Genomic DNA, 1,153,433 nt, shown 5'->3' on the forward strand with positions numbered 1-1,153,433 from the left:
GGAAGATGTAGTGTGTGTATAGGTATACGTGGTTTAGAAGAGCCCCATATAAACGAAGTTGCTCTTTTTTGTACTATTCTCAAAAAATAGGAAGGAATTGGAATAGGGAGGACTCTGAATAGATAAAGCAATTTGGGTAGAATAGTCATTTTGATTGCATTAATCTTCCCTATCCAGGATAAAGGAAGTTGCGACCATTGTTTTATTAGATTTGTGATCTGTCTTAATACAGGAGGATAATTGGTTGAGAATAAGTCAGAATGAGATGCTGTTAAATGAATTCCAAGATATGGGATTGATTTTTCTGCCCATGTGAATGGGAGTGCAGCCCTAGCCGGGATCAATTCCATGTTTGTGAGTGAAATATTAAGCACTAGGCATTTCTTAGGATTAATCATAAGGCCGGATAGGGCTGCAAATCCATCAAGAGCTGGTATTAAGTTAGGACCAGAGACCTGTGGTGATGATAGAAAAAGTAATATATCGTCTGCAAATATACATAATTTGTGTGTAATACCTCCTACTTCAATGCCAGTTATAGTTTGGTTTGTTCTGATGTATTGGGCCATGGGTTCGAGTATAAGGGCAAATAATAAGGGAGATAATGGGCAACCCTGTCGGGTACCTCTTTCGATATTAAAGGCTTTAGATTTGTATCCAGCATATTTTATATAGGCTTTGGGTTTATTATATAATGCTTTGATCCATGTTAAAAAGTGGGGTCCAAAACCCCATTTTCTCCAAGCGTCTTCCAGGACAGCCCATGAGACCTTGGGCTCCTCCTACCAGGACAGGAAACACGTCACCCCCACCAGATAAAAGGGCGGTCCTCCAGGCCCATGTCAGTTATTTGTGTTTCCTCCGGACAGGGGGTAACATGTTCATGGAACCTGCTCCCATAGGCCTTATAAGCAGGGGCTTTGTATGGCTTTTTTCTGGGGCATATCACTTACCTCTTCCTCTGCCAGAAGCAGCACACCGCTGGGGAGGTTGGCTGTGTTGCTGTTCTCTGTCCTCAGTGCCTGGAGAGGGCCAGGACCGGTGTGAGGTCGTGCCCCTAGCGCAGTGCATTGCACTCTAGCTCAGCTGAGCTTCGGTTGTCCTTCCCTGCCGACAGCCTGGCTGATCTGAGCAAGGAATGGAGGAAGCCGTAGCGTTCGAGGGGGCGGAGCTATTGCGCTCCAAGCTGGCCCACAGGAAGTGCCTGGAGAGGGTTACTTCCGGGGCATATGACATCATCATCGGGCGCCGGAGACGAGGTTCCAGTCTTCATAAACGGCGCGAACAGAGAACGCTGGCTGCTGGTGTTTCTTGGTGTTAAGCAGCCAGGCTGTGGATGACCAAGAGGGGCAGAATGGATCCTCCTGCAGTACCTGCACAGGCAGCGGATGCAGTTCCCAACACCAGCACCTCACAGGTAAGCCTGGGGTGTTCTGTCACCACCTTACTATCCCTGTGAGTGTTCCCTTCCCCTCCCCCCTCTGTAGTAGTGGGTGTAAGGGGACACATTTCCTCCCTCCTGCACGTGGTGTTACGGAGTGATTGTGTGGCTTTAATTACATTGTGGGTCATTTATTTTGTCTTGCAGACCAAGACTCAGGACAAGGCCCAAGTGCAGCCACTTAAAAGGAAATGTGCGGTTTGCGCAAACAAATTGAGCTCCTCATGGAGCAAAGCAGTTTGTCGCACCTGTATAGAAGGCCTAGTAAAGGATGACCCGGTTGCCTCATGCCAGAAGATGCTTACTTCTGTTAGGGATGAGCTTGCGTCCACCTTCAGTTCCTTTAGAACGCTTATTGACAAGCTCCAGACTCCAGCAGAGAGTCCGTCTTCACTGAAGGCGTCAGTAAGCACTCCGCAGCAGGCAGAGAGTGAAGACTCTGAGGCTGAGGTCAGATCTACCCGTTCTTCTCTGGAAGAATCAGGGTCAGATACAGAGCCCAAAGATAGAGAATCCACTCGAGGCTCAAGATTTAAGTTATCTGTTGAGGATGTAGATGACTTATTAAAGGCTATCTATACTACCCTTGAATTAAAAGAGGAAGAGGTTCAGTTATCCAAACATGATCTTATGTATAAGGGATTACATAAGAGAAAATCAAGAGTGTTTCCAGTTCATAGTTCTTTGGTTGATACTATTAAACTGGAATGGGATAATCCTGAGAGAAAACCATTCTTCTCTAGTAACCTAAAAAGGAGGTTTCCTTTTGATGAGGACACTGCGCAGCCATGGAATAAGAATCCCAAGCTAGACACACCTCTTTCAAAAGTTTCAAAAAACTTGGACCTGGCGTTTGATGATATGGGTACGCTTAAGGATCCGATGGACAAGAGGGGGGATATCCTTCTCCACAGAGCCTGGGACTCAGCAGTTGGAAACCTGAAACCAGCTTTGGCTTCCACTTGTGTGGCCAGAAATCTGGAGGTTTGGTTGACTCAGATTCAGTCACATCTGTCAGCAGGTACCTCCAGAGAGCAAATTTTAAAGTCTTTTCCCCTCCTATTTCAGGCAGTGGGTTTTTTGGCAGATTCTTCCGCTGAGCCGGTAAGAATGTCAGCCAGGACTTCGGCTCTAGTGAACTCGGCCAGGAGAAGCCTTTGGCTTAAGACCTGGTCAGGGGACTCGGCCTCCAAGTTGCGCCTTTGTGGCCTTCCTTTAACTGGCGATCATTTATTTGGCCCAGGTCTACAGGAGGCACTGGAACGCACGGCTGATAAGAAAAAGGCGTTTCCAGAGAGAAAGAGAGTTCAGACAGCCAGAAAATTTTTTCGTGGCCAAAACAGGCAACAGAGTCCTAGAGAAAAGGACAGCAGGCCGAAAAAGCATTGGACTGGGCACAAAGGCAGAGGCAAAGGGGGAGTGCTATTTAACCCTCCTCAACAGCCCGCCAAGCCGCAGTGACTTGTGTTCCCCGGTGGGAGGGAGATTGAGGGCCTTCATCCCACAGTGGGCAGCAGTCACTCTGAGCCCCTTCGTCCTGGACCTAGTGACCAACGGGTACAGGCTGGAGTTTGTTCACCAACCACCAGAACGTTTGTTGGTCACATTTCCTCCACAAGATCGGGAGAAAGCGAGGGCTCTGGGTCTCCAGATCGGAGACTTATTAGATCAAAAAGTCCTGATTCCTGTTCCTCGATCGGAGCGGGGCAAGGGATTCTATTCCCATGTATTTGTGGTCAGAAAGCCGGCAGGAAAGTTTCGACTTATCCTGAATCTCCGGACCTTAAACAAGTCCATCAGATACAAGCATTTCCGTATGGAGACGGTTTTTACAATCAAAAACCTACTATACTCAAACTGCTTTATGGCCACGTTGGACTTAAGGGATGCTTATCTTCACATCCCTATCCATCCAGCCTTCCAAAAGTTTTTGAGACTGGCAGTGAAGACGGGTATGGGGACCCGACATTTTCAATTTCAGGCCCTCCCCTTCGGTCTTTCCTCAGCCCCACGCATCTTTACGAAGGTGTTGGGGGAAGCGCTGGCTCCTCTAAGATTAAAGGCAATAACGGTTATCCCTTACTTAGACGACCTCCTGATAGTGGCAAAATCATACCAAAGGCTGTTGGAAGATCTCCAGGCTGTACAGGACTTCTTACAGTCCCTAGGCTGGCTAATAAACAAAGAAAAATCGTCCTTGATTCCGGCCCAGAAAGTAACTTATCTGGGTTACGATTTTTGCTCCGTGAACCAAAGAGTTTTTCTTCCTCAGGAGAAGATTACCAAAGTGTTCCAGACTATGTCAACATTGCAGACCAACCAGTCGGTCTCTCTGAGACAGGTGTCGAGGGCAGTGGGTCTTATGACCTCATGTTTTCCCGCAGTACCATGGGCGAGACTCCGTCAGCGTCCGTTACAAAGGTTTCTTTTAAGAAACTGGGACGGGGACGTAAGGTCCCTGGAGTCAAGGATCTGGCTTCCCAACAGGATAAAAAGAAGCTTGTGGTGGTGGAGAGCTGGTCAGCACCTAGCAGGAGGTCTCCCATGGTCCTTTCCCATTTCCCGAAGGATTACCACGGATGCGAGTTCCTGGGGATGGGGGGCCCACCTCAGCAATGCAGTAGCACAAGGAGAGTGGTCCGCAGAGGAGGCAAGGGCCTCATCCAATCAAAGAGAGCTGCTTGCAGTCCAGAGAGCCCTCCAGTCTTTTCAGATGGAGGTCAGGGGTCACAAACTCCAAATCCTGTCAGACAATATAGCGACAGTCGCGTATATCAACAAGCAGGGAGGCACGAGAAGCCGGAGGCTTCAGTCCATTGCCCAGGAGATCCTTTCATGGGCAGAGGGGAATCTAGCCTCCATTTCTGCTGTACACCTGAAGGGGAAAAACAATTGCCTGGCAGATTATCTCAGCCGTCACAGGATAGACCGAGACAACTGGTCCCTTCATCCCGAAGTCTTTGCAGACCTCACCAAGAGATGGGGTTATCCGGTAGCGGATTTGTTCGCAAACCGAAACAACCGCAAGACGGAGATATTCTTTTCCATGAACCCGGCAGACCAAGCCTTGGGGATCGATGCTCTGGCAAACCCGTGGCCTCCAGGCCTATGTTATGCCTTTCCGCCAATCAGGCTGATTCCAGTAGTCCTCCGGAAGTTTCGGCTGGAAGAGACAGATCTGATTCTAATTGCCCCGTTTTGGCCCAAGAGGCCATGGTTTTCCCTGCTACAGTCTCTGGTTTCAGAGCCTCCGTGGAGTCTTCCGAAAAGGGAAGACCTATTATTGCAGGGTCCAGTATCACACCCTCAGGTGGTTTCCTTAAACTTAACGGCCTGGTATCTGAAGAAAAGATACTGAGCGCCCAAGGGTTCTCTGACAAAGTAGTCAGGACTCTCGTGAATTGCAGGAAGCCAGTTACTAGAGCCATATATTCCAAAGTTTGGAAAAGGTTTAACTCATGGTTATCTGAAAATGATAGATTAGCTCATGATATTCCGTCTATTTTGGAATTTTTCCAAGAGGGTGTCGACAAAGGTCTTTCTGTTAGTACCTTAAAGGTACAGGCGGCAGCTATTAGTGTGTTCCTCCAGTTTTCTCTCCTGGAAAATCCCACTATAGCCAGATTTTTCAAATCTATCTCTAGGGCCAGACCAGTAGTGGTGAGAAGTTGTCCAACGTGGGATCTGTCCCTAGTACTTCAAACTCTGGTAGAATTTCCGTTTGAACCTCTGGAAAGTATGTCAGTTAAGTTACTTACATTAAAAACTGTGTTCCTTATAGCTGTTACCTCAGCTCGTAGGGTAAGTGAGTTGCAGGCCCTATCAGTTAGGGAGCCCTTCCTCACGATTTTTGAGGATCGAGTTGTGTTACGAACCGATCCAGGTTTTTTGCCCAAGGTGGCAAGTACATTCCACCGATCTCAGAACATTGTATTGCCAACCTTTTGTAGTTCGCCACAGGGCGGCTTAGAAAGAAAATTTAGTTTCCTAGATGTAAGAAGGATTCTCTTGGTCTATCTTGAGGTCACGAAGACCTTTAGGAAAACTGATGCCTTGTTTGTCCTCTTTTCTGGAGTTCACAAGGGGAATAGTGCATCTAAAGCCACATTGGCTAGATGGATAAAGCAAGCCATCTTGGAAGCTTACAAAATTAGGGAGGTCCCTACACCTTTTGTTACTGCGCACTCAACTAGAGCCTTGTCTACGTCTTGGGCTGAGAGGGCTGGTGCCTCACCGGAACAAACTTGCAGGGCTGCCACTTGGTCCAGTTACTCGACCTTCATTAAACATTATCGCCTGGATCTCCTATCAGCTCAGGAGCAGGCGTTTGGTCGTAAGCTCCTTCAGGCAGTTGTCCCTCCCTAGACTGGTAAGTTCTGGCTCATCGTCTCATGGGCTGTCCTGGAAGATGCTTGGAGAAAAGCTGAGTTAGACTTACCGGTAACTCCTTTTCTGAGAGTCTTCCAGGACAGCCGGATTCCCACCCGGTATTGTCTGTAGTTATGTGTATTATGCATATGTTTTGCAGGGTCCTACGGTTCTTGAGAATACTGACATGGGCCTGGAGGACCGCCCTTTTATCTGGTGGGGGTGACGTGTTTCCTGTCCTGGTAGGAGGAGCCCAAGGTCTCATGGGCTGTCCTGGAAGACTCTCAGAAAAGGAGTTACCGGTAAGTCTAACTCAGCTTTTTGTAATGAATATTGCATATATTGCCAGGATACTGTGTCAAATGCCCTCTTAATATCGAGAGATAGAAAACATAAAGGGATATTCCGTTTTTTAGCAATATGTGCCAATAACACTGCCCTGCGTATATTATCGCCTGCCTGTCTATTTGGCATGAAGCCTACTTGATCTCTATGTATTAATTTTCCTATAATGCTATTGAGGCGTTTTGCTATTATTTTTGCTAATAATTTAATATCGAGGTTTAACAGAGAGATAGGCCGATAATTCACACAGGAAGTATCATCAGAAAGGGGTTTTGGGATCATACAAACAATTGCCATTAGTGTTTCTTGCCGAAAAGAATGTCCATCTAGAAGTTTGTTAAAAGTTTCAGTGAGAATGGGAGAGAGTATTTCTGAGAATGTTTTATAGTATAAAGCCGAGTAGCCGTCTGGGCCTGGTCTTTTGTTAAGTTTTAGGTCTTTTATGGCGTTAGCAACTTCATCTATAGTTATAAGCTCATCCAAACTGCTTTTTTGATTCTGAGATAACTCAGGTAAGGTTATTTTTGAGAAGGATTCAGCCTCTGTAGGATTAAATTCATTGTTTGTCTTGTATAAAGTTGCGAGATGTGAGTGAAATTTATGGACTATTTTAACTGGATTACAAGTGTAAACATTTTTTGATAATTTCAAACGTATTGGTTTGAAAGATTTGTTAGTTGAATTTAATGCCCGAGCCAAATATGTACCTGGTTTGTTTGTATTCATGTAGAAATTGTGTTTGGAGCGTTTGAGGGATTTATCAATTGACTCAGTGAGAAATAGATCGTATTCCAATCTAGATTTTTCCAGATGAGATTTTGTACTCTGAGATGGATTATCTTGAAATGATATGTAGGCTGCATTAAAATTGAGTTCTAGTTTTTTTGCTAGATTTTTGCGTTCCCGTTTAAATAGTGCCATTTGTCTTTGTATTGTACCACGCAAAACAGGCTTATGAGCTTCCCACAGTGTTATTGGGGAGATGTCTGTTGTATTATTAATTGATATGTATTCCTTTAACCTCCCTGGCGGTATGATTATTTCAGATTTTAGGTGCTGAAAGCGGTACAATTATTTTGCACAGAAATTTGGCGTTTTATATTGTAGGCCTGTAATTCTTAGGAATAGTTCACTTAAATCTGTCCAAACGAGTCTAGTAGACATCCCGGGTATGATAAAGTTTGAAAAACGAAATAAAAAATTATAATATAATAAATAACTATAAATAATGAAAACACATAATAATATAATAATAATAAAAATTATATAATAATGTAATCAAATCAAAAACACTGAAATTTGCTCAGTTGCAGAATTTTAGCTTTTATTACTTTTAGTGTTTGATGACGGATCTCCCCACAAATCACTATCACTCAATTCTGCAAGTGATTATAATTTATTATCGCTTTTTTCTAGCTGGTCTAAAACCACTTTTGATGTAAAGAGACAGTTTTGGTTGCTATGGACAATCTCCAGTTTCCAGGCAGAAAGAACAGTTTTATATATATAAAACTGCATGCAGGACACTGGGCAGACCACTAGGGACAAAGGGGATGTGTAGTTATTTGAAACAGTACTGTAATCTGTAAGATTACAGTATGCTGTATCTATACTGTGTGTTTCACTTTTGAATTTACCGCCGAACTCCGTCCCAGTGCGTCGCAACGCTCGCAGGGAACGGAGCTCGGCACTGTGAATCGAGCGAGACACAGCGGCTCGCCGATCACAGCGGGGAGACATCGCAGGATCCAGGGGACAAGGTAAGTAAGCTCTTCCTGGATCCTGCAATGCAAGCCCGAGTCTGGCTCGGGGATACCGCTTTTGGTATGTAAAATCCACCCCGAGCCAGACTCGGGAATACCGCCAGGGGGGTTAAAGCTTGTTCAATGGCCATCTGATGTAGTGGGTGTTTGAGCATTATGTCCGGTAAGTACCACGTTGGGTCATGCGCTTTTGGTATGGCTGAGGCTATAGTAGTGTATACTGCATTATGGTCAGACCACGGAATCGGAATTATATCTGATGCAATAATTTCTGGTATCATTCCTATTGTTAGAAAAATATGATCTATTCTGGTGAAGGTTTGATGAGGGTGCGAGAAATAAGTGAATTTCTTTTTCATTGGGTTACTTTCTCTCCACGAATCTACCAGATTGTATTTGGAAAGAAGTTGAGAAAAAGGTAATCTAGAGGTTATTTTGGATGGTGTAAAAGGCGATTTATCTAGAAATGGGAGGAGGACCTGGTTCGAATCCCCACACATTATCACTGTTCCTATTTTGTGTGTATTAATCACTTGTAATATATGTGAGAGGAATGGTGTAGGTTGTTTGTTAGGAGCATAGTAGGAAATCACCATGATTGCTGTATCCATTATATAACCCATGAGTATCAGGTATCTACCTTCTGGGTCTTTAATTTCTGATGATAAGGTGAATGGTGTGGATCGGTGAAATGCAATTAGAGTTCCCCTTTGCTTGGTACAGGCAGAAGCCGTGTAAATTTGTTGATAAAAAGGAGAAATATATTTTGGAGTAGAATCTTTGGTGAAGTGTGTTTCTTGGAGGCATACTATGTGAGCATTCTTGTTATGGAAAGTACGGAAGGCTTTGGTCCTTTTTTGAGGGACATTTATTCCCTGAACATTCAGGGAAAATATATTCAGTGGTGCCATGGCAATAGATCAGATAGTTTTGACTTACTTTTTGTTATGCAGAGCTGACTGCGCAGATCAACCTGTGTGGACTGAAGAGATGAATAGATAGAAAAGAAACCAGTGAATTCTGGAGTAAAGAGTAAACAAAAAACATATGAGATTAGATGATACATTGTATAAATTATTTTTTGCAAGTAATCACAATTTACCCGTGAAAGAGAATAAATATCTGTCTCAGGGGAATAAGTGCCTTCGTCACACTCCCACATAATATGGTTGGGAGAATGAGGAGGGCTAATGGGGGTACACGGATCTTCCGCTTACACAGGAGAGAAGTGCTATGTCAAAAGACATCAAAATGATGTTTCATTAATTGGAGTGCAGAATATAGTTTTTGTTGAAATTATTTATTCCAGGGTTGTTGTATATGGTTAGTCTTGCCCTAGGCTAAATAATTCAGGTACTGTTAATAACTTTGGTATTGATGAAGATAGTTTGAATTATTTTGGGATTTTAACCCTTTTAGAGTAAACAATTACATATTTTATTCATATGTAACTGTTTAGATATGTTAACTCATAAAATTGAGGTTGTATTGCTTCAGATTAGAATAAACAAAAACATAATTCTAGGAACTAGTTAGGTAATAATATATTTGTTTTAAGAAAAGAAAGAAAAAGCTTCCATTACTTCTGGGTTATTGAACATATTTGTCCTAAAAAGTAATAAATCTATTGTTATTACTTGATAATATATAACTGAACAAGAATTTCCTTATTTCACTTATATATTCTAAGGCTATATGAATCAGAAGTAATAAGAAATATAACTGGAATGTAACATGATCCCACACAGTGTGTGACTATCAGAATGCAGTTACATTCAGTTATAAATATAGTTTTTTTATAGAGAACCATCTCTTAGTATAATAAATGAAGAGATATCAGGAATTAGGATGTCAGTCCATTGAATCTTCTTGGTCCATGGATGATGTGGCATAACGGCCTCTTTTGTGAGAATGATGATTCCCATTTTGTTCTGAAATTTTCTGGGTGCTGCCTGAAGGTGAAGATGATGCCATTCTTCTGCGTGTGGGAGTGTTGCTGCTTGTGGGTTCTGTCAGATTTAATTTTAAAAGGGTTTGTTGTAGTTCATCTGCTGATCTGCTTCTGTAAATTGTACTTTGGTAGTTAAATCTGACTGAAAAGGGGAAGCCCCATTGATACATAATGTTGTGGCGTTGCAGTTCCATTAGTTGGGGTTTCATGGATCGTCTTTTAGTAATAGTAAGTTGGGATAGGTCAGCAAAAATTTGATAATTGTGTCCTTGAAAATTAAGTTCCTTTTTTTCTCTTGCAGCAATTAGTATTTGTTCTTTCGTTCTGTAATAATGAAATTTTGTGATTATATCACGTGGGGGTCCATCTTTCTTTTTGGCTGTGAGGGCTCTGTGTACTCAGTCCAGTTCTAAACGTTCAATAGGGATATCTGGCTTTAGTTCTTGTAATAGAGCAGTAATAGTAGATTGCAGGTCTGTCACAGTTTCAGGTATTCCTCTTATGCGCAAGTTTGAACGTCTGGCTCTATTTTCGTAATCTTCGAGCTTAGTTTGAAGTATTAAATTCTCTTTTTTTAATTGTTCCAATTCTGTTATATTTTCTTGGGTTGTAATTTCAATTTCATCCATTTTTATTTCTAAGGCTGCGGTGCGGTTTCCCAGCTCTCTTATTTCTTTGGTTAGGCTTTTTGTTATTTGGTCTGAGGTTTGTTTTAAAGCCTTATGAAGCATCTTTTCAAATTGTAATAATATTACTGGGGATGCTGAGGAGTCTTGTGGAGAAGTTTGTGAGAGGATTTGTTCTGTATCTGACTCAAATGGAGAGTCTTGCTGTGACATTTTCTGTCTGTGAGAGCGCCCTGATGCTGTATCTTGTGAGGTGACTGGAGCTGCTTCAGCTGCAGTGAGTGCCTGTGAGCTCTTTGTGAGGTGATTTTTATTTCTGCCACGGTTTCCTCCCAGTACCATATTTCCTGCCCAAACTTTCACAGTTTGTTCCCTGGGGCAAAAAGGTTCAAATGGATACCTTTTGAGCCTGCAGGCTCCGCTTTGTCCTTCTCTTCTCTCCTCAGCGGTGTGGAGCTCGAACAATGCATGTCTGCTCCGCTAGGCTCCGCCTCCTGCCCCCTCACAGCTGTTTTCTATGGAATGACAGATAATAGAAAGGAATGCCCATAGAGTATAATGGGAAGCAAGATGTGACCTGGAGTCAGAACCATTGCTCATATCAGACCAATCTTTAGCAGACATACTTTCTATGTTCAGTGGTGATGTCCAAATTTGACATTAAGCGGGATTATTATTGTTTTCTATGGAATGACAAACATATGACAGAATGGAATGCCCATAGAGTATAATGGGAAGTAAAATATAAACTCATTTGCAGGTAAATCTGAGAGATTTAGCAATTTATCATTTACCACAGCTGTTCCTCAAGTAGAATAGCAGATTGTAAGATTGAGATTATTTGGGATTACAGCTGTTTTCTATGGAATGACAGATAAATAATAGAAAGGAATGCCCATAGAGTATAATGGGAAGCAAGATGTGATCTGGAGTCAGAACCATTGCTCATATCAGACCAATCTTTAGCAGACATACTCTCTATGTTCAGTGGTGATGTCCAAATTTCACATTAAATGGGAATATTATTGTTTTCTACGGAATGACAAACATATGACAGAATGGAATGCCCATAGAGTATAATGGGAAGCAAAATGTGACCTGGAGTCAGAACCATTGGTCATATCAGATCAATCTTTAGCAGACATACTCTCTATGTCCAGTGTTGATGTCCAAATTTGACATTAAGCGGGATTATTATTGTTTTCTATGGAATGACCAACATATGACAGAATGGAATGCCTATAGAGTATAATGGTAAGTAAAATCTAAACTCATTTGCAGGCAAATTTGAGAGACATAGCAATTTGTCCTTTCCCACAGCTGTTCCTCGGGTAGAGTAGCAGATTGTAAAATTGAGATTATTTGGGAATACAGCTGTTTTCTAAGGAATGACAGATAAATAATGGAAAGGAATGCACATAGAGCAGTGGTTCTCAACTCCTGTCCTCAGGGCCCACTAACAGGCCAGTTTTGCAGGATAACTGAAATACATCACAGGTGATATCATTTGCTGCTCAGTGATTGAAATATTCTAGTCTGCATCTCCCCAAGGTAATGTTTAAAATCTGGCCTGTTAGTGGGTCCTGGGTACAGGAGTTGAGAACCACTGCCATAGAGTATAATGGGAAGCAAGATGTGACCTGCAGTCAGAACCATTGGACATATCAGATCAATCTTTAGTAGACATACTCTTTATGTTTAGTGGTGATGTTCAAAATTGAGAAGAAGCGGGATTATTATTGTTTTCTATGGAATGACAAAGGTGAATGACAGAAGGGAATGCCCATAGAGTATAATGGGAAGAAAAATATAAACTTGTTTGCAGGCAAATCTGAGAGACATAGCAACTTCACCTTTCCCACAGGTGTTCCTCAAGTAGAGTAGCAGATTCTAAAATTGAGATTATTTGGGATTACAGTTGTTTTCTATGGAATGACAGATAAATGATAGAAAGGAATGGCCATAGACTATAATGGGAAGTAAGATGTGACCCGGAGTCACAACCATTCAACATATCAAATAAATCTTTAGCAGATATACTCTCCAAATTCAGTGGCAATATTTAACATCAAGACAAATTGGGTTATAATTGTTTTCTAAGGAATGAAAGAAGGAAATGCCCATAAAGTATAATATATATCAACTCTTTTGCAGGCAAACCTGAAAGATATAGCTATTTAAAAGGGACATATATTTCATCTGAGACAACAGCCTCATTTAAAGGCTTTGCCTTTATTTAAGGCAGTTTTTTTATACACGTGCTGCTTGATGAAGAACATGTTATGGTCGAAACTGTGCAGTCGCTGATCTCAGATTACCTGCAATGTATATGAATATTTCAATTAAAGAGAATATTGCAAAGATTGGGATTGCATCTTCAATTTTTTTGATGTGTGTTTTTTGCAAAATTGAGGAGGTCCCTATTGGATGCAATCTTAAAAGAAGTATTCTGGCTACACTGCATAAGTTTCACACCTTGATTTAACCCTTTAACAATCTCACTATTGCCAAATGATGGCTACAGCATGGCTCGACAACTCAGGGAGGGCCTACTATGATGTCATCCCAGAATCGCAGGCGCACACACAGGAGTATCCATGACCGGACCCGGCACATCACGGATCACGGCTGACAGCAGCCGTTTACCACGTGATTGCTCCAACAAGTGACAGAGCAATCACTTGTAAACAAACCGGCGTCATGTCCGGTTTCTCTCTCCCCTCTCTGTACCGAGCGGCACAGTGTGAACGGAGAGGGGAGAGATCGGGTGCAGCAGTGCTGTGGGCTGGATCTTTAGTTCCCACAGCGCTGCTCTGTGCCCATTACAGCATTCATCCACCCATCCATGCTCAGGCATCCCATCCACCCCTATCCATACTCAGCCATACCCAGCAATACCCAACCATACTCAGCCTTACTAAGCCATCCCATCCATACTCAGCCATACACAGCTTTAACCAGACATACCCATTCATGCCCAGTTATCCCATCCATGCTCAGGCATCCACATTCATGGCTCAACCATGCTCAGTCATCCCTATCCATGGCTCATCCATCCCCATTCATGCTCATCCATGCCACATCAGTTCTTATCCATGCCACTACAGTGCCTCCCAAAAGTGTAATAGGTAGTCAAATTAGATTTGAAATGTATGCCCCTAGAACACCTGACAGTGCTCCCTGCATGTTGGGCCTCTGTATGTGGCCAGGCTGTGGAAAAGTCTCCCACATGTGGTATCGCCATACTCAGGAGGAGTAGGAGAATCTTTTATTTTTGCTATGTACATGCTATGTGTTAGAAATATTGTATAAATGGACAACTTTGTTAAAAAAAAAAATTTTTAAATGCGTTTTCATGTTCTTTCCAAATTTTCAAAAAAAAATGACATGTTCAAAAGACTTTTTATGGCTCCTAGAACATACTTTGGGGTGTTTTCTTTCAAAATTGGGGTTATTTTTGGGGCATTTCCATTGTCCTGGTGCTCCAGGGCCTTTAAAAGTGCAAGAGGTAGTCAGGAAATTATGAGTAATTTATGCTCCTATAATGCCTAAAGGTGCTCCCTGCATGTTGGGCCTCTGTATGTGGTCACGCTGTGTAAAAGTCTCACACATGTGGTATCATCATACTCAGAAAGAGTAGCAGAATGTATTTTGGTGTGTGATTTGTGGTATGCATATGCTGTGTTTGATAAATAACCTGCTAATAATGTAATTTTGTGAAAAAAGAACTGAAAAAAAAAAAAACTTGATTTTACAAAGAATTTTGGGAAAAATTTACAACTTCTAAAAACTCACCATGCCTTTTACTACATATCTTGGACTGTCTATTTTCCAAAAATGGGCCATTTGGAGGGTATTGGTACTGTCTTGGCTTGTTAGGTTCTCAAGAAATGAGATAGGCCATCAGTACATTAGGTGTGATACATTTTTAGAGATTGGTACCATACTTTGTGTACTCAATAACTTTCACACAGACCTAATTAAATACACCAATTAGGTTTATTTTTACCAAAGATATGCAGCAGTATAAATTTGTGCCAAAATTTATGAAGAAAAATTGCTATCAAAATTTTATAACAGAAACAAAAAAAATACATTTTTTTTAATGACGTGGGGGGTCCCCCTAAATTCCATACCAGACCCTTATCCGAGCACGCAACCTGGCAGGCCACAGGAAAAGAGGGGGGGACGAGAGAACACCCCCCCTCCTGAACCGTACCAGGCCACATGCCCTCAACATTGGGAGGGTGCTTTGGGGTATGGAATTTAGGGGGACCCCCACGTCTTTTTTTTTTTTTAATTTTGGCCGGGGTTCCCCTTAATATCCATACCAGACCTGAAGGACCTGGTATGGAATTTAGGGGGACCCCCCACATCATTTTTTTTTTTTAATTTTGGTTCGGGGTTCCCCTGTGGGGAATTCCCATGCCATTTTTATCAATGAACTTCTATGTGTATTGTCGGACCGGCAATGCATTAATAGCCGCGAGTAGTTTTAAATGACTTTTTTTCCTTTGAAATGTCATTTTGCTGTCAGACTGTTCTACACACGGGAAACATGCGCCCCTTTACAGGCATACTATAGACACCCCCCAGGTACGAAATTTAAAGGGATATTACACTTTTATTGTTTCACTTTAAGCATTATTAAAATCACTGCTCCCGAAAAAACGGCCGTTTTTTAAAACTTTTTTTTTCATTGATCCATGTCCCCTGGGGCAGGACCCAGGTCCCCAAACACTTTTTATGACAATACCATGCATATAAGCCTTTAAAATTAGCACTTTTGATTTCTCCCATAGACTTTTAAAGGGTGTTCCGCGGCATTTGAATTTGCCGTGAACACCCCAAATTGTTCGCTGTTCGGCGAACTTGCGAACAGCCAATGTTCCAGGCGAACATGAGTTCGACTCAAACTCGAAGCTCATCCCTAATAGAGGAGTATGTCTGCTAAAGATTGATCTGATATGACCAATGGTTCTGACTCCAGGTCACATCTTGCTTCCCATTATACTCTATGGGCATTCCATTCTGTCATATGTTTGTCATTCCGTAGAAAACAGCTGTAGTCCCAAATAATCTCAATCTTATAATCTGCTACTCTACTTCAAGAACAGCTGTGGTAAAGGATAAATTGCTATGTCTCTCAGATTTGCCTGCAAATGAGTTTAGATTTTACTTCCCATTATACTCTATGGGCATTCCATTCTGTCATATATTGGTCATTCCATAGAAAACATTAATATTCCCACTTAATGTCAAATTTGAACATCATCACTGAACATAGAGAGTATGTCTGCTAAAGATTGGTGTAGTGGGTAGCACTCTCGCCTAGCAGTAAGAAGGGTTGATGGTTCGAATCCCAACCACGACACAACCTGCCTGGAGTTTGCATGTTCTCCCTGTGCCTGCGTGGGTTTCCTCCGGGTACTCCGGTTTCCTCCCACACTCCAAAGACATGCTGGTAGGTTCATTGGATTCTGTCTAAATTGTCCCTAGTATGTATGAATGTGAGTTAGGGACCTTAGATTGTAAGCTCCTTGAGGGTAGGGACTGATGTGAATGTACAATGTATATGTAAAGCGCTGCGTAAATTGATGGCGCTATATAAGTACCTGAAATAAATAAAAATAAATAAATAAATAAAGATTGATCTGATATGACCAATGGTTCTGACTCCAGGTCACATCTTGCTTCCCATTATACTCTATGGGCATTCCATTCTGTCATATGTTTGTCATTCCATAGAAAACAATAATAATCCCACTTAATGTGAAATTTGGACATCACCACTGAACATAGAGAGTATGTCTGCTAAAGATTAATCTGATATGACCAATGGTTCTGACTCCAGGTCACATCTTGCTTCCCATTGTTGCCTTATGAGTTTATATGAAATCTCCATTAATAACTGTAAAATATTGTAATAATGAATATATTTCATTTAGCTGGCATCTATGAAAGTCGGGCAAAAAGGGTTTCATTTAAGCTTTTGCTAAGAGCAGAGAATGTGGGCCAAGGCTTGTATATGCAAACAATGGAGAGCCAATTCCATTGTTCTACACCTACTCCTTTGAAAGGGTGCCATGCTGGGATATGCAATGGACCTAACTTCCTGGGGAAATGCAATTAACACACTTGGCCAGCATAGTTACAAGGATTTGCATGAAAGGGGGCCGACTTATGGAGTAAGCCCTCCAATCATGATCCAAGCTAGGCCAACCAATGAGACATCAGCTTGGTTTGATATACTCAGAGCCAAGGGGGAGGTATCGGTCTCTTTCTGATAGACCAGCAAGCTGAAAGGAACTTTTGTAAGGATGGGTAATTATGGGAAAGGAATGCCCTTTTACTTGTAACTAAATATGTGTGCAGATTACTGTATTGAGGAATATACCCTGTATTCCTTCATGGAAATACTTTATTTCAACCTAATATTTTCTTCCTTGGTGTAAGACGATAGATAGATGATTGTGTATTAGCTAGACTTTCAACTGCTTCCTAATAAATGTTATTATATTTTAAGCTTTCACTCTTGGTCGAAAAGAACTCTTATTAAACCCACATCATATCTATGAGATATGAAAAATCTTAAATATAGATTTTTCAGGGTAACACCATTATACTCTATGGGCATTCCATTCTGTCATATGTTTGTCATTCCGTAGAAAACAGCTGTAATCCCAAATAATCTCAATCATATAATCTGCTACTTTACTTGAAGAACAGCTGTGGTAAAGGATAAATTGCTATGTCTCTCAGATTTGCCTGCAAATGAGTTTAGATTTTACTTCCCGTTATACTCTATGGGCATTCCATTCTGTCATATGTTTGTCATTCCATAGAAAACAAAAATAATCCCGCTTAATGTGGAATTTGGACATCACCACTGAACATAGAGAGTATGTCTGCTAAAGATTGATCTGATATGACCAATGGTTCTGACTCCAGATCACATCTTGCTTCCCATTATAATCTATGGGCATTCCATTCTGTCATATGTTGGTCATTCCATAGAAAACATTAATATTCCCACTTAATGTCAAATTTGAACATCATTACTGAACATAGAGAGTATGTCTGCTAAAAATTGATCTGATATGACCAATGGTTCTGACTCCAGGTCACATCTTGCTTCCCATTATACTCTATGGGCATTCCATTCTGTCATAGGTTTGTCATTCCGTAGAAAACAGCTGTAATCCCAAATAATCTCAATCTTATAATCTGCTACTCTACTTGAAGAACAGCTGTGGTAAAGGATAAATTGCTATGTCTCTCAGATTTTCCTGCAAATTAGTTTAGATTTTACTTCCCATTATACTCTATGGGCATTCCCTTCTGTCATATGTTGGTCATTCCATAGAAAACATTAATATTCACACTTAATGTCAAATTTAAACATCTTCACTGAACATAGAGAGTATGTCTGCTAAAGATTTATCTGATATGAGCAATGGTTCTGACTCCAGGTCACATCTTGCTTCCCATTATACACTATGGGCATTCCATTCTGTCATATGTTTGTCATTCCATAGAAAACAATAATAATCCCGCTTCATCTCAATTTTGAACATCATCACTGAACATAGAGAGTATGTCTGCTAAAGATTGATATGATATGACCAATAGTTCTGACTCCAGGTCACATCTTGCTTCCCATTATACTCTATGGGCATTCCTTTCTATTATTTATCTGTCATTCCATAGAAAACAGCTGTAATCCCAAATAATCTCAATCTTACAATCTGCTATTCTACTTGAGGAACAGCTGCGAGAAAGGTGGAATTGCTATGTCTCTCAGATTTGCCTGCAAATGAGTTTAGATTTTTCCATTAAAGAGTTTTATTAGAAGATTAATGAAGCTTAACAAACAAAGCCATTTGTCAATAGAAATCTGTAATACATGGAGTTTAGATTTTACTTCCCATTATACTCTATGGACATTCCCTTCTGTCATTCACCTGTGTTATGCCATAAAAAACAACAATAATCCCACCTAATCTCAATATTAAACATGGCCACTGATGTTTAAAAGTAGGTTTTAAAAAAAAGACATTGATGATATGTCTAAAGAGTCTGTCAGAAATAGAATTTTTTTTCCATTATTCTCTATGGGCATTCCACTTTGTTCCATTACTCTCTATGGGCATTCCATCTTCCTGTTAAAGTCTATGGGCATTCCATTCTGTCATTCCTTTTAGTATGTCCCGCAAGTAGGGTTGCCACCTTTTTTCAAGACAAACCCAAACAGTTTAGTGGCACATGGCCATTTTTTTTGTAGTATACACATACCTCCCAACATTTTGGGATGGGAATGAGGGACACCTACTAACAAATGTATGTAGGCTTAGGACATGCCCCATGCCACACACCCTTAAAGGAGAATTAACCAAAAAAAGGTTAAATAAATCCAAAAGGGCTTTTTTTTACCACTACTATTCCTTTATATTGGCTTTTAAAATGTTCAAATGCAGCAATTTAGAAATTGGATGAAAGGTTTAGCACTGGGAAACACTTTTTGAAAGATAAAAAGTGCATAATATATACAACTATATAGATCAGACCAAAATGAGGGGTAAAGAGGGACAGAGGGACATTGCTCCAAATCAGGGACAGTCTCTCAAAATCAGGAACAGTCCCTCAAAATCAGGGACAGTTGGGAGCTATGGTATACAGTTACACTATAGGTCAGATTATAAAAGACACCTTTGTTCTTGCTGATATCATCACCCTGCCCGAGCAGCAGCAGATTTGGGTGTGCCTATCTTGGGTACTTGGGAAGCCATATCCTGATCTGAATAACGTGTCTGAAACCCATACACATGATTCAAAACCCGGACTGTCCGGGTGAATCCTGGACAGGTAGCAACCCTAGTCACAACACTGAGCACCACTTTTCAATGTTATTCTACTGTGCTCAGAAAAAGTACAGGCGCTTTTAGGGTGTGATTGCGTGTTTTAGCCCCAATAGACTAAAAGCGGAGTTCCATCCAAAAGTCAAAAGTGGAAGCTCCACTTATCTGCCCCCCCCCCCACCCTTCGGGGCCACATTTGGCACCTTTTGGGGAGGGGGGGGGGACAAGTATCTGTTTTTGACAGGTATCTGTTCCCACTTCCGGGAAGTCTGGCTGTGGCGAGGTCCAGTTGGGAACCGACTGTGAAGCTGTAAGGCTTCGCTGCTGGGTTCCCTTAAAGACAATGGCGGCGGCAGCACTTGAGAGCCGATGGAAACATCAGCTGAGGTGCCGACCTCGCTGGATTCCAGGACAGGTAAGTGTCCTAATATTAAAAGTCAGAAGCTACAGTATTTGTAGCTGCTGACTTCTAATTTTTTCATGGTGGGGGCTGGAGCTCCTCTTTAAAGTGGTTGTAAAGCCTAAATGTCAGCATCCCACCTCACCCCCCCCTTTACTTACCTGAGCCCTCATTCAACCTAGCACCATGCACGTCTGCAGCTCTTTCCCCTCACTTCCCAGTCTCGCTGGCTTTGCTGGGGCACCGGGAGCCATTGGCAAAGTCAGTGACGAGGGAGTAGGGGGCAGGGCCGAGTGTCGCTGTTTGTGTCAATTGATGCAGCAGAGGGGCTCAGGTGCGAGCATGCATAAGTACCCCCCATGGGAAGAGTCTTCCCACGGGGATGGAGGCGAGGAACCCGAAAAGAGGAGGCTCATGGCCATGGCCAAATTCTATTGCACAGAGCAGTTAAGTATAGACATGTTTGTTACGTAAAAAAAATTATAATTACTTTTACAATCACTTTAAGTAGGAGCACCAGAAAACACACACTCTGTGTGATTTTGTGTCTAACAACCGTCTTTTCTTTCTAGTAACTAGCTTTCCAAAAAAAATAAATAAATAAAACGATCAAGCCCGAAAAACTTACAAAAAAAAAAGCACCAAAATCACTTGCAAACACTCAAGTGTTTGACCATAAAATCATCTATATTTCGTATTCATTAAAATCATTTTAAAGGGTAAGTTCAGCGTTGCAGAAAAAAATAATACATGCATATATAGTTTTTTCTTCTGCAGTAGATCGTTGGTGCAATGTGGGCTCCTGCAGACATGTCCTCTGGCTTTCAGATGCCACACGCTTTTTGTTTGAAAGTTAAAAGTCATGCTAGAGAGAGCTCAATAGCGCCCTCGCAGCCCATTGAAACTACAAGTCCATCTTCCACATTGGCAGATGATGCTTGTAGTTTATTAATTCACAGGAGCCCCTCACAGCCGTGCTGTTTCTGCCAGAAAAGGAACCCCCCCGCTCGCTGTCACAGTGAGGGGGGGGGGGGTTGAGGAGGCAGCAGCTTAAACACGTTACATGTCCTGGAGGTGAACTAATTTTTTTTAACAAACATTTCATCCTGTTACATGTTTTGTATTTTTTCTTTTTGTTGCACCTTCCCAAAGGTAATACACTGAACATGTCTGGAGAACCCAGTGAAATTCTATACTAGACCCTTTGAGTCTTGTATGGATTTTTAACTGCTGTTTATATGCAATGGGCTTACAGAACAAGCGTCGATCTGGTAGAGCGTACTGGTACGTCCTTTCATATCTGTGCCTTGGCAGAATCCTGTGGATGCTGTGTTCACCACACAAAGCGAATCACCAGCCTGAGTACCGAGATGCAGTGCTTTACCCTGGTTCCATGTAATTGCTCTGACCAATCACAGCAATCGTATGCCTAGTAGTAAACAAGGCTGCCATTCATGCAGCCATTGAGAACTGCTGTGATCTCTGTAATTGGTCACAGTGATCACATGGTACAGGGCCAAGCACCACCTCCCTATACCATGTGATCAAAAGTAAAAAAGTCTCACACCTGGTATTGCCATGCTCAGAAAAAGTAGCGGAATGTGTTTTGGGGTGTAATTCTAAGTATTCATATGCTGTGTGTGAGAAATATCTTATTAAATTGACAACTTTGTGTAAAAGAAATATTTTTTTCTTTCTGCATCTTCCAAAAACTTGTGGCAAAAAATTAAGTCTTCAAAAGACTTGCCATGGTTCTTAAAAAAATACCTTGGGTTGTTTACTCTCTGAAATTTGGTCATTTTGTACGTGTTTCCACTGTCCTGGTGCTCTAGGGCCTCCAAAAATGTGATAGGCAGTCAGGAAATTTGATGCGTAATTTATCCCCCTAGAATGCCTGAAGGTGCTCCTTGGAATTTGGGCTTCTCTGTGGGCTTCTCTGTGTAGCTAAGCTGTGAAAAAGTTTTAAATGTGAGCAGCAGATTGTGTTTTGGGGTGTAATTCTAAGTATGGCTATGATGTGTGTTAGAAATATTTTAGTTATTGCCACCTTTGTGTTAAAAATCAATAAAATAAATAATAATAATATTTTTTTTCCTGAATTGTCCAAAAACCTTTGGCAAAAATGACACTCAAAAAACCTGCTATGCCTTTCAGAAAACAACTTGGGGTCATTTTGTATGTGTTTCTACTGTCCTGGTGCTCCAGGGCCTATAACAATGAGCCTCACCTCCAAAAAGATCTTTCTTGTACCTGGGGATAGAGGTGTCAGTTTGCAAACTAAAAGAAAAAATGCCATATCAGTTTGCAAGCACATTTGAATGGGCAAGAGTCACATTTGAATGCACAAGGTTTAAAGTGAACCTAGGTCCCCCTTTCCCAAGCAGCTTATGCTCTCCTTCTCTTTGCTATCCCACCACTCCATTCAGGACCGGTTCACACTGGTCCAACATGCGCTCCGACTTCGAGAGCACAAATCGCATGACATGTCAAAATCAGTGGTTCCCTATGAGAGCCGTTTTCACTGGCCTGACTTTGAAAATGCTTCCTGCACTACTTTGGTCCGAGTTGGGCACCACTTTAGCCCATTGATTTGAATGGAATTAGGGATCACCCTCTTAACTCATCTGACTTGTGGCATACGACTTGTGCTCTAAAGGATTTTAAGGGGGAGCCCCATGCCAAAATAAAAAAAAAAAAATGGTGTGGGGTCCCCACCCAGATCCATACCAGGCCAAGGGATCTTGAGGGGGAATCCCACGCCAAAAATTAAAGAAAAAAAAACAGCGTGCCCCCCCCTTTGTTCTGGTATGGATTCTGAGGCAAACAAAAATATTGTGGGGTCCCCCCCAAAAATCCCTGGGCGGTGGTTGGGGTCTGTGGGCAGGGGGCTTATTGGAATCTGGAAGTCTCCTTTAACCACTTCAATACCAGGCACTTACACCCCCTTCCTGCCCAAGCCAATTTTCAGCGCTGTCACTTTTTAAATGATAATTGCGTAGTCATGCTACACTGTACCCAAACTACATTTTTATCATTTTGTTCCCACAAATAGAGCTTTCTTTTGGTGGTACCGCTGTGTTTTTAATTTTTTGCTAAACGAATAAAAAAAAACTAAATTTTTGAAAAAAGAAGTTTCTTTGTTTCTGTTATAAAATTTTGTAAATAAGTAAGTTTCCGCCTTCCTGATGGGCACTGATAGGGCGGCACCGCTGAGGTGGCACCAATGACATGGCACTGATGAGGTGGCACCAATGGGCACTGATAGGCGGCACTGGTGGGTGACACTAATATGCAGCACTGATGGGCATTGATAGGCGGCACTGATGGGCACTCATAGGAGGCACTGATGGGTACTGAAAGGTGGCACTGATGGCTGGCACTGATAGACTGCACTGTTAGGCAGGGCATCCAAGGGGGGCTGCACTGATAAACAATCAGCACAGACCCCCCCTGTCAGGAGAGCAGCGGCTCTCCTCTACTCGTATCTGTCAGATGCGAGTGAGGAAAAGCCTTTCAACAGCTCTTCCTGTTTACATCATGATCAGCTGTGAGTGGACACGGCTGATCACGTGGTAAAGAGCCTCCGTTAGAGGACTGACACACAACGCACCACCAATTGCCGTGATGCGCGCCCCCACGGGCGTGCGGCGGCTGTTATCCTGCTGGACATCATATGACACCCAGTCAGGATAACTGAACCACCGCCTGGCCATCATTCTGCTATAGGCCTGGCGGGAAGTGGTTAACAAGGGGGCCCCCAGATCGCGCCCCCCCCCCCCCCCATGTGAATGAGTATTTGTACCCCTACCCATTTGCCAAAAAAAAAAGTGTAGTGTTACAACAAACAAGAGACAGTTTTCGAAAAGTCCTTTATAAAAAATGAAGACTGTCCCTAGTCGTAGCTCCTTGTCGTTTCCCTCCACTTCTCCCTCCGCCAATGAATTTTTACTTCTCTGACCCGGTCCTCCAACGCTGGCTGCTACTGTTGTGTCAGGTCCGTCCCTCAGAGACTCTGCCCCTCATGATGTCACACACAGAGAAGCCATCCTCTGTCAAGAGGGGCCGGGAGTCTCCAGGTGACATCCCCGGATGGCCACGCGCCATGGCTATATAAGAACTGGCAGACACCGTACCCAACAGCAGCGGGAGCCAGTGTTGGAGGATTCCGGATTCCGATAAGCCCCCTGCCTGCAGCGCCCCACAACCACCGCCTGGGGTTGTTGGGAAGAGGCCCTTGTCCCCATCAATATGGAGACAAGGTGCTTTGGGGTCGGCATGTGACCTGGTATGGTCCAGGAGGGGGGTGCTGCTCGCCCCCCCTATTCCTGACTTGCCGGGCTGCATGCTCGGATAAGGGTCTGGTATGGATTTTTTTGGGGGGGGGGGGGGGGCACGCCTTTTTTTCCCCTCAAAATCCATATCAGACCAAAGGGTCAGGTATGGTCCAGTGAGGGTACCATACACTTTTTTTTTTTTTTTTTTTTTTTTTTTAAATTTTGAAGTGGGGTTCCCCCCTTAAAATCCACACTAGACTCAAAGAGCCTAGTATGGATCTAGGAGGGGGGGCCCACGCCGTTTTTTTTTTTTTTTTAATTCTGGTATTGGGTTCCCCCTCAAGATCCATACCATACTCAAAGGGCCTGGTATGGTCGGATCAAAGTCAGATCCCGTTCATTGAAGGCGCATGGAAATCAGACATGAAGTCACAGGGCAAAATGGGATCAGAAGTCATATATTCAATGAGTTGTATCAACAATACAATTAATTGAATACAACAAAATGCTTTTATCAATGGAACTTCTTTAACAATGGCCTTAAAAGTGAATACAGGCATTAAATACACTCTGAGAAGGTAAAATGTGGACATGATGACTCATATTATACAGGTGCAATTAACAGGTTTGGTAAAGATGATAAAAAGTCCAAATAGCATTTATAAAAGTTTAAATAGTAACATAAGCATGCATCCCAAAATGCAAATTTACTATTTTTTACCTCTTATTTTCCTAAAATAACAAAATACACCAAAAATATATGGGGAAACAAAAAACATTTTTTGGAGTGCTAAATTTGTTTGTATCACATCATGCACAACCATGATTATTATTTTTTGAGGATTTTTTTTTTTTAAACAGGGAAAAAAATAATGGAATGTCCAAATGAATAAAAGAGAAAGTAGACAATTACTAGTAAATGGAGGGCACTAATTGCTGTGCACCCAAGTCCAAGTGCCATCATCTACAACAGACTCCTATTGTATGCAAAAACCTTACAATTTCAATATACTGTATGGAACCAAAACTTGAAAAGGCATATGTTTTTTCACGAGATTTTTTATTTTTTTGTAAATTCTTTTTATTAAAGGTTTTTTAACATAGAAAAAGACACATACAAACTTATAACATAATAAACATTCAGCACTACAATCCCCAACACCAGTGTACAATGCAGCTCCCATACCAAATAATAACAGACATCAGGAATCCTACCATATTAAAACTATAGTAAAGGGGAAAAGAAGGGAAGGTGGAGGACATATACAATGTACACTTGTTATATGCAATATAATATCCCCCTATAGCAGTAATAAAAGAGGTTATAGGTTCCCATCTAGATCTGCACGAGCCTCACTACCCGCCACATAGTTCATCTATTCACCAGGAGGCAATTTTTCACAAGATTTACCAGTAAATTTAAATCCATAATAGTAAGTACAAAGATTATTTTAATTGTTGATAAATATCAAAACAAAATATATATCCCAGAATCAGAAAGAATTATTTGATATATTAGATTTTGCAGTGGAGAAGCAGATTGGAGGAAACTGCTTCCATTTTAAAAGTACTGACCCCCACCCTCCCAACTTCTTATCCATTACCAAAAATTCATAAATCACTGTCGAGTCCCCATGGGAGACCAATTATATCTGAATGTGGGACCTTTATGGAGAGGATTTCTTTCTAAAGGAATATTTATGTGAGGGATACACCACATTTGTTGGAGATCTTGACAGACTTGAAAGTACTAGAGAACACAATTTTAATCTCCCTGGACATTGAGTCGCTTGTTATAAGTATCCCACATGGGCAGGAATTACAAGGTGTACAGACATTTTTGAATTAATGTGACCCCTCACTTGAATTTCTACTCACTTACAATGCCTTTCAGCAAGTATTACCAATTGATTGGCATTAAATCATCTCACAAATTCAGGCCACGCGAATTAATGATAAGGACAAGAAGAATTTAGATTGAATCATTAATCAACTTTACCAGATTTACACAGGTTATATAAAAGAAAGTCATGGGGGGGGGGGGGGCGCTTATAAGTGGGAATGCAAAGTTCATCTCAGACAATCAGAAAAAAGGAAGGAAATATTAACTGAAACAATGCTTGATGAGACAGAGTCAGATGGTTCTTCGTATACATCAAGTTCTTTACCTAAGAGGAGAATAGATGCTAAGAATTATAAGGAATTAAAAGATTTATTATTATCAAACTAGATCAAAAGTGGTATCACCCAAAAAAAAAAAAGTAAAAAAAAGCACTTCTTCACCAATAGGAAGCACAACAGATACTTACTTTTTGTTTGCTTCTCCTGCACTTAAAGAGGAACTGCAGTCTGCTCACATAATTTGTAATAAAAACATCTTTGCCATTCTGAAGCTTCCCTCCAACCACTTTGCATATTATTTTATAAACACTGATTCTGTACTTGCCAAATATGCTGCAGAAATCTCCCCCCACTAAGTCTGGCTGCATCCATTTTAACTGTGGGCAGCTGAAGCTGCTGCCTGTTCACTTCCTGGATTTACACAGACACACCTCCAGCTCTGCAGCTCTCATTGGTCCTCTTATTACTCACCCCCCTCCCTTCCTGGCAAAATCTCACAAGAGAGAGAGAGCTGTGCATGATATCATAAGCTTAGGCTAATGACCAGACAAGAAACAGGAAGTGGGCTGTATAAGGTATTTACTGGCAGAAAAAAAAATGTATTACTATCCAAAGTTAAAACAACAAGGGCAAAAGGGGCGTGACCTAGCGTGCAAGCCGGATGGACGTGTGAGCCCGGAGCTCCGGTGTAATAGGGACGACAGCGGCACAAAACGACCCATCCACAGGTAAAACCACCAGATCTGGCAGCGGGCGCTGCAAGGGGACATCGCGATTATGTGCAGGAAGTGGAGAGAGGAACGAAAACCGCAACGCCTGACGGACTTTTTTGCACCAAACGGCAGAACAGATGGGCAAAATGGCGCCGAGGCCTACTCATCTCTGGCGGCCTCATCACAGCTGCAAACTTCACAAAAAGGTAATCGCTCCCAAAATAAAGGATCCCCTGAGGATAAAATGTACTACCCATCTACCCCATCCTCCCGTAGCCCAACCAAAACAAAACCCAGGCTAGATGGGTCGATAGAGTCGATAGAACACAAAACCAACCAGTGTTAGACACAGTACTAAAAGATATGCTTCTCTCCCTAAGAAGTACACTGCAATTTGACATGGCTGTATACATGCACCGTGTGAACAGAGACATACAAGGTGTGGGAAACAGAGTAAATCACAGAAGAAAAGAAATTCTCCCCCGGGATGAAGGGGTTTTCTAGGCAACAGGTAATGTATAAGGGTGACACTCAATTAAAAGGAGTAATTTTTATTGAAATATACGACAGTAGAGTAAAAAACATGAGCTGTGGTACAGAAGAAATTGTAAAAGCGCATATAAAATTACACACAATTGTACAAATAATCAAGCGCTTGGATAGTGCTGACGCGTTTCGACCCCATCGAGTCTTCTTCAGAGGATATGTATGCGCTGTAGAAAAAGTTTACATGTATAAAAGTTGTGTCAATTGTATCAATCAATTGTATCAAAATTATGTACAATGGATATAAAGATGCAAAAAACTATTTAAGGCATAGTTACCAATTACGTGTGTATAGCCATTTCTCCTGAATCTGCCCCTTTCAATAGACCTCCACCAAACGCCCCCCGGCCCGAATCCCCCCCGGTCCACCAATACCCAAGGAAAAAGGCTGGGCACAGCTGCGCAACTTACGATGGACTACACTTGTGGAATGCCCCGTAGTTGGTAATGGGCGTGTGGGCTAACGGCACCCGCGACCTGGACATCAAACAATGACACTGATTAGTGCTTTTAAGGGAATATAATTATGATTTATTTCAAAATGTGTATGCTTGAATTAGTTAAATGATAATAATCATAATTTTTACCAAAATTATATTTATTTATCTAATTGTCACTGCAATTAAATTATATGTACTTGGATGTACTTGATAGTCAAGAAATAACAACATGTATCCAGGTATACCCAGGAGAAGAAAACAAAAATGGTGCAAGTGAGGAGAAAAAGAAAGAAAAGAAAAAGAAAGGATAGAAAGAGGATATTGAAGGGGAGAGAAACACATACAGACCTGTGGGGATGGTGGGAAGGAAAAGGGGGAATGGGGAAAAATAAAAATGTGTTAAATGGGGAAGAAATGGGGAAAGGAAAAGGGTGTGGGAAAAACGAAAAGGGGAAGGGGAAAATGGAAAGACAAAGAAAGGAAATATTAAAGAAAAAAAGGAAAAGAAGGAAAGAACAAGACATAACAAGAAACAAGAAAAAAGAATTATAAGTGCACAGTGAATGCTACTAAAGATAAAATATAAATAAGTGAACTCAAAACAGAACAAAGGAAGTGAAACAGTGAGCAAAATGGTGAATTGAGATCGACACAAATGAAAAGATGATAGGACATGATGTGGGAAAAAGTAAGGGATAAAATGGCCTTGTGATGGGTGACAATGAGAGAGAGTGAATTATATGATAAATGAGTGACAAAGAGATGACTGCAGTGTAGCGAAAACAAAAAAATGCCAAAGGTGAATAAAACCCAAGATTATTTATCTGGGAGATGCAGGGCGTGTGAGCAGCACACCAATAGGAAGAAAACGGTCCTCTGGGGTTGCATAGAGTGTATATATAGTGAGTTGAAAATTACCAAATCTAAAAATGAAATTAAAATGATTAAATATGTTGGTTATTATCAAATATAGAAGGAATGTAAGGAGTATGGAAAAATAATAATTAGGTTACCTATCACAGAGGTGCCCCTTTGTGGATGGACTTCCTGCTGGAGCAGTGGGGATCAAATGAGGGATCCCACAAGTAACTGCTCCCATTAAGTACCAAAGATTGGACACCCTTAATTGCTGAAAAGGGCCGCAGGTGCACGTCAGTCAACCCACCCTACTCACCCACACGGGGACGGTGCTGCCAGTGTCAGCACTCCGCGTGTAGTTCACCCGGCGTTCCGGAAGACAAAATGTCCTGGCGACGCCGTCATTTCCGCCGCAAATGCGTGGCGCCATGATGTCATGCGCACAACCATGCGTGCACGGATACGGCGCCCAAAAGGATCCAGGATGCCGCTGGCAGGGGGAGGTCACGTCCAGCCCTCTAGCAGACGCGAGAATAGGCGGAGAGCCCTATGCCTGTCTCCCCCTGACAGGAAGGAACGCACTGGCAGGCCAATTTTTCCAAAAGGAGGTGGCAGGCTGGGAATCCGAGTCAGGACCTAGATGGGGGAAAAAAACAAAAGCCACAAAACAGTAATAAATTGACAATTATAAGAAAATATACCTAAGATATAATGTGGGAACCTCAGTGTGCTTTGAAATACCACTTTCTCTCCGAAGACAGAAAATGTAAACATCTGTGGCAACCCACAGTCTATTTGTATAGAGTGGAAATTTCTTAGAGCTAAAAGCCATTTGGAATATATTCAAAGAGTCCATGGATTGTCTTCATCGTAATCTATACATCATCCAAGATGGAAGTATATAATTATTACATATCGTCAAGAATAGATACAATAGAGAAAATAAGATTTATCCAAAATAGAAACACATTTGTATACAGATACATGGAGGAGAGATATGAAACCAAAAACCAAAATAAAACAAAAAAAAAAATTAAATCTTTCTTTCCCCTTTTTGTATAATGATGTATAATTTTGACCAGAATAAAAACATATTTAGTGTCTTTTGCCTGAGGAGAAGCCTCGCAAAAAAGGAGCAAAGGAAATTGATTCATTAAGTCTGGGGGATGACGTGGCCTGTACCTGGAAGATCCACTTTTGCTCCTTCTGGAGAAGGACCTTATGCCAGTCACCTCCCCTGCCTGGTATCTGTGCTTTATTGAATACTGTAAAGGTTACATTAGACACCTTATAATTGTGTTCAAAAACGATGTGTCTCCCGATTGGGAGATATCTATTCCCAATTTCCATGCTGTACATGTGTTTAGATATTCGTCGCCAAAATTCTTGCTTTGTTTTTCCGATGTAGTAGGCGACACATTCGCACTCCATGAAATATACCACCCCACGGGTCTGGCAATTCGCAAAATGCGACGGCTTAAAGATTTCTCCATTGGGGAGACGAAATGTTTTGGCCTTCCTTATAAATGGGCAAAAAGTGCAATGACCACAAGGAAACTGTGGGTTGCCACAGATGTTTACATTTTCTGTCTTCGGAGAGAAAGTGGTATTTCAAAGCACACTGAGGTTCCCACATTATGTCTTAGGTATATTTTCTTATAATTGTCAATTTATTACTGTTTTGTGGCTTTCGTTTTTTTCCCCCCATCTAGGACCTGACCCGGACTCCCGGCCTGCCACCTCCTTTTGGAACAATTGGCCTGCCACTGCGTTCCTTCCTGGCAGGGGGAGACAGGCGTAGGGCCCTGCGCCTATTCTCTGGTTCGCTAGAGGGCTGGACCCTCTTGGCCGTGACCGCCCCCTGCCAGCGCGCATGACGTCACGGCGCCACACATTTGTGGCGGAAATGACGGCTTCGCCGGGACATTTTGTCTTCTGGAATGGCGGGTGAACTACACGCGTAGTGCTGACACTGGCAGCACCATCCCCGTGTGGGTGAGTAGGGTGGGGTGACTGACGTGCACCTGCGGCCCTTGTCAGCAATTAAGGGTGTCCAATCTTTGGTACTTAATAGGAGCAGTTCCTTTTGGGATCCCTCATTTGATCCCCACTGCTCCAGCAGGAAGTCCATCCACACAGGGGCACCTCTGTGGTAGGTAACCTTATTATTATTTTTCCATACTCCCTACATTCCTTCAATATTGGATAATAACCAACATATTTAATAATTTTAATTTCATTTTTAGATTTGGTAATTTTCCATTCACTATATATACACTCTATGCAACCCCAGAGAACTGTTTTTCTACTATTGGTGTGCTGCTCACACGCCCTGCATCTCCCAGATAAATAATCTTGGGTTTTATTCACCTTTGGCATTTTTTTGTTTTCTCTACACTGCAGTAATCTCTTTGTCACTCATTTATCATATCATTCACTCTCTCTCATTGTCACCTATCACAAGGCCATTTTATCTTTCATCTTTTCATTTGTGTCAGTCTCAATTCACCATTTTGCTCACTGTTTCACTTCCTTTGTTCTGTTTTGAGTTCACTTATTTATATTTAATCTTTAGTAGCGTTCACTGTGCACTTATGAATATATAAGAACCAGTGCGCAAAAACCCAATGTACACAGAGAGTTACCAAACTGACGGTAAAATACCAGATAGAGAGCTGCCAACATAGATAGGTAAACTCAATTCCCCAAGATAGATAATGGATAAAGATATGTGGCGCTACTCCATCAATCAGTGATAAATAAATAATCCAAAATCACAACTAGAATAAACTATGCTGTCGGATGAAGTACACACAATGGGCTCCACCTTGTATATAGTTATAGGCCTAGAGATGAATATCGCCGTACATAAGTAAATCAAAGAAAAAAATATATGCAATAAACACAATAAATGGTGAATACCAGTAATCAAAATGCTTAGAATCAAATGTGTGATTATAGTGCTCACATGAGTTGAATAAAAATAATAATATCAACCACCTCTCATCAGGTGGCAAAAATAAACCTGTGAATATAGTGAACTGGCTTCCCAGGCTGAAAAACACACTAGAACTCCATAAACAAACAGTGTCCAATGTATCGCAGGCACCAGCTGAAGATCAAATCATTTCTAGTACTGATGTCAAAAATACGTAAATCTTCAGCGTGAGCTAAAAAGTGGATGTATTAGACCAACATACAGTGCAAAGAGTCCCTACGGTCAACAAGAATTCCTATATGATCGACTATCTAAAAAATATTTTTCACAATAATGCAATCATATCATAATAATCTAGTGCATAATAAGTGATAAAAACTGTAATACAATAAATCATAATTATAAATATTATAAATAATTTAAATTGATGAAAAATCAAAATATGATAGGACAGATAATCCCACAAACGAGACACTGTCCCAAACAGTGACAATAGTGCAATTAGTCCATACAGAAAGTGCAGTAGTGATTGGTGACTTCCACACAAAACAGTCTTTGAATATGGTGCAATTTGTGCAGTGACTGGTGCTTTTCTTCTATGCACGTTCTAGTGCATCTCCCAATTGTTTCCCCTAGCCTCTCACCTCCAACAGCGGCCCCCAATGGGCCAAGTAAAGCGGGTAGATAATCTAGGAGAGGATGTGATTCCTTCAGTGTTTCTTTAGTGTCAGATGAGTCCGTCTCTCTGCAACTCCTCCCGCAGTTCCCAGCACTCCCAGCAATCCCAGCAGTTTGTTTAAAAACAAAGGAGAGGTCTCATGGTGCAGTATTAAATACACGTTTATTGAAAAACATAGCAACTTACATTTAAAATAGCAGCAATCAGTGGATGTCAAAAAGCTTCCGGGTTCGGCCGTCCCCGAGAAGCGTCGGCACCTGACTCCTCCTACCCTGACGCGTTGCGTCACACCACGTGACTTTATCAAAGGGATCACTTTGATAAAGTCACGTGGTGTGACGCAACGCGTCAGGGTAGGAGGAGTCAGGTGCCGACGCTTCTCGGGGACGGCCGAACCCGGAAGCTTTTTGACATCCACTGATTGCTGCTATTTTAAATGTAAGTTGCTATGTTTTTCAATAAACGTGTATTTAATACTGCACCATGAGACCTCTCCTTTGTTTTTAAACAAACTGCTGGGATTGCTGGGAGTGCTGGGAACTGCGGGAGGAGTTGCAGAGAGACGGACTCATCTGACACTAAAGAAACACTGAAGGAATCACATCCTCTCCTAGATTATCTACCCGCTTTACTTGGCCCATTGGGGGCCGCTGTTGGAGGTGAGAGGCTAGGGGAAACAATTGGGAGATGCACTAGAACGTGCATAGAAGAAAAGCACCAGTCACTGCACAAATTGCACCATATTCAAAGACTGTTTTGTGTGGAAGTCACCAATCACTACTGCACTTTCTGTATGGACTAATTGCACTATTGTCACTGTTTGGGACAGTGTCTCGTTTGTGGGATTATCTGTCCTATCATATTTTGATTTTTCATCAATTTAAATTATTTATAATATTTATAATTATGATTTATTGTATTACAGTTTTTATCACTTATTATGCACTAGATTATTATGATATGATTGCATTATTGTGAAAAATATTTTTTAGATAGTCGATCATATAGGAATTCTTGTTGACCGTAGGGACTCTTTGCACTGTATGTTGGTCTAATACATCCACTTTTTAGCTCACGCTGAAGATTTACGTATTTTTGACATCAGTACTAGAAATGATTTGATCTTCAGCTGGTGCCTGCGATACATTGGACACTGTTTGTTTATGGAGTTCTAGTGTGTTTTTCAGCCTGGGAAGCCAGTTCACTATATTCACAGGTTTATTTTTGCCACCTGATGAGAGGTGGTTGATATTATTATTTTTATTCAACTCATGTGAGCACTATAATCACACATTTGATTCTAAGCATTTTGATTACTGGTATTCACCATTTATTGTGTTTATTGCATATATTTTTTTCTTTGATTTACTTATGTACGGCGATATTCATCTCTAGGCCTATAACTATATACAAGGTGGAGCCCATTGTGTGTACTTCATCCGACAGCATAGTTTATTCTAGTTGTGATTTTGGATTATTTATTTATCACTGATTGATGGAGTAGCGCCACATATCTTTATCCACTGTGCACTTATAATTCTTTTTTCTTCAATTAAGAAAAATGTGAAAAAAGTGTATCGTCACACGGAGTGGTGCCGTGGATACACATAAGATAATACTGTGCCACGTCCTAGCAATTGCATATACCAAAAAAGAAGGAGAAGGGACTTTTGGACTTTTTAGGCACAACAAAATTGTAGATAAAAATTCTTATTTTATTAATATCGAAAGACACGTAACAAAAAAGACGAAAATATTATTAAAAACACAACATATGCCTACGTTTAGATAATTGCTATACAACACCATCTACAGTATATGCTTCAAATATGGATCAGTCCGAAGAGGTGGCTAGATAGCAATTCCATAATCAGTTCATATGTTGAAATTGTTCGATGCTCGACATGTTTCGCGTATGAACTACGCTTCCTCAAGAGCGATAACAATATATGTTGTAACTATCAAAGTATATAACATTACAGTTAATGGTTAGTATATACATACATATAAAGAACAGGCGTCTACAATGGCGCCACATATATTGTACAGAAAAAACAGTTGTGTGCTTGCTCAAACAGGGCGGCAGTGGGCGTCAGTACCCAAGCGGTGCTGGAGGACTGCTATGGGGGCGTGCACAACATAATTCTTTTTTCTTGTTTCTTGTTTATGTCTTGTTCTTTCCTTCTTTTCCTTTTTTCTTTAATAATTCTTTTCTTTGTCTTTCCATTTTCCCCTTCCTCTTTTCCCTTTTGTTTCTTTCCCACACCATTTTCCTTTCCCCATCTCTTCCCCATTTAACAAATTATTTTTTTTTTATTTTTTCCCATCCCCCCTTTTCCTTCCCACCCATCCCCACAGGTCTGTATGTGTTTCTCTCCCCTTCAATATCCTCTTTCTATCCTTTCTTTTTCCTTTTTCTTCTCACTTGTACCATTTTTGTTTTCTTCTCCTGGGTATACCTGGATACATGTTATTATTTCTTGACTATCAAGTACATCCAAGTACATATAATTTAATTGCTGTGACAATTAGATAAATAAATTTAATTTTGGTAAAAATAATGATTATCATCATTTAACTAATTCAAGCATACACATTTTGAATTAAATCATAATTATATTCCCTTAAAAGCACTAATCAGTGCCATTGCTTGATGTCCAGGTCGCGGGTGCCATTAGCCCACACGCCCCTTACCAACTACGGGGCATTCCACAAGTGTAGTCCATCGTAAGTTGCGCAGCTGTGCTCGGCCTTTTTCTTTGGGTATTGGTGGACTGGGGGGATTCGGGCCAGGGGGCGTTTGGTGGAGGTCTATTAAAGGTTTCAGATTCAGGAGAAATGGCTATACACACGTAATTGGTAACTATGCCTTAAATAGTTTTTTGCATCTTTATATCCATTGTACATAATTTTGATACAACTGATTGATACAATTGACACAACTTTTATACATGTAAACTTTTTCTACAGTGCATACATATCCTCTGAAGAAGACCCGATGGGGTCGAAACGCGTCAGTACTATCCAAGCGCTTGATTATTTGTACAATTGTTTTATATGCGCTTTTGCGATTTTACAATTCCTTCTGTACCACAGCGCATGTTTTTTACTCTGTCGTATATTTCAATAAAAATTACTCCTTTTAATTGAGTGTCACCCTTCTACATTACTTGCTGCCTAGAAAATCCCTTCATCCTGGGGGAGAATTTCCTTTCTTCTGTATTATTTGGGGTGTGCAGCTACTTCTTTTTCTCAGGTGTTTTCCTTTCTACAGAGTGAATCACACACTGGAGGAATACGCTTCCACCATTAATGACTTGGTTGATGCTCATGATGAAAAAGAGGCAGACAATGACTGCATTAATTTTTATTGTTACACTTTAAGCATTATTAAAATCACTGCTCCTGAAAAAAACTGCCGTTTTAAATTTTTTTTTCAATTGATACACGTGCCCTGGGTTAGGACCCCGGTCCACATACACTTTTTATGGCAAAGAACTTGCATATAAGCCTTCAGTGAGAACTTTGGATTTTGCAGGTTCGCGCCCCATTGACTTCCACTATTCCCGCATATGTGCTCTGACAAGCATGTTCGCCAGCAATAGCGCTGCTTTCCAATTGCATTAGTGCCCAGTTTCTGAGAGTTGAAGTCTTAATTGGACTTAATTGGGTGCTATTTTCCAGGACTGCAGGATCATTTATCTGCGCTATATTAATGACCTCCTGAGTAGGGATGAGCTTCGAGTTTGAGTCGAACCCATGTTCGACCCTTTGTCAAATTTCGAACGTTATGGGCCATTCGCGCCAAATTCGAGTGGCGCATCACAGCCCATAATTCACTGCGGCATCGCTGGCTGATGATTGACCCGCCTGCTTTGGCCAATCACAGCACCGTCTGTACAGAGAGCCGTAATTGGCCAAAGCCATGGTGGCTTTGGCCAATTATGGCTCAGGGGGTTTAGTACGTGCCCCACACTATATAAGGCCGCCTGCGTGGTGGCCTTGTGTATTGTGTTGCGGCGGTGGAGAGATAGACAGAGAGACAGTGTTATTTGATTTAGGTTAGATACAGTAGGTAGGCGAGTCAATTAGCTGCACTTACAGTGTAATATATATATATGCATGATAGATAGAGATATATCTCTATCTATCTATCTATCTATCTATCTATCTATCTATCTATATACATATATACACACACACACACACACACACACACACACACACACACACACACACACACACACATACATATATACATACAAACACACATACATATACAAACACACACACACACATATACATAGTGGGGACGGAAAGTAATCAGACCCCCTTAAATTTTTCACTCTTTGTTATATTGCAGCCATTTGCTAAAATCATTTAAGTTCATTTTTTTTTCCTCATTAATGTACACACAGCACCCCATATTGACAGAAAAACACAGGATTGTTGACATTTTTGCAGATTTATTAAAAAAGAAAAACTGAAATATCACATGGTCTATTCAGACCCTTTGCTGTGACACTCATATTTAACTCAGGTGCTATCCATTTCTTCTGATCATCCATGAGATGGTTCTACACCTTCATTTGAGTTCAGCTGTGTTTGATTATACTGATTGGACTTGATTAGGAAAGCCACACACCTGCCTATATAAGACCTTACAGCTCACAGTGCATGTCAGAGCAAATGAGAATCATGAGGTCATAGGAGCTCAGAGACAGAATTGTGGCAAGGCACAGATCTGGCCAAGGTTACAAAAAAAATTTCTGCTGCACTTAAGGTTCCTAAGAGCACAGTGGCCTCCATAATCCTTAAATGGAAGATGTTTGGGAGGACCAGAACCTTTCCTAGAGCTGGCCTTCCAGCCAACTTGAGCTATCGGGGGAGAAGAGCCTTGGTGAGAGAGGTAAAAAAGAACTCAAAGATCACTGTGGCTGAGCTCCAGAGATGCAGTTGGGAGATGGGAGAAAGTTGTAGAAAGTCAACCATCACTGCAGCCCTCCACCAGTCGGTGCTTTATGGCAGAGTGGCCCGACGGAAGCCTCTCCTCAGTGCAAGACACATGAAAGCCTGCATGGAGTTTGCTAAAAACACCTGAATGACTCCAAGATGGTGAGAAATAAGATTTTCTGGTTGAGACCAAGATAGAACTTTTTGGCCTTAATTCTAAGCGGTATGTGTGGAGAAAACCAGGCACTGCTCATCACCTGTCCAATACAGTCCCAACAGTGAAGTATGGTGGTGGCAGCATCATGCTGTGGGGGTGTTTTACAGCTGCAGGGACAGGACGACTGGTTGCAATCGAGGGAAAGATGAATGCGGCCAAGTACAGGGATATCCTGGACGCAAACCTTCTTCAGAGTGCTCAGGACCTCTGACTGGGCCGAAGGTTTACCTTCCAACAAGACAATGACCCTAAGCACACAGCTAAAATAACGAAGGAGTGGCTTCACAACAACTCTGTGTCTGTTCTTGAATGGCCCAGCCAGAGCCCTGACTTAAAGCCAAATAAGCATCTCTGGAGAGACCTAAAAATGGCTGTCCACCAACGTTTACCATCCAACCTGACAGAACTGGAGAGGATCTGCAAGGAGGAATGTCAGAGGACCCCCAAATCCAGGTGTGAAAAACTTAGGTATGGGGGGGGAGGTGCTGCGCTAACCAGAAGAAAGCTGTAAATCTCTGTCTGTGGTCAATTAATAAAATTACATAAAATCGCATAATAAATCGTATAAATCGCATAAATAAGTGTTGACACTAAAAACATTCAAGTCTTAATAATCGGCATCCTGTGTATGTGAAAAAAGTGCATAAAAAATCCTTTTCAGTTGGTATATACTAAATGACAAAAAAAGAAAAAAAAAAAAAAAAAAATCGCATGTAAAATCGCATAAATAACTGTTGACACTAAAAACATATAAATCTAGATAATCATGTGTAGGTACACAAAGGGACATAAACACTACTTCATGTGAATAATTCTAAATAAAAATACATAGAATAAATCAGAAATAACCATCAAAAACATATCCTTATAAATGGCGCAAAACGTACAAAGTGCCAGTGCTTAAAGGTGATCTAGATATCGCAAATAAAACACATCAATCCAACGCAATATGGATAATAAATAATATAAATAAATGTCCCAATAATAGTGATATAAAATATATTGTGCTGGCCTGCGAAACAAATGACCAATGACATGCCAGTAAGTGCAGCAAATTTAAAGTGCCAGTGTAAAAGTCATTGAAGGTGCAAAAGCAAGTTCTGGTGTATTCAACAAAACAACAGTGGGGTGTCTGGGATGCAATTCACTCAGTGTCCTCTTCGTGCAAAAAACACTAATGTAAGCAGTGGCCCCTTACCTAGCGGTGCTAGGTCAACCGCATGAATTGTAGCTAAAACGCCAGGTCCTGAGCCTCCATCGCGTCCCTATATCCACGCTTGCCGGTGTTGGGTTATCCTAATGGCAGCTGATTACAAGTGGCTATGGTCCTATCAGGGGTCCTGGACCAGCGCGGATCCTAGCTCAGCCTCCACATCTCAGGTATGTATGTACAGGAATATGCAGGACAAAGGTACTTGATAGTGAAGTATGTCTTAACCAGGTAATGCTTTATTAAAAATTTTTAAGTAGATGTACTCACATAAAAACAATGCAGAGCAAACCTCTCTCCTACGAGTAGTGAACTCGTTCTGTGTCTAGCAATGTGAAACAGCCTATTCCGTCCCGACGCGTGTCATCACTGATCACGTGACTTCTTCAGGGGATGAGCAAAATAGGCTTATTGTGGTCTTAAATAGTCTCTCCCATAGTGATTAATGGGCGGCCATTTTCTCGTAGCCACGCCGGCCATTACTGGGTCTCACATGGGCGCGGCCATTTTGTAGGTTAGAAACGACACATGGGTCTCACATGGGCGTGACCATTTTGTAGGTTAGAAATGACTACCTGATCTTAACAAAGCTAATAACTAGGTGTCTGATGGGCAAGGCCATTTTATAGGTTAGAGAAGACTTTATACTCATACCAAGGCAAATAGATACCGAATTGGCTGTATGTCTATGTAACGGTATATTGCGTTGCTCATATATATGGCTTAATGATATACAGAGGGGCTAATTGGCCAGAGACGGACGCATAGGTGGGCATATATTAAAAAAGAGAGAGATCCCGCTGTATTAGAAGCTAAAAAATGCCAAATGGTCGGAGGCTACCACTAAAAATGCATACATGGAAATTTTAATTCGTAAAATATATTGAAAGGTAATAAAAAGGCTAAAATTAAATTATTTAATAAAATATGATTAAAATATATGCGGGGTTAAGGTGCAAATAGCTGGAATATCCAGTAAAATTCAAATTAAAATAGCCACGGAGGGATGATGGAATGGGCTATTTCATATCATGTATACTCGTATAAATATCACATGGAATACCTACAATCTCAACTACAGTGCAATCATAAGGAAAGGGAGGGAAGGCAAACTGGGGGGGGGGGGAGAAGGTGGTGGGGGGAGAGGGGAAAGGGAGAGAGGGGACGGGGAAAAGGAGGGGGGAGACGTAAGGAGGTAAAGGAAGGAGGTGGGGGGGGCAAGGGGGGGGGGGTTGCGAATAAATCTATAATGATAAATTACAACATGTACTAATAATAACAATATCCAAGGGCATAAGAAGAGGGAGAGGGAGGGCCAAAACATATTCTTAAAATACTGGTGAGAGAAAAAAAAAGAGAGCTGGTAATGTACACTCCTATTAAAAATCGCTTAAAAAGCAGTTCAAATCAAATTCGATGTTCAAACCTCTGGGTGAAAAACTTGTTACATCTTTCCCAAAAAGACTCATGGCTGTATTAGATCAAAAGGGTGCTTCTACTAACTACTGAGCAAAGGGTCTGAATACTTAGGACCATGTGATATTTCAGTTTTTCTTTTTTAATAAATCTGCAAAAATGTCAACAATTCTGTGTTTTTCTGTCAATATGGGGTGCTGTGTGTGCATTAATGAGAAAAAAAATGAACTTAAATGATTTTAGCAAATGGCTGCAATATAACAAAGAGTGAAAAATTTAAGGGGGTCTGAATACTTTCCGTCCCCACTGTATATACACACTGTATTCAGTATAGCTAGATCCGTTCCTATTACTCTCTTCCTACTGACAGGCAGGCAGGCAGGCAGGCAGATGTTTTTACAGCTACCTGAAGAAAATAGCTGGTGTTCTTCTGATCCTATTAGTAACGCAGGCAGCTGCAGTTTTTACAGTTAGTGTACTGTGTCCTCTGCATAGTGTGCACCTAAAGCTACCTGAAGACAATTGCTGTTCTTCTGATCCTATTAGTACCACAGGCAGGCAGCTGCAATTATTTACAGTTAGTGTACTGTTCCCCCTGGAACAGTGTGCACCTAAAGCTACTTGAAGAAAATTGGTGGTGTTCTTCTGATCCTATTAGTACCACAGGCAGGCAGCTGCAGTATTTACCGTTAGTGTACTGTGTCCTCTGCACAGTGTGCACCTAAAGCTACCTGAAGACAATTGCTGTTCTGATCCTATTAATTTCACAGGCATGCAGCTGCAGTATTTACTGTTAGTGTACTGTGCGCTCTGCACAGTGTGCACCTAAAGCTGGTGTTCTCATACTAATAATACTACAGGCAGGCAGTTGATTCTGCTAGCTGCAGTATCAATATATATATATATATATACACATACATACATACATACATACATACATACATACATACACACACACACACACACACACACACACACACACACACACATCCCAGCTTTGTGCAGCTACATCTCACTGCAGGCCATTAGTATGTCTGGAAGGCCAACACGGAGAGGCAGACAGTCACAAGCCAATAAAAGAGGGCAAGCAGGCTCTGTGTCTAGAGGCAACAGTGCTGGTCGTGGAGACTGTGCATCCTCATCAGCACGTGACCGTGGGACACGCTTGTCCTTTTTTTTGGCAGCTGGCCATGTTGAGCCGCAACATGCGGAAGACTTGGTCGAGTGGATGACCAAGCCATCCTCATCCTCTCTCACCCAGGCTAAGGGTACTTTGTCTGACAAAGCTGCTGTCAGCGTGGCCTCTTCCCTCGGCTTAATGGCATCAGTCACTCCTTCTCTAGCCCCACGCTGTCCTCCTGAGGAGTCCCCCAAACTGTTTGACCACAGTGTTGGGTACATGCTCCAGGAGGATGCCCAACGATTTGAAGGCTCCGATGATGGTACCCAGCTAGAGGAAGGCAGTAACGTGAGCCCAGAAAGAGGGGATGCCCAAGAAGAAGGACAGCAATCTGGCAGTCATGTTCCCCCAGCTGCAGCATACTGCTAGCTTTGCTCCAGTGATGAGGAGGGAAGGGATGATGTGGTCGCTGACTCCACGTGGGTGCCTGATAGGAGAGGAGGAGGAGGAGGAGGCACATCTCCAACGAGGCAGGATGCCTTCCAGGGGCCAGCTTAAGGGCAGCACATCGACTGAATCACACTGCAGAGCTCCGCATGTGCAGGGTGCTGCTGTCTCTGCGCGTTATTCCAAAAGTTCTTTGGTGTGGGCCTTTTTTGAGACGAGTGCATCAGATCGAACCACTGGTATTTGCAACATATGTCTCAAGCGTATCTCGCGTGGCCAAAACATCACTCGCTTGGGCACCACATGCTTGACCAGACATATGTCGACCTGCCATGCAGTTCGTTGGCAAGCGTACCTAAAAGACCCACACCAAAGAACAAAGCGGACCTCTCCTTGCTCCTCATCAGCTAGGATCTCCAACCCCACTATACCTTCAGTCCTCTCTGAAACCTGCACTGAGAGGAATGAAGGTATAGAATTAGGTGTGTCACAGCCAAGTACTTGCGGGCAATCTGCTATCGGTACACCAACGTCAGACTGTACCAGGCAAAATTTCCCTGCCTCAGCTGCTGCACTGCCGAAAGAAGTTCGCTCCCAGCCATCCACATGCCCAGCGGTTGAATGCTAGCTTGGCTAAATTGCTAGCACTTCAACTGCTGCCTTTTCAGTTGGTAGACTCTGCCCCCTTCCGTGAGTTTGTGGAATGTGCGGTTCCTCAGTGGCAGGTTCCCAAACGCCACTTTTTCTCATGGAAGGCGATTCCAGATCTCTACCGGCATGTGGAAGGCAATGTCTTGGCCTCCCTGGACAGGGCGGTCAGCGGTAAGGTGCATATTACCGCTGACTCATGGTCCAGCAGACATGGGCAGGGACGTTGCCTATCTTTCACCGCGCACTGGGTGACTCTTCTGGCAGCTGGGAAGAATGCATGACAGGGTGCAGTAGTGTTGGAGGTTGTTCCGCCACCACGCCTCCAAAATTCTACTAGTGGTGATTCTGCCACACCTCTTTCCTCCACCCCTCCTCTTCTTCTTCCTCCATGGCCTCTTCCTGTGCTGATTTGTCCTTGGAACCAGCGGTGCTCCGTAGGCATTCAAGGGGCTTTGCAAGCACGCAGGAAAAAAGATGCCATGCAGTTCTTGAGCTGGTGTGCTTGGGGGACAGGAGCCACACGGGGGCAGAGATTCTGTCAGCTCTGCAGGGGCAGGTTCAGAGGTGATTGACACCACGCCAGCTTAAGCCAGGTATGGTGGTTTGCGACAATGGCACCAACCTCCTCTCCACACACTGACAGGGACAACTGACCCATGTGCCCTGTTTGGCTCACGTCCTTAACTTGGTGGGGCAGCGGTTCTTGGGCAGGTACCCGGGCTTACAGGATGTCCTGAGGCAGTCCAGGAAAGTCTGTGTGCATTTCTGCAGGTCATATAATGCCAGTGCTCGGCTGGCTGACCTCCAAAAGGAATTTAACCTGCCCAAGAACCGCCTAATCTGTGACATGCTCACCAGGTGGAACTCAACACTGGCCATGCTGCAGCAGCTGCACACGCAGCAAAGGGCCATCAATGAGTACCTATGCGACTATAGCACCAGGACAGGTTAGCTTGTTTTTTTTTCCCCACTCCAGTGGGCTATGATCAGGGATGCATGCACTGTCCTGTCACCATTTGAGGAGGCCACGAGGATGGTGAGCAGTGACAGTGCATGCATCAGTGACACTGTCCCTCTTGTCCACCTGTTGGAGCACACGCTGTGTGGAATAATAGACAGGGCACTTGAGGCAGAACAGAGGGAGGAAGAGGAGGATTTCCTTACCTCTCAAGTCCTCCTTTATCCAGACAGTGTTCCTGCGTGCCCGCCGATCACACAGGAAGAGGACGAGGAGGAGGAGGATTGTGTCAGCATGGAGGTGGAGCCGTGGCACTCAGCATCAGCAGCAGTCTTCAAGGGATCATTTACAATCCGAATAAACCCATGGACTTGTACATGGCTGGGAGGAGGTGGCTGCGGATCATGTCGTCCTTAGTGACCCAGAGGACTCTGGACCGAATGCCTCAGAAAACCTACGCTGCATGGCCTCCCTGATCCTGCAAAGCCTGCAGAAGGATGCTCGTATTCGTGGTATCAAGGGAAGGGATGATTACTGGCTGGCAACCCTCCTTGATCCACGTTACAAGGGTAAGGTTGCGGACCTTATCTTGCCGTCGCAGAGGGAGCAGAGGATGAAACATCTTCGGGAGGCCTTGCAGAAAGGTTTGTGCAACGCGTTTCCAGAGCCTGGGAGGTTACAATTTCCTGGTCCTCCAGGACAACATGTTGCTGCGGCTTCGGTCAGTCACAGAAAAAACAGTGGAGAAGGTGGCCGTCTGACCGATGCAGCCCCAAGGTCTGATCGGTTCCAGCAACCATCACCAGCCTCTGATTCACATGGTGCAGGATTACCTAGGGGCAAGATCAGACTTGGACACCTTTCCCACCGAAAATCCTCTGGGTTACTGGGTCTTGAGGATGGATCACTGGCCAGAGCTTGCACAGTATGCAGTTGAGCTACTGGCCTGTCCTGCATCCAGCGTTCTTTCATTCAGTGCTGCTGGAGGCTTTGTAACTGATCACAGGGTGCGCCTGTCCACCAAATCGGTCGATCAGCTGACCTTCATAAAAATTAATCAGTCTTGGATCGCCTGCTACCAAGTACCTGATGCTGATGTAACCGATTGATTTTTTTTTTAATGTGAGATCCCTTCAAGACTGCCTATGCTGATGCTGCGTGACTATCCTGTTATGCTGAGTCACAATCCTCTTCCTCCTCAATTTTCATGCCGATAGCTTGTAAGAACATTTTTGGTTCTGGGCACCACCAGTGGCCAAGGCCCAATTTTTCTGCCCCTGTTTAACAGGGGTGTGTAATTACAATTTTTGATGCAATGCTTTGCAGCAGGGCTCATTCCTGCGCTCCAACTATAGCATCTGTGAGGGGTTGCAGTGTTGTGGCACCAGTGCATAAGGCCCAATTTTTCTGCCCCTGTTCAACAGGGACATGTAATTACAATTCTTGATATATTATTTCACAGCAGGGCCCGTTCCAGCGCCCACCAAGAGTAACTGAGGACTGTAGTGATATAAGAATATGTGTGTGGATAGATAATTAATATTTAGGTATTATAATGATGATGATGTAAGTACTCTTCCGCAGCAACCCAATTCTTCCAGAAAGATGCACTTTATTGACTTCCAACACAGAACAAAGTCCAAAGTCCACAGATGACAAAAAAATCCGACAGAGTATATAATTCAAAGTCCCATGTTCTTAGGTCTGTGTGTTCACACACAGATCAGCCTAACTTAAAACCTACAGTCAAGCCTATACTTAAACTATAGACTGAATGCCGTATTATATTCACTAGACACTGAATGGCTGAGCAATTTGATTGGTCGTCTCAATTCAGGTCTTTTATATACTTTAGTCTTTCAGACAGACAACTCCCAGCCATGAACCGCTGCAGTCATAAACCACCCCAATTTGCACTCCCGCACATCAACATCAACAAGTCCCCTTAGATATATGTAATTAGATTAGATTAACAGATACCACCTGAACACCCTTTGAAATGTTCAAATAGACTTGCATAAAATTAACACATCAAAGGGTCTTCAGCTGTCCCCTTGCTATGTTAAAATTCAGTTAGACAAATCAACCATTGTCAATTGAATTCTGGCCTGATCAATATTGACTGTATGTGTACATACATATAATAATGTCCCACATAAATCGGTGAACATATTACAACATATACAACATATACCCCCACTTGGGTCGGTTCTAACTACTAGAACTGACCCATAAATCAAACAACAAAAAAATATCATTTTGATTTAAGGTACTGGATGCTTTACAATGGCTCATATAAAATATGAAGTTGAAACTGGTTACATCTCTCTTCGCCAGCCTCTAAAATATCCCCATGAAACAGTTATTAGATAATATAACTTTTAGACCATGACTAGAAAAGGATTTGGTAAACGTCAGTGGCCCATATAGCTGTTAGGCCTTATTATATCACATCAAGATCTTGAATATTGCACAAAGACGAGCTGATGTCACAGTCCATTCTTCGGTCTGACTTCATCACATCTCTCACCATCTCACTGAAAGTAAACTTGGTATGCTCTGTGAGCTCCAATCCACATAAGTCCAGGATTTTTTCATCTCCAGGCTCAAGCTTTCCATTTTTAAAGATGCTTTTACGCAAACACTCTACTTTCATCTTTATAGTAAGAAGAACTATCAATGTACCAGCACTCACTTTCAAGGTAGAAAAGGTTTGGATATGGCAGTAAAAACTGTGCTGCAAACTATTTCCTTGCACTTGACATTCATGAGTCCATCTTGCAAGCATTTTACAATTCACATCTGCTTCTTTCCATTTCCTATTTGAACAATGATGACCGGGTTGTGTACCTGTCAAGTACCAGAATTTGTTGATTGCCAGCCACAATGTTGCGTTGTGGCACCAGCACCACCACCACCAAAGGCCCAATTTTTCTACCACTGTTCAACAATGGCATGTAATTAAATTCTTGGTCTAATATTTCACAGCACGGCCCGTTCCTGCGCCCACCAAGAGTAACTGTGAGGGCTTAGAGTGTTGTGGCAACACCAACACCTAAGGCCCCAATTTCTGCAGAGTATATAGGGCAGGCCCCTACTTTCAAACATCCAACTTACAAACGACTCCTACTTGTAAACGGAAGGAGACAACAGGAAGTGAGATGAAATACTCTCCTGTAAGAGTTAATATGGGAAAAACGTGTCTCCTCTTCACTGATGCTTTATCACCAATCCTTGTTCCACTAAAAACTCCAAATTTTCAAAAAACATTTGTCATTGGGACAGAAAGTGAGGTGAAATCTTCTGAAGAGGTGCACAGACAGCAAAACAAATGTTACAGGGGTGATAACCCTTCCCTAGGTTTTCCAAAAAGCTTAAAAATAGATTTTTTGGCTGGAGCTACACTTTAAAAATGTACCAGTTCAAAATTACAAACAGATTCTACTTAACAACAAACCTACAATCCCTGTCTTTTTTTTCACCAATAGATTTTTATTGTTTTAAATCACATACAGATAAATACAATGTGCACATTGTACATGGTCATTTGAAATCGCATCTTAATAAAACAGAAATATATAAGTAGAATGTTTAACAGGAACATTTATAGCAAGATTCAAATCAGTAAATATAGGTTTGTATATTAATAGGGTTCGTTATTATTGTCCTCAGGAACCCCAAATGGGATCCGTTTTGCTACAATCCCTGTCTTGTTTGGGCCCCACGACTTTCCTTTTTAATTTTGGTGCGGAGTTTCCCTTAATATCCATACAAGACCCAAAGGGCCTGATAATGGACTGGGGGGGGGGGGTACCCATGGCGTTTGTCTCACTGATTTTCATTCACATGACATTACATTAAAGCCGCAAGCAGTTTTAAATGACTTTTATTCCTTTAAAAAATGTCATTTTGTGCAGGGACTGTTCTAAGGACGGGAAACACACGCCACTTTACAGGCATACTATAGACACCCCTAGGTACGATATTTAAATGAATATTTCACTTTTATTTTTTCACTGTAAGCATCATTAAAAACACTGCTCCCGAAAAAACGTCCGTTTTTAAAACTTTTTTTTGCATTGATACATGTCCCCTGGGGCAGGACCCGGGTCCCCAAACCCTTTTTAGGACAATAAAAATTAACACTTTTGATTTTGAACGTTCAAGTCCCATAGACTTTAATGGGGTTCTAAAGGTTGTGTAAACTTTCGGTTCGTTCGCAGGTTCTGGTGCAAACCGAACCAGGGGTGTTCAGCTCATCCCTACTCCTGAGTGTTGGTATGGATGAATGAAAAGATCTGGACAGCCGCACACCGGAATAAATTATGTTTGTCTTTTACTCATGAAACAATATCATGGGGTACATAGGGCATCACTGTGGGTGGTACAGAAACAGCAGCTGACGCGTTTCACACTTACATGAAGTGCTTACTCATAGCTGAGTGTTGCAGGACCATGGCTTGTAATTTTCCTGTCTTGTTTCGCTGGTGTAAGATCCTTGTATGCATCTTTTGTATTGGATATGGTACATAATGTTACTAGAGGTACAGCTGTGATATTGAAAGTCCTTTTTGTATGTGTAAGACACCTTTTAATTGATTGATTTGGGTGCAGTTTGCAGCATTTTTTGTTGCAAGCCTTGGTTCCTTTATTTGTGACTTCAAAAACAGAGTGAAGTTTCGTGCAAATTAGTTTATGTGTGAGGTTGGGTAGTTGGCTGAAAAGCAGCATGGGGGTTTTTGGAATAATTTCTTTAGAGTTTCATCCTCTCTTATTAAGGCTGCATTCACACCCGAGCGTTTTCAGCTCATAAAACGCCTTAAAAATGCCCAACAAGCAAAATCCCATTCATTTCAATGGCACCTGTTCACATCTAAGCGTTTTTTCACCTGAAGCAAAATGCCTGAAAAACGCCCTAAGCTCAAAAAAGAACACGAGCTTCTTTGGGGCAGATTGCAGGCGTTTTTCTAGCCTTTGACATTGGTGACCTGAACAAAATTGCAGCAAAAATGTGGCAAAATCGCGGTAAAATGCTGTCAAATCGCTGTGAAAATGCGCGACTTTAAAACGCTCAGGTGTGAATGCATCCTCAATGTCTTTCTTATCCCTTCTAGTGCTGGATGATATGTGGTTACTAAAAGTTACTTGTTTTTTTCGCTTTGTATAGGAAGAGATTCTCCTCTTCAGGTTTTCAGGGCCCTGTTTATGCTTGTATTGATGGATTTGCCCTTGTAACCCTTCTTATAGTATAAAAGGAGACTATTTATTTTTGTCTTCTGGGTGGTATTCAGTGTTAACTGATAACCTGGATGTGTATGATGGCCCCTTTGGTGGTCTGGGAGTGGAAGCTGGAACTATGGAGATGCATCTATTAGTGGGTTTCCTGTATATTGAGGTATAAAGCTTGTCATCCCTGATGGATACTGTGGTGTCTAGGAAACTGATATGTGCACTTGAATAGTCCATTTTTAGTTTGATTGATGGGTGAAATGAGTTGATCAATGAGTAAAATAGTTTTTAGATTTTCTTCACCTTCTGTGTATAATGGAAATATCAATTTACAGTAGTGATAGTATCTATATGGCTTTTGTTGTATGCAGTTAAAGAGTTTTTCCTCCAGGTCAGCCATAAAAAAGTTAGCATTTTGGGGTGCCATTTTACTCCTGATAGCAGTATTCATACACTGAAGATACTGTAAATGTCATTATCGAGATTGAAGTAGTTGTGTGTTAGAATGAATTCAATGAGCTGTGTAACATTCTCCACACTGTATTTGTGGTTTGGGGAGGATGATAAAAATCTGTGACTTGCAGTAATCTCATCCTTGTGAGAGATGTTACTCTACAAAGATTCCACATCCATGGTGACTAGAAGTGTGTTTGGTGGTATTTACTGTATAATGTTGATTTGGTTTGGAAAATCAGTTGAATCTTGCAGGAAACTGGGAATCAAATGCAAAAAAAATGCATCAAAGGATCACGCAGTGGCAAAACATGACAAAAATTACAAAAAGTAATTAATTCATACAGACACACCATAAGGAAACATAAGGAAGATGGTTTCTGCACTCCTGTAGGACATAATTTCTCACAACTAGACCACACTATGGAAGACATAAATGTTTTGGTTCCTAAAAGGGAACTACAAACTACTCAGGAAATTAAAACATTGAACTAAGATTGATAATTCTTTTTGACACGTAAGATAACAGGCTAAATATTTTCGAAATCACTATTCCACGGTTTCACAACTTCTCTCACCCCTTGCCTCTTCCCCCCTTCCATTCCATAACTGTCTCCCTGCTATATCTCACTAAATATCCAGGCTTAATTGCCATTGCATGTGGTTGTTTGTGTGTTTTTTTTTCTCTCAGAGATACTTACTAACATTTGACTAAAACTGTGTGTGTTAGTACTGCTTGGACCTTGAAGAAGGGGGTACACCCTGAAAGCTTGTACTGAAAGTGTGGATGTTAGGGCAAATAAACAAAGTACCTTTGATAGTATTCAATTATTTTGGCAACAGTACAAACTTTTGCGTCTTTACACCATTATTTGCTCATGAGTGGCCAAAGTGTCCTGGCAAAACTGCTTGGCACCATGGGAGGAATTGCATTAAGTGGTGATGCCTACGCCAAGTAAAGATGTGTGGGAAGCAGCTGTGGATGAATTTTGGGAAAAGACACAGTTTCCATAATGCATAAAAGCCCTCCATGGCAAACACGTTAGAGTGAAAATGCCTCCCTAGTCAGGATGTTTTCCATCATCCTCTTGGCATTGGCTGATGCAAACCTCCACTTCATATGTGTGGATGCATGCATTTTTTGAGAGGCTGCCATGGGACGTCACCTACATGACGAATTCCTTCAGATTCCCCCAAGCAGGCCTCTGCACAGTAGAGCCAAGTCTTCCAATGGTCATCATAAAGGATGATGCTTTTGGACTGGCTCAGAATCTAAAGCAGCCATAGAGTGGCTACAGTTTGAGCCACAAACTTAAGAGACAGGCACCTGTGAACCATCGCCACCAAATCCTACTCAATATGTCCAGTTTATTGACTTACATTGAACTGCATGGGTCATGACCATTCACAGTCAGTTTGCAAATTTCTTTGTTTCACCTGAGAGTGAAGTGTCCTGGCAGGATCAATATTTATAATTCCATTAAATTGTTTTTGCATTTTTTTTTCTTACTGTCCTCACAATAAAGAAAAAAGATATTTTTTCTTTGAATAAAATTATTTAAAGTTATCTTTTGTCATTTTGTTCTCTTGTATCTCTTAGCATATACAGTATCTCACAAAAGTGAGTACACCCCTCACATTTTTGTAAATATTTTATTATATCTTTTCATGTGACAACACTGCAGAAATTACACTTTGCTACAATGTAAAGAGTGTACATCTTGTATAACAGTGTAATTTTGCAGTCCCCTCAAAATAACTGAACACACAGCCATTAATGTCTAAAAACTGCTGGCAACAAAGTGAGTACACCCCTAAGTGAAAATGTCCAAATTGTGCTCAATTAATAATTTTCCCTCCCAAATATCACGTGACTTGTTTGTTTTAGAAGGTCTCAGGTTGGAATGGGGAGCAGGATTGTTAAATTTGGTGTTATCGATCTCACTCTTTCATACTGGTCACTGGAAATTCAACATGGCACCTCATTACAAAGAACTCTCTGATGATCTAAAAAAAAAAAAAAAAAAAAAAAGCATTGTTGCTCTACATAAAGATGGCCTAGGCTATAAGATTGCCAAGACCCTGAAACGGAGCTGCAGCATGGTGGCAAAGACCATACAGCGGTTTATCAGGGCAAGTTCGACTCAGAACAGGCCTCGCCATGATCAACCAAAGAAGTTGAATGCACATGCTCAGCATCAAATGCTGGAGGTTGTCTTTGGGAAATATAAGTAGGAGTGCTGCCAGCATTGCTGCAGAGGTTGAAGCGGTAGGGTGCCAGCCTGTCAGTGCTCAGACTATACGCCGCACACTGCATCAAATTGGCCTGCATGGCTGTCATCCCAGAAGGAAGCATCTTTTAAAGATGATGCACAAGAAAGCCTACAGTTTACTGAAGGCAAGCAGACTAAGAACATGGATTAATGGAACCATGTCCCGTGGTCTGATGAGACCAAGATAAACTTATTTGGTTCAGACAGTGTCAGGCATGTGTGGTGGCAACCAGGTCAGGAGTACAAAGACTAGTTTGTCTTACCTACAGTCAAGCATGGTGGTGGGAGTGTCATGGTCTGGGACTGCATGAGTGCTGCCAGCACTGGGGAGCTACAGTTCATAGAGGGAACCATGAATACTAACATGTACTGTGACATACGGAAGCTGAGCATGATCCCCTCCCTTCAGAGACTGGGCCGTAGGGCAGTATTCCAACATGATAACGACCCAAACACACCTCCAAGACGACCACTGCCTTGCTAAGGAAGCTGAGGGTAAAGGTGATGGACTGGCCAAGCATGTCTCCAGACCTAAACCCTATTGAGCATCTGTGGGGCATCCTCAAAAAGAAGGTGGAGGAGCAAGGTCTCTAACATCCCCAGCTCCGTGATGTCATCATAAAGGAGTGGAAGAGGACTCCAGTGGCAACCTGTGAAGCTCTGGAGAACTCCATGCCCAAGATGGTTAAAGCAGTGCTGGAAAAGAATGGTGGACACACAAAATATTGACACCTTGGGTCCAATTTGGACATTTTTACTTAGGGGTGTACTCACTTTTGTTGCCAGAGGTTTAGCCATTAATGGCTGTGTGTTGAGTTATTTTGAGAGGACAGCAATTTATTTTATCTTTTTTATCCAACAAAAAGTTTTTATTAGAAAAAATTGGTAAACAATCAGTAACAACATTACATTACAGAACAGTGCATTGCATCCACATCACACAATATACATTAATAATAAACGTCAGACATTTGCATTCAAACTTTTACATCAACCCCAACATACTGGTCTTTGAACAGCATTAATACCGAGTAATCTATCCGTGATCAGATCCACTGGGGCAAGCCTCGGAACATCCAACCACGGTGCTCATAGTCTCTCGTATTTAAGTGAACTTCCCCTATGTTGGTATATAAGCTTCTCCATACGCAATACCTCCCCTCTATCATGAATCCATTTCCTGGTCGTTGGGGGACTCTCTGATTTCCAATGAATCATAATTAATTTGAATTAGCAGTATCCACCACTCCGACCCAAGAAGTGTGAAGTTTGGGGCAACGCCATAAGATATGAATGAGGTCCCCATGATCACGTGTACAACGTCAACATAATGGAACAGAAAGCAGGACCAGGAACCAGAAGAGACGTCAGCCAATCAAGTCTTTCACAGGTACACAGGAGAGAGTCTCTGATATGTTGACCAGGTGAAGGCAGAGAGGACCTGGACTGAACAGCTTAAGTAGCCAGCAGGACTGACGAGCAGGATATCATCACCAGGTGAGTCACTGTGGAAAGACAATTAACCGACAGCTGAGCGGCCTGCTTTGAGAAGGAAGGGCTGAGTGCAGTCCTGACAGTAACCCCTCCTCAACAACCCCTCCCCCTCAGAGGACCACCAGGTTTGAGGGGAAAATGTCTATGGAAAGCATGGAGGAGGACAAGAGCATGTACGTCCAAGGATGAGACCCAAGAGCGTTCCTTCGGACCGTACCCTTTCTAATGAACCAGGTACTGTATGCGCCCATGAAACCTATGGAAATCAAAAATGGACTGTACTTCATACTCCTCATGGTTCTCAACCTGCACTGAGTGAGGACCTGGCACCGAGGTGGTGAAATGGTTGCAGACCAAAGGTTTTAATGAGTAGGTATGAAATACATTTGAGATACGCATATTCGAAGGAAGGTCCAAAGCATATGCCACAGGGTTAAACCTGTGAAGAATACGGAAAGGCCCAATAAACCGAGGTGCCAACTTCTGTGAAGGAACACAGTCAGAGGTTGCGAGATGACAGCCAGAACCTGTCCCCAACCTGGTAGGAAGGCGCAGGCAGGTGTCTGCGGTCAGCATGGAGTCTGTACCTATCATTGGCATGTTGCAAGGACTTGTACCCAAGTGGAATGAAGACCACAGAGATGCTCCCCTAATGCAGGAATGCTCTGAGGAGCAAATGAGTCGGGCAACATGGATGGTTGGAAACCATAGTTTGCCATAAACGGGGACAACTGGGAAGCAGAATTCAAGGCACTATTGTGAGAAAACTCTGGTAAGAGGTCTGACCAGTTGTTATGATGGTCAGAAATATAGCAACGTAGAAACTGCTTCAAGGGCTGGTCGGCTCGTTCTGTGGCCCCATTAGACTGTGGGTGATACGCAGAGGAGAAAGCAAGCTGAATTCCCAACTGCGCACAAAAGGCTCACTGGAATCGGGACACAAACTAACTACCCTTGTCCGAGATGATTACCTTGGGTAGCCCATGTAAGCAAAAGATCTCCCAAGCAAAAATGGAAGTCAGTTCCTTAGATGTGGGCAACTTCTTAAGAGGAATGCAATGAGACATTTTCGAGAACTGTGTCCCACCTCCTGGTTTTACTATCAGCTTTCAGAGCTTCCATTTACACACTGGAAGGGGGGGAGGGAAGAAAATAAAATACAAAAGGAATCCAAAAGACAAAACAATAACAATAAAAAAAGAAGAGGCCAGCCTTCTCCAACTTGCATCCTGGCATCTCCTGGAAGCAACAGACAGGACGGATAGGAGTAGTCTATAGAGGAAGGAACCTACTACAGATCACACTACAAACTACCTAAAGAAAGGAAGTATACCCCAGGCACCGGAACAAGTACGGTGGAGTGATTGCAGTGGCTGCAACTATAAAGCGTATTACCCCTACGGGGGTGAGTGGATCCGGTGAGTAGGGACCCTGGAGGCGGAGCAGAAAGTCACCAGAAGATTTTTTGAAAGCACCTAAGTCACCATTTGTGTGTTACTCATATTGAGTGAAGATTTATTTCCATTATACGGACTATTATTTTACACTCACTTATGAACACTTTTCATAATTGACCACGCCAGTGGAATCACGGTAGTGGAGTATGCTTGTTCAGTGATCACTTCGTTCACAGTAGTTAATTATGTTATGTATGTTTTTTATTTATTTTTGATGTTTTGATTGGTATATCACCACCAGGCACTTCCTATGTACCTGGGGCTTACTTGGTCACTATATTTACTTGTGTTGTGGTACTAGTCTGCACATAAATTATGGTATAGTTTACGGTTTAGTCACCATTTTTGAGGTTTGCAAGGTACACTTTTTAGGCACACCACTGACTGGCCACCTATACGCAATCTAGAGAGCGCCAATCACCTCTTTCCACTACAAATTCTTAAACTCTCTGGGTTACCATCCTTTCTGGTCATATCAGTCAGGGGTTTGACCAGGGACGAGAAGTTACGAAGAAACCTCCAATAATAATTGGCAAAGCCAAAAAAAGTTGCAGAGGACGTATACCCATGCGTCAAGGCCACTGTAGGACTGCATAAAGTTTCTCTGGGTCCATCGAAAAAACCAGCAGTGGAAATGACATAGACAGGAATTTAACCTGTTCACGATGGAACTTGCACTTCTCCAGTTTACAATAGAGATTGTTCTCTCTTAGTTTCTGAAGCACACGACAGTAATCTATGTGGTGGCTCTCTAGGGACTTGGAAAACATGAGGATATTATTGAGATAAACCACCACACATAGCTGCAACAAATCTCAGAGGACATCATTGATAAATTCCTGGAAAACTGCCGGGCGTTGCAAAGGCCAAATGACATTACAAGGTAGTCATAATGGCCTGTTCTGGTATTAAACACAGTTTTTCATTCATCGCCCTTCTTGATCTTCACGAGATTGTATGCCCCTCTCAAATCAAGCTTCGTGAAAACCGTTGCTCCCTTGATGCGGGAAAATAACTCTGTAACCAATGGAATTGGAGAAGCATTCTTGATCATAAAATGATTGAGACCCCTGTAATCAATACAAGGTCTCAGTTCACCACTCCTCTTCTTCACAAAGAAGAAACCAGCACCAGCAGGAGCTGAGGATTTGCGGATGACTTTTGAAGGACTTTCCCTTCTGAAAGTGCGTCTTACTGCAACATACTCCTCCATGGTCTTATCCTCCGAGAACGACAAAGGGTAAACCCTGGCCTGAGGGGGTATGGCACCAGGTTGAAGGTCAATTGCAATCATATGGCTGTTGTGGAGGCAAACTAATTGCTTGACCTTTGTCAAAGACATTGCAAAAAAAATTGCGGTACTCCCTCGACAGGGAGAAGAGTGAAGAGGTGCACAGGGCCTTAGCCACCTTCTGAAAACATGTCTTGCTGCATTGTGGCGACCAGGAAAGAACCTTAGCACAAAGCCAATCAAAAAAGAGGGGTTGTGCCTCTGTAACCAACGATAACCAATAACCACCGGAAACTTAGGTGAGGAAATGACTTGGAACTGGATTATTTCATGGTGAAGGTCATGAACAACGAAACAGTCTCAGGAGTCACATAGGCAGGCTGTAGAGGTCTCCCATCAAGAGCCTCAATGGCAAGGGGAGTAGCACAAAGCTGCAGTGGAATCGAGTGCTTAGATACAAAGGCAACATCAATGAAAGGCCTGCAGCCCCAGAGTCGATTAGAGCCTGTATCTCAATGAACGACTTAGACCAAGAAAGGATAACTGGGACCAGGGGCTTATCCTTCTAAACAACTCGGGACAAAACAAAGCCACCTAAGGTCTGTCGGCTACAGGACCTCGAGGTTCGGACGTTCCCAGGACGGGTAGGACAAGACTTCAAAAAGTGACTAGCCTGGCCACAATAAAGGCACAATCTCTCCCTTCTCCTAAAAGTTCTCCCATCCACAGAGAGACGTGTGAAGCCCCAGTGCACGGGTTCACCATCAATGACTGACTCGGTACCAGGAGGAAACGGAGGTGAGGGAGGCAAGGGTGGGACTGCAAGGCTTGGAGACAAATGTACAGGAGACTTCCGCAAGCGCTCCTTAAAAGAGAGTCTCTCTAAGTCTGGAGTCTATGAGGATGGCAAACGTGATCAACTTCTCCAGCTCAGTGGGTATATCTCGGGCTGCTATCTCATCTTTGATGGTATCCAAGAGACCATGAGAAAAAGCAGCCCCGAGAGCCTCATTGTTCCAAGCAACCTCTGTTGCCAGAATACGGAATTCAATGGCGTAATCTGCAACAGTTCTCGTACTCTGATGGACATGAGGCACTTGGCAGCAGAAGCGAAGAGTGTGGGAACGTCAAATACCCTTTTAAAGGAAGCCGCAAACACTGGGTAACTCAGGACAACGGGTTTTTATGTCTCCCATAGAGGGTTTGACCAGGCCAAGGCTCTCTCAGAAAGCAAAGATATCGCGAAACCTACTTTGCTTCTGTCCGTGGGAAATGCCTGGGGCAGCGTCTAAAAGTATATCTCGGAAAAAAAAAAGGAAGAGGAAACCAACCACTAAGGAAATCCTGACAGCTTTTACCACATCCCAATTGCGATTAGAAAAAAGGAAGGGGATGTCCCAAAGGGATGGTGTGGGTAAAAGGGTGGACAAGATTTTGGCCATAGAATCATAGAAGATGTATATAAAAATATTAATTTTATTGGATAAATATATACAAAATAGAATAGAATATACAATAAACATCTAAAATCATGAAATTGAAATACATGTACAATAGAAATCAGCAGCTAATTGGATGTTGAGAACACACAACATTACTAGACTGGAAGTCGAAAAAAAAAAAAAAATCACACTAGTTTAATAATAATAGTAAAAGGTAAACAGAGCAAACGTAGTCAAAACATTGCCAGGGTTCAGTAACCAATAGTCAGACAAGCCAGGACATCAGGGAGCCAGGGATCAGCGTACTTCAGGACAAGCCAGGAAATCAAGAAACCAGAGAATCAGCGTAGTGAAACAGCAATTAGGATCAGGAACCAGAAGGGACCTCAACCAAGCAAGTCTTTCACAGGTACACAGAAGAGAGTCTCTGATATGTTGACCAGGCAAAGGCAGAGAGGATCTGGACTGAACAGCTTAAGTAGCCAGCAGGACTGACGAGTAGGATATCATCACCAGGTGAGTCACTGTGGAAAGATTAGAGCTGGCAATTAACCGACAGCTGAGTGGCCTGCTCTGAGAAGGAAGGGCTGAGCTCATAACTCCATTCAGCCGAATTGCTAACACCTTTGCCAGTATCTTGATGTCGCTCTGCAGCAACAAAATAGGTCGGTAAGAACCCGGGTCTACAGGATCCTTTCCTGACTTGAGAAGCAAAATGATGTTTGCTTTTGACATGGAGGGTGGAAGAGCTCCACACTCCAGGGACTGATTGAAAACTTTTAGCAAACGTGGTAGCAAAACTCCAGAATATTGTTTATATATTTCTATGGGGATCCAATCCTCCCCCGGTGCCTTGCACTTAGGAAAGGACCCGACAGCCTCCTGAAGTTCCTCTATAGTAAGTGGGGCCTCTAACCCCTCCCGCTGACCCACCGTCAGTTCAGGGAAGGCTATATTGTGAAAGTAAAGGTCAAGGTCTTCCTGGCTGTAAGTAGTGCTGGGACAGTAAAGGGATTCGTAATAGCCAGCCAAAATCAATTCAGGGGAACTAAGTGACTTTATCGCACCTATGGCTGGGGATCTTGGTGTGAGTTGGCAATCCTTACCAACAGGCACCCTGCTTTCTCCCCCTCCTCAAAAAATGCCTGTCTTGAAAAGAATTTCTTCTTCTCTGCTGAGGAGGAGAGCAAATGCTCATAGGCAGATTGGGCAGCCTGTCACGCCTCCTTAGCAGAGTCAGAGGGATCAGTAATGTACTGTTGTTCCAATGCCTGAACCCGAGATTCCAGATTTAGAAAAACCTGTAAATTGTTTTACATTAGGGTTTCTGTGTCTCCAGATATCCACCCAGACCACCTCTTGCAACAACCTCGCCAAGGGAGTACCCCTGGAGAGGGCAGAGGGACTAGGGGCCGGATGTCTATCCAAAGCTGGATTTAGACAACAATTAAAGTTCCCAGGTACTAGCAACGGCACAGCTGGTCTACCATCCACATATGAGATTAGGAGCCGTAGCACTGCTGCTGTAAAGGGTGGAGGAATGTAAACACACGCCAATATACATGTCAAAGAACCAAGGCCACAGTGGATAAAAACAAAACGACCTTCTGGGTCAACTTTACTGTCCAATTCCTGGTAATCCAGGGCAATGTGAATCAACACACTGACCCCCCTGGAGTAAGAGGTATGTGTAGAGTGGTGTGCTTTCCCCACCCAGGAGTATCTTAACCACTTGCTTACTGGGCACTTAAACCCCCCTCCTGCCCATACCAATTTTCAGCTTTCAGCACTGACGCACTTTGAATGACAATTGCATGGTCATACAACCCTGTACCCAAATTAAATTTTTAGCATTTTTTTAACACAAATAGAGCTTTCTTTTGGTGGTATTTAATCACAGCTGGAATTTTTATTTTTGGTTAACCAAAAAAAAAAATGGAAAATTTTGAAAAAAAAAAAAAAAAAAATCATGTTTCATAGTTTGCCAGAGTCATAGGCTCTGCCTGATAATCCTTTTCCTCCCCATAGTTAACAGCTAAGATAGCCGCCTGTGCCTGCACACCAGAATCAGTTTGTACAGTGTTCATAGGGTGAGCTGTCTGTTCAGTCCCCAGCAGACCAGACAACTTCTGGGCATAATATAGCATGTCCCTGGGGATGTCCTTACCCTGGGTCTTTGGTGGCTTGTGCGATTTGGGTCCCAGGTCCTTCATCTTGTCAGTGCCACGAGGAGTCCCTTTCACAGTGAATGCGGTGGCGCCATCTTGGAATTCAGGACACTCAGCTTCAGTTTGTCCTCTATGGGTCATACCCCTAGTGCAGAGGGCTGGCGGAGGTTCCACAGTGATCACGGGATCGGTATCCAGCTGCATATAGCGGTAAAGAACTGGTACATGGGCTGGGGGAGGATCAATCACGGATCATCAGTTGGAGAGCTGTCCTCTGACATGCCCGGTCCTGGCCATGCCCCCCTGAGGGGACAGCAAATTTACACTGTTATACAAGCTGTACACTCACTACTTTACATTGTAGCAAAATGTAATTTCTTCAGTGTTGTCACATGAAAAGATATAATAAAATATTTACAAAAATGTGAGGGGTGTACTCACTTTTGTGAACTACTGTATATATAATTTTAAGTGTGCAGAAAAGTGCCCATTCTCCTTGTATGCATTCTGTGGGAAGTACAGCATACAGTCCGCTTTGGTGTCTGTGTTTACCACACACAGAGGAAAAACTGTGTGTATTTCTACTATTGGAGGCAAGTATACAGTCTGCTTTGGTGTCTGTATGCATTAAGCCCACAAAGAGGAAAATGGATCCCAATTTGTGCTGTGCAAATGACACATTTTAAAAAAACTTACACAACTTCATTAAATTGCTTTTTTCTTTTTAATTCTACTTAGCCACTTGCCCCAAATTATGTACCTGGTACATCATTTAACTTCAAGTGGTTGTACCGGGGTGATGCCTGAAGATGCCAATGGTTGGCTCTCTTGTAATAGCAATCGAAGTGGCTAAGGAGCCACTCGATTGCTATTACAAGCAGTGGGAGGAGATGTCGCCCCCCTCCCGCCACCCTCCACAACTCTCTATGGCTCTCCCTTCCTACCGGCTGGCCGGAGACCCATATGCCCTGTACACACGGTCGGATTTTCCGATGGACAATGTCCGATCGGAGCGTGTTGTCGGAAATTCCGACCGTGTGTGGGCTCCATCGGACATTTTCCATCGGATTTTCCGACACACAAAGTTGGAGTCAACTCCGACCGTGTGTGGCCTGTTCCAACGCACAAAGTGCCACGCATGCTCAGAAGAAATTCCGACACGGGACAGCTCGTTCTGGTAAACATAGCGTTCGCAATGGATACAGCACTTTCGTCACGCTGCAATGTTAAAAATGGTTTAATACAGCGCACTCTCTTCTTCTTTATAATGTGACAAGAATTAAGTAGTTTTGCTGCTCATATTCACACACACTTCTCACAAAGTTTTATTTGTGTTTTTTTTAGTGGGATTCCCTGAATATATTGTTAGTTGTCACATCGGACAGTTTTATATTTTTTTTATTTTTATTTTTTTGGATTTTCAGCCTTTTTTTTGTTTTAATGTTTGGATTTTTTCCAAGGCTGATCTTTGTTCAATGTTATTTTTATTTTTACTCCAGAATATTTTTGTCTGTGTTTTGTGTGTCAAGTTACTCCAACACCATTGATATCTTTTATTATTTAATCTCAAGGAGATTGTTTGTTGTTGGTGTCCCTTGTTCATTTCACATTGTATATTTGAAATGTACCTGAATCCTCACAAACCAACTGTCATTTTTGAAGTAAAACACATAGGAGAGTATAATTCAAAACAAAAATCCTTTATTAAGGGATCAGAACCAAACAAAGAGGAAGGCAACACTGGATCAACATGAGAAATTAGCGAAGCCTGGGACCCCCACGGCAGACATCAATTCTTCAACATCAAAATTGGTGGCCTGAGGAGTCCATATCTAAGGGAGGGCAGTCTGGTCCAGAAGTCCCAGAGATCCGGATAGCAGCAGATGACATCTGTGTCCCCAGGCTGTGGTACCACAAGAGGCTGCATCTTTTGGCCGACCAGACTGAACCCAGGGCAATCACTGTCTGGTCTTCCTTCCACGCTTCCTTCCGGGCTGTGGCTGTGCAGTTGGAGATGTGGCAGGAGGAGGAGTAGGACCTTGAGGAGGAGGAGGACTGGGGGGACCTGGAGGAGGACTGGGAGGACGAGGAGGACCATCCCAAAGATGTGTGTGAGGTGTAATTTGGCCCCTCATACCTTTCTCCAGAGCCTCCGATATGAGGGCCTCACACAAGACTTTTTGGCCCTCCTCCATCCTCTGCATTTTATAGGCTATGAAGGCAGCAATGTTCTCCTGCATGGTGTGGGGTGCTCCCAGGACCTCTGTAGCCCTCCAAAAGAATGCTATAGCAGCCTCCTCTAGGGTACTCCTCCTACTGCCACTTTCTGTTTTCAGGGAGGGTGGAGGGACCTTGATATCAGCCAGCCGGCTCAGCCCGGCCACCTCCTGGCTGAGACTTCCCTGTGTATGAAAAAGGGACATAGTTGTAATGTTTTGCATCATCAATCACAATCCTAAATTAGTACTCCCAACCAACATCTAGTTAACATCATTGATTGGACAAGCAGAAATATTTAAAAGGAATGCTATACCTGGCTCAATCTGGGCTCCTCCACATATCGCCTGGAAGGCCCAGGTTGGGCGTCAGAAGCCTCAGCCGGGGGGGAAGGAAGCGTGGAAGGAAGACTGGAGAGGGATGGCCTGGGTTCAGTCTGGCCTGCCAGAAAGTGCAGCCTGTCATAGTACAACATCCTGGGGACATAGATGTCATCTGCTTCTCCGGATCTCTGCGAATCCTGGACTTTCTTGCGCTCCCTCAGATATGTGCTCCTCAGGCCACCAATGAAAATCTTTAAATAAGTGATGTCTGCCGTGGGGATCACCTGCTTCACAATTTCACACAATTGCTCCAGTGCTGCCTTCCTCTTTGCTTGGTTCTTGAAATGGGGGTGGGTAATCTCCCACAGACAGGGCAGCTCACTTAGCATCTCTACGAATACTGACATGAAGTCATTGTCTTTCATTAAGATATCCATGTTCACTGCAAGACACAACACAAGACAAAGCCTAATGTCAGACAAAACTCTCCTAATCTTGTTACAATATAGGCCTCAATCTAGAAGCAGTATAGGCACAAGTTTGTCTCTTACCTTCGTTCTTACGATCGTCCAATGCTCCTTCCTCCGCTCACAGATCGTACGTAATACGCACGCGTGTTAAGCTTTATACACACTGCACATGCGTGTAACTCCGCCCACCCCTGACGTTCTTTCTAGTCTATTCCCCGCCCCTTTTCGTTTGGCGCAGTGGGTGAAGAGCATGATGGCGGATTTAGAGCAGGTGTGTGCCAATTATAGCAACGAGGAGGAGGAGGAGGAAAGCCCGGATCCAGGCACGTCCCGATCCAGAAGGAGACGTTTTAAGGCCACAAATATGTCATTTGGGGAGATGTTGGAGATGGTCGACATCATGAGGAAGTCCGACTATGACGGAAAATATGGGCCTTATGGATCATGGCGAAAGTGGTCAGGAGTCTTGAGAGGAATTTCGGGGTACGAAGATCGAAAGATCAGCTCAGGAAGCGGTGGTCGGACCTGAAGTTGAGAGAGCCAGAGCAGTACCGAAAGATCCGGAGAGTGCTGCAAAAAAGTAAGTAGTTGTGCTGTGTTCCTATTCTTTCTGTCTTTATTCCGTTCGTTCTGCTCCATATGCTTTTATTAATTGTAACGTTTAAAAGGGCAACCTTAATGTTCATGGGCCCATTATTCGTTCGTATCAAACATTTTTCTTTCGGCCTCTAGAACACCATTGTTTAGGCCATATGCATTTTCACACATTTTTTGGGGCCTACTTGGATGCCAAATATTTGTTTGTGTAGATGGGTTTGTTACTAGAATGAAATGCAAACTAGATTGTGTGTAAGGAGAGGACACTGAGCAGCTGTTTTCACATCTGGACACTGGAGCACTAGTGTGGGACCCCAGAACACCATTTTTATTAGGGGGGGCACACAGGTGCTCCAGTGTATACTATAGGGGGGGCTACATCTGTGAAGCTTGTACCAAACAGGTAAAGTATTGCAGCTTGACAAAGGGCAATAAAAAATATACATCTTGGAACTCGGCTAAAATAGACAATTGTACACCACTTCCAAGCAATGTTTACTATTTCTAGTTCTGCCATCAAATATCTGTGTGCTAATTCTACCATTTTTGTTTTACATAGGGAAGAAAAGACTTGGAGGACACCCCTCATCCCAGGAGAACACAGACCCCCCACCTCTGGAAGAAGGGGAAATACCGCAAACCCAAGAAGCTGAGCAGGAGGAAGAAGATGATGTGGTGGAGATTGGCACCATAACAGGTGAGTGTCTGCGACCACAGGCTCAGGTAAAAGAGATGGATGGTGGCAGATTTTTGAGACCTTTTTTTTTGTTCTTTATCTCTTTTTAGGTGATCGTGATGTGAGGGAGAGAGAACGTTTCACATCTGAAAGTGCCCAGATACTGATCGGGGAGATCATGGGGTGTAATCTCGAATTGCACAACATACAGCAACAAATCAGTGATGTTATTAAAAAAATATAATATCATTGATGTTTTGGGGCGAATTTAAACCCCACAAAATCACCTGTTTTCTTGTGGTCCAATCTTGCAAAAATTTTTTCAATGTTTAGAAAAGCCAAATTTGGAGGATGCACACAGTGTGCCAACATGTGCTATCTGCCATCACGGGAGATCAATGGACGCGTTTTGGGGGTGCAACCCCTTCCTCAATTATAAAGTCGCGTTGAGGAAGGGCTTGCTCCCCCAAAACACGTCCCTTGATCCCCCCTGATGGCAGATAGCACATGTTGACATTCGTAAATTGGTGTGCATCTTCCAAATTTGGCTTTTCCAGGGGTGATTTCCCCCCATCTGAACGCAATATCAAACCCAGTTCCTAAATACTGATGTCTGATATAGCCTTCAGGTTTTACCATATGTGAACTTTGTAAGTTCAAGTTTTTTGGCTTTCTTGTTGGTTTTACACAGGCCTGTTTTATCTGAAATGGATATTTCGAATTTTGATAATGCTACTGCAAAAATTGTTATACAACAAACATGTTGGTTTGTTTTAAAAACCTTTCGTAAATGCACATGTGATTGTGCAGGTATAAAAAAGTGGCTTACTCAAGAATGTGTGGATTATTGTGTCAACACTACAACACTTTTGGGGTGATGTAATTGCTGTTTTATGCAAAAATGGGGGTTATTTCCTAAGGGCAAATACACTTTGCACTACAAGTGCAGGTTCAGTGCAGTTGCAAGTGCACTTGTAGTGAAATGTGTTTTTGCATTTAGGAAGTACCAGCCAACACTGTTTTTTATAACGGTACCCAATCACGACATTTTCTGCACTCAACACATTTCTGTCAGGGTCAGCTAAAACAAACACAAGCAGTAAATGTCCACAAAGAATTTCTTTTGGTTGTTTTTTATTTGAAAAAGGTTTCACAGATTGTCTGGCATATTGATAGCCCCCCTACCCGCAAAGAACTCCAGGTAGCGTAACCGGACATCACGGGCACTCAGGGAGGGCAAGCCAGGACGGCCACTTTCAAGCACCGTCAGTGTTGATGGATTTGGGATTCCGGCCTCAGGCCCAACTGAGCCAGCATAGTTGGCTGAATGTTTTCTTAAAAAATTATGGAGAACACAGCAGGCAAGTATTATATGGTTCAGTTTATACTCCGCCATATGGATGGGTGTCAGAAATAATCGTAACCGGCTGGCCAGGATTCCAAATGTGTTCTCCACCACTCTTCAGGCTCTGGCCAGCCGGTAATTAAAAACCCTCTGTTCCGGGGTGAGGGTCCTCATCGGGAATGGCCGCATCAGGTGGTCCCCCAGCGCAAATGCTTCATCAGCAACGAACACAAATGGGAGACCTTCAACATTGTCCTCTGGAGGTGGCAAGTCCAAGCTGCCATTCTGGAGACGCCTGTAGAACTCCGTCTGGGTGATCACTCCACCATCGGACATCCGGCCATTCTTCCCCACGTCCACATACAAAAACTCGTAATTAGCCGACACCACCGCCAACATCACTATACTATTAAACCCCTTGTAATTATAATAGTACGACCCCGAGTTGGGTGGTGGGACGATGTGGACGTGTTTCCCATCAATTGCCCCTCCGCAGTTAGGAAAGTCCCACCGCTGGGCAAAGTGGGAGGCCACAGTCTGCCATTCCTGTGGCGTGGAAGGAAACTGTTGAGGAAAAAACAATAAACATTACTATTTTTTCACAGAAACATGGCAAGCAGATTAGACACAAACATTATGGGGCAACCTCCAGATAGCATTTATTAAGGGGAATTTAACAACAACAAAGTATAAGGTACACCTATCATATTCCCCCTCCCCCCCTCATGGGCCATTTCTAACATTATAGGGGGGGGGGGGACTCTTGGACAGGTAACCCTCTTCACTTCATTGAGAGATGAATGCCTAAATAATGGGTATTACTTGGAACAGACCCTCCTTAGTTACACTATTGGCAGACCACTGGACAGGTAAGAAGTGTCATAATACAAAGATATAAATACACACTGTACACATTTGAGCACATTTGAACATTCTGCTATTACCTATCAAGATAATAATAGGATACAAGAACTTTAAACAGTACCATTGGAAAGTATACAGGCAGGCCCTTGCACTACATGCTTTGGGGAATTCATCCATAAATCTGACCAGTAAAGAGGTGGATATAGTGTGTATGGGATTGGCAAAGTCAGCAGATAGATGATTGAGGATAGAGAATTGGGATCAGCTGACTTAGCAGTTGGGGGAGGGAGGGTTACAAAAAATTTGGGGACACCACAAAAAAAAGCCTCTGGCACTCTGCCTGAATTTAAATAAAAAATAACATTTCCAAACATTTTAGGGGGTGTTTGGGGTAAAGCACTACTATAGAGCTGATAAAATACATTGTTAAGTGACTACATGAGGTGAATATAGGGCAGGAGACACCATGCTGGAGAGGTTATTGAAGGGCAAATATGTATGAAGGACATAAAATAATAATTACATAAAAATCCAGCATGCATGAGGACAAAGGGGACATTCACAGCATATTACAATCATGGTAATTAGGGAATGAGGAAAGAAATACAATATATTATCAAACATTCAATACAATAAAATGGGATATAAAAGGATAAAAATCTTACCTTCATATATTCCTTCTGCAGGACCTGGATGATGGCAGAACAGGTCTCTGGGATAATGATCCCCAGAGCCTGGGGGGAGATGCCTGTCGAGAACTTGAGGTCCTGCAGGCTTCTCCCTGTGGCCAAATACCGCAAGGTAGCGACCAGCCTCTTCTCCGCAGTGATGGCTTGCCTCATGCAGGTATCCTGCCTGCGAATATAGGGGGTCAGCGAAGCCAACAAACGGTGAAACACGGGGTCCGTCATCCTGAGAAAGTTCCTGAAATCATCAGGATTATTCTCACGGATCAAAGGCATATGACAGAACTGGTCACGCTGAAGCAACCAATTCTTGGTCCATGAACTCCTCCCCACCCTGTTCATGGACTGGACTTGTGTCAAGGTCAGGACCCCAACACCAAGCCCCCGCACAGCACGAACTCTACGAGGAGTACGCATACGAAACATGGCTAGAAAACGGTCGGCTGCTCAGAACGAAGTAACAGAACGCACTGAAGAACAGCAAGGCCTGTGAAGAGCGACCTGAAAACCAGTAACGAACGAACAAGAATACAATGACTACTTAAAGTCACGCGGAACTTGCTTGCACGCACTGAAGAGCAGATACAAACCCACAAGCACAAACTGTACGGCAGAAAACGATCTGAAAGCCACGAGTCTGAAAAAGCGCGAATCGTCTCTCACCAAACTTTTACTAACACGAGATTAGCAAAAGGAGCCCAAAGGGTGCCGCGCTTGGTTCTGAACCGGCCTTTTCTAGTCTCGTCGTACGTGGTGTACGTGACCGCGTGGTTGTCGATCGGAAATTCCTACAACTTTGTGCAACCGTGTGTAGGCAAAACAAGTTTGAGCCAACATCCGTCGGAAAAAATCCTAGGATTTTGTTGTCGGAATGTCCGAACAAAGTCCGACCGTGTGTACGCCCTATTACAAAGCTGGAATCGGCTTTGATTGGGTCTCTGCTATGGTAACCCAGAAGCGATGACATGACATCACCTCTGGTTTACCTGGCTGTCATCGGCAGAAAAATTGAATGTAATCAAAAACGCTGATCTTGGCGATTTAAATGCTTTAAAGTGCAAAGGAGGGATTTTGGGTCTTATTGACCCCAGATCCCTTCATAAAAAGCGTACCTGTTACATCACTACTTCTGTCACAAGGATGCTTACATTCCTTGTGACAGCAATAAAAGTTATACAAAAAAAAATTAGAGCAACAGTGTAAAAAAAAAGTGCCCCTGTGCCCCCATGCTAGCGCGCAAAGGCGAATGCGCGCGTCGATCTCGCGCACAAACAGCGATCGCCCCATACATGCGAGGAATCGCCGCAAACATTAGATCATGGGTAGTAATTCTAGCACTAGACCTCCTCTGAGGATATAAAGTGGTAACCTGTAAAAGGTTTTTAAAGCGTCGCCTATGGATAGTAAAATTGATGTTGTTTGCACAGGTGTGCGCAATTTTAAAGCGTGACATGTTTGGTATCTATCATTATCTTTTATATTTTACAAAAAAAAAAAATTTGGGTTATGTATTGTGTTCTTTTGCATTAAAATTAAAAAAAAAAAAAAAAAGTGTATTTTTTCCCCAAAAATTGCATTTGAAAAACGGCTGCGCAAATACTGTGTGACATAAAAAATTGCAACAAAGGGCCATTTTATTCTCTAGGTTCGCTTCTAAAAAAGAATGTATAATGATTGGGGTACTAAGTAATTTTCTAGCAAAAAAAAAATAAATAAATAAATACTGTTTTTTTACTTGTAAACCACAAATATCAGAAAAAAGCTAGGTTCTTAAATTGTTACCAAAACCCAGGAGCCTGCATTCACTATATCTGATCTTCCACAGAACATGGAAATGCAATTATTTTAGTAAATATAAACTGCTAAATACCTTATCTCATCAGCAGTGCGAGCAGTCTTGTGACTTCTATCAGTGTCCAGCCAAGCACTGGTTAAAGCTTGTAGGAGGAGTTTTCTGACTGTCTTATGAGACTTCAAGACCCCTGACCGTCTGTCTGGAGAGTGCTGATTGGCCCTGTGCTGATCACATGCACTCTCCCAACAAAAACAAAAAAACACCTCTCTAGCAATACACACCAAACTGAGCATGTGCAGCCTGACTCCATAGACTGTCATCAGGAAATTATCAGGGGACAATGGAAGGAGGAGATCAGAGCAGCCAGGATCAAACAACCTTTGTACACAATGCGTAGGATTAACCCCAGAGGTTTTACAGTAAGTTTAGCAAGCATGCTTTACTGCATATACATTACAGACTGATTTTGCTGTTGTGGATTTAGTAACACTTTAAGTGGTTAAAAATTGGCATCTTTTAAAGGCAAATAAATCATACTAGCAGGGTGGACTGCTATGATTTTAGCCTTCAGATACTTGGCATAGTTTATTATTTTCATGATCAGGGGTCTCCAGTGCAATCGTTGGTGTCATTGTTCTCCCGGTGCCTCATTTTTGGTGTCAGTGAAAGGAATAGTGTCCCATCAGCTCAGAGAATCACCCAGTTTGTCTACCCAAGTTCTGGTCCTGAGTATGACAAATGTTACAATCCCTTTTTATAAAGTGAAAAACATTTACAACTCATCAGAGCTTTTTTCATAAATGGTTTTATACTGCATTTAAAAATATTCTGTATTATATGTGCCTCAACACACACTTGGGGTTTTTGTGCATTTCAACATAATTGCAATGGATTACACCATACATTAGACTGTAAAGTGTGTGTATATCTTAAAATAGCACACTTCATTAAAATAATTATATTACTTCAGGCAGTATAAAGGAGAATAACAGCATCCTATGACTTATGTTAAGATTAGCTGATAGTATTTTGTGAATAAGTGTGCAGCACAATCTACAAATCTACGCATCTAAATTAGTGGCTGCTATACATTGTATTGTAGGTGAATTATAGAGAGAGATGGAGAGAAAATTACACACACACACACACACACACACACACACACACACACACACACACACGGTATACAGACAGAATATTATGTGTCAGGGGGGGCTCTGTCACTAAGAATATAGGAAAATGTGACACAGATTTCGCAGTAATGCCCCGTACACACGGTCGGACTTTGTTCGGACATTCCGACAACAAAATCCTAGGATTTTTTCCGACGGATGTTGGCTCAAACTTGTTTTGCCTACACACGGTCGCAAAAAGTTGTCGGAATTTCCAATCGCCAAGAACGCGGTGACGTACACCGAGACTAGAAAAGGCCAGTTCAGAACCAAGCGCGGCACCCTCTGGGCTCCTTTTGCTAATCTCGTGTTAGTAAAAGTTTGGTGAGAGACGATTCGTGCTTTTTCAGACTCGTGGCTTTCAGATCGTTTTCTGCCGTTCAGTTTGTGCTTGTGGGTTTGTATCTGCTCTTCAGTGCGTGCATAAAGTTCCGCGTGACTTTAGGTAGTCATTGTATTCTTGTTCGTTCGTTACTGGTTTTCAGGTCGCTCTTCACAGGCCTTGCTGTTCTTCAGTGCGTTCTGTTACTTCGTTCTGAGCAGCCGACCGTTTTCTAGCCATGTTTCGTATGCGTACTCCTCGTACAGTTCGTGCTGTGTGGGGGCTTGGTGTTGGGGTCCTGACCTTGACACAAGTCCAGTCCATGAACAGGGTGGGGAGGAGTTCATGGACCAAGAATTGGTTGCTTCAGCGTGACCAGTTCTGTCATATGGCTTTGCTCTGCGATATCCGTGAGAATAATCCTGATGATTTCAGGAACTTTCTCAGGATGATGGACCCCGTGTTTCACAGTTTGTTGGCTTCGCTGACCCCCTATATCAGCAGGCAGGATACCTGCATGAGGCAAGACATCACTCCGGAGCAGAGGTTGGTCGCTACCTTGCGGTATTTGGCCACAGGGAGAAGCCTGCAGGACCTCAAGTTCTCGACAGGCATCTCCCCCCAGGCTCTTCTTTGTGGACATTTACTGCTTGTGTTTGTTTTAGCTGACCCTGACAGAAATGTGTGGAGTGCAGAAAATATCGTGATTGTGTAACCTTATACAAAGCACTGTTGGCTGTTATTTACTAAATGCAAAGACACTTTTCACTACAAGTGCACTTGCAACTGCACTGAAACTGCACTTGTAGTGCAAAGAGGATTTGCCCTTAGGAAATTACCCCCATTTTCTCATAAAACAACAATTACATCACCCCAAAAGTGTTGTAGTGTTGAGACAATAATCCACACATTCTTGATGAACAATCTTTTTAATACCTGCACAATCACATGTGCATTTACCAAAGGTTTTTCTGACAAACCAACATGTTTGTTGTATACCAATTTTTGTGGTGTCATTATCCAAAATCAAAATGTGCATTTTATAGAAAACAGGCCTGTGTAAAACCAACAAGAAAGACACAAATCTTGATCTTACAAAGTTCACATTTGGTAGAACTGGAAGGCAATATCAGACATGAGTATTTAGGAACTGTGTTTGATATTGCATTCAGATGGGGGGAAATCACCCCTGGAAAAGCCAAATTTGGAAGATGCACACAAATTTCACAATGTCAACATGTGCGACCTGCCATCACGGGGGATCAAGGGATGTGTTTTGGGGGAGAAAGCCCTTCCTCACCGCTACTTTATAATTGAGGAAGGGGTTGCACCCCCAAAACGCGTCCATTGATCTCCCGTGATGGCAGATAGCACATGTTGACACATTGTGTGCATCCTCCAAATTTGGCTTTGGGAAAAATCACAAAAACATTTCACACATTGTAGCAGACAAAAGAAGAAAGTGATTTGGAGGGGTTTTAAACTCGCCCCAAAACATCAATGATGTTTTTATATTTTGGAATAACATCATTGATGTTTTGCTTGATGTTTTCCAATTGTAAATTACACCCCATGATCTCCCCGATCACGATCTGGGCACTTTCTGATGTGAAAGGATCTTCATCCACAACCTCACGATCACCTAAAAAGAGAGGAAACCCAAAATAAATTAGGTCTAAAAAAAAATGCCGCCATCCATCTCTTATCTGAGCCTGTGGTCGCAGACACTCACCTGTTGTGGTGACTAGTTCCACCACGTCTTCTTCCTCCTGCTCATCTTGTGTTGGGTGGATTTCCCCTTCTTCCAGAGGGGGGGGCTCTGGTCTCCTCGGATGAGGGGTGTCCTCCGAGTCTTTTCTCCCCTATGTAAAACAAAAATGGTATAATTAGCACACAGATATTTGATGGCAGAACTAGAAATAGGAAACATTGCTTGGAAGTGGGGTATAATTGTCTATTTTAGCCGAGTTCCAAGATGTAGCTTTTTTAGTGTCCTTTGTCAACCTGCAATACTTTACCTGTTTGGTACAAGCTTCACAGATGTAGCCCCCCCCCCTATAGTATACACTGGAGCACCTGTGTGGCCCCCCTAATAAAAATGGTGTTCTTGTGTCCCACACTAGTGCTCCAGTGTCCAGATGTGAAAACAGCTGCTCAGTGTCCTCTCCTTACACACAATCTAGTTTGCATTTCATTCTAGTAACAAAGCCATCTACACAACCAAATTCTTTGAAGACAAGTATAGGGCCTCAAAATGGTGGCCAAATGCATATGGCCTAAACAATGGTATTTTTTAGTCCGAAATAAAAATGTGTGATCCGAACGAATAATGTGCCCATGAACATGAAAGTTGCCATTTTAAACTGTACAACAGTTCCTAAAAGCACATGGAGCAGCACGAATGTAATAAACACAAAAAGAATAGGAACACAGCACAACTACTTACTTTTTTGCAGCACTCTCTGGATCTTTCTGTACTGCTCATGTTCTCGTAATTTGAGGTCCGACCACCGCTTCCTGAGCTGGTCTCTCAATCGTCGTACCCTGAATTTCCGGTGCAGACTCCTGACCACTTTCGCCATGATCTTGGCCTTTCGGACATTGGGGTTGGGGTAAGGCCCATACTTTCCATCATAGTCAGCCTTCTTCAGGATGTCCACCATCTCCAACATCTCCCCAAAGGACATATTTGAGTCCTTTAATCTCCTTCTGGATTGGGACGTTTCAGGCTCCGGCCTTTCCTCCCCCTCCTCGTTGCTGTACTTAGCACGATCCTGCTGTCTATCCGCCATGTGCTCTTCCTCCACTGCGCCAAACGAAAAGGGGCGGGGAATAGAAAGAACGTCAGGGGCGGGCGGAGTTATACGCATGGGCAGTGTGTATAAATCGTAACGCGCGCGTCTTACGTAGATCTGTGAGCGGAGGAAGGAGCATCGGAGACGCCGATCGTGCTAACGAAGGTAGGATCTAAACTTGGGCCTATACTGCTTCGAAATGGAAGCCTATATTGTAACAAGATTAGGGGAGTTTGGCGTGACATTAGGGTTTGTCTTGTGTTGTGTCTTGCAGAGAAAATGGATGGGTTCAACGACCACAATTTCCTGCCCCTGTTTATTGACAAGTACAGGGAGCTGCCCTGTCTGTGGCAGGTGAGACACCCCCACTATAATCACAAACAGAAGAGGCAGGCAGCGCTGGAGAAACTGCTGGAGTTGGTGAAGCCGGTGGTCCCCACAGCAACCATCCCTTATTTAAAAGCTAAAATTGGTGGCCTGAGGAGCACATATCTTAGGGAGCGCAAGAAGGTCACAGATTCCCAGAGATCCGGAGCTGCAGCAGATGATGTTTATGTCCCCAGGCTGTGGTACTATGAGAGACTGCGATTTCTGTCAGACCACACTGAAGTCAGGGAATCCCTCTCTACTCTTCCTTCCACGCTTCCTTCCATCCCAGCTGAGGCTTCCGATGTCCAACCTGGGCCTTCCAGCCAGGAAGAAGTGGAGGAGCCCAGATGGAGTCAGGTATAGCATTCTTCTACAGATTTCTGGTCAATAAATAAATTATGTTTACTAGATGTTATTATTGATCATTAATTGCTGATTAAAAAAAGTGTTTTACATATCAATAGACAGTAGTGGGCACCCAAAATTGGGACAAGAATGCAAAATGCTGGGCTCAGAAGGATAGTCTGTTATATTTGTTAACATTGAATTTGCAGCAGTCAGGAGTTGAAAATTGTGTGTGATTGATGTAAAAAAAACTAAAACTATGTCCCTTTTTCATACACAGGAAGACCTCAGCCAGGAGGAGGTTGTGGAATGTGGCATTCAGGAGGAGGCGGGGATTATTAGTGTCAGCCAGGAGGAGGCGGGGATTAGTGGCAGCCAGGAGGAGGCGGGGCTAAGTGGCAGCCAAGAGAAGCCTGGGACAAGTCGCAGCCTGACTGAGTCTCAGGTTCCTCCCCTCCGCCTTCCATACAAAAAGGGCCAGGAAGGCCACTCCCAGTCCTGTGCAGGATTCAGCATACAGGCTGATCCAGAAGGCTTCGGCGTCCCTCAGAGCCTTCCCCAGTCCTGAAGAGGCCTTTGCCTGCATGGCTGCCACCAAATTGCTGGGCATGCAGGAGGGCCAACGCAAGATCTCTGAGGACCTGATTTATAAAGTCCTACGTAAGGGGGAGAGTGGGGAACTGACACACAAGACGGATGTCATTGAGATCGACGATCCTCCTCCTCCTCCTGCTGCCACAACTCCACCACCACAGCCAAAGCCTGTAAGGAAGCGTGGAAGGAAGACCAAAGAGTGATGACCCTGGGTTCAGTCTGGTCTGACAGAAGATGCAGTCTCTCGTATGACCACAGCCTGGGGACACAGATGTCATCTGCTGCTGTTCATGATCTCTGGGACTTCTGGACCAGACTGCCCTCCCTTAGATAAGGACTCCTCAGGCCACCAATTTTGCTTTTAAATAATTGATGTCTGCCCTGGGGGTCCAAGGCTTCACCCACTTCTGCAGTTTCTCCAGCGTTGCCTCCCTCTTTGTTTAGTTGTGACCCCTTAATAAAATTTTTTAGGTAAATTCTACTCTCCTGTGTGTGTTTTCATCCAAAAAGGACAGTTTGTTGGTGACGATTCAGGTACATTTCTAAAGTACAATGTTAAATTAACAAGGGACAACAACACCAAACAATCTCCTACAGATTAAATAGAACAACATATCAATGGTGTTGTGGGAACTTGTCACAAAAAACACACATTTTCGGGAGTACAAATCAAAATCACCAAAAAAAAAAAAATTAAAAAAGAGAAACACAAAAAAAGATTCTACATTAAAGTAAAAAAAAAAAAAAATTATGTTGTCAGATGTGAGAAATCAAAATATATTGAGGGAATCCCGATAAATAGTAACGAAAGAAGTTTATGAGAAGTGTGTGTGAATATGAGCATCAAAACTACTTAATTCTTGTCACATTATAAAGAAGAAGAGAGTGCGCTGTATTAAACCATTTTGAACATTGCAGACGTAAGTGCTGTATCCATTGCTGTATCCATTGCGAACGCTAAGTTTACCAGAACGAGCTGTCCTGTGTCGGAATTTCTTCTGAGCATGCGTGGCACTTTGTGCGTCGGAACAGGCCACACACGGTCGGAATTGACGCGATCGGATTTTGTTGTTGGAAAATTTTATCTCCTGCTCTCCAACTTTGTATGTTGGAAAATCCGATGGAAAATGTCCGATGGAGCCCACACACGGTCGGAATTTCCGACAACACGCTCCGATCGGACAATGTCCATCGGAAAATCCAACCGTGTGTACGGGGCATAAGGGTTAGTGCGAGGTGCAGAACTATCAATTCTGAGTGGAGAAAGCTGTGTTTTTGGCTTTCTCCAGATTCTATAGTTCTGGATCAGAACATTCAATCCTGTGTCTGCATACCCCCATCCTGGGATTTCAAGTAAATCCCAGTGTCCCACAAGTCCAGCACCAAGTTCCGGCACTGGACTCCACTAATCCCCCTGTCCGGTATGCACCATGCAGTAGCTGTCAGGCCCAGGAGCACAGTCGCCACCTTCCCCGCCCTCTCGCCTGCCCGCTCGCCCACCTGCTGTACATCCCATACGAGGAGAGAGGAGGAGGTAGGCTAGGTCAGCTCCACCTCCTCCCCATGCCACCCTGTGCTTCACAGGCACAACAGCATTGGCTGCATGCCAGGAGTTGTGTGGGTGGGAAATTTTGAAGCAGCCAGTGCACATGATGTCTGCCTAAGCCCATGGAGAGCAGCCAGCCTTCCTGTGAGTAAACTCTCCCCTTCTCTCTCTTCCTTCCATGTGCCATAGTGATGCTGCCTTCCATGTGCCACAGTGATCCTGCCTTCCATGTGCCACAGTGATCCTGCCTTCCATGTGCCACAGTGATCCTGCCTTCCATGTGCCACAGTGATCCTTTCCTCCCGCCTTCCATGTACCATAGTGATTCTTCCTGCCTTCCAAATGTCATAGTGATACTTCTTTTCTGCCTTTCATATGCCATAGTGATTCTTCCTTCCTGCCTTCCATGTGCCATTGTGATTCTTCCTTCCTGCCTTCCATGTGCATAGTGATCCTTCCTGCATTCCAGGTGTCATAGCAATCCCTCCTTCCTGTTTTCCATATGCCATAGTCAGGGCCGATCTTAGGGTCACAGATGCCTGAGTGCAGAAATATTTTTGGTGCCCCTACATGGGCGTGGTCACCTTACTAACCCCTCCCCCTTTACAATGGATTCTATGGCAACGACTCAAACACAGTGATGCTCCCCTAAGGCGTCTTCGTTACCCTGGGATCCTTCCACAATCTCTTAACAATAAACAAAATACAGGAAGAGAAGCAGAGTACTCTAATTGGACCTGGAGGGGGTCTCTCTAATGGACAGAGAGAGGGCCTCTGTTAGAGAGTCTGTTTAGAAAGAGACCTCAGTCATACTACAGGAGATGGTCAGAGACTGCAGACATGATACAGGAGATGGTCAGAGACTGCAGACATGATACAGGAGATGGTCAGAGACTGCAGACATGATACAGGAGATGGTCAGAGACTGCAGACATGATACAGGAGATGGTCAGAGACTGCAGACATGATACAGGAGATGGTCAGAGACTGCAGACATGATACAGGAGAAGGTCAGAGACTGCAGACATGATACAGGAGAAGGTCAGAGACTGCAGACATGATACAGGAGAAGGTCAGAGACTGCAGACATGATACAGGAGATGGTCAGAGACTGTAGACATGATACAGGAGATGGTCAGAGACTGTAGACATGATACAAGAGAAGGTCAGAGACTGTAGACATGATACAAAAGAAGGTCAGAGACTGCAGACATGATACAAGAGAAGGTCAGAGACTGCAGAAATGATAAAAGAGATCAATGCAGTCTCACCAAATGCAACCTTATCAGTGCCCACCAAATGCAGGCTACCAGTGCCCAACAATTGCTGCCTACCAGTGCCCACCAAATGCAACCTACCAGTGCTTACCAAATGCAACCTACCAGTGCTTACCAAATGCAACCTACCAGTGCCCATCAAATGCAGCTTATCAGTGCCCATCAAATGCAGCTTATCAGTGCCCATCAAATGCAGCTTATCAGTGCCCATCAAATGCAGCTTATCAGTGCCCATCAAATGCAGCTTATCAGTGCCCATCAAATGCAGCGTACCAGTGCCCATCAAATGCAGCGTACCAGTGCCCATCAAATGCAGCGTACCAGTGCCCACCATTTGAAGCCTACCAGTGCCCATCAAGTGCAGCGTACCAGTGCCCATCAAATGCAGCGTACCAGTGCCCACCATTTGAAGCCTATCAGTGCCCACCAATTGAAGCCTACCAGTGCCCACCAATTGAAGCCTACCAGTGCCCACCAATTGAAGCCTACCAGTGCCCACCAATTGAAGCCTACCAGTGCCCACCAAATGCAGCTTACCAGTGCCCACCAAATGCAGCTTACCAGTGCCCACTAAATGCAGCTTACCAGTGCCCACCAAATGCAGCCTTATTAGTGCCCAAATACAATATACCAGTGCCCATCAAATGCAGCCTACCAGTTCACACCAATTGCAGCCTACCAGTGCTCACCAATTGCAGCCTACCAGTGCTCACCAATTGCAGCCTACCAGTGCTCACCAATTGCAGCCTACCAGTGCTCACCAATTGCAGCCTACCAGTGCTCACCAATTGCAGCCTACCAGTGCTCACCAATTGCAGCCTACCAGTGCTCACCAATTGCAGCCTACCAGTGCCCACCAATTGCAGCCTACCAGTGCCCACCAATTGCAGCCTACCAGTGCCCACCAATTGCAGCCTACCAGTGCCCAATTGCATCTCATCAGTGCCAATCAAATGCAGCCTACCAGTGCCCACCCATTGCAGCCAACCGGTGCCCACCAAATGCCACCTACCAATATCCATCAACTGCAGCCTTATTAGTGCCCACCAAATGCAGCTTAACAGTGCCCACCAAATGCAACATACCAGTTCACACCAATTGCAACATACCAGTGCCCATCAAATGCAGTCTACCAGTGCCCACCAAATGCAGCTTATCAGTGCCCACCAAATGCAGCTTATCAGTGCCCACCAAATGCAGCCTTACCAGTGCACACCAATTGCAGCCTACCAGTGCACACCAATTGCAGCCTACCAGTGCACACCAATTGCAGCCTACCAGTGCCCATCAAATGCAGCTTATCAGTGCCCACCCAATGCAGCCTACCAGTGCCCACCAAATGCAGCCTACCAGTGCCCACCAAATGCAGCCTACCAGTGCCCACCAAATGCAGCCTACCAGTGCCCACCAAATACAGCCCTACCAGTGCCCACCAAATACAGCCTACCAGTGCCCACCAAATGCAGCCTACCAGTGCCCACCAAATGCAGCCTACCAGTGCCCACCAAATGCAGCCTACCAGTGCCCACCAAATGCAGCCTACCAGTGCCCACCAAATGCAGCCTACCAGTGCCCACCAAATGCAGCCTCATCAGTGCCCTTCAAATGCAGCCTCATCAGTGCCCTTCAAATGCAGCCTCATCAGTGCCCTTCAAATGCAGCCTCATCAGTGCCCTTCAAATGCAGCCTCATCAGTGCCCTTCAGAAGTAGAAGAACAACAATGGCGCCACTCTAAGTGCAGTATTAAAACAAATTTAATGAATCATAAAAACAGGTACTCACAAAAGTACAAGTATTCAGGCATATAAGTACTGGGCAGGAAATGTCAGGTGTCCCAGGGATATGATCCGATCACGTCCTCAGATGTTGTTCCGCTTGGAGACGGGCTGTGCTGCTGTGTGGGCGGCAGATCCGGCTGCTGGAACGCACTGTGTGTGACGTGTTGATCTGGGGGAACGAAGGCACTTCCGGGTCTAGGCAGGGGTGACGAATAGGCGACGCGTTTGCGGAGCTGCGCTCCTTCCTCAGGCCTAACGTGACCTGTGATTGGTCAAACATGTTATAGTCTAACATGGGCTGGGATTGGAGGAAAGATCTGTCAATCACTGTTAGGCATAGACTGTGTGCTGGACGCTGTGTGCTAATATGTCAGCGTCTAAAGCTATGTCGAATCTTTGTGCAAGACAGCGGCATGTGTTTGCAAAAGGAAGAAAGATAATGTTACTATTGAGATCATGTTGTCTATAAGAAAGCAAGGGGGGAGAAGAAAGAGGGTTTTTTATTAAACACAAAGAAAGAAAAAAGAAGAAAGAAAGATGGGCATATGTAGGTAAATAAATGTGTAGCTGGAGTTACTGCTATTAGATGAACTCCCTATTGTGACAATGTGGTAAAATAAGAATTATGCATACCTAGTGAAATGAGGAATGGGGAATTGAAAGAGCTCAATAGACTATCCCCATTCCTCATTTCACTAGGTATGCATAATTCTTATTTTACCACATTGTCACAATAGGGAGTTCATCTAATAGCAGTAACTCCAGCTACACATTTATTTACCTACATATGCCCATCTTTCTTTCTTCTTTTTTCTTTCTTTGTGTTTAATAAAAAACCCTCTTTCTTCTCCCCCCTTGCTTTCTTATAGACAACATGATCTCAATAGTAACATTATCTTTCTTCCTTTTGCAAACACATGCCGCTGTCTTGCACAAAGATTCGACATAGCTTTAGACGCTGACATATTAGCACACAGCGTCCAGCACACAGTCTATGCCTAACAGTGATTGACAGATCTTTCCTCCAATCCCAGCCCATGTTAGACTATAACATGTTTGACCAATCACAGGTCACGTTAGGCCTGAGGAAGGAGCGCAGCTCCGCAAACGCGTCGCCTATTCGTCACCCCTGCCTAGACCCGGAAGTGCCTTCGTTCCCCCAGATCAACACGTCACACACAGTGCGTTCCAGCAGCCGGATCTGCCGCCCACACAGCAGCACAGCCCGTCTCCAAGCGGAACAACATCTGAGGACGTGATCGGATCATACCCCTGGGACACCTGACATTTCCTGCCCAGTACTTATATGCCTGAATACTTGTACTTTTGTGAGTACCTGTTTTTATGATTCATTAAATTTGTTTTAATACTGCACTTAGAGTGGCGCCATTGTTGTTCTTCTACTTCTACAGTTCCCAGAGGATTGCTTCTTCTTTAACAACAGGGCCGCCTTCTACAATTGCTTTTATTGGACTTTAATTCAGTTTTTTATTGGACTGCAACAGCTTACAGTTGCTGATGTTTTAATCACCGTATAAATTTACCATTCTAGATTGTCATTTCATGTTATAAGTTATACAGCATCCAATCACCCCATCTACTGTTCATAAGTAGACCTACCACTGCTGTCTGACCATATTGAATTTAGCGCTCACATCCACATGTCTCATCAGTGTCCTTCAAATGCAGCCTCATCAGTGCCCTTCAAATGCAGCCTCATCAGCGCCCTTCAAATGCAGCCTCATCAGCGCCCTTCAAATGCAGCCTCATCAGCGCCCTTCAAAAGCAGGAGAAGAAGCCAGAGGAGGATGCGGGACAAGAAGCTGGAGAAAGAAGAAGAACATCGAAGAAAGAAGATGAAAGAAGACGCGGAAAGAAGAATTATTTAATAACGGACTTGTCAAAAACCGTCTCTTGTGTTTTTTAACCTTTTTGACACTTTTTGTGAAATGGTAGGGGTACATTTGTACCCCATTACCAATTCACACGGGGGGCTGGGATCAGGGGGTCCCCTTGTTAAAGGGGGCTTCCAGATTCCGATAAGCCCCCCGCCCACAGACCCCCACAACCAGTGGGCAAGGGTTGCGGGGATGAGGCCCTTCTCCCCATCAACATGGGGACAAGGTGCTTTGGGGGGGCTACCCCAAAGCACCCTCCCAATGTTGAGGGCGTGTGGCCTGGTATGGTTCAGGGAGGGCTCTCTCGCCCCCCTCTTTTCCTGCGGCCTGCTAGGTTGCGTCCTCGGAAAAGGGTCTGGTGTGGATTTTTGGGGGGACCCCACGCCATTTTTAAAAAAATTTTGGCGCGGGGTTCCCCTTAAAATCCATACCAGACCTGAAGGGTCTGGTATGGATTTTGAGGGGGACCCCCACGCCATTTTTTAAAAAAATTTTGACGCGGGGTTCCCCTTAATATCCATACCAGATCTGAAGGGCCTGGTATGGAATTTAGGGGGACCCCCACCCATTTTTTTTTTTAAATTTTGGTTCGGGGTTCCCCTGTGCGGAAATTCAATGCCGTTTTTATCAATGAACTTTTATGTGTATTATCGGACCGACAATTCATTATAGCCACGAGTAGTTTTAGATTACTTTTTTTCCCTTTAGAAATGACATTTTGCTGTCAGACTGTTCTAAATACGGGGAACATGCGCCCCTTTACAGGCATACTATAGACACCCCCCCGGGTGCAAAATTTAATATTACACTTTTATTGTTTCACTTTAAGCATTATTAAAATCACTGCTGCTGAAAAAACGGCTGTTTTTAAAACTTTTTTTGCACTGATACATGTCCCCTGGGGCAGGACCCAGGTCCCCAAACACTTTTTATGACAATAACTTGCATATTAACCCTTAAAATTAGCACTTTTGATTTCTCCCATAGACAATGCACTATAGCCGACACCACTATTACTTCATGATCCCCCCCTGTAGAAATGTCATTTTGCTCTTGGACTATTCTAAACACGGGAAAAAAGCACCACTTTACAGGCCTACTATAGACACCCCCCCCCCAGGTACGAAATTTAAAAGAATATTTCACTTTTATTGTTTCACTTTAAGCTTTATTAAAATCACTTCTCCCGAAAAACTGACGTTTTTAAAACTTTTTTTTGCACTGATACATGTCCCCTGGGGCAGGGCCCGAGTCCCCAAAACTTTTTATGACAATAACTTGCATATAAACCTTTAAAATGTGCACTTTTGATTATTCATGTTCATGTCCCTTAGACTTTAACGGTGTTCCCGTGTTCGAACAAATGTTTTGCCTGTTCGCATGTTCTGCATGCCAGCATCCAAGACACCAGTTGTAAAGGTTGGGGGATAATAGCTCCATGGGACCAAGTGCATAAACCGTTTAAACTTTAAACAAGAAGGCTTTTATTTGTAAGCAAATCAAAAATAAAGCTTCATGCAGCACACAGCACAAAAATATAAAACAAAGTCCGCTTATCTTTAGCATAAAATAAAACTAAAGAAAAGGCACATACAGTTTGTGGACAGGTCTTCACCCCAGAGTTTTAAGAGTCCTTGTTGAATCTTTAGCAGCTTCCAACAGATACACAGCTCATCAAGACAGGTGTAATCACCTACTCCTCCTCACCACCACCTCTAGCATTTCTTCCTGTCTTTTATGAGCTGTTTCCTGGAGGCCTTTAACCCCCTGTGTGCTGAATCCCTGTGGTCAGGGGTGGAGGCTCTTTCCCACCTGAATATCACTTCAGAGCCTCCCAAATTCCAGGTCCCAAATAACTCTCTATTAAGACAGACAGGACTGCGCGTCAGTCCTCTCCTGATTGACTCTACTCCCGGGAATTCCTTACCCATTCTGGGTGACCCCCTGAACTCTACCGCACTTCCCTTAAATGGACCATACCCCAAATATCGGTGCTATATAGCACCAATCCAGGACCCAACCTTGGTGTCCTGTACAATATATATATATAAATATATGCAGTGAGGATGGAAAGTATTCAGACCCCCTTACATTTTTCATTCTTTGTTATATTGTAGCCATTTGCTTAAAATCATTAACTTTTTTTTCCTCATTAATGTACAGACAGCACCCCATATTGACAGAAAAACACCGAATTGTTGACATTTTTGCAGATTTATTAAAATCGAAAAACTGAAATATCACATGGTCCTAAGTATTCAGACCCTTTGCTCAGTATTTAGCAGAAGCACCCTTTGATCTAATACAGCCATGAGTCTTTTTGGGAAAGATGCAACAAGTTTTTCACACCTGGATTTGGGGATCCTCTGCCATTCCTCCTTGCAGATCCTCTCCAGTTCTGTCAGGTTGGATGGTAAACGTTGGTGGACAGCCATTTTTAGGTCTCTCCAGAGATGCTCAATTGGGTTTAAGTCAGGGCTCTGGCTGGGCCATTCAAGAGCAGTCACGGAGTTGTTGTGAAGCCACTCCTTCGTTATTTTAGCTGGGTGCTTAGGGTCATTGTCTTGTCTGAGGTCCTGAGCAATCTGGAGAAGGTTTTCGTCCAGGATATCCCTGTACTTGGCCGCATTCATCTTTCCCTCGATTGCAACCAGTCGTCCTGTCCCTGCAGCTGAAAAACACCCCCACAGCATGATGCTGCCACCACCATGCTTCACTGTAGAGACTGTATTGGACAGGTGATGAGCAGTGCCTGGTTTTCTCCACACATACCGCTAATGCCCTGTACATGCGGTCGGACTTTCCGACAGAATATGTGCGATCGGAGCTTGTTGTCGGAAATTTTGACCGTGTGTGGGCTCCATCTGACTTTTTCCATCGTAATTTCCAACACACAAAGTTTGAGAGCAGGCTATAAAATTTTCCGACAACAAAATCTGTTCGCGTAAATTCCGACCGTGTGTGGACAATTCTGACGCACAAGGTGCCATGCATGCTCAGAATAAATTAAGAGACGAAAGCTATTGGCTACTGCCCCGTTTATAGTCCCGACGTATGTGTTTTACGTCACCGCGTTCAGAACGATTGGATTTTCCAACAACTTTGTGTGACCGTGTGTATACAAAACAAGTTTGAGCCAACATCCATCGGAAAAAATCCATGGATTTTTTTGTCGGAATGTCCGATCAATGTCAGATCGTGTGTACAGGGTATTAGAATTAAGGCCAAAAAGTTCTATCTTGGTCTCATCAGACCAGAGAATCTTATTTCTCACCATCTTGGAGTCCTTTAGGTGTTTTTTAGCAAACTCCATGTGGGCTTTCATGTGTCTTGCACTGACGAGAGGCTTCCGTCGGGCCACTCTGCCATAAAGCCCCGACTGGTGGAGGGCTGCAGTGATGGTTGACTTTCTTCAACTTTCTCCCATCTCCCGACTGCATCTCTGGAGCTCAGCCACAGTGATCTTTGAGTTCTTCTTTACCTCTCTCACCAAGGCTCTTCTCCCCCAATAGCTCAGTTTGGCCGGGCGGCCGGCTCTAGGAAGGGTTCTGGTCATCCCAAACGTCTTCCATTTAAGGATTATGGAGGCCACTGTGCTCTTAGGAACCTTAAGTGCAGCAGGTGTGTGGCTTTCCTAATCAAGTCCAATCAGCATAATCAAACACAGCTGGACTCAAATGAAGGTGTAGAACCATCTCAAGGATGATCAGAAGAAATGGACAGCACCTGAGTTAAATATATGAGTGTCACAGCAAAGGGTCTGAATACTTAGGACCATGTGATATTTCAGTTTTTCTTTTTTAATAAATCTGAAAAAATGTCAACAATTCTGTGCTTTTCTGTCAATATGGGGTGCTGTGTGTACATTAATGAGGAAAAAAAATGAACTTAAATGATTTTAGCAAATGGCTGCAATATAACAAAGAGTGAAAAATTTAAGGGGGTCTGAATACTTTCCGTCCCCACTGTATATATATATACTAGATTATATATATATATATATATATATATATATATATATATATATTAATATACCGCCTCAAGTGTATTATATACTGTACACCACTGAATGCAGAGTGTGTATATATATATATATATATATATATATATATATATACACACACACACAAGACTGTATATATATATATATATATATATATATATATGTATATATATATATCAAATACACTGCCTGCACTGACTGAATACACACTGAGCATATCTTCTACGCTAAATGCAGAGTATATATATATTATATTATATATATATTAGACTGACTGTATAGGAGCTGCTGATATTTGATTGGGCCTGTACTCTGCTATTCCACCCCCAATAATTTGGCTCAACCCACTTGACACAGCTGTGGAACAGTTTTGGTGTGAAGCTAAACAACAAAGGACAATCCCACAATGACAATATACCAATAATGTAACTTTACCATTACCTGGGTATCTGTTGTTCCACCTGCAGGAGAATGAACAACACTTCACACCAATTGTAATTAACCAAAATGTAATTTTACTGAGACTGGCATAAATAGTAGTTACAATAACTTCACTGTCACACAAACATAATATAACAATGCGATAAGTATTCACAAATTATTAATATGTAAAGATTTCTTGGATGACCCCTGCAGGCGTGTCTCCAAGTGGGACTAGTACTCGGGGTGACAATGCCTTAACACTGGGCACCTTCCCACTTCCAGCACGCTGTACTACACAGTATTGCAAGGTTATCAAACACAGCACAATACAATTACTCAAGGGCTCCCCCTGAGGTATGATGCAGTCCTTTGTTACTGTAACTGAACACAAGGCCTTTCAGTGAGAGATGTAGTCTCTTGTCTTCTGTCTTCTGCTAGCTATTATACTGCAGTGTTTGTAATCCAAGGGTTTAACAAGCAAAGAAGTAACATAAACTGATGATTGAAAATTGTTCTTGTTGTGTAACGCACTTATAACTGCCTCTGGTATAGTTATCTCTGAACTGTGCAGTGTCAGTTCTCAAGGAAGTATAGGCTTGAGGCCTGCTTAAACTCAATTTGCATGAGACCTCCCTGTGGGACTGCAGGTCCCAGCAACTCTGTGGAATGAGTCTAATTGTGTAAAGTGCGTTAAAGAACTTTTTGGGCGACCACCCTCTCACCACACCAGGTCTGGAAAGTTGGAAACCTCCGCTCTGGTTGTCTCAGTCCTGCTTCGGCCATGCCGTCACACTGCTCCGCTTCGCAAGATGACCGGGACCCTCAAATGGTTCCGTCAGGTGTCTCTGGATCCTTCCCGATCCAGTCCCACTGCTTCTACAGCACATTGGGGTAAGGCAGAGCCAGTGGTTGCTCCTCTCCGCACAATGCAGGCCGCGCTCTCTGGAGCACCTCCTCACAGATCCTTGCAGGCAGGCCACGCATCCAGAAGAGAAAGAAAATGGCAGCGCCGGGCCTTTTATATCCTACCCAGCATGCAGTTCAGTCACTCAATGTTCATGGGTAGGTGAGTGAGCATTGTGGATAGGTGAGTCCTTATTAGTAAAACAATGAAGTCACTTCCTGTTAGACTTTGTGAATTCTCTTATGTAAAAATAACAAAGTCACCAAAAGTATATATCTTCTGGCCACTAGAGGGAGCCAAATACCAATTTTATAGCATTGTCCATTATATAACATTACATGGCAAAAATGCCAGCGCTACATGTATATATATCAAATACACTGCCACTATCTAAATAACCTGCCTGCCTAATCTAGCTCAAGCTATCTCTCCATCCACGCCAACAACACTACAAGCGGCCGCACTATATAAGGCATCTAAGCAGCCTTATATAGTGTGGGGCGTGGTCCCCCTGAGCACCCTGCCTTTGGCCAATTATGGCTCTCGCGCAGAGCGCGCTGTGATTGGCCAAAGCATGCAGGTCACACCGCAATCTCGCAGTGCATTATAGGGCATTCCACGATGCTTGAATTTCCCAAGAACGCCCTATAATATTTGCTGCTCGGCGAACGGGCAAACACTCGATGTTCGAGTCCAACTTACGTTAGACTTGAACATCGAGCTCACCCCTAAAATTGGTATTATATAGAGCAAGCTGGAGTCAAAGCCAGTGAAGAAGCAACTCAGGATAATGAAAAGATGAGTCATTAGAAGTCCAAGGTCACAAATAGGGATGAGGTTCAAGTTTTCTGCTACTATGGGTTTGAACCAAATCCTGCATGATTGCAATTTGTGGACCCAGCAAAATAATGTGCATATTCGCCATAGTAACCATTTTGCACTGCCTGGCCATTGATCTTGGGTGAGCTGACTTTTAAGGGCTTATAAGAGGGCTTTTGGATAAGCCAGCCTCCTCGCTATAAAATGTTTAGTTCCCAGCTACTATAATGACAATGTAGTTTAGCTGAAATGGGCTAAGCACAGGTATTGCTAATGATAAAGTGCATAGGGAGAAATTATTGTAGGACTGGTGGGCACTGGCAGATCTCTTAAAGTAGACGTAAACCCTTACTAACTGTAGGTAGCCAAATGCTGTGTATCTTGGAAAATTTAGGAATGGAAAGAAGGAAGTTTTTTTTTTTTTTTTTTTTTTTACCCTTTTTCATTCATTTCCACTTTGATTTAATTTTGTCCTGCAGCATCTTTACAGCCTGTCCACATGCACAACAGTGATAACAGACTGCGTGTGTTTTTTTCATAGGGCATTTTTCCTAATTGTTTGTTGTTTTTTTTTAAAGTAGACCTTCCATGAAAATATGCCCTATGAAAAAAACACACTCAGCATTGGAAGCTGGGGCCAAGAAAAAAAAAATATATTTTTAGCAAAGCTTTATTTTTTAATTACCTTTGCAGGTGATTTGATTTGGGGGGCTTTCAATAGAGCAGACCTTCGCTAAAAAATATATATTTTTCTTGGCCCCAGCTTCCAATGCTTCAGGGAAGTGGATGACATCATCATGCCTTACTGCTACTGGATTAGTTTCAAATCAGATGAGAATACAATGGGATGGAGTGTCTTCTTCTGAGATTTTGAGCACCCAGCTATCCCAGGAGACAGTGGGGAGGAACTGATTTCTTCTTTTAGTTAGCAACAGCTCCATTTTTAAATGGTGGTTTGACTTTGGGGGATGCAGAGCTTTCAACAGAGTGGACCTTCAATTTTCATGAGAGGTACACTTTAAATTGTAGCAACAGTGTAATTTACATGGACAATGTACTTCAGCACATAAGCTTATAGTTACTATTTGGAAAACATGTGACAGAGTAATCTACAGGCAGGGAGGCAGGGGCAGAGCATTGTCTACCCATAACAAGGTTCTTTATATTAGTGTCACCTGCTCTTATTTTCATGATAGCTAACAATTAAAATAAATATAAGCTTTCCAAGTGATATTATCATGTTAAAGCTAGGGGTTGAGTTTACATGTACTTTAAAAAACTATACTTAGATTCTTTGAATTGCAGTGCTGTGTTACATATTCTTATGTGCCAGCCCTGCATAGATCCATACACTCAGAAAACCTTTTAACCCCTTCCCGACCAGCCGCCGCAGTTATACTGCAGCAGGTTCGCTCCCCTGCACGAGCCGTTGTAGCTCTTTAAGATGCTTTATTAAGTGCGCACATGAGCAGCATGTCCCCGGAGCCGATGCGTGTGCCCGGTGGGCTCGATGACCACTGGGCACTCGCGATCGCTCATGACAGAGCGAGAACCAGGATCTGCGTGTGTAAACACACAAATCCCGGTTCTCTCAGGGGAGAGGAGACAGACTGTGTGCTCCTACTAAGTAGGGACACCGATCGGTCTCCTCCCTTAGTCAGTCCCATCCCCCCACAGTTAGAACACAGATAGGGAACACAGTTAACCCCTTGATTGCCCCTAGTGTTAACCCCTTCCCTGCCAATGACATTTATACATTAATCAGTGGCTATTTTTAGCTCTGATCGCTGTATAAATGTCACCGGTCCCAAAAAAGTGTCAAAAGTGTCCGACCTGTCCGCCGCAATGTCGCAGTCATGATAAAAATCGCTGATCACTGCCATTACTAGTAAAAATATATAAATAATAAAAATGCCATAAATTTATCCCCTATTTTGTAGACTCTATAACTTTTGCGCAAACCAATCAATATACGCTTATTGTGATTTTTTTTTACCAAAAAAATGTAGAAGAATAAATATTGGCCTAAACTGATGAAGACTTTTTTTTTTAATATTTGGTATATCTATTGTACCAAAAAGTACAAAATATTGTGTTTTTTTTTCAAAATTGTCTCTCTTTTTTTTGTTCATACTGCAAAAAATAAAAATCGCAGCAGTGATCAAATATCACCAAAAGAAAGCTCTATTTGTGGGGAAAAAAGGACAACAATTTTGTTTGGGTACAACATCGCGCAACTGTCAGTTAAAGCGACGCAGCGCCGTATCGCAAAAAATGGCCTGGTCAGGAAGGGGGCAAATCCTTCCGGGAATGAAGTGGTTAAGGATCATTATCTGTCCTCAACAACTCACTGACAGCTAACTCATCAATTGTAAATACTTAATCTACTTTTTTTCTATTAATTGGGGTCTTTTCTCTCTTTGGTTTTTCATAATATAACTTTTACTTTGAGGTGATTAAAGTGCATCAGGAAGTTGGTGCTGTTAGGCTGCCTCTTTTTTGCAGCATCTCACTGCATCTTTTAAAAAAAGGCTACTGTATCCCCATACAGTATATAAATAAAAAGTGTTTGGTCTTTAGGTTTATAGGTGATTCTAAAGGTGGAAGGTTTTTACCTTAATGCATTCTATGCATTAAAGTAAAAAAACCTTCTGCGTGCAACTCTCCCCCAGCCCCCCCCCCCATACTTATTTGAGATTAATCTCAAACCAGCACTGTACCTGAGAGCTGCACTCTTTAGGCTCTCTAACTCCTCATTGGAGATCGAGGCAGCAGTAGGAGTCATTGGCTTCTGCTGCTTGTAATCACAGCCAGTGAAGAGAGCATGGGGGGTGGGGCTGAGCAGAAGTGGACAATCAATGGACACACAGAGCTTGACTCGGAAGCAAGCCTGCATGAGAGCCCCCATAGCAAGCCACTTTCTATGGGGGCACTCAGAGTGGGGGGAGGAGCCAGGATTTCTTACCCAAGGACCCCAGAAGAGGAGGATCAGGGCTGCTTGGTGCAAAACCATTGCACAGTGCAGGTAAGCATGACATGTTTATAATTTTGCTTTTTTTTTAACTTCCTTTAATTACTTTAATTAAATGTGAATAAAATACATGTAATACTTTTATCAGTAATATTTGCTGAGTGTTTTTGGTAATCCTTTGTGCTCTAGGTCTGATTCATTTTAATTAAAGTCAGCTGTTCATTCACAAATCCCCTTTGACACATTTTTTTGAAGCTTCTTGGTGGTGCCTTGTTTCTTTTGTCCCTGTGGACAAAAGAAATTAACCATGAAATTACAGCACACATAAAGTATACACAGGGTACAGAATAGCCGATCTGAAGATAAAGGGCCTCTAACCCAAAACCTCCCAGGGCGCAAGGCTCCTAACAGAGGCAAGGTGTGCCATGGTCTACCTAGGTCGAAGCCAGGTGGGCCTTACTCCTTAGGGACCAGCTGAAGCTGGTCGACCAAGTGATTGGTGATTGGCTTTCCCAAAGCCAGATCCCTCTGGATGGGGAAAGACAAAAGACCTGAAGGCCACAGAGCCTCCCCTGACATCAGAACAGGCCCTCCGATGACCTGCACCCTCTATCTCTGTGCAAAAACACAAATAAAAACATACGTGCAGTGCTGGTGCCTGTGAATAAATAGTGACAAATAAACATAAAAAGTGCCTTTCAGCCAGTATAAAAATTGCCCTGACTAACCAAAAGGCCACATTTAAAGGCGTAGTGCAAGAAAAGCATAGGTGACGTGTCCTTGTGCTAGTGAAATACCAATGCTGTAGTGCAACCTAAAAGTGTTTTTCAGCACCCTTGGAACGCCACCCCCAAGGGGCACATCATTGGGAGCTCCTTGCACTTCCCACCCTAGGCCAGACAAATGCAGCCCCATTCAAATCAGGAATGCATTAAAACTTAGGGAGAGCCAGGGCCGATCCTAGGGTCACAGGCGCCTGGGTGCAGAAATATTTCTGGCGCCCCCACATGGGCATGGTCATTTTAGTCACTCCTCCCCTTTACAAATATTTCTATGGCAACGACTCAACCACAGAGATGCTCCACCACGAAGTCTTCATTACCCTGGGATCCTTACAGGTACAATAAACAAAATACAGGAAGAGAAGCAAGAGTACTTTATTGGGACCTGGAGTGGGGCCTCTCTGATGGAGACAGAGAGCGCTTCTCTTAGAGAGTCTGTTAGAAAGAGCCCCCAGAAATACTACAGACATGATACAGGAGATGGTCAGAGACTGCAGACGTAGTACAGGAGATGGTCAGAGACTGCAGACATAGTACAGGAGATGGTCAGAGACTGCAGACATAGTACAGGAGTTGGTCATAGACTGCAGACATAGTACAGGAGATGGTCAGAGACTGTAGACATAGTACAGGAGATGGTCAGAGACTGCAGACATAGTACAGGAGATGGTCAGAGACTGCAGACATGATAAAGGAGATGGTCAGAGAATGCAGACATGGTAAAGGAGATGGTCAGAGACTGCAGACATAGTACAGGAGATGGTCAGAGACTGCAGACATACTACAGGAGATGGTCAGAGACTGCAGACATACTACAGGAGATGGTCAGAGACTGCAGACATACTACAGGAGATGGTAAGAGACTGCAGACATAGTACAGGAGATGGCCAGAGACTGTAGAGATGGTACAGGAGATGGTCAGAGACTGCAGAATTAGTACAGGAGATGGTCAGAGACTGCAGACATAGTACAGGAGATGGTCAGAGACTGCAGACATAGTACAGGAGATGGTCAGAGACTGCAGACATGGTACAGGACATGGTTGGAGACTGCAGACATAGTACAGGAGATGGTCAGAGACTGCAGACACGGTACAGGAGATGGTCAGAGACTGCAGACATGGTACAGGAGATGGCCAGAGACTACCGACATGGTACAGGAGATGGGCAGAGACTGCAGACATAGTACAGGAGATGGTCATAGACTGCAGACATAGTACAGGAGATGGTCAGAGACTGCAGACATAGTACAGGAGATGGTCAGAGACTGCAGACATAGTACAGGAGATGGTCAGAGACTGCAGACATAGTACAGGAGAGGGTCAGAGACCACAGACATAGTACAGGAGACGGTCAGAGACTGCAGACATAGTACAGGAGATGGTCAGAGACTGCAGATATTATATAGGAGACGGTTAGAGACTGCAGACATGGTACAGGAGATGGTCAGAGACCAAAGACATAGTACAGGAGATGGTCAGAGACCAAAGACATAGTACAGGAGATGGTCTGAGACTGCAGACATGATACAGGAGATGGTCCGAGACTGCAGACATAGTACAGGAGATGGTCATAGACTGCAGACATAGTACAGGAGAGGGTCAGAGACCGCAGACATAGTACAGGAGATGGTCAGAGACTGCAGACATGATATAGGAGATGGTCAGATACTGCAGACATAGTATAGGAGATGGTCAGAGACTGCAGATATGATATAGGAGATGGTTAGAGACTGCAGACATAGTACAGGTGATGGTCAGAGACCGCAAACATAGTACAGGAGATGGTCAGAGACTGCAGACATAGTACAGGAGATGGTCAGAGACTGCAGAAATAGTACAGGAGATGGTCAGAGACTGCAGACATGGTACAGGAGATGGTCAGAGACTACCGACATGGTACAGGAGATGGGCAGAGATTGCAGACATAGTACAGGAGATGGTCAGAGACTGCAGACATAGTACAGGAGATGGTCAGAGACTGCAGACATAGTACAGGAGATGGTCAGAGACTGCAGACATAGTACAGGAGAGGGTCAGAGACTGCAGACATAGTACAGGAGACGGTCAGAGACTGCAGACATTGTACAGGAGATGGTCAGAGACTGCAGGCATTATATAGGAGATGGTTAGAGACTGCAGACATGGTACAGGAGATGGTCAGAGACCAAAGACATAGTACAGGAGATGGTCAGAGACCAAAGACATAGTACAGGAGATGGTTCGAGACTGCAGACATGATACAGGAGATGGTCCGAGACTGCAGACATAGTACAGGAGATGGTCATAGACTGCAGACATAGTACAGGAGATGGTCAGGGACTGCAGACATGATATAGGAGATGGTCAGAGACTGCAGACATAGTATAGGAGATGGTCTGAGACTGCAGATATGATATAGGAGATGGTTAGAGACTGCAGACATAGTACAGGAGATGTTCAGAGACTACAGACATAGTACAGGAGATGGTCAGAGACTGCAGACATAGTACAGGAGATGGTCAGAGACTGCAGACATGATATAGGAGACGGTTAGAGACTGCAGACATGGTACAGGAGATGGTCAGAGACTGCAGACATAGTACAGGAGAGGGTCCGAGACCAAAGACATAGTACAGGAGATGGTCCGAGACCAAAGACATAGTACAGGAGATGGTCATAGACTGCAGACATAGTACAGGAGAGGGTCAGAGACTGCAGACATTGTAAAGGAGATGGTCAGAGACTGCAGGCATGGTACAGGAGCTGGTCATAGACTACAGACATAGTACAGGAGATGGTCAGAGACTGCAGACATAGTACAGGAGATGGTCAGAGACTGCAGACATAGTACAGGAGATGGTCAGAGATTGCAGACATGGTACAGGAGATGGTCAGAGACTACAGACATGATATAGGAGACATTAGAGACTGCAGTCATAGTACAGGAGATGGTCAGAGACTGCAGACATAGTACAGGAGATGGTCAGTGACTGCAGACATAGTACAGGAGATGGTCAGAGACCGCAGACATAGTACAGGAGATGGTCAGAGACTGCAGACATAGTATAGGAAATGGTCTGAGACTGCAGACATGATACAGGAGATGGTCTGAGACTGCAGAAATAATACAAGAGATGGTCAGAGACTGCAGACATAATACAGGTGATGGTCAGAGACTGCACATATAGTACAGGAGACGATCAGCGACTGCAGATATAGTACAGGAGACGGTCTGAGACTGCAGACATGATACAGGAGAGGGTCAGAGACCACAGACATAGTACAGGAGATGGTCAGAGACTGCAGACATAATACAAGAGATGGTTAGAGACTGCAGACATACTACAGGAGATGGTCTGAGACTGCAGACATAGTACAGGAGAGGGTCAGAGACCGCAGACATAGTACAGGAGATTGTCAGAGACTGCAGACATACTACAGGAGATGGTCTGAGACTGCAGACATAGTACAGGAGATGGTCAGAGACTGCAGACATAGTACAGGAGATGGTCTGAGACTGCAGACATAGTACAGGAGATGGTCAGAGACTGCAGACATAGTACAGGAGAGGGTCAGAGACTGCAGACATAGTACAGGAGATGGTCAGAGACTGCAGACATAGTATAGGAGATGGTCTGAGACTGCAGACATAGCACAGGAGATGGTCAGAGACTGCAGACTAAGGATGAGCTCCAGCGTATTCACAAGCTGCACGTGCAGTGCCCGTCAGGAAGTCGGCAATGCGCTGCGCTAATCGCAGGCAGTGAGACATTTCCCGATCTCTGCAGCCGCATATTGGGAAATGTCTCACTGCTTGTGATTAGCGCTGTGCAGTGCCAACTTCCTGGTGGGTTCTGCACGTGCAGCTTGCGAACACGCCGGAGCTCATCCTTACTGCAGACATAGTACAGGAGATGGTCCTTTAGACCCCTTTCACACTGGAGGCGTTTTTCAGGCACTTTAGTTTTAAAAATAGCACCTGGAAAAAGCCTTACCTGCAATCCCAGTGTGAGAGCCCGAATGCTTTCACACTGGAGCAGAGCACTGGCACGACGTCCAAAAAATTCCTGCAAGTAGCTTCTTTGAGGTGCTTTAGGAGCGGTGTATACACCGCTCCTAAAGCGCCCTTGCCCATTGAAATCAATGGGCAGTGCCTGCAAAGCGCCTCCGCAGTTGCGCCTTTGAACCCTTTAGTGGGGGTTAAATGTACCTCTAAAGCGACGGTAAAGTGCCACTAAAAGTAGCGGCGCATTACCGCCAACGCCCCCGCACTGTCAATGTGAAAGGGCTCTTAGTACATCTCATTATACATCACATCTTTAGATGGACTACTGAGGTACAGGAAGGGACAGGGCCTGTGTATCCTATGTAATCTATCATGCCATAAAACATCTCCTAGCAGGGACAGCCCAGAGCACATATAAAGGTGTGCTGGGGATACCATCCACAGCACACAGCATACTGAACACTGACTCACCTCAGTTCTCTCTCCTTGCAGCCCAAGATAGAGATGAGAGGGGGAGGCATTCCAACTGGAGTTGGTAGAGACAGTGCGGGGTCCCAGTGTGAGGAATTCATTCCTGTATATCAGCAGCCACTGACTAGAACACTCGTGTCAGGAAGAGGAGCGCCCCTCCCCCCAGCACTGCCAGACTGGAGGGGCTGCCCTACGCTCCCACTGGTGTTCTGAACGGACACTCACAAGGAGAGAAGGAGGGAGGGGAGAACTCTGGCACTTCGGCGCCCCCACCTCTGCAGGCACCTGGGTGCAAAGCACCCTGCGCACCCCGGGTAGGATCAGCCCTGGGGAGAGCCCTGCCATCAACCAGGGACAAGCCTGTGGGACTCCAGATGCAACCTGGGAAGAAAAGGGCCCTCACACAGTTCCCACAGTGCAGTGGTCTTGGGACACTCTGTTCTTTCTCCTAAAGACTGATAAGAACAGGTACTACACTTGACCTTAGCCTAAAGGCCAAGAAGCAATTCAGTCACAAATCCCCTTGCTGCACTGAAGGCCCTGTCACATACCTGGTCAGTGAGCCTGATGTGTAGAGGAAGGCCTCTCGTACAGCTCCGGCTTTGGGGCCACAGGTAGTGAGACCGCAGCCACAGGAGCATGGCAATGTATGAGTGCCTGTAATCAGTCCAGTAGTCTGTGTGGCAGCAGTGAGCAGGTGGATGTGGCAGCAAAGCAGGCTGGTAGTAGATGAGCTGGCATGGGGCTTGGCTAGTGGCACACTATGGTAGGCAGCTGGAAGCAGGAACCAGATGAGAGCTTGCTGGACTGAGAGCTGTACCAGGCTGGATGAGCAAGTGGGGGAAGACGGGGGAAGACAAGCTGGGTCGGTAATCATCAGACAGATCAGACATAGACAGCAGACAGCAGGATGGTCGGGTCACAAGCCATGTCAGCAATAAGAGATCTATCAAGCAGAGACAGGAGGCAAAGCAGAATCCAAAGACAATCCGAGGTTGGGGCAGGCAGCAGACAAACTCAGTTGAGAAGTATGTCAGATCAGGATCAGAGGTCAACACAGGACTCCCGAGCACACACAGAAGCTGCAGACCAAACAGCAATGGGTCAGAAGCCTCTTAAAATAGCCCACTTGACGTCAGCAGTAGTGATAGGTGCATGCATTGATGCGTGAGTGTGCATGCACACATGCACTTGCGTGCTCCCAAATCTACGACTATGCACATCTGCCCAGTCAGTTGGTGTTCTGCGCATGCACAGTGAAAGTCTGTACTACGAACATGCCTTCCCTAACAGGTCCTCTCTGATTTGACACATGCAGCAGTGGTGACTAGTACCTGAAGTATAAATTGGGTCACCTCCAGCCAGCGGTACATCCTTGACAACCAGTAGTTCATGAATTTGTTCACTTACAGCTACAGCCTTGCCATCCCTACCCATGTTGGTTAGATGTGGAATTGGGTGGCCTTATGATCAAAATATAACAATAGGGTGAAAAAAATGTAAAACAAATTTTAAAAAGTTAGTCTGTAAATAAAAAAATGTGATGGCAGGTAGGGAAATGCAGATGTGGGACAAACCCATACCATGAACTAGAGAAAGAGGGCTTATTTTGCCAGCTGGTATGGAAGCAGTTGAAGTGTCAAGTATGCATACAGACATTGGATGTGTCAGGGATTTAAGGAATTTTTTCTTCTGCTCCAGCACAAACCTGACATGGAAAGGTTGTCACTGGAGACAATGTGGTGGGTGTCAGTGAGTGCTGTTTTGAGTTTAAAGGCTTTTGGGTAGGGTGGGAAAGCTATGACTATAACATTGTATGCTTAATTTTTACTGCTGCTGCCTAACCTTTCCCTCTTTTCCCCAGAAAATGACTTACAGGAAAAGGATAATGAAGACCAAACCCTCACCAAATTTTTCAGCCCCACAAATTATAATTGGCTCCCGCTTACCAGCTTCCGTTATTTTTAGCAAGTTTGCTATGCTATCCCTGTTCATGTTTTCTTGACCAGGGTAGGGACCACTTTATAAGGAGGAAATAAAATAATACAAATTTTATTAAAAAAAACATTTGTAATTTACTTTAAAGAAAAATGAAAAAATGTGAGTAGATATAATAATGTGAGACTGCCCAGGCCATGAACTGGAGAAAGAAGGCTGTTTTCAGCAGTTCTACACCATGCACGATTCAGTAGGGCAATTATACTCTCCACATATTATCACAGTTCCTTGGAGCCTCTCCTCATGCCATAAGCCCATTGGAGGAGCCTGTGAAGAGTAAGAAATGAAAATAATTCCCAGCCACTTCACTACCTCCTGCACAATGAGTCACCAGCCTTGTAAAAAAAAAAAAACAACTCCTCAGAACTTCTCTTCTAGCTGTTATCACATTGGAGGAGGAAGAGGTGAAGGAGGAAGGGGAGGGGAAGGTGAAGGAGGAGGAGAGGGACAGAAAGGTAGGGATGAGTTTCGTGTTGGAATCAAACGCATGTTCGACTCGAACATTGCCTGTTCGGTCGTTCGCCAAATTCCGAACGATATGGGCCATTCGCGCCAAATTCGAGTGGCGTGTCACGACCCATAATTCACTGCGGCATCGCAGTGCATTGCTGGCTGATGATTAGTCAAGCATGCACTAAGACCCGCATGCTTGGTCAATCACAGTGCCCTCTGTACAGAGAGCCATAATTGGCCAAAGCCAGGGTGGCTTTGGCCAATTATGGCTCAGGGGGTTTAGTACACGCCCCACACTATATAAGGCCACCTGCATGGCGGCCCTGTGTAGTGTGTTCCGGCGTTGAGAGAGAGAGATAGTTAGACAGAGAGACAGTGTCATTTGATTTAAGTTAGATAGAGTAGGCAGGTGAGTCAGTTAGCTGCACTTACAATTTATTGTGTATATATATACATCCTAGGTGTTGTGTATATATATATATATATATATATATATATATATATATATATATATATATATATATATATACACACTGTATTCAGTTTAGCTAGATCCATTCCTGTTATTCTCTTCCTACTACTGACAGGCAGGCAGGTGTTTTTACAGTAATTACAGCTGCCTGAAGAAAATTGCTGGTGTTCTTCTGATCCTATTAGTCCTATTAGCTACAGTATTTACAGTTAGTGTAGTGCGTCCTCTGCACATTGTGCACCTAAAGCTACCTGAGGAAAATTGGTGTTCTTCTGATCCTATTAGTACCGTACCGCAGGCAGCTGCAGTATTTACAAGTTAGTGTAGTGGGTCCTCTGCACAGTGTGCACCTAAAGCTACCTGAAGAAAATTAGTGGTGTTCTTCTGAACCTATTAGTACAGTACCACAGGCAGCTGTAGTATTTACAAGTTAGTGTAGTGCATCCTCTGCACAGTGTGCACCTAAAGCTACCTGAAGAAAATTAGTGGTGTTCTTCTGATCCTATTAGTACAGTGCCAAAGGCAGCTGCAGTATTTACAAGTAAGTTTAGTGCATCCTCTGCACAGTGTGCCCCTAAAGCTACCTAAAAAAAAATTAGTGGTGTTCTTCTGATCCTATTAGTACAGTACCGCAGGCAGCAGCAGTATTTACAAGTTAGTGTAGTGTGTCCTCTGCAGAGTGTGCACCTAAAGCCACCTGAAGAAAATGAGTGATGTTCTTCAGGTCCTATTAGTACAGTACCACAGGCAGCTGTAATATTTACATATTTACAAGTTAGTGTAGTGCATCCTCTGCACAGTGTGCACCTAAAGCTACCTAAGGAAAATTAGTGGTGTTCTTCTGATCCTATTAATACCACAGGCAGGCAGCTACAGTATTTACAGTTAGTGTACCGTGTCCTCTGCACAGTGTGCACCTAAAGCTACCTGAAGAAAATTAATGGTGTTCTTCTGATCCTATTAATACCACAGGCAGGCAGCTACAGTATTTAAAGTTAGTGTAGTGCGTCCTCTGCACAGTGTGCACCTAAAGCTACCCGGAGACAATTGCTGTTGTTCTGCTCCTATTAATACCACAGGCAGGCAGCTACAGTATTTAGAGTTAGTGTACTGTGTCCTCTGCACAGTGTGCACCTAAAGCTACCTGAATGAAATTGGTGGTGTTCTTCTGATCCTATATTATTACCACAGGCAGGCAACTACAGTATTTACAGTTAGTGTACTGTGTCCTCTGCACAGTGTGCACCTAAAGCTACCTGAAGAAAATTGGTGGTGTTCTTCTGATCCTTTATTAATACCACAGGCAGGCAGCTACAGTATTTACAGTTAGTGTACTGTGTCCTCTTCACAGTGTTCACCTAAAGCTACCTGAATGAAATTGGTGATGTTCCTTTGATCCTATATTAATACCACAGGCAGGCAGCTACAGTATTTACAGTTAGTGTACTGTGTCCTCTGCACAGTGTGCACCTAAAGCTACCTGAAGAAAATTAGTGGTGTTCTTCAGATCCTATTAGTACAGTACCACAGCAGCTGTAGTATTTACATATTTACAAGTTAGTGTAGTGCATCCTCTGCACAGTGTGCACCTAAAGCTACCTAAGGAAAATTTGTGGTGTTTTTCTGATCCTATTAATACCACAGGCAGGCAGCTACAGTATTTACAGTTAGTGTACTGTGTCCTCTGCACAGTGTGCACCTAAAGCTACCTGAAGAAAATTAGTGGTGTTCTTCTGATCCTATTAATACCACATTCAGGCAGCTACAGTATTTACAGTTAGTGTAGTGCGTCCTCTGCACAGTGTGCACCTAAAGCTACCTGGAGACAATTGCTGTTGTTCTGCTCCTATTAATACCACAGGCAGGCAGCTACAGTATTTAGAGTTAGTGTACTGTGTCCTCTGCACAGTGTGCACCTAAAGCTACCTGAATGAAATTGGTGGTGTTCTTCTGCTCCTATTAATACCACAGGCAGGCAGCTACAGTATTTAGAGTTAGTGTACTGTGTCCTCTGCACAGTGTGCACCTAAAGCTACCTGAAGAAAATTGGTGGTGTTCTTCTGATCCTTTATTAATACCACAGGCAGGCAGCTATGGTATTTACAGTTAGTGTACTGTGCCCTCTGCACGGTGTGCACCTAAAGCTACCTGAATGAAATTGGTGCTGTTCCTTTGATCCTATATTAATACCACAGGCAGGCAGCTACAGTATTTACAGTTAGTGTACTGTGTCCTCTGCACAGTGTGCACCTAAAGCTACCTGAATAAAATTGGTGGTGTTCTTCTGATCCTATATTAATACCACAGGCAGGCAGCTACAGTATTTACAGTTAGTGTAGTGCGTCCTCTGCACAGTGTGCACCTAAAGCTACCTGGAGACAATTGCTGTTGTTCTGCTCCTATTAATACCACAGGCAGGCAGCTACAGTATTTAGAGTTAGTGTACTGTGTCCTCTGCACAGTGTGCACCTAAAGCTACCTGAATGAAATTGGTGGTGTTCTTCTGATCCTATATTAATACCACAGGCAGCTACAGTATTTACAGTTAGTGTACTGTGTCCTCTGCACAGTGTGCACCTAAAGCTACCTGAAGAAAATTAGTGGTGTTCTTCTGATCCTATTAATACCACATTCAGGCAGCTACAGTATTTACAGTTAGTGTAGTGCGTCCTCTGCACAATGTGCACCTAAAGCTACCTGGAGACAATTGCTGTTGTTCTGCTCCTATTAATACCACAGGCAGGCAGCTACAGTATTTAGAGTTAGTGTACTGTGTCCTCTGCACAGTGTGCACCTAAAGCTACCTGAATGAAATTGGTGGTGTTCTTCTGCTCCTATTAATACCACAGGCAGGCAGCTACAGTATTTAGAGTTAGTGTACTGTGTCCTCTGCACAGTGTGCACCTAAAGCTACCTGAAGAAAATTGGTGGTGTTCTTCTGATCCTTTATTAATACCACAGGCAGGCAGCTATGGTATTTACAGTTAGTGTACTGTGCCCTCTGCACGGTGTGCACCTAAAGCTACCTGAATGAAATTGGTGCTGTTCCTTTGATCCTATATTAATACCACAGGCAGGCAGCTACAGTATTTACAGTTAGTGTACTGTGTCCTCTGCACAGTGTGCACCTAAAGCTACCTGAATAAAATTGGTGGTGTTCTTCTGATCCTATATTAATACCACAGGCAGGCAGCTACAGTATTTACAGTTAGTGTACTGTGTCCTCTGCACAGTGTGCACCTAAAGCTACCTGAAGACAATTAGTGGTGTTCTTCTGATCCTATATTAATACCACAGGCAGGCAGCTACAGTATTTACAGTTAGTGTACTGCGTCCACTGCACAGTGTGCACCTAAAGCTGCCTGAAGAAAATTGATGTTGTTCTGCTCCTATTAATACCACAGGCAGGCAGCTACAGTATTTACAGTTAGTGTACTGTGTCCTCTGCACAGTGTGCACCTAAAGCTACCTGAATAAAATTGGTGGTGTTCTTCTGATCCTATTAATACCACAGGCAGGCAGCTACAGTATTTAGAGTTAGTGTACTGTGTCCTCTGCACAGTGTGCACCTAAAGCTACCTGTAGAAAATTGGTGGTGTTCTTCTGATCCTTTATTAATACCACAGGCAGGCAGCTATGGTATTTACAGTTAGTGTACTGTGCCCTCTGCACGGTGTGCACCTAAAGCTACCTGAATGAAATTGGTGCTGTTCCTTTGATCCTATATTAATACTACAGGCAGGCAGCTACAGTATTTACAGTTAGTGTACTGTGTCCTCTGCACAGTGTGCACCTAAAGCTACCTGAATAAAATTGGTGGTGTTCTTCTGATCCTATATTAATACCACAGGCAGGCAGCTACAGTATTTACAGTTAGTGTAGTGCGTCCTCTGCACAGTGTGCACCTAAAGCTACCTGGAGACAATTGCTGTTGTTCTGCTCCTATTAATACCACAGGCAGGCAGCTACAGTATTTAGAGTTAGTGTACTGTGTCCTCTGCACAGTGTGCACCTAAAGCTACCTGAATGAAATTGGTGGTGTTCTTCTGATCCTATATTAATACCACAGGCAGGCAGCTACAGTATTTACAGTTAGTGTACTGTGTCCTCTGCACAGTGTGCACCTAAAGCTACCTGAAGAAAATTAGTGGTGTTCTTCTGATCCTATTAATACCACATTCAGGCAGCTACAGTATTTACAGTTAGTGTAGTGCGTCCTCTGCACAGTGTGCACCTAAAGCTACCTGGAGACAATTGCTGTTGTTCTGCTCCTATTAATACCACAGGCAGGCAGCTACAGTATTTAGAGTTAGTGTACTGTGTCCTCTGCACAGTGTGCACCTAAAGCTACCTGAATGAAATTGGTGGTGTTCTTCTGCTCCTATTAATACCACAGGCAGGCAGCTACAGTATTTAGAGTTAGTGTACTGTGTCCTCTGCACAGTGTGCACCTAAAGCTACCTGAAGAAAATTGGTGGTGTTCTTCTGATCCTTTATTAATACCACAGGCAGGCAGCTATGGTATTTACAGTTAGTGTACTGTGCCCTCTGCACGGTGTGCACCTAAAGCTACCTGAATGAAATTGGTGCTGTTCCTTTGATCCTATATTAATACCACAGGCAGGCAGCTACAGTATTTACAGTTAGTGTACTGTGTCCTCTGCACAGTGTGCACCTAAAGCTACCTGAATAAAATTGGTGGTGTTCTTCTGATCCTATATTAATACCACAGACAGGCAGCTACAGTATTTACAGTTAGTGTACTGTGTCCTCTGCACAGTGTGCACCTAAAGCTACCTGGAGACAATTGCTGTTGTTCTGCTCCTATTAATACCACAGGCAGGCAGCTACAGTATTTAGAGTTAGTGTACTGTGTCCTCTGCACAGTGTGCACCTAAAGCTACCTGAATGAAATTGGTGGTGTTCTTCTGATCCTATATTAATACCACAGGCAGGCAGCTACAGTATTTACAGTTAGTGTACTGTGTCCTCTGCACAGTGTGCACCTAAAGCTACCTGAAGAAAATTAGTGGTGTTCTTCTGATCCTATTAATACCACATTCAGGCAGCTACAGTATTTACAGTTAGTGTAGTGCGTCCTCTGCACAGTGTGCACCTAAAGCTACCTGGAGACAATTGCTGTTGTTCTGCTCCTATTAATACCACAGGCAGGCAGCTACAGTATTTAGAGTTAGTGTACTGTGTCCTCTGCACAGTTTGCACCTAAAGCTACCTGAATGAAATTGGTGGTGTTCTTCTGCTCCTATTAATACCACAGGCAGGCAGCTACAGTATTTAGAGTTGGTGTACTGTGTCCTCTGCACAGTGTGCACCTAAAGCTACCTGAAGAAAATTGGTGGTGTTCTTCTGATCCTTTATTAATACCACAGGCAGGCAGCTATGGTATTTACAGTTAGTGTACTGTGCCCTCTGCACGGTGTGCACCTAAAGCTACCTGAATGAAATTGGTGCTGTTCCTTTGATCCTATATTAATACCACAGGCAGGCAGCTACAGTATTTACAGTTAGTGTACTGTGTCCTCTGCACAGTGTGCACCTAAAGCTACCTGAATAAAATTGGTGGTGTTCTTCTGATCCTATATTAATACCACAGGCAGGCAGCTACAGTATTTACAGTTAGTGTACTGTGTCCTCTGCACAGTGTGCACCTAAAGCTACCTGAAGACAATTAGTGGTGTTCTTCTGATCCTATATTAATACCACAGGCAGGCAGCTACAGTATTTACAGTTAGTGTACTGCGTCCACTGCACAGTGTGCACCTAAAGCTGCCTGAAGAAAATTGATGTTGTTCTGCTCCTATTAATACCACAGGCAGGCAGCTACAGTATTTACAGTTAGTGTACTGTGTCCTCTGCACAGTGTGCACCTAAAGCTACCTGAATAAAATTGGTGGTGTTCTTCTGATCCTATTAATACCACAGGCAGGCAGCTACAGTATTTAGAGTTAGTGTACTGTGTCCTCTGCACAGTGTGCACCTAAAGCTACCTGAATAAAATTGGTGGTGTTCTTCTGATCCTATATTAATACCACAGGCAGGCAGCTACAGTATTTACAGTTAGTGTAGTGCGTCCTCTGCACAGTGTGCACCTAAAGCTACCTGGAGACAATTGCTGTTGTTCTGCTCCTATTAATACCACAGGCAGGCAGCTACAGTATTTAGAGTTAGTGTACTGTGTCCTCTGCACAGTGTGCACCTAAAGCTACCTGAATGAAATTGGTGGTGTTCTTCTGATCCTATATTAATACCACAGGCAGGCAGCTACAGTATTTACAGTTAGTGTACTGTGTCCTCTGCACAGTGTGCACCTAAAGCTACCTGAAGAAAATTAGTGGTGTTCTTCTGATCCTATTAATACCACATTCAGGCAGCTACAGTATTTACAGTTAGTGTAGTGCGTCCTCTGCACAGTGTGCACCTAAAGCTACCTGGAGACAATTGCTGTTGTTCTGCTCCTATTAATACCACAGGCAGGCAGCTACAGTATTTAGAGTTAGTGTACTGTGTCCTCTGCACAGTGTGCACCTAAAGCTACCTGAATGAAATTGGTGGTGTTCTTCTGCTCCTATTAATACCACAGGCAGGCAGCTACAGTATTTAGAGTTAGTGTACTGTGTCCTCTGCACAGTGTGCACCTAAAGCTACCTGAAGAAAATTGGTGGTGTTCTTCTGATCCTTTATTAATACCACAGGCAGGCAGCTATGGTATTTACAGTTAGTGTACTGTGCCCTCTGCACGGTGTGCACCTAAAGCTACCTGAATGAAATTGGTGCTGTTCCTTTGATCCTATATTAATACCACAGGCAGGCAGCTACAGTATTTACAGTTAGTGTACTGTGTCCTCTGCACAGTGTGCACCTAAAGCTACCTGAATAAAATTGGTGGTGTTCTTCTGATCCTATATTAATACCACAGGCAGGCAGCTACAGTATTTACAGTTAGTGTACTGTGTCCTCTGCACAGTGTGCACCTAAAGCTACCTGAAGAAAATTGATGTTGTTCTGCTCCTATTAATACCACAGGCAGGCAGCTACAGTATTTACAGTTAGTGTACTGTGTCCTCTGCACAGTGTGCACCTAAAGCTACCTGAATAAAATTGGTGGTGTTCTTCTGCTCCTATTAATACCACAGGCAGGCAGTTACAGTATTTACAGTTAGTGTACTGTGTCCTCTGCACAGTGTGCACCTAAAGTTACCTGAAGACAATTGCTGGTGTTCTCATACTAATAATACTACAGGCAGGCAGTTGATTCTGCTAGCTGCAGTATCAGTATATATATACATCCCAGCTTTGTGCAGCTACATCTCACTGCAGGCCATTAGTATGTCTGGAAGGCCAACAAGGAGAGGCAGACAGTCACAAGCCAATAAAAGAGGGCAAGCAGACTCTGTGTCTAGAGGCAACAGTGCTAGTTGTGTAGACGGTGCATCCTCATCAGCACGTGGCTGTGGGACACACTTGTCCTCTTTTTTGGCAGCTGGCTGTGTTGAGCCGCAACATGCGGAAGACTTGGTAGAGTGGATGACCAAGCCGTCCTCATCCTCCTCATCCTCTCTCACCCAGGCTCAGAGTACTTTGTCTGGCAAAGCAGTTGCCAAGGCTGCCTCTTCCCTCGGCTCAATGGCATCAGTCACTCTATCCCTAGCCCCACCATGTCCTCTTGAGGAGTCCCCGAACTGTTTGACCACAGTGTTGGGTACATGCTCCAGGAGGATGCCCAGTGTTTTGAAGGCTCCAATGATGGTACCCAACTAGAGGAAGGCAGTAACATGAGCCCAGAAACGAGGGAGTGCCCAAGAAGGAAAGCAATCTGGCAGTCATGTTCCCCCAGCTGCAGCATACTGCCAGCTTTGCTCCAGTGATGAAGAGGGAGGGGATGATGAGGTCACTGACTCCACGTGGGTGCCTAATAGGAGAGAGGAGGAGGAGGCACATCACCAATGAGGCAGGATGCCCTCCAGGGGCCAGCTTAAGGGCAGCACACCAACTGCATAACCCCGCAGAGCTCCGCATGTGCAGGGCGCTGCTGTCTCTGCGCATTATTCCAAAAGTTCTTTGGTGTGGGCCTTTTTTGAGATGAGTGCATCAGATCCCACCGCTGCTATTTGCAACATATGTCTCAAGCATATCTCTCGTGGCCAAAACATCTCCCGCTTGGGCACCACATGCTTGACCAGACATATGTTTACCTGCCATGCAGTTCGTTGGCAGGCATACCTAAAAGACCCATACCAAAGAACAAAGAAGACCTCTCCTTGCTCCTCATTAGCTGGGATCTCCAACCCCACTATACCTTTAGTTCTCTCTGAGACCTGCACTGAGAGGAATGAAGGTGTAGAATTAGGTGTGTCACAGCCAAGTACATGGGGGCAATCTGCTATCAGTACACCAATGTCAGATTGTACCAGGCAAATTTCCCTGCCCCAGCTGCTGCACCGCCGAAAGAAGTTCGCTCCCAGCCATCCACATGCCCAGCGGTTGAATGCTAGCTTGGCTAAATTGTTAGCACTTCAACTGCTGCCTTTTCAGTTGGTAGACTCTGCCCCCTTCCGTGAGTTTGTGGAATGTGCGGTTCCTCAGTGGCAGGTTCCCAAACGCCACTTTTTCTCATGGAAGGCGATTCCGTCTCTCTACCAGCATGTGGAAGGCAATGTCTTGGCCTCGCTGGACAGGGTGGGCAGCGGTAAGGTGCATAGTACCGCTGACTCATGGTCCAGCAGGCATGGACAGGGATGTTACCTATCTTTCACCGCGCACTGGGTGACTCTTCTGGCAGCTGGGAATGATACAGGACAGGGTGCAGTAGTGTTGGAAGTTGTTCTGCCACCACGCCTCCAAAATACTACTAGTGGCGATTCTGCCACACCTCTCTCCTCCACCCCCTCCTCTTCTTCTTCCTCCATGGCCTCTTCCTGTTCTGATTTGACTTCAGAACCAGCGGTGCTCCGTAGGCGTTCAAGGAGCTACACAAGCATGCAGGCCAAAAGATGCCATGCGGTGCTTGAGCTGGTGTGCTTGGGGGACAGGAGCCACATTGGGGCAGAGGTTCTGTCAGCTCTGCAGGGGCAGGTTCAGAGGTGGTTGACACCACACCAGCTTAAGGCAGGTATGGTGGTTTGCGACAATGGCACCAACCTCCTCTCTGCCCTCCGACAGGGACGACTGACCTATGTGCCCTGTTTGGCTCACATCCTTAACTTGGTGGTGCAGCGGTTCTTGGGCAGGTACCTGGGCTTACAGGATGTCCTGAGGCAGGCCAGGAAAGCCTGTGTGCATTTCCGCAGGTCATATAATGCCAGTGCTTGGCTGGCTGACCTCCAAAAGGAATTTAACCTGCCCAAGAACCGCCTAATCTGTGATATGCCCACCAGGTGGAACTCAACGTTGGCCATGCTGCAGTGGCTGCACACGCAGCAGAGGGCAATCAATGAGTACCTGTGCAACTATGGCACCAGGACATGGTCAGGGGAGCTTGTTTTTTTTCCCCACGCCAGTGGGCCATGATCAGGGATGCATGCACTGTCCTGTCACCATTTGAGGAGGCCACGAGGATGGTGAGCAGTGACAGTGCATGGATCAGTGACACTGTCCCCCATGTCCACCTGTTGGAGCACACGCTGCGTGGAATAATGGACAGGGCACTTGAGGCAGAACAGAGGCAGTAAGAGGAGGACTTACTTAGCTCTCAAGGCCCCCTTTATCCAGACAGTGTTCCTGCGTGCCCGCCGATCACACAAGAAGAGGACGAGGAGGAGGAAGAGGACGATTGTGTCAGCATGGAGGTAGAGCCTGGCACTCAGCATCAGCAGCAGTCTTTAAGGGATCATTTACAGTCCCAAGAAACCCATGGACTTGTGCGTGGCTGGGAGGAGGTGGCTGCGGATCATGTCATCCTTAGTGACCCAGAGGACTCCGGACCGAATGCCTCAGCAAACCTACGCTGCATGGGTAAGGTTGCGGACGGATGCAGAGGATGAAAAATCTTTGGGAGGCCTTGCAGAAAGGTCTGTGCAACGCGTTCCCAGAGACTGGGCGGTTACAAACTCCTGTTCCTGGACAACGTGTTGCTGAGGCTTCGGTCAGTCAAAGAAGGAGCGGTGGAGAAGGTGACCGTCTGACCGATGCATTCAGACAATTTTTTAGTCCACAGCCCCAAGGTATGATCGGTTCCAGCAACCATCGCCAGCGTCTGTTTTACATGGTGCAGGAATACCTAGGGGCAAGATCTGACTTGGACACTTTTCCCACCGAACATTACTAGGTCTTGAGGATGGATCACTGGCCAGAGCTTGCACAGTATGCAATTGAGCTACTGGCCTGTCCTGCATCCAGCGTTCTGTGCTGCTGGAGGTTTTGTAACCAATCACAGGGTGCGCCTGTCCACCGACTCGGTCGATCGACTGACCTTCATAAAAATGAATCAGTCTTGGATCACCACCAGCTACCAAGCACCTGATGCTGATGTAACCGAATAATTTTTTTTGAAATGTCAGATCCCTTCAGGACTGCCTATGCTGAGTGACTATCCTGTTATGCTGAGTGACTATCCTCGTCCTCCTCAATGATCATGCTGATAGCTTGTAAGAATATTTTTGATTCTGGGCGCCGCCACCAGTGGCTAAGGCCCCATTTTTCAGCCCCTGTTTAACAGGGGCGTGTAATTACAATTTTTGATGAAATATTTTGCAAGGAGGGTTCGTTGCTGCACTCAATTAGAGTATTTGTGAGGGGTTGCAGTGTTGTAGCACCAGCACCAGTGCCTAAGGCCCAATTTTTCAGACCCTGTTTAACAGGGGCGTGTAATTACAACTTTTGATGCGATATTTTGCAGGAGGGCTCATTCCTGCGCTCCAACTAGAGTATCTGTGAGGGGTTGCATTGTTGTGGCACCAGTGCCTAAGGCCCAATTTTTCTGCCCCTGTTCAACAGGGACATGTAATTACAATTCTTGATCTAATATTTCACAGCAGGGCCCGTTTCTGCGCACACCAAGAGTAACTGTGAGGACTTACAGTGTTGTGGCACCAGCACCACCACCACCAAAGGCCCAATTTTTCTGACCCTGTTCAACAGGGGCATGTAATTACAATTCTTGATCTAACATTTCACAGCAGAGACCGTTCCTGCGCCCACCAAGAGTAACTGTGAGGGCTTACAGTGTTGTGGCAACACCAACACCTAAGGCCCCAATTTCTGCAGAGTATATAGGGCAGGCCCCTACTGTCAAACATCCAACTTACAAACAACTCCTACTTGCAAACGGAAGGAGACAACAGGAAGTGAGATGAAATCTACCCCTAGGAAGGGAAATTCTCTCCTGTAAGAGTTAATATGGGAAAAACGTGTCTCCTTTCCACTGATGCTTTATCACCAATCCTTGTTTCACTAAAAACCCCAAATTGTCAAAAAACATTTGTCATTGGGACAGAAAGTGAGGTAAAATCTTCTGAAGAGGTGCACTTCCCTATGTTTTCCAAAAAGCTTTAAGATAGATTTTTTGGCTGGAGCTACACTTTAAAAATGTACCAGTTCAAAATTACAAACAGATTCTACTTAACAACAAACCTACAGTTCCTGTCTTGTTTGCACTGCCTGTATACTGTTGTTCAGAGGGCCTGGGGCCCCATGCCTTTCCTTTTTTTTTAATTTGGGTGCGGGGTTCCCCTTAATATCCATACAAGACCCAAAGAGCCTGGTAATGGACTGGGGGGGGGGAGGGGTTACCCATGGCATTTGTCTCACTGATTTTCATCCATATTACCGGGAACGGACATTACATTAAAGCCGTAAGCAGTTTTAAATGACTTTTATTACTTTAAAAATGTCATTTTGTGCAGGGACCGTTCTAAGCACAGGAAACACGCGCCATTTTACAGGCATACTATAGACACCCCCCCCCCCCCAGGTACGATATTTAAAGGAATTTTCACTTTTTTTTCACTTTAAGCATCATTAAAATCACTGCTCCTGAAAAAACTGACGTTTTTAAAACTTTTTTTTGCATTGATACATGTCCCCTGGGGCAGGACCCAGGTCCCCAAACCCTTTTTAGGATAATACCATGCAAATTAGCCTTTAAAATTAGCACTTTTGATTTCAACCGTTCGAGTCCTATAGACGTCAATGGGATTCTAACGTTCGTGCGAATTTTCGGTTCGTTCGCAGGTTCTGGTGCGAACCGAACCGGGGGGTGTTCCGGCTCATCCCTACAGGAAGGTGAAAGGGGAAGGGCAGGAGGAGAGGGAGAAGGAGGAAGAGGTCCCATTAGCAAGACTCTCCACCAACTACCTTCATGTGGCATCACCTTTACCTCTCCTTTTTGGCTTGCCTTGCTTTTTATTTTTTTGGATGACTGTTAATTGGGGAAGGGTTGGCAGCCTATGGCGATAGGATTCTATGTTTAATTTTTGCTGATACCTACCCTTACACCTGGCTGTAGATTTTCTCCCTTTCATTTGCTGCTTCCCACCCTTCCTCCTGCATTGCGGAAGGGGTAAAGATTTTCTCCCTGCAGCTATGCCGCCAGTGCTCTTACTGTATTGGAAGACAGAGGCAAAAATACTGGCTGGTGAGGAGAAAGATTATGCTGGCAAAGCAGGGCAGTTTCAGAGGTGCCTGGTCTCTGCTGTGTGCAGCCCAGCCACTGCAGCAATACCAAAAATATCACAAAATTGCAGAAAAGAATCAGCCATGCTGGGGCAATCCAGACAGAAGAAGGGTTGCAGTGCAAAGAACTTGGACAAAGTGGGGCTCAGCCTGCTTGACTTGGGCATGCTTAGAGTGTATCTTTTTTTTGCAGCTACAAATGGCAACTGATGCCATCTGCCATTTGGAGCTGCAGTGTGCAGCCACTAACAATATTTGTGACTGTTGTCTCTGAAATTATACATTATAATTTCTGTTTCAAGATTAAACCTGTCTCGTTTCTGTCTCTTAAATTGCAGCCTAACCAAGCTGCTTAAATGCTGTGCAGCCACTAAACAATATTGGTGGCAATCGTCTTTCAAATAATACACTAATTTCTATTGCTAGGTAAAGTCTGCCTTGTCTCTTTGGAATATATAAAATCTCTTGAGCTAGTCTGGTATGGAACTGCTGCAACTCAAATCTTGGAAGGAATAAAGTAATAGAAATGGTTAATGGTGCGCTGTTCCTTTAAATGGTGAACTGATGTGATGATGAACAAAATAAAATGAATAAACAAATTTCCTACCTAAGTGTTCAAACTAAGAGTGCATGTGTGTGTGAACAATTATGATGACAACTTAGTGATACAAATAACAAATATTCATAACAAGTGTATTATTCAAAATGTCAATGTGCAAAAAATATTGCACAAAATTCCAATGTGTGAAAAAAATTGAGTTAAATTGAAAAAGTTCAAGTCCCTCCAGACACTTAAGGAAAGATGTGACAAGTAGAAATAATATTCAACTCTGTGGCTACCAGTGTTCAAGAAAAACTGCAAAATGTTCCATCCACAAGAAAACAGAGTGACCTCTTACCAGATCTGATGGATCCCTATTGCAGAGATCAAGGAAACTTGCGCCGGAATGATCTCAGGTGTGGAGATTTCAAACAGCATGTCTTGATACACTTGCAGGGATAAGCTCCATGTGTTCAAAGGTCATATATAAAAAGGGGAGAAGCCTCATAGTGTAAATCAACCAATTTTATTTTTAAAAATAGATGAACTTACATAGAGGTTAAAAAATTCCAACATGAATGATGTTTCTAGTGGCGGTGTCCATCTGCCAACTAGATCAAATAGCGTTGCAAGTACTCTCCAAACTGACGCGTTTCCACACAACTGTTGTCTACTGGGAAATGGAGAATTTTAAGCAAAATTTGCCAAATTTTACACAAATCTCTAGTCTAAAGCAAAGGTTTAGAAATAGGAGCATGGTCTTAGTAAAAAAAATATGCAGCAACATGCATTTATTATTGATATTTGTTTTAAAATATGAGACATAGAACTATTCTTGATGTAGGCATATCTTTCCAATTTACACATTAAATAAATCAACAGAACACACAACATTATTAACAAATCACATTTTATTTAAAGTAAAAAATAAACCTTTCTTGCCTAGAATAATTTTAAAAAAATGTTGTTACTGAAGGCTTTTGTATCGCAGGGTCTGTGAAAGCCAGGAAAACAATAGCAGCCTTGTATACTGTATGTAAAGATTTATACAGATGAGATAGAATATCGGTGTCATATACCAGAACTGTGTGGACTGCAACAGAGTGAACCAGACATAAATAGGTGAAAGTAAGTTTATTAAGGTAAATGCATATACATGTGAACACACCACCAATACAGAGTGAACAAATCAAACAACCAAACAGTGATAATACACAACCAGCATATATATAGCAAAAGGGAGTACCAGAATCGTAGCCAAGCCAGGCCAGGGTCATAAACAGGAGATCAGTAGCTGGGAAGGGAAACAAACAGGACAAGAGAGGATGGATGGATCACAGGAGGGACGGGTCAGGTACAAGGCTCGGGGTCCAGGGTTCAGGTAACAGACAGGAAACAGGATCAACAGGTTCCAGGAATCAGACTTCAGGTTCAGGAATCAGGATCAGAGTAACAGGATGCAGGCTGCAGGTCAGGGCTCAAGGACAATACCAGGGCAAGATGAGTGTGCACTTGCCGGGTATTTATACTGCAGCTGCTAATTAAGGTCAGGTGACACCTGTCTGCAGAGGGGAGTACCTGCTCCATACTGCCAGGATTCCTCCGCTGGTGGACGCCAGTACTGCGGCCCAAAGGTGACAGAATACCAGCAGGAAAAAGCTCTTCTGACAGCTCCAAACTGCCAGGAGACACCTGCTGCTGGACCTCAGTACTGCATGCCAAATGATTGATATTACCAGCGGAGGAGACCTTTCCTGACAATTGGGCTTTTAACTATAGTGCTTTATGGCTCAGGATCCATGACAGCTCTTCATTATTTACTATACAAACATATGCTCCAGACAATATAACTAACATGTGAACTTCTTCTAGTTAACACTATGATCCTTTCTTTGGTGAAAAAGGGAAAGTAAATAGCAAGTTGAGACAGAAACTCCAAAAGGCCCAATGGCACCTACTACTAATGCTATGTCTGCTCTTCCACTGCTTTGTACATTTCTGTAGCTAAGAATCTATAATTGCACATGAACATATGTGCTAAATGATCCAGTCTTGCTATTTATTAAATGACTATTTTGTGAGAATTCTACAGTACAACAGTTATTTGGTTTGCAAGCGATACACAGGATTAGACACACTGTACCACTGAACAGCAATTTGTTTGATGTGTTTAATGTTAACTAGACTTGTCCTCAACACTGATTTATTGGCAACTGCAAAAATCAATCCATCAACCTTACTGCAAAGTAAACAAGAAAATGTACAATATTTTCCTTGTGTGTTTCCATGGGGATCTCTCTGCATTACAGCAGTCTGTTCTCTTCAAATGTTATAAACTCCTTTGGAGACCTTTTGCACTTTCTCCAAATGTTGATAACCCATTTGAGGTACTGGAGGCTTAATATTTTACACCCCTTTTACTGTTAAAAACATTTTGTTTTCTGTTTTCAAAGGTCTGATTTGTATTATTTTAAATATTTGGTTTATTTATTAAATGTAAGCAATGAGAAATCTGATGTCAAAACACAATCACCATTTAAATTTATGTGGACAGAGAAGATTTTGAAGATTATTGTGTAGAAATGTTCATTCCTGATAACAGCTATGCCACATGCCAAAGAGGTAATGTAATTGGCTGGGGGATTAGAGAATAAAACTGCTCTAATGCACCAGCCAATTATGTTACCTCTTTTCTTCTTGAACTTAAACTGTTACCCCTCTGAGCTGAGCAACACAGGCAGTTTTTAATCCCTGAGACTTTAAAAACCAGATAAACTACAGGAACCAGAGATGATTCACATATCAATATAATGACCACATAAATAATCTCTTTTTCCATAGAAGCAATTAATTCCAGTTTCTGGTGCACAGCTTTGGCATTATGCTGTTGATGTCAAATTCTGTAGATCAGTCTTGAGGGAGATGAGCACCTTCATGTAGTTCAAAGAGAACAAGATTAGAAGGAATTTGCACACTAAAATATTTGAATTATGTAGGTTGCCATTTGAAAGCAAATGGGGCTCATTTGGTTAGCAAAAAAAGAAAGACAGTATAAACCGTAACTTTGAGGGGTAAAGAATTCACTGACTCACCTGTAGGGTGTGGTTGTGCCTCAGATACTTTAGGCAAAAAGAAAAGAAGACATTGATAAGAACACACTATCAAAAAGGTAGGCACTAGTAACCAAGCAGTTTAATTCAGTTATTTTAATAGAAAAAGTATAAATTGTAGATTCAATATATTGTTACCTTCAAACTTTGAAAACAAAAACATTTAATAAAAAGACAATCCAGATTGTTACCCCACGTGCTGGAAATTTACTAATATAATCTAAAAAAGATATTTTTTCTTGAATATAAAGATATATATAAAAGAATGTCCCAGGCTAATGATGGTGATTTAATCAAACTCCGATAAATCCACTGGAACTAACTATGGGAAGTGAATTATTGACAGACTCCAAGAGTGACTTCAGGTATAACAACGGTGAATAAAAATTCTATCTAGGAACCAGGGTTCTAATTGAGATAATGTGCCGTTTATAAGTGAATGGCAATAACTCTCCGTTCACAAGAAGAGTATATTCATAGGCAGATATTATGTCTGTAAATAATCACAGTGTTGTTAACAAATGCTCTAGTAGAGCTGCAATTAATGGTTATTTAAACAAACAAGTCCATAGTAATCCGATGTGTTTAATTATAAGCGTGGACAACACAGGGTGTTTTTGGAAAACCTTAAATTTGATTGTGTGAGTGTAATGGGGAAATGATAGATCTTTGGCTTTGTAAAAATTCTTCCACAGAAAGTTCCCTACACTCAATCAGACAACCAATTTCCTTATGCAAAAAATTTTGTTAGTCTCCAAGGTGTCCATATTCAGGCTACTTTAGCAGCGGTCTTCATGTTATACTTAGCAAGCAATGACAGCAGATGTAAATAGAAGTTCAGTGTTTATAAAAGAATTTACAAGTGGCTTTCTGCTGGATAGATACTCACTGTTCAACTTCTCCTTAGTTGCTTTAGCTTGTCCAGATGGCTGATATTTATTTCAGCTAGTTGAATTCTGGAATGTCGATCAGTCAAGAAAAGTATTCACTGATGTTTATGCTGCAAGTAGCACTATTAGCATGGGTTTCTTTTTCAGATGCTGATTTTTTTCTTTAAGCCAGAAGGAGAGCCGGCTGGCTATTATCGAGATCCAACTGGCTATGAATCAGCTTAGTTGCACATGGGTTTCAAGTCTGGATTGAATGACGTGATGACGTCACTTTATTGACGCGTTTCGTCCACCAATCAGTGGACTTCTTCTGAATAGGGAGGGATTATGCAGATAATCCTTTTATATCTTTCAGGTACGAATTTGATTAACTCCCATTTGTGTTAATTGTCATCATGTTTTTTCAATTAAACAAGACTAAGACTAATAGTCAAGGGTTTCAACTTGGCTGTGATAGCGATGTATATATAGTGCCCACTTGTGGTTAATCTACATATTTCAGTATACACTGAAATTTCTTACTATTCAGCAGTGGAATTTATAATAATATTCTCTTTAGAGATAGAAAAAAAGGGGGGGGAAGAGGTGGAGGGGGAAGGGGAAGGGGAGAAAATTTAGGTCATACATAGGTTGATACTTAAAAAAATTAAATTATTTATATTTTGATTTTTTATTTTTATTTTTGATAAAAAAGACTCAAGGAGGTATGTGTGTATTATTTTCAGCCCCTAACCTGTCCACCTTTAGGAGATTCCTGAAAACTCACTTATTTAGGGTAGCCTATCCCACATCCACCTAACAACCCCATCAAATCATTCCCTGCATCTATTACCTTTTGTACCACCACCCCCTCCCTTTAGAATGTAAGCTCTATGAGCAGGGCCCTCCTGTCCCTTCTGTATTGTACTGTAATTGTGCTGTCCCCCCTCTACATTGTAAAGCGCAGCGTAAACTGTTGGTGCTATATAAATCGTTAATAATAATAATAATAATAATAACTTAATTAGAGGATTCAATCATTGAGAAATATTTTCAATTACATTCAATGTTCAAGCCTTTTGGTGTTAAACAATTTAATTTGTATATCTAGTATTTTTCTTTACGTAACAGTATTTTATCAAAAGCTCCCCGTCTAGGGAGTAGATTTAGTACGAAGATTCCTTTCACTTTTAGTCCATCTGTTTTTCATGCATGATAGTCTTTAACTGCTTGCCGACTGCCGCACACAGATGTACGTCGGCAGAGTGGCACAGGCAGGCAAATAAGCATACCTGTACATCCCTTTACATTTGCCGCCTATCGGGCACGCACCCACCGCACGCTGCGGGAGCGTGCCTGTGGGTCCCGGGAACTCGATGTTAGCCGGCGGCCGGCGATTGCGGTGTGGAGAGGCAGAACAGGGAGATGCCTATGTAAACAAGGCATTTCCCTGTTTTGCCTTGTAACATGACAGGGATCCACTGCTCCCTGTCATCGGGAGCAGTGATCGCTGTCATGTCAATGGTAGCCCATCCCTCTACAGTTATAATACCTCCCTAGGACACACTTAACCCCTTGATTGCCCCCCTAGTGTTTAACCCCTTCCCTGCCAGTGTCATTTACACAGTAATCAGGGCACTTTTATAGCACTGATCACTATATAAATGACAATGGTCCCAAATTAGTGTCAAAAGTGTCCAATGTGTCCGCCATAATGTCGCAGTCATGATAAAAATTGCAGATTACTGCCATTACTAATAAAAAAAATAATAATAAAAATGTATCCCCTATTTTGTAGACGCTATAACTTTTGCGCAAACCAATCAATATACGCTTATTGCAATTTTTTTTACCAAAAATATGTAAAGGAATACATATCGGCTTAAACTGAGAAAGAAATTCGTTTTTTTATATATTTTTTGGGGATATTAATTATAGCAAAAAGTAAAAAATATTGCTTTTTTTAAAAATTGTCGCTATTTTTTTGTTTATAGCGCAAAAAATTAAAAAACTGCAGAGGTGATCAAATACCACCAAAAGAAAGCTCTATTTGTGGGAAAAAAAGACGTAAATTTTGTTTGGGTACAACGTCGCACAACCGTGCAATTGTCAGCTAAATCGACGCAGTGCCGAATCGCAAAAAATGCTCTGGTCAGGAAGGGGGTAAATCCATCCGGGGCTGAAGTGGTTAAAGTGTTGTGCCAGTGGGTTCTCTTTTTCTTTCTCTTTGTCTCTGGTGTTCTTATTTGGGGGTCTTTTTATGTTCCTCAGGTGTTCACCAATACGTATTCTCAGTTTTGTTTTCCCTATGTAAACTTTTTTACAAGGGCATTCTATCATGTAGATCAACTTGCTTGTAGAGCAGGTAATAAATCTCTTGATTTTAAAAGTTTTTGTTTATCTGCATCGGTGAACACCTGTGTCCTATCCAGGGGCGGACTGACAACTCATGGGGCCCCCCCCGGCCAATAGGAGAAGATTATGGGTCCCCCAGGCTATAGGAGATTATGGGGCCCCCAGGCAATAGATTATGGGGCCACACAGTATACACACACACACTGTATACACACACACAGAATACACATACACACACTGAAAGGGTACTGGAGAGGTGGGGCAGCTATAATCTTGGGATTTTTTAAAAAACACAGATTTTTACATACTGTCCCTGGTTTTATTGAGGCTGGCAACCCTGATGGGGTCCCTTAGTGGCAGTGCCCGATAGTCTGAATGGTCAGTCCGCCCCTGGTCCTATCAACAAAAGGGCAAATTTGGCAATGGCCACATAAGTACATGCCAGTCATTTTAGGCATGTCAGTGAGCCAATTAGTCGAACTTTCTCTTTTGTATTCTGAGTGGACCAGAATGTCATTTAAACTGGGTGCTCTACCTGCTACCATTAGAGGTCTAGGTCCCACTATCTATGGAATGGAAGGCTTAGCAGTATATTATCCCATTGTTTCCCGAATTTCGTTATAAATCTGGTATTGGTAGGGGTTTCTTCTCCTTTATTTTTGTACCTGGATTTTGTGTGCCCCAACAAAGTTTCTCTATCAGAGAAAGTGCTCTTTTTTTAGCTCTTTGTAGTACTTTATGAGAATATCCTCTTTCTCTAAAGCGTTTATACATTTGTGTAGCTTCCTTCTGAAATTAGTCAATGTCGGTACAGTTTCTTCTAATTCAAAGAAACTGACCTATTGGGATACCGTTTTTTAGGGGGTCAGGTGGTGACTCTTTGCATGGAACAGCGTATTCGCTGCTGTTTCCTTCCTAAATGTTCGTGTGACAAGATGATTTCCTTCAATCACAACATTTTTTTTTTTTTTTTAATTTCTTTTTATTGAGTTTTTTCAATAGAGTGGTGTACAACTGGGTGCGTCAACGTGACACCCTCCCAGTGAAACTTGGCCTCGCAGGGCCTAACATGTCTAAATCCTAACAGGTACAGTCTAAGCCTACCCCGAACCCCTTCCACTCCCACCCCCCCATACCCCTCCCACAAACTTGTCACAGCTCAAGGATATCAATTAGCTAGATACATGCTTAGTCTTATGCTTCACACATACACCTTTGTGGTGTCACAGTATCTTCCACCTTTCAATTTATTTCCTAAAATTGCAACCATTTATTCCCTCATGCAAGTATGACATAATGCGTCTTTAGATCTTTCTGATTAGAGTTTTACTCCTCACTTGCGTATAACCCGTGGAATAAGTCTCTTTATCCCACCGTATTGCTAGATTCCCACCATACCTTCCATATTTTATCGAACTTTTTCTCACAACCCCTCGCTCTATATGTTGACTTGTAAAATGGTAGCATACTATTGACTATTTGTTTCCAAAACCTACCCTCTGGAGCATTCTTATTCTTCCATTTGAGTAGGATCGCATTTTTCCCATAAAATAAGAGAATGGTAATTAGCGTTCTCAGGGCCCTGGTTGGAACCAGGTCCTCTACCAGCCCCAACAAGCAAACCTTAATTGTCACTGGAATGGTTACTGATACCAGGTCTGAAATGCATTGTGTGACTTCCTTCCAATATGCTTGAATGAGTGGACATGACCAAAATATGTGTTCCGCATTTGCTGGAGAGAAAGAACATCTCCAGCACTTTGCTGTGTCTCCTCCATACATTTTTGCAAGCCTGGCCGGGGTGTAATAGCTTCTATGTAAAAACTTAAATTGTATCAGTCTATCTCTTGCTGAAACTAAGTAGTTAAAAGGTTGCGTCCATAAGTCATCCCAGTCTTCACCCTGTAGTTCCGGAACCTCCGCCTCCCAATTAGCTCTGCATTTAAGAACTGCCTTAGGAGTAATTTTGAAAAATTCTTTATATGTTAGTGAGAGAATTTTTGTTAATTCCTCCGCTGAGAGCAGAGATTCAAGAGCTGAAGGCAGGGACTCCACTCTCAGCTCCTTGAATTGTGTTTGGAATGCGTGTCTGATTTGGAGGAACCGGAAGAGGTAAGAATTCGGCAGGTCGTGTTTTGTCTTAAGTTGTGAAAATGTCAGAAGTTCGCTGAATGATGTGATGTCCTTGAGTGTTTTGATACCTTTTACTGCCCATATCATTGGGTCTGGCAGACTGTAAAATTGTGGTAGTAGAGGATTCATCCATAATGGTGAGGACGGGGAGATACCTATATAACTAGGAGATGCTAATTTTACCGCCAGTCCCCAAGCTCTAATTGTAGCTATCATTGTCTCTGTAAGTGGTAGGTCAGTTTTTGTGCCCCTAAATAAGGCCAGCCGTAGGCTTTCATATGACCCAAGGTGAGCCGCCTCTAAAACCGTAGCCGCATCCCCATCATCTGACAGTAGCCATCTGCGGGCAAACACCATTTGTCCTGCCAGATAGTACTTATGCCAGTCTGGCAATGCTAATCCTCCTTGTGCACTTGGCTCCTGAAGAACCTTGAGACCCACCCGGGGGAGCTTAGGTGTCCACAGAAATGAGACTATCAGACTATCTATACGTTTGAAGTAAGCCTTTGATATCCAAACCGGGGCATGTCTGAGAAAATACAGGATTACCGGTAAAATTTTCATTTTTATAAGGCATATTCTGCCTATTAACGAAAGGGGTAATTTAGCCCAGGCCTGAAATTTTTGCTTTATTAGGGTCAGCAGTGGGAGCAAATTTAAATTGAAGTAATCCTGTACTTTCGCTGTGATTTTTACCCCGAGATATTTGAGTGTATTTACCCATTGCAGTTGGAGATTGGGGTCCGCCTCGTCTTTAGCTTTAACGTCTATAGGCAATATGGACGACTTACTCCAGTTTACCTTAAGCCCTGAAAAAAGGGCGAATTTATTTAAAATTTCTAACACCGCTTTTAAGGAATTGACAGGGTCATTCAGAAACAAAAGCATGTTGTCAGCGTATAAGGCCAACGTTTCGTGAATTGTTCCCACTTTAACCTCCTCCACACCACTCGAGGATCTCAGGGCAATGGCCACAGATTCCATTACCAGTGCATGACACCGCCTTACGCACGTTTCGTTATCAAACATCTTCTGAGGCAGTGCCATGTGCCATGAGTGGTTCTACCCACATATTGGAGGTGGCAGGGGCATTCGATCACGCAGGTGACATGTGTACTGTGACAAATAATTAGATCTTTTATCTGGTACTCCTTATGGTCAGTCTTGGATTTGAATGTTTCCCTTTTCCTTGGCTGTTTTTTACTAGCTCTGCAGGGTAAGTATCTTTGGGGGAGTAGTCATACTTAATAAGAAAGACTACAAAGAGGAGATGGAGAATCTATTGAAGGTGGAAAATACGTACAAGATGTTCAGAGGTGACCCTAAGAATAAATATGAAAAGAAATTGAAGCTCTTTGTGAATAAAGGGAAGGAATTGGGTATTCTGAATGACAGAGAAGCTGAGTATCTGGTATCCAACTCCACGAAGACCCCGGTGATCTATTATACACCTAAGATCCACAAAAGGCTGACAAAACCCCCTGGGAGACCCATTATCAGTGGAATTAATTCAGTCTTCTCGAGGTTAGGAGAATACTTGGATAAATATCTCAAACCGCTGGTAAAAAAGGGGAAATCATATCTACAGGATTGCTCACAACTCATACAAGAACTTAAAAACATTGAAGGAATGCAAAGCTATCTATTAGCCACAATTGATGTGAATTCATTGTATACGAGTATAATACAACAAGATGGTTTGAAGGGAGTTGAAAAAGCACTACACGAAAACTGGAATGAAACAACAACAGATTGGGTATATTCTGGAGGGCTTGTGACTGGCCATGGAGTGTAATTATTTTTGGTACAATAAAAATTACTACGTACAAACTAAGGGGGTTGCTATGGGGGCACGCTATGCACCGAGCGTAGCTAACCTCTTCATGGACATGTGGGAAAAAGAAGAATACGTGTATAATAGGCTGATACCCAAGATAAAACTGTACCGAAGATATATAGACGATCTGATCATAATATGGGATGGCAATGCTGAATCCTTTAAAGATTTCCTCAATAATTTGAATATGAACAGATATGGTATTTCGTTTACAGGTAAATGGAATTATCAAAAGATAGATTATCTGGATTTAGAGATCTTTAAAGAAGGTGATCATGTATGGACTAGAACGTTCTTCAAAGCAACAGACCATAACGGATAACGGAAAGGAAATATCCCTAAGGGCCAATTACTGCAATTGCGTAGAAATTGCAATTCATTGGAAGATTTTGAAGTACAATCTAATATCCTGATGAAACGATTTAAGGAGAAGGGTTATCTACAGGAGAATCTAGATAAAGTGATGCTAGAGATAATAAAGATGGACAGAGATAGCCTTTTCCATAAAAAAACAAGAAATAAGGGGAACCATAATGATTTGGCCTTCATTACAGGGCTTAATAATCAATATAAATCCTTTTAAAAAATTATGAATAAATATTGGCCTATCCTGAAGGAGGATCAGGTTCTGTCTAAAATCCTGCCTTCCAAACCAAAATTCATATACAGGAGAGCACCTACCCTTCGAAACTATCTTGTCCACAACGTGATTGATCCCCCCAAACTGGTAAAAATCTTCCCAGAAATGAGAGGGTTTTATAACTGCCAAAGATGCTTACCCTGCAGAGCTAGTAAAAAACAGCCAAGGAAAAGGGAAACATTCAAATTCAAGACTGACCATAAAGAGTACCAGATAAAAGATCTAATTACTTGTCACAGTACTCATGTCACCTACGTGATCGAATGCCCCTGCCACCTCCAATATATGGGTAGAACCACTCATCCCTTATACATTCGAATAAGAGAGCATATTAATAATATCCAAAAAGGATTCCCTAAGCACAATCTTTTCCGGCACTTTGATGAGGTGCATCATAGGGATCCATCAGGCTTCATATTCTATGGGATTGACACAGTTAAAGACCATTGGAGAGGTGGAAATAAAACAACTTTAATCTCACAAAGCGAAATGAGTTGGATCTATCGATTGGGTTCTCTTGCCCCTAGGGGCTTGAACCTGGACATGATCTGAATTGCTTCCTAGCTAACCCTTGAATGGTGCCTGTAGTTGGGGGGCCACTTATGGGTGCTGTTTACTTATCTATTATTGCTGGCACCATGCACTTAAATGTACGTTTCCTCACTAGTGAGTAACATGCATGGACTCTTTGTAACAGTTGTTACACTAAGTAGGTCAGGTTTAACTATTGCCGCTATAGGGTGGGGATGGGGCTGCTAGTGATGGATACAGATTTCGGGGTTGTTATTAAATTAACTTTTTTTTATAATTCACTGATGTACTAGGTGTTCCTATGAGCTTTCCATCACAATGTAGGGTTTAGTTTTTTATGAATATTTGTGTTATATCTCTTAATGGAGTACTGATGATTTTACTGTGTAATATCAGGTTTGTACCTCTACCTGATTATTCTTATGGCCGTTACTATTATTTACCACTAGGGGGAGTATGCACACAGAGGAATGCTGTTTATCAATATTACCCCGCTTAGGGACTGCTATATTTATACTCATTTTCATCAGTTTCCTTGTATTCAGATATATATACACTACTTCTATATGAATGTATATATTTGTACTGTTTCCTTATTAATAGCAGTGTAGGGTAAGTTTATACATGGGGTCAATATGACACTAATTAAGCCCCCCCCTTTTTTATATATATATATTTTATATATATATATTTTTTAAATATATTTTTTTATATATATTTTTATATATTTTTATTTTCACATATTTTTTGCTAGTATATGTTATATATATATTTATAAGGGGTGAGTCCTGCACGGATGCTGGCTTATGAGTTTTTCACTGGCATGTAGGGTGTAATTTATTATTAATATTCTGTGTTATATCTCTGAATTTAGCATTGACGATTTTACTGGGTAATATCAGGTTTGTACCTCTACCTGATTATGCTAGTGGCCGTTACTACTATTTACCACTAGGGGGAGTATGTATACAGAGGTATGCTGCGTATCAATACTACCCTGCTTTGAGACTGCTACTAGTATAATTATACACATTTACCCACGCTGTCATCGGTATTTCAGATATATATACACCACTTCTGATGCTAATGGACTTATCTGTACTGTTTCTTCTTATATGGGTTAGCGGTGGTGCAGGGTAATTTTATCTATGGGGTCAATATGTAAATTAAAAGCCCCCCTTTTTATATTTCTATTCCACATTCTTTGTACTACATGTGTTCATCATTAACATAGATCATTCTATTATACTTTCATAAGGGGTGGGTACTGCACAGCCACTGGCCTATATAAAGACGCTAGATCAGTAACATGGCACTGCCTTAGAAGATGTTTGATAACGAAACGTGCATAAGGCTGAGTCATGCACTGACGTCATTTGCGGGTGTGATAGCGGTCAGTGAGCTTGTGGAACGCAGCTGGAGCGCATGCTGCAAGTGAGACACACCACAGGTCTGAAGCTGTCATTCCTCCTGTAGTTGTAGAACTTTGTGAGGAGTTTACATAGTATGAAACATTGGTTTTTATTATTATTATTTTTATTTTTTTTTACTTTTTTGTCTTCTTTTTTTACTGTTTTAACTTTGGAAAAAAAACATTTCCTTATTTAAATACTACACTATGGGAGCCCATATCTCATTTCTTGCATGAAAACCTTACCTATATTGGATATTGGAGAAAACATTAGGAGAGGAGTACAGCTGGTTGATTTGGGCTTGAAGAAGGATCCTTTGCACACACAATTCGATCCAGCTGCAGGATATCCTTGGAAGGTCTATAGGGGCTGGCTACCGGTTGGTAAATTTGGAGCCTGGCGCATCAAGCCTATATGCTATGCGAGATACCCCTGTAGGGGTTACTGGAGCTGCTGAGTGGGGACCCAAGAGGGGGAGCACTTAAAAGTCACCTGGTTTTTGTTCCTGTGCATCGTCACCAAGCACTTAACTATCACATAAGACTTTGGTTGGATTGATTTTTTTATGTATTTTTTGGACTTGGCGCGTTCATTTTTTGGGGTTGAGTCATAACATTTCAACTATTTTTTAATATTTTATATTTGTCCTAAACTTTTGGGACTATTTAATATTTTTATCTGATTTTTAGTTGATTTTTATTTATTTATTTTCATATACCTGTATTTTTGTTATTGTAGTGTAGCACTAACTCACTGTGGAGCTGCTGGTTTAAGCGGGTCTGTTACCTTCACTTTGCTTCCCTCTGTTTCACCGGCACCGGGTCTAGGGGTTCCGACGAGTTTACTGCTGGACAACACACGCACCAACACTGGAGTACGTTTTCAATGCTTATTTGAACAGTCAAACTTTAGGAAGTAGCAAGAAAAAGACAGAAAAGGAAACTCTCAGAAGAAACTCAAATATCTTCTTGCAAAATCTTAGCGACAAATGTCCCGGTAGAATTCAGATAATTATGTGGAATGCGTTCCCCTCATGGGACGCACTCTTTGCTCGTCTGGATAGGCCTCTCTCACAGTCTAGCAGCCAGTACGCAGCACGAATCTAAAATTTCTGCTACAGACTTATTTGGGGGGTAAATCTGCACGATCCTCTGCCACAGTATGTATCAGATCTTCTGCAGTGAACAGTCAGTCACAGTGCCTGAACCTTTAAGCCGAACCGGCGACACTATGCTGTATAATTACTTCTTTTGGATACGTCCTCCAGCCGAGTCACCAGGCCCCTCTATAGACCAGCTTGCTGCGTGATCTCTCCAAGACGGGTCCACCCCTGGGATCTCCTCGGCTGTCCAGCTTCGTCACACAGGACCGACAGCTCAGGACCATTCCTCGGCCGCAGTGGTAGGCCCCAGACAAGCCTCTGGACCCACCCCTGCGCCATAGCATTGTGGGCCTCCCGATCGGAGGACCACGAGGTAGCTCCTTAACCGGTTCCCGACCAGCGCACGCCGATGTACGTCGGCAGAATGGCACAGCTGGGCAAATGGGCGTACCTGTACGTCCATTTGAATTCCCCGCCGTGCCATTGCGTGCGCGCCGGCCAGGAGCCCTGTGAGTCGGGTCGCTGGTCCCGCGGACTCGATCGCCGCGAGGATACCCGCGATCGCCTCACGGAGAGGACGAACAGGGAGATGCCGTTGTAAACAGCATTTCCCCGTTCTGCCTAATGACAAGTGTCACTCGATCTCTGCTCCCTGTCATTGGAGCAGAGAACAGTGACATCACACACAGAGCCCATCCCCCTACAGTTAGTAATCACTCCCCTAGGACATACTTAACCCCTCCCTGCCCCCTAGTGGTTAACCCCTTCACTGCCAGTGTCATTTACACAGTAATCAGTGCATTTTTAATTGCACTGATCGCTGTATAAATGACAATGGTCCCAAAAATGTGTCAAAAATGTCCGACATGTCCGCCATAACGTCGCAGTCACAATAAAAATCGCTGATTGCCGCCATTACTAATAAAAAAAAAATATTAATAAAAATGCCATAAAACTATCCCCTATTTAGTAAACGCTATAACGTTTGCGCAAACCAATCAATAAACGCTTATTGCGATTTTTTTTAACCAAAAATATGTAGAAGAATACGATCGGCCTAAACTGAGGAAAAAAAATGTTTTTTATATATTTTTGGGGGATATTTATTATAGCGAAATGTAAAAAATAATGTGTTTTTTTCAAAATTGTCGGTCTTATTTTGTTTATAGCGCAAAAAATAAAAATCGCAGAGGCAATCAAATACCACCAAAAGAAAGCTCTATTTGTGGGAAAAAAAGGACGTCAATTTTGTTTGGGAGCCACGTCGCACGACCGCGCAATTGTCAGTTAAAGTGACTCAGTGCCGAATCGCAAAAAACGCTCTGGTCAGGAAGGGGGTAAAATCTTCCGGGGCTGAAGCGGTTAATGCATACCTGTCAGCCAGGAGGGCCAGCAGGTGGCTGCAAAACGACCTTAGAACATGGCGTCTGTCCCATAAATACCCTCGCCCAGAATGCAACTCGGAGGACCACCTCCACCGAGCTTGCCTCCGTGACAGAGGAGCACCCATACACTTCGACACGTTGCCCTTCCAACACTGACTAATGGTAACAGCGACACCCACCAGTCAGCACGGAAGCACACACAACGTCAGCCAAGCTGGAACAGAGGCGAACTTTTAACTTTCCTAACACACAATTTACTAAATGTACCTAATCTGCAGTAGATTGTAAATATACCAGCGCTACATACTCCCCCCACTACAATAGACGTTGTCCCCAACGTCTGTCCTAAACGCAGTAACAGTAACTCTCAAGCCTGAGAGTAGCATTTGAGTTTCTCATAACTTTAGATAGGCAAAGAGAGAGAAAAAAGGACAGTTTAAAGACATTATGAGACTTATATCTATAAAGCATTATGTTCACAGCCGCGAACAAAACCACAATATAACATTTTTTCTTTTACAACCTCACTAACTAACTAGCTGAAAAGCCTCCCAGCTATACATATGATCCGATGATCCCTGGAAAAGAAACATATTTAAACACACATATATACACACTATGTAACACCAGGTGCAAAGCCTCATTTAAAAGTGAGACTCTCTTCCTATGATTTGTATTAGAAAGAATATATACTTTTGGAGTCCATCCCTGCATAAGAACTTTTCTTATAAAGAAATCCGGCTAGCAAACAGAAGTCCTTGGATTTAAATACAGAACAGGATCTGTAGGTCTTGACCACGCAGATCTCTTTGCCCTGTCGCTATCTAACTAGCTAACTTCAAAGTAATAGTGTCCACAATTACCAGTAAAACCGAGGATCTGGTAGAGCCACATATTTTCCTTCTTTATCTACAGTGGTAATAAAGTATACAGCATTGTCCTTTCCCGGTCTGCAGATTACCACTTTATCAGCATAGATATGCCGACCATAGTTCCAATGAACAAAGCATCCGTTAAAACGTTCATCCATCCGGACAGAACATCCAGTCTTTCTAAAGGGCTTAGGCACAGACAAGTAGTCCCAAATAGCTTCATTGTACCAAAGTTCCCGATTACCTTCAATCTCCCGCATGACATCCTGGGGCACATAGGGGAATTCTAATCCATACTCTGCGGCCACACGCTTGTTTAACATCCTTTGCAAGCGAGCAAGTTTTGGCAAAGATCTGTCTTTTCCCATACCAGGCGGTACACAGGAGTCTAATGACTTTTTCACCATAGACCCAGCCAGTGTCTGTAGCGAATCAATAACTTTTGACAAAGTCCCAGCAACAGCACTATGCGTCTCCACACAGGGCGACGTCTTCCCAGAACTCATGGCAGTCCATTCAGGAAGAGTCATTGTGGAGGCAACATCCTCGCCTTGTGACCACAATAGCTCTTGCGACATGGTTTCAAACAAGTCATCATCCCCGGAAAGATCCGACATGGATTCTATTTTCGAGTCTCTCAATTCTTCTGCTGGCAAATACTTATTTACAGTCCCCAAAAATGGCTTACCCGTTCCAGACGTAGACTCTGGTAGCTCCGGCTCAGGTAACCTCTGGGGTAGGCCTCGACCACGGCCGCGAGAAGCCTTCACATAGCCCACCTTCTTCTGAGTAGGCACCACAGGAACAGGTGTAGTGGACTCAGGAATCAAAGTAATGTCTCCTGATGAGACGGCAGCAGCAGTGTCTCTTTCTGAAACATTGTCAGCAGCAACAGGCGAAGTGGCGGCCTGTCGCTCTCTCTCTGTAGCGATAGCAGCTTCCACTGTAGCGATACCTGTCACCCGATCCATCCGGTAGGCACGGGGTGGCATAGTAGGTGGCTCCACTACAAACAAGTACTCTCCACATTGCGGACATTGGCCGAATGGACGAAGATGCACGGCCAATCCTCCACATCGATGGCAGGTCATGCACAGTCCCTCAACATCTCCCGAGGTATATAGGACAAACTTCCCCTGCGGTTTCATTCGAACTCCAGTATCCATGAGCAGAGTTCCAGATTGCACAGTATTCATCACGGTGCTTGCAGGGAACACTCTGGGTCCCACAACCGATTGCAATGCCGGAAAAAACATGGCCACACTCTGATCTTTTCAGCATGATTACGAGGCTTCTCTTCTCCTCTGGCGCCAAGCACATTACACGCGTCCCAGGCGATAGCAAGTAGGGTAACTCCTCCCACTTGTTCTTTCAGTCACGTAGCTCCCGGGCCTCTTTTGGCGCCCAGCGTCTACGCACCCAAAGTCCTATAGTTTAACCTTTCCTCTTCCTGAAAAGATTTTTTTTTTCCAAAGTCCAGCTCTCTCTGTAAACTCCCGGTAAAACACTCCACTGGGTTGCAATAATTGTCGGTCAACAAATCCCGGACGAGCCCCCACATGTAGCACTAACTCACTGTGGAGCTGCTGGTTTAAGCGGGTCTGTTACCTTCACTTTGCTTCCCTCACCACCACCGGGTCTAGGGGTTCCGTTGAGTTTACTGCTGGACGACACACGCACCAACACTGGAGTACGTTTTCAATGCTTTATTGAACAGTCAAACTTTAGGAAGTAGCAGGAAAGAGATGGAAAGGAAACTCTCAGGAGAAACTCAAATATCTTCTTGCAAAATCTTAGCGACAAATGTCCTGGTAGAATTCAGATAATTATGTGGAATGCGTTCCCCTCATGGGACACACTCTTTGCTCCTCTGGATAGGCCTCTCTCACCGGTCTAGCAGCCAGTACACAGCACAAATCTAAAGTCTCTGCCACAGACTTATTTGGGGGGGTAAATCTACATGATCCTCTGACACAGGATGTATCAGATCTTCTGCAGTGAACAGTCAGTCACAGTGCCTGAACCTTTAAGCCGAACCGGTGACACTATGCTGTATAATTACTTCTTTTGGATACGTCCTCCAGCCGAGTCACCAGGCCCCTCTATAGACCAGCATGCTGCATGATCTCTCCAAGACGGGTCCTCCCCTGGGATCTCCTTGGCTGTCCAGCTTTGTCACACAGGACCGACAGCTCAGGACCATTCCTCGGCCGCGGTGGTAGGCCCCAGACAAGCCTCTGGACCCACCCCTGCGCCGTAGCATCGTGGGCCTCCCGATCGGAGGACCACGAGGTAGCTCCTTAACGCATACCTGTCAGCCAGGAGGGCCAGCAGGTGGCTGCAAAACGACCTTAAAACATGGCGTCTGTCCCATAAATACCCTTGCCCAGAATGCAACTCGGAGGACCACCTCCACCGAGCTTGCCTCCGAGACAGAGGAACATCCATACACATTTTGACACGTTGCCCTTCCAACACTGACTAATGGTAACAGCGACACCCACCGGTCAGCACGGAAGCACACACAACGTCAGCCAAGCTGGAACAGAGACGAACTTTTAACTTTCCTAACACATAATTTACTAAATTTACCTAATCTGTGGTAGATTGTAAATCTACCAGCGCTACAGTAGTATCACGTTTTTTGTATCACTTCTAAACATTTATTTATATTTAGTTTTTTTGGCAACCTAGTGAGGTTTGCAACATTAGCACATGGACATTGGTAATTTATTAGGAATACACTATTGGTATATGCACATACAATAGTCACTATAGAAGCACATAGCACCTAACAAGTAAACAGGGTCTGTAGCCTTTCATTATATAGGTAGCGCAATTTACCCTCATACTTGCACTATTATCACTCTAGTTCCTTATTGGGGACCTAGCAGGGTAGGCTGCACACCTAATTTCCCCTTTGGCCTAAGCGCAGATATATTATTTTATTTAACAGTGCCCACAATTGCCACCAATCTGTGCCCACAAGTGTCAGCAATCAGTGCCCACAAGTGCCAGCAATCAGTGGCCATTAATGATGCCAGTCAGTGCTGGCTATCAGTGCTGCCCATCAATGCTGCCCATCAATGCTCATCACTGCTGACCATCAGTGACACCTATCAGTGCTGCTTATCCATTCCGCCTACCGGTGCCCACCAGTGCTGACTATCTGTGCCCACCAGTGCCACCTATCTGTGCTCACCAGTGCCACCTATCTGTGCCCAGTGCCCACCAGTGGGACCCATCAGTGCCACCTATCAGTGATTATCAGTGCCACATATCAGTACCACCTATCAGCACCCATAAGTGCGGCATATTCATGCCTCCTCATCAGTGCCACCTAATTATTGCCCATAAGTGCCATCTTATCAGTACCCATAAGTGCCACCTCATCAGTGCCCATCAGTGCCACCTCATCAGTGCCCATCAGTGCAGCCTATCAGTGCCCATCAGTGAAGGAGAAAAATTACTTATTTACAAAACTGACAGAAACTAATGCCGCGTACACACGAGCGGACTTTATGGCAGACTTTGCCCGGCAGACGGGATTTCGTCGGACAATTCGATCGTGTGTGGGCTCCAACGTACTTTGTTTTCTCAAAAGTTGGAGGGACTTAGATTTGAAAGATGTTTTAAATCTATCCGTCAAACTCGAGTCTGGTTGAAAAGTCCACTCGTCTGTATGCTAGTTTGACGGACAAAAAGCCACGCTAGGGCAGCTATTGGCTACTGGCTATGAACTTCCTTGTTTTAGTCCGGTCGTACGTCATCACGTACAAATTCGATGGACTTTGGTGGATTGTGTGTAGGCAAGTCTGTTCATTCGGAAAGTCCGTCATAAAGTCGGCCGAAAAGTCTGCCGGACAAAGTCTGCCGTAAAGTCCGCTCGTGTGTACACGGCATAAGAAAAACTTTTTTTTTCAACATGTTTGGTCTTTTTTTTTTAGGAAAAAAAAAAAAACCCAGGAGTGATTAAATACCACCAAAAGAAAGCTCTATTTGTGTGAAGAAAATGATAACAATTCCACATGTTTACAGTGTAGCATGACCGTGCAATTGTCATTCAAAGTGTGACAGCACTGAAAGCTGAAAAACGGCCTGGGCAAGAAGGGGGTGTAAGTGCCCTGTATTGAGGTGGTTAATCAATGAATTTCTAATGCTCATCAGGCTACACTGCACCCATGCACAAGTCTAAAATTCCACTCAGTTAACTTCTTGATTCGTACAGTCCACAGTCCCAAGATTCAGGAATCTCATGGGCTTTATGGATGGACAAGAGTCTTTTCTCACATAATTAGGTTCTGTGTGAGAACTACAGAAGGTGGTGCCTAAAAACATAAAGCACATGGCCTGAATTTCTATAGGCTCTGACTGCTGAGACATTCACAAAAATCAGCATAATAGTAACTAGATGTGCTAACGTGTTAGTGGCATTCTGAAACAGTATGTGGATGTTTCCTTTGTAATATGTTAGGACACATATCGGTGAGGAGGGATACGATGGATGGACCATATGGCATTTAGAATAAGCAGATCTGTCTGTATCCACATCAGCACCTGACTGGTCTTTGGCAAAGATCCATTAATAAAACTAAAGAGCTCCAATCTTAGTTGTATTTTTGCATATTTTTCTTAATGCCTTTACAGTTTTTACCTAAACAGTCAATCTTTAGGTTATAGAATAAAGACTGTAATTATAAGTTTGCTTCTCTGGTGCACATCACATTTCCTCTTGGGTCTTTCCATGCCAGATAATATTTTTATGCTTGAAGGGCAGGCAGTAAAATTTGCTTTTGGAATAGAATCAATTAACAACAGAAGAGACCCATTGAAATATCCCATGTTAGTTGTGAGCATAATTTCTAAGCAAATCCCCTATTCTGGGAACGGTACCAAATCACAGATGCCAACTTTATAGCCTCAAAAAGAAATATACTATAAGATTGTTATGGCTTCATATTTTAGATAAACATTGCATAAACTTTCTGTGGCACAGTTTAGCTTTCTCATTTACCTGCCTATTACTTGAACAACACAGTAAATGATTTATATTTCCTACTGCTGCTGAGGTCCTATATGCTTAGGTAATAATGTAAAGGTCAATACTGTATGTAGAGCCACCAATCAGCTGTAAGAGTTCATTGTTTTTTTTTCTATTTTCATAAATTGAGGACATTGGATATCTGATTGCTGTGAACCTTATCACAGTTTTTTAAAATTACCATAGAAGTGTCTAGATTTTTTTTATATTCTTTCAATTCAGCTGTCTGTCACATTATAAAAGACTATTACAAAATATGAACAGGTTCATTTCAGTCCAACATAAAACATTGTTCCATTGCTGCAAAGGGCAGACCCTACATATGTTTCACTTAGTAAAACTCACTAGTAAATTAAATATAAGATGCTGTGGTTTAAAATAAATGATTAACTATTATGAGTAGTATCTCTAATCTTTCTTGAAGCCAATTCAAATATATGCAGTTTACTTATCTCTAGCCATTGCTTAGAGTGGAGATAATACATTTTTTAACAAGTGTCTATGACCAGTTTAATTAGGTAGATCTGGGTTGATAAGAAAATACATATCAGCTATTAGCAGTACCCACAGTTTGATGCAGTCTGAGAACTTTGAATTTCTCTGGACTGGTATGCTTGGTGGAGCAATAACAAGACAAACTTATCATTGGTATTCGTTTCTTGATTATTCTGACCTTGTTCATACTTTCAAGATCCTAGTAATATCTGGCATTTTCATAGGAATCAATAAAAAGAAGGTGATGGAAATAAATAATTCCAAGAAATTTTTCACAGTATAAAATAAAATACTAAAGCACCTGGTCCCTGAAAGCTACTAACATTTTTTAATTAAACTTCTAAGAAAAAAATCCTTCTACCAGGAATGTGGGGAGAGAAAACAAAAAATAGGACAGCAAAGGGCTCAGTATTGTTAAACAAACAAAAAAGCAAAAATTTTCTTTTAGTTTTGGCTAGAGAGAGATTTTAGTGCCTGTCAGTTTTTATTACTGTCTGTGCCCCCATTAGAGAGATTCACTCTCGCTATTTGTCCTATATACCATTAACATTGAAAGTAAGACTACTTTCACACTGAGGGGTTTTACAGGCGCTAAAGGACTAAAAATAGTGCCTGTAAAGGGCCTGAAAAATGCCTCCCCTACAGCCCCAGTGTGAAAGCCCGAGTGCTTTCACACTGGAGCAGTGCTCTTGCAGGACAACAGAAAAAGTCCTGCAAGTAGCATCTTTCGAGTGGTGCGGGAGCAGTGTATACACTGCTCCTCCACTGCCCCTGCCATTGAAATTAATGGCCACTGCTGCCGAAGTGCTTGCAAAGCGGTTTGGCAGAGTGTCAGGGCTGGGCTCAGCCCTTCCTTCTCTGAGCTGGCAACTCAGCTGTCGGCTAATTGCCAGCTCCCATCTCTCTCCACAGTTACCCAGCTGTTGTTGATCCTGCTCATCAGTCTTGCCTACTTAAGCCGTCCAGTCCAGAGGAGCTCTGCCTTCGCCTTGGTCACATCACAAGAAACTATCTCCTGCGTTCCTGTTTAAAGACTGGTTTTGCTGACATCCCTTCAGGCTACAGATCCTGCTTGCTGTTCCACTACTTTGAACCCTGACTCCTGGCTTGGCTGACGATCTATTCCGGTTACTGAACTTTGGCTATGTTTTAACTATGTTTGTTCTTTTTACTTTTATTATTAAACAAGTGTGGTTTAACTGTACTTCTGTTGCCTTTGTATCGAAGCACTCAATTCTGCTGCAGCTGCGTGACACTCCACTTGCCATTGAGGCTCTTGACAGGAGACCCCTACAGCCTGCCCATGTGACTTATGAGACTGTTCCATTATCCATGGCCGTAGGGGCTCTTAACCATGAGATAATCCAATTCCAAGTTATTTCCTCACCTAAGTTTCTGCTGGTTATTGGTTATCCTTGGTTACAGAGGCACAACCCCTCTTTTGATTGGCTCCGTGCTGAGGTTCTCTCCTGGTCACCACAATGCAGTGAGACATGGTTCCAGAAGGTAGCCAAGGTCCTGTGCACCTCTTCACTCTCCTCCCTGCCAAAGAAGTACCGCGATTTTAGCAATGTCTTTGACAAAGGTTAAGCCGGCAGTTTGCCTCCACACCAGCCGTATGATTGAGCAATTGACCTTTAACCTGGCGCCATACCCCCTTGTGGCTGGGTTTATCAATTGTCGGTCTTGGAGGATAAGGGCATGGAGGAGTATGTTTCAGACGCACTTTCTCAAGGTCTCATCTGCAAATCCTCGTCTCCTGCTGGTGCTGGTTTCTTCTTTGTGAAGAAAAAGAGCGGTGAACTGAGACCTTGTATTGATTAGCAACCGTTTTCACGAAGCTTGATTTAAGAGGAGCATATAATCTTGTGAGGATTAAGGAGGGCGATGAGTGGAAAACTGCGTTTAATACCAGAACAGGCCATTATGAGTACCTCGTAATGCCTTTTGGCCTTACGTTTTCCAGGAATTTATTAACGATGTCCTCTCAGATTCATTGCAGTTATGTGTAGTGGTTTATCTCGGTGATATCCTCATATTTTCCAACTCCCTTGAGAGCCACCACACAGATGTCTGTCGTGTGATTCAGAAACTAAGAGAGAACAATCTCTATTGTAAACTGGAGAAGTGCGAGTTCCATCGTGAACAGGTTAAATTCCTGGGCTTTTCCACTGCTGGTTTTTTGATGGACCCAGAGAAACTTTCGGCAGTGCTACAGTGGCCCTGACCTGTGGGTTTGCATCCTCTGCAGCGTTTCCTGGGCTTTACCAACTATTATCGGAAGTTTATTCGTAACTTCTTGTCTCTGGTCAAGCCCCTGTCTGATATGACCAGAAAGGACGGTAACCCACAGAGTTGGTCTCCAGAGTCCATTAAGGCCTTTGAGAGTCTCAAGGCTGCCTTTGTTTCTGCTCCTGTGTTGGCACATCCTGATCCTACGTTACCTTTTATCCTTGAGGTTGATGTTTCTGAGATTGGTGTTGGCGCCCTTCTGTCTCAACGTCCTACCTCTGAGAGCGCTATGCATCCTTGTGGCTACTTTTCCAAGAAATTGTCACCTGCGGAGTGTAATTATGAGATTGACAGAGAGCTGTTGGCGATCATATTAGCCCTGAAAGAATGGAGACATCTCCTCGAAGGTACCACTGTGCTGGTTCTCATTCTTACTGACCATAAGAATCTCACATTCTTGTCTGAGGCTAAACGTCTCTCTCTCAGAAGGGCACGATGGGCTTTTTTCTTGTCAAGTTTCAATTACATTGTCTCCTTCTTACCTGGTACTAAGAATGTAAGGGCTGATGCCATGTCATGACAATTTTCCTCCACTTCCAAGTTGGAGTTGGTTCTGGTTACTGTGATTCCTCCTGATCGTATTCTGGCTACAGTTTGTACTAGTCTCACTTCTCCTTTGGGTGACAAAATTCTTGCTGCTCAGGTCCTTGCTCCTCCAGAGACACCTTGTGATCCCTGCTTTGTCCCAGAGAGTCTCCATACTGCCATGCTCCAGACTTACCAGCTGGCCACCCTGGGAAGAATCAACTCTTTTGGGCCATTTCCCAACAATTCTGGTGGCCTAGTCTACGTGCTGATGTAACTGCCTTCGTAGCTGCCTGTTCCATGTGTGCTCAGAGTAAGACTCCACCACACCTTCCAGTGGGCCTCCTACAACCCATACCCAATGGAGAGAGGCCCTGGATCCACCCATCTATGGATTTCATTGTGGAGTTACCCAAATCTCAAGGCAACACTGTTATCCTTTTGGTGGTTGACTGGTTCTCAAAGATGTGTCATTGCATTCCACTTAAGAAGTTGCCTACTTCTAAGGAACTGGCTTCCATTTTTGCTCGGGAGATCTTTCACTTACATGGGCTATCCAAGGTGATTGTCTCGGACAGGGGTAGTCAGTTTGTGTCCCAGTTCTGGCGAGCCTTTTGTGCACAGTTGGGAATTTAGCTCGCTTTCTCCTCGGATCACCAGCAGTCTAATGGGACCTCAGAACTAGCCAATTAGTCCTTGGAGAAATTCCTACATTGCTATTTTTCTGACCATCATAACAACTGGTCAGACCTATTACGGTGGGCAGAGTTTGCTCACAACAGTTCCTTGAATTCTGCTTCCGGATTGCCCCCATTTATGGCGGATTACGGTCTCCAACCTTCCATGTTGCCTGACTCATTTGTTCCGCAGAGTATTCCTACGTTAGAGGGGCATCTCCGTGATCTTCGTTCCACATGGGCACAAGTCCAGGAGGCTTTGCGTCATGCTAATGATATGTACAGACTCCATGCTGACCGCAGACGCCTGCCTGCGCCTTACTACCAGGTTGGGGACAGGGTCTGGCTGTCATCTCGCAACCTCTGACTTCGTGTTCCCTCACTGAAGTACGCACCTCGGTTTATTGGGCCTTTCCGTATTCTTCGCAGGATTAACCCAGTGGCTTATGCATTAGACTTTCCTTCTAATATGAGTTGTATATTTGTTGTATATTCGTTGTATATTTCGAATGTATTTCATGTCTCCTTATTAAAACCTTTGGTCTGCAACCGCTTTACCACCTCTGTGCCATGTCCTCACCCTGCACAGGTTGAGAACATTGAGGAGTATGAAGTACAGTCCATTGTTGACTCCCATAGATTCCGTGGGTGCATGCAGTACCTGGTGCATTGCAAAGGGTACGGTCCGGATGAACGCTCTTGGGTCTCATCCTCGTACATACATGCCCCTGTCCTCCTCCGTGATTTCCATAGACATTTTCCCCTCAAGCCTGGTGGTCCTCCAAGGGGGAGGGGTAGTTGAGGGGGTACTGTTAGGGCTAGGCTCAGCCCTTCCTTCTATGAGCTGGCTAATTGCCAGCTCCCATCTCTCTCCACAGTTACCCAGCCGTTGTTTATCCTGCTCGTCAGTCCTGCCTACTTAAGCCGTCCAGTCCAGAGGAGCTCTGCCTTCACCTTGGACACATCACCAGAAACTCTCCTGCGTTCCTGTTCAAAGACTGGTTTTGCTGACATCCCTTCAGGCTATAGATCCTGATTGCTGTTCCATTACTTTAATCCCTGATTCCTAGCTTGGCTGACGATCCGTTCTGGTTACTGAACTTTGGCTATGTTTTGACTACGTTTGTTCTTTTTACTTTTATGATTAAACAAGTGTGATTTAACTGTACTTCTGTCTCGGTCTGATGTCATGGCTTCTGACACAGCTGCGCTTTGCGGGCGCTATTAACCATTCATTTGCTGCTATTACATCGGTAAAACGCCGCTAAAATTAGTGGCACTTTACTGCTAACGCCCCCCTGCCCCAGTGTGGAAGTAACCTAAAAGAAAATCCCACATTTTGGGTTGTCCCCAAAAAAGTAATAGAAGGGAAATCTACCAATGAGACACAAATGGCAAAAATATGAAAATCTGACAGGGATTATAACCCTCCCTTACTCTATCCAAAATTTTAAGAAAAAGTTTTGCCTATAGTTCTACTTTAAGTTGGCTCCAAGACAGCTCAACACTTAAAACAAAACAAAACAAAAAAAACAAGCCCATGTATTACAATTTCTTTTAAAGTCTTAAAACACATGTGTAGTATGTTTGTTCATATATGCTTTCTTTTTTGGAGGTAAAAATGAAATATTGCATATTTATATTTTGGGGTTGATCTACTAAAAGTGGAGAGTGCAAAATCTGGTGCAGCGGTGCATGGTAGCCAATCAGCTTCTATCTTCAGCTTGCTCAATTAAACTTTGGCAAAAAAACATGGAAGCTGATTGGTATCTATGCAGAGCTGCACCAGATTTTTTATTCTCCAGTTTTAGTAAATCAACCCCTTTGTATTCTCTGTAAGCCAGCAAGTTGATATGTACTTGGCTTTTTACAGAGATCAATAGCTCAATCTAAAATTTGCACACAAGATTAAATGGCACAAAACAGTGACTCTTCCCCATTATTACTGGATACAACTATCAAAAAATGTCAACAAGAGACTGCACTTCTTACAGGTGATAGCTACTGCGCTGTTCTATCTTTAGACAACGTATAGTGCTCTGGTAATCCTTTGTCATGCATTATTTGCAAATATTTCTTATACCTTACATAAAACATTTACAGTTTTCCTTCACTGTAAAAAACCGAGGCAACTATTTGCATCAGCTTTTTAAGCATTGTCAGCTAAACTTATTTTTGTCTGACTAATTAGACTTTTCATGTTCGTTTGTTGTTTTAAGTAAAGCCAACTCAATTCTTTTCAGTTTATAGACCATAGTGTTTTAAGTTAGGAATATATACCTTTACTTGTCTGGAACTATAGTTTTAAGTAAAGCCAATATTTCTAGTTTATAGACCATAGGTTTAAGTAAAGCCAACTCAATTTTTACAGTTTATAGAAAAGTTTTAGTTAGGAACACATATATTAACTTATTTATTTCAAGTACTTGTCAATTTACAGAGCGCTTTACATTGTACATTCACATCAGTCCCTACCCTCAAGGAGCTTTCAATCTAAGATCCTTAACTTACATTCATACACATACTAGGGCCAATTTACACAGGAGCCGATTACCCTACCAGCATGTCTTTGGAGTGTAGGAGGAAACCTATGCAGGTACAGGGTAGAACATGCAAACTGCAGGCAGGTATTGTTGTGGTCAGAATTCGAACCAGCGACCATTTTGCTGCTAGGCGAAAGTGCTAACCACTACACCACTGTGCTGCCCTATTGCTTATTAACTTCGTTTTAAGTGATATTAACTTGTAACCTACCCAATTTTTTAAAGTTGGTAAAACTTATTCTCCAAATGTTTTTGATATATATTTGAAGGTTTTTATATAAAAAATAATACAATAATATGTTTTTTAAAAAAATTAAATAGTCTCATGAAACAGGCTTTCAAAACAAATTAACAGTTATTATTTATAAAGTGTTACAAATGTACTATTATTAAAGCAGCATCAAATGTAAATGTAAACATTTAAAAAACATTTAAAAAAAAAAAAGCCTCTTTCTCAGCTAACAAATACAACTGAAACATACACATGTATTTACAGTATATCTATAAAGAACATAGAATACAGAATGTATTAACTTTTTTTAAAGCCTTTTATGAAAGTCATTTCCACTTCAGCCCCCTTAATGACCAGGCCATTTTTTGCAATGCAGCACTGCGTCGCTTCAACTGACAATTGCGCAGTCGTGCGACGCTGTACACAAACAAAATGAATGTCCTTTTTTCCCACAAATAGAGCTTTCTTTTGGTGGTATTTGATCACTTCTGCGGTTTTTATTGTTTGTGCTATAAACAAAGAAAGACCGACAGTTTTGAAAAAAAAAATTTTTTTTACTTTCTGCTATAATACATATCCAACAATATATATATAAAAAAAGTATTCATCAGTTTAGGCCGATATTCTTCTACATATTTTTGGTAAACAAAATGGCAATAGGCGTATATTAATTGGTTTGCGCAAAAGTTATCACGTCTACAAGCTATGGGATAGATTTAGGGACTTCTGTTTATTGTTTTTCCTGGTAATGACGGCAATCTGTGATTTTTAGTGGGACTGCGACATTGCCGCGGACAAATCTGATCCCAAATGACACTTTTTGGGGGCCAGTGAAATTATTACAGTGATCAGTGCTATAAAATTGCACTGATCAATGTATAAATTACACTGGGAGAGAAGGGGTTAACACTAGGGGGTGATAAAGGGGTTAAGTGTGCTCCCTGGGTGTGTTCTAAATGTAGGGGGATGGGCTACCAGGGACATGACTGAGATAACTGTTCCTGATCACTGGGAACAGAAGATCTATGTCATTTCATCTGGCAGAACAGGGAATCGCCTTGTTTACATAGGCAGTTCCCTGTTCTGCCTCTGTACATTGCGATCGTGCGTCACCGGCGGACATCGAGTCCCCTGGACCCACGGGCACGATCCCGCCGCACATGATGGGCGTGTGCCTGCTATGTCCTATACAAAGACCGGCGTACACCTACGAGAGCTGACCTGCCGTGGTATAATGATGGTGACTGGTCGGCAAGCCGTTAAAGTGTGAACTTTTGATTCCCCACATCTAGCTCTAAAAAGATCTTCTGAAAAACGCGTCCTATAATCATTCTTTCTGATACAAAATGAGAAAGCTATATGAAAAAAATAGACTATACCAATATGCTTGTTTTTCCTTCCAATGCAGCATAAATATGGTATATTTGTTTTTGAAATGTAATAATGTTGTGCAAAGTGGGCAGGGCTTTAGGTTACATAATCTAACTGTGAATGTCCAATATCTCAAAAACCGAACAAACAGAAAAGGTTGTTTTTGTGGTACAAATCAGCACAAACAAATTGCATAATTGTTTTTTAAATTTAATAACATGTGTTGCAAAGTGGGAGAGATTTCATTAACTATAATGCGCAATATCTCTGAAACCAAACCAGCACATACATTTGTTTTTACAGATGCAGTGCAAACAAATTCTATCTTTGTTTTTAAATTTTAATAACATTGGATGCAAAGTGGGTTGGGCTTGATGTTAATTAATCTGAATTTGAATTCCAATATCTCAAAAACCGATCTGCTGAAACATTCATTTTTGCTGTCCCTCACCTTGCATCTTGGTTGCGTTCTGCCGCATGCAGTAAGCGCAAACTTAGTATATGTAACTCAATTAGAATATGGAAATGCACATACCTTAAGAGCCCTTTCACACTGGGGCGGTTTGCAGGCGCTATTGAGCTAATAATAGCGCCTGCAAACCGTCCCGAAAGTGCCGCTACTTTCATTCCAGTGTGAAAGCCCCGAGGGCTTTCACACTGGAGCGATGCGCTGGCAGGACGGTAAAAAAAGTCCTGCCAGCAGCATCTTCGGAGCGGTGAAGGAGCGGTGTGTATACCGCTCCTTTACCACTCCTGCCCATTGAAATCAATGGGACGGTGCGGCTACACTGCCGGCAAAGCGCCTCTGCAGAGGCGCTTTGCGGTGGTATTTAACCCTTTCTCGGCCGCTAGCGGGGGGTAAAACTGCCCCGCTAGCGGCCGCATACCGACGGTAAAAGGCCGCTAATAATAGCGGCGTTTTACCGCCGCCGACGCCCCCGCCCCAGTGTGAAAGGGCTCTAAATGTTTTGTCTAGATTACTCAATAATATACATTTTTTTTTGTAAATGTAAAAGGTGTGTTTAAAGAACTAATGAAAATGAAGTACGGTTCCCAAACGAAATTTGTGTCTTTTTTTTCCCCACAAATTGAGCTTTCTTTTGGTGTTATTTGATCACCTCTGCATTTTTTATTTTTTGCGGATAGCGGCAATCGCAACCACCGGCCCCTCACCATGCAGCACTCTCTGGCAGCTCTTAAAGAAAACCCCTATGGGGTTTCACGCAGCGGTTCCGTTGTGCCGCAGTATATGTATGCGAGACGGTTAAAATATCATAGTAAATTAATTAATTAATACTTATTTTTATGATGAAAATTATAAAAATTTTATGTTAAAATTATAAGCCAACAGAATCATTTTTATCAGTGCAGTAGAAAATAACACATATTTGCATCTAGTATTAGCATTAGTATCATATTGTCATCTTAGCACATTGTCTCTGATCTAGCCTATATTTTTCTCATTTCCCTTTCTATTCCCCCTCCCCTGTATTATTTCTGAGAAAAGAAAATTCCGAAGGGGACCAAAAAACAAAACTAAAACAAAGTAAAACAAAAATAAATATTTAGTTAATTGATAAAAAATAGAAAAAGGCAAAGAAAAAAAAAGTACCTTGGAGAGACCCATGTGTCCAGGTTAGCAGGATCATGTTCAATGCTGTGTTGCTGGCCTCATAATCTCCTTATATTTAGATGTGAGTTAAAACCGAGTCCATCTTATGAGATCTTTCTCCTTGACTCCTTAAAGCCATTGTCAGATATTCCATTTTCATTAGTTCATTGAGGGCAAATTCACACAGGAAAGGACAGGTGCCAGAGTGCTTTACCTCTCTGGCAACTGTCTGTTCCCACCTGTGGTAGGGGGCAGTATGGTGTGGGATTCAGTGCATCACATACAGCTCCTATTTTTTTGTTTAGTTTTTTGTTTTTGTACAAACTTTTTTTTTTTTAACATAAAGTTTATTAAATTTTAACAAACATAATATAAATCAATTGTAGTAGATTAAGACAGATGTTATACAATAATCTAGTGTACAGTATCAAGTCAAATGAGTATAATGACAGTGATATACATTAGGGTTCTGACCATTGAGTGTATTTAAACATGAGATGAAACACGAGGAAACCAAGGGAAAATCCATGGGGGGGATGGTCTGGGCCCACAGAACCGTTCTTCTTGATGAACAGACCTGGCGTAGATAAGTGATCAGGGGGCGGGTCAGAGGTAGACATAAAGGATTGAAGGGGTAGGTATATGAGGAGGCTGTCCAGTTTCTATTCAAGGGTCAGGTGTCCAGCTTTCACCCAGTCTACCCAGATTTTATCAAATGTCTTTGGGCAATTCCTTCCTAAATATGTTAATTTGTAGAGAGGTAGTGCTGCATTAATAAGGGAAAGCCAAAGTTGTTTAGTGGGTGGTTGAGCCTGGTTCCAGTGGAGAAGGATCGCCTTCCTAGCGTATAATGCTGTGTAAAAGACAAATAGTTTTTTTCCTCTGGGGGACTTCAAGGAAGTCACAGATGCCCAGAAGTAGGGGAATAGGACTATTCAGGACATTCAGCTGTCCTATGGAGTTAATATCATTCAGAACCCCCTTCCAGAAATTCCCTATCCTTGGACAGGCCCAAACTATATGGAAGAAGTCTGCGTTATCCGAGCCAAACTTGGGACACACTGCTGATCTGCACCGGGGAATAGCAGGCGTGGTGTAAAAATTTCAGTTGGGTAAATCTGTCCCTTGACGAGATGGTCAAAGTTAGGTACTGCTGTATCCCCTCCTCCCAATTGTCATCAGCCAATTCAGGGATGTCACGTTGCCAACAGGAGAACAATTGGGAAACCCTAGACGTGTCCGACAGAGCAAGCATATTATAAATAGTCGAGAGCGTTTTACTGCGTTCAGGGGACCGGAGCTCCATTTCCAAGTCAAACATCTGTAGGGTCACCGAGTTGGGGAATTGGGAGCGGAAAGCATGCCTTACTTGGAGGTATCTAAAGAACATTTGGTTTGGGAGGCCCTTGATATTTTTCAGCGTGTCAAATGGTGTCAGCTATCCCTGAGACACTATGTCCCCTAAGGTTATGATCCAGTGTCTAGCCCACACAACTGGGTCTGGGATAGAGTGAAAATGTGGTAGTTTCAGGTTGTCCCAAAGTGGTGTTTCAGGAGACCATGTATTGATTTTCCCAAATTTCCGACTGACAGTATCCCAAACTTTAAGGATTGTCTTTGGATTAGATCGGGGACCGCTATGTGTATGAGGTTTCTCAATTCTGAGTATGAACCTAACGGCGTGGCCTCCACCTTTTATGCCGGGTTAGCAGGCTCCTCCACCAACCACCACTTAAGTGTCACCAGGACCGCAGCCCAATAGTATTTTAGAAAACATGGGAGTGCCAAACCTCCTAGTGTGACTGGTAATTGCAGAGTTGTTTGCGCTATCCTAGGAACCTTCCCATTCCAAATAAAAGAGATGATGATACTATCTAGTTTATTAAAAAAGGAAATGGGTATGAGGGCAGGAGTCTGTCTAAAGAGATAATTGAGTCTAGGCAGGATTGATTCACTCGTCCTACTGGAGTGAGGGGGAGAGACCTCCATGTTGTGCACCGGTGGATTACCTGAGAGACCACCGGGGTCAGATTGAGGGCAATAAACTGGCTGAGGTCCTTATGTATCTCCACTCCCAAGTATCTGAACTGGGACACCCATTTGAGCTGCGTATCTGAATGTATAGGAGCAGTTCCAGAGTGGAGCGGAAACAAGACAGATTTCCCCCAGTTTATGCATATACCAGAGTATCGCCCACATCTATCTATAACTCCAAGAGCCTGTTGTAGGGAGTTTCCTTCATCTCTGAGTTACAGTAAGGCGTCGTCTGCGTATAGTGACACTTTCTCTTGAAGGGGACCTATGTCTATAGCTTGTATCTGAGGGGTAGATCTGATAAGGATAGCCATGGGTTCTATTGCAAGCACAAATAGCCCTGGTGACAGAGGGCAGCCCTGTCTCATTCCCCTTCTGAGGGGGAAAGGTGGGGAGAGAACAGTTCCAGTACGCACCCTGGCTGTCGGAGATCTGTACACAGCTTAAACCCAGGAGATGAAGACGGGACCAAAACCAAATCTGTGGAGGACCTCCCATAGATCGTTCCATTCCACTGAATCGAAAACTTTTTCTGCATCCAGGGATGCCACTCAACGTCTTCAACCCCTAAGGTCAAAACCGCATACAGTCTCCGAAGATTGATGTCTGTGCCCTTACCCGGCAAGAATCCCGATTGATCTTCATTGATTAAAGAGAGTATAACTTCATTAAGGCACCTTGCGAGAATTTTAGTCAATATTTTGGCATCCGAATTGAGGAGGGAAATAGGCCTATAAGACGAACATAATTGGGGGTCCTTTCCAGGCTTAGGTATCACTACGATTATGGCTTGTGCCATGGATGAGGGGAGGGTGCCCTCCTTTAGTGTCTTTGTGAACATATTATGTAATGTAGGTGCCACATCCTCCATGTATTGCTTATAAAACTCAGACGGAAACCCATCTGTGCCTGGAATTTTACCTGGTTGTAGGGAGCCTAGTGCTTGCTGTACCTCCTCTAGCATGATTGGGCTATCTAGTGATTCCCTTGCAGCCGGGGTAAGAGTTGGGAACACCACCTCATCAAGGAACCTAGACAGCTCTTCACCAGAGTATCCTACTTTGGAGGAATATAGTGTGGAGTAGAAGTCCGCAAAGCATCTGTTAATGTCTGTAGGGTCTGTCACTATTGTTCCATCTACTGCCTTAATTCTAGCTATAGTGGAGGTCGGGGACTGTTCTTTGGAAATCCAAGCCAGTAGCCTACCAGTCTTTTCCCCTTGTTCAAATATCTTTGTGTTTGGACTAGTTGCCGTTTATGTACCTTGGCTACTCTCAGGAGTATAACCTCTCTATAGGCTGCTTTCATGTCCTGGCCCGTGAGAGGGTTAGCCGTGAGGGCATAACGAGTTTCAAGGGACTGGGCCCTGGCCTCAGCCTCCTCCAATGTAATCTGATCATTTTTACATTCCCTAGCTATAGAGGAGAGATAACACCCTCTAATAAAGGCCTTAAAGGCATCCCAATCATATCCCGGCGAGGTGGTACCAGCATTTGTCGACCAGTATTGTCTAATCATTGCAGCAATTTCAAACCCTATAGTGGGGTTAGTTATCCAATATCTGGAGAGGCGCCAGATTCTGTCAGTAGGGGGTGTCGTTGTTTGTATATCACAGAGCAATGGTGAATGATCGGATATACCCCTGGGAAGGACCCTGATTTCCCTTATTTTAGGCAGCATGCTGACGCTGGCATAGAGGAGATCAATGCAAGACAATGTGTTGTGGGAAAGGGAGTGGCAGGTGTAGGAGCGTTCTGTGGGGTATTTCCATCTCCACACATCTTCCAAGCCAAACAGTCCCGTCCATCTACAAAGAGCCGAGTCCGTAGCAGGGTCTGGGGTGAGTCTGTCTAGGGAGGGGTTCGGAGCAATATTAAAGTCCCCTGCTATGAGGACATTATCTGTAGGGTATTGGGCCAGGAGGGGGATGATATCATGGAGGTCAGCTGAGAGATCAGCTGGAGGTGGCAAGTATATGCCCACCACCACCATTTCAACCGTTTCAATACATGCATGAATCAGGACGTACCTTCCCCCAGGGTCCAACTTAACATCTAGTAGCTCAAAATTAAGGAACTTGTGTATCAAGATACTGATTCCACGGGAATATCCCGAGTGGGTAGCATGGAAATGACGCCCTACCCAGGGACGTCTAAGACTTAAGATTTTACTTCCCACTAGATGAGTCTCCTGTAGGATACATATATGAGGGTTGAATTTTTTAAGGAATTCAAATACTAGGGAAGCAGATAATGTAAAGTCAGCTGGACCCTAAGAGAGCGGCACAGTCACTGGTGTACTATTAGTATAGGCCCGCCACTCACAGAAGCGGTGTAACAGCAGGGCCTCAAGCAACATCACTTGCAGTGTACATTCACTATCATTCATCTATCTGATATAAAATAGGTTAACCCAAAAACAAAAAACAAAACAAAATATGAACATCCATCCCATCCCTCCCCACACCCTGCTAAACATTGCAGTGGGTGTCTAAGTACCCAAACCAAACCAAACAAGAAGTAACCTAGATAGGAAAGTCTCCTATAGGGGCAGTGCGTTACAGATAGCACACCAGGGACACAATTCCTACCAAGGAGCAGGAGGCTCCGCATATCGCATTTTCTGGAGGCATCACATAAGTAGGGATTACAACTTAAGTAGACTAACACCACATATTGAGCAGTAATTCTCTCTTAGTTTTCTACTAAGGGCTCCAACTTGGTTGCATTATCTTTTAGGGCAACCGATGTGGATATCGGGGTGACTTCTCATTAACATAAAACGGTATAACCATTAACCTCTGGCATAACCATGGACAATCAGACCTGCGGGGACCCCCTCCCCCCAACCCCATCCAACTGGCGCCAACCAGGCAGGCAGGTAGGCCTAGGTCCAGGAGCAGTCCAGGAGGGGGCCACCAGGAGAGCCCCACTCAGGCCCCACCATATAGGCCCGGCACCTCTGACCCACCATCACCCCCTAGGCAATCCATCCGGGCAGTTAATAGTGTCCGCATGCCAGCCACAGGTAGTATTCAGGGCCATCCAATAGTCTTATACTTTGTGGACCGGAGCAGTCCTGTGAATGATATCTGAAAGGCACCCAGGTCACAGCGTCAGTCAGACGGCAGCTCCAACCAGCAGCGTGCATGGGGGGAGCTAAGGTCAATAGTTCCTGCCAGGTGCCCGTAAAGGTGCCAGGTTCACCGAGGCGGGATCAAACATGGAGTGAGGACCATTAAACCATAAGGAAAAACATGGGGGGGCCTCAGGTCTCCTAATCAGGGAAGGTGTAGAGGTTGAAAGTGAGAGAGAAGCAGTACCGACCTAAGGCTTCCATGTTAACAGTCCCAGGGAAGAGATTCGATCCAGCAGGATGCCTCTTCCGGGGATGTAAAGAACTTAGTAGCCTCACCATACACTATCCACAAATGAGCTTGAAAGATCATATTATTTAATATTATTTGTTATTATTTATATTATTTGAGACCTTTGTTAAGGCTGGGCTTTAACCTGGTCAAAAGCACGCCGGAGCCACTGTGTTTCCACTGAGTAGTCCGGGAACAGCATGATTTTAGCATTCTCATGGCGTAACTCTCCCATCTTCCTCGCCTCCCTCAGGATAAGATCCCGGTCCCAAAAGTTTAGTAGTCGGAAGATGAAGGTTCACGGCAGTGCTCCTGGTGAGCCTCTGACCGACGGTATCCTGTGCGCTTGTTCGACTGCGAAGTATGGGGAGAAGGCAGCTTGTGGCAGGAGCTTGCGCAGCAGTTGTTCGGTATAGGCCGATGGATCCCGGCCCTCAACCCCCTCCGGGAATCCAACCAGGCAAAGATTGCTTCTCCGATTCCTGTTTTCCTGGTCCTCCGCGCGGGATTCCATTGCCTTCATCTTAACTTGCAGGGTGTGGATGGAATCGCCATGTGCACAGATCACATTTTCCGTGTCTCCTACCCTCCACTCTGCCTCAGAGAGTCTATCACGGTACTTATCCATGTCACATCTGATCAGACCCATCTCCATCTCATTTGTTCTATCTTTGCCATTAGTGTAGTCTGGCATCCCGTGATGGCTTGCATGAGGGCATTAAATTGTTTGCTCCCCATAGGAGATGGCTCCAACTGTTCAGTTTGGGACGCCATATTGGAGAGGTATGACTCACGTGGGCCCCGGGGAGACAGTGGGGTTTTCTGAGCCAATTGCCACCTTCATTGTGAACCTGAGCTTTCATACCATTCAGTGGTATACGGCTCCACTGCAGTGAGTTAGCGGTAGTGTTGATACTTAACAGCCGGATAATTAGGCCATCCAAGTGCAGAGCTCCAGTCACACACGTCCGCTTAGGTTGCCATCTTGACCACGCCCTGTACAAACTTTATTTAACGTTTACAAAAGTACACTTTTTTCAAGTGGCTGTACAGCAGCGTGATGCACTGCTCCACAGTGTCATGCGATTCTGTACAGTGTGCTGCGATAAAATGCAGCATGTCTACATTTTATTGCAGCACGCTGCAGTGCAGCTCTGTATTGCCTTGCATTGTGTATGGGACACACAGTGAATTCACCCTCACTGTTGTCAGTCACTGCCCTACTATAGGAAGAGACAAATCCATCCATATTATAGAAATGCACTACCTCACTACATCTATCAAATTATTAACTAATAAGAGTTGATATCTTCTCTTGGATGAAGAGCTAAGATGCAAGAGGCAAGTTGCTAGATTTTCTACTAGATAGACCAGTGAGATCGTAAATCAGTTTTGTGGAATTCATTGAAACTATCTGCTACTGTATGTCATCTGAGTTTGTGTGTTTAGAGCCTTGTGCTAGAGCAGTGACGATTTGTGGTATGAACATCCTGGCCATGGTATTGCTAATGGATCTAACTAATAATCTACCTGATGTATTGCCAGACTCATAGAACCAGCATTGGAAGGGCATAATTTTAACTTTTACCTTGTCTAAGGGCATTGTGTTAACCTGGTCTTAAAGTAGGTGGATCTCAACTGCCTTTGCAATGATTGTTTGTGTGTGCATTCCAAAGAATGTACTTGAGTAACTAATTAAATGATAAGTTCACCTTTCATAACATGTTATATGTTCCACCCATATTCAGGCTGTACAGTGCCTTGCAAAGTATTCACCCCCCCCCCCTTAGCTTTTTATTACATTACAGCCTTTAGTTCAATGTTTTTTTTTTTAATCTGAATTATATGTGATGGATCAGAACACAATAATCTAAGTTCGTGAAGTAAAATTAGAAAAATATATACATAAAGCTATTTTTCAGAAATAAAAAACTGATAATTGGCATGTGCGTATGTATTCACCCCCTTTGTTATGAAGCCCATAAAAAGCTCTGGTGCAACCAATTACCTGCAGAAGTCACATATTTAGTGAAATGATGTCCACCTGTGTGTAATCTAAGTGTCACATGATCTGTCATTACATATACACACCTTTTTGAAAGGCCCCAACACCTAAGCAAGAGGCACCACTAACCAAACACTGCCATGAAGACCACGGAACTCTCCAAATAAGTAAGGGACAATTTTGTTGAGAAGTACAAGTTAGGGGTAGGTTATAAAAAAATATCCAAATCTTTGATGACACCTAGGAGCCCCATCAAATCTATCATAACCAAATGGAAAGAACATGGCACAACAGCAAACCTGCCAAGAGATGGCTGCACACCAAAACTCATGGACAGGGCAAGGAGGGCATTAATTAGAGAGGCAGCACAGAGACCTAAGGTAACCCTGGAGAAGCTGCAGAGTTCCACAGCAGAGACTGGCATATCTGTACATAGGACGACAATAAGCCGTACGCTCCATAGAGCTAGGGCTTTATGGCAGAGTGGCCAGAAGAAAGCCATTACTTTCAGCAAAAAAACAAAATGGCACATTTTGAGTTTTCCAAAAGGCATGTGGGAGACTCCCAAAATGTATGGAGGAAGGTGCTTTGGTGTGATGAGACTAAAATTGAACTTTTTGGCCATCAAAGAAAATGCTATGTCTGGCGCAAACCCAAAACATCACATCACCCAAAAAACACCATCCCTACAATGAAACATGGTGGTGGCAGCATCATGCTGTTAGGATGTTTTTCAGCAGTCTGGACTGGGAAACTGGTCAGAGTTGAGGGAAAGATGGATGGTGCTAAATACAGGGATATTCTTGAGCAAAACCTGTACCACTCTGTGTGTGATTTGAGGCTAGGATGGAGGTTCACCTTCCAGCAGGACAGTGACCCCTAACACACTGCTAAAGCAACACTTGAGTGGTTTAAGGGGAAACATGTAAATGTGTTGGAATGGTCTAGTCAAAGCCCAGACCTCAATCCAATAGAAAATCTGTGGTCAGACTTAAAGATTGCTGTTCACAATTGCAAACCATCCAACTTGAAGGAGCTGGAGCAGTTTTGCAAGGAGGAATGGGCAAAAATCCCAATGGTAAGAAGTGACAAGCTCATAGAGACTTATCCAAAGCGACTTGGAGCTGTGATAGCCGCAAAAGGTGGCTCTACAAAGTATTGACTTTAGGGGGGTGAATAGTTATGTACATTGACTTTTTCTGTTATTTTGTCCTATTTGTTGTTTGCTTCACAATAAAAAAAATCTTCAAAGTTGTGGGCATGTTCTGTAAATTAAATAATGCAAATCCACAAGCAATCCATGTTAATTCCAGGTTATAAGGCAACAAAACACCAAGGGTGGTGAATACTTTTGCAAGGCACTTAACATGTAGCATGGTATGAATGCAGTGGCACTCACGCTTCAACTCCCCCCCCCCACAGATGTCAGGCTGTGACAGCAGACCGGGAATTTTCTTCCCGTGTCTGCGGCCCCAATTCAAAAAAGAGGCTGCCATACGGGGCTCTGCCAACCTGGCCATGTCACTCATTCACAGTCCTCTGTGAATGGAAATTACAAGGTCGGGCATCCTTGGAGGCCGTCTGCTTGTAATTTTTTAATCAACTACCACGGTGTTGTGAGCACTGTTGTAGTTCATTGAGTCTTCCTGTCAGAATCTATCGGCTTCCTCGTATGAGGTACGAGCAAGCTGATATACTGACAGATCCGCAGGAGACCTGCATGGCATCAGTGATCTGCTGATTACTGAAGCAATGCATTATGGGCTCCCAAAACAAAAAATAATAATAAACACAGTTGGCTAGGGGATGTAGGAACAGGGGGTTATTGCGGTGCTTGGGTCAGAAATGCAAAGAAGGAAAAGAAAGGTTTAAAATAGCAAAATAGCAAACTTTATTAATTGGTAACAATACAAACATGCGATAAACATTCAGATTGTTTACACTTAAAATCAACTTATATATTGCGTGCGACCCAGAGGTATAATCAAGTAGGCTGGATGGAAATGGCCATCGAAATGTGGGCTCGATTTCCTACATGTTTCGCCAAGACATTGGCTTCCTCAGGGAACAAGAGCTCAAATTGGGTATATAAAAGTCTGTATATAGGAATACAGAAAACAATATGTAAACAGAAATATTTAACAGTACAACGTATAATGTGCAACTAAGTAATGAATTATTGTAGCTGGACTATCATGCAAGGAGGTGGCCACCAGGATTCCGGCAGCGCAAACGTACCTGAAAAACCGACACCCGGGGGGGGGGGCATGAAAAGTGTCACCACAGGGGGGAAGGGGCAAACCACGCCGTATATTGTGCCTGCAGGGGGCACGCAGTAAACCTGGCAAAGGAATGTATTGCAAAGAGGTGAGTAGATGTTAAATATCACTTGGACATTACGTTTAGAGGAATACTCAAGATGATGCGTTTATACATCAATTGCAGAAAGCAGACAAGATATATTTTAAAAAAAAAAAAGGAAAAAAGACTCACACTATTGATTAAAAACGGTAGATTGCAGAGGGCAGGAAGTGCCTGTAAATGAATACCCACACACAGCAAGACCGTTAACAAGGTTGACAATCGATTGGTAGGTAACCTGTGTGGAGAGATACGTTTAAAGGTGGGCCAAACGGTCATCATAGAGATGAAAAGAAGAAATGGCACTGAGGATAAACTTACTTAATGGAGTACACTACAGCGCAGATGGCTAGTTGGGATGTTTACAAAATCAAATACTTAAAGCAGAGTCTTTTTGAAAAAGCAATAAATGCACTGTGTCCTGCAGAGGAATAAACAAAAAAGGACTGTAATAGAAAGGCAAAGACTTAATAAGACTGGTTGAAGAGCCAGAAAATGATTTACCTGATGAGACATATAGTTAGAAATGTAGCTCATAGAAGGTCAATGGTGAGAGTTGCCAAAGACAGATGGATGATGTCTCCCAGATAGTCACTCCTAAAGGGAATGATTGAGGGCTTCAGTAAAAGATAAACTCGAAGAAATAGTCTTAGTGCTGTGGGAATACCAATTTACCTGGTTGCTGTGTGTGGGGGTATACACAGGCACGTCCCTCGTCCAGCATGTGGACTGAGGGACTAGCCGGTTACTAAAATACCCCCCACACCTGATCAAATGATGATCAGGTGTGCGGACGCTCAATGAAGAGCGTCCGCGCGTGCGCAGACCGCGGTGCCTCGGAACTCCAAGTTCCGGCATGCGCCGCGCGCGCATGCTCAGACCCGACGGTCCGCCCATGGGAAAATGGGAGGATGGAACGCCCAGGACTGGGAGGTACCAAGGCGTCGTCACCACCCATCAGCCGGTGGAATAGGGGGGGCGCAAGAGTGTGAGCAACGCGCGGACCCCCGGGGCAGATAAAAATGATCTGCCCCTGGCGTCCGTACAGGCACGAACAGCGTTGGGAAAACACCTCCCGAGAGGGGGGCACAACTGCGCCCACCCGCAAGGATACCGAGTGGCCAGGGTATCGAAGCGATCTGGAAATGGAGCCCACCTCAGTGCAGGATGAAGTGTGGGCAGAGACACAGGATAGGGGGACTGACCCCCATTCATTCGCCCAACAGTCCACAAGGGTCTAAGGGGACAGCGGGCATATACACCTGCGCGTCGGCCCACAATGTCCAGCCACAAAGTATATACCAATCATAGAGAACCACAGGGGCCTAGTAACACAGAAAGAACCCATAATAAAAACTGTGTAGCGATAACTGAAAAAGGTATAATGAAACATGAATGAGAAGGATAAATTAAGTTAATACATGTATCATAAACTTTCACATCAATGAAAAATAATAATTAACACAGATCCAAAAAGCAAATCAAAAAATATATTTGAGTCAGATATATAGAAAAATACAATTTGACCAAAGCATATACCATAGATATTTATACTGTGAAGGTGCCCTGAGAGGCCTGTGCAGAGGGAACCACAAACGTAGCCATGGCAGAGAGATGGAGAGCAGGGAAGGCGGAGAGGGAAATGGGGGAAGCGGAGACATATGCATGGAAAGTGAGAAAAGGGAAATAGGCAGGATGGGACAGGGAAGGGGAAAGGGGGGAAAAAAAAAAAAAAAAGAGAAGGGGAAGCAAGATAGAGGACTAAACACAGCGTAAACTGAAAATTGAACAATGAAGATAGGTGTAGGCAGCAAGTGAGCGAATGCAACTAGACGAGACAAAAGTTTAAAGAAAAGGTTTAAAACTTATCTGTTCATTAAGTCCGGGAAAGTTAGTAGCATTTAATGTATGTATCCATTTTGTTTCAAGCTGTAACAGTCTGTTGTCTATGCTACCGCCTCTGACATGTGCAGGAACATGTTCAAGTGCGGAAAACAGAATGACATAGGGATCAAAATTGTGCTGAGCAGCAATGTGTCGGTTGATGGCAGTAGTGGTGGTGTTTTTATATAGTGGTTTAATATGGTCTCGGATACGAGTCTGGAAAGGGCTCTTAGTTTTGCCAACGTAGTACGATCCACATTGGCATTGGGCTAAATAAACGACTCCTGTGGTGGCACAGGTGACCCGATGTCTAATGGTATGAGTGTTACCACCAGGCAGGATCACAACTTTGGAGTTGCTAACAAAGGCACATATGTCACATTTGCCACATTGGTATGTACCTGTGGCAATGGGCAAGTGTGAAGTATCAGTTACGTGATGGCTTTTGATAAGTCGATCACGAAGAGAAGGGGAGCGACGATATGTGATATCCGGGTGTGTTTTTACATATTTGGCAATGGTGGGATCTGATGTTAATAAGGGCCAGAATTGGTTAAGAATCTGTTTAATTTGGGTATGCTGGTTTGAATATTGAGTGATCAGTCGTATTGGTTGTCTGGTGTCTAGTGGTTTCACAGAAAAGATAAGGTCCTTTCTATTTAGTTTTTTTGCCTTATTGAAGGCTTTTTTCAAGAGGGAGTGGCTGTAGCCTCTATCTAGGAGTCTGTTGTAGAGTTCATGTGCAGCCTGGAGGAAGTCCTCCTCACGGGTGCAGTTCCTTTTTAGCCTAAGGTATTGGCTAAACGGGATGCTTCTAAGGAGAGGTTCAGGATGGGCACTGTGGGCATGCAGTATCGTATTGCCCGAAGAGGGCTTACGATACAGAACAGTGAAGATTTGACCATTGGGGTGCAGACCTATCTGGAGGTCCAAGAAATGGATCTGCGTCTGGCTGCACTCCATGGTAAATTTAAGGTTGAACGTATTTTGTGTGAGGTGCTGAACGAACAGGACAAGTTCGTCTTTGGTTCCAGACCAAAATAACAGTATATCGTCTATATACCTGTACCAGGATATGACCTTGGACAGGTAAGGATTGGGGTGAACCGGATCAAATAGTTCCCTTTTCCACCCCCCCAGGTACAGGTTGGCATAGGCAGGGGCACACTTGGTCCCCATAGCCACACCCTGTACCTAGAAGTAGTGGGAGGAACCGAACATGAAGTAGTTTCGTGTAAGTATAAACCTCAATAGTTCTAAGATGAAATCCCTGTATGCGTCATATTTGGGGCCTCTTTCTCGAATTAATTTTTCAATCACCGAAATGCCTCTTTTGTGAGGGATAATGTTGTAAAGACTTTCCACGTCTAGGGCTACCAACCATGTGTTTTGTGGTAGAAATTGGCCATCAAGTATCCGGAGGAGGTGGATAGTGTCTTTTATATATGAGGGCAAGGCAACTACGTGGGGTGCCAGATATTTATCGACCAATGTACTGGCAGATTCAGTGAGACACTGTCGTCCAGACACGATTGGGCGGCCCGGAGGGTGATCGAGAGATTTATGAAGTTTAGGGAGGGAGTAAAAGGTGGGGGTTATGGGTTCTTTAACACTAAGGAACTTCCATGTGTTGGAATCAATAGTGCCCTTTTGGTGAGCTCCGAATATCAACTGATGGTATTCGGATATATAATGGTCGATAAGTGATTTGGAGATTGGTCTATACCAATCACGGTTGTTGAGGATGTTGAGGCACATTTGTTCGTAAAAGGGCACATCCATCACCACCACATTGCCACCCTTATCGGCTGGCTTGATGATCAGTTTTGGATGGTTTTGGAGGGATTTGATAGCTTTGGTAAGGGCCGGAGTGAGATTAGAGTAAGAAGAGGAGGTGGGATTGAGCCCTTCAATGGTGGTGGTGACCTGTTGTACGAAGGCCCAAATATTGGGGTTCGTAGATAGGTTCGGAAAATTGGTAGATTTGGGTTTAAAGGAGGTGGGAGGGGGGAAGGAGACACCAAGGGCAGCGACCCCGGAATCAAGGGGTCCAGGAAATCGTCGCCGTCAGTGTCGCCCTCCTCCCAGAGTGACATAAGCTCCTATTTCCCTTTTCTCACTTTCCATGCATATGTCTCCGCTTCCCCCATTTCCCTCTCCGCCTTCCCTGCTCTCCATCTCTCTGCCATGGCTACGTTTGTGGTTCCCTCTGCACAGGCCTCTCAGGGCACCTTAAAAGTATAAATATCTATGGTATATGCTTTGGTCAAATTGTATTTTTCTATATATCTGACTCAAATATATTTTTTGATTTGCTTTTTGGATCTGTGTTAATTATTATTTTTCATTGATGTGAAAGTTTATGATACATGTATTAACTTAATTTATCCTTCTCATTCATGTTTCGTTATACCTTTTTCAGTTATCGCTACACAGTTTTTATTATAGGTTCTTTCTGTGTTACTAGGCCCCTGTGGTTCTCTATGATTGGTATATACTTTGTGGCTGGGCATTGTGGGCCGACGCGCAGGTGTATATGCCCGCTGTCCCCTTAGACCCTTGTGGACTGTTGGGCGAATGAATGGGGGTCAGTCCCCCTATCCTGTGTCTCTGCCCACACTTCATCCTGCACTGAGGTGGGCTCCATTTCCAGATCGCTTCGATACCCTGGCCACTCGGTATCCTTGCGGGTGGGCGCAGTTGTGCCCCCCTCTCGGGAGGTGTTTTCCCAACGCTGTTCGTGCCTGTACGGACGCCAGGGGCAGATCATTTTTATCTGCCCCGGGGGTCCGCGCGTTGCTCACACTCTTGCGCCCCCCCTATTCCACCGGCTGATGGGTGGTGACGACGCCTTGGTACCTCCCAACCCTGGGCGTTCCATCCTCCCATTTTCCCATGGGCGATCCGTCGGGTCTGAGCATGCGCGCGCGGCGCATGCCGGAACTTGGAGTTCCGAGGCACCGCGGTCTGCGCACGCGCGGACGCCCTTCGTTGAGCGTCCGCACACCTGATCATCATTTGATCAGGTGTGGGGGGTATTTTAGTAACCGGCTAGTCCCTCAGTCCACATGCTGGACGAGGGACGTGCCTGTGTATACCCCCACACACAGCAACCAGGTAAATTGGTATTCCCACAGCACTAAGACTATTTCTTCGAGTTTATCTTTTACTGAAGCCCTCAATCATTCCCTTTAGGAGTGACTATCTGGGAGACATCATCCATCTGTCTTTGGCAACTCTCATCATTGACCTTCTATGAGCTACATTTCTAACTATATGTCTCATCAGGTAAATCATTTTCTGGCTCTTCAACCAGTCTTATTAAGTCTTTGCCTTTCTATTACAGTCCTTTTTTGTTTATTCCTCTGCAGGACACAGTGCATTTATTGCTTTTTCAAAAAGACTCTGCTTTAAGTATTTGATTTTGTAAACATCCCAACTAGCCATCTGCGCTGTAGTGTACTCCATTAAGTAAGTTTATCCTCAGTGCCATTTCTTCTTTCCATCTCTATGATGACCGTTTGGCCCACCTTTAAACGTATCTCTCCACACAGGTTACCTACCAATCGATTGTCAACCTTGTTAACGGCCTTGCTGTGTGTGGGTATTCAATAGTGTGAGTCTTTTTTCCTTTTTTTAAAAAAAAAATTTTCTTGTCTGCTTTCTGCAATTGATGTATAAACGCATCATCTTGAGTATTCCTCTAAACGTAATGTCCAAGTGATATTTAACATCTACTCACCTTTTTGCAATACATTCCTTTGCCAGGTTTACTGCATGCCCCCTGCAGGCACAATATATGGCGTGGTTTGCCCCTTCCCCCCTGTGGTGACACTTTTCGTGCCCCCCCCGGGTGTCGGTTTTTCAGGTACGTTTGCGCTGCCGGAATCCTGGTGGCCACCTCCTTGCATGATAGTCCAGCTACAATAATTCATTACTTAGTTGCACATTATACGTTGTACTGTTAAATATTTCTGTTTACATATTGTTTTCTGTATTCCTATATACAGACTTTTATATACCCAATTTGAGCTCTTGTTCCCTGAGGAAGCCAATGTCTTGGCGAAACATGTAGGAAATCGAGCCCACATTTCGATGGCCATTTCCATCCGGCCTACTTGATTATACCTCTGGGTCGCACGCAATATATAAGTTGATTTTAAGTGTAAACAATCTGAATGTTTATCGCATGTTTGTATTGTTACCAATTAATAAAGTTTGCTATTTTGCTATTTTAAACCTTTCTTTTCCTTCTTTGCATTTCTGACCCAAGCACCGCAATAATCCCCTGTTCCTACATCCCCTAGCCAACTTATAACCTGTTTGGGATGAGGTGCTGTATCTAAATGTACCCTCTAGCCACAACCATATTTTTCCAATAATAAATGCACTTTTTTTAAATGCCAAAATTAGAAAGCTTATCTAGCCTCTCTCTCTTGTGTCTAGTCCCCATATTTATAAGTGCATCTCTAATAACACACTAGTGAGCTTCCCAGATGCACATAGGCGGAACCTCAGCAGTTGAGCTAATAGAAAAAAAAGTCCATTCTGCTTGTTTCTTTTCTAGAACAGATTGAAAAAGAACATCACTGTAATGTAAATGTGTCTTCTATAACATCTTCTGACTCCTACTTTATTGATTATTTGGGCAAAATACAAAAAGGTAAGTCCACATTAAGCTCAACCCCCTCCACATTTGACAAAACAATATATATAATATATTCAGGAAGCTCGTTGACTTTTGGCCAATACCAACACTTAACCACTTCAGCCCCAGAAGGATTTAACCCCTTCCTGACCAGGCCATTTTTTGTGATATGCCACTGCGTCGCTTTAACTGACAATTGCGCGGTCGTGCACCGTTGTACCCAAACAAAATTAATGTCCTTTTTCCCCACAAATAAAGCTTTCTTTTAGTGGTATTTGATCATCTCTGCGGTTATTTTTTTTGCGCTATAAACAAAAAAAGAGTGACAATTTTGAAAAAAACACAATATTTTGTACTTTTTGCTATAATAAATATTGAAAAATTAAAAAAAAACTAATTTCTTCATCAATTTAGGCTGATATGTATTCTTCTACATATTTTTGGTAAAAAATCACAATAAGCATATAATGATTGGTTTGCGTAAAAGTTATAGCGTCTACAAAATAGAGGATAGATTTATGGCATTTTTATTATTTTTTTTTTACTATTAATGGCAGTGATCAGCGATTTTTATTGTGACTGCACCATTGCGGTGGATAGATTGGACACTTTTGACACTTTTTTGGGACCAGTGATATTTATACAGCGATCAGAGCTAAAAATAACCCCTGATTACTGTATAAATGTCATTGGCAGGGAAGGGGTTAACAATAGGGGGCGATCAAGGGCTTAACTGTGTTCTCTAGGTGTGTTCTAACTGTGGGGGGATGGGACTGACTAGGGGAGGGGACCGAGCGGTGTCCCTGCTTAGTAGGAGCACACATCTGTCTCCTCTCCCCTGAGAGAACCAGGATTTGTGTGTTTACACACACAGATCCCGTTTCTTGCTCTGTCAGGAGCAATCGCGGGTGCCCGGAGGTCATCACGCCTGCTGGGCACACGCATCGGCTCCGGAGACACACTGCAGGCGTGCAAAAGTGTCTTAAAGATCTGACGTAGAGCTACGATGGCTCGCGCAGGGGAGCCAACCTGCCGCAGTATAACTGTGGCAGCTGGTCAGAAAGGGGTTAAACTCCCATCTGATCCTCTTCTGAAATACTTATTGGATTCTAAAGCTTTGGTTGATGAAGCATGGAGGGTAGGAGTGCTGAGTTCACAAGAAAGACGGTTTTTGCTTCAACCCGTTTGCAGCACCCCTTATTTTTACCATCTTCCCAAATTTCACAAAGCTTTGACCAACCCTGCAGGAATACCAATAATAGCTAGTACGAATAGCTTTACTAGTGGATTGTCGGTCTGCATTGACTTCTTTTTACAATCTAAGGTTTGCCAGGTTCCTTCGTTGCATCATTGTATATATCAATACCCCATGAGGTAAGTCTAACAGCTGTGCAATACTTTCTCATCAAGCATGGTGATATAAATTCCAAACAATCAGAGTTTTTGCTCGATATTATTGAATTTTGTTAAACACATAATTACTTTACCTTCCTGTATACATTTTGTTTACAGCTCAAAGGTACAGCTATGGGGGCAACGCCAACCTCACTATGGGCTACTGGGAGGAGGGGCACATCTGAACCAACAATCCCTTTGCCAAACACATTGTCTTTTATGGCAGGTACATTGACGATGTCCTGCTCATTTGGAGCAGTGGCCCTGATGTGTTTTCTTCCTTTGTGGCCCATTATAATGCCAACATGTTGGGCCTATCCTTTACACATGTGTTGGACCCACAGGAGTTAGCCTTTTTGAACTTTCACGATCAACAGGTCATCCTTACCAGAAACCATACCAAACCCACAAGTGGGAATTCCTAACTCGACTTTGACAGCTGTCATAATTCAATATGGAAGAAGAACATCCTGAAAGGTTAAGAAGAAATTGTTCCAAAGTGGAAGACTATACTGCACAGGGAAATTTGATGATGAGGAAATGTGAATAAAAAGTTTTCCCTGCAGTTAGTCCAAGAAGCCTTTATCTCCCAGATGGGCTTGTCCAAAAAACCAAAGACAGATAGCAACAGGCAGGAAAAGAATACTGTCAGATTTGTGTCCACGTATAATAATAAGCATAGATCCATTTCCAACATCATTTGTAAACACTACAAAAGCCTATTACTTGACCAGCTCCCACATTGCCTTCGATTCCACAAGTTACTGTCAGAAAGGCCCGCACAATAAAAAATATTTTAGCCTTAAGCAAACTGCACACCCTTAATAAGAAACCTCTGTTTGATATAAGATCTTATTTCAACCACAGGATAGGCATCTTCCAATGCCACAAGAGAGGATGCCTCACCTGTCAATTTATAACGCATGTCTCCTCCAATATTACGACCAACAAGGGTAACAATTTTCAGATTCAACAATTCATTACCTGTTCAACTGATTTTGTTGTTTATGTTCTACGTTGTCCATGTAATCTTTTATTTGTGGGACGCACTATACGCACATTGAGAACAAGAGTTGATGAACATGATAGGTTCATTAAAAAAGTATGTGGCCAGCATGGCGTCCCACGTCATTTTCTGCAGAGATATAACAGAGACACAAATGCCTTGTGGTATTTGCTATTGAGGCCATTCCCAGAGGCATGTTCACTGATAATGAGAGATTTTCCCTCCTTTGCAGGGGGGAAACTTTTTGGATTATATGATGGGTTCTTTATCGCCACAGGGCCTCAACGAAGAGCTTGATATAAACACTATCATTTTAAAATTGTTGCTCTTTTTTTGTTTATAGCGCAAGAAATAAAAAATGCAGAGGTGATCAAATACCACCAAAAGAAAGTTCTATTTGTGGGGAAAAAAAGGACATCAATTTTGTTTGGACACAACATCGCACAACCGTGCAATTGTCAGTTAAAGCGACGCCGTGCTGTATCACAAAAAAATGGCCTGGTCGGGAAGGGAGCAAATCCTTCCATGGCTGAAGTGGTTAAATAGTGCTTGTTGATGTCCTCACTGTGACTTTGACAAAGCACACGCGTGCGAAGCATGTAAGTCACGGCAACAGCATAGCTTGCGTTCCACAAGCTGACCACAGACCTCCCTTTCTCTGTCTCTGGCGCAGCACTGACGTCACTCCAGGCACATTGGTTGCTCTTGGCTCTGCTTGGCTCCTTCAGTTTCCCTTAGTTGTGGCGTCATTACTGAGTGGTCTGACCAGCTGAGCCCAGTGTTTTGGCCACATCCAAGCAACCTTACACCTTACCAGTCTGGATATACACAGCCCTCTCTCCTCCCGTTCGTAACAGCTTCATCCATCTTGGAACCGGCTATATCACCATCTCCTACAGTCTCTGGGCTCCTTGAGACCATTTTTTCATCCTCTTCAACATAGGCATTGGTGCCCCCCACGTGACACCAGCGAGCCCTCCGGATGTCTGTAAACCCCTCTTCCCCATCCAAGGTCATCTGTGGTAACGTTGAATAACTTCTATCTGTTCGTTACATCCTTGTTTTTACACCTGTTTTCAAGCTGTATTTTAGACTTTTATTTTTAGACTTTGTATCAGCTCACTATATCTATGATGGAATAAACATTGCTAGATCATCATTCCATGGTTACAAGTGCCTGTTTTTATGACTACCACACTATGGATCTTACTCATAGAGCACTGCTTATAGTTCTTTTTGTTTGCTCCACATTATTCTAGTGTTGTGTCGGCTGCACTGAGTTTGATCATTATCAACCACGGATTGTTTACTTTACAATTACATCCAATCTTATATGACAGTCCCTTGTAGTGCTTCAGGATACTTTATGTTTCTCTACATTTTTAGTGCTATTTGGTTTTCCATGGGAGACAGAAATGAGGGCACGCCTCCAACAATATTAAAAACAAAAATATATTTATTTATTTTAATCAAGAACTCCTGTCAGCTTAATATTGCTGTTTATGTCCCTGTTGCAAATTTTCCATCACTTCCTGTTATTTTATATATTTTTTGACTGGATATACACTTTAGGCTGGGTTCACACCATAGACGAATGCGGCTCGCAGCAGGGGTCCGGTGTGTCCCTGTTCTCCGTTTTAAGGGACAAATGAGGGCCACATTTTTGCCTGAATTTAGCCATGAAACAGAGCCAAAGATGCACAGCGTTCTTGTGCAAGCCGCTTGGCAGCCGCTATGGAGGTATGTAGACTGGCTCCATAGAGAGCCAGTCACAATCTCCTGTCTTGAGAATTGGATGCGGGGACACCCACATCCAATTCGCATAGATGTAAACCCAGCCTTAAAGTGGAACTTCTGCTAAAACAAAATAGGTGAACAGGCATGCACATTTAATTGAAAAAATTCAGTACTGCCAAAGCTGACTGCATTCCTAAGCATTTGTGGGAATGATGTCACCCGCGCCCAACCAACAAAAGTGGCTGGTGATCAAGACCCAGAAGCCAGCCGACCAAAGATGTCTGTGGCTGGCAGTACCTCCAGGATGCAGCATTGCTGGATCCAAGGTGAGTATAGTTCTGCTTTATTAACCACTTTAAGACAGGGCCTCTTTTTTAGATGTGGTGTTTAGAAGTTAAAAACTTTTTTTTTGCTAGAAAATTACTTAGAACCCCCAAACATTATACATTTTTTTTCTAACACCTTAGAGAATAAAATGGCGTTCATTGCAATACTTTCTGTCACACCGTATTTGCGCAGTGGTCTTACAAGTGCACGTTTTAAAAAAAAATACACTTTTTTTAATTAAAAAATAAGACAACAGTAAAGTTAGCCCAATGTTTGTATATTGTGAAAGATAATGTTACGCTGAGTAAATTGATACCCAACATGTTACGCTTCAAAATTGCGCCCGCTCATGGAATGGCGAAAAACTTTTACCCTTATCTCCAAAGGCGACATTTATAAAATTCTACCGGTTGCATGTTTTGTGTTACAGAGGAGGTCTAGGGCTAGAATTATTGCTCTCGCTCTACCATTTGCAGCGATATCTCACGTGTGTGGTTTGAACACTGTTTTCATATGCGGGCACTACTCACGTATGCATTCACTTCTGCACGCGAGCTCGGCGGGACGGGACGCGTTTAAAAAATTTTTTCTTATTTATTTTACCTTTTGTTTTTTATTTTTACACTGTTTTTAAAAAAATGTGTCACTTTTATTCCTATTACGAGAAATGTAAACATCCCTTGTAATAGAAAAAAAGCATGACAGGATCTCTTAAATATGAGATCTGGGGTCAAAAAGACCCCAGATCTCATATTTACACTAAAATGCAATAAAAAAAATGTGTCATTTAAAAAAATTAAAAAAAATAAAATGGCCCTTTAAAAGCTATGGGCAGAAGTGACGTTTTGACGTCACTTCCACCCTGCAGTGTCATTAAGATGGGTGGGTGGACTTGATCACCTCCGCCACTGCCGACAGCTCCGGTAAGCAGCGGAGGGCACCGGATCCCGGCGGGAGGGGGGTACCTCTCCCGCCACTGATAAAAGTGATCTTGCGGTGAATCCGCCGCAGAGACCACTTTTATCTTGTAGCGCGGACCGCCGGCCAAACACAGGGATGCCGGGGTCATGGCTTATGGTTATGCCTAGCTGCTGCCATAACAACAATATCCTGCTCAAAAATAGGGATGTACATCAGCGTGCGGTGGTCCGGAAGTGGTTAAAATATATATATATATAAACAATTATTAGCTTGTTAGAAGAAAAATGAAAAAGCAGCCTTTTCTGCAATATTCACCTTCAATCCAAACTCTGTCAACTGTAGTACTTTTTTTACCAACAGCTGTCATCCATCATCCAAGTTGAATAATGTCAGGCTTCCATACACCCCCCCCCCCCAGCCTATGACTGGGCAGTGAATGAAAAGCAACACAGTTATGGGTCTGTCACTAAGTCATTCTATTTTTCTTACTATCAGCTTTGTTAGCACATGTACTGATTGCCTCTTTGTTCTACTTCTCTCAATCCCCACACTGCATTTTTATTGGTGTATTATTTATTAGTGTATCTCAAAAGAAAGTGAGGGGAAATCCCTCCAGAAGAAGGGGTAAGGGTAAATCTTCCATTGGTGACCAATTCTGGGGACTGTCTAAGAGGTGGATTTCCTTCATATTGGGAGATTTTCACTAACCTACTCTTGTGAAGGGAAATTTTACCAATGATGCTCAGACAGCAAAAAAAAATAAACCAGTTCTTCAATTCTCTAACCAAATTTTAAAAACACACAATTTGGCTATACATACATTTTAATAAATACAGGGTTTCATTCATCTGTGCTTTGTATTTGCCCAGAAATCAGAATTAAGTGTCCTATGGTAAAAGTAGCAAGATTGAAATGTTGTTTTCTTTTTGGGCAGTTGGTAGGATTGACTACCCTACATGCTATATAAAAAAACGAAACCAAAATCAGTGGGGTTGATTTACAGTGGGGTTGATTTAAAGGCGAATAGACTTTTCACTTTGCAAGGGAAGTTTTGTTTTGTCCATGAATATAGTGAAAATCAATTTTCCAAAGAATACCTAATCGCATGCAAGGAACAGTAAAAAACAATATATTTGATTTCACATGATTGCACATTGGAAGTCAGCAGAACATCACCTCATTTGCTAAGCTTAAGGCCCCTTTCACACATGCGGACAGTATGTCCGTATTTCATCCATCCGTTTTCGGATGAAATACGGACATACATGCTTCCCTATGGGATAGCGGGTGTCAGCGGATGTACATCCGCTAACACCCAAAGTTGTCCGGCTCCGCTCTCGTCCGATTCTGCGGACGGAAGAAAATCCTATTTTTCTATCCGTCTGCAGAGCGGATCGGAGGAACACGGACAGACGGTCTGTGTTCCTCCGATCCCCCATAGGGGAGAGCGGAGATCTGACAGGGCGGTCCCTGCATAGTGTGCGGGTCCCGCCCTGTCATCTGCCTGCTCAGCTGGGGAAAGCGGAGCGATCCCCGCTGAGCAGCGGATAAACACGGGGCGGATCAACACGGATCCGTCCCGTGTGAAAGGGGCCTAAGGAATATTCCCTAGAAAAGTGAACAACCTATTTGCCTTTAGTAAATCAACCCCAAGTATGCAGCTTCGCTGCAAATCATATTACTATATCTAAACCGGTTAAAAATAGACACACAAAATCATCAGCTGCATTATCATGTGGCAGGTAAGTTTTTCAAGCTCACACCACTTAAACACAAGTAGACTAGAGCAGTGTTTCTCAGCCTTTTTTCAGTCAAGGTGACCTTTAAGTTTTACAGTGCAGCAAAATCCACACATAGGGGTCACCCAAAGTTAGAGGTGATTTATTCTTCCAAAGCAACCTTTGCACAATGGTACTGACTAGTATTCCACTGTTTCTCTCCTTTCTCAGTTTCTCCCCCTCACACAGCTAATGTTGTCCTAGTTTTGGCAGAGAGGGGCAGGATAGGGACAAACAAAGATGCTGTGCAGGCACCTAATGTTCTCTTTATCAATTGACACTGGCAGCTGGAATGTTGTAAAGTTGCATGATGAAAGCTTGTGCCTAAAAGGCAAGCTTGATCCACTCACTGACTTGTATACAATTTTGGAGCAATTTTTTTAGGCATATTGCCAAGGCACCCCTGAAGAAACCTGATGCCTGGGCACCTTGGTTGAAAAAGGCTGGATTATAGAGCACAGAAACCATTGACAGTTTTAGCTTCATAGATAGGGCACTATGAGCTCACCACTGTTTCAAAACAACTGTTAAATCTTTGGGACTTCCTCTGTAGTGGATTCTCACCTAAAGGGTATATTTTAAAGCATAATATTTTAATTTTCAAAATAAGTATTGTAGAAAAATATACATATAAAAAAAATCCTTACTGCACGCAAATGCTACAAATGGGCAGTACTATACTGCATGCCTTATGTCAAATAAAACTGAATAGTCAATGTTCGTGTGCACAGTTACACATTGCTGTGCACGTAACACTGGAATCTGAGCAAAACTTTGCTGTTGTGGTGAAATGGTATTGAAGGAAGAGGGCACTAGAGTACAGACAAAAATGCTATATCCGCATCCTATTGTGTCAGTGCAGTAGCTTGTAATAAGAGAGGAAAGATTTGATCAAGGCAAGAAGAATTCTGTCTCCCTCTCTCATCCAGGTACGTCTTAACTTTGATTCGTTAAGTTAATACTGTAACCAGATTTCTGTAGATATTCTGTGCATTCAGGATTGACTATAGATCCATTGCAAGTTTAGATTACTTACATTAGTATGACAGGTTTATTATTTGTTTTAGAACACACGTGTATAGTCTAGAAATGGGAGTGCAATCCCTGTTGAGGATTGATATGATTTGTCACCACTGAGTAGGAGATCTAGTTTAAGCCAATGTCCTGTGTGGAGTGGGCAAGCACTTGCGCCCACAGCAGCAGAAGGAACTGGCGGTTGGAATTGCTTTATGTGTGGGTAGCTAAATCTGTGTGGGTGATTGGTGGCTGTGGGAGAGTCTTATAGTCAGATGGAGATAAGGAAGCAAGAGCTGTGTATATCAGACGGGAGGGGACCGATGTCCTCCTGTACTGGCCAGGTATGTTGTAACTAAGCAGAATGAGGGCAGAGTGAGAGGGATAGGAGCGCTGTCCTTGGTGATGAAAGCATCGGGGCTCCCGGTAGGAGCATTGTCTATGGTGCTAAAACCAAGGGGGTACATGGCATCAGCTCTGTCCAGGGTGCTGAAATCAGCGGGGATCCTGGTATAAGCGCTGTCTATGGTGCTGAAGCCAGCGGGGATCCTGGTATAAGCGCTGTCTATGGTGCTAAAACTAGCGGGGATCCTGGTATAAGCGCTGTCTATGGTGCTAAAATTAGCGGGGATCCTGGTATAAGCGCTGTCTATGGTGCTGAAACCAGCGGGGATCCTGGTATAAGCGCTGTCTATGGTGCTGAAACCAGCGGGGATCCTGGTATAAGCGCTGTCTATGGTGCTAAAACTAGCGGGGATCCTGGTATAAGCGCTGTCTATGGTGCTGAAACCAGCGGGGATCCTGGTATAAGCGCTGTCTATGGTGCTAAAACTAGCGGGGATCCTGGTATAAGCGCTGTCTATGGTGGGGATCCTGGTATAAGCGCTGTCCATGGTACTGAAATCAGCGGAGTCACAGCATCGGCGCTATCTTTGGCTGCTAAAAATCAGCGCTATCTTTAGTGTTGAAATCAATGGGGCTCATAGCTCCAGCACTGTCTATGGTGCTATAACCAGCAGGACGCCTGCTATAAGCACTGTCTAAGGTCAATGTCTATTGAACACCCTATTCTTTTTTTGTTTCACTTCATTTCATTTGCAACTACCTAATGCTTACAACTTTTCCTTAAGTGCTTTGGTTGCTTTAGTAACCATTATTGTCATTTCGTTAAATCTTTTCCTGATGAAAACCGTGCATGACCTAGCAGTAAGCGGCATCAGCACGTACTGCACAGCCCCATCTGCAGTAACAATCACATTTTCTTTTCTGAACTAGTTTGATAGCTCTGCTTATGGCACAATCAATATATGGCATAGGGCTTTTAAAAAAGATTGTTAAGTCCATGAAAGTTTCTTTCTGTGGCAGTAGCTTGTAAATTCAGAAGCCGTTGTGCATGTACTAGGTCTGACCTTGCCAAAAGGACACGATAAACAAGTTGCATTTTTTAACATAAATTGGAAAGTGTTGAGGCAAGGCTATTTTCTACCCTGTCCTCCCCCTAGAGCAGAGACGTGACAACCTCTTCTGATGGAAACTGAAGTTGACATGCAACAAGATGTTGTTTTCCCATCGACCAAGCCATGTGCAGTGGATTCCTTACACAGCACAACTATGGTTAAACGTGTAGCTTGTAGCCACTATATTGACACTATCATTTCAGACTGACTAGAACATAAGTACTAACCACCTAACCTTCCTTATTCACAGGACACCTTCATCCATGGAAATGTGCCTTGCAGTAAGATCGATCTGCTGAACGTAAGGTTAGAGGGGCGGAACCTGGAGACTCTGCACTGAGGGATATTATCGGGAGGACTCGCATTTTCCAAGCCACACATTTTCCTTTTACTGGATCTGCATGGCGCCCTTTTGTAAATTGTTGGATTTTTTGCCGGGTCTGATATTGATAGCAGTGTTGGATGTGTTCTGCAGAAGAGGGCCAATTTTGATTGCTGCTACTTCCCCGCGATCAGTAGCTCGGATGGATGGAGACATCATCATAGGAGCTTTATTCTCCGTTCACCACCAGCCGAAAGCAGAAAGGGTGCCGGAGAGAAAGTGTGGGGAGATCAGGGAGCAGTATGGCATCCAGAGGGTAGAAGCTATGTTTTACACCTTGGATCGAATCAACACGAACCAGACCTTGCTACCGAACATTACCTTGGGGACAGAAATACGAGATTCCTGCTGGCATTCCTCTGTTGCCCTGGAGCAGAGTATTGAATTCATACGGGATTCTCTCATCTCAATGAGAGATGACAAAGATGGCATCAGTAAGTGTTTAGATGCCACTCCGACTCCTCAGGGCAGATTAAAGAAGCCCATCGCAGGTGTTATTGGCCCAGGATCTAGTTCAGTGGCTATCCAAGTTCAAAACCTTCTTCAACTTTTTGATATTCCACAGATTGCTTATTCTGCAACGAGTATTGACCTCAGCGATAAAACGCTGTACAAATATTTCCTGAGAGTCGTTCCTTCTGACATCCTACAAGCTAGGGCCATGCTAGACATTGTAAAAAAGTATAACTGGACTTACGTGTCTGCTGTCCACACTGAAGGTAAGACTGAACCTAAGTTGTTCAAAACTCTTACTTTTGATATGAGACATTGTATCATTTATTTATTTTTTTGTAGAAAAAAAAAACTGCAAACAGGGGTAATTAAATGTCAATTATTATACATACCATTAAAATAATTGATTTTGTTGCAACCTGTACCAATCAGCTGTAGATCATTAAAAGGACATCTCTAGCTGTTACCCACTCAGTCAGAAGTTTATGCCTTTGAAACAAGCTAAATTGTTAAAGGAGCTGACCACAGAGTTGGCCTCAGATACTGACCAGAGGGGAACATTGCAACTGACTTTAATGAGTGGACATTGAAGTAATATTATGAATTGTCATATGTAAGATATATGCAGAATGTATGTGTGGACTGTATTCATTTTGGTTAGGCATTGCAGCCTAATGCCCAGTGCCCACCCATGACACAACTCTACATGACCCACAGCTGATTGCTGGATTATAATATATGACGCATCTTTGCAATATGGCATCACATATGTAAAGCTAGAGATGGGTGAATTGATCCGGACAGATCAAGGTTCAGCCTGGATCATGCATGTATTTGTGATTTAGAGAGAAGGGGTACATTTAAATTGTAATCTCCACTCACAGATTACAATTTGGACTGGGACATAAATGGTTTCAGCTTATATGCTTGATACCGGATTGATTTTTTTCCAAGTTTACTCATGTCAAGTGTATCTATAGTCTAACTTTATACTATTAGTGTATAGATAATGTTACTATGAATAATTATTCTTTGCGTAGTTTTATTAGATATTACCTACTGCTTCCCATAGTTGGTATTGTGACTGTAAATTAAATTGTCTTGAATAATAACCAAAATGTTACGTAGTACATTACCTGACATTTTTTTTTATCCTAAATCAGATATACAATCCTGCATTTAATTAATATCTTTTTCATATTAAACCAGAAGACTTCTTTATATGATTCACATAATCTGTGCTAGTAAAGTTAGGAACTGCCTCCAGTCATCCTCCAAGTAGAGTGCTTAGTAAACATGTCAGTCTAGACAGCTTCAAAGTGTATGTATTATACAAATATAAGAATAAGCAGCAGCATTACAAAACACATATAATGGTAACTTTTATTCTAGTTTGTAATAAATGACCATTACATTTGTACATTACAATGTATGTGTGCTTGTTTTTTTATTTGAGTTTTTAAATGTTAAGAGACATGAAGTTTCATAAAATTCAGATTTGTACATGTATGTGTAGCTGACTGTTTTTTTTAAAATGTCATCTTGAAATGTAAGCATTGTGGGAAATGCTGCATACATTTTACAAACGTAAGAACATTTCCTCCTTAGTGTTGGTATGACAGATGTAAACATATAGTACTGGTGTTTGTGATGTTGCATGTACAATTGAAGTGCTAATCAACCCAATACAAAAAAAAAAATATGCTGCTTACTTTTTCTTAGATGTGGTGACTGCATTCATTTTTTAGGCTTTATTTCTTTTATTTTTATCTGATAATCCAGCTAGAATGTCTGTTATTTTTCAACTTCCTTACAGACCAATTTGTCCAGCAAACATGGCAGTTAGAGTGTTGGGAGAATAATAGCAGCCACCTTTTATTCATGTAAACCACCATCCCAAGAGAAAAAAAAACATTTGCTGTAACTGCCTAAAATGTGTCAGAGGTTGTTCAGCTTTAATTTGTTAGTCAACTCCATGTAACTCTTCTAGTGCATCTAAGACTGCCCTTTTTGTCAGGTTGAAAATGCTCAAATTCAAAGTTGTCTGTATTGCTCCTCCATCCAGAGTGGAGATACCCTAAATGGGAAGTTTCTTATTGGCCAGAACACCAGGTGCAAATAAGTGAAAAAGTAAAAAAAAAAGAAGAAAATGAATGAAGCCATCACATTTAAAGTGGAGTTCCACCCAAAAATGGAACTTTCACTTTTCAGAATTCTCCACCCCTGCTGACATCGTGGGCACCCTGGACCGGTAAGTGTCCATATTTTAAAAGTCAGCAGCTGCAGTATTTGTAGCTGCTGACTTTTTTTTTTAAAAATCAGCGGAACTCCGCTTTAAGGATTTGTAAGCTGCATCATATAACATTTTTGGTTTTATGGCAGCTTTAACTGCTTGCTGCCCGCCCACCATCAAATGATGGTGGAGCGGTGCGGCTCTCGTTCTGGGATGCCGTCATATGACGGCGTCCCAGAACAGCCGCTCCCGCATGCCCGTGGGGGCGCACAGCGTGCGATAGCGGGGCGCCATGTTGCTAGTACATGGCGCGACCCTGATTCCTGTAAAGAGCTGTGTCTGCAGCTCTTTAACCATGTGATCAGCTGTGTCCAATCACAGCCGGTCACATGTAAACAAGGAAGTACTGGTAATCGGCTCTCCTCGCCTCACACTGACAGGGTGTGAGGAGAGGAGAGCCGATCAGTGGCATCTCCCCACAGGGAGATATGTAGAAATGTAATCAGGGCACTGATCATCAGTGCCCTGATTACAATAAAGAAAAAAGTGTCACCACTGCCCACAAGTGCCACTAATCAGTGTCCATTATTGATGCCAGTCAGTGCTGACAATCAGTGCCACCTATCAGTGCTGCCCATCAGTGCCCATCACTGCTGTCAATCAATGCCTATCAGTGTCGCCCATCAGTCCCACCCATCAATGCCCATCAGTACTGCCTATCTGTGCCGCCTATCAGTGCCCACCAGTGTCACCTATCAGTGCCCGCCAGTGCCACCTATTAGTGACCACCAGTGCCAGCTAACAGTGCCCATCAGTGCCGCCTATTAGTGCTCATCAGTGCCACATATCAGTGCCACCTATCAGTGCCCATAAGTGCGGCATATTAGTGCCTTCTCATCAGTGCCACCTAATAAGTGTCCGTAAGTGCCACCTCATCAATGCCCACCAGTTCAGCCTATCAGTGCCCACCAGTGCCGCCTCATCAGCGCACATCAGTGAAGGTGAAAAATTACTTAGTTACAAAATTTACTGACAGAAAAAAGTAAAAAACATTTTTTTTTCCAAATTTTTGGTATTTTTATTTTGTAAAAAATAAAAAACCCATCAGTGATTAAATAACACCAAAAGAAAGATCTATTTGTGTGAATAAAATGATAAAAAAGGAAGGAAGGGAGTGTAAGTGCCTGGTAGGCAAGTGGTTAAGGATCCTTTTATAAATGTTTTCACACAAGGTTCACACACATTTTACCAAGGATTTACATACATTTCCAATAAAATTCAATTTGAAAAATGCATGAATCTTGGGTGAAATGTGTGTGAATCTTAGGTGAAAACATTTAGAAACAGACCCCATAATGTATATCCACGTCTATGTTAGCATACCGTGGGCAATGGTAAAAAAAAAAAAAAAAAAACTCCTTTATTTGTTTATTTGCTGCCCAATGCTCTTTTGGAGACATTTCTCTTCACTTCCAGTTCCAGAGACAAAACAGGAAGTGAGAGGAAATTTCTTTAAAGTGATGGGAAATCCCCTCTCAGGCAGCTGACATCAGAACAGGTTTTCCCCATATATCACATTGCAGAAGGGACATGCAATGTCTCTCCTGCAATAAGATACACCACCAGCCAGTCTCTGTGTGCCGGGGTGACTGACTCCAGTGCAAGTGCAGGCAAGATGTCATCCCACGCTGGCCAATGAAGATGGCAGAAGACCGGATCACAACAGAAGATACCGACGCCGGTGAGGGACAGGACCATTAAAGGGAAGGGAAGTTTAGTTCTACTTTAATTGGTATGGAAAGTTGGGCTGTAAAGCACAACAACTAAGGCTTTAACTTCCTCATTAGGGATGTTGGGGATTCAAGTGCAAGGTGACAGCACAGAGTCACTAGGAGTTGGATGTTGTACAGAACTCTAGATTTAAAGTGATAATCTACACATGCTCAGTTTGGTGTCTATTGCTAGAGAGTTTTTTTTTCTTGGGAGAGTGCATGTGATCAGCACAGGGCCAATCAGCACTGTCCAGACAGAGGGTCAGGGGTCCTGTATCTTGATAGAACAGCCAGTGCAGTATGAAAACACCTTCTACAAGCTTTAACCTGGCATTGATAGAAGTCACAAGATTGCTATATACTGCTGATGAGAAAAGGTATTTAGCCATTAATATTTACTACAACTGTTGCATTTCCATGTTCTGTGTACTGTGGGAGACCAGATATATAGTGAATGCAGGGTCCTGGGTTTAGTAACACTTTAACCGCTTCAGCCCCAGAAGATTTTTACCCCCTTCCTGACCAGAGCACTTTTTGCAATTCGGCACTGCGTCGCTTTAACTGACAATTGCGCAGCGTGCGAAGTTGCACCCAAACAAAATTGATGTCCTTTTTTTCCCACAAATAGAGCTTTCTTTTGGTGGTATTTAATCGCCTCTGCGGTTTTTATTTTTTGCACTATAAACAAAAAAAGCAACAATTTTGAAAAAAAGCAATATTTTTTACTTTTTGCTATAATAAATATCCCCCAAAAATATATAAAGAACATGTTTTTCCCTCAGTTTAGGCCGATATGTATTTTTCTACATATTTTTGGTAAAAAAAAATCACAATAAGCATATATTGATTGGTTTGCGCAAAAGTTATAGCATCTAAAAAATAGGGGATAGATTTATGGCTTTTTTATTATTATTATTTTTTTTTTTTACCAGTAATGGTGGCGATCTGAGATTTTTATCGAGACTGCGACATTATGGTGGACACGTCGGACAATTTTGTCACATTTTTGGGACCACTGGCATTTTTACAGCGATCAATGCTATAAAATTGCATTGATTACTGTAAAAATGTTGCTGGCAGTGAAGGGGTTAACCAGTAGGGGGCAGTGAAGGGGTTAAGTGTGTCCTAGTGTGTGTTCTAACTGAAGGGAGGATGGGACTGTGCAGGGGAGATGACAGATTGCTGTTTATACTCTGTATAAACAGACGATCTGTCTGTTCTTCCCTCAGAGAACCGGAAACTGTGTGTTTACACACACAGATCCCGGTTCTCCGTGTGCCCTGAGCAATCGCGACCACTGGGCACCTGCATGGGAGAGCAGGGGGTGTGCCCCCTAGTGGCCGTCTATGTTACCGATGTAACATGACGGCGATTCACGCAGCCGAGCCATATTGCCGCACTTCAACTGCGGCGGCTCGTCGGCAATCGGTTAATACACTAACAAACATGGAAGAGCAAGCATATCATATCAGTAATTTAAAGCAAACCCTGCAGCTCTCAGTGGTTCTTCCTGATGACTTCCACACCACTACTGTCTCCTGCAGTGAAGTGGAGATCCGCAGGAGTAACCTGTGACAGGAACCCAGGAGGAGACTGTCACTTCTGAGTATGTTGGTTTACCAGTAGACTTTGGAGGACCATTTCTCAGCAACACTCAGCTGCACTGGCAGTTGGAAAGGTAAGTATTCTGTTTTTATCCTACTGGTATGTGCTTGTTTGAGACATGTTATTTATGTGACAGTGTCACTTTAAAGATGAACACTGAGAAAGGGGGGTTTATTTACTAAAGGCAAAAAAGGTTCACTTGACAATTTTCACTGTGTAAGGGATTTTTCCCTTAGTGAATGAGGTGCAAGCACATGATTTGGGTATTCTCTGCAAAGTCAAAACTCACTTTGGAAAGTAACCAGGCTTTACTCCTTTAGTTAATCAACCCCAGTAAATCACGATATGGCCTTACTAAATGTTTAGAAAGCAAAAAATTGTTCATTTATGTTTAATTCAATTACATGTTACAGAAGGAAAATACATTATGATGAACTAGGTATGCCAAATATATCAGAACACTTATCACAGTTATTAAATTAGACATTTTTTGAGATGTTATATGATTTGATTACTGAATGAATAAAACATATTTGGGTCACTCATAAGTGTGAAGAAGATATTAAGGTACTGCTTTATTTATTTTTTCTTGTATCTAGCTGTCATAGTTAATTTTCCATGTTGTATTGCATCTTAAATGTAAAGATCACTATATGTGACAAGACATGGATTTTATTTTAGTTTTCCAAAGCTAGGACACATACAATTTTACCACAGAATGTTTTCCTGCCTCTTCTTTATGTACATAGTTTTAAGTAAACCAGAGAATCATATTAATTTTACATATTGTAAGTTCAGTTTTATAATATACACTGGCATGTATAAATAAAAGATACAACTACTGTAAATCAACAATTGCATATAGATAAATAAAAGGTTAATTATGTGAATGGTAAATGAGCTACATGTCACAACTACTTTTAAAGGTCTCACCACTTTCCTGTAAGTCACGACATGTTACAAGTACATATAAGATTAGAGGTTAGGTAACTAAAAGAGTGCCAGTTGAAAGTATAAAGGATCCTATGTGGTTAAAGAATTATTGTCCCTAGAAAACCTGTAATGTGATAAATATGAAGTCTGCCATTGCTTACCTTCTTCTGAAAACGTTATTTGCCTGGTTGTCTCTAGTTGCTTTTTGTTTCACTTACTGGAAACAAAAATATAGACTAGGAAAGTCAGAGTGAGGTCAGATTTTATCATCTGCATACTCGTTTGAAGTATATAATTTAGGTAATACTAAAACAACTGGATTAGCATGACAGCAGAACTAATATTTCAGATATAAAAAGGCAATGACTGTCTCAATACTTAGTACAGGTTCTTTTTAAAATGCAATAATTTGTTTAAATCATTCAATTTAATCACCTAATACTTGTAACTGCTTTATTTGCAATGGATGCCCAGCTGCCATACATATCCAATATCTGGCATCCCAAATTATGTGTTTGTGCTCACTGCTTCTACTATATTCTGATGACTGACAGCAGAGATTACATGTGCACAGACCAGAAAAGTTCTTCCCTCTGTTCAGGATTATGTTAAAAAAACACTTAGCTGTGGCAAGTGCGAGTCAAAGTGTGGCCACAAACAATGGCAGAATTTCCAAATTATATACTGTACGTGCAACCAAAAGCATTGCTAGGATTTTGAAAGAGCTAAGATTCTTTGGTTGGGTGGATATAAACAGATGTGTGTTCTTTTACATCTGCCCACATCAAAGCTTGTTTTAGGTATGCAAAAGCAGACAGAAAAGGTTTACACCTTTTTCCATTTTTACGGACTGGAACAGGACGGATACAATGAACATCGCCCACAATCCTGCACCAATAAATATTGCATTGATCTGTTTTTCCTCCATCACAAGGTGGAGGAAAAATTGAAACTGACTTGCTTGTCACAAAAGTGACATCCATTCCATTCTGATCTGAGCAAGAAAACTTATTCCAGTCATGTGAAAAGCAAATTCCTGTTTATTTATTTAATTTGCACATGATTAGACATTTTATTGAAATTTATTATGTGAACATTCTCAACTTATTAGGTGAACAACTCAACACTGCACACACATCACAGTCCTTGAACCCAAATATGCATTAATTACTGATGCACAAACACATTGAGTCAAAGGGTCATTTTAAAAAAAATGTAACTCTTCCATCACCCTTCCATAATTTTCTGCATTAAGAACATACATAGAGGTTTAGCACTTTGTCTGAACTTACTTTAAAGAAAAACTAAAATTACAAAGTTATAGTTGACTTAGCAACCAGCTGCTGCTGAGATAATACACATTTTGGTCAGTGCAGTGGGTCAGTGTAATGTGCAGAACAGCCTACAGCTGACCAGTCAGGCCTATATAATATACAGCACAACTTTCCAAAATGTGTAAAAAATATGCCTGACCCCTTGTGCTACTATGCGCAACAAACAAAAAATGAATAAAACATGGGTTGAGGTCTGCCGCTGTATAACTATATGTGTTCCCACATATTTCAAACTGTGAATGTGAAAAAAGTGTGATATAGCACTACCCCTATGCTAAGTAATACATTAAAAAATCATACCATACACAGTGTGTTCAAAACAATAAAAGTAAACAGTCACCCAAAAGCAAGTATCTACTTTCCCTCAGCGCTCATGAAACTGTTAAACTAAAAAGGTCACAGACCCTTTGGCTACTGCTATTAAATACATCAGATAGTAATAAGCCTATAAGCAATAAGCAATAATACCCTAAGGATAATATAAACATTAGCAGCAGAAAAACTATTTTTCTGCATTATTGTTTCAGTGCAAAGTGTCCAATAATAAAAAGATTTTTGTTCCAAACAATGATTGAAAAAACAGCCAGTAATAGAAAAAAAAAATACTGTCTGTTTTTTTCAATCATTGTCTGAAACAAAAAACCTTTTTATTATTGGACACTTTGCACTGAAACAAATAGTTTGGCGCTACTAATGTTTACTTCCTGTATGTGCGCAATGATGTCACTAGGCCCTGCCTTGACGCGTTTCATCACTCGTCACGTGACTTCCGGAAGGAGTAGCCTTACTCCTTGAGGAAGTCATGTGGTGAGTGATGAAATGGGCACATACAGGAAGTCTGCCTCAGATGCCTAGTGACATCATCATGCACATACAGGAAGTCTAAGCCCTGGCTGTACATATCAGAGGTTTATGCAAGTGATTTTTAAAGGGGCTGCACACCCCTAATGTGCCAAGTTCATTGCATAGGTGCACTAGAGGAAGTGCACTGAGAAATGTGAGTTTTTACTTTTTAATTTTTATTAAAGTGTGGTTTAATGAGATTCAGCACTATGTAAGCCTTTTTCTATGATTTTCTATGCACATTACCCTATGGAGCATCATAAGCTGGAATTAATGTAATGCCGCGTACACACGAGCGGACTTTCTATCCTACTTGGTCCGGCACACTTTCCGACGGACTTTGTCCGCCAGGTGCGCCGGACTTTAAAACGGACGGACTTGCCCACACACGCCGGGACTTTCCGGTGGGCTAAGTCCGCCCGTCTTTCCGACGGACTTTCGCCGGAGTTCCGGCGGACTTTCAGAATGAACGGACTTGCCCACACACGGACAAGTCCGTTCATTTTGAACGTGACTCAGGTGCGACGGGACTAGAAAAGGATGTCAATCTTGCCGCTTTTATCGGCGAGATTGACACCTTACTAGCCCCGTCGCGGGGCATACCAGGCCCTTAGGTCTGGTATGGATTATAAAGGGGAACCCCGCTACGCCGAAAAAACGGCGTGGGGTCCCCCTAAAATCCATACCAGACCCCGATCCGAGCACGCAGCCTGGCCGGTCAGGAAAGGGGGTGGGGACGAGCGAGCGCCCCCCCCTCCTGAACCGTACCAGGCCGCATGCCCTGTAGTGTAAGTAATAAAACACACTACACAGGTTTTTAAAATATTTTATTAAACAGCTCCGGGGGGGGGATCTTCCTCCGGCTTCGGGGGTCTTCTTCCGGCTTCGGGGGTCCCTCCGCTTCATCTTCTCCCGGCGTCCGGTTGGTTCTTCTCCGCTCTCCGGCCTCTTCTCCCGGTGTCGCAGGTCTTCGGCCGGCCCCTCCGCTGTCTTCATGTAGCTCTATTGCGAGCGGAGGTCCGGACTTCTGGGCTTCTTGGCTTCTTGGCTTCTCTTCTCTTCTCTTCTCTTCTCCCAGATGTTGACACGACGCTCTCTCCGGCTGGACTGGTCTCTGAGGGCTGCGTTGTGACTTATATAGGCGGAGACCCCGCCCCCATATGATGTCACAGTCCCTGGGCATGCTGGGACTGTGACGTTTTAGGGGGCGTGGTCGACCATGTACCCCATACTCATTTACATAGGGTGGGGGGCCGGGATCTGGGGGCCCCCTTATTAAAGGGGGCTCCCAGATTCCGATAAGCCCCCGCCCGCAGACCCCGACAACCAACGGCCAGGGTTGTCGGGAAGAGGCCCTTGTCCTCATCAACATGGGGACAAGGTGCTTTGGGGGGGGGGGCGCAGGGCGCCCCCCTCCCCCAAAGCACCCACCCCCCATGTTGAGGGCATGCGGCCTGGTACGGTTCAGGAGGGGGGGGGCGCTCGCTCGTCCCCACCCCCTTTCCTGACCGGCCAGGCTGCGTGCTCGGATCGGGGTCTGGTATGGATTTTAGGGGGACCCCACGCCGTTTTTTCGGCGTAGCGGGGTTCCCCTTTATAATCCATACCAGACCTAAGGGCCTGGTATGCCCCGCGACGGGGCCGCAATAGGAAGATTTGTTTTTCCTATTGCAGCGAGCGCGAGATGCAATACCATCCCCTCGTGTCGTATTTGGTCTGTCGGACCAGCCTACACACGAGCGGGCTTTCCGTCGGACCAGCACACACACGAGCGGACTTTCCGCCCGAAACTGAGTCCGACGGAAAGATTTGAAACTTTCTTCAAATCTAGGTCCGACGGGCTTTTGGGAAGAAGTCCGCCGGAAAAGTCCGCCGCCGCCCACACACGGGCGGATTGTCCGGCACACTCTGGTCCGCCGGACCAAGTATGCCGGAAAGTCCGACCGTGTGTACGCGGCATAACAGTTAATTTTAATTTTCTTGTAACGGCATGGAATTTCACTACTGAGTAGTGTGTTTATGACTATATGGTAACTTTATTTTGGGCCTTTGTAGTTTATGCATTTTGTTCACAATCTATATCTATATCCAACTACAGATTATTGTTTATTTTTTATTAACATTCATTTGCACTAACACACTGGGGGTTATTTACTAAACGAAAATCCACTTTGCACTGAAAGTGCACTTGGAAGTAAAGTCGCTGTAGATCAGAGGGGGGCATGCAAGCTAAATAAAAAAACAGCATTTTAGCTTGCACATGATTGGATGATAAAATCAGCAGAGCTTCCAGTCATTTCAGATCTACCCCTTAGATTTAGAGCGACTGCACTTCCAAGTGCACTTTCAGTTCACTTTCAAGTGCACTTGCAGTGCAAAGTGGATTTGCCCTTAGTAAATAACCCCCACTGTGTATGTTATGATTTTTTAATTTGTTTATTACATAGTATAGGGGTAGTGCTATATCACACTTTTTACACATTCACAGTTTTCCAAAATATAGCACTGAGTATCATGTCTGGCATATGGGCTTTGCAAAGGAGGGGGGGGTGCAGGGCTACTGCATCTATAACACAATAGAAAACCCAAATTTGCTGCACTGGGATCATATACATGACAATAATATCAATGGTTAATATATTATAATATATTTCTAACAATCTTTTCCAAAGATCTATAATCTCGATCAAATTCTGTCAGGAACGCCATATTATTCCTATTCAGATTAGATTTTTTTGGTTTATAAATTAACATATCCTGTCGATTCATATTTAATACATGTGTTTGAACAGGCACTAATGTAGTGTCCCAATAGCCCTTTCTTTAAACCTATTGATCAGCAATTCAGACTGTTCTACATAATCCTCTATTTTGGCACAATTACAACGAATGCGCATTAATTGTGCTTTTGGAATTGCTCCCAAACACTTAGGGTGGTGGCAACTAGCCGTAGGGATATAACCGTTCCTGTCGGTCCTTTGAAAAATATTTTTGTAATAATATACCCATCTGCCTTAGTTAATACCAGGTCTAAAAAACTGATATGATATAAATTACAAGAGCCAGTGAATTTCTGCCCAAATTGGTTGATATTAATTTTTGTGAGGAAATCTAACAGTTTCTCCATATTGCCATTCCATAAAAATGTCATCAATGTATCGTCTATACAGAATGACTTCCGGGATAGGTTCTTTGTAGATAACCTGTTCCTCCCAATGACTGAGAAGAAGGTTAGCAACACTGGGGGCATATTTGGCCCCCATGGCTACACCTTTAATCCGTTTATAATAGGAACCTTCATTCCAAAAATAATTATTGGTCATGGCCAGATCAAGTAAGGACATGATAAAGTTTTTTTCTGTTCAGTCTTAAGATAAGTATAGGCATCTAAGGCTAAACCAGTAGTAGAAATGACATCCAAATGGCCAAGGCTTGTATACAGAGACTCCACATCTATGATGACAAGAACAGCGTCATCCATGATGGTAGTCTCTTGTAATATATTAATGAGGTGCTTACTGTCCCTAAGGTAAGATGTACTCGCTTGGACTAGCAGCTGTAGAAAGAAGTCTATATACTCTCCTACTCTGGAGAAGATAGAATCAATGCCACTAAGTATAGGTCTACCAGGTGGGCATAGGCTATCTTTATGAATTTTAGATAGTTGTGTTAGATATTTTGTTTCTTTCTTAGTTACAATACCCTTTTGTTGGGCTTTTTTGATAAGTTTCACTAGTTGGGTTTTAATTAGGTGAACAGGATTCCCGTTGAGTTTTGTTATAACTATCCTTATCTCCTACTAGCCGAGCTCTTTGGCATAATGTTTTTTATTCAGCACCACAATCCCACCCCCCTTGTCAGCCATGCAAATGACTATATTTTTCTTTTTTTTGAGAGCCTCCAATCCTTTTTGTAGGTTCCCCCTGTTCTTCCTTGTTTTCGTTTTTATTAGTCTAATATCCTGTTCCACCATTACCTTAAATACCTCCAAAAACTGATTGGAGGATTTCTTGGGGTTAAAAGTAGAAGAATTCTTTAATCCCCTGTCCTGGTATTCATCGGTTTCCCTAGCCAAGGTGTCAGTGTCGCAACCTGCATAAGGCCTGGTTCACACCTATGCAGGTTGCAGTTTGCATATTTGCATATTGCAGGTGCATTTTGCATTTTTCAATACATGCTTTTCATCCATTGAAGTCTATGGAACCAAAAACCAGAAAAAAGTCCCTGGCCCTTTCCTTAAAATGCACAGATGTGAATTACATCCATAGGAAACCATGTTAAATGGACTGTAGTGTGTTTCTGCAAAACTGAAAATGTGCTAAAAAATGCATAGGCCTAAAAACTGTTAGCTGGAGTTTGGCTTCAATTTGTTTGGTGTATCTCTAGTACAGCTAACATTCTCCTTTTCCGAGACTGATAATGCTGCTGTCAAAAAGGTGTCTTTGTTGCTCCTTCATTCAGAGTGTAGGCACACTAATACAGGAGAAAACAGAGGGAAAAAAACCTAAAAAAGAAAACTAATGCAGCCACCACATCTAATGAGTGGTAAGCTGTAATATATTACATTTTTGATTTTGGGTTTAATACCACTTTAATGCAAGGTAATTCTGTTCATATTTTCATAGGTCTAGCTCACTGGGAAAGTTCTATATTGCTGTTTAACCCTTTTTCTTGTGGAAATAAAAATATAGCACCATTGCATCCAGGCCAACCACCTATTTTTTTCACTTCTAATCCTTCCAGAATAGCAATTAAACATATATAGTGTGCATGTGTGTGGGTAATACATTAAAGTGGTGTTCCGGCTGAAATTATACTTTTTAAATAAAAATACCCCTGTAATACACAAGCTTAATGTATTCTAGTAAAGTTAGTCTGTAAACTAAGGTCTGTTTTGTTAGTTTATAGCAGTAGTTTGTTATTTTATAAACTTACAGCAGGCCGTGGCCATCTTAAGTGTGGGCATCTGAAGCCAGACTGTATTTCTTCCTGGATCTCATCCTTGCAGATTTCGCACATGCTCAGTGCAGCACAAGCAGTGTAATAGGTTTCAGGTCAGGTTTCCATAGCAACGGCAGTTTCAGAGGAAGTTGCCGCCCCACATGCTCAGTGCAGCACAAGCAGTGTAATAGGTTTCAGGTCAGGTTTCCATAGCAACAGCAGTTTCAGAGGAAGTTGCCACCCCTTCCCAGAAGGCATTGCAAATAGGAAATGATGCGATGGGCCGCGGCCAGGGAGGAGGAAGTGAAAAATGAATACAGCAGATATACAGTAGGTGCTGAGAAAAAAAAAAAAAAATATCCAATTTGTTTACAGTGCACAGTTTAGTGAGGGATGCTGAAGAGTTGTAAAAGTGGGTGGAACTCCACTTTAACATACTGACTTTTTCAGTTAGGGAACCCTACTCAACCCAGCGGATCTCATATGCATTTATGAACCTTTTAAATTGCACAAAAAGTGGTATCTTAGGATATTGTATTTAAAGTGGAGATTCACCCAAATGGGAAGCTCTGCTTATTCGCACCATCCCCCCCTCAACTGCCACATTTTCACTTTTTTGGGGGGTGTATACCTGGTTTTGACAGGTACCCACTCTTACTTCTGGGTAAGATCGCCACGGCAATCTCTGAGTATTTCTGGCCCCTCCCCTTTCCCCCGTTGCTTTGTGGGACACACACACGTCCCAGAAGATGGTGGGACCATTCAGAAGGCGCAGCACATCTCATGCATGCGCAGTGGGAAACTGGCTGTGAAGCCTGTGAAGCCTGAAGGCTTTACTGCCAGTTTCCCTTAGTAAAGAGGCCGGTGCCTGCACCCAAAACCTATTGATGAATCAGCTTAGGGTGCCGACAACACTGGATCCCTGAACAGGTAAGTGGCCTTTATATTAAAAGCAGCTACAGTATTGCTGACTCTTAATTGTTTTTTTTTGCCCAGACTGGAGCTTCTTCTTTAAAGTACAGCAAGTCTGCAAAATCTTTAACAATAGTGTTTGTTTTTATTTGAAAGCTTTAGACCCATTTGTTAGACCTTTAGAGGTAACCTCCTACTCTTATGTTCTAGTTCAAATAATGACAGATTGATCATTGTGAAATTATCAGTTGCTTCCTTTATATCAGGTATTGATCTTGTTTTGCTGTGTTTGCTGATTCTCTATTTTCTCTCCTGCTTTTGTACGTGCAATCATATTGAGGTTTTCCCCTATATTAGTGTACTATATGCTTTTATCCTTTCTAACTGTGCTTGAGGTATACTGTTATCAGTACCTTAATTGTGTGTGTGAATTCTGTGGGTTGTTGTTGAGGAGTAGTATAATTTCTTATTCTGTAAACTAGCATTATATTGTGAGTTCTTGTGAGATTTCCTAGAGTATTCAGTTAAATGTTTAATTTTTTTTTCACAGCCTAGCCACATAGAGAGGCCCAACATTCGGGGAGCACCATCAGGTGTTCTAGGAGCATAAATGACACATCTAACTTGTTGACTACCTATTACATTTTTGAAGGCCCTGGAGCACCAGGACAATGGAAACGCCCACAAAGTGACCCCATTTTGGAAAGCTAACATCCCAACGTATACTCTATGAGGCATAATGAGTCTTTTGAACTGTTCATTTTTTTCCAGAAGTTTTTGGAAAATGCGCGAAAAAAATGAAACCACATTTTTTTTACGCAAAGTTGTCCATTTATAAGATATTTCCAACACATAGCAAGTACATAGCAAAAATGACACCCCAAAATGCATTCTGCTACTCCTCCTGAGTATGGCGATACCACATGTGTGAGACTTTTACACAGCCTGGCCACATACAGAGGCCCAAAATTGAAATAGCACATTCAGGCATTCTAGGTGCCTAAATTACACATCTCATTTCTCAACTAGGGATGGGCTGTCTGTTTGGGTTGAACATGAGTTCGACTTGAACATTGGCTGTTCGGCGAATAGAGAACAATTTGGGGTGTTCGCGGCAAATTCAAAAGCGGAACACCCTTTAAAAGTCTATGGGAGAAATCAAAAGTGCTAATTTTAAAGGTTGATATGCAAGTTATTGTCATAAAAAGTGTTTGGGGACCCGGGTCCTGCCCCAGGTGACATGTATCAATGCAAAAAAAAAGTTTTAAAAACAGCTTTTTTTGGGGAGCAGTGATTTTAATAATGCTTATAGTGAAACAATAAAAGTGAAATATTCCTTTAAATTTCATACCTGGGGATGTCTATAGTATGCCTGTAAAGTGGCGCTTGTTTCCCGTGTTTACAACAGTCCGAGAGCAAAATGGCATTTCTAAAGGAAAAGAAAGTCATTTAAAAGTACTAGTGGTAGCGCCGGCAGATATAATGAATTGTTGGGTCTCTGCAATACTCATAAAAGTCATTGAAAATACGGCCTGGGATTCCCTCACAGTGCATTACCAGGCCCTTTGGGTCTGGTATGAATATTAAGGGGAACCCTAAACCAAAATGAAAAAAAAAATGCGTGGGGGTCCCCCCCAAATTCCATACCAGGCCCTCCAGGTCTGGTATGGATATTAAGGAGAACCTTGCGCCAATATTTTTTTTTAAAATGGCATGGGGGTCCCCTCAAAATCCATACCAGACCATTATGATGGGGACAAGGGCCTCATCCCCACAACCCTTGCCCGGTGGTTGTGGGGGTATGCAGGTGGGGGCTTATTGGAATCTGGAGGCCCCCTTTAACAAGGGGACCCCAGCCCCTCCCGTGTGAAATGGTAATGGCTACCATTTCACAAAAAAAGTGTCAAAAATGTTACCTGCCAGGATAAAGGTCTGGTATGGATTCTTAGGGGGACCCCCACGCCATTTTTTTTTCATTTTGGCGCGGGGTTCCCCTTAAAATCCATACCAGACCTGAAGGGCCTGGAATGGATTTTGAGGGGGACCCCCACGCCATTTTTAAAAAATTTTTGGCGCTGGGTCCCCCTTAATACCCATACCAGACCTGAAGGGCCTGGTATGCAATTTGGGGGGACCCCCACGCATTTTTTAAAAAATTTTGATTTAGGGTTCCCCTTAATATTCATACCATACCCAAAGGGCCTGGTAATGCACTGGGGGGGGAACTCCAGGCCGTTTTTTTCAATGACTTTTATGAGTATTGCAGAGACCGGACAATTTATTATAACTGCCAGCACTACTGCTAGTACTTTTAAATGACTTTTTTTCCTTTAGAAATGTCATTTTGCTCTCAGACTGTTGTAAACACAGGAAACATGCGCCACTTTACAGGCATACTATAGACACCCCCCAGGTACGAATTTAAAGGAATATTTCACTTTTATTGTTTCACTTTAAGCATTATTAAAATCACTGCTCCCGAAAGAATGGCCGTTTTTAAAACTTTTTATTGCATTGATACATGTCCCCTGGGGCAGGACCCAGGTCCCCAAACACTTTTTATGACAATAACTTGCATATTAACCCTTAAAATTAGCACTTTTGATTTTTCACGTTCGGCCCATCCCTATTCTCAACCACCTATTACACTTTTGAAGGCCATGGAGCACCACAAAATGACCCCATTTTGGAAAGCTAACACCCCAACATATAATCTATGAGGCATAATGAGTCTTTTGAACGGTTCATATTTTTCCAGAGGTTTTTGGAAAATGTGGAAAACAAATTAAGAGGCATTTTTTTACACAAAGTTGTCCATTTATAAGATATTTCCAACACAAAGCATGTACATAGCAAAATTTACACCCCAGATACATTCTGCTACTCCTCCTGACTATAGCAATACTACATGTGTGAGACTTTTACACAGCCTGGCCACATACAAGGAACACCGTCAGGTGTTCTAGGGACACATAGCATGCACATACCAAGAATTACACCCCAAAATACATTCTGCTGAGCAAAGGGTAAACAAAAGATTACCTGTGGTTTTAGGATCACAGTTGTCCACAAGAGGATAGCACTGGTCCAGGCAGCAGGCAGGGACTTGGTAAGCAAAAGTGAACACAATTGTTTAGGCAACAGGCAGGAATACTTTCCATAGTCAGTACAGGCAGCAGGCAGGGATACTGTCCATATACAGTCCAGGGTCAGTGCAGGCAGAGATTGTCAGCAGTGCCAAAATATTGGGAATATGTGAGACCCCTGTGTTATGAATCCCACTAGTCCAGTGGCAGGGTACAAGATCAGTCCAAGAGGCAGGCAAAAAGCATGGTCAAACAGTCCAGGGTCAGTTCCAGATCAGGCAGAGGTATGTACAGAATCGGTAGGCAGAAGCGTGGTCGAAATAACCAGCTAGGGTCAGTTCAAGATCAGGCAGAGGTATGAACAGAATCGGTAGGCAGAAGTGTGGTCAAATAACAAGCCAGGGTCAGTTACAGAGTAAGTAGAGGCATAAGGGTGTGAAGGTAAATGGCGGGAAGTGAGGGTTATGTTTACCATACTTCGCTAATAATTTAGTGAAGTATGGTAACGGCAGAAACAGTCAACTATACAGAGGCCCGGTTGGGAAGGACATTGGGGACAATAACAAGTTGTGTCTTTTTTAACTCCTCCTCTGGTGCACACCCGGCATTTTTCCTGATGTTTTTGGCCTGTTCGTCTGGGAGGGATCTTATCGGAAATGTGGCGATCGGAGAGTCTGGTAATCACATTGGATCGAATGTTTTCTGGTGGGCCACTTGGGAATACAAGGGCAGTGGTGATTTCCTCCTGGTAGCCAAGGAAGGATTTGGGGTTTTCAGTGGATTTGTAATTGATAACGTAGCTGTTGTATATGGCCAAATTAAACAAATAAATTTAAACTTTTTTATACCACTGGTATGTTCGTCTTGTGGCAAGGTAGGGTTCTAGCATTTGGTCGTTGAAGTGGACACCCCCCATGAACATATTGTATTCGTGGATACATGTTGGTTTTTGGATTGGGCCATTCCTCCTGGTGATCTCAACTACTGTATTGTTGTGGATAGAAGAAAGCATGTAGACATCCCTTCTGTCCCTCCACTTCACAGCAAGAATTTCCTCATTCCGTAAACTTGCCGTCTCCCCTCTTCTTAGCTTTTTGCTGAGGAGGCTTTGAGGAAAGCCCTTCCAGTTCGTCCTTACGGTGCCACATGCTGGAGTGTTCTTTCTGTGAAGGTTGCGGAACAGGGCTAAACTAGTATAAAAGTTGTCCACGTACATATGGTAGCCTTTCTCCAGGAGTGGGGTTATGAGTTCCCAAACGACTTTCCCGCTTAATCCGATGAAGACTGGGCAATTAGGGGAATGTAGCTGGGTGTCCTTCCCTTTGTATACCATGAAGGCATATGTATACCCTGTAGCTCGGTCGCACAATGTATAAAGCTTCACCCCATAGCGGGCCCTTTTGGTGGGAATAAATTGTTTTATGCCCAGCCTGCCAGAAAATTTGGGACTCATCCACGCATATGTGTTGGTCTGGGGTAAACAACTGGGGGAAGATTTCAAAAAAATAATTTAGTAGTTGCCAAATTTTATAAAGCTTGTCAAAATTTGGGTCATTTCGGGAAGGGCACTGGGTATTGTCATTGTAGTGTAGGAATCTCATAATCATGAGATATCTGGTTCTGGGCACTACTGAGGAAAAGATGGGCATGTGGTAGATGGGGAGGGTTGACCAATATGAACATAATACATTTTTTTTGGTTAGTCCCATACAGAATGTGAGGCCCAAAAAAATGTTAAACGCCTCCACTGTTAGGACTCTCCACTCGGATGGGCATAATAGGACGTTGGGTTACATGCTATGAATTGTTCTGCATACAGGTTGCATTGGGCCACAATTGATGCTAGCATGTTCTCAGTAACAATTAAATGGAAAAAATCAATCGGAGAAAAATTTTTCTGTGTCCACCTGGACTCCTGGCTGGGCAGTGAAAGGGGGAATGATAGCTTCTGCTGAATTAGGAGGAAGCCACAAGGGGTTCTGAAGGGTATAGGGAAGGCTGGCACTGGACCTAATCCTTTGGGACTGAGGTGACACCCCACTGGTACGTGGCCTTTGCTGAGGTACTGCGGTGCTGGTGGATGGCACTGCGGCGCTGGTGGATGGTCATGCAGTGCTGGTGGATGGCACTGCCTCCTCACCAGAATGCCTTTGTCTGGTGGGCGGACTCTCATCCTCCTCTGAGGCTTTCAGTGTTCCACTGCTTAGGACAGGCTCGTAGTGCACATCAGACTCAGAATCTGAATATGAGGAGGAATCCAAAGCGGAGAGCTCCCCATTACTCTCATCGGCTGCAAGAATATTGTATGCCTCCTCAGCTGAAAATAATCTTTTAGACATTCTTGGTGGTGACAAATGGCACTGATATGTGGCACTGATGACACGTGACACTGATGTGGCACTGGTGACAGATGGCACTGATGTGGCACTGATGTGGCAGGTGACACTGACAGGTGACACTGATGACAGGTGGCACTGATAACAGATGGCACTGACGACAGCTAGCACTGACAGATGGCACTGATACATGGCACTGATGACACATGACACTGGCAGATGGCACTGGTGACAGATGGCACTGATACGTGGCATTGATGACACGTGACACTGGCAGATGGCACTGATAAGTGGCACTGATGACACGTGGCACTGATGTGGCACTGATAACACATGGCACTGATGTGGCACTGATGAAACGTGGCACTGATGTGGCAGGGGACACTGACAGGTGGCACTGATGTGGCAGGTGACACTGACAGGTGGCACTGATGACAGATGGCACTGACGACAGATGGCACTGATAGATGACACTGATGACAGATGGCACTGTGACACTAACTGTGATGAGCACTGTTGCACCAATGGCACTGATGTGGCACTGTATGGGCACTATTTGGGCTCTGATTTGTGTGTTTTCACTGTAATTGATGTTCACAAGATGGTTGGCACTCACAGATCTGCAGCACAGAAGCTCTCCCTCCTCACACGTGGTCTCTGTGTGAGGAGTGAGACCCGGCAATGAGAGATGATCTCATATGTTTACATTTGAGATCATCTCTCATTGGACACTCTGATCAAGTGCTAAATGGCAGCTGTGATTGGCCATTTAGCACGATCTGTGATTGGCTGTGTCCCTTGGACACAGCCAAGGGACACAGCCAACACAAAATTTCCCCAATGCGCACCTGCGGCAGCGTGCAGAGAAGAAGTAAACGGGAGGACGTCCAGGGACACCCTCCTGGCAATTGAGCACTGTGCTGTAGCCATCTTTTGGCTATAGCGCGGGTGCGAACTAGTTAAATTCTCAATTAAACCATTTAACATACTGTATATTGTCTAATTATTATATTCATAAATCACAATATCTTTGTATGTTCTCAAATGGACACAAAGTTCTCGTATTTCTATCTCAATGTTTTGTCAGTATTCGCTTAACAAAATCATCATATTCTTTTCCTCTTTCTTTTGAAGTCCACAGACACAATTTTGATGAAAGAAAAAAATCTGAATTCAAAGATATTGTGTCCTGTAGTCAGGGAGCTAGAGTAGTTATAGACTACTTTATTACCATGTTCAGGCATCCATAATACATATGCAGGCTTTTGGGTATAGCATAACAGGAGCAGTATCTAAAATAAAAAAACATTTTTATACATGGAACAACTGTAAATAGTGACATTTAGAGGCCAAAGATATGAACACCACATATTCTTATAGAACAAAAGGGACTGTTTTTTTCAAGATTAAAAAATACAGACAACAACAATGTAAATAATTATATATCTCAAAACAGTGCCATGCATTTTAATTACATTACAAACTCATTGGCCCATGCACAAAACCTTTTTATTTTTTGAATATGTCTATAGAGTTCGGGTTCCTGCTCTCCAGTTTGATCCTTATCAGTTGGAAGAAGAAAATACTCTTTGTCAAATGAAACTTTGAAAAGTCCGCTTAACTGGTGCGGACAGAAAGGAGTTGATGTACAAAAACTGGAGAGTCCAAAATGTGGTGCAGCTCTGCATAGAAACCAATTAGCTTCTAGGTTTTTTATTGTCAAAACTTAATTGAACAAGCTGAAGTTAGAAGCTGATTCGCTATGATGCACAGCTGCACCACATTTTGCACTCTCCAGTTTTAGTAAATCAACCCAAAATTGTACTTCTTTTGCACCATGTTCTTGACCAGTATGTTTGATTTTTAACAGTCACTGGACTGGACAGTGGATTTTGTGGAAGTTGTATGTCTGAAACAGGTAGTTGAGTGTGCATTTGTCAGCCATGTAGTAGTTCAGCTAGTGATGCTTGTGTAATTGCATGTCTAGTCACTCTGTAGACATGTAAGAACTTTACAAGGTTTCTCTGTAAGATTGGCAGTCTTATGCCGTGTACACACGGTGGGACTTTTTAGCAACAAAAGTCCGATGGCCTGTCCGACAGACTTTCGACTGACTTTTGGCGGACTTCTGACGGACTTTCTAACAAACGGACTTGCCTACAAATGATCACACAAAAGTCAGACGGATTCGTACGTGATGACATACACCTGACTAAAATAAAGAAGTTCATAGCCAGTAGCCAGTAGCTGCCCTAGCGTCGGTTTTTGTCAGTCGGACTAGCATACAGACGAGCATATTTCTGGGTCCGGTGGAGTTACGAGATAAAGATTTGAAGCATGCTCCAAATCTAAAGTCCATCAGATTTGCGACTGAAAAAGTCCACTGAAGGTCCGGTGAAGCCCACACACAATCAGATTTTCCGCCGGATTTGGTCCGTCGGCGTCCGTCGGACCAGTCCGGTCGAAAAATCCAACCGTGTGTACACTGCATTAGCTTCTTTAAGACTTCAGTTGAATCTCTCAATTTCTCCATTACTTGAGGGTAATAAATCGAGGATTTGCTACCCACAATATGTCTACCTTTCAGGAAGGATTTAAACCCAGATTTAAAAAAAATGTTGTCCATTATCAGACATTTTTTTTTTGGGTTACCTATCTTGCTAGAAATTGTGGAGATAAATGTAATTACACCAGCAGATTTTATATTTAATATAGGTGTCTATGTGAAAGGACCTACATACAATAACAATAGCACGTTAGGAAATGTGGAGTGTGAATGACAGTCGATTTGTCCTGACTCTGATAAGTAACATTAAATTGAAAGGAAGCTAGTAGTTGAGCATCCATATCTGGCCACCCATAGAGTTCACCTAGTCTTTGCTTTGTTCTTACAGTTGATTGGTGACACTCACATGCAGATTGTATAAGGCACTCCCTCAAGGTCTCTGATACAAGTTAACAATGAGATCAATGGATAATATTAACATTAATTAGGGACAGTTTATGTTTAATTTTGTATTAAGGTTGTAGAAAAGGGCTGAATTTATTTTCTGATTTTGACCATTTGTGTTGAGCATGCAAGACAAGCTTGTTCTAGTAATTTCTTAACTTCTGGGGGAATAGCTTTACTTACAAAGAAGGGTAAGCTTCTAAATTTCGGACACACATTATTTGCACAGCCAGGTGAGATGTACCTGACTGGTAAAACTTTTCAACACTGGTACAGTAGGGGCAATGGGAGCTATTGTGATAAATGCATCTCCCGATTACGGATGCAGCAAAAAGACCCTTGTCCAGTATAGCAGTGCCTTTTTTACAATGTAGAATTCAGCTTGCGCAATAGTTGATTGCACTTTTACAGTCACAGTTTACAGTTAAAGTATACAGAAGTACTGGTGTATATTCACATGCAGCCAATCATGTCTATGGGGCAGCTGTACACTGTATGGCCCCAGGGGGCTGTGTGCAAGATCCCTTACAGTGCAAGTCTGAAATTCTGAAACTGAAGCACGTTATTTATCTTCACTTTTAAGATGGTAACCTCCGGAGCAGTAACTTCACAAATCTGTCTAGCTGTACAGCAGATTTTTTTTCAGTTTCCCGTTTTCTTACATTTATGACACTGTGCATATTTTGCAGATGTACAGAACAGTTTGCAATGTGCTGTGTTGAAAAACACTGTAAGTTGTACTAGTTCTGCGAATGTGCAGCTCTGCATTGCAATTTAGATTAATCTATTCAATGTCAAACGTTTCCACTCCAGGTGAGAACAGGCTCCACACTCCACAATCACATCTCAGATGCTGGCTCAACTCATCTCCAGTGAAGCAAACAATTGTACCAGCAACAGGAATGCCACACACCAAGATGCAAAATAATATTCTTCCTTTATTAAAATAGCCAACAGGAACATGTTCTATTCTTATTGTGCTTCTCAGTATGCAACATTAGTATTGCATTACTGTTGCTGGTACAACAGTACCTTTTTATTGGACCTGAATATGTGCCTTATAAGAGGCAGATTGACAGCCTTTATGGTTCTTGGAGCCCCCCGATTGAGGGTTTTTGACTCAGCCACAACACTTGCACATTGGCTTAAAATTCGAAAAGCTTTTGCAAGATAAATCATGTTCCAAGAGTAAATTACCCTATCTAGTAGTAGTCCTTCTGATTAGCACCAAGTATGTAAAAGTGAAACATGTAAATGCTCTACAGACTTAACATGGTATGGGAGAAAAGGGGCAGAGCTTTAGGTATAGGATAGACATCCTCATCACCAATATTGTACTCTGTAGTCTAGGAGGCAGAACAGTTATAGTGCTTTATTAACCTCCCTGGCGGTATGATTATTTCAGATTTTAGGTGCTGAAAGCGGTACCATTATTTTTGCATGGAAATGTGGCGTTTTATATTGTAGGCCTGTAATTCTTAGGAATAACTCACTGAAATCTGTCCAAACAAGAGTCTAGTAGACATCCTGGGTATGATAAAGTTTGAAACACAAAATCATAAATTATAATATAATAAATAACTATAAATAATAACAAATAATAATATAATAGTAATAATACTTTTTATTCAATAAATTTTAGTAAATAATATAAATCAAAAACACTGACATTTTTTTTGTCCAAACAAGAGTGCAATATTAGTAGTCATATTGCTTTTAGTAAACGTCTCGGGTATGGTAAATTTTAAAACAGGGTACAGCGCAAAGTCCGACGTCACAGTCAGGACAGTAGAACCGGGTTTCTTTTCTGGCTTTCCTTCCTGTGTCGTCACGTTTAGAGCAGCAAACCACACACATCCTTGTGGGTGCTGCCTTCTTTTCTGTTGGTGGAATGTGGTCCACAAAGTGTCGACCTGTCAGACGTTCCGGGTTCACAACGCCAGCAGCACGACGTCCAGATCGATTTACAGTGGTCGGTGTTTGGTGCTTCAGAAATATGAGTTCTGCAACTTTCCAAACGAAGTCTGCATGAATCACAGGCCTGTCACTCTTTTTTTTTAGAAGAATGAAAGCGTTCCACAGGCACTGTTCAAGAAGATGCCTGAAGATTTTTTTATAATATTTTTTTTGTTGCTTTCTCATAGCAGGGTAAAAAGTCATGGCCTGGTCAGCTCTGTCAACACCTCCCATTGTGTTGTTGTAGTCCATTACGACTTGAGGTTTCATAACATCTTTTCCAACTTTTGTACGTACCATGACAGTAGAGGTGTTGTGAATGGTACTCATTAGGCACACATCTTTTTTATCTCGCCATCTTAGTGCCATCATTTTGCCTTTTTGCCAGGCAACTATTTCTCCTGCAGTGAGCTTTTTTTTGGCAAAGGTTGGCGGCATGTCACGCCGGTTAGCTCTAACAGTCCCGTAAGCATCTGTCTTGTGTTGTATAAGGAACTCATAGAGTTCTGGAGAAGTATAAAAATTATCTGTGGTTACACAGTACCCCTGATTCAACAATGGCTCAATCAAAGTGAGAACAGAAGCGGTTGCCATTCCATATTGACTGAATCTGTCGTTGAATTTCGTCCCTTTCCCGGTGTAAAGGACCGAATTCCATATATAACCAGTGCTGGCTTCACAGAGCATAAATGATTTTATGCCGAATCGCGCTCTCTTAGACGCGATGTACTGTATCCAGCTAAGTCTTCCTTTGTAGGCCATAAGACTTTCGTCGATACTGACGTCTCTGTCTGGTATATAGGTCTGCTGGAAATTTTTCTGAATAATTTGATATAAGTCCCAAATTTTTTTCAGTTTTGGAGCTGGATGAGAAGTCTCATCAAATTCGTCATTGTTTTGAAAATGCAGATATTTCATTATGAGTGAAAATTTGTATTCCGACATTATGGTGCCAAAAAAAGGAGTGGCTAATATTTTGTTGGTTGTCCAGTACCACTTTTGCAGGGGTTTGCCCACCACTCCCTGGAGAATAATTAGGCCCAGAAACTTCCAGATGTCCTCCTTGGTCACTGGTTCCCATTTTCTGCTCCTTGAAAACCTCTGCGGTATAGCAGCTTGTTGTTCCTGGTACCGATTGGTCTCTGTAACAATTATTTCTATGACCTCATCAGTCAAAAAGAGTTGGAGGTATCCCAAGGGGCTGTCATCTTCAACCTCCACTTTTATACCAGGCGCTCCGGTAAACGGGAATCTTGGGGGCGCTGCGTGCTCTGTACCGCAATCAATCGAGCACCAAGTCCGCACATCGCTGGGCAAAGTCGCAGGATCATCGCTGAAATCGCTTTCCGTGCCTGATGACGAACTTCCCCATGATTCGCTATCACTCACATCTGCAAGCGATTCTGTCTCGCTGTCGCTGTTTTCCAGCAGGTCATATGTCGCTTTTGATGTTGAAGCGCGCTTTTTGGATGCCATGGTCGCTTTGCAGTTTCCAGACACAAAGTACAGTAAAACTGCAGGCAGGGGCACTGGACAAAGCACTGGGGGGCAATCTGAGGTCAATTTTTTAATATTTATTATATTTTGTAATGTAATCCAATAGGATTACAATGTGTCAGTGTGTTTGTGCTTTATACATTTTGAATTTGCCGCCGGTTCCACCCCCTGCGTCGCTACGCTCGCAGGGAACGGAAGCCAGGGCACACAGTGGATCGGGCGGAAGATCCGGCCGCCGAACACAGCGGGAGAACATCGCGGGATCCCGGAGACAAGGTGAGTCGCGTCTTCCAGGATCCAGCGATGCGATCCCGAGTCTGGCTCGGGGTTACCGCTTTTGGTACTAAAATCTCACCCCGAGCCAGACTCGGGAATACCGCCAGGGGGGTTAACACATTTATGCATCCACAATACACATTCGGACTTATGAGTATATTATAATAGGAATAGGAAAATAACCTGACTTATCACAGTATATAAAGTACTATATATGTAACAAATGCAAATTAAAGCATTTACAGGTCAGAATGAACACCACAGTAGCACCTGCGAGCAAATATCTGTTTGCATATATTTCCACTGAATGATTTTTTTCCATCATAGCCTTGATTTAGATTAATTACATTTCTGCATTTTACCAAATATGCTTAGTATCCCCTATCCTCTAATCTCTTATTATTGTCCGTGCTCTGTTGCTGTTGAATTTGTATATACATGTAATGTTTAAAGAAGTGCTTTAAAAGTGAGTGAATAGCTTGAAAAAGGTCTCTTAATATCTTTTTGATGTAAAAAAGTCATTGTGCCATGTTCTTAAATTTGGACATGTTTTGGTAACTGTTTTAATATATAGCCTAATGTCCTGGATGAGATGAATAAGGGTTTACCCACTATAATAGTTTTGTATGGTATTGAATACATCCAAAATTTTATGGCAATTTATGTTAAAGCAGAGTTCCACCCAAAAATGGAACTTCATAATCCAGGTATTTGCTCCCACTTCCAAGCATAGATCGCCGCAGGCTCCGCAGCGATCTATGCCCTGTCCGGCCCCTCCTCTGTCCCCTCGCTGTCTTCTGGGAGACACACAGGTCCCAGAAGACAGCAGGGACCAGTGAGGACACGCAGCGCGACTCGCATCTGCAGTAACGAACCAGGCTGTGAAGCCGCAAAGCTTCACTTCCTGATCCCCTTACCGAAGATGGTGGCGCCTCCACCCGAGAGCCGAGGGACAGATCGGCTTCAGGGGAGGACATCGCGGGCGCCCTGGACAGGTGAGTGTCCATACTGCAGCTGCAGTATTTGTAGCGGCTGACTTTTATAAAAAAAAAAAAAAATTGGCGGAACTCCGCTTTAATATCCTCACAGTGGCACCTGCTTTAAGATTTAGAATCATAAAATGTACACCTTGTGAAGATATGGGTTATGCACATAATGAGGTTGATATACTAAAGGAGTGTAGACTATTTTCTTAGCAAAGGGCATGTTACCTCAACGTAGCGAAAAAGATGCAACTCTGTTCACTTTAATCATTTAATCATGTGCAAGAAAAATATTATTTAAACTTCCTCTGCACACGATTGGGTATTTATTGTGAACACAGCTTTACTAAGCCAAACAAACATTCATGTGTTAATTATTATCTGAACATTGGGTAGTTCAACCCCATTGTCTTTCTTAGAAATATTAAAATCCATACTGCCACTCCCACCCCACACCCACTGAAGTGCACAATTTTACATTCCTTAAGAAAAAATTTAGAACAGTCTTTGATTATTCATGTGGCATCCTAGGTTTTTCTCCTTACCTGTGGTGGTGGTTGTGGGTAATCCTCAATAATGCAGAGGACAGTGCCATGCAGGTGGACACTTTTCTCAGCATCATGATCCTATGGTCCCACAGTGGCTTCATGATATGCCCCCAGGGAGAGCAGTGGCTTGGACCAATGGAGGATATAGAATGCAGCACTGGAACACAGAGAGGACAAATACTGCTTTGTAATACATTTTTAAAATGCTGAGAGGGAAGGGATTTAAAAAAAAAAATTTAGTGGACTTGGGATTTAAACTGATAGAGCAGTCAGCAAAAGATAATACAACTTTCTACCAGCATCCTGCTAAATATGCCAATATTAAACATTTAAGGATCCATTGATATCATGTCTGTGTGTGCCTTTCAATTATTCTGAAATCCAATAAAGCAGAGTGCAAGCTCTTTTGATCATTGTTGATGCAGGCTGTACATCACTAAGCACAGCTTGAATCTTTGTTCTCTGCTTGAAACTTAATTATATGTTGACAGTCTTGTCTGGAATCATATGAAACAGAGATGCAGATGTTCACTTTCTCAGCATGCTTGCTTGATATCCTGTGAAATAGGAAGCTGCATTATATTTATTGTCATCAGATTGTTGCTAAAACTTTCCTCAACTGTATTTTGTTAACCTCAGCAAGAATCATAATCAAGAACAAACTGAACTGGTTTGATTATTATGCATTTGTAAAAACCTGTTGTTATTCTGCCAGTATAATATATATATACAGTTGTGCTCATAAGTTTATATACCCTGGCAGAATTTATGATTTTTCAGAGAATATGAATGATAACACAAAAACATTTATTTCACTCATGGTTAGTGTTTGGCTGAAGCCATTTATTTTTAATCAACTTATTTACTCTTTTTAAGTCATAATGGCAACAGAAACTACTGAAATGACCCTGATCAAAAGTTTATATACCCTGGTGATTTTGGCCTGATAACATGCACACAAGTTGACACAAAGGGGTTTGAATGGCTATTAAAGGTAACCATCCTCACCTGTGATCTGTTTGCTTGTAATTAGTGTGTGTGTATAAAAGGTCAGTGAATTTCTGGACTTCTGACAGACCCTTGCATCTTTCATCCAGTGCTGCACTGACATTTCTGGATTCTGAGTCATGGGGAAAGCAAAAGATTTGTCAAAGAATCTGCGGGAAAAGGTAGTTGAACTGTATTAAACAGGAAAGGGATATAAAAAGATATGCAAGGAATTGAGAATGCCAATCAGCAGTGTTCAAGCTCTAATCAAGAAATGGAAAATGAGGGGTTCTGTTGAAACCAAACCACAGTCAGGTAGACCAACTAAAATTTCAGACACAGCTGGCAGGAAAATTGTTCAAGATGCAAAGAAAAACCCACAAATAACTTCATTTGAAATACAGGACTCTCTGAAAACATGTGGGGTGGGTTTCAAAATGCACAATAAGGAGGCACTTGAAGAAAGATGGGCTACATAGTCGAGTCTCCAGAATAAAGCCATTACTATGCAAATGCCATAAAGTATCCCGCTTACAATACGCCAAACAGCACAGAGACAAGCCTCAAACCTTCTGGCACAAAGTCATTTGGAGTAAAGAGACCAAAATTTAGCTTTTTGCTACAACCATAAATGCTACAATGAAAGGTACACCATTCCTACTGTGAAACACGGAGGTGGATCGCTGATGTTTTGGGGATGTGTGAGCTACAAAGGCACCGGAAATTTGGTCAAGATTGTTAGCAAGATGAATGCAGTATGTTATCAAAAAATACTGAAGGAACATTTGCATTCATCAGCCAGAAAGCTGCGGATGGGACGTACTTGGACATTCCAATATGACCATAATCCTAAACACAAAGCCAAGTCGACCTGTCATTGGCTGCAGCAGAATAAAGTGAAGGTTCTGGAGTGGCCATCTCAGTCTCCTGACCTTAATATCATTGAACCACTCTCGGGAGATCTCAAACGTGCAGTTCATGCAAGACAGCCCAAGATTTTACAGGAACTAGAGGCTTTTCGCCAAGAGGAATGGGCAGCTTTACTATCTGAGAAGATAAAGAGCCTCATCCACAAATACCACAAAAAGACTTCAAGCTGTCATTGATGTTAAAGGGGGCAATACACGGTATTAAGAAGTGGGGTATGTAAACCTTTACTCAGGGTCATTTGGGTTGTTTCTGTTAACATTATGATTTAAAAAGAGTAAACACAGTTGATTAATAATAAATGGCTTCAGTCAAACACTAACCACGAGTGAAAGAACAGTTTTTGTGTTATCATTCATATTCTCTGAAAACTTGCCAAGAACTCATAAATTCTGCCAGGGTATGTAAACTTATGAGCACAACTATATATATATATATATATTATGTAAAATGACAGACAGCTTCTAGGTCTATCACTATGGACACAGGTACTTGCCATCTGACTAGAAGGCCACAGGTGCTTTATTGATGGTTGTGTCTCCGGGTGTAAAAGGCTGCTGAACAAAGGGAGTCCACATGAAAAACTGGAGTCACCTTACTGCTGCTATGCCACTGGAGCCAACATACTGCTGTCCTTTATATTGGATTTTTTTTGTTACATTTGATGTACTCTGGAAGGTTTAGAAGAGTATAGGGATGGGCCAAACACCTCCCGGTTTGGTTTGCACCAGAACATGTGAACAGGCAAAAAATTTGTGCAAACACTGTTAAAGTCTATGGGACACAAATGTAAAAAATCAAAAGAGTTAATTTTAAAGGCTTATATGCAAGTTATTGCCATAAAAAGTGTATGGGGACCTGGGTACTGCCCCAGGGGACATGCATCAATGCAAAGAAAAGTTTTTAAAACAGCCGTTTTTTTAGGAGCAGTGATTTTAATAATGCTTAAAGTGAAACAATAAAAATGAAATATTCCTTTAAATATCGTGCCTGGGGGGTCCCTTTAGTCTGTCTGTAAAGTGGTGCATCTGTCTCATGTGTTTTATAGTCCCGCAGCAGAAAGACATTTCTAAATGAAAAATCAAAATTGCTTGCGGCTGTAATGTATTGCCAGGTCCCAGCAATATAGATAAAAATCTATGAAAAAATCAGCGTGGGTTCCCCCCAGTCCATACCAGGCCCTTCGGATCTGGTATGGATTTTAAGGGGAACTCCATACCAAAATTAAAATAAAAAAATGGCTTGGAGTCACCCCCAAAATCCATACCAGATCCTTATCCAAGCAAGCAGCTTGCAGGCCAAGAAAGGGGGAGATGAGCGAGCGCCCCCCCCCTCCTGAACCATACCAAGCCGCTTGCCTTCAACATGGGGAGGGTGCCTGGGGTCCCCCAAACCACCTTGTCTCCATGTTGATGGAGACAAGTGCCTCACCCCCACAACCCTTACCTTAGGTTGTGGGGGTCTGTGGGCAGGGTGCTTATAAGAATCTGAAAGCCCCATTTAACAAGGGGGCCCCCAGATCATGCCCCCCTATGTAAATAGGCAGGGGTAAAAAAGTAGGGGTTAAAAGTAAAAACCACAAAAGAGTTTTTTGACAATTCCTTTTTAAAAAAAAAAAAAACGTGTCCCACGATGTCCATCCATCGTCAATCTTGCCGCCCAATGGACCACAAAAATAGAGAAAAAAAAGAAAATATTCCGCCTCCATGTAAGGCCTCCCGGCGACTGCTGTCTTTTGGCTGTGACAGCTGTTATATAGGCAAGGGTGGGGCCACTTTGACACTTTTTTTTGGTGAATAGGTAGGGGTACAATGTACCCCATACCCATTCACATAGTGGGTTGGTATGGATCATGGGGGGACTTCACGCCGTTTTGGCGTGGAGTTCACTTTAAAATCCATACTAGACCCAAAGGGCCTGGTATGGACTGGGGGGAACCCATGTCGTTTATTTCTTAATTCTGTCATAGGGTTCTCCTTAACCACTTCAATACCTGAGTCAACTTAATTGGGATCATTGGCAGCATGGCCTTGTATATAATACACATAAATTATTCTGTCTGACGATTTTTACACTGATCTGATAGACTTTTATAATAGTTTATCCAAAGCTTAATGCAAACATTTTGTTTTAGTTACCCCCATAACCCGTTTGTGTGAAAAAACAGAATGCATTAAACTCTGCAAAAGTAATATTTAAAAACCAAGCTCTATTGGAAAAAGAACAAGAGACATATACAGTATCTCACAAAAGTGAGTACACCCTTCACATTTTTGTAAATATTTTATTATATCTTTTCATGTGATAACACTGAAGAAATTACACTTTGCTACAATGTAAAGTAATGAGTGTACAGCTTGTATAACAGTGTAAATTTTCTGTCCCATCAAAATAACTCACAAACAGCCTTTTATTTCTAAACTGCTGGCAACAAAAGTGAGTATACCCCTAAGCGAAAATGTACAAATTGGGCCCAGTTAGCCATTCTCCCTCCTGTGTGTAATGTGACTCGTTAGTGTTACAATGTTTCAGGTGTGAATGGGGAGCAGGTTTGGTACATTTTGTGTTATCGCTGTCACTCTCTCATACTGGTCACTGGAAGTTCAACATGGCACCTCATGGCTAATAACTCTCTAAGGATCTGAAAAAAATAATTGTTGCTTTACATAAAGATGGCCTAGGCTATAAGAAGATTGCCAAGACCCTGAAACTGAGCTGCAGCATGGTGGCCAAGACTATACAGCGGTTTAACAGGACAGGTTCCATTCAGAACAGGCCTCGCCATGGTCGGCCAAATAAGTTGAGTGCACGTGTTCAGCGTCATATCCAGAGGTTGTCTTTGCGAAATAGATGTATGAGTGCTGCCAGCATTTCTGCAGAGGTTGAAGGGGTGGAGGGTCAGCCTGTCAGTGCTCAGACCATACGCCTCACAGTGCATCAAATTGGTCTGCATGGATGTCGTCCCAGAAGGAAGCCTCTTCTAAAGATGATGCACAAGAAAGCCCACAAACAGTTTGCTGAAGACAGGCAGACTAAGGACATGGATTACTGGAACCAAGTCATGTGGTCAGATGAGACCAAGATAAACTTATTTGGTTCTGATGGTCTTAAGCATGTGTGGCGGCAAGCAGGTGAGGAGTACAAAGACAAGTGTGTCCTGCCTACAGTCAAGCATGGTGGTGGGAGTGTCATGGTCTGGGCCTGCATGAGTGCTGCCAGCAGTGGGGAGCTACAGTTCATTGAGGGAACCATGAATGCCAACATGTACTGTGACATACTGAAGCAGAGCATGATCCCCTCCCTTCGGAGACTGGGCTGCAGGGCAGTATTTCAACATGATTACGACCCCAAACAAATCTCCAAGATAACCACTGCCTTGCTAAAGAAGCTGAGGGTAAAGGTGATAGACTGGCCAAGCATGTCTCCAGACCTAAACCCTATTGAGCATCTGTGGGGCATCCTCAAACGGAAGGTGGAGGAACGCAAGGTCTCCCCCCCAAAAAGAAATACAGTTATATTTTCACTTAAAATACTCTAAAATTATTATTAGCAGACACAAACATAAAATAACAAACACATTCTGCTAACTCTAAAACATAAAACTATATTGAGCTAATAAATAAAGCTCTGTGTGTGAATAAGGTTTTGGGGTTCATTCACATGGGTGCTGTGACCTGTACAGTGTGAATCAGTGTTTCTTTTTAATGTGGCTGGAGATTGGAGATATATATATAGGCAGGCTAAAATACGCTATGGGGATGCAGTGGCTCTACGAAAACATTTGGGGCCACTCAGCGACAACTGTACATCTGTCAAATTAGAACCTGCGACTGTGTGTTATTTTGTACATTTTTTTTCACAATGTTGTTGGGGAGAGGGGGGCTTTGCTGAAATATCAGTTGTCTAAATAATAGACCCGTGATGTCTCACTTTTGAGACAGAAGAAGGGACTGAGAACATAGATTCCTCCCTCCCTTAATCTGCAGCCTCAGCAGCTGCAATGGATGGTGAATACATGGAAAGCACTCCTGCTCATTCACAAGCTGAAGTATAGTAAACACAATTTACTATGTTTCACTTATGAAATAAAGCAGTAAGTGATCGGTACCGATTGCTCATTGTGTTCATTCACAAAAGGTAGGGGCCAGTGAACATGAAATATTTACCAGTCCCTTCCCCTGCTCTTCATCCTGAAAAGATCCCCCACCATGTGTGCCCACAGCAACCGTCAAAGCAGGAGAGGTGGAAATCCAGCAGTGCTGTGGGGACGGGGTGGTCACACAGGGGGGCCTGGGCAGCAGGGGGAAGAGGATGGTTCACAGGAAAGGTGATAAATGAGGTGGGAGGTCAATTACAGCATGCCATCCCCTGTGTGTCTCTCCTTGCAACAGCTGAGGGAGAGGAGGAGAAGCTGGATTTCAGCTGTTGCAAGGACACACCCCCCCCCCCCCGCCTCACTGATCATCCCCTCTCCTGCCCTGATCTGATTCCCCTGCTGCCCAGGCCGACCCTGCTGGCCCAGTACAGGAGGACCGGTGATATCCCCTTACCGGCGGCCCTAGCTACCTTAGCAATATTTCTCTATTTTTTTGCTGACTGCACAATTTCACTAGGTGCTTTAGGGACACCAGTATTTCCCACCAGCTGCAGAGATAGTGGTAGCTCAGTCCCAGGGATGAGTTCCCTTTTGAACTACAAATCCACCTACTCTCCAATCTTAATAACAAAATAACTTTACATTGCAATCACCACCCCCGGCTTCATATACATACTGTATTTGTGTCTGTCATCTGCAACCCTGTACCCCAGAATTACATTTATATAGCTTATGCAAAGTTACATTTATACATAACATATGTATACATATATGTATACATATGAACGGATGAAGAAAAGTCTATATGGCTTTGGAACATTTTGGGAATATTTTAGTATGTTTTATTATGTGTAACAAAAGGATGTTTTTTTTGTTTTTTTTTGTTTTTTAAATCTGGTTGATGATGAATATATAAAAGAGCATTAAAGTAGTTGTAAACTCTGAACCAAAAAAAATAATGATCTGTTCCCCTTTAGTCATCTAATAATGATGTACACACATATGTATACACTGACGTATGTGTGTACGTCAGCAGAGAAATGCATAAACACTGACCTTGTGTCCACGCAGTGCTGATTGGCGATGTGCCAATCCAAAAAAAAAAGAAATAATATGACATCCAACTAAACAATGACCACCAAATATATGTTTTTAATCATCCCACACATATACTTGTGCAATACAAATTTTATTATTCTTGTATAAAATGTTGTGGGCGGAGTTAAACCTCATTAATAAGTAGTTTCACTTTCTTCACATTGGCATCTGTAAAGTAGCTCTGGAGAGGGGAGCAGCTTTACGCAGTCTACGGAACAAGGAAGAGCAAAATACAGGCTGTGCTCTTAAACAGCGTGTCTGTACACAGAGAGCAGCATGACGAAAGATGTAAACTGACCACACTGTCATGATTGGCAACCATGATTGCTGTGGTCAGTTTACTCACAGGCACAGGCAAGATCAACCAGGTATTACAGAATACGGAAAGCAGTAAATAATATTACTATACTACAATGACATTGTATTACTTTAAAGAGACAGTAACACCATATTTTTCAGGTTTATATGCTTTAACCATAATTTTATTCACTAGTAATCAAAATAATATTCACATCCAAACGTTTTTGTATTATTAAAAATGGTTTATCCTATTTTGCCTGAAGCTTGAAATTTTGTGGGAAAAAACATAAAGGAACTGATAACCAGCAAGCTGACACAGCTGCTGTCACATCTGCAGCTGTTTGGACATACTAATGTCCCTAAAGCACCTGGGGAAACTGTGCGGATGGCAAAAAAAAAAATAGAGCTCATATGCGGGAGCTTGGGAAAAAAATCTTTATTTACTAAGCAAGCAAACCATTTTTATTTTAGTTTCTTCCAACTCATTTTGTTGTAACTTCTTCTTCTACCTATAATATCTAGAACAAAACTGTTGCATTGGGTATACTTTTAATGGAGTGGGATCTTATTATAAATATCATTATAACCTACAGTATATGCAATTTAAATTTAATACTGTATATATTATTTTACTTTTTTCTTCGATAAACTGGACATATGTTCTGGAAATTTTATAGATGGACATATCGACTATATTGATTAGTGTAAATAATGATATTTGAAGCGCTTCACAATGTGCAAAAAATGACTATATATGAATAAAAATAAATAAATAAATATAAATACTCAAATAAATCCAGCGGTGAGTAAAATTTCCTAAAAAATCCAGCAATCAAAATAGTGTAAAATTATAAAAAATTATTAAAAAATTAGTGCCACCAAATGTGTAAAAAAATCCACATAAAAAATCAGCATAAAGATAAATATATAGGGATGTATTCAGAAGGATCAATTATACAAGTGTAGAATCCGATTGGTATAAAGCTTTGATCCGGTCCCACTAGCAAAGCTGTTTAAAAACACTTGCTTAATTAAGGTGCTCATTGACATTTATAGTAACAATGTTTCTTTTGCTTCTGTTCACAACCAATGTGAGAATCATAAACAGATCTCATTTAACAGGCAGATAAGAGAAAAAAACAATCATTGTGCAATAGTTAGGATACCAAGGTACACAGGCAAACTTCAATCCACTCACGTGTGCCTTATAATGATAAGGCATATGCAGGTTTTGCTATAGCAGTCAGCCGCCTTAGACAGGAGCAGATTCACTGCAGTACACTGTGTGATACTGCTGATCTGCACAGAGCGTCCTTGGCTCCTCCCACGCGTTGCATCACAGTCACGTGACTTTTTCACGTGATCCTTGAAAAAGTCACGTGACTGTGATGCAACGCGTGGGAGGAGCCAAGGACGCTCTGTGCAGATCAGCAGTATCACACAGTGTACTGCAGTGAATCTGCTCCTGTCTAAGGTGGCTGACTGCTATAGCAAAACCTGCATATGCCTTATCATTATAAGGCACACGTGAGTGGATTGAAGTTTGCCTGTTTACCTTGGTATCCTAACTATTGCACAATGATTGGTTTTTTCTCTTATCTGCCTGTTAAATGAGATCTGTTTATGATTCTCACATTGGTTGTGAACAGAAGCAAAAGAAACATTGTTACTATAAATGTCAATGAGCACCTTAATTAAGCAAGTGTTTTTAAACAGCTTTGCTAGTGGGACCGGATCAAAGCTTTATACCAATCGGATTCTACACTTGTATAATTGATCCTTCTGAATTCATCCCTATATATTTATCTTTATGTTGATTTTTTATGTGGATTTTTTTACACATTTGGTGGCACTAATTTTTTAATAATTTTTTATAATTTTACACTATTTTGATTGCTGGATTTTTTACAAAATTTTACTCACCGCTGGATTTATTTGAGTATTTATATTTATTTATTTATTTATTTATTTTTATTCATATATATTCATTTTTTGCACATTGTGAAGCGCTTCAAATATCATTATTTATTCTTTTTAAGTGACTCTGAAAACACTCTCTTTTGATAGCAGCCTCACTTGGTTTTATGTGTAATTATCAGCTATTTAGCATCACAGCGCTTTGTGTTTTATATATTCTATATTGAGTAGTGATTCCAAATTCCAAGTACTGTACTGCATGCAGTGTGCAATACATAGGCAAAGCATAGAAAATAGAATACAGTTATATACAGAATTTACCATTTCTTTCACAATCTCTGGTGGACACAGCGGGTGACAGATCATGCCAGAGCGCAGCCTGATATATGAAGTCCTTATCTGACGTCCTCCCAGCATAACAGGGCTCCCGTCTGGCCGTCATTTTACAATAGGCTGGGCAGGAAGGGGTTAAAGAGCAATGTCAGGTAACAAGTAACATAATTATTAAACTGCTATCCTGGAAATACTATCACAAGCTAAAATGAGAGAGGCCAGTGAATATTTTATTTAATTTGATAGATGTAGTGTTGCTGCTACAGTGCTCCTGATTAGGCTTCTTACAGGGCTGGTGCAAGGATTTTTGACACCCCAGGCGAAACCTCATTTTGCCGCCCCCCTGGCTCCGCCCCTGAATCCACCACCTTTGCCCGAGCATCATTGTGACAGAAGCCAGCGCTAGCATGCGGCTGCAGTAGAGAGCACTGATCACTGAGGCGCGCAGGCGATGTTTGCTTCCGTTCCATCAGGACATGTCCTCCAGTGCTGCGCCTCTATAATGACACTACAGAGCGGCTGATTGAGTAACATGCAGCAGAGGCATTCCCTATGTCCCCCTAGATATGCACGCTTTATCGTAGCAGCGCCCACTAGAGGTTATAACATTTATTACAGAGGTATTTATAATACAGCACCGAAAACTTACATAGCACGGAACGGAGAATAGGGAAACCAGCAGCAGTGCACCCTAGGCGGCCGCCTAGTTTGTCTAGTGGTAGCACTGGCCCCGGCTACTTATACCAGTTTTATTCTGTGTAACCACCTAGAGTACCCTGAGCAATATAGATTCTGCCTGTGCTGATCAGAGGCATCCATGATTTTGGAATCCAGGACATTAGAATGGGCATCCATACTCTCCAGGTAAAATTTGAAATAAAAGTGGTATTAAACCCAAAACCAAAAATGTAACCTACTGTATTGCAGCTTACCAATCCATAGATGTGGTGGTGGTATTGTATTTCATTTTTAGCCTGTTTTCCTTCTGTTCTCAACTGCTGATCTGGACAGTAACACAATTCCAGCATTACATTGCCCTCACTCTGGATGAATGAGCATATGGGGCACATTTGGACAGCAGAATTGTCAGTCTGGGGGAGGGAGGGTTGTGATAGTGTATTTAAATCTGCTAGTAAATCTAACAAATTGAAGCCAAACTCTTGCTAATGCTTTATAAAAAGTTACAGCAACAGTTTTTTTTCCTTTTGGAATAAGGGTTTTTACATAAATAAAATCTGATCATTGTAAGTATTTCTGTCAGTGGTCTCACTGTCACACAAATAAACCCTGATGCAAAAAACAATGCCAGTTGTAAAGTATTTCTCACAGCTATTAATTAAATTCAGAGCTTACGTGGAAGTTTAAGTGTAATTGGTGATGCAAGAACCAAGATAAGAAATTATACAGCCTAAGCTTGAAGACTTATGCCCCGTACACACGGTCGGATTTTCCGATGGAAAATGTGTGATAGGACCTTGTTGTCAGAAATTCCGACCCTGTGTAGGCTCCATCACACATTTTCCATCGGATTTTCCGACACACAAAGTTTGAGAGTAGGCTATAAAATTTTTTGACAACAAAATCCGTTGTCGGAAATTCCGATCGTGTGTACACAAATCCGACGCACAAAGTGCCACGCATGCTCAGAATAAATAAAGAGATGAAAGCTATTGGCCACTGCCCCATTTATAGTCCCGATGTACGTGTTTTACGTCACCGCGTTTAGAACGATCGGATTTTCCGACAACTTGTGACCGTGTGTATGCAAGGCAAGTTTGAGCCAGCATCCGTTGGAAAAAATCCTAGGATTTTGTTGTCGGAATGTCCGAACAAAGTCCGACCGTGTGTACGGGGCATTATTCTCACCGTCTGTGTCATGCTTTCTGGAATGTGGAAGCAGGGGATTATGCAAAACTCAGATTAAGGTACATTGAGTGAATCTTCTGATTTAGGCTAACTTCACACTAGCATTAAAAGCAGGCGTTTGAGAAGCATTAAAAATACCCCTCAAATGTTTAGGCAAATGATACAATGGACAGCACACAGTGCTGTTCACATTATCAAAACATGAAGTGTTAGTGTCGCAAAATTAAAGCCTCATGTCGAGTCAGGAGGTGTTTGAAGGCTTTCAACACCTCCCATTCATGTCTATGGTAATGCTTACAAATGCTCTGGCAGGCAGTTGTGGTGCGGTAAGATTTTTTTATTTTCTGTAATGGAATAGGCGTTTGTGGAGCGGTTTTAATACGCCTTAACACTCATCAAACACTTCAAACTTGCCCATAGGGCATTTGGGAAGTATTTTTACCTCCTCATTAACCCTTGTAAAACACGAGTCTAACACCCATATTAACGCTATAGGAGTGTTTGTTAAGTGTTAGAAATGTAGTCAAGTGAGTAAGTGAACAAGCCCTTAAGCACTAACCTGGAATTGCTCTTTAAATGACCAAGCAATTGGTCAATTGATAGGTAATAGAAAAATGTATTAAAAATCTATGTTTTGATATTCTTTGTTTAAGAAAAGCAGTGTGCTTGCTGAGTTTCCAAATTTTATATATTCTTTTGGTGTGCTGAATTTCATGTTCTTGAAATTCTGTTTTTCTCACTATACATACTTCAAACATCTGCTAAGCCACTTTAGAGGTATCACGTTCTCTTACAATTATGACTTTTATGTGAAGTTCTGTGAGATCTAAATCAAAGTCTAGGCAATGTATGCCTTGCTGAAAATAACAATATGAAGCTGTTATCTATCCTTCATGCATCAATATGAATTGAAAAAAATATTCATACTTTTTTCTTTGTAGGTTTTATTTTAGTAACCTAATTCTAGTTACTAGAAAATTTGGATATCAAACAAATGCATTCTGATACTATGCAACTTTTGCTGTGTCTAAGGCGGATCACTTGTTCCTTTTGTGAATATTTTAAAAATTATATTTAAAATATATTTTTGAACAAAACATAAATGGAAAATGAAGCGAGGATGATATCCCTATGGCAATACATTAGCAATAGACAGTAGTTTTTTTTTTTTGTTTTTTTTGTTTTTTTTTTTCCAAAAGATTTTATTGAATCTAAGGAAACATTACAGAAATACAGATACATCAATGGTAGGTAAGTATAATACAATTACAAGAGTATATAACCAGGACTTAATGAATAAACCAACAGCAAACTATTAATCTAATCCAAGACTAGTTTAACACTGATGATGACATAGCGTAAAAGAGTTGTGTGTAGGGAATATTAATCTGATATTTGTGCTGGGAGGAGGGGAATTATGTTTTACAGCTTAGGAGCTTGTAGCGGGAGGAGTGTTAACAATGTTGACTTTACTTCCTGTGATATCAAATTGGTGGTGATTGCCTATCAGTTTTGATATAGGTTAGTTTAGGGAGTTAAATTCTCTTGTGTATTTGTTGGTTCATATGTACATGTGTGTGTCCAGCACACTCTGTACGTTTAGCCTGGTCTATGGGTTAGTTGAGAGGGGGGGTGAGATAGGGTAACGGGAGGTGAGAAGGTATAGGGTTCGTATTATTGCCAGAAGTCACTGGAGGAGTGTTTTGGTTTTTATTTGTAACTGTTAATTCTTATTTATGTGTATGTAATTTTATAGGGAGAGCCAAGTGAGTTCCCTCATGTGAGGATTAGGCGTATCATAAACGTCTTCAGTACTTTGGCCGGTTTGAGCGTGGAAAATTGTTTTTGGTATAGATTTATGGCTTAGTGTCCCTCGTATGTAAAGGGTCAGATGTTTAAGCATGCATCTTTTGCAGGTATTCTGTAGTTGATTTAAAGTAGGTCCAGCAGGCCCAGAGCGTAGTGAACTTATGTGGTAGGTTTCGGGATATTGCAATAAGTTCTTCCATTTCTGCGATTTTATTTATTCTTATAAACCGGTCTGATATGGAGGGTATTTTAGGAGTGCCCCATAGCGGTGGTATGCACATTTTTGCTGTGTTTACTAGCATCATAGCTAATGATCTAAAATATGGTATATCATCTGGTTGCTGAAGGTGTAGAAGGAACTGTGCAGGTGAGTAGTCTAGCTTATATGTAGTAAATTTTTCAATTAGTTTGTGGACTTGATTCCAAAAAACCTGGATTCAAGGGCAAGTCCACCAAATGCGTAGGAGGTCACCTAATTCATTCTGACATCTCCAGCACTTATTTGATTGGGATATATCGATCCTGTGTAAGATAGAAGGGGTATGATACCAACGTGAGATTACTTTGTAATTTGCCTCTTGGGTAGAGACATTTATAGAGCCTTTATGTGCATTTCGGTATATTGTGTCCCAAGAACTACTTGAAATTTCTATATTTAGATCCTTGTTCCAGGCTTTGCAGGCTGTTCCCTCATCCGTCTGGGTATTGTTCCAGAACATATGTATCAGGGGGATGGTATGGCGTTGTGGTGTGTCGCTAAGGCATAGTCTTTCAAATTCAGTAAGGGTTTTGGACAAGTCCGTCTTACTTTTTATACTGTCTACAAAATGCATGAGTTGCCAGTAGTTTAGTATGCTTAGTTTGTGCGTGGTCCAGGTCGTATCTATTTGTTCTCGAGTTAGTAATTTGCCTTCATGTATGACGTGATATACATACATAAGCCTATGTCTGGTTGTATGTGGGATAGTGGATGACGTTCCATCCCAGGGGCAAATTGTGGATTGAACAAGATTGACGTGAGGGGGCCTGAAGTTTTGGTAAGCTTGAATATGCGGTTGGACTGCGCAAAGCATTCCAACGTGGGGCCTATCGTTGGGTGATTCATAATGGTTTTTGGTAGAAGGTTGCGTTTGGTCCAGGGGGTCCCGGTAATGGGATGAGGGGAGAAAGAGTTTTCTAATGCCATCCAGTCTTTTGTCTTTTGATGTGTGTGCCAGTCGACAATCCGCTGTATGTGACATGTCCAATAGTAGTGTTGTATGTCAGGTAGGCCTATTCCCCCTTTGGCTTTGGGTTTTATTAGTTGGCTGTATCTAATTCTGGGGTGTTGTTTGTTCCAAATGAAATTTCTATTAATTTTGGAGATCGATCGCAGGAAAGTGTTAGGAAGTTTGATGGGGATCGTTTGAAGAAGGTAAAGTACGCATGGCAAAATATTCATCTTGATTATGGCCTTCTTCCGAACCAAGAAAAATGCGATTTATTCCATTTTTTTAGGTCATATGTGATGGTTTTGAGCAGAGGAAGGTAATTTTTAAGAAAGAGATCTGGTAGGTTTGCAGGAAGTTGAATTCCCAAGTATGTCAGTGCCTCTGATTTCCAGATGAATGGAAAGCTTTGCTTGCATTGTGACAGCTGTTGTTTTGTAATGCCGCGTACACACGAGCGGACTTTACGGCAGACTTGGTACGGCGGACTTTTCGACTGACTTTCCGAATGAACGGACTTGCCTACACACTATCATCCAAAGTCCGACGGATTCGTACGTGATGACGTACGACTGGACTAAAACAAGGAAGTTCATAGCCAGTAGCCAATAGCTGCCCTAGCGTCGTTTTTTGTCCGTCGGACTAGCATACAGACGAGCGGACTTTTCGACCGGACTCGAGTCCGTCGGAAAGATTTGAAACATGTTTCATTTCTAGGTCCGTCGAACTTTTGGGAAAAAAGTCCGCTGGAGCCCACACACGATCGAATTGTCCGACGGACTCCGGTCCACCGTATCAAGTCTGCCATAAAGTCCGCTCCTGTGTACGCAGCATTAGGGTTATGTTGAGAGCGTGTGATTTCGAAAAGTTTATTTTGAAGTGGGCTAAGTATTGGAATCATTTGAAGTCTTTAAGGAGGTTAGGGATAGTTACAAGGGGCTTGGATAGAAATAGGAGAACATCATCCGCAAACGCAGCTAACTTGTAATTTTTCTCCGCTATAGTAAGCCCATGGATGTCTGAGTTATCCCGTAGTCTACGTAGGAAGGGCTCGAGTGTGAGAACAAACAGGATGGGGGAAAGAGGGCAACCCTGACATGTGCCATTTTTGAATTGGAAGGCCCTTGACAAGAGTCCATTTACTCAGACTTTCGCTCTTGGATTCGAGTATAAGGATGTTATGAAGTTTACCAAGCGTTCACCAAAGCCGAGATTCCGTAGTACCGCTATGAGGTAGTCCCAGACTAGCCTGTCAAAGGCCTTCTCAGCGTCTAACGATAGGAAGAAGCCAGGGACTTTAGTGGTGGATGTTTATGGCTTTAAGGGTGTTGTCCCTGGCCTCCCTTCCTGGAATAAACCCCACCTGGTCTATCGATATGAGATTTGGGATTAGAGGAAGTTTGCGATTGGCTATGATTTTTCCAAAAATTTTTAGGTCGGAGTTTAGTAGGGAGATAGGTCGGTAGTTTGAGGCTAATTCGCTGTCTTTGCCAGGTTTGGGAATTACACATATGTGCTTCGAACAGGGTGTTGGAAGTTGTACTGGGTTGGGATAGTAGGTTAAAGGCTCTTAAGAAGGGGGCCGTTAATAAATTTGAGAAAGTTTTATAATACGTCATACAAAACCCATCTGGGCCAGGACTTCTACCTGGTTTCATTTGTTTTATAGCTGAGAGGAATTCTTCTCCTGTTATGGGACCATCTATTAATTTTGCTTGCTCTGGGGAAATAGGACTAGGGCTATTTTGTGTGAGGAATTCTGTGATGATATCTTCGCGTGACCTATTGTCCGAGTGTGGTTTTTGTTCAGGTGGAAGGTTATATAACTCTGAATAGTATTGGGCAAAGTGGTTTGTGATGTCGTCGCTTTTGGATAATGTTGTGGTAGGGGAGGATCTGATTTTGTGTATTGTGATGTTTGCTTTTTTGGCTTGCGGGGCTCTGGCTAGAAGGTTTCCATTTTTATTACTGTGCTCATAAAGGAGTTTTTGGGACAGGATAAAGTTTTTCCTGGTCTTTTTCCCTAGTTCTTCTTTGAGGTGATTTCGTGCTTGTTCCAGTTCCTGTAGGGTGGAACGGGCCTTAGTTAGGTTGTGTGTCTGTTCCAATTTCTGTATTTTGTTTAGTAAGGCGTTAGTTGCTTCCTGTTGGAAATGTTTATGCATGGCTGCAAGTTTGATTAGTGCTCCCCTGACCATGCACTTGTGGGCTTCCCATTGGGTCATGTGGGACGTGTCGGGAGTGTCGTTTAATACAAAGAAGTCTTTGACGGTTGCCATAATGTCGGCCATATACGAAGGGTTTGTGAGTAGTGATGCGTCTAATCTCCAGATGTTGGTGCATTGTGTTTGTTCCAGAAATGTTAAAGTTGCTGTGATGGGGTTATGATCGGATAAAAACGTAGGTTCGATGGATGCTTCTGACAAGAGTGGCAGATCTTTTTGTGTGACAAACAGATAGTCTATTCTGGAGTGACTATCATGAGGTCTGGAGTAGAAAGTAAAGTCTCTGTCACTAGGATGTAGGGTATGCCAGGAGTCGTGTAGGAGTAAGTCCTGTAGTTGGGCTTTAATTTGTTTAAGAGCTTTGAATGTAAGGGAGGATGTTCCAGAGGACGTATCTTCGAGTGGATTCAGAGCGACGTTAAAGTCTCCTCCGAGTAAGAGGATGCCTGACTGGAAAGAGGTTAGGGCCAGTGCTATCTCGCGGAAAAAGCTCACTTGACTCGAGTTAGGACTATATATATATTAGCTATCGTGATGGGTCTATTCCATATTGTGCCTTTGATAAATGCATATCGGCCGGAACCATCTATTTGTGAGTCGGTCACTACTAAAGGTAAATGTTTGGATATTAAGATTGATACTAAATTTCGTTTTAGCTGACGGATTGGTAGCGTGAAAGGTGTTTGGAAAATTTTTGTTTGAAAGTCTAGGTATTTAGTCAGTTCTGAAGTGTGTTTCCTGGAGTAGGACTATATCAGCTTTGATTTTTCTCATATATAGTAGGAGTTGTGCTCTTTTTTCAGGGACATTAAGCCCTTTCACGTTTAGGGAGACTATTTTGAGTTTATTTTTCATGAGGGGTTGGTTTGTAATGGGCATTACTGTGTTCGTTGTGTGCCACTGTTTATGAGTTATAAGCGGTGTATAATTTGTCTCTTCTGACTGATAATGAGGTTGGAAGGAGTGGAGAAGGGGGGGGAGGGGGTAGATCAGGGGGATGCAGGGGGTTTTGCTATTTTGCTAAAAGGAAGATACTTATGTGTGGATAGGTGGGGGTTGTTACGACAGCAGGGATAGACCCGCTAACTTGCCTAATTTAGGTAGTTGTGTGTCGGAAAAGGTCAGCACAGGTCTGGGAACTGTGCTGTTGCAGGGTATGGTAGGACTGGTGAGGATAGTTTTAGCGAATATACGATAGGTGTGGGTACTGTACCTCGTGACTACTCGTACAGTCATCATGCTAGATAGGATATGTGCAGGAGAGTAACAAATGATATAGAGATGGCACCTTCAGGGGTGTTTAGTTGCCGAAACTGCATCAGAATAATTTGAGTACTTTTTGTGTGCCTGTGGCTTTGTTAGTTGTTACTAAAGTAATCGGCTGTATGTAGGTCTGAGGTAGGATATGTGTGCCCATGGGTTATACTATTAGAAAGAAGTAATGCAGGGGGGTTTACATGAATATGTGTTTAGAATTCAATTAGTATTGATAATAAGTCTAGGAAAGTGCTCAGATTAGTTGGATTTATAAACAATTGTAAAACAAACAGAAAACTATTGTTCAATCTTGGTTAACACTTAACAACTTGGTAAAGGGGAACATCAATATGACAGGTATATCCTATCCCCTTCATTTTAAGCATAAAGGGTATGATTTCTTAACATGCATAGAAGCTACTTAAAGATATATGAACCATGTGAAAAATCACATGGGGGTCGGAGGTTTTGCCGTATAATTTGTTGAGGGGGATAGGATATTTGTCATGTGACACGGTAAGATAAACACGATAAGAAACAGAATCTATATATATATGTATATATAGATTTATGGCATTTATACTCAGGTTGATCGGGCTTATCTGTCAGAGCGCAATGCCTTTTACCCTTTATATTGATTCCCCTTTGTGAGACTAGTGTGTTTGAACTTTGTTAGAGGATGTCCATGATGGAGGAAGGGTTATAGCTCCGGTTGAAGACCCTCGTATACATAAATGGTGTTTTTGGAATTCCATCTTCTATGACAGAACCTGGGAATCTGACCAATGTCCACGTTGATGCGTTTCCGTTTATACATTAGGCATTAGAGCTGTTCGCGTTTGTATACTGTAGTGCATGCCCCTAATGGGGGCATGGTGGTGTGAGACAAAGTTTTAGACCAATGAACTAAACATTTAAACAGTCATTCAACATTGCGAGTATTGTAGATATTGTGCTGCTTTGGTGGTTTGAACCGAACATATACACTTATGATATTAATTATCCTGTGCTTAAGCATAAACCTTGCTTTTTGAATAAGAAAAGAGATACATCCTGTCCCCCTATAACATGAACTTTGGAGGTATCGTGTTAATACATATTTTAGTGATGTTGAAGAGAATCTGGGCTATGTATCTCAATACATAGGGGGGAGAACAATAGATTTGAAAACTGGCAGGAGGACAGGATGTATATGCTGTATGTCTAGATACAGGAGTATATCTCATTACATTGTCTCTGCGAGTTTTATGTAATAATGTTGCCTGAATTGGTTTGTTCATCTCTGACCAATGCTGAGTGACTTGTTTTCGCATCTTGTGGTGCTGTTTGAGTGTGTCAGAGCATGTGGGTTTTCTGCATCTGTGTGGTGGTTAACCTATAAAAAGTCATGGCAATTGTAGAGAGGAAATATGGGTTCTGCCTATATGGTTGTGGGCAGGATGTCTATAGAGGTCCCATATTCTCGAGACAAAGCATATATTTGTTATCCATTTGCAAGGGTGTTTGAACGTACCTCTTTTACGGAAGTCACAAGACTTTTTTCAGGTTGTGTCTAAAACAACATGAGTCAGTTTGACATTGGTTGAGTCAAGAATATATTATATTCATTCAAGTATATTGTGTCTATATACAGCTCTGAGGGGTAAGGAAGACATCGATAGGTCAGAATGACATGTTTAGTCTTTTCTTGCCGTTCTGTGGGCCGGTGAAGCTGGAACACTGCCTTCTCTTGGGGAGCGGCGGTTGGCTGGTGGAGGCGAGACACGGGTGGAAAGTCAACGTCTTCTGGTCGTGGACGGGTTTTCCCGATGGTGGACCTCCATCGGTTCCTCGTGCTGTGGAGTGGCGATTCGCGGTTCTCTATGCCAGTCCGGAATTGCGATTGGTGGAATGCCCAGAGTTTTGCAGAATAGAATTGCTTCCTCTGGGTTTTGTAAGAGAGAGATCCTTCCTCCAGAGCCAGCTTGTAGGCAGAAAGGAAATTTCCACCTATATGGGATATTCCTATCCCTCAGGGTGTCTAGTAATGGGCGTAAAGCTCTGCGTTTGTGCAGAGTGATTTGAGACAAGTCATGATACAGTTTAATTTCTGTACCTCGGAATAGAATGTGATTCCTGAGTCTAGCTTGTCTCATGATTTCTTCTTTTAACCTGAAGTTTATGATACAGCCTATGACGTCTCTTGGGGGGTCTGTATCTCTGCCCCTGGGACTAAGTGCACGGTGGAGACGTTCCATATCCACGGGTGTTTCGGGTGGGCGTCCTAGGAGGTCATTAAAAACGTTTGTCACTGCTTGAAGAAGGTGATCTGGTTCAATCTATTCCGGGAGTCCTCTAATTCTAATGTTATGACGGCGACCCCTGTTATCTAAATCTTCTACGTGCCTCTGTAGGTCCTGTAACTGTATGACATGTGTACTCAAAGAACGTTGTGCTGCATTAATGGCAATCTCATGGCGGTCAGTGATGTCTTCTACTTCCTCCAGGCGACCTGCCACAGCTTGCATATCTAATCTGAATTCTGATATAGCTGCAGACAGAGTGTTCTTAATGTCTGCAGCTACTATTCTGAGGTCCTCTAGGCTGAGGCTGCTCACGGCTGGGGGATGTGATTCTCTGGTATGTGTTCCCGGCCGCCTCGTGGGGCTGTAGCTTACCTCCCTGGAGGCCTGTGATGGCGGGGCCGACTCTCGCGCTCTGGATCTGAATATCTCTGGAATATTGCCGGATAGCTGCGTGTCTTGATCCCGTGGCGATCGGGAGCGGGTGGCCGACGGATCCCTGTCAGTTTTGCCCATGGTATTGCAGGGTGTTCTCCTTCTTTGCTTAAAAGATGACCGAGGAGTAGTGGAGTGTAAGAATTAAGCAGCCATCTTCAGCCACGTCCAGTCCACGCCTCCAGACAGTAGGTTTAAACAATGAAGGGTACAAAGCCAGTTTACCAGAGCCTCAGATAAGGAGGTACTACTGGTCCTCCTGTAGGGGGCCTGGGCACACAGGGGGCCCCGGTCAGAAGGGTTATTGGTGTGGCAAGGCACTTACAGAACAATGCCCTGTGTCTATGATTATGTCTCTTTCTCCCTCCAGCAGCTGAAAAGCGGTTTCCCTGCCTCTCATCGACTTTCAGCTGCTGCAAAAAGAGACACAGGACATTGTTCTGTAATTGCCCTGCCACACCAATCCCCCTCCCTGACATCTGGTTGCCCCTGTGGGTGTGCCCCTTTGATTCCCCCCGCTGTGTTTTTGAAAAAGAAAAAAGCTGCACTGGCAGCTGCCGAGTACCATGTTGGCCTCTGTAAGGAGAACAAGTGGAGGGCCTGAGAGGGGTTATGGAAATTGCAGCACTGATGGTGAAAGAAGTGAATACAGAGTGTTGGGCATAGCAGGGAATGCTATGGATAGAAAGTGTCTCTGTAAGGGCCTCTCAGCCGTCTTTACCAGTGTTCCCTCACTACTCATTTCCCTTTCACAGCCAGCCACAAGACTCATACCTTTGCACAGGGGCTGTAACTTCAGAGGTCAGTGAGAATGTATTTGAAAGTTTATTTACAGCTTGTTAAGAATATGGAATTAGTTTACATTTTTACAGTGGGGACGGAAAGTATTAAGAACCCCTTAAATTTTCACTCTTTGTTATATTGCAGCCATTTCCTAAAATCATTTAAGTTCATTTGTTTTCCTCATTAATGTACACACAACACCCCATATTGACAGAAAAACACAGAATTGTTGACATTTTTGCAGATTTATTAAAAAAGAAAAATTGAAATATCACATGGTCCTAAGTATTCAGACCCTTTGCTCGGTATTTAGTAGAAACACCCTTTTGATCTAATACAGCCATGAGTCTTTTTGGGAAAGATGCAACAAGTTTTTCACACCTGGATTTGGGGATCCTCTGCCATTCCTCCTTGCAGATCCACTCCAGTTCTGTCAGGTTGGATGGTAAACATTGGTGGACAGCCATTTTTAGGTCTCTCCAGAGATGCTCAAATGGGTTTAAGTCAGGGCTCTGGCTGGGCCATTCAATAACAGTCATGGAGTTGTTGTGAAACCACTCCTTCGTTATTTTAGCTGTGTGCTTAGGGTCATTGTCTTGTTGGAAGGTAAACCTTCCCTGCACTTGGCCGCATTCATCTTTCTCTTGATTGCAACCAGGTGCCCTGTCCCTGCAGCTGAAAAACACCCCCACAGCATGATGCTGCCCTCACCATGCTTCGCTGTTGGGACTGTATTGGACAGGTGATGAGCAGTGACTGGTTTTCTCCACACATACCACTTAGAATTAAGGCCAAAAAGTTCTATCTTGGTGTCATCAGACCAGAGAATCTTATTTCTCACCATCTTGGACTCCTTCGGGTGTTTTTTAGAAAACTCCATGAGGGCTTTCTTGTGTCTTGCACTGAGGAGAGGCTTCCGTCAGGCCACTCTGCCATAAAGCCCGGACTGGGTGGAGGGCTGCAGTGATGGTTGACTTTCTACAACTTTCTCCCATCTCCGGACTGCATCTCTGGAGCTCAGCCACAGTGATCTTTGGGTTCTTCTTTCTTCTTCTTCTCTCATCAAGGCTCTTCTCCCCCGATAGCTCAGTTTGGCGGATGGCCAGCTCTAGGAAGGGTTCTGGTCGTCCCAAACAACTTCCATTTAAGGATCATGGAGGCCACTGTGCTCTTAGGAACCTCAAGTGCAGCAGACATTTTCTTGTAACCTTGGCCAGATCTGTGCCTTTCCACAATTCTGTCTCTGAGCTCTTCAGGCAGTTCCTTTGACCTCATGATTCTCATTTGCTCTGACATGCACTGTGAGCTGTAAGGTCTTATATAGACAGGTCTGTGGCTTTCCTAATCAAGTCCAATCAGTATAATCAAACACAGCTGGACTCAAATGAAGGTGTAGAACCATCTCAAGGATTATCAGAAGAAATGGACAGCACCTGAGTTAAATATATGAGTGTCACAGAAAAGGGTCTGAATACTTAGGACCATGTGATATTTCAGTTTTTCTTTTTTAATAAATCTGCAAAAATGTCAACAATTCTGTGTTTTTCAATATGAGGTGCTGTGTGTACATTTATGAGGAAAAAAAATGAACTTAAATGATTTTAGCAAATGGCTGCAATATAACAAAGAGTGAAAAAATTAAGGGGGTCTGAATACTTTCCGTCCCCTACTGTAGATTAATATGGTAGACCCTGTCTGATGCTTTGAAAAGTGTCAGCAAAAAAAAAAAAAAAAAAAAATCTTCAAACTCAATATATCTCACAAAAGTGAGTACACCCATCACACTTTGTAAATATTTTATTATACCTTTTCATGTGACAACACTGAAGAAATTACACTTTGCTACAATGTAAAGTAGTGAGTGTACAGTTTATATAACAGTGCAAATTTGCTGTCCCCTTAAAATAACTCAACACACATCCATTAATGTCTAAACTGCTGGCAACAAAAGTGAGTACACCCCTAAGTGAAAATGTCCAAATTAGGCCCAATCAGCCATTTTCCCTCCCCGGTGTCATGTGACTCGTTAGTGTTACAAGGTCTCAGGTGTGAATGGGGAGGAGGTTTGTTAAATTTGGTGTTATCGCTGCTACTCTCTCATACTGGTCACTGGAAGTTCAACATAGCACCTCATGGCAAATAACTCTCTGAGGATCTGAAAAAAAGAATTGTTGCTCTATATAAATATGGCCTAGGCTATACAAAGATTGCCAAGACCCTGAAACTGAGCTGCAGCACTGTGGCCAAGGCCATACAACGGTTTAACAGGACAGGTTCCACTCAGAACAGGCCTCGCCATGGTCAGCCAAGAAGTTGAGTGCACATACTCAGCGTCATATGCAGAGATTGTCTTTGGGAAATATACGCATGAGTGCTGCCAGCATTGCTGCAGAGATTGAAGGGGTGGGGGGGGTCAGCCTCTCAGTGCTCAGACCATATGCCGCACACTGCATAAAATTGGTCTGCATGGCTGTCTTCCCAGAAGGAAGCCTCTTCTAAAGATGATGCACAAGAAAGCCTGCAAACAGTTTGCTGAAGACAAGCAGACGAAGGACATGGATTACTGGAATCATGTCCTGTGGTCTGATGAGACCAAGATAAGCATATTTGGTTCAGATGGTGTCAATCGTGTGTGGCGGCAACCAGGTGGGGCGTACAAAGACAAGGGTGTCTTGCCTACAGCCAAGCATGGTGGTGGGAGTGTCATGGTCTGGGCCTGCATGAGTGCTGCCGGCAGTGGGGAGCTACAGTTCATTGAGGGAACCATGAATGCCAACATGTACTGTGATATACTGAAGCAGATGATCCCCTTCCTTTAGAGACTGGGCCGCAGGGCAGTATTACAACATGATAACGATCCCAAACACACCTCCAAGATGACCACTACCTTGCTAAAAAAGCTAAGGGTAAAGGTAATGAACTGGCTAAGCATGTCTTCAGACCTAAACCCTATTGAGCATCTGTGGGGCATCCTCAAACAGAAGGTGGAGGAGCGCAAGGTCTCTAACATCCACCAGCTTTGTGATATCATCATGGAGGAGTGGAAGAGGACTCCAGTGGCAACCTGTGAAGCTCTTTTGACCTCCATGCCCAAGAGGTATAAGGCAGTGCTGGAAAATAATGGTGGCCACACAAAATATTGATACTTTGGGCCCAATTTGGACATTTTCACTTAGGGTGTACTCACTTTTGTTGCCAGTGGTTTAGACATAATTGGCTGTGTGTTGAGTTATTTTGAGGGGACAGAAAATTTACACTGTTATGCAAGCTGTACCCTCAATACTTTACATTGTAGCAAAGTGTAATTTCTTCAGTGTTGTCGCATGAAAAGATATAATAAAATATTTTAGAAAACGTGAGGGGTGTACTCACTTTTGTGAGATACTGTATATGTAAAGTACATCATTCTTAGTTTTGTGTTTGGAGAAAGTTAGCAAAAAAATTAAAACAAAACATGGGTGATATTTGTCACCTAGTTAAAATAACAAAGTAATTATTCCTTTTTTTTTCATTGTGTCTTAATACAAATTGTGCATGTGAGCCTTAATTTATTAGAAGAATGGAAACCAAAAATACTTACAGAATACCAGATGTATGCAGACAATCGACCTACTTGAATGCTGCCAAAAGTGAGAGAAAAGTTCTGACACTAGATAAACTGAGGATGCCAGTGATATGCACGCCTCCTTGCTACTAGTCAGTGGGGTTGCCCATGACAATGATAAACAAAAAAAAAATTGATTAGGAAGCAAAGAAAAGACCACATGTACTTTCTTGCATTATACTGTATTGTACTGTAGTAGTGCAGCAGGATGTCTTGCTGTGATTAGCTGTGATTAAGTATGATCCTTTGTTTGTGTAATTGTTTGTAATCTGATGGCTAACTTGTTTCTGTATAGCCTGCTCCCTGATTAATTGCATATGCACTTGATAAAATACAGTATATGTCCAGCCAATAATTCTATTTTAAGTTTTGGATAGAGCGAGGAAAGGTTAGAATTCCTGTTGAGTTTTTGCAGCCAGCGAGGCTCTATTAGAGAGATTTTCCCTTTCTGTGCAAGTTAAAATGGTTTCACCAAGGCTCTGTTATCTGTCTTGAAACCTTCCCGGATATATGACTTGTGTTTGTGATACTTTTCTATTTTTTGTATGAAAATTTTTAATAAACATATTTTTAAAAAAAATGGTTTCACCAGACAGGAAGGAAAGAAAAATTTGCAACAAGGAAGCAAATAACAATGAAACATGACTGAGGGTTCCAGGCTTCTCCTAATATACTAACTTATTTCTGCCTGTGTTCCTGTTGGAGATTTACCTTTTCTTCCTGTCTCTTGAAGCTAGAAAAAAATTTAATAGAAATTCACCCAGTGCAGGTGCTTGTATATTTGTTCTGTGTGAAAGGGGCAAAAAAGAATGTTATTGGGCTGTTTTCTGTGCTGGTAGAATGTTGTTTTTAGATTATTTAAAATGTAAGAACTGAATTTGGCCACTGGATGGTGCTAAGTGTCATAGGAATTTCCGTAGCACCATCTGGTGGCCAATTGTATTTCTGTAGGTGTGCTACTTAACTTTATCAATTTACAGGAATGGGGCTCACTGGCTGAAGTCTGCATTTCTAAAATATAGAGTCCCAGTTTTTAGAACTCCTGTGGAACTGTAGGAGAGGACTTAAAAAAATACTTTTTTTTCTAAATCTTTGTAAAAATAAGGTCAATATTAAAAATATACAGAACAAATATAATAGTTATTATAAAAACAAATATACATCTACCTTGTACATAAAATGTATTATAAAGTGCTAATAATCCAAATCCTTTGAATCCAGTCACATGTAATTTACTTTTAAAAAGTGATAGTGCAACTATTAAAATCATGAAATGTCCTTCTGCAAACACTCCAGTCTTTTTCATTGAAGAATTAGGTACATATTCAAAAATGACACTGTGGAGGTTACTTACTAAAGGAAAATCCACTTTGCACTGAAAGTGCACTTGGAAGTAAAGCTGCTGTAGATCCGAGGGGGAAATGCAAGGAAAATAAAAAACAGCATTTTAGCTTGCACATGATTGGATGATAAAATCAGCAGAGCTTCCACTCATTTCAGATCTACCCCTTAGATTTAGAGGGACTGCACTTCCAAGTGCATTTTTAGTGCACTTTCAATGCAAAGTGCATTTGCCTTTCGTAAATAACCCCCTGTGTGCATCCTCCAGACTCCCTCTATGAGTATATTACCATCATCTACCTTTGGGGGATAAATACCTAAAAAAAAATTGACCTTTACCATTTTCATTGTTCCGATATCCACCAATAACCTATTGGTTGGGCTTACAGTCAAGCGCGGTCTTCTACCCACACCAAAATCGTGCCGACTATTAAGCACTTGCCATTGTGAGCATTATAATGAAGAATCTCTCTGAGGCTGTGTATTGTAGTGTATGGTGTGCAGGCTGCTACACTAGCAGCACAACTTATATGTACAGCAGGGTCTAGAGGGGTGGCCAGGATATTTGCAATGTATTCACTTATTTTTTTTTTTGTCTTCTCTCTGGTACAATATTTTTATTGAAATATGAAAAAGGGAAAACCAGATAACAAATTCCCATGCAGGGGAAATGGACATAAATCATAAGAAAAAGGTTCATATAAATGTACATAATAAAACATATATTATGAGGGCGTTGATTATCAACTGACATCGACCTGCCAGCCAGAGCCGGGGGTCAGTGTGCTATGCCCGACCTTTGAGACCCAGGGGCTAAGGCAGACAAGGGGGAGTGGAACGGGGAAGAGGAAGACAGAACAAACACGAGAGAAAAAAAAAAAACATACACAACAGCGGGGGGGGGGGGGAAGAAGGGTGGTAAGTGTAGAACAGAGCGACGGGTGAAGGGCCCAGAGACAGAGAGGAAGTGGGAGAGAGAAAAGGGGGTCCCCCAGGCTGGAGACGAGATAAAAAAATGGAGGGGACACTAGGGAGAAGAAAAGAAAATTGCTGCTCACCCCTTAAAAACTGGAACAGAAAAAGGAAGGTTTCCCCACATTGGGGTTTTTTGGCAGCACAATAACAGATATAGACACAGTTATATCAAAAAAGTATAACAATTTTATTGGATAATACTAGACCATCAAAGTTAAAAACTGTGAGCTTCAGTGGGAATTATTTAAAAGAATAAGCTGAACATACATAAGCAGACATTCGTTCATAATCATAATTTAAATCATGAACATTAAACCTGACGCGTTTCAACCCCTACAATTGGGGTCTTCTTCAGAGGATCAGTCTGCTGGGGAGAACACGAAAATAGAGTTGATATACATATACATGTTCCATTCGTATGAGTATAGTATAAACTACATTAGCTACGCAATACTTTAATACGGTATAGTTACCAAATATAGGTATGTTCAACAGAAAACACAGATTCCCACATGAAGATCCCTTTAAAAGATAAGTTGCTCTATCCTCTTCTCCAGTGGGGGGCTCCAACCTCCTCTGTCGCCGCCACAGCCCAGACCAGGATAGTGAGACGCAACGTGGCTTACGAGAGGTCACACTTTTAAGCACCGCCCGTCAAAACGGACGACCGGCCGGAAAGCACCAAATCACCTGTGATAAAGGTTTGCAGGGAATAATAAATAAAGGCCCATATAGGAATAGTCAAGTTTGATCTGAGGGCTAAAAAAGCCACTACAGCATCAAGGGCATTATAAAATATGGTATATGTGGCCCAAAACCAAGAAAGGTTCTGAACCATAAACATCTGGTGTATGTTCGAAAAGAAAGGAAGAGAACATGCACAGAGCAAAACTGCAGAGAGATTGAGAAGTATTGAGACTGTGCTGGAGAAGAAGTGGTAATGACGGAGTGAGAGAGGGTGAGAAAGAAAGTGAAGGGGTGAAAAGAGTCATACACCAGATGTTTATGGTTCAGAACCTTTCTTGGTTTTGGGCCACATATACCATATTTTATAATGCCCTTGATGCTGTAGTGGCTTTTTTAGCCCTCAGATCAAACTTGACTATTCCTATATGGGCCTTTATTTATTATTCCCTGCAAACCTTTATCACAGGTGATTTGGTGCTTTCCAGCCGGTCGTCTGTTTTGACGGGCGGTGCTTAAAAGTGTGACCTCTCGTAAGCCACGTTGCGTCTCACTATCCTGGTCTGGGCTGTGGCAGCGACAGAGGAGGTTGGAGCCCCCCACTGGAGAAGAGGATAGAGCAACTTATCTTTTAAAGGGATCTTCATGTGGGAATCTGTGTTTTCTGTTGAACATACCTATATTTGGTAACTATACCGTATTAAAGTATTGCGTAGCTAATGTAGTTTATACTATACTCATACGAATGGAACATGTATATGTATATCAACTCTATTTTCGTGTTCTCCCCAGCAGACTGATCCTCTGAAGAAGACCCCAATTGTAGGGGTTGAAACGCGTCAGGTTTAATGTTCATGATTTAAATTATGATTATGAACGAATGTCTGCTTATGTATGTTCAGCTTATTCTTTTAAATAATTCCCACTGAAGCTCACAGTTTTTAACTTTGATGGTCTAGTATTATCCAATAAAATTGTTATACTTTTTTGATATAACTGTGTCTATATCTGTTATTGTGCTGCCAAAAAACCCCAATGTGGGGAAACCTTCCTTTTTCGGAGACGAGATAAAATTCAAAATACAGTCCTAGACTAGTCGGATTTAGATTAGGGAGTGCGTAGGACCACCACGGGGCCCACACCTTAAGAAATTTTGCACGGGAGTCATGGAGGACGCTGTACATTTTTTCATGGATCATAAGGGTCGTCAAGGTATTCTTTACCTCTGCAAATGAGATAGAAGGTTTTTTCCAAGCCCTCACTATTTTTCGCTTGGCAGCGATGAATAAGTATGTAGCTAGTTTCTGCTGGTGAGAGAAGAGGCCCTGGAGTGGGCAATGGAGTAATGCAAATTTGGGGTCTTTGTGGAAGGGGACATGAAATAGGGAGGAAAATAGGCCAAAGACACTTGACCAGAATGCTACAAGACGGGGGCAAGACCACCATGTGTGCAGTTCATCACCTCGTTGACCACAACCCCAAAAGCATCTGTCATTGCATGATGGGTTTGACTTGGCGATACGGGCTGGGACCCAGTACCAGCGCAGGAGGACCTTATAGGCCGCCTCCGACGTGGCAGTGTTAATGGAGCATTTTGCTATTCTGGACCAGGCTTTACTCCAGTCTGCTAGATCTATGGGGGACAGGTCACTTTCCCATTTTAGCACATAGGAAAGGGTAGTGGAAGTGCTGCCGGCAGTTAGTAAGGAGTAGATCATAGAAATGGTGCAATGGACAATGCTGGCTGGAGTGCTCAAAGGCGGTCATTTGATATGGAAAGGAGCCAAGACGCCGGAGGGAAGTTATCCAGTGTCGCAGCTGGATGTAACGGAAGAGTTCGGCAGGCAGAGCTTCATGGGTCTCTTGAAATGAGGACCATGTGGGGAAGGCGTGGGTATGAAGAAAGTGACGGACCAGGGAGAACCCATGGGCAGGCCACCATGAAAAAAATGTGGGGTTGTTCCAGGCCAGGTGGGAACATAGGGTTATTCAAGAGGGGAAGCAGCGGCAGGAATGGGGACATAAGCTTGCCTGAGTATCGTATTGAGTCCCATAATTTCAGACTGTGTGTCATGAGGGGGCTGGCAGAAGGCAGTCGCATTTTAGGGGGTAGCCACAATAAGGCCGAGACAGGGACTGGCACGCAATTAGGTACCTCCAGAAGGACCCATAGGGGGATATCAGAAGTTGCATGGAGCATGGAGAGTTGGGAAATTTGGGCTGCCTGGTAATACTTTGCAACGTCCTGAACGCCCAGCCTGCCCCGTAACCTATGAGCATAGAGAGTAGAACGCCTGGGGAGTTTATGTGCCCAGATAAAGGCGAGAAGTCTGTTTTGAAGTAGCCGCAGATAGAAGGCAGGGACCCGGACAGGAAGGGTTCAAAAAAAGTAAAGAATCTTTGGGAGAATGGTCATCTTGACTGCATGGATACGGCCGATCCAGGATAGAGTGGGGAATCGCCAAGACGCCATGAGAGCCGTGATTGTGTGCAAGAGTAGGTAGTAGTTGGCGGAGAAAAGGGAAGCGTAAGAGGGGGTCAACTTGACGCCCAAGTAGTCCAGTGAGGAGCTTGCCCAACGGTAGGGGAAGGAAGATTGGAGATGTAAGGCTAGGGGACCTGGGAGAGTAACGTTCAGGGCAGTAGTTTTGTGTGGGTTGATATGGAGGCCTGAGAGTTGAGTTGAAAAGCGGGTTAGAAGGGCCTGAAGATTTGGTAGGGTGACGATAGGGTTGGTGAGGGTCAGGAGGGCATGCGAACATGTTCAATTTATAGCTGTCACCTGCGTAAGGGATGCCTGTGATGTTAGGGTCTGCCTCAAGGGCAATAGCTAGCGGTTCGAGGGCAAGAACAAAAAGGACCGGGGATAGAGGGCATCCTTGCCTCATTCCCCTAGAGGTAGGAAAGGAGGGCGAGAGGCAACCAGAATAACGGACTGAGGCAGAGGGGGTTGAGTATAGGGCCGTCAACCATGACAGAATCGAGTCTCCAAAACCCCAGCCTTGTAGCACGTAATGTAGATAGTCCCACGAGAGGGTATCGAAGGCTTTATATATCTCAAGCGAAAGGAGAAAGCCGGAGATTTTGCATTGCTGCAGTAAGGTGATCAAGTGGACAACTTTCCGGACATTGTCCCCCGCCTGACGACCAGGTACGAAGCCAACCTGGTCTCTATGAACCAAGGAACGCAGGTATTTGTTAATGCGAAAGCACAGGATTTTCCCTAAAAGTTTCACATCTTCATTTAATAGGGAAATTGGGCGAAACGCCTGGGGTTCATAAGCCTCCTCAGTGGTCTTAGGAATCATGGAGATGTGAGCTCGTAATGAGTCTGGAGAGGGCAGAGCACCTTGTTTCATGCAATTAGGGAGCAAGAGGGGAGAAAACTTGTGGTAGTATATTCCGGTGAAGCCATCTGGGCCCAGAGCCTTCGAAACACGAATGCCCTTAATGGCCTGAGCCACCACCAATTCAGTAATGTCAGCATTAAGAGTCGCACAGGCTGCTGAGGAGAGAGGTGGAAGATGAAGGTCGCGGAAGAAATTGCCCGCAAGATAAAGAGGGAAGGGGGAAGGTTTGCTATAAAGTGAGGCTAGGAAGTCTGCCAGGTCCGCAGTGACTTTGGATCCGAGGTGAGGTCTCCGCTGACAAAGCGAAGGTGGATAGGTTTATGGGTACGAGATGTGGCATTGAGTTTCTTAGCCAGCATTGCACCCGGTTTATTTGCGCAGGAATAAAATTTATGCTTTGTCCACCGTAGGGCCCTCTTGGCTCGGTCGGAGGCCAGCAAGTCTAATTCGGCTGCAAATGTGTCCCTGGCTTTCTTGTTCGCTAGCGAGGGATGTGATTTCCACTCTGCATCAGCGTAGGCCAGAAGATCTGTAAGTTCTTGGGTCCGCTTTTCCCTATGACATTTTCGGGAGGATGCTAATTGTATACAGTGGCCTCTCATGGTAGCCTTATGGGCCTCCCAGAGAGAGATGGGTGAAGACATGGAGCCTACATTTTCCTTAAAGAAAGTTTGGAGTCGTGTATGAATCTCAAGGAGGGGGTCTTGTGATGTAAGGAGTGAGTCATTTAATCGCCACTGAAAGGTAGGGCGCGTCAGACCTTAGAGGGTGAGCAGAAAAACGATAGGACCGTCGTGATCTGACCACGCGGAAGAAGGGATCGTAATCTTATGGATATTGGAGATAAAGCGTAAAGGAATGAAGACGTGGTCGATCCTACAAAAGCTATCGTGCGGGCTGGAGTAGTAGGTGAAGTCGCGATCGCGGGGATGGAGCTCCCGCCAGGCATCTACCAAGCTGTGGGATTGCACAAGGGATCTCATCTGTTCCTCCACAACCAGGTCGTGGGAGGTTGGGGATCCAGATGAGTATTTCCTGTCCACTGAGGAGTCCAGAGCTACGTTTGTGTCATCCATCAGGATAAGGGTCCTGGAGCTATGTTGGGATACGACTTTGAGAAGGTGGGAGAAGAACTTATGTTGGAAGCGGTTGGGGGCATAGTACCCAACCAGGGTTACATTCTAGCCATTTAACGTGCCCTGGAGTAGTAGGTATCTACCGGTTGGGTCTGCTATTTCTTTGGAGCATGAGAATAGGAGATTGCGTCTAAAGGCGATTAGAACCCCCCTCTGCTTCTCGGGGGCGGAAGCCAGATAAAAAGCAGGGAAGTGAGAGGAAACAAATTTCGGGGCAGAAGAGGAGGAAAACCTGATCTCTTGCAAGCATACTACGTCAACGCAGCTAGATTTTAGGTGATGAAACACCTTGGACCGTTTTACTGGTGAATTAAAACCATGGATATTATGGGAATAAAACTTCAACGGAGATTGGGTCATAGCGAGGAGATGATGGTTACCTCATGTGATGGTGTCCAGGAGCTGCAGCTAAGTGCAGTAGGGGTCCCCGGGCCAACGACTTTTGTGGATTTCCAGCCTGAGGGAAGAAGAAAAGAGAAAGACAGAGAAAGGTGCAAAAAAAGAGACAAAAGGCAGGATGGGGGAAGGACAAAAAAACCACAAAAACAAAAATACAAAAACAGTGCAAACGTGCTAAGTACGCCACGCTAAGCGTGGACCACATCTTCGGGAAGACGTGTAAGGCGGGGGGGCTCGACCGCCAGACACATGGCCATTCTAGGTCTTGATAGCTCAAACTTCAGCAAGAAGAGGGGGGGTTCCGGGAGGGGGGGGGGATCACTGACTGAGTCAGCCAAGTGAAAAGGAGAGGGAGGAAAAAAAAAATCTAAAGAATAAGGGGGGGCCCAAATTAAAGGGGTGAGGCAAGTTTACAGGTGTTAATAGCCAACCTGAGGATGAATTACAGCGAGAGATTGTCGTTTGAACTTTAAACACAGAATTGTTTTATAACAATAAGAATAAACAACCCCTGAACAAATACTACAAATACTGCAGCTGCTGACTTTTAATACATAGCCACTTACCTGTCCCAGGGTCCAGCGATGTCGGCAGGCGACGCCGAGAACCCGCTCGGTTCTCGGCAGCTACCGCCGCCATCCTAGGTGAGGGAATCAGGAAGTGAAGCGTTGCGGCTTCACTTCCCGGTTCCCTACTGCGCATGCGCAAGTCGTGCTGCGCATCGTAACTGGTCCCCGCTATCTCCTGGGAGCTGTGTGTTTCCCAGGAGACAGCGTGGAGGGACAGGAAGAGGCATAGACTCCCATGGGAGTCTATGCCGGAAGTGGGTGCAAATACCTGTCTTAGACAGGTATCTGCACCCCCCTCCCCCCTGAAAGGTGCCAAATGTGACACCGGAGGGGGGGAGGGTTCCGAAAAGCGGAAGTTCCATTTTTTGTGTGGAACTCCGCTTTAATAATTAGGGATGGGCTGTCTGTTCGAGTCGAACATGAGTTCCACTCGAACATTGGCTGTTCGTCCATTCGCTGAATAGCGAACCATTTGGGGTGTTTGCGGCAAATTTGAAAGCCGCGGTACACCCTTTAAAAGTCTATGGGAGAAATAAAAAGTGCTAATTTTAAAGGCTTATATGCAAGTTATTGTCATAAAAAGTGTTTGGGGACCTGGGTCCTGCCCCAGGGGACATGTATCAATACAAAAAAAGTTTTAAAAACTGCTGTTTTTTCGGGAGCAGTGATTTTAATAATGCTTAAAGTGAAACAATAAAAGTGAAATATTACTTTAAATTTCGTACCTGGGGGTTGTCTATAGTATGCCTGTAAAGTAGCTCATGTTTCCCGTGTTTATAACAGTCCGAGAGCAAAATGACATTTCTAAAGGAAAAAAAGTCATTTAAAAGTGCTAGCGCTAGTGCCGGCTATTAATGAATTGTCGGTCCCGACAATACACATAAAAGTCATTGAAAGTCATTGAAAAATTAAAAAAATGCGTGGGGGTCCCCCAAAATTCCATTACCAGGCCCTTCAGGTCTGGTATGGATATTAAGGGGAACTCCGTGCCAAAATAAAAAAAATGACATGGGGTTCCCCAAAAAATCCACACCAGACCCTTATCCGAGCACGCAACCTGGCAGGCCGCAGGAAAAGAGGGCGGCCGCGAGAGCGCCCCCCCTCCTGAACTGTACCAGGCCACATGCCCTCAACATTGGGAGGGTGCTTTGGGGTAGCCCCCCAAAGCACCTTGTCCCCATGTTGATGGGGAGAAGGGCCTCATCCCCACAACCCTTGCCCAGTGGTTGTGGGGGTCTGCGGGCGGGGGGCTTATCGGAATCTGGAAGCCCCCCCTTAACAAAGGGGACTCCCAGATCCCGGCCCCCCCTGCGTGAAATGGTAATAGGGTACATTGTACTCCTGCCATTTCACCCAAAAAAGTGACAAAAAAGGTAAAAAAAACACACACACAGCTTGGCACAAGTCCTTTAATAAAAAAAAAAATCCGGAATCTGGAAGCACTCCTTAACAAAGGGGACTCCCAGATCCTGCCCCCCGTGTGAAATGGTAATGGGGTACATTGTACTCCTACCATTTCACTCAAAAAAGTGACAAAAAGGTAAAAAAAACACACACACAGTTTGGCACAAGTCCTTTAATAAAAAAAAATCCCAGCGATGTAATCCTTCAACGATCCATGAACGATACAGCCTCCTCCATAGGAGGCGCCCGGCAGGATGACGTGTGACTCGGATGACAGTTTTAAATAACCGAGGGCGGGGCCACCCATGATGTGGATGGGTGACCCCGCCCCCCTCTGATGCAAGGGGAAATTCCGGGGTTACCCAGTGACATGCACGGGTGACCCCACCCCCTCTGACGCATTATGAGAAACCCTCGTTGCGTCAGAGGGGGCGGGGTCACCCGTACATGTCACTGGGTAACCCTGGCATTTTCCCTTGTGTCAGAGGGGGCGAGGTCACCCGTACATGTCACTGGGTAACCCCGGCATTTCCCCTTGCGCCAGAGGGGGACAGAGTCCCCCGTACATGTCACTGGGTAACCCCGGCATTTCCCCTTGCGTCAGAGGGGGCGGGGTCACCCATCCATATAACGGGTGGCCCCGCCCTCGGTTATTTAAGAACTGTCATCCGACTCACGCGTCCTATGGAGGAGGCTGTATCGTTCGTGGATCGTTGAAGGATTACATCGCTAGAATTTTTTTTTATTAAAGGACTTGTGCCAAACCTTGTGTGTGGTTTTTTTACCTTTTTGTCATTTTTTTGGGTGAAATGGTAGGAGTACAATGTACCCCATTACCATTTCACACAGGGGGGCGGGACCCATCCCTATTAATAATCACATAAAAGAGGTTATGCAGTCCACATCAACCTTATGGATATATGGATTATATTCATTAAAAAGGAGAAAAAAATCAATAAACTATAATAGCATATAAAGTCCAGTTAAACACTGTATACATCCAATGCCATAGCAGCGCTTAAATCAGTCCGTCAGACTAAGACCCACATTTATATGATTAACCATTTCCTGCCTGGCCTATAGCAGATTGACCGCTGGGCGGTGGTTCTGTTAACCTGACTGGGTGTCATATGACGTCCAGCAGGATAACATGCCGGTGCGCAGCATGGCGATCGGCTGTGTGTCAGTCTGGCACACTGCATCTCTGATTGTGGTATGAAGCCTCTGACAGAGGCTTCTTACCATGTGATCAGCTGTGACCAATCACAGCTGATCACAGCGTGAACCAGGAAGTGCCGGTAAGCGGCTTTCCTCAGTTTGCGCTGACAAGGAGAGACGATCAGCGGCTCTCCCTGTCAGAGAGGGGGTTTGTACTGATAATCAGCACATTGATCAGCCTAGCCCCCATTGGATGTGCCCATCAGCTGTCAATCAGTGCCCATCAGCTGCCAGTCAGTGCCCCATCAGGAACGCTGGTCAGTGCCCATAAAAGTGCCAATCAGTGCCCACCACAGTGCCAATGTGCCCACCACAGTGCCAATCAGTGCCCACATCAGTCCTCGGTACCTCATCATAAGTGCTGCCCATCAGTGCCATCCATTAGTGTCCATCAGTGCCACCTGTCAGTGCCAATCAGTGTTGCCAATCAGTGCTGCCTATCAGTGCCCATCAGTCCTGCCAGTCAGTGCTGCCTGTCAGTGCCCATCATTGCCACCTATCAGTGCCATCAGTGCCACCTATTAATGCCTATCAATTCTTCATATCAGTGCCTCCTCATCAGTGCCCATCAGTGCCACCTCATCAGTGCCCATTAGTGACGCCTCATCAGTGCCCGCCACTGAAGGAGAAAACTAAGTTTTATGACAGAAACAAAGAAAAACATTTTGAGCAGATTGGACAAGAAAAGTTGACATCAGAGGCTGCATTGCTTAGCCATAAGTTGCGTATGTGCATAGGATTTTTGCAGTGAAATGCTTTGAGCAAGCAATCCATTTTTATAGTTTTGATTTCACTTTCCTGTTACAGCAGTAGAGTGTTGAAATGTCACTGTCCTGTCCAGTAGGTACCTAAGTTGGACTTATGGCTCTCAGGAATTAGCTCTCAATAACATAACTGATCTGACACCTCTCCTCCCCTTCTCTGTAATGCAAGTCTGTGTGAGGACATATGAGATAAGTGATGTGGCACATATGACTGGAGTGGGAGGGCAGGAAGCATCATTATCACTGAGGAAAAGATATTTAAGGCATTTCCAAGCAAATATGACTCACAAATCATAACATGAGGATGGTACAAGACTTATAGAGATAAAATGGTGCAAGACTTCAATTCCAATATTGAAGTAGGATTACTGTTGGATTTTACAGCTATGCTGAGGCTTTAAGGACATATTTTCCTTCACTTCCTGTCTTGTTGACAATGTTTTACCAGGCAGGAGGTAAGGGAAACTCTCCAACTGTAACACTGACAAAATGAAAAATGTGTTTCTTTATTAGAGTAGGAGAAGGGTAAAATCCATCCTTTGTATTTTTTCTGTGTCCCTGTTGTAGATTTTCCCTCACTTTATGAAACCATCATCAGTATGACAGGAACAGTAAAAAAAAAAACCCTCAATGAGTTAACATCTTTGCCAACTTTATCCAAATCGATAAAAAATGTTTTTGGCTCCACATACACTTCAATACAGCTTTGCCTCATTTTGCTTTTACAGGGTCACCGAGTTTATTGAAAATACAAGATTTTATTTTGATACCAGGAATGCAGTAATGAAGCAAAATGATATGGTAGCAATCAATGCATACTTAAAGTGGTATTAAACCCAAAAGCAAACATTTTATTATATTGCAGCTTACCAATTCTTAGACGTGATGGCTGCATTAGTTTTCTTTTTTAGGCTTTCTTTATTAGCTTTTATTTATCTATTTAAAAACCTTTATTCCAAAAGGAAAAAACTGTTGCTGTAACTGCTTGTGTGGCTGCAGTATGAGCTAGAGTTTGACTTCAATTTGTTAGTGTATCCATGTTGAGGGCATGTGGCCTGGTACGGTTCAGGAGGGGGGCACTCTTTGCCCCCCTTTTCCTGCAGCCTGCCAGATTGCGTGCTCAGATAAAGGTCTGTCTGGTATGGATTTTGGGGGGAACCCCACACCATTTTTTTTTAATTTTGGCACAGGGTTCCTCTTAAAATCCATACCAGACCTAAAGGGCCTGGTATGGATTCCAGGGGGACCCCCACACCGTTTCTTTTTTAATTTTGGCACAGGGTTTCCCTTAATATCCATACCATACCCCAAGGGCTTGGTAATGGACTGGGGTGGGGAACTCACACCGTTTTTTTCAATGATTCTTATGTATATTGCCGGGATTCGGCAATACATTACAGCCGTGAGCAGTTTTAAATGACATTTTCTTCTTTAGAAATGTAATTTTGCTGCTCTCATTCATTACACTATTTACGGCCACTATGTAAGCAGCCTTACATAGTGTGGGGCATGGACTTAGCCCCCTGAGCCATGATTGGCCAAAGGCACCTTGCCTTTGGCCAATCATGGCTCTCACAGCAGAGCGTGCTGTGATTGGCCAAAGCATGCAGGTCAGGTGCATGTTGTGGCCAATCAGCAGCCGTCAATGCACTACGATCTCACAGTGCATTAACGATCTCGCATTATGGGGCGTTCCACGGGCGCTCAAATTTCCCGAAAACGTTCTAAATTCAGCGAATGGGCAAACTTACGTTCGTCTCGAACATCGGGCTCATCCCTAATTACTGCCATTAAATTATAGCTTCTATAGCTGCTTAAATTCCCCTATATATACAGTATCTCACAAAAGTGAGTAAACCCTTTAAATTTTTGTCAATATTTTATTATATATTTTTATGTGACAACACTGAAGAGATTCCACTTTGCTACAATGTAAAATAGAGATTGTACAGCTTGTATAACAGTGTAAATTTGCTGTCTCCTAAAAATAACTCAACACACAGCCATTAATGTCTAAACTGCTGGCAACAAAAGTGAGTACACCTCTAAGTGAAAATGTCCAAATTGGGCCCAAAGTGTCAATATTTTGTGTGGCCACCATTATTTTCCAGCACTGCCTTAACCCTCTTGGGCATGGAGTTCACCAGAGCTTCACAGGTTGCCACTGGAGTCCTCTTCCACTCCTTCATGATGACATCACGGAGCTGGTGGATGTTAGAGACCTTGCGCTCCTCCAGTTTCTGTTTGAGGATGTTCCGCAAATGCTCAATAGGGTTTAGTTCTCTAGACATGCTTGACCAGTCCATCACCTTTACCCTCAGCTTCTTTAGCAAGACAGTGGTCATCTTGGAGGTTTGTTTGAGGTCATTATGATGAATATGGCCCAGTCTTTGAAGGGAGGTGATCATGCTCTGCTTCAGTATGTCACAGTACATGTTTGGCATTTATGGGCCCCCCAATGAACTGTAGCTCCCCAGTTCCGGCAGCACTCATGCAGCCCCAGACCACCATGCTTGACTGTAGGCACCCAGACACTCCCACCACCATGCTTGACTGTAGGCAAGACACACTTGTCTTTGTACTCTTCAGCTGGTTGCTGCCACACACGCTTGACACCATCTGAACCAAATAAGTTTATCTTGGTCTCATCAGACCATAGGACACAGTTCCAGTAATCCATGTCCTTAGTCTGCTTGTCTTCCGCAAACTGCGAGCTTTCTTGTGCATCATCTTTAGAGGAGGCTTCCTTCTAGGATGACAGCCATGCAGACCAATTTGATGCAGTATGCGGCGCATGGTCTGAGCAGTGACAGACTGACCCCCCACCCCTTCAACCTCTGCAGCAATTCAGGCAGCACTCATGCATCTATTTCCCAAACACAACCTCTGAATATGATGCTGAGCACGTGCACTCAACCTCTTTGGTCAACCATGGTGAAGCCTGTTCTGAGTGGAACCTGTCCTGGAAACTGCTGTATGGTCTTGGCCACCATGCTGCAGCTCAGTTTCAGGGTCTTGGCAATCTTATTATAGCCTAGGCCATCTTTATGTAGAGCAACAATAATTTTTTTCAGATCCTCAGGGAGTTCTTTGCCATGAGGTGCCATGTTGAACTTCCAGTGACCAATATAAAAGACTAAGGGAGATAACACCAAATTTAACACACCTGCTTCCCATTAACATCTGAGACCTTGTAACACTAATGAGTCACATGACACCAGGGAGGGAAAATGGCTAATTGAGCCCAATTTGGACATTTTCACTTAGGGGTGTAGTCACTTTTGTTGCCAGTGGTTTAGACATTAATGGCTGTGTGTTGAGTTATTTTGAGGGGTCAGCAAATTTACACTGTTATACAAGCTGTATCCTCACTACTTTACATTGTAGCAAAGTGTCATTTCTTCAGTGTTGTCACATGAAAAGATATAAACAAATATTTACAAAAATGTGAGGGGTGTATTCACTTTTGTGAGATACTGTATATATATACCATAGTTTGTAGACACTATCACGTTTGCACAAAGCAATTGATATTGAGTTTTTTTTTTTTTTTTTTTTTTTTTTACCAAAGACATAGAATACATTTTGTCTCAAATTTATGAAGAAATTAGATGTTTTCAATTTTTTTTTTATTGGATTCTGTGTTCTATGTTCTTTAACAGAATATAGAAAATATCGATTTTGTTTTAAAAATTATTATTTTTTTTTAATTCCAAAAAATAACAAACCTAGTAGTAATCAAATACCACAAAAAGAAAGCTCTATTTGTGTGAAAAAAGTATAAAAAATTAATTTGCGTACGTTGTTGCATGACCATACAATTACCAGTTAAAGTAGGGCAGTGCTAAATAGCAAAAAATGCTTTGGTCATGAAGGGGGTAAAATCTTTCAGAGATCAAGTTAAATACTTTATGAGGCAGGATATGAAAGCATTTTGTTATTTTGTCACCAGTGTAAATTAGATTCATTTTGCCAATAGCAGCAAAGACATTTTTACAATATGTAAAATGTATTTTTAGTTATTAGTGGTATCCTAGATTGCTGGTCTAATGTCTTTGTTATGATCGTCAGGTGATGAGAATATGTTTGATGACCACAAACCCAATAAATTAGTTTACATAACCTTTAAATCTGTTGCCACAAGTAATAGTGATCAGCAGCTGAGATTGTTTTCAATTTTTTTTTCAGATTGCAGTAGACTTGGTGGTATCTTATATTACAATTCTGACTCTTTGCGCTCCAGAATTTTTGTTTTTTTCATTTTCATTTATATATTTTGAACTTCTATAAACTTTCTTATGGTTGTTATATGCCATGTTATCCACTAGATGGAGAAATAATAATGTCATGCCAGCAACAGGGATAACTGTCTGTAGATGTTTTGGTTATGTCTCAGGTGTTTTTTTACTGTTGTATCACTGATGACACTGAACAGTATAATGAATGCAAAGAAACAGTACCACATTTTTAAAGGAATATTGCTAATCAAAGGAAAAGGCCTCCCTGTGCACACATCTTATGTCTTTTGAACTATAAATGTATGGCTTTGTTACAGAATATTTGGATTAAAGAAATGATTTAGCTTCTATATGTTCTTAAAAATAAATACCTTTTCATCTCATAGATTTTGAGAGGCTGAGCTAAAAATGAAAGGGAAGATACAGTATGTATATGTAATTCCAAGGCCAAAATGTGTATTGCAATTAAATGTTAGTAAAAAATATTAACAAGTAGGGACTAGCTCTTTCATGGGTTCACAGTGAAACCAACCTATTCACAGTCCAATGACATGGCGAAAGAATACAGCTATTCGCAGACATAGCAAACAGCTACCAATATTACACTCTGTAGCCACTCATCTCACATGGCTTAGCAAGGCCAGTAATAGGGATGTTGTTATGTGCCAGCCCCCACTATAAAAAGGCAGAATTTCCAGTATAAATGTGGTTAGTTTGTTGGGAAAACATAAGGAGTACTGTTGAAGAAGTAGTTTAGATGAAGATGAATTAGTTTAGGGGTTGTAGGTACTGGTCTCTTAAAGTCGATGTAAACCTTTCCTGAATGTCCTTTAGACAGCAAAATGTTGTGCAACATGCGGAATTTAGGGGTGGTGAGGGGGACAGAAGAATTTTTATATCTTAGGGGTGTTTAGCTAGCTGCAATTTATATTTTTAAAAGTCTGTCCCTGAGTCTTCATACACTTTGCTGATAACTGCTTGCATGTGAGTTTTCACAGAGCATATGTCCAAATTGTTGCTAGCTACATTTGTTAAAGGGTCTTTTTGTAAAATAGTGTAATACTTCTCGACAATGTGCTTTAGCACAGACTCCAATTTTTTTCTTTGTGGCAGAGTGATCTGCAGGCAGGATATTATTGGAGACAGGGGCAAAGCATTGTCACCCCATAACACAAAGTGACCAAACAAGGATTTTTTCATTACTGTTAATAGCTTATAAAGCGTGTATGAGATTTTAGTGGTTTGGTTTCTACTCATCTACTCTAATGCCCCGTACACTCGGTCGGACTTTCCGACGGAAAATGTGCGATCGGATCGCGTTGTCGGAAATTCCGACCGTGTGTGGGCTCCATCGGACATTTTCCATCGGATTTTCCGACACACAAAGTTTGAGAGCAGGCTATAAAATTTTCCGGACACAAGGAGATGAAAAGTTGCGCTGCCAGCCTAAAGTGGGCTTGAGGTAAGTAATCACACCCCCTCTAATACAGTGATAAAATCCTAAACCACAGTATTTAAAAGTGATATAGAATGTGTAAACAGAACATACAATCAAAGTGCTGCAAACAACTTATAAAGTCAGCAATGATGACCACACAAAAAAGCATCAATTGCTAGTGCGATACACGTGTGAATGAACAGGTATTATTAAATAGATTCTAGCAAAACATCAATAAGAGTGATATATAAATTACTAAAAAGACTCCTAATAACACCCTGTGAAAGGTGAATAAGTCCGGTATCGTAATACCTGAAACAAAAAACCCTTCCAAAATAAAATAAAATGAATAAGTATTGGAAAGTGTTTAAAAAAAAAAAAAAAATTTATAAAAAAATATGAAACAGCAAAACAAGTCCACATAAATGTGAAATGATGAAGAAAACAATTTTAGATGATGAAGAAAAAAGTTCCAAAAGTGCAAGTGTCTTCAATCTACAAATGCTGTTGCACCGTGTACACCACACCTCAGTGACGTGATTCCACTCCCTTGTGAATTGCAAAAGCTGATAAGGCCTCACACTCTCGTGCTTAGCCGGCAAAACACCTCAACCCACTATCATGGGGGTTAACATGCGACCACCGGTATCCACTGCTGAATGCACCGAACACTTTCCTTGAGATAGTGACTCCACATATAGAGGAAAAAAATGCTCCAAATGGCGTGATATCGTTTTAAAACATTTAATTCAAACTAAAATCCACACATATGCACTCACATGGTAAATAAAATCAACTAGGCACTTCACAGCAAATAGAACTGTATCACAGCAAAGCACAGCAAAACATGCAGTAACACTGGCACAGGATGGCCACAGCGGACCCAGGGAGTGTGGATGCCGGCGATCGTCTGGGTTGCTTTGCTGTTTCATATTTTTTTATATATGATTTTTTTTTTTTTTTAAACACTTTCCAATACTTATTCATTTTATTTTATTTTGGAAGGGTTTTGTGTTTCTGGTATTACAATACCGGACTTATTCACCTTTCACGGGGTGTTATTAGGAGTCTTTTTAGTAATTTATATATCACTCTTATTGATGTTTTGCTAGAATTTATTTAATATTACCAGTTCATTCACATGTGTATCGCACTAGCAATTGATGCTTTTTTGTGTGGTCATCATTACTGACTTTATAAGTTGTTTGCAGCACTTTGATTGTATGTTCTGTTTACACATTCTATATCACTTTTAAATACTGTGGTTTAGGATTTTATCACTGTATTAGAGGGGGTGTGATTACTTACCTCAAGCCCACTTTAGGGGGGCAGCGCCACTTTTCATCTCCTTGTGTCCTGACCTTAGGGGTGATTCAGATTTTCCATATATAATTTTTAAAGTGGCAGCTTGCATTAGGGAACTATTTATCACACAGAGTGCAGTGGTAGTAGGACGAGATTTGGCGGCTCTTTTTCTTGTTCACTCACAGTTTTATAAAATTTTCTGACAACAATATCCGATCGCGTCAATTCCGACCGTGCGTGGACAATTCCGACGCATAAAGTGCCACGCATGTTCAGAAGAAATTCTGAGACGGAACAGCTCGGTCTGGTAAAATTAGTGTTCGGAGTGGATAGAGCACTTTCGTCAGGCTGCAATGTTTAAAATAGTTTAATACAGCGTACTCTCTTCTTCTTTATAATGCTAGAAGAATGAAGTAGTTTTGCTGCTCATATTCACACAGACTTCTCACAAACTTCTTTCTTTATTATTTATCGTGATTCCCTCAATATATTTTGATTTGTCACATATGACAAAAAATATATATATTATTATTTTTTTGCGTTGTCTTTTTTTCAAGGCTGATTTTTTTTTTTTTATTTTTTTTTTTACTCCAGAATATTTTTGGGTGTGTTTTGTGTGTCAAGTTACCACAACACCATTATTATCTTGTATTATTGAATCTCAAGGAGATGGCTTGGTGTTGGTGTCTCTTGTTAATTTCACATTGTATTTTTGAAATGTACCTGCCTCCTCACGAACAAACTGTCCTTTTTGAAGGAAAACACACATAGTCGAGTATAATTGAAACAAAAATTCCTTTATTAAGAGCTCAGAACCAAACAAAGAGGGAGAGACAGCAGAAATTGGTGAAGCCTTTGGCCCCCAGGGCACACATCAATTATTTTACAACAAAATTGATGGCCTGAGGAGTCCATATGTAAGGGAGTGCAGTCTGGTCCAGAAGTCCAAGAGATCCTGAACAGCAGCAGATGACATGTATGTTCCCAGGCTGTGGTCGTACAAGAGGCTGCATATTTTGCCAGACAAGACTGAACCCAGGTAATCACTCTCTGGTCTTCCTTCCACGCTTCCTTCCACGCTGTGGCTCTGGTAGTGGAGTTGTGGCAGGAGGAGGAGGAGGATGGTCCAACTCACTCAGGTGGGTTTTGTGTGTGATTTCGCCCCTCACCCCCTTAGTTAAGACTTTATAAAGAAGGACCTCACACAGGAGGCGTTGGCCCTCCTGCATGCCCTGCAGTTTGGTGGCAGCCATGCAGGCCAAGGCCTCTTCAGTTGTGGGGGTGGCTCTGAGGGACGCAGAAGCCTCCTGAATGAGCCTGAGCGCTGAATCCTGCACGTGATTCCCCTTCCTGGGTCTTTTGTTTGGAAGGCGGAGGGGAGGAACCTGCGATTCGGTCAGGCTCCTACTGGGCCCGGCCTTCTCCTGGCTGCCACTTAGCCCCGCCTCCTCCTGGCTGCCACTTACCCCCGCCTCCTCCTGTGTGCCACATTCCACAGCCTTCTCCTGTGTGGCACATTCCACAGCCTCCTCCTCCTGGCTGAGGTCTTCCTGTGTATGAAAAAGGGACATAGTTTTAGTTTCTTCTTCATCAATCACACACAATTTTCATCTCATGATTGTTGCCAATTGAATGTTATCAAATATAACAGACTATCATTCTGAGCCCAGCATTTTTTATTCTTGTCCCAATTATTTTGGCCCACTACTGTCTATTGATATGTAAAACACTTTATAAAATCAGCAATTAGTGATCAATAATAACATCTAGTAAACATCATTTATTGCTTGCCCAGAAATCTGTAGAAGAATGCTATACCTGGCTCCAGCTGGGCTCCTCCACTTCTTCCTGGCTGGAAGTTCCAGGTTGGACATCGGAAGCCTCAGCTGGGGTGGAAGATAGGGTGGAAGGAAGAGTGGAAGGAAGAGTGGAGTGGGATTCCCTGACTCCAGTCTGGTCTGACAGAAATCACAGTCTCCCATAGTACCACAGCCTGGGACATAAACGTCAACTGCTGCAGCTCTGGATCTCTGGGAATCCGTGACCGTCTTGCGCTCCCTAAGATAAGTGCTCCTCACTCCACCAATTTTGGCTTTTAAAAAGGGGATGGTTGCTGTGGGGACCACCGGCTTCACCAACTCCAGCAGTTTCTCCAGCACTGCCTGCCTCTTTTGTTTATGATTATAATGAGGATGTTTCACCTGCCACAGACAGGGCAGCTCCCTGTACTTGTCTATGAACAGGGGGAGGAAGTTGTGGTCATTGAAGCCTTCCATTTTATCTGCAAGACACAACACAAGACAAACCTTAATGTCAGGCTAAAGTCTCCTAATCTTGTCCCAATATATGCCTTAATCTATAAGCAGTATAGGCCCAATTTTAAATCTTACCTTCATTATCATGATCGGCGCCTCTGATACTCCTTCCTCCGCTCACAGATCGTACGTAAGATGCACGCGTGTTACGCTTTATATACACTGCGCATGTGTGAAACTCCGCCCGCCCCTGACGTTCTTTCTAGTCTATTCCCCGCCCCTTCTCGTTCGTCGAAGTGGGGAAGAGCACATGGCGGAGACACAGCAGGTGTCAGATAATTACACCAACGAGGAGGAGGAAAGCCCAGAGCCTGAAACGCCTGGATCCAGAAAGAGACGATTTAAGGCGTCAAATATGTCCTTTGGGGAGATGTTGGAGATGGTGGACATCCTGAAGAAGGCCGACTATGACAGGAAGTATGGACCTTACCCCAACCCCAATGTCAGAAAGGCCAAGACCATGCACCGGAATTTCAAGGTACGACGATCCAAGGATCAGCTCAGGAAGCGGTGGTCGGACCTGAAATTAAGGGAGCACGAGCAGTACAGAAGGATCAGGAGAGTGCTGCAAAAAAGTAAGTAGTTGTCCTGTCTTCTTATTCTTTCTTTTTATTTCGTTCGTGCTGCTCCATGTGCTTTTCTTTACTGTTGTACAGTTGAAAATGGCAACTTTCATGTTCATGGGCACATTGTTCGTTCATATGAAACATTGTTCGTTCGGCCTAGAAAACACCATTGTTTTGGCCATATGCATTTGAATACATTTTTTCGGCCCTACTTCTATTCAAATAATTTTGTTGTCTAGGTGGGTTTGTAAGTAGAATGTAGAACTAACACGAGATTAGCAAAAGGAGCCCAAAGGGTGCCGTGCTTGGTCCAGAACTGCCCTTTTCTAGTCTCGTCGTATGTGGTGTACATCACCGCGTTCTTGGTGATCGGAAATTCCGACAACTTTGTGCGACCGTGTGTATGCAAGACAAGTTTGAGCCAACATCCGTCTGAAAAAATCCTAGGATTTTGTTGTTGGAATGACCGATCAATGTCCGTTCGTGTGTACAGGGCATAACAAACCATGCCTGAGTTTTAATTGCCGTACATTTTCTTATGAGCCCTGCCTGTAAACCCAAAAATAATTTTAAGGGCCAACATCTGTCTGCAACAACTGATCTAACTGTCAGCACCTAAAGTACTTCATTTCTACAAAATGGGGTATTTTTCCTTAATTCTTTTTTTTACATTATACCTTTATGCTGGGGTGATTATAGCACATCAGGCAATTGTTGCTGACAATCCATTGAAGTGTTTCTTTTTATGGTTTGAAAAAAAGATAATTGCAAGAACAGTGTGCACCTCAACCACATCACATTACATCATTTGCATGCAATGTACCACTTATCCCATAGATAAAATAAAAATTAAGAACACGCTGGTTAGTCCTAGTACCTCTGATTAAAATTGTCCAGCTGCTTTTTTTAAAACTGAAAATGAGCAGTAAATATGACTTAACAGAACCAGATGGAAATCTGTAATGGCAAGTAACCAGCCAAATTATTAGGCAAGGAGTGAACAGTACCTTAGAATATGCTAAATAAATGCAGAGCAGAATTACCTTTGCATACAAGATAAAAGAACCATAAGTTATGCATATAGTACATAAAGTATGCAGCAATGTACAACAAATACTGAACTGTTACAAATCAGAAGCCACTAGTAGAAATGTACAAACAGCATAACCCTACAGTACAGTCCTTGTGAAACAGATTACAGAGAAGGATCACAAAGTCAATAAACCAAGCTGTAAAGTACAAATGACTGCTTGTGTTTCATTTGGGACAACATCTCTCCCACAGTGAGGTGGGTTGTATGTTGTAGTCTAGGTGGGTGGCTAAAGGGATTCCCATATCTGCTCCACAGGGAAGTGACAGGAAGAGTCTTCACTCTGGATACACAAGCAACTGTCTGTAGGTGCAGGACCACCCCACTGACAACTCTGCACTCTGGAGGCAGTTAGCAGGGTGCTGTGGAGTGTCTGGGACTTGACAGGAAGCTACATGTTCTTGTGCTTCAACCTAGCAGCCTGAATGTGGGAAATAATGATGAAGAATCCAACACCTGGTGACAGTACATTTGCCCAGTTACCCCTTCCAGATCAGCAATGGTCTGTCTGAGTGCCAAATGGTGGAAATCAACACATTTTTATATGCCCTAGTAGGGGCCAGAACTCCAGGGGATGAATGAAAGCCAGAGGATTCTGGAGTGCAGGGGATTGTTAAGAGTGGAGCTGAGGGGACCTGCTTCTGAGCGAGGTGGGTAAAGAGACATCCCACTGCATACTATAACTATTTATAAATTGTTCACAAAAGAGTAAATTATTCAGTAGCTGCCCAAGCATTCAGATACAATATGCTGCAAAACAGATAAAATATATTTTGTTTCCTTTTCCACAAAAAAAGGGTAATTCTGCCATAAGCATTGGACTGTTTAAGCAAAGCTTATTCATTCCCATCAAGTTCTACATCTTTGTCTGGTGAGGGAGTAATGTCTGCTTTGGCAATCATAAATATTTATCAGCTTTCGGCTGCTTGCCCTTCATGGGATCACTACAAGAAAGTAATATGAGTAGATGACCCTTTGATTTTGTATCTTTGGTTAAAGCCTTGCCATCCCCATAGCTCCCAACTGTCCCTGATTTTGAGGGACTGTCCCTGATTTAGAGCAATGTCACTCTGTCCCTCATTCTTCCTCATTTGTCCCTCATTTTGGTCTGATTTATATAGTTGTATCTAAAATGCACTTGTTATCTTTCAAAAAGTGTTTCCCAGTGCTAAACCTTTCATCCAATTTCTAAATTGCTGCATTTGAACATTTTAAAAGCCAATATATAGGAATAGTAGTGGTAAAAAAAAGCCTTTGTGGATTTAATTAACCTTTTTTTTGGTTAATTCTCCTTTAAGGGAGTGTGGCAGTGGTTGTGTCCTCTGCTTACATATGTTTGTTAGTAGGTGTCCCTCATTCCCATCTCAAAATGTTGGGAGGTATGAATCCCTGCCAACCTTGTTTTCTTGACCAGGGCAGGGGCAAATAAAAATGTTAATCTATAAAAAATGTTAAAAGAAAAACATTATGTGGTAGGGGGGGAAATGGATGAATTTGGACTAGCCTTTAAATCTCAGCACTATCAAAGTTCAGGTTTCTGCACTTTTTGTCACTTTTTAAAAGACCGCTGGCCTCTTACGCCTTGATTAGAACCTGATTTGACACATATTAGTAGCGATGCAGAGGGGATACTCTTGGTTCTACTAGCATGTGGTCTCTCCTTCCTTGCTACAGCCTGCTTTGTTCCAGAACTTGGAGGCATAGGGATCACTGGAGCTCACAGGAACTCACCTGCTGTATTAGGATTTCAGACTGAACTTTGGCTATTCAGACGAATAGCTTAACTTCTGTCTATTTGGCCCTGTGTAAAGAATCAGCATTTCTACCATTTCTACTGTATACATAACAGTTTCTTCCTACTGTCACTGGTTCCTAAGGAAGCCACTGGTGCTTACACCTGCCCATCCCTATAATCTATATGTGTCATTACATTCCTGTGCATACTACACAAAATTGCTATATTAAACAGCAGCTTTGTGAACGTTGCATCTGTTATTGATACAGACTGGCAGGTACCTGCAGAGAATAACTTAGGTATCCAGTTCTTTTACTATTGGAAGATTTTTGGATGACATCTATATGATTTATGATACAGATGCTAATGTTTGTGAGAACCAACCATCACACAAAAATTAAGCTACATTTTTCTTTGTCTGGCAGGCAAAAGCTGATATCTTTATACAAGTTTGGAGCCTGCATAGATCCTTGTGTGGAAAAGAACAGTTTTACATAAATTACTGATCTGATAAGGATACATTTTTGCAGGTACCAGCACAGTGCCTCTGCCGTATCAATACAAGGTCTTGATTGCAGTTTTTCATTGTGTATTGCTATGACTACCATGGAGATATATTTTTGTCACAGTGAGAAGGTTGTCTTTCTAATGAAGCTGTTCATTATAACTTCTTGGTCTTTTGAGGACCAAACAACAAACTCGGGAAACTTGTTGGCACAGTGAGAATGTTGTTTTTCTATTAAAGCCATTGATTAAAACTTTGTGGTCTTTTGATACAAGTCTCTAATGCCCTGTACACACGGGCGGACTTTTCTGCAACAAAGGTCTTTTCGACGGACTTTCAATGGACTTTTGATGGACTTCCAATGGACTTTCGAATGACTTGCCTACACACGATCACACCAAAGTCCGACGGATTCGTACGTGATGACTGTTTTGCTTGCTTCTATCTAGCAAGGTTCCTCTGTGGTATAAGCAAGGAAGCTGTGATTTCTGCAGTGTGTAAATGTGCTTTTACTATATAAAGATGCTGTACATACAAAACTATTACAATATTAGGAATACAATACAAGACTGACAGATATCTATAACAAGCAAAATGCCTAGTAACTGAACAGCCTATGGGCTATATCAGTACAAATACACTTAAAGGTTACTTATCTTCTGTTACTGTATGTTCGTGATCTCCATTGGCAACTATTCTTCTGGAAATCAGGCACTGTTCTTCTATCATGGGTGGCTTCTGATGTTACAGCATGATGGTGTGTGTGTGTGTGCCTGTCTCTACTCACCCCTTTTATGTGTCAGGCTGTTTACCACAGTTACCAAACAACAGAAAACATACCTGTGTACTGTAGCTGTAGAAACAATGTACTGTTGAAAACTGTCAATTGAATACAAAAATGGTATCTATGTACCATTGTCTACTCAAACCAAGACCGTAATTTAACAGTCATTCTTTCAGTTTGAGAGCTGAAAGAATCTGAAAGTAATGTCTTACTTGTTTACTGTAGCTATAGAGACAATAGCCTGTTAATTGAACTGTCAATTGAATACAACAATGATATCTACCCCCATTGTATAAAGCAGCATTTGTTTGAGAAATCTACTCAAGCCAAAAAAACTGACAGTAATCTGACCAACTCACTATTGTAATATTGTCCCATGTATCTTATGTCTGATTAGTATAAAAAAATTATATTTTTAACAAACGCAATACAATGATGTACGACCGGACTAAAATAAGGAAGTTGATAGCCAGTAGCCAATAGCTGCCCTAGCGTCAGTTTTGGTCCGTCGGACTAGCATACAGACGAGTGGATCTTTTGACCGGACTCGAGTCCGTCGGACAAATTTGAAACATGTTCCAAATCTAAAGTCCGTCAGATTTTCACACGAAAAAGTCTGCTGCAGGTCCGATGGAGCCCACACACATTTGGATTGTCCACTGGATTCGGTCCGTCGGACCAGTCCGGGCGACAAGTTCGCTCGTGTGTACGCGGCATTACACTTTTGAGCCAAGAGGAACCCAAGTTCCACTTAGAGTAATTTTCAATCATAATATATGCTGCTGAGGACTTTTTTAGATCCATTTACAAGGTATGAATGCATGTTTTTGATTATGCATAGAAATGTTTTGCATGCTGAAACTTTGAGGAATGGGGAGGGGCATTTATTTTCTGGTTTTTAATGGTGTTCTGTTTTGTACTGATTGCACTATTGATATATGGAGAAACACATGCTCTATATTTTGGTTTGTAGAATTTAATAAAATCTGTATTTTTCTATAATACTTTGTTTGTGCTATAGACTGAACCTCTTAAGACCCGGTACTCCCTATACATTGTATTAGTAGGTGTGATATTTCACTTTCCCAACTACCTGGCAAACCAGTCTTCTGAGTGAACTGATAATGGTGATCCTATAACAGTTTACTATCTCATCCAAGAGCAGACAGCATTTACCTTACTGGTCTTGTTGACTAAATTCCATCTATGAAGTGGTCCAAAATATGATCATGTACATATTATTTATGATATAGTGCACACCCTTAGGTGTGCAGCTTCATCATAATTTTGAGAATTTTATAAAACCCAGTCCTCTGGCTAGTGAGAATTGGGAGACTTGGATTTTTCCAGAGCAAAGGTGGACAGTCTGATACAGGGTCAAAAGTGCACCCAGGCTAATCTACTTATCTCTACTTGCAGAACCATAAATAAACTATAAATGTTAGAATGAATGGCTGGAATATTTTTTTATAAAAGAATACAGTATTAACAGGGAATGTCTATTGTGTAAATCATATAGTATCTTATTTTTTTTTTTTTTTTTTTGTTTAATAAGTTTTTATTAAAGAAAATATATCATGTATACAATTATAACACAAATCTTCCATTATTTTAACAGCATAGGTTATAGTACTCGTAGAATCCACTAATTAGTTAGTTTTATCAGGTGCGTCCAGGAAGTTACATTGAGTCAGCTAAACAGCTGATTTGGATAAAGAAGTGTGAGCTAGGTGAGCACTATACATTAAATGGAATTTAAATAGAAAATATTGCTTTAGTTTAACATAAGTATACATCGAGACAGGATAGTGGTAGAGAAGGAGAGAATAGAAAAGAAAGAGTTGAAGGTGGGAAGGGGAGACGGTAGGAAGTTGCTGGCATACTAGACCATGTATTGAGCAGAGGGGAAGATTATCATGAATGGGTGTTTAATGGCTATGCTAGAGTGTTAGGGTTGAGGGGTTAGAGCAGGAGGTTTGTATATGTGGCAGTAGTCTGAAATTTTTTCCAGGATTCCCAGGTTAAAGAATGTTTCTGGGAGGTCCCTCTAATATTGTGGGTGATACTCTCCATAAGGTATACATTGTCAATCATTTGTAGCCAGGCCTTCATAGAGGGAGTAATTGGTTGGCCCCACAATGTGGGGATTAAGGCTTTGGCAGTGTTTAGTAGGTGAGGAATGATTGAGTGTTTGTACGCCTTTATGGGGGTTTTTGTGACATGAAAAAGAATAGCCCATGGATCATTTGGTATTTGAACATCAGCTATCTGAACAATCAGGCTGCGAATATTCTCCGTAGGCAAGTAAAGCCGCAAAATTGCTGGGCATTCCTATGTACCCATTATGTAGATGGCAGGAGGTAATAATTGATAAAGTCCATCAAAAGTCTATGTGGGGAAAGAAAGGGGACTGAATAAAACGTTCAAACAAATATTTCGAAGTCCACACTAATGGCTGCCTTCCTGGAAGAGCTGAACCCAAGCCCCAATAATCTGCAAAAGAACACAAGGAGAGGAGGCGCCTCTAAGTGCAGTATTAAAACCAATTTTAATAAAAACTCTGTGCAAAACACTCACATTTTGTAGATTAACATTAAGCATGTAATGTAACTGGAAGTCCAGTTAGCGCCAGTTAGTGACAGACCTGACGGACTCTTCTCCTCCTGGACTTCCAGTTACATTACATGCTTAATGTTAATCTACAAAATGTGAGTGTTTTGCACAGAGTTTTTATTAAAATTGGTTTTAATACTGCACTTAGAGGCGCCTCCTCTCCTTGTGTTCTTTTGCGAATATTCTCCCAATACGGTTTAATCAATGGGCAGAACCACCATATGTGTGCGTGAGTAGCTTTGTTCCCACAGTTCCTCCAGCACAATGGGGAACTGGCGGGGAACATTTGGTGTAGGCGAACTGGGGTGTAATGCCACCTAGTGAGCAGTTTATAGTTGACCTCTGTCATTCTTGAGGCTATGGACGAGGTGTGAGCAAGTTGGAGGATCCTATCTTTTTGGTTGTCAGTCAGGGAGAGACCAAGGTCAATTTCCCATTTAGTCAGGTAGGAAGGGGGGTCAGGGTTTTGAAGTGTAATAAGAGTTTTATAGAATATAGAGATGCTATGTAAAGGGGGGTCTTTTGGAAAGAATATTACTTCTATATCGTTTAAATCGCTGATGCCCCTAAGTGGAGTAGAAAGGGAGCTTAAGAAGTGTTGTAATTGGTGGTATCTCCATTTATCTAGGAACGTGGCAGGTTTAGGGGTGAGGATTGAAGATAAGGGTTTGAGTGTATTGCCATTTAGAACGTGATGCAATAGGAGGGGTTCCTCTGACCTCCATGATTTAAAACCTGGATCCAAAAGGCCTGGTAGAAAGTATGTGTGATTGAGAAGAGGTAGCAAAGGGGAGTCATAATTCCAGGAATGTTTTTTGTGTAGTGCGTCCCATATATCCAAAGAGGAAATGGTAAGGGCCGAGGTGGTGTGGGCGAGGTTCCTGTGGGAGCGGGGTATCCAGGGAGCCATTGAAAGGTCCACTCCACTTAGGTGATATTCGATTTGTACCCATAGCTTCCTGCCAAGGGCATATTTCCATTCAGCTAGTCTGGCCAATACAGTTGCTTGGAAATAGGCTTTAAAATTAGGAAGTGCCAGACCACCTGAGCATTTGGAGCGGGACAATAACTCCCTGGATATTCTAGGGTGTCTATCCTTCCAGATAAAGCGGGAGACCAGGGACTGTAAAATAGTAAAAAAAAAACACCGGGACACCTAGTGGTAGCATTTGAAAAAGGAAAAGGATGCGTGGTAGTATGTTCATTTTAATTATATTAACCTTCCCTAACCAAGTATGTGACAGGTTAGACCATTTTCGTAGGTCGGTTCTGATTTTATTTAGCATGGGGATGTAATTATATCGGAAAATGGATTGAAGATTAGAGGTGAGATAAATACCTAGGTATTTCAAACAGTTTGATTCCCATCGAAAAGGAAAAAGGGGTTTGAGGAAGAAAGTCTCGGCCTTGGGGATGTTAATGTTTAAAATTTCGGATTTAGATAAATTTATTTTGAAGTTAGAAATTGATTGAAACGTGGAGAATGCAGACATCAGATTCGGAATCGAGATCCGAGGTTGTTGGATAAAAAATAGTACATCGTCTGCATATGCCGCGTATTTATGGGATCTGTTGCCTATTTGTATGCCTTTGATGTTAGTATTGTTCCTAATTGTGGCGAGAAAAGGTTCTAGAGTGATAGCAAATAGAAGAGGGGAGAGGGGACAGCCCTGCCTGGTTCCGTTAGGTAGGACAAAGGGGTCGCTCAACGTTCCGTTAATCCTGACTTGAGCCGAAGGGTTAGCATAAAGGGAAGAAATACGGTGAAACATTTTAGGACCCACACCCAAATGGCGTAAGGTCAGCTTAAGGTACTCCCAGTCCACCCTATCGAAAGCTTTTTCTGCATCAGTGGAGAGGAGTAGGGTGGGCTGGGAGCACCGCCGAACATATTGAATCAGAGAAATTGCACAAAGGGAATTATCTTTTGCTTCTCTAGCGGGTATAAAACCTGATTGATCCACCGAAATCCAATTTGGTATAAGGGGAAGTAAGCGGTTTGCCATAACTTTGGCAAATAATTTAATGTCAACGTTTATTAACGATATAGGTCTAAAACTATTACAGAGTGTAGGGTCCTTGTCTGGTTTAGGGATGACTGTGATATGAGTTAAAAGTGATTCTGGGCGTAAACCTGAAGAGTGGGAGATTGAGTTTGCATATTCAGAGAGTCGAGGGAGCAGGATGTCACTAAATGTTTTATAATATAAAATCGTGAGTCCGTCAGGTCCAGGGGCTTTACCAGAGGGGGAGGACTTCAATGCTGTCTGGAATTCCTCGACTGAAAAGTCTTCTTCTAATTCTTTAAGGACAGATATGGGCAATTTGGGAAGATTTGCCTCTCTCAAGTAGGATAGCATACGGTTTCGTCTCTCCTTACAAGGGAGAGAGGATAAGTCATTTTTGACATTATATAGGTCCGCGTAGTAGTCTCTAAATGCTTTAGCAATATCTGGGGTTGCATGGGCCAATGTACCTGACGGAAGCTTAATCTTGGGGATAAATGATTGCGACTGTTTAGTCTTTAGTGATCTAGCCAGCAATCTACTTGGTTTGTTCCCCCATTCGTAAAATTTTTGCGACAGACGCTGGAATCTTCTCTTGGTGTCTAGATTAAGGAGGGACTTCAATTCCTCACGTTTAAGTGTGAGGGATTTAAGGTGTTCATTATGTAAAGAAAGTTTATGTTGCTTGTCTAGAGCCTCTATCTGTTGTAGAACCTGGTTAATTTGTTGACCATGCTCTCTTTTTATCCGTGCACCAAGCTCAATGAGCTGACCTTTAATGGTAGCCTTATGAGCTTCCCAAACGACCGAGGGGGAGGTGTCAGAGGATTTGTTTTCCCTAAAATATTGCGATAAGTGGGAGGCCAGCATAGAGACCTCTGCTTCATTAGTGAGAAGGGAATCGTTAAGCCTCCAGTTGGTGGTACGTCGGGGTAGGGAGGGCATGGTCAATGTCATCGACACAGGTGCATGATCTGAAATTGATGTGAGACCAATGTGGGCAGAGTGTAAAAAGGGGAGATGGAAATGGTCTAAGAATATATTGTCTATTCTAGAGTATGATTGGTGTGTTGAGGAGTAGTGTGAGAAATCCTTCTCCTTAGGATGAAGAAGGCACCAAACATCCATCAATTGATGATCAAGAAGCCGTTTTTTCACAAATTTCAGTCTTTTGAAAGAGATATTAGAACGGCTTTGTGATGTATCAATAATGGGGTCTAACGGCATGTTTAAATCCCCCGCTAGAATAGTAAGTCCTGTGGCAAAGTGTGACAATTTAGTCAGTATTTGGGAAAGGAAGGCAGGTTGGTTATGGTTCGGGCAATAGATATTTGCAAGCGTGCATTGGACATTTCCAATGAATCCCTTGAGAAAAAGGAAGCGACCGTAGTCATCCGCAAGCATGTCAGATAGCCTGAAAGACAAACCACTGCAGAAACCAATAGCTACACCTTTGGACTTATTGGTGTCTGATAGGCTATAGTACCACTGCGGAAAGTTAGGTGAGGTAAGTTTAACAGGTGTTGTGTGGGTTAAGTGCATTTCTTGAAGAAAGGCAATGGAACATGTAGCTTGTTTAAGTTCACGATATAATTGATGTCGTTTAGCAGCGACATTAAGACCCCTAACATTGTAGGATACAATCTTTACCTTAGCCATTTAAAAAGAGAATGAATATTTTCAGTTTGTCTTGCCAAGCATACCAGCAGAGAGGGGGAAGAGGGGGGGGGGGAGAAGAAAGAGAGGAATAGTAGGAAAGAAAGAGATGAGAGGAAGATGGAGAAGATAAACATATACAATAATTATACATGTAAGTCAAAGAACTTGTGGGAAATGAAAAAATATCACGCAGAAAACTGCAGTGGTCCCATTGGGGAGAGAGAGAGCGAAAGGCCATCCCAATCCTTAAACAAGGATTAGATAGGATATCTTCGGGGCCATTCACGCTCGCCATCCCCAGGAGGAGGTGGGGGGTGGTGTTACGCTATGGGGGGGAAGGTGGCGAGGGGAGTGCGCCCCGACAGCACACGGCCTGTAGAAGAAAAACATATTAACAACCTGCCATTAACAAGAGAACAATGAATTCCAGTCGGAAATATGAAAACCCATGTAAGTGGAACCAGGATCAATAAAAACAATAAGCAACCTACAAGGAATCGCAAATGTAGACCAATTGGAAACATGCAACAATCAACATAATAATAAAGAAAAACAAATATTGGTCAGCTTACCGATGAGTCCGCCCCGGCTCCGCATACACAAGTACAGAAAAGAGTAAAGAAAAATTCTATATGCACATGTAAACCCAGCGGCCGGGTCCGGACTCAGCCGAAAGAGCCTTTTTGTAAGAAAAAAATGATTTACATTATTAACAATAATATGGGTGAAAAAATAAATGTTTTAGCCTTGTGTTTGTGCAGAGCCTGGGAGAGAAGCGCGACTCCTCTTTGAGGGGGTCTTTTTCCAGACAGAGTCCATGGGACATGAAAATTTTGGAATCGAATCCTGCCAGCCTGGAAGTTCCATGGGTGAGAGATGTAGGTCCTGCAAAAAAGTTGGAAGTTCCTCAGGAAATCTCAATGTATGGGAACGACCATTTTTTGTAGCAATCAGGCAGGCAGGAAAACCCCATCTGTATGTAATCCCGTCAGATCGTAAGTTATCCAGTAGCGGTTTTAATGCTCTGCGGCGGTCCAGAGTATCTTTAGAAAGATCTGGATAGATGCTGATGGTGGCACTGTCAAAGTCAATGTTAGGTAAGCCTCGCATCTTTATCATAATGGCATTTTTATCTTCAAAATAATGTAGGCGGCAGATGACATCTCTGGGCTGATCCGAGTTAGCGTTACGGGGTCGTAAGGCCCGATGCACACGGTCGAAGCGTAATGGTGCAGTGACAGGGTTACCCAGGATGGTATTAAAAATGCCTCTTATAGAAGGTTCAAGATCAGTATCCCTAGTGGCAACCCTCTAACTCGGATATTGTTTCTGCGGTTACGATTTTCGAGGTCTTCGAGCTTATATAAGGATGTATGGTGAGCAAAAGCCAGCTGGGTAACAGTGTCCTGCAGTTCTTTAATGGCTAGTGCCTGTGTGTCCTGTCGCTGCTCCGTTTCCTCCACCCTGACCAGGAGATGTGACATATCAGATCGAACAGCAGTTATTTCTTTTTTGATGGATTTCTCCAAACTGTGAAACATACCTGCAAGTTCTTTTTTGAGGCCGCTCATAAGTGCTGACATTTCAGAGCCTACGGGGGATCCGGGATCATCCATAAGATCCGAGCAGCAGGAAGAAGCTGGAGAGCTCTCCCTCACAGAGGCAGCGTGGGATGATGGAGAGGCGCTTATTCTCGAGGCCCTGTCTTGGTCACTGCGTGCGTTGGCTAGGTATTGCTGAATAGAACCTGTGGAGACTGGAATAGAGAGTGATCTCTTGCTTGAACGTTTAACAGGAGCAGAGCGGAGCTTAGGTGTTTTGGCGGGCATAATTGGAGCTATATGGCCGATAGCTGCAAGGGGCACCCCCCCTCACATCTGAGCAGTGTCACATATTCATCAAAATGTTGTCAGCACCTGGAGGGGTTCCCATTTAGGTGGAACACAGGTAACAGAAAGTGTACTCCAGTGGCAGCAGAAGAGCAAGTAAAATTATTAAAATTATTGTAATTAAGCAAAAATAGAGGCTGTGAAGGTAATGCATCAGATGAGAGAGGAACTTGCTGAAAAGTGAGTGCTGTAGAAAAGTTTCAATGAGAAAGGTAGTGGAGAAAAATAGTTATGGGAGTACTTGGAGCACCAAGATGGCCGCCGACCTCCAGGAATAGGCCGAAGCCGCGGACTTTCCTAGTGATTATATCCGGTCGGGCGAGCGCTTTTTTCAGTGCGAGATGTAGGCTCAGAGCGGATCGTGGGTGGGGAGGGGGAGCTGTTACTCACTGTGTCCCAGGGGTCAGGCAGGGCAGATCCATCCCAGGCCGGTGTACAGCTCTTTAGATGGTGTAGGTCAGAGGCTCCAGGTATATAGCAGGCCTCGGGGTAGCGCCAGGCCGCAGTGCAGCGGAGCGGAGGAATCGGGCTCACAGGCAGACCTCGGGTGTCCCCCCTCGCCGTTCCCCCGACAGGTTGACAGCCACTTGCCGAGGATGAGCGTCCGCTCGGCTCCCGGCTCACTGGGGCGGCAGGCTAGAGGCTCCGATCGGGCCGTAGGCCCCAAGATGGCGGCGGGAGTCTCTGCCAGGAGCAATCTATAGGCCCGGGGTATTAAAAATAGCAAGAGCCACAAAAATAACACTCCGGGTGTTAAGCAGGGTGGTTCCAGGGGCTGATATATTACAAAGCAGGCTCTCAGGAGAGAATTAGAGCTTGGATGGCAGCGGATTCTCTGTAGCTTGGAAGAGCTCAGCCAAAACACGTCCTCCACCTTGCTCATCCAGACACGCCCCCATATAGTATCTTATTTAGCGGAACAAATAAACTTTGATATGACTTCCTATCATGGTGAAATATATTCAATTTCTGCAGAAAAGGGGATTTGTATATACTTTTGGAGAAAAAGTAAAAATTTATATTTAAGAAACAGTCTTTAGAATAGCATAAAAAGAGTGATAACACTGGAAACTCAGTATGAATGAGGTATGTTGTCCCAGATAATATAGCATTGTTAAACAGTGTTACATAATTGCCACCACATCCCCAATTAACTGTAGACAAGCTCTGAATACACTGAAGAATTAATACCTGGGACTTTAAGGTGGGTAATCTTTCAAAGAAATAGACGACTAGGCATACATATGTTAAAATATTTTTCTTTATTCACATTTATCCCTTGGGCCCGAAGCCCAGGTTATTTAAAAAGAGAAAGATGTCTGAAAAGCCTAATTAAACCATCAAAATTTATATGGGCATGGTGACAAAACCTAGCCACATATGTCAACATTAGAACATAACCCCGGTATACCCTATCACAGCCATATAAACCCAACCCAGCCAGGAAATGATAGAGAGTCAATGTCCCCTATTTCTGTAGCTTGGTAGATGTTGAAGATTATCCAAGAACAACTGCCGTACATGTGTAAAAAATCTCAATGTGTTTCTTCTTCAGGGAGGAGATAAGGGGCTGTCTTCTATAACATAAATGTAAAGAACATAGTGAGAAGTGAGATGACATACATTAATCAGCCAGGACAAATATGCAGACTCCATGTGTACATGCATGGAACACAGAGCAATCACACCCGACCAAAAGAAATAATAAGGCTAAAGAAAATCACTTCCCTAAAGATATCCCTCTTGTATTGCATTGTATTGTATTGCATTGTATTGTCACTGTATTGTCTCCCTTTATATTGTAAACTGCTGTGCAAACCGTTGGCGCTATATAAATCGTGTATAATAATAATAATAATGGATAGGTTTTAATATTTCCAACCCAGTACTGTCCTCAACCCTGTGGTCTTGTCCTTCTCAATTTAATATCCCACACATGGGCCTGTAATACATAAACAGCCCACTACCATAAAGATGGACACACTCCCCCAATAATCTAAAAATGAAAAAAGAAGCCCAATACAAGTATAACATAAGAGAGCTTTAGGAGGGGGGCATTAAAAGAAATCAAATTGATAAAATTGTCTTTATGTGGCTGACATGAAGTATATATGTATGGGGGTCATGGTAGGAGAAAACTTTTGTATCTCAGAAAGGATCCCAAAGGGTCAACACAGATATGTAAAGTTTTCCAAGCGGTAAATGCTGGCTCCCTGTTAAGCCTGGTTTTATATTGACAGCCAGTGTAACAATTCCCTTACCCTGGGCATTTCCCTCTAGGGGAAACCAAAAATTTTAATGGCATGGGCATGCGTGGCACTAGCAGCAAGGATAGTGCTGCTCATGCCCACATGCTGACATCTAGCTACGACATCCAAAATGGCTGCAACAGAGTCTGCACTGTGGCAGCCCATTCACATACTCAGTGTGGTGGGACCCACAGCCCCCCCCCCCAGACACTACCTAGCCACAGTGCCCATGAAGCTGAGATGCAAATATCCCCAAGCCCAGGAACACTACACTGGCCAGTAAAGAGCCCACACAGGGACTGCAGATGCAGGATTAGGCAGGGAGAGGGCACACTCCAGGTCCCACTGAGGTCACTGCTCCAAAAGAAAAAAAGGGGGCAGCAGAGACCCAACATGTCTTAGTCAGTACCTGTAATGTAGCAACTTTTTTTAATAAAAGTGCACAATATAGCGGTGCTACAATTTAGGAAATCTTGAATTACACAAGAAAATGAGCAATGTAGATTGTTTTATTTATTTGCATGAGTATACAAAACACCATCAACTCATTTTGTAACACTGGAGTGGCCACTTCATCAGGAATAGCGTACAAGTAACTGATCATAATACTTTATCGTTAGGTAATCAAAATGTTGACACATATACAATATGTTTCCCTTTTATATATTCAGCATTACATATTAAACTCTCTCTTGTGATTGGCAATCCTTTTTATACCCCAATATTAAATTGTTGTAGGAAAACGATGAATCACCGACTCATTCTGTTTTGTGTGTAAATCTCAGGTGGAGCTATTTAGCTCTGTAAATAGTATTTTTTTCAGCAGTACAACGAAAAACTAAATAACCTAGTTAAACTTGCTGGAAATTAAATTACAAAGCATTCAAATTAAAAATGACATAAAGTTGTGCTCAAAAGTTTGCATACCCTGGCAGAAATCATACAATTTTGGCATTGATATTGAAAATATGACTGATAATGCCAAAAAAGTATTTTACTTAAGGATAGTGATCATATGAAATAATTTATTATCACATAGTTGTTTGGCTCCTTTTTTTTTTCTTTATAATTGTATGTTTATTGAAGTTTTCAACAAAACAAGAAAATAGCAAACACATTACAGAGAAATATCACTGTTATCTTATATTGAGAGGAAAAAGCATCTCTTAGTGAACAACGTCATAGTCAGAAAAAGAAAAGAAAGAAAAAAGAAACAATGGAAGGGAGAGTACACATGGATCCTGTCACAGCAATAATATATAATAATAGTGGATATAAAAACAATAATATTCAGGCTAATCATTTGAACATGAAAGAGCTAATTGTCTCGGGAACACCTGACAGCAGTTTAGGATAGTGATTCAGGATTGAAGAGGAGTTATCCCAAGCATCCCATATCTTTGAGAATTGAGGCAGAGAATCATGTATTACCGCTGTCATATGTTCCATTCTACGTATCTGTGCTATAGCCAAGATAAATTGGGCTTGTGTAGGAGTGTTGGGAGATAGCCAGTGAATAGGTATTACTCTCTTGGTGGCTAAGAGAACATATGACAGCAGTTTATTGGCATTTTTAGGTATTCCAGGGACTGGAAGGCCTAGTAAGTAATGAACCGGGTCTTTTGGAAGGTCTATCTCTAACACAGATTGAAACACTGATTGGACCGAGGACCAGAATGGCAAGATTAACGGCATTCCCAAAAAATATGGTAGTGTGTTCCCAACATCTCCAGCATGTCTGGGATATAGAAGGGTCATATTTATGGATAACCTCCGGGGTCCTATACCAGAACATAAGGACTTTGTAAGCTGTCTCTCTCTGCTCCATGCATCTGGAAACTTTAGTTATAGAAGTCCAGATCTTCTGCCATTGAGGGAGGGATATAGGGGTAGGAAGTAACTTGGCCCATTTTCGCATGTAAACATGAGAGTCCAATGTAAGTGTTTTGGAATCATGGAGGATCTTATATATACAGGAAATTATACCAGGTTGGTGTGGACCTTGGGCACATAAAGCTTCAAAAGCATTGGGTTTTTCTAAGGTCAAGGCAGGCGATATAGAATGGAAGTAATGATTAAATTGAAGATAAGAGAAAAAGACCTTTTTGGGTATATCAAATTTGGTCTGGAGATCTTTAAAAGAAAGTAATTTGCGAGTTACAGGATGTACTAGGTGACGGAGCTGAAAAATGCCTGCTTGTGACCATGGATACATATTATTATAGGAAAGACTATCCGGAATATCCGGGTTGAAAGTAATATTCAAGAGAGGTGGGCATGGAGAAGAGAGAGAGAACCCCTTGTTACATTTTTTCCAGATGGAGAGAGTAAACAACATTGGTCCTAAGCAAATATGTCTGAGCTGAGATAAAGAAGTAGTTAAGTCAGCCCATAGCATTAATCAAGGATGTACAGGGCTAGTAACACTCAGTTCCAACTTCCGACCATCTGCTTGTTGCAAAGCGCGATGACCAAGAGATGATCGCTGTGAGATGGGTAGCATAATAGTATTTACTAATATCGGGTGCTCCCAATCCCCCCTGAGAACGAGGAGCAAATACCACTGTGCCAGCAATCCTATGTGCTTTATTACCCCAAATAAATTTAATGAATATTTTGAAGTTGTAACATGGGGAGTGCAATTGGCAATGTTTCAAAAAGATACAAGAACTTCGGGAGTATAGCCATCTTGAGGACATTTATCCTACCCAGAAGAGACAGAAGACATTCCGTCCATTTACGGAGTAAGCCATGTGTTTCCGAAATTAAAGAGGGGAAGTTAACTTGATATAGATTGGAATAAGATGCTGTCAGGTGTATACCTAAATATTTAAGGGAAGTAGAGCACCAATGTTAAGGGAAGTTATTTTGTAACGTGTTAAGAAGTGTAGGGGGAATATGTATAGGAAGAGCTTCCGTCTTGGCCTTATTAACTTTATAACCAGAAAGTTTACTGAATGTATCTAATAAAGCATGGAGGTTGGGAAGAGAAATATGCGGTTTCGTTAAAGTAAGCAAGATATCGTCTGCGAAAAGGGACAGTTTGTACTCTCTCTGTTGCAGATAGACCCCGCTTATATCTGGATGTATTCGAATGGCTTCAGCTAGGGGTTCAAGGCATAATATGAACAATAAGGGGGATAGGGTGCATCCTTGTCTAGTGCCATTACTATGTGAAAAGGATGGGGAAATAAAAGACGCTGAACTTGGGATGTGGGCTGAGAATATAAGGTCAGAAGAGCTGATATAAAGGAGTACGTGAACCCAAAGTGCTTAAGTATGGCAAACATATATGGCCAGCCGAGCCTATCAAATGCTTTCTGAGCATCTAAGCTCAAGATAAGAGCAGAGCGGGAAGTTTTGTCAAGTAAATCTATCAGATCAATGGTGTGTCTAGTGTTGTCGCCTGCATGTCTGCCTGTGACAAAGCCTACCTGATCATTATGGATAAGGCTAGGTATTATAGGAGAATACCTATTAGCTAAGATTTTTGTGAAAATTTTATAATCCGAATTAAGTAAGGCTATGAGCCTGTAGTTATCTGGTAGCGATGGGGGTTTGCCAGGTTTCGGGAGGACTGTAATATGGGCATGTAAAAATTAAGAATGGGGGATATCGCCTTTTTGCAGAGAAGCAAAAAGATCTATTAAATATGGGCTTAGTATTGGGAGAAAGGTTTTGTAATAGATATAGGGTAAGCCATCTGGTCCTGGGGATTTATGCAGCTCCTTGACAACTGCAGCTAGTTCTTCTGGTGTTATAGCAGCGTTAAGGGTAGCTACTTGAGATAATGACAATTTGGGCAATTTCAAAGGGTTACAGAAGAAGTTAAATTCCTCTTGGGAGAATAGGTGTTTGGAGTCTGTGTTTAGGCAATTATATAGCTTATCGTAAAATTTCCCAAAGACTTTAGACATTGTTTGAGGACAGTGGGTTGGGGTTCCATCAGCTTGGATAAGAAATTCGGGATAAGAGTGAAACGGACGCGGTTTAAGCTTATTCACTAGCATCCTATGAGGTTTGTTAGCGAATTTGTAGAATTTCTGTTTAGCCCAAAGTAAGGATTTGAAGCATTTATTCATTTCAATAGATTTTAACTGTTCGCGTAAAGAGGTGACTGTGTGCAGACGTGCCACCGTGGGAGAAGCAAGAAGCAAACCTTCTGCTTTTCGTAGCGGGGAGAGAATATCTCTGAGCAGCAGAATCCTTCTTTAAGTGAGAGCCCGCTGAGATACACAGGCCTCTAAAGTATGCTTTATGGACCTCCCATAAGGTAGACACGTCTGCCACAGTTGTCATTTAGTTGGAAAAATTCAGTTAAATTCTGGGATAATTGAGTTTCAATGATAGGGTTTCGAAGGAGAGAGTCATTAAGTCTCCAATGGCAGGTTCTAGGTGTAGATGAGGAGAGTGTGAGATCAAGCTGGACAGAAGCATGATCTGACCAAGTTATAGGGTTTAATTCTGAGGCTACAGAGGATTCCGTAAAGGGGCCGTGACAAATAAATAATCCATCTTATGTGGCGGGGAAAAAAAAGGAAAATTGTTTGTGTGTGGGATGTTTGATTCTCCAAATAATTGGGAACATAAACATTGATCAAGGTGAAAGCGTGTGAGAGATAATCGCAGTCCAGGAAAACATACCCGCCCTGAGGGTCCATAACTGAGGACTTAACTCTTAAAGGGCAAGATTTTCTAATCAATACGGCAACCCCTGCTTTGCCAGAGGGGTCAGACGCTATAAATGAAATGTTTTATAAAGGAAAATGTTTTGCAGTGAATTTAAAGGATCCCCCTGAGCAGAAATGTGTCTGCTGGACTAAGATCATGTCCACATTTGAAGATTTGAACTCCTTTAAGGCTAACCAGCGTTTATGAACAGAGTTCAAACCTTTCACATTATAGGTAAGGACTCGTAAAGCCATCAATGTGAAGCAGGGTTAAGCTATGGTGACCATAAAAGAAAAGTATCATCCACCATAACATAGACATACAAAATGAGCAAAAAAGTCCATGGTGTATCTTATGTAGGTAAGACATGGAATAGAACTTAACAGTAGTGAGGATTGACAATGGTAAAAGATGTAAGTAGAACAAGTAAAAGGTGAAAAATAGGTAAAAAAAGACCTAAAAAAAAATAAAAATTGAAGTATAGCTTGGGGGGGGGGGGGGTAAAAAACGCCCAGGAGTCCACAGCCGTGGCCGTGGATCAAAAGGAGGCACACAAGGAGCTCCAACTTCTCTGGAGTGATCCCCACCGTCTGCTGACATAATATGAAAAACTCGGTAGAAAAATTGCACTATAGTTCACAGAAAAGGCCTTCCATGTACATGGGTATAAACTCCCCAAAGTAGGGGAAACTCAGTAAGGTAAGGGCCGAAGCCAAATTGAACAAACTACAGAAAGGAATCTTTCAAGGTGGGAGTCTAGAGAAAGGGTGGCGCTGGGGTGTAGAGTAGGTTTTCTGTGATTTTTGGCGAGCAGGGGTCCAAATCCAGCCTGGGATGGATGCGGGCTTAGGTGTTGTCGGGAGTGGTATGTGGTCTTCATCTGGCAGCGGTGGAAGACCAAGATTGCGTATGAATGCCTCACTCTCCTGAAGATCCCTCATGGAATATTGGATACCATCCTTCAAGGCAGACAGGTGGAAGGCCAATCGCCATCGGTATGTAAGATGATGGTTTTGCAAGTGCATGGTCACTGGACGAAGGCTGCAACGTTTAGCAAGGGTTATAGGAAACAAGTCGCTAAAAATTTGTATTTTAGCCCCTTTAAATTCCAGCCTAGTTCTATTGCGGGTGGCCACGGTCAAAGCTTCCTTGCTATCATAATAATGAAAGCGTACTATAATGTCCCTGGGATTTGCTCCTGCTGGGGGTTTAGGTGCCAGTGACCTATGTGCTCTATCTAGTCTCCAGTCAATGTCCGGTATTAGAGGAGCCAAGGTGTTAAAGAAGTTTAATAGACATGGTCGGATCTCTCCGTCTCCTATGGCTTCAGGGACACCTCTAATACGCAAATTTTGGCGGCGTTCCCTATTCTCCAAGTCCTCTTGTTGGGACTGGAGCTGGGAAATTGATTGTTTTAAACCAGCATTGTCTTCTTCCAAGACATGTATGTACTGTGTCAAGTCATCGAATTTAGTTTCTAGAACATCAGTGCGCTCACCAATATGAGCAATCTCCCCCCTCAGTTCATGCGCTAGCTTCCCCATCTCCCTGGAGACATTACTGATCAAATCCTGTAAAAGGGCTTGTAGCTTGTTGTCCAGTATGTCTACTGTAACTGGCATTTCTGTGGATGGGGTGGGTATTAAGGTCTGAGGAGTGTCCCTTACCTCACCACGGGTGTCTGCGAGTGCTGACGCGGGCATAGTCTGAGCTGGAGATTCAGGCCTACTCAGGTAACGATCCAGTGTTTGTGAAGGCCGCAGCTCCAGTGTGTGAGATTGAGCAGATTGCTTTGGCCCGTATTTCACCATGGGATGCAGGGATCAGGGCGTAAGGATTACATAACCTCTGTCTCCATGTGTCCCCTGCAATAGCAACCGCGCCATAAAGATCTGGGGGGGGGAATCCGTGGAGGCTCGCAAATGATGTAGCTTTAAGCAGCCCAACAAGAGGGACCCAATAGTAGATAAGTAGTTTAAGGAGCTTTGGAATTCTTGAGATGTGTAGTTCAGGCCAGGGGAAGAGATGTAGAGGCTGCAATCATAACCCACAAGCTGGGGCCAGGGGCAGGTCAGAGATCAGTTTATGCTAGTAGTTTAATAGGTAGTTAACAGTCTGATCTTCTTATTGTGATGTGTGCAGGGGGAGCAAGGCGACCTGAATACTGGGAACAGAGGCCGACCAGGAATCTGGGTGTCTGAGCTGTCTGTGCAGGTTCAGGGCTTGCTTCAGGGCCCAGTTCTAGCAAGGGTGGAGGTACAAGAAAAGCAGCACAGTATCCCCAAAGCACACAGTACCTGAATGTGGAGGATGCACCTTATATAGTAGGCCGCAAGATGGCGGAGTGCTGTGGGTGCAAGGTAATCTCCTTATATTGATCTCCTGGTGCTTTCTCGAGAGTTTGTACAGTCCAGCTACCCCCCTTTGACCTCCGCTGTGGATATAGATGAATTAGATGTCCTTCCCACCAGTCGTGGTACTTGAGCCCGGGGATGCTGGAGGCCACACAGGCCGCAAGATGGCAGTGGGCTGCGGGTGTTCGGAGCTCGCCGCCGCGAGCCCTCCGGCGGTCCTTCGGGTCTCCACACAGCTCAGCCTCCTCCCGGGGACGATCCCCACAGATGTGGATGGGTCAGCCTTTCTCCACTCTGCCGATCGTGGCACTCGAGCCTGGGGACGGAGGAGATCTCTCAGGCCGCAAGATGGTAGCAGGTCTCTGTCATGTGGAGCCCCCGCAGCCTAACAGAAGCTCAAACGGCCGCTCGAGCTCCACAATTTCCCCAAGAACTGGTGCAGGGAATGTCCAGTGGCTGCTGGGGAAGGTTAGGAGGCATTCCCAGTTGGTTATTGAGCAAGATGGCAAAGGATTATAGAAGGGTCGGCGGAGCTCTTCAGCCACACGTCTTTTCCCCTCAACGTCCGGACACGCCCCCGCTGTTTGGCTCCTTAAATGCATTAAATGCAACAGAACTACCAGAATTGTTTGGGATACAAAGAAAACCCACAGGTATCATTAGAAGAAATAGAGGGTGCTCTGGAAAAGGATGGTGTGGTTGTTTTAAGAAGCACAATTCGTCAATACTTGAACAAAAATTAGCTTCATGGTTGAGTTGCCAGAAAGAAGCCTTTACTGCACCAATGCCACAAAAAAGCCTGGTTACAATATGCCCAACAACACCTAGACACACCTCACAGATTTTGACACGGTGTAATCTGGAGTGACTATAATCTGATGTAACTGTAAGCGCTGTGTTTGGAGAGGGGTCAACAAGGCCTATAGCGACAAGAATACCATTCCCACTGTGAAGCATGGTGGTGGCTCACTGATGTTTTGGGGGTGTGTGAGCTCTAAAGGCATGGGGAATCTTGTGAAAATTTATGGAAAGATTAATGCAGAATGTTATCAGAAAATACTGGCAGACAATGTTACATAGTACATTATAAGATTAAACAAATCAGCGCCACAAGTAAAAAAAAATTTGTGATGTTTAAATAAGATAACCTAATAATAAACGTGCACAGCTGCTAAACATTCCAAGTGGTACACCACACTAATTTCAAAATGGATAGTAAATAAATAAATGTAGCGCTATGTGTAAAATTATAAATATAAAGTGCAAATCTCTAAAATAAATAAATCCTACATATAAATGAATAGTCCATAAAATGAAAAAATTAAGAAATAAAATATGAAAAACTCTTCTTGTGATCAGTGTATACACACAATTCCACCACAGTGATTGTTCGTCCTCAAAAGGAGTGCACACCACCACCAGTAAAAATGCGTGCTCACCTCCCAGATGAGTCAAAACTCATATGCGGATCTTCCAACAAGCTCTTTGCTCTCACTTCCTCTTCCCAATCAGTGGTGGGTAATACAGATGGCTCTTTTCTTAATGGTAACTCAGCTCATTAATATCCAAAGAAGCGGATCATCTCCCAGATTGGCTCAAGATTCCATGAGTTCAGGACATGTAAATAATAAGTATAGAGACCATAGTGTTCTCCATATACAAATTTATTCAAAGCCCCCAAACAGACAAGTTGCACTTACAAGATAAAAACTTTTAAAATCACATAAAAACCTCCAGAGTAGCACCACCGTGTCCACATACACAGTGCCTGACTGGACGTGACTATCAGCTCCTCCCTTCTAGACGCGTAACGGCCAATCACAGGCCTTCCTCAGTAGGTGGGTGGGCTGATCCCTCTAAGCAAATTTGTAGTGTATTGTTGCTATAGCAACCCTCCAGGCGTCGCCACAGCTCAGTCTGCGGTGCAGAAAGAACCTCCCTCTGCCTGTGTCTCCAGGACACACAAATACCAAGACCAGGAAGTGTGTCCCTCTCACTGCTAAATTGCAGTAAGATCTAAACCTTTCTAAGCATCCGCAGACCTACATGACAAAACACCTACCTATACTAACAATCTAAAATTACATAATTATGTTTAAAAATACCATATTTATTATAAACCAACAAAATTATATACATGTTACAGGACTAAATTGATTTAAAATTACTACTCAAAATTTAAATATAAACAGCGTACTTCATATGTCTATGTATATATAGGGTCACCACTCCCATAACAAACACATAGACACATGTAAATTAAAAATATACATACACATATACATACATACATACATACATATACACACACATATATATATATACACACATACACATGCACACATATACGCAAATATATATAAAAATATTTTAAAAATCTATATCCTATATAAAAAAACAAAAGGACAAAAACTAAGCTAATTTGTAGTGTATTGTTGCTATAGCAACCATCCGGGCATCGCCACAGCTCAGTCTGCAGTGCAGAAAGAACCTCCCTCTGCCTGTGTCTCCAGGACATACAAATACCAAGACCAGGAAGTGTGTCCCTCTCACTGCTAACTTGCAGTAAGATAAAAAAAAAAAAAAAACTCCTATATTTCCTACAAAGTTATGTACATGTCATAAAGGGTTACCTAAAATCACCCATTATAGATGAAACAGTTCAGATCGAAATCAATATTGAGCCCCCTGGGCGTTAAAACCTGGGTCTCATATATCCACACTGATTCACGTTGGCTTAATTGTCTTATGAAATTACCCCCCATCCAGTGATGTTTTACCTTTTCTATGGCCCAAAACTTTAACTGACTGGGATTTCTATCATGGACTTCCTTAAAATGTTTAGAGACACAATATTCTTTTTTTCCTTTTTTGATCGTGTTGATGTGCTCTTGCACCCTAACCAGCAGAGGTCTAGATGTTTGACCTACATACTGGAGTTTGCATGAACACTCCAACATATATACAACCCCTTCAGAAGAACAAGTGATTAAATCTTTTATCTTGTGTACTTTACCAGTGACCGTGGCCACAAATTCACATTTCTTTTTTGGATTACTTCCTTTAGTTGTTCTGCAGGCCAAACACTTCCCACAGGCATAAAAGCCAGTGAGGAAGGGAGTTAAGGTCCCTACAGTATTATTATGTTTGTTGGGGGGGGGTCTAAGGCTCCTGGGGCTAAAATATCTCTTAAGTTGGGTGCTTTTTTGTATACAAATGAGGGGTGCTCAGGCAGAACACCACCCAATAATTTATCTCGTAATAATACACTCCAGTGTCTCCTAATAATATTCTCAATTTTATTCTTTTGAATATTATAACTCAGCACAATCCTGTATTCATCTCCCTCCTTCTTAGGTACCTTTTCTTTAGTAATTAGTAACTCATTTCTGTCCATATTTCTCACCTCTTCTAGTTGTCTTTTCACTAATTCACTATCATAACCTTTTTGTAAAAATTTCTCCTCAAAAATAGCAGCTTGTTCCTCAAAATCCTCCACCTTGGAGCAATTCCTTTTGAGTCTAACAAACTGACCCCCTGGGTATATTCAACAACCAGGGTCGATGATGACAACTATCAATAGCTATATAGCCATTTCTCTCCGTGGGCTTACTATAATTTTTTTGTGAAGATCTTCCCCTCTTGTACGTATATTTCCACATCTAGGAATACCATTCTGTTTCTATCATAGTTCCAAGTTAATTTGATATTCTTCTCATTTAGGTTCAATCTATCCATGAAGGAGTGGAGACTAGACTCATCTCCTCTCCAAATCAAGAACAGGTCATCTATAAATCTACTGTATAGTAACCTATCAGTTCTTCTGGTTTATCTTCAAAAACTGCTTTTGACTCCCAGTGTGCTAAAAACAAGTTAGCCACACTTGGGGCAAAACGAGCGCCCATGGCTATACCGGTCTTCTGTAAATAATAATCTCCATCATACCAGAAGTAGTTATGTAAAAGTCCAAATTCTAAACACTGCAGAAGGTATTTACGCTGCTTAATTTCTAAAGAGGAGTTATTTAGCGCCCATTTTACCGCTTTCTTTGCATCTTTATGTTTAATCATAGTGTATAGGGAACTTACGTCCGCTGTAACTAAGAAAAAAGGAGAATTATCAATAATAATAGTACTTACATTTTGTAATAGGTGCTTCCTGTCCTTTAAATAAGCAGGTGTAGAAGTTACTAGGGGTTGTAAAAAGAAATCCAGGTACTGACCTAATCTAGAGGTTAAAGAATCAACCCCATTTACTATAGGTCTTTCTGGAGGTCTCAAACTGTTCTTATGTATTTTCGGGAGAAAATATATGATGGGGGTACCACATGAGGATGGATATAAATATTCAGCCTCTTTTTTACATAAAATATTTTTGTTCAATCCTTTAGTTACTAACATGGACAACTTGTCTCTATATTGTTTTACTGGATTAGACAACAGTAATTCGTACGTATCTGTGTCACCCAATAATCTTTCCATTTCTTCCTTATAAAATGTACAAGACATTACAACCCCCCCCCCCCCCCCCCTTTATCCGCTGGTCTGATCACCACCTCTTTCTTTTTTTCTAAAGTGCGGATCCCTTGTTTAATATGTTCTGGATCTGACCCTTTTCGGATTTTTAATTGTTCGAGATCATTTATTACCAGATTCTTGAAAACTTGAAAAAACATAGTACATAGTTACATAGTAGGCGAGGTTGTAAAAAGACACAAGTCCATCAAGTCCAACCTATGTGTGTGATTTTATGTCAGTATTATATTGTATATCCCTGTATGTTGTGGTCGTTCAGGTGTCTATCTAATAGTTTTTTTATTATTATCCATGCTCCCTGCTGAAACGACTGCTGTAGAAGAGAATTCACATCCTAACTGCTCTTACAGTAAAGAACCCTCTACGCAGTTTAAGGTTAAACCTCTTTTCTCCTAATTTTAGTGAATGACCACATGTTTTATTAAATTCCCTTTCACGGAAAAGATTTATCCCTATTGTGGGGTCTCCAGTACGGTATTTGTACATTGAAATTATATCCCCTCTTAAGTGTCTCCTCTCCAGAGAGAACAAGTACAGTGCTGGCAATCTTTCCTCATAACTAAGGTCCTCCAGTCCTTTTATTAGTTTTGTTGCCCTTCTCTGGACTCTCTCCATTTCCAGCACATCCTTCCTGAGGACTGGTGCCTAGAACTGGACAGCATACTCCAGGTGCGGCCGGACCAGAGTCTTGTAGAGTGGGAGAATTATTGTTTTATCTCTGGAGTTAATCCCCTCTTTAATGCATGCCAATATTCTGTTTGCTTTGCTTTGCTTGCAGCAGCTTGGCATTGCATGCCATTGCTGTGCCTGTCATCTACTAGGACCCCTCCTTTTCCATCCTAGATTCCCCCAGAGGTTCTCCCCCTAGTGAGTAGATTGCATTCATATTTTTGCCACCCAAATGCATTATTTTACATTTTTCTACATTAAACCTCATTTGCCATGTAGTTGCCCACCCCATTCATTTGTTCAGATCTTCTTGCAAGGTTTCCACCCCCTGCTGAGAAGTTATTGCCCTGCTTAACTTAGTGTCATCTGCAAATACAGAGATTGAGCTGTTTACCCCATCTTCTAGGTCGTTCAAATAGGATTAGTCCAAGGACAGAGCCCTGGGGGACCCCACTTTCCACCCCGGACCATTCCGAGTTCTTCCCATTTATCACTACCCTCTGAACTCGCCCCTGTAGCTAGTTTTCCTTGTCAAAAGAAGTTTATTGAGTATACAATGTTATAAAGATACATAAAGTAAGTTTACAAGGATCTATAAAGTAAGCTCATTGTTTTACAGTAGGGTTTATATAGGTAAATATCATGAAATTTCAAATATTAAACATTGGGTTCACGTAAACCTAAATTAAATATATATTTCATTTCCTTAGTTACTTTTGTAGGTATTTAAATGATTTATACCTACTATACATATTGTTTACAAGTAGAGTGTATATAGGTCAAATAAATTCTGATAATGAGCTTTAATCGTAAGGTGGAGAAAAGGAAAGAGAAAGAAGAAAAAGGGTTGAAAGGTAGAGGTATGGTCCACAAGGTTGTCCCACTCGTCAGTTTATTATTCTTTTTAGTTCTCTTTGAAGCCTTAGAATGGGTGTCTCTGTAAGTCATTTAATCTGTTACCATGGCAACAGGACAGAGTCATTGAAGTTTGACAGGAACTGTTGTTTTATCCAAGGATGCCAAAGTTTTTCAAATTTTGGAATTTGATTTTGATCGATGGCTACCATCTTAGCATGGGACATTGTATTATTCATTCTGTGAATTGTTTCTGCTAGTACCAATGTAGGAGATTTCCATGCCTTGGCCACTGTTTGTTTTGCAGCCGTTATTAGTTGGATCATAAGTTTGAATTGAGGGAGTGTTAACCATTCCGGTTTTAGATTAAGTAAAGTTAAATATGGATCTGGTTGTATTATTTTTTTAAATATTTTAGATGCAATCACGAAGACTTCCTTCCAGAAGGTTTGGATTACTGGGCACGTCCACCATATGTGTAAAAATGTGCCTATTTCTGGGCATCCTCGAAAACAAAGAGCTGAGGTATTAGGTGAATATTTTGCCACTCTAGCGGGTACAAGGTACCAGCGAGTTAGGACTTTATAATTTGTCTCCAGTGCTAAGATGTTGGGTGAAGATGACTTAGATGTGAGCCATATGTTAGACCAGTCCGTGTCTTCTAAAGTTCGTCCCAGGTCCTCCTCCCACCTCTGAACGTAAGAGGGTCTATTAAGATTTGCTACTCCATATAATTGATTATAAAGTGATGAAATTGTACCTTTAGCAAATGGATCTTTTGTACAAATTGATTCAAAAATGGATAATTGGGATAATGGTGTATCCCCCTTTAGGAATGGTGTATAGAAATTTTTGATTTGGAGATATCTAAATATCTCAGAGTTTGGTAGATCATATTTTTCTCTAAGCGATGGGAATGAAAGGAATGATTTAGATGCTATGAAGTCATTTAGTGTCTGAATGCCTGATGTTGTCCAAGCTTTAAAAGAATTTGGGTAGATCCATGCCGAATAAAAGGCCGGATTTCTGATAAAAGAAAGGAGAGGATTGTGTGGAGATTGTAACTGATATTTGGTTTTTAGTTTATCCCAGAGAGATAAGAAGTGTTTAGTTATGGGATTATGAATTTTAAAGCGGTCTTTAGGATCAAGCCATAATAAATTTGATATTAATAGAGGGTCATTTTCTGAAGCCTCTATAAATACCCATAATGGGATTTCCTGTTTTGCGTGGTATTTGGACAGACTGGCTAAATGTGCTGCTCTGTAGTAGTTAGTAAAATTAGGGTATCCCAGGCCTCCTTTATTTTTGGGAAGATGTAGTGTGTGTATAGGTATACGTGGTTTAGAAGAGCCCCATATAAACGAAGTTGCTCTTTTTTGTACTATTCTCAAAAAATAGGAAGGAATTGGAATAGGGAGGACTCTGAATAGATAAAGCAATTTGGGTAGAATAGTAATTTTGATTGCATTAATCTTCCCTATCCAGGATAAAGGAAGTTGCGACCATTGTTTTATTAGATTTGTGATCTGTCTTAATACAGGAGGATAATTGGTTGAGAATAAGTCAGAATGAGATGCTGTTAAATGAATTCCAAGATATGGGATTGATTTTTCTGCCCATGTGAATGGGAGTGCAGCCCTAGCCGGGATCAATTCCATGTTTGTGAGTGAAATATTAAGCACTAGGCATTTCTTAGGATTAATCATAAGGCCGGATAGGGCTGCAAATCCATCAAGAGCTGGTATTAAGTTAGGACCAGAGACCTGTGGTGATGATAGAAAAAGTAATATATCGTCTGCAAATATACATAATTTGTGTGTAATACCTCCTACTTCAATGCCAGTTATAGTTTGGTTTGTTCTGATGTATTGGGCCATGGGTTCGAGTATAAGGGCAAATAATAAGGGAGATAATGGGCAACCCTGTCGGGTACCTCTTTCGATATTAAAGGCTTCAGATTTGTATCCAGCATATTTTATATAGGCTTTGGGTTTATTATATAATGCTTTGATCCATGTTAAAAAGTGAGGTCCAAAACCCCATTTTTGTAATGAATATTGCATATATTGCCAGGATACTGTGTCAAATGCCCTCTTAATATCGAGAGATAGAAAACATAAAGGGATTTTCCGTTTTTTAGCAATATGTGCCAATAACACTGCCCTGCGTATATTATCGCCTGCCTGTCTATTTGGCATGAAGCCTACTTGATCTCTATGTATTAATTTTCCTATAATGCTATTGAGGCGTTTTGCTATTATTTTTGCTAATAAATTAATATCGAGGTTTAACAGAGAGATAGGCCGATAATTCACACAGGAAGTATCATCAGAAAGGGGTTTTGGGATCATACAAACAATTGCCATTAGTGTTTCTTGCCGAAAAGAATGTCCATCTAGAAGTTTGTTAAAAGTTTCAGTGAGAATGGGAGAGAGTATTTCTGAGAATGTTTTATAGTATAAAGCCGAGTAGCCGTCTGGGCCTGGTCTTTTGTTAAGTTTTAGGTCTTTTATGGTGTTAGCAACTTCGTCTATAGTTATAGGCTCATCCAAACTGGTTTTTTGATTCTGAGATAACTCAGGTAAGGTTATTTTTGAGAAGAAGGATTCAGCCTCTGTAGGATTAAATTCATTGTTTGTCTTGTATAAAGTTGCGAGATGTGAGTGAAATTTATGGACTATTTTAACTGGATTACAAGTGTAAACATTTTTTGATAATTTCAAACGTATTGGTTTGAAAGATTTGTTAGTTGAATTTAATGCCCGAGCCAAATATGTACCTGGTTTGTTTGTATTCATGTAGAAATTGTGTTTGGAGCGTTTGAGGGATTTATCAACTGACTCAGTGAGAAATAGATCGTATTCCAATCTAGATTTTTCCAGATGAGATTTTGTACTCTGAGATGGATTATCTTGAAATGATATGTAGGCTGCATTAAAATTGAGTTCTAGTTTTTTTGCTAGATTTTTGCGTTCCCGTTTAAATAGTGCCATTTGTCTTTGTATTGTACCACGCAAGACAGGCTTATGAGCTTCCCACAGTGTTATTGGGGAGATGTCTGTTGTATTATTAATTGATATGTATTCCTTTAAAGCTTGTTCAATGGCCATCTGATGTAGTGGGTGTTTAAGCATTATGTCCGGTAAGTACCACGTTGGGTCATGCGCTTTTGGTATGGCTGAGGCTATAGTAGTGTATACTACATTATGGTCAGACCACGGAATCGGAATTATATCTGATGCAATAATTTCTGGTATCATTCCTATTGTTAGAAAAATATGATCTATTCTGGTGAAGGTTTGATGAGGGTGCGAGAAATAAGTGAATTTCTTTTTCATTGGGTTACTTTCTCTCCACGAATCTACCAGATTGTATTTGGAAAGAAGTTGAGAAAAAGGTAATCTAGAGGTTATTTTGGATGGTGTAAAAGGTGATTTATCTAGAAATGGGAGGAGGACCTGGTTCGAATCCCCACACATTATCACTGTTCCTATTTTGTGTGTATTAATCACTTGTAATATATGTGAGAGGAATGGTGTAGGTTGTTTGTTAGGAGCGTAGTAGGAAATCACTGTGATTGCTGTATCCATTATATAACCCATGAGTATCAGGTATCTACCTTCTGGGTCTTTAATTTCTGATGATAAGGTGAATGGTGTGGATCGGTGAAATGCAATTAGAGTTCCCCTTTGCTTGGTACAGGCAGAAGCTGTGTAAATTTGTTGATAAAAAGGAGAAATATATTTTGGAGTAGAATCTTTGGTGAAGTGTGTTTCTTGGAGGCATACTATGTGAGCCTTCTTGTTATGGAAAGTACGGAAGGCTTTGGTCCTCTTTTGAGGGACATTTATTCCCTGAACATTCAGGGAAAGTATATTCAGTGGTGCCATGGCAATAGATCAAATAGTTTTGACTTACTTTTTGTTATGCAGAGCTGACTGCGCAGATCAACCTGTGTGGACTGAAGAGATGAATAGATAGAAAAGAAACCAGTGAATTCTGGAGTAAAGAGTAAACAAAAAACATATGAGATTAGATGATACATTGTATAAATTATTTTTTGCAAGTAATCACAATTTACCCGTGAAAGAGAATAAATATCTCTCTCAGGGGAATAAGTGCCTTCGTCACACTCCCACATAATATGGTTGGGAGAATGAGGAGGGCTAATGGGGGTACACGGATCTTCCGCTTACAGGAGAGAAGTGCTATGTCAAAAGACATCAAAATGATGTTTCATTAATTGGAGTGCAGAATATAGTTTTTGTTGAAATTATTTATTCCAGGGTTGTTGTATATGGTTAGTCTTGCCCTAGGCTAAATAATTCAGGTACTTTTAATAACTTTGGTATTGATGAAGATAGTTTGAATTATTTTGGGATTTTAACCCTTTTAGAGTAAACAATTACATATTTTATTCATATGTAACTGTTTAGATATGTTAACTCATAAAATTGAGGTTGTATTGCTTCAGATTAGAATAAACAAAAACATAATTCTAGGAACTAGTTAGGTAATAATATATTTGTTTTAAGAAAAGAAAGAAAAAGCTTCCATTACTTCTGGGTTATTGAACATATTTGTCCTAAAAAGTAATAAATCTATTGTTATTACCTGATAATATATAACTGAACAAGAATTTCCTTATTTCACTTATATATTCTAATGCTATATGAATCAGAAGTAATAAGAAATATAACTGGAATGTAACATGATCCCACACAGTGTGTGACTATCAGAATGCAGTTACATTCAGTTACAAATATAGTTTTTTTATAGAGAACCATCTCTTAGTATAATAAATGAAGAGATATCAGGAATTAGGATGTCAGTCCATTGAATCTTCTTGGTCCATGGATGATGTGGCATAACGGCCTCTTTTGTGAGAATGATGATTCCCATTTTGTTCTGAAATTTTCTGGGTGCTGCCTGAAGGTGAAGATGATGCCATTCTTCTGCGTGTGGGAGTGTTGCTGCTTGTGGGTTCTGTCAGATTTAATTTTAAAAGGGTTTGTTGTAGTTCATCTGCTGATCTGCTTCTGTAAATTGTACCTTGGTAGTTAAATCTGACTGAAAAGGGGAAGCCCCATTGATACATAATGTTGTGGCGTTGCAGTTCCATTAGTTGGGGTTTCATGGATCGTCTTTTAGTAATAGTAAGTTGGGATAGGTCAGCAAAAATTTGATAATTGTGTCCTTGAAAATTAAGTTCCTTTTTTTCTCTTGCAGCAATTAGTATTTGTTCTTTCGTTCTGTAATAATGAAATTTTGTGATTATATCACGTGGGGGTCCATCTTTCTTTTTGGCTGTGAGGGCTCTGTGTACTCTGTCCAGTTCTAAACGTTCAATAGGGATATCTGGCTTTAGTTCTTGTAATAGAGCAGTAATAGTAGATTGCAGGTCTGTCACAGTTTCAGGTATTCCTCTTATGCGCAAGTTTGAACGTCTGGCTCTATTTTCGTAATCTTCAAGCTTAGTTTGAAGTATTAAATTCTCTTCTTTTAATTGTTCCAATTCTGTTATATTTTCTTGGGTTGTAATTTCAATTTCATCCATTTTTATTTCTAAGGCTGCGGTGCGGTTTCCCAGGTCTCTTATTTCTTTGGTTAGGCTTTTTGTTATTTGGTCTGAGGTTTGTTTTAAAGCCTTATGAAGCATCTTTTCAAATTGTAATAATATTACTGGGGATGCTGAGGAGTCTTGTGGAGAAGTTTGTGAGAGGATTTGTTCTGTATCTGACTCAAATGGAGAGTCTTGCTGTGACATTTTCTGTCTGTGAGAGCGCCCTGATGCTGTATCTTGTGAGGTGACTGGAGCTGCTTCAGCTGCAGTGAGTGCCTGTGAGCTCTTTGTGAGGTGATTTTTATTTCTGCCACGGTTTCCTCCCAGTACCATATTTCCTGCCCAAACTTTCACAGTTTGTTCCCTGGGGCAAAAAGGTTCAAATGGATACCTTTTGAGCCTGCAGGCTCCGCTTTGTCCTTCTCTTCTCTCCTCAGCGGTGTGGAGCTCTAACAATGCATGTCTGCTCCGCTAGGCTCCGCCTCCTGCCCCTGTAGCTAGTTTTCAATCCGTGTACTCACCCTATGGTCCATTCCAATGGACCTTACTTTGTACAGTAAACATTTATGGGATCTGTATCAAATGCTTTTGCAAAATCCAGATATACTACATCTACGGCCCTTCCTTTATCTAGATGGCTGCTCACCTGCTCATAGAAGATTGGTTTGGCAAGAACGATTCTTCAGGAATCCATACTGATTACTGCTAATGACACTGTTATCATTACTAAAATCTTGTATATAGTCCCTTTTCATCCCCTCCAAGAGCTTGCATACAATTGATGTTAGGCTAACTGGTCTGTAGTTCCCAGGGATGTATCTTGGCCCTTTTTTACTGAAGCCCCCCGATTTCCTTGTGAAGACTGAGAAGAAGAATAAATTCAATACCTTTGCCATCTCTCCATCCTTAGTAACCAGATTCCGTTCATCATTCTTTATGGGACCAATATGACCTGACCTACCTTTCTTACTATTTACGTACTTAAAATTTTATTTCTTGGGATTTTTTATACTCTCCTCCGCTATGTCCTTTTCGTGTTCAATCTTAGCTGTGCTGATTGCACACTTACATTTCTTGTTGCATTCTTTGTAAAGTTGGAATACTGATGATGATCCCTCAGCCTTGTATTTTTTGAAGGCCTTCTCCTTTGCTTTTGTAAGCATTTTTACATTGGAGTTAAGCCACCCAGGACTTTTATTAGCTCTTTTAAATGTATTTCCCATAGGGATGCACTGGCTAATGCCCTTATTTAATATTCTCTTAAAGCATTCCCACTTTTCCTCCGTGTTCTTTGTTCCTAAGAGTTTATCCCAATTATTATCTTCTAGCAAGGATCATAGTTTAGGGAATTTTAGAGACCAGGGTGTTTTTATTCCTCTTATGTTACCCATTTGTGTGATTTATACTAAAACAAATTGACCTGTGATCGCTGTTTCCTTAATTGTCCCGTATTTCCACATCCGTGATCAGGTCTGTATTGTTGGTAATCAGTAGGTCTAGTAATGCTTTGTTTCTAGTTGGTGCATTTACCATCTGACCCATGAAATTGTCCTGCAAGACATTTAGGAACTGGTGAGCCTTAGATGAATGCGTGGTTCCTTCCACCCAGTCTATGTCTGGATAATGAAATTCCCCCATTATAATGACACTTGCCATTCTTCTTGCTAATCCAAATTGTAATAAGAGGTCCGCCTCCTCCCTCTGGTTAGGGGGCCTATAGCATACTCCCAGTATTACTTTCCCCTTAGTTTCCTCCCTTTGTAGCTCTACCCATAAAGATTCCACCTTCTCCCTTGCTCCCTTAGGGATGTCATCTCTCACATTCACTAGTACATCATTTTTGATATACAGGCATACTCCTCCCCCTTTTTTACCCTCTCTATCCCTGTAATGTAGGTCAATACCCTTGAATGGTTGCCAGCCAATTATGAGAGCTGTCAAACCAAGTCTCTGTAATTCCTACAAAATCAAAATCCTCCTCGTACAACAGTAGCTCTAGTTAACCCATCTTGTCCACCAGACTCCTGTCATTGGTGAACATGGCACGCAGTTTAGACCGTTTACATTCCATCTCCTTATTGGGTGCTCTGGGGTTGCAAATAGGACTTGTTACTATACTTACCTCAGGTTTAGGTGCTTTAGTCAACCTACCACTAATGCCCCAATGCTACCCTCTGGAATATGTTCCGTGCTGGCCGTCTCTACCTCTGGACCCTCCCCCCGTTGCCTAGTTTAAAAGCCCCTCTAACTTTTTGGCCATCTTCACTCCCAGCTGATCTGCACCTTCCCCATTTAGGTTCAGTCTGTCCCTTCTATAGCGCTGGTAACCGACTGAGAAGTTGCCCCAGTTCCCCATTAATCCAAACCCCTTCTTTCTACACCAGCTCCTAAGCCACTTGTTTACTTCCCTAATCTTCCTCTGTCTTTCTGGGGTGAAAAGAAAATTAATAATACATTTCATACCACGCTCAAATGTATAAATAATATTAAAAATAAATGCAAATGAATGTAAAAAAGGTGTAGTCAAATAATGTTCAAATGTGAATATAAATTTTTAATAAAGTCCAAAAACAGCCACCATCGACGATTCTTCAATTAAGTGCACAGTGATGAATAAATTCAGTGACAGGAATGGAAAGTGCCATCTTCCACCAGTTTAGGCAAACATCCTACTCACCAGATTCATCAGACACCCATGACCGTTGTCAGATAAGGAGAAAGATGTATCGAGATGTATCCATCCATTTAGACATCTCTCACCAGCGAAGTAAAGATGTAACCACCGATACAGACACCTCTCATCAGCGATGTAACCAGACAGGGTTTATAAGTAAAAGAGAAAAGAAGAACTCATAGTGTAACTTGTAGCCATTTATTTAAAAAAAATGAGTTCCAGTAAAAAAAGCATGTAAAATGGATCCAGTACACCATGCTGCGTTCCACCTGTGCTCTAGCACAATGGCGGAAGTGACATATCACGTATAGCGTAACCCAATGCATTTCATCAGCACATCTGCCGTCATCACATAAATAATTCACAAACCCTAAAGTTCCTTTTGTGCTCCCTGTATATTACCAGTGCCTCTATGCTCAGTTGTAAGTATTCTGCTAATATGTTTGAGATTGCTTCATGTGGTTAAACCTTCATATTTTCTGTAATTCCATAGAGTGCCTGGCAGAGAACACGAAGGCCAATCCGATTGCATGCAGATTAGTGTCAGCATTTGTGTACTGTGTTCATCTGTTTACTGTGGATGGAATGGGGATCTTTGAGGCTTTCTTAATATCTTGCCATCATGCCAGTCACTTTATAAAGATGCGTGACAGATGGCAATAACTAGCACATACCTCAGCCTCTTGTCCTTGTACCCTTTGTACCCTGATCTTTTGATATTGTTATTTATATTATATCCTTTAGTCCTGACTATAGTAAACAAAATATATACCAAACCACTATATACAGTTCTTCCTTTAAATGCACATTTCAACTATTCCAGTTTGTGTTTGATAGTCTAAGTACATGCTCTGTTATTGTTTTAAAAATCTAATGAAGGACATTTTGTTCTGTGCTTTATTTTTTTTTTTAATTCTTTATTAAAGTTTTTTTAAAAAAAGAAAACAACATTTTTACACCAAATAACAATACAGACATTACCTCCAGGACCCCACATCCCCCACCAGTACTCCCCCATCCTAGAAATGTGCAGTATAGATGGTATGAAGGCTACTTCATACTTTATAGGTGTTTCCTGGCTAGGGGGGGCAACCCAAGGAGGGGCCTGACTAATGTTTTAATTATAACCCAAATCCTGTTCCATTCACTTCACCGTCACAGCACCATCCATTCCTCACAATCACACATCTTACATCCTCTCACGGACTAATTTCTTTTGGGTCATGGGCCATCGATTGCATGTTTACTATGCTGATAAAATTTATAAGTAAAATCCTTTTGCATCCCACCAGGGTTTCCAGATCGAGTCATATTTCTTTATTGCTCCTTGCTTTATATATACCGATTTCTCCTTGAGAATTACCCTGTTCATACAATTTAGCCAATCCCCACAGGACGGTGGTGACACCAACTGCCTCCTCCGGGCAATCAGAATCCTGGCTTGAAATAGACATCTCAAAACTGCCAGCTGAGTATTTCCTGGGTATCCAACTCCCTCCAGTAAACCCAGTAAGCAGTGTTTTGCCTCCAACTCGGTGAAGGTTCCAAACATCCGATCTATGATTCCTGTCACCTCCGTCCAGTAACGGAACAACTTCGGGCATCTCCAAAACATGTGGAGTACATCCGCCTCTAACTCCCTGCACCTAGGACATCTTGAATCTGGCCGACGGCCGAACTGGCAACGTTTTTGAGGGGTATAATAGGTTCTATATAACGAAAAGAAATGTGACAACCTCTGGGAGGGGGCCAGCGAGACCAAAGGGGCCAGTTCCAAAATTCTGTTCCACTGGGATTCAGAGATATCTCCCACATCTTTTTCCCATTTTCTACTGTACAAAGAGGGTTCCATCCCTCCCATTCTCTCCTTGTTGATATATGGATACATTTTTGACATGAACCCTTTCCCTGACTCTACAGTAATTAATTTTTGAAGAACTGGGATCATGTTCCATTCTGGGGGGCACCCTCTGAACTGTTCGGCCAGTGCATGCCTGACCTGTAAATATCTGAAAAAAGCATTATTCGATAGGTCGTATTGGTCTCTCAGATCCTGGAAGGATTTTAAAGTGCCATCTGAATAAAGCTGGGTAATGTATTTTATACCACGTCTCTCCCATTCCTTTACTACCCCCATCTTTTGTAGCTCTCCCAGTTTGCTGTACTCCCAAAGGGGGGTGTACACAGTGAGGTCTCTATATTTCAAAATTGTTTTCACGGTATCCCATACTCTCATCACTAGATTCAGAGTAGGGAAGCCTGAGGTGAATGATCCTGCCTCCAAAGCTGCAACTATTGAGTTGTGTGGGGTATTTCGTAGGAGCAACATTCTGCGTGCTTCTTGGCCTACTAGATTGCACCCTGCTATATGCTGGAGTTGAGACGCCAAGAAATAGCTGAAGGGATGCGGAAGTGCTACTCCTCCTTTTGATTTCTGGAGCTGCAGGGTAGTTAGGCTTATTCTTGCTGGGCCACCCTTGCAAATCAGATCTCTGAACAAAATATCTATCTTTTGGAACCACTTCTTGTGAAGCCAAATTGGGGAGTTATGCAGTACCTATAGGAGCTGTGGCATCCAAACCATTTTGATTAGATTACAGCGACCTGCCACAGATAGTTGCAGGCGTTTCCACACTTTTATTTTGCCCCTAAATTAGGTCAATAGTGGGTCAAGGTTGTGTGAGGTATAAAGTTGAGGATCTCTTGTAATATTTATACCCAGATATTTAAATTTATTGACCACTTGGATCTGGGCCACCTCCCCCGGAAGGGGACCTTCCAAGGGATCTATGGGTAGCAAGCTATATTTTGCCCAGTTTATCTTTAACCCAGAAATTTGACCAAATCTGTTAATAATATTCATAGCTTGCTTAGGGGAATCCTGCATGTCTCCGAGAAATAACAAAAGGTCATCTGCATATAGTGCAAGCTTTGTTTGTGTTTGATAGTCTAAGTGCATGCTCTGTTATTGTTTTAAAAATCTAATGAAGGGCATTTTGTTCTGTGCTTTTTTTTTAACAATAGTTAATAAAGAAAAAAATGCCAAGCCACTGTATATTCTGTTTAATTGCACATACCCACTATTCTAATTTGTGTTTAAGAGTTGTGTCTATTGTAATAAAGCTTCATATCTCATGGAGAAAATGGTTTTGTTCTGTGTTACCAGGACCAGTTTCAAAGCTTCAAATAATAGTAGTAATGAGTCCCCAGTGTGCAATTCATCCAATGTTTTTTTAAAGGCTGAATGCTGAACACATTATTTGTTATCAAGTAGGTCACTAGGGGGGGCAGAATGTACATTTAGCAAAAGATTAAAAGTTACATCAAAATTAACTTTTAGGCGTATATAAAAATAGAAAATACAAACGCACAGATTAATTTTAAAAGGAAACCTAGGTAAAATCTTTCCTTTGCCCAAATGGTCATCTCCTGCAAAGAAAATATTTACCTTTTCAGGGGGTGCTAAAGTTTCTAGTTACTTTTTTAAGTCTCCCAGGCTTGGATAAAATATCTGCTTTGATGTCCCAGGTTTAGTAAAATTATGAAAAATGCAGTAGGCAGAATGAAAACACCTATCAATCCCACCCCCTTCATTAGAAGAATGACACTACAGTTTAAACAGAGACAAAGCCAAAATAGTGGTAAGGGCATCTTGTCACCAGAGTCCCCTGGAGATGTAAGAATATAGTAGGCAATTGAGCCCACTAAATGCCACCAATATCTAAATGCCAGTTGAAACCCTACTCTTTCTGTATAACCACCATCCCATTTGCCTCTTAACCTGGATTCTCTCAAAAGATAGGTTTTAGATAGATAGATAGATAGATAGATAGATAGATAGATAGATAGATAGATAGATAGATAGATAGATAGATTGGTTTGCTTGTCCTTCAGTCTCCAGACTTTTTGTATACTATTGTATAATTATAGACTATTGATAGAAAAATGCTTTCAACACATTAACCTACATTGATACGGTTGTTTACATTAAAGCCTAACTACAGGTAGTGAATAAAATAAATAAAAGTGCCCCCCTTTCTGTATTGGCTGTAATTATATTTGACTGTAATATATTGGTAATATCTTAATCCAAGGTCTGGCAGTCTTGCTTCCCGTACATCAGCTCTGATTGTTACTAATTCCTTATAGCCTTATTCTTGCTGGCAAGGCCAGATTAAGAGCATCATGGGCCTGGTGCTGAGGATTTTGGTGGGCCTTTTTTAGGAATAAATAAAAAGAAAACACAAAATTTTTTTGTTTAAATAAATTATTAAAACAAATTAAATTAAATAGAGATGGGGTAAGGGCGGGTGAGAGAGATGGGGGGTGAGAGAGAAGAGGGTAAAAAGATGGGGGTGAGAGAGGGTGCCTCTGGGTAGCTTAAAGAGGAAGTAAACCCTTGATCAAAATGTTTTCTTCTCCCTCCCCTGCAAAGTAAAGACATAATGTGCTAGTATGCATCGCTTACTAGCACATTATGTGACACATACCTGCAAACAAAGTCCGCGCAGTCCCTGCTGCAGGCCGCATTCATCTTCACTCCTCTTCCTTCCGAGGCTGCGGACTCTGGCTCTGTGACTGGCCGGAGCTGTGTTATGTCACTCTGGCCAGATGATAGACATCATCTGGGGTCCCAGATGATGATGATGATGTCTATGTAGACGAAACACATCAGGACGGGCTCCACTGCCGCCATACACATTTCCAAAAGCGCTGTTTATTCTTCTAAAATGTGATTTTTTAAATTTCATAAAATTTTATATCTTTTATATGGAATTACGCTATGTGGCCCTTTTTGTTCTCCTCTCTTTAACTATATACATGAACATATGGGAGAACTTATCCATTTCCCTTTACGAAAATACCTTCCATGGAGACTACTACCCTAAGGACTGCTTGAGGACTTGCTTTATTCGTCAAAGGTCTCCAGATCTGATGTTTCCAACTTTGGCGTTTGCCAACACAAGCTTGTTTGACATGTCTGCATTTTTACACAACAAACCACAATTCATGCATGGTGTGAACAGAGCACATACAGAGGAACTGTTTTCTCTCTGTACTTATGGTGAGTCTGTATCCTTCTTCCTAAAGGTAAAAAAAATACCGGTATGTACAAAGCTTGCTAGTATAGTAAGGGAGGAATGCATTTAAAATTTGCTGGAAGATGTTAAGATGTCATGATTTTTTTCTTATATCTTTACTATGGTGATCATTCGTTCTTGCTGCTGTCACCTTTTCAGCTAGGAGATGTTTGCACAAAACACATCATTTACTTTGAGGTGTGGGAAAGTAACAACAATCAGCATTTGTGGCTTACCATCATGTACTGTTGAATACTCTTAGAACCAAATAATCTGTTGATTGCATGAGAAGTAGAGTGGACACTGCACCCTCTCCCATCACTCGCTGGCCATTTTCCCTCACATGCACTGCCGAGATACAGGCAGCAAAGCTAGTGTGATTCACTGATTCAACCCTTGGCCAATCAGAGTGTGTGGATCCTTCGTACAGCTCCAATAGCCCCTATGTTAATCCGGCCCTGCTTGACGGTCTTTGACCAGTCTTGTCATCGCCCCTCACAGCTACCTCATCACATACAATGCAGGACCAGTGGCCATGTCCTATCTTGATGACATGCCACCAGTCTTGCATTCTATGTGAGTGCGTGTCCACATTCAAGTGCTGCAGAGTGGAGAAAGGGATCACTGGCTGTCCATTCCAATGTATATCCGTGAAGTTTTGGATTTCAAAAGAACACATTTTGCTCAAATCGATGAATTTCTAAAAAATGAATTAAAAGGTTCGAGTAAAATGACAGGAGTCGGAAATCAGTGTCACAGTTAAAGTCTACTATCCTGATTGTAACAAGATTATATTTCAGGCAAATTAGTAAAAGTAAATGAAAGGAAAAAAAATACATATATGCATATATGAGAATGAAGGAAACTGAAAGCATAGCTGATAGAGAAGTGTATAAAAATAAACAAAAGGAGGAAAAAAAGACATAGTCAGTGTTCTTTTGCTTTTAAAGGTAAATGAGAGGTCTGGGGTCCTTTTGACCCCAGATCTCTCAATAAAGAGGACCTGTCATGCTTATTTATACTACAAGGGATGTTTACATGCCATATAATAAAAATAAAAGTGATAAAAATAAATAATAAAAGGGACAGTGTAAAAATAAAAAATAAAATCAAAAAATATATAATTTAAAGTGCCCCATCCCTCTGTGCTCGGGCACAGAAGCGAACTCATATGTAAGTCGCGCCTACATATGTAAACGGTGTTCAAACCACACATGTGTGGTATCACCATGATCGTTCGAGCAATAGAAATACTTTTAGTACTAGACCTCCTCTGTAACTCTAAACAGGTAACCTGTAAAAATGTTTAAAGCATAGCCTATGGAGATTTTTAAGTATTGTAGTTAGTCGCCATTCCACAAGCGTGCACAATTTTAGAGCATGACATGTTAGGTATAGATTTACTCAATGTAATATCATCTTTCAAGTTATACAAAAAAATTGGGGTAACTATTGTGTTTTTTTTTATTATTAATTAAAGTGTATTTTCTTGAAAAAAATGGGTTTGAAAGAACACTGCACAGAGTATGACATAAAATATTGCAACAGTTGCCATTTTATACTCTAGGTCATATATATATATATATATATATATATATATATATATATATATATATATATACATACATACATATACACACACAGTGGATATAAAAGTCTACACACCCCTGTTAAAACGTCAGGTTTCTGTGATGTAAAAAAAATTGAGTCAAAGATAAATAATTTCAAAACTTTTTCCACCTCTAATGTGACCTATAAACTGAAGAACAAACTGAAATATTTTAGGTGGAGGGAAGTCAAAATAAAAAACTAAAATAATATGGTTGCCTAAGTGCACACCCTTAAACTAATAATTTGTTGAAGCACCTTTTGATTTTATTACAACACTCAGTCTTTTTGGGTATGAGTCTATCAGCATGGCACATCTTGACTTGGCAATATTTGACAACTCTTCTTTGCAAAAACACTCAAAATCTGTCAGAGGGCATCTCCTGTGCACAGCCCTCTTCAGATTACCACACAGATATTCAATCAGATTCAAGTCTGGGCTCTGGCTGGGCCATTCCAAAACTTTACTCTTCTTCTGGTGAAGCCATTACTTTGTTGATTTGGATGTATGCTTTGGGGCATTGTCATGCTGAAAGATGAAGTTCCTTTTCATGTTCAGCTTTCTAGCAGAATCCTGAAGGTTTTGTGCCAATATTGACTGGTGTTTGGAACTGTTTATAATTCCCTTTACCTTGACTAAGGCCCCTGTTCTAGCTGAAGAAAAACAACCCCAAAGCATGATGCTGCCGCCACCATGCTTCACAGTGGGTATGGTGTTTATTTGGTGATGTGCAATGTTGTGCCAAACATATCTTTTGGAATTATGGCCAAAAAAGTTCAGCCTTCATTTCATCGGACCATAACACATTTTCCCACATGCTTTTGGGGGACTTAAAATGTGTTTTTGCAAGATTAATCCGGGCTTGGATGTTTTTCTTGGTAAAGAAAAATCTTCTTGCCACTCTACCCCATAGCGCAGACATATGAAGAATACAAGAGATTGTTGTCACATGTACCACACAGCCAGTACTTGCCAGATATTCCTGTAGCTCCTTTAATGTTGCTGAAGGCCTCTTGACAGCCTTCCTGACCAGTTTTCTTCTTGTCTTTTCATCAATTTTGGAAGGACGTCCACTTCTTGGTAATGTCACCGTTGTGCCATATTTTCCCCACTTGATGATGGCTGTCTTCACTGTGTTCCATGGTATAGCTAATGCCTTGGAAATTCTTTTGTACCCTTCTCCTGACGGATACCTTTTAACAATGAGATCCCTCTGACACTTTGGAAGCTCTCTACGGACCATGGTTTTTGGTGTAGGATGCAACTAAGAAAATGTCAGGAAAGATCTACTAGAACAGCTGAACTTTATTTGGGGTTAATAAGAGGCATTTTAAATGACTGCAGGTGTGTACTGACTCCTATTTAACATGAGTTTGAATGTGATTGCTTAATTCTGAACACAGCTACATCCCCAGTTATAAGAGGGTGTGCACACTTATGCAACCACATTATTTTATTTTTTAATTTTTACTTCCCTTCCCTAAAAGATTTCAGTTTGCTTTTCAATTGGGTTGTACAGTTTAAAGGTCACATTAACCACTTCAGCCCCAGAAGATTTGGCTGCTGAATGACCGGGCCATTTTTTGCGATTCGGCACTGCGTCACTTTAACAGACATTTGTGCGGTCGCGAGATGCTGCAGCCAAACAAAATTGATGTCCTTTTTTTCCCACAAATAGAGCTTTCTTTTGGTGGTATTTGATCACCTCTGCGGTTTTTATTTTTTGCGCTATAAACAAAAAAAAATGACAATTTTGAAAAAAAAACCACAATATTTTGTACTTTTTGCTATAATAAATATCCCCATTTTTCTTTAAAAAAAGCAAATTTTTTCTTAGTTTAGGCCGATATGTATTTTCCTACATATTTTTTTTTTTTTTTTTAATTGCAATAAGCGTATATTGATTGGTTTATGCAAAAGTTATAGCATCTACAAAATAGGGGTAGATTTATAGCATTTTTATTATTATTTTTTTTTTTTTACTAGTAATGGCGGCGATCTGCGATTTTTATGGTGACTGTGACATTATGGCGGACACATCAGACAATTTTGACACATTTTTGGGACCATCAGCATTTATACAGCTATCAGTGCTATAAAAATGCATTGATTACTGTAAAAATGTCACTGGCAGTGAAGGGGTTAACACTAGGGGGTGATCAAGGGGTTAACTGTATTCCCTGGCAGGTGATTCTAACTGAAGGGGGAGGGGACTGACTAGAGGAAGTGTGGTTCCTAGCTAATAGGAACACATGATCTGTCACTCCTCTCAGAACAGAACACAGATTTGTGTGTTTACTCACACACTTCCGTTCTCTGTCCCTAGTGCTCACGATTGCTCGTGGCCGGCGGTCATAGCGACCATCGGCCATGAGCATCGGCACCCCCACAGTGCACGCGCCTGCTATCCCGATCCCACGAGCAGACATATAGCTACGACGGTTCGCGGGATCGTGCCGACCTGCCGCAGTAAAATGACATCGGCTGGTCGGCAAGCGGTTAAAGGTGGAAAAAGTTCTGAAATGATTTATCTTTGTCTCATTTTTTTTACATCACAGAAACCTGACATTTTAACAGAGGTGTGATATATATACATATACATATATATAAAATGTTTGGTGGTTCTAATTAATTTTCTAGCAGAAAATACTAATTTAAACTTGTAACTAAAAAGTTCCAGAAAAGGCCTGGTCAGCAAGTTGTTCAAGCTAGGACTTAAGCTTTAAGTGGTTTAGTGGATATGCAGTTGGCTAAAGGAGAGAAACCAGAGTGTGGTTGTAAATGGAGTTCATTCGGGACAGAGACAGGTACTAGTGGTGTTATGTAGCGGTGTAAAGTGATTGATGGCATATTTACCATAAAATTTAAATTTTAAGTACCGTAGTTTGTCACCATTCCACAAGCGTGCACAATTTTAAAGCATGACATGTTAGGTATCTATTTACTTGGTGTAACATCATCTTTCACATTATACAAAAAATTGGGCTAACTTTCCTGTTTATTTATTTTCTTAATTCATTGAAGTGTATCTTTTGAAAGACCGCACGAATGCACAAATACAGTGTGCCATAAAAAAAACAATGGCCGCCATTTTATTCTCTAGGGTCTCTCTCTCTCTCTCTCTCCCTCTCTCTCTCTCTCTCCCTCTCTCTCTCTCTCTCTCTCTCTCTTTATATATATATATATACTGATTTTACTTTGTAAACAACAAATGTCAGAAATAGGCTTGGTCTTAAAGTGATTAACCAAGGCTTGGAATAAGGGAGTTCTACTTTTACAAGAATTTTAGGGATTTCTTTTTAACTTGAGCTACACATGTCACAAGATCTGGAGATTATTTTATCCTTTGGTTTTTAAGGAAGCAACATTTTCTATACATCTATACATCCTATAATCAATTTAACCTGCCATGGTTTGGGACAAGTTTATTTTAACGCAGAATATATTGGAAAATAAATTGGAAACATTTTCAGGTTGCAGTTTACGCAAATGTTTTGGACATATTTTTTTTTTAACTAGAACAAATGGAAATCTGCATGAAGTGAATAAATCCTAATTAACATTTTACCTGCTCAGCCATATGTCAGCTGTGATTCCTAAGGGTGATGTTGAATAAACAGAGCTGGCAGAGGCGGGTTAAATTCTGGTACCTCATTTTCTTTTTTCAATTTAATGCACATTTAGGACATAATATCTATGTGGATGGATGAATGTAAAAACATATGGCAGAATTCCCCTACGGAAGTGAGAAATAAACTGTGCTATACTAAATATAGTCTATTCTGATGTACAAATCATGGCAATGTAATAAAAAGATTTGCGCTTAGATAGTAGAAAGGATAATAATAATAATAATAGTCATCATCATAGCAATAAAAACAATAATAACAACCATTAAGAAAAAACTTGGATTCCTTGATTACAAAGCTGAGTTACACATTTATGCCCTGTACACACAATAGGATTTTCCGATGGAAAATGTGTGATAGGACCTTGTTGTCGGAAATTCCGACCGTATGTAGACTCCATCACACATTTTCCATAGGAATTTCCGACACACAAAGTTTGAGAGCAGGCTATAAAATTTTCCGACAACAAAACTCGTTGCACCCATTTTTCAATCCTCCCAAACACACTATCTTCTCTGGAAGCTGCTACAGCCATGATCTTGGTGTAATTTTTTTTTTTTGGAGCTGGTGATCGGCTTTACCGTAAAAGTGATCCAATTCACAGTATAGCTTCCCATTCAATTTTGCAGGGCTCAGAAGGGTCCTTCCTGACACCACCCATTGCCTGGAACCGCTGCAAGTTGCCGGGTCAGCAGTGCACAGAGGAGAAGGAGAAACACTGTTTCTCTCCTTCCTCTGTGACAAATGAAGCAGGAAGTGGGGAGGATTTTGTCACTTACAGTTTTGGTGTGTGTTTACCTGGCTAGTAAAGCCATGGAGACAACCAATCAAACCATTCAGCTACCTTGGAGGGCAGATGAGGGATCAGGGTTTTAACAGACTCAAGATCTTTCATCCCTTGTAACGGCAATAAAGTTAAAAAATGTTTGTCATTTGTAATATGTTTTACGTGTTTATACCAACATTACTTTGTAATATGTCCTCATGTTCATCTAATAAAAACTTTGTGAAACAAAAAAAAAAAAAATGTTAAAGCACCCCTCATCGCCCTGTGCTCACACAAATGCAAGCTTGCGCGTAGGTCCGGCGCACATATGTAAACTTTGATTGCACCACACATGTGAGGTATCTCTGTGAATGTTGATGTGAGAGCAAGAATTCTAGTGCCAAGCCTAATGTGAAACTCTAAACTGGTAACCTGAAAAGGCTTTTAAAGTGTCACCTATGGACAATTTTAGGTACTGTAGTTTGTTGCCATTTCCCAGGTGTGTACAATTTTAGGCTGAATTCACATCTATGCATTTTTAGTGCTTTTTGCATTTTGCATATTTGCACTACAGAATTCCATAGGAAACCATGTTAAATGGACTGTAGTGCAAATCTGCAAAATGCAAAAAGCACAAATAATGCATATGTGTGAATCCAGCCTTAACCCTACGTTCACACCTGTGCATTTTTAGTGCGTTTTTCAGTTTGCAGAAATGCACTACAGTCCATTTAACATAGTTTCCTATGGTACTAGTTCACATCTATGCGTTGTGTGGCCAATGCCTTTTTGGAAAGGGTTGGGGACTAGATTTCAATGGAGCTGCACCAGAAATGCAAGTGGTGCGTTAGTGATGTGATTTTTGATGTGTTTTGCATTTTGCGGTTCTTTTTTTACCACTGTATATAGCTGGTTGCTAAGCAGGCAGCTGCGCATCCTTAGCAACTGATGAGTTATGAGCTGTTAGTGGGGTTCCAGCTGAAAGCTGAATTGAAAAAAAAAATTACATTTGCCAGCAAAAGAATCTGCAAGGAGAAGGAAGAAGACGACACTGAAAGATGATAGTTCGGGGAGAGAACGGCGGGGGAAAAAAGGGGAGGGGCACCGGGAGAGACTACACCGGGAGAGATGACATTGGGAGAGACGACATCGGGAGATGACACCGGGAGAGACGACAACGGGAGAGATGGCGGCTCAGAGCTATTTTACTAATAAAGGAATTGTCAAAAACTGGCTCTTATTTTTTAAACTTTTCACTGCTTTTTTGGTGAATGGGTAGGGGTACGATGTACCCGATACTCATTCACATAGGGTGGGGGGCCAGGATCTGGGGGTCCCTCTGTTAAAAGGGGGCTTCCGGATTCCGATAAGCCCCCTGCCCCCAGACCATGACAACCACCGGGCAAGGGTTGTTGGGAAGAGGCCGAGCCACCTTGCCCCAAAGCACCTTTCCCCCCCCCATGTTGAGGACATGCGGCCTGGCATGGTTCAGGAGGGGGTCTGGTATGGATTTTGGGAGTGACCCTTCCGAATCCATACTAGACCCGGAGGGCCTGGTATGGACCTGGGGGGGGGACCCTACGCCTTTTTTTAGTGAATTTTTTTGCTGGCAAATTTTTTTTTGACATTCAGCTTTCAGCGGGGAACCCACTCCATTATCACCTATCATTCACAGCTGTGTTAGTTCACTATTTGTGAGCCATTGATCTTACTTGGAACACAGCCAGGCTCAATTTAAACTACAAATAATCAACCCAATGCCAAATGTGTCTCCATATATTACTTTGGGAGCAAATCCCATTGTTGTCACTTTGCAATGGATTACATAATCACATTTTCCATTTAAAATCAATAAAATTCCATTCGCATAGCTCAAATAAGGAATCAATATAGACTCATTAGAACAGATATGTTATGGAATCCTCCAATTAATAAAAATTAAATAAAATTTCAAATAAAAATTATTGGTAGCACACTCCCAAAATAAAAGTGACAAAATATTGAATAAATAAATAAACAGTTGCGCTAATAGTTGCAATCTATATTTGAAATAAAAAATATATAAACAGTGCCATCAACATTATTTAATTTCTTCCTCAAAGTGTACAGTGAGCTAATTAATCCACTAGTGTAAAATCTAAGCAAGAAAAACATAAATTTCAGTGACGCATTCCTTAAACCTCTATTTCAACTTGTGATTTTATCTATGTAGTTTTGGATCAAAGTCAAATATATCTTCTGTGCAAAATGATACTATGGTAATCTTCTTTTAATCTTCTTATTCATAAAATAAAACTTGCTCCCCAATGTTCCCCCCTCAGGTTTTGTGCTCACCTCAATTGATGTGACCTCACAACTAACTTTGGTCAGAAAAAGCATTTTAGTCTCCCAGGACTAATGAGATGTCTTTTTCTCCTTCCAGTTTGTCTGTGTGTGTCTCCAAATGTCAGTGATTAACCGGTGCATGCAAAAGATACGAGGCTCCACATAGTGCTTAATCAGTTTAAACCGTTGAACTTTGTTAAAATAAATATATTGCACTCACATACATAAAGTGCTCCAGTGCACCAACTATGTACAGCATTATCTAAATCCACAATGTTACAACAGCTCCGTGCTTTGCTAATGGGTATCTCAGCATCTTGTTGCAACATATGCCCCTCCCCTACACATTACATCACAGGATCACATGACTTCCTCAGGGATATTCCATGGAACAAGACGCTGAGACTTCCTCAGGGATTCCCCCTGAGAAAGTCACGTGATCATGTGACATAATGCGTAAGGGAAGGACATATGTTGGAACAAGACACTGAGATACCCATTAACAAAACTTTGTTTTATTTTATTTTATGAATGAAAAGATCCAAAGAAGATTACCATAGTATCATTTTGCACAGAAGATATATTGGACTTTGATCCAAAAGTACATAGATAAAATCACACATTGAAATAGAGGTTTAAGGAATGTGTTATTGAAATTTATGTTTTTCATGTTTTGATTTTTCACAAGTAAAACAAAGAACGTGCACTCAGAATCAGTGTAAAAAAGAGGAAACTCGTATTAAAGCAATCCCAATAATTCAAAGAAATAAATGTGCAAGACGGATCATGATGAAGCGATCCAAATCAATACAATTAAAGTAAGATACTTAAATCAAACATGGATCGAAGTGCTGTCAATGGGTGATATATAGTGAAATGTGTACTGGTGTGCTTAAAAACCATATATCAATGCACTAATTAAAACTTCCCGCACTGAATAAGTAGTTAAATAAACCAGTCCTTAAGAATATAAAAAAAGCTTCTCAGCCGTAAAAGGAAAGAGGTAGTCCATAGAATGGATAACGGAAGGAAAAGTTCCATATGTAAATAGTCACTTCATGAAAGCAGAGGAAGACATCCACAATCCATCAGTTCAAAAGCCACACAGATAAATGGAGAAGGGGGGAGTGTGTAGACAAAAACTCTCACAGAATCCAACAATATTAGAAGATGGACCCTTACCCTCAATGTTGGACCTCCCTTCTGGCGAGGTCTTACGTGCAGGCAGACTTAGCCCTCTGCGGGGACTGTAGGTAGATGGTATCCGAATCCGCTGGTATACCGTGCGTCTCCGACCTGGCGTGAACCAACTCGTCCACCTGAAGAGGGGTGATAAGCCCACTTAACCCAGAGGGAGGTGGGTAAAAAAATAGAAAAGGGGCTCCGATGGTGTAGTATGTATTAAAATTTATTGTTGCTAAAAACAACAGAGCCACAAAAAGTATACTCCGTAAAAAACAATTAAAACAAATCAAAAATAGCCGGCATAGAAAATTAGCAGACACCCGTGCAGGTCATGGGGCGGACTGAGTGATGGCTTACGATGCGTATGCGTTTCACAAGTGGATTAATTAGTTCACTGCACACATTAAGGAAGAAATAAAATAATGTTGATGGCACTGTTTATATGTTTTTGATTTTGAATATGGATTGCAACAATTAGTGCAACTGTTTATTTATTTAACACTTTGTCACATTTATATTGGGAGCGTGCTACCAGTTGCTGGCTGAGATTTTTGATTATTCCAACAAACACTAGTTGCTCGCAAAACTTTTTGATTATCATATTGTGTATGTATGCACTAAAATACATTTAAGTGTATCTTTTCCTGAAAAAATGTGTTTTAAAAATGGTTTATGAAAGCAGACATCCTGTAGAATAAAATGTAGGTAATCTAAATTTTGTATGTTACACAATGTTTGTGCATTGGTTTATCAAGCATACATTTCTGTAAAAAGATATTAGAAGTACTAAAGTTAATTTTAGGGCACACAAATATATATATATATATATATATATATAATATACATTTTTGATGATACAGTATCTCACAAAAGTGAGTATACCCCTCACATTTTTGTAAATATTTTATTATATATTTTCATGTGACAACACTGAAGAAATGACACTTTGCTACAATGTAAATTATCGAGTGTACAGCTTGTATAACAGTGTAATTTTGCTGCCCCTTTAAAATAACTCAACACACAGCCATTAATGTCTAAACCACTGGCAACAAAAGTGAGTACACCCTAAGTGAAAATGTCGAAATTGGGCCCAAAGTGTCAATATTTTGTATGGCCACCATTATTTTCCAGCACTGCCTTAACCCTCTTGGGCATGGAGTTCACCAGAGCTTCATAGGCTGCCACTGGAGTCCTCTTCCACTCCTCCATGGCGACATCACGGAGCTGTTGGATGTTAGAGACCTTGCGCTCCTCCACCTTATCATGTTGGAATACTGCCCTGTGGCCCAGTCTCCGAAGAAAGGGGATCAAGCTCTGCTTCGGTATGTTACAGTACATGTTGTCATTCAGGGTTCCCTCAATGAACTGTAGCTCCCCAGTGCCAGCAGCACTCATGCAGCCCCAAACCATGACACTCCCACCACCATGCTTGACTGTAGGCCAGACACACTTGTCTTTGTACTCCTCACTTGGTTGCCGCCACACACGCTTGACACCATCTGAAACAAATAAGTTTATCTTGGTCTCATCAGATCACAGGACATGGTTCCAGTAATCCATGTCCTTAGTCTGCTTGTCTTCAGCAAATGTTTTGCAGGCTTTCTTGTGCATCATCTTTAAAAGGGGCTTCCTTCTGGGACGACAGCCATGCAGATCAATTTGATGCAGTGTGCAGCGTATGGTCTGAGCACTGACAGGCTGACCCAATGCTGGCAGCACTCATTCATCTATTTCCCAAAGGCAACTTCTGGATATGATGCTGAGCACGTGCACTCAACTTTGGTTGAGGCCTGTTCTGAGTGGAACCTGTCCTGTTAAATCACTGTATGGTCTTGGCCATTGTGCTGCAGCTCAGTTTCAGGGTCTTGGCAATCTTCTTATAGCCTAGGCCATCTTTATGTAGAGCAACATTTTTTTTCAGATCCTCAGAGAGTTCTTTGTCATGTTGAACTTCCATTGACCAGTATGAGAGCGTGACAGTGATATCACCAATTTGAACACACCTGTAACATTCACACCTTGTAACACTAATGAGTCACAATACACCGGGGAGGGAAAATGGCTAATTGGGCCCAATTTGGACATTTTCACTTAGGGGTGTACTCACTTTTGTTGCCAGTGGTTTAGACATTAATAGATGTGTGTTGAGTTATTTTGAGGGGACAGAAAATTTACACTGTTATACAAGCTGTTATACTCACTACTTTACATTGTAGCAAAGTGCAATTTCTTCAGTGTTGTCACATGAAAAGATATGAAGGGAATTTATCAAAACTGGAGCAGCCATAATCTGGAGCAGCTGTGCATGACAACCGATCAGCTTCTATTTTCATTTTCAAATCAGAACAAGATGAAGATAGAAGCTGATTGGTTGCTATGCACTACTGCTCCAGATTCTGTCTGCTCCAGTTTTAATAAATTCTCCACACTTTTGCATTTCTGTGACTGCATGTAAACATAAAATACTTTTTTGACCAATGAGCAGTGAGCACTAGTATGAACATCTGATTTTCCCTGCCTTCTGTGAGCTTTCCGAGACTACTTCAAATCTGTTGCAACACAAAATGAACAACTTTTATGGGAACCCTGGTTTTTATAGGAAGGGGGCTGACACATTGGAAAACCCATATGACTGGCCCTTCAAGCAACCTGACCAGAGTTCAGAGGCCAGAAAGTACATAATTAGTAACAGTTGCTGTGGCAGCAAATGATCGCAATCGTTTGCCATTTTCTCAAACTGAGAACAGCTACAGTTAGGGTCAAACTTGTGTTCAACCCTGAACCCTAAACTCATCCATAACTAGTTTTAATAGAGAGTTATTGTCCAGAACCACCAAAACCAAGATATTACTGAACACGTGCTTAATTTTCTTTTTTATAGCCATCCAATCCATAAAACAGGATGGACAGTGGACTTTCAGTTGAAGGAAACCTATGGCTGAACACTGTCATTTTGACCTCTCCTTTTGAAAATACTAGTTGCTGAGCTGGCATTCTCAACCAGTCACTTCAGTACCTTCTGGGCTCCTAATCTGGAACCAGCTTGCAGACCAGGAATCGACTTTCAAGTCAGTGACTCAAAAAATAAAAAAGCCAGACAACCGAACAACTTGTATTTTCAGAGGGAGACTAGATATGGAAGTGTTCTTTCTTTCTTTCTTTCTTTCTTTCTTTCTTTCTTTCTTTCTTTCTTTCTTTCTTTCTTTCTTTCTTTCTTTCTTTCTTTCTTTCTTTCTTTCTTTCTTTCTTTCTTTCTTTCTTTCTTTCTTTCGTTCTCTTTCAGATATTGATTACCAAGTTTTGAGGTTTTCTTTGTGGTGACTAACAGTGACACAGACTGACATGAATGCTTGAAGTGCTGCGATTAGAGTGAAAAACTTTATTAGGGACAGCATGATCTATACTGTGACCCCGGTTGCTGACAGGTACTGCTGCTCTTCTTCAATTCCCATAGCTTACATTTCCCATTGAAACAAGGCATATTCCCCTATTTTGTGTAGGTGCAAACGTTCCACACTGTGGAACGTTATCGCAAAAGTTACAGCTCCAAAAACAAAGAGAAGAGGTGTGTGGAAGATAAAAATGCATTTATTTTGTGCCAGTGGAACATAAGTTATTTAGTGTTAGAATAGTAAGTGAGAAACCGATGGGTGGGAGGGATAACTGTGGTTTTCAGCTCCACTGCCACAACATGGAATCTTGAGCTGTTTTTTTTTTCTTTTTTTTTTTTTTCAACTCAGTTAAAACTATTACTGTTTAGCTGCACAGAAATGTTGCTTATTTATAAATTCAAGAGCACATTTTTTTAAAGAAATGTTCACACTTAGTTTTACTCTAATTTGTTCTTATATGGTATTTTATTTGCAAATTAGGTTTTCAGGTTCGTTATTATATTGTTTTCTGTTTGTTCTGGCTTTACAAATTTAAACTTATATAACATTGTTTTGTGGTGTTGAAAATAAACACTATACAAATGACTGAATATACAGTTAAAATAAGCAAATATTAACAGTAAAGTCAAGAGGAGACAAATGTTAAAAAGCCATAGTGCCCATATTTTAGGCTAATAGGCAAGGGGTGGATTGTCCAAGGGAACATGTTCCAAAAAAAAAAATGCTTAAAGGGCAACATTAAAAATGCAAGATTATTTTTAGATAACATACCTGAGGGATGCCTTTTACCTGCCTGTGAAATGGCACATCTATATGATGTATACAACCTACTACAGCAAAACTGACATTTACAAATAGAAAATGCTGTTTAAATCCTTTCATGCTAACTGTACACATATATGCGGCCTTTTGGAAGTCAATTTTTGTACAGGGGGCTGTATATGTGCCAACTTGCACAGAGACTGGGCTTTTACCGAGTACCTAGGGTCCCTCTTATTAGTTATTGCAGTGACCACTCACTGTTTAACCTTCTCCTGTGTTGTTTACTCCTCTTGAATAGAGAAAAAGATACATTGCAGCTAGAGGAAAACAAATAATAAAAAAGAAAGATAAAATAGGTAGATTAGGGTTTGATCCAAGTTAAGGTCAAGGTTAGGGTTAAAGGTCATGGTCAGAATCAAAGGTAAAGCTCAGTGTATTTTAGTCATGTTTAATACTTCCCACCCTGTAAAATGACATCCGAGCAAGAGCTCTTCCATTCTGGGTGGACGTAATATAACATAACTCCCAGGATTGCACCTCTTATGCACCCCATGAGCCACACTACAGCGCTTTCTGTCACCCACTGGATGACAGATCAGTGTACCGGGCCGCTGCCGGTACCATGTGATCGATGTGATAATGGCTTCCATTAATAGCCATTCATTGTGAACTATTGTGTTGATCTCTTTTTTCTTTTTCTTTTTTTTTTTTTTACATACTGTCACTAGTCAGTGTCCCTGATCACCACCACACCAGTTATATGATGATGCTTTACTGCACTATATCAGGCCAAAATCACCAGGGTATGTAAACTTTTGATCAGGGTCATTTGGGTAGTTTCTGTTGTGGTTATGATTTAAAAAGAGTAAACACAGTTGATTGATAATAAATGGCTTCAGCCAAACACTAACCATGAGTGAAAGAAAAGTTTGAAACTATGATATATATATATATATATATATATATATATATATATATATATATATATATATATATATATATATATATACACCATAGTTTATGAACTCTATAGCTTTCCTACAGTCTAAATATTATACACTAATTTGGGTTATTTTCACCAAAGAAATGTAGCAGTATACATTTTGACCTAAATTTATGAAGAAAGATTATTTATTTGCAAAATGATATAACAGAAACAAAGAAAACCCCTTTTTTAACTGCTTGCCGACCAGCCGCAGTTGTTATACAGTGGCAGGCTGGCTCTCCTGCGTGAATCACTGTAGCTGTACGGTAGCTCGCGCAGGCGCAGTTGTGGGCGGGAACAATTGGGAACAGTGATCTCTGTCATGTGCCTGGCAGCTCATCCCCTCTACAGTTAGAAAACACCCAGGGAACACAGTTAACCTCTTAATCTCCCCTAGTGTTAACCCTTTCCCTGCCAGTGTAATTTTTACATTGATCAGTGCATTTTTATAGCACTGATCAATGTAATAATGTCACTGGTCCCCAAAAAGTGTCATTTGGGGTCAGATTTGTCTGCTAAAATGTCTCAATCCCGCAAAAAATTGCATATCACCGCCATTACTAGCAAAAACAATAAAAAAAAATAAAATTCCCTAAGTCTATCCCATAGTTTGTAGATGCGATAACTTTTGCGCAAACCAATCAATATACACCTATTGGAATCTTTTTTACCAAAAATATGTAGAAGAATATATATCGGTCTAAACTGATGAATACATTTGTTTTTTTTATATATATTTTTTGTATATGTATTATAGCAAAAAGTAAAAAAAAAATTGTTATTTGTTTGTTTATAGCGCAAAAATTTAAAACCGAAGAGGTGATCAAATACCACCAAAAGAAAGCTCTATTTGTGGGAAAAAAAGGACTACAATTTTGTTTGGGTACAACGTTGAATGACTGTGCAATTATCAGTTAAATCGACGCAGTGCCGTATCGCAAAAAATGGCCTGGTCATTAAGGGGCAAATCCTTCTGGGGCTGAAATTGTTAATAGCTGTTGGTCTTTTTTCATTTATTTAGCAAAAGATAAATACCCCAGTGGTGATTAAATACCACCAAGAGAAAGCTCATTCAAAGTATGACAGTGCTCAAAGCTGAAAATGCCCGGTATTAAAGTAGCTAAAAAAGGATTTTTAAAATTAGTATCAGTGTCAACTACTATCGATTTCAATGTGTTTCAAGTTGGATAAAAAAAAATCAAAATGTGCTCCATTGTTCTGGGTCCTACAGTTGCAAACAATAAATAAAATACACATACAGTGGCTTGAAAAAGTATTCATACCCCTTGAAATTTTCCACATTTTGTCATGTTACAACCAAAAACGTAAATGTATTTTATTGGGATTTTATGTGATAGACCAACACAAAGTGGCACATAATTGTAAAGTGGAAGGCAAATGATAAATGTTTTCATTTTTTTTTTCTTATAAATAAATGTGTGAAAAGTGTGTCATGCATTTGTATTCAGCCCCCTCCCCGAGTCAATATTTTGTAGAACCACCTTTCGCTGCAATTACAGCTGCAAGTCTTTTTGGGATGTATCTACCAGCTTTGCACATTTAGAGAGTGACATTTTTGCCCATTCTTCTTTGCAAAATGGCTCAAGCTCTGTCAGATTGGATAGAGAGGGTCTGTGAACATCAATTTTCAAGTCTTGCCACAGATTGTCAATTGGATTTAGGTCTCGACTTTGACTGGGCCATTCTAACACATGAAATAATAAAAATAAGTGCAGCGCTAGAAATATCAAATATGCAATATGTTGACATATAAATGTGAAGCAAACACACATTCAAGTGCTTCACATTTATATGTCAACATATTGCATATTTGATATTTCTAGCGCTGCACTTATTTTTATTATTTCTTACTGGACTTGGTTTGTTTGTGTGCTAGCTGCTTTCAGTTTATATATTTTTTTGGTTTAGTGCAGCATTTTCACTTTTGTTTTACACATGAATATACTTTGATCTAAACCATTCTATTGTAGCTCTGGCTGTATGTTTAGGGTCGTTGTCCTGCTGGAAGGTGAACCTCCACCCCAGTCTCAAGTCTTTTGCAGACTCCAACAGGTTTTCTTTTAAGATTACAAGGTCCTAAAAAATGACTGCGACACCCGATAAACTATATTAGCTGCTGACACTGCAATTAGACAAATTGTGTAAGAGAATGTGGGATAAGGTGCAGCGCTGAGTGATTGCGCAAATATGCAAACAATACAATGACTATACAGTGTTATATTAAGAGCCAGTGTTTGGCACCTGTAAACATAATAGTGAAAAACACATAATGTCCATCAAACTGAAATGAAGAAAAATGTGAAAGGATCCAAACACGTGTGAATGAACTTGGAGTGAGATAGTTCATATAAGGTGAAAAATAAATGTTCAGCCTTTGAGGGAAAATCATTCATATAGATAGGTAATAACTCCTCTGGAAACACAGCCAAGACAGAGTCACCATCCGATGTGTGACCACCACCAACAAAGGTATTAGAGTACTCTTACCAACACAGGTGCCAAACACTGTCTCTTAATATAACATTGTATTGTCATTTATTGTTTGCATATTTGCACATTTGCACAATCACTCAGCGCTGCACTTTATCCCACTTTCTTCTAAGATTGCCCTGTATTTGGCTCCATCCACCTTCCCATCAACTCTGACCAGCTTCCCTGTCCCTGCAGAAGAAAAGCATCCCCACAACATGATACTGCCACAACCACGTTTCACGTTGGGGATGGTGTGTTCAGGTTGATGTGCAGTGTTAGTTTTCTGCCAGACATAGCATTTAGCTTTTAGGCCAAACAGTTCAATTTTGGTCTCATCTCACCAGAGCACCTTCTTCCACATGTTTGGTGTGTCCCTCACATGGCTTCTCGCAAACTGTAAACGGGACTTATGGCTTTCTTTCAACAATGGCTTTCTTCTTGCCACTCTTCCACAAAGGTCAGATTTGTAGAGTGCACAACTAATAGTTGTCCTGTGTACAGATTCTCCCACCTGAACTGTGGATCTCTTTTTTTTTGTAATCTCACCCTGCTTTAAACTTCTCCACAACTTTATCCCTGACCTGTCTGGTGTGTTCTTTGGCCTTCATGATGCTGTTTGTTCACTAAGGTTCTCTAACAAACCTCTGAGGGCTTCACAGAACAGCTGTATTTATACTGAGACTTATACTATCTACTAATTAGGTGACTTCTGAAGGCAATTGGTTCTACTAGATTTTAGTTAGGGGTATCAGAGTAAAGGGGGCTGAATGCAAATGCACGCCCTACTTTTCAGATATTTATGTGTAAAAATTTTGGAAAACAATTTATCATTTTCCTTCCACTTTGCAATTATATGCCCCTTTGTGTTGGCCTATCATATATAATCCCAATTAAATCACAGTAAAGATTTTGGTTGTAACATCACAAAATGTGGAAAATTTCAAGGGGTATGAATACTTTTTCAAGACACTGTAAGTGGTATTGCTGTGATCGTTAGGAGCAGGAGAATTTATTTTGGGTTGTTTTTTGGCAGTAGGTTAAGGCAATAGTAAGAAATATACAGCTACATTTTAAAAAGTGATTTGTTTTTACTATTTTGTTCCAGTTTTCCTTTTAAAATATAAAAAAATAAGAGATATCTATTACCATTTACCACCAAATGAAGGCCCACCTGGATATACCAATTTTACTAACACATGTCAAAGTTGCAAAAGTGTGTTCAGGCGTTAGGATTTGTTTTACCCTTCATCGTGAAGGGGTTAAATTGTGAATAATGACAGCTTCTGGCGCTTTTTTATTTATTTTTTTAAAAAGCACTTGTCAAAAAAGTGCTTCTGTATTTACTGTACCATTTCATTTTTTTATTTTTTTTTTGTGAATAAGAAGAGGTACCCAACCACTTCAAGACCGCAATATGTATATTTGTTTAATTTATTTATTACAGGGACTTACAGTGCACTTGGAAAGTATTCACAGCTCTTCACTTTTTCCACATTTTGTTATGTTACAGCCTTATTCCAAAATGGATTCAATTCACTATTTTCCTCAAAATCATACAAACAATACCCCATAATGACAACGTGAAAGAAGTTTGTTTGAAATCTTTACAAATGTATTAAATATAAAAAACGAAAAAAATCACATGTACATAAGTATTCACAGCCTTTTCCATGACACTCAAAATTGAGCTCAAAGTGCATCCTGTTTTCACTAATCATCCTTGAGATGTTTCTACAACTTGATTGGAGTGCACCTGTGGTAAATTCAGTTGATTGGACATGATTTGGAAAGGCACACACATGTCCATATAAGGTCCTACAGTTATCAGTGCATGCCAGAGCACAAACCAAGCCATGAAGTCCAAGGACTTGTCTGTAGACCTCTCATACAGGATTGTATCGAGGCACAGATCTGGAGAAGGATACAGAAAAATGTCTGCAGCAAGTCCTATAAATGACAGCAAGGCAATTGTTCCTCTATTCCAGGAACTAAGGGAATGGTCAAATCCTCCAATGAGAGTGGATCCAGTTCATCTATTAATTCTTCAGTTTATTTTTCTTCACAGAACCGCGCTAGAAATAGACAAAAGCAAACAAAACGTTTGCTCTCAGGCGATGACTCACTCACACAGAAAAAATGTATGACAGACTCCACTTCTACTCTTACCCCTGTGAGGGTCTTATGGTAACTATGGGAAAACAAATGCAAGTAGTGATATTTCTATTCAGCCATCTGGGCATACTGGTGAAGGTCTTACTAGTTCTCAACGCATGGGTGTACACTCCACACACGGTACCACTTGTCCCATCTTTGTCACCAGAGGAGGTTCCCGAAAATACAGTTTCTTATTCTGGATAGGGTTCACCCAAGTCCAAGGGTGATGGAGACTGCAAGAAGCTCCTGCTACAGTGTGAACCATGTTGGATTGTGGAGCCCCCTGGACTCAATGAACAGATGAGCTTTGGACCCTTCCTTGAGGCCGTGTTTTGCCTCAGGAGGCTGCTAAAAAGAATAACTCTTGATCTTTGACCTCTCCCCAGCTCCTAGTTTACTTATGTAACTTATGTATTATTGTAAATGCTGATGGATCATTTTTATGTTTTATGCTATCTGGATGTTTTTTCATATAATCCTGTTTAATGTACATTCTCGTTTTTTGACGATGCTGTTCAAAAACAATTCAAGTGTATTTATGTACATTTTCTTGTTTTTTTTGTTCTTTCCCCCGAATGGGAGACCGCCTTGTGGTCAGCTGCATTGGCCCTCCATGAGACGTTACCATCCATATATGGATCCCCCCTTGATCCTGCCCGGCGCATGGGGGGCCTCCCGCTTCTGCAGGCAGCCTTATTGCGGCCCAGGGAAGCCAGGTTGGAGTTAGTACTGAGGGAGGGGAATTTGTCAGATTTATTTTTAAATTTCACTGTATGTGGTTGGGGTTCTTCTTTAGTAGTGACATGTTCCTATAGCAATTCTTCCAGGTCTATGATGTCAATAAGATCAGACGGATCTTGTTCCTCCAGTAATGATAACAGATCATCTAGATCTTCATCAGACTGTGTATCTGTTGCAGTTTCTTTCACTACATTTTTGGACTATAGATTTTTGAACAGGAGTTTCCTAGCGAATAAATTGAGGTCTTTAATCACCTTTAAAGGTATCAAAATTAGAGTCTGGAAATAAGCTTAATCCTTTTAATAATAAGGCCTCTTCTTCAGTGGAAAGTGTGTAGTCAGACAGTTTTATAATGTTCATAGGGTCAGTGTTTTGACGTAATTTGTGTCAGAAGGTTGTGGAGTTATGTATCTTGTGTCCTTTCGGGCCCTAGTGGTAAAAACCGTCACCATTGGTAGAGACAGGACTTTTGGAAAAAGTCATGTGACTGGTGACGCAACGCGTCAAGAGGAGGAGCCTGTGACGCTCTCAGCAGTGTGTACACTGGAGGTGAATGAGGAGGTTTCAGCTCGGAGCTGAATGTAGCTGACCATTTATTCTTATGCGATCTATATAAATGGGGATAAGTGAGTGAGATTACTCTTACTTTATTTCAATCACTTGAGTTTAACCCCTTCCAATGGTTTTGTTTCCCAATTTTGTTTTCTATACCGTGGATGGCCGTTGAAAGCTGAGAATCACTAGTTAGTACAGGCAGATGAACGGCACTATTGAACTTGTTAATTCATCCAAGCTTGCTTCACAAGGTTCCGGTATTTTAACAAGAGGATCTTTTCCTGTTTCCTAATTAGTGGAATAATTCACTTGTATTAACATTATTTATGCATTATATATCATCTGCTTGTTTTACTAGGCTCTAGTTTTATATTAAGAGGATCCCTGCCCGTTTCATAATAGTGGACTGTTTCATATTTTATTAATATCTATTCACTATTTATGCACAGAAGGTGTGTTTATTTATGCACCATATATATTCACTTGTATTTAATTTTGCAATATATCATATGCCACTTGTGGATTTTAGCACCTAGTCTGATATTAATTGGTTAATATTTGCGCAATTATTTATTTTTACCGAATAGAAATATCACCACATGCATTCGTTTTCCCATAGTTATTATAAGACCCTGAGGAGGGAAAAATAGAAGAAGAAGTGAAGTCCATCATATGTTTTTTCTGTGTGATAGAGTCATCGCAAGAGAGCAAACGTTTCTTTTGCTTTTGTCTATTTCTAGTGTGGTTCTGTGAAGAAAAATAAATTGAAGAATTACTAGATTAATTGGATCCTCTCTCATTGGGAGGATTTGACCATTCCCTTGGTTCCTGGATTAGAGGATTGATTGCCTTGCTGCCATTTATAGGCCTTAGCCTCCTGGAAGGCAGTCTTGTCTCCAGAATTTTTTCTCATTTGTTCCCAGAATGTCATGTGTAACTTGGTCTAAATGACTTTTTTTTTTAGTTTCAATAGTTTTTTATTGAGGTTTATCCAAAAAAAAGAACAACGGGCATTGACTGTCATACATTATGATATGTTGACAAGACTCATCTAAGGTATACATATGTCAGGGTAGAAAAATCAAGCTATGATGAGCAGTAAACAGTGGAGTAACTACTATGATCCGACGATAAATATGGTAATGGGCATGGTCTTCACACCTGGACACCCCTTTGGGGACAAACTGTTTCCTGGTTGAGACAATACCATCATCTGTAGTACTCCTTTAACTAGAAGAAAAAGCATATAAGGTTAGCAAGTAGGTATCGAGAAAATGAAGGAATGTTTAAAATAGTGTGGGTACAGAGGGTATTCTAGGGAGGGACAGGGGGAGGGAAGGGGGAGTAGAGAGAGGGGGGAAGCATAAGGAAAACACAATAGTACTAAAGGGCGTACCCCAGCAATGCGGTTTGGGGAACATTTACCTGAATGGCTGTATTCATTCCAGGGAGGGAGTTATAAGTGGTATGTTCCCGAGAGTGGGACCTTAGTTATATCATGTTGTGGAGATGTGGTTTAATGATAACTATCAGCTCTGGGGTCCAGGAGCCAGTTGTGCCATTTCAAATGTGTTTTTGGCAAAGAGATATTCCATGCCTAGGTGTTCATTAAGGATGCCAATGACTATGTATAGGGTAGGTGGGTTGTTTCCATAGTTGAGCAATGGAAAGTCAGGCAGCTATCAATATGTGCGTAATTATGGGTTAACATTTTGAGGGCCAATTTGAAAGGCCTAGTCCAAAGAGAGCAATTTGCGGAGAAAGCAAAGTAGATATATTGGAAACATCTTGTATAAGGGTGGAAATGCTCCTTCAGAATGAGACCATGGAGGGCATTTCCACCAGATGTGAAACAGGTGGCCATCCATAGAACAGTTCCTCCAACATTTACGGGATTGAGTTGGAAAAATGCAACCTAGTTTTACAGGAGTTTAGTACCAAGAGTAAAGAATTTTCATTTGTGTTTCCCAGTGGGAGATTTCTTGGAGAACATTAATGAAGTACGAATCACTTGATGCCAGAGGAGATGGGGGATCTTCATTTGTAGGGTGTTTTCCCATTGAGCCATAGCTGGGGATTTCTTGTCTTGTTGGGGCTGCTGGAGTAAGCCGTAGATATGGGATATTCAGTGGATTTTGCTGGAGGTTAGATTGAAGAAGGATAGTATATTTTTAGTTATAGTATTGGAGGTGATCAGTACATTTGAGAGGATGTGGTGAATTCTTAGATAAATGAAAATGTCATTTTTAGGGATGCCATAACAGTCTGAGAGTTGTTGAAAAGAGTGAAGCTGATGCTGGTCATATAGGTCACTCAGTTTTTGGAGCCTGGCTGATAGCCAATGTTGTAAAGGAAGGTCTGGAGATAAGAGCTTCAATGCGTGGAGTGGGAGTTGGGTCAATGCCTGAGTGTGGAGTCCTGATGAAGTTTGATGTGTAGCTTTTCATGTTTATATTGTTGCATTGACAGTAGGGAGAAAGGAGTGAGGAGGGTGGTATCCCAACCAGGTAGCTACTAGAGTTGAGGAGGAGTGTTGCGTGAGAGCAGAAGCTTGAATTTGGATCCAGGATGGTGTGGAAGCTGAGGACCACAATATTTTTGTTTGGTCTAGGATTGTTGCTATATAGTACCATTTGAGATTAGGGACTTTAAGTCCAGCATATGCTCTTGGGATGCTGAGTAAAGAGGATTTGATATGAGGTTTGCGTGCTGCCCATATGAATTGATTGAGGACACGTTGTAGTTTAGAAAGATCGGACTGCAGAATAGGCAGAGGAAGAGTCCTGAAGAGATACAATATATGTGGCAGGAGAAACATTTTGGCTAAGGTTATCCGCCCTGCCCAGGAGGACTTAATTGTAAGGAGCATCTTAGATACATCTTGGAGTTTATGACACAGTGAGGTGAAATTGGAGCGAAACAGCATAGCAGATGGAGAGGTTAGGTGGATGCCTAAGTATGTCATCAACGAGTTGGGAGCCCAGGAAAAGGGGGATCTTTCAGTGATAGTGGTTTTAAGATGTGGAGGGAGGGAGATGCCCAACACAGAGGTTTTAGAGTGATTCAGTTTGTAACTAGATAAATGTCCAAATTGCTCTAGGAGGTCACAAAGTGGAGGAAGGGATTGTAAGGGGTCTGTGAGCCATATGATTATGTCAACAGTGTATAAGCCAATTTTGTGGGATTCTTGGCCAACTTTCAGTCCTGCAATGAGGGGATGTGATCATATAGCTTGGGCCAGGGGTTTAATTACAAGTGCAAAAATAGGGGTGATAGGGAGCATCCCTGACGAGTCCCATTAGTTATAGGAAAGGGAATAGATAATAAACCAGATGTTGATACTCTCACACTGGGGGTGGAGTATAGACCTAAGATAGCGCAAAGAAAAGGGCCGTTGATACCAAATTTCTGAAGTACAGATTTCAAATATCACCAGAGAACTCTGTCAAACGCCTTCTCTGCATCCAAGGAGATCAACTGAGAAGGCGTCTGGTGGTGCTCTGCCCAGTGAATTAGTGAACCAGCGTGTCCCATCAGAGGTTTGTCTATGAGGTATGAAGCCTACTTGATCAGGGTGGATGAGCGTGGGCATAAAAGCAGCTAAGTGGGTGGCTAGTAGTTTGGCGTAGAGTTTGAGATCAGTATTTAAGAGCGAGCTAGGACGATAGCTGGCAGGGTTTGCCTGATTAGTGGATGGTAGTTATGACCACTTTGAGAGATTCTGAGGGAATATGACCGGTTGATAGAAATGTATTAAAGGTATTACAGAAATGAGGTATAATTTGGTCTATATATGTTTTGTAATATTAGTTAATGAAGCCGTCTGGACCTGGTGCATTGTGAGTGGGAGACTTTTAATGGCTGCGATGATCTCGTGGTGTGTGAATGGGCGAGAGAGGGAATGTAATTGTGCAGGAGTGATAGAGGGAAGCTGGAGTGAGGACAAGAAATGTATTTGCTGATGAGTAGGTTGGGGTTCAGAGGGGGAGAGTTTTAAGTTATAAAGTTCGGAGTAAAAGGAACTGAAGCAATCAGCAATGTACTTTGCATTCCTTTATTTGTGGCCCTGATTGTCTATGAGAAAAGGAATTTTGGCTTGGGCAGCTCTATGTTTATATTGTTGGGCTAAGAACTTACCCACCTTATTCCCCTGGGAATACCAAGTAAGGCAGTGGCGTCTGAGGTAGAAGTCATGGCCTCTTTGTAGATAGGAGCAAAGGTCATACCTTAGATTATGTAGTTCTACAATGCTATTTTGGGATGGGTTTTGTTTGTTAAGGATTTCAAGTGCTTTAATGTGCTCAAGGAAGGTGTCAATGGTAAGGGTTCTTTTTTTCTTTTCCTGGGCTCCCAGCTTTAGGAATACTTCTTGCATGGCGGACTTATGTGCATTCCAAAGAGTTGTTGACTTGGAGACAGAGCCTATGTTAGAGGTAAAAAAGGCTTCTATTCCTGATCGTACCCATTTCAGACTCTCCAAGGGGCTGAGATGTGAGGTATTTAATCGCAACATAGTATGTCGGGGAGCGGTATTCGGGGCAATGGGAGTGATAGAGACTGGTGCGTGATCGGACCATGTAATGATCCCAATTGTGGATGCCTTGATTTTTTGCAGGAGAACCTTGGAGGTCAGGAACAGATCTATCCTAGAGTAGTATTTTTGAGTATGTGATTAGAAGGAATAGTCTCTCTTGGTGCCGTGGATACATCTCCAGGGATCATATAGGTCTTCTAGCGAAATCAGGGATGAGAGGGCTGTGTTTTTTTGCGTTTAGAGCTTGAAGAATTAATTTGAGGGTCTATGACCTCATTGAAGTCACCACAGATTATAATTTGGTCTTTGGGGTAATGCTGTATTTTCCTTAATATGGACTTGTAAAAAAAGTGTCTGATGAGTACTGGGGGCATATAGGTTAACAATTACGAGGGGGTGATTGTTGAACGAGGCTGATAATATCAGGTATCTGCCAGATGGGTCTTGCTCAGTATAGGAGATAAAGAAGGATACGGAGGAGTTGTTGAGGCCTTTGGTGTTTAAAGAGACGATTTTGAGGGACATATCGGGTTAGGTGCGTAGGTAATAATATGGCACTGAGAGGAGAAGTCCCTCAACTTGGTTGCTAGGAAATGGGGGGGGGGGGGGGGGGACAGAGAAGAAGAGAATGGAGAAACAAGGGTGCTAAAATAATACCACGAGTTACAATAATAAGCAGAACTGGTTAGAGATCTCTGGATCAAAGAGGTCTCCACACAAACGTAGAAGAACAATGGAAAGTAAAATATTTTTAAATCAAGAAATAACCGAGGTGTAGCTAATGTGATAGAGAGTTGGAAGGTAACAATATGGAACAAAAAGGTATGCTTGGCACACAACAACACTGGAGCGTTGAGGGAGGATCATCAGTGCCTCCGCTCCTCCACTGATATCATTAGGTGCAAGGGTCATAGCCAGCCTGAAGTAGATGTTTTCTCCAAGAGGGTAAATAGGCGGCAGGGCACGTTATAGTCACGAGGGAGCTTGTGGTTCCTTTGAGTAGGAGATTTTGGAAGAAGATTTCAGATTCAGTGTTGGTGGGGACATATGTGAGATGATACCCCAGTTTTGTAGCTGCTTTATTCCATCTTTGGGGGTCAGTATGGGGACCAGTTGGTTATGGTGTGTTACCAGCAGCTTGGTGGGTTAGCCCCATCTGTAGGTAATTTTATTCTCAGTGAGGAGTAAGGTGACAGGTGTGAAAGCTTTACGTGCCTGTGAGGTGGCAGCTGAGATATCGTTGAATAACAATATTTTGGCAAGAGGTTCTGGGAGAGAGTGTAAAAATCTCGCTGCTCGCATTATATTTTCCTTGGTTTGGAAAAAATGGACACGTGCTAGGATATCTCGGGGTAGAGAGGCAGGCAGATGTTGCGGTTTGTGGATCCTGTGTGCACAGTTGATAAGCATGTTGTTAGTAGATAATGATGGATAATGAGGGGGGAGGGATTCTGGGACCCCTCTAACTTTTATGTTGTTCCACCGAGAGCGGTCCTCTAAATCTGCAATTTTTAGGTGGAGCATGTGTATAGTGGCTGCCTGGTCGTCTTGCGCATCCACTATGGTGTTATGTGCTTTATTGACATCACAGAGGTATTGTTCGATCTGGTTGGTGCGTTCCTCGAAACATGTGATTTTATCATATATGTTATTAATAGAGGCTCTCAGATCACGTTGCAGCTCAGTCTGCAGTGAGAGGAGCATTGCTAAGAGAGTGCTCTGATGCTGGGTTTTCAGTGGTGGGGTAAGCAGCTAAAGTCAGTGTAGGTGAAGAGTCTGTTGTGGGACTACAGGTCCCAGCTGCATAGAGCTTTTTAACGGAAGGTTGCTTAGTTAGAGATAGCTCTGGGGATTCAGCCATTCTCTTACCTTTCTCTCCTAGGGAGGGGGCTGGCTCACTGAGGAGATCTGCTGGTTCCTCCATTTCAATGGAGAGAGATTCGGCTGCTGTGGCCGCTCCGAGTCCCCTCTGTGTCGGACGGTGCCATCTTTATTTAAATGCTGTGCTGGCAGCATGTAAAAATTGAGCCGGAGCGATCTCTTAGCCTGTGATCTTTTGTGGGATATAGCCTAGTGAGTGCCCTGGTTGTTTCCCTCCGGTCTGATGGGAGGGAGACAGCGCTGAACGGGCTGTGGAAGCTGTATTGCGGAGTGGAGGAGCGGACCTCAGGAGTTAAGCGGCCATTTTCTTCTGCGGCCAGACCACGCCTCCCCAGTCTAAATTACTTTTAACTTTGTCTTCATGCTCTTTGAAAACAGGGAGACTTTTGAATGGTTGTAAATTGTTAAAAATGAAAGCAATGTCTTTGTCTAACGCCAATGTGCGTGTGTTATATTCCTCAATGAGGAGTTTCATCATCATTTTTGTGCACATTTGCAGATTGTTCTCCCATTTCTTTTTAAAGTCATTATTGACATTCTGGATTAGGGGAAATATTTGAATACGTAATCCATATGGATAAATGTCTTCTCTGATATATTATTCAAAACTGTCGATGTGCCAAAAAAATGCTGCTTTTTTCTCAACCAGCCTCCTTAGTTGGAAAAACAAGGAGGACAGTCCAGATTGTACTGCTTCGCCCTTCCCATGATTTTTGGAGTAGCCTGCCATAAGAGTCTCCCATTCTTTTCCCTGGAACAGAGAAACCCGGCCAATACTGCCGATGCTAAAACTTCAATATTATATTTCAAATAAAACAGAGATAATCAGTTAACAACGAACATCAAAAATTTCAATATTAGACAATTATATAGCATTTGATAACTGGCGATGCCAGAGTCAAAAAATGCTTACGAAAAAATGGATTGCTGGGTGGTCAAAGGGGGGATTTGTAGGTATTTGCTACCCTATTTACGTTGAGGAAATGAGTGATCACCCATGCAAGCCATGTGGTGTTGCCAACATCCCTGGTATAGATAAGAAATGAAAAGTATCCCCCTGTACTAATGGGACTTTAAAGGCAAACAATAAAACACAAAATTATAAAAATAACAAATTTTATCGTACAAAAACAGATAAAAACATCACCAATGAGGAATAAAGAACACACACACACACACACACACACACACACACACACATATATATATATATATATATATATATATATATATATATATATATATATATGACTGTGGTTTCCGTGCAGTGGTCCTAGGGACCCAATGCTTTTCGTGACAGACTGCGCCCCTTCATATTGTGATCCTTATGCACTGTTACATAAGGATCACAATATTTTAAAAGAGAACAGCATATTGGTCATGGCATGTGGCAAGGAAATTGCAAAACATTTAACCGTTTATAATAGAATGAGAGCAGCAGGTACAATTGGAGTTACATACCAGAGAAGACAGTCAGCAAGAGATTCTGATGTGTGGCCAGCAACAGCAGCCACGCAGTGAGAGGACACCCTGTGCCCCAGATGGGACAAATACAGGGTGAATAGTGGGCCCCCACTGTTCCACACACATGTCCCTAAATGGCAACCATGGACAGAGATGTGCTGATGGTAGCACCCAGATAAGTTGTAATTGTAGATGGGGTATAATAACAACCCCCCAGTGCAACAAGGGACACTTGTGTGGAACAGTGGGGGCCCACTATTCACCCTGTATTTGTCCTGTCCGGGGCACAGGGTGTCCTCTCACTGCGCAGCTGCTGTTGCTGGCCACATGGCAGAATCTCTTGCTGACTGTCTTCTCTGGTATGTAACTCCCATTGTACCTGCTGCTCTCATTCTATTATAAACGGTTAAATGTCAATGCTGTTCTCTTTTCGAATATTGTGATCCTAATGTAACAGTGGCCCTGATGAATGGACGCAGTCTGTCCCGAAACACGGAATTGTCACATATATATATATATATATATATATATATATATATATATATATATATATATATGTGTTCTTTATTCCTCATTGGTGATGTTACACACTGTTTTTATCTGTTTTATCTGTTTTTGTACAATAAAATTAGTTATTTTTATAATTTTGTGTTCAATTTTGTGTTTGCCTTTAAAGTCCCATTAGTACCGGGGGTACTTTTTGCTTCTGATGAAACAAGACTCTTTGGCATGAATGGCAAATGTCATGTCTGGAGGAAACCAGGCACCGCTCACTGCCTGGCCAACATCCCTACAGTGAAGCATGGTGGTGGCAGCTGTGGGAATGTTTTTCAGTGGCAGGAATTGCAAGACTAGTCAGGACCGAGGGAAAGATGAATGCAGCAATGTACAGAGACATCTTTGATGAAAACCTCCTCCAGAGCGCTCTGCACCTCAGACTGGGGCGAGATTCATCTTCCAACAGGACAACGATAACAAAGGAGTGGTTACAGGACAACTCTGTGAATGTCTTTGAGTTGCCCAGCGAGAGCCCAGATTTGAACCCGATTGAACATCTTTGGAGAGATCTGAAAATGGCTGTGCACGGAAACGCCACATCCAACCTGATGGAGCTTGAAAGGTCTTGCAAAGAAGACTAGGAGAAACTGCCCAAAAATAAATGAGCCAAGCTTGTAGCATCATACTCAAAGACTTTGGGCTGTAATTGGTGCCAAAGGTGCTTCAACAAAATTTTGAGAAAAGGCTGTGAAAACTTATGTACATGGGATCTTTTCATTTTTTATTTTTAATAAATTTGCAAAGATTTCAAACAAACTTCTTTCAGGTTGTCATTATGGGGTATTGATTGCAGAATTTTGAGGAAAATAATTAATTTAATCCATTTTAGATTTAGGCTGTAACATAAATGTGGAAAAAGTGAAGCTCTGTGAATATGTGGAAAAAGTGAAGCTCTGTGAATATTTTGCAGATGCACTGTATATAGCGCTGTCAATTTACGCAGCACTTTACATATACAGTATATTGTACATTCACATCAGTCCCTGCCATCAAGGAGCTTATAATCTGAGGTCCCTAACTCACATTCTTACATACAGTACACATACTAGGGCCAATTTAGACAGGAGCCAATTAACTCATCAGCATGTCGCCGTAGTGCGGGAGGAAACCCAGACAAAAAATTGGGTTATATATTGTGGGGTTTTTTTGCATTAAAATTCATGAAAGTGTATTTTTTCCTCAAAAATTGTGCTTGAAAAACCTCTGCGCAAATACTATGTGAGATAAAAAATTGTAACGATCACCATTTTATTCTCTGGGATCTCTGCTAAATATATATATATATATATATATATATATATATATATATATATATATATATATATATATATATATATATGATAATGTTTGAGGGTTCTAATAATTTTTGATCAAAAAATACAGTTTTTTCTTGTTAACAAAAAGTGTCAGAAAAGGCCTGGTCTTTAAGTAGTTATCATTAATAAGGGTGTTTTTCTTGTGGGGTACATATTACAATCTATTGCCAGACTTGAAGGGTCTGGTATAAATTTTGGGGGCCTAATGCCATATTTTTAAACCATTCCAGCCCGTTATCTTACATTCACTTGTCAGCTGGGAATCTCTGGCTGACAGCTGAATCTGTCTAGTTGGGGAATTAACTAGTTGGTAGAACATCGACAAAAGCCCGCTCCCTAATAACCAGGAGCCCTGAGCGGGAAGCTGTCAGATTTAGCAGTGGTAGTAATACTGTGTATGCCAAAGGCTTGACACAGCTACACGCCCAATTATTTCACCCATTTGCCAAACCTCTGAACAAGCCACATTTGGTCCAGACTAGGATTTGGACCGAACCTGGCACTCATGCCTACCTTTTAGTTTTATTTTGAATGTATTGTAATCCTGGTCCCCTTGCCAGACAGCACAGTCAAGTCTATGACCTCACTTTTCTTCAAATATTTAATACAGTTGTAGACACAGCAGCGGCTCTTTCAGGGTGCTTTGCAGAAGCTATTTTTAATTATGTGTTACTTTTTTTCATCAAACAACTTTTTTAAAATATAAATGTATTTATATAAGTATAATACAAATACATGTGGTGCAATGGTGCAAGACAAATGTATTATCAAGTACTAACATGAATATGATTAATTTAAAAGTAATTATGTTGTAACCAATTAAACTTCCAGCAGCAAATTCTTAGCAAACACTCAAAGGGTAATGGATGACAATTTTGGTATAGATAAACTTGCTGAAACATGTTCTCTTACAATGGTGGCATTTAATATAGTTCTAGTTAAAGAAGTTTGTTCCTATCCCAACTTTTTCTACTGCTTTTTTGGAAACAAAAAGAAGTTAAGCAATATTTTCATAGAAATGAATTCCTTTCTCTGAAGCATCAGCTGCTGTCTACATATGTCATTCTCTCAAGGGCAATGGAAACAGTTCTCTTGCATACAGAACACATTTGTTAATCACTTGCTGACTGCCTACCACAGATTTACTGTGGCAGGTCGGCTCTATTGTGTGAAATGGCGTACCTGTACGTTATTTTGTGCAATAGACACTGGGGGCAGCCGCTGGGGGCGGCCGCCAGAGGCACTCGCATGCGCCGATTGGACAGAGGGGGAGCCAATAAGCGGGTCCTAAACCCTATCGAGCATCTGTGGGGCATCCTTAAATGGAAGGTGGTGTTGCAGGTCTCTAACATCCACCAGCTCCATCATATTGTCATGGAGAAGTGGAAGAGGACTCCAGTGGCAACCTGTGAAGCTCTGGTGAACTCCATGCCCAAGAGGGTTAAGGCAGTTTGGGCCCAATGTGGACATTTATACTTAGGGGTGTACTCACTTTTGTTGCCAGCGGTTTAGACATTAATGGCTGTGTGTTGGGTTATTTTGGGACAACACATTTACACTGTTATACAAGCTGTACACTCACTACTTTACATTGTAGCAAAGTGTAATTTCTTTATTGTTGTCACATGAAAAGATATAATAAAATATTTACAAAAATGTGAGGGGTGTACTCACTTTTGTGAGATACTGTATATGACAAAACTTTGAATAGGTATTTTATTATATTTTTAACATTTTACACTACTGTTTTAGCACTCCATATTACCTACAGGGCACTTTCACCCCCTCCTGCCCAAGGCATTTTTCAGCTTTCAGCACTGTTGCACTTTGAATGACAATTGCACGATCATGCTACACTGTAACCATGTGAACTTTTTATCATTTTCTTCACACAAATAGAGCTTTCTATTGGTGGTATTTAATTACTGTTGAGATTTTTATTTTTTACAAAAAAAAATCTTGAATTTTTTTTTTTTTAAAGTTTTTTCTTAGTTTCTGTCAGTACATTTTGGAAATAAATATTTTTTCTCCTTCACTGATGTGCGCTAATGAGGCAGCACTGATGGGCACTGATAGGCTGCACTGATTTGGTGGCACTTATGGGCAAAGATTAGGTGGCACTGATGAGGAGGCACTAATATTTGGCACTTATGGGCACTGATGGGTGGTACTGGTGGGCACTGATAAGTGGCACTGACGGGCACTGATAACTGGCACTGGTGGGCACTGATAGGCAACAAGGATAGGCAGCACTGATGGGCACTGATGGGTGGCACTAATGGGCACTGATGGGCATTGATGGATGGCACTGATGGGCTTTACTGATGGGCATTGATGGGCTTTACTGATGGGCATTGATGGGAAGCACTGATAGGTGGCACTGATGGGACCTGAGAGCCAGTACTGACTGGCATGACTAATGGGCACTGATTGTTGGCACTGGTGGGCACTGATTGCTGGCACTGATGGGCACTGATTGCTGGCACTTCTGGTGCTCTAATGTAATTGGGGCACTGATCATTAGTGCCCTGATTACATCTCTTACTGTCCCTGCGAGGAGATGCTGCTAATTGGCTCTCCTCGCCACACACTCTGTCAGCGTGTTCCTTGTTTACATGTGACCGGCTGTGATTGGACACAGCCGATCACATGATTAAAGAGCCGATTTAGCGGCTCTATACAGAGATCAGAGTTGCAGCATGTCTGAACAACAGGCGCGACCGCGATCACCATGCTGCACGCCCCCCACAGGCGCACAGGATCGGCCCTGCGGGTGCGCCGTCATATGACGTCCACCCAGAATGAGAGCCGCACCACCCCTCCATCATTTGACGGTGGGCGGGTGGCAAGTGGTTAATATAGGAAGTTATAAAAGGCTTGCCAGATGGATGGCATACGTGAACCCATAGTTTGACTGATCGCAAATATAGACTTACACTTAGTGTGGGGAACTCTGGGAATGCGCCTACCCGTAATTCCCTGGTTACAAGGCCAAAGGATAACTAAAACTAGTTCACTAGCTTTCTTTATCTGCATTGCATTCTGCTATTCCAACGATGTACTATTTGTATCTCTGCATGATTTTGTTGGAAAAAAAAAATTAGAAACAACAGTTCACAAGAAAAGGGTTGGCAACCTAATTACACCGAATCCCCAATTAGGAGCAGGCAAATGTATAATTCCCCCCCCCCATTGGTCAAAACCTTACTCCATGCAATCAGCATTAGGCTCGTTGCTTTAGGAGAGGTATAACAGGCATCCCTTGACTACATATTCTCTGCCCCCTTGCTATAGGGATACAAACCTACAGGTATGATTCTAAACACAAAAAAGTCCTATGGAGAACTCCCCAACAGATTGTACAAATTACACTCTGCAGGTCGTCAGATTCACTGGGTACGCATTTGCCATATTTATAATGTGCTGATAAAGGTTTTATAGGTATACCAGCACACACACACATATTGGCCATCACTGTAAAAGCAATAGGATTCTAATTGGAATTTAAGCAGAGCACCTTTCTACAGTTCAGCAACCCACTCATTTCTAATGCATAGGCTGGCATAAAGTGGCCCTATTAACTGAATCAGTTCTGTAAGTACTATAAAACTTTGAATTTCTACTCAGTCATAATTATAATTCTTTCAAACTGTAATGAATATTTTCAGCATGCACTTTCTCTCTTATCTTGACACTTTTCTGTGCTGTTGAGACTATTAGCTCTTTCTACCTACATTCTCTAGTCCTTGCAGTGACATACACAGAGGGTGAGATAAATCACACTCTTTTCCCAAGCTTTCTCTTTCTCGAGGGACAAAATCCAGAGACCTAGTAGTCAGGTGGATTGCCAGATCTGCTTTTGTCCTCAGTGTGAGGGTGATATAGAAGATAACTGAATATTACAGAGTAAAGTATACAGACCAGCTGCAGTTTAGGTGTTCTAAATATAAACCTGTAGGAACAACAAAAAAAAACCATGTTGCATAGTGCAAGATGTCAAACTATTTTTACAGCTTAGAAGGCAAAAGGTAACATGTACCTGGATGCTAATGACAATACAGAAATTTTCTATATTTTATATTTTTTATAAATGGCACCCAAAATGTTGACTGGGGTAATATAAAGATAATCCATAACATTATCATATAAACATTATAACTCCAGTGCAATACTTTGCCTTTAAGGGTCAATTTATCATATACAGTAGATATGATTATCAGCTTCATCTAGTGGCCATTATGCAGTTTTTCCTGACTGTAGTATTTTTAGGAAAATACCATATTATTGCCACTAGATTGCCACATATTATTCACATTAAAGGGATTATTAGCAATAGCTAGGTGTTCACAGACCCGTTTTTATAAATAGACCCCTTTAGTGTTTTACTTGCCATTACAATGTGCCACAATAGCTCCACAAAACACCCAAACTTCCACGTATGGAACAAATGAGAAAGCATCCTTCTTTATCCTATAGAGCAGTGAATAGTGCTTTATAAGTAATTCCTAATGTCGTGTACACACGGGCGGACTTTTCGGCATCAAAGGTCCGACGGTCTTTCCGACGGACTTTTGACGGATTTCCAACGGACTTTCAAACGGACTTGGCTACACACGATCACACCAAAGTCTGACGGATTCGTACGTGATGACGTACAACTGGACTAAAATAAGGAAGTTGATAGCCAGTAGCCAATAGCTGCCCTATCGTCAGTTTTCGTCCGTCGGACTAACATACAGACGAGCGGATTTCTTGATAGGAACTGGGTCCGGCAGAGTTCTGGCGGAAAGATTTGAAACATGTTCCAAATCTAAAGTCTGTCCAGTTTTCAACCGAAAAAGTCTGCTGCAGGTCCGATGAAGCCCACACACGGTCGGATTGTCTGACGGATTTGTTCCGTCTGACAGGTTTGGTCGAAAAGTCTGGTCATGTGTACACGGCATAAGCCATAACATTGTCACCTTAGGGGGGTTGGTGGACAGGAATTTCAAAGATATGCTGCTGCGGCAGCAGTGTCTGCTATGCATTTGCTAGATTATTTTGCATCATATTATAATGTGACAGGTGTACTTTACTTATTACTCATGTACAGTAAAGTGTAGAAGAGCCTAATGTCTTAGCATTATTAGTTTGGTCTAGCCAGTCTATCCTTCAAGGCTTCCATAAGTGTTGTTAGCATTATACACTATGTCTAAATCCCTGAGAAAATCCATCTCACTTTAGAGTCAGATACTTTAGCTTCTTATTTATAGATGTCCCTGATATTTTTCTTGTTTGCAGTGCAAGTGTATCTTGGGACAAGCTTTTAAATAAATGTTATTTTTAAATATATAAAGAAAGGAAACAACATGTCTCCCATGGAGGACACTGTGCTAATATTGATTTGTAAAAAGCTGTGACAGCTTTGACAGAGTCAATAAACAAGTGCCGCGTGCATTGTACAGCTGGCTTTACATGTTCGAAGGTCTTTTTAACTGTTTTAGAAAAGCATTGATAATGTGCAGCATTTTGAAAAATCTTCTCTTTATATGTGTATCTTGCACAAGAACTTACATCACGTAGTAAACATTACTAAACTGCACTGCACTGTGTGGCAATAAGCCTAAATCTTTAAATTTTGTATTAGTTATGTATCAGCAAGCTAGCAGGGTTGCAACCCCCGCCCCCCATCTTATTTTACTGCAAAACATGAAAAACATTGTGAACAAGTGCCTTTTTTTACTGACAACATCATAGTTAATTTATATGTGACAGTTAAAGTAGCAACAACATTTAGACTGCATTCCTGTATAGATGTAAACTCAGTGGATAAGTCTACTCTTCATACAGTGCCTTTGCAAAAGTATTCACTTCCCTTGGCCTTTTACCTATTTTGTTACATTACACCCTTTAATTCAATGTTTTTTTTAATCTGAATTATACAGTGGGGATGGAAAGTATTCGGACCCCCTTAAATTTTTCACTCTTTGTTATATTGCAGCCATTTGCTAAAATCATTTAAGTTCATTTTTTTCCTCATTAATGTACACACAGCACCCCATATTGACAGAAAAACACAGAATTGTTGACATTTTTGCAGATTTATTAAAAAAGAAAAACTGAAATATCACAAGGTGGTTAGAGATGATAAATTTAAACGGTCCTTTTTCACATCCTTTTCTTCTCAATACAAGGAGGTGAAAAGGATCATTAGCAAACACTGGAAAGTTCTTCAAAGTGACAGGATTTAGGGACCCTCTCTCCCAGAGAAAGCGGGGGTCATCTTTAGGGGAGCACGTTCCATACAGAGTGACATTGCCCCCAATATTAATGATCCCCCTGAAAGGATGTCCTTTTTCCCTGAATGTAAAGGCTACTTTCCTTGCAGAAAGTGCAACGTTTGTTTACACAACGTTTTGGGTAGAAGGAAAACTGACACCTTTCAGTCCACAGTAAACTCACATACGTATTCTATGAAGCACTTTACCACTTGCACGACTAGATTCTTAGACTATCTCATCACATGCCCCTGCAAGCAACAATATGTAGGACGGACCATTAGAAACTTTTCCATCAGGGTTAATGAACATCTGGCCAAAATCAAAAAAGGATGTCCCAAACATACTGTGTCCCGTCACTACCTGGAACATCATGCTAAAGATCCCACTGGCACTTAATTCCAAATTATAGATCGTTTTGTCCCTCATTGGAGAGGTGACTCAGGCCTACGGGGGGTGTCTTGACTCGAGACATTCTGGATCTATGAACTTAAATGTTATGCGCCTTTTGGCATGAATGTGGAGTGGGATCTTAATTGCTTCATCAATCAGGCTTAAGTTGATTAATTATTTTTCTTCATTACCATACTCACTCCAGCGTTAGTTTAGTTCTATTCAATTCGCTTTATTCATTCATTTTTGATTTATTGAGTTTCCTCTAATATACACTATCTCTTTACGGTATAATCCTTTATACTGTGAGGTATACACTATTCCTTCGGTATAATCCCTCATATGGAAGTATCCAAATATATTTAGGATCATTTAGGATTTTTTATTAGTTTAATTTTCTTTTTCATTTATTATTTATTTATATCCTTGACTTCCTCTGTTGATGAGTGTATGAATACACTCCCCGTTCTGAGAATTGATATGAATACGACTCTTTATGGAATATTGTTGTGTCTTGCTATAATGATTTCTGTTTTCTTTTCTCTTACCCGGAAGTCAAGCAATTCACATGAAGTTGTCACCATGTACTTTTGTTTAGGTGCACGGCGGTCACAGGACATGTCATGTGACCATTCACATTGAAGAACCATGGTCCTATGATTGGACATCCACCTCTGTCAATGACATGTGACCATTTGATACAACATAATTTCTTTCTGGTCTAAGGACGCTGGCCTATGGTAGGGGAGTCCGAAGCGTCACATGACCTTGGCACCGGGTCTCGCCGTTCTATTGGCAGGCAGGTACAAGGAAGTGACGCTCGTCCCTACACTGTCCAGCTGCCATCAGATTTGCGTTGCGCGGCCCGATTGTTCCGGACATGCGCATGTATTACGTATGACGCGGGCTTCGTGTATCCTCTCACCAGGCAATGCGTCCTTGACGACCGTGTTTTGATTGGCCTATTCTTGTTACATGGTGGCAATCCATGTAGAGGCTTGGAGAGCATCTTTACACGCCCAGCCTCCATCTATAACCACAATACTCAATTATGTTATTTTTTAACTGATCAGTTAATAACTATTGAATGTCATTATAGTATCATGTAGGCTAATGCTTAATGCCCTTGGAGCCATTAATTAGCTCTGTTCACAGAATAGGTAATTTGGCTTTCTATCCAACTCCGCCCCTTTGTAGGACGGATTATTGGCATACTAGTTTATTTATACAATGGCAATGTGAGGGGATACAGTTTTGCCCCAGTTGAAGACCTCCTAGTGTTGAAACGCGTTGGTCCAGCATTCCTTGTACCCCACATTGCCTGTGTTTTTAATCTTATTTTAACCATTTTTGTGATCACTACATTGTATTTTATTTGATAATCGAACTTTATCAATTAAACCGTTTGGTTTGACCTGCACCATTGGAGTCCTCCTCCCCCTTTTTTCTTTATGTTTGACCTTTGGATACCACGTTGGAATATCTGGGGAGACAATCGCCTGGCTGTTGATCACCTGCTGAACCCATAGACCAAGAGCAGTGGTATCGTATCGGATTCGCCAGACCTCCCTACCTGAACATCCTTTGATCCATATTGGATCCCAAGCCTATATGACCCCTCTGTCGTATGACATTTAGGATCCACCGCAGTCGGTAAGAGTATTCATTTACTTCTGAAGTATCACTGAAATTGACTACAGACAAGCACTTTATTCAACTGAAGACACCTCCATAGGAAGAATTTTACCTATTTACATTCCTGTAGAATTTACCTATTTACATTCCTGTGGACTTTATATCACTTACATTCACTGTGTTGCACACAGCCCTATCTATTTATTGTGGTTTCACTATAATCACTTTTTTTATTTATTACATCTTTGTTACACTTTATTTTATAGTATAGAACTGGTTGCAATTTGAGGGAAAGATGAATGCGGCCAAGTACAGGGATATCCTGGATGAAAACCTTCTCCAGAGTGCTCAGGACCTCAGACTGGGCCAAAGGTTTACCTTCCAACAAGACAATGACCCTATGCACACAGCTAAAATAATGAAGGAGTGGCTTCACAACAACTCTGTGACTGTTCTTGAATGGCCCAGCCAGAGCCCTGGCTTAAACCCAATTGAGCATCTCTGGAGAGACCTAAAAATGGCTGTCCACCAACGTTTACCATCCAACCTGACAGAACTGGAGAGGATTTGCAAGGAGGAATGGCAGAGGATCCCCAAATCCAGGTGTGAAAAACTTGTAGCATCTTTCCCAAAAAGACTCATGGCTGTATTAGATCAAAAGGGTGCTTCTACTAAATACTGAGCAAAGGGTCTGAATACTTAGGACCACGTGATATTTCAGTTTTTCTTTTTTAATAAATCTGCAAAAAATGTCAACAATTCTGTGTTTTTCTGTCAATATGGGGTGCTGTGTGTACATTAATGAGGAAAAAAATTAACTTAAATGATTTTAGCAAATGGCTGCAATATAACAAAGAGTGAAAAATTTAAGGGGGTCCGAATACTTTCCATCCCCACTGTATGTGATGGTTTAGAACACAATAGTCTATGTTGGTGAAGTAAAATTTGAAAAATATATATATATAAAATTATTTTTCAGAAATAAAAAAATGATAATTTGCATGTGCGTATGTATTCACCACCTTTGTTATGAAGCCCATAAAAAGCTCTGGTGCAACCAATTACCTTCAGAAGTCACATAATTAGTGAAATGATGTCCACCTGTGTGCAATCTAAGTGTCATATGATCTGTCATTACATATACACACCTTTTTGAAAGGCCCCAGAGGCTGCAACACCTAAGCAAGAGGCATCACTAACCAAACACTGCCATGAAGACCAAGGAACTCTCCAAACAAGTAAGGGACAATGTTGTTGAGAAGTACAAGTCAGGGTTAGGTTATATAAAAATATCCAAATCCTTGATGATCTCTAGGAGCGCCATCAAATCTATCATATGGAATGAACATGGCACAACAGCAAATGCTTTATCAACAACAGCAAATGGAATGAACATGGCACAACAGCAAACCTGCCAAGAGACGGCCGCACACCAAAACTCATGGACTGGGAAAGTAGGGCATTAATCAGAGAGGCAGCACAGAGACCTAAGGTAACCCTGGAGAAGCTGCAGAGTTCCACAGCAGAGACTGGAATATCTGTACATAGGACGACAATAAGCTGTATGCTCCACAGTGTTGGCCTTTATGGCAGAGTGGCCAGAAGAAAGCCATTACTTTCAGCAAAAAAAAATGGCACATTTTGAGTTTGCAAAAAGGCATGTGGGAGACTCCCAAAATGTATGGAGGAAGGTGCTCTGGTCTGATGAGACTAAAATGAAACTTTTTGGCCCTCAAAGAAAACGCTATGTCTGGTGCAAACCCAACAAATCACATAACCCAAAGAACACCATCCCCACAGTGAAACATGGTGGTGGCAGCATCATGCCGTGGGGATGTTTTTCAGCAGTCGGGGCTGGAAAACTGGTCAGAGTTGAGGGAAAGATGGATGGTGCTAAATACAGGGATATGCTTGAGCACAACCTGTACCACTCTGTGTGTGATTTAAGGCTAGGACGGAGGTCAGCAGGACAATGACCCCAAACACACTGTTTTGCAAGGAGGAATGGACAAAAATGGGTAAGATTTGGCAAGCCCATAGAGACCTATCCACAGCGACTTGGAGCTGTGATAGCCGCAAAAGGTGGTTCTACAAAGTATTCACTTTAGGGGGGTGAATAGTTATGCACATTGACATTTTCTGTTATTTTGTCCTATTTGTTTGCTTCACAATAAAAAAAAAAAAATCTTCAAAGTTGTAGGAATGTTCTGTAAATTAAATGATGCAAATCCTCAAACAATCCATGTTAATTCCAGGCTGTGAGGCAACAAAACACGAAAAATGCCAAGGGGGTAAATACTTTTACTGTATATACTGCTCACGTATGCCACAGTCCTGGTACCCACCAAATACTCCCTAATTATTTTTCCACATGTGACAGGTTTACAGACACACATAAGCATCAGAACAAAGGATCATTTTTAAAAGGAATTTTTCTTCTAATACATATGCTTCTCTATACACAGAATATAGAGAGCCATTTTGACCATTTTGTGTGAGAAGAACTTCATTAAAACCTACATAGCAACCAGCAACTTATTAGACAACAGCTTGGTCAGAATGTACAACACAGCATACAACAGTCCAGTAGTCAGGAGTGTGTAACCATGTCCCTTAGGTTAAGGTGACAAGATTTTCCAAATGAAAAAAGGGCCCAAAAAACATCCCTGGGAATTACAGACCAGTTAGCCTAACATCAATAGTATGTAAACTCTTGAAGGGGATGATAAGGGACTATATACAAGATTTTAGTAATAAGAATGATATCATTAGCAGTAATCAGCATGGATTCATGAAGAATCGTTCTTGCCAAACCAATCTATTAACCTTCTATGAGGAGGTGAGTTGCCATCTAGATAAAGGAAGGCCCGTAGACGTGGTGTATCTGGATTTTGCAAAAGCATTTGACACAGTTCCCCATAAACGTTTACTGTACAAAATAAGGTGCGTTGGCATGGACCATAGGGTGAGTACATGGATTGAAAACTGGCTACAAGGGCGTGTTCAGAGGGTGCTGATAAATGGGGAGTACTCAGAATGGTCAGGGGTGGGTAGTGGGGTCCCCCAGGGTTCTGTGCTGGGACCAATCCTATTTAATTTGTTCATAAACGACCTGGAGGATGGGATAAACAGTTCCATCTCTGTATTTGCAGACGATACTAAGCTAAGCAGGGCAATAACTTCTCCGCAGGATGTGGAAATCTTGCAAAAAGACCTGAACAAATTAATGGGGTGGGCGACTACATGGCAAATGAGGTTCAATGTAGAAAAATGTAAAATAATGCATTTGGGTGGCAAAAATATGAATGCAATCTATACACTGGGGGGAGAACCTCTGGGGGAATCTAGGATGGAAAAGGACTTGGGGGTCCTAGTGGATGATAGGCTCAGCAATGGCATGCAATGCCAAGCTGCTGCTAATAAAGCAAACAGAATATTGGCATGCATTAAAAGGGGGATCAACTGCAGAGATAAAACGATAATTCTCCAGCTCTACAAGACTCTGGTCTGGCCGCACCTGGAGTATGCTGTCCAGTTCTGGGCACCAGTCCTCAGGAGGGACGTACTGGAAATGGAGCGAGTACAAAGAAGGGCAACAAAGCTAATAAAGGGTCTGGAGGATCTTAGTTATGAGGAAAGGTTGCGAGCACTGAACTTATTCTCTCTGGAGAAGAGACGCTTGAGAGGGGATATGATTTCAATTTACAAATACTGTACTGGTGACCCCACAATAGGAATAAAACTTTTTCGCAGAAGAGAGTTTAATAAGACTCGTGGCCACTCATTACAATTAGAAGAAAAGAGGTTTAACCTTAAACTACGTAGAGGGTTCTTTACTGTAAGAGCGGCAAGGATGTGGAATTCCCTTCCACAGGCGGTGGTCTCAGCGGGGAGCATTGATAGCTTCAAGAAACTATTAGATAATCACCTGAATGACCGCAATATACAGGGATATGTAATGTAATACTGACACATAATCACACACATAGGTTGGACTTGATGGACTTGTGTCTTTTTTCAACCTCACCTACTATGTAACTATCTATGTATATCGGGGAATACCCAATAAGCCATGCCCCATTTTTGACCACACCCACTAAATCTAACTCATATTTTTTAAGTGTCCTCAAACTATTGGTAACATACTTGTCAAAGAAGAGGCAAAAGAAAGAATGCCCACTGTAGGCATGCGCGCCCCCACGCCGGCTCCCACTGTGATTGTACACAACGGGAGCCTGTCAGCAAGTCCCAGCCAATGATTCACAGCTGGGACATACTGATCTGCTGTGTACATTCACAGCCCAGAGCTCTGTGTTGACATTCATCTCTGTGTTTATCTCCAGTGCAAAGCAGGGATGAGAAACTTAGAGATTAGTTAGTCAAAATAGCACACATTGTTATAGTTAACTTCTTGCTCGCCCTAGATGTTAACCCCTTCCCAGCCGGTGTCATTAGTACAGTGACAGTGTATAGTATTATCACTGTTCACTGTATTAATGTCACTGGTGATGTTAGTAGCAGTTAGTCAGTTCCCTCCAGCATCAGTTAATGTCAGATTGTTCACCAAATTATTACAGTCCCATTATAAGTCATTGATCGCTGCCATTAGCAGTATTAAAGAAAAAAAATAATAGTTCCAGTATATATACCATAGTTTGTAGCTGCTATAACTTTCACGCAAACCAATCAATATACACTTATTGAGAATTTTTTTTATCAAAAAAATGTAGCAGAAAACATTTTGGCCAAAATTGTTTGAAGAAATTAGATTTTTAAAATGTTTTTTTTATTGGATAGATTTTATAGTAGAAATAAAAAAATAGTTTGTTTTTTTTTTCCAAAATGCTCTGTCTTTTTTCGTTTATATCACAAGAAAATAAAAGCCCAGTGGTTATCAAATACCACCAAAAGAAATCTCTATTTGTGTGAAAATAATATAAATGTTATTTGCTCTGGTCATAAGGGTGCAAAATCTTTTAGAGCTGAAGTCGTTATTATACCAATCTCCAGCTCTTCGCAAACAAACTGCCTCCTGCTACAGCCAAATATTTAAAATTTTAACTCATCAGTCCAGAGCACTTGTTGCTGCCAATTTTCTGCACTCCAGTACCTATGTTTTTGTGCATAGTTGAGTGGCTAAGCCTTGTTTCCAAGTCAGAGGTATTGCTTTTTGGCTACCCACTTATAGTTTCATAGTTGGTAAGGTTAAATAAAGACACTAGTCCTCTTCTGGCCAGACTTCTCCGGACAGTAGGTGGATGTACCTGGGTCCCACTGGTTTCCGCCAGTTCTGTGCTGATGGCACTGCTGAACATCTTGCAATGTCAAAGAGAAGTAAGCACGATGTGTCTTTCATCTGCAGCATATGTTCCATATGCCAACCACTGTGTCTACATTTCTTCTTTGTGCTTCTTCTAAAGAGCTTAAACAGCACATCTTTGCCTGGTAGAGACCTTGCTGATGCAGTATAACTACCTTGTGTCTTGTTGCTGTGCCCAGTCTTGCCATGGTGTAAGACCTGTGACATTAAACTGTCTTATACATCCTCACCTTAGAAGCAGAGTTTGGCTGTTCCTCACTCAGTTTTAAGCCTCCTACACAGCTGTTTCTGCTTCAGTTAATGACTGTGTTTCAACCTACCTATAAAATTGATAATCATTAGCACCTGACTGGTATAATTGGTTAATCATACACCTTACTCTAATCCTACAAAATCCCCGACTTTGTGCAAGTGTACAAGCGTAAGAATTGAGGCTGGTTTGAAGCCAAAGGGTAGTCACACCAAATATTGATTTGATTTCGATTTTTCTTCCATTTGCTCACTTTGCATTTTGTAAAATAATAACAATAAACAATTAAAATATATATTTTTAAAAGCATTCTTACTTTACAGCATTTTTTCACACCTGCCCTAAAAATTTTGCACAGTACTACATTTGGATGTTTCTATTGCTATTTGTAGTTGTTAATACTGAAACTCTTGGTGTAGATGGTTAAAAAAAAAAACACAATGAAGAGGCAGCAGCAGTTTTAAAAATATAATACATCACTATAAATACAAAATTAACATGTATTCATAGTATGTTGATTAATTCTTAAAGTGGTTGTAAACCCTACTATAGAACTACTATAGAACTTTTCTACATTCAAAGCATACTGTAATAACTTACATATAGCTTGGTTTTATTTTCCCCACAGCTGCACCGTTGCTGAGAAATCGACCTCTGTCCCCTGCAGTGACCTCTTTTGCGCATGCGCCGATTCATGGCACACTTGGAGGCTATCGAGCCCTTCACAAATGTGCCGTGCCGCCATCATCAGCACTTGGCGGCAACAATTTTAATCCAGCGAGAGCTCCGGCACTTGCGGGCTGTGTAAACATTGGGTCTATGGCCAGCAAAATAGGAAGACCCGCACATGCGCGGGATTACGCCAGGAAGGGCGGAAATATACTCCGCTCTGGAACAGGATTCCAGGAGTTGAAATGGCGCAGCCTGCTGCCAGAAGATCGATATAGAAAGTAAGGAAAATTTATATAAAAACAAACATTAATAGAAGAATTGTCATGGCAGTGTACTTTTTAATATTTGAAAGTATTGATTCAAAGATAAATTTGGATTTTGTGGGCTGGGTTTACTTCCTCTTTAAAGCTAAACTCTGAACACCAAACTCTCTTTTCAATATATTCCTCAATAGCCACAGAGGAAAAAAAAATATTTTGTCACTTTCACATCAAATGCCTTTGCAAACACAGGTATTACCTTTAAAAAGTTGTGGTAATATCATCACAGTGCTGCACATGCACAGAGATCAGGGCAGGACCCAGCAGATACTCACACTACAAAGTGCCTGCAGAAAACACAGCGGAGTGGATACAAGATGCGTCACCTTACACAAGCAGAGAATGTAGCAGTTAATGGTATTGCTTGCAGTAAGCTCCTGCGCAGAGAAAATGTTTCACACTGGATTATTACAAAGATCAGGAAGAAATACACAAAGCACACTGAGATTTAAGCAAAAATGCACGACTCTCTAGACAATATTTGCCTTTTTGGAGTTCGACTTTAAGTGTTCAAAGTGTAACTGAAGGCAAAAATATGTTTTTAGCTTTGGGTAAAGTGTCTGTCTGCAACCCCATTAGGGAGATCCACCCTCTTTATCTGTCCTGGTTATTTCTTTTACTGAAAGTGAGAGAAAATCCCAAAGTATGACTTGTAACCAGAATAGGAATAGAGAGGAAATCTTATAATGGGGACATTAGTTCTGGTGACACTGGTTACAGGGATTTCCCTCACTTTGGTTGGATTTCTTCTTACTCCTTGATGAGGCTATTGGCCAGGAAGTAATAGAATATCTCCCCAATGGGACAAAGATGGGAAGAAATAAACTAACAGAGGTTATACCCCCCCCCTTTACTCTAGACAAAATGAAAAATAAAAATTTGGTTTAGTTCTAGCTTAACTAGTTTAGCTCTTTGTAGGTACATAGTACTACATAGCTGCCAACCACTTTCATAGTGCCGTATGGAGGGCAGCTATCACAATTTTTTTAAACTTTTAATACTTTACCCTGCCCAACAGACTACCCACCTGGGAAAAGATGTGTGCTAATAAACCTAAAGACTCATATCTTCTTTGAAAATTATATTGACACTTTTCATTGTTATATACACCAGAAGAACTGCCTTTCTGGAAAAATTGGAGCAAGAGGTTTCAGTTAGAAACAAGTTAAAAATGTTTTATCCTAACCCATTCTACATCTATAAGTACGAAAATGCAAGAACTACATTACAAATTCATTTCTAGATGGTACAGAACAGTCAAATTAGCATGTACGATACAGGGACCTTCTTCTTCAACTTGCTGGACAGGTAGCACCCAACTGGGAACACTTATGCATTTTTGGTGGTATTGCCTCAAAATGTAAAAATACTGGGATGATATTTTAACTGGGATAAATAGATTGTCACCCTTCCCAGTTAGTAAAGATCCCCTTCAAATATTATTTCACAACACAGTGATCTCAGTTAAAAGGTATAAGAACTGTGTCTTACCCTTTCTTTTAGAAGCAGCTAAAAGTCTCATACCCAGTTATACATTAATTTAGGGCACAATTTGTAAAAAGAGAGCATTTTATAGATTATTAATCCTTCTATGTTCTCTTATTGGATGCAGACAACAATAAAAACCTGACAGACATTCTTGCCCTTCACTATTGTAGCCAAAACTAAAGAAAAAATGATTTGGCTAACGATACACTGATACACTTTAAGCTACTGGAAGTTTTATATATTTTTTAATTTCCTTTTACACTTCCTTGCCAGAACTTGGACTGTTTGTACCAGCAAAAGCAAATATACCCTACTAGGATGCATTATTTCTTAGTATTTGGCTCCTTTTGCAATATTACAAAATACACATAGAAAATCAATAAATATTATGTTCTGAACTTACCCACTCCAGGATGCTGGAGGCTTCTATTTAGGCTTTTCTGTCCTGTCATGTCTATCTTCAGAAAATATTTTACTGTTTTCTCTTGCTGTGACCCCCAGACCTCCAGGGGCCTTTTCCTCCAGGCTTTTCAACCATAAGACAGATGTAGGTCTGTGGGAAGAAAAACAATGCTTTTAGTTATCCAAATACAAGAAAACAACGAAACCTAGAAAATGTATAAAAACTGTGTTCTGACTACAGGATCATGCTTTATATGATGCCAGCGAACCAATCAGATTGCATTGATCACAATGTGCCCACCCCTCCTCCTCAGGCTGTCAATGCAAACTGTCAAGGGAACAGGCAGCCAATGCCTCCACTGTGTTTTGGAATTTGGGCAGAAAGTGGTTATAAGTAGATTAAGTGGCAACACAAAACAAGGCTGATTATGGAGATGATGTTGTAAAGCAGGGGACACGCTGCTCAGTCCAAAGACTGAGGGACAATTAGTCAGCCCACATTTGGTTGCGGGTCACTCAGTGGGTGTCAATAATCAGTCCCATTGTTGGTGTTAATGGGTGTAAAAATCCTGTTGTTAACACAAATTGGTGTAGAAATAAACCCTGTCAATGTGCAAAGAATAAACCTCATCCTTAATTTCAGTTGACATAAAATCAAACCCCGTTAGTGGGAATAAAGGGTAACCCCGTCACTGGTGTCAGTGGACATAAACATTAACCACTTCATTGGTGTAAGTGGGAGCAAAAGCCCATTGTTGGTGTCAGTGGGAAAAAAAATAAAGCTCTGTCATTGGTGTCAGCAGGCATAAAAATAAACCTTTTTTTTAATGTCAATGGACCTAAAAATAAACCTCACCATTTGTTTTAGTGGGCATAAAAAAACCCATGTCTTTGTTATCAGTGGATACAAAATTGCACCCCACCATTGGATGCCTCAGTGGTGAAAGTGGGTGCAAAGTTATAAAATGGGGATGAATTTGGGGATGCTGTACAGGCGGGACACTGCTGATTCCAGGGAAGCGAAGATATCTGGTCAGCCTACCTTAGATTGCTGGCCAGTGGGTGCAAAAATTAATCTTGTTGTTGGCGACAGTGGGTGTTAAAATAAACCCTGTTGTTAGCATAAGTGGGTTTAAAAGTCAACTCCCTTTTTGGTGCAAATGGGAGCACCATTGATGGTGTCAATGGGTGTAACAATAAAACCTGGTATTAAGATAAGTAGATGTGAAAATTAAACCTTTCCGTATTAGAGGGTATAAAAATAAACCCTATCAGCGGCCAAAAAATATACCTCATCACCAGTTTTTAGTTGGCATAAATGAGATAAAGTTTCACTTTGCAAAAGGCTACTCAATCGCATGTGAGGAAAAAACAAAAAACAGTGTTTTTGCGTGCATTTTATTAGATGATAGAAATCAGCAGATTCCTCTAATTTACTAATCTCTGGAGTAACTGCACTTGCAGAGTGCAGCTGCATTTGCAAAGTACCCAGTCTATTTGCTTTTAGTAAATCTACCCCATTGTCGACAGGCATAAATATAAACCTTGTCATTGATATTAGTGGGCATAAAATTAAACCATGTCATTTGTGTCAGCTAGCATTAAAAAAACATGTCATTGGTGTCAGCGGAGACAAAAGTACACCCCACCATTGGCCGTATTGATGAGAGCAACAATAAAGCCCTGTTGTTTGTATGTTAGTGGACACAAAGGTAAACTCTGGCATTGGTGTTTCGTGGCACCGCTGGCACTTTCTACTAATAAAGCTTGTTCCTGTCTTAGATATTTAGAGATGTGAGCAAGAAGAGCAAGAAGGGTGTTTTTTCAAATAATTGATAAAAATATGGAATAACACTGACTATGCAAACTGCTTTAGTATAGATTTGCAATATCATAAGCACAGAACAGCAGAACTTACTCCAACTTCTTGGTTGCAGGTAGCTCACTTTTTACTAGTTTGCAGGCCAGTGGATGTGGTGAAATTTAACTTTGCAAAGAATATCCAATCACATGCAAGGTAACTAAAAAACAACAGTTTTACTTGCACATTATTGGATGGTGAAAGTCAACAGAGCGTCACCTCATTCACTAAGCTCTGGGGAAAATTCCTTTGCAAAGTGAACAGTATATTTGCCTTTAGTAAATTAATTCTATAGTCTCAGGCAGAAAAAAAGGCTTGTCAATTATGTAAGTTGACAACTGGTTCTAAAATAAGAACTGTCCTTGTTCGGGGTTACTTTAATTAATACATGTATGCGGCATAAAGCACAAAGGATATATGACGAGGGACAAGAGAAAATTTAACCTGGGTAACAATAGTCAACAACCATTGATCTAGAAGTTGTTCTTGAAGGTGCCTTAAAATCATTGAGTTGCTTGTTGAATACTTTCAAACTACATTGTGTATAGGGATGAGCTTCGAGTTCGAGTCGAACTCATCTTCAACTTGAACATCGACTGATCGCAAGTTCGCCGAACAGCGAACAATTTGGGGTGTTCGCGGCAAATTCGAATGCCGCGGAACACCCTTTAAAAGTCTATGAGAGAAATCAAAAGTGCTCATTTTAAAGGCTTATATTCATGGTATTGTCATAAAAAGTGTTTGGGGACCTGGGTCCTGCCCCAGGGAACATGGATCAATGCAAAAAAAAGTTTTAAAAAACGGCCATTTTTTCGGGAGCAGTGATTTTAATAATGCTTAAAGTGAAACAATAAAAGTGTAATATCCCTTTAAATTTCGTACCTGGGGGGTGTCTATAGTATGCCTGTAAAAGGGCGCATGTTTCCCGTGTTTAGAACAGTCTGACAGCAAAATGACATTTCAAAGGAAAAAAAGTCATTTAAAACTACTCGCGGCTATAATGAATTGCTGGTCCGACAATACACATAAAAGTTCACTGATAAAAACGGCATGGGAATTCCCCACAGGGGAACCCCGAACCAAAATAAAAAAAAAAAAAAATGACGTGGGGGTCCCCCTAAATTCCATACCAGGCCCTTCAGGTCTGGTCTGGTATGGATATTAAGGGGAACCCTCGCCAAAATTAAAAAAAACAAAAAAAAAAGCGTGGGGTTCCCCTCAAAATCTATACCAGACCCTTCAGGTCTGGTATGGATTTTAAGGGGAACCCCGCACCAAAATTTAAAAGAAAAACGGTGTGGGGTCCCCCCCAAAAATCCACACCAGACCCTTATCTGAGCACGCAACCTGGCAGGCCACAGGAAAAGGGGGGGACGAGAGCGCCCCCCCTCCTAAACCGTACCAGGCCACATGCCCTCAACATTGGGAGGGTGCTTTGGGGTAGCCCCCCAAAACACCTTGTCCCCATGTTGATGAGGACAAGGGCCTCATCCCCACAACCCTGGCAGGTGGTTGTGGGGGTCTGCGGGCGGGGAGCTTATCGGAATCTGGAAGCCCCCTTTAACAAGGGGACCCCCAGATCCCGGCCCTCCCCCCTGTGTGAAATGGTAAGGGGTACCCCTACCATTTCACAAAAAAACTGTCAAAAATGTTAAAAATGACAAGAGACAGTTTTTGGCAATTCCTTTATTTAAATGCTTCTTCTTTCTTCTTTCTTCTATCGTCTATCTTCCTTTGGTTTCTTCCTCCATCTTCTTCTTCTGGTTCTTCTGGTTCTTCCTCATGGTGACTTGATGCCACAGGGAAGTCCCGTCAAGTCACCGTGCGTCAGAGGGGGGCGGGGTCACTGGGTGGCCCCGCCCCGTTATTTAAGAACCGTCAGAAGAGGAGAAGCGTCACACAGCGGGAGCCTCCCTCCATGCCATCATGGATGAGGAGCGGCCCGAAAAGAAGATGAAGAGAAGAAGATGAAGAGAAGAAGATGAAGAGAAAAGCGGGAGCCTCCCTCCATGCCATCATGGATGCGGAGCGGCCCGAGGAGAAGAAGGGAAGAAGACGCAGACGCCACGGAGGAAGATGCTGGACTAGAACAGCAGAGGAAGAACCAGAAGAACCAGAAGAAGAAGATGGAGGAAGAAACCGAAGGAAGATAGAAGATAGAAGAAACCATTTAAATAAAGGAATTGTCAAAAACTGTCTCTTGTCATTTTTAACATTTTTGACAGTTTTTTTAGTGAAATGGTAGGCCCTTACCATTTCACACAGGGGGGGGGGCCGGGATCTGGGGGTCCCCTTGTTAAATGGGGTTTCCAGATTCCGGTAAGCCCCCCGCCCTCAGACCCCCACAACCACCGGCCAGGGTTGTGGGGATGAGGCCCTTGTCCTCATCAACATGGGGACGAGGTGTTTTGGGGGGCTACCCCAAAGCACCCTCCCAATGTTGAGGGCATGTGGCCTGGTACGGTTCAGGAGGGGGGGCGCACTCTCGTCCCCCCCTCTTTTCCTGCAGCCTGCCAGGTTGCGTGCTCGGATAAGGGTCTGGTATGGATTTTTAGGGGGACCCCACGCAGTTTTTTTGTCTAATTTTGCCACGGGATTCCCCTTAAAATCCATACCAGACCTAAAGGGTCTGGTATAGATTTTGAGGGGGACCCCACGCCATTTTTTTTTTAAATTTTGGCCGGGGTTCCCCTTAATATCCATACCAGACCTGAAGGGCCTGGTATGGAATTTAGGGGGAACCCCCACGTCATTTTTTTTTTAAAATTTTGGTTCGGGGTTCCCCTGTGGGGAATTCTCATGCCGTTTTTATCAATGAACTTCTATGTGTATTGTCGGACCGGCAATGCATTAATAGCCGCGAGTAGTTTTAAATGACTTTTTTTCCTTTGAAATGTAATTTTGCTGTCAGACTGTTCTAAACACGGGAAACATGCACCCCTTTACAGGCATACTATAGACACCCCCCAGGTACGAAATTTGAAGGGATATTACACTTTTATTGTTTCACTTTAAGCATTATTAAAATCACTGCTCCCGAAAAAACGGCCGTTTTTAAAACTTTTTTTGCATTGATCCATGTCCCCTGGGGCAGGATCCAGGTCCCCAAACACTTTTTATGACAATAGCTTGCATATAAGCCTTTAAAATTAGCACTTTTGATTATTCATGTTCGTGTCCCATAGACTTTAACGTTGTTCGCGTGTTCAAACAAATTTTTTGCCTGTTCGCATGTTCTGGTGCGAACCGAACAGGGGGGTGTTCAGCTCATCCCTAATTATGTATACTGTATTGCTAGGGTTTCCTACAAACTCCAAGCACTGCCACTTTATTCCATTACTTTCCCCCTTAGAACTAGGTTTGTTGGATAGTGACATAGGGGGAGATAAAGTTTCATCAACTATATCTAGTCCTTAAACTAGATGACTTGCTGCTGATTATCATTCTGCTTGTGCAGGCATCTGACCCAAGCAAGCATGCATCCATTAAAGTGGTATTAAAACCAAAAGAAAACATGTATCATATTGCAGTTTGCCAAATCTTAGATGTGATGGCTGGAAACATTTTTAAATTAAACTTTTAATGGCTGCACTAATCTTCTTATTTAGGCTTTCTTTATTCTATTTTCATCTGGTGATCCAGCCAGTCTGTTGTTTTTCAAAAGAACAAGCTCTCCTGCAAAATCTATTAGTTACAGAGATGAGACAATTTATTTAACACTAGCAGAAGAGCTTACAATTATTTTTATTTGTGTAAAACCTTTTTTCCAAAAGAAAAAAAAAAGAGTTTGCTGCAACTGCTTATAAAGTGTGAGCTGGTGTTTGCTTTCAATATGTTGGTGTATTTAAATTTGCTGGTACATCTAATACTCCCGTCCCGTCAGACTGACAATGCTGTTGTCCAAAGTGTACCCTTTGTACCCTTTGGACAGAGTGGGGGTATTCTAATACAGGAGGTATGTTTTTGGCCAGATCACCAGGTGAAAACAGAGGGGTAAAAGCCTAAGAAAGGTAAATTGATGCAGTCACAACATCTCATTATTGGTAAGCTGCAAAATAATACCCTTTTTGGTTTTGGGTTTAATCCTACTTTAACCACTTGTGAACCTCCTACCGTACATATACTGTGGCAGTGCGGCCACTCTGTGCCAGTACGTGATCTGACACATCTGGGTCTGGGGCCGCCGGCAACCCGCTCCCGCTGTGATCACACACAGCAGGAGCCCAGCGGCGGGTACCACAAACTCGATGTCTGCTGGCACCTGATGATTGTACAGTACACAGGCAGATTGGCGATCTGCCTTTGTAAACAAGGAAGATCACTGTTCTGTTAGTAGGGAAGGCATTGATCCTGTGCTCCTTCAAAGCATGGATCAATGCCTTCCCTAACTAAAAGCACCTCCCCCACAGTGCTCAAGCACTGGCTAGGAACACATTTAACCCTTTGATTGCCACTGTGTTAACCCCTTCCCAGTCAGTGTCATTAGTACAGTGACAGTGCATATTTTTTAGCACTGATCACTGTGTTAGTGTCATTGGTCCCCAAAAAGTGTCAATAGTGTCAATTGGTGTCTAATTTGTTCGCCGCAATATTGCAGTCCTGCTATAAGTCGCTGATCACCGCCATTACTAATAAAACATAAAAAATAAACAAATGAAAATATCCCATAGTTTATAGATGCTGTAACTTTTGCGCAAACCAATCAATATACGCTTATTGGGATTTTTTTAATCAAAAATATGTAGCAGAATACATATTGGTCGAAAATGATGAAGACATTCGATTTTAAAAAAAATTTTATTGGGTGTGTTTTATAGTAGAAAATAAAAAAATATTGTTTTATTTTTCAAAATTGTCGATCTTTTGTTGTTTATAGCACAAAAAATAAAAACCGCAGAGGTGATCGAATACCACCAAAAGAAAGCTCTAATTGTGTGAAAAAAAGATTAGGCTGTAGGTTTTCATTTTGAAGAAGATCATCAAAGATTATCAAATGCTAGAAACTCAGTCTTCCATGAGAAATATCATCTGGCAGAACAGAGGTTAAGCTCAAAAGTCATCTAAAAAGGTGATGTGAAGGAGGTTTAGCATACCTCAAACAGAGCAGTTTGGCATTTGAAACGTTCCCTCCCACTCATATCCTATGTGAGCACAAATTATCAGCTAATGCATTTCATAAGCAATGCTTTCCAGCTAACTTTCTTTCTGTTTTCTTCAAAACATCAACTGCTCTCTACAGAGAAATATCTATAAAAGGGAGGAATAAAATCACCATACATTTTTCATTTTAAAGTGAATGTAAACCCACATTTATTTTTTAAAATAGAAAACATGTCACACTTACCTGGCTTTGCACATAGCAGCCCCGATCCGTCTCCTATTTGGTTCCCCACCAAAGTTACAGTGTGTGCCAGGCATATGGACTCCAAGGGGATAGGGCCCACTGTGCTGTCACGGCACTGCACAGCATGATGGGGATTAAATAACTGAGCAGCAGCTGCACCTGCCACTTAGCTAAAAGAAGATCCATTATGTCAGTCACTGTTTATGCAGCCTTTAGCAGGGCCGCTGTTAGAAATCATGGAGTCCAGTACAGCCTACTTGACAGGGGTCTCCCGACCCTCCCGCCCGCCTAGGAAAAAAATGCAGCTTTGTCTTTCTTTGGCTACTGATGACGTAGAAGAGAAGATGGTGGCACAAAACCTGACATGTGGCAGTGGATTAGCCAGTCAGAATAACGCTAGAATTGCTGGCCATGTATGTTAATTGTGGTTAAGACAACAAAGCATGAGGGGGTTATAAAAAACACATAATTTTAAGGAACATACACACTTTAATGAATATTAGCGCACACAATCACAATATAATACCCAATTTTTTGTAAAATATAAAAGATGAGGCTGTGTCGAGTAAATAGATTCTATAGATTTAAAACTGTGCATGTCTGTGAATCAGAATCAGAATACTTTTTTTATCCCAAAAGGAAATTATTGTGACACAGCCACACTCAACACAGACAACACAAGATCACAACAATGAACAGAACAAGACAAGCAATTAGCACCCATAGAACAAATTAAAAACAGAACTCTAATAAATCATCCATACAATTAAAATATAACATAAAATAAATTACAGATTAAAAAATAACAAAAAACATGAAACTACTAAAATGCTAATAATACGCCACTTTCTCTAGCATTACCACAAATAATAATTAAAGTAATTGTAAAGGTAAACTTAAAAAAATAAATAAAAATAACAAACATGTCTATACCTACCTGCTTTGTGCAATGAAATTACACAGAGCAGCCATGAACCTCCTCTTTTCGGGTCCCCCTGCCAGCACTCCTGGCCCCTCTCTTCTGTCCATTGCCCCCATGGGAAGCGGCTTCCTGTGGGCCACTAGTGCGTGCTCATGCCCAAGCCCCACTGCTGCGTCCATTGACACAGACAGTGGAACTAGGCCCCACCCCACCCCCCGCGTCCTCATCACTGGCTTTGATTGACAGCACTGGGAGCCAATGGCCAATGGGAGAGAAGAGCTGCAGATGTGCACGGTGCTGGATCAAATGAGGTCTCAGGTAAGTGAAAGGAGGGGTGAGGGGGGATGCTGACAGCTAAACATTTTTTACCTTAATGCGAGGAGTGCATTAAGATAAAACATGTTTAGGCTTTACAACTTGCATAGAATGCATTAAGATAAAAAACCTTCTGCTTTTACAACCACTTTAATTGTGGGATCTGACACAAAAAATGACTGCTTTTTAAATTTTTTTTATGTTCAACTTTATTGCCATCACAGGGGATGAATAACATCCTATGTGATAGCATGAGCAATGACAGGTCCTCTTGAGCCCCTGTTCACACCAAATCTGACTTTGAAATCACACATCACACAAGCCGCATGTCCATGCTATATCAGGTGTGATTTGACTGACATCTGTGTGTCTTCATGCACCGAGGTCTATGCAAGTCGCACCTGAAATCGCCAAAAATAGTGTATGAATTTCCTTTTCAAATTGGTGCAGCGTCACACCGATTTCAACAGTTCCATTGCCAACAATAGGGTGCTACATGTCATGCGATTTGTACCTGTCAAAATGCATGATAAGTCACACCAGTGTGAGGGGGGGCTTATAGAGAGATCAGGAGTCTATTAGAAACTTTATCCCTCCTCAGCCCTCCAAGACAGTTGATCAAACACCAGGTAAACACAGGACTGGAAGTGATGTAATCCTCATAACTTCTGATTTCATTTGTCACAGAGGGGAAAGAGAAATTAATGTTCCTCCTCCTGTGATTGCTGCCAACCCGACCACTTACAGCAGTCCCAGGGTTCCTGATTAAATGGGAGCGCTCTGGAAAACAGCAGTGGGCTGTGGCTGAGCAGGGGACCTGATGAAGTCACGTGACCATGACGACACGAGTAGGGATACAGAGGCACCGGAAGTGACGCTGGTGAGCTCGGCAATGGTGGTTTTTAAACCGAATGTTACTTTGTAATGTGAGTACTTTGAATTGGTTGTTCTATTTAATAAATCAAGCTGTGTATGACATACTACACTATTCTGGAATCCCCTTCTACTTCCCTATGTCATGTTACATACACTTTCACTGCGGAGTTACAAGTGAAATCGTGGAAGTTGATAGCAGTATTTCATCATAAAGGAGCAGACTTCCATCTTCATATTGAAAGCACATATGTAGAGGAGCACGGGTACCATCAGGATATATAGAGGAACTACCTGCGATTATTACATGCATGCTGTTACCTTACAGCCGTAAGGTAAGAGGCCATCCATTTTAATCCATTTTCATAGTGTACCGCACAGAAGAGGCCATAATTTTTGGGCCACCACCCCGCACCACAAATTTTAATTGGATGCACATGCATAGAACTGTGTTGTAGAGGGTGTTACCAGCAAAGAATGCACATACTGCACTTCACCTTCTCCTTTTTGCACAGAAGAAAGACAGTCACTTTATTTTTGCATATTGCACTTTTTCATTTATCACTCTTCAGAGGACTATTTATTGCTGTGCGGAGGATATTTTAATTTTATTTATTGATTATCATATCAAGTTTTTTATGTGATATGCATAGTACACTTCGATATATTTGCTCATTTGCACGTCATTGTTCTTTGTTTATGTAGTTTTACTAGGTGTTTCTACTACATATGCTCTTTAGTTTATTAGCATACTAGTCAACATTACTTAACAGTGCAGCACTATTTTTTGTTTTTGATTTAGATGCACGGGGCTACTATTAGGAATGAATGGCAGCTCTGCGTATCTCTACAGAGCAGTGTGTTTTATCATCATTATCACAATGATAATCACACAGTACAGGTGCTGTGGCTTAAAGTACCTGTAATGTGTGATTATCATGATAATGATGATGATCAGTCACATTAAGCTGCAGTATACTTCATCATGGGCAGCAACCAGGGCATGGCATTGGGGCAAGGCACATACACTTCATTGTGTATCTCTCTTACTGTATGTACCTTTTTGAGGATTTGACAGGATCTGCAGACTTGATGGATGGATGATCCCCTGCTCCGGTGTATTTGTGTTCACCCCACTGACTTACAGCTACCACCTTCCCACCTGCACTAATTCCCTCTCACTTATTTGCTGAAGGAGGAATGCAGTGAAGAATCAGCTGTGAGTGATATCACTCCGCAAGCAGGTATTATGAGCCAGGCTTGGAAGTTAACATTGCAAATGCGGCACAGCAGCATGTATTTATTTATTTTTTTTCCCAAAATTTTATTGAAAGGGTTGTAACATACATAGAATATATATCATATGTATAACAATTATAGAACAAAGAGCATAAGATAATTGTTGTATAATATGAGAGGTCATGGAACAAATCATATAGTTGCAGTTTAACAAAATATGGAGATTCGTTCTTTTTGATAGTAAAGTAGGAAAAACAATACTAGATGATAAGGGATTCACGTTTTATATATTTTATAAAATTCTATCACATGTCCGCGTACCAGAGAGAGTATTAGTATCGGTACTGAAGTGTAATCTTGGGATTGGGAGAATGGATTATTGTGAAGGGCTATGAAGGTGATGATATGGGTGGACAAGAAAGAAGGGAAGAAAAGGAGAAGGAAGGGATACCTGCACCCTCTCTCTCCCCGCACTTGAGGCAGCATAAGAGGTAATGTTGCATTATATATTTCTACTTTGAGCTTTGTTCCCATATAGGGCTACGGAAAACATACCTTAAAGCGGAACTTCAGTCATTTGTTCATCTTTCCATCTATTAAATCTTCTGCCCTTGTTGTTTTAACTTTGGATAGTAAAACTTTTTTTCTGGCTGTAAATACTCCCTTTTTCTTGTCTGGTAAAAAGCCTAGGCTTATGACATCATGCACAGCTCTCTCTCACACTTGTGAGAGTTTGCCAGGATGGGGGGGGGGGGGGGAGTCATAAGAGGGCCAATGAGAGCTGCAGAGCTGGAGGTGTGCCTCTGTGTGTCTGTGTAAATCCAGGAAGTGAACAAGCAGCAGCTTCAGCTGTCCACAGTTAAAATGGATGCAGTCAGACTCAGCAGAGGGAGATTTCTGCAGCATATTTGGCCAGTACAGAATCACAGTATATATAAAATAATATGCAAAGTGGTTGGAGGGAAGCTTCAGAATGGCAAAGTTGTTTTTATTACAAATTATGTGAGCAGACGGCAGTTCCTCTTTAAAGAGTGTCTATATTAGACTAATGGGTGAACGCTTTGTGTGTGTATATAGGATTCATCCATTCAGCGCGTATTAATCTGCCTGCACGCCTATTTAAAAAACAAAAGTCCCTTTATGCTTTATGCTGGTCCTGGGCCCCTCTGAATGAACTAATGAGGCCAAATATGAATCATTCAGATCACCTGGGAGCCACTGGAAAACAGTTGAACTAGCCTAACGCTGCTTGCATACATTATGAAACCTACAGCTGACAGCTGGCCGGGCTCTGAGGAAGAGGCAAGCCTCAAAACATGTCAGCCTATTGTGCTGCTGGATGTTCTGTTCTGTGATGTGGATGTTTCATCATGGATTTGAGCTGATATCTTTTATGGAAAACTGTTATACAAGCATTTGTTTGTGAGTATAATACGTAACTATTTTTTACTTAATAAAGACTTACATTGAGGATAATGCATTAGGCCTGTGTGCCCTTTGTTTTATTTTATGATTTCAGTGTATTCAGACTTCCCCAGTCTTTGAATGGCAGCATGGCGTGACATGTCTGGATAAGCCAGGAAAATACTCTAAAACTGCATCTGGGCACACTTCTAAATGCAGGAGATTGTGTGTTTTGATCTTTGAAGGCTGGCCGGGCCCCCCTGTTGAAGTTAAGGAGCCTGGGCCCCCTACAGGAGGCCCAGTGGTACCCCAATATCAACGGCCTAGGCTGGGCCCTCCTGTTAAAGTTAAGGGGCCTGGGCCCCCTACAGGAGGCCCGGTGGTACCCCCTTATCAGCGGCCCTGGCCATTAGACTTGCCCTCTGAAGGGGTTGGGTGCTGGCATAACACTGAGCATGCACAAAAGAGGTAGTCTAATCAGAAAGATTAGTGACTGTTTTGACTAATGTTTCTTGTAATGCTGGTTGCCTGGGCTGCCTACTTGTGCACCCACCACCTGGCCTGAAAAAGAGCAAGGTGAGCACTGACTGAGGTTATGCCAGCCATAGATTCAAACCATCTATAGGCAGGCTGATGTCGAATTTTTCGTGAGATTATTATCAGCGAATATAGTCGCTAGCAATAATCAGTGTGTTCTCCCAGCAGGGACAATGAAGATATTTGCCAGCACACCATGGAACAACATAGATAGCGTCCAAATGTGTAATTTATTGCATGATTACAACACAAGGAGAGTGCAATGTTTTGGAGTCACGCAGGACCCCTTCGTCAGGCATGTGATAAATGTGGGGTAACAGTGGAAAGTATTTAAAAAACCATCAACCAATCAGAAAAAAAAGAGAAAAAGAAAAAAACCAAAGCTCCTCCCACCCCCAGACTGGTGTGACGTCACAAATCCTGCCAAAACACTTCAAATGTTTAAAATACATGAGCAGGAATCACAAAAAAACACATAACAAAAGGAAGGTTTAGAAAAGGATATCCTAAAAATGTCATTATGGTACCTTTATAACTGTTGTGGTGTGGGTCCCCAATCATTGTGGGAACAAACCAGCTGTCAGGGAACATCAGGATGCAGCGCACGATCCTGAAATGGATCGGTGCCAGTGCAGGGATCAGAGGCTGTGGGGCAGATCGCAGCAGTGATCATAAGCCGTGCTTGCATCATGCAGTGGCGGTAACCAGGGCAACCGGAGGGCACCAAGTATGCACAGATCCAAGGTACAGCTATGGGGAGCTCAGTGGTCCCATCTTTTGCCAATCTCTTTGTAGGCCTACTTGAGGAACGTTACATTACCTGTGCCTTCACCAATCATATAAAATGTTGGTTTAGGTATATCGATGACATTTTTCTTATCTGGACCGACAAGGACGCTCATTTCTTTGACTTTGTTGACTTTTTGAATAGCATCTTTACAGGGGTCGTGTTCACACCTGAAATTTCACCATGTAATATCTCATTCTTGGAAGTAATGATCACTAACTCTCAAGGCTCTCTGGTTACATCCCTCTTTACAAAACCCACTGACAGAAACACACTTCTGCTCTATCAAAGCGCACATCCCAAACATCTTTTAAATAGTCTGCCGATATCTCAATTCACGAGAGTGTCACGGATCTGTTCTGACGAATATGACAAACTAAAGCAGCTAAACAAGATGTATGACAAGTTTCTGGAAAGGGGGTGTCTCCATTTTCTCATTTTCCTTCCCCTTCTCAACACCCCCCCCCTTGTCACAACCCTTTCCCCCCCTTCCCCCTTATTCTTTTTAATACCTCTATGTTTTTGTTTATTTCTATATCTATTTGATTTGTATCTCTATTTTTATATATTTTTCATTTCTACTTTTATTTTTATCTATATATTTTTTTCTATTTTTATTTTATTATTTCTTTATTTCTCTATTTCTTATTTTCTCTTTATTGGTATTATTACTAATTATAATTTCCCCACTATTTCTTTATCATTTTTGTCTGTTATTCTTGCTTTGTTTTTCATGGCTCTATGGTCCTATTTCTTTCTCCTTTCCCCTCTTACTCGCACTCTCTCCCCTCTATCTCGCTTTCACTTCTTGGTTTCCTAGTGTGCAGCTGCTTGCTTCTATTACATTCACATTTCCCACTTCACCTCTCTTACCCACTTCCCTTGATTTGACATATCCTGGCTCAGGGGCGGGGTCCGCCGATGTCACTCGTTTCCATCACATCGGCGGCCCCAGCACAGCAGCATCCCTCGTTGCTCAGCTACCACTGGCACAATGCACGGTCGGTGGTGGCTGTTGTAAGCCCAGCACCCTCATACGCTGGCTATACTACGGCACTTCAGCTTCTCTGGTTGCCCTGGTTACCGCCGCTGCATGACGCAAGCGTGGCTTACGAGCACTGCTGTGATCTGCCCCTAAGCCTCCGATCCCTGCACTGGCGCCGATCCATTGCAGGATCGTGCGCTGCATCCTGATGTTCCCTGACAGCTGGTTTGTCCCCACAATGATTGGTTTGTCCCCACAATGACCCACACCACAACACTGTTATAAAGGTACCATTATGACATTTTTAGGATGTCCTTTTCTAAACCTTCCTTTTGTTATGCGTTTTTTTTTTTATTTCTGCTCATGTATTTTAAACATTTGAAGTGTTTTGGCAGGATTTGTGACGTCACACCAGTCTGGGGGTGGGAGGAGCATTGTTTTTTTTTTTTTTTTCTTTTTCTCTTTTTTTCTGATTGGTTGATGTTTTTTTTAAATACTTTCCACTGTTACCCCACATTAATCACAAGCCTGACGAAGGGGTTCTGCGTGACTCCGAAACATTGCACTCTCCTTGTGTTGTGATCATGCAATAAATTACACATTTGGACACTATCTATGTCATTCCATGGTGTGTTGGCAAATATCTTCTTTGTGACTTGAACCAGTATACAGCTGGTTGTTGCTGCAGCACCCATACTCGAGAGCTCATTCAGGAATGTGTGCAATGGGAATATGAAGTAGTACTCCCAGCAGGGACAGCTCCCCGCACTCCCCACTCTCCCCCGCCGGAGAACAGAGAACAATATAGCTCCACTGGAGGGATTCCCCCATCAACACTGACTGATGTTGATGGGGGAATCAAGTGATTTTTTTTTCCTGCAACCACGGTTAGCTTAACTAGAGAAAGCGCATGTTTCTTCCACAGCTATTTCAAACTATTTGATTTTGTTTATATCTGGAAATCTTGGAAGAAGGTTCCTCTGCCTGTAAACAGTTGTCTTACTATGTTAAACACATGAAATATGTAATTATGTCATTAAGGTTTATTTAAGCAGTGCAAAGTACATGTCTTCTCCTCAGCTAGTATTTAAAATTCAGAATTGCAAAAAAATCATGTGGCCAGTATAGTAATATGTGTAGCTCAGCCAAGCACAGATAAGTCAGTACAATAGAATATGTATGACATGCTCTGTTCACTGGATGTGCATAAAACTTGCACATAACTTGATTGCCTATACACACCAAACTCACAATGGAGTTTTGGGTAATTACTGTATCTAGGGATTCAGAAATGCTTCTCATTTTTAGTGTATATAGCCCTTAATAAAGTCAATGTTTGCAATTATTGCCCTGCTATGGGTAACTGTATCTCATGTACCCCTTGACATTTATTTCTGTTAAGATCTACGTATGTACTAATTAATTAGAAACAATCATTGCATAGGTGTGCTGGAAGAGGGTGACAGGAGATACAGTGGTGAGCATTGTTGGAAGAGGGTGGCAGTGGGTGAAGAGGTGAGTAGTGTTGAAAGTGGGTGGTGGGGGATGCAGGAGGGAGTGTTAGAAGAGGGTGGTGGGAGATACAAAGATGTGCAGTGTTGGAAGAGGGCAGGGCTGGACTGGGACAAAAATTTGGCCCTGGACTTCCTCATGACCGGCCCACTTTAATTTTGAGTGTCCCCAACAGCGCCCCCCTTACATCAGAGTGCCCCCAACAGCACCCCCCTTACATCAGAGTGTCCACAACAGCGCCCCCCTTACATCAGAGTGTCCCAAACAGCACCCCCTTACATCAGAGTGTCCCCAACATTGCCCCCCTTACATCAGAGTGTCCCCAACAGCATCCCCCTTACAACATAGTGTCCCCAACAGAATTCCCCTTACCTCAGAGAGTCCCAGTCAGCAGCTCCCTTCACAGAGAGTGCCCACCAGCACCCCACTTCACATCAGAGTCCCCACCAGCAGCTCCCTTCACATCAGTGTGTCCCCATCAGAAGCCCTTCACATCAGAGTCCCCACCAGCAGCCCTTTACATCCGAGTCCCCATCAGAGAGTCCCCACCAGCAGCCCACTTCACATCGGAGTCCTCATCAGAGAGTCCCCACCAGCAGCTCCCTTCACATCAGTGTGTCCCCATCAGAAGCCCTTCATATCAGAGAGCCCCCACCAGCAGCCCACTTCACATCAGTGTGTCCTCCCTCTCCTGCCCCTCCCACATGTACTCACAGTTTTGAAGGCAGCTTCTCGTTCCTCTCTCCAGTCATGTGATAACAAGTGATAGGGGGAGAGAGGTAGGAAAGTCTACCGTTGGTCTATCTCCCCTTGCAGGCTGGAGGGAGCAGAAAGCCTAATGCTCTCTCCAGCATATGACGGAAGCTGCTCCTCCTGACAGGAGTGAAATTGCGATCACTCACTGTCAGAGAGGAGCAGCTCCAGGACAGCACCTGACTGGCCCACTGAGCCATCGGCCCACCGGGAATCTCCCGGTAGTCCCAATGGCCAGTACATGCCTGGAAGAGGGTGGCAAGGCATACAGAGATGAGCATGTTAGAAGAGGGTGTCAGGGGATGCAGAGGTGAGCAATGTTGGAAAGGGGTGGAGGGTGATGCAGAAGTGAACAGTGTTGGTAGAAAGTGGTGGGGAATTCCTAGGTAAGCAGTTCTGGAAGAGGGTGGCAGGGGATGCAGACATGAGCAGTGCTGGAAAAGGGAGGCAGTGAATGCAGAGGAGAGCAGTGTTGGAAGTAATTGTGGATTTGCAAAGATTAGCAGGGTTGGAAGAGATCTGCACCACCTCATTTTGTATTCAGCACTGTAGTTTCTCTCTTCTTCACTGCTTCATTCTATGTACTGTGGTGTACATTCCCTATTCCACACTGCCTCATTCTATACTATCTAAGTCATTACAGATGCTAAACACACCTCTTTAAGCCCCACCCAGCATCCAGTGCAGTCAGGCCCGGATTTACTCCCTTTGCCGCCCCAAGGCCGGGTCCTTCAATGCCGCCCCACCCCTAGGAGAACACTGAAAATAACTGGCTTTAATTGTACAGACTAAAAATACTCTGTAATGCAGAAAATGCCTTTTAAAGATTATAACAGTAAGAAACTCCCTACAATTTTTTAATTCTACCTTTTCGTTTGGCAATCTCATCAATAATATCTTCGTAGGACAAAGTATTTAAAAGTTCAGGCTCAATGGCAAGTAAAGCTAAACTGTTCAGTCTTTCTTGACCCAAAGATGATCGTAAATAGTTCTTTATGCAAATACATTTCATTCATTTTTATGCACCACAGCTCAGTTGCAGTGCATAGAAACAGTATGCATTTTGTACCACACTGCTCAGCACACATAGAAAACAATTGTTTTATATTGCCCTTGCAGAGACCTGTGTTTTGCTAGTGCAGAAATCACAGTCCCCCTTTTACATCAGTGTCTTCAGTCCCCCCCTTCACATCACATCACAGACCCCCTTTTTACATCAGTGTCCTCAGTCCCCCCTTTACATCACATACCCCCCTACAGTATGTGTAGCTGCTGACTTTGAATTTTTTAAGGGGCAGGCGCAACTCTGCTTTAAGTTTGTCTGTCTCTGGGTTTAACAATATCCTCAAATGTTCTGAAAGGTGTGCTCAACTTAGGTGTAGAAATTCACTTCGTACTCCACTTTAGGGACTGGCATTGAGGAGGTTAAAACAAGCAGGGAGGAAATGTGTCATCAACTCCTCTCTGCCTGTCGACTGCCCCTGAAAAGTGATCTGAGCATTGATCACTTTTCAGTGGAGTGGCAATGCCTGCTGTAAGTGAGTACAATCCTGTGGGCTCACACTGGTGTGCTGAGGTTTGGCTGCAGTGCTGGAGTACTGGTGGTTTTCCTTAGATTCAGTCCCATAGACTTCTTTTAGGTTGTGCATTTTGCTGTGTTTTCTGAAAATGCACCAAAGATGTAGCACTTTTTGTGCACTTTCAAAAAATGTGTCTAAAACATGCAACCTAATATAAGTCCATGGGGTAGCATGCAGGAAGACTGTGAATACACCAACACTGCAGCCAAACCAGTGTGAGCCCACTACATAGCACATAGGACTAGGTACTGTACAGGCTGCTTTAAGAAAACTTTAGTTGCAGAAGAACGAGGGGGAGGGGGGAGAGAGAGCAGGAAGGGTGAGAAGAAGGAGGGGGGAGAGGCTGGTCTCAGCTCGCTTACTTGGATATCCCAGAAGGTTCAGTCATAGGCTTCATTTTTAGGATGTGGCTGTCGACTGCTCTGTTTTACCTTTCCCGCCCACATATCCTCTTCCCAGTTGCAGCACACAGGCTGCCCGGAGTGTGGGCGGGCACAGGGCGAGAAAGGCAGGAGGAGGCATTCGTGTGGAGGAGGGGGGAGGGGCTGTACTGGCTGGGCTCTGTATGGAACGCCGACTGTGAGCCCTATGATAGGTGCAGCCAACATCCATCGGCTGTCACAAAACACTTTGCCGACTCGCAGCATAGGATCCAGCTATGCCTGCCACTCAAGCAGTAGTACTCTGCCAGCTCCCAAAGTTCTGAGCCAGAAGCACAGTGGCCTTTGTGCAGGACATCGGAGCGGCCCGGGGGGAAATTGCCACTCTGTCCCCCAGCCCAGCCCGCCCTGCCACCCCTGCACCACTGCCACCCCGAGGCCTGACCTCAGTGGCCTTTTGGGAAATCCGGCCCTGAGTGCAGTGCAAACCTTGATGAAGCTATGTGAGATACGCCCATTGGCGAAAAGTGTTGACATTACAACACTGGCGATGTCATGTGTGGCTATGTACACCCATGGGTAACCAATATGCCAGCTTTGGGAGCAGTGATGCCATATAGGAGAGGAGTGACATATACCACTCTTATCAGGGAACAACTCTATCCATTTTCATGACCAGGATACACTTCCATCAATGTGTCTGGAGCACGGAAGGATCATGGCCATTTCACTTTCCCAAATTACCTGCATACAGCAAGATATGAACTGATGGGGGGCATGGCGGTATCCAGCAGATGGGTATGATATCCCACACTCCGTGGACACGACACTGATGTTACACAAAGTGATTCATGTCTTCTATAGATGGATGGGAATCTCATGTGAGCAAGCAGCCTAATCGCTGCAGCAGTTTTTGACATACTTCTGCTGACATCGCACTATTTCTGATGAGTGAATCAGCTCTTTTGTAACACTTGCAAAGATTGCCCACCCATACTTACTTGCATCACATCAATTGAGTGGGGAAGTGGATCTGGTAAACTGACATACAGGTCACTACAGATATCAGATCCATCTATGAGTCTGCATCCTTGTTAATTATTGACTGATTTATTTTGATTGTGGTCAGTAGTAACATCAAAGAGCGTCATTTAGTTCACGTATCCATATGATGGCAACCTCGCTACATTGACACTTTTGTGTTTAGTGGTGTCTCCTTATACACCTTTTTTCATTCCTCCCCCAGTCACGTTTTTTAATGAATCCTGCAACATTGTAACCCTACTACTGCAGTTGTCGGCAAAGGTGCATATCTCCTCACGAGGAGTTTCATAACAGGTGGTTATCAGATTAGTGGGATTTCTCACAATCTGATCACTTCACCTATCAGAGGCCACAGGGGATGTCTGTTCTTTTAACGGGGAAGATAACGTTGTCTTGGGTTCTGTTGGGTGCATATTAGAAACTTTACACAATTTGTATGGCCTCTATTTTTTTAAATATAGTATAATTTTTACTATATTTGGCATACCGCATTAGTTCCATATAGGTAACCACTTTCCAGTGTGTCGTCTTTGTTCACACATCTACCCTTTTGTATGCAATGTAAACCTTGCCCACTTTTTGTGTTTTTCTTTAGGGAGGGGCACAACTTATGATCTTGCACACAGGCCCACTGCATTCAAAAAACACCTTTGGGCTCAACAATTTTTGTAACACCTTAAAGCAGAAATAAATTTCACTACGTGTGGGAGCCATCACCTCAAAGTGGTTCTAAAGGTAGAAGTTTTTTTTTTCACCTTAATGTCTTCTCTGCATGAAGGTAAAAAAAAAAACATTCTGTGTACAGCCCAGCCACCCATCCCCCCAGCCCATACATACCTGAGCCCAATCTCAATCCAGCGCTGTGCATGGGAGCGGCGTCTCTCTCTGATCCCTCTCTCCTCACTGGACAGAGAGGCAGCAGTAGGAGCCATTGTTAATCACAGCAAGTGAGGAGAGAGTGGGGTGAGAGACTGAGCCACGTTCTGTGTGTCAGTGGACACACAGAGTACAACTCAGGGGTGAGTCTGCACAAGTGCCCCCATAGCAAGCCGCTTGCTATGGGGGCACTCGGCAAAGGGGAGGAACCAGGAGTGGAGGAGAGGAGAATCGGAGCTGCTCTTTGCAAAACCATCAACACTTCACTTTCATTGAGAAAATGCAAAGTGTTCCCTAAATGGTGCCCATGCAGAACAAGTGACCTCCTGTGGTAACGAAGCAAAAGAGCAGAAGTCCCACATTGTGTGATAGTTTATAAATCCCACTTAAAGGAAAGTCCTAAGACCATTTAACATACTGTTTACTGTTGTTCAGAAAGGCAAATAGTGAGACTTACAGTCTTAAATAGGACAGAATCCCAAATTTTATGAAAGATTCAATGCAAAGATCACTGGCATCCCCGCTGCATAGTGCTAATTTTGCTTGCTTGAAACTCCAAGTCTAACCATTAGTAAAGAATAGTCAAAACTTAGACTTAGCTAGTCAGATTAACTAGCAAACATTTCAACCTCGCAAAGTGTTTTCTGAGAACGATTACCTCAAGCTAAGCCAGCATGTACCCACGCAGCTAAATGCACATAAGGAGACAGTTGGCTGTATACAAGACTGTTGTTCATGCTACATATGTTTGTCATATTACCGGGTAGAAATTCTAAGGGTTGGAGACTTCCTTCTGGGAATTTCTGTGTCATTCCCTTGAATGCTGCAGTGTTGCTTTAATTTTGCTATATACAGTATTTTGTATATTTTATTAATTTCTATCACTGCTGTTAGAGGTATGGTATTTCTAATCTGTGCATATACAAGAATTGCAATGTCTTCAGGAAATTTCTATACATTCCTTCCAATTTGGTTCTCAGAATAAAGGCAAAATACAGTACAAACCCAAGTGTGTCTTCAGACCTTCTACGAAGCTCAGATAAATCTATTAGGCTTCCAAAAAAGAAGCACATCTGTAAATCAAAACTGGGCATTTAATGGCTGTTTTTTTTGAGGTTGTTCATTTTGCAGAATACTCAAAAGATACTCTCAAAAACCACGGTACTGCATATGAATAATATCAGAGAAAAAAATTAAATTGGCTTGAGGGCAGTAAACAAACAGTTCAGTCCTGGAGACTAAGGCCAAATTCACACATGCAAATGGGACAACAATGTTTACATGCAAGAACCCCAACAGGGGTTCCTGGCAATTAAAACGTACAAAACTTTATAAATGACAGAATAAAAAAACCTCAATTGGATTAAAATACAATAATACTTTTATTCAACTGAGTCTTTTTTACTCTGTCATTAACGTTTTGGACATTTTATTAAGCTTATTCTGCAAAGGTGTGATTATTACCTGCTTTTCCTCTTTTTCTGCTTGTTCTTCACAGCTGATATCCCATTTTTTATTTCATTGTTTTGGTATATACACCCACATTCCTATTGAGGGTTAGACAGAGAGCAGTATCAAAATTAAAACACCCCACACCCTTGTGATTGCTGCATAGTGATTACATTTGAGTGGCTGCAATTAGCTGAGGGACCCGGCAGCCTCTCATTGCAAAGGGAAATCAACCAAGTAGACAAGTTATTGCTGGAAAAAAATATAAAACATATTAAAAAATATATTTTAAGCAACAGACAGCATGGATTCAGGAAAGACAGAAGTTGTCAAACAAACTTAATTTCTTTTTATGAGGAGGTAAGTAAAACCTTGGACAGAGGGGTGGCTGTGGACGTGGTATACTTAGAATTTGCAAAAGTGTTTGACACAGTTCCCCACACATGATTCATGTGTAAGGTAAAGTCTACAGGCTTGGGAAGATCAATTTGTAAATGGATAGAAAACTGTCTAAAAGACAGGATTCAGAGAGTAGTGGTTAATGACTCTTATGCCGCGTGCACATGAGCGAAATGTCCGACAGAAAAAGTCAGACGGAAGCTTTTCATCATATATTCCGATCGTGTGTATGCCTCATCGGACTTGTTTTTTAGAAAATTCTGACAGACCTAGAAATAGAACATGCTCTAAATATTTCCGACGGAACCAATTCCTATTGGGAAAACCACTCGTCTGTATGCTGTTCCGACAGACCAAAAACGACGTATGCTCTGAAGCAAGTACAGACGGAAGCTATTGGCTACTGGCTATTGAACTTCCTTTTTCTAGTCCCGTCGTACGTCACCGCGTTCTTGACGGTCGGACTTTGGTCGGACTTTGGTTTGATTATATTATCTTTTTAAATGATATAGGGTCTGGGATTAAAAGTACCATTTCTGTCTTTGCAGATGACACTAAGCTATGCAGTGGAATAACGTCCTTACAGGATGTCTCCAATTTACAAGCCAACCTTAATGCATTGTCTAATTGGGCAACTAAGTGGCAAATGAGGTTTAATATTGATAAATGTAAAGTTATGCATTTGGGGGCTAAGAATATACATTCATCATACATACTAGGGGGAGTACAATTGGGAGAATCAATGGTGGAGAAGGATCTGGGGGTTGTGGTAGATCTTAAGCTCAATAATAGCATGCAATGCCAAGCTGCAGTTTCCAAAGCGAGCAAAGTCCTTTCTTGTATTAAGAGAGGTATGGACCCCAGAGAGAGATATATCATTTTGCCCCTGTACATATCATTACTAAGACCACATCTGGAATATGCAGTTCAGTCTTGGGCACCAGTTCTCAAAAAGGATATCGGGGAACTGGAGAAAGTGCAGAGAAGGGCAACCAAACTAATAAGAGGCATGGAGGAGCTCAGCCATTAGGAAATATTAAAGGAACTGACTCTATTCCCTCTTGAGAAGAGGAGATTAAGGGGGATATGATCAACATGTATAAATACATAAGTGGTCCATATAGTGAACTTGGTGTTGAGTTATTCACTTTAAGGTCATCACAGAGAACAAGGGGGCATTCTTTACGTCTAGAGGAAAAAAGATTTCATCTCCAAATACAGAAAGGTTTCTTCACAGTAAGAACTGTGAAAATGTGGAATAGACTCCCTCCAGAGGTGGTTCTGGCAAGCTCAGTAGATTGCTTTAACCACTTCTGCCCCTGCAGGTTTTACCCCCCTTCCCAACCAGAGAACTTTTTACAATTTGGCACTGCGCTGATTTAACTGGTAATTGAGCGGTCAAGCAAAGCTGTACCGAAACAAAATTTGTGTCCTTTTTTTCGCACAAATAGACCTTTCTTTCGGTGGTATGTGATCACCTCTGTGATTTTTATTTTTCGCGATATAAATGAAAAAAATTATATTTTCTACTTTTTGTTATGAAAAAAATACAATAAACTCAATTTTAGTCATACATTTAGGCTAAAATGCATTCAGCCATGTCTCAGGTAAAAAAAAATCAATAAGCGTATAATTATTGGTTTGCACAAAAGTTATAGCGTCTACAAACTAGGGTACATTTTCTGGAATTTACGCAGATTTTAGTTTATGACTGCCTATCTCATTTCTTGAGGTGCTATAATGGCAGGGCAGTACAACACCCCCCCCCCCCCCCCCAAACTACCCCATTTTGGAAAGTAGAGTCCCCAAGGAATTTGCTGAGAGACATCTTCAGCACATTGAATATTTTATTTTTTTGTCATATGTGAATGAAAAATGACATTAAAAAATTTACAAAAAGTTGTCACTGAAATGCTCACACATGTGATATATATGAAATTACACCCCAAAATACATACCACATGTGTGGGACTTTTTGTCAGTTTTGCTGATTTCTATCAGCAAAAAGGCTTAGGGTGTCTACTTTCCAAAATGAGGTCATTTGGGAGGGGGGGGGGGGTTATGCCACAAATCACCCACTCTTCTAACCATTTGAAGACAAAGCCCTTTCTGACACTTTTTGTTTACAAGAAAAAATATTTTTTTTGCTAGAAAATTACTTTGAACCCCCAAACATTATATATATTTTTAAAGCAAAGGCCCTACAGATTAAAATGGTGGGTGTTACAATTTTTTTTTACACAGCATTTGCGCAGTGATTTTTCAAACGCAATTTTTTTGGAAAAAAAACACTTTTTTGAATTTGAATGCACTATAACACACTATATTGCCCAAATGTTTGGTAAAATATAAAAGATGATCTTATGCCGAGTACATAGGTCTCAAACAAGACATGTTTTAAAATTGCACACAATCGTGCAGCGGCGACAAACTACATACATTTTTAAAAGCCTTTACAGGTTACCACTTTAGATTTACAGAGGTGGCCTACTGCTAGAATTACTGACCTTGATCTGACGTTCATGGTGATACCTCACTTGCATGGTGCAATTGCTGTTTACATATGACATAAGACCGAAGGTTGCGTTCGCCTTTGAGTGCGAGCACAGGGGACAGGGGTGATTTTATTTGTAGTAATTTATTTTGATTTTTTAATTTTTTTTACACTGTTCCTTTCATTTATTTTGATTTTTTTGACATTTTTATTGTTATCACACGGAATGCACATATACCCTATGATAGCAAGAGGTAGTGACAGGTATTCTTTTTTGAAAAAATGGGGTCTATTACAGTGGTCATCAACCCTGTCCTCAGGGCCCACTAACAGGCCAGGTTTTATGTATTACCTTGGGGAGATGCAGACTAGAATACTGCAATCACTGAGCAGAAAATTATATCACCTGTGATGTATTTCAGTTATCTTGCAAACCTGGCCTGTTAGTAGGCCCTGAGGACAGGATTGATGACCACTGGTCTATTAGACTCTAGATCTCTCATCTGCCCTCAAAGCATCTGACCATACCAAGATCGGTGTGATAAGATTTCCCAATTTCCCAATGCCGCTGTTTATATCCAGTGAACCTGAAGTCAAGAAATGCTTGTAGCTTCCAGTTTCTTTGGCCATAGAGATGATTAGAGCCATTCTAGTCTTCTATCAGCTCTATGGTCAGCTGGCAGAACCACCAGCTGCATTCTTGGGGTTCCCTGGTGGGACAGATGAGCCCAAGAAAACCATCGAAGACGGCGGGGGGGAACATTCCCTCCCACTGCTTGTAAAAGCAGTCTAGCGTCTAATTAGCCATTAGGATTGCTTTTACATGAAAGCCGACTGCCTACTGAAAAGAACAATACCAAGATGATACCTAAACCTGCATAATTCTGGTATAACCACTCATAGCTACTCAATACCAGTATATCGCTGGTCCTTGTTGGGCATATATTGTAATGTTCTTTTTTTCATGCAGCCTGTGGGCTGAACAAAAAAAAGAGATTGATCGGTGGGTATGCTCACCAATAGAATACCACCCTGCATCCACCCACTTCTAATGATGGGCATACATGCCCATTTTTTTTTTTAACTGTGGTGGTGAAATCACCTCCTACAGTGCTGGAGTCGCGCATTTACATATTGTGAGAGCAAACGCTGTTGCTGTCAAGATAAATAAACCAGTGCTGCAGCTGAATGGTGTACCTGAAAATAAAATAATGGTTAACAATAAAACACAGTAAACAGTAAAGTATAAAATAATTACATACCTGAAAAGCAAACATGATGAAACATAGCAACAATAAAAAGTTGCAGTTAAGCTTAAAATACAGTAAAAAAGAGAAGAACAATAGAGGGAGAATAGAGAGAGAAGAACAATAAAACAACTATTTTTGGCTTTTTTATTTTATATTTTTTTGTATTTTTTTAACTTTTTTTAATACCTTTTTTTGAAAACTGTAATGCCCCGTACACACGGTCGGATTTTCCGACGGAAAATGTGTGATAGGACCTTCTTGTCGGAAATTCCGATCGTGTGTAGGCTCCATCACACATTTTCCATCGGATTTTCCGACACACAAAGTTTGAGAGCAGGATATAAAATTTTCCGACAACAAAATCCGTTGTCGGAAATTCCGATCGTGTGTACACAAATCCAACGGACAAAGTGCCACGCATGCTCAGAATAAATAAAGAGATGAAAGCTATTGGCCACTGCCCCGTTTATAGTCCCGACGTACGTGTTTTACGTCACCGCGTTTAGAACGATCGGATTTTCCGACAACTTTGTGTGACCGTGTGTATGCAAGACAAGTTTGAGCCTACATCCGTCGGAAAAAATCCTAGGATTTTGTTGTCGGAATGTCTGAACAAAGTCCGACTGTGTGTACGGGGCATAACTGTAACGGTTCCAGGTTCGGGTCTCTCAAAATATGATGGCATCTTTGGAGACCCCGTGAAAGTGTACCCTAGACTGTGCCATGCTGTACCCTATGCTAATACTCCACTAGTGTGTGGTAGCGTTCGAGACATTCACTGATGCAAAGACCAGGTTGGTCAGGGCAGGAGGGACATTAATAGCGGGTGTCACGCCTATATCCGCGCTTGCTACAGACACAACATTTCTTTGGGGTGATCGTTGGGTAGGGGTACCAGGGAGGACATACGAAAAATGCCTCTCATGCAGCCGTCTCACTGCATTTGTATTGGGAAGTTGGGCCATAGCACTGTCTGGGAACAGAAGGGGTGTTATGATCTCTTCCTGGAATTTAAGGAAGGATCCAGTTCGTCCTGATGCTTTGTATAGAACATAAGCATTCAGCAGAGCCAATTGGAATAAGTATACAGACACTTTTTTGTACCAGTGTCTGGCCTTAGGGGCAATTAAGTATGGCGCCATCAACTGGTCGTTGAGGTCCGCCCCTCCCATATTAAGATTTTCGTGGACAAAGAGGGGTTTCTCCACAACACCAGTCACTGTTGGAATTTGGACTGTCGTATCTGCGTGAAGGGAGGACAGAACGAAAACATTCCGATTATCCCTCCACTTCACTGCGAGCAAATTATTACACTTCAAGCAGGCTCTCTCCCCCAGTCTAAGGGGACGCTACAAGCTTCTGGGGTAAGCCCCAGCGACTAGATCACACGGTGCCACATGCGCCCATTCCATGATCAAACAAATGACTAAAAAATGGCACGCTCGTGTAATGATTGTCCACATACAAGTGGTACCCCTTTCCGAATAAGGGTGACACCAAGTCCCAAACAATCTTGCCAGTGCTCCCTATGTAGTCTGGGCAGTTCTCGGGCTGCACGTGACTATCTTTTCCCTCATAAACCATACAACTATATGTATAGCCTTTTGCCCTGTCACAGAGCTTATACATCTTGACACCATATCTGGCACGCTTGCTGGGAAGATACTGTTTAAAAGACAAGCGGCCAAAAAATGTAATCAGGAACTCATCAATGCAGACAACTTGATCGGGAGTAAACAAGGCTGCAAACTGTTGGTTGAAGTGGTTTACGAGGGGCTGAATTTTGTGGAGCAGATCGTATTCAGAGTCACCCCAAGGACGACAACATTCATTGTCATTAAATGCATGAACCGCAAGATCTGCTCGTATCTAGCCCTGGTCATGGATGCAGAGAACACAGGAATATGGTGAATTAGGTCAGTGGACCAATTTGACCGCAACTCACTTTTTTTAGTTATGCCCATGAGGAGAGATAGGCATAGGAAGGTCTTAAATTCGGAAACCATAATTGGTTTTCAATCTCTGGCAAGGGTCAACTGGGGATTAGCAGTGATGAACTGACCAGCATAAAAATTGCTTTGGTCCACAATAGATCTATGGAGATCTTCCATGAAAAACAGCGAATAAAAATCAAGTGCCGTAAAATCAACTGTTTCCACCTGAATTCTGGTTTGGCCTGTGAATGGGGGAAGTACGGGTGCTGCAGAAGTGGTGGGCTCCCAATTAGGATTGGCAAATGCAGCAGGAAAGGCACTATAGGCTTGATGGGCCTGTGTTTGTCTTCTTGGTGGCTGCGGGACACTACTTGTGCTAGCCACTGCACCAGCTTGAACTGCACTTATGGGACTCATCACATCACCATGTGATACTGCAGTGCTGGATGTAGGCCGCTGGTGCTTGCCAGTTCACCAGAAGGATGAGCGGCACTAGTACTGGCTCTCTTCTCCATACGAGAGCCCTGTGGTTCTTGTACCTCAACAACAGAACAAGATCGGGGTAAGGTACGCCTGACCTTAGCAGGGACCACTACTCCATCGTCAGAGCTATCTGTCAGGGTGCCACTGCTGTCTACCGGTTCGTATTCTGAGCCTGAATCTGACAGATGGTTGACTTTCTATTCACTCTCATCTGTCATGCTCAGAAACGTGTAGGCCTCTTCACTAGTGTACCTTCGATTGGACATTGTGGCCTCTAAATTTACAGGTACAACTAGTGCGACTCACAGGGAAAAAGAGCAACTGGTTGTCAGTGACTGCTTCAATCGCTACCAAAAAAACTGTTAACGTTTGCAGGGATCAGGCCTGACTCTGCGAATGCTGCAGTTATGTGTGTTGTGTTTTGTAAGTGACAATGATCGATTATTACTGCACTTGGGTGGGCTGGGCTGGCCTGGGCTGAAGGGCTAAACGCAGGTGCTAGCAGGTATCTAGGCTGATCCCGCTATCACCGTGTCTTTGGGAACCCTAAACTACTGGGGATGCTAGTATAGGTCTGATCAGATCAAATTTATTGATCCGTTCAGACACTATACTACTAAGCGAGGTGTATGGTGTGTGCGTGGGTGTTAATGATATTGGCACTAATCTGACGCTGCCTGGGGCTGACGTTGAACCTAACTGATGCTAAAACCTTATGTCATCCGCCGGGTGATCGGGGGGTTAAACCTTTATTAGGTTATATACGACAGCTGCCCTGACGCTATAAAAAAATAACTAACTAACCAGCGTCACTAATACAGTGATCACTGGTGAAAGGTTTAATTGGGGGCAATCAAGCAGTTAAACCTTTTGTTAGTACCTTAGACCTACCTGGGCCTACTACTAACTGCCCTAACTTCCCTAACGCTGATTAGTGACACCAATGCAAGTGATCAGTGAAAAATCTCAAACTGAAATTGGTGACACAGTGACAGGGAGTGAAGGGGTTAATTGGGGGTGATCGGGGGGTGAAATGTGTGCCTACATGTACTGTGTCAGTGTAGTGTTGGTGCAACTCACGTTTGGATGTCCCTTCTCCTCTCTCTGAAACCGAAAAGGATTCCAGGAGGGGAGGTGACATCACTTCCTCTGCCTGTGTTAACATTACACAGGCAGAGGAGGCATTTCATTGGTCAGAACCGATCAGCAGGTCCAGACCAGAAATCATTGACCTAGACCTGAAGACTGATTCTGGTTCTGCAACTAATCTGATCGGCGGGGGCGTGCGCACGTGCCACCTGCCTACGGGTGCGAGTGACGTACGGGTACGTGGTTTTGCGCACCTGTGCCATTCTGCTGACGTATATTGGCGTGAGCTGGTCGGGAACCGGTTAAAAAAGGCCTGGATTCTTTCCTAAATGTACATAATATAACTGGGTATTAACATTTAAAGGTAAAGTTGATCTAGGGAAAATCTGATTTCCTTTCAGGGGATCGGGAAGGATTTTTTTCCCCCACTGTAGCAAATTGGAGCATGCTTTGCTGGGGTTTTTCACCTTCCTCTGGATCAACTGTGGGTGAAGGATTGTGTATATGGGATTGTATTTTTTTTTTTTGGTTGAACTAGATGGACTTGTGTCTTTTTTCAACCTGACTAACTATGTAACTATGTAAGTAGAAGTAATGTCAAAACTAAGAGTTGAAGAACAAGATTCTAGAGAAAATTAAATGAACAAACGTTCCAATCAATATTTTTAAAGAAACTTTGCCATAGGGAGAAAACTGCTGCAGTATTAACAGTAGACACTTAGTGGTACCTGTTCATGCCTGTAGCAACATACAAACCTTGCTATTACAGTTGAATGCTCTAACACTTGCAGGTAGTTTCAGATAGGAATGAGATTTGGTATCAGGTCAGATGTGTGTTTGAGGTGAACAAAATCCATTTGTAGTTTGCGGTTCTAGCAATGTGTCAATTTGCCCACCTCTATTTAATTAATAATTCATTGCACGGGCTTTTGAAATTTGACCAAGTTAGACTGACCAAAAACTGGGTCCTTGTTGTATGCCAGCCCCCTTAATCTAAAGGGGAGCACAGAGCAGCAATAGTGTCACTGTACTGGAAGCTTTTGGAGAAAAGCAATAAAAAAAGCAGTCAACCTGCGTAGGGAGAATTGTAGGACTTTCTATAATACTATACTTTAATTCTAAATGTTACTTATTTGGGCAATCAAGTGATTTGCTTCCTCCTTTTTTTTCTAGTTATTGGTGCTTTTTTAGTATTATTTTTTTTTTCTTGCTCGAGAGTTTCATTTAAAAAAAAAAAAGGCTTTTGTTTAAGGATGGGTTGCCATTCAGCTTTCCTTTAAAAAAGTGGACTTTCCTATTTGGGGTATTATTTGGCTGGCTTATTGGCCAATGGCTGTATTATGTGCAGTCTCTTCACTCTAGTATTTAAACCCTTTTCCTCAAATCCTCAAAGTACAAGTACTGTCATGTAACAAACCCCCCCCCCCCACACACACACACACACACACACACACACACACACACACTGGCCATTCCTGGCTCCTGAATTTAATGCAAGGTATAAAAACAGCATCTCTAGCAGCTGCTGCTACAGATAAAAAGAAAGGCTGTCTGGCTGCGGAGGTTCTCCACTTGGTGGAAACTGAAAGGATCAATGTCTCTGCTGATGTGTGTATTCTTTAGTTCTCAGTCCCAGGTTTTAACTAGAGTTGTTCTTTAATACCACTGTAAATGCATTTGGTTGCACCACAGACGTTTGTGTATTTTACATATGTATCACCCTCTACCTGAAGGTAGGTGCTAGAATGTTTTTTTCTTTAGCTCAGGGCCCAAGTCTGGAAGACGGGTTGGAGCTGATGTTTGAGTGGTGGGCAGCTCATGTGAGGAGCTCTGAACAATTACCCTTTGGTATTGGCAGGGGGCAGGCCTCCCATATAAGCTGAGGTCACATGCTGCCAGGTGCCAGGGAGGAGTTCTAGAGAGCAGGAACAGACAGAATGGAATATTGAGTGGCTGTTCCGGGTGTCCCCATGCGGAGATGCGCCGAAAGCGGTGGATGGATGGAGGAACCGCTAGGAGGGAGTCCTAGATAAAGATCTTCATCTCCAAGAAGTATCAAGCTGCTGTGACTGGGGAACACAGGACTTGCATGCTGGAGAAGATCAAAATGGAGGAAGTCACAGTCAACGGAGGAGAGTAAATCAGCGTTCTGTGACCGGGGACACAGAACTATTATCCTCTTAAAGAAAGGTCAGTGCAGAATGCTGTGGCCGGGGAACGCAGCATTAATAGTCATGGACTGGCTGAAAGCAGTAGTCCGCCCATTGTCATTGTCAGGCCGTCGTGTGGAGATACCGAGTTATCTCTGGCCTGGTAAGTACAATGGTAATACCTTCCAAAAGACTATGTGGCTGTCTGATTCTCTGGTCCATCGGGGAGAGGCTGTGTAAGCTTCTGGCTCTTTGATTCGAATGGACAATACCATTAAGGTCTGCAAGGAGGAATTATTGTGTGATTCTTTCTTGTGATTCTTTCTTGTCCCAATGGAAGTGAAGAAGTAGAATGTCAATGGTTTTGCAGTAAAGGATTTGTACAAGGGAAGAAGAAGCAACAGTCTCCAGAAAAGTTATGCAAAAAAAGGAAACTGGGGTGCAAGGAATGTATCAAGTTTTTGCAAGGCCAAGGCCACTGAATAACTTTTGATAATGTGCTAAATGCTATGGGCATCTCATGTCATCCTTTCCCCAATCCAAGTTGTATCCAATAAACGTAACAAAACTGTGCAAATGACTGTCCATTGTCTTCACTGATAGATGGGGGTCTGGCAGCAGGGTGATTGGCGGATTGCTAAGTAACCAAGTGGTGAACATACCGCTACACATAGTTAGCAAAACTACGTGAATTTATTTACCTTAAAAGTGTGATATGTGTTGACTATAGACTAAGAAGATGACAGGTTGACCTATTATGAAATGCATGCAATACACTGGTCAGCTACCTATAACATATGGTTATCAGAAAAAAGAACTGTGTATTACCTGAAATAGTCTCTCCTAGCATAATTAAAGCACAAGATCCCGCCAATGCTTTCTGGATGAGCAATTTAGATATTTTCTCCTGAGTGACTTATTGAAGGTGTTTACAGTCTGAAAACCCAAAGAATTGTCTTTTCTATTTGTATTATGAATGGGTAACAAAAAAAACAATGAACTCATTACCCTTGATGGCTTGTTTAAGAAAAATAAAATGTATACAGAAACCCACGCAATGGCCATAAACAGGAGATAGCTTGTTAAAATTCACACATAACGCAAGGGCATTCATCAATATGTAGAAAGGGTTCTGCCTTTAGCACACTCAGTAATATTTAAAGGCAATACCAGTCTTTTCAATAAATTCCATAAGTTGTGAAATGCAGTTTTATAACTTCTTTATATTAAATAAGAACCACATCTATTGACTGGTAAACTGCAATATATTCAGTTTTTGTTCTTGGGTTTAGGTACACGTTAATTAATTGTTTAAATGTATTATCTAAGTAAATACTATAGATTATAACTTAGGTAAGCAAATACATTCTTTATATAATTTTACTGTCAGTGCTTGTCCACAAGAACTGCATAAAGTTTTGGCCTGGCTTGCACCATAGTCACAGAACATTACAATTACTTTACATGAATATGCATTACAGCAGCAAAGTTGATTATTAAATCATTGTTATTTTGTACTTTCAAATGTTGTTATTTTGTACTTTGTCATTCCTGAATAATATCTCTAAATTCTTGTACAAAGAGTTTTATTGAAGATATATATCAACAGAATAGTACCAAACAGTGATGGATACATCTAGAGTTAACAGGTATAAAACTGCCAGTATCCGGCAAGTAGAACTGACATTCAAGGCTTAAAGCCTGGTCTCAGGCAGCTCAAGGCCGGGGCCTGGCGACATGCTAAGGAGAGTCTTCATCTCGTGTTTACTAGCCTAGCGGTAAACTGCAAACACAGAATTTTATGTTTGCAAACACTCTTGAACATTTAAAGTATGTCTAGCGAGATGTTATGGTAATACGCATTAATGCATTAATAATGAAAAAAGAAAAAAAACAGAAAAAATATCAGATTAAATTGATTAACCTCAAAAAAGATAACATATCATTGTATGGAGTAACTCTTTACCCTTTCTTTTTTCTTTCCTTTCATTACCGTAAATATCCAGTCTCTGTAGACTTAAGCCCAAGGGCCTGAATAAGAAGAAGGAGAGAGGAATTGAGAGTGGGGGTAGAGGGGGGTGAGAGAAGAAGAGAAAAAAAAAAGGGGGGGGAGGACCCTAGGGTGGGGGGGACGGAGGCTCATTATAGGGAAAGAAGCGTTAGGTCAAATCTCGAAGGACGATTATGGGTCACCCAGGGTTGCCATAACCTGAGGAATTTATCGTCCAATAATATGGCCGTAAGCTTCTCGTTTACCATGATATCATTCAGACAGTTTTTAACTGCCTCAAAACTGAGGTTCGGGGTTTTCCAGGCCCTTGCTATGGTCAATTTAGTTGCGGTAAAAATATGTGCTGATAATTGGCGTTCAGGACGAAGAAGTTCTGCAATCGGTTTCCATAAAAGGGCTTCAAAAGGGTCCCGTTTTATAGTGGTGTTAAAAAGATTGCATAGTAGTGCGTATACCCTGACCCATAATCTGCAAACCCTGGGACAAGTCCACCAGATATGTGCCATCGTGCCCTCCTGTGAGCACCCGCGAAAATAGAGGGGGGAATAAGATGGGATGAAGCTTGCTAATCTAGCCGGGGTATAGTACCATCTATAGAAGACTTTGTAAGCGTTCTCCAAAAAGAGAACATTCTTAGAGCATTTGGATAGCATAATAGTCATACCTTGCCAATCTTCCGGGTCTAATTGTTTTCCAAGTTCGGCCTCCCATTGAAGATGATAGGATCTCAATGGTGGTGTCTTGGAATTAATTATAGCACTATATATGAGGGAAATCAGACCCGAGGATTGGGGGCGAGATCTACAAAGGCTTTCAAATGGGGTCATAGTAAAAGGAGCCGAATGGGATTTTGTAAGCTGTTGGAGAAAATGCCTAATTTGCAGGTAACTGTAATGTTCCTTAAGGGGGATATCGTGTGAGGAACGTAAAGCCGCAAAAGGGATGATCTTGGTTGGGGTGAACAGCGAATGGACATCTGTGAAGCCGTTATCAGACCACCATTTAAACTGCAATGGATTATCACAACCTGGTTGAAATAAAGGGCAGTGGAGGAGACGAAGTAATGGGAGATGAGGAGAAATTAGGCCCGCTGAGTACTTAAAGGGGTTGTAAAGGTAAAAATTTTTTCACCTTAATGCATTCTATGCATTAAGGTGAAAAAACTTCTGACAGAACCGCCGCCCCCAGGCCCCCCGTTTTACTTACCTGACGCCTCGAAAGTCAGCTTCGCGTTCCCGACATCTGTTCCTCCGCTCACCCTGGCCGCTGATTGGCTGCAGTGGATGGATTGAAAGCAGCGCAGCCATTGGCTCGCGCTGCTGTCAATCACATCCGATGACGCGACGCGCCGGGGGGCGGGGCCGAGTGATACAGCGAGCGGCTATAGCCGCCGGCTGTATCACGGGAGCGCGCCCGCAAGCACTCACCACCGTGCGAGGGAGCTCGCATTAAGGTGGTGAATGCTTGCGGGGAGGAGCTGAAACAGCCGCCGAGGGACCCCAGAAGACGAGGTTCGGGGCCACTCTGTGCAGAACGAGCTGCACAGTGAAGGTAAGTATAACATGTTTGTTATTTTAAAAAAAAAAAAAAAACACCTTTACAACCGCTTTAACCGCATCCCACAGTTTAAGGGAGTGAGTCAGACAGGGACCTATGGTAGCGGGGCGATGTGCTTTAGGAAGCCAAGGAAGAGAAGCTAGAGGTGTTGGGTGTGCGTCGACTAAATCCATGGTGGCCCACAGTGGCATTTGTTGTTTCTCATGAACGTGAGATATTGGGGTGATACCCGCAGCCGTATAATATGCTTGCAGATTAGGAACTGATAGGCCACCATTGATTCTGTGCGCGTAAAGTACCTGTCTCTTGATCCTGGGTTTCTTGGGGCTCCATATAAACTGCATAATTTTACGTTGATGTATTCGAATGATATGAGGGGGCACATGGACTGGTAGAACTCTAAAATAATAGAGCAGTTTAGGGAGGTACGTCATGCGTACTGTCGATATTCTGCCGAACCAAGAAATCGGGAGTGTGGACCAAGAGGCAAGCATACCCTCCAGCTTTCGGAAAAGCGGAGGAAAATTGGCTTGGTATAATCCCGAGTACCTCGGAGTAAGTTTAATACCCAAATAGGGTAGTGAGGTTAACCACTGGAATGAGAATGCCGATTGTAGGGATTCTAGTTCCAGGGCCCGGAGGTTGATAGACATCACTTTAGATTTTGCTGGGTTAACTGAAAGGCCTGAGAATGAGGCGAAGGAGTCTAAGAGAGAGAATAAATTGGGGAGGGAGATTCTAGGTTTAGTAATGGTTAATAAAATGTCATCCGCAAACAGTGACAATTTGTGCGTAGTGCCTGCTACTTCTACTCCTGATATATCTGGGTGAGAGCGTATGGCCTCTGCCAGGGGTTCAAGAGCTAGTATAAATAAAAGTGGGGAGAGCGGGCATCCCTGACGTGTTCCCCTCTTAATAGGGAAAGTGGGCAATTCATATCCATAGTAACGCACTTTAGCCTGCGGGGAGTGATATATGGCTGAGATCCAACTCAAAAAGGAGGTGCTGAAACCGTATCTCTAAATTCTATTGCACGCCAAAGAACATACCTTTGTCCTAGGTATTTAGCCTAAAAAGGCTTAATTTATAGTTTTTTTAGGCTTTAGGTGAAGTGTGCCATACAATATTACTATATTCTGAACAAGCAATATCTTTTAAAACACTTTAAAGGAAGTCTTTATTTACCTTTGTAGCTATAGGCATTACAGAGACATTTATCTTTAAAATGGTTGTAAACCTTTACATACACCTACTGAAATGACTAGCCTCAGGTGATACACAGAGATGAAACAAATCCTCCTGCAAATAATTGTACCTGTTATCTACAGTCTTCTCTTCTCCACAGCCTCCCAAAGCACACATTTTCACTGCATTCCTGTGCTTCAGAAGGCAGGGATCTGGCATCACATACTGGACAGCATACACCAGGAAGCCTAGTGTAATCTGAAAACTGAGTGGAAGGAATGTACACACACACCCCCTCTACACACTCTCATAGGAAAACATGGACAGCTGAGGCTGCCAATCACCTTTTATGTGCTGGGGAGGGTGGTGGGGCCATATCCCTAGATCAGTGGTTCTCAACCTAGGGGTCGAGACCCCCTCGGGAGTCAAATGATGATTTGCCAGGGGTCACGAATCCTGGGCTGTTCCTGAAGCCCGCACCGCTCTCGCAGCCTTTTCGCGGCCGCCCAACTGGGCTGTTCCTGGAGCCCGTGGTTGCCCACTCAGCCTCTTCTCAGCCGCCCATTCAGTTCACAGCATGGCTGGGGGGCAGAGACTAGAGGTCAGTTGATTGGTGAGGAATGTGAAGTGGGAGAGGCTGGAGGAGACCCTATCCCCTGATTTAGGCATAGGTGTCACTGCTGTGAGACACCACAGAGCTGGAGACACAGTGAGTAACACTACCTGTAATTAGAGTTGCCATTAAAAGTCCCCACTAAAGTTCTTAGATTAGCAGATGACCTTGATCAAGAGTACCCAAGTTGGCTAAACAAAACTCCCCCCAGCACTGCCACTCATCCCATTCCCCCCACCAAGGAGTAAAAATAGAGAATACGTGGAAGGGAGAGGAAAAGAGGAGGAGGAACAAAGAAAAAGGGAGAGAAAAAATAATAGAAAGAACAAGAAAGATGGTTAGAGAGAGGGATGGGGAAAAAAAACAAGAAATAAGGATAGAGAGAGATAAAACAGAAAGAAAGGAGAACAAAGAGAATGGTACATCCTAAAATGTACCATAAGGGGTTTTAATACTGTAAGAGTGGAAGGGACTTAGGGAGCGCTAAATGTCCGTGGGCTAGGGGCGCAAATGTCTTGTCTTGCCTTGGTGCTGACAACCCACGCTATGAAAATAATCTTACTGTTAAGGGTCCCCACAACTTGGGAAATTTTATCAAGGGGTCACGGTACTAGAAGGGTTGAGAACCACTGCCCTAGATTGTCTGGTGGCGACATAACCTGTTAGAAGTGACTGAAGTGACTCATTGCAGATAACAGAGGAAGAAGACGGGTGAGAGAAATGGCACTGGGATTTGGATTAAAGCAAGTACTTTGTTCATTTTTCATTTCAGAGGTTTACAACCACTTTAAAGTTCGCAACAGGAGAACTAAAAGCATAAAGTTCACAATAGAGGCACTAAAAGCATAAATATATATTATTTCTTTCAATACATTTATTTCCAAGGTTTTTCAATGAACAGGTCATATTAAAGGCAGTAGAAAAAATACGATTTTGTACAGATTTAGCTATAGAACAAACTATTACAGGATGGGGAGAGGCCAACAGTTCTGTCTGAATCTAAGCTCCAACCAAACTTTGTTTGGGCGTTCAGATTAATGCCCACATTTTTGCCTGTTCACCCCACTGCTCAGTGGGAGCTTAACATTTTATATAGGAGTGCTGCTTCAAATGGTTGCTAAAGAGGTGGGCCTAGAAATCGCTGATATCACCGATACTATTGACTTACATGCATGGGAACCCCCAACATTTAAACAAAGGGGTGGGATAGAGATGAAATGACTGCCCGATTTTGGCCACAGAATGTTTTGAGATGACTGGTATTGACTTTAATTATTAAGGAGAATTATGAAGTCAGAATTATATTACTTAATGCCTTTGGGTTAGGTATGAATTTTAGCATGTGGTCCCCTGTTTATGGACAGTGCGCTGATTTCTGTAAACATTTGAATTTTTTTTTGGAAAGAGCCCTCTATGGTAATAATGTCACCACTATCCCTGCTCCTTCCATTATATAGTTGATGACAGCTCAGCGAGCTTTCAGTAGGCGAGAAATAGCATTGGGATCAGTTGTGTTTGCTGGGTACGTTGGGTTTTTCCTTTCGGTGAGTCAGCGGGCATTGTGATTGACAATGAATTTAAAAATGAGAAAATTTTGGGGGATTTTTTAATAAAGGACTTGTTAAACATTTGGGTGTCTTTATTTCAGGTTTTTGTTTTGTTTTTGTGAATGATTAGGGGTACTTTATACTCCTTACTCATTCACATGGAAAGGGTGGTATCTGGGGGCTCTCTTATTTTTGAAGGTGACATTATTTCTAGGTGACACCTATTTTTGTCAATGAGTAAGCATATAATGCACCCCTTACTCATTCAAATAGGGAGGGTGGTATCTGGGACCATACATGCTCAGGTTAAGGATCTGGTATAGATGTCCTGGGGGAACTCATGCTTTTTTTTTGTTTTGAATGGGGTAAAATCTATACTAGACTCAAAGGGTCTAGTATGCATGGGGGGGGGGGGGGGTTCTTGTCATTCTTGCCATAGGATAACATCTACAAAAGAAAAAAAATTGTAAGAATCAAGTTGCTGACAAATTACATTTAATTGCCCGTTTCCTTAAAAGAAAAAAAAAAGGAACACAGACCACTCAAAAGGCCACAAAATACAGAACAGGCCCTTGTGGGTCTGTACATTGTACAGAAACACTGTGTACAACAAGGTATGGCAAGTCAGTAAGGGAAAATGATCTGCTTCAGGGAGACCTCAGAAAAATACTGTTCAATAGCCCTTTGCCCTCTACCTGCCTTTTTGGCAGTCCAGTTACTCTTTAACATTTTACTTCTAATCAGTGGTGTCACTAGGGGGGCCCGAAGAGGCCCCGACCCCCCCTAACATTATAGAGTGCCCCCCATGTGCCCCCCAATGTTTTAGCTTATATAATGGCCGGCGCCAAGGGCCGCTCGCTTACAATTTTTTTTTCTCGAGTGGACTCACTCCGACCGAGTCACTCGTCTGTCTTGGAGGAAGTCTGGGCTAACTGATGTCAGTGACATGACGGCCGCTGCCACTGCTTCTGGGAGTTGTAGTCTGCGGCTGTGCACTCAAGCTGCCTGCTCCCCATGGGTGGAGTGAGTCTGGAGAGCAGTGCAGCAAGCCTAAGTAGAGGAAAGCAAACTTGTACTACAACTCCCGGTCAGATCTTTCTTAGGCTGCAGGGCTGGCCTGGGCGTGCTGCTGGCTGCAGTCAGTGCATGAAATAGAAGTTGACCCCAGGACAGGAGCATCGCCATCACCCACCCCCCAGGACTGGAGGAGGCCATGCAACTTGCAAGGAGGAGGACCTGTCCTGCTGAGCTGGCAGCTGCCATTGGCTCGTCGCTGAGGTGAGAGACCCTCACACCCCCAGCTGACCTGCACATGATCATCCCATCTACCTCCCCCCTGCTGGGAGCTGCCCAAGTGCCCATGACCTGTGAATGCTGCTGGAAGCTGGCCACAGACCTGTGGGTCCTGCTGGGAAGTGAACTGTGGTGGGTCCTGCTGGCCACTGGCCATGGCCTATAAGCCAACAGGACCCATAGGCCATGACCAGCTCTCAGCAGGACCCACGGGTCAGTGGCCAGCAGAACCCACAGGTCCACAGCCAACTCCCAGCAGGACCCACAGGTCCGCAGCCAGCTCCCAGCAGGACCCACAGGTCCGCAGCCAGCTCCCAGCAGAACCCATAGATCGGCAGCCAGCTCCCAGCAGAACCCACAGGTCCGCAGCCAACTCCCAGCAGAACCCATGGGTCTGCAGTCAGCTCCCAGCAGAACCCATAGGTCCACAGCCAACTCCCAGCAGAACCTACAGGTCTGCAGCCAACTTCCAGCAGGACCCACAGGCTGTAGGTCCTGCTGAGAACTGGCGGCTGACCTGTTGTTCCTGCTGGTGGCTGACCCATGGGTCCTGCTGGCTGCTGAACTGTAGGTCCTGCTGGGATCTGACCATGACCTGTGGGGCCTGCTGGCCACTAGCCTAGGGTGACCAGAAGTCCCCAGTTTCCAGGGACAGTCCCTGGACTGAGGATGCTGTCACCGGATCGAGTCTGTCCTCGCAAGCTGGGGCAGAGGGGGGCCCAAGGGCCGACCCTACCATGAGTTCCACCGGGCCCATTGGGCTGCCTCAGAGGGGAAGGGGGGGGCTAGCACTGCCTGATTACACAGAGCAGGGATCTACCACCTACTTGGCGGTTTCTGTCATACAAAGTCGTGCCTCCTGGATGGGATCCTATAATAGACTGCATACTGGTGATGTCTATCTTTGGATCCGATCCAGGAGGTGGGACTTCGTATGACAGTGGCCTCGCTGGGTAAGCGGGAGATCTCCACTGTGTAATCCGGTGGCTCTCCTCTCTCCAATCACCATGCACTAAACAGGCTGCATAGATAGGCACTGATCAGGCTGCATTGATCTACACTGGTGAAGCTGCATTGATGGGCACTGATTGGGCTGCATTGATCTACACTGGTGAAGCTGCATTGATCTACACTGGTGATGCTGCATTGATGGGCACTGATGAGGCTGACCTGATGGGCACTGGTGAGGCGGCACTGATGGGCACTGGTGAGGGTGCACAGATGGGCACTGGTGAGGCTGAGCTGATGGCCACTAGTGAGGCTGCATTGATGACCTCTAGAGGGCATTCTATTCTTGTAATAAATATATATATTTATAAAATTGTGTTTTATGGTTGCCCCCCCTTTTTTTTCTCCCTGTCCCCCCATGTGCCCCCCCAAATATGAAAGCTGGAGACGCCACTGCTTCTAACATATTAAAATTGACAACCACGTAAAAGCCTTGCCCTGTGTATGTTATTCAAAGTTGTTCTCACCAAACAATAGTTTTTGGATGCGCCTCATGCACGCCACAATGTTGTGTAAATTTGTGTTGCGTTAAAACGTATTCTGAATGCATGTAAACACAATGCAATACAACTGAGTAAAAATATAGAAATAAATTGTTGTTGGTATTTTTTCCTTTGCAGGGTCCTGTAACTTAACAATGGATGGCATGAAAATGCATGCAAGTGCACATAAAAAAGGCAACATAAGGCAATGCAATGCAAATGAATTTTCAATACTTTGCATTTTTATGTGTAGCATGGTGCGAAAGAACTCTAAAGCTGGACATAGATAGGTAGAATTGCAAACCAAAATTCTCGGTGGAAAAAAGGTTCTAAGAAGGCTTGTTCATTTTTCTAATCACTATGCCCTGTACACACGGTCGGACATTGATCGGACATTCCGACAACAAAATCCATAGATTTTTTCCAACGGATGTTGGCTCAAACTTGTTTTGCATACACAAAGTTGTCGGAATTTCCGAATGCCAAGAACACGGTCACGTACACCACGTACGACGAGACTTGAAAAGGGAAGTTTAGTACCAAGCGCGGCACCCTTTGGGCTCCTTTTGCTAATCTCGTGTTAGTAAAAGTTTGGTGAGAGACGATTCGCGCTTTTTCAGACTCGTGGTTTTCAGTTAGTTTTTCTGGTGTTCAGTTTGTGCTTGTGGGTTTGTATCTGTTCTTCAGTGCGTGCAGCGAGTTACCATTTACTTGTCATTGTGTTCTTGTTACTGATTTTCAGGTCGCTCTTCACAGGCCTTGCTGTTCTTCAGTGCGTTCTGTTACTTTGTTCTGAGCAGCCGACCATTTTCTAGCCATGTTATGTGTACGTACTCATCGCAGAGTTCATGCTGTGTGGGGGCTTGGTGTTGGGGTTCTTACTTTGACACAAGCCCAGCTCATGAACAGGGCGAGGAGGAGTTCATGGACCAAGAATTGGTTGCTCCAGCGTGACCAGTTCTGTCACATGCCTTTGCTCCGTGAGATCTGTGAGAATAATCCTGACAATTTCAGGAACTTTCTCCAGATGATGGACCCCGTATTTCACCGTTTGTTGGCTTTGCTGACCCCTTATATTAGCAGGCAGGATACCTGCATGAGGCAAGCCATCACTCCGGAACAAAGGCTAGTCGCCACCCTGCGGTACTTGACGACAGGGAGAACCCTGCAGGACCTTAAGTTCTCGACAGGCATCTCCCCCCCAGGCTCTGTCGATTATTATCCCGGAGACCTGTTCTGCCATCATCCAGGTCCTGCAGAAGGAGTATATTAAGGTAGTATTTGTATCCTTTAACGTCACATTTTATTGTATAGAATGTTTGCTAATGTAATGTATTTCTTTCCTCATTCCCTAATTACCATGATTGTAATATGCTGTGAAGGTCCCCTTTGTCCTCATGCATGCTGGACTTTTATGTATTTTTTTTTGTCCTTCATACATATTTGCCTTCACTTACCTCCCCAGCATGCTCTCCTGGCCCTATATTCACCTTGTGTGATCACTTAACAATGTATTTTTCAGCTCCATAGTAATGCTTTACCCTAAATACCCCCTAAAATGTGTAAAATTGTGATTTGTGCTTTAAATTCAGGCAGCGTGCCAGAGGCTTTTTTTTGGGGTCCCAAAATCATTTGGAACCCTCCCTCCCCCCAACTGCTAAGCTAATATCAATCCTCTATCTGCTGACTTTGCAAAACCCATACACACTATACCCACCTCTTTTGTGGTCACATTTATGGATGAATTCCCCAAAGCATGTAGTGCAAGGGCCTGCCTGAATACTTTCAAATGGTAATGTTCAAAGTTTTTGTATACTATTATTACCTTGATAGGTAATAGTAGAATGTAAAAATGTGCTAAAATGTGTACAGTGTGTATATATATCTTTGTATTATGACACTTCTTACCTGTCCAGTGGGCTGCCAATAGTGTAAGTAAGGAGGGACTGGCCAAAGTAACAAACATTATTTATGCATTCATCTCTCAATGAAGTGGAGAGGGTTACCTGTCCAAAACATCTCCCCCCCATAAAATTTCTAAAATGGCCCATGAGAGGGGGGGGGGTCTGATAGGTGGACCTTATACCTTTGTCTTAAAATACTCCCTAAAATAAATATTATACTGAGGTTGGCCAAGAATGTTTGTGTCTGATCTGCTTTCCATGTTTATGTGCTAAATGATTAATTATTTATTCTTGTTTGACTCCACAGTTTCCTTCCAACCCACAGGAATGGCAGACTGTGGCATCCCACTTTGCCCAGCGGTGGGACTTTCCTAATTGTGGAGGGGCAATTGATGGAAAACACGTCCACATCGTCCCACCACCCAAATCGGGGTCATACTATTACAACTACAAGTGGTTCAATAGTATTGTGATGTTGGCGGTGGTGTCTGCTACTTACGAGTTCCTGTATGTGGACGTGGGGAAGAATGGCCGGATGTCAGATGGTGGAGTCATCGCTCACACAGAGTTCTACAGGCGTCTCCAGAATGGCAGCTTGGACTTGCCACCTTCAGAAGACAAATGCGGAAGGACTCCCATTCGTCTTTGTTGCAGATGAAGCGTTTGCGCTGGGGGACCATCTTATTCGGCCTTTTCACTATGAGGACCCTCACCCTGGACCAGAGGGTTTTTAATTACTGGCTGGCCAGAGCCAGAAGAGTGGTGGAATCATGGCCAGCCGGTTCTGCCTATTTCTTACACCGATACACATGGCAGAGTATAAACTCAATCACATCATCCTGGCTTGCTGTGTTCTCCACAACTTTTAAGGAGAAATTCTGTGAACTATGCTGGCTCAGTTGGGCCTGAAGCTAGAATTATTAATCTCTATGAACCAGACGACGGCGCTTGAAGCTGGCTGTCCTGGCTTGCCCCCCCAGAGTGCCCGCGAGGTCCGTATAAGATACATGGAATACTTTGCGGGTAGGGGGGGCCATCAATATGCCAGACAATGTCTGAGACATTTTTTAAATAAAAAAATATTTTAAACTGAACAAATATTTGGTTTGATTTACTGCTTGGCTTTCTTTTAGCTGACCCTGACTGAAATTTTGGGAGTCCTGAAAATGGCGTGATTGTGTAAAATTAAAAAGCACTGTTGGGTGTTATTTACTAAAGGAAAATACACTTTGCACTACAAGTGCACTTGAGACTGCACTGAAACTGCACTTGTAGTGCAAAGTGGATTTGCCTTTAGTAAATAACACCCATTGTCACTGAAAACATCAATTTTACAACACAAAAATGCTTTTGAGCATTGAAAGAAGAAGCCACACATTGTTTATTCTCAATCTTTTTAATCAAAGCACAATCACATGTGCATTTATAAAAGGTTTTTAAAACAAACCAACATGTTTGTTGTATAACATTTTTTTAGGTGACATTAAAAGTAGAAATGTCCTTTTAAGGTAAAACAGGCATGTTTAAAACCAACATGAAATACACAAATCTGGAACTTACAAAGTTCAACTTTTGTAGAACTTGAAGGCAATATCAGATATGAGTATTTATAAACTGTCAAAAACAAAGGAATTGGGGAAAGTGGGACTTTAAATGAAGCACTTGGTAGCACATATATAGTTGAGCTGAACAAGGGAACTTTATTTTGTGTACATTGTTGGTATTAAAGTCCCGTAGGGATGGAAATACGTGACCTCACCAGGTCATGGCTTCCCCAAAGTCCCTAGAACTCTTCTTCTCCCCACTTTTTTTGCATAACAGAACCAGGGATGGAAGCACTCGGTTACGCCCTATGATTTTACTCTCATTACCCTTATTGCATCTATTGACCTGATGTGGAGCCTCCCCTGTTTAATCAATTATCTCACAATGTTCATCTACCAATGTTTTGCTTTCATCTTATTATTTGAGTTAACATCTGATTACGTCCCCGGAGTGCAGGGTTGCCGAGCTGTGGCAGGGTTGCCATGGCATCGGGTTTTTCCTGACCCGGGGGCTGTGACGCGCACTACAGGCCTCCGCCCATCCCTGCCTCCTATGACGCCTGGGAGTGCGGTGGCACCTTACTGCGTGTCGACATCACGCTTCCCACGCCGCATGTGCGGTGCTCCCTGCGCCGTCACGTGGGCACGCTTGGGCTTTCCACACTTGTTAACAGCGGAGGAGATTGGTCTGCCGGTGAGTCGGAGAACACTTCTGATTGTCGGCGCCCCTCCCCAGCAACGTGCAACATGACGTGATGGGGGTGGGCGGCCCTCTGGTGGTGCTTATAGGGGCGTCCTTCCGGGCGGTCCCGGCACACGAGGCTCTCCTTACACTTCACTCCACACACAGGACTCTCTCTCTTGCTTTGGTTCCTTGTCCATACAGGTTCCTATTCACCTTCCACTTCTCACTTTCCTCATCTCTGCACTGGTTTCCTGTATTGTTTTCACCTTGGTTGGTGGTCACTTTCTCTGGCATCCTTTGGGCTGCCAGTACTACACCTTGATTTACAGCTTTCTTTGCACGCCCCCCTTTTTTCCCTTCCATCACCTGTTAACCTCTCAGTCCATGTCCACCTCACTATCCCTCACCTTTCTCTCCGTATATTTCCCCTTAGAGATGCCTTGGGGTCCTGTGCCCACCCTGATTGCTGCCTGCTTGGTTGCCCCCGCTGGGCTGTCCACCACAGCCCCCGGTAGGGAATGCCGCCTGTTGTTCTTGGTGCCCTGTCATTGTACCGGTAACCGATGTACCTAAATTAGTAGGTACGCACTTCGATGGTGATTGGGGCCCTACCCCACCCCATCATTACTGACGGATTATTTTCCTTATCTTTCCCACTATAGATCATCACACGCATGCTCCTGACGAATGGCGAATTAGCCACAAAACGCGTAGAGCTAAAAGATGCGTTGTTTTTAATCAATTGCATCCAGATCCTAAACTTTTTATGTAAATTGTACCTCTACAGGCTAAAGTGAGGACTCAGGTCCTGCAGGCATTACCTTGTAACTATATTCATATCCAACCCCATTCAGGTTGAACTCTGGGAATTTTGGTATGGTTTTATTCATGGTTTTGTATCATCATATGTACCATTTTATTCCTATCTTGTCTGAACTTGTACCAATGATCGCATTTGAGACATGTGTATTGCTAGTTTATGGTTAACTATATGTACCCCAATGCCTACCCATTTCTTTGATATTAACATTATATGTATGGTTAACAACAATGTACACAAAATAAAGTTCCCTTGTTCAGCTCAACTATCTATGTGCTACCAAGTGCTTCATTTAAAGTCCCACTTTCCCCAATTCCTTTGTTTTTGACATGTCAGGGATGGAAATATATGACCTTACCAGGTCATGATTTCAATTAAAGTCCCGTAGGGATGGAAATACGTGACCTCACCAGGTCGTGGCTTCCCCAAAGTCCCTAGAACTCTTCTTCTCCCCGCTTTTTTCGACAAGCTCCGATCGCACATTTTCCATCGGAAAATCCGACCGTGTGTACAGGGCACTAGTGTGTCAAATCGACCTTTGATTTCCACCACAGTGATGAGAAAATTTGAAGGAGCAGGGTGGAAAATTTCTCTCGAATGTACACATTCCGTATACTCCATTCATTGCAAAAGCAAATGTTAAAAACAAAAAAAAAACTTTCAAACAACAAATTAATGTTCTGAGAATTTTCATATAAATTTTCCTGAGACTTTTCCTAAGAATTTTCTTTGAAATTCTATCCATCTATGGCCAGCTTTAAGCATAGGGGTTTACATAAGATTTAAATAAATATACTACAGGAAAATTAATACATTCGAACATTAAAGAGTGATTTACTGGGTTGTTATTAAGTTGTTTTGCAAGGTGAGATCTTAAAATATTTTACCATGTGATTTATCAAATATATCCTATCTGCTATGGGTGACAAGGTGAATGGGGTGTTTTTGAGAGATGGGATTTTGAATATCCAGTAGCTCAATTAAAGCTACAATGATTAGGCCAGTAAGTAAAGTCAACAGAAATTACAATAAGGTGCCATTTGTATGTGGCTAATGTGGTCTTGGAGAAAACAATACAAAACAGACAGCAAATAAAAAACTGAATAAACAATGAAGGTTAAAAGAAAAACATGTTGGTCTCTTGTAAGAAAAAATAAACAATTTGCTTTGTGTTCCAATTTTTTGCAATGGCAAATGTTCTAAAGTTTACTGACTTCTATACTTGGCAGGAACAATGCTTACTGACAAGCTCAAAATGTAATGTCTTTTAAAAAAGGTTACTCTTTCTGACTGTTTGTACTGCAGGCCAAGATGTATCTGAACAGATGCCTGTAAAGCAGTTTTATTACAGTCAGCTGCTTGCCAAATTTCCACAGGTTGACTTTAACACGTCTTTGGAAAATTACATCTAGTAATAATTCATAACTGTTGAACACATTACTATACCAACAAAAAATATTTATCCCAAAAAGCAGATGGTATTATATACCACATAATAATGTATGTTTTATAAATTGGTGTAAGTCATATATAGGCAGAAGCCAAATGTACCTGGGTTCGGTTTGAGGTGTGTTTGATGAACTTTACTGAAATTTGGGCTCCTAAGCTAAACACCATTAAAGTCCAATGAATGTTAAAAACATTAATGGACATTTTCTAATCTAGGCTAATAGGCAAGAGCTTGTCATTCACATGGCATGATGTCTGGGCACTGCTTTGGGGAACATGCGCCAAAGAAAAAAAAAAAGACATTAAAATAAAAATTCAGTTTGGTGGGGAGCAGAGCTTTTAATAATGCATTAAGTGAAATATTAAAATTCCAAAATAATATGTCTGTAGGACGCCATTAACCCTCCTGTGAAGTGATGCTTCTGTATGATGTATACAAGCTACTACAGCAAAAGTGACATTGACAAAAAAAGAAATGCAGATACAATTGCCTGTAAATGACAGCTTTAGACTCTTAATTCTGTTTGTACACAAAGCAACTGGGGATTCTCTTCATCTGTACGAGACCCTTATCCCAAATGAGGGTCTGATATAGATGTTAATAGGGGACCCACACAGAAAAAAAAAATGAAAAAAAATAGGGTGTGATTTTCCCTAAAATTACCTACCAGACTCTTGTTATTGATGAGGGCCTGGTATGGATGTCATGGGAACCTCATACAAAAAATAGGAAAAATACATACCAGACCCTTACCTGAGTATGCAGCCTGGCAGACCAGGAAAGGGGAAGGATGATTGTGCTTCCACCCTCCTGAACCATACCAGATCACATGCCCTCAACATGGGGGATACCTTTCTAGGGGAGAGCCCCTTGAAGAAAGTATGTTGCCCTGTGTTGATTTTGAGAAGGGTGTTAGGTACCTGGTAGTTGAGCCCGACTGGTAGGAAAAGACCCCTATTACAACGCTGGTTCAGGAGCCACTGGAGTGGGAACAGCGGTCTCGTGAGCACAGTGGGTAGGAGTGCCTGGTGAAGGTTTTGCAGAGGCCGGCACGGAAGCTGAGTAGAGATCCTTCAGGGATGGCTGAGCTGTAGATGCTGGCAGGCAGAAGAGGATCAGCAGACTGACAGGTAGGAGGTACTGAAGCAGCAACACCTGGAGCTGGATGAGAAGGCCGGAATGCAGCAATACAATACAATACAAGGCACAGGCAAAAGGCAGAGTCAGACAGTCCGGATTGGCAGGAGATCAGGCAGATGATGCAAATGGATAATCACAGAGTAGTCAGGCAAGCAGGAGTTCGGCAACAGGTCACAAGAAGATAGCAGAGTCGGGCAGGCCGGGTCAGATTGGAGATAGCAGAAAAGTCAGACGTAGCCGGGTCGATAACAGTAATAACAATCAGCAGGCAGATACAGGAACACAGGTACAGAGCTGCAGACGAACAGCACCACATGAGTGCAGCTGTCACACTTTTAAAGGCACCTTGGCGCCAAACAGCGCTAACGCACATGGGCGCGTGCACGCCGCGCACGCACGGGAGTGCGCCGGTGCACACCAGTGGGAGAATTCTGCTGTGTAACTCTGGACAGACCCCGCATGTGCATGCACGCACGCATATTCCCCTGAAAGGCACTGGCACGTCACTGACAAAGGGTCTGTTACATCCATCTTCAATTATGTCACCCAGTGATGAGAGCCTCATCAATCACTATGAACATCAACCAGTGACTCGCCGAAAGGAAAAACCCGTCAACCAACACGTCCAATCCCATTTTTACATTAGCCATGTATAACAGCTCTAGTCCCCAACGCTAAATGTAAACAAAGGAGTAGGGAGTGCCTGGTGATTTAATTGACCAAATATGGCCATGGATGTATTCAGTCAATCTCATTGCCCAAATATGGCCATCTTGCTATATTTGGGCAATGATGTAATCCACTATCACTGACCCTCTGATTATATGGCTAGGAATTCCTGGCTGGCAAAGTAATGGGGATGGGTGACGTCAATGGTTGCTAAGGCGGGTGCAAAGATCTGCTGCTTCCTTAACAACTATTGACAGCAGAAGAAGGAAGGTAGAAAAACTGCAACCATCTTTTTTTATTGTAAAAGATAATTTGAGATTTTGTATAAATTAGTTGGTTTACTAATTTACTGGAAATTTCCTTCTTTCTTATTTAGAATCATTATTTTTTAAACTTTTTTTTTATTGGTATACATTTAAATAACTGTCCGCATTCTCAGTATTTTAGAGGAACTGTATTGGGGAAAATAAACTAATGAAAAATCTTGAAAAGAGTAATCATTTAATTTGCGTACTTTTTTATATTTCTGAACATGAACACAAAGGCCTTTAATATCTCAAACAAATTACACAATTCAGCAAACTATGAGATGATGATTTATACTGTGCAAACTCTTGGCACTAAATAAATCCAAATCATGCATAAATACATTCTAGTAAATACATTTAGCTTGAATTCTAGATGTGTAGTGGGTCTTCTATTGTATATAGTGGGTCTTGTATTGAACACTAAAATTTTATGTGATTAAAATTCTGTAGTTCTGCATGGATGGATACATGCAGGGGTTCTGCAAAATAGGGCCAACAGAGTTTCAAATCTAGACACATCACTGGATAAGTTAATATACTGACAATCAGCAAATTATTTGGCTTTTTATTTTATGTTCCTGAACCTGAAGATTTGGGTTCTGATGAATACTCATTTCAAATAGGGCCATTGTCATTCCAAGTGGTCCACCTGCAACTGTAAGTGGATGATAGCAGGCATCTCTGTCTTGTTTCTCTCAGTTTATGTACAGGCTGGCGTTTCAAGATTGGTACTGCAAGGATTGCTTTTGACAATGACTATACTATTAGGAAATCACTTGGAGAAGGTCAATGTATTTTATTTTTGGAACGAAGTGAGCATGTAATTCTAAATCATATATTCACATTATTCCTCCCTATAGTGGTTAGTGGAGCTTTTGATTTGTTTGCTTTGTGTATTGCATTTAGTATTTATTCTAATTTTAGTATATAGCTTGCTTTGATCCGGCAACTCTGTAGTCCATATATCAATTTTAATAATTGGTTACAAAATGTGACAAGCAAAACAGCTGACACATTTCGGCAACAGCCTTAGTCGTGGCATGTTAAACTATATTAGAACCTCACCTAGTGGCTCTAAAAAAAGAGGTCAAAATAGTTTTTAAAAGTGTTTATTTTTGCTTTTTAATGTTAATACAAACTATCAGGTTGAAAAGTGAAGGACAAAACATAGAACAAAACTCAGGTAGCATGCACATTTGCAATTTTCCCTTGCCCCTCACTATACAGCAGGGGCAGGCAACCCCGGGCACGGTTGCCGCAAGCAGCACATAAAGCCTCTTTTGCTGGTACTCGACTCCCCTCCCATCAGCAGAGCAGCGCAGGGAAATGTCAGTGAGAAACGAATGCATTCCAATTTCAGAATTCCCCACGCCGCACCTGCACTGAGGGGGGGGGGGCCCACACATTGTAAAAGATGGGAAACATTGACAGAAGAGCAGGGGGTACAGCGGTGGGGCAGATGTGAAAGGAGGTACATCAGTGGAACATATGAGCAGGGGGTTACAGTGGTTGGGCAGAAGAACAGGGGGAATAGAGGTGGGACAGATGTACAGGAGGTACAGTGGTGGGGTAGATGAGAAAGGGGGTTACAGTGGTGGGGCAAATGAGCAGATAAGTTCAGTGTTAGTGCAGATGAGAAGATGGTTCAACAGTGAGACAGAAGAGCATGGGGGGTACGGCGGTGGAGCAGATGAGAAAGGGGTTACATTGGTGGGGCAGATGAGCAGGGTGTTACAGTGGTGGCACATAAGAGCAGGGTGGTACATTGGTGGGGCAGATGTACAGGGGGTTACAGTGGTGGGACAGATGAGCAGGGGGGTACAGTGGTGGGGCAGATGTGCAGGGTAGTACAGTGGTGGGGCAGATGTGCAGGGTAGTACAGTGGTGGGGCAGATGTGCAGGGGGTTACAGTTGTGGGGCAGATGTGCAGGGGTTTACAGTGGTGGGGCAGATGTGCAGGGGGGTATAGTGGTGGGACAGATGAGCAGGGGGGTACAGATTTTCAGGGGGACCGTTATCTGAGGTGTGGAGCTGCAGGAATTGGGGCTGATCTGAAGTGTGGAGTTGCAGGAATTGGGGCTGATCTGAAGTGTGGAGCTGCAGGAATTGGGGCTGATCTGTGGCGTGAGAGTGCAGGATGTTAATTTCTCACTACTACTCAAGAGGTTTAAAGCATTTACTTTATAAAAAATCCTTTTCGTGACTGATAAAATTGGCACGCTCAATTTCTTTGAATTTCTTTGAAAACATTTTTCGGCCCACTGTGCTCAAAAGGTTGCCTATCCCTGCTATACAGTGTTATGAGTAAAAAAAAATTGCAGAACAGAGTAATGCAGTACAGTAAAATCTTGGATTGAGAGTGATTTGGTCTAAGAGTGCTTTGCAAGACAAGCACATTTTTTAAAAATGAATTTTGACTTGATAAACGAGCGATGTCTTGATATACAAGTAGTGTCACATTGCAACTGAGTATACAAGAGAGGCGCCTCTAAGTGTAGCAGTGTGGTTACATTTAATGAAGGTACAACATTTAGCAATTCACATGGTTGATGATTAAAACAGGCACATCTAAATATACAGGCATTTGGGGTAAAACTATCCACATAGACCATCCTCCGCACCGCCATCGATGTCATCCCTTCCATGCTTCACTCCATGAGTGCTTCAAGCCTCACTTTTAAATCGCTCTACTGCCGGGTAGTCTTCCCAGTCATGATTGCAGATTGACAGTGGTGAGAGCTGGCGGTGTGGAGGACGGTCTATGTGGACAGCTTTACCCTGGATGCCTGCATATTTAGATGTGCCTCTTTTAATCATCAACCATGTGAGTTGCTAAATGTTGTGCCTTCATTAAATTTAACCAAACTGCTACACTTAGAGTCACCTCGCTTCTCTTTTATACTCTGTAGCTCCTGCTGGGTTTTGCTTCTAATTCCCTTGTGGAGGCTTCCATTTGTGGATGGACATTTTATGGTTATACAACCTATTACATTGCTATAATCTTTTATATGGACTATAAACTGAAGGACTTATGAATAAATGGTTGTGGAATGAATATATATACAATATGTTAGACAGTTTCTAGAGACAGTCGAACACATCCACATACCTATTAAACATAGAAAAGATTAGAGAGAACACACCACTCCCTCATAAGGTGGTGGGATTTTTGAGGATGTATTTGAAACTGTCACCAAGGTAAGCACAACAACAAAGTGGTTTACCACTGAATAGCACTTTGTTGTTGTACCTCAGTGACAGTTTCAAACACATCCTCAAAAATCCCACCACCTTATGAGGGAGTGGTGTGCTCTCTCCAATTTTTTCTATGGTTGTGGAATGAATCATCTAAGTTTCCATTATTTCTTATGGGGAAATTCACTTTGATATACGAGTGCTTTGGATTACAAGCATGTTTCTGGTACAAATTATGCTAGCAATCCAAGGTTTTATTGTATTACATTTAGAGTTCAGCAGATGTGAATGGTTAAGCTCTTGGTATATTTTGCACACTCTTGTGTCAAAGATAAGCTTATCTTTTGGCAGGGCTTTATCAACCAGATTGGTAAACATCCCGTTGGTGGGAGGATGCATATTTTTCCAATAAAAACCTTTGTACCTTTGTCCAGTAGTCTTGTATAAATGGACATGAACAGAACATGTGGAATAAATCAGTCATGTCATTTTTACAGCATGGACAGCATGGACATTGTGCTTGGTCTTAGAGTTCCAAACCTCTGAGTTTGGAAGGGATGTATTGAAGATGTGTATTAGTTTGGATTGAACGAATTTATTTGTGATACTGTGTCATCAGTAAGCCAGGTTTGAGTTATCTCGCCCTAGCTGTCATCCTCCAGGGTTGGTATATGCAAAGATAGTTTTGCTTGTGAGGTGGAGAAGGGCTGCTAATCAGATTTGCAGTAGAGAGAAAATGTCGGTGATCACTTTGTGGTTGAGAGAAGGTTTTCTAGGGGGATTGTCACATTTACCCCTAACACAGGTGGTCAGACACTATAGCTGCCTTCTGTGTTCTTCACCTATATCAGTCCCCTTTCCCATAAGGCAAGCAGGCCTACCAGTACTCGTTTTCCCCCAGGACTTATACACAATGCTATAGCGCCTGGCCATCATGCCGGGGCAGGCAGGAACTGAGCAAAGCAAACAGGTACTTGCGGTTGGCATACAGGCAAAGTGGCTAAATGACAGTCAAGGTACAAAGCAGGCAGAGTTCAGAGAATAGTTGATATCCATTCCAAGGTCATCAGTGAGGCAATCTAAACAGCAGAGCAGGACAGACAGACAGAGAGCTTGGAGCAAGTATTACACACACCATCACAAGCATGAGACTACAGGCTTGGCTGGCATAAATTAGATTTGGTCTCCACCCAGAGACTGACCACATCAATTACCTTGCAGGTGGACAGAGAGAATTTATTACAACCAAAACCAGGATGTTGGAATGAGACCAGCAGCTGTGAAGGATCAGGAGGGCTACACACTCCTGACAAGGATGGATTGAAGTGGTGAAGAGCCAAACTGTGCCCTTAGAGTATGGTGTAACAGTAGATGTTTGAAAAACATATTGTTGGAGACACCATGGTTATCTCTCAGCATTCAGTAAAATATTCAGAAAAAGATTTGAGAGATACTTCACAGCCTTTTTGGCCAACAGACAATGTAATCATGATTACAAAGTTCCCTCGGGTTAGGATTAATTCTGAGAGGGTGGTGTGCAGAGGGCCCATGGTGTCCACAATTTAGCTTTTTTGGACATGTGCCAGGCCAAAATAGAGGTATCAATGGGAAAAATTCTGCACAAAGAAATAGTGGTTAGTCTACAGATCTGTTTCTGTAGCTGTTCAAGTGAGCCTATGAGGTGGCTTCCGTGGTCATAGGTGGCATTGTCAGCAGCGGTAGTTAGTCATTCCTGAATGTAAACAAGGTGGGAAACAAAAATGTAGTGGTAAAAATTGCGGGTAAGCCTCCTAAAACACCTAAGGGTACAGTGAAGGACCCCCCTCGGGACATGCTGTGCTATACTACAAAACTGAACGGCGCCACGGAACAGGGAGGGGGAGGACATGCTAGCTACCCTGGCCATTTTTCACTCACAGCCAGAGGATGCATGGTCTGCACAAGGCCCCTCGCAGGACACTAATCAGCCATCCCCAGACACAGAGGGGGAGGAGGAGGGGAATAAGGGAGAGAAACCCACCCTGGCTGCTATACTGAAAACAGTGCATAGATGCACAGCGTCTGTACACACCCTCCAGGAGCACTTTGGGGGCCTTAAAGAGGAGCTGGGCTTCATTAAACATGACCTGCAGAAAACCAGAGAACGCACTACGGCTGCTGAGGGCCGCATCAGCGATCTCGAGGATAAGCTAACCCCACTCCTTAGAGACACGTAAATTACAGCCAGGATTGCCAGGACGAACGAACTTAAGTCAAAAGACATTGAAAATCGTTTGCGCAGGAACAACATACGCATTGTGGGGCTCCCAGAAAAGACAGAGGGCAGGGACCCCACAGAATTTGTGGAGAGATGGCTCCTGGAGATCTTTGGCAAGGAGGTGTTTACCCCACTATACTGGGTCGAACGGGCACACAGAGTCCCATCCAGACCCCTTCTACCAGGGCACCCACCCCGCACTCTACTGGCCTGGCTACTCTATTACAAGAAGTACAAAAACGCAGAGCCAGATTTACAGATATAAAGAAAAGACTCTACGGGCCACCTACGCCATGCTGTTCCCTGCAAAGTTGCGGATCTCTGCAGGGGGACAGTCACACTTTTTTGAGTCAGCTGAAGACGCTTCCTCCTGGTTAGATACCAACGAACATGTATTTCGCCAGGCCGGGAGGGGGGCTGCGGAGGGAGACTGACACCCTATTTCACCAGATCAAAGTTTGTAACATGTCAACCTGTTTGGCTGGGAAGCCACAACCTTTACCTATGTCATTAGCGATGAGAGAAAGTGAGACTTCTAAGTACCATTTGGAGACTTAATACAAATTGTTTCCCACCAATTCGGCCCCCGCTGGACGAGTGGATTGTCAGTTGGATAGGTTAGACTGACCATATGTTTTCCCCTGGCTACAACCCCGCCATACTGCCTGTGAACCTCAGGAATGTGAATTGGCAGGCTTGGCCCCAGGTAGGGGCCTCAGCAGGCCCAGGGTTCCCTTGGCGTTCTGTTTAACTTTTTTCTTTTTTACTGTTTTAACCAGCAACTGTCGTGGAACCGACACTACGGGTGAGGACATGACCTCATGGAGGACTCTGTTATGGGTGGGTCCACTTGATCAGACATGGCACCATGACTCAGGCATGCCCCTCTCTTTTGACCGGCAAGGTCTGGAAAGAAATGATTGTACACTGCCCTGGGCACCTATGTCTCTAGAACTGCCTTGTCACATTTCATATACCTTTATGCTGACAAATGAGTGTGTTACCGATACTCTCTTAGAACGTTAGAGGTCTACATAGCCCCCTAAAGCACACTATGGTATCCACCATTCTCAAAAAACACTCCCCTGCCATATATGCCTTACAGGAGACACATCTGGTACCAGACTCTCTACCTTGTGTGAACTACTGATGGGTGGCATGGGCCTACCACTCTACTTGCACCTCATACTCCAGGGGTGTGAGTGTCCTGGTACACTGCATGGTTGATTTCCAACTAATAAATAAGTTAATAGATGTTGAAGGCAGATATGTGATATTGCTGTGCAGGATTTATCAGTTGAAATGCATAATCACTGCTGTTTATGTGCCACCACCTTTCAGTTTAGAACTGCTAAGCATATTGTTGACATACCAGCTGGGCAGTCCTGGTGCTCCTTTTATTGTATTGGGTGATTTGAATTGCTATATGGACCCAGCTTTGGACAAACATCCGCCCCCAGTGAATGGCTGCAAAATGGCTCGAACGACACTGCGGTAATTCACGGAGGAGGTTGGATGGATTGATCCATAGCGGGACCGCAACCCATAGCAAAAACAATTCTCTTGTTTTTCTAAAGCACACCTCTCCCTGTCTAGGATCGACCTCTGCCTATGCACCCCTCGGACGGCACCCCTCCTGCAGGACATTCAATATCTGGTGAGGGGCGTGTCGGACCACTCGCCCTTGGTGGTATCTGTATTGGCCAAACCGGCCACGGATCTGCCCAGAGCTCCGTGGAAACTGAATGCATTTTGGCTCAATCTGTTCCCTGCCCCAGAATGGATATCCGAGGAGATCTCTGAATTCTGGACGCGACATGCGGAACACCCTGATCTCAACTCAACGTGGGATACATTTAAAGCATTCTTAAGAGTCCTACTCGTCAATGAGGTAAATGGGGTGAAATCAAAAACAAGTGCCCAACAGGGGGTGCCCGGCTGGTCAGTCGTTTAGAAGTGGAGTTTGTAGCAGATCCGTCAAATGTAGCAAGGGAGCCCTGGCTAGCCGCCCAGGAAGCAGTGGATAGAATCACTGGATCTGTGGCAGACTGGAAAAGGTTTTTCAATAGGCTAGCATTCTATAAGGAGGGGGAACAGACGGGAAGACTACTGGCAAAGATAGCAAGGGCCTCAAAGACCTCCCCATCTATTGGTGCATTACACCAAGGAGGAGGAAGACTGGTAAACACCCCTGATCTTATAATGCGGACGCTGGTGGTGTTTTACTTGGATCTGTATAAGTCTCAAGTGGATCACACACCGGCTGATCTGCATGAATATTTGCATGAATATTTGCAAGGAATAGAGCTACCCAGTTTAACGGACACACAGAAATCACTGCTAGATGCCCCTATCAAGATTGAGGAACTACAGGAGGCGCTTAGCCTTTTCCCCAACTTTAAGGCCCCAGGGGACGATTCTGGCCAAGGTCCTTGCAATACGGCTTAATGGAGTTATCTCCAGCATCATCCACTCGGACCAGTCGGGTTTTATGCCCCAAAAGTCCACTGCTATTAACCTTTGTAGACTTTTCCTAAACCTACGGATTAGATCAGACAATGAGGGTGACAGGGTACTGCTGTCGCTGGATGCACATAAAGCATTTGATAGCATAGAGTGACAGTACCTTTGGGCGGTCATGGGCAGGTTTGGCTTTGGCAAAGGATTCCTTTCCTGGGTCCAGTTGATCTACTGTTCACCACAAGCAGTGATACAGGAGGCGGGACATGTCTCCTTACCATTTCAACTACATAGAGGTACTGGGCAGGGATGCCCATTATCCCCCTCTCCTATTTGCCATCGCCATTGAGCTCATGGCGGCCCAAATTAGGGCCAACCAGCGAATCAGGAGCTTCCAATACAAAGAAATCCATGAGAAACTCATGCTATATGCAGACGATACCATGCTGTTTCTTGGGGACACAAATGAATCGCTTGGGGTACTCGGGGCTTGTGATAAACTGGTCCAAGTCTTCTCTCATGAGGCTGGACACAAGTCCGGACAGCGAGACGCAAACGGTCCGGGGGGTGCCAGTTACACCCAGCCTTAAATATCTGGGTGTGCAGGTCGCTCCTGAACCCAGGGATTTTGTTTCACTGAACTTGTCCCCTCTCATGAATAGGATTCGAGCCAAAATCTGGTCCCGCCTTAAAATGTCCCTGGTAGGGCAGGTAAACCTTATTAAGATGGTGTTTATGCCACAGCTTTTATATATGCTCCACAATACCCCTATGGGGATCCCCCTTAAGGTGTTTCGTATAATCAACTCTATCTTCAGGGCTTTTATCTGGCTTAACAAACCCCCACAAATTAAACTTGAACAACTACAGAAGTCCAAGGAGAGGGGAGGCCTTGCGCTCCCTAACCCTTGGATTTACTACTTGGAAGGCGACTGACCCTCCTGCGTTGAAGGAATGGTTGGCACAGATGGGGACACACTCCGGCTGGAGAAATACATATATCAACATAGGGGACGCCCAAATAAATTTGATAAACTATGGTCGCCCTGGCTAGACACCACTGGCATTTTGCCTATTGACCTAGTGATGGACAGGCTGTTGACATAATTTGTTCAGGTAACTTAGAGGTGTAGGCAGGAATTAGAAGGAGTGCTGAGCTACTCTTTGTGGAGGAGACAGACCTCATGAGTGGTGATAAGGCAAGGAGACTCTTGGGGTTAACGGTAAATTGTATCCTATCCTAATGAATACTGAGTGATGTGTGCATGGATTGTACTATTGAACCATATATGCCTGGATTCCATGATGATTGGTGATATATTTCTGTAATGACTGTAGGGATCGTTGCTGGTTTTTCTATGTAAACTGTACGGTTTTTCTTTGTTTTGTTCCAATAAAAACTTTATTTGAGAAAAAAAATGTTTTGGACATATTTAAAGCAGGGGCTTGCTTGTTTTATTTATGCTGAGTTCTAAAAAAAGCAGAAATAGCATTTGTGCTTGGAATGTCCTTATATTTTTAATACTATGCCTTGGGCAAGGATTTCCGATCTGGAGGGTTTAGAATCATTTTATCTTCGTTACGGCTAAATGTAATGCTTGATTCATAGGGTCATTCCAAAACAAGCTCACAGCTATGAAGGCTAATGTCACATAATCAGAAAATAAAAGAATTTTAAAGTTAAACACACACACGCACATATTTTGTAAGAGGGACATGCTGAACTAGTAACAGCATCAGTAACCCAATCACAAGACAGGGACACCTGGGGACAGTCTAGCAGGTTTTCCTGCATTTTATTTCAGCAAGGCAGCAAACACAGTTTTCAGTGCAAGATTGCTTTGTAGAGTAAAACCAAAGCACAAAACAAAAAGGTGCCTCATCTGTATACATGTGCAAATATCTCAAGAACAAGAAGTCCAGACTTTAAACAATAATAAAAAAAAAAATTTCTCGTTCTGAAAATTTGCATAAAATAAAAAAAAATGGTAGTGTGCAAATTGTTACTGAAAAAGCTTCCATTTACATAATACTCCATATGCCACCGCATCACTGTTTTAATATACCAACAAAATACATTTAACATACATCCTTACTCTATGGTGCAATGAATACCATATTATGAGGCAGAGTAAACAGTTGAATGAAAGTAACTCTCAATGCATTACTCAGACAGCTAGGTCCGCTTCATAGGGAGAACATGAAGGCATATCAAATTAGATTTTCCTGATCATAGTAATTAGACTAGCTAAAAAGACTCTCTCAAGCAAGCACAGGGGCAGCTAAGGGCAAGACTGACAACCAAACTTCCAAGGCAGTGCCAGAATTACATTGAATAATATATTATCATCTTCACATCAGTCATGATGGAGCTCTACACTCCTGTGCATAACACAAGTAAATTATTTTTATTTATTTTATTTATTTATTTTTTTGCACAGGGTTTGGGGTAAAACAAGAATTGGAAGAAAAAGAAAAGAAATTAGGAAAAAAAAAGGAGTTGGAGGGATGTGGCAGTAAGGGAGATGAGTTGAGCTAGAGAAGGACAGGGAGGAACCAGAAAATTAGATGAGAGGGCAAAGAGGTGGATATGGTGGAATGAAGACAAATAAATTAAGAAGAAGTAAATTGTTTATTCACTTTAGCTATGTAGCTCATTAGATAAATAGATGCAACTATCTGAAGAACTATATTGACCAAAAAGCAAGTTATACAACAGCCAGTAATAGTATGAGCAAAAATATTACCAGGACAATGTCCACCAAACGGCTGTGTGTGGGATCTGTTGGTTCACTCCTCCCTTCCTCTGCTATCGTTACCATTTAGACTGTGAGGCCTTTTGGTGGACATTACATTACATATTATTATGGCAGTCTTACTGCTGCCAGCGCTCCCATCTTCACTCTGTCTTCTTCTGGGTTCATGCTCCCTTGCTGTTTGAATAGCCAGCCTGAGCTGATGTCACTCCCGTGCATGCACACAGGAGTCATCATCACAGCACAGCACTTGGTGTGCCCTAAATGCAGAGCATCACTGCGCATGTGCAGTGACATCATCAGTTATAGTCGATGTGAATATCTCCTAAACGGCGAACATTTAGGAGGTGTTCACTGTACATACAGGTAGGGCTTACTATAAGCTTACCTGTAGGTACAAATTGTAAAAAAGAATTTATGCCTCCCCTCAAACAGCCTATGACTAGACAGTAAATATGAATGCAGCACACTAAAGAACATATCTCTTTGTCATTCTGTGCTCTTCTGTTATCGGCATGCTCTTTTACTTCTCTTCCCTCTCTGTCTGATCAGTGCTGTACTTGTTCCAAGAAAAAGTCTGGTACTTACACTACTTGCCTCTTGTATAAATTATGTCTAATAATACTGTATATCAAATGATACAGCACATTCTTTTATATTTACCCAGAGTTCATAATTAAACTGCAAAACATTACAATGAACATTTTGGTGTAACTGCAACAATACTAAAATAAGGTATGTGCTTTTTTTAAGGAAACTATGGAGAAAGTGGAATGGAAGCCTTTAGGGAACTAGCCGCGCAAGAAGGCCTGTGCATAGCGCATCACGATAAAATCTATAGCAATGCTGGTGAGAAAAGCTTTGATCGGTTGCTTAGTAAACTTCGGGAAAGACTACCAAAAGCAAGAGTGGTGGTTTGTTTTTGCGAGGGAATGACAGTAAGAGGGCTGCTGATGGCTATGAAACGTAAAGCTGTACTTGGTGAATTTCTGCTTATTGGAAGGTAAGATTTTTATTCTTTAAGCTTTATGTGCATATAGTTCTGTAAAATGTTTTCCTTCATTAAAAGCTAATTACTCTGTATTAGGGATGGGCGAACGGTTCTGCCCGAGCATAAGTTCAGGCTGAACTTTGGTTGTTTGGATGTTCTGCAGAACACCGAACAATATGCGGTGTTCGGGGCAAATTCCAAAGCTGCCGGAACACCGTTAAAGTCTATAGGACATTAACATGAAAAATCAAGTGTTCATTTTAAAGGCTTATTTGCACGGTATTGTCATAAAAAGTGTTTGGGGACCCGGGTCCTGCCCCAGGGGACATGTATCAATGCAAAAAAAAGTTTTAAAAACTTCAGTTTTTTTGGGAGCAGTGATTGTAACCTCCCTGGCGGTATGATTATGTCAGATATTTGCGTCTCAAAGCGGTACAGTTATTTTGCATAGAAATTTGGTGTATTATATTTTAGGCCTGTAATTCTTAGCAATAACACACTTAAATCTGTCCAAACAAGAGTCTAGTAGATATCCCGGGTATGATACAGTTTGAAACACAAAATCATAAATTATAATATAATAAATAAAAATTAATAATTATAAAAAAGAATAATATAATAATAAAATTAATTTCCCCACGATTCACTATTGCTCAATTCTGCAAGTGTTCTAATTTACTATTGCTGTTTTCTAGCTGGTCTTAAACCACTTTTGACGTAAAGGGACACTTTTTGGTTGCCATGGACAATCTCAAGTTTCCAGGCAGAAAGAACAGTATATAGAATATAAAAGTGCATGCAGGGCACTGGACAAAGCACTAGGGACAAAAGGGACATGAAATAATTTTATACGGTAATGTAATCTGTAAGATTACACTGTACTGTATGTATTATGATTTTTAAATTTTTTTAATTTGCCACCGGGCTTCGCCCCGTGCGTCGTGACACTCGCAGGGAACGTAGCCATCACACAGAGGACAAAGCCCACGGACACAGTGGGGGGATCCTGGGGACAAGGTTAGTATACCGTACCAGGATCCTGCGATGCAATCCCGAGTGTGGCTCGGGGGTTACCGCTAATGGTACTGAAATTTAACCCCGAACCACACTACCATTTCACACAGGAGGGGAGGCCAGGATCTGGGGGTCCCCTTGTTAAAGGGGGCTTCCAGATTCCGATAAGCCCCCACCCACAACCACCGGGCAAGGGTTGTGGGGATGAGGCCCTTGTCCCCATCAACATGGGGACAAGGTGCTTTGGGGGCTACTCCAAAACACCCTCCCCATGTTGAGGGCATGTGGCCTGGTATGGTTCAGGAGGGGGGGCGCTCTCTCTTCCGCCCTCTTTTCCTGAAGCCTGCCAGGTTGCGTGCTCGAATAAGGGTCTGGTATGGATTTTTGGGGGGACCCCCACGCCATTTTTTTTTAACATTTTGGCACGGGGTTCCCCTTAAAATCCATACCAGATCTGAAGGGTCTGGTATGGATTTTGAGGGGGACCCCACACCATTTTTTTTTTAATTTTGGTGCGGGGTTCCCCTTAATATCCATACCAGACCTGAAGGGCCTGGCATGGAATTTGGGGGGACCCCCATGCAATTTTTTTTTAAATTTTGGTTCAGGTTTCCCCTTAATATTCATACCGGACCCAAAGGGCCTGGTAATGGACTGGGGGGATCCCATGCCATTTTTTAAAATGACTTCTTTTATCTGTATTGCCGGGACCGACAATTCATTATAGCCGCAAATAGTTTTAAATGACTTTTTTTTCTTTAGAAATGTCATTTTGTGCAGGGACTGTTCTAATCATGGGAAAAATGCGCCACTTTACAGGCATACTATAGACACCCCCCAGGTATTACAGGAATATTTCACTTTTATTGTTTCACTATAAGCATTATTAAAATCACTGCTCCCGAAAAAACGGACGTTTTTAAAACTGTTTTTGCATTGATACATGTCCCCTGGGGCAGGAATCGGGTCCCCAAACACTTTTTATGACAATAACTTGCATATAAGCCTTTAAAATGAGCACTTTTGATTATTCATGTTCGTGTCCCATAGACTTTAACGGTGTTCGTGTGTTCTGCCGCATTTTTTGCCTGTTCGGTAAGTTCTGGTGCGAACCGAACCGGGGGGTGTTCGGCCCATCCCTACTCTGTATTACTTCTTGGCATGAAAATGTTGCCATGTAAGATAACTGTGCATAGGACATTAATATTGACATGTACACATATTTATGAGACTAGAAGAATGTGTCTATTTTAAAGTATAATATACTTAAAGCAACTTTGTCACTAAAAAAATATTATAACAATACTTACTATTCCCACAATAGGTAACTCCGATACTTATACTCTTGTATAGACAGTAGCATTTTCTGAGCATAATGGATGCCTGCATCTCCCTGCTGCACTTTGTGATTCCACCCACCAGCTGCCACCTCAGAGCTTCATGGACACAGTTACACTATATAGCACCCAATAGGTGGAACCACAGATGCACCCGAAAATTTTGGATGCTGATGTTTCTATCACTGCCTGTTACTCTTTAAGGGAGCAAATATTGGAGTCACTGGTGGTGGGTTATTTTCATTGTTCACTACTTTGCCAGAAATTATTTGAGAACTCCCTATTTCTGTTAAAACTGTTGGTCTGATTTTCAAATGATAGTCTTTTCTACAGAGTCCAGTTTTTCACAATTGTCCTACAAAGATCTTTTCTAGATTCAATTTCCATCTGTCCTTCCTGATGCCTCCCAGCATAGCCCTCTCATAGCTCTAGCTTTAACACTTTTCTTCTCATTGACACTGCTTAGCTTATAGTGCTCTGGCTGAAGGATAGAGAAAAGTCATGAAACTAGGATGTCCTAAGCTAGACAATGTAGGTCAGTCTCACAGTGAGATTTAGGCCAACTGTGTCTAGATGTACTTGCTGCTCTCAAAATAGACAGTTAAAAAAAATGCACACTAAACTGTTTCACAACTGCAGCTAAAGAAGAATTTTAGCCATGTATATATTATACATAGTTATATTGGTCCAGCTTGGACTGATGTAGCTATGCATATGCCATACTGGACGATCCCCTTGAAAGCTGGAAATTACTGAAGTAGACACCGCTAGTCCAGTGATCTCTATTTGCTTCCAGGTCCTGTCCTGAGCAGCTGCTCTGCTGCATTCTGAACACAGAAGGTTGGCTGCTCAGCACCAGCATCATGCATAGGTGGTTATTTACAAAAGGCAAATCCACTTTGCGCTACAAGCGCATTTGCGAGTGTAGTCGCTGTAGATAAGAGGGGGACATGCAAGGAAAATTTAAAAAAACAGCATTTTAGCCTGCACATGATTGGTTGATAAAATCAGCAGAGCTTCCCCTCATTTTAGATCTTCCCTTTAGATCTACAGCAACAGCACTTCCAAGTGCACTTTCAAGTGCACTTGCAGTGCCGAGTGGATTTGCCTTTAGTAAATCAATTCCATAGAGTGCTTTGCATTTTCTGAATGAATGCAAAGTGTTTTCTAATTGGTGGAGAGGCAGTGTGGTGTTGTCACACTTTCCACCTCATCCAATTAGAGATGGTTTTGCATTCATTAAACAATGCAACAAATTCTCTGAATGGAGAAATGTGACAAGCGGTCAACCCCCTGTGTTGAAAATGCAGCAGCGCAGCTGCTTGGGGCAGGATCAGAAGCAAGCGGAGATCACTGTAGTAGTGGTGTATGCTTCAATGATTTCCAACTTCCAGGGGCATGGAGCAGATAAAGTATATGCATAATTACATTGGTCCAAGCTGAACCAATGTAACTATGTATAAAGCCTCGTACACACGATCAGATTTTCGGACGAATGTTCTCCTGTTTTTTGTTGCATGCTAGTCTCATGTCAAAAGTGAAGAGGTCACTCACCATATGAAAAACGGCAGATCATTTGTCGAACGTAATTTTACCTCCAATTTTCGTATCGTGTGTATGGGCCTTAAGATGTTCACACTTAGAATTTATCCCTAAAGTTATTCATCCTCTTTAAAATGGATGCCCTAACAAAGTATGTATATTTGGCACTCATAGCAGGCTCCATTCATGAAGTGGTATCTACCACTTTAAAAAATGCGGTGAAATACCGCATAACCTTTTTTTTAAAAAAAATTTGGGCATTCACTAAAAAAAAATTCTAAAATACTGTATGCGGTATTTTCCTGAAATATGCAGTATATATATCTCATGAAACCATGTGGTATTTTAACTCATGTGATATCCAGTGGGATGGATAGAGTGGAGAAGAATTAGAACACCTCTTAAGTTAAACCTTGGAAATATGTCAGCTTATACAACCAATGGCAAAAAGTATGGAATCACCACTCTTGGAAAATGTTCATTCAATTGTTTAATTGTGTAGAAAAATAAATAATCACAGACATGCCTCAAAACTATTTTCATTTAACATTCCAACCTTCTGGCTTTAAGAAACACTTAAAAAAAGAAAAAAAAGAAAGAAAACTGTAATCAATTGCAACTGTTTTTGCAGATCAAGCAGAGGAAAAAAATATGGAATCACTCAAATCTGAAGAAAATATTATGGAATCACTACGTACTTTGCAATTCTAAAACAAACATCTGCATTACATTACATCCTGAAAAATGATGTCATCATCAACTAACGTCCTTTCAATTGATGGAATAAGAAAAGTGTCCAAAATCTCAATATAAACTTGTGCATTTATTGAAGATTTAATGACCGTCATCTCCCCCGTACCTTTACCTGACATGCAACCCCATATCATCAATGATTGTGGAAATTTGTATGTTTTCTTCAGGCAGTCGTCTTCATACATTTCATTGGAACGGCACCAAACAAAAATTCCAGCATTATCACCCTGCCCAATGCAGATTTGTAATTCATCCCTGAATATCACTTTCATCCGGTCATCCACAGTCCATGATTGCTTTTCCTCTGCTTGATCTGCAAAAACAGTTGCAATTGACTAGAGTTTTCTCTCTTTTTTTCTTTTTTTAATTGTTTCTTAAAGCCAGAAGGTTGGAATGTTAAATGAAAATAGTTTTGAGGCATCTCTGTGATTATTTCTTTTTCTACACAATTAAACAATTGAATGAACATTTTCCAAGAGCGGTGATTCCATACTTTTTGCCAGGGGTTGTAAATCAGTGCAGTCCCTGCATCATATGTACTAATACAAGAGAAAAAAAGGTGACTAGAATACCAGTCAAAGGGAAGCTGCTTTCACAGGACACACATGGCATCAAAAACAATTTAGTGATTTTAAGTAAATACAACATATCTTTATAAATGTCAAATATTGAATGAAAATAGTATCAAAAATCACACACATATAAATACCCTTCTTCCACCAATAAAAAATACAATATTTTCTTTTTTATTGGTGGAAGAAGGGTATTTATATATCTGTGTGGTTTTAGATACTATTTTCTTTCAGTATTTGACATTTATAAAGATATTTTGTATTTACTTCAGCCCCGAAAGATTTTACCCCCTTCCTGACCAGAGCACTTTATGCGATTCGGCACTACGCCATTTTAACTGACAATTGCACGGTCGTGCGATGTTGCACCCAAACAAAATTGATGTCCTTTTTTTCCCACAAATAGAGCTTTCTTTTAGTGGTATTTGATCACCTTTGCGGTTTTTATTTTTTGCGCTATAAACACATAAAGGGCGACAATTTTTTAAAAAACACAATATTTTTTACTTTTTGCTATATTATAAACCCCCAAAAATATATAAAAAAAACAATTTTTTTCCTCAGTTTAGGCCGATATGTATTCTTCTACATATTTTTGGTAGAAAAAAATCTCAATAAGTGTATATTGATTGGTTTGCGCAAAAGTTATAGCGTCTACAAAATAGGGGATAGTTTTATGGCATTTTTATTATTAATTTTTTTTTTTACTAGTAATGGAAGCGATCTGCGATTTTTATCGGGATTGCGACATTATGGTGGACATGTTGGACAATTTTGACACATTTTTGGGACCATTGGCATTTTTACAGCGATCAGTGCTATAAAAATGCATTGATGACTGTAAAAATGTTACTAGCAGTGAAGGGGTTAACCACTAGGGGGGGATCAAGGAGTTAATGTGTTCCCTATTGTGTGTTCTAACTGAAGGGGGGAGTGGACTGTGTAGGGGAGAGGACAGATCGCTGTTCATACTCTGTATGAACAGACGATCTGTCTGTTCTCCCCTCAGAGAACCAGAAACTGTGTGTTTACATACACATGTGCCCTGAGCGATCACGGGAGCCGGGCGGTGATCGCAAGCGCTGGGCACGCGCAACGGCTCAGTGGGAGGGGGGCTAGTGGCCAAATCTGGAAGCGACGTAACATGACGGTGATTCGCGCAGCCGAGCCATGTTGCCGCAGTACAACTGCGGCGGCTGTTCGGCAATCGGTTAAAGTATAACTAAAGAAAAAACTTTTTGGATAAGGTTGAGATAACTAACTTGGATAGGGTAGAAAGGTATTAGAATACCTATTAGGATTTGACTGCTGTCTGTGCTGATTCACCTCTATTTATCCTGTTTACAATTATCATTGAAAGTGAAATTAAAAGAAAATCCCAAATTTTGGGTTGCCCCAAGAAAAGTAAAAGAGCGACATTTTCCAATGGGGACACTACTTCTGGGACCTGGGGGACTCCAAGGGATTCCCTTCATTTGCAGGTATTTCCTCTCACTTCCTGTTTTTGGCAATGGGACAGGAAGTGAAGGTAAATCTCCCCAATGGGACATAGAAGGCAAAAAAAAAAAAAAAAGGTTGCAACTCTACATTATAAACATGTGAAAAAACTTTCCGGGCTATCCCTTTGTATAAACCACCTATTACTCAACTCTGTATACTATAGTAAGCAGCTGGCACCATTATGCATCCAACCACCTGTACAAATTGCAATAAATACAGTATCTCACAAAAGTGAGTACACCCCTCACATTTTTGTAAATATTTTATTATATCTTTTCATGTGACAACACTGAAGAAATGATACTTTGCTAAAAGTAGTGAGTGTACAGCTTGTATAAGAGTGTAAATTATCTGTCCCGAAAGCCTTTAATGTCTAAACCGCTGGCAACAAAAGTGAGTACACCCCTAAGTGAAAATGTCAAAATTGGGCGTAAAGTGCCATTATTTTGTGTGGCCACCATTATTTTCCAGCACTGCCTTAACCCTCTTGGATATGGAGTTCACCAGAGCTTCACATGTTGCCACTGGAGTCCTCCACCACTCCCCCATGACAACATGATGGAGCTGGTGGATGTTAGAGACCTTGTGCTCCTCCACCTTCCATTTGAGGATGCCCCACAGATGCTCAATACTGTAGGTTTTAGGTCTGGAGACATACTTGGCCAGTCCATCACCTTTACACTCAGCTTCTTTAGCAAGTCAGTGGTCGTCTTGGAGGTGTGTTTGGGGTCTTTATCATGTTAGAATACTGCCCTGCATCCCAGTCTCCAAAAGGAGGGGATCATGCTCAGCTTCGGTATGTCAAAGTACATGTTGGCATTCATGGTTCCCTCAATGAACTGTAGTTCCACAGTGCTGGTAGCACTCATACAGCCCCAGACCATGACACTCCCACCACCATACTTGACTGTAGGCAAGGCACACTTGTCTTTGTACTCCTCAACTGGTTGCTGCCACACACGCTTGACACCATCTGAACCAGATAAGTTTATCTTGGTCTCATCAAACCACAGGACATGGTTCCAGTAATCCATGTCCTTAGTCTGCTTGTCAGCAAACTGTTTGCAGGCTTTCTTGTGCATCATCTTTAGAAGAGGCTTCTTAGAAGATCCCTTCTGGGATGAAAGCCATGCAGGCAACTTGATGCAGTGTGCAGCTTATGGTCTGAGCACTGACAGACTGACCCCCCCACCCCTTCAACCTCTGCTACAATGTCGGCAGCACTTATACTTCTATTTTCCAAAGACAACCTCTCGATATGACCCTGAGCAAGTGCACTCAACTTCTTTGGTCGACCATGGTGAGGCCTGTTCTGAGTGGAACCGGTCCTCTTAAACTGCTGTATGGTCTTGGCCACCGTGCTGCAGCTCAGTTTCAGAGTCTTGGAAATCTTCTTTTAGCCTAGGCCATCTTTATGTAAAGCAACAATTCTTTTTTTCAGATCCACAGAGAGTTCTTTGCCATGAGGTGCCATGTTGAACTTCCAGTGAGCAGTATGAGAGAGTGAGAGTGATAACACCAAATTTAACATACCTGCTTCCCATTCATACCCAAAACTTTGTAACACTAACAAGTCACATGACACCGGGGAGGGAAAATGGCTAATTGGGCCCAATTTGGACATTTTCACTTAGGGGTGTAATCAGTTTTGTTGCCAGCGGAGTTATTTTGAGGGGACAGCAAATTGACACTGTTATACAAGCTGTACACTCGCTACTTTACATTGTAGCAAAGTGTCATTTTTTCAGTGTGGTCACATGAAAAGATAGAATAAAATATTTCCAAAATGTGAGGGCTGTACTCACTTTTGTGAGATACTGTATATATAGTCACAAAAAAAGTGCAGCGCTCTCATTCAATATAGTGCATTCAAATTATAGTGCATAAATAAATATCTCAAAAGTGTAAAAATCATCTATATATGTAATACATTTACGTGAGTTCATCTTTTCTTTTAAATATATAGACATGTGCAATCCGTTTCATAATGAATTGAAATTCGACCAAATTTTGCATCTTGCATCCGAATGTCCGAATAAAAGGATAACGAATTTCAACTAATACGAAAGAAATTATAGCGGATATAATGAATTAATTCAACATGATTTGGTAATTCGTTAAAGATCTAATGAAACAAAAGGTCAACTCAAAGTAAATCTTACAGTCCAATCAGCTGATTAATTTTGTGCTGGAGGTTGGATTATTGGCAAAGTGCTAAGAACTGCTAAGAAAGTTCCTAAGAACTGAGTGAGAAGGGTGTTGCATTGTATTTGAGCAGAGGAGAAGAGATATTGTCATTGTGTGTGTTAATAGATTCAATAAACAAACGACTTTCCAAACTACGAATCATTATTACGAATCAATATACATACATAAATATCGAATTTCAACTAATATGAAAGAAATTATAGCGGATATAACAAATGAATTCGACATGATTCGAGAATCAGTATAACGAATATCGACACTCTACAGAAATAACAAATTATCCCAAAACACATTAACGTAACATAACGAATATAATAGAACGAAATTATGTATTTTACGAATGACCACGAACCGAAACTAAATGAAATTTTCCGTTGTGCACAAGTCTAATGCCCCGTGCACAGGGTCGGATTTTCAGAAGGAAAATGTGCGATCGGAGCGTGTTGTCGGAAATTCCGACCATGCGTGGGCTCCATCGGACTTTTTCCATCGGATTTTCCGACAAAGTTTGAGAGCAGGCTATAAAATTTTCCGACAACAAAATCCGTTGTCGGAATTTCCGATCGCGTGTACACAAATCCGACGCACAAAGTGCCACGCATGCTCAGAATAAATAAAGAGATGAAAGTTATTGGCTACTGCCCCGTTTATAGTCCCAACGTATGTGTTTTACGTCACCGCGTTCAGAACGATTGGATTTTCCGACAACTTTGTGTGACCGTGTGTATGCAAGACAAGTTTGAGCCAACATCCGTCGGAAAAAATCCTAGGATTTTGTTGTCGGAATGTCCGATCAATGTCCGACCGTGTGTACGGGGCATAATATGTACAGTCATTAAATAAATGATTCAATGTCCGTGAAAAAAAGGTTGCAGTCCCATACACCAAAAGCTCTTCAGTAATTGCCTCTGATCACCACAGTGCCCTTTACCCCACCTATGGGTGTCTTCTCTCCTGCTTGAACAGACCTCACTAATTAAAGGAGGTCTATATGCGCTTTGCAGTGTTATAAGTGACACCGCTCCCACTGGCTGTACACTCCAAATCCATAACTCTCAGCAGCTCTCAGCATAGTGTCAATCATATAGGAGACAAGGGGAAAGAACCATAGTGCGAATCCCTAATAAAATATAAATAAAAAATAAAAAGTATTTATTTCCCTATAAAAATCCATTTCGGAAGTAAAAAAATGGGCATTTCACAATACAATCCTCAGCATACACAGCTCCACCTTGTCCCAGCGTGATTACGTTGCTGCCCCATCATGTGTAGCGCCCAATGGTTTTTTTTTCAAGGTTCAGTAGCCTGAGTAGAGCTATGTATGCTGAGGATTGTATTGTAAAATGCCTGTTTTTTTACTGATGGGCACTGATAGGTAGCACTGATGGGCACTGTTTGGCACTGATGGGGCTGCACTGATGATCAGTGCCCTGATTATAAGTGTAATCAATGTGCTGACAGGCTTGCCAGTGAATGGCAATCCTTTCCTCCCACAGACACAGCATGTCAGAAAAGGACTGCCAATAACCAGCAAGTCTGTTTACATGTGATCAGCTGTGATTGGACACAGCTGATCATATAGCAAAGGGCCGTTGTGATTGGCCCTTTACCGTGGTCTGTACAGCTGTCCTTTTTAAGGGACACAGCAGTCACAGAGTGCGCCTGATGCGTGTCCCAGGAGGCAGGGTTCATGAAGCATATCCATGGATGCTCTCCCTGAACTGGACAACTGCGCTGTAGCCATCTTTTGACTATAGCGTCAAAAGATGGCCGAATATAGTGGGGCGCTCTTCACATATCCCTCTGGGGGCTGACAAAGACCCCCATCAGCCTCCTGCTTAAATAGGGGTCCTGGAAATTTCCAGAATGTTCTGGGGGGGTCAAGTGACCTTAAATTACGTATTCTAGAGGACCCCCTGAGAACTTTCCAGAACATTCTCTATCAGCTGACCTTTTTTTTAGTTATCCCATGCCCCCCCACCCATTAGAATTAATAAATGGTCTGCTTGAAATGCCTACAGCCACCATACCATGAGGAAAAAGGGGGTGCGTTAAAACATGCTATCCCCCTTTCCTCACATTCTTTTGCCTCCGCTGTGTGAGAAACCTAGCTGGGAAGCCTCACTTTCGTCATTCCCTGCGTGTACTTCTAGTAATACAGAGTCATGTCAGAGCTTACTGAGTTTCAAAGAGGGCAAATTGTTGGTGCCTGCTTAGCTTGTGCCTCTGCGACTGAAGTTGCCAATTTGTTTGCAGTGTCATGACATGCCATATCAAAAGGTTTGACGGCATATACAGTTTCCGGGAAAACGTTGTCTGATAAGCATAAGCGTGGTCAACATGGTCAGCTGACCGAAAAAGAAAAAAGGACATTGCAAGGGTTTATGACATGGAATAAGAAATCAACTGCTGCAAAATTTACTGCAGAGCTAAATTTCAGTCTTCCAAAGCTCGTGTCCACAAAAACTGTGCGAAGGGAACTTCATAACCAAAACATTCACAGGTGAGTTGCAATTGTCAAACCACTAGTTAATAATGCTCAGAAGAGGAGAGAGTGGTGCAACACCCATACATCATGGACTATCGATCAATGGAAGACTGTAATATTGTAATATGAATCAAGCTTCACACTGTTCCCAACCACCGGACGTGTTTACGCGTGGCCAACACCATCCCAAGTTTACGACCAGGATTGTCTTGTGCAACCAGCATGGTGGCGCAATCATGGTTCGGGTAGCCATATCTTGGTATTCTTCAGGCCCCATCATTACCTTGAAAGGTAGAGTCACTGCCAGCAACTATTTACAAATTTTGGCCGACCATGTGCGCCCCGTTGTGCAAACATTGTTTCCTGAAGACAGTGCCACTTACCAAGACAATAATGCTCCAATTCACACAGCTGGTGTTGTCAAATCATGGTTTTATGAGCATGTAGATGAAGTATTGCACCTTCCCTGGGTGCCGCAGTCGCCAGACCTCAATATCATAGATCCATTATGATCAATTTTGGAGAACAAGATCTGGGCTAATTTTCCACCTCCAGCATCTCTGCAAGAACTGGAATACTTTTTGCCTGAAGAGTGGTATCAGATTCAATTATCCACCATCCAAGTCTTATATTTGTCAATTCCCAGGAGAATTCAGGTCATCTTGAGTCATGGATACCAAAGTCCAACACCATATTACGTAGCAATGTCATTCTTTTACGTGATGTTTTCATATTTTTGTCCAACCACTGTAGAACTATGGGCAATATTTTCTTTTTAATTTTGGTTAGAGTAAGTTATTTTTTTGCCATTTGTGTTCCTTTGGGGAGATTTACCTTCAATTCCTGTTCCATAACCAAAACAGGAAGTGAGAGAAAATCCCTACAAATTAAAGGAATCCATTGGTGCACCCCAGTTCACCAGAACTAGTGTCTAGATTGGAAGATTCCCCCTCTATTACTTTTCTGGGGACAACCCAAAATATGGGATTTAATTTTACTTTTACTTTCAATGATAATGGTAAACAGGACAAATAGACAGAGTGAACCTCCCTAATGGGGGTACAGACAACAATGAAAACCTGACAGGTGTTCTAATCCACCCCCACTCTATCCAAAACTTAAACAAGTTTTACTTTTAGTTATACTTTAAGTAAATAAACCCCAATGATTTCCATATGTCCATACTTAGGTTTCTGTTGAGAGAACGTACCCAAAAAAGGCAGGGACTACTCAAAGTTGGCTATTATATTTTTACATTCTTTAAATACTGCATGCATGGATCACTACTTAATTACCACCTGCATTTAATTATTTATTTTCTTCTGCAAATTGACTTTAACCCCTTTTAATGCTGTATTTACCGAGTGTAGTGAATTGACAAGTTCAGAATCGCATGTGATATTTAGGGAAAATGTGTCTGGACACCTAAATATCGCATGCGATCTGCTTTAGTGAATGGAGCCCACTGTTTTATGTTAAGACTCTTTCATCAAATTTTGGTGTTCCTTTCTGTATTTCTGTGATTTGAGCTATTACTGGGTACCCACAGCTTTGCTGTCCTGCAGCCACCTTCTCAGAGCTATTGGACTTGTTTGAAGTTCCTTCATCTGACTACACATTCACGTCTGAAAGTTCCTACCACCTATTGGTGTATTATGTTTTACAGTTTTGGCTGTCATCAGCCTACCAAATATTTATCTCTTTTTAGTATATACCTTGGAGACTCTCAAAAAACATAACTGCATATTTTTCACCACGTTAGCAACTTGAGGTCCAGTTTTAATTTTTCACACTTGTCAAAATCTGCATTTTTGGTAGAAAAATACTAAGAACCCCAAAACAAAGATACATAGTAGGTGAGGTTGAAAAAAGATACAAGTTCATCAAGTCCAACCTATGTGTGCGATTATATGTCAGTATTACATTGTATATCCCTGTATGTTGTGGTCATTCAGGTGCTTATCTAATAGTTTTTTGAAACTATCGCTGCTCGCTGCTGATACCTCCACCTGTGGAAGGGAATTCCACATCCTTGCCGCTCTTACAGTAAAGAACCCTCTACGTAGTTTAAGGTTAAACCTATTTTCTTCTAATTTTAATGAGTGGCCACATGTCCTGTTAAACTCCCTTCTGCAAAAAAGTTTTATCCCTATTGTGGGGTCACCAATACGGTATTTGTAAATTGAAATCATATCCAAGCATGCTAAAAAGGGCCAGCACAGAGGTGGGTGGAGACAAAAAAGTGCAGGCACTAGAAAAGAGTAGATGGATGACAGTCAGAAAGGGTAGAGGGGGAAGTGCCAGGGAGGCCAATCCAGGGCTGGAGCATCCCAATAAGTACGCTCCATTGAGTGACATTGGTGAAACCAGTCAGGGACCAGCACTGCTGGAGTTGAGGGACTCCCCTAGCTGCCAGGGGAAGAACTCCTCTCAAGCGTCTCCTCTCCAGAGAGAAAAAGTTCAGCGCTTGCAACCTTTCCTCATAACTAACATCCTCCAGACCCTTTATTAGCTTTGTTTCCCTTCTTTGTACTCTCTCCATTTCCAGTACATCCTTCCTGATGACTGGTGCCCAGAACTGGACAGCATACTCTAGGTGCGGCCAGAGTAGAGTCTTGTAGAGCGGGAGAATTATCGTTTTATCTATGGAGTTGATCCCCTTTTTAATGCATGCCAATATTCTGTTTGCTTTGTTAGCAGCAGCTTGGCTTTGCATGCCATTGCTGAGCCCATCATCTACTAGGATCCCCAGGTCCTTTTCCATCCTAGTTTCCCGCAGAGGTTCTGCCCCCGTGTATAGATTTAATTCATATTTTTGCCACCCAAATGCATTATTTTACATTTTTCTACATTAAACCTCATTTGCCATGTAGTTGCCCTCCCCATTAATTTGTTCAGATCTTTTTGCAAGGTTTCCACATCCTGCGGAGAAGTTATTGCCCTGCTTAGTTTAGTATTGTCTGCAAAACTCCCTATTTATGACCACCCTCTGAGCTTGTCCTTGTGGCCAGTTTTCAATCCATGTACTTACCCTATGGTCCATGCCAACCGACCTTATTTTGTACAGTAAATGTTTATGGGGAACTGTGTCAAACGCTTTTGCAAAATCCAGATACACCATTTTTATAAGCCTTCCTTTATCTAGATGGCAACTCACCTCCTCCTAGAAGGTTAATAGATTGGTTTGGCAAGAAAAATTCTTCATGAGTCCATGCTGATTGCTACTAATGATACCGTTCTCATTACTAGAATCATGTATATAGTCCCTTATCATCCCCTCCAAGAGTTTGCATACTATTGATGTTAGGTTAACTTGTCTGTAATTTCCAGGGATGTATTTTGGGCCCTTTTTAAATATTGGTGCTACATTGGCTTTTCTCCAATCAGCTGGTACCATTCCAGTCAGTAGACTGTCAGCAAAAATTAGGAACAATGGTCTGGCAATTACTTGACTGAGTTCCCTAAGTACCCTTGGGTGCAAGACATCTGGTCCCGGTAATTTATTATTGTTAAGTTTCCCAAGTCTAATTTTAATTCTGTCCTCTGTTAACCATGGAGGTGCTTGAGGATAAACACTGCAGTTTTGGTTACTGAAGCCCCCTGATTCCCTTGTGAAGACTGAGGAGAAGAATAAATTCAATACCTTCGCCATCTCCCCATCCTTTGTAACCAGATAACCTCCCTCATTCTTTATTTGATTACATACTTAAAGAATTTCTTGGGAATTTTTTTGCTTTCCTCCGCTATGTGTCATTCGTGTTCTATCTTAGCCACCCTAATTGCACCCCTACATTTCTTGTTGCATTATATATAAAGTCTGAATGCTGATGATGATCCCTCAACCTTGTATTTTTTGAAGGCCTTCTCCTTTGCTTTTATATGCATTTTTACATTGTAGTTAAGCCATCCAGGACTTTTGTTCGCTCTTTTAAATGTATTACCCAATGGGATGCATTGGCTAATGCCCTTATTTAATATGCTCTTAAAGCAAACCCATCTCTCCTCCGTGTTCTTTGCTACTAAGATTTTATCCCAGTTAATGCCTTCTAGCATGGTTCGTAGTTTAGGGAAGTTGTCTCTTTTGAAATTCCGTGTCTTTGTATTCCCCTTATTTGTGTGATTTATACTGAAGCCAATTGACCTGTGATCACTGTTTCCTAAATTGCCCTCTAGTTCCACATGTGTGATAAGGTCTGTATTGTTGGTAATCAGTAGATCCAGTAATGTTTTATTTCTAGTTGGTGCGTCTACCATCTGAACCATGAAATTGTCCTGCAGGACATTTAGGAACTGGCGAGCCTTAGATGAATGCGTGGTTCCCTCCACCCAGTCTGGATAATTAAAATCCCCCATTATGATAACACTTCCCATCCTTGCTGCTAATGTAAATTGTGATAGGAGATCCATCTCCCCCCTCCTCCCTCAGATTAGGGGGCCTATAGCATACTCCTAGTATTATTTTCCCCTTAGCTTCATCCCTTTGGAGCTCTTCTCATAAGGATTCCACCTGATCCCTAGCTCCCTTAGTGATGTCACCTCTCACATTCACTTGTACATTATTCTTGATATATAGGCATACCCCATCTCCTTTTTTACCCTCTCTATCCCTGCGATAAAGGGTATACCCTTGAATGGTTGCCAGCCAATCATGAGAGCTGTTGAACAAGGTCTCTGAAATTCCCACAAAATCCAAATTCTCCTCATAAAACAGTATCTCTAGTTCACCCATCTTGTCCACCAGGCTTCTGGCATTGGTGAACATGTCACGTAGTTTAGACCGGTCGCATACTATCCTCTTATTGGGTGTTCCGAGATTACAACTAGGACTTGTTACTATACTTACCTTGGGTTTTTGTGCTTTAGTCAACCTACCACTAATGCCCCCAATACTACCCTCTGGAATATGTTCCACGCTGACTATCTCTACCTCTGAGCCCTCCCCCCCATTGCCTAGTTTAAAAACCCCTCTAAAATTTTGGCCATCTTTACTCCCAGCTGATCTGCATCCTCCTCATGTAGGTGCAGTCCCTTCTATAGTACTAGTGATCAACTGAGAAGTCGGCCCAGTCCTCCAGGAACCCAAACCCCTCCTTACTACACCAGCTTCTCAGTCACTTGTTTACTTCCCTAATCTCCCTCTGCCTTTCTGGTGTGGCTCAATGTACCGGTAGTATTTAGCTCCCAAGTCCCTAAAATCGTTCTTCAGGACACTCCATCTGCCTCTGACTTTGTCATTGGTGCCAATGTGCACCATGACAGCCGAGTCTTCCCCAGCCCCTCCCAGTAATCTGTCTACCAGATGCATGATGTGCTGAACCCCAGCCCCCGGTAGACAACATACAGTTCAGGTCTTTGTCAAAGATTGCCCTCTCTGTCCTTCTAAGAACTGAATCCCCTACCACCAGAATCTGTCTTTCCTTTCCCTTCGCTTCCCCCCACTCTCACTGGAGGAGTTCTTCCCCTGGCAGCTAGGGGAGTCCCTCAACTCCAGCAGTGCTGGTCCCTGACTGGTTTCACCAATGTCACTCAATGGAGCGTACTTATTGGGATGCTCCAGCCCTGGATTGGCCTCCCTGGCACTTCCCCCTCTACCCTTTCTGACTGTCATCCATCTACTCTTTTCTAGTGCCTGCACTTTTTTGTCTCCACCCACCTCTGTGCTGGCCCTTTTTGGCACCTGCCAGGTACATTCCCGACTCTCCTTTAGTATGGAGGGTCTTCTCAGTGCTGACAGTTGCTTCCCCAGATTCAGAACCTGGGCTTCCAGTGAAACAATGTGCTTACATTTTGCACAGCAGTATTCGCCATCGTTAGGATCATCAAGGATAGCATACATGTCACAAGATGTACACAGAGTCGCATCTCCACATCAGACAGGCATCGTACCTACTAATTTAATGAGGATTGGGGATTATACCCTGTCCAAATTACCTAACAACTAGCTTCCTAACACTAATACTCAACAAGATAATACACAGGTACTCAACAAGACAATACATAGGTACTTGGAGACCAATGTGTACTCACAGACCAACGTATACTCGCAGACCACGTGCACACACAATACACAAGTATACACAATACACAAGTACTAACGATCCACACACACAACTCAGACAACACTCAGGTACTCACATGTTCTAAAAGCAGAGGTCCTATATAATATAATGGTGGCAGTTGAAGTTAATAATTCATTTGGGAAAAAATACATTAAAATAAATTTGGATGCACAAAGACACAATATAAAATATAAAAGATGGACTTGTGTCAAATAAATAGATTCCAAACATGTCAAACCTCAAAACTGCATGTGCCCTTAAAATGGCAAAAATATTTGAAACCAAAAATTGTCAATAGTGGTGCTGTAAAAGTCTTTACCGGCTATCAATTTAGAGGTAATTATAATAATTATAATAATATGTATGGGCTAATTATACCCCTAGATTTATTGATCTCACTCTGATATTTGTGGCGATGCCTCATACATGTGGAACAATTGTTGTTTACATACACATGCATGCCTTATGCTTGTGTTTGCAATTTGTGTGTTCGTGGGGTGACATATAAGAATTCATGTTTTTACACTTTTTAAAGGATTATTTATTGTATAATAATTAAATTTGTTCTCTTAACTTAATTGCAATCACAAGGGGGCTAGCATATGTTAACATTGGGGGCATTAGACTCTCAATGTCTCCCCTGTCCACCACCAAAGCTAATAAAGCACAGTAGCTGGGGAATGAATAGTAGCTGGGGAATGAATGAACTTGATTTACTAAAGGCAAATAGACTGCACTTTGCAAAGTGCAAGTTGTGCTCTGCAAGTGCAGTTGCTCCAGAGCTTAGTAAATGAGGTAAAGCTTTACTTTGCAAAGAATACCCAATCACATGCAAGGAAAATCTAAACAAAAAAAGCATTTTTTGCTTGCAAATAATTGAATGATGGAAGTCAACAGAGCTTCTGCTCATTTACTAAGCTCTGGAGCAATTGCACTTGCAAAGTGCACAGTCTAATTGCCTTTAGTAAATCAACCTCATAGGTGGCAAAGTTCTTGTCACCTCTGGGTTTGTTCATCACAGAGGAGATTGGGGATCGGATGTTGTTCAATCACCTCCCACTAGGAATCTGAAATAAGCTACCTTAGTCCCAGGATCCCCGTAGGAATAGGGGAGCCAGAGAACCATCACAGACAGCATTAGGGGGACAGATTTGGGGGGGGGGCACCCCATTCTCAGTACCAGAAAACTGATCACTGTAAAACTGATTTACTAAATAACTGATTGCTAGCTGTGAAAAAAGGCACCAAGCGTGAAATTGTTTTAATCACATGAAGTCCAGGCCATTTATAAAAGGCGTTATGGATGTCAAGTGGTTAATAAAATACATTTTTAGAGCATGCCTCCCTTTTAAAACCTTTTGGCCCTAAATGAGTAGCATTTAATTTATAACTGCCACTCAATTTTTGATGACCTTTGAAGGTCTCCATTCTATTTGAAATTCAAAGCAGTAAATCTATCGAAATTACGTTAATTTCATTCTTGCATTTAATATCCTGTAAAAAGCTAACCAAATTGCTTTTACCAGCTGCAGAAAAAGTTATTTTTGTCTGAAAATTACTATACGTTTGGATGATTAGACCTTTTTTACAATTGGTTACATTGCTTATCTGTGATATTAGTGGCTGATTAATCAATTTTATGCAGAATGTTAAACAGTCCCAATGGTAGCTGGTAACTGAATAGTAATGGTTTAAAAGCATAAAATATGAATATGATTAGGGATCATTGTACATTTATTTTTCATGAGCTGTTATTTTTCCTGTGCTGCGTTTGGGTGACTACATGTAATATAAATTGTAATTACATATACCATCAGTGATTTTAACAGAGAATAGGAATAACAGTCTGTGTAAATTTATTAGCCATCAAAAACAGAACATGATAATGCAACAAGTAAATATTTATCTTATATGAAGAACAATACAAGAGGACAACATACAATATGAATCTACCAACATTTTGTGTTTTATATTTAGACATGTGCAATTCGTTTCATTCCGAATTTGTTTTTTAACGGATTTCGACAAATTCGTTAATTCAGAAATATCCGAATTAACAAAAGCACGTTTAACGAATGTTTCCGAATATTCGTAAATTCGAATATGCAAAAATTTGTAAATTCGTACATTTGTAAATTCGTACATTCGTAAATTAGTAAATTTGTAAATTCAGTAATTTGTAAATTCGAAAATTCGGAAATCTGAAATAATAATTAACTAATAATAACTTAACTATTACTAACTATTAAATTATAGGTATTGTAATTTCCTTTCAAATTTGGCTGTTAGTGAACGTAACAAATACAAATTTATCCGAAATAACGAATGCCGTATCCAAGCGAATGTAACGTAATAAATTAATAATAATAAATAACAATAATAATAAAAACTTTTTATTATTATTATTTATTATTAATTTGTTCAGTTCCATTTGTTTAGATGTGGCATTCATTATTTCGGATAATTCGTAACTTCGGATAAATTTGTATTTGTTGCGTTCACTAACAGCCAAATTTGAAAGGAAATTACAATACCTATAATTTAATAGTTAGTTACTATTTCAGATTTTCTAATTTTCGGGTTTTCGGATTTTCGAATTTCGAATTTTTTCAAATTTACGAATTTTCTAATTTATGAATGTGCGAACGTACGAATTTACTAACTGCGATCATAACAAATGACCCGAAAAACGAAAAAACAAACAAACAAATGAAACAAAAATGAACACATTTTTTGGCAGTGCACATGTCTAATTTTTATATACATACAATATATATATATATATATATATATATATATATATATATATATATATATATATATATATATATATATATATTGCAGACTAAATAAGGCTATTTCAGAACCTTTATATCACTTTAATTTGATGATTTGATGCAAGCCTTACAATAAACCTTTCATGACAGTCTTGTCAGGTAGCAGATAGTGTTCATATGGCTGGCTCATGGCGGTCACATGGCCTGCTCATCACAATCACATGACTGGCTTCTGGTAGACACATAGCTGCCAGCTTGATATGGCTGGCAGATTGCAGTCACATGGCTAACTAATGGCAGTCACATGATTGGATTATGACAAACTTATGGCTGGCTTACAGCAGTCACATAACTGTTATTTGGATTCACATGGCTGGCTTGTGGCGCTCACATGATTGGATGATGACAGTCACATGATTGGCGCACGACAGTCACATGGCTAGCTCATGGCAGTTAAATGATTGACTAATGTCAATCATGTGACTGGTTCATGGCACTAATGGTTCTAGCTCATGACAATCACCAGGGCCACTGATAAGGCAATGCAGCCATCCCTCTTGTCCCGGGCCCTAGCCAAATCAGTTCAAAAGGAGGCCCAGGCACCTGCAGGAGAGGAGAGCCTGCTGTACTGCTTTGTGACTCCTGTGGAACCCCCTGCAGTGCTGCCAGATTTCTCCCTGCGGCTACTCTGCAGGGGATCAATTCTACATACTTGCCTACAGTTCCCTCATTTAGCAAGCTGTCCCATGCCAGCTTTGTTCTTGGGCTGCGTCCCAATTTTGGAGCAGCAGGGACAGCTGCCGAGTCTCTCTCTGCCTTTGCCATAAAATCTTTACACTGCCAGGTCCTGAAACCCTTCCCCTGTGATCAGCACTGTTATCTCTTGCAAGGAATCAAGGAGGAAAGAAGTTCTCTACCTGCTCCACCTCCTCCCTGTGCTCTGTGTTCACCATAACCTGCAGTGGCTGCAGGGCCTGAATGGAGTAGTGCTTCTGCTGGAAGGGGGTGAGTGGGGGATGAAGCTGCAGAAAGTTCAGGATTCAGAGAGTGGGCGAATGTGCCAGGAGCCACCCTAGAACTGCAGGAAGACACTACCTGCCACTGCCTCTAGGCCAGTGAATACACCTCTCCCTCCAGCTAATAGACAACTCTGCACCAGCCATTTCTATATGCCACCCCTGAGGCCCCATTTACACTTAGCATAGCGGGAATACATGTTCCTGCCCGCATTTTTTTTTTTTTTTTTAGCCTTTTTTATTTACAGTGAATGTGATTTGACAAACGCACCATAGAAGCTCTAGAACATTTTCAGACATGCAGCTTTGCAAGTTTGCCACATGACAAAACGCAAGTTTCAAAACTTTTTTTGGGTTGCTATTAACATTTACTGGAACCACAAGTGCTATGCGAGTTTGCAGTGCATTTCAAAAATGCATGCAAAGCGTGCATTTCCTGTGCACTTTATCACATGTTCAGGAAATGCAGAGTGTGAATGTGATCTGAGGACTCTTTCACATGGGCAGCTGAGCCATGGATTTATCATTATCCCTGGCTGTGCACCCAAAACTTAACAATACAGTCGGACAGGTTTGTATACATGCTGTGGCTGCAATATTTTACTACACAGCTGCAACATTTTTAATGCAGGCTTCAGAGTTTGACAGGCAGCACCACCTTTCAAACTCCCTGTTGAGTTCAATGGGGCCGCTCTGCAACTGCAAGCCAAACACTTGGCTCATAGTCTCGCAATGTAAAATTACAATTCAGCATTTTTAAAAAGTATAACAAAAGGTGTCAGGGGGTGGCGGTAGAAAGGATATAATTTCTGCCATGGCTTCAAAACAGCATTTTCACCATGCATTTATAGTGCTTTTTGCAGATTTGCACTACAGTACATTTAACATGGTTTCCTATGTAACACGTTCTGTAGTGCAAATCTGCAAAATGCAAAAAGCACTAAAAATGCATAGGTGTGAACCAGACCTTAAGGGAATAGTGAAGTAGAAGAATAGATAACACTTGAACTGAACAATTTATTAAGGTAATTCATCTCTGGCGAACTTGTCTTTTGAGCTTGAATGTGAGGCACAGTATGGTTTGAAGTGTTTTTCTTCCACAAAGGTGAAATATATTAAGCAGATCATTGAAATGTAAGAGTGTTTTGTGTTGAAATAGTTATTTTCCAAGAGCAATACATAGGAGTCCCAAAGTACTTTCATTTGTGGTTGGAAGAGATTTCAGTGAAGATAGATTGGAGAACTCAAGATTATACATAAGCCGCTTACACACGATCGGATTTTCCAACGGGAATTGTGTGATGACAGGTTGTTGGCGGAAAATCGGACCACTTGTATGCGCCATCGGACAATTGTTGTCGGATTTTCCGCGGACAAATGTTGGATGGCAGGCTTATAAATTTTCCATGGACAAATGTCTGTTGTCGGATTTTCTGGAGCGTGTGTACACAAGTCCGTTGGACACAAGTCCAAAGTACAAACACGCATGATCAGAAGCAAGGATGATCTGGAAGCTGTCGGTCTTGTGAACTAGCGTTCGTAATGGAGAATTAACATTCGTGACGTGGCAAATTATGAAATGTCGAAATGCAGCGCACATTCTCTTTTTCTTTAATGGGAGAATAATGAAGTTGCTTTGCTGGTGATACTGTTGGAACTTTTTCAAACGAATTTTCAAAGGCTTTTTTTTTCTAGTGATATCAAGAATAATATCATTATGCTTGTTATGTTTTATTTTTTTTGGTGCATGTTACCACAACACCATTATCCCATAGTTTTTAAGATCAAAGAGACAACTATGTTGGTGCCCCTTGTTAATTTTACATTGTATTTTTTAAAATGTAACTGCCTACTCCCAAACTGTCATTTGAAGTAAAACACATAGCAAGTATTATTCTCCACAATTTTTTTATTGTACATTAAAAAAAAGAAAACAAATAAAATTAGACATGCTTTCTGCCAATAGAACTTTAGCCAAAAGGTGCATTCTATGCATTCTATGCATCCAAAAATATAGAAAATATACCAAATCAAATCATTATTCAACCAAAAAACAAATTAAAAGCCTCATGCATGTGTCCTGCTTCTTAATATAGGGGTTCAACAATGCCAAGAGTTGGTGAAAGCAGGGGGTCCGTCATCCGGAGAGAATTCCGAAAAACATCTGGATTATTCTCCTGGAGCTCCCGCAGCAAAGTCATAAGACATAATTGGTCACGATTAATAACGCAACTAATTTTTGGTCCAAGACATCCTCCTCCTCCTGTTCCTGGACTTGGCTTGGGTCAAAGCAATAACTCCAAGGCCAATAATAAATAACACGTTATCTCCTCCGATTCCGCAACATGGCTGGTTGACGAACGCCCGTGCAGAAACTAAATGAAACTAAATGAAACTAAATGAAAAGTGTGAACTGAAAAGCGCAACCTGAAAAGCGCAAACTGAAAAGCACGAACTTAAAAGAGCAAATCAACACTCACCAAACTTCTAGTAACACAAAATTAGCAGAAGGAGCCCAAAGGGGGGCACTAAAGAGCTGAAAAACCACGTAGTATGTCACTACGTTCGTGTTTGTTGGCCGACAATTCCTTGCCATTTGTATGCAAGACAAGTTCCTGCCCAACGCCCTTCGGACAAAATTCTGAGGTTTTGTCTGCGATCCGATCGTGTGTATGAGGCTTTACTGTAGTTATTTATTGAATTTATTTCATATGGTTATGATTCTAAGGCTAAGAAAACTTTATTTTGTTGCATGTTATATTTTGTGAATTAAATTGAACGATTAGTAAGTGTGCTTGTTAAGTTGTATGCTTCAAATGGAATTTTAAAGTATAGGATGGCTGCAGCTGTTTCACTTTCTATTAAGCTCTCATTATACCCATGCCTCAACAGTCACATAAGACCAGGCCTTTCTGGAACTTTTTGTTTACAAGTTTAAAGTAGTATTTTTTGCTAGAAAATTACTTAGAACCCCCAAACATTATATATATATTTTAGGTCACAGCGCATTTGTGCAGCGGTCTTTCAAACACAATTTTTTTTGATAAAAATACACTTTTTTAAATAAAATAAAACACAAAACAGTAAAGTTAGCACAATTTTTTTGTATAATGTGAAAGATGATGTTACGCCAAGTAAATAGATACCTAACATGGCATGCTTTAAAACTGTGCACGCTCATGGAATGGCAACAAACTACGATATCTAAAATTCTCCATAGGCGATGCCTTAAAAAATTTTACAGGTTACCTGTTTAGAGTTAGAGTGGAGGTCTAGTGCTAGAATTATTGCTCTTACTCTACAGATCATGGTGAAACCTCATATGTGCGGCGCAAACACCGTTTACATATACAGGCATGACTTGCATATGCGTTCGCTTCTGCATGCGAGCACGGAGGGACTACTTTTTTCTTATTTATTTTACTTTTTAGTTTTAATTTTTACACTGTCCATTTATTTTTATTTTTTATCACTTTTATTCCTATTACAATGTAAACATTTCTGTACAATTCAATGCAATATGGCAATCTGGAGGCCTTCTTTAAGCAGTTGGTGTACAGAACTTCCCCAGAAATTTAACTTCCTGCTTGAGTGATTGGCTCACTGATTTTCCCAGAAGTTTGCACTAAGATACAAGTCAGATTTTTAGTCACCCCCTGCAACAAAAATGTAATTTTACTCCCAAAGGGTTAATTACTTATGAAGGGATGCAACGTTCCTCATTAGAGCACTGCACTTGGATTAGCTGAATAAGAATGAAAAAGTCACTTCCTTTCAGATTCACTTTGCATGCGACAGCTTTTTCGTTAAGGCAGAAACAGGTAGGAATCTGCAACAAACTTTTTTAAAACCCCTGCAATGTACTTTAATCACCCAGAGGGGATTATGTTTTTCTCAATGTAGCGCTACCCCCTAGAGAGCCACTGGATTTTGGGTCCCCCCTATTCCTTCACAGCCAGGCAACATACATTTTCCAACTATTATTCAGACACAAAGAATCAGTCAATAGCAAAAAGAAGAAAAAACAACTCCTGCGCACAAGTGGATCACCATACGGATAGTACAACAACACAGGCCTTGCTGCCCTCAAGGACGGGGAATCCTAGTAAACAACGAGAGAAAAGGGAAAAAGGGGTGCACCAGCCTTGTGCATTACCTTTTAAAAATATTTATTGAATAAAATGGTAAAAAAGAAACAACTCACAAGCAATTGTAGAGGAAGGCACAATGTGAAAGTGCACCTACAAACAGCATGCAACCTAGGATGAGCAATACCTTCCAAGGGTCGTGGAGGAACGCACAAGCATCACTACCAGCTGACGCATTTCAAAGGGGACTGCTAAGCTCTGATGAAGAAGGGATGTCCCCTTTGAAACGCGTCAGCTGATAGTGATGCTTGTGCCCAGGGAGACGTAATGGCATAGACAACAGGCAGATACAGAAACAAACATTATTTTACACTGTAATTTTCTCACTTTCAGAGAAGGGAGAAATGTCCAAAAGGCGAAACTTTTAATTAGTCAGCACTGTCATATTGTTCCAAAGAGTATGTGTTCCCTTTTAGGAGGATCGCACAGAAAATGCAGTGTGTGGATAGTTTGTTGGTAATTATGTACAGCAGGGTTTCGTGGGGTAAGTACAATGAGAGAGATCTGATGGTTCACTGGGGGTGACTGTGAGCCTCCAAGTGTTCAGCATATAGTGGGTGGGAGCAAGAGGGGCTGTGACGTGGATCACACTCAACTGCCATTTTTCTAGTCAGCCTCTGGTCCCTGATCAGGACAATATACATGTACAGAGCCAGGAGGAAAACACTGTCAGCACTCCCCCAACAGGAAAATCTCTGGATAAGCTACGGCCACCTGGCATTCAGCATCAATTCTTAACTGTGATTAACATTGTCAACAATCAGAAAAGATCAAAAGGGCACCAAATGAACAATCAAATGAAATGTGAACCAAAATATTTGAGTGAATGAATGAATAAATAAATAATCACATAAATAAATAAATTAAAACATTCAATATATGATCAAATGCATGCAATTAAAGTGTGCACAATAATCAAAATTGCGAACAATAAAAATGTGTGATAAATTATCATAAATTAAAGTATATAATTTCTGTGTTTGATCACTCCAAAATTAATTAATTCTCCAACATCGTGATCCTGAAATTAAAAGTGCTCCAATGCTTCAAACTAACAGTGCTCCACCCGAAGTGAGATATGAATTGTGCTCACCAGTAGGGATGAGCTGTGAGTTCGAGTCAAACTCATGTTCGACTCGAACATTGGCTGTTCGCAAGTTCGCTGAACAGCGAACAATTTGGGGTGTTCGCGGCAAATACGAATGCCGCGGAACACCCTTTAAAAGTCTATGGGAGAAATCAAAAGTGCTAATTTTAAAGGCTTATATGCAAGTTATTGTCATAAAAAGTGTTTGGGGACCTGGGTCCTGCCCCAGGGGACATGGATCAATGCAAAAAAAAGTTTTAAAAAAGGCCGTTTTTTCAGGAGCAGTGATTTTAATAATGCTTAAAGTCAAACAATAAAAGTGTAATATCCCTTTAAATTTCGTAGCTGGGGGGTGTCTATAGTATGCCTGTAAAGGGGCGCATGTTTCCTGTGTTTAGAACAGTCTGACAGCAAAATGACATTTTGAAGGAAAAAAGCCATTTAAAACTACTCGCGGCTATTGCATTGCCGGTCCGACAATACACATAGAAGTTCATTGATAAAAACGGCATGGGAATTCCCCACAGGGGAACCCCGAACCAAAATTTAAAAAAAAAATGACGTGGGGGTCCCCCTAAATTCCATACCAGGCCCTTCAGGTCTGGTATGGATATTAAGGGGAACCCCTGCCAAAATTTAAAAAAAAAAATGATGTGGGGGCCCCCCTAAATTCCATACCAGGCCCTTCAGGTCTGGTATGGATATTAAGGGGAACCCCTGCCAAAATAATAAAAAAAAAATGACGCGGGGTCCCCCCAAAAATCCATACCAGACCCTTATCCGAGCACGCAACCTGGCAGGCCGCAGGAAAAGAGGGGGGACGAGAGAGCGCCCCCCCTCCTGAACCGTACCAGGCCACATGCCCTCAACATTGGGAGGGTGCTTTGGGGTAGCCCCCCAAAACACCTTGTCCCCATGTTGATGAGGACAAGGGCCTCATCCCCACAACCCTGGCCGGTGGTTGTGGGGTCTGTGGGTGGGGGGGCTTATCGGAATCTGGAAGCTCGCTTTAACAAGGGGACCCCAGAACTTTTTTCCTGTTCGCATGTTCTGGTGCAAACCAAACAGGGGGGTGTTCGGCTCATCCCTACTCACCAGATATATCCGGCCAGCAAGTGACCATCAAGCATGAGTAATAGAAATTCCTCTTTAATCAATTCATAGGTTAATCCACCATCCACCTCTTCTCCTCATATGATATATGGACGAATACTAATGTGTTGAATTTTCATTTTACACAATCGGTTTCACCCCCCCAGTGAACCGTCAGATTTCTCTCACTATACTTACCCTGCGAAACCCTGCTGTACATGCATGTACAAACAAACTATCCACACACTCACTTTCTGTGCGATCCTCCTACAAGGGAACACATACTCTTTGGAACAATATGACAGCGCTGACTATTTAAAAGTTTCGCCTTTTGGACATTGGACATAGTGTGTATGTACTAGCCAGAAACTAGACTAACAACACTAAGGTTTCCTGTTGTCTCATTGCAACCTGACCTCCAACATTGACCAATGCTGCATGATAAGCAAATTTGAGGGGTGGATATTAGATATCTATTTGAGAGCAGGCATACATATCTGTACAGCCATATCCAGGGTAACAAACTGAGATTTCATGCTATTTTGTCCGAAGGTGTGTGCCTGGATTTTGTCTTGCATACAAACGACAAGGAATTGTTGGCCAACAAACACGAACGTACTGACATACTACGTGGTTTTTCAGCTCTTTAGCGCCACCCTTTGGGCTCCTTCTGCTAATTTCATGTGTGTAGAAGTTTGGCAAGTGTTTTCATTTTGCGCTTTTCATTTCTCGCTTTTCATTTCCGCTTTTCAGTTTGCGCTTTTCATTTCACACTTTTCAGTTCATTTCTGAATGGCCGTTCGTCAACCAGATATGTTGCGGAATCGGTGGAGATAATGTGTTATTTACTATTGGCCTTGGAGTTATTGCTTTGACTCAAGTCCAGTCCAGGAACAGGAGGAGGATTTCTTGGCCCAAAAATTGGTTGCTTTATTAATCGTGACCAATTATGTCATATGCCATTGCTGCGGGAACTCCAGGAGAATAATCCGGATGTTTTCAGAATTATATCTGGATGACGGACCCCTGCTTTCACCAACTCTTGGCATTGTTGACCCCCTATATTAAGAAGCAGGACACATGCATAAGGCATTTAATTTATTTTTTGGTTGCATAATGATTTGATTTGGTATATTTTCTATATTTTTGGATGCATATAATGCACTTTTTGGTTAATTTATATTGGCAGATAGCATGTCTAATTTTATTCATTTTCTTTTTTTTAATGCACAATAAAAAAAAATTGTGGAGAATAATATGTAGCTATGTGTTTTACTTCAAATGACAGTTTGGGAATAGGCAGTTACATGTAAGAAAAATACAATGTAAAATTGACAAGGGATAATGGTGTTGTGGTAACCTGCCCAAAAAAAAAAAAAAAAAAAAAAAAAAAGCATAATAATATTATTCTTGATATCGCTAGAAAAAAAAGCCTTTGAAAATTTGTTTGCAAAAACTCCATCGGTATCACCAGCAAAGAAGCTTCATTATTATCCCATTAAATAAGAAGAGAATGTGTGCTGCATTTCGAGATTTCATAATTTGCTACGTCACGAATGTTAATCCTCCATTACGATTGCTAGTTTGCAAGACCGACAGCTTCTGGCTCGTCCTTGCTTCCGAGCATGCGTGTTTGTACTTTGGACTTTTGTCCGACTGACTTGTGTACACACGCTCGGAAAATCCGACAACAGACATTTGTCCACGGAAAACTTTAAAACCTGCCATCCAACATTTGTCTGCAGAAAATCCGACAACAATCGTCCGATAGAGCGTACAAACAGTCAGATTTTCCACCAACAGCCTGTCATCACACATTTCCCGTCAGAAAATCCGATCGTGTGTACGAGGCTTAAGACTGTCTCAGGATTCTGCTACCTGCCACTGTCTACTGCTAAACCAGTTTTGGGACTACAGGTCACCCTCTTTGTATCAGTCACTAAGTCCTGGTGACATCTGGCCTGGAATTGTGTTCTAAGACCTAGCTTGGGGCAACCAAGTACCTGTGGGTCTACTTGCCTTAGGGGAACAGTGGCTGCTATAGGCAGAAAAAACACCAGCCAGCTATAGTTTCTGACCTAGGCATTTGGTTGTGTGTTACAGTCAGCTGCTCAGCTAGTGGAGATCACTGTCATAGTGGTGCCTACTACAGTGTTTTACAACCTCCACAGGAATCCCACAGGTATGGCACATACATACCGTACTCTACATTGACCCAGACTGCAACAAGGTAACTATGTAAAAATTGCCATACCTAAACTTCAGCTTTATCGCAACAACAGAAAATCATGTTTTTTAAATTAACCTTTGTAGAATTCACAAGTCATTACCAGCGCCACACCACTGTTCAGCCTGATTCCACTCACCTATGATAGTCCTGGAATCCTCTTGACTTTGTAATACAAGGAAAATGTGCAATACACAATTCCATTGCAGCAAATTAAGTATTTAGTATAAATAAGCTTCTAGTGCATTAAATTTAGTAAAACCATAAAATATTTAAAACATATCAAATCTTACTAGCAATGCAAACATGAGAATGCTGACATGTTTCATCATTCAGACTTTATCAGAGGATCAACTGGTGTCGGAATCATTTTTTTAAAACCACAATCCATTAATGTTCCTTTAAGTAATTTCTATTCTGTGCTCCATTTAATTCAAGTCTTAAATTGCTATTCTCCTGCAAGTCATTATTACATAAAATGTTTCAAACTGGGAAATAGAGGAAGAAACTATTTTTTTTACGTAAACCAATGGTCATTTAGAGCATCTCTATCATGAGTTACAGTTCATACCGTAGAGACCTCTAGTATGTAGAGCATTAGGAGGTTGAAGCTCATGCTTTATCCTTCTTTGAGTCTTGAAGTAACAATAGCCTTACAGGTCTCCACTTGGTTAAACGTTAATGAAAAAGATAAACTGTGATAATTATATATTTTAGGTAAATCACATTAAAAAAAGGAACTTCAAGCATGTATGATGTATTTGAAACACACTATGCTGTTTAAAACAATAAAAACATATATTTATGTATTATGTGACCTTCTTAATGGATGAAGAAGATTCAAATGTTAATCATATTTCTAGAATTGAAGCCAGTGCAACACATGTTTAGCTTACAGTTATTTGAGAGTCGCCCAAGCATATAACTTACACAGATCCAATTAGTCTAAACCTTCTGCTACAATAACTTAATTTTTGCAGGATCCTTTCTTTCTATAATGTTTTGTCATTTGTGACATTGTGACTTTACTAGTTATATCATTTTACAACAGTGTATATTTTAGACGTATTTTGACAAATCTTGATCAAAGTAAAATGCCTTTTTTTCATCTAATGTTATTTTTATATAGAATTGACACAGCATCAATAAAATTGATGGTGACCTTTTAAAGATGTCTACAGCAAATTTTCACAAAATGCTTTTGATCTTCCATATAGTAACATAAGGAATAGTTATGCCTCCGAACCAGTGTTGAACTGGGGCTCCCGAAGTCCACAGGAGGAAGAGTAAGGGTCTACCTGCAAGTAGTGTATACGGCTTGTCACGGTGTGAACTACATGTGGCCTACTTTGGTAGAAAACATAGGAAAATATTTTAGAGGAATATGTTTTTAATCACAAAGATATTCATTTAGTTTTCAGTAGCAGGATAGACAGTCCTATCTGAAACATACTGGTACTATTTGCCGATAGACACTACTCACATGTTACAAAGGCTGTTTTGTAAACAGTCTAAGCCACACTAATTTAGACAAATTTTCATAAATAAACACCCTATTTCAAAAGAGCAGTTTTAAAGCTCAAAAGCACATAAAACTGTAACTACACATAGCTAGCTACTGTATATAAAGCCATAACAAAAAAACAGTACTATATCATGTCAAGATATATACAGTGGGGACGGAAAGTATTCAGACCCCCTTACATTTTTCACTCTTTGTTATATTGCAGCCATTTGCTAAAATCATTCAAGTTCATTTTTTTCCTCATTAATGTACACACAGCACCCCATATTGACAGAAGAACACAGAAGTTTTGACATTTTTGCAGATTTATTAAAAAAGAAAAACTGAAATATCACATGGTCCTAAGTATTCAGACCCTTTGCTGTGACACTCATATATTTAACTCAGGTTCTGTCTATTTCTTCTGATCATCCTTGAGATGGTTCTACACCTTCATTTGAGTCCAGCTGTGTTTGATTATACTGATTGGACTTGATTAGGAAAGCCACACACCTGTCTATAGAAGACCTTACAGCTCACAGTGCCTGTCAGAGCAAATGAGAATCATGAGGTCAAAGGAACTGCCTGAAGAGCTCAGAGACAGAATTGTGGCAAGGCACAGATCTGGCCAAGGTTACTAAAAAATTTTTGCTGCACTTAAGGTTCCTAAGAGCACAGTGGCCTCCATAATGCTTAAATGGAAGCTGTTTGGGACGACCAGAACCCTTCCTAGAGCTGGCCATCCGGCCAAACTGAGCTATCGGGGGAGAAGAGCCTTGGTGAGAGAGGTAAAGAAGAACCCAAAGATCACTGTGGTTGAGCTCCAGAGATGCAGTCGGGAGATGGGAGAAAGTTGTAGAAAGTCAACCATCACTGCAGCCCTCCACCAGTCAGGGCTTTATGGCAGAGAGGCCCAACGGAAGCCTCTCCTCAGTGCAAGACACATGAAAGTCCGCATGGAGTTTGCTAAAAAAAAACACCTGAAGGACTCCAAGATGGTGAGAAATAAGATTCTTTGGTCTGAGACCAAGATAGAACATTTTGGCCTTAATTCTAAGAGGTATGTGTGGAGAAAACCAGGTACTGCTCATCACCTGTCCAATACAGTCCCAACAGTGAAGCATGGTGGTGGCAGCATCATGCTGTGAGGGTGTTTTTCAGCTGCAGGGACAGGACGACTGGTTGCAATCGAGGGAAAGATGAATGCAGCCAAGTACAGGGATATCCTGGACGAAACCCTTCTCCAAAGTGCTCAGGACCTCAGACTGGGCCGAAGGTTTACCTTCCAACAAGACAATGACCCTAAGCACACAGCTAAAATAACAAAGGAGTGGCTTCACAACAACTCAGTGACTTTTCTTAAATGGCCCAGCCAGAACCTTGACTTAAACCCAATTGAGCATCTCTGGAGAGACCTAAAAATGGCTGTCCACCAACGTTTACCATCCAACCTGACAGAACTGCAGAGGATCTGCAAGGAGGAATGGCAGAGGATCCCCGAATCCAGGTGTGAAAAACTTGTTGCATCTTTCCCAAAAAGACTCATGGCTGTATTAGATCAAAAGGGTGCTTCTACTAAATACTGAGCAAAGGGTCTGAATACTTAGGACCATGTGATATTTCAGTTTTTCTTTTTTTTTAAATCTGCAAAAATGTCAACAATTCTGTGTTTTTCTGTCAATATGGGGTGCTGTGTGTACATTAATGAGAAAAAAAAATGAACTTAAATGATTTTAGCAAATGGCTGCAATATAACAAAGAGTGAAAAATTTAAGGGGGTCTGAATACTTTCTGTCCCCGCTGTATTTAGTAAAATCACTTAGATGTCCCAATCTATTAGTTATGCCTCCGAACCAGTGTATAACTGGGGCTCCCGAAGTCCACAGAAGGAAGAGTAAGGGTCTACCTGCACGTAGTGTATACGGCTTGTCACGGTGTGAACTACATGTGGCCTACTAGGCTTACTGTGTAACACCATATGTTAGCAGTTGGTAGAAAATGTAGGAACATATTTTAGAGGAATATGTTTTTAATCACAAAGGTAATCATTTAGTTTTCAGTAGCAGGATAGACAGCCCTACCTGAAATATACTGGTACTATTTGCCGATAGACACTACTCACATATTACAAAGGCTGTTTTGTAAACAGTCTAAGCCATACTAATTTAGCCAAATTTTCATAAACACCCTATTCCAAAAGAGCAGTTTGAAAGCTCAAAAGCACATAAAACTGTAACTACACATAGATAGCTATATAAAGCCGAAACAAAAAAACAGTACTAGATCACATCAAGATATATATTTAGTAAAATCACTTAGATGTCCCAGTCTATCACTTACTGGTATTACTGAAACCCTTTTTCAGTTGTCAGTTACTGAACTTAATGGTGGTATTGATATTTTGTTCTTTTTGGCATGAAAATTTCCACACTTAGTGAAACTACAAGACATGACATGCTGGGGCTTGTATTTCCTCAGCAACTGATGGGGAGGTGGTGAGGAGGAGGGTTGGGAAAGTGATGCTTTAGCCAAGTCCCTATTTATTCATCATGCTCAGTTAAAGTCGCAGGTCCATATAACTGCATTTCCCACAACTCCCTGGGTTTCTGAACCTGCCCAGAGAAAGACAATTTCCTTAGCTTCCTCCCTCAGCAGCTCAGAGAGACCTTCACTGTCAGGACTGTCTTGAAGGCAGTCAGGCAGAAGCCTAAAAGTTTGAAGCTTTTCCAGAAGACCCAGCTACTGTTGGGAGCCAGATAAGGGCATGTGGCTGTTTGTGTTTTGAATTTTTTTGAGTAGTTCTCAGCTCTCTGTTGTTCCAGGATGTTATAGAGATTATGCTATGCAATTGCGTTACTCTGATTAAGCCAAAGATACATTGTTATGAAGAGTCCATGTTTTTGCAGCTTTCATAATCTGTTTTGTATTATTTTACAGTGTATGCATGCTCTTTGTCATTCTGAACCTGTTTTGCATTATTGCTTCTAACTTTGCACTGGTTTAGTAAACTGCAGTTACAATTACTCTCTGTCTGATCATCGGTCAATTACCATTTCTGTTAAAATACTACTTCCCAAACTTAAAAGCAGTATACAGAGGGACTTATACTGACACACCAATACCTTACAGGGCATTGCTAATAAATACAAGGTTTGGAACTTACAAACACTATAGTGACAGTTGGTGATTTCACTACTGTGCTGCTCATTATTATTCTGCGTGAGTGGAAAATGTACCTGAGGATCTTAATGATACATTTTCTAGGAAACTATGGGATATAATAATGACCCACAAGGTTTTATCAAAGTCTGTAGTTAATGCTGATTTTTGCTGTGTGATTTTGTCATTAGGGTCTTCATTTTGAAGGGATCTAAACTATCTAATGAGTGTTTCCACTACTTCAATCATATTGGAGGAAACTGCGCTATACGTTTTTTGTGAGTTCCCATTCATACAGAATGCCTAAAAAATTGACAGCATATTTCTTACCATTTAGCTGTTTCTCAGGAGAAGGTGTCATGGCTGGCTGCAAGGATTTTTGAACAATGTTAGAATGAGTCTGTCCTAAGTCTTTCCTCATTAACATACAATACAAAAAGCCTGGCTCTTAAGCCATTAATGTTAGGACAGAGAGCGTTCAAACCGAGTTATAATTGGTGATGAAGATCTGCCTGTACAGACGGGGTTATTTATAAAAAAAATAGCTGCCCAACACCCTCATAAACAAATTGAACTAGTAAGCATTTACAGTGCTGGAAGTTACATAATAAAGCTTCTAAAAAGGTAAGTTTCATTGTTTTTACATTTTTGTTAAGTTACTCAATATGAATAGGGACATGTAACCAATATAAAGCAAGTGTTGTCCCAATTTGACTGCAAAACTGGAAATACACCTTAAACCCCTTTTATTTAGTGATCCCCAGGCTATTTCACTCTGTCTGGGATATGCATGTTAATCTAGTTATATACTTAACAATTTTGTAAAATTAACCAAATACTAATCTAGGGCAATAAAATTGTAAATGCCTTGACCATTAAGCAGGCTCTACATCCTAGGCTCCAATGGGTGGGGGAGGGGTTACCTATTGAAGATTGGCAGCTTCTTCCGACATCACATATCCCAGCGCCCACTGTCACTGAACTGTGCATGGTGGGACATGTCTGCAGAGATCTGATCCCAGAAGTACGCCCCAAAGTACAGGCATGTACAGCATCCTATCTCTCCCAAACAGAAGGTGGGGCTGGTCCATAGTAGTACAGGCATACACAACATTCTATAGTTAATATTATTTAATGCTTTTCAAGAACTTAAAAAAACTGCAGTTTTTTTTCAAAGTGCATAGTTGGGGATAAAGGACCATAGATTCACATACACTTTAAAGTAGATGCAAACCCTGACGGTGTCCGTCTCTCCGTCACAGAAGGCCTCACACCTTCTCCTTCTACATAGAGCATATTACACTCCTAGAAGACTGTACAGGTTTGGGAGTAGGCCAGACGACAGATGCCCCAGGTGTTATAGGTCAGGAGATCTCATACACATGGTTTGGAGATGTCCAAAATTGGTAAGATATTGGTCGGAAGTGGTCGGGACAATAAACCGTAGATTCAAGGTAAACTTGGAATTAGACGCTAAGGTGTGTGTGTTGGGGTTGGTGGGAGCTAACATGGGTAATACCAGCACAACCACTGCCATAGTAAGATGTCTTTACCAAGCGAGAAAGTTGCTAGCACAATCTTGGCTCTCAACAAACCCTCCAACTATAGGGGAATGGCTTAAAACAATGGACTCCTTGATCTGGACAGAAAGGACAGTATACACTAAAAAAGGGAAATACAGTAAATTTCTTGGCATATGGAAGCTCTGGCTCCAGGAGCTGAACATCCGACATCTATTCTGAACCAATTATCCTTGGACCCCCCACGAGTGTGGGGGCGAAAAATGGCACAAACCAGACAAACCTGGGTGCAGGAACAGGCTCCACCGGGGCTTAGACAGTTGTAGCATGCCGTGAGTCCTAGTGTCAATGAATTTAACTTTTGCGCTGTTTACAAGGGAAGGGAGGGGGGTGGCAAGGTGGGCAGTAGATAAAGGGTGGGTGGGAAGAATAGGGAGGGAAAGGAAAAAAGGGGGAAAAATAACACATTGTAAGTTGTTACTATTTACATATTTATTAACGTTTGTAATTACCACAGCGCACAGCAGAAATGCGAGGTATTTAGCTCTACTTTCACCCCCGTAATACGTTTTATTGTCTTTGCTAATTGCACTTTAAATATAATGTGCCACGAAAAGTATGTAACTTTTTATATTGTTATCAATAAAAAGATTTAAGAAAAAAAAAAAGAAAAAAAAAAAAAAAAAAAGTAGATGCAAACCCTGAAAGGCATTATGCTTAGTTTTCTAAAGCACTGTGTGCCATAACAAAACTGCCATTTAAAAAATTGATATACTTTTTAAACCTTTTTATAAACTTTCGTGCTTCTCAGTGCTGCTGAAAATCTCCTGTAGGATCTTTGCAGATCTTTTTTTCTACAGGTGTTCACTCCAGTGATGGCTATATGGCAGCTCTCAGAGTGGGTTTCCTAATGGTGACATTGGTAAACCATGCCTGCATAATTTTTTTAGTGGGTCAGTCACAAGTTATTCCCATGCAAGATACTTCTGTCTTAACTGATAGCATGAAATTTGCCAAATCAGAGCACAGGTAATGAGGATTTGAAACATTTTGAATCTGACAGTTGTTAGATGATCAGGCTAGAAATAAGAAAGGCGCTATTTCATTAAGGGATTACATCTGCATCACTATGTAAGCAGAAGTCTGGACATTACTTGAGAGAGCACGGTACTTCTGGCCATGTTCCTCGGGTTCATCGCAGTACTCCTTCACACAGCATACTCATTTTTTTAATAAATAAATCTTACCATTCATATGTTTTTGAGGAGAAGGCCTAATGACCATCTGCAATCATTTCTAAACATTGTCAGAGTCAATCTTTCCTAGTAGCTAATGCCTAGTACACACTACAAATTTTATTTCATTCAACCCAGCAGGCTGAATGAAAAAAAAACTGTCACCTATGGTTGGAGCCGCTGTACTAACCATCAAAACTTAGTACAGAAATCTCTTCTGCTGAGCTGTTGTGTTCTGACAGATGGAAGCCCTCCCCGCCACATTTTTTTAGTTATGTCAAGTCAATGAGAACATGTAACAAATATGAAGTAGGTGTTATGCCAATTTGGCTGCAAGAGTGGGAATACACTTTAAAACGTATGTAAACCCAAAGTGGTTTTCAGTATGCTTTGCATCTTGCCTTACTGTATATAATTTTCTTAGGAAAAGCATTTTTTTGTGAGCCTACTGAAAATGCCTTACCTGGAGATCCTGCAAGTCACAGCACTTCCTGTTGGAGACTGATGACACTAAGCCTTTGCCTCCCAATTGTGTCAACAAGTGTTGTCAGCCTGCCATGTGAGCACCTTTAACTAGTCATGGTCTGTTTATTAGGTCCATCTGGCAACCCAAAGGCCAACTGAAGTAGTTTACATAGTAGGCTAACAACGATGCTAGTATTTGCAAGGCAGTGTCTTAGCTTTGTGAGCCCACAACAGGAAGTGCTGTTGCTGGTAGGATCTCCAGGTAAGAAACTTTGCAACAGATTCAGAACAAAACAGTTTGCTTCTGAAAACTGTATATAGCAAACCAGCAAGCCATAGTGCCTAATATAGGTAGAATAGGATTTTTTTCTGTACTTGCAGAAAATGTACTTGGCCTAAAAAAAAAAAAACGAAAAAACAAACAAAAAAAAAACATCCACCATATCTAAGGACTAGAAAACTGCAATACATATACCAATGTTCAGGTTTAGATATAATTTAATATTTTTCTGTTAATAATACAGTTTTTCTTACTCATAGACAGAAAAAAATATAAAGTACAGACATTCTAATAAGAATAACACATCTTATTAATTTTGCATATGATCATCATTAATATAGATATGATCATCATTACCCTATAAATGGAAAATGCAAATGCTGTATATTATTATATAGTATTGCTTTATTATTAAGATTATTTTTCATTTTTATTTTTTGCTCTTTCTAAAACCATTGTTCTTACATTGATGTGCAGAGGTTGTAGCGGCAACACGCAGAGCTGTATCCTTGATGTTTCCCAGAAATCCCTTGGCTTCCTTTGAGTACATTTGGCTCTTGTTTATAACAAATGGCAAAGGCAATCTGTAATGAGATATCTTTTAGCATGGCAATGTTAGCTTCTTAACCAACATTCTGTTTTAGAATCTGAAGTCAAAATATGTGTAATGTTAGCACATGGAACTTCAGCTTTTTTTCATTTTCTTATGGATATTATGAATGTTTTTTGTTCAGATCATGTGTGTCCACTAACCAGAAATATGCACTCTGTAAAGAAGAACTCTCAATAGTAACATTTTGGAGTTGAAATACTAAAACCAGAGAGTGCACAATCTGATGCAGCTCTGCACATAAACCAATCAGCTTCTAGGTTTTTTTTTGTCAGAGCTAAATTGAACAAGCTGAACATAGAAGCTGATTGGCTACCATGCATAGTTGCATCAGATTTTGCACTCCCCAGTTTTAGTAAATCAACCCCTGTCTGTTCCTTCTGTTCCCACTTTGTCACATTTTGATGGTTCTGTGGATGCTGAGTTAGCATGGTTGACAGCACCCCCTCACCTCAGCACTGTTTGGCCATGCTGCTCAGAAGTAACTGGATATGAGCGCCATCATTTACCACAGCAGGGGAAGTGGAGTGTGTCAGCATGAGGCACATGTGTATGTTTTTTTTTACTTGACAGTTCTTGCACTGGTTTCCTCCCAGCAGAAACAGCACACATCCAGCCCCACTTACAATGGCCTCTTACATTGCTCTCCTGCCCACTACAGTGTACCTGTATATGTATGTGTGTGTGCACTGCAATATGCTGAATAAAATATTTTATTGTATACACATTTGGTTGTGCTTCAGGGAGACTTTGAACATGAAGAAGGGTGGGAATGCCCAACATTTTCTTCTTGAAGTATGTTCCTTTGTACCCTAATGTAAGGGAAACTTTGTTATTTAGTACCTTGGATTGCACCCAGGGGCAATTGACTAAAGCCTAATATACACTGTATATATATTGGGGGGTTGTTAGCTCCGTGAGTTCTGTACTCCAGAAGTTCTGTTTAAGGGCTTGCTGACCCACTTTTATTAAAGAGAATGAAAAAAGTTCACATAGAAATTAGTTGCCCAAGCAGGGATTTTCATCATTACTGTTAATCACTCTTGCCACCTGAAAGGAAATAGTAGGTATTCTGGATGACCACCCTTCTTATAGGTACACCAACAGGGCCCTCAGATATCTGGAGACACCATGAAACAAGAAGCAGGTTGTGCATTCTTAAAATGTCTGCCTTTATTATATGTGTTACAGCTTATATATGGTTCAACATACCAATACAAAGAGGGGAGAGCGGAGTGGTTAGTAAATGATGTATTGGTATAAAATATATGGTTATACAAGTCAATGACCCTTTAAGATACATTATCATGAGTTAACATGGGTCAACAGGCCATCTGGTTATGCGTCATAAGTCATGCATCCTGTCCTATGTCCTACAGAACAGAGAATGACAAACCAACCCACAATGATATATATAGAGTACAGTGCTTGTGCAAGCATCTTTCTAAGCATTCTTTTATAGTTGGAGATTTAAGCTATCTTGTATACTAAAATGGCAGAACATATCAAAGCACATCAGTCACAATGGTTTTGGCATATTACTACACTACCCAGCTGCTTCAAGCCTCAAGCCCAAGCCTTGGGTCTGTTCCCCTACACCAATGCACACAGTTTAAATCAAGCTCTTCAGTGAAAACCGTTTCTTTAGGCTCTTCAATGTACACAACTCTTTTGGCCTTAATTCAGAGGCTGTTGTTTGTATCCTAAAGACAATCTTCTTTCCCAAACTCAATGCACACCGCTATCAGCACACAGCGATACTGGCTCACACCTGTCTTCTAAAGGGGAATCCCTCCTGTCTCCTGGACTGACACTTCCTGTCTCTTGGGTGGAGCAACAAACTATTCTCAGATCCTAGATTATAAGGGCTGTGAACATCTGCCCACACACTCTGCAGGTCTCTAGCAAGTCCTTGACACTAATTTGAGACTTTTTCCCACCCGAAGCACTTTGAAGTCTCCGAGCCTATTATGTTTCCTTAGCCGACCACTGCATCTACGGTCCTCAGCATTTCCCAACCAATGGTGTCCTCAATGCTAAGAAATACAGGCAGATACTTATCCATCATATCGGACCATCAGGGAGATGTGTGATTGGCACCAAATGTATTCTGTAGTAGGACAACAATGCCAAATATACAGCTAATGTCATTAAGAACTATCTTCAGTGTAAAGAAGGACAAAGAGTCCTGGAGGTGATGGTTTGGCTCAACATCATCAGGCAAAGGGTGGTCAGACCAAATATTGTTTTGATTTAGATTTCTATTCTGTTTATTTACTTTCTATTTTGTAATTTGATAAAAATAAAATAAAAACACTTCTATTTCTGAAAGCATTTCTAAAAGCAAGAGAGAGAGAGATAAATCACATGCAAATAGTAAAGCTCAGCAAGAGGAAACTCCATCAGAGACAGTGATGCTATGTTTTATAAACCAGTGGTTTCATTTTAGTTTTAATTATTTCAATAGTAAAGAGCAAAACAAAAATTCTTATTAATTAACTGCCTCTCCCTTTAGGCATGCCCAACATTTTGAATGCAGAGGATTGCCTACATTTATTGTCTGCTATGGCAGTAGGGGACTAAGAATGAGATACCTTGGTGCACTAAGGATGTGGTGATTTGGTGTTCAAAACTTTATTGCAAAAGTATGAGGTAATGTGCTGCAAACAAAGGGCAGCTCTGCCTGTGTCAAGTTCACGTTAGAAAAAATCTGCTGGGAAATTAAATCAACATGTGCCTCCCCTTAAAAAAAATGTATACCTCTCCTCAAAAACAAACCATAAAATCCAATCCTATATTGTATGGGGTTCTTTTAATTTTTGTAGATAAACATGAAATAAAGAAAAAAAAACCTATAAAATAAAAAAATAAATAGACTGCAATAAGGAGACAAATAGGGGTAAGCTCAGCAGTTTAAGAGCAGCCGAAGTTGTTATGGTGCTTAGACAAGAGGTCAAGTCCCCGATAGCCTTTTATGATATGGAAACTATAAAGAAAAAGAATGATCCTCTCTTGACTGACCAAAAACTCCTCCCTAGAACTCAATATAGACACTTACATAAAATAATTACAAAAGGTCCTACGTGTATACATCTTAACCACTTGCTTACTGGGCACTTAAACCCCCCTCCTGCCCAGACCAATTTTTAGCTTTCAGCGCTGTCACATTTTGAATGACAATTGTGCAGTCATGCTACACTGTATGCAAATGAAATTTATATCATTTTTTTCACACAAATGGAGCTTTCTTTTGGTGGTATTTAATCACTACTTGGGTTTTTATTTTTTGCTAAACAAAGAAAAAAGACAGAAATTTTTGAAAAAAAAACATGTTTCATAGTTTGTTATAAAATTTTGCAAATGGGTAATTTTTCTCCTTCATTGATATTCGCTGATGAGGCTGCACTGATGGGCACTGATGGGCAACACTGATAGGCACAGATAAGGTGACACTGATTGGCTCTGATAAGACGGCACTGATGGGTCCTGATGGGTGGCACTGATGTCACTGATGGGCGGCACTGATGGGCATTGATGGGCACTGGTAGGTGGCACTGATGGGCACTGGTAGGTGGTATTGATAGGCATCACTGGTGATGAAGCACTGATTGGGGACATTTATAGGTGGCACTGATAGATGACACTGTGGGCACTGATAGGTAGCGCTGGTGGGCACTGGTAGGTGGCACAGAAGCCTCTGCAGAGGCTCTCCAGAACAGGACTGATGTTCCTCTCACAGCAGCCAGTGATCTGATTTTTTTTTCTCCTCACACTACCAGCGCGAGGAGAAAAAATAGCTGATTACCTGCTCTATTTACATCACATGATCAGCTGTTATTGGCTGACAGCTGATCACGTGGTAAAGGGTCGGGATCGATCCCTTACTCCGATCTGTTATCAGCCGAGTCTCATAGACTCGCTGATCACAGAGCGTGCTGCACGCTCCCTGAAGGGGGCACGCAGGCTGCTCGAGCATGGGAGGACATGTATGGATGCTCTCCCAGCAAATTAGGTCCGAGCTTTAGCAGTCTTTCGGCTATAGCGCGGGCAGGGGGTGGTTAATATAGAGATAGGAAGGGAAGCCTCATCTTTCAGAGATACATTTACAAGGTTAATATGGCTATCTTTAGGAGTTAAACAAATGGATTCTTTAAGGTTACAACCAATGCCAGATGTAGCACAATTCAATATAAGATCTTTAGATTAGTTGCAATCAATGTCAAAAGTGCATTCCACTAACACATTTCGGGAACTGTAATTTATCATCCATATAAGTAATGTCTCTGATCATTCTTTTGCTTTTACAATAATAAAAAAAACAATTAATACAATAAACAATAATACAAATAACCATAAAATTAGGTGTGTCAGATACCGTACAAAAGTAGAGAGTGATAGGTGGCCATCCCCAAGAGTAAGCTATGGTGGGCTGAGTGAAACGCATTGGGGGCGTGGTCTGGTGGGGGTCCAGGCTGAGACTGCCATTCACTATAACACATCAGGTTCTGACTTGATGTGCATCTCCCAGGACACGTATCACTCTACCATTGTCTGGAATATAAACAAGCTCCCTTCCCGGCCAGCACTCACAGCGGTGTGCACAAGATTTAATTTCCATGCAGCCTGAGCGGCTTACACACATATCTTGGTTCATACTCTACAAAAGTACTATTTAATGTGGGAAGTTGAATGACTTCATCGCTTCAAAAAACATGAAAATTATCAATTGAATTCTTGTTCCCAGTCACATTTACATCCAAATGATCGCAAAGGCCTTCTTCCTTTTTGCAATTCTTTTTGCTTCCTTAAAAAACTCTACAATTCAGTTTGAAGGAGAAATAAGTAATACTTTTGATGCATCAGATTAAATTACTGTGTGATGTAAACTAGTTGCTATCCAAAATATTTTCTATTCCACTATAATTAGATTAGTATAATATAACCCTTGTACACTATCCTTAACACCAAATAATTAGAAGTATTATAAGTAAACCATTTATCCATAAATAAATAAAACTTCATTTCAAATTGTTCTATTTCCATACTTATATATTCTGTCTTTAACCAAAAAGCAACTTTGTTTCCGATTTTATGTTTTCCCAATGATTTTTGTAATTAAGTACAACAGTGGCTCTGTAAGGGTAAATTAGGTCAGGCAATTTTCTTTCATAGAAACCTGTATGTTTTTACTATAAAATCTTCTCTCTAAACATTTTCACACCTCCCTCTACAGAAGTGTACATTAATAAATTATTATGCATTATCATTATGCTCACATATCTATTTTTCTTGAAAGAAAATAAACCTAATCTTTGAAATGTACTCTTTTGTATATTTCATTCTGTAACATTCCATCCATCCATATATCCATCCAGGGCTGCTATTAGAAATCAGCCTTCCTGAAAGGGCTCCCCCAACCTGGAAAAAATATCAAATTATATTTTTGCTAAAAATACACTAAAATCATTATTAGTGGACACAAACACAACAACATTCCTACTAAATCTAAAAGACACCACCATAGGTTTATCAACAATTTTTTTCACACGTCTTGCCTTTAAGGGAGAAAAAAAATAGAATAAAGCATACAAAACTTCTACATAAGCCATTTTGTACTATAACCATTTGTTCACCCGATCATTTTCACAGACACTAGAATGGACAATCCCCCACTGCCATATATCCTGTGCTCCACTATCCCATCTGCAAGCGCAGGACCAGCATGGCAGTTGTCACTGGGTGGGGAGGAGGGATCTCAGTGAACATCTATTCCTTGATTCTTCCTCCAGGGTGTGAACCAGGAAATTACATTTATAATGTCAACTCCTGGTTCAGAACTGTCATTCCCCGACAGTGCTACCAGAGTAAGCAGCTAAGGGAGCGTGATCTGTGTTCAATTAGCTACAGTGGAGTATAGGAGAGACACATGTTACATAGCACCATACATGCTGGAGTGAAAGCAATAATTTTAGGACCACATGTAATTTCTTGTAGCCATCCTGGTGGTATGATTATGTCAGATTTTCGAATCTCAAAGCGGTACATTGTTTTCCATAGAAATTTGGCGTTTTATATTGTAGGTGTGTAATTCTTAGTAATACACTTAAATCTGTCCAAACAAGAGTCTAGTAGACATCCCAGGTATGATAAAGTTTGAAACACGAAATCATACATTATATTATAATAAATAACTATAAATAATTATAAAAAATAATAGTATAATAATAATAAAAGGATTCACTATCTCTCAATTCTGCAAGTATTCTAATTTACTATCACTGTTTTCTAGCTGGTCTAAAACAACTTTTGACGTAAAGGAGCGCTTTTTGGTTGCCATGGACAATCTCAAGTTTCCAGGCAGAAAGAACGGTATATAGAATATAAAACTGCAGGTAGGGGACTGGACAAAGCACTAGGGACAAAAGGGATGTGAAATGATTTGATACAGTAATGTAATCTGTAAGATGTAAGATCAAGTGTACTGTATGTGTTATGTTTTGTGTACTTTTTGAATTTGCTGCCAGGTTCCGGCCCCCACGCCGCAACGCTCACAGGGAATGGAGCCCGACACACACAGCATAATTAGGGGGAGGACACAGCCCACAGACACAGCAGGGGGACATCGCAGGATCCTGGTGACATGGTAAGTAACCTAGACCAGGATTCTGCCATGCAATTCCGAGTGTGGCTCAGTGATACTGCAAATGGTACTGAAATTTAACCCCAAGCCACACTCGGGAATACCACCAGGAAGGTTAAATAAAAACAATTTGGGTACTGAAGTTTGTTGCTATTTCATGGGCATGTGCACAATTGAAGGCTTGACTTCTTGGGTGTGTACTTACTCAGACAGCCTCATCTTTTATATTAAAAAAAAACTTGAATAATATATTGTCTTTATGTGCACTGAAGCTAAAGTCTTTTCAGAAAGTATGTATTTTATAAAATATTGAGCTAACATCATTTGACATACAAAATTGCAACCACCACCATTTTATTGTTTGGGGTTCCTGTTTTCAGAAAATATATAATGTTTAGGTACTTGACTAATGTTTAAGCCTAAAATGTGCATTTTAACATGTCTGCAAAAAAAAGAAAAAAAGTGCAAAGGCATCTCTGACAGCGTAAGAGTTAATGTTAAAAACTATAACTAAATAAAAACTACCTATAGATCTGTCAACATAATGTAACCGAAGTGTACTCCCTTTGCGATGCATAATATTTATAAGTGTAAGGAAAAGTGTATGGGCGCTTATACTTCCAATTAGACTAATTAAATAGCAAAAATACAAAGAAACTTTATTAATATATCAATAAAAATTGATTGTTTTTTGGGCTTAAGTTCATGGTTAAAACTATGTTTGCAGAAAAAAAAAAATGTATACAAAAAGGGAAATCAAATTCCCTTAGAGTATTGAGAAACACTTGAAGATAGATCATACATTCATCTTGAACATGTATGAAGATGTGTTAAATGTTTAGGTATATTAATGTAGGCCTTTGGGAGTTCTTGTATTTATCCTAAAAATCCAAAAGGCTTCCCTTTTACAGAGAAGGGAAAAGCGGTCTCCACTACGGATTGGACAATTGACTTTTTCAATTATGTGGACTTTAAGGGTCTGTGTGTTCCGTTGATGGAATAGGTTGAAAAGTTTTGCTAAGTTTGTATTTTTGTTGGTTCTGATGTCTGAAAAGTGGTCTGTAATTCTGTTACTGAGGCATCTGGTCGTTCTGCCTATGTATTAAATGTTGCATACAGTGCAAGTAATGGTGTAGATTATGTATTTAGTGTGAAAATTAGCTAATTGTTTAATGGTTAATGAGAAGCCATTGGAGAATGAGGTTATGGTATGGGGATCACTTAGAACAGGGGTCTCAAACTGGCAGCCTTCCAGCTGTTGCAAAACTACAAGTCCCATCATGCCTCTGCCTGTGGGAGTCATGCTTGTAACTGTCAGCCTTGCAATGTCTCATGGGACTTGTAGTTTTCCAACAGCTGGAGGTCCACCAGTTTTAGACCCCTGACCTAGAAGGTTGCAGGTGCAACACCTAGTGACACTACATCTAAACAATCCAGTGGTATTCAGCGAAGTGTGAGTGGTTATATTGGAGGTGTACATGCTAGGGAAGATCATGTTGCCTATAGTTCGTGCTTTTCTTGCAACATAATTGATCCCACCTCTTAGAATGGTTTTATAACTGTCATCACTTTGTAAGATATAGAGAGATGTCTTGTGATAATATTTTTTATTTCTGGAAATTGTGAACTGTAGTTAATTGAAAACACTGGGCCTTCCTGCCCAGGCCAATTTTCAGCTTTCAGTGCTGTCACTATCTGAATGATAATTACTCAGTCATGCAACACTATACCCATATGACATTTTTATCATTTGTTTCACTCCTATAGAGCTTTCCTTTGGTGGTATTTAATCACCACTGGGTTTCTAATTTTTTGCGCTACAAATGAAAAAAGGCAGCACATTTTGAAAAAAAATGCATTTTTCTTAGTTTCTGTTATAAAATGATGCAAATAGATAATTTTTCTCTATAAATTTTGACCAAAATGTATATTGCTACATTACTTTGGTAAAAATAACTCACATCAGTGTATATTATTTGGTCTGTGTGAAAGTTATAGAGTCTACAAACTATGGTGCCAATCATTGAAAATTGATCACACCTGATGTACTGATGATCCCATTTCTTAAAGGCAATTTCTACTCCTTAAGGTGATTGCAAACGATAACAACCTATTCAGCTTAAAATATAAATAAATGAAATATAAATGAATGGCAAAACATTTTTGTATAAATATAAAATAAATATTATAAATATGTTTTCCCTTTTTTATAAGTAATCACATTCCTTCTGTTCTCAACTGCATAAGAGATGGGGGGAGGAGACGCAGCAGTACACTGAGTTTCCCAGTGAATGGCTATATGGGGGGTGTCAGGACAAGTCTGATCATTGGAGGAGTGCATACTGAGTTCCCAGAACATCTAGAGTACTAACCACATTGTTCTCTCCTGCTTAGTGTGGTCAGTTTTTAATAGGAAAGCAAGGGGACTAGAAGGATCACCAGGGATTTTAAATAAAGGAAGCAATACAAAGAGAAAAAGATACTTTCTCATACAAGTACATGGTACAGAAGGCACATATAAGGAAAATGGAGTATTGGGGTAACAAATGCTGTAAGTAAGGTAGAAATAGCAAAGTCAAAAAGGAGATAACCTCCATGCAGGGAGGGCATGTAGAGAGTACATTATCAGGATAAACAATTACTCTGTGTTATTACAGTACCAGTAATAAAAAGAACATTACCCATTCTATAAATCAAAGAGAAGCATAATCATTGTACTCAAATAATTGTAGGAGACCTTGGGGATAAGGTGTAGAGAAGAAAACAAAACCCCAGCCAGGGGCTCAGAATAGAGGTAGAGAGCACAAGAATGAAAGAAGGGAATAAAAGAAGTAGGAAATCTCAGTGGCCGAAAGTACTACGGTGACTATCAAGGGATATGCCATCAAGATATCAAGGTCCAAAAGATATAAATCAAAATTAGATGGGATGGTTGCCAGAGATGGTTGCCAGATTTTAGTGTACATTTGGATCCTATCTTGTAGAGTTGCCTCAATCTTTGCATGTATTATTGCCTGGGTAACCCTATGTTTAGTCACAAGGAGGCATAGAATAGGCATTTTCTATGCTCTGGTCAATTGTCTGCTTTGAGGACAGGGTGATTTGGGGCGGGGGGGGCCTTGTGGCATGCAACCCTCTCATGTTGAGGGCATGTGGCCTACTATGGTCTGGGAGGGGGTGGGGGCGCTCGCTCGTCCCCCCCTATCCTGACCTGCCAGGCTGCGCACTCAGATATGGGTCTGGTATGAATTGTGGGGGGGGCCCACTCCATTTTTTTGGCGTTGGGGGTTCCCCTTAAAATCCATACCAGACAGACGGGTCTAGTATCGTCCGGGGGAACCCCATGCCAATTTATTTTCATTTGGCTTGGGTTCACCTTCAACACCCTTAGCACACAAGTCGCACCGCAAGTCGGATCATTATGATCCGACTTCTGGTGTGATTTCTATTCAAATCAATGGACTCCCATAGGGAACCATTGATTTTGAATAGAGGCAGTGAAACACAGCTAAACGCGCATTGACGCCAATGCAAAACGCTGATAAAATCGCATTTTTAAAGCAGCGTTTCCTGCCTGCAATCTGACTTACAGAACGATTGTTTTGAGCGTCCTGTGTGCATGGAGCCTTATAATCAATAGAGACCCCCTTTTTGAAATGTGTGCCAAAGGTGTCACCTTATCATGTTCAGTCACAATACATCCACTGAACAAAGTAATATACTGTATTTTTCCTACTTTAGCCTTCAAGTCTTTCTTCGAAATGTAACTGTAATACTGTCCATGCAGTAACACTTACAGTATTGAACATAGTATGTTTGTAAACACATAAAGATAAACATAAATACATATTTACAGGGGATATTTAGGCAAAATGGGTCCGGACACCTAAATATCGCATGCAAGTTCCTTTTGTGAACGGCGGCCTTAATGTCTTACGTGGAGCATTCTCCAATGCACTCCCAACAACTTTTTCACAGAAAAAGGTGTAAAATCTTATTCAAATGGTATTAACAATCTAAAAGGTGTACTTTAGTATCTAAGCTTGGACATGTCCTTGGTCATTTCCACAAAGACACGGATGAAGTTGTTTTTTCTCCCACATACACTTGAATGTACAATGGTTGGCAGGGGGTCAACATTAGCGAGAAATACTGAGTGTATAAGAGCTTTCTTTTATCACCAGATACTATGGGGTTGATTTACTAAAACTGGACAGTCCAAAATCTGGTGCAGCTCTGCATAGAAAATCAGCTTCCAGGTTTTTTTTTTTGTCAAAGTTCAATTGAACAAGCTGAAGTTAGAAGCTGATTGGCTACCATGCACATCTGCACCAGATTTTCAACCTCCATAACACTCCAGAATTTCACTTTAGGCTACATGTTTCAAATTATATTTGAATCTAAATCTAGAAAACCAGGTCCTGATCTTTTCTATACAGTCTATCTATAAAGGAAGTAAGGAGAGTTGTCCTTGAAAACTGAATCCCTTTTCTATTAACTCTTTGGTTAGCTTACTTTAACGACTTCAGTACAGGGCACTTTCCCTCCTTCCTGCCCAGAACCCAGAACAATTTTCAGCTTTCAGCACTGTCACACTTTACATGACTATTGTGATACCATCCAAAACTGTACCCAAACTAGATTTTTATCATTATCTTCCCACAAATAGAGCTTTCTTTTGGTGGTATTTGATCACCTCTGGGTTTTTTATTTTGTGCTAAACAAACCAAAAAAGTTTTTCTTTGTTTCTGTTATAAAATTTTGTTTTCTCCTTCACTGATGGGCACTGATGAGGCTGCACTGACAGGCACTGATGAGGTGGCACTGATAAGGTGGCACTGATGAGCACTGATGAGGAAGCACTAATATGTAGAATTGATGGGCACTGATAGGCGGCAATGATATGCAGCACTGATGGGCACTGATAGGTGGTACTGATGGGCACTAATAGGCGGCACTGGGCACTGATGGGCGGCACTGATAGGTAGCACTGATGGGCACTGATGGGTGGCACTGATAGACACTAATAGATGGCACTGATGGGCACTAATAGATGGCACTGATAGGCAACACTGATGAGGAGGTACTGACAGTCATTACTGATGGGCATTGATTGGCATCTGTGAAGGGCACTGACAGGCGTTACTGATGGTCACTGATTGGCACTTTGGTGGGCACTGACTGCCATTTTGATGGGCACTGACTGGCATCTGATGGGCACCAATTGACAGCTGGGGTGGGCACCAGTGATGGGGGCTGCGCTGATAATCAATGCACTGATTATCTGCGCACACCCCCCTCTGACAGAAGAGCCGGTCATCACCCTGTCAGCATGAACCAAGGAAAGCCGATTATCGGCACTTCCTGGTTACCGCTGTGATCAGCTGTGATTGGTCACAGCTGATCATGTGGTAAAGAGCCTATGTCACAGGCTCTTTACCACAATCAGAGATGCAGTGTGTCGGAGTGACACACCGCACCCCCAATCTCTGCTCTGCGTGTCCCTGTGGCATGCAGAAGTGGCTCATCCTGCTGGACGTCATATGACACCCAGTCAGGATAACGGAGCCACATTGCAATCCACAATGGGGCAGGCGGGAACTGATTAATAAAGTATTGCTTTGGGTGATAATGTATGTTGTTGCTAAAATTGAGGCAATTTATCACTTTTGATATATAGGAGGTGAGTTACTAAAGGCATAGACTATGCACTTTGCAAATGCAGTTGCACTCATTTTGTCCAGAATATAGGGAATGTGGTAAAGCTCTGCTGGCTTCCATCATCCAATCATGTGCAAGCAAAATGCGTATTTTTTTTTTTAATTTTCCTTGCACTTGTTTGGGTATTCTTAAGTTTTATTGCATTTACTAAGCTCTGGAGAAAATGAGTGCAACTGTACTTGGAAAGTGCTCAGTCTATTTGCCTTTAGTAAATCAACCCCATAATATAGTGTTTATTTTTTATAAATGAATTTGTTGGGGGTACTTGAGGACTGAGGTTGAGAACCACTGGTATAAAGGAGGCTTTTGGGAAAAAACATCCCCTTGATGCAAAGAAACCTTGTAAATTTCTTTTTTTTTTTAAAAATTGGGAATTTATTTTTTTTTAAACAAGTTTTGTTCTCTCAAACTGTAAATTGAGAAAATAATATCTCTTTCATCTCAACAGAGATGCTCTATTTTAAAAAATGGAATAATAAAAATAGCAAGACCAATATTACCATTTACTTATTTTAATGGATTGTTTAAAGATTATAACACTTTCATATTTTAATATAGTGAATGTTTCAGAAAATAGAAATAATTTTAACTTTAATCTAGTGAAATAGCTAAGGGATTACATGACATCTGGGCTAGAACTTGATACAAATACAAAACAAATCCCCAGACCTTATCCAATTTGCAATTAGCACAAAGAAGAAGCCATATTAAAACAATTATTATGAATTCAAATTTCTATTGTTACAGTTTTCTTTTTTCTTTAATACTGGAAATAATTAAAACTAATTTTCATTTCCATCTGTAATATTTCACATATTGCAATTTATCAAAAAATTATCAAAATGTTTTTGTATCCTAAATTACTCATAACATGTGAATGAAAATGACAAGAGATTTATCATTAACAATATTCAATAGTATCAAATAAAAAATCCACCAGGATCACTCTTGTTCTGGGCCCCTGTGAACTAATATTTTAGATGTACTGGGCTACTTAAAAAATAAATTGACATTATTATGAAACCTGGGTCGGATTTCTGTAAGTGTCCAGTGGAATAAAAATAAGAAACCGATTACCTCTAGTCAAACAACTGCTTTCTTAATTCTTTAGGGCTGGGCTGCTAACACTTACATATGTGCGTTATCATAAAACTGTCTGCGTTACTGTGCTGAGGTCCAAGCTTAACTTAAAGTGATACTAAAATCTTATATTTTTAAGTTAAAAATATCAAACATGTCATACTTACCTGCCTTTTGCAGTGGATTTGCACAGAGCAGCCTGGATCCTCCTCTTTTTGGGCACCCGAGCCAAGTCATAGCTCCATGTGTCCATTCAGACACAGAGCTAGGGCCTGGCCCCAAACCCTTTCCCTCCTCATTGGCTTATTGACTTTGATTGACAGCAGCGGGAGCCAATGGTGCCACACTGCTTTCTCAGCCAATGAGGAGAGGAGATACGGGAAGCCAAGACACTTCTACAACATTGCTGGATAGAGATCGGACTCAGGTAAGTATTGGGGGGGCTGAGAGGGGCTGCTCCACACAGAAGGCTTTTTATCTTAATGCATAGAATGCATTAAAATAAAAAACCTTCTGTCTTTACAATCACTTTAAACATATACTCTCATTCTTCAGCTGTAAAACTTAAAAAAAAAATCATAATTATCTGGACACTCACTTTTTAATATTCTGGAGAATTTTTCATTCATCAATTACCACATTTACATATTATTTGTAAGGTTAGGTGTGGTATAGTATGTTTACCTCCTCGTTGGGTGCCAAGCAAGGGTCGCCTACGCTGGGGTGGGTTCTTCTGGGCTATGTTAGGCACTTGTGCAATTAGAAGGGACACGCAGAGCCCTTGTCCTCTCCACCTGTCCAGTGTATTTTCGCTACCTCTCTCCCAGTAATGATCTGGGGTCTTGTCGTGGACCTCCAAGACGAGACTTCATGCATGCACTACACTTAACTCTTCTTCTTCCGTACCTGTGTGCAGGATGTGGGCCCTGGTGGTGCAGATCTGGTCCCATTGCTATGGGCCACAGATTGCTGCTGAAGGAGTGCTGACAACATCTCTATTGCTGCAAGAGGATATCTCACCTGCCACATGTACATGCTTACGACAGACTGCTAGAGAGAACTTCTTTACCCTTGGAAACCACTGTATCTTCACACTGTATGAACTCTTGTACCATTATCTTCATACGCCAATATGTTTAGTGACCCAAGCTGTACAGTAGACTATATGTGCCAGCTACTTGCATTACACCTCCTGAGTAACTTCAGACCAGGCAAATGCAAAGTTTCAAATGCTATACTTGAATAAATTAACATGATGACAGATACAGACAACAGTCCAAAATAAAGTGCAGTAAATTCCCTAACATTCCTAATCACTAGCTCAGGTTTGTGGCTGCCCAAGCATACCTGCATAAGAAAGAGTTCATATCTGGTTGAGTCTATTGATAGTATCTTCAAGAAGGACTGCCGGTCCCAGCAATCCCCCTTGGCAGTGGGAATTCTGACCACGGCATGTCACTGGAAATACAGACTCCGGCAACAACAGGCAAAGGTCCAATCAGAACAAACGGGGCAGGACTGAACCAACAGAACAGCAACAAGAACCCCCAGTGTCCGGGCCTCTATTTCTGGCTTCCACCTCTGAATTAATTGCTCCACTGGAGCATGCTAGCATTTTTCCTGTACTTTCTTCTTTAAGAAGTTTTTAGCATCTGTGAGTTCAGGTCAACGCACTAGGCTTGTTATGCAACCCCATTTCTGGTAATTGGTCAAGATGTCAGTCAGCTACTTCATAGCCTTTTTGTTGTGTGCAGGGCCACCATCGGGAGGGGACAGATAGCCCATACACTTGTAGGGGGCCCAGGCATCCAGGGGCCCAGCCCCTTGCAGGGCTGGGAGAGAGCAGGGGTGGGTGCAGGGACACTCTGTGGCTGCACTAGATTTCTATATGCGTGTGAGTTGACAGCTCCTGCTGCCCTGTGTCATTGAGCTAACATCAGGCTCTTTGCTGCCACCTCTGGCTACTTTCTGCATCTGCACTCCTCTTGTGTGCTGCCTGTACTGTATTGAGGACTGCACTTGTCTCTCTGTGTCTCAGCGATATGTAGATACAAGAGTTGAGACTAGGAAGACCACCTTACAAGTAAGGGCAGTTGTACAAGTGAAGGGGGTGTACATGTGTGTACATGTGTGTGCATGTGTATGTGTGTGTACATGTGTGTGTACGTATGTGTGTGTGTCTGTGTGTGTGTGTGCATGTCATATATTCACGTGTGAGGGGGGACTGAGTGCATACAGGTGTGGGGGGGCTGAGGGCATACAGGTGTGAGGGGGGCTGAGTGTGTACAGGTATGAAGGGGGCTGAGTGCATACAGGTGTTGGGGGCTGAGTGTGTACAAGTGGGATGAGGGGCTAAGTGCATACAGGTATGAGGGGGGCTAAGTGTGTACAGATATAAGGGGGGCTGAGAACATACGGTATGAATGGGCTGAGTGCGTACAGGTGTGAAAGGGGTTTAGTGTCTACAGGTGTTAGGAAGGGCTGAGTGCGTACAGGTGTGAGGGGGGCTGAGTGCATACAGGTGTTGGGGGGCTAAGTGTGTACAAGTGGGACGAGGGGCTAAGTGCATACAGGTATGAGGTGGGCTGAGTGTGTACAGATATAGGGGGGCTGAGTGCGTACAGGTATGAAGGGGGCTGAGTGCATACAGGTGAGAGGAGGGACTGAGTGCGTACAGGTGTGAGGAGGGGCTGAGTACGTAAAGGTGTGAGGAGGGGCTGAGTGCGTACAAGTGTGAGGATAGGCTGAGTACATACAGGTGTGAGGAGGGGCTGAGTGCATACAGGTATGAGAGGGGCTGAGGGCTTACAGGCTGAGTGCGTACAGGTGTGAAGAGGGACTGAGTGTGTACAGATATCAGGGGGGCTGAGTGCGTACAAGTATGAGGGGGGCTGAGTGCGTACAAGTGTGAGGAGAGTCTGAGTGTGTACAGGTGTGAGGAGTGGCTGAATGCATACAGCTGCTGGATTGGGTCGTCTCTTTACTGAGTATATTTATTTTTTTGTTTTAGAGGGGTTTTTTGTTTTCTTAGATCTGCTAGGGACGATAGATTGGGAGGGGTCATTGAAAAGTTAGTGCACTTAGTGTAGGGTTCTGCTTAAAAGAGTCTACCTTGTTGTGGTAGCAGGCTTCATATTTTTTGGCCAACATTTAATTCCTTATCGTTAAATCTTGAAAGCACTGATGACTTGGGATACACTTTTCATTTTCATATACTAAGTTGTAAGAGTGTTCAAATAAAACTGAAGGACTTGGTGGTACGGCCAGTGGGCGGATTTGGTGGGACGGCCAGTGGTGGGCCCTGGAGAATGTTGGTGGTCAGGCCTGGTGGAGCCCAGGCCTAAAGCTGTGTAAGGGGCACCAACATTTCTGATGGCTGCCCTGGTTGTGTGGAAGCTATACAGACAAAGACTAATCCTCCCATGACTGAACATCAACATAAAATGGTTACAAAGGTTCTACACATACACAGATCTATATAGAAATAAGGAGAGAGGCCAAAGACTATCAGCTGTCAATATCTATTCCGCATACACTGACTAAAAGCTGCTGAGAACACTGCCTTTTATAGTGAGGGGGGCTGGTCCTTCTAAACCAACTGACCACAGTTCAAAGGCCAGGAAATGCATTATTGGCAGTTGGCATCCAGGAACTGTAAATAAGCCGGGTTTGCGTTGAACCCATGCTCGACCTATTTATTTTGCGAAGTAGAAAAATCAGCAATTGAGGAGGCAATATGGACTTTCATGGTACAGTATAGACTTACACAAGGGAATTACAAAAAATATAAATTTGTTATACAAAACATAATTTTTTTTTTAAATATGAGCAGGTATACAGTATATAAAAGATGCTATTCAAATGAGGCACCCAATTCTCTGACACAATCTGGAAAAAGGAAGATTAAAGGAATTCCGCAATATATTTACGGAAATAATTCTCCATTTGCAAACTCTACATGTTTCGTGGTGACCCGCTTCCTCAGGAGTATACTTGTCAGAGAATATTGAATCTAAAAGAAAAACATATGAAATAAGCCAACATATAAACATCAAAATGAGATAACAGAGATAAAACAAATCACCAAAAAATTACTAACATCGTGGTAAAACGTCATAGATCTATGGCCTAGATACACATAGAAACCATGCTATGTCCCCCTAGAGAACCCTGTGGTATAAATACAGTCAAGAAGAAATGCTGTTATAGGAACAAAAACTCACCAAAAAGGCCAGCATCAGAATCATTTGGCGTCACAAGGCTTGTGAAGGCAATCTCCCGGGTGAGTGCGGGAACCAGGTAAAATGTAAATGTATAAAACACTGTTTCGAAAAAGAAAAACAAAAAGGGGAAAATTGTACATGTATAAACCACTTCCCAAAATTGGGTACCTCTAGAGCGGTAATGAGGTATCATCTCAACCACCCACATCATGATAATCAATAGCGGATCATTTCCATATAAATAGAATAGGGTAAGAGAAGCAGAAGATAAAAAGAGTAAGAGAAAAGGATGTATACACACCTATAACATCTTTATAGGAATATGTAGCAAGGCGAGGAGCATGGATCATCCAGGAGGGCACTGTAATCCAAAGTAGATGGCTGTTGCATAAGATCAACACAGATTTTCTATACGGGGTAAAAGACACACATCCGAGAACAAGAATGAGGGAAGATGGAATTGTTACAGCACAAGTGCTATATATCAAGTACATTAGAGCCACCCAATGCATGACCACAAAGATACTCACCCAGTCAAGGATATGTGCATAGATGGAATCAGTATTTTGTATTTAAGGTCACAGATAAAGTATCCCAAAACCACTGGCTCCAGCACGAAAACCCAGCAATTAGTAGCTACAGATGTGGTAACCATCAAGCAATATCTCCAAACCAGAACATGTCCAACAAGATGACCTAAGATAGGCAAGTATATAAATAACCATCAAACACAAAAGCAAATAGCTGCATAGGGACATTGAACCAAGAGCTGAAATAAAGGAAAATACTGACCAATCAGACCACTCCACCGGACGTCTCCACCGCCATGCACCCTGCCACAAAGCAGGCTTAGGGAGACCAGCTTCTATTAAGTACACCCAAGCACACCTGATTCCTATCCAGATGCGATACCAGCAGAGCGCCAGGGTGCCGCCAGATAACGTCACCGAACAAGATCCCAGACCGCGCATGTGCGAGCGGCGCATGTGCAGTACTGCAAAACGGCACCTTAGTAGAAAAAAGACAAAAAAGAAACGTCCGTCCATCCTAAAACGAAATTGCATCCAAGGGCGCCATCTGGTGGAAAACCCAAGGATGTCAATAGGATGAGAGATCACACACTCACCCAGGAAAGATTGAACACCCAGCACAAAGGCAGCGACAGACGGGGCATAATGCTCCTATTCTAAATGGCCACACCAACCACTGAGGAAAACCAAAAAAGGACATATCATACTTCTGCATATTAAATTAGAATTAAATCAGCAAATTTGTGTGTAATTAAATGTAGTTCAATCACAGAGTGCCAAAATAAATTGGCTTTAATGCCTAAATTCCTTGAATTGCATTCCAGATAAGGACACGGGAACACCGGATCAATAGGAAAATAGAGTCTTAAGGAAACAATAATCCCTCGCTTCATCAGAATAATGGTGAAGGAATTATACATGAATTGGATCGCATCAGATCACAAATAGAAAATGACAGCAAAACCCTGCTAAGGAAAGCTTTTAACAAAGCTAGGGCAAGATCCATATCTGAACTTTTGTTTAAGAGTGCTCCTAAAACCAAGATGAATACAGTTAAGTTCACCACTCGTTTTTTCTGCCCATGAACAATCTTTACGCTCATCCATCTCCAACCACTGGCATTTATTTGCTGAAGATTACACTTTATCTAAAAATGTACGTTCTACTCCTGAGCTAGTGTTCAGGCAGGCAGTCTCGCTGCGAGACACTCTTACTACTAGTCATTATCAAATTAAATTTGATAATGATTGATCCTATTGATCCGGTGTTCCCGTGTCCTTATCTGGACAATGCAATTCAAGGAATTTAGGCATTAAAACCAATTTATTTTAAACAGTAGTATGATATGTCCTTTTTTGGCTTTCCTCAGTGGTTGGTGTGGCCATTTAGAATAGGAGCATTATGCTCCCACTGTCAGTGCCTTTGTCCTGGGTGTTCAATCTTTCCTGGGCGAGTATGTGATCTCCCATCCTATTGACATCCTTGGGTTGTCCACCAGATGGCGCCTTTGGATTACATTTTCGTCTACTAAGGTGCCATTTTGCGGTACTGGGCATGCGCCGCTCGCGCATATGCGGTCCGGGATCGTGTTTGGTGACGTTATCCGGCAGCGCCTTGGTGCTCTGCTGGTATCGTCCTCTGGATAGGAATCAGGTGTGCTTGGGTGTACTTAATGGGAGCTGGTCTCCCTACGCCTGCTTTGTGGTAGGGTGCATGGCGGTGGAGACGTCCGGTGGAGTGGTCTGATTGGTCAGTATTTGCCTTTATTTCAGCTTTTGGTTCAATGTCCCTATGCAGCTATTTGCTTTTGTGTTTGATGGTTATTTATATACTTGCATTGTTGGTCATGTTTTGGTTTGGAGATGTTGCTTGATGGTTACCACGTCTGTATCTACTGATTGCTGGGTTTTCCTGCTGGAGCCAGTGGTTTTGGGTTACTTTATCTGTGACCTTTAATACAAAATATGGATTCCATCTATGCACATATTCTTGACTGGGTGAGTATCTTTGTGATCATGCATTGGGTGGCTCTAGTGCATTTGATACATAGCACTTGTGCTGTAATTGATTCCATCTTCCCTCATTCTTGTTCTCTGGTGTGTGTCTTTTACCCCATATAGAACATCTATGTTGATCTTATGCAACAACCATCTACTTTGGATTACAGTGCCCTCCTGGATGATCCATGTTCCCTGCCTTGCTACATATTCCTATAAAGATGTTATAGGTGTGTATACATCCTTTTCTCTTACTCTTTTTGTCTTCTCCTTCTCTTACCCTATTCTATATATATGGAAATGATCCGCTATTGATTATCATGATGTGGGTGGTTGAGACGATATCTCATCACCGCTCTAGAGGTATCCAATTTTGGGAAGTGGTTTATACATGTACTATTTCCCCCCCTTTTTTTTTCTTTCAAAATAGTGTTTTAAACATTTACATTTTACTTGGTTCCCACACTTGCCCGGGAGATTGCCTTCACAGGCTTTGTGACACCAAATAATTCTGGTGCTGGCATTTTTGGTAAGTTTTTGTTCCTATAACAGCATTTCTTCTTGGCCGTATTTATACCATGGGGTTCTCTAGGGGGACATAGCATGATTTCTATGTGTACTCAGGCCATAGATATATGACGTTTCACCATGATGTTAGTCATTTTTTGGTGATTTGTTTTATCTCTGTTATCTCATTTTGATGTTTATATGTTAGCTTATTTCATATGTTTTTCTTTTAGATTTAATATTCTCTGACAAGTATACTCCTGAGGAAGCGAGTCACCACAAAACATGTAGAGTTTGAAACTGGAGAATTATTCTGTAAATATATTGTGGAATTCATTCGATCTTCCTTTTCCAGATTGCGTCAAAGAATTGGGTGCCTCATTTGAGTAGCATCCTTTGAATACTGCTCATGTTTTTTAAAAACTATGTTTTGTATAATTTATATTTTTGTAATTCCCTTGTGTACGTCTATACTGTACCATGAAAGTCCATATTAACTCCGCAATTGCTGATTTTTCTATTCAATGTTAGGACGAAGGTACTTCATCTATTTTTCTATCAAGTAGCATTTCACATATTTTGCTAAGTAAGCAACTTAAACTTCTTCAGTAAATCAACCGTATTGTGACACATAGGATGTTATAATAACAACTCAATGTGATCATAGAACTTTTGTGTCTCTTGACACATTGGGGTTGATTTACTAAAGGCTAACACGCTGCTTAGTCCAAGGGAAATTTCCTTTAGCTTAGTGAATGTTGTGTAAATTCACCTCGCAAAGAATATCCAATCATGTGAAAGGAATATAAAAAACAGTATATTTGCTTGCACGTGATTGCATGACAGAAGTTATCAGAGCTTCACCTCATTCACTAAACTATGGGAAACTCCCTTGCAAAGTTAACAGCCTATTTGCCTTTAGTAAATCAATCCAACTGTGACACACAGGACAGACATGATGATAATATGGCACAGTTTTGAGATCATGTATCTGGGATGTTTTAAAAGAGTTTTTGTCTATTTATGCCATGGCTGATATAATAATATGAAAGTGACACTGACATGGCTTCATTGCTGGTATGTTGCATTTATTTTATGGTCATGAAAGTTTTGTTTGTGTTGCTTTGTGATTTATTTTTCAGTAACGTGTTTTGTCAGATATGTGATGCTTAGAGTCACTTGCTACAACATGAAGTCTTTGTCCTTTTATTTCTCCCGTTACTGACTGCATTCCAAGTGGAATTGCCTACAGTTGCTGAAAGACTTCAAATACAAATAAGTTAGGCTTTGCACACAACATGCTTCCTTTTTTTTTCTTAGCAGTATGGGGAAAGACAAATGAGAGTACACAACAAAAACACCTGAAACTCTAAAAACAGGCACGATTTGTTATTGTCTTTGTACGTTTATTGCAAAATAAATACATTTCTTGTATTTTACTGCTTTATATAGCACTGAGGCTTTTTATTTATCTATTTATTTTTTTGCAATACTTTACACAGAATATTAAACCATTCATGTCATTGCTTGCCTCCAAAGAAGCTTATGGTCTAATGTACCTACCTCAGCAGGCTTGGGTGTGGTACAATCCAAACATAGTGAAAAGGTCATTAAGAAGACATACAAATGCAATAGTGTTTTCAATTTAGAATAGAATAATACAAGAAATAAGGGATTGCAGGAAGAGTGAGGAGGCCTAACCCTTTTCCAATGGCTAAATATGTGCTTTCATTTTTGCCCCTGCTGGAAAGATTTTCCATGACATTTTGTCCTGACCGAAAGCAAGAGAAAATCTCACTGTGGATACAAATGGCAATAAAGGCTTACAGAGGCTGGAGTACAACTTTAAATATTTTAGATCTTTTCACTGTAGTAGAATGTTTGAACTAATCATCTCAGTTTTACAATCCTAAATGCATCAGTCCGATTCCTGCATAATGGATATCCAAAAATGAATCAGCAAATCAAGCCAGACCCACCATTTTTTTTACATTTTTCCTTAAAAATAAATACTATATTGACATTTGATATTCCCATAGCAAGTTAGCCATGAGCATGTAGGCTGTATGCCATGCTGATACCAGTTCATACATGGAAAGGCTGGCTGGCCATACACTGATTGAAATTTGACAAGTTTAAGAGACAGTTGAAACATTGTACCAGAGATATTTACAATGCCTCATATCAATCAGTGCAATAATCAACCAGTTATATTGCAGGTATTGTTCCCTGCACCAGATTGATGGCTAAAGCATTCAAACCAATGGAAGTTTCTGTGTGTACTACCTTGTCCTGAGATTGTGCCTTGACCCTGTAGGGACAGCATGGATTAGTTCCTCAAAGAGCAACGAGTACTCCTCTAGCCCCCAGAAGACTGGGGTTCCATGGGCCTGGTGTCCAAACTTTGGCAGCAGCCTGTAGGCAAAGACCCTTTCAGAAGTTTGCTCAGGATATTTGTTAAAATCTGGTCTAACCCACATGCAGAGCTAACTTTTGTAGTACCCCTGACTGCAAATGAAAAACAGTATTAATGCAGGCCTGAGGGAACACAATCATACTTGTGCAGGCACCAAGGATTCACAAAGATCTAGTTTACAGACTCATCTGCAATTAGACACCGTGTAAAAACTAGGGACTAATTTCCTTCATAACTGACTGGGAAAGAGAAGCACAAATGTCGGGGACAGCCAGCACAAAGTGTTAGCTGCCTTTTAATAAAATAGGTGAATAAGAGGGGTGATGTCCCTTACATGCACATGTAAAGTGACAAATTCATACATCATAAGGGACAAATGTTTAAATGTGCAAGAGCCAGAGCTAAACTCAATTTTGAGGTCTGAAGGTCTACCTCCTCCTCTTAATCCAGAATTTATCTGAGTGTCTTTGGGAAAGATTTTTCCCCTGTTAGAGCAAGATTGACCATGCTTTATGAGGATTAAATAGAAATTTGGGGTTCTGGGGACAGGGCCGGATTTCAGACAAGGCCACCGAGGCCAGGCCTCGGGGCGGCAGTAGAGCAGGGGCGGCGCCAAAGCCGCCCCCCCGCCGCATGAAACCCCCCCCGATCTGTCCCCACGAGTCCCAGCTCCCACGGCTGCCTCCCTGCACAAATAAAGCCCCCGGCGCGGCGGCGCGGCGGCCTGTAGATAAGATACATCATACATGGATGCACTGCTAGTAAACATAGGGGCGGACTTGGCCAAGGGGAGGGAGCAAATGACGCCCCCATTAATTGCCGGCGCCGTGACTGGCCAGTGACTGAGGCGGAGGCGGAGCCTAATACTCCGCCTACCCTCCTGTGTATGTCATTACAGTGACTAAGGCGGAGGCGGAGCCTAATGCTCCGCCTACCCTCCTCTGCGTGACTGACACATCCCTATGTCTTCTTGTCCCATGGTCTTCTTGTCCCGGGGGGCGGGGTCTCGGGGTCTCTCTCTGTCACTCACAGGAGGAAACAAAAGAGGAGGATGATGGGATTGGAACCCCCGCAAGTGGTGGCCAGGACAGCAGGTAAGTTGAATTTATTTTTGTAAGTGGCAGTGCTCACTGCTCATCTTAGATTGAATGCAAATTTTCTGAGCATATTGCAATAAAGTGATCCATGCATGCTCAAATCCATTAAACTGTCCACATTCAGTGAAAGTTCATGTACTGCAAACTTTGCAGTACATGAACTTTCACTGAATGTGGGCTGTTTAATAAGTTTGCATAGGTTCCAGCATGCATGGAGCACTTTGCAGTACATGATTTTTTACTGAATGTGGTGGACTGTCTGTCTAATAAGTTTGCATAGATTCCTGTAGAGTCCCATAGATTCATGATAGGCGGCATTGGTAGGCTGCAATGATAGGCGGCACTGATGGGCACTGGTAGGCTGCACTGGTGAGCACTGATAGGCGGCACTGGTGAGCTGCACTGATGGGCACTGGTAGGCTGCACTAATGAGCACTGATATGCGGCACTGATAGGCGACACTGGTATTCTGCACTGATGGGCACTGGTAGGCTGCACTGATGGGCACTGGTAGGCTGCACTGATAGGCGGCACTGATGGGCACTAATAGGCGGCACTGGTAGGCTGCACTGATGAGCACTGATAGGTGGCACTGGTAGGCTGCACTGATGGGCACTGGTAGGCTGCACTGATAGGCTGAACTAATGAGCACTGATAGGTGGCACTGATGGGCACTAATAGGCAGCACTGGTAGGCTGCACTGATGAGCACTGATAGGCGGCACTGATGGGCACTGATAGGCGGCACTGATAGGCGGCACTGATGAGCACTGGTAGGCGGCACTGATGGGCTGCACTAATGAGCACTGATAGGCGACACTGGTAGGCTGCACTAATGGGCACTGGTAAGCTGCACTGATAGGCTGCACTAATGAGCACTGATAGGCGGCACTGGTAGGCTGCACTGATGAGCACTGATAGGCGGCACTGGTAGGCTGCACTGATAGGCGGCACTGATGGGTACTGGTAGGCTGCACTGGTGAGCACTGATAGGCGGCACTGGTGAGCTGCACTGATGGGCACTGGTAGGCTGCACTGATGGGCACTGGTAGGCTGCACTAATGAGCACTGATACGCGGCACTGATAGGCGACACTGGTATTCTGCACTGATGGGCACTGGTATTCTGCACTGATGGGCACTGGTAGGCTGCACTGATGGGCACTGGTAGGCTGCACTGATAGGCGGCACTGGTAGGCTGCACTGATGGGCACTGGTAGGCTGCACTGATAGGCTGAACTAATGAGCACTGATAGGCGGCACTGATGGGCACTAATAGGTGGCACTGGTAGGCAGCACTGATAGGCGGCACTGATGGGCACTGATAGGTGGCACTGATAGGCGGCACTGATGAGCACTGGTAGGCGGCACTGATGGGCTGCACTAATGAGCACTGATAGGCGACACTGGTAGGCTGCACTGATGGGCACTGGTAAGCTGCACTGATAGGCTGAACTAATGAGCACTGATAGGCGGCACTGGTAGGCTGCACTGATAGGCTGAACTAATGAGCACTGATAGGCGGCACTGATGGGCACTGATAGGCTGCACTGATGGGCACTGATAGGCTGAACTGATTAGTACTGATATGCTCTATGTTGATATTGTTAAAGTTGTTGTTGATATTTATTTTTGGAACTTAATTCTGCATAAAACATTTAATAGTGTAATTTCATGAGATATGTTTAGGTGTGAGGTGTGTTTAAGGGAGGGGCGGGGCAGGGCAGGGTTTGGGTGGGCCAAGTGGTGGTGAGTAACTCTTAGCCTCGGTTCACACCAGAGGCGACACGACTGCCTGGGCGACTTGCAAAACGACTTCTGTATAGAAGTCTATGCAAGTCACCCCAAGTCACCCCCAAAGTTGTACAGGAACCTTTTTCTAAGTCGGAGCGACTTGCGTTGCTCCCCTTAGAACGGTTCCATAGCACAGAACGGGAGGCGACTTGTCAGGCGACCTAGGTCGCCTGACAAGTCGTCCTAGTGTGAACCGAGCCTTAAGGCCTGGCTAGTGGCTCAGGACTTTTAGCCCTGCATTGTACATTCACATCAGACCCTGTCCTCAAAGAGCTTACAATCTAAAGTCCCTAACTGACATTCATACATACACATGGTAGGGGCAACAACCTGGAATCTAGTAGGTTAGTGAAAGCATCTTCATTTTCCTGTGAAGTTATACTGTATACTGCTGATTACCTGTCACTTTTACACACACAGCCATATATGTATGAGTGTACAATGGATAGTCTCTGATCATCTCCTGTAATGTGTCTGCAGTCTCTGACAATCTCCTGTACCATGTCCCCAGTCTCTGACCATCTCCTGTACCATGTCCCCAGTCTCTGACCATCTCCTGTACCATGTCCCCAGTCTCTGACCATCTCTTGTACCATGTCCCCAGTCTCTGACCATCTCCTGTACCATGTCCCCAGTCTCTGACCATCTCTTGTACCATGTCCCCAGTCTCTGACCATCTCCTGTACCATGTCCCCAGTCTCTGACCATCTCCTGTACCATGTCCCCAGTCTCTGACCATCTCCTGTACCATGTCCCCAGTCTCTGACCATCTCCTGTACCATGTCCCCAGTCTCTGACCATCTCCTTTACCATGTCCCCAGTCTCTGACCATCTCTTGTACCTTGTCCCCAGTCTCTGACCATCTCCTGTACCATGTCCCCAGTCTCTGGCCATCTCCTGTACCATGTCCCCAGTCTCTGGCCATCTCTTGTACCATGTCCCCAGTCTCTGACCATCTCCTGTACCATGTCTCCAGTCTCTGACCATCTCCTGTGCCATGTCTCCAGTCTCTGACCATCTCCTGTGTAAAAATATTTTTTAAAAACAGTCACTTTCGGTATTGGTGCTGTTTCGGTATCGGTTTCGGTTTTCGGCATCTTGTATTTTTCATTTTCGGTATCGGTTTCGGCACCAAAAAACCCATTTGGTGCATCCCTAGTTTTTTCACCTTAATGCATTAGATGCATCAAGGTGAAAAAAAAAGCCAAACTGTATTGATCACATGTCCCTTCACTGGCCAAGGATCTGCCCCTTTTGTATATTGTATGTTAGAAACTTAGAGGCTGTTATTTAAATAGTGAGAACATTTTTAAATGCCACAGTAAGAGAAAGATTAGGTGTCATTAACAAAAGACTATTTTCTTGATTTAGAAAAAACTCTAATATGTCAGAGAAAAGACAAAAATTGAGTGGTCATGGCTACCGCCAAAATGCAAAGGAGAAAGCTGAACGTATAAAAGAAGAGCTCAAGCACATGCCAAAAATACAAAGTTTTTTCTCTAACAGAGGCACTGCTGGAGGTTCTGTACCTGTGGAGACTGAACAGGTGGCAGAAGGGCAGCAGTACATAGAAGACAATACCACTGAGCCTATTGCAACTTCTGAAATAATTTATTCTAATGAAGAAGCCAATATTGATTTGGTATTTTCTTCTGATCCTATGGATTGGGATAGGAATAGTGAAAAGCTAAAGGACTATTTAGCTATAAATGGCATAACTCAAAATAAAAATGCTGACTTTTCCTTATCGGCTCGCAAATATTCTGATCGGACCCGGTCATTCTCCAATTTCTTGTTTAAACGCAAACTGCAGAATGGAGAACTGTATGAGAGAACCTGGCTGGTATACTCTGAGAAAGCAAAAGCTGTTTTTTGTGCCCCTTGTCATCTTTTTGGTAGTTCATCTGCTAAATGTCAGCTGGCTCAAGAAGGATTTAGTGATTGGAAGAATGCTTCTGTTCGCCTAAGAGAACACGAAGACTCTGAGCAACATAAAACATGTTTTATGAAATTAAAAAACAGGAACGCTGCATGTGGCAAAATGGATAACATGCTAATTTTGCAACAAAACAAAGAAAGAGAGTACTGGAGAAATGTCCTCAGGCGTGTTGTTGCAGTTGTGAAGGCTTTATCTTCTCGTGGATTGGCATTTAGAGGCACAGATGAAAGTTTTGGCTCTCATACAAATGGTAACTATCTAATGTTACTTGAACTCATTGCTGAGTTTGATCCCTTCATGAACGAGCACATTAAGCGCTATGGCAATGCTGGCTCTGGCACAGCATCCTACCTATCCAAAACTGTTTGCTATGAGTTCATTGAAATATTGGCAGTCAGACTGTTGGATGCAATAATTGTCGAGGTGAAGGATGCTAAATATTACTCGATAAGCGTGGATTCAACCCCAGATGTTTCTCACGTGGATCAGCTAGCCTTCATTATACGATATGTGAATGACGAGGGTGTGCCAGTGGAACGATTTATAAAGTTCATACCACATATTGGCCACAAAGCTCAAAGTTTATTTAAAGCTGTAAGTGATACACTAGAATTTCACCAACTTGACCTTCAGAATTGTAGAGGTCAGTCATACGATAATGCTAGCAATATGGCTGGCCCATATTCTGGACTTCAGGCTCGTTTTAAAGAAGTAAATCCACTAGCTACATATATACCATGCTCTGCACATTCCCTGAACCTTTTAGGAACATGTGCTGCAGAAAGCTGCGTAGAAGCAGTATCATTCTTTGGAGCCATCCAACAGCTGTATAATTTTTTTTCTGGCTCTACCAGTAGGTGGGAAGTCTTAACTTCTCATTTAAATGCCAAGTCCACAGTTAAAAATCTGTCTGTCACAAGATGGTCAGCACGCAGTGATGCATGTCATACTCTGAGGAAATCGTGGACAGAAATTATTGAAGCCCTGGAAGCAATAGAGGATGATGACTCTCAAAGGCCAGTGACAAGAAGTGAGGCTGCAGCACTTCTAAGAAGTCTGAATTGTCTGGAGACCGCCTTCATGACAGTATTTTGGAACAGCATTTTGGAACCTTTTAATGCAACAAACAAACGATTGCAGAGTGCAGATATAGACATTTCATCAGTTGTGAAGCTCTATGGGGCACTTCTCCACCTCATGCAAAGCTATAGAAATGAGTTTGAAAGGTTTGAATCAGAAGCCAAAGAACTCTCTGGCCTTGACCATTTCAAAACCGCCTGCGCTAGAGCTAGAAAAAAAAAATTTCCATTTGATGTAAGTCAAGAAGGACACGTACAGTTAAATGCTACAGACCATTTCAGGGTAAACACGTTCTATGCAATTCTTGACAAATTAAACAGTGAGCTGCAAAGAAGATCTGAGGCTTATGAACAAGTCTACAACAAGTTTCATTTTCTTGAAAAGCTTACTACACTAGCAACCAGTGATATACAATCTCAGTCTTCCAACCTGTGTAACAGCTATCCTGATGATTTGGAAACGTCACTTCCTGATGAATGTCTGCACCTTTGTTCTTACTTGAAAAATATTGATAAAGGTGAAGCTTCAATTTCAGAGCTCTACAAAACATTCAAAGCAGAAAAATTGCAGGTTATTTACCCTAACATCGATATAGCAATGCGTATTTATCTTTGCACTCTGGTTACTAACTGTTCAGCAGAACGATCTTTTTCATGTCTGAAACGAGTAAAGAACTATTTAAGATCATCTTTGGGTCAAGAAAGACTGAACAATTTAGCTTTACTTGCCATTGAGTCAGAACTTTTAAATACTTTGTCCTACGAAGATATCATTGATGAGTTTGCCAAAAGAAAAGTTAGAGCTAAAAAATTGTAAAATTGTAGGGAGTTTCTTACTGCTGTAATCTTTAATTAAAAGCCAGTTATTTTCAGTGTTCTCGTGTGTGGAGATATGTTTTTAATTGATCTATTGTAGCAGTCATCGATAGAGGACGAGAATGGTGTGTGTGTGTGGGGGGGGGCGGCATTGAAGGACCCGGCCTTGGGGCGGCAAAGGGAGTAAATCCGGGCCTGTCTGGGGATGAAAGTACTTTTGAAATGAAAGGGGATGAAAGTACTTTTTTTTTGGACAAGTATAGCTCTTAAAGTGATCCCAAAGTCTTGCTTTTTTAAAAAAAAAAATACCAAAATGTTATACTTACCTGCTTTGTGCAGTGGTTTTGCATAGAGCAGCCCAGATCCTCCTCTTCTGGGGTCCCTCGCCAGTGCTCCTGGCCCTCCCTCTTGCCGAATGCCCCCACAGCAAGCAGCTTGCTGTTGGGGCACTCGAGCTGAGCCGCTGCTCTATGTGTCCATTCAGACACCGAGCTGTGGCTTGGCCCTGCCCCCTCTCTCTCCTCATTGGCTCACTGACTTTGATTGACAGCAGCAGGAGCCAATGGCACCCGCTGTGTGTTTCAGCAAATTAGAAGAGAGAGTCCCGGACAGCCAAATCTTGTGTGCAACATCGCTGGATCGAGATGGGGCTCAGGTAAGTATTAGGGGGGCTGAGGGGGGCTGCTGCGCACAGAAATTTTTTTATCTTAATGCATGCATTAAGATAAAAAAACCTTCTGCCTTTAGAACTACTTTAACCTGAAAAGTGAATTAAACTATTAAATGATTAATTAACCCAACAACAAACGAAATGTAACTAATATGTGAGCATGAAAAAATGCAACTTGAGGCAGGGTTCACATATGTGCGGGCGCGGTTTCGTGCCTGGGGTCCAGTACGTTTCATTTCACTGGTTCAGGTGCGATTCAGGTCTGAATTTTTGCCTGATTTTGCACATGAACTGGACCCGAAAATGCACAGGATCCTTTTGCAAATGCCCCGGACCTGTGTGTGTGAACACTCCATTGAGAGCCAGTCACACTCGCTTGTCATGCGAATTGGATGCGGTGAAAACTGCATCCAATTTGCACATACTGTATGCAAACCCAACCTAATTCAAATGAGTAATGAAGAAAGAAAAACCAGGATATGAGTAGGGTCCTGTGCATTAATATATAACAGTTACTACTACTTTTGTCACCTCTGTTGTGGAACCACAATAGCATTGCAAATGTTACAAAAAAATGCTATTGTGAGAAAAAGATTTATGACCTACGTCACTTTCCCCAATTTTTTTTTTAGTTTTGATAGCATAGGGAACGGTTAAGACACTTGTCATGATTTTTTGTTTTATCTTTTTGTCTGTGTCTTACCACATAAATCTGCCTTCATTCACTGGAATAGATGCCTTCTGTCCCAGTGACAACTCTCAAATTTTGGGTTTTCCATTTCTTTTCCATCTGTACTGGAGACAATGGTCACCAGGTATCAGTGGTGAGGGTTAATCACCCCAGTAGGAACATAGATAACAATAAAAATCTAGGCATGCAAGGAGAAAAGCACCAAAACAGAACCTATAAAGTCCCAAAAATTTGATTCAGAATGTTGTATCATCAAAAGCTTACACGATTCTGGTGTTCAAGTGGTCCACCTTTATCAGGACTTGGTACTGTTGAATGCAGGATGTACTGGAGAAATAAAAAAGAAGGTCAATAATGGAAACGCCTATATTACTTTTAGACTTAACTTTAAAGTGGCTTTGTCATTAAAACAATGACTGACTTCCACGTTGCAGCCTCCTGCAAAGTCTTCAACATTTGATGCTTCCAGGGGTTCCATTGTGAGCTTTAGTTTAGTGGCCCCCCATCACTGCCGAGCTCTGTAGTGACTTAGGGGTCAGAGGAAGGAACCACAGTGAGTATTGAAGGACATAGAAATTTGACACTCCTGGAAGTGTTGAATGTTGAAGACATTGGCAGAGGTTGTAGCACTTGAAACCAGAGCAGTTCAAGATTGCCACTCGCTCGATAGGTAATTATTAATAGTTTACTATCGAGAGTTTTATATAGATTTTTCATGAAAGGGTTATATAATATACTTAAATAATATTCAGTTACTGTAAATATGAAGAAAGTTGTTGAGCTTTAACTACTTCAGCCCCGGAGGATTTGGCTGCTCAATGACCAGAGCACTTTTTACAATTTGGCACTCAGCTGATTTAACTGGTAATTGCGCGGTCATGCAATGCTGTACCCAAACGAAATTTGCGTCCTTTTTTTCCCACAAAAAGAGCTTTCTTTTGATGGTATTTGATTGCCTCTGCCATTTTTATTTTTTGCAATATTTTCTACTTTTTGTTATAAAAAAAATTGAATAAACTCAATTTTAGTCATACATTTAGGCCAAAATGTATTCAGCCACATGTCTATGGTAAAAAAAATTGTCAATAAGCATATATTTATTGGTTTGCGCAAAAGTTATAGCATCTACAAACTAGGGTACATTTTCTGGAATTCACGCAGCTTTTAGTTTGACTACCTATCTCATTTCTTGAGGTGCTAAAATGGCAGGGCAGTACAACCTCCCCCCCAAATGACCCCATTTTGGAAAGTAGACACCCCAAGGAAATTGCTGAGAGGCATGTTGAGCCCATTGAATATTTTATTTTTTTGTCACAAGTGCTTGAAAAATGACAAAAAAGGAGGGGCAGGAGGCGGAGCCTAGCAGAGCAGACATGCATTGTTAGAGCTCCACACCACTGAGGAGAGAAGAGAAGGACAAAGCGGAGCCTGCAGGCTAAAAAGGTATCCATTTGAACCTTTTTGCCCCAGGGAACAAACTGTGAAAGTTTGGGCAGGAAATATGGTACTGGGAAGAAACCGTGGCAGAAATAAAAATCACCTCACAAAGAGCTCACAGGCACTCACTGCAGCTGAAGCAGCTCCAGTCACCTCACAAGATACAGCATCAGGGCGCTCTCACAGACAAAAAATGTCACAGCAAGACTCTCCATTTGAGTCAGATACAGAGCAAATCCTCTCACAAACTTCTCCACAAGCCTCCTCAGTATCCCCAGTAATATTATTACAATTTGAAAAGATGCTTCATAAGGCTTTAAAACAAACCTCAGACCAAATAACAAAAAGCCTGACCAAAGAAATAAGAGAGCTGGGAAACCGCACCGCAGCCTTAGAAATAAAAATGGATGAAATTGAAATTACAACCCAAGAAAATATAACAGAATTGGAACAATTAAAAAAAGAGAATTTAATACTTCAAACTAAGCTCGAAGATTATGAAAATAGAGCCAGACGTTCAAACTTGCGCATAAGGGGAATACCTGAAACTGTGACAGACCTGCAATCTACTATTACTGCTCTATTACAAGAACTAAAGCCAGATATCCCTATTGAACGTTTAGAACTGGACAGAGTACACAGAGCCCTCACAGCCAAAAAGAAAGATGGACCCCCACGTGATATAATCACAAAATTTCATTATTACAGAACGAAAGAACAAATACTAATTGCTGCAAGAGAAAAAAAGGAACTTAATTTTCAAGGACACAATTATCAAATTTTTGCTGACCTATCCCAACTTACTATTACTAAAAGACGATCCATGAAACCCCAACTAATGGAACTGCAACGCCACAACATTATGTATCAATGGGGCTTCCCCTTTTCAGTCAGATTTAACTACCAAGGTACAATTTACAGAAGCAGATCAGCAGATGAACTACAACAAACCCTTTTAAAATTAAATCTGACAGAACCCACAAGCAGCAACACTCCCACACGCAGAAGAATTGCATCATCTTCACCTTCAGGCAGCACCCAGAAAATTTCAGAACAAAATGGGAATCATCATTCTCACAAAAGAGGCCGTTATGCCACATCATCCATGGACCAAGAAGATTCAATGGACTGACATCCTAATTCCTGATATCTCTTCATTTATTATACTAAGAGATGGTTCTCTATAAAAAACCTGTATTTATAACTGAATGTAACTGCATTCTGATAGTCACACACTGTGTGGGATCATGTTACATTCCAGTTATATTTCTTATTACTTCTGATTCATATAGCCTTAGAATATATAAGTGAAATAAGGAAATTCTTGTTCAGTTATATATTATCAGGTAATAACAATAGATTTATTACTTTTTAGGACAAATATGTTCAATAATCCAGAAGTAATGGAAGCTTTTTCTTTCTTTTCTTAAAACAAATATATTATTACCTAACTAGTTCCTAGAATTATGTTTTTGTTTGTTCTAATCTGAAGCAATACAACCTCAATTTTATGAGTTAACATATCTAAACAGTTACATATGAATAAAATATGTAATTGTTTACTCTAAGAGGGTTAAAATCCCAAAATAATTCAAACTATCTTCATCAATACCAAAGTTATTAACAGTACCTTTCTAACTGAATTATTTAGCCTAGGGCAAGACTAACCATATACAACCACCCTGGAATAAATAATTTCAACAAAAACTATATTCTGCACTCCAATTAATGAAACATCATTTTGATGTCTTTTGACATAGCACTTCTCTCCTGTAAGCGGAAGATCCGTGTACCCCCATTAGCCCTCCTCATTCTCCCAACCATATTATGTGGGAGTGTGACGAAGGCACTTATTCCCCTGAGAGAGATATTTATTCTCTTTCACGGGTAAATTGTGATTACTTGCAAAAAATAATTTATACAATGTATCATCTAATCTCATATGTTTTTTGTTTACTCTTTACTCCAGAATTCACTGGTTTCTTTTCTATCTATTCATCTCTTCAGTCCACACAGGTTGATCTGCGCAGTCAGCTCTGCATAACAAAAAGTAAGTCAAAACTATTTGATCTATTGCCATGGCACCACTGAATATACTTTCCCTGAATGTTCAGGGAATAAATGTCCCTCAAAAAAGGACCAAAGCCTTCCGTACTTTCCATAACAAGAAGGCTCACATAGTATGCCTCCAAGAAACACACTTCACCAAAGATTCTACTCCAAAATATATTTCTCCTTTTTATCAACAAATTTACACGGCTTCTGCCTGTACCAAGCAAAGGGGAACTCTAATTGCATTTCACCGATCCACACCATTCACCTTATCATCAGAAATTAAAGACCCAGAAGGTAGATACCTGATACTCATGGGTTATATAATGGATACAGCAATCACGGTGATTTCCTACTACGCTCCTAACAAACAACCTACACCATTCCTCTCACATATATTACAAGTGATTAATACACACAAAATAGGAACAGTGATAATGTGTGGGGATTCGAACCAGGTCCTCCTCCCATTTCTAGATAAATCACCTTTTACACCATCCAAAATAACCTCTAGATTACCTTTTTCTCAACTTCTTTCCAAATACAATCTGGTAGATTCATGGAGAGAAAGTAACCCAATGAAAAAGAAATTCACTTATTTCTCGCACCCTCATCAAACCTTCACCAGAATAGATCATATTTTTCTAACAATAGGAATGATACCAGAAATTATTGCATCAGATATAATTCCGATTCCGTGGTCTGACCATAATGCAGTATACACTACTATAGCCTCAGCCATACCAAAAGCGCATGACCCAACGTGGTACTTACCGGACATAATGCTCAAACACCCACTACATCAGATGGCCATTGAACAAGCTTTAAAGGAATACATATCAACTAATAACACAACAGACATCTCCCCAATAACACTGTGGGAAGCTCATAAGCCTGTCTTGCGTGGTACAATACAACGACAAATGGCACTATTTAAACGGGAACGCAAAAATCTAGCAAAAAAACTAGAACTCAATTTTAATGCAGCCTACATATCATTTCAAGATAATCCATCTCAGAGTACAAAATCTCATCTGGAAAAATCTAGATTGGAATACGATCTATTTCTCACTGAGTCAGTTGATAAATCCCTCAAACGCTCCAAACACAATTTCTACATGAATACAAACAAACCAGGTACATATTTGGCTCGGGCATTAAATTCAACTAACAAATCTTTCAAACCAATACGTTTGAAATTATCAAAAAATGTTTACACTTGTAATCCAGTTAAAATAGTCCATAAATTTCACTCACATCTCGCAACTTTATACAAGACAAACAATGAATTTAATCCTACAGAAGCTGAATCCTTCTTCTCAAAAATAACCTTACCTGAGTTATCTCAGAATCAAAAAAGCAGTTTGGATGAGCCTATAACTATAGATGAAGTTGCTAACGCCATAAAAGACCTAAAACTTAACAAAAGACCAGGCCCAGACGGCTACTCGGCTTTATACTATAAAACATTCTCAGAAATACTCTCTCCCATTCTCACTGAAACTTTTAACAAACTTCTAGATGGACATTCTTTTCGGCAAGAAACACTAATGGCAATTGTTTGTATGATCCCAAAACCCCTTTCTGATGATACTTCCTGTGTGAATTATCGGCCTATCTCTCTGTTAAACCTCGATATTAAATTATTAGCAAAAATAATAGCAAAACGCCTCAATAGCATTATAGGAAAATTAATACATAGAGATCAAGTAGGCTTCATGCCAAATAGACAGGCAGGCGATAATATACGCAGGGCAGTGTTATTGGCACATATTGCTAAAAAACGGAAAATCCCTTTATGTTTTCTATCTCTCGATATTAAGAGGGCATTTGACACAGTATCCTGGCAATATATGCAATATTCATTACAAAAATGGGGTTTTGGACCCCACTTTTTAACATGGATCAAAGCATTATATAATAAACCCAAAGCCTATATAAAATATGCTGGATACAAATCTGAAGCCTTTAATATCGAAAGAGGTACCCGACAGGGTTGCCCATTATCTCCCTTATTATTTGCCCTTATACTCGAACCCATGGCCCAATACATCAGAACAAACCAAACTATAACTGGCATTGAAGTAGGAGGTATTACACACAAATTATGTATATTTGCAGACGATATATTACTTTTTCTATCATCACCACAGGTCTCTGGTCCTAACTTAATACCAGCTCTTGATGGATTTGCAGCCCTATCCGGCCTTATGATTAATCCTAAGAAATGCCTAGTGCTTAATATTTCACTCACAAACATGGAATTGATCCCGGCTAGGGCTGCACTCCCATTCACATGGGCAGAAAAATCAATCCCATATCTTGGAATTCATTTAACAGCATCTCATTCTGACTTATTCTCAACCAATTATCCTCCTGTATTAAGACAGATCACAAATCTAATAAAACAATGGTCGCAACTTCCTTTATCCTGGATAGGGAAGATTAATGCAATCAAAATGACTATTCTACCCAAATTGCTTTATCTATTCAGAGTCCTCCCTATTCCAATTCCTTCCTATTTTTTGAGAATAGTACAAAAAAGAGCAACTTCGTTTATATGGGGCTCTTCTAAACCACGTATACCTATACACACACTACATCTTCCCAAAAATAAAGGAGGCCTGGGATACCCTAATTTTACTAACTACTACAGAGCAGCACATTTGGCCAGTCTGTCCAAATACCATGCAAAACAGGAAATCCCATTATGGGTATTTATAGAGGCTTCAGAAAATGACCCTCTATTAATATCAAATTTATTATGGCTTGATCCTAAAGACCGCTTTAAAATTCATAATCCCATAACTAAACACTTCTTATCTCTCTGGGATAAACTAAAAACCAAATATCAGTTACAATCTCCACACAATCCTCTCCTTTCTTTTATCAGAAATCCGGCCTTTTATCCGGCATGGATCTACCCAAATTCTTTTAAAGCTTGGACAACATCAGGCATTCAGACACTAAATGACTTCATAGCATCTAAATCATTCCTTTCATTCCCATCGCTTAGAGAAAAATATGATCTACCAAACTCTGAGATATTTAGATATCTCCAAATCAAAAATTTCTATACACCATTCCTAAAGGGGGATACACCATTATCCCAATTATCCATTTTTGAATCAATCTGTACAAAAGATCCATTTGCTAAAGGTACAATTTCATCACTTTATAATCAATTATATGGAGTAGCAAATCTTAATAGACCCTCTTACGTTCAGAGGTGGGAGGAGGACCTGGGACGAACTTTAGAAGACACGGACTGGTCTAATATATGGCTCACATCTAAGTCATCTTCACCCAACATCTTAGCACTGGAGACAAATTATAAAGTCCTAACTCGCTGGTACCTTGTACCCGCTAGAGTGGCAAAATATTCACCTAATACCTCAACTCTTTGTTTTCGAGGATGCCCAGAAATAGGCACATATTTACACATATGGTGGACGTGCCCAGTAATCCAAACCTTCTGGAAGGAAGTCTTCGTGATTGCATCTAAAATATTTAAAAAAATAATACAACCAGATCCATATTTAACTTTACTTAATCTAAAACCGGAATGGTTAACACTCTCTCAATTCAAACTTATGATCCAACTAATAACGGCTGCAAAACAAACAGTGGCCAAGGCATGGAAATCTCCTACATTGGTACTAGCAGAAACAATTCACAGAATGAATAATACAATGTCCCATGCTAAGATGGTAGCCATCGATCAAAATCAAATTCCAAAATTTGAAAAACTTTGGCATCCTTGGATAAAACAACAGTTCCTGTCAAATTTCAATGACTCTGTCCTGTTGCCATGGTAACAGATTAAATGACTTACAGAGACACCCATTCTAAGGCTTCAAAGAGAACTAAAAAGAATAATAAACTGACGAGCGGGACAACCTTGTGGACCATACCTCTACCTTTCAACCCTTTTTCTTCTTTCTCTTTCCTCTTCTCCACCTTACGATTAAAGCTCATTATCAGAATTTATTTGACCTATATACACTCTACTTGTTAACAATATGTATAGTAGGTATAAATCTTTTAAATACCTACAAAAGTAACTAAGGAAATGATATATATCTTTAATTTAGGTTTACGTGAACCCAATGTTTAATATTTGAAATTTCATGATATTTACCTATATAAACCCTACTGTAAAACAATGAGCTTACTTTATAGATCCTTGTAAACTTACTTTATGTATCTTTATGTATCTTTATAACATTGTATACTCAATAAACTTCTTTTGACAAGGAAAAATGACAAAAAAAAAAATTACACAAAGTTGTCACTAAATGATATATTGCTCACACATGCCATGGTTATATGTGAAATTACACCCATAATACATTCTGCTGCCTCTTCTGAGTACGGAGATACCACATGTGAGACTTTTTGGGAGCCTAGCCGTGTACAGGACCCCGAAAACCAATCACCACCCTCAGGCTTTCAAAGAGCGTAAAATGGTGATTTCAGTTCCTCGCTACCTATCACAGTTTCGGAGGCCATGAAATGACAAGATAGCACAACCCCCCCCCCCCCCAAATGACCCCATTTTGGAAAGTAGATATCCCAAGCTATTTGCTGATAGGCATGTTGAGTCCATGGAATGTTTTATATTTTGCCACAAGTTTCGTGAAAATTATAATTTCATTTGGGGTCATTTGGGGGGGGGAGTTTGAACTGTCCTGGCATTTTATGCACAACATTTAGAAGCTTATGTCACACATCACCCACTCTTTTAACCACTTGAAGACAAAGCCTTTCTGACACTTTTTGTTTACATGAAAAAAATTTTTTTTTTTTGCAAAAAAATTACTTTGAACCTTCAAACATTATATATTTTTTAAAGAAAAGGCCCTACAGTTTAAAATAGTGGGTGTTGCAATTTTTTTTTCACACAGTATTTGCGCAGCAATTTTTCAAACACAATTTTTTTGGAAAAAATGCACTTTTTTTACTTTTAATGTTTAACTAAAACACACTATATTGCCTTTGATGAAATAAAAAAGATAATCTTATGCCGAGTACATGGATACCAAACACAAAATGCTTTAAAATTGCACGCAAACATGCAGCGGCGACAAACTACATACATTTTTAAAAGCCTTTAAAAGCCTTTACAGTTACAATTTTAGATTTACAGAGGAAGACTCCTGCTAAAATTACTGCCCTTGATCTGACATTTGCGGTTATACCTCACATGCATGGTGCAATTGCTGTTTTCATATGACACCAGACCGACGCTTGCGTTCGCCTTTGCACGTGAGCACGGGGGGGACAGGGGTGCTTTTTTTTTTAATTTATTTTGCTTTTTTAATATATTTTATAGCTGTTCCTTTCATTTTTTTAATCATTTTTATTGTTTATTATTGTACTGTAAATATCCCCTATGACAGCAATAAGTAGTGACAGGGACTCTTTTTTGAAAAAATTGGGGTATATTAGACCCTAGATCTCTCCTCTGCCCTCAAAGCATCTGACCACACCAAGATCGGGGTGATAAAATGCTTTGCCAATTTCCCAATGGTGCTGTTTATATCCGGCGAAACCTAAGTCATGAAATGCTCTTAGCTTCCGTTTTTTTAGGCCATAGAGATGATTGGAGCCATTCTGGTCTCTGATCGTCTCTATGTTCAGCTAGCGGAACCACCGGCTGCATTCTCAGGTTCCCTGTTGGGAGAGGAGAGCCTGAGAAAACCATGGAAGACAGTGGGAGGGGGGCACGTTCCCTCCCATGGCTTATAAAAGCAGTCTAGGGCTAATAAGCCACTAGGATTGTTTTTACATGAAAGCCAACCGCTGGCTGAAAAGAATGATACCAAGATGATACCTAAACCTGCAGGCATCATTCTGGTATAACCACTCAAAGTCCAGCAACATACCAGTGCGTTGCTGGTCCTTGTTTGTTGGGCATACATTATAATGTTCGTTTTTTCATGCAGCCTGTGGGCGAAAAAAAGAGATTGATCGTGGGTTTGCCCACCATTAGAATACCGCCCTTCATCCACCCACTTCTAATGATGGGCATACATGCACCATTTTTTTTTAACTGTGGTGGTGAAATCACCTCCGACAGCGCTGGAGTCACGGCTTTATATATTGTGGGAGCAAACGCTGTTGCTGTCAAGATAAATAAACCCGTGCTGCAGCTGAATGGCGTACCTGCTAAGCAAATGATGTTTAACAATAAAACAAACATTACAGTATAACATACCATACCTACAAAGCAAATACAATAAAACATAGTAAAAATAAAACTGAGAGAGAACGATAGATATAGAACAATAGTGAGCGAACAGTAGAGCGGACAGTAGAGGGCAAACATGAGAGAGAGAATAATAGAGAGAGAGAGAAGAAAAATACAACCACAACTATTTTTGTCTTTTTTGTCTTTTATTTTTTTTGTGTGTGGTTTTTTTTAACGTTTTTCACTTTTATAAAAACTGTAAAAGAAATTGTAAACTGAGACCCCGAGACCCTGTGTACGTGTGCCTAGGACTGTGTGGTGCTGTACCCTACACTAATACTCAACTAGTGTGTGGTAGCGTTTGAAACAGTCACCAATGCGAAGACCAGGTTGGTCAGGTCAGGAGGGACAATAATAGCGGGTGTCACGCCTATATCCGCGCTTTCTACAGACATAACATCTTCTTTGGCGGTTTCTTTGGGTAGGGGTACCAGAGAGGACATGCGGAAAATGCCTCTCATGCAGCCGGCTTACTGCATTTGCGTTGGGAAGTTGGGCCAAAGCACCATCTGGAAACAGAAGGGCTCTGATGATCTCTTCCTGGAATTTAAGGAAGGAAGCGTCCTGAAGCTTTGTATAGCACAAAAAAATTCAGCAAAGCCAATTGAAATAAATAAACTGACACTTTTTTGTACCAGCATCTGGCCTTACGGGCAATTAGGTACGGCGCCAACAACTGGTCGTTAAGGTCCACCCCTCCCATATTAAGGTTGTATTCGTGGACACAGAGGGGTTTTTCTACAACACCAGTCGCCACAGAAATTTGGACCGTCGTGTCTGCGTGAAGGGAGGACAGAATGAAAACATTCTTATTATCCCTCCACTTCACAGCAAGCAAATTATTACATCTCAAGCAGGCTCTCTCCCCCAGCCTAAGACGGGAATCTACAAGCCGCTGGGGAAATCCCCGGTGATTAGATCGCACGGTGCCATATGCGCCAATATGATGATCAAACAAGGGACTAAAATGTGGCACGCTTGTGTAATAATTGTCCACATACAAGTGGTACCCCTTTCTGAATAAGGATGACACCAAGTCCCACACAATCTTACCAGCGCTCCCCATGTAGTCTGGGCAGTTCTCTGGCTCTACGTAGCTATCTCTTCTCTCTGTAGCATGGAGGATTGTTCAGCTCAGTGGTAGATGCGTTTTCATGTAGTGAGTCCACATCAGACAGGCGTTTATAGTTAAGGGCCCTGGTAGCCCACATTTATTAAATGATAAAAGCGAAACAAAAGTTCACTCAGGAATCCCACGCAGGGGTTTAAACATCATTCAGACACAATTGAAAATACAAGCCCACCTGGCTACTCTTCAATAGCACTGCTGCTACAGGTACTGGTCCCTCAAACCATCAGCTCTTCCAGCAATCAAACAACAATGAACTTCTGCTCTACCGAGCCTTACTGTTTCCGTAGACTAACCAGTCCTTGGTCTTGTAGTAAGCGTTCCTACAAACGCAAATCCTTTATATCCAACATCAGGGATGAGCAGCCATGCTCCTAGATGTCTCCTCACATGGAGACACACTCTCTATCTCTGAGAGCTAGGGCCAGCTGCCTTAATCAAGACCTGAAAAAAAAAAAACTTAAACTGCGGTCCACGGGTATAAGGTAAACAACTATCCTTCTTTACCCTGAAGTCTTTGCTGGAATTATCTTAGATTGCAAATCTAAGAATCCGTGGAGGAACATATATCCCCATCAATCACTTTTCCTGTAAATTTTAACCTGTTTCACAGGCACCCCACTACATATCCCCCCCCTCTGCTTAAACTCGCGGGGTTGAGCAACTTGGGCAAACAGACTGTAAACTCTTGTATTTTCCTCCTTATTTTGGGCCATCCATTTGGGAGGGCATGGTGTGCCAGGAGGCCAAACTGTCGCCCCAACCGACAATATTTTAAACTTTCAAGAGCCGCTTTGATGTCTAGACATTCCCTTTCTACAATGGTGCATCTTTTTTCAACAGGAGTCAATTTTCTGTTAAAGAATGCTATGGGGTGTTCCTCCCCAATCACCACGTGGAACACCACTGCACCTAATCCCACTTCTGAAGCATCCATCTGCTCTACAAATTCCTGGGTGATTAAGACTGGGCTATTACACAGGGCTGTCTTTAGGTTCTGGAAAGCTTTCTCAGCTTCTGGGGATCAAGTTACCCCTGAGGACTTTCCCCCCTTGGTAAGATCTGTAAGGGGAGAAACACCTGCACCCACCATAGCAGTTGGGACACCTCTGATCTGGCCATCAGCCACGTAGGCCCAGTCCTTTTTCCGGGTGTGCTTCCAGGTACGTTCCACCTTGGATCTTAACCGTGTCCTATAATTCCTTATACTATGCCTTGCCTTTCTCATCTTGGGGTCCCTAGGCTTACTCTCTTTTCTTGGGGGAACTCTACCTTCCCTAATCCTACCTTTCCACTTACGGAAGTCAGTTTTACATTTCACCATAGGTCTTTCAGGTTCATGAACCTTTCTCTGGTTACCCTCGGCAACCACATCACTTTTCACAGCACCAATCATTAGCAGATCATACATTTCAATGTCACCCTTTCCAAAATAATCAGTGCAATCTATCCCAATGCTTATTAGAACCAGACCTGAGGAGGGACCACACACAGGTGAGTGACTATATCCCACAGGACCATAGCATAGATACACCTCACCTGTTGTCCAACACTCCATGGGTACTTGTTCTAAGAACTTACACTGATCCAGGTATAAACCACTTCTTTCTGGTGTACACATTACATTGTTGCAGCAACCAACATTAGCACTTTCACTCACAGTGTCTGGGTACTTTACGTTGTACCTCTTTCCGAGTGATGGAAAGCATCTCTGCTAGTGCTGCGTCTATTCTGGGCCCTTCTTTCTCCTGAGGTTTAGCGGGTGAGACAGTATCCACGCCCTCTACTGACTTCTGCTCAGCCGCACCTCGGACGACACCAGCAGAGATGTTTCTAGTCACTACACCAGCCAGAGAGACTTTTGATGTCTCCAACAGTTCTCCTGAGTGCCTTCCATACCACTCAGTAACTGAGAGCACCCTCTCCGAGAACCTCAAGACTATTTGCCACACTGTTAATAAGCATTGGTCCCACCAATACCATTCTTAATCAAGGCTTCGCAGCACGGCCTGTACCACCTGGCTCCACCCATTGGTACTCCACAGCACCACCTGGTCCAACTGCGGTGGAGACACCCAAGTGTACAGCAAGTGCATTTTTACGAAGTCTAGCATTTCCAGTAAGGTTTTCGTAATTTCTAAACATCCCATATCTAAATACCAGACTTTTCTGGGGACTTTTCCCCAGTCCAAGACATGGAGGGGCTCATCTACTGCAGGTTGAAAGGGTGAGACATTTGAAGCGACCTCCACCTCCTTGGAGGTACCCTTCATCACAGCCTGTTGCTCCCCTGGAGCGCTGTCAGACACATATCTCACACTTATCCCTTCTGCACCAGTGTCAGTGAGCCGCTACAGGTTATTACAAGTCACACTATCACTTTGACACTCAACATTATTTAGCTGCGGGGCTGTGGACAACTCATCTGTGATGCCAGTGCCTGAACTGTTTCTTCAGACTGGAGGGCACCAACCTTTGCAGGGACCAAGGCGCCCTCAACCACCGGCCGCTCTGCGATCCCCCTGTCTGGCACAGCGGTTGTGTTCACACCCTTGTTACTTAAGCTAGCCTTACCCAGCATGGCTAGCAATTGTTTGGCCCAGCTGTCCCAGTCCATTGTGGTTCCCTCATGGGCGTTCCACAGCGTTGCATCACCTGCGGTAGAAGGCCGCACATGAACCTGGCATTCATTAGCCACAACTTCATTAGCCACCAACAAATGGCATTCATTAGTAACAAATCATTAGCTGCTCCATAGCTGACCTGGGAAACTCTCAGCTTCATCACTGTGGGCTTCTTGGAAATTTCCCTGCAGCACCTATCACCAGGGAACATGGCACAAGGACAGTTTTGGTCACCCCTAGTTTAACTTCTCCAGCACTCTGCTGTATTAGATGTCTCCTCACATGGAGACTAAGGATGAGCTGCGGCGTGTTTGCACACTCCACGTGCAGAGCCCGCCAGGAAGTCAGCACGGCGCTGCGCTAATCACAGGCAGTGAGAAATTTTCCCGATGTGCAGCTGCATAGATCGGGAAATGTCTCACTGCCTGTGATTAGTGCAGTGCCTTGTAGACATCCTGGCGGGCTCTGCACGTGGTGTGTGCGAACATGCCAGAGCTCATCCTTAATGGAGACACACTCTCTCTCTTTGAGAGCTAGGACCAGCTGCCTTAATCAAGACCTGAAAAGAAAACCTTAAACTGCGGTCCACGGACTTGGAAGTCTGTCCCACCCAGATCTCTATCAGACTCCCAATAAAACCAGCACCTGAATAGACTTTACCAATACAGGGTAAAGAACTATCGTTCTTTACCCTGAAGTCTTTGCTGGAATTATCTTAGATTGCAAATCTAAGAATCCGTGGAGGAACATATATCCCCAAAAATCACTTTTCCTGTAAATGTTAACCTGTTTCACAGGCATCCCACTACACCTCGTAAACCATAACATGATATGTATAGCCTGTGGCCCTGTCACAGAGCTTATACATCTTGACCCCGTATCTGGCACGCTTGCTGGGAAGATACTGTTTGAATGACAAGCGGCCAGAAAACTTAATCAGGGACTCATCAACGCAGACAACTTGATGTGGAGTAAACAAGGCTGCAAAACGTTGGTTGAAGTGGTTTACGAGGGGCCAAAATTTGTAGAGCCGATCAAATTCAGGGTCACCCCAAGGACGACATCCATTATCATTGAAATGCATGAACCGCAAGATCTGCTCGTATCGTGTGCTGGTCATGGAGGCAAAGAACACGGGCATATGGTGAATTGGGTCAGTGGACCAATATGACCGCAACTCACACTTTTTGGTTATGCCCATGAGGGGGGATAGGAAGGTCTTAAATTCAGAAACCATAATTGGTTTCCATTCTCTGGCAAGGGTCAGCTGGGGATTAGCGGCAATGAATTGACCAGAATATAAATTGCTTTGGTCCACAATAAATCTATAGAGCTCTTTGGTGAAAAACAGCGAATAAAACTCAAGTGACATAAAATCAACTGCTTCCACCTGAATTCCGGGTCGGCCAGTGAATGGGGGAAGTACGGGGGCTGCAGAAGTGGTGGGTTCCCCATTAGGATTGGCGAATGCAGCAGTAAGGGCACTATGGGCTCGACGGGCCTGTCTCTGTCTTCTTCTTGGTGGCAGCGGGACACTACTTGTGCTTGAACTGCACTTATGGGACTCGCTATGTCACCAAGTGTTACTGCAGTGCTGGATGTACGACCAGGATGTACTAGGCCACTGGTGCTTGCCAGTTCACCAGAAGGATGAGCGGCGCTAGTACTGGCTCTCTGCTCCATACGAGGGACCTGCGGTTATTGCACCTCAACGACAGCAGAAGAACGGGGTCTGTCTACAGGTTCGTATTCCGAGCCTGAATCTGACAGATGAGTGACTTCCTCTTCACTATCTGTCATGCTCAGAAACGTATAGGCCTCTTCACTACTGTACCTTCGATTTGACATTTTGGTCTCTAAATTTACTGGTACAGTAATGAGACTCACAAGAAAAAAAGCACCTGACTGTCAGCAACTAATTCAAACGCTACCAAAAAAATTGTTAGCGTTCGCAGGGATCAGGCCTGACTCTGCGAATGCTGCAGTTATGTGTTTAGTGTTTTGTAAGTGACAGTGATCGATTGATACTGCACTTGGGTGGGCTGGGCTGGTCGGAGGGGCTAAACGTGGGTGCTAGCAGGTATCTGGGCTGATCCTGCTAACACTGTGTTTTTGGGAACCCTAAACTGCTGGGGACGCTAATATACCGTATTTATCGGCGTATAACACGCACCGGCGTATAACACGCACCCCAATTTAAGAGGGAATTTTAAGGAAAAAAAAACTTTTAGGAGGGAAGTTGAAGGGAAAAAAACTTACATTTAAATGCCCATCATTGCAGCCTTCTCAGTGCAGCCTTGCCCCAGTGCAGCCTTGTCAGTGCAGCCATGTCAGTGCAGCCTTGTCAGTGCAGCCTTCTCCAGTGCAGCCTTCCCCAGTGCAGCCTTCCCCAGTGCAGCCTTCCCCAGTGCAGCCTTGTCAGTGCAGCCTTCCCCAGTGGAGCCTTGTCAGTGCAGCCTTCCCCAGTGCAGCCTTGCCCCAGTGCAGCCTTCGATCCTCTATCCCTGCCAACCTGGGCTTCAAAATCGCCGACCGCGATTTGAAAATGGCGCCGCCAGCGCCGAAATACACAGAGCCGGTCCTCAGCTCTTCCCGATGGCTCTCGTTCACTTTCGGCTCCACTCGTAGTCCCGAGCGGAGCTATCCGAACCTAGCCGAGTAGGGTGACAGCTCGGGATCGCAGGGGATCGGCGTATAACACACACCTGCGATTTTCCCCTGATTTTAAGGGGAAAAAAGTACATGTTATACGCCAATAAATACGGTAGTTCTGATCAGATCAGATATCGATCCGTTCAGACACTATGCGTGCGTGGGTGTTAGCGCTACTGGCACTAATCTGACACTGCCTGGGGTGACCCAGACCCTATCTGACTCTAAAACCTAACTTTGATCACCCGCCGGGTGATCAGGGTGTTATACCTTTATTGGGGGGTTCCTAGACCTATCTGGGCCATAGACTAATTACCCTAACGCTGCTTTTTGTCACTAATGACACCAGTACAGCGATAAAAAAAAATCTGAATGCTGTACTGGGTGACACAGTGACCGGTGGTGAAGGGGTTAACTAGGGGGGTGATCGGAGGGTGATCAGGGGGTGAATTGTGTGCCTTTGTGACCTGGTGTCAGTGTAGTGTTGGTGCAACTCACTTTTAGATGTTATCTCTCCTCGGTCTGGAACGGAAAAGACCGGCACGAGGAGAGATGACATCACTTTCCCTGTCAGTGTTTACAGTTACACAACAGGGGAAGGATCTCATTTGCCAGGACCGATCACCAGGTCCAGGCTAGATTTCATTGGCCTGGGTCTGAAGATTGATCGGTTCTGGATCAAATTTGATCATCACGGTCGCCGAGGGGCTGCACGCCCGACGTAGTATGACGACGATTCGCCTGCCCGTGTCATTCTGCCGCAGTACAACTGTGGCGGCTGGTCGGGAACAGGTTAATCAGCATAAGTAGACAATACTTTGGCTTTTAATACATAGTAAAAAAAAATTCTTTCGTTTACCAATATACAATCTGTCAAAAGCACATGTGATGTCTTTTTATCTTTGCCCTGCTCATTATCATGATAATTGTTTATGTATAAATAGTATAGTACAGGGCTCAAAATATGAAGTCCTGAGCTACTAGCCAGGCCTCAAGGGTTACTCACCACCAGTTGCCCCACCCAACCCCTACCCTGCCCCGCCCCTAATTTCACCCCTAAACACACCCTCATAAATTATTTCATGAAATTACACTTAAATGTTTTATGTAGAATTAAGTTATAAAAATAAATATTAATAACAACTTTAGCACAGCCTCACCTGTGCTCATCAATGTAGCCTCACCTGTGCCCACCATTGCAGCCTCACCTGTGCCCACCATTGCAGCTTCATCTGTGCACATCAGTGCAGCCTCACTGTGCCCACCATTGCAACCTCACTGTGCCCACCATTGCAGCCACACTGTGCCCACCATTGCATCCACACTGTGCCCATTATTGCGGCCACACTGTGCCTACCGTTGCAGCCACACTGTTCCCACCGTTGCGGCCACACTGTGCCCACCGTTGCAGCCACACTGTGCCCACCATTGCAGCCTCACTGTGCCCATTATAGCCACACTGTGCCCACTGCTCACTATTGCAATCACACTGTGCCCACCATTGCAGCCTCACCTGGGCAGAGGAAGAGAGAGGGTGACCAGATTTTGACTTGAGGAACAGGAGAGCCACGGGATCACAGAGCGTGGATAGCACACTGTTACAGTTTACATTAGAATTGCCCCCGCTCTGCTCACCGTCACACACAGCCTACCTCCTCCAGACCCGGAGCCTGTGATAGACAGAACGCATTCCAGCACTGGACCTGCGTTCTGTCTATCACAGGCGCAGGTCTGGAGGAGGCTGGGCTGTGTGTGACCACAAGCAGAGCAGAAGCAATTGTGATATAAGCTGAAACCACGTGCTATCCATGCTCTGGGATCCCGCAGCTCTCCTCTTCTTCTAAGCTCTCTTCCCCCAGGCCGATCGCTGGGAGAACGGCTCCGATCAACCCCCCGCCGGCGGTGCTTGCCTCCCAGCTCCCTGGTAGCCCAGCTCCTCGCCAGCCCTCATTTTCCACTCACAAAATGTGAGTAGGCGAGGGGAAAATTTGAGGGCTGTTATAGTAACTTGGTTTTACTGATTAAAATCTATATTAGTGAAGCAAATCGATTAGTAATAAAAAACACTTTCCAGATTTGAAAAATTAAATAAAATAATGATATCTTAATGTGAATGGTGTACAAAACTCTATTCTCTGTATTAAAATGTATATTGTAATATGTGAGCTAAGCAGAGAAAAACTATGATCTAGTTAGTATTAAGTGAAGTAAAAATGTGAAATGAACAGTAAATTGAAAGGGTATCAAAGTAAAATACAGAGAAAGGCACAGATCTGTCCCCACGCATCAACACATGAAGATTTTGTGTAAGGTGGATACAGTGATCTCATCAGTCGATAATTGCATGCAGTCACATTGAAGGTGGTATCAAACTTAAGCTGAAAGCTCATCTCCTACTTCATGGTTGTGCTAATTTATTAGGTGATTAAGTATCTCTTTGCAATCAGCAGATATAATGGAAACATGTGGAATCCAATTAAAATGTCTCTGCAAAAAAAACATCTTAGTCTGATTTCTTAAAATCTCTTGTGTTTGCTAACTATAATTAGCTTTGCTCCACTATTTTCTGACCAGGTGTATTATTTAAAGGGAAAATTGTCAATTTATGACAGCAGGTAAAATATATATCCCTTTACTATGGTACCCTTTCCAATTGTATACTGAATACATTATTATATATATATATATATATATATATATATATCTATATATATATATATATAGATATATATATATATATATATATATATATACACATACACACAGTGGGGACGAAAAGTATTCAGACCCGCTTACATTTTTCACTCTTTGTTATATTGCAGCTATTTGCTAAAATCATTTAAGTTCTTTTTTTCCTCATTAAATGTACACGCAGCACCCCATATTGACAGAAAAACACAGAATTGTTAACATTTTTGCAGATTTATTAAAAAAGAAAAACTGAAATATCACATGGTCCTAAGTATTCAGACCCTTTGCTGTGACACTCATATATTTAACTCAGGTATTTTCCATTTCGTCTGATCATCCCTGAGATGATTCTACACCTTCATTTGAGTCCAGCTGTGTTTGGTTATACTGATTGGACTTGTTTAGAAAAACCACACACCTGTCTATATAAGACCTTACAGCTCACAGTGCATGTCAGAGCAAATGAGAATCATGAGGTCAAAGGAACTGCCTGAAGAGCTCAGAGACAGAACTGTGGCAAGGCACAGATCTGGCCAAGGTTTACACAAAAATTTCTGCTGCACTTAAGGTTCCTAAGAGCACAGTTGGTCTCCATAATCCATAAATGGAAGACGTTTGGGACGACCAGAACCCTTCCTAGAGCTGGCCATCCAGCCAAACTGAACTATCGGGGGAGAAGAGCCTTGGTGAGAGAGGTAAAGAAGAACCCAAAGATCACTGTGGCTGAGCTCCAGAGATGCAGTCGGGGGATTGAGGGAAAGTTGTAGAAAGTCAACCATCACTGCAGCCCTCCACCAGTCGGGGCTTTATGGCAGAGTGGCCCAACGGAAGCATCTCCTCAGTGCAAGACACATGAAAGCCCGCATGGAGTTTGCTAAAAAACACCTGAAGGACTCCAAGATGGTGAGAAATAAGATTCTCTGGTCTGATGAGACCAAGATAGAACTTTTTGGCCTTAATTCTAAGCAGTAAGTGTGGAGAAAACCAGGCACTGCTCATCACCTGTCTAATACAGTCTCAACAGTGAAGCATGGTGGTGGCAGCATCATGCTGTGGGGATGTTTTTCAGCTGCAGGGACAGGACGACTGGTTGCAATCGAGGGAAAGATGAATGCGGCCAAGTACAGGGATATCCTGGATGAAAACCTTCTCCAGAGTGCTCAGGACCTCAGACTGGGTCGAAAGTTTACCTTCCAACAAGACACTGACCCTAAGCACACAGCTAAAATACCGAGGGAGTGGCTTCACAACAACTCTGTGACTGTTCTTGAATGGCCCAGCCAGAGCCCTGACTTAAACCCAAATGAGCATCTCTGGAGATGTGATCGGCGGTGACCCCGCTCCCCCTTATGATGTCATGGCCCGTGGCATGATGAGTGGTGATGTCATAAGGGGCGGAGTCACCAGGTGACATCAGCCGGTGACCACGCCCCATGCCTATATAAGTCGTTGCGCGACGTGCACACAGCATTACAGTGGGAGAGAGCGTTGTGTTAACATCGAAAGAAGACTGGAGGGAAGAAGATGATGGAGAAGACCGGGCCACCGCTAGCAAAAGAGCAGGCAAAAGAGCAGAAGATAGCGGAGGAGCCCGGCAGAAGATACCGGAGAGCGGGAGAAGAACCGGAGAGCACAAAGAAGAGGCCAGAGAGCGTGGAGAAGAAGGAAGAGACCCCCGAAGTTGGAAGAAGACCCCCGGAGCTGCCTAATAAATTACTTTAAAAACCTGTCTAGTGTGTTTTTTTATTGAGATTTTTTTCCTAGGTGAATGGGTAGGAGTACAATGTATACTCACATAGGGTGGGGGCCGGGATCTGGGGGACCCCTTATTAAAGGGGGCTCCCAGTTTCCGATAAGCCCCCCACCCGCAGACCCCGACAACCAATGGCCAGGGTTGTTGGGAAGAGGCCCTTGTCCTCATCAACATGGGGACAAGGTGCTTTGGGGTGGGGGGGGCCGCAGGGTGCCCCCCTGCCCCAAAGCACCCACCCCCCCATGTTGAGGGCATTCGGCCTGCTACGGTTCAGGAAGGGGGGGTGCTCGCTCGTCCCCACCCCTTTTCCTGAACGGCCGGGGTGCGTGCTTGCATAAGGGTCTGGTATGGATTTTGGGGGGACCCCATGCCATTTTTTGCGGCGTAGGGGGGGTTCCCCTTAAAATCCATATCAGACCTAAGTGCCTGGTATGCTCTTGGAGGGGGGACCCATGCCGGTTTTTTATTTAAAATTTGGCGTGGAGTTCCCCCTCAAGATTCATACCAAACACAGTGCCTGGTATTGGCAGGGATCCAAGTCGGATCCCTGTTCATTGAAAGTCGGACATATGTCGGCTCCAAGTCGCAGGGCAAACTCGGATCCAAAGTAGGACGGCTGTTGTGTCGCACCAGTGTGAACCTGGCCTTATGCCATAAAATGTCCATGTGGATTATTATATATTGGAGAAGCAACCCAAAAGGTTAAAGCTCATATAGCCAGACATAAATATTAAATTAGAGATAAATTCATACAGTTACCACTAGCTAGACACTTTATAGAGAAGGGGCATGCAGTTTCCCAGTTAAAATTTATGGTGCTGGAAGGTATTAATAAAAACAGAAGAGGAGGTGATAGTGAACTAGTTTTAAGAAAACGTGAGGCTCATTGGATACATTTTCTTAATACTATTACTCCAAAAGGTTTAAATACAGATTTGGATCTTTATCTATGTGTATGATTTATAATACATTATCTATAAAAGTATTTTAGGGTATCCTTCTGAATTTTTGGATTAAGATGCTTTTTACATATGTATATATATTTTTCTACAGAATGACAATGTGATGTTTCCTGAGTGAATAGATGAGTCTTTACATGGTTAACCATTTGTATATCAGTGGTGTGAAATGATTAATGAACAAAGGAATATAATTGTACTAATGAGCAATTAACCATAGATTGATTCCATATGTGATTTTTTTTGGAAAAAATGTTAAATTGCAATGTCTCTGATCAAAATGTTAGATGTGTTCTGATCTGAAGAAGGGCATGAGCATGTGAGCCTGAAACGTTAAAGTGGTGTTCCGGCCGAAATGATACTTTTTAAATAAAAATACCCCTATAATACACAAGCTTAATGTATTCTAGTAAAGTTAGTCTGTAAACTAAGATCTGTTTTGTTAGTTTATAGCAGTTGTTTGTTATTTTATAAACTTACAGCAGGCCGTGGCCATCTTAAGTGTGGGCATCTGAAGCCAGACTGTATTTCTTCCTGGATCTCATCTTTGCAGATCTCGCACATGCTCAGTGCAGCACAAGCAGTGTAATAGGTTTCAGGTCAGGTTTCCATAGCAACGGACCTGCAGCCTGCATCCTGATTACCTGATTCCTGAAACCTAATTCCTAGAACCTGTGGATCCTGTTCCCCATCTGTTACCTGAACCCTGGACCCTGAGCCTTGTATCTTACCCGTCCCTCCTGTGATCCACCCATCCTCTCTTTGTCCTGTTTGTTTTCCTTCCCCAGCTGCTGACCTCCTGTTGGCGACCCTGAGCTCTGTTTACGATCTCGGTATTTCCCTTACTTGTATATACTTGTTCTGTTATTACTATTATTTGTGGGGTTCTGTTTTGTATTGGTTGTGGTGCACTGAGTGATATTGGAGGTGGTTGTGTTATATTATATATATATATATATATATATATATATATATATATATATATATATATATATATATATATATATATATATATATATATATATTATATTGTGTTATATAGCCTATCTGACCCCCACCTAACAACTGTACATTTATCTTCTCAATCAGCACATCACCCACAGTTATTACCTCTTGTATCTCTTGCCCTTCCCTCTTAGATTGTAAGCTCTAAGGAGCAGGGCCCTCTGATTTCTACTGTATTAAAGTGTATTGTATTTGTACTGTCTACCCTCAAGTTGTAAAGCGCTACATAAACTGTTGGCGTTATATGAATCCTGTATAATAATAATATTTATCCATTTATCTTTAATAAATCATTTATATTTTCACTTATACACGTCTGGGTTTCCTCTGTTGCAGTCCACACAGTTCTGGTCTTATCTGGTACATGATACAATCACAGGAACAATCTCAGGATCAGAGGTGTCCCTGAGTCTAACTCTGACCTTATCCCTGCCATGCACAAATTATTCCAGTCTCTACTACCAGACTATGATATTGAATCCTTTACTTGTGAACGTATACACCGGGCACTTCGCCCAAAGCCCCCCCTGATAAACCCAGAGACATTGTTCTCTGCCTAAAAGACTTCCTTATAAAAGAGGAGATCCTCAGGGCTGCCCTCAACTTCCATACTATTACCCTGGATGGCACCCCTGTACAAATCTTTCCAGACATCTCTCCAGCAACCCTGGATAGGCGTCACAAAATGAAGGAAGTTACCACAGTGCTAGCTAAGGCACGCATTCGTTACAGATGGGGCTTAAACTCTCAGTCCCCCAGAATGGTACAACTTACACAGCAACTACATTTTGGAAGGACAAGAAATTTTAGTTAAACTGGGACTTATGGAGGCAGAAGCCATTCCTTGTCCACCTTCCACACCTAGGCCAACACCTATCTGGCGCACGCCTTCCCCATAAAGTAATAGAAGACGCTTCAGACATGACATTGGCCAAAACTTCAATTGAATCTCATCTTGCTGAGTATTGTCGTCATCATCACGGATCCTACTCCATTTGCTCACAATATCACTGTTAGCCATTCCCTGGCATTTCCTGATGTCAGCACTCCACCTAATGGCGGTTTTTGGAAGTTCCTCTATACAGCATACCTTAGACGGCGAACTATCTCTCAATTCCTTGTGCAGTAAACATCTGGAATACCCACATGATAGGATCCCTCCACCCCAGATGACATCTAGATTTTACCTATATACCACCTAAAATCTGATGGGCAACATACCAACCGTCTTTTTTTTGGGTTGGTTAAACTCTCTACTACCAACGCGTAAGGTGGTTACTCCAGGACTTCCTCCACTCTGTCTAAGACACTCTCCTAAGGACCCCAGGTATGGAGACAACCTGCATTAATTTTCTTTTTGTCTCCAACAATTTTCCTTTTGTTTTTCTTTTTTTGACATGCACATGTAATGCATTATTTTCAAACTTAGTAGGCTAGTTCGGTGGACGTCAATGCTATGCCACCCCACTCTACTCATATCTTGACTTCTACTGGTTATCTGGATATGACTCCTGGAGTTAGGGGCACTTTTGCCTTATGTATCTAATTTCTCTGTTTCAGGTTTTTGCTATTCGCAACCTGACCCGACACTGGCCCAGCTCAAAATCGTTAAGCTGGCTTTCTTTTTTTGTGTTATTGTGGTTATACATTTTCAGATTATGTTTGTTTTTTTAGTTATCAAAGCATCACAGCATAAATTGCAATGGTCGTATTACTGCATATTCTATCCCCTGATTGGTGTTGCCCTTGTGTTGGAGAATTCTGGCGGTGCACTGACGTTACCACTATACCCCTCAGGTGGGCTTAACTGGTTTACATTACATAAATGGTGATAACGTGTATTACACATAATGTGCAGGGCTTTAATTCTCCACACAAGCAGAAAAAAGCCTTTACAAGCTAAAAAAAAAAATGGGAGCCCAAATGATATTAATACAGGAGACTCATTTTGTCTCTAACAATCATCCTACCTTCTTTCATAGAGCATATAAGCAAGCCTTTTATACTCTGTACCAATCAAAATGCAGAGGGGTAGCAATATTGTTACATATTCCCCCAGAAGTGAAACAGGTCTATAAAGACCCGGATAGCAGATTCCTTATGATTAAAGGGTTAATTGCTGGACAGGAACTTACGATTGCAAATGTGTATTCCCCCAATGTTGCACAGGCCTCCTTTTTTGCCACCTTCTTTAAAATCCTTGAATGATACTCTTCAACGCATATCTTTGTAAGAGGAGATTTTAACCTTGTGGCCCAACCCCAGATAGACAGAAGCACTGCTTCCCGTCTCACTGCAGCTTTCCCCAGATCAATGTCCAAAACACTACAGTCTTTCCAATTATCTGATGCATGGCGATCACATAATATAGGTGCAAAAGACTTCACCTTTTATTCTCACCCTCCGTAATTCTTTTGCCAGGTTAGATTACATCTTTTGCACCCCTATTATTCTGGCCAACTCCACAAACTCTGTTATCCATCTCTGCCCATGGTCTGACCAGAACATGGTTACCCTATCTACCTCTTTAATCGGCTTGTCATACACCCCCTATACTTGGCGTTTAAACGATTCTCTGCTTACAGACTATTACATACCAAGAAATCTTTACTACTATCCAAGAATACGTCACCTTAAATGCCACAGCAGACATATCCCCTAGTACTCTGTCGCCCATAAGGCAGTTCTGAGGGGCTGTCTCATTAGTATAGCCTCAAGGAAAAACAAAGAACGCTGGCAACAAATGTATGCGTTAACCACTGAATTAGACAACCTACACAAAGTACAAATAGGGAACCCGACAATGTCCAACGAACGAATGGTAGCTCAGAAGAGGTGAGTGTTAGATACCCTGTTATCAGCCAAAACTGAAAAGTCCATCCGATGGTCCAAAGCCAAATTTCTCCTACATAGCAATGCAGCATCCTCCATGTTCGCCCGTAAACAAAATCAGACCTTGCACCCCCCTCTATACAAACTCCGCAATTCTTCAGGTAATATGGTTTCACATCTTAAAGAGGTCCGAAATATTTTTGAAAGCTTCTACTCCAAACTACTTACCCACCCGCCTCCCTTCCCTTCCCAATCTTCTCATGACTGGTTAACCTCCCTTCCAATACCCTTCTGATCAACCCCACAAATTGAATTCCTCAACGCTCCCTTTAAAGAGGAAGAACTGCTTGGTGTAATCAAATCCCTAAAACACTCGGTAACTTCAGGCCCAGATGGGTTTACTGCTAGTTACTACAAACACTACCTCCATCTTAATTCCACGCTTAACCACGATGTTCACTAAAATTCTTAAAGGAGACCATTTCCCTAGTGAAATGACCCTGGCCAACATGTCCCTACTCCCCAAACCTCTTAAGGACCACTCGCTCCCACAAAACTACAGACCGATATCAGTCATTAACAATGATCTTAAAATCTTTAGTGGAGCGCTGGCTGATGATTCATGATTCAGGATTTATTCCAAATAGACTTATCACAGACAATATCCGTTTGACACTGAATGTTCTCCAAGACGCTAATCTACACTTAAAAACAAGTCCTTCTATTGAGCCTGGACATCAACAAGGCTTTTGATAGCGTACTCTGGCCTTACTTATCCCCAGTAATACAACGTAAGGGCTTCAAAGACGAATTTCTAATGGGTGTACAAGCCCTGTACCACCACCCCAAAACAAGAATTAAATTGCTGGGATGCCACTCTGGGTTTTTCACACTGGGCAGAGGTGGTCGACAGGGATGACCCATCACCTTTATTATTCGCCCTAGACCTGGAACCCCTAGCAACTGCTATTAAACAACACCCCGACATATCCGGATACCCGATTACATCCTCCCACTTTAAACTCTGCATGTATACGAATGATGTTATGCTCTTTTTGACCCAGCCCCAAATCTCCCTACCCAATTTATTCACCATATTATCTAAATTTGCCTCTATCTCCGGACTTACAGTAAATGTAACAAAATCTACTGAGCTCCCCATTAATTTACCTTCTGCTTAGTGTGAGACACTCTGGGGATCCTTCCCATTCCAATGGTCAACCAACAAAATTCCCAATATTGGCATCTACATCACACCACAATGGTCTTCAATCTTTGCTAAATTAAATTAATTCCCTTAATTAAACAGCAACAAAGCAGATGGCAAGATGGCCCATTTTACATAAGATTTTAGCTGTCATTTAAAAAAATACATGTAATATCTAGAATTCAGCTGGTACCTTTCATGTATATTTAAACTGCCCTATTTTAGGGGACGAGGTTTCATCTTGTTCTTTCCATCATTACATGGTAATGCCTCCATTGTTGTTATCAGAAAGGTAGCAGCCCTAGACCCCAACGGAATCTATCACTTACCACCTACAATTGTGGTACAACCCATTGGAAGCAATTCCCTATACATCTACCACACAATAACTTGGAAGCCTTGAGAGGCACCAGCCTCACTCATTACATGGTGAGTCCCTGATCCAGGACAAGCAAGTACTTGTTGTTTTAGGTTGAATTTGTTTGTTTTTTTTTTACCTTTATTTTCAACTGGTAATCTTGCAAATAACACACTTTCTGTCTCTGGGTGGCTACACTTACTCATAACACTGTATCTATGGAAGCAACCATGTTTGTTACCCAGGCTTCCGTTCTCCATTATGTGAGAGTTTGGGAGGATTAGTAGTTTACAAAAAAAAGATAAGATTGTTTTTCAGCTCACTGGGAGTGACAAGGCCACTGCATTTCTAACAAGATCCAAAGATGTTTTCAGTACTTGCTAAAAATATTCTTAGCCTGCAAAAATATAACTAATGCAACCACTACATCTAACAACTGGTAAGCTGCTATATTACATTTTTGTTCTTGGGTTTAGATATCCTATATTATATGTCATAATTTTTCTTTATACTTTTTAAAATGTTAATATTATTGAATTCTCTTGGATTCTGAGTGCTATGACAGGTTACAATATGATGTTCCCGTTTCTTTACATTACAAAGTTGTGTATGGTCTGAATTCACAGCAAATGTATGTTACTTTTTGTTTGAAACTTTCAGTCAATTTAACAATGTATTTTTCTTAAAAAAACATCTTAGAACTTGAAGAAATGTATATTTAATTTGGTTGAATGATGGGGGAACTCTTACTGCCACATTTGATATTCCCAGGAGAACATAGGACAGAATATTGGTTGTCAAGCATTAAAATACAGACCTCCTGCTATAGAAAACATTTCAAGCTTTTAAAGAATTGATGGATGTATTCTAAAACCCAAAAGAGGGCTTCATTCTGTATTTGGTTATGTTGTCAGTTGAAAGGCTAATTGATTGAGATGAAGAAACATTTCTTGAAAGTCAATGCTGACAGACTGCTGTAAAATACTTCATATAAAATCAAAGGAATGGACATTATTTTTTAGTTAGTCTTTTATTAAGAAATACATAAAAGTAATGATCATTTTTAGGCACTGATCTATTTAGCATTGAGCACAGATTTCAGAAAGATTAGATTTGTATACACTATATTACATTATGGGGTTGTTTCATTAAAACTAGAAAAACAGAGAAGAGAATAAAACTGGAGCCAGGTACAACCAAACTGAATTCTGGTTAGGGTAAAAATTAGTTGCTTCCCTTATTTAGGCCCATATTTTATATATTATTCTATTCACAATAGAAAACATCAATTGTTTGGCGACTTAATATCTATCTATCTATCTATCTATCTATCTATCTATCTATCTATCTATCTATCTATCTATCTATCTATCTATCTATCTATCTATCTATCTATCTATCTATCTATTTATCTATCTATCTATATATAGATATATATATATATATATATGTATCTATATATAGATATATATATATATAGATCTATATAGATCTATCTATATATAGATCTATCTATATATAGATAGATCTATATATAGATAGATCTATATATATAGATCTATATATATATTGCGGCAGGGCAGCTCTATTGTGCAAAACAGCGTACCTGTACGTGCAAAACAGCGTACCTGTACGTTGTTTCATGCAATAGATAGTGGGGGCGCGTGCAACCGCTGCATGGAGGAGGAGCCGATGCGCATGTCCAGCGGACCCGATGTCTGTCGGCCACCTGCGACCGCTTCACAGAGAAGCAGAATGGGGATCTGCCTATGTAAACATCGCAGATCCCTGTTTTTGGAAGGGGAGAACATGGAGATAATCTGTTCTTAGTAATCAGGAACAGTGATCTCTGTGTTATTCCTGTCAGTACTTCCCCCACACAGTTAGAAACACACTGAGGGAACACATTTAACCCTTTGATTGCCCCTGATGTTAACCCATTTCCTGCCAGTGTCATTTATACAGTTATCAGTGCATTTTGTTTAGCACTGATCACTGTATTGGTGTCACTGGTCCCCAAAAAGTGTCACTTAGGGTCCGATTTGTCCACCGCAATGTTGCAGTCCCGCTAAAAATCAGTGATCGCCACCATCACCAGTAAAAACAATAAAAAAAATTAAACGTCCATAAATCTATCCCGTAGTTTGTAGACGCTATAATTTTTGCACAAACCAATCAATATACACGTATTGGGATTGCTTTTACAAAAAATATGTAGCAGAATACATATCGGTCTAAATTGATGAAGAAATTTGTTTTTTTACATTTTTTTGGGATATGTATTATAGCAGTTAAAAAAAAAAAAAAAAAAGTCAGTATTCTTTTGTTCATAGCGCAAAAAATTAAAACCGCAGAGGTAAATAACACCAAAAGAAAGCTCTATTTGTGGGAAAAAAGGAAATCAATTTTATTTGGGTACAGTGTCGCACGCCTGTGCAATTGTTAGTTAAAGAAACGCAGGGCCATATCACAAAAAATGGCCTGGTGATTAAGGGGGTAAACCCTTCAGTGGTTAAACTGAGTAAATGTACCATTTTAAGAAAAAAATTAAGGAAGCAACACATCTCTAAAAAGTTGGGACATGTTTATAATAGTGTAGCATCCCCTCTTCTTTTAGCAACACTCTGTAAACCGCCTGGGAACTGAGGAGATCAGTTGCTAGAGTTTTGGGAAAGGTATGTTGTCCCATTGTACTGTAACTGCTTAACAGTACTAGGTCTTCTTTGTCCTATTTTTTGTTTCAAAATGTGCCAAATATTTACCAATGGTGGAAGGTCTGGAGTGCAAGCAGGCCAGTTAAGCACCAGGACCCTTCTACTAAGAGGCTATGCTGTTGTCATAAATGCAGTATGTGGTTCAGCATTGTCCTGTTGAAATATGCAAGGCATTCACTAAAAATATGTCATCTGGATTGGAGCTTATGCTGTTCTAAAAGCTGGATTTATCTTTCAGCATTGATGGTGCCTTTCCAGATGTGCAAGCTGCCCATTACATATGCGCTAATGCATCCTCATACCATCAGAGATGCAGATTTTTGAACTGAGCACTGATAACATGCCAGAAGGTCCCTCTCCTCTTTAGTGCAGAGGATGGATGGCTACCAAAATATAATGTCAAATTTTGATTTGTTTGACCACTTTGCAACACACCATTTTAAATGAGCTTTGGCCCAGAGAAGGTACTGGAGTTTTACCTTGCATATTTGTATGGCAAGGTGAACTGTATTATTTTTGGAAGTATTCCTGAGACCATGTAGGGATGTCAATCACAGAATCCTGCCTGTTTTTAATGCAGTGCTGTCTGAGGGTCTGAAGAGCAGAGGTATCCAACATTGCATTTCGGCCTTGTCCCTTACGCACAGAAATTTCTCCAGATTCTTGGAATCTTCTGATAATATTATGTACTATAGATGATGGTATTTAAAGTATTTGCAATTTTACGTCAAGGAACATTATTCTGAAATTGTTCAACAATTTGTAGACACAGCTTTTCACGGATTGGTGAACCTCTGCCCATCTTTATTCCTGAGACACACTCAGACTCTCTAAGATGCCCTTTTTATACCAAATCATGTTACTGACCTGTTACCAAATTACCCAACTAGTTGCAAAATGTTTTTCCAGCTCTTCCTGTTAGTACCACTTACTTTGCCAGCTTAACATTTGGAATTGGGATTGTGTATATTTATCTGTGTGTGTGTATGTAATGTGTGTATATATATATATATATAGAAAAGAGATAATAAATCATTTTAAATGTTAACACAGAAAATGTACCATTTTAAGAAAAAAATAAGGTGATTTTGAAATTGATAGCGAGACACATCTCAAAAAGTTTGGACAGGGCAACAAAAAGCTGGCAAAGTAAGTGGAACTTACAAGGAAGAGCTGGAAAAACATTTTGGAACTAGTTAGGTAAATTGGTAACAGTTCAGTAACATGATTTGGTATAAAAAGGGCATCTTAGAGAGTCAGTGTGTCTCAGGAATAAAGATGGGCAGAGGTTCACCAATCCGTGAAAAGCTGCGTCTACAAATTGTTGAACAATTTACTTAGGACTATATGATATTTCAGTTTTTCTTTTTTAATAAATCTGCAAAAATGTCAACAATTCTGTGTTTTCTGTCAATATGGGGTGCTGTGTGTACATAAATGAGGAAAAAAAAATGAACTTAAATGATTTTAGCAAATGGCTGCAATATAAGAAAAAGTATATATATATATATATATATATATATATATATATATTGTAACACTGGGGTGTTTAGCTCAGTGGTAAATGCGTTTTGAGGTTTGAGGGCGTGGCAGCCCATTTTTATTAAAAAATAAAATAAAATAAAGAAATAAAATAAAACACAAAATAAATGTTTATACACAGGATTTCCCACACAGGGGTTTTTCTCCAGTAAATTCACACAACCGAAAATGCCAAGCCTCCTGGCTCCTAGCTTACTTTGTCTTGCAGTTCTCTGCTGAACTGGCCTACTCCTGGCCTCAACAGGATTCTCCAGCCCCCTGGCTCTGCTCACTGTCCCCCAGACTTCAGGATTTATTTCAGCCCCCTTGGACTTGCTAGTCGCCTCGGCTGTCCCAGCCTCCCAGACCCTCCTCTGGTCTCCCAGGCCTTTGTAGCCATCCCAACCTTCCCAGTCCTTCAGACACAAAGTTCCCCCTCACCAGGGATGTAGTCTCACACAGGCCAGACAGTTTTCCTGACAGGGGTCTGTCTTTCAACAGCAGCAAGCTGCTCACATACCACCTTCCACCTCCTCCTGCTCTCACCAGTCCATCATTATATGGGCTGTGTGCACCTGGGTACACACCCTGCTGGCTGTCCACAAGACCCAGACACAGGGTTGGAGATCCCGTCCCACCCAAGACTCTTAGGGAACTCCAAACTAAAGAGCCCCATCCGGTGATAGCAAAATTTGGAGAAAACTGCCAGAGCAGTTTTCTCCTCTCAAAATCTACACTCTGTAGCTCTGCAGTTAGCAGACATGCAAACTCTGTGTCCACTTGTAATCTATTTCCATAGGGACAGAGCTTCTCTCTGTCACTATATACTGTGTATATATATATATATATATATATATATATATATATATATATATACACACAGCAATTCCTCGGTTCACAAACACTTCTGTTCATGAACAACTCGGTTCGCGAACAGAAGAGTTCACAAAAAATTAGCTTCAGTGTACAAACTCTGCTTTGGTTTATGAACAGGAGCTGCGGCCATCTTCCCTGCTCTGACATGTGGTCGCAACTTCCTGTAGGTGAGATCTCGGTCACAGAGAGACACAGAAAGTGTACTGTGAAAACACTTATGCCCTGTACACACGATCGGACATTGATCGGACATTCCGACAACAAAATCCATGGATTTTTTCTGACGGATGTTGGCTCAAAGTTGTCTTGCATACACACGGTCGCACAAAGTTGTCAGAAAATCCGATCATTCTGAACACGGTGACGTAAAACACGTACGTCGGGACTATAAACGGGGCAGTAGCCAATAACTTTCCTCTCTTAATTTATTCTGAGCATGCGTGGCACTTTGTGCGTCGGAATTGTCCACAGACGGTTGGAATTTACGGGAACGGATTTTGTTGTCGGAAAATTTCATAGCCTGCTCTCAAACTTTGTGTGTCGGAAATTCTGATGGAAAAAGTCCAATGGAGCCAACACACGGTCGGAATTTCCGACAATAAGCTCCGATCGCACATATTCCATCGGAAAGTCTGACCGTGTGTACAGGGCGTTACAGTGTTGAGAATCTTTTATACTGTAAAGTACTGCATTGTACATCCCTGTGCACACTTGCTATAAAGTTTTTTGTGTGTTTTTTATCACATACTATACTGTACTGTACCAGACATCCAGTATGACTCCAAAGAGAATTCAGAGCAAGCATGTAAGAAGAAAGTGCGGAGCAGTAATGAAAGTGACAAAACTCTTCTGAGCAAGCATGGTAGTAAGAAGAAAGTGCGGAGTAGTAATGAAGGTGACAAGAATGTGCTGTGCGGTAATGAAGTTGACAAGAAAGTGCAGAGTGGTAATGAAGGTGACAAGCAACCTCAGAGCAAGCATGGTGTTAAGAGGAAAGTGCAGAGCAGTAATGAAGGTGACAAGAAAGTGCAGAGCGGTAATGAAGGTGAAAAGTGAGTGCAGAGCAGTAATGCAGATGACAAGAATGTGCAGAGCGGAAATGCAGGTGACAAGAATGAGCAGAGCGGTAATCCAGGTGACAAGAATGTGCAGACCAAGCATGGTGCTAAAAAGAAAGTACGGAGCGGTAATGAAGATGACAAGACTGTTCAAACCAGGAATTGTAAGAATTAGCTTGTGAAGAAAATAACCATTGAGCTGAAGAAGGAAATTGTAGAAATGTATGACCGTGGTATTCGTGTGACTGATCTGGCCTCGGAGTACAAGATAGCAAAGTCGACAATCTCGACTATTTTCAAGAAGAAAGCTGCCATCAAAGGAGCTGATGTGGCAAAAGGAGTAACGATGTTAACCAAACAGAGGACGCAAGTGATGGAAGAGGTGGAAAAACTTTTGTTAGTGTGGTTGAATGAGAAATAGCTGGCAGGTGATAGCATTAGTGAAGCTATGATCTGTGAAAAGCCAAGAAATTGCACACTGATTTACTGCAAAAACAACCCTCTACAAGTGCAGCAAGTGAAGAACTTAAAGCTAGTAGAGGGTGGTTTGAAAAATTCCGCAAGAGAAGTGGCATCCACAGTGTGACAAGACCTGGTGAGGCTTCCAGTTCTGACAAGGCCGGTGCAGAAGCCTACAAGAAAGAATTTCAGATTAAAAAGGTCTCTTCTGGAAAAAGATGCCGAACAGAACCTATATCGCGCAGGAGGAAAAGGCACTGCAGGGGCACAAGCCCATGAAGGATAGATTGACCCTTTTTCTGTGTGCGAACGCAAGCGCCGATCTGAAGATTAAGCCGCTACTGGTGTACCATTCCTAGACTCCTCATACATTCAGGGAACAGAATGTGCACAAGGCCAGACTGCCTGTCAGGTGGCGGGCCAATGCGTAAGCTTGGGTCACAAGGCAATTGTTCATGGAATGGCTGCACAAGGTGTGTGCACCCACCATAAAAAAATATCTTTCTGACAACCAATTGCCTGAAAGGTGCCTTCTTCTGATGGCCTTGGTGGATGATATGGACGCTGAGTATGACTTCATAAAGGTCAAGTTCCTCCAACACAACACCTCTTCTGCAGCCCATGGACTGGTGATGTGCAACTTCAAGAAGCTGTACATAAAGGTGCTCTTCACTAGGTGTTTTAATGTCACTAAAGAGACGTCCTTGAGTCTGAAAGAATTCTGGAAGAAACATTTCAATGTTCTCCACTGCATTAACCTCATTGACAAAGCCTGGGAATATGTCACTCACCGAACCTTAAACTCAGCCTGGTGGAAACTGTGGCCAGAATGTGTCACTGGATGTTACTTTGAATGGTCTGATGCAGATGTAGTGGAGGAGATTGTGTCCATGGGCAACAGTCCATGGACTTCAATGGTGCAGACATAGAGGTGCTTGTTGAGGAACATAAGGAGGAGCTGACCACGCAAGAACGTTCTGAACTCCACAGTTAGCAGCAGAAGGCGCTTATTGAGGAGCATTCCACTGAGGAAGAGGAAGACAGGGAGGAGGTTAGCAGTTATGTCATAAAATCCATTATTATAAAATGGAATGAGTGCCATGATTTTTGTAAGAAGTACCACCCCAACATAACTGTAATGAACAGAGTGTTAAATCTGATGAACGATAACTTGGTCTCTCATTTCCAGAAGGTTATGAAGCACAGGATAAGAAAAGTGACATTGGACAGATTTTTCACCAAAACTGAGCCTGTGGCTAAGAGACAAAGAAGAGAGGAAACCCCTGAAGGAGATCTCCCCAATGTCCTTATGGAGGGGGACTTTCCCTCTGAACAATAAGCACCTCCCACCCGCCTTCCTCAACGCCAGAAGTCGTCTCAAGCAAGGTTAGTGTGCTATCTCTCTCTTAATACTGTACTGTACTTTGTTTCATATTTTTGTAGTTCAAAAACAAAAAAAGTTCAGAATGGATTAACCTGATTTACATTGAACCCTATGGGAAAATTTGCCTCGGTTTGCGACCAATTCAGTTCACGACCAGAGTCATTTCATGAATTAAGTTCGTGAACCGAGGTATCACTGTATATGTCACGAAGAGCTGCCGTACATAAATAAACTTCATTTCTGTTCTGATTACAAGAGGTGAGATAAAGAAAGGACGAAAGGCTAACCTATGTTTGGGGAGAGTGCCACATCCAGTAACCAAGACCAAAGTGGACTTTAAAGGCATTCAATTGGTGTTGTGTAATAGAAGTATATAGCAAAGTATGCGTAAATGTATAAAATTTACATAAATTTTATTTATAGAAATACATTAAAAACATTTGTAACGAGACATTGATTAATCTATACAGTACATATAGAACGCCATAAAAAAGTATATAACGAGACCTCCTCACACACAACGCGTTTCAGTAAGTATATATAATCCTTCTTCAGGGGTGTAGAGAATTAGGAGGGCTTCATCGAAGTTGAAATTAAAGATATACAATCAATTAGATGAGCCTAAGACATATAGGATCATAGAGAATTGTAAATTTAAAACAATGATATTATGGCACTTACATACGTTTGATTGATAGAATGGTTTAACAATGTTTTGTTGATTCACATAAAAGCTTGCAATTAGAGTAGCACCAAATAATTAGGGTGGTGGGATGGCTGTCTTGGAATAGACAATGGAGCATCAGAGTGGTATCTGCAAAAAGGGGGATGAATTTGTATCCTTAGGAAAGGGGGGAGGTCCCTCCTGCACTCTGCAGCAGCGGTACGGCACAAGGAATATACTGAGGCAAAAAGGGAATCCCTGGGGGTGAAAAGAAAGTGAACAAAATGTAAGGATTTTAATAAAAAATAATTGATGTGTAATAGAGGAATAAGAATGAGTTAGATTATAGAAAGACAGATGGGGAGGGTATATTTATCTATACGTATAGGTATGTATAGATGTCCATTAGTTATATACATGTTCTGATAGTAGTATTAGAAATGGAAATGAGATTTATAGAATAAGCTTAAAGCTAATTAGAGAGTGTACTCAGATGTACAAATATTTACATATAGGGACTATGAAATAGTCTCAATATTCTTAGGTAATGGAATGTTGTATTCATATAGATAACATAAATGGTAAGATAAAGTAGATAACTAAATGGACAAAAGAAATATTGCATTTTGTAGCAAGTGGGAATTTAAATCTACATGTATAGAGGAATAAACGAGGAAGTAGGAAAGTATATGGGTATATAAGGGGATAAATAAATACATAAAGGCATATATTCCAAGTATAGCTCTAATTTTTTGTCAGTAAGACTTGATGAAACATTGCTTAGTCTCCTTATGAGCCAATGCTCAATATAGACGTCAGCAGTGAGTAAATGAACAAACAGTACCTTTGTTGAAGCAGAGTAGGGACAGACCATCCACACGACCCCAATCCAGAAAAATGATGCCTGGTTTGGGAGTGGTGTGGTCAAGATATTTAGAGGGTGATTAATGGGTAATTGATCCCAGTCAGCTGGCGCGCGAGGTGCGCACAGCTGATGACCAGTATCTCTTCCAGGGAAACCTACAAAGCTGCCCCCTGGGCTGGGTGTGCGCGGCGCGGCCCCCACCGTGTACGTGCGAGCACCAGCACGTCGGAGCGGCGTCGCGCACACCCAGTCCGCCGACATGGAATGCCAGCTCGGGGGACTGCGCATGTCCGCCAGAGTCGTACGATGGAGGCTGTGGGCGGTGACGTAAAACGTCCATAAGCCTCCAATGACGCCGCCCAGAAGGAAAAACTGGGCAGCTTTCCGCGCCGGGCAATTCCTTCGGTCAACCGCAGCCAGAGGAGGGCTGAGGGAGGAGAAGGGGAGAAGACATGTCAGCTTTGCAAGGATAATATGAAGAAATAAAGCATTAAATAATTAGTAATCCAGATTGTATGTATACAAAAAAAAGGGGGGGGGGGTAAAAAAAAGGGCATTATCTGATGCAATGAAAAATATATACAGAACAGTCAAACTTCATTAGATAGCAGTAATGGACAAAGAGAAGGATGGAAATGGGGGAGGAAAGGGGAGGGAACAAGTAGTAAAATTGAAATATAATTAGGCATATGAAAATGGACTAGATCTAATTGCATGCCCTGTACAGCAGAGTAAATACACGATATCGATCCAGACATATAAATATTGCTTGCAAAATATAAATGGGCTAGAGAAAAAGGAAATGCATATTTATTCTATCAAAAAATTGTATGGTGTAACAATGCTGGCAATATGATACACCATACAATAATATCGTAAACAAATCGTAAAATATCGTAAACAATACCAGTATTGCATTATTAATAGTGCTTAACAACAAATCAAGGGAAGAAATTCTAGAGTAGTAATTAAATAAATTTGTTACCTGGGAGTACGCAGATGGAGCTCTTTACTCAAAGAGGGGTTAAATTAGTAGGGAGAAGATAAATGGTGATAAAAGGTAAAAAAAAAAGAAATTAACATGGGAGAAAACCAAGAAGTTGGTAAAGTAGTTTACCTTTCCATAACCCCCAGATGAAAATCCTTCAAGATATGGTTTGAAGGATATAGCTTCATTTAGGCCCGGGGCAGGGTAGCTTTTAGTAAGTAGATCCATCTTACTTCCGTTTGTAGGTGGATCTTATTCCAGTCCTCCCCCCTTGGATTAGGATGTATTCTGTCAAGGATCAAAAATTTGACCCTTTGGGAAAATTCCGCCATGTACAATGGACACATGGCGTCCAAGGGGGAGGCTAAATTAGTAGGGAGAAGATAAATGGTGATAAAAGGAAAAAAAAAAAAGAAATGAACATGGGAGAAAACCAAGAAGTTGGTAAAGTAGTTTACCTTTCCATACCCCCAGATGAAAATCCTTCAAGATATGGTTTGAAGGATATAGCTTCATTTAGGCCCGGGGCAGGGTAGCTTTTAGTAAGTAGATCCATCTTACTTCCATTTGTAGGAGGATGTTATTCCAGTCCCCCCCCCCCTTGGATTAGGATGTATTCTGTCAAGGACCGAAGGAATTGCCCGGCACGGAAAGCCGCCCAGTTTTTCCTTCTGGGCGGCGTCATTGGAGGCTTATGGACGTTTTACATCACTGCCCACAGCCTCCATCTTACAACTCTGGTGGACATGAGCAGTCCGCCGAGCCGGCATTCCATGTCGGTGGACTGGGTGTGTGTGACGCCGCTCCGACGTGCTGGCGCTCGCGCGTACAAGGTGGGGGCCGCGCTGTGCACACCCAGCCCAGGGGGCAGCTTCATAGGTTTCCCTGGAAGCAATACTGGTCATCAGCTGTGCGCACCTCGCACAGATCAATTACCCATTAATCACCCTCTAAATATCCTGACCACACCACTCCCAAAACAGGCATCATTTTTCTGGATTTGGGTCGTGTGGATGGTCTGTCCCTACTCTGCTTCAACAAAGGTACTGTTTGTTCATTTACTCACTGCTGACGTCTATATTGAGCATTGGCTCATAAGGAGACTAAGCAATGTTTTATCAAGTCTTACTGACAACAAAATAGAGCTATACTTGGAATATATGCCTTTATGTATTTATTTATCCCCTTATATACCCATATACTTTCCTACTTCCTCGTTTATTCCTCTATACATGTAGATTTAAATTCCCACTTGCTACAAAATGCAATATTTCATTTTTTGTCCATTTAGTTATCTACTTTATCTTACCATTTATGTTATCTATATGAATACAACATTCCATTACCTAAGAATATTGAGACTATTTCATAGTCCCTATATGTAAATATTTGTGCATCTGGGTACCCTCTCTAATTAGCCTTAAGCTTATTCCATAAATCTAATGGACATCTATACATACCTATACGTATAGATAAATATACCCTCCCCATCTGTCTTTCTATAATCGAAATCATTCCTATTCCTCTGTTACACATCAATTATTTTTTATTAAAATCCTTACATTTAGTTCACTTTCTTTTTACCCCCAGGGATTCCTTTTTTGCCTCAGTATATTCCTTGGGCCGTACCGCTGCTGTGGAGTGCAGGAGGGACCTCCCCCCTTTCCTAAGGATACAAATTCATCCCCCTTTTTGCAGATACCACTCTGATGCTCCATTGTCTATCCCAAGACAGCCATCCCACCACCCTAATTATTTGGTGCTACTCTAATTGCAAGCTTTTATGTGAATCAATGAAACATTGTTAAATCATTCTATCAATCAAATGTATGTAAGTGCCACAATATCAATGTTTTAAATTTACAATTCTCTATGATCCTATATGTCTTAGGCTCGTCTAATTGATTGTATATCTTTAATTTCATCTTAGATGAAGCCCTTCTAATTCTCTACACCCCTGAAGAAGGATTATATATACTTACTGAAACGCGTTGGGTGTGAGGAGGTCTCATTATATACTTTTTTATGGCGTTCTATATGTACTGTATAGATTAATCAATGTCTCATTACAAATGTTTTTAATGTATTTCTATAAATAAAATGTATGTAATTTTATACATTTCCGCATACTTTGCTATATACTTCTATTACACAACACCAATTGAATGCCTTTAAAGTCCACTTAGGGGAATTTTCTGTACTTTGGTCTTGATTACAAGAGGTGGGGTCCTTCATCAGGTTATTTGCCTCTAGAGAGCATCCATAGGTATGGTATAGGCAGGACAGCCATCAGAAATTTTTGGGCCCCTTACACAGCTTTAGGCCTGCCCCCCTGAGCCTGACCACCAACATTCCCAGGGCTTGCCCAAGGGCCATCCTACCAAATCTGCTCCACACACAGGCCCCCCCACCTGTACACACTCAGCCCCCCTCAATCTTGTATATATGTCAGCTACCCCACACACCTGTATATATGCCTTCCCCCCCACACACCTGTATATATGTCAGCCCCCCGCACAACTGTTCATATGTCAGCCCCCCCCACACACACCTCTATATATGTCAGCCCCCCTCACACATGTATATATGTCAGCCCCCCTCCACACACCTGTATATATGTCAGCCCCCCCACACACCTGTATATATGCTACCCCCTCACACACACACCTGTATATATGTTAGCCCCCCTCAAACCTGTATATATGACAGCCCCCCTCACACCTGTATATATGTCAGTCCCCCCACACACCTGTATATATGTCAGCCCCCCTAACACCTGTATATATGTCAGCCCCCCTAACACCTGTATATATGTCAGCCCCCCTCACACCTGTATATATGTCTGTCCCCCTCACACCTATATATATGTCAGTCCCCCCACAAATACCTCTATATATGTCAGCCCCCTTCACCCCTGTATATATGTCAGCCCTCCACACCTGTATAAATACCAGCCCCCCACACACACACACACACACACACCTGTATACAGTGACGGCTGGTGCTCCAAATTTTTGAGGGGAGTGCAAATAAACTGAAAAATTCAGAAAAAAACATAAATTGCAGCCTCACTGTGCCCTTCAATTGCAGCCACTGTACCATCAAACGCAGCCACTGTGCCAATCAATTGCAGCCACAGTGCCATCAAAAGCAGCCACTGTGCCCCAACGCAGCCACTGTACCCCATTAAACGCAGCCACTGTGCCCCATCAAACGCAGCCACTGTGCCCCATCAAACGCAGCCACTGTGCCCCATCAAATGCAGCCACTGTTCCCCATCAAACGCAGCCACTGTTCCCCATCAAACGCAGCCACTGTGCCCCATCAAATGCAGCCACTGTGCCCCATTAAACGCAGCCACTGTGCCCCATCAAATGCAGCCACTGTTCCCCATCAAACGCAGCCACTGTGCCCCATCAAACGCAGCCACTGTGCCCATCAAACGCAGCCACTGTGCCCTCATACGCAGCCACTGTGCCCATCAAATGCAGCCACTGTGCCCATCAAATACTGCCACTGTGCCCATCAAATACCGCCACTGTGCCCATCAAATGCAGCCACTGTGCCCATCAAAAGCCGCCACTGTGTGTGCCCATTTAAAAGTTAACACTGTGTCCCCGCCCGCTCACTGTCTGCCCGGCACTTACCCTATCTCGGTGGGGCAGCGGGTGATGGTGGCGAGCTCTGTCTTCCATGCACCTCCTCTCCTCCTCCTGATAGGCGTCCAATCACAGCACCTGTTGTTTTAGCCAATCGGGTGACGGATAACACACCCACGCTTCCTGATTGGCAGAGAGGTGGTTCAGTTTTAGAACAGCAAATATTCATTCGCTGTTCTAACACACCTGGGTAAACTGCGAGCGCAATACTCTGCGCTAGCATTTCACCTTTTTTGAAGCCTATTAGAGCCTATGGCTCTAATCAGGTGCTTCAAAAATACACCCCCGCCACTGTAAATCAGTTGCCCAGCGTCCGAAAAGGGGCCGGCACCTGAATAGGGGTTGTCTATAGCGGCCATGGATAGATTCATGCAATGCAATGCATGAATCTATCCATGATACATAGAGATGGATGGCTGAAGAGAGGGGGCCGCGCCCGTGTGGCCACAAACAGCCCCCCTCCCTTTCAATCACAGCCCCTACTTGTAAAGAATTTCTTCCTACCTGGTCCCAGCTCATTTTCACAAAGCTGACATGTTGCTCACACAGAAAAGCCCAGTACACGAGGAGTGCACATGCACATAGTAGCCAGAGGTGGCAGTAAAGAGCTCAATGTCTGAGCTCAATGCCACAGAGAGCACACGCTGTGAGATCGTTTCTGTAATGCACAGCATGGCTCCCCTTCACCTGTCCTCCCTTCTTCTGGCCTGGGCGGTAGAGTTGCCACCTCATCCCTTTAAACCCGAACACATATTGATTACACAGGTTCTGTGGCTGATTAAGGTGGTAATTAAACTCACTTGGTGCCTTATGTGCAATAAAATAAGCCTCAGAACATGTGTAATTCATATGTGTTCGGGTTTAAAGGGATGAGGTGGCAACCCTACTGGGCGGGCCCTTTGGGCCCAGGGCCCCTTACAGTTGTAACCGCTGTACCCCCCTGATGGTGGCTCTGGGTATAGGTATAGTTACATTGATCCACCCTGTTCCAAAGTAACTATGTAAAAATAGCCATACCTGGAATTCCTCTTTAATCCATTTGTGTACCTCCAATTCTCAACCAATGCGTTCATTCTTTTTGCATGTATGAAAACATATAAACTCCTCCAGATAAATGTACAAGCAAAAAACTCCTTAGAAAAGAATCACCTTTTATAAAGATCTTTATACGGAAGGTCCTATAGTGCTTGATTATTAGGGATGAGCCGAACATCCCCCGGTTCGATTCGCACCAGAACCTGCGAACGGACCGAAAATTTGCACGAACGTTAGAACCCCATTGAAGTCTATGGGACTCGAACGTTCGAAATCAAAAGTGTTCATTTTAAAGGCTAATTTGCATGGTATTGTCCTAAAAAGGGTTTGGGGACCGGGTCCTGCCCCAGGGGACATGTATCAATGCAAAAAAAACTTTTAAAAAGGGCCGTTTTTTCGGGAGCAGTGATTTTAATGATGCTTAAAGTTAAAAAAAAAAGTGAAATATTCCTTTAAATATTGTACCTGGGGGGTGTCTATAGTATACCTGTAAAGTGGCGCGTGTTTCCCGTGCTTACAACAGTCCCTGCACAAAATGTCATTTTTAAAGGAAAAAAAGTCATTTAAAACTGCTTGAGGCTTTAATGTAATGTCGGGTCCTGGCAATATGGATGAAAATCAGTGAGACAAACAGCATGGGTACCCCCCAGTCTATTACCAGGCCCTTTGGGTCTTGTATGGATACTAAGGGGAACCCCACACCTAAATTAAAAAAAGGAAAGACATTGGGCCACCAGGCCCTATATACCCTGAACAGCAGTATACAGGTGGTGCAAACAAGACAGGGACTGTAGGTTTGTTGTTAAGTAGAAACTGTTTGTAATTTTGAACTGGTACATTTTTAAACGTGTTTAGCTCCAGCCAAAAAATCTATTTTAAGCTTTTTGGAAAACATAGGGAAGGGTTATCACCCCTGTGACATTTGTTTTGCTGTCTGTGCTCCTCTTCAGAAGATTTCACCAAATTTTTTGTCCCAATGACAAATGTTTTTTGAAAATTTGGGTTTTTTTGTGAAACAAAGATTGGTGAAAAAGCATCAGTGGAAAGGAGAAACGTTTTTCCCATATTAACTCTTACAGGAGAGAATTTCCCTTCCTAGGGGTAGATTTCATCTCACTTCCTGTTGTCTCCTTCCGTTTGCAAGTAGGAGTCGTTTGTAAGTTGGATGTTTGAAAGTAGGGGCCTGCCCTATATACTCAGCAGAAATTTGGGCCTTAGGTGTTGTTGTGGCCACAACACTGTAAGCCCTCACAGGGCCCTGCTGTGAAATATTAGATCAAGATTTGTAATTACATGCCCCTGCTGAACAGGGGCAGAAAAATTGGGCCTTTGGTGGTGGTGGTGGTGCTGGTGCCACAACACTGTAAGTCCTCACTCGCTCTTGGTGAGCGCAGATACAGGCCCTGCTGTGAAATATTAGATCAAGAATTGTAATTACATGCCCCTGTTGAACAGGGGCTGAAAAATTGGGCCTTAGGCACTGGTGCTGGTGCCACAACACTGCAACCCCTCCCAGATACTCTAGTTGAAACGCAGAAACGAGCCCTGCTGCAAAGTATTGCATCAAAAATTGTAATTACACTTCCCTGTTAAACAGGGGCTGATAAATTGGGCCTTAGGCACTGGTGCTGGTGCCACAACACTGCAACCCCTCACAGATACTCTAGTTGGAATGCAGAAACGAGCCCTGCTGCAAAGTATTGCATCAAAAATTGTAATTACACGCCCCTGTTAAACAGGGGCTGAAAAATTGGGCCTTAGGCACTGGTGGTGGTGCCCAGAACCAAAAATGTTCTTACAAGCTATCAGCGTGATCATTGAGGAGGAAGAGGATAATTACTCAGGATAGTCACTCAGCATCAGCATAGGCAGTCTTTGAAGGGATCTGAAATTTAAAAAAAAATTATTCAGTTACATCAGCATCAGGTGCTTGGTAGCTGGTGGTGATCCAAGACTGATTCATATTTATGAAGGTCAGTCGATCGACCGAGTCGGTGGACAGACGCACCCTGTGATCAGTTACAAAGCCTCCAGCAGCACTGAATGTGCGTTCCGAAAGAACGCTGGATGCAGGACAGGCCAGTAGCTCAATTGCATACTGCGCAAGCTCTGGCCAGTGATCCATCCTCAAGACCCAGTAACCCAGAGGATTTTCGGTGGGAAAGGTGTCCAAGTCAGATCTTGCCCCTAGATATTCCTGCACCATGTAAAACAGACGCTGGCGATGGTTGCTGGAACCGATCATACCTTGGGGCTGCGAACCAAAAAATTGTCTGAACGCATCGGTCAGACGGCCACCTTCTCCACCACTCCTTCTTTGACTGACCGAAGCCATCAGCATTGTCCATGTAACCCCCCAGTCTCTGGGAACGCGTTGCACAGACCTTTCTGCAAGGCCTCCCAAAGATGTTTCATTCTCTGCTCCCTCTGCAATGGCAAGATAAGGTCTGCAACCTTACCCTTGTAACGTGGATCAAGGAGGGTTGTCAGCCAGTATTGGTCCTTCACCTTGATACCACGAATACGAGGATCCTTACGCAGGCTTTGCAGGATCAAGGAGGCCATGCAGCGTAGGTTTGCTAAGGCATTCGGTCCAGAGTCCTCTGGGTCACTAAGGACGACATGGTCCGCAGCCACCTCCTCCCAGCCACGTACAAGTCCATGTGTTTCTTGGGACTGATCCCTTAAAGACTGCTGCTGATGCTGCGTGCCAGGCTCCACCTCCATACTGACACAATCCTCCTCCTCGTCATCGTCCTCTTCCTGTGTGATCGGTGGGCACGCAGGAACACTGTCTGGATAAAGGGGGCCTTGAGAGCTAAGGAAGTCCTCCTCTTCCTGCCTCTGTTCTGCCTCAAGTGCCCTGTCCATTATTCCACGCAGCGTGTGCTCCAACAGGTGGACAAGGGGCCTCCTCAAATGGTGACAGGACAGTGCATGCATCCCTGATCATGGCCCACTGGCGTGGGAAAAAAAAACAACCTCCCCTGACCCTGTCCTGGTGCCATAGTCGCACAGGTACTCATTGATGGCCCTCTGCTGCATGTGCAGCCGCTGCAGCATGGCCAACGTTGAGTTCCCTGGTGGGCATGTCACAGATTAGGCGGTTCTTGGGCAGGTTAAACTCCTTTTGGAGGTCTGCCAGCCGAGCACTGGCATTATATGACCGGCGGAAATGCACACAGACTTTCCTGGCCTGCCTCAGGATATCCTGTAAGCCCGGGTACCTGCCCAAGAACCGCTGAACCACAAAGTTAAGGACGTGAGCCAAACAGGGCACATGGGTCATTTGTCCCTGTCGGAGGGCAGAGAGGAGGTTGGTGCCATTGTCGCAAACCACCATTCCTGCCTTAAGTTGGCGTGGCGTCAACCACCTCTGAACCTGCCCCTGCAGAGCTGACAGAACCTCTGCCCCAGTGTGGCTCCTGTCCCCCCAAGCACACCAGCTCAAGCACTGCATGGCATCTTTTGGCCTGCATACTTGCGTAGCCCCTTGAACATCTACGGAGCACCGCTGGTTCCGAGGACAAAGCACAGGAAGAGGCCATGGAGGAAGAAGAAGAGGAGGGGGTGGAGGAGAGAGGTGTGTCACAATCATTAGTAGTGGCATTTTGGAGGCGTGGTGGCGGAACAACCTCCAACACTACTGCACCTTGTACTGCATCCTTTCCAGCTGCCAGCAGAGTCACCCAATGCGCAGTGAAACTTAGGTAACGTCCCTGTCCATGCCTGCTGGACCATGAATCAGCGGCAATATGCACCTTACCGCTGACTGCCCTGTCCAACGAGGCCAAGACATTGCCTTCCACATGCCGGTAGAGAGCCGGAATTGCCTTCCATGAGAAAAAGTGGCGTTTGGGTACCTGCCACTGAGGAACCGCACATTCCACAAACTCACGGAAGGGGACAGAGTCTACCAACTGAAAAGGCAGCAGTTGAAGTGCTAGCAATTTAGCCAAGCTAGCATTCAACCGCTGGGCATGTGGATGGCTGGGAGCAAACTTCTTTCGGCGGTGCAGCAGCTGGGGCAGGGAAATTTGCCTGGTACAATCTGACGTCGGTGTACCGAAAGCAGATTGCCCACAAGTACTTGGCTGTGACACACCTAATTCTACACCTTCATTCCTCTCAGTGCAGGTCTCAGAGAGGACTGAAGGTGATGAGGATGATGAGGAGCAAGGAGAGGTCCTCTTTGTTCTTTGGTGTGGGTCTTTTAAATATGCCTCGCTTGCCAACGAACTGCATGGCAGGTCAACATATGTCTGGTCAAGCATGTGGTGCCCAAGCGGGAGATGTTTTGGCCACGCGAGATACGCTTGAGACATATGTTGCAAATAGCAGCGGTGCAATCTGATGCACTCGTCTCAAAAAAGCCCACACCAAATAACTTTTTGAATAATGCTCAGAGACTGCAGCGCCCTGCACATGCGGAGCTTTGGGGTGTGATGCAGTCAGTGTGCTGCCCTTAGGCTGGCCCCTGGAGGGCATCCTGCCTCGTTGGTGATGTGCCGCCTCCTCCTCCTCCTCCTCCTCTCTCCTATCAGGCACCCACATTAAGTCAGTGACCTCATCATCCCCTCCCTCCTCATCACTGGAGCAAACCTGGCAGTATGCTGCATCAGGGGGGGGATGACTGTCAGATTGCTGTCCTTCTTGGGCACCCCCTCTGTCCGTGCTCACATTACTGCCTTCATCTAGCTCAGTATCATCATCAGAGCCTTCCAAACGCTGGGCATCCTCCTGGAGCATGTACCCAACACTGTGGTCAAACAGTTCGAGGGACTCCTCAGGAGAACATGGTGGGGCTAGGGAAGGAGTCACTGATGACATTGAGCCAAGGGAAGAGGCCGCTGCTTTGCCAGACAAAGTACCCTGAGCATGGGTGAGAGGGGATGAGGAGGATGAGGATGGCTTGGTCATCCACTCGACCAAGTCTTCCGCATGTTGCGGCTCAACGCGGCCAGCTGCCGAAAAAAAGGCTAAGCGTGTCCCACGGCCACGTGCTGAAGAGGATGCACCGTCTCCACGACCAGTGCCTCTAGACACAGAGCCTGCTTGCCCTCTTTTATTGGCTTGTGACTGTCTGCCTCTCCTTGTTGGCCTTCCAGACATACTAATGGCCTGTAGCTGCACTAAGCTGGGATATATATATATATATATATATATATATATATATATATATATATATACTGATACAGGAGGAGCACTACACTAACTTGTAGCTTTAGCTGAACACTGTGCAGAGGTCTCACTACACTAACTTGTAGTTTTAGCTGAACACTGTGAGCAGGACGCATTACACTAACTTGTAGCTTTAGCTGAACACTGTGCAGAGGTCGCACTACACTAACTTGTAGTTTTAGCTGAACACTGTGCAGAGGTCTCATTACACTAACTTGTAGTTTTAGCTGAACACTGTGAGCAGGACGCACTACACTAACTTGTAGCTTTAGCTGAACACTGTGCAGAGGTCGCACTACACTAACTTGTAGTTTTAGCTGAACACTGTGAGCAGGACGCACTACACTAACTTGTAGCTTTAGCTGAACACTGTGCAGAGGTCTCACTACACTAACTTGTAGTTTTAGCTGAACACTGTGAGCAGGACGCACTACACTAACTTGTAGCTTTAGCTGAACACTGTGCAGAGGTCGCACTACACTAACTTGTAGTTTTAGCTGAACACTGTGAGCAGGACGCACTACACTAACTTGTAGCTTTAGCTGAACACTGTGCAGAGGTCTCACTACACTAACTTGTAGTTTTAGCTGAACACTGTGAGCAGGACGCACTACACTAACTTGTAGCTTTAGCTGAACACTGTGCAGAGGTCTCACTACACTAACTTGTAGTTTTAGCTGAACACTGTGAGGAGGATGCACTAACTTAACTTGTAGCTTTCGCTGAACACTGTGCAGAGGTCACACTAAACTAACTTATAGCTTTAGCTGAACACTGTGAGGAGGACACACTACACTAACTTGTAGCTTTAGCTGAACACTGTGCAGAGGTTGCACTACACTAACTTGTAGTTTTAGCTGAACACTGTGAGCAGGAGGCACTACACTAACTTGTAGCTTTAGCTGAACACTGTGCAGAGGTCTCACTACACTAACTTGTAGCTTTAGCTGAACACTGTGCAGAGGTCTCACTACACTAACTTGTAGCTTTAGCTGAACACTGTGCAGAGGTCTCACTACACTAACTTATAGCTTTAGCTGAACACTGTGCAGAGGTTTCACTACACTAACTTGTAGCTTTAGCTGAACACTGTGCAGAGGTCACACTACACTAACTTGTAGTTTTAGCTGAACACTGTGAGGAGGACGCACTACACTAACTTGTAGCTTTAGCTGAACACTGTGCAGAGGTCTCACTACACTAACTATTAGCTTTAGCTGAACACTGTGCAGAGGTCTCACTACACTAACTTGTAGTTTTAGCTGAACACTGTGAGCAGAACGCACTACACTAACTTGTAGCTTTAGCTGAACACTGTGCAGAGGTCTCACTACACTAACTTGTAGTTTTAGCTGAACACTGTGAGCAGGACGCACTACACTAACTTGTAGCTTTAGCTGAACACTGTGCAGAGGTTGCACTACACTAACTTGTAGTTTTAGCTGAACACTGTGAGGAGGACGCACTACCCTAACTTGTAGCTGTCGCTGAACACTGTGCAGAGGTCTCACTACACTAACTTGTAGTTTTAGCTGAACACTGTGAGCAGGATGCACTACACTAACTTGTAGCTTTAGCTGAACACTGTGCAGAGGTCTCACTACACTAACTTGTAGTTTTAGCTGAACACTGTGAGCAGGACGCACTACACTAACTTGTAGCTTTAGCTGAACACTGTGCAGAGGTCGCACTACATTAACTTGTAGTTTTAGCTGAACACTGTGAGCAGGACGCACTACACTAACTTGTAGCTTTAGCTGAACACTGTGCAGAGGTCTCACTACACTAACTTGTAGTTTTAGCTGAACACTGTGAGCAGGACGCACTACACTAACTTGTAGCTTTAGCTGAACACTGTGCAGAGGTCGCACTACACTAACTTGTAGTTTTAGCTGAACACTGTGAGCAGGACGCACTACACTAACTTGTAGCTTTAGCTGAACACTGTGCAGAGGTCTCACTACACTAACTTGTAGTTTTAGCTGAACACTGTGAGCAGGACGCACTACACTAACTTGTAGCTTTAGCTGAACACTGTGCAGAGGTCTCACTACACTAACTTGTAGTTTTAGCTGAACACTGTGAGGAGGATGCACTACACTAACTTGTAGCTTTCGCTGAACACTGTGCAGAGGTCACACTAAACTAATTTGTAGTTTTAGCTGAACACTGTGAGCAGGACGCACTACACTAACTTGTAGCTTTAGTTGAACACTGTGCAGAGGTCTCACTACACTAACTTGTAGTTTTAGCTGAACACTGTGAGCAGGACGCACTACACTAACTTGTAGCTTTCGCTGAACACTGTGCAGAGGTCACACTAAACTAACTTATAGCTTTAGCTGAACACTGTGAGGAGGACGCACTACACTAACTTGTAGCTTTAGCTGAACACTGTGCAGAGGTTGCACTACACTAACTTGTAGTTTTAGCTGAACACTGTGAGCAGGACGCACTACACTAACTTCTAGCTTTAGCTGAACACTGTGCAGAGGTCTCACTACACTAACTTGTAGTTTTAGCTGAACACTGTGAGCAGGATGCACTACACTAACTTGTAGCTTTAGCTGAACACTGTGCAGAGGTCTCACTACACTAACTTGTAGCTTTAGCTGAACACTGTGCAGAGGTCTCACTACACTAACTTGTAGCTTTAGCTGAACACTGTGCAGAGGTCTCACTACACTAACTTATAGCTTTAGCTGAAAACTGTGCAGAGGTTTCACTACACTAACTTGTAGCTTTAGGTGAACACTGTGCAGAGGTCACACTACACTAACTTGTAGTTTTAGCTGAACACTGTGAGGAGGACGCACTACACTAACTTGTAGCTTTAGCTGAACACTGTGCAGAGGTCTCACTACACTAACTAGTAGCTTTAGCTGAACACTGTGCAGAGGTCTCACTACACTAACTTGTAGTTTTAGCTGAACATTGTGAGCAGAATGCACTACACTAACTTGTAGCTTTAGCTGAACACTGTGCAGAGGTCTCACTACACTAACTTGTAGTTTTAGCTGAACACTGTGAGCAGGACGCACTACACTAACTTGTAGCTTTAGCTGAACACTGTGCAGAGGTTGCACTACACTAACTTGTAGTTTTAGCTGAACACTGTGAGGAGGACGCACTACCCTAACTTGTAGCTTTCGCTGAACACTGTGCAGAGGTCTCACTACACTAACTTGTAGTTTTAGCTGAACACTGTGAGCAGGACGCACTACACTAACTTGTAGCTTTAGCTGAACACTGTGCAGAGGTCTCACTACACTAACTTGTAGTTTTAGCTGAACACTGTGAGCAGGACGCACTACACTAACTTGTAGCTTTAGCTGAACACTGTGCAGAGGTCGCACTACACTAACTTGTAGTTTTAGCTGAACACTGTGAGCAGGACGCACTACACTAACTTGTAGCTTTAGCTGAACACTGTGCAGAGGTCTCACTACACTAACTTGTAGTTTTAGCTGAACACTGTGAGCAGGACGCACTACACTAACTTGTGGCTTTAGCTGAACACTGTGCAGAGGTCGCACTACACTAACTTGTAGTTTTAGCTGAACACTGTGAGCAGGACGCACTACACTAACTTGTAGCTTTAGCTGAACACTGTGCAGAGGTCTCACTACACTAACTTGTAGTTTTAGCTGAACACTGTGAGCAGGACGCACTACACTAACTTGTAGCTTTAGCTGAACACTGTGCAGAGGTCTCACTACACTAACTTGTAGTTTTAGCTGAACACTGTGAGGAGGACGCACTACACTAACTTGTAGCTTTCGCTGAACACTGTGCAGAGGTCGCACTACACTAACTTGTAGTTTTAGCTGAACACTGTGCAGAGGTCTCATTACACTAACTTGTAGCTTTAGCTGAACACTGTGCAGAGGTCGCACTACACTAACTTGTAGTTTTAGCTGAACACTGTGAGCAGGACGCACTACACTAACTTGTAGCTTTAGCTGAACACTGTGCAGAGGTCTTACTACACTAACTTGTAGTTTTAGCTGAACACTGTGAGCAGGACGCACTACACTAACTTGTGGCTTTAGCTGAACACTGTGCAGAGGTCGCACTACACTAACTTGTAGTTTTAGCTGAACACTGTGAGCAGGACGCACTACACTAACTTGTAGCTTTAGCTGAACACTGTGCAGAGGTCTCACTACACTAACTTGTAGTTTTAGCTGAACACTGTGAGCAGGACGCACTACACTAACTTGTAGCTTTAGCTGAACACTGTGCAGAGGTCTCACTACACTAACTTGTAGTTTTAGCTGAACACTGTGAGGAGGACGCACTACACTAACTTGTAGCTTTCGCTGAACACTGTGCAGAGGTCACACTAAACTAACTTATAGCTTTAGCTGAACACTGTGAGGAGGACGCACTACACTAACTTGTAGCTTTAGCTGAACACTGTGCAGAGGTTGCACTACACTAACTTGTAGTTTTAGCTGAACACTGTGAGCAGGACGCACTACACTAACTTGTAGCTTTAGCTGAACACTGTGCAGAGGTCTCACTACACTAACTTGTAGCTTTAGCTGAACACTGTGCAGAGGTCACACTACACTAACTTATAGTTTTATCTGAACACTGTGAGCAGGATGCACTACACTAACTTGTAGCTTTAGCTGAACACTGTGCAGAGGTCTCACTACACTAACTTGTAGTTTTAGCTGAACACTGTGAGGAGGACGCACTACACTAACTTGTAGCTTTCGCTGAACACTGTGCAGAGGTCACACTAAACTAACTTATAGCTTTAGCTGAACACTGTGAGGAGGACGCACTACACTAACTTGTAGCTTTAGCTGAACACTGTGCAGAGGTTGCACTACACTAACTTGTAGTTTTAGCTGAACACTGTGAGCAGGACGCACTACACTAACTTGTAGCTTTAGCTGAACACTGTGCAGAGGTCTCACTACACTAACTTGTAGCTTTAGCTGAACACTGTGCAGAGTTCACACTACACTAACTTATAGTTTTAGCTGAACACTGTGAGCAGGACGCACTACACTAACTTGTAGCTTTAGCTGAACACTGTGCAGAGGTCTCACTACACTAACTTGTAGTTTTAGCTGAACACTGTGAGCAGGACGCACTACACTAACTTGTAGGTTTAGCTGAACACTGTGCAGAGGTCTCACTACACTAACTTGTAGTTTTAGCTGAACACTGTGAGGAGGACGCACTACACTAACCTGTAGCTTTCGCTGAACACTGTGCAGAGGTCACACTAAACTAACTTATAGCTTTAGCTGAACACTGTGAGGAGGACGCACTACACTAACTTGTAGCTTTAGCTGAACACTGTGCAGAGGTCTCACTACACTAACTTGTAGTTTTAGCCAAACACTGTGAGGAGGACGCACTACACTAACTTGTAGTTTTAGCTGAACACTGTGAGGAGGACACACTACCCTAACTTGTAGCTTTAGCTGAACACTGTGCAGAGGTCACACTAAACTAACTTGTAGCTTTAGCTGATCACTGTGAGGAGGACGCACTACCCTAACTTGTAGCTTTAGCTGAACACTGTGCACTACACTAACTTGTAGTTTTAGCTGAACACTGTGCAGAGATCACACTAAACTAACTTGTAGTTTTAGCTGAACACTGTGAGGAGGATGCGCTACACTAACTTGTAGCTTTAGCTGAACACTGTGCAGAGGTTGCACTACACTAACTTGTAGTTTTAGCTGAACACTGTGAGGAGGACGCACTACCCTAACTTGTAGCTTTCGCTGAACACTGTGCAGAGGTCACACTAAACTAACTTGTAGCTTTAGCTGCAGGACGCACTACACTAACTGTAAATAGTCTAGCTGCCTGACTGTGGTACTAATAGGATCAAAAGAATGCCAGCAATTTTCTTCAGGTAGCTGTAAATACTGTAACAAGACAAGCCTGCCTGTCAGTAGGAAGATAACAGGAACTGATCTAGCTAAACTGAAACTGAAACTGAAACTGAAACTGAACTGAACTGTATATATATATATATATATATATATATATATATATATATATATGCAACACCTGGGATGCATATATATATATACACAATACACTATAAGTGCAGCTAACTCATTGACTATCCTGCCTAATCTAGCTAACTCAAATGAAATGACACCGTCTCTCTCTCTCTATCTAAGCACGCTGGAACACACTACACAGGGCCGCCGTGCAGCCGGCCTTATATAGTGTGGGGCGTGTTCTAAACCCCCTGAGCCATAATTGGCCAAAGCCACCCTGGCTTTATCCAATTACAGCTCTCTCTACTGACAGCGCTGTGATTGGCCAAGCATGCGGGTCATAGTGCATGCTTGGCCAATCATCAGCCAGCAATGCACTGCGATGCCGCAGTGAATTATGGGCCGTGACGCGCCACACGAATTTGGCGCGAACGGCCTATAACTTTCGCAATTTGGCGAATGATCGAACAGCCGATGTTCGAGTCGAACATGGGTTCGAGACGAACGCAAAGCTCATCCCTATTGTTTATATATGAACTGTGTTGTAATGTTCTCTCCTTCACTCACTCCCTCTCATTACCATGCTGAATAAAGCTGACCATACATGGGTCAAAATTTGGCTGGTTCAGCAGGGACCAGCTGAATTTTGATCCCTGTATGGGCATAGAGGTTGTTCAGAAGTCGATCTACTTATCAACTTTTGTACAACCACCCTGTTTGATTTTTGCTGCTTGATCATCAGTACATTTTTGACAGCGGGGTAGTCTCCCTGCATCAGATTACAGTAGCTCAGTGGAAAGATTCCCCAGGCACCACAAATGTGTGGATGGGTGAATCAGGTCAGTTTTTTTAATTCAACCCACTGGTTGAACGAAAAAACAGACTAAATTTCAACCAAATAGCTGCAAAAATTATACCAAGGGGGTTGTTTTCAATGTGTGTTGTATAGTTTCCACCTTTAGACTCATTTAATCACAACTGGACTCTAATACTCTTTATCCACTTGACCTATGGAAGGTTTTACCCCCTTCATGACCAGAGCATGTTTTACTATTGAGCACTATGCTACTTTAACTGGCAATTACTTGGTTGGTAACACTGTATCCAAATGAAATTTACATTTTTTTTGACACAAATAGCGCTTTCTTTTGATGCCATTTAATCACCACTGGGTTTTTTATTTTTTGCTATAAATACAGACAATTTTGAAAAAAAAAAAGTCTTTCTTTTTCTTCTATGATATATATATATTTGAAAATTGATCAATCCTGATGTACTGAGGGTCTATCTCATTTCTTGAGGCCCTAAAATGCCAGGACAGTACAAATACCCCCCAAATGATCCTTTTTTGGAAAATAGTCCAAGGTGTTTAGTATAAGGCATGGCGAGTATTTTGAAGTTGAAATTTTTTTTGTGTCCCTTTTTTTTTTAAAACAAAGAAATTAAACACAACTGTATTCACATTTGTTTACATACTGTCACCAGAGCAGTACAGTGTCATGATATGACTGGTATGGCAGTGATCAGGGATACTGACTGGTGAAAGTAATTTTTATTACATTTTTTAAACTTTTTTTGCATTTTGAATTTTTTTTTCCTTTTTTAGTATTTTTCTTTTTTAGATACTGTCATCAGAGTAGTTCAGTGTCACCGTAATGACACTGTACCACTCTAGGGGGGAAATCTGGGATTTTTTTTTTTTACACTGTTATTGCTTATATGAGTGATGATCACTGTTATAAGAAATAGATTTAACTGTCATGAATTGTTTGTATTCATGACAACTTGCTTACTATTGTGATACTGTGATTGGCTACAGCTATAGGGTGCCAGGGGATAGCTGTTGGCCAATCGCAGCATAACAATAGTAAGCAGTTTTGCTTACATGTAATTATGTGATCACTATGATTTGGTTGTAGAAATCAAATGATACCCTGAGCGCTCACAGCGGCCAGGTACTGAGCACCATGATCCACTGTGTCATGATCAGGGGTCATGCTCAAAGACCAGTTGCTATAGCAGTAGCAGAACTACCACCAACCAACAGAATAGGTACACATGCAGTCACCCTGGTGAATGACGCGGGGTCATCTGAGATGAGTCTAAGTACTAACCTGTGTTCCCCAGAGCTCCTGATGGTGGAGATGGATTTTGCTGTGTGTTAGTATCAGGTTGTGGTCTTCAGGAATGCCCCACCAGGAAGTGAGCAGGCTGGGGTCTAGAAGCCAATAAGCAGGTAGGGATCAAACAGGGAGTTGTGGGAAAATGAGTTAAGTGGACTTGCATCTGCACCTGAGGCTGGTGAGTAAATGGGCACTCCACTACAATACTACTGTTCACCACAAAAAAAAGCTTTCCATCTTTTTTTGTCATTGAGGATTTTTAGGTATGGTTTCCATAGTGATCTGATTATTTTCTGTATTTTGTCAGCGAGGAAGTCAATGAGAACACTGTAACCTTGACAAACAATTCATTTTTTGGGAGAGGATCATTTTATCTGAAAGGATAGCAGTTATGAAATCACTGGCAAAAATAGTTTTTATTTGATAATGCACTATCCATTCAGTCAGAAAATGCTGTCCTGTATTTTTTATTTATTGGCATGAAGAGGTCTTGTGTGATCTAAGTCTAGGGTCAAATACCCAGAGTTTTATATTAATTAGAAATGTTCTCATGCTCTGAGATGTGAGAATATTCTCCTAAACAACTAATTTGACAGGATCACAGCACTCCCTGTTGACTTCAACACTGAGATAATGCAGAGTAGATAGGCTCATTGGTGTATTTGTCCCGCTGTTTCTTTCAATTTAAAACAAAACAAAAAAAATACTTTTTATCATAGAGGAAAAGACAAGGTGATTACTAATTAAAGGACAAAAATCTGCCATGAAACGTTTTCTAAAGATATCAGTCCTAGTGCTGCATCTGAAAAACAGCACATTAGTTTATGAAACAAATGTGAATTTCACTGTAAGCACGCCTGCCCCCCCCCCCCCCCCCCCAAGATTTTCAAGAGCTGATCCTGCAACCTCCTGAATGTTTGCCTGTGGGTCAGGGGATGTCCATTGTAGAGCAACTGTCACTAGATGGGCAAGGTGTTTTTGAGCATATTTACCCATCACTATGGGCCAAGTTAATGCCTACTACACACAATGAGAAAAATGGATGAAAAACACTACTTTGGAAGCTCTTGTACAATAATCTGATCGTTGGTACACAGCTTTTGAGAGCCGATCATGACAATTCATGCAAAATTACCCAAAGGGACAAACACGAAAACTTTTCTCATACGATACCAGGACGTACGATTTTCGTGTAATCAGTATAGTATTGATCCGAAAAAAATCAGAAGATCAGACCACGCATGCTCAGAAATGAAAGACTACTATTGTATTACAATACAACACATTACATCACTTACAAAGTTTTATTCTGTCATACAAGAATTTTTGTAACTTTAGTAACCTATTGGTTTTCTATATAAGGCTAGCATGCAAAAAAACCCCAGAAGATCATACGTCCGATATTGGTGTGTACAAGGCTTAAGGTTAAGGTTCACTTGCCCACCCTCCCAGTAGCATGTTGTCACTTTACCCAGCTCCCACACTGCCACATTTGATTGCTGGAAGTAAAATAAAATCCCTGCCACTTCCTTGTGTGGGTAAGCCTGTGACTTACTCCCCCCATACAATATTATGGTGCTGATGCCTTGTGATTGACCCAGGGCTGTCATTTGGAGCTGGGGAGGGAATCCTAAGCCCTATATGAATCCTAAGCTCTGTGTAAGCTTCACAAGTCAGTTCCAGCAGATAAACAGAGTGGTGGGGGAGAAAGGAAATGGATAGTATTGGCTGCTAGGGAGAGGTACAGTGCCTTGCAAAAGTATTCACCCCCCTTGGCTTTTTACCTATATTGTTACATTACAGCCTTTAGTTCAATGTTTTTTAAACTGAATTATATGTGATGGATCAGAACACAATAGTCTAACTTGGTGAAGTAAAATTAGAAAAATATATACATAAAACAATTTTTCAGAAATTAAAAACCACCCCAGACCCCTTGTTTTGATTGGTCATGGGGTCTAAATGAAACCCTTATGTCAGATCCACTATGTCATCAGGCAATTTTGGTAGCGATTACATGAGCACGATGAGACCTCATTACCAATACAATGGGAAGCCCTGAAAGCAATGTTAAGAGGAGTGTTTATTCAACATGGAGCCCGCCTAAAGAAAGAAAGATCAGCGACTATGCAGGATGTTTTGTCAAGACTTCGGGCTTTGGAGATTTCACATAAAAGGTCTCTAACCCTGGAGCTATTGGCTGATATATCCTTGGTACGGTCATCTTTACTACAGTCTCTAGAGGTGTCCCACAATAAAAGTCAACATTGATATGCCCTAAGAAAATACCGATATGGAGATAAGTCTGGGAGACCACTTGCAAGTCATTGCATCCTTGCTCTTCAGCGACTTATATACCTAGTATTGCGTTACCGTCTGGGGAAATTACTTCAGAACCACGCTCCATTCAAAAGGCATTCGATGACTATTTTACAGCTCTGTACAACCTTAGCCCCACCTTATCTTCTGACTTAGATTCTAGTAGCCGTCGTATACATGAATATGTGTATAAAACTGCTATCCAAAAATTAGATGAAGAGAGTGGGAATTCTTTGGATTCTCCTTTTCTACTAGCGGAATTATTGGAGGTAATTACTAATACACCATCGGGTAAAAGCCCGGGTCCCGATGGTTTTACATCGAAATTTTATAAGATCTACAAGGATTCTATTATGTTCTAGTTATCATCCTATATCTCTAATTGGGGTAGATATTAAGATCTATGCTAAAATGATTGCCTTACGTCTTCAATCCCATATTCCAAATCTGATACATACAGATCAAATGGGGTTTGTACAGGGGAGTGATAATACACTTAAATCCCTTTTACTCATCGACCATACTCAGTCAGCAAAAATACCAGCTTGCCTTCTCTCTGTAGATGCGGAGAAGGCATTTGATTGTGTTGGGGGGCCGTTTTTGGAACAAATTTTGATTCAAATAGGACTTGGACCAATCCTGCTAAGGAAAATTATGGCACTGTATACTAAGCCAAGAGCAAGAATACGGATTAATTAATCCTTATCTTCTAGTTTTCCTATCCAAAATGGTATGCGTCAGGGATGCCCGCTATCTCCCCTCTTGTTCGTCCTAGTAATGGAACATCTGGTAACTGCTCTTAGACAAAATTCTTGTATTACAGGCATACCGCTAGACGGGTAGGAGGTGAAGTTGGCAATATTTGCTGACGATTTGTTACTCTACGTCACTAACCCACATGTCTCCATGCCATCTATCTTGTACGAATTTCAGCGTTTTGGAGCCCTGAGTAATTTTAAAGTAAATTAATCAAAATCTGAAATTCTTAATGTATCTTTGTCACCACATCAAGTTCAGGCTCTTGGAAATAACTTCTCATTTAAGATCTGTACTTCGACACTTAAGTATTTGGGTATAAAAGTTCCACAAGATCTTAATAGGCTATATATAGAAAATCATTACCCTCTTATGCACCGTACAATGCAAGATCTTAAAAAGTACCATCGAGCCCAGTACTCATGGTTTGGGAGGATTAACATTTTGAAAATGGATATAGTACCGCGTTTCCTCTATCTTTTCCAAACCATACCTATAGTGGTCCCCCGTTCTTTCTTTGTTACTCTACAATCTGCTTTTACAAGGTTTATTTGGGTTTCCAATAGACCTAGACTGCAAAGGAGAATTTTAACTCTGCCTAAAGCTAAGGGGGTGTAGGGGTATGGTAGGGGCATGGTAATTATTACCATGCTGCAGTGGTGTTAACTAGATTGGTAAATTGGTTCCATCATTCCCAGCTCAAAGAATGGGTACATGTAGAACAGTCAATTGCCCCTTTTGATCTTCAGGCACTTCCCTGGGTAGATATCTCTGTCCCCGGGCCAGTCTCGTCTTTGTCTTTTCTTACAGCACACCTATTGCGTATTTGGGATAAATTACAAACTCAACTAGGACTTTCCCCTAAAGTGGGATTAATGACGCCCTTGTTTGGAAATCCAGGGTTCCCTCCGGCAGTGGCTCAGAGACATTTTTTGGTATGGAGCAAGGAGTCAAATCGTCGAATATCTCAAACCCTTTGTCAGGGAGATCTTCCATTGTTATCAAATTTAATACCTATACAGCAACAATCAATTAAACACTGGCTGGAATATCAGCAACTATCGTCTTTTCTTTCCTCCTTTCCCTTCAGGGATATATTTAATAGAGAGCCAGATACCTTTGAATCCATTTTATTACAAGAAAATGCACCAGAACACATTTTGTCTGCAGTGTATAGGGTTCTTATTCTAATGCCCCGTACACACGGTCGGACATTGATCGGACATTCCCACTACAAAATCCCAGGATTTTTTCCGACGGATGTTGGCTCAAACTTGTTTTGCGTACACACGGTCGCACAAAGTTGTCGGAATTTCCGATCGCCAAGAACGCGGTGACATAAACCACGTACGACGAGACTAGAAAAGGCCAGTTCAGAACCAAGCGCGGCACCCTTTGGGCTCCTTTTGCTAATCTTGTGTTAGTAAAAGTTTGGTGAGAGACGATTCGCGCTTTTTCAGACTCGTGGTTTTCAGATCATTTTCTGCTGTTCAGTTTGTGCTTGTGGGTTTGTATCTGCTCTTCAGTGCGTGCAAGCAAGCTACGCGTGACTTGTCATTGTGTTCTTTTTCATTCGTTACTGTTTTTCTGGTCGCTCTTCACAGGCCTTGCTGTTCTTCAGTGCGTTCTGTCACTTCGTTCTGAGCAGCCGACCGTTTTCTAGCCATGTTGCGTATACATACTCCTCGTAGAGTTTGTGCTGTGCGGGGGCTTGGTGTTGGGGTCCTAACCCTGACACAAGTCCAGTGCATGAACAGGGTGGGGAGGAGTTCATAGACCAAGAATTGGTTGCTTCAGCGTGACCAGTTCTGTCATATGCCTTTGCTCCGTGAGATCCGTGAGAACAATCCTGATGATTTCAGGAACTTTCTCCGGATGACGGACCCCGTATTTCACCGTCTGTTGGCTTTGCTGGCCCCCTATATTAGCAGGCAGGATACCTGCATGAGGCAAGCCATCACTCTGGAGCAGAGGCTCATCGCTACCCTGCGGTACTTGGCGACGGGGAGAAGTCTGCAGGACTTGAAGTTCTCGACAGGCATCTCCCCCCAGGCTCTGGGTATCATTATCGTTCTGCCATCATTCAGGTCCTGCAGAAGGAGTATATTAAGGTAAGATTTTTATCCTTTAATATCACATTTTATTGTATTTAATGCTTGCTAATATATTGTATTTCTTTCCTCATTCCCTAATTACCATGATTGTAATATGCTATTAATGTCCCCTTTGTCCTCATGCATGCTGGATTTTTATGTAATTATTATTTTGCTCCTTCATACATGTTTGCCTTCGCTTACCTCCCCAGCATGGTCTCCTGGCCCTATATCCACCTCATGTAGTCACTTAACAATGTATTTTGTCAGCTCCATAGTAGTGCTTTACCCCAAACACTCCCTAAAATGTTTTAAAATGTGATTGGTGCTTTAAATTCAGGCAGAGTGCCAGAGGCTTTTTTTGGGGGGTCCCCAAATAATTTTTAACCCTCCCTCCCCCCAACTGCTAAGTCAGCTGATAACAATTCTGTCTATCCTCAATCATCTATCTGCTGACTTTGCCAAACCCATACACACTATACCCACCTCTTTGTTGGTCAGATTTATGGATGAATTCCCCAAAGCATTTAATGCAAGCACCTGCCAGTATACTTTCAAATGGTACTGTTTAAAGTTTTTGTATCCTATTATTATCTTGATAGGTAATAGCAGAATGTCCAAATGTGCTCAAATGTGTACAGTGTGTATTTATATCTTTGTATTATGACACTTCTTACCTGTCCAGTGGGCTGCCACTAGTGTAACTAAGGAGGGGCTGTTCAAAGTAATACCCATTATTTAGGCATTCATCTCCCAATGAAGTGGAGAGTGTTAACTGTCCAAGAATCCCCCGCCCTATAATGTTAGAAATGGCCCATGAGAGGGGGTGGGGGAGGGGGAATCTGATAGGTGTACCTTATACTTTGATGTTTAACAATTCCCATTAATAAATGTTATCTTGATGTTGGCCAAGAATGTTTGTGTCTAATCTGCTTTCCATGTTTTAATGTGCAAAAAGACAAATTTTTTTGTTTCCTCCACAGTTTCCTTCCACGCCACAGGAATGGCAGACTGTGGCCTCCCACTTTGCCCAGCGGTGGGACTTTCCTAACTGCGGAGGGGCAATTGATGGGAAACACGTCCACAACGTCCCACCACCCAACTCGGGGTCATACTATTATAATTATAAAGGGTTCAATAGTATTGTGATGTTGGCAGTGGTGTCAGCTAATTATGAGTTCCTGTATGTGGACGTGGGGAAGAATGGCGGGATGTCCGATGGTGGAGTCATCGCCCAGACAGAGTTTTACAGGCATCTCCAGAATGGCAGCTTGGACTTGCCACCTCCAGAAGACAATGTGGAAGGACTCCCATTCGTCTTCGTTGCGGATGAAGCCTTTGCGCTGGGGGACCACCTTATGTGGCCATTCCCAATGAGGACCCTCACCCCAGACCAGAGAGTTTTTAATTACCGGCTGGCCAGAGCCAGAAGAGTGGTGGAGAACACATTTGGAATCATGGCCAGCCGGTTCCGCCTATTTCTTACACCCATCCATATGGCGGAGTATAAACTGAATCATATAATCCTGGCGTGCTGTGTTCTACACAACTTTTTACGGCAACATTCTGCCAACTGTGCTGGCTCAGTTGGGCCTGAGGCCGGAATTATAAATGAAACAACCCTGACGGTGCTTGAAAGTGGCAGTCCTGGCTTGCCCTCCCTGAGTGCCCGTGATGTCCGGCTAAGATACCTTGAGTTCTTTGCGGGTAGGGGGGCCATCAATATGCCAGACAATTTGTGAAACCTTGATCAAATAAAAAAAAATTAAGCAAATCTTTGGTGACATTTACTGCTTGTGTTTGTTTTAGCTGACCCTGACCGAAATGTGGTGAGTCCTGAAAATGGTGTAATTGAGTAACCTTACAAAGCACTGTTGGGTGTTATTTACTCAAGGCAAAGACACTTTGCACTACAAGTGCACTTGAAAATGCACTGAAACTGCACTTGTAGTGCAAAGTGGATTTGCCCTTAGGAAATAACACCCATTGTCACAGAAAGCAGCAATTACATCACCACAAAAGTGTTGTAGCGTTGAAACAATAATCCACACATTCTTGATTAACAATCTTTTTAATACCTGCACAATCACATGTGCATTTAGAAAAGTTTTTTAAAACAAACCAACATGTTTGTTGTATAACAATTTTTGGGGTGGCATTATCAAAAATAGAAATGTCCATTTAAGATAAAACAGGCATGTTTCAAAACAACAAGAAAGACACAAATCTTGAACTTACAAAGTTCACATTAGGTAGAACTTGAAGGCAATATCAGACATGAGTATTTAGGAACTGTGTTTGATATTGCGTTCAGATGGGGTGAAATCACCCCAGGAAAAGCCAAATTTTGAAGATGCACACTAATTTACGAATGTCAACATGTGCTAGCTGCCATCACGGGGGATCAAGGGACGTGTTTTGGGGGAGCAACCCCTTCCTCTCAGCTACTTTATTATTGAGGAAGGGGTTGCACCCCCAAAACGCGTCCATTGATCTCCCGTGATGGCAGATAGCACATATTGACACACTGTGTGCATCCTCAAAATTTGGCTTTTCTCAAAATTGCTAAAACATTTTTAACATTGTAGCACACAAAAAACAAAGGGTATTGGAGGGATTTTAAACTCTCCCCAAAACATCAATGATGTTATTATTTTTTTGAATAACATCATTGATGTTTTTCTTGAGGTTTTCCAATGCTAAATTACACCCCATGATCTCCCCGATCAGGATCTGTGCACTTTCCGAGGTGAAATGCCCTGGATCCACAACATCACGATCACCTAAAGAGATAGAAACCAAAAAAAAACATGTATTATAAATATGCCGGCATCCATCTCTTACCTGAGCCTGTGGTCGCAGACACTCACCTGTTGTGGTGACTAGTTCCACCACGTCTTCCTCCTCCTGCTCTTCTTGTTTTGGGGGTATTTCCCCTTCTTCCCGAGGTGGGGGGTCTCTGGTCTCCTCGGATGAGGGGTGTCCTCCGAGTCTTTTCTCCCCTATGTGAAAAAAAAAAGGTATACTTAGCACACAGATATTTGATGGCAGAACTATAAATATGAAACATTGCTTGGAAGTGGGGTACAATTGTCTGTTTTGCCAGAGTTCCAAGATGTAGAATTTTGAGTGTCCTTTGTCAAGCTTCAATACTTTACGTGTTTGATACAAGCTTCACAGATGGAGACACCCCTATAGTATACACTGGAGCACCTGTGTGGGCCCCCTAATAAAAAGGGTGTTCTTGTGTCCCACACTAGTGCTCCAGTGTCCAGATGTGTAAACAGCTGCTGAGTGTCCTCTCCTTACACAGAATCTAGTTTGCATTTCATTCTAGTAACAAACCCATCTACACAAATAAATCATACAAGTAGGCCCTAAAAAATGTGGGCAAAAGCATATGGCCAAAACAATGGTGTTTTATAGGCCGAAAGAAAAATGTTTGATACGAACGAATAATGTACCCTTGAACATGAAAGTTGCCATTTTAAACTGTACAACACTTAAGAAAAGCACATGGAGCAGCATGAACGTAATAAAGACAAAAAGAATAGGAACACAGCACAATTACTTTTTTGCAGCACTCTCCGGATCTTTCTGTACTGCTCATGTTCTTATAATTTCAGGTCCAACCACCGCTTCCTGAGCTGATCTTTCGATCGACGTACCCCAAAATTCCGGTGCAGACTTTTGACCACTTTCGCCATGATCTTGGCCTTTCGGACATTGGGGTTGGGGTAAGGTCCATACTTCCTATCATAGTCGGCCTTCTTCAGGATGTCGACCATCTCCAACAACTCCCCAAAGGACATATTTGAGGCCTTAAATCTTCTCCTTCTGGATCGTGACGTTTCCGGGTCGGGCTTTCCTCCTCCTCGTTGGTATAATTAGCACGCACCTGCTGTGTCTCCGCCATGTGCTCTTCCCCCATTGCGCCGAACGAAAAGGGGCGGGGAATAGACTAGAAAGAACGTCAGGGGCGGATGGAGTTACATGCATGCGCAGTGTGTATAAAGCGTAACACGCGTGCGTAGTACGTACGATCTGTGAGCGGAGGAAGGAGCATCGGAGGCGCCGATCGTGAGAACGAAGGTAAGATCTAAACTTGGGACTATACTACTTCTAAATTGAAGCATATATTGTAACAAGATTAGGAGAGTTTGGCCTGACATTAGGGTTTGTCTTGTGTTGTGTCTTGCAGAGAAAATGGATGGCTTCAACGACCACAATTTCCTCCCCCTGTTCATAGACAAATACAGGGAGCTGCCCTGTCTGTGGCAGGTGAGACACCCCCATTACAACAATAAACAATAGAGGCAGGCAGCACTGGAGAAACTGCTGGAGTTGGTGACGCCGGTGGTCCGGAGCAGGAGCAGATGACGTTTATGTCCCCAGGCTGTGGTACTATGAGAGACTGCGATTTCTGCCAGACCACACTGAAGTCAGGGAATCCCTCTCAACCCTCCCTTCCACAATTCCTTCCACCCCAGCTGAAGCTTCCAATGTCCAACCTGGGCCTTCCAGCCAGGGAGAAGTGGAGGAGCCCAGCTTGAGCCAGGTATAGCACTAGTCTACAGATTTCTGGTCAATAAAGAGATGTCATTAGTGATCACTAATTGCTGATTGAAAAAAGTGTTTGACATATCAATAGACAGTAGTGGGCACCAAAAATTGGGACAAGAATGTAAAATGCTGGGCTCAGAAGGATAGTCTGTTATATTTGTTAACATTCAATTTGCAACAGTCAGGAGGTGAAAATTGTGTGTGATTGATGAATAAAAAACTAAAACTATGTCCCTTTTTCATACACATGAAGACCTCAGCCAGGAGGAGGCTGTGGAATGTGGCAGCCAGGAGGAGGCGGGGCTAAATTGCAGCCAGGATGAGGCGGGGCTATTTGTCAGCCAAGAGAAGCCTGGGACAAGTCGAAGCCTGACCGAATCGCAGGTTCCTCCCCTCCGCCTTCCATACAAAAGAGCGAGGAAGGCGACACACATGCAGGATTCAGCGCTTAGGCTCATTCAAGAGGCTTCTGCGTCCCTCAGAGCCTTACCCACTCCTGAAGAGGCCTTTGCCTGCACGGCTGCCACAAAACTGCAGGGCATGCAGGAGGGTCAACGTAAACTATGTGAGGACCTTCTTTATAAAGTCCTAAGTAAGGGGGTGAGTGGTGAACTAACACCCAATACCCACCTGAGTGAGTTGGCCCCTCCTCCTCCTCCTGCTGCTGCCACAACTCCACCACCAGAGCCACAGCATGGAAGGAAGCGTGGAAGGAAGACCAGAGAGTGATTGGCCTGGGTTCAGTCTGGTCTGACAAAAGATGCAGTCTCTTGTATGACCACAGCCTGGGGACACAGATGTCATCTGCTGCTTTCCGGATCTCTGGGACTTCTGGACCAGACTGCACTCCCTTATATATGGACTCCTCAGGCCACCAATTTTGCTTGAAAATAGTGGATGTGTGCCCTGGGGGCCAAAGGCTTCACCCATCTCTGCTATTTCTCCAGCGTTGCCTCCCTCTTTGTTTAGTTGTGAGCCCTTAATAAATGAAATGTTTGTTCAGTTTGTTTGTGAGGAGGCAGGTACATTTCAAAATACAATGTGAAATTAACAAGGGACACCAACACCAAGCAATCTCCTACAGATTATAAATAATATAAGATATCAATGGTGTTGTGGTAACTTGACACACAAAACACACACAAAAATATTATGGAATAAAACACAACAAAAACAACAATAAAAACACAGCCTTGAAAAAAAAAAAAAAAAAAACCCAAAAATACAAAAACCAGCCGGGAAGAAAACAAAAAAAAATTACAAACAACCAAAAACTAATTTGCTCAGATGAGACAAATCTAAATATATTGAGGGAATCCCAATAAATAATAAAGAAATAAGTTTGTGAGAAGTCTGTGTGAATATGAGCAGCAAAACTACTTCATTCTTCTCACATTATAAAGAAGAAGAGAGTGCGCTGTATTAAATAATTTTTGACATTGCAGCGTGACGAAAGTGCTGTATCCATTCCGAATGCTAATTTTATCCGACCGAGCTGTTCAGTCTCGGAATTTCTTCTGAGCATGCGTGGCACTTTGTGCGTCGGAACTGGCCACACACGGTCGGAATTGACGCAATCGGATTTTGTTGTCGGAAAATTTTATAGCCTGCTCTCAAACTTTGTGTGTCGGAAAATCCGATGGAAAATGTCCGATGGAGCCCACACACGGTCGGAATTTCCGACAACACGCTCCGATCGGACATTATCCATCGGAAAATCCGACCGTGTGTACGGGGCATAAGACTCCATCCATATCTCTCGGGGTTTACAAATAAGTGGAGTATGGACCTGAATGTCCAAATTAAATCAGAGGAATGGGAAAAAGCATTTATCCTTACACATAGTATATCGTTAGCAACTAAGGCACAAGAGACGAATTTCAAACTTCTTTCTCGGTGGTATAGATGCCCGTTGTTGCTCCACCAGATGTACCCAAATGTATCAGACCTGTGCTGGCGCTGTCACTCTGCGAAGGGTTCGCTACTGCATATTTGGTGGGAATGTCCTTCTGTGCATACATTTTGGGATATGATACTCAAGCTCCACACTCGAGCAACTGGAGTAACTATTCCCAACACACCACAAATTACTTTGCTATCTATTTTACCCGGCTCATATAAAAGCATTACAAGGCCTTTTGAGGCATTGGCTGAGAGCTGCAAGAGCGGTTATACCGTGTCACTGGCGGTCAGCGTATGCTCCATCGTTGATTGAGTGGGTTACAGAGATGGACAATATTGAGAGGATGTAGATTCTTCTGTTGCAGGAATTGGACACATATGAACAATGCTGCTAAATTTGGCGCCCTTGGAAGGTACTAAGGGAATCCCTGGAATTACGGAATTTATACATGGGTTAGAGGGAGGACGTGAAAACGATTCAGAGTTGGGTTAAGTGAGGAGAAGTAAATTATATATTTCATCTAGTTGGACGAAGGTAGATAACATAGGGATATTCTGGTTATGGTTGAGGGGGGAGGAAGACAGGAAAAGAGGAAGAGATCTGAATGGTTTAGAGTATCATTATGTGTTTCTGTATAACATAGGAGTTCACTGACGAGTAAATAGTTTCTATTGGCATCTTCGTCTTCTTTCCACTTTCTATGTTTTTTTTTTCTTTTTTTCCTCTCTCCTTCCCTTACTTCCCCTTTATCTAAGGACTCCTGCAGTGTGATGATATATGTTTATATGTAATATGTCTTATGTTCAATATATTATTATAATGTGGTATATTCCTTATTATTACCTATAGGATGTGGATAATGTTTTCTTTTGTTATGTAATTAAAATTTTCAATAAAATCAGAGTTGAAAAGAAATTAAAAACTGATAATTGTCATGTGAGTATGTATTCATCCCCTTTGTTATGAAGCCCATAAAAAGCTCTGGTGCAACTAATTACCTTCAGAAGTCACATAATTAGTGAAATGATGTCCACCTGTGTGCAATCTAAGTATCACATGATCTGTCATTACATATACACACCTTTTTGAAAGGCCCCAGAGGCTGCAACACCTAAGCAAGAGGCACCACTAACCAAACACTGCCATGAAGACCAAGGAACTCTCCAAACAAGTAAGGGACAATGTTGTTGAGAAGTACAAGTCAGGGTTAGGTTGTAAAAAAATATCAAAATCTTTGATGATCCCTAGCAGCACCATCAAATCTATCATTACAAAATGGAAAGAACATGGCACAACAGCAAACCTGCCAAGAGACGGCCGCACACCAAAACTCACAGACCAGGCAAGGAGGGCATTAATCAGAGAAGCAGCACAGAGACCTAAGGTAATCCTGGAGGAGCTGCAGAGTTCCACAGCAGAGACTGGAGTATCTGTGCATAGGACGACAATAAGCCGTACACTCCATAGAGTTGGGCTTTATGGCAGAGTGACCAGAAGAAAGCCATTACTTTCAGCAAAAAAACAAAATGGCACGTTTTGAGTTTGTGTAATGGCATGTGGGATACTCCCAAAATGTATGGAGGAAGGTGCTCTGGTCTGATGAGACAAAAAATTTTACTTTTTAGTCATCAAAGAAAACACTATATCTGGCGCAAACCCAACACATCATGACCCAAAGAACACCATCCCCACAGTGAAACATGGTGGTGGCAGCATCATGCTGTGGGGATGTCTTTCAGAGGTCGGGACTGGGAAACTGGTCAGAGTTGAGGGAAAGATGGCTGGTGCTAAATACAGGGATATTCTTGAGCAAAACCTGTACCAGACTGTGTGTGATTTGAGGGTAGGATGGAGGTTCACCTTCCAGCAGGACAATGACACCAAACACACTGCTAAGCAACACTTGATTTGTTTTCAGGGGAAACATGTAAATGTGTTGGAATGGCCTAGTCAAAGCCCAGACCTCAATCCAATAGAAAATCTGTGGTCAGACTTAAAGGTTGCTGTTCACAAGCGCAAACCATCCAACTTGAAGGAGCTGGAGCAGTTTTGCAAGGAGGAATGGTCAAAAATCCCAGTGGTTAGATGTGACAAGCTCATAGAGACTTATCCAAAGCGACTTGGAGCTGTGATGGCCGCAAAAGGTGGCTCTACAAAGTATTGGCTTTAGGGGGGGTGAATAGTTATGCACATTGACTTTTTCTGTTATTGTGTCCTATTTGTTCTTTTTTTTTTTAAAAAAACATCTTCAAAGTTGTGGACATGTTCTGCAAATTAAATGATGCAAATTCTCAAACAAGCCATGTCAATTCCAGGTTGTGAGGCAACAAAACACAAAAAATGCCAAGGGGGTGAATACTTTTGCAAGGCACTGTAAGTGAACTGTTTACTTTGCTTCGCAAAGACAAAGGAACAGTTCACTTTAAGCTTTACCCCAGAATCTAAGTTAAACCATGATGTAACTCTTAATCCACTCATTAACCCTAGCTTAACTGCAATGTATGGCATTGAAACACTACAGATACTAGTACTGACATCGATTTGCTAATAAATATTTAACGAGACCCTGTCACCAGACCATTCATCAATAACCTTTCCATTAGGTTATATTTAATTTTCACATATTTTATGCACATTATTTACCTGTGAGAGCCTCCCTTGTGTAGAACTTCAAAAAGCCTGAGAGGCCCTGGCCAAAGTCTTATAATAATGCAGACCTAATCTGGCAATCAGAAAATTTTTATTGTTCTGCTTAGTCTGCTGCTATTGCAAAAGTTGGATGTAATCATTATTGTTTTGCAATCCATGTCAGGCCTCTTATGCGTTCCATTGGAGTGTAGTGTCTTTGTGTCCTGTGCATATCAATGACAAGATCATTCCCTACACACTACTGATGGAAGAAGCAAACTATTATTCTTTTAATTCCTTATCAGAGAGAAACTAATGAAGGATGGAAACCTCCTTCATTCTGCACCTCCGGTGAAGTGAAAATCTCCAATGATTCCTCTCTCTCTCTCAATTGGCAACAAACACGTTTTGATGTAGAGAACCAATAATTATACTGGCTACATGCAGGGTGTGCATGTCTTGTGCTTTTTTACATTTATTATTTTCACAGTCTCATACAAATTTTAAGGATTGATAATTAGTTTTCGGCACAGTAATCCAACTGTAACCCCACATTTGTCAAAACATTAATATATACTTGCCACACAATTCTTTCTGTAATTTAGCTGTAATAAAAATTCACCCTTCAAGAATCTGCAGGAAGTTCTGATTGTCTATGTTTGAAAAAACTTAAACATTTCTTTGTTTTAAGAGGGAGTTCTGTACATACAGAAACATAGGATGTAACTATAGCCATAGCACACCATGTGACTGCTGGGGGACCCAGATGTACATGAGACTCACAGCGCTTTGGTTATACAGTGATTTATGCAAGTTGTTATAGAGTATGCCAGATACATTTGGAAAAAAATTAAGAAATGTAAAGTTTGGGAACCTGTATATGACTGCTAAATATATCACGTTAGAAATTTCCTTTGGCTCCCTTATGGTTTTGCTATGTAACCTCATTACAAATAGCTATAATCCTGATTAGACATTATCTTATCATGTGACTTTTCCAGTAGTTTTTTGCTCATATTGCAACAAAGAAATTGATTGTTTAATCACAGGAGATGCTCCAGTACAGATGGCAGTAGAACTGTTTGCTCAAATCTTTCCAATGCAGGCAATTCAGCAGGGATTTTTTTCAGGAACAGTGGAGACACACACTTCAAAATGAATGTATATCTTTAATTATGGCTTGGAATTATTGTTGATTCTTACATTAAAAATATAATTTCTATGTTCTAATTAGCAGATAGAAGGGACAACATTCAGTTTATTGGCATTTGATATATTATACCCTGTAGCTTTATTAGTTTATAGGTGAGCTACCCACTTCTGCTGAGCATAAACAAGGCAATGTACTGGCAATTTCAACTATTTGAAACATTCAAACATTAGAATTGACATACATTTAACTTTTAGAGAGAAGACAAAGAAAAAAACAGAATGTCTCATTTTCTAAGGCCAGACATCTGTGGACACTTATATCTTAACGCATAGGGAACTACAGTTTTCTGTGCTGTTCTGTGCACAATGGCGAAAGGTTAACTTTAACATTTCTGTCATTTTGAATTCCAAGGCAAAGTCCTTAATTTTAATGATTTAGAAAACCATGTGACATAGAAAAAATAGGGGAAAGGAGGGGAAAGGGGAATGGTGGGACTTTGTATGAAGCACAACACCAAGACCAGATGAATCAATTGGTAGATACTATTTAATATTTAATGGTGCACATTGATCCATGTGGAACAGTAAATAGCATGTAGCAAATAACATAGTAATATAATAAATATATGGAAATGTACACACACATATAAGTGTTAGAAATGTATACATATAAATGAATGTTCCTACATAGTACATGGTAAATATTTTAAAATGTATTACATGTAGCCCAAACATGCATATAAACATGATTGATTGCACACATGATAATATAAAATTGATTCAAAGTTCTTCAAGGTAATCGCATAGTAAACGCATGGTAGCTGTGACAATACATCGGTATATAGCTCTATGCACATTTCATGGATAAATTCCACTCATCAGGAGCAAATGCAATCTAGGGATGTCTGTAATAAAATATAAATACCAAATATTATAGTAACTAAAGTAACAGGAAGAGGGGAAACAACAACTTAATCCCAGCACTCTTACCTATAAGTAGGCTACAGTATTCAACAACATGGGTAGTATTAGTAGCTGGAGGCACTATGGGAAACATCACCATTGGAAACTGAGGTGGCGGTGACTGCAGGAGCGGTGAACAGAAAGCAAGAAGTAAGCATCAACAGAGAGAGATTTATTACATTTTAAAATATTTACCATTTACTATGTAGGAACATTTATGTATATGTACACAATTCTAACACTTATATGTGTGTGTACATTTCCATGTATTTATTATATTACTATGTTATTTTCTACATGCTATTTACTGTCCCACATGCATCCATGTGCACTATTAAATATTAAATAGTATCTACCAATTGATTCATCTGGTCTTGGTGCTTCATATAAAGTCCCACCATCCCCCTTTCCCCTCTTTTTTCTATGATTCAGGGATGGAGACATACAAACTCTGTAGCAGTCATTGTCTCATACAAAGTCCCAACAATTCTATTAATGAACGAAAATACTTGAAGGTATTTCTAAAGCTCAAGCAAATACATCAAACCAACCACCTAATTAATGCCTCTGAGGATGATTTTTTGTCATTTCAGTCTTCTAGGAATTCTTCCAATGTATGTTGGAGTAACAAAAGTAAATTAAAACATTTCAAAACGTCATTAGCTAGCTTTTGCACAATTAATTCTGGGTGGAAACACATGAGAACATTTTGATATCTAACGAATATGATTTATAAAGGTTAAAGAAGATTAAACTGCTCACATCGACCCCATATTTTGATGTAATGTACAATGTACAACTATGTGTTTTTTTTAAATATTACAAATACCAATGAATTAGGAATGGAAGGAAAGTTAACATATGATCAATTGATAACTATAAATCGTATGTTCAGCAAAAACATTTTTTTTTTTCGATAGAGCTGGAAAAAAGTGTTTATTGCAATCTGAGGCTCCATTAGAGAAATTTTACTTGGCTTTGTATCTCACTGACAATAGTTTTACTAGACATCAAGCAAAAGAAAATCTGCAACTATGACACTAATAGCAATAAAAAATAAATAAATAAAAACCTCCCCCATACTAAATTTTTTTTTTTTTTTTCTGTCACTGTTGCAGATTTCCCCTCGCTTCCTGCCTGGAATCAATGTGACATACAACAAGGGGGAATCTTTACAACAGACATCTGGATAGTGGTAAAACTTGACAGAGATTCTAATTCTTCATAGCTCCATCCAAAACTAAAAACAGCTAAAAAGGGAAACTCAAAAAGCATAATTTAAAGCTGAACCAGGCAAGCAGCTAAATAGACATTTAAATGTTACCATCCAAAGGATTTGGATGTCTGCCCAGCCATTCCTGAGATTTACACAGCTCTGAAAGACTGTACAGACAGGCTGGTGACCAGACCTTTTTCTTTTGCAGTTAAGTCATTTACAGTGTTGTGAAAAAGTATTTGCCCCTTCCCGATTTTCTTTTTTTTTGCATATTTTTCACACTTAAATGATTCAGATCATCAAACAAATTTTAATATTACACAAAGATAACCAGAGTAAATACAAGATGCAGTTTTTAAATTATTATTTCATTTATTAAGTGAAAAAAGCTGGTCAAACTTGCCTGGCCCTGTATGAAAAAGTTATTGTCCCCTACCATGCTGAACCATGAATGAACTGTGATTAACCACATTCTTTTGGAAAAACCTGTTGAATCAAGAAATCACATTAATAGAAGCTGTCTGACAAAGTGAAGCACGCTAACAGATCACAGAAAGCCACACATCATTCCACAATCTAAAAAAAAAAATCAAGAACAGATTAGAAACAAACATGTATCGGTCTAGAAAGGCTTTCAATGCCATTTCTAAGGCTTTGGAACTCCAGTGAACCACGGGGACAGCTGTTATCCACAAATGGAGATATATATGTATAAATATGCCATAAGTATGTATACTTCATATACTCTATATCCCATCATGATTATCATTACCATTATTCACTTATTTCTTATTTTTACTTTTATTTGTATTCCCATTATTCATGTTAATTAATTTAATTTTTTCATTTATTTGATATATACATGTGGTCTTTGTTATTTATTTTTTATTGATTTATTATTTTTTATTTTGAATGCTAATGTTCTTCCCAATATCTTAATATTTTGCCATGTGCCGTTTTATATATGCCTTCTAATGTCCAGAGTTGTTCTTAATGTGTTCAGGGCCGCTTGTATATCCCAGTTTAGTTTTTATAGAAAGTCCCGCCATGTCCCCTCCCCTCTCCTTTATATATGGACCCTCATGGTATACCCATTTATCTGTTGAGAAAGGAGCATGACTTGTAAACACATCCAAGTGCACATGCTCACGAAACGCGCCCACGTTTGATGACGTCACCCATCTGAGCCAGCCGCACTGTGCGCTTCTAGCCTCGCTCTGAGGCCGCCTTCCGGAGCCGGCGTATCCACCTGTCGGAAGAACCACTGTCCTCAGCAGCGATCAGCTAGAATGCTTGTGGCAAAGAGCCTGGGAGTGCCATCCTGACATCTGTATACCATGCCTATCATTTCCATCTAAATGTGAGTGTTTTTATTCAGAGATTAAAGCCATTTGTTCAAACTATTTCACCAAGAGGCGCCTCTCCTTTTGTGTTTCCTTCAAAAAAAGACCATCATACCAACAGTCAGACATGGTGGTGGTAGCGTGACGGTCTTGGGCTGCTTTGCAGCTTCAGGACTTGGACGACTTACCATAATTGATGGTACCATGAATTCTGAGCTCTAACAGAAAAGGAGAATTGTCTGGCTATCAGTTTGTGACCTCAAGCTCACCGGCACTTGGGTTATGCAGCAGAACAATGATCTGAAACACAACAGCAAGTCCACCTCCAAATGGTTCAAACAAAGCAAAATTTAGGTTTTGGAGTGGCCTAGTCAAAGCCCGGACTTAAATCCAATTGAGATGCTGTATCATGACCTTACACAGGCCCATGGGCGTCCGCAGAATAGGGCAAGGGGGGGCAATTGCCCCCCTGGAAACGTAAGAAGGTAGAGGTCGACCGATATATCGGAGAAGGGAGGAGGAACTGGGGTTCCTCCTCCCTTCTCCACACGCTTTTACCAATTGCCAGTGCCACCTGTCAGTTCCACCTGCCAGTGCCAATCAGTGCCACCTGCCAGTGCCAACCAGTGCCACTTGTCAGTGTCACCTGTCAGTGCCACCTGGCAGTGCCAACCAGTGCTATCTGCCAGTGCCAACCAGTGCCACCTGTCAGTGCCTGCCAGTTCCACCTGGCAAGAAAAAAAATTGGCCCAAAATATCGGCCGCAAAAATCGGCATCATATATCGAACATCAGCCACCCCGATTTCTAAATATCGGCATCGGCCAGAGGAAAACTCATATCGGTCGACCTCTATAAAAAAAATGAAGCAGAGATCTTGCGAGCCACAACAATCCAGTGCCTATAAAGTGAAAATAATAATAATATCCAACTGCAGACGCAGATCACGTTTCATAATTGTGCGAAGATGATATAAAGAAATAAGTGCGTTGCGCTAGAAAAAATCGTAATAAATATATGCCTATGTGTAAATTTGCATCAAGTGTATATCAATCAAATATAAAACATATGCAATATATTCATGAATCGTCAAATGTCAATCAAGTAAACAAAGTGGTAAATTCATAAGTGACAGTTCATAACAGAAAAAGTTTTAAAGTGCAATGTGCATGCGCAATATCAAAAGTGCGACACAGAATGTGAAAGTGCACAGAACTATGCATATACACCAAAAAATTCAGATGTTCCTTTGTGATAAACAAAAATCATACATAATAAATGCCCAATAAATGTGTAAAACAGTGTCCATATGTAATATCATCCAGCATGCTCATCCAATCTATAGTGCTGCAAAACCATGTTTTGGTGCACTCCAGTGACCCCCCAAGGCTGTTGCGATCACCTCAGAGCGTGTGACACAGTGATTAGCTGCGTCCAAACACGCTTTGAAGCCACCTCCGGGCTCTATACTGAAATGCAGATCTCCAGCTGGTTCAATCAATGCAACTCCAAGCCATAAACAAGAGAAAACGCAATAGTGTGATACCGTAAAATGTATTAATAAAACTCACTCCCCACATTGGGGTACTCACATAACACAGGTGCGTGAGTGCACCACTCTGTATCAGGCTTCCAAAGTGATAAAAAATGCCGGTATGGCGTGTGGTATGGTATGCGCCGCTCCACGATCCAACTCTGTGCTGTCAGCTCCGTCCTGGCCCCTCCCCTACACGTATTCGACACAGGGATCACGTGTCTTCATCAGGGGATAATGATTGGACGGGTGCTCTATGGTCTAGATATAGTGACGTCGGCCATTTTGCCATGGACCGCAGACATCCTAGTAATGGGCTACAACTTCTATTCCCACATTAGATGATGAAACCAACCTACGAAAGGTAGCTAATTAGTAAAATCCTCTATAGAGGGATTGATTGCGTGGCAACAAACCAGTAAAAACAAAGGCGAACATGTACTGAAATGCAACCCAGGACGGAACTAAACTAATCTAAAATACCATACCACACCTCAATGGCATACATTACATAAAAACATAAACGATCGTTATATATAGCCAGCGTATAATTAATGAGAAATCAAATGACAGTATGGATATGGAATATGTGTAAATATGATATACTCAAAAAGCGTGATAAAAAACCCTGAATGGCCAAGTATATATTAGTTATACTACCTAACAAAATATGTATGCTATATTAATTATGCTAAATCCTAAAGTCTAACACATGAACGGACAATACATACATGGTTAATCAGGCATATTAACCCTTTAGATAGTATCCAATAACAATAATTATGGGATTAAAAATTAAAAATATATACTAATCTAAGAACAAATATTTTATTAAATAAAACAAATAGACCCCAACTAGATTAGTTATATATAAAAATAAATACATATAAGAAATATATATAAGAATAAGAATAAAAATAAAAATAAAAAATAAAATAAAAATACAAATAAAAAGTATATAAAAATTATATTATGTAAAAAACATATGAAGGCATATATATATGTTCATCCACAAAAGAGGTTGAGCGTTCCAAGCCATATGTAGGTCCATCAAAAATGGCCACATCTGTGGACGCACCCAATCGTACACGATATTATTGTGCTGAATGATACATCATGGTACCTGATAATGCACAATAATCAGAATGACAATATATAAATAAATCTAAAAGGAACGTAAATCCCAAATACCAACATTTACGAAGCATAAAGATCCCATATGTACAACACTGCAACAATAGGTAAAAAACCAAGAAGATTCCATAACCGAATAAAAAGAGAGGATAGGAGAAGAAACCCCCTCTAATAAATATAGCCAAGGGGCTAAAAATTGCTAAGAAAGCATTTGAGATCGAATTATTTATTCAATCCACCAGGTGATAGAGAGCTGAACTGGTGTATCTACCAGGATTCTCGCTTGCTAATTTCTCTAACGTAGTTTGAACCTCTCCAGTGGCACTTTGGTGCCTCTATTCCCCAAAATTTCATTACAATCGTACTTTGGTTGTGTACCTTTTTAAAATGTATGGAAAGATGATGTTTATCGAATCCTTTATGTATATTTTTTACGTGCTCTTCCATTCGGTCTTTAAGAGCCCTAGTGGTATGACCAACATTGTAACAAGCCCTTTGCTCGCTCGGTTCCACTCTCCCGACACTCCTCTGCTGCTATTGAATCCGATTGCAACGTCAGATGGTCTGATGATCCTGCTCATATTACTCTAACAATACAGCTGTAACCTAATTAACCTAATTAACCTAATTAACATGAGCTAATTAACTAATCCCTTTAGACAGCCTAGATGACTCAGACATGACCTTTAGGCCAGACTGGCCGTCTTGTAGTTCAGAAAACACAATCAACATAGACTCTTCTTCACACAATAGCAGAGTTAATTAACACAAACAACAATGGGGATCTAATGACTCTTAGATCCCATAGTAGATTTATTTACAATACACATTTTAGCAGACATCAGCATCTCCTAACACTATCTGTCCCAGCATTATGAATCAGCCACTATTTCTAATATGGCAAATCCAGGGTCCCCAGAGTCTGTGTGTCCTGGGGGACTAGGACCCGAATCCACAGTAGTACCACCTCAAGGGTCCCCAGGCATACAGCTCACAAAGAGCACTGTTGCCCCAAATGCAAGGGCCCATGATCGATCGGCAAGAGGCTAGCATACAGTCTCCTCCAAAAGTCTCTCTCCCGGCCAGGTCTGTCACAAACATAAATACGGTTACATGGACATTTTAACGCATATACAACCCCAATCGTATCACAGGATATAAAATCCTTAAAAGTGTGTAGCTGATCAGTATTGGGGTTATGAAACTCTTTCACTCTTTTGTTGTTGGTAGGAACTTTAATACAGCTATAGCACCTACCACACCCAAAGAATTCTTTCAAGTCCCAAAACATCTTAAGCTTAGGAGGAGGAGGTTCCACTACGTTATGCACCAATTTATCACGCAAATTTGGTGCTCTTTTGTAGATGATTTTTGGCCTAGCTGGCAATACCTCCCTAAGATGGATATCCTGCTTAGGTACATTCCAATACTTTCGTATAACTCTCTCTACCTCCTTACTCTGCAAACAATAATCAAGAATGATACAGATACTGTTATTTTCATAATTTCCCATGGTTATGATTTTGTCCTTCAATAGATCCTTTCTGTTCAAATTCCTAACTACAGTTTTCTCTTTTTCCAAAAATTCTTTATGGTACCCTTTATCCAAAAACATTTTACTCAACATATCGGATTGAATTTCAAAATCACCATCCTGCGTGCAATTTCTCCGCATTCTCATAAATTGGCCTCTAGGTATATTATCCACCCATGGTTTGTAATGGCAACTTGAAGTGGGGATATAGGAGTTGCGGTCGGTTGTCTTAAAAAAGGACTTGGTGACAATACCTTCTGCAGTATTAAGGATCTCCGGATCAAGGAAATGTATTCGATCCTTATTTATATCCCAAGTTAGAGAGATGTTATGGTCATTGATATTCATGGATTCCAATAAACCCATTAATGATTCCATATTTCCCTTCCAGATAATCAAAAGATCGTCTATGAACCTTTTGTATAATAAGATATCACCGCATTCCTGACCTAGGACACACTCTTCCTCCCATTTGGCCATATAAAGGTTCGCTACACTAGGGGCAAACTTAGCGCCCATAGCAACACCTTTTATTTGTAGGTAAAATTAATCCGCAGGGTAGCCACCAGGTGCTTCACATGTGTTTATACAGCCCTCTGCAACCGGTACATGTCTTATTATAGTCCTGCTTAAGGTTACTACAGCTCTCTAAGTGTTACCTTGGAGTGCAGATCTTCTCTCCCAGGGGGTCGCTTCAGAGGTTAGACTTCACTGAGGATTTCCAGCCAGCCACTGCCCCAGACAAAACCCGAGTATATCTGGGAGGCTGGGGAAGTGGCTTCTAGCGATCCGCTGCCGCTCGCTATACTTTAGGGAAGCAGTGAGGCTGGTGGTATGGCTAGAATGGCGGCTTCACTGGGCAGAACCTGGGGATGACAAAGACGTTAGAGGGGCGGAGAGACAGCTCACGCCAGGAACAGATCCAGGATGACAGAAGGGGAGCAGGAAGGAGAGCGCACTCGGCCCGCACCAAAAGCCCCAGGCCGGCCCGAGATCCTCAGCTGATCGCCGAGGCAGCTGTCTTACTTGCGTGCAGATATTTTTTGCATCTCGAGCGGATCCGCCACCCGCTTCCGCAGCACCGCCGTCAGGCCCCTCCCCCACCTCTTGTGTGTCACATCATGCACACCTACATATGGCTTGGAACACTCAACCTCTTTTGTGGATGAACATATATATATGCCTTCATATGTTTTTTACATAATATAATTTTTATATACTTTTTATTTGTATTTTTATTTTATTTTTCGTTTTTATTTTTATATATATTTCTTATATGTATTTATTTTTATATATATCTAGTTGGGGTCTATTTGTTTTATTCAATAAAATATTTGTTCTTAGATTAGTATATATTTTTAATATTTAATCCCATAATTATTGTTATTAGATACCATCTAAAGCAGGGGTCCTCAAACTTTTTAGACAGGGGGCCAGTTCACGGTCCCTCAGACTGTTGGGGGGCCGCACTATAGTTTAAAAAAATATGAACTAATTCCTATGCACACATCTTATTTGTAGTGCAAAAAAAAAACAGGAAAAAGTACAATATTTAAAATAAAGAACAATTGTAATCAATATGAACTTATCAGTATTTCACAGACTCCCCTCATTACAGAACCACTCCAAATCACAGACCCCCCCTCCCCATCACAGACTCACCCCATAACAAAGCCCCCCATGACAGATCCCCCATCACAAAGCCCCCCCAACACAAACTCCTCTCCATCACAAAGCCCCACATAACAGATTCCCCCCATAACAGACTCCCCCATATCACATACTTCCGCCATCACAGACTTTCCCCATAACAGACTCCGCCATCACAGATCCCCCCCATATCACAGATCCCCCATATCACAGATTCCCCCATATCACAGATCCCCCATCACAGATCCCCCCATATCACAGATCCCCCATCACAGACTCTCCCCATATCACAGACTCCCCCATATCACAGATCCCCCCCATATCACAGATCCCCCATCACAGACTCCCCCCTATCACAGATCCCCCCATATCACAGATCCCCCCATATCAGACTCCCCCATCACAGATCCCCATCACAGATCCCCCCATATCAGACTCCCCCATCACAGATCCCCATCACAGATCTCCCCCATCACAGATCCCCCATAACAGAGCCCCCCATCAAAGATCCCCCCATATCACAGATCCCCCCATCACAGATCCCCCATAACAGAGCCCCCCATCAAAGATCCCCCCATATCACAGATCCTCCCATATCACAGATCCCCCCCCATATCAGACTCCCCCATCACAGATCCCCCATATCACAGATCCCCCCATATCACAGATCCCCCCCATCACAGATCCCCCATCACAGACCCCCCCCATATCAGATCCCCCCATATCACAGATCCCCCCCATCACAGATCCCCCCAATCACAGATCCCCCATAACAGACTCCGCCATCACAGAGCCCCCCATATCACAGTCCCCCCCATATCAGACTGCCTCCTATCACATATGCCCCCCCATCACAGACTCCCCTCATCGATATTACACTGCCGCCCCTTCTGTAATATCACAGCACTCCCACTCCCCTCTGTTACCTGTATCACACAAGACACGAAGCATGGTAGGTCCGGACAAAGGGCGGGACTTTGCAAGTGAAAGGCAGGTGATTGATTCCTGGGACCGCCCCGATGCCTAGTAACCAATCACCTGCTTCTTAACACAAAAGGTCCTTTGTCCAGACCTGTCATGTTTCCCGTCCTGTGTGATAAAAGTAGCAGAGGGCAGGGGGAGTGCTGCGATGTTAAAGGGGCAGTCCGCGGGCCGGATAAAAAACGCTGGAGGGCCGGATTCGGCCCGCGGGCCGTAGTTTGAGGACCCCTGATCTAAAGGGTTAATATGCCTGATTAACCATGTATGTATTGTCCGTTCATGTGTTAGACTTTAGGGTTTAGCATAATTAATATAGCATACATATTTTGTTAGGTAGTATAACTAATATATACTTGACCATTCAGGGTTTTTTATCACGCTTTTTGAGTATATGGCCTGGGGCTGCTCTCAGTCTGTTCCAACTTATCACAGATTGATACAGACATCTGTCCCTCCCTCCCTCACCCCCGACCCAATCATCGGATTTGCTATGACTGCCGCTCGGGCCTCTGCTCGACATCTCGGCTGTGATTGGCTGCCTTAGCCTGCCTGTGTAACGTCACTATGCCGATCCGGCCGGCGCGGCTCCTCCCACAGGTGCGTGCAGTGACCGAGAGAGAATACACTGCCAGTGCTATCACATCACTGAAGAACCACAGGTAACAGCACTGCAGTGCCACTGTGCCAGTTATTAGGAGAATATATTTATATATTGCTTGGAAAGTTGGACAGCTGAGCTATTGCTGGAAAAATATATTTGTGTTGTATGTTATAATATCTTCTTCACTTTGTATGGAAGTTACTCAGTCTCTTAATCATACCAGTCCATGATGCCCATATAAATATAGCCTAGAGAATGTACATCTTTCTATATTGCAATGTATTGCAATACATCTGTTGCCATATTTTGATCTTGATGAAAATAACCTATACAGTATAGGCTGTTTTCATAAAGATCAAAATATGGTCACAACAGATGTATTGCAATACATTGCAAATAGAAAGATGTACATTCTCTAGGCTATATTTATATGGGCATGGAGTGAAGCTGAATTATCTCAAGAGCTATTTCACACTGCCATCTGGCTGCGTTAACGGTAAAGCGCCACTAGTTTTAGTGGGGCTTTACCATCGTTTTAGCGGCGATATTCGGCCGCTAGTGGGGTGCTTTTAACCCCTGCTAGCGGTCAAAGAAAGGGTTAAATGCGACTGTGTATCGCCGCTGCCGAAGAGCCCCCCCCCTGAAAAAAGTTCTACGGATGCCCATGCATAGGCCGTTCATTTTGGAAAACTCTCCAATGTGGCTGAATTAAAACAATTCTGCAAAGAAGAGGGAGCCAAAATTGCTCCACAATAATGTGAAAGACTCATTGGCAGTTATCGCAAATGCTTGATTGCAGTTGTTGCCGCCAAGGGTGGCACAAACAGTTATTAGTTTTAGGGGGCAATTACTTTTTTCAAAGAAAGCCAGGCAGGTTTGGACAGCTTTTTTGCCTTAATAAATTAAACCATCATTTTTGTATTTACTCGGGTTATCTTTGTGTAATAATAACATTTGTTTTATGATCTGAGTCATTTAAGTGTGACAAATATGCAAAAAAAAAAAATCAGAAAGGGGGCAAATACTTTTTCACAGCATTGTAGATCTAATCCCTACCTCCAGACTGTAACTGGACAGTAAAGGAGAAGCATTTCATCCCTTTGCTCACACTGCTTTTTCTGCCAGCATATTCCACGCCACGCATGTAGCACACCAGATAAGTATGCCAAAATCCTTTCCCACTATGAGTGATGCTTTGCAGGGGATTACAAGAGGCTGATAGGAGTTCATGCCATTATTAAAAACGAAAAAAATCAATTACCGTATTTATCGGCATATAACACGCACAGGCGTATAACACGCACATTCATTTTAAGTGGGAAGTTTCAGGAAAAAAACTTAAATTTTAAATAAGGAACCTTGAAGCAAAATAAGGGTCAGTGCCCATGTGCAGCCTCACCTTTGCCATCAATGCAGCCTGATTAATGCTCACATGCAGCCTCACAAGTGCCATCAATGCAATTAGTCCACATCAATACAGCCTCACCATTGCCAGCAATGCAGCAGCCTCACCATTGCCATCAATGCAGCAGCCTCGCCATTGCCATAAATGCAGCAGCCTCGCCATTGCCATAAATGCAGCAGCATCACCATTGCCATAAATGCAGCAGCCTCGCCATTGCCATCTATAGACTTCCTATTACAGAGGCCGCCAAGTAAACAGGAGATTCTCACTGTATGTAATCTGATGGCACTCGCCCCCCCACCCCCCTACCCCCCCTTTGCCTCCGAGGCAGCTGAAATTGAAGTATCGGCGTATAACACGCACACGCTATTTGCACCCGATTTTCATGGTGAAAAAGTGAGTGTTATACGCCAATAAATACAGTATCTAAAAAAAACACATAACTGTAGTCTTAATAATGTATTTTCATTAAATGTATATGTGGTTGAGATCTGCTTGAAAGCACATGCTAAAATGCATATGGTGATGTTTTATGATCTTGTTTCTGCATATGTAGTTTGTAAGTATATATGTGCATGGGGGAGGCATTTTTTTTCTAATATCTATAACAGCTTTGCTTTCTGCCTAGTATTACTGTGCAGAAATTGTGATATACTGTCAGTGCAGGTCTATTAGTATGTTCAGATTGAAAACAATAGGCTCTCAATGGCATTGACTAACTATATCTCAGCAGTCATTTAGCAGTGCTTTTGACTGTACTGTTTAATATACAGCCACTTGATGGGGAATATACAGATTTGTATTAATCAGTCATTTTGTCTTTCTCTGTTTGATATCATTTAATTTAGCAGGAAAGGAGAAACTAACCAGTACTGAGCAGTGTAAGAATATTTATTAAGAAAGGATAGCTGTACCGGCCATTAGAAACAGGGGCATTTTAGCAAGGTATAGCTGTGAGTTGCTACTGTGTGTATGATAAAACGAAACCTGCCAACTTAGGTTGTTTTATCCAGTGAAGTGTAGGTACTGTAATTATTTTTTCAAAGAAGAGTTGACATATCTGGGGCATTTTCAGACTTTACTGCAGATGAATGTTTTAATGCATAACAGGCTCCTTGGAATGAAGATACTTTAGAAAAAAGACTAATGACACTACAAAAGTCTTGCATTGACATTCTCTTTGATGCTATAGTAAATTGTAAAGCATTAAACAGTATCAATAGCTTCAAGTTCACGTAAATACTTGTTTTGAAGCTTCGGCTTTCTACTTTCTTTATTCTGTTATTTTCTGCTTCCATTTCTTACTCCTAATATGTAGTCCAATTTAACAATTTATAGCTATATTTAGTCATTTACATTGTTCATCATGTTAAGTGACTATGCAACACAAAACATCAATTCATTACAAAAATAAGAAAAATAATAAGGAAGTTGTAAAAGAGAATGGGCAATAGCAAACTGACTTTTAGCAGAAAAAAAAATCCAGAATAAAAGATAGAATAGAAAAGGAGGATGTAGAAAGATAACAGAAAAGAGTATTTGTTTGAATCATGCCAAACTCTCCCTCCCCTTTTCCCAAACTATCTAACTGAAACTGAAATTATATTTAGCATTGCTTCTTGTTTGCCTGTTTGCCTGTTCTGGGTCTAGACTGGGTCAGGCTTACACTGAAGCCTAAGCCAACTGTCAGCTGCAGTTGCAGGCAGTTCCAGAAAACCCATTTATACCAAGCTTTTTTAACACCCTGGTTCTGGAACTCCTTCCACTTTCCTCACCATTATTCCAGGTCTCCAATCCAGCAGCAGGCTATAGTTTATATCCCTTTCTAGTTATACACACTATCAGTGGCTGGAGGAATGAAATGGTTGAGGAGAGATCATAGCCTAAATATCACGTACCTGGTAGCAGAGCCTAATATGATGAGGAAGGTTTCCTTTACACCTCTGACTCGGGCCCTTGGTAGTGTGAACAGAAGGCCAGGAGTACAGAGTGCCAAGATTGCCTGTAGGTCTTGCTAGCAGCAGAGCAGGTATCCATGCCAGGCAAGAGCAGTCATCAGTGGTCTTTAGTGAAGCAGGTGAACTGGAAGGCAGCTGGTGGACAGCAGACTGGTACTGGCAAAAGCAGGCAGATGAGGCATGTACTGGTAGCAGACTGTAGATCAGCAGGCACAGCAAAATGGTAGGCAGGTACTGGTGACCGCAGGAGGAATAGCAAAGTTAGGCAGGCTGGGTCATACACTGGCAGAACAGATCAGATACAAGGTCGTAGGCAGAAGAATGGTCAGGGTACAAGCTGGGTCATGAGCCAATCAGTGGCGTAGTAGCAAATGGAGCAGGCAGAAGTGGTGGTCAGAGTAAAAACTGAGGTTAGTACAGGCAGAGTTCAGAGGGTAGTCAGGACGAGCCTGGTCAGCAACTGAAGTCAGGATACAGGATCACAGGGTCTCGGGATACACAGAACGCTTAGGATAAAGCAGCACTGATCCTGAACTCTGGCACAGTTTAAATAGCCCATTTGGCACCATCATCTGTTACGAGTGCACATGAGCTCGCCAATGTGCACAGGTATGCACACCAGTGTGCATGTGCCCAGTTCCTACGTTCATGAGAAGGAATAATGATTAGCCTGTGAAGATGCATGAAGGTCTGCTCAGAGGAGACATCTCATTTACTGGCATGTCCTTCCTCCTAACACTAAACCTCCTTCTGGCCACTGTAGGATTGGAGTACTTGTGTGGACATCAATACTCTAGTAAGCAAGTTATTGCTGGAAGCAGAGAAAACTTCCAACAGCCAAGTATTTTTGTATTACAGAAGTTTCTGGCTAAAGTTTGGGGAGTAGTCACTTATTGAAATGAAAGCAGCATTTGTTACTGGACCAGGAAGGTACAGGTACCAAGATTTTGGCTGGTGTTGGGCTTTAATGAACGCAATTGCATTTTACATGACAGTTTTCAAGTTCCTAGAACATTTAATTAAATTATTTCTGAATGGATATTGTTATGCATGTAAAGCTACATGATAAACATGATCATTTTCACTATTTCCTATTTTCAGGCACTGTGTACACTAATGCCCTGTACACATGGTCGGATTTTCCAACGGAAAATGTGCGTTCGGAGCTTGTTGTCGGAGATTCCGACCGTGTGTGGGCTCCATCAGATTTTCCAACACACAAAGTTTGAGAGCAGGCTATAAAATTTTCCGACAATAAAATCCGATCGCGTCAATTCCGACCGTGTGTGGCCAATTTCGACGCACAAAGTGCCACGCATGCTCAGAAGAAATTCCGAGACGGAACAGCTCAGTCTGGTAAAATTAGCGTTCGGAATGGATACAGCACTCGTCACGCTGCAATGTTTTAAATTGTTTAATACAGCTCACTCTCTTCTTCTTTATAATGTGAGAAGAATGAAGTAGTTTTGCTGCTCATATTCATACAGACTTCTCACAAACTTCTTTCTTTATTATTTATCGTGATTCCCTCAATATATTTTGATTTGTCACATCTGACCAAATTTCTTTTTTTTGTTTTATTTTTGTTTTGTATTTTTTTCAAGGCTGATGTTTTTTTTTGTTTTTTTGGGTTTTACTCCATAATATTTTTGTGTGTGTTTCGTGTGTCAAGTTACCACAACACCATTGATATCTTGTATTATTTAATCTCAAGGAGATTGTTTGGTGTTGGTGTCCCTTGTTAATTTCACATTGTAGTTTTGAAATGTACCTGCCTCCTCACAAACAAACTGTCCTTTTTGAAGGAAAACACACATAGGTGAGTATAATTGAACCAAAAATTCCTTTATTAAAGGCTCACAACCAAACAAAGAGGGAGGCAACGCTGGAGAAACAGCAGAAATTGGCGAAGCCTTTGGCCCCCCAGGGCACACATCAATTATTTTACTGCAAAATTTGTGGCCTGAGGAGTCCATATCTAAGGGAGTGCAGTCTGGTCCAGAAGTCCAAGAGATCATGAAAGCAGCAGATGACATGTATGTCCCCAGACTGTGGTCATACAAGAGACTGCATCTTTTGTCAGACCAGACTGAACCCAGGGCCATCACTCTCTGGTCTTCCTTCCATGCTTCCTTCCACGCTGTGGCTGTGGTGGTGTAGTTGTGGCAGGAGGAGGAGGATGGTCCAACTCTCTCAGGTGGGTATTGGGTGTGATTTCGCTACTCACCCCCTTAGTTAGGACTTTATAAAGAAGGTTCTCACACAGCTGGCGTTGACCCTCCTGCATGCTCTTCAGTTTGGTGGCAGCCATGCAGGCAAAGGCCTCAGGAGTGGGTAAGGCTCTGAGGGATGCAGAAGCCTCCTGAATCAGCCTCAGTGCTGAATCCTGCACGTGACTCCCCTTCCTGGGTCTTTTGTTTGGAAGGCGGAGGGGAGGAACCTGCGATTCGGTCAGGCTCCTACTGGTCCCAGGCTTCTCCTGGCTGCCACTTAGCCCCGCCTCCTCCTGGCTGCCACTAACCCCCGCCTCCTCCTGGCTGCCACATTCCACAGCCTCCTCCTGTGTGCCACATTCCAGAGCCTCGTCCTGGCTGAGGTCTTCCTGTATATGAAAAAGGGACATAGTTTTAGTTTTTTATTCATCAATCACACACAATTTTCATCTCATGACTGTTGCAAATTGAATGTTAACAAATATAACAGACTATCCTTCTGAGCCCAGCATTTTTCATTCTTGTCCCAATTATTTTTGCCCACTACTGTCTATTGATATGTAAAAAACTGTATCAAATCAGCAATTAGTGATCAATAATAACATCTAGTAAAGATCATTTATTTATTGACCAGAAATCTGTAGAATTATTCTATACCTGGCTCAAGCTGGGCTCCTCCACTTCTTCCTGGCTGAAAGTCCCAGGTTGGGCATCGGAAGCCTCAGCTGGGGTGGAAGGAAGAGTGGAAGGAAGGGTTGAGAGGGATTCCCTGACTACATTCTGGTCTGACAGAAATCGCAGTCTCTCATAATACCACAGCCTGGGGACATAAATGCCATCTGCTGCAGCTCCGGATTTCTAGGAATCTGTGACCTTCTTGCGCTCCCTTAGATAAGTGCTCCTCAGGCCACCAATTCTAGCTTTTAAATAGGGGATGGTTGCCGTGGAGACCACCGGCTTCACCAACTCCAGCAGTTTCTCCAGCGCTGTCTGCCTCTTTTGTTTATGATTGTAATATGGATGTTTCACCTGCCACAGACAGGGCAACCCCCTGTATTTATCTATGAACAGGGGGAGGAAGTTGTGGACATTGAAGCCATCCATTTTATCTGCAAGACACAACACAAGACAAACCCTAATGTCAGGCAAAACTCTCCTAATCTTGTTACAATATAGGCCTCAATCTAGAAGCAGTATAGGCCCAAGTTTTGCTCTTATCTTCGTTATCACGATCGGCGCCTCCGATACTCACAGATCGTACGTACTACACACGCGTGTTACGCTTTATAGACACTGCATATGCGTGTAACTCCGCCCGCCCCTGACGTTCTTTCTAGTCTATTCCCCTTCTCGTTCGGCGCAGTGGGGGAAGAGCACATGGCGGAGACACAACAGGTGCGTGCTAATTACAGCAACGAGGAGGAGGGGGAGGAAAGCGTGGAGCCTGAAACGTCACGATCCAGAAGGAGAAGATTTAAGGCATCGAATATGTCCTTTGGGGAGATGTTGGAGATGATGGACATCCTGAAGAGGGCTGACTATGACGGGAAGTATAGACCTTACCCCAACCCCAATGTCAGAAAGGCCAAGATCATGGCGAAAGTGGTCAAGAGTCTGCACCGGAATTTCGGGGTACGACGATCGAAAGATCAGCTCAGGAAGCGGTGGTCGGACCTGAAATTAAGAGAGCACGAGCAGTACCGAAAGATCCGGAGAGTGCTGCAAAAAAGTAAGTAGTTGTCCTGTGTTCCTATTCTTTATGTTTATTACGTTCGTGCTGCTCCATGTGCTTTTCTTAACTTAACTTATCCAGTTTTAAAAGGCAGCTTTCATGTTCATGGGCACATTATTCGTTCGTATAAAACATTGTTCGTTCGGCCTATAAAACACCATTGTTTTGGCCATATGCATTTGCCCACATTTTTTAGGGCCTACTTGTCTGAAACTAATTTGGTTGTGTAGATGGGTTTGTTACTAGAATGAAATGCAAACTAGATTCTGTGTAAGGAGAGGACACTCAGCAGCTGTTTACACATCTGGGCGCTGGAGCACTAGTGTGGGACACAAGAACACCCTTTTTATTAGGGGCCCACACAGGTGCTCCAGTGTATACTATAGGGGTGTCTCCATCTGTGAAGCTTGTACAAAACAGGTAATTATTCAAGCTTGACAAAGGACAAGAAAAATGCAACATCTTGGAACTCTGCCAAAACAGACAATTGTACCCTACTTCCAAGCAATGTTTCATATTTATAGTTCTGCCATCAAATATCTGTGTGCTAAGTATACCTATTTTTTTTTACATAGGGGACAAAAGACTTGGAGGACACCCCTCATCCAAGGAGACCACAGACCCCCCCACCTCTGGAAGAAGGGGAAATCCACCCAAGCAAAGCAGAGCAGGAGGAGGAAGACGTGGTGGAAATTGGCACCACAACAGGTGAGTGTCTGCGACCACAGGCTCAGGTAAGAGATGGATGCCAGCATATTTATAATACATGGTGTTTTTTGGTTTCTATCTTTTTAGGTGATCGTGATGTTGTGGATCCAGATCCTTTCACCTAGGAAAGTGCACAGATCCTGATCGGGGAGATCATGGGGGGTTATAGGGACTTGGAAAACATCCAGAAAAACATCAATGATGTTCAACAAAAAATGAAGAACATCATTGATGTTTTAGGGAGAATTTAAAACTCCTCCAAAACTCCTCCTGTGTGCTAAACATTTTTAACATTTTTTGACAGATTTGAGAAAAGCCAAATTTTGAAGATGCACACAGTGTGTCAACATGTGCTATCATCATGGGAGATCAATGTAGGCGTTTTGGGGGTGCAACCCCTTCCTCAATAATAAAGTAGCTGTGAGGAAGGGGTTGCACCCCCAAAACACGTCCCTTGATCCCCCGTGATGGCAGGTAGCACATGTTGACATTTGTAAATTTGTGTGCATCTTCAAAATTTGGCTTTTCCTTTGGTGACTTCACCCCATCTGAACGCAATATCACACACAGTTTGTAAATACTCATGTCTGATATTGCCTTCAAGTTCTAGGAAATGTGAACTTTGTAAGTTCAAGATTTGTGTCTTTCTTGTTGGTTTTAAACACGCCCGTTTTATCTTAAATGGACATTTCTACTTTTTCTAATGTGACCCCAAAAATTGTTATATAACAAACATGTTGGTTTATTTTCAAAAACCTTTTCTAAATGCACATGTGATTGTGCAGGTATTAAAAAGATTGTTAATCAAGAATGTGTGGATTATTGTTTCAACGCTCCAACACTTTTGTGGTGCTCTAATTGGTGTTTTCTGTGACAATGGGTGTTATTTCCTAAGGGCAAATCCACTTTGCACTACAAGTGCAGTTTCAACTGCACTTGTAGTGCAAAGTGTCTTTGCCTTTAGTAAATAACACCCAACAGTGCTTTGTAAGGTTACACAATCACGCCATTTTCAGGACTCATCACATTTCTGTCAGGGTCAGCTAAAAGAAACACAAGCAGTAAATGTCACCAAAGATGTGAGTAGTTATTTGTTTTTTTTTATTTGAAAAAGATTTCAGACATTGTCTGGCATATTAATGGCCCCCCTAACCGCAAAGAATTCAAGGTATCTTAGCCGGACATCACGGGCACTCAGGGGGGGCAAGCCAGGACGGCCACTTTCAAGCGCCGTCAGGGTTGTTTCATTTTGAATTCCAGCCTCAGGCCCAACTGAGCCAGCATAGTTGGCAGAATGTTGCTGTAAAAAGTTGTGTAGAACACAGCACGCCAGGATAATATGATTCAGTTTATACTCCGCCATATGTATGGGTGTAAGAAATAGGCGGAACCGGCTGGCAATGATTTCAAACGTGTTCTCCACCAATCTTCTGGCTCTGGCCAGCCGGTAATTAAAAACCCTCTGGTCCGAGGTGAGGGTCCTCATCGGGAATGGCCGCATAAGATGGTCCCCCAGCGCAAACGCTTCATCTGCCAATTCCACATTGTCTTCTGGAGGTGGCAAGTCCAAGCTGCCATTCTGGAGACGCCTGTAGAACTCCGTCTGGGCGATGACTCTACCATCGGACATCCGGCCATTCTTCCCCACGTCCACATACAGGAACTCATAAGTAGCCGACACCACCGCCAACATCACAATACTATTGAACCCCTTATAATTATAATAGTACGACCCCAAGTTGGGTGGTGGGACGATGTGGACGTGTTTCCCATCAATTGCCCCTCCGCAGTTAGGAAAGTCCCACCACTGGGCAAAGTGGGAGGCCACAGTCTGCCATTCCTGTGGCGTGGAAGGAAACTGTGGAGTCAAACAAAAAAAAATTTAGTCATTTTGCACATAAACAGGGAAAGCAGATTAGACACAAACATTCTTGGCCAACATCAATATAACATTTATTTGAGGGAGTTTTTAAAGACCAAAGTATAAGGTACACCTATCAGATTCCCCCTCCCCCCCTTATGGCCCATTTCTAACATTATAGGGGGGGGACTCTTGGACAGGTAACCCTCTCCACTTCATTGAGAGATGAATGCCTAAATAATGGGTATTACTTTGAACAGCCCCTCCTTAGTTACACTATTGGCAGCCCACTGGACAGGTAAGAAGTGTCATAATACAAAGATATAAATACACATTGTACACATTTGAGCACATTTGGACATTCTGCTATTACCTATCAAGATAATAATAGTATACAGAAACTTGAAACAGTACCATTTGAAAGTATTTAGGCAGGCCCTTGCACTACATGCTTTGGGGAATTCATCCATAAATCTGACCACAAAAGAGGTGGGTATAGTGTGTATGGGTTTGGCAAAGTCAGCAGATAGATGATTGAAGATAGATAGAGAATTGGTATCATCTGACTTAGCAGCTGGGGGGAGGGAGGGTTAAAAATGATTTGGGGACCCCCCAAAAAAAGCCTCTGGCACTCTGCCTGAATTTAATGCACAAATCACATTTAAAAACATTTTAGGGGGTGTTTGGGGTAAAGCACTACTATGGAGCTGATAAAATACATTGTTAAGTGACTACATGAGGTGAATATAGGGCCAGGAGACCATGCTGGGGAGGTAAGTGAAGGCAAATATGTATGAAGGACAACAAAAATAATTACCTAAAAATCCAGCATGCATGAGGACAAAGGGGACATACACAGCATATTACAATCATGGTAATTAGGGAATGAGGAAAGAAATACAATATATTAGCAAACATTAAATACAATAAAATGTGATATTAAAGGATAAAAATTTTACCTTCATATACTCCTTCTGCAGAACCTGGATGATGGCAGAACAGGTCTCCGGGATAATGATCCCCAGGGGGAGATGCCTGTTGAGAACTTCAAGTCCTGCAGGCTTCTCCCCATCACCAAGTACCACAGGGTGGTGACTAGCCTCTTCCCCCGGAGTGATGGCTTGCCTCATGCAGGTATCCTGCCTGCTGATATAGGGGGTCAGCAAAGCCAACAAACGGTGAAATACGGGGTCCGTCATCCAGAGAAAGTTCCTGAAATCATCAGGATTATTCTCACGGATCTCACGGAGCAAAGGCATATGACAGAACTGGTCACGCTGAAGCAACCAATTCTTGGTCCATGAACTCCTCCCCACCCTGTTCATGGACTAGACTTGTATCAAGGTAAGGACCCCAACATCAAGCCCCCGCACAGCATGAACTCTACGAGGAGTACGTATACGCAACATAGCTAGAAAACGGTCGGCTGTTCAGAATGAAGTAACAGAAGGCACTGAAGAACAGCAAGGCCTGTGAAGAGCGACCTGAGAAACAGTAACGAGCAGACAAGATCGCACTGAATAGTACAATACGAACTGACTGCACGCACTGAAGAGCAGATACAAACCCACAAGCACAAACTGAACAGCAGAAAACGATCTGAAAACCACGAGTCTGAAAAAGCGCGAATCGTCTCTCACCAAACTTTTACTAACACGACATTAGCAAAAGGAGCCCAAAGGGTGCTGCGCTTGGTTCTGAACTGGCCTTTTCTAGTCTCGTCATACGTGGTGTACGTCACCGCATTCTTGGTGATCGGAAATTCCAACAACTTTGTGTGACCGTGTGTACGCAAAACAACTTTGAGCCAACATCCGTCGGAAAAAATCCATGGATTTTGTTGTCGGAATGTCCGATCAATGTCCGATCGTGTGTACGGGGCATAAAAGTAGATAGATAAAAAGTTCAATACAATATATCCACATATCACATTTATATATTGGAAGATGTGCACTATGATTGCAAAGTAGAAAAAAAAATAAACAGGTTTATACTTATCTGTTCTATGCAGTGGAATTTCGCAAAGTAGCCCCAAACCTCCTTTTCTAAGGTCCCCCGCTGTCGCTCCTGGCTCCTCCTCTTCTTGGTGTGCCACCATACAAAGCTGCTTCCTATCATGGTACACCTGCAACCTCAATAAACACAGACAGTATAGCTCGGTCCTGCCCCCCTGCTCCCTCATCACAGGATTTGACTAACGGCAGTGGGTGCCACGGCTTCTGCTGCCTCAGAAAAGCCTTTGAGACTGGGAAGTGAAAGGTGAGAGATGCTACATGAGATGAAAACAGTGCTGTATGAAGTAAGGACTGGTAAGTATGGGGGGTGGGGGTGAGGGGGCTATCACTGCTTAAACATCTTTTACTGTAATGCAAGTAGTGCTTTAGAATCATTTTGAGTAATACATTATTTTAGCATTCAGACTTTCATTTTTACTACTACAAATTACTACACATGTTACTAAACTTTAGTGGAACTTTAGTCAGATACTCCAGGGGGAACCATGGTCAACAGTCTGTATGCCTGCAAGGTGGAGCCCGTGAGGCAGATCTTGGATTCAGCAGTATGGAGACTGTATCCCCAGGGAAGAAGCTGAGCAAAAGACAAGCCAGAAAAAGATGTAAAACCATGCCATATAAAGAGCATGCTGAGTTAGCAATGAGCAGTCATGTAACAAGGAATCAGGAACACAGGAGCACAGTTCACAAGGTAGCTGAAGCTCATCGAGCGATTGTCAACCATCAGTCTTACCTTTAAATAGGGTGCTTGGCACCAGTTCTGAGATTAGACCTGCACTGTTGCACAAAGAGGTTCATGCAACGTGTGTCAGTATATGGATGCGCCGACATGCAAGCCCATGTCAGTTACTGGCAGGAACTCCTTGTGTGCACACTGGCGTATGCATACTTCTATTAGCTTTCTGTCACTGTTCCCTGTTGAGGATGCCCCAGTGTTTATAAAAAATCAATACAAAAAATCCTTGTTTTTTGCAATGCTTAAAAATGAGAGAAAAAAATATAAAAAATAAATACATGTATGTTAAAAAAAAAAAAAATTGGCAAAACAAAAAAGCTAAAGGAAGAAAGTAGCTGATTAAGGTTAACTGAGGGTTGATAAAATAGAACAATATTTGTTATTGAAATATAAATTACTACATATTTTTTCTTGACGTAAAGGTTACTGGAGCTGCCATTATGTGCAAATGTAAGGACATTCAGTTGATCTGCAGATCTAAACACTAATCAAAATACACTGTAACAATATATATATATTTATGTATGCATTAAATCTGCAAATTCTGTTTGCAGACTTCATTTACACAGCCTATTCTTCTGAGACATAGGGGTGGATTTACTAAAAGCAAATAGACTATGCACTTTTTAAATGCAGTTGCACTTATTTTCCCCAGAACCTAATGAATGTGGTGAAGCTCTGCTGTTTTCCATCATCCAATCATGTGCAAATAAAAATGCAGTTTTTTATTTTCCTTGCAGCTTTGCATTCTTTACACATTAAAGCTTACACCGATTGATAAATGGCTGATGTTATACTATTTAAAGATAGATTTTACCTTCCCCCTATTGTTTTTTTTCCCCTGCTTACCTGATGCTGGGTTGTCCTAAATTCAGCTATTCAGACACCCAGCAGATCCAGCATTGTCCTGCTGAGATCCTCTTCTCTGCAGCTGCCACTTGGGTCCCACACTGCCATGTACCCCTGTAATGTCATAGGGAGGCTGTCAGCTCTTCTGGGTTCAGGTGCAGTCTCCCGATGATGTGCAGCTAGGCCTACCCCCTCCTTTAGTGAATGAAATTTGGCACCCTTTACCATCAGGTAGGTGCTAGTAATAGGATTTTTGTTAAATAGACTGTCAGCACAGGCAAATTTAGGCAGGCCTATGCTGCAAGCTAGTCCTGTCTGTTTTGATGTGGGGGCTGGGAGTGGTTAGCGTAGAAGTGGGTGTGGCCACCTGTGCTCTGGTTCTGAGGCGCCTCCCCTGCTTCCAGGGAGAATGTTCTGGAAGAGGGGCAGGGCCTGGAACTGGAGTGGCAGGCAGCTCCTGTGGGAGCCCTGACCAATCCCCAACTGGAATTGGCAGGGGGAGGGTCTCCTATATAAGCTGAGGTAACATGCCACTGGAGAGTTGTTGGCTGGGAGAAGTGGAGAATGGAATACTAGACGGCAGCAGGAGGGCACCCCCATCTGGAGGGGGGTGCGCCAATCGCAGGAGGAGGCCCGGGGAGAACTGTGAGGGAACTTTGCTTCTACACGGTCATTGGCAATGTCCTTATCATTACATGGTCAATGATGAGGAACTCCTGGAGCAGAGGGGCAGGTGAAGCTGTCAGAACGTATGGTCCAGTCAAGTTCTCCATCAAGGACTCAGGGCAGAGAAAGGTCGGTGAGTGTACCACAGTGGAGGGCTGGATGTTCCAGGAAGTCTGTGAGGGAACTTCACTTCTACATGGTCAGTAGTGAAGTCCTTATCATTACACGGTCAATGATGAAAAAGTCCTGGGTCAGAGGAGAGACTGTGGGGAATTGTGTCAAATCGATGTGGCCTGAGGGCACAGTATTTGCAAGTTGGGCTAGCTGGGAACAGTAGTCCACCGCTCAACATTTGCTTTTAAACTACTAGCCCCCCGGGGAGAGGTACTGCAGGCCTCTGGTCTAGTAGCAGTGAGCAACCAGAGCCAGGTTGAGGAGCTATTCAGAGTGGGTCCTTCTTGCTTACAGAAGAAGATGTGACATACTTTATATTGACAATAACAGGATAAGTTTTGTGCAGGAGGAGAGGATTTCTGGGAACATCACCCTTACACGGTCAAGAGTGATGTCCTCATCCCTACACGGTTATGGGTGAGGAACTTCTGGAAGCAATAGTCTGCAGGAGTTAAGCAGAGGTGGAGCAATAGTCTGCATGGTAGATGCAGGAGAAAGATCAAATCAAGCATATCTTTTCTTCAGGCTCAAACTAAGTGCTAATCTGTAAATCTACAAAAATATGATAGCAAAGATAATCTGTTCTTTGGGCATCCTATATACCCCTTTCCCCAACCAAGTTGTACCCCCATTAAACAAAAACAAAACACAGCAAATTACTTTTCATTGTCTCTGCAAGTGATGTGTGGAGTCTGGCATGTGTGGAGTCTGGGTGATATGGTGGATGTTTGTTACTAGTGGCAACTACACCACTACAGGAATTACAGGCAGTGTTCCCTGTGCCCCCTGAAATATGCATGTCATGTATCACAGGAGGCACCGATTGCCTAGACGATCAGACAGGATGGGGGCAGCCCATTTAATGAAAAAAAAAAAAAAAGAGTTAAAAAAAAGGAATATTTCTGTAGTGGGGAGGGGGGCTTTATTGAGAGGAAAGTAAACATCCTTTTTAGGAAGAGTAAAATAATTAAATGTGAAAACAGACTTGAAATTCTGCTTTGCATGCCTGAATTCTGCTTTGTGCAAATGATTTGAAATTTTATTAAGGCATGCATATACAATATGCAATAAACAATGATGTAGTGAAAGGAAATATATCCAGGCTGCTCCTCTACATCTAACACTCTAATGCCGCGTACACACGGTCGGAATTTCCGGCAAAAAATGTTCGATGGGAGCTTGTTGTCGGAAATTCCGACTGTGTGTAGGCTCCATCAGACATTTCCGTTGGAATTTCCGACAAACAAAATTTGAGATCTAGATCTCAAATTTTCCGACAACAAAATCCGTTGTCGGAAATTCTGATCGTGTGTACACAATGCCGACACACAAAATTCTCGGAATCAAGCAGAAGGGCCACACTGGCTATTGAACGTATTTTTTCTCGGCTTGTCATACGTGTTGTACGTACGATTGGAATTTCCAACCACATTTGTGTAACCGTGTGTATGCAAGACAAGTTTGAGCCAACATTCATCGGAAAAAAAAAACATGGATTTTGTTGTCGGAATGTCCGATCATGTGTACGCGGCATTAGCCTTATCTCCTGAAAACTGACTTTACTCCCGATGCAAACAGTGTGCCATTCTAAGGTCATAAATGCACAGTACAATTATACTCTACATGTGCGGTGTTATGTTCATGCGATACAGCCTGTTGTCATATATACCAAAACCATATTATGAGGCCATTGTACTAAAAGACTTTCCCTGAGAAACAGAATCAGTTACAGTTATGTCCACAAACAAAGGTTCTATATACTTACAGAAGCTGCATCCTTTTCTGCACCCCTGTTCCTCTTCTTGTAATTTCCAAGAAATCTCTTTGTTTTCATATTCTGTTATTACACAATTTAAGAACTTATTAAAATGTGTATAATCAAGCCAATGTTGCAAAGTCTAGAAATATAACATTGTCACACTTTATAAAGATAGTCTTGATATTCAGCTGCTGTCATGTGTTGTTTATGTGACAATTAACTGATTTAGAAGATTAATTATTTTGTTTTTTTCTAATTGTAAATCAAATGTATAGTTTTCAAAAGTGTCACAGTTGCTTATTTTATTTGATGAAAGTAATTATGTAATGTCATAATCTATAACAGCCTTCTTCTGGTAAAAAATGATTTAGGCCCCTGTGAAACAGCATTTTCTAATTAACAGTGAAAGACTTGTCACATAGTTTACATTATTGTACATTTATTATAGAGGAGAAAATCTGTCAATGCTAATGCTGTACCAGTACTATATATCAGCCCAATTGGACTACACTAACTCTTGGCATCTGCAGTGTAATTGTGGGCATTGGATATAATAAGAATCCCTTTTTGCATAGTGGAGCACCCCTTTAAATTAGCAGTATGCTTATGGCTTACACCAATCATTTTTAGGCCTTTCCTTTTTATTTCAGAAATACTGTATAACACAACCGATGTATGATTTTTTTAAACTGTGGATTGTAACAGTGTTTTCTGTCAGTGCATAGAGCAGAGATCTGCAACAACCAGCTGCTTACCATTCAGGATGATTCCATGCCCTGTCCACCTATTCACAGGATATCTATGTTTTTAACCTTCCCTGCTGTATGTTATAAAGACAGATTGTAATGCTTTCTTTCACTGATACATGATTCTGCCACCAGGCATACTGTAAATGCAATAAAACACCACATGTATCCAGATAAAAGTGTGTATAAGGGCACTCTGAGTAACAGACCAAGCAGATATCAGTCTATGTAGAAATAGAAGAGGGTCTTCATGCACTTCCGACAGCACTTGAAGAGAGAAGCACATTCTGGAAGTAAAATGAAAAGAAATAAGTGCAGAAGTAAAACTTTATATTTCCCAAAAGGGTTAAAAACACTTACAAAAGGGTGGATGGGTAGGAGCACATCATATTAGTAATATGGCGGGTGGTCTGGTGTTCTGGTAGTCCCAAGGAGTCTCAGGGATATCTGGAGGTGCAATTCTATGGTAGCATATTCTGAAGTGGCCGGCAAATGGAAGCAACGACTCTCCTGGATACTGGGAAGACATCTAGGCTGTCTGAGACAGCATGGAAGCTGAATCCAGGAAGTGACCTCAGCGGGAAGGGACCAACAATATCGATGTGATGTCATCAACATGTGACACATTTCAGAACAGCTAATTGGTTCCTTCTTTAAGCAATAACGCAACAAGTCATTGCCACCACGTGCATTGGGGAGGCAAGTATCCTACACATGTGGAAGTGTTGGATTCTGAAGTTATTGCCAGTGGGTGTATCTCTGCAAGAGAGTGAAGATCAGAGGCATACTGTATGTGGCCTAACAGTTGAAGGTTTGTCCTTTTTTGCCACTTTAAGGGCAACAAATGTGTTTGTCTATTAGGTTACTCAACAGATTTGATATTATGAGTGAGGTAAGTGACATCAGCGTCTCACATTTATGCTCTTTTTTGTTCGACTATTAGTCACATCCACAATGAGCTTACTCATTGCACTGGAACAAAAACAATTCAGTACTATCCATGACACTTTTTTATTAACTAACATCCAAAATCCAAATTTTCAGGACAAGCTTTTAGGAGGTACCCCTTCTTTAATGTCCAAGCAGTACAAATTAATAAACTTTTAGCAGAATAGTTATTGAAGGTCTCAGAGAAAAAAAAACACAAACATACACACCAATGGTAGTTAAACTTAGATAGTTTGAGAGATAAGGAAAGGAGAGGGCTATTGACTGGGAGAGATGAAAGAGGTGAGAGCAGTCATAAAACAGTTGGATTATTATTTTGAAAACCGAGGTTCACATTTAGTCCATTATCCTTTGTATCAAATACAATTATTATGCTTAGTTCAAAAGTTTTCCTTTCCTGAGTATTTTTGAAATTTCCTTTAAGAACTAGTGATCCGGTTGTGAAAAATGATGTCCTACAGGTGTACAGAAATCACTTTCCTTATGTTCTTTAACCAGTTCAATACTGGGAACTTTCACCCCCTACCTGCTCAGGACAGTTTTAAGCTTTACGTGCCATCGCAATTTGAATGACAATTGCGCAGTCATGCGACACTGCACCCATATTACATTTTTTATTATTTTTTGAGACAGATAGAGCTTTCTTTTGGTGGTATTTAATCACCACTGTGTTTTTTATTTTTTGCTAAACAATTGATTGGACACAGCTGATTGCATGGATAAAGAGACGCTGTGATTGTCTCTTTACCACAATTTGTGATTAGCTATGTCCAAAGGACACAGTGATCATTGAGTGCGCTAGATGCGTACCACGGGGGCTAGTGGGGGGCATTGTTCTGGGAGGGCATCCTCCCAGAATGAGAGAGCTGCACTGTAACCATCTTTAAGCTATAGCATGGAGTAGTTAATTGTGTGCCGGTGAAAATTCATTATTTTTTGCAATTTCTGTCCTGTTCTCTCAACGTGAAATCCTAATTGCATTTTTTGAATTGGATGAGGTACACAACATTACTGGAGGTACAGATGTATGATCCTCAAAATACTGAAGGTCCATTTTCAATGTGTCACACTTTTGAATGGATTGATTTGGCTGCACAGTTTGCAGCATTTGTTGTTGCAAAGCTTGGTTCCTTTATTTGCGACTTTGTAAGCAGAATTAAGTTTTCTGCTGATTAATTTATGTCTGAGGTTGGGTGGTTGCCTGAAAGCCAGCATTGGAGGTTGTTCATAAAAGAGAATGAATTATGGAGTTGTCTATGGACTGTTGACATTGAAATAATATTTCACTTGTCCTAGAGTTCCCTTGTGGTAATGTAAACAATTCCACTAGTCCTAATATTGTAACATGGCCCTCAATTATTTGGTCACTCATCCACTGAAATACTGTGGTAATATGTATATATTTTCAATGTATATTTTGTTCAACCTTACCCTTTAGATGCCTATGTTTGTGAGCTCAGGTATCAATTGTCTTGAGGTCTATGGATCACGAAGAACAGTTTTGTTGCCATCTTGAGAAAAAATCATTTAGCAAGCAAAACCTTCACACTTTAAAGACTGTTATTCTCTGCGTAGTATTGCTTTTAATTTGAGCATTTTAAAATGTATGCAATGACCAGATGCTTATATATTAGTGTTCAAAAACATTATTATAAAGGTAATGACCAAGGATAGGAGTCAACAGCATTGGCTAGCAATTGTGGAACTTATCCATTGATTTTACTTGCAGCATGTAGTGTTTTGTCATGGCAACTACACTTAACATAATTTCAGTGCCAGAGTCCCAATCCTAACTTAAATGAAGGTTTAAAAATCCTTTTAGTCTACAGGAATTATGGCTTGCCTGCTAAGAACAAGGCACAGGCTAGAAAAATTAAAACTGTTACCAGTTTCATAACTATCTGTTACATTTCACACTACTGAATTCACACATTTCTCAGATCTAACTGAGTAGGGAATAACTTTGCTTTAACAAATAAATTCTAGTAAATAAGTGCCCAATACATGGTTTGTTATCCATGATATTTATATGAGTAAAAAATTACAAAATGGCTGTGAATACATCCTTAACTACAGAGCATAACAAGTAATGATGTAGTGAGAAAGAAGTCATTATTATAATAAAACAATTCCTAATAATTAAAGCCAATCTAATGGGGCACCTCTCCAGTGACCACCTATCTACCACTTTGCGCAGTACATATCACAGACATACTGTGCTACTGACTACTGCATTTTTCATACTATGTTGTATAATCAAACACTGTAATGCTAGTGTGCACACAGTCGGAATTTCCGACAACAAATGTTCAATGTGGGCTAGTTGTCGGAAATTCCGACCGTGTGTAGGCTCCATCGGACATTTGCTGTCAGAATTTCGGACAACAAAAATTTGAGAGCTGGATCTCAAATTTTCCAACAACAAAATCCGTTCTTGTAAATTCTGAGCATGGGTAGACAATTCCGACGCACAAAATTGCACGCTTGCTCTGAATCAAGTACGAGACAGAAGTGCTCGGTCTGGTAAAACTAGCGTTTGTAATGGAGATAGCACTTTCGTCACGCTGCAAATTTTTAAATCTTTTAATGCAGTGCATTCTCTTCTTTTTTATAATGCTAGAATAATGAAGTTGTTTTGCTGCTGATATTCACACAGAGTTCAGACAAACTGATTTCTTTATTATTTCTCGTGATCTCCTGAATAATATTTTTATTTTTTTCGTCAGATCTCCATAATAATGTTTTAAATTTATTTTTATAGCAATTTTTTTTTATTTATTTTTTTATCAAGATCTCCTGTTTTTTTTTTTTTTTTTTGTAGTGATCTCCATAATATATTTTGTCGTTTTGTGTGTCAAGTTACCACAACACCATTATTATCTTGTATTTTTTAACCTCAAGGAGGTCGGTTGGTGTTGGTGTCCCTTGTTAATTTGACATTTTAGAAATGTACCTACCTACCCACAAACAAACTGTCCTTTTTGAAGTAAAACACATAGGCATGCATTTGTGAAAAAAATAGACATTTATTAGGGGGTCATAACAAAATAAAGAGGAAGGCAGCGCTGGATAAACTGGTGAAATTGGCGAAGACTTTGTACCCCAGGGCACACATCAACTATTTTACATGCAAAATTGGTGGCCTGAGGAGTCCATATAATAGTGAGAACAATCCGGTCCAGGAATCCAAGAGATCAGGAACAGCAGCAGATGGCATATATGTCCCCAGGCTGTGGTCATACAACAGCCTGTGTCTTTTGTCAGACCAGATTGAACCCAGACCATCACTCTCTTGTCTTCCTTACACGCTTCCTTCCAGGCTGTGGCTGTGGTGTTGGAGTTGTGGCAGGAGGTGGGGGAGGAGGAGGACAATGCTCAAACTCACAAACCTGGCTTTTGCTTGTGAGTTCGCCCCTGCCACTTACCCCCGCCAAAGGGACATAGTTTTAGTTTTTTGGTCATCAATCACACACAATTTTCAGCTCATGACTGTTGCAAATTGAATGTTAATAAATAGAAAAGACTATCATTGTGACCCCAGCATTTTTCATTCTTGTCCCAATCATTTTTGGCCACTACTCTCTATTGATATGTACACCACTTTGTTAAATCAGAAATTAGTGATCAATAATAACATCTAGTTAACATCATTAATTTTCGGACAAGAAATATGTTGAACAATGCTATACCTGGCTCAATCTGGAAGGCCCAGGTTGGACGTTGGAAGCCTCAGCTGGGGTGGAAGGAAGCATTGAAGGAAGAGTGGAGACTGCTGGCCTGGGTTCACTCTGGTCTGACAGAAAACACAGTCTGTCATAGTACCACAGCCTGGGGACATAAACATCATCTGCTGCAGCTCCTGGTCTCTGGAAATACTGGACCTTCTTGCGCTCCCTAATATAAGAGCTCCTCAGGCCACCAATTTTGGCCTTCAAATAGGGGATGGTTGCCGTGGGAATCAATGGCTTCACAAAGTCCAGCAATTGATCCAGCACTGCCTTCCTCTTTCTTTTATTATTATAAAAGGGGTGTTTTACATGCCACAGACAGGGCAGCTCCCTGTACATATCAATGAATATGGGAATAAAGTCCTGATCGTTGAAGTGATCCATTTTCTCTGCAAGACACAACACAACAACAAACTCTCCTAATCTTGTCCCAATATAGGCCTCAATCTATAAGCAGTATAGGCCACTGATGCACCAAGTTAAAATTGTACCTTCGTTATCACGATCGGCGCTTACGCTACTCCTTCCACTGCTCACAGATCGTACATACAACGCACGCTTGTATAAAGTTACACTTTATATACACTGCGCATGTGTGAAACTCCACCCGCCCCTGACCTTCTTTCTAGTCTATTCCCTGCCCCTTCTCTTTTGGCGAAGTGGGAGAGCACATGGCGGAGACAGAGCAGGTGCATGATAATCTCAGTAACGACGACGAAAGCCCGCAGCCACAAACGTCCCGATCCAGGAGATTTAAGGCCTCAAATATGTCCTTTGTAGAGATGGTGGAGATGGTGGACATCTTGAAGAGGGCCGACCATGATGGGAAGTATGGACCGTACCCAAACCCAAATGTGAGAAACGGCAAGATCATGACTAAAGTTGTGAAAAGTCTGCACAGTAATTTTGGGGTATGGCGATCCAAGAAGCAATTGAGGAAATGCTGGTCAGACCTGAAATTGAGGGAGCATGATCAGTACAGAAGAATCAAGAGAGTTCTGCAAAAAGGTAAGTATTTGTTGTGTGTTCCTATTATTATTATTACTTGCATGCTGCTCCATGTGCTTTTCTTTACTGTTGTACTGTTTAAAATGGCAGGTTCGTGGGCACAGTAATCGTTCATAGTAAACATTGTTCATTCGCCCACTAATATGATGTTTTTGGCAGATGCAGGTTAACTACATTTGGTCATGCCTATTTATATTAACTTAAGTTTAGTACATTGTTGTCTAGATGGTTTTGTAAATAGAATGAAATGCAAACTTGATTCAGTGTAAGTAAAGGACACTCAGCAGCTGTTTACACATCTGGACGCAGGAGCACTAGTGTGGGACACCAGCACAAACTTTTTAGGGTGTCCCTCATAGGTGGTCCAGTGGATACTAGGGGTGTCTCCATGTGTGAAACTTGACCAAAACAGGTAAGTATTGCAGCTTTAGAAAGGGAGATATAAAATGTCTTCAACCTGGAACTCTGCCAAAAAAGACAATTGTACGACACTTCCAAGTAATGTTTCATATTCCTATTTCTGGCTTCAAATATCTGTGTGCTAAGTATACCTTTTTGTATTCACATAGCGGGGGAGAAAAGACTCAGGACATCAGAGAACACCAGGGACCCACAACCTCCTAAAGAAGGGGAAATCCCCACACCACAACCAGAGGATGTGGAGGAAGGAGAGGTTTGTGAAGTGGGCAAAATAGTGACCACAACAGGTGAGTGTCTGAGAATACAGCTTCAGGTAATAGATGTATGCCTGCATATTTATAATACATGATGTTTTTTTTTTAATTTTAGGTGATGTGGATGTTGTGGAAGAAGAATCTCATTTCACAAGTGCAAGTGAACACATCCTCATCGGGGAGATCATGGTGTGCAATTGGGATTTACAGAAGATCAAGGAAGACATCAATGATGTTGAAAAAAGGCTCAAAAACATCATTGATGTTTTAGGCAGAATCTAAAACACACCAAAATTAGTCAATTTCTTTATATTTTTATTATTTTTCTAAGTATACCTTTTTGTATTCACATAGGGGAGAAAAGACTCAGGACATCAGAGGACACCAGGAACCCAAAAACACACCAAAATTAGTCAATGTGTTTATATTTTTATTATTTTTCTAACTTTTTAAAAGCATATTGAAAGCCAAATTTTGAAGATGCACACAGTGTGTCAACATGTGCTATCTGCCATCACTGGATATCAATGTACGCGTTTTGTGGGTGCAACCCCTTCCTCGCAAATAAGTAGCTGAGAGGAAGGGGTTGCACCCCCGAAACATGTCCATTGATCCTCCATGATGGGAGCTAGCACATGTTGACATTATGCATGGGATCAGGAGGGAAATCCCCTTTTTGACTCTCAATTTGTGTGCATCTTCAAAATTTGACTTTCACAGGAGGCGATCTGATGAAGGCAAGATCATCACAGTTTGGACATACTAATGTCTGATATTGCCTTCATTTCATAAAAGTTGAACTTTGTAAGTTCCTGAGTTGTGTATTGTTTTATGGTTTTAAACATGCCCCAAAAAAGGATATTTTTACTGTCAAACAAAAAATGTTATTCCAAAAATATGTTAGTTTGTTCAAAAACCCTTTTCTAAAGCACATGTGAATGTGCACAGAGTAAAAAGTTTTCTACTCAACAATGTGTGGCTTCTTCTTTCAATACTCAGTACCAGTTTTTTTAGTAAGTTGGTGTTTACAGTGACAATGGGGGTTATTTACTAAAGGCAAATCCACTTTGCACTACAAGTGCACTTTCAGTGCAGTTTCAGTGCAGTTTCAAGGGCACTTTTGCAGTGCACTTGTAGTGCAAGTGGATTTTCCTTTAGTAAATAACACCCACAGTGCTTTAAAATTAGCCACAATCAGACCATTTTCGTGACTCAAAAAAATTAATTCATGGTGCTGAAAATGATGAATATTTTTATCAGTAATGCATTACATTAACATTAACAACAAAAACAAGGTGTGCGTGTAGCAGACTCACAACATAATAGTTAGCTGAAGAAGAGATTGTCACCTCATGTATCAAAGAAATTAAGTTTGCATTATTGAAGAAAACGGCCAAAAAGAAAAGCCCATTGGATAACCTAGGAGACAGCTAAAAGAAACACAAGCAGTAAATCAAAGGAAATATTATTTCAGTTTAAATTAAAAATGTATTTTAAAAATGTTTCTTGAACATTTTCTAGCATATCAATGGCCCCCCTACCCACAAAGTACTCCATATATTTTATAAGGACCTCGCGGGGCTTTGGGGGGGCTAGCCAGGATGGCCAGCTTCATGCGCCATCAGGGTTTGTTCTTGAAATCTGGCCTCAGGCCCAACTGAGGCCACATAGTTCATAGAATTTCTCCTTAAAAAGTTGTGCAGAATGCAGCATGCAAGTATTATATGGTTAAATTGATATTCCGCCATGTTGATTGGCGTAGGTAATAGGCGGAACCGGCTGGCCATTATTCCGAAAGCATTCTCCACCACTCTTCTGGCTCTGGCCAGCCGGTAGTTAAAAACCCTCTGCTCTGGGGTGAGGGTCCTCATCGGTAACGGCCACATCAGGTGTTCACCAAGCCCAAACACTTCATCAGAGACAAAGACGAACGGCAGACCAGCAACGTTGTCTTCCAGAGGTGGAAATCCCAAGCCACCAGTCTGGAGCCATCTGTAGAACTCGGTCTGGGTGGTGACTGCACCATCCGACATCTGGCCATTCTTCCCCTACGTCCACACAGAGAAACTTGTATGTCGCCGACACCACCGCCAACATCACTATACTATTAAATCCCTTATAGTTGTAATAGTATGACCCCGAGTTGGGGAGTGGAACTATGTGGACGTGTTTCTCATTAATTGCCCCTCCGCAGTTGGGAAAGTCCCACCGCTGGGCAAATTGGGAAGCCACAGTCTGCCATTCCTGTGGCGTTGAAGGAAACTGTGGAGTCAAACAAGAAAAAAAAATTAGTACTTTTGCACATAACATTGCAAGCAGATTAGACACAAACATTCTTGGCCAACATCAGTATACCATTTATTTGAAGGAGTATTTAAAGACAAATATATAAAGTCCATTTATCAGATTCCTCACCCCCTCTGATGGCCCAGTGTAAAGATTTTAGGGGGGTGTTTTGGACAGGTAACCCTCTCCCCTTCATTGAGAGCTGAATGCATAAATAATGTGTGTTACTTTGGCCAGCCCCTCCTTACTTACACTATTGGCAGCCCACTGGACAGGTAAGAAGTGTCATAATACAAAAATATGAATACACACTGTACAAATTGAAGCGCTTTTTTACATTCTGCAATTATCTATCAAGATAATAGAGAACAAAACTTTAAACAATACCATTTGAAAATATTCAGGCAGGCCTTTTCACTACACACTTTGGTGAATTCATCCATAAATATGACCACAAAAGAGGTAGGTATAGTGTGTGTATGGGTTTGGCAAAGTCAGCAGATAGTGGATCGGTATCGGTTTACTTAGCAGTTGGGGAGAGGGAGGGTTCCGAATGATTTTGTGACCGCAAAAAAAAGCCTCTGGCACTCTGCATGAATTTAAGGACACAAATAACATTTGTACACATTTTAGGGGGTTTTTAGAGTAAAGCAATACTATGGAGCTAAGAAAATACATTGTTAAGTGACTAGGCTAGGTGTGTATTGGCCCATGATAGCATGCTGGGGAGGTTAGTGAAGGCAAATATGCTTGAAGGACAAAAAAGGAACTTTAAAAATTTGCAGCATAGTCCTTCTGCAGGACCTGTATGAAAAATGGGGTCCATCATCCGGAGATAATTCCTGAAGTCATCAGGATTATTCTCACGGTTCTCCCACAACAAAGGCATATGAGAGAATTGGTCACACTGGAGTAACCAATTCTTCGTCCATGAACTCCTCCCTGTTCATGGACTTGGCTTGGGTCAAAGTAAGAACCCCAACACCAAGCCCCTGCACAGCACGAACTCTACAATGAGTACGTACCCGCAACATGGCTTCAAAACGGTCGGCTCATCAGAAAGAACTAACAAAACGCACTGAAATTCAGAAAGGCCTGAGAAGATCGAGCTGAAAATCAGATATGAGCGGACAACAACGCACTGAAAATCAAATACGTACTATAAAAATACGTACTGAAAAATAGATGCGAACTTCCGACAACATTTGTGCGACCGTGTGTATGCAAGACAAATTTGAGCCAACATCCGTCAGAAATAAATCCAGGATTTCGTTGTCGGAATGTCCGATCGTGTGTACGCGGCATAAGACTGTCACTTGTGGCACAGGAGTTAAGGTGTATTATTTGAGTACATTTTTTTTTTTGGACATGCATGAATGATGTATACCAAGCATGTTTAGGTTCTATTTATCTATGCCTCTTTATACCACTGGAACTTTTTTTTTTTTATATGCTCTGACCTCATATTTAGCAGTTCCTATTTCCTTGTCAAAGAAGTTTATTGGTTTTAACAGAAGACAAAGGAACAGGTAGACAATGAAGAGGCCATCCAATACATGAGTATAAATGAAAATAGTTGAGCAACCCACACAAGGGTGGGTGCTGGTTGGTAATGTCAGCTAGCTAGTATGATAGAGTTGTCAACTTAAACATGCATTGGAGGAGCTGACGTTGATGGTTGCAATTAAACTCGGTGACAATCTGTATAAGTAGTAGGGATGGCATTGGGTATGGAAATCATGAGTAAAAAGAAGAAGAGAGGAAGAGGGAGAGATAGAGAGAGGAAAAGAAGGCGGGTATGAAGTGAGTTGGTTATATATCAGGAACAGAACCAACAATTAAAGTTGAGCTAGAGATTGGGGGAGAAGGAGTAGGGGAACTAGCGAAAGAGGGAGAAAGCTCCCAGTGAAGGTAGAGCTGTTCTAATTCACAAGATAGTGAGGGGTGGGGAAAAAAACAGCAGTTTCTATTTCTTTAGTGTGCCCAGGTGTACCCCAGGTGTTTCCCAACCCTAGGATGTGGAAAAAAACACATGAAATCCCCATAGGTAAGTGGGACTTTAAAAGTGACCAAGAACAATAAATTGTATCAAAAATAAGAAATTTATTACAAAAACATATATTGAATAAAAGACTTAAGTCTTTATTGTTCGTGGTCACTTTTAAAATCCCACTTACAATACCTATGAGGGTTTCATGTGGTTTTTCCTAAAAATCTTGGGATGTGGTGACCTTTAACAAATGATCCCACGGGTCTTGGAATTCTTTAACCCTACAATGTGGAGCTGCCTGTGACTGCACAGGGAGACTACATCTTCATTCCTCTTGCTTTAAAGTAGGTACAGATGGATCAAAATGTGGCCGGTTCAGAAGGGACTGTCAAATGGAAACATTGGAAAATGTTCATTAGATCAGCAGCTGCAGCCACTGATCAGGGTATTCTGACAGTGGAAGAATCCTGCTGTCAGAATATATTGGCATAGTGGAGAGGATTCCTCCATCCACCTGGCTTGCATGGATGGGGTTATCTGTGTTTTTTCTCTCAGCCCAAGTATACCAGCTTTAGAAAGCTTCTGCCACCTCAGACACACAAATTCACCCAGGACTGGGGATGAGGGATATTGCTGACATACAGCATCTCAAGACTAATTTACCAGAAAGGTTGTAGGATTATTTTTTTTGACAGTGAGGATAGGAATCACATGTTACAGTGGGGAGGAATGGGCTTTCTACACCAGAAATATAACACGGGTGATGTCTTTACACATTTTACACATGCGGATTACTGAGTGTGAAAAACAGGAAACCTGTTATAGTGTAGTTTTTCTATACAAGCTGCTCTTTATGAAACATTCTGAGTTCATTTTTAATGCATTTAGGTTTTAATGCTGAAAAGTAGATACACAGTCTGTCATCTGACTCGTTGAACTTTTTGCTGTAATAGCAGGCCTAAGGCATATGCAGTTTATACTGGGGAACCATACTAACATTAGCAAAGGGCACAATGTAATCCAAGGCCATTATTACATTCAAAAGACAACTGATAAAACATATTCATTATTCCATGGCATGGGTGAGCAGTACTGTCCTAACTGCCATGTTTCTGATTAGAATCATTTCCAAACTCTTCTATTATCAATGTGTTCACAAGCTGTTACGAAGCCCTTGTCAGAACTCACACTGTTTACATGGCAACATGTCTTCCAATACAGATGAACATAAGAAAAATCAGACACAGATAGGAGATTATCTTCACTGCATGAGGGTTAAATGCATATGGATGTATTTACTATTAATGTCAAGCAAGAATATCCACAGTCTTTGCATAAATTAGACCAGTTATGAAAAAAAACATTTGAAGTAATGTGCAAACAAATGTTCAAGTAGCCAATAAATGCTGAGAATTCTGATTCACTAACACATTGTTAGCGAGAAGAGATGAGACTTGACACCACTTCCAGCTTTACTAGGTGACTCCTTCAAGATTCTCACCTTAGCTGCTCGAAGAGACACTGCATACATTTAAGTTTTGTTATAAAGAAAGAATTAAAGACGAAATCAAAGGATAAGGAGTATGCACATTTTTCTGGTGTGATTAAGGTATTCTATAATAATATGTTGCCATCTACTGTTCACTGGCACAGCAGTGAAAATTAAAAATTGTAAGGTCAGCCTCACTGTTATTGTCTATGAGGTTGTCTAAAAGCTGCCTAAATCTCTTTCTTGCTCACTGACTAACTCAATAAATAGATTTGTCTCAATATGATTGCATAAGACAGGCAAGCAGTATATAAGGGTTTTAAGTATCATAATTTGTAAAATTCTGATATACTTTCCATGTTACCATTACAATTAAAATTAAACTACAATTAAACTAAATTAAACTAAAAATTAACATTTTAATTCAAAGAAATGTATTAACTTAAATAAACAATAAAAAGTAATCTAATGTATATATCTTGGTGAGTTTTAGTAATTATTTATAACTTTTCCTTTTGCCCTGGCTTAAAATTTTCTTTAGCTGTGCAGACATTCTATCCTTTATTTGTATTCAGTGATTTTTGTATAAGGGACATGTGCATGCATAGAACTGAATGCATAATGTATCTGGTGGAATGTTCTGAATGTAGAGCAGGCCAAAATTAACATATGAGGATGGTTACTGAAAAATGAACGTTTTTGCTAAGTTAGGAGCCACACTCAACCATGTACTGTGGATGTTTTAATTATAGTAACTATTCCTACATGTTTGTATTGTTCAAGGTTATTTAAATGGGGCAAGTAAACCATTAAAGTGAGGGAGAGTCCCCGGACTTCGTGGCTCTCGTGCAACATTGCTGGATTGAGATAGGGCTCAGGTAAGTATTAGGGGGGCTGCTGCACACAGAAAGTTTTTTATCTTAATGCATAAAATGCATTATGATAAAAAAACATTCTGCCTTTAGAACCACTTTAAAGACAGGTGTAGGGATCTGCTGCCCCTACCTCTCTGTAAGTGGCACTGCTGCCTAATGTTCACAGAGATTACCGGTATTTATATACATAACTTTCTGCCTCTCTGTTTTTGGGTCAGAAACCCCAGGAGGAGGAAGTGGAGAGAGAGAAAGAGAACTGGGCCACATGACACACAGGGGCTACTGCTGCTGTACCCCCCCCCCCCCCCAGACCAGAAGAAAAGACTATTATGCAAGTGTTCATATGCTCTAATAGTTCTTGAGTGTGTTTCTGAATCTTTTTTTTTTTTCCATAAAAGTTTTTATTGTGAACAAAATTTTGTTACACAGTTTTTACAAACATTTAGGTGAATAGACAACATAGATCTTTTTGACATGACTTATTTCTCTGGAGTGTAATGAGTCAGATATAAGTTCAACAGTAAATCAAACAGACGTATGAGATAGTAAAACAGCCTCGAACTTGAGGTTTACCACATCATCTGAGATCAGGAACCATCTTAGATAGGGGTAACACCTTGCGTACGGTTTCAAAAATTAGGGGCTGGTTGAAGAGGTGGCCGTGTGTGGTTAGCTATAAGTCCGTTTGTTCATTCCTGAGCACGTGTGAGGGTGTCGGGCTTGCAATGTGGAGCATGTCTGAATAGGGAGTCGGTCTCGTCAGTTTTTAAAGTGTGAGGATTAGATGGCGCTTTATGCACCAAAGTTCGGGTAGTCATGGGGGTAAGTAGATGGTTGACGTTGTCTGATCAATTGGGGTCGGGGTGTAGAAAGGGGAATAGACAAAGAAGTGAGTGGGATAGAGGGGTAAGGTGAGGGACATGGGTAGGGGGGAGAGGGAGTTGGGATATCCCCACCCCAGTCTCCACCGGGTCTCAAGAGCATATGTGTGTTTGTAGGCGGATCCCTGTCTAAAGGGGAGTTCCCCCCAGGGTCTGCGTTAGAGCGGGAGTGAGCGAAATGGCGAATTTTGATGAGAAAGTGCATATCTTGACGGCATCGTTTGGCTTATTCCAGGCAGTCAGTCATTGTGAGGGGTTTCGGGACGGTTTGGTTTCATAATGGAGGTATATCTCTCTGTAGTGCAGAAATGGGTCCAGCATGCCCACGTTCGGGAATATTTTGAGGGCGAGTCATTTGCAATGTGGATTAGTTCCTCCATTTCAGCCACCTTGTTCACACGGGAGAACCATTCTGACAAAGTTGGGATACAGGGGGATCTCCAGTGGGCTGAGATGCATAATTTAGCAGCGTTGATCATATGTATTCCCAGAGACTTTCTGTATGTGTGGGCTGAAGTGGAGGAATGGTGGAGGATGAGTCTGGCAGGAGTATAGTCCATAGGGTATGTAGTTACTTGGGAAGTGATGTCGTGAACCTGTTTCCAGAAAGTCTGGAGAAGAGGGCAGGACCACCAGACGTGCAAAAATGTACCAATATCATTGGAGCATCTCCAACATGTGTTTGATGTCTCAGGGTTAAATTTGTTTAATAATTCAGGTGTACGGTACCAGCGGGACAGGGTTTTATAATTATTCTCCTGTATCGTGACATTGAGGGAGCCTTTGTGTGCTATTGTGAAAATTCGTTCCCAGTTCTCTTCCGTTAGGTCTATTTGAAGTTCCCTTTCCCACGCCTGGCAAGCTTTGGAGTCTTTGGGGGAAGTCAGGGTAAAAAGCATGGAGTGGGTACTTGCAATCAAGTGTTGTTGCGGTGTGGTTTGGGAGCATAAGTTTTCAAATGGTGTTAGGTTTCTAGATAGAGACGTGTGTCGGTGCGTTGTTGCAAGAAAATGGCGAATCTGGAAGTAGATCCATAGCGGGAGGGGTTCGCCTCCTGTATTTGTAAGAATAGCATCACGATTTAGAAATTTGCCATCTCTAAAAAAGTGTTGGGCTAATATGTCTTTGTGTGGCCAGGCATCATTAAGGAAGGTGTTGGACATCCCCGGGACAAAGGCTGGGTTAAGTCGGATAGGCGTACGGGGCCCTGGGTTAGAGGAGATTTTGAATTTTTTACATACTTCCCTAAAGCTTCTGAGGGTAGCCTCTATTAGTGGGTGTTCTTTTAGTGTTTTGGGAATATGGCATTGGGGAATCCAGGGGGTGTTTCTAATGGGCAAATGTGAGAAAGAGCCCTCTAGTCTCACCCAGTCTTTAATCCCTTCGTGCACTGACCAGTCTACAATTCTTCCCAGGTGGCAAGCTCTGGAATAGTTCTGCAAGTCCGGTAGCCCAATACCCCCTTTGTTTTTGGGTTTCGAGAGTTGGGTGTAGCTTATCCTAGGTCGCTTGTGTTTCCAAAGAAACTGCAGGGATTGTTGTTTAATCGCGTGAAAGAAAGCTGCAGGGAGTTTGATGGGTATTGTTTGTAGCAGATAAAGGACACGAGGGAGCACATTCATCTTAAGAATGGCCGCACGGCCGAACCAAGAGAAATGGGGTTTATCCCATCTGCGTAGGTCTTCGGAGATTGTGCGAATCAGCGGGGTGAAGTTTTTAGTGTACAGGTCTGACAAGTGTGTGGTCAATTGGATTCCCAGATAAGTGATGGCGTTTTGTTTCCAGACAAAGGGGAAGTTATCCTGGCATTGAGAGATTAAGTCTTTCGGGAGAGATATGTTGAGGGCATGGGATTTTGAAAAATTAATCTTTAGATTGGATATTTGCCGGAATAGGTCGAAATCTCTTAGGAGGTTTGGGATCGAGATGAGTGGGTCACTTAGAAATAGCAAAATGTCATCGGCAAACGCCGCTATTTTATACGTGTGTCCTGCAATGGGAATGCCTTTGATATTCTCATTCGATCGCAGGCAACGTAGTAGGGGTTCTAGAGTCAATATAAAAAGGATAGGGGATAGTGGGCATCCCTGTCTCGTTCCATTCCGGATGGAGAAGGCGTCTGACAGGTGGCCGTTGACTTTGACTTTTGCTGTTGGTGTGGTGTATAGGGACATAATTAGGTTGAACATTCGGTTCTGCAGACCTAGGTGGCGTAAAACCGCCCCCAGATAGTCCCAGGCCAGCCTGTCAAACACCTTCTCCGCATCCAGGGATAGAAAGAAGCCTCTTTGTTTTTGGGAAGTCAGCCAATGGTTTAAGTTGATTGCCTTGATGGTGTTGTCCCTGGCCTCTCTGCCAGGAACAAATCCAACCTGGTCTTTTCCTATTATTGTAGGAAGGAGGGGAAGGAGTCGGTTTGCTAAAATTTTGGCAAATAATTTAAGATCTACATTGAGTAGGGAGATTGGTCTGTAACTATTGACTGAAGTGGCATCCTTCCCCTCCTTCGGGATGACCGTGATATGCGCTTCTAGTAATCTGTGAAAAGGTAACGTTGATGAAGTTAAGGAGTTAAATGTCTTCAGAAACGGGGCTGAGAGTATGTCTACAAAGGTCTTATAATAAGGTGCTGAAAAGCCGTCTGGGCCTGGGCTTTTGCCCGCTTTTAATTGTTTGATCGCTTTCTTAAGTTCCTCTTCGGATATGGGATTGTCTAAGTCGCGAGCCTCTTCCCGGGGTATGGGTTTGGGGCTGAACTTCTTGAGGAAATCTGTGATAAGGGCTCTTCTAGTGGTTTGGCCTACAGTTTCGGCTTGTTGTGGTATGTTATAAAGTTCTGTGTAGTATCGTTCGAATTGAGATGCTATGTCTGTGGAGTTCGAGCATGAGTTACCTAAAGAGTCTTTTATGGTGTGGATGTTGGTGCTAGCTTTCTTAGATTGGAGAGCTCTGGCTAACAGCTTCCCGCACTTGTTCCCCTGTTCATAGAATAGCTTTTGGTTTAGCACAAATTTGCGTTGGGTTTTGCGGTTGAGGACTTCCAGCAGAAGTTTCCTGGTTTGGGTAAGTTCTAGGAATGTGTCATGTGATTGAGACTGCTTGTGAAGTAGTTCTAATCTCTTTATTTTGTTAGTTAGTTCCCGTATAGTTATTTGTTGTGTTTTTTTCCGATTAGCCTGAAGTGTGAGGAATTCCCCTCGGATGACGCACTTATGTGCCTCCCAGAGGGATAGGGGAGCTATTTCGGGGTTGTCGTTTTCCCTGAAGTAGTTGCCTAGGCTCGTGCGGATATGATTGGTGTCAATTTCTGAAGTGAGGAGAGATGGGTCAAGACGCCAAATCTTTGTGACCAGGTTTCTTTCCGGGAAGGAAAGGGACAGGGTGATCGGGTGGTGGTCTGAGATGAGTAGGGGTTCAATGGTAGCCGATTTTAAGAAGGGGAGATCTTTTTGGGAGAGGAAAAGGTAGTCTAGCCTAGAGTACCTGTTGTGAGGTACGGAAAAAAAGGAGTAGTCTTTCCCATTTGGGTGTAGGGTACGCCATGTGTCATGTAGAAGGAGTTCTTGTATTTGTAGCTTAATTTGTCTCAGTGCTCTGTAAGGTAGGGTGGAGGACCCCGATGAGGATTCTAGGATGGGCTGAAGTGTCACATTAAAATCTCCTCCAAGGATTGTAATCCCAGCCTGGAAGCCTGCAAGGGTGGTTGCGATAGAACGGAAGAAGCTGACCTGGGCGGTATTGGGACTGTATATATTTGCTAAAGTGACCGTCCGATTGTGGATAGTTCCCTTTAGGAATATATATCGGCCCTCTGGGTCTATTAGGGAATCTGTCAGTTGCCATGGAAGGTTTTTAGAGAGCAAGATTGATACCCCCTTTGTTTTGGCTAGAGGATTTGTGGCATGGAAGGAAGTAGGGTACATACGGCTTGCTAGTTTAGGGGTATTGTTCGTGCGGAAGTGGGTTTCTTGGAGGAAAACCACATCTGCTTTTAATTTACTCATCATGCTGAGGATTTGACTACGCTTCTCAGGAATATTTAATCCTTTGACATTTTGGGAGACTACTTTGAGAGTGTTGTATTGCGGTCTAGAATGTAGGGAATCCATGGTAATAGGATAACGTCTGGTTGGAGTATTAGGCACGGGGTGGGGTTGCAATTTGCCGATGTGGCCAATGTGGGTAAGTGTAATCCGAGTAGGGTCGTACACTCTTTAAAAGTACTTAAGCGTTACAATGGGAGATGCTACGGTGGAGACTAGGGGGGGATTGAAACCCAGATATATGACGGGGGGAGGGGGACAGGAGGGAGAGAGAGCGTAAAGAGGGGGGGAGAGGGGGGAGAGTTGGGAAGGGGGAGGGGGGGGTTAGTCAAGTGGGGTCTAGTAACGGGAAGTAGGATTTACTTACCGGGGGTAGAAGTAGTCCGGCTACCTTACCCTGTTAGGGGTTGAGACGTCCGGTGTGGGTCAACTAGGATAGTCACTGTCCTGTTGTGTGGAGGAGTGGAAGGCGCTCGAAGAAAGGTTCGAGGGGTGTTCTGTCCATGGGAGGTCGTCCTGGGTCTATTCGACTTGTGTGGAGGGAGCCTGCTTTCACAGCAAGGGTAAAATATGTGGTTAGAGATCTCACATTGATGATGTGGTAACATTAACATTCAGCAATATAGACAGTTGGAACACTGAACTTTAGACTATGGTCTTAAAGATAAACTCGCTACGTTAGTAAACTTGGGGAGGTCGCCACCCGTCCAGCAGGTAAAAAGGCACAGGAAAAATGTTATTGCTAAACCATCTATACACATATCTTAGTAATAATACTGATACTGGTAGTAACAATAATATTGAAAATGGGTCGGATTTGGTGTAAAGTATGATCTCGTGTTGAGTAGTGAGGATGTATGGGGGCGTGAGGTATCGCATCCTCTAAGAGACTAGTTCACTATAATTTGGCGGGGTATTTGATTATGGGGGGGGGATGAGTATGGATCCATTGATGTTTAAGTGTAAGGATTGGCCTAGGTGTGGTTCAAACGGCGGGTTAGGATATAGCCGTGTCTCGGGTAATTGCCCTTTCCCAGAATGGACTATAATTATTCATGGCCAACTTTAGCATTGGGTAAGGTATGAAGTGGCCCTTTAATGGGTATTTAATTGGCAGTATATAACTCAGCGGCTATGGCCCTAGAGTGGTTAATTCGATACAACCTGCCCACCATTAGGAAGCTCGTCCCACATGAAAGCTCCTGGTAGATGTAGAGCGAGTATGAGTGTGCTTAAGGAAGGAGCTCTTATCCATGCGGGACGAGCCCCCCCTCTTCACGATAAACATGTCAAAACATTCAGCATAAGCATATTCGAAAACATAAAGTAAAGTTCAGGAAGAGAGGGAAAGGAAAAAAAAAAAAAAAAAAAGAAAAAGGGGGGGGGGAGAACTTCCTATATGGCTCAGAGCACGGTGGAATACCGTAAGATCAGCATCTAACTTGTTCTTGTATCGGAAGTTCAGTCCATCTTATTGATGCGCCATCTTCAGTCTGGAGAAGGTACCTGAAAGTAAGGGGGGGTTAGTGGAGGTAAGGGAATAGGGGAAGGGGAAATGGGAGAATGACAAGGGGAGACCCAAGTGGTGTTGTGAGCTGCGTTGGATAACATCATGTTGAGGGGGGGGATCCATCCCAGGTTTCCAGTCATGGGCCCAATAAGGGTTGGCGGTAAAGTAAGAATGTTGGTGGATTGCGTGGTAGCCAGTTGTTCATCCAGACAGTCTTCCACTGGCGATGTATGTGGTTTAAGATCTGTCTCTTAGAGGAGAGGGTTGGGTTCTGTTGGGGTCTGTGGATGAGGGGTGTCCCTCCGGGGAGACATTCCTGTTGTTGTGATGGTGTGGAGGGGTAAAACGTGGTATCTTCAGGGGTGTCTGAGCTTATGGGGGTGAGAGATCATTTATCTGTATCTGGCGGATCCAGTTTGGGTCCAGTTTGAAATAGACCACCGCAGGATGGGTTTCAGGTGTCGGTTGGTTTGCTGATCTGTCCTGGATCTGTGGCACTGGAACTTGGGTTGGGGTGGCGACCTGAAAAACAAAAAAGACTGCAACTCTGAACGTGAGTTGTACTGTTCTCAAGCATTAGGACCGGAGCAATTAAGGTAGATCTGGCCTAGCCCGCCTGTGGGCTGGGGATGCTGTTGGGCTTTGTCGGTCTCTATCCAGCTGATCCCTCTGAGGGGGTGGTCTGGGAGAGGATGATCTGCGCCTTCGAATGTGGAATTCATCTCTTACTGGGATAGCTTCCATGGAGTTGGTTCTTTGGAGCTGGGGGGTACGAAAAGCTTTATACCAGTCCGGAAGTTCGATGAATGGGATCTGCAAGGTATTGCAGAACCCCCTGAGATCTTCTGGGATTCTCAGATTGGCAGTGTGTCCAGCATTTGATGCAGACAGGCAAAAGGGAAATTTCCAGCGATATTGGATCCCTTTATGGCGTAGTAGGTCGAGTAGCGGGCGCAGGTCCCTTCGGTTTTGTAGGGTTATGGGGGACAGGTCTTGAAAAATCTTGATTTCTGCACCCTGGAACAGTAAGCTGCGGCGCTCTCTGGCTCTTCTCAGGATGTCTTCCTTCAGTCTGAAATTTATTAGGCAGCAAATCACATCCCTGGGAGGGTCTGAATCTCTTCCTCTGGGTTTAAGAGCTCTGTGTAGACGCTCATATTCAATGGGGGTTTCAGGGGGTCTTCCTAGGAGGTCATTGAAGATCTGGATTGTGGCCTGTATAATGTGATTCTGCTCCACGGACTCGGGTATACCTCTTACCCTTACATTATGGCGGCGTCCGCGATTGTCCAGATCCTCCATATGCCTGTGTAGGTCCCGGAGCTGGCTATTGTAAATCTGAGATGAATGTTGTAGCTGTTGTAAGGCGGCGTCATGGTTGTTTGTGGTTGATTCTAGGTCATCAATCCGCATGTGCATCGATTGAATTTCTCTCCTGAGATCTGTAAAGGCAGCAGCAAAGGAATCTTTTATATCCGTTGCTACCTCTCTGAGATCATTCATGTTAAGTGGTCGGGCCGCAGGTGGGCTTTCTGTGCGCTGTGAGCTTCTCCTTGCAGGGCTGAGGCTGGGGGAGCGCGTTCCGGAGTAGGCCGCAGATGAAGCCGGGGCCTCGCGTGATCGCGGCCGGAAGATTTCCGGGATGTTGTGACCGGAGAGCGGATCCGTACCTCTGGGGGATCGGGACCGGGACTGGGATGCTTTGTCCTTCGATTTCCCCATGTTGGCTGTAGAGAAGGGCTCCTTTAGACAGTTAGCAGGACCTCCGTGGGACAGAGCGAGGAGATCAGGCAGCCATTATCGTTCGGCACCAAGCCACGCCCCTCGTGTTTCTGAATCTTTGTGACAAACAGAATATATCTGTTCTATTGTTATTTTCTCACAAGTGCAGTCCCAGATAGCTAGGTCTTTGCTACTGTATGTGTGTAGAGGTCACCTTCCAGTATTTTAGTAGGTGAACCTGTTTATTGCAGTAGAGTTTACATGCAGCTCCTGTTAGTTTAGTTAACCCTGTTTCTTCTGGTCTGTGATTTTATAGCTAGTTTCAGCTCAGGGCTTAAAAACCAGCATAGACTAGAGTCAGATTGGGCATCTGACAGCCACTTCTGATGGTTAGAGCTGCAGTTGCATGTCAGATTAGAAACTACTTGGCACTAAAACATATATTATATGACTCTGAGTTGCAGTGCCACGCTACCATTTCTGTGTGTGAGAAACTGAGTTCCAGGCTGGTTGGACAATAGCTGGAGGGTCTCCCCATCACCTCTAATCTTGTCTTCAGGTCTCCCACACCAAGATGAATGCTGGATCTCAGTCATCCTCAGTTCCTGCAACTGGATTTTGCTGCGATATTCATCTGGAGGTGCCTCTATTAGTAACTATATATACCTGGGTATATGTGCTAAATTACACTAGGCCTTTTGCTGATAACGCCTGTTTGTACATTGGATACATGTACTATTATTAATCTTTTCTTAAATAAACCTTGCAATTTTTCCATACTGGTGTGCATTTATATGCTCATGGTTAATATTTTATGCTGGTTGCATTAGTTCTTTTGTACCCAATTACTTTGATTAGATAACTTGATTAGAATCCCCTGTGTTCACAGAGGCACTGTCCTGGATTGAGGTACTGACAACTTTATTATCAAACACACTCTTCCACCTAGCAATCATTCTGGTTCTCTTATTTTGGGGAGGGTCATTTGTCATAACCCCCCACCCCACTTCCCTTTAAAGTGAGTCTATACAGGCATACCCCACTTTTAAGTACACAATGGGGTTTATTTACTAAAGCTGGAAAGTGCAAAATCAGGCTCACTTCTGCATATAAACCAATGAGCTTCTAACCCCAGCTTGTTCAATTAAGCTTTGGTAATAAAACCTGGAAGCTCATTTTTTCTATGCAGAAGTGAGCCTGATTTTGCACTTTCCAGCTTTAGTAAATAAACCCCATTGTGTACTTAAAAGTGGGATATGCCTGTACTTTGCCTAAGCAAGGCAACATAGCAGGTGCAGATTCATGGTGGCCTTACAGTGGTACATTTGTGCTTGGCTTTCTGTCACTACTCTTTCTCCTGCTGAATGTATGGGGGAGTATACCTTTCCCCTCATATGACAGCAATTTTACTGGAAAATTGGCTACTCGCGTATGCAACACATGGGTTACATAGGAGCAGGAGAGACATGACTTGGAGATTATATAGGGGTTGTCATTAAAGGGAACCTGTTTCTTTATCCTGCATGGAAAATTCTCAGGCGTCTTTCAGATTGCAATAAAAATACTTACTTTCTAATAACTGCAGTAAAGAACCAGATCTGTATGGGGAGGAGGCTTTGATTGGTGGCCTTTACCTGAACAGCCAACTCAAGCCTCCACCTCATGCAGATTAAGTTCTTTAGGCCCCTTTCATGCTGATCCTTGCTGAGCAGGCAGTAGGCATGTCCTTGTCCACTCTGTTATGCAGAGTGGACACAGACAAAGCCCGCTGTCCCCTATGGGTGGCTGTCTGTTTACACCTGGCTGCCATCTGATCCACCAGATGGATGGGGAACAATCCCCATCTATCTGTTTTTAGTGGACAGGATCAGATTGGATGTCAATGGATGTCAAGGGACACATGTCTTGTCCGTTGGCACCCGCCACTCCATAGAGGGCAATGGATCATCCGATCGGCCTCCCTAAGAAACTGACAGGCAGACACGATCGGTCTGCCCACGTGAAAGTGGCCTTACTGCTGTGCTGTAATTAGTATCTTTTATTGGGCAAAATCATAGAGGTCTGTGTTTGTTACCTAAAATATAGCTGCAAAATACCTTTCAATTACTTTAAACCTTCAAAGTCAAAGAAGCCAACATGATATGTTGCTTGTATGCATTTCTTAACCTATTGATAGATAAAGAAAGGCTTTACTGTGCTTAAAAAATTCTAGTTCCATTCACACCTTTCCTGTTTTTATAATTAGCTATAAACTAAAAGCTCCCTTAATTGCCATTCAGTGTGAAGTTGTTGCTTATCTATAAGATTGGACAGTTAGTAGATTTTAGTTCTTTTTTTTCTCTGTAGTGCCCTGTGGTATGATTATTCCTAATATTCCACAAGGACTCTATCTACAGTGGGTATGAAAAAGAATCACCCCCTTTAAAAGAATCAAATTTTTTGGCTTTGCAGCCTGAAATGAAGACAGACACCGTTTTTGTTTTAACCAACTGTATTTACTAGGGCGACTTATAATATCCAAGTGAAAGAGATAACATCAACATGTCCGAATTAAAAAAATAAAAATAAAAAACAGAATCACTGAGCTGGAAAAACTTATGTCAGCATTTTGTTGGACCGCATTTTGCTTTATTACAGACTTTAATCTGTTGGGATATGTCTCTACTAACTTTGCACATCTAGACTTTGCAATATTTGCCCACTCTTCTTTGCAGAACTGCTCGAGTTCAGTAGATGTTGATGGTGATTTGTGAACTGCAGACTTCAAGTGATTCCACAGATTTTCAATGGGGTTTAAGTCTGGGCTCTGACTAGGACATGCAAGGACATTCACCTTTTTCTCCTTTAACCACTGTGTGGTCATTTTTGCTGTGTGCTTTGGAACATTGTCATGTTGGAAGGTAAACCTTCTTCCCATTGACTACTTTCTGGCAGAGGGCAGCAGATTTTCCTCAAGAATTTGATGGTATTTTTGCCCCATCCATTTTTCTTCTATCCTGACAAGTGCTCCAGTCCCTGCTGCAGAGAAATACCCCCATAATAAGATATTACCACCCCCCATAACAGGATATTATCACCTCCATGCTTTACTGTAGGAATAGTATTATTTGGATGGTAAGCTGTATTGGATTTCTGCCAGACATATCGTTTGGTTTTGAGGCCAAATAATTCAATTTTACTCATCTATGTGCAGAAAAAGAATGGTCATTTCACAACATCCATTATTCTCACAGGACAAAACAGGACACTGTATTCTGTTTATTTAAACAAATTATAACAGGCAAAGCAATGACTGGAGGGTTTTTTTCTAAGACACATTCGTCAAAATGTGTTTGTGTCAAAGATCATAATTTAATGTGATATGGGTGAAAATTTGTACTTGTTTGTCTTTGAAACTCGACATGCAGTAAATATCTTAAATTGATTTCTGGCATGTTTTAACCTGAATAAACATAAATTATTCATTGGCTTTCCAACAATTAGTTTGACTCAAAAAAGCTGTTTATTTCGAAAAAGATAGTCATGTAACTCACAAGTCCAAGACATAAAAACTGTCAAGCCTGTTAGGGTCATCTAATAGTTTTGCTATTGAGATATCATTCAGTAATTAAATATTATACAGATAAGTAAACTTATTAAAATTCATAGTAGACATGATTCACCTGATTTACCTTTTCATTATTTGAGCTGCAGACTTACAGTAAACCTTTGACGCTTACAATTTTTACCTTAAAGGCTAAGTTAACCTTCTTTTTCTAAAATGCATCTCCCGTATGTACCAATATACCATTGATGTACATCGGTTGCAGAAAAATAAAAGCTTTCTTTTATTTTGAGAACAAGGTCTTACCTTAGTTCTTGCTGTATTTCTTAGAAAGCTTCATCACTTGCTGGCATGTAGATTTGGGATGGAGAAACCAATAAAACACAGGAAGGAGTTTACTAGCTGAGGTCATTAGCACACACCCTTCACACATAAATTATTTTTGCACAGTATCCCCTGCATCTGTCCACACATGCATTTTGCTGGCTTCCCCAGCATCCCTCCAGATGGACTCAGGCCACATGCTACACTCATGCTACACACATACTACACTCCCTGGGGCCGCATGTAGTCCACGGGACACCCCTGATGTAGTGCAAGAGCCTGGTTGATTGGATACAGAATGATTGGATAGATGGTGTGTCCTACTATATAGTTTTGGTAAATCTAAAGGAGATTGTACAGTGATTGTGTCTTCGTCCACTTCCTCCTATGTACTTGCATAAAGATGGCATAAAGTTGGCCAAACACAATGCAATCTGATTGCATAATCTCTGTACAATTTCCTTCAGATTTACTAGAACTATTGAATAATAGGACCCACCTGAACAAGCCATTTAATTTGTATCAAATCAAGCATGCCCTTGTACTACATACATGTACGATCTAAAGGAGATTGTACAATCAAGTGGGTGGAAGCTGGTATTGTAATAAGGGAGGTGTGGTCCAGAGTGGTGAACACACACTATTACACTCTCTTCTGTGATGCAAGAAGGAAAAAAAGGCTTCTGGGACATAACCTACGGGAAATGAAGGCTGAGAGACAATCTACAGAAAGAGATGGAATCTGAAAATCGTTTAAAAAATTCAAATAAACTGACAAGATTTTAAACCTCTGCAGATAAGGCTAGTGAGAGAAAACCACATTGGGATAGCTGGGCCATAAATGGCATTGGAAAATGCTTCTATTTATTATGAAAAGTGACATTCTGCCCAAATAGGTGAACTTATCCTTTAAAGTTGATCCAGAGGATGAAAAGATCCCTTGCAAAGCATGGTCCAATTGACTCAGATAACCCCCTCGATTAATTTCCTACTAGGTATATATTTTGAAGTGTATGTAAACCCAAAACATTTTTTACATTATAATCCAAAATAAAACTTGCTAAAAATATCTCTAACCACTTCCCACCCGGCCTATTGCAAAATGAGGGCCGGGCAGGACTTTCATCATTCCAGGTGGATGTCATATGACGTCCTCCTAGAACGTGCCTTGCCTGCGACCGTGTGAGCACAATCTGTCACCCGCTGTATCCACTGTACACAGCCGATGACAGATCACTGTCCCGGCTCGATGCCAGTACCATGTGAACGCTGTGACCAATCACAGCAGATCACATGACAATTGTAAACAATGGATTGCTTCCTTTCATGACATCCATTGTGTACAATCATGTTGCTAGCTGTGATTGGTCATGGTTATCAAATGGTACAGACAGGACCATTCACAGCTAATCACAACAATACTCACTGAATTAATCAGTTTCATTCAGTAAAAACGGTTGCTTATACCAATGATATCCTTTGGCTAAGCAATCATAATGTGTAAAAAAAATAAAATAAATTCTGATCATTTCCCTAGAGTAGTACAGTGTTACTATGGTAAGACTGTGTTTCTCTGGTGATAATGTGTTATAGTAAAAAAAAAAAGAAAACCTTTAATAAAAAATTTAAAAGATTAAAAAAAATTATTATTTTTTTTTTTTACATACTGTCACCAGTCAGTGCCCATGATAACCCCACACCAGTTGTTTTATGATCCTGTACTGCACTGGTGATGGTACTGTATGTAAAAAAATTTAAATTTTTTTATTTTCCAAAAAATTACAATTTCAAAAAAACTCACCATACCTCTTACTAAATACCTTGGGTGGTCTACTTTCCAAAACAGGGTCATTTGGGGGATATTTTTACTATCCTACCATTTTTGGGCCTCAAGAAATGAGATAGATGGCATCAGGATAAATCAATTTTCAAATATATATACCATAGTTTGTATAACTTTCCCACAGACTAAATAATAAACACTGATTTGGGTTATTTTCACCAAAGAAATAAAGAGGAATACATTTTGGCCTAAATTTATGAAGAAAGATTATTTATTTGCAAAGTTTTATAACAGAAATGAAGAAAAACAAATTGTTTTTCAAAATGTTCAGTCTTTTTTCGTTTTTTAAGAAAAAAAAATAAAAATACAGTGGTGATAAAAATAGCACCAAAATAAAGCTCAATATGTGTGAAAAAAAAAATTAAAATTTCATAAGGGTAAAGTGTTGCATGACCGCATAATTGTCATTCAAATTGCAAATAGTGGTAGTGACAAGAGCTTAGTGGAAGAAGACACCTTGCCCACATCTCTATACGACTACACAATGTGGGACTTTAAAAGGCAAGAGTCTTCAAGCAATAATATATCAAAAATATTTTATTATCAAAAGTTAAAACATGACAAAGATAAAAGAGAAGGATGCACGTAGAATCAGATGGTAGCAAAAAAGGGAGTATGTCTAGTACATCGACACAAGTGACACCACACAAACTGTCCTGGCAGTGGGCTGAGACAGGAAGGGCCGAGGCGTTTCAAGGTTGTAAATGTTGAAACCTCTTCTTCAGGGGCTGATGGTGAGGTGTGTAATTATCGTGTTACTCCAGAGCCAACATCAAATAGCATCCAACTTCACAGAAAAATGGGAATGAATAGGTTACCGGAAGTATACGAAAAGATCCGGACAGCCCCACACCGGGAAAAAATGCAAGTGTCTTTATTATAAAATCAGGATCATAGAGCATACAGGACACTGTAGCGAAAAAAGTACAGGCAAACAGCTAACACATTTCGCACTTATGCTAAGTGCTTACTCATAGCTATGAGTAAGCACTTAGCATAAGTGCGAAATGCGTTAGCTGTTTGCCTGTACTTTTTCCGCTACAGTGTCCTGTATGCTCTATGATACTGATTTTATAATAAAGACACTTGCATTTTTTCCCGGTGTACGGCTGTCCGGATCTTTTTGTATACTTCCTGCCTGACTCAGCATTAGCCAGCACCTGGGGCTCTTTCCTTTTGGAGGCAATCATTTTGTCCACACCTGGCTTGAATCCATACCTGTGTGGTGAAGCCTCTCTCGCTACAAATGAATAGTTTGCTGCCAGGGATCAGGTCCATGAGCCAATGCTTAGCACCGAGAAACGTGCAAATCCAGCCCCCGGACAGAACACAGAGGGGGTCCTACCACTGGGAGTATGGCACCACTGGTTTCGGATACCATTGACTATCCTGTCATCTACTAATGCATAAGGATGAGCGACTCTTTTGTGTGGATGAGAAGGCGTCACATAAGTGCTGTCTAGTCAAAGGTGATGTTGAACCCCCAAGTGAATGAATCACAAAAGGGGGAACAGTGGATACATCTGGAGAGACAGCTTTAGGAGTAAGCAGACACACGATGCCTGTACCAGCATTGTGATTCAAAATGCAACAGCGCTGAAAGCTGTGCAGGAAAGGTAGATGGGTGTAAAAGTGTCCGCTAACCTCATTGTATTTTTACATTTATAAAATAAACGTTGTGAAAAAATAAAAAAGTGCTAGATTTAGTACAAGCAACAAAAACCATTTAAAGCCCAATTCCAATAGCAATAGTTTATTCAGGACAAGTTTTCCAAAAGAGGTTATTTCCATTTTCCATTTTGTTACTCTCTGATGAGTGCAACTGTAGAACTTTCGAAAACTCCAACATTGCTGTTTTAACTCTATGCCACAATTAACTTGAAACTATCAGCTGCTTAAAGTATATGTTAACCCAATCCTTAAAATCTCATGTAAGCTTTATCTGCTTTCCCTGCAATAAGAGTCTTTAATTCAGGTACCTCCTGTTGTAGGGTGACTGTACTCTGTTCCTGTTTCCGAATGTATTCTCTTATATTTTCACCCTGTCATACAGGCTTTTGAAGGCTACAATAGCCATTTACAATAAATATACAGTACATGCAGGCATCATCCACTTTTCTCACCATGAGAGAACTCACCCTGAGAGATGCCATACAGCCATTGATGGGGTGCATACATGTAGACAGGGACTGTGCAAAAGATCAGTAGCACTAAGATGTAACAAATGAAAAACAGTATTTTATTTTAAAATAGAAATTGTTTATGATACACAGTAATTTAGTAAACTAAATAAATGTCATTCAGGTAGGGCTTATGTCTACAACGTGATATATATCATTAGAATAAAAAAAAACAGGAAACTATTTTTTAACTGGTTTCTTTTTTTATCATTTCAAAATATCCCAGATGTCATTTGTTATGTTTTCTTGCGTCATTTTCCCCTAATAAAAAATACCAATAAGTACCCAAAAGTAAATGCTAAATTTACCATTTGAATCTCTTGTTTATGTCACTTTGGACAATTTCACATTTTTCAAAAGCAGTAAAGAATCTATAAATCTGTACTGTAATCTAGGAGTATAGATTAAAAAGTAATATTGCACAGACCTTACTTGACTTGAACCTGGAGACAAAAAACATCGATTCCACCTTTTGCATAGCATAAATTTATTAAAATGCTCTTTTTAACAAGTACTGGAGGCATGTGTTAAAAATGTAGAATTATTAAATATTGAATGAGAAAGATTTTGTACAAATGTACTGGATTGACAAAGTTACTTATTATCAATGTAATAAAGAATTTAGATGGCATTATGAATGGATTGCAAGTGATTTGCTATGCTTAAAGTACAACTAAAGGCTTTTTATCCTTAGCATAATAAAGTAATAGGGATTCCAAGTAGCACTGTAATAAGATTAATTTGGGGCCAGAAATCCTTCATATCCCCCCGTTACTGCCTAAATCCATAGGGTTTAGTTGATGGTGGCTTTAACATTGTTAGAGCATCATATCCAGCAGCCCTGGAACTTTCCAACGGAATTCCATTTCCCAGCATGCTATGTGCTCTGCTGGTTGGTGGGAGTGAGGGTAGATGTTATCTACCGTTGATTAAAAAGCAAGGACCTTGATAATTAACAGTCACTATGATAAAAGTCTTGCATGATGTGATGTCCCCACATTGTACTTTACTTCTAGGAAATGCAGTCAACACACCTAAGCTTTGATTTGTTTGAGTTAGCCGCAGAGTCATCACCAGACTACAGGAAGTGAGGAAAGAGACTTGCCCATGCACACATTGAAGATACCTTTCTGATGTTACCGAGCAAACCCGTTAAAATGAACATAACTATGTTAGTTATTTCTCATGCTAGATTACTTGGCTATGTTTCGATTCATACCAATTTAAAAAGTACAGCTGTCTTTACAGAAATCTGGAGCACACTCCAGGCACATTGCCTCCAATCTTGAATGGCACACTAATCCCATCACAGCTCTAAAGGTTTCTATGTGGAATTACATTTTATAGGCATCAATGTCACTTTATTGTACAGTCCAATGTTTTGTGTTGCCTGTCTTGTTATACAGAATTATTACTAGAAAGGAAGTCAGTTGTGTGCTGAAAAATATCACAACCCATAGTTATGCATGAATGCTCTTATAGTTCCTTTTTACATTGATCAATATCATGAACATAGGGGTTGATGTGCTAAAGCCAAAGAGGCATTTTTCTTTGTAAGGGAAGTTGAACCTTGCAAAACAATTTGCACCAGAGCTTAGTGAATGAGAAGAAGGTCTGCTGTTTTCCATCACCCAATCTATATGCAAGCAAAAATGCTGCCTCCTACAACATAACATGAACACAATTGGGCAATTTTTCCAATTCACCACGTTCGCTCTGGGACAACTTCACTTACAAAGTGAACCACCTATTTGCTTTAAGTAAATCAACATCATTGTATAACCTATGCATCCATCTCTTTGTTCACTGCAAACAGAAGCCTTTACCACCAAATGTTGCTATTTGAAGTGCATCACTTATAGGAAAAACCCATCTTAGAGATGCTAGTACACTGGAAATCCAGGATATCAGCACTTTTAAGGGATCCTACTCACACATAGCTATCCAGGGAACCTTAGTTAGCCAACTGAAATAAGAAATTGCAAAGTTTTAAAGCTGGTTTAAAATTAAACTGAGCTCAAAAGGTGAAGATCAGTGTTGCATTGACAATTTAGAAATGTTAATTATGTCTAAGCATTGCCTTTTGTCTGGAATTCATCCTAAAAATATCAATATGCTTTCCGGTATGTGAGTATCTAGGCACTCCTTTGCAGATTTTGCTCACTGTTGTTTTTGCTGTTAGTAAAAGCATCAGCAGCACGTAGACCACAGGCAATATTGGTGACTAGTCCTCTGCCATCTGCCTGCCTTCCTTTGGGCTTCAAAATTCTGTTCAATTTTAACAGACCAGTAACACAGGTTCACCTGTCATTTGGACATTTGTGGTTAGTACTTGGACATTTGTGGTTAGCGTTTCACTGGACTACAGTTAGAACAACCATCCTCCACAACCCCTTGAAAGCTTATTTGCTTGTTAAATTTATATAAATACTTTAACGTCTATAGCCTTGCCACAGGTTCAAGCTATGATTATGATCATGTAGAGCACAAGAAACCTACTATTAAAATACCGTGGTATGCAGAATTGTCTTCTTCGTTGTCACCTCAAACCTGAAAAAAAAAAAAAGAAAATCAACTTTTCCCAATACTAGGATAAAGATGCACAAATCACTGTTTCCTAAGAGCCCAAAAATCATCAGTCTTTAAATATGTTGATATTTAACAGCTGTTAATGTTGTTTTTGATAATCTAGTCTGGTCTCTGTTAAAATATAAATCAAGATTTTTAAATGATCATTAAAATCAGTTTTTACAGTTATTGCTCTAAATACTGCATATATTTTACATATGATAACATTCTAAACTGTTATAATGTATTATTTATAATAAAATTGTTATTAATTATAAAGGAATGTTAATACGATGTTTGACCATGGGGATTTCATTTTAGCAGTCTGCAATTTAAGACGTTTGTTTTTATTTGCCTGTGGTATAACCTCTGGTAACATTGACCCTGCCTGGTAAAGGGCTCACTCATAGATTCCTACATAGCTATTTAATAACTGAACAAATGCAGAGTGTGTCAATAATTATCATTAAACATAAATTACATGTATAATACTATGGGGGTTATTTACGAAAGGCAAATCCACTTTGCACTACAAGTGCACTTGGAAGTGCAGTCGCTGTAAATCCGAGGAGGACATGCAAGGAAAATAAAAAACAGCATTTTAGCTTGCACATGATTGGATGATAAAATCAGCAGAGCTTCCCCTCATTTCAGATCTACCCCTCAGATTTAAAGGGACCGCACTACCAAGTGCACTTGCAGTGCACTTGTAGTGTAAAGTGGATTTTCCTTTCATAAATAACCCCCAATGTGTACTTATCTTCAATAGAGACACACTAATATTGACCTATAAAACAGCAACATTAGCATTGCCTTAGGTGCACTACTGTAGCAGTAAAATCTAAGTATAATATATTCTCAGGTTTGGTGCTTTGCTCTGGTTGGTCAAAATGTTGGGTGCCAGACACTTTTGTAAAGTTTAAAATGGAAACTTTTTTTTGCATATGCAGTCTTGGAAGGGTTGTGAGGATCAGTATATCCCCAAAAATACGCTGGATTGCATACATCATGCTAGGCCTTAATCTCCTCTAGAGCTTTGTCTAAAGTCTCTCTATGTTCAGACTTTGCAGGCTAGCTCCTTTAGAACTCTGGCTCCTTGGCAATTAAGGTTCTATGGGTATCTAAGTCTTTAGCTTAAAAGGCAAACAAGCAAAGAAAGGTTCCTGTGTGAGCTTCCCACTCAACCAGTCACTCCCCACTAGCAACGAGCTTGGGTTCTGGCTTAGGATTAGTCCAAACCCAAGTTTATCTGAACCTGGAAATTAGCTTTCATTGCTGGGCCAATGAGCTGTGCGTGTGAGATTCCTGAACATGTGATCACTATGATCACTATGATTGCCTCTCACATCAGTTGCATGATCCCCTCTGATCGGTTTCTAATTGGAAGCGGTGACTGGGAGCTGTCAGTGAATTGTCATTGCGCACTTTGTCAGCACAAAACAATAGAGCTGGCTGATGCATACAGTATATGTGTACAGCCAGCGTTGAAGCCTATCTGCTGTGCTGATGCATATGTGTATTACCCTGAATGGTGGGTGACTTGGTGAGTAGCGTGGTGGGTGGCAACCCAATTTTAATGGAGAAAAGGGAGGGAGCTTATTAAACGTGCACCTAATACTAAACCTTGTCAGCCAACTGCCAAGGTTGTTGGCACAGATCCCAGTTTGAGGAACCATCCTATTTACCACGTGCACTTGGCATCCTTTTTGATTTAACTTTCATTGAAGCTGAGAGGTTGAATAGCAAAGTCCCCTCCTCACCAACATTCCATAGAGAAATATCATGCATTCAGTTTTATGTAATTATCATAATTTATGATAATGAGGTCTCTATTTTTCCTATTAGATTGTCCTTGATGGGGTTACTGTATGTCACCATAGATACTATAAATATGAAAAGTTCAACAGAATGAATCTCTTCTCAAAATATGTGCTGTTTTCCAGTGCCCTCTCTGTTAAACAAAATTTTATTTACTACTGAGTTACGCTTCATACACTAGCCTAAGTCTAATCTATAGTGTTGCAGCAATCAGATTTACTTCATAATAAAGCAATTACTACTCTGATTAGGATTTTTCTGGCATCTAATCACAATACAGAGGTATGATTTCCATCGTAATGCTGTTTTTACTTATTATCTAGGTAAAGGAAGAATGTGCCTTGTTGCCATAGGTGTATAGGAAAAGTTTTTTTCCTTTCCTTTTGTTTTAATTTTTGTTTTTTCTTTCATTTTTTTTAGCAGCCCTTAAGCAGACCTTTTATTATTTGTATGGATAAACTTTTTTTATACATATTTCTTTATGATCTGTGCATAAACTCATTGGCAAGGTGTTAACAAAGTGAAAATGTGGAAATCTTATGTGGCCCAGGGGCGGATCCAGAGTCTAGTCTCGGGAGGGGCACTGCCAGAAAATATGTTTTTTTGCAGGCAATTTATCGAGGCAGTGGCTGGTGTTAGCTCTTTCATCATCATTGCACCATGGTTGTTATGGTGTCAGGATGATTGAAGAGCTTTATTTATATTATTACATTTTAATATAAAATTAAATGGTTCAACTCACCATAATGCAGAATCTGTGGGAGCCCCGAGTGTGTCACTTTCCACGTCGACCTGCCTTCAGATGCAGCTTGTCACTTGCCACGTCCCTGCCACAAGCTGCGGATTGTCACTTGCCTGCCACCAGATACTGATTGTCACTTGCCACATCACCTGCCACATGCTGCTGATTGTCACTTGCCAGGTCCCCTGCCACATGCTGCTGATTGTCACTTGCCACGTCACCTGCCACACATTGCGAATTACACTTGCCACGTCACCTGCCACATGTTGCTGATTGTTACTTGCCACGTCACCTGCCACATGTTGCTGATTGTTACTTGCCACGTCACCTGCCACACATTGCAGATTACACTTGCCACGTCACCTGCCACATGTTGCTGATTGTTACTTGCCACGTCACCTGCCACACATTGCGGATTACACTTGCCACGTCACCTGCCACATGTTGCTGGTTGTTACTTGCCACGTCACCTGCCACATGTTGCTGGTTGTTACTTGCCACGTCACCTGCCACACATTGCAGATTACACTTGCCACGTCACCTGCCACATGTTTCTCATTGTGGTTGGCCTGCTAAGGTGCAGATTGTCAGAGTGAAGGCAGGCAGCAGAGAGATGATGTAATCTCTCTGCTGCCCACGGCTGTACAGTGAGGGCGGAACTGCAGTGATGCAGGGCGGGCGGTGAGAGATGATGTCATCTCTCTGATCTCCGCCCGCCGGCTCACTGACTGGCCAGTCTCTCCGCTCACCTGTGGACCGGCCCGCCCCCTCACTCACTGTCTGCGCTGCATGCCCGGATACTCAGCTGGCGACCCCCCCTCACTCGTCCGCTGGCGCCGACCTGCCCGCTCGTTTACATGCACACACGGCTGGCGACCCCCCCCCCTCACTCGTCCGCCGACCTGCCCGCAGCCCGCTCAGGCTCTCTCTCATCTGGCCCACCTGCTGCTCCTCGTTAACCGGCACACTTGGCCTCCTGCCCGCTCACTCATCCGCTGACTGGTCTCAGCTGTCACAAATTTCTCGGAGGGGGCAATTGCCACGTTGCCCCCCCCCTGGATCCGCCCCTGATGTGGCCTTTTACTAAGTATAAAACATTCAACTTGCTATCTTGCAGAGTCTATTTTATTTACATCCCTAGTTTAAGTGGGAGGTGATGGAGGTGGTGCTACTGTCTCAAGGAAGCGGCTTAATTATTTCCTCGGAAAGCCTTTTTATTACTCTCCTGTAATAATTTCCTAGGAAAACTTTCCTCCTGTGGAAACAATTTTTATTCTTTGCCAGGACCCTGGCATGTCATAAAGTTGTTCAATCCCCAACATAATCCTCCTTGTCTTCTGCTCTTTTATCAGGCACTTGTTACAAGTTTTAGAATATAAAATGCTGTCAAAATATAAAGAGAGGGGGGGCGTGGCCGCAGCATGGAATGGAGCAGACGTGTGTGAGCTGAGCTCCGTCTAACCCACTCCACACAGCGCTTTCTGCAGCCGCATCCAACCTCCAGGCACCGGTCCAAAGAGATGCCAGCACAGAGGAAGCAATCCCCGCTACCCCGGAGAACCCCCCGACTCCGTTCCAGCGCTCTGGAGGCATATTTTACTGGCGGAGGCCAGCGGCAAGGAGCAGAATCCAAGATGACACCGGGTGAGTCCTCTCAGGCCGCACACGAGGCATCCCAGATACTATCACTGCGCCATCCACCTGCATCCCCTCTTCTCCCCTCCTCTCCAGACTCCCAAGGGAGCCCCTTCAGCAGCCCGAGCTGTCAGGATGCAGGGAGGTACTGCAGCCATACCCCACGCGGATCGCCTCATGACTATCAGGCGAACCCTGTTGTTTCCCTCTCCTCTAGCCCCCGGATCCCTCCCCGCATGGTCCCTGGATGCAGGGGTTTGCAGGTAGTCCTGGAAGATGGAGACCTGAGGTCACACATCCTAGCCCTCCCCATGTGTGCTGACCTGGAGGGCTTTATGGCTCGAATGGAGAAAGCCTTCAGAAAAGATATAGAAGATTTACAGGCAGACAGAGCTTACATAGGGGGCCGAGTGGAGGCCTTAGGGGCGACAGTGGAGGACATTACCCCTTTCCTGCAGGCCCTACAGACACGCTGCAGGATGCAAGATCAACGTATTGACTCTTAGCTTGATCAACTTGATGACGCGGAGAACAGGAGCCGAAGGGTTAATATCCGTATATGCGGTTTACCAGAAGCCACAGGCCCCAGGGAGATTGATCGTGCCCATCGGGCCCTCAGACCCCCCTCTGAGGATCCTGACAAACCCCAGGACATTATTTGTAAAGTGCACAAATATACCGTGAAAGAACTATCATGTACCATGTCAGAGGAAGCCGCCACGTGGATTTTGATGGAGCCCAGCTGTCCTTATTCCCGGACTTATCCAGACGCACGTTGATGCAATGCAGGGCCCTTAAGCCACTGTTGACAGTCCTGCAGGACGCCCACCTAGTATACCATTGGGGGTTCCCCTTCAGCCTCTCGGTCACCAAGGGAGGCCAGCAAGTCACTTTATAGAATAAGTCAGACTTACCTCACTTTCTTTCCCGCCTTGGCTTACCTGCAGTGGACATACCTGATTGGCGCACACCCCCTGATGTCCCAGCTCCTGCTCGTCCAGAACCCTGGCGGCAGGCTCCTCGCAGACGCCGTAACAAACCTCGTGATGGTACCACTGTTGCTGCTGAGCAAGGACCCTCTTCTTCCTCGGCTGCACACTGATGACCTGATACAACACCAGAGGACTTAATTTTCTATTCTCAGGACTGGTGTTTTGTTTTTGTTTTGTTTTTGTTTTTCATACTTTTTGCTGCTGCAGATAATTTGCATGCACTTCTGATTTTGTCCCCTGATGGGGCTCCTGCCTGATTTCTCCCCACTCACCCCCCATAGGTGAACTCCTAGGAGTTACACTCCTCAGCCAAGGATGTCCACGGTACATGGGTTACCCCGAACCCTTTGGGGCTGGCTGGCCGAAAGGTAACCCTTGCACCGGTAACCAACTATGGCTGATCTGAAGATCGTATCGTACAATGTCCGTGGCCTAGGCTCTCCATCCAAATGCAGTAAGTTATGGCTTGAGACAAAGAGACTGGGTGCACATATCTTACTCTTGCAGGAAACTCATTTCAGGACTGACTCGGTTCCCCGCCTCCCCATACATATATACAATCAATGGTACCTCAGCAACTCACCCAGACCTAAATCTGGTGGAGTTGCAGTTGCAATACATAAGAATTGCCTTTTTGTTCCCCTAGATCATTATGCGGACCCCGACGGCAGATTTTTCTTTCTGTAAGGCACTCTGTTCGACCATAAGCTTACACTCAGTGCACTGTATGCTCCCAATTCTAGGCAGTTGGAATTTTTGGATAAGGTATTGGACACTCTTTTCACTTTTTGTGAGGGGCCACTGGTGGTGGGGGGGACTTTAATGTCTGCCCCGACCCGCAGTTGGATACCTCTTCGGGCCGCTCTACACATTCATTCTATTTTTTTAAACGTTTTCGTAAAACCTTACATGCTAATCATCTAGTCAACTGCTGGAGATTGACTCACCCCACCGTAAAAGACTTTAGCTACTATTCTGCCACACATAAAGTGTATACGCGGATAGACCTCCTATTGGTGGATCAGTGTTTTTTGGAGTCGCTCTCCGGCTTGTCGATTGGATCATTGACAATCTCTGACCATGCACCCATCTCCATCTCCCTAGCTCCTCTATCTCCAGATGTCTGTCATTGGACATGGCAGTTGAACGAAAACCTGCTGGACGATGCTGTGGCACAAAAGCAGGTGTCAGATACCATCTCTTTGTATTTTAAAGAGAATATGGAGGGAGAGACGGGGATGGCATATGTATGGGAAGGACATAAGGAGGTGATGTGGGGCAAACTTATTTCCCAGGGATCTAGACTCAAAGAGGCACGCTGTGGGGAACTTCAATCCCTGCTGACCCAACTGTGCACGGCAGAGCTCAAACACAAATGCCAAATGATGCCACCCCTCTATGAGGAGCTGACTGCCCTCAGAGAAAAGCTTTCCGACCTGTTAGAAACACGAACTCGGGAATTGTCTCCGTGGCTGAGACACTGGGAGGGAGGAGCCGGATGTGGGCAAGGTCGGGCTGCTGAGACGAGAGCGGGGAGCCCGGCGTCTCTCCAGCTGTGATGCAGGACAGGAGCTCACAGAGCGCACGCTAGCCCCCCCCGCTCTCCCGTCCCGAAGAGCTGCACGTCGTGAGTGGTGAGCGGCTCTTGACACTCGGCGGCTCTACCTTTCATCCCCAGGAATCAGCTACGAGGGGTGAGGGCGGTGGGAGCGGTGCTCCCGTGTAGCGAGGCAAGGGGCTATCATAGCCCGGAGCTCAGCCGGGATCGCCGTGCCCTCCCCCCCGGGGCTATGCTGATGGCTGCAGAGGACAGGAAAGGAGTCTCGCAAGTATGACTACATCAGCAAAGGAGATGACAGCGTGTCTTCACTAGAAGCTAAAGAAAAAAGGTAACAACCATCTCAGGCACAGGTGGGAGCCCCAGGAGTCTTAAAGGTCTGAAAGGTGTGATACAAAGAACGTATGGTGGGTAAGACTTTCTGCTAAAATCGAAGCCTGGAGTGGAGGGTAAGTAGCTATTCAGCTACCCTTTATGATACATGAGAATATCCTCTTGAGAGACTGCTACCTGTGATTACAATCTTCAATGACTTTAAGTATTGTCACTAAGTCTTGACGCAGCAATAGGTTCAAAGTGCACATCATTTTTTGAAACTGTATGATATATTGTATGATATATTGGGTATAAGAGGAGACATGGAGGGTGGTCGGAGGTAAAGAGGAAGAAACGGAGGGAAGCTTGGCCTAGCAGGGGGGAATAATCCACACCGGGAGGCCTGGGAGGAAAAGGGGCATCCCTCTTTGGGACCAAGGGTAGCAATCAAATCCTCCCCTGCCCCTCATAATATATCTAGGGTGGAGGTGACAGGTGGGAGCGCAACTAAGGTTGAAATAGGAAGAAGGCTCCCCCGCGGAATAGAAGCGACCCTAAGCGCCCCGCGAGAAGGTCAAGGAGACAACTCGTATCACGTTATTTCATACCAATATTAGGTAATCTTTGCCTCTGATTATCAGCCGGTCTGCCTGCCTAAGGGCGGAAGGGAATGTGGAAATGAGAGGCAAATCAACAAGAGGGACTACAGTAAACCCACCCAGAACCAGCACAAGCCCAGGCACTATCAGGAGATATATGGTGAATGATAGTAGTAAAGAGAGCCCGGGTAAATCAACTGGGGCAACAGGGGCAAAAAGTAAAATGCCAGAACGAACGCCCAGGTAAAATGGGAACAAGAAGACAAATGGCAGACGTGGAACCAAGACCCCCAGGTAGTGAAGCAGGAGCAGAAATTCCAGTGGAGACTCAGCAGGACAGATCGCTCCCCACCAAGGGAGAAATAGCAGAAATGTTTGCAAGGTTGGAGGCTTCAATCAAAGAAGAGATCAGCATCGTGCATGAAAACATGAGTCACATCTTGAAAAGAGTGGAGGAAGTGGAATCTGACTGACAAGCAAGGAGCTGAAATCCAAAAGTTGAAACAACAGATGGAAGCAATGCAGATTGAACAAAGAAATATAAGATATAGATTGGAGGACCAAGAGAACCGCAGCAGAAGAAAGAACCTCCGGATCAGAGGCCTCCCGGAATCGCAAGGAGGAGCAGAAAATTTACAAGAGAAAATGGAAGTAATATTTAAAGACCTGATAAATCCTTCTGAAGTCAGTAGAAAACTAAAGCTGGACAGAGTATATAGGATTAGAAAGCCTCCGGAAATCAGGGGAGACGCCCCACGTGACGTCATTGTGCGATTTCATAATTATTTGGATAAAGAACAGATAAATTCCAACCTAAGGAAGAATAACCAGGCAAAATATGGGGAAACAAGTCTACATATTTACCAGGATCTCGCAGCAGAGACCCTAAATAGGAGAAGAATTTTGAAACCTTTGCTGGCCACTATGAAATCGCATGGAATCCAATACTCCTGGGGCTTCTCCGCTTGTTTAATCGGACGCATTGAAGGCCGGATGGCCGTATTAAGATTCCCAGAAGAAACACAAAAATTCTGCCAACGCCTTGGAATACCAGCAATAGAAATCCCGGGTTGGTGGGAGAAAAATACCAGCCAGGAGCCAACAGGGGTATTGCCCACCTGGACACCAGTATTAAATTCTAGTAGCGCATAAGGAGAAGAGAGCATTGAGATCTTAGATGAGATGCTTGTTAGTATCATATGTAGTCAGATTTCCCTTTTTCTTTTCTCTTCTTTTCTTTTCTTTTCCTTCCTATGGGGATGGAGGGTGGGGGCGGGGGTTGTGGGGACAGGGGGAGGATGGGAGGTGTGCGGGAGGGATGATCAGGTAGGGAAACCCCCCATTCTGAGTGAGAAATCTGTGGTCTCGAATGGAGCCCTCCCCGAGCTCAACCTCTGGGGGACAACCGGGTGGCCAAGTGGAGAAGGGGGGCCATGGTTATTTTTGGGGCCTTGATAAGGTCCGTCTTACCCCCAAGTGTCAGGAGAAGGCGGGGAGGGCGGGGGGAGGGAAGAAACCGGAGGAGACAGGGGGGGGGGCTGGGGGGAAGGCAAGGGGGAGGGGGGCAAGAGGGGGATTAAAGGGGGGAAAAGTATTAGGAGCCTGTATAATAGAAAGCATAAAACAAATGAGAGAGAGTGATGATGTCTAATCTAAAAATTATTTCCTATAACGTCAGGGGACTGATCTCCCAGGTAAAACGAGCAAATATCTTAGGGGAATTAAAGTTTTTGAAGGCTGAAGTAGCAATGCTTCAAGAGACACACTTTAGCTTCAATAAGAATCAAAAAATCTATTCCAGAGACTTCCCAATCAGAGGAGCAAGAGGAGTGGCAATAGGGTTTGCCAGGGAGACTAGATTTGAATTGGAGGAGAGGCTGGCCGACCTGGAGGGCCGTTTTCTCTTTCTGAAAGGCAAGATTAATGGTTTGAATTGCACCCTGGCAAGTATCTATGGGCCAAATAAAAATACACAAAAAAAAAATAATGGGTATATTGGTGAAATTTGAAGAATTCAGGAAGGGGAGGGCTATAGTGGCAGGGGACTTTAACCTGTGTTTGGACCCGGATAGGAATTGCTCGTCGCATGTCCGGGGGAGGGGAGGAATGTGGGCTGGAAAACTCAAGAATGTATATCAGCTTCAGTTTTTGGATGTATGGAGGGTCCAGCAGGGGGACATAAGAGACTACACCTACTACTACCCCGTACATGCGACTTATTCGAGACTCGATTTTTTTTTAGTAGAACATAGGATGTTGGAAGAGGTCACAGGGACTTCCATTGGTAACATGACGTTTTCGGATCATGCACTCGTGAGTTTACAAATAAAAATGGGTGGAGCGGGCACAAGGGGCTCAGGGTGGAGATTAAATGAAGAATTGTTATTAGATAAAGACATCTTAAGGAGAATTAAGGAAGAGTTGGAGTGGTTCTTCAAGGTCAACACCCCCTGGGAGGTTAATGAGGCTACAATCTGGGAAACCCACAAAGCATACATCAGGGGCATATTCATGGTGGTAGGGGCGGAAAAGAATAAAAGACTGAAAGATGAAAGGTTAGCCCTGATTAAAGAGATCCAGGAATTAGAGAAACAACATAAAGCATCAGAAGGGAGGGAGGTGTGGATGAATTTACATAAAAGAAGAGTTGAGGGCTTCACTAGAACAGGAAACACGTAAAACGTATAACTTGGTAAAGAAAGAAAGATATTTGTACGATAACAAACGAGGCAAGCTTTTAGCTAGGGTCCTGAAAAAACAGAAAACAAGCAATTATATTGAAAAAATCAGGGACAAGTCGGGGGAAATGAAATATAAAACTTGCGACATAGCGAAAGCATTTCGAGAGTTTTATGGGGCATTGTATGCAATTAACGCGGATAACTCTCAGGAGACAGATAAACGCAAGTGTGAAGCCAGTAAAACTTTTTTAAAAGAGGTAAATTTAACAAAAATCATGGAAGAGGATAGAGAAATGTTGGAAGCCCCTGTGACCATACAGGAATTAAAGAAGGCTATACAGGATACCCCAAATGGGAAAAGCCCAGGCCCCGATGGGCTGACTGCCCTTTATTACAAAAAATTACAGGAACCATTGCTCCCCATACTGTGCTCTTACATGAACGGGATTGGGGAAAGGTGGGAGATGAGAAGGGAAGCACTTGAAGCAAGCATTGCCATTATAAGGAAGGAGGGAAAAGACAACACACTGTGTTCCAGTTACAGACCCATCTCCCTCTTAAACGTTGACACTAAGCTCTTCGCGAAGATTTTAGCAGACAGATTGAAAAAGATTATAAGTGAGATTATCCATCCAGACCAAGCGGGCTTTGTTCCTGGGAGGGAAGGGAGAGATAACGATATCAAAACACTGATGGTGACTCAGATAATGAAGGACAGAGGAACCCCAGGACTACTCCTGTCGATGGATGCTGAAAAAGCATTCAACAGGGTAGACTGGGGTTTCATGTGGAACACTTTAGAAGAGTTTGGCATGGGTAGTAAAATGAAGGGTAGGATAAAAGCCCTGTATACCTCCCCAACCGCCAGAGTCAAGATAAATGGTACCCATTCAGAGCCTATTGTGTTACGCAATGGTACTAGACAGGGATGCCCACTTTCCCCGCTGCTTTTTGTGATGACGTTGGAACCTCTTTTGGCCAGAATAAGACTTAACTCGGATATCTCTGGGGTCAAAATTGGGGAAGAAGAATTTAAAATAAATATTTTGCAGATGTTTTAATGTATGTCACCCGCCCGAGGATCACCCTACCGAATCTACTCGAGATTGTCAGGAGCTATGGTAGGTTATCCAACTTCTGAGTTAATTCAACTAAATCGGAAGTTCTGGAAGTAGTAGAACAGAAGGATGGGGATAAGACTTATCAAAAATGGCTACCATTTAAATGGGGGGTAAAAGAACTTAACTATTTAGGAGTTAAAATAACATCTGAAAAAGAGACATTGTTTCAAGCAAACTACATGTCTCTCCTTAATGATATCGGGGCTGAGTTGAATAAATTTCCACGTAATCGCCTCTCATGGGGAGGTAGAATAAACATACTTAAAATGTCGATCCTCCCCAAAATTCTATAGAAAATCCAAATGCTCCCAATTGAAATCCCACAGTGTCTTTTGAACAAATTACACACATTGTTTTTGAAGTTTATATGGAGGGGGAAAAAACCACGAATTAAGTATGCACAACTAGTGAATGATAAGAAGAGGGGGGGGTGGGGGGCACCGGATATTAAAAAATATTACACTGCCATCATCATATCACGTATAGTAGAGTGGGTGAATAATAATAAAAATAAGCAATGGGTGAAAATAGAGAATATAATGAGTGGGGCAGATTTGGGTAAAAAAATATGGATACCACCACAATATAGAAAATTGCACAAGAAAACACTTGATATAACTAAATATGCTTTAAACTTATGGGATAAAATACACGAGAGGGAGAAGTGGGGATACAATTCACCACTAATCCCGCTTAAAGACACAGACTATTTCCCAGCCGGGAGGGAAGACCTATCGGGGAATTGGATTTTAGGTGAAGAGGTCCAACTTAAAGACATTACAAGGCAGGGCAAACTGTGTACCTACCAGGAACTAAAGGCCAAAGATAATTGATCTGTGATGGATAATTGGAAGTACAGGCAGTTGAAGCATTTTGTTGAATCTCTCCCACAACCAATAAGGTCAATGGAAGATCTTCGCCCCCTCGAGAGAGTCTGCATGAAGAAAAGTAGGAGGGGAGGAATGTCCAGGATCTACAGAATACTGATTAGATTAGAAGAAGAGGAACGCCCAGGATTTATTGGGAAATGGGAGGAGGAATTAGGAAAAAAGATCAGCGAATACGAGGTTAGGAGGGTTTTGAGTAGAGTAAATGCCACCTCAGTGAACTATAGGATGGCTGAAATGAATTTCAAAATTTTGGCAAGAACATATGTTACCCCGGACAAGGCGCATAAAATACAGGAAGAAATCTCACAGTTTTGCTGGAGGGGGTGTAAGGAAATAGGGACAATGACGCATATATGGTGGACATGTCAAAATTCTGGGAGGAGATAAGGAGGATTACATATGCGATCACCAATAAGAGGATTCCAGATGACCCCTGGGTGTGTTTACACCATGGGAGCGATATACCTTCCAAGAAGTATCTGAAAACACTGATACCGCACCTTCTTAATGCCGCTAAAAGTCTCATCCCGAAATACTGGCTAGATCACAGGAGACCTTCTTTGCGGGAGTGGTTCAATAAAATAGAGCAAATTCAATGCCTGGAATACTTGAGATATAGTGAAGGACTGGAGATGGAGGAGTACGAAGAGACGTGGAGGGACTGGACAAAGTATAAGTTCTCTGCCCAGGCGGCGGAGGAATGGGACAAAGAGCCAGATAACTTACCCTAATAAAAATCTAAACGTAAAATAAGAGTTGGAGATAATACACTTACATTTTCAATAAGGAGTAGGAGGAGGATATAGAGTGATTTAGATCAGGACTCCTATGGGATGCGTAGCAGGGGAGGGGAGGGGGGGGACCGAGGGGAGGGTAGGTGGGTACGGGGTGGGTTTGGGGTCCTAGGGGGGGGAGGTGGTGACTCCGGTCTAGGAATATTAGAAATGTAAGTTGTAACTAGGATAATTTGTTATATGGATGGAACAGAAAAGAAGAAAGAAAAAATGTTAAATATGAGAAAATGCCACAATGATGTGAAAGTATTAAGGAGATAAGTTTGACTCGAAAGTTGAAAAAAATGAAAACTTGCTCCGATGGACTTTACTTGGCTGATGTGGCAAGAAAAAAAAAAAAAAAAGAAACACGAACTCGGGATAGACTGCGATATGTTTCCCATAAATTTTACGAGTTTGGAAATAAATGTGGTAGACTATTAGCTAGGGCCCTCAAACAACAACGCACATCCGGCCACGTCCATAGGCTCCAAACAGGTTCCCAAACTGTACTGTCTTCGAAAATTGCGGACACCTTTCGGGAATATTATGCCCAACTTTATCAACTCCTTGCCACACTCGCCGGTCATACGCCCTCGCGGAAGGTGGAGTGTATTTCACAATATCTAGAAGAAGCACTAACTCCACAGCTATCAAAACAAATTAGCGAGTAGCTTGACAGGCCTATAGCTGTAACAGAGATTGAAGCTATTATTAAGGACCTCCCGCAAGGAAAAAGTCCAGGCCCAGATGGGCTTACCAATGCCTACTATCGCAAATTTTCTCACCTTTTGTCTGATCGCATGTGCACAAATTTTAATGCCTTGGCATCAGGCACCTCCCTTCCAAAGGAGGCATTAATGGCGCACATTGCTGTCCTTCCAAAGAAGGGTAAGGACCCTTCCACCCCTAGCAGCTATAGGCCAATCTCGTTGTTGAACACAGACATTAAGATCTTCGCGAAGGTGCTGGCTAATCACCTTAAACCTGTCCTCCCGACGGTAATTCACACAGACCAAACGGGTTTTATAACAGGTAGGGAGGCCAGGGATAATTCCAATCAAGCTATACAACTGATCCACTGGGCGAACATGCAGCGGCCCAGTGCACCCTGTCTCCTTTTATCTACGGATGCTGAAAAAGCTTTTGACAGGGTGGACTGGACCTACCTCCAGTTGGTGTTATCTAGATTGGGCCTGGGGAATAATATGCTCCGATGGATAGGCTCCTTATACAGCTCCCCGGAAGCACGGGTTAAAGTAAACGGGACGCTCTCTAACCCTTTCCCTATACAAAACGGTGCAAGGCAGGGGTGCCCTTTCTCCCCCTGATATTTGCCCTCACCCTGAAACCGCTACTCAACATGATACGGTCTAACCCTAACATTAAGGGGCTCACGGTAGGGACAACAGAACATAAATTATCGGCGTATGCCGATGACGTTCTATTTTATGTCACAGACACTGATTTCCCTCCCCAACATTATATCGGAGTTACAGAGATTCCATTCTCTCTCTCCAGCTTCAAAATTAATTATAGTAAATCGGAGATTCTCCCTCTCACTATCCCTCCTGTGATGTGCTAACAACTACAAGCCTCATTTTCCTTCACATGGTGCTGCTCTTCCTTAAAATATTTAGGCATTCACCTTCCAGCTACCATTGCACAATTATACACGTGTAACTCTGCCCCCCTACTCACCGCTATTAAGGCTGATCTAACGAGATGGGACCGTACTACCTTCTCGTGGATGGGACGAGTCAGTATCCTGAAAATGAATATACTACCTAGAATTCTTTTCTACCTCCAGATGATACCTAATGCATTACCCAGATCTCTCTTCTCGGCCTTCAACAGCCTGTTTGTAAAATTTATATGGCAGGGTTGTATACCCCGCTTGGCCCTCCGTACACTGCAGCATCCTAAGAGTCTGGGGGGGTTGGGAGTCCCTTCAATACGCAGGTATTATGAGGCGGTTGCCCTACATAGGATTCTTGATTGGCAACACCATACCACCACCAAATCTTGGGTTCCCCTTGAGAAATTTCTGGCAGGGCGTAATTTGTCTCATGCTCCATGGCTCCCTCGGGAAAGCAGAGGCCTTTCGAGCTTTGTGTCGCCAGTCTCTGTCCACGTGCTGAAGTTATTGGATGCACTAAATACATGGGAGTGGTTATCACAGCCGAAATCCCCACTTGCACCACTTGGGGGCTTCCCCTGGTTCACCCCAGGGGAACACCTCTCCTATCTTCGCGCATGGACGGGAGACGGGGAAGTTTGCTGCGGAAGGTTTGTACGTGAACAGGGTTTAGTTTCCCTGAATTGGCTTCGCTCCTAGTTCAGTAGCTTCCCGATGGATGGATGGCGCTATAGACAATTGCAACACTTTATTAGCAGTTTGCCTCATCCTGTCCGACCTCCCTCCTCCCTAACTCCATTTGAAAAACTATGCAAATCTGAGGGCCCCATCCCTCACTCTATTTCCTTGCTCTATGAGATGTTGCAGTCTACGGAGTCCCAGGGCAAACCAATATATATATGAGAATGGGAGAGAGACCTACAGCATACTTTTACAGAAACTCAATTGAGCCATTTATACCAGCTTACCCACAAGAGCTCAGTGGACACTAAAATGCAAGAAAATAGATTTAAGCTATTGACTTGGTGGTATAGAGTCCCAACGACTTTGGCCAGGATATATCCGACAGCTTCTGCCGCATGCTGGAGGGGCTGTGGGCTTCGGGGCACTTACTAATGCTGTCGTGCTGAATGACAGTTAATCTGGTTCTTGATTTTTGAGTATACCCATTTCCCTTCACCCCTTTCCCCATCCTCTCATTTTGGGTTCAATTACGTGTAGTCACTGGAATGCTACACTCTAGACTTGAAAATGCAATCCTGTATTGATGCAATGGTTATAAAACTCACAACCCCCCCCCCCCCCCCCGAGTTGGTGTGGGATATCAGTTGATGAAGTCATATGAGGTCTACTACATGAACGTATCAGAGGTTTCTATGTACGTACGTCCCAATCCCCCTCCTTGTCCCCATATGTGCCCCTTTAAGCACTTATTGTCTTGTCTTCCTTTTGTTTTATTACAGTATGTTCCTTTTTTTTTTTTTTTGTAACCTTTTCAATGTCTGTTATTTTGGAAAATATAAAATAAAATAAAGATTATATATATATATAAAAAAAGATATATATATATATATATATATATATATAGAGAGAGAGAGAGAGAGAGAGAGAGAGAGAGAGAGAGAGAGAGAGAGAAAGAACAAAAGGTGGGACTGAGAGGAGCCACATTTTTTGTGAAATGATGTGCTTTACCTTTTATGGAAAATAGGAGCATAATGAAATATTAAAAGAAAGGTGTGGAAAGCCTATTATCTCTGAAGGCAGGCAGGCAGTGCAGGCAGCAGAGATAAAGCCTAGACGTCATGAAAATCCTAGGTGCTGCACTGTGCCTGAACAGCAACTGGGAGACCTTCTATAAAAGACATAGGGCACTTCATTTTGGTAGTATGCATTAATGCACTATTGTTAGCACACAATTTAAACGTTGCATTTCATTCTCCTGAAAATCATTTGATACATTTTATTTTTCTATTGGAAAAAATGTTGAATGTCTGCTAAATTTTTCTTCCACCTTCGTGTTCTACTATTTGGAATGTGCTGATGTGAGCACAATCATACCTGTAAATGCAGGTTGCTTGGCAACTGCTTGCTCTTATGGAAACTAGTAGAATATAATTTTTCTAAAAGAAACAGAGAAAGAGAGAAAAAGAAAAAGGCTACACTAAATTGCTAGAAAAAAATAATCAATACTTATGGAAACAGTAGCTATCTACAAAAAATCATATATTTGAGGTGAGGTTGTATAAGTGCAAACATATTTAAAGAGTTCATGCCAGACTGATTTATTTGTGTATATGTTTTTCTTGAGATAGAGGGTTGTGTGAAATTAGCACAAAATACAAAACAATAGATTGTGTCTATAGAATTAAACACATAAAATTGATATCTGATGGGAAATTCTTTACATTAAAGCCCAACTCCAGCCCAAACTTTTTTTTCCAATTTTAGACAAAGTGGAGAAGATATAGAACCCTGCCAGGATTTTAGTGCAGTTTGGGGCCCAGTTGAAAGATATTTAATCTCACTTTTGTCAGGACAGGAAGTGATGAGAAATGTTTCCAGTGTGGAAACATCACCTTTTTTTTCAATAAAATGGAGACTGTTAAACCCTCTGTCAAGGTAATATTACTGTCTAGGACTTCCCGTCTTAGTGATAACTGCTCTATTGTATTCATGTCCTGCTGCCACAGGACTTGGGCTGAAACTGTGAATTCCAAGAGTGTAAGCACTGATAACTATATATTAATTTCCAGTACCAGAATTGATTTGCAAGAGCTAAAGCTATATTCCCAGTGCTCTGACAGTAGAGATGTGCTCTGTTAAACAGCAGCCGTTACGCTCTTCTGCTGTCAATCCACAGAATACTTAGTATTTTGTGAATGGGTTCACATAATACAAAGGCTTCCATAATCTTGAAAGGGGAGAGGAGAGGTTGCAAACTACTTGCATAAACCTTGTTGGACCCCTCATAAGCCATCACATTTTCAAAAGCATTGCAATTCCCGAATTCTTCTTTAAAATATAGGAAACTAACATTGCATATACAGGTACATTTTATAAAATTTGAATATCATCAAAAAGTTAATTTATTTCATTCATTCAATTCAAAAAGCAAAACTCATATATATATAAATGAATTAATAATTTGTAAAGCGCTGCAAATGTGAACTGAATCGCCTCAAGGCGCTGAATGCGTTTTGTGTTGTCAGCTTCTTAGAAGAGGAAGGTCTTGAGTTTTTTCCTGAAGGCCAGATGGTTTTCTTCCATGCGGATGTGAGTTGGAAGAGCATTCCATAGGTCCTTGGACTGCGAACCTTCGTTCTCCCTTTGCTTTGTAGGGGAATTTGGGAATGAGGAGGAAGTTTTGGTTAGATGATCGAAGATTGCGATTGGGTGTGTAGTGTTTTATTTTATCTCGAAGGTATTGAGGAGCATTTCCTTGTATGCATTTGTGGGTGAGGCAGAGGGTATTGAATGTGATCCGATTTTTTACGGTTAGCCAATGTAGGCTCCTCAGGGATGGGGAAATGGACTCCCAGGGTTTTTTTTATGTTAACAGTCTTGCCGCCGCATTTTGGGTGACCTGTAGGCCCGCAAGCTGATATTGGGGTAATCCTATGTAGAGCGAGTTTGCGTAGTTGAGTCGTGAATTGATGATTGTTCCAACTACTGCTGCTTTGTCCTTTTCTGGGATGGAGGGGATGAGTCTACATAGCAGGCGGAGGAGATGGTGAGATCCACTAACTACTGATCCTATTTGTGCATCCATTGTCATTTCTGATTTAAAGATAACTCCGAGACTCTTGGCTTTGGTGCTTGGAGAGACGGTCTGTCCAAAGATGGTGGGAGGTGTCCATGGAGTCTTGGTTTTGGAATTTTGGTTAGCGTGTAGGAGAAGAAGTTCTGTTTTTGAACTGTTGAGTTTGAGGGAGCTAATGGTCATCCAGTCATCTATCAAAGTGAGGCATTTCTCTAATTGCTGATGGTGGTCTTTTTGTCCCATGATGCGAAAGTAGAGTTGGGTGTCATCAGCGTATGAGTGGAAACAGAGGTCCGATTTTTTGATGATTTTGAGGAGTGGGCGGATGTAGATGTTAAATAGCACTGGTGACAAGGGTGAGCCCTGAGGGACTCCACAGGAGATTGCGCGGGTTTCAGAGGTGAATGCTCCTAGTTTCACTGTCTGAGAGCGATTCTCTAAAAAGAATGCAAACCATTTTAGACCAAAATCTGTGGCTCCTGCTACTTCTCTGAGGCGGACAAGTAGAGTATTGTGGTCCACTGTATCAAATGCTGCACTGAGGTCTAACAGTACCAGGAGACATGATTCTCCGTCTGCTGCTTCAAGGGCATCGTCCCATATTTTGAGCAGTGCTGTTTCTGTGCCATGGCCTGGGCGGAAGCCCGATTGCAGAGGGTCCAGGAGTTGGTTGGCGTCCAAGTGGCGTTGTAGCTATTGTACCACTGCTTTCTCCATGATCTTGGAGATGGTGTTGAGGCTTGTTATCGGTCTGCGGTAGTTAGGGTCCTTAGGGTCGAGATTGGGTTTCTTTAGCAGGGGTTTGACGATACCTTGCTTGAGGGTGGTTGGCACAATCCCTTCTTTGAACAATTGATTTATGAGGTGTGTTATAGTAGAGGCCAAGATGTCGGAACATTCTTTCAGAAGTTTTGTGGGTATTATGTTGTTTGGTGATGTGCTGTCTCGAAGGCTTCTCATAATGTTTAAAATCGTGTCCGTAGTGATTGGGGTCAAAGATAAATCCCGTGGTTGTGTGATGTTCGTGTCGATATCCTCTTTTTGCTTTGGTTGAGTGAGGTTGGTTGTTTTTTTCTGTTGAATAGATTTCCGAATGTTGTCGATTTTGTCGATGAAGAAATTTGATAACTCATTTCAAAATTCTTAAGTATCGTTTGCTGGGGGCTCTAGGCAGGTTGGGTTCATTGACTGGGCGACTATTTTGAAGAGTTCCCGAGGCCGGTTTAAGGCAGTTGAGATGGTGTTCGAGAAATGTTCTTTTTTGGCTTGGAAGATTGCTTTGTGGTATTTCACAGTGAGTACTTTGTAGTTTGGATGATTTTCCTTGGTAGGATTTCTTCTCCATGCTCTTTCAGCTCTTCTACGTTCTTGCTTGAGTAGGGTGAGAGTGCCATTAAACCATCTCAAGTTTTTTTTGCGGATGAGTGTTCTGCGTTTTGGTGCCACTGAGTCTGCTGTTTGTAATGCCTTGTTTAGGGAGTTTAGTGTTTGTTCCGTTGAGAGGTTTAAGTTTAGTAATGATATTTTGTTTGATAGTGTGCTTTTGAAGAGTTCAGAATGTAGTTTCTTCTGAGATCTGTTCCAGTGTGTTGTTGTTGCATGTTTCTGTTTTTGGAGGGTGGTGTTAGTGGTGATTTTAAATTTGATAGCGTGGTGGTCCGTCCATGGTAGCGGTGTGTTGTCGAATATGTTGATGTCTATATTCTGTTTGAAGATGAGGTATAGAGTGTGTCCTGTACTGTGCGTTGGAGCATTTATCAGCTGTTGAAGACCTAGTTCTTCCAGTTGGTTAATGCAGGCGGTCGCGATAGTGTCTTGGGTAGAGTTTGCCCAGAGGTTAAAGTCCCCAAGAACCAGAAAGTTTTTGGTTTTCAGGGTGTGCATTGAAATGAATTCAGTGAGTGGTGTAAGGAGATTGGTCTTTGGTCCTGGTGGTCTGTAGCATAGTAGTATGTGAATGGTGTCTTGGGGTGTTGTTTGAAGACGGAGGGAGAGTGTCTCCATAAAAGGCACTGAGTTCTGTAAAGTTGGTTTGGTGAATACAACGTGCGATTTGAAGATCACTGCTAGGCCTCCTCCTTTTTTTCCTATTCTGTGCTCAGTTAGGATTCTGTAGTTCTCAGGCACCAATTCAGTTAGGATGTTGTTGCAGTCGGATGTTAGCCAGCTTTCCGTGATGAAGAGGCAGTCTATGTTGTTTTCGATGATGAAGTCATGGATTTCCAGTCTGTGCTTGACTGCCGATCTGGTGTTGATCAGGGCGCATGCTAGTTGTTGTGGTTGGATTGGTGACTCCCTATATTTGATGGTTGATTGTGGGTTGGTCCTTAGTAATTTTTCTTTTTTCTTTTTTAGTCTTTTTTGAGTGGCGGTTGGTAAAGTTGAAGCGGTGTTTCTTAGCCTTTGGAGGGCCTCTGCTGTGTACTTGAAATTGCACATGGTGGGGAAGACCAAGTTGCTGAAGGAAGGATGATGAATTTGCTGGGGAGGAGGGATCAAACGGCTGCCTTTGCTACTGGAATAGTGTAATTTATGGGCTAAACGATGGTGCGGGAAGTTCTTGAGGTGATGGGCTACCTACCCCCCTTCTGTTGATTCAGAGGAAGGCAAAAAACCCCTAGCTGAGCTGGCCAATTGCTACAGCAGAGGAAAAAATTCCTCCCTGACCCCCCGAGGGGCGATCGGACTTGAGGACCCGAGTATATATATATATATATATATATATATATATATAAAGAAAAGACATGGATCGATGCTTGATGCAAATATTTCTTTTACTTGAAAATTCCAAGCATACAAAAATTGAAAGTGCAGACGTGCAAGCTACTGTACAGTATCGAGCGTGAATCGCTCTTCATCAGGCTTCTCTGGCTGTGTGTGGAGAACCCAGCATCGTTTCCTTCTCTTATCCCCACCCAACATATCACCACACGTGTATCAAATCAAACAATTAACATTACTGATTAAACCAAGCCTAAATGATTAACCCTTACTACATGGAGATATTTAGTGAATGACATTACATTTCCATACACCAAAAAATATTTACAAATACTAACTTCATGTGCCATACAAAGTATCATCTTCTTGTTTATCATTATCCAGACGTTAACAAAATCTCTCCTCATCACAATATTTCTATCTCTGCCTTACTCAATCAGCAATAATTCCAATTCTTAATACTAATAATATTGTCTCAGATTTCTTAACTTGTTCCAACTGTTAACACTGTTGGCTGGTTTTTCCAACGGGAATTCATTCCATTGAATCTGAAAGGGATATAAAATGTACACATCACATATCAAATTATTGCACTACCCTGTATCCACATCCTATAGAAATAGGTATAGATCGTAATCTCTATTCATACCATCCAGGTATAGAGACTGTAGTCTATTGATCCACCAAACTTCACGTTTCTTTCGTTTTAGAATCCTGTCCCCCCCTCTTTTATCACAAGATATTTCCTCCAATACCATGAACCGCAAATCGGTATCTTTGTGTCCCATCTCAGAAAAGTGACGTGACACAGGGAGACCTGACTGTGGATGTCGGATCGTACTGCGATGTTGTGCAATGCGATCCTTGATTTTTTTGGGTAGTCTCACCTACATAAATGAGGTTGCACAGGCATATAAGGATGTAGATCACATAAGATGTCTGGCATGTATAGAAGCCATTCAATGTTACTTTACTTTTAGTTACAGGATGAATGAGATGATTTCCCTTAAGCATCAAATTACATTGAATGCAATTAAGGCATGGATGACAACCTTTTCTTTTTTTTACCCAAAAAAGTTGTCTTCTTTTCCTGGGTATCAGATCTGAATTCCGATCGCACAAGGGAATCACGCAAAGTTGTATTGCGCCGATAAGCTTTCATGGGAATCTGTTGAAATTCCTCTATCTGTGGGTATGATCGTTTCAAAATTGGCCAATGTCTCCTCACTAGGTTAAAGATCTTATCACTGTAACTATGGAATTGAAAAATGAATGGTATCCTAGATTTATTTGATCGATATTTTTTGTAATTACAAATTTTAGTTGGCTTTAAGATCTTATTAAGTTCCTGTCTGATCAAACCATCCGGGCAGCCCCGCTCTCTAAATTTACAGCACATTTCCTCTAATCTACTGTCCCTCATTGTAGTGTTGCTCACAATCTGTGTTACTCTAAGAAGCTGGCTCCTAATAATAGAGCCAAACACATGGGGGGGATGATAACTATCAAATCTTAGGAGTTGGTTCCTATCGGTAGGCTTAGTATACAGATCAGTCTCAATACGTCCCTGTGTGATATAGACTCGTATATCCAAAAAAGGAACTGAACCATCACCAATTTGCATTTTAAATTGGATATTGGGAGAAAGACCATTAATCATTTCATCAAAGGCTTTAAGTGATTCTATGTTGCCCCGCCATACTGCAAAAATGTCATCTATATAGCGCCACCAAGTGGCGCAATACCTTTGAAAACTTTCATTGTTAAAAATGTATCTTTGCTCAAAGTCATGCATGAATGAACATGCGTATGGCGGGGCAACGTTGGAACCCATCGCGACTCCAGTCAGTTGTACATAGTACTGATCCCTAAAAAGAAAATAGTTATTATGTAGAATAACATTAAATAATTTTTCAAAGAGAGAAATCTGGGCTTCTGAGTACTCATGACACTCTCTGATCAAACTGATTGCTGCTTCAATGCCTGCCTTATGTGGGATCGATGTGTAAAGGCTTGTTACATCCCAAGTTACAAGGATAAAGTCATCATGAATCTGTGGTACTGTAGATCTATAATTTTCGATAGAAAGTCACCAGAGTCTTTGATGTAAGATCGAGTATTTTTCACAAGAGGTGACAGTACCTTATCCAGTAATTTAGCTGTAGGAACAAAAATAGATTCTCTCCCCGATACGATCGGGCGTCCTGGTGGGGAATGACTGTCTTTGTGGATCTTTGGTAATACATATAAAACAGGGATACGAGTGTGTGATGGTAACAAAAATTAAAATAATTCCTGTGAGATTAACCCTTCCTTAACTGCTGGTTTCAAAATACTCTCTAGAATCTTTCTAATGCTCCATGTAGGATCTGAATGTATGGGTTTGTACACAGTGTGATCATCCAATTGACGCTTAATCTCATTCTCATATGCCTGGGGGTCCATAATCACCACTGAACCCCCTTTATCCGCAGGTTTACAAATAATGTCATTCAGTTTAATTAACTCACGCAAAGCTGATCTTTCTTGAGGGGATAGATTATTAGGTATATGATCTTTATAATCAACTTGTTGTATCAGATTTTTCACATCACGGGTAACCTCCTGCACAAACATTTCAACCGGTACATAAGTGGTAGGGGGAACAGATTTAGATTTCATTGTTAACCCCAATGCTTTACAGTTCAATCTCCCCTCAATTGTTTCATCATGGGTAAAAGGTTTATGAAGGAAATGGACCTTCCATCTAATATTGCGGAACAAGCAATATAAATCTTGATCCAACTGAAATGGATCTAAGTAACTTTTGGGACAAAATGATAAACCACGGTTAAAAAGTCCTACCTCCTCCGGTGACAAGACCCGTCTGGAGATGTTGTGTACTAAATCTCCCTTGATCGACCACGATTGCCTCGTGTGTTATGGTGTCTGTCCTGGCTTCCATCTCTGTTGTAACGAGATCTGGTCTGCATCCGGGTGGTGGACGTCCCTCTTCGACCTACTTGTAAAAAATTAGATGAGGAATCGGTATCGGTGTTAGCTGAGGAATTATCAGACATCTCTCTCCTGTGGTTTCCATATTTAATACTCCCAGTGAGCAAGTTATCTTCATATGATGGATACAAATGGATCTACTTTTTCCTATACCCAGGAAGAGACCACACAAATTATGTCTCAGATTTCAGGATCCAGGAATTTCCTAACGGGAAACACTCCGGTTTACAACTCTCAAACATGGGAGAAATTGAGAAGGAAACATACTTCTCTAGAATTACATGGACTCACTTTGGCCGAATACCATTGAGTACAACGCATTCCCAGAGGTTTGAGGGTGAGATTGGCCCCTACTTTATTCAATGATAATGATGAATTTAAAAACACATTCATGCAGATTCTCAATAAATGCTCGTTCGATCTGATGACCTTAACAATCTCATTTATACATAAAGAACTTGCTTCATTATCTGAGCAGCTTACTAAAATTGAATTGGATCTACGTACTGCAATGACCTCTGAAGATTTTAACAAGTGTAAGAAGTTAGCCGATGAAAGCATAAACAAATATCATTTGGAATTGGAGACCAGAAAGCGGAACAAGTTCGATCGGGACATTGAGGACTATGAAAGGAACCAAGTGTACAGATGGCCACGTCCCTACAACCGACGTGGTCGTATGGAATATGCAAACCACAGGAGAGAAATGTCTGATAATTCCTCAGCTAACACGATACCGATTCCTCATCCAATTTTTTACAAGTAGATCGGAGAGGGACGTCCACCACCCGGATGCAGACCAGATCTTGTTACAACAGAGATGGAAGCCAGGACAGACACCGCAACACACGAGGCAATCGTGGTCGATCAAGGGAGATTTAGTACACAACATCTCCAGACGGGTCTTGTCACCGGGGGAGGTAGGAATTTTTAACCGTGGTTTATCATTTTGTCCCAAAAGTTACTTAGATCCATTTCAGTTGGATCAAGATTTATATCGCTTGTTCCGCAATATTAGATGGAAGGTCCATTTCCTTCATAAACCTTTTACCCATGATGAAACAATTGAGGGGAGATTGAACTGTAAAGCATTGGGGTTAACAATGAAATCTAAATCTGTTCCCCCTACCACTTATGTAGCGGTTGAAATGTTTGTGCAGGAGGTTACCCGTGATGTGAAAAATCTGATACAACAAGTTGATTATAAAGATCATGTACCTAATAATCTATCCCCTCAAGAAAGATCAGCTTTGCGTGAGTTAATTAAACAGAATGACATTATTTGTAAACTTGCGGATAAAGGGGGTTCGGTGGTGATTATGGACCCCCAGGCATATGAGAATGAGATTAAGCGTCAATTGGATGATCACACTGTGTACAAACCCATACATTCAGATCCTACATGGAGCATTAGAAAGATTCTAGAGAGTATTTTGAAACCAGCAGTTAAGGAAGGGTTAATCTCACAGGACTTATTTTAATTTTTGTTACCATCACACACTCATATCCCTGTTTTATATGTATTACCAAAGATCCACAAAGACAGTCATTCCCCACCAGGACGCCCGATCGTATCGGGGAGAGAATCTATTTTTGTTCCTACAGCTAAATTACTGGATAAGGTACTGTCACCTCTTGTGAAAAATACTCGATCTTACATCAAAGACTCTGGTGACTTTCTATCGAAAATTAGAGATCTACCACAGATTCATGATGACTTTATCCTTGTAACTTGGGATGTAACAAGCCTTTACACATCGATCCCACATAAGGCAGGCATTGAAGCAGCAATCAGTTTGATCAGAGAGTGTCATGAGTACTCAGAAGCCCAGATTTCTCTCTTTGAAAAATTATTTAATGTTATTCTACATAATAACTATTTTCTTTTTAGGGATCAGTACTATGTACAACTGACTGGAGTCGCTATGGGTTCCAACGTTGCCCCGCCATACGCATGTTCATTCATGCATGACTTTGAGCAAAGATACATTTTTAACAATGAAAGTTTTCAAAGGTATTGCGCCACTTGGTGGCGCTATATAGATGACATTTTTGCAGTATGGCGGGGCAACATAGAATCACTTAAAGCCTTTGATGAAATGATTAATGGTCTTTCTCCCAATATCCAATTTAAAATGCAAATTGGTGATGGTTCGGTTCCTTTTTTGGATATACGAGTCTATATCAAACAGGGACGTATTGAGACTGATCTGTATACCAAGCCTACCGATAGGAACCAACTCCTAAGATTTGATAGTTATCATCCTCCCCATGTGTTTGGCTCTACTATTAGGAGCCAGCTTCTTAGAGTAACACGGATTGTGAGCAATACTACAATGAGGGACAGTAGATTAGAGGAAATGTGCTGTAAATTTAGAGAGCGGGGCTACCCGGATGGTTTGATCAGACAGGAACTTAATAAGCTCTTAAAGCCAACTAAAATTTGTAATTACAAAAAATATTGATCAAATAAATCTAGGATACCATTCATTTTTCAATTCCATAGTTACAGTGATAAGATCTTTAACCTAGTGAGGAGACATTGGCCAATTTTGAAATGATCATACCCACAGATAGAGGAATTTCAACAGATTCCCATGAAAGCTTATCGGCGCAATAAAACTTTGCGTGATTCCCTTGTGCGATCGGAATTCAGATCTGATACCCAGGAAAAGAAGACAACTTTTCTGGGTAAAAAAACAAAAGGTTGTTATCCATGCCTTAATTGCATTCAATGTAATTTGATGCTTAAGGGAAATCATCTCATTCATCCTGTAACTAAAAGTAAAGTAACATTGAATGGCTTCTATACATGCCAGACATCTTATGTGATCTACATCCTTGTATGCCCGTGCAACCTCATTTATGTAGGTGAGACTACCCAAAAAAATCAAGGATCGCATTGCACAACATCGCAGTACGATCCGACATCCACAGTCAGGTCTCCCTGTGTCACGTCACTTTTCTGAGATGGGACACAAAGATACCGATTTGCGGTTCATGGTATTGGAGGAAATATCTCGTGATAAAAGAGGGGGGGACAGGATTCTAAAACGAAAGAAACGTGAAGTTTGGTGGATCAATAGACTACAGTCTCTATACCCGGATGGTATGAATAGAGATTACGATCTATACCTATTTCTATAGGATGTGGATACAGGGTAGTGCAATAATTTGATATGTGATGTGTACATTTTATATCCCTTTCAGATTCAATGGAATGAATTCCCGTTGGAAAAACCAGCCAACAGTGTTAACAGTTGGAACAAGTTAAGAAATCTGAGACAATATTATTAGTATTAAGAATTGGAATGATTGCTGATTGAGTAAGGCAGAGATAGAAATATTGTGATGAGGAGAGATTTTGTTAACGTCTGGATAATGATAAACAAGAAGATGATACTTTGTATGACACATGAAGTTAGTATTTGTAAATATTTTTTGGTATATGGAAATGTAATGTCATTCACTAAATATCTCCATGTAGTAAGGGTTAATCATTTAGGCTTGGTTTAATCAGTAATGTTAATTGTTTGATTTGATACACGTGTGGTGATATGTTGGGTGGGGATAAGAGAAGGAAACGATGCTGGGTTCTCCACACACAGCCAGAGAAGCCTGATGAAGAGCGATTCACGCTCGATACTGTACAGTAGCTTGCACGTCTGCACTTTCAATTTTTGTATGCTTGGAATTTTCAAGTAAAAGAAATATTTGCATCAAGCATCGATCCATGTCTTTTCTTCATTAATTTATGGTGGAAGATCGGGAGTCCACCCTGACGGTGCTGTGAGCTGACTAAAGTGCTAAGAAAAGAAGGTAAACCACCTGAAGTTTGAATATATATATATATATATATATATATATATATATATATATATATACACAGTATATAATATATATTTTATATAGATGCGTTACACACAGAGTGAAATATTTCAAGCATTTCTTTTAATTTTGCTGATTATGGCTTACACCTAGTGTAAACCCAAAATTCAGTATCTCAGAAAATCAGAATATTACATAAGACCAAGAAAAAAAAAGGATTTTTAATACAGAAATGTTGGCTTACTGAAAAAGTACAGTATAGTATGCACTCAATACTTGGTCGGGGCTCCTTTTGCATGAATTGCTGCATTAATGTGGTGTGGCATGGTTGCAATCAGCCTGTGGCACTGCTGAAGTGTTATAAAAGCCCAGGTTTCTTTGATAGTGGCTTTCAGCTCATATGCATTGTATCTGGTGTCTCTCATCTTGCTCTTGACAATACCCCACAGATTCTCTATGGGGTTTAGGTCAAGCAGGTTTGCTGGCTAATCAAGCAGAGTGATACCATGATCATTAAACCGGGTATTGGTAATTTTGGCAGTGTGGGCAGGTGCCAAGTCCTGCTGGAAAATGAAATCAGCATATCCATACAGCTGGTCAGCAGAGGGTAGCATGAAGTGCTCTAGGATTTCCTGGTAGAGGGCTGCGCTGACTTTGGACTTGATAAAACACAATGGACCAACACCAGCAGATGACATGGCTCCCCAAATCATCATGGATAGTGGAAAATGTTGCATTTAATTTGGAAATCAAGGTCCCAGAGTCTGGAGGAAGAGTGGAGAGGCACAGAATCCAAGTTGCATGAGGTCCAGTGTAAAGTTTCCACAGTCAGCGATTATTTGGGGAGCCATGTCATCTGCCGATGTTGGCCCAAAGTCGGCGCAGCCCTCTACCAGGATATTTTAGAGCACTTCATGCTTCCTTCTGCTGACCAGCTTTATAGAGATGCTGATTTCATTTTCCAGCAGGACTTGGCACCTGCCCACACTGCCAAAAGTACCAATACCTGGTTCAATGATCATGGTATCACTCTGCTTGATTGGCCAGCAAACTCGCCTGACCTAAACCCCATAGAGAATCTGTGGGGTATTGTCAAGAGGAAGATGAGACACACCGGACTCAACAATGCAGAGGAGCTGAAAGCCACTATCAAAGAAACCTGGGCTTCCATTACACCTCAGCAGTGCCATAGGCTTATAGGAGTTGTAAAATCTCAGGGTTTTTCACCTTAGTGCTGCCAGCTGCTCCCCAGCGCCTCCCTTTTTCTTGTAAAAATAAAAGAACCAAGTGCCAATTGATATGAAATGTAATAAGCACAATACAAATCCAGCTGAAGTAAAAAATTGTCACTTTTCTTACCTGAACCCGATCGTTCCAGCATCAAGCACAAGCCCAGCAGCTCCAGCCGCTGTCCCAGGTCCTCATTGGATAGATTGATAGCAGCAGGCTCCCGCTACTGTCAATCAAATCCAGTGACATGGGAGTGGAGGGCAGGGACCGAGTCCTGCTGTCTGTGTCAATAGATGCAGCAGCAGGACTCGGGTTCGGGATGTGTACACCCATGGAAATTGGCTCTCCGTGGGGCCACTTGCCGAAAAGGAGGAGCCAGGAGCGCCACTGGGGGACTCCAGAAAAGGAGAATTGAGGCTGCTCTGTGCAACACCCTTGCACAGAGCAGGTAAGTATGACATGTTGGTTATTAAAAAAAAAAAAAACTAACCTTTACAATCACTTTAACTCTCTAAAGGTTAAACTCACATAGACCCTCAAACATAAGTAGCAAAATTTATCTTACAAATCAGCCATACTTAGGCCCCTTTCACACGGGCTTTCTGATCAGGTCTGCCTGTCAGTTTTTCAGGTGAACCTGATCGGACACTCCATTCACCTCTATGAAGCGGCAGATTTCAGCGGTGACATGTTCGCTGACATCCACCGATATATATGATCCGATCCTGCCTGTGAAATCCAGACAGATGGTGACACTATTTTCCCTCTGTCTGGAGGATAGGATCGGATAAAAATGGACAGGCGGTCCGATTTCATCCGATCTCCCCATAGAGAAGAGCGGGACTCTGACAGGTCCGTCTCTGCACAGTGAGTGGAGATGGACCTTTCATTCGATTGCTCAGCGGGGATCAGCGGTGCAATCCCTGCGCTGAGCAAAGCAAAGTCCGTCGGGCAGACTGCCCATGTGGAAGAGCCCTTAGCATTTCTGTCTTATACTTTCTGTCTTAATTCAGATAACATTGTCATTTAACAAAGACTACACAATATGCATTCAACATCTTTTCATACAAGTACCATGCCCTCAACATTAGCTAGCTATGAACAATTCAGACATACACACATACTGTATCTTACATTACTACTGTAACAATCTGAGCGGTCAGCTCATCATTTTCAAAATTTAAAAAAGTCTCATTGCTCTGAAACTTCTACAGTCCAGAGACCAATGCTATTTACTATTGCACATCGAGGCTTCCTGAAGATACAACAGTTTCATTTGCATATCAGTCTTTTTTGTCAAACAAAATCACAAGCCGGTGTCCAGTCGTGGACACCAAAACAAAAATGGGCTTGCACCTGATCACCTAAAGGCATCTCAAATAAGCCAGCTAAGCATTTGATACATTTCCTACACTTTTTGGATGTGCTATGGCTTACAATACAAGAACACAACATTAAACCCAGCACAAACAGTCTAGCACAATTCTGCATCATTATTTGTATCTTTTGTTTACATAAATCAAATCCAAATCGCCATTTGTTGTATCACGGTCACGTGATAATTTAACTAGTTATTGACTGCCCGCTGCAGTTGTACTGCGGCAAGTTGGCTCCCGTGCACGGATCATCGTCATTGTACGTCGGGTGCGTACACGGCAATTTGTGGGCACCCATTCATGAGCGGGGAGCCAACCAGCCAGTCCGACGGACTCGATGTCCGCCAGTCATCCACGATCCCTCCAGAAACAGGCAGAACGGGGATCTGTCAGTGTAAACAAACAGATCCCCATTCTGTCAGGGAGGAGAGACATATCGTCTGTTCCTAGTGATTAGGAACAACGATCTCTCTCCTCCTCCAGTCAGCCCAACTCCCGTACAGTTAGAAACACCTCCCTATGGAACACTTAAGCCCTTGATGCCCCCTAGTGTTAATCTCTTCCCGGCCAGCGACATTTATACAGTAATCAGTGGCTATCTTTAGCTCTGATCACTTTATAACTGTTAATGGTCCCAAAAAAGTGTCAAAAGTGTCCGAGCTGTCCGCTGCAATGTTGCAGTCCCACTAAAAATCACAGATCACCGCCATTACTAGTCAAAAAATAAAATGCCATAAATCTATCCCACAGTTTGTAGGCGCTATACCTTTTGCGCAAACCAATCAATATACACTTATTATGATTTTTTTTTACCAAAAATATGTAACAGAATACTTATTGGCCTAAACTGAGGAAGAAATTCGTTTTTTTACATTTCAAAATTGGCGCTTTTTTTGTTTATAGCATAAAAAATAAAAACCACAAAGGTGATCTTAAGTGGTTTCATTTTTTTTAGGGTTTTTATTCCATATGTGGCTTGGCACTCCACAAGCGTAACCTCTGCTGTCCCACTGGGTCCCTAACTTGGCACTTGCTGAAGTTTTCCCACTTCGTCACCGTCACTGGCTGGCAGGAAGTCTGCTCTGGTACTGGCCTCAGCTTACTCACAGTGGCCTCCGGTAATAAGGTGGATTGCTCCTTAGTGGCAACAACTTTCCTCCTACCTCCGACCACAGCTGGTTCCTGGCCGGCGGAACTATTATGTCTGGTTGGACTGCAAGCCGCAGTCCAAACCCTATGCTGCTCTGGATAAGCCCTCAGACAGCTTAGCAGCCAGATGTCCCCGGGATAGGCCTTAGGTTTATGGCCTAGCAGCCCGGGGCAATACGACACACTTACACCCAGACAGCCATCCAGGTGTCACAGAACCCCGATCACCTGACTCCACCCAAATAAATAGGCTCTCCCAGCAGGCCAAGGGACCGAAGAAAATCCCTGCCCTTTGGCTTGGACACCCCATTCATTCCTAATCTGTCCTTGCATTGCCCTTGTCTTATCTAATGCCACCAGATACCCGGCCATAATTCCAGAATTAAGGTGAAATCAATTGACCTCCTATCAATTGGCCAAGGCATCTATCACTTGGCAGATAAATTTAAATGCCACCCTGCTTAAACATTAGGGTGCTACATCCTTCCCCTGCCTACGAAACTACATCCTGGAGTTTGAAGAAAAAATTATTTGAGCTCTCAAGCCTGAGAGCGAATGTCCTGGCAAAAACTGGCAAAAACTGGGATGGGTGGGGAAACAGGAAAGGAATAATAATAACAAACAATACATGTGGCGTACCATATGGAGTAAACATGCATAACATATACATGAGCAAATGGCAGTTCACACAGGGCAGATAAATATTAGACATTATATACAATTTAAGTGTGGCGTACCACCCAAATAGTTGAGGGAAAGAAAAAATAAATAAAATAAACAGTAGCCTTATATCCTAACTATCTATCTAATATATACAGTAGTAAAGGGCATGAATAGTTAGCTTTATTATCTATGTCAGGTCACTGTCTCTCCTTGTCCAAGGAAAACGCAATGGTGCGGGAACACCTGAAAAAGAAAATAAACGCATACTATCCCTATGATAACATAGTGCAATATATACATACATGAACCTTGAGAAACTATTAATTGTCCTCAACCGAGAACAGCATAGCAGTGTAAATACACCTTATAATATGTCTAAACTACACACATATAAATGAAAGTGGGCCCAATCCTCGTCCAAAGATGCCAGCCCTGCCACAACTAGTCTACAGAAACTTTCCTTAGCATGTTCTATCAGATATACACATAATGTGAATAAAGGCTCACTTAGGTTGGCACTACTCACGCCACCTGGTGACCAGCATAGGAAACAATCCTGGTACATTGAACAGTCCATCATTCAAGGGTAAGGTAAGAATTGGCCCCTTTACCACAGCTCATTCTACCTAACTAGCTAAGCACCCCAGTGTCCTTGACGTTTCACAGTCCATCAAATTTTTTTTTACTTGGGGTAGGACAATATTTCCCAGCAGTCTCCCTTCTTCTCAGGGACAACTCCGGGGACAGGAGGCATGGCTGCAATCAGGTAACAAGTAGCCAGGCAATGGTGCAAGGGACCGCACTTTTGAACACAGGTCCCCTTGCAATGGTAATCTCAGTCTGTCCACACACCAGCCGGGGAAAGAGAAAAATTTCCTCATTGGTTGAAGAACAAACATGTTAAATGTCATCCCAACAGGTTACTTTTCAGGGGGAGACGCACTGGCAATTCCACAGCACTAGCCAGCGTGAGTTAAGTGCGCACTTCCTGTAACTGCAGGCAGCATTCAGTCCAGCACTACAGCCAACAGGAATGTTCTCCACTAGCAACAATTTTCTGTACGAAGGTGGAGTGGCTTTCTAGCATAGTATCCTAACTCCACAAAGCACACATTTGTAATCCACATAGGGTCAGTGAAACACAATTGGATATCTTCTACCAGTAATATCTGGGATCGGGTAACTTCAAGGCCTCTCCTTTGGCATTTACCATAGTAATGAAGTGTTGAATGTCCTTCTTGTTTGGCCTATGGATAATCACACAGTCTGAATTGATTTTGCCACCATAGCCCCATAGCACTGAAATATACTTTCCAGCTATCTTGGGTGACAGCTTTGGAAAGTCCACCCGCAAAGGGATTCGGAGGAAACTTTGCACCTCTTCGTCCACTCATTGGGTTTCTTTATCCAGGATTTCTTCCTCTAAATGAGCCAGTATATAAGGATAGAGATATCCGTATTCCTCAGCCACTTTCTTAACCTCCCTGGCGGTATGATTATTTCTGATTTTAGGTGCTGAAAGCGGTACAATTATTTTGCACAGAAATTTGGCGTTTTATATTGTAGGCCTGTAATTCTTAGGAATAGTTCACTTAAATCTGTCCAAACAAGAGTCTAGTAGACATCCCGGGTATGATAAAGTTTGAAAAACGAAATAAAAAATTATAATATAATAAATAACTATAAATAATTATAACAAATAATAATATAATAATAATAAAAATTATATAATAATGTAATCAAATCAAAAACACTGAAATTTGCTCAGTTGCAGAATTTTAGCTTTTGTTACTTTTAGTGTTTGATGACGGATCTCCTCACAAATCACTATCGCTCAATTCTGCGAGTGATTCTAATTTATTATCGCTTTTTTCTAGCTGCTCTAAAACCACTTTTGATGTAAAGAGACAGTTTTGGTTGCTATGGACAATCTCCAGTTTCCTGGCAGAAAGAACAGTTTTATATATATAAAACTGCATGCAGGACACTGGGCAGACCACTAGGGACAACGGGGATGTGTAGTTATTTGATACAGTACTGTAATCTGTAAGATTACAGTATGCTGTATCTATACTGTGTGTTTCACTTTTGAATTTACCGCCGAACTCCGTCCCCGTGCGTCGCAACGCTCGCAGGGAACGGAGCTCGGCACTGTGAATCGAGCGAGACACGGCGGCTCGCCGATCACAGCGGGGAGACATCACAGGATCCAGGGGACAAGGTAAGTATGCTCTTCCTGGATCCTGCGATGCAAGCCCGAGTCTGGCTCGGGGATACCGCTTTTGGTATGTAAAATCCAACCCGAGCCAGACTCGGGAATACCGCCAGGGAGGTTAATGATAATGCGCTGTACCTTGGACAGCCTGGGCAGGGTCTTAGCGTCTCCATACCCAGACAGAACCCGCGTGTCTGGAGCATGCCGAACCGGGTACCCCACAACAGTATTGGGTTTTCAATCAAATTTGGTTGCTTCTACCTGTTTAGTGGGAATCACTTTAGGGACCCAATGTTCCCAACGACCCTCCTCAAAAGATTTAGTAATATTCACAGTTGGTGCGGTATTGGTAGACAGTTCTATCTTTACACTTGTATTAGGCCCCGAAGGAACCTAATCCTCTTCCAAGTCACACAATTGCTCCTCTTTACTCTCACTCCCCTTTCCAGTCCAGGACAAAGTGCCTGAAAACAGTTCAGAGATCTCGTCAGAGGGGATGTCCGAATCGGAAATGGTGGAGCATTCTTTGGCCATGAGATAGTTGCGCTTGGAACTGGCTTTAACCGGCACAACCATGTTGTCCCCTTAATTGCCACAGGTATCACCTCCCCTACTGGCACACTGCTTTCACCCCTCGCAGGCTTACCCGAATCTGGTGCCTTTTTCCTCAGTGACTCTGACATCAAATCAGGCAGGGGGGCCCGACCACGGCCTCAAGGAGCGACCAAAACGCTGGGTTCTGGGGCAGCTGTCGAGACAGGAGGAGCACCTCCATGTAGCAGCTTGGGTGATGGCAGGTAGGCTCTGGATATCACTCCCAGCCAGGATAGCAACATTCTTGTCCCACTCCGCTTGCACTATCCATGGAGGTTGGGCTGGTTAAACTACCTCGAGCAGGGGTTTCCCCGCAGCAACCACAGATGATCCAAGGCCTCAGATGCGTGGCCAAACCGGAACACTTCTCGCAGATCAGTCCCAAAGCTTCATAGCCTCCAGCCGTGTACAGGGCAAGACTACCCCCAATACTACCCTGTATACCGCACTCCGGTCAGAACAGTTTTTGACTCGTTCAGACTAAAGCCAACACCTGGAGCATACATCTTCCAATCCACCATCTTCTCCAACCCACAACCAGGCACACGTGGCAGCACTTCCTTATCCTCCTCGGCAGAGCGGGAACTAGGGATGAGCTTTCTGTTCGAGTTGAACATGAGTTTGATGAGTTTGACTCGAACATTGGCCGTTCGATCGTTCGATGAAGATCGAACATTATGGGGCGTTCGCACCAAATTCGAGCGGCGCGTCATGCCCCATAATGCATTGCATCATCGCAGTGGATTGCTGGCTGATGATTGGCCAAGCATGCACTATGACCTGCATGTTTTGGCCAATCACAGCGCCATCAGCAAACAGAGCCATAATTGGAGTGCATTTGGCCAATTATGGCTCAGGGGGTTAAGTCCACGCCCCACACTATAAAAGGCCGCCTGCACGTCGGCCCTGTGTAGTGACTGGTGTTAGATTGAGCAGACAGTCCGTTCCTGGTGTACTGTTTCTAATCTACTTCAGGCAGGCAGGTGATTCAGTTAGCTGCAGTGTATTTAATATATATATATATATAGATATATAGATATATAGATATATATCTATATATCTATATATATAGATATATATCTATATATATATATATCTATATATATATATATACAGAAGACTGGTATATATATATATATATATCTATATATATATATATCTATCTATCTATATATATATATAGATATATATATATATATATATATATCCACTATATCTAGTTTAGCTAGATCTCACTGCAGACCGTTCCTGGTGTAATGTTTCTAATATACTTCAGGCAGGCAGGTGATTCAGTTAGCTGCAGGGTATTTAGTATATATATACATCCCGGCTTTGTCTATCTATCTATCTATCTATCTATCTATCTATCTATCTATCTATCTATCTATATACATATATATATATTTATATATATATATATATATATATATATACACATATACATATATATACATATATATATATATATATATATATATATATATATATATATATATATATATATATATATATATATACACATATACATATATCTGTATCCTGTGTAGCTAGATCTGACTGTAGGCCATTCCTGGTGTACGTATTCAAATATACTTTCAGGCAGGCAGGTTATTCAGTGATCTGCAGTGCATAAAATATATATACTGTCTCCTACATATATATCCACTGCATTCTAGTCTAGCCAAGCCTATATCTGACTACAGGCCATTGCTGGTGTACGTTTTCAAATATACTTTCAGGCAGGCAAGTGATTCAGTGATCTGCAGTGCATTAAATTTATATACATTCTCCAACATATATATGACCACTGCATTCCACTCTAGCCAAGCCTAGATCTGACTGCAGGCCATTGCTGGTGTACATTTTTAAATACACTTTCAGGCAGGCAAGTGATTCATTGATCTGCAGTGCATTAAATATATATACAGTCTCTACTCTCTAACATATATATCCACTGCATTCCAGTCTAGCCAAGCCTATATCTGACTGCAGGCCATTGCTGGTGTACGTTTTCAAATACATTTTCAGGCAGGCAGGCAAGTAAATCAGTGATCTGTAGTGCATTAAATATATATACCTTCTCCAACATATATATATCCACTGCATTCCAGTCTAGTCAAGCCTATACCTGACTACAGGCCATTCCTGGTGTACGTTTTCAATGACACTTTCAGGCAGGCAGACAGGTGATTCAGTGATCTGCAGTGCATAAAGATATATATACAGTGTCCTACATATATATCCACTGCATTCTAGTCTAGCCAAGCCTATACCTGACTGCAGGCTATTCCTGGTGTAATTTTTCTAGTAAACTTCAGGCGGTGTTTTGCTAATCCAATTTTACAGCATGTCTGAAAGGCAACAAAGGAAAGGCAGGCACTCACAGGCCACTAAAAGAGGGCAAAGAGGCTCTGTGTCTACAGCCAACAGTGCTGGTCGTGGACACGGTGCATCCTCAGCTAGTGGCCGTGGGGCATGCATGTCCTTTTTTTTGGCAGCTGGCCATGTTGAGCCACAACATGCAGAAGAGTTGGTAGAGTGGATCACAAAGCCGTCCTCATCCTCCTCATCCTCTGTCACCCAGGCTAAGACAAGTTTGGCTGCCAATGCAGCTGCCAAAGTGGCCTATTCCATCGTATCAATGGCATCAGTCACTCCTTCCCTAGCCCCACCATCATGTCCTGAGGAGTCCCCCGAACTGTTTGACCACAGTGTCGGGTACATGCTGCAGGACGATGCGCAGCGTTTTGAAGGCTCCGATGATGGTACCCAGGTTGAGGATGAAGGCAGTAACACGTTTTTTCAAAAGTTCTTTGGTGTGGGCCCTTTTTGAGACATGTGCAGCAGATCGCACCATTGCTATTTGCAACATATGTCTGAAGCGTATCAAGCGTGGCCAAAACAGCAGCCGCTTGGGCACCACATGCTTGACCAGACATATGTCGAGCTCCCATGCAGTCCATTGGCAACAGTACTTAAAAGACCAACAGCAAAAAACAAGGCAGATCTCTCCTTGCTCCTCATCAGCTGGGATCTCCAGCCCCACTATACCTTCAGTCCTCTCAGAGACCTGCACTGAGAGGAATGAAGATGTAGAATTAGATGTCCCAAGCACTTGCAGGCAATCTGCTAGTGGTACACCTAAATCTGATTGTAGCAGGCAAATTTCCCTACCCCAGTTGCTAAACCGTCAAAAGAAATTCGGTCCCAGCCATCCACAAGCTCAGCGGCTGAATGCTAGTTTGGCTAAATTGCTAGCACTCCAAATGCTGCCTTTTCAGCTGGTAGATTCTGCCCCCTTTTGAGAATTTGTGGAATGTGCGGTAACTCAGTGGCAGGTTCCCAAATGCCATTTTTTTTCTCGGAAGGCCATTCCGGCTCTCTACCGGCATGTGGAAGGCAATGTCTTGGCCTCGTTGGACAGGGCGGTCAGTGGTAAGGTGCACATTACCGCTGACTCATGGTCTAGCAGACATGGGCAGGGACGTTACCTTTCTTTCACGGTGCACTGGGTAACCCTGCTGGCAGGTGGGAAGGATGCAGGACAGGGTGCAGTAATGTTGGAGCTTGTTCTGCCACCATGCCTCCAAAATGCTGGTAGTGGTGATTCTGCCACACCTCTCTCCTCCACCCCCTCCTCTTCTACTTCCTCTATGGCCTCTTCCTGTGCAGATTTGTCCTCTGAACCAGCGGTGCTCCGTAGGCGTTCTAGGGGCTACGCAAGCACTCAGGCAAAAAGATGCCATGCGGTGCTTGAGTTGGTCTGCTTAGGGGACAGGAGCCACACTGGGGCAGAGATTCTGGCAGCTCTGCAGGGGCAGGTTCATAGGTGGTTGACGCCACGCCAGCTTCAGCCAGGAATGGTGGTTTTTGACAATGGCACAAACCTCCTCTCCGCCCTCTGACAGGGACACTTGACCCGTGTTCCCTGTTTGGCTCACGTCCTTAATTTGGTGGTGCAGCGATTCTTGTGCAAGTACCCAGGCTTACAGTATCTCCTGAGGCAGGCCAGGAAAGTCTGTGGGCATTTCCGCCGGTCATATAATGCCAGTGCTCGGCTGGCTGACCTTCAAAAGGAATGTAACCTGCCCAAGAACCGCCTCATCTGTGACATGCCCACCAGGTGGAACTCAACATTGGCAGTGCTGCAGCGGCTGCACACACAACAGAGGACCATCAATGAGTACCTGTGCGAGTATGGCACCAGGACAGGGTCAGGGGAGCTTGGCTTCTTTTTCGGCCCGCCAGTGGCTAATGATCAAGGATGCATGCACTGTCCTGTCACCATTTGAGGAGGCCACGATGATGGTGAGCAGTGACAGTGCATGCATCAGTGATACTGTCCCTCTTGTCTTCCTGTTGGAGCACACGCTGCATGGAATAATGGACAGGGCTCTTGAGGCAGAACAAAGGGAGGAAGAGGAGGACTTCCTTACCTCTCAAGGCTCCCTTTATCCAGACAGTATTCCTGCAGGCCCGCCTATCACACAGGAAGAGGAGGAGGAGGAGGATTGTGTCAGCATGGAGGTGGAGCCTGGCACTCAGCATCAGCAGCAATCTTCAAGGGATCGTTTTTAGTCACCAGAAACCCATGGACTTGTACGTGGCTGGGAGGAGGTGGCTGCGGATTATGTCGTCCTTAGTGACCCAGAGGACTCCTAATCGAATGCTTCAGCAAACCTACGCTGCATGGCCTCCCTGATCCTGCAAAGCCTGCAAAAGGATCCTTGGATTCATGGTATCAAGGAGAGGGTAAGGTTGCGGAACTTATCCAGCCTTCTTAGAGGGAGCAGAGGATGAAACATTTTCAGGAAGCCTTGCAGAAAGGTTTGTGCAAAGCGTTTCCAGAGCCAGAGAGGTTGCAATTTTCTGGTCCTCCTGGACAACGTGTTGCTGAGGCTTCAGTCAGTCACAGAAGGAGCGGTGGAGAAGGTGGCCGTCTGACCGATGCGTTCAGATAATTTTTTAGTCCGTAGCCCCAAGGTCTGATCGGTTCCAGCAATCATTGCCAGCGTCTGATTTACATGGTGCAGGAATACCTTGAGACAAGATCAGACTTGGAGACCTTTCCAACCGAAAATCCACTGGGTTACTGGGTCTTGAGGATGGATCACTGGCCAGAGCTTACACAGTATACAATTGAGCTACTGGCCTGTCCTGCATCCAGCATTCTATCTGAACGCACATTCAGTGCTGCTGGAGGCTTTGTAACTGATCACAGATTGCGCCACTCCACAGACTTGGTTGACCGGCTCACCTTCATAAAAATGAATCAGTCTTGGATCACCAGCTACCAAGCACCTGATGCTGATGTAACCAATTCATTTTTTTATGAATGTGAGATCCCTTGAAGACTGCCTATGCTGATGCTGAGTGACTATCCTGTTATGCTGAGTGACTATCCTATTCCTCCTCAATGTTCATGTTGATAGCTTCTAATAACATTTTTGGTTCTGGGCACCACCACTAGTGCATAAAGCCCAATTTTTTTGCCCCTAACAGGGGCGTGTAATTACAATTTTTGCTGTAATATTTTGCAGCAGGGCTCATTCCTGCGCCCAACTAGAGTATCTGTGAGGGGTTGCAGTGTTGTGGCACCGGTGCCTAAAGCCCAATTTTTCTGCCCCTGTTTAACAGGGGCGTGTAATTACAACTTTGGCTGTAATATTTTGCAGCAGGGCTCGTTCCTACTCTCAACTAGAGTATCTGTGAGGGGCTTCAGTGTTGTGGCACCAGTGCTTAAGGCCCAATTTTTCTGCCCGTTTAACAGGGGCATGTAATTACAATTTTTGCTGTAATATTTTGCAGCAGAGCTTGTTCCTGCGCTCAACTAGAGTATCTGTGAGTGGTTGCAATATTGTGGCACCACCACCACCACCGCCTAAGGCAAAATTTTTCTGCTCCTGTTTAACAGGGGCATGTAATTACAATTTTTGCTGTAATATTTCGCAGCAGGGCACGTTCATGCGCTCAACTAGAGTATCTGTGAGGGGTTGCAGTGTTGTGGCACCAGCACCAGTGCCTAAGGCCCAATTTTTCTGCCCCTCTTTAACAGGGGCACGTAATTACAATTTTTGATCTAATATTTCACAGCAGGGCTCATTCCTGCGCTTAACAACAGAATCTGTGAGGGGTTACAGTGTTGTGGCACCACCAGCACTGCCTAAGACCCAATGTTTCTGCCCCTGTTTAACAGTGGCATGTAATTACAATTTTTGATATAATATTTCACAGCAGGGCCCGTTCCTGCGCCCACCAAGAGTAACTGTGAGGGCTTCCAGTGTTGTGGCAACACCACCACACCACCACCAAAGGCCCAATTTTTCTGCCCCTGTTCAACAGGGGCATGTAATTACAATTCTTCATATAATATTTCACAGCAGGGCCTGTTCCAGCGCCCACCAAGAGTAACTGTGAGGGCTTACAGTGTTCTGCTACCACCAACACCTAAGGCCCAAATTTCTGCAGAGTATATAGGGCAGGCCGTATAGTATATACAGGCGGTCCCCTACTTTCAAACATCCAACTTACAAACGACTCCTACTTACAAATGGGGGGGAGATAACAGGAAGTGAGAGGAAATCTAACCCTAGGGGAACCCTAGGGGAATTCTCTCCTGTAAGAGTTAATATGGGAAAAAAGGTGTCTCCATGATGCTTTATTATCACCAATCCTTGTTTCCCTAAAAAACCCAAATTTTCAAAATCCAATTGTCATTGGGACAGAAAGTGAGGTGAAATCTTCTGAACAGTGGCACAGACAGTAAAACAAATGTTACAGGGGTGATGATAACCCTTCCCTATGTTATCCAAAAAGCTTAAAAATAGATTTTTTGGCCGTAGCTACACTTAAAAAATTTACCTGTTCCAAATTACAAACAGATTCAACTTAAGAACAAACCTACAGTCCTTGTCTTGTTTGGACCGCCTGTATACTGCTGTTCAGAGTATATAGGGCCTGGGGGCTCCACGACTTTTCTTTTTTTAATTTGGGTGCAGGGTTCCCCTTAATATTCATACAAGACCTAAAGGGCCTGGTAATGGGCTGGGCCGTTACCCATGCCGTTTTTCTCAATAATTTTCATACATATTGCCGGGACCCGACATTACATTACAGCCGCAAGCAGTTTTAAATGACTTTTATTCCTTTAGAAATGTAATTTTGTGCAAGGACTGTTCTAAACACGGGAAACATGCGCCACTTTACAGGCATACTATAGACACCCCCCAGGTACAATATTTAAAGGAATATTTCACTTTTATTCTTTCACTTTAAGCATCATTAAAATCACTGCTCCCGAAAAAACAGACGTTTTTTAAAACTTTCTTTTACATTGATACATGTCCCCTGGGGCAGGACCCGGGTCCCCAAACCCTTTTAAGCACAATAACTTGCATATTAGCCTTTAAAATTCACACTTTTGATTTCTCATGTTCGAGTCCCATAGACTTTAACAGTGTTCGAATGTTTGCGCAAACTTTCGGTCCGTTTGCATGTTCTGGATGCGAACCGAACCAGGGGGTGTTTGGCTCATCCCTAGTGGGGACTCTTCTGCCTGCCAACAGATTTGTTACAGATACTTTATGGAAACTTCAGCACCCACCCTTTTTCTTCTGGAGCACGCCAAATCTGTAATGGAGTCTTTTTTAACCCTAGCAGCGCTGGCGGAAAGTGTCAAAAGACCAGGCTGGTACTCTCCAATGAGCAATGAGAATTGCTGGTTCTTCCCCACCTTGTCAGAATGCATAATAACATAGTCTTTAAGAAGTAGAGATGGTACTTGCCACTTTCCCACGGAGCCAGAGGAACTCCGGATGAAGCTGTAGCCAGTTGCCATGGGCGACTGCTGTGAGGATAATGCCTTTGCCCCACGTTGGGCACCAAATGTAGCAAGGTCCCGGGCCCCTGAGGTCTAATGGTGATCTCCAGAGTTAGGGACAGCTGACATCCTTCTGTGTAGTGTGGCTTATAAGGCATGGTGGGTGTAATGCAAGGTAGTTTGATGGGCGCCAGACATTTCTTGAATGCAAAGAGATTTATTGTCTCTTAAACAGAACTGTGGGAGAGAGGGTTGGGGCCAGGACACCCTTAAGTAGATGCAATCTTAATTGGCAGACTCTGAGACTTCTATAGGCAGACAGCCATACAGGGAAAGTTATCTAGTCAGAGACACCATATCTACATGAGTAGGAACGCTGTCTCCTATGGCAACAGTCTTGTAACAGTTTCTAACAAAGGTTGCAATGAACTGTTTCACTTTTTCTACAATCTCCTATTGTAGAACTTCACTTCCACTGAGCTCTCAGCCCTTTACTAGACTTACTGATCCACTGCCACTGAATTCCCCATGAGCTCTTCCAATCTAGCATTCAGTATCTTCCTCAAGTGTCACCTCCTGCTTCACTGCTGGGTCCCTTGCTTGGCACTCACAGATACTCTTCAAGCTTTACTCTTGATGACACATTAGGTCCCTGGCTTGGCTCTCCACAAGCGTCACCTCTGCTATCCCGCTGGGTCCCTGACTTGGCCGGCGGAACCATTACTTCTGGTTGGACTGCAAGCCGCAGTCCCAACCCTACACTGCTCTCTTGCTTCCAGATAGGCCCTCAGACAGCTTAGCAGCCAGATGCCCCTGGGATAGGCCTTAGGTTTATGGCCTAGCAGCCCGGGGCAATATGAGACACATCCACCCAGACAACCATCCAGGTGGCACAGAACACCGATCACCTGACTCCACCCAATTAAATAGACTCTCCCAACAGGCCAAGGGACCCAAGAAAATCCCTGACCATTGACTGAGACACCCCATTTAATTCCTAATCTGTCCTTGCATTGCCCTTGTCTTATCTAATGCCACCAGATACCCAGCCATCTAGTGCCAGAAGAGAGAAGTGCAGCAATTCCAGAATTAGTATGAAATCAATTGACCTCCTATCAATTGGCCAAGGCAACTATCACTTGGAAGATAAATTTAATAGCCACCCTGCCTAAACATCAGGGTGCTACATGTGCAAAGAGAGATTACACAAAGACTTAAATATTTAACATTTATTAAACATAATGACAAATACAAATAAAGGAAATATGACAAGAATACTTAACTAAAGATGCTGTTTGCGTCATTGGACCCATTTGCTTCCATTTATGCAACATGGCACAGATTATCACAGATGCATGCCTCATGGAGGCAGCTCTGATGTGAGACAAACATATTCCAGTTTGGGCTGTGGTAGATACAGGCTAATATCTGAGTAAATGACCAATCAAAGTTGTTTGGACAGTGATATCACCTTTTAAGAGGGATAGTGGGCTCAGTCATCCTGCATCCCTCAAGATTTACATCAGTAAGGTAAAACAATACCTTTGATCATACATGGCTCCTTCACCAGGATTAGGAGGCTTAGAATTCATTTTTGAGCCAAAATATGAACCAACAATATTAAGGAAAAATAAAAGATACAGTTTCCCAATAAGACCCCTTCACTGCATAGGCTATTTTCTGGAGAAGGTGAACTTAGCCTTTAAATTAGGCAATATTATATTGTTGATAAAACAGGGAGATGTAGTAACTTTTATTTCACATTTAAGTGATTTCCTAATTGAGAGTTTACTGGAAAATCATTTTTAACAAAATAAAAATGCATTTGAAAAGATATGCCTATAGCTCATTTTGTGGTTTTCAAACTTTTCATAAGGTATAAAAAGTATAATTTAACTAGACATGTGCTGAAATCTGAACAAATTATCAGAGGTGATGAGGGTCTCTGATCCCAACGCTCAAAAATGGAAAAGTAATTATTTGTGCACTTCTAGCCGCTATTATAAAATCAAAAAGTCATGTAAAAAGTATACTCCATTGGAAGAAGAAAGTATTGACAGCGCTTAGTGTGAATAAATTCACCAATATGATGCCTCATATAGTGCAAAAGTCACCTATTTCAACTCAAACCATATTGAACAATAAAACACCTAGTACCAAAATGTCCATCAATCCTTGAGTTCAATGGTGATGCAAATCAAGCATGTAGGATCAGATGAAAAAAATATAAAAACTTATAACAGACGATCCTTAAAAGTTCAATGGTGATATTAATCAAAACATGAATAAAATTTAAAAGGAGAGTTTAAAACAATAAACTAAACTGTATACATAGCATAACAAATGTGATATAGCAAGTCCTTCCATTGTCAATTCCATGCGTGCAACTGACAGCGATTAAGGGTGGGCTTCTAATCCAACCAGAGTGCACTATCCGTGGGCTGCTACACTTTCACCGAATCACCTCGTGATCACCCCCTTTGAGTATATGCTTACCAGAGGTAAGTGTTAGCAGAGCCTACGATATCCTTCCCAGCATTGATCTGCTACTCAGCCGCTATATACCTCAGCTCTCCATAGCCAGAACGATTCAGTGCCTTGGACATGTCATGCAAGTATACAAGGGGAGGCTGCAACCTACTCAATAGCTCTCCAGGCCACCTTACAGTCTTGGGTGCCTAGCCATGGTTCCATCCTTCTTCAGTACCTCAATGATCTACTGTTGTGTAGTCCCTCCCAGGAAGCCTTCTCTGCTGCTTCTTCCTGCAACGTCTCCCCTCTACTGGCTAGGCACCCAAGACTGTAAGGTGGCCTGGAGAGCTATTGAGTAGACTGCAGCCTCCCCTTGTATTCCTGCATGACATGTCCACGGCACTGAATCGTTCTGGCTATGGAGAGATGAGGTATACAGCGGCTGATGAGCAGATCAATGCTGGGAAAGATATCATAGGCTCTGCTAACACTTACCTCTGGTAAGCATATACTCAAAGGGGGTGATCATGAGGTGATTCACTGAAGGTGTAGCAGCCCACGGATAGTGCACTCCAGTTGGATTAGAAGCCCACCTTTAATCGCTGTCAGTTGCATGCATGGAATTGGCAATAGAAGGACTTGCTATATCACATTTGTTATGATATATATACACAAAATATAAAAAAGATTTGCGCTAGATGCATACACAGTACGTGAAAAAGTATTATTAATATCAAATAAAAAAACGTGAAAGGAATCCTGCTGCTGAACACTATAACCCCAATATAAGGGCACAGAAAGTAGATATAAAAAGAACAGTGCAGCGCTGGATGTATATCCCAAATGTGAAATGTGTTGAATCAATATATCAATACATAAAATGACAACAACAATGAGTGACAACCAATAAAAATATATATCAACCGGTATACGGTTAATCAACCATAATAGATTATATAAAAGTGAAAAACAATAAATATAAAAAGATGAAAATAAACAATAAAGTCCCAAAAAATGTTGGTGTTCAAATATGGAATCCTGGATCTATGTTCCACCGCAGGTGCTGCCCACCACCTAGTGAATAGTATTGGAGGCTTACCAGACAGCCTGCGACCGCGTATTCAGGGGCGTCAAAACAGGCTCAGTAGAGTTATGTAGACCTCAGAATGTGTCACGCAGGGAGCTCTGTGGATGTTTCTCCAGCCTCCTTTCAGGAGGGCTAGCCAGCGACACCAAGGTCCAGTCCAAAGGATGCAATCCCAGGGGTGTTCCTTAGATAGCAATCAAGGTTTTGTCTCCAGCAGAATCCAGCAAGGGTTACCGACGACGTACTTTTTTTTTTCTTGCGAGTTTCATCTTATATTTATTGTTTTTCACTTTTATATAATCTATTATGGTTGATTAACCGTATACCGGTTGATATATATTTTTATTGGTTGTCACTCATTGTTGTTGCCATTTTATGTGTTGATATATTGATTCAACACATTTCACATTTGAGATATACATCCAGCGCTGCACTGTTCTTTTTATATGATATATATACAGTTTCGTTTATTATTTTAAACTCTCCTTTTAAATTGTATTCATGTTTTGATTAATATCACCAATGAACTTTTAAGGATCGTCTGTTATAAGGTTTTATATTTTTTTCATCTGATCCTACATGCTTTATTTGCATCACCATTGAACTCAAGGATTTATGGACATTTTGGTACTAGGTGTTTTATTGTTCAATATGGTTTGAGTTGAAATAGGTGACTTTTGCACTATATGAGGCATCATATTGGTGAATACTTTATTCACACTAAGCACTGTTAATACTTTCTTCTTCCAAGTGATTATATTTTTTACATGTGCTGAAATCTGTTACAATTTATTAAACAGCATCCCTGTAAGTTGATCTCCCTGGAATCAGTGATATGTGACTAGCAGTAACTTGTAACATTTAAAAGAATTTTATGCACCTGCCATTAAGATGAAAACTGCTAAAGGTTTGCATGTTACCTGACAATCAATAGAATAAACCACAAAAAAATATCAGGCTATAATATTTATGTAGCAATCGAAAATCACAGTGTTGTGTTCTAAAATACAACAAAGTCAGAACAAGTCTTTTTGTACTGGCATACAAAGTATGCTTTTTTTCTGTATGTTATGTCTAAATGCAGAGACATCAGCACTATGTCATTTTGACATGATGCTCTTGGCATGGGGGGGGGGGAGCTGAATGTAGTAGTGGAGTAGAGAGCGGCAGAGCAGGATCTGATTTTAAGAGAAGATGGAAGAAAACAAAGTAGCAATTGATTGTGCTGTACAGGTAGATTTAGTACCGCAGATTAAACAATTTTTGGGGTCATATATGAACTGAAGGAAGAATGACAAACTTGAAGTAAGTAAGATCAACTCTGAGTTGGTGTGCAGAAGTTCGTCACTACTCAGAGTTGGACATTTTCTGATTGGAAGATCTCATTAGTTTTGACCACTTCCTGCACAGAGCTTCCTGGTTGCTATGAAGCAGGCGGCTGCCCATTTAATAGCAACCGGCGACTCATCCTTGGGCCCATTTATGGAGACAGGAATCATTTGCAGCAGTGGGAATTAGCAGTAGGTGCAGAAGTTTAAATTTCCCCTTGTGCAGTAGTGGTGAGCTGGGAGAAACATGCGCAGGGCTGGTGCAAGGATTTTTGACACCCTAGGCGAAACCTCATTTTGCTGTCCCCCCCTTGGCTCCCCCCTGGCTCCACTCCCTTTGCCCTGCCCCCCACCTTTTTAATGAAGTGCCCATCAAATGCAGCCTACCAGCGCCCATCAAATGCAGTCTCACCAGCGCCCACCAAATGCAGCCTCACCAGCGCCCATCAATGCAGCCTACCAGCGCCCATCAATGAAGTCTACCAGCGCCCATCAATGCAGCCTACCAGTGCCCATCAATGCAGCCTACCAGTGCCCATCAATGCAGCCTACCAGTGCACATCAATGCAGCCTACCAGCACCCATCAATTCAGTCTACAGGTGCCCATCAATGCAGTCTACCAGCGCCCGTCAATGCAGCCTACCAGAGCACATCAATGCACCCTACCAGCGTCCATCAATGAATGTTTGCTTGCTTTCATTCATTCGGGAGTCGGGACACAGACACAGTCCTCCGCCGTCGCTGTGCCTCTGACACTATGTGCGAATGGAGCGGCGGCTGCCTGCTGATGCTGCGACTTAGTTGCTTGCTGCAGAGAAAAGAGAGTAGGAACACCCTAGACAGCAGTGCGCCCTAGGTGGCTGCCTAGTTTGCCTAGTGGTAGCACCGACCCTGAACATGAGGTACTGTGCTGCCATTCAGCCAAGTGACAGTGCAGTGACAGAGATGGCTCTGCAGTGAAGGTGGTAGACCAGGCCAGTAACACATGCCATAAAGGGGGTTCTGCTTTTTTTCTGCTTCTGTGTTGTTACTATCAGCCACTCCTCCCTTCCTGTGAGATCCTGCACAGCACAGGCAGCAATGCCTTGTCTACACAGTAGATAAGCCTGTGCTTCCATGAATCCAGTTCCCTTCCTCCACGCCGTGCTCTGGCACTGTGCAGCCATTTTTCCATCTGCCCTTGACCTCATTTATCACTTACAATTCACACATACAGGCACAGGGAGGGGCTTAAAGAGCTGATTAAGACTTGCACTAACTGATGTGGCATTAATGGGTGGGCAGGATCATGGATGACTGACCGCTGGAGCTTTCAAGCAGTGGGGAGGTGGCAGTGTCCACCTGATATGCACAGTTACTGCTAAAGTTCTTATTTGGGAAATGTGATACAAGGGTCTGATACTCCAGCCTCAGTGCCGCCCCCCTCCATATCATCTGCACTGACATTTGGTGTGTGGAGTAATGAGATCATTCTAAAGAGTGTCAAAGACACTCTTTTTGAATTCCTCAGAATACTTCAAATATGAGTAGATAAGAAGCGGATGGTCCTATCAACACAATAGAGCACAAGAATAGGAATCTGGACATTTCTTCATGGGCCCTTTATCAGCTGAGTGTGCTTCTGTAAAAATCTGCCTGTAATGTGAAACTGTGAGACGAGAGGCGCTGAAGCCATTGATCTTTACTTAACCAACATGCAAACTTCATTAACCTTTAGTGAACAAATAGCAATTATTTTCCATTGTTCTGACAGATTTAACTTTAATTATGATTGGTTGCTGTGGATGGAAGTTTAATTATGATTAATCGTGGTTGATTTCTCCGAACTACTAACTACTCCACTGCTTTTTGAACTGCCTTACTCAATGATCCATGCAAAGCTGCAGGAATACAACAGAAAGTCATATTAGAATTCCTGACAAGAATATCCCAAACTCTGTTGAGTACTCATTCCATGTTCTTCTTTCACAATTTATAGATGAATATTTATGCAGAGCAGAATTTTGATGCACCTTTGAGGAACTTACTGAAGAACCACCCAACATCACCACTATGTTATGATCTGAATAACTCTTCCCTTGGATAGAAGGCACAAGATTCATTATTTCTGAATAACTCCTATTATAGTTGAAACATAGAGAAGTCTATGGTTTCTGAACAGCTATTAGGCATTCTGAAAAACTATGTTCCAAATGCCAGCACCTAAATTTGTCATTTTCTAGATCACGAGACAACCTCTAAAGCAGACATAAGACATAAGTGTACACTTGAATGTAAATCTAATGGAAAGGCACTTGGAAACACTGCTGGTGTTAGAAATCTGGAAAATGTGAAATTGAAAATAAAACATTAATAGCTGTTTAAAGCCATTAGCATTTCAAATCGCACTATGTGACCTTGCTATTAATGAGCTTGAATTTTAGAAACTTTTCAACATAGGCAAAACACTTAATTTTTATAATAAATGAAAATCTCTGTAGCCTGAGATCCACATGACATTTTTCATGGAACCATCATTATTTATTTGAATTACAGGTATATCTACAGATTTAACAATAAAGTACAGAAGGGCTTACTTTTACTCCACTAGGCACAAATGTGAGGATACAATATAACAATGGGCATACCAAGAAGACACTTCCTTACAGTGCTAACCTCACTCATGCACACAACCAGCCTTCACACATGGCCAATTTGCCACATATGTCAACAGACTTGAAATACTTTTAAAGCTCAACTCTAGGCATAAATCATTAAATCTATTTTTTTAATGCAAGCAGTATTAAGCACCTGCGTTTGACTTGGCATCAGACACATTCTGTGCAGCAGAGCTCAGATAATGTGAAGGAGAAGCAGCACGAGGGGGCAATCAGGCATGCTGAAGTGCAATAAACATGCTAGGACACTTCTGCTAGACAGGACTGCACTTTGATGTAGGGCTGTTAAAATCATAGGCATGGATGGACAGAAATACAAATTCTTTGGAAGGTAAAACAGCTCCCATGTATGTATTTATTCTCTATATAACTGACTACAACAGGATAAAAAACTATTGATTTGTAGGATGGAACCCAGGGATACAAGAAAAAAACAACATAAAAAATCCTAATTTCTTAATCACAACATACAAAAAAAAATAGAATCACATAGGATGCTCAATACTTCAATATTTTTTTTATAGAAAACAACAAAGACCATTTATGTACACGCACTATACTAAGTGTCCCATTTCGCAGTCAGCAAGAGGCGGTCAACGCACTTCATCAGGACTAGTAGTGAAAGGGTTCCAAGACATCCATGAAATTACTTTGATTTCAATAGGGGACTAAGAAGTAGAGAGGTCCAGGACTAAATGTTGTCCTGTCATAAGGTGGTGATATTGGAGAAAACGTTTTCACTTCCTGGTCCGCAAAATAGGAATGAGCCCAAAGAGCTATGCAGATATTTAGTATCTAGTTTATTCAGAATAAACTTCTATCTAAAGATAAAAAAAACTACTAAGTGTGGTATTCTCTTCTTAGCCACTCTGGAGCTCTGGAAGGTTTTACCCCCTTCATGACCAGGCCATTTTTTGCTTTTCAACACTGTGCTACTTTATCTGGCAATTGTGCGGTCATGCAACAGTGTCACACAAATAGAGCTCTCTTTTGGTGTTATTTGATCAACACTGAGTCTTTTATTTTTTTATTCATTATACGAAAAAAGACCAAGAATTTTGAGAAACATATATTTTCTACTTTCTACTTTCCAATCGAATTAAATTTCTTCACACATTTAGGTCACAATATATTCTGCTACATGTCTTTGGTAAAAAAAAAATCCCAATAAGTTTATATTAATTGATTTGTGTGAAAGTTACAGCGTCTACAAACTATGGTGTATATACTGTATATTTGAAAATTGATCGATCCTGATGTACTGATGGCCTTTCTCATTTCTTGAGGCCCTCAAAATGCCAGGACAGTACAAATAACCCTAAAATTACACCTTTTTTGAAAAGCAGACAGTCTGAGATATATAGTAAGAGGTATGGCAAGTTTTTTGAAGTTGTAATTTTTGTCACAATTTTTGGGAAAAATTAAGAAATTGAATACGTTTTAATTATTTTTTTACATTTTTTTACATACTATCACCAGTGCAGTACAGTACGGCATCATCATATGACTGGAGTGGTTGTGATTAGGGATACTGACTAGTGACAGTATGCAAAAAAATGTAAATAATTTTTATTCAAGTAGTAGTTCAGTGTCACAACAGTGACACTGTACTACTTTGGGGAGCGGATTTTTTTTAACACTGTTATTGTTTACACATTGAGGATCACTGTATAAGCAATAGTTTTAGCTGTCATGAATGGCTTAACATTCATGAACAGCTTTCATATGGTTGTGATCTGTGATTAGCTACAGCTAATCACATGGTACAGGTAACAAGGTTCCCTGTGATTGCTGTGTGCCAATCATAGATCACAACTGTAATAAAGCTGTTCATAAATGAAAATTCATTCATTACAGTTTGTTTACATTTATATCATGTGATTGCTATGACAAATCATAGTGATCACATAATACCACTCCCTCTGATGATGTCTGCTGTGACAAAACACGTCGGGTTGGGCCAGCAGAAGTGACGTCACCATGCATACCATCACCAGAAGCAGTTCCACAGAGGAGACAGCAGCTGACAGTGACTCTTTGTTAATTGCTCTTTTTAAATGTGAGTGTGTATACATCAATGGTTTTTATAAATTTGGTAAAGGGCTTTACTAAAATATTAGAGTTTTTTACACTAATGTTATCTGTTTGCCTTGTTGTTTGGAGTGCTTGATTGTGTCAATCTTTTGAAAATCTATGAAGGCCATGCGGCTATGTGTTTCTAGCTTTGTATGACCATATCCATAATATCTTTAATATCTTAATAAATTATAAAGCATCTGAGATCAAAAGTAAAATTTCTGACTTTGCAGATAACACTAAGCTATGCAGTGGAATAACGTCCTTAAAGGATGTCTCCTTAAAGGATTTACAAGCAGACCTCAATGTAATGTCTAATTGGACAACAAAGTGGCAAATGAGGTTTAATGTTGATAAATGTAAAGTTATGCACTTGTGGGCTAAGAATTTGCATGCATCATGCATACTAGGGGAAGTACAACTGGCAGAAGTGGAGAAGGATCTGGGGGTTTTGGTAGATCATAAGTTCAATAATAGCACGCAATGCCAAGCTGCGGTTTCCAAAGCGAGCAAAGTCGTTGCTTGTATTTAGAGAGGTATGGACTCCCGAGAGAAAGATATCATTTTTCCCCTTTACAAATCATTAGTAAGACCTCATCTGTAATATGCAGTTCAATTTTGGGCACCGGTTCTCAAAAAGGATATCGGGGAACTGGAGAAAGTGCAGAGAAGGGCAACCAAACTGATAAGAGGCATGGAGGAGCTCAGTTATAAGGAAAGATTAGAGCAACTGAATCTATTCCCTATTGAGAAGAGGAGATTAAGGGGGGATATGATTAATATGTACAAATACATAAGTGGTCCATATAGTGAACTTGGTGTTGAGTTATTCACTTTAAGGTCATCAAGGGGGCACTCTTTACGTCTAGAGGAAAAAAGATTTCATCCCCAAATACGGAAAGGTTTGTTCACAGTAAGAGCTGTGAAAATGTGGAACAGACTCCTTCCAGAGGTGGTTCTGGCAAGTTTAGTAGATTGCTTTAAAAAAGGCCTGGATTCTTTCCTAAATGTACAAAATATAACTGGGTACTAAGATATATACAGTTGCAATAAAGTATGTGAACCCTTTTGAAAGGATATGGATTTCTGCACAAATTGGTCATACAATGTGATCTGATCTTCATCTAAGTCACAACAATAGACAATCACAGTCTGCTTAAACTAATAACACACAAAGAATTAAATGTTACTGTGTTTTTATTGAACACACCATGTAAACATTCACAGTGCAGGTGGAAAAAGTATGTGAACCCTTGGATTTAATAACTGGTTGAACCTCCTTTGGCAGCAATAACTTCAACCAAATGTTTCCTGTAGTTGCAAATCAGATGTGCACAACAGTCTGGAGTAATTCTTGAACATTCCTCTTTACAGAACTGTTTCAGTTCAGCAATATTCTTGGGATGTCTGGTGTGAATCGCTTTCTTGAGGTCATGCCACAGCATCTCAATCGGGTTGAGGTCAGGACTCTGACTGGGCCACCCCAGAAGGTGTATTTTCTTTTGTTTAAGGCATTCTGTTGTTGATTTACTTCTATGCTTTGGGTCGTTGTCTTGTTGCAACATCCATCTTCTGTTGAGCTTCAGCTGGTGGACAGATGGCCTTAAGTTCTCCGGCAAAATGTCTTGATAAACTTGGGAATTCATTTTTCCTTTGATAATAGCAATCCTTCCAGGCCCTGATGCAGCAAAGCAGCCCCAAACCATGATGCCCCCACCAACATACTTCACAGTTGGGATGAGGTTTTGATGTTGTGTGCTGTGCCTCCTTTTCTCCACACATAGTGTTGTGTGTTTCTTCCAAACAACTCAACTTTGGTTTCATCTGTCCACAGAATATTTTGTCAGTACTGCTGTGGAACATCCAGGTGCTCTTGTGCAAACTGTAAATGTGCAGCAATGTTTTTTTTTTTTGGACAGCAGTGGCTACCTCTGTGGTATCCTCCCATGAAATCCATTCTTGTTTAGTGTTTTACGTATCGTAGATTCGCTGACAGGGATGTTAGCATATGCCACAGACTTTTGTAAGTCTTTAGCTGACACTCTAGGATTCTTCTTCACCTCATTGAGCAGTCTGCGCTGTGCTCTTGCAGTCCTCTTTACAGGATGCCCACTCCTAGGGAGAGTAGCAGCAGTGCTGAACTTTCTCCATTTATAGACAATTTGTCTTACCGTGGACTGATGAACAGCAAGGCTTTTGGAGATACTTTTATAACCCTTTCCAGCTTTATGCAAGTCAACAATTCTTAATCATAGGTCTTCTGAGAGCTCTTTTGTGCGAGGCATCATTCACATCAGGCAATGCTTCTTGTGAAAAGCAAACCCAGAACTGGTGTGTGTTTTTTATAGGGCAGGGCAGCTGTAACCAACACCTCCAATCTCATCTCATTGATTGGACTCCAGTTGGCTGACACCTCACTCCAATTAGCTCTTGGAGATCTCATTAGTCTAGGGGTTCACATACTTTTTCCACCTGCACTGTGAATGTTTACATGGTGTGTTCAATAAAAAAAGGTAACATTTAATTCTTTGTATGTTATTAGTTTAAGCAGACTGTGATTGTCTATTGTTGTGACTTAGATGAAGATCAGATCACAATTTATGACCAATTTGTGCAGAAATCCAAATCATTCCAAAGGGGTTCACATACTTTTTATTGCAACTGTATAGGTAAAGTTGATCCAGGGCAAATCCGATTGCCTCTCGGGGGATCAGGAAGGAATTTTTTTTCCCTGCTGTAGCAAATACTTTGCTGGGGTTTTTTGCCTTCCACTGGATCAACTGTGGGTGAAGGATTGTGTATATTGGATTGTATTATTATTATTATTATTATTTTTATTTGATTTTTTTGGTTGAACTAGATGGACTTGTGTCTTTTTTTAACCTGACTAACTATGTAACTACCTTTTGTCCTTCCGGGTGAACATCATATGACGTCTTCCCTGTCTCCCTGCCATCAGTGCAGCCTATCAGTGTACCCATTACTGCATCCATCATTGCAGCTTATTAGTGTACCTGTCACTGCAGCCATCAGTGCAGCCTATCAGTGTACCTGTCACTGCATCCATCTGCAGCCTATCAGTGTACTTATCACCACAGCCATCAGTGCAGCCTATCAGTGTACTTGTCAGGGCAGCCATCAGTGCAGTCCATTAGTGTACCCTTCACCGCAGCCATCAGTGCAGAATATTAGTTTACCTGTCACTGCATCCATCAGTGCAGATTATCAGCGTACCTGTCACCACAGTCATCAGTGCAGCCTATTAGTGTACCTGTCACTGCAGCTATCATTGCAGCCTATCAGTGTACCTGTGACCGCAGCCATCAGTGCAGCCTAATCAATGTACCTGTCACCGCAGCCATCAGTGCAACCTAATCAGTGTACCCGTCACAGCTGCCATCACCGCCACCCATCAACAGTGTACCTGTCAGAGCCACTTGAAGATGCTCCTTGAATGTTGGGCCTCTCCATGTGGCTAGGCTGTGAAAAAGTCTCATACATGTGGTATCTACTTACACAGGAGGAATAGCAGAATGTGTTTTGGGATGTAATTGTAAGTATGCTTATGCTGTGTGCAAAAAATAACTTATTAATATGACAATTTTTGTAAAAAAATATTTAATTTCTTAATTTTCCAAAGAATTGTGGGGAAAAAATTACAACTTCAAAAAACTTGCCATGCCTATTTCTAAATACTTTGGACTATCTGCTTCCAAAAAAGGGTCATTTGAGGGGGGTATTTGTACTTTCCTACCATTTTCGGGCCTCATGAAAAGAGATAGTCCATCAGAACATCAGGACTGATCGATTTTCAATGATGCGTACCATAGCTTGTAGACTTTTTACCAAAGAAATATAGAAGTGTAAATTTTGGCCTAAATCTATGAAAAAATAAAATACTTATTGGCCAAATTTTATAATTTATAATTTCAGTAACCTCGGTAGAGGGACAGAGGAGATTGTTGTCTTTACATGGCTGGAAAAGGCAGTCTTGGCAGGTAGGTCTGCCATAATGGGAAAATTATGACAAACCTCCAGTTTAACCTGCACAGACAGCACTGTATGGACAGAAGTTTGTCTACAGTTCTGACATGACAAAAAGCAATATTTCAGATTTCATATTATGCATTGTTTAATGCATGTATAACCATGAATAAGATATGCAATTATTATTATTTTTTTAACTTTGATAACAAATTTGTGAGAAAGATAAACTTATGTTTCAAAATTCAACTCTGAAGTATATTTTGAAATATAACATATTTAGCATATGCAAACAAATTTTTCTTTATACAATCATTCTATAATCCTCTATTCAGCGGAATTATGAGAGAGATATGGGCAACATGGTAAGTCTTTACTGCATTGCACATTTCTGATTTTGGGAATGTAAAGGCTTGCATTGAGTGAACATTGAGTGAACGCCCCGAACATTGGCTGTTCACCTGAATTGTCAGGGCGTCCAACCATTTGTTCGGCCTGCTGAGTGCCCCACAATGCACTGTGCATCGCACAGTGCATTGGAAGCCCTAATTGGCTGAAGCAATGAAGGCTTTGCCTAATCAAGGTACAGAACACTGTCAGAACCATGATTGGAGAAAGTAATGATGACTGTGCCCAATACTGGCTCATTGCTCATAGACCCACCCCAAACTATAAAAGGTTCCTTCCCAAAGCAACCATTATGCCCTGTACACACGGTCGGATTTTCCGACGGAAAATGTGTGATAGGACCTTGTTGTCGGAAAATCTGACCGTGTGTGGGCTCCATCACACATTTTCCATCTGATTTTCCAACACACAAAGTTTGAGAGCAGGCTATAAAATTTTCCGACAACAAAATCCGTTGTCGGAAATTCTGATAGTGTGTACACAAATCTGACGCACAAAGTGCCACGCATGCTCAGATTAAATTAAGAGACGAAAGCTATTGGCTACTGCCCCGTTTATAGACACGAGGTACGTGTTTTACGTCACCGCGTTCAGAACAATAGGATTTTCCGACGACTTTGTGTGGCCGTGTGTATGCAAGACAAGTTTGAGCCAACATCTGTCGGAAAAAATCCATGGATTTTGTTGTCGGAATGTCCAATCAATGTCCGATCGTGTGTACAGGGCATTAGAGTGTGATATTGGAGTGGAGATAGAACAGGGCTCTGTTCATTGCTCCTAGCGAGTTATGCTATGTGTGCTATAGTGTGCTATTGTGATTCTATTGTGATTGTAAAGTATCAGTGTAGTGTGAATATAGTGATAGTGCAGCGTGAGTATAGCTCAACCTTCTTTTTTTACTTTAATGTCAGTTTAATGTGTCAGGGCAGGTTTACTGCAGTATATTGAAGTGTGTCAGTGTAGAGTGTCAGGGCAGTTTTGCTGCAGTATAATGAATTGCGTTAGTGCACTTTTACTGCAGTATATTGAAGTGCGTTAGTGCACTTTTACTGTAGTATATTGAAGTGCGTTAGTGCACTTTTACTGCAGTATATTAAAGTGCATCAGGGCAACTTATGAAGAAATATGACTTTATTGGATATATGTTATGACAGAAAGTAGAAAACATAATTTGTTTTCAAAATTGTTGGTCTTTTTTTGGATAAAAAATAAAAGACCTGGTGGTGATTGTGTGAAAAAAAACATGCTATTTTCGGGGAAAGGGGAGCGTAGCCTTAAGGCTTCATGCATTTTTAATCTCCTAGAAGCTAAATCGTGTTAATGCACACCACTTTAGGCTATTAGCATTTTTGGAGCGTTTTTCCAGCAGAAAAAAAATGCAGAATGCTCCTAAATGCTCCTAACTGATTTTAAATGCTACTAAAATGCTACTAACGGCTTTTATAGCTTTTTTTTAACCTCCTGTACAGCAAAAAGGCTAATAAAATGATAATGCTCCTAAAAGCTTCTAAAAACGACTAAAATGCTACTAGAAGCTGGCGCAAAAAATGCTATTATCAGCATTTGTCATCCAGTGTTTTTTTCTAGCTTTTTTTGAGCTTATGAAAAACGCTAGTGTGCATGGAGCCTCAAGCTAGCTGTACATTGCTTACATTTCAACTGGTTTCTGATGAACTGACCCTGTTGGCTCCCTCCTGCCTGACATTCTTTGATTGTAAAATTAAAGAAGCCTGGTGGAAAATGCTGGCTGATTAGCAGCTGTGTCCAATTAGATACAGCAGTTGTCCAGGTATTTTGACAGCCACCACTTGGTGGCTGTCAGAATGCAGGGGGATTGGTGTTGAATGAAAATAATTGTGTAAAGCCAGCTTCCTGAAAGGAGGGAACAACAGGGTGAGCAGAAAGCTGACCTGCGTTTCCACAAAAAAAAAGTGCACGCACCTTTTCAAAAACACGGCCGCAGGGCAATCCCGTGGTCTTTTTGACCAAACACACTGCGTGCTGAGATGCGTGGGGGCACCCCTAAGAGCAGTGCTATGTGGCTGTGGGTTCCGGCACCCACAGCCACATACATAGGTTTGAACCTAGCCTAAGAGCCGTTTCACACTGGGGCCGCCCTTGCGTTCGCGGTAAAGTGCTGCTCGTTTTAGTGTCGCTTTATCGCCGTTTTGCACTGCTTTTCAGCCACTAGCAGGGTGCTTTCAACCCCAAAAAAGGGGTTAAAAACTCTGGTGTTGTGGCGCTTCCGAAGTGCTTTTCAGGCACTTCAGAAGTGTTGCCCATTCATTGTAATGGGCAGGGGCGTTTAGGGAGCACTGTATACAGCACTCTCAAACTGTTCCAAAGATGTTGCTTGCAGGACTTTTTATAACGTCCCGCAAGCGTACCACCCCTGTGTGAAAGCACCCATTGCAAAGAATGGGAGGCAGTTTTCAGGTGCTTTACAGGCACTATTTCTAATGCTAAAACGCCTGAAAACTGCCTCAGTGTGAAAGGAGTCTTAATCAGTGTGCTTCTGCTTCCTTGGAATCCAATCAGTTCAGTTGACTGGTTTGATCAAATTTACAGCTAGAGGTCAGTTGATTGGTCTGTATTATTTGACATAGCAAAACATTGTGATTTATGATTTACAATCAAAGCTTTCTATTGAATAAAAGTTTGGTCTTCTCAGGTTTCTTTGAGGACTTTTTTCATGCCACATTATAATTGGAAAAAGCTGTCTTCAGTTTGTTCATATGCTTTTGTTGTTTTTCCATACATGTTAAAGGATAGAATAGATTAAATGTTTGGATTCATGCATTAAGTGGTATCTTTAATGGCTGAGCCAGATCACCTGCTCAGCTAATAGCCAAGCTGAGTTAGCATGATCATGTTTTGCCTGCTTGTTTAATGATGACTATCCTGTCTTTTCTCGATACCACTGAGAGGATAATTAGCTCAGTTTAAACTGCAACAGTCAAGCAGCCAGCACACAACTTAATGATAGCAGCAGTGCCCGCGGGGACCTTAACAAATAATTATATTCTTTACAATCGAGCAAAACAGAGGTTTGATAAAAAGGATTTTTGCCAGTAAACATATGAAAATGTGTTGCAGCACAGCATTCAGCACAGGATAAAACAGGACAAGAGAAAGTGGGGAGAGAAAAAGAATGTTTACACACTTAATGGATAGGATGAACACTGAAAAATATGTAAGTAACATCAATGGAGACACAGTGCTAAAATGATCAATTACAGTAACTGTTCTTTCTGTATCATTCATAGTAAAACACTGGAGTTTAGCTAGTTTGTTTTTTATTTTAAAGAATTTCATTCCTTTCACATAGGTACACTGGTATAGCGTGTACCAATATAACTATGTATTTGTGCACAGGCCTTAATCTGGCCGAGTAAAGCTATAAAATAAAAGTTGTCGACGTGTTATATCAATAATTGCTGCTAAATGTATCAATATATATATATACAGTTTTTATGGGTATAACTACAAATCAAAGAAATTAGAGAAAAAGACTCAGCCTGATATTTCATCAGTGTGATTTCATTTTGTAAAATCCTCTTTACAGTCAATAGAGAAATCTTAACCTTAGCTTCCGCCACTTGCCAAAAATCGCATAAAGAGCCTGCCAGCACTTCAGTGTCAAGTGAGCTTCATCTTTATTATTACATGAAAAATAGAATGAATCCAAGAGGACTTGCTTATCACTAATTTGCACACATAGATATGTGAATAAATGTGTAATGAGACAGGATTATTAGTTAGGTTACAGTCAAAGGGGGAAAAGGGAACCAAATATCCCTCAACTCGAATAGTGTAAAGCTATTACCATTTCATTACTTCCATCGCAAATCTATAAAAGGAGTTTTTTTTGCTGATGGAAATATCATGTAAATGTTATCTGCCTAAGAATTTTCTATATCCTCTATTCTAAGGCAATGCTGTATTTCTGTGAAATGAACACTATCATGGCAAAAAATATATTTTATATTTTCCCTGTGATATACAGTGGGGACGGAAAGTATTCAGACCCCCTTAAATTTTTCACTCTTTGTTATATTGCAGCCATTTGCTAAAATCATTTAAGTTCATTTTTTTTCCTCATTAATGTACACACAGCACCCCATATTGACAGAAAAACACAGAATTGTTGACATTTTTTGCAGATTTTTAAAAAAAGAAAAACTGAAATATCACATGGTCCTAAGTATTCAGACCCTTTGCTGTGACACTCATATATTTAACTCAGGTGCTGTCCATTTCTTCTGATCATCCTTGAGATGGTTCTACACCTTCATTTGAGTCTGGATTTGGGGATCCTCTGCCATTCCTCCTTGCAGATCCTCTCCAGTTCTGTCAGGTTGGATGGTAAACGTTGGAGGACAGCCATTTTTAGGCCTCTCCAGAGATGCTCAATTGGGTTTAAGTCAGGGCTCTGGTTGGGCAAATTCAAGAACAGTCAGGGAGTTGTTGTGAAGCCACTCTTTCTGTATTTTATCTGTGTGCTTAGGGTCATTGTCTTGTTGGAAGGTAAACCTTCAGCCCAGTCTGAGGTCCTGAGCACTCTGGAGAAGGTTTTCGTCCAGGATATCCCTGTACTTGGCCGCATTGATCTTTCCCTCAATTGCAACCAGTCGTCCTGTCCCTGCAGCTGAAATACACCCCCACAGCATGATGCTGCCACCACCATGCTTCACTGTTGGGACTATATTGGACAGGTGATGAGCAGTGCCTGGTTTTCTCCACACATACCGCTTAGAATTAAGGCCAAAACGTTCTATCTTGGTCTCATCAGACCAAATAATCTTATTTCTCACCATCTTGGAGTCCTTCAGGTGTTTTTTTAGCAAACTTCATGTGTCTTGCACTGAGGAGAGGCTTCCATCGGGCCACTCTGCCATAAATCCCCGACTGGTGGAGGACTGCAGTGATGGTTGACTTTCTACAACTTTCTCCCATCTCCCAACTGCATCTCTGGAGCTCAGCCACAGTGATCTTTGGGTTCTTCTTTACCTCTCTCACCAAGGCTCTTCTCCCCCGATAGCTCAGGTTGGCCGGACGGCCAGCTCTAGGAAGGGTTCTGGTCATCCCAAACGTCTTCCATTTAAGGATTATGGAGGCCACTATGCTTTTAGGAACCTTAAGTGCAGCAGAAATGTTTTCTTAACCTTGGCCAGATCTGTGCCTTGCCACAATTCTGTCTCTGAGCTCTTCAGGCAGTTCCTTTGACCTCATGATTCTCATTTGCTCTGACAAGCACTGTGAGCTGTAAGGTCTTAAATAGACAGGTGTGTGGCTTTCCTAATCAAATCCAATCAGTATAATCAAACACAGCTGGACTCAAATGAAGGTGTAGAACCATCTCAAGGATGATCAGAAGAAATGGACAGCACCTGAGAGGGTCTGAATACTTAGGACCATGTGATATTTCAGTTTTTCTTTTTTAATAAATCTGCAAAAATGTCAACAAATCTGTGTTTTTCTGTCAATATGGGGTGCTGTGTGTACATTAATGAGGAAAAAAATTAACTGAAATGATTTTAGCAAATGGCTGCAATATAACAAAGAGTGAAAAATTTAAGGGGGTCTGAATACTTTCCGTCCCCACTGTATATTAACATGGTAATACCTGGTGCTAAATCTCCAATAATGTTGAAAATAGTTTTGCCAGCTCTTCACAATTGACATTAGAGGAAGCAGAAATTATATTCTGGCCCAGTGGCACTGGCATCTGTGATATGCAATTATATTAATCCACTTATGACAGTGGGAGCAGGTGCTTTAAAAGTGGCCATGATGCCTGAGGCTGGTAGGCTGGGCGCTTGATCATGCTGCCCTGCAATTGGCTGCACAGTGCTGATATCCTACTGGCTCCTGATTATCGATAGTTGACCGTGAGCTATCAGTGACATGTAGCACGTCCCCCAGAACAATATAGAGATGCATACTATATATGTAGTGGTTGGGCATTAAGGCCCACCTGCCCTGCTGCTGCATATATGCTTATTGCTGTCATAAAGGGGTAAACAAATTGTATATTGTTTACAGTCTGGGCTCTGGTATACCAAATCAGATTTTTGGACTGCATTAAAGAAATACTTAATTCTGGATTAAAAGCTAGGTCAAACTTTCAGACCTTGCTTCACCCATATTTAGAGTGTAATGTGAAACATGGTCATATTCTACAGCACCCCCCCTTTCCCCCAAACTTCCACCTTACTTAACTGTGGGGTTCTTATCTCCACCACATTTGAATTTGGGCAGAGATCTAAAAAGGAAAAAATGTAGGTCCTATTTCCCACCACGTCATAAAGTTTTTGTGACGTCACTACGCTTGTAGTTCATTGATACTTCTCCCAGCCTATTATTATTATTATTATACAGGATTTATATAGCGCCAAAAGTTTGCGCAGCGCTTTACAACATGGGGCAGACAGTACACTTACAATACACATCAATACAGGAGGGATCAGAGGGCCCTGTTCGATAGAGCTTACAATCTATTAACTATAAGTCCACACCATGGTATGGATCTGAGGCTGGAGGAATAGTCTGCAGGATCCAGAGCATTGCACCCTCAATCCACTGATTGTGGTTGCAGGCTGCAATGCAAAAAAAAATAAAAATAGAGATGATTAGCCATTAACGAACACAGTGCTGCATTAGTGCCTTTTGTATCTGATTAGACAGGAATTTCGCCTTTTTTCAACCACATGAAAGTTGGATCAGGCGTGCTAGAAAGAAAGCTACAATAGGCACACTATGATGGAAAGCAAAGTTGGCAAGGTGATATTTTTTTTTACAAAGCATGTACATGGTGAAGTGCCTATTAATTAGAAGGAATACAATACCAGTTATTAAAACAGAAATAATTCACACCATGGATCGCAAAATGTGCAAAGGGCTGCATGTGAGTGGGCCTTTGTTTATTCAAAGACATATGGTCATGCTGCCAGCCTTCATTGATTGTTATATATATTTAACCAGTAACCCATGTTGCAGTACTCATTTTAGAGCAAATAACTGCAAAGTCATTTTTTTATGCTTATTGTTCTAGACTTTTGCCCATGCAGGGTTTTTTCCTATATACAATGTCAATGGAACACTTCAAATGGCAAAAAATAGCATAATTAATTTTGTTTTGTTTATTTTTAAATTTGTACAGATGTGAACGGAATCTTTTTCTGCATTTCCAACCACATTTATATTTTGCTTAGGTCACTTCTTTGATGCTTTTATTATGATCACAGGCGTTAATATGACCATTCCAAATACCTTGCAAAAAGTAAATGTGTACAATACACAAACTAAGATGATCATTTTTTTAATGTGTTTTTTAACCACTTGCCGACTGACGCACGCCGATATATGTCGGCACAATGGTAACAGTGGGCAAATGGGAGTACCTGTATGCCCCCTTTAATTTGTGAGGCTAGTGGGCACGCGTCCGTCGTGTACAGTGTGACCGTGCCTGCGGGTCCCGCGGACTCAATGTCCGCCGGTGTCCCGCGATCGTGTCATGGAACCGCAGAACAGGGAGATGCCTATGTAAATAAGGCATTTCCCTGTTCTGCCTAGTGACATGACAGGGAGCTACTGCTCCTTGTCATCGGGAGCAGTGATCGCTGTCATGTCAGTGGTAGCCCATCCCTCCACAGTTAGAATCACACCCTAGGACACACTTAACCCCTTGATCGCCCCCTAGTTTTTAACCCCTTCCTTGCCAGTGTCATTTACACAGTAATCAGTGCATTTTTATAGCACTGATCGCTGTATAATTGACAATGGTCCCAAAATAGTGTCAAAAGTGTCCGATATGTCCGCCATAATGTCGCAGTCACGATAAAAATCGCAGATCACTGCCATTACTAATAAAAAAAAAAGAATAATAAAAATGCCATAAATCTATAACTTGCGCAAACCAATCAATATACAGTTATTGCGATTTTTTTTTTTTTTTACCAAAAATATGCAGAAGAATTCATATTGGCCTAAACTGAGGAAAAATTTAGTTCTTTTATATATTTTTGGAGGATTTTTATTATAGCAGAAAAAAAAAAAATATTGCTTTTTTTTTCAAAATTGATGCTCTTTTTTTGTTTACAGCACAAAAAATAAAAACCACAGAGGTGATCAAATACCACCAAAAAAAGCTCTATTTGTGGAAAAAAAAGACGTCAGTTTTGTTTTGGTGTATTGTCGCACGGCCGCGCAAATGTCAGTTAAAGTGACGCAGCACCGAATCGCAAAAATTGCTCTGGTCAGGAAGGGGGTAAAATCTTCCGGGGCTGAAGCGGTGTTCACATTAGTGTTCAGCAAAAACAAAACAAAAAAAACATATCCAGAACATTTCTATACAACATGCATATTTCCCCATGTTTTGTCGCTAAAAACACTACAAGTGCAAAAAAATCCCCCAAAAAGCTTATAACTTCATGTAACTTCCTGTAGTAAGCTGACAATGTTGGCTCTCCAGCACTGATATTCCAAGCAGTGGTGTCAGTCCTGCCTGAGTTCTTTCCTGCTGGACTAGAAAACACCTCCCCTTTATGTTATAGAGATAAGGAGAGGAGAATTCAAGGAGGAGGCTGAGAAAAAAGCTCCATATACAAACATATATAAACATATACAAAAATAATTTACATATTTTCTTTGTTTTTTTTTTTCTGTATGTGTTAAAAGCTGTATAGAAGAGTTAAATAGAGCCAGTCAACAGACCATGCATTTAAACACTCTGCCTAATGAAATTATACAGTGCCTTGAAAAACTATTCATGCCCCTTGAAATTTTCTACTTTTTTGTCATGTTACAACCAGAATCGTAAATCGTGTTTTGTTGGGATTTTATGTGATAGACCAATACAAGGTGGCACACAATTGTGAAGTGGAAGGAAAATGATAAATGGTTCTCCAAATGTTTTACAAATAAATATGTGAAAAGTGTGGAGTGCATTTGTATTCATCCCCTCTGAGTCAATACTTTGTAGAACCACATTTCGCTGCAATTACAGCTGCAGGTCTTTTTTGGGTATATCTCTACCAGCTTTGCACATCTAGAGGGTGACATTTTTGCCCATTCTTCTTTGCAAAATAGCTCAAGCCCTGTCAGATTGGATGGAGAGCGTATGAGCACAGCAATTTTCAAGTCTTGCCACAGATTCTCAATGGTATTTAGGTCTAGACTTTGACTGGGCCCTTCTAACACATAAATATGCTTTGATCTAAACCATTCCATTGTAGCTCTGGCTGTATCTTTAGGGTCGCTGTCCTGCTTGAAGGTGAGCCTCTGCCCCAGTCTTAAGTCTTTTGCAGACTCTAACAGGTTTTCTTCTAAGATTGCCCTGTATTTGGCTCCATCCACCTTCCCATCAATTCTGACCAACTTCCCAGTCCGGCTGAAGAAAAACATCCCCACAACAGGAAGTGGGGCTGGTGTGTTAAGGGTGTTAAGAGTGATGTGCAGTGTTAATTTTTCCGCCACACATAGCATTTTACTTTTAGGCCAAAAAGATCAATTTTGGTCTCATCTGACCAGAGCACCTTCTTTCACATGTTTTCTGTGTCCCCCACATGGCTTCTCGCAAACTGCAGACTAGACTTCTTATGGCTTTCTTTCAACAATGGCTTTCTTTTTGCCTCTCTTCGATAAACACCAGATTTTCGGAGAGCATGAGTAATAGTTCTCCTGTGGACAGGTTCTGCCACCTGAGCTGTGGATCTCTGCAGCTCCTCTAGAGTTACCATGGGCCTCTTGGGTGCTTCTCTGATGAATGCTCTGAATGCCCAGCCTGTCAGTTTAGGTGAACGACCATGTCTTGGTAGGTTTGCAGTTGTGCCATACTCTTTCCATTTTCAGATGGTGGATTGAACAGTGCTCTGTGAGATGTTCAAAGCTTGGGATATTTTTTTAGAACTTAACCCTGCTTTAAACTTCTCCAAAACTTTATCCCCGACCTGTCTGGCGTGTTCTTTTGCCTTCATGATGCTGTTTATTCACTAAGGTTCTCTAACAAACCTCTGAGGGCTTCACAGAACAGCTGTATTTATACTGAGATTAAATTACACACAAGTGGACTCTATTTAAGTTAGGAAATTAGGTGACTTCTGAAGGCAATTGGTTCCACTAGATTTTAGTTAGGGGTATCAGAATAAAAGGGGCTGAATACAAATGTACACCACACTTTTCTCATATTTATTTGTAAACAAAATTGGAAAACCATTTATCATTTTCCTTCCACTTAACAATTATGTGCCACTTTGTGTTGGTTTATCACATAAAATCCCAATAAAATATATTTACGTTTTTGGTTGTAACATGACAAAATGCGGAAAATTTAAAGGGGTGTGAATACTTTTTCAAGGCACTGTATGTACATTTAAAGTATCTTAGGCATGTTATTTACCTGTAAAACCTTACTTGTGTATGTAACGAAACTCCGAGTATGAAAAGGGTTAAAGTCGTTTAGGACATTTCATACCCAAACACAAAGGCAGCTACCGAACACTCTAATCAGCCGAACAAGGAACCCATACAAATAATCCACCCCAAAAACGAGACACGGCTCTGTCTTCAGGTTTCAAGCAGGAATGAATCTTTATTCAAAAACACATGTTATACAGATCCCACTTCAAAACATTTCCCCCCCACCCTTGGAAAACAGGGCGGGTTAAACTGTCCAATAACAATGGACACACAGGTCAGGTGTGCTTAAATTCTCATCAGTAAACAGTCTTAACAGGGGGGCTACTGGAGGAATCCCCCCTCCCTCTTTCCTCACAGCAATACACATCCTGTGATCCAAGGCAGACAAACACAATAGAACATTGGAATACAGCCCCACCCCAAACTAGCACAGCAAACAGTACACATTATATATACACATATATACAGCATTGAGTCTCTGACTAGCACAGATCATAGTGGGGTTCTCATTCACCCTGTGCCCCTATTAGTGACTCCCGTCACATGGCTCCCTCCTTGTGGAACACTCCGGCAGACCCGGCTTGATCCTTCTCGGGTCAACTTGGGGAAGTCCGGAACTAGGAGGCTGGAGTGACGTCGGTTTGCCGGGACAACCCATCAGCATTGCCATTTTGCTTACCGGGTCGGTAGCTGATGGTGAAATTGTAAGGTTGCAGGGCTAAGCTCCACCGCAGCAACCTGCCATTGTCTCCTGAGACCCGGTTAAGCCAGACCAATGGGTTGTGATCAGTGACTAATGAAAATTCCTAATGAAAATAAGGGTTCAACTTTTTAAGGGCCCAAACCAGGGCCAAGCACTCTTTCTCCACTGCTGCATAGCTCACTTCCCGGGGTAATAGTTTTCTGCTCAGGTATGCGACAGGGTGTTCTCTTCCATCCTCCCCAATTTGGCTCAGCACAGTCCCCAGTCCAAACATGGAAGCATCTGTGTGGACAAGGAAACGTTTGTTAGGTACTGGGGCAGCCAAGACAGGGGCATTTACAAGTGCTTGCTTGAGGGCTAGAAACGTGGCTTCACAAGCTGGAGACCACAGGACCTGCCTAGGTAAATTCTTTTTCGTCAGGTCAGTCAGGGGCTTGACAATAGCACTGTAATCAGGGAAAAAATGCCGGTAATACCCTGCAGTCCCCAAGAAGGCTAATAGCTGGGTCTTAGTACGGGGTGTGGGCCAATTAGCTACTGCCTCTACCTTGGCTGGCTCTGGTTCCCACACCCTACTCGGTGTCCCAGGTACTGCACCTCTGCCATACCTAGATGGCACTTGTCTGGTTTCAAGGTCAGGCCTGCGGCCCAAATCTTGTCCAGAACCACCCCTATGTGAACCAGGTGCTCCTCCCAAGACCCACTGTAGATCGCAATGTTATCCAAGTATGCACATGCAAAATCCTAAAAGCCATCGAGGAGCCGATCCACCATACGTTGGAAGATAGCCGGGGCATTTTTCATCCCGAATGGCATGACCTTAGACTGGTACAGGCCAAATGGGGTAACAAATGCCGACTTGGGGATAGCATCCTCGGCCAGGGGAATCTGCCAATAGCCCTTACACAGGTCTATTGTAGTTAAATAATGTCCCCTGGCTATACGATCTAGCAGTTCGTCTACCCTGGGCATTGGGTAGGCATCAGTGGTGGTCTTCTCACTGAGTCGCCTATAGTCCATGCAGAACCGAGTAGTTCCGTCTTTCTTAGGCACCAGGACTACAGGCAAGGCCCAAGGGCTGTCAGAGGGCTCAATGACTTCTAACTGAATCATCTCCTGTATCTCCTTCCGCATTCCTTCTCGGACTGCTTCAGGGATACGGTAGGGGGGCTGACGAAGGGGTGCTTGTCCAGGTGTCTCTACCTTATGCACAGCCAGGGTCGTGTAGCCCGGTTTTTGGGTGAAAGTCGCCTGTTTCTCCCACAGAAGCCGCTTAGCCTGTTCCTTCTTTGTGGGGCTTAACCAGTCCCCTAGCTGTACGAGGCTAATGAGGTCAGTCTGGGGGTCTCTCTCTAGTAAGTCAGGGAGGGGTAAACTTTCAGAGTCGTCCGCAGCAGGGGCACATACTGCAGCCACATCCTCCTGCCGTTCCTGATACTCCTTCAGCATGTTCACATGAAAGGTTCGCTGGATTCTTTCATCTGCACAGCTGGCAATAACATAGGTAGTATCACATACCTGGGCTACTACTTTATATGGGCCCTGCCAAGATGCCTGCATCTTGTCGGTCTTCACAGGCTTGAGCACGAAGACTTTCGGCCCAACCTGGAAGATACGCTGTCGGGCCCCCCAATCGTACCATCTCTTCTGTCTCTCCTGGGCCACCTGGAGATTCTCCCTTACCATCAGAGACAGTTGCGCAATGCGGTCCCTGAGTTCCAGAACATAGGGCACTATGGGGGTCCCCTCCCGCTCTGTTTCTCCCTCCCAGTGTCCTCTAATGAGATCGAGGGGTCCGCGGACCCTTCTCCCATAGAGTAACTCGAAGGGAGAGAACCCAGTAGATTCCTGGGGTACCTCTCTGTATGCAAATAACAGGTGAGGCAGGAATTTCTCCCAGTCTCTGCAAGCATGCGAAAAGGTCCTCAGCATTTGCTTGAGGGTCCCGTTAAAGTGCTCACAGAGACCATTAGTCTGGGGATGGTAGGGTGAGCTCAGCAAGGGCTTAATATTGCATACCTTCCATAACTGCTGGGTGAGCACAGCGGTAAACTGGGTTCCCTGGTCAAAGAGAATCTCCTTAGGGAAACCCACTCTAGTAAATATTTTAACCAAGACATCAGCTACTGTCTCTGCTTCAATGTTGGACATAGCTACTGCCTCTGGGTAACAGGTGGCGTAGTCCACCACGGTGAGAATATACTTCTTCCCGGATGGACTGGGCCTGGCCAAGGGACCCACAATGTCAACGGCTATGCGGTAAAAGGGCTCCCCAATAATAGGCATGGACATAAGTCTGGCCTTAGGGTGGTCCCCCCGCTTACCTACCCATTGACATGTGTCACACGTTTTGCAGTACTGTCGCACATCCTGGTTAAAATTGGGCCAGAAGAAATTCTGTGTAATTCTATGGGCTGTGCGGCGGGACCCTAGATGTCCTGTAGTGGTACATCATGCCCAATTCGCAGAATCTCCAGCTGGTATTTCTTAGGTACCACCAGCTGTCGTTTCTGCAAAGGGACTTTATTTCCCGGGGATGGCTTAGGGATCCTATACAGTCTATCCCCCACCCATTCATAAAGCTCCCCATCTATTCCCTTTTCCCAAGTATCTGCCTTAGCCCTATACTTGTGTAAGGTCGGGTCCTACTGGGTTTCCCTCCCGAATGCTTCTGGGGTATCCCAACCTAGGGGAGCCTGATCTAAGGTACATGTCAGGGAAGATAGTCTTACCTGGGTCTCAGCAGCAAGCGGGCCAGTTCCAACAGCACGGGTCTGGGCATGGGTAGTCACTAGGTTGGCTTCAGCAGGGCCCATCGGGGCGTAAGCAGAAACGAGGGGGGGCCAAATCATTCCCCAGTAGTACATCCGCTGGCAAATCCTTCATCACCCCCACATTCACATGTCCCGAACCAACCCCCCAGTCCAGGTGAACAAGGGCAACGGGTAGTCGGAAAATAGTGCCTCCTGCTACCCTTACGGCTACAATGTCCCCAGTGTTTTGGCTCTCTGGGATGAGGTTCTTCCATAGTAGGGTCATGGTGGCGCCAGTATCACGTAGGCCATTAGCTACCTTTCCATTAACCCGGATGGTCTGCCTATGTTGCTGCCTGTTGTCCTGGTTAGCTGCTTGTATTGGATCAGCCTTGTGCAGGACGCCCCAATGTTCTTCCTCCTCAACGCAGTGAGCCACAGGCATGTATGTGCAGGGATTCCCCCCTGCTGGCTTTCTCCACGACTGGGACTGCCTGGCTGGATTCAACGGACAGTCTGGCTTTTTGTGCCCTAGCTGTTTACACCCGAAACACCTGAGGGGTTGTGAATAGTCCTGGGAGTTGAACCTGGGCTGCTGAGAATAAGTGGCCGCTGGAGGTGGTGCTGTAGGGCGGTACGACTGTGGTTGGTAGGCGCCAGCTGGAGGGGGTGCCGCTGATTGATAATCCACCCGAGCTGTTGTCTTGACCACAGGGTTATCCAGTTTGCGGGCGTTTGTGTATTCGTCTGCCAGGTGAGCTGCTTCAGACAAGGTGAAAGGTTTTCTGTCCCGGACCCACTCTCTGACTTCTGCGGACAGCTTGTCAAAGAAGTTCTCCAGCAGGAACAGCTGCAGCACCTCTTTCCCGGATTCTGCTTGGCATCCAGCGACCCAGTGGGATGCCGTGCGGTGTAGGCGGCATGCCCACTCGACATATGAGTCTCCAGTCTGCTTGCTCGTCTCTCGGAACCGCCTCCGGTATGCTTCTGGTGTGACGGCATACCTGGCCAAAAGTGCTTCTTTTACAAGCCCATAGTTCATAATATCCTCGTCTGGGATGGCCCTGAGCGCTTCACTGGCCTGGCCGGACAATTTCCCAGACAAAATGGTAACCCATTCCTCTGTGGGCACCCGGTGTAGGGCACATTGCCGTTCAAAATCTGCAAGGTACCCATCAATCTCCCCTTCTGCTTCATTGAAATTTTTAAAAGCAGCAAAATGTACCTTTCTTCTTTCAGTTGGTGCTGCTGTGACTCCCGCTGCTGCGGCACCTCTTTGCTGTAGCCTATTTGCCTCCACAGCCGCTATAACTCGGTCTATGATCTCCGCTGTAGGGTTAGGGCCATAATGTGCCAGTCTTATGTTAACAGCCCGATCAAAACTTGCCTCTTCGGGTGTCCTGTCTGTTATGCTGGGTCTTTCCGCTATGTTGGGTCTTTCGGCTCTATCCATTTCGACTAGTTCTGCAATAATGTCCCTCTTCTTATGGTTGTTGGCCGGTCGGCCCCGGTTCTCCAGTAAGTCCTTGAGGGTAGAGCGCTTTAGCCGTTCATACTGTGCTTCCATTGGCCTGTGTCCTCTTGTAGCTGTCCTTCTGGGCTGTGAGAATCATCCTGCTGCTTGCCACCAGTGTAACGACACCCTGAGTATGAAAGGGGTTTAATTTGTTTAGGACATTTCATACCCAAACACAAGGCAGCTACCGAACACTCCAATCAGCCGAACAAGGAAACCATACAAATAATCCACCCCAAAAACGAGACATGGCTCTGTCTTCAGGTTTCAAGCAGGAATTAATCTTTATTCAAAAACACATGTTATACAGATCCCACTTCAAAACATTTCCCCCGCACCCTTGGAAATCAGGGCGGGTTAATCTGTCCAATGACAATGGACACACAGGTCAGGTGTGCTTAACTTCTCATCAGTAAACAGTCTTAACAGGGGAGCTGCTGGAGGAATCCCCCCTCCCTCTTTCCTCACAGCAATACACATCCTGTGATCCAAGGCAGACAAACACAATAGAACATTGGAATACAGCCCCACCCCAAACTAGCACAGCAAACAGTACACATTATATATACACATATATACAGCATTGAGTCTTTATATAATGTTTCATATGTCTTTGGCTTAATGTGATGATTTTCTACAGGTGTATGTTGTATACAAAATAAGAATACGTTTAATAGATAGGGTACACAAATATTGGAAAGAGTATATAGATGGGAGCAGCGCATCCACACACACAGCACTTTCAATCCTTTTTTCTGAAAAGATACAACTATGTTGGTGTCCCTTGTAAATTTTACATTGTATTTTTTAAAATATAAATGCCTACTCCGAAACTGTCATTTGAAGTAAGACACATAGCCAAGTATTATTCTTCACAATTTTTTTTATTGTGCATTAAAAAAAAAAAAAAATAGACATGCTATCTGCCAATAGAACTTAACCAAAAAGTGCATTCTATGCATCCAAAAATATAGAAAATATACCAAATCAAATCATTATTCAACCAAAAAAAAAATGTCAAAAGCAATAACTCCAAGGCCAATAATAAATAACACGTTATCTCCTCCGATTCCCCATGTCTGGTTGACAAACGGCTGTTCAGAAATGAACTGAAAAGTATGAAATGAAAAACACGAAAAGAAAAGCGCGAATCAACTCACACCAAGCTTCTACTAACACGAAATTAGCAGAAGGAGCCCAAAGGGTGGCGCTAAAGAGCTGAAAAACCATGTAGTACGTCTAGTACATCACTACGTTTGTAATTGTTGGCCAATATTTGTGTGACCGTGTGTATGCAAGACAAGTTTGAGCCAACACCCTTCAGATAAAATTCCACTGTTTTGTTGGAAGAAAGTCCGATCGTGTGTACGAGGCATAAGAATGTTGAACAATATACATTACGTTTAAATTGCAAAGTGAATGAACAGAAGAAAATTCTAAATCAAATACATTTTTGGTGTCACTACCCTTTGGCTTCAAAAAAGCATCAATTCTTACACTTGCACCCCTTGTTCACTTGTTCAAGTCAGGGATTTTGTAGGATTAGAGTCAGGTGTATGATTAACCAATTATACAAAGCAGGTGCTAATGAGCCTCAATTTCATATGTAAGAGACACAATCTTTAACTGAAACAGAAACAGCTGTGTAGGAGGCTTAAAACTGTGTGAAGAACAGTCAAACTCTGCTACTAAGGTAAGGTTGTGGAAGACAGTTTTATGTCACAGGTCATACACCATGGCAAGACTGAGCACAGCAACAAGACACAAGTTAGTTATACTGCATTAGCAAGGTCTATCCAGGCAAAAATTTCAAAGCTGACTGGGATTTCAAGATGTGCTGTTCAAGCACTTTTGAAGAAGCACAAAGAAACAGGCAACATTAAGAACTGTAGACACAGTGGTCGCCAAGGACATATGCAGCAGATGAAAGACACATCATACTTGCTTCCCTTCAAAATCAGAAGCTGCCCAGCAGTGCCATCAGCACAGAACTGGCAGAAATCAGTGGGAGCCAGGTACACCCAGAGAAGTCTGCCCAGAAGTGGTCTTCATGAAAGAATTGTGGCCAAAAAGCCATACCTCTGACATGGAAGCAAGACTAAGGGGCTCAACTATGCACTAAAACAAAGGAACTGGGGTGCAGAAAAATGGCAGCAGGTGCTCTGGACTGATGAGTCAAAATGTTAAATAATTGGCTGTAACAGGAGGTAGTTCGCTGAAGGCCTGGAGGGCAGTACAATAATTAGTGTCTGCGGGCAACAGTGAAACATGGTGGAGGGTTCTTGCAAGTTTGGGGAATGCATTTCTGCAAATGGAGTTGGAGATTTGGTCAGGATCAATGGTGTCCTCAATGCTGAAAAATACAGGCAGATTTTTATCCATCATGCCATACCATCAGGTAGGCATGTGATTGGTCCCAAATTTATTCTGCATCAGGACAACCACCCCAAACATACAGCCCACGTCATTAAGAACTATCTTTAGCATAAAGAAGAACAAGGAGTCCTGGAAGAGATGGTTTGGCTCCCACAGAGCCCTGATCTCAACATCATTGAGTCTGCTTGGGATTACATGAAGAGACAGAAGGATTTGAGGCAGCCTACATCCACAGAAGATTGTTAGTCCTCCAAGAAGTTTGGAACAACTTACCTTCCAACTTCCTTCAAAAACTGTGTCCAAGTGTACCTAGAACTATTCACACTGTTTTGAAACCAAAGGGTGTTCACAAAAAATATTGGTTAGGTTTGGATTTCTCTTCTGTTCATTTACTTTCCATTTTGTTAATTGATGAAAATAAACTATTAGCACTTCTATTTCTGAAAGCATTCTTAATATACAGCATTTCATCCATGCACAGAACAAAAATAATGGAAATAGGTTTTAAAATAGGTTACCTTTGTACTTCATTTTTGGAGTTTTGATTGGCATTAATGTTATTCATTAATCATTTGTAAAAATTTCAGAAAAAAACATCAATGAACATCACAAATATGTGGCATCACTTTTGAAATGTATTCTTTTTTGTAAGCATGTCACTATTCTTCCATTGTTCATCTTTGCATATTTTCATTTGGAAATATTCAGTTAAAGTAGACTCAAACTGTATCTGAGCAAACTGAAAATGCTGTTTAATTCATTTTTCCTTGTCAAAAGAAGTTTATTGAGTATACAATGTTATAAAGATACATAAAGATACATAAAGTAAGTTTACAAGGATCTATAAAGTAAGCTCATTGTTTTACAGTAGGGTTTATATAGGTAAATATCATGAAATTTCAAATATTAAACATTGGGTTCACGTAAACCTAAATTAAAGATATATATCATTTCCTTAGTTACTTTTGTAGGTATTTAAAAGATTTATACCTACTATACATATTGTTAACAAGTAGAGTGTATATAGGTCAAATAAATTCTGATAATGAGCTTTAATCGTAAGGTGGAGAAAAGGAAAGAGAAAGAAGAAAAAGGGTTGAAAGGTAGAGGTATGGTCCACAAGGTTGTCCCGCTCGTCAGTTTATTATTCTTTTTAGTTCTCTTTGAAGCCTTAGAATGGGTGTCTCTGTAAGTCATTTAATCTGTTACCATGGCAACAGGACAGAGTCATTGAAATTTGACAGGAACTGTTGTTTTATCCAAGGATGCCAAAGTTTTTCAAATTTTGGAATTTGATTTTGATCGATGGCTACCATCTTAGCATGGGACATTGTATTATTCATTCTGTGAATTGTTTCTGCTAGTACCAATGTAGGAGATTTCCATGCCTTGGCCACTGTTTGTTTTGCAGCCGTTATTAGTTGGATCATAAGTTTGAATTGAGAGAGTGTTAACCATTCCGGTTTTAGATTAAGTAAAGTTAAATATGGATCTGGTTGTATTATTTTTTTAAATATTTTAGATGCAATCACGAAGACTTCCTTCCAGAAGGTTTGGATTACTGGGCACGTCCACCATATGTGTAAATATGTGCCTATTTCTGGGCATCCTCGAAAACAAAGAGTTGAGGTATTAGGTGAATATTTTGCCACTCTAGCGGGTACAAGGTACCAGCGAGTTAGGACTTTATAATTTGTCTCCAGTGCTAAGATGTTGGGTGAAGATGACTTAGATGTGAGCCATATATTAGACCAGTCCGTGTCTTCTAAAGTTCGTCCCAGGTCCTCCTCCCACCTCTGAACGTAAGAGGGTCTATTAAGATTTGCTACTCCATATAATTGATTATAAAGTGATGAAATTGTACCTTTAGCAAATGGATCTTTTGTACAGATTGATTCAAAAATGGATAATTGGGATAATGGTGTATCCCCCTTTAGGAATGGTGTATAGAAATTTTTGATTTGGAGATATCTAAATATCTCAGAGTTTGGTAGATCATATTTTTCTCTAAGCGATGGGAATGAAAGGAATGATTTAGATGCTATGAAGTCATTTAGTGTCTGAATGCCTGATGTTGTCCAAGCTTTAAAAGAATTTGGGTAGATCCATGCCGGATAAAAGGCCGGATTTCTGATAAAAGAAAGGAGAGGATTGTGTGGAGATTGTAACTGATATTTGGTTTTTAGTTTATCCCAGAGAGATAAGAAGTGTTTAGTTATGGGATTATGAATTTTAAAGCGGTCTTTAGGATCAAGCCATAATAAATTTGATATTAATAGAGGGTCATTTTCTGAAGCCTCTATAAATACCCATAATGGGATTTCCTGTTTTGCATGGTATTTGGACAGACTGGCCAAATGTGCTGCTCTGTAGTAGTTAGTAAAATTAGGGTATCCCAGGCCTCCTTTATTTTTGGGAAGATGTAGTGTGTGTATAGGTATACGTGGTTTAGAAGAGCCCCATATAAACGAAGTTGCTCTTTTTTGTACTATTCTCAAAAAATAGGAAGGAATTGGAATAGGGAGGACTCTGAATAGATAAAGCAATTTGGGTAGAATAGTCATTTTGATTGCATTAATCTTCCCTATCCAGGATAAAGGAAGTTGCGACCATTGTTTTATTAGATTTGTGATCTGTCTTAATACAGGAGGATAATTGGTTGAGAATAAGTCAGAATGAGATGCTGTTAAATGAATTCCAAGATATGGGATTGATTTTTCTGCCCATGTGAATGGGAGTGCAGCCCTAGCCGGGATCAATTCCATGTTTGTGAGTGAAATATTAAGCACTAGGCATTTCTTAGGATTAATCATAAGGCCGGATAGGGCTGCAAATCCATCAAGAGCTGGTATTAAGTTAGGACCAGAGACCTGTGGTGATGATAGAAAAAGTAATATATCGTCTGCAAATATACATAATTTGTGTGTAATACCTCCTACTTCAATGCCAGTTATAGTTTGGTTTGTTCTGATGTATTGGGCCATGGGTTCGAGTATAAGGGCAAATAATAAGGGAGATAATGGGCAACCCTGTCGGGTACCTCTTTCGATATTAAAGGCTTCAGATTTGTATCCAGCATATTTTATATAGGCTTTGGGTTTATTATATAATGCTTTGATCCATGTTAAAAAGTGGGGTCCAAAACCCCATTTTTGTAATGAATATTGCATATATTGCCAGGATACTGTGTCAAATGCCCTCTTAATATCGAGAGATAGAAAACATAAAGGGATTTTCCGTTTTTTAGCAATATGTGCCAATAACACTGCCCTGCGTATATTATCGCCTGCCTGTCTATTTGGCATGAAGCCTACTTGATCTCTATGTATTAATTTTCCTATAATGCTATTGAGGCGTTATGCTATTATTTTTGCTAATAATTTAATATCGAGGTTTAACAGAGAGATAGGCCGATAATTCACACAGGAAGTATCATCAGAAAGGGGTTTTGGGATCATACAAACAATTGCCATTAGTGTTTCTTGCCGAAAAGAATGTCCATCTAGAAGTTTGTTAAAAGTTTCAGTGAGAATGGGAGAGAGTATTTCTGAGAATGTTTTATAGTATAAAGCCGAGTAGCCGTCTGGGCCTGGTCTTTTGTTAAGTTTTAGGTCTTTTATGGCGTTAGCAACTTCATCTATAGTTATAGGCTCATCCAAACTGCTTTTTTGATTCTGAGATAACTCAGGTAAGGTTATTTTTGAGAAGAAGGATTCAGCTTCTGTAGGATTAAATTCATTGTTTGTCTTGTATAAAGTTGCGAGATGTGAGTGAAATTTATGGACTATTTTAACTGGATTACAAGTGTAAACATTTTTTGATAATTTCAAACGTATTGGTTTGAAAGATTTGTTAGTTGAATTTAATGCCCGAGCCAAATATGTACCTAGTTTGTTTGTATTCATGTAGAAATTGTGTTTGGAGCGTTTGAGGGATTTATCAACTGACTCAGTGAGAAATAGATCGTATTCCAATCTAGATTTTTCCAGATGAGATTTTGTACTCTGAGATGGATTATCTTGAAATGATATGTAGGCTGCATTAAAATTGAGTTCTAGTTTTTTTGCTAGATTTTTGCGTTCCCGTTTAAATAGTGCCATTTGTCGTTGTATTGTACCACGCAAGACAGGCTTATGAGCTTCCCACAGTGTTATTGGGGAGATGTCTGTTGTGTTATTAGTTGATATGTATTCCTTTAAAGCTTGTTCAATGGCCATCTGATGTAGTGGGTGTTTGAGCATTATGTCCGGTAAGTACCACGTTGGGTCATGCGCTTTTGGTATGGCTGAGGCTATAGTAGTGTATACTGCATTATGGTCAGACCACGGAATCGGAATTATATCTGATGCAATAATTTCTGGTATCATTCCTATTGTTAGAAAAATATGATCTATTCTGGTGAAGGTTTGATGAGGGTGCGAGAAATAAGTGAATTTCTTTTTCATTGGGTTACTTTCTCTCCATGAATCTACCAGATTGTATTTGGAAAGAAGTTGAGAAAAAGGTAATCTAGAGGTTATTTTGGATGGTGTAAAAGGTGATTTATCTAGAAATGGGAGGAGGACCTGGTTCGAATCCCCACACATTATCACTGTTCCTATTTTGTGTGTATTAATCACTTGTAATATATGTGAGAGGAATGGTGTAGGTTGTTTGTTAGGAGCGTAGTAGGAAATCACCGTGATTGCTGTATCCATTATATAACCCATGAGTATCAGGTATCTACCTTCTGGGTCTTTAATTTCTGATGATAAGGTGAATGGTGTGGATCGGTGAAATGCAATTAGAGTTCCCCTTTGCTTGGTACCGGCAGAAGCCGTGTAAATTTGTTGATAAAAAGGAGAAATATATTTTGGAGTAGAATCTTTGGTGAAGTGTGTTTCTTGGAGGCATACTATGTGAGCCTTCTTGTTATGGAAAGTACGGAAGGCTTTGGTCCTTTTTTGAGGGACATTTATTCCCTGAACATTCAGGGAAAGTATATTCAGTGGTGCCATGGCAATAGATCAAATAGTTTTGACTTACTTTTTGTTATGCAGAGCTGACTGTGCAGATCAACCTGTGTGGACTGAAGAGATGAATAGATAGAAAAGAAACCAGTGAATTCTGGAGTAAAGAGTAAACAAAAAACATATGAGATTAGATGATACATTGTATAAATTATTTTTTGCTAGTAATCACAATTTACCCGTGAAAGAGAATAAATATCTCTCTCAGGGGAATAAGTGCCTTCGTCACACTCCCACATAATATGGTTGGGAGAATGAGGAGGGCTAATGGGGGTACACGGATCTTCCGCTTACAGGAGAGAAGTGCTATGTCAAAAGACATCAAAATGATGTTTCATTAATTGGAGTGCAGAATATAGTTTTTGTTGAAATTATTTATTCCAGGGTGGTTGTATATGGTTAGTCTTGCCCTAGGCTAAATAATTCAGTTAGAAAGGTACTGTTAATAACTTTGGTATTGATGAAGATAGTTTGAATTATTTTGGGATTTTAACCCTTTTAGAGTAAACAATTACATATTTTATTCATATGTAACTGTTTAGATATGTTAACTCATAAAATTGAGGTTGTATTGCTTCAGATTAGAATAAACAAAAACATAATTCTAGGAACTAGTTAGGTAATAATATATTTGTTTTAAGAAAAGAAAGAAAAAGCTTCCATTACTTCTGGATTATTGAACATATTTGTCCTAAAAAGTAATAAATCTATTGTTATTACCTGATAATATATAACTGAACAAGAATTTCCTTATTTCACTTATATATTCTAAGGCTATATGAATCAGAAGTAATAAGAAATATAACTGGAATGTAACATGATCCCACACAGTGTGTGACTATCAGAATGCAGTTACATTCAGTTATAAATACAGGTTTTTTATAGAGAACCATCTCTTAGTATAATAAATGAAGAGATATCAGGAATTAGGATGTCAGTCCATTGAATCTTCTTGGTCCATGGATGATGTGGCATAACGGCCTCTTTTGTGAGAATGATGATTCCCATTTTGTTCTGAAATTTTCTGGGTGCTGCCTGAAGGTGAAGATGACGCAATTCTTCTGCGTGTGGGAGTGTTGCTGCTTGTGGGTTCTGTCAGATTTAATTTTAAAAGGGTTTGTTGTAGTTCATCTGCTGATCTGCTTCTGTAAATTGTACCTTGGTAGTTAAATCTGACTGAAAAGGGGAAGCCCCATTGATACATAATGTTGTGGCGTTGCAGTTCCATTAGTTGGGGTTTCATGGATCGTCTTTTAGTAATAGTAAGTTGGGATAGGTCAGCAAAAATTTGATAATTGTGTCCTTGAAAATTAAGTTCCTTTTTTTCTCTTGCAGCAATTAGTATTTGTTCTTTCGTTCTGTAATAATGAAATTTTGTGATTATATCACGTGGGGGTCCATCTTTCTTTTTGGCTGTGAGGGCTCTGTGTACTCTGTCCAGTTCTAAACGTTCAATAGGGATATCTGGCTTTAGTTCTTGTAATAGAGCAGTAATAGTAGATTGCAGGTCTGTCACAGTTTCAGGTATTCCCCTTATGCGCAAGTTTGAACGTCTGGCTCTATTTTCGTAATCTTCGAGCTTAGTTTGAAGTATTAAATTCTCTTTTTTTAATTGTTCCAATTCTGTTATATTTTCTTGGGTTGTAATTTCAATTTCATCCATTTTTATTTCTAAGGCTGCGGTGCGGTTTCCCAGCTCTCTTATTTCTTTGGTCAGGCTTTTTGTTATTTGGTCTGAGGTTTGTTTTAAAGCCTTATGAAGCATCTTTTCAAATTGTAATAATATTACTGGGGATACTGAGGAGGCTTGTGGAGAAGTTTGTGAGAGGATTTGCTCTGTATCTGACTCAAATGGAGAGTCTTGCTGTGACATTTTTTGTCTGTGAGAGCGCCCTGATGCTGTATCTTGTGAGGTGACTGGAGCTGCTTCAGCTGCAGTGAGTGCCTGTGAGCTCTTTGTGAGGTGATTTTTATTTCTGCCACGGTTTCCTCCCAGTACCATATTTCCTGCCCAAACTTTCACAGTTTGTTTCCTGGGGCAAAAAGGTTCAAATGGATACCTTTTGAGCCTGCAGGCTCCGCTTTGTCCTTCTCTTCTCTCCTCAGCGGTGTGGAGCTCTAACAATGCATGTCTGCTCTGCTAGGCTCTGCCTCCTGCCCCTCGTTTAATTCATTTTTAAAGTGGTTCTAAAGGCAGAAGGTGTTTTACCTTAATGCATTCTATGCATTATGGTAAAAACTCTCTTCCCCCCCTTTATACTTACCTGAACCCAATCTCCAACCAGTTCAGAAGGCTGTCTTGGCTCTCTCTCTTTTACTACTAAAGACATGTAAAAAAAAAACAAGTAAATATAATATACCTGAAGAAGGTAAGGAGAGATAGGCGCCAGGCGACAAAAAAAATGTAAAACAGTTTAACCGCTTGAGGAACAACGGGGAAATGCTGATGTAAACAAACATTTCCCCGTTCTGCCTAGTGACAGGACTCTGATCACAGTTCCCTGTAATCGGGAGTGGTGATCAGCGTCGTGTCACACACAGCCCCCCCCCACAGTTAGAATCACTCACACTTAACCCTTACAGTGCCACCTAGTGGTTAACCCCTTCACTGCCAGTCACATTTACACAGTAATCAATGCATTTTTAATTGCACTGATCGCTGTATAAATGTGATTGGTCCCATAATCGCGCCAAAAGTGTCCGATCTGTCCACCATAATGTCGCGGTCATGATAAAAAATGCTGATCATCGCCATTACTAGTAAAAAAAAAATATTAATAAAAATGCCATAAAACTATCCCCTATTTTGTAGACGCTATAACTTTTGCGCAAGCCAATCAATAAACGCTTATTGCGATTTTTTTTTTTTTTTATCAAAAATATGTAGAAGAATACGTATCGGCCTAAACTGAGGGAAAAAAATGTTTTTTATTTATTTTTTGGGGATATTTATTATAGCAAAAAGTAAAAAATAATGCGTTTTTTTTCAAAATTGTCGCTTTTTTTGGTTATAGTGCAAAAAATAAAAACCGCAGAGGTGATCAAATACCACCAAAAGAAAGCTCTATTTGTGGGGAAAAAAGGACGTCAATTTTGTTGGGAGCCACATCACACGAGCGCGCAATTGTCAGTTAAATTGACGTAGTGCCGAATCGCAAAAAGTGCTCTGGTCTTTGGGCAGCCAAATGGTACGGGGCTTAAGTGGTTAATAAATATACAGTATATAAAAAACACAGTAACAGGTTTAACTCACAGGGTGACCATGGGAGACTGTCTGTGCTCAAGTGGGCTGTATGAAGGATCCCACACGGGATCTTGGGATAGTCCTTGCTGCAGCGGCGGCTCTGTGGAGGCAGGAGGGAGGACGCTGGAACCACGAGTTGCAGGGAGTCGAATGACAGCTTTTAAAACCCAGAGTAGAACTGATGAATCGGAACGCATTTTAGAGGCTAGTCATGCCTCCTTCCTCAGCCGACCACAGACATTTGTCATTGATTTTTTTGTCTTTCATTCTCATACAGAGTATATAAGAGACACTGTTTCATATGTGCATATAGGTGCATACTTTCATTTTTATTCTTACAATTTTGGACATTCCATTTGTAATCTTTTGTACTTTTTACTAGACAAGCTAGGGCAGCACTGGGAATTTCTGTCTGTTTGTTTTTGATTTGCATAATATACCTATATGCATACAAATGCTAGCAGCATAAGGATTAAAATCGTTAAAATGGTTCTAATGGCATTGAGGTATATCATACATTAAGGTAAAAAAACTTACAGTACCAGCTCCCCCCAGCATCGCTGCTCCTGCTGCTGTCAATCTAATCCTGTGAAGAGGTGTGTGTCTATGGGCGCACACAGCCCAGCTCGGTAGAAAGCTTGCACATCTTCCCCCATAGCAAGTGCTTGCTATGGGGGAAGATACGGAAGAGGAGGAGCAGAGAGCGCCAGCGGAGGACCCCAGAGAAGGAGGTTTGGGGCCTCAAACCATTGCACAAAGCAAGTATGTATAACATCTTTATTTCAAGAAATAAGCTTGAGTTTTTACAACCACTTTAATGCTGATTAAAAGAGTTTAGTTCTGCTTTAAAGAAAAAGTGTGCTTTCCTATATAGTGTGTTATTAATGTGATAGTCACAGCTTTCCTTAACCACCTCAATACAGGGCACTTTCACTCCCTTCCTGCCCAAGCCATTTTTCAGCTTTCAGCGCTGTCGCACTTTGAATGACAATTGCGTGGTCATGTTACTCTGCACCCTAATGAAATTTTTATCATTTTTTCCCCATCAATAGAGCTTTCTTTTGGTGGTATTTGATCACCTCTGTTGTTTTGATTTATTGCGCTATAAACAAAGGAACAGGGACAAGTTTAAAAAAACAATATTTTTTACTTTTTGCTATAATAAATATCCAATTTTTAAAAAAATAATTTTTTCCTCAGTTTAGGTTGATACGTATTCTTCTACATATTTTTGGTTAAAAAAAATCGCAATAAACGTATATTGATTGGTTTGCGCAAAAGTTATAGCGTCGCCAAATAGGGGATAGATTTATAGCATTTTTTTTTTTTTTTTTTTACTAGTAATGGCGGCGATCTGCGATTTTTATTGTGACTGTGATATTGCAGCGGACATATCGGACACTTTTGACACATTTTTGAGACCATTCACATTTATACAGTGATCTGTGCTATAAAAATGCATTAATTACTGTGTAAATGTGACTGGCTGGGAAGGGGTTAACACTAGGGGGTGATCGAGGGGTTAATGTGTGTCCTAGGGAGGTGATTCTAACTGTGGGGGGAGGGGACCGATTGTTGTCCCTATGTACAAGGGACACACATTGGTCTCCTCTCCTCTCTGACAGTACGTGGATCTGTGTGTTTACACACACAGATCCACAGTCCTGCATGGTTGCTGGGCAATCGCGGGTGCCCGGCGGACATCGCGACTTCCGGGCACACGCATCGTGTCCCCAGTGACGCGGCGGGCATGTGCGCGCGCCCTCTAGTGGCTCGGGACGGCAGTCACATCATATGACGTCCGCCCAGCACGAGAGCTGCCTTGTCTCGCAGTCATATGACATACTAGCCCATTATGTGGCACTTACCTACAAACGAAGCCCGCAATGTCCGCAATGTCTCCGCTGGTGGAAGCAACGGCTCTATGACTGGCCGGAGCCACATGACACGCGGGAGCCGCCAGTCACAGGACACGCTGGGGAGGAAACGGCACAGTAGGCCGCTTCTTCACTGCGCATGCACCAATGACCTCATCGGCGCACTGCAAGGTAAATATCTTCTAAATGGCGCATGTTTAGGAGATATTTTCAGTACATATAGGTAAGTCTTATTATAGGCTTACCTGTATGTAAAAATGTCTCTGGGGGGGGGGTTACAACCTAAAGAGGAGCTAAATGCCTTAAATGTAACTCTTTCCCAAAACAGTTACATTCAAGGCATGCTGGGAATGATAACTTTGACAGTTGCTTTTTCTCTCAACCAAACAGTCTAGACAGTAAATGGCTGGTGTCATAACTCATCACATGTGCAGCACCATGGCACCTGCAGATCTAAAATAAGCTAAAATGGCAGCTTCCTTGGCTGTAAAACATAGGAGGGTTTAGTTCAGCTTTAAAAGAAAAGTATGGGAATTTTTTTTTTTTTAATCATGCTTACCTAAGGCTGAGAATTGAGTGATCAAACATTGTTTACTCAGTTCTCAGAGCTTCCTGAGCAGAGAGCCGGTGACTGTCAGTCACCGGCTCTCTGCTCTGCCCCCCCCACGATCACTGGGCTGTGGAGGGGCAGGGTGCAGCCAGCTCAGGCTCTCAGTGGCTTGCTGAGAAGCCGGGGCCGCTCCAGGCTTGTGGGCGGATCTCTGACTATATGGTCACAATCTTTTGCGAGCCGGGACCGGTTCATTTTTTAAAAAAATTTAGCATGGGGGGTGTCCCCTCCAAATCCATACCAGAATTTTTTAAGCCGGCAATTTTCGGGGAATCCTGCTGACAGCTGATGACTCATTGGTTGCTAAGGACGCAGCGGCCAGCCTCCCGTCCCACTCCTTCGCAACCAGCTGTATACAGTGAATGTAAAAAAAAACACACAAACCGCAAAACGCAAAATCGCTGTGAAATTGCAGTACAAACGCGGTTACAAAAACGCAGAAAGTACAGCTCAAAAGCAACATGCATAGATGTGAATCGAGCCTAAAAAAGCTTTAGAACATAGTTTGAATATTTTGTTCTAGAAACTCCTTAAGAAACAGCAGTTCCAAAGTATGTGTTTGAGATTTCCTGACTATCCGCTATTTTTCCAGCATGTAACAGAAACACTGCAAAATATTTTAGACAATCTAAACTTTTGTGAACATTTTATTTACATTCTTGACCCTGATACACTGTTAAAGGGGTTGTAAAGGTAAGTGTTTTTCTCACCTTAATGCATCCTATGCATTAAGGTGAAAAAACACCCGGCAGTGACCGGCCCCCAGCCCCCCCCCCCCCCCGTTTTACTTACCTGAACCATCGAACTTGTCCCACAGGGACGCGCAGTCTCTCGGCTAGGGGGTTCTTGGCTGTTGATTGGATAGATTGATAGCAGCGCAACCATTGGCTCCCGCTGCTGTCAATCAAATCCAATGATGGGGCCACCGGGGGGGCGGGCACGAGTCCTGCATTTGGCGTGTATGGACACCGAATGCTGGACTCAGGAGCATGCCCGCAAGGTAACCCCCCGGGAGATCGCTTCTCCCAGGGGGTTATCTAATGTGGGGAGGAGCTGAGAGAGCCACTGAGGGACCCCAGAAGACCAGGTTCAGGGCCACTCTGTGAAAAACGAGCTGCACAGTGGAGGTAAGTATGACATGTTTGTTATTTAAAAAAAAAAAAAAAAAGGAACCTTTAGTATCATTTTAAGTTCTTCTGCTTATTTATGTTTTTTGGCAGCACATTTGCATTCTACATAGTTGCTAACGATGCCCCACCCTGTCTGAACCTTGCTATATAGGGGGTTGCAAGAGTTTGATACTATGGCAGATCCCAGTACTTACACTAGCATCTCTAAATTGAATTACATTTTTGTTCATGACTATATAACCCCATTATTATTTTTTTAATATCTGCTTGGAGTGCAGGTTTAAATATTGAGTATTGAGGGCCTTTTAAAATGGATTCTACTAAGTGGGCTTTATTAGCAATAATAGAAATTAGCATATATCTGTATTTGCCCATAATTTGGCTGAAGTAGGCTGAAACCATTGCTTATCTGGGTAATAAAAGTGACCTTGTAATTGTTTTATAATTTAGTTTACTAATTCCTCCCGCTGACCTGTGTTTAACAAGGAATTCAACTGCAGATCCTGATTTTTTTCCTCACCATTAATTTGATTTGTATGGTAGTGCAGCAGCTATATTTTGATGTCAAATCTTCATTTAAATGTCTTCAAATTTTATTCATTTATATTCTCTGTGCAACACTGTCATGCGGTTTTATTATGTCTTATGCTGTGTACACATGACCGTACTTTTGTCGGACTGAATCATGTCGGACTTTTCGATGGACTTTCGACTGACTTTTCGACGGACTTCCGTAGAATCGGACTTGTCTACACACAATCACACCAAAGTGTTACATCGACCTTGATGACGTACGACCGGACTAGAATAAGGAAGTTCATAGCCAGTAGCCAATAGCTGCCCTAGCGTCAGTTTTCATCCGTCATACTAGCATGCAGACGAATGGATTTTTCGACCGGACTCGAGTCCGTCGGAAAGATTTCAAACATGTTCTAAATCTAAACTCCATCACATTTTCGGCAGAAAAGGTCCGGGGCAGGTCCGATGAAGCCCACACACGGTCGAATTGTCCGATGGATTCATTCCGTCGGACAAGTTTGGTCAAAAAGTCCGGCCGTGGCATTATTCATTCAGAGTTAGAGTGTGAAAGCGGGAAAGCAGGATTATTGTAAGTGTACAAAGGAAATACAGGATGTCTTGAGTGGCATACCTAGCTATACTTTGTGGCTGTTATATTTGTGGCAACTTTATTAGAAAGATATATATTACAAATCTGTAATTCTATCACAGAATTGTGACAGATTGAGGATTCTATGCATTAAGATAAAAAGCCTTCTGTGTGCAGCAGCCCCCTCGGCCCCCTATTACTTACCAGAGCCCATCTCTGTCCAGCAATGTCCACAAGTGTCTCGGCCGTCTGGGACTCTCCTTCCTGACTGGCTGAGACACAGCAGTGGGGCCATTGACTCCCACTGCTGTCAAAGTCAGTTAGACAATCAGGAGAGAGAGGGGTGGGGCCGAACCACAGGCCCGTGTCTGAATGGACACACGGTGCTGCAGCTTGGGTCAGGTGCCCCCATTGCAAGCTGCTTGCTGTAGGGGCACGCAAGAGGAGGGAAGGGGCCAGGAGAGCTAAAGAATGACCCGAGAAGAGGAGGTTCTGGGCTGCTCTGTGCAAATCCACTGCAACAGAGCAGGTAAGTATAACATGTTTGTTATTTTTATAGAGAAAAAAACAAGACTTTCCAATCACTTGAAGTTAGAAGCTGATTGGCTGCCATGGACAGCTGCATAAGATTTTGCACTCTCCAGTTTTAGTAAATCAACCCCTATTTTCAAGTAGGCATTCTAAACTCAAAAAAATGCCTTATATTGCCTTCTATTTTATATACTCACCCTCCTCTAAATCTCTAAATTGTTTGCTGCTGTGATCTGACTTCCTGTTAGGGGGTGGCTACCATAATTCTTGTTCACTCTAGAAATGGACTAGGTACTATAGACTATGAAATATGTAGTGTGCATAGAGCAGTGCATATGACCACAACTAAAATCACTGCTTGCTCAAAACAATTTGAAGCAAGAGGGGAAAAGGAGAGACAAAAGACATTACTAGAAGCCAGAAAATGATTTAATGACAAATAGATTGCAGGGTCATTAAAGAGTGGATGTGTATGGATTATTTTTTGAAGAATAAGGATATAATTTAGTATCCTTTTAATGGTCTTTGAAAAGTATTTTTCAATCAGCGGCTTTCATTAATGTAATGCCTGGTAATTTTACAATGTAGGTTATTGCTCAACACTCTTTCCCTGTTTTGCTGCTATGCATTGTTGCCCTGTTACATGACCTTTCAGTGGAAACTCTAAGCAGCTATGCCAATGCTCACTGCCTAGGTACATTACCCTTTTTCACCTTGAGAAATGACCCACTAATGGAGCACATGCACGTACACAAATAGTGGCTGCAAAGAAACTGCAAGATTTTTCAAAAACTTTAAAGGAGTTGAGCACAGTATTAAAAAAGCCAAGGCAGTTGTTTATGATACACAGTGATTTTGCAAATGTAATTTCAAACAGTTAAGGTTTAGATCCAATGTAAAGCTGACCTTTGGGAAGCCCGTAGACAACCAAATCAACCTGTCTAACAGTATGCGTTAAAAGCAGGGGTTTAGTCTGTATGCATTTTCAAATGCACGCGTAAGCCACATAGCCTCGCCACGGCACCCTGGTATCTGTGGTCCCTAATGCCGTGTACACACGAGCGGACTTTATGGCAGACTTGGTCTGGCTGACCGAAGTCCGTTGGATAATTAGATCGTGTGTGGGCTCCAGCGGACTTTTTTTCCCAAAAGTTTGACGGACCTAGAAATGAAACATCTTTCCGATGGGCTCGAGTCCGGTCAAAAAGTCCGCTCGTCTGTATGCTAGTCCGACGGACAAAAACCGACGCTAGGGCAGCTATTGGCTACTGGCTATTAACTTCCTTGTTTTAGTCCAATCGTACGTCATCACGTACGAATCCGTCGGACTTTGGTTGATCGTGTGTAGGCAAGTCCGTTCATTCGGAAAGTCTGTCGGAAAGTCCGCCGCACCAAGTCTGTCGTTAAGTCCGCTCGTATGTACGCGGCATAACACTAACTTATAAGTGTCTCCACAGTGGAAGCACATGCATTCTGATGGATAGGTGGAGGGCAGGTGGACTGAAGGGGAGCCCACCCCTTCATAAAGGTGCAGGAGCACACTGAGCACCCAGCATATATCTCAATGGCTGTGAAGGTGTCAGCGCGTTGTCTGACCAATATACAGTGATACAAAAAAAGCGCCACTGTCCCCACCTATAGCTGGCCATCGCAGTAAGCAGCACTGGAGGGACCACAGATACCAGGGTGCCGTTGCAAGGCTCTGTGGCTTACGCATACATTTGCAAATGCTTGCAGACTAAACCCCTGCTTTTAACACATACTGTTAGGTTGATTTGGTTGTCTGCGGGCTATTAACTAAGTAAGCTTGTTTTTTTCCTTGGATTTATCCTTAGCCCTGTTTATACCTTATATTGCCCTCCAATGCTGCTTATTGCGATGGCCAGCTATAGGTGGGGACAGTGGCGCTTTTTTGAATCACTGTATATTGGTCAGGCAAAACACTGACACCTTGGCAGCCATTGAGCTATATGCTGGGTGCTCAGTGTGGTCCTGCACCTTTAAGAAGGAGTGGGCTACCCTTCAGTCCACCAGCCCTCAACCTATCCATCAGAATGCATGTGCTTCCACTGTGGAGACAATTATAAGTTAGTGTTAGGGACCACAGATACCAGAGTGCCGTTGTGAGGCTCTGTAGCTTACGCATGCATTTGCAAATGCGTGCAGACTACACCCCTGCTTTTAATGCATACTTTTAGACAGGTTGATTTGGTTGTCTGTGGGCTGGTCAGTAAGTAAGCTTGTTTTTTTCCTTGGATTTATCCTTGGCCCTGTTTATACCTTATGTTGACCTACAATGCTGCTTACTGCGATGGCCAGCTATAGGTGTGGGCAGTGGCGCTTTTTTTTTGCGTGCAGACTACACCCCTGCTTTTAATGCATACTTTTAGACAGGTTGATTTGGTTGTCTGTGGGCTGGTCAGTAAGTAAGCTTGTTTTTTTCCTTGGATTTATCCTTGGCCCTGTTTATACCTTATGTTGACCTACAATGCTGCTTACTGCGATGGCCAGCTATAGGTGTGGGCAGTGGCGCTTTTTTTGTATCCCTGTATATTGGTCAGACAAAGCACTGACACCTTTGCCGCCATTGAGCTATATGCTGGGTGCTCAGTGTGCTCCTGCACCTTTAAGAAGGGGTGGGTTCCACTTTAGTCCACCTGCCCTAAACCCAGCCATCAGAATGCATGTGTTTCGACTGTGGAGACACTTAAAAGTTAGTGTTAGGGACCACAGATACCAGGGTGCTGCGGCGAGGCTCTGTGGCTTAGGCATGCATTTGCAAATGCATGCAGACTAAACCCCCGATTTTAACGCATACTGTTAGACAGGTTGATTTGGTTGTCTGTGGGCTGGTCAGTAAGTAAGCTTGTTTTTTTTCCTTGGATTTATCCTTGGCCCTGTTTATACCTTATGCCACCCTCCAATGCTGCTTACTGCGATGGCCAGTTATAGATGAGGGCAGTGGCACTTTTTTTGTATACCTATCGGCTCTACCCTATACTGTGCATTGAACCCTGAGCTATAGCTAGCTAAAGAATCCCAGACCAGATGGGATAGCTGTTAACTAAGATAATAGGAGCTGGATATAAATTCTATTTTAATGGAGAGGTTCACCCAATAATATACTGCATGATGACCACTAAACACATACAGTAGCACAGACATAGCTATTTAGCACTATGCATGTGATATAATACCAATAGGACAGAGATACTTCTGATTCAGATGCACGCAGAAGCAGCAATAGTTAAACTATTAAAACACAGGAACACTTACCTAATAGCCTCTACTTGTAGTCTGGATAAAATACAGCAGCAGCAGCTCCTGCATGGATTGTCATGTGGTCCAATTATGTGTCTACTTCCTTGAAACTCCCCTTTATAAGATATCACAGTCCTTTGTTGATCCTGGATTGGAGTTTTAAGGGCATATTGACACCATAATGCAGTGCAATGCAACACACCCGTTGTCGTGCAATGTCCTGCATTATGGCATGCTGTGTAAACCTGAAACACAACTCAAAACATGGGATTCTGAGGCAGCCGGCATTTTTTTCAACAAAGGACATCATGCTTTGTGCCGGGCTGTGGGGAGTTGCAGGGTGTATGCATGTTTACGGCATGTAAGGATGTCACTCACAATAGGTAGTACCACAGAACAACATTGCATGTAACGCATGTAGTACAGTGGTGCGAAGGCCTTTCTTGCCCTTTCCAGAAACACCCCTCTCTTTCTTATTTTTCTCCACTGGAGCAAATTGGGTCATGTTCTATTGGGTTTTTTGCCTTCCTCTGGATCACCTGTGGGTATAGGATTGTGTAACTGGAGGTTTTGTATTAATCTGTTTTTTACTTTGGTTGAACTAGATGGACTTGCGTCTTTTTTCAACCTGACCTAAATATGTAACTACTGTATATAGGTATGTAACTAAGTGTGAGTGAGGACACTTGTAATGAGGGTTGTAACAGTTGCTCATCTAGAATAGAGCAAAGATGTGAGAGTTTTAAAAACATATGCAATATATTACCAATGCACTTGTTTTTTTGTTTTTTTTTTGTCTAACCATACAACTAACAGTATAAAGGTTTACCTTTCTCCAAGTCCACGGTGTCACAGGTATAAATTACCCTATATCACCATGAATGGTATCATCAGATCTTTACCCAATAAACAACAGTTTACTTTCTTTCTTACAGTCTTGTCTACTGTATATTCTCATCGCACACATTTCTGGATCACAGGCTCATCTATAGCGGGTGCTATAGCGATTACCACTGGATATCATAGAACAACATACATATTTGCCAGCACACCATGGATCTTCAATTGCAGTCCAAAGCTTTTGGTGCAGAGAGATCACATCACAAAAGAACAAGTGCAATGTTTCGGAACTGCGCAGGACCCCTTCGTCAGGCATCGCATATCTCCTTACAAGAGAGCAATCCTTTAGTTTTTTGCCATTTTTCAAAAAATCATAATTGGCTATATATTGAACTGGAAAGGTAACTTTGATTTATAGAAAGCTTATTTCTTATTGACACTTAATGCCTGACAAAGGGAGAATGCATTCTTCAAATATTGCCTGTACACTAACCTTCTTGTTCAAAAGGGGGTCAATGCTTATTTAACAATACATTTCATTTTCCAGCCCTAAAACCTCATCTCAGCTACAAAGCATCACAAATAAACTAGTCAGAGTTATGTTTCCAGTCCCATAGAAATGCTGTGGCTTGACCTGAATCAGGCTGTTAAGACAAGTCATTTCAAAATATAAATGAATCAAAACAGCAATATAGGAATACTTTCTAACAGCTGTGAATAAAATGTCATAATTATTTAATGTAGGTTATTGACATCAAGGGAAGTTCAACAAGGAATATGAACAGCAAATATAAGGGCTCAAATAGTTATTCATCAACCTGAACTCTAGGCAAACACTCCAATTACACAGATGAAATACATAAAGGCAGTTATCTACCTGTCAAAGAATCTGTCTGTCTGTCCATCCAGTGATGAGATTAACACAGAACTGGTACACACCACATCCAGGTCTGATAGGGGAGAGGACATGATCTTTATCTGCTACAGTTTCACTTTAACATACAGCCTGCCAACTCAAGCCAACCTGTCGCAGGAGATTGAAAGGTGAAGCAGCATAGTGAATAGTTAATCTCTGTCACTCTGTTCTATCTGCCTTTCAGCATGCTCTCTGAACTGCAGCACAACTGACTGGCTCCTTGTGCTTTTTCCTCCTCCCCAGATTTGAGCTCTGTTGTACAGTAGGTTACATAAAGCTGATCCCCTAAAAATCAAGTACTTACACAGCTTTCATTTAAATGACATTACACCAGATACTGGGGTTTAAGTGACACCCCAGTATTCAGAGATTGGATCATGAGCCATCATTGACCACCTCTGTGAGTTGGAAGATCTACTTAATTCTTGTTAGGGCTCTTAGGCAAACTTCCTTGACACATGGAAAGATTGTCTGACTTTCAAAAAGTCAGAAGCTTTTGCTGACTTACTGCATATGGTAGCTTACCGGTATCTACCAAATTAAATAAGGTGTGTCTGTATAGTTAGCGAATAAGGATTGTATTTTGCTTTTTTAGGTTGAAGGACTTACCTGCAGCTCATGAGGAGATTCATTCCAAAATTGCAATATATGATGATTCAGTGTTATGCTTTCATGTACCTTCTCCTGCCCTCTTTTACCCTCTTTTACTACCACAATAAAGTGACTACCTTCCAATTTCTCTGCCTGTAAAACTGCATATTGTAGTATGCGCTGCAAATAGTGTTATTAGAAGCCAGGAAATGGTGCTAATGTAGAGGAAAACCCTGTCTTACCTTATCCATGATGCTGGGCCTATTAGAGGTCACAGTGAGAATAACCCCAAAGGGGTTTTCAGGGTCTCAAAACCAAAGAAATGGACCACAACCTCAGAACTGTATAGCATACAACTACACATATTGCACAATATGCCAAGGTGAGCCTAATGCAAGATCCAGTGAAGCAAACATTATAGGCTGGCTGACACTGTGGGGTCCGCTCCTCAAGATACACACTGAGGGTATCTGGATCTGGAAACAGCTAGGTAGCCGAGTGAGCCGAGTGCAGTAAGAAGTCAGATCTGGATAGAAACTTCAGAGAAAAAAATTGAATGGTTAGAAAAAGAAAAAATAACTCTCTAGAGGTAAGACCTCCATCACCTCTGGTGTCAGCTCTAGAAGGATTTTTGTTTTCCACTGTCCAATCACCTGAAAGTTACTGCACATGGTCTAAGAATCCAATCCCTGCATCCTATAGTGCACAATTGAGTTAAATACATTGAAGCAAAACAATGTAAATGTTAATAGATAGATGTGAAAGTGTCTACTTGCTGTTGGTGATTGCTTTTAATTGTTAATATTAGCCTCCGGAGAAAGATTTTAACAGCACAGACATTCTTTAGCCTCAGATTCTTTGCCGGTGCTACCCTGACATTGCTCTTTCAAAGATTAAATATTTTTTTTTTACCATCAATATCAAACAATGTCTACTATAACACCACAAAAATTTTGAACGTTCACAAAACCTATTTACTTCAATGCCCTTAGCAAACATACATAGTTTGCCTATGATATTATCAGGGCATCTTGTAGACTTGTATTCAGGACAAAAAAAAATTATTTTTTCTCTGACCTTACAAAGTTGAAAAAAAATAATGTAAAGTGAAAGATATTCATGATCTCTGAACAAAGGATATTGGATTAAATGCTGGTGAGTGCATCTTTAACAAGCTATGTACTGTGTGAATTATCTATGTTGCATTAATGCTGTACTTGACATCTTGGTGAACACTTTAATTTACATTTTGATGGTGCAGAATAAAAATAATTGGACTTTTTTTTAGTAAATATTTATATTGTATTTATATTGTAAGCTCAACTGTAATTACTGCATAAGCATATTGTCTGGTCATTAGAACAACAGTCTCAAGGTCTAGTTTAATAAGTATATTAGAATTGCCATTACCACAAAAAAACATTCCATATAGGCAATGATTCTAAATTTTTACCTGAGACATTGGTGTATTTTTTTCCCTAAATATATACTATTTCCTAAATACCTTTTCTTAAAGCACATATGTTGCAGGGTCACCAAAACAAAGTAACCCTTCAGCTGCATAGTGCACACCTCCTTTGTTACAAAGTACTTTTGTGTGCTTGTCCACCACCCTGATTCACCCCAGTAACCCCTGATAAAATATTGCCTTTCCAGTCCCTGTCCCTATGGGGTTTATTTACTAAAGCTGGAGAGTACAGCATCAGTCTCACTTCTACAGAGAAACCAATCAGCTTCTACACTCAGCTTGTTCAATAAAGCTTTGGCAATAAAACTTGGAAGCTGATTCGTTTCTGCACAGAAATGAGCTGTATTTGGAACACTGGGAATTAATATGGGATAGGGGACATGCACATCTGCACCTAGTTGTATGGGTTTTTCAGGGCTACATCTGAAACTCCAGTAGATTGCAGGTAATGGTTGGCTGTCATGATTCAATGCAATATTTCATTTCAAATGATTACAGTGTAAGAAATGTGGGGTTCTTATTCCAGGGAAAATAGCAATGTCAGGTATGTAAAAGCAAAGGGAATACATATTAATAACAGAGCATCATTAATGGCTACAGGTCATTAAAGGGGTTGTAAAGGTAAAAATTTTTTCACCTTAATGCATTCTATGCATTAAGGTGAAAAAACTTTTGACAGTACCGCCGCCCCCAGCCCCCCCGTTTTACTTACCTGACGCCTCGAATCTTCACTGCTCGTCCTCGTCATCTTCATTGCAGCTCAGCCTGGTCGCTGATTGGCTGCAGTGGATGGATTGAAAGCAGCGCAGCCATTGGCTCGCGCTGCTGTCAATCACATCCGATGACGCGGCGCGCCGGGGGGCGGGGCCGAGTGATACAGCGAGCGGCTATAGCCGCCGGCTGTATCACGGGAGCGCGCCCGCAAGCACTCACCACCATGCGAGGGAGCTCGCATTAAGGTGGTAAATGCTTGCGGGGAGGAGCTGAAACAGCCGCCGAGGGACACCAGAAGACCAGGTTCGGGGCCACTCTGTGCAGAACGAGCTGCACAGTGAAGGTAAGTATAACATGTTTGTTATTTTAAAAAAAAAAAAAAAAATACCTTTACAACCCCTTTAAATTCTGTTAAATTAAATGTCTGTTAATAAAGTCTAAGTGGATAAGTTCAAGATTAGAATTAATAATTGGTTCTAAATAAATGGCTTCTCTTGTGAATCTACAAATCCTCATAAACTGGTCAAACAAACACAGTACAGATATGAACACATGGCTGGATTTAAAGTTTTATAGCTTGTATAGCAGTAGGAGTAAAATGCAGCCACTGGTTGCCATGAAAGCAGCTTAGCTTCTGTCAGCTGCAGCCCACCTACCTGGCACTACTTTTGCTCTGGAAGTAGTGTAGCTACAGCCCACTCTCTTAACACTCCTATTGATTTTTTTTTTCTACAGACAGGAGGAATAGTAAATTCAACAGGCATGCTGCAGCTTAAGTGAAGCTTTAATGGTGACCAACCAGCAATCGTATTCAACTCATACTGCTTCCCGTGCTGTTAGAAGTGAAATCAGCACAAATCCTGTCCTTCCTTCCAAGAGAATGTAGCATTTCTTTTCATAGCCAGATCTGTTTCTCCCTAACTGTGAGTCAGTAGCAAGCAATATGGGGTTGATTAACTAAAGGCAAATAGACTGTTCACTTTGCCTCAGTTTAGCCTAAATTACCCAACATGTGCAAGGAGAATAAATAAGATATATATTTATCTGTCACAATATTGGATAATGGAAGTCAGCCAGTATTTTTGCTTGCACATGATTGGATGATGAGAGTCATCAGAGCTTCACTTTCAGTGAAAATGCCCTTGTACAGTGAATATTTTCTTTGCAAAGCAATATATTTGCCTTTAGTAAATCAACCCCTGTGTCTTTAGCCATTAAATACTGTATGCTTATGAGAGGCAAATGAAGTAGAGATGTTACAGTGCATGTAAAGAGTGCTGAGAAGAGTTGGATTTGTCATCTTTCCCTGGATAAGCATCTGGGTTTGCAAAGAAATGGTTGTAGTAGTGGCTAGGACATTAATGCCATTCCCTTTGAGTGCAACAAACCCATTGGGTATAATGCCAAGGACAATATAAATGTTGCCTTACAACATTAAAGCAGAGCTCCACCCAAAAGAGGAAGATCCACTTGTTTGCATCCTCCCTCTCTCCACTGTCACATTTGGAACTTTTTGGGGGAAGGGGAACGGGTATCTGGTTTTGACAGGTACCCGTTCACGCTTTCGGCTCAGATCATTGCGGCGAAATGAGATGGAAGTTCAGCCCCCCTCCTTACCCTACAGTCTTCAGGAACACATCACAGGTCCCAGAAGACTACTGGACCATTCATAAGGAGCAGTGCACATGTGCAGTAGGAAACTGTCTGTGAAGCCGCTAGGCTTCACTTCCTGTTTCCCTTACTTCAGATGCTGGTGCCTGCACCCGAAGCTGATTGAAGAATCGATTTGGGTGAGGACTTCGCTGGATCCAGCGGCAGGTAAGTGTTCTCATACTAAAAGTCAGCAGCTAAGGTATTTGTAGGTGCTGACTTTAAACTTTTTTGGCAGGAGCCTGGAGCTCCGCTTTAGATTGGTGCAATCCACGTGATCTAATATAGGTCCTTAGATAACATTCCAAGGCTAGTTGGGTCATGTCTAAACATTCAACCATCCTCTATAGCCTTTATACTCTGACTACGCAATTGGTTAAGGGGAGATAGGATAATAAAGCTAGTACTTTTTCAGGCTTCAGTCATTTTGTATTAAACAAGGTTTTTGTCTTTCCTTTTGCTGAATCATTTGGACGTGTGTATATAGGTCTTACCATGCCATCTGACACATTAGTTCATTGTTGCATTCTCATTGGGTAGAACTCCCCTCGTGTACCCAGACTGTCTGCCAGCAGCTGCATCTCTTTAGTCCTGGGTTCAGAAACAGGATGGCTGGATACACTGGGTCAATGCTACAGAAATATGTGCCCACTGCTTTGTCCTATGTCACAGAATGGCTGTCTGAGTAGTCAGTTTGTACTTCTTCACTAGAAGACACGTTGCCGTGATAACTGTCACAATTTTGCATTTTGAGTTTTAAGTGAAAAAACCCATGTGCGCCCACTATCTTATAAAGGTTGCATAAATATAACAACACAGGAATGCTTACAGAAACAATTACATTTACATATGAAATAAATACTCTAACAATGGAAGGGTTACACTTACAAGCAATTAATATTTCACATGTAGTTATGGCGATTAACAGCTAACAATAATGTCTATTCCAATAAACACAGTTTAGAAAGCTGACAGGCTTTTATAGTCAATGTATTTCTGAAGAGAACAGAAGGAAAAAATAGAATGCAGTACACAAAGCGATCTGTGTAAGTACTCAGTAATTTGTAGTGATATATTTCCTCCCTGCCTTTTATAATTTCTCCTTCATTGAAGACTGATTTAAAAAGCATTCATTTGATTAAAGTTAATGGCTTGAGCTCTTTTACATATAATTAAAATTACTTTAAACCCTTGTTCAGCAGAGGCTGTGAAGAGCAAAATTAATGTTAGCTTGTTGCACACCAGGAGTCCTGTAAGCCTGGGACAATGTAAAATGGTATATTGATTGTACCATTTTCCTTACGGAGGTGTGTGCAGGGGGTTACACAGCAAGGTTTCTCATCATCTTGTAAGTTTCTGAAGATGTGTGCTGCATGTTTTTTATGTAATTAAAGTGGTGGCTAATGATAGGCATGATGGGCAAATTTGCAGGCATGTTTGGCAAACATGTCCAAACGTCTGCAAATTTGCAAACAATGATGTGAACCCCATTTAAGTTAATGAGAGGAGAATCCTTAAAATCAGTTCTGTCCATTTTCAAAGCTAATGGAGAAGGTCAAACTAAGAGCATAGGTAGCTTACCACTGCCCTGGGGGACATGTGTTATTGAAAAAGAAAATTTTAAAAAATACTATTCAGCAGCTTTTTAAATAATGCTTGAAGTACAACATTAAAAACACTGAATTCCTTTAAATAACATGCTCGGGGAATGCCTTAACCCTCCCTGTGAAGTGGCGCACCTGTAGGATGTACACAAGCAAAAGTGACATTTGAAAAAAAAAAAAAAGTTAGTCACTAAATTACATTTCCTTGCTGTTAAAAAAAGGAAGACAATAGCATGGGTACCCAAAAATCAATAACAGACCCTTATTCTCGATACGTGTACACCCCTCCCCAAAAAAACAATGCCAGACCCGTATCCTTGATGAGAATTTGGTATGGATTTTAAGTGGGAAACCCATATAAAAAAGCTATGTGGGATCTCTCTCAAAATCAAAATCTGAGCCTTATATTTGATGAGGGATTGGTATCCATTTTAAAGGGGTAGCCAACACACAAAAAAAGCATAGGGCCCCACCCATACCAGACCCCTATCTGAGCATACAACCTGGCTGGACAAAAAGGGGGTGCAGTGAGTATGTTCTCCCTCTTTTCTGAACCATACCAGGCCATATGCTCTCAACATAAAGAGGGTATCTTGCCATGGAGCCCAAGCTGCACATCACACAAAACCCTCATGCAAAGAGTGGAAGCAGCGTCAAGCTAGGCTCTCTCCAGGCCACTCCCCCTACATGTTTCACCCCATCCAAGGTTTGTTACCCTAAAAAAAGAATCCTGTTCCTTTAAAGCATGAATAACAGCACAGTGCTTGTGCTGTGTAATTTGGCCCCTTTTATTCACCTAAAATACCTGGCTGATCCTGCCTGGTTCTTCCCTCCCCCCTGTAAACTGACCACAGTTTATCATGACTGCTGAGCCCTGACACCATGGCCAGTTTATGTGCCTCCATCATCCGCAATTCTCCTCTGTCCTCCTCTCCTCTGTCATCTCCCCCCTCCCCTCCTTACCTGTCAGTTGCTATGTGTGTGAACCCCCCCTCACCTCCCCTTCCAACATCGTTCTGAGCAGTATAAAAATGACTGCTCACACTCACTGCCAGCCCCCCTGCTTGGATAACATGTACTAGACAGTGTATGTCATTTTTTTGTAAAATTCTTCTAAATACCTTATTTCTCCTTAGCCGATCAGTGGTCATGCTCCTCGCTCCTCACTCTCTTTCTCCAATGTATGTACTACAGAGAGAGGGGCTGAGATCTCCCTCTGATGTCTGTGACCACCCGGCAGATGTCAGAGGGAGATCTCGGCCCCTCCCTCTGTAGTACATGCATCAGACGAATAGAGTGATGGGTGGTCACATGACTGCTAATCGGCGAAGAGAAATAAGGTATTTAGAAGAAGAATTTTACAAAATTACATACACTGTATTGTACATGTTATTCTAGCAGTGGGGCTGGCAGTGATTTTGAGCACTGCCTTTCCAACCCCTGTACAGGTATAAAAGGAAAAAAACAAGAAAGCCTACCACCTGAGAAGAAATGTGGAGAAATCACTCCACCTAATGCATGCATTTAATTATTTTGTAAAAAAAAAAAAAACAGTTTTTGGGGGAAAATATTTTTTGCAAAAGAACAACCTCTCCTTTTACACAGGAAAAGGAGGGGTGTATTGACTATGATAGTGTTGTTAGTAACATATCACGTAATATACCCTTGTGGCTAACAGAGGCTGGAGTCAAGGAAAAACCAGATATGCTTAACACAAATAAATCACCAGGACCAGATGGCTTACACCTGAGAGTTCTCAAATAACTGGATCAACTGTGGGTATAGAATTGGGTATATTGGATTGTACAATATTATTTATTTTATTTATTTATGTTTTTATGGTTGAACTGGATGGACTTGTGTCTTTTTTCAACCTGACTAACTATATAACTATGTAAGTCAGTCGGGTTATAGCTAGACCATTGTTCCTATTCTTTATGGACAGCATTCTGACAGGAATTGTGCCAGCTGATTGAAGAAAAGCCAATGTGGTACCAATATTCAAAAAAAGGCATAGGCATATTCTGGGGAACTGCTGGAGAGGATGATAAGAGACTATATCCAAGAATTTGCTGATGAAAACAGTATCATTAGTAGGGATGGGCTTTATGTTCGGGTCGAACTTGAGTTCGACTCGAACATTGGCCATTCGCCCGTTCGCCAAACAGCAAACAATTTGGGGTGTTCGCGGCAAATTCGAAAGCCGCGGAACACCCTTTAAAAGTCTATGGGAGAAACCAAAAGTGCTCATTTTAAAGGCTTATATGCATGGTATTGTCAAAAAAAGTGTTTGGGGACCTGGGTCCTGCCCCAGGAGACATGTATCAATGCAAAAAAAGTTTTAAAAACGTCCATTTTTTCGGGAGAAGTGATTTTAATAATGCTTAAAGTGAAACAATAAAAGTGTAATATTCCTTTAAATTTCGTACCTGGGGGGTGTCTATAGTATGCCCGTAAAGGGGCGCATGTTTCCCATGTTTAGAACAGTCTGACAGCAAAATGACATTTCTAAAGGAAAAAAAGTCATGTAAAACTACTATCCCTAGTGCCGGCTATAATGAATTGTCTGTCCGGCAATACACATAAAAGTTCATTGATAAAAACGGCATGGAATTTCCCTACAGGGGAACCCCGAACCAGAATTTTTTAAAAAATGCGTGGGGGTCCCCCTAAATTCCATAATGTGGAAAAGTGCAGCGCTGGAAAATTATTTAGAATAATGTGTGAAATTATTAAAAATATTACAACCTTAAAAAATTGCAAATCTGGGATGTCATGTGGAAATACCGTATGAAAAATAATTATAATAAAATAATAATATAAATTGCGTGAACCCAGTCCATATATAAGTGACACATGTATTTAGTCCATAAAAAGTCATGTAGAAAATGTGACATATATAGAGGTAGAGAGTGTGTTGATAGAAGATCCACCACCGCTCAAAAGGGAGGCTTACCAGAACAAATGGACCCAGATGGGCATATACCCACTGGGTCAATCAGGTTTGTAAAGTGGGGATCCTTGATGGCAGCTACCACAGAAGGCATGGTTCAAGGTGGCTCGGGTGCTTGTAAAGAAGTATTGGATGTGGATAGGTCCAATCAGGCGTCAGGATTTTATGTAGAAAAAATATGAGCGCACATAGCGTAATACTGTATTATGAAAACTCATAACATTTATTGAAGGTAAAAACACTCACATTTTAAGAGATAAAAAAGCGCTTAGTAAATGAAGTATGTGGCAGAACCAGTGGTATCGTCCGTCCCGACACGTTTCGTCCTCTAGGACATCATCTGGGGTACCACACCACTGTATATGCTGCCCTATATATACCCAGAAGGACCCCCATGTTGGGACATGGCTCCAATCCGATGCGCTGTACAATGACAGTAATTTCCAGGTACGGAAAGATGGCATCGTCAGCGTGCGCTGCAAGCCTCGCTCCTATTCGAGTATATCCGGAACGCACGTTTGGAGCACAGAAGTGTGTCCTTACTGCGACGTCTAAAACAAAAGTGTGACGTCATGACGTCACGACGTTGCTTCCCGAGCCTCCAAATGGAATGGAATGGAGCGCATATCGGGAATGTCTAGAGGTTAACGATGTGACTTAAATCTTAAAAATGCATCATAGAAATGCCTAATAACAACGTGAAAAACATAAGAAGAAGTCAATATCGAAGTTAGAAATTAAAAACGTGGTATGCAAACAATGTATTTATGTCATGCAGATTCCAGGAGGGGTCCCCATAGCAACAGAGATAACGAAACCGTGTGAATGTATACATAAAAATATGTGTAATGGAAGGATATTTCAAATGGAGAAATTAAAACCCAAAAAAATATATTTTTGAGAAAAGGTGATTAGATTACATGTACAGTAAAATTGTGTGGGTTATATATTCCAAAGATGCAAATAATCAAAAAAAAAAAAAAGGACTTAAAAAATGACTTAAAACATATAGATATAATAAAGATATAAAATATATATCAGAAATATCAAAAAAGAGAGGGTATGAGACAGATACAAGAAAGCAACAAAACGCATTTGTTTATGATTGATTAATGAAGGCATTGATATCCCACTCGACATTGAGCCCCAAAGGTGAGTGGGATTGGAGCTCGTAAATCCAGTTTCTAACTGTGATACACCCTGAGTCATAGCTCCTTCTCTCCAGGGGGCAAAGTACTTATCTATAATAAGGAATTGTGATCCAGTAGGGTCCCAGTTGTGGTACTGTCTGTAGTGTCTGGGAACAGTATGTTTGGTACTGCCCCCAATGATTTTTGCGATGTGTTCACCAACCGGACAGAAAAGGTCCGGGTGGTGCGGCCTACATAATGTTTCCCACATGGGCAAGTAATAAGGTATACAATGTACCTAGTTGCACAGGTGTAAAACATTTTGATGGAATAAGTTTTGTTGGTAACATTCGATCGAAATTCTGAAGTTTTATGTCTACCACATGTTATGTTGGCACACTGTGCATTTCTTGCACGGAAAGTAGCCCACCATCTCGTGAAAGAAGGTGGGGCGCCCAGGAGGATCTATAATGTTAGGAGCAATCTTATTTCGTAAAGACGGAGCTCCTCTATAGATGACCTTTGGACGTTATGGTAAAATGGTGCCGAGGACACGATCGTTCCTGAGCACTTCCCAGTGTCGTTCAATGATAGTCTTGATATCTCCATGTTGAATTGAAAAAGAAGTCAACATGGGGTATTTAAAGGACTCATTGTTCTCACGGGGATTTTTGGGGGTCAATAATGATCTCCTATCAGTTTGCATGGCATGTTGTATTTCTAATTCCAAGGTACTTGGATCATACCCCTTTTCTAGAAATTTTTGTTTCAAAGACAGTGCTTGGACTTGAAATGTGTCAATACTGGTACAGTTCCTTCGCAGCCTTAAAAATTGGCTGCGAGGAACTGATCTGAGCCAAGATTTATGGTGGCAACTATCTGTGGACGTAAAGCTATTACGATCAGTTGGCTTGAAATGAGTTTGAATTTTAAATCATCGAGAATCAATCTCAATGTCCAGATCGAGAAAATGAACCTTTGTTGAACTATATTCCAGTGTAAGGGAGATACCCCTGTCATTGGAATTGAGATATGAGAAAAAATCTTCGAGGGATTCAGAGGGGCCATCCCATAGGAAGAGGATGTCATCTATATATCTGGCCCACAGGACTAGAGAAGGCCTATGTTCAGAATAGACGACATCCTCCTCCCACTTGGCCATAAAAAGATTTGCGAGGCTGGGGGCAAACTTAGCCCCCATCGCTACGCCTTTGTGTTGTAAAAAAAATTTGTTATTAAACCAAAAATAGTTATGTGTTGTAGCGAATTCTAATAATTCAATGATATAACCTTTTTGGATATCAGTGAGGGACAAGTCTTTGTTTAAAAAGTGTGAAACTGCCTTGATCCCTAGGGAGTGAGGGATGCAAGTATATAACGATGCCACATCCGCGGTGGCCAGCAGATAGTCACCTCGCACATCAATACCCTCCAATAATCTAATAGTGTCTGATGTAGCCTTCAAATATGATGGAGTTTTTTTAACCAACGGTTAAAAAAAATCTATTTAGCGACCAATGCGGGAAGTCACTGAATTTATGCCACTTACTATTGGTCTCCCTGATGGATGCAGGGGGTCCTTATGAATTTTGGGTAAGTGATATATGGTAGGAATCCTGGGTTCTGTGGGTATTAGGTAGGCTTTCTCTTTTTTGTTTAGTATCTGTCTGTCAAATCCTTTCTGGACTATTGAAACCAAGTCTTTTTTATAACTGTTAGTGGGGTTGTTGGAAAGTTCCTTGTATGTGTCTTGATCACTAAGGATCCTATGCATCTCGAGAACATAATCAGATGTATCCATCACGACAATTCCGCCCCCCTTGTCCGCTGGACGGACAATGAGATCTTTATTTTCGCATAGTGATTTCAAACCTCTCTTGTTTAAAGGGTGGTTGTAGTATTTCTTAATGGGTAAACTGGATAGATCTTTAAGAACTAGATCTCTAAAAATAGTAACCGCTGGTGTGGTTGGTACGGGAGGATTAAACAAAGAGGGATTGGCTAGACCTGAATGTACTGTCCCTGCAGTCACAGCTCGTTCAATGTATGGGGCTGTATTAGATGTGAGATAACGTTGGATGTTAATTTTCCTGACGAATTTATGAACATCAATAAACGTATTAAACTTGTCCAGTTTTTTAGGTGGGGCAAACTTTAGGCCTTTGTCAAGAATAGCCAATTCCTCTTTGGTTAATTGTTTAGTGCTCAGATTAAATACTCCTTGGCCTGTTAGACCCTTTTTCTTTTTCCTCTGAATTCTCCTCCCCTCTCTGGAGCTTCTCTTGGGTCTGAAGGTCTTTGTGGTCCTTGCCCATCTTGGTGAAAATCCTTATTATAGGGACCATGGCCATATGAGTTCTGGCCATATGGGGTTCTATCATTTCATCTCCACGTAATCATCGTAGAGAGGAGCAAACCTATTCTGAGTGCTGATAGGGGGGTAATTGTAGTAATGAGAATCGCGGTCATGAGATGTACTATGATAATTGTTATATCTTATAAGGGGGGCTGAAGAGACCTGATTTCACTGTTCATAGGGAGGCCTAAGGTCTTATTGGTTACCTTTAGATCTACCCCTTCTTCCTTTTTTGGTAAAATTACCAGCATCACCTCTAGGTGTATATGGTGGAGTGTAATAACTAGGGTATCCTCCTCTATGGGGAGGTGGACACTCCCTATTACTATAGGAATTGATCCTGGGTTTAGATAAAACTCTTGGGTGTCTACTGTTGGGCAAGTTAATATTACCTTGGTCTCCATTAGTTTGTATAACAAATAATGTAATCGCGCCAAAGTCCATGGAAATACAGCCAAAATAAATGGGAAAAAAAGTCAATAGATGATGCCAGAAAGAGATCTGTGATCCTAGGATCAATGAAAATCTAGGAATCCGGGAAATCTATTTCTCCAAGATACCAAGGGCAGCTTCCTGTTGAGTGAAGTCAGTCTCCATATGAACATAAAAAACCAAGAAAGAAAGCGCCTCTTAAGTATAACGGATTTATTAGTGTGTTAAAAGCATAGTATACACTCACATTAAGGTAGATGATGTACTGCTTCCATAAAGAACTGTCTAGAGACACTTGAAAAAGGAGTGCGCATGCTCGTTATGAGCTTCGCGCATGCTCTGAAACGCGTAGTGGTTCCCAGTTAGTCTGAACTGTCCCAGTGACGTCATCTCCCATGTGATCCGCTGGAACGCGGAAGTGACTTCTCCACTACACCGCTTGTACAGCCGGTGCCTCCGAGCGGAGGTCCGCGGCCACCGCACGGCGTCCATCTAGGCTCCCGTTTGATCACCAGTCACCATCGAGAGACACCGGGACCAGTTCTTTATGGAAGCAGTACATCATCTACCTTAATGTGAGTGTATACTATGCTTTTAACACACTAATAAATCCGTTATACTTAAGAGGCGCTTTCTTTCTTGGTTTTTTATGTCCATTAGTTTGTATAGCTGGTTGGTTAGCTGTGGTGGGAGGGTCAGGGGTGGCGGTAGATGTAATGGTTGACTGCCATCTAAACACCGTCCCTGATTTGTAGTCCCCCACATCCCTAGAGTATTTTTTGTGTTTCTTGATTTTTTGATCTCTATCCTCTTTCTCCAGATGTAACTGGAGATTAGAGGAGAGAGAGTTATATTCAGAGTTTTTATGGGCTGAAAGTTTATCTTTCAGTTCCTTGATCTCCTTATCTAGTGCTTGAAGTCTGATGGTTTTTCTTGTGATGAGAAAACCAAAAAGTTTGGTACCCATCTCATTGAAATAGTTATACCAGGATTGTAAGTCCAAATCCCCTTGTTGTGGGTGGACTTCCCACCTCAAGCTCCTCGGAACCATGTTTTCTGATACATACTGTTCCAAAAAGGCTATGTCCCACTGAAGGTGTAATTCAGAGGTCATAGTGTTCTTTAACCTTAAAAAGAGGCCTCCTATTTCCGTATCATTATTAGTTAATGTGAATACACCGTCAGTGTTAACTTTACGTGTTGCCCTATAGTCAAATACGTCCATCTAAAGGTGTGAGCCTGTACAATCGATATGACTGCAGCGATATAAATAGATCAAATAAAATATGGAAATAAAAAAGTGTATATATCGCGCTGTCTATTGTAAAAATAAACAGCTGACACGCAACAAGCGATCAAATCTTGCAAGGAAATATACTTAATGTGGAAAAGTGCAGCACTGGAAAATTATTTAGAATAATGTGTGAAATTATTAAAAATATTACAACCTTAAAAAATTGCAAATCTGGGATGTCATGTGGAAATACCGTATGAAAAATAATTATAATAAAATAATAATATAAATTGCGTGAACCCAGTCCATATATAAGTGACACATGTATTTAGTCCATAAAAAGTCATGTAGAAAATGTGACATATATAGAGGTAGAGAGTGTGTTGATAGAAGATCCACCACGGCACAAAAGGGAGGCTTACCAGAACAAATGGACCCAGATGGGCATATACCCACTGGATCAATCAGGTTTGTGAAGTGGGGATCCTTGATGGTAGCTACCACAGAAGGCACGGTTCAAGGTGGCCTGGGTGCTTGTAAAGAAGTACACATGACATCCCAGATTTGAAATTTTTTAAGGTTGTAATATTTTTAATAATTTCACACATTATTCTAAATAATTTTCCAGCGCTGCACTTTTCCACATTAAGTATATTTCCTTGCAAGATTTGATCGCTTGTTGCATGTCAGCTGCTTATTTTTACAATAGACAGCGCGATATATACACTTTTTTGAATCCCCCTAAATTCCATATCAGGCCCTTCAGGTCTGGTATGGATATTAAGGGGAACCCTGCGCCAAAATTTAAAAAAAAAATCGCATGGGGGTCCCCCTCAAAATCCAAGGGGAACCCCGCACCAAAATTTAAAAAATGGCATGGGGTCCCCCCAAAAATCCATACCAGACTCTTTTCCGAGCACGCAACATGGCAGGCTGCAGGAAAAGAGGGGGGGACGAGAGAGTGCCCCCCCTCTTGAACCCTACCAGGCCACATGCCCCCAACATTGGGAGGGTGCTTTGGGGTAGCCCCCAAAGCACCTTGTCCCCATGTTGATGGGGAGAAGGGCCTCATCCTCACAACCCTTGCCCAGTGGTTGTGGGGGTCTGCGGGCAGGGGGCTTATCGGAATCTGGAAGCCCCCTTTAACAAGGGGACCCCCAGATCCTGGCCCCCCCTGTGTGAATTGGTAATGGGGTACAAATGTACCCCTATCATTTCACAAAAAAAGTGTCAAAAAGGTTAAAAAACACAAGAGGCTGTTTTTGACAAGTCCTTTAATAATTTCTTCTTCTTTCCGCTCTAAGTCCTCTTCTTCCATCTTCTTTCTTCTGGTCTTTCTTCGGTGTTCTTCTTCTTCCTCCATCTTCTTCTTCTCCATCTTCTTCTTCCTCCGCTCTTCTCGTCCCGCATCTTCCTCCGGCTTCTTCCCCGCTCCGTCCGCACGATCCGCCTCAGTGGGAGTCTTCTGCCATGTGACGCTTCGGTTCTTCTGACACTTCTTATATAACGGAGGGCGGGGCCACCCGGTGACCCCACCCTCCTCTGACACACGGGACTTCATGGGAACTTCCCTATGGCTTTCCCCGTGTTGTCAGAGGGGGCGTGGTCACCCGTTTATGTAACCGGGTGAGAAGAAGCCAGAGGAAGATTTCCTTTAGAAATGTCATTTTGCTGTCAGACTGTTCTAAACACGGGAAACATGCGCCCCTTTACAGGCATACTATAGACACACCCCAGGTACGAAATTTAAAGGAATATTACACTTTTATTTTACTTTCACTTTGAGCATTATTAAAATCACTGCTCCCGAAAAAACATCTGTTTTTAAAACTTCTTTTTGCATTGATACATGTCCCCTGGGGCCGGACCCAGGTCCCCAAACACTTTTTATGACAATAACTTGCCTTTAAAATGAGCACTTTTGATTATTCATGTTCGTGTCCCATAGACTTTAACGGTGTTCGTGCGTTCGAACAAATTTTTTGCCTGTTCGCATGTTTTGGATGTGAACCGAACCGGGGGGTGTTCGGCTCATCCCTAATCATTAGTAGTAATCAGCATGGGTTTATGAAGGGTCATTCTTGCCAGACCAATCTGTTAACATTCTATGAGGAAGTGAGCTGCCATCTAGATAGGGGAGGCCTGTGGATACGGTGTATTTGGATTTTGCAAAAGCATTCGATACAGTTCCCCATAAACACTCTACAAGCTGAGGTCTGCAGGCATGGGCCATAAGGTTTGTTCTTGGATAGAAAACTGGTTACAGAGGGACTTCCAAAGGGTAGTAATTAGGGATGAGCCCGTGCAAGATCGCAGTGTACTGACGGATGCTGATTGGCCAAAGCATGCACCTGACCTACATGCTTTGGCTAATCACAGTGCGCTCTACTGTGAGAGCCATGATTGGCCAAAGGCCACGCCCCACAATATGTTAGGCTGCTTAAATAGTGGCCGTACATAGTTTTATGAATGAGAGCAGCAAAATTACATTTGTAAAGGAAAAAATGTCATTTAAAACTGCTCCCGGCTGTAATGTATTGCCGGATCATGGCAATATAGATAAAAATCATTGAAAAACATCATGGGTTCCCCCCAGTCTATTACCAGGCTCTTCAGGTCTGGTATGGATATTAAGGGGAACCCTGAGCCAAAATTAAAAAAAAATGGCGTGGGAGTCCCCCCTAAAATCCATACCAGGCCCTTCAGGTCTGGTATGGATATTAAGGGGAACCCCGCGCCAAGATTTTTTAAAAAATTGCGTGGGGGTCCCCCCAAAATCCATACCAGGCCCTTCAGGTTTTAAGGGGAACCCCTTGCCAAAAAAAATAAATGGCATGGGGGCCCCCCAAAATCCATACCAGACCCTTATCCAAGCACGCAACCCGGCAGGCTGCAGGAGAAGGGGGGACGAGAGAGTGGCCCCCTCCTGAACCGTACCAGGCCACATGCCCTCAACATGGGGAGGGTGTTTTGGGGTTCCCCCAAACACCTTATCCTCATGTTGATAAGAACAAGCGCCTATTCCCCACAACCCTTGCCCGGTTGATGTGAGAGTCTGCGGGCGGGGGGCTTATTGGAATCTGGAAGCCCCCTTTAACAAGGGGACCCCCAGATCCCCCCCTATGTGATTGGGTATCGGGTACCCTTACATATTCACCAAAAAGTGTCAAAAAAGTAAAAATGACAGGAGACAATTTTGAACAAGACTTTTATTAAAAACAAAATGTCCCGCGATGTCCATCCATCTTCGATCACAGCACCTGGACCGAAAAAAAAAGGAAAAACTCTGCCTCGATGGGAGGTGTCCCTGTGACTGCAGCTTTTTTGCTTTAACAGCTGTTAAATATCTGAGGGCAGGCCACCCATTGACGTTACGTGACGTCACATGATGACAGAAGGGTGACCCCACCCTCAGCTATGTAATAGCTGTCAAGGCAAAAGGGCTGCAGTCAGCGGGAGCCTCCCATCGAGGTGGAGTTTTTACATTTTTTTGTTTTTTTTTCTTGGGTCGTTGGCATTGTGATGTTGTACCAAACTGTCTACTGTTATTTTTACTTTTTGACACTTTTCTTGGTGAATGTATAGGGGTACAATGTACCTGATACCCATTCGCATAGGAGGGGCGGGATCTGGGGGTCCCCTTGTTAAAGGGGGCTTCAAGATTTAGATAAGCCCCCACAGACCCCCCACAACCACCAGGCAAGGGTTGTGGAGAAGAGGCCCTTGTCCCCATCATTATGGGGATAAGGTGTTTTGGGGGACCCAAAAACACCCTCCCCATGTTGAAGGCATGTGGCCTGGTACGGCTCAGGAGGGGGGCACTCTCTTGTCCCCCCTTTTCCTGCAGCCTGCCAGGTTGCGTGCTTAGATAAGGGTCTGGTATGGATTTTGGGGGGACCCCCATGCAATTTCTTTTTTTAAATTTTGGAGCAGGGTTCTCCTTAATATTCATACCAAACCTGTAGGGCCTGATATGGATTTTGGGGGGACCACACGCAATTTTTTTTAAATTTTGCTGTGGAGTTCCCCTTAATATTCATACCAGACACAAAGGGCCTGGTAATGGACTGTGGGGGGAACCCACGCTGTTTTTTTCAGTGATTTTTTTATGTTTATTGCCGGGACCCGACAATACATTACAGCCGCGAGCAGTTTTAAATTACGTTTTTTTCCTTTACAAATATCATTTTGCTGTGGTACTGTTCTAAACACGAAAGAAAGATGCACCACTTTACAGGCAGACTAAGGACACCCCCCAGGCACGATATTTAAAGGAATATTTGATTTTTATTGTATCATTTTAAGCATTATTAAAACCACTGCTCTTGAAAAGGCAGTTTTTTAAACTTTTTTTGCATTGATACTTATCCCATGGGGAAGGAGCAGGGTCCCCCAACACTTTTTATGGCAATAACATGCATATAAGCCTTTAAAATTAGCACTTGTGATTTTTCACGTTGATGTCCCATAGACTTTAACGGTGTTCGCATGTTCTCACAAATTTTTTGCCTGTTTGCAAGTTCTGGTGCGAACCGAACGTGGGGGTGTTCGGCTCATCCCTAGTAGTAATAAATAACATGTACTCAGACTGGTCTGGAGTGGTAAGTGGGGTACCTCAAGGTTCTGTCTTGGGACCAATTCATAGTTTATATAAAGGAAGGGATGCATAGATGCATAAAATCTCAGTTTTTGCGGACGATACAAAAATAAGCAGGGCAATAATTTCACAGCAGGATATAGAAATTTTACATAAAGACCTGAACAAAATAATGGGGTGGGCAACTACATGGCAAATGAGGTTTAATGTGGAGAAATGTAAAATAACGCACTTGGGGGCTAAGAACATAAACGCAAACTACTCACTGGGGGAGTCAAGGATGGAGAAAGATCTGGGGGTCCTAGTGGAAGATAGACTGTGCAATATCATGCAATGTCAAGCTGCAGCTACCAAAGCCGGTAGAATATTAGCATGCATAAAAAAGGGGATATACTCCAGAGATAAAACTATAATCCTGCCACTTTATAAAACTCTGGTTCGGCCAGTATTTAGTGCAGTTCTGGTCACCAGTTCTCATAAGGGATGTGCTGCAGCTGGAGACAGTCCAACGAAGGGCAACTAAATTAATAAGGGGACTGGAGGACCTCAAATACGAGGAGTGACTATAAGCACTAAATGTATTCTCACTGGAGAAAAGATGCTTGAGAGGGGACATGATAGCAATTTACAAATACCTCAATGGTGATCCCAGCAGAGGAAAAAAGCTATTCAATCTCAGAGGGTGTAAGAGGACACAGGCCACACAATGAGATTGGTGGAGAGGAGGTTTAACCTTGAGCAGCGCAGGGGGGTTTTAACTGTCAGGGCAGTAAGAATGTGGAACTCTCTTCCACAAGTGGTGGTGTCAGTGGGGAGTATTGATACTTTTAAAAGACTCTTGGATGTGCATCTTAACCACTTAAGCCCCGGACCATTTGGCTGGCCAAAGACCAGAGCACTTTTTGCGATTCAGCACTGCGTTGCTTTAACTGACAATTGCACGGTCATGCGACGTGGCTCCCAAACAAAATTGACGTCCTTTTTTTCCCACAAATAGAGCTTTCTTTTGGTGGCATTTGATTACCTCTGCGATTTTTATTTTTTGCACTATAAACAAAAAAATAGTGACAATTTTGAAACAAACACATTATTTTTTACTTTTTGCTATAATAAATATCCCCAAAAAATATATAATAAAAATGTTTTCCTCAGTTTAGGCCGATACATATTCTTCTACATATTTTCGGTAAAAAAAATCGCAATAAGCGTTTATTGATTGGTTTGCGCAAAAGTTATAGCGTCTACAAAATAGGGGATAGCTTTATTATTATTATTATTATTATTATTATTATTATAGCGCCAACAGTTTACGCAGCACTTTACAATGTATAAGGAGGACAACACAATTACAGTACAGTTCAATACAAAAGGTACAGGAGGGCTCTGCTCGTAGAGCTTACATTCTAAAGGGAGGGGGTGGTGGTACAAAAGGTAATAGCAATAGTAATAGGTATGGCTTTTTTATTAATAATTTTTTGTTTACTAGTAATGGCGGCGATCAGCAATTTTTTTTACGTGACTGCGACATTATGGCGGACAGATCGGACACTTTTGGTGCTATTTTGGGACCATTCACATTTTATACAGCGATCAGTGCGATTAAAAAAGCATTGATTACTGTGTAAATGTGACTGGCAATGAAGGGGTTAACCACTAGGTGGCACTGTAGGGGTTAAGTGTGTCCTAGGGAGTGATTCTAACTGTGGGGGGAGGGGCTGTGTGTGACACGACGCTGATCACCGCTCCCGATTACAGGAAACTGCGATCAGTGTCAGTGTCATTAGGCAGAACTGGGAAATGCTGGTTTACATTAGCATTTCCGCTTTCTTCCTCACCGTGAGACGATCGCAGGTATCCCCGCGGACACCGAGTCCGTGGGACCCGCGATCACGCGCACGGAGCTCCCGACAGGTGCGCGCACACGCCCGCAAGCCGCCTCTTAGAGTGCAACGTACAGGTACATTAATCTGCCTGTATATGCCCTTCTGCCACAGTATATCTGCATGAGGCAGTCGGGAAGCGGTTAAAGAACACAATATACAGGGATTTGGGAAATAATTATCGACACTGACTCACGTAACCCTACTGGATGGACTGTTGTCTTTATTCAATCTTACCTACTATGTAACCCAAATAAAAAAAATCGTTGTTTTAGTATCTGTTATAGAAAGGTAAACATTCCTAGTGAAGAAAAAGAACAACAAGGGCGCCACTCTAAGTGCAGTATTTAAAACAAATTTAATACATCTTTAAAATGGGTACTCACAAGGGTACATGTAAACAGGCATGTGGATAACAATTTGAAGGTGCCAGATATCCCGGGAGTGGTGTCCAATCACTTCATTCAGTGGTGGTTTCCTTAGCACGACAGGCTGCACTGCTGGATGGTCAATGTTTCCTGCTGCTGGAACGCACTGCTCGTAATCGGGGGAACGGGGTCACTTATGGGTATGTGCAGAGATAGGCAGGCGACGCATTTGCGGAGCCACGCTCCTTACTTAGGCCTAACATGACCTGTGATAGGTCCAAACTTATATGGTCTATGCGGAGCATTGATTGGAGGAGAAGACCGTCAGTCAGACTGGGGCACAGAGCTGTGTAGTGAGAATCGAATGCTGACGTGTCTGATGTAGAAGTGGGAAGCGTAGTGTTCATATGTCTGCTGTGACAGATCTAGTAAAACAGCGCTCTATATGTATGGGTGTAAATAAAATAAAGCATGTGTGTTTCTGTTATTATGGTCTGTAAGAAAATTAGAAAATATGAATGAAATGTGAAACTAGAGTTGCATGGTAATCAGATTGCTAATATTAATGGAATGGAGATTACTGTGAAAATGAAAATAAAAAGAAATGGATGTTAACAATGAAAATGATGAAGAATGGGAAATATAGAAAACTGATATAATTAAATGAGAAAAGTGAAGGAATACAAATAGGAGATGAAAAATCACTGGAGGAAAATAGACAATAAGAATGAAAGGTATATGATTAAAATAATAATAGTGAAATGACAATATATAATGAAATAAGAATTGTTAGAAAATTACTAGAAAATATATTGTTGAAAAAGTGGTGATGGAGGTGACGAATAGCTAATAAAAAATACAAATTAATATTAAATAATAATAAAATAAAAAATAGTAAATAATAAAAATAATTATAACGGATGAAAAAAATATATAAGGAAAAAAATTATATATATATATATATATATATATATATATATATAATAAAAATGATAATAATAATAATATGAAATAAAATAAATGAAAAAAATAAAAATAAGAATAAACACTAAAAATAAGATTTAGTTTAAGTGGAAAAATAAAAATAAAAATAGAAGTAAAGGTTTTAAATAAACAAAATACTAATGGTGAGATTATATGTAAAAATGGTTGTAGTCTTGGGGAAAATACTAACGAAAATAAAGGTTTTCATTCAGTACCCAGAGGATTGCTTCTTCCAATCTACAGGGCTGCCTTCTACAGTTGCCTACATATGCAATGGACTATATTTTAGTCACTTTGGACTTTCAGCAGATAATAGTTTGTTTGCCTTAAATCACCTATTATAATCACTCACGTTTTTAGTCCCAAGTTTTGCATTTATGTCAGCAGTTGTATATTAATCTTCCCAATCACTTCACCCTTTCTGTATTAAGAGTAATAAGGTTGGGGGGTTACAATTGTTTCTAATTGTGTTGGACTCAGCGCTCACACTCACATGTTGTATATTGTCTTTTGAAGCAAAATGTTGTGCTGCTTATTCAACACTTAATTACTAGCCTAGTACCCCTTCCAACCCAATTTTATAATTGTCTAGTCCAACTTCACATTTTTATTTCCCCCCCCTAATTTTCTCTCCTCCCCCCCCCCCCATTTTTTCCTTCCCCTTCCCTCCCCCCCCCCTTTTTCCTTCCCCTTTGGTCACATTTAGTCCCCATCTGGTTTCAATCTCACAATACAGCATTGTGACCTTCTAATATAATTCTTGCCACATACGTTGGGTTTATACTCACCTTCGTGTACATATTTGTGTGTATATATAAATGTGTGTATATATATATATATATATATATGTCAGATAATTTTTTCCCCATTTTTTACCATCTCAGACTTCCCGGCATTAGACTTTTGCACCTTACATTTGTCGTTTACATCTTTCTCTCACATTCTAGCTATATTCTTTATGTGAGATTGTTACATATTATTTCTTCTTTAAACTTTTTTTTTCTCCTTTTCTTTTTCTTGTTCATAGAATAACAGTATTGTATCAATTTGTTTACATATTCCACTTACCGTACCATTTCCAACATGGAGTGGCTACAGCAACTGGAAAAAGCCAAATATGACATACTAGATCAACTATATGGATTATTCCCAATGAGTTTTTTCAAACAACATGTTTCCATCCCCAGGCATATTCAAAAAACCTGTAGCACACACTTCAGAAAATTGGAACATCTTATGATCGCGGCCAACCATCAGTGGTGGGACAAGTTTTTTCTAGAGCAATACATTTCCCACTCTATTTCTCCCCGAGGCTTGAGAATACTAAAAACCTGTTCCTTTCTGACATCTGAATTGGCCAGTGAATGGTCTCAGATCTCAGAATTCTGCACACAAAAGTGGATGCGGATTATCATCCAACAGAGACAGAAAAAATACTCGGACCTGGTTGAACAAATCAAAACTAACATCTCTAATTTAAGTATTTCTACAACCAGCTTATCCACCTCATGGCTGAACACCGTTAAACATCATAGTAAGAAGGATGAAGATAACCTAATTCAGACCAAGTTAGGTAAGATGAGGAGAGATCTGGATGATTTCAGTCTAGAGAGGGTTTTCAATTGGATAAGGAAACAGTGTGTATCCAACACCAATCATTCACCCCACTCTTCCACTCACCTCATGCCTCTCATGGAATGTGTAGTGGGACCCCCAGGCTCAAGACCATGGCCTCCTCCTATGCCCAAACCCCTGCCCCACTCTATACATTCCACCAACACCAACTCCAGAATTATGCCGTTTCCCTCCTCTAAAACACATTCTCTTACTCCCAAACCCCAACGCATACCAATCAAGAAAAGTAGACATCACGTTACCAATGACTCAAATGTGAGCACAAATTCTAAAAATCACCATCCTCATCCTCCCATCGATGTCAACATTATTAATGATTCAACCACTTCTAGTGGGCCCACAAGAGCAAAAGGCATTAACTCAAGTATCTCACCCACATCTCAGAACCATACAACAGATTCTTCTAAATCCATTCCCAAGTCTGGTCTAATGACAACTCCTGGTCTGGGTAAATCTACCAGTTTCACTCCTCTTTGTGATGCTGGGTCTCATAATGCTAATATACAGACACACAGTTTTTCGCATAATGTAGACCCTTCAATCTCTACTAAACCAGTTCCGTCTGACTGCCCTCCCATTGAATCACAGGATTTTTTAGCACTTCCCCCCTCGCCGCCCAGACGCCCATCCAAAGGGAAAAGAAAATTAGAAGAAGAGGCAAACGAGGGGGAAAACAACGGCACAAACCACAGGGCCAAGTCCCTCAAACAATAAAAATATTTAATCTATCTTCTCACAATTTGTCTTCAGCTGAGACTTCAATTTTACAACTGGGTCTAAATTTTGCCCCCACTTCATTACCTCATAACTCATTTCGGTTATTTAAAGACCTTCATATGTTCATCCGTAATCTTACTCTAAAACATCACTTTAATATGAAATCATCCCAGGTTATTGAGAGTCATACACCCTCCAATCTAGTTGAACTCACTGTTCCCTCAGAAAATAGTGATTCACCCGAACTGAGTATCTTGAAGGATCTATATAACATGGAGAGTGATGATGATAATGTAGATTTACTTCTTCTTACACAGCATCTCTCCACCTTTCCCCCTATACAATACAGTACATTCAGGCCCAAATCTGTGTTCAATCCCACACGTTCAAAGGGACCCTATCTCCAAACCTTTTATCAGGTGTTTTTTTCTGATATGCAAAAACTCTGCCAATTGACACATGATAATCACTACAATCATTCCAATCTTACTTCCCTAGAAAAATCATCCCTTAAAAATCTTATTGACAATCACAATATAGTCATCAAGATGGCGGACAAAGGTGGAGGCATTGTGGTCCAAGATCGCAGTGATTATCTGGCCGAAGCTCGCCGTCTTCTGTCAGATGATAGTACATATTGTAAACTACGCTGTGACCCCTTGTCCAGTTACATTGCAGAAGTTAAAATACTTACAGACAGAGCTAAAAGCAATGACATCATCTCCAAACATGAGCATGCTTTTTTCAACTGGCCGTATTTTTCAACCCCATATTTTTATCATATTCCTAAAATACATAAGAGTATCCAAAATCCACCAGGTCGACCCATAGTTGCGGCTATGGATAGCATTACCAGTCCCATCTCTCAGTACATAGATCAGTTTTTACAGCCACTTGCAACCAGCCTCCCCTCTTATATTCGTGATGGTTTCCATCTTATGCAACAACTGGAACATTACACATGGGAGCCCACATACTTTTGGGCTTCCTTGGATGTAAAGCTCACTTTACACCTCGATCCCACACCACATAGGCCTTAGGGCTATTGACAGCTTCCTCTCCTCTGATCCCATGTTAAATCCAAGTCAGGCAGAGTTCATTTTAGAGGCCACAGAATTCTGCCTGACCCATAACTATTTTGAGTTTGATGGCGATTTCTATCTTCAAACAAAGGGCACAGCTATGGGTGCCAATTTCGCACCCAGTTACGCTAATTTAACCATGGGGTTCTGGGAGGCCAATCACATCTGGCTCAATAATCCCTTTACCTCCCATATAGTTTTTTATGGGAGGTATATCGACAATATTATCGTCATCTGGGATGGCCCAGAGCCCCTTTTCCAAGACTTCATCACACACTGCAATAACAATGAGTATGGCCTCACCTTCGCTTCAAAATACGATCCCTTTCAGCTTGCATTTTTAGATCTTCTACTTTTTCACCAGGAAGGCAAAATATTGGCCAAAAACTATACCAAGCCGACAGCCGGCAACTCTTTTTTGCACCACCAGAGCTGTCACGACCTGAGATGGATTGCAAACATCCCAAAGAGCCAGTTCTGTCGCTTACGTAGAAATTGCACCAGACAATTGGACTATATTACAGAAGGGTCCCTTCTAAAACAAAAGTTCATGGATAAAGCTTTTCCACCCAAACTCATAAACGAAGCATTTGACCTCTATCTGTCAGAACCTTCTACATCCACTGGTGAAACCAATCATTCTCCAGTACAGCCTGTCAGGTTTGTGACCCAGTTCCACTCTCAGCATAAAGCTATGGAACGCATACTCACCAAACACTGGTCGATTTTACTTCAGGATCCTCATTTAAAATCCACAATCACCCCCAAACCAAAGTTTACGTATCGTAAAACTAGGAACATTAAGAATCTGGTGGCACCCAGTAAATATAAATGCCTACAAAATCCCAAAACAACATTTCCTTGCCTTATTCCCCTAATCAGGATGTACCAGTGCCGTAAAAAATTATGTCTCACATGGAGTCACGTTCATCACGGTCAAAGGGAATTCACCAATAAAGGACAGACGTACCAGATCAGTAATTTTTACAATTGTTCCACAGAGTTCATTTTTTATTGTTTGACTTGTCTGTGTGGGTTATATTACGTAGGCCGAACCATACGCACTTTGAGAAAGAGGTTCAGGGAACATCGCTGCCTCGTAGAGGCAGGAGACGACCATCACAGCGTTCCCCTCCACTTTCTCCAAAAACATGATCATTCCTCATCCGGCATCAAAGTTTGGATTATTGAGTCCATTCCCGGTACGTTCCCACTGGCAGAGCGTTTTAAACATCTCTGCCAGAGTGAAACTTACTGGATATACATTTTGGACTCTTTGGCCCGTGGAAGTCTGAACGAGGAGATAGAGACGAGCAGCCTAATCTGACTGCTCTCCTCCCTCTCCAAGTCTTATAGGTTATTGGATCCCTCCTATATACCTGTCTCTTTGCCCTTTAGGTACCCTTTACCACTATAATGTAATTTCTTTCTTATTGTGATGTTACAGTGTTCTTGTTTCATTCGAGTACTATTCCAAAGCTTAGCCACCTTACATTCTCCCCCATTTCTCATAAGAATAAACGTAGGTGTGTTTGCACACAAAGTTACCAACGTGTGTGCACATATATTTTACATATCCCCATTCTACAATCAGGATCTAGAAGTTATGACTTAATCACGTTCTGATTTTACAACCAATGAAAACCTGTATTTTCTTTAGTATTTTCCCCAAGACTACAACCATTTTTACATATAATCTCAACATTAGTATTTTGTTTATTTAAAACCTTTACTTCTATTTTTATTTTTCCACTTAAACTAAATCTTATTTTTTTTTTTTTTTTAAACAAGAGCATGTTTATTGATTGTCAGAGAAAGAAAACAACAACAGTACATATACGGAATACATTTGTTCCAATGATACAAATAATCAAGGTACACTTGTACACACTGAGGAAGAAAAAAAAAGGAAAAAAGATTTTGTTAGGTATGGTTTTCATTACATCAGAGGGTCATACTTGTGGTAATGTCCTTGGGTATATTGCGCTAAGTATCATTAAATTCTCCCCTTATTTCCCCAACCATATCTGAGTGTCTTAGTGGTATTTCAATTAACATCAAGGAATAAACAGCGCATTATAAGTATGGCTTACATCAGGTAATCTCTCATTTATGTAGTTATTCAATACAGGTTTCACTGGAGTTGAGCCACCTATCCCAGATTCTGTTATACTTGGCCGGGCACCCTCTATGTCTATATAATACTCTATATAATACTTGCTTATACGGCAGTATTTTGTTTACTTCAGCAATCCAGGCTCGAACTGTGGGAGGATTTACCCTCATCCAGTATCTGGCAATCGCTTTCCTGGCACAGAACAAGGTTTCGTATAGGAAAGCACCCTGGGCAGTTTGGGTCCTGGTCACGTGAGAATTTGATCAGCCGTGTGGGGGTAAGGTAGGCTTTTTGGATAATATATAATTGAGTCAAACGGTCTGATAGTGTCGGGGATGATTTCTTAACATTCTCCAATGCCTCCTCCCAGTCCGAGTCTTCTATTGGGCCTATGTCCTCTTCCCACCTATTTTTAGCCCTATCTATGATTCTGGCTACTGATCGCGCCCTTATGATGTTATAGAGGTTAGATATCAGTTTAGCTGGCTCTTCGCCTGTGATCACTTCAACCATTGGTAACGGTTGTGTGTTGGGGAATCCATCTGTGAATTGGGCCCGTAGAGCATGTCTTAGTTGCATATAGTTAAACAGCATATGTGCGGGTAAATCAAATTCCTCTCTAAGTGCTTGGAAATGTCTCACCCCTAGAGGCGTAAGTACCTGAAATAGGTATGTGATTCCCTTAGTGGCCCACAGTGTAGCAGCTGGTATGTGCAATAGTTCTTGTAGTTGGCGGTTATGCCATAAGGGTGTATGCGAGTGGTAGAAATCAGCTCCAGTTAAATTAAGCGCAATCTCCCAAATTCTTTTATGTTGATGTAACATGTGGTTCTGAGTCATTCCTCTACCCGTGCCTTCCTTGCCTCTAAATATTACTTGCAGAGGAGAATGTATATCCTTATTTGGTTCTCTACATACTAAAGCTTGGTACCTATCTTTGTCAGTTTTATGTAGATGAAAAAGGTGTGAAATCTGTGCAGCTATATAGTATGTATGTAAGTCCGGGAGAGCAGCTTCTCCGGCGGTGGTGGGGTTTTTTAGGGTATTCCAGGCTAGCTTGTGTCTGTTGGATCCCCATATTAAGGAGTTAACTATCTGGTCTAGGGCTTTGAAAATTTTTAGGGGGATAAGTACTGGGGAGTTCCACAGTATATAGAGAAATTTTGGGAGCAGAATCATTTTAAAAAGGTTGATTCTCCCCATCACTCCCAGTGGGAGTCTAGTCCAGGTTTGTGTACGGGATTTCAAGTATGTAAATATATTGTTGATGATAAAATCCTTGGGATCTCTAGTAATTAATACGCCTAAATATTTGAAAGATGCAACTCTTAGCAATGGAAGGGAGGCTGATTGGCGCGTGGGTGGTGTTAGATCTAGGGGCATAATTTGCGACTTAGACCAGTTCATACTTAGTCCGGAGTGTTTCCCAAATTCCTCTATGGTCGTTAGGGCCGCCTGGAGAGATGGGCCAGTATCCTCCAAATATAAAAGCATATCATCAGCGTATAGGTTCACCGTCTCTACCAGGTTGCCGACCCTGAGACCTTTAATGCCCAGGTGCATCCTGAGGGAAATGGCAAGGGGCTCGACTGCCAGGGCATACAAGAGTGGGGAGAGTGGGCAGCCCTGACGGGTACCCCGTTCCAGCGGGAAAGAATCTGATAGGGTTCCATTCACAAGAACACTAGCTTCTGGTGAGAAATATAATAGTTGTACCCACTTTATAAATCTGGGCCCAAATCCGAACCCCCTAAGGCATTCCCACAGATACTCCCACTCCACGGAGTCAAATGCCTTGGCGGCGTCCAGCGCCACCACTGCTCGGTCTCCTATGTTCTCATGGGTCGCTTGGATATTCATGTAAAGACGTCGTAGATTCATGGCTGTGTTCTTTCCAGGCATGAATCCCGTTTGGTCAGGGTGGATAATGGAGAGAATAATTTGATTGAGTCGAATAGCCAAAACTTTTGCTAGAATTTTGATATCTGCTTGTAGCAGTGATATTGGGCGATATGATTCCGGATATTGGGGATTCTTGCCTGACTTTGGGATCACTATGATTACTGCCCGTCGGAGGGATTCAGGTAGGGAGCCAGATTCGAAGATATAATTGTATAATTTAAGCAGTTCAGGGACCAATACCTCGGAATATTCTGCATAAAAGTCTAGGGGTATGCCATCCTGGCCTGAGGCTTTCGCTGGGGCTAGGGATGAAATCGCAGCTGCGATCTCATCTGCAGTAAGAGGGGCCTCCATGTCTGTCATCTGAGATTCTGAGATTTGGGGAAATGGTATATTGAGGAGAAATGTCTGTGTCTCTTGAGCAGTGACATTTACTTTAGAGGAGTAAAGATCGGCATAATATGTGCGGAATGCTGTTGCTACCGATATAGGGTCTGTTAAGGGTACATTATGTGGGTCTGTCAAGGATACCACAACCGGTGGGTTAGTGTCTTGGTGGGCTAAATACGTCAGTAATTTACCCGCTCGTTCACCCATCTCGAATATCCGTTGTTTTGAGAAGAAAAGTTTTTGTTTAGCTTTCTCAAAGTGTAATTGGTTTAGTGTACGGGTTTGCAGTTTGAGTACTGATACCGTGGCTGGATTGGGGTCTAGGTTAAATTCTTTAGTTGCTAGTTCTACTTTTTCAGAGGCAAGGTGTAGTGCAGCTTTAGAAGAGGCCTTTAATCTATTTATACGTGAAGAAAGGATTGTACGGACATGTATTTTAAATGTCTCCCACACCATATTTACCGAAGCGGTGTCCCTGTTACGGTTAAAAAAATATCGCCATTCCTCTTGGATATCCTCCTGGTCTTTTAAGGCAGAGAGCCAGAAGGGATGAAGGCGCCATGTATGGGATCCCGTGTGCGAGGTTAGATGTAGGGTTGCCCAACAAGGAGCGTGATCTGAGAGGGATCTGGTGTGATACCCTGCGTCTGCTAACAGTGGGAGGAGTATTTCTGAGATTAGTATGAAATCTATGCGGGACATGGTGGAATGTGTTGCCGAAAAGCAATATATAAGCATATATATATATAATTTTTTTCAATATTTTTTTTTCATCCGTTATAATTATTTTTATTATTTACTATTTTTTATTTTATTATTATTTAATATTATTTTGTATTTTTTATTAGCTATTCATCACCTCCATCACCACTTTTTCAATAATATATTTTCTAATAATTTTCTAACAATTCTTATTTCATTATATATTGTCATTTCACTATTATTATTTTAATCATATACCTTTCATTCTTATTTTCTATTTTTCTCCAGTGATTTTTCATCTCCTATTTTTATTCCTTCACTTTTCTCATTCAATTATATCAGTTTTCTATATTTCCCATTCTTCATCATTTTCGTTGTTAACATCCATTTTTTTTTATTTTCATTTTCACAGTAATCTCCATTCCATTATTAGCAATCTGATTACCATGCAACTCTAGTTTCACATTTCATTCATATTTTCTAATTTTCTTACAGACCATAATAACAGAAACACACATACTTTATTTTATTTACACACATACATATAGAGCGCTGTTTTACTAGATCTGTCACAGCAGACATATGAACACTACGCTTCCCACTTCTACATCATACACGTCAGCATTCGATTCTCACTACACAGCTCTGTGCCCCAGTCTGACGGACGGTCTTCTCCTCCAATCAATGCCCCGCATAGACCATATAAGTTTGGACCTATCACAGGTCACGTTAGGCCTGAGGAAGGAGCGTAGCTCCGCAAACGCGCCGCCTGCCTATCTCTGCACATACCCGGAAGTGACCCCGTTCCCCCGATTATGAGCAGTGCATTCCAGCGGCAGGAAACATTGACCATCCAGCAGTGCAGCCTGTCGTGCTAAGGAAACCACCACTGAATGATGTGATTGGACACCACTCCCGGGATATCTGGCACCTTCAAATTGTTGTCCACATGCCTGTTTACATGTACCCTTGTGAGTACCCATTTTAAAGATGTATTAAATTTGTTTTAAATACTGCACTTAGAGTGGTGCCCTTGTTGTTCTTTTTCTTCAGTACCCAGAGGATTGCTTCTTCCAATCTACAGGGCTGCCTTCTACAGTTGCCTACATATGCAATGGACTATATTTTAGTCACTTTGGACTTTCAGTAGATAATAGTTTGTTTGCCTTAAATCACCTATTATAATCACTCACGTTTTTAGTCCCTTGTTTTGCATTTATGTCAGCAGTTGTATATTAATCTTCCCAATCACTTCATCCTCTTTGTATTAAGAGTAATAAGGTTGGGGGGTTACAATTGTTTCTAATTGTGTTGGACTCAGCACTCACACTCACATGTTAAACATTCCTAGTGCCCTTCTTTGTCACTTACTGCACAGTGGTTAAATCAAACAACATTTGTGTAATATGTGCTCGCATGAGTACAAATAAAAGTAAATACTGCATTAATTTAGTAGATATTAAGCATACAAAGCAATGAGAACATATAAATAGAGAGCATATTATTTTTTAGATTGTTAGTTACACTGTTAAAGCAACAAGCTATTTTTAAAAATGAGATTTTGAAACACGTAAAGCAAGGCCATTCAAAGAACCTGAAATACAGTTACAATGTAGCCTTATATACTTGTGCTTCAAATACTTTCCAAATTGTTGTCAAATACAAAATGCCCAGTTTTGTGGACACCTTGAAATCCAAACAGATCCAGAAATATATGAGATACGAATCCTCCAAATTTCCTATCTCACGTGGTACGCGTCAAGGCTGCCCATTGTCTCTGCTTCTGTTCATTATAGCCCTTGAACCTCTAGCGCAGGGATAAGCAATTAGCGGACCTCCAGCTGTTACAGAACTACAAGCCACATGAGACATAGCAAGACTCTGACAGCCACAAGCATGACACCCAGAGGCAGAGGCATGTGTTTTTTTGTAGTTTTGCAATAGCTGCAAGTCCACTAATTGCATATCCCTGCTCTAGCAAAACACATCCGTTTGAATCCCGATATTCGGGGGCAGGATTTGGCTGGAGTACATCATAAACTGGCGCTGTTCACCAACGATGTTTTAGCGTAGGTTGCGTCCCCTCATAACAGTCTTCCTAATTTACTCTCACTTCTGCATGGTTTCACCTCCTTATCGGGACTTAAATTAATCAGACTAACTCCTGTGCACTAGTTTTGTTACTTTACTCTTCACTACTGGGAGCCTCTAACACTTCAACACCCTCCTTTTGTGCATGATGGTAGGCTGATTTTGATGCCCTTCAACCTCCTGAGGATTGGCTCAAGATGTGGGAGGCCCTTTTTCAGTCTTCTCGCAATGTCATAGCTCTAGAGAATTCATTCAAAGTTATGTCTAGATGGTATTACACCCCAGGAAAAATTGCAAAATACCTCCCTACGTATCCAGCGTTGTGTTTTAGGGGCTGCTCTGATCTGGGCGACATGAAGCACATATGGTGGACATATCCTAAAGTTAATAGGCTGCGGATTCAAGTGTATGCTTTGGTCAATACACTCTTTCCTTCTAATATATGCAAGGACCTGTGGGAAGCTCTACTACATAAGCCTATCTTGGAATTATCGAAACGTGAACGCAACACACATTTTTATGGCTACTAAACAAACCATAGCAAAGGCGTGGAAAACACCTCTCCTCTCTTTTGAGAAGGTGAAGCGTTGGGTGCATGGTATGTTGACGAATGAGACACTTACACAAGGGACACTAGGGACAAATTTCGTAAGACTTGGCAGCCCTGGTTGGACCAGTTTCCAGTGATGGGCCTGCCTTCTTGCTTCTTGGACTTATAGGAAATTCTAAGGGGATGGCCTTAGATCCCTGGGGCGGGGCCTACTTTCTTCTTTTTGACTCCTTTTTCTTTGGTTTCTTACTCTCTCTCTTGTTCCTCTCTTTTTCCTTCTTTCTCTTATTTCTCCTTATTCTTATTTAAGGTTATTTTACCACCGGCTGCCAGTGTGCGGAGTCTGTTAACTGCTCTCTGGCCTTATTTTTGGGGTCACTTTTTCCACCCCTTATATTGAGGTATAGCTTTCTGGCCTCTGGGTGGGGGTGAAGCCTTCCTGCATATCAGGAAGTTTATGGGATAGCTCCCCCTTCCTTTTTCTTTTCTTTTTTTATTTATGTCTTTTGTTATATACAATTTATATCCTTTTTATCTTTAGGTCCTTGTGAGAACCCTGGACTTTATTTTTACTTACAAATATAAGTCAATCTCGGCTTTGAATATTTGTAGTTACGGTCTAAATAATATGAGAGGCCTACTTCTCTGTGATATATATGTTACCGTTCTCAAATTACTTTCCGCCACTGGCCTTGGCTTCTGTTCATTGTTTTGTGAGCTTGTCTTTATTCAATAAAAATACTGTGAAAGAAAACCAAACAGATCCAGAATTATTTTTCTATATACTGTATTTTCAGTAAAATGGAAGTCTAATATTGCACATCGTAGTGGTTATAGTCCTGAAAATAATGTATAGTCATTGTACCAATACTGTACTTGTTTGTGTAATTTCATGGAGACTACACAGTCTTAGTATCATTCAGTCCTTCCACAGTACTCTATATATTTCTATTTTTTTTTTCATTAAAATGGAAACCTAATATTACACAATTTGTTGGATATATTATTGAAAATAATGTATAGTCTTTGCACCATGACTGTATTTGTTTGTATGATTTCATGGGGACTACAAAGCCTTTGTATCATTCAGTCCTTCCACAGTACTCTAAAAAATAATCATAGTTAAAGATGAATTTAATAAAGGAGTAGAGAATGTTCACTGTGAACACCCAGTTATGTGTAAGGAGCTATAAACGAATAGGATTTTGACTTACACGTGATTGGATGATGGAAGTGAATACAGCTTCACTGTTTTCCCTAAGTTAAAGTGGAACTTCATCTTTCCATCTATTAAATCTTCTGCCCTTGTTGTCTTAACTTTGTATAGTAAAGAGAACATTTTTGGGGAAAAAAGGGGGGATTTAGGGACTTTCAGGAAGCCATGATCCAGTAAGATCATGTATTTCCATCCCTAGGGACTTTATATGATATCATGACCTGGTAAGGACATAGATATCCATCCCATTTGTATTTGAAGAAAAAAGTATATAACCATATACCAGGGGTGTGGGACTTTCTGTGAAGCATATGACAGCCCAGAGAATAATAGGGTGAGTATAAAGGAATTTTATTACACATTGCATTATACATACATATTCAAAGTAGCATAGGTAATTTAACATACACAGGTAATAAGACTACTGAGCACAGTTCATAGTACATATGCTGGTAACAACAACAGTATGCATGAATCACGATAATGACTCTGAATTGATAATAAAATGATAATATTATATGGTAGAAATATTTAAAATTCCCAGGTTCACCACAGAATAAAGGTGTGTGCCATTAATTGGAAAGGATATAGCCTGCAGGACCTATGGCCTCACTAGCTTGTAAAGGTACGGAACACATAATTACTTGAAGTTCTTATGACACTAGTGGAAACACGGCAATCAAGAGCTTTACACATTTCGTAGCTTATGCCACTCGTCAGGAGCAGGCACGTGTAGTTTCTATAACATTGAAAAAATGAAAAACCAATAAAAAAAATATAAATACAAGAACAAGGTTAGGGGTAAAGTATGGGACCACCATAACCAAGGCTTACTTACTCAGGTTGGGCATGTTGAAGGTGCAATGGCAAGGTCCCACAGACAGTCCAGGAAACAACTACACACCGGGAGCTGAGGTGGGCAGCCCTGCGGGTCTGGGAGGGGCAGCACTCATGGCAGGCACGGCAACCGAGGACATTCTGGGAGTGAAGGGACAATGGTGAGCAGGGAGATGTGAAGGACACTGAGGGGGAGGGAAAGGGAAGGGGGGAGGGGAAAGAAGAGAAACAAGGGGGGAAGAAGAAGGCGAAGAGAAGAGGGGCAGGAAGGAGAAGAGGGGAGGAAAACAACAGGGGGGGAGAAAGAAGGGAATGATGAAGGAAACAAGGGAAGAGAGGGGGAAGGGGGAAGGGGGAGGAAGGCAAAAGGAGGGGGGAGAAAAGAAAAACTGCAGAGAGAGGAAAGGGGGGAAAGGGAACATGGCAAGAGAGGGGGAAGGGGAAAGGAGGGAAGGTAGGGGAAAAAAGGAGGGGGGAGGGAAGGGGGGAGAGGAGGTGAATGGGCAGAAAGGGGTTGGTGTTAGGTAGGTGAATGGGAACAAGTGGAACCAGAAAAAAGGTAGTGGTGATGAAACAATGGGAAGTGCCAATTATCTTTGTGTAAAAGAGGAACCCAGTGAAGGGAACCAAGAGGCCCAATGAAAAAACAATCCGTGTGATGGATGGTGTGTGGAGAGCCTCGAGTGCCGTGACCATCCGAGGAGTGCCCTTAAATACACCCGCCGTGGGGGTGCCCACCAATGTCATGCCGTGGGGCGGGGGGTGGAACGCCAGGCGCCAGGTGGCCACTTCCGGCCAACAGCACGCAGCAAGCTCCCCCATAGCCCACGAGTGTGGTGAACACAGCCTGTGTGCGATGGCGTCAGAGCGGCGCCTCGCGCACAGCATAGGGAGCGTGACACCGACACGCATTGACAGCACATCCGCCCCCCCAGGCCGTGAAGGACGGTGGGTGGGGGGGGATGTCCACAAGGCGATGTATAGTAAAGCATTTTTTTCTGCCTGTAAATAACTTATTCAGCCCACTTCCCGTTTCTTATCTGGGAAAAAAGGCTGGGCATATAACATCATGCACAGCTTTCTCTCTCACTCTTGTGAGAGTTTACGAGGAAGGGGGGGTGAGTCATAAGAGGGCCAATGAGATCTGCAGAGCTGGAAGTGTGCCTCTGTGTGTCTGTGTAAATCCAGGAAGTGAACAGGCAGCAGCTTCAGCTGCCCACAGTTAAAATGATTGCAGCCAGACTCAATGGAGGGAGGTTTCTGCAGCATAGTTGGCAAGTACAGAATCACAGTATATATAAAATAATATGCAAAGTGGTTGGAGGGAAGCATCAGAAGGGAAAACATATTTTTATTACAAAATGTAAAAAGGTGTTCTTACGGGCCCTAAAGTACACCACTCAGCGCCAGGGACATATGCAGTTCTGAAACAGTATACTACAGAAACAGTATGGGTAACACCAATTTGCTATCACAAAGAGGTGCAAACTCAAAATAATAGTATAAAAGCAGCCGTTTAAAATTGTAAATAAATCATCAAAAATAGTGGCATACCATAATCAGCAAACAAGACTATAATAACACACTAAAAACAGCGCTAATGTTGAGCTAAGACGGATAAATGTGGCCAACTTCACAAGCAAAAAGTCCTTTGAGAGAGATGGGCAGTTGACAAAGTGGTTCAGAAAGTGTTCATAGGTGATCAGAATATAGAAATTCAGTGTGCACCTTCCACCGATCAATCCAATTCCACCATGTGAGAACACTCTCCCCTCAGGGGGTTAAACTCACCAGAGTCTAATAATAATAAGACTCCAAGGAAAGAAACATCCAAGCCACAAGCCACTGTCAGCACCGCTCTGGAGGAATCCCAGATGATCAGGACTCATAAATCACCAGACAACAAAAGAAAAGCGCACATAGCGTAATCCTGTTTATTAGTTAAAAGCCCATCACATCACACAAAGTCCCCCCTTCAATGAATATACGTACATCTATGCTGCAGTCAAAAGAGCACATCAAAGGACGTATTTAAACCATGCACTTCACCATGCTAATCGTCAGCCGGCTCAGCTTCCCAGGGAGCGATCTCTTACTTCCTGGTTGTGAGTCAGGCTGAGGTGGAGCGCAAGCGTCACTTCCGGCGTCGTGTAGGCCACGCCCTGACGAGTTTCGTCATATCCTGACTTCAACAGAGGGCGTGCCTACATGACTGACGGACAGGTATAAATTATCCAGCCCCATCCTCCCTAGCCAATCAGAGAAGCGTTCGGCGTGACGACAGGTGCGAGTCATCGGCCAAAATACACACTGACGGCTTCCTTACGGGAGGGGAGAGGGACAATAAACCACCCTGCACATTAGCTCGCATATGCGAATATACACACCCCCAGGCTACAACAAGCCAGCAAGTTACTACGCATTATGCTTTTATAACAGGGGCTAGTAATATATCATCATGTGCAAATTAACACACATATTGAGTCAATCATAGTAGGTTCGCTGATATGTATATACATAATGCAGCGATCACTTAAGACTGATCGCTGGATGGCAGCAAAGCATATCAGGCACATTTAAGGATATAGCTTCCATTTCTATTCCATACATTAGATTCCATATGATTAAATCGTTAATACATCACAGAGTGATGTATTAACGATTTAATTTAATTGTAGGATTTTCTGACAACTTTGTGCGACCTTTGTGCGACAAGTTTGAGCCAACATCCGTCGGAAAAAATCCGATGGATTTTGTTGTCGGAATGTCCGATCAATTTCCGATCGTGTGTACAGGGAATTATCCTTATTTTTGATTGCTAGTTTCCAATAACTAAAGTAATTAAAAAGCTGGAAAAGCTGACAACTAGCTTTTTAGTATTGCGACATGTGTCTTTGGAAGGAGGCTTATACTAAACTAGTAAGAAGTCAAAAGAGCTTCTTTTACCAGTTCAGCTGTTGTGGTAATCAATTCGAACATAAAAAAGTTTTTAAGGGGAAGAAACATTGAAAAGCTGCCCTTTGTCACTCTTAAGTGGCAATTTTGGAGGGATATTTTTTGCTTTGAAATGATTAAAAACATGTTTTTGTTGTTGTTAAGTTATAATAATACATTAGGAACAGGAGTGAAAATATCTGAAATCAAAGTTCCGCTAAATTAGCATTACCGGTGTCAAAATTGATACACAGCTCTAAAAATAGATAAAAACATCAAAATGAATATTTTTGCTAAAAACGAAACAAAAAAAATTATAATTTTGATGTTTTTAAATTTGCCCCTTAAAAAATAAAACAAAGAAAGATACAAAAAAAAAGAAAATGGATCTATACAGTCACTGCTTACATAATAAAACCTTAAAAACATCCCAAAACATTATTAATGTTACCTTGTAACTTTATTAAAAACAAGCTGCTAACAGGTGTGTAAAGTACAGGCACCGAGAAGTGTAAATATTCTTTCATGTTTTCTCATTAAAACTATTTTTTAAGGGTTTTCATTTCCAGTGGAAAAATTTCTTCGAGTGAGTTTATGCTTAACAAATTCACATAAATGGGTAGACCCCTGAAGTATGTTCTTGGATTGACTTGGAACTTACATAGGGGTTCTCATCTTCTCACCTGCAGGTGATCATAACATTAGAGCAACAAAGAGACGCAGGGTTGGCATTTAAGTAGACCTGCTGTTTTTTTTTTCTTGTAAGAAATAAAGCATGAATTCCTAATATGTGGATAGAATTGTAAGAATGGAGTGAAAATAGAGAGCACAAACAGTGAGTAGACAATAGCGTAAAACTTTTCAAGATGAAAAGATGGATTGCAGTGTGGAAAGTGTGGAAAGCTGTAAATTGCATCAGCATTTGCTAATCTTAGCTTATGAAAACTACTAGGAAGAGAATTAGATTCAGTAAACTTTTAAAAAGCATTAAAGTATATCTAAAGCCAAAGTTTTTTTTTTGGATAGGGTAGGAAATAGTTAAAACCCCTGCCATCGGTGTCCAAATTTCCCATGATTTCCTATCCTGTATGCACAACAGTAAGTGGTTGATTTACTAAAGGCAAATATACTGTGCACTTTGCAAAGGGTGGTTGCACTCTGCAAGAGCAGTTGCTCCAGAGCTTAGTAAATGAGCAGAAGTTCTGTTGACTTCCATCATCCTATCATATGGGAGGGACGGCTGAAGGCAGGATCAGTGAATTCCAATAGAAGAAGCTGACACTCCAAATCCCTAGTAAATGGTTTATTAGGTACACATAAAAGGGTACAAGGGCCTAACGGTTCGGCACAACCGCCGTAATCACAGCTCTAACATTAAAATGAGAATCAAGAATATATAGAGACGGGGACTCCACCCACCAGGCAGGCAATCAAACAATCAGCCACTGAAATCAACCTGTTGATTGGACAATATGCCACCAGATCACCTGTCTAATCAGAGGATACACCACCATAAAACAAAGAGAAGAACAAACATCTTATATCAAGCAAAACTAGTAACAAGGTGAAAAATAAAACTTGTTACTAGTTTTGCTTGAGCTGTGGTTAAGGCGGTTGTGCCGAAACGTTAGCCTTTTGTTCCCTTTTATGTGTACCTAATAAACCATTTACTAAGGATTTAGAATGCTGGCTTCTTCTGTTGGAATTTGCTGATTACTTGCTGCTATGAGGACATCGTAGCCTGAGCACCCTACTGTGCACTGCAACTGATATCTAGGATATTTTTTTGTAGAGCGCTGCATTTTTGGACTGTTTGAAGGCAGGATCAACCGGGTATATTTCATTCTACACAAGACAAATGCTTTAGTGGCTTTGTGAGTAATGAACACTCTGTTATATAGAATGTAATGAGAGTTGTTCATAGTCTGGGTTTAATGACACTTTAGTGATTACCAACACTCAGCTATTTTTACTTCCAGCTGTTCTTCCTTGTTGCTTCTGCCAGTGTTTTTGTGCTGACCTTAATCTCTAGCAGAGGACTGACAACTATGTAAGGTCACTGCTTAAAATTGCAGCAGCATTGTTACCTACTACCTCAGTGTCTCCTCTAAGGACTATGGAACAGCATATCCATGACAACAATTCCTCTGCCGTTTGTTGTCTTTGTGGAAGAAGCACTGACCATGCCTACATCTTTTAAGCACTCACACTGTGTGTTGATTTTACATGTATTTAAATGGAACAACCTAACAAGTCTGTAGTAGTATTCAGCAGACTATCACAAAAAATCTAAACTATAATCAGTGAACTTCAGAGCTATTGTAAAGATTTTAATAAGTAAAAAATGATTCAGCCTGACTGGTGCACCTTCTCCCTCTGCCTCCTGCCTTTTGGCAGATTAACCAGTGGGAAGCTTGTCATGGAAGCAGTCCACACCAATAACACTGTATGAAGTTTACTTTAAAGGGGTTGTAAAGGTATAAATTTTTTCACCTTAATGCATTCTATGCATTAAGGTGAAAAAACGTTTGATAATACCGCTGCCCCCAGCCCCCCGTTTTACTTACCTTACACCTCAAAAACTCGCCTGCTCATTCCCGTCCTCCATTCAGCTGATCAGCCTGGTCGCTGATTGGCTATAGTGGATGGATTGAAAGCAGCGCAGCCATTGGCTCGCGCTGCTGTCAATCACATCCAATGACGCGGCGCGCCGGGGGGCGGGGCCGAGTGATACAGCGAGCGGCTATAGCCGCCGGCTGTATCACGGGAGCGCGCCCGCAATAACGAACCACCATGCGAGGGAGCTCGCATTAAGGTGGTTCGTTATTGCGGGGAGGAGCTGAGACAGCCGCCGAGGGACCCCAGAAAAGCAGGTTCGGGGCCACTCTGTGCAGAACGAGCTGCACAGTGAAGGTAAGTATAACATGTTTGTTATTTTTAAAGAAAAAAAAAATTACCTTTACAACCCCTTTAAAGCTTGTTTTATATTTTTTGGAAGTGATAAATACTGACACTAATAGAAATACTGACCAATTATCAACTTTCTGTAATAAATTCTGCATTACATTAACCATACTCTTACAGCTTTTATGACTTATGTATTTGGTCTTTAAGTATTTATGAAGTGTTTTTGTTTGCATTTCTTTTAGTGATGGCTGGGCAGACAGAGATGAAGTTATAGATGGCTATGAAGCTGAAGCCAGTGGTGGAATTACTATGAAGCTTCGTTCACCAGAGGTGAAGTCCTTTGATGAGTATTTTCTGACTCTGCGCTTGGATAATAATTCTCGAAATCCGTGGTTTAGTGAGTTTTGGCAATATCGATTCCAGTGTCGTATTCCAGGGCACCCACAAGAGAATGCTAATTTTAAAAAGATTTGTAAAGGTAACATTATTGATAGTTTGATCTTTAACCTCACGTTTAACATTTTACTGCAGCTATTTAAGAAATGCTTATTACTATACTCTCAAAAATGTTATGGTATTCATATAGAAGAAGTGGTGATAGGGTGGGGAAAATGTATTGAGAAAGAAGACACATTGAATGAGCTAATGGGGTTTATTTACTAAAGGCAAATCCACGTTGCACTACAAATGCACTTGGAAGTGCAGTCGCTGTAGATCTGAGAGGAAGATCTGAAATGAGGAGGAAGCTCTGCTGATTTTATCATCCAATCATATGCAAGCAAAAATGCTGTTTTTTTGGTTTCCTCGCTTGTCCCCCTCAGATCTACAGAGAAAACGAACGTCGCCCCTGGGACTTTAAATCTACAGTGACTGCACTTCCAAGTGCACTTGCAGTGCACTTGTAGTGCAAAGTGGATTTTCCTTTAGTAAATAAACCCCAATGTCTACTAAAAACATGTAAAAATGTGCCTGTTATTTATGAATGAATCTATGCAATTTTTATTTGATCTATGATTTTTCTATGTTCAGTTTACATACATGTACTCAACATTTGGTATTGTATTCAGCCCAGGGCACACTATATAATACATCCAACCTACGAAACATTAAAATTGTAAAGTCAGATTCTGGCCTCACCAAAAATCACAGTCTTGTCAGTATATGGATTATACTAGAATAATAGAGTGTTACATTCTTAATTCTGTATATTACAATCTCACCATACAATCTTGGTACAATCAATTTTAGATTACACAAAAATATATGTAATGTAATATAATGACCTACCTAAACAATCTAATCTATCTGTAATTCCTGGTTATTGGCATATCCAAAGAATATTGTAAAGTCGTTGTTGATATGTGAGCTTTAGAGCGATTAATACATACTGTACTGTATGAGACTGTAGAGAAGGTGAGGTTTCTCTGTTGAAATACTGCAAAATAAAAGGACTCTCAAGGTAATGTCTAACATGAAATTGTATTGATTAAAAAAGTTCAAAAGAAAACAAACTTAATTGAATTATTGAAAATAAATGGAGTGGGAGCCATCGGTAAATGCATAATTAGAACTGAGAATAAAAAGCCTGTCTCGGCTCAACCAGCCCAAAAAACATAAAATTAGCCCACTGTATGTATCAAAATAGCAAACACTTTTATTAGATAAACCACAGACTGCACTCGATTTGAGCTTCTAATGCAGCAGACGGTGACCAGCAAAACCGGTCAGGCCTTGCCACAGTCTCATCCTCATGACCCTGTTGACCTTGTGACGGCACCCACTTGTCAGTGCTTTGTATGCACCCTGCAATGGAATACTGATCACTGCACCATCAAGGAGTTGGCCACATTTCTGGATCTGATAAGTATATCTTACACCCCAAGAACTTGGGAGCTATGCAATACTTTATATACAACCTTTGGATTACAAATGGTCCCTAGGGAATCGGGACTATCAGTTTGCTTTCTGCAGCTATATGCCACAATGCGAGGGGGCAATACAGGAGTGGATATGCCACTGAGTGGTTTTAGTGGCTCTACACTATGTGTACACAACCATCCTGTCTGACATATTTCCTCTAGACCATTGGAAAAGTTTTCCCTATCTTGGATTGTCCAAACACCATCGGGACATTGTCAGCACTATTTGTGGCCAGAAATCCTCATCACTACTGGATCCAACTTTGCAGCAGACGGACATTGGGGATATACACTTTTTACCCCATGAGCAATGACAGTTTATATATCTTGGCCTCCATAGGTGCACAAGCTAGTCATTCTTAAGAGGTTTTGTGGACTGGAGGGTATAACCTTCAATACTAGATTTTTTGGTGCACAATTGCCACATGCCGCTGTCTTCTTGGTCTTATTCATGGGTCTGAAAGAGGTGGACTTGGCTTGTTTTAATTAGTGTTTGTTTGTGTCTGTTAGTCATTGTTTTAAACATAAACATACATTTGTGGTCTATCGAATAAAATTGTTTGCTATTTCGATACATACAGTGGGCTACTTTTATGTTTTTTGGGCTGGTTGAGCTGAGACAGGTTTTTTATTCTCAGTTCTAAGGTTTTTCTGTTACAGCCACTGTGACCAATTTTAAATCTTTAGTCTAAGAACAATACACAAATGTGCTTTTTTGGGGCTTGCGGACCTTAGCCCTCTAAAGCCCATAAGATGGTGGTGGATACATTTTACTATAATTGAAAATTACTTTTTGGCCTCTAGAGAAGTTTTGTAACAGGTTATGAACATCCCTGGGAATTACAGACCAGGGACTAGGGACTATATACAAGATTTTAGTATTGAGAACGGTATCATTAGCATTAATCAACATGGATTCATGAATAATTGTTCTTGCCAAACCAATCTATTAACCTTCTATGAGGAGGTGAGTTGCCATCTAGATAAAGGAAGGCCCGTAGACGTAGTGTATCTGGATTTTGCAAAAACATTTGACACAGTTCCCCATAAACGTTTACTGTACAAAATAAGGTCAGTTGGCATGGACCATAGGGTGAGTACATGGACTGAAAACTGGCTACAAGGGCGAGTTCAGAGGGTGGTGATAAATGGGGAGTACTCGGAATGGTCAGGGGTGGGTAGTGGGGTCCCCCAGGGTTCTGTGCTGGGACCAATCCTATTTAATTTGTTCATAAACAACCTGGAGGATGGGGTAAACAGTTCAATCCCTGTATTTGCGGATGATACTAAGCCAAGTAGGGCAATAACTTCTCAGCAGGATGTGGAAACCTTGCAAAAAGATCTGAACAAATTAATGGGGTGGGCAACTACATGGCAAATGAGGTTCAATGTAGAAAAATGGAAAATAATGCATTTGGGGGGCAAAAATATGAATGCAATCTATACACTGGGGGGGAGAACCTCTGGGGGAATCTAGGATGAAAAAGGACCTGGGGCTCCTAGTAGATGATAGGCTCAGCAATGGCATGCAATGCCAAGCTGCTGCTAACAAAGCAAACAGAATATTTGCATGCATTAAAAAGGGGATCAACTCCAGAGATAAAATGATAATTCTCCCAATCTACAAGATTCTGGTCCAGCCGCACTTAGAGTATGCTGTCCAGTTCTGGGCACCAGTCCTCAGGAAGGATGTACTGGAAATGGAGCGAGTACAAAGAAGGGTAACAAAGCTAATATAGGGTCTGGAGGATATTAGTTATGTGGAAAGGTTGCAAGCACTGAACTTATTCTCTCTGGAGAAGAGATGCTTGAGAGGGGATATGATTTCAATATACAAATATCATACTGGTGACTCCACAATAGGGAGAAAACTTTATTGCAGAAGGGAGTTTAACAAGACCCGTTGGCCACTCATTAAAATTAGAAGAAAAGAGGTTTAACCTTAAACTACGTAAAGGGTTCTTTACTGTAAGAGCGGCAAGGATGTGGAATTCCCTTCCACAGGTGGTCTCAGTGGGGGGCATTGATAGTTTCAAGAAACTATTAGCTAAGCACCTGAACAACCGCAACATACAGGGATATGCAGTGTAATACTGACATATAATCACATACATGGGTTGGACTTGATGGACTTGTGTCTTTTTTCAACCTCACCTACTATGTAACTATGAAAAAAAAAAAGCATGTGTCTCCAATCATATAAACACAATCTCAATTGCAGCTTGCAAATATGTAGCAGAAAATATTTAATCATGCCAAAAATAAAATGTTAAATAAAAGTATCTGCCATTAGCAGTTATCAACAAAATATGTCTATTCCATGAATAGTGAAAATCAACAGGGGGGTTTACAACCGGGAGGGGGGGGGGACACCAGACTAAAGATGGCTATACACTAGTAGAATTTTTTAATTTTCAGAATGTTCATTCAATTTTGTAAATCATTGGTGGGGTCATATAGACATCTGTTTTTGACCACAGAGGTAAAAAAATTAGAAGAAGCAGGATTGGAAAATGTTTGTTTTTTTTTTTGAATGAATGGTTTTCTAACAGTGTACTTGTATGTTGTTTTCATTTGGGAAAGTCCATTTACTCTAAAATTGAATGTTAAAAGCAAACTTTTTTTTGAATGACATTTATCATGTTGTTGAATAAACTGGTGGGAACTTTCTTACAAATCTTCGTACCGACATTCAGTTGTGTCATTTGAAAATCTATTAGTGTATGGCTAGCTTTAGAGCCCATTGATACACTGTTTTCACAAGTGTCTTAATGTACCTGCCTTAATGTATTCATTGCTCAGAAACATGGTCATTTTTTTTTTCAAATCAATTTATACACTTAAAAAGTAATTTCCACTTTTGCAGTCAAATTTAGGAAAACCCCACTATATAACTGTTAAGTGTTCCCCATTACACAGCATGCCTGAACTTTTTTTTTATATTTCTTACTTTTTAGATGTTTCTCAGGAGAAGGTGTTCTGGCTGACTGCAAGTTTTTTTAAACAATGTCAGAGTGACTCTGCCTTAAGTCTGTCCCCATTAACACATAATGCAAGAAGCCTAGCCTCTAAACCTTCAATTTTTTTGTTACCACAGACAGTGTTCAACTCTAGTTACAATTAATAATGAAGATCTGCCTGTACAGACAGGGTTAATTATGGCAAACGCAGCTGCCCAGTCCCCTCATAAACAAAGAGGACTATGTATGATTTTTCTAGAGGATCCAGACTAGACCATCTAAAAAAAGGTAAACTGCATTTTTTTAAAATTGTTTTTAAGTTATTCTATGTAATAGGGGACATGTAACTAATATAAAGTACATGTTATCCAAATTTGGCTGCAAAAGTGGAAATACACTTTAGTGAATTTACGTGAAAGGAGATTAATAGGCTGCACTGGGAAGAATAGGGTTTTTTTTTGCCACTCTAACTTAAATTATCAATCTCACAACCGATTGACAGGGTAGAGAGAGCTATAGCAAGGGGGTATAGAGATTGAGAGGTGAGAGATATAACAAGGAGGGGCAAAAGAGTGAGAGTAGGAGGGGGTGTCAGAGTTAGAAGGGGAGAGAGGAAACAAGAGGGGGAGAGAGAGATGGAGGCGGAAAAGGGAGTGGGAGGGAGCGAAAGAAATGGAGGAGTGGATTGAAAAGGATTAAGGGGTCCAGGCTCACCAACAAGAAGATAGACTAGAAGCAGAAACCTGAGTATCATATAAATAAACAATTCCTCTTGGCTCAAAGAAACTGGTTCTCTTCCATCGGGTACCAATAATCATGTAAATGCGCTTACCGGAACAGGTGGACCCCTTAATTACAGGGGGTCATACGAGCCTGAATTCCATGCGGGCTAGGTAGGTGCTGTGCGATGGAGCTGAATCACATCTAAAGACAATGATCATCGAAATAGCCCGGGTGAAGACACATGAACTGGATCTCATCTATGGACTATGGACTCCAATCATTGGATATCCGGGATGGCAGCAAATAAGCCTTCTGTGCGGTATATCGGAACAGGTGGACCCCTTAATTACAGGGGGTCATACGAGCCTGAATTCCATGTGGGCTAGGTAGGTGCTGTGCAATGGAGCTGAATTACATCTAAAGACAATGATCGTCGAAATAGCCCGGGTGAAGATACATGAACTGGATCTCATCTATGGACTATGGACAGAAAATAAGCCTTCTGTGCGGTATATCTTTTGTTATTCTGAAGAAATCCATGTGTGTTTGTCTGTGCCTCTGTCACATGGAATTCAGGCTCGTATGACCCCCTGTAATTAAGGGGTCCACCTGTTCCGGTAAGCGCATTTACATGATTATTGGTACCCGATGGAAGAGAACCAGTTTCCTTGAGCCAAGAGGAATTGTTTATTTATATGATCCTAAGGACTTTTTCTTATAGTTTATTGCACTGCACTAGCATTGTTTTATAAATTTCTTTTTAGGTTGGTGAATCCTATAGTGTTCAACTTGCATTTCCATTTCTTTACTCAATATAGCTTGCGCTGATTGTCTTTTGTTTAATAGAAACCTGAGTATGACATGACGTCTGTGTTCCAACTAGTCAGAGATGAGGAGCATAGTATTCCACCACTTTCTCAGCTAAGGGCTGCTCATCATGGGGGAAGGCAGGGAACATGACCCACAGCATTTTTTGCAGTGCCCATACTCTCCATTACAACATTTTGCAGCCTGTTAGAGTGTTTAGTGCACATTCTGCTATCAGCTTAACACTGGCCCTGCACAGCAAAGGAAAAACAGATTTCTTGCCTGTGACAAGTTCCAACTTGGTCGCCTCTGGCAAAATGCCAGTCACTCACTGAGTTTCGGGGCTGCCGGTGTGCTGTCGTCTGTCCCACAGTGCTCTGTGTGTATGCTTATCCCTGCCTCAGAGCCGCTTAGACACGCCACTCAGTGCTGCTGATCCTTTCTGCTCCAGGCTCCTAAACCAAGAACTTCTGCCTCCAAGTAACCTTGATGATTAAGCTAGGGAAATTCCTTGTGCAGGGGCATGTGTAGCCAATGAAGGAATGGACTGTCAGGAATGCCACAGTGCTCATTGGCTGAGGAGAAAACAGGAGCAGGGCCAGACCTAGCCTGTCTAATTGGAGGGATGCAGTTTAAAAAAACCTTGTGTCACACAGTGTGACAGAGATTAAGTATTCCTTTTTTTCACTTCACTTCGTATGACACTGCGGCCGCACTTGGTAATCCGGCGGAGCCCCCCCTTTCCTTCAGAGGCAGCCCATGCACTCGCTTGGAATCAGCCCTGCAAAGCGGCCCCAGGACAGGTGGCCTACCGGGAAATATCCTGCTATCCCGGTAGGCCAGTCCGACCCTGGTCGTAGGCTTGTCGTTCCCCTAACATTTATGGGATGGGTTCATTTTTACACTTTTAACTTATCTTTTAATACGACTTTATTACTGTATATCACACTGTCTAGATATTTGTAGAATGTTTTTGTCACAAATGCAAGATGGTGCAGTGCATTAAGAGATGAATATAAGAACAGTGTTATACTCTCAATAAAATCACCTATATTCATCCAAGTAGGATAAAATGTAGAGCATACTGAAACACCGCAAATCTTTTTAAAATGATTTAGTGTGCCATTACCACATTATTAGCAATAAAAGAAAATAAGGCTAATTTCAGTTATGAGTCTATTAATTAAACAATATGTTTATATTACTTTTCAGTGAGGCTTGTGTTGTGTTTTTTCTTTTTTTTTTTTTTTGATGGGGGTGCACAAACAAAGCTTTCTTTTGGTGGCTTTGTGTTCCAAAAGTTGTTTAAAAGCAAATATATTTCATTTTGACTAGGGACAACGTTTGTAACAGTAGGTGTTACTATAAAGCAGTGGAATCATTCCTAAAAAGAAGGATCATTGGTCACTTAAAAATACATAACCCACTGGACCTAAAGCAGCATGGTTTTACTGAGGGCAAATCATGTCAGACTAATCTGATTGCATTTTTTGACTCTATTACCAATGTTTTGGACCAGGGTGGTGCTATGGACATATCTTTATTTCAGCAAGGCATTTGATACAGTTCCACATAATGATCTTATACAAATGTTGTACAAGCTAGGACTTAACCCTTAGTGGTTCAGTGGATACGCAGTTGCCTAAAGGATAGATACCAGAGTGTGGTTGTAATTGGGGATCACCATTCACTAGTGGTATATCACATGGCTCTGTACAGGGTACTGTTCTATTTAATCTATATATAAGTGATATAACTAAAGGTTTGTTGGGCAAGGTATGTCTTTTTGCTGATAATACAAAGGTGTGTAATAGGGTTGATATCCCTGGAGATGTCTGTAACATGGAACACAATTTGGCATTGCTGGAAGATTGGTCAAAGCAATGGAAACTGCAGTTCAATGTTTCTAAATGTAAAATAATGCACATAGCGAAAAAAAATCACTTGAGGGAGTACAACATTGTGGGTACAGTGTTGGCCAGCACTACAGAGGAAAACAATTTGGGGGTACTTATGTCAGATGATGCAAAATGAGCAAACAGTGTCACCAGGCAATGGGAAAAGCAAATAGCATTCTAGGATGCATAACTTGGGGGATCATCAGCAGAAGGAAGGGGATTCTGATCCCCCTATATAGATCTTTAGTAAGACCTCATTTAGACTACTGTGTCCAATTCTGGAGACCTCACTTACAAAAGATATTGATAAGATAGAATGAGTCCAGAGATGGGTAATTAATATGGTGAAAGGTCTGGGGGATAAAACATATCAAGAGAGACTTCACAAACTTAATATGTACTGTACAGTCTGGGGAAAGAAGGAAAAGGGAAGACATGATTGAAAATACATCAAGGGGTAAAAAAGGGTTGAGGAGGGCAGTTTTTCCAATATGAGACCAAAATCAAGAACACTGGGACAGGACCTCAAACTAACTGGAGGAAAGTTCTAAACTCATTTTAGAAAGTATTATTTTACTGAAAGGGTAGTTGATGCTTGGAATAAACTTTCAGTAAAGGTAGTAAGACAGTCAACAGCAAATGGCTTCAAACATGTTTGGGACAAACATAGATCTATGTTCCAAAAAAAACCCGAAAAACAAACAAAAATGAAAAAACAAATACAAAAAAAACTAAAAAAAACTAAAAAAAAAAAAAAAAAAAAAAAAAAAAGGCAGACTTGATGGACTACTTTGTCTTTTTTTCTGCCGTCACTTTTCTATGTTTCTGTCTCCAAACTGCAACTCGGGGATCGGATCCAACCCTTTACTTGCCATACAAAATAGGCCTTGGGTACTATTCTTCCCACTTATGTAAGGATCTATTCTTCCTATTCATCCTACTGACACCCAAAATGGGTCATAATTCCTGCCACTGACTGCAACGATTCGGTACTCTTCCTCCCACTGACAAACAATAGGGCATAATTCCTGGCACTGACATCAATTATGGGGCACTATTCATCCCACTGACACCAGCATTGGGACACTATTTCTCCCACTGACACCAGTAGTGGGGCACTATTCCTCCCCCTACAACCAAGTCTGAGGCATTGTGTACTCCCACCATTGCCAGGGCATTTTCTACTCCTACTGGTCACAGTCCAGCAGCCACCCTAAAATCTGAAGAACAATATCTGACCCTTTGTTTAAAATGTTTGGAGACCTCCTGCTATATGTCTGTGATTTGTCCCATTTACCTTGACACCAAGCTATGATAAAGTTCTTTTACACATTAGTTTAATTCTGGTCTATAAAAAGTAAATAAATAAAGTGAACAAAAACACAAAAATGCCAATCAAATCGATACAGAGTGAAGGAAAAGAAAGGGGTAAATTAGGATTTGTTAGACCCCTTTCACACTGAGGCGCTTTACAGGCGCTACAACGCTAAAAATAGCGCCTGCATAGCGCCTGTAAAGAGCCGCTTCTGTCTCTCCAGTGTGAAAGCCGGATCAGTGTCCCCTTTTACATTGGAGTCCTATTTAAATCAGAGTTCCCTCTTGTATCAGAGTGTCTCCTAAAATAGGAGTCCCCCTTATATCATATTCCCCCCTACATAGGCGCCCCTCTTACCGTAGAGTGTGGCAGCTGGATGGGAGCAGCTTTGCACAAAGAAAGTTCCGTCCCCATCTGAATTTTGCAGGGAACGTTTAATCGGCTGCTAGAGTGCTGGGGACCGTAGCTACCAATGATGGAAATAATGACAACAGCAGTGGAGGGAACTTCTGTGGGGTGGGGAGGGGGTTATACCAGAGACCATAGGCAGAGCTTGCTGACAGGAATACTCAATTTTAGTAGCGTGAGAGCATAATGAGTCTTAACTCCCTTGGGGCCCATGTGCTTAGCGCACACTGTACACATCGAGGATATACTTCCGTCACAGTCTCATAAAGCCGGACACCACTATAGGAGTTCTGAATTTGTTTAAGCAATCAAAATCTGCTTATAATTATCTTGTTGAATCTAACAGGGGATCCAGTACACATATCAATTGGTCTTGTTAAAATGTGTGCAGGGGTTTGTAAATAAAATTAAATTTTTAGTTCAGTCAATGTTGGTTTTTAGCTCCACACCAAGCTTTAGTCCAATTTATGGGTGTTTCATGGGAGGGGGGTGTACAGCCAGTAGTGAAGTCGCTCCAGAATAATCATATTCTGAAGCTCTGTCATATAATCATGAAGCACTGTGCCTCCTCCGTAAATAATATAGCTACTGAACATAGGCCCACCATCCAGTCAGCAGCCTGCCATTTTTGTGTTGTGAATGACCATGCTATAGAGACTAGTGTAGTGGCTGGCATGTGCTGTTGTAGTGTAGTGCTGTTGTAGACTAGTGTAGTGGCGGCCATGTGTCTTTGTGAATATCAGCGCTGCTCTCCGGTATGATAATTTACAACACAAGGAACAGTTAAAATTGTACTCTCTCTCCTCTGATCCCAAATAGCAGGCTGCTGGCTGGCAGATGGGTGAGTGGGCCTGTGCACAGGAGCTCATTATTTTCAGTAAAAAAAGATTGCAATGGAAGCACAGTGCTTTATGAATTGATGGTAGAGCTGCAGATGTTCCTGAGTCTGGCAGCTTAGGAGGAGGTGGAGCAGGGGTTGTGCAGGATCGGTGTGAGCCACTCCAAGTTTCTGTAGGAACTCATAGTCATTTGCCCAGTGTAGATGGATAGTTGTGGGGGGGAGAGGGAGTGAGCTGCCTGACCACACTGCTCAGTAACCTCTGCACAGATTTATGCAGGATGAAGTGCTATGTGCACTGAGTCCCCTCGAGGAATATGTAAGAGTTTAAAATTCTAGAGATACTTCTTCCTTAATATCTCTAGATAAGCAATTTATAGAAAAAGTACAGAAAGTTACAAAAAACAGAAGGTATTAAGTACATACACAACAGTGTTGAAAATAAAAGGTATAAAACTTACAGAAAAGGCATTTCTCCTGCTTTAGAGGTTGGATGGAATTAACAGATCATAGCCCCCAGCATAGATGGAACTCATAACCAAGATTTGATTGCAGATCTCCATTTTTATGCCTTAAAGATCAAAGTGAGTTGCACTCTCTCAGACTATACAAAGGGTTGCCATGGGCTGGTCATAGCATCTTACCCAATTAGGACAGGCAGGATCATAGTTAGCCAGGTTGAAAAAAGACAGAAGTCCATCTAGTTGAACCAAAACAAAAAATGCAATCCCATATACACAATCCTTCACCCACAGTTGATCCAGAGGAAGGCGAAAAACCCCAGCAAAGCATGCTCCAATTTGCTACAGCAGGGGAAAAAAATTCCTTCCTGATTCCCCGAGAGGCAATCGGATTTTCCCTGGATCAACTTTACCTATTAATGTCAGTACCCAGTTATATTATGTACATTTGGGAAATAATCCATGCCTTTTTTTTTTTTTTTTTATCATTCAAATATTTTTATTAGGTTTATAAAGTTTTACAGAAAAGGTTGGAAGTAGAGAGAATACACAAATGATGATGATAAGATAATAAAATAAAATAAAGGAAAATATAATAATAGTAATAATAAGAATAAGAAGAAGCACATATCTAGAGCAATCGTATGATAAATCTTCAGGTTATGTTTACAGTCATTTATGTATAATGATATTTATCAGTCCATGTTTTCCACAGTTTGTCAAATTTATCACATCTTAGCGAGTTTATTGCTATAAGTCTTTCAAAGGTATAATTTTGCTGGACCTTCCTAGTGACATCCGTGATGTTAAGTGTTGGAGCGCTTTTCCAGTTACTGAGAATTAGGGACCTAGCTACCAGTAGTATGTGTGTTACTACATGTCTTACATAGTAGGGAAATTTTTCTAATCCAATTAATAATATAGCTAGCTTTGGGTCTAGGGGTGTTATGATGCCTGTAATTTCCCTTATCAGTTTAAAAATGTTGTTCCAGAAGCTGGTAACGTTAGGGCACTCCCAAAACATATGGAGAAGATGGCCTTTTTGTCCGCATTCTCTCCAGCATAAAGGTGAGGTGTTAGTGAACATTTTTGAGATTCTACAGGGGGTATATTGCCAGCGGTGTATTATCTTAAGCGATGTTTCCCAGTGTGTGGTGCAGTGTGACACCGTTTGTATGGTCTTAAACGCGAATTGCCATTGATTATCAGTAATTGAAGTTTTGAGGTCCATTTCCCACCTAGTGTGTGTTCTTGATTTTTGGAACTTTGTTTTCCCCTGGAGTAGATTATAGTATAAAGATATTCCTTTGTTATGGAATGACCTTCGGGTTAGGTGAAGCCATGCTAGGTTTGGAAGGTGGACACCATTCCGCGGGTGCTTGTGTGTGAGGTGAGCTACACGTAAGCAGGTGAAAAGCATGTTATGTGGCATGTTGTGGTCCTTCATTAAGCAGGATGCTGATTTTGGTCTATTTTTATGGTATAGGTCTTGTACACTGTTGATTTTATGGGAAGGGAATTTTTTCAAAGATATCATTGGTATCTTGGCTTCAACCACACTTAGAGGGAGTGTATAGTCTATTTCTCTACTGTCAGTAACTTGACGAGATGTGAGGAATCTCCATGCTTTGAGTGATATGGTGATAGTGGGGGGCAGGTGTTTAAGATTCCAGGGTATCCAGCTGTCACTTATGAGGATCGATGGTAGGTCTGATATTGGAGCTAAGGTTTTTTCAATCTCCACCCATAGTGGAACTTCTTTAGGTGAAAACCAATATTTGAGTTGGTCTAGCCTAGTTGCCCACATATAATCATGAACGTCTATTAGTCCCGCCCCTCCTGCTCTTTTATGGGGAATTAGTGTAACTTGTGAGCATCTTGCTTTCTTTGTACTCCATAGGAGTTTCCATTGGAGACTAGAGAGGGATTGGCGATAATGTTCCGGGATTGTGATCAGGAGTACCCTAAAGATGTACAGGATTTGAGGGAGGCTTAACATTTTAAATGCTGCTAATCTACCTAGCCATGATAATTCGTGTTTGGCTATGTTGTTGGTTTGAATCGTTAGTTTGGTTAAAAGGGGTTTCAAGTTAGCATCAATTAGGGAGCTGGTATGGTTAGTAAGTGTAATGCCTAGGTATGGTATACCTTTGGGACTCCATGTGTATGGGAGTGAATGTTGTAATGTGTTACGCTGTTTGGTGTTCACACCTAGGTCCAAGATAAGGGATTTGGAGCAGTTCACTCTGTAGTATGATATATTGCCAAAGGAAGTTAGTATTTCATGCTCTATAGGAAGTGCTGTGCTCGGATTTGTCAAAAATAATATCACATCGTCAGCGAATAAATTGATAATGTGAGTGGTGGTTCCGAATTGGAAACCAGTTATGCCATCATGTGATCTAATGGCCTCCGCCAGGGGTTCGATCATGAGGTTGAAGATCGTTGGGGATAAGGGACAACCCTGACGAGTTCCATTCGTTATTTGGAATGGAGTGGAAAGCATGCTGGACGTGTACACCCGGGCCGAGGGACAGGAATACAAGGCCAGAATCGCATTCAGTATGTGGCCACTAAAGCCATATTTAGATAAAGTAATTGACATGTACTTCCAGTTCACTCTATCAAACGCCTTCTCTGTGTCTATGGATAGCAGCAGAGAAGGCGTTTTTGTTATTTCGGCATGGTGGATGATGTTAATTATTCTCCTCGTAGCATCAGAGGTTTGTCTCCCCCTCACGAAGCCCATCTGATCTTTTTGAATCAGTGATGGAATGTAAGTTGCTATTCTTTTGGTTATTAGCTTGGCATAAATTTTTATATCGGAATTTAGAAGAGAGATTGGACGAAAATTGGGTGGTGTGGTGGGTTCTTTACCTGGTTTGGGTATGGTAACAATATAAGCTTGCAGCATCTCTGGGGGAAAGGTTGCTGTGGTTGCTGCTTTTGTAAAAACTGATTGTAAGTGTGGAGCAAGATGTGATCTGAATGTTTTGAAATATTAATTTGAGAACCCGTCAGGCCCGGGTGATTTGCCATTTGGTAGAGTTTCTATAGCAGCGGCTATTTCAGTTATGGTAAACGGGGAGTTTAAAGTAAGGATCTGGGATTCTGATAATACTGGTAATTTTAACTTTTGGAGGAAGGTTTGGATGCTGTCTTGCGTGGGTTGGCATGTAGAGGGGTCGTCTTTAATGTTGTATAGGTTGCTATAGTAGTCTGCAAACTGGTTAGCTATGTCTTGCGGGTTTGTGACTTTATGTTTGAGAGTAGGGTGGAACAGGTGGGCAATTCTTGTTTTGGTTTTTACTGCTTTAACCACTAAGCCACCGCCCACCGTCATATGACGGCGGGACGAGGCTTCTATTGTTCTATTGTTGCAATTGTCATTCAAAGTGCGACAGCGCTGAAAACTGAAAAATGGCTTGGGCAGGAAGGGGGTGTAAGTGCCCTGTATTGAGGTGGTTAAGTCTATTGGCTAAGTATTTCCCTGCTCTGTTGGCATTGGCATAGGATTGTAGTTTCAGACGTCTAAGATGGTAATCGTATTGTTGTGAGAGCCTATTTCTGAGGTTATCGCTTAAAGCTGAGAGTTTTTGGGTAAGGCTGGTATTAGGTTTTTGTTTATTTTGTGCTTCTATGGTATGGATGTCTTTTAGGATTGAATCGATTTGGGCATTATGCCGTTTTTTTTCCTGTGCTCCGAGTTGTATGAGTATACCTCTTATGTACGCCTTATGGGCGTTCCATAAGGTGAAAGGGTTTTCAACAGAATCAATATTGTTTAGAAAGAATTCTCTGATATGTTGGGAGAGCTTAGTGGAAATTCGAGGGTCTTGTATTAATCTTACATTGCTACGCCAGATGGGTGAGGAGGAGGAGACAACCTGGTCATTGATGGTGATGGTAATAGCAGCAAGGTCAGACCATGTTATATCATGTATTTTCGCACTCGAGATATTCTGTAACAGCCACTTGTCTGTCAAGAATAGATCAATGCGAGAATATGAGCAATGCCTGTGGGAGAAAAAAGTGTAGTCTCTTGCGTTCGCGTTTAAACATCTCCATACATCATATAGATCCGCTTGGTGTATTATTTTGCTCAGATAGGAGGAGCTGTGTGATTTTGGAGCAGACGTATCCAGTTTGGGATCAACTATAAGATTAAAGTCACCGCAGACAATAAGATTGCCATATAGATGATTCTGCAGTTTCTTGAATAGTCTGCTGATGAAGCGGGTCTGACGTGAGTTTGGTGCATATAAGGATATGAAAGTATACGGTTTGGAGTTAATGTCTCCTGTCAGGATGATGTATCGGCCATTTGGATCGAGGATAATATCCTTTTGTTGAAACGACACAGTGTTCCTCAGTGCTATTAACACTCCTCCTTTTTTCTTCTCTGGTGTACATGCCATAAATACGTGTGGGTAGTCTTTGTGTGTACAGTTAGGAGCTTTTGTGTCTTGGAAGTGGGTCTCCTGCACACATAAGATGTCTGCCTTGTGTTTTTGGGCTTCCTTCCACATGGAGAGTCTTTTTGCGGGGTGGTTCAGGCCCCTGGCATTTATGTATAAGCAGTTAATAGGCATGTGGGGGTGAGTTTGGTGTCTGCTTTGTTATGAAGTATAGGTACTCACTGTGACCTTTATAGAAGATCTGGTAGAGGATGGGTGTGCTGTCTTCGTCCAGACTTGGAGGGAGGTTTGCTGCTGGATGATGTGCTTCAAACATATAGTAAAAAAAAAAATAACAGTTGTGAAAAAAGAGCATTGCTATTGAAATGAGTGTAAGTTCAATAAGAAAAGGATCTATGAACTGATCCAAAGGCAGACGTAACTGCTGCAAAGGATAACTGGAGGTAAACAGGGATGTTAATCATATATCTCCTGTTGTCCGGAGAGATTTGAATTTTGCATAACGTTTTGCTGTCAACCATTTCCACCGGTAGCTTTCTTTGAGGACCGTTTACGGGAGACTACTTGCCAGTCTTCTTGTAGTGGGTTAGGTGCAGGGCTCTGAGTAGTCGACTTGTCTTGGTCGAGTAAGATACCCCATTTGCGTAGTGCTGCGATACCTTCTTCCAATGTGGATATCATTACTGAGACTCCATTGTGGGTGATGGAGAGCCTGGAAGCTGATTGGTTTCTATGCAGAGTTTCACCCAATTTTGCACTCTCCAGTTTAGTAAATAACCCCCATAGTGTTAGACCATTCAGAGTAAGAATCATTAACCACTACTCTCTGAATTCAGTTTTATAGCCAGTTTTCTATCCATTTACAAATTGATCTTTCCAAGCCTGTATAATTTACCTTATACATTAGCCGTGTGTGGGGAACTGTGTCAAACACTTTTGCAATATCCAAGTATACCACGTCCACACTCACTCGTCTGTCCAAGGTTTTATTAGGTAATATTTTGGGTCCATATCACTTTTGAGCCATTGTGGATCATTTGGGGCTATCAATACCATCTCCATTAGGGACATGAGCTCTCCCATGCACCTTTGTATACACAGAGCTGAAGAAAGTATTTAATAAATTTGCCTTCTCTTTGTCCCCAGTCACCCACTCTAGATTATTTTGTAAAGGGCCTAGATGCTCAGACCTGATGTTTTTACTATTAATATATTTGAATAATTTGTGGGGGTTTGTCTTATTATCCTTTGCAATCTGCCGTTCGTTTTGCATTTTTGCATCCTTGATTTACTTTTTACATATTCTGTTATATTCTTTGTAGCTTTTAAATGATGATAGTGTTCCTTCATTTTTTTTATTTTTTAAAAGTTCTTTTCTTATTATTCATAGCCATTTTAACTTTGGCTGTGAGCAGCCCTCATCCTTGAAAAATATGCTCTCTTAAAGTTATGTGTTTTTATCTTTCTCATACGTGTTTGTTGCTTACAGCTAACATTAAATGAAATCATGTTATGGTCACTGCTACCCAGACTTTCTTTTATATGAATAAGCTCTGCCTGGTTTGAGATCTCCAGCTCCAGCAGAGCATCATCATAATAGGTTTATAAATTTTTGCCCTTCAACTGTCCCAGCAGTGCCATTACTCAAGTCAATTTCCGGGTAGTTAAAATCCCCCATCATTATCACTGTCCCAGCCTTTGCAGCCCTTTCCATCTGTGCAAGGAGCTGAGTCTCCCCTCCTCAATAACACTGGGAGGTCTATAACAAACTCCAATGATAATGCACACCCATGTACAGTTTCACCCATAATGCTTCAGACTCCTCACACTCCATCAACTAGGTCCTCTTTCACACTCACTTTGAGATCACTTCTCACATAGAGACAGACACCACCACCGTTCCGTTTTTTACTGTCTTTCCGAAAGAGAGCATAGCCAGGAATATTAATAGCCCAGTCATGAGAAGAATATTGCCAAGATTCAGCAATACCACATACATCATAGTTCTCCTCATGCACCAGAGCTTCCAACTCACCTATTTTTCTTGGGAGACTTCTGCCATTGATGAACAAGCACCTTAATTAATTGTCACATTTTGCAAACATATGTTGCATATTTTTTAATATAGTACAATTAGTACCATTTCCAATGGTTGCTTGTAACACAGGAACCTTCATATCATCTGCCATAGCCCTCCCCCCATCTTTCCCCACTCCACCCCATTCCCCATTCCACCCACCAATAGAATCAAAATCTTCAAACACTCATAGCTGTGTTGAGTTATGAATGATTAATCCAAATTTAGAAAAATGGTCTTGGCTGTTGTTCTGCTATGCATAGACACCAAAAATGGACACCGATATTAGTACCAACTTAAAAAGACCCAAATATAAATAACTCTTGCATGTTTTACAATAAAGCTAGCACATTTGGAGTTTAAAATCTTGCCTCTGGGCAGCCAGGCTTGTGCACAAAGATTTATAATTGTGCACTGTATAGTGTGGGAGTTATGGATTATGAAACTTGATAATTTTCTGTATTTACATACAAACATTTGTCTAGGTTAGAACTTTACATCTAGCCTGAGCTGAGATGCAGACGCATTGACTGGTGTCCAGTGAGGAACACACAGGATCTAAATGACCCTCACTGTGAAGAACACGCATTAGGCATTTGGCCTTCCTTCAACAATGTATTGTTAAAATCATGGCATACTTGCCATTGCTATAGTTAAACTCTTGAAAGTATTATGCCGTGTACACACGATTGAACATTCCGACAACAAAATCCTGGATTTATTTCCAAAGGATGTTGGCTCAAACTTGTCTTGCATACACACGGTAGCACAAATGTTGTCGGAAATTCTGAACGTCAAGAATGCGGTGACGTACAACACGTACGACGAGCTGAGAAAAATTAAGTTCAATAGCCAGTGTGGCTCTTCTGCTTGATTCCAAGCATGCATGGAATTTTGTGCGTCGGAATTGTGTACATACGATCGGAATTTCCGACAATGGATTTTGTTGTCACAAAATTTGAGAACCAGCTCTCAAATTTTTGTTGTTGGAAATTCCGACAACAAATGTCCGATGGAGCCTACACACGGTCAGAATTTTCGACAACAAGCTCACATCGAACATTTGTTCTAACCACGTGTACGCGGCATTAGTTTTAGAACTTTACAAGCTAACCTTAATAAGGTAAACAGCACAGACGTATAATGCAGTAACTTATAGCCAACCAGAGTCCTTCTGTAAGTAATGTGACCTCAGTGAACTGAAATCTAATTGTCTGCTATGGTTTACTGTACTCTGCACATCATTATTTTCTGATGGAGCTCTATGAATAATCACAGCACAGAAACTTCTTTAATAATTAGTCTTTCTCAAAGCTGCCAGAGAGAGGTGCCTAGACCTCACAATGCATAGCTTCTGAATGTGCACAGAGCTCAAACATTGCTTATTACAGGTATTATCTGCACAAGGCTGTAGCTTGGGTATTTATTTAATGGGAGATGTCAAAAAATTATATTACCAGTTTTGGTTTATCTTTCATTTATGGTTGGTCTAATAAGAACTTTTCAAATATACAGTACATCATGACTGCAAAAAGAGCACAGCAGATAGAGCAGTAATTGCTACAAAGAGAGCTGCTGCTGTATTTGAAATACATTGTAATATGAACTGAGCCATATCCAATTAGTTGTTTGAAATGTAGTGATCCATAACACCCCATGCATTCTTGATTTAGAAAAACGTTCCTGTGCATCAGTTTAGTGTTCAAACATTTTTATATGCTTGCTATTCTTATATGCTAATACATTTAAAAATTAAACTTTTGTTGAGGGAAAAAACAACAGCCATTTTCTATGTCAATTGTACATACTGCAAAGATTTTAGCAAACTTTAGTGCAGATTAATGCATGTTGCAGGTTTGTAAAAACTGTGTTATCTGTGTTCTACTAGTATAGCTATAGCCAGGGCATTTTTTTCTTAGAGAATGGGTGAAAGAACTCAACCATGCCCCTCCCCCCTCCAGAGTTCAGGAGTGCACTATGTACAGAGTGTAGACTTCACAAGTGTACAGAGGTCATATTTCAGGAGTGTGCTATATACAGAGTCTAGAGTTCGGGAGTACTCTACATACATTGTGTAGGTTTCAGCAGTGTGCTGTGTACAGAGTACAGCGTTCAGGAGTATAGATTTTACAGGTGGTCTACATAAAGAGGGCATACTTCACGATTATGCTATATACAGAGTGCAGAGTTCAGGAGTACTCTACATACACAGTGCTGGTTTCAACAGTGTGTCATGTACAGTTCAGAATTCGGGGGCATGTTAAAGTAGTTGTAAAGCCTGTACATTTTTTACCTTATGCATTTCCAGCATTAGGGTAAAAAAATGTCCGAATGTTAGTATTGCCCCCCCCCTTACCTCCTTTTATTCTTACCCAGTCCTATCTCGATCCAGTGTCTTTTGTCCCCTGCGGCTGTTAATAAAATCATGAATGCAGAGAGCAGTTGGTGGGGCTGATCCATGCTGTGTGTGTCTATAGATGCACACAGCTCGGCTGGGGATCAAGCCCACAGGTATACCCCCATAGCAAGCATCTTTCTATGGGGGCACACAAGAATGAGGAGGAGTTAGGGGCGCAAGTGGAGGGCCCAAGAACAGGAGGTTGGGGGTTGCTCTGTACAAAACCATTGCACAGAGCAGGTAAGTATAACATGTCTGTTATTTGAATTAAAACCTAAATTTACCCTTACAAAGTACACAGCACAAGGTTTAGGAGTGCTGTATGTACGAGATACAGGGTTTTTATAAGTGCACTGCATAGAGGATACAGGGTCCAGGAGTACATATCTAAAGGAGGCTTCTGTGTAAGCTATCCACTTAAGAGCGCTGTCACTTTTAAATACAGAACCCCAGAGATGGTGGAATTCCGGCTTAAAAAAGCCCTTACTATTGACAAAAAGTAAAAAATCACCAAGTTGCAACTTTACTATTATTTAAAGGTGTCTCAATTATGTTTGTCAAAGCTTTCATTTATATAATAAATACTTTGTGATTTTGACAATCCACAGGCGTTCCTTCAACAGTGTGACAATTATATTTTACTCACAGTGAATTAATTCCATTATCGCCTTGTGAATCTGCGTCCTTACGTATGCTGAGGTGAAGGGTTATCAGCATTGCCATTGCTGATACCTCTCACTGCCAATAGGCACAGCCCCTGGATAATTCACATGTTAAGGAAGTGATGAAGGTTGTCCTCTTGGGTTTAGCTTTCAGACTCTGCCAGAGTAGAAACCTTGGCAGCTCCTGTTATGAGTTTACGAGAATAAGAAAAATATTTCTTCATTTATCGAGAGGGCAGGTTAAAAAATGCGGGATGGCTTTTACAGGTTGAGGGAAAGGACATAAGACCCTAAAGCCTCATTCACATGGGTGCTTAGGCCCATTTGCTGAGAGTGTTTTTTTACAGAGCATCTAGATTCCAGGTGCTGTGTTCAGGCAGCCCAAGTCTATTAGGACACAGTGGTGGTGATTTACTAAGAAGAATACGCTGCTCCGGTTCACACCTTAATTGTTGCGCTAGAAAAATCATTGATTGAACGTGCGAACCGGCGCATGCAGATGCGCAATAGCGATATTAAATATGATAATAAACTGCAACTAGTGCTAGGGTAACTGCAGTTTTCTCATTGATAATAGCGCACACCCAATACATTTGGTTGATTCTATCTCATTGGATGTGTCTTGTTTGACAATTAGTAGGTGTTCTCAGTGAATTAACCCTTTTGATGCTAATCTCATTCCTATTACGTCTAATATATCTTTGCAATGGGTTTTTTTCTATTTTTACACAAATCTTTCAATACATTACAAAGAACAGAGAAGTGTTTCTAAACCCAATAAATTTATATTTTCCGATCTTGATCTTTAAAGATGACCATACACTGCAATCAGTTAGATCTTAAAAAAATTAGATTTAGTGCAAGAGCCTGTGTGATTTGCTATAATTTGAATTAATTGTTCAAGTGCGTCTTCTTATTACCTATTTTGCCAAAATATCGAGTTGTACAGAGTTGGCCAATCAGATTGCATAGTGCATAACCATCTAAAGTGCCAAATTTGGAATGTAGATGTTCCATGACCCACTTGTATTTTCCTTATGATATTTCTTGGGCATTATACAAGGCACATGAAAAACCACCTTTTTTCAAGACATGTTTGCATGTTCTCCCTGTGCCTGCGTGGGGTTCCTCCAGGTTCTCTGGTTTCCTCCCATTCTCTAAAAACATGCTGGTAGGTAGAGCGGATCCTGTCTAAATTGGTCCTAATATGGCTGAATGTGTGTTAGGGACCCACACAAACACCACCCCATGTTAAAAAAAAAAATTGCAGATAAGGATCATCTCTTCCTCAGAGAACAGTGAGCGGGACATGGTGGTGGGAAGAAATTAGCAGCAGTACAAGCAACTTCCTGTAGGGGCGTGATGTCATTCCTATGTGCTGGCCACCGCTTCCTGGAACCAGATATGCACCACGGGCACATACCTATGAACACACAGCATGCGCACACAACACCCGTGCATCTCGCATAGACAGCAGTCACGCATCTAGATGCATTTGGTGCATTTAGCTGCAAGAATCCATATTTTGATGTAAATTAATAGTAAAGCAGATGCAGATTTCCGGGACTGGACTAACAAATGTTTCTAGTGAAAGCAACTGGTGTTTTATATTAAACAAGGTCTAAATTGACATGCATAAAAGTTGAACTTAGGAATGTGTCTTTGCAAAGTTAAACTAAATGAAATCCTTTCTTATTTTTGCTTGGGGATAGAGTACAGAGGGAGTAGAAGTCTTGTCAGTTTTTGGGGATGTCTGCACCCCTGATAGGGTGAAGACACCTCCCAAGTTTTGCCACTTTCTCCTTCAAATTTATTTACTTCCTGTCACATAGCCAAACTGGAAGTGAGGGTAAAACCCTACCAATGTCTTTCCTCGGGGACACACAGGTCACTCTAAATAGTTTCCCCATCAGGTAAATTGCACTCTAGCATTTTGCTCTGTACACCCCAAATTATTAGGTATCTTGGACTTTGGGGTTTATTTACTAAAGGCAAATCCACTTTGCACTACAAATGCACTTGGAAGTGCAGTTGCTGGAGATCCAAGGGAGACATGCAAGGAAAATAAAAAAAACAGCATCTTTGCTTTTACATGATTGGATGATAAAATCACCAGTGCTTCTCCTTAGATTTACAGCAAGTACACTTGTATTGCAGAGTGGATTTGCCTTTAATAAACCCCCAAATACCTAATAATGTGGGGTGTACACAACAAAGTGCTAGAGTGCAATTTGCCTAATGGGGACACTAGTTAGATTGACCTGTGTGTCCCCAAAGAAAGACATTGGTAGGGTTTTACCCTCACTTCCTGTTTGGCTATGTGATAGGAAGTGAAGCCAATTTTAAGAAAAGGGGCACAAAGCCCAACCTAAATAAGACAAGCAGGGGTTCTAACACTCGCTTGGTTTCCCTCAAATGCCCACAATTAGAATAGGATTGTCTTGAGCTCGATTTTAGCTCAGAGCTTCTCAACCCTGTCCTCAAGTACCCCCAACAGGCCATGTTTGCAGGTTTTCCTTCATCTTGCCCAGGTGCTTTAAATCACAGTCAATGGCTTGGTATTTTGGACAGCTATTTTAGCCGAGATAAATGTCCTGACGGGGGTACTTGAGGACTGAGGCTGAGAACCACTGCGCTAAAATGGAAAATTGAATACTTACCACTCTGTAATTTTCCTTTCCTGGTGCCTATCAATAGCAGCATACGCACAATCCATGCATATACTACCATAAAGGCCCCAGGAAAGTAACTTTTAGACAAATCACACCTTTTTTGTTTTGCCATGCCAATCAGCCTAGTTAAGCTGCAGCTGGGAAATCTGTTGCATAAAAATGGATAAAACAGAAAAATTTGCTAGAAATTTTATTGGTCAACAAAACAGAACTTGGATAAGAGCAAGGAAAGCAAAAAAACACATGTATGTTCATTTGAGACACAAACAGAATATGGTTTTGAAGTCTAACCATTTTGCAGAGGAAAATAACAGAAGTGTGCCCACAAACGGACATCTATTAAGGATTTAAACATTAATTAGTCTCAATTCTCTTGAGGAAGATTTTGCAAAATAATGCAGCACGGACAATTAAATCAGAGTGAAACAGCCTACAAACGACACACATTGATAACATCAAAAATATTTCAGGGGAAAATATCCCCCACACCCAAAAAAATACAATAAACCAAAGTAAAAAAAAACTTGTTCTAAAACACATCTGTTTTGCAAAGACATAACAAACAAAATACAAAGAAAATACATGTGTTATAAACTCAAAAAGGACACCCAAATGTACTTTCTTGATAAGCATGCCCAGAAACATACAAGTGCTGTTCACACACAAAAAGAATTAAAAAAAAAGTCCTTGAGTATGCCCAGAACAACCCAAATGCAGCTAGCACAAAATAAGCCACCCCCTGTCCAAAAGAACATCATCCAGCATGCTACAAAATTACAGATGGATTTGCCTGTAAAGTGGTGCATCTATAGCATTGTCCCAGAATGCTGCTTCAAAGATGTACGGCTTTAGAAAAAGTTACAAATCTTCATTGCAGCTGCAAGATTTTAAAAACAAAACAAACAAAAAAAAAAAATAGCCTGCCCCCCCCCCCACCCCCAAGACATACAATGTCATTACGGTCTGTCAAGGCTTAAAATGAGAACCCCCCCATGAAAAATCCCACACCAAACGAAAAAAACATTGTGCCCCTCCCAAACACTAACAAACCCCTAGCCAAACACACAGCAAGCCAGTCCATGAAAGGGAGGTTTATGCTTGGGGGCAGGAGGGGCTCGGACACACCAAAGGTCAACCACCTTGTTCCAATATTCAGGGGGACAAGGGCCTCTTCCATACAACCTTAGGCTGGAGTTGTGGGGGGCTGTAGACAGGGGGCATTACGGAATGTGGAAAGCCCCTTTAAACTAGTGGGTACAAGGTGCTTTGTGGTTGGTATTGGGCTGAGCCCAACATGCCCCAAAGGCAGCCAGCTATGTTGAGCGGATGTGGCCTTGTATGGTTCAAGAGGGGGTTGGGCTGTCGCTCTTCTCGCCCCTTTCCTTGATGGCCCTGTTGTATGCTCTGAAAAAGGATGTGGTTTGTATTGGTGAATGCAGCTCCCAGCCTTTGGAGAATGGAATGGAGTTTGAGTCCCCTTTAAAAGCAAAAGTTAGCCCATGGAAATCCAAGGGATTAGAGGGGGGGAGACAAGAGCATTGGAGAATGGAGTGTGGAATTCCCCTTTAAAGCAAAAGTTAGCCGAAAGAAAACATAAGCATTAGAAAGAGGAGACGAGCATTGTAGAATGGAGTGTGGAGTTCCCTTTAAAAAGCAAAAGTTAGCCCATACAAATCCAAGGGATTAGAGGGGGGAGACAAGAGCATTGGAGAATGGAGTGTGGAGTTCCCCTTTAAAAGCAAAAGCTAGCCCAAGGAAATCATATGCATTAGAGGGGGGAGGTTAAATGACCTGTTAGGGGGCGCTAGAGGAGTGAGTATTTTTACATAATTTTAACAAGGTGCATGTCACATGTTAGTAACTTAACATGCTAACATGACCTGTGTGCAAATATCCTTAAAAAGATACATTAAGTTGAACCAGCGTAAAAAAAAATTGTCAAGTTTAGAGGTGCACCCGTTCAACCCACGCAATTGCATTTACGTTGCTTGACATTTACTAAGATTTTGGCCGCACAGTGAACAAACGCATTTGAACAAAAGCAAGAGCCGGTTGCTCATGCGCAGTGCTTTCATAGATCTCACACAGTTCTAAACATCCTTGCAGGCACAGTAGGCTTGCTCAGAAAAAGTTACTTTCTCATTCTATTTTGGGCATATTTGTTACTTGGGCAGTTGTTACTAAACTTCCTCACATCACCCCACATCACCCCATAATATTGACACTGAGATCGCTATAGTAAATGGGGAATTCGTGCTCTGTTCCCGGCGCACCGTTACGTGAATATGAAAATGTGCTTTGCGCCTCGACTGATGGCACATGACTTTCGTAAATCAGCCCCAGTGGAGCATGGACACAGCCATTCGTCTGAATGTGACCAATGTGTGGGTATGGTGAGTGGCCTGAACACACACACCTCAGCGCCTGAGTGCATGAGGCCTAATACTGCAAAAGTTATTAGAGGAAGCAAGCATTCAATCACATGAGAAGAAAATTAGATGTGTGAGAGAGAAGCATTTTTTAAAAATGTTGTCAGTTTAAAAAAAAAAGGGGATGGAAGGGTAATAAATACAAGCAATCGTGATTCCAATATCATTTTTAGTTGAAATCTGGTTATCCTTCAGAATTTTTCACCTAAAACAGAACATTTACACATGTAACAATTTCCTAAGACAATCAGGCATTAATCTTCAATGTCTGCCAATGAGGGCATTGCCGCCTGTGTCCCTTTTGTGCAGAGGCACTCGCAGATGCTTACTTTACGGAACTTGTCTTTACAATAGGATATTTCGCCAAGGTTAGTTTCAAGTGTTATTTGCCAAAACAATTGTTATTATCAGCTTTGTCATTTTTTGCTTCTTATTGGCTATGATTGCTAAAATTATCAGTAGTTATAGCTTAGTGAACTGAGCCTAATGCCTTTTAAACAGAAGCAATAATCACAGCCGGGAAGGATTGAACTAGTGGGAAGGGGGGAATTTGCCACCTGAGCAAATACAAAAGATGTGTTGATCAAAACAAGACCTGCAGTCAGGGAGTGCTGCTGGGTGTTACACAGCTACATGCTCCCTTTTTCATACCTATAATTACAGTGCCTGGAAAAGAAAAGCCTTAAAGCACTGACTTTCTTTGCAGCTAAGAATTGTCAAGTGATCAAAATTCAGAGAGCTCCAGAGGAAGCTAATCCTAAATGACTTCCCTCTACCAGGTTCTGTGCCACATTAAACCATGCAAAGTAAACCTTGCAACTTCCACACTTGACCAAACCTGTCACTTTTGGAGTATGACACACTTTGCATGGTACATTTTGTTTAGCACACAGGAAACCGTTTCAAACGTAAATTCAGTCAGTTGTATTAGTTCCTCAGGCCAACAGTTCCCAGTTCCCAGATGTCTCTTAGTGAAGGGTCTATTTCAAGGAGGTCTATTGCATGCAGCTTAAAAATTTTCTCTGGTAAACTGTTATCATTACATATCTGCTAAAATTTTAATTGAATTGCACTCTCTGTGCCATAACCACTGTATGGCAACACCAATCAAAGAACAGGGCTTCTCCAGCACCTAAAGAAGCCCTCACTCGTGGTGGCTAGGGATAAGAGCATGTTCCCAAGTTTGGTTCACCAGGGTTTCATAGACTCTGAAAATGTTGAATTTAAAATCAAATCCCGTTGCAATACATAGCAATTCATAAGGAGCACATGGAGAGATGAGGAGCAGAAGAAGAGCATTTTGGCATTTAAAGGGGGGGGGGGGGGGCAGAACATGGGGAGGTGTACAGAGATGTAATGCATTTTTTTGTTTTGCCCAGACATACACTTTAACTACCTTACAAAACCAACAAAGATTGAAATTTGAGCAGGGATGCCAAGGAATATGTTATAAAATATTGATATTAAAACAGCCACCAGGTGTCAGATTTTGTTGAATAAAAAAAAGTGTTTGTAAAGTCTCATTTGTTTTAAGTTATGTAGCACTGACTCCCAAAGGAGCTGCTGATGTTTAATTGGGCCTGTACTCCGCTATCACGTCCCCTTAAATTGGCTCAGTCCCCTTGACACAGCTGTGGTGTAATGTTAGTGCGCAGCAAGAACTTAAAGACAATTCCACAATATATAATATAATATACCTTTTGTCTTTAGCTTTAACCTCCAGCTCTCCACCTGGTCAGCAATTCAAAGGAAACAACACTCCACACAATAGTACTTCAACAAGAATAAGATTTTACTGTATATGCTTCAAAGTAGTAATTACAGTAGTTGTACTGTCAGACCAACGTAGTGTGACAGCCAACAGATTTAGTTCACAACAGTACTACACAAATAAAAGTTGTCTAAATTAACCTCTAGAAATGCGTCTATAAAATGGGATCAATGGCAGAGTGAAATTGACTTCACTATGGGCACTGTCCCACTCTCAGCACGCTCTGTTTATGTAAAAGAAACAATTGCAATTTAATAAAGCATAGCACAATTACTAGGGAGCTCCCACTGCTTTATATCACAATAACCCTGTAGAACAGTAGAATGCAAGGCCTTGCATTAACAGAGGCAGTCCTTCTTCTCTTCTGTCTTCTGCTAGCTATGTGTAGGTTAATTTGTAATCCAGTGGTTAACAAAGCCCGTGTCAAAGCAAACTGAATGTTGAACTATTGTTGTGGTGCGGCAGCACTGCAACTGTCTGCGGTGCAAGTAATTTGGTATAACAGTGTCAAACTTTAGTGAAGTGCAGGCTTGAGGCCTAAATTAAACTCAGTCTTTATCCCTTTAAATCTCCTCTGTGGGACTACAGGTCCCAGCAGCACTGTGTTATAGATGCAAGTGTGTGAAAAGTATGTCAATGAAACTTTGGGCAGCAGCCCTCTCACCCAACCAGGTCTGCAAGGTAGAACAGTTCTGCTCCGGTGCACGTGGTCCTGTTTCTTCTCAGCAACCACTGCTACCCCGCTCCGCTCAACAAGATGTTCCGCGGCCCTCAGGTGGCTCCGACGGGCTTCTCTGGATCCTTCCCAGCTCTGCCTCACCGTCTGTCCAACTCACTGAAGTACAGCAGGATCGGGTTGCTCCGCAATGGATGTAGGCCGCGCTCCTCTGGATACCTCTACACAGATCCTCACAGGCAGGCCACGCGTTCCCAAGAAACCCAAGATGGCCGCACAGGGGCCTTTTATAGCCTACCCAGCATGCAGTTCAGTCCATGAGTGTTGCTGGGTAAGAACACTCGGCATCCTGGGTAGGTCAAATCTTGTCAAAAGTAAATAATCAAACACTTCCTGTACAATTCGTGAATAAAGAAATAAACTGCAGTCCATTCCATATTTTGACCACTAGATGGTGCTATATACTAAGCTATAACACTGTACATAGGATAACATAGCATTAGATTATTGAGCAAAAATGTCGCCGCTACAGTTAAAAATAACAAACATGTTATACTTACCTGCCCTATGCAGTAGATTTGCACAGAGCAGCTCAGATCCTCCTCTTATCGGGTCCCTCTTCGGTGCTCCTGGCCCCTCCCTCCTGTTGAGTGCCCCCAGAGCAAGCAGCTTGCTTTGGGGGCACCCGAGCTGAGCCACAGCTCCATGTGTGCATTCAGACACGGAGCCGCTGCCCGGCCCCTCCCCCTTTCTCTCCTTATTGGCTGACTGACTTTGATAGCAGCGGGAGCCAATGGCGCCATGCTGCTGTCTCAGCCAATGAGGAGGGGAGTCCCCAGCAGCCAAGACACTCCTACAACCTCGCTGGATAGAAATTGGGCTCAGGTAAGTTTTAGGGGGACGGAGAGGGACTGCTGCGAACAGAAGGCTTTTTATCTTAATGCATAGAATACATTAAGATAAAAAAACCTTCTGCCTTTACAACCACTTTATAGTGAGAGGGTGAGGTTCTGCCTGTGGAGGTAGTATTTTATGTTTTAAGTTTTTTTCACTTAAAACAGTATTTACAGATTTACATTACTTACATTATTTTTGCATTTTTTTCCTGGTGAAGCAAACACAGGCAGTGATGACAATGCAAACTGGGCACTACCTTTGTAAAGTCCTATGCCTGAGAAGCCTGTGGAGCCTGGGAAAAAATATACAAGCAGGGGTAGGAAAGTGTAGAATCCTACAGCCCAAGGCTGCCTACCCTTCCTCAAATCTTTCTTTGGCAAATCAGAGAGGCACAGCCTGGAATGTTACATCAGCTATCATAGACTGGAGGTTGTGTTCTGTTTGTGACTAGTAGATACAAATATGTTACACATTTTATTATTTACTTTTTTAAATGTATTATTTAATTTTTTTTCCTTGTAAAAAATTAAGAGACCACTGGGGACACAGCAAAGTAAAATTAGCCAGCAGCAGGAAAATTTAAATAGCAATTTTACACCTGAATTTACAACAGCGCAAGTAGGGATTTTACTACAAGAAGTAGGAGACTGCAGATGGCACAGAAGTGTAGAACTGGCCATTGCATTTTATTTTATCTACTTGGATAAGAAAGGGTGTTTGAATGAGCGTGATGTAATATGAGGTGGTTTAGGTGCACACTGTTCTGGCACTGAAATAACTCCATATAATAGAAAAGAGTTGTTAAGGTGTCAAAAAATTAAGGGACTAGCTATCAATCAGTTGTTGCAAATAGGCAATGGTCCTTAAAAGGAATTTTGGGTGTAAAGATTTGTGCACATATGCAGGGCACAGAAGAAAAAGTATCCCAGCACTGCATATCCAAGAACTCAAATTAACAGCTTATGACACTGATATAGCGGTCCTTGTTTGGGCACTTCATTTATGAAAATATGAAGTGGTTTCCCCTTGGCTCCCCCAGGATCCCCTGGCCAGATACTGGAAAACACACAGGCATAGATAAATAAAGATTATAATTTGCTGTGGCTGATATAGGTGAATTGCTAATTCTCTTTAAGGGTTTGGAACCGCAAAACCCTAGGTAAATGTGTTCAAAGGAATTATTTCCTCTTCAAGTTAAATTTTGCATGCACATAGATCAGAAGGGAAGTTACCCTGGCAACCAACAATTTCAGTGTATTCCAAAAGAGGTTTAAAGATTTTTAGCATTGATTCAAGAGCATGATGGTAGTAATTGCAAATCTCTTTTGATTTAGCAGTTTAGAACTGGCCTTGTTTAGCATTGTGCCAGTTGAGTACTTTTTAACCTGCTGTATCTTTATGGAAATTACATGTGGTAGAAATAAAAAGATTTTCCTCTTGTATGTAAAGTGGTTTCTCCTGATTTTAACAAGGCTCAAGCTGATTTTATCACTAGATGTAGAATTTAGCAAATTAAACATGACTATATTACACCAAGACTGAACCATACATATGTAAGGGTTTTTTTTTTCTTTAAAGCTATACATTACATCACATACCATCCAACAATTCAAAATTGAGAAATGGTACACCTTACCCCAGTACGCAGAAATAGTATAGTACAGTATTATTGGGGAGGGGACTGTAACTAAGCCTAGTTTCACACTGACAGTGGGAACTAAATTGTGCGAGTTCAGCTGAACTCGCACAAATTCATTCCCACATGTCAGTCTCGACTTTGTGGGCGATTTCAGAGACATCTGTGCGGGTTTCTGCACAGATGTCTATTGAAATAGCACCCCGAAGTCACCAAAAGATTTGGACGGTGCAGTTGCCAGCAATAGCCGCCGTTTTGAAATTGCGTTTTGACTTGTCAAATTGCATGCCAAATCGCTACAATGTGAACCAAGGTTTACACTGGAAACATGTTAGTACATGTTTAAGAAATATACTGTACCTTGTAAAGGGTGTATTTAAAAGGCTCAGGTACAGTTGTGCTCATAAGTTTACATACCCTGGCAGAATTTATGATTTCTTGGCCTCTTTTCAGAGAATATGAATGATAACTATGTTTGAGCCGAACACCCCCTGGTTCAGTTCGTGGAAGAACATGCCAACAGGCAAAAAATTTGTGCGAACACCGTTAAAGTCTATGGGACTTGAACGTGAAAAATCAAAAGTGCTAATTTTAAAGGCTAATGTGCAAGTTATTGCCATAAAAAGTGTTTTGGGACCCGGGTCCTGCCCCAGGGGACATGTATAAATGCAAAAAACGGTCATTTTTTCGGGAGCAGTGATTTTAATAATGCTTAAAGTGAAACAATAAAAGTGAAATATTCCTTTAAATATCGTGCCTGGGGGGTGACTATAGTATATTTGTAAAGTGGTGCATCTTACCAGTGTTTAGAACAGTCCCTGCACAAAATGACATTTCTAAAGGAATAAAAGTAATTGTTTGCGGCTGTAATGTAATGTCGGGTCCTGGCAATATAGATGAAAATCATTGAGAAAAATGGCATGCGTCCCCCCCCCCAGCCCATTACCAGGCCCTTTGGGTCTGGTATGGATATTAAGGAAAACTCCGCACCCAAATAAAAAAAAAAAGGTGTGGGGCCCCCAGGCCCTATATACTCTGAACAGCAGTATACATGCGGTTCCCGGGTTACAAACAAGATAGGGACTGTAGGTTTGTTCTTAAGTTGAATCTGTTTGTAATTTGAAACAGATACATTTTTAAAGTGTAGCTCCAGCCAAAAAATCTATTTTTAATCTTTTTGGATAACATAGGGAAGGGTTATCACCCCTGTAACATTTGTTTTGCTGTCTGTGCCCCTGTTCAGAAGATTTCACCTTACTTTCTGTCCCAATGACAATTGGATTTTGAAAATTTTGGGTTATTAGGGAAACTAGGATTGGTGATAAAGCATCAGTGGAGATACCTTTTTCCCATATTAACTCTTACAGGAGAAAATTTTTCTTTCCTAGGGGTAGATTTCCTCTCACTTCCTGTTGTTTCCCTCCGTTTGTAAGTAGGAGTCATTTGTAAGTTGGATGTTTGAAAATAGGGGACCGCCTTTATATACTATACGGCCTGCCCTAAGCACTCTGTGGAAGATTGGGACTTACAGTAAGTGCTGGTGGTACCAGAACACTGTAAGCCCTCACAGTTACTCTTGGTGGGCGCTGGAACGGGCCCTGCTGTGGAATATTATATCAAGAATTGTAATTACATGCCCCTGTTAAACAGTGGCAGAAAAATTGGGCCTTAGGCGGTGGTGGTGGCACAACACTGTAAAGCCTCACAGATACTCTTTTTGAGTGCAGGAACGGGCCCTGCTGTGAAATATTAGAGCAAAAATTGTAATTACATGTCCCTGTTAAACAGGGGCAGAAAAATTGGGCATTAGGCGGTGGTGGTGGTGACACAACAATGTAAAGCCTCACAGATACTCTTGTGGAGCGCAGGAATGGGCCCTGCTGTGGAATAATATATCAAGAATTGTAATTACACATCCCTGTTAAACAGGGGCAGAAAAATTGGGCCTTAGGCAGTGGTGGTGCCACAACACTGCAACCCCTCACAGATACTCTTGTTGAGCGTAGGAACGAGCCCTGATGTTCAATATTTGATCAAAAATTGTAATTACACACGCCGTTAAACATGGGCAGAAGGGGGGGGCGTGTCCAAGATGGCGATGGTGCAGGACGTTTAGCTAGGGAGCTCTGCAGCCATCGCTGGGAATTAATCCTTTAACCTCATCCTGAACATCTCCAGACCCATCCGAGGTGCCTCCTGCTCCCCCCCTGCCGGTGCGGACAGGGAACTGGCGCCGATTGGATCACTATAAGATGAGTAATAGGCGGATTCGTTCGGGTGAAGCGGCCGCACACGTGGAGGCAGTGACCAGCATGGCGACTCAGACGGAGGATCCGGAGCCAGCTCTCACTGAACAGAGCAACTTTGCTGCCCTGATGAAAGCCATAACGGGATGTCAGTCCTCCCTGTCTACCCTCACAATGAAGATTGACACAGTTCAGTTGGACATTGGGCTTATTAGACAGGACTTTGAAAAGGTGAGGCAACAGGTGATGGAGGTGGAGTGTCGTGTGGGGGATGCTGAAGACACGATTAGAGATCACTCGGCTTCTCTGCATACCCTACAAGTCAGGGTGAAACACCTGGAAGCGAGAGCCGAGGGTTCTGAAAACCGTAATCATCGCAACAATTTGAGGATCATAGAACTCCCTGAGGGATCTGAGGGCTCCGATACCACTGCTTACACGGAGAAATTACTTCGCACCCTGTTTCCCCAAACGAACTTTTCACCCCATTTTGCAGTCGAGAGGGCCCATAGGATGCCGCCGGCCCGTGGCCCACTTGGGACTCCGCCTCGCACATTTATATTCCGATTGCTCAATTTCAGGGATCGAGATCTGATACTACACGAGGCCCACAAAATGGTGGACATCCGCCACAAGGCGGCCCGCCTGATGTTCTTCCCGGATTTCTCTGTGGACACCCAGAAGCAAAGGAAGTCGTTTGATCCGGTGAAGCAGGCCCTGCGAGCTAGAGCAATACGCTACAGCATGCTGTTTCCTGCCCGACTCCGCATGCAAGACGGTGAGACTGTCCAATTCTTTACATCCCCGGATGAGGCCTCGCGCTGGCTGAACACTCTGCCTAGACATTAGGTATGTGGACATCCCTTCTTCATATACGCTGCTCTAGGACTCTAACCTACTGACCAATCTGAAGGCATGGCGACGATGTACCCTTCGCTGATCTGGAACAACCGTATGTATACCCCCCAAGTTACTCTTCTGCTCTGTTGGCGCTGAAGTTGGGGTAAGCCTAATGCAGGGCGCGGTAATTTCAGAGGGGTTTTATCCCCCAAATTAGCTACAGCACGCTCATCACAAAATGTGTTGGACATCAAGAGACCCACCTCACTGGAGGTCGGGTTCTGAGTCTTAAAAAACCGTGGGTGGGCCATTATTATCATGCCATGTTCTCATCATATGCCAGGGGAGTCAGCGTACTGCTACGCAAGGCCCTGTCTTTCACGTTGCTTGATCTGCACCTGGACCCCGAGGGTAGATTTGTAATATTGAATGCGGTCGTTGCCAATGTAGCCATGATAATTGTGGGACTGTATGTACCTCCACCGGCGTCGATGGTGGTACTCCATAAGATTGCCACTCTTATTGCAGGGTACTCCACTGACAAGGTGATCTTGGCCGGGGATTTTAACATACCACCGTGCCCCAATCTGGATAGGCTGACGCCGGACGCGGCTATGGAGTCCCCATTGTCTAGATGGGCTTCTACGTTTGGTCTTACGGACGTCTGGCGCTGGAAGAATCCCCTGCTGAGATCCTTCACCTGCCAGTCGGCCTCCTACAGGGCTATGTCCTGTATCGATCTGGTGTTTACCACTGCCAATGTCCTTAACATGGTTCAAGAGATTACTCACCTGCCCAGGGGCATACCAGACCACTCTACTCTTTTACTTAGTTTGAATGTGAATCCTGCCCCCACTGACTGTCTCTGGCGCCTATCACGATTTTGGGTCTCAGATGACCGTATAGCGCAGGACTCGTAGGTTGCACTGCAGGAATTTTGGGTTGACAATCCCGCCGCTACAACATCCGCATCTAGCTGGGAGACATTTAAATGTTATGCTCAGGAACATTATCGGATGGCAATTGCTCGCACTCGACATCAGACTGGGGCAGCTTTACTCCAGGCTGAACAGCGGGCAACTGCCTTAGAAACTCAATACACTACTACTAGAGACGAGGTACATAGAGTGGACTTGCAGTGTGCTATGCGTGAGCTAGCGCTCCTTAGGGTAGTGGCTGCCAAAACACAGTTATTACATCAGTCACAGCGTATCTTTTAGCAGGGTGAGCGGACTGGGCGACTCCTGGCTTGGCTTTCCAAGGAGCAGTCGTTAACAACTACAGTGGCTAATATCAAAGATGCAGCGGGGCGGATATTGTCTGACCCTAGGGAAATAAATACATGCTTTGCCTCATACTATGAGGATTTATACACGTCCAGAGTGCGCTACTCCACTGCTGATCTCCAAGCGTACGTGGAGACCATCACACTGCCCTCCTTGTCGAAGGAGGCCCGCGGGAGACTCGACGCTCCGCTCACTCTCAAAGAACTTCAAAACGCCATTAGCTCCTTGCAATCTGGGAAAACATCGGGGGATGATGGGCTCCCAGTGGAATTCTATAAGGCACATGCTGAGACCATAGCTGTCAGGTTACTGGAGATCCTATCTGCTTCTTTTGAATCAAACTCTCTGCCCATCTCTATGTCTAGAGCGGTGATAGTCGTGATACCCAAGGCTGGCAAAGACCCTGAGCTTTGCTCCTCGTATAGGCCTATATCGCTTCTAAAGGTTGATGCGAAAATACTTGCAAAGGTTTTGGCAACCAGACTCAACGCGGTTATCCTATCACTAGTACATGGAGATCAGACTGGCTTTATACCGGGCAAGGGAACGGATATTAACTTGCGAAGACTCTATACTGTCCTGGCGAGTCAGGCTGCTGGGGGGGAGGCTGGTGCGGTGGCTTCCCTAGATGCAGAAAAAGCCTTTGACTCGGTGGAGTGGGAATACTTATGGCTAATTCTACATAGGTTCGGGATAGGGCCCAAATTTATACAATGGCTTCGGCTGTTGTATTCCGGCCCATCAGCTAGGGTTCGTACGGCGGGGTCCTATCGGCCTCTATTCCCCTCCACCGAGGCACCAGGCAGGGCTGCCCACTATCGCCGGCTCTCTTTGCCCTTGCGATCGAGCCACTGGCTGAACTCCTTAGGTCATCCTCTGAGGTGGGCGGCATCTCGTTCCCGCCCCTAGTTGAAAAGGTATCTCTCTACGCGGATGATATGTTATTGTATCTTCGTGACACCCAGCAATCTCTCAGAGCGGCTTTATCTATTATTGATTGATTTGGCGCTTTCTCGGGGATCAAGGTGAACTGGGAGCAATCTCTCCTATTTCCCCTGACGGACGCTCTGGTGTCGACGGGCCCCCCCCTCCCCCTTAAGACAGTAGCTAAATTTAAATATTTAGGCATCCAGATCCAATCGGACCTGCAATGCTATCTAGCTGAAAACATTTATCCCATTCTAAACCAACTCATCCAGAGATGTGCGGTGTGGAGAACATTGCCGCTAACCCGGTGGGGAGGGTGAACTTGATCAAGATGTCCTTCCTCCCCAAATTTTTAACTGCGGGGACGACACCCAGGGTAGCCAAACAAACGTTACAGTTATCGCTTACAGAAGGTGGCCTATCCCTGCCAAATTTTAAGAAATATTATTGGGCGGCGCTGCTGGTCACCATGCGCTGGTGGTTTGCTCAGGACAAAACCAATCCAGCAGTTAATCTGGAGGCAGCGATTTTAGGCTCATATTCTGAACTCAGTAATCTGGTCTATAAAGGCCCGAAATACAGCCCACGAGTCACTACACCCATGAAAACAACGGTGAAGGTGTGGCAGCATGTTTCCTCGTATCTTACCAGCGGGGGTGCTATCTCTCCGCACACCCCATTGTGGGGTAACCCAATGATACCGCACCTCCAATCTGTTCCGGACTCTCAGGTCTGGGCCAGACACGAGGTCCGTACATTGCGCCACATATTTCGTGAGGGTCAACTTCTCTCTTTTCCAGAATTAAAGACTAGATATAACCTACCCTCGTGGATGTTTTTCCCGTTTCCTACAGCTGAGACATGCGGTTCGAGCGCAGTTCCCGCATGAGATAGAGCTATCCACCCACTCAGTTGAATCCCTGTTCATGACAGATCACCTAGACCGAACATTATCCTCCATATACCTTAGACTTACGTGCAAAGACACTTCTAAAATGCTTCCCCTTTTCCATAAATGGCAGTTAGATATCCCGGCTCTGACTGAGGAGGACTGGTCAGAGGGTCTGCAACAATGCATCCCTTTCATGATTTCAGCAAGGGACAGGTTTGTCCAGCTGAAGTTTCTTCATAGAGTCTATTACACCCCACAAAGATTGTCCAAAATCTACCCGGGGCTTAATGATGGGTGCCCCAAATGCAGACAGTCGGTGGGGACTTTCTTTCACGTAATATGGTCGTGCCCGGTCCTCCAGACCTATTGGCGCGAAATAGTAATGGATATAAATGGTGTGGCAGGGCTGCATTTAGAAGTCGATCCGATGGTGTTCCTCTTGGGTATCACAGATAATTTGGCCACAGCCAAGTATACCAAACTTTTTGTGTTCTATGCAGCTTATTATGCCAGGAAAGAGATTTTGCTGCGCTGGAAGTTGTCAGACCCCCCCACTGTTGGGGCATGGAGGGCACAGATAAATGCAGTACTGCCACTATATAAGCTCACCTACATGGGCAGGAACTGTCCCAAGAAGTTTGACAAAATCTGGGCGGCTTGGGTTGAAGCTAGACATTTGGTGGTGTGAGTGCACCGGAGAGTTGGGTCTTGGGAGGCTGGCTGGCTGGAAGTGGGTTGTGGAGACCATATACTTAGTTATAGAAGGTGCTGTAACATGGTGGTATTGGCACGACCAAGGGTATCCAAGCTCCTTCGGATTCCCACTTCTTCTTACTTTCCTCATCAACCTTCTCCTCTCACTTCTTTTCTATTGTGAAGATAATCCTTAAAATGCACTGATATGTCTCACTGGGGGTCTCTCTTGTCCCTCCCTCCCTCCCTCCCATTTTCCTTCCCTCTCTCCCCCTCCCGTCCCTGATAGCTATTCCTTTTACCCCTTCTTCAACTTTTTCTTCCTTTTCTGGTTTTACCCCTATGGTTCCCCCCCCCCTCTTCCTAACAAAATATTCCCAGGTCATGTAGAATCCCACGTGAGATGGACTTAATACCATTAATGATATAAAGCATAAACAGTGGTTGTCATACTTAATGAAGAAAAGAATGGGATCCCTTTTTTATTTATTTTTTATAATAAAGTCTACATACGAATAAGACACGTGAATGACTCTAGGCCCTGACCCAAATTTACATCGGAACTTATATCATCCCAATCTGTGCTAATTGTTTTCATGTGCTCCTGTATGTATCATTTGCTCATCATACTCAAGTGTAATGTTATTATTATTATATTATTATTATTCAATAAACATTTCCTGTGTTAAAAAAAAAAAAAACAGGGGCTGAAAAATTGGGCTTTAGGAAGTGGTGGTGGTGCCCTGAACAAAAAATATTCTTAGACGCTATCATCATGAAGATTGAGGAGGAATAGGATAGTCACTCAGCATAATAAGATAGCCACTCAGCATATGCAGTCTTTAAGGGATCCCACATCCATAGAAAAATAAACCGGTTAAATCAGCATCAGGTGCTTGGTAGCTGGTGATCCAAGAATGATTCATTTTTATGAATGTGAGCCGATCAACAGTCTGTGGACAGGCGCACTCTGTGATCGGTTTCAAAGCCTCCAGCAGCACTGAATGTGCGTTCAGAAAGAACACTGGATGCAGGACAGGCCAGTAGCTCAATTGCATGTTGAGCAAGCTCTGGCCAGTGGCCCATCCTCAAGACCCAGTGGATGTTCTGTTGGAAAGGTCTCCAAGTCTGATCTTGCCCCTAGATATTCCTGCACCATGTAATTCAGATGCTGGCAATGGTTGCTGGAACTGATCAGACCGTGGCGCTGAGGACTGAAGAATTGTCTGAAGGCATCGCCACCTTCTCCACCGCTCTTTCTGTGACTGAACGAAGCCTCAGCAACACGTTGTCCAGCACCAGGAAATTGTAACCTCCCAGGCTCTGGAAACGCATTGCACAAACCTTTCTGCAAGGCCTCCCGAAGATGTTTCATCCTCTGCTCCCTCTGCGAAGGCTGGATAAGTTCTGCAACCTTACCCTTGTAACGTGGATTAAGAAGGGTTGCCAGCCAATAATGATCCCTCTCCTTGATACCATGAATCCTAGGGTACTTTTGCAGGCTTTGCAGGATCAGGGAGGCCATGCAGCATAAATTTGCAGAGGCATTCGATCCTGAGTCCTCTGGGTCACTAAGGATCACATGATCCCCAACCACCTCTTCCCAGCCATGTACAACTCCATGGGTTTCTGGGGACTGAAAAGGATCCCTTGAAGACTGATGCTGATGCTGAGTGTTATCCTCCACCTCCATGCTGACACAATCCTCCTCCTCTTCTTCTTCCTGTGTGATCGGAGGAATATTATATGGATAAAGGGGGCCTTGAGAGGTAAGGAAGTCCTCCTCTTCCTCCCGCTGTTCTCCCTCAAGTGCCCTGTTCATTATTCCATGAAGCGTGTGTTCCAACAGGAAGACAAGATATCACTGATGCATGCACTGTCACTGCTCACCATCCTCGTGGCCTCCTCAAATGGTGAAAGGACAGTGCATGCATCCTTGATCAATAGCCACTGGCGTGGCGAAAAAAAGCCAAGCTCCCCTGACCCTGTCCTGGTGCCATACTCACACAGGTACTCATTGATGGCCCTCTGCTGCTTGTGCAGCCGCTGCAGCATTGCCAACATTGAGTTACACCTGGTGGGCATGTCACAAATGAGGCGGTTCTTGGGCAGGTTGCATTCTCTTTGAATGTCAGCCAGCCGAGCACTGGCATTATATGACCGGCAGAAATTACCACAGACCTTCCTGGCCTGCCTCAGGAGATCCTGTAAGCCCTGGCTGAAGCTGGCGTGGCACCAAACAACTCTGGGCCTGCCCCTGCAGAGCTGCCAGAATCTCTGCCCCAGTGTGGCTCCTGTCCCCTAAGCAGACCAACTCAAGCACTGCATGGCATCTTTTTGCCTGAGTGCTTGTGTAGCCCCTTGAACACCTACGGAGCACCACTGGTTCAGAGGACAAATCTGCAGAGGAAGAGGCCATAGAGGAAGAAGTAGAGGAGGGGTGGAGGAGAGAGCTGTGGCAGAATCACCACTACTAGCATTTTGGAGGCGTGGTGGTGGAACAAGCTTCAACAATACTGAACCCTGTCCTGTATCCTTCCCAGCTGCCAGAGTTACCCAGTGCGCTGTGAAAGAAAGGTAACGTCCCTGTTCATGCCTGCTGGACCATGAGTCAACGGTAATATGCACCTTACTGCTGACCGTCCCTGTCCAACGAGGCCAAGACATTGCCTTCCACATGCTGGTAGAGAGCCGGAATGGCCTTCTCTAAAAAGAAATGGCGTTTGGGAACCTGCCACTGAGGTAACGCACATTCCACAAATTCATGAAAGGGGGCAGAGTCTACCAGCTAAAAAGGCAGCAGTTGCAATGCTAGCAATTTGGCCAAGCTAGCATTCAGACGCTGAGCATGTGGATGGCTGGGACCGAATTTCTTTTGACGGTTTAGCAACTGGGGTAGGGAAATTTTACTGCTAAAATCTGATGTTGGTGTACTGATAGCAGATTGGCCGCAAGTACTTGGGACACCTATTTCTATACCTTCATTCCTCTCAGTGCAGGTTTCTGAGAGGACTGGAGGTATAGTGAGGTTGGAGATGCCAGCTGATGAGGAGCAAGGAGAGGTCCGCCTTGTTCTTTGATGTGGGTCTTTTAAAGTGGAGGGCCACCCTGAAAAAAAAATTGCACCAAAAATCCTAAAAAATTAAAAAAAAAAAAATTAAAAAAAAAAAAAAAATTTAAAATTACCTGAACCCTTGTTGCTAGGCATTCTTCCTAATCTGCTTTTTCCTATTCTGCGGCGTGTTCTGCTCCTAGCTGAGTGGCCCCGTTCCCTTCTGGGAACTGTGTGTGTTCAAAGAAAACCACGGGGCCATTCACAGATTGCCGCGCCGCTCGCGCGTGTGCAGTAGGAAACTGGTAGTGAAGCCGCAAGGCTCCACTGCCTGTTTCCCTTACTTAGGATAGCGGTGCCGGGACCCAAGAGGCGAGGGACGGGTCGGCCTCGGGTGGCCGACATCACAGGCACCCAGGACAGGTAAGTCTACTTATTTAAAGTCAGCAGCTACAGTGTTTGTAGCTGCTGACTTTAAAAAAAAAATTATAGTGGCCGGAATCCTACTTTAAGTGCTGTTGCCAACAGACTGCATGGGAGGTCGTCATATTTCTGGTCAAGCATGTGGTGCCCAAGCAGCTGCTGTTTTGGCCACGCTTGATACGCTTCAGACATATGTTGCAAACAGCAACGGTGCGATCTGCTGCACACGTGTCAAAAAAGGCCCACACCAAAGAACTCTTCAAAATATGTGGGGAGTCAGCAGCGCCCTGCACCTGCTTAGCTCTGCGGTGTGATGCAATAGGGTGGCTGCCCTTAAGCTGCCCCCTGGAGGGCATCCTGCCTCGTTGGAGATGTGCCTCCTCCTCTCTTCTATCGGGCACCTAAGTAGAGTCAATGACCTCATCATCCCCTCCCTACTTGTCACTGAAGCAAACCTGGCAGTATGCTGCAGCTGGGGGAACATGACTGTCGGTTTCTTGACCTTCTTGGGCACCCCCTCTCTCTAGGCTCACGTTACTCCCTTCCTCAACCTGAGTACCATCATCGGAGCCTTCAAATCGCTGCGCTTCCTCCTGCAGCATGTACCCGACACTGTGGTCGAATAGTTTGGGGGACTCCATCCGTGCATGATGGTGGGGCTAGGGAAGGAGTGACTGTTGACATGGAGCCAATGGAATAGGCTGCTTTAGCAGCTGCATTGGCAGGCTAACTACTCTGAGCCTGGGTGACAGAGGATGAGGAGGATGAAGATGGCTTTTTTATCCATTCCACCAACTCTTCTGCATGTTGTGGCTCAATAACACAGCCAGCTGCAGAAAAAAAGGACAAGCGTGCCCCACAGCCACGTGCTGAGGATGCACCGTGTCTACGACCAGCACTGTCGACTGTAGACACAGAGGCTGCTTGCCCTCTTTTAGTGGCCTGTGAGCGTTTGCCTCTCCTTGGTGGCCTTCCAGACATGCTGTAAATTTTGTTTAGCAAAACCACGCTACACTGTATTGTGTACTGTGTACACCACCAGAAAAGTACTGCACTAGGGGTGCATGGTACTGTGTACACCAACAGAAGTGTAATAACAACTATGAGTGTACTGTATGTATTGTGTACTGTGTACACCACCAGAAAAGTAGTAGCAACTGCACTATGGGTGCACGCTACTGTGTACACCAACAGAAGTGTAATAACAACTATGGGTGCACTGTATGTATTGTGTACACCACCAGAAAAGTAGTAGCAACTGCACTAGGGGTGAACGGTATTGTGTACAGCACCAGAAGTCTAATAGCAACTATGGGTGCACTGTATTGTGTACTGTGTAAACCACCAGAAAAGTAGTAGCAACTGCACTAGGGATGCACGGTATTGTGTACACCACCAGAAGTCTAATAGCAACTATGGGTGCAATGTATGTAATGTGTACTGTGTACACCACCAGAAAAGTAGTAGCAACTGCACTAGGGGTGCACGGTATTGTGTACACCACCATAAGTCTAATAGCAACTATGGGTGCACTGTATGTATTGTTTACTGTGTACACCGCCAGAAAAGTAGTAGCAACTGCACTAGGGGTGCACTGTACTGTGTACACCAACAGCAGTGTAATAACAACTATGGGTGCACTGTATGTATTGTGTACACCACCAGAAAAGTAGTAGCAACTGCACTAGGGGTGCACGGTATTGTGTACACCACCAGAAGTCTAATAGCAACTATGGGTGCACTGTATGTATTGTTTAATGTGTACACCGCCAGAAAAGTAGTAGCAACTGTACTAGGGGTGCACTGTACTGTGTACACCAACAGAAGTGTAATAACAACTATGGGTGCACTGTATGTATTGTGTACACCACCAGAAAAGTAGTAGCAACTGCACTATGGGTGTGAACTGTGTACACCGCCTGAAGTATATTAGAAAAAGTACACCAGGAATAGCCTGCAGTCAGATATAGGCTTGTCTACACTGGATGCAGTGTGTATATATGTATATAGATATATATCTATATATATACAGTATATATATATATATATATATATATATATATATATATATATATATGAGACTGGCTGTATATATATTAAATACACTGCAGCTAACTGAATAACCTGCCTGCCTGAAGTATATTAGAAAAAGTACACCAGGAATGGCCTGCAGTCAGATATAGCTAAACTGGATGCAGTGGATATACAGTATCTCACAAAAGTGAGTACACCCCTCACATTTTTGTAAATATTTTATTATACCTTTTCATGTGAGAACAATGAAGAAATGACACTTTGCTACAATGTAAAGTAGTGAGTGTACAGCTTGTATAACAGTGTAAATTTGCTGTCCCTCAAAATAACTTAACACACAGCCATTAATGTGTAAACCACTGGCAACAAAAGTGAGTACGTGTCTAAATTGGGCCCAAAGTGTCAATATTTTGTGTGGCCACCATTATTTTTCAGCACTGCCTTAACCCTCTTGGGCATGGAGTTCACCAGAGCTTCACAGGTTGCCACTGGAGTCCTCTTCCACTCCTCCATGATGACGGAGCTGGTGGATGTTAGAGACCTTGCACTCCTCCACCTTCCGTTGGAGGCTGCCCCACAGATGCTCAATAGGGTTTAGGTCTGGAGACATGCTTGGCCAGTCCTTCACCTTTACCCTCAGCTTCTTTAGCAAGGCAGTGGTCATCTTGGAGGTGTGTTTGGGGTTGTTATCATGTTGGAATACTGCCCTGCGGTACAGTCCGAAGGGTGTGGATCATGCTATGCTTCAGTATGTCACAGTACATGTTGGCATTCTCTCAATGAACTGTAGCTCCCCAGTGCTGGCAGCACTTATGCAGTCCCAGACGATGACACCCCCACCACCATGCTTGACTGTAGGCAAGACACACTTGTCTTTGTACTCCTCACCTGGTTACCGCCACACACGCTTGACACCATCTGAACCAAATAAGTTTATCTTGGTCTCATCAGACCACAGGACATGGTTGTAGTAATCCATGTCCTTAGTCTGCTTGTCTTCAGCAAACAGTTTGCAGGCTCTTTTGTGCATCAACTTTAGCAGAGGCTTCCTTCTGGGGCGACAGCCATGCAGACCAATTTGATGCAGTGTGCGGTGTATGGTCTGAGCACTGACAGGCTGACCCCCCCACCCCACCCCTTCGATCTCTGCAGCAATGCTGGTAGCACTCATACGCCTATTTCCCAAAGACAACCTCTGGATATGACGCTGAGCACGTGCACTCAACTTCTTTGGTCGACCGAGGCCTGTTCTGAGTGGAACCTGTCCTGTTAAACTGCCGTATGGTCTTGACCACCATGCTGCAGCTCAGTTTCAGGGTCTTGGCAATCTTCTTATAGCCTAGGCTATCTTTATGTAGAGCAACAATTCTTTTTTTCAGATCCTCAGAGAGTTCTTTGCCATGAGGTACTATGTTGAACATCCAGTGGTCAGTATGAGAGAGTGAGAATGATAACACCGAATTTAACACACTTGGTCCCCATTTACACATGAAACCTTGTAACACTAACGAGTCACATGACACCGGGGAGGGAAAATGGCTAATTGGGCCCAATTTGGACATTTTCACTTAGGGGTGTACTCACTTTTGTTGCCAGCGGTTTAGACATTAATGGCTGTGTGTTGAGTTATTTTGAGGGGACAGCAAATTTACACTGTTATACAAGCTGTACACTCACTACTTTACATTGTAGCAAAGTGTAATTTCTTCAGTGTTGTCACATGAAAAGATTTAATAAAATATTTACAAAAATGTAAGGGGTGTACTCGCTTTTGTGGGATACTGTATATATATATATATATATATATATATATATATATATATATATATATATATATATATATATATATATATATATATATATATATATATATATATATATATATACGAGACTGTCTGTGTGTGTGTATATATATAAATATATATATATATATATATTAAATACACTGTAGCTAACTGAATAACCTGCCTGCCTGCTCAATCTAAATGACACTCTCTCTCCGTCCACGCCAACAACACACTACACGGGGCCGACGTGCAGGCAGCCTTTTATAGTGTGGGCTGTGGACTTAGTCCCCCTGAGCCATGATTGGCCAAAGGCACCCTTCCTTTGGCCAATTATGGTTCTCTTAGTTGAGGGAACTTGGATTGGCCAAAGCATGCAGGTCATGGTGCATTCTTTGGCCAATCATCATACAGCAATGCACTGCACTCCTGCAGTGCATTATGGGGATTTACGCGGTGCTTGAATTTGGCGCAAATGCCCCATAATGTTCGGTTTTCAATGAATTGGCAAACAGCCAACTCATGTTGGACCCGAACATAAAGCTCATGCCTAATGATAACACAAAAACTTTTCTTTCACTCATGGTTAGTGTTTGGCTGAAGCCATTTATTATCAGTCAACTGTGTTTACTCTTTTTAAATCATAATCACAACAGAAACTACCCAAATGACCCTGATCAAAAGTTTACATACCCTGGTGATTTTGGCCTGATAACATGCACACAAATTGACACAAATGGGTTTGAATATCTATTAAAGGTAACCATCCTCACATGTGATCTGTTTGCTTTTAATTAATGTGTGTGTTTATAAAAGGTCAATGAGTTTCTGGACTCCTGACAGACCCTTGCATCTTTCATCCAGTGCTGCACTGACGTTTCTGGATTCTGAGTCATTCTGAGTCTGAGTCATGGCAAAAGCAAAAGAATTGTCAAAGGATCTGCAGGAAAAGGTAGTTAAACTGTATAAAACAGGAAAGGGATATAAAAAGATATCCAAGGAATTGAGAATGCCAATCAGCAGTGTTCAAACTCTAATCACGAAGTGGAAAATGAGGAGTTCTGTTGAAACCAAACCACGGTCAGGTAGACCCACTAAAATTTCAGCCACAATTGCCAGGAAAATTGTTCGGGATGCAAAGCAAAACCCACAAATAACTTCAGGTGAAATTCAGGACTCTCTGAAAACATGTGGTGTGGCTGTAATAAAAAGAAGGCACTTGAAGAAAGATGGGCTGCATGGTCAAGTCGCCAGAAGAAAGCCATTACTATGCAAATGCCACAAAGTATTATACTTACAATAAGCCAAACAGCACAGAGATAAGCCTCAAACCTTGTGGCACAAAGTCATTTGGAGTGATGAGACCAAAATCAAGCTTTTTGGCCACAACCATAAACACTTCATTTGAAGAGGAGTCCACAAGGCCTATGATGAAAGGTGCATCATTCCTACTGTGAAACACAGAGGTGGATCACTGATGTTTTGGGGATGTGTGAGCTACAAAGGAACAGGAAATTTGGTCAAAACTGATGACAAGGTGAATGCAGTATGTTATCAAAAAATACTCGAGGAACATTTGCATTCGACAGCCAGGAAGCTGCGCATGGGACATACTTGGACATTCCAACATGACAATGATCCAAAACACAAGGACAAGTTGACCTGTCATTGGCTACAGCAGAATAAAGTGAAGGTTCGGGAGTGGCCATCTCAGTCTCCTGACCTCAATATCATTGAGCCTCTCTGGGGAGATCTCAAACGTGCAGTTCATGCAAGACAGCCCAACAATTTACAGGAACTGGAAGCTTTTTGCCAAGAGGAATGGGCAACTTTACAATCTGAGAAGATAAAGAGCCTCATCCATAAATACCACAAAAAACTTCAAGCTGTCATTGATGTTAAAGGGGACAATACACGGTATTAAGAACTGGGGTATGTAAACTTTGGATCAGGGTCATTTAGGTAGTTTCTGTTGCCATTATGATTTAAAAAAAGTAAACACAGTTGATTGATAATAAATGCCTTCATCCAAACACTAACCATGAGTGAAAGAAAAGTTTTTGTGCTGTCATTCATATTCTATGAAAAATGGCCAAGAAATCATAAATTCTGCCAGGGTATGTAAACTTATGAGCACAACTGTACATCAATGGTTAGCACTGTCATCTTGCTATGTCGAAATACAGTGATCAGCAACTAGAAGGACCATTGCCTTTATGCAGTCTTCTGCAGCTTTCATAAATAAAACAGAAAATAATAGCTGACTGTGGACCCTAAATTATTTAATTCTTCAGACAATTTTTATGTGATAATGCATATGCCCTCCTAACATCAGTGCTTAGTGTCTATGCCCTCCTGACATTGCTGTCAGTGTAGTGTCCCCTTACACTGGTGGTCAGTGTCTGTGTCCACCTTACATTGGTGGTCATTGTTTGTGCCCCCTTACATTGGTGGTCAGTGTGTCGCTTTAACACTAGTGGGCAATGTCTATGCCTCCTGACATTGGCGGTCAGTGTCTGTGCCCTCCTTACATTAGTGGTCAGTGTGCCCCCTTTATGGTTATTATGCGCCCTGTGCACTCCCTTGCTGCTCAGTGGTGGTCAGTGTGTCCCCCAATGCTCAGTATGACCCCTTTAATTGGTGGTCATTGGGAGCTGTGTTACTCACAAGATTTTTGAAGAAGTGCTGGCAGAGAAAAAAGAAAGAGGATTAGAGGAAAACTGTCAGGAAAGAAGAAAGAAGTGAGCTTGCGAGTGTAAACAAAAGCTGTGCTTACATTTGTGATGGTTATGATTGGCTATCACAATGATCACAAGGCACAGAGCTTCTTGGTTTGGCTTTGTGCCTTTTGCCTGTGGCCTGTGCTATCCAATAACAGTGGCTCACAGGTATTGTGCATGAGCGGTTGCGGTGTCAGTGCCTGGGGGCACCCAGCAGGAGAGGCAAGGCATGTGCTCTGGGTGCTTGTGCTCTGGGTTACACTCCTGGTAGAGGATATGTTGGGCCATTGTGTTCATGCAGAGAGTAAAGCCTCGTACATACGATGTGATTGTTGACAGGGGATTGTCTGTTGACAGACTGTTGTCCTAAAATCTGATCGTTAGTACGCTCCTTTTGACAATTGTTGTCCAACTTTAGGCCAACAAAGGTTGGATGGCAGGCTAGTAAATTTTTGCTGGACAATTTGCTGTTGTCTGATTTTTGTATGGTCAGTACACAAACCCGTCACACAAAAGTCGAATGTACAAACATGCATGCTCAGAATCAATGCTCACCAAACACAAAATTAGCAGAAGGGGCCCAAAGTGTGGCGCTCAAGAGCTGAAATTCCTCGTAGTACGTCACTATGTTCGTGTTTGTTGCACGACAATTGTGTATCGTTAGTATGAAAGACAAGATCCTGGCACACACCCTTAAGACAAAAATCAGACGCTCGGTTGGCCAACAAATGCATCGTGTGTACAATGCTTTAGAGTCCTTCTCTGTAGCCTTCTGGCCGGGGACAGACTTCTCTACTACACTCTAACACCCTCTTCTAATACATCTGAATGTTATTTAGCTGATTTAAACTGAAAGTTAAGTTGGGCTTTAAAATTACCTGGCAAGATATACATGAAGCAATGGGTGTTTATTATAACAATGCTTGCAACCAATATTTCAGTAATAACCTGATGCTTTTGAAAAGTCTACTTTCTGAATATTTCTTAGACGTAGGAGTAATTACCCTATTACAAAATAAACTAGCAGGTGGTGCTTTGGAGCACCTTCATTAGACAGCAGCAAGCTTGCTTTGTTAGAGGTAAGCAGAGTGCAGCCCCACTCATGCCATTTCCTTCCCCAGGGCAGAAATTATTAGAAACTAAAGCAGCATACCTTAATGAATGGAGCTCCAGGCATTTGTCCCTGTCACCTGTCACACATTGCTACACTATAAGTGATTGGTGTAATAATGAGTGACAAGGGAATTATGGCTTCTAATAACTCACAATTTGGCTTTCATACAAATGGCACACCCAACCATCCTATAGTCTATTTCAGCCTTCATATCTGACATTATTGCTTAAGTTCTAAATTGGTTAATCCTTTATTGACACACACTGATTGCCCCATGGTTGCTGATGATTTTTTTTTTTGTGTAGTGTGTTTTGTGTAGTGACTAGGTATGTGGTGCTATTCCAGAAAGCACCTCTCCAACTCAGTATTGGCACCGATATCGGTGCAACCCTAATTATAACCTCTGTCAGTTTTGGGTTTTTTTGCCATCTGTGTCCCATTGGAAGATTTCCCCCCTATTACTTTTCTGGGGACAACCCAAAATTTGGGATTTTCTTTTACTGTCACTTTCAATGATAATGATAAACAGGACAAATATACTGTAGAGAGGGTAAATCTCCCAAACGGGGGCACAGACAAAGATAAAAACCTGACAGGTGTTCTAATCCACCTCCACTCTATCCAAAACTAAAACATTTTTTCCTTTAGTTATACTTTAAGGAAATCAACCCAAATGATTTCCATATTTTCATATTTCGGTTTGTATTCATTACTGTTGAGAGAACTGATCCAAAAAGGCAGAGACTACTCAAAATCGGCTATAATATTTTTACATTCACTAACCACTTCATGTCCAGCGACATACCCGTACATCGCTGGACTTTTCGGTGGCTATACAGTATCGTTATTTTAGAGCCGGTGATTGGCTCTCTTGTAATAGTAATCGGATCGGCTGACCAGCTGCTCTATTGCTATTGCAAGCAGCGAGAGGGGATGTCCCCACCCTCCCACTGCCTTCCACAGCTTGCTGTGGCTCACCCGTCCCACCAAACCGATGACTCAGAAACAATCTGTGCTATTTTTAACAATGTAAAGCATTCAAAAATACCAATCTTGGTGTTTTGAATGTTTTTAAGTGCAGAGGAGAGATTTGGGGTCTTATAGACCCCATATCGCTTCATAAAGAGTACCTGTCACAAGCCCATTGCTGTCACAAGTGTAAAAATAAAAAAGTAAAATAAATTAAAAATGTAAAAAAAAATTTAAGTGCCCGTCCTCCCGTGCTCACACGCAAAGGTTAATGCACATGTCAGTCCCACACGCGTGCAAACAGCAAATGATGTGAGGTATTACCACCAACGTCAGATAACGGGCAGTAATCCTAGCACCCGATCTCCTCTGTAAATCTAAAGTGACAACCTCTAAAGGCTGATTAAAATGTCACCTTTGGATAGTAAAATTTACGTTGTTTGTCGCTGTTGCACAGGCGTGCGCAATTTTAAAGCATGACATGTTTGGTATCTCATTGCTCAGCATAACATAATATTTTATATTTTTTTAAAAAAATTGGGTTATGTGTTGTTTTTTCAAAAAAGATAGGGACAAAGGTCCCAAAAGGTATTCTTCAGGAAGGATACAGAAAGTGTAAAGGACTAATTTAACTTTATTTAATCGTACAAAAACAAATAAATACTTGCAAAAATACTTGTCTAAAATAATTAAAAAGTTCCCAAATCCCTCCTCCAAACACATTTAATTAAAATTAAGACAAGAAGGTCTTAATGGAACACCGGTGTCCAAAGCAAATCCAGCCATACACATCAGTCACCCATCTCACACACACGGTTCAATCTGATTGTTGTATATTCACCGCAGATTGACCTGGTAACTCAAGAGACAAAAGTCACTGTTTTATAGATGAGATTAGCCAGCGGTGATTATGTATAGAGAGTTTGTGTGTTCCGCTCAGCATGTAACTTCCACTCAAACTTGTAAAGCAGCAATGCATATGGATTTCAAAATCGCACCAATTGAAAAGCGCAGGTCATTGGTTGCTATGTAGGTATGGATCACAATTGATTAAACAGGGATAACATCGGTCAAAGGATGTTCAGCAAGTAACTTCCACTCAAACTTGTAAAGCAGCAATGTATATGGATTTCAAAATCGCATAGTTGAAAAACGCAGGTCATTAGTTGCTATGTAGGTATGGATCACAATTGATTAATGAGGGATAACATCGGTCAAAGGAAACATTAACGGTATTAAGGCAGGGGGTTACCCCAGTACAGCTCACCGGTCTGACGTCTTGATCCGTATGTCTGTATCCCCTATATTCATACAAATGGACCTGCCGTTCAGCGACTCATAAGTCACCGGATATACTCAGTCATTGGAGATATTAGGTGGATCTTCCTTCCATTTGAAAAGACAAATTGGGTAATAGTCCTTCACAGACCTTCCTTAGAGTTGCTCCCTGTTGAGTAGTCCCGGTTCATCTTTCAAAGAGTCCTATATATAGTGTGCAGATGCTTGCCAAGTTGTCCTAATCACACCAACAAGTGGCTTAAGAAAAGGTTGCTGAGTGCTGGATGGTTAGTGCTGAGCCGAGATTCGGATGGGTGATCTGGGTTCGCCAGGTGGATGGACAGGTCGGTGTTCACATCAATGGAGACATGTGAGTATGTCTTACTTGTATACGGCAAGAGAGGATACAGGGATTTTTGCGGTGTCAGGTACAGGTAGACACAATTAACTTTTATCAATTAAAATAAAACATAATTTTATTAACATAATATAATTAAAAGAACATGCTGTTTTAAAGCAATGTAAAATTACAAACGTTTGGTGGTCAAAAATAAACAGGTAAATGGTAGATCGCAGATGGAGATATTGCACACTAGCCCAACATGTTTCGCTATTTAGCTTCCTCAGGGGATGTGCGAGATTTTATTAAGACCAATAAATAGATGAGAGAAAAGGATTGTAACAAGGGTATAAAAATATACAATCAAAATATTAAATACAAAATATATGATTTGAGTATGAGCTTGGTTGCCAAAAGGAGAACGTGGGTAAGGATACTTACCCTAAACACTGATAGCACCTGTAAACCACCAGGCTGGACCCCAAACAACACCCCAAAAGTACCCGATCCACGGGAATCAATTAGGCATGGCCATAGAGGGCTGATAGGGGGACACTAGAGAGTAGTAAAGTTTCATAGGATTAGACTGATGAAAGGGGTAACTAAATATAAGGAGCAAAGGGGAGGACAAATATCTCTTAGAGTTAATACTCACACAGAATGTATTAGTTAGTCTAGTTGTCTATGAGGAGAGTACACTTAAGTGAATCTGAAAAGGAGCTCTGTAAACTCGGCTGCAAAGGCAGACTGAAAGATAAGTAAAAAGATTTTTTCTATATTATGTTATATATAAGTCAAATTTGAAAATAAAGGAATAAAGGCAAGCATAAGGATCGTGTAAAATTATTTTAAATGTGCTCCAGGGAAGGTGAGAGTAAGGCTACCTAGGAAGGTGATCAAAGAGAGACATTGCTGGACAAACACAGACAATGAAGCAATAAGGTGGAAGGGGGGAGGGGGAGAAACACTCCACAATAAAAGACCGTGAGTGTGAAGGGAATTCGTGTCAATGAGGGAAGAAGAAAAAATGCCCATAGTGGAAATCCTGGGGATAAAGGGTGAAAGCCTCCATGAAGGGAAGTGAATATGGAGATAGTGAGCAGGTAGATAAGGTGAAGGACAATAGGAGACAAGGCTCAAAGTGCAGACTGCGGTTGTCCAGTCAAACTGTATAACAGCTTACCTGTCAGAATATGGCCACAGTGTGAGTGTCTCCCTCCTGCTCTGGCTGAGATGACAGCCAGATAGGCCTGTTTAAATCAGCCCTCCGACGAGCCGGCGTGTGACTTCGCCGGCTCAAGGCTGACGTAAAGACGCCTGTGCGCATGCGCACGGGCAGCCTACAGCCTCTAACTACAATGACCAGGAGGCTGCACGAGGAGAGAGGGGTCAGGCGCGTCCAGGGGAAGAGCGCGTACATAATAACTCCTACCAAGCAGCTGCACTACCTGGGTATGCAGAGATGTTTGAGAGGGAATGTGATCCTAGATGGCCGAGGCCACCCAGGATCAAAGAAAGGTACCCGGCGCAGCCAGGCGTGCAGAGGGCTTGCTAACATGATGGATAAGGCAAGCCCTGGGCGCCGTATGGCCAGCCAAAAATAACACCCAGGGTCGGTGTAAATTGGGGACAAATAAAAGGGCCAGCAGGGATGGATAGGGGAAAACAATGGAATGTGACGGTGGTGAGGATGACGGGGCAGGACCACAAAATTGCACCAATCAAACCAGTGTCCAATGGGCAACCAAATTCATTTACAGTGATTGTACATGAAAACACAACTTAAAACTCAGGCTTTCCCTGGCTTCAACGAAAGCCTGAGTTTTAAGTCCTTTCTTTAGTCCCTTGAATGCTTATTTTGGCCCCCTTCTTTCCCCTCCCCTATTGGGGTTGGTTTCCATGTTACTACAATTTCCTTCCCCTATCCTTCCTTTCCTTTTCACCTTCCATTCCCTTCCCTTAGTCCCGCCCCCCCCCCTTCTTCTCTTTTTTCTCTTCCCTTTCCCCTCCTATCCCAGTCCCCTTCCATTTTTCCCTTGGATAAGTTGTTTATTTGTATTATTTATTGTTTTATTTTTTATTATTTTTTGGAATTTAATTCATTATTACCTGATTTTTTCATAATGTATAAAACTTTACTAGATACAATAGTTGTGTTATTGTCTGGTCTACTTATAACGTATAAAACTTTTTCTTTGATATAGTACTTTTGTTATTATTTGGTTGTGTTTTCATGTACAATCACTGTAAATTAATTTGGTTGCCCATTGGACACTGGTTTGATTGGTGCAATCTTGTGGTCCTGCCCTGTCATCCCCACCACCGTCACATTCCATTGTTTTCCCCTATCCATCCCTGCTGGCCCTTTTATCTGTCCCCAATTTACACCGACCCTGGGTGTGATTTTTGGCTGGCCATGCCTAATTGATTCCCGTGGATCGAGTCCTTTTGGGGCATTGTTTGGGGTCCAGCCTGGTGGTTTATGGGTGCTATCAGTGTTTAGGGTAAGTATCCTTACCCACGTTCTCCTTTTGGCAACCAAGCTCATACTCAAATCATATATTTTGTATTTAATATTTTGATTGTATATTTTTATACCCTTGTTACAATCCTGTTCTCTCATCTATTTAGTGGTCTCAATAAAATCTCGCACATCCCCTGAGGAAGCTAAATAGCGAAACATGTCGGGCTAGTGTGCAATATCTCCATCTGCGATCTACCATTTACCTGTTTATTTTTGACCACCAAACGTTTGTAATTTTACATTGCTTTAAAACAGCATGTTCTTTTAATTATATTATGTTAATAAAATTATGTTTTATTTTAATTGATAAAAGTTAATTGTGTCTTCCTGTACCTGACACCGCAAAAATCCTCGTATTCCTCTCTTGCCGTATATATCTTTATTGGGATGAGGTGTCTAACCTATGGGTGTTTATTCACCAACCGGACCAACTCCATATATGTCTTACTTGCTTACATGTTTCGCTTGTAACCCAAGCTTCTTCAGAGCATGCTCTGCAAGTTTGAGTGGAAGTTACATGCTGAGCGGAACACACTAACTCTCTATACATAATCACCGCTGGCTAATCTCATCTATAAAACTTTGACTTTTGTCTCTATTGAGTTACCAGGCCAATCTGCGGTGAATATACAACAATCAGACTGAACCGTGTGTGTGAGATGGGTGACTGATGTGTATGGCTGGATTTGCTATGGACACCGGTGTTCCATTAAGACCTTCTTGTCTTAATTTTAATTAAATGTGTTTGGAGGAGGGATTTGGGAACTTTTTCATTATTTTAGACAAGTATTTTTGCAAGTATTTGTTTTTGTACAATTAAATAAAGTTAAATTTGTCCTTTACACTTTCTGTATCCTTCCTGAAGAATACCTTTTGGGACCTTTGTCCCTATCTTTTTTGAATATATATGCTTTTGTATTCAGAGGATTGCCACCCGGTGGCCTTTGCCCACACACAGGGAATGGCTCTTTTCTAAGTTTATACTAACAGGTCTAGTGTTCGATGACGTGGGTCACTACCCACCTCACCGAGACCTGCCCTATAGGACTTTCCTCTAGATGAGCTTGGTCTCCAGTTTTTGTTGTTTTTCATATATGTGGTTTTTTTTTTATTCAAAAAATGTATTTTTTCTCAAAAACTTATGTTTTAAAAACTGCTGTGCTATTACCCTGTGACATAAAAAGTTAAAAAACCCAGGGCCTCTTCAGGGCCTCTGCTTTATAAAAATATATAATGTTTGGGGGTATTCTAGCAAAAAATACTGACTGTTTCATGTGAAAGAAAAGGCCCAGACTGGAGGTGGTTAAATACTGCATGCCTGGAACTCTACTTAATTACCACATGCATTTAATTATTTATTTCATTCTGTGAATTGACTTTAACCCCTTTTCATGCAGTATTCACTGACAGTTTTGAGCGTTTTGCGGTAAATACCGCCAATCGGCATAGTCAATTGACAATTTCAAGATCGCATGCGATATTTAGGGAAAATGTGTCTGGACACCTAAATACTGCATGCAATATGCTTTTGTGAATAGAGCCCAATGTCTTATTCAAGTGTACGGTATGTTTGTGAAGGCAGAGGCAGCCCTGCACTACATTTTTACAGCTTTGGATGTAGACAATGCAGGAGGTCATTGCTGTCAGAAGGGTTAAGTAAGCACCTACAGATAAGGAGGGGTTTGCAGACTACAGTTGATTTTGTATATTTATCAATGTGTTCATCTATGACTATTCTGTCTATGTAGGGTGACAATGCTGCTGTGCAATTCAGTGCAGAATAAAAAACATTGTCACCCTGGTAAAGGAAGCGGTAAAATAACGGACTTACTCAAATGAATACAGAGAATAATACACCAAAAGAAGGCAAAATAGTAGATCACATTAAAGTGGATGTAAACTACTGACATAGGGGTTATCTATAAGGATATACATGCCTCCTGCATGTATCTTTACCTGTCAAATGTCTCCCCTCTGTCTGTTATGAGATCCAAAAACTGCATATTCTGTGGGTGGGTCTGTTGTCTGGAGCTCGGTGGGTGGAGTCGTGATGTCAGTACACTCCCCTTGTCAATATGCATTTTCTCCTGTGTATTTCTAACACTGAACTTCTGCTATGATCTCTAACATCCAGTGAAAAGACAGGAAAGTAACCACATGACTTCAACAGCCAATCCTTGCAGAGCTGCTGAAGAAAGGAGTGGGGGAGGGAATTAAAAAATACTGAATGTCTCTTAGGCTAGTGCACGAGATATGTAAATCACCTGTCACTCACAACAAGGGGGAGTATTTGACAAAGTTTTTCTCTGTTTGTCAAGATTTATCTCACTGAGCAATAAAAGAGGATTGCTCAGAGATGGATTAACTCTGTGTGGCAAGACTGGGCTCAAATGATAGGAAATCTTATACTCTACAGCAGTGTTTCTCAATTCCAGTCCTCAAGGCGCACCAACAGGTCATGTTTTCAGGATTTCCATTATTTTGCACAGGTGATTTGATCAGTTTCACTGCCTCAGTAATTCCCACAGCCATTTCATCTGAGGGAAATCCTGAAAACATGACCTGTTGGGGCGCCTTGAGGACTGGAGTTGAGAAACACTGCTCTACAGGATGATAAAAAAAAATTCGGGTTTACATCCACTTTAAGGAAAACATCCTGAAGCTGAGATATTGTTCAGATATTTTCTGCTCCAGCCCTGATCCAAGCTAAAATGGAAGCTTTTGGGTGTGACAAAGTTCTTAAATTTCAAAAGATCTGGCATCCTTGGATTAAACATTGGGGTTGATTTACTAAAACTGAAGAATGAAAAATGTGGTACAGCTGTGCATAGAAACCAATCAGCTTCCAGGTTATATTGTCTAAGCTTAAGACCCCATTCACACAGGGGCAACACGACTTGCAGGTCGCCTCAGCGAGGCGATCTGCAAACGAATGCCCGGGCGACTTGCAAAACGACTTCTGCATAGAAGTCTATGCAAGTCGCCCCAAGTCGCCCCCGAAGTCGTACAGGAACCTTTTTCTAAGTCGGAGCGACTTGCGTCGCTCCCCTTAGAACGGCTCCATAGTACAGAAAGGGAGGCGACTTGTCAGGCGACTAGGTCGCCTGACAAGTCGTCCCTGTGTGAATGGGGTCTAACTGGACAAGCTGAAGTTAGAAGTGGATTGGCTACCATGCACAGCTGCACCAGATTTTGCACTCTCCAGCTTTAGTAAATGAACCCCATTGTCTACCACCTGATTTTGATGACTCATTGCTAATGCCTTGGTAAATCCTCCTTCTGACTGTTGATGTCTGGCCTCTTATATAGCTGGAGCCACCCTACCCCTGAGAAACCAACTTTTCTCTATGTTCTTGTTCTTTATTTTCCCTCTCTCAGGATACAGTAAAGGTACTCACCTGAGAAACCCTACTTCTGCCTGTTTGGTTCTCTTGTTGCTTGTTTATATCTACTGGGATAACTTGGAAGACTGGCAGTCTGACGATACTACTTTTATTCACCTTTGAAACCTCCACCCCAGTTGTTTCTTCGATAGCAATACTTTTCTAGCTTCTCCAGCTACTGTAATGCTTGTTCTTGACCCCTGCTGTTTGACATGTGTACTTCTGTGTCGCAAAAGGGCAAGACTCTGCCCCATTATGTACCATTAGGCTCCATGCACACTGGGCTTAAAAAACGTCTGTTCTCTTGGGAGTAAAAAACGCTCATAAAGTGCATTTTTTGTACAAAGTCTAGATGAGTTTAGGAGAGTTTTACGTTTTTTCTGCCAGTAAGCTCCAAGCAGAAACACGATTCAGAAGGGTTCTTTTCTGCCTCTAAATGTTAAACTCAAAATATGCCCCTTAACGTCCTAATATGCATGGACACATAGAATAACATGGAGCTGATTCTACAGGCAGAACACAAAACTCCGGTAGAAGCAAAGTTTTTTAAGCCAGTGTGCATGGAGCCTTACTTGTATCTGAAAAGTGTTAGTTATGCTCTGTTCTGATAAAATATGTTCTGTCTCATTGGCATTTGGCAAGCTTTTTTTTTTTTTTTTGGCATCCAGTGTTTTTTTTTTTCATTTTACCCCACTGTGGGGTTGCCAACCTCCCGCAGTATTTTTTACTGACAAAAAATCACAGATCTTTACAATGGTAAAAAAGCAGGAGTAGTATGGCGCTGCCCTTATGGAGATAAAACAGATTTTTTTCTTTGTAGTGAACAATAACTCTGTTTTATCCTTTTTCTCACCTCAAAACACCTCAAAACACTCCAAAAAGAACTTTTTTCTCACAAACGGAACTTTTCCTATCCAATTAATACTGGTTACAGCACATCAGTCACTATTTATGATGGATAATTTGCACAATTTTGTATGAATTTGTATGATTTAGCACTGGTCACTGTATTGATATACAATGAAAAAATCCATTTTATCTCCATAAGGGCAGCGCCATAGTACTCCTGCTTTTTTTTTTTTTTTTTTCTAATACATTCCACCTAGGTGGTAGAGGCAGCAGCCACACCCATAACAAAATATTTAATTCATTGTGGGAATTTATCTTATACATCTTACACAATTTTGTATGATTTTTTATGATTTAGCACTGGTCACTTTATTGATTTTGCATAATGCACTTTTGTTGATTAATTGAAGCACCTTATGTTGCTATTTTACTTTTACTAGCAAGAATCCAGCACCAGTCACAGATTTGAATATAAAAATACTCAATTTTTTTGGCACACACAGGTTTATAATAACCATCTTTAAAAGCAATACTTTAGGAATTATGGATACTAGGTAACACATAGAGTTATTGTTCACTACAAAGAAAAAATCAGTTTTATCTCCATAAGGGCAGCGCCATACTACTCCTGCTTTTTTACCATTTTCTAATACATTCCACCTAGGTGGTATTGTATCTGTAGAGGCAGCAGCCACACCCATAACAAAATACCTGATCCATTGCGCGGATTTATCTCATACATCTAACAGATCTTTACAAACTGTGAGTAAATTTACTGGCGGTTGGCAACCCAGCCCCACTGGTTTTGCTCATTTCCAGCTTATAGTAAAGTTTAAATAGTTAATTTGGGCCAAGCTGGTCCAAATAAACTCTTACCTTTATTACTAAATGTGCCTGCTGTGTGCATTGTACAAACTTTATGTAGTATCAGGTAACGCTCCCAAAACAAAATTGAGCTGAATCTGGCTGCTCAGCCATTCACAAGGAGCTTTGTATTCTATGAATGAATACAAAGCTTCCTCTGGCTGAGGCGGAGAGGTAGATGGATTACAGTGAATCAGAGAAAGCTTTGTATTCATTCATAGAATACAAAGCTTCCTGTGAATGGCTCAGACTAACTCAATTTTGTTCTGGGAGCATGACTGGAAGTTCCTGTCCCACAGTCAGAACACAGCGCCTTACACAGTATATACAGTCCCACAGCGGGCACATCTAGTAGTGATGGTGACAGTTTATGTCATGGATCTGCAGTAATGTTTGTCTGTCAGCTTAGCTCTCCATGTGTTCAGCTTAACCACTTCACCCCCCGGAAGATTTGACTGCTCAATGACCAGGCCATTTTTTGCAATACGGCACTGCGTCGCTTTAACTGACAATTGCGCGCCATGCAACGTTGTACCCAAACAAATTTGACATCCTTTTTATCCCACAAATAGAGCTTTCTTTTGGTGGTATTTAATCATCTCTGCAGTTTTTATTTTTTGCGCTATAAACAAAAAAAGAGCAATTATTTTAGTTTTTTCCTCAGTTTATGCCGATATGTATTCTTCTCCATATTTTTGGTAATAAAAATCGCAATAAGCGTATATTGATTGGTTTGCGTAAAAGTTATAGCGTCTACAAAAATAGGGGATAGATTTATTGCATTTTTATTATTATTTTTTTTTCTAGTATTGGCGGTGATCTGCGATTTTTATTAGGACTGCAATATTGTGGCAGACAAATTGGGCACTTTTGACACATTTTTGGGGCCATTGACAATTATACAGCGATCTGTGCTATAAAAATGCACTGATTACTGTATAAATGTCACTGGCAGGGAAGGGGTTAACACTAGGGGGCAATCAAGGGGTTAACTGTGTGCCCTAGGTGTGTTCTAACTGTAGGGGGGATGGGACTGTCTACAAGGAGAGAGAGATCGGTGTTCATACTAAGTATGAACACACGATCTGTCTCTACTCCCCTGTAAGAAGCGGGATTTGTGTGTTTACACACACAGATCCCAGTTCTCGCTCTGTCACGAGCAATCGCATCGGCTCCAGGCACACGCTGTGGGTGCCCCTACTGACCAGAAGGCGAAGCAACGTAAGGTAACGTGTCACCCAGCCGTGCCATTCTGCCACATTAAAACTAGTCGGCAAGCAGTTAGGAGGCCAGCCACTCTCACCTGGCTGCTTAAGTAATCTCTCCTTAACCACTTCCCGCCCGGCCTATAGTGGATTGGCGTCCGGGAAGTGGTTCAGTTATTCTGACTGGGCGTCATATGACGTCCAGCAGGATAACATGCCGCCGTGCGCTCGCGGGGGCGCGCATCGTAGCGATCGGTGGAGCGGTGTGTCAGCCTGTCCAATCACGGCTGATCACGATGTCAATAGGAAGAGCCGTTGATCGGCTTTTCCTCACTCGCGTCTGACAGACGCAAGTAGAGGAGAGCCGATCGGCGGTTCTCCTGACTTGGGGGGTCTGCGCTGATTGTTTATCAGCGCAGCCCCCCGTCAGATCACCACTCTGCACCACCAGGGATCGCCACTAGGACCACCAGGGAGAGGGGCAACATGTGGATGGCCAGATATGTACCCCATGGCCATCCACATGTGCCCAATGTGCCCAATCTGTGCCATTCAGTGCCCACAAATGGGCACTGATTGGCACCAACATGTTTCAGGTCTGCCCAGCAATGCCACCAATCAGTTTATTCATTGCCACCAATCAGTGTCATCAGTGCCACGTGTCAGTGCCCATCGGTGCCACCTGTCAGTGCCCATCTGTGCCCATCAGTGCCCACCTATCAGTGCCCATCAGTGCCACCTATCAGTGCCACCCATAAGTACCCATCAGTGCCACCCATAAGTACCAATCAATGCCGCCTATGAGTGCCCATCGGTGCCACCTATGAGTGCCCATCAGTGCCGCATACCAGTGCCACCTATCAGTGCCCATCAGTGCCACCTATCAGTGCCCATCAGTGCCGCCTATCAGTGCCCATCATCAGTGCCCTTCAGTGCCACCTCATCAGTGCCACCTCATCGGTGCCCATCAGTGCCGCTGTATCAGTGCCCATCAGTGCAGCCATATCAGTGCCCGTCATTGAAGAAGAAAACGTACTTATTTACAAAAAATTTTAACAGAAACAAACAAAAACGTGTTTTTTTTCAAAATTTTCTGTCTTTTTTTATTTGTTGCGCAAAAAATAAAAACTGCAGAGGTGATCAAATACCACCAAAAGAAAGTTCTATTTGTGGGAACAAAATGATAAAAAATGTGTTTGGGTACAGTGTTGTATGACCGCGCAATTGTCATTCAAATTGCGACAGCGCTGAAAGCTGAAAATTGGCTTGGGCAGGAAAGTGTCTAAGTGCCTGGTATTGAAGTGGTTAAAGCATGGCTCCACCCCAGCCCCTATCAGGGAGCTCTATTTTAACCTGTGCACTGCAAGTCAGCCCTGCTGATCAATATTGTGTGCTTGGCTTCCGTGTGCTACTTGCTGTGTGTTCTACATCTGATTCCAATTACCGATCTTGGCTTATTTTTGACTATCCTTACCTGCTTGTTACCCTGACCTTTGGCTATCTCCTGACTATCCTTACCTGCTTGTTGCTACGACCTTTGGCTATCTCCTGACTATCCTTACCTGCTTGTTGCTACGACCTTTGGCTATCTCCTGACTATCCTTACCTGCTTGTTGCCCCAAACCTTTGGCTATCTCCTGACTATCCTTTGTTGTCTGCTGCTTCCTCTCTACCTCCTTGTAGTCTACCGTGAGCGTGAGCTGGGAGGCCCTAGGAGTCGCAACCTGGAGCCAGACTGCAGCTAAATTCATCCTCACCACTAGGGGCCTCTGATGAACACCCACTGGCTCTTAGATTCCACGCCCTGGGAAATCTCGTGCTCTAGATCCCAGTGTCATCCGTGTTGGTACTACAGAGTACCTGCTCTCCTGTATCACCTAGAGCTCCATCCGCAGCAGTCAGCCATAGGGTCCACTACCTTGCGGTGCACTCCAGACCCTAACGGGGTGCAACTGTCACCTGGACTCAGGTGACCTGATAGTTTGTTTGGACAAGCTTGGTCCAAACAAACAATTACAATTCTCTAAAAACTGGTGATCAGCTTTAAATTAGGTTTTATTCTAAATTTATACAAAAGTGAAGAAATAAAACATTCTAAATAATAAAGGTTCAGGCCTCTGAACATCTGATTCAGTGCAGGGCAGGTCTTTACTCTGTGGGGCTAGAGGATCATCACCCCAGAAATATAGGTCATAAAGGTAGATCATTTCCGCCACTTTGCAGTACTTCTCCCCTATTGCCAATTAATCTAGTGCTGAGTTGTGAAACTATAACCAATGACTTGATGTCTGTCATTGGGCATCCTTTACTTCCTTTGGAAAGAGGTAGTGAACCACATTTGCATCCCCTCCAGCCCATTGACCATTCTCATATGACAGAATATAATCAGAGCATGACAAAAGTCAGGAAACCGGGGCTGCCATTGCAGAACAGCTGGCACCTTGCAAATAAGCCAGGTTGCTAAGATATGAAATCTTATAAGCTGGAGGAAAAGTGGTCTTAGCACATACATGAAATATAACACTCTGCTCCTCCGGGGTCAGTCAACATTAGATGCCAGAAGATTAGTGGACAATAACACAATAATTAATTGGATTCTAGGATAAACAATATTAATTCACTGGAGCCAATGAAATAAGAATGCTTTAAACCATTGTATGTAAGGGGAAAAGAGATACAAAATTATAATAATAATATTAACAACCACAAACAAGCTGATTGCAGCATTACTGCAAATGCCTGAACTGCATATTAATGTCAGAACGCAGAACACAAAGTAATTAAATACTTCTTCACATAAAGTATTAAACACCTGCAATAGGACATGCTGTATCAAAATAATGTTGCACAGATACTGATCTATTTCTTTTCACAATATGTTATAATTTCTGGTAAATCATGTCTTTTTAGGAATATTACCAGAGAGCACTTTGTTGTTCGTGTCAAGCTGTTATCATGGGCACATTGCTGTGTACTGTTGGCAATGAATAAAAATTACAGTATGGATTTTTGTTTCCAACTGCTTGCTTATAATTTAGTTTTGTTCTGCTGTGAGAAGTTTGTTATGCATAGTAACTATATAATATATATATATATATAAAAAAAAGAGTATACATATATACTCAATGGCGACTTTATTAGATACACCTTGCTAGTACCGGGTTGGACCCACTTTTGCCTTCAGAACTGCCTTAATTCCTCAGAATTTTGGATCATATTGACATGATAGCTGGATTGAGATCTGGTGACTGTGGGGGCCATTGGAGTAGAAGGAACTCATTGTTATGTTCAAGAAACCAGTTTGAGATGATCTGAGCTTTGTGACATGGTGCATGAAATATAAATGCAGACTCATGTAATTGGGCATGTAATTGCCATCATTCCTTGTAAAATATGCAAGAAGAAAACCTCTATTGTGGGATTTTAAAGGCAATGAAAAAAGTTTTTTAGAAAAAGTTAATTTATTTTACAAAATCCAAAAAATTTCACAGAAAGTTCAAACACATGACATGTGACTATTAAAACATTGTATACTGAGGTAAAGTGTAAAGTGATACAATATCAGTATTGTTTTGTGAATCCATATGTTGTATAGTTATTGTACTCATCATTAATTTAAAAAAACACAAACATAGTGGAAAATGGAAAATGCAAATTGTTGGTTTCTGTCAAATCTAATGTAATTTACTAATGTCATCGACTACTCCCCAACTTCTACTACAGCTGGGATTGCCAGCTTTTACCTGTTTCCTATCACACTGTAAAATGATATAGTTGCTGCTATATATTTTGCTTGTTTACAGTAATGATTGAACTGTTGAAGAATTTCCTCCTAGCAGAGATGAGCAAGTAATTGAAAATCTGTTGTGCTGGTGATTCACTGAATATAGGTTCACATCTCTGCATTTTGTGCGGGTGAATTTTCACAGGCACAGTAGCCCATTGAATTGAATGGGCTGCACGACCTGAGTGAAAAATAGGGGAAAAGTCCCAGATCCTTTTCCCAAAACGCACACGCAGGGCAGCTGCATGGAACAGGATGGTGCTGCAGCACCATGCGGCTTCTCGCACCTGAAAATGCTCCTAATGGCACCCCTACATTTCTGCTAAAAAGAAGCGTGTTTTGGCTGCCGGGGCCTGGTAAAAATAATGGACTTACTCAAATTAATACAGAGAATAATACACCGCACAAGTCTGGCCACTTTACATGTGTTCTCACACCCACATATAGTATGTGTGAACCAAAGCTGAAGCGGAATACAGTGCTGAATCCACCTGGCAAATAGTCAGTTCGTTTGACATGCTAGCCAGTTGTTAAAGAGGCATTCACCCATGTTTTTATTTTAATAAAAGTCAGCAGATGCAAATACTGTAGCTGCTTAAACGAAAGAACACAGTGTTATGAGTAAACAATATTTATGCAGCTGCTGAATTTTAAAAGCCAGGTACTTGTCAGTCCATGGAGTCCAGAGCTTTCTTCCCACAACCGATTCTTCTAAAAGCTGCAGGTCCCCGGTGCCACTATCTTGGATTCGGGCGCCAGCTGTGACTTCCTGATGAATCACAGCCAGGTTTCCAAAGAACATGCGCAAAATCGAGTCATGCCAGGGCACTGGTCTTGCAGCCCCCTGGGACAGGTGATGTGTCCCAGAAAGCTATGGGTGGGGAGCGGGGTGGGAGGAGCAATGTCATTCTTATCTAGATGAGAACTGCGAAAGTGGGAGAAGGAATCTGTCAAAAAATGTACCCGCTCCCCATCAAAACAAAAAAAAAAGTGTGTTGGGGGGCAGGAGTGGGAATGAGGATGAGTGGTATTTTCACTTTTGAGTAAAGGTCTACTTTCATGAGCAGTCCAAAGGACCACTTGCTATTTCACTAAATGCAGAGTGCAACAACCCCACGGGGAAGTCCACGAACACGAGAGAATTGTTTTTTGACTCCTTGGTCACCACCAGCCACCTGGCAGGATCCTACAGGGATACCACTTTTCACATTGCAGGGGCTAATGGGGTAAGAAACCCCCCCCGTAACATCATTGGTCTAGTAGGGATTAATATACTAGTCCTGCTTGGAAAGGGTAGGAAATCCTGCCAATCCATTTGTGGAAGCTCTCTTGTCATAAGACAGTGTATCATTTACATTTATATCATTCACATGTTGTGATCTGCAAAGTGAACCTTTCAAGTCTGTGTGAGTACTAGCATCGGACGGATACATATTCAGTCTTGATGGTTTCTTTGCCAATTCACAGTTTGATGAAATACATCAACATTCAAAGCAGTGCTTATACAGGAAGTCCCCGAGTTACAAACACAATAGGGACTGTAGGTTTGTTCGTAAGTCAAAGTTGTTCATAAGTCGCAACACTGCATTTGCAAGTGTAACTTCCGGTCGGAACACTGCATTCGTAAGTGTAACGTCCGCCTGTGCATGGATGTGGGATGTTTCAGGCGCTTGTTATGTTATCTGGGGCTCTTCTGGTCATGCAGTCTATGTAGCACTGCAGTATGGGACGTGTCCAGAGGTATCCAGGACCAGCGTGGAGCACAAGCGGCCGGCATTTGAGGCCGTTCTTAAGTAGGAGTCGTTCATAACTCGGGTGTTTGTAACTCGGGGACTGCCTGTACTTATCTGATATTACTGCAATAAAGAAAATTCTAATTTTCATATTGTTTTATGATTTCTTGCTTTGCTGTTGGACTTTTTAGAATTCCTAACAACTTGGTAAAATTTTGTCATCACCCCTAGGCAGGCCTACCTTCTCTCTTAACCTTGTTATTCAAATAGCAGCATAGTGGCTAAGTGGCTTTGCCTTGCAGATTTCTGACTTTCTAGTTTTTATTTCAAAGGACATTATGTGGTCTATGCAAGTTGTCACTATGTTGTGTGGGTTTCCTCTAGGTGCTTGGGTTTGGCAAAATAGCAAAACAAACTGGCAGGTTAATTGGATTTCACCCAAAATTAGACCTACATTGTGTTTCATTGTTTTCTGTAAAGCGTGTATTCATTGGTGTTTCTTTGTTCTCTGCAAAACACACAATAATGTGTCAGCGCTATATAAATGTGTAAAGTAAATAACAATAAATAGAAATAAAATATTTTGTGATCTAGATTGGCACACACAAAGTTATTTTTATACTGCAGTTATTATTAGACTGTATAATTTAACAACTCGCCGTGAAAGGAGAGAAAAGAGATAATTATAGGATAGCAAAGAGACTGACAAAGCAGAACAAATCTGTGCCACATGTATAAATTTAACTTCATTACTTTTAGTGGATCTGTGAGGGTACCTATTATACATTGTTGCTACAGTTCTTCATGCTGAGAATATAAAGACAAGATATGTTGGTAGTGTTGTTTAAATATAGTATTTTATGATTGTCATTAAAAAAATCTAGATAAATATATACACTGTGGTGCAAAGGTTTTAGGCAGGTGTGAAGAAAAGCTGTAAAGTGAGTATATATATTTTAGTTGTTTATTTTTATCAATTTATAAAATGCAAAGTGAGCAAACAAAAGAAAAATCCAAATCAAATCAGTATTTGGTGTGATTACCCTTTGGCTTCAAACCAGCATCAATTCTTACACTTGCACGCCTTGTACACTTGCACAAAGTTAGAGATTTTGTAGGATTAGAGTCAGCTGTATGATTAACCAGTTATACCATGCAGGTGCAAATGATCATCAATTTCATATGTAGGTTCAAATACAGTCATTAACTGAAACAGAAACAGTTGTGTAGAAGGCTGCTACTAAAAAGTGAGGTTGTAGAAGACAGTGTCATGTCACAGATCATATACCATGGCAAGCCTGAGCACAGCAACAAGACACAAGGTAGTTATACTGCATCAGCAAGGTCTCTCCCAGGCGAACATTTCAAAGCAGACTGGCGTTTAACCACTAGGCGCCCGCGCTATAGTCGAAAGACGCTAAGTGGGCGTCCCTGGACGTCCTCCTGTTTACTCCTTCCCTGCCACGGGTGCGCATTGGGGTAAATCTGTGTTGGCCGTGTCCCTTGGACACAGCCAATCACAGATCATGCTAAATGGCCAGTCACAGCTGCCATTTAGCACTCGATCGGCGTGTCCAATGAGAGATGATCTCAAGTGTAAACATATGAGATCATCTCTCATTGCCGGCTCTCCCTCCTCACACAGATCTGTGAGTTAACACAGTGCCCACAGTACATATTAGTGCCATCTGTCCCCAGTGCCACCTGTCCCCAGTACCACCTGTCCCCAGTGTCACCTGTCCCCAGTGCTATCTGTCCCCAGTGCCATCTGTCCCCAGTGCCACCTGTCCCCAGTGCCACCTATCAGTGCCCTCTATCCCCAGTGCCACCTGTCAGTGCCATCTGTCCCCAGTGCCACCTGTCCCCAGTGCCACCTTTTAGTGCCATCTGTCAGTGCCATCTCTCCCCAGTGCCACCTGTCAGTGTCATCTGTCATCAGTGCCACCTTTCAGTGTCATGTGCCATCTGTTATCAGTGTCACATGTCATCAGTGCCACGTATCAGTGCCATCTGTCATCAGTGCCACATCAGTGTCACGTGTCATCAGTGCCACATATTAGTGCCATCTGTCATCAGTGCCACATCAGTGTCACGTGCCATAAGTGCCACGTATTAGTGCCATCTGTCATCAGTACCACAGCAGTGTCATGTGCCATCAGTGCCACATATCAGTGCCATCTGTCATCAGTGCCACATCAGTGTCACGTGTCATCAGTGCCACATATCAGTGCCATCTGTCATCAGTGCCACATATGTGTCACGTGTCATTGCCCTGGTGCTCCAGGGCCTTCAAAAGTGTAATAGGTAGTCAACAAGTTAGATGTGTAATTTATGCTGCTAGAACACCTGATGGTGCTCCCTGCATGTTGGGCCTCTCTATGTGGCTAGGCTGTGAAAAAGTCCCACACATCTGGTATCGCCATACTCGGGAGGATTAGCAGAATGTATTTTGGGGCATTATTTGTGGTATACACATGCCATGTGAGAGAAATAACCTATTACAATGAGAATTTTGTGGAAAAAATTAAATCTTCATTTTGCAAAGAATTGTTGGAAAAAATGACATCAAAAACCTCACCATGCATCTTACTTAATACCTTGGAATGTCTACTTTCAAAAAAGGGGTCATTTGGGGGGTATTTGCACCACAACTTGTAGACTCTCTAGCGTTCACACAGACCAAATAATATCCACTAATTTTGGTTATCTTTACCAAAGATATGTAGCAGTATAAATTGTGGCCAAAATTTATGAAGAAAAATTAATAAATTGCTATATTTTATCACAGAAACTAAGAAAAAATGTTTTCAAAATTTTCGGTATTTTTTCATTTATAGCACAAAAAATAAAAAAAACCCAGAGGTGATCAAATACCATCAAAAGAAAGCTCTATTTGTATGAAAAAAAGGACAAAAATTCACTTGGGTACAGTATTACATGACTGAGTAATTGTCATTCAAAGTGTGAGAGCACTGAAAGCTGAAAATTGGTGTGGGCAGGAGGTGGGTTTAAGTGCCCAGTAGGCAAGTGGATAAAGATGTGCTGTTCAAGGTCTTTTGAAAAAGCAGAAAGAACCGGGCAATGTTGAGAACCGTAGATACAGTGGTCAGCCAAGAAAACCTAATGCAGCAGATGAGAGACATATAGATAGACGCACTTACTGTCCAGCAGTGCCATAAGCACAGAACTGGCAGAAACCAGTGGGACCCAGGTGCACCCATCTACTGTCTGGAGAAGTTTGGCCAAAAGTGGTCCTAATGAAAGAATAGTGGCCAAAAAGCCATACCTCTGGAAACAAGGCCAAGCAACTCAACTATACACAAAAACCTAGGAACCGTGATGCAGAAAAATGGCAGCAGGTGCTCTGGACTGATAAGACAAAATTTTAAATGTTTGGCTGTAGCAGGAAGCAATTTGTCTGCTGAAGGCCTGGGGAACGGTCACATTGTGAGTGTCTACAGACAACAGTGAAGCATGTTGGAGGTCCCTTGCAAGTTTGGGGCAGCATTTCTGAAAGGAAATAGAGTTGGAGATTTGGTCAGGATCAATAGTGTTCTCAATGCTGAGAAATACAGGCAGATATTTATCCATCATGCTGTACCATCAGGGAAGTGTGTAATTGGCCCAAAATGTATTCTGCAGCAGGACAATGACCCCAAACATACAGCCAATGTCATTAAGAACAATCTTCAGCTTAAAGAAGAAGAAGGAGTTCTGAAAATAATGATTTGGCCCCCCCACAGAGCCCTGATTTCAAGAACATTGAGTCTGTCTGGGTTACACAAAGAAACAAAAGTATTTGAGGTAGCCCACAGAAGATCTGTAGTTAGTTGTCCAAGATGTTTGAAACAACCTACCTGCTGAGTTCCTTCAAATATTTAAGGCAAAGAGTAGTCATACCTTTACCCTTGGAAAAAAAATCACCTGGGTGGGGACAAAATGTGTGAAAGCGGAGCCTAGTGATGTCATCACGCTACTCGGAAGTAGCGGCCAGATTGCTCACAGAGGTGATGCTGAGGTCTCTTTATCTTAAAGGCAGCATGTACTCTTTATGGTTATAAGCATGCTTAAGGTGGTGCACTGCTGAATTTAGTGCACTTACATAACTAGTAAGGTTGAATAAAGACACCAGTCCATTCTGAGTGAGTGTCTACAATTGTCCCTATCCTAGTACATTATGTCTTATTATATAGCACCTATATAGCACCGTCAATTTACACAGCGCTCCACACATACATCGCACACTCACATCGGTCCCTACCCTCAAGGAACCCACAATCCAAGGTCCCCAACTCACATTCATATACTAGGGCCAATTTTGGACAGAAGCCAATTAACCTACCAACATATCTTTGGAGTGTGGGAGGAAACCGGAGTACCCAGAGGAAACCCATGCAGGCACAGGGAGAACATGCAAACTCCAGGCAGGTAGTGTCGTGGTTGGGATTCGAACCAGCGACCCTTTTTTACTGCTAGGTGGGAGTGCTACCCACTACACGACTGTGCCACTTCTTATGTGAGTGGAATATATATTGATTTTAACAAAGTGCCTTTGGTTTTAAATGATAAAACACTATATTGAGCTCTTATTCCCTATGAGCAGAGGTGCCAGTTGTCGTGTGTTTGTGTCAGAAATTGCCTGAACAATAATTATGAGTTGTTATGCCAATCAAATTTCTTTTTAAAAACACATCAAACAGTATGAGTACAGACTATATATGGAATATTTATTCACTAGACATGTATTCACGATAAATAGTTAGATTATGGATGACATAAATAAAATGTTACATAAAATACAAATTTATTTGCAACACTCGCTAATGGGTTTTGATACAATATGAATGTAATGAAAGGATCAATTTCTCCCCTGGACACAATAACCATATATATATATATATATATATATATATATATATATATATATATATATATATATATATATATATAAAACTATCAGACAAAACGTCTATGATTTACGTAGCCAGCAGTTACTCCTCTGCAGCCGCAGTAGGAGTAAAACTACATAAGAAAGTTACGCTAATATAGCGCCAAACAAAAGATGGTAAGATTTAGAAAAACAAAAATAAAGTTAAAGAAAAATTTTAACTGGTTATTTGATCAGGAAATAATAATCTAAATATCATGAAAAATCAATAATAAGTATTCTCAATTAATCACTGAATCAGGAAAGATCAATATAACATTATTACCCTTCCAAAATGGCTGCTGGCTTACAATGGTCGTTACCAGAGTCCCTAAGATGGCTGTCTTTCCCAAAATGGTGTCTCGTCAGGGTGGAGCTGCATCTTGGCGTCCCTGAGATTTAGATGATGAGGCGTGATGATAAGTGTATATATATACACAATAATTTGTATATTTAAACCATTTCTACATATGGGATTTTTCTAATCAGATTATTATATTTTACTTACTAAATGATTATTATGAAAACAGACAATACAATCATGACTTAAATCTATTTCATGGGATATAATACATGAGGTTATAGTCTTATATTCATACACTTTTAGATATATGTGGATATGGTGTGATTCTCAGTAGAATATTATCCTAAACACATAAACAACAATTCCATAGTTCCCTTTCGGCATATTATGGACCATGGAGATGGTAAATCAATATTTATGTCACTATTCCCAGATATTTTAAAATTATGTCTAAGCTGTATTCCTAAATGATGAGGAATTTGAGGTGGAAATCTAAGTGTTTACTAGCCGTGTCTGTTTACTATCGTATGTTAGAATTGTCCAGCTTGGTAAACAAACATTCCCCCAAGGCTTTCTTGTTAGACCTTGTTTGAAGATGGCATATTCTCACCTTTGAAAAAGCAGATGAGCTTGCTGTGTTTCAGAGTTTTACCACTAATCCAAGGCTCCTCAAATAAATTCTGTTTAGAAATCATAAAATATATTTATCCTTGGCTTTTATATTCCCAGTTCAGTAAACAGCCTGTTTACAAACCTCAAACAGGGTGATACAAACGCAGGATGTCTCTGTTTGAAGACTTATATGACATGTCCGGAATTTAACCTTTGTTCTGGGGCTTATTTAGTTTGAAACATCCATATGAAATTATGAGAATGTATTTATTTCTTCATCATAGTTCTGACATAGTGGAGGAATATCCAAAGTAGTATGGTTCTCAGTGGGACAAGCGGAAGAGGTGACTGGGTGGTAAAGTGCCAGAGGCATCCTGAGAAGGTGAATGAGACCCCTTAAAGGGGTATGCGCATGGTGACCTATTTATTGAGGTGAGCGCAGCGTGTTAACGGTGGTGGCATTCACTTACCATTGTAATTAAAAAGAAGCTGAAGAAGAAACATACAGATATTTGTAGATTTGTGGCAATTGATTTTGCACAATTTAAAGTGCAGTGTGTGAATGGAGGTGGAAGTCAGTATGGATTTTAGGTGAAAAGGAACACAAAAAGATACATGCACACAGCTATATATTTGAAGGACTTGTTTTTTTTTTCACATTTTGCAGCACAATATCTTTGTGGTGAAGAGTGTTGATGGTTGTTGATGGTATACAACACATTTAAAGCACCAATAGTGGCAGCATTGTAATATTGTTTATAACATTGGTCATCAACCCTGTCCTCAGGGCCCACTAACGGGCCCAGGTTTTATGTATTACCTTGGGGAGATGCAGACTAGAATACTGCAATCCCTGAGCAGCAAATGATATCACCTGTGATGTATTTTAGTTGTCTTGCAAACCTGCCCTGTTAGTGGGCCCTGAGGACAGGGTTGATGACCACTGGTTTATAACACATATTATTGTTATATATAACTCTTCAGAAAGGGGTTGATTTACAAAAGGAAAATAGACTGTGCACTTTGAAAAGTGCAGTTGCACTCTGCAAGAGCAGTTGCTCCAGAGCTTGGTAAATAAGCACAAGCTCTGCTGATTTCCATCATCCAATCATGTGCAAGCCAAAATGCATTTTTTTTCCCTTGCACATGATTGGGTACTTTTTGCAAAAGTGAAGCTTTACCTCATTTACTAAGCAACTGTACTTGCTGAATGCAACTGCACTTTGCAAAGTCTTTTTGCTATTAGTAAATCAACCCCAGAGTGTCCTAGTGGAGAATGCAACTAGGGTCAAAAGTTTTGTGGCACTATTTGATATATCATTTATGGGATGATGTGGGAAGCACATTACAGTGTGAGCAGCAACATGTTTTAATTAGTGAAAGTAGGATTGTTTTTTAATACACAATCATGGTGGTATAAATTGGGTTTCACAGAGAATATTGTTGATAATTTGTCAGATGCCCTATTATATATTTATTTGTATTTTTTTTTTTGCTGCAGGAAAATGTATAGATATAAGAAATTCTGTTTGTACCAAAGTATTTCATTACATGCATTGCAAAAAAGATTTTGGGTGCATTGACTTGCAGTTTGCCATTGAAAATATTACTGTAGGCAAAACCTTTTTTTTTTTGTTTAGAACACCTGTCAGGTTTTCATTGCTGTCTATGCCTCCGTTAGGGAGATTTACCTTCTCTAATTGTCCTCTCTACCTTTATCATCTAACATAAAAGTGAAAAAAAAATCCCCAATTTTGGGTTGTCACCAGAACAAGATCAGAGAGGAAATTGTCCACAGAGGACATTAACTATACTAACCCTGGGGACAAACAGTTGTTCCCTCTCTTTTAAGGGATTTCCTTTCAGGTTTGATATATATACAGGATGTGAAGGGAAATCTCCCCAATAGTTCTAATTGCAGTTTTCCAAAAATGCAAAGCATCTAAAACACATGGCAATGCAACACATGTTAAAGTAGATATACAGTATATCATAAATGGATAGCTTTTAGTTTGCACTGTAACTGCACTGTAGAACAAATTGAATTACAGTAGATTGCTTTATAGGGTTTTTTGCCTTCTTCTAGATCAACTGTGGGTATAGGGTTTTCCGTTTATGCATTCATTTTTTCTGTTGTACTGGATGGACGTGTATCTTTTCTAAACCTGGATTACTACTGTATTTAACTATGTAACAAATTTAATTTCAGTTCACCGTTGTCAGATAAAGATCTGATTTCCAGAGTTTAGCACTTTTCGTATTCACCACAAAAGCCCATACATTTGTTTAGGGAAATGCAGTATGTTTAGTGTGAAATGAATATTGTATTTTCACTCTTTTTTTTTTTTTTTTTTTTTTTTAGGTGATGAAAGTTTGAAGGAAAACTATGTACAGGACAGTAAAATGGGCTTTGTCATTAATGCAATATATGCAATGGCCCATGGTCTACATAACATGCATTCAGCCCTTTGTCCGGGATATGTTGGACTATGTGATGCAATGAAACCTATTGATGGAAGCAAACTCCTTGAATTTCTAATAAAAAGCAGATTTCCAGGTATCTCTGGAGAAGATGTATTTTTTGATGAAAAAGGAGATGCCCCTGGAAGGTATGTTTTAGGAGTGTGAAAAAATGTACAATGTTGATCTCCAGAACAATCCTCTACAGATAAATTATGTATACTTTGCAAAATTTCTCTGCAAACCTTATTGCAGATCTCTACCAGCCTCTGATCTGGAGCCACCAATGTTGGCCTTGGTAGCACTTTTTAAAACTGACTGATAAGTAAAAGTTCCTTTACTTTAACCATCTACCGGTAATTAGTCTCAATGTTAAAAAAAAAGCTCCTCCAGCTTACTATCATTAAATGTTCAAGGGTTTTGAAAAGTGTCCTTATAAAAATGTAATTTTTATTGCAGGGATGTGTTCAATTTTCATTCCATTTTCCTTGCAGAATTCTAGGAAACCGCTGAAGAAATTATGTGAGGAATGAAATGAAAATGCAGCTGTGTTTTGTAACAATGTTGCCATGCAAAGAAAACAGTTCAACAGTATAAGGCTCCATGCACACTGGCTTAAAAAATGTTGCTTCTACAGGAGTTTTGTGTTCTGCCTGTAGTAGCAGCTCAATGTCATCCTATGTGTCCATGCACATTAGGACGTTAAGTGGTATATTTTGAATTTAACGTTTAGAGGCAGAAATAAAAACCTTCTGGTTCACATTTCTGATTGGAGCTTGGAGGGAGAAAAAACATAAAACTCTCCTAAACTCATCTCACCTTTGTACAATGAAAGCTCTATATGAGCGTTTTTTTACTCCCGAGAGAACATACTTTTTTTAAGCCCAGTGTGCATGGAGCCTAAAAGTTTTAGAAAATTTAGATTCCAATAGGTTGAAAGTAACAATTAACTTTTAATTAATGACATTAAATTGTAAAAATAAAATTGAGTTTTCCTTATTTTTTTCCTATTTTCCTTATTATGTGCAAACAATCACTTGAAAATCAAATTTATTGACAAGAGTCACTTTAAAATAACTGAAACGTTCATTGGAAACATAGCAAGAGTGAGAAATTCTGAAAATAGGACAGAGATTGGGTAAAGAGATTTTTTTTTTTTAATTCTCCGTTCTCATTCCTATGAGGAGGCCATTTAATTTCATGAAAAGAAATTAAGTCTTTTCTGTGCATGCGTGGAACGGAGCTTGATAACCTCAATCCCAAGCTCAAATTTAAATAAGTCACTTATCCCCTCTCTTCTCTCTCCTGTTCAGACTGGAGATCCAGAATTGCAATTAGAGAAAGAGTCAGCTGCTGTTTTGCCTTTTCTTTGTAAAAATCCATAAAGCTCTGTGGTCCCAAATTACAGCTTCATGCTTGTATTAAATACCCACAAAAAAATATGTAGAGTATGGCGCTAACTCAAAAATCAAATCATTTATCATAAAGAGCAAAGTTTTGTATCATATAATGTGATAATCAACATAAATCAAAGTTCAAAGAACTAGAAGTTACATAATTACATAGTTAGTCAAGTTGAAAAAAGACACAAGCCTATCCAGTTCAACCAATAAAAAAAAAAAATTAATAATATCATACAATACCATATACACAATCCTTCACCCACAATTGATCCAGGGGAAGGCTAAAAACCCCACCAAAGCATGATCCAATTTGCTACAGCAGGGGAAAAAATTGCTTCCTGATCCCCCGAGAGGCAATAAGATATTCCCTGGATCAACTTTACTTATAAATGTTAGTACCCAGTTATAATATGTACATTAAGGAAAGAATCCAGTCCTTTTTTAAAGCAATCTACTGATCTGGCCAGAACCACCTCTGGAGGGAGTCTATTCCACATTTTCACAGCTCTTACTGTGAAGAAACCTTTCCGTATTTTGAGAGGAAATCTTTTTTCCTCTAGACATAAAGAGTGCCCCCTTGTCCTCTGTGATGACCTTAAAGTGAATAACTCAATACCAAGTTCACTATATGGACCACTTATGTATGTGTCCACGTTGAGCTTATCCCCCTTATTTTCCTATTCTCAAGAGAGAATAAATTCAGTTCCTCTAATCTTTCCTCATAGCTGAGCTCCTCCATGCCTCTTATCAGTTTGGTTGCCCTTCACTGCACTTTCTCCAGTTCCCCGATATCCTTTTTGAGAACTGGTGCCCAAAATTGAACTGCATATTCCAGATGAGGTCTTACTAATGATTTGTGCAGGGGCAAAATTATACAGCTGTGCTCATAAGTTTACATACCCTGGCAGAATTTAAGATTTCTTGGCCATTTTTCAGAGAATATGAATGATAACACAAAAACTTTTCTTTCACTCATGGTTAGTGTTTGGCTGAAGCCATTTATTATCAATCAACTGCGTTTACTCTTTTTAAATCATAATGACAACAGAAACTACCCAAATGCCCCTGGTCAAAAGTTTACATACCCCAGTACTTAATACCGTGCATTGCCCTTTAACATCAATGACAGCTTGAAGTCTTTTGTGGTATTTGTGGATGAAGCTCTTTATCTTCTCAGATGATAAAGCTGCCCATTCCTCTTGGTAAAAAGCCTCCAGTTCCTGTAAATTCTTGGGCTGTCTTACATGAACTGCACGTTTGAGATCTCCCCAGAGTGGCTCAATGATATTGAGGTCAGGAGACTGAGGTGGCCACTCCAGAACCTTCACTTTATTCTGCTGTAGCCAATGACAGGTCGACTTGGCCTTGTGTTTTGTAACATTGTAATGTTGGAATGTCCAAGTACTTCCCATGCGCAGCTTCCTGGCTGTCGAATGCAAATGTTCCTCCAGTATCTTTTAAAAACATACTGCATTCATCTTGCCATCGATTTTGACCAAATTCCCTGTGCCTTTGTAGCTCGCACATCCCCAAAATATCTGTGATCCACCTCTGTGTTTCATAGTAGGAATGGTGTACCTTTCATCATAGGCCTTGTTGACTTCTCTCCAAATGTAGCATTTATTGGTTGTGGCCAAAAAGCTCAATTTTGGTCTCATCACTCCAAATGACTTTGTGCCAGAAGGTTTGAGGCTTGTCTCTGTGCTGTTTGGTGTATTGTAAGCAGGATACTTTGTGACATTTGTGTAGTAATGGCTTTCTTCTGGTGACTCAACCATGCAGCCCATCTTTCTTCAAGTGCCACCTTATTGTGCATCTTGAAACGGCCACACCACATGTTTTCAGAGAGTCCTGTATTTCACCTGAAGTTATTTGTGGGTTTTTCTTTGCATCCCGAACAATTTTCCTGGCAGTTGTGGCTGAAATTGTAGTTGGTCTACCTGACTGTGGTTTGGTTTTAACAGAACCCCTCATTTTCTACTTCTTGATTACAGTTTGAACACTGCTGATTGGCAGTCTCATTTCCTTGGATATCTTTTTATATCCCTTTCCTGTTTTATACAGTTCAACTATCTTTTCCCGCAGATCCTTTGACAATTCTTTTGCTTTCCCCATGACTCAGAATTCAAAAAACGTCAGTGCAGCACTGGTTGAAAGATGGAAGGGTCTGTCAGGAGTCCAGAAACTCATTGACCTTTTATACACACACTAATTACAAGCAAACAGATCACAGGTCAGGATGGTTACCTTTAATAGCCATTCAAACCCCTTTGTGTCAACTTGTGTGCATGATATCAGGCCAAAATCACCAGGGTATGTAAACTTCAGGGTAATTTTAGTAGTTTCTGTTGTCATTATGATTTAAAAAGAGTAAACACAGTTGATTGATAATAAATGGCTTCAGCCAAACACGAGTGAAAGAAATGCCTTTGTGTTATCATTCATATTCTCTGAAAAATGGCCAAGAAATCATAAATTCTGAATTATGGAAAAAAATCCTGCGAGCCACAATTATCCAGTGCCTTAATGGAAATTCAACCAAACAGCTACCCGGCTGCAGGCGCAGATCACGTATTCATGACCGTGCGATAAATGATATATGAAAAAAATGCGCCGCGCCTAGGGGTGTAACTGAATAACTGTAAATCTAAGTACAAATCATAGATAATAAAGAGTGCAAATCAAATAGAGCCTAAAGCTCTGATCACTTACTAAGATCACCTGCTGTGTGAATCCTAAAGCTCTGATCACTTACTAAGATCACCTGCTGTGTGAATCCTATGAACAAACACACTAACAAATAACTAGTGCAATAAAACACAAAGTGCAATGTGCATAGAAAAACGTAATAAGATAAATATACAATCCACAGTGATTAAAATATAATCATTCCTAATAAGGTGTATATGCTAAAAAATGTTACACATATGTAGATCCACTGTGATTAAAATGAAAGAGAAAAAAAAAAATTAAATAAAACAATATATATATTCGTAAAGCACAAACAGAGTAAATCAATCACATGCATGGGCGAATTGAAACTATAATTGCCCTAATAAAGGTGTTCAAATCACATCCGTGAAAGAATCTTCCAATCCAGTAACATAAAGTGACCAAGTTCAAATAAAAGTCAGTGTAATGGTGATGGTTCAAAGAAAAAGTTCCGGTTTTGAATCAAACGTGCCCAAGAAAAACATGCTGTGAAGTGCCTTGGTGACCCCCAATGTGATTGCGCTCACCTTGGAGCGTGTGACACAGGTTTTAATTGTGTCAATACACGCTTTTGGAGCCACCCCTGGGCTCAGTATTAGGTACAGCTGATTCCCACACTAGATTCTTTATGGCTCCACTCACATCAGACCATATAAAAGAAAAAGGCTAATATAGTATAATACCGTAGGATACTTTTATTAAAATCACATCCAATCCCCACATGGGGTACTCACATTTATAAGGTGCTCATGTGCACCAAACATAACATAGGAAAAAACGGCTGTGCGGCGTGCTGCAGGGTGTGAGAGCTCCACAACCCAGCTCTGTGCTGATCGCTCCGTCCTGGATTGGCCAGGACGGAGCGATCAGCACAGAGCTGGGTTGTGGAGCTCTCACACCCTGCAGCACGCCGCACAGCCGTTTTTTCCTATGTTATGTTTGGTGCACATGAGCACCTTATAAATGTGAGTACCCCATGTGGGGATTGGATGTGATTTTAATAAAAGTATCCTACGGTATTATACTATATTAGCCTTTTTCTTTTATATGGTCTGATGTGAGTGGAGCCATAAAGAATCTAGTGTGGGAATCAGCTGTACCTAATACTGAGCCCAGGGGTGGCTCCAAAAGCGTGTATTGACACAATTAAAACCTGTGTCACACGCTCCAAGGTGAGCGCAATCACATTGGGGGTCACCAAGGCACTTCACAGCATGTTTTTCTTGGGCACGTTTGATTCAAAACCGGAACTTTTTCTTTGAACCATCACCATTACACTGACTTTTATTTGAACTTGGTCACTTTATGTTACTGGATTGGAAGATTCTTTCACGGATGTGATTTGAACACCTTTATTAGGGCAATTATAGTTTCAATTCGCCCATGCATGTGATTGATTTACGAATATATATATTGTTTTATTTAATTTTTTTTTTTTCTCTTTCATTTTAATCACAGTGGATCTACATATGTGTAACATTTTTTAGCATATACACCTTATTAGGAATGATTATATTTTAATCACTGTGGATTGTATATTTATCTTATTACGTTTTTCTATGCACATTGCACTTTGTGTTTTATTGCACTAGTTATTTGTTAGTGTGTTTGTTCATAGGATTCACACAGCAGGTGATCTTAGTAAGTGATCAGAGCTTTAGGATTCACACAGCAGGTGATCTTAGTAAGTGATCAGAGCTTTAGGCTCTATTTGATTTGCACTCTTTATTATCTATGATTTGTACTTAGATTTACAGTTATTCAGTTACACCCCTAGGCGCGGCGCATTTTTTTCATAAATCATAAATTCTCCCAGGGTATATAAACTTTTATGAGCACAACTGTATCTATCTCTGGAATCCAAACCTCTCTTACTACAAGAAAAGATTTTGCTCACTTTGGAAACCACAGCTTGGCATTGCATGCTATTATTAAGCTTATGATCTACCAAAACCCCCAGATCCTTCTCCACTATGGATTCCCCCAGTTGTACTTCCTCTAGTATGCATGATGCATGCATATTCTTATTCTCCTACAGTCTGTGTTTTGGAACGCACGCCGCATCTCGGATAGACAGCAAGCGTACTTTGAACTGAGTTGTACATGTTGGTGCTGACTTATAGCACCCTCAAATGTAAGTGAGCATTTTTTATATTTCTCTGATCTCCATCATGTAATAAACATACTACATGATGATAGTTTTATATGTTTTTACTGAGTCCTATTTGTTAGAATATTATATGGAGATAATTCCAGGGTTAAGAGCCATCACCAGTACTGGATCCCCCTAAGAGCTGACGATTGAGGAGCTGGAATTATTATACAGCGTATCTAGCTTAGATGGTTGGTGAGAGTGCATTTCTTACACACTCTTTGCAGTGCAGCATGACTTAAAGAAAATTAATTAAGACACTTTATCTTTTTATCACGGTGACTGGATCGTTCTGTGAAGATTTTGTTATTCCTTATATGGAACGTCTAGTTCTTTGGACTGTTTTTTTATGTTATCACATTATATGATACACAATTTTGCTCTTTATGACATATGATTTGGTTTTTGAGTTAGCGCCATACCTTTTTACATATTTTTTGGTGGTACTTGTAAGGTTGTTTTTCCACTTTTAAAGGGGAAAGCTGCACTTATGGTTGGAGCCCTATGTCCCATATGGACATAGATAACATTTATAGTTAACCTCCCTGGCGGTATTCCCGAGTGTGGCTCGGGGTTAAAATTCAGTACCATTAGCGGTAACCCCGAGCCACACTCGGGATCGCATTGCAGGATCCTGGGGCGGCGTTACTTACCTTGTCCCCGGGATCCTGCGATGTCCCCCGCAGTGTCCGAGGGCTCCGTCCTCCTCCGAAGCCTCTCCGTGCCAGGCTCCGTTCCCTGCGAGCGGCGCGACGCACGGGGGCGGAGCCTGGCGGCAAATTCAAAAAACTGTCAAAATCATAACACATACAGTACTGTAATCTTACAGATTACAGTACTGTATGAAATGATTTCACATCCCTTTTGTCCCCAGTGCTCTGGCCCATGCCCTGCATGCAGTTTTACATGATATACACTGTTCTTTCTGCCTGGAAACTGGAGATTGTCCATAGCAACCAAAAAGTGTCCCTTTACGTCAAAAGTGGCTTTAGACCAGCTAGAAAACAGCGATAGTAAATTAGAACACTTGCAGAATTGAGCGATAGTGAATTGTGGGGAAATTTATTTTATTACTATTTTTTAAAATTGTTTTTAATTATTTATTTTTATTTATTATATTATAATTTATGTTTTTGTGTTTCAAACTTTATCATACCCGGGATATCTACTAGACTCTGGTTTGGACAGATTTAAGTGTGTTATTGTTAAGATTTACAGACCTACAATATAAAACACCAAATTTCCATGCAAAATAATGGTACCGCTTTCAGCACCTAAAATCCGAAATAATCATACCGCCAGGGAGGTTAACATAAGACTTACCATCAGAAATAGACCTGGAAGTGTGGACTTACCATATGAAATGGACCTGAAAGTGTGCCTTGGTCTAATGGCCGGTATGCCAAAATAAGGGGGCATACCCTGGTTTAAGAAATGATTATTCTGTAAAGAGAAATGAATAGTTGAGAAATGCTGTGAAATGGGGAAGGGAGGGTGGGTATCGCGCACAGGAAACCGACAAGCACCACAGGTGAGCGGGCTGGTTAAATACCCCCCGGGCTCCTCCCATAAATTCAGGCCACCATACTGGCCTTCCTACTTATGGTTGGAGCCCTATGTCCGATATGGACATAGATAACATTTATAGTTAACATAAGACTTACCATCAGAAATAGACCTGGAAGTGTGGACTTACCATATGAAATGGACCTGAAAGTGTGCCTTGGTCTAATGGCCGGTATGCCAAAATAAGGGGGCAAAAACATTCAGGTAGGGGTATAATATTTATTGGTTTTCAGTTATTCATTGAGCCAATTTTGAAAATGCCTGTGCCATCTCTACTTGAGGATTGGGGATATACCGGGCGAAGCAGGCTGATTTCCACCTGCCTAATCTTTTGATGACGTGGTCTGGGACCCCATGGCGGGATGCTGCGGAGGCTGCTCCGATACGAAAGGAGTGTCCGGAATACTGACTGGGGTTAAGGTGAAGATTGCGGAGAAGTATCCTTATGTGTTTCACAAACTGACAGGCACTTAAAGGTTTAACTGGGAATGGTAGAAGAGGACAGGTGTCCGGTTGTTCAGGCAGGAGTGACAGGAGACGGTTAAGTACGGTGACTGGACACCAGCTGTTATTAGTTTTGTAGAGGTGAATGTCTACTCCAGAGCCTGTTTGCTGGGTTTTAGAAACCTCGAGGTGAAGGATAAAATGGTCTTGGTAGCGAAGCAAGTGCCGTCTGCATAGTACTTGGTCTGTGGGGCTGTTACAGGTGAACTCGCCAGGTCGCAAGAACCCATAGTAAGCCAAATATATGGCTGCTTGTAGGACCGTGCTGGGGAGCAGACCGAATGGAGAAGTAGCCAGAATAGTCGACATCTCCCTGAAGATGGGCCCCGTGATGGGTAAGCGCTTGATGCTGATCACTGGTTGTTGTTTCTGAATGCCCCTAAGGATGGCTCGTATAGCGTGTGATGAGAACAGTGAAGATTTTGTGGGGTCTTCAAGAGTCAAGAAATGTTGTATGCGGCTAGATATAGCCGAATGGTATTGTAAGATAAGGCCAGCTGAGTATGGCAGTATGAAGTGAAGGCCAGTACCTGTTTGACATCTGTTGGTCCTTTACAGCAGGATGTGAGGAATTTATTGAATGCCCTCCAAGCTGTCTGGTAGGCTTTGAGTGTGTTATGAGAGAGTGAGTGATTGATGAGCTGCGTTGCTCCTTGTAAATGTTGAGCTAGTCCAGGGTCAGCTGTGACCAGACGGGGATAGGGGCCGACACTGGATCGGCTGCGGGAACCTGTTTGAAAAAGGAGGTGTAGTTAAAACGTGACAGTGCGTCAGCAGCTAAATTGTATCTGCCTGGAATAAATGCACAGTGAATGTTAAACTGATGCTGTAAGGACAGTTGTACCAATCTGCGCAGGAAGGACATGACTGCTAGGGACTTGGACCTGCCTTTGTTGATGATGTCTGCCGTGGCCTGATTGTCAGTGGTGAAGACCACGGTTTGCCCTGTCCAATGGTGACCCCAGAGTTGTGCAGCTGCCACTATGGGATAGAGTTCGAAGAGGGAAGATGTTCGGGTAAAGCCGGGTATCAACAGTATCTGTTGAGGCCAGGGTCCTGAAAACCATTGGTGGCCAAAAATTGCCGCGAAACCTGTGGAAGCTGCAGCGTCTGTCACCACCTGAGGTGAAAGGGCCGACACCATGGGTATAAATAGGGATATGCCATTCCAGGCGGACAGGAATTCCTCCCACATAGATAGGTCCGCTATTGCTGCGGAGTCTAGATTCAGGATCTGATCGGGGTCTTGTGTTTCTGACAGGAATCTCAGCAGACGTGACACGAAGGTGCGGCCTTGTGGAATAATTCGCATGGCGAAATTAAGCATTCCCAGGAGAGATTGCAACTGCTTTTTGGTACACCCTTTGGTGTGGGTGAATTTGTGAAGGACCGCCCTGATGCGGGTTAGTTTATCGAGGTGGAGACTGGCTTGCATAGTGCAGGCGTCTAAGTTGACTCCGAGAAAGGTGATGTTGTGTGCTGGGCCGTCGACTTTGTGCTCGGCGATGGGAACATTGAGATTCCCGAATACCACTCTGAGTTTGTCGAGGTCTCCTGGGGGCTTGCTGGGAGGTTCTATTAGTAGGAAGTCGTCCAGGTAATGGATGACTTCTTGGCACTGAGCCTTGTGTACCAGTATCCAAGCGAGGGATTGAGCGAATGTGTCGAAGAGCCAAGGGCTACTCTTCAAACCAAACGTTAGTTTTGTGGCAAAATAATATGCCTCCTTCCAATTGATGCCGTGCCAGCACCAAAGGGATGGGTGTATAGGCAGGAGCTTGAAGGCATCCGAGATGTCGGCTTTGGAAAGCCAGGCACCTGTACCTGCTTTGATGACTGCTTGGATTGCCATGTCCACGGAGGAATATTTTAGGGAGAATTCTTCGGAGGGGATCAGGGAATTGAGACTGGGGATGTGGGAAGAATGAGGCGCAGACAGGTCGTACACCAAACGTAATTTATTTGTGAATTTGCCCTTGACAAGCCCAATAGGGCTGACTCTCCAAGTGCTGAAAGGGGGCTGAGTGAAGGGGCCTATGACGTACTCTCGGTCTACTTCTGCTTGTAAGAGCCGATCTATGGCTTGTTCGTCAATGGCCGCTGAACGAAGATTCCCACATTCGTAAGTACTGTGGGGTAGTGAAATGAGGCCGGTGTGAAAGCCTACTGTGAAGCCCTGGATAAGGTAGGTGGCCAGGGAGGGGGTGGGATGTGAGGTGAGGTAGAGTCCTAGCCATAAGACGTTGATCCGGCTTAGTCATGCCCTCTTCTGTTGTTTGACTTCGCACAGGTTTCTTGGGTGCGCTCTTTGGCATAAGGTGCAGATGTGGAGTAGGCGGTACTGACTGAAGTTGCAGGACCCATAATTGTAATTATTGCAGATGGCTGCCCCTCCCACGGTTCGGACTGGGCGTCTGAATTTGTCCACCTGAGGCGTTTGTTCAGGGGCCGACTCCCTGAAGTGCACCGGAGGTAGAGGGAAATTCGAAGAGACGTCTGGTTGTTGCATTGGCGCACCAGGTGGCAGTGTGGGTGGAGGACTGGCAAATCGCACACAGGGGTGAGCGTAAGCCGGCAAAATGGCGGTAGAACAGCTCTGTATCCATGAAACTCCAATTTGTTGTTGTTTGGAACTGTGTGAGTCTGGCAGCAGCCTTTGCGGAAAAGGAACGGTGGTAGTCGTAAAAGGAAAATCCTCCATACTTGTAGCCCAAGTCTACTACTGTATGGAGGTATAAGTCCAGCTCTTCCCTTCTGCTGGGGGCGGCTGAGCATAGGACGTCTCTCAGCATGCCAAAGGCCAGGGTGAATTCTGGGACGGATAACTTGCGGTTCAGACTGGGGTCTTTGGCTTTAAGGACCACCGATATGTCACCCCAGGAGTAGGCCTTATTTTCTGCCAGATCGTGCACAGAAATAAGGAGAGAGGCCAGGTTGACGTCCCTGCCGTCCAAAATGTCCTTCCTGATGCTGGTTGGAACCAAATGGGAGGGGTAGACAATGGGGCTCCAGCCTGAGGTACCTGCAGGAAGGGGTGTTAAGGTTTGGGTTGCGGTTGGGTCGGGGATAGCCGCGGCCGGTCGTGCCTCCAGGAGTGCCACCCTGGTTTGTACGTCTGTGACCGAGGTAGACAGGGACGACACCATCGTGTGAAGTTGTGAGATGGCTGAAGATATTGACTGGAGGGATGCCTGCTGGGTACTGGGTCCTGCTGCTGGTGGGGGAAAGAGGAGTTTGAACAGCTCACCTTTCCTCGCTGTGGCGGGGAAGGGCACACCTCTGCGTCTTAGCTCTGCCGTCAGTTTGGGGATAGTCCATCCCCTGAGGGACTGCACGCTGCCGCTCTCTGAGACCGGGGAAGGTGACAGAGGGGCCGTGAAGTCTTCGCTGCCGGCCTGCGACATGGTTGATCTGGTGAGAATATCCTGTCTTTGAGCTCTTATTTTTGGTTGACTGTAACCTATTGGGGGTGACAAAGTTTTTTCTTTGATTCCCTGAGTCATACTTACTCGACTTATTTTCTCCCACTTTTTTTTTTTTTTACCTGGGGGGATATCGTCCAACCTGGTGCAGGGTGGACCTACTGAACTTTGACTGACCTGGAGGAAAATGAAAGGTGATAGTTCGTGAAGGGTTTGCTGACTAACTTGAAGCAATGACTTATATGGTGCTTACAATCTTGTGATAATGAAATGATTTGAAATGTTTGCCTTGATTATGAAATGAGTGAACTCCATGACAGAGGTCCGGCTTGGTCGTGTCGTGACTGATCCGACCGTGAACCGGGCTCTGGAGCATGTACTGAAATGAGGCAACTGAAAAACTTTGGTGCACACCGGGACGAATCGGTGCATGTTTGATGCATCTGGATTCGAATCGGAGCGCAGTAAGAAACGAAATGAGAGAAATGTTTACCTTGACCGAGGCTCGAATTGGTTGTGCCGCATTTTGCGACTGGCAACGCACCGAGCTCTGGTATAGGTATGGATACGGCCGAAACAACTGAGGCATTCCGTGACGAATCGGTGCATCTCGGATGCGACTGGTTTCGAAACGGTGATGCGCTGTGGGAGTGAAATGATAGCAATTCCATGACAGAGATGCGGATCGGTCGCCCGATATCTGCGACTAGCTATGATCCAGACTCTGGAGCATGTTTCAGAAATGAGGCTGAGCCCTGGGGCACGCCGTAATGAATCGGTGCATGGAGGATGCGACTGGATTCGAAGCGGAGCGCGGTAAGTGCAGGTGTAACATATTGTTTGCCATGACAGAGGCGCGAATCAGTCGTGCTGCTGTAGCAACTGACTATGAATCGGACTCTGGAGCATGTACTGAAATGTGGCTAATACCTGGGGCACGCCGAGACGAATCGGTGCATTTCCATGCGACTGAATTCGTATCGGAGCGTGATACGTGGAAATGAAATGATAACCATGACAGAGGTACGAATCGATGAGTCATAACGACTGATAATGACGTGACTCTGGAGCATGTACTGAAATGAGGCCGTAACTACTGGGGCACACCGGAGCGAATCGGTGCATCTTTTAGGTGCGACTGGATTCGGATCGGAGCGCGGTACGTGACTGAAATGAGAAATGATTTGAAATGGTTTGAAATGTTAGAAATGTATTTAGAAATGTTTCAGAAATGAGAAATGATTGGTATCGAACTGACGTGGTTCGAAAAGATTTATGCATTTACGAATCGCTATGGCTGTCTACTGACACATGTTTAACAATTAAGACCTGTCAGAAATGAAGCGACGCTTGCGTCGCTGTGGTTTCCTCAGATAACGCGAAATGGTAACATGACGACAGTGCGAGTAATACACATGCGGTTACGTTCGTGAAATTTGCGAGTGATTCGTAATTCTGATATCACGGTTTAGTGACATGACATAACGTACATAAAAACAAAAATCCGAGGGGACCCTACCTGCGACAGCCCAGCCAGACGCGTGGTGCGAACGCATCGGTAAACGCGGACTTCAAAACTCTCGGGCACGGAGATCACGAATGCGGGAACTTGTGAGCCAAGTATTTGCGAACGCTGAAATCGGAATAGTCGGCCTAGTGACGTATATCATGCACAGGAAACCGACAAGCACCACAGGTGAGCGCGCTGGTTAAATACCCCCCGGGCTCCTCCCATAAATTCAGGCCACCATACTGGCCTTCCTACTTATTTTATTTTTCACTATTTATCACTTGTTTTGAAATCCTTGTATTAAATGTTTAACCCAAAAATAAAATATGTTAAAAAATACAGAATGGCAAAGGAAACCGCTTACAAAAATCATAACACGGTGCAGTGGCGGCTGGTGCTCAAAATTTTTGGGGGGGCACAAACAAACTGAAAAATTCTGAAAAAAAAACATCAATCGCAGCCACTGCCATCAAAACGCAGCCACTGTGTTATCAATCGTAGCCACTGTCATCAAAACGCAGCCACTGTCATCAAAACACAGCCACTGTGTCATCAAAAATGCATCCACTGTGTCATCAAAAACGCATCCACTGTCATAAAAAATGCAGCCACTGTGTCTTCAAAACGCATTCACTGTGTCATCAAAACGCATCCACTGTGTCATCAAAACGCATCTACTGTGTCATCAAAAACGCATCCACTGTGTCATCAAAAACGCATCCACTGTGTCATCAAAATGCATTCACTGTGTCATCAAAAACACATTCACTGTGTCATCAAAACGCATTCACTGTGTCTTCAAAAACGCATGCACTGTGTCATCAAAAACGCATCCACTGTGTCATCAAAAACGCATCCACTGTGTCATCAAAAACGCATTCACTGTGTCATCAAAACGCATCTACTGTGTCATCAAAACGCATCTACTGTGTCATCAAAAACACATCCACTGTGTCATCAAAAACGCATCCACTGTGTCATCAAAACCGCATCTACTGTGTCATCAAAAAACGCATTCACTGTGTCATCAAAACGCATCCACTGTGTCATCAAAAACGCATCCACTGTGTCATCAAAAACGCATCCACTGTGTCATCAAAACACATCCACTGTGTCCACTGATCCCAGAAACCACGATTGTCCCCTTAATAGCAGCCAGCATCTCTTTGAACAAGGGGGAAGGGGGGCAAGTTATCAAAGAAGGATACTCACAGTGATTTGGGGGGCTGGGAGAGGATGCTGTATGTGCTAGGGGCCACTTTGGGAGCAGAGAGGATTTGTGCTGGGGGGGGTCTAATTTTATATTCAACCCCCCTTCTAGCACAAATCCTCTCTGCTCCCAAAGTGGCCCCTAGCACATACAGCATCCTCTCCCAGCCCCCCAAATCACTGTGATTATCTTTTTTTGATAACGTGCCCCCCTTCCCCTGCAAGTGTCATATTCAGACCTCAGATCAGCACGTCCTGTGTATGTGTCCATTCCCCTCCCCCTCCCCCTCCCCCTCTGTCTGTGTATAGGAAGAGTCCGTGTGTTAGTGAGACAGGAGAGGGGGGGGAATGGGGAAGAGAGGGACAGATACAGATGCTGTGCTGGAGCTCACCCTCCTTGCCAGACTGAAACCCATCCCTCATACTGCTCTTACCTTCCTCTTGCAGCTCCGCTCGGCCTAAGAACGGAGCTGCCGACGTCACTTCTGGCTTTCGTCTGTTTCACGAAAGCCGGAAGTGACCTCAAGATTTGAAAAGCAATGCTCCCGCCCATAGAATCACACTGATTCTACGGGCAGAAGCTAATCTGCATTTTCTTTGCGCCACAAGGCGGGTTAAAAGCACGCAAATGAAGCGCCATGTCTGCAATCTCGTGATTGCATTGACGTGGCGCTTCCCATAGTGCACTGCGTCCGGCGCCACAGTGCACTTTGTTAAAGGACTTTTTTTTTTTTTTTTTCATTTTGTACTTAAAGGGGCCGTTTTAAAATGTATTTATTTATTTATTTATTTAATTTTTTATTTTTTTTTCGACTACAGGAGGGGGGGGGGGCGGCGCCCGGGCGCCCCCTATGGATGGGCCGCCACTGACACGGTGGTATAGAACCCCCATCTGTACTGGCCAAACTATTCCCACAATTGGGCGATCGTTGCTGGAGATGTGATTCCCATAAGGGCACACTTTTGCACTTCTTTTAGGAGTGTCCTAGCATATGTCCATTCTGGTAGCAAGTACTCCAATTTATCCACAAATTTATGGATATCTGATTGTCCGAAGACCCTGCAGCAGTTCTAAACCTGACCCCTCTTTCCCAGAAAAAGTACCATAAACATTTACTTAATGCAGCTAGAGCATGCATCCCAGCCATGTGGAAATAACAATCTCCTCATACTCTTGCACAATGGTTTGCCACAGTGAATGATGTAGAAAGCATGGAGCATCTGACCTCTGCTCTCCGGGACAAATTGGAAGAACATAAGACCAGATGGTTCTGCTGGGATCAGTTTTGTTTCTCTGATAAATATGCTCAATACTTATGAAGCATTTATGCCTATCTTGGACTTAATGGTATGTGGCTAACTGGGTGCTGTCCGCATCCTCTCCCCTTAACCCCTTTTTTTTCTACTACTCTTTCCTTTCCTTCCTCGTCCCATTCACTCCTCTCCTTTCCTTCATAACCTTTTTCTAAGCTCAAAAATGGATGCACTTTGTCACAGCTGGGCATCGTTCAATATATTCATTCATTATTGGATTCTCTTTTTTCAGATAATTCATAATCTTTATTCAAATTAACATACCTGTCTTTTTGAGTCTTATATGCAGATACTGTTGGATTGTGGTATTTACATTGAATGCTATTACCCTGTTGACTGTATTTCTTTGCACACCAGCCGCTTGCTGTTTACATTTAATTGTTATCTTGTGTGCATCTTTAAATAAAAAAAAATAAAAAATGCAGTACATAGTAAAACAGATATAAAACATCAGTATAAAAATGTAAATAACTGATATATGCAATCTGGGAGTTCAAGAAGAGTGAAGGAGGAGCACACCTTCAGTGGCACTGGAGTTAATACTTTTTGGACCTGATGCAGAACAAACAAAAGAACCTCTAGTGTTGGAGTTCACCACTCCATTCAAACTGCTAAACCAGTGACCAGAGCAGCCTGCATGTTCCTCTGTCACAATACATTTTAAATTCAATAATTTTTATTCAAGATTTTTAAACATAACATAGTAATAGAAACATCTTACACGTGATGATCATTTAGTTAATTCAATGTAATGTCATATTCATGGTTGCGCTTTCATGGTTTGAAGATTTGTAGGATCTTTCACCAGGCCGCGTGTTGGAATCGCTCACAGGTACTGATCCCATGAGCGACTCCCACACATATTTGGCCTAGATCACAGTTATGAATTGTATATAACAATCAGTTCATACCATCAATGTTAGTTTACAAAAAAAGGGAACAGATTATTGTTAACGGATGCCCCATAGGGAGCTCACTGCGTCCGTCTTTGAAGGTTTTGGGTTAAGCTGTTACACTATCATTAATATTCATATCATTCAGAGGTGGATATAAATCCTTAGACAAATGTAATACTGATTCATTCGGATTCATCACTTTCTAAAAACTTATAACTGTGGTAATAACTTGGGAGGGGGGTAACATGAATATCGGGTGCCACTATGCATCTACATTCAACTTAAAAGAGCTTCAGTTATTAGAAGGTTTATTATTATTATGCCATTCAAAGCAGGGGCGCCAGTGGGGGAAATTCAAATTATGATTGCCCTGTGAAGATGCAAACATTGCTTCATATGTAATGTGTAAGTTGGTGGTTCTTATGATCTCATCTATGCTTGGGATTTCTGGAGTTTTCCATTTTTTGACCAATTCTAGTCTAGCGCTCAACAATATATGTAAAACTATTTTTCTTGTTGGTTGTGGGTATTCTTCAATACCTAGTGAAAGTATGGCTAGTCCTGGATTGGGGAGAGGGGATTTTGAGTCACTGAATTTCCCTATTAATATAAATATTTTAGTCCAAAAGGGTCTCAGTCTGGGACATAACCACAGTATGTGAAAGGGAGAGCCCCTGTATCCGCATTGTCTCCAGCAAAGAGGGGACATTTGGTGGTTAAATCCCACTATTCTGGTAGGTGTTAAGTACCACCTTAAGAGAATTTTTTGTGTAAGTTCCTATAGGTTGAAGCTTTTAGTGGCTTTGTAAGTATTCATGAGTGCTGCTATCCATTGTTCAGAAGTGTATGTGATCATTAAATCTATTTTCTATGTTCTCATTGATGGTGTTTTGGAAAACTCCAATTTTTGGTTCAAGTAGTTGTAAAATAACGAAATTCCCTTAATGGTTGTGTCCAGGTTTGTGAGGTATGTATTGATGTCAAGAGATGTTTTACTTGAAGGTATGTGAATTGATCCTTTAGTTGGAGGTTATATTCAATTTGGGCCACTCTGAAGGTTTTTACAGTGGGGCCTATTTTAATGTCGTCTACTGTGAATATGCCCATAGAAGCCCAGTGTCCACTTCCAAGTTAGGGATTAATAATTGAAGACTAGATATAGGTAATGGTATAGATTTAGAATTGGAGTCTTTCATAGGAGTGTTCATAAATACTGGCCAGGATTGGATCAAGGCCACCATAGTGGGAGATAGTGTTTTTGGTGTCTGAGCCTGTAGAGCACTAGTCAGTAGAAAATCATGGGGTTTGTTATTGAGGCATTGGTGTTGTTCTAGTTCTAACCATCTAGGTGTTTGGTTTTGAGGAAACCACTGTTTCACTTGAGCTAGAGTGGCTGCTAGGTAGTAGTCTTTAAGTAATATATGGCCTACTCCCCCTGTGTTTCTAGATTTGATCAATTTGCTGAACGCACATCTAGCTTTCTTTCCTTGCCATAGATACCTATTTAGTGTGGATCGTGCTTTAGTAAAAAAAGTTACTGGGAACAGGGATAGGTAACACTCTAAACAAGTATATAAATTGGGGTAGGATCATCATTTTGATTGCTGCTATTCTGCCTGACCACGTTAGTTCTGATTTAGTGATGTTCTTCAGTTTCGATTCCAGGGTATTGAGAAAATACTTGTAGTTCGCATCTACTAGTTGGTCAGTTGTTACTGTCAGAGTTATGCCTTTATAATATAATATAATATCATTTATATTTATGCTTTTAAGGATTTTAAACCACTGGTGCTCCAGGTATATGGATAATGTTGATTCAACTTAGACTTATTGGCATCATCAATACCTAATCCCATTATATGGGATTTGCTTTCATTCACTTTATAATATGAGATTTAGTTAAACATTTTCAAAGCTGCATGTACCTCTGCCAGGGAAGACTCCACCTCCGTTAAAATCATTATGATATCGTCTGCAAATAAGCTAATGGTATGTTCGTTAGTACCTGTCGGGAACCCCCTGATATTCAGATGCTCTCTAATATAAATAGCAAGGGGTTCCATAAGGATATTGAATATAAGGGGGGGGATAATGGGCACCCTTGCTTTGTTCCATTGGATATGGAGAATGGGTATGATAATATTCCCACTAAGTACAGTCGGGCTAATGGTTTGGAGTATAATGCAGTTATGGCTGATAAGATATTTCCTCTAAATCCAAAAGTCTCCAGAGTCCTAGTCAGGTATTGCCAATGAATGCGGTCGAAGGCCTTCTCCGCATCCAGTGCTATCAGCAGAGAAGACCTTCGCTGCATCTCCGCTAAATGGATAATATTAATCAATCTATGAGTGGCATCTGACGTTTGCCTATGCTTAGTGAATCCAGTTTGATCTGGATGTATAATCGTGGGCAGTATGTTAACAAGCCGTGAAGCTAATAATTTAGCATACAGCTTCACGTCTACATTCAACAGTGAGATTGGTCTAAAGTTTGCGGGGGAGTCTGGTTCTTTCCCTGGTTTAGGCAGTGTTACAATCAACACTTCCAGCATTTCAGGAGGGAAAGAGGCAGAGACAGCAGAGGCATCAAAAATCTGTCAAAGGTGGGGGGTCAATATGGTTTTGAATTCTTTGTAATATTCCCCACTGAAGCCATCTGGGCCTGGAGACTTGTTCAAGGGCAGTGATTCTATGATTTTATATATGTCTATATCAGTGAAAGGTGCATTTAGGGAATTCAATTGACTATCGAATTATTTCGGTATGGGTAAATTTGATAGAAAGCAGTCAATGGCTTCAGGGGTAGGTTGATGTGTCGTTGAGTCGTTTTTGAGATTATATAGAGAACTAAAGTAATAGCTAAAGGCATCCGCTATTTTTGGGGGATGATACCCTTTTTGTTTTGTTCCTGGATGGATGATGTATGGGATTTATATCTATGCCCGTTTAGAGTTTGTGCTAACAATTTGCCTGCTCTATTATCGTGGGTGTAGTATGTCATTTTTTCAGTTTCTTACTGGATTTTTCAAAATTATCTAGCAAAAGAAGTCTTAATTCATATCTAAGTTGTAGCAATTTTTGGGATAGAGCCGGGGTAGTGTTGGTTTTGTTTTGGGTGTCTATCTGTGATATTTCTCGGGTCAGGTCAGAAAACCATTTTGCCTCTGCCTCCTGGCCCTAGCCCCAACTTGAATGCCAATACCCCACATAAATGCCTTGTGGGCATATCATGAAAATGTCACAAACAGATCCAGTATTATTGTCAAAAAACTCCTGCAACTTGGTTTTAAATATTACTTTCATTTTTTCTTGTTGTAACAGGAAGGAGTTGATTCTCCACACCAGGCTCGTCCTAACAGAAGACGAGTCCGCTATGGAGAGGACAACTGAGGCATGGTCCGACCATGTAATTGAGTTAATCATGACATTTTTAGTTTGAAGCAGTGTTTGTTGATCCACTAGAAAAATGTCTATTCTAGTATACACACGATGAGGCGGAGAAAAAAAAGTAAAGTCCTTTTCACCAACGTGGAAGCATCTCCATGCATCATGTAAATTCTGCTTGTTGATGGAGGGTAATAGTGATTGTGCTGGTTATTTGCATTGAGTTGTTGAGTACATTGTTGGATCTGGGGTAATATTAAAGTCCCCGCAAATTACTAGTAAGCCTTCCTGATGAGCTTTAACTTTTCGCATTATTTTGTGGAAAAAAGTGAATTTGATGTTTATTGGGTGAGTACACTTTGGCTATTGTGTAGGTTGTGTTGTTGAGGTCACATACTAGCAATAGGAATCTTCCCTGGGAGTCGCTTATTTCTTTGTGTAGTTTAAAAGCAACAGAGTCTCTGATAGGTATAAGGACTCCCTTGGTTTTGGATTCTGCATTTGCAGTAAAAATTTGAGGATAATGTCTATTGGAGCACTTGGGAGGATTTAGGGAACTAAAGTGAGTTTCTTGCGCACATAGGACATCACAATTATGCGTGATAGCTTCCTTCCACAGGGAGCTATGCTTTGCCGGGTGATTTAGCCCTTTGGTGTTTATGGTTAGGAAGTTAATTGACATGGTGGAGATCTGGGTTATCTGCTATAGTTGAAATGCAAGTTCCTTGTGTTTTGGCGGAAGCTCTGTTCAGTATTGATTTCCAGTGGAGCAAGTAGTAGTCAAGTTGGCATCGTGTGTGGGTGAGTTTGTACTCACAGTTGATGATCCGATTACACTTTACAGTGATGCCAGGCAGTCTTTGGTGTATTTCAGTTGTATCATTGGTGTTGTCGACTTTGTTGTGTAGAAATGATGAGTCCTTGAAGTAGAGAACATACCAACATAACATGAATATCAGTAATGTGCACCTAACGTGGTGCATCCGGTGGAGTGGATATACTCCAAACTTGGGCAGCTGCTGCTAAGTAAGGTGGGGGGTGAAAACAACTGTGTTGTCCTGGGTGGCCTGGGTTTCCAGGGATTAGGCTTTAAATCGGGCCAATCGGGCTCAGATTAAGTACTGGTATGTGATTTTGCATTTTTTGCAGTAACTTTTTTTCCATTCCCTCTCTATGAGAAGCAGGGTGCTGGTGGCTGGGTTTTCCCTGTCTGGGTTAGGAAGGATGTCCCATTCTTTTAACAGGACAATCCCTTTTTCCAAAGAAGTGATCGAGTATGTATGATTGTCTTTGGTGACAGTTAGTTTCATGGGGTAACCCCATCTGTAGGCAATTTTATGGTTTCGGAGAACTTTAGTCACTGTGGTCAGGTTTTTCCTTTTTTGAAGTATGTACTGTGACAGGTCGGCATTAAAGAGGGTCGTTGCATAGAGGTTCAATTCAGATTACTGTACTGTTTCAGGGATCTCCCTTATCTTTAAATTGTTCTTCCTGGACCTGTCCTCCATGTCAGCTAATTTAGCTTTGATCCATTCATTATCTTTCTCCCTTTCATCATATGCATCCACCAAGTCATTAATTGTGCCTGCATACCTCCATCTTGGATTCTATGTGATTTACTCTGTTCCCCACCTCTTGTACTTCCCGGTTAAATCTGTGCATGCATGTAGCCATGTCTGACTGGATAGTACTGCGTAAAGATAGGAGCATGTCCTTTAGTACTGTATCTAATACAGGTTTATTTAGGGTAGGGAACATTTCAGTGGGCTCTGGCAATTCTCTCGTATCATCCCCTGAGTCTGAAGCAGGACTCGTTTCTGGGCCCAATACGTTGCCATCCAGCCTGGGTTTAGATTTGGCAGGGCTATTAGTAGATGAGGAGGGAGGGTAGGAGCTCTGGCTAGCTGGGGAGTAGCTTTTGGACTGAGGCCCTCGTGTGCTGGGAGGCCGCCGGTGGTGTATAGGCCTCGGCGCCATTTTGGCTGTCTCCATCCACGACCGCGGAGAAGAAGTCCGTGAGGTGCTGGGGCTTCCTAACACCTTGCTGCTTATTGGACATGGTCCCCGGGATGTCCTGAGCTGGATCACCAAGGTTTTGGGGTGATTGAGTGTCCCATTGCTGTGTGCCGCTGTATCCCTGGTATGTCGGAGCACCTCAGCTAAGTTGCCATCTGGCTTCAGTGCAGGCCACGCCCCGTCACAATACATTTTAAAGATTCTATTTCATTCCAGACAAACCACAGTTAAAAAGTCTAGTGCCCTGATGAAGAAGCCCTTGCACGCTTGAAATGTATTGGTACATTTTTAACATCTTGCAGTTGATAAACCTTATCTGCACAATAAGAACCCTGTGGAACTCTTAATAGTAATCTAAAGAACAATCAGATTCAAGCTTACTTTGGAAGTCTGATAAGGACTGGTGATACAAACAGCAAAAAGAGAGAGGATGTTACACAACATAGGTTTGAAAACGTAGACACTTGCATTAAACCTGTGAGGAGCTCTTATAGTTATATGTAATATTGAAATGCACTCAGTGAGATCCTGTCAAGTGATTTTGCCTAGACAGAGATGACTTGAAAAATCTCCTCTGCCCCAGTGATCAGTTACACATACTTAATTATTAAACATTTAATTTTAAATAGTAAATAATTAAAGTATTTCATATTTGAATATTAAATACATATGAGATTAATAATTAAATGATTAAATGTTTAATACTTAACATACACTCATTAATTAAACAAAATACTGTATATCTGTTACTGAATCCACTTTAGCAAGAGAAAAATTAAAATACCATGTAAAAGCTAAAATGTTCACATGTTTACAAACTATACATGGTTTGCATTTATTTGTATTAGCTGTTCTGTTCATTTGTTTGTGAGCTCATTGATCAACATATGGATGAGAATGTAATGTAAAGAATGATAAGAGTGGTGAATGAGAGGAACCTTCAATGAAACAATAATTTCTTTCCAACTTTAGATATGATATCATGAATCTTCAATTAATTGAGCCAAGCCGATACGATTATGTTCTTGTAGGAACTTGGCATGAAGGAAATTTATCCATTTATGATGAAAAGATGCAGATGAATAAAAGTGAAATGGTTCGATCAGTGTGCAGTGATCCTTGTTCTAAAGGACAAATAAAGGTAGTTTTTTTTTCTGTATTTTATAAAAATGGGCAAAAGTGGAAGTTGTACAAATATTTACTTAGAACTGAGAGAATGTTTGTCTTATATTTTAACACTGACACTTTGCGTGCAATTCTAGTCCTTTAGTGCACCAGGAAGGAATCCAGCTTGTCAAAGTCTATAGCAGGCTGAAATCTGCTGCAGCTGGGTGGGGCTGATATGCGTGTTTAGGACCCTTTGTGTGTATGAGCGCCTTGCTTGTGACTTGAGAGCTGCAGTAACACTGTTAAAGCAGACCTTACATTAATTTGGTCTATTTATATGCATTGGCCTCCCAATGCCAAGATGCTGCAATAAATAAAATAAAAAACCTTGTAGTAAAAAAAGTTCATAATTATACTTACTAAACCCCATGTTCCTCTCGAGGAGCCTAGGTGAGGGTGATGTCATGCTCCTTTCAGTGAGATACTGGGTATCCAGAATCCCATAAGAAGACACTCCTGCACCATTTTTAAGCTACTCGGTATTCCCTGGTATCGTTCTAGAAGGAGCATGACATCAGACTGGGGAAAGACAGAAGTACTCACTTAAGTGGAGAGCACTGACACAGCATTGCAGGAGGGGATCGTTTGACAGGTAATGTAAGTCTGCCATAATGTGCTAATATGTGGGACATACCAGTGGGTTATGGCATAAATCTCCCAGGGGCTATTTTTTTATTTTTGTATGTGAAGGTTTAATTCTCAAAGATCCTCAAAGTTCAGAACAAATACTAAAAGTCAGTTTTCAGTCAGTTTCTAACTGACAGCCACAAGCATGACTCCCAGAGGCAAAAGTATGATGGGACTTGCAGTTTGGAAACAGATGTTGGGCAGAAATTTGTTTATCTTTGATCTAAACCAAAGTACCTTACTACTAGTGCTCTCCCATGGTAATAAAAAAACTGTTAGTGGGTCCAATCCTTGCTATTTTATCTAAGAGCTCATTCACACCAGGTGCATTGGTCTGCACTGGGCGGCCATTCAGAGCTCAGTCCCAATATATAGAGAAAGCATTATGTCTTAATCTCAAAAAGGTCAGGTCACATCACTGTGCTGCAGCGGTGTGCACAGAAAAAAAAACCCCACACCATGCAGTACTTTTTTTTCACTAAAATGAATTGTAGCACAGTACACTACAGTGCCACGCTGCTGTGGTGAATTTAACTGAATTGTCACAATGTGATCTTTTAATTTTTTTTTTTTTTAATTAAAGGTTACAATGTGATGTGATATTATCAGCCACTGCTGACGTGAACTGGCACCAAAACAGTAAAAAAAAGTTTTGGCTGCATTAAAGCTTTAATCATTCCCTCCATGGTGCAAATGATAGAATGCATTGCGCATTCTATGCATTTTATGCAGCTGTTGTAGAATCAGTCATAAAGCAACAAGGAGAAAATATTTTTTTTATCAACTTGGCTATGGAATTATGTTATAGTGGTTGCAGTGATTCTAGAGATAGTTTAGACAGAAGTGAGAACAGTCTTTAGCTTGGTGTGAAAACATTTTAGTATATTGAGCCAAAGGAATTGTAGTAATATTTTAGCTATGTGATTCCTAACACTGAACACCTGGGCATGCAACGGGACAAGTTTGCTCTACAGACACAGTTGGACTGCTCTACAGACACAGTTGGACTGTTTGCTAAACAATAGGCTTCTTTCTGTTGTTGGCTTATCAGTTTGATGGTTGCAAACATCACATAACGCACACACATTATTTCACTAGCTAACTTTTCTATGTAAGCATTGCCAGCAAGTCCTCCTACTCAATTCCCAGGTAATCTGTGTAATTGTATAAAGAATAAATAGTGATTAGTAGTCAACTGCAGGTTGGTGTTTAATACAAACACTTTAATTAACCAATTTCCCCTTGGAAAAATATAATTTTCTGGGCATCTTTATAAAGTTATAAATCACCTGTCAAATATATTTGTTATACTTACTAGTCCATTATAAACCCTCCACAAGGGCCAGTAGCACTCAACTTAAAAGGGCCAGGGGGCAACATATGTAGCCACATCTAAATCAACCATTTTTTTTTTTTTTTTACAATTTCTAATTCAATAACATAAGTGATGGCTTCATAATAAAACTGGGCAAAGGTATGCATATAATGGGAACAATCTTCCAGGCCCCTCCGCTTACCTGCATACTACCATTATATCCACTTCTTACACCATCATATATGGAAGTGACATGCTGCAACTGACAAAGCTACGCAAAAAGTTTCTGGGAAGTGGCATTCAGTTCAGAGCAAAAGCAGCAATATTAACCCCCTCCCTCTTTATTAGTGTCAGTGGCAACAATATTGGCAAATATGCTTTGCATACTTACACAGTATAAAGAAAAAGCAGCAGACCAACAGTTCCACTTAACAAAAAATTCAATATAAGAATAAATAGATTTTTTTAACATTGACCTTCTCTATGAAACTAGCCATAAATTTGATGGTTAAAGTGTTTTTACCCCAGCATTTCAAATTCCTGATATATTGCTGCTGTACCATGTACTTGTATGAAAAAGTATCCTGTTCTCTTTTTTTTTTTGCTTCCTTTATGTGTAATCCCTGGTGTTCCTGCCAGTCCCTCTGCTTTTCTGTTAAAACCTGACCACACTAGGCAGGAGACCTCATTGTGGTCAATTCCCTAGCTGTGCGTGTACTCTCCTCCAATGATCAGACTTGTCCTGACATACCCCCTTGCACGGGCTTTCACTGGGATGATCAGTGTACTGTTGCTTCTCCTCCCCCAGCTATTATGCATCTGAGAACAGAGGGAACAGGGGGGATGTCATCACTTATAAAAAAGGAAAAAAGGTATTGATAATGTTTTTTTTTATATCTATACACGTTTGCCTTTTCATTTCAATTTTAAACTGACTGGGTTGTTTTACAAGGTTCATTTACAATCTCTTTAAGGAATTGGATTCATTGTTGGTGGCTTATGATGTTTATGGGGAAGTAACACTAATTTTGTATTCAAATGTATGTAAAAAAATCCACAACTTGTGTAAGTTATGGCTATTCAGCCTTAAAGAATTTAATGTATTAAAGGGTTGTTCGTTATCATATTTAGTCAGAAGTCTGAATTTAATTTTCTTCTTTCTTCAACCTTGGCACAGGTTATAAGGAAAGGTGAAGTTAGCTGTTGCTGGATTTGTACCCCTTGCAAAGAGAATGAGTTTGTGCAAGACGAGTTTACCTGTACAGCCTGTGATCTAGGGTGGTGGCCTAACCCTTATTTAACAGGTGGGAGGTCTTTATTTAAATGAATAGTGATTATTTTATTTTACAGGAATGTTTAATAATAAATGAAAAATTGCTGCAGCCTATCTGGGGAATAGTTTGTGGTAGGTACTTTATTTTTAACTTGCCTGAGAAACTTGTGATTGTCCAGCTTTTGTTGAAATGTGCATCCTAAAATGATCCTTTAAAGTCATAGACATGGTATGAGGAAATATTATACACCGGTCCAACAAAATCTCCTAAGCAAAAGACCCACCAAACTATCAGAAGAATGAAAAAAACTGCTGCAGGTCCAAGCTGGAGATTACCTAATCTAGCTAACATTGAGTTTAGTGTACTTTGATGCCCCCCAATATTGCAAATATAAACTAAGGTTCAGGCCAAATTCAAACTCGACCCAAATCCTCTCGAAACTGTCAGATGACATCATGCCGCCATCCCAATCAGCTGTGGTTGTGAAATTTCCCACCCCTTGACTGCATATAACAAAGAGGCAAGGATGCTGGTGACATCATTGACCTAAAATGACCACTCTCCATGGCCAAAGCTGATTGGGACTGTGGCCTGCTGTGACAGTTTTACACTGATGAACATTAGCTCATCTTTAACCAGGAAATCTTTGGGCTAACAATATGACTGGATATAGTGGGTACAGACATAAATTATTATTAGGTATTAATAATAATGAATAATTTTATAGAATAGAGGTTACATAGTTACATAGTCAGGTTGAAAAAAGACACAAGTCCATCAAGTTCAACTAAGAAAAAAAAAAATACATTTCCATATTCTCAAACCTATACCCACAGTTGATCCAGAGGAAGGCGAAAAACCCCAGCAAAGCATGCTCCAATTTGCAGCAGTAGGGGAAAAAATTCCTTCTTGATCCCCCGAGAGGCAATCGGATTTTCCCTGGATCAACTTTACCTATAAATGTTAGTACCCAGATATATTGTGTACATTTAAGAAAGAATCCAGGCCTTTTCTAAAGCAATCTACTGAGCTTGCCAGAACCACCTCTGGAGGGAGTCTATTCCAAATTTTCGCAGCTCTTACTGTGAAAAAACCTTTTAGTATTTGGAGATGAATAAATCAACACCAAGTTCACGATACAGGCCACTTATGTATTTGTACATGTTGATCATATCCCCCTTAATCTCCTCTTCTCAAGAGGGAATAGATTCAGTTCCTCTAATCTTTCATCATAGCTGAGCTCCTCCATGCCTCTTATCAGTTTGGTTGCCCTTCTCTGCACTTTCTCCAGTTCCCCGATATCCTTTTTGAGAACTGGTGCCCAAAACCGAACTGCATATTCCAGATGAGGTCTTACTAATGATTTGCACAGAGTTGAAATGATATCTCTCTCTCTGGAGTCCATACCTCTCTTAAAACAAGAAAGGACTTTGCTCGCTTTGGAAACCACAGCTTGGCATTGTAAGCTGTTATTGAGGTTATGATCTACCAAAACCCCCAGATCCTTTTCCACCATTGATTCTCCCAGTTGTACTCCCCCTAGTATGTATGATGCATGCATATTCTTAGCCCCCAAGTGCATAACTTTACATTTATCAACATTAAACCTCATATGTCACTTAGTTGCCCAATAAGACAGTGCATTGAGGTCAGCTTGTAAGTTGGAGACATGCTGTAAGGACGTTATTCCACTGTATAGCTTGGTGTCATCTGCAAAGACAGAAATGTTACTTTTAATCTCAGACCCTATATCATTTATAAAGGTATTAAAAAGTAGGGGTCCCAGCAATGAAGCTTAGGGTACACCACTGATAACCTTAGACCATTCAGACTAATGCCCTGTACACACGGTCGGATTTTCCGACGGAAAATGTGTGATAGGACCTTGTTGTCGGAAATTCCGGCCGTGTGTGGGCTCCATCACACATTTTCCATCGGATTTTCCGACACACAAAGTTTGAGAGCAGGATATAAAATTTTCCGACAACAAAATCTGTTGTCGGAATTTCCGATTGTGTGTACACAAATCCGACGCACAAAGTGTCACGCATGCTCAGAATAAATAAAGAGATGAAAGCTATTGGCCACTGCCCCGTTTATAGTCCCGACGTCCGTGTTTTACGTCACCGCGTTTAGAACGATCAGATTTTCCGACAACTTTGTGTGACTGTGTGTATGCAAGACAAGTTTGAGCCAACATCCGTCGGAAAAAATCCTAGGATTTTGTTGTCGGAATGTCCGAACAAAGTCCGACCGTGTGTACGGGGCATTAGAGTCATTAACCACTACTCTCTGAATTCTGTCTTTTAGAAAATTTCCTAGTTGTGTGCTGGTGTTTTAAAGATGATATCCAGGCAAACTGCTAAATTAAAAGGAGATGTACAAAGCACTTTTGGCCATATATCGCCTGTGGGTCACAGGAGTGCACTTACAAAGCTCTGTGACCCAAATTCAGCTGACAACAGGCTAAAGCCCACTTTTGGCTGGCATGATAGAGCTGGTCCAGGCTCTACAGGGATCTCAACAATAATGTCAGGATCTCCCCAGATTCCTGAACGGCATCTGCCCCAGCCTCTCAGTGCATGGCTGAGAATCTGCACCAGCCACTCCCGCCCCCCTAAAAATGTACAAAAACACTGCGCTAACTAATAAAAAACAAACAAATAAGCGGCTACATACGTTGTGACAAAAACAATGAAATGGAAAGTAAAAAATGCAGCGCTAAGTGAATACACAACAAGGTGAACAAAGGTAAAATCAAGTCCATAAGTCTTTAAACTTGATGGTGAATATTGTAATAAAATAAATCATCAAGTCTCAAATAAAAAAAAAGCGTGAAATAATGAAGTGTCCGATTGTGTTAGAACACAGAAAGGGCCATTCATGGATGGTGGATATCCAAAAAGGACTGGCAAAGGTAATATAGATCCGTGGATGGAACCAACATCAATAGTACTCAACATCAGTGGATAAGAAAAGATGGGTACTCTTACCAAATCTGGTGGACTCCCCTGTCAGCGACATGGAGTCAATAAGGCAATAAGCCCAACCGGGCAGGTGGAAGGATATCCAGGATGGTGGAGCTGGCAAGGTGGACTTCAACCAAACCTCAAGGGATCATCAACCGAACCTCCAGGGGTCATCAAGGCAGGTCTTCAAAGTAGGAATTCCAAACACAAGACTTTGGAAACATGGTGTGCCACAAATGGCCCACACTGGGCAATCACTCTCATCCAGGCAAAATGTAAAAGAAAATTAATGCTTGTCTGCTACTTTTTCCAGCAATGTCTCCTCTCTATTTTCTTCTACTCCCGCCCGCCTACAATCTGGTGATCCAGTGAGCGTTAGAGGGGCAAAGCACAGAATAGAGATTGACAGTCACTGAGACTGAGACTGACAGTCACTGCTCTGTTCTCAGAGCGGACCCAAGAACTAAGTGATCAGTGGTCTTTGATTGCTCAGTTCTCGGTGTAGAGCCGACAGGGGACAGCTACAACAACCGATGCTGCATCTACAGCCCACACTTCTCTTTTTAAATCCATGTATGAAAGGTGCTTTGCTGTCAAAAGGATTTGTTATTCTTTCTGTTTATCCCTGGGATTTATACTGCAGAGCCTCACTGGTACCCAAACTACAAATAAGTAATACAATAATGTCCTATCCCTGTCCCTAGCCAGTGACTAGACAGTGAAGGAGAAACAGGAAATCATCTCTCTGTAACTCTGCTCTTTCCTTCTATCAATGGTGATTTTCTTAATGGCAAATGGGCTGTTCATGTTACAAGGGTATTTTTTCTTTGGAAGGGGAATCTTCCCTAAGCTTAGTGAATGAGGTGAATCTCTGATGACTTCCATTATTCAATCATGTCCAAGCAAAGATGCTGTTTTTAGTTTCCTTGTACGTGATTGGGTATTCTTTGTAAAGTGGATTTTTCCCACATTTACTAAGCTTAGGGAAAAAAATCCCTTGCAAGGTGAACAGCCTATTTGTCTTTACTCATTTACTACATCGATCCCAGTATGTTTCATTCTAGTGCATTTACATGCAATACAACTGATTGACTCCCTCACTCCCTCAATCTTATTTCTGCTGTGCAAGAATTGCAGAAGGTAAATTCAGATACTTACATTAGTCACATTTACTGTAAATATTATATATATATATATATATATATATATATATATATATTTTTTTTTTTTAATGAACACAAATTTGCATTAGTTAATGTTTTTATACCTGTCTCCAGTTCAGCTTTTTTTTTATTATTACTTTACTTTGTGTCTGTTTTTAACTTCTGTAAAAAAAATTATAATGAGGCTAACAAGGGATTGTTTTTTATAGCAAGAACAGGTGCAGTAGAGTTGAAAGGAGCTTCTGCTTTTTGATAATGCTTGTAGCAAAATCTTTTTTGTCTTTTTCTTTTTAATGTCACATTATAAAAACTGACATTTTTGATGCCCCAACTAGAAATCATTTGATTTTGAAGATTGTTTTAAAGTGGTGTACAGTGGAGCATTCTTCATAACTGCTTATGTAAGTCACAAAAAAGACTCACATTGAGATGCTATAAAAACACCATAAGGTAGCATCGTAGTAAGCGCCAAGCAGATGGAGATTACCTTCAACAAACTGTTTGCTGAAGTGGTGAATTTAAATTGTACAATAAATATGTAAATGCTGTTTTCCTTCTCTGTTTTGCTCTGCAACAACATATTTGCTTAATGTATAACGGATCAAAAGGATCTGCTACACAATGATCATTGTTTGTCCTAAAGTTAGACATCTCATTGACTGTGAACCTTAAATGAACCTTATGTATGGATTTTGGGAAAACATCTAGACTTAATTAATTATATTATGCATGCTTCTCATCAAATACCTCATAAATAAGTGGTAAACAGTACACTATTTATAATTAAGATTATTAATTAATACCTATAATATTTCATAACTGCCATTTTTATTAGAAGTAACATACCATTCCTGCAGTTCCATAATCAATGAAAACTGAATAATATTTTTGCATGATGTGTCAGTATAAACAGCAAAGAAAATACATGAAGGCATATTCAAAATAAATACAGTACAATAAGAAATTAGATGATGGTGGCTTTGGGCTACCAGCAATTACAGCTTGATGGCCAGTGTTATTAAACTACAGTATTATTGTAAGTAGGGTTTAGTAGATGTTAGGTCATACACTTCTGGTACAAAAACAAACATTTGGCTCACCACAAGCATAAACCTGTGCCATAACATGATTTAAAGTTTCTGCCTGCTCTGGAGGGCCCAATAATTCAAAAGAGCCAAGCAAAGTCTCAGTAGCCAGGCAGCTTACAGACCTCTCGACACCTCATGTACACCTGCTGGCTGCTTCCTGCCCTTCTCAAGTGGGTCAACCCTTTTCAGGGCCAAAGTATCAGTAGTCAGGGTTGGATGCTCTTTCCCACCCAAAATCTTTCAGTCTCCAAATTTCAGGACTCGTGTGAGGACTTAAAGTGGATGTAAACCCTCTCCTATACCCAGTGAAGTGAACAGCCTCAGAAGATACAGAGATGAAAAAAATCTCTCTACATGAGTTTTTACATGCATATCTGCTGTCATCAGCTTTATATATTCTTTAGAAAGTGCACGTCGAGATTTTATCTTCCTGTTCAGCACTGAGAGTGGATTCTTGGCATACAGCCATGGCAGCTGATTGAATGAAAGGCACACACCCCCCTCCACATAGGCAAAGACTTGCAGAGCTGTGCTGTGACAAGTCGACTCTCTGCTGATCTATTTATAGCAACCTCCCTTGACACAAATTTCAGGCTATATATATATATATATATATATATATATGAGCTTAGGTCAAATTTCATGACTTATATCCACTTTAATAATCTGGGAATAACTGCAAGTTCCCACCCAATACCACTCACCTTGAACAGTGAGAATCCCTGAGTACTCTACACTGCTTCTTGTCATCCCCTTAAAGGGAACACAACCCAAACAACGGGAACACATACCTCCCATACAGGAGCCAACCCTGGAATCCTGTACAGCATATTAAATGCAAAATGAACTTTGAAATTGAAAGCCTATTTGTTTTTAATCGGCACAAGGGATAGTACCTACATCCAATGTGAAGTGTCCCTTGTGCTGTTGACTGCTCTCCTTTTTGAAATCTGAAGTCCTTTGCCCACTCCCCCTATACCCATACAGGTATAATCTTCCAGTTATGCGAGATTATTATGATCAGCTGAATCAGCCACTTGGCATAAGTGCCAACTCTGACCCCCCTTTCCTCCCCCTCCTATATTTATAGAAGCTATACTATAGTTTTCATAGGTGGAAATCAAGAATGGAGGCCAACTTTTCATTCATTTTCCCATCTCTTATTAATAGGGGGCTTTTTATGGATGCACACTATGGTATAACTTTTATGAACAGAAGAGGGGGCAGAAAGGACTGGCATAGTTAACACTCTTGGTGAGTGCCTGTGACAGGTCCGGTTTATTATTTTAACCCCAGCATCACCAGAAGTTTATTGCTGCAGGGGTATGGGGAGGTGGCAAAGGATTCTGTTTTCAATTAAGAGAGCAGACAGCATTCCAAGATTGAATGTAAGTGCCATCCCTTGTGCGGATTTAAAAAAAAATAACTAAACTTAGGGTTTAAGGGTCTTTTTATTTAAAAAAAAAAATCACTGGGTGAATGTCACAAGCATTTACCCAGCTGTTGCAAATTCTGATTGTATTTTACTTAAAGCGAAGTTCCACCCAAAAATGGAACTTCCGCTTTTCGGATTCCCCCCCCCTCCCGTGTCACATTTGGCACCTTTCAGGGGGGTTGGGGGAGCAGATACCTGTATAATCCAGGTATTTGCTCCCACGTCTGAGCATAGATCACTGTAGTATCCACGGCTATCTACGCCATGTCCGGCCCCTCCTCCGTCCGCCGCTATCTTCTGGGCGACACACAGGTCCAGCAGGGACCATTTTTTTTTGGCGGAACTCCGCTTTAATGATTTTCTCTGATTTTCAGCTCCATCTAGTGGCCATAATGTGGTATTTTGCTGATGGTATTTAGGGAAAAATACTGCATTAAGGCAACTAGATTGAGTTGAAGATTGTAGATAATCGACATATTTAGAAGGTCAGAATTTGTGGCAGCTGGGTGAATGCTTGTGAAATTCATCCAGCAAATATTTTAAAAAATAGTTTAAATCGCCAATAATTTACCATTTTATTTGACTCATTTGTCATGTGAGCAAGCTTCATGTAAAAACATCTTCCCTTCTGTACTTTGTTTTCTTTTGAGAATGCTGTGAGCTGCATAATTCTAAAGTAAGCATAAATGTCAGACAGGTTAGGATATTTCCAGCAAAAAGGGGGGGGGGGGTTATCTCGCTGTGAAAGAAGAAAAAGTATATATATATATATATATATATATATATATATATATATATATATATATATATATATATATATATATATACGGTATATATATATATATATATATATATATATATATATATGTATATATATATATATATACAGCAGGCAGCACGGCCGAGGACAACAAAAAGTGAAAATCATGTAATAAAATGAAGTGCTTATATATATATATATATATATATATATATATATATATATAAAAGATGACAATGAATAATTGACAATGTATGCTGTGACCAGTAAAACACACACTGAAATATAAAAATAGTCCACCAAGTGAAAAAATGGTGTGAATATAAATGTAAAATGATATCCACCAAGTAAAAAAATATGAATAATGATGAATAATAAAATTAAAAAAATCCTGGCATCAGTGAATAATATAACTGGGCTTTTTTGTCCTGGCTCTTTTTCCCTATGTGTTTATTTAAAAGAAGATGTGCTTGTTTCAGTGTCCTGATGCAGGCAAAGTGTAATGTACATTTGTAAATCACAGCGCTACATTTTATACATTTGCCATTTTTAAGCAGTGATATGACTGACAAAAAGGCCATACTGGCTCCTTAAAAACTTTGAGCTAATGTCTTTCTTTCTATCCAGGCAGTGTTAACACAATTTAAAAAAATAAGCACCCTAGGGGCTCCAGATTGGGACAAATTACCCATTACATTTTTAAATTATTATCAGAAACCCAGAATGTTGACAGAACAACATTCTGAAACAAACAATTTTTTTTTAAATGACATAAAATGGGGAAGAAAACACAGTTAATATATAGATTGAAAATCTTACTACATTAAATTTGTGCATCGTGGGCAAAAATTGGGTTAATTTAGTAGTTGATAGTAACAGATGATCTTTGCTATTGACCATTTTACAAAGGGTTGAATGTTTCCGAAAATATTAATGCTAACAATTAAATCAAAAATGTATTATTCCTACACCACCTATATATCACAAAGTATTTTGTTACATATCTTAACAAACATTCTCTATGATAAAAGCTTAGTGTCTCATTGACAGTTTGTTGGCCATTAGATGTAAAAGCTGTGGTTTAACAAGGACAGTAAAAGCCATGGGGCCCTACAGAATTGTGTGCCTATTTCTGACTTAAAAATTCATGTCTCATCTACTTTAGGACTAGGAAATCATTGTGAGATGTAAGTTGAAGATTACAATTTTTTCTGACCCTTAATCTTATTGGTTTAGTCTGTTAATCATTATTCATTGATGTCAATTATTAATAAGGCTTTTATTTAAAAACATATTACTGTGTCTTCAAAGCTAAAGCTAGAAATTTGTATTTCTATATACATATAGATATATCTATCTATCTATCTATCTATCTATCTATATAGATAGATATATATCTATATATCTATATATAGATAGATAGATAGATAGATAGATAGATAGATAGATAGATAGATAGATAGATAGAGATATGTAGAGATATATCTATATCTATATCTATATCTATCTATCTATCTATCTATCTATCTATCTATCTATATATATATATATATATATATATATATATATATATATATATATATATATATATATATATCTATAGATATAGATATCTATATCTATATCTATATCTATAGATAGATATATATATATATATATATATATATATATGTATATATATATATATATATATATATATATACATATTAGAATTAGAATAATATTCCTTGCTACTTAAAAGTGTTATTTCGCCTTTACCAAAAAAACTGTTCATTGTAGATAAGAGACATCTGCAGATGAAAACACAATGTGCAACTTTGACTTAAGTTCAATAATGCCCTTAATATAGGAGTAAGCCATTTACATACCTCATGAAGCCTGTCTGAAAAACTCACAGGATGTTGCTAGAGCATTACTAAGGGAGGCCCAGCTATTTCTGCCAAACTCTGCCATCACAGGAATGAGCTATCAAACTGTGAGCTCAGAGCTCCTGCATCAGGGGAGGAAGAGCACATGTAAGGGGGTTTGAATCAGAGAAAGAGCTCACTGCTGTGATGGTGGAGGTGAATAGTAATTTCAGTCAGGCTTCATGAGGTACAGTACGTAAATGACCTACACCTATTGCAGGGGCATTATTCAATTTTAGTCAAGACTGCACAGCTTGATTTTATCTACAGACATCCCTTATCTGCATAGGTAGTTTTTTGGTAAAGGTTAACTAACCCTTTAATAAACATTTGTTAAAAATGATGGATATGTCACATTTTGGCTACAGGCACCAGATGACAATGTTTTATCTAGTAAGAATTCTGAAAACATTTCTAACAGTAACACTTATTTATTTTGTCTAACAGGTTGTCAGCCAATAGTTATCAAATATCTACAGTGGAGTGATATTGAGTCTATGATTGCAGTGGCCTTCTCCTGTGTGGGTATCCTTATCACTATGTTTGTCACATTGATCTTCATACTTTACAGAGATACTCCTGTGGTTAAATCTTCCAGTCGAGAACTTTGTTACATTATACTAGCTGGGATTTTCCTTGGTTATATATGTCCTTTTACACTAATAGCCAGGCCCACCACTACATCTTGCTATCTGCAGCGCCTCTTGGTTGGTCTCTCCTCGGCCATGTGCTACTCTGCTTTGGTAACCAAAACCAATCGTATTGCTCGCATACTAGCAGGAAGCAAGAAGAAGATCTGTACTCGAAAACCCCGTTTTATGAGTGCCTGTGCCCAAGTTATCATTGCTTCAGTTTTGATCAGCCTGCAACTAACACTGTTAATCACTTTAATTATCATGGAGCCTCCAACGCCAATCCTATCTTATCCAAGCATTAAAGATGTCTACTTGATCTGCAACACTAGTAATTTAGGACTGGTGGCTCCCCTTGGCTATAATGGACTTCTGATCATGAGCTGCACATACTATGCATTTAAGACTCGCAATGTTCCAGCTAATTTCAACGAGGCTAAATACATTGCTTTCACAATGTACACTACCTGCATTATCTGGCTAGCATTTGTACCCATTTATTTTGGGAGCAACTACAAGATCATCACTACTTCCTTTGCTGTCAGCCTTAGTGTCACAGTTGCTTTGGGCTGTATGTTTACTCCCAAGATGTATATTATTATTGCAAAGCCAGAGAGAAATGTCCGGAGTGCTTTTACCACGTCAGATGTTGTGCGCATGCATGTTGGTGATGGAAAAACTCCTTGTAGATCAAATAACTTTTTGAGTATCTTTAGAAGAAAGAAACCCAGTTCCGGGAATGCAAAGTAAGTACATGGAAATTTACCTAGTCCACATCATATGCTATAGAGTGTAGACACATTTTTTATTATCAAGGAAATATTTTAAAAGAAAGTTTACAAAAAAATATATTGTATTCAATTGTGAGCAAATTTATGGGATTTAATATGTTTTTTTCTGTGTTGTATATATCCCATAATCAGACAGTAGTTCTTCTTTTACTAGCATCTAGTCTAGGAAAACTAAATAGCATATTTGATATATTTTTACTAATTTGCCACAACTTTTAAATGGTACATAAGCGGTAGGTTCATCATACTCACTATACAGGGAGTGGTTGATTTACTAAGGGAGTAGAGTCTGTACCCTTGGTGTATGATTACTTAGATTAATAAACAAGATGATTTTGTGTTCACTTTAAATCAAGAGAAATGTTGCTTGCAAATGATTGGATGATGAAAGGGAACTTGTCTTCTCTTCATTCATGCAGCTAAGTGAACATACACTTTTCAAATTAACATGCTTTATCACTCTAGTAAATCAACTCCACTGGGTATTGTTTTATCCATTACACTATGTAAAACATTTTTTTAAAGAAGAAGTATGGCCAAAGCTATTTTGGCCAAACTTCTATTGGGCACAGGAGTGCACTTAGTTCTGCACTCTTGTGACCCAGATTCAGCCAACAGTGGGATAAAATCGGCTGTCAGTTGAATTCAGAGCTGGTTCAGGCTCTGCAGGGATACTGACAATAATGGTGGGATCTGCCCAGATATTTGACCAGCAGCTGGCTCAGTATCTCAGCATGCCACTGAAAGCCTGAGCCAGCTGCTCATGCCCCCCCCCCCCAGCCCAGTTCTGCATTGAGCACTGGAGGGGTAGAGCACAGAGCAGTGACTAACACCTGAGAACTGGGTGATCAGTGATCTTTAATTGCTCAGTTCTCAGTGTAGAGGCAGTGAAGGACAGATAGATCTTGGATCAATGCTGCAGCCACCTAGGTGAGCATGATTGTTTACTATTTAAGATTTACGCACTTCTCTTTTAAAATGTATTCCTCTTGTTAAATGTTCCTAAATTATTTAGGGGACTCCACTAATTGAGCCTCATTTAGCAAAAAAATAAAAGATAATTTACGTATGCTGCACCAATAGGCCAAGTCCGGGGAACAATGGAATCATATACAGTTTATGGACACAGAGAGGCATATGACAGTACTGATAATTCACTAACAAATATAGTTTGCTAAGTAGAACATGCTCAGCATCTGAATGTATGCCAAGTAGTTGTACCACACCTAGAATCAAAGTGGAAAATACAATGCACGGTAATGCAGCAATCACGTGTTAGTGCATTGCGGTTGCATTAATTTTAAATGGCACCACAGTACACCTGCAGAACACATCTACATTACAACAGACAATCTACAGGGTCAATTTTTCTTTTAGACAGTTGTTACTGGAACAGATGACCACATTGGAAGATTTACCTCCACATCTTGTTCTAGTGACAACTGTCTCAGTGCGTTTGACTCTCCCAATGAGGATATAGCAATAAAAAACTTCATGGGGAGTTTAAATCATCCAAATCAATCCAAAATTTTAAAAAGAAGGCTTGGTAATACATAAAGTTTAAAATGGAGCTAAACCCTCCAATTCTCCCATCTGCCGAGGACATTGCTATCTCAGCAACTATTTAGATCTGCAGTTGCCATGGTTGCCAGCTATGACACCAATCATCTTAAGGTTTTCTTTCAATAGGAGAATATACTGATAGTTTTCCTTTAGTTGGTAGTAGAGATTTAGCTTTAAGATAATATAAAAAACAGTTTTATACAAAGTTTAGCATTTAAAAACATACTTGCGGGTTTGTATGTATAGATATATTACAATTTATGACACATTTAAAACAATTCCACAATTTGAAAATGTAGCGCTTATAAGAATTTAAGTGTATTAAGAAATGTTTTAAGTTTTTACATCTAGAGCTTTGGGAAATTATGTTCACTAGCTGGAGGTCCTGTGCCACTGCTGTGAGGTTCACACATTACAAAGCAATTCACTGTGTGAAAGTGCATGTGCAATGTTATTAGGCTATTTCCTATGCTGGACTCATTTTTTTTATTACATTAAAACAGAAAATACTGTCTTTGGCCACTAGATGATGATAAGTATAATAGTAAGATCCTGTGATACATAGTGTGATCTAGTGACTAGATGCTGTATTTTCCATTTTAAATCAATGTAAAACATTTGTCCAGCACAGAAAATAGACTAATACCATTCATCCCACCCCCCCCAATTGGCACAAAATTAATGTACATGTACTTTCATTGGGTGAATTATTATGCAGATTCTATATAAATACACCCCATAGCATTCAAGCTTCATCTCCTACTTGAAAATTTGAAAGGAAGAAAGAAGCAAGGGGAAAAAAGCCTTACAAACATAATAGAGAATTTTTAAGAAAATGGTACAGGACCTCCATTAGGCAGGCCATCTTGAAGCCCAGTTCTAAATAAGGACCATTTAACCATATTGTTTTTCTATTTAATTTTTGTATCTTTCTGTTTTTTGGCAACATCTTTAATTAGTTGGATAAGCACCATATTAATAATAGACAAAACACTTTTTTTCATGTATGGAAAATTAAATTATTTCCAAATCTTGGAATTGTCACTATTCTTGCTGAAGGCAGTGATAAGATTTTTTATTTTAACTAGCATCTTAATGAAGATGAACGGGTCTACCAATTCATTAGCTTCCTCAGAGGCAAAGTTAGCTAACATCACAGTAAGTTCATATGTCCCAGAAAGCATTGTTGAGCCTGCTTAGCTTTGTGTTACCATAAAGTCTGTCTGTTTCAGCTTTTTTGACAAATGTCCCAGATGACTTGGTTTTTGTCTAACATCTTACATTAAGTGACTGCCGACTCTACATATTTATCTATTATATACTTAGTTTTGCATTTTGCCACTATAGTACATAAATCATTAAACAAAAATAGCATGTATGCCATCATTTAATAAACATGCAGAGTGTTAAAATGGAATGCTGTTATTTTTCTAGTTCTAGCAACTTCAGTGCAAAATGGGTTTCTGTAATGTGTTTGCCTTCTGTAGTTTTTGCTCATACAATAGATGAAACACGTAAGCATGTGGAAAAGAAGATGAGATACTAGTGGAGTTGCTGATGATGACCAATCATATCAATCGGGTCATTTTCAGAGAAAATAAAACAAGTAATGGTTTCTCCATTTTTATAAATACAGTAGACCCATCTGCATTTAAATTTGGAATGATTTTGATATTCAGCAAAAATAATTAAAGAAATTAATATTTGCTCTGTTTATAGCTTTCACCACAAGGAGGCGTTTGTTTCATCTTTAACTGAGCAACTAAAAATGCAGAAAATTGAAAAAAACTGCGCTGTAAACCAAAAGAATATATGTAAAGCAGCAATCCCCACAAAAAACATCAATTGTGGATAAGCATGAGAAAAACAAGGGGTTGCGCTAATCCTGGTATTGCATAATATAAAATCTACAGTGAAAGAAGATTTATAAAGTGATCATACATAAAAAATAAAAATAAAACCAATGTGCAAAACATTTAGTGATAGTGAAAAACCAGTCCCATCCGATGAGGCGTCAGTTAAATGTCATAGTGAGTCTCAATCACCAAAAATAGACAACAAAAGTCCAAGTGATAATGGGTGTAATTCTGTGATAGCGAAGGAGGGTCCACCACCAGAGAATGGAAGGGGTTGCTTCTTACCAGATGGCCATGACCCCCCACCACAGGGGATCACAGCAAGCAGAAATCTTTAAAAGCCAAAAGATGGGAACTGCCAGCGGTGTCCACCAGAGGTCATCTCAACATCAGCCACACCAATGAACCCATAGCAAGGGTACCATAAAATATAGAAGGGGCTCACATAGTGTAAAACTGATAAAATTTATTGAAATGTAATAAAATAAAATGAATACTTACAAACATAATTAGTAGAACAGCCTTAAGTCCGGCTCCGTGGCCACCGGAGCTCGGACAAACCCGTCCTGCTGGAATACAACTCGCTTGGGGGTGACGTCAGCGCGTCGTCTGGCTCCGCCCTACGCGTTTCGTGACATCATCACGTCTTCCAGGGGCACAGGCGGCACGCCGCGTCACCTCCCTTAAATAATACCATGATTGAACCAAGCCTCGCTGTGGATCGCTTCACACCATGGGTCCTCCAAACCTCCGCACACACTTCCGGCATTCGGATGCGCTCCACGGTGCGAGCGATCAGCAGAGGCCACACAGTCCCAGCAATACACACGGACCGACACAAAATTATAAAATCCTATGCATTAAACATAACCAAACTGAACATTGTGCGGATGAACTCACTGCGCAATATATATATATAGCTAAGCACAGTATACAGAATAAAATGAGATAAAATAAAATAAACAATTCCCACATAACTTGGCATTGTTAAATCCCTGATTGGAAACAAGAGATCCAGGTTGGGTGGTTGGAGCCAATCGGACCTGAGAACCAATCAGATCTATATGGGACTAGAATGTTCCCCAGATCGACCCCTATCTAGTTGCTCTAAAGGTAAACTTGTTGAATATCCCTCATTCCCTAAAATCTCGGGGTTACAAAACCAGAAATGGGATAATGTGTTGATTGTGGTCTCCAACCAACATCATTCACCACTAGCGCCATCTAGTGGATATACTAGAAAGTGCTGCCAGCAACCATGTACTGGATTAGAGTCCCAATAAATCTCCACTTGGTGTAAAACACTACCAAGTGGATATTATGGAAAACACAGAAAAAATGTATAAACCCGAAACCTTAAAAAGCAACAGGGAGCAGAACCTCTTTGGGAATAAAACTTAACTAAGACAAATCAAATTCATATGCAGTACAAATAGCTGATCAGAGTTACCAGTGGCATACAAAAAATTACAGGTAGTTGTATATATATGACATACATTATAACCCTATAGACACAGACGTCAAAATGCATTAAGAGTTGTTAATAAACGCATTGACGTCTGTGTCAACATTTAACCCGAAATGGGGCATAGGTTCTGAGTCTGTGAATCCAAGACATTTCGCATTTAGAGATTTCCCTCACAAGGGAGCTTCCCCTCCAATGTGGTCTGTACTTATCGATACCAACGTACAAAGTATTGGAGGGGTCCCTGCCATGGACCTTGTCGAAATGCCTCGACACGGGGTGTTTATCAAAACCCCTGCGGATATTGCTAATATGCTCGGACAATCTGACTTTAAGGGCCCTCCTGGTCCTGCCCACATATTGCAATCCGCAGGGGCATTGTATAAGGTAAATGACCCCCTCGGACGTACAAGTTATAAAAGGTTTAACCTGATAGGCCCGTGAGGTACTTGTGGACGTGAATTGGCAGATCTTTCTACCCCTATAGCTGTTAAGGGAACAAACTTGACAATTCCTGCACTTATAGTACCCTGTGAGGTCATGGAAAAAGGATCTGTTAATAATAGGTGGATCCTGCACTGTTGGGGCAATTTTATTTCCCAATGTGGATGCCCCCTTGAATATAATACGGGGGTTTCTGGGTAAAATTGGACTCAGAATTGGGTCCGTGGTTAAAATATGCCAGTGTTTTTTAATTAGGTCCTTGATCTGACGATGTTGAGTGGAGAATGTGGTGATAAAGGGTAAACTGAAGTCACCCTTAGCCTCCTGACGTTGACCTGTGTCTAATAACAGGGATCTATCTTTGTTCCTTACTTGTTCCAACGATCTCGATAATGTGACCTGATCGTATCCCTTTTCAATAAACCTCTCAGTTAAGATAGTTGCTTGGTTGTCGAAAGTCTCAATTTCCGTACAGTTCCGCCGTAGGCGTGTATATTGCCCTAAGGGGATCGCTTTCAACCAAGATTCGTGGTGGCAACTATCTAAGGGAATAAAGGAGTTCTTATCCGTTGCCTTAAAGTGGGTGGATGTCACCAGTTTGTCCCCCTGGACCCTGATCTTAAGGTCAAGGAAGCTAATTTCCACTATACTAGTCTCGAAGCTCAGCTTGATGCCCCTATCGTTCTCATTCAGAAAAGCCATAAAATTACCGAGCTCTGTCTCACTGCCGTCCCATAGGAGGAGGACATCGTCAATGTACCTGGCCCACAGGACCACCTGTGGTCTGGCCCAGGCCTTGACGACGTCCTCCTCCCACTTGGCCATAAAAAGGTTAGCCAAGCTGGGGGCATATTTTGCCCCCATAGCTACACCCCTATCTTGGCGAAAAAATTGATGATTGAACCAAAAATAGTTATGGCTCGCGGCATAGTGGAGCAGCTCCATGATGAAGTTCTTTTGGGATGGAACAAGATCGGAGTCCCGGGTCAGGTACATATCTACTGCCTCAAACCCTAAATCATGGGGTATGATGGTGTAGAGTGAGGTCACATCAGCAGTGACCAACCTTATACCCGGCTTCCACACAATATGAGACAGCATATTTATGACTTGTGTGGTATCCTTAATGAAGGATGGAACCTTCTGAACTAAAGGCTGCAAAAAGTGGTCTATATACTTGCCCAACCGGGACGTGACCGAATCAATACCGCTGACAATCGGTCGTCCCGGGGGGGCGAGTAAGGCTTTTGTGGACCTTGGGGAGATAATAAATTACCGGAGTACGGGGGGCACATGGTACTAAAAAGAGTTTCTCCCTTTTATCCAGGATCCCCTGGCGATATCCCCTGTCCACTAAAGCCTCCAGTTCTTTTTTGTACTTATCCACAGGGTCCCTAGTGAGGGGAGTATATGTGTCCGTCATAAATATGCTGTCTCATATTGTGTGGAAGCCGGGTATAAGGTTGGTCACTGCTGATGTGACCTCACTCTACACCATCATACCCCATGATTTAGGGTTTGAGGCAGTAGATATGTACCTGACCCGGGACTCCGATCTTGTTCCATCCCAAAAGAACTTCATCATGGAGCTGCTCCACTATGCCGCGAGCCATAACTATTTTTGGTTCAATCATCAATTTTTTCACCAAGATAGGGGTGTAGCTATGGGGGCAAAATATGCCCCCAGCTTGGCTAACCTTTTTATGGCCAAGTGGGAGGAGGACATCGTCAAGGCCTGGGCCAGACCACAGGTGGTCCTGTGGGCCAGGTACATTGACGATGTCCTCCTCCTATGGGACGGCAGTGAGACAGAGCTCGGTAATTTTATGGCTTTTCACAATGAGAACGATAGGGGCATCAAGCTGAGCTTCGAGACTAGTATAGGGGAAATTAGCTTCCTTGACCTTAAGATCAAGGTCCAGGGGGACAAACTGGTGACATCCACCCACTTTAAGGCAACGGATAAGAACTCCTTTATTCCCTTAGATAGTTGCCACCACGAATCTTGGTTGAAAGCCGTCCCCTTAGGGCAATATGCACGCCTACGGCGGAACTGTACGGAAATTGAGACTTTCGACAACCAAGCAACTATCTTAACTGAGAGGTTTATTGAGAAGGGATACGATCAGGTCACATTATCGAGATCGTTGGAACAAGTAAGGAACAAAGATAGATCCCTGTTATTAGACACAGGTCAACATCAGGAGGCTAAGGGTGACTTCAGTTTACCCTTTATCACCACATTCTCCACTCAACATCGTCAGATCAAGGACCTAATTAAAAAACACTGGCATATTTTAACCACGGACCCAATTCTGAGTCCAATTTTACCCAGAAACCCCCGTATTATATTCAAGGGGGCATCCACATTGGGAAATAAAATTGCCCCAACAGTGCAGGATCCACCTATTATTAACAGATCCTTTTTCCATGACCTCACAGGGTACTATAAGTGCAGGAATTGTCAAGTTTGTTCCCTTAACAGCTATAGGGGTAGAAAGATCTGCCAATTCACGTCCACAAGTACCTCACGGGCCTATCAGGTTAAACCTTTTATAACTTGTACGTCCGAGGGGGTCATTTACCTTATACAATGCCCCTGCGGATTGCAATATGTGGGCAGGACCAAGAGGGCCCTAAAAGTCAGATTGTCCGAGCATATTAGCAATATCCGCAGGGGTTTTGATAAACACCCCGTGTCGAGGCATTTCGACGAGGTCCATGGCAGGGACCCCTCCAATATTTTGTACGTTGGTATCGATAAGTACAGACCACATTGGAGGGGAAGCTCCCTTGTGAGGGAAATCTCTAAATGCGAAATGTCTTGGATTCACAGACTCAGAACCTATGCCCCTTTCGGGTTAAATGTTGACACAGACGTCAATGCGTTTATTAACAACTCTTAATGCATTTTGACGTCTGTGTCTATAGGGTTATAATGTATGTCATATATATACAACTACCTGTAATTTTTTGTATGCCACTGGTAACTCTGATCAGCTATTTGTACTGCATATGAATTTGATTTGTCTTAGTTAAGTTTTATTCCCAAAGAGGTTCTGCTCCCTGTTGCTTTTTAAGGTTTCGGGTTTATACATTTTTTCTGTGTTTTCCATAATATCCACTTGGTAGTGTTTTACACCAAGTGGAGATTTATTGGGACTCTAATCCAGTACATGGTTGCTGGCAGCACTTTCTAGTATATCCACTAGCTGGCGCTAGTGGTGAATGATGTTGGTTGGAGACCACAATCAACACATTATCCCATTTCTGGTTTTGTAACCCCGAGATTTTAGGGAATGAGGGATATTCAACAAATTTACCTTTAGAGCAACTAGATAGGGGTCGATCTGGGGAACATTCTAGTCCCATATAGATCTGATTGGTTCTCAGGTCCGATTGGTTCCAACCACCCAACCTGGATCTCTTGTTTCCAATCAGGGATTTAACAATGCCAAGTTATGTGGGAATTGTTTATTTTATTTTATCTCATTTTATTCTGTATACTGTGCTTAGCTATATATATATATTGCGCAGTGAGTTCATCTGCACAATGTTCAGTTTGGTTATGTTTAATGCATAGGATTTTATAATTTTGTGTCGGTCCGTGTGTATTGCTGGGACTGTGTGGCCTCTGCTGATCGCTCGCACCGTGGAGCGCATCCGAATGCCGGAAGTGTGTGCGGTGGTTTGGAGGACCCATGGTGTGAAGCGATCCACAGCGAGGCTTGGTTCAATCATGGTATTATTTAAGGGAGGTGACGCGGCATGCCGCCTGTGCCCCTGGAAGACGTGATGATGTCACGAAACGCGTAGGGCGGAGCCAGACGACGCGCTGACGTCACCCCCAAGCGAGTTGTATTCCAGCAGGACGGGTTTGTCCGAGCTCCGGTGGCCACGGAGCCGGACTTAAGGCTGTTCTACTAATTATGTTTGTAAGTGTTCATTTTATTTTATTACATTTCAATAAATTTTATCAGTTTTACACTATGTGAGCCCCTTCTATATTTTATGGTACCCCTGCTATGGGTTCGTTGGTGTGGCTGATGTTGAGATGACCTCTGGTGGACACCGCTGGCAGTTCCCATCTTTTGGCTTTTAAAGATTTCTGCTTGCTGTGATCCCCTGTGGTGGGGGGTCATGGCCATCTGGTAAGAAGCAACCCCTTCCATTCTCTGGTGGTGGACCCTCCTTCGCTATCACAGAATTACACCCATTATCACTTGGACTTTTGTTGTCTATTTTTGGTGATTGAGACTCACTATGACATTTAACTGACGCCTCATCGGATGGGACTGGTTTTTCACTACAACTAAAAATGCAGCCTAAGAATTAAATGCTGTTTAACTGTTTAAAGTGTTATTAAACCCAAAAACATAAATATAATACATTGCAGCTTACAAATCCTTTATTGTGATGGCTGCATTAGATTTCTGGTTTTAGGCTTTTTCCCCTTATTTTTACCCTGTGATCTGGTCTGTAACACACTTTGTGTCTTAGGGTGTCTCCATTCTGGATGCAGAAGTAATGGTGACACCTAAGGATAGCAGCATTGTCACGATGGGAAAAGGGTAGTGTTAGATGCACTAGCAGATTTAGATGGATTTGACTAACAAATTAAAGACAAGCACCTGATAACATTTTTAAGCAGTTTCAGCAACAGTTTTAATTTTTCCTTTTAGTACAAAGGTTTTACATAAATAAATATAAGCTGACCATTGCAAGTACCCCTGTCAGTGGTAAATGGTTTGTCTCAACCAGCTTGTTCTGTTACAAAAAAGTTGAAAAATAACAGAGGCTGGATCACTAGGTGAAAATAAGTGAAAAAAGCCTAAAAAAAGAAAATGTAGCCATCACCTCCAAGAAATAGTAAGCTGCGATATAATAATTTTCTATTTTGGGGTTTAATACAATTTAAACTCCCATGATATCATTGTAACACAGGTTGTAATCACCAGATCTACAAGTTACCTTCATGGTGTGGTGTTCGAAATTCAGAAATTATTTACATTACAATGACATATATGGTCAGTCACGTTAAAACAATAGTAAAATAGATAATTTGGAAGATTTCATATGCACATGAAAGATTTTTTTTCCCTTCATTCAGATTTTGTTTTGAAAATTTTTTATAACAAATAGACAAAAGAAAATACAAAAAGACATAAAAATAAGATTCACATAACAAACCTAAACAAAAAAGGAAAACAAAAACAAACAGTATCAATACAATTACCATATTCATCGGCATATAACACGCACTTTATCCCCCTGAGGCAAATCACGAGTGCATGTTATGGGCTGATAGTGTACCTCAGAGGGGAAGAAGGCGGACAAGAGTCACCGAGCACCGCCAGAATTCACCGGGCCGTCACCTCCTATATAATCGGCTCTCACTCTGCTCTGACGTCACACACACAATCCCGCCTCCGCCACCGGCATTGGACCACTGTTCTGTCAATCACAAGGTGGGACTGTGTCTGTGACTGCAGACTGAGAAACAAACAGGAGATGACGGCTCGGTGATTTCCTGCATGAGAGATGGTGAGGCTGCAGATGGGCATCAGGCTGCAGATGGGTGCATATCAGGCTGCATTAAGGCTGCAGATGGGCACAGATCAGGCTGAATTAAGGCTGCAGATGGGCACAGATCAGGCTGCATTAAGGCTGCAGATAGGCACAGATCAGGCTGCATTGAGGTGGCAGATGGGCACAGATCAGGCTGCATTGAGGCTGCAGATGGGCACAGATCAGGTTGCATTGAGGCTGCAGATGGGTACATATCAGGCTGCATTGAGGCTGCAGATGGGCACTAATCAGGCTGCATTGATGGGCACTGACCATTATTTTGCTTCAAAGTGGTTTATTTTGAAAAAAAAAGTTTTTTCCCTGAAACCTCCCTATTAAATTGAAGGTGCATGTTATACACCTGTGCGTGTTATACGCCAATAAATACGGTAGTTCACTACTGTCAGATTTTTCGAGGATATACAAAGATATTCAGAAATATCCAACACTAAAATAACTCAAAAATATATTTTTAAGCAAAAAACAAATCAAAAATGGATATTGGACTGTGCAGGCCAGACCAGGAGCTAAATGTTTTATAAAAGTACAAATTATTTAAAATTGGTTAAAAGGATCATACAACATGTGCGTCTCTAAATTCAAAAAAACAAAACCACACATAAACAGTGCTTGTGGAATATACTGTATGTAATCATACGCCAAGAATTGAGTACTAGTATATTAGATCTTCATATGCCAATGTGTTTCGCCATTTGCTTCGTCAGGGCTCTGAGACATATCTAGCACTCATCTAGAGAGGGACAACATCATTTACAATATATTCCAATATTTTACATAGTATTTACAAACATATAATATACATTGCAGCGCCATAGGACTCCCTTGGCAGACGTAGTTGCATCAAGGACACCTCCCGGGGAACAGTCTACCCCAAAGAATCACTAGAGGTTAAAGGAATGACATTGTCTATAGCATACATGTTTAAAACTATGGATCCCTACACATTATATTCATATTTTTGCAGTCCCAAAGGGTAGGGAAATTGGATGAAACCCAACAAGAGGCTATCAACTTACATGCCATAAAAGGTGATCTCGTAGCCACTACCTGGTCATAATCCAATTTACATATCCTAGTAGGCAAAGAACAGGTTCTGGAGTAATCTCGTTGTCATTTACAAAGTTCAACATGTCCAACACTTACTATTCCTACTGGGGGTTCTGTATGGGTCACCCCTAGTTACTCTTCCCTTCTGCCAGTATTGATGTAGCTTTGGACATCTCCAGAACATATGCACAAAGGAGTCAGGAGATTGGGCGCATCTAACACACTCAGAATTTTCTCTCCTGTCTGCCCTATGCAGCAGGTCTGGAGTACGGTAAGCCCTATACAGGATGAAAAGTTGGGTCACTCTATGGGTTGGAGATAACGAAACCAGCTGTACAATCTGCAATATTTAGCCCCATATATCTCCCAAAGCCACATCATTATCTGACTCCTATCTTTGCCTACATTGAATAGGGAATTTAGATAGAAATTCAGAAAGCAATTGCATATATACCCTAGAAATAAGACCCCTAGTGGTATTTGCTTGGACTATACTGCCCAAAATAGGGGTCAGTTGGGGTCAGACCTTAGATCTGAGCATGTCTTGGCTGTAAATATTGAAAAACTAAGTTGTTGATATGTTTTCTGATCCCCATCAAAGTATAACTGCATCAGGGTAGTGACCCCTGCTCGATCCCACCTGGAAATCCCTTCAGTTTGAATATTTCAGAAAATGCATTATTTGACCATAGCAGCGTAAATCTGGTATACCCCAAAATGCCCAGTATTGTTTAGTAGACTGCCAGACATTGTATATCAAGTATAGTGTGGCACATGAAAGATTAATTAAGCATCTTCATATCACTGAGATATCAGTTTATTAAGCAGTGATAAATGATCACTGCTCAGTACACGGACAGATTGCATGGTTAATGTTAATAAAATAAAGAGTCCCCCTACAATAATATATATATATATATATATATATATATATATACACACACACACACGCACACGTTATATATACATATACAGGTATACAAGTGATACTCGAAAAATTAGTATATTGTGCAAAAGTTAATTTCACTAATGCAACTTAAAAGGTGAAACTAATATATGAGATAGACTCATTACATGCAAAGCAAGATAGTTCAAGCTGTGATTTGTCATAATTATGATGATTATGGCTTACAGCTCATGAAAACCCCAAATCCACGATCTCAGAAAATTGGAATATTACATGCAATCAATAAAACAAGGATTGTACATAGAACAATATCGGACCTCTGAAAAGTATAACCATGCATATATACTCAGTACTTGGTTTGGGCCCCTTTTGCAGCAAATACTGCCTCAATGCAGCATGGCATGGAAGCTATCAGCCTGTGGCACTGCTGAGGTGTTATGGAAGACCAGGATGCTTCAATACCGGCCTTCAGCTCTTCCGCATTGTTCGGTCTCATGTCTCTCATCTTTCTCTTGGCAATGCCCCATAGATTTTCTATGGGGTTCAAGTCAGGCGAGTTTGCTGGCCAATCAAGCACAGTAATCCCACGGTCATTGAATCAGGTTTTGGTGCTTTGGCAGTGTGGGCAGGTGCCAAGTCCTGCTGGAAAATTAAGTCAGCATCCCCATAGAGCTCGTCTGTGGAAGGAAGCATGAAGTGCTCCAAAATCTCCTGGTAGACAGCTGCGTTGACCCTGGACTTAATGAAGCACAGTGGACCAACACCAGCAGATTACATGGCTCCCCAAATCAACACAGACTGTGGAAACTTCACACTGGATTTCAAGCATCTTGCAGTGTGTGCCTCTCCATTCTTCCTCCATACTCTGGGTCCTTGGTTTCCAAACGAGATGCAAAATTTGCTCTCATCAGAAAAGAGGACTTTGGACCACTGAGCAACAAACCAGGTCTGTTTTTCTTTAGCCCAGGTAAGACGCTTCTGACGTTGTTTGTTGTTCAGGAGTGGGTTGACAAGAGGAATACGACATTTGAAGCCCATGTCCAGGATCCATCTGTGTGTGGTGGCTCTTGATACACTGACTCCAGCATCAGTCCACTCCTTGTGAAAGTACCCAACAGTTTTGAATGGCCTTTTCCTGACAATCCTCCAGGCTGCAGTCATCCCTGCTGCTTGTGCCCCTTTTTCTTCCACACTTTTCCCTTCCACATAACTTTCTATTAATGTGCTTTGATACAGCACTTTGGGAACATCCAACTTCTTTTGAGGCTTTCCCACCTAATGGAGGGTGTCAATGATGGTTTTGTGCAAAACTGTCAGGTCAGCAGTCTCCCATGATTGTGATTTCTACTGAACCAAACTGAGAGACCATTAAAGGCTCAGGAATCCTTTGCAGGTGTTATGGCTTAAATAGCTGATTAGAGTGGGAGTGCCTAGAACATTGCACCTTTTCACAATATTCTAATTTTATGAGATTGTGGATTTGGGGTTTTCATGAGCTGTAAGCCATAATCATCACAATTATGACAAATCAGGGCTTGAACTATCTTGCTGTGCATGTATTGAGTCTATCTCATATATTAGTTTCACCTTTTAAGTTGCATTAGCAAAATAAATGAACTTTTGCACGATATTCACATTTTTTGAGTATCACCTGTATATATACACACATTATACATATATATACATACACACAATATATATATATATATATATATATATATATATATATATATATATATATATATATATATACATAAATATGATAGGGGGCATGGTTACAGTCTTGGAGTTCTGACCGAGGTATAAGGAAGTTAATAATCTTCCTCTGAGCTGGTGAATTGGGGAGGTTGAATTCTGACACAGATCGCCAGTGAAGCTCTGAGATCACAGCTTCATAAACTGGCCGTTTCTGTGTCAGTCAATGAGGATTCTCAGTGTGAGGAGATCATTGGCAGGAGAACATGTTCAAACACATTCTACTCCCAGTTATCTCTGTTTCATAAACCGTTTATGGACTGTGATCAGTGGCGATCCTCAAGATCAACGCTGTTCACTGCTTCATAAATGGACACCTTAGTGGCAGTGAAAAGAGTTAGTAGCTCAGATATCCTCCAGCATCAAGGCCCACATACATTTGCTTCTACATCTAGCACTACATTATGAGCTATATCCAGAAAAATGATTGCACAAGTTGAATTCATACAGATTAGTTATCCTAAGGTTTAATGGGCTCCTGTATTAGCTCTTACAATGTAGAAAAGGACCCTAAAGGAAAGGGACACAAGTACCCCCCCCCCCCCCCCCCCCGTACAGTGGGACTTTAGAGGCGAACAACGAAAAACCTATATTATAAAAAAAAAGCATATATAAAACATAATAGTAATTTATACTAAAACATTTATGCAGAACAAATTTTACACACAATACATTCTTTACAAATTCAAAAATGAATACAATTTCCTCCATTAGCATGACATGTTTCAAACTGTGCCTGTTAAAAGCAACAATTCCCCAGGCACTCGTTAATTATACTTTCATCCAAAGGCTCATCTGTGGCTGTGCTGTGGTGGTCAACCCTCCGGGGGACCATTGTGAGGGCTTTTCTGAGCTTGGGCGGGGTCCATCACCTTTTGGTGGATAAACAGCGGCAAAGTTTATTTAATTTTTTAAGAAAATCATTTTTGCATATATTCATACATCTTTTTCTATACAATTCAATATTGAATATACTCATTTTCTCTCCTATAAAACGCCTGTGAAGAAGGGACATCATCCTGAAACATGTCAGGCTAATGGAGGAAATTGTATTCATTTTCAAATTTGTAAAGAATGTATTGTGTGTAAAATTTGTTCTGCACAAATGTTTTTGTATAAATTACTATTATGCTTTTATATATGCTTTTTTAAGCATTTTTCTAAATAAATAATATTTTTATGATATAGGTTTTTCGTTGTTCGCCTCTAAAGTCCCACTGAACCGGGGTGTACTTGTGTCCCTTTCCTTTAGGGTCCTTTTTTACAATGAATATTGGGATGTTGGCAAAGCTTTATTGAGAATTCAAGTTTTCTCTTTGTGGTTCACCACTGTATACTTAGCTCTTACAATGTAGTCCTAGTAAGAGTATGTTTGAAGACACCGTAAACACAGCCTTAGCTAGTCAATACATTACACAGACACACTAAAATGCTTGATCAAGCATAGCTATCTAAGTGTTTTCTTAAAATATAACCTTACTTTTTGAATCCCTATGAGATCTAACTTAATGTATCCAAGCAGAGCAGATTGTGACATTATTCAATGAAATGCTTCATTGTATACTAAATGGAAATTAAATTAGAATGTGTTAGAATAAACAAATTAATATTGGTCTTTGTACTTTTTAAACAAGCGAGGTGAACAATTTTTGTAGGTACAATGAAATGTGTTCCTTGTTAGTTTGTAAGCCTTAAACTACATTACAGAAAACCGAACCACACATTTGCTGTTCTAGTTTCTTCTTCGTTTTTCTTCTAAACTGCAGAAGTTCTAAACACATAATCAGCCAAAAAAAAGTGCAATAGCATCAAACTGCATTACACAGTCTAATACAGTTGAACACATGTCCCTTTTTTTTAACAATTCTAAATTATAGTGTTGGAATCGGAAACGGATTTTGAATAGTGACTCAGCTGCATAGGGTTTGTAATTCAGAAATGGAGTCAGCTGGAAGGATTAAATTGCAGCTTTGGGATGTGGTTTGCAATTTGACTGTTTTTCAAAATACAGCATATACAGCTTTATTTATTTATTTATTTATCAAAGAATATAATACAAAATCTGAATAGTAGTGTGGGCATCAGTGCACTTTTTATTTTGCTAAACTGTAAATGTTACACTTAAATTTATAGAAACGGATAATCTGTTTCTTTCTGTGATTACTAATTCCAGCAACAAAATGTAATACCAGATTACCAGTCTTTGGATATGTTTGGCTGCATTAGTTTTCTTCTATTAGGCTAAAACATTTTCAGTGAGTACAGAAATACCATTTTATATTTCCAGAAATACAATGTCCTTGTAAATTCCTGTGGGCTGAACTGGAATCATAAAACAATGTTATTGTTCTTCTGTAAACTGCTAACCTGCATCACCCATGTAATAGAGATAAACAAATGTAAACATGTTAAAGTCCAGCCTGTGTAACAACCATGGTTACCTCCACAGATATAGTGGAGAAAGGAGTATAGCTACCCAGGTACAGGAAGTGTGATATAGCAGAATTACTAGGTGAAAATAAAGAAAAAAGCCTAAAGAAAATGAATGCAGCCATCACATTTAGGGACAAGAAGGCTACAATATATGACATTTTGGGGGGTTTTACACGCTTTTTAATTTCTTAACATATGCTTTGTTAAAATGAAAAGTTTACATGAACACATTTTGGCAGCATAAGAGTTGACTGGTTTTCCTTAGAGTTTGTTTTGTTAAAGAAAAATTAATTAGCATATCTAATATAATAATAATAATAACACCCTCCCTCAAATAGTGAACAGTATCTACTAATTAGGCATATATCAAATTTGAGATCTCTGTACATTTTTTATTACATCTTTTTTTAGCTGGAGTTCAGCTTTAAGTTACAGAAGCACAAGTTGTTCTCAAGCATGTGTGAGCATAAAAAGTGAATGTGAGAAATGAATTACCAAGTATATAACATAAAACTAAACAGTCACTTAGAGGAAGCTCCACAGGAAGCTTGTAAGCATCATTATGCATCATTTAAGGTTTCCACGCCTCATTTCACTGAACCTCAAGAGATTTTACCCCGCTGAGTTCTACCAGGTTTACACATCCTAGCTTTCCTTTAAATCAAGGACTGTGAAAGCTAGATTTCTACCATCACTCACTGAGACATAATAGAAAAGCTTTTGTCCAACAGTCTGCAATACAGGAACATAGATGGCCATTATGTGTTAGGTCTTGTTGCATCTAGGTTTCTTTTTTGATTCTTGTATTATTTTATCTTACTCTTTTCCAGACTGAGTTTGAGTAAGCATTCAAGTCTTCTTACAGTTCAGTTTTGAAAATGTCCTATTACAGTTAGAGAACAACACATTTTCCTATAATTTTTCACAATTTATTTTGTTGAAATGACAAAGGTCTCTTTAACATTCCTGATTATCATTCTTTAGTTGTCTGGTACTGCTGACACACAGCATACCTAAGAAAAGAATATTTTTAAATATGTCTTATACTTAAAATGTTTCTCAGGAGGAGATGTCAAGGCTGACACAAGGTTCTTTGAACAGTTTTATGCCGCGTACACACGGTCGGAATTTCTGACAACAAATGTTCGATGTGAGCTTGTTGTCAAAAATTCCGACCGTGTGTAGGCTCCATCAGACAGTGGTTTGTCGGAATTTCCAACAACAAAAATTTGAGGGGCAAACACAAAAGTGTTGTGTTTATAATTTTGCTCAGTGTATATTGGGCACAGCCTGATTGGGTGATTCAAAGAATGCTGCTGTTTACAGCTTATGTGAGATATGATCAGGAAAACAAAAGGGCCAGACCTTTGAAGTGTAAAACTATTTACATTAACACCAATATGGAGGTTAGGATTAGTTTGATGCTGCAACACCCTCAGTGGTTTAAATACTGTACATTTCTATCTAACTAAAATATATTTCCAATTATAATATTATTAACATCAGTTGATGGAGATTTCACATAAACTCATTATCTAACAAGCCTGTCCCAGGTCTGTCCTCATTAAGATACAAAGAAGCCCAGCCTCTACACTTTTAACCCCATGTTAGACAGTGTTCAAAACTAGTTACTAGCCCAAGATAAGCCCGCAGGTTAATTATGACAAACACAGCTGCCCAGACCCTCTTTTTTTGCTGGGGTCTAGGAAATAGCATCTAAAAAGTAAGCTGCATTTTTTTTTTTAAGTTATGCTACGCAAATGGGGACATGTAACAATTATAAAGTGGGTGTTATACCAATTTGGATCAAAAATTGGAAATACACGTTTATGTCTAAGGCTGGCCATACATTATACAATTTTCTTGTACAATTTTCCTTTAGATTTGCTAAAACCATATAGTATGAGGTCAGACCTAAAAACTTTCAATTTGTATACAATCAGACAGGCCCTTGCACTGCATAGCTGAAGGTAAATCTAAAGAACATTTAATAAGAAAATTGCATAATGTGTGGCCAGCTTTAGTATAAATCCAACAACCATGTGTGGTAGATCAGTTGTCTGCATAATTACTATTATAGATGTAATCCACTTTTTGTGATTTTTTTTTTTTTTATACAACATGGTACATTTCAGCACATTTAAACTATTTTCTATTCAATGCTTATCTGCCCCCCTTGTAGGCAAAGTTTTTATCAAGACAAACCCTTGTTCTAGATAGAGTACATGTGTCCCCAGGAAACTCTTTCTTCCATTCTACTTAAACGATCCTCATAAACTTGGTCTTTTTTTTATAAAAATTTAATTTGAGTTGTAAAGATGTGAAGGCTTTTCTAAAGAAAACAAATGATAAGACTTTTAACACCTTTTATTTTGATGCATTTAGCTGAATTAAACAGAAAGTTCAATTGGGCTTTAAATATTATCATACAAATCGCTAGAAAAAATGCTAAATGTATTTTTAACAGCATGTTAAATTAGAATTACTAGTGGAGCGATAACTGTGCTACACACCTTTGTTGCTAGATTTTTTTTAAACTTAGGGGGAGATTTACTAAAATTGGGGTGTAAAAAAATCTGGTGCAGCTCTGCATAGAAACCAATCCGTTTCCAGGTTTTATTGTCAAAACTTAATTGAATAAGCTGAAGTTAGAAGCTGATTGGCTACCATGCACAGCTGCACCAGATTCTGAGATCTCAAGTTTTAATAAATCCCCCAGAGTTCTCTGCATATGCCTACTAGTGATTAGTGAAGATGTCACAAGCATCCCTGTCCCTTTGTTACGTGATGCTGTGGGACTTGTATGACCCCTTTGACATTGACAACGCCTGGCGTTAGCGCTAAAGTGCCGCTTTTCGATCGCTAGCGGGGAGAGTTTAACCCCAAAAAAGGGTTAAAAACTCCCGTTTTGTGGCACTTTCAAATCTCTTTTAAGACGCTTTGGAAGCGTTGCCCATTCATTGCAATGGACAGGGCATTTTTGGAGCACTAAATACAGCTCTCCCAACGCTCCCCAAACATGCTGCTTGCAGGAATTTTGGTAACGTCCCACAAGCGCACCGCCCAAGTGTGAAAAGTCACACTGCAGTGAATGATAGGTGGTTTTTAGGCGCTTATCAGAGGCTATTTCCAGTGCTAAAGCGCCTGAAAAACCCCCCAGTGTGAAAGGGGTCTAATTCCCCTGCTGCATCTGATTGGGCCAGCAACCTGCTATCATGTGACAGTGTCCCGTGGATTTGAGCTGAACCAGGTTTGACCCAAACCTTATCTGATCACTATTGTCTATAATAATATATGCATAGAAACACAGAAGACTGATCGTTAAAACAGAACAAGTGGTTCATCAAATTTACTTAAAGTTTATTGACTCCCTGCCTATGCTGGAATTCACTATGCATTCACTACTCTTTCTATAAAAAATACTTTCTAACATTATGCTTGAACCTTCCTCCTGCTACTTTGAGGTGATGCCCCCCCCCTTGCTGTTGATTTCAGATTCATATTAAAATAACTGTCTTTCTGTCACCTCTGCACCAAGTCTCACTTTACAGCCAATGCCTTTATTTGGCTTTTCTAGGTGTATGATTAGTGTAAGACTGTTGGACACAGCCACTGATGAGGAAAGCATAGCCAGGCATTTCTTATAACACAATACAGCCATAGCATTTTCAGAAGAATGCTGGAAATGGCAACCCCCATACTTTTCTCATGAAAGGTGCACTTTAATTGTTGAACCAACTACAATTAAATGTATTAATTTCAGACCAATACAAGATAAATTCTGGTTGGCTGCTATGGTTTATTGCACTCAAAAATTAAACCTCAACTGTAGGGGGAAAAACAAGATAGAAAGGCCCTTTTCCTCATCCCTCTATGAACCCACCCTTTATTTTGAACAATTTTAAATATATACCTTAACTGGGAAATTAGAACTGCAGTGTGGATCACTGTCCTTCTTTCAATCATGAATCGGGCTTTAGCTGGGCTTCCAAACACTGTGACATATGAGAGCTGATGTACCCAGGCAGAGCACTGTGCGCTTAAGTTGACTGATGGTGCAGAGTTCAAGGGAATGTCAACAACCATGTGGGTGAACAGGAAAGAATTAGGTGATGTTGGACAATTTTCAACCTGGAAGTGGGGTAGCAACCACTAGGCACTGGGAAATGAGGCAGAGAGCAGAAAAGGAGTGTGCAGAATCTATCCTGTGCATTTAAAATAAAAACATAAACACAAGAGGGAAAAGGATAGCAAGGATGTAAAAAAAAAAAAAAAAAAGTTCAAATATTTTTCAGTTTCAATAAGACCATTTTGGAAATTTGATCCTACCGGAAAAAAAGTGAAAGTAATTGCAATGGTCTAGCGAGAAGTTGCAATCTGGCAACATACAATCCTCAGCTGCTCTTTAGAACTGGATTTACATTATTATTAATTCATCACAACGTGAAGCATATGTGTGACCAAGCAACTCTTTATTTTATTGCTTGCTTATTGTCTGGTTAAGCAGAAAGGAAGATAATGGGAATATTATCATAATTTCAGCACAATTGTGGAAAGGGTTGAAAAAGCAAGAAATAATTATCGCAACAGCTCTCCTGCATTTTTGCAGGATTTCTGAATACAATTCAGTGTGTTTTCAGCTAAATACCAGATTTCATTGCATATAAAACAGAAATGTAATTGTAATTTAAAGCAGACGGGTTAACATGATGCTTTATGGATCAAAGTCAGATGTTAAAATACTGCTTGAATTAATACATATGGAATTTTTAGAATTTTGCAAAATATCATATTTTATCATTTGTCTTAGACTAGGGGATTTTACTTTAGTAATAACAATGAAATGTCATTACATGTATGTTGATTCACGATTAACAAATGGCATGCCTCACTTGTACTGACTTGTGTTTGCCTCTGTAAACCATGTAAAATTTTTTTAGATATTTATTGCATGTTTCATTACTGTTACGGGCAATTGAAGTGAGCATGGAGTGTAAGCTAAGAATCACATTGCTATGCTATGATGAGCTAAATTTCCATTACTGCATCTCTGTTTTGCTTCCACCAGTTTCTGCTATAAGTATGGTACTTGCATGTAAACCAATACAAAGGATTTTGCAAATGGCATCCATGAATTTACATCTATCATTCAATTAAACAGATTTAATTCTGGAACAGAAATAAATAGAAAAGAGGAAATAATTTCAAGTAATGTTTAAATAAAATATTAAATATATAAAATGTAACTTGTTGATATATCAATAATGATAAAAGTCTTCTTTTTTCAAGGACACGCCCTGCTTGTGTAAAACAACAAATACAGTACAAGATGCTAAAATTCAGTTAATTTGGTTTTTCCTAATATTTTTTGCTAAAAGTTATGTTGCATATACATCATTAAAGTACCGTTCTCAAAATGCAACATGGTAATAAATAGGTTACGTATATCCTTAAAGCTCAGTCACAATTAGTACCTATAAAAGGCTGTAACAATATAGAAGAGAAGGAAACTTTTTTTAAGCACACAGGTATTTTATAGAGTATCTGACACTGAAAGCTAAGTAACACAACCACATTAATAGCAGCAGTATAGGTTTATGCCTTTAAGATTGTAGAATAAAATAATGCAGCATTAGGGGACATACAAAAGAAAGACAGCATATGTTTTAAAGACCTTGCACTAGAAATACAAGTTCTTGTTATTTAATTTGCTACCCGCCCATGCAAAAAAAAAATAAATAAAAGGTAGTGAAAAAGTTAATAAATATACATACTATAGGGAAAAAAATATTATGTTTACTTACTTTAAACCCGGTGAGGGTGATATCATGCTCCTTCTGGTAAGATCCTGCGGAATGCGGAGTAGCCCAGATCTTGCAAAAAGATTGCTACTGCACCATACTGGACTGTCATCTGGTGACATTTTGGGCTGCCCATTATTCCACTGGATCTCACTGGAAGGAAAGTGACCTCACCCTCTGCAGGATGAAAGCCAGGGGTAAGGTAAGCCTGTTTATTAATCTTTTCCATTATTTTTTTTTTCAATTTATTTCAGTATTTTGACACGGGTGCAAAGCAAATAACAGGACCTTGCTTGAAGTGTAAGGTCTTCTTTAATCTAGTTTGAAAATATAAATTGCAAAATATAAAAGGTCCCATACAATTAGATTATTCATTTTTTGTTTACTAGTATTTGAGGTTTAGATGAAACAGGAATGCACCACTCTAATTTGGTTATTATTTTTCAGATTTAAATTGCAGAAAAGAAGAGAAAACCACAGTAACCCAATAAATCCTACAAACAGACCATTCATTTACATATTTTGTTACTTTTGTTTTTAAGTTTTGATGTTATTATGTGCATGCTATTTATTCAAATGCATCCATCTTTATTTTATTCATAGTTCTAATGGAAAGTCTGTGTCATGGTCTGAACCAGGTGGAAGACAAGTACAGAAGGGGCAACCCATGTGGCACAGATTATCAGTGCATGTGAAGACCAAGGAGACCGGGACGTCAAATCAAACAGCTGTAATCAAGCCTATAACCAAAGGCTACCAAGCACAGAGCAAGAGTCTCACCTTTTCAGATATGAGCACTAATACATTGTATAACGTAGAGGAGGAAGATGAAAATGAGCCAGCGAGGTTCAACCTTCCTTGCAGCCCATCCATGGTGATACATAGGCGGTTGACCACAACACCGCCACCTTCTCAAGAATTTGAGGAAGGGACAAGATATCTGTCAGATCAAGTCTCCAAGAGCCTACCTTTGCAAAAGTCTATTCTTGACCAACTTCATGGTGTGATCAATAAATTCTCTACTGGAATTCCAGACTTTAACTCAATTATACCAATACCAGGACCAGAGAATGGAGTTGACTATCCCACTCAGAAAGTGCTTCCACTTCAGTTGGCAGCTTTCAGTGAAGGTATAGACTCCTCCACAGAGGAGGTAGAAAATGAAAAATTAAACCTTATTCGGGATTACATGTATGATAGCACAGATACTCCTGATGAGGACCTTGTTCCAACCAAACTAGTACTGGAGGACTCACCGGCTTTGACACCTCCTTCCCCTTTTCGGGATTCAGTTGCTTCTGGCAGTTCTGTGCCTAGTTCACCTGTGTCTGAGTCAGTGCTTTGTACGCCCCCAAGTGTGAGCTATGCTTCAGTCATGTTAAGGGACTTCAAGCAGACTTCATCCACCTTGTAGGCAAAATTCTTTTATTTGCAAGACAACACAGGGCTTGTCATTTGGCAACAAAATAGGACAATTTCTAACAAATAGCAAAGCAAATAAGTGTCCTGCACTAATACTGATCTCTATGAGGGCTCTTAACTTTTCTGTATTTGTTCACTGTATTGTAAATCAAAAACATACAGTGCAGTATATTTAAACAAGCACAAACTTGTAACATACATCTAAGGATTTATATAATACACTATTGTTATTCACAGTCAACAGTTTTGGTAAACCTCATCCATCTCAGTTATATCTATCTAAGCAGACACTGATCATGGATCTTAACCTGGAACTAATACAATATCATCCTGTAAGTGGAACTTTTGTATATGTGTGATTACCTAAATGTGAATAAGCCTAGGTTTGTCCACTAATAATAATTGATATTGTTTTGCAGAGACATGTATAGTTGAAGAATTTCCTAAATATATATATATATATATATATATATATATATATATATATATATATATATATATATATATATATATTATACATTTAATTTACTTCTTATTCTAAAAACAGTTAAAATCAATAAAAGTTTATATTGCTGTTCTTTGAATTCCCTTTATAGTTTAGAATTTAGACTGAATATGTATCCAAACAATGCAGTATATAATACTTATTATGTTTAATTGGGTTGTTACAACCTTATTAATTCATTTAGCAAGATCTTAGAAAGTGTTTTAATTGTTCATCATATTTTAATTCAGTTTAAAATAGGTCACTGCTCATTACAGTGCTAGATCAAAGTTATATTTAATCATATTTTTATATGTGAAAATGAATATGATCAAATTATTATTTATTTATATGTTCAGGGTGACCTTTATACTTAAAGTGGACCTGCACTTTGCCCATTCTGCACAAAGTAAAGGTTCACTCCTGTGTGGGGCATACATTACATGTTATCACCTTCCAACTGCTCCCTCATTAAACAAATCTACCACAAACCCATCAGAAATGTTAGTTTTAGGCTGGCCATACATGGCTCAAGTTTGTCCTGCCAGCACCAACTAAACATACTTGGAAAATTTAAGAAACTGGGTGAAAAATAATTGGCTGAATATTGGCTGCACCCTTTTAAATGCAGTCACTGTTCGGGTATTTAACCAGCTGTGGGTGTTTGAGCTGCTTTCATAGAATAGCCAGCAGCATAGATTCTTCCATTCATGCTATTTAACATGGATGGAGCAATCTATTAGATTTCTGTCATTCAGCCAGAACAAGAGAAATGTATATGTGTATGTCTATCTTAAGTGTTAACTTACTGAACAAGCCTTAACAAAGCTAAAAAAAGCAAAAGTTTTGTATATTTTACCATACCTTATGACAAGCCTGGCCATTATGGCAACAAGTGTGGCATTGTGGGAAAACAGGTCACATGTCACATGCTCCCTTCAACCTTGCATTTTACAGGTGAACATTCAGAGGAACAAAGTATGGGCAGAAAAAAATTGTTACTTTGCCCAATAAGAGCAAAGTATAGGTCCATCTTAAATAGGCTTATGATGCCAAGCAGGAGAAAGCTGCCTCACAGACATCGAAATGGTTTTCCCGAAATCTGTCTGGTTTTGGAATAATCAGCTGCCAATTGTTATTTTTATGGTTACCTTAAGGTCAGAGCAGAAATCACCCCCTAACTTCCTATTATGCCTTTGGACATGAAGTAAATGGAAACTTCCCTAATGTTACATAGACAGCATAAAGTCACCAGACAGAGGTTTTAAACCTTCCCTATTCTTTATACTTTAAAACCAAAGTCCAAGTAGGAAAAAGGGATGTATTGCTGGTTAAGTGTAGGGGTAGAGGGATAAGGTTTAATACTTGCCTTACATCTCACTATGGAAAACTCCCTCCATCTGTGTGACTGGTCCCTGGAAGCCTCTTCTCTAAAACAGCCCAGCTGGCAGCTGCTCATTGATGTCATCAAGTAAATGCAGGGCCAATATTCCTGACTTGTATGTGAGTAAGAATGCGTGTGGAGAGAAGAAGAGAGCACCATAGCTGGTGTTCAGTTAACCACTTCAGCCCCGGACCATTAGGCTGGCAAAAGACCAGAGCACTTTTTGTGATTCGGCACTGCGTCGCTTTAACAGACAATTGCACGTGGCTCCCAAACAAAATTGACGTCCTTTTTTCCCCACAAATAGAGCTTTCTTTTGATGGTATTTGATCACCTCTGCGGTTTTTATTTTTTGCGCTATAAACAAAAAAATAGCGACAATTTTGAAAAAAAATGCATTATTTTTTACTTTTTGCTATAATAAATATCCCCAAAAAATATATAAAAAAAATTATTTTCCTCAGTTTAGGCCGATACGTATTCTTCTACATATTTTTGGTAAAAAAATCGCAATAAGCGTTTATTGATTGGTTTGCGCAAAAGTTATAGCGTCTACAAAATAGGGAATAGTTTTGTGGCATTTTTATTAATCATTTTTTTTACTAGTAATGCCAGTGATCAGCAATTTTTATCATGACTGCGACATTATGGTGATCAGATCAGACACTTTTGGCGCTATTTTGGGACCATTCATATTTATACAGCGATCAGTGCGATTAAAAATGCATTGATTACTGTGTAAATGTGACTGGCAGTGAAGGGGTTAACCACTAGGGGCGCTGTAGGGGTTACATGTGTCCTAGGGACTGATTCTAACTGTGGGGGAGATGGGCTATGTGTGACATGACAATGATCACCGCTCCTGATCACAGGGAGCTGTGATCAGTTTTAGTGTCACTTGGCAGAACGGGGAAATGCTTGCTTACATCAGCATTTCTCCGTTCGTCCTCTCCGTGAGACGATCGCGGGTATTCCTGCTGACATCGAGTCCGTGGGACCTGCGATCACACTCACTGAGCTTTCGGCGAGCCGCTTCTTAAAGGGCAACATACAGGTACGTTAATATGCCTGTACGTGCCCTTCTGCCGACGTATAGCGGCGTGAGCTGGTCGGCAAGGGGTTAAACTGAGTCTGGCTAAATATAAGTGAGCTTTGTCCATTCTCAAGTAACTCCATTGCAAAAAAAAAAAAAAAAAGCTAGTCCATTTCCTGCATCTAATCCATTTTAAAAATAAACACTGGGTTAGCCAAATGACCATTGTACTCCTGAGCCTTTCCATGTGGTAAGCATTAAAGAAGCATTGAGACTAGGAGTTGAGAATCTTCACTGAATAAATTGCGCTATAACTTTAGCGCAAACCAATCAATATATGCTTATTGGGATTTTTTTTTTTAACCAAAAACATGTAGCAGAATACAGAATAAATTGATGAAAAAATTTGATTTTTTACATTTTTTTTATTGGATATGTTTTATAGCAAAAAGTAAAAAATATTGTTTTTTTTCAAAATTGTCGGGGTTTTTTTGTTCATAGTGCAAAAAATGCAGAGGTGCTGAAATACCACCAAAAGAAAGCTATATTTGTGGGAGAAAAAAAAATGTATTTGGGTACAGTGTCGCATGACTGCACAATTGTCAGTTAAAGCAACACAGTGCCATATCACAAAAAATGGCCTGGTCAGGTAGGGGGGTAAACCTTCTGGAGCTGAAGTGGTTAAGTTATTTACCCATGTCCCCATGGTTGCTAAACAAGCAATTGGCAGAGCATTAAAACCCCCTACTCTCTCCAAAAACGGAAACTAAATCTTGGATCACGCAAACTATGTAACATGAGAAGGTGGAGGCCAGGGTAACTGATGCAATGCAAAAATACTCAGCTGTTTGGTTTAAGCATTTTCTTCTAGCTGGAATGGACTATAGCCTAAGATGAGCTAGACCACCCCTCTCCTGTATTTCTTTTTTCCTCCCCCTCTTCTTTCCCCTTACGCCAACTGTCCTCTTCCCTCCCCTTCATATTTCCCAATGTCTGACTATTATCTATACTGAGACTTTGTTTATCAAGCCACCAAATATCTGTAGTTTCTTTATACTTTGGTCTAGCTCATTGAAGAGCAACCTGATGCTGAATATTGTATATATAATTGATACAATGTGCGCATTGATGTCTGATGATTGGCCAAAGCATGCACCTGACCTGCATGCTTTGGCCAATCACAGCGCGCTCTGTTGTGAGAGCCATGATTGGCCAAAGGCAGGGTGCCTTTAGCCAATCATGGCTCAGGTGGCTAAGTCCATGTCCCACACTATAAAAGGCTGCTTACACGGCGGCCCTATATATTGTGATAATTTAGAGAGAAAATTAGCTAGAAGCAGGTTAGTTAGTGGCGTGCAGGCAGTTTAGTGTATATATAGATATACAGTGTAAGTATATAATCTGCATTCAGTGTAGACTATATATATATTGCAGGCTGTGTAGTATATATATATATATATATATATATATAATGCAGTCAGTGTACAGTATATAATAATACAGTGTATTGAAGTGGTTAAGGGGAACCCTATGACAGAATTAAGAAAAAAATCGGCATGGCCCCCCCTCCTAGTCCATACCAAGCCCTTTGGGTCTGGTGTAGATTTTAAGGGGAACACCAAGACAACATTTTTTTAAAATTTGGCGTGGGGTCCCCCCCAAAATCCATACCAGATCCTTATCTGAGCAAGAAGCCTGTCAGGCCAGGGAAGGGGGGGACGAGTGAGCACCCCCCTCCCTGAACCATACCAGCCCGCTTGCTCTCAACATGGGGAGGGTGCAAGTTGATGGGGACAAGTGCCTCGTCCCCACAATCCCGCCCCCCCATGTGAATGGGTATTGGGTACATTGTACCCCTACCTATTCAACAAAAAAGTGCAAAAAAGTAAAAAACACAAAAGACAGTTTTTGACAATTCCTTTATTAAAAAAGAAAAAAAAGTATTGCGATGTCCATCCATCTTCAATGACACCGCCCAACGGACTTGAAAAATGAAAAGAAAAAAAGCTCTGCCTCGATGGGAGTTGTCTCGCTGACTGCTGTCTCTTGGCTGTGGCAGCTGTTATATAGGCAAGGGCAGGGCCAGCCGGTGACGTAACCGAGTGATCCCCCCCTTCTGACATCATGTGCCGTCAGAGGGGGGCAGGGTCATCAGGTTACGTCAGCAGGTGCGCTCGCCCTTGCCTATATAACAGCTGTCAGAGTGAAAAGGCAGCAGTCGACGAGATGCCTCCCATGGAGGAGGAGTATTTTCTTTTTTTTGCCTTATTTCGGATCCGCCGGGCGGTATGATCAACGATTTATGTGCATTGCGGGACTTTTTTTTAATAAAGGAATTGTCTTTTGTGGTTTTTACTTTTTTACACTGGTATGTACCCGATACCCATTCACATAAGGGGGGGCCGGGATCTGGGAGCCCCCTTGTTAAAGGGGGCTTCCAGATTCTGATAAGCCCCCCTGGCCACAGACCCCCACAACCACCGGGCCAGGGTTGTGGGGACGAGGCCCTTGTCCCCATCAACATGGGAACAAGGTGCTTTGGGGGGGACCCCAAAGCACCCTCCCCATGTTGAGGGCATATGGCCTGGTATGGTCCAGAAGAGGAGGGTGCTCACTCGTCCCCCCTTATCGTGTCCTCCAGGCTGTATCCTCAGGTAAGCATCTGGTATGGATTTTGGGGGGACTTTTGTTTTTACATTTTGGCATGGAGTTCCCCAAAGGGTCTGGTATGGATTCTGGGGGGACCCCACACTTTTTTTATTTACATTTTGGCGTGGAGTCCCCCTTAAAATCCATACCAGACCCAAAGCGCCGGGTATGGACTGGGGGGAACCCATGTTGTTTTTTTAATTGATCTTTATCTATATTACCAGGAGCCGGTAATACAATACAGCCGCGAGCAATTTTAATTTACATTTTTTCCTTTAGAAATTTCATTTTTCTGCGGCACTGTTGTACACATCCCACAGATGTGCCAATTTACAGGCAGAATAAGGGGACCCCCAGGCATGATATTTAAAGGAATATTTCATTTTTATTGTTTCACTTTAAGCATTATTAAAATCACTGCTCCTGAAAAAAGGTAGTTTTAAAAACTTTTTTTTTTGCATTGATACATGTCTCCATACACTTTTTATGGCAATAACTTGCATATAAGCCTTTAAAATGAGCACTTTTGATTTTTCATGTTCATGTCCCATAGACTTTAATAGGGTTTGCATGTTCACTCAAATTGTTTGCCTGTTCGCATGCTCTGGTGCAAACCAAACCAGGAGGTGTTCAGCCCATCCCTATTAATGACAATAAAGTCTGGATCCACCAGACTGATACCTGTCTCAGCCTTCCAGCGATCCTCTGATAGCCTTAGCTGCTCCCCGCCCCTAAACAGCTTAGCATTCCAGTGAGCGGGGGGGGGCCGGAGTGGAGAGCTGCTGATTGTCAGCAGCTCTCTGCTTGGAGAACTGTGAGAACCGAGCCTTTGGTAATGTTCGATCGCTTCAGTGCAGAGGCAAAGGGGGGGGCAAAAGGGGACAGATGCAGCACTGGAACGATGCTGCATCCACCTAGGTAAGTATGATTCTGGAAAAAAGAATATTTCTCTTTTAAAGTGAATAGACACATATACTCAGTAAAAATCCTCAACTCCCTTTTTACATACAAAATGCTTTCTTTACCATATTTCCTTTTTTTTTTTTTTTTTTTTTTAATATACAGTTATATACATTATACACTAGAGCAGTGGTTCTCAACTCCAGTCCTCAGGACCCACCAACAGGCCAGGTTTGCAAGATAGCTGAAATACATCACAGGTGATATCACTTGATGCTCAGTGATTGCAGTATTCTAGTCTGCAATTCCCCAAGGTAATACTTAAAATCTGGTCTGTTGGTGGGTCCCGAGGACTGGAGTTGAGAACCACTGCACTAGAGGAAGATCTTTCTTTCACAGTAGTCACTGCAAGCAATGGACAAATATACATTACCTATATAGTTACAAATTATGCACAGGAACAAAAGCTTTAAAACAACACACACTGGAAAGGTTAGGTTTTGCCTAGAGAATAAAACTCAAATTTTCCCCAACACTAATGTATAGTCTGGGTCACTCTGCTTGTAGGGAACTTGGTGGGGGTCAGAACTACCTACTAATGACTACCTTAGAGTTACAGTATGAACAATCTCCTAACCTTAACTTCTACTGACATGACCATACTCCTAATCTTAACCTTAACCTCTAACACCGAGTAAACACCTTCCAATAAACCTTCCAATCCTTCCAACACAAAGCAATCTTTGCAACAAAAAGAAATACATTTGAAAATTTAATTTGAGAGTTTCCTTTTTAAAAATGTTTGTTTGATTTTCTAATCATTAGGCCCCTTTCACACTGGGGTGGGAGGGGTCAGAGGTAAAGCGCCGCTATTATTAGCGGCGCTTTACCGTTGTTTTAGCGGCGGTATTCAGCCGCTAGCAGGGGGGGGCAGTTTTACCCCCCGCTAGCGGCCGAGAAAGGATTAAAAACCACTGCAAAGTGCCTCTGCAGAGGTGCTTTGCCGACGGTATTGCCGCGCTGCCCCATTGATTTCAATGGGCAGGAGCGGTGAAGGAGCGGTGTATACACCGCTCCTTCACAACTTCGAAAATGCTGCTAGCAGAACTTTTTTTCCCGCCCTGCTAGCGCACCGCTCCAGTGTGAAAGCCCTCGGGGCTTTCACATTGGAGACAAAGCAGCGGCTGTTTCGAGTCGGTTTGCAGGCGCTATTTTTAGCACAATAGCGCCTGCAAACCGCCCCAGTGTGAAAGGTGTCTTAGTGTGGTCAAACTGACATTTGCTCGTTAACTGCAGTGAGGAAAAAATGTAAAGGAGTGAGATGGAAAATTTGTCTTGAACAGACAAATTTTATTAGCATAGAGTTCCGTTATCCAAAATTGAATATTAAAAGCAAATTCAGTTTTGAGGCCCTTTCAAATTACATTCGCCAAGCCATTAAATGTACTTAGAATTTTCATATGAATGTTCATATGAATGTTAGTTTGAAGATCTAGTGGTGTTTGGCCAGCTTAAGGTGGTTGTAAACCTCAGTCATGTAATTTGAGCAATGCACATATATCTGCAGTGTTTATTTATCTCTCTACAAAGCTCTAAGTGTCACTTCTCTCTGGTGCTTTGCTTCTCTGTTATCAGCATGAGTCACTTCTAAAAAGTTTTCCCAACACATGAGATAAATTTGTGTTGGGAGGGAGCCGGGGAGAGTTCAGAACAGAGCTTATCTATTCACAACACAGTTCTTGCTGTGTGGAGGTGGGGGGGGGGGGGGGTGTTCCTTTCCTCCAATCAGCCCTCACATACTGTAACTGCAGTCTATATGCCCTCTGCTCTGTGCTGCTGACAGATGAAGACATTTTTTACCTTGATCTGCACTTTTGGAAGGGTGTAGAGAGCAGAAGACTGCAGATAAACAAGTAAAACCTATGTAGGAGGATTTGTTTTTTTGTGTATCATCTGAGGGTTTACAATCACTTTATGTCAAAACCAATCAAAACTATTAGTCATGACTCAAAAAATACATAATGGAAGCTATTTTCATACAACAGTCCTATATGAGAAAATGTAAACTTGTATGACAAAAAACATTTCTATCATTCCATCAGATGCAAAGTAAAATCCTGTTCTGTTTTTTTTTTTTTTTTTTTTCCTATGATTGGATATTCATAGTAAACATAGTAGTTTTAATTTATTTTCAAAATAAGTTACTATGCACTTTGCTAAGTGAACACATTCTACTTTGTTTAGTAAAAAAAACCCCAAAGAGTTAAAAATGTTTCAAACAACAACAAATTCCACTATAAAATGCAGTTCAAAGTCTTGCAACAATGTATTCTGATGAATATTTTAAAATTGAAAACAATGCGCACACTTTAAATTTTGGTGCATACAAAATTTATAATTGAAAATTCACACAGAACGGATCTGTGTTTCTTACATATTCAATGTAATCAATAGTGAGAAACCAAGAATCCTTGTAGGAAGCTATGGAAGAAGTCAGTTTGTTAGAGCGATTACCATAGGTAAGCCTGCAAACTGGAAATGATAGGATACAGAGATATATGATGACTTACATGTCTCAGAATTTTACCATTTCAGGGCAGGCTTTTCAAGACAGATTTTGCTCCAAACCATTCATCTCCACTACTGCGATAAAAAATCAATTAAATCAAATTGATAATAGAATTAAAATATATTACAGAAACTTTAAGAAATAGCTGGTAGTTTCCTAGTGTAGCCTAAATTAAGGTATTACAGGTACATTTTTATAAGTTAGTCCTCGCTAACCATATCTAGGGACAGTGTTGCTTCATGAATTAACTGCCGAAGGCACAAAAATGTAAAAACAAACTTAAAGTTAAAATACAACCCTTTTAGTCCATTTTTGATTATTTACACATTCAGAAACTGATATTTTATATTTTCATTATTTATGATGCTCAATTTGCAAAATTTGCTAGTGTTTTCTAATATAAAAAACTTAACACTGCTGTCTTGGTTGGTGAGAAGGGGGCAGGTTTCTCCTGTTTGAGTCATTCAGCTGTGTGGTAGCTAATCTATTGCTGTTCGGGTCTGGTTTTAGCCCAATACCTGTTATAGTACACCCCAAGAAAGACAGAATACTTTATTTTTTGTCATAACTAAAACTTCAAGTAGCCATGGTGAAGGTTTTTTATGTTATTCACTGTATGTTGCACATATCACTGGAAGCACCAAAGATCTCTACATTTCTCACTTTATCCATATGCACAGAGTTCAGGAATCCTGGATCTTGTAAGCAACACTGCTTTATTTAATTAAAGGAGGGCAAAAAGTTAGGTACCTGTCAACTTAAACAGAAATTATGGTGTGAATATATATATATATATATATATATATATATATATATATATATATATATATATATATATATATATAATGTTTGGCTTTATGTATTATGGCTAGAATAAAGACGATGCAAATACTTATTTTAGTCAGCTATCTGTAAAATATTGCCTATGAATATTTATTTAATATTTCAAAGCTTTTTACCTATTTACCTGTCTATTAGTTGCACTGTTTAAAAAAAACGGTTGTTTACAAAGCCCAATAGCTCAAATGCACACAACTAAATGAGTTAGAGAGATGAGGTGCAGTGCAGTGCATCTGTGCAATACACTGCACCCCATTTCGACGCAAAATTTTGGTGTGAACAGGGCTCATAGAACACAATTGTTTTCAGTATCCTTGCTGTGAGCCTGCATTGATCTACACAGATTATTGCAGGTCACCACACATAGTGTGAACATTACTAAGACTATACATAATTAACTGTGATGTATCTCACATTGATGTCATCATAGAGAACACAATATTGTGAAGTCATAAGTTATTGTCTTTTAATGCCTACTTATGGTTCACATTATTTGTAGGCTTCTGATCAGAGAATTTATATTTATAATATGTGATCCTATATAATAAATGTAAAAAAAATGTGCATACAAAGTGTATTTTAATGTATTGTTAAACATAATATTATTGGCTGTTATTTCTTCTGGAAAGCTTTATTGTGGATCTACATCAGCAGCAAACTCTCACAATTTTTTTCATACATTGGTCTCAAAGCGTTCACCTAATATTCACACTTTTTTATTGGATTGAATTGGAAAATGTGTGATTCTTTGGTGAAAGTTGTATGAATCTGATCTGAAAAATGTAAAAATAGACAGCTGACTGATTACTTTATTAAGCATTAGCAGACGAGATAAAAGAGATGTGTGTAGAACCTAAAAAGCAGAGTTATGGCTGTTTTATTATCCAAAGCCTAGCTCTGGTTTTAACACCCCTCCCCTGCTATTTTTTTTTAATACTGATTTTTTTCCAAAGTCTTCAGGCTGGTCATGTAATGTGCTGAAACCTGTTTCTTCTAGGCTCCTCACCTGGGGGTGGATGATCCTTAATGCAGAGAGCAGTGATGATGTGATGCCATCATCACTGCTTTCTGGATCATTTTACTGTGAGCATGTCCTTAGTCTTACAGGTTTAATAATGTAGGGTGTCATTCAACCTGGAAGACTAAGGACTTCTAGTGGTGAAATGGGATCACTGTGGGGGACAACACAAGAGAGCAGGTGAGTATTGCAGACAAAGCTCCCTATTTATTTCGCACACTAGCTGGAGCAACTTAAAGAAGAACTGTTTGCTTTAACAGGGTCTACATTAGGAAAGTGAACCAATATGCCTCTGTGGAGTTGATTTTCTAAATAAGTAGGACATGTTCACTTAGCTTATATATTAGGGTGATGCTATGTTTACTTTCATCACTTAATCATGTTCAAGGCAAAATATTGTTTTGTTTTCTCTTATCATTCCCTTGCACATGATCGGGTATTCAAACCGAACGTGGCACTGCTTTAATCACTAAACTAACCTCTTTCATATCCCAATATAAACGTACCCCTGTTATATACATTTTTTTCCACTTGTAAATAACATTTATAGTAAGGAACACTGCTTTGTGCATTAATTTTCAATCACTGTGGGGACAAGAATTGCAACTAATTAATCATTGTTTTCTCTGTATATTGGAACTATATAAAGTACTACTGATGATTTCACAAGAAATATGTATCACTGCATTTTAATGTCAAGATGTGTTTCTGACTTACATAAAAACTTTTTATGCAGCTATCATAAAGCATAACTTTGTGTCCTACAATAGTTGACATAGCTGCTAGTATCACACTTTTTGGTATATAGTATGTGTGAAAAATCGAGGTGTTTGCAATAAGTGTGCATAAAAAATACAATGTTTTGCACAAATTAGTCAGTATTCTGAAATTTTAGCTATAAACAAAATGATTTCAACTTTTCAATCGTTTTCACCATTTCTCTTTACTGTACCAGAGTAGACTCCCTAAAGCTTAATGTGAACTAATGTTATATATAAGAGTAGGCCACTTATGTCTCTCCAGATGGTTTGGAGCTGTATTTGCCAGCAAGCTTTTCCAGCTAGCTGCAGTTCAGAACAACAGGACAGCTACACGGTGACAGAAATGTGAAGAAAATAGACCTTTTTACCTCAGTGCTGGCATTTATTGAATCTGTTTTGTTTTCAATGTTGCATGTTACCTCAGCCTTTGTCTACTGCCGAGGACAACCTATTGTAATATCTATATTTTGCCAAGGAAATGACAGTGTTTCTAGTGGCATTAATTGTTGATGAACTTTTTATTGTATTAATGTGGTCCATTTTAATTGTTGCTAGGCCACAAATGATGTATGAGCAAGCGAATGAATGAAGCTAAAACTTATATTGCATATACAATATTACAGCCGTTTACCACATCAATGCTGCCATTTATCATGTCTATGAATGTAAAATATTTGCATTAATAACAGAATAAAAATTGGAAATGTTTTTTTACTTGGCTTTCCTCTTTTTTGGAGAAATTCTAGTTTCTTCAGTTGCATTTTGATATGGGTTTTTTGGAGAAATTATGTTTTTTTCAGTTGCATTTTGATATGGGTTTTTTAATGCTCACAATTCACGTAACTATTAAAATGAAAAAAAAAACAACAGAGATATAACAGGCACATCAGACTGATAAGAGGTCCGTGGGCAGTTGCAACAGGCAATACGAATGATTTGCAAAAGGAGTTGAGAATCTTCACACAATAAATAGTGTAAATATCTACTTCAGTTATCCAATTATGTGAAAAGCAAATTTATATCTTATTTTATCTACACATTATTGGATATTTGAAGCAAAAATTCACAAAATGTGTTGTGTATTGAGTCACAAGTTCTTAGCTACTAAATTAGCTCAAAAGTCTACATTGACCTGCCCCCATGGCACTCCACATAACACACAGTAAAAATAGAAGTGAGAAAGTGATGATTAGAAAAATATGCTACAAAAAAAGGCATACAATCAAAGTATGTTCACAATTTAGAAAATCACAAGTTACTTGCCAAATTTCACAAAGCTATTGGCAACCCACCCCTTTACATGATATAGCAGGACAAAAAGCAATATGGGGTGCAAAGTTCAGTATCTTATAGCAACCTATCAAATTTCATATTAGTATAGGTAGGTTACTAGCATAAGGATTCTAGCGACTAAGGATTCTAGCTAATAATGCAATTTATAGATTGTAATTACTATTATATTAATGTTGATTCCTATTCACATTGTAGAATAAACCTATATCATCATACATCATTTTCAGTAGAAAGACCGTGTGAAGCAGGACAGGTCACACTGAAGAACTCGTAAAGTTACAGACAACTATATTTATTACCAAACATTGAGTTCCAACTTGCTTCAGTATGTTGATATGACTCACTTTGTGAATTCACAGGAAGGTGAAAATTTTAGTCTTTTGTACACTGCAGTCCTGGTTTACTGCTATGATCCAATTTGTGAACTATCCTGGAAAGGTGCCTATTATTTTCTTTTGGGACTGGAGTCCTGGATTGCTGATTTCACTTAATATGACTCACTCTATAAACTTTATACTCAAACTCTAATAAGTAATATATGCATATCAATATCAATAAAAGCTGTTCTAGTGAACCATCATTCCAAAAAGTTTACAACATCAAAGAAAAATAGGGACTTTTAAAGCTGTCCCCCAGCTTTCAATTACCTTTAAATAGTTCATTTGGACCAAGCTGTGTCAAACAAACAATGTACTTCCCTAACAGTTACAGCAGTTGGGAGCGGTGTATAAACTTTATGTAGCCTCAGCTACATACAATATATAGTGCAGTGTTCCAGCAGTGGGACAAAACCTTCCTGTCCCACTCCTGCAACAAAATCGAATTGAGTTCTGCTCAGCCATTCAGAGGAAGCTTTGTATTCTATGAATGAATACAAAGCTTCCTCTTATTGCATAAGGCCGAGAGGGGTGGGCTGAACTCAGCCAATCTACGGAAGCTTTGTATTCATTTATAGAATAAAAAGCTTCCTCTGAATGGCTGAGCATCGATCAGCCTGACTCTATTTTGTTACAGGAATGGGACAAGAAGGTCTCGTCCTGGTCCTGTTACTGGATGCTGAGGCTACATATACTGTAGTTTATACAGCAAATGAAACCTGGAGATCAGCTTTAGCGTACAAAACATGAGCTCAGCATAATACATTTGTCTAAACAATTTTGCAATCCAGACAGGGGGGCTGCCAAAGGTATCATTCCGGGGAGCTGAGATCGGAACCCGGCATTGAAAAGACTGGATGCATACCATGATCCCAACAAAGATGAGAAACACATAACCAAATGGTGGAAGGTGTGGGTTAAAATTTTAGAAATTAATTACAATAGGTGCATTGTAAATACGTATTATAGTGTATCACTAATAAAATGTAATATAGTAGAAACCCAACACCACAATCCAAATAAAGGATATGGGTGTGATATAATAAATGGCTAGAAGGACTATAGCCTGAGTAATGATGTGGGTTAAAAAACCATCATGAAAGGAAATGGGGAAAAAAGAAAAAGAAAAAAGTGTGAAAAATGGCAACTAAATACTAAATGGACATAGGACTTGAAAAGGTGAGCAAATAATTACCTGATGTTATGGTAAAAAATATATTTGTATGTGGTTCATGAGAGTGCAGTGAGAGACAGAACATGCGGCCTGGTGGAAAGGCTGACAGTGAATGGGAACACTATATGAGCACAGAGTGATCAGCGGGCTCCTCCCAGCGGCACACAAGTGCAACAATAGGGAAAGGGAGCATACCAGCGAGAGGGGCGGCTGCCACCCATCAAGCTAGACATCAGTGGCGGTGCGTCCATTAAGGGCACACGGGTGCTGCCCCCTCTGTCACTCCACCCCCTCTGTGTAAAATGGATAGATTCATTCAGTCACTTTTCGGACGCCGGGCGCCTGAATTCCAGCAACGGGGGTGTTTTTTTGAAGCACCTGATTAGAGCCATAGGCGCTAATAGGCTTCAAAAAAGGTGAACTGCGATGGCAGAGCATTGCGCTCGCATTTCACCCAGGTGGGTTAGCAAAGCAAATGAATATTTGCTTTGCTAACACTGAATCATCTCTCAGCCAATCCGGAGGCGTGGATCTATTACCCATCAGCTGATTGGCTGAAGGCACAGGCGCCCTGATTGGACACCTAATGGAACAGAAGAACGGGAGGACAGAGAGCCATGGAGGACACAGGAGCTCACCATCGTCACCTGCTGCATGTCCCACAGCTCGTTGCCATCAACTGCCACCAGGATGGGGTAAGTGTGTGCCAGTCAGACGGCGAGCGGGGTCACAAAGGTTGTATATGATGGGCACACAGGCTACATATGATGGGTCACAGAGGCTGCATATGATGGGCACACAGGCTACATATGATGGGTCACAGAGGCTGCATATGATGGGCACACAGGCTGCATATGATGGGCACACAGGCTACATATGATGGGCACAGTGGCTGCCTTTGATGGGCACAGTGGCTGCAATTGATGGCACAGTGGCTGCATTTTATGGGCACAGTGGCTGCAATTGATGGGCACAGTGTCTGCAATTGATGGCACAGTGGCTGCATTTGATGGGCACAGTGGCTGCAATTGATGGCACAGTGAGGCTGCAATTGATGGGTTTTTTTTAGTATTTTTCAGAATTTTTCAGTTTGTTAGTGCCCCCCAAAAATTTTGAGCACCAGCCGCCACTGCTAGGCATATTCCCATCCATGTGTTGATGATGATGGGAAATCACAAACACCAGAGCTGAGACGCCAAATGACGTCATGAGAATGGTGTGGAGGTGTGGTGCCAGTGCCAGGAGAGACCAGCCCACCCAGCCCCCCGCAAAAGCACAACAGCAGATGCTGATGAGAAAGGAGAGAAAGGGGGGAATGCATTAAGGTGAAAAAACATTTTGGCTTTGGATTCACTTTAACCCATGCTCCTTACAATGCAGTGTTCATCATTATATTGTATCAACTCTTGTTTGATGTTATGTAAATCATCAGATAAGGATATATGATGGGAAGATGTGGCACACAACTGTTTGTGTTTCTTCGACCAATGGTCTACTTCTTCAGGGTCTAGTAGGAGGCTGATAATCTAAAATGATAAAAATACATTTTATTATCACATATAAACTCACTGACCACTTTATTCGGTAAACTCATCAGACCAGGCAACGTTTTTCCAATCTTCTGTTGTCCAATTTTGGTGAGCCTATGCGAATTCTAGCCTCAGTTTAATGTTATTAGCTGACAGGAGTGGCACCAAGTGTGGCATTATGCTGCTGTAGCCCATCTGTTTCAAGGTTCGATGTGTTGTGCATTCAGAGATAGCATTCTGCGTACCTTGGTTGTAATGAGTGGTTGATTGAGTTACTGTTGCCTTTCTATCATCTCAAACCAGTCTGCCCATTCTCCTCTGACCACTGACATCAACAACCACACAACTGACACTCACTGGATATTTTCTTTTTCAGGCCATTCTCTGTAAACCCTAGAGAAAGTGGTACATGAAAATCCCAGTAGACCAGGCAACGTTTTTCCAATCTTCTGTTGTCCAATTTTGGTGAGCCTATGCGAATTCTAGCCTCAGTTTCCTGTTATTAGCTCACAGGAGTGGCACCAAGTGTGGCATTATGCTGCTGTAGCCCATCTGTTTCAAGGTTCGATGTGTTGTGCATTCAGAGATGGTATTCTGCGTACCTTGGTTGTAATGAGTGGTTGATTGAGTTACTGTTGCCTTTCTATCATCTCAAACCAGTCTTCCCATTCTCCTCTGACCACTGACATCAACAACCACACAACTGACACTCACTGGATATTTTCTTTTTCAGGCCATTCTCTGTAAACCCTAGAGAAAGTTGTACATGAAAATCCCAGTAGATCAGCAGTTTTTGAAATACTCAGACCAGCCCATCTGGCACCAACAGCCATGTCATGTTCAAAGTCACTTAAATCCCCTTTCTCCCACATTCTGATGCTCGGTTTTGACTTCAGCAAGTAGTCTTCACCACATCTAGATGCCTAAATGCATTGAGTTGCTGCGATGCGATTGGCTGATTAGCAATTTGGGTTACCAAGCAATTGAAGTGAGTGTATAACACATTGTATCCATATAAAGAACATATCTAGTGATATGACTTATAGTGTGCATCACACATTATAATTGGTCCAACCTATAAAATCTTAATTACCATAAGCACATAGGCATCCCATATGCTGAGGACGGACGCAGGGGATCATGGGAGAGCAGAATGCACTTAGACATATCCACCTGAATTAAATCAGCACAAATCAATCAACCATTATTAAAATTAAGATTCCCAATATACAGTATCTCACAAAAGTGAGTACACCCCTCATATTTTTGTAAATATTTTATTATATCTTTTCATGTGACATCACTGAAGAAATGACACTTTGCTACAATGTAAAGTAGTGAGTGTACAGCTTGTATAACAGTGTAAATTTGCTGTCCCCTCAAAATAACTAAACACACAACCATTAATGTCTAAACCGCTGACAACAAAGGGGAGTACGCCCCTAAGTGAAAATGTCCAAATTGTGCCCAAAGTGTCAATATTTTGTGTGGCCACCATTATTTTACAGCACTGCTTTAACCCTCTTGGGCATGAAGTTCACCAGAGCTTCACAGGTTGCCACTGGACTCCTCTTACACTCTTCCATGATAACATCATGGAGCTGGTGGATGTTAGAGACCTTGCGCTCCTCCACCTTCCATTTGAGGATGCCACACAGATGCTCAATAGGGTTCAGGTTTGGAGACATGCTTGGCCAGTCCATCACCTTTACCCTCAGGTTCTTTACCAAGGCAGTGGTAATCTTGGAGGTGTGTTATCAGGTTGGAATACTGCTCTGCTGCCCAGTTTCCAAAGAGAGGGGATCATGCTCTGTTTCAGTATGTAACAGTACATGTTGGCATTCATGGTTCCCTCAATGAACTGTAGCTCCCCAGTGCCGGCAGCACTCATGCAGCCCCAGACCATGACACTCCCACCACCATGCTTGACTGTAGGCAAGGCACACTTGTCTTTGTACTCCTCACCTGGTTGCCACCACACATGCTTGACACCATCTGAACCAAATAAATTTACCTTGGTCTCATCAGGCCACAGGACACAGTTCCAATAATCCATGTCCTTAGTCTGCTTGTCTTCAGCAAACTGTTTGCGGGCTTTCTTCTGCATCATCTATAGAAGATGCTTCCTTCTGGGACGACAGCCATGCAGACCAATTTGATGCAGTGTGCGGCGTATGGTCTGAGCACTGACAGGCTGACCCCCCAACACTTCAACCTCTGCAGCAATGCTGGCAGAACTCATACGTCTATTTCCGAAAGATAACCTCTGGATATGACGTTGAGTATGTGCACTCAACTTCTTTGGTCGTCCATGGCGAGGCCTGTTCTGAGTGGAACCGGTCCTTTTAAACTGCTGTATGGTCTAGGCCACTGTGCTTCAGCTCAGTTTTAGGGTCTTGGCAATCTTCTTATAGCCTAGGCCATCTTTATGTAGAGCAAAAATTCTTTTTTTCGGATCCTCAGAGAGTTCTTTGCCATGAGGTGCCATGTTGAACTTCCAGTGACCAGTATGAGAGAGTAAGAGCGATAACACCAAATTTAACACACCTGCTCCCCATTCACACCTGAGACCTTGTAACACTATAGAGTCACATGACACAGGGGAGGGAAAATGGCTAATTGGGCCCAATTTGGACATTTTCACTTAGGGGGTGTACACACTTTTGTTGCCAGCGGTTTAGACATTAATGGTTGTGTGTTGAGTTATTTTGAGGGGACAGCAAATTTAAACTGTTATACAAGCTGTACAATCACTACTTTACATTGTAGCAAAGTGTCATTTCTTCAGTGTTGTCACATGAAAAGATATAATAAAATATTTACAAAACTGTGAGGGGTGTACTCACTTTTGTGAGATACTATAAATCCTTCCGCCCCGTTGAGATAAATTACCCAAAGTAATAACACTATCCAAAATTTGCAATTATTTTCTTTTGGAACGTCCAAAATAAGAAGGACATCCAAAACTGAGTTAAAATATATTGCCAGTTAATAAATCAGCGCTCTTTGGAGAACCAACATATGCCAGTCTGTGTAATGAATGTAAGCCCTCTGCAGCTAAAGGGGAACCAAAACACCAGGGATGGTGTTGTGCAAAAGGACAAACAACAAAAGATTACTCTTAATCCAGCACTGGGGTGTGATGGCTACAAACCTATCGTGGCATACCTCGGAAAAGTCATAAAAATGTCTATGCCACGGCTTGTGATCAAGTCAAAGTATTTCAAGAATGGGGAGGGTTAAAACATGGCTGACAGACAGTCCATGTTAAACATCATGCTTGATTATGGACCTCAATCTCATCCAAACCTCGGCAGGCTGACTCAGGCATATCAGGGCAAGTGCTAGGAGTAGCCAAAAGGTGTATAGGTGCCAGATGTCGCATTGGGCATCCACCCAATGGAAGGGATGACAGACCACTGATTGAACTCTAAAGGGTCAGTGATATGGAGAGACCCCCAATGGACCGGGTAGAGGACTTCAAACCACCGGATGGTGCAGCTGGTGTAGTCGGGTGGTGTGCCTTACCACATGAGGATTTTGATAGACCACAGATGCGGTAGTAGAGCAAATGGAAGGCCTTGGCCATGTGATGACTACACCAACTGTGCCATAGTTTGGAGTCCTCTGCCCAGTCCATTGAGAGCTTCTCCACATCACTGACCCTTATGGGTTCAACCAGTGGTCTGTCATTCCTTCCATTGGGTGGATGCCCATGCGATATCTGGCACCTACACATCTTTTGGTGCCCCCAGCACCAGCCCTGATATGCCGAGTCAGGCTGCCGAGGTTTGGGTGAGATCGAGGTTCATAAGTGTGGTGCCCTGGGGTTTGTTCGGGGAGCTCCTCACCAAATTCCTTGTCAGGAATAGCTACTGTAGTTAATTAATTGGGATCCATTGACTTCTCCCTAAGTTTGGCCTGGTTGTACTTTCCTCTTCTACCACCAGGTGGACGGGAACTTGGAGGTATTAGGTTAAGAAGGACTCAAGGTCAGGTTATGGGTATATGGGGTATCTCAGCCAATGGGCAGGGATTTTGTTGAAACCCTTGTCCTGCTGGGAGAGCCTTTATATTTGGGTCAGGTCAGGTGATCCATGTTCTTGTGTGCCACCCAGACCGCCGTCTGGGTGGACGTGTGTCGTAAGCCCATGGGCTGCTAGGCCGGATATTGGGCTTATCCTGAGGGGCATCAGGCTGCCAGGCTGTGTGAGGGCCTATCCAGAAGTAAGAGGGCAACGCAGGGTTGGGACTGTGGCTTGCAGTCCAACCAAAAGTGATGGTTCTGCCGGCTAGAGAATCTGTCAGTGATTGGAGGTAGAAGAGAAGCTGTTACCACGAAGGGACAAATCGCCTTTACCAGGGACCCAGTGAGTAACTGAAGCAAGTAATGGAGCAGTATTCTCACCGAACGGGCACGGTGGAGAATCGGGAAACTTCAGGTGGTAAACAAGTCAGGGACCCAACAAGCGGACGTGACGCTTGCAGAGCAGCCTTGTGTGTCAAGCTAGGGGCCGAGCCGGTCAGCAGGGGTGAAGCTTGAAGGTATCAGAAGTGCCAAGCTAGGGACCCAGCAGGGAAGAGTTGGTGACGCTTGAGGGAGATACCACCGCAAAAGCCTTGAGGAGCTCACAGGATTCCAAGTTAGTGAATCAGAGGGTCCAATGAGAGACCATGAGCTCAAGGGGCTGAAGAACTAAAAGTAGAAGTTGTAGAACAGCTGAGGGAACTGTTACTTTGAGTTGGGAACTGTTTAAGTACTGTTACCATAGGAGACAGCAGTCCTGCACGCGCAGAAGTGGCACCTTGCTGGGGCCTTTCCCTGTGCGGCTGTTCTCCTGCTGAAGTTTCTGAGTCTGTCATTAGAAATTGCAACTACTTAAGGATGTCCTGGCCCTACCTCTTTCCCCTACAAAATATAAAAAGAACTGACAAAGAAATAAACCTCTTTTACATCCAGGTTTCTGGCACCCAATGACTTTTACCACCTTTGCACCCACTATGCCTTGCAACCCACCGCTTATTGAAGGATGTCAGTTATCTTTGGCCTTGAAGGTTCCCATTAGACTGGAAGATGTCAGAGATTCTGCTACATAAGCAAGCATGATGTTTAACATTGATTGTCTGTCAGTCATATTTTAACACTTTCCACCCTTGAAATCCTTTGACTTTGATTTCACAATCAATCTTTTAATCACAAACCGTGGCATAGACATTCTAATGACTTTTCCAAGGTATGCCTCAAGTGATTTGTAGCCATCACCCCCAGCGCTGGATTAAGAGGAATCTTTTGTTGTTTGTTCTTACTGAGATTTGCAATGTCTTGGTATAATCACCCTGGTGGCTATAAGAAAGATGCGTTATAGTCCTCTTTTAATGGAAAATAGGGAGTCTGTTAGCAAGGACAAGATAGCAATTTAGGGATCGAGATAGGGTTTGAGGAATCAACTTGGCAGTGACTGCCCTATTTATTTTACAGACATTGTCCCAAAAAGGTTGCAAAACCATGCAGTTCCACAAGTTGTAGCTCATTGAGCCCAGATAGGCGAGGCATTGCCAACAGCGGTCAAAAAATTTGTGTAAAAGATAAGGGCAGCAATACCATCTCATGATCACTTTATAATTGCACTCTTGAGCTATACTGGCCATGGAGAGTTTGTGTATCATTATACAAGATTTAGAGACTTCCTCCTTTGAGAAAGTAATACCCAGTTCTTTTTGCCAGTCTGTGAAATAAGCAGGCCTGTTGGGGCAGATTGCCAAAAGGAGTTATAAAGAAGAAATAATACTTGAGAGGGAGGATACAGTATGTCTGTAAACACAGATCCTTGAAGGGGGTGAGGGAGTGGTGGACACCCCCTGAGATTGTAAGAAGGAATAGAATTCTCAAACTGGGAAATACAACAACCGTCTGCCTGGGAACTGCAGTAATATTTTGCCTAATTGTGACAAAGGTTGTAAGCGTGTCAGTGCTTGGTAATGGAGAGACACCCTAAGGGGATGCAAAGGAAGTGTAGGGAGGCAACCCCTGGGGAAACTCTGGGTTACCCAGGAGAGGAGTCAAGGGGCCTATATATGATGGGATTGCTAAAGTATGAATTGGGTGATCCCCTATTTTGCGTAGGTAAGAGCCACTTAGGGGGAGGGAGCTCGTCAGAGGGCCAAAAGTTGGTGAAAGCCAGGGCAGAGACATTAGGGGATAATATGCTGCTGAGGTTTCAATTTAGACCCATTGTACTTTCCATGAGGAGTTAAGGAGCAAGTCTAGTAATCTTGTTACATGCAAACTTATGGTATACTCCCGCCCTTCTCAGACTTTTTGATCTAGTCAAAATATTATAATGTAATCTCACAGGGGAACTTGCCTAGATGTATCATAAGAAAATGGTCTAGAGGGTGCAAAAGAAGGACTGATGAAGGTCTATAATTACCATTTGAAACACATACAAGATGCAGGGTAAAATGTCCTTTTTGAGCGAAGACATTTTTCCAAACCATGAATGTTTAAGTATGGACAGCTCTTTCAATTTCTTATACACCACGGGTACCAAAAGTTTATAGTTAGGATCATATAGATAGTCCAGGTTAGATGAGATTTGAACGCTGAGATATTTGATCAAAGTGCATTGCCAGGCAAAGGGAAAGGAGTGGTGTAACTTAGAGACAACAGATTGTGTTATTATGATACCCAAACATTTAAAATTGTTGGATCAGGGCCAGGAATGCAACCCTGGGGTTGGATAAATAGAGTAAAAGATCATCAGCATAAAATCCTAATTTGAAATGACGCTGTCCTGTCAAAAGGCCCTGGATATAGGGTTTAGAACTAATGGTAGTTTCTAGATGCTCCATGGCCAGGATATAGAGAAAAGGTGAAAAAGGAAAGCCTTCTCTTTCTGTTGTTGATGTAGATAGGGTCAGATAGGATGCCATTAACTCTAACCCTGGCTGAAGGAGAGTCATAGAGTGCCATGATTTTCCTCTATAACATGAGAGAAAGACCCATTTCTGAAAGGGCTGCAGATATGAAAGTCCAGGACACAGGATCAGGAGCTTTTTATGCATCAATAGCAAGCAGGCAAAGAGGAAGGTCTTTTTTCCTCGAAAAATCTATTAGGGTAAGGGATTTAATGGTGGTGTCCCAGACTTCTCTGGCAGGGACAAACCCAGCTTGATCCAAGTGAAGGGTATATAGGGGTGAGGTCTAAGGGATATCATATTTGTGTAAATTTTAAGTCAATGTTATTGAGCAAGATGGGCCTATAACTAACTAGCATATGATGCTGAGTCTTTGTTTAGGCAGAACCATGATGTGGGCCTCCTGAGATTGCTTAGAAAAGGACCAGGTCTCAGAGATGGATTTAAAGTTTTTTTCCATGATTTGTACCAGGGTGTCAAAGAATTCAGAACAAAAGTCAGAAGTGTAGCCGTCCAGGCCTGGGCTTTTTTTATTATAATGACTGATATGAATTCTTGAGTTATAAATGGATCATCAATAGCTTCTGGTGAGAGTGTGTGAAGGGTAGTTCCTGCTATGTAATGAGCCAAAAAGTCAGGACAAGGCTGCCTTGAGGAGTCAGAGGGCATGGGAGAGATGTTGTATAACAAGGAATAGTAGGTCCGGAAAGCGTTAGCAATAGCTTCTGAAATATGTACAAGCCCCTGAGAAGGGCAAGAGATCTTAGAAATATATGTGCGTAATTGTTGAAGTTTAATAGATCTAGCCAGGAACCTACTACTTTTGTCACCAAATTCATAGAGATGACAGCAAGATAAGTCGTTGTGGTGCATGTATGACTGATCAAGGAGTCTATGAAGTTCAGAATGCTTGTATGATAATAGTTGGAGGGTTAAGGGTTTAGGTGACCATTTGTGAGCGTATTTGAGGGCCTGTAAATCTTGGAGGAAACTTGCTATGGCAGAGGGCTTGGCTTTTTCTTTTAGCCTAAATCCTTGCTTGATAAACAGTCCTCCAAAAGCATTGAAGGGTCTCCCATTGGAGTGGCATAGGGGTTGGGTCATGCGCATTAATGGCTGGATGGCTTGGTTATTATCTGACTGTACCACTCTCGCAGTAGGCCATCATTTTGGAGGTTTTAGGGACCAGAAGAGAATCAAAAACTGGAAAGTGATTGGACCATAAAACGGGCACCAAAAGTCAGCCACAGGAGACCAACTCAACGCATTGTGGGATACAAAAAGATAATCAATGCGACTATATAAGGAGTAGGCAGAAGAAAAGAACATGTAAACACCAGTGGTGGGGTTGAGGATATGTCACAGATTGACCAATTGCTCATGCAATCTATGAGTGATGGAATAGATAGCAGGAAAAGGGTCCCTGTTTTTCCCAGAGGAGGAGTCTAGGTGGGTAGCAAATATAAAAATGTAAATCTCCCCCTAGTACTACACAGCCTTCTGTAAATTGTTCCAATTTCCTCAGAATGAAAATAGTTCAGCCTTTTGTCCCACATTGGGCAGGTAAATATTGGCCAACGAGATGAGCTAATTATAAATTAAAAAACTTGATAAACAGTTATCTGACCATAGGATCCATCACAGTATCCTTAACGGTAACAGGAATAGTGGAGTGAAATCCAATTGCATCCTCCTTAGCTTTGTGGTCAGGGTTGTTACAAGTATACCAGGTTTTAAAGTATTGAGTAGGTATTTGGGGATGAGGGCCTTTAAAATGAGTTTCTTGTAAAAATAAAATATGGATTCTTTGTTTATGCATGTGCTACAAAATTTGTGACCTTTTTTTTGGGCTATTGTACCCCTGAATATTCAGGGTAGAGATGGTGACTTTACCATAATCTTAGAGGAGTAGGGAAAAGATCCAGAGAAATCCCACGCTAGTGAGCTCTTGGGAAAAAGAAAAGGTAAAAGGGAAGGACCGGAAGAAAGACAAGAAGGGGCATAGCAGGAGAAAAGCAGAATCGGTGATACAGGGATTACAAAAAGGAACCTCATGAAGTACGGCAATATCCCTGATAAATACACACAAAGAGCAACAACTATTGGGGGAATGCATAAGTTGAGCAACATCTGCAGCCCGAAATGTGAGCAGCAATATAACCATTCAAAACAGCAAACAAAAAGAAACCTTTTAGGGCAGTTGGCAATAATAGATAGTATGTAAGCCATTATAGGGCCATATGGTCAGTAAAGGTGTCTCCCATTGTGGGGGGGGGGGGGGGGGGGTGGGCAGAAAACAATGTGGTACCTTATTTAAGTAAAATAAATATTTGTTTGCAAGCAAATCAAGTTATAAAAAACAACAAAACACCAGTGCACAGTGGAGGGGGTGCAATTGTCTGTGTGTGAACAGCAGACCTGGTATAAGCATATGCGCTGAAGCCACTTCAGACACTAAATAATGCACAATACTTTACAAAGAGAGCAAGGCGCACCCCCTTTACGCAAGGATAGCAACATGGTTCACATTATACAGTAATGCAAGAAATAAATACGTTAAACTATTAATGCCAGGCCTCCCTAAGGGAAAGCAGGGTCTGAGCACATGGCATAGTAAGTAAAACAAAAAAAAAACAATAAACATTAGTCAAAAGAACTATAAGGCACATAATGTACAGTCTTACTGCAAAGCAAAAAGGAGGAAAAACAGCCTCAAATCTTATCGACATATGGAGATATATAGAAGGCACATAAAGTTCTTAAGTAAACTAGTGAAAAAACATTGGAAGAACTTAGCTTGGAGGACTCTAGACAGGGGCTGTGTTTTTAAGTGTCACTTCTGAAAATGTTTCTTGAACTGTGAGGCAAACTGGAGCAAAAAGTTCTGAGACATGAGTAAGATTGCAGGTGATGGGTTAATTTGATGAAGACGTTGGAGTGGAGCGGGGTTCTCTGCTGGGTTGAGGAGACACAAGCTTCCATTCCAGTAGGGATGGAAAGTCCACAATTCGAGGCAAGGAGGAGTCTGGCCAGGGACCCAGATCTATTGGAGGAAAGTCCATTGCAAAGAGAAAGTCAACTAGGTCTTCTGGGGAGTGTAGGAGATGAACCAGGCCGATAGGCCAAAATGACAAGTCCATCAGTAAGGGGGTCCCATGCCCTGAAGCACTTTGGTGAGTGGGTGCAGGGCCCACTGTTTCTGTGTCTGGCAAGAGAGGTCGCGGAAACAAAGACAGCTGCACTTCGTCAAAGTCCACTGTGCCCTTAGCCCATGCTTTAGCCAGGATTTCCTCCTTGACCCCAAAAAAGTGCACCTAACAGAGCACATTGCAAGGCTGTGGGTTGCTAGGCCTACGAAACCCTGGGGTGCGGTGGAATCTGTCCAGTTCTATGGGTTCTGTCGGGGGTTTATCCAGGGGTGTGTTAAAGATACTTTGAACTGTATCTCTGAGGTTGTCTGGCTGGGTGGTTACAGAGAGACCCCAGTGCAGATATTGATCATTCTCCCCTGGTCTTCTATGTCATCTAGGTGGGTTGAGAGGGCTTGGATGATAATATGTCATGCAATTGTTAGGACTGCAGTTGGCCCACAGCATTAGAGATGGGAGGCAAGGCTGTTTCTATCTCATCCAGGTGAGCATGGAAAGATTGGAGACCATCCCTGATCTCCTGCATGTCACTACTGTGTGTTGCTTCAAATCTAGTAAACATTGCCTCAATGTCCAGTTTTGTAGGTATGAGATCAAAGCACTTATGGAGGGTGGGTAGAAGCTGTAAGTCCTCCATTTTGAAGTCCGACCCTATATAATGGGAGTCCGGGAGAGTGGCAGCTGAGTGAGGCGAGCTGGAGGAAGAGGAAGGTGCATGTTGTGTACCGTTCGCAGCCATCTTGTCTGCCCTCTAAGTGTGCGAATAGCTCTCAGAGTGGCCAAAAAAGGAGTCCAAATCATGCCTCCATGTATGAGGTGATCAGCAAATCTTGGAAGCTGGACCTCCTGGTGCTACTGTGACCCATGTGGAGGGATGATCAGCAGTGATGGCAAGGTTTCAGGTGTTAAATATCAGGCTGAAGTGGGAGCTCACAGCTAGAGCTACTTTACACGACCATTGGTGTGACACACCCACCCCCTTCCTCACTTTGAAGACTATAGGTTTAATTTCTGAGACTATAGGTTTACTTTTAGGAGATATTTATTTCCCCAAATTGAGTAATGTACAATACTGGATATAGAGCACTACGTGCATACTGCATAGAGCACTTTAACTGCATATAAAAATATATGAAAATAAAAAACCTGCGGTCTATGAAATATGTACTGTACATAAAAAATAATCTTTCCCATGCCAAATTTTGACAAACATAACACCTTGAACTGTTCTTAGTAAACAACTTTATCCTTCAATACTATTGTGTCCTTGATAACATCCCTTCATTTAAATTGCTCTCATACTAGATCTAGGCTAATGAGCTAGTCATGCAAATGTTCCTTTTTATTGTATGTAAAAAGCTAGAAATTATCAGTTAAGTAAAGGAAAGGATATATATTATAGCCATGTTATGCATATTTATCCTAAAATGGTAGCATATGATTTAATTATGACTGCATTTCTTCAAATTGTTATCCAATACAAAATACAGTAAGTGAAAACATGTGGTATGACCAGTATCACATTCGCCATAGCAAGTAGAACTGAGATTTTTTTAAATAAATAAACTAGCTAACTGTTTAGCATTTGATGCTTGCCAGTACCCAGCTGTTATTATTTATGTGGTGTGAGCAAAACATTACTTTAAGTGGACTACTGTTCTTGTGCACAAGTTTTCTACACTGCTGGCCCCATGCTTGTAGTAAAATTAAAGCCAAGTCTAAAGAGCAAAGTCAAAGCCCATTCCCTCTTCTGCTAATCTTTCAATGGCTAATAAGGCAGCTGATCACAGGAATGGAAATATTAGCAGGTACATAAGGCTCACCACACAAATTGCAATCTAACTGCACAATCTCTTTTGGATCTATTAACAACTATATATTACAAGTGACTGGATAGCGAAATAGGTCATCATATTCGGTAAATCTAAAGGAGATTATACAAAGATGATCATTGTGCATTTTGTGTTACCTGTAGTCAACCTGAGTCTTGGTCTCTGATTCATTGTGTATTATAAAAGGATATACAGTCAGGTAAGCTTAAGGTGGAAGGAGTAGGTGCAGCTTTCAGCCCTGCAGGGATGTGTCAAAATTTGCATCTTCGAATATGGGACACCCAACTAATAAAGGAAGACCTTTCAAGGAGCCAGTATGGCCAATTCAAGACTTGCCAGATTTACTTAAACGTGAGTATTGAAGATGCAAGAAAGGGAATATACAAAGAATATACATTTTACATTTACATTTTAAAGGGGTTTCTTTACTAAAGGCAAATAGACTGTGCACTTTTGAAAGTACAGTTGCACTCTGCAAGTGCAGTTGCTCCAGAGCTTAGTGGATGGAGATGGAGAGCTCTGCTGACTTTCATCACCCAATCACATGCAAGGGTAATTTAAAAAACAGCATTTTTGCTTACATGTGATTGGATGATAGAAGTCAGCTACTAATTTACTAAGCTCTGGAGCAACTAAACTTTCAAAAGTGCCCAGTCTATTTGACTTTAGTAAATTAACCCCAAAATGTAATCATGCACTATGATGCCATTTTAAATAGCCAAATAATAGGGATGAGCCGAACACCCCCCAGTTGGGTTCGCACCAGAACCTGCGAACGGACTGAAAATTCTCGGAAACTTTAGAACCCCATTGCAGTCTATGGGACTCAAACGTTCGAAATCAAAAGTGCTAATTTTAAAGACTAATTTGCATGGTATTGTCCTAAAAAGGGTTTGGGGACTCGGGTTCTACTCAGGGGACATGTATCAATGCAAAAAAAAGTTTTAAAAACTACCGTTTTTTTCGGGAGCAGTGATTTTAATGATGCTTAAAGTGAAAAAAAAAGTGAAATATTCCTTTAAATATCATACCTGGGGGGTATCTATAGTATGCCTGTAAAGTGGCGCGTGTTTCCCATGCTTAGAACAGTCCCTGCACAAAATGACATTTTTAAAGGAATAAAAGTCATTTAAAACTGCTTACGGCTTTAATGTAATGTCCGGTCCCGGTAATATGGATGAAAATCAGTGAGACAAACGGCATAGGTACCCCCCCAGTCCATTACCAGGCCCTTTGGGTCTTGTATGGATATTAAGGGGAACCCCGCACCCAAATTAAAAAAGGAAACAGCAGTATGCAGGCTCTGTACTCTGAACAGCAGTATACAGGCGGCGCAAACAAGACAGGGACTGTAGGTTTGTTGTTAAGTAGAATCTGTTTGTAATTTTGAACTGGTACATTTTTAAAGTGTAGCTCCAGCCAAAAAATATATTTTTAAGCTTCTTGGAAAACATAGGGAAGGGTTATCACCCCTGTGACATTTGTTTTGCTGTCTGTGCACCTCTTCAGAAGATTTTACCTCACTTTTTGTCCCAATGACAAATGTTTTTTGACAATTTGGGGTTTTTAGTGAAACAAGGATTGGTGATAAAGCATCAGTGGAAAGGAGACACATTTTTCCCATATTAACTCTTACAGGAGAGAATTTCCCTTTCTAGGGGTAGATTTCATCTCACTTCCTGTTGTCTCCTTCCGTTTGCAAGTAGGAGTCGTTTGTAAGTTGGATGCTTGAAAGTAGGGGCCTGCCCTATATACTCTGCAGAAACTGGGGCCTTGGGTGTTGGTGTTGCCACAACACTGTAAGCCCTCACAGTTACTGTTGGTGGACGCAGGAACGGGCTCTGCTGTGAAATATTAGATCAAGAATTGTAATTACATGCCCCTGTTGAACAGGGTCAGAAAAATTGGGCCTTTGGTGGTGGTGGTGCTGGTGCCACAACACTGTAAGTCCTCAGAGTTACTCTTGGTGGGTGCAGAAACGGGCCCTGCTCTGAAATATTAGATCAAGAATTGGAATTACATGTCCCTGTTGAACAGGAGCAGAAGAATTGGGCCTTAGGCACTGGTGCCACAACACTGCAACCCCTCACAGATACTCTAGTTGGAGCGCAGGGATGAACCCTCCTGTAAAATATTGCATCAAAAATTGTAATTACACGCCCCTGCTAAACAGGGGCTGAAAAATTGGGCCTTAGGCACTGGTGCTGGTGCCACAACACTGCAATCCCTCACAGATACTCTAGTTGGAGAGCAGGAACGAGCCCTGCTGCAAAGTATTGCATCAAAAATTGTAATTACACGCCCCTGTTAAACAGGGGCTGAAAAATTGGGCCTTAGGCACTGGGGCTGGTGCCACAACACTGCAACCCCTCACAAATACTCTAGTTGAGTGCAGCAATGAACCCTCCTTGCAAAATATTGCACCAAAAATTGTAATTACACGCCCCTGTTAAACAGGGGCTGAAAAATTGGACCTTAGCCACTGGTGGCGGCGCCCAGAACCAAAAATATTCTTACAAGCTATCAGCATGATCATTGAGGAAGAGGATAGTCACTCAGCATAACAGGATAGTCACTCAGCATCAGCATAGGTGTCATGGTTATGCAAAAGAGTTTTCTGTCAGCTTACCTGTCTCCATGTGTTCATCTCTAAAGACCAGCTGCCTCTCACCTGACTGGTTTTATAACCTCTCCTCTAAGCATGGCCCCACCCCAGGCTCTGTCAGGGAACCATATATTAGCCTGTGCACTGCAAGCCAGCAGTGCTGATCAACCATTGTGTGTTAGCCTCCGTGTGCCATAGTTTGTTAGCCTCCGGGTGTACTTGGTGTGTTTTCTATATCTGATTCCTGTTACCGACTTTGGCCTGTTCTTGACTCTCCCTGTCTGCTTGTTACCCTGACCTTTGGCGTGTTATGTTTATCCTTGTCTGCTAGTCGCCCTGACCTTTGGCTTACCCCTTACTTCCCTGTCGTTCCAGCCTGCTGCCTCCTTCCTCTTCTTCTGTAAGTCTATGGAGAGCGTGAGCTGTGAGATCCTGGGGGCCGCGTCCTGGAGCCAGACTGCAGCGCAGTCCATCCTCACCACTAGAGGCTCTGGTGAACACCCGCTGGCTCTTAGACTCCACGCCCTGGGGAATCTATGCTCTAGCTCCCACTGGGATCCATGTTAGTTATCCTGTAGACCTGCTTCCTGAACCTTCCAGGGTTCAATCTGCAGCAGTCATTCCTAGGGTCCACTACCTTAGCGGTGCACTTACGACTCCTACAGAGTGCATCTGTCACCTGGTCTCAGGTGACCTGACAATAGGCAGTTTTGAAGGGATCTGACATTTCAAAAAAAATTATTCGGTTACATCAGCATCAGGTGCTTGGTAGCTGGTGGTGATCCAAGACTGATTCATTTTTATGAAAGTCAGTCGATCGACCGAGTCGGTGGACAGGCGCACCCTGTGATCGGTTACAAAACCTCCAGCAGCACTGACTGTGCGTTCCGAAAGAACGCTGGATGCAGGACAGGCCAGTAGCTCAATTGCATACTGTGCAAGCTCTGGCCAGTGATCCGTCCTCAAGACCCAGTAACCCAGAGGATTTTTGGTGGGAAAGGTGTCCAAGTCAGATCTTGTCCCTAGGTATTCCTGCACCATGTAAAACAGAGGCTGGCGATGGTTGCTGGAACCAATCATACCTTGGGGCTGTGAACTAAAAAATTGTCTGAACGCATTGGTCAGATGGCCACCTTCTCCATCGCTCCTTCTTTGACTGACCGAAGCCTCAGCAACACATTGTCCAGGAAAAGGAGTTTGTAACCTCCCAGTCTCTGGGAATGCGTTGCACAGACCTTTCTGCAAGGCCTCCCGAAGATGTTTCATCCTCTGCTCTCTCTGCGACGGCAAGATAAGATCCGCAACCTTACCCTTGTAACGTGGATCGAGGAGGGTTGCCAGCCAGTATTGATCCCTCTCCTTGATACCATGAATATGAGGATCCTTCCGCAGGCTTTGCAGGATCAGGGAGGCCATGCAGCGCAGGTTTGCTGAGGCATTCGGTCCGGAGTCCTCTGGGTCACTAAGCACGACATGGTCTGCAGCTACCTCCTCCCACCCACGTACAAGTCCATGGGTTTCTTGGAAAAAGCAACAAAAAGTGTGGCGCTAGACAATGTCATATACTAATGAAAACAGACAAATTGGACAAAGAGGGAGGATCGTAAATAACTGTTTTTGAACATATAGTCCTCATATGAACCTCAAAGATGTATAGTCTATGTGGCAATATATTTAGGGAAGAATATTGAAGAATTATATTAACATCTTGACTGAAAATCCGCTCACTACCACCTAGAGTTGAGGAGGCTTACCGGATATGGTGGACCCAATGGGGCGTACGCCGGATTGGGTCAAACAAGGCTTAGGTGGTGAGTGGCTGTATGTACTCAAGGGACGTGGCGGTCTCACGGGTTGGTTGTATTCATCCGGATGGTAGCAGGAGCTTGAAAAGTGTAGGTGGTCCCCCGGATGTAGGAGGTCATGTAGATCTCAAAAGAGTGGTAGGGTGTTCCGTAAGAGGACCCCTCAAATCCAACATTCAGCGGACCAGGAATAGATGCAGAGGGGTGGAAAAAGAAAAAGAGGGCCACATAGTGTGAATCCGAAAAAACTAAAAATATTTATTTAAAGTAAAATAGATGTACACTCACATGTAGATCCAAATATTAAAACAGCGCTTGTTTGAGAAAAAGTGGCGACAATGGGGTCCTGCCCGACGCGTTTCGTCATCAAAAGACGTCATCAGGGGGGATCCCCCCACTGTAGCCACCCCAATATATATAGGGGATCTGCCTCTCATGATGGGAAACAGCTCCACGTATGTAAAATGGTTACTTCCGGTTTCGGCCAAAATGGCCGACCGGCGTGCGTTCCAGGCGTGCGTGTCACGCCTCTCTTCCGTGCTGTGTAATGCGCCGGAAGTATAAAAACAATATATAACAGAAATACCAGCCAAAACGAAAAATCCATGAAGAGATAATGTGTATCTTATCGAGAGGTGTGCCCGCAATGTGAACAAAGAGTCTTAGAATGAACTCACAGATCGGTGAAGTGCGCACTATACTGCGCATGTGTAATAGGTGCAGGTGCTGCGCTCGATACTGCCCATGCTCAGTGGGTGTAAGGGAAAGTGACGCAGTGAGTCAGGTGTGTGGGCGTAACGGCCCCCGATAATAACAATGCGGGAGGAACCAATGGGGTGAAAGGATAACCCCTGAGTGCTAATGATATAGTCCCGCAATGTGGGAAAATGCCGTACATAAACAGGGGAAGTCAGTATTGGGTGTTACTACCTAAAAACAGTGAATAAATGGAGTGCGCACTGCACTGCGCATGTGCAATGGGGGCAGATGCTGCAATGTATGGGCGTGACGGCCCCAGACAGTGACATTGCGAGAAGGACCCAAGGGGTGAAAAGATGACCCCTAAATGATCATAATATGGTCCCGCACTGTGGGAAAATGCCGTGCATGCGTAAATTGCTAGTGAACATAGTGTGGTCTGAAATGTCACCTTACAATAGGGAAGTGACAAAAATATAGACCAGGTGAGGAAAAAATATAAGTGCAATAAAATCCGTGTTAATTATAGAAAAAACATTTTGGAAAAAAGATTTACAAAACACCAGTTCAATGGTGAAAACCACATTTGGTGTTGCCACCTGGAAAAGTGAATCGTATTGCATGTGAAAATGAGCGGTGGATATATGTGTTCAGTGAAATCTCTTACATGAAAAATTTGATAAAATATACAAAATAATGAAATGGAGCGGGCTCCCATACAGAGGTGCACCGAATATTAAATTAATATCTATGAACATACAATAAGAATGTATACATGCCACTTATTAAAGGGAATGGGCAAAAAGCCCTTCATGCATATAGTGGGTACACCATGATGTGCAATATTGACACGTATGAATATCAAACATAGGACAATTAAATCCACACGTAAACAATATAAATGTGGAAATCTAAAAATACATAAAAGAGAGATATCACACAGGAATTAAAGAGAAAAAACCTTGCGCACCAAGAATGTTCTTGGAATGTAATCCTAATGGGTAAATGTATAGTACCCAATGGGGTGATGTCTGAAAATTTACGTGGGCCCAAAATAAAAAATAACAAATAAAAAATGGTAAGGAAAACAAAAACAAAAAGGAGAAAGTTGCTCATATGGAGTGTCGGGCTCTATTAATGAAGGCATTAACATCAAGCTCTACATTCATACCTAACGGCGAGAGTGTGCGGAGCTCATAGATCCAGAAGGTCTCCAACTGTGATACACCCCTGGTCATGGCTCCGCCCCTCCATGGGGGAACATATCGGTCTATTACCATAAATTGTGTCACGGTAATTACGCGATTATGCTGTAGCTTATAATGCCGAGGGACCGTATGTTTAATATCCCCACTTTTAATCAAAGCAATATGCTCCGCTACTCGTATGGCGAAAGAGCGAATAGTACGGCCAACATATTGCTTTCCACAATGGCATGTTATTAGATAAACGATGTAGCTGGTGGTGCAAGTGCAAAAGCGTTTGATGCTATATCGTTTCTGTGTAACCGATGACGTAAATGATACGGTTTTCCTCCCTATGCCAGTGTTGTGTTGGCATACTATACACCGCCTACAGGAATAAAAACCCTCCATTTTGTTAAAAAGTGGTTGACGTATGGGGGGGTTAATAATGTTAGGAGCAATTTTACTTTGTAAAGTTGGTGCACCCCTAAAAATGACTCTTGCCCTATCGGGCAAAACCGTACCTAAAACACGGTCATTCTTAAGGATGTCCCAATGTTTAGACACGATAGCTTTCACATGTTTATATTGGTTAGAAAAACCAGTCAAAAGGGACCACTTGAAGATCTCGTTCTGTTCTCTTTTGGGCTTTTCAACCAAAAGTGACTCTCTATTGGTCTCCAGAGCACGTTGGAATTCACGATCTATAAGGTTGGGATCATAGTTTTTATCTAACAGTTTGGATTTAAGGAGAGCAGATTGTATACTGAAGGCCTCTATGTTAGAGCAATTTCTACGAAGCCGGAGGAATTGACTTCTTGGAACCGAATCAAGCCAGGACCGATGATGGCAACTATCAGGGGGTATAAAACCATTTCGGTCTGTGGTTTTGAAATGAGTCTGGAAATAGAAACGGCCATTGCAGATCTCAATATCCAAATCTAAAAAATTGATTTTTTGATTGCTAGCTGTGTAAGTAAGAGAAATGCCCCGGTCATTGGTATTAAGATGTTCAAAGAACAAGTCCAACGATTCAGCACTGCCTTTCCATAGGAGGAGGATGTCGTCAATATATCGTGCCCAAAGAGTAAGGGAAGGATCCCTATTGGTATAGACGACATCCTCCTCCCATTTGGCCATAAATAAGTTGGCGAGGCTGGGGGCAAATTTGGCAAGGCCTCCCGAAGATGTTTCATCCTCTGCTCTCTCTGCGATGGCAAGATAAGATCCGCAACCTTACCCTTGTAACGTGGATCGAGGAGGGTTGCCAGCCAGTATTGATCCCTCTCCTTGATACCATGAATATGAGGATCCTTCCACAGGCTTTGCAGGATCAGGGAGGCCATGCAGCGCAGGTTTGCTGAGGCATTCGGTCCGGAGTCCTCTGGGTCACTAAGCACGACATGGTCTGCAGCTACCTCCTCCCAGCCACGTACAAGTCCATGGGTTTCTTGGGACTGTAAATGATCCCTTAAAGACTGCTGCTGATGCTGAGTGCCAGGCTCCACCTCCATGCTGACACAATCCTCCTCTTCCTCCTCCTCCTCCTCCTCCTTGTCCTCTTCCTGTGTCATCGGCAGGCATGCAGGAACACTGTCTGGATAAAGGGGGCCATGATAGCTAAGAAAGTCCTCCTCTTCCTGCCTCCGTTCTGCCTCAAGTGCCCTGTCCATTATTCCACGCAGCATGTGCTCCAACAGGTGGACAAGGGGGGCAGTGTCACTGATGCATGCACTGTCACTGCTCACCATCCTCGTGGCCTCCTCAAATGTTAACAGGACAGTGCATGCATCCCTGATCATGGCCCACTGGCGTGGGGAAAAAAACCAAGCTCTCCTGACCCTGTCCTGGTGCCATAGTCGCACAGGTACTCATTGATGGCCCTCTGCTGCGTGTGCAGTTGCTGCAGCATGGCCAACATTGAGTTCCACCTGGTGGGCATGTCACAGATTAGGCGGTTCTTGGGCAGGTTAAATTCCTTTTGGAGGTCAGCCAGCCAAGCACTGGCATTATATGACGGCGGAAATGCACACAGACTTTCCTGGCCGGCCTCAGGACATTCTGTAAGCCCGGGTACCTGCCCAAGAACAGCTGCACCACCAAGTTAAGGACGTGAGCCAAACAGGGCACATGGGTCATTTGTCTCTGTCGGAGGGTGGAGAGGAGGTTGGTGCCATTCTCGCAAACCACCATTCCTGCCTTAAGTTTGTGTGGCGTCAACCACCTCTGAACCTGCCCCTGCAGAGCTGACAGAACCTCTGCCCCAGTGTGGCTCCTGTCCCCCAAGCACACCAGCTAAAGCACCGCATGGCATCTTTTGGCCTGCGCAGTTGCGTAGCCCCTTGAACGCCTACGGATCACTGCTGGTTCCGAGGACAAAGCACAGGAAGAGCCCATGGAGGAAGAAGAAGAAGAGGGGGTTGAGGAGAGAGGTGTGTCAGAATCACCAGTAGTAGCATTTTGGAGGCGTGGTGGCGGAACAACCTCCAACACTACTGCACCTTGTCCTGCATCCTTCCCAGCTGCCAGCAGAGTCACCCAATGCGCCGTGAAACTTAGGCAACGTCCCTGTCCATGCCTGCTGGACCATGAGTCAACGGTAATACGCCCTGTCCAGCGAGGCATGGACATTGCCTTCCACATGCCGGTAGAGAGCCGGAATCGCCTTCCATGAGAAAAAGTGGCGTTTGGGTACCTGCCACTGAGGAACCGCACATTCCACAAACTCATGGAAGGGGGCAGAGTCTACCAACTGAAAAGGTAGCAGTTGAAGTGTTAGCAATTTTGCCAAGCTAGCATTCAACCGCTGGGCATGTGAATGGCTGGGAGCGAACTTCTTTCGGCAGTGCAGCAGCTGGGGCAGGGAAATTTGCCTGGTACAATCTGATGTCGGTGTACCGATAGCAGATTGCCCACAAGTACTTGGCTGTGACACACCTAATTCTACACCTTCATTCCTCTCAGTGCAGGTCTCAGAGAGGACTGAAGGTATAGTAGGATTGGAGATCTCAGCTGATGAGGAGCAAGGAGAGGTCCTCTTTGTTCTTTGGTGTGGGTCTTTTAGGTATGCTTGCCAATGAACTGCATGGCAGGTCAACATATGTCTGGTCAAGCATGTGGTACCCAAGCGGGAGATGTTTTGGCCACGCAAGATAGGCTTGAGACATATGTTGCAAATAGCAGTGGTGCGATCTGATGCACTCGTCTCAAAAAAGGCTGACACCAAAGAACTTTTGGAATAAAATACAGAGACAGCAGCGCCCTGCACATGCAGAGCTTTGCGGTGTGATGCAGTCAGTGTGCTGCCCTTAAGCTGGCCCCTGGAGGGCATCCTGCCTTGTTGGTGATGTGCCTCATCCTCCTCCTCCTCCTCCTCTCTCCTATCAGGCACCCATGTGGAGTCAGTGACCTCATCATCCCCTCCCTCCTCATCACTGGAGCAAACCTGGCAGTATGCTGCAGCAGGGGCAACATGACTGCCAGATTGCTGTCCTTCTTGGGCACCCCCTCTGTCTGGGCTCACGTTAATGCCTTCCTCTAGCTGGGTACCATCATTGGAGCCTTCAAAACGCTGGGCATCCTCCTGGAGCATGTACCATACACTGTGGTCAAACAGTTCGGGGGACTCCTCAGGAGGACATGGTGGGGCTAGGGAAGGAGTCACTGATTCCATTGAGCCGACGGAAGAAGCCAGGTTGGCAGCTGCTTTGCCAGACAAAATACCCTGAGCCTGGGTGAGAGAGGATGAGGAGGATGAGGATGGCTTGGTCATCCACTCAACCAAGTCTTCCGCAGGTTGTGGCTCAACATGGCCAGCTGCCGAAATAAAGGCCAAGCGTCTCCCACGGCCACGTGCTGATGAGGATGCACCGTGTCCATGACCAGCACTGTTGCCTGTAGACATAGAGCCTGCTTGCCCTCTTTTATTGGCTTGTGACTTTCTGCCTCTCCTTGTTGGCCTTCCAGACATACTAATGGCCTGCAGTGAGATGTAGCTGCACTAAGCTGGGATATATATATATATATATATATATATATATATATATATATATATACTGTATATATATACTGATACTGCAGCTAGCAAAATCAACTGCCTGCCTGTAGTATTATTAATATGAGAGCACCACCAATCTTCTACAGGTAGCTTTAGCTGAACACTGTGCAGAGGTCGCACTACACTAACTTGTAGCTTAAGTTGAACACTGTGCAGAGTTCGCACTACACTAACTCGTAGCTTTAGCTAAACACTGTGCAGAGGATGCACTACACTAACGTTTAAATAATGCAGCTGCCTGCGGTAGTGTTAGGATCAGGAAAATACCACCAACCTTCTAAAGGTAGCTTTAGCTGAACACTCTGCCGAGGACGCACTACACTAACATTTAAATAATGTAGCTGCCTGCGGTAGTGATAGGATCAGGAAAACACCACCAACCTTCTACAGGTAGCTTTAGCTAAACACTGTGCAGAGGATGCACTACACTAAGGTTTAAATAATGTAGCTGCTGGCCGTAGAGATAGGATCAGGAAAACACCACCAACCTTCTACAGGTAGCTTTAGCTGAACACTGTGCAGAGGACGCACTACGCTAACATTTAAATAATGTAGTTGCCTGCGGTAGTGATGGGATCAGGAAAACACCACCAACCTTCTACAGGTAGCTTTAGCTGAACACTGTGCAGAGGACGCAGTACACTAACTTGTAAATAATGTAGCTGCCTGCGGTAGTGAAAGGATCAGGAAAACACCACCAACCTTCTACAGGTAGCTTTAGCTGAAAACTGTGCAGAGTTCAAACTACACTAACGTGTAAATAATTAAATAATGTAGCTGCCTGCTGTAGTGATAGGATCAGAAAAACACCACCAATCATTTACAGGTAGCTTTAGCTGAACACTGTGCAGAGGTCGCACTACACTAACTTATAGCTTTAGCTGTACACTGTGCAGAGGTCGCACTACACTAACTTGTAGCTTTAGCTGAACACTGTGCAGAGGTCGCACTACACTAACTCGTAGCTTTAGCTGAACACTGTGCGGAGGACGCACTACACAAACGTTTAAATAATATAGCTGCCTGCGGTAGTGATAGGATCAGGAAAACACCACCAACCTTCTACAGGTAGCGTTAGCTGAACACTGTGCAGAGTTCGCACTATACTAATGTGTAAATAATGTAGATGCCTACGGTAGTGATAGGATCAGAAAAACACCACCAATCTTCTACAGGTAGCTTTAGCTTGAACACTGTGCAGAGGTCGCACTACACTAACTTGTAGCATTAGCTAAACACTGTGCAGAGGTCGCACTACATTAACTCGTAGCTTTAGCTGAACACTGTGCAGAGGTCGCACTACACTAACTCATAGCTTTAGCTGAACACTGTGCAGAGGTCGCACTACACTAACTTGTAGCTTTAGCTGAACACTGTGCAGAGGATGCACTACACTAATGTTTAAATAATGTAGCTGCCTGTGGTAGTGATAGAATGAGGAAAACAGCACCAACCTTCTACAGGTAGCTTTAGCTGAACACTGTGCAGAGGACACACTACACTAACTTGTAAATAATGTAGCTGCCTGCTGTAGTGATAGGATCAGGAAAACACCACCAACCTTCTACAGGTAGCTTCAGCTGAACACTGTGCAGAGTTCGCACTACACTAACGTGTAAATATTGTAGCTGCCTGTGGTAGTGATAGGATAAGGAAAACACCACCAATCTTCTACAGGTAGCTTTAGCTTGAACACTGTGCAGAGGTCGCACTGCACTAACTTGTAGCTTTAGCTGAACACTGTGCAGAGGTCGCACTACACTAACTTGTAGCTTCAGCTGAACACTGTGCAGAGGTCGCACTACACTAACTTGTAGCTTCAGCTGAACACTGCAGAGGTCACACTACACTAACTTGTAAATAATGTAGCTGCCTGCGGTAGTGATAGGATCAGGAAAACACCGCCAACCTTCTACAGGTAGATTTAGCTGAACACTGTGTAGAGGTCGCACTACAATAAAGTGTAAATAATGTAGCTGCCTGCAGTAGTGATAGGATCAGAAAAACACCACCAATCTTCTACAGGAAGCTTTAGCTGAACACTGTGCAGAGGTCGCACTACACTAACCTGTAGCTTTAGCTGAACACTGTGCAGAGGTCGCACTACACTAACTTGTAGCTTTAGCTGAACACTGTGCAGAGGTCACACTACACTAACTCGTAGTTTTAGCTGAACACTGTGCAGAGGACGCGCTTCACTAACGTTTAAATAATGTAGCTGCCTGCGGTAGTGATAGGATCGGGAAAACACCACCAACCTGCTACAATTAACTTTAGCTTTAACACTGGGCAGAGGTCGCACTACACTAACTTGTAGCTTTAGCTGAACACTGCGCAGAGGTCGTACTACACTAACTTGTAGCTTTAGCTGACCACTGTGCAGAGGTCGCACTACTCTAACTTGTAGCTTTAGCTGAACACTGTGCAGAGGTCGCACTACATTAACTTGTAGCTTTAGCTGACCACCGTGCAGAGGTCGCACTACACTAATTTGTAGCTTTGGCTGAACCTTGTGATGAGGTTGCACTACACTAACTTGTAGCTTTAGCTGAACACTGTGCAGAGGTCGCACTACACTAACTTGTAGCATTAGCTAAACACTGTGCAGAGATCGCACTACATTAACGTTTAAATAATGTAGCTGCCTGCGGTAGTGATAGGATCAGGAACACACCACCAACCTTCTACAGGTAGCTTTAGCTGAACACTGTGCAGAGGACGCACTACACTAACGTATAAATAATGTAGCTGCCGGCGGTAGAGATAGGATCAGGAAAACACCACCAACCTTTTACAGGTAGCTTTAGCTGAACACTGTGCAGAGGACGCACTACACTAACGTGTAAATAATTAAATAATGTAGCGGCCTGCTGTAGTGATAGGATCAGAAAAACACCACCAATCATTTACAGGTAGCTTTAGCTGAACACTGTGCAGAGGTCGCACTACACTAACTTATAGCTTTAGCTGTACACTGTGCAGAGGTCGCACTACACTAACTTGTAGCTTTAGCTTAACACTGTGCAGAGGTCGCACTACACTAACTCGTAGCTTTAGCTGAACACTGTGCGGAGGACGCACTACACAAACGTTTAAATAATATAGCTGCCTGCGGTAGTGATAGGATCAGGAAAACACCACCAACCTTCTACAGGTAGCGTTAGCTGAACACTGTGCAGAGTTCGCACTACACTAATGTGTAAATAATGTAGATGCCTACGGTAGTGATAGGATCAGGAAAACACCACCAATCTTCTACAGGTAGCTTTAGCTTGAACACTGTGCAGAGGTCGCACTACACTAACTTGTAGCATTAGCTAAACACTGTGCAGAGGTCGCACTACATTAACTCGTAGCTTTTGCTGAACACTGTGCAGAGGTCACACTACACTAACTCATAGCTTTAGCTGAACACTGTACAGAGGTCGCACTACACTAACTTGTAGCTTTAGCTGAACACTGTGCAGAGGATGCACTACACTAACGTTTAAATAATGTAGCTGCCTGTGGTAGTGATAGAATGAGGAAAACAGCACCAACCTTCTACAGGTAGCTTTAGCTGAACACTGTGCAGAGGACACACTACACTAACTTGTAAATAATGTAGCTGCCTGCTGTAGTGATAGGATCAGGAAAACACCACCAACCTTCTACAGGTAGCTTTAGCTGAACACTGTGCAGAGTTCGCACTACACTAACGTGTAAATATTGTAGCTGCCTGTGGTAGTGATAGGATCAGGAAAACACCACCAACCTTCTACAGGTAGCTTTAGCTTGAACACTGTGCAGAGGTCGCACTACACTAACTTGTAGCTTTAGCTGAACACTGTGCAGAGGTTGCACTACACTAACTTGTAGCTTCAGCTGAACACTGTGCAGAGGTCGCACTATACTAACTTGTAGCTTCAGCTGAACACTGCAGAGGTCACACTGCACTAACTTGTAAATAATGTAGCTGCCTGCGGTAGTGATAGGATCAGGAAAACACCGCCAACCTTCTACAGGTAGCTTTAGCTGAACACTGTGCAGAGGTCGCACTACAATAACGTGTAAATAATGTAGCTGCCTGCAGTAGTGATAGGATCAGAAAAACACCACCAATCTTCTACAGGAAGCTTTAGCTGAACACTGTGCAGAGGTCGCACTACACTAACTTGTAGCATTAGCTGAACACTGTGCAAAGGTTGCAGTACACTAACTTGTAGCTTTAGCTGAACACTGTGCAGAGGTCACACTACACTAACTTGTAGCATTAGCTGAACACTGTGCAGAAGTCGCACTACATTAACTTGTAGCTTTAGCTGAACACTGTGCAGAGTTCGCACTACACTAACGTGTAAATAATTTAACTGCCTGCGGTAGTGATAGGATCAGGAAAACACCACCAACCTTCTACAGGTAGCTTTAGCTTGAACACTGTGCAGAGGTCGCACTACACTAACTTGTAGCTTTAGCTGAACACTGTGCAGAGGTCGTGCTACACTAACTTGTAGCTATAGCTGAACACTGTGCAGAGGTCGCACTACACTAACTTGTAACTTCAGCTGAACACTGTGCAGAGGTCGCACTACACTAACTTGTAGCTTTAGCTGAACACTGTGCAGAGGTCACACTACACTAACTTGTAAATAATGTAGCTGCCTGCGATAGTGATAGGATCAGGAAAACACTGCCAAACTTCTACAGGTAGCTTTAGCTGAACACTGTGCAGAGGTCGCACTACACTAATGTGTAAATAATGTAGCTGCCTACAGTAGTGATAGGTTCAGAAAAACACCACCAATCTTCTACAGATAGCTTTAGCTGAACACCGTGCAGAGGTCGCACTACACTAACTTGTAGCTTTAGCTGAACGCTGTGCAGAGGTCGCACTACACTAACTTGTAGCTTTAGCTGAACACTGTGCAGAGGTCGCACTACACTAACTCGTAGTTTTAGCTGAACACTGTGCAGAGGACCCGCTACACTAACGTTTAAATAATGTAGCTGCCTGTGGTAGTGATAGGATCAGGAAAACACCACCAACCTTCTACAAGTAACTTTAGCTTGAACACTGTGCAGAGGTCGCACTACACTAACTTGTAGCTTTAGCTGAACACTGTGCAGAGGTCGCATTGCACTAACTTGTAGCTTTAGCTGACCACTGTGCAGAGGTCGCACTACACTAACTTGTAGCTTTAGCTTAACACTGTGCAGAGGTCGCACTACACTAATTTGTAGCTTTAGCTGACCACCGTGCAGAGGTCGCACTACACTAACTTGTAGCTTTAGCTGAACCTTGTGCAGAGGTCGCACTACACTAACTTGTAGCTTTAGCTGAACACTGTGCAGAGGTTGCACTGCACTAACTTGTAGCTTTAGCTGAACACTGTGCAGAGGTTGTACTACACTAACTTATAGCTTTAGCTGAACACTGTACAGAGGTCGCACTACACTAACTTGTAGCTTTAGCTGAACACTGTGCAGAGGTCACACTACACTAACTTTTAGCTTCAGCTGAACACTGTTCAGAGGTCGCACTACACTAACTTGTAAATAATGTAGCTGCCTGCGGTAGTGACAGGATCAGGAAAACAATGCCAACCTTCTACAGGTAGCTTTAGCTGAACACTGTGCAGAGGTCGCACTACACTAACGTGTAAATAATGTAGCTGCCTGCAGTAGTTATAGGATTAGAAAAACACCACCAATCTTCGATAGGTAGCTTTAGCTGAACACTGTGCAGAGGTCACACTACACTAACTTGTAGCTTTAGCTGAACACTGTGCAGAGGTCGCACTACACTAACTTGTAGCTTTAGCTGACCACTGTGCAGAGGTCGCACTACACTAACTTGTAGCTTTAGCTGAACACTGTGCAGAGGTCGCACTACACTAACTTGTAACTTCAGCTGAACACTGTGCAGAGGTCGCACTACACTAACTTGTAGCTTTAGCTGAACACTGTGCAGAGGTCACACTACACTAACTTGTAAATAATGTAGCTGCCTGCGATAGTGATAGGATTAGGAAAACACTGCCAAACTTCTACAGGTAGCTTTAGCTGAACACTGTGCAGAGGTCGCACTACACTAATGTGTAAATAATGTAGCTGCCTACAGTAGTGATAGGATCAGAAAAACACCACCAATCTTCTACAGATAGCTTTAGCTGAACACTGTGCAGAGGTCGCACTACACTAACTTGTAGCTTTAGCTGAACGCTGTGCAGAGGTCGCACTACACTAACTTGTAGCTTTAGCTGAACACTGTGCAGAGGTCGCACTACACTAACTTGTAAATAATGTAGCTGCCTGCGGTAGTGACAGGATCAGGAAAACAATGCCAACCTTCTACAGGTAGCTTTAGCTGAACACTGTGCAGAGGTCGCACTACACTAACGTGTAAATAATGTAGCTGCCTGCAGTAGTTATAGGATTAGAAAAACACCACCAATCTTCGATAGGTAGCTTTAGCTGAACACTGTGCAGAGGTCACACTACACTAACTTGTAGCTTTAGCTGAACACTGTGCAGAGGTCGCACTACACTAACTTGTAGCTTTAGCTGATCACTGTGCAGAGGTCGCACTACACTAACTTGTAGCTTTAGCTGAACACTGTGCAGAGGTCGCACTACACTAACTTGTAACTTCAGCTGAACACTGTGCAGAGGTCGCACTACACTAACTTGTAGCTTTAGCTGAACACTGTGCAGAGGTCACACTACACTAACTTGTAAATAATGTAGCTGCCTGCGATAGTGATAGGATCAGGAAAACACTGCCAAACTTCTACAGGTAGCTTTAGCTGAACACTGTGCAGAGGTCGCACTACACTAATGTGTAAATAATGTAGCTGCCTACAGTAGTGATAGGATCAGAAAAACACCACCAATCTTCTACAGATAGCTTTAGCTGAACACTGTGCAGAGGTCGCACTACACTAACTTGTAGCTTTAGCTGAACGCTGTGCAGAGGTCGCACTACACTAACTTGTAGCTTTAGCTGAACACTGTGCAGAGGTCGCACTACACTAACTCGTAGTTTTAGCTGAACACTGTGCAGAGGACGCGCTACACTAACGTTTAAATAATGTAGCTGCCTGTGGTAGTGATAGGATCAGGAAAACACCACCAACCTTCTACAAGTAACTTTAGCTTGAACACTGTGCAGAGGTCGCACTACACTAACTTGTAGCTTTAGCTGAACACTGTGCAGAGGTCGCATTGCACTAACTTGTAGCTTTAGCTGACCACTGTGCAGAGGTCGCACTAAACTAACTTGTAGCTTTAGCTGAACACTGTGCAGAGGTCGCACTACACTAATTTGTAGCTTTAGCTGACCACCGTGCAGAGGTCGCACTACACTAACTTGTAGCTTTAGCTGAACCTTGTGCAGAGGTCGCACTACACTAACTTGTAGCTTTAGCTGAACACTGTGCAGAGGTTGCACTGCACTAACTTGTAGCTTTAGCTGAACACTGTGCAGAGGTTGTACTACACTAACTTATAGCTTTAGCTGAACACTGTACAGAGGTCGCACTACACTAACTTGTAGCTTTAGCTGAACACTGTGCAGAGGTCACACTACACTAACTTTTAGCTTCAGCTGAACACTGTTCAGAGGTCGCACTACACTAACTTGTAAATAATGTAGTTGCCTGCGGTAGTGACAGGAAAACAATGCCAACCTTCTACAGGTAGCTTTAGCTGAACACTGTGCAGAGGTCGCACTACACTAACGTGTAAATAATGTAGCTGCCTGCAGTAGTTATAGGATTAGAAAAACACCACCAATCTTCTATAGGTAGCTTTAGCTGAACACTGTGCAGAGGTCGCACTACACTAACTTGTAGCTTTAGCTGAACACTGTGCAGAGGTCGCACTACACTAACTTGTAGCTTTAGCTGACCACTGTGCAGAGGTCGCACTACACTAACTTGTAGCTTTAGCTGAACACTGTGCAGAGGTCGCACTACACTAACTTGTAGCTTTAGCTGACCACTGTGCAGAGGTCGCACTACACTAAATTGTAGCTTTAGCTGAACCTTGTGCAGAGGTCGCACTACATTAACTTGTAGCTTTAGCTGAACACTGTGCAGAGGTCGCACTACATTAACTCGTAGCTTTAGCTGAAGACTGTGCAGAGGTCGCACTACACTAACTTGTAGCTTTAGCTGAACACTGTGCAGAGGATGCACTACACTAACGTTTAAATAATGTAGCTGCCTGTGGTAGTGATAGAATCAGGAAAACAGCACCAACCTTCTACAGGTAGCTTTAGCTGAACACTGTGCAGAGGACACACTACACTAACATGTAAATAATGTAGCTGCCTGCTGTAGTGATAGGATCAGGAAAACACCACCAACCTTCTACAGGTAGCTTTAGCTTGAACACTGTGCAGAGGTCGCACTACACTAACTTGTAGCTTTAGCTGAACACTGTGCAGAGGTCGCACTACACTAACTTGTAGCTTCAGCTGAACACTGTGCAGAGGTCGCACTACACTAACTTGTAGCTTCAGCTGAACACTGTGCAGAGGTCACACTACACTAACTTGTAAATAATGTAGCTGCCTGCGGTAGTGATAGGATCAGGAAAACACCGCCAACCTTCTACAGGTAGTTTTAGCTGAACACTGTGCAGAGGTCACACTACACTAACTTGTAAATAATGTAGCTGCCTGCAGTAGTGATAGGATCAGAAAAACACCACCAATCTTCTACAGGTAGCTTTAGCTGAACACTGTGCAGAGGTCGCAATACACTAACCCGTAGCTTTAGCTGAACACTGTGCCGAGGTCGCACTACACTAAGTTGTAGCTTTAGCTGAACACTGTGCAGAGGTCCCACTACACTAACTCGTAGTTTTAGCTGAACACTGTGCAGGGGACGCGCTACACTAATGTTTAAATAATGTAGCTGCCTGCGGTAGTAATAGGATCAGGAAAACACCACCAACCTTCTACAAGTAACTTTAGCTTGAACACTGTGCAGAGGTCGCACTACACTAACTTGTAGCTTTAGCTGAACACTGCGCAGAGGTCGCACTACACTAACTTGTAGCTTTAGCTGACCACTGTGCAGAGGTCGCACTACGCTAACTTGTAGCTTTAGCTGAACACTGTGCAGAGGTCGCACTACACTAACTTGTAGCTTTAGCTGACCACTGTGCAGAGGTCGCACTACACTAACTTGTAGCTTTAGCTGAACACTGTGCAGAGGTCGCACTACACTAACTTGTAGCTTTAGCTGACCACCGTGCAGAGGTCGCACTACACCAACTTGTAGCTTTGGCTGAACCGTGTGCAGAGGTCGCACTACACTAACTTGTAGCTTTAGCTGAACACTGTGCAGAGGTTGCACTACACTAACTTGTAGCTTTAGCTGAACACTGTGCAGAGGTCACACTACACTAACTTGTAGCATTAGCTAAACACTGTGCAGAGGACGCATTACATTAACATTTAAATAATGTAGCTGCCTGCGGTAGTGATAGGATCAGGAAAACACCACCGACCTTCTATAGGTAGCTTTAGCTGAACACTGTGCAGAGGATGCACTACACTAACGTTTAAATAATGTAGCTGTCGGCGGTAGAGATAGGATCAGGAAAACACCACCAACCTTCTACAGGTAGCTTTAGCTGAACACTGTGCAGAGGTCGCACTACACTAATGTGTAAATAATGTAGCTGTCTACGGTAATGATAGAATCAGGAAAACACCACCAACCTTCTACATGTAGCTTTAGCTGAACACTGTGCAGAGGTCGCACTACACTAACTTGTAGCTTTAGCTGAACACTGTGCAGAGGTCGCACTACACTAACTTGTAGCTTTAGCTGAACACTGTGGAGAGGTCGCACTACACTAACTTGTAGCTTTAGTTGAACACTGTGCAGAGGTCACAATACACTAACTTGTAAATAATGTAGATGCCTGTGGTAGTGATGGGATCAGGAAAACACCGCCAACCTTCAACAGGTAGCTTTAGCTGAACACTGTGCAGAGGTCGCACTACAATAACGTGTAAATAATGTAGCTGCCTGCAGTAGTGATAGGATCAGAAAAACACCACTAATCTTCTACAGGCAGCTTTAGCTGAACACTGTGCAGAGGTTGCACTACACTAACTTGTAGCTTTAGCTGAACACTGTGCAGAGGTCACACTACACTAACTTGTAGCTTTAGCTGAACACTGTGCAGAGGTCGCACTACACTAACTCATAGTTTTAGCTGAACACTGTGCAGAGGACGCGCTACAATAACGTTTAAATAATGTAGCTACCTGCGGTAGTGATAGGATCAGGAAAACACCACCAACCTTCTACAAGTAACTTTAGCTTGAACACTGTGCAGAGGTCGCACTACACTAACTTGTAGCTTTAACTGAACACTCTGCAGAGGTTGCACTACACTAACTTGTAGCTTTAGCTGACCACTGTGCAGAGGTCGTACTACACTAACTTGTAGCTTTAGCTGAACACTGTGCAGAGGTCGCACTACACTAACTTGTAGCTTTAGCTGACCACTGTGCAGAGGTCGCACTACACTAACTTGTAGCTTTAGCTGAACCTTGTGCAGAGGTCGCACTACACTAACTTGTAGCTTTAGCTGAACACTGTGCAGAGGTCGCATTACACTAACTTGTAGCATTAGCTGAACACTGTGCAGAGGTCGCACTACATTAACTTGTAGCTTTAGCTGGACACGGTGCAGAGTTCGCACTACACTAACATGTAAATAATTTAGCTGCCTGCGGTAGTGATAGGATCAGGAAAACACCACCAACCTTCTACAGGTAGCTTTAGCTTGAACACTGTGCAGAGGTCGCACTACACTAACTTGCAGCTTTAGCTGAACACTGTGCAGAGGTCGCACTACACTAACCATTAGCTTTAGCTGAACACTGTGCAGAGGTCGTACTACACTAATTTGTAGCTATAGCTGAACACTGTTCAGAGGTCGCACTACACTAACTTGTAACTTCAGCTGAACACTGTGCAGAGGTCGCAGTACACTAACTTGTAGTTTTAGCTGAACACTGTACAGAGGTCACACTACACTAACTTGTAAATAATGTAGCTGCCTGCGGTAGTGATAGGATCAGGAAAACACTGCCAACCTTTTACAGGTAGCTTTAGCTGAACACTGTGCAGAGGTCGCACTACAATAACGTGTAAATAATGTAGCTGCCTGCAGTAGTGATAGGATCAGAAAAACACCACTAATCTTCTACAGGCAGCTTTAGCTGAACACTGTGCAGAGGTCGCACTACACTAACATGTAGCTTTAGCTGAACACTGTGCAGAGGTCGCACTACACTAAATTGTAGCTTCAGCTGAACACTGTGCAGAGGTCGCACTACACTAACTCGCAGTTTTAGCTGAACACTGTGCAGAGGACACGCTACACTAACGTTTAAATAATGTAGCTGCCTGCGGTAGTGATAGGATCAGGAAAACACCACCAACCTTCTACAAGTAACTTTAGCTTGAACACTGTACAGAGGTCGCACTACACTAACTTGTAGCTTTAGCTGAACACTGTGCAGAGGTCGCACTACATTAACTTGTAGCTTTAGCTGACCACTGTGCAGAGGTCGCACTACACTAACTTGTAGCTTTAGCTGAACACTGTGCAGAGGTCGCACTACACTAACTTGTAGATTTAGCTAACCACTGTGCAGAGGTCGCACTACACTAAATTGTAGCTTTAGCTGAACCTTGTGCAGAGGTCGCACTACACTAACTTGTAGCTTTAGCTGAACACTGTGCAGAGGTTGCACTACACTAACTTGTAGCTTTAGCTGAACACTGTGCAGAGGTCGCACTACACTAACTTGTAGCATTAGCTGAACACTGTGCAGAGGTCGCACTACATTAACGTGTAGCTTTAGCTGAACACTGCGCAGAGGTCGCACTACACTAACTTTTAGCTTTAGCTGAACACTGTGCAGAGGACTCACTACACTAACGTTTAAATAATGTAGCTGCCTGTGGTAGTGATGGGATCAGGAAAACACCACCAACCTTCTACAGGTAGCTTTAGTTGAACACTGTGCAGAGGACACACTACACTAACTTGTAAATAATGTAGCTGCCTGCGGTAGTGATAGGATTAGAAAAACACTACCAATCTTCTATAGGTAGCTTTAGCTTGAACACTGTGCAGAGGTCGCATTACACTAACTTGTAGCTTTAGCTGAACACTGTGCAGAGGTCGCACTCCACTAACTTGTAGCTTTAGCTGAACACTGTGCAGAGGTCGCACTACATTAACTTGTAGCTTTAGCTGACCACTGTGCAGAGGTCGCACTACACTAACTTGTAGCTTTAGCTGAACACTGTGCAGAGGTCGCACTACACTAACTTGCAGCTTTAGCTAACCACTGTGCAGAGGTCGCACTACATTAACTTGTAGCTTTAGCTGAACACGGTGCAGAGTTCGCACTACACTAATGTGTAAATAATTTAGCTGCCTGCGATAGTGATAGGATCAGGAAAACACCACCAACCTTCTACAGGTAGCTTTAGCTTGAACACTGTGCTGAGGTCGCACTATACTAACTTGCAGCTTTAGCTGAACACTGTGCAGAGGTCGCACTACAGTAACCATTAGCTTTAGCTGAACACTGTGCAGAGGTCGTACTACACTAACTTGTAGCTATAGCTGAACACTGTGCAGAGGTCGCACTACACTAACTTGTAACTTCAGCTGAACACTGTGCAGAGGTCGCACTACACTAACTTGTAGTTTTAGCTGAACACTGTGCAGAGGTCACACTACACTAACTTGTAAATAATGTAGCTGCCTGTGGTAGTGATAGGATCAGGAAAACACTGCCAACCTTCTACAGGTAGCTTTAGCTGAACACTGTGCAGAGGTCGCACTACACTAATGTGTAAATAATGTAGCTGCCTGCAGTAGTGATAGGATCAGAAAAACACCACCAATCTTCTACAGGTAGCTTTAGCTGAACACTGTGCAGAGGTCGCACTACACTAACTTGTAGCTTTAGCTGAACACTGTGCAGAGGTCGCACTACACTAACTTGTAGCTTTAGCTGAACACTGTGCAGAGGTCACACTACACTAACTCGCAGTTTTAGCTGAACACTGTGCAGAGGACACGCTACACTAACGTTTAAATAATGTAGCTGCCTGCTTTAGTGATAGGATCAGGAAAACACCACCAACCTTCTACAAGTAACTTTAGCTTGAACACTGTGCAGAGGTCGCACTACACTAACTTGTAGCTTTAGCTGAACACTGTGCAGAGGTCGCACTACATTAACTTGTAGCTTTAGCTTACCACTGTGCAGAGGTCACACTACACTAACTTGTAGCTTTAGCTGAACACTGTGCAGAGGTCGCACTACATTAACTTGTAGCTTTAGCTGGACACTGTGCAGAGGTCGCATTACACTAACTTGTAGCTTTAGCTGAACACTGTGCAGAGGTCGCACTACACTAACTTGTAGCATTAGCTGAACACTGTGCAGAGGTTACACTACATTAACTTGTAGCTTTAGCTGAACAATGTTCAGAGTTCGCACTGCACTAACGTGTAAATAATTTAGCTGCCTGTGGTAGTGATAGGATCAGGAAAACACCACCAACCTTCTACAGGTAGCTTTAGCTTGAACACTGTGCAGAGGTCGCACTACACTAACTTGTAGCTTTAGCTGAACACTGTGCAGAGGTCCCACTACACTAACTTGTAAATAAGTAGCTGCTTGCAGTAGTGATAGGATCAGAAAAACACCACCAATCTTCTATAGGTAGCTTTAGCTGAACATTGTGCAGAGGTCGCACTACACAAACCTGTAGCTTTAGCTGAACACTGTGCAGAGGACGCACTACACTAACTTTTAAATAATGTAGCTGCCGGCGGTAGAGATATGATCAGAAAAACACCACCAATCTTCTACAGGTAGATTTAGCTTGAACACTGTGCAGAGGTCGCACTACACTAACTTGTAGCATTAGCTAAACACTGTGCAGAGGTCGCACTACATTAACTCGTAGCTTTAGCTGAACACTGTTCAGAGGTCGCACTACACTAACTCGTAGCTTTAGCTGAACACTGTGCAGAGGACGCACTACACTAACGTTTAAATAATGTAGCTGCCTGTGGTAGTGATAGAATCAGGAAAACACCACCAACCTTCTACAGGTAGCTTTAGCTGAACACTGTGCAGAGGACACACTACACTAACTTGTAAATAATGTAGCTGCCTGCTGTAGTGATAGGATCTGGAAAAAACCACCAACCTTCTACAGGTAGCTTTACCTGAACACTGTGCAGAGTTCACATTACACTAACGTATAAATAATGTAGCTGTCTGCGGTAGTGATAGGATCAGGAAAACATCACCAACCTTCTACAGGTAGCTTTAGCTTGAACACTGTGCAGTGGTCGCACTACACTAACTTGTAGCTTTAGCTGAACACTGTGCAGAGGTCGTACTACACTAACTTGTAGCTATAGCTGAACACTGTGCAGAGGTCGCACTACACTAACTTGTAAATTCAGCTGAACACTGTGCAGAGGTCGCACTACACTAACTTGTAGCTTTAGCTGAACACTGTGCAGAGGTCACACTACACTAACTTGTAAATAATGTAGCTGCCTGCGGTAGTGATAGGATCAGGAAAACACTGCCAACCTTCTACAGGTAGCTTTAGCTGAACACTGTGCAGAGGTCGCACTACACTAATGTGTAAATAATGTAGCTGCCTGCAGTAGTGATAGGATCAGAAAAACACCACCAATCTTCTACAGGTAGCCTTAGCTGAACGCTGTGCAGAGGTCGCACTACACTAACTTGTAGCTTTAGCTGAACACTGTGCAGAGGTCGCACTACACTAACTTGTAGCTTTAGCTGAACACTGTGCAGAGGTCGCACTACAACAACTCGTAGTTTTAGCTGAACACTGTGCAGAGGACGCGCTACACTAACGTTTAAATAATGTAGCTGCCTGCGGTAGTGATACGATCAGGAAAACACCACCAACCTTCTACAAGTAACTTTAGCTTGAACACTGTGCAGAGGTCGCACTACACTAACTTGTAGCATTAGCTGAACACTGTGCAGAGGTCCAACTACATTAACTTGTAGATTTAGCTGAACATTGTGCAGAGGTCGCACTACACTAACTTTTAGCTTTAGCTGAACACTGTGCAGAGGACTCACTACACTAATGTTTAAATAATGTAGCTGCCTGTGGTAGTGATAGGATCAGGAAAACACCAGCAGCCTTCTACAGATAGCTTTAGTTGAACACTGTGCAGAGGACACACTACACTAACTTGTAAATAATGTAGCTGCCTGCAGTAGTGATAGGATCAGGAAAACACAAAAACCTTCTACAGGTAGCTTTAGCTTGAACACTGTGCAGAGGTCACGCTACACTAACTTGTAGCTTTAGCTGAACACTGTGCAGAGGTCATACTACACTAAATTGTAGCTTCAGCTGAACACTGTTCAGAGGTCGTACTACACTAACTTGTAAATAATGTAGCTGCCTGCAGTAGTGACAGGTTCAGGAAAACACTGCCAACCTTCTGCAGGTAGCTTTAGCTGAACACTGTGCAGAGGTCGCAATACACTAACGTGTAAATAATGTAGCTGCCTGCAGTAGTGATAGGATCAGAAAAACACCACCAATCTTCTATAGGTAGCTTTAGCTGAACATTGTGCAGAGGTCGCACTACACTAACTTGTAGCTTTAGCTGAACACTGTGCAGAGGTCGCACTACTCTAACTTGTAGCTTTAGCTGAACACTCTGCAGAGGTCGCACTACACTAACTCATAGTTTTAGCTGAACACTGTGCAGAGGATGCGCTACACTAACGTTTAAAATATGTAGCTGCCTGCGGTAGCGATAGTATCAGGAAAACACCTCCAACCTTCTACAGGTAACTTTAGCTTGAACACTGTGCAGAAGTTGCACTACACTAACTTGTAGCTTTAGCTGAACACTGTGCAGAGGTCGCACTACACTAACTTGTAGCTTTAGCTGACTACTGTGCAGAGGTCGCACTACACTAAGTTGTAGCTTTAGCTGAACACTGTGCAGAGGTTGCACTACACTAACTTATGGCTTTAGCTGAACAGTGTGCAGAGGTCTCACTACACTAACTTGTAGCTTTAGCTGAACACTGTGCAGAGGTCACACTACACTAACTTGTAGCTTCAGCTGAACACTGTGCAGAGGTCGCAGTACACTAACTTGTAAATAATGTAGTTGCCTGCGGTAGTGATAGGTTTAGGAAAACACTGCCAACCTTCTACAGGTAGCTTTAGCTGAACACTGTGCAGAGGTCGCACTACACTAAAGTGTAAATAATGTAGCTGTCTGCAGTAGTGATAGGATCAGAAAAACACCACCAATCTTCTACAGGTAGCTTTAGCTGAACACTGAGCAGAGTTCGTACTACACTAACGTATAAATAATGTAGCTGCCTGCGGTAGTGATAGGTTCAGGAAAACATCACCAACCTTCTACAGGTAGCTTTAGCTTGAACACTGTGCAGAGGTCGCACTACACTAACTTGTAGCTTTAGCTGAACACTGTGCAGAGGACGAACTACACTAACGTTTAAATAATGTAGCTGCCGGGGGTAGAGATAGGATCAGAAAAACACCACCAATCTTCTACAGGTAGCTTTAGCTTGAACACTGTGCAGAGGTCTCACTACACTAACTTGTAGCATTAGCTAAACACTGTGCAGAGGTCACACTACATTAACTCGTAGCTTTAGCTGAACACTGTGCAGAGGTCGCACTACACTAACTCGTAGCTTTAGCTGAACACTGTGCAGAGGACGCACTACACTAACATTTAAATAATTCAGCTGCCTGTTGTAGTAATAGAATCAGGAAAACACCACCAACCTTCTACAGGTAGCTTTAGCTGAACACTGTGCAGAGGACACACTACACTAACTTGCAAATAATGTAGCTGCCTGCTGTAGTGATAGGATCAGGAAAACACCACCAACCGTCTACAGGTAGCTTTAGCTGAACACTGTGCAGAGTTCGCACTACACTAACGTATAAATAATGTAGCTGCCTGCGGTAGTGATAGGATCAGGAAAACATCACCAACCTTCTACAGGTAGCTTTAGCTTGAACACTGTGCAGAGGTCGCACTACACTAACTTGTAGCTTTAGCTGAACACTGTGCAGAGGTCGTACTACACTAACTTGTAGCTATAGCTGAACACTGTGCAGAGGTCGCACTACACTAACTTTTAACTTCAGCTGAACACTGTGCAGAGGTCGCACTACACTAACTTGTAGCTTTAGCTGAACACTGTGCAGAGGTCGCACTACACTAACTTGTAGCTTTAGCTGAACACTGTGCAGAGGTCGCACTACACTAACTCGTAGTTTTAGCTGAACACTGTGCAGAGGACACGCTACACTAACGTTTAAATAATGTAGCTGCCTGCGGTAGTGATACGATCAGGAAAACACCACCAACCTTCTACAAGTAACTTTAGCTTGAACACTGTGCAGAGGTCGCACTACACTAACTTGTAGCTTTAGCTGAACACTGTGCAGAGGTCGCACTACACTAACTTGTAGCTTTAGCTGACCACCGTTCAGAGGTCGCACTACACTAACTTGTAGCTTTAGCTGAACACTGTGCAGAGGTCACACTACACTAACTTGTAGCTTTAGCTGACCACTGTGCAGAGGTCGCACTACACTAACTTGTAGCTTTAGCTGAACACTGTGCAGAGGTCGCACTACACTAACTCGTAGTTTTAGCTGAACACTGTGCAGAGGACACGCTACACTAACGTTTAAATAATGTAGCTGCCTGCGGTAGTGATACGATCAGGAAAACACCACCAACCTTCTACAAGTAACTTTAGCTTGAACACTGTGCAGAGGTCGCACTACACTAACTTGTAGCTTTAGCTGAACACTGTGCAGAGGTCGCACTACACTAACTTGTAGCTTTAGCTGACCACCGTTCAGAGGTTGCACTACACTAACTTGTAGCTTTAGCTGAACACTGTGCAGAGGTCGCACTACACTAACTTGTAGCTTTAGCTGACCACTGTGCCGAGGTCGCACAACACTAACTTGTAGCTTTAGCTGAACACTGTGCAGAGGTCGCACTACACTAACTTGTAGCTTTAGCTGACCACTGTGCAGAGGTCGCACTACACTAACTTGTAGCTTTAGCTGAACACTGTGCAGAGGTCGCACTACACTAACTTGTAAATAATGTAGCTGCCTGCGGTAGTGATAGGATCAGGAAAACACAAAAACCTTCTACAGGTAGCTTTAGCTTGAACACTGTGCAGAGGTCACGCTACACTAACTTGTAGCTTTAGCTGAACACTGTGCAGAGGTCATACTACACTAAATTGTAGCTTCAGCTGAACACTGTTCAGAGGTCGTACTACACTAACTTGTAAATAATGTAGCTGCCTACAGTAGTGACAGGTTCAGGAAAACACTGCCAACCTTCTGCAGGTAGCTTTAGCTGAACACTGTGCAGAGGTCGCAATACACTAACGTGTAAATAATGTAGCTGCCTGCAGTAGTGATAGGATCAGAAAAACACCACCAATCTTCTATAGGTAGCTTTAGCTGAACATTGTGCAGAGGTCGCACTACACTAACTTGTAGCTTTAGCTGAACACTGTGCAGAGGTCGCACTACTCTAACTTGTAGCTTTAGCTGAACACTCTGCAGAGGTCGCACTACACTAACTCATAGTTTTAGCTGAACACTGTGCAGAGGATGCGCTACACTAACGTTTAAAATATGTAGCTGCCTGCGGTAGCGATAGTATCAGGAAAACACTTCCAACCTTCTACAGGTAACTTTAGCTTGAACACTGTGCAGAAGTTGCACTACACTAACTTGTAGCTTTAGCTGAACACTGTGCAGAGGTCGCACTACACTAACTTGTAGCTTTAGCTGACTACTGTGCAGAGGTCGCACTACACTAAGTTGTAGCTTTAGCTGAACACTGTGCAGAGGTTGCACTACACTAACTTGTGGCTTTAGCTGAGCAGTGTGCAGAGGTCTCACTACACTAACTTGTAGCTTTAGCTGAACACTGTGCAGAGGTCACACTACACTAACTTGTAGCTTCAGCTGAACACTGTGCAGAGGTCGCAGTACACTAACTTGTAAATAATGTAGTTGCCTGCGGTAGTGATAGGTTTAGGAAAACACTGCCAACCTTCTACAGGTAGCTTTAGCTGAACACTGTGCAGAGGTCGCACTACACTAAAGTGTAAATAATGTAGCTGTCTGCATTAGTGATAGGATCAGAAAAACACCACCAATCTTCTACAGGTAGCTTTAGCTGAACACTGAGCAGAGTTTGTACTACACTAACGTATAAATAATGTAGCTGCCTGCGGTAGTGATAGGTTCAGGAAAACATCACCAACCTTCTACAGGTAGCTTTAGCTTGAACACTGTGCAGAGGTCGCACTACACTAACTTGTAGCTTTAGCTGAACACTGTGCAGAGGACGAACTACACTAACGTTTAAATAATGTAGCTGCCGGGGGTAGAGATAGGATCAGAAAAACACCACCAATCTTCTACAGGTAGCTTTAGCTTGAACACTGTGCAGAGGTCTCACTACACTAACTTGTAGCATTAGCTAAACACTGTGCAGAGGTCACACTACATTAACTCGTAGCTTTAGCTGAACACTGTGCAGAGGTCGCACTACACTAACTCGTAGCTTTAGCTGAACACTGTGCAGAGGACGCACTACACTAACATTTAAATAATTCAGCTGCCTGTTGTAGTAATAGAATCAGGAAAACACCACCAACCTTCTACAGGTAGCTTTAGCTGAACACTGTGCAGAGGACACACTACACTAACTTGCAAATAATGTAGCTGCCTGCTGTAGTGATAGGATCAGGAAAACACCACCAACCGTCTACAGGTAGCTTTAGCTGAACACTGTGCAGAGTTCGCACTACACTAACGTATAAATAATGTAGCTGCCTGCGGTAGTGATAGGATCAGGAAAACATCACCAACCTTCTACAGGTAGCTTTAGCTTGAACACTGTGCAGAGGTCGCACTACACTAACTTGTAGCTTTAGCTGAACACTGTGCAGAGGTCGTACTACACTAACTTGTAGCTATAGCTGAACACTGTGCAGAGGTCGCACTACACTAACTTTTAACTTCAGCTGAACACTGTGCAGAGGTCGCACTACACTAACTTGTAGCTTTAGCTGAACACTGTGCAGAGGTCGCACTACACTAACGTTTAAATAATGTAGCTGCCTGCGGTAGTGATACGATCAGGAAAACACCACCAACCTTCTACAAGTAACTTTAGCTTGAACACTGTTCAGAGGTCGCACTACACTAACTTGTAGCTTTAGCTGAACACTGTGCAGAGGTCGCACTACACTAACTTGTAGCTTTAGCTGACCACCGTTCAGAGGTCGCACTACACTAACTTGTAGCTTTAGCTGAACACTGTGCAGAGGTCACACTACACTAACTTGTAGCTTTAGCTAACCACTGTGCAGAGGTCGCACTACACTAACTTGTAGCTTTAGCTGAACACTGTGCAGAGGTCGCACTACACTAACTCGTAGTTTTAGCTGAACACTGTGCAGAGGACACGCTACACTAACGTTTAAATAATGTAGCTGCCTGCGGTAGTGATACGATCAGGAAAACACCACCAACCTTCTACAAGTAACTTTAGCTTGAACACTGTGCAGAGGTCGCACTACACTAACTTGTAGCTTTAGCTGAACACTGTGCAGAGGTCGCACTACACTAACTTGTAGCTTTAGCTGACCACCGTTCAGAGGTTGCACTACACTAACTTGTAGCTTTAGCTGAACACTGTGCAGAGGTCGCACTACACTAACTTGTAGCTTTAGCTGACCACTGTGCCGAGGTCGCACAACACTAACTTGTAGCTTTAGCTGAACACTGTGCAGAGGTCGCACTACACTAACTTGTAGCTTTAGCTGACCACTGTGCAGAGGTCGCACTACACTAACTTGTAGCTTTAGCTGAACACTGTGCAGAGGTCGCACTACACTAACTTGTAGCTTTAGCTGAACATTGTGCAGAGGTCGCACTACACTAACTTTTAGCTTTAGCTGAACACTGTGCAGAGGACTCACTACACTAACGTTTAAATAATGTAGCTGCCTGTGGTAGTGATAGGATCAGGAAAACACCACCAACCTTCTACAAGTAGCTTTAGTTGAACACTGTGCAGAGGACACACTACACTAACTTTAAATAATGTAGCTGCCTGTGGTAGTGAGAGGATCAGGAAAACACCACCAACCTTCTACAGGTAGCTTTAGCTTGAACACTGTGCAGAGGTCACACTACACTAACTTGTAGCTTTAGCTGAACACTGTGCAGAGGTTGCACTACACTAACTTGTAGCTTTAGCTGAACACTGTGCAGAGGTTGTACTACACTAACTTGTAGGTTTAACTGAACACTGTGCAGAGGTCGCACTACATTAACTTGTAGCTTTAGCTGAACACTGTGCAGAGGTCACACTGCACTAACTTGTAGCTTCAGCTGAACACTGTTCAGAGGTCGCACTACACTAACTTGCAAATAATGTAGCTGCCTGCGGTAGTGACAGGATCAAGAAAACACTGCCAACCTTCTACAGGTAGCTTTAGCTGAACACTGTGCAGAGGTCACAATACACTAATGTATAAATAATGTAGCTGCCTGCAGTAGTGATAGGATCAGAAAACCACCACCAATCTTCTATAGGTAGCTTTAGCTGAACATTGTGTAGAGGTCGCACTACACTAACTTGTAGCTTTAGCTGAACACTGTGCAGAGGTCGCACTACACTAACTTGTAGCTTTAGCTTAACATTGTGCAGAGGTCGCACTACACTAACTTTTAGCTTTAGCTGAACACTGTGCAGAGGACTCAGTACACTAACGTTTAAATAATGTAGCTGCCTGTGGTAGTGATAGGATCAGGAAAACACCACCAACCTTCTACAGATAGCTTTAGTTGAACACTGTGCAGAGGACACACTACACTAACTTGTAAATAATGTAGCTGCCTGCGGTAGTGATAGGATCAGGAAAACACCACCAACCTTCTACAGGTAGCTTTAGCTTGAACACTGTGCAGAGGTTGTACTACACTAACTTGAAGCTTTAACTGAACACTGTGCAGAGGTCGCACTACACTATCTTGTAGCTTTAGCTGAACACTGTGCAGAGGTCACACTACACTAACTTGTAGCTTCAGCTGAACACTGTTCAGAGGTCGCACTACACAAACTTGTAAATAATGTAGCTGCCTGCGGTAGTGACAGGATCAGGAAAACACTGCCAACCTTCTACAGGTAGCTTTAGCTGAACACTGTGCAGAGGTCGCAATACACTAACGTGTAAATAATGTAGCTGCCTGCAGTAGTGATAGGATCAGAAAAACACCACCAATCTTCTATAGGTAGCTTTAGCTGAACATTGTGCAGAGGTCGCACTACACTGACTTGTAGCTTTAGCTGAACACTGTGCAGAGGTCGCACTACACTAACTTGTAGCTTTAGCTGAATACTGTGCAGAGGTCGCACTACACTAACTCATAGTTTTAGCTGAACACTGTTCAGAGGACGCGCTACACTAACGTTTAAATAATGTAGCTGCCTGCGGTAGCTATAGGATCAGGAAAACACCACCAACCTTCTACAGGTAACTTTAGCTTGAACACTGTGCAGAAGTCGCACTACACTAACTTGTAGCTTTATCTGAACACTGTGCAGAGGTCGCACTACACTAACTTGTAGCTTTAGCTGACCAGTGTGCAGAGGTCGCACTACACTAAGTTGTAGCTTTAGCTGAACACTGTGCAGAGGTTGCACTACACTAACTTTTAGCTTTAGCTGAACACTGTGCAGAGGTCGCACTACACTAACTTGTAACTTTAGCTGAACACTGTGCAGAGGTCGCACTACAATAACTTGTAGCTTTAGCTGAAAACTGTGCAGAGGTCACACTACACTAACTTGTAGCTTTAGCTGAACACTGTGCAGAGGTCACACTACACTAACTCGTAGCGTTAGCTGAACACTGTGCAGAGGACACACTACACCAACGTTTAAATAATGTAGCTGCCTGTGGTAGTGATAGAATCAGGAAAACACCACCAACCTTCTACAGGTAGCTTTAGCTGAACACTGTGCAGAGGATGCACTACACTAACTTGTAAATAATGTAGCTGCCTGCGGTAGTGATAGGATCAGGAAAACACCACCAACCTTCTACAGGTAGCTTAGTTGAACGCTGTGCAGAGTTTGCACTACACTAATGTCGCTTGTAGTTTTCTTTTGTCCCTTTCTCTCTACTTGCTCTCCCGTCTCCCAGTGTCCTGTACCCCCCTCCCTTTGCTCCTCCCTTTCGTTTTCTAGCTTTCATCTTGCCATGGCTTCATTTGCGGTTTCTTTTACAGTTCTTTTATGGTATTTCATACTACCATGATCTTGTTATTGGCTACGAGTGTATCTTCTTTCATACTAATATTTCTCTATCTGATTTTTTGCATTTTTGTTCAACTCTCAATTTTTATTTGTATTCATAGATATGTAAAGTTTTTTGATATTGTATCAACACAATTCTTTAATGCATATATTTTTTCGATGTAAGTCTAGGTTATACTAGTATTGCCTGTGTTTCATCGTGTATTTCTCTGTGTAACTAGGACCCCGTGGTTCTCTATGCACGTTATGCACCCTGTGGCTGGACATTGTGTGCTCACACACAGGTTCTTCCCGATATCCCTATGGACCCTTGTGGACTGTCGGACTAGTGGGGGCCTCGCTCCCCCACCCTGTGTCTCTGCCCACTTCAAGTCATGCGCTTGTTGTGCCCCACTGCCGGATCGCATCGGTTGTCTGGTCCCCCGGCACCTTGGGAGGTGGTCGTGGCCTTGGCTTCCCTCCTGGGAGGTGCACTGCCAGCGCTGTTCGTGCCTGTACGGACGCCCAGGGCAGATCCCTGTCTGCCCTTGGTGTCCGCGCCGCACTCAGACTCTCTGGTCCCCCTGTCTCCATCGGCTGATGGGAGGTGGTGGCGCCCTGGTACCTCCCATTCCGTGGCGTCTCACCCTCCCATTCGCCATGCGGCCCGCCTGTTCTGAGCATGCGCACGCGGTGCATGATGGAACGTGTAGTTCCGTGGCACCGCTGTGTGCGCAGGCGCGGATGCCCCTCATTTGCGTCCGCACACCTGATCAGCATCTGATCAGGTGTGGGGGGTATATCAGTAACCGGCCAGTTCCTCAGCCTCTTTGCTGGATGAGGGACGTGCCTGTTTATGCTCCACACACAGCAATAAGGTAATCTTCTTTCTTCATGGCATTCAGCAACAATTCTTTTCCCTATTTTATTGCTTAAACGAGCTCCTAAACTTCTCTTTTAGGAGTCACTTTGGACTTATCATCCATTCTTTTGGCTATTCTGAACATCGATTTCTTTTAAGTCACACTGTCTGCTATATGGTTGATCAGGTAATATGCTTCCTGTCTCCTCAGCAGTCTTATTTGTCCTCAATAGAGCCTATGTTGTCCTAACTTTTCCCCTTACATCTGTTCTCCTTAGGACTTATTGCAATTGCTGCCCTTTTCTTTTAAAAAAAATCCTTATAAAAAATCTTCGAGCTAAGCATCCCATGCATGTGACTGCACCAATATGAGACTTCCATCTGGCAGTATATTCCATTAAGTAAGTACCTCCTTGATGAACCTTTCCTGGTTAAGTTTAGAATGATCATTAGTATTACCCTTAAAGTAATTTACTTTCCTACTCAGGCCCCCTTTTCAATTCACTGCTGATCCCATTGACTTCGTTGACTGCCTTGCTGTGTGCGCATATCCATCTACAGGCACTCTGTGCCCACTTCATTCTACTGTTTTTAAAGAAAAGTGTGAGTTTTATACCTTTCTATGAGATACAGACACATTTATTTATATATTTTTATATATAAATTTTGGTCTGATGCAATTGATGCGTAACTGCACCATCTTCAGTCCCTCTTATGCAAAATTCGATAATTACTTACATATTTTCAAAACACTCTATTGCCAGGTCTACTGTATGCCCCCTGCAGGCACATTATACGGCGCGGCCTGCCCATTCCCCTGCAGTGACGCCTCCATGCTCCCCCCCCTGGGTGTCGGCGTTTCAGGTACGTTTGCGCCACCGGTATCAGTGGGCCACCTGGTTGCATGATTGTCCAGCCACAATATTAATTCTCTTGAGTGTATATTAAGTACTGCATTGATAAACAATCTTGCTCACATGATGTTTTCTATATTTCTATATACAGACCTTCTTTATATATTTATCTTTTGAGCTCTTGTTCCCTGAAGAAGCCAATGTCTTGGCGAAACATGTAGGAAATCGAGCCCCCACTTCGACGGCCATCTCCATCCGGCCTATCTCATCATATTCTGGGTCACATACAGTATACATATTTATTTTAAGTGTTAACTGACCTAAGTGTAATTTTCTATATTTGTATTATTATTAATAAACTTTGTAATTTTTTGCTTTTTATATCTTCTTTTTCGTCTTTTCCTTTTTTGCACCCCTTGACTTTAGCACCGCTATAATCCCCTGTCCATATACCCATTAGCAATGTGTAAATAATGTAGCTGCCTGCGGTAGTGATAGGATCAGAAAAACACCAACAATCTTCTACACGTAGCTTTAGCTGAACACTGTTTAGAGGTCGCACTACACTAACTTGTAGCTTTAGCTGAACACTGCGCAGAGGTCGCACTACACTAACTTGTAGCTTTAGCTGAACACTGTACAGACGTCGCACTACACTAAATTGTAAATAATGTAGCTGCCTGCGGTAGTGATAGGATCAGGAAAACACCGCCAACCTTCTACAGGTAGCTTTAGCTGAACACTGTGCAGAGGTCGCACTACACTAATGTGTAAATAATGTAGCTGCCTGCAGTAGTGATAGGATCAGAAAAACACCACCAATCTTCTACAGGTAGCTTTAGCTGAACACTGTGCAGAGGTTGCACTACACTAACTTGTAGCTTTAGCTGAACACTGTGCAGAGGTCGCACTACACTAACTTGTAGCTTTAGCTGAACACTGTGCAGAGGTCACACTACACTAACTCATAGTTTTAGCAGAACACTGTGCAGAGGACGCGCTACACTAACGTTTAAATAATGTAGCTGCCTGCGGTAGAGATAAGATCAAGAAAACACCACCAACATTTTATAGGTAACTTTAGCTTGAACACTGTGCAGAGGTTGCACTACATTAACTTGTAGCTTTAGCTGAATACTGTGCATAGGTCGCACTACACTAACTCGTAGCTTTAGCTGACCACTGTGCAGAGGTCGCATTACACTAACTTGTAGCTTTAGCTGAACCTTGTGCAGAGGTCGCACTACACTAACTTGTAGCTTTAGCTGAACACTGTGCAGAGGTCGCACTACACTAACTTGTAGCTTTAGCTGAACACTATGCAGAGGTCGCACTACACTAACTTGTAGCTTTAGCTGAACACTGTGCAGAGGTCGCACAACATTAACTTGTAGCTTTAGCTGAACACTGTGCAGAGGTCGCACTACACTAACTTGTAGCTTTAGCTGAACACTGTACAGAGGTCACACTACACTAACTCGTAGCGTTAGCTGAACACTGTGCAGAGGACACACTACACTAACGTTTAAATAATGTAGCTGCCTGCGGTAGTGATAGGATCAGGAAAACACCACTAACCTTCTACAGGTAACTTTAGCTGACTATGCAGAGGTCGCATTACACTAACTTGTAGCTTTAACTGAACACTGTGCAGAGGTCGCACTACATTAACTTGTAGATTTAGCTGAACACTGTACAGAGGTCACACTACACTAACTTGTAGCTTTAGCTGAACACTGTGCAGAGGTCACACTACACTAACTCGTAGCGTTAGCTGAACACTGTGCAGAGGACACACTACACTAACATTTAAATAATGTAGCTGCCTGTGGTAGTGATAGAATCAGGAAAACACCACCAACCTTCTACAGGTAGCTTTAGCTGAACACTGTGCAGAGGATGCACTACACTAACTTGTAAATAATGTAGCTACCTGCGGTAGTGATAGGATCAGGAAAACACCACCAACCTTCTACAGGTAGCTTTAGTTGAACGCTGTGCAGAGTTTGCACTACACTAACGTGTAAATAATGTAGCTGCCTGCGGTAGTGATAGGATCAGAAAAACACCACCAATCTTCTACAGGTAGCTTTAGCTGAACACTGTTTAGAGGTCGCACTACACTAACTTGTAGCTTTAGCTGAACACTGTGCAGAGGACGCACTACACTAACTTGTAGCTTTAGCTGAACACTGTACAGAGGTCGCACTACACTAAATTGTAAATAATGTAGCTGCCTGCAGTAGTGATAGGATCAGGAAAACACCGCCAACCTTCTACAGGTAGCTTTAGCTGAACACTGTGCAGAGGTCGCATTACACTAATGTGTAAATAATGTAGCTGCCTGCAGTAGTGATAGGATCAGAAAAAACACCACCAATCTTCTACAGGTAGCTTTAGCTGAACACTGTGCAGAGGTCGCACTACACTAACTTGTAGCTTTAGCTGAACACTGTGCAGAGGTCGCACTACACTAACTTGTAGCTTTAGCTGAACACTGTGCAGAGGTCACATTACACTAACTCATAGTTTTAGCAGAACACTGTGCAGAGGATGCGCTACACTAACGTTTAAATAATGTAGCTGTCTGCGGTAGAGATAGGATCAGGAAAACACCACCAACCTTTTATAGGTAACTTTAGCTTGAACACTGTGCAGAGGTTGCACTACATTAACTTGTAGCTTTAGCTGAATACTGTGCATAGGTCGCACTACACTAACCTGTAGCTTTAGCTGAACACTGTGCAGAGGTCGCATTACACTAACTTGTAGCTTTAGCTGAACCTTGTGCAGAGGTCGCACTACACTAACTTGTAGCTTTAGCTGAACACTGTGCAGAGGTCGCACTACAATAACTTGTAGCATTAGCTGAACACTGTGCAGAGGTCGCACTACACTAACTTGTAGCTTTAGCTGAACACTGTGCAGAGGTCGCACTACATTAACTTGTAGCTTTAGCTGAACACTGTGCAGAGGTCGCACTACACTAACTTGCAGCTTTAGCTGAACACTGTACAGAGGTCACACTACACTAACTCGTAGCGTTAGCTGAACACTGTGCAGAGGACACACTACACTAATGTTTAAATAATGTAGCTGCCTGTGTTAGTGATAGGATGAGGAAAACACCACCAACCTTCTACAGGTAGCTTTAGCTGAACACTGTGCAGAGGACGCACTACACTAACTTGTAAATAATGTAGCTGCCTGCGTTAGTGATAGGATCAGGAAAACACCACCAACCTTCTACAGGTAGCTTTAGCTGAACACTGTGCAGAGTTTGCACTACACTAACGTGTAAATAATGTAGCTGCCTGCGGTAGTGATAGGATCAGAAAAACACCACCAATCTTTTACAGTTATCTTTAGCTGAACACTGTGTAGAGGTCGCACTACACTAACTTGTAGCTTTAGCTGAACACTGTACAGAGGTCACACTACACTAACTCGTAGCGTTAGCTGAACACTGTGCAGAGGACACACTACACTAACGTTTAAATAATGTAGCTGCCTGTGGCAGTGATAGGATGAGGAAAACACCACCAACCTTCTACAGGTAGCTTTAGCTGAACACTGTGCAGAGGACGCACTACACTAACTTGTAAATAATGTAGCTGCCTGCGGTAGTGATAGGATCAGAAAAACACCACCAACCTTCTACAGGTAGCTTTAGCTGAACACTGTGCAGAGTTCGCACTACACTAACGTGTAAATAATGTAGCTGCCTGCGGTAGTGATAGGATCAGAAAAACACCACCAATCTTCTACAGGTAGCTTTAGCTGAACACTGTGTAGAGGTCGCACTACACTAACTTGTAGCTTTAGCTGAATACTGTGCAGAGGTCGCACTACACTAACTCGTAGCTTTAGATGAAGACTGTGCAGAGGACGCACTACACTAACATTTAAATAATGTAGCTGCCTGCAGTAGTAATAGGATCAGGAAAAACACCACCAACCTTCTACAGGTAGCTTTAGCTTGAACACATTTTGCAGAGGTCGCACTACACTAACTTGTAGCTTTAGCTGAACACTGTGCAGAGGACGTACTACACTAACTTGTAGCTTTAGCTGAACACTGTGCAGAGGTTGCACTACACTAAGTTGTAGCTTTAGCTGAACACTGTACAGAGGTCGCACTACACTAACTTGTAAATAATGTAGCTGCCTGCGGTAGTGGTAGGATCAGGAAAACATTGCCAACCTTCTACAGGTAGCTTTAGCTGAACACCGTGCAGAGGTCGCACTACACTAACGTGTAAATAATGTAACTGCCTGCAGTAGTGACAGGATCAGAAAAACACCACCAATCTTCTACAGGTAGCTTTAGCTGAACACTGTGCAGAGGTCGCACTACACTAACTTGTAGCTTTAGCTGAACACTGTGCAGAGGTGGCACTACACTAACTTGTAGCTTTAGCTGAACATTGTGCAGAGGTCGCACTACACTAACTCATAGTTTTAGCTGAACACTGTGCAGAGGATGCGCTACACTAACGTTTAAACAATGTAGCTGCCTGTGGTAGAGATAGGATCAGGAAAACACCACCAACCTTCTACAGGTAACTTTAGCTTGAACACTGTGCAGAGGTCGCACTACACTAACTTGTAGCTTTAGCTGAACAGTGTGCAGAGGTCGCACTACACTAATTTGTAGCTTTAGCTGAACACTGTGCAGAGGTTGCACTACACTAACTTGTAGCTATAGCTGAACACTGTGCAGAGGTCGCACTACACTAACTTGTAGCTTTAGCTGAACACTGTGCAGAGGTCGCACTACAATAACTTGTAGCATTAGCTGAACACTGTGCAGAGGTCGCACTACACTAACTTGTAGCTTTAGCTGAACACTGTGCAGAGGTCGCACTACATTAACTTGTAGCTTTAGCTGAACACTGTGCAGAGGTCGCACTACACTAACTTGCAGCGTTAGCTGAACACTGTGCAGAGGACACACTACACTAACGTTTAAATAATGTAGCTGCCTGTGGCAGTGATAGGATGAGGAAAACACCACCAACCTTCTACAGGTAGCTTTAGCTGAACACTGTGCAGAGGACGCACTACACTAACTTGTAAATAATGTAGCTGCCTGCGGTAGTGATAGGATCAGAAAAACACCACCAACCTTCTACAGGTAGCTTTAGCTGAACACTGTGCAGAGTTCGCACTACACTAACGTGTAAATAATGTAGCTGCCTGCGGTAGTGATAGGATCAGAAAAACACCACCAATCTTCTACAGGTAGCTTTAGCTGAACACTGTGTAGAGGTCGCACTACACTAACTTGTAGCTTTAGCTGAATACTGTGCAGAGGTCGCACTACACTAACTCGTAGCTTTAGCTGAAGACTGTGCAGAGGACGCACTACACTAACATTTAAATAATGTAGCTGCCTGCAGTAGTAATAGGATCAGGAAAAACACCACCAACCTTCTACAGGTAGCTTTAGCTTGAACACATTTTGCAGAGGTCGCACTACACTAACTTGTAGCTTTAGCTGAACACTGTGCAGAGGACGTACTACACTAACTTGTAGCTTTAGCTGAACACTGTGCAGAGGTTGCACTACACTAAGTTGTAGCTTTAGCTGAACACTGTACAGAGGTCGCACTACACTAACTTGTAAATAATGTAGCTGCCTGCGGTAGTGGTAGGATCAGGAAAACATCGCCAACCTTCTACAGGTAGCTTTAGCTGAACACCGTGCAGAGGTCGCACTACACTAACGTGTAAATAATGTAACTGCCTGCAGTAGTGACAGGATCAGAAAAACACCACCAATCTTCTACAGGTAGCTTTAGCTGAACACTGTGCAGAGGTCGCACTACACTAACTTGTAGCTTTAGCTGAACACTGTGCAGAGGTGGCACTACACTAACTTGTAGCTTTAGCTGAACATTGTGCAGAGGTCGCACTACACTAACTCATAGTTTTAGCTGAACACTGTGCAGAGGATGCGCTACACTAACGTTTAAACAATGTAGCTGCCTGTGGTAGAGATAGGATCAGGAAAACACCACCAACCTTCTACAGGTAACTTTAGCTTGAACACTGTGCAGAGGTCGCACTACACTAACTTGTAGCTTTAGCTGAACAGTGTGCAGAGGTCGCACTACACTAATTTGTAGCTTTAGCTGAACACTGTGCAGAGGTTGCACTACACTAACTTGTAGCTTTAGCTGAACACTGTGCAGAGGTCGCACTACACTAACTTGTAGCTTTAGCTGACCACTGTGCAGAGGTTGCACTACACTAAATTGTAGCTTTAGCTGAACCTTGTGCAGAGGTCGCACCACAGTAACTTGTAGCTTTAGCTGAACACTGTGCAGAGGTCGCATTACACTAACTTGTAGCTTTAGCTGAACACTGTGTAGAGGTCGCACTACCCTAACTCATAGCGTTAGCTGAACACTGTGCGGAGGACGCACTACACAAACGTTTAAATAATGTAGCTGCTTGCGGTAGTGATAGGATCAGGAAAACACCACCAACCTTCTACAGGTAGCTTTAGCTTGAACACTGTGCAGAGGTCACACTACACTAACTTGTAGCTTTAGCTGAACACTGTGCAGAGGTCGCACTACACTAACATTTAAATAATGTAGCTGCCTGCGGTAGTAATAGGATCAGGAAAACACCACCAACTTTCTACAGGTAGCTTTAGCTGAACACTGTGCAAAGGACGCACTACACTAACTTGTAAATAGGGATGAGCTTCGTGTTCAAATCGAACCCATGTTCGACTTGAACCTCTTCTGTTCGACCGCTCGTCGAATTGCGTATGATATGGGCCGTTCACGCCAAATTTGTGTGGCGCGTCATAGCCCATAATTCACTGTGGCATCGCAGTGATTGCTGGCTGATGATTGGCCAAGCATGCACTATGACCCGCATGCTTGGCCAATCACAGCGCCATCAGTATAGAGAGCTGTAATTGGCCAAAGCCAGGATGGCTTTGGCCAATTATGGCTCAGGGGGTTTAGAACACGCCTCACACTATATAAGGCTGCTTGCACGGCGGCCCTGTGTCGTGTGCAGATAGACTATTTACAGTTAGTGTAGTGCTTCCTCCTCACAGTGTTCAGTTAAAGCTACAAGTTAGTTTAGTGTGACCTCTGCACAGTGTTCAGCTAAAACTACAAGTTAGTGTAGTGCGTCCTCCTCACAGTGTTCAGCTAAAGCTACAAGTTAGTTTAGTGCGACCTCTGCACAGTGTTCAGCTAAAGCTACAAGTTGGTGTAGTGCGTCCTCTGAACAGTGTTCTGCTAAAACTACAAGTTAGTGTAGTATGACCTCTGCACAGTGTTCAGCTAAAGCTACAAATTAGTGTAGTGCGTCCTCCTCACAGTGTTCAGCTAAAGCTACAAGTTAGTGTAGTGCGTCCTCCTCACAGTGTTCAGCTAAAACTACAAGTTAGTGTAGTGCGACCTCTGCACAGTGTTCAGCTAAAGCTACAAGTTAGTGTAGTGCGTCCTCTGAACAGTGTTCATCTAAAGCTACAAGTTAGTGTAGTGCGTCCTCCTTACAGTGTTCAGCTAAAGCTACAAATTAGTGTAGTGCGTCCTCCTCCCAGTGTTCAGCTAAAGCTACAGGTTGGTTTAGTGTGACCTCTGCACAGTGTTCAGCTAAAGCTCCATGTTAGTGTAGTGCATCCTCCTCACAGTGTTCAGCTAAAACTACACGTTAGTGTAGTGCAACCTCTGCACAGTGTTCAGCTAAAGCTACAAGTTATTTTAGTGCGACCTCTGCACAGTGTTCAGCTAAAGGTACAAGTTAGTGTAGTGCGTGCTCTGAACAGTGTTCACCTAAAACTACAAGTTAGTGTAGTGCGACCTCTGCACAGTGTTCAGCTAAAGCTACAAGTTAGTGCAGTGCGTCCTCTGAACAGTGTTCAGCTAAAGCTACAAGTTAGTGTAGTGCGTCCTCCTCACAGTGTTCAGCTAAAACTACAAGTTAGTGTAGTGCGTCCTCTGAACAGTGTTCATCTAAAGCTACAAGTTAGTGTAGTGCGTCCTCCTCACAATGTTCAACTGAAGCTAAAAGTTAGTGTAGTGTGACCTCTGCACAGTGTTCAGCTAAAGCTACAAGTTAGTGTAGTGTTTCCTCCTCACAGTGTTCAGCTAAAATTACAAGTTAGTGTAGTGTGACCACTGCACAGTGTTCAGCTAAAGCTACAAGTTAGTGTAGTGCGTCCTCTGAACAGTGTTCATCAAAAGTTGCAAGTTAGTGTAGTGCGTCCTCCTCACAGTGTTCAGCTAAAGCTACAAGTTAGTGTAGTGCGACCTCTGCACAGTGTTCAGCTAAAGCTACAAGTTAGTGTAGTGCGTCCTCTGAACAGTGTTCATCTAAAGCTACAAGTTAGTGTAGTGCGTCCTCTGAACAGTGTTCAGCTAAAACTACAAGTTAGTGTAGTGCGACCTCTGCAAAGTGTTCAGCTAAAGCTACAAGTTAGTGTAGTGCGTCCTCTGCACAGTGTTCAGCTAAAGCTACCTGTAGAAGGTTGGTGGTGTTTTCCTGATCCTATCACTACCACAGGCAGCTACATTATTTAAACGTTAGTGTAGTGTGTCCTCTGCACAGTGTTCAGCTAAAGCTACAAGTTAGTGTAGTGCGACCTCTGCACAGTGTTCAGCTAAATCTACAAGTTAATGTAGTGCGACCTCTGCACAGTGTTCAGCTAAAGCTACAAGTTAGTGTAGTGCGACCTCTGCACAGTGTTCAGCTAAAGCTACAAGTTAGTGTAGTGCGACCTCTGCACAGTGTTCAGCTACCTAAAGCTACCTGTAGAAGGTTGGTGGTGTTTTCCTGATCCTATCACTACCGCAGGCAGCTAAAGTATTTACACGTTAGTGTAGTGCGACCTCTGCACAGTGTTCAGCTAAAGCTACCTGTAGAAGGTTGGTGGTGTTTTCCTGATCCTATCACTACCGCAGGCAGCTAAAGTATTTACACGTTAGTGTAGTGCGACCTCTGCACTATTCAGCTAAAGCTACCTGTAGAAGGTTGGTGTTGTTTTCCTGATCCTATCACTACCACAGGCAACTAAATTATTTACACGTTAGTGTAATGCGACCTCTGCACTGTTCAGCTAAAGCTACCTGTAGAAGGTTGGTGGTGTTTTCCTGATCCTATCACTACCGCAGGCAGCTAAATTTTTTACACGTTAGTGTAGTGCGACCTCTGCACAGTGTTCAGCTAAAGCTACCTGTAGTTGATTTTGCTAGCTGCAGTATATATAGATATATATATATATAGATATATATATATAGATATATATATATAGATATATATATATCTATATATACTGTATATATCCCAGCTTAGTGCAGCTACAGGCCATTAGTATGTGTGGAAGGCCAACAAGGAGAGGCAGACAGTGACAATCCAATAAAAGAGGGCAAGCAGGCTCTGTGTCTAGAGTCAATGGTGCTGGTCATGGAGACGGTGCATCTTCATCAGCACGTGGCCGTGGAACACGCTTGGACTTTTTTTCGGCAGCTGGCCGTGTTGAGCCGCAACATGCGGAAGACTTGGTTGAGTGGATGACCAAGCCGTCCTCATCCTTCTCATCCTCCCTCACCCATGCTCAGGGTATTTTTTCTGGCAAAGCAGCTGCCAACGCAGGCTCTTCTCTTGGCTCAATGGCATCAGTCACTCCTTCCCTAGCCCCACCATGTCCTCCTGAGGAGTCCCTCGAACTGTTTGACCACAGTGTTGGGTACATGCTCCAGGAGGATGCCCAGCATTTAGAAGGCTCTAAAGATCATACTGAGCTAGATGAAGGCAGTAACGTGAGCACGGATAGAGGGGGTGCCCAAGAAGGATGGCAATCTGGCAGTCATGCTCCCCCTGCTGCAGCATACTGCCAGGTTTGCTCCAGTGATGAGGAGGGAGGGGATGATGAGGTCACTGACTCAACGTGGGTGCCTGATAGGAAAGAGGAGGAGGAGGAGGAGGCACATCACCAATGAGGCAGGATGCCCTCCAGGGGCCAGCCTAAGGACAGCACACTGACTGCATCACACCGCAAAGGTCCACATGTGCAGGGCGCTGCTGTCTCTGCGTGTTATTCCTAAAGTTCTTTGGTGTGGGCCTTTTTTGAGACGAGTGCATCAGATCGCACCTCTGCTATTTGCAACATATGTCTCAAGCGTATCTCGCGTGGTCAAAACATCTCCCGCTTGGGCACCACATGCTCGACCAGACATATGTTGACTTGCCATGCAGTTCGTTGGCAAGCATATCTAAAAGACCCACACCAAAGAACAAAGAGGACCTCTCCTTGCTCCTCATCAGCTGAGATCTCCAACCCCACTATACCTTCAGTCCTCTCTGAGACCTGCACTGAGAGGAATGAAGGTGTAGAATTAGGTGTGTCACAGCCAAGTACTTGTGGGCAATCTGCTTTCGGTACACCGACGTCAGATTGTACCAGGCAAATTACCCTGCCCCAGCTGCTGCACCGCTGAAAGAAGTTCGCTCCCAGCCATCCACATGCCCAGCGGTTGAATGCTAGCTTGGCAAAATTGCTAGCACTTCAACTGCTACCTTTTCAGTTGGTAGACTCTGCCCCCTTTCGTGAGTGGTTCCTCAGTGGCAGGTACCCAAACGCCACTTTTTCTCACGGAAGGCGATTCCAGCTCTCTACCGGCATGTGGAAGGCAATGTCTTGGCCTCGCTGGACAGGGCGGTCAGCGGTATGGTGCATATTACCGCTGACTCATGGTCCATCAGGCATGGACAGGGACGTTACCTAAGTTTCATGGCGCATTGGGTCACTCTGCTGGCAGCTGGGAAGGATGCAGGACAAGGTGCAGTAGTGTTGGAGGTTGTTCCGCCACCACGCCTCCAAAATGATTGTGACACACCTCTCTCCTCCACCCCCTCCTCTTCTTCTTCCTCCATGGCTTCTTCCTGTGCTTTGTGCTCGGAACCAGCGGTGCTCTGTAGGCATTCAAGGGGCTATGCAAGTACGCAGGCCAAAAGATGCCATGCGGTGCTTGAACTGGTGTGCTTGGGGGACAGGAGCCACACTGGGGCAGAGGCTCTGTCAGCTCTGCAGGGGCAGGTTCAGAGATGGTTGACGCCACGCCAACTTTAGGCAGGAATGGTGGTTTGCGACAATGGCACCAACCTCCTCTCCGCCCTCCGACAGGGACAACTGACCCATGTGCCCTGTTTGGCTCATGTCCTTAACTTGGTGGTGCAGTGGTTCATGGGCAGGTACCCGGGCTTACAGGATGTCCTGAGGCAGGCCAGGAAAGTCTGTGTGCATTTCCGCCGGTCATACAATGCCAGTGCTCGGCTGGCAGACCTCCAAAAGGAGTTTAACCTGCCCAAGAACTGCCTAATCTGTGACATGCCCACCAGGTGGAACTCCACATTGGCCATGCTGCAGCGGCTGCACACACAGCAGAGGGCCATCAATGAGTACCTGTGCGACTATGGCACCAGGACAGGGTCAGGAGAGTTTTTTTTTTTCTGCGCCAGTGGGCCATGATCAGGGATGCATGCACTGTCCTGTCACCATTTGAGGAGACCACGAGGATGGTGAGCAGTGACAGTGCATGCATCAGTGACACTGTCCCCCTTGTCCACCTGTTGGAGCACACATGGACTTGTACGTGGCTGGGAGGAGGTGGCTACGGACCATGTCATCCTTAGTGACCCAGAGGACCGAATGCCTCAGCAAACCTACGCTGCATGGCCTCCCTGATCCTGCAAAGCCTGCGGAAGGATCCTCGTATTCGTGGTATCAAGGAGAAGGACCAATACTGGCTGGCAACCCTCCTTGATCCACGTTACAAGGGTAAGGTTGCGGACCTTATCTTGCCATCGCAGAGGGAGCAGAGGATGAAACATCTACGGGAGGCCTTGCAGAAAGGTCTGTGCAACGCGTTCCCAGAGACTGGGAGGTTACAAACTCCTGTTTCTGGACAACGTGTTGCTGAGGCTTCGGCCAGTCAAAGAAGGAGTGGTGGAGAAGGTGGCCATCTGACCGATGTGTTTAGACAATTTTTTTTAGTCTGCAGCCCCAAGGTATGATTGGTTCCAGCAACCATCGCCAGCGTCTGTTTTACATGGTGCAGGCATACCTAGGGGCAAGATCTGACTTGGACACCTTTCCCACCGAAAATCCTCTGGGTTACTGGGTTTTGATGATGGATCACTGGCCAGAGCTTGCACAGTATGCAATTGAGCTACTGGCCTGTCCTGCATCCAGCGTTCTTTCGGAACGCACATTCAGTGCTGCTGGAGGCTTTGTAACCGTTCACAGGGTGCGTCTGTCCACCGACTCGGTCGATAGACTGACCTTCATAAAAATGAATCAGTCTTGGTTCACCACCAGCTACCAAGCACCTAATGCTGATGTAACCAAATAATTTTTTTTGAAATGTCAGATCCCTTCAAAGACTGCCTATGCTGATGCTGAGTGACTATCCTGTTATGCTGAGTAATTATCCTCTTCCTCCTCAATGATCATACTGATAGCTTGTAAGAACATTTTTGGTTCTGGGCACCGCCACCAGTGCCTAAGGCCCAATTTTTAAGCCCCTGTTTAACAAGGGCATGTAATTACAATTTTTGATGCAATTCTTTGCAGCAGGTCTAGTTCCTGCGCTCCAACTAGAGTATCTGTGAGGGGTTGCAGTGTTGTGGCACCAGTGACTAAGGCCCAATTTTTCAGCCCCTGTTTAACAGGGGCGTGTAATTACAATTTTTGATGCAATACTTTGCAGCAGGGCTCATTCCTGCGTTCCAACTAGAGTATCTTTGAGGGGTTGCAGTGTTGTGGCACCAGCACCAGTGACTAAGGCCCAATTTTTCAGCCCCTGTTCAACATGGACATGTAATTAGAATTCTTGATCTAATATTTCACAACAGGGCCCGTTTCTGCGCCCATGAAGATTAACTGTGAGGACTTACAGTGTTGTGGCACCAACACCACCACCACCACCAAAGGCCCAATTTTTCAGCCCGTGTTCAACAGGGGCATGTAATTACAATTCTTGATCGAATATTTCACAGCAGGGCCCGTGTCTGCACCCACCAAGATTAACTGTGAGGACTTACAGTGTTGTGGGACCAGCACCACCACCACCAAAGGCCCAATTTTTCTGGCCCTGTTCAACAGGGGCATGTAATTACAATTCTTGATCTAATATTTCACAGTAGGGCCCATTCCAGCACCCACTAAGAGTAACTGTGAGGACTTACAGTGTTGTGGCACCAGCACCACCACCATCATCACCAAAGGCCCAATTTTTCTGGCCCTGATCAACAGGGGCATGTAATTACAATTCTTGATCTAATATTTCACAGCAGGGCCCTGTGAGGGCTTACAGTGTTGAGGCCACAACAACAAGGCCCAAATTTCTGCTGAGTATATAGGGCAGGCCCCTACTTTCAAACATCCAACTTACAAACGACTCCTAGTTGCAAACGGAAGGAGACAACAGGAAGTGAGATGAAATCTACCCCATAGGAAGGGAAATTCTCTCCTGTAAGAGTTAATATGGGAAAAACTTTTCTCCTTTCCACTGATGCTTAATCCTTGTTTCACTAAAAACCCCAAATTTTCAAAAAACATTTGTCATTGGGACAGAAAGTGAGGTGAAATCTTCTGAAGAGGAGCACAGACAGCAAAACAAATGTCACAGGGGTGATAATCCCTTCCCTATGTTTTCCAAAAACCTGAAAAACAGATTTTTTGGCTGGAGCTACACTTTAACCAGTTGCCGACCGATGCACGATGATGTACGTCGGCAGAATGGCACAGGCAGGCATAAGGATTTACCTGGACCCCCCCCCGGTGCCTGCGGCGGTTGGATTCAGGTCAGGGGCGATCAGAGGTGAGGGAGAGGCCAATGATTCGTGGCTCCCCCCTCGCGATCGCTCCTGGCTAATGATATGCTTCCTCTGCATCTGTAATGTAAACAGAAGCGGAGAAAGTGATGTCATCTCTCCTCAAGCCGGTCTTTTCGTTCCGGTGCCGAGGAGAGAAGACATCAATGTGAGTTTTCACAACACTACACATACAGTAGAACACGCAGGCACACTTTTCACCCCCCAGTCACCCCCGATCACCACCCGATCACCCCCCTGTACTCCCTGTCACAGTGACACCAATAGCAGTTTTTTTTTGCATTGGTGTCAGTTTGTGACAGTTATAAGTGTTAGGGCAGTTAGGGTTAGCCCCCTTTAGGTCTAGGCTACCCCCCTTTAGGTCTAGGGTACCCCCCTAACCTCCCCTAATAAAGGTTAACCCCTTGATCACCCTGTCGCCAGTGTCACTAAGCAATCGTTTTTCTGATCGCTGTATTAGTGTCACTGGTGACGCTAGTTAGGTGGTAAGTATATAGGTTCGCCGTCAGTGTTTTATAGCGACAGGGACCCCCATATACTACCTAATAAAGGTTTTAACCCCTTGATTGCCCTCTAGTTAACCCTTTCACCAGCGATCACCGTATAAGTGTTACGGGTGACGCTGGTTAGTTAGTTTGTTTAGTATAGTTTATTATAGTTTCAGGGCACCCGCCGTTTATTACCTTATAAAGGTTTAACCCCCTAATTGCCCGGCGGTGATATAAGTTACATTTTTAGGGTCAGATAAGGTCTGCGTCACCCCAGGCAGCTTTAGGTTAGTGCCAGTACCGCTAAGACCCACGCACGCAGCATACATACACCTCCCTTAGTGCTATAGTATCTGAACGCATCAATATCTGATCCGATCAGATCTATACTAGCGTCCCCAGCAGTTTAGGGTCCCCAAAAATGTAGTGTTAGCGGGATCAGCCCAGATACCTGCTAGCACCTGCGTTTTTCCCCTCGGTCCAGCCCAGCCCACCCAAGTGCAGTATCAATCGATCACTGACACTTACAAAACACTAAGCACACATAACTGCAGCGTTCGCAGAGTCAGGCCTGATCCCTGCGATCGCTAACAGTTTTTTGGTAGCGTTTTGATACAGTCGCTGACGGTCAGGAGCTTTTTTGCCTGTGAGTCTCACTAGTGTACCCCTAAATTTAGAGCCCAAAATGGCAAATCGAAGGTACACTAGTGAAGAGGCCTACACGTTTCTGAGCATGACAGATAGTGAAGAGGAAGTCACTCATCTCTCAGATTCAGGCTCAGAATACGATCCTGTAGATGACAGCGGCTCCATGACAGATAGCTCTGACAACGGATTTGTTGTCCCTGCCAAGGTCAGGCGTACCAGACCCCAAACTTCTTCTTCTGTCCTTGAAGTGCAAGAACCGCAGGGCTCTCGTATGGACAGAGCAGTACTAGTGCCGCTATTCCTTCTGGCGGACTGGCAAGCACCAGCGGCCTAGTACACCCTGGTCGTACATCCAGCACTGCAGTATCACGTGGTGACGTGGCGAGTCCCATAAGTGCAGTTCAAGCTGGCGAGGTGGCAAGCACAAGTAATGTCCCGCTGCCACCAAGAAGACGAACACAGGCCCATCGTGCCCATAGTGCCCTTCCTGCTGCATTCGCCAATCCGAATTGGGAGCCCACCACTTCTGCAGCACCCGTGCTTCCTCCATTCACTGGCCAACCCAGAATTCAGGTGGAAACAGTTGATTTTACTCCACTGGATTTTTATTCGCTGTTTTTCACCGAAGATCTCTATAGATCTATTGTGGACCAAAGCAATTTATACGCTGGTCAACACATCGCCACTATTTCCCAGTCCTCCCTTGCCAGAGATTGGAGACCAATTACGGTCTCCGAATTTAAGATCTTTCTGGGCCTTTCCCTCAACATGGGCATAACTAAAAAGAGTGAGTTGCGGTCATATTGGTCCACTGACCCAATTCTCCATGACCAGGGCACGATACGAGCAGATCTTGCGGTTCATGCACTTCAACAACAATGAACTCTGTCGTCCTTGTGGAGACCCTGAATACGATCGGCTCTACAAAATTTGGCCCCTCGTAAACCACTTCAACCAACGTTTTGCAGACTTGTTTACTCCCCATTAAGTTGTCTGCGTTGATGAGTCCCTGATTAAATTTTCTGGCCACTTATCATTCAAACAGTACCTTCCCAGCAAGCGTACCAGATACGGGGTCAAGATGTATAAGCTCTGTGACAGGGCCACAGGCTATACATGTAGTTTTATGGTTTACAAGGGCAAAGATAGTCACGTAGAGTCGACAAACTGCCCTGACTACATAGGAAGCGCTGGCAAGATTGTGTGGGACTTGGTGTCACCCTTATTCGGAAAGGGGTACCATTTATATGTGGACAATTATTACATGAGCGTGCCACTTTTTAGTCACCTTTTTGATCAGCAAATTGGAGCATGTGGCACCGTGCAAGCTAATCGCCGGGGCTTTCCCCAGTGGCTTTTAGAGCCTGCTTGCGGTGTAATAATTTGCTCGCTATGAAGTGGAGGGACAATAAGAATGTTTTCGTTCTTACCTCCCTTCATGCAGACACGACGGTCCAAATTACTACGGCAACTGGTGTTGTGGAGAAACCCCTCTGTGTCCACGAATATAACCAAAATATGGGAGGGGTGGACCTCAACGACCAGTTGTTGGCGCCGTACCTAGTTGCCCGTAAGGCCAGACGCTGGTATAAAAAAGTGTCTGTATACTTATTTCAATTGGCTTTGCTGAACGCTCATGTGCTATACAGAGCTTCAGGACAGACTGGATCCTTCCTTAAATTCCAGGAAGAGATCGTCACCTTCTGTGTCCAGACGGTGCTCCACCTCACCTTCCCCAACCAAATGCAGTAAGCCGGCTGCATGAGAGGCATTTTCCTTATGTCCTCCCGAGTACCCCTACCCAACGAGCCCCCCAAAGAAAATGTTGTGTCTGCAGAAAGCGCAGATATAGGCGTGACACCCAGTATTATTGTCCCTCCTGTCCTGACAATCCTGGTCTATGCATTGGTGAATGTTTTGAGCGCTACCATACACTAGTTGAGTTTTAGCGTAGGATGCAGCATTGCACAGACTAGGACACACAGGGTCTCCGAAGATGCCATCGCATTTTGAGAGACCCAAACCTGGTACCAGTTACATAAAAAAGTTACAGTTATAAAAAAAATGTAAAAAAAAAAATAATACACGAAAAAAATATAAAATAAAAAAAACAAAAATAGTTGTCGTTTTATTGTTCTCTCTCTCTCTATTCTCTCTCTATTGTTCTGCTCTTTTTTACTGTATTCTTTTCTGCAATGTTTTATTGTTGTTATGTTTTATCATGTTTGCTTTTCAGGTATGTCATTTTTTTTAAATTTACTGTGTTTTATTGTTAACCATTTTTTTGTTTTCAGGTACGCCATTCAGCTGCAGCGCGGATTTATTTATCTTGACAGCAACAGCGTTTGCTCCCACGATACATAAAGCCGTGACTCCAGCGCTGTTGGAGGTGATTTCACCACCACAGTTACATACTTCAGCATATATGCCAAAGCGTGGGGGCAGCAGTGGTCGGAGGAGCGATTTGTTCCTACCTTTTGCGGGAGGATGCCCCCATGCTTCGGCATATATATATTTTAGGCACAGGTTGCGTTAAATGTTTTATTTTTTACTATGTTTTTTTTGTATTTGCTTTGCAGGTATGGTAAGTCTTACTGTTATACTGTAATATTACTTTGTTTTATTGTTAACCATCATTTGCTTAGCAGATATGCCATTCAGTTGCAGCGCGGATTTATTTATCTTGACAGCAACAGCGTTTGCTCCCACGATACATAAAGCCATGACTCCAGCGCTGTCGGAGGTGATTTCACCACCACAGTTACATACTTCAGCATATATGCCGAAGCGTGGGGGCAGCAGTGGGCGGAGGAGCGATTTGTTCCTACCTTTTGCGGGAGGATGTCCCCATGCTTCGGCATATATATATTTTAGGCACAGGTTGCGTTAAATGTTTTCTTTTTTACTATTTTTTTTTTTGTATTTGCTTTGCAGGTATGGTAAGTCTTATGCCCCGTACACACGGTCGGACTTTGTTCGGACATTCCGACAACAAAATCCTAGGATTTTTTCTGACGGATGTTGGCTCAAACTTGTTTTGCGTACACACGGTCGCACAAAGTTGTCGGAATTTCCGATCGCCAATCACGCGGTCACGTACACCACGTACGATGAGACTAGAAAAGGCCAGTTCAGAACCAAGCGCGGCACCCTTTGGGCTCCTTTTGCTAATCTCGTGTTAGTAAAAGTTTGGTGAGAGACGATTCGCGCTTTTTCAGACTCGTGGCTTTCAGATCGTTTTCTGTGGTTCAGTTTGTGCTTGTGGGTTTGTATCTGCTCTTCAGTGCGTGCAAGCGTGACTTGTCATTGTGTTCTTTTTCATTCGTTACTGTTTTTCAGGTCGCTCTTCACAGGCCTTGCTGTTCTTCAGTGCGTTCTGTTACTTCGTTCTGAGCAGCCGACCATTTTCTAGCCATGTTGCATATACGTACTCCTCGTAGAGTTCGTGCTGTGCGGGGGCTTGGTGTTGGGGTCCTGACCTTGACACAAGCCCAGTCCATCAACAGGGTGGGGAGGAGTTCATGGACCAAGAATTGGTTGCTTCAGCGTGACCAGTTCTCTCATATGCCTTTGCTCCGTGAGATCCGTGAGAATAATCCTGATGATTTCAGGAACTTTCTCCGGATGACGGACCCCGTATTTCACCGTTTGTTGGCTTCGCTGACCCCCTATATTAGCAGGCAGGATACCTGCATGAGGCAAGCCATCACTCCGGAGCAGAGGCTCGTCGCTACCCTGCGGTACTTGGCGACAGGGAGAAGCCTGCAGGACCTCAAGTTCTCGACAGGCATCTCCCCCCAGGCTCTGGGTATCATTATCCCAGAGACCTTTTCTGCAGAAGGAGTATATGAAGGTAAGATTTTTATCCTTTAATATCACATTTTATTGTATTGAATGTTTGCTAATATATTGTATTTCTTTCCTCATTCCCTAATTACCATGATTGTAATATGCTGTGAATGTCCCCTTTGTTCTCATGCATGCTGGATTTTTATGTAATTATTTTTTTAGTCCTTCATATAGATTGCCCTTCAATAACCTCCCCAGCATGCTTTCCTGCCCTATATTCACCTCATGTAGTCACTTAACAATGTATTTTATCAGCTCCATAGTAGTGCTTTATCCCAAACACCCCTAAAATGTTTAGAAATGTGATTTGTGCTTTAAATTCAGGCAGAGTGCCAGAGGCTTTTTTTTTGTGGTGTCCCCAAATCATTTTTAGTAACCCTCCCTCCCCCAACTGCTAAGTCAGCTGATACCAATTCTCTATCCTCAATCATCTATCTGCTGACTTTGCCAAACCCATACACACTATACCCATCTCTTTAGTGCTCAGATGTATGGATGAATTCCCCAAAGCATGTAGTGCAAGGGCTTGCCTGTATACTTTCAAATGGTACTGTTTCAAGTTTTTGTATTCTATTATTATCTTGATAGGTAATAGCAGAATGTCCAAATGTGCTCAAATGTGTACAGTGTGTATTTATATCTTTGTATTATGACACTTCTTACCTGTTCAGTGGGCTGCCAATAGTGTAACTAAGGAGGGGCTGTTCCAAGTAATACCCATTATTTAGGCATTCATCTCTCAATGAAGTGGAGAGGGTTACCTGTCCAAGATTCCCCCTCTATAATGTTAGAAATGGCCCATGAGAGGGGGGGAGGGGGAATATGATAGGTGTACCTTATACTTTGGTGTTGTTAAATTCCCCTTAATAAATGCTATCTGGATGTTGGCCAAGAAGTTTTGTGTCTAATCTGCTTTCCATGTTTATGTGCAAAAATACTCATTTAATTTTTTTTTCCTCAACAGTTTCCTTCCACGCCACAGGAATGGCAGACTGTGGCCTCCCACTTTGCCCAGCGGTGGGACTTTCCTAACTGTGAAGGGGCAATTGATGGGAAACACGTCCACATCGTCCCACCACCCAACTCGGGGTCGTACTATTTCAACTATAAGGGGTTCAATAGTATTGTGATGTTGGCGGTGGTGTCAGCTAATTACGACTTCTTGTATGTGGACGTGGGGAAGAATGGCCGGATGTCCGATGGTGGAGTCATCGCCCAGACGGAGTTTTACAGGCGTCTACAGAATGGCAGCTTAGACTTGCCACCTCCAGAGGACAATGTGGAAGGACTCCCATTCGTCTTCGTTGCTGATGAAACGTTAGCGCTGGGGGACCATCTTATGTGGCCATTCCCGATGAGGACCCTCACCCTGGAACAGAGGGTTTTTAATTACCGGCTGGCCAGAGCCAGAAGAGTGGTGGAGAACACATTTGGAATCATGGCCAGCCGGTTCCGCCTATTTCTGACACCTATCCATATGGCGGTGTATAAACTTAATCATATAATCCTGGCGTGCTGTGTTCTCCATAACTTTTTACATCAACATTCTGCCAACTATGCTGGCTCAGTTGGGCCTGAGGCCGGAATGATACATGAAACAACACTGACGGCGCTTGAAAGTGGCCGTCCTGGCTTGCCCTCCCTGAGTGCCCGTGATGTCCGGTTACGATACCTGGAGTTCTTTGCGGGTAGGGGGGCAATAAATATGCCAGCAAATTTGTGAAGCCTTTATCAAATAAAAAAACAAAAAAAAAGAAAATATTTGTTGACATTTACTGCTTGTGTTTGTTTTAGATGACTCTGACAGAAATGTGGTGAGTCCCGAAAATGGCGTGATTGTGTAACCGTGTACAAAGCACTGTTGGGTGTTATTTACTAAAGGCAAAGACACTTTGCACTACAAGTGCACTTCAAACTGCACTGAAACTGCACTTGTAGTGCAAAGAGGATTTGCCCTTAGGAAATAACCCCCATTTTCACAGAAAAAAACAATTAGAGCCCCACAAAAGTGTTGTAGCGTTGAGACAATAATCCACACATTCTTGATGAACAATCTTTTTAATACCTGCACAATCACATGTGCATTTAGAAAAGGTTTTTAAAACAAACCAACATGTTTGTTGTATATCAATTTTTGGGGTGGCATTCTCAAAAATAGAAATGTCCATTTAAGCTAAAACAGGCATGTGTAAAACCAACAAGAAAGACACAAATCTTGAACTTACAAAGTTCACATTTGGTAGAATTTGAAGGCAATATCAGACATGAGTATTTAGGAACTGTGTTTGATATTGCGTTCAGATGGGGTGAAGTCACCCCAGGAAAAGCCAAATTTGGAAGATGCACACAAATTTTCCAATGTCAACATGTGCTAGCTGCCATCACGGAGGATCAAGGGACGTGTTTTGGGGGAGAAACCCCTTCCTCTCAGCTACTTTATTAATGAGGAAGGGGTTGCACCCCCAAAACGCGTCCATTGATCTTCCGTGATGGCAGATAGCACATGTTTGCACACTGTGCATCCTCCAAATTATGCTTTTCTAAAAATCACTCAAACATTTTTAACATTGTAGCACACAAAATAAGAAAGTGATTTGGAGGGGTTTTAAACTCGCCCCAAAACATCAATGATGTTTTTATTTTTTTTAATAACATCATTGATTTTTTTTGGAGGTTTTCCAATTGTAAATTACACCCCATGATCTCCCCGATCAGGATCTGGGCACTTTCTGATGTGAAAGGATCTGGATCCACAACATCACGATCACCTAAAAAGAGAGAAACACAAAAAAAAGGTATCAAAAATATGCCGGCATCCATCTCTTACCTGAGCCTGTGGTCGCAGACACTCACCTGTTGTGGTGACAATTTCCACCACGTCTTCACCTCCTGCTCTTCTTGGGTTGGGGGATTTCCCCTTCTTCCAGAGGTGGGGGGTCTGTGGTCTCCTCGGATGAGGGGTGTCCTCCGAGTCTTTTCTCCCCTATGTAAAACAAAAACGGTATACTTAGCACACAGATATTTGATGGCAGAACTATTAATATGAAAGATTGATTGGAAGTGGGGTACAATTGTCTATTTTGGCAGAGTTCCAAAATGTAGCATTTTCAGTGTCCTTTGTCAAGCTGCAATACTTTACCTGTTTGGTACAAGCTTCCCAAATGGATTCAGCCCTATAGTATACACTGGAGCACCTGTGTGGCCCCCCTAATAAAAATGGTGTTCTGGTGTCCCACACTAGTGCTCCAGAGTCCAGATGTGAAAACAGCTGCTCAGTGTCCTCTCCTTACACAGAATCTAGTTTGCATTTCATTCTAGTAACAAAGCCATCTACACAACCAAATTAGTTTCAGACAAGTAGGGCGTAAAAATTGTGGCCAAATGCATATGGCCTAAACAAAGGTGTTTTATAGGCTGAAAGAAAAATGTTTGCTACGAACGAATAATGTGCCCATGAACATGAAAGTTGCCATTTAAAAATGTAAACTTGTAAGAAAAGCACATGGAGCAGCACGAACGCAATAAACACAAAGAATAGGAACACAGCACAACTACTTACTTTTTTGCAGCACTCTCCGGATCTTTCTGTACTGCTCATGTTCTCGTAATTTGAAGTCTGACCACCGCTTCCAGAGCTGATCTTTCAATCGTTGTACCCCGAAATTCCGGTGCAGACTCCTGACCACTTTCGCCATGATCTTGGCCTTTCTGACATTGGGGTTGGGGTAAGGTCCATACTTTCCATCATAGTCGGCCTTCTTCAGGATGTCCACCATCTCCAACATCTCCCCAAAGGACATATTTGAGGCCTTAAATCTCCTTCTGGATCGGGACGTTTCTGGCTCCGGGCTTTCCTCCCCCTCCTCCTCGTTGCTGTAATTAGCACGCACCTGCTGTGTATCCGCCATGTGCTCTTCCCCTACTGCGCTGAGCGAAAAGGGGCGGGGAATAGACTAGAAAGAACGTCAGGGGTGGGCGGAGTTACACGCATGCGCAGTGTGTATAAAGCGTAACATGCGTGCGTATTACGTGCGATCTGTGAGCGGAGGAAGGAGCATCGGAGGCGCCGATCGTGATAACGAAGGTAAGATCTAAATTTGGGCCTATACTGCTTCAAAATGGAAGCCTATATTGTAACAAAATTAGGGGAGTTTGGCCTGACCTTAGGGTTTGTCTTGTGTTGTGTCTTGCAGAGAAAATGGATGGCTTCAATGACCACAACTTCCTCCCCCTGTTCATAGACAAATACAGGGAGCTGCCCTGTCTGTGGCAGGTGAGACACCCCCATTATAATAATAAACAAAAGAGGCAGGCAGCGCTGGAGAAACTGCTGGAGTTGGTGAAGCCGGTGGTCCCCACAGCAACCATCCCCTATTTAAAAACCAAAATTGGTGGCCTGAGGAGCACATATCTTAGGGAACGCAAGAAGGTCACAGATTCCCAGAGATCCAGATCTGCAGCAGATGACGTTTATGTCCCCAGGCTGTGGTACTATGATAGACTGCGATTTCTGTCAAACCACACTGAAGTCAGGGAATCCCTCTCCACTCTTCCTTCCACTCTTCCTTCCACCCCAGCTGAGGCTTCCGATGTCAAACCTGAAGAAGTGGAGGAGCCCAGCTGGAGTCAGGTATAGCATTGTTCTACAGATTTCTGGTCAATAAATAAATGATGTTTATTAGATGTTATTATTGATCACTAATTGCTGATTGAAAAAAGTGTTTTACATATCAATAGACAGTAGTGGGCACCCAAAATTGGGACAAGAATGAAAAATCCTGGGCTCAGAATGATAGTCTGTTCTATTTGTTAACATTCAATTTGCAACAGTCATGAGGTGAAAATTGTGTGTGATTGATGAAGAAAAAACTAAAACTATGTCCCTTTTTCATACACAGGAAGACCTCAGCCAGGAGGAGGTTGTGGAATGTGGCAGTCGGGAGGAGGCGGGGATTAGTGGCAGCCAGGAGGAGGCGGGGCTAAGTGTCAGCCAGGAGAAGCCTGGGACCAGTCGCAGCCTGACTGAATTGCAGGTTCCTCCCCTCCGCCTTCCATACAAAAGAGCGAGGAAGACGACTCCCATGCAGGATTCAGCACTCAGGCTCATTCAGGAGGCTTCTGCGTCCCTCAGAGCCTTACCCACTCCTGAAGAGGCCTTTGCCTGCATGGCTGCCACAAAACTGCAGGGCATGCAGGAGGGTCAACGCAAGCTATGTGAGGACCTGCTTTATAAAGTCCTAAGTAAGGGGGTGAGTGGGGAACTAACACCCAAGACCGACGTGATTGAGTTGGACCATCCTCCTCCTCCTCCTGCTGCCACAACTCCACCACCAGAGCCACAGCGTGGAAGGAAGCGTGGAAAGAAGACAAGAGAGTGATGACCCTGGGTTCAGTCTGGTCTGACAAAAGCTGCAGTCTCTCGTATGACCACAGCCTGGGGACACAGATGTCATCTGCTGCTTTTCGGATCTCTGGGACTTCTGGACCAGACTGCACTCCCTTAGATAAGGACTCCTCAGGCCACCAATTTTGCTTGAAAATAGTTGATGTGTGCCCTGGGGGTCCAAGGCTTCACCCATTTCTGCAGTTTCTCCAGCGTTGCCTCCCTCTTTGTTTAGTTGTGAGCCCTTAATAAATGTTTTTTTTGGGGAAAATTATACTCTCCTATGTGTGTTTTCATCCAAAAAGGACAGTTGGTGACGATTCAGGTACATTTCTAAAATACAAATTGAAATTAACAAGGGACAACAACATCAAACAATCTCCTACAGATTAAATAGAACAACATATCAATGGTGTTGTGGTAACTTGACACAAAAAACACACACAAAAATTTTCGGGAGTAAAAATAAAAATCCAAAAAAACAAAAATCAGCCTTGAAAAAAATACAAACCAAAAATAACTAATCTGCCTTCAAACCAAAAAAAAAAATAAAAAAACAACACCAAAATAATGTTGTCAGATGTGACTAATCAAAATATATTGAGGGAATCCCGATAAATAATAAAGAAATAAGTTTGTAAGAACTCTGTGTGAATATGAGCAGCAAAACTACATAATTCTTCTCACATTATAAAGAAGAAGAGAGTGCGCTGTATTAAACCATTTTTGACATTGCAACGTGATGAAAGTGCTGCATCCATTGCGAATGCTAAGTTTACCAGACCGAGCTGTTCCGTGTCGGAATTTCTTCTGAGCATGCGTGGCACTTTGTGCGTCGGACCAGGCCACACATGGTCGCAATTGACGTGATCGGATTTTGTTGTCGGAAAATTTTATAGCCTGCTCTCAAACTTTGTGTGTCGGAAAATCCGATGGAAAATGTTTGATGGAGCCCACACACGGTCGAATTTTCGACAATACGCTCCGATCGGACATTTTCCATCGGAAAATCCGACCGTGTGTACGGGGCATTACTGTTATACTGTAATAATACTTTGTTTTATTGTTAACCAGCAACAGCGTTTGCTCCCACGATACATAAAGCCGTGACTCCATCGCTGTCGGAGGTGATTTCACCACCACAGTTACATACTTCAGCATATATGCCGAAGTGTGGGGGCAGCAGTGGGCGGAGGAGCGATTTGCTCCTACCTTTTGCGGGAGGATGCCCCCATGCTTCGGCATATATAAACGGTGCATATATGCCCATCATTAGAAGTGGGTGGATGAAGGGAGGTATTCTAATGGTGGGCATACCCACCGATCAATCTCTTTTTTTCATTCAGACCACAGGCTGCATGAAAAAAAAGTTTACAATATATGCCCAACAAGGACCAGCAAGGTACTGGTATGTTGCTGGACTTTAAGTGGTTATACCAGAATGATGCCTGCAGGTTTAGGTATCATCTTGGTATCATTCTTTTCAGCCAGTGGTCGGCTTTCATGTAAAAGCAATTCTAGCAGCTAATTAGCCTCTAGACTGCTTTTACAAGCAGTGGGAATGAATGCCCCCCCCCCACCGTCTTCCATGTTTTTCTCTCGCTCTCCTTTCCTAACAGGGAACCTGAGAATGCAGTCGTTGATTCGGCCAGCTGACCATAGAGCTGATCAGAGACCAGAATGGCTCCAATCATCTCTATGGCCTAAGAAACCTGAAGCTACGAGCATTTTATGACTTAGATTTTGCCGGATGTAAACAGCGCCATTGGGAAATAGGGAAAGCATTTTATCACACCGATCTTGGTGTGGTCAGATGCTTTGAGGGCAGAGCAGAGATCTAGGGTCTAATAGACCCCAATTATTTCAAAAAAGAGTACCTGTCACTACCTATTGCTACCATAGGGGATATTTACATTCCCTGAGATAACAATAAAAAAAAAAAAAATAAATAAAGGAACAGTTTAAAATAAGATAAAAAAGCAAAAAAAAAGAAAGAAAAAAGAAAGAAAAAAAAGCACCCCTGTCCCCCCCGCTCTCGCGCAAAGGCGAACGCAAGCGTTCGTTGGCCAGGCGTCAAATGTAAACAGCAATTGCACCATGCATGTGAGGTATCACCACGAAGGTCAGATCGAGGGCAGTAATTTTAGCAGTAGACCTCCTCTGTAAATCTAAAGTGGTAACCTGTAAAGGCTTTTAAAGGCTTTTAAAAATTTATTCAGTTTGTCGCCACTGCACGTTTGTGCGCAATTTTAAAGCATGTCGTGTTTGGTATCCATGTACTCAGCCTAAGATCATCTTTTTTATTCCATCAAACATTCAGGAAATATAGTGTGTTTTAGTGCATTAAAATTTAAAAAAACGTGTTTTTTCCCCAAAAAATGCTTTTGAAAAATCGCTGCGCAAATACTGTGTGAAAAAAAAAATGAAACACCCACCATTTTCATTTGTAGGGCCTTTGCTTTAAAAAAAATATATAATGTTTGGGGGTTCAAAGTAATTTTCTTGCAAAAAAAAATAATTTTTTCATGTAAACAAGTGTCAGAAAGGGCTTTGTCTTCAAGTGGTTAGAAGAGTGGATGATGTGTGACATAAGCTTGTAAATGTTGTGCATAAAATGCCAGGACAGTTCAAACCCCCCCCAAATGACCCCATTTTGGAAAGTAGACACCCCAAGCTATTTGCTGAGAGGTATGTCGAGTCCATGGAATATTTATATTGTGACACAAGTTACGGGAAAAAGACAAAATTTTTTTTTTTTTTGCACAAAGTTGTCACTAAATGATATATTGCTCAAACATGCCATGGGAATATGTGAAATTACACCCCAAAATACATTCTGTTGCTTCTCCTGAGTTCAGGGATACCACATGTGTGAGACTTTTTGGGAGCCTAGCTGCGTATGGGACCCTGAAAACCAAGCACCGCCTTCAGGCTTTCTAAGGGTGTCAATTTTTGATTTCACTCTTCACTGCTTATCACAGTTTCGGAGGCCATGGAATGCCCAGATGGCACAAAACCCCTCCAAATGACCCCATTTTGGAAAGTAGACACCCCAAGCTATTTGCTGAGAGGTATGGAGAGTATTTTGCAGACCTCACTTTTTGTCACAAAGTTTTGAAAATTGAAAAAAGAAAAAAAAAATACATTTTTCTTGTTTTTCTTCATTTTCGAAAACAAATGAGAGCTGCAAAATACTCACCATGCCTCTCAGCAAATAGCTTGGGGTGTCTACTTTCCAAAATGGGGTAATTTGGGGGGAGTTTGTGCTATCTTGGCATTTTATGGCCTATGAAACTGTGATAGGTAGTGAGGAGTGAAATCAATAATTTATGCCCTTAGAAATCCTGAAGGCAGTGATTGGTTTTCGGGGCCCCGTATGCAGCTAGGCCCCAAAAAGTCCCACACATGTGGTATCCCCATACTCAGGAGAAGCAGCAGAATGTATTTTGGGGTGTCAACTGCATGGATATTGACACTTTCAGAGCACAAGCCACTGTTTTGAAAGAGAGATTCCTTGAGAAAGGATACAGTCAAGTAGAAGTTGAAAGGGAACTAATATATGCTCTTGGTGTGGAGCATCTCTCACTGTTGGAGGACAAACCACAATGTGACAAAGACAATCATTTTAAATGGTCCATTCTTAATACATTTTCGACCCAACATAAGCAAATCAAAAATATTTTTGAACAACATTGGGGCATCCTGAGGAATGATAAGATTCTTGCCTCATTACTACCTGAAAAACCTAAAGTGATTTATAGAGGGGTGCATTCTCTTAAAAGTAAGTTAGCACCCACTATCATCAATCCTCCAAGCAGACCGTCTTTCTTTCATAATTTAACTGGGTTTCATCCGTGTAAGAAATGCACGGTTTGCCGATATAATACATGTGGTAGAAAGGCAAGTAACAAATTTCGGTCAACCGTGACTAACCAGGTGTACCAAATAAAACATTTTTGCATGTGTGCAACTGTGAATGTTGTATATCTGCTGACATGTACATGTGGTAAACAATATGTTGGTCGAACAACAAGGTCTTTCACGGTCAGGGTAACTGAGCATATTAATCTGATAAAGTCTGGAAGTACCACGCATACAGTACCTCAACACCACAGACAGTATCATTACCGTGACCCTACTGGTACTCAATTCTTGATTATAGATTGATACATTGCCCCATGGAGGGGAGGAACAAATAAAAGAGGAGTTTCCAGACTAGAAACTTTCTGGATATACGAGTTACAGACCCACTATCCACAGGGAATATATGTGGAGTGGGACATTAACTTGTTTATTAATCAATCTTAAAGGAACAACTTTTCTATTAATGATATCCATTTTATTGATTTCATTTATTTTATTAATTTGCCAGCACATGGCTACCTTGATATTTTCTATTTGTATCTATGGAGGTTATAATTTAATTTAATTTTTTATTAGACTGCATGTTTTTCCATATTGACACAATTTAATTTTACCATGGATATTGGGATACTTTTATAAATATTTTTATAAAATATTTTTATTACTTTTGTATGTAATTGATGTAATTGATATTTTTACAAAAATATTTTATTTCTTCTGTATGTAATTGATGGCCCCTATATCGAACAATGCATTATTTATTTACTATCATAAAATCCCATTTATTTACATATAATTTTTTCTAATGCCATCTAGTGGCTTTTTTTCCCTGGTTCAGCACCTGGGAGCCGTTGTCTGAAATGCGGCTGCATCTCGAGCGGCCGTGTCATCTGACTTTGCATAGTCTTGAAAATTGAAAAAAGAAAAAAAAAATACATTTTTCTTGTTTTTCTTCATTTTCGAAAACAAATGAGAGCTGCAAAATACTCACCATGCCTCTCAGCAAATAGCTTGGGGTGTGTACTTTCCAAAATGGGGTAATTTGGGGGGAGTTTGTGCTATCTTGGCATTTTATGGCCTATGAAACTGTGATAGGTAGTGAGGAGTGAAATCAATAATTTATGCCCTTTAGAAATCCTGAAGGCAGTGATTGGTTTTCGGGGCCCCGTATGCAGCTAGGCCCCAAAAAGTCCCACACATGTGGTATCCCCATACTCAGGAGAAGCAGCAGAATGTATTTTGGGGTGTCAACTGCATGGATATTGACACTTTCAGAGCACAAGCCACTGTTTTGAAAGAGAGATTCCTTGAGAAAGGATACAGTCAAGTAGAAGTTGAAAGGGAACTAATATATGCTCTTGGTGTGGAGCATCTCTCACTGTTGGAGGACAAACCACAATGTGACAAAGACAATCATTTTAAATGGTCCATTCTTAATACATTTTCGACCCAACATAAGCAAATCAAAAATATTTTTGAACAACATTGGGGCATCCTGAGGAATGATAAGATTCTTGCCTCATTACTACCTGAAAAACCTAAAGTGATTTATAGAGGGGTGCATTCTCTTAAAAGTAAGTTAGCACCCACTATCATCAATCCTCCAAGCAGACCGTCTTTCTTTCATAATTTAACTGGGTTTCATCCGTGTAAGAAATGCACGGTTTGCCGATATAATACATGTGGTAGAAAGGCAAGTAACAAATTTCGGTCAACCGTGACTAACCAGGTGTACCAAATAAAACATTTTTGCATGTGTGCAACTGTGAATGTTGTATATCTGCTGACATGTACATGTGGTAAACAATATGTTGGTCGAACAACAAGGTCTTTCACGGTCAGGGTAACTGAGCATATTAATCTGATAAAGTCTGGAAGTACCACGCATACAGTACCTCAACACCACAGACAGTATCATTACCGTGACCCTACTGGTACTCAATTCTTGATTATAGATTGATACATTGCCCCATGGAGGGGAGGAACAAATAAAAGAGGAGTTTCCAGACTAGAAACTTTCTGGATATACGAGTTACAGACCCACTATCCACAGGGAATATATGTGGAGTGGGACATTAACTTGTTTATTAATCAATCTTAAAGGAACAACTTTTCTATTAATGATATCCATTTTATTGATTTCATTTATTTTATTAATTTGCCAGCACATGGCTACCTTGATATTTTCTATTTGTATCTATGGAGGTTATAATTTAATTTAATTTTTTATTAGACTGCATGTTTTTTCATATTGACACAATTTAATTTTACCATGGATATTGGGATACTTTTATAAATATTTTTATAAAATATTTTTATTACTTTTGTATGTAATTGATGTAATTGATATTTTTACAAAAATATTTTATTTCTTCTGTATGTAATTGATGGCCCCTATATCGAACAATGCATTATTTATTTACTATCATAAAATCCCATTTATTTACATATAATTTTTTCTAATGCCATCTAGTGGCTTTTTTTCCCTGGTTCAGCACCTGGATGTGGGAGCCGTTGTCTGAAATGCGGCTGCATCTCGAGCGGCCGTGTCATCTGACTTTGCATAGTCTTGTCACGTGTCGGCGCCCACATCGAAGCTTGGTTTGAGTCCAGGGACCTTGCGCCGTGACATCCGTGACGTCATGACGCCGCGAACAGCCGCGCTGTTTGTTCCATCTCAGAGCGAGGCGTGGTTCTATCTCCTAGCTATAATGCTATGGAGATTAAATATAGTGCCTGTCAAGTTCTCATATACCTGACTGATGAGCCTGATGCAGAGGAAGGCCTCCCTTACGTATCTGACTCGCGGCCCCTGGTAGAGCAGACAGGTGGCACGGGAGTGCAGAATGGTATGAGTGCCTGGCAGGATTAACAGCAAATGGGTCAGATGGCACAGCAGACAGGACCATCAGGCTGGATGGATCAGCAGACAGGTGAGCAGACTGGATGGATCAGCAGACAGGTGAGCAGACTGGATGGATCAGCAGGCAGGTGAGCAGACTGGATGGATCAGCAGGCAGGTGAGCAGACTGGATGGATCAGCAGGCAGGTGAGCAGACTGGATGGATCAGCAGACAGGTGAGCAGACTGGATGGATCAGCAGACTGGATGGATCAGCAGACAGGTGAGCAGACTGGATGGATCAGCAGACTGGATGGATAGTCTTGGAACGTCAGGCAGGCCGGGTCGATAATCAGGCTGGCAACAAAGGTACAAGAGGAGCAGGCAGAAGGAATCGTCAAACAAGCCAAGGGTCCGATGCAGGCGGATAGCAGGAACAATCTCAAAACAAGCCGGGTCAAACAGGAGCAGATATCAGATCTTCAGGAAACACATACACAGAGCTGCAAATCAAACAGCAAGGACACAGAGCTGCTGAGGTGTTTAAATAAGGCAGCCTGTTGCCAATCACTGAAATCAGCCTGGACTAAGTTAACCCTTAGGTGGCAGATCCATGACATTGCCCCCTCCTAAAGGGCAGCCAATTGGGCCAACTTCACATCATGGGATCTCTTGAAGGATTGCATTAGTTCTTTAGCATGAATATTGCTTTCAGGCTCCCAAGAGTTATTTTCTGGCCCATACCTCTTCCATTTAATTAGATACTGAACCTGATTGTACCCCCTTCTACAATCCAAGATTGCCTCCACCTCAAATTCCTCCTCTCCATTGACTATTACAGGCTCTGGTGGACCAGTACTTTGTTCAGGGAAGGGATTCGGAACAGCAGGTTTCAAAAGTGTCACATGGAAGACGGGGTGAACTTTAAGTGAATCGGGTAATTCCAGCTCATAAGCTATGTCATTGATCTTTCTCTTTACAGGGAAGGGGCCCATAAACTTAGGGCCCAATTTTCTTGAGGGGCAAGCCATTTTCAAGTTCACTGTAGACAACCATACCTGGTTGCCGGGTTCCAGAATTAGTTTTCCTCGTTTTTTCCTGTCAAAGATCTTTTTATTGTACTCTTGTGTTTTGGCCATGGTCTCTTGTAATAGTTTGTTGTTTTTAGAGAAGAAATCTATCGTTTCAGAGACTGCAGGGGTTGAGCATTCAGGTATGGTACTAGGCAGGAAGGATGGGTGTTAGCCGTAATTAGCAAAAAATGGAGTTTGTTTGATGGCAGAATGGGAAGAGTTATTATAAGCGAACTCGGCAATGGGGAGTAAAGCGACCCAGTCATCTTGTGAGAACGAAGAAAAGCAACAGAGGTATTGCTCCAGGGTCTGATTGGTTCTTTCCATTTGCCCGTTCGTCTGAGGGTGGTATGCAGAGGAGAAGGCCAATTCAATCTCAAGGGACCCACACAGAGCTTTGGAGGTGAACTGGACACCCCGGTCAGACACAATGTTGGCTGGGACTCCATGGAGCCTTACAATTTCTTTGATGAATATTTTTGCAGTTTCCACAGCCGAGGGTGTTCCTTTCATGGGCAAAAAATGGGCCATTTTGGACAGCCTGTCCACCACCATGAAGATGGTAGAAAAACCCTCTGCCGGAGGGAGTTCCACAATGAAGTCCATTGAGATCATTTTCCAGGGTCTCTCTGGAACGGGCAATGGCTTCAGTAAACCCCAGGCTTTTACCTTGCTGTTCTTGCTTTGGGAACAAGTAGTACAAGACTCCACATAACTCTTACAGTCATCTACCACCTGAGGCCACCAGAACGTGCATTGTACCAGTTCGGCCGTCTTCAGGGCACCGAAGTACCCAGCCAGCTTGTGGTCATGACAGAGCTCCAATACTGCCACCCTTAAGTCCTTAGGTACAACAATTTTACCTTCATGCCACAGTAGGCATTCCTGTGCCTGTAAGCTGGTTTCAGAAGATGAAGCAACCTCAGCAGAAGCCTGTTTGATTCAGGATAGCAGATTCTCCTGTAGTATGAGAAAGTTTCCTGAGGGAAGGATATGGTGTCTGGAAGTGTGGACCGCTAAGAATCGTTGAACATACATGAGAGTGCATCTGGTTTTGTATTCTTCGACCTTGGCCTGTACGTTATATGGAATGACAATCTAGAGAAAAAAAGTGCCCACCTTGCCTGCCGTGGTTTTAATCTCTTTGCTGTTCTCAGATATTCTAAATTCTTGTGGTCCGTATAGACCAGAATGGGATGTGCTGCACCTTCAAGTAAGTAACGCCATTCTTCTAATGCGGCCTTGATGGCCAAAAGCTCATGGTCTCTCACATCATAATTTCTTTCCGCTGTAGATAATTTGCGGGAAAAGAAAGCAACTGGGTAAAGTAGGGCTTTAGCTCCTTGCCGTTGAGACAGCACAGCCCCTACTGCAACTTCCGAGGCATCAACTTTAAGAACAAATGGTAAGGCAGGGTTAGGGTGCTTCAAGATGGAGGCTGAAGTGAACAGTTTTTTGAGGGCTTCAAATGCCGATTGCGCTTTGGGAGACCAAAGGAATCGGGTTCCTTGTTTAGTTAGTTCAGTAATGGGGGCAATAATAGCAGAGAACCCCCTAATAAACTTCCGGTAGAAGTTGGCAAACCCAATGAAGCGCTGAACCCCCTTCTTGTCCACAGGAGCTGGCCAATCTAAGATGGTGGTGACTTTCTGGGGGTCTATCTTGATGCCTTCAACAGAGATTATCAGGCCTAAGAACTGGATACACTGATGTTCAAATTCGCACTTCTCCAGTTTGGCGTAGAGGACATGCTGCCGGAGTCGGGATACCACATTCCGGACATGCCTACGGTGGTCATCTACTGTGGAGGAGAAAATCAGGATGTCATCCAGGTACACAATGACGTACAAGTCCAGACAGTCATGAACAATGTCACTGACAAAGTGCTGAAAGGTGGCGCGTTGCATAACCCAAAAGGCATGACTAGGTATACGAAGTGCCCGAATCGGGTACGAAAAGCCGTCTTCCACTCATCTCCTTCTCGAATACGGATTAGGTTGTATGCTCCCCGGAGATCCAGTTTAGTGAAGATGACTGCGGTTCCCAGTCTCTGAAACAGTTCGGGCACAAGAGGCAGTGGGTAACGGTTTTTGACAGTAATCTTGTTTAGTTCTCGATAGTCTACGCAGGGGAGCAGTGAATGGTCCTTCTTTTCAACAAAGAAGATGCCTGCGCCAGCCGGAGAAGTAGATGGGCGAATAAATCCTTTCTTAAGGTTGTCATCAATATAGTCCTTCAGCGCGCCCAACTCAAGCTCAGTTAAAGGGAAAATCCTACCGAAGGGGACTTCAGCCCCTGTGCCCGAACAGTTCAATAGGGCAGTCGTAGGATCTATGGGGAGGAAGGGTCTCTGCACCCTTCTTACTGAACACGTCCAGAAAATCGTGGTATGCCACTGGGATTGATTGGCGTAATTCAGGATCTGTGTCAAGGCAGAGTAAGGGTGAAGGGTTGACTGAGGCCTCTTGCAGGCAATGTTGCTGGCAATAACTTGAAGGAAATTTGATTTCTCCAGTGGCCCAGTTGATGTGGGGATTATGGACCTGCAGTCAGGGCATACCTAAGATGATGGGGAACAGAGGTGATGAAATGGCATCCAGGCATAAAAACTCTTGGTGATGGGAAACAATAATAGCCAGCAAAGGGATAGTCTCCTGTGTGACCGGACCAGATTTAATGACAGAGCCATCAGCAAGATGTACGGCTAGTCTCCGGGTCTTTGGTTGAAGTGGAATGAGGTGTTTGGCTGCAAACGTCAAGTCTATGAAACAGCTGCAGGCTCCGGAATCAATTATGACAGATACCTGGATACTCTTTCCTGGGAGCTGTAACATGATGGGGAGAGCAAAGTGAGAGGCTTGGTTAGGTAAGACAGGAACATGCATTGAAGAGATTGAAAGGCACTTACGCATCTTTGCAGGACAAGACCTCACATAATGCCCGAGTCCCCCACAGTACATACAGAGGTTATTGATTCGCCTGCGCTGTCGTTCCTCCGTGGTGAGAGAGGGACGAAGCAAACCCAACTGCATGGGCTTGGAGGAATCCGGAGCCGGAGCAACTGGAGCAGAAGGAGTCTGGCTGGAGAAACTGGGAACTTTAGGTAGCATCCAAGTTGGCCGATATTGACCTATGGATCTTTCAGAGTGATGTTCCCTTAGACGTCGGTCAATCTGAATTGACAAAATAATACGTTCGTCCAGAGATTGGGGTATCCCTACTCGTGCCAGTTCATCCTTTAGAGGATCAGATAGTCCCATCCGAAATTGGTAACGAAGGGCCGCATCGTTCCAATTGGTATCAGAACTCCAACGCCTGAACTCGGCCACGTAGTCCTCTGCCACTCTACGGCCTTGCTGAAGTACATTTAATGCGGCCTCAGCAGTGGCAGTCTGCTGGGGGTCCTCATAAAGTTGTGACATAGTGACAAAGAATGTGGTGAATTGTTTAACGATTTGGCCTTTTGTTCCAGCAGGCGATGTGTCCAGACTTGGGGTTCATCGGTCAACAGGGAGATAACGAAACCCACTTTAGTTGCTTCCAGAGAAAAGGTGCGGGGTTGTAGGGCAAAATAGAGTTCACAAGCATTAGGAAAGGCTCTGTATTTGCTACGTTCACCCGCAAATCTTTCGGGCGTGGGTATCCTTGGTTCTGGTGGTAACATCACTACTAAAGGTGCGGATGAGATACCAGCTGAGGTAGCACTTTGAGGATTGGCGGAAGATGACAGAATTTGAACTCGTTCTTCCAGCCGAGTATATCCCTCTTGTAGATCTTTAACAGCTTGTGTAAAACCCGCCAGGTGTCGGCACAGTTCTTCCATGGGGGAGGTTCCTCGCTCGGGCTCAGACATGGCTGTTTGATACTGTCAAGTTCTCACGTACCTGACTGATGAGCCCGATAGTGCAGAGGAAGGCCTCCCTTATGTTTCTGACTCGCGGCCCCTGGTAGAGCAGTGCCTGGCAGGATCAACAGCAGATGGGCCAGATGGCACAGCAGACAGGACCATCAGGCTGGATGGATCAGCAGACAGGTGAGCAGACTGGATGGATCAGAAGACAGGTGAGCAGACTGGATGGATCAGCAGGCAGGTGAGCAGACTGGATGGATCAGCAGGCAGGTGAGCAGACTGGATGGATCAGCAGGCAGGTGAGCAGACTTAATGGATCAGCAGGCAGGTGAGCAGACTGGATGGATCAGCAGACAGGTGAGCAGACTGGATGGATCAGCAGACAGGTGAGCAGACTGGATGGATCAGCAGACTGGATGGATCAGCAGACTGGATGGATAGTCTTGGAACGTCAGGCAGGCCGGGTCGATAATCAGGCTGGCAACAAAGGTACAAGAGGAGCAGGCAGAAGGAATCGTCAAACAAGCCAAGGGTCAGATGCAGGCAGATAACAGGAACAGTCTCAAAACAAGCCGGGTCAAACAGGAGCAGATATCAGATCTTCAGGAAACACATACACAGAGCTGCAGATCAAACAGCAAGGACACAGAGCTGCTGAGATGTTTAAATAAGGCAGCCTGTTGCCAATCACTGAAATCAGCCTGGACTAAGTTAACCCTTAGGTGCCATCACGAATCAGCCTCATAACGAGGCTTGAATCCATTTTATTTTTAATTCTAATTTTGATTGCAATATCTGCCCTCAAGATTCTGTTTGTACCAGGGGATATTTGTGTAGTACATTTTATCATCATTTTTTTTCTACACATATATATACTTTATCTGTCTCTATCAGATTTAAATATTTACTTTTTGTTCTAACGCTCACTTCAGGTATTATGCATTGTTTTTTGTGGGGTCATTAAGTATTTATAAGCGGTGGTGTCTGTGGGGTCCGCACCCCAGATGATGGCTTTTTAGTTGAAACGTGCGTGACTGTGACTGACCCCTGTCTGCGACTTTCCCATAAGCTGATCTAAATTTATATGGAGATGGGGTAGAAAAGCATTTGTTAATTGATCAATTAGGATCAAAGTCATAAAGAGCGATTGATGTTGTTTCCACTTTCGGATTATGGCCCCAACAGTGCTCACTGAATCATTCTGAAGTTTAGAAATCCTTCTGTAACCAATGCCATCAGTATGTTTTGTAACAAAAAGGTTGCAAAGGGCTTGAGAGAGAGCTTTGCTTTTACCCATCATGAGATGTTTCTTGTGTGACACTTTGGTAATGAGACACCTTTCTATAGGCCATCAGTTGAGACTGAACCAGCTGATATTCATTTGCACTGACAAGAGGCAGGATTACTTTCTAATTACTGATAGATTTCTGCTGGTGTCTTGGCTTTCCATGCTTTTTTGCACCTCCCTTTCTTTATGTGTTCAATACTTTTGTCCTGTGCCATTCCGTTTTATTACACATAACCTAATTTCTATGAAAATGTCTTGTCAATAACACATGTGGAAATATATTTACCTAGAAAAATGGTGACATTTTCAATACTTATTTTACCCGCTGTGTATATATATATATATATATATACACACACTTACCGGCCAGTTTATTAGGTACACCTGTTCAATTGCTTATCACATGGCAGCAACTCAATGCATTTAGGCATCTAGATGTGGTGAAGACGACTTACTTGATGAAGTTAAAATCAAGCATCAGAATGGGGTAGGAAAGAAATTTAAAGTGGAGTTCCATCAAAAAATGGAACTTCCACTTTTCGGATTCCTCCCCCCCTCTGGTGTTACATTTGGCACCTTTCAGGGGGGAGCACAATCCAGGTATTTGCTCCCACTTCCGGGCATAGATCGCCACAGTATCCGCAGCGATCTATTCCATGTCTGGCCCTTCCTCCGTCCCCCCCGCTGTCTTCTGGGAGACACACAGGTTCCAGAAGACAGCAGGAACCAGTGAGATCGCGCAGCGTGACTTGCGCATGCACAGTAGGAAACCAGGCTGTGAAGCCGCAAGGCTTCACTTCCTGATTCCCTTACCGAAGATGCCGGCGCCTCCACCTGGGAGCCGAGGGACAGATCTACTTCGGGTGAGGACATTTCCAGCTCCCTGGGCAGGTAAGTGACCATATATTAAAAGTCAGCAGCTGCAGTATTTGTAGCTGCTGACTTTTAATTTTTTTTTTTCGGAACTCCGCTTTAAGGGACTTTGAACGTATCGTGGTTGTTGGTGCCAGAGTGGCTGGTCTGAGTATTTAAAAAAACTGCTGATCTATTTGAGCATTTAAAAAAACTGCTGATCTATTGGGATTTTCAAGCACAACCATCTCTAGGGTTTACAGAGAATGGTCCAAAAAGAGAAAATATCCAGTAAATAGCAGTTGTGTGAACAAAAATGCCTTGTTGTTGTCAGAGGTCAGAGGAGAATGGGCAGACTGGTGTGAGATGATAGAAAGGCAGCAGTAACTCAAATGACCACTCATTACAGCCAAGGTATGCAGAATACCATCTCTGAATGCACAAGGTATGCAGAATACCATCTCTGAATGCACAACCTTGAAGCAGATGGGTTACAGTAGCAGAAGACCTCCGTTTTTTGGGAAATTGATTATTTGATTCAGTCTTTGGAGGATAAACTAATTTTATCCTTAGATTATTCTCAATGTGTTAATTTATTTAGAGGGGATATAATAATATCCCTCTGAGGTGTTTGTGGTGTTTATAATTTTTACTTTTTTAGTACAATAACATCTTAAACATGAAGCTTTAGCTAAAGAGATGTTATTTTATTAAGTGATTCATGTTAAAATATTAATTATACTCCTAAAATATTATGAACACACTTTATACTATTTCCATCTTACTTCCTAGAATTTATAGATTATGAAATACACATATTTCTTTTGATAAGGCTTACAATCAAACATAAACATGGTAATAGAATCCTAATCATGGTTTAGTACTTTTGTATATCATTATGTTGAAGATCTTATATATATATCCATAAATTGAACAGGATCTAACTATTTTAAAGTCATTGTTTATAAACATGTCCATGATATTTAAAATTATTTTGCCTGATAGAAGAGTTTATAGCAAAATTTGTCTCGTAACCTGTTTTTATGCCTTTGTCACAGAGAGACAATGGTGAGCTGTGTATGCAGAGTTTTCTTAGCTAAGTTAAATAGAATCATATAGAAGAAAAAGGGGGGAGGAGGGAAAAAGGGGAAAAGAATATAACCCCAAATCACCCACAAAGGGGGCAGGGGAAGACAAACAAATCCCCTTCCTCCCACCAACAAATAAAGAGCCTTTAAATGTGCCAAAACAATGGGAAGACAAGACAGAAAAAAATAAACTCAAGAAAAAATAGATTTTATTATTCCATTTTTTAAAACCATAGTGGTATCTTTAACAGCAAATTGACATGATATACTGGTTATATTAAACAGGTAGCATTGGTAAAACACAAAATACTGTACAGGTAAGCATATCAAACCAACGCGTTTTGCAAAAAATTGCTTCTTCTGGGTTCACGCTTGATGATGACTAGCTAATCTTAAAAGGCAAAAAGGATATAAAGCTAAGCTGTCATCCCAGATGGTAAAAAGCAACAGGTGTGCACAAAACCAAGCCCAAACTCAAAAGGCCAAAAAAAAACCTATAAGGCAAAGATCCTCATGAGCTTCATAGATTGAATCTTTGTATATGCACTTTTTGTGCTCTCAAACCAGGATATGCAAGAGGCATAGCTCCAACTAGCCAGTGTGGATCTAAGCTAAAGGGTGAGCAATTTCAAGATGATATCTCAGAGGGTCTGCACAAATCATATGCAAAATGACCATTTCCTAGTAGGTTGTCCCAAAAATAGCACTGATGGAAGAGGGGATATATGTTGACTTGAGAATCACCTTACACAGCGTACATGTAAGCACGAGATTACCTAGCAGTGAACACAAAACAGCAACACACCTGGCTGCATGATGGGAATCCCTAAATAGAACCATAGACTTCACTTACAGGCTCGGGCAAGATCGCGACAATGGAGTCGGGATCCGCCCAGCCAGCCACCTCCACCCCCTCCACAGTCCAGCCCTCCAGTAAGCGGGGGGGCAGAGCAGAGAGCTGCTGACTGACATTCTCCAGCTCTTTCCTCAAAAAGCTGTGAGAACCGAGCGATCGGCGGTGTTAGAGATCACTCATTTCTCAGTGTTAGAGGCACCGGGGGACAGATGCAGCATCGGACCGATGCTGTGTCCACCTAGGTAAGTATGAATCTTAACCAATTAGTGGACACTTAAACCCCCTTCTTGCCCAGGCCAATTTTCAGCTTTCAGCGCTGTCACTATTTGAATGACAATTGCGCGGTTATACAACACTGTACCCAAATTACATTTGTATCATTTTTTCACACAAATAGAGCTTGATTTTGGTGGTAATTAATCACTGCTGGGTTTTTTATTTTGTGCTAAAAAACAAAAAAAGACCGAAAATTTGAAAGAAAAAAAATAGTTTCATAGTTTGTTATAAAATTTTGCAAATGTAATTTTTCTCCTTCACTGATGTGTGCTGATGAGGCTGCATTGATGGGCACTGATAGGCTGCACTGATTGGCACTGATAAGCCTGCACTGATGGGCACTAATAGGTGGCACTGGTGGGCACTGATAGGTGGCACTAAGAGGTGGCACTGATGATGAGACACTGATGGGCACTGATTGGCAGCACTGATGGGCAATGATAGGTGGCACTGGTGGACATTGATAGGTGACACTGGAGGGCACTGGTAGGTGGCACTGGTGGGCACTGATAGGCGGCACTGATATGCACTGGTAGGCGGCACTGATGGGCACTGGCAGATGGCACTAGTGGGCACTGCTTAGCAGCAGTGGGTGTCCGTGTGTGGGACCAATGTCCTTCTGACAGAAGCCGGTGATCGGCTTTTTTTTTCTTCTCACGCTGTCAGCTTGAGGGAAAAAAAGCCGATTATGATCCTCTGTTTACATCACGTGATCAGCTGTCATTGGCTGACTGCTGATCACGTGGTAAGGGGCCGGGATCAGCCCCCTACTCCAATCTGTGATCATCTGAGTCTCATTGACTCACTGAACACAGAGCGCACCGCTTGCACCCCACAGGGGGCACGCAGGCAGCGCATTTTCTGGAGGACGTAAATTGATGCTCTCCTGGCAATTAAGGCCCGTGCTGTAGCCATCTTTCGGCTATAGCGCGGGCGAGAGGTGGTTAAAAGAAAAAAAACTTAAACATCTCTTTTAAGGATATTTATTTCCACAGTCCATTTAAGGTATTTAAAGGTGTCCTTGCAATGACTTATAGTGGCTCTGACACCGTACTGCATGGCTCAATAGGTGTAGAGCTCACGAGCTTCATCTTTTGGACTTCACTAAGAAAAAAATGCTCTATAATACCCAAAAACACATAAATAAAGCAGTCATTTGTCAATATGTGTTGGAGTAGAGAAGAGCAGTTTACAGGGAGAGATAGTTGCATCTGTAAAGTGCAATATACAGTGCTATACAGCCCTATGCACAGTGCTGCATTGTGCTGCATTACTTGGATTGCAGTTTGGTGGGCTACATATTGATGTTCAACAGCCCTTTCTAGGTTTACCCTTTTGTGAGTTAGCAACTGTTTTTTTCTTCTTTTTTTGGGGGGTTTTATTTTAATAAAATTTTGGGGGTCCCCTCCAAAATCCATACCAGACCCTTATCCAAGCATGCAGTCCAGCAGGTCAGGAAAGGGGGGAAAAGCAAATGCCCCCTTCCTGAACCATACCAGGCCACATGCCCTCAACATGGGGGGGTGCTTTGGGGTAGGGGGTTCTGCAGCAAGTTCTATAAACGGTACAGATTAGCCACTTTACAGGCAAACTAATGGAACCCCCCAGGCACTATATTTAAAGGATTTTTCTTTTTTATTGTTTCACTTTAAGCATCATTAAAATCACTGCTCTTGTAAAAACAATGTTTTTTAAGAACATTTTTTGCATTGATACATATCCCCCTAGGGCAGAACTCGGGCCCCCACTACCCTTTTTATGGTCAATAACTTGCATATAAGCCCTCAAAATGGGGACATTTGATTTTTCAAGTTCAGGTCCCATAGATTTTAATAGGGTTTGCGATTTGGGTCAGAGCTTATGTGATATTCGAGAGTTCTGGCGCGAACCGAACTGAGGGGTGTTTGACCCAACTCTAATTTTTGATTAAAGCTTTAATAATAAAAAAAATGATTATATTGCAGTTTACCAATTCTTAGATGTGGTGGCTGCATTAGTTTTCTTTTTTTAATCAATCACTTGTTGATCCTATTAGTAAATCTGTTATTTTTCAACTGTCTTGAACCTGTCCAGCAAAAGTGCCAGTTGAAATTTGGGACAAACCACTTACTGGTTAGCTTTTATTCATTAATGCAAAACTTGTATCCCAACAGAAAAACATGTTGCTGTAAATGCTTAAAATGTTTTTTCAGGAGTTCAACTTTAATTTTTTCAGTCAAGGCGATCTAAATTTGCTAGTGCACCTAACATCTCCCCATATTGACAATACTGCTGTCCAAATGTGTCTCAGATGCTCCACTATCCAGAATAGAGAAAGAAAGTGCCAGATAACCAGGTGAAAATAAGGAAAAAAAAGCATAAAAATGAAAACAACTGCAGCCACCACATTTAAGGATTGGTGAGCTGCAATACTTTATATTTTATTTTTAGGTATAATACCGCCTTGAAAATAAAACCTGAATCATCTATCCCTCTTGCATTACAGCCTAACCAAGTAGCTTAGATAATGTCCAGCGACTGTAAAATATTTGTGGTTATTGTCTCAGAAATAATTCACTCTAATTTTTAATTAGGGATAAAACCTGTCTCATCCCTCTCTTCTACTCCGGGGCTAAAGAAACCTGCTTATATACTCTCCAGCTGCTATACAATGTTTGTGGCTATTGTTTTCTGAAATACAGAAATACTCTGAAATACACTCTACTTTGTATTTCAGGATAAAACCTGTCTCCTCTCTGCATCTTATATGACCCAACCTAGCTTGCATACTATCCAGCCACTGTGTCAGGAACCATGAATCAGACTGAGACAGAAGTACAGTTAAATCACACTTGTTTGTTAATAATAAAAAAGGTAAACAAAGTAAACATAGTCAAAACATAGCCAGAGTTCAGGAACCAGAATGGATAATTAAGCCAAAATGTCAGGGAGACAGAGATGAGCATAGTAGAACAGCAAGCAGGATCTGGAGCCAGAAGGAATGTCAGCCAAGCAAGTCTTTAACAGGAACACAGGAGAGCATCTTTAGAGATGTGACCAAGGCAAAGGCAGAGATCATCTGGACTGGACGGCTTAAGTAGGCAGGACTGATGAGCAGGATTTCATCAACATGTAAGTCACTGTGGAGAGATAGGAGCTGGCAATTAGCCGACAGCTGAGCGGCCAGCTTCAAGAGGTAAGGGCTGAGCCCAGCCCTGACAGTACCCCTCCTCAATGACCCCTCCCCCTCGGAGGACCACCAGACTTGAGGGGAAAACGTCTATGGAAATCACAGAGGAGGACAGGGGCATGTACGTCCGAGGATGAGACCCAAGAACGTTCCTCCGGACCGGACCGCTTTCCAATGCACCAGGTACTGTATGCGCTCACGGAACCTACGGCAGTCAACGATGGTCTGTACTTCATACTCCTCATGATTCTCAACCTGTACAGGGTGAGGATGAGGCACTGAGGTGGTAAAGCGGTTGCAGACCAAAGGTTTTAATAAGGAGACATGAAATACATTCAAGATAAGCATATTAGAAGGAAGGTCTAATGCGTAAGCCACTGGGTTAATCCTGCGAAGAGTAAGGAAAGGTCCACTAAACCGAGGTGCGAACTTCAGAGAGGCAACACGAAGTTGGAGGTTGCGAGATGACAGCCAGACTCTGTCCCCAACCTGGTAGGAAGGCGCAGGCAGGCGTCTGCGGTCAGTATGGATTCTGTACCTATCATTACCATGTGGCAAAGCCTCATGGACTTGTGCCCAAGTGGAACGAAGACCACGGAGATGGTCCTCTAATGCAGGAATACTCTGCGGAACAAATGAGTCAGGCAACATGGAAGGTTGGAAACCATAGTTCACCATAAATGGGGACAATCGGAAAGCAGAATTCAAGGCATTATTGTGAGCAAACTCCCCCCATGGTAAGAGGTCTGACCAGTTGTTATGATGGTCAGAAATATAGCAATGTAGGAATTGCTCCAAGGACTGATTGGCTCGTTCTGCGGCCCCATTAGACTGCGGGTGATACGCAGAGGAGAAAGCAAGCTGAATTCCCAACTATGTACAAAAGGCTCGCCAGAACTGGGACACAAACTGACTACCCCTGTCCAAGACAATCACCTTGGGTAGCCCATGTAAGCGAAAGATCTCCCGAGCAAAAATGGAAGCCAGTTCCTTAGAAGTGGGCAACTTCTTGAGTGGACAACAATCAGACATTTTCGAGAACTGGTCAACCACCATAAGGATAACTGTGTTGCTCTGGGAGTTGGGTAACTCCACAATGAAATCCATAGACAGATGGGTCCAGGGCTTCTCTCCACTGGGTATGGGTTGTAGGAGGCCCACTGGAAGGTGTTGCGGAGTCTATTGCCGCGTACAGATGATTGGACATTCCGACAACAAAATCCTGGATTTATTTCCGACGGATGTTGGCTCAAACTTGTCTTGCATACACACGGTCGCACAAATGTTGTTGGAAATTCCGTTTGCCAAGAACGCGGTGACGTACAACACATATGACGACCAAAGAAAAATGAAGCTCAATAGCCAGTGTGGCTCTTCTGCTTGATACCGAGCATACGTGGAATTTTGTGTCGGAATTGTGTATACACGATCGGAATTTACGACAACGGATTTTGTTGTTAGAAAATTTGAGATCCAGCTGTCAAATTTTTGTTGTTGGAAATTCCAACAACAAATGTCCGATGGAGCCTACAAGTGGTCGGAATTTCCGACAAAAAGCTCACATCGAACATTTGTTGTCGGAAATTCAGACTGTGTGTGCGAGGCAAAACTCGGAGCACACACGGGACAGGCAACTACGAAGGCAGTTATATCAGCACGTAGACTAGGCCACCAGAATTGTTGGGAAATGGCCCAAAAGAGTTGATTCTTCCCAGGGTGGCCAACTGCCTTGGGAGAATGGTAAGTCTGGAGCATGGCAGTACGGAGACTCTCTGGGACAAAGCAGCAGTCACAAGGTTTCTCAGGAGGAGCATGAGCAACAAGAATTTTTTCACTCAAAGGAGAAGTGAGACTGGTGTGAACTGTAACCAGAATACGATCAAGAGGAATCACAGAACTGAAACCAACTCCATTTTGGAAGTGGAGGAAAATTGTTGTGACAAAGCGTCAGCCCTTATATTCTTAGTACAGGGTAAGAATGAGACAATGTAATTGAGACTAGACAAGAAAAGAGCCCATCGCGCCCTTCTGGGAGAGAGGCGTATAGCCTCAGACAAGAATGTGAAATTCTTATGGTCAGTAAGAATGAGAACCGGCACAGTAGTACCTTCGAGGAGATGTCTCCATTCTTTCAGGGCTAAAATGATCGCTAACAGCTCTCTGTCACCAATCTCATAATTGCACTCCGCAGGTGACAATTTCTTGGAAAAGTAGGATGCATAGCGCTCTCAAGGATGCATATCGCTCTCAGAGGTAGGATGTTGAAACAGTAGGGAGCCAACTCCAGTTTCAGAAGCATCAACCTCAAGGTTAAAAGGTAACGTAGAATCAGGATGTGCCAACACATGAGCAGAAACAAAGGCAGCCTTGAGACTCTCAAAGGCCTTAATGGACTCTGGAGACCAACTCTGTGGGTTACCATCCTTTCTGGTCATATCAGTCAGGGGCTTGACCAGAGACGAGAAGTTACAAATAAACTTCTGATAATAGTTGGCAAAGCCTGGAAAATGCTGCAGAGGATGTAAACCCAGTCAGGGCCACTGTAGGACTGCTGAAAGTTTCTCTGGGTCTAGCAAAAAACCAGCAGTGGAAATGACATAACCCAGGAATTTAACCTGTTCATGATGGAATTCGCACTTCTCCAATTTACAATAGAGATAGTTCTCTCTTAGTTTCTGAAGCACACGACAAAAATCTGTGTGGTGGCTCTCCAGGGACTTGGAAAATATGAGGATATCGTCGAGATAAACCACCACACATAACTGTAACAAATCTCGGAGGACATCGTTAATAAATTCCTGGAAAATTGCCGGGGTGTTTCAAAAGCCAAAAGGCATTACGAGGTATTCATAATGGCCTGTTCTGGCATTAAGTGCAATTATCCACTAGTCGCCCTCCTTAATCCTTACGAGATTTTATGCTCTTCTCAAATCAAGCTTAGTGAAAACCGTTTCTGCCTTGAGGCAGTCAAATAACTCTGTAATCAACAGAATCGGATAGGCATTCTTAATCGTGAAATGACTGAGACACCTATAATCAATACAAGGTCTCAGTTTACCTCTCTTCTTCTTCACAAAGAAGATACCAGCACCAGCAGGAGACGAGGATTTGCGGATGAAACCTCAAGAAAGTGCATCTGCAACATACTCCTCCATGGCCTTATCCTCCAAGACAGACAAAGGGTAAACCCGTCCACGAGGGGGAATGGCACCAGGTTGAAGGTCAATTGCGCAATCATATGACCGGTGTGGAAGCAAACTACCGGCTTGACCTTTGTCAAAGACATCGCTAAAATTGCGGTACTCCTCCGGCAGGGAGGAGAGTGAAGAGGTGCACAGGACCTTGGCTACCTTCTGGAAGCATGTCTTACTGCATTGTGGCGACCAGGAAAGAACTTCAGCACGGAGCCAATCAAAAGAGGGGTTGTGTCTCTGTAACCAAGAATAACCAATAACCAGTAGAAACTTAGATGAGGTCATAATTTGGAATTGGATTATCTCATGGTGAAGAGCCCCTATGGCCATGGGCAACAGAACAGTCTCATGAGTCACATCAAAGTTCAGAGACAAGTGTACCGAAGGCTTCTGCAAGCGCTCCTTAAAAGGGAGTCTTTCTCTGAGTCTGGAGTCAATGAGGATGGCAAACGTGATCAACTTCTCCAGCTCAGTGGGTATATCTCGGGCTGCTATCTCATCCTTGATGGTATCCGAGAGACCATGAGAAAAAGCAGCCATAAGGGCCTTATTGTTCCAAGCAACCTCTGCTGCCAGAGTACGAGTTCAATGGCGTAATCGGCAACAGTTCTCGTACTCTGTTTGATGGACATGAGGGACTTGGCAGCAGAAGCAGAGCATGCGGAACATCAAATACCCTTTTAAAAGAAGCCACAAACTCAGGGTAACTCAAGACAACAGTTTTTTGCATCTCCCATAGAGGGTTTGCCCAGGCCAAGGCTCTCTCAGAAAACAAAGATATCATGAAACCTACTTTGCTTCTGTCCGTGGGAAACACCTGGGGCAGCATCTCAAAGTATATCTCAACCTGGTTGAGAAACCCTCTGCATTGGACTGGATCACCCCCAAATCCCTGGGGAAGCGGAGCGAAACCAGACATACCACTTATAGTGGTAATACTCGAGGCGGGTGCCTGCACAGGGACGGCCTGCAACACAGGTTGTACCGGAGCAGCCACAGTGGGAGATTCCAGGTGAGCCGTGCGACTCGGGAGCATTTGTAATGCCATGGCAAACTGATCCATGCAGTGATCCTGCTCATCCAATCTGGAAAAAATATTGGATTGTGGATTGACTGCATCTTCTGAGATCATGGCCTTTGCCTATCAGGAACCATGAATCAGACCGAGACAGAAGTACAGATAACTCACACTTGTTTAATAATAATAACAAAAAGGTAAACAGAGTAAACGTAGTCAAAACATAGCCAGAGTTCAGGAACCGGAATGTATAGTCAGACAAGCCAAAACGTCAGGGAGCCAGAGATGAGCGTAGTAGAACAGCAAGCAGGATCTGGAACCAGAAGGAATGTCAGCCAAGCAAGTCTTTAACAGGAATACAGGAGAGCGTCTCTAGAGATGTGACCAAGGTGAAGGCAGAGATCATCAGGACTGGACGGCTTAAGTAGGCAGGACTGACGAGCAGGATATCATCAACAGGTGAGTCACTGTGAAGAGATAGGAGCTGGCAATTAGTCGACAGCTGAGCGGCCAGCTTTGAGAAGGCAGGGCTGCGCCCAGCCCTGACACACTGTACAATATGTGTGGCTATTGTCTCTCATATAATACACTCTCATTTTTATTTCAGGGTAAAAACTGCTTTGTCTACCCCTTTCAATTTGCTACATAAAGAAACTGCATACTGTACATGCTGCAAAGCCACTGTACAATATGCAGGGCAATTGTCACTGAAATAATACACTGTAATGTTTTTTTCTAAAGATAAACTTGCCTAGTCTGTCCATCTTATATTTCACCCTATTCAAGATGTTTACATGTTCTACTTCACATACATATGAAGCAGGACCCAGACCCAGCTTTTAATGACAGTGCTGCAATCCCCACACATACCAACAATTAGTTTCCAGCACAGGAAGCCTCCCATTATTATTAACATTTTGCAGCTCTCTTCAATAGACCGCGTGGCATGTATGAGCCACAAATAAGTTATTAGCAATATGAGACTTCTTTTGCTGGGAGATGATTGTTGGTATCTGCAAAGAGGGCTGTAGCTTAGAGGAGATTATCAGTACTGTCACTAAATGCCAGGTCCACTTTTGGGGTAGTGTAGGTTTTTGTATAAGCTAAAAATGCTGCCAATACCTGGAGTATGTGCATTAGCAGCAGGAAGGTAATAACACTGTGTTACTACTATATGTGTGTTGTAGCATTGACAATTAAATGTACAATTAAATGACAAGCACCATCCACAATGGCTATACCCATTTGTGGGAAACACATCTAGAGTGGTCTCTACAGCAAGCAAGTCTGTGTTGCAGTGCCAGTGGGATATAACTTTCTATTTTCTGGCCCCATCAGTTCACATCACCTCCCTACCCACTTGCTTCTGCTCCCTCGGCTTCTGCTGCTTGGCTTACACAGGCACTGTAATCACAGCCCAACCCACTAACTCCCACCAAACCTCTGCTGCTGGCCAGGAGGCCTGCATCTGGAGTTTCAGTTGATAGCTTCTCATGGAGGCACCACTCACAGCTGTGCCAGAAACAACTCCCCTTGACTTGATTGTGCCTACACTGCCTTGCAACCATGTATGAACCTCCCCACCACTCTACTTTTACGCCACTCCCTCACTGTGCTCACTTTACATCAATGCATTCATGCCCCCCCACCATGTTCCCACTACAATAACTTACCCCTATTCTCCTACACATGCACATGTTTCTGCTGTCAACCATTGCAGTTATGTGACCCTCCATATTCGGCCAGTTTGACAAACATTACCACTTTTTAAAGAAGGAAATCTAAGATCAATATTGACTGACTATCTGTCATGGTTATGCAATAGAGTTTTCTCTGTCAGCTTACCTGTCTCCATGCGTTCATCTCTAAAGACCAGCTGCCTCTCACCTGACTGGTTTTATAACCTCTCCTCTAAGCATGGCCCCACCCCAGGCCCTATCAGGGAACCCTATATTAACCTGTGCACTGCAAGCCAGCAGTGCTGATCAACCATTGTGTGTTAGCCTCCGTGTGTACTTGCTGTGTTTCCTACGTCTGATTCCTGTTACCGATTTTGGCCTGTTCTCGACTCTCCCAGTCTGCTTGTTACCCTGACCTTTGGCGTGTTATGTTTATCCTTGTCTGCTAGTCGCCCTGACCTTTGGCTTACCCCTTACTTCCCTGTCATTCCAGCCTGCTGCCTCCTTCCTCTTCTCCTGTAGTCTACGGTGAGCGTGAGCTGTGAAACCCTGGGGGCCGCGACCTGGAGCCAGACTGCAGCGCAGTCCATCCTCACCACTAGAGGCTCTGGTGAACACCCGCTGGCTCTTAGACTCCACGCCCTGGGGAATCTATGCTCTGGCTCCCACTGGGATCCATGTTAGTTATCCTGTAGACCTGCTTCCTGAACCTTTCAGGGTTCAATCCGCAGCAGTCAGTCCTAGGGTCCACTACCTTAGCGGTGCACTTCCGACTCCTACAGAATGCATCTGTCACCTGGTCCCAGGTGACCTGACACTATCCTAGATAGAGTCCTAAATGAGTCCTAAAATGTATAATAGAGTCCTTACATCTTTATTTTAACTTAACTTAAAATCTACAATTATTCTCTTTCTGATTGAAATAAGTACATATATTGCTGGATTTATACAGAGAAGATTTAAAAAAAAATCTTGCTTTATGTAGAAAACCCAAGGAAGACCCCATAAAGTGGCACTTGAATTAACCCTTTTGCTGTATTGTGGCTAGTGTTAAGAAAATTATGATTCTGCAGCCCTGAGCTAATCAAGAGCATAACTAGCTAAAGAGTTTTTTATCCTCTAAAGGCATATCACTCTAGTTTTATTAGTGAAATGCTCATATTCATAATTAAGGCAAATGCCTCTGGTATAGTAATAATCTTTCAGTTCAGCAGTTCTCTTCACCATATAAAATCCCAATGCCATCATTTAAATAACATTTGTGGTTATTTTGACAAAGATGTTGCTATTGTTCTCGAACATCTTAAAAAAGGTAGAAAAAGCATAAAGGTAAAAAATGCATACAACTTCCCTGCTATTCTCCTAAACAATATGAAGGTTGGTATATTTTTCATTTTAGCGGTGGTGATTTACAAACTATAAAATGGATTTCTGTGAAAAATGTATATACAAACTGGTGTAACTTATAGCAGGCAATTTCAAATCATATTTTACTATTTTGATTGGTCTAAACTGATAAAAAATAAAATGTGATTGTTTATGAGTTAGTGTACTATGTGCATGCCCCCTGCCCATTTAATTATATTTGGTCCTATACAGCAGCCCTAAATGATTCTACAATGTTTCCAACATTGTTGCAAATTAAGTTTGTATTGCAACCCTCCATTATAAAATATAATTTTAATAAAAGCATTCAAAGTATTCAATTACACACTATTATGTCTCAATCATCAGATTGAATTGTTCAGTGCAAAGCAAGGTCATTGCATTCTAAATATACCAAATATACAGTATCTCACAAAAGTGAGTACATCCCTCACATTTTTGTAAATATTTTATTATCTTTTCATGTGACAACACTGAAGAGATGACACTTTGCTACAATGTAAAGTAGTGAATGTACAGCTTGTGTAACAGTGTAAATTGTCTGTCCCCTCAAAATAACTCAACACACAGCCATTAATGTCTAAACCGCTGGCAACAAAAGTGAGTACACCCTTAAGTGAAAATGTCCAAATTGGACCCAAAGTGTCAATATTTTGTGTGGCCACCATTATTTCTCAGCACTGCCTTAACCCTCTTGGGCATGGAGTTCACCAGAGCTTCACAGGTTGCCACTGGAGTTCTCTTTAACTCCTCCATGACGACAACACGGAGCTGGTGGATGTTAGAGACCTTACGCTCCTCCACCTTCATTTGAGGATGCTTCACAGATGCTAAATAGGGTTTAGATCTAGAGACATGCTTGGCCAGTCCATCACTTTTACCCTCAGCTTCTTTAGCAAGGCAGTGGTCATCTTGTAGGTGTGTTTGGAGTCGTTATTATGTTGGAATACTACCCTGTGGCCCAGTCTCCGAAGAGAGGGATCATGCTCTGCTTCAGTATGTCACAATACATGTTGGTATTCATGGTTCCCTCAATGAACTGTAGCTCCCCACTGCTGGGAATCATGCAGCCCCAGACCATGACACTCCTACTACCATGCTTAACTCTAGGGAAAACACACTTGTTTTTGTACTTCTCACCTGGTTGCCACCACACATGCTTGACACCATCTGAACCAAATAAATTTATCTCATCTCATCAGACCACAGGACATGGTTCCGGTAATCCATGTCCTTAGTCTGCTTGTCTTCAACAAACTGTTTACGGCTTTTTTGTGCATCATCTTTAGAAGAGGCTTCCTTCTGAGACGACAGTCATGCAGACCAATTTGATGCAGTGTGCGGCATATGGTCTGAGCACTGACAGGCTGACCCCCCACCCTTTCAACCTCTGCAGCAAAGCACTTATACGTCTATTTCCCAAAGACAACCTCTGGATATGATGCTGAGCACGTGCATTCAAATTCTTTGGTCGACCCTGGTGAGGCCTGTTCTGAGTGGAACCTGTCCTGTTAAACTGCTGTATGGTCTTGGCCGCCATGCTGCAGCTCAGTTTCAGAGTCTTGGCAATCTTTTTATAGCCCAGGCCATCTTTATGTAGAGCAGCAATTCTTTTTTTCAGATCCTCAGAGAGTTCTTTGCCATGAGGTGCCATGTTGAACTTCCAGTGACCAGTATGAGAGAGTGATAGCGATAACACCAAATTTAACACACCTGCTCCCCATTGACACATGAGATATTGTAACACTAATGAGTCACATGACACTGAGGAGAGAAAATGTCTACTTGGGCCCAATTTGGACATTTTTACTTAGGGGTGTACTCCCTTTTGTTGCCAGCGGTTTAGAAATTAATAGCTGTGTGTTGAGTTATTTTGAGGGGAAAGCAAATTGACACTGTTATACAAGCTGTACACTCACTACTTTACATTGTAGCAAAGTGTAATTTCTTCAGTGTTGTCACATGAAAAAATATAATAAAATATTTACAAAAATGTGAGGGGTGTACTCACTTTTGTGAGATACTGTATATGTAATCAGAGCCTTTCATTGAATGCCTCTGTATGTTGCAGACAATATATTTCTCCAAAACTGACCCTAACTAACCCTTAGTTAAAACAAAACTGCAGCCAAAAACTAAAACATAAAACTTTGCAGCAATAAGGTTTTGCAGCAATACTTTCCTTCAGTCCAAACCTTTACCCTGTAGTACTTATATTCCACTCCTAGATGTCCTCTGTCTGATTGGCAGCATCTTTCCACCTGCCTTTTTTGACCCACCTCTGGAATTACATCATTACACAGCTTGTTCTTAAACTATTACTTCACTGGAGAGTACTCAAAGATCATTATGTAAGTGTTGTTCATTGCAGCAATATGGACCTCTTCTCAATGCCAGCAGAGGAGAAACTAGATTTTTCTTTAACTACTCACATATACAGTAAATAATGCCTCCTCTTCACTTTGAGACATTTCAGGGTAAACCCTCTTTTTCATTTTCTCTCCTAAGCATTATGCACCCATTCTCTGCTGTAAATTTCAGTGAATACATTATTGTTTTGTTAGCACAGAGACAAATAGGGCTGTAGATAATAACACATGTACGGGGCGGAGGGGTGTGGCTTGGAGATGGCCGGGTGAGGACGTACACCTGTGGAGCTCCTGGCTTCCCCTGGACTGCTACCACTCGTAAGCCGATTGTCTGGCATGTGAAGAAGGTATGACAATCCATAGAAGGTATGGAACCAGATCAGCCACTAGAGGGAGCAGACCTACGACGCCACAGAGCGGGATCCGAAGGTTCCTCCATGACCCGCAGCATCCGACGCCGGAAGGCACAGTTGCGGCTCCACAAGTATCCTGTATGGACGACGGAGCGGCTTCAGCGGTACCAGAGTTACATATACCCTCTCCGGCTTCCGTTCAGCTTCCAGGGATGTCGGCGACCTCTCGGGCGGATATGGCAAGCCCCACACAACATCATAGCCGACTGGATGAGGAACTCAGGTCCATGCTGCAAGCTCTCCCTATGAGGGCTGATATAGAAGCCCTGATTATCCGCATAGAGGAAGCTCACAGCAGGGACATCCAGGAGGTAAGAGTGGAAATACATTCCCTTAATGGTCGGGTGGAATCTGGGGAAACCTCTGTATCCTCCCTGGAGACCAGAGTTTTAGCCTTGGAACTCTCTCAGTCCTCACAGGAGGCTACAGTTAGTAATATGCAGCTCCATTTGGAGGAATTGGAGGACCGTAGTCGCCGCAATAATTTGCGCCTGCGGGAAATCCCGGAGACTGTAGGATCAGAGGAGTTAGAGGCAACGGTGACAGCTCTTTTTCATAATATATTGAAGACTCCGCTGCCCTCCCTGGAGCTGGATAGGGTGCATAGAATTCCTGGACCCAGGTCTTCTGACCTGGACAGGCCTCGAGATGTTCTCTGCAGGTTACATCGTTACTAACAGAAGGAGATTATTCTCTGTAGAGCATGGGAACACGGAGATGCAGAGATTGAGGAAAGGGCGGTGAAGATTCTCCCAGGTATATCAAGAGCCACTTTGCAAAGGCGAGCCATTCTGCGACCAATATTAGATCTAGCTAAGCGCCATGATTGCACTTACAGATGGGGCTACCCAATAACTGTTACATTTCGTAAAGCTCAGTCGTCTTTCATCCTACGTTCCCCAGCGGACCTTACAGCTTTTTATACTTTCTTGAATGCAGAACCAGTACATGTGCGCAATTGGCTTCAGAATATCCCTAGATCAACAGGCTGGTCGGGCCAGGCCCCTACCCAGAATAATCAGCCAGTTCAAGCACAAAGGCCCAGACGGAGATCTTGAACGCCATCTACTGACAGGCCACGTGAGTTATGATCAATTTCCAAGAAACTGTCAAATTTCACTATACTCAAGTTGAATATCATCATTCCCAGAACGGTTACATTAACGGTTAACAACAGATTTAATGTTGCACCATTAGAGACCCCTTACCCATGGGACTTTCGAACTATTTGTAGCTTTGATACCCCTGTACTGTGATTTTCGCTTCCATTTGCCTGGAATGTTGGACAAACAGCTAGCAATAAGCGCATACAGATGAAAGAATATAAGCACTAAATGAATACATGGGACTCCCCTCTGCTTTGGAGTAGGGGTAAGAGTTCACTACGATTAAGCCATTGGTTGAAATATATCATGAAGAGGTGTATTTTGTATAACATGAATTGTGTCCCCTAAATATGTATCTATAGAGACCCTGTGTATTGATAGATTAAGGGGGTGGGAACGCAAATGGCAGTCTTTTGCACTGAGGGTACATAAGTACTTTCAATATATGAAGTTGGTGGGTCACGGGAGGTGGGGCGGAGGGAAGGTGGGGCGTGGGGGAAATTTTATGTTTTTGTTTTTTTTTGATAATCATAACACCCGCTTGAATCGGGGTGTTATGACCTAATTGGGAGAAGATTTTGCATTTTCACTTATAATAAGATACTTGGGATCACTTATTTGCAACAGGGAAGTGGTAGGTGTCACCTATATTGATAGACACTAAAATAGAGACACTGAATATTGGAATATAACACTAATTTTATTTATTTATCTTAGGTAACACTTTCAGCCTAACATTTGAGAATTTTAAGTTTTGGTTTTATTAATTGGGGTATATATATATATATTCACTCTTTTTTTTTTTTTTTTTGCATGATCATATTTTTTCATTTTTAAGAGAGTATAGGAAAAAACGCCTAGATTGAAAGAGTTTAGTTACCAGATAAAAGTACCATCATCCCAAATGTCTAGTACAAAAAGAGGCAGGGGGTAGGGAACGGCCGCAGTTGGCTGTTTCTGTCGGCCAGTATCTCGACCCCCCACGCAGGGGAAGGAACAGGGGGGGGACTATTGCGGTACTGGATATAACTAGGTATTTGGTAAGAAAAGGTAAAGAGGAAAATAGTAGTTTGATAAAATTCAATTTTAATAGAAAACAATATTAAAAAATTACAGTGTCACATACAGTTGTAATTCAAAGCAGAGGCAGTAAATACAACCATATGGATTACACCCAATAATGATGGTGGATACAAATATAGCATGAATTCTCGACCGGTTTCGCGGTTTTCACCGCTTCCTCAGGAGAGCAATATCTGTAGTACAACATACAATAAATTGTAATCAATACACACAAATCAACAAGTGCATGGAAAAATTATTGTTGCAGCAAAGTCATTACATAGTATAATAAACAGTTACATACAAATTATATACAATAAGGATGAGCTCACCCGTTCAGGAATTCTCTGTGGGTATGTAAAGCCCCATGTAGTTCCCCCTACGGCGAACACAGGGGATAACAAACAGCCTCTGGTGAATAAATTATGAATGATTGAATTATATAAGTGACTGGACTAAATGATCAGAAAGAGGGGTGGAATAAGGGGGTGCCAGTGATGTAGCTCTAAGATTTAAAAACCAGTGTGTGGGAAAGAACAGGAGAAATTAAATAGTGATAGGAAGGTAGTGCGGAAGGATGGGGGGGGGAAGAAGTGGGGAAAGGGAGGGGGAGGGGAAAAGGAAGGGGAAAGGGTGGAGGAGGGGGAGGGGGGAAAAAAGGGGGGGGAAGGGGGGGAAAGGGAAGGGGAGTGGGGGAGGAAAACGGCAAGGGAGGGGGGGAGGGGGGGGAAAGGAAAGGGGAGGGAGGGGGGGGGAAAGGGGGGAGGAAGGGGAGGGGAAGGGGAAGGGGAAGAGGGGGGGGGAAAGGGGGGGGGGAGAAAGGGGAAGGGGGGAGAGAAAAGGGGACCAATAAGAGGTCAGTGAATAAGAAAAAGGAAAACCCACTAATTCCATCTGTGTAGGAAACAGGTCAGAACTGAGAAAAACTGCACACAGGGATATGGAGCTGGCACTCACCACTCAAGCATTAATATGTTGAAAGACGCATAAGCTGGGATAGATAAGGACAACATAACAGAGGATCATATAGCAAAAAATTGGAATCGCCAACCGCTGTTAGATCAGCAATGAGAGCCCCCCAGGGCTGGAACCATTAATATATGCAGAAGGAGGTCACAGCAGCAACTGCAATCAAAGTTTATAATAGAATTACCATCCACAAAAATATATAGGGGGTTTGCCCACAGATAAAGAGCAATAGAAGCAACAAACTGGAATTAGAGCTTGCAACATTGTAAATAATGTGGATTGGCAGTAGGTACAGGACCATACCGGGTTGGGAGGTATTGATCCTCAATAGAGAAGGTGGGGCGTGGGGGAAATTTTATGTTTTTGTTTTTTTTTGATAATCATAACACCCGCTTGAATCGGGGTGTTATGACCTAATTGGGAGAAGATTTTGCATTTTCACTTATAATAAGATACTTGGGATCACTTATTTGCAACAGGGAAGTGGTAGGTGTCACCTATATTGATAGACACTAAAATAGAGACACTGAATATTGGAATATAACACTAATTTTATTTATTTATCTTAGGTAACACTTTCAGCCTAACATTTGAGAATTTTAAGTTTTGGTTTTATTAATTGGGGTATATATATATATATATATATATATATATATATATATATATATATATATATATATATATATTCACTCTTTTTTTTTTTTTTTTTGCATGATCATATTTTTTCATTTTTAAGAGAGGCCGTGGGGTTTTGTTTTTTACATATATATATATTGTACGATTCCACATGTTATGCATTTTTTGTCACATATTTCTTTGGGTGTAAGGTGTGAGTTTGGTTTTTATATACACATCTTAAATTTTACACTATGGATTTATTCCTGCCCCCTGTATATATCATTTGCGATACACAACTATTCTATATGTGGATATTGACATTAGAAGTAAGAAACCTTGGGTTTGAAAGAGGCATGCAGCAGGTGCTGCTGTTTTATGCCCTTGGGACTGATCTCAACACTGGGGAGAGTATGGTAGGGGGGGTGGTTGGGGTGTCTTGGGGGGGAGAAGTGGGCTGTTACAGAATACCCCTGGAACAGTGGGGAGATAGCCGAGGGGGAGAGATAGTTTAAAAGGTGGTTAGGAGAAAAGGGAGCCAAGGGCAATTAAGGATTACATATGAGGGAAGAAGGGGAAGAGAAGGGGGGGGTTTCCTTTTTTTCCCCCCTCCTTCTCTTCCTTCCCGAACTTAGGTAGGAGTAGTTGATAAAACTTGCGCTATATATACATGGTTCTGTATAAATGTATGTTTTCTCATAACATTATTTACTGTTTAAAATAAGTAGAATTATAAATTAAATAGAGTGGTGGGGGCCGGGGGGAGGTGGGGAGCGCCCTCCCGGCTATCTCCGACTACACTCCCTTGTAGGTTAGCGCTCATTTTTCCCGTTTAGGACTGGAGAGCGTATTAGCAATTTTTGCTGTTTTTCTTTTTAGAATTTTTCCCCACTAATGTGTTTTTTTTTTTATTATTAACTACCGGTATTTAACACTTTCTGGATACTTTTTCTCTTTTACCTTCTATCTTTGTTGTTTGCTTCTCTTCCACTACCCCTTTCTTGATCTTCTTTTTCCCATCCTATCCCCCTTTTTTTTTTTTTTCTTCGTTAGGCACTATGACCCTTGCTGGGGGGATTTGCCCTCGTTCCATTACACATGGGGTCAAATTTACTTCCTTCAATGTTCGTGGCTTAGCTACACCTGAGAAACGTTCCAGACTCCTGTATGATCTTAAAAAGTTGCATAGCCAGGTGGTGTTCTTACAGGAGACCCACTTTAAGCAGCAAGCGATCCCTAGGCTTTATAATCGCGACTTCCCCACTGTATATCACGCACCCTCTCCTTTGTCAAAATCCAAGGGAGTAAGTATTTTAATTGCTAAATCGGTCCCATGGCCCCTTTGGAGGAATGGGTAGATCCACAGGGCCGTTACCTGCTCGTGAAAGGTAAAATTGGAAATACCACAGTGACCCTGGTGAATGTTTATTTCCCAAACTCAGACCACCTTGCTTTTTTGAGGTCTTTAGTTCTAATCATATTAGAATTCTGGGAGGGTGTCTTCCTGTTAGGTGGGGACTTCAATTTCGCACAGGAGCCCTTATTAGATGTTTCGAGAGGGGCATCACACCTTTCGTTCTCCTACCTCAAAAAGCTTAAAGCAGAGCTGCTTAGTTTGTGTTTGGTCGATCCATGGAGAATTATGCATCCTGAGGTTAGGGACTACACTTACTTCTCACACGTACATCAGACATACTCCAGGATTGACTGCTTTCTGATTCAGCATAAGGATTTACCTCTTGTCGCCTCCTCCCAGATTGAGTACATATCCCTTTCTGACCATGCACTTATTCATGTGATTTTAAGTTTAGATACGGAACACCGCTCTCCTCCGACGTGGAAATTAAATGAATCCCTGTTGCAAATTCCCGAAGTACGCAGTGAGGTGGGAAAGATCCTCACAAACTACTTTCTGGAAAATGTCGATTCATCGCTGAGTCCGATGATTGTTTGGGAAGCGCATAAATGTGTGTTAAGGGGAGAGTTGATCAGGATTGGGGCTTTAAAGAAACGGGAAAGAACTAAGCAGATTGATTTGTTTTTCCAAGGTGCGCTCTCTCGAACTACTACACAAACGTTCCTTGGCCGAAGCCCATCTTAAGGCCCTTCTGAAGGTCAGAGGAGAATTGAAGGATTTGTTTTTTCAAAAGACAGCTCAAAACCTAGCCTGGGCGAGATCCTCTTTTTTTGAATTTTCAAATAAACCGGGCTCGATGCTAGCTAGAGCCCTACGTGACCCGAGAAAGCGCACCTTTATTCCGTATGTCACAACTAGCCAAGGGACCAAAGTACACACCTCCAAGGGTATAGCAGATGAATTTTACAAGTACTACCGACTTCCGACAATTGTATAATCTACACCCTAAGGACTCTACTGAGGCCTTGACGGCCAAGACAAAGTCAGCCATTGAATACATCAGGGCCTCAGGCATGCCCATGTTACCGGATGAAGTACGAGACTCTCTGGAGTCTGAGATTACAGCTGAAGAATTTCATGAGGCCTTGGCCCAAAAAAAATCACAGAAGGCTCCGGGGCCCGATGGCTTTATGCTGACTTACTACAAATCCTTTGTGACTTCCCTGACTCCACACTTCTTGGCGGCCTACAATGCGCTGAAAGGAGATAGTCCCATGCCAATAGACTTATTGAGGGCATATTTATCCCTGATACCCAAAGAGGGGAAGGACTTATGCCAGTGTGGAAATTATCGCCTGATCGCACTTCTCAACATAGATTTAAAACTTTTTGCCAAAATACTCTCTAACCGACCAAAATTAATACATTTAGATCAAGTAGGTTTTGTACTGATGCGAGAAGCAAGGGATAATACCATTAGGGTTTTGAATCTGATTCATAAGGCTCGTCCAATGGGGAAACCATTTCTCTTGCTCTCGACAGATGTGGAAAAGGCCTTTGACAGGGTGTCCTGGCATTTTATGCGGGCCACCCTGGAAAACATCGGTCTTGGCCCTAATATGTTCAACTGGAGCTCATCCCTCTACGCCAAACCGCTGGCGGCGGTTCGAGGGAATGAATGGTGCTCAGAGTTCTTCACGATAGCGAATGGGACGAGACAGGGTTGCCCCCTGTCTCCCCTTATTTTCATATTGACCTTAGAGACGTTTTTGTGCTACATAAGAGAAGACCCAAATATTACAGGGGTGCGGAAACCTTCGGGACACCACAAAATAGCGGCTTACGCCGACGACTTGATCTTCTTTGCCTCTAACCCGCGAGTTTCGCTCCCCAAGGAGATATGAAGAACTGTCAAATTTTAAGGTCAACTGTGCCAAGTCCGCTGTGCTTAATATTACGATCCCAGATTTGGAGGCTCGCAGTATGCGCACGTCCTTTGCGTTTCATAAATCAATACAATATCTAGGTATCGATATCACATGGGACTTGGCGCATTTGTACGCCTCTAATTATATACCCTTGCTCCAGAGACTGAAAAATGACCTCTGTAACTGGCACACTTTGACCTTGACTTGGTTCGGGCGATGCAACGCCCTGAAGATGATGATCTTACCGAGGATATTATATATACTCCAAACCATACCGATTCGAGTGCCTTCGACATACTTCAAACAGCTCCGGACGATAATTAGAGAGTTCATTTGGTCGCATAAGTCACCTAGGACCAAAATGCAAATGTTGTTTAGACTCAAAGAGAAGGGGGGCATTGGCCTCCCTGATCTCCTCCAATATTACAGAGCAGTACACCTTTTGAGGATAGTGGACTGGCACTGTAATAAAGAATTCAAACAATGGGTGAGGATGGAGATCGAGGATGTTTCTATTCCTCTGTTGACCTCTCCATGGCTCCACCATCGACCATCTCTAGTCTCACAGACCCACCGTTGGAAAGTTTCAGCACCCACCAACTTCGACATTTCTTGCAGTCCCTTCAGAAGACACCATATGTCCCAAGAGACCTTACCCCCTTTGAATCGTTATGTAACACGGGGAACCTTCACGACACTTTCTCTGATATATAGTTACTTGACTATCCAGACTGAAGAGCCAGTCCCGTCATTTGTTTCTCAATGGGAAAAGGATTTAGGGATTCAGTTCTCTCCGCAGCAAGTAGACAACATTTTGACTTTGGCACACAAGTCCTCTATTGCAAATCAATACCAAGAAACTGGATACAAAATTGTGTCCCGATGATATAGAGTCCCCTACATGCTCCATAAGATGGATGGAGCCATTTTGGATAGGTGTTGGAGGTGCAATGCAGACATTGGCACTATTATGCTTATTTTTTGGACCTGTCCATTATTAAGGTCATTCTGGGAGGAGGTGACAACTACAATTAAAAACCTAACTGCTTTTGACTTGAAAGACAACCCAGCTGCATGCCTTTTACATTTGACAGAGAGACCCATTCGGAAGTATAAAAAGACCTTGACAATACAGCTCCTCAATGCAGCAAGGGCATGCATTCCCGCACTTTGGCGACAATCTCAGCCGCCAACTAGGGTCCTGTGGTATTCTAAAGTTCAGTGTATACTCCATATGGAGCAATTGACCACTACACTCCATAATACGGAGGAATTAATATGGGACAAATGGAGGCCATGGAGATATTTCACGGGTACAAACGCGTACTTACAGGAGGTGGCTGAGTCTGTGATATCAGGGAACTAAGCAACTACTGTAATGAGCTCGATATTGAGACCCCGTTCAACTCACTCCCCCCCCCCTTTTTTTTTTTTTTTCTTCCCCCTTTGTCTCTTTCTCTGTTTTTTCTTCTTCTCTCTAATTACGCAGTGATAATTCAGCCGCAATTACGGCTGTTATAAGCATAGTGATCATATGATATATTAAGTTTGTAATTTAGGTTGTTAAGGTGACGATATATACTTCACTTATTTGAATAATCGGATATTTATACTTTATACTGGTTAACTTGGCAAATGTTCAGAAAGCCCCTTGAGGCCTCCTGGTTTTTATATCCCTATAGGTAATTCTATAGACAAAGTACCGGTAGTTTTTGTTTTGTCAACGAAATTGTTCTTAAGTCATGTCATGCCTTTTAACTCATGGAATAATTCGACTAAGACGTGCATGTTTAAGAAATTGACGTGTTTTGTTGTATGTCAAAGAACTTTGTCCTAAATAAAGAAAGAAAGAATTAAAAAAAAATAACATATGTACAGTACAATCAAAGCATAATATAGTGTATGGGTGACAGTTAAAAAAGTAAAGAATTACAAAGGGTAATGAGACCCACAGGTAGTTGGTTGCTGTGGGCTACTGCAGTCCACATGTTCTCACTTGTTTCTATGCCCTATTAAACCATTAGGTCCATAAATGTATGGCTACCATCTAATGCATCACCTCAGATATTAACAAGATCTTGCTAAGAAAAAAAAGTAAAAATGTGCTATTCTTTTGCCTTGGGGGAACCATAACAAATGTTCTATGATCCAAGCTCAGATTACTGAGCACAGTCTTTCAAATCAAACTCAAATGTACATAGTAAATTCATGCTCTTAAGATAAAATATATGTCCAGACACATTAATATTATATTATTATTATACAGGATTTATATAGCACCAACAGTTTTCGCAAAGCTTTGCAACATGAGGGCAGACAGTACAGTTATAATACAATTCAGTACAGGAGGAATCAGAGGGCCCTGCTCATTAGAGCTTACAATCTAAACGGGAGGGTTACGTGATACAAAAGGTAATAACTGTGGGGGATGAGCTGATGGAGAAAATAAAAGTACAGTTGTTAGGTAGAGGCAGGATAGGCATTTCTGAAGAGAAAAGTTCTCAGGGATCTCCAAAAAGTGGAGAAGGAGATAGTCAGACAGATTGGGATAGGGAATTCCATAGGATTGGACAGGAACGAAGAGAAAGATTTGGTTGGTATTTTGACATTAGGTTAGTGATGTAGCTGGGCGCCAAGTTGTGGATGGCTTTGTAAGTTGTTGTTAGTATTTTGAATTTGCTTTGTTGGGTGATTGGCAGCCAATTGAGGGATTGGCAGAGAGGGGTGGCAGACACTGAACGGTTGGTAAGATGGATGAGTCTTAGCAGCATTCATGATCCATTGAATCCATTAAGGAGGGAGTCACAGTAGTTGGGGCAAGAGATAACCAGGGAGTGGATTAAGAGCTTGGTGGTAACATTGGTTAAGAAGGGGCGTATTTTGGAGATGTTGCAGATGTTGAGGTGGTAAACTTTGAAAAGTGATTGGATTTGGGGCCAAAAGGAGAGTTCAGAGTCCAGGATTACACCTAGCGCCCTGGCATGCTGGGATGGACTGATGGTTGTGCCATTGATCTTGACAGAGAAGTCAGGGGGAGGGTCATGTGGGGGAGGAAATATTGTGAGCTCAGTTTTGGACAGGTTGAGTTTGAGGAAGTGGTGTGACATCCGGACTGATATGCCGTCAGTAAATTAGTGATGCGTGAGGAGACTGATGTTGTGAGCTGAGGGGTAGAGAGATAGATTTTGGTGTCGTCAGAGTATAAATAATATTTAAAGCCATGGGAGGCTAGAAGAGAGAAGAGAACCTTGGGGAACCCCGACGGAGAAAGGAAGAGGAAAGGAGGAAGTAGAATTGTGACACTTAAAGGTGCAGTTGGATAGGTAGCATTAGAGCCAATAAAGACCAAAGGAGTAAAGTTTTTTGAAGAGAAGGGGGTGGCCAACCGTATCAAAGGCAGCTGCACGGTCCAAAAGTAGGAGTACAGAATAGTGTCCATTGGTTTTTGCTGTTAGTAAATCATTTGTGAGTTTTAGGAGAGCACTTTCTGTGGAATGTTAAGGGTAAAAATCCAGACTGAAGGGGATCAAGAAGGTTATTCTTAATGAGGTAGTCACTCAGTTGGTTGTAGACCAGGCATTGAAGGAGTTTGGAGGAAAAGAGGAGCAAGGGGATGGGGTGTAGGTTGTTAGGATTGGTGGGGTCCAAGGAAAGCTTTTTAAGTATGGGGGTGACTAGTGAATGTTTTAGAGAGTCAAGGAAGATGCCAGAAGAGAGGGAGAGATTGAAGATATCAGTTAGAGAGTGTAGGATAGAGCCAGAGGGTGACGGTATTTGAGAGGGAATGAGGTCAAGGGGACAGGTGGTTAGGTGGGCGTAAGAATTTTTTTTAGCCACCTTGTCTATATTAGCAGGGTTGAATAAGGGAAGTGTTGAGTGTACCTGTGAACATGGGGTGTTAAGTGGGGGGGGATATCTGCAGAGTAGAGATTTTAATCACAAATCGCATCAATCTTATTTTTGAAGTGATGGCGATCTCCTAGGCAGTGAGTGAGTAAGTTGGCAGAGATGGTGGAGGACGAAGTAGAGAGTTAAAGGTAGAGAAGAGTTGATGGGGACTGGATAAGATGGTGTTAATGAGAGTGATAAAATAGGTCTGCTTGACAGTGTGGAGGCAAAAATGGTGTTTTTAGAGGGCAGATTTATATAGGTTGAAGTCTTTGTGAGACTTAGTCTTGCACCACAGATGCTCAAGAGTGCAGCTATGGTTTTTGAGACTTCTGGTGTCATCTGCTTGCCAGGGTTGTAGGGGTTGGGCCTAATTTTGTGTGTAATGAGGGGGGCAAGCTCATTCAGGGCAGAGGCTGGGGATCTATTTTAAACAGAAGTGGCTAGATTGGGGCAAGACAGGGGTGAGATTTTGTCATAGAGGTGGTCAGTAGAAGAATAGAGAAGAGAAGGGTTGAAGTGGCAAAGGTTTCTATGGGTCATTGTTAGATGGTTGGAGGGAGAGGTGGTAGAAGACAAGGTGAGAGTGAAACTAATAAGGTGGCGATCAGGGAGAGCAAAAGATTTGTTGGAGAGGTTGCACGCATATGGAGGGGAAAACAAGGTTGAGGGTGTTGCCATCAGAGTGAATAGAAGCATGCACCCGTTGCTTCAAGTCAAATAAGGAGGTTAGACTAAGAAGTTTGGAAGAAGCAGGAGTGTTAGTATTAACAGGAATGTTGAAGTCGCCGAGAATGATTGTGGGTGTTTCAGAAGGGAGAAATTAGGGTTGCGAGGCAGATAAGTCATCAAGGAAAGTTGATACCGGTCCAGGGGAGATCACAGCCGGTAGATCACAACAATTCTTATAGAAATTGGAGAAAATAGACATATAAAGTGAGCTTCAAATGATGAGAGGGACAGAGACGGAGGCGTTTGAAGAACCTGAAGATATGAGGATTTCCACTCCGCCTCCCTTGTGTCCACTGGGTTTGGGGAAGTGAGTCCAGAGAAGGCCACTATGGGAGAGGGAAGCAGGGGAAGTAGTGTTGGATTCATGAAGCCAGGTTTCAGTGACAGCAAGTAGATTAAAGGAGTTAGTGATAAAGAGGTCATGAACAGAGATGAGTTTGTTGCAGACACAGCGGGCATTCCAGAGGACACATGAAAAGGGGAGGCTGGTTTTGGGAAGAAGAAGAATGGAAACTAAATTGTGTAGATTAAGGCTGCTGCCAGAGGGTACATGGTGATGGGTGTGTTGGGTACAGTTAAATAAAGGAGGCCCAGGGTTTGGGTGAGGGAGGTAATACGAGAGTGCAATTTATATAAGGGGACATGCCTCAACATCCTGGGGGCTTTATTAGCATGTGGTATTAGATAGGTAAGAGACTTAAAAACAAAATAAGCATCACAATAATGTGAACAGGGCTAAAGATGGATGGAAATCAGCAGTAACATAAATGCAAAGTTTATCATAAAGACATTGAGAGCAGTCAGTCTGTGTTCAGTTTAAGGTGGATGTGAAGCAGCAGTAACATAAATGCAAAGTTTACCTGTGAGGAGAGAAGAGATGTTCAGATGAGCAAGAGTGCCACTTAATTAGAGAACTCCACTTTATTGGAAGCATCCTAACATGCACCACCCTACTATGTGCCCCCCCCCCCAGCATGTCTCACTGCCTGATTTCAACAAAAAGGAAACATGCTATTATAAATAACCCAAAGTAACACGGTCATGTGGTATTGGCACAGGTACAGGATGTGAAATCTTTTTTTATGTTGCAATTTTTTTGGGTTATAAAGGAGTAAATTACGACAGTGACACTCGCACATGAGCTACAACAACTGTAAAGAGTAATAATGAAAGTACTTATAAACAGACACATGCATAGCTAAACATTTAAGACTAGGGATGAGCCAAACACCCCCCCTGTTTGGTTCGCACCAAAACTTGCGAACAGGCAAAAAATTTGTTCGAACACGCGAACACCGTTAAAGTCTATGGGACACGAACATGAATAATCAAAAGTGCTAATTTTAAAGGCTTTTATGCAAGTTATTGTCATAAAAAGTGTTTGGGGACCTGGGTCCTGCCCCAGGGGACAAGGATCAATGCAAAAAAAGTTTTAAAAACGGACGTTTTTTCGGGAGCAGTGATTTTAATAATGCTTAAAGTGAAACAATAAAAGTGTAATATCCCTTTAAATTTCGTACCTGGGGGGTGTCTATAGTATGCCTGTAAAGGGGTGCATGTTTCCCTTGTTTAGAACAGTCTGACAGCAAAATGACATTTCAAAGGAAAAAAGTCATTTAAAACTACTCGCGGCTATTAATGAATTGCCGGTCCGACAATACACATAAAAGTTCATTGATAAAAATGGCATGGGAATTCCCCACAGGGGAACCCCGAACCAAAATTAAAAAAAAAAATGACATGGGGGTCCCCCTAAATTCCATACCAAGCCCTTCAGGTCTGGTATGGATATTAAGGGGAACCCTGGCCAAAATTGAAAAAAAAAATGGTGTGGGGTCCCCCTCAAAATCTATACCAGACCCTTCAGGTCTGGTATGGATTTTAAGGGGAACCCCGCGCCAAAATTTAAAAAAAAATGGCGTGGGGTCCCCCTAAAAATCCATACCAGACCCTTATCTGAGCACACAACCTGGCAGGCCGCTGGAAAAGAGCCCCCAAAACACCTTGTCCCCATGTTGATGAGGACAAGGGCCTCTTCCCCACAACCCTGGCCGGTGGTTGTGGGGGTCTGTGGGCGGGGGCTTATCAGAATCTGGTAGCACCCTTTAACAAGGGGACCCCCAGATCCCGGCCCTCCCCCCTGTGTGAAATGGTAAGGGGGTAAGTACCCCTACCATTTCACAAAAAAACTGTTAAAAATGTTAAAAATGACAAGAGACAGTTTTTGACAATTCCTTTATTTAAATGCTTCTTCTTTCTTCTATCTTCTTTCAGTTTCTTCCTCCATCTTCTTCTTCTTCTGGTTCTTCTGGTTCTTCCTCCGGTGTTCTCGTCCGGCATCTTCCTCCGTGGCGTCTTCTTCCCTTCTTCTCCTCGGGCTGCTCCGCATCCATGATGGCATGGAGGGAGGCTTCCGCTGTGTGACGCTTCTCGCTTCATCTTCTTCTCTTCATCTTCTTGTCTTCATCTTCTTGTCTTCATCTTCTTTTCGGGCCGCTCCGCATCCATGATGGCATGGAGGGAGGCTCCCGCTGTGTGACGCTTCTCCTCTTCTGATGGTTCTTAAATAATGGGGGGTGGGGCCACCCGGTGACCCCGCCCCCCTCTGACGTACGGTGACTTGACGGGACTTCCCTGTGGTGTCACAGGGAATGCCACAGGGAAGTCCCGTCAAGTCACCGTGCGTCAGGAGGGGGTGGGGTCACCGGGTGGCCCCCCCGTTATTTAAGAACCATCAGAAGAGGAGAAGCATCACACAGTGGGAGCCTCCCTCCATGCCATCATGGAAGCGGAGCGGCCTGAAAAGAAGATGAAGACAAGAAGATGAAGAGAAGCGTCACACAGCGGGAGCCTCCCTCCATGCCATCATGGATGCGGAGCGGCTCAGAGAAGAAGGGAAGAAGACGCCGACGCCACGGAGGAAGATGCTGGACGAGAACACCGGAGGAAGAACCAGAGGAACCAGAAGAAGAAGAAGATGGAGGAAGAAACCAAAGGAAGATAGAAGATAGAAGATAGAAGAAAGAAGAAAGAAGAAGCATTTAAATAAAGGAATTGTCAAAAACTGTCTCTTGTCATTTTTAACATTTTTGACACTTTTTTAGTGAAATGGTAGGGGTACTTTTGTACCCCCTTACCATTTCACACAGGGAGGAGGGCTGGGATCTGGGGGTCCCCTTGTTAAAGGGGGCTTCCAGATTCTGATAAGCCCCCCGCCAGCAGACCCCCACAACCACCAGCCAGGGTTGTGGGGATGAGGCCCTTGTCCTCATCAACATGGGGACAAGGTGTTTTGGGGGGCTACCCCAAAGCACCCTCTCAATGTTGAGGGCATGTGGTCTGGTACGGTTAAGGAGGGGGGGTGCTCTCTCGTCCCCCCTCTTTTCCTGCAGCCTGCCAGGTTGCATACTCGGATAAGGGTCTGGTATGGATTTTTGGGGGGACCCCACGTCGTTTTTTTTTTAAATTTTGACCTGAAGGGCCTGATATGGAATTTAGGGGGACCCCCCACGTCATTTTTTTAAAAAAATTTGGTTCAGGGTTCCCCTGTGGGGGATTCCCATTCCATTTTTTATCAATGAACTTTTATGTGTATTGTCGGACCGGCAATTCATTAATAGCCGCAAGTAGTTTAAATTACTTTTTTTCCTTTGAAATGTCATTTTGCTGTCAGACTGTTCTAAACACGGGAAACATGCACCCCTTTACAGGCATACTATAGACACCCCCCAGGTACGAAATTTAAAGTGATATTACACTTTTATTGTTTCATTATTAAAATCACTGCTCCCGAAAAAACGGACGTTTTTAAAACTTTTTTTGCATTGATCCATGTCCCCTGGGGCAGGACCCAGAACTGTCCCCAAACACTTTTTATGACAATAACTTGCATATAAGCCTTTAAAATTAGCACTTTTGATTATTCATGTTCGTGTCCCATAGACTTTAACGGTGTTCGCGTGTTCGAACAAACTTTTTTCCTGTTCGCATGTTCTGGTGCAAACTGAACAGGGGGGTGTTCGGCTCATCCCTATTCAGGACAACGGGAGCAGACGTGCTCAAAGATTGATTTACTATACAGGAATTTTAATTTGCTTATGAGTGACAAGATTCAATGCCAGTGTTGAAGATAACAATAATAATATTCTGCTAGAGACGCTGAAAATGTTTTTGAAATGTTGGCCAAGTAGGAAAAGCATGCACGGTCAATAAGTGATATATAGGTGAGTAAAGCTGTGAGTAGTCCACCATACAAAGAACCCTGCGTGCTCCATGTCTGATGGGAATAATGGGTTGTTATTAGCAACTTAATAAAAAAGGGGACATTAACTTACCTGTGTATCAAACCAATTCTTAAAGTTTCACATTATGTATCATCAGAGGGCGCAAAGAGGATGGGCAGGCCCTATTAGGGATCCAAAGTAAAGCAGTGAGTGGAATGAGGCCACAGCTTGGCAGCTGTAAAATAAACAGGGGTACATCTGTGGTATCATGTAATAGGGAAAGTTGGGAGATTTGTGTGGCTTTGTAACATCTTTCTATATTGGGAATAGGGATGAACCCGATGTTCAAGTCAAACGTAAGTTCAACTCGAACATCGGGTGTTCGCCCGTTCGAGGAACAGCGAAGAATATGCAGCGTTCGCGGAAAATTCGAAAGCTGCAAAATGCTGTTAAAGTCTATAGGACACTAACATGAAAAATCAAAAGTGCTCATTTTAAAGGCTTATATGCAAGTTATTGCCATAAAAAGTGTTTGAGGACTCGGAGCCTGCCCCAGGGGACATGTATCAATGCAAAAAAAGTTTTAAAAATGAACGTTTTTTCGGGAAACAATAAAAATGAAATATTCCTTTAAATATCGTGCCTGGGGGGTGTCCTTAGAATGCCTGTAAAGTAGCACATTTTTCCCATGTTTATAACAGTACCACAGCAAAATGACATTTCTAAAGGAAAAAAAGTCATTCAAAACTGCTTGCGGCTGTAATGTTTTGTCAGGTCCAGGCAATATAGATAAAAATCATTGAAAAAAATGGCATGTCCCCCCCCCAGTCCTTTACTAGGGCCTTTTGGTCTAGTATGGATATTAAGGGGAACCCCGCACCCAAATTAAAAAAAAAATGCATGGGAGGCCCCCCAAAATCCATACCAGGCCCTTCAGGTCTGGTATGGATATTAAGCGGAACCCTGTGCCAAAATTTAAAAATAAAATGGCATAGGGGTCCCCCCCAAAATCCATACCAGGCCCTTCAGGTCTGGTATGGATATTAAGTGGAACCCTGTGCCAAAATGTAAAAATAAAATGACGTAGGGGTCCCCCCCCAAATCCATACCAGGCCCTTCAGGTCTGTATTTTAAGGGGAACCTCAAGGCAAATTTTTTAAAAAAATGGTGTAGGGGTCCCCCCCAAAATTCATACGAGACCCTTATCTGAGCGTGCAACCTGGCAGGCCGCAGGAAAATGGGGGAGGGCAGGAGAGCGCCCCCCTCTCCTGAACCGTACCAGGCCACATGCCCTCAACATGGGGAGGATGCTTTGGGGTCCCCATGTTGATATCCTCACAACCCTTGCCCGGTGGTTGTGGGGGTCTGAAGGCAGGAGCCTTATCAGAATCATGAAGCCCCCTTTAACAAGGGGACCCACAGATCCCACCCCCCCATGTGAATGGGTATTGGGTACATTGTACCCCTACACATTCACCAAAAAAAGTGTCAAAATGTTAAAAATTACAGTAGACAATTTGGAACAATTCCTTTATTACAATTACGTGGCGTCACATAACGTCCGAGGGGGGCGGGGTCACCTGTTTACATCACTGGGTGGCCCCGCCCTCAGCTATATAACAGCTGTTATCACGAAGAGGCTTCAGTCAGTGGGAGCCTCCCATAGAGGCAGAGATTTTTCCTTTTTTTTTCGAAGATGAATGGACATCTTGGGACAGGTTTTTTTTTTTAAATAAAGGACATGTCCCAAATTGTCTACTGTAATTTTTAACATTTTGACACTTTTTTTGGTGAATGTATAGGGGTACAATGTACCCGATACCCATTCACATGGGGGGACTGGGATCTGGGGGTCCCGTTTTTAAAGGGGGCTCCCAGATTCCAATAAACACCCCACCCGCAGACCCCCAAAACCACCGGGCAAGGGTTGTGGGGATGAGGCCCTTGTCTCCATCAACATGGGGACAACGTGCTTTGGGGGGACCTCAAAGCATCCTCCCCATGTTGAGGGCATGTGGCCTGGTATGGTTCAGGTACCTTTTCCTGCGGCCTGCCAGGTTGCGTGCTTGGATAAGGGTCTGGTATGGATTTTGGGGGGACCCCTACGCCATTTTTTTTATTTTGGCTTGGGGTTCCCCTTAAAATCCATGCCATACCATCCTATTCATCTATATTGCCGGGACCCGACAATACATTACAGCCACAAGTAGTTTTAAATGACTTTTTTCCTTTAGAAATGTAATTTTGCTGTGGTACTGTTATAAACACGAGAAAAATCCGCTACTTTACAGGCATACTAAGGACACCCCCCAGGTACAATATTTAAAGGAATATTTCATTTTTATTGTTTCACTTTAAGCATTATTAAAATCACTGCTCCCGAAAAAAACGGCCATTTTTAAAACTTTTTTGCATTGATATATGTCCCCTGGGGCAGGACCCAGGTCCCCAAACACTTTTTATGGCAATAATCATGCATATAAGCTTTTAAAATGAGCACTTTTGATTTTGCATGTTCATGTCCCATAGACTTTAGCTGTATTCGCGTGTTAGTACAAATTTTTTGCCTGTTCGCAAGTTCTGGTGAGAACCAAACTGGGGGTGTTTGGCTCACTACTAATTGAGAACCTCTAGGCCCCCCTGTAGTCCAATTACATATTGGAAGGAGGGACCCCGGGTTGTTTGTAGGCCTCAAATGAAGCAAAGGATCTCTTTCTGCAGTAAACAGATAGAAGTACAGGACACTAACTGGTAAGGTGTAAAAATAATATAAAGCTTTAGGAAGAGTGCTAATTTCTCCACATTTATGCAGTCTATTTATAAAAAAAAAACAGAAATTTCCAAGATTGTAAAAAGACCTCAGCAGAGGGCAATAATTTGTACAAAACAGTGCAATGTAATGAGGGATCAGTTTATGCCCAGATAGACAAGCACCGAGGATATCCAATGATATGGAAATGGTATTGAATGTGTATCTCATGATGGAGTGGGACAGTTAAGTCTGTAGATTTCTCTTAGTTTACCATAAGGCCTGACAGTTGGGCAAACTGGTCACAGATTCAGTGGAGGTGGTAAAAGGATTGATGAGAACTACAAGTGTGTCATCCACAAATAAATTAACTTTATAGTGAAGTTCAGTATTAGAGACCCTGTGATGTCAGAGTTGTCCCTGATTTCCATTGCCAAGGGCCCTATAGGCAATATATAAAGGAAAAGAGACACCCAGTTATGAACCTTGAAAGATCTTGAATGGTTAAGAATGGTCCCCCATGTACTGAACCGTAACAGAGAGAATAGCGTATAAGGCAGATATCCACAATAGTATTAATTCATCACAGCCCCGTCTCTGTAGTACATAATGCAGGTAGTCCCAGGAGAGGGAATCAAACACCTTGTAGATATCAAGATAAAAGGAAACCCAGGATTTTGCATTGATGCAAGAAGCGAATAAGGTACATAAGCTTCAGATATTATCCCCAGCCTGGTGTCTGCGGAAAAAACCCACTTGGTCCCTATGGGTGAGGTACCAGAGATATTTATTGATCCAAGAACCAAGGACTTTGCCCAACAATTTCAGGTCCACATTCAATAAGGGCATTGGCTGGAAATTTTGGGATTGGAGCCCATGTCCAGACCTTTCGGAATCATAGTTATGTGTTTTTACTAAGAAGAGGAAGAAAGACAGACTCCCATTTTGAGGGCATTGAAAGATGAATCAAATGTAAAACTATAAATGAGGAATGGTCTAAATGAAAACCTGAAAAAAACATCTGGTCTAGAAGTAATAGATGGCGTCAAAGATTTTATTAGCTAAAGGAAGACTCGGCTTCAGAGATATCTTCATCAAGGGTCTTGTGGGCATCATTGGGTACAGAAGAGAGCTGCGGATGCTGCAAAAATTGATCAGCTATGTTGATTGAAAAGGAAGAAGATTTGCTATATGAGGAAGAGGGGAAATCGACAAATGGAGAGAGAGTTTTGGAGGGGTTAGAGGTGAGATACCAAGTTGGATGGGGATGAAGGGGCTCCTTTTGACCAGCATTGGACTAGATTTACTGTATTTGCACCAGAATAAAATGTCTCGAATATTGTAAGCCTTTCTTCTCTCTTTCAGTGAGCAAGAGGTCCAAATCCATAGCATAAGTGTTGTTCATACATGTAGCATCCTCTAGCTAGTGTGCTAGGTGTATAAAGGTTAGCTGTAAAGCCTCATACACACGATTGGATTGTTGGCCAACAAAACCGTAGACTTTTGTCCAAAGGGCATTGGCCCAAACTTGTCTTGCATACACAAGGCACACAATTGTTGGCAAACAATCACAAATGTAGTGACGTACTACATGGTTTTTCTGTTCTTTAGCACCACCCTTTGGGCTCCTTCTGCTAATTTCGTTGTTAGTAGAAGTTTGGTGAGTGTTGATTCACGCTTTTCATTTTCCGCTTTTCATTTCGTGCTTTTCAGTTCCTTTCTGAACGGTCGTTCGTCAACCAGACATGTTGAGGAATCAGAGGAGATAATGTGTTATTTATTATTTGTCTTTGAGTTATTGCTTTGACGTTATTTTTTGGGTTGAATAATGATTTGATTTGGTATATTTTCTATATTTTTAGAATGCACTTTTTGGTTAAGTTCTACTGGCAGAAAGCATGTCTAATTTTATTTGTTTTCTTTTTTTAATGCACAATAAAAAAAATTGTGTAGAATAATATTTGGCTAAGTGTTTTACTTCAAATGACAGTTTGGGAGTAGGTAGTTACATTTAAAAAAATACAATGTAAAATTGACAAGGGACACCAAAATAGTTCTTTGATCTTAAAAACTGTGGTGTTGTGGTAACTTGCCCAAAAAAATAAAAAAATAAATAATAATATTATTCTGGATATCAATAGAAAAAAAAGCCTTTGAAAATTAGTTTGCAATAACTCCATCGGTATCACCAGCAAAGCAGCTTCATTATTATCCCATTAACCACTTGAGCCCCGGACCATTATGCTGCCTAAGGACCAGAGGTCTTTTTCCAATTTGGCACTGCATCGCTTTAACTGCTAATTGCGCGGTCATGCAATGCTGTACCCAAACGAAATTTGCGTCCTTTTCTTCCCACAAATAGAGCTTTCTTTTGATGGTATTTGATCACCTCTGCAGTTTTTATTTTTTGCGCTATAAACGGAAAAAGACCGAAAATTTTGAAAAAAAATGATATTTTCTACTTTTTGTTATAAAAAAAATCCAATAAACTAAATTTTAGTCATACATTTAGGCCAAAATGTATTCGGCCACATGTCTTTGGTAAAAAAAATGTCAATAAGCATATATTTATTGGTTTGCGCAAAAGTTATAGCGTCTACAAACTAGGGTACATTTTCTGTAATTTACACAGCTTTTAGTTTATGACTGCCTATGTCATTTCTTGAGGTGCTAAAATGGCAGGGCAGTACAAAACCCCCCCAAATGACCCCATTTTGGAAAGTAGACACCCCAAGGAAATTGCTGAGAGGCATGTTGAACCCATTGAATATTTTTTTTTTTTGTCCCAAGTGATTGAATAATGACAAAAAAAAAAAAAATATTTACAAAAAGTTGTCACTAAATGATATATTGCTCACACAGGCCATGGGCCTATGTGGAATTGCACCCCAAAATACATTCAGCTGCTTCTCCTGAGTATGGGGATACCACATGTGTGGGACTTTTTGGGAGCTTAGCCGCGTACGGGGCCCCGAAAACCAAGCACCGCCTTCAGGATTTCTAAGGGTGTAAATTTTTGATTTCACTCTTCACTGCCTATCACAGTTTCGGAGGCCATGGAATGCCCAGGTGGCACAAAACACCCCCAAATGACCCCATTTTGGAAAGTAGACACCCCAAGCTATTTGCTGAGAGGCATATTGAGTCCATGGAATATTTTATATTTTGACACAAGTTGCGGGAAAGTGACACTTTTTTTTTTTTTTGCACAAAGTTGTCACTAAATGATATATTGCTCACACAGGGCATGGGCATATGTGGAATTGCACCCCAAAATACATTTAGCTGCTTCTCCTGAGTATGGGGATACCACATGTGTGGGACTTTTTGGGAGCCTAGCCGCGTACGGGGCCCCGAAAACCAAGCACCGCCTTCAGGATTTCTAAGGGTGAAAATTTTTGATTTCACTCTTCACTGCCCATCACAGTTTCGGAGGCCATGGAATGCCCAGGTGGCACAAAACCCCCCCAAATGACCCCATTTTGGAAAGTAGACACCCCAAGCTATTTGCTGAGAGGCATGGTGAGTATTTTGCAGCTCTCATTTGTTTTTGAAAATGAAGAAAGACAAGAAAAAACTTTTTTTTTTTTCTTTTTTCAATTTTCAAAACTTTGTGACAAAAAGTGAGGTCTGCAAAATACTCACTATACCTCTCAGCAAATAGCTTTGGGTGTCTACTTTCCAAAATGGGGTCATTTGGGGGGGTTTTGTGTCACCTGGGCTTTCCATGGCCTCCGAAACTGTGATAGGCAGTGAAAAGTGAAATCAAAAATTCACGCCCTTAGAAAGCCTGAAGGCGGTGCTTGGTTTTCGGGGTCCCGTACGCGGCTAGGCTCCCAAAAAGTCTCACACATGTGGTATCCCCGTACTCAGGAGAAGCAGCAGAATGTATTTTGGGGTGTAATTTCACATATTCCCATGGCATGTTTGAGCAATATATCATTTAGTGACAACTTTGTGCAAAAAAAACAAAAAAAAATTTGTCTCTTTCCCGCAACTTGTGTCGCAATATAAAATATTCCATGGACTCGACATGCCTCTCAGCAAATAGCTTGGGGTGTCTACTTTCCAAAATGGGGTCATTTGGGGGGGTTTTGAACTGTCCTGGCATTTTATGCACAACATTTAGAAGCTTATGTCACACATCACCAACTCTTCTAACCACTTGAAGACAAAGCCCTTTCTGACACTCATTGTTTACATGAAAAAGTTATTTTTTTTTTGCAAAAAAATTACTTTGAACCCCCAAACATTATATATTTTTTTAAAGCAAATGCCCTACAGATTAAAATGGTGGGTGTTTCATTTTTTTTTTCACACAGTATTTGCGCAGCGATTTTTCAAACGCATTTTTTGGGGAAAAAACACACTTTTTTAAATTTTAGTGCACTAAAACACACTATATTGCCCAAATGTTTGATGAAATAAAAAAGATGATCTTAGGCCGAGTACATGGATACCAAACATGACATGCTTTAAAATTGCGCACAAACATGCAGTGGCAACAAAATAAATGCATTTTTAAAAGCCTTTAAAAGCCTTTACAGGTTACCACTTTAGATTTACAGAGGAGGTCTACTGCAAAAATTACTGCCCTCGATCTGACCTTCGCGGCGATACCTCACATGCATGGTGCAATTGCTGTTTAAGTTTGACGACAGACCGCCGTTTGCGTTCGCCTTAGCGCGAGAGCAGGGGGCGACAGGGGTGCTTTTTTTTTTTTTTTTCTTTATTATTTTTTTGCTTTTTTATCTTATTTTTAAACTGTTCCTTTCATTTTTTTTTTTTTTAATCATTTTTATTGTTATCTCGGGGAATGTAAATATCCCCTATGATAGCAATAGGTAGTGACAGGTACTCTTTTTTGAAAAAATTGGGGTCTATTAGACCCTAGATCTCTCCTCTGCCCTCAAAGCATCTGATGACACCAAGATCGGTGTGATAAAATGCTTCCCCAATTTCCCAATGGCGCTATTTACATCCGGCGAAATCTAAGTCATAAAATGCTCGTAGCTTCCGGTTTCTTAGGCCATAGAGATGTTTGGAGCCACTCTGGTCTCTGATCAGCTCTATGGTCAGCTGGCTGAATCACCGGGGCTGCATTCTCAGGTTCCCTGTTGAGACAGGAGAGCCAGAGAAAAACACGGAAGACGGTGGGGGGGGGCATTCCCTCCCACGGCTTGTAAAAGCAGTCTAGAGGCTAATTAGCCACTAGGATTGCTTTTACATGAAAGCCGACCGCTGGCTGAAAAGAATGATACCAAGATGATACCTAAACCTGCAGGCATCATTCTGGTATAGCCATTCAAAGTCGTGAATGGCGTACCTGAAGACAAAAAAATGGTTAACAATAAAGCACAGTAAACGGTAAAGTATAAAAAATTGCATACCTGAAAAGCAAACATGATAAAACATAATAACAATAAAACATTGCAGAATAGAATACAGTAAAAAAGAGCAGAACAAGAGAGAGACAATAGAGAGAGAGAGAACAATAAAACGACAACTATTTTTTTTTATTTTATATATATTTTTTTTTTTTTACACTTTTTTTGTAACTAACTTTTATAACGGTAACTGGTTCCAGGTTCGGGTCTCTCAAAATGCGATGGCATCTTGGGAGACCCTGTGAAAGTGTGCCTAGTCTGTGCAATGCTGTACCCTACGCTAATACTCAACTAATGAATGGTAGCGTTCAAAACATTCACCAATGCAAAGACCAGGATTGTCAGGACAGGAGGGACAATAATAGCGGGTGTCACGCCTATATTCGCGCTTGCTGCAGACACGACATCTTTTTTGGGGGTTCGTTGGGTAGGGGTACTCGGGAGGACATAAAGAAAATGCCTCTCATGCAGCCGACTGCATTTGGTTGGGGGTGTGAATGGGGGAAGTACGGGCGCTGCAGAAGTGGTGGGTTCCCAATTAGGATTGGCGAATGCAGCAGGAAGGGCACTATGGGCACGACGGGCCTGTGTTTGTCTTCTTGGTGGCAGCGGGACACTACTTGTGCTTGCCACCTCACCAGCTTGAACTGCACTTATGGGACTCGCCACGTCACCAAGTGTTACTGCAGTGCTGGTTTGACTACGACCGGGGTGTACTAGGCTGCTGGTGCTTGCCAGCTCAATAAAAAGCTACCAAAAAAACTGTTAGCGATCGCAGGGATCAGGCCTGACTCTGCGAACGCTGCAGTTATGCGTTAAGTGTTTTGTAAGTGACAGTGATCGATCGATACTGCACTTGGGTGAGCTGGGCCGGGCGGAGGGGCAAAATGCAGGTGCTAGCAGGTATCTGGGCTGATCCCGCTAACACTGCGTTTTTGTGAACCCTAAACTGCTGGGGACGCCAGTTTAGATCTGATCGGATCAGATATTGATCCGTTCAGATACTATACCACTAAGGGAGGTGTACGGTGCGTGCGTGGGTGTTAGCAGTACTGGCGCTAATCTGACGCTGCTTGGGGCTGGTGCTTGCCAGTTCACCAAAATACTACCAAAAAAACTGTTAGCGATCGCAGGGATCAGGCCTGACTCTGCGAACGCTGCAGTTATGCGTTTAGTGTTTTGTAAGTGTCAGTGATCGATCGATACTGCACTTGGGTGGGCTGGGCTGGGCCGGTTGGAGGGGCAAAACGCAGGTGCTAGCAGGTATCTGGGCTGATCCCGCTAACACTGCGTTTTTGGGAACCCTAAACTGCTGGGGACGCTAGTATAGATCTGATCGGATCAGATATTGATCCGATCAGATACTATACCACTAAGGGAGCTGTACGGTGCGTGCGTGGGTGTTAGCGCTACTGGCGCTAACCTAACGCTGCCTAGGGCTGGTGCTTGCCAGTTCACCAAAATGCTACCAAAAAAACTGTTAGCGATCGCAAGGATCAGGCCTGACTCTGCGAAAGCTGCAGTTATGCGTTTAGTGTTTTGTAAGTGACAGTGATCGATCGATACTGCACTTGGGCTGGGCCGGGCGGAGGGGCAAAACGCAGGTGCTAGCAGGTATCTGGGCTGATCCCGCTAACACTGTGTTTTTGGGAACCCTAAACTGCTGGGGACGCTAGTATAGATCTGATCGGATCAGATATTGATCCGATCAGATACTATACCACTAAGGGAGGCGTATGCTGCGTGCGTGGGTGTTAGCGGTACTGGCGCTAATCTGACGCTGCCTGGGGCGACGCATATCACCGCCGGGCGATCAGGGGGCTAAACCTTTATTCGGTAATAAACGGCGGGTGCCCTGACACTATAAAAAATAAACAAACTAACCAGCGTCACCCGTAACAGTTATACGGTGATCAGTGGTGAAAGGGTTAACTAGGGGGCAATCAAGGGGTTAAAACATTTATTAGATAGTATATGGGGGTCCCTGACGCTATAAAACGCTGACGGCGAACCTAAATATTTACCTCACTAACTAGCGTCACCAGTGACACTAATACAGCGATCAGAAAAATGATCGCTTAGTGACACTGGTGACAGGGGGTGATCAAGGGGTTAAAACTTTATTAGGGGGGGTTAGGGGGGTATCCTAGACCTACAGGGGGGTAATACTAACTGTCCCAACACTGTAACTGTCACAAACTGACACCAATGCAGTAATCAGAAAAAAAAAAAAAAACTGCTGGTGTCAGTTTGTGACGGGGGGGGGGTGATTGGGGGGGGATCGGGGGGCGATCGGGGGGGGGGGGATCGGGGTGTTTAGTGTGCCTGGCATGTTCTACTGTGTGTGTGTGTGTTGTGCACTCACATACCTGTCTTCTCTCCTCGGGCCGGAACGGAAATTACCGAGCCGAGGAGAGATGACATCATTTCCTTTGCTGCTGTTTAGCATACAGCAGCAAAGGAATGTTCTCATTGGCCGGCGGCGATCGCGAGGGGGGGCCACGAACGGACGGCCTCCCCCTCACCTCCGATCGCCGGGGGACAAAAGACGACCACCTCGGGCACCGGGGGGGGTCCGATCGGACCCCCCAGCCGCGGTAGGGAAATCACGTATATGTACGTGATTTTGCCTGTCCGTGCCACCTTGCCGACGTAAATCGGCGTGAGGCGGTCGTCAAGTGGTTAAAGAAGGAAAGAATGTGCGCTGCATTTCTGACTGCTTCTGGCTCGTCCTTGCTTCCGAGCATGTGTTTGTACTTTGGACTTTTGTCCGACTGACTTGTGTACACACGCTCGGAAAATCCGTCAACAGACATTTGTGTACACACGCTCGGAAAATCGGACAACAGACATTTGTCCGCGGAAAATTTTAAAACCTGCTATCCAACATTTGTCCACAGAAAATCCGACAACAATTGTCTGATGGAGCATACATGCGGTCGTATTTTCTGCCAACAGCCTGTCATCACACATTTCCTGTCGGAAAATCAGATCATGTGTACGTGTAGGTAAATTGACTTGGCTGAGAGCCAGGCCTGAGTTGTGAATCTGAGTTTAGTGACTCAGGGGCGGGATGACTCATCTGGCAGCCAGGGCCAGTGCTTGACTATTTTGTGCCCTAGGCAAGACCAGCTACTTGCAAATTGTATATAAACAGCGCTGGCAGAAAAAAACTACATTAAATATACATATATGAATGTGTAAACCTAATACCAAAGACCTATTAGCAGCTGTCACAAAGGTGCTACACCTCACAAAATAGAAGAAGATATATATATATACAGCGCTTATAGGATATCTATAGACCAAGTGACAAAAACAGGAATCCATTAATAAAAACCTTCAGTGATACTTTAAACATGATAAAAATTATATTTTCAATAGTAAAAGTTGTAGGTGCTTCATATAAAGGACATATGTGCTCCAAGGAAGTCACTGGTGTCATGTGCCACACTCCTCTCTTGTGACCCCACTCACCAGAAATCATAGAATGCTTTGCATTCTAGGGTCAAAACAGCTGTGATCAAATCAGATCTAGTATAAGCCGGATGAGTATGTACAGGAGCCTCTTCCAAAAGAATTCTGGGACTTTTTAGAGTCAGCGACCAAGCTCGAAGGACGGGGAGAAAAAGAAAGGACTCATAGTGAAGTACTGTTTAAAATGTGAAGAATTGTGCATCTCAGGTGCCACTAACACAAAAGCTGAATAAACAGACATCAGTACACCCAGGAAACGCCGCTGATCAGCGTGCGTTTCACGGAGGGCGGAAATTACGCCAATGGTTAGACGACGTAATTTAAGGACATTAAGTGTTTTTGTCACTTGGTCTATAGATATCCTATAAGCGCTATATATTATATATATATATATATATATATATATATATATATATATATATATATATATATATATATATATATCTCTTCTTCTAAGACCAGCTACTTGCACCCCCAAAAAAGAAAAAAACTGTATACATTGCCCCCCTTCCTGCACATAATGCCCCCCTTTAACCCTACATTCTCCTTCCCGTATACACTGCCCCCTTTAACCCTACACCCCCCTTCCTGTACACACTGGCCCCCTTTAACCCTACACCCCCTTCCTATACACACTGCCCCCTTCCTTCACACACTGCCCCCCTTTAACGCTGCACCCCCTTTAACCCTACACCCTATTCCTATACACACTGCCTCCCTTTAACCCTACACCCTCTTCCTATAAACACTGCCCCCTTCTTGCACACACTGCCCCCTTTAACCCTACAAACCCTTCTTTTAAACACTGCCCCCCTTTAACCCTACACCCCTTTCCAGCACAAACTGCCCCCCCTTCCTGCACACACTGCGCTGTATAGACTCTACCCCCCTGTGATGTGTATTGCCCCCTCATTAAACTGACCTGAGTTGCCTTGCCAGACACAGCGAGCAGCCATGACTGGAGTACCTGGTCTGTCAGTCTTTGCCACAGGAGTGATTAATACTGGACACTGAACTTTTGCTACACAACTAAGGGGATTCGGGTTCCTGCCTACAAGGGGCTATTGCTTTTAAATTTGACTGAGTGCTTTTGTCATATCTTCACAAGTCTCCCAGCTGAGTTCTGCATATAGAACTGTATATAGGAAGAGTTGTCCTTGAAGTTGTTCAAGTGGGCATCTCATGATTTCCAATCCCTATCCAAGTTATTATCCCTCAATAAATAACAAAAACAAAGTCACAGTCTGTTCTCTGACTCTGGAGTGCCTGTGGAAAATTGGTGTGCCTGGTTGTGCAAGGTGGAGGATCATATTCTACTTGCAGCTCCTTAGGAGGTGCGCTACATACGTTTATTAGAAGGTGAAGGTTAAGATTTCCATAGTTCTTCTGCTTTAGCCAATAAATTACACAGTTCACTAGTCCTCTATTCACATTCAGCCTTTCTGCATGAAGCCATCTGGATTGGGTGCCCCCCAAAGTGAAATCATGAAAGATATTGAGTTAGTGGTATCTGAAAAAAGTTTGTGAAATTAAAGTTGGAGCGAAGTTTGATATGTTGTGTGTTGTACCCATATATTCAGTCAGTGATATCATCTGAGAAAGCCTGCCCCTCTGTTTACCATTAGCAACAGGGCCTCAGGAGTTTTCATTCTGCGTGAGTCTGTGATGAGATCAGATGTGCGCATTGGTTGGCAGGATTTTCTTCTTTCAGTGGGTGTCAGGCAACATTTATTGTGATTGACGTGGATCTGCATAACTGGATGACATGATTGACAGTGGATTTACAGCATGGGACTTTTAATTTTTTTTAACTAAAGGACTTGTCAAAACTCTGTAGGTGCGTTTATATCCTTTTAACTTTTTTAGTGAATCAGTAGAGGTACTATATACCACTTTTTTATGCACACAGGAAGGTGGCATTGAGAACCTACCTTATTGTTAAAGGGAACATCCAGATTCCAATAAGCCCCCTATCCACAGATCCTACAACCACCAGTCCATGGTGATCAGTATGGCGACAAGGTGCTTTGCCTGGGGAGTCCCTCTTGGTAGGGTACTATCCCATGTTGAGGACACCTAGCCTGCCATTGTTCAGGAGGGGGGGCACACTCTTGCCCCCCCCCCAACTTTTTATGGCATGCCAAGCTGCATGTTAGATATGGGTCTGGTATGTGTTTTTTCTTTTATTTTTTGTTTTTTGCACCATTTTCTTGATGTCCCCCTTGACATCAATACCAGACCCTTATCAATGATAAGGGTCTGGTATGTATTTTCAGGTGGAATCCCATACCATTCTTTTTTTGGGTTTGGGGGTCCCACATTAAAATCTATATCAGACCCCAGATAATATAGTAAAAGGGTACACTATAGATGAAGGGAATCTCCAGCTTTTGTTAACAAACAGAAATAAATGAAGGGTATTTTTTTTTCTTTCAAATTTTCAGTTTTGGTGTAGTATATTGTACAGATGTGTTACTTCACAGGCAAGTTAAGGGAGGTTACTTAAAGACATTTTACATTTTTAATGTTGCCAATGAAGCACTATTAAAATCAATTCTCCCTGCCAAATGCAATTTTTTTTACCTTTTTTTTTTTGCTTTGGTACATGTATCCCAGGGCAGTGCTTAGCCCCAGATTGCTTGACAATCCCTTACCTATTAGTCTAGAAACTATCCATTACTTTTTAACATTCGGCTCCTATTAAATTTAATAGGGTTCTGATTCTGCACCCGAACCTTACTCATTTTCTGTGAACCTGCCTCAAACCGAGCCAGCAGTTCTGGCTATTTTGCAATACTGACTACCCTTAAGTACACATCACTTTAAAGCACTGATGAAGGGGGTGCTTGAGATCCTGAAATGCATTGGTGTCCCGTTTTATTAAAGTTTTTTTGGACTTGATTGCTAACGGTCTGGGGCTTCTTTCACTATTTTACTTTTTTAACCCTTACACAGATGGTCAGTAAGAGGAAGCATGCTCTTTTATATTGGTGGTCTATAGGAGAAGGGTTTCTACCTTTCAATGCTTGCTACAGAAAGAATAATACCCATTACATTGTTGGTCAGTAGGAAGCAGAATACTTCTTTACAGTGGTGGCCAACAGGAAGAAGAATGCCCCCTTTCATTGTCAGTCAGTGGAAAGAAAAATGTCCCCTCTATAGGTGGTCAGTTGGAGGAAGTTTGCCAATACATGGGTGATCAGTGAGAGGAAGTATGCCCCTTTGGAGTCCCATTACATTTTAATCCTGCTGAACACCAATGTAAGGGGGCATCCTTTTAGCCAATTACCACCACTATAAGGTGCTTGATGGTGAGTTGAAATCATGACACTTTATATTGGTGGTCAGTGGGAAAAAGAGTATCCCATTACATTAGTGGTCACTGTAATCAAAAATGACCCTTCTTCTAGTGTTGCTCAATGGAAGAAAGAATCAATGAGCCAAAGATTAACACCATTATAGGAACTGGTTCTTCCCTGTAAGGGTGGTCAAATTCCTGAGATAAATCATTACTGATGGCTGAAATGCAAAATCCCCATATTTTCTAGCTGTCACATAATTCTGAATCATATATCACTTTGCAAGTATCACCTTTACCTTGTTGGCCATGAGTTAGTTTGTCGCCCTAAAGACTGTATTCTTTTTATTGTCTCACCTACAATTGTTATATACAATATTGCTGAACTATTCCTTGTTTCCTTTTACACTTCTATTGTGCTTTACAAGCCTTTGTCTTAAAAAAAATCCTTTTCCCTTGATGTACCATATTCCTCAGGCAAGGCTTTGACAGCACGCAAATAATTGTGACATGTTTTGCCATTGATGATTCAGGCTTTTTCCACTATCAAACTTTGTCACTAATTATTATTTTCATCTTACATGTTAATGTTGGTACTGCTTCGAATTTCGCAGATGTCACTAAATGATAAAATACAGAAGCTTCACTCACTGTCACCTAAAATTAGCATATTCAGTGCAGCTGTTCCTTAATGGTATCTAGATGTAATTCAAAGGGCACATTTAAATCACAACTGTTTATCCTCTTCTCCATTTTGCATAAAATGGATAGTCAGGGGAAAAAAAAAATCACTTTTAAAATATACATTATTACTATTGTACTATTTTTTTAAAAAATATGTTAAAGCATCATAAAATCCAGAAACAAAAATGTAATACACTGTACCCTACCAACTTAAGGCTGGGTTCACACATGCCGCGGCTGTGGCTAAGCACATGGGGTCCAGTGCATTCCTGTTGACCGATTCAGGTGCAAATCAGGTCCAAATTTTTCCCTGAATTTGCACCTGAATCAGAACCAAAGAAGCACAGGGCCCTTTCCAAATGCAGACTGCGGCCGCCCCAGAGGTGTGTGAACTGGCCCCATTGCGAACCGGGCACACTCTCCTGTCATGCGAATTGGATACGGGGAAACCTGCATCCAATTCCCATAACTGTAAACCCAGCCTTAGATGTGGTGGCTACATTAATTTTCTTTCTTCAGACTTCTTTTTCCATTATTTTCACCTGGTGATCAAGTCAGTAACACACTTCTGTCTTATGCCCCGTACACACGGTCGGATTTTCCGATGGAAAATGTCCGATCGGAGCGTGTTGACGGAAATTCCGACCGTGTGTGGGCTCCATCGGACATTTCCCATCGGATTTTCCGACAGACAAAGTTGGAGAGCAGGAGATAAAATTTTCCGACAACAAAATCCGTTGTCGGAAATTCCGATCGTGTGTACACAAATCCGACGGACAAAGTGCCACGCATGCTCAGAATAAATAAAGAGATGAAAGCTATTGGCCACTGCCCCGTTTATAGTCCCGACGTACGTGTTTTACGTCACCGCATTCAGAACGATCGGATTTTCCGACAACTTTGTGTGACCGTGTGTATGCAAGACAAGTTTGAGCCAACATCCGTCGGAAAAAATCCATGGATTTTGTTGTCGGAATGTCCAAACAAAGTCCGACCGTGTGTACGCCCTATTAGGGTGTCTCCACTCCACTATGGAGGAGCAATGTAGCCACCTTTGGACGGCAGCATTTTCAAACTGTAGGGAAGAGGGTAATGCTAGATGCACTAGCCGATTTAGATGGACTTAAATAACTACTTCCCGCTGGCCCTACGCATATATGTGGTCTCTCGGCCGGTGGTCTTTAATATTGAGAGGTTAATTATATATGGCCCTATGTAAACACATTACTGTGCTGAAAGCACGCTCCCAACACAGTAACTGGTAGGTACCAGAAAGCTCCTGATGCGTATTTGCGATAGGAGCTTTCTGATCCTGTGACCACTCTGACTGCCAATCACAGCAGTCCCATGATTGGAATGCCCGGCTCTGAATCTCGGCATTTAGAGCCTCTTAAGGGCAGGGGGGCAGTGGCAGTAAAGGATTAAAACTGAACTCTTAGTAACACATTTTTAGCGGCTACAGCAGACATTTTTCTTTGGAAAAAAGTTTTACCCAAATGAATAAAAGCTGACCACGTGTCAAGGTTAAATGGTTTATCTCAACCCTAACTTTTGCCAGACAACTTAATCTGTTAAAGTAAGTTGAAAAATAACAGACTTACTGGTTGGATCACCAAGTGAAAATAAAAGAAAAAACCCTAAAAAAGAAAAGTGATGCTGCACCACATCTAAGAATTATTAAGATGCAATTTAACATCTTTTTAGTTCTTTTGTTGTTTTTTTTTTTACTGCATTGAGCAGGTTACAAGGGTAGTGTACAAGAAAAAGCTGGCCAACACAAGTTTTAGTCTGATGCAACTAGCAGACATCAACTGATTTGCTAAGATGGTACTGCAAGTTTCCCAGAATAGGGGGTTTACAAAATTGACCTGCCGCTGTGGACTAAGGTCTCCTTACGCTAATTAGTACATGCAAACTGATTTTAACATTGATAATCACTATTAACAATTGCCAATATGCAGGCATAGGATTGATATAATTCATAAAAAAAAGAAAAAGTAATGTCTGCAGAATGAGCAACAGTTTTGCATTTAGAATTGTTGCAAAACAAACGGCCTGCAAGCAGATAACCAAAATTAGGAAAACTGGCCAGGGTCAATACTAGAAGATAACTGTAATTTCAGATCAATGAAAAGAAACCTGAATGACCAAGTAGAATCTTTTTGTTCTAGCAACCCATGGTAGAAATTGCGTTTGCTATCAGGTGATGTCAGTAGTACAATTAAGCTTGAGGCCACTAGATGGCGTGTGTGCATGGCCAGTCGAGATCAACAAACCTGCATGGCCAGTCGAGATCAACTTTAGCATGATTCCTGGAAAACTGAAGGCCACTGACTGTGGGCTAGAAGAAAACTAGAGATTCTTTAATTTTTTTACAGCAATCACTAGCCATACAAACAAATAACTCCAATATTTCATACTCTGGTTAAGCGTATTGTCAGTGTGTGGATTTTTTTGGGGAGTGGGGGGGGAGTAAATACTGCAGTCCAAATAAATATGTCAGTCTATGTAATCAGCAGGACCAACTTTATTTGACCATTTGGTTTGCAAGCTAAGTAAATGAATCAAATAATAGAGATTACAATGATTTGTGGACATAGCTTTTTTTAAGTTCTAAACTCTTGGAAGATTTTTAAGTATATTAATACTCACAACTAAGGGTATTTTTTAGTTTTAGAATGGAGATGGATTAGCAAAACTGTCAGATTTTAATTGGTGCCCATGCCCCTGTTAAGGAGATCCGCCCCCACAATGTGTTCTGTAGTGAAAGAAAATCTCAAATTTTGGGTTGTCACCAGAACAGGAATAGAGGGGAAATCTTTAAATGGGAACACTAATTCTGGTGATCCTGGTGAGAACCAGGGATTTCCTCTCACTTACTGTTCTGATTGTGGGACAGGAAGTTAAGGGAAATCTCCCCAAATGGGACACAGATGGCAAAGAAATCTGACAGGGGTCTCTTACTCTAACAAAAATAACCCTCTTGTATTTTATTGCATTGTAACTGTACTGTCTCCCTTTATATTGTAAAACCCTGCGCAAACTGTTGGCGCTATATAAATCCTATAAAATATTAATAATAATAGTACGAGTGCCAGAATTTCGGATATAAGAATGAGACCTATTGAGATAATGCATAATAATGTCCTGTACGACAACAAAAATTTGAGAGCTAGTTCTCAAGTTTTCCGACAACAAAATCCGTTGTGGGAAATTCCAAGCGTGTGTACACAATTCCGACACACCAAATTCCACGCATGCTCTGAATCAAGTACGAGACGGAAGTGCTCAGTCTGGTAAAACTAGCATTCGTAATGGAGATAGCACATTCGTCACGCTGCAAATTTAATAATCTTTTAATGCAGCACATTCTCTTCTTCTTTATAATACTAGAATAATTAAGTTGTTTTGCTGCTCATATTCACACAGAGTTCTCACAAACGGATTTCTTTATTATTTCTCGTGATCTCCTGAATAATATTTTTTATTTTTTTCATCAGATCTCCATAATATTTATTGTCGTTTTCTGTGTCAAGTTACCACAACACCATTATTATCTTGTATTTTTTAACCTCAAGGAGATTGGTTGGTGTTGGTGTCCCTTGTTAATTTGACATTGTATTTTTGAAATGTACCTGCCTACTCACAAACAAACTGTCCTTTTTTAATTAGAACTCATAGCCAATGATTTTTGTAAAAAAATAGACATTTATTAAGGGGTCCTAACAAAATAAAGAGGAAGGCAATGCTGGATAAATTTGGAAATTAGCGAAGCCTTTGTACCTCAGGGCACACATCAACTATTTGACATGCAAAATTGTTAGCCTGAGGAGTCCATTTAATAGGAAGCACAATCCAGTCCAGGACTCCGAGAGATCAGGAACAGCCTGCGTCTTTTGCCAGACCAGACCGAACTCAGGCCATCACTCTCTTGTCTTCCTTCCACGCTTCCTTCCACGCTTGCTTCCAGTCTGTGGCTCTGGTGTTGGAGTTGTGGCAGGAGGTGGAGGAGGAGGAGGATGGTCCAACTCACACAGGTGGGTTTTGCTTGTGAGTTCGCCCCTCAACCCCTTATTTAGGGCCATATATATCACTTCCTCACAAAAGAGGCATTGGCCCACCTCCATTTCCTGCATTTTGTTGGCAGCCATGCAGGCATATGCCTCAAGAAGACTGGGGGGGTGTTCTGAGGGCCGCAGAAGTCTACTGAATTAACCCAAGTGCTGACTCCTCCACGCTCCTCCCCTTCCTGGGCCTTTTTCGTTGAAGGCTGAGGGGAGGGACCTGGGATTCCGTCAGGCTACTGGGCCTGGCCACCTCCTCGCTGCCACTTACCCCCCGCCACCTCCTGGCTGCTACTTCCCCCTGCCACCTCCTGGCTGCCACTTTCCCCTGCCACCTCCTGGCTGCCACTTTCCTCTGCCACCTCCTGGCTGCCACATTCCAAAGCCTCCTCCTGGCTGAGGCTTTCCTGTGTATGAAAAAGGGACATAGTTTTAGTTTATTGTTCATCAATCACACACTAGGGATGGGCCGGACATCCCCCTGTTTGGCTCGCATCCAGAACATGTGAACAGGCAAAAAATTTGTTTGAACACGCGAACACCGTTAAAGTCTATGGGACATACTATCACACAGCCCAATTGGCCCAAATTGCATTATATAATGCCAAAGTTGAGACACCACTGTGGGTTGCCTTAGAAGCAATAGACCTCCATCCCCTCGCAGTATCCAATCTGCTATGGCTGCCCGCCACAGTCCGTGGCCCAATAACTAACCCAATAACGCAACACTCCCTAAAAATCTGGGACAAATTGCAAAAGCCATTCAAACTAATTTCACCACATGTACCACTTTAACCCTTCTCTTCTCTATTCTGCTACTGACCACCTATATGACATAATCTCTCCCCTGTCCTGTCCTGACCTGGCCACTTCTGTCTACAACAGTTCACTCTCATCATCACTAGATGCACTTGCTCCCCTAACTACACGCAGAATTAGGCAACGACCGTTACAACCCTGGCAAACTGACAACACTAGAAATCTCAAGAGACATTGCCGTGCTCTTGAACGACTGTGGCGTAAAACCAAATGCCTGCAAGACTTCACCCTATATAAATCTGCCCTTCTAAAATACAATTTGTGCCTCCATGCTGCCAAACAAGCCTACTTTGTCTCTCTTATTAATTCCTTGTCATCCAGTCCCCGTCGGCTCTTCTCAACCTTTAACTCTCTGCTTCGTCCACCACCCCCTCTACCCACTAACTCACTCACTGCCCAAGAGATTGCCAATCACTTCAAAGACAAGATCGATGCAATTCGTGAGGACATCTCCACTGTGCGTACGTCTTCCCCACCCATCATACCTTGCCCAGCAGCACATTCAACACTCTCCTCTTTTGAATTGGCTACTACGGAAGAGGTAACAAAAATTTTCTCGGATGCCCACCTAACCAATTGTCCCTTGGATCCTGTTCCCTCACAACTACTACGGTCACCCTCTTCTTCTATCCTATGCTCCCTCACCCACATCTTCAATCTCTCCCTTTCTAGTGGCATTTTCCCCTCCCCTCTAAAACATGCGCAGATCACTCCCATTCTTAAAAAGCCCTCACTGGACCCTACCGACCTGAACAACTTAAGACCCATCTCATTACTCCCATTCACCTCTAAACTTCTAGAACGCTTAGTCTACAACCGTCTTAGCTCCTACCTCAATGAAAATAACCTTCTTGACCCCTTACAGTCTGGCTTTCGCTCGCAGCACTCCACGGAAACTACCTTACTAAAACTCACTAACGATTTACTAACTGCTAAAACCAACAGCCAGTACTCCATACTCCTACTACTTGACCTCTCTGTGGCCTTTGATACTGTTGACCACCCGCTCCTTCTCAATAAACTACATTCCCTTGGCCTCCGAGATTCTGCTCTATCCTGGTTCTCTGGCTATTTATCACAGCGCTCCTTCAGTGTCACCTACAACTCTGTCTCCTCCTCTCCATTGCCCCTTTCTGTGGGGGTCCCCCAAGGCTCGGTTCTTGGACCCCTTCTCTTCTCTATCTACACCTCCTCCCTTGGTCACTTAATAACTGCCCACGGCTTCCAATACCACTTATACGCTGATGACACCCAAATCTATCTGTCTACTCCTCACCTCACTCCTTCAGTCTCCTCTCGCATTACTAACTTACTAACTGACATATCAGCATGGATGTCGCACCACTTCCTTAAACTAAATCTCTCTAAAACTGAGCTATTAATATTCCCCCCCAACCGTGCCCCCCTCCATGACTTTTCCATCAAAATCAACAATGCAACCATCAGTCCCTCCCCTCACGCCAGGGTACTAGGTGTAATCCTAGACTCTGACTTGTCATTTCAGCCTCAAATCCAATCGCTGTCAAAAGTTTGTAGAATTCACCTCCGTAACATCTCTAAAATTCGCCCTTTTTTAACACATGAAACCACCAAGCTCCTCATTCACTCCCTTGTTATCTCTCGCCTTGACTATTGCAACTCCCTTCTCATTGGCCTACCGCTCCATAGGCTATCCCCTCTTCAGTCTATCATGAATGCTGCTGCCAGACTTATCCACCTTACCAACCGCTCAGTGTCTGCCAGCCCTCTACTTCAATCCCTACACTGGCTCCCAATCACCCAGCGAATTAAATTCAAAATTCTAACCACAACATACAAAGCCATTCACAACTCTGCCCTAAGCTACATCACTAATCTTGTCTCCAAATATCACCCAAATCGACCTCTCCGCTCTTCACAAGACCTCCTGCTTTCAAGCTCTCTCATCTCCTCCCATGCTCGTCTCCAGGATTTCTCCAGAGCCTCTCCCATCCTCTGGAACTCACTTCCTCCATCTATCCGGCTATCCCCTACTCTTGCTACCTTCAGGCAATCCCTGAAAACTCATCTCTTCAGGAAAGCCTATCACGTCTCCAACTAATCTCCTACCACTTCCACCAGCTCATTCCCCACAGTTACAACCTTTTGTACCACCTGCCCCACCCTATTAGATTGTAAGCTCTTCTGAGCAGGGCCCTCTTAATCCTATTGTATTGTATTGTATTATAACTGTATTGTCTCCCTTTTATATTGTAAAGCGCTGCGTAAACTGTTGGCGCTATATAAATCCTGAATAATAATAATAATAATAATAATGCACCCTTGCTTTCTTTTCTTGGCCATCCACTTTTCTACCCGGCCTACACAGAACCCACTTCATGCCAGGCTTGGTCCCAGGCAGGTCTGAGTTGCATATACGACTTGGTCACTGGCAACTCTATAAAAACATTCCCAGTCCTTCAAACACGAGCACAACTCCCACCCCAGGAGTGTATCCGCTACCTCCAGATCTCCCATTTTGTCCAAACAGTAATTGGATCAAGTTCCAGACTGGATAATCTATCCATGTTTGAGGGTATATGCGACTCGGACCCACATGCCCCAGGTATCATATCCCGTCTCTATGCCCACCTCACATCCCCCCCAGCTGCGCTCCCGTCATATGCTGCACAGTGGTCTAAGGACTTAGCTATTGATTTGGACCCAGAAGAATGGTCTAATATTTGGACAAACACCAAAATTGCATCCCAAAATGTTGTGGCATCAGAAGCAAATTATAAGGTTCTCATGCAGTGGTATTTGGTCCCGGTTAGGATTTAAAAATTTCTACCATCCTACTCCCCAGAATGTTACAGGGGTTGTAGCGAAAGAGACACACATGCACATATATGGTGGTCATGCCCAATTGTACAATGCTTCTGGGTGACAATATTCCAAATGGCCTCCACCCTATTTAGGCAAACTATTGATCCCAACCCATCCTTTGCTCTACTGAACTATTCCCCACAGGACTATACTAGGGTACAATTACGGCTTCTCCTCCAACTAACCACTACAGCCAAACAAATGAGATAGCAAGAGCTTGGAAAACCCCAACCTTGAACATTGCTAAGGTGAAGTATAAGACTACCTAGGCTATAATAGACCGCAAAATTGAAGCCACAATTCTGGACAAAATTCCCCAACATCTTAAAATTTGGCGCCCATGGATAGACCATTTTATGTCCCCAGACTTCGATAAACGCCTCCTTGAACCCTGAATCACAACGACCCCTTGTTGAATTTGGCACTAAGCGTTGATGGTCCACACGGACCACCTGACCACTCCTTTTTTCCTCCCTCTACCTAGTATACCTCTCTTCAACCCTTCTTCTCTTTCTCTTCTCTTATTCCCCCCTCCCCCCCCTCCCAACCCCTCCCTTATTCCAAAGAATACCTCTGGTAACGAAACCTACCAACTTATGTAGTGTAACTGCTATTATTGCCCCCTCCTCACAGAGTACCTCCTTAAACAACTAGAGTCCTGTTATTAGGCCTTAGATCTCACTGATGTTATATACTGTGATATTAATATGACTACATAGAATCCATACATTATCCTATTTTGTATAACATTCTACTCGAGCAAATGCTACCATTGTCATACTTCAGCTGAATGTACTCTGTTTAATGTACTCATTCTATGCTAAACTGAAGTTGTTAATAATTGTTATCCGATTATTACCAATAAAAATTTTGAAAAGAAAGTCTATGACACGAACATGAAAAATCAAAAGTGCTAATTTTAAAGGTTAATATGCAGGTTATTGTCATAAAAAGTGTTTGGGGACCCGGGTCCTGCCTCAGGGGACATGTATCAATGCAAAAAAAAGTTTTAAAAACGGGCATTTTTTCAGGAGCAGTGATTTTAATAATGCTTAAAGTGAAACAATAAAAGTGAAATATTCCTTTAAATTTCGTACCTGGGGGGTGTCTATAGTATGCCTGTAAATTAGCGCATGTTTCCCGTGTTTATAACAGTCCCAGAGTAAAATGACATTTCTAAAGGAAAAAAGAAGTCCATTTAAAAGTACTAGCGCTAGTGCCAGCTATTAATGAATTGTGGGTCCCGACAATACACATAAAAGTCATTGCAAGTCTTTGAAAAAAAAAATGCGTGAGGGTCCCCCAAAATTCCATTACCAGGCCCTTCAGGTCTGGTATTAATATTAAGGGGAACTCCGTGCCAAAATTTTTTAAAAAATGGCGTGGGGTTCCCCCCAAAAATCCATACCAGACATGAGGGTCTGGTATGGATTTTAAGGGGAACTCCACGCCAAAATTTAAAAAAAAATGGTGTGGAGTTCCCCCAAAAATCCACATCAGACCCTTATTCGAGCACTCAACCTGGCAGGCCGCAGGAAAAGAGGGGGGGACGAGAGAGCGCCCCCCATTCCTGACCAGGCCACATGCCCTCAACATGGGGAGAATGTCCCCATGTTGATGGGGACAAGGGCCTCATCCCCACAACCCTTGCCCGGTGCTTGTGGGGGTCTGCGGGCGGGGGGCTTATCGGAATCTGGAAGCCCCCTTTAACAAAGGGGACACCCAGATCCCGCCCCCCCATGTGAATTGGTAAGGGGTACATTGTACCCCTACCATTTCACAAAAAGAAAGTGTCAAAATGTCAAAAAACCACAGGAGATGGCTTGGGACAAGTCCTTTATTAAAAATAAAAAAATTAAAAATAAAAAAGAGATTCCAGCGATGTAATCCAATAAATCCATGCTCCTACTTCAGCGATGTAATCCAATTCTCGATCTCCAGGGAATCCTGCATTGCATCAGAGGGGGGCGGGGTCACTCGTACACGTCACTGGGAAACCCCAGCGTTTCCCCTTGTCAGAGGGGGATGGGGTCACGTAATGGGTGGCCCCGCCCTCAGCTACATAAGAGCTGTCAAGCTGGCGCTGCGTCATTGGCTGGGTGCCTCCGGTGGAGGCAAGATCCTGTGCGTGTTCCTCGCTGGAGTCACTGGAGATCATCCATCACTGGAGATTGAGAATTGGATTACATCCCTGGAGTAGGAGCATGGATTTATTGGATTACATCACTGGAATCTCTTTTTTATTTTTTTTATCTTTAATAAAGGACTTGTCCCAAGCCATCTCCTGTGGTTTTTTTAACATTTTGACACTTTCTTTTTGTGAAATGGTAGGGGTACAATGTACCCCTTACCAATTCACATAGGGGGGTGGGATCTGGGGGTCCCCTTGTTAAAGGGGGCTTCCAGATTCCAATAAGCTCCCCACCCACAGACCCCAACAACCACCGGGCAAGGGTTGTGGGGATGAGGCCCTTGTCCCCATCAACATGTGGCCTGGTACGGTTCAGGAGGGGGGGCGCTCTCTTGTCCCCCCCCCCTCTTTTCCTGTGGCCTGCCAGGTTACGTGCTCTGATAAGGGTCTGGTGTGGATTTTTGGGGGAACCCCACGCCATTTTTTTTAATTTGGCACGGAGTTCCCCTTAAAATCCATACCAGACCCTTCAGGTCTGGTATGGATTTTTGGGGGGAACCCCACGCCATTTTTTTTCAATGACTTTTATGTGTATTGTCGGGACCGACAATTCAGTAATAGCCAGCACTAGTGTAGTACTTTTAAATTACTTTTTTTTTAGTTTAGCTCTCGGACTGTTATAAACACAGGAAACATGCGCTACTTTACAGGCATACTATAGACACCCCCCAGGTACGAAATTTAAAGGAATATTTCACTTTTATTGTTTCACTTTAAGCATTATTAAAATCACTGCTCCCGAATAAATGTCCGTTTTAAAACTTTTTTTTGCATTGATACATGTCCCCTGGGGCAAGACCCGGGTCCCCAAACACTTTTTATGACAATAACTTGCATATTAACTTTTAAAATTAGTACTTTAGATTTATCCCATAGACTTTTAAAAGGTGTTCCACGGCTTTTTGAATTTGCCGCGAACACCCCAAATTGTTTGCTGTTCGGCGAACGGGTGAACAGCTAATGTTCGAGTCGAACTCATGTTCAACTCGAACAGATAGCCCATCCCTATCACACACAATTTTGAGAAATCTGTTTAACAATGCTATACCTGACTCAAGCTGGGCTCCTCCACATCTTCTTCCTGGGTGGAAGGCCCAGGTTGGACATCAGAAGCCTCAGCTGGGGTGGAAGGAAGAGTGGAAGGAAGGGTTGAGAGTGATGGCCTGATTTCACTCTGGTCTGACAGAAATCGCAGTCTGTCGTAGTACCACAGCCTGGGTACATAAATGTCATCTGCTGCAGCTCCTGATCTCTAGGAATCCTGGACCTTCTTGTGCTCCCTATTATAAGTACTCCTCAGGCCACCAATTTTGCACTTCAAATAGTTAATGTCTGCCGTGGGGATCTGTGGCTTCACAAATTCCATCAATTTATCCAGTGCTGCCTTCCTCTTTACTCGATTTGTATAAAAGCTCTCTCTCTGTATAAAAGCTCTCTGTACAAATCAATGAATTGGTGGAGGAAAACATGATCGTTGAATCGATCCATTTTATCTGCAAGACACAACAACCCTAATGTCAGGCTAAACTCTCCTAATCTTGTCCAAATATAGGCCTCAATCTATAAGCAGTATAGGCCACTGATGCCGCAAGTTAAAATTGTACCTTCGTTAGAACGATCGGCGCTTCCGCTAATCCTTCCTCCGCTCACAGATCGTAAGTACGACGCATGCGTGTTCCGCTTTATATGCACTGTGCATGAGTTAATAAACCGCTCGCCCCTGACCTTCTTTCTATTCCGCGCCCTTCTCTTTCGGCGCAGTGGGAGAGCACATGGCGGAGAAAGAACAAGTGCATGAAGACATCAGCAACGACGAAAGCCCGGAGCCACAAACGTCCCGATCCCAGAGGAGATTTAAGGCCTCAAATATGTCCCTTGTAGAGATGGTGGACATCTTGAAGAGAGCTGGTCAGACCCGAAATTGAGGGAGCAGGATCAGTACAGAAGGATCAAGAGAGTTCTTCAAAAAAGTAAGTATTTGTCGTGTGTTCCTATTATTCTTATTACTCATTACTTACTTGCTACTCCATGTGCTTTTCTTTACTGTTGTACTGTTTAAAATGGCAACTTTCAGGTTCGTGGGCACATTAATCGTTCGTAGTAAACATTTTTAGTTCGCCCACTAATACGATGTTTTTGGCAGATGCAGGTTAACTACATTTGTTCAGGCATATTTGTCTTAAAAGAAGTTTAGTACATTGTTGTCGAGATGGGTTTGTAACTAGAATGCAATGCAAACTTGATTCAGTGTAAGGAGAGGACACTCTGCAGCTGTTTACACATCTGGACACAGGAGCACTAGTGTGGGACACCAGAACAAACTTTTTAGGGTGTCTCACACAGGTGCTCCAGTGGATACTAGGGATGTCTCCATGTGTGAAACTTGACCAAAAAAGGTAGGTATTCCAGCTTGAAGAAAGGGAAAAAATCATGTCTTCAGCTTGGAACTCTGCCAAAACAGACAATTGTACGACACTTCCAAGCAATGTTTCATATTACTATTTCTGCCCTTAAATATCTGTGTGCTAAGTAGGGATGAGCGGAACACCCCAGTTAGTATCAGAACCTGCGAACGGACCGAAAATTTGCGCGAACTTTAGAACCCCATTAAAGTCTATAGGACTCGAACGTTCTAAATCAAAAGTGCTAAATTTAAAGGCTAGTTTGCATGGTATTGTCCTAAAAAGGGTTTGGGGACCCGGGTCCTGCCCCAGGGGACATGCATCAATGCAAAAAAAAGTTTTAAAAATGGGCGTTTTTTCGGGACCAGTGATTTTAATGATGCTTAAAGTGAAAAAAAAAAGTGAAATATTCCTTTAAATATCATACCTGGGGGGTGTCTATAGTATGCCTGTAAAGTGGCGCATGTTTCCCGTGCTTAGTACAGTCCCTGCACAAAATGTCATTTTTAAAGTAATAAAAGTCATTTAAAACTGCTTACGGCTTTAATGTAATGTCTGGTCCTGGTAATATGGATGCAAATCAGTGAGACAAATGGCATGAGTACCCCCCCCCCCAGTCCATTACTAGGCCCTTCGGGTCTTGTATGGATATTAAGGGGAACCCCGCACCCAAATTAAAAAAAGGAAAGGCGTGGGGCCTCAGGCCCTCTGAGCAGCAGTATACAGGCGGTGCAAACAAGACAGGGACTGTAGGTTTGTTGTTAAGTAGAATGTGTTTGTAATTTTGAACTGGTACATTTTTAAATTGTAGCTCCAGCCAAAAAATCTATTTTTAAGCTTTTTGGAAAACATAGGGAAGGGCTATCACCCCTTTGACATTTGTTTTGCTGTAGTGCACCTCTTCAGAAGATTTCACCTCACTTTCTGTCCCAATGACAAATGTTTTTTGACAATTTGGGGTTTTTAGTGAAACAAGGATTGGTGATACAGCATCAGTGGAGAGGAGACTTGTTTTTCCCATATTAACTCTTACAGGACAGAATTTCCCTTCCTAGGGGTAGATCTCACTGCCTGTTGTCTCCTTCCATTTGCAAGTAGGAGTGGTTTGTAAGTTGGATGTTTGAAAGTAGGGGCCTACCCTATAGGTGTTGGTGTTGCCACAACACTGGAAGCCCTCACTGTTACTCTTGGTGGGTGCAGGAACGGGCTCTGCTGTGAAATATTAGATTTAAGAATTGTAATTACATGCCCCTGTTGAACAGGGTCAGAAAACTTGGGCCTTTGGTGGTGGTGGTGCTGGTGCCACAACACTGTAATGCCCCATACACACGGTCAGACATTGATCGGACATTCCGACAACAAAATCCATGGATTTTTTCCGACGGATGTTGGCTCAAACTTGTCTTGCATACACACGGTCACACAAAGTTGTCGGAAAATCCGATCATTCTGAACGCGGTGACGTAAAACACGTACATCGGGACTATAAATGGGGCAGTAGCCAATAGCTTTCATCTCTTTATTTATTCCGAGCATGCGCGGCACTTTGTGCGTCGGATTTGTGTACACACGATCGGAAATTCCGACAACGGATTTTGTTGTTGGAAAATTTTATAGCCTGCTCTCAAACTTTGTGTGTCGGAAAATCCGATGGAAAATGTGTGATGGAGTCTACACACGATCGGAATTTCCGACAACATGGTCCTATCACACATTTTCAGTCGGAAAATCCGACCGTGTACGGGGCATTAGTCCTCACAGTTACTCTTGGTGGGTGCAGAAACAGGCCCTGCTGTGAAATATTAGATCACGAATTGTAATTACATGTCCCTGTTGAATAGGGGTAGAAAAATTGGGCCTTTGGCACTGGTGCCACAACACTGCAACCCCTCACAGATACTCTAGTTGGAGTGCAGGAATGAGCCCTCCTGCAAAATATTGCATCAAAAATTGTAATTACACGCCCCTGTTAAACAGGGGCTGAAAAATTGGGCCTTAGGCACTGGTGCTGGTGCCACAACACTGCAATCCCTCACAGATACTCTAGTTGGAGTGCAGGAACAAGCCCTGCTGCAAAGTATTGCATCAAAAATTGTAATTACACACCCCTGTTAAACAGGGGCTGAAAAATTGGGCCTTAGGCACTGGTGCTTGTGCCACAACACTGCAACCCCTCACAGATACTCTAGTTGGAGCGCAGGAACAAGCCCTGCTGCAAAGTATTGCATCAAAAATTGTAGTTACACGCCCCTCTTAAACAGGGGCTGAAAAATTGGGCCTTAGCCACTGGTGGCGGTGCCCAGAACCAAAAATATTCTTACAAGCTATCAGCATGATCATTGAGGAGGAAGAGGATAGTCACTCAGCATAACAGGATAGTCACTCAGCATCAGCATAGGCAGTCTTGATAGGATCTGACATTTCAAAAAAAATTATTCGGTTACATCAGCATCAGGTGATCCAAGACTGATTCATTTTTATGAAGGTCAGTCGATCGACCGTGTCGGTGGACAGGCGCACCCTGTGATTAGTTACAAAGCCTCCAGCAGCACTGAATGTGCGTTCCGAAAGAACGCTGGATGCAGGACAGGCCAGTAGCTCAATTGCATACTGTGCAAGCTCTGGCCAGTGATCCATCCTCAAGACCCAGTAACCCAGAGGATTTTCGGTGGGAAAGGTGTCCAAGTCAGATCTTGCCCCTAGGTATTCTTGCACCATGTAAAACAGACGCTGGCGATGGTTGCTGGAACCGATAATACATTGGGGCTGCGGACTAAAAAATTGTCTGAACGCATTGGTCAGATGGCCACCTTCTCCACTGCTCCTTCTTTGACTGACCGAAGCCTCAGCAACACGTTGTCCAGGAACAGGAGTTTGTAACCTCCCAGTCTCTGGGAACGCGTTGCACAGACCTTTCTGCAAGGCCTCCCGAAGATGTTTCATCCTCTGCTCCCTCTGCGACGGCAAGATAAGGTCCGCAACCTTACCCTTGTAATGTGGATCAAGGAGGGTTGCCAGCCAGTATTGATCCCTCTCCTTGATACCACAAATACGAGGATCCTTCCACAGGCTTTGCAGGATCAGGGAGGCCATGCAGCGTAGGTTTGCTGAGGCATTCTATCTGGAGTCCTCTGGGTCACTAAGGACGACATGATCCGCAGCCACTTCCTCCCAGCCAAGTACAAGTCCATGGGTTTCTTGGGACTGTAAGCATGGCCAACGTTGAGTTCCACCTGGTGGGCATGTCACAGATTCGTTTTGGAGGTCAGCCAGCCGAGCACTGGCATTATATGACCTGCCGAAATGCACACAGACTTTCCTGGCCTGCCTCGGGACATCCTCTAAGCCCGGGTACCTGCCTAAGAACCACTACACCACCAAGTTAAGGACGTGAGCCAAACAGGGCACATTGTCAGTTGCCCCTGTCGGAGGGCGCAGAGGAGGTTGGTGCCATTGTCGCAAACCACCATACCTGCCTTAAGCTGGCGTGGCATCAACCACCTCTGAACCTGGCCCTGCAGAGCTGACAGAATATCTGCCCCAGTGTGGCTCCTGTCCCCCAAGCACACCAGCTCAAGCACCTCATGGCATCTTTTGGCCTGCGTGCTTGCATAGCCCCTTGAACACCCACGGAGCACCGCTGCTTCCGAAGACAAATCAGCACAGGAAGAAGAAGAGGAGGGGGTGGAGGAGAGAGGTGTGGCAATATCACCACTAGTAGTATTTTGGAGGCATGGTGGCGGAACAACCTCCAACACTACTGCACCCTGTCCTGCATCCTTCCCAGCTGCCAGAAGAGTCACCCAGTGCACGGTGAAAGATAGGTAACGTCCCTGTCCATGCCTGCTGGACTATGAGTCAGCGGTAATAAGCACCTTAACGCTGACCGCCCTGTCCAGACATTGCCTTCAACATGCCAGTAGAGAGCCCGAATCGCCTTCTGTGAGAAAAAGTGGCGTTTGGGAACCTGCCACTGAGAACCGCACATTCCACAAACTCACGGAAGGGGGCAGAGTCTACCAACTGAAAAAGCAGCAGTTGAAGTGCTAGCAATTTAGCCAAGCTAGCATTCAACCGCTGGGCATGTGGATGGCTGGGAGCGAACTTCTTTTGGCGGTGCAGCAGCTGGGGCAGGGAAATTTGCCTGGTACAATCTGACGTCGGTGTACCGATAGCAGATTGCCCCCAAGTACTTGGCTGTGACACACCTAATTCTACACCTTCATTCCTCTCAGTGCAGGTCTCAGAGAGGACTGAAGGTATAGTGGAGTTGGAGATCCCAGCTGATGAGGAGCAAGGAGAGGTCCTCTTTGTTCTTTGGTGTAGGTCTTTTAGGTACGCTTGCCAATGAACTGCATGGCAGGTCAACATATGTCTGGTCAAGCATGTAACTTGTAAATACTGCAGTTGCCTGTGGTACTGTACTAATAGGATCAGAAAAACACCACTAATTTTCTTCAGGTAGCTTTAGGCGCACACTGTGCAGAGGACACACTACACTAACTGGTAAATACTGCAGCTGGCTGCAGGACTGAACTAATAGGATCAGATGAACACCACAGATTTTCTTCAGGTAGCTTTAGGTTCACACTGTGCAGAGGACGCACTACACTAACTGTAAATACTGTAGCAAATAGGACTAGCAAATAGGACTAATAGGATCAGAAGAACACCAGCAATTTTCTTCAGGTAGCTGTAAATACTGTAAAAACACCTGCCTGCCTGTCAGTAGTAGGAAGAGAATAACAGGAACAGATCTAGCTAAACTGAATACAGTGTGTGTGTATATGTATATATATATATATATATATATATATATATATATAATATATATATATATATATATATATATATATACACACACACAACACCTAGGATGTATATATATACACAATACACTGTAAGTGCAGCTAACTGACTCGCCTGCCTACTCTATCTAAATTAAATCAAATGACACTGTCTCTCTGTCTATCTATCTCTCTCTCAACGCCGGAACACACTACACAGGGCCGCCATGCAGGTGGCCTTATATAGTGTGGGGCGTGTACTAAACCCCCTGAGCCATAATTGGCATAGATGTATGCCTGCATATTTATAATTAGGGATGAGCTTCAAGTTCGAGTCGAACTCATGTTCGACTTGAACATCGGCTGTTCGTAAGTTCGCCGAACAGCGAACAATTTGGGGTGTTCGCGGCAAATTCGAATGCCGTGGAACACCCTTTAAAAGTCTATGGGAGAAATCAAAAGTGCTAATTTTAAAGGCTTATATGCAGGGTATTGTCATAAAAAGTGTTTGGGGACCTGGGTCCTGCCCCAGGGGACATGTATCAATGCAAAAAAAAGTTTTAAAAACGGCCGTTTTTTCGGGAGCAGTGATTTTAATAATGCTTAAAGTGAAACAATAAAAGTGGAATATCCCTTTACATTTCGTAGCTGGGGGGTGTCTATAGTATGCCTGTAAAGGGGCGCATGTTTCCCGTGTTTAGAACAGTCTGACAGCAAAATGACATTTCAAAGGAAAAAAAGTCATTTAAAACTACTCGCGGCTAATAATGCATTGCCGGTCCGACAATACACATAGAAGTTCATTGATAAATACGGCATGGGAATTCCCCACAGGGGAACCCCGAACCAAAATTTAAAAAAAAAATTACGTGGGGGGTCCCCCTAAATTCCATACCAGGCCCTTCAGGTCTGGTATGGATATTAAGGGGAACCCCGGCCAAAATTTTTTAAAAAAATGACGTGGGAGGTCTCCCTAAATTCCATACCAGGCCCTTCAGGTCTGGTATGGATATTAAGGGGAACCCCACACCAAAATTTTTTAAAAAAACGGCGTGGGGTCCCCCCAAAAATCCATACCAGACCCTTATCCGAGCACGCAACCTGGCAGGCCACAGGAAAAGAGGCGAGGACGAGAGAGCACCCCCCCTCCTGAACCGTACCAGGCCACATGCCCTCAACATTGGGAGGGTGCTTTGGGGTAGCCCCCCAAAACACCTTGCGCCCATGTTGATGAGGACAAGGGCCTCATCCCCACAACCCTGGCCGGTGGTTGTGGGGGTCTGCGGGCGGGGGGCTTATCGGAATCTGGAAGCCCCCTTTAACAAGGGGACCCCCAGATCCCGGCCCTCCCCCCTGTGTGAAATGGTAAGGGTACCCCTACCATTTCACTAAAAAACTGTCAAAAATGTTAAAAATGACAAGAGACAGTTTTTGACAATTCCTTTATTTAACCACTTGCTTACTGGGCACTTAAACCACACACATTTTGAATGACAATTACTCAGTCATGCAACACTGTACCCAAATGATTTTTTTGTCCTTTTTTTCCAAACAAATAGAGCTTTATTTTGGTGGTATTTGATCACCTCTGGGTTTTTTATTTTTTGCGCTATAAATGAAAAAAGACCGAAAATTTTGAAAAAAAAAAAATTTTTCTTAATTTCTGTGATAAAATTTTGCAAATTAGTAATTTTTCTTCATGAATTTTGGCCACAATTTATACTGCTACATATCTTTGGTAAAAATAACCAAAAAATTGTGGAAATTATTTGGTCTGTGTGAACGTTTTAGAGTCTACAAGCTATGGTGCAAATCATAAAAAATGATCACATCTGATGTACTGGTGGCCTATGTAATTTCCTGAGACCCTAACAAGCCAGGAAAGTACAAATGCCCCCCAAATAACCCCTTTTTGGAAAGTAGACATTTCAATGTATTTAGTTAGAGGCATGCTGAGTTATTTGAAGTTGTATTTTTTTCCCACAATTCTTTGCAAAATTGAGATTTTTTTTTTCCCCCACAAAATTGTCATTGTAATAGCTTATTTCTCTCACATGGCATGTGTATACCACAAATGACACCCCAAAGTACATTCTGCTACTCCTCCTGAGTATTACGATACCACATGTGTGTGACTTTTTCACTGCCTGGCCACATACAGAGGCCCAACATGCAGGGAGCGCCATCAGGTGTTCTAGGAGCATAAATTACACATCACATTTCTCAACCACCTATTACACTTTTGAAGGCCCTGGAGCACCGGGACAATGGAAACACCCACAAAATGACCCCATTTTGGAAAGCTTACACCCCAACGTATAATCTATGAGGCATAATTAGTCTTTTGAATGGTTTATTTTTTTCCAGACGTTTTTGGAAAATGTGGAAAAAAATGAAAACGCATTTTTTTTACACAAAGTTGTCCGTTTATAAGATATTTCCAACACATAGCATTTAGATAGCAAAAATGACACCCCAAAATACATTCTGCTACTCCTCCTGGGTATTACAATACCACATGTGTGGGACATTTTCACTGCCTGGCCACATACAGAGGCCCAACTTGCATGGAGCACCATCAGGTGTTCTAGGAGCATAAATTACACATCACATTTCTCATCCACCTATTACACTTTTGAAGGCCCCTGGAGCACCAGGACAATGGAAACACCCACAAAATGACCCCATTTTGGAAAGCTAATACCCCAATTTATAATCTATGAGGCATAATGAGTCTTTTGAAAGGTTCATTTTTTTTCCAGAAGTTTTTGAAAAATGTGGAAAAAAAATGAAAACGCATTTTTTTTACACAAAGTTGTCAGTTTATAAGATATTTCCAACACATAGCATTTAGATAGCAAAAATGACACCCCAAAATACATTTTGCTACTCCTCCTGAGTATTACAATACCACATGTGTGTGACTTTTTCACTGCCTGGCCACATACAGAGGCCCAAAATGCATGGAGCACCATCAGGTGTTCTAGGAGCATAAATTACACATCACATTTCTCAACCACACTTTTAAAGGCCCTGGAGCACAAGGACAATGGAAACACCCACAAAATTACCCTATTTTGGAAAGCTAACACCCCAACGTATAATCTATGAGGCATAATGAGTCTTTTGAATGGTTTATTTTTTTCCAGAAGTTTTTGGAAAATGTGGAAAAAAATGAAAACGCATTTTTTTTACACAAAGTTGTCCGTTTATAAGATATTTCCAACACATAGCATTTAGATAGCAAAAATGCTACCCCAAAATACATTCTGCTACTCCTCCTGAGTATTACGATACCACATGTGTGGTACTTTTTCACTGCCTGGCCACATACAGAGGCCCAACATGCATGGAGCACCATCAGGTGTTCTAGGAGCATAAATTACACATCACATTTCTCAACCACCTATTACACCTTTGAAGGCTCTGGAGCACCAGGACAATGGAAACACCCACAAAATGACCCCATTTTGGAAAGCTAACACCCCAACGTATAATCTATGAGGCATAATGAGTCTTTTGAATGGTTTATTTTTTTCCAGAAGTTTTTGGAAAATGTGGAAAAAAATGAAAACGCATTTTTTTTTTACACAAAGTTGTCCGTTTATAAGATATTTCCAACACATAGCATTTAGATAGCAAAAATGACACCCCAAAATACATTTTGCTACTCCTCCTGAGTAATAAGATACCACATGTGTGTGATTTTTTCACTGCCTGGCCACATACAGAGGCCCAACATGCATGGAGCACCATCAGGTGTTCTAGGAGCATAAATAACACATCACATTTCTCAACCACCTATTACACTTTTGAAGGCCCTGGAGCACCAGGAAAATGGAAATACCCACAAAATGACCCCATTTTGGAAAGCTAACACCCCAACGTATAATCTATGAGGCATAATGAGTCTTTTTAATGGTTCATTTTTTTCCAGAAGTTTTTGGAAAATGTGGAAAAAAAATGAAAACGCATTTTTTTTACACAAAGTTGTCCATTTATAAGATATTTCCAACACATAGCATTTGGATAGCAAAAATGACACCCCAAAATACATTCTGCTACTCCTCCTGAGTATGGCGATACCACATGTGTGAGACTTCTACACAGCCTGGCCACATACAGAGATCCAACATGCAAGGAACACCGTCAGGTGTTCCAGGGACACATAGCATGCACATACCAAGAATTCCACCCCAAAATACATTATGCTGAGCAAAGCGTAAACAAAAGATTACCTGTGGTTGTAGTAGCGCAGTTGTACACAGGAGGATAGCACTGGTACAGGCAGCAGGCAGGGACTTGGTCAGCAGCGGCGAACACAATTGTCCAGGCAGTACCCTGGACGTCATTCGGCTACGGCCGGATGTCAGGTGGTTAAATGCTTCTTTCTTCTTTCTTCTATCTTCCTTCAATCTTCTTCTTCTTCTGGTTCTTCTGGTTCTTCCTCCGGTGTTCTCGTCCAGCATCTCCTCCACGGCGTCTTCTTCCCTTCTTCTCCTCGGGCCGCTCCGCATTCATGGCATGGAGGGAGGCTCCCACTCTTCTCTTCATCATCTTCTCTTCATCTTCTTCTCTTCATCTTCTTTTCGGGCCGCTCCGCATCCATGCTGGCATGGAGGGAGGCTCCCGCTGTGTGACGCTTCTCCTCTTCTGATGGTTCTTAAATAACGGGGGGTGGAGCCACCCGGTGACCCCGCCCCCCTCTGACGCACAGGGACATGATGGAACTTCCCTGTGGCATTCCCCGTGACGCCACAGGGAAGTCCCGTCAAGTCACCGTGCGTCAGAGGGGGCGGGGTCACTGGGTGGCCCCACCCCTCGTTATTTAAGAACCGTCAGAAGAGAAGAAGCGTCACACAGCGGGAGCCTCCCTCCATGCCACCATGGATGCGGAGCAGCCCGGAGAAGAAGATGAAGAAGAGAAGAGGATGAAGAAGAGAAGAAGATGAAGAAGAGAAGAAGATGAAGAAGAGAAGAAGATGAAGAGAAGAGCGGGATCCTCCCTCCATGCCATGGATGCGGCCCGAGGAGAAGGGAAGAAGACGCCGCGGAGGAGATGCTGGACGAGAACACCGGAGGAAGAACCAGAAGAGCCAGGAGAACCAGAAGAACCAGAAGAACCAGAAGAAGAAGATGGAGGAAGAAACCGAAGGAAGATAGAAGATAGAAGAAAGAAGAAGCATTTAAATAAAGGAATTGTCAAAAACTGTCTCTTGTCATTTTTAACATTTTTGACACTTTTTTAGTGAAATGGTAGGGGTAAAGTACCCCTTTACCACAGGGGGGAGGGCCGGGATCTGGGCGTCCCCTTGTTAAAGGATGCTTCCAGATTCCGATGGAGTTTTGGGGGGACCCCACGCTGTTTTTTTTATTTTGGCGCGGGGCTCCCCTTAAAATCCATAGGGGGACCCCACATCATTTTTTTTAAAATTTTGGCCGGGGTTCCCCTTAATATCCATACCAGACCTGAAGGGCCTGGTATGGAATTTAGGAGGACCCCCCACGTCATTTTTTTTTTTTACATTTTGGTTCGGGGTTCCCCTGTGGGGATTTCCCATGCCATTTTTATCAATGAACTTCTATGTGTATTGTCGGACCGGCAATGCATTAATAGCCACGAGTAGTTTTAAATGACTTTTTTTCCTTTGAAATGTCATTTTGCTGTCAGACTGTTCTAAACACGGGAAACATGCGCCCCTTTACAGGCATACTATAGACACCCCCAGCTATGAAATTTAAAGGGATATTCCACTTTTATTGTTTCACTTTAAGCATTATTAAAATCACTGCTTCCGAAAAAACTGCCGTTTTTAAAACTTTTTTTTGCATTGATCCATGTCCCCTGGGGCAGGACCCAGGTACCCAAACACTTTTTATGACAATAACTTGCATATAAGCCTTTAAAATTAGCACTTTTGATTATTCATGTTCGTGTCTCATAGACTTTAAAGGTGTTCGTGTGTTCGAACAAATTTTTTTCCTGTTCGCATGTTCTGGTGCGAACCGAACAGGGGGGTGTTCGGCTCAACCCTATTTATAATACATAGTGTGTTTTTTTTATTTTAGGTGATGTGGTAATTGTGGAAGAAGAAACACATTTCGCAAGTGCACACGTCCTCATCAGGGAGATCATGGTGTGCAATCGTGATTTACAGAAGATCAAGGAAGACATCAATGATGTGGAAAAAAAGACTCAAAAACATCATTGATGTTTTAGGCAGAATATAAAACACACCCAAATTTAGCAAATTGTATTTTTACAACTTTTCTTTAAAAATTAGAAAGCCATATTTTGCAGATGCACACAGTGTGTCAACATGTGCTATCTGCCATCACAGGATATCAATGTACGCGTTTTGTGGGTGCAGCCCCTTCCTCCCAACTAAAGTAGGTGAGAGGAAGGGGTTGCAGCCCGAAACACGTCAATTGATCCCCTATGATGGGAGCTAGCACATGTTGACATTAGGCATGGGATCAGGAGGGAAATCCCCATTTTGACTCTCAATTTGTGTGCATCTTCAAAATTTGGCTTTCACAGAGGTGACATCACCCCATCTGATGAAGGCAAGATCAACATAGTTTGGACATACTAATGTCTGATATTGCCTACAATTTATTAAAGTTGATCTTTGTAAGTTCCTGAGTTGTGTATTGTTTTATGTTTTTAAAAACATGCTTGTTTACCACAAAAAAGATATTTCTACTTTCCAAAAAAAAATAAAAAATATGTTGGTTTGTTCAAAAACCATTTTCTAAAAGCACACGTGAATGTGCACAGAGTAAAAATGTTTCTAATCAACAATGTGTGGCTTCTTCTTTCAATGCTCAATAGCAGTTTTTAAGTTGGTGTTTACAGTGACAAGTGGGGGTTATTTACTAAATGCAAATCCACTTTGCACTACTAGTGCACTTTCAGTGCATTTTCAGTGCACTTTCAAGTGCACTTTTGCAGTGCACTTGTATTGCAAAGTGGATTTTCATTTAGTAAATAACATCCACAGTGCTTTATAATTTGCAACAATCAGGCCATTTTTGTCACTCCAAAAAATTAATTCATGGTGCTGAAAATGATGATCCTTTATCCTTAATGCATTACTTACATTAACAACAAAAACAAAGTGTGTAGCAGACCCACAACATAATAGTTAGCTGAAGAAGATATTGTCACCTCATGTATCAAATAAATTAAGTTTGCACTATTGAAGAAAATGGCCAAAAAGAAAAACCCATTGGATAACCTAGGAGACAGCTAAAAGAAACACAAGCAGTAAATCAAAGGAAATATTTTACTGTTTAAAATACACATTTATTTAAAAATGTTTCTTATACATTTTCTGGCATATCAATGGCCCCCCTACCCGCAAAGTACTCCATATATTTTAAAGGGACCTCGCGGGCACTTTGGGGGGGCAAGCCAGGACGGCCAGCTTCAAGCGCCGTCAGGGTTTGGTCCAACTGAGGCCACATAATTCATAGAATTTCTCCTTAAAAAGTTGTGGAGAATGCGGCATGCAAGGATCATATGGTTAAGTTTATATTCCACCATGTTGATTGGCGTAAGGAATAGGCGGAACCGGCTGGCCATTATCCCGAAAAACATTCTCCACCACTCTTCTGGCTCTGGCCAGCCTGTAGTTAAAATCCCTCTGGTCCGGGGTGAGGATCCTCGTGGGGAACGCCCGCATCAGGTGATCACCCAGCCCAAACGCTTCATCAGCGACAAAGATGAATGGCAGACCAGCCACGTTGTCTTCCGGAGGTGGCAATCCCAAGTCACCACTCTGGAGCCGTCTGTAGAACTCGGTCTGGGCGATGACTCCACCATCCGACATCCGGCCATTTTTCCCCATGTCCACATAGAGAAACTCATATGTCGCCGACACCACCGCCAAAATCACTATACTATTAAACCCCTTATAGTTGTAATAGTATGACCCCAAGTTGTGGGGTGGGACGATGTGGACGTGTTTCCCATCTATTGCCCCTCCGCAGTTGGGAAAGTCGCACCGCTGGGCAAATTGGGAAGCCACAGTCTACCATTCCTGTGGCATTGAAGGAAACTGTAGAGGGAAACAAGAAAAATAAAAATAAGTACTTTTGCACATAACATTGCAAGCAGATTAGACACAAACATTTTTGGCCACCATCAGTATAACACTGATTTTAAGGAGTATTTAAAGAAAAAAAACTAAGGTCCACTTATCAGATTCCTCCCCCCTCTGATGGCCCATTGTACAAATTTTAAAGGGAGGGATGTTTTGGATAAGTAACCCTCTCCAAATCATTGAGAGCTGAATGCATAAATAATGCGTGTTACTTTGGCCAGACCCTCTTTACTTACACTATTGGCAGCCCACTGGACAAGTAAGAAGTGTCATAATACAAAAATATAAATACACACTGTGCAAATTGAAGCACATTTTTACATTCTGCAATTACCTATCAAGATAATAGGAGAACAAAACTTTAAACAGTTCCAATTTGAAAGTATTCAGACAGGCCCTTTCACTACATGCTTTGGTGAATTCATCCATAAATATGAACACAAAAGAGGTGGGTATAGTGTGTATGGGTTTGGCAAAGTCAGCAGATAGAGGATTTGTATCGGCTGACTTAGCGGTTGGGGGGAGGGAGGGTTCCAAATGATTTTGGGACCCCCAAAAAAGCCTCTGGCACTCTGCCTGAATTTAAGGACACAAATAACATTTGTACCCATTTTAGGGGGTGTTTAGGGTAAAGCACTACTATGGAGCTAACAAAATACATTGTTAAGTGACTAGGCTAGGTGTGTATGGGCCCAGGATAGCATGCTGGGGAGATTAGTGAAGGCAAATATGCATGAAGGACAAAAAAGGAACTTTCAAAACTTCCAGCATGCATGAGGAAAAAGAGGACATTCACAGCATATTACAATCATGGTAATTAGGGAATGATGATAGAAATACAATACTTTAGCAAACATTAAATACATAGAATGTGATGTTAAAGGAGACAACTTACCTTAATATAGTCCTTCTGCAGGACTTGAATGATGGCAGAACAGGTCTCTGGAATAATGATCCCCAGAGCCTGGAAGAAGATGCCAGTCGAGAACTTGATATCCTGCAGACTTCTCCCCGTCGCCAAGTACCGCAAGGTGGCGACTAGCCTCTGTTCAGGAGTGATGGCTTGTCGCATGCAGGTGTCCTGCTTCGTAATATAAGGGGACAGCAAACCAACAGACGGTGAAAAACGGGGTCCGTCATCTGGAGATAATTCCTGAAATCATCAGGATTATTCTCACAGATCTCTGGCAACAAAGGCATATGAGAGAATTGGTCATGCTGGAGCAACCAATTCTTGGTCCATGAACTCCTCCCCGCCCTGTTCATTGACTGGGCTTGGGTCAAAGTAAGAACCCCAACACCAAGCCCCTGCACAGCACGAACTCTAAGATGAGTATGTACCCGCAACATGGCCTCAAAACGGTCGGCTGGTCAGAACGAACTAACAGAATGCGCTGAGAAATCAGAAAGGCCTGATAAGAGCGAGCTGAAAATCAGAAATGAGCAGACAAGATCGCACTGAAAATCAAATATGTAATATAAAAATACGCAATGAAAACCAGATACGAACTGACTATACGCACTGAAAACCAGATACAAACCCACAAGCACAAACTGAAGAGCAGTAACGATCTGAAAAGCACAAGGCTGAAAAGCATGAATCATCTCTCACCAAACTTCTACTAACACGAAATTTGCAGAAGGAGCCCAAAGGGCGGCGCACTGGCTATTGAACTTCCTCTTTATAGTGCCGTTGTACGTGTTGTACGTCAGCGTGTTCTTGATGATCGGAATTTCCGACAACATTTGTGCGACCATGTGTATGCAAGACAAGTTTGAGCCAACATCCATCGGAAATAAATCCCAGGATTTCGGTGTCGGAATGTCCAATCATCTGTACGCGATATTAGATGCAGGGTTTTTTTTTCCAGCTGGAACTTGGTGGAACTCAGGTCCACCACCTCTGGCTCAGGCCCTCTGCTCCCTGCCTACCACTATCACTTGTAAACACAAGTCCGACTCCTGTGTTTACAAGTGACAGCTTGTCTCTCACCGGCTCCCACAGATCTGATCTCCTGAGTGCCTCCCACTGAGCGCAGGATGTGGACAAGGGAGGTGCAGGTGCCTGGGGTGCAGTGCAGATCCTGACATCCCTACTGGATGATCTCCCTGCAAGTGAGAGAGATGAAGCCACCTACAGTGTGCGAAAAGTACTAGAGCCAGTTGGATGCTTAAGCTTAATACAGCAACAAATGTAAGACATGTGGACAATGGTGGAGCTTTTAAAAGAGAGGGGGAAGATGGGGGGGGGATTGTATGGAGAGGTCAGAGCTGAAGAAGGGTGGAAGTGAGATGTGGATAGGGGATGCTGTGGAAGAAGGCTGAACTCTGCACTCTCTATGTAGCTCACCCCTGAACTCTGCACTCTGTGTGTACCCCCACACCCCAAAACTGCAATCTGTATGTAATGCACTCCTGGTGTTTAATGCCCCTTAAGATCCTTCTACTATTAGTGAAATTTGACCACACTATTAACCCACTGTGTGATGAGGTTTGGAGGGTATGTGTGTGAGGGGGTTTTGAGGGGATCGTGGTTGAGTTCCTGCACCCATTTTCTGAGAAAAAAAGCCCTGCTTAGATGTCAAGGCTGAATTAGCTTTCCTGTTTAGGATTTTGTTTCTTCTATTTTCATCTGGTGATCCAGCCAGTAAGTCTGTTGCTTTTGAAAAGAACAAACTCTCTTGAAAATGTAGCAATTACAGGGATGAGACAAACCATTTAACACTGACAGTTGTGCTTACAATGATCGGCTTTTATTTATTTATGTAAAACCTTTATCCCAAAGGGAACAAAACTATTTGCTGTAACTGATTTTAAAGTGTTAGCTGGCGTATGGCTTCAATTTGTTAGTATATTTAAATCTGCCAGTCCTGACAATGCTGCTGTTCAAAGGTGCTCCCTGTGCTCCTTTATCCAGAGTAGGAGCACTCTAATACAGGAGGTGTGTTACTGGCCAGATCACCAGGTGAAAACAAAGGGGAAAAGCCTAAAAAAAGAAAAGCCATCACATCTAAATATTGGTAAGCTGCAATATATTACATTTTTAGTTTTGGGTTTAATGCTGCTTTAAATTCCTAGAGCCAGCATCTTGAATGACTGTTATATATATGTATATTGTGAAAGGAAACAGATGATATCTAGCTGGATGACACAGTAGAATATAGTTCTGTTAAAGGATTACTGTGATTACCCATGTTTACTTTCATGCATGGAATCAACATACCCATCACCTGATTGGCTGAAGGCACAGGCGCTCCGATAGGACAACTAGCAGAAAGAAGACGAGAGAAATGGAGGACACAGGAGCTGCCACCGTCACCCGCTGCTTATCCCACTGCTCACCGCCATCACTCGCTACCTGATCCCCCACCAAGATAGGGCACAGTGGCAGCATTTGATGGGCACAAGAGGCTGCATTTGATGGGGCACAGTGGCGGCATTTGATGGGCACAATGGCGGCATTTGGCGGGCACAATTGCCTGCATTTGATAGGACACAGTGGCGGCATTTGATGGGCACAGTGGAGGCATTTGACAGGCACAAGTGGCACATTTGATGGGGCACAGTGGCGGCATTTGACAGGCACAGTTGGCGGCATTTGGCGGGCACAAGTGGCTGCATTTGATGGGGCACAGTGGTGGCATTTGACAGGCACAGTTGGCGGCATTTGACGGGCATAAGTGGCTGCATAAGATGGGCACAAGTGGCTGCATTTGATGGGCACAAGTGGCTGCATTTGATTGACACAGTGGCTACATTTGATGGGCACAAGTGGCTGCATATGATGGGCACAGTGGCTGCATATGATGGGCGCAAGTCGCTGCATTTGATGGGCACGAGTGGCTGCATTTGATGGACACAGTGGCTGCATTTGATGGGCACAAGTGGTTGTATTTGGTGGGTACAAGTGACTGCATATGATGGGCACAGTGGCTGCATATGATGGGCACAAGTCGCTGCATTTGACGGGTACAGTGTCGGCATTTGACGGGCACAAGTGGCTGCATTTGATGGGGCACAAGTGGCTGCATTTGACGAGCACAGTGGCTGCATTTGATGGGCACAGTGGCTGCATTTGATGGGGCACAAGTGGCTGCATTTGACGGGCACAGTGGCTGCATTTGATGGGCACAGTGGTGGCATTTGTTGGGCACAGTGGCAGCATTTGATGGGCACAGTGGCTGCATTTAATGGGCACAGTGGTGGCATTTGATAGGCACAGTGGCAGCATTTGATGGACACAGTGGCTGCAATTGATGGCACAGTGGCTGCATTTGTTGAACATTATATATTTTTTTCCTAACACCCTAGGGAATAAAATGCAATACCTTCTGTCACATCGTATTTGCACAACGGTCTTACAAGTGCACTTTTTTTGGAAAAAATACACTTTTTTGAATTAAAAGATAAGACAAGAGTAAATTTAGCTCAATTTTTTATTTATATTGTGAAAGATGATCTTACACCGAGTAAATTGATACCCAACATGTCACGCTTCAAAATTGCGCCCACTCGTGGAATGGCGACAAACTTTTACCCTTAAAAATCTCCATAGGCGATATTTAAAAAATTCTACTGGTTGCATGTTTTGAGTTACAGAGGAGGTCTAGGGCTAGAATTATTGCTCTTACTCTAACGATCACGGCGATACCTCACATGTGTGGTTTGAACACCGTTTACATATGGGGTGCTACTCACATATGCGTTCACTTCTGTGCGCGAGCTCGGCGGGATGAGGCACGTTAAAACATTTTTTTTTTCTTATTTATTTTACTTTTTATTTTTTATTTTTACACTTCTTTTAAAAAAAAAAAGTGTCACTTTTATACCATTTACAAGGAATGTAAACATCCCTTGTAATAGAAAAAAAGCATGACAGGACCTCTTAAATATGAGATCTGAGATCTCATATTTACACTAAAATGCAATAAAAAAAAATGTAATTTGAAATTTTGATTAAAAAAGTCAATTTAAGAGCTATGGGAGGAAGGGACGTTTTGACGCCATCTTCCCCTCACTTAGCTCCATACCACACATGGAGAAGGATCCGATCGCCTCCACTTCTGCCGGTGGCTCCTGTAAGTGGCGGCGAATCCACCGCAGAGACCACTTTTATCTGAAAGCCAACCGCCCGCTCTTGAAGAGGATACTGGGGTTATGGTAGCTAGCTGCTGCCATAACAACAATATTCCTCTTCAAACAGCCGACTAATAACGGCGGCCGGAGGTTGGTAAGAGGTTAAGGGGGCATGGCAGGGGGTGTGTCCTATGCATACATACCTTTTGCTAATAGTTGTCCCTCGTTCCCATCTCAAAAAACTGGAAGGTTTTCCTAACGATTGCCTAAAATTGTTTAACTCCTAAAGTGAGAAACTAAACTAGAAACTAATTCAGACGGGAGCTGAAACCCATTCTCCATGCTGAGCTGCTTTTTGCTCCTCGTGCATCCACCTTGGATCATGCGAGACAGCTCACAGAATTGGATGCAGATGCAGCGGCTGCATGGAAAATTTGACATGACAGCAGGAGCAGGTGCAAAGATCGAAACATGCTGCAAACAGGTATCAGCACCCATTGGAATGAGCCTAATGCCGCGTACACATGACCGGACTTTACGGCATACTTTGCCTGGCGGACTTTTCGACGGACTTTACAATGGACTTTACGAATGAGCGGACTTGCCTACACACGATCAACCAAAGTCCGACAGATTTGTATGTGATAACGTGCGACCGGATTAAAACAAGGAAGTTCATAGCCAGTAGCCAATAGCTGCCCTAGCGTTGTTTTTTTTCCCATCGGACTAGGATACAGACAAGCGGACTTTTCGACCGTACTCAAGTCCGTCGGATAGATTTGAAACATGATTCAAATCAAAGTCCTTCAAACTTTTGAGAAAACAAAGTCCGTTGGAGCCCACACACGATCGAATTGTCCGATGAAATCCAGTATGCCGGACCAAGTATGCCGTAAATTCAGATCGTGTGTAAGCGGCATAACGCGTAAAACTCCAAATCTAAAGCTTAACCAAGTTTCTTAAGATGAGCACTTAAAGAGACCCTGTCAGTGACCTAAAAAAAAAAAGTCCATATGGCAAGTTCCTGCAGTAGAAATGCTGTCACACTTGCCTCTCCGGTAGTCCATGTCTTCTACTATCACTCCATTCAAGCACTGCAGCGTCAGTCGGACTCTTCAGCATCCATCACTTCCAGTAGCGCTAAAGCCTGCATCCCCTTCTATGCTCTGTGATTCCTTCTTCCAACCCCTAAAGTCAATGTAGGGGTTGGAGGATCAAGCCTAACCACCTAAAATGAACCTCTAAGACCCCTTTCACATGATCAGCCCGCAAAGATCCGCCTGTCCGTCTTTCAGGTGGATCTGAGCAGGCCACCCATTGACTTGTATGGGTAGGTGGATGTAAGCGGAGAGTTGTCCATTGACACCCGTCTGCCATCCGATCCGACAAGATCCGCTCAAAACAGATGGATGGTGATATGTTCAGCCTGTCCGTTTTCATCCGATCTTTCCATAGAGAACAGCAGGTCTCTAACGGGTCCGTCTCAGCACAGTGAGTAAAGACGGACCAATCATCAGCCTGCTCAGCGGGGATCAACGGAGTGATCCTCTGCTGAGCTAGTGGAGTCCGCTGAGCAGATCCACCCTGTGTGAAAGGGGTCTAAGAATTAAAGGATAAGTTCACCTTTGGGAACATGTTACATGTTCCACCCATTTTTAGTGTGGAACATGTTCCCAATGCTGCAGCCCGTGCCCGATCCCCTCCCTGTTACAGCAGTACAGGGAGAAGTTCCCCATACTAGCTGTCAGTTTTTGAAATCAGCACGGCCATGCGGGGCTCTGGTAACATGGCTACATTATTCATACACAGAGCTCTGTGTATGAATGAACTACAAGTCCTGTCATCCTTTGCGGATGTCCACTTGTAGTTCTCAATTACCTATGGTGGCACTGTGGAGTGCCGTGGTAGTTCATTGGTTCTTCCTGTCAGTTTATCTTCTTGCCCATACGGGATATACGACACACAGATACACTGACAGCTCTGCAGGAGACCTGCATGGCACCTGTGATCTGCTGATCGCTGGTGCAATGACTTCCAGGCTCCAAATAAAAAAATAAAATAAATGCACATTATCCTTTAATGTGTAACTATGGGCATACTGAAAAAGGACATATATGATGCAGTCTGTCACTAGCATTAACACAGCAGTTTTTGATTTTCTCCTGTAAAATAGCTTAATTTCTAGTTAATGCTGTGGAATCAGTTGATCTGTTATTTTTTTACTTCATTTAAAAGCCTGAGCTGTTCAGCAAAAAACAAAAAAAAAAAACAAAAAAAAAACAGTTGGGTTTTCCTTCACTTCCTTCCTTTCCTTCTGGTTCAACTTCAAAGTGCATTGTAGGGATTTTAACCCTTTCATACACTGAAGAAATATCAGTTTGTTTCACCATCTCCATATTGCAGACTGATTCTAAAAAGGAGGATCAGGTCCATTATAATCACCTTGTGCAATTTTCTAATGAAGAAAGTGTTTTAGTGTCTGCATCCCTGTAAAACTATTTAAAATTGAAGTGTGGGCTTAAAAAAAAACACACATACTTACCTAGGTGGATGTCCCCCACTGCTTCTGAGACCAAGAACTGAGCAATCAATGACCGCTAATTGCTCAGTTCTTGGTCTTCGCAGAGCAGCGAGGCGGTGGGTGTCAGTCACCAGCTCTCTGCTCTGCCCCTCCAGTGCTTGCTGTAGCATCAGGCTGTGGCTGGCTCAGGCTCTCAGCAGTTTGCTGAAAGGCTGAGCAAGCTGCAAGTCCAAGCATCTGAGTGGATCCTGACATTATAGTTGTGATTGCTCCAAAGCCTGGACTGGCTGAGTGACATCAGCCGACAACTGACTTTAGTCTGCTGTTGGCTGAATACGGGTCACATGAGTGCAGAGTGAAGTGCACTCCTGTGTCCTACAAGAGAAGTAGGGCCAAAAGAGATTTGGCCCTACCTTTACCTGAACCCTTAAGGAATATCTCATGGAAATTGGAATTCCCCTTACATGGAATGCCTAAAATTTGATTTGCTTCTTTAGAGTAGACTTCTTAGAGAATCAGTCAGTCAATGACATGAGCATGAAATTACATTTTTGGTGGCGATCTGTAACCAATAGTATACACATTGCCTCCAAATTGCCATAATGCATTACATTTTACAGACAATTACAGATTGGAAAGGAAAGGTCATTTTTATTTACATTAACCACTTCCTGCTAGACTTGTTAGAAAAAGAAGCGCGCATTCCTCCCACCACCAGGGTGCGCTAGCTTGGAAACGCATTGCAAACACGTATGTGGCGTCATCACGACCAGGGCTGCGATCCAGAGATCGTTCCACCCCTCTCTCTTGGCTTTCCTCCTACAGACCACCATCTTGCTGGCCAGGACAAGCCAAGACAAGCTGCCAGAGCGGCCAGGATGACTCTTCATGCAGACCAGTGCCACAGATGCATCACCGAACTAACTTTTAAGATGTGCCCATCATTGTGTAATAAAAAGTGAGTTTTTACTATCTATGGTTTACAATCTGTTACAGTCCATACTCAGAGGCGCCTGCATTCTTTTCTTCTTTGAAGTGGTTAAATTACAACATGGCCTGTGTCGCATATTTTAAATTTTTTTTTTATTTGCTATATTCTTTTTCAACAAAAGTGATGTTATCCTTAGAGGAAATCTCTTCAAAATGAGTACAAATCCCCTCTTATGCCCCGTACACACGGTCAGATTTTCCGACTGAAAATGTGTGATAGGACCTTGTTGTCGGAAATTCCGACCGTGTGTGGGCTCCATCACACATTTTTCATCAGAATTTCCAACACACAAAGTTTGAGAGCTTGCTATAAAATTTTCCAACAACAAAATCCGTTGTCGGAAATTCCGATCGTGTGTACACAAATCCGACACACAAAGTGCCACGCATGCTCAGAATAAATAAAGAGATGAAAGCTATTGGCTACTGACCCGTTTATAGTCCCGACGTACGTGTTTTACGTCATCGCGTTCAGAACGATCGGATTTTCCGACAACTTTGTGTGACCGTGTGTATGCAAGACAAGTTTGAGCCAACATCCGTCTGAAAAAATCCATGGATTTTGTTCTCAGAATTTCCAATCAATGTCCGACCGTGTGTACAGGGCATAAGACAGTTGTCACTAGGACAGTTATCCCCATTTGAAGGTTCCCCTAACCTTCTGTTTCAAATTGTTTTAAATTAAATTACTCATCATTTACTGTCCTGGTGACAATGGTCACCAAAACAAATAGGAAGGGTGAATCTAGCTAGCAGGGACACTGGCATTGATAAAAAAAAAAAAAAAAAACTTTCAGAGGTTCTAATTCTTCCCCACTCTATCCAAAGCTAAAAAAAAAAAAAAAAAAAAGAGAGAGGTGAGTCCATTAAGCAGGCTGGAGGTAGAAAAGTGACATTGGAAGCTGTGATGCTGAACAAGGAATTAGAGGTGTCACCTGTCCATATATATACAGTAAATTGGTAGAGCTGTCTAAATCTTTGCCTGAACAAATCAATTGGCATGTAAAAGAACAAGTAGATATGTACTTCAACTGTGTATCTATGTGTCTGACAGCAGTTCAGCTTCAGCCTTTGTTATGGAATTATTTACACTTCACATTTTTGAACATTTTGCTAATATGAATAGTTACTAGTTTATTGCTCTTAGTAAGGGGTATTTTTATATTAAATTTATAGACAATAGAAGTTTACATAAGAGTAGAGAATTTAAAGTGATCAATTACCAAAAATAATTAGTCAACACCAATGTCCCTTTGTAATGGAAAGGAAGAAAAAACACCTATCGGGGGATATATGGGACTTTCTGGGTGCTATTCATATACTCATCAATGACAATTATAGTTAAAAAATTATTTTATTTTTACACATTCACATAGAAGAGAAAAGGTATACAGTGATACATTTCTTCCATACAAAAATACCACACTTTTGTTCTACATGTTTCGCCTTACGGTTTCCTCAGGAACATGCGTGGATATTCTTATCTAATGGGTAAATATACACAGATTATAGATACATGTCTTAATACTCTTAAAACACAACACTTGAAAAAGGTTTTTCACTAAGCAACATATGGTTGTACCTGGATAATTGCAGAAACCTTCAAATATATAACTCTGAGTTCACTTGTGGAATGATCAGAGTGTATTCAGAGTAAAATGACGTCAGAGCAACTCAATGGGCACACCCCTAACATTCACCTCCAAACCAGCTGGGATCTCCAAAGTGGGGAATATTTATCTTGCTACTGTATTGTCTTTTTCAAAAGTCTAATTACCTGTAAATAATAAATAAGTTGGTATAATGTTTAATTTGTCAATACATATTACTGTATGTTAGAAGCTTTTACTATAGAATGAAAAAGAAAAGTTGTGCTTGCATAGCAGACTTGATTCAAATCATTAATCTACAGTCAGGTCCATAAATATTGGAACATCATCACAATTCTAATCTTTTTGAATATATACACCACCACAATGGATTTGAAATGAAACAAACAAGATGTGCTTTAACTGCAGATTTTCAGCTTTAATTTGAGGGTATTTACATCCAAATCAGGTGAACGGTGTAGGAAATCCAACAGTTTGTATATGTGCCTCCCACTTTTTAAAGGGACCAAAAGTAATGGAACAATTGGCTGCTCAGCTGTTCCATGGCCAGGTGTGTGTTATTCCCTCATTATCCCATTTACAAGGAGCAGATACAAGGTCCATAGTTCAATTCAAGTGTGCTATTTGCATTTGGAATCTGTTGCTGTCAACTCTCAATATGAGATCCAAAGAGCTGTCACTATCAGTGAAGCAAGCCATCATTAGGCTGAAAAAAACAAAACAAACCCATCAGAGAGATTGCAAAAACATTAGGTGTGGCCAAATCAACTGTTTGGAACATCCTTAAAAATAAAGAATGCACCAGTGAGCTCAGTAACACCAAAAGACCCGGAAGACCACGGAAAACAACTGTGGTGGATGACCGAAGAATTCTTTCCCTGGTGAAGAAAACACCCTTCACAACAGTTGGCCAGATCAAGAACACTCTCCAGAGGGAGAGAATACAGAGGGTTCACCACAAGATGTAAACCATTGGTGAGCCTCAAAAACAGGAAGGTCAGATTAGAGTTTGCCAAACAACATCTAAAAAAGCCTTCACGGGGGGCGTGGCCTAGCGCATGGAGTGAGCAGACGTGCCTTGTTGGAGCTCCCGCTCACACCGGACGCTGCGAGGCTCACACCGCTTCTCAGCTTCAGACAACACGTCGGTAATGGGGAGGAGAGGTGGGGGAGACACTCAACATACCCCAGATCCACAAAAAGAGGGGGACATAGACAGATTCTTCACCTGATTGGGATCACAACATCGCGCCCCCCCTCGTCCAGGATGGCGCCGACCTGCTCCTCAGGCTCACAGGCAGGCTCACAGGGAGCTGCTTCACAGCGCACCACACCCCATACCAGAAACAGACAGCGTGCTAGATCCCCTGCAGACTCAGAGAACGAGTCAGTTCGATCAGCCTGCCACTCTCCAGACTCCCACAGATCATTTAATAGCTGGGACACGGAGGCTTACATCAAGGCCCTCCCAAACAAACATGACTTTGAGGCCTGCGTGCAAAGAATGGAGCGCTCATACAAGCAGGAAATAGCAGAGCTGCGCAGGGATGTCACTAACAGGCTGGAGGAAGTGGAGCACAGTGTAGAGGAGACTGTCTTCACTCTGCAAACTCATGAAACTATTCTGCATGAGCACACCCTGCAAATACAACAATTAATATACCATCAGGACGACCAAGAAAATAGGGCCAGACGTAATAACATTCGCATCCGCGGCCTTCCTGAGTCCGTGGAGACCAAAGACCTGGCCCCTGCAATTATAGCCATATTCAACGACCTGATGCAGAAAGACAAAGATGCCCCTCTGGAGCTGGACCGGGTGCATAGAGCTCTGGGTACGAGAAACCCGAATCTGGAACACCCCAGAGATGTTATTTGTAGAGTACACTTCTACGCGATCAAAGACGCCATTATGCAAGATGCACGCACTCAGGAATCCATCTTCTTTAATGGCACTCAAATAACCTTGCTCCCGGATATATCTAAGCTGACCCTGGATATGCATCGGGCTCTGAAACCCCTTACTGGAGCTCTACAAGCAAAACACATTAAATATCGCTGGGGTTTCCCATTTAACCTGTCTGCATCTCATGAAGGGAAGTCAGCAACATTCCGCACATTGGGAGATTTACCAAAGTTCCTGGGAACATTAGAACTCCCACAGATACCATTACCAGAATGGCCACTTCATGCGGCAACTCCCGGATTTAAGACCACCACTGGCTGGCAAAAACAATCCAAGAAGAACAAACGTTCTAAAGCAGAAGCCTCCAAGTCGACTGCCGGCTGAATCCCTTCCCCCCACCCCTTGACTAACCACTCTTTTTCTTCACAGGCCTCCAACCCGTGATGTCGTCCCGGTTCCTAGTTACATTGGGACTTTGAACCGATATGTCATTTTCATACTCTTGCTTGCACTAGCAGACTTTATTTCATTTTATTTTGCACGTTGGTAATGTGATAAACTCATGAATAATGAATATACCTGTCGGTACCTGTTTACCTCACCCCCCCTCTTGTTGATAATTGTTTATTGTTGACTTGTCTGAGGCCAAGCGACAGACCCTCATTGCTGTCATCATGCATGGGGCTTCCCCGGGGTCCCCCCCTGGGGTGGCCTATATGAGGATAGATACTCAAAAATGAGCTGCAGTGGGAGGTCTTGAGCTATAATGTTAAGTTTAAAATAAGTTACTGTTGCCCTGTGTGTGCGGGATCCTCTGTGCGCTGACGCGTACCCCCTTTTAGGTTTTTTCAGCACCCTTAGTGGTTTTCGCTGACTTGTTGGTTACAACACTATAGTTAGGCCCCACTGGCCTTGACTTTCCTCATTCCCCCTTTTTACTTCTAACTCTCACTTTTTCTATTCCTCCTTTCCCTATGTTCATCACTAGATGGCGATCTCCCCACCTCTCCCCCCCCCCCCCGTTTTGAGGCAGGCCTCTCTCCTATCCAAGCTAACACTCCACTCACATTTTCTCTCTCATGGCAATGCAAAACTCCTTGAAAGTCTCCTCTTTAAATTGTAGGGGCCTCAATACCCCTGAGAAGAGATGGCAAATTTTGTACCATTTCCATAAACACTGCACGCAAATTCTCCTCCTCCAAGAAACCCATTTTAGGTCAGGCACAATCCCACATTTCCTACACAAGCAATATCCCACCTGGTTCCATAGCACTAATCCATTGGCTAAGTCCAAAGGGGTCTCTATCGCATTCCACGCCACGTTCACACCAGATGTGCTAAATTCCTATATAGACCCACAAGGGAGATATGTTTTTCTCAAACTGTCATACTTGAGTGTGATATACACGGTTATTAACATAAACTCTCCCAATCAGGATCAACTACAATTTCTATCTTCGGTTACATCTCGCTTGAAACGCTGCAGCACGATCAACATGACCCTGGGAGGAGACTTCAATGCCGCCTTGATACCCTGCCTTGATACCTCAACTGGTAAGTCCTCTGTCTCCCCAGCTTCTCTGACCAAAATGCGAACAATCCTCGCTGAGCTTTCTTTGGTGGATGTGTGGAGAGTTCTTCACCCCTCCACCAAAGACTACACACTCTACTCCCCTGCACACTCTTCCTACAGTAGACTAGATTACATTTTCATCTCTCAAACGTTACTGGACTATAAACCGAACACTTCCATAGGCCTTACTCTTTGGTCTGACCACGCCCTCATACACTTGAGCCTGGGGTGGATCCCGTCATGAAAAACCAGAGCCTCCTGGAGACTCAATGATAACCTGTTATTTGACTCAGTGTGTGTGCAGGACATCATACAGACTATTAAACACTTTGTAACAGATCATGCACATGATGATACTAACCAACTCATAAAATGGGAAGCACTTAAATGTGTCCTCAGGGGCAAATTTATCCAACGTGGCTCCAGACTAAAATGTGAACGTACGGTGGACATTGCACGCCTCCTCGCCACCATTGCTACTTTGGAAAACTCACATAAACAGAACCCAGATGCGGTCACACTACTAGACTTTACTAATGCCAGGAGAGACCTCCTGCAAATCTTTGCGGGACGTTCCCTGGTAGCAAAGAATAGAGGACATTTCGTACACTACTCTCAAGCTAATAAATGCGGTAAACACTTAGCAAACACATTACACCCTCGTCAACTCAGGAAACCTATCCCTTTTATCAATTCAGCCACTAAAGGGAAATTAATGAATAACTCTGCAATAGCTGAGGAATTCCGCCAATACTATGCTACTTTATATAATCTTCTCCCACAGACGCCAACGTTCAAACCCCACGGAGGTGCTCCTCCGCAAGACCTCCCTTGGTATATCCTAGAAACCGCCCTCCTCACCATCCCTTCTTCCGACTCGGAAGAGCTGGAATCTGCCCTTTCTGACACAGACTTTATACAGGCCATACAAAAACCTCAAACCTGGCAAGAGCCCTGGTCCGGACGGGTTTTCCCCACGTTTTTATAAAACATTCCCACTATTATTATCACCTCTCCTAGCGAAGGCATTTTCCGCGATAGATGGGACTATAACCTCCTCTGCAACCCTCCTCCAAGCCCAAATTGTAGGTAAGGACCCAGCTTCATGCCCTAATTATAGACTGATATCGCTATTAAATATTGACTTGAAGCTCTTCGCCAAGATTCTTGCCAACCGAATATCTCCATTCCTATCCAACATTATACACAGAGACCAAGTGGGATATGTCCCTGGTCGTGAGGCTAGGGACAACACCACCAAAACCATACACCTAATAGCATATGCTCAACGTACTCATACTCCAACCTGCCTTCTTTCCTGCGATGCAGAGAAAGCTTTTGATAGGGTCAGTTGGTCCTTTCTTCAATCCACCCTCCCTCAGATAAGATTAGGCCCTAGAATGTTAGCACGCATCATGTCCCTTTACTCTAAACCGACGGCCACTATCTTGATGAATGGTACACAATCAGACAAATTTTCAATTACCAATGGCACGAGGCAAGGCTGTCCGCTTTCCCCTCTATTATTTGCCTTAGTGATTGAGCACTTAGCCCAAGCCATCAGGATGAATCCAAATATACACGGCATTCAAACACCCTCTTACCAATGTAAACTTTCCTTATACGCGGATGATTTACTTCTCTATGTGACCCAACCGCACATTAGCATCCCTTCAATAATCGCCGAGATTAACAGGTTCGGCCACTTTAGTAACTATAAGTTAAACGTCTCTAAAACAGAAGCACTGAATATTTCACTAACACAAAATACCCTGACATCTCTTAAAATCAACTTCCCATTCCAATGGCAGACACGTTCCATCTCATATCTGGGTACAGCTATTCTCAGATGTATATCAGAGATCTACGCCCTAAACTTTAGCCCTCTCCTAACTAAGTTGCGACGCCTCTCTGAGGAACAGAAGGACTTACCGGTATCATGGTTTGGACGTATGAGCACATTGAAAATGGATATACTTCCAAAACTGCTTTATTTATTTCAAGCTCTTCCGATTGCCCTCCCATCTGCCTTCTTCCGGGCCCTCCGCACCATGGCAATTCGCTTTGTATGGAAAGGGAACCACCCCAGACTGAAACATAAGCTTTTATGCGCCCCCACTTATAAAGGAGGGGTTGGTCTACCTGATTTTGAGGCATACCATAACTCAGCAGTAATCTCCCAAGTACTGGAGTGGTTTCCTCGCCCTCTGACCAAGGCATCTACCTTGGTGGAACAGGATATGTCCTCAGACGACCTCAGGGCACTCCTCTGGGGATTCGATAAAACTCAACAAATCCATTCCAATGTTATCCCCCCTCACCAGAGACGCCTTGGCGGTGTGGTAACGAAGAAGGGAGACATATTCACTGTCCACTGAACCGAGCCCCCTCACTCCCCTATTCGACAATCCAGTCCTCCCAGAAGGTAGACTTGCACATAGCTTGGAAAGTTACACTAGGGATCCCTGGCCCACAGCACAACAATTTATAGATGCTGAAAACGACACCTTCGTGACTCATCACAGCACCACTGCCTCTAGGGTTACATGGCTTACCCGTCTACATTTAACCTCCTATTCCAAGAAACTTCACAACTCCAATCTAATTCACAGACCTCTGACTGGGTTTGAGCAACTAACTACCTACACAGAAACCCCACGACATACCCTATCACTGGTATATAAGATCTCTAGACCACACTTATAACAATCTCCCTAAATACACCATTGCATGGTCGGAGGAGCTCGGGAGGGACATAACAGAGGCGGAATGGGATAAAGCTTTTCTCTTTACCCATAAATCGTCCATCTCGAGTTATACTCAAGAAAAAAATTATAAATTGTTATCAAGGTGGTATCGGGTCCCGACTACTCTCGGGAATATGTTCCCATTGGCAACTGATATCTGCTGGAGATGTAACTCCGCAACGGGTACGTATAAGCATATCTGGTGGGACTGTGATGTGATCCGGCCTTTCTGGACACAAATTTTTCAAATCTACAATGAAATATATGACAAATCCCTAATGCCCTCCCCTGTTATAGCACTTCTTTCCATACTGCCCGGGACCATTAAATCCCAAAAACATAGCCTCCTCAAATTTTTCCTCAGTGCGGCAAGACAATTAATCCCTAGACAGTGGAAAAATACCTCCCCTCCATCCCTCATTGAATGGGTGGCTGAGATAAATGACATCATGCTCATGGAGGAAATGCAGGCCAAATCCATAGAAAAGGAAGCAAAATTCTCGTTTATCTTGAGTATCTGGAGGCATTACTCTACTTCAGACAAATTGAAAAACAGACTCTCACCAGTAAATATCTCCTAAGAGATAGGGATCTCCTATCTCCCCTATTAACCCTTCAGCAGGTCCTATACCTGCAAGGACGCCAGGCCCGCTGCCCCGATCCCCCCTCACTCCCCTCTTCGGGGTTCCCCATCTTTAATATCCTTTTTCTTCCTTTTTCTGCTCTTTCATCTTTCTTATCCCTACCTTTTTTTTTTTTAAATCATCCCACGTGCTAATAAACACTCTTGACTGCCGGTGTATATAATATAGGCAGTCAAGACATTTAAAACTACTACTAACACAGGTCCTAATATCGCATATAGATATTTCTGCCCCCTTGGCTTCCGGAGCAGCAGGATCCCATTGGGGCTTCCATGCCAGAGGGATGGGCAGATATACAAAAGTCAGCATGATATCAGAATCTTCTTGTTATGGACACCTTTTCCAGTCATATTTATGTATGTTAAGAATGCACTATGTGGATGTTCATATATTTCATTTTTAGATCAGTACACCCTCTGTTCGGGTTCTGATCTTGTTCTTGTACTTTTTTGTTTAAAACGTGAAAACAATAAAAACATATTGAACCTAAAAAAGCCTTCACAGTTCTGGAACAACATCCTATGGACAGATGAGACCAAGATGTAGCAGAGTGATAGGAAAAGAAGAGTATGGAGAAGGAAAGGAACTGCTCATGATCCAAAGCATACCACCTCATCAGTGAAGCATGGTGGTGGTAGTGTCATGGCGTGAGCATGTATGGCTACCAATGGAACTGGTTCTCTTGTATTTATTGATGATTTGACTGCTGACAAAAGCAGCAGGATGAATTCTGAAGTGTTTCGGGCAATATTATCTGCTCATATTCAGCAAAATGCTTCAGAACTCATTGGACGGCGCTTCACAGTGCAGATGGACAATGACCCGAAGCATACTGCGAAAGCAACCAAAGAGTTTTTTAAGGGAAAGAAGTGGAATGTTATGCAATGGCCAAGTCAATCACCTGACCTGAATCCAATTGAGCATGCATTTCACTTGCTGAAGACAAAACTGAAGGGAAAATGCCCCAAGAACAAGCAGGAACTGAAGACAGTTGCAGTAGAGGCCTGGCAGAGCATCACCAGGGATGAAACCCAGCGTCTGGTGATGTAATTGCGTTCCAGACTTCAGTCTGTATTTGACTGAAAAGGGTTTGCAACCAAGCATTAAAAAGTGAAAGTTTGATGGATGATTGTTAATCTGTCCCATTACAGCACTCACATTTGCCGGTCTGATCAAAAACAAGATAAAACATAAAAATTATGTGTATAGATATAATGTGACATCCACTCATGCTGTGGATTTGCTGCATAGTATTCCCTATTTTTGCATTTCATATTTGTATGTATAGTTACCTCCTTAATTAACAGGTGTTGTTAGATTTTGAATATTCTGCAGTTTAAAGATCATATTAAGGCCGTGCTAGATCGTAAGTTCTGTTAACAAACAAACATTGGGAGAATACGAACGTTATTCCCCATGAGTGTTGTTCCAGAGTTGCAGATGTATAACAACAAAAATTGCGTAAATTCCAAAGGGATGAACATTTTATTACCTGTCTGCAGTCTGGAGGATAGTATGGCTCCTGTGCGCTGCCATGTGGGTCTATTTGTATGCCCCACTTGTGCGTCATAATCGGCGTGAGGTATGATGTCACGCCGCTTCCGACGCTGCACCGGATGCCACCCACACCCCAGATGTGTTTGGGTGGCATCTCATGTGGAGGGGCAGAAACCTCCTCCACAGGCTGACCGGGAACTGGGAAACGCACACAACGTTGGGGGGCGGACCTAGTCTTCCCCCCAGCATATGCATGCCTCCTGGTCGCTATGGCAACAATGTGTTTTGTGGTTGCCAATCGCCATGAAAGCAAGGGGCATGGTCACAGAGTACCACGCCCGCCCCTAGCATGGATGTCACCACTAATCCGTACACACACTACACTACTGTCTCCACAGGGGTTCAGCACAGACTGTGATCGGACCATGCTGATGCGTGCCCCTGGGCATCCATTATGGAGAACCTGTTGTCCAGGAGGCAAGATGCATAGGAGCTGTTTCCGAGAATTGTTCTGCAAAAGAGGAAAAAAAAAAAAAGAGGAAGTAATAAACAAAACAAAAAAAAGACGAAAAAAGACAGGTTGCTGCATGCGATTATAATCACATCAATCAATCGCTTCGAGGTTTCATCAATCTACAGATACTGCATACAATCAGTTAATTCATTATTTATACATCCATATTGAGAGCTACATATTGTATATACAATGATAATTATAAACACAATACCCTTAATTTTAACATAAACCTATGATTTAATAGAATAAAAGAGGGGGGTACATAACAACGTAAAAACTGTGCTGCATCCCACCTCTATTTAATGGTCGGCGTTCAGGCAGTCAATCAGGCGCACGACATCCATGGGAAAACAGAGGCTAAACAGGAGGCGGTAAGAGCAAATGCGACATTCAAATCACTATTTACTGGCTCTAATCTGAATTGTTATAAAAATTGCTTGTAACTAATACCCTCATTTAGACCTGGATACCTTGTGGCCTGTAAGAAGTAAATCCATTTGGCTTCTAATTGAAGAAGTTGTTTGCCAGCATCTCCTCCTCTGTCACGTGGGTGAATATGTTCCAGGGCATAAAATCTAATCATCTTAAGTTGTGTATGGTATAAATGTGTCTGCTAATGGGAGTTTCCAATTTAAGTTTTGATATTGCTGACACATGGTCTCTAATCCTGCAGAAAAAATTATGTTTAGTTTTCCCTACATAAAATGCGCCGCAGCAACATTTGATGAGGTAAAAAACTCAAATCGATTGACAAGTAACTCTCAGTTTCGGTGCCCAAACAGTACCATTTGGAAGATCTATGTTTTCACCTTGCAGGATGTAACGACAATAGTTACAGCTACCGCAGAGATATGTATCTGATCTATCTATCTGCTTAAAACCTGCTGACTGTGTAATGACTTGACACCAATGTGTCCTTAATAGATTGTGATCTCTTGAAGGTAATCTCGGGGAAGGTTTTGACATTTTTATTGATTTTGTCATCTGCTGTAACAAGGTACCAGAATTTTTTATAAATCCTTTGAATTTATTCATGTTGTCTATTATATCTGGTCACAATTCTGGTTGAATCTTCTTTGTTATCCTTCCTTGATTTATAAATCAGTTTGTTCCTATCTAATAATCTTACTTTATTGTATGCCCTTTTTAGGCAGGTTTTAGTATAACCCCTTATCAGTACACGTTCATATAGCTGATTTGCCTCTCTCTTAAAGTCTTCCTCATGGGTGCAGTTATGCTTTAATCTGAGATACTCGCTATATAGTGGCATGTAATAATGTATTACCTGCGGTTGGTTTTCTATATAAAGTTGAACATAAATTGCCAATTTCATTCACAAAAATCTCTACGTCCAGGAAAGTCATCTTTTCCTGGCTTTAGTTATATGTGAACTTTAGATTGTAACTATTATTTTGCAGATTTTCCAAAAATTGTATTAACTCTTCTTTTGATCCTGCCCAAACCATCAGAACATCGACTATATAACGATGCCAGGTAATTACCTAGTTCAGGTCGACATTTGTTTGTTCTTGTGAAAACAGATTGCGCTCTCACCCCCCCAGATACAGGTTGGCGTATGAGGGGGCGCAACCCGCCCCCATAGCCACCCCCTGTATCTGGAGGTAGTGGGAACGCTTGAAAAAAAAACATTATTTGAAAGGATAAATTCCAGCATTTCAATAATGAAGCTGTTGTATTTGTGAGAGTTGGTGTCTCTCTCGTCAAGAAAGCTGCGTACTAATTGTGTTCCTAATGTGTGTAATAAAATTGTACAATGCTTCAATATCTATCGCAACTACCCATGCCTCTTTTGGTATCTGTAGTCCATCTATTATTTTCAATAATTCAATGGTATCTTTCACATGTGAGATCAGACTCCTCACATGTGGATATAAGTAGTCATCTATGATCCTACTAACATTTTCGGTTAAGGAGCCACAACTTGAGATGATTGGACGTCCTGGTGGTGGTAGTATTCCCCTATGCAACTTTGGTAGTGCATAAAAGGTGGGTGTACACGGATTTGCAACGTTGAAAAATTTAAAGGTATTTTCATCTATGATCCCTGCTGTATAGGCTTGATTGAGAATATTCCTATTTTGCTTAATGCTAGCTGACACAAATGCTGCTGGTATAGGCTTGTAGCATTCATTGTTGTATATTATGTCATAGCACATTTTTTCCTATCCCTCCCTGTTCATAATGACAGTGTTCCCCCTTTATCAGAGGGTTTGACCACTGTACCGTCATTATTACGCAGAGAGTTGAGCGCTTGTTTTAGATTTGACAGCAGTTCAGCTTCAGCCTTTGTTATGGAATTATTTACCAAATTTTTGAAAATTTTGCTAATATGAATAGTTATTTATTGTGCTCAGTAAGGGGTATTTTTATAATAAATCCATATACAATAGAAGTTTACACATATAAAAAGATTTTACAACCCACATCCTAAACACCATCATTATCTGCCCATATTGTTGTCTGTTCAGTCTTGTGAATTGGTCTGTTTGTTCTGTGCTTTCTAAAAACAAGTTCCCATTTCTGAATAGGGATGTTACCCTTAATCATATGTTTTATTATTTTAACCCCTTGAGCTCTTTAGGCATGTCTCATATGCCCACGGTTAGAAGGGGTTAAAAAAAGCCCACGACTACCTATAGCAGGCCTAACTTTTATGCAATATGATTTGGGGGAAAGTAGAGCTGCCTGATTCATTTTATGGCATTTTCTGCATTTGACACAATAATCACCAGGACCAATGGCGAAGGTGAGTCTTCCCAGTGGGGACACAGATAGCAATAAAAACCCAACAAAGGTGCTTCCCTACTTTCTCCAAAAATATAAAAAGTTTTGGCTTTGCATAAACTTTAAACTACAATAGACCAGTGTCTCTTGGATGATAGACATATCAGGATGCTGGTTTCTGCTTCCTGAAACTTTTCTAGAAGATATACAGTAGACAGCTCCTGTACTAACTTCACTGCTACATGTGTATAAGGCACATTAAAAAAACACACCATAGATGCCCTCCAAGTGATTTTTTTCTCAATCTCTCTGATATTCCACCTTCCACATCACTCATATTTGACTAACGCTTGTCAAACACCGTGAACGTGCTGCAAATGCCGTTTTTAGGGCGTGTCACCATAGACTTGAATGAAAGGAGATGCTTCAACTCCTCCCAGACTCGACATGTAGCTTCATTTTTGCCACACAGCGACAAAAAGCAATGCAAGACACTATATGTTTTTCAAACGTGGACAGCTCGGTCCGCTGTCCATTTTATCCATTGCAGACTGTTTTAATAGGTGTTTGAGGAGCAGAAAAAACAAAATTCAAACATCTGTTTCAAATGTCAGTGTGTACAGGGCCTAAGAGAATTAAAGCCGAAGCAGGCTAAATTAAGGTTAATTGTACCTGCAATTAATTTTGCAACCTCTCCCTCTCCTCCGGCACCTTTCCTTCCCCACTCAAACATGCACTGGTTACCCCCATACTCAAAAAACCCTCACTAGACCCCACCTGTTTGAATAACTTAAGACCCATCTCCCTGCTCCCGTTTGCCTCCAAGCTCATCGAACGCCTTGTTCATGACCAAATGAGTCGCTACCTCACGGACAACAACCTTCTCGACCCCCTACAGTCTGGCTTCCGCCCACAACATTCTACTGAAACTGCCCTACTAAAACTCACCAATGACCTACTAACTGCTAAAACCAATGGCCACTACTCCATACTCATACTTTTAGACCTCTCTGCTGTCTTTGACACAGTTGACCACCTGCTCCTCCTCAGCAAATTACACTCCCTTGGCGTCCGTGATTCTGCATTATCCTGGTTCTCCTCCTACCTATCTCAGCGCACTTTCAGTGTCACTTACAACTCCATCTCCTCCGCTCCCCTTCCTCTTTCTGTTTGGGTACCCCAAGGCTCCGTCCTTGGGCCTCTCCTATTCTCACTATATACCTCTTCCCTGGGCCAGTTGATAACCTCCCATGGCTTCCAATACCACCTCTATGCCGATGACACCCAGATCTGTCTCTCCACTCCTCAACTCACCCCCTCGATCTCCTCACGGATCTCAAACTTTCTGAATGACATATCGGTATGGATGTCACACCACTTCCTCAAAATTAATCTTTCTAAAACTGAGCTTGTTATATTTCCTCCTTCACAGCCCCCCCCCCCCCCGTGACTTAACCATTAATATCAACAACACAACCATTTCTCCCTCCACACATGCCAGGGTCCTGGGTGTAATCCTTGACTCTCCTTCAGCCCCCACATCCAATCACTGGCTAAATCCTGCCGCCTTAACCTCAGCAACATCTCCAGAATTCGACCCTTCCTTACTAATGACACCACAAAGCAACATATTCACTCCTTGATTATTTCCCGCCTTGACTACTGCAACTCTCTCCTTAATGGCCTAACCTTAAGCAGGCTATCCCCCTTCAGTCTGTTATGAATGCTGCTGCTAGACTAATACACCTCACTAATCGATCCATGACTGCCTCCCCTCTCTGCCAATCTCTTCACTGGCTTCCCCTACCCCACCGTGTAAACTTCAGAATGCTAACCATAACATACAAGGCCATTCACAACATCGCCCCATCTACATCACCAACCTCATCTGCAGATATCGCCCAAATCGTCCCCTCTGCTCCTCCCAGGACCTCCTGCTGTCTAGCTCCCTTGTTACCTCCTCCCATGCTCGCCTTCAGGACTTCTCCAGAGCCTCTCCCATCCTCTGGAATTCCCTGCCCCAGTATGTCCGATCAGCCCCTACCCTGTTCACTTTTAGAAGATCCCTGAAAACTCATTTATTCAGGGAAGCCTATCCCACACCCACATAACAACTATCCCCGAGCCACCCCCATCAAATGCTTCTCTGCAGCTATTACGTTTTGTACCACCACCCCCTCCCTTTAGAATGTAAGCTCTACGAGCAGGGCCCTCCTGTACCTTTTGTATTGAACTGTACTGTAATTGTGTTGTCCCCCCTATACATTGTAAAGCACTGTGTAAACTGTTGGCGCTAAATAAATCGCGAATAATAATAATAATATTCATTTTGAATGATCTCACAAGCGTCTTTCAAACTTACGTCAAAAGCATTTTGCATTTCTTTATTAAAGACAGTTGACACAAGCCCTAAAGCAAAAAGTTTGGTTTACAAACCTAAATACTTTCAATCTGTATGCAATCAGACAGGCCCTTGAACTACATTGAAGTAGTTGAAGGTAAATCTAAAGGAAATTGAATAAGAAAATTGTATAATATATGACCGGCTTATGGGATCATTTATTTTCCCTGAGTAACCCATTTGTACTTTGCTCTTTTACTAGAAATGTTTTACACGAGCATACCTTCCACATAAAGAGAAAAACATAGTGGTCACCGGATAAGAAATTCCCACACTTGGACGGAGCACAATTAGAAACATCTTTTTATCAATAATTATGGACAATAATCATCAAAAATTATTAGCTTTCCATAATCAGTATTAATAACTTTTATCAATAATTAATAACACCAGCACCCCTTCCACATAAAGAGAAAACCATTGTAGTCACCAGCAAAGAAATCATGACACTTAGAGACAGCAGCGGGTCATTTTATGAATTAAAGACATGTTAACCAATTGAGAAAAAGATGAAGGGCAGGACGTATCTAAAATAAGTATGCAAAAAAAGTACAACAGTAAAATATAATTTATGATTGCCCAAGAAAAAGTTGTGGAAAAAAGAAACAATAACAGCATACAGTACAGACATATGGATCATTGACCTCTGCCATATTTACATCATGCATGCTCCAGAAAGAAAAATTTTGCCTACGTACTTGATTGCATCCGTTAGACTTGCCATCACTATGGTATTGCGGCACATGGGAAATTAGGGAAATTTTAATTATACTGCTATGAAGGAGCTGTGCCAATCGCAGCTGCATACACAGCACATACGCAACAGGCAGCATGTACCTGCACGTGTCACCATGAAGATGGTACACCACTTAAATCAGAATTAAACCCTCCTAGCCTTTACAGCCAAGTAGGGTAACATCTCACAGTCTGTTTATTTTGGTAGTTGCCATGACACATGTGATCAGCTATGACACCAGCCATTCGATGGCTTGATAGTTCAATTGAGAGCTCACATAAGCACAGAGGCATGCCTTGAATTTAACTGTTTTGGGCTGACAGTGATGGATAAGCAGTCATTAGAATCAGACGTGCCAGCTGTCTGAGTTTTTTTTTTTTTCGGCGGGTCATTTGGCATCAGGCAGCCTGATTGAAATGGATATACATCATTGGATGGTATGATTATTGATGGATGTACATTGTGGTACTACTTTTCTATGAAAGGATTGGCCAAAAACTGTGTGTGTTTGTATTTATGCATTTTTTTTGTGAATTAGTAGTGGTACTTTGTATCCTTTACTCATTCACATATGCGGGCTGGTATCTGGGGACCCCCTTAATCGTTTCCAGATTCTCAAAAGCCCCCTGCCTGCATACCCCCTACATCCACTGGCCCAGGGTTGTAGGGAAGAGTCCCTTGTTCTTACCAACATGGAGACAAAGTGCTTTGACTGGTATGGTTCAACAGGAAGGGTTGATGCTCACCCCCCCACCCACCTTTCCTGGCCTGCCAGGCTGGTTGCTTAGATAAGGGCCTGGTATGTATTTTTTGGGGAGAACACATGCTTTTCTTTCTTGATTTTACATGGGGTTTCCTTCAAAATCTTTTAAGGTAAAATATGAATTATTGGTGGAACCTCCATTTGTTTTGTGGGGGTCCCCCACTAGAATTTACACCAGATCCTCATCTAGGACAAGAGTTTGGTATACATGAAGGGCTGCTCTGTTTACATACAGAACCTGGAACTGTCATTTTGCCGACAATTGAAACCCATGTTTGTAAAGGTCAGTATTGCTGTAGTGGGTAGTATACATTGCAGAGATGTACTACTTCAAAGGCAGGGTCAAGTCATCCCCTAGGCATGTTATTTAATGGAGTTATGAATTTTTAATGTTTCACTTTAAGTATTACTAAAATTGTTGCTTTCTGCCAAATGGAGATTTTAAAACTTTTTTTTTTTTTATTTCGTACACTTTAGTAACGCTTGCTATGAGGCAGCACAGTCTGAGACAGTTTGATGTTTATACCCAGTGTCCCTAGAATAAAATGAATAGCTCACTTTCACATGAATGACTGAAAGGACTCCCAAGTTACAGAGCAACCAGCTCGATAAGTTCTACATTCTGATGACATTTCAGCACATGGCTGGCCTAAAGGGACGGCACTAAACTGTCACTAAGAAATACAAAGTACAGAGAATGTCTCATGTTCCAAGAAATACAAAGTACAGAAAATGTCTCCTGTTCTAAAATGCATCTGTGCAGCTTTAGATCCATGAAAGCTTATGTCATCATTTTAATACATTTACACTTTAAGGTGTATATAGTATACTGGTACTGATTGTCTGGCACCTTCCTTTTAGACGTGAATTTACTACCGTGTTTCCTCAAAAATAAGACCAGGTCTTATATTAATTTTGGCTACAAGAAACACACTAGGGCTTATTTTCAGGGGATGTCTTATTTATTTACAGTATGTACAATCATCTAAATTTTTTTAAATACAGTCATGTCAACAAGACAATCTTAAAGTGTTTGTAACCGTAAAATAAATATATATATATATATATATATATATATATATATATATATATATATATATATATATATATATATATATATATAATCTCCTGATCCTTTAAAGCATGATAGACAGCACAGTGCTTGTGCTGTGTCATTTACCCTTCTCTATGTTCTAAAAAACCTGGATTAAAACTATAAAAAAAAATTTAAGAGTCCCCGTTCTTCTCTCCCCCTCTCCCCCTGGCATCTCAGGAGTCAGCTTAAAGTGGAGTTCCACCCAAAAGTGGAACTTCCACTCATCAGATTCCTCCCCCCCTCCGGTGACACAGTTGGCACCTTTCAGGGGGGAGGGGGGTACAGATACCTGTATATTACAGGTATCTGTACCCACTTCCGGCATAGATAGCCGCAGAATCTGCGGTTATTTACGCCATTTCCTGCTCCCTCCCCGCTGCCTGCTGGGAAACACACGGGTCCCAGAGGCAGCAGGGACCATCCGTATTGCGCTGCGCGACTCACGCATGCGCAGTAGGGAACCGGGAAGTGAAGCCGCACGGCTTCACTTCCTGATTCCCTTACCGAAGATGGAAGCGGCAGCACCCGAGGACGGAGAGACGCTTCGGCCTCGGGTGCCGACATCGCGGGCGCCCTGGACAGGTAAGTGTCCATGTTTTAAAAGTCAGCAGCTGCAGTATTTGTAGCTGCTGACTTTTAAAAAAAAAATTTTCGCCGGCGCTCCGCTTTAATGACATTCTGTAATTCCAAAAATAAACTTTGGTTAAAATCCTTGTAAAATTATGTAATCCGTTTTGTAAAAAGATTATATAATGTGCAGTGTGTCTCCTTTAGTAACTCTATTGTGGAAAGTGCTGGGGGCTCACGTGACCTGCCGGAGCTCTTCTTTTCCGTTCCAAGCACTGCAGAGGGAGGGGACACTGATGTGAGCCAGGAGGAGATCTCCAGCGGATCACGTGAGCACCCAGTGGCGCTGTAAATAAGGTATTTTCCACAATAAAGTTACGAAAGTAGACACACTGCAAATTATATCATCTTTTTACAGCACGGATTACATATTTTTACAACGACTTTAACTAGGGCTTATTTTCGTAGTAGGGCTTATATTGTAGCCATCCTCAAAAATAACCCTAGGTCTTATTTTTGAGGTAGGGCTTGTTTTTAGGGAAAGAGGGCATTTTTATTTCTTTTATTTCTAAAGCAGGGGTCTCAAACTGGCGGCCCTCCAGCTGTTGCAAAACTACAAGTCCCATGAGGCATTGCAAGGCTGACAGTTACAAGCATGACTCCCACAGGCAGAGGCATGATGGAACTTGTAGTTTCGCAACAGCTGGAGGGCTGCCAGTTTGAGACTTCTGTTCTAAAGGCTTAGAGAGCTTTTTTTTCAAGTGAACCTTTTTTCAGTTTTAATTCCTGTCAATTTCTGTAGTAAATGATATCAATGTTGGCATTTTTCCCAACTATGGATATCTGCATTTACAAAGATTTATCTTTTAGTTGTGCTTACCAAGGATGTAGGTAGAGTTTAATTTGAGGGGCAAAAACTGCATGCTGTTACTAGCTGTGTTTGAGTTTATGTGAGAATGTTAATATGCAATCTTAAATTTACTTAACTATACTGGCTGTTGCCTCACTTTACATACTACTATATTTATATACCATTTATATTGTTGTCAGTGGAAGCATGATTGCCCGTTACACTGGTGTCAGTTGAAGGAAAACTGTCCCTTACATTGGTGACAGTGGAAACATAATTGCTTAATATTGGTGTCAATGGAAGGACGATTGCCCCTTACATTGGTGTCAGTGGAGGCACGGTTGCTTCTTAAGCTGGCTATAAATGGATCAAAATTCCAGGAACCAGAGGAATTTTAAACCATGTATGGGCTAGCTGGTTGTACACAGATTGATCCATTGGGTTTTTCCCCAATGATTAGTGCCACCAGCTATAGCTGGCAAAACTGGCCATTGTATTCTGTCAGGCGGAAAGGCTCCCAGCAGCGGGAAGGATTCCCAAATCCACATTGAATGTGTGGAAGAGGAAATCAGCTCATGTTTTTGTTCAGCTTGCTGGATGAACAAAAAAAAAAAAAGAATCACATATGGCCTGCCTTACATTAGGGTCAGTGGGAGGAAGACTGCCCCTCACATTGGTGTCAGTAGAAGGAAAACTGTCTCTTGCATTGCTTGCTGTGTAAGGAAAACTACCCCTTATATTGGTGTCAGTGGAAGCAAGACTGCTCCTTACATTGGTATCAGTCCAAGGAAAACTACCCTTACATTTGTGTCAACAGAAGGAAAACTGACCTTTACATTGGTGTCAGTGGGAGGAAGAATGCTCCTTACCATTGCTAGAAATTGGCACCCATAGGAGAGGAATAAAGTGGCACATGTAGCTAAAGGGTGGCTGTGGCAAATTTGTATTGACAGTGGAGAAGCCTTAATGAGGCAGGGTTAAATAAAACTTGAGCCTACCCATTGTATACAGGGCACATACTGTATATGCCATAGTCCTACTACTCTCACAGTGGGCCCAATAAGCTATCAATCGAGCACCATTAAAAGTAGTGCAGTTTGGGACATTTATACTAGTACAGGCAGTCTCTGAGTTACAAACATCTGACTAAAATATGACTCATACTTAAAAACAGAGGGAGACAACAGGAAGTGAGAGGAAATTTACCCCTAGGAAGGGAAATTCACACCTGTAAGAGTTATCATGGGAAAAAAAGGTCTCCGCTGAAGCTTTATCACTAATCCTTGTTTCCATAACAACCCAAAATTTTCTAAATCCAATTGTCACATGGATAGAAAGTGTCTGTGTTTGTGCCCTGTACATTGTTTGGAATGGGTGGAAGAGTGCCCCTTACACTGATGACTATGGCACAATGGCTTATCCTGAGGAAAGCTGAGGATTCTGTTTCACAGAACCCTTTGTTTTTTCCTAATGTTTTGTTCAATGCAGAAGGAGCACATCTGCATCATTTCTAATTTGGTTGAAAAGGAGTGGTAGGGTGGCATATATTGTGCCACTTTTTAGGTGGATTAATTAAAAATGATCAGATTTGCATGCAGTTTCCAAATACCAGTAAGGGAATGTGTGATATTTTTTCTCATGAATAAAGTAGTTGTGAACATACAATGTTATAGATACTTTAGAATACAGTTATAACTATGCATTCTTCCTGATAGTGGCGGATGGGGTTAAAGGACACTGTGCAGACACACAGTGTGCCTGTGTTCCACAGTCTATTCAGTTTGAGGCAAGATGCAGGCTGTTCTTGAACAGGGGGAGTGTTCCAGAGGCAGGCTGTGATTGGGAAGGGGTATGTGCCAGAGGGACACTTAAAGGATATGTAAAGGTTCATATAAAAAAAACAAAAAACCCAAACATGTCAAACTTACCTCCTCTGTGCAGTTGGATATTTGCACAGAGTGGCCCCGGTCCTCCTCTTCTGGGGTCCCTCAGCAGCGCTCCCAGTTCCTCCTCTTCTCGAGTGCCCCTTTGGAGAGCCGCTCCCCCTCGGGGCACTCGTGCGAGCGCATTTCCGCATCCTGCTGCTTCACTCATTGACACAGACAGCAGGACTCGCCCCCCCCCCCCCACTCCTGTGTTATTGGATTTCATTGACAGCAGTGGGAGCCAATGGCTGCGCTGCTATCAATATATCCAATCAGGACCCGAGACACCGGCTGGAGCTGGTGTGCTCGTCCCCGTCACTGGAAAGACCTGGTTCAGGTAAGTAATAGGGGGGCTGCTGCATCACAGGAGGATTTTCACCTTAATGCATAGAATGGTTAAGGTGAAAAACCTTGAGGGTTTACAACCCCTTTAAGCCTCGTATACACTACTAGTTTTTTTTGTTCAATCAAGCGGGTTGAACAAATAAAAACTGAAAGCTCAAGTCAGAGCCACTGTACTAACAATCTGATGTTAGTACAGCAATCTATCCTGTTGTACTATTGTGTTCTGACATGGGGACCCCCCACCCTCAAATACTACCAAAAGAATGCTCTTTTTGTGGAAAAAAATGAAGACATTTTATTTGGGTAAAACATTGCATGACCTCGCAATTGTCAGTTAAAGTAACGCAGTGCAGTATCGCGAAAAATAGCCTGGCCATGAAAGGGGTAAATCTTCCAGGTCAAGTAGTTAATAATGGTCCTACATAAAATTAGAGATCTTTAGAACATTTTACAAATAGTTAACGTTTTAAATCCTTAAAGGGGTTGTAAAGGTAATTTATTTATTTTTTTTAAATAACAAACATGTTATACTTACCTTCACTGTGCAGCTCGTTTTGCACAGAGTGGCTCCGAACCTGGTCTTCTGGGGTCCCTCGGCGGCTGTTTTAGCTCCTCCCCGCAAGCATTAACCACCTTAATGCGAGCTCCCTCGCATGGTGGTTAGTTCTTGCGGGCGCGCTCCCGTGATACAGCCGGCGGCTATAGCCGCTCACTGTATCACTCGGGCCCGCCCCCCGGGGCGCGCCACGTCATTGGATGTGATTGACAGCAGCGCGAGCCAATGGCTGCGCTGCTTTCAATCCATCCACTGTAGCCAATCAGCGGCCAGGCTGAGCGGCAAAATGGATGTCGGGAGCGAGCGCGGGACTTTCGAGGGGTCAGGTAAGTAAAACGGGAGGGCTGGGGGCGGCAGTATTGTCAGAAGTTTTTTCACCTTAATGCATAGAATGCATTAAGGTGAAAAAACTTTTACCTTTACAACCCCTTTAAGGATTTTATACTTTAATGCATTCTATGCATTAAGGTAAAAAATATTCTGTTGAAGAGGTCCCTCCCCAACCCCCCTACACTTGCCTGAGCCTAATCTCGGTCCAGTGTTGTGCACGAGAGCAGCAGCTCTCCCACCTCTGTCCCTCCTCACTGGGCAGATTGATAGCAGTGGGTGTCATTGGCTCCCGCTCCTGTCAAACAAATCCTATGACGAGTGAGCAGAGGGCAGGGCTAAGTCTGGCTGTTTGTATCAACAGATGCAGGCAGGGAGGCTCAGGAGTGACCCCACACAAGTGCCCCGAATAGAAAGTGGCTTTCTATGAGGGAACTCAGAGGCGGGAAGGGGGAGGGGCTAGGAGCGCCGGCGAAGGACCCAAGATGAGGAGGATCGGGTCTGCTCTGTGCAAAACCATTGCACAGAACAGATAAGTAGAACATGTTTTTTATTTTATTTAAATAAGCCAAGAGTTTTTAATCCATTATTTATGTAATGTGGAAACTCTTCTGAATGTTTAAGTACCCCTGGCATTAGGTAGTCAATTATACAATTATATAAAAAAGAAGAAGTTGTGCTAAATAAATTGTCCTGTGAGGCAATAGCTATGGGAAACATATGCACTCACAATAAAATGATAAATTGAAAAACCAATATGATGATGATAATACACTAACACAATATATAAGGACAAATATGCCAGTGAGACAAAACCTCAATGGGTAATAACCCAGTGGTGTAACAATATGACTAAAATATAAAAATGAAAAATAAAAAATTAGTGAACATATGATGACAATTACCAACTAAATGGTGACAGTAGTGAGTACTAAACTCCAACAGGAGAATCGTAAAGAATAATAAATGACAGAAATGAGTCCATATGTGATAGTAGTGACTGTAGAAAACAAATCAAAAATATGTCAAAAATAGTCCATGCAAGATAATTATTGACTCCTCCGCAGTGACATAAAATCCAGACACCCCAGAAAGTGTGAAGAAATAGGAAAGTGCCTCCACCTAAGCACACGCTGCCACTTACCAGATCGCTATGGTCCCTTGGGGGACCACAGAGCGCAAATGGCTTGTAACCCAGCCTGGGATCTCTGTGCCGTACACTGAACTCCTTAGCCTCAGCAGTGATGGTTCTCACACGAGTGGGACACGGTTAATGGATCCCCATAACGCAACAGAAGGCTTGCATAGTGTAAAACCTTTAACATTTATTTAAACTATAAAAGACAAATGGACACTTACATTCAAGTAGAGTATAAACAGCATTAAAAGTTTGAGCTGGCCGGCTCTCGATAACAGCCCGTAGCTTCCGGGACTAGCATAACTTGCGGTGACGTATGCAATTCTCTGCTTAGTTTTATCTAGTATTTACTATTTCATAAATGTTTATTTATTATTAAATTACCTTGCCTCAATAGCGCTGTTGTATTTTTATTGCTAGTGCTGCTATTATGATCAGATAGAACATCCTTTGTTAATAGTTACGTTTCAATATATTTATTGGTTGCTCACACATTCTCACATGCTATGTGTAAAATTATAGCTGTTCTTTGTTTTTCATTTAGTGAGCTTGTAGGGAAATACATTGTCTGCAGACTCCCCATATTTCAAAAGGTAGCTATGTAATATAGTATTATAGCTACGTAATATAGTATGTGGTAGTATACTGAATATCAAACTTTTTTGTTGTGACTGTGCATGTATGATGTTCTGTAAGTCATATCAGAGAAAACAAGATTTATGATTAGCTGCGATAACCTATTGCACGTTGTGCATGAAAATGATTCCTTAACCCCTTGGCACCGACAGCATGCAAATATGCCAGCTTTTGGCGGGTGGGCCTTGACGCCAAACAGCCGCATATTTGCGTGCAATATTGCAAAACAAGCTGTGCCGAGAGAGTGTGTCTAACGGAAAGCTCTCCATTCACAAAAAAAAAGCTTTTTAAAAAATACAGCTTATGCAGCCACCTATTTAAAGAACAGGTAATTTGCATTATTTACAATTCATTTTTTTTCGGATTAGATACACTTTAACCCCTTGGCGCCAGGGCCTGCCTGCCCTTTCAGGGGTTTTAGATGCTGGAAGGTGGGGCGGGGTTTATGTGACCACCGTGATTGGCTGTCACGGCGGTCACATGATCATAAACCTCGCTCTGCCTTCCAGCATCTAAAACCCCTGAAAGGGCAGGGGGCGCCAAGGGGTTAAAGTGTATCTAAACTGAAAAAAAAATAATTATGAATAATGCAATTACCTGTTCTTCAAATAGGTGGCTGCATAAGGTGTACTTTTGAAAAAGCTTTTATTTTCAGCTAGTCATCCTGAGAATAACACACTTCCTGTCCAAAGGTGACTATGCTCATTAATTCACTTTATCTATGGCAAGAGCCATGGTTCACACCCAAGCTGAACTTCAAACCTGCCAAATCTCCATTACATGGGGGATGGATAGATTCAGTAAGTAGTTTACAGAAGAAAGATAAGATTGTTTTATGCTTCCAGCTCGATTCACAAGAAGTGACAAGGACCTGGCAAGTTCAAGTGGTACATTCTATATTTGAAGAAATTGTTCTTTCCCAAAAAAATAAAATGAACGCAGCCACTGTAGGGGGAACAGGCAAACAGGCAAAAAAACTGATTGTTCACCTGTGGCACCATATTTGGTCAATGACATCACCCAGCACCCCCAACCTGTTTATTTACATACAGCAGCTGGCTTGCGATCTGCTGTAGGCAAGCGGTAGGCCATCAGGTCAACATTATTGTGTGGCGGGTCTTCACGATTAAAGAGAAATCTCAATCTAGCCATGTCTAAAACCAGGTTTTGCACAAAAAAAAATACTCACATGCTTAGCGATCCAGAAGTTGCTGCAGCACACCCATTCCCAATCACCAATCACAATCACCTTGGGTAGCCCATGTAAGCGAAAGATCTCCCAAGAAAAAATAGAAACCAGTTCCTTAGAAGTGGGCAACTTCTTAAGTAGAATACAATGACATATCTTTGATAACTGGTCAACCACTATAAGGATAACTGTGTTACCCTGGGAGTTGGGTAACTCCACAATGAAATCCATAGACAGGTGGGTCCAGGGCCTCTCCCAATTGGGTATGGGTTGTAGGAGGCCCACTGGAAGGTGTTGTGGAGTCTTATGCTATGTACACACGATCGGACATTCTGACAACAAAACCATGGATTTTTTTCCGACGGATGTTGGCTCAAACTTGTCTTGCATACACACGGTCACACAAATGTCTGCTAATCTCGTGTTAGTAGAAGTTTGGTGGGAGACGATTCGCGCTTTTCAGCCTTGTGCTTTTCAGTTCGTATCTGTTCTTCAGTTTGTGCTTGTGGGTTCGTTGCTGTCTTTCAGTGCGTGTTGTCAGTTCGTATCTGTTTCGCAATGCGTTCTTGTCCGCTCGTTTCTGATTTTCAGATCACTCTTCTCAGGTTCTTTCTGATTTTCAGTGCATTCTGTTAATTCGTTCTGACCAACTGACCATATTCTAGCCATGTTGCGGGTACATACTCATCATAGAGTTCGTGCTGTGCAGGGGCTTGGTGTTTAAGTTCTTTCTTTGACCCAAGTCCAGTCCATGAACAGGGTGAGGAGGAGTTCATGGACGAAGAATTGGTTGCTCTGGTGTGACCAATTCTCACACATGCCTTTGTTGCGGGAGATCCAGGAGAATAATCCTGATGATTTCAGGAATTATCTCCAGATGAGGGACCCCGGTTTTCACCGTCTGTTGTCTTTGCTGTCCCCTTATATTACCAAGCAGGACACCTGCATGCAGCAAGCCATCACTCCCGAGCAGAGGCTCGTCAGCACCTTGCGGTACTTGGCGACGGGGAGAATTCTGCAGGATATCAAGTTCTCGACAAGCATCTCCCCCCAGGCTCTGGGGATCATTATTCCAGAAACCTGTTCTGCCATCATTCTGGTCCTGCAGAAGGGCTATATTAAGGTAAGTTTTCTCCTTTAACATCACATTCTATGTATGTAATGTTTGCTAATGTATTGTATTTATTTCATCATTCCCTAATTACCCTCATTGTAATATGCTGTGAATGTCCTCTTTGTCCTCATGCATGCTGGAAGCTTTTAACGTTCCTTTTTTGTCCTTCATGCATATTTACCTCCACTAAGCTCCCCAGCATGCTATCCTGGGCCCATACACACCTAGCCTAATCACCTAACAATATATTTTGTCAGCTCCATTGTAGTGCTTACCCTAAACACCCCCTAAAACGTGTACAAATGTTATTTTTGTCCTTAAATTCAGGCAGAGTGCAAGAGGCTTTTTTTTTTGGGGGGGGGGGACTCACGTGGAACCCTCCCTCCCCCCCCAGCTAAGTCAGCCAATACCAATAATCTGCTGACTTTGCCAAATCCATACACACTATACCTACCTCTTTTGTGGTCATATTTATGGATGATTTAAACAAAGCATGTAGTGCAAGGGCCTGCCTGAATATTTTCAAATGGTACTGTTTAAAGTTTTGTTCTCCTATTATCTTGATAGGTAATTGCAGAATGTAAAAAATGTGCTTCAATTTGTACAGTGTGTATTCCTATTTTTGGATTATGACACTACTTACCTGTCCAGTGGGCTGCCAATAGTGTAAGTAAGGAGGGGCTGGCCAAAGCAATCCACATTATTTATGCATTCAGCTTTCAATGAAGTGGAGAGGGTTACCTGTCCAAAACATTTCCCCCCCTACAATTTTTACAATGGGCCATCAGAGGGGGTGAGGAATCTGATAAGTGTACCTTATACTTTTGTCTTTAAATACTCATTTCAATAAATGTTATACTTATGTTGGTCAAGAATGTTTGTGTCTAATCTGCTTGCAATGTTATGTGCAAAAGTACTAATTTTTTTTTCTTGTTTGACTCCACAGTTTTCTTCAAACCCACAGGAATGGCAGACTGTGGCATCCCAGTTTGCTCAGCAGTGGGACTTCCCTAACTGCAGAGGGGTAATCGATGGGAAGCATGTCCACATCGTCCCACCCCCCAACTCAGGGTCATACTATTATAATTATAAGGGGTTTAATAGTATTGTCCTGTTGGCAGTGGTGTCCGCAACATACGAGTTTTTGTATGTGGACGTGGGGAAGAATGGTCGGATGTCAGATGGTGGAGTCATCGCCCAGACGGAGTTCTACAGACGGCCCCAGAATGGCAGCTTGGGCTTGCCACCTGCGGAAGACAATGTGGCTAGTCTTCCTTTTGTGTTCGTCGCTGATGAAGCGTTTGGGCTGGGAGACCATCTGATGCGGCCGTTCCTCACGAGAACCCTCACCCCGGACCAGAGGGTTCTTAACTACCAGCTGGTCAGAGCCAGAAGAGTCGTGGAGAATGCGTTCAGAATAATGGCCAGCCAGTTCCGCCTATTTCTGACAGCAATCCACATGGCGGAATATAAACTGAACCATATTCTACTTGCCTGCTGCATTCTCCACAATTACCTCTGAAAAAATGCAACGAACTATGTGGCCTCAGTTTGGGCTGAGGTCAGATTTTAAAATACAACTCTGACGGCAGTTGAACCTGGCCGTCCTGGCTTGCCCCCCAAAGTCAGGGTCTGCTACACACACACACCTTGTTTTTGTTGTTAATGTATGTAATGCATTAATGATATAAATAATCATCCTTTTCAGCTCCATGAATTAATTGCTGTGAGTCCCTAAAGTGGCGTGATTTTGGCAAATTTTAGAGCACTGTGGGGGTTATTTATTAAAGACAAATCCACTTTGCACTACAAGTGCACTTGTAGTGCAAAGTGGATTTGCCTTTAGTAAATCCCCCCATTGTCACTGTAAACTACACCAACTTTACTACAAAAACTGGTATTGAACATTGAAAGAAGAAGTCACACATTGTTGAGTATAAAACATTTTACTCAAAGCACATTCACATGTGCATTAGAAAAGGGTTTTTTAACAAACCAACATCTTTGGTGTATAACGTTTTTATGTTTGGCAGTAGAAATATCCTTTTTTGGGTAAAACAGGCATGTTTCAAACCATAACATACACAACTCAGGAACTTACAAAGTTCAACTTGGATAAATTGAAGGCAATATGTGACATTAATATGCCATAACTGTGTTGATTTTGCCTTTTTTTTCTGCCTTTTATCAGATGGGGTGATGTCACCCCTGTAAAAGCCAAATTTTGAAGATGCTCACAAATTGGGAGTGAAAATGTAGATTTCCCTCCTGATCCCATGCCTAATGTCAACATGTGCTAGCTCCCATCATGGGGGATCAATGGATGTGTTTCGGGGGTGCAACCCCTTCCTCTCATCTACTTAAGTTGCGAGGAAGGGGTTGCACCCACAAAACGTGTACATTGATATCCCATGATGGCAGATAGCACATGTTGACACACTGGGGGTTATTTACTAAAGGAAAATTCACTTTGCACTGCAAGTGCACTTGGAAGTAAAGTCGCTGTAGATCCGAGGAGGACATGCAAGGAAAATGAAAACCAGCATTTTAACTTGCACATGATTGGATGATAAAATAAGCAGAGCTTCCACTCATTTCAGATCTACCCCTTAGATTTAGAGCGACTGCACTTCCAAGTGCACTTTCAGTGTACTTTCAAGTGCACTTGCAGTGCAAAGTGGATTTTCCTTTCGTAAATAACCCCCACTGTGTGCATCGTCAAAATTTGGCTTTCAAATTACTTTAAAACTTTTTGAAAATAAAAAAATATAATGACAGAATGTAAAAATATTCTGCCTAAAACATCAATGATGTTGTTGAGTCTTTTTTAAATATCATTGATGTTTTCCTTTATCTTCTCTAATTCCTGATTGCACACCATGATCTCCCCGATGAGTATATGTGCACTTGCACTGGTGAAATTAGTTTCTTCTTCCACAACATCCACCACATCACCTAAAAATAAAAAAAAATACCATGTATTATAAATATGCAGGCATACAGCTATTACCTGAAGCTGTGGTCTCTCTCAGACACTGAACTGTTGTGGTCACTATTTCGCCCACTTCCTGAACCTCTCCCACCACATCTTCTTCAGGGTGTGTGGGGATTTCCCCTTCTTTAGGAGGTGTAGTGTTTGTTCTTGGTGCCCTCAGATGTCCTGAGTCTTTTCTCCCCTATGTGAAGAAAAAATAAGGTATACTTAGCACACAGATATTTGAGGCAAGAAATAGGAATATGAAACATTGCTTGGAAGTGTCGTACAATTGTCTGTTTTGGCAGAGTTCCAAGCTGAATACATGATTTTTTCCCTTTCTAAAGCTGGAATACTAACCTTTTTTGTTATTAAAGTTTCACAGATGGAGCGACCCCTAGTATCCACTGGATCACCTGCGTTGGACACCCTAAAAAGGGTGTTCTGGTGTCCCACACTAGTGCTCCTGCATCCAGATGTGTAAACAGCTGCTGAGTGTCCTCTCCTTACACTGAATCAAGTTTGCATTTTATTCTAGTTACAAACACATCTAGACAACAATGTACTAAACTTCTTTTCATGGGTCGAATGATATTTAGTGTGAATGAACAATGTTTACTGTGAATGAACGAAGTTTACTGTGAACGACGATTACTGTCCCCACGCCATTTTAAAATGTACAACAGTAAAGAAAAGCACATGTAGCAGCATTCACGTAATAATAATTGGAACAAACGACAAAATACTTGCTTTTTTGCAGCACTCTCTTGATCCTTCTGTACTGATCCTGCTCCCTCAATTTGAGGTCTGACCAGCGTTTCCTCAATTGCTCCTTGGATTGTCGTACCCCAAAGTTCTTCTGCAGACTTCTGACAAGTTTAGTCATGATCTTGGCCTTTCTCACATTTGGGTTGCTGTACGGTCCATATTTCCCGTCATAGTCAGCCCTCTTCAAGATGTCCACCACCTCCAACATCTCTACAAAGGACATATTTGACGCCTTAAATCTCCTCCTGGATCGGGACGTTTGTGGCTCCAGCTTTCCTAGTCCTCCTTGTTGCTGATAATATCATGCACCTGTTGTCTCCCCGCCATGTGCTCTCCCACTGCGCTGAAAGAGAAGGGGCGGGGAATATACTAGAAAGAAGGTCAGGGGCAGAGTTTTACGTATGCGCAGTGTAGATAAAGCGTAACACGTGTGCGTCGTAAGTATGATCTGTAAGCGGAGGATGGAGTAGCGTAAGCGCCGAGCAAATGAGGGTACCATTTTACCTTGGGGCATCAGTGGTTAGTGGCCTATACTGCTTATAGATTGAGGCCTATATTGGGACAAGATTAGGAGAGTTTAGCTTGACATTAGGGTTTGTCTTGTGTTGTGTCTTGCAGAGAAAATGGATAAATTTAATGACTATGACTTCCTCCACAACTTTATTGATAAGTACAGAGAGCTGCCCTGTCTGTGGCAAGCAAGTGAAACACCCATTTTATAATAACAAAATAAAGAGGAAGGCAGCCGGTGATTCCCACGGCAGACATCACCTATTTGAAGTTCAAAATTGGTGGACTGAGGAGCACATATAATAGGGAGCGCAAGAAGGTTCAGGATTCCATGAGATCAGGAGCAGCAGAAGATGACATTTATGTCCCCAGGCTCTGGTACTATGACAGACTGTGGTTTTTGTCAGACCAGAGTGAACCCAGGCCATCACTCTCAACCCTTCCTTCTACACTTCCTTCCACCTCAGATAAGGCTTCAGACGTGCAACCTGGGCCTTCCATCCAGGAAGATGTGGAGGAGCCCAGCTTGAGCCAGGTATAGCATTATAACATATTTCATGTCAAAAATGTAATTATGTTAACTAGATGCTATTATTGATCACTAATTTCTGATTTAACAAAGTGGTTTAACATATCAATAGACAGTAGTAGCCAAAAATGATTGGGAGAAGAATGAAAAATGCTGGGGTCAGAATGATAGTCTTTTCTATTTGTTAACATTCAATTTGCAACAGTCATGAGCTCAAAATTGTGCGTGATTGACCAAAAAACTAAAACTATGTCCCATTTTCATACACCAGAAAATCTCAGCCAGGAGGAGGCCGTGGAAAGTGGCAGCCAGGAGGTGTCCGTGGAAAGTGGCAGCCAGGAGGTGGCCGTGGAAAGTGGCAGCCAGGAGGTGGCCATGCCCAGTAGCCTTGCAGGTTCCTCCCCTCCACCTTCCAACAAAAAGGCCCAGGAAGGGGAGGAACGTGTAGGAGTCAGTGCTTGGTTTGATTCAGCAGTCTACTGTGGTCCTCACAAACACCCCTAACATCCAAGAGTTAATGTAAGATGCAAGAAATGGAGGTAGGCCAACACCCCATCTGTGAGGAGGTCATCTTTCAGGCCCTAAATAAGGGGGTGAGGGTCCAACTGACAAACAAAAGTCATGTATGCGAGTTGGACCATACTCCTCCTCCACCTCCTGCCACAACGCCAACACCACAGCTACAGCCTGGAAGGAAGCATGCAAGGAAGTCTTGAGAGTGATGGCCTGGGTTCAGTCTGGTCTGGCAAAAGAAATACTTCCCCATTGGGCAGTGTAAAACTAGTGCCTGTTCGAATCCATGGGCAGAAAGTACAACTTCAACACCTGGTGATACCATTAGGGTGATGTTGGGATATTGAGTTATTAAGATAGTGACTCGACGTAAGTTTGTCCCGTAGGGACCTAGACCTACGAAAAGTAATATCAGGAGTAGGGCTGACATATTTGGCTAGAATGGGATCATCCCGCAGCAGAGACCAATGTGTATTCATAACATCACGCAGTTCAGCGTGGTGTTAAGAGTATCTGGTAATGTATCTCACGACTTGGTTAGATTTGGGGGTCTTGGTTTTATACAGCAGAGAATTGCGCGATCCCCCCCCCCCCCCCTTTTTCCCACCCTTCCTCCCTTCCCTTTCTCCCTCCCCTTCTCTACTCTTAAGATACTAGTTTTCCTACTTAATCATCCATTGGGATGTTTGTTTTCAATACCTACTTAGTATCCCCTTTCCTATATATACCTTAATGTTATGTTTTGCACGCCCCGTGGTGACTCTTCATTGCCTCTGTCGGGTGCCTAGCCTCTGCCGCTGCAGTCTGGCCAGCTTGGGCCTTTGAACTGTTTGGATTGTTTTTATACCTCTTGTATTTACTTTATGGTTAGATTATTGTATACTAACTATATAATTTTATTCATCCTATTAGCCACAACCTCTTTTGCTCCTGAAGAAGCATGAAGACACGCGTAACATGTTGAGCATTTCTCTGATATAAAATAACTTACTGTTGATCTGCTGTCCAGCCACATTCTTGGATACCTACCTACTCTGGATAAGTTCATCCCTATATCTGAGTTCCTATGTATAGAGATGGTTTTGTATAGCAACAACTTTACTAAGTATTTTTGTATACAAATAACTTTTGGTTTTTTAATAATTAAATGTTTATCTATGTTTTTTCAATAAACGATTTTTGTAACAGATTTTGTGTTACTGTGCCTATAAAGTCCCAAAGTCCCTTTCTCCCCTTTTTTTGCTATGACCCCTAATAAATTACTATTTTTTTTAACAAATACTTGGCTATGTGTTTTAGTTCAAAAAGAACAGTTTGTGAGTAGGCAGGTACATTTCAAAAATACAATGTCAAGTTAACAAGGGACACCAACCAACCTCTTTGAGGTTAAAAAAAAACTAGATAATAATGGTGTTGTGGTAACTTGACACACAAAAACGACAAAAAATATTATGGAGATCACTATAAAAAAAAAAGAAAAGAAAAAATTAAGGAGATCTTGATAAAAAAAATAGATCACTCTAAAAAAAAACAAAAAAAGAAAAAAAAAAAACTCACATTATTCTGGAGATCTGGCAAAAAAAAAAAAGATTATTCAGGAGATCACGAGAAATAATAAAGAAATCAGTCAGAACTGTGTGTGAATATCAGCAGCAAAGAAACTTCATTATTCTAGCATTATAAAGAAGAAAATAATGCACTGCAGTGAAATATTTAAAAATTTGCATCGTGACGAATGTGCTATCTCCATTACGAACGCTAGTTTTACCAGACCGAGCGCTTCCGTCTTCCGTCTGAGCATGCGCGGAATTTTGTGCCTCGGACTTTGTACACACGCTCGGAATTTCTGACAAAGTTTTTTGTTGGAAAATTTGAGAACCTGCTCTCAAACAGTTGTTGTCGGAAATTCCGACAGCAAATGTCCGATGGAGCATACACACGGTTGGAATTTCCGACAACACGCTCACATCGAACATTTCCCATTGGAGAAACTGATCGTGTGTACGGCCCATAACTCTGAGCACACACGGAACAGGCAGCTACGAAGGCAGTTACATCAGCACATAGACTAGGTCACCAGAATTGTTGGGAAATGGCCCAAACGAGTTGATTCTTCCCAGGGTGGCCAGCTGCCTTGGGAGAATGGTAAGTCTGGAGCATGGCACTACCGAGACTCACTGGGACAAAGCAGCGGTCACAAAAGGAGCATGGACCTGAGCAGCAAGAATTTTGTCACCCAAAGGAGAAGTGAGACTGGTGCTAACCCTAGCCAGAATACGATCAGGAGGAATCACAGGAACCGGAACCAACTCCAACTTGGAAGTGGAGGAAAATTGTTGTGACAAGGCGTCAGCCCTTACATTCTTAGTAAGAATGAGACAAAATAATTGCAACTTGACAAGAAAAGAGCCCATCGCGCCCTTCTGGGAGAGAGGCATTTAGCCTCAGACAAGAATGTGAGATTCTTATGGTCAGTAAGAATGAGAACCGGTACAGTGGTACCTTCGAGGAGATGTCTCCATTCTTTCAGGGCTAAAATGATCGCCAACAGCTCTCTGTCACCAATCTCGTAATTGCACTCCGCAGGTGACAATTTCTTGGAAAAGTAGCCACAAGGATGCATAGCGCTCTCAGAGGTAGGACGTTTAGACAGAAGGGCACCAACACCAGTCTCAGAAGCATCAACCTCACGGATAAAAGGTAACGTAGGATCAGCATGTGCCAACACAGGAGCAGAAACAAAGGCAGCCTTGAGACTCTCAAAGGCCTTAATAGACTCCGGAGAGCAACTCTGTGGGTTACCGTCCTTTCTGGTCATATCAGTCAGGGGCTTGACCAGAGACGAGAAGTTACGAATAAACTACCGATAATAGTTGGCAAAGCCTAGGAAACGCTGCAGAGGATGTTAACCCATGGGTCAGGGCCACTGTAGGACTGCCATAAGTTTCTCTGGGTCCATTGAAAAAAACAGCAGTGGAAATTCACAATGGAACTCGCACTTCTCCAGTTTACAATAGAGATTGTTCTCTCTTAGTTTCTGAAGCACATAAAAGACATCTGTGTGGTGGCTCTCCAGGGACTTGGAAAATATGAGGATATCATCGAGATAAACCAACACACATAACTGCAACAAATCTGGGAGGATATCGTTAATAAATTCGTGAAAAACTGCTGGGGCGTTACAAAGGCGAAAAGGCATTATGAGGTACTCATAATGGCCTGTTCTGGTATTAAACGTAGTTTTCTACTCGTCGCCCTCCTTAATCCTTATGAGATTGTATGCCCCTCTCAAATCAAGCTTCGTGAAAACCGTTGCTCCTTGAGGCAGTCTAATAACCCTGTAATCAACGGAATTGGATAGGCATTCTTAATCGTGAAATAATTGAGACCCCTATAATCAATACAAGGTCTCAGTTCACCATTCTTCTTCTTCACAAAGAAGAAACCAGCACCAGCAGGAGACGAGGATTTGCGAATGAAACCTCGAGAAAGTGCGTGCGAACATACTCCTCCATGCAAAAATTATATATAAAACAGCGCTCGCAAATGAATTCATGTAATATAGTGATCTTTAAAAATCCTCTTGCAGCTGCAGGATAAAAGTGCTTACACTTTGATGATATATAACAAATAAACCTGCGCTAGCAAATTGACTACAAATAATTGATTAACTGTAACAAAACCAAATCATAAATAATCTATACAAATACTAGTGAATGTGAGAAATGTGTAAGAAATATTGGTAATATATACCATACACAATTAGCCGCACACTGGGTGAAATCGTGCATGAAATGCACTAATAAGAAAAAAAAAAATATATACAAAGTGAAAAGGACAAATCGCAAATATATGTGATGAACAAGCGCGACTTTGAAGTGATATAGTGTCATTAAACTAATACAGAAATTATATGAAATAAAAGCACTCTCATAAATAGTGAATGACAATGAAGTGAACCTCTAAACAAACATAGACGCCAAGTAAAGAAATGAAGCAAAACAGTCAATTGCATCCAAATTTACAAATGATGGAATGTCCATAGCTTTAAGAAACTCCTTCACAGAAGGGACAGATGGCAGACTTCCAGCATATTCATCCGCAGGATGATAAATGGCTACCAATATGCTGATGTTAAAGATGGTTGGGACCATAGAACTCGTGTTCCACCAAAAAAAGAAGGGAAAAATATATGGCATAAAACCTTAGGATATCATAAGGTCACCTGCGCATATATGCGCTACTCACAAGACCGGCATGCAGAGCAGGCATTCAGATAGTTGGTCGGTTCGCCGCTGATCGGCGTGCGTTCCACCAAAACAGGAAGTGATGTCACTGGTACTGGTTAGCAGGCGTAGGCAGGATGTTACGTCGACGCGTTTCGCCCCTCCCCCAGGGCGTTATCAAAGAGTCTTTGATAACGCCCTGGGGGAGGGGCGAAACGCGTCGACGTAACATCCTGCCTACGCCTGCTAACCAGTACCAGTGACATCACTTCCTGTTTTGGTGGAACGCACGCCGATCAGCGGCGAACCGACCAACTATCTGAATGCCTGCTCTGCATGCCGGTCTTGTGAGTAGCGCATATATGCGCAGGTGACCTTATGATATCCTAAGGTTTTATGCCATATATTTTTCCCTTCTTTTTTTGGTGGAACACGAGTTCTATGGTCCCAACCATCTTTAACATCAGCATATTGGTAGCCATTTATCATCCTGCGGATGAATATGCTGGAAGTCTGCCATCTGTCCCTTTTGTGAAGGAGTTTCTTAAAGCTATGGACATTCCATCATTTGTAAATTTGGATGCAATTGACTGTTTTGCTTCATTTTTTTACTTGGCGTCTATGTTTGTTTAGAGGTTCACTTCATTGTCATTCACTATTTATGAGAGTGCTTTTATTTCATATAATTTCTGTATTAGTTTAATGACACTATATCACTTCAAAGTCGCGCTTGTTCATCACATATATTTGCGATTTGTCCTTTTCACTTTGTATATATTTTTTTTTCTTATTAGTGCATTTCATGCACGATTTCACCCAGTGTGCGGCTAATTGTGTATGGTATATATTACCAATATTTCTTACACATTTCTCACATTCACTAGTATTTGTATAGATTATTTATGATTTGGTTTTGTTACAGTTAATCAATTATTTGTAGTCAATTTGCTAGCGCAGGTTTATTTGTTATATACTCCTCCATGGCCTTATCCTCCAAGATCGACAAAGGGTAAACCCGTCCACGAGGGGGTATGGCACCTAGTTGAAGGTCAATTGCGCAATCATACGGTCGGTGTGGAGGCAAACTACCGGCTTGATCTTTCTCAAAGACATCGCTAATATCGCGGTACTCCTCCGGCAGGGAGGAGAGTGAAGAGGTGCACAGGACCTTGGCTACCTTCTGTAAGCATGTCTCACTGCATTGTGGTGACCAGTAGAGAACCTCAGCATGGAGCCAATCAAAAGAGGGGTTGTGCCTCTGTAACCAAGAATAACCAATAACCAGCGTAAACTTAGGTAAGGAAATAACTTGGAATTGGATTATCTCATGGTGAATAGCCCCTACAGCAGCCCTCAAATTTTCCACTCGCCTACTCGCATTTTGCGAGTGGAAAATCAGGGGTGGTGAGGAGCTGGGTTGCCTGGGAGTGGGGGGCGAGCACCGCCGGTGGGCGGGGTTGACCGGGAGCTGTTCTCCCGGTGGAAGAGTGCATGGAGTTAGAGGAGAGCCGCGGGATCACCGAGCGGTAAAACATGCTGTAACAGCTTACATTGAAACTGTCTCCGCTCTGCTCACTCTCACACAGCCCTGCCTCCTCCTAACCCCATGCAGGTCCAATGCTGGGATGCATTCTGTCTATTACAGGCTGCAATGTAAGGCTGCAATGGGGGCACTGTAAGGCTGCAATGGGGGCACAGTGAGGCTGCAATGTGGGGCACGGTGAGGCTGCAATGTGGGGCATGGTAAGACTGCAATGTGGGGCATGGTGACGCTGCAATGTGGGGCATGGTGAGGCTGCAATGGGGACTCGGTGAGGCTGCAATGTGGGGCACGGTGAGGCTGCAATGTGGGGCATGGTGAGGCTGCAATGTTGGGCACAGTCAGGCTGCAATGTGGGGCACAGTCAGGTTACAATGTGGGGCACAGTGAGGATGCAATGGGGGCAAAGTGAGGCTGCAATGGGGTCAAAGTGAGGCTGCAATGTGGGGCATGGTGAGGCTGCAATATGGGGCACGGTGAGGCTGCAATGTGGGGCACGGTGAAGCTACAATGTGGGGCATGGTGGGGTAGCAATGTGGGGCACGGTGAGGCTGCAATGTGGGGCACGGTGAGGCTACAATGATGGGCACAGGTCACGCTGCATTGATGGGCACAGGTGAGCCTGCATTGATGGGCACTGGTGAGGCTGTGTTGAGGGGAACTGATAAAGTTGTTGTTAAAATTTATTTTTGTAACTTAATTCTGCATAAAACATTTAAGTGTCATTTCATGAGATATTTTATGATGGCATGATTTGAGGCGGGGCAGGGTAAGGGTTGGGTGGGGCAACTGGTGGCGAGTAACCCCTGAGACCTGGCTAGAAGCTCAGGACTTGAAATTTTGAGCCCTACCCTATGGCCATGGACAACGGAACCATCTCATGAGTCACATGGGCAGGCTGTAGAGGTCTCCCATCAAGAACCTCAATGGCAAGTGGAGTGTCACGCAGCTGCAGCAGAATGAAGTGCTTCGATACAAAGGCAGAATCAATGAACAGGCCTGCAGCCCCAGAGTCAATTAGAGCCTGTATCTCGACGGACAACTCAGCCCAAGAAAGGGTGACCAAAACCAGCGGCTTATCCTTCTGGATAACTGGGAATGAAACAATGCCAGCTAAGGTCTGTCCGTGACAGGAACTCAAGGTTCGGGCGTTCCCTGGACGGGTAGGACAGGACTTCAAAAAGTGACCTGCCTGGCCACAATAAAGGCACAATCTCTCCCTCCTCCTAAAGGTTCTCTCATCCGCAGAGAGATGGAGTCTGGAGCCAATGAGGTGGCAAACGTGATCAACTTCTCCAGCTCAGTGGGTATATCTCGGGCTGCTATCTCATCCTTGATGGTATCCGAGAGACCATGAGAAAAAGCAGCCACGAGGGCCTCATTGTTCCACGTAACCTCTGCTGCCAGAGTACAGAATTCAATGGCATAGTGGGCAGCAGTTCTCGTACTCTGTTCGATGGACATGAGGCACTTGGCAGCAGAAGCGGAGCGTGCGGGAACGTCAAATACCCTTTTAAACAAAGCCACAAACTCAGGGTAACTCAAGACAACAGGTTTTTGCGTCCCCCATAGAGGGTTTGCCCAGGCCAAGGCTCTCTTAGAAAGCAAAGATATCATAAAAACCTACTTTGCTTCTGTCCGTGGGAAACGCCTGGGGCAGCATCTCAAAGTATATCTCAACCTGGTTGACAAACCCTCTGCATTGGACTGGATCACCCCCAAATCACTGAGGAAGCAGAGCGGAACCAGATATACCTCTTATAGAGGTAATACTCGAGGCGGGTGCCTGCACAGAGACTGGAGCAGCAGCAGGGTTGGCCTGCAACATAGGTTGTATCGGGGCAGCCACAGTGGGAGATTCCAGGTGAGCCGTGCGACTCAGGAGCATTTGTAACGCCATGGCGAACTGATCCATGCAGTGATCCAGTTCATCCAATCTGGAAAAAATATTACCAACAAGTGGATTGACTGCATCTTCTGAATTCATGGCCTTCGCCTACTGTCAGAAACCATGAAATCAGACTGAGACAAGTACAGTTAAATCACACTTGTTTAATAATAAAAGTAAAAAGAACAAACGTAGTCAAAACATAGCCAAAGTTCAGTAACCGGAACGGGTAGTCAGCCAAGCCAGAAGTCAGGGATAAATGTAGTGGAGCAGCAAGCAGGATCTGGAGCCAGAAGCGATGTCAGCAAAGGCAGTCTTTAAACAGGAATGCAGGAGATAGTTTCTTGTGATGTGACCAAGGCGAAGGCAGAGCTCCTGGTCTCTACGGCCTAAGTAGGCAGGACTGACGAGCAGGATCATCAACAGCTGAGTAACTGTGGAGAGAGATGGAAGCTGGCAATTAGCCAACAGCTGAGCGACCTGCTCAGAGAATGAAGGACTGAGCCCAGTCCTGACACACATGCACATACCTTGTGGTCTCCTGGATTTATGGCACTGATATCCCTGGAAGCTGCAAGCAACTGTTACAAAACTCTTGCCTAGGTGAAAATAAGAAAGTGTTGGGAGGGGTCTCTGATAAAAGGTATTTTTTTCTACAAAAAAATAATTAAAATATTCAAATTGTGTGAGATGAGGGGTGCAGGAGGGAAAAAGTGGATGGGAAGGGACAATGTGATGTATATTTGTTTTCATTTTTAACAAAGAACCTTTTCATGGTGTGGGTTTTTCTTTTTTTACACTTTGCGTATGTATGAGTAACAACAGATACTATGTAGCCTGTACTCATTCACTAAGGGGGGCAGACCGGATATCTGGAGGGCCCTTATTCCAAATTTTCTAAGGGAGACTTCTAAATTCCAATAAGTCCCCCTGTATACTATTTCATCCATTTTGGGGCCCAGGATGTGGGGATGAGGCCCATATCCCCTCAACATAGGGACAAGGGGCCATGCAAAGAAGGGGAAGCTTTTCTTCTCCCCTTTGCAAGGTACCAATGTTAAAGGCATGTGTCATGATCTGGTTATGGATTAGGCAGCTACACACTTTTTTTTATTATTATTTAAGGTACTTATATAGCGCTGACAATTTATGCAGCGCTTTACATATACATTGTACATTCACATCAGTCCCTGCCCTCAAGAAGCTTACAATCTAAGGTCCCTAACTCACATTCATATACTAGGGCAAATTTAGACTGAAGCCAATTAACCTACCAGCATGTCTTTGGAGTGTGAGAGGAAACCAGAATACTCTGAGGAAACCCACGCAGGCACAGGGAGAACACTTGCTGCTCTTTAAGAAGAAAAGGCATGGGGAAACTTTTACCAGTCCCTTATCCCAGCATGTAGCTTGGGTGGTCAGAAAAGGGGAAAAATTGTAAGATTTGACTCTCATAGACTTCAGTGGGGTTTGGTTCTGAGTTAGCAGACTTCCTGCTGGGTTTGGCGAAAATCCAGCAATCGAAACTCTGCTCAGTTTGCTTGTACTAAAATTAGTCCTTCAGCTCCAGTCAAGTGACATTGTCTAGGCTAAGATGATGTCATTAGTCTGCTGCAGGCAGGGGGGATTATTTCCTTAGTCTTCTGTCCCCCCAGTCAGGCCCAGACTGGCCATAGGGCAGACCGGGCATTTGCCCGGTGGGTCGCCCGTTCCGTGGCCTGTTGATGTTCAGGCCACACGGCGGGAGGTAAACGGTGACCGCGGCCTGGACAGGGTTAACACAGGCCACGCCCGCCACTCACCTACCGCTATGCGGCCGTGCCTGTGCCTTCTCCAGCGGAACTAGCAGCTGCATGGGCTGAGCTGTGTGTCTCTCACATTCAGCTCAGCCTCAGAGCCATGTTGACAGTTCCGCTCTCGGTCCCTTGTTCCTCCTCCTCTGGGCCGCTGTCAGGATGCCCCCCTCCCCCTTTCTTATGTCAGGTTTGTCGGCAGCATGGGACGGGAGAGAAGAAAGCTTCCTGCTTGTTCTTCTTCCTTCCCAATTGGCCACAGTGGAGGGCCAATCAGAAAAAACTAGTGGGCCATCATGGGAAATGTAGTCCTAGAGATAGGATGCCCAATTGATCTCAGCAGGGAGACGGCTACAGTCCCCAGCATGCACTCTGGGGGGAAAAGAGAAAACCCAGAAACAAGCAGGTACTACAGGAGACATGGAAAAAAAAAGAGGACTGTGCTGGGGGAACTAATAGCCCCAGCACCACCAGATAGAGCCACGCTGTACCCACACCACCAGAGAGAGAGCGCCATGCTGTACCCGCACCACCAGAGAGAGAGCGCCATGCTGTACCCGCACCACCAGAGAGAGAGCGCCACGCTGTACCTGCACCACCAGAGAGAGAGAGCCGCGCTGTACCTGAACCACCAGAGAGAGAGAGTAACACTGTACCTGCACCACCAGAGAGAGCCATGAGAGCCACACTGTACCCGCACCACCAGAGAGAGCCATGAGAGCCACGCTGTACCCACACCACCAGAGCGCCATGCTGTACCCGCACCACCAGAGCACCATGCTGTACCCGCACCAGAGAGAGCCACACTGTACCTGCACCACCAGAGAGAGAGAGAGCCACACTGTACCTGCACCACCAGAGAGAGAGCCATGCTGTACCACACCACCAAAGAGAGAAAGCCGTGCTGTTACGCACCACCAGAGAGAGAGAGCCATGCTGTACCACACCACCAGAGAGAGAGAGACACGCTGTACCGCACCACCAGAGAGAGAGAGAGAGAGCCACGCTGCACCGCACCACCAGAGAGAGAGCCATGCTGTACCGCACCACCAGAGAGAGAGAGACACGCTGTACCGCACCACCAAAGAGAGAGAGTCATGCTGTACCCACACCACCAGAGAGCCATGAGAGCCATGCTGTACCACACCACCAGAGAGAGAGAGCGCCATGCTGTACTCGCACCCCCAGAGAGAGAGCGCCACGCTGTACCCGCACCACCAGAGAGAGAGAGCCGCGCTGTGCCCGAACCACCAGAGAGAGAGAGCCACGCTGTACCCGCACCACCAGAGAGAGCCATGAGAGCCACACTGTACCCGCACCACCAGAGAGAGCCATGAGAGCCACGCTGTACCCACACCACCAGAGCGCCATGCTGTACCCGCACCACCAGAGCGCCATGCTGTATCCGCACCACCAGAGAGAGAGCTACACTGTACCTGCACCACCAGAGAGAGAGAGAGCCACACTGTACCTGCACCACCAGAGAGAGAGCCATGCTCTACCACACCACCAGAGAGAGAAAGCCGTGCTGTTACGCACCACCAGAGAGAGAAAGCCATGCTGTACCACACCACCAGAGAGAGAGAGACACGCTGTATCGCACCACCAGAGAGAGAGAGAGAGCCACGCTGCACCGCACCACCAGAGAGAGAGCCATGCTGTACCGCACCACCAGAGAGAGAGAGACACGCTGTACCGCACCACCAAAGAGAGAGAGTCATGCTGTACCCACACCACCAGAGAGCCATGAGAGTCACGCTGTACCCACACCACCAGAGAGAGAGCGCCACGCTGTACCCGCACCACCAGAGAGAGAGCGCCATGCTGTACCCGCACCACCAGAGAGAGAGCGCCACACTGTACCCGCACCACCAAAGAGAGAGAGCCGCGCTGTACCCGAACCACCAGAGAGAGAGAGCCACGCTGTACCTGAACCACCAGAGAGAGAGAGCCACGCTGTACCCGCACCACCAGAGAGAGCCATGAGAGCCCCACTGTACCCACACCACCAGAGAGAGCCATGAGAGCCACGCTGTACCCACACCACCAGAGCGCCATGCTGTACCCGCACCACCAGAGCGCCATGCTGTACCCGCACCACCAGAGAGAGAGCCACACTGTACCTGCACCACCAGAGAGAGTGAGAGCCACACTGTACCTGCACCACCAGAGAGAGAGCCATGCTGTACCACACCACCAGAGAGAGAAAGCCGTGCTGTTACGCACCACCAGAGAGAGAGTGCCATGCTGTACCACACCACCAGAGAGAGAGAGACACGCTGTACCGCACCACCAGAGAGAGAGAGAGAGCCACGCTGCACCGCACCACTAGAGAGAGAGCCATGCTGTACCGCACCACCAGGGAGAGAGAGACACGCTGTACCACACCACCAAAGAGAGAGAGTCATGCTGTACCCACACCACCAGAGAGCCATGAGAGCCATGCTGTACCATACCACCAGAGAGAGCCACGCTGTACCCCACCACCAGAAAGAGAGCGCTATGCAGTCCAGGACCACCAGAGAGAGCAGGTCAGTCTCACTGGGCAGTGTGGGCACAATAGGAGACAGGGAGTACTAGCATTGTATGGCCACAATAGGACTGGAACACTGTAATATCAAGGGGATTGCACTGTAAAGGGGCACTGTAATGATTACAGTGCCCCTTTACAGTGCAGTCCCCTTTATATCACAGTGTCCCTGCACATTACAGTGTGGAGGACCAACACCAGCCACCCCCACAAATGTCTACCGACATCTCTCCCCCCGGTCCCTGGAAAAGTTGGCTGCTCAGTCTAAAATGCCTGGGCCTATTTTTTGTCCCAGTCCGGGCCTGCCCCCCAGTAATCAGACTGCAACTTTGTGATTTTATAAGGAATCAGTCTGCAGGGAGAGGCAACCGCATGGAAATGATATATGTCAGACATCTGTGAATGCAGCAAACAATTGTACAGACACTAGAAATTGTATAATTGGGTTATGTTAGTCCATGAAGTTGACCCTGGATAATACCTAAACAAAAATGGGAATGTGCTGATGGAAAAACCAGATAAAAGCATTGTCTGGTGAGTACTGTGATTCTTGTGAGAAGTAATACATACTTTTAAGTGTTCTATTTACACATTATTTAGCATTGCAGTTAACATGACAAAATACTGTATATTTCATGCCAGGTCCACTTAAAATAGCGTTAGACAGATTATAATGTTTTGTTCAAATGTCACTCAGTATTTTGAATGTATTTGTATATACAGTAGTTCTGCACATACTTTCTCTTCTCTCTGCCCACTGCCTATGAAAGCCTTTTCACTGCAATTTCCTGTTGTGTAATACGCAATCAAGTGGTTGATTAACTGAATAACAGTTACCGTATTCTTACAAAAAAAAAAACCTCATAGATAAATGTACTCCTGCCTTGTAAACCACTATACTGTATATAGCATCGTGGGTAAAATTGGGATTTAGAATTTTAAAAAAAGGAGTTTCTAATACAAATTTTGCTGATAGAGAGATATACCCTACTGTTATGGCCAATGGACTGTGCATCCAAAATGATCATCTCTTCAAGGTATTGGTGCTAGGTGATACAGGGGTTGGCAAAACTTGTATTATCCGACGTTATGTGCATCAGCTGTTCACTGAGCATTACAGAACTACTATTGGCATGGATTTTGCTCTCAAAATAATTGACTGGGACAATGGAACACTGGTCAGACTGCAGCTCTGGGATATTGCAGGTATGTCTTCCTCTAAATGCATCAATTCATACAGAAACCATTAAAAAGTTATGTATACTTTAGCATTAAGTTAACAGCATCTACTAAAAAAAAAAAATCATAGGTAGCCTCCTAAAAATCTACTAGGAACCATTTTCAATGTATTGGTGTCAGGTTAAAATGTGAAAAAAATGTGTTTGAGAAATTTTGAGTTTTTAATTTAATTTTTTTTTTTTTTATGTTCCAAGTCCCAAAACGCTATAAAGCAGACCAAGGGTGGCATAAGAATCAGGCATATTTCCTAGAATAATTTGAATACAGAGTGCAGCACTAATAGCAAGTGTATAAAAGTTCCAATGATGAAAAATAACATAAATAACATATGTAACAAATAATTTAGGCAAAAGAGTACTTCTCATAAATTAATTGTGGACACCAATATATATAGTAACCGAGGAGAGGTCTGCAAAGAGTTACAGGGAGATACCCTGGAAAGAGAGATCCTGGCAGTCTCTTGCGGCTCGCAAAATCTTTTCTTAGTGCGGTAGTAATGACACTTGATAATGACATCCCTAGAGAGGCCCGGGGGGGGGGGGGGGTCTTGAATGGCTTAGGGGCTAAAGACCTGTGAATACTGCCAAATTCTAAAGCGTTCAGGAGGGATGTCAGGTGCAAGCTCCAGAAAAAAAGCAGTAGAATTTCTTTGAAGATCAGTGAGGGTCTCAGGGAGTCCGCGGATGCGGAGATTATCTCTACGGGCCCTGTTCTCTGCATCTAATTTATCCTGCAAGCTCACAAGTTCAGTGTGCAACTTATCAACCTCTTCCTTGTGCCCTTCTAATACTGTCGTTGTCAAGTCCATGCGTTGCTCAAGATGATTATTGCGGTGGCCTAGCTCTTAAGACCCTTCACAAGGTCTGCAGGAGCTTGCGGGAGGCCGTTGTTATTTTGTCCCGCACTATGGAGTGGAATTTTAGAAGCAGGGCGTCAGGGTCCATTGTCACAGGACTTACCAGGTCGTATGGGAACTGATGCAGACTGTCCTCCGAGAGCCACATGGTGTCGTCTGGCTCCGGGGGGCTTGGGCACCATCTTACCCTTCCCCTTTCCTGTGGCTGGAGAAGCCTTCTGGCTTGAGCGATATCGCTGCCAGTTCATGGGCATGTTATACATGCCCACTGTGACCCCAGTGATGTCCGCAGCCTTGGGAGCCACTGCAGCTGTGTCTGGGAGCGGACGTTGTCTACCTTTTATTGTGACTTCAAGGGCGACATGGAAAATATCCCAGTCCTTTAAATGACATTCTTGGGGGATGATTTTAAGCTGTCTGTGATGTCACGAAACATCCTCACAGAGAGCACCAGCTACACTGTATTCTGGCATCACAAATTCTGTATGCATAATTTATTTTTTTTACTGTTACATTTTTGCTTAGTTTAAATATATCAACAGAACCCAATATGATTAACTTTTATGATTATGCTTTTAAAAAATAGGCTTTTTAGGTAGTTTTAAGCAGTGACACCTGATTTTTTTTTATCCAGCAATAATAGGCCTAAATTGGCTGATAAAATAAAGCTAAAACACTTATCGTATATTTTTTGGCTAGTGGCAGAACAGTTTCATAGCATAGTTTGTGAGCTTTGTTTTTCACAGTACTGCATTGTGCTGTCGTAAATGTTTATTAAAACAACAAAAGAGTGCACAAAGGTCCTTACATATAGATGAGAGTGAATTATTTCAGAGAAAAAAGCCACAAATGTAGTACTGTGGCTGGAGAGTATTTAAACAACTTGACTAGGCCGCAATGTAAAATAGAGAGACAATGCACCTTTTATCATGAACTAAAAATTAGAGTGTAGTATTTCAGAGACAATAGCTATACAGTACTTATAGTGCAGTAGCCAGAAAGAATGTAAGCAGCTGTACAATATTTGTGAGAATACCCACAAATATTGTTAAGCTAGACCTTTAAATCAACAGGAGAAAATGTAAGCAGTTTGAATGGGCTAAAAACGAAAAGAGGGAGAGAAGAGGCAGATGTTATCATGAAATAACAAATTAGAATATATCATTTCAGAGACAATAGCCACAAATATTATACAGTTTCTGGGTAGTATATAAGCAGCTGGATTAAAGCCGAGCTCCAGCCCCCCCCCCCTTTCCCTCCAAAAGTTAAAATTCAGCAGCTACAAATACTGTAGCTGCTAACTTTTAATGTTAAGACACTTACCCAATCAGCGATCCCTCGATGTCGACACCCCAGCCGATTTTCAGATTGGCTCTTGGTTGCTGCCGTCGCCATTCACCTTTCGGCTTCACGGCCGGCTCCCTTCTGTGGCCGGCTCCCTACTGCACATGCACTTTCTAACTGGCCCAGCGGTGGAGGAAGGAGGAGGAGGGCCAAAATTCTGGGGGACCTTGCCAAATCTCACCTCAGCCAGGTATCCCAGAAGTGGGGACAGGTACCTGTCAAAAACAGGTACCCATTTCCCTCTCCCCCCGAAAGGTGCCAAATGTGGCACCGGAGGGGGGGAGGAAGCAAGCAAACAAGCTTCCAATTTTGCGTGAAACTCCGCTTTAACCTCAGTGTGCAAGGAAGAGTCAAGGCAGGTTTTATCACAACATAAAAATTATAATGTATTATTTCTGAGGAAATAGCCAGAAATATTTTACATGTGCTTAATAACACGATTAGACCCCAAATTATAAGAAGTGTGTTGGTGAAACTTTGAACCCACTAATAGGTGAAAATATAGGCTCGGCTTTTTGTCAGGCAGGGTATCCATAGGAGTCCCTGGAGTGGTCAGAGTAATATGCTGAAGGATGAGAACACCACAGGTTTGTGTCAAGTCCAGTAGAAGTTTATTTCAGGTCAGAGAATATAGCTAATACATTTGGGGGGCTCACAACTCCCACTTCATCTGGATTGAAGAATAAAATAACATGAAACAAGAAATGACAGGGCAAACATGTTGGAATAGTAACAGGAAGAAAAAAAGGATATTAATGTAAAATGAGCCAGCTGCTATAATTAATAGAACACAGTACATACTGTATTGCAGCGATGAGAGGAATTTGGAAGGATGGGAGAAAGACTTTTTGGATAGTAGAAGAGGGAGAGACAAATTACATTGTTGGAGGGTGAAGGCAATAATATACTGTAGTATTACTAGTGAAGTGACAAGCAATGTATCAGTATGAAGGGAGAAATGTAACAATTTACAATGATAAAAGTATGATAGTGGGTGCTTTGATAGATGGAAGGGTGCCAAGGGAAAATTAAAGTAAAGCTTCTTACAAAGAGACCACAAACCGCCAGCCTGACATTTGCTATCTAGTACTGTTTAAAGCTAAATGAAACCCTCAGATATTCACCTCCTCTCTTGCCAGCACTGACATCTTTTTCCCAGCTTTTTTCGATTTTGGCGTCTATACCCATCATGATTAGAGGGGCTGGGAATCACCTAACTCCTGCACCTTCACATGGTAGTTCATTCATACTGGCACTGAGGTTTGACAAGAATGTACACTAAACTGTGCTTTATGCACAGCTCAGTGTACAATCTAAATCATCTTGGGAGGGAGAAGGTAAGAAGCCTTTATTACAGAAGAGACAAAGTATGTCTCTTCTACAATAAAAATTCTTCCTGCCCGCAGGTTTGTTAAGCTAGACCTAAATTCCACTTTAAATTTACAGAAGAATATAGGCAAGTTGCCTACGGAGGTATGGTTCTAATTAGTGGCTGGTCCAAGCTGGTGGGAAAGAGTTAATTTGTGTGCTGCTGTTCCTGGGCTTTTTGGATCCAGCCCAAAAGCAACCAGGAATGAACACGCGTTACGGAGATCCTTAGCCTGGAAACATGGTGCAGGAAAAAAGATAACTGGAAAAATGGACTTTATAGGCACCACTGATAAAAAATATTACATTTTATTGAAACACACCACATAGAATATAAAATCACAGGTTAAAAACAGCAATAGAAACAACACACAGTAGTCAAATATATATCTCCAAAAACAGCTGCCTAAGTTAGGGATGCACAGCAGACAACCCCAATAGTTGCATTACGGCTAATTACAAGGAAATAATTACAGCAAGCTCAACTTTCAAACTTTCTCAGGGAACCACTTCTTCGGGAGCTTATATATAATTTCTCTGACACTGTTATAAATGATCAAACCAAAACAGCTAAATTCTTTCACAGCATTGAATGTATAGTAATAATACAAAACTCTGTGTGGATAATCAGTAGAGGCGTAGATGGGAGCTCAGTATCCGAGATATATCTGAGTTTCTGAGATGCACATCAGTGCAACATAGGTAGTATCACAGAGTAGTATCACAGATAGTATCACAGATAAGTCGACCATGTATAGTGGGTCAACCAAAACTGTACCAGCATTAAAAAAATAACATTGAACAAAACCATCAGAAAACAAGAGGGACATAACATAAAAAATGACATATGCTTAGTAGGGATGAGCTTTATGTTCGGGTTGAACACGTGTTAGACTCGAACATTGGCTGTTCGTCCGTTCGTTGAACGTTCGCGCCAAATTCGAGCGCCGCGTGACACCCCATAATGCACTGCGGAGCGCAGTGCATTGCTGTATGATGATTGGCCAAAGCATGCACTATGACCTGCATGCTTTGGCCAATCCCAGCGCCCTCAGCTAAGAGAGCCATAATTGGCCAAAGGCAGGGTGCCTTTGGCCAATCATGGCTCAGGGGGACTAAGTCCACGCCTCACACTATATAAGGCTGCCTGCACGTCAGCCCGGGTAGTGTGTTGTTGGCGTGGATGGAGAGAGAGTGTCATTTAGATTGAGCAGGCAGGCAGGCAGGCAGCTTATTCAGTTAGCTGCAGTGTATTTAATATATATACAACCAGTCTCATATATATATATATATATATATATATATATATATATATATATATATATATATATATATATATATATATATATATATATATATATATATATATATATATATATCCACTGCATCCAGTTTAGCTATATCTGACTGCAGGCCATTCCTGGTGTACTTTTTCTAATATACTTCAGGCGGGCAGGTTATTCAGTTAGCTGCAATGTATTTTATATATATATATATATATATATATATATATATATATATATATATATACAGCCAGTCTCATCCAGTGTAGCCAAGCCTATATCTGACTGCAGGCCATTCCTGGTGTACTTTTTCTAATATACTTCAGGCGGTGTACACTGTCTATTTTTAAAAGATCTCCCTCATTTTAGGTTAATAGGATATTTATGTAGCCATATTCAATCAAATTATTTAATTCTTGTAAAAAGGATTCAGTTGGATCAATAGTAATTTTTATATATTAGGGTTTAATAATAATAATTCCACCTCCCTTATCTGCATCTTTAATGAAAATCTCTGGGGTTTTTTTTAGGTTCTGTAGTGTTTGCTGTTCTCTTTTTGTCAGGTTATGAATAGTAGACCTTTTTTTTTTTTTTATCCATAAGATTCAGTCATTGCAATCTTTTTGAATTTAAATACAATAAAATGAATGCGATTCGCTGTGGATAGAGCTTTATAAAATGTGTTTCTAATACGGCACCTTTATTCTTGTGTATTTATGGTAATATAGTTTCTTGAGTAGGATCGGGGTATATGTAGACACGTCAGTCAGTTTTATCGTTGTTTATTTGTGTAGTATCTTTGAACTGTAAGCTTTCCCATAAAGGATTACAGGTTTACAAAAAAATTGAAATTTGTTTGTTGGACAGAAATGTTACCTTTTTTTAAGTGTGTTTCTCCTTCTAGGGAGAGTTTGCACATGGAGAATGTAAAGATCTTAACCATGTATTTTGTTTCTTTTGATGTGATTGTCTTCCTTTTTTGTGTTTGTTCCCCTCTGCATCATCTGCCACTGTTTTCTCAGAATAGTATTTTTTTGGGTTTCATATTTATTATTTCAGTGCTTTAATTATTATATTCCTATTAATACTAGATTAATTTATAGTTTATAATTTATTCTCATTTATATATTAATATGTTGTCATTTTCACATACAAAAGTATTTTATGTTGAAACACATGAGATGGTTATGAGTTGTATATATATTTATTAAAGCAGTTCACCGTGCTTTATCAGTAGAGTGCTTGTTCTGCCATTCTCCCATGTATATTCGTTTATTTCTCAGCTCTAATAAAAGGGAACTTGTGAGCTCCCTAAAATGCATTGCCTGTATCATCTGACATGTAATAAACTTCTACTGGACTTCATACAAGCCTGTGGCACTTCCATCTTTCTCAATCCAAATTAAAAAAAGAGAGAGACAAGGCATTTTATTGTAAAATAAAAATTAGAGTGCACTATTTCGGAGATGAAAACTAGAGATGTAACATTTCCAGAAATTTTGAAGCCATGGAAAAAAAGTTTTTTTCCCCAGTTTTTTACCAGAAAATTTGACAGTTTTAAAAAATTTTAAAAAAGAAATCAGTATGAGTTTTACAAACTGAGAGTAATCTTGTTACACTGGGAAGTTGAAATGCAGTGTATAAAAGTGTTATGCTTGAATTAAAAGTACAGCTTATTCAGTAAATAAACTAAATGTACTTTTTAAAATTGCATTTTTTTATTTTAAAAAAATGGAATAACACGGACTGTATATATATGTTAAGATCATTCCAACAATACATGAGAAAAGATAACCAACCCCCTCATAATAATTTAAAAGCTTCCTAACAATTTTCAGTTATTGGCAATGCTGATCCAGAAGCATAAATTCCTCTTGCAAGAGCTTGATCAACTTTCTTCTGTTTTTAAGGTGTCTTTTTTCTATAAATGAAGGGATTGTGTATTTTGGGAGGTGGTGGTTTGTAACACTTCCATACTTGAAGATGCTGCTGGGGGAGAAACACTTTGTGATGATTCAGTAACAGCAGAAAAAGTCATTCTGGAATGAAAGCTCTGGAGGGAAAAGCTACTTGCACTTGAATTATGGTCCTCATCATTTCATTCCATAAAGTATTTGTTAATGTCTTTAGGGCACCCCTGGCATGCCAGGATGTGTTTTGTCATCCTTGTAGCATTTGGTAAAGAAGATTTCTTCTCACAATATTTGCACATTGCAGCTTTGGTCTCAGCAGAAATTGCACTGTGGAAATGTTTCCAAACTCCAGATGATGGTCTCACCAATTTACTTAACCATTTACGGACTGCCTGCCTTCGTTATATGTCGGTACTTTGAAGAGGCATATCTTTGTTATGACAGCAGCTAGCTACCATAACCCCAGTATCCTCTTCTTCATGGGGCGGTCCGCTTTCAGATAAAAGTGGTCTCTGCAGCAGATTCACCGCAAGATCACTTTTATCGGCGGAGGGAGAGGGGCCCCCCTCCGCCGCTTACCGTAGCTGTCGGTAGCGGCGGAGGTGATCGGGTCCTCTTTCATATGTGGTATGGAGATGAGTGAGGGAAAGATAGCCCCCACCCATCTCCATACCATTGCATGGCGGAAGCAACGTCTAAACCATACCCATAGCTCTTAAAAAGACATTTATTTATTTTTATTTTTTCTAATGGCACAGAATGCTATATGCAAGATTATACATTCTGTAGCTGTCATTTACAGCCTTTTAGGCCCAGTTCACACTGATGCGTTGCGAATTTAGTGCGATTTTGACCCGATTGCGTTGCGAATCTTCTTTGCGAATTCATTACGTGTTTGTTTTGCGAATTTACTGCGATTCTACTGGAATTAGTTGTAATTTTGGGAGTTGACTGCGATTTCATGTCTGGCTAATGGAACCCAGTGTTTATGCTGATGTAAAAAAAAAAATAGCTTTATTTACTTCCTGTTCTCTGAAGAGGAGGAGGATGATGATGCTGTCAACCAGAAGATACTGGGTACACCCTGTAATTGCAAATAGGGAGGAGAGAGGACAGTTCAAGATGATCTACAATGATCTACGTCAACATAATGAAAAATGTTTCAACTACACTCATATGTCAGTTGACAGATGAGCAATTATGTAAAAGTTATACTTTTTCTCCCCATTCCTCCATACCTGCCTTACCCTACATCCCCCCCACATCACTCCCCCCTCCATCCCTAACCTTAACCATAACTGGTATCCGAACATCCCTCCCACCCCAATATACCTCATCCTGCTATCCCTCCCCCCCACTATACATCACCCATCTATCCCTCACCCCCACTTTCCCTTAACCCCTCCACCCCTCACCCTCCATAACCTAATACATCCCTCTGCTCTGTATCCAAACTCCCTCCCTCTCCCCACTTCTCCCCCTTATCCTAATTTTCCCCCCTTTCACCCCACTTCCTTATCTGATACCTCTTCCCTTATCTATGTAATCTTACCTCTTCTCTGTATATATTTAAATATCATTTTCGACTAATTGCTTTGACTGATCTACAGCAGTGTAGAGCATCAGAACACCACTTTCCGAAATAGTGTGGAGCCAGCTGAGCGATTACTTGTCACCTTAAGGTAACATATTTAATAAAAAGCAAGATAGCCAGCAAATGCGTATGCTTTTTTATTTGTCGTGGCAGCTGAACCACTCTTGGCCTCACGTATTTGATGTGGGTGTTGTGTAGACTACGCCACCTCGTCTTTACTTAACTTAGAGCAAAAACCGAAAAAAAGTAAGCACACAATTAATTATCCTTCTCATTTCTTACAGGTACCTGGCTACTGGCAATTCTTTCGCCAGTTTACAATACGAATTCAAGCTGGGCAAATCGACCGTGAGTTCTATTGTGCATACAACTTGTGCAGCTATCTGGCTAGTTTTAAAGGACTTGGTGATGAAGAAGCCGACTAGGGAAGACTGGGCTAAAATTGCCAAAGTTTTTTGGGAGTGGTGCAATTTCCCAAATTGTGTGCGTACAATAGATGGAAAGCACATCAGAATAATCAGCCCAATTCGTAGTGGCTCAAAGTATTTTAACTATAAAAAATATTTTTCATTTGTCCTAATGGCAGTGGTTGATGCCAATTATTCCTCTACCTTTTACCTATTATTTCATGATCATATGGAAGTAGCTCTGACTCCAGCATCTTCTTGCATTCTTATTTTGGCAAGATGCTTAGAGAAAACTCACTGAACCTTCCTGATAATCTCCCACTTCCTGGAACAAATCAAAATCTGGAGCCTTATGTCTTTGTTGGGGATGAGGCATTCCCTATTTCTGAGCGCCTTCTATGGCCATATGCAAACAGGGGACTGTCCACTGCAAAGAGGGTATTCAATTACAGACTGTCAAGGGCAAGACATGTAGTGGAGTGTGCTTTTGGCATACTTGCCAATACAGTGGCTTGCGAAAGTATTCGGCCCCCTTGAACTTTTCAACCTTTTGCCACATTTCAGGCTTCAAACATAAAGATATAAAATTTTAATTTTTTGTGAAGAATCACCAACAAGTGGGACACAATTGTGAAGTGGAACGAAATCTATTGGATATTTTAAACTTTTTTAGCAATTAAAAAACTGAAAAGTGGTGCGTGCAAAATTATTCGGCCCCTTTACTTTCAGTGCAGCAAACTCACTCCAGAAGTTCAGCGAGGATCTCTGAATGATCCAATGTTGTCCTAAATGACTGATGGTGATAAATAGAATCCACCCGTGTGTAATCAAGTCTCTGTATAAATGCACCTGCTCTGTGATAGTCTCAGGGTTCTGTTGAAAGCGCAGAGAGCATCATGAAGACCAAGGAACACACCAGGCAGGTCCGTAATACTGTTGTGGAGAAGTTTAAAGCCGGATTTGGATACAAAAAGATTTCCCAAGCTTTAAACATCCCAAGGAGCACTGTGCAAGCGATCATTTTGAAATGGAAGGAGTATCAGACCACTGCAAATCTACCAAGACCTGGCTGTCCCTCTAAACTTTCAGCTCAGACAAGGAGAAGACTGATCAGAGATGCAGCCAAGAGGGCCATGATCACTCTGGATGAACTGCAGAGAACTACAGCTGAGGTGGGAGAGTCTGTCCATAGGACAACAATCAGTTGTACACTGCACAAATCTGGCCTTTATGGAAGAGTGGCAAGAAGAAAGCCATTTCTCAAAGATATCCATAAAAAGTCTCGTCTAAAGTTTGCCACAAGCCACCTGGGAGACACACCAAACATGTGGAAGAAGGTGCTCTGGTCCGATGAAACCAGAATCGAACTTTTTGGCCACAATGCAAAACGATATGTTTGGCGTAAAAGCAACACAGCTCATCACACTCAACACACCATCCCCACTGTCAAACATGGTGGTGGCAGCATCATGGTTTGGGCCTGCTTTTCTTCAGCAGGGACAGGGAAGATGGTTAAAATTGAGGGGAAGATGGATGCAGTCAAATACAGGACCATTCTGGATGAAAACCTGTTGGAGTCTGCAAAAGACCTGAAACTGGGACGGAGATTTATCTTCCAACAAGACAATGATCCCAAACATACAGCAAAATCTACAAAGGAATGGTTCACAAATAAACGTATCCAGGTGTTAGAATGGCCAAGTCAAAGTCCAGACCTGAATCCAATCGAGAATCTGTGGAAAGAGCTGAAAACTGCTGTTCACAAACGCTCTCCATCCAACCTCACTGAGCTCGAGCTGTTTTGCAAGGAAGAATGGGCAAGAATTTCAGTCTCTCGATGTACAAAACTAATAGAGACATACCCCAAGCGACTTGCAGCTGTAATCGCAGCAAAAGATGGCTCTACAAAGTATTAACGCAAGGGGGCCGAATAATTTTGCACGCCCCACTTTTCATTTTTTTATTAGTTAAAAAAGTTTCAAAAATCCAAAAGATTTCGTTCCACTTCACAATTGTGTCCCACTTGTTGGTGATTCTTCACAAAAAATAAAAATTTTATATCTTTATGTTTGAAGCCTGAAATGTGGCAAAAGGTTGAAAAGTTCAAGGGGGACGAATACTTTCGCAAGCCACTGTAAGTGGCGTTTCCTGCACTCACCTATCAGCCTTAGTATGGAGCATGCCATTGGTGCAGTGCAAGCAGCATGTGCATTGCACAATTTTGTTCGTACTCGAGATGGGTACCTATTTTAGGACTCTTTGTTGCATGACCTTGAAGATCCAACATGGATCAGAACCCGTGGCAACTACAGTGGGGAAAATGTGCGCCAGGACTTCACAGAGTACTTTATGTCAGCAAATGGGCAGCTATCGTGGCAGCTTGATGCAATAGGTTAAAATGCTGTACTCTGCTTCACATATTTGCATGGTGACAATTTTCATAAAAATAAAAAAGTTAATTTGATACTGTTCAGGGGTCATTATTTTACAGGGTGTGTTGTGTACATATCGATCTTGCCATACCATATCCTCACTACAGATAACCTTAACCCTTTCCGTAACCCTAACCGTAAAATGAAGCCTAACCCTGACATCTCCAATCAGTGCATCAATAGACAAATACACATCGATAAGCAATATACGTACAATTTGGTTTATAGGTTCCAGGAGGTAAGCTGTACAGGTCATGGTACATGAGATGGATCACTTTATCCGGTGGTTCACTCGGGGGCCCATATTGCATAATCGCACCACAGCCCTTTTACATTTTGGTCAGAGATGGGATACATGACCTTACATTGATGGTCAGTGGGATTGGTTGTCAGTGGGATAAATACCCTTACATTGGTGGTCAGTGGGATTGCTGGTCAGTAGAATGCATGCCCTTACATTTTGGTCAGAGGTGGGATACAAGCCCTGACATTGGTGGTCAGAGGTGGGATACAAACCCTGATATTGGTGGTCAGAGGTGGGATGCAAATTCACTAAAAAATACAAAACATAACGTAAACAAATCCAATATGGATTAACAACATGAAAGTGGCAGTGCCATTCAACAGGTAGGCATCTATAAATTTAAAAAAGTAGTAACACTCTGTTTCTCAGGCGTTGCTAGCCTCAAAGTTACAGGCAGGGATATCACTCTATCCGGTGGTTCACTCGGGGGCCCATATAGCATAATTGCTCCACAGCCCTTTACATTTTGGTCAGAGGTGGGATACATGACCTTACATTGATGGTCAGTGGGATTGGTTGTCAGTGGGATAAATGCCCTTACAATGGTGGTCAGTGGGATTGCTGGTCAGTAGGATGCATGCCCTTACATTCTGGTCAGAGGTGGGATACAAGCCCTGACATTGGTGGTCAGAGGTGGGATGCAAATTCACTAAAATAAACAAAACATAACATAAACAAATCCAATATGGATTAACAACATGAAAGTGGCAGTGCCGTTCAACAGGTAGGCATCTATAAATTTAAATACAGTATGTTGTAACACTCTGTTGCTCAGGCGTTGCTTGCCTCAAAGGCACAGGCGGGGATATCACTCTATCCAGTGGTTCACTCGGGGGCCCATATTGTGCATTTGTTGGATGCAGGATTGAATTAACTTCAAGTGATTGATTTCTATATGGATAAGGACTTGGAATGATTGGTTTGAGTTGTTCCATAGGTCTTGACACAGGTGCATAGTGGTTTGGCATGGATGGCATTTGATTGTAGAGCTGTGGTACTCTGCTTTGTTGTGGGAAATGGTGAGGAATTGAGTCACGTGGTCTCAATTCCATTGCTCTTGTCATATCTGGGGTTCTAGTTGGAGGGCTCATTAAGGAGGCAATTGGTGAAGGAATGGCATATGGGATTCTTGATCTGGGGGTCTCATATATGCTTGAGTGGTCATAAAAACTAGAAGGATAAGGTTTTGGTGCAGGGTTGGAAGCAGAAGTAATGGGAGTAATTATTTGAGTACTGGTACTCTTGTGCTTTGGCTCTGAAACATGGCGTGGCATAGTGAAGGAATGTTTGCAATGTTGCACTGCAATCCTCATGTTGAAGTAATGGTCTGGCAAGACCTCTTTGAGAAGAGGCACCAAACTTAGGGCAAACATAGTATGAGGGCATCGCTGGACATCGATTTGTTCAGTGATCCCTGACACTATGTGGAGTAATTTATTTGTCTCGTCTGGGTCTTCCACCTGTTCTGCTGCCCTGCTGCTTTGCTTCCTGTGTGAGGTAGATGTTTGCCTTTGCCTTCTGTTGGAAGGTGTAGAAATGTCAGTATCCTCATTATCTTGTTCCTGAGTAGATGTCTCATGTACCTCGATTGCGTCATCCTCTACCTCCATAGATGATGAATCCTCTATGTTTGTGCAAGCAAATGATACTCCCTCATCTACGTCAACAATAGCAGCATGCTCCTCTCCCTCTTCCTCCTCCTCTTCCCAACTTGCTTCTGTGCTGAAATACAAAAGTTGATACTTGAAACTAAAGATGATAGCGGTAGAAGTGAAGGTTAGGTGGAGGACAGGTAAATTAGAGAGGGATGGTAGAGAGAGGTATTCTTGTATGTAAATTTACTTCCTTAATTCTAGAACTAGCTTGAGAAAATCCAGGTATCTGGCAAAGGCATAGGGATGCTTTGGGGTGGCACTAGACCCACTTCGTGCTTCACGCTCCAGTCTCTGGTGGCTTTGAAGTGTATCCTTGAGGCTTCGCCACCTAGTACGTATGAGTTCTTCTGTAATCAAATAAAACATAAACAATTAATTGGTCGTGAGTGGGAACAATGCTCATTACACAGCTGGTCAGTGGGATTTATGGTCAGTGGGATGCATGCCCTTACATTGCTGGTCAGTGGGATACATGGCCTTACATTGGTGGTCAGAGGGATTGGTGGTCAGTGGGATGCATACCCTTACATGGGTGGTCAGCAAGATGCATGCCCTTACATTGGTGGTCAGTGGGATACATGCCCTTACATTGGTGGTCAGTGGGATACATGGCCTTACATTGGTGGTCAGAGGGATTGGTGATTAGTGGGATGAATAAATATGTACTTAAGTTTATGTTTGCGAATTTGTGGTGTGAAGGCCTCCCAGTCTGAATGCGAAGTTTTACAAATTTCTTCCCAGCCTCTGCCCTTTTGGGCATTATTTTTATATTCGGGTATACGGCTGTCCCATTTATACGGCCTGTCATGGACAAGTCTGATGAGCTCCTCATTGTCGATGCTGTTCCAACGCCTGGGGGCCATCTTATCTGTTTGCATATGGACATGAGACAGGAAACAGGAAGTGAGGGGGCAGTACTGGGAGGAGGAGCTGGATGTGACGAATTTGCACATATGTGAACCATCAATGCGATTCAAGAACGATTTACATTGATGTCTATAGAGACTAAATTTGCAGCGCAAAACAGTAAACTCACATAAGACCCTTTTTGATCGCATTCGTAGAGGAATCGCAACGCATGCATGTGAACGACCGTCCGACTGACCGGTCCGACAGACTTTCCGACGGACTTTTGACAGACTTCCGACAGACTTTTTTTATGAACGGACTTGCCTACACACGACCGGACTACGGACGGACTTACTTACACACGACCGGACTTTCCGGCGGACCTAGTTCCCGACGGAGTTACGGCGGACTTTCCAAATGAACGGACTTGCCCACACATGAACAAGTCCATTCATTTTGAACGTGACTCGGGTACGACGGGACTGGAAAAGGAAGTCAATCTCGCTGTTTTTATCGGCGAGATTGACGCCTTGCAAGCCCCGTCGCGGGGCATAGCAGGCCCTTAGGTCTGGTATGGATTTTAAGGGGAACCCCCTATGCCAAAAACACAGCATGGGGGTCCCCCCCAAATCCATACCAGACCCTTATCCGAGCACGCAGCCCGGCAGGTCAGGAAAGGGGGTGGGGACGAGCAAGCCCCCCCTCCTGAACCATACCAGGCTGCATGCCCTCAACATGGGGGTGGGTGCTTTGGGGGAGGGGGGCGCCCTGCTCCCCCCATCCCAAAGCACCTTGTCCCCATGTTGATGAGGACAAGGGCCTCATCCCGACAACCCTGGCCATTGGTTGTCGGGGTCTGTGGGTGGAGGGCTTATCAGAATCCGGGAGCTCCCTTTAATAAGGGGGCCCCCAGATCCCAGCCCCCACCCTATGTGCATAAGTATGGGGTACATTGTACCCCTATCCATTCACCTAGGGAAAAAAGTGTCAATAAAAAAAACACACTACACAGATTTTTTAAGTAATTTGTTAGACAGGGGGTCTTCTTCCGACTTCAGGAGTCTTCTTCCGACTTCGGGGGTCTTCTTCCGACTTCGGGGGTCTTCTTCCGACTTTGCCGCTGTCTCCGGCCTCTTCTCCCACTGTCCGGTTCTTCTCCCGCTCTCAGGCCTCTTTTCCCGCTGTTCGACCTCTTCTCCCGGTGTTCAGTTCTTCTGCCGGCTCTTCCGCTATCTTCTGCCGCTCTTTTGCTAGCGGTGGCCCGGACCTCTGCATCGTCTTCTTCCCTCTTCTCTTCTTCCGATGTTGACACGACACTCTCTCCCGCTGTAATGGTGTGTGAGCGCTCCGCAATGACTTATATAGGCAGTGACCCTCCCCCTTATGACGTCACAGTCCCGGGGCATGCTGGGACTGTGACATCATAAGGGGGTGTAGTCAACATCACCTGGTGACCACGCCCCCTTATGATGTCACAGTCCCAGCATGCCCGGGACTGTGACGTCATAAGGGGGCGGGGTCACCGAACAGGCAAAAAGTTCTAGCGAACATGCGAACCCTATTAAAGTCTATGGGACGCGATCATGAAAAATCAAAAGTGCTCATTTTAAAGGCTTATATGCAAGTTATTGCCATAAAAGTGTATGGGGACCTGGGTACTGCCCTAGGGGACATGTATCAATGCAAAAAAAGTTTTTAAAACAATAATTTTTTCAGGAGCAGTGATTTTAATAATGCTTAAAGTGAAACAATACAAATGAAATATTCTTTTAAAAATTGTGTCTGGGGGGTCCCCCCTTAGTCTGCCTGTAAAGTGGCGCATCTGTGCGATGTGTAGAGTGGTCCCCCCCTCCCCAGTACATAACAGGCCCTTCCGTTCTGGCATGGATATTAAGGGGTACTCCGCGCCAAAATGTAGAAAAACAATTGGCGTGGGGTCCCCCCAAAATCCATACCAGACCCTTAACTGAGCATGCAGCCTGGAGGTCAGGATGGGGGGGACGAGCAAGCGCCCCCCCCTCCTGAACCATACCAGGCCACACACCCTCAACATGGTGAGGGTGCTTTAGGGTCCCCCTAAGGCACCTTGTCCCCATGTTGATCGGGACAAGACAGCTCTGGCTATTGGTTGTTGGGGTCTGAATTGTAATATATATACAATACGGACTGCACTATATACTCTGAACTGTATTATAAATACTATACGGACTGCACTATATACTCTAAACTGTATTATATATACTATTTGGACTCCACTATATACTCTGAACTGTATTATATATACTATAAGGACTGTACTATATACTCCGAACTGTATGATATATACTAAACAGACTGCACTATATACTCTGCACTGTATTGTATATTTTACACTGACTGCATTGTATATATATATATATATATATATATATATATATATATATATATATATACATATATACACTGCCTGTACTGTATATATATATTCTACACCACCTGCACGCCACTAACCTGCCTAATCTTTCTCCACGTTAATACACTACATACGGCCGCCATGTAAGCAGCCTTATATAGTGTGGGGTATGGATTTAGCCCCGAGCCATGATTGGCCAAAGGCACCCTGCCTTTGGCCAATTATGGCTCTGAAAGCATAGTGCACTGTGATTGGCCAAAGCATGCAGGTCAGGTGCATGCTTTGGCCAATCAGCAGCCATCAATGCACTGCGTGCATATGTTCGTTTGTTCGAACTTACGTTCGACAAGAACATACAGCCCATCCCTATACAGGATTACAGCTTAGCAGCACCGGGGGGGTGTCCTGTTTCCATACCTTGAAATCTCTGGGCCCAACCCACAGCTGGCATTTATGTGGGCACTTACTCCACCCATTACATCACTAGAGATGGGATTTTTCTAAGGGGGATCTAACACCGATTACAACTTTCTAGTTACCATACCATAATGGCAACAGAACCATCTAGTGGCAGGCAAACTAACTAAACCTGCCAATATGCTAGATGTTCTAGATGGCTAGCATCATTCAACTTGCTTCCTTTGAGCTCAGGTCATTATTGACCCATTTCAGCCTGTGACTGGACAGTGAAAGAAGAAGCAACAAAGTAATAAGCTCATCTCTCTGTCACTCTGCTTTATACTTACAGTATATCAGGATGCTTCTTGTCAGCATATGAACTGATTGGCCTGCTATAGTGCTTCTTCCCACACTCCATTCCTGCAAGAGGCTGATACCCGGTCAGACTCAGGTACTTACATTGCTTGCATTTAAAATAAACATAAACATATTGATGTTTTAATGCTGAACATTGTGATTAAATATCCTTTCAGTACCCACCACCCCCCTCCTACACACACTGCAAGGTTTAACTGCTGATTAAAAGTAGGGGAAGAGGAATAGGGAGTAATACCTATCTTTATCCTCAGTCAAGCAAGCTTCCTCCATGCTGTGCACCCAATCCCCCAAAGTCTCTTCTATAAGATGCTCTGCCGCCACTTGCACTTGTGACATCATCACATACAATGCAGGGCCAATAGTACTGCATGCTATGTGAGGACAGTGAGAACCAACTCATAGATTGTGGTAAGTGCTGAAATCCAACCACAGTGAGAATGAAGGTGGGCAATACACCTTATTCCTCTACCCCTAGATTTAACAAGCATTTACCCCTTGCGTTGCAAGGGTATTTTTGTTTTAATGCTGGGGTTCAGCTGTAAAGTAGAATTTCACTACTCTTATAAATACTCCCTCCCTCTCCTAACACCTATTCTGACTAACCTATGTAAGATCACTCTGTATACTTACCTATTTTCAGGCTGCTTCGGTCCAGTCACATTATTTGCCTTGTGTCAGCCAGCGCCAACTACAGGTGAGAGGAGAGGGTGCACGACAATGGCTGATAATACCTGGGAGTAGTGATGTCACTCTATGGACCATCAATTGTTGGTGCTCCCGCCTTTCCCCTGCAGCCGCTGCTGGTTGACACAGTAGAGCCAGATCATGTGACCACACTAGAGTTGCCTGAAAATAGGTAAGTATACAGATCTTTCTTACACAGGTGGGTCAAAATCGGTGTTCGGGGGGGGGGAGTGATTAGGCTTTGATCAGAATTCTACTTTAATGATTACAGTGAAACCTAAGCCCTGGCTATGGACTCTAAACTATATACATATTTTTAACAGTTAAAAACTTTAAAACAAGCCATCACTGACCTCTCTAGTTGCTTTTAATATTAATTTATTCCTTCTCAAAATCACAAAGATTCTAGAGTTGGGTTTCAGTTGTTCAGAATATGTAAATACAAGTTGCACTTTAACATGCATAGTTTGGCCAAGGGTGCACTTTAAAGTATCTTATTACTCAGTGTACAGAATGGGGCATCTTTGAGTATGTTGTATAGTACACTGTATGGAGAGGACATCTCTCAATGCTCCCCACTTGTCATATTTCATCCCCCCATAGAACTCTCTCCAGTAGATCAGCAGGTTTTCCCATGTCAGATTGCTGGCAGATCTGTATGTATGGGTCAGCAGCCTTTATTTACCCTGAGCTTCCCTATGGCATGAAGCTTCACCCACTCCCTGCACATCACTTCCCTGTCCTTTCCCAATGCTGACCCTATTCACACTAAACTCTGCTATGTTGGAGGGAATGAGTGGGAATACAGGTGCTGTCTCTACACTAGGGTCTTATTGTATGAACTGCACATGCATCTGTGCCATTATTTTAAAAGCAAAGGCTCTAGATTTTGAGGTTTTGTTTGTTTGAAAGCTTTGTAGTGCGTAGTGAGTGTGGCAGTTACAGTGTTACTAAACCCACAACAGTAAAACCAGTCTGTATATGCAGTAAAGCATGCTTGTTATACTCACAGTGGAATCTAAGGGGTTAATCCTCCGAATTGTGTAAAAAGGTTGTTTGATCCTATCTTCTCTGTTCCTCCCCTTCTTTTACTGTCTTCAGTCCATCTGCTGATACAGTAGAACAGAGCCTTGGGGGCATGCTGAACATGCTCAGTTTGGTGTGTATTGCTACAGCCCATCCCAGATCTGTGTAAAGAGCCAATAAAAGATGACTCTTTACCACGTGACCAGCTGTGTCCAATCACAGCTGGTCACATGTGCTGCCCACGTGCACTGCACGCACGCACGGCACTCGTGCACGCCCCTAGGGCGCGCACAGAGCGGCGATCGGGGATGAGGCTTGTCACCCTGACACTGCCCAACCCCGATTAAAGTAAAGAGCCAATGAAATTGGCTCTTTACCACGTGACCGGCTGTGTCCAATCACAGCCGGTCACAGAATGTCAACAACCGCGGTACGAGATGTTACCGGGTTCTCCTCCTCACACACTTATCGTGTGTGAGAAGGAGATTGCAGTAACATCTCGTTACCGCTTACAGTACACCAACACACACTGATTGCCCCCCAATAAAGAGGACCTGTCACCAGCCATCAAAGTACCTGTCACCACCCATCAAAGTACCTGTCACCAGCCATCAGAGTACCTGTCACCACCCATCAAAGTACCTGTCACAGCCCATCTGAGTACCCGAGTACCTGTCAGCCCATCTGAGTACCCGAGTACCTGTCAGCCCATCTGAGTACCCGAGTACCCGTCACAGCCCATCTGATCCAAACAGTTGATTTGGCCACACCTAATGTTTTTGCTATCTCTCTGATGAGTTTGTTTTGTTTTTTTAGCCTAATGATGGCTTGCTTCACTGATCACTGAAGAGTGACAGCTCTTATCTCATATTGAGAGTTGACAGCAACAGATTGCAAATGCAAATAGCACACTTGAAATTAACTCCGGACCTTTTATCTGCTCCTTGTAAATGGGATAATGAGGGAATAACACACACCTGGCCATGGAACAGCTGAGCAGCCAATTGTCCCATTACTTTTGGTCCCTTAAAAAGTGGGAGGCACATATACAAACTGTTGTAATTCCTACACCGTTCACCTGATTTGGATGTAAATACCCTCACATTAAAGCTGAAAGTCTGTAGTTAAAGCACATCTTGTTCGTTTCATTTCAAATCCATTGTGGTGGTGTATAGAGCCAAAAAGATTAGAATTGTGCCGATGTCCCAATATTTATGGACCTGACTGTACCTGTCACAGCCCACCTGAGTACCTGTCACAGCCCACCTGAGTACCTGTAAAAGTTCATCTGAGTGCCCAAGTACCTGAGTACCTGTCACAGTCCATCTGAGTACCCAAGTATCTGAGTATCTGTTACAGCCCATCTGAGTACCTGAGTACCTGTCACAGCCCATTTGAGTACCTGCCACTGCCCATCTAAGTACCTGTCAGTGCCCATTAGAGTATCCCAGTACCAGTCACCAGCCCATCAGAGTACCCGAGTACCTATCTGTAGCCCATCAGAGTACCCGAGTACCTGTCACCAGGCCATCAGAGTACCCGGGTACCTGTCACCAGGCCATCAGAGTACCCGAGTACCTGTCACCAGGCCATCAGAGTACCCGAATACCTGTCACCAGGCTATCAGAGTACTCGAGTACCTGTCACCAGGTCATCAGAGTACCCGAGTACCTGTCACCAGGCTATCAGAGTACCCGAGTATCTATCTCCAGCCCATCAGAGTACCCGAGTACCTGTCACCAGTCCATCAGAGTACCCGAGTACCTGTCTCCAGCCCAACAGAGTACCCGAGTACCTATCTGCAGCCCATGCCTCATAGAACATACATTGGGGTGTTTGCTTTCCAAAATGGGGTCATTTTGTGGGTAATTCCATTGTCCTGGTGCTCAAGGACCTTTCAAAAGTGTGACAGGTAGGAATGAAATGTGTAATTTATGCTCCTAGCACACCTGAAGGTACTACTTTAATTTTGGGCCTGTATGGCCAGGCTGGGTAAAAGTCTCACACATGTGGTATCGCCATACTCAGGATGAGTAGCAGAATGTGTTCTGGGGTGTAATTTTTGCTATGTACATGCTAAGTGTTAGAAATATCTTATAAATTGACAACTTTGTGTAAAAAAAAAAAAAAAAAAAAAAAAGATTTTCATTTTCTTTCCACGTTTTCTGAAGACTTGTGTAAAAAAATTACCTGTTCAACAGACTCATAATGCCTCATAGAATATACGTTGGGGTGTTTGTTTTCCAAAATGGGGTCATTTTGTGGGTAATCCCATTGTCCTGGTGCTCCAGGGCCTTTAAAAATTGTAATAGGTAGTTAGGAAATTAGAGGTGTAATTAATGCTCCAAAAACGCCTGACAGTGCTCCCTGCATGTTGGGCCTCTGTATGTGGCCAGGCTGTGTAAAAGTCTCACACATCTGGTATCGCCATACTCAGGAGGAGTAGCAGAATGTGTTTTGGGGTGTCATTTTTGCTATATACATACTTTGAGTTATGGGCCTTCACAAATGTAATAGGTCGTTAGGAAATTAGAGGTGTCATTTATGCTCCTAGAACCCCTGATGGTGCTCCCTGCATGTTGGACCTCTCTGTGTGGCCAGGCTGTGTAAAAGTCACACACATGGGGTATTGCCATACTCAGGAGGAGTAGCAGAATGTATTATGGGGTGTAATTGGAAGTATGTATATGCTGTGTGTAGGGATTAGCTCATGTTCGACTCGAACATCGGCTGTTCGCCAGTTCGCCGAACAGCGAACAATTTGGGGTGCTTGCAGCAAGTTTGAAAGCCGTGGAAAACCCTTTAAAAGTCTATGGGAGAAATCAAAAGTGCTAATTTTAAAGGCTTATATGGGGACCTGGGTCCTGCCCCAGGGGACATGGATCAATGCAAAAAAAAGTTTTAAAAACGGCCGTTTTTTCAGGAGCAGTGATTTTAATACTGCTTAAAGTGAAACAGTAAAAGTGTAATATTCCTTTAAATTTCGTACCTGGGGGGTGTCTATAGTGTGCCTGTAAAGTGGTGCATGTTTCCCGTGTTTAGAACAGTCTGACAGCAAAATGACATTGTAAAGGAAAAAAAGTCATTTAAAACCACTCGCTAATAATGAATTGCCGGTCCGACAATACACATAAAAGTTCATTGATAAAAACGGCATGGGAATTCCCCACAGGGAAACCCTGAACCAAAATTTAAAAAAATAAATGACGTGGGGGGTCCCCCTAAATTCCATACCAGGCCCTTTAGGTCTGGTATGGATATTAAGGGAAACCCAGGCTAAAATTTACAAAAAAATGACGTGGGGTCCCCTTCAAAATCTATACCAGACCCTTCAGGTCTGGTATGGATTTTAAGGGGAACCCCGCACCAAAATTAAAAAAAAAATGGCATGGTGTCCCCCCAAAAATCCATACCAGACCCTTATCTGAGCATGCAACCTGGCAGGCCGCAGGAAAAGAGGGGGGATGAGACAGCGCCCCCCCCCCTCCTAAACCGTACCAGGCCACATGCCCTCAACATTGGGAGGGTGCTCCCCACAACCCTTGCCCGGTGGTTGTGGGGGTCTGCGGGCAGGGGGCTTATCGGAATCTGGAAGCCCCCTTTAACAAGGGGGCCCCCAGATCCCGGCCCTCCCCCCTGTGTGAAATGGTAAGGGGGTACAAAAGTACCCTACCATTTCACAAAAAAACTGTCAAAATGTTAAAAATGACAAGAGACAGTTTTTGACAATTCCTTTATTTAAATGCTTCTTCTTTCTTCTATCTTCCTTCGGTTTCTTCCTCCATCTTCTTCTGGTTCTTCAGGTTCTTCCTCTGGTGTTCTCGTCCGGCATCTTCCTCTGTGGCGTCTTCTTCCCTTCTTCTCCTTGGGCCGCTCCGCATACATGATGACATGATGGGAGGCTCCCACTGTGTGACGCTTGTCCTCTTCTGACGGTTCTTAAAAAACGGGGGGGCGGGTATAGATTTTGAGGGGGACCCCACACCATTTTTTTTTTACATTTTGGCTGGGGTTCCCCTTAATAACCATATCAGACCTGAAGGGCCTGGTATGGAATTTAGGGGGACCCCCCCACGTCATTTTTTTTTTAATTTTGGTTCAGGGTTCCTCTGTGGGGAATTCCCATGTCGTTTTTATCAATGAACTTTTATGTGTATTGTTGGACCGGCAATTCATTAATAGCCGCGAGTAGTTTTAAATGACTTTTTTCCTTTGAAATGTCATTTTGCTGTCAGACTGTTCTAAACACGGGAAACATGCGCCCTTTTACAGGCATACTATAGACACCCCCAGGTACGAAATTTAAAGGAATATTACACTTTTATTGTTTCACTTTAAGCATTATTAAAATCACTGCTCCCGAAAAAACTGCCGTTTTTAAAACTTTTTTTTGCATTGATCCATGTCCCCTGGGGCAGGACCCAGGTCCCCAAACACTTTTTTATGAAAATCAAAATTAGCACTTTTGATTATTCATGTTCGTGTCCCATAGACTTTAACGGTGTTCGAACAAATTTTTTGCCTGTTCGCAAGTTCTGGTGCAAACCGAACAGGGGGGTGTTCGGCTCATCCCTAACTGTGTGTGAGAAATAACTTTTATTATGACAATTTTGTGAAAAAAATGAATTGTGGGAAAAAAATACAACTTCAAAAAACTCACCATGCCTCTTACTAAATACTTTTGACTGTCTACTTTTCAAAAAGGGGTCATTTGGTGGGTATTTGTACTTTCCTGATATTTCAGGGCCTCAAGAAATGAGATAGGCCTTCAGTGCATCAGGTGTGAGCAGGTGTGATGAATTTTCAACGATTTGCACCATAGCTTGTAGACTGTATAACTTTCACAGAGACTAAATAATATCCACTAATTTGGGTTATTTTTACCAAAGAGATGTAGCAGTATAAATTTTGGCCAAAATTTATGAACAAAAATTACTTATTTGCAAAATTTTATCATAGAAACTAAAAAAAAGTGTTTTTTTTTTCTAAATTTTCGCAGTTTTTTCAAAAACCCAGTGGTGATTAAATTCCACCAAAAGAAAGCTATATTTGTATGAAGAAATGCTGTTTGGGTACAGTGTTGCATGACTGAGTAATTGGCATTCAAAGTGTGAGAGCACTGAAAGCTAAAAATTGCTCTGGGCAGGAAGGGTGTATAAATGTCCTGTATTGAAGTGGTTAATGAATACAAAGCCTGCTCGGAATGGCAGAGGCTGTAACATCATCAGTTTGCGCCTCTGACTCTCAAAGCCAATCCGAGTAGGCTACTGTATGTAGCCTGCTTGGATTGGCAGCGGTTGTTACTCCAATCCGAGCAGGCTCTGTATTCATTAATAGAATAGAATACATCGCTCGCCGGGATTGGCTCAGTGGTGTATACTGTATGTATACAGTATTACCGTACATTCAGAGAGCATTCGGAGGGCTGACATCCAGTGCATAGCTCTCAACTGTCCCTGATTTCGAGGGACTTTCCTGATTTGGAGCAATGTCCCTCGTCCCTCTGTCCCTCATTCCCCCTCATTTGTCCCTCATTTTGGTTTGATCCATATAGTTGTATATAAAATGCACTTTTTATCTTTCAAAAAGTGTTTCCCAGAGCTAAACCTTTCATCCAAATTCTAAATTGGTGCATTTGTAAATTTTAAAAGCCAATATAAAGGAATAGTAGTGGTAAAAAAAATCTATTGTGGATTTAATTAACCTTTTGTTTTGGTTAATTCTCCTTTAAGAGGGTGTGGCAGGGGACGTGTCCTATGCCTACATACGTTTGCTAGTAGGTGTCCCTCATTCCCATCTCAAAATGTTGGGAGGTATGATCCAGTGGGTGGATGGCGCATAAGACGACCCCCACTTTATACCTGGGGTATAAGACAACCCCCACTTTTTGGCCATTTTTTTTAGTGTAATGCCCTGTACACACGATCAGAAATTCCGACAGCAAAAGTCAGATGTGAGCTTTGGTCAGATAATCTGACCGTGTGTATGCTCCATCGGACTTCTGCTAGCAGAACTCCAGCCAGCAAAAGATTGAGAGCAGGTGCTCTATTTTTCGGTCAGGAAAAAGTTCCTATGCGAAAATGCGTTCGTCTGTATGCAATTCGTCCGTATACACGGAAGCATTGAACTTTATTTTCTCGGCTCGTTGTAGTGTTGTATGTCACCGCGTTCTTGGCGGTCTATAGTTCAGAGAACTTTTGTGTGACCGTGTGTATGCAAGGCAAGTTTGAGCAGAATTCCATTGAAAAAACCATCCAAGTTTTTTCTGATGGAATTACTGATCGTGTGTATGGGGCAATAAAGGTCATCTTATATGCTGGAAAATACAGTATTTACTAAAACTATTGCATTTTCATGTTATGTGTACTGTGGGAGACCAGATATAAAGAATGCAGCGTCCTGGGTTTAGTAACACTTTAATAGTAAGGGTTCACAGAATGTTGCATGCTTGTGTTTATTGATTCTGTCAAACTGATCCAAAACTGACCCTTGCAAGCTTTTTAGTAGATTTGCAATAATGTAACTGTTTAAAGCTGTACAGAAAACAGTGCACATTAACCAAAGAACTAAAGAGAGTTTTTATAGGTACATAGTAGACAAGATCACATGCTTTCATGGTGACATGCCTGTATGCTTTTTTAGTTTACGCTTACCATCCATGTAATAGATATGCTGCAATAAATTTCAGAGACAGAAAACTGAATTACACACTGGAGGGTACACCAGCTCATAAATCATTTAAAACCAGATCATCTCAGTTTAAAAGACAGGAGTTGTAAATCTGTGCACAAATGGGATGGGGTTGTATACATTTTAGTACTGTACTCTAAATATTTCCTGTGTTCTCCTTTTGAAACTTAGGATATTACAATGGGTTGTAATTAAGTTACATTGCAAAGAAGACAAACAAGACAAACCACTCCCCAGAATACAATACAGAAACATTCCTTACACCCAATTTTGCTACTTAAAAATGATCAAAACTTTAACTGGAGTGGAACTTCATTGAAAAATGTAAGTAGGCAGTCTCTGTAGCAGAAGAGACATGCTACATCGCTCCTGCACTAAAAAAAAATGTATCTGCCCATTTGTAATCTTCTTTAGAATGTTCACTGAGCTGCACATGCACTGCTCAATGTGAATTTTCAGCATACCTTAGTGCCCAAATGAATTAACTCTTGTGCCCATGGATTCCCCACCAGGAAAAAGTTTGGGAAAATATGCTGGCACCATGCAGAGATCTGAGCCAGGGTTGCCACACAGGCTGAACTTTAAATATGTTTGCATTCGTTTATTTCCAATACATGGTAGAAAAATGAGACTTATGCCATATACACACACTCGGATTTTCCGATGGAAAAAGTGCGATCGGATTGTGTTGTCGTTAATTCCGATCATGTGTGGGCTCCATCGGACTTTTTCCATTGGAATTTCCGACATACAAAGTTTGAGAGCAGGATATAAAATTTTCCAACAACAAAATCCAATCATTTAAATTCCGATCGTGTGTACACAAATCCAAAGCACAAAGTGCCACGCATGCTCAGAATAAATTAAGGGATGAAATGCATTGGCTACTGCCCCGTTTATAGTCCTGACGTACGTGTTTTACGTCACCGCGTTCAGAACGATCGGATTTTCCGACAACTTTGTGCGACCATGTGTATGCAAGACAAGTTTGGCCCAAAATCTGTCGGAAAAAATCTGATGGATTTTGTTATCAGAATGTCCAATCAATGTCCGATCATGTGTACAGGGCATAGTAGTTCACACAAGAAACATTAGGCTACATGTACACTGGCCACCCCTAATCGTAACTCTCCTGGCAGCAGAAAAATGCTAAATGTAGCCAAAAAGCAGTACCAAGTTTTTGCCGTGTTTTTGCCGCATTTAGCGCTTGGAGTTTTTTAAAATTTCATTGGCTAGAGTACTTGCCATTGAAATGAATAAACACCTAAACACTAAACATGGCTAGTGCTTAGGCGCATTCACATGCGTTTTTGCAGCGTTTGGCAATTTTTGGTTCTTCTGCATTCAGGAGAGGGGCATTTAACTGTACATGGACAGATAGGCTTTTATTGAGTTGAGTTCAGGGCAGGGGCGTTGGTAGGTTTACAAAAGATCTGGGGCTAGAGCCCAAAGCAGCAAAGTAAAGTCATACGCTTGGGCCGGCATACACATGTATATAATATATGTGTGTGTAAATATATATATATATATATATATATATATATATATATATATTTTTTTTTTTTTTTTAATTATTATTACATCAGGGTCCCCAGAGAGCCTCCCCCCTTACATCAGGGGCCCCAGAGCTTGTCAAGTTACCTGCCACAAGATGCAGCTTGCCATGTCACCTGCCACCAGATGCGGATTGTCGCATACAGACAGACTGGGGTATATAGAAGACAGGCTAGTGTATACAGAGAGGCTAGTGTATACAGAAGACAGTCTGGGGTATATAGAAGAGAGGCTGGGGTATATAGAAGAGAGGCTGGGGTTTATAGAAGAGAGGATGGGGTATACACACCGGCTAGTGTATACAGAGAGACTGGGGTATATAGAAGAGAGGCTGGGGTATACAGAGAGGCTAGGGTATATAGAAGACAGGCTGGGGTATACAGAAGAAAGGCTGGAGTATATAGAAGAGAGGCTAGGGTATATAGAAGACAGGCTGGGGTATATAGAAGACAGGCTGGGGTATATAGATGACAGGCTGGGATATACAGAAGAGAGGCTAGGGTATATAGAGAGGCTGGGGTATACAGAGGACAGGCTTGGGTATACAGAGGACAGGCTGGGGTATACAGAAGGACAGTCTGAGGTATACAGAGGACAGGCTGGGGTATACAGAGGACAGGCAATCCCATGATTAAGTCCTTGTGACAAAACATGTCGGGGGCGTGGCTATACGGAAATCATATTCACTGACGTAGGACATTGTATGTCAAACTAGGAAGCGGAGGAGCGAGTTCAGATCCAGGACCAGGGAAGGGGTAAGAGTTGTATACACGCCAGTACACCTCGGGTCCGCTATGACCGCAAGATCATAGATATTGAAAATCTTGCTGTGATCACTTTTGCTAATTTTAAAGTTTCATAATGTGAGTGTAAATGTTGAAGATTATTTTAATAAATCGATCCTTTACGTTATCACACTATTGGTGCACCTTTATCATTTACATGTGGAGAATTACTTGTTACACACGATTGGAATCTGGATGCTCATTTGAAACCCTGTCTATGTGGTTTAAAAGCGCCTTAGCCTAACACAAAAGTGTAGGCACTGGATTTCGGTGAGTGCGTTTCTTTAGGGGAGTGGAATCACTTATGCACTGGTGTGGTGGATGGAATAGGAGAATTTCACAGCAACTTTGGATTCATTTGTACACTTTATGGACTATTTTTTGAGTTAATTCCTTTGAGTTGAATATTTTAGATTTTTTTCACCTCTGTATATATTTTTTTTTCACTTGTCACAGGGTGGAATCAGTATTTACATATTTATATATTCATTTATTTTATTTAAATGTTTATTTAGTGATTTTTAGTTATTTGTCACCTTGGGGTGACCAAACACTTGTTTTAGCACATGTTTAGCGCCACTATTTTCACCTATTGTCATTTTTTTGATAAGTGGTTAAAATACAGCATATATCTTATTACTCTTAAAGTGGCAGCTACTAGACAGGTCTTTTAGTCCTGTGGTGCAGTGGTGGTAATTTGAGTGGTGGCGAGTTTATCACTAATTACTAACAGAAGGTGCTATACAGAGGAGAGGCTGGGGTATATAGAGGAGAGGCTGGGGTATACAGAGAACAGGCTAGGGTATACAGAGGAGAGGCTGGGGTATACAGAGGAGAGGCTGGGGTATACAGAGAACAGGCTGGGGTATACAGAGGAGAGGCTGGGGTATACAGAAAACAGGCTGGGGTATACAGAGAACAGGCTGGGGTATACAGAGGAGAGGCTGGGGTATACAGAGGACAGGCTTGGGTATACAGAGGACAGGCTTGGGTATACAGAGGACAGACTTGGGTATACAGAGGACAGGCTAGGGTAGTACAGAGTTTCCCCCCCCCCTCCTCTATGGTGTGCACCCAACTGCCACCTCCACTGCTCAGGAGCTTGTGTGAGAAAGTTCCTCCCAACTTTATGATATGGGTGGGGCAAGGGAGAAGACTCGCTCTCACACTGATCTCCAGGCTCTGGCTATCAGTGAAGCTTTGAGTGCAGACTCAGGGAGAGTGCCGCGGCTGTGCAGGACAGCACTGTGTCAGGCAGCCCGTGGCACTTTCACAGTAGGGCCGGCCCTGGACTCTGGGCTATGGGCCCCTCAACGACGCCACTGATTCAGGGGCTTTGGCAAAATAACGCCAAAAGCTCCTAAAATAAATACATGTACATGAGGCCTAAGGATGTTTGTGCTTCTTTCTTTTCAGCTAACAGAAAGTGATAAGGTTACTGCATTTCAGTCAAGGTCAACAAGTATTGTCTGTAAGTGCTGAAAATAATATTAGCCTTAAATACTGTATTTAAACAAATGCAGCCACCATATCTAAGGACTGTAAGCTGCTATACAAATCCTTTTTTACTTTGGGTTTAGATAAACTATCAAAGATCATCAACAAAGGTGGTACCACTCTATCCTATCAGAGTATTAAAGCAGGGCATATATAGAAAAGATTATAAGCTGAGAGCAAAACTCTGGCATGCACTCACACTAAGTTCATTATGCATTTAGTCTTCCCCCAGCATCCCCTTAGTTTAATGCCCCGTACACACGGTCGGACTTTGTTCGGACATTCCGACAACAAAATCCTCGGATTTTTTCCGACGGATGTTGGCTCAAACTTGTTTTGCCTACACACGGTCGCACAAAGTTGTCGGAATTTCCGATCGCCAAGAACGCGGTGACGTCAAGCACGTACGACGAGACTAGAAAAGGCCAGTTCAGAACCAAGCGCGGCACCCTTTGGGCTCCTTTTGCTAATCTCGTGTTAGTAAAAGTTTGGTGAGAGACGATTCGCGCTTTTTCAGACTCGTGGCTTTCAGATCGTTTTCTGCCGTTCAGTTTGTGCTTGTGGGTTTGTATCTGCTCTTCAGTGCGTGCAGTCAGTTCGTATTGGAGTTTTCTGTGCGATCTTGTCCGCTCGTTGCTGTTTTTCAGGTCGCTCTTCACAGGCCTTGCTGTTCTTCAGTGCGTTCTGTTACTTCATTCTGAGCAGCCGACTGTTTTCTAGCCATGTTTCGTATGCGTACTCCTCGTAGAGTTCGTGCTGTGCGGGGGCTTGGTGTTGGGGTCCTGACCTTGACACAAGTCCAGTCCATGAACAGGGTGGGGAGGAGTTCATGGACCAAGAATTGGTTGCTTCAGCGTGACCAGTTCTCTCATATGCCTTTGCTCCGTGAGATCCGTGAGAATAATCCTGATGATTTCAGGAACTTTCTCAGGATGACGGACCCCGTATTTCACCGTTTGTTGGCTTCGCTGACCCCCTATATCAGCAGGCAGGATACCTGCATGAGGCAAGCCATCACTCCGGAGCAGAGGTTGGTCGCTACCTTGCGGTATTTGGCCACAGGGAGAAGCCTGCAGGACCTCAAGTTCTCGACAGGCATCTCCCCCCAGGCTCTGGGTATCATTATCCCAGAGACCTGTTCTGCCATCATCCAGGTCCTGCAGAAGGAGTATATTAAGGTAAGATTTTTATCCTTTAATATCACATTTTATTGTATTGAATGTTTGATAATATATTGTATTTCTTTCCTCATTCCCTAATTACCATGATTGGAATATGCTGTGAATGTCCCCTTTGTCCTCATGCATGCTGGATTTTTATGTAATTATTATTTTAGGTCCTTCATACATATTTGCCCTTCAATAACCTCTCCAGCATGGTGTCTCCTGCCCTATATTCACCTCATGTAGTCACTTAACAATGTATTTTATCAGCTCCATAGTAGTGCTTTACCCCAAACACCCCCTAAAATGTTTTGAAATGTTATTTTTGATTTAAATTCAGGCAGAGGGCCAGAGGCTTTTTTTTGTGGTGTCCCCAAATTTTTTGTAACCCTCCCTTCCCCCAACTGCTAAGTCAGCTGATCCCAATTCTCTATCCTCAATCATCTATCTGCTGACTTTGCCAAACCCATACACACTATACCCATCTCTGTAGTGCTCAGATTTATGGATGAATTCCCCAAAGCATGTAGTGCAAGGGCCTGCCTGTATACTTTCCAATGGTACTGTTTAAAGTTCTTGTATCCTATTATGATCTTGATAGGTAATAGCAGAATGTCCAAATGTGCTCAAATGTGTACAGTGTGTATTTATATCTTTGTATTATGACACTTCTTACCTGTCCAGTGGGCTGCCAATAGTGTAACTAAGGAGGGGCTGTTCCAAGTAATACCCTGTATTTAGGCATTCATCTCTCAATGAAGTGAAGAGGGTTACCTGTCCAAGAGTTCCCCCCCCTATAATGTTAGAAATGGCCCATGAGAGGGGGGGGGGGGGAATATGATAGGTGTACCTTATACTTTGTTGTTGTTAAATTCCCCTTAATAAATGCTATCTGGAGGTTGACCCATAATGTTTGTGTCTAATCTGCTTGCCAGGTTTCTGTGAAAAAATAGTAATGTTTATTGTTTTTTCCTCAACAGTTTCCTTCCACGCCACAGGAATGGCAGACTGTGGCCTCCCACTTTGCCCAGCGGTGGGACTTTCCTAACTGCGGAGGGGCAATTGATGGGAAACACGTCCACATCGTCCCACCACCCAACTCGGGGTCGTACTATTATAATTACAAGGGGTTTAATAGTATAGTGATGTTGGCGGTGGTGTCGGCTAATTACGACTTCTTGTATGTGGACGTAGGGAAGAATGGCCGGATGTCCGATGGTGGAGTGATCGCCCAGACGGAGTTCTACAGGCATCTCCAGAATGGCAGCTTGGACTTGCCACCTCCAGAGGACAATGTTGAAGGTCTCCCATTTGTGTTCGTTGCTGATGAAGCATTTGTGCTGGGGGACCACCTGATGCGGCCATTCCCGATGAGGACCCTCACCCCGGAACAGAGGGTTTTTAATTACCGGCTGGCCAGAGCTCGAAGAGTGGTGGAGAACACATTTGGAATCCTGGCCAGCCGGTTCCGATTATTTATGACACCCATCCATATGGCGGAGTATAAACTGAACCATATAATACTTGCCTGCTGTGTTCTCCATAATTTTCTACGAAAACATTCAGCCAACTATGCTGGCTCAGTTGGGCCTGAGGCCGGAATCCCAAATACATCAACAATGACGGCACTTGAAAGCGGCCGTCCTGGCTTGCCCTCCCTGAATGCCCGTGATGTCCGGTTACGATACCTGGAGTTCTTTGCGGGTAGGGGGGCTATCAATATGCCAGACAATATGTGACACCTTTTTCAAATAAAAAACAACCAAAAGAAATTCTTGGTGGACATTTACTGCTTGTGTTTGTTTTAGCTGACCCTGACAGAAATGTGTTGAGTGCAGAAAATGTCGTGATTGGGTAACCTTATAAAAAACAGTGTTGGCTGGTACTTCCTAAATGCAAAAACACATTTCACTACAAGTGCACTTGCAACTGCACTGAACCTGCACTTGTAGTGCAAAGAGGATTTGCCCTTAGGAAATAACCCCCATTTGTGCATAAAACAACAATTACATCACCCCAAAAGTGTTGTAGTGTTGAGACAATAATCCACACATTCTTGAGTAAGGCACTTTTTTATACCTGCACAATCACATGCGCATTTACCAAAGGTTTTTAAAACAAACCAACATGTTTGTTGTATAACAATTTTTGCAGTAGCATTATGAAAAATCAAAATATCCATTTCAGATAAAACAGGCCTGTGTAAAACCAACAAGAAAGCCAAAAAACTTGAACTTACAAAGTTCACATTAGGTAAAACCTGAAGGCTATATCAGACATCAGTATTTCGGAACTGGGTTTGATCTAGCGTTCAGATGGGGGGAAATCACCCCTGGAAAAGCCAAATTTGGAAGATGCACACCAATTTACGAATAACAACATGTGCTATCTGCCATCAGGGGGGATCAAGGGACGTGTTTTGGGGGAGAAAGCCTTTCCTCAATGCGACTTTATAATTGAGGAAGGTGTTGCACCCCCAAAACGCGTCCATTGATCTCCCGTGATGGCAGATAGCACATGTTGGCACACTGTGTGCATCCTCCAAATTTGGCTTTTCTAAACATTTTAAAAATTTTTGGAAGATTGGACCACAATAAAACAGGTGATTTTGTGGGGTTTAAATTCGCCCCAAAACATCAATGATGTTATTATTTTTTTTAATAACATCACTGATTTGCTTCTGGATGTTTTGCAATTGGAGATTACACCCCATGATCTCCCCGATAAGTATCTGGGCACTTTCTGAAGTAAAGCGTTCAGGATCCCTCACATCACGATCACCTAAAAAGAGATAAAGAACAAAAAAAAGGTCTCAAAAATCTGCCACCATCCATCTCGTTTACCTGAGTCTGTGGTCGCAGACACTCACCTGTTGTGGTGCCAGTCTCCACCACGTCTTCTTCTTCCTCCTGCTCTTTTTCTTCGTTTGGGGGTATTTCACCTTCTTCCATAGGTGGGGGGTCTGTGGTCTCCTCGGATGAGGGCTGTCCTCCGAGTCTTTTCTCCCCTATGTAAAACAAAAATGGTATAATTAGCACACAGATATTTGATGGCAGAACTAGAAATAGGAAACATTGCTTGGAAGTGGGGTACAATTGTCTATTTTAGGCGAGTTCCAAGATGTATATTTTTTTATTGCCCTTTGTCAAGCTGCAATACTTTACATGTTTGGTACAAGATTCACAGATGTAGCCCCCCCTATAGTATACACTGGAGCACCTGTGTGCCCCCCTAATAAAAATGGTGTTCTGGGGTCCCACACTAGTGCTCCAGTGTCCAGATGTGAAAACAGCTGCTCAGTGTCCTCTCTTTACACACAATCTAGTTGTCATTTCATTCTAGTAACAAACCCATCTACACAAACAAATATTTGGCATCCAAGTAGGCCCCAAAAAATGTGTGAAAATGCATATGGCCTAAACAATGGTGTTCTAGAGGCCGAAATAAAAATGTTTGATACGAACGAATAATGGGCCCATGAACATTAAAGTTGCCCTTTTAAACGTTACAATTAATAAAAGCATATGGAGCAGAACGAACGTAATAAAGACAGAAAGAATAGGAACACAGCACAACTACTTACTTTTTTGCAGCACTCTCCGGATCTTTCGGTACTGCTCTGGCTCTCTCAACTTCAGGTCCGACCACGGCTTCCTGAGCTGATCTTAAACCTTCGTACCCCGAAATTCCTCTCCAGACTCCTGACCACTTTACCAATGATTTTGGCCTTTCGGATGTTGGGGTTGGGGTAAGGCCCATATTTTCCGTCATAGTCGGACTTCCTCATGATGTGTACCATCTCCAACATCTCCCCAAACGACATATTTGTGGCCTTAAAACGTCTCCTTCTGGATCGGGACGTGCCTGGATTCGGCCTTTCCTCCTCCTCCTCCTCGTTGCTATAATTAGCATGCACCTGCTGTAACTCTGCCATCATGCTCTTCACCCACTGCGCCGAACGAAAAGGGGCGAGGAATACACTAGAAAGAAGGTCAGGGGTGGGCGGAGTTACACGCATGCGCAGTGTGTATAAAGCGTAACACGCGTGCGTATTACGTACGATCTGTGAGCGGAGGAAGGAGCATTGGACGCGCCGATCGTGAGAACGAAGGTAAGAGACAAACTTGTGCCTATACTGCTTCTAGATTGAGGCCTATATTGTAACAAGATTAGGAGAGTTTTGTCTGACATTAGGCTTTGTCTTGTGTTGTGTCTTGCAGTGAACATGGATATCTTAATGAGAGATACTGACTTCATGTCACTATTCATTGATATGCTAAGTGAGCTGCCCTGTCTGTGGGAGATTACCCACCCCCATTTCAAGAACCAAGCAAAGAGGAAGGCAGCACTGGAGCAATTGTGTGAAATTGTGAAGCAGGTGACCCCCACGGCAGACATCACCTATTTAAAGATTTTCATTGGTGGCCTGAGGAGCACATATCTGAGGGAGCGCAATAAAGTCCTGGATTAACAGAGATCCGGAGCAGCAGGTGACATCTATGTCCCCAGGATGTTGTACTACGACAGGCTGCACTTTCTGGCAGGCCAGACTGAACCCAGGCCATCCCTCTCCAGTCTTCCTTCCACGCTTCCTTCCCCCCTGGCTGAGGCTTCTGACGCCCAACCTGGGCCTTCCAGGCCACATGTAGAGGAGCCCAGATTGAGCCAGGTATAGCACTCCTCTAAATATTTCTGCTTGTCCAATCAATGATGTTAACTAGATGTTAGTTTGGAGTACTAATTTAGGATTGTGATTGATGATGCAAAACATTACAACTATGTCCCTTTTTCATACACAGGGAAGTCTCAGCCAGGAGGTGGCCGGGCCGAGCCGGCTGGCTGATCTGCAGGTCCCTCCACCCCCCCTGAAAAGAGAAAGTGGCAGTAGGACGAGTGCCCTAGAGGAGGCAGCTATCAGATTCTTTTGGAGGACTACAGAGGTCCTGGGAGCACCACACACCATGCAGGAGAACATTGCTGCATTCATAGCCTATAAAATGCAGAGGATGGAGGAGGGCCAAAAAGCCATGTGTGAGGCCCTCATATCAGAGGCTCTGGAGAAAGGTATGAGGGGCCAAATTACACCTCACACACAGCTTTGGGATGGTCCTCCTCCTCCTCCTCCCTCTCCTCCAGGTCCTCCCAGTCCTCCTCCAGGTCCTCCCAGTCCTCCTCCAGGTCCCCCCAGTCCTCCTCCTCCTCCAGGTCCTACTCCTCCTCCTGCCACATCTCCAACTGCACAGCCACAGCCCGGAAGGAAGCGTGAAAGGAAGACCAGACAGTGATTGCCCTGGGTCCAGTCTGGTCGGCCAAAAAATGCAGCCTCTTGTGGTACCACAGCCTGGGGACACTGATGTCATCTGCTGCTATCCAGATCTCTGTGAATCCCGGACCAGACTGCCCTCCCTTACATATGGACTCCTCAGGCCACCAATTTTGATGTTGAAGAATTGATGTCTGCCGTGGGGGTCCCAGGCTTTGCTAATTTCTCCTGTTGATCCAGTGTTGCCTTCCTCTTTGTTTGGTTCTGATCCCTTAATAAAGGATTTTTGTTTGGAATTATACTCTCCTATGTGTTTTACTTCAAAAAGGACAGTTTGTTTGTGAGGATTCAGGTACATTTCTAATATACAATGTGAAATGAACAAGGGTCACCAACACCAAACAATCTCCTGGAGATTAAATAATACAAGATATCAATGGTGTTGGGGTAACTTGCCACACAAAACACACACAAAAATATTCTGGAGTAAAAATAAAAATAACATTGAACAAAGATCAGCCTTGGAAAAAATCCAAACATTAAAGAAAAAAAAAGGCTTAAAAACAAAAAAAAAAACATAAAAAATATAAAACTGTCAGATGTGACAACTAATAACAATATATTGAGGGAATCCCACTAAAAAAACACAAATAAAAGTTTGTGAGAAGTGTGTGTGAATATGAGCAGCAAAACTACTTAATTCTTGTCACATTATAAAGAAGAAGAGAGTGCGCTGTATTAAACCATTTTTTACATTGCAGCGTGACGAAAGTGCTGTATCCATTGCGAACACTAAGTTTACCAGAACGAGCTGTCCCGTGTCGGAATTTCTTCTGAGCATGCGTGGCACTTTGTGCGTCGGAACAGGCCACACACGGTCGGAATTTCCGCGATCGGATTTTGTTGTCGGAAAATTTTATCTCCTGCTGTCCAACTTTGTGTGTTGGAAAATCCGATGGAAAATGTCCGATGGCGCCCACACACGGTCGGAATTTCCGACAACACGCTCCGATCGGACATTGTCCATCGGAAAATCCGACCGTGTGTACGGGGCATTGGACAGCTTCAGGTTATGGCCCTTGATTCCCCCCACTGGAGACAGCTAATGAGTAGATAAGAAATCTGTAGGATAGTATTTCAGAGTCCAAGTCCATTTAGAGGCCAATGGTCAAGGCTGCTGGAAGTACAAAGGTCGACCTGCTGGGAGCTGCACAGCTATTGCTGCAGAAGTCTTCTGGTTGAGAGTATAAGTGTAAGCAATGCAGGGAGGCAGGCATCTATGTGAAGTTGTGCTTTGCACATGCAGGTTTACTTTAAATCATATAGAATAAAAGCAATAGAAGCAAATCTCTCAGTTGTGCACAACTGTGCAGGAAAGTGACTGGTCTCTGCATATGCTGAAAGCACTGGAGAGATATGTCCAAAATCATAAACAGAGGGCAAAATACAGAAACAATCAAATATAGACAGAAACAACAACAAATAAATTTAGGAGTCAAATATTCTATACACTTTTAACTCCAACAGCTTCAAGTGGACCTTCCATAAAAATGTAAGATCCACTCTATTGAAAGTCCCATGCCTAACCAAGTTAAACTGCCTGCATACATGTTTTAATAATAAAGCTGTTGCAAAAAAAAAGAGAGTAAAAAATACATACAGTACATCAGCCCTGGCTTCCAATGTTTCAAGAGGCGCAAGTGACATCACAGTGCCTCATCGTTGTCTCCAGGATTACCTGCCAAAAAATGAAATCGAAGGATCGCGCCACCACTTTTCCATACAAACCAGCTGCGGACAAGCACTTGCAATCGCCCTGAAAAAAACATTAAAGGTCCGGTCCTCTTCTAGTCTGTTGATATTGTTGTCATAGCTCCCAACTGTCCCCGATTTTGAGGAACTGTCCCTGATTTGGAACAAAGTCCCTCTGTCCCTCTTTCCCCCTCATTTGTCCCTCATTTTGGTCTGATCTATATAGTTTTATATAAACTGCAACTTTTATCAGTTTTTATCTTTTAAAAAGTGTTTCCCAGTGCTAAACCTTTTATCCAATTTCTAAATTGCTGCATTTGCAAGTTTCAAAAGCCAGTATAAAGGAATAGTAGTGGTAAAAAAAAAGCATTTTTTTGTACAATTCTCCTTTAAGGGGTGTGGCAGGGAGTGTGTCCTATGCCTACATATGTTTGATAATAAGTGTCCCCCATTCCCATCTCAAAAAGTTGGGAGGTATGTGTTGTCAATCAAGCAATGATGAAGGGGTGCTCTTGGACTCCTGAAACACATTGGATACTTTTTGGATTGTCTCCTTGACTTTTATTAAAATAAAGTTGTATTTGGACCTCTTAGCAGTTGGTGGCTCTACAAATTAAATTTTTGTTACATTAACTACTTCTGTCCCGGACCATTTGGCTGGCTAAAGACCAGAGCACTTTTTGCGATTCGGCACTGCGTCGCTTCAACTGACAATTGCGCGATCGTGCGATGTGGCTCCCAAACAAAATTGACGTCCTTTTTTCCCCACAAATAGAGATTTCTTTTGGTGGTATTTGATTGCCTCTGCAGTTTTTATTTTTTGCGCTATAAACAAAAAAAAGCAACAATTTTGAAAAAAATGCAATATTTTTTACTTTTTGCTATAATAAATATCCCCCAAAAATATATAAAAAAACATTTATTTTCCTCAGTTTAGGCTGATATGTATACTTGTACATATTTTTGGTAAAAAAAATTGCAATAAGTGTATATTCATTGGTTTGCGCAAAAGTTATAGTGTCTACAAAATGGGGGATAGTTTTATGGCTTTTTTATTATTAATTTTTTTTTTGCTAGTAATGGTGGCGATCTGCGATTTTTATCAGGACTGCGACATTATGGCAGACACGTCGGACAATTTTGACACATTTTTGGGACCATTGACATTTTTACAGTGATGAGTGCTACAAAATTGCATTGATTACTGTAAAAATGTCACTGGCAGTGAAGGGATTAACCACTAGGGGGCAGTGAAGGGGTTAAGTGTGTACTATTGTGTGTTCTAACTGAAGGGGGGATGGGACTGTGCAGGGGAGATGACAGATTGCTGTTCATACTCTGTATGAACAGACGATCTGTCTTTTCTCCCCTCAGAGAACCAGAAACTGTGTGTTCACACACACAGATCCCGGTTCTCGGTGTGCCCCGACCGATCGTGGGAGCCCGGCGGTGATCGCGACCGCCGGGCACTCGCATCGGCTCCGTGGGCGAGCAGGGGGTGCGCATGTGCCCCCTAGTGGCCGTCTATGTTACCGACGTAACATGATGGCGATTTGCGCAACTGAGCCATGTTGCCACAGTACAACTGCGGCGGCTGGTTGGCATGCGGTTAAACCGTGGAGATCCTCTACCCAGGAACCAGATCATTTATATTAACATCAATACTTTAAGATAGTAATACCAGTCATATAATCCTACTGGTCCAGTGCTAACGTCATGTGACGTCAGAGGGGGCGGGGTCACCCATTTATGTCACCAGGTGGCCCCGCTCTTGGCTATATAACAGCTGTCAAAGCGAAAAGACGGCAGTCGGCGGAACGCCTCCCATGGATCACATCGCGGGACACTTTTTTTTTTTTAATAAAGAAATTGTCAAAAACCGTCTGCTGTCATTTTTACTTTTTTGACACTTTTTTGGTGAATGGGTGGGGGTAAAATGTACCCCATACCCATTCACATAGGGGGGCGGGATCTGGGGGCCCCCTTGTTAAAGGGGGCTTCCAGATTACGATAAGCCCCCCACCTGCAGACCCCCACACCCCACAACTACCGGGCAAGGGTTGTGGGGATGAGGCCCTTGTCCCCATCAACATGGGGACAAGGTGCTTTGGGGGGACCCCAAAGCCCCCTGACCATGTTGAGGGCATGTGGCCTGGTACAGTTCAGGAGTGCCAGGTTGCATGCTCGGATAAGATCCTTTATTTTTTTTATTTTGGCATGGAGTTCCCCTTAATATCCATACCAGACTCGAAGGGCCTGGTAATGGACTGGGGGGACCCACGCCGTTTTTTAAATGATTTTTTTATGTATATTGCCGGGATCTCACAATACATTACAGCCACGAGCAGTTTTAAATGACATTTTTTTCCTTTAGAAATGTCACTTTGCTGCGGTACTGTTATAAACATGGGAAAGATGCGCTACTTTACAGGCAGACTAAGGAGACCCAACAGGCACGAGATTTAACCACTTCCAGCCCACGGACGTCATATGACGTCCTGGGCTTTGGGCGGGTATATCTGAATGATGCCCATAGTTACAGACATCATTCAGATATTGCCGGTTTCAGCCGGCGAATCTCTACACCATAGGAATGATCATAGCGGCCGTTCTGCCGCTTGATCGTTCCTATGGGAGGCAAGAGGGGACATCCCCCCCCTCCCGCCGCCCTCTGGTGCTTGCTCCGACTCACCGTTACGATCGGTGAGGCGGAGAGTGGATCTGCCGGCGCCGGATGTAGATCATAGAGATTTCCGGCGGACAAGATGGTCCCCGGAGTCTCTATGATCGTCGGAGGCCGGGCGCGATGTTATGACATCATGCCCGGCCTCTCCATTCAAAAAAACGGCGCCGCTTCGGCTGGGAAGCGGCGATTGTTTTATTTATTTTTTTTATTTCAGGCTTCCCAGCCTAGTGGTGAGATATGGGGTCTTATTGACCCCATATCTCACTATTAAGAGCACCTGACATGTCATATTGCTATTACAAGGGATGTTTACATTCCTTGTAATAGGAATAGTCCCCGTGTGCTCGCACGCAGAAGCGAACGCATACGTAAGTCCCGCCCACATATGAAAACGGTGTTCAAACCATACATGTGAGGTATCGCCGCGAACGTTGGAGCGAGAGCAATAATTTTGGCCCTAAACCTCCTCTGTAACTCAAAACATGTAACCAGTAAAAAAATTTCAAGGGTCGCCTATGGGGATTTTTAAGTACCGAACATTGGCGCCATTCCACGAGCGTGTGCAATTTTGAAGCGTGACATGTTAGGTATCTATTTACTCGGCGTAACTTCATCTTTCACAAAATGCAAAAACATTGGGCTAACTTTACTGTTTTGGGTTTTTTTTAAACACAAAACAGTTTTTTTCCCCAAAAAAACATGTTCGAAAAATTCCTGCGCAAATACTGTGTGAGATAAAAAGTTGCAACAACTGCCATTGTATTCTCTAGGGTCTTTGCTAAAAAAACATATATAATGTTTGGGGGTTCTATGTAATTTTCTAGCAAAAAAATGATGATTTTTACATGTAGGAGAGAAATGTCAGAATTGGCCCGGTATTGAAGTGGTTAAAGAAATATTTAATTTTTATTGTTTCACTTTAAGCATTATTAAAATTCCTGCTTCTGAAAAAACGTCTGTTTTAAAAACTTTTTTTTGCATTAATACATGTCCCCTGGGGCAGTACCCGGGTCCCCAAACACTTTTTATGGCAATAACCTGCATATTAGCCTTTAAAATGAACACTTTTGATTTTTCACGTTCGTGTCTCATAGACTTTAACGGTGTTCGCACAAATGTTTTGTTTGTTCGCATGTTTTGGTGCGAACCGAACCGGGGTTCGGCTCATCCCTACTAAGAAGTGTACCCATTATAAATCAGTACACATGGACATTTGAAGAAATACCTGGCATTTGATCTTTAGGCACTGTAGAGCAATTCATCCTCAAAGTTCACAGCAGAAGCACTAAAATCAACCAAGCTAGGTCAGCTTAGCTCACCTGTCTCCCTTTTCCAGGGTATCTGCTTTGGGTATTCATTAGAGATAAGAAAGTTGGAAGGTGCTAAGTCACTTCTAGGAAAGGAGCAAGGTGAGCTCAGCTGCGTGAGAGAACCAGCTTTGATGACTTCAGAATCAGCGCTTCTATTGTAAACTTCTGTTGTAAACCACGGTTTAACCGCATGCTGATGGATTGCTTTGGAACTACAGAGGTCAGTGAGGGCTTGTTTTATCTTTCGATAGATTTTTATTGAGGTTTCAGCAAAGAAAAAATAACATGGTACAGCAAAAAAAAAATCAACCAGCTAAGAAATAAGTTGTATGTTGCGGAGGTGCTGCAAAGCCATAACATTCAGGGTCCTGCGTATAGAGTAAGAACATCAAGCAGTCTACATCAATATCCATGCAAAGGGAGAACTCAGTCCCAACACCCCTAATGGGAACTAACTGTGTTGGGGTCCGAGGAGTGTCACCCCACACCGAGAGCCGATCGCTCAACTATTGTTCACTTCCAGGTTGTCTAGCAAGAGCCGCTCTTTTGGAGAGGACCTCTCATGAGAACCTATAGGAGTATGTTTGGTTACATCTACAGATTGTTGTATATAGCATTGCTGCACTCGTAATCAGTGACCTTGTATTAAACCATGCTGTACCCGATAATCAAACCAAGATAATAAACGGATAGCGAAAACAGAAAAGAGTATAGAGAGGTAAAAGAGAAGAAAAAAGAGAGGTGTAAATAGAGCAACAAAAGACGGAGTGGTGCTCGCTCCTCCACGTTTAATCAGGAGTAGAGTAACGGTTCAGTGGCCCTGAAACGTATTTAGCCCAGGGTTCCCATATTGCCTCAGTTCTGTCTACCGTGTCCAGGAGGATTCTGACTGTTTTTTCCTGAGCCATAATCCAGGATATCTTTCTTTTAACTAACAAAAGTGAGACCGTGGGCTGTTTCCAAGCTCGAGCTATTGTTAATTTAGTTCCGATAAGGATGAACCTGATAAGATTTTGAGCTAATTTCGGTATACCCGGTTTGGAGAAGTTTAATAATGCGTATTGTGGAGTTTTTTGGGATAGGTACATTCGTAATTTTCCTAATAATATGGAATATTTTGTTCCATAGATCCCTGATTTTGGGGCATTCCCACCAGGTATGGATCATGGAACCAATATGTCCGCAGTTACGGAAGCATAAGGGGGATGCATTCGGGTAGATTTTAGCTATCCGCAAGGGAACCGTATACCACATCATTAGAATTTTTAAGTTAGCTTCAACTAACACAATGTTGAAAATGCCTTTCGAAGCAGCAACAGAAGCTCTGTGCCACTCAGTTAGGGTCCATTGTTGTTGTAGATCAGTCTCCCATTCTCGCATGAAAAGTGTTTTAGATTCAGCCCTAGCAAGTGCCCGGTAAATCACCGTTATTACCCTCCCTCTGCTCCATGGCCTGACCACACCATAGTTCGTATTCCGTGATGGACAGAGGTTTGTGAGTGGAGCGCCCTAGAGATCAGATAAAGTGGGATATTTTTTGGAGTTTGAACCTTTCTGTCTCTGGCATGTCAAGTTTACTGATGCAGTAAGCAAAGGTGAGAGAGCCCGTCGGGTGTACAAAGTGATCAGTCCTATAAAGCCCCTTATCTAGCCACCATTGAAGGCTTTTATGTCCTGTCCAGGCGGGAATAGGGGATTTCTGAAAATGTGGGATAGAGGGCACCAGATTGAGATCAAGTGTGAATTGTTTTTAAGGGAATCCCACAGTGTCAAGGAGTGAGAGAGTGTGGGTGCTAGGATGGCCGGTCTGGTCTTGGTTGAACACCAAAGTATATAATCTAGAGTGAGGGATAGCTTGTCTTTCCATACACACCCAATCCGGGTGAGCAATTTTAGAATATACAGTGGATAGTTGCAATAGTTGTGCTGCTTGATAGTACCAGAGTATGTTTGGCACACCCGCTCCTCCCTGATCTTTACTGCGAAAGAGAGTCCCCTTGGCAATTCTATGCCCCTTGGCACCCCAAATAAACTTCACAATTTTCGATTGGAAATTCCGGACACGGTCCCTAGGGATGGGGATAGGTAAGGATCTGAAGAGATACAGGATACGGGGCAGTAGGGCCATTTTCATTGAGTTTACCCTGCCTAGCCAGGAAAGGCCCAGTTTGTCCCATGTGGATAGATCTTCCTCCAGTTTACGAAATATCGCAGGATAGTTGGCTGAGTAGAGTTTGTCTAGGGTCGCAGTTAAATTAATCTCTAAATCGGGGAGCGCTGTCTCTGTCCACCCAAACCTAAAGTTGTTTTTAAGCTGAGAAACCAGCTGAGCTGGTAGATTAATGTTGAGAGCTAAAGATTTTGAATAACTGACCGTAAGGCCCAAGACTTTGCCAAAATCGCCCAGCACCCTGCATATAATAGGAAGGGAGGTGATTGGTGAAGATATAAAGAGCAAGATGTCGTCAGCGAACAAAGCGCATTTGTGAGATTGTGGTCCGCAGTGTACCCCTTGTATGTCAGGGTTGTCTCTGATGGAAATGGCCAGGGTCTCGATGACCATAGCAAAGATTAATGGGGATAAGGGGCATCCCTGTCTCGTACCGCGGAGGATTGGGATGGAAGTCGAGTGATATCCCTGCATCTTAATTTTCGCTTCCGGAGTAGAATAGAGTGCACCTATTATGTTCATAAAGGTTTCACCAAATCCCCATTTTTGCAGGGTAGGGACCAGAAAAGACCAGGAGACGGAATCGAATGCCTTCATGAGATCCAGCAAGAGCAGGAAACCCTTTTGTTGGGGGCCCCCGTCCCATCCAGATCCCAACAGTGAAACAAGGGCCTATAATTGGAGGTGCAACTGGGGTCCTTTCCTGGCTTAGGGATCACTGTAATGTACACCGAATTAGATGCTTTGTCAAGGGGCGCTCTGGAACGAAGATGATTAAAAAAGCGAGCTAAGTATGGGGAGAGTATTGGGGAGAAATGCTTATAATATGGAACAGAGAAGCCATCTGGGCCTGGAGCTGAATTATTTTTGAGGCTTTTAATGACCTGTGCTACCTCTTCTGTTGAGATCAGATCTTCTAACTCATCCCTATGCTGTTTGCTGATCTTCGGGATCTTTACTGATCCCAAAAATGAGCCTATAATGTCTGGAGAGGGTTCCTTCCCCACCTTGCTATATAGAGTGCGATAAAAGTCATGAAATGATTCCATAATTTTTTGGGGGTTCTGTTTGAGGGAACCGTCACTTAATTTTATTTTAGGGAGAGCATGGGTTCTAATTTTAGGGGTTAACTGTCTTGCTAATAAAGAACCAAATTTTTCATTTTGGTGGTCAAACCGACCCCCCTCCCATCTGAGGGTCTTTTCCGCAGTGAGAGCAAGGTTCAGGGCTGTGCAGGCTGATTCCAGCCTCTTTGCGGAGCCTGAGGAGGTTTTGGATTTATGCAATATGCTTAGGGATGAAAACTCCCCTTCCAACCTGTCAATTTCCAATTTGCGAGCTTTGTGTATTCTATACGAGATTTGCATTAGGCTACCCCTGATTGCTGCCTTGTGAGCTGCCTACAGGGTGGAAGGGGAGATGCTGTCCACGTCATTCAGAAGGAAGTATTCCTGAATGTGTTTTTCAATTTCGCATACGTGAGTGGGGTTACTGAGGATGAAGGCGTTTAGTCTCCAGTGAAATCCCAAAAGATGAGTAGGTCCCCCGTTCAGCATCAGTAGGAGAAGGGAATGGACCGACCAGGCAGAGTCCTTAATGTCTGACCGCTGCACCAGCGGAACATGTTGTTGTAGAATAAAAAAGCGATCTATTCTAGAAAAAGATTTATGTGGATTGGAGTAGTGCGTATAATCCCATGCCTTCGGATTCATTTCCCGCCAGATATCCACCAAGCCATTATGGAATATCTGTCTGGCCACATTCAGACTCTGCCTGGTAGGACAGACCCGATTTTTGCCTGGGGGGCGAGTTTTATCAATTCCAGCATCGAATGCTAGGTTGGAGTCTCCCCCATAAATGACAAGGCCTTCAGTAAGAGGGGAGAGGGTGTGAAAAAGGGATTTAAAGAACTTTGCCTGCCCCTTGTTTGGCGCATAATATGAAATAAGGGTGTAAAGTTGTTCGTCTATGAGGACCTTTACCAGCAAAAATCTGCCCTCCGGGTCCTTAAATTCAGATACCAGGGAGAACTGAGTTTTGCGAGAAAAGAAAAGACCTACGCCTTTGGTTTTATTGTCAGAGTTAGCTAAATAAAATCTGGGGAATTTGGCATGAATGAATGAAGGGGTATATGATTTAGGGAAATGTGTTTCCTGCAAGAATATCTATTTTTTTGTACGTGATGTTGGAAAATTTTTCTGCGTTTCACAGGGGAATTACGTCCCTGAACGTTGTGGGTGGCAATGTGTAGAGCTGGTCTATGTGTGGTGTGGTCTGCCATGGAGAAGTGTAGGTGAGAAAGCAGGTGACCTCCAACCACCTACCTTCATTGTAGTGGCCGGTCTTATTTTGAATGCTGCGAGAGGGTATACCAGGACTTCCAACCGATTCCTGCGAAGGAGAGAGACCACATCCGTCACTGAAAGAAAAATTGGAGAGATGAGGGAAAGAGGAAAGAAGAAGAAGTAGACACTTCGAAAAACAAGGAGAAGTGAGCTCCAAGGTAGAGGTAAGAACAAGTCCACCCCACCCGGAGAAACAATCATGGTATAAGGAGGGAATTCCCAGACAAGGAGCAGTGAGACCACTATGGTTAACAACAGCTCGAAATAAACGAGAAATAAAATAAAAAAATAGAAAATACATACATGAACAGTTAAGATATAAGTCCCCTATAAACTAAAATAGGAATGACCGAGACTTGGGGTATAATGAGAGTTGGGTGAGAAATGGGGGGAGTACAAAATTGATGACGTGGGACCATGAACTGTAGGTTCGGTGTAGTGCTAGCTTAGGATATCTGGATAAGGAGAGCAGACTAAGGGGAAGGGAAGGGGGAAGGGGAAGGGAGAGATAGTGGCCTAATGGGCTGGACAAGGCCCCAGTCTAACGTTGAAGGTAGGGGCTAGGACAGTTCCTTCTGGATGCTCCTTGACAGCGCCAGAGGACCCAGGGAGGGAGTAAGTATTGAGAAATTGGGGAAATTCCCTCTGGCGTAGTCATGGACCAAGTAGTAGAGCACCGAGTAGTAGAACAGACCCGTCAAGTCCGGAGGTTCAGACCTGCAAGTTGTGTAGAAAGACCCTAGAGTCCAGCTGGTTGTCCGTACAGGTTCTGAAAAAAAAAAAAGTATTTAAGGTGATGGGGGGATCTCTCCTGTTCTATTGAAGGTCGGATATACCACAGCATGGCTTAGGTACTCAGAAAAGGGGTGTAGCAAACACAGCCAGGGGAGTAGCATTCCCCAAAATTCAGACAAGTGAGGAGAAATTTCAGTTGGGCATAAATGCCAGGGGTCAAGGAGGGTCCTGACCCAAAAAAATAGAAAGTTTGTGGTGGAAGGGAGAGGATTCCTTCAAAATCATGGGGGGAGACCATCTTTAGCCTTCTTGTTTCTGGGTGTCATCCAGAGTGAGGTCAAAGGGCTAGAGGGAGGTGGACGTTTGGTCATGCCGGATGAAGCGGCCTGTATGGGAGAAGGTGGATCCTTTGGAAGAAGTCCCAATTTTTGCATTAGTTGTTCACCTTCCTGGAATGTGGAGAATCGGAAGGGTTTGCCGTTGAGATCAAATTTCAAACTGAAAGGGAAAAGCCACCAATACTTAATATTCCTCTGTGTCAGAACCGTTAGAAGGGGTTTGAGTGCCTGCCTTTTCTGGATAGTGAAGGGTGAGATGTCCGCGTAGATTTGTATCTGGTGTCCCATCAGCTGGATCTGTGGGGTGGTGCGGGCTCTCCTCATGACCTCCTCCTTGACACTCTAGTAGTGTGGTTTGACCACAATGTTGCATGGTAGGCCGCCCTGGCGGGGAGGGTCCCAGGGCCCTATGTGCACAATCAAGCTCTAGACTGTGGGCTCTGATGTCTGGGAAAAGATTTTTGATGAGAGAATGAACTGCATCTGGGACATCCATTACGGACTCAGGCAGACCCCTGATCCTAAAATTTAGCCTTCTGGATCTGTTCTCCAGGTCGTCTATTTTTGCCATGGCACCCTCTAGTTGATCATGCATTTCCTGAAAGTGATCGGTGTTTTGACTGACTCGATCGATCGTAGCGTCATCTTTGTTTTCAATGCTTTCTATGCGCTAACCTAGGAGTTGGAGGTCCACTTTAATGTCAGAGGTTATTCTGGATGCAGTCTGAGCTAATCTCCTATCCAGCATTTCTGCGAATTTTGAAAACATGAATGTAATGTCCTGGGGCTGTGAGGTATGCTGGCCTGTCTCCTGATATAAGACATTAGGTCTAGGGTTGTGGGCTCCTGAGGGGGACATTAGCATGTGTATTTCATCCAGGGTCTGATTCAGGAGGGATACAGTGGTGGCCGGTGACAGTGGGCCTCCGCTTGTTGTGGGTGATGGGGCCCCTCCACATACCTCCTCATGCAGAGTGTCAAGCCATGGAGAAGAGCCTGGGATCCCTGTAAGGACCTCGTGAGGCGGCCATTCCACCGCCATCTTGGAATTTTCGGCTGCTCCTGGGAGAGCTTCGAATTGTGCTTTTAAGCCTCTCCTCGCTGCTCCCACTTGCATTCAGGCATTCCCGTACGTTAGTGGACCCCTCCGGTCCCGGTCTGGTGGTGTGGGTGCTAATATCTCCACTGCAGAGTGCGCTTGATGGACAGAGCGGTGCGGAGCTCTGTGATCAAGCGGCCATCACAGAGCACCATGCATGCGCACTGAGGGCTTGTTTTAAAGCCCAATAACTGTTAACAATAAGTAAATATTTACAGTCATAGCCTGGTCACAATTTCACCTTAAAAGATGCATACATTTTCTGAAAATTCTTCATATTTCCAACAAGATCATAATCCCTACTTAGTCTACTTTCATCAATTCACTATCCAAGATTTATATGTATCTTCCTTATACTATTCCCTTGCTCATCAATACCCCATGAATTACTCTCACTGAGATCAGGACTTCTGTTGATGAACTTACAATCAGTCAATTCAGTCCATGAATGCTGATTTGTAAAAGAACACTAGTCCCTTACACAATTCCTACCACCAAACTACAATAGTCTTATTAAATATAATACCTAAATTGTCATAATTACAACATCAGTAATGTGTAATAGTATATACAGCAGTGACAGCTCTAACAACAACATAGACATTTCAGAAGTTAAACTGCCATTGCCAGTTTCCCACCACACTCATGAAAAGAGCTTAAGATTTAAATTTTACATTCTGCCACATGATGTTCACATGAACTGGTGCATTCTGTAAAATTAGCTGCTAAGCACTAAGATCTTCTGTACCACCTAGTATTTAACAAGCACTGATCGGCTTTTTTTAACTTCTATTCTGGTAACACTGAATACATTTCTTCATGGTATGGCAGGTCGCAGATGCCATCAAAGGATAATTGTACTTTTAAAACACAGTCGCTCTTTTGTTAAATCCATGGACAAGACAGCCTCATTAGACCTAAAAATAGCCAATTTAAAAAGAAACTTTAGAATGGGAAGAAATAAGAATCTGGGGATTTAAATGGTGTTTTTGAGACATTGAATAGAGGACCTAAAATCTAACTGAACCATTAATTTAGAGTTTGTTTTCTTTAGAAAGTATGCACAGGTCTCTTACCAGCATGCTGTAGAGAAGGACCCTTGTTAAGCACATAGTTGAAATATTTTTATTATAAGGTGACCAGACATCTCCGAATCCCAGAGACAGTCCCTGATTTAAGTAGGATGTCCCCAGATAAAAAGTGTCCTCCGATTTGGTTCCCAGGTCAAATATAGTGTCCATGTATCAAATATGGCATCTCTGACCAAGAGGATCTGCATAGAAATCTGCCCGCAAATTGCTTTACATGCGCTGCCTGCAGGAGGAAGAAAAGGGTTAATTTATTTTCCACTAAAACCAATGTGGGGTTAAAAATTTTCTTACCATTGATGACAATATGAGAGATAAATTTCACAGACACCAATGTGGGGTTTAATATTGCAGTCTCTGCCACCAATGTAAAATGTATTATTTGGGGCCCTGATGCCAATATGGGTTTTATTTATCAGGTAAGTGACACCGATGTTGGGGGTTAAATTGACATCAGTAACATCAATGTTACTGCAAAATCACACATGTTCCTGGCCCGCAAGCAAAATGTGCTGCTCTTTGGCAGATGGAAGGGAGTGTCATTCATTTTTAATGGAATTTCAATGCAATGGCAAAACACCCACAATTGTATGCATGCAAAACCACATCTGCTTTTATTCATGTAACAAGTCATACCTTTTACTCTACTTTGTCTTCAAGTATGCAATTTAAGTACCCTTTTTTGTATACATGTTTTTTCTTAATCTTTCTCTTAGATCTTTTGCTTCCCTTTTAAAAATCTACCTCCACCTAACATTTTCATTTAATCCTTAAATATTGTCTTGCTGGTTATATCTGGGACAGTGACTGTCTGCGCCTAATAGATTATTACTTGCTGTTTCTTTGCAGAACAATTTGGTTGTTTTAAATCTTTCATCATTAATCATCAATGTTAAATCCAAAAATGTTACCCTCCTATTGACATAGAAAAATGTTACTGCCAAGTTCATGTCATTTTTGATTTTGTCCCAAAAAAAACTATTTTAGTATTATTTAGTGCTATTTTAGAACACTTTGGCAATCCATAACAACATGACGTCATGATGATAGCATGCTGCTATGGAATGCACATAATTCTTAAATCTATCTGTAGCAATAACTCATGGTGGAGCTGCTGGTTTAAGCGGGCCTGTCCTCTTTGCTCTACACCCTTCTTAAATTGTTCACTCCCCTTGACACAACTGTAGTGCAGTGTTGAAACAATATGAGCATTAACTTTAACCCACAATATACACTTACAATTAGGATTACCTCTACCTGGGTGCTGGTAGCTCCACCTGTAGGAGAAATGACAACACTGCACACAAACTTCAATAATGACCAAAAATAACTTCTTTCTTTGAATAAGTAATATATTTATATAAAGAGTTATTTTAATAAATATACTATCACACCAACGTAGTGTGATAGTATAAGAAATGATAATGACAATCAATAACAATCACAGAAATATATATGTATATATATTGGTATGAATCTATACCCGGGAGCTCCCCCTGCTCTAGACCTTAAAGTCACTATACTAAAATGCAGGGCCCTGCAATGAAAAGGTAGTCCTGATGTCTTCAGTCTTCGCTAGCTTTTGAAATTATAATCCACAAAGGGGTTCCTCCTGGGTGTTGCGTAGTGTAGTATAACACACTAAAACAATTGTAATCCAATAGAGTGACTAGGTGTCTTTATATGAAGAAACAAACATCTAACATCCGCTCTTGAACACCGAAGTCTATTCGGATGTAATGCTCTCCGACTTAACTTGTTCCGTGGGACTATCAGTCCCAGCAACACTCTGTACAGTTCTAAAGATGTGTGTGTAATACTCAAATAAACTTCTGGGTGTCAACCCTCTCACCACACAGGATCCAAGCAGGTGGATGTCTCCGATTCAGCAGTTCTCAGTTCCGTATGGAGGCACCACCACGCCGTCACACTGTTCCATTCACAAACGACCGGGAGTCCTCGGTTACCTCCCCGCGGGTCTTCCGGAACAATCACGTCTCTTGTCCAGCTCACTGCGATGCGATGGCAGGGTACTACAGCTGCTCTGCTCCTTCGCCAGGTAGGCCGCAACCCTGTGGGACACACACACCCACAGACTTCTGCTGGCAGGCCACGCGTCCCAGGCACAAGAGACCTAAAATGGCCGCTGCTTATCCCCCCACAATGCAGTTCAGTTCTGACTTTGTCCAGGAGCATTGTGGGTGGGTCAGAGCTACAGTTCCAAAGTAAACAATGAATCACTTCCATGTTACTTAATCCTGGGACGTAAACTTATTGCACTTTATCAATTGTCCACAAGATGGCACTAATACAACTATTGTACTAAATAATACACATAGAGCTAGAAACAACAGTTGTCAGCGCTACATACTCCCCCTGCTCTAAATCTTTGGTCCCCAAAGATATGTAGGACCTTGTTTCTGCTACACATCTTACCCTCTAAACGAGAACACAGGACCGACAGGGGAGCCTCCCACCAATTCTCAGGTGTTGGAAAGCTACTCTTTGTACCCACAACTGTCACTTTAGTATCAGAAACAGATGTGCCAAGGGGTGAAACAGGGTTCTCATTGTCCAGACTGACCGAGGAGGAACTAGGCTCATCAATGTTCCTTTTGCTGGTAATCTTGGTTGTTTCAGAACACTCACCCAATGTATCGTATGTTAGTCTCTTGGGTGGGCGAATGTTCCTCTTTTCCCTTTGTTTTTTTGGTGTGTCCCCTATTTCTGGCTGAACACCACTTTCTTCTACTTCAGTGGGAGATAAACACTCTTCAGCTCTTCCAGACAATGGCACAAACTCTGGAGCTTCTGGCCTGAGGACCTCACTACTCTCCTCAGCTGTGGGTGATGAAACACTCGCTTTAGTTTCGGGTATATTAGAAGACCACAACCAGCTCATGTCCATCTCTCTCTCCTCATTGTCTTCAGTTGCTGAAGTCCCAGACTGGGACCTAGTTATAGGCCGTTGTGCAACTTCTGATGTGAATGATAATTCCTCTTCGGGGATTATCCTGACTGCATCAGTAAGGGGCAAAAGGTGATTCCGATGCCAGGTTTTAGTTGGTCCAGCACTTCCTTCTGGCCTGATTTCAAATACTGGAAGCCCCGGGAGCTGTTTACACACAACGTATGGCTGTGATCTCCATCGATTTGCCAACTTGTGTTTGCCAGGAATACCCAGATTCCTTAGTAAGACTCGGTCACCTGGTAGAAGATCTTGGACCCTTACTTTAAGGTCAAAGTTTCTCTTATTCCTGTTCTCCCGGTTTTCTGACATGGTCCAGGCCTTCTCATAAGCAACCTTCAGACTCTTGGATGTGTGATCCAGAGAAGTTCCAAAAGCCAGGTCCACTGGTAACCTAGCCTCACGCCCAAACATCAGCCGATAAGGTGCATATCCTGTGACGTCACTCTTGGTGCTGTTGTATGCATGTACTAAAGCGGCAATATGCTTACTCCAGTTGGGCTTTTGCTCGGAGGTTAATGTCCCCAACATATTAAGAAGAGTTCTATTAAATCTCTCCAGCTGAGGGTCTCCTTGCGGATGATAGGGTGTAGTTCTGGATTTTTTTATCCCCAGTAGATCCAGCAACCTCCTGATGAGTGTACTCTCAAAGTCCCTTCCCTGGTCTGAGTGGATCCTCTGTGGTAAGCCGTAATGGACGAAGAATTTCTCCACTAATGTCTTTGCCACTGTGACTGCCTTCTGATCTTTCGTGGAGAAAGCTTGAGCATATCTGGTAAAATGGTCTGTGACTACCAGAATATTTCCTTGCCCACTCAAGTCAGATTCTAAACACAGGAAGTCTATGCAAACTAGATCCATGGGGCCTTGGCTTGATAAATGTCCCATTGAGGCTGCCCGTTGTGGCAGAGTCTTTTTCTGGATACACCTATGGCAGGAGTGACAGTAACTCTCCACTTCTTGCCTCATGTAAGGCCAGTAGAATCTAACCCTTATCAATTGAAGAGTTCTTTCTGACCCCAAATGTCCATGACAATCACGTAGAGCGATTAACACTGTCTCTCTGTGCTTCTCTGGTAGCAACAGTTGCCGCTTCTCCTCTGGATCTTCAGAGGGGCCCCTTTGGTAGACCACCCCTTGCAACAACTGCAACCGATCACACTCTTTGTGTAACAACAGAGCTTCTTTTCGGGCGCTTTTCAAAAGTAGGTCAGGGTGTTTACCCTCCAGGGCTTCCAATACCAGGCTGCAGAGTGGATCCTCTTGTTGATCTTTCCTAAGATCTTTCCTTGATAATTTAGGTAAACCCTCTGCAGCAATCTGGGAGACATTGCAGTAATACCTGGGTACTCCTGGTCACTCCAATCTCTTCAGCTCTGGCTCCACCTTTCTCCTGCTTAACGGCTCCTTCACAAAGGGCTCTTACCCCATCTGGGGCAAGTTGAGTCCAATCCTCTTGGGAGCTCAGGGGACTGTGGGGTCTTCTTGACAGTGCATCTGCATCTCTGTTGCCCGGTCTGTATTTCAGGCTGAAGGAGAATGTTGAGAGAGCAGCCAACCATCTATGGCCTATGGCGTCCAATTTTGCGGTGGTGAATAAGTATGTGAGGGGGTTGTTATCTGTTTTCACTACAAATTCGGCACCATAAAGATAATCCCTCAGCTTGTCTACCACAACCCACTTCAAGGCCAGAAACTCAAGTTTATGAGTTGGGTAGTTCTTCTCAGCAGGAGACAAGCTTCGGCTCACATAAGCAACAGGCCTTAATTGTCCATTGTGATCCTGATAGAGTACTCCGCCCAGCCCATCTCGGCTGGCATCCACGTGCAGTTCATAGGGCTTGGTAGGATCCGCATAAGCTAACACTGAAACAGTTGTAAGACTCTTCTTCAATAGGCTGAATGTCTCCTCACATTCCTGAGTCCACTGATCCAGAATAGATTCCTTTTTCTTCCGGGGCCCTTCTTTTTGTCTCCCAGGTTTCTCCGAATCCACATCAGCCTCTTCCTGATTCTTTAGTAATTCTGTGAGTGGGTGAGCTATTTTTGCGAACCCCTCCACAAACCTCCGGTAGTAGGAGCAGAATCCTAGGAAGGACCTGAGCTCAGTTACATTCGTGGGCCTTGGCCAAGAGGTAACAGCTTCCAATTTCTCAGAATCAGTGGCTATCCCTTCTTCAGACACAATGTGCCCCAGATAGTTCACTGAAGATTGGTAGAATTGACACTTCTCCATTGAAAGTTTCAAACCCTCTTCATGTAACCTCTTTAGAACTTTTTCCAGTCGCTCTTCATGCTCTTCAATAGTTCGGCCAAACACAATGATATCGTCTAAGTATACTAAGACCTCAATCAAATTCATGTCGTCTACTGTCTTCTTCATGAGCCGCAGACAGACCTTGCGTCATCCGGTTGAATACATAGAACCCCAGGGGGGCGACGAAAGCAGTCTTCTCCTTATCCTCAGGACTCATGGGGATCTGATAATAGCCACTCTTCAGATCTAATACACTGAACCACTTCGCCCCTGACAAGCTCTGTAGGGCATCTTCTATACGGGGGGTAGTGTATTGATCTGGGATGGTCCGTCGGTTCAGAGTCCTGTAGTCGATACACAACCGGAGTGACCCATTTTTCTTCCTCACCACCACTATCAGAGAGGCATATGGACTCCTGGACTCTTTGATAATCCCAGTCCTTTTTAGCTCAGCCAGCTGTTTTCGGAGGTCTTCAAGGTCTCCCAATGGGATTCTCCTTACCCTTTCTCGGAAGGGTTTGTCTTCTTCCAGCCGGATCGTGTGCTCTGCACTTTTGGCATACCCCACGTCAAACTCACTCTTTGAGAAAACTTCCTTCCATCTCATGAGCTGGGCTTTGGCCCTCTCCATCCAAGCAGGTGTAAGAGAGGTGTTTTTTAGGTAGAAATTCTCTATGGGAATCTCTTCGGAGCTCCTTGTTACATCTCTTGGCGAAACTGGGGTTGCTTGACTCGCCTGCCCAAGCAGCATTCTTGCTGGTACCTTCGGTACCTTCACAGGCAAGGCTGTCGTGTTCCGAACACTGACTGAGACTCTCCCTCTGCTTCTCATAAGTGTCTTAGTCGATAATACTTTTGGAAGTATCTCCAGACCCACATTCTCTTCCTGGGTGTCCGTTTCCAAGACAATGAAAGGACCAGGTCGCCTCCAGCTCAACTTAACAGAGGCCCTCATGCACACCACTTCACCCGGTTGTAGTAGTTGTTCACCTCGGTCTAAACGCCAAACTTTTCCCACTCCTTCTGCTGGGGCCTTCTGCTCATGTACTATGTCCTTGTACACTTGGGTTAGCATGGGATGTACCTTCATGGCCGGGGCATTTTCCTTCTGTACAAGGGGTATCAGGAGTCTTCTGACCAGATCAGTGTTTGTTCCGATATTGAGGGAACTTTTGTGGGCCCCAGGGGGCCGGGGACACACAACTGCCAGGGTGTCGAAAGTCTCCGCCTTTCCAGCCACACTTGGGTCAAAGGTGAGTTTGATAGGGATATACCCTTCATAAGGAAAGTTCTGGGTACCTAAACCCCATATCTCCAATTCCTCCAACTTTTGCAGGGGCGGATGCTTGAGATGCTTCATGTAGAAATCTTTGTATAGTATGGTCACTTGTGCTCCGGTATCCAACAGTGCCTTGGAGTAGATTCCTTCTACCTGGATTGGGATGATCGGAGAGGGTCCTACTAAGTTGCAGGGAAATTCACTCTGAGGGTTCGGCTTCTCCTGCCTACTAGAGCGCATCTTGACTCCTCCTTTCCATGGACGCTTCCTCAGCTTCATTCTTCCTCCTTCTCTCAAAACTTTGGGAACTTGGGTTTTGTTGGAGCTGACAACAGTTACAGGGTGCCCAGCTGACTCCTTCACTGGAGCCCTTTGAAGTTTTCCGCCGGCTTTTGACGTTGCACTGCTGCTCTTGGACTTGGGCACACGTTCCCGAAGTGTCCAACCCCTCCACAGTTGAAACAACGTCCAGATCGGCTTCTGAAGGTGGAGTCTGGTACTCTCTTCGATTTTTCTGTTCCTCCACTTTGGATTTGGAGGTCCCGTGGTCAGCAAAGCCATCATTTCCATCAACTGGGTCACTTGAGTCTTAAGAAGCTCAATCTTGGGGTCATCCTCTATCACATTAACTGTTCGGACTCCAACAGTGTGCTTTGGTTCTTGAATGTTCTCCTTCTTCCTCTCTTACAATCCAAATTAGATCTGGGTACTTCAATATGCCTCCATCTTGGCGGGTTCTTAACTGGAGGGTGATGGGGTCCAAAGGCTGTGCACCCCTCAGGACTTGTTTGGCTCGAATCTCATCCACCTTACAAGGGTCTATTCCCTTCTTCAGTAATATCTAAGTAGTCTTGGGCTACACAGTTCTGTTTGCTGAGCTTTACATTTCGAATGGCCTCGGAAGCAGGCCCCTTGAGACTTTCAGTGATCCGCTGCTTCTTCTGTGTTTCAGGGATGTCCCACTCATCCAGCACCTGTGTGGTCTGTTCCAACCACTCTTCAAAAGTATCTTCTCCTTTGGGTACAGGCCATTGGCCAGAGAAGATGCCCAGTTTTCGGTACCCAATCCCTGAATAGGTTGGGCTCCCTTTCTGACATTGGGACACCAAGTTTCCAAGGGCTGTGATGAGTTCGGGTGCAATTGCAGTCGGTGCTGACTGCGATGGACCCCTGACTCTTGTTAGACTCATCTGAGAGAAGGTGGCAGGATCCTCCCCCTGCTCTTTTGGGTGGGTCAGGTAAAATCTTGTCTTGTCAGCGAGTGCAACACTTTCACCCTTAAAATTTTCCGGAACTCCCTTCCTGCATTCTAATAAGGCATAGTTGTGGCATGTCTCATGATCAAGTCTTACTGCGACCACCTTGGCTCTTTGTCCTGGGGATAGTGTTTTCACCACTTGGTTAATGTGTTCCTTCTCCCGGATATCTCCCCAGAGTTCCATGACTACGCTCGTTTCTGAGTGGACGCCTTCTGCCTCACACCACTGTGCTGCAGTGAGGGGATCCATTCAAGGGTTATTAAGAGGGTGCTTGGCTTTAGAGTGACAGTAATCCCGGACGAGCCCCCACATGTAGCAATAACTCACGGTGGAGCTGCTGGTTTAAGCGGGCCTGTCCTCTTTGCTCTGCACCCTTCTTAAATTGTTCACTCCCCTTGACACAACTGTAGTGCAGTGTTGAAACAATATGAGCATTAACTTTAACCCACATTATACACTTACAATTAGAGTTACCTCTACCTGGGTGCTGGTAGCTCCACCTGTAGGAGAAATTACAACACTGCACACAAACTTCAATAATGACCAAAAAAGTAATATATTTATATAAAGAATTTCAATAAATCTACTATCACACCAATGTAGTGTGATAGAATAAGAAATGATAATGACAATCAATAACAATCACAGAAATATATATGTATATATATTGGTATGAATCTATACCCGGGAGCTCCCCCTGCTCTAGACCTTAAAGTCACTATACTAAAATGCAGGGCCCTGCAATGAAAAGGTAGTCCTGATGTCTTCAGTGTTCGCTAGCTTTTGTAATTATAATCCATAAAGGGGTTCCTCCTGGGTGTTGCGTAGTGTAGTATAACACACTAAAACAATTGTAATCCAATAGAATGACTAGGTGTCTTTATATGAAGAAACAAACATCTAACATCCGTTCTTGAACACCGAAGTCTATTCGGATGTAATGCTCTCCGACTTAACTTGTTCCATGGGACTATCAGTCCCAGCAACACTCTGTACAGTTCTAAAGATGTGTGTGTAATACTCAAATAAACTTCTGGGTGTCAACCCTCTCACCACACAGGATCCAAGCAGGTGGATGTCTCCGGTTCAGCAGTTCTCAGTTCCGTATGGAGGCACCACCACGCCGTCACACTGTTCCGTTCACAAACGACCGGGAGTCCTCGGTTACCTCCCCACGGGTCTTCCAGAACAATCACGTCTCTTGTCCAGCTCACTGCGATGTGATGGCAGGGTACTACAGCTGCTCTGCTCCTTCACCAGGTAGGCCGCAACCCTGTGGGACATACACACCCACAGAGTTCTGCTGGCAGGCCACGCGTCCTAGGCACAAGAGACCTAAAATGGCCGCTGCTTACCCTTTTATATCCCCCCACAATGCAGTTCAGTTCTGACTTTGTCCAGGATTATTGAGGGTGGGTCAGAGCTACAGTTCCAAAGTGAACAATGAATCACTTCCGTGTTACTTAATCCTGGGATGTAAACTTATTGCACTTTATCAATTGTCCACAAGATGGCACTAATACAACTATTGTACTAAATAATGCACATAGAGCTAAAAACAACAGTTGTCAGCGCTACATATCATCTGAAAAAAATCTGGCATTCCCGCCACAACAGGTATAAAGAAAAATGTTACTGCCAAGTTCTCGTCATTTTTGATTTAACCACTTTGTCTGTTGTTCCGAGAGGATATATCTGTATTCCTTCCCACTGACATGCCTCACGTGTACCCCCTGGGAGTGCAGCGGCACGATCTGGGACTGCTGTATCAACCTGACACAGAGGTTCACAGTTCTCAATTCTCAGTACTGGCCCGCTGTGATTGGCCCAGGTACCTTGTGATCGCTGTGATCAATCAAAGCAATCACAATAGTAAACAATGAATTCTGAATGCCAGCCATTCATGACAGTTAAAACTATACTTTTACAGCGATCATCACTGTAATAAGCACGTAAAAAAAAAATCCTGATCACCCCCCCACAGAGCACTATGGTGACACTGCACTTCTCTGGTAACAGTATGTAAAAAAAATTGTATAGAAAAGTAAAAAGAAATTATACTTTTTTTTTACATACTGTCAACAATCAGTGTCCGTAATCACTGCCACGCACTCACAGTGTTCCTAATCATCGCCGCACCGGTGTTCCTGATCAATTCCATACCAATTATATTGTACCTAATCACTGCCACACCAGTTACCATGTCTGGATCACTGCCACACCAGTTATAGCGTCCGTGATCACCGCCACACCAGTTACAGTGTCCTTGATAACTGCCACACAAGTTACAGAATACCTGATTACATCTAGGGATGAGCCGAACACCCCCCCCCCCCGGTTTGGTTCGCAGCAGAACATGCGAACAGGCAAAAAATTTGTTCAAACATGTGAACACCATTAGTCTATGGGACATGAACGTGAAAAATCAAAAGTGCTACTTCTGGCTCCGGCGCCGCATGGAGTAGCTGCTCCTCTCCTCGGCTCCAGCAGCACGACATTAAATCAGCCTGAAAATCCAGCCTGAGTTTCCCCACACTCCTACAGCCTCCTCTGGGTGACATCCACCCACGCATGGACCGGTTTGTGGAGAAAACCGGCACCCAAATACAAACAGCCCTGTCTGCACAGCTGGCCCAGCCGCAAATTGAGGCCCCGGTCTCGGCCTACCCAGATCCTCCTGCAGACACGCTGGCGCCGGACATGGAGGTAAGCGGCTGCTCGGCCTCCCCCCGCCTCTACACATGCCTCCCGATCACAGCACAGTGGGGATCACAGCACGGAGCACATAGCGCAGGCTGTGGCAACTCTCTTATCCCCCATGATAGCTGCATCTGCGGAAAAAGCAGTAAATGCAGGGATTAAACAAATCAAGGCCCAGCTAGGGAAACATACCACCAGACCTAATGATTTAGAGCACCGCTTATCCAGCGTGGAAGAGCACAGGCCACGGAACAAGCTCAGGATAAAACGAATCAATATATCATACAAAAACTGCACAATTTAGAAAATAGGTCCAGAAGGAGCAACCTGCGATTCGTGGGCATCCCTGAATCCTTGCAAACACCTGCTCTCTCTGAATTCTGTGCTAGGCGCATCCCAGAAGCACTGGGCCTTCCAGGCCCCTGCACAGTGGAACGGGCCCACCGCATGGGATCATTTAACACTGAGCGCAAAACACCCCGATCAATAATCGCCAAATACCTGAACTACTCGAAGACCCCAAATGGTGAACAATTATCTTTTCAGGACCCCTCTGAAGTGGAAACCTTCCTATGGTCCCTCCATACAGTAAAAAAGAATCAGACAGCGCAAAACCAATACTAACAGTATGCCGCTGAACACTGAAAGTCAATATAAAACAATACTTCAGTCAAACATAGATAGAAAAGCAGTGCAGTGCTCAGATGAAACTACTACTAAAACACAGAACAACAGAAGGTCTCAGAGTGTGAAGTTTCTTGAAGCAAAAAGGTGTCAACAGCCAATAAACCAACAGGAAGAAAGAAGACTCCATGATAGTGAACAGGGTGCTTGAAAACAGTATTAACCACTGTGAATCCACTTCAGTGTTGTCCACCACCAGAGGTACAGGCCACTCACCTTAATGAATGGACCTCTGAACTAACAGATAGGTCATTCATGCAATCCCTTAACAAGGGTAATAGTAACAGTTGAGAGGGCTGACTTCCTGTATGGTCCTTCAGTCGATCTCCAAATTCGTTCGATAAAAGTCACACCTCTGGCATGCATTGTTCATGTAAAATTCAAATAAAAGAAATATAGTGCTCTCCGTTTGTATAAAAAAACCACCAATTTAATGAATAAAAATATTACTCACAAACACGAAACTGAGTCCCAATGCTTGGATACAAGACATGTAAAGTGCATATAGAACCAGGTAGGTGGCTGTACTGACGTCACGTAGTCCAACTCATGCGTATCGTCCATGGGTAAGGACTTCCTCAGCGAATAAGTTGGGGACCCGTGTGACAGTTTCTTTTTATAAATGCTCTAATCCTGGTTTGGGTAAAATGCAATCAAAAACCCCGCCTACCCAGCAGCGATGGGACGTCTGTCTGGAATGACGCTATTGGTAGCTGAAAGATGTGTCAAAAAGTAACAAACAGCATGATTGGCCATCAAAACATGCCCAGCACACCGATCACTTCCAGGTTGTGGTGCACAGCATGATAGGCTAGAAGAGGATCCACAGCAGTCACTTCCGGGTTATGATACCCACAAACCCTCCTGACATGGCAACTGTCAACACCGCAGGACAGGACGGTCTGTCCCACCCACAGCACCTACGTCAGTCTGAGAACAGGATCATGTGACACGTGATGAGACCAGTATATGGGAACCTCCAGTGAGCTAGCTGCCATGGTAACAAATAGCAGTGCTGGTCTGACAATCAGTCCCGTCCACCTAGTCTGCGTCATCAGAATAATACTGCAATACAACCTTACATAGGGGGGTCATAAACAGCGACTAAAAACAGAATGATAAAGTATACCAATAAAAGCTTGGTTGCCAAATGACCCAGAGAATGTCTCACAGTCGTCATTCAGTCATCTGAATTTATTCTAAGAATGTAGATAAATGAATTTACCAAAACCCATGAATCAAAGGAACTTGACACCTAAAACTAAAAATGCTACTAGGTGTTGCTTGCTCAGTCTCAGCGAATTTTTGAGCAAGGAGAGAAGACAGATAGATTATTAGCATGGCTGGCCAGGGAACGTTCCTCCTCACTACATATTACTCACATAAGGGACGACCAAGGTGTGCTCTGTTCTGATCCCATTGGTATAAATTAGCAATTTGCAAGGTATTATGAACATCTTTATACCTCCAAGGCCACCTTTACCAGAGAGCACCTGCAGACCTTTCTAGACCAAATACAATTCCCGCAACTCTCAGAGGAGGCCCGAAACGCACTAGACGCCCCAATCACGGTCAAGGAGTTCCAGGCGGCTGTAGCATCACTCCAATCAGCAAAAACTCCGGGACCTGGCGGTCTACCGGCAGAATTTTATAAGACAAACAGTGAACTTATTGTCCCTAAATTCCACAACCTGCTCCTAAAAATGCTACAAGAGGGTTGTCTCCCTCCCTCTATGTCGGAGGCGGTGATTGTGGTTATAGCCAAACCTAATAAAGACCCTACATCATGTGCCTCATACCGCCCCATATCGCTCTTAAACCACCAAAATATTATCAAATAGACTTAATTTGGTCATCCTCTCTATACTTCATGGTGACCAGACGGGCTTCATGCCAGGCAAAGGTACCGACATTAATCTGCGTCGACTTTATACTAATATATCTCACGCGGGAAGACAAACTCCCTGGGTGTGGTGGCCTCTCTTGACGCCGAGAAGGCCTTCGACTCGGTGGAGTGGGAGTTTTTATGGCAGGTGCTTGAACGTTTTAATTTTGGTCCTAAGTTTATCTCCTGGATAAGGCTCCTGTATAGTAATCCCACAGCAAAAGTGAGAACAAAGAGAATACTCTCCTCCCCCTTCTCTTTAGGTAGAGGAACCAGACAGGGATGCCCACGGTAGGAAGAATTA

General features: G+C 42.3%; 1 protein-coding gene across 5 annotated transcripts; it reads left to right on the plus strand.

Moving 5' to 3' along the window:
- Positions 1-165,875: 165,875 nt before the first annotated feature.
- GRM1 (glutamate metabotropic receptor 1) lies at positions 165,876-863,632 on the plus strand. 5 transcript variants are annotated; one of them, XM_073627815.1, is made up of 10 exons: positions 165,876-165,989; positions 167,782-168,632; positions 392,722-392,971; positions 727,715-727,950; positions 801,583-801,829; positions 824,740-824,908; positions 828,054-828,180; positions 837,920-838,850; positions 841,547-841,616; positions 862,394-862,590. In XM_073627815.1, exons 2-10 carry the CDS (start codon positions 167,933-167,935, stop codon positions 862,448-862,450), a joined length of 2,787 nt encoding a protein of 928 aa, XP_073483916.1. In that variant the 5' UTR covers positions 165,876-165,989; positions 167,782-167,932; the 3' UTR covers positions 862,451-862,590. The 5 variants fall into 5 exon arrangements, with proteins under 5 accessions (XP_073483916.1, XP_073483917.1, XP_073483913.1 ...); XM_073627816.1 differs by having other exon boundaries at positions 862,359-862,487; XM_073627812.1 differs by lacking the exon at positions 841,547-841,616 and having other exon boundaries at positions 862,359-863,632.
- Positions 863,633-1,153,433: the final 289,801 nt, after the last annotated feature.

Source organism: Aquarana catesbeiana, linkage group LG04 (genome assembly GCF_042186555.1).
Source record: "Aquarana catesbeiana isolate 2022-GZ linkage group LG04, ASM4218655v1, whole genome shotgun sequence".
NCBI lineage: Eukaryota > Metazoa > Chordata > Amphibia > Anura > Ranidae > Aquarana > Aquarana catesbeiana.

What these genes read in the sequence shown, in the direction of transcription:
- GRM1 (XM_073627812.1), top strand. Translation starts at nt 167,933, where the DNA reads ATGGCGCCCTTTTGTAAATTGTTGGATTTTTTGCCGGGTCTGATATTG. An exon ending in GTCTGCTGTCCACACTGAAG is followed by an intron (nt 168,633 to 392,721) that starts GTAAGACTGAAC and finishes GCTTTTTTTAAG; the next exon opens with GAAACTATGGAGAAAGTGGA. An exon ending in GTTCTAAAGGACAAATAAAG is followed by an intron (nt 824,909 to 828,053) that starts GTAGTTTTTTTT and finishes ACCTTGGCACAG; the next exon opens with GTTATAAGGAAAGGTGAAGT.